This window comes from Pogoniulus pusillus, chromosome 12 (genome assembly GCF_015220805.1).
Source record: "Pogoniulus pusillus isolate bPogPus1 chromosome 12, bPogPus1.pri, whole genome shotgun sequence".
NCBI lineage: Eukaryota > Metazoa > Chordata > Aves > Piciformes > Lybiidae > Pogoniulus > Pogoniulus pusillus.
The window spans coordinates 27,911,355-29,064,787 of record NC_087275.1 but is presented as its reverse complement, the minus strand read 5'-3'; the positions used below and the strand labels follow the sequence as shown (position 1 = coordinate 29,064,787).

Genomic DNA, 1,153,433 nt, shown 5'->3' with positions numbered 1-1,153,433 from the left:
ATCTAAAAAATTACATTAGCAGCTCTGGGCTCCTTTACATCTGAGAATACAAAATGAATATTACATCACATTGGTCCTTGCTAACATTTAGTACTGGCTAAACATGGACTAAATGGTACAGCAGAATATGAGATATGGGTTTCCATGAGTGCTGAACTCAAGCAATAGTTCATATCAAGAATATGATACCTTATGTTCTTAAACTACAGATTGCTGGGGTAGCAATAGTCAAGATGCATCTAGATGACATCCTTGCCCTCAAGTGACTCCAGAGCACCACACAGCTTGGTGTCACCCCCAAACTTGCTGAGGGTGCACCGGATGTCACTGCCCATGCCATTGATAAACGGTAGGGAAGGATTTGAACCTTTTTGCCTTGTTCTGTTTCCTTACTTGCTACATTAGGAGAAAGCAACATTTAGGAGAACAAGAAAAATGTAAAAGTTGAGCATTTATATGTCTAGTCTTGGAGAATGTGAGTTCAGGAAAGGTAGGTGAGGAGGTATAACAGAGCATTTAAGTAGCTGAGAATTGAAGATGATATTTTTTCCTTTTGGAAAACAAAACAAAAAAACCCAAAACCAAAACCAAACCAACCAACCAACCAACCAAAAGTAGTACATTGGTAAAGCTCAGCCTACTTCATAAAACACTTCCACTTTATTCCACCAATGATGTTTCTCATGAGTTTGTTTAATCAGCTGTAGGCCCTTTCTGTGCCAAGAGTACAACCACTGTCCTTTAAAAATCATTTCAGTGGGTACAACTTGCAAAAGGAAGATTCAGCCTTGTGTTTAAGGGAGTGGATATTGAAAAGAGTTAGATAGTGGATGACACCAAGCTGGGGGCAGATGTGACTGAGTTGGAAGACAGAAGGGCTCTGCAGCGGGACCTTGACCGCCTGGACAGATGGGCAGAGTCCAATGGGATGGGGTTCAATAGCTCCAAGTGCAGGGTGCTGCACTTTGGCTACAACAACCCCATGCAGAGATACAGGCTGGGGTCGGAGTGGCTGGAGAGCAGACAGACAGAGAGGGATCTGGGGGTGCTGATTGATACCCACCTGAACATGAGCCAGCAGTGTGCCCAGGTGGCCAAGAGAGCCAGTGGCATCCTGGCCTGCATCAGGAATGGTGTGGTCAGCGGGAGCAGGGAGGTCATCCTGCCCCTGTACTCTGTACTGGTTAGACCACACCTTGAGTATTGTGTTCAGTTCTGGGCCCCCCAGTTTAGGAGGGACATTGAGATGCTTGAGCGTGTCCAGAGAAGGGTGACGAGGCTGGGGAGAGGCCTTGAGCACAGCCCTACGAGGAGAGGCTGAGGGAGCTGGGATTGGTTAGCCTGGAGAAGAGGAGGCTCAGAGGTGACCTTATTGCTGTCTACAACTACCTGAGGGGAGGTTGTGGCCAGGAGGAGGTTGCTCTCTTCTCTCAGGTGCCCAGCACCAGAACGAGAGGACACAGCCTCAGGCTGCACCAGGGGAGATTTAGGCTGGAGGTGAGGAGAAAGTTCTTCACTGAGAGAGTCATTGGACACTGGAATGGGCTGCCCGGGGAGGTGGTGGAGTCGCCGTCCCTGGAGCTGTTCAAGGCAGGATTGGACGTGGCACTTGGTGCCATGGTCTGGCCTTGAGCTCTGTGGTAAAGGGTTGGATTTGATGATCTGTGAGGTCTCTTCCAACCCTGATGGTACTGTGATACTGTGATTAGTGTTACTCTGAATTCTTAAATACCCTTTTTTGGGCAACTTTAGCTGTTCTCCAGCCGAACACACAGAGCAAGCAAAGACAGCTATTTAAAAGTTTGAAGGCTGCTTCAGAGCAGAGTAGTAGTGATGAACTATACCATTTGAATTTGGTTGGAAAGAGCACAGTGGCATGTGACAAATATATTTCATAGGATTCCTAGGGAATTTTATGTAATGAGCTCCCAGTAAATGTTTTATTGGAGAAGCTCATAAATTTCTCCAATTGCAGCTTAGAGTGCCCAAACATGGAATTTTATGACAGTGGAAGAAGATCTTGTTCAAGTGTTTAAAACCTGTCCTCAATGGCTAATCAAGCCCTACTGCAGTACAAAAAGACAGATCTAATACAGCAAATTGCTGACTCTTCATTCAGCTTTTCTAACTTTAGCCCTGGGAATCCAACCCAAATCTAATGGGCATACTGTTGGGGATTAATGTTAATCCATGACAGCAAAGCAATCAAACAAACAAGCACACGATAAAAATCTCATCACAAAATGAATGCTGCTTTGAGAAACTGCAGGATTTGTATGAATTGAGGCTCTGTAGCTTGGAGAAGACGAGACTGAGAGGTGACCTCATCAATGTTTATGAATATGCAAAGGTTGAGTGCCAGGAGGATGGAGCCAGGCTCTGCACAGTGATGCCCAATGCCAGGACAAGGGACAATGGGTGGAAGTTGAGGCATACAAAGTTTTGTGTAAACCTGAGGAGGAATTTTTTCCCTGTGAGGGTGACCAAGCACTAGAACAGGCTGCCCAGGGGGCGTTGTGGAGTCTCCCTCTCTGGAGATATTCAAACCTCACTTGGGTGCGTTCCTGTGTGATCTGCCCTAGGTGATCCTGCTGTGGCAGGGGGCTTGGACTGAGTAATCTTTTGAGGTCCCTTCCAGCCCCTGACATTCTGTGACTCTGCAATTTCAGATTAAAGCCAAGAATAACCTCTAAATCCTCAACAACAAAACTAAGCAGTCTGTTGTACAGTATTTCTATTGTTCTGGTGGAAGTGTAAAGATCTTACTGATCTAATACAAGGACCCAGTTCTGCTCTACACCTTTTAAGCACAGTGTGATCTGCACAGGTGGATCTTTTCAAAGTACTGCTGTGCAATCACTCATATCAAAAACCTCTCACAAATTGCCTGCCTCTCCACTCAAGGTCATACTCTATTAAGGCTTTGATACCAAACCAAGCTTCCCAGAACGTTTGCAGAACTTTGACAATGCCACCTGTCTTCCCTCTGATCTGTAACTGCATGAAGCCAGGGTGCTGCCACAACTCTTCATCTCCTGACTGATTCATTACAGAGAATTTTGTATTACAGTATGGTATGGAACCATCAGAAGCACTATAAATAAGCCAGGATTGTTAAGACTGCACAGTAGTCTCTCTGACAAGATGAATTTTAAGAGAAGTAGCATGTGATATTGTCTCGGGATCCTTCTAATTTTATTCAGCAGTGATGTTTTATTACCAATAAATATTTTGTCTTGTAACACATCAGCATTGGAGTGATTTACAATTATCCTTAGGAAATGGTTTTAAAAGCCACAGCTTTCTTTAATGTTTTGGTTAAAGTTATTTGTCTGTTTTTTTACCTGAAAATAAGAACATTTGCAAGCCTGAACTGCTTGGGTTTTTAAATTTTCAATCTGTTGACTTGTGTCAGACTTTCCAGCAGAAGGAATAAAAGATATTTAGTGCTCTCTTCCTGATCATGCAGAAGTGCTAAGAAATGTTCTGATAGGAACTTTATGTTATTGTCTTGTGCAATTCATCTGAAATTTTGAACTTCCTACTGGGTCAAGGTTTAGGAAGAGGAGACAATGGCTGAACTACAACTACCTGAAAGGAGGTTTTAGCCAGGTGAGGGTTGGTCTCTTCTCCCAGTCACCCAGTGGCAGGACAAGAGGACACAGACTCAAGATGCTCCGGGGCAGGTTTAGGCTGGATGTTAGGAAGAAGTTCTTTACAGAAAGAGTGATTGGCATTGGAATGGGCTGCCCAGCAAGGTGGTGGAGTCACCCTAGAGGTGTTTAAGAGGAGGCTGGATCAGGCACTTAGTGCCATGATTTAGTTATTAGAAGTGTTAGGTAATAGGTTGGACTCAATGATCTTAGAAGTCTCCTCCAACCTGGTTAATTCCATGAAAACTGTCACAAGAAACATCTTTTTTTTTTTTTTTTTTTTGTTTGTTATGAATGATGTCCACAAAGCAGTTTGCAGTTCTTATTGGAAAGACAGGATTGGAAGAGCTTCATACCTGTTGTCTTTTTGCTGTTTTTTCTGGAAGTCTATGAAGATGGAGGCACCGTCCCTGGGGGCCTTCAAGAAAAGACTGGATGAGGCACTTAGTGCCATGGTCTAGTTGATTGGTTAGGGCTGGGTGATAGGTTGGACTAGATAATCTTGGAGGTCTCTTCCAACCTGGTTGATTCTATGATTCTATGATTCTATGATTTTCCCCTGAATTCACACTTCCAGTTTCCCCAAACTTTTTCTTGGTAAGATCTACATAGTTTCTCCTTTTATCTCCACCTGTTTTTTGGAGAAGCTGGCCTGCCACTGAGCCTCCAGAACTCTGTGCCATACAACTATTGAACAGCAAACCCCTTTGGCAGCCCAGGGGTGACCACAAAACTGGAGTGCTGGGTGGGAAGTGCAGTGAGGAAGATGCTGGACTGGAGATTTCAACTCTTCAGATAAAGGTAATTTCTGTGTTGACTTCTGTTGGCTGAATCCATGACTCAATGGGCTTTCTCCTTTTCTGCTTTCATCATTTCATCAGTTATGACTCTATCTCTAGATTCCTCACTTTTCCTCATTGTTCCTACATTCCAGGATTTTGGAATGGCTCCCTGTTTCAGTCTGGCAGCATTTCACTTTCCCACTGTAAATGTATTATTCAGGAATATTCCTTCTCCTACATATCTGCATTCCAGGTCACAGTGAATCTTACTAAGCAGTGGTTAATTAATACATTATTAAGATCTCCATGCACTGAATTTGCCTCAAAGGGAAAAGGTTGCTTAGGGCTCAAGTTTAGCAAAAAAAGAAAACAAAGTATGCAGTATTAAACCTGACAAAGCTTAAATTTGGGGTTTGGTTTTGTTTTGTTTTTCAACAACCAATTTTAAAAGGATTTAGCCAAACTGCTGCAAGCTGTGTGCTCAGTATTAAATCAGACTGGTTAGATCTTGACAGTACAAGGCAATTCAAGAGGGAACTTCCCAAAAGACTCCTTTAACTGATAAGCCATCAGAAATAAATCCTTGCCCCAATCCTTTGTATAAATGTAAACCTAAATTGTAAACCTATGCATTTGAAGATGAATGATGCATCAAAGAAGAAAATTAAGAAAGAAGCAAAAGCACAGCATGTCCAGAAGAGGAGAGGAAGGTTTTCACATCTCTTTGAGACAGGAAGCAGTATGAATCATAGAATCAACCAGGTTGGAAGAGACCTCCAAGATCAGCCAGTCCAACCTAGCACCCAGCCCTGTCCAGTCAACCAGACCATGGCACTAAGTGCCTCAGCCAGGCTTTGCTTCAACACCTCCAGGGATGGTGCCTCCACCACCTCCCTGGGCAGCCCATTCCAATGCCAATCACTCTCTCTGACAACAACTTCCTCCTAACATCTAGCCTATACTTCCCCCGGCACAACTTAAGACTGTGTCCCTTGTACTATTTCTAGTTGTCTGGCAGAAGAAGCCACCCCCTACCTGGCTACAGCCTCCCTTCAGGTAGTTGTAGACAGCAACGAGGTCACCCCTGAGCCTCCTCTTCTCCAGGCTAAACAACCCCAGCTCCCTCAGTCTCTCCTCATAGGGTTTGTGTTCCAGGCCCCTCACCAGCTTCATCACCCTTCTCCAAAAACATTCCAGTATCTCAACATCTCTCTTGAATCGAGGAGCCCAGAACTGGACACAGTACTCAAGGTGTGGCCTGACCAGTGCTGAATATAGGGGCAGAATAACCTCCCTTGTCCTACTGGCCACACTGTTCCTGATAGAGTCCAGGATACCATTGGCTCTCTTGGCCACCTGGGCACACTGCTGGCTTATCTTCAGCCTACTATCCATCAGTACCCCCAGGTCCCCTTCTTCCTGGCTGCTCTCCAGCCATTCTGTTGCCAGCCTGTAGCTGGAAGGTGTGTTTGGAAGATCAGGTAGAAGGTAATGAAATCATCAGTTAAAGGAAATGAATACTAAAGATGAAGACCTTGAAAAAATTTGGCCAGGCAAAAAGAGAGTAAAGAGGTTGGAGGATATATGGTCCTGAACAAGAACCAAATCAATAAATCAAAGCGTTCTCGTCCAGTGGGTTCTGTATCAGTTCATGCTAGAAAGGACAAAGCAAGTAGGAAAGAAATTAGGGATAAAAAAAGGAAGAAAACTTTAGAAGTTAAATTAATTGAAATTAAAATAAATTGGTTGAGAATCAACAACTCTCCAAAAATAGCTATGGTGATGCACACCTTTGTATTTCTTCACTGAGACAGAGGATCCTGAGTGCTTTTGTGAAATACTAACACTATTGCTGCTTAGCAGCTGACTGCTTGGAGGTCACAAACAATCTTATCTAAGCCAGAATGTCATAAATGTTTAAAAAATAAAGCTGTGTTCAGATTCTGGGGCCAGCAAACTGTCACAGCTCTACTCTTCCCCCTGCACCCTCCCTTCTACTCTGCTCTGGTGAGGCAGCATCTGGAAAATTGTGTCCAGTTCTGGGCTCCTCAGGTCATCAAGGACCTCAGGGATCTGCTTGAAAGAGTCCAGCATGAAGCTACCAGAATGATGAAGGGAGTGGAACATCTTATGTGGTGGAAAGTCCAAATTATGCCTAGAACACATATCCATCACATGCCCAAAACACCTGCCTGAATACCTATCTAGCCCCCCCCTCCCCACTTCTTCTTCCCAGGTGGAAGAAGCGGGAAAGCAGACAAAAGCTTTGTCGCCTCTCAGTCTCTCACAGATGCCATATGTGACCTTGTTTTGCAGCTTGCTTTGTTTTGTGATAAACACAGGTCACGATCCTGGGCCTGTGCAGCTTCCTTTTTCTGGAGACATAACTCAGGATTGGTTCCAGTGTGCCCAGGTGGCCAAGAGAGCCAGTGGCATCCTGGCCTGCATCAGGAATGGTGTGGTCAGCGGGAGCAGGGAGGTCATCCTGCCCCTCTACTCTGCACTGGTTAGACCACACCTTGAGTACTGTGCTCAGTTCTGGGCCCCCCAGTTTAGGAGGGACATTGAGATGCTTGAGCGTGTCCAGAGAAGGGCAACGAGGCTGGGGAGAGGCCTTGAGCACAGCCCTACGAGGAGAGGCTGAGGGAGCTGGGATTGGTTAGCCTGGAGAAGAGGAGGCTCAGGGGTGACCTTATTGCTGTCTACAACTACCTGCGGGGAGGTTGTGGCCAGGAAGAGGTTGCTCTCTTCTCTCAGGTGGCCAGCACCAGAACAAGAGGACACAGCCTCAGGCTGTGCCAGGGGAGATTTAGGCTGGAGGTGAGGAGAAAGTTCTTCACTGAGAGAGTCATTGGACACTGGAATGGGCTGCCCAGGGAGGTGGTGGAGTCGTCGGCCCTGGGGCTGTTCAAGGCAGGATTGGACGTGGCACTTGGTGCCATGGTCTGGCCTTGAGCTCTGTGGTAAAGGGTTGGACTTGATGATCTGTGAGGTCTCTTCCAACCCTGATGATACTGTGATACTCTTTTACCTCTTGCTATTGCTCAAAGGCGCTCACCAAAATGCTTAAACCTCTGATCAAACTTGTTTGCTGCTGCTGCTTTTGCTCTGTTCACTACCTCTCTGCCTTTGGTGCCTCTCTGTGCCACCACACTTTGCATTGCGCATAAGCGGGGACTTGCCTACGGCTGGCAGCCTGACCCTGCCTGATCGAGCCCCAATATAGGTAACAACCTAGCAACGACCTGCGACACTGGGATGTGCAGGTTCACCGTTCCGGCCCGCTGCGCCAGCCCGAGGGCTGCCTCCTTGCTCTACACAGCACTCCATTGGCCTGTGCCAGCTCGCACACCCACACCCTGCTTTGCCCAGGTGGCTGCTGACCACCCAATGAGCTCCTGGGAGCCACAGAAGACCTCTCTCATGTCCGTGGGCCTTCTCAGATGGCATGCTCAATTTAGACTGGGCAAACAGCAAAACCCCATTGAATCATCACCACGTGAAGTCCACCACCTGGCTTTCACTTTATGTATTTTCCCATTTATGCTTTTGGAGGGCAAATACTGAGGCTTTTGACCACTGGGTACCTGAACTCTCTTTACTCAAGTTTGTAAAGTTTATGCTTAACCTTTCAGTGACAGTTTGTGCTGCCAGCCTCTCTGCTTAGAAACATGGCTAAAGACTTTTCCTACCTTGGAGGCACCGTCCCTAGAGTTCTTCTAGAAAAGACTGGCTGAGGCACTTAGTGCCATGGTCTAGTTGACTGGATAGGGCTGGGGGATAGGTTGGACTGGATGAGCTTGGAGGTCTCTTCCACTTCAAACGGACTTTGGGGCTGCTGAATGACTCAGGGGCCACCTTTCCTCTCTCTGCGTGGGTATTGTTTTCTTTTCTTTCTCTTCCCCCCCCCCCGGCCCCGCCCCGTGTCTCTTTCACTCTCCTCATTCCTCCCTACCCTCACGTGAAGCCAGTAAAGCTAGCCTATGCATTTGACACTGTTTGTGCCTTAATTCTGTGCCCGAGAATCTGAACCTCCCATACCCAGGATGCTGGGAAACACGTTTGGTGGAGCGCTATGGGAAGATGACTCTTTGTTCACCAATATGGTTAGATGGTCAAATCCCCTTTATTTCCGTGATACAGTGACTTAAATGCATTCTAGCAAGAGGTGTGCTCAGCTTAAGATTGGTTACAGTCAGAGGGTCCAGAGTTACATGTAAGGTGTGCATAGGTTAACTTATCACAACATTCTAAAGGTCAGCCTCTCAGACCACCCACTCCAGCCCCCTTGGTTATCTAGTCTCTGCCCACTGCAGCTGTGTGTGGGGTGCTCAGTTGTTTACATCTCGATTTCCTGGCCCCACTGGGAACCAAGGACGTTCTCAGCGCAAGTTACCCATGTTTATGACTTTATGTCCTCGACTGGTGAGAAATTCTTCCACACCAGGGCTCCTTCGGACTGGGACACTATTGTAACCTGAAAACATTTATATGCATTCCTGTAAAGCGACTCATATTTATGATGAATGAAACCTGGAACCCTAGAGAAACAGAGTGATTATTCTGACATGAGATCTCTCTGTGTGACACGATTCAATCACCTTGCTTTATACAGGGATTATCTAACCTTTAGATGTGGTGAATTAATTACTGATTCATATCAGCTTTATTACAATTTTTAAAGCTTCTATTGCCCCCTATGATGCATCACAGTTTATACATGAAAGAGAAGACCCATCTCTTTTTCCTTTGGGTTGCTTAATTTCTTACTCCTTCTCTTTTTATCTCAAAGCTCAATTTTTACAGCTTCTATTGCCCTGTATGATGCATCACAGTTTATACATGAAATAGAAGGACATTTCTTTTTCCTTTGGGTTGTTTAATTTCTTACTCCTTCTCTTTTGATCCCAAAAGCTTCTATTGCCCTCTATGATGCATCACAGATTATACATGAAATAGAAGGACATCTCTTTTTCCTTTGGGTTGCTTAATTTCTTACTCTTCTTTTTATCTCAAAGCTCAATTTTTGAAGCTTCTATTGCCCTGTATGATGCATCACAGTTTATACACAAAATAGAAGACCCATCTCTTTTTCCTTTGGGTTGCTTAATTTCTTACTCCTTCTCTTTTTATCCCAAAAGCTTCTGTTGCCCTCTATGATGCATCACAGTTTATACACAAAATAGAAGACCATCTCTTTTTCCTTTGGGTTGCTTAATTTCTTACTCCTTCTCTTTTTGTCTCAAAGCTACATATCTGAGACAACATGTCAGATCTGATTGTAAAGGCTAGAGGATAAACAAGCATTTCCTCCCTTTTTTTTGATAGCTTTGTACACAAAGCTATCTTGCATCATGCTTTGGTATTCATCCTGTTCATAAAAGCAAATTATGGCAGGGAAATATGAAACAATGGGTAGTATGTTTTGCATGGGCGTAGTCTCAGAAGCAGTGGAAACTTCTCTGCTTTCAGCTGAAGCCAGTGGTTTCACATTTTGGAATCCATCCATTCATAAAGATTTTAGCTGCATAAAGAGATTCAATATTTGAAAAAATGTGTATTTTTTTAAATATATCCTCATTGCTAGAGATATTTTTTTGTTTCCCAAACCTTAACTAAGGATACAGAGAAAGTGACTGTACAGCGGTGTCTTCTATTTAAATAAAGCTACACCATACTCACCATTAAGCTGTTTCTGTAACTTCTGTATTACTACTTACAGTGCTCTTTGGAAATGGTATTTTCTTGACTCTGTGCTGGCATTTGGAGTTCTGTTTGCAGCCTATCAAAGCAAGTGAAAAGGTTGATAGCAGTGTTAAGAGGCTTTACATCAGAATCACAGAAAGTGATCTTTATTTTTTTTTAATGCTGTAGGTAGGAGCATAAATGATGCACTACAACTTTCTTGAAAAGCAGGAAGATATATTCATTTTTGCAAGAGTAAAATCTGAAGGAGCACTATTTACAGACCTAGAAAATGAAGAGGATCCAAATTATGTCACCAAGCCCCTGCAAGAGGTTTTTTTTTAACTTCTCCTAGAGAGATGAAATTAGCTAAATGTGATTTTCCTGTTTGCAGTGGGTTAGACCTGGCAAAGGACCAAATGTCTACCCAGCTGCTTACTCATTTCCAATGCTTAGTGAGAGAGGGGAAGAAAATAGGACAAAAAGCTCATGGTTTGAGATACAGACAGGGAGATTTCTTAACCTTTAATGTTGTAGTCAAAACATTCATTTAGTTTATTGCCAATTCAAATAAATTTGAGTAGTGAGAAGCAAAGACAAACATTAAAAACAATGATCTGAACTCATCTTCAGTCATTCCCTTTGGACTCCTCTGCATTGTCCTTGAATAGCAGAGGCAGGGATGTATGCGGAGATGACTTAGCACGTAGCATTTTCTCTCTGATGCTCTTTCCCTTTCATGCTTTCTCTTTTTCTGGTATGGGTTTTCCCACAGGCTGAATTCCTTCAGGAGAAAAATATCTGCTCCAGCGTGGGCTCTCCATGGGCTGCAGTTCCTTCAGGAAACATCCATCTGCTCCATTATGGAATTCCTTCATAGGCTGCAGGGGAATACCAGCTCCAGTGCCTGGAGTATTTGTTCCTCCTCTTTCTTATTCTCTGACCTTGGTGTTCACAGTACAGTTTCTCATTCTATTTTTATCCCTCCTACTCTGCCTGTCCAGTAGTTTCTGCCCTTAAATATGTTTTTCCAGGGGCTTTGCTGATGGACTGCGGTGTGTCCATTGGAGCCAGTGGGAAGCATCAGTCCCCACACTCTTCCAATGCAGCAACCCCCTTGCTGCAAAATCCTTGCCACATACACCAGATAATAGTGGTATTTCTGCTTAGCAAGCACTGAAGTGAGATGATTTCCAGGAATTAGGAATGAGACAGTATGCAGTTCTCCTATCTGTAGGAATAGATGTTAGACTGGATGTTAGGAAGAAGTTCTTCACAGAGCGATCGGCATTGGAATGGGATGCCCTGGGAGGTAGTGGAGTCATTGGCCCTGGGAGTGTCCAAAAAGAGACTGAATGTGACACTTGGTGTTGTGGTTTAGTTGATTAGATAATATTGGGCAATAGGTGAGACTTGATGACCTTGAAGGTCTTTTCCAACCTGAATGATTCTGTGATTCTGTAATGCCACTGAACTGACATTTAGATCTCACCTTGACTTTGACCTGGCAATGAAGTCATATTATGCTGCTTAGGAGTAAAAATTGCTCATATCTGGGTTACCATATCTGGAGAAGCCATTCTGATGACATTCTGCTGGTGAGGGCACTGCCTTACCTGTGCCAAAGAAAGCCATGACTTTCCCCTTGCCACCTCCTACAGAGCAGCCCTGCTGCTGCTGCTGCCTGACACTTAAGTTCCTCACGGCTAACAAAAGAACTGCTTGAACAGTTTCCAAATCGAATTCCCACTTGGGGATTTTGGTTCCACAAAAGTTATGTTTTCCTTAGGAAAAGAAAATGGTTCCTCTCCAGTTTTTATAAACACCAGGCAATCAGAGAGGCTTCCCTCCTACGCTTTGCATGCCAGCTGGCATCATGGTGGGGAAATGGGCAGCCTGCCCATCTCACTGGACTTCATGGTTGTCAGGGCTGTCCACTTACCCTGCTCCCCATCTGGCAGGCTACTCCAATTGCCTTGCTTCCTGGCTAGCTTCCCACCTGGATAGCCAACTCTCTGTACAAAATCTCTTGAAGCATGCTCCGTGTTCTCTCAAAATCATCATTATGCTGTGTGTAATAAGGTTATGCAGTAAAAGTTTTTTTCTTTGTTTCCAAAGGAAAAAAAAAAAAAAAAGCAGAAATAAAACCCCCCAACAAAATAGAAACTCATCAACAGAACAAAAAAATGCACTTCAATTACCTCTTTAGTTTTCACAGCAGTCTCTGTGCAAAGAAAAGTCACTACCATGGCAACATTTCTTGTGTTGGCAAATCCAAGCCATTCTCCCTTGGCTTAGTCTATTTACTCTGGGGCTTTTCCACTAAAAAAAAGGGGGGAAAAAGGCTTCCAAAAGTCCCACTGAAATGTTATAAAGGTTCAGCATAACCTCTTCCAGGCTTTGAGACTTTGTCTTGCTATGAAGTTATATGTGTTCTTAAGTTATATGTGTTACTGTTATATGTGTACATTTAGAGATATCTTTATCAGTCTTCCTGTTGGAGATGGAAACACTCCCCAAAGCATCCTTTGTATATGGGCCTTCTTAGGGCTTTGTGGTTTAAGTATCTCATGTGAGATAGAGTCGTAGGTGAGACATTAGATGCAATATTCTCATCATCTCTACATTTGCTGTCACATCCAGGAAATTAAGACTTCAAGAGAAATGAAAGTAGTTACCACTTCAGTGTGCTGGTTTAGGTGTTCCCTGACCACCCCCACTTAAGCAAATCACCCAGACCAGACTCAGCCTATCTGGAAATTGAAGAATGAAGCTTTATATTTACAGCTTAGCACAATATACAAGCAGGTATTTACAATCTATACAGCTATGGACAGACAGAGACAAGTCAAAAAGTAATACAGAAACACAACAGCCCTCCCAGAAATCTGAGTCCCCAGGAGGGACTCTCAACCACCCTTCCACCTTCTTTATACCCTTCTACCTTAGCTCAGACTTTGCCTTACATTCAAAGTGAGTTTGGAGAGTCAGCCAGGGGGGTTAGGAAGCAGACGGATTAGTCAGACAGCAAACTTGCAGAGAAATGCAGCCCAAAAGCCAGAGAGCAATCTCCTTTATCTGTGTTTGCATTCTTGTTCTTATACATCTCAGCAAGCCTATGAGTGCAGCAGACATCACCATTGTTTCCTTTTCACAGCCTCTAATCTAATTCTTCTCACCAAAATATCCCAGCTGGGCTCAAATGGGCACATTTGTAATAAATACATGCCTGGCCCAAAACATCCAAATTGGCTTCCTCTTTTAACTGGATGTCAAAGGCCATCCTGTCCAACACTTCTCACACCCTTTGTAGGATTTTTTCCACTTGAATCTCCTTTTACTCTACAAAGTGTTTCTCCTTTATCATTAACATGAATTCTACTGATCCTTCCTGCTTGAGTATTGACTTTTGATTTTCTCAATCCAATTAAAGTTTCTAAACTTCAGCAAACCAAGGGATACAAAGAGGCAAGTAAATAATTCAATTTGTGAAGGAGGAGGAAGAAGCTAATATCTGAAATACTCTGTTGGAATCATTTAACCTGATCTGTCCAAATTCTACCAGATTAGCAGATGGGAAGACCATGCTAAATGAGTGCAAATCTGTCCTTTGTGCATTTGTGGTGCCAGGAACACAATATTTATTCCAATGGTAAGTGCCTTGAAAAATTGCTGTGAAATTGAGAGGCTGAGGGACCTGGGACTTTTTAATCAAGAGAAGAGAAGACTGAGAGGAGTTTTATTAAATGTTTATAAACATCTGAGGGCTGGTCAGGAGGGGGCAGGGGCAGTGATGAGATAACGGTTATTAGCTAGATCATAGAATCATAGAATGGACAAGGTTGGAAGACACCTCCAAGATCATCTGGTCCAACCTATCCAACCAAGATCATCCAGTCCAGCCCTGTCCAATTAACAATCAGATCTGCTGCTGCATCCATATGCTGTTATAGAATCATAGAAAGGTTTATTCTCAAAGGGGAGGGGGACCTCAAAGATCATCCAGGTCCAACGCCCTGCCGAAGGCAGGGACACCTCCCACTAGAACAGGTCACTCAAGGCCTCATCCAACCTGGCCTTGAACACCTCCAAGGAAGGAGGAGCTACAACCTCCCTGGGCAACCTGTGCCAGTGTCTCACCACCTCACTGTGAAGAACTTCCTAACATCTAGTTTAAATCTCTCCTCTAACAGCTTAAACCCATTTCTCCTCATCCTGTTGTTACAAGGCCTTGCAAACAGTCTGTCCCCAGCCTTCCTTCAGGCCCCCTTCAGATACTGGAAAGCAACTATAAGGTCTCCTCGAAGCATTCTATTCTCCAGGCTGCAGAGGCCTGGCTCTTGCAGCCTGTCGTCATAGCAGAGCTGTTCCAGTGCTCTGAGCTCCGCAACTGCACACAATAGTACAGCTGGGGTCCTGTGAGAGCAGAGTTAAGGGGGAGAATCCCTTCCTTTGCCCTGGCCCTGCCCTGACCCTGGCTGTGTCCTGGCCATGCTTCACTTGATGCAGACCAGGACATGTTTGGCTGCCTGATCTGCCTCCTTACTGCTACTGGAATATTACAGAACCACAGAATCAGTCAGGGTTGGAAGGGACCACAAGGATCAGCCAGTTCCATCCCCCCTGCCATGGCCAGGGACTCCCTACCCTAGAGCAGGCTGCCCACAGCCTCAGCCAGCCTGGCCTTAAACACCTCCAGCCATGGAGCCTCAAACACCTCCCTGGGCAACCCATTCCAGGCTCTCACCACTCTCCTGCTCAACAACTTCCTCCTCACCTCCGCTCTGAATCTCCCCACCTCCAACTTTGCTCCATTCCCCCTAGTCCTGTCACTCCCTGACAGCCTAAAAAGTCCCTCCCCAGCTTTTTTGTAGGCCCCCTTCAGATACTGGAAGGCCACAAGAAGGTCACCTGGGAGCCTCCTCTGCTCCAGACTGCACAGCCCCAACTCTTTCAGTCTGTGCTCCACCAGAAGTATAGCTTCTGTGGATTTTAGCACCAAAATACACAGTGAAAACACAGGAGAGAGTTATTTTATAACTACTCTGAGCTGTTAGCATACGCCAAGGAATTAGGAGAAAACTCTTTTATGCACAGAAGCTGACCTACTTGCATCGAGTGGTCTGTGTTAAATATCAAAAAGAACATTCTGTGGAAGGTATTATACTCTTTGGGAAGTAATAGCACTTCATCTAAACTGTTTTTCATTTATTCATGCTGAGACTGTTCTCTTCCAGTGTGTTGATGCTTGATGCTGCAGTTTTATTTAGTGGGGTTGCGTTTTGCAACACAGATGGCTCCTAAGCCTTGCAGTAAGTTCTATGGAAAACTGGAGGAGGAGAAATGCTAACAGAAATTAACATTGGAGAAGAGGTCACATTAAAAAAAAAAAATAAAATATATATATATGTCTTTGAGGCATGGAAATATTAATCTGTGAATATTCCTTGGGGCTTAAAAATAATTTCTGAATCATAGAATCAACCAGGTTGGAAGAGACCTCCAAGATCATCCAGGCCAGCCCTATCCAGTCAACTAGACCATGGCACTAAGTGCCTCAGCCAGGCTTTGCTTGAACATCTCCAGGGACAGAGAGGCCAATCACTCTGTCTGGAAAGAACTTCCTCCTAAGATCCAGCCTAGACCTCCCTGGCACAACTCAAGACTGTGTCCCCTTGTACTGTTGGTGGTTGGTTGGCAGAAGAGACCAACCCCACCGGCCTACAAACCTCATTTCAGGTAGATGTAGACAGCAATGAGGTCTGCCCTGAGCCTCCTCTTCTGCAGGCTGCACACCCCCAGCTCCCTCAGCCTCTCCTCATAGGGTTTGTGTTCCAGGCCTCTCACCAGCTTTGTTGCCCTTCTCTGGACACCTTCCAGCACCTCAACATCTTTCTTGAATTGAGGAGCCCAGAACTGGACACAGCACTCAAGGTGTGGCCTGACCAGTGTTGAGTACAGGGGAAGAATAACCTCCCTTGTCCTACTGGCCACACTGTTACTGATAGAGTCCAGGATGCCATTGGCTCTCTTGGCCACCTGGGCACACTGCTGCCTCATCTTCAGCCTACTATCCATCAGTACCCCCAGATCCCTTTCTTCCTGGCTGCTTTTCCAGCATACTCTCTGAAGCACACTCCTTTAGAAGTTGCTTAGCCCTTTTGATCTTTCAAGTCATTAGGGATTTTTAACCCAGGGCGTGGTTGTTTATGTGGAATTAGAAAGTTGCCATCACATCTCTAAAAGTGGGCCAGCATCTGAAAATATGAGCAGCTACATTTTGGCATTTTAAACTAAATATAGAAAGTGCCATATAGAAATGTAGTTCTCAGAAGTGCTGAATCCCCCAAACCCACTAATTTAATAGGAGCACTTGCAGAAGAAGGCAGTGCCCTATAGAGCTAAAATGTAATTTTCTTTTAATAGTCCTCTTTATGCACTATGGCACAAAATGCTTTTCAGGAAAGGCAGACTTCTTCCCTCAGTCATAATACTATAATTTTAGCACTACTTTGGGTTTAAAGATAACAAAGAGAGAGTAAATTTTATCTCAAATGTTTAAGAACCATTATAATCCTTCTTACACACACACAAGGGCTCAAATGTATGATAGAAGAATGAGGGGAATGAGGACGTTTGCCTGAGTGTGATGCAAGTGCTTGTCTTGGTTCTAATTCAAATTCCCTGAGACTCAAATATATTTGATAGAACCAAGAACAATTTACAGAGTGCCCTTTCTTTTTCCCCTTCTTTCCCAAAAGAAAGGAATTAGATGTAGAGAGAGAGGAAAGGTAAAGCACAGCCAAATAAATAATCTCACTCTGATTTGGGGAGTTAAAAAAGAAAATGTTTAACAATAAATTAAAAAGGTATCTGAGGTAGGGAAGGAAAAACAAATATAAACTGTGTAAATACAACCAGATTTTGATGGTAATGGGTTCGTCCACCTCGTGGTCAAACAAGGAGAACCAGGAACAGGATGGTGATGCTGGTAAGCAGGGAGCGAAGAGAGGGAGAGAACCAGGAAGTCCCTATGCTTTTATGGATCTTTAGACAGGAAGAGGGAATGGGCTAACCATCACCTGGTAGTGTTCAGACCCACCCCTGGGGAGGGATCAAGACCACCTGGGGTCAGGTTCAAGGTTACTCTCCCTGGAGAGTTAACCCTGTACAGTGCTGGAGTAGTTTATGTTAATTTTGCTAATGCTTTTATTATTTGGTGGCTGAGATAAACTGGAATTCCCTCATGATGCCTGCCTCTTCTTTACTAGTCACCTGACTATGTTTTTATAAGGTTCTTAGAAATTTGGACCCTCATTGCACATTAATACATCTCCCCTTCTTTACAGCAATGTTTCTTTTTGAAGGAAGTCACTGATGCCCGTGGAATGGCACTTGTGCAGCTAAACACAACGTTCACTTCCAAATGCTTAGCGCCGGAGAAAAATGGGAAATGATCAAAGTCTTTAGAGCAGAAAGTGTTTCTTCCCAATTTCAAACAAAGTGAGTGCCTTGGGGATTGTTTTATGACCTATTTTCCTTACCACTTTATTTACAAGTGAATGCATTCTTGCACTTTAACTCTTACAGAATTGAAAGAAATATTTCAGGGATCAAAGCCTAGGAGATAAATTATAAAGCTCTTATTTTGCCCACCTTGGTGACAGTGTTATACTTCTCTAATAAGAGCCTTTCAGTCCAGGTTGAAATTCTGTTCCTTCAACATTTCTGCTTTAAATGATGTACAGAAAGGTTAGAAAATGTGTTGTAGTGATTCTAGTTGTATGCATTGATTCATAACACTTGTCCTTGGACATGACACATATTGCTATAGATAAGGACATGATGGAGCACGTTTGGGTGGTAGCTTTACTACTGACATGACTGAGGGCAATATTTTCTCTTAGAGTGCTGGAATAATAAGGACAGAGTCAATATTTCATAAACACAGGATTTTCTAGCCTGAAACATACACAAATATGTACCAAACCAGCATCAGACCCCAACCACTCAATGGCAGTTGTATCATCACCATCACTGATGCTGTGAGCAGGCATTGGGAAGTCTCAGAATGGGCTCAGGGGCAGATGAGAAGCACATTCAGGAGCTTCAGTTTGGAACTAGATTCAGGAATATGCAGATTGAGACAGAAATCAACATAGATAGAATCCTCCTTGGACGCCAAGCATTGAAGAATGGTTTGCCTGATGAGGAGAGGCTGAGGGACCTGGGACTTTTTAGGCTGGAAAAGAGAAGACTGAGGGGGTTTAATAAATATCTATAAATATCTGAGGGTGGGGAGTCAGGAGGGGGACACAGGCTCTGCTCAATTGCTCCCTGGGATAGGACAAGGAGAAATGAATGTTCCACTTCAACACAAGGGGAGACTTCTTTGCTGTAATGGTTCCAGAGTTCTGGAACAGGCTCCCCAGAGACTTTGTGGAGTCTCCTTCTCTGGAGATTTTCAAGATTCATATGAATGTGTTCTTCTGTGATCTGTGATAGATTGTATGATCTTGCTCTGGCAGGGGGGGTGGATTTGATGATCCTGTGATCCTGTGAAGAAAAGGGCTTAATCCTTGGGTTTTTTTATGTGGGTTTTTTTTTCCATTTTCAGTTTTCCTAATTTTCTTGATTTTTTTTCCCCTGTCTGTATAATTGACTTTCCTAAGCAGTCATACAGACAAAAGTGTCCAAGATGTTTCCTGACTACTTGTCCCAGTGTGCTAGTTTGAAGCTAGCTAGACTGTTTTGGTGAGAAGAACTAGCTAGACTGTTTTGGTGAGAAGAACTAGATTACAGGCTGTGAAAAGGAAAACAGAATGATGTCTACTTCACTCCTAGGCTTGATGAGAGATACAAGAACAAGAATCCAAACACAGATAAGGCACTTCTGCTGGGGGAACTGGCTGAGCTGCATTTCTCTCTAGCCTCTCTGCTATTTCTCTATTGATCCACTTTGCTTCCTAACCCCCTGGCTGAACCTCCATTCTTCCTTGGGACTGGGGTAAGTTTGAGAGGGGTGGGAGAAGGTGGAAGGGCAGTTGGGAGCCCCTCCTGGGAACTCAGGTTTCTGGGAGGTCTGCTGTGTTTCTGTATTACTTTTTACCTTGTATATTTCTGTATATACTGTAAATATCTGCTTGTATATTGAGCTAAGCTGTAAATAATAAGCTCCATTCACTTTCCAGAGCTGGCTGAGTCTAGTCTGGGTGATTTCCAAAGTTTAGGGGGGCAGGGAACACCCAAACCATCACACCCAGTAACATCATTTCCTTCAAAATCAATTTTACTGCAGGCATTGCTCAGGAATTACAATATATGGAGAAGGAATGCATGGGACATCTTCCTTATGAAGAAAGACTGAGGGAGCTGGGGCTCTTTAGCTTGGAGAGAAGGAGCCCGAGGGGTGACCTCATTCATGTTCATAAAGATGTAAACCGTTAGTGCCAAGAGGCTGGAGCCAGGCTCTGCTCAGTGGTGCCCCATGCCAGGACAAGGGACAATGGGTGGAAGTTGAGGCATAGGAAGTTCCATGGAAACAGGAAAACAATTCTTAACTGTGGGGATGACAGAACACTGGAACAGGTCATTTTATCATCAGCAATAGTAACAAGTTGTTGACATCAAATCTCACTGTCATTCTAGACATCTTATGCTCTCCCTTTCTGCAGGGAGAAGATGCATAATTTGATTGGTGACATTTAGCCTCTGCTGATGTCAACTGTTTGCTTCTTGGATGCTTAAAACATTGAATTTATATATAACTAGATTAACATGCTCCTAGGGAAAGAGAATGTCCTTCCTGGACACATCATAAGAGGTGAAAGTAGAAAGATCCTGAAAAAGAAAGGTATATCCCAGGGCATGTCCTTAGATTTCCTTCATTGGGAAGAGCACCTCCAGTTCTCTCTTCCCAATCAGTAACCTGCTTAGAGAGTCCAGGGATCACCAAGTGCAGTTTAATCACTCTGCTCCTTCGGCTGGAAAATGGGAGCAGTGTTGCTCTGAAGCAACCAAACTTTGCCTCCTCATGCCCTCTGCCGGCAGAAACAAGACTAATTAGGAGAGGATGAAGCCTGAGATCTCAAACCCCAAGGGGAAAACGAAGCAACAAAAAAAGTAATTCCAAATCCAAACCTTTTTCTATGAAATTTGCAAAGCTGTCTACCACATCTGTAGTCAGCACCCAAGCCTTTGCTTTGATTCTGGACATCTCCCTTGACACCAAGGGCCAGCTCAAGGAATGTCTGTAGCAGGATGCCTTGAATTCACCTGCATCAGGGTTTCTGTGGCATTCTGATAAGCTCTACCATCTCTGCCTCGCAGAGTGGTGGTACTGTTAAGACAGCATCCAACAGGCAAATTATTCTTCTGGTTTTCTGTTGTGTCCTGGTTTAGCTGGGATAGAATCATAGGCCAGCTGTGGGCTGTGTCAGCCAGGCCAGCTGACTTGAAATGACTCAGGGGTCACAGATCTCCTCTTAAGAGGAGAGGTGGAGTGAGCTGGGGTGATTTAACCTGGATGAGAGGAGGCTCAGGGGTGACCACACTGCTGTCTACAACTACCTGAAGGGAGGTTGTAGCCAGGTGGGGTTGGTCTCTTCTCTCAGGCAACCAGCAACAGAAGGATGTGACACAGTCTCAAGTTGTGCCAGGGGAGGTCTAGGCTGGGCATTAGGAGGAAGTTGTTGGCAGAGAGAGTGATTGGCATTGGAATGGGCTGCCCAGGAAGGTGGTGGAGTCACTGTCCCTGGAGGTGTTGAAGCAAAGCCTGGCTGAGGCACTTAGTGCCATGGTCTGGTTGATTCCAACTTGGTTGATTCTATGATAACAAACAGAATGTATGTCTTTGCCTCTGCTATAATGTATAAAGCCACATGTTCATAATGACCACCATATAGAAGAGTCTCCTGAATCAGAAGATGTCAGTTAAGACCGTGATATTATTCTTATTAACCTGCACATTTGCAATCACAGAATGATAGAACCTTAGCAGTTGGAAGGGACCTCCAGAGATCATCAAGTCCAACCTCCCTGACAAGGCAGCATCCCCTAGGGTACTCTGCACAGGAATGCATCCAGGTGGGTTTTGAAAGTCTCCAGAGAAGGAGACTCTACAACCTCTCTGGGCAGCCTGTTCCAGTGCTCTGGCACCCTCACTGCGAATAAGTTTCTCCTCATGTTGGGCTGAAACCTTCTATGTTTCAGTTTGTAGCTGTTGCTCCTTGTCTTATTGCTGCTGACCGCTGCAAAGAGACTGGCCCCATCCACTTGTCACCCACTCCTCAGCTATTTGTACTCACTGATTAGATGTCCTCTCAATCTTTTCTTTTCCAGACTAAACAGCCCCAGGCTTCTCAGCCTCTCTTCACAGGGGAGATGCTCAAGTCCCCCAGTCATCTTTGTGGCTCTCCGCTGGACTCTTTCTAGCTGGTCCCTGTCTCTCTTGAACTGGGCAGCCCAAAACTGGACGTAGTGTTCTAGGTGTGGTCTCACCAGGGCAGAGTAGAGGGGGAGAAGGACCTCCCTAGACCTGCTGGACACACTGTTCCAGATGCACCCCAGGATGCAATAGGGATAACCTGGTGCAATAGGAATATAAGAGGAAAACTACTGATGATAGAATCATAGAATCATAGAATCAACCAGGTTGGAAGAGACCTCCAAGATCATCCAGTTCAACCTAGCACCCAGCCCTAGCCAGTCAACTAGACCATGGCACTAAGTGCCTCATCCAGTCTTTTCTTGGCACAACTTGAGACTGTGTCCCCTTGTTCTATTGCTGGTTACCTGGGAGAAGAGGCCACCCCCCACGTGGCTACAATGTCCCTTCAGGTAGTTGTAGACAGTAATAAGATCACCCCTGAGCCTCCTCTTCTCCAGGCTAAACAGGCCCAGCTCCCTCAACCTCTCCTCACAGGATTTGTGCTCCAGGCCCCTCACCAGCTTAGTTGCCCTTCTCTGGACACCTTCCAGCACCTCAACATCTTTCTTGAATTCAGGGGCCCAGAACTGGACACAGTACTCAAGGTGTGGCCTGACCAGTGCTGAGTACAGGGGAAGAATAACCTCCCTTGTCCTACTGGCCACACTGTTACTGACAGAGTCCAGGATGCCATTGGCTCTCTTGGCCACCTGGGCACACTGCTGCCTCATCTTCAGCTACTACCTACCAGCACCCTCAAGTCCCTTTCCTCCTGGCTGCTCTCAGCCACTCAGTCCCCAGCCTGTAGCACTGCTTGGGGTTATTGTGGCCAAAGTGCAAAACCCTGCACTTGACCTTGTTCAATCTCATCCCATTGGCCTCTGCCCACCCATCCAGCCTGTGCAGGTCCCTCAGCAGGGCTCTCCTACCTTCCAACAGATCAACACCTGCTCCCAGCTTCGTGTCATCTGCAAACTTACTGATGCTGGACTCAATGCCCTCGTCCAGGTCATCAATAAAGATATTGAACAGGACTGGGCCCAGCACTGATCCTTGGGGAACACCACTAGTGACAGCTGCCAACTGGATGTGGCACCATTCACCACCACTCTCTGGGCTCTGCCATCCAGCCAGTTCTTGATCCAGCACAGAGTGAATCTGTCCAAACCATGAGCTGCCAGCTTGGCTAGGACCTTCTTGTGGCAGACAAGATATATTGAGGAGTAAATTATGGAGCCTCAGACTCAGTATTTTCCTTTTCCAGTGATGTTACAAACAATGCTATATTGATGATGGTTCAATATAAATACAGTTCCTAATTAACAGAGGTTTGATAATAAATTGCAATTTCCATCCTGCAGCCTTTTGCTATTAATCATGATTTGTTTGGTGATACATGCAAAACATTGTTAATTATTCTAAGCAGATTGTGATTATGAAATTAAATCTAGACCTTTTTTTTTTCTTCCTGGCTCTTATTAATACAGTTTCCCATTCAGAAACCCATAGTTATTTGCTTCTGAAGCTCTGAACTTCATAATCATGGTTACAAAATCAGAAAACTGAGAATGGTAGAAGTGGAAAGGAACCTCTGGAGATCATCTACTCCACTCCCCCTGCTAAAGTAGGTTTGTCTACATCAGGTTGCACTGGAGCACATCCAGGTAGATTTTAGATCTTCAGAGAAAGACTCCACAACCTCTCTGGGCAGCCTATTCCAGTGTTACACCACCTTCAAAGTACATAGTTTTCCCCTTAAGTTCAAGTGAAACCTCCCATGTTCTAGTTTGTACCTGCTGCCCCTTGTCCTATTACTGAACAGAGCCCAGCCCCATCCTCACAGTCTCCACCTTTTAGACATTGCATTAAATTCGTTTCATAGAATCATAGAATCAACCAAGTTGGAGGAGACCCTCAAGACCATCCAGGCCAACCTAGCACCCAGCCCTGTCCAGTCAACTAGACCATGGTGCTAAGTGCCTCATCAAGTCTTTTCCTGAACACCTCCAGGGACAGTGCCTCCACCACCTTCCTGGGGAGCCCATTCCAATGCCAATCACTCTCCCTGTGATGAACTCCCTCCTAACATCCAGCCTGTACCTCCCCTGCCATGACTTGAGACTGTGTCCCCTTGTTCTGTTGCTGGTTGCCTGCTACATATATGATCCCCTCTCTCCCTTCTCTGTTCCAGCCTAAAGAGCCCCAGGTTTCTCAGCCTGCTGTCATAAGAGACATGCTCCAGTTCCTTAAACATATTTGGGCTGGGTAGAAATCAGCATGCTTCTGCATCATTCCAGGAAATAGGACTGATTGACAGGCAGTTGTATAATAGTCTCAGCCAGTTGTTGCAAAGATCTATCTTGCTTTTCTTTGGGGTGGGATCTGTTCCCAGACATTGTTTAAAGCTATGTGTAAAAAAAGATACAACCTGGCTCAGTATACAATTCGGAAGACAGGAGGTAAATAAGTGATATAGCATTAAAGTTCTTTCTGCCATTACCTCCCTTTTCATGTTGTCATATTTTATACAGAGGATAGAAAATGTGCTATTGCTAAGCAGAAACAAAATCAGAAGCTGTCTGCACTAGAAAAACTGCCATCAATTATGCAGCTGAGCTTCCTCTACTCAGGGAAACTGCAGGTGTCAGAATATCCTGCTTGTAAAGAGTGAACCTCATCCTGAGGATATCACCTTTCCCATCATAGAGTCATAGAATGGCCTGGGTTCGAAGAGGCCCCCCAGTGCCCATCTAGTTCAATCCCCCTGCAGTCTGCAGGTTCATCCTCAACTAGATCAGGTTGCCCAGAGCCCAGTTGAGCCTCACCTTAGAATCATAGAATCATAGAATCAACCAGGTTGGAAGAGACCTCCAAGATCATCCAGGCCAACCTAGCACCCAGCCCTAGCCAATCAACTATACCATGGCACTAAGTGCCTCATCCAGTCTTTTCTTGAAGACCTCCAGGGACGGTGCCTCCACCACCTCCCTGGGCAGCCCATTCCAATGGGAAATCACTCTATCTGGGAAGAACTTCTTCCTAGCATCCAGCCTATACCTACCCCGGCACAACTTGAGACTGTGTCCCCTTGTTCTATTACTGGTTGCCTGAGAGAAGAGGCCACCCCCCACCTGGCTACAATGTCTCTTCAGGTAGTTGTAGACAGTAATAAGATCACCTCTGAGCCTCCTCTTCTCCAGGCTAAACAGGCCCAGCTCCCTCAGCCTCTCCTAATAGGGTTTGTGTTCCAGGCCCCTCACCAGCTTTGTTGCCCTTCTCTGGACATGCTCCAGCACCTCAACATCTTTCTTGAATACCTCCAGGGATGCAGCCCCAACCACTTCTCTGGACGACTTGTTCCAGTACCCTCATGGTAAAGAATCTGTTCCTAACATCCAACCTAAATCTTCTCTTTTCACTGTGAGGATGACAGAGCACTGGAACCAGCTGCCCAGGGAGGTTGTGGAGTCTCCATCTCTGGAGATATTCAAGAACCATCTGGATGCATTCCAGTGTGATCTGCTCTAGGTGATCCTGCTCTGGCAGGGAGGCTGGATGAAATGATCTTTCAAGGTCCCCTCCAGCCCCTGACATTCTGTGATTCTGTCATTCTCTAATTTCAAACCATTGCCTCTCATCCTGTCACTCCAGGCCTTTGTAAACAGTGTCCATTCATCCTTCATGTAGACCCCTTCATGTACTGGAAGGTTGCTATTAGATCTCCCCAGAGCCTTCTCTTTTCCAGACTGAACAACTCCAGCTCTCTCAACCTGTCTTTGTAGCAGAGGTTCTTGTGCTGTATCAGATAGAAAGGTTAGTCTCACCTCTGGTTTCATCTCCTGCTGTTCCTGAAAGGGCTCCCTGAATCCTTGAGGTTCATTGAATTAGGCTAGCACAGCAGCTGAATGATGGAGTAGCAGATATAGCTTAAAGATACATTTACTCTCATTTTAGGGGTAAACTGGTTCCAGTTCCTTATGTATGTACAGAGTAGCCAAAGTAAGCAGAGAGCAATTTCTATCTATGCCACCTGCAAAAGATCTATGCCTCATTCAAGATGATTCAGATATGTACAAATCCTTTAATGCACTCTTTAATCTGGGAGATGATGTAGACTAAACTGTGAACTAGTAAACACATTCAGCTCTAGTTTCTGAATGGTTACTGACACCTATGGTGCATTGAAGAGACTCTGAGTAATATGTTGGAATTTGGATGTTGCATGACAGATAATAATACCTGTGACAGAGGGCAGCTGTGAAAGCAGAGCCTCTTTTGGACAGATTATCATTTTAGCTGGCATTGTTTGTGCTTTTAAGTTACCTTGCTTCCTTTCTCCAACTTGGCAAATGGTGAATGGATCATGGCTATTGGAAATGAAGCAAAGCATCTATTTGTCAGTGCCATGGACAGTGGTACTGGGTGCACCCTCAGCAAATTCACTGATGACACCAAGCTGTGTGGTGCAGCAGCCAGGCTGGAGGGCAGGGATCCATCCAGAGGGACCTGGACAGGCTGGAGAGGTGGGCACAAGCCAAGCTCATGAGGGTCAACAAGACCAAGTGCGAGGTTCTGCATCTGGGTCGAGGCAATGCCAAGCAAAAATCCAGGCTGGGCAGTGAGCGGCTGGAGAGCAGCCCTGAAGAGAGGGACTTGGGGGTGCTGGTGGAGAAGAAGCTCAGCAGGAGCCAGCAGTGTGCACTTGCACCCCACAAAGCCAACCAGATCTGGACTGCATCAGGAGAAGTGTGACCAGCAAGTGGAGGGAGGTGATTCCTCCCCTCTACTGAGCTCTGCTGAGACCCCACCTGGAGTACTGCAGCCAGTTCTAGAGTCCCTGGGACAAGAGGGATGTGGAGATGCTGGAGAGTGTCCAGAGAAGGGCCACAAGGATGCTGAGAGGGCTGCAGCAGCTCTGCTGTGAGGACAGACTGAAAGAGTTGAGGCTGTGCAGTCTGGATAAGAGGAGGCTCCCAGGTGACCTTCTTGTGGCCTGCCAGCATCTGAAGAGGGCCTACAAAAAAGCTGGGGAGGACTTTTTAGGCTCTTGGGAGTGGCAGGACTGGGGGGAATGGAGCAAAACTGGAGGTGGAGAGATTCAGATTTGGATGTGAGGAGGAAGTTGTTGAGCATGAGAGTGATGAGAGCCTGGAATGGGCTGCCCAGGGAGGTGGTTGAGGCCCCATGGCTGGAGGTGTTTAAGGCCATGGCAGGGGGGTTGAAAGTAGATGATCCTTGTGCTCCCTTCCAACCCTGACTGATTCTATGATTATAATTAATGCAACAGCTCATTTTGCTTCTTGAGGCTGTGAAGAGGACACTGTGGGAGTGTATAAATGTTTTACAGATGAGGATATATAGAGGGTCAGAGTCATGATGTGCAGTTTCAGACACCTATGTACGAACTGGTCATTTTGTTGTTCCTTTACTGTTAACAAAGAGAAGCAAAATGCAGCACCCAGATTCCTTTCTCCTTTTCTCATTCTAAATGTCTATCTTAAGATGGTTAATCATGCTGTGAACCTTAAAGATCCCACTCTTAAACAGTTTATTTTTTGTCACTGAGTGTCAGTGAAGCTAGAAAGATTAGCTTAAAGTGTAGACATATATGTCATAAACAGCTACACTGCACATTACATATCACTCCCATGGAAATCATGCAAAGATGGGCACTGCACACAGCTTTGGACCCAAAATCAGATATCTTACATAGTTTTGTAGCAGAAATAGAACAGAATTTTATATATATATATATATATATATATATATACACACACACGCACACAGAGGGAGAGAGATAGGATGATTTTGGAAGTCTGTCATATTCTTCAGAAAAACAGAATCACAGAATCATAGAATCATAGAATCAACCAGGTTGGAAGAGACCTCCAAGATCATCCAGTCCAACCTATCACCCAGCCCTAACCAATCAACCAGACCATGGCACTAAGTGCCTCATCCAGTCTTTGCTTGAAGGCCCCAGGGACGGTGCCTCCACCACCTCCCTGGGCAGCCCATTCCAATGCCAATCACTCTCTCTGCCAACAACTTCCTCCTAACATCCAGCCTAGACCTCCCCTGGCACAACTTGAGACTGTGTCCCCTTGTTCTGTTGCTGGTTGCCTGGAAGAAGAGGCCACCCCCCACCTGGCTACAATGCCCCTTCAGGTAGTTGTAGACAGTAATAAGATCACCCCTGAGCCTCCTCTTCTCCAGGCTAAACACCCCCAGCTCCCTCAGCCTCTCCTCATAGGATTTGTGCTCCAGGCCCCTCACCAGCTTTGTTGCCCTTCTCTGGACATGTTCCAGCACCTCAACATCCTTCTTGAATTGAGGAGCCCAGAACTGGACACAGTACTCAAGGTGTGGCCTGACCAGTGCTGAGTACAGGGGCAGAATAACCTCCCTTGTCCTGCTGGCCACACTGTTACTGATGCAGGCCAGGATGCCATTGGATTTTGTGGAAATTAACCATGTGGGGTTAGAATGTGCCCCAAAATGAAGCTAGAACATTATGTAGCTGTGCCTGCAATTGTTGGCGTGACTGTGATAATTTCTAAGTGCTACCCAAATGTCTCTGGCATGATGATAGGACCTTCCTTGAGCAAGAGCACAGATTATCAGATGTGGACAAGTAAAATGTTAACTTAAAGCCTGTGGTGTTATCTCCATAGCCTTAACTGACAGAAAAATGATTTGAGTGGTGGAGAAATCTTTGCTTCCCACCTTTTGCTCTTGTTGTATGTGTGCTTGTAAGTGTGTGTATATTTGCATGCATATTTTGGTCCTGTGCAAGTCAGTGACAGATTTGTTACTGACTTGTCAAGCACTTAATGTAACAATGATTTCATCCTCTGTAAAAGGGAGGGCTGGGAGAGTTTTCCATCAGTTTTCCTTCTCTCCTTTTCTCTCTGCCTTCTAATCTAATCTTTCTGCTAGTCATAAGAATTTAGGTAACAACCCAGGACATAGAAGAAAGTGTCCTGGAGAGGGTCCAGAAGAGGGCTGCAAAGATGATGAGAAGGCTGGAGCACCTCACCAATGAAGACAGGCTGTAAGAGTTGGGTCTGTTCAGCCTGAAGAAGAGAAGGCTCTGGGGAGACCTTATAGCACTATTCCAGCACCTGAAGGGGGCCTACAGAAATGTTGGAGAGTGACAATTTGTAAGGGCTGTGGTCACAGGACAATGAGCAATGGTTTTAAACTAGTGCAGGGCACATTTACATTAGACATTAGGAGGAAGTTCTTTACTGTGAGGGTGACATTGGGAGGGGTTGCCCAGAGAAGCTGTGGACATTTCATCTGTGGAAGTGTTTAAGACCAAATTGAACAAAGCTGTGAACAACCTGATCTAGTATGAACTGTCTCTGCCCATGGCAGGAGGGTTGGAACTAGATGATCCCTAAGGTCTCTCGCAACTCAAACCATTCTGTAACTGTAACTCATTAAAGTCACACAGTATCACAGTATCACAGTATCAAGTATCATCAGGGTTGGAAGAGACCTCATAGATCATCAAGTCCAACCCTTTACCACAGAGCTCAAGGCCAGACCATGGCACCAAGTGCCACGTCCAGTCCTGCCTTGAACAGCCCCAGGGACGGCGACTCCACCACCTCCCCGGGCAGCCCATTCCAGTGTCCAATGACTCTCTCAGGGAAGAACTTTCTCCTCACCTCCAGCCTAAATCTCCCCTGGCGCAGCCTGAGGCTGTGTCCTCTTGTTCTGGTGCTGGCCACCTGAGAGAAGAGAGCAACCTCCTCCTGGCCACAACCACCCCTCAGGTAGTTGTAGACAGCAATAAGGTCACCCCTGAGCCTCCTCTTCTCCAGGCTAACCAATCCCAGCTCCCTCAGCCTCTCCTCGTAGGGCTGTGCTCAAGGCCTCTCCCCAGCCTCGTTGCCCTTCTCTGGACATGCTCAAGCATCTCAATGTCCCTCCTAAACTGGGGGGCCCAGAACTGAACACAGGACTCAAGGTGTGGTCTAACCAGTGCAGAGTACAGGGGCAGAATGACCTCCCTGCTCCTGCTGACCACACCATTCCTGATGCAGGCCAGGATGCCACTGGCTCTCTTGGCCACCTGGGCACACTGCTGGCTCATGTTCAGGTGGGTATCAATCAGCACCCCCAGATCCCTCTCTGTCTGGCTGCTCTCCAGCCACTCTGACCCCAGCCTGTATCTCTGCATGGGGTTGTTGTAGCCAAAGTGCAGCACCCTGCACTTGGAGCTATTGAACCCCATCCCATTGGCCTCTGCCCACCTGTACAGGCGGTCAAGGTCCCGCTGCAGAGCCCTTCTGCCCTCCAGCTCAGTCACATCTGCCCCCAGCTTAGTGTCATCTGCAAACTTGCTGATGACTGACTCGATGCCCTCATCCAGATCATCTATGAAGATGTTAAAGAGGATGGGGCCCAGCACTGATCCCTGAGGGACACCACTAGTGACTGGCCGCCAGCTGGATGTGGCACCATTCACCACCACTCTCTGGGTCCGTCCCTCCAGCCAGTTCCTAACCCAGCACCGAGTGTTGCCATCCAAGCCATGGGCTGACAGCTTAGCCAGCGGTTTGCTGTGGGGGACAGTGTCAAAGGCCTTTCCCCATGGTCTTATTTTGATCAATTAGTGAATGAGATTTTGCATGAAGTTTATTTCTGTTATCAAGTGACAAAGGAAACAAAACTGTAAACATAAACAATCTGTTTCCCACACTCCTACTTAGTTTATTTTGGTTCATTTATTTCCTACACTCCTATTTTAGTTTCATTAATCAGCCCAGGATTTTCTGTTGCAATGGTATGGAGCACAAATGCAAGTTTTGTTCACAAGTGAGAACATCCTTTCTGTAGCAGTGCTTTTGGGGAAAGGTCTTTGTTAGAAGAAATGATCATCTTATTGTCATTAAATAAGTTGTCTTAAAAACACAGATGACAGACTTCAAATGAAAGAAATTAAACCTGCTGTGGTATTTCACCATATTACAGTCGTGGATAAGTCAAATGTGAGAGAGACTAACAAAAAAGCTACCAGCTCAGGTGGTGTTTAAAAGTGTACATTACTTCTAAAATCATGTTGGCAGGGCAGAAACACTGGCAGGAGAGAGAGTTCAGAGGAGGATCTCTCTAAGGGCATGTCAAGTGGAGGCAAGTACACTACAGCTTTCCTGGCTGTCACTTGGTTTCTGCCGGTGAGAAAGGCTGTTGAAGTGAGAAGCCAGTGACAGGTGAATAAGTCTAATGGGTGAGGTGAAGGGGACAAGTTGAGATCCTGGAACTTGTCCAGAGAAGGGCAGCAAAGCTGGTGAGAGGCCTGGAATAAAGCCCTGTGAGCAGAGGCTGAGGGAGCTGGGGGTGTGCAGCCTGCAGAAGAGGAGGCTCAGGGCAGAGCTCATTGCTGTCTACAACTACCTGAAAGGAGTAGCCAGGTGGGGGTTGGTCTCTTCTGCCAGACAACCAGCAACAGAACAAGGGCACACAGTCTCAAGCTGTGCCAGGGCAGGTCTAGGCTGGATGTTAGGAGGAAGTTGTTGGCAGAGAGAGTGATTGGCATTGGAATGGGCTGCCCAGGGAGGTGGTGGAGTCACCATCCCTGGAGGTGTTCAAGCAAAGTCTGGATGAGGCACTTAGTGCCATGGTCTAGTTGATTGGCTAGGGCTGGGTGCTAGGTTGGACTGGATGATCTTGGAGGTTTCTTTCAACCTGGTTGATTCTATGATTCTACACGAATCCTGCTCTGGCAGGGAGGGTTGGACTCGATGCTGTCCAGAGGTCCATTAATGTCCTATGATCCTGTGATCCTGTGATATCTGTATCTGCAGCAGTATAATCCTGTGAATCTGTATTTGCACCAGTATAAATAACTGTGTTTTCTCTTTATGTATATATATGTAAATATATTATGTGTAATACAGCAAACAGAGCACATCTCCTTTGTTTGGGTACCCCAAACAGAACTTAGCTGGTTTCTCTTACTACCAAAATCAATAACTGAGTGAGTTAATGCTTGCATGCAATATGCAATAGCTGGGTAATACTTACTCCTGTTTTCTACAGAGAAAGAAGTGCAGAGGAATTTTATGGCTCATTTGTTTTTTCTTTGCTGGAAATTTAGTAATCTCCACTGGAATGAACAAAATAAATCTACACTGACTGTGTATCCTTCTGACTCTTTCTATTATGTTAAGGAATTGTGTATTTGAATTTGCAGCAATAGTTTCCAGGATGTAGTACTTTAAAAATGTTACATTTTAAAGAGTGCATTTAAGTGCAAAAAGGGAAAACAGTGTTCAGGAGCAGAGTGTAATGACTTAATATCTGAAATGGGTGTCTGTTCAATGGACCTAATAGAATAGCCCCAAAATGCAGTCCAATAGTTTTAGAATAGAATTGGGCTGTAACAGGTCATTTTTCATCAACAAGTCAGAAAACTTCTTTCTTCAATAAAGTTTCAGTGCTTCATTTTGACTTTCACACTCTTACAATCTCCTTATCATTCCAGGGCTATCATGTCAGTCTCAGGCATACAGAAGATTACTTAGCATAAGCAGGAAGATGGCCTTCTTTCCCCTTCAATATAGGCAACCAATTTACCACTTACCACTTCTAAACTTTAGCACTTGGTACTAGAGTCCTCATTAAGTCCTGCTGTTGCATGCTCTGCTAGACTGACAATGTTAAGCCAGTTCCTTCCTCTGCACATCAGAAATACGAGAGGGAAATGCAGGGCAATGGAAATGCAGGGCAAGGGAAATGCAGGGCAATGGAAATGCAGCTCTATCAGGAGGGCAGGTGTGCTAGTTTGAGCCTAGCTGGGATATTTTAGTGACAGGAATTAGATTTTAGGCTGTGGAAAGGAACAGTGGTGATGTCTGCTTCACTCATAGGCTTGCTGAGATGTATAAAAACAAGAACACAAACATAGGTAACAGAGTTTGCTCTCTGGCTCTGGCTGCCTTCCTTCTCTCTCTATCCTGCTGTCTGTATAACTACTCTGTCTGCTTCCTGTCCCCTCTGGCCAATTCTCCAAACTCACCTTGAATGTTAGACAAAGCCTGGGATAAGGTAGAGAGGTGGGAAGGAGGTGGAAGGGTGGTTGGGAGCCCCTCCTGGGGACTCTGGTTTCTGGGAGGGCTGTTGTGTTTCTCTTTACATTTTTAACTTGTCTATTTCTGTCTATAGCTGTATAGATTGTAAATATCTGCTTGTATATTGTGCTGAGATGTAAATACAAAGCTTCATTCTAATCCTCAGCTTGGCTGAGTCTAGTCTGGGTGATTTTCACAAGAGTGGGGGGCGAGGAACACTCAAACCATCACAGCAGGGAACCATTATTAATTCCTTTTAGCTCTATCCCATACTATTGGGTTTCACTCCCTGGCTTTCTAAGAGGACTAATTTTAGAAGAGACTGTGAGTGGATTTTTGTGTTCATCACAAACAGCTGACTTTAGAACATCTTCAAGCTTGATTGTATGCTCTATGCTTTAATGGCTTTCAGTCCTTACAGTCCTTAGAATCACAGAATGGTTCAGGTTGGAAGGGACCTCAATGATCATGTAGAACCAACCATTCTCTATAGGCAGGGACACCTTCTGCTCTACCAGGTCACTCAAGGTCTCATCCAACCTGGTCTTGAACAACTTCAGGCAGGGAGCATCCATAATCTACCTGGGCATCCTGTTCCAGTGTCTCCCCACCCTCACTGTAAAGAACTTCTTAGTCATTGATGAGTTTAGGATCACACATCCATACTTAGCTCCTCCACCCTCACTGTAAAGAACTTCTTAGTCATTGATGAGTTTAGAATCACACATCGATACTTAGCTCCTCCATCCTTTGGAGGACACTTAGGAAGTGTAATTGACTCTCAGAAGACAATTCAGAAAGATGACTCTCTCTTTTTTTTTGCTACATAGAGACATTATCTCAATCAAGATGACAACACTCGTGTCAGTTATCACAGGAGAGATCAACTTCAATTATAAACACATATGTTTCAGTATCTGTAAGAACTAAAGCATATTAGTCCTGACCAGGAAAACACTGTTCACTGTGGAGTTAGTGATTCTCATAAAAGTTAAACCTGTGCTGTTCTGGACTGCCCTATGCTACAATTATTTTTTCTGGTAAGAGCTTCCTGTGAGAGCTCAGATGACTGGAATGCAGGAATCTCTTCTGTGGATAGGGTCTGCCTAGTGTGTTGCATGTGGATTGGATTTCCATGAGACACAAGACTAGCTTGAGTTCTCATCACGTGAAGGGAGATAAGATTATCTGTATTATACTCTTCTTGTGAGGATAGCTCTAACAAATCACATTTAAAATGGTATCACAGAATCACAGAAACATCCAGATTAGAAAAGACCCTGAGGACCACCAAGTCCAACCTATGAACCTGCTCTACAAGAGATTCACTCTAAACCGTATCCCTAAGCACCACATCCAAATGACCCTTAAACACATCCAGGGTTGGTGTCTGAGTTTCTTTCTTATTGGGATCATAGCAGACCAGCACCTTCTGGTGCAAAGCAGAGTTAAGTTTGAGATGAGCTGCTCTAATCAGAATGCACCCTGGAATGTAAGCTAGAAAGCTGTTCAAAAGGTAACGATGAACCTATTAGACTTTCCTCAATAATCCATATTAGCAGTGGTTATGGCTGATAAATGCAGCTCTCAGGTCAGAGAAACATTTTTTCTTGTGGGTCTTTGTACCTACCTTTCATTTGGTATGGCAATCCACATAGACCCTGAGTGTCTTTCCCCCCTTTCATTATTTTTTGTGCACCATTTGGCCCTAAATAAATACAGTAGCCAAGTTGTAGCTGCTAGAAGCATTTTCCCATGAAATATAATAGCACTAAAATGAAAGTGCCAAGGGCTACTATGCACCAAGTACAGTCAAGAAAAGTACCCATCTGCAGCAAACATGCAGCAAGGTAAAAACAGAGCAATGAAATAACCATGAAAGCAGTTGGAGCCTCAAGACAAGAAAAAGAAGTGATCTGCTGCAATGTTTAACAACAGAAGGAGAGATGTGAACTGAGTTATTTGGGCTTTCATGGTTACCAATGTAGTAAGGAGTGAGGAATATTGCCTTTGGCACAGATCCCTTTCACCACTGTAGTGCTTGCTTCCTTTCTAGAAAGCCAGGTCTCCACACGTGCAATCACAGTCTCATCAAGAGAAGGAAGAACTGAAACTATAAATGAGTTTGTGTGGCCTCTTCTGCCAGGCAACCAGCAATAGAACAAAGGGACACAGTCTCAAGTTGTGCCAGGGGAGGTATAGACTGGATGTTAGGAGGAAGTTCTTCCCAGAGAGAGTGATTGGCATTGGAATGGGCTGCCCAGGGAGGTGGTGGAGGCACCATCCCTGGATGTGTTCAAGCAAAACCTGGATGAGGCACTTAGTGCCATGGTCTAGTTGACTGGATAGGGCTGGGTGCTAGGTTGGCCTGGCTGATCTTGGAGACCTCTCCCAACCTGGTTGATTCTATGATTCTGTGAACACAACTCCCTAAAAGGAACTGAATCAGAAAAGAAAAAAGTAAATAAATAATTAAAAAAAAAGCCAAGTCAGAATGAGGAGAGTTTTAACTCTAGAGCAAAACTCACTGGAAAGGATATTTGAAAGCAGAGTTCCCTTGTTTCCCATGGTGTAGCATGTATCACAGAACATTAGCAGTTGGAAGAGACCTCCAGAAATCATCCAGTCCAACCCCACTGCTGCAATAGGAGCACCTAAAATAGGTCACACAGAAACATATCCAGGCAGGTTTGGAATATCTCCAGAGAAGGAGAATCCACAATATCTCTGGGCAGCCTGATTCAGTGCTCTGCCACCCTCACAGTGAAAAAGGTTTTCCTTGTGTTTAGGTGGAACCTCCTCTACTCCAGCTTGCACCCATTGCCCTTTGTCCTATCATTGGACATCACCGAGCAGAGTTTGGATCTGTCCTCTCATCATTTGCCCTTCACATCTTTATAAACATGAATGGAATCACCCCTCAGTCTCCTCTCCAAGCCAAAGAGACCCAGCTCCCTTAGTCTTTCCTCATAAAGACTTTTCCAATCATCTTCATGGCTTTGTGCTGGACTCTTTCAAGCAGTTTACAACATCAGAATCATAGAATCAAGCAGGCTGGAAGAGACCTCCAAGATCATCCACTCCAACCTAGCACCCAGCCCTATCCAGTCAACTAGACCATGGCACTAAATGCCTCATTCAGCCTTTTCTTGAACACCTTCAGGGACAGTGACTCCAGCACCTCCATGGGCAGCCCATTCCAATGCCAATCACTCTCTCTGTGAAGAACTTCCTCCTAACATCCAGCTTATACTTCCCTGGAGAGATAAAATGCATCTGAAAAGGAAGAACAGGTGTTTTGTCTTCTAAAGTCTTTTTTTCAGGTGTGATAAATAAGAGAAGCTGCATAATAAATACTGAAACATTTATGCTCAGTCCTGTCTAGGGCAGTACCTGATTTTTTTGTCTTAGTCACAGCATAGAAAGTTAATAGAATGTTTGTACATGAACCATAGTCACCTTCCAGTTTGAATTTCCTCATGATTTTATGACTATCACTTGAGTCACACAGTAGGATCCTCTAGCATCCTTGACTGTGGTCTTTAACTGGTCCCCAAAGCTGTTACTCTGTGCACAGATGGTGAAGTATCACACAATGGCTCTTATCTCTCTCCTCAGCTCTTCTTCAACAACATTTTAAAACGTGGACCTTCAGTTCTTCAGATGTTGAAGTGATTTTCTTGATTAGCTGGATTGCTTTGGACAGTGTAGTTTGTAAGATCAGAACCACAGTGGCTTGTTATTCCTTCTCACTGTTCTCAGACGAGTAGGCTTTGCTGGCACCTGCGCTTCTACTTTTCCTGCCACTCTCCTCTTAAATCCTAGTCCTTCTCTGTGCTCTGTATTCTGTTATGCTGTTCCTTGTGCTTTTTTTTCCTATCTCATCCATCCATCCATATCTCTGCAACAAGCCTCAATTCTCTCTGGTATCTACTTTGATCGATGTCACTTCATTATTTTCCTTCACAATTCTACCCCATTCTCCAGGTTTCTTCCTCTTGTTCTTTCTTTCAAGAAAAACAAAAAAAACCCCTAGAAAGTCACCAATAAGAAACACAATTAAATCCCAAATACCTGAAAAAAGGTGCAAATGATAGAATCTTAGAATCACAGGTTCAGGTTGGAAAAGGCCCTCAGGATCACCAAGTCCAAGCAATAACTCTACCCTATGAGGTTCATGCCTAAACCATATCCCCAAACACCCCATCCAAATGACCTTTAAACACATCCAGGGTTGATGACTCAGTCTCTTAACTGAGCCTCAGAAGTCTACCCATACAACTGAATTGTAGGGAAAGAAAAAGAAAACTCCTTCAAAGGGGTGTTTAGAGAATCACAGAATGTCAGGGGCTGGAAGGGACTTCGAAAGGTCACCTGGTCCAGCCCCCCTGCCAGAGTAGGATCATCTAGAGCAGATCACACAGAAATGCATCCAGATGGTTCTTGGATATCTTAGAGAGGGAGACTCCACAAACTCCCTGGGCAGCCTGTTGCAGTGTTCTGCCACCCTTCTTCCTCAGGTTCACATGGAACCTCCTATGCCTCAACTTCCACCCATTGCTCCTTGTCCTGTCGCTGGGCATCACCGAGAAGAGGCTGACTCCATCCTCCTGGCACTCAGCCCTTCTAGCAATACATAACTGCAATACAAATGGAGCAGAAAGGAATTGGGCAGAAATAGGGTTAAAGTTCAGATTTACAGGTTATCACAAACTGAGAGGTATATGCATTTACTATGATTTTGCTGTGTTTTCCAACAATTATTGAGTGCTTCGTTGCAATGCCTAATGAGAATAGTCGATTAGTTGAGTATAAAGTAAGGAACATAAATACAAAGTAATGTCAATAAAAAAGCATGGAACCACAGAATCAGGTTGGAAAAGATATTTGAGATCATCAAATTCAACCTATCACCCAGCATCATCTAATCAATGAAACCATGGCGCCAAGTGCCACATCCAGTCTCTTTTTAAACACTTCCAGAGATGGGGACTCCACCATCTCTCCAGGCAGCCCATTCCAATGCCAATTACTCTTTCTGTGAGGAACTTCTTCCTAACATCCAGCCTAAACCTGCCCTGGCACAGCTTGAGACTGTGCCCCTTGTTCTGAATATGGCTTCTTAGCAGAGCTCTCAGCAAAAGCATTTTAAAAAGCAGCTGAAACTTCAGATTAGTTTTAGAAGAAAAAGACTTTGAGTATCCAATGGATTGAAGGCAGCACTACACCTCCAGAGCTCGTTGTACTGTGTGTGTGCTCTTGTGATCTGAAGACAGTGGGCATGACATAGCAAGCCTTTGTCTTCAGCTGGTGAAGCTGCCCCTAGATTGAAGTGATTTGTAGTTAATGGGGTTAAGGTACTGATAATGTCTTTTTCTGATCCTTACTTGAGATCTGAGCTGCTCTCAGGAACAATTCCACCAACGGAAATCCTGTGCTCTAACTAGCTTTTTGTTCTCTCTTCAGCTGACCTGGAATGCTACATGGGACAAGCAGGGTCATTACATCTGAGAGCCAGTAAGTAGCCCAGTAGTCCTCACTTTTGTGTGGTGAGGAATTATGTCACACTCACTTTGAGAAAAGGAACTGGTGAAAACTGCCACATTCTGCTATTGATTCTTCATTTCAGTTTCATATCTTTAAAGTTGTATTTTCAAGGGAAATGATTAAGCAACTAATAACCATAGAATCATAGAGTCAACCAGTCTGGAAGAGACCTCCAAGATCATCCAGGAAAACCTATCACCTAGCCCTGTCCAATCAACTAGACCATGGCACTAAGTGCCTCAGCCAGGCTTTGCTTCAACACCTCCAGGGATGGTGACTCCACCACCTCCCTGGGCAGCCCATTCCAATGCCAATCACTCTCTCTGCCAACAACTTCCAAATAACATCCAGCCTAGACCTTCCCTGCCATAACTTGAGACTGTGTCTCATTGTTCTGTTGTTGCTTGCCTGGCAGAAGAGACCAACCCCACCTGGCTACAACCTCCCTTCAGGTAGTTGCCGACAGCAATGAGCTCTGCCCTGAGCCTCCTCTTCTGCAGGCTGCACACCCCCAACTCCCTCAGCCTCTCCTCACAGGGCTGTGCTCCAGGCCCCTCACCAGCTTTGTCGCCCTTCTCTGGACACCTGCCAGCACCTCAACATCTCTCTTGAATTGAGGAGCCCAGAACTGGACACAGCACTCAAGGCGTGGCCTGACCAGTGCTGAGTACTGTGTCCAGTGATGGAGTGGAGCACCTCTGTTATGAGAGAAAGATGAGGGAGATGAGTCTCTTTAACTTGGAGAAGAAGAGACTGAGAGGTGACATTATTCATGCTTTTAGATATGTGAGGAGTGAGTATCAGGAGGACAGAGCTGAGTCATATCCAGTAATAGGACAAGGGGCACTGGGTGCAAGCTGGAGCATAGGAAGTTCCACGTTAACATAAGGAGAGTCTTTTTCACTGTACTACTTACAACTTGATACCTGACAATTATTAATGTAATGATATCTTGACTTTTAAAGTCCACTTTTTTTTTTTGGTTCTTGTTCTTTATATTCATTTTTTCATTTGGCTTTAAATGGCTTGGGTTCTTTTCTGAGCTATTCTGGAGCTTTTTGAGAGTGTAGCTGGCTGATTGAAGGCTTGCTTGCATGCTTAACAATCTCTTCTTTGACCTTAAGAAGATGCAATGCCTTTTAAAAAACATTTTCCTAGTAGCATTTCAGAGGAAATGTTTGCAAAGTGATTTGCCTTTAAATGTTTCAAGTAGATGGATAAAGCTAGAGAAATCCTCTGGACACTATCCCAAGAGAACACTTACACTTTGTAGATCAAATTGAAAGGGCTTTTAAACCAGACTTTGTAAATCAAGAGACACAAAGAAAGTATTGGTTTTCTGCTTAGTTGCAGGGCTTCAGCAAGTGGCTGGCAACATTTAGCAAAGCAGTGATGGTAAATCCTATAGGTGTATTTATGGTTAGTTGATGTTGAGGAAGCTTTGCAATTTAAGTTGATTCATGTGGTTTGGATTAATTGATACAGCTCTGCTGATCGCACTGAAAGCTTTTACCTGTACTTCCCATCGAGGTTAGTTTGCATAGACTAAAGGGTGTCAAGGTTTGGTACATAAGTTTTCCTCCAAGATCATAGAATCATAGAATCATAGAATCAACCAGGTTGGAAGAGACCTCCAAGATCATCCAGTCCAACCTATCACCCTGCCCTATCCAATCAACTAGACCATGGCACTAAGTGCCTCAGCCAGGCTTTTCTTGAAGACCCCCAGGGACGGTGACTCCACCACCTCCCTGGGCAGCCCATTCCAATGCCAATCACTCTCTCTGGGAAGAACTTCTTCCTAATATCCAGCCTATACCTACCCTGGCACAACTTGAGACTGTGTCCCCTTGTTCTATTGCTGGTTACCTGGGAGAAGAGGCCACCCCCCACCTGGCTACAATGCCCCTTCAGGTAGTTGTAGACAGTAATAAGATCACCCCTGAGCCTCCTCTTCTCCAGGCTAAACAGGCCCAGCTCCCTCAACCTCTCCTCATAGGATTTGTGCTCCAGGCCCCTCACCAGCTTTGTTGCCCTTCTCTGGAGATGCTCCAGCACAACATCTTTCTTGAATTGAGGGGCCCAGAACTGTTGTATAGGTGTTCTTTTCGAATGAGCTTGGCTTCTCAGACTCCTTCAGAAGGACAATGAAGTCCTGAACAGATTTTGTCTGCAAATCAGAAAATGCTCTTGTGGTGGAAACTAATGCTCTGAAATCATGCTGTGACTTTCAAAGATGATGAGACACTGTGCTAGTCTGAAGCTAGCTGGGATATTTTAGTGAGAAGAATTAGATTATAGGCTGTGAAAAGGAAACTGTGGTGATGAATACTTCACTCATAGGATTGCTGAGATGTAAAAAAACAAGAACACATAGATAGCAGAGTTGCTCTCTGGCTCTGGCTGCCTGCACTTCTCTCCCTAACCTGCTGTCTAACTAATCCATCTGCTTCCTAAACCCCCTGGCCGATTCTTCAAACTCACCTTGAACATAAAGCAAAGTCTGGGGTAAGGTAGAGGTGTGGAAAGGAGGTGGAAAGGTGGTTGGGAGCCCCTCCTGGGACTCAGGTTTCTGGGAGGGCTGTTGTGTTTCTGTATTACTTTTTTAACTCATATATTTCTGTCTCTAGCTGTGTAGATTGTAAATATCTGCTGGTATATTGTGCTGAGCTGTAAATACAAAGCTTCATTCTTTAATTTCCAGCTAAGCTGAGTCTAGTCTGGGTGATTTTCTTAAGTGTGGAGGGGAGGGTAACACTCAAACCATCACAGACACAAAGCACAGTAAGGAGTTAAAAGAAAGAGATTCCAAATCCAGCCTCCATATCCCCTTTGCCTGTGCTGGAAGGTCCATTAAGATGCTTAAGAGAGCATAACTATACTATTAGAGCCCAAGTTGGGAAGCTCCTGCCCATGCTGAGGGCTGTAAAACATTGAAGAGTTCTTAGAGGAACAACTAAACAATGCACTACAGTGCAGCATGTGCACAATACAGAGTTTTTTATGTTGTTATATGCTACTTCAAGTTAATGGTACAAGTTTCCTCTTACATGAGACATAAGCTAAACTATAAAATTACTTGGAAAATCTGTTTGCTGCAGTAAAGCAAAATCATGTAGGTACTACTTTATTACTTGCTATTATAGTCTTGCCAGAGGGAAGGAGACCTTTTTCTATTCTTTTTTTTTCTCTCCAGTGTCATGCTAAGTGTAGCTAAACTGCTTTCATCAGCTTCCTTCAGAATAACTCAGCAGTCCTGTTTCATAGAATCATACAATCATAGAATCAGTCAGGGTTGGAAGGGACCACAAAGATCATCTAGTTCCAACTCCCCTGTCATGGCCAGGGGCACACTACCCTGGGCCCACAGCCCACAGCCTCATCCAGTCTGGCCTAAAACACCTCCAGGGATGGAGCCTCAAACACCTCCCTGGGCAACCCATTCCAGCCTCTCACCATTCCCATGCTGAACAACTTCCTTCTCACATCCAGTCTGAATCTCCCCACCTCCAGCTTTGCTCCATTCCCCCCATCCTGTCATTCCCTGATAGCCTAAAAAATCCCTCCCCAGCTTTTTTTGTAGACCCCCTAGATACTGGAAGGCCACAAGAAGGTCACCTGGGAGCCTTCTCTTCTCCAGACTGCACAGCCTCAACTCTTTCAGTCTGTCCTCACAGCAGAGCTGCTGCAGCCCTCTGAGCATCCTCATGGTCCTTCTCTGGGCACACCACAGCATCTCTACATCCCTCTTGTAATAGGGGCTCCGGAACTGGATGCAGTACTCCAGGTGGGGTCTCACCAGAGTAGAGTAGAGGAGGAGAATCACCTCCCTTGACCTGCAGCCCAGGATCTGTTTGGCCCTCTTGGCTGCCAAGTGCACACTGGTGGCTCATGTTGAGCTTCTCATCCACCAGCAGGAACAATACAATAATCACAGTGGATAATAAATCTACAGTGCATTCTCTGTTAAGAACAGAGTAGAATAAACCAATAAAAGAAGTAAATAAGCAAAAAAACAGAGAAATAAATGAATGTCTTTACAGAGATTAGTGCAGAAGCTTTCTTGATTTGGGAGGTCATGCAGCCTTTCTGCTCTGTGGACTGCTGTTTAGACACATCAACATCAGACCAGACTCAAGAGGCAAAATCTGCAAAATCTTGATGGAATAGGTTAAGATGTGACAAAATCAGTTGTGTGCTTCCCCCATCTTTCCTACTTCAGTCACTGTTGTGCCCATCAAAGCAGTTAATTCCCAAGAAAGCCCTGTTTGTCAGAAGGCAGCCATGCTACTCTGCCCCTGGTAAGGTTGCTTCTGGAATGTTTTGTCCACTTCTGAGCCACTCTGTTCAAGAACCTCAAGGAATCAATTGAAAGAGTCCAGTGCAGAGCCACAAAGATGATGGAGTGAAACATCTCCCTTATGTGGAAAGACTGAGGGAGCTGGGGCTCTTTGGCTTGGAAAAGAGGACACTGAGGGGTGACCTCATGCAGGTTTATAGAGATGTGAAGGGAGGACAGAGCCAGGCTCTGCTCAGTGATGTCCTATGCTAGGACAAGGGGCAATGGGTACAAGCTGGAGCAGGGCAGCTTGTGTCATCACTGTGAGGCTGCAGAGCACTGGATCATGCTGCCCAGAGATATTGTGGATTCTCCTTGGCTGAGACTTGCTTATGGCTAAGTAGATAGCAGCAGTGGGGCCTGATTTCTCTCTGGGAGTAGAACTATTCCCTTGTAAATATAAATAGATATAATTGGTACATATGTATCATATCTCAGGCTTTTAGATTTTGGATTGCTTGTAAAACACAGCTTCAATTTGCTTCCAAACCTTCTGAGCTAGCCTGGTGATTTATTTTGGGGGTAATTTTAACCTTACCACAAGTAGGAACTTATTCATGCCAGAAATCCATCTATTTGTTACCCATTTCAGCAGAATTAGTCACGACTGTGGTCTCTGTTGATTGCAGTGAAAGCATAGACTTTAGCTGTCCCAGTGATGCAAGTAACAGTGAGTCAGGTAACTGGAGGATCTGGGAATCCACTGTTGTGTATATGGGCAAATAAAAGCTTAAACACATCTCTTTCTATGGTGTAACAACTAATTTGTCTTAGTTTATTTCCCAAATAGAGTGCTTAGGAAGAAAGAGGAAATAGTTTGATATGCTAGAAGCAACGAGGGATGGTTTTACTAATCTTGGTTTTATGCACTACTTAAGATTAATAAAGAATGATTTGCAAGTGTAGGGCATCTCATATATGCCACCTCATCCAGAGGAATCATTTTTTGTCTGAAAAGACAGCTGATCATAGTCAAAATCCTTTCCCAACACCACTGAAACTGTAGGAAGATGCAAAACCTCATTTGGGCTGTTTAACATGTAATATATTTTAATGTTTACCTTACCTTTTGTGCTTTAAAATTTGCCAAAACATCAAGCTGAGATTTTTCCATTAGGTTTTAGTGTCTCATGCCTTCATTTGGAGAAATTCCTCTTACTTGCTAACTTTATTGTCACAGAATACTTCAAAACATTAAAATTACTGAGAGGAGAATAATGACCAGCTCTGTTACTCTTTACTATATTCCTTCAGGCAGTAACACTTAACCAGCCACAGCTAACAATGGTGACTACAGCCCCTAATTGTGTCAAATATTGCATTCCTTGGAATAAGGACACTGCATTTATTGTCATCTGCTCTACTGGATCTTGATGTGGGACTATTCTCTTTTCAAAGGAACTGTATCTGGGTAGTAATGCATTTCCCTCTTTATGAGAGTACTCTAGATTTATAGGAATCATAGAATCATAGAATCAGCCAGGTTGGAAGAGACCTTCAAGATCATCCAGTCCAACCTAGTACCCAGCCCTAGCCAATCCATGGCACTAAGTGCCTCATCCAGTCTTTGCTTGAACATCCTCAGGGACAGCAACTCCACCACCTCCCTGGGCAGCCCGTTCCAATGGCAAATCACTCTATGTAGACTCACTCAAATCACTCACTATAGCCTGCTATGCACTCCTAAGATGCTTTAAGTATTGTACTGCTTTTGTGACAACAGAAAAATTTACTTTTGTTTCACTAACTAATCTCTGTAGAACTTATATGAGTTGACTTGGGTTGGAAGGGACTTCTAAAGGTCATCTAGTCCGTCCCCCTCTGCAGTAAGCAAGGATATCCTCAGCTAGATCAATAGGAAGTAACAGTAAGTAAGCCTCTCTCCCTTATTCCTTTTAGAATCACAGAATCAAGCAGGTTGGAAGAGACCTTCAAGATCATCCAGCCCAACCTAGCACCCAGCCCTGTCCAATCAACCAGACCATGGCACTAAGTGCCTCATCCAGGCTTTGCTTCAACACCTCCAGGGATGGTGACTCCACCACCTCCCTGGGCAGCCCATTCCAATGGCAATCACTCTCTCTGCCAACGACTTCCTCCTCACATCCAGCCTGTTCTTCCCCCAGCACAACTTGAGACTGTGTCCCCTTTTTCTGTTGTTGCTTGCCTGGCAGAAGAGACCAACCCTCACCTGGCTACAACCTTCCTTCAGGTAGTTGTCGACAGCATTGAGGTCACCCCTGAGCCTGCTCTTCTCCAGCTTGAATTAGGTACACCATCAATACGTCGTGAATCCAAGCTGCACAGTCTGTTTTATAACCTGAAGAAGAGGCTCAGGGGAGACCTCATTGCTATCTGCAACTACCTGAAAGGAGACTGTAGCCAGGTGGAGGTTGGTCTCTTCTCCCAGGCATTCATTGACAGAACAAGAGGACACAGCCTCAAACTGCACCAGAGCGGGTTTAGGCTGGAAGAAATTCTTCATGGAAAGAGAGATTGCCCACTGGAAAGGGCTGCCCAGAGTGGTGGTGGAGTCCCTATCCCAGAGGTGTTTAAAAGGAGGCTGGATGAGGCACTTAGTGCCATGGTTTAGTTTATTAGAAGGGTTAGGTGATAGGCTGGCCTGGATGATCCTAGAGGTCTTCTCCAACCTGGTTGATTCTGTGTTTTGTGATTCTGATTTGATAGATTCTGCCAAGCATGAGATCTTCCACCATGAGTCAACAGACTACTGATAGGAGGTTGCAAATACTTAGTTTTGTTTGTTTTAACAGTATGTGCTTGAAAAGGTAATTATTTTTTTGGTAGTTGAAGCAGCCAAATGGCTTTGGAATACATCACCTACTTGTAGTTTCATTAAAATATGCTTAACTTAAATATGGCATCCAGTTTGCTGGCATTTAATCCCTGAGGTCTTCTGTCAGGCAGACTTGAAGTAGTGGGAGTGTAGAGACTGCTTGGGATGCAAATAGACTGCAGGTTGCAGAAAAAAACCCCACTGCTGTCTGGAGAAAGACAATTACTTGCTGTCATAATATGCAAAGCAAAATTGGCTGGGGATGAGTCACTTCAGAGTGGCTGTTACAAAGTGTAGTACTAACCACGTATTGCTAACGAGCTGCATGCAATTACCATGTCTGTGAGTTTATATTCAGTAGATTTTTGATGCACAGATGGACACATGCTGTGAAGTTCAGCATTTCTCAATGAAGAGTATCAAGTATTGAAGTTAAAGAATGTGATGGATGATTAATAATCTGTATGAATTTTGGTATCCAGGCAATGATTGTTAGTAACTATGAAAACTGTTTACTAACATTAAAACTCACCAGAAAACTTATTCACAGGATTCAAACTGCACAGGTTGGAAATTCATACATGCAGGGAACAGGCAAAACTAGAGCACTTAGTTCTTAAGGTGGCAAAGGCAAATAGCATACTGGAATCATAGAATCATAGAATCAACCAGGTTGGAAGAGACCTCCAAGATCATCCAGTCCAACCTATCACCCAGCCCTATCCAGTCAACTAGACTATGGAGGCTTTTAAGTATTTACTCACAAAGTATAATTCAGACAGTACCCAAAGCATGTGGAGGGCTTGCTGTCTGAGTTTCTGTGATGGTTTGGGTGTTCCCTGCCCCCCCCCCCCCCCCCCCCCCACTTTGGAAATCACCCAGACTGGACTCAGACAGCTCTGGAAATGGAATGAAGCTTATTATTTACAGCTTAGCAGAATATACAAGCAGATATTTACAGAGTATCTATTATATACAGAAATATAGAAGGTAAAAGGTAATACAGAAACATAGCAGCCCTCCCAGAAACCTGAGTTCTGTTATATACAGAAATACAGAAGGTAAAAGATAATACAGATAGAATAGAGTAGAATAGAACAGAATAGGATAGAATAGACCAGGTTGGAAGAGACCTCCAAGATCATCCAGTCCAACCTAGCACCCAGCCCTATCCAGTCAACTAGACCATGGCACTAAGTGTCTCATCCAGGCTTTTCCTGATGGTTTGGGTGTTTCCTGCCCCCACACACTTTGGAAATCACCCAGACTAGACTCAGCCAGCTCTGGAAATTGAATGAAGCTTATTATTTACAGCTTAGCTCAATATACAAGCAGATATTTACAGTATATACAGTTATAGGCAGAAATATAGAAGGTAAAAGGTAATACAGAAACACAACAGCCCTCCCAGAAACCTGAGTCCCCAGGAGGGGCTCTCAACCATCCCTTCACCTTCCCTCTACCCCTCTCAACCCTACCCCAGTCCCAAGGAAGAGTGGAGAGATGCAGCTTGGAACTCCCAAGCAGCAGTGATTTTATCTATGTTTTGATTCTTGTTCTTATACATCTCAGCAAGCCTATGAGGGAAGTAGACATCCCCATTGTTTCCCTTTCACAGCCTGTAATCTAGTTCTTGTCATCAAAACATTCTAGCTAGCTTCCAACTAGCACAGTTTCCCAGGCTCTGTTCTCAGGAAACTGGGAGTCTCTAGCATAGTCTCTGACCTCGTCCTCTGGCTGATCTGTGTATCTCCAGGACTTCCTGTCTTGACAGGAGACTTGTAGAGGGGCAGGCAGGATGCAAGTTGCTCAGCATGGGAGTGATGAGAGCCTGGAATGGGTTGCCCAGGGAGGTGATTGAGGCCCCGTCCCTGGAGGTGTTTAAGGTCAGACTGGACTGGGCTCTGGCCAGACTGATCTAGGGTAGGGTGTCCCTGCCCATGGCAAGGGGATTGGAACTAGATGATCCTTGTGGTCCCCTCCAACCCTGACTGATTCTATGATTCTGTGATTCTATGATCAATTGTTTTCATTTGTTTAAAGATGCAGTCAGTGAGATGAATAAAAAGTTGCTGCTCAAGAATCCTCCTGCCCTCTCCAGTTATCACAATAAAACTGAACTTGGAAAAATCTGAGGAGCTCCTTAACCTTTGAATAAGAGAAGGCAAAACTCCAAATGGCAGGCATCCAGAAATAAAATATCCTTAAAATGTGTATCTTGGAAAGGCTGTAAAGAGATTATTCATATGCCAATAACTTCAATATTTTTATTATCAAGAGAATAGGAGGATATTCCCTCCCCTGTGCTTATTCAGAATGTGCTCCAAGAATGAGTTATGCATCTGAATGCACTGAGTACTGTGTCCAGTTCTGGGCTGCTCAATTTAAGAGAGATGTTGAGGTGCTGGAACGAGTCCAGAGAAGGGCAATGAAGCTGGTGGAGGCCTGGAGCATAAGCCCTATGAGGAGAGGCTGAGGGAACTGGAGTTGTTTAGCTTGGAAAACAGAAGGCTTGGGGCTGACCTCATTACTGTCTACAACTACCTGAGGGGAGGTTGTAGCCAGTTGGGGTTTGGTCTCTTCTGCCAGGTAACCAGCAACAGAACAAGGAGACAGAGTCTCAAGTTGTGCCAGGGCAGGTCTAGGCTGGATGTTAGTTGGAAGTTGTTGGCAGAGAGAGTGATTGGCATTGGAATGGGCTGCCCAGGGAGGTGGTGGAGTCGCCGTCCCTGGAGGTGTTCAAGCAAAGCCTGTCTGAGGCACTTAGTGCCATGGTCTGGTTGACTGGCTAGGGCTGGGTGCTAGGTTGGCCTGGATGATCTTGGAGGTCTCTTCCAACCTGCTTGATCCTATGTTTCTATGAGTGGATCAAAGTGTTGAGTCCCTGCCTTTAACTTCTTAAGACATATTGTCAGACACAAAACCAGAACATTAAAAATAGTATTCCTCCTATACCTTAGCTTCTGTAATGAGAAGAGGAAAAAAACAACACCCAAACCAAAAGCTAACCCCCCTGTTGGTTTGCTGTATCCATGGGGCAGCAATCACATCGACTCAGTTAGCTCTTCCTGTAACGTGTAAAGCAAACACAAGCACTCGCAGAAGTGCTCGCCAAGTGTTCATACAGTGTCACCAACAGCCATGGTTTTTAAAACAAACTTTTGCCAGTGTCCCATATTCTCCCATACTCTCTGTGTTCACAGCCTTCACAGTTGTCAGGACTTTTTAAATGCTGTTCCTGTCATGTTGATATTTTGCCAGAATTAAGCTGAGCTCCTTTGATTATCTTTCAGGACTTTTTATTGCATTGCTTTCTTTGTCTAATTTCCCCCCCCCCCTGCTATATTTTCTTTCAATTCTTCCTCTCCTTATATATTTTTTTCTGTAATACTAATAGTTTTCACTTAAAACCAGCTCTAAGGTTATTGATTTATTGTATTTGGCTGTGCCAGTTGTCCTGCCAGCTCTGTGGAGCGTTTCAGAACAGAAGCTTTCTGAGGAGTTAGAATCCAAAATAATTTAGCCTGAAGCTCTTGGCAGCATCTCTGTTTCTTCACAGCAGCTCTGTACAACATAGGATTAGAAAGTTAGTATTTCTGATAAACAGAATTTCTTAATAGTGCTACAGACTGGGGGCAGAGTGGCTGAGAGCAGCCAGGAAGAAAGGGACCTGGGGTACTGGTAGGTAGTAGGCTGAAAATGAGCCAGCAGTGTGCCCAGGTGGCCAAGAGAGCCAATGGCATCCTGGCCTGCATCAGTAACAGTGTGGCCAGTAGGACAAGGGAGGTTATTCTTCCCCTGTACTCAGCACTGGTCAGGCCACACCTTGAGTACTGTGTCCAGTTCTGGGCCCCTCAATTCAAGAGAGATGCTGAGGAGCTGGAAAGTATCCAGAGAAGGGTGACAAAGCTGGTGAAGGGCCTGGAACACAAACCCTATGAGGAGAGGCTGAGGGAGCTGAGGGTGTGCAGCTTGCAGAAGAGGAGTCTCAGATGTGACCTCATTGCTGTCTACAACTACCTGGAGGGAGGCTGTAGCCAGGTGGGGTTGGGCTCTTCTGCCAGGCAACCAGCAACAGAACAAGGGGACAGAGTCTCAAGTTGTGCCAAGGGGAGGTCTAGGAGGAAATTGTTGCCAGAGAGAGTGATTGGCATTGATTGGGCTGCTCAGGAGGTTGTGGAGTCTTCATCCCTGGAGATGTTCAGGAAAAGACTGGATGAGGCACTTAGTGCCATAGCCTATTTGGAGAGGGCTGGGTGCTAGATTGGACCAGATGATGTTTGAAGTCTCTTCCAACCTGTTTGGTTCTATGATTCTATGATTCAAACTGAAGAAAATTAAATAGAAAAAACCCTACCCCATGTTACCACAAATTCTGCATTGTCTTTACATCAGCTGGGCTTTTCTACCACAGCAGCATAGTAAAGCCCATATTCTGCTCAATTTGTAAGTGTAGAATCATAGAATCATAGAATCAACCAGGTTGGAAGAGACCTCCAAGATCATCGAGTCCAACCTATCACCCAGCCCTATCCAGTCAACTAGACCATGGCACTGAGTGCCTCATCCAGTCTTTTCTTGAAGACCTCCAGGGACGGTGCCTCCACCACCTCCCTGGGCAGCCCATTCCAATGGGAAATCACTCTCTCTGGGAAGAACTTCTTCCTAACATTCAGCCTAGACCTACCCTGGCACAACTTGAGACTGTGTCCCCTTGTTCTATTGCTGGTTGCCTGGGAGAAGAGACCAACCCCCACCTGGCTACAATGCCCCTTCAGGTAGTTGTAGACAGTAATAAGATCACCCCTGAGCCTCCTCTTCTCCAGGCTAAACAGGCCCAGTTCCCTCAACCTCTCCTCATAGGATTTGTGTTCCAGGCCCCTCACCAGCTTTGTTGCCCTTCTCTGGACATGTTCCAGCACCTCAACATCTTTCTTGAATTCAGGGGCCCAGAACTGGACACAGTACTCAAGGTGTGGCCTGACCAGTGCTGAGTACAGGGGAAGAATAACCTCCCTTGTCCTACTGGCCACACTGTTCCTGATGCAGGCCAGGATGCCATTGGCTCTCTTGGCCACCTGGGCACACTGCTGGCTCATCTTCAGCTTACTATCTATCAGTACCCCCAGGTCCCTTTCCTCCTGGCTGCTCTCCAGCCACTCAGTCCCCAGCCTATAGCGCTGCTTGGGGTTATTGTGGCCAAAGTGCAGAACCCTGCACTTGGCCTTGTTAAATCTCATCCCATTGGCCTCTGCCCACCCATCCAGCCTGTCCAGGTCCCTCTGCAGGGCTCTCCTACCTTCCAACAGATCAACACCTGCTCCTAGCTTGGTGTCATCTGCAAACTTACTGATGCTGAACTCAATCCCCTCGTCCAGATCATCAATAAAGATATTGAACAGGACTGGGCCCAGCACTGATCCTTGGGGAACACCACTTGTGACTGGCTGCCAACTGGATGTGGCACCATTCACCACCACTCTCTGAGCTCTGCCATCCAGCCAGTTCTTGATCCAGCACAGAGTGAATCTGTCCAAACCATGAGCTGCCAGCTTGGCTAGGAGCTTCTTGTGGCAGACAGTGTCAAAGGCTTTGCTGAAGTCCAAGTAGACTACATCCACAGCCTTCCCCACATTCACCAGGCGGGTAACCTGATCATAAAAGGAGATCAGGTTGGTGAGGCAGGACCTGCCCTTCCTAAACCCATGCTGGCTGGGCCTGATCCCTTGGCTATCCTGTAGGTGCTTTGTGATGGCACCCAAGATGACCTGTTCCATGACCTTGCCTGGCACTGAAGTCAGGCTCACAGGTCTGTAGTTTTCTGCCTCCTCCTTACGACCCTTCTTGTGTATGGGAATCACATTGGCCAGCTTCCAGTCTTCAGGGACCTCTCCAGTGAGCCAGGACTGCTGATAAATGATGGAGAGTGGCTTGGCCAGCTCAGCTGCCAGCTCTCTCAGCACCCTAGGGTGGATCCCATCCGGTCCCATGGACTTGTGAGGATCCAAGTGACTTAGCAGATCCCTTACTGCTTCCTCATGGATTAGAGGGGGACTGTACTGGTCCCTGACTCCATCCACCACTTCAGGAGTCCAGCTGTCCTGGAGACAACCTGTCCCACTAGTGAAGATTGAGGCAAAGAAGGTGTTAAGCACCTCTGCCTTTTCCTCATCCTTTGTCACTATGTTCCCATCTCTATCTAGTAAGGACTGGAGGTTGTCCTTGGCCCTTCTCTTGCCATTCATATATTTAAAGAAACACTTTTTATTTTCCTTGGCAGCCGTGGCCAGCCTGAGCTCCAAGTGGGCTTTTGCCTCTCTAATTTTTCCTCTACAAGACCTAGCAACCTCCTTGAACTTCTCCTGGGACACCTCCCCTCTTTTCCAAAGGTGATACACTCTCTTTTTAATCTTTAATTCCTTCAGCAGCTCCCTGCCCATCCAGCCTGGCTGCCTCCCTCGTCGGCTCATCTTCCGGCTCAGTGGCACTGCCTGCTCCTGTGCCTTCAGGAGTTCTTTCTTGAAGCAGGTCCAACCTTCCTGGACCCCTTTGTTTCTAAGGGCTATTTCCCAAGGAACTTTCTGAATTAGTTCCTTAAATAGGCTGAAGTCTGCCCTTCGGAAGTCCAGTGTGGAGGTTCTGTTGATGCCCCTCCTGGTTTCTCCATGGATTGAAAACTCTATAATTTCATGGTCACTGGACCCCAGGCAGCCTCCAACCACCACATCCCCTACCAGCCCCTCTCTATTTGTGAGCAGCAGGTCAAGCAGGGCTGCCCCCCTGGTAGGCTCACGTAACAGCTGGGATAGGAAATTGTCTTCCACACATTGCAGAAACCTTCTAGACTGCTTCTTCTCTGCAGAGTTTAAGTCCCAGCAGATGTCTGGTAGGTTAAAGTCACCCACCAGAACAAGGGCAGGTGATCTTGAGGCAGCCTCCAGTTGCTTAAAGAGTAATAAATCACTCACAGCATGAATTTGCTTGCAGGACTGAAAAGAGAATGTTTTGAATATAGAGCCTGGATTTTCTAAAGTCACACTGCACTCTCTGGCCACCAATCCTGCACATTAATACAGTACTTCAAGAGAAACTGGCAGACTTTTTGCAGCGAGGAAGAACTGATTGACAACCTACCTCTATCCTCGGTTGCTTGGCAAGATCTGAGGCTTAAAGAGGGTGACAGATATCCTCTAGTTCCAAACAAAATCTTGGAGATACTGCTCTAATGTTTCTCTTCTTTACTGCTTTTGGTTCAGTTTGCTCTGGTTTGTTTTTTTTTTCCCTTCTTTATAAATCCTTCCAAACCTTCATCTGTTTCCTTTTTTATTCCCTTTTGTCTCTCTTTCTCCTCCAGGTGTTCTGCTCTCACCATTTTGTCTGCATCTCACATTAATGATTTTGCATTTCCAAAAGGATAAAAAGCTATGCAAGAATCATCTCCTACTCCTGACATGAAATGCATCTGAAAGATATTCTACATCTGGAGAAGAGGAGGCTCCCAGGTGACCTTCTTGTGGCCTTTCAATATCTGAAAGGGGCCTATGAAAAAGCTGGGGAGGGACTTATCAGGCTCTCAGGGAGTGACAGGACTGAGGGGAATGGAGCAAAGCTGGAGGTGGGGAGAGTCAGACTTGGATGTGAGCAAGAAGTTCTTCATCATGAGAGTGGTGAGAGCCTGGAACGGGTTGCTAGGGGAGGTTGTTGAGACCCCGTCCCTGGAGGTGTTTAAGGCCAGGATGAATGAGGCTGTGGCCAGCCTGGTCTAGGGTAGTGTGCCCCTGGCCATGGCAGGGGTGGTGGAGCTTCCCTTCAGCTAGTTGTAGACAATGAAATCTATTTACTTGGCCTTTAGTGTGGGATTTGGTTGATTCTTCATGACTACTATTCTATTCTTTAAAAGTCATTGCAACCAATGAGAAGGATTTTGGTTTGGATAGTCAATCTATAATGCATAAGTTTTTTTCTCCTATGCAGTTTCTTACAGTACATGCATGGAAAAGAATAAAGGCACCAACTGATAACATACTGAAAAGCAAACAAATACATTGCCATACTTATCTTTCAACTCCTGGGTCCACTCTGCCATGAAAAGCAGGTAAAAATGAAGAGGAAAAAGATGAATGCTCTTTGTTTCAGGAGAGATTTAAAATGAATTGAAAGGTCACTCAGGTGGAGAGTTGCTAAATGATTGCTGTAGGTGGAAGAGATGAAAGAAAAGTTGCATTGTTGGAAGGTAGCAGAGGATGGAAAATGGTTTCTGCAACAGTGCAGAGAATGGAACAAAGAGTGAGAAAATGCATGTAAGGGTAGTATAGATTTAAATCTTAAATGAGTCATCTAAGAGGAGTCTAGGTTAATTTATCTAGATTCCAATGGATAAAAAGGAGTGCTCCAGAGTGTGATTTATTCCATTTGTTGCTGGCACCTCAGTAGGTGGGATAAATAGAGAGGGACAAATTCCATCTGAAAGTGCCTGCTTTTCTGTGCTGCAGGCAAAGGGAGCCTAAAGAACTATGGTAGGGTAAAATCTTACTAGGATTGGAGAAATCACAGATCACAGAACGTCAGAGGATGGAAGGGACCTGGAAAGCTCACCCAGTCCAACCTCCCTGCCAGAGCAGGATCACCTAGACAAGAGCACAGAGGAATGCATCCAGGTGGGTGCTGAATATCTCCAGAGAGGGAGACTTCACAACTCCCCTGGGCAGTCTGTTCCAGTGTTCTGTCACCCTCACAGGGAAAATTCTTTTCCTCATGTTTATATGGAACTTTCTATGCCTCAACTTCCACCTACTGCCCATTGCCCTGGCATCAGTCATCCTCCTGGCACTCACCCTATATATGTTTATAGACACTGATGAGGTCCACGCTGCAGAGCCCCAGCTCCCTAAGTCTCTTCTTATAAGACAGGTGTTTTATTCCCTTAATCATCTCTGTGGCTCTGCACTGGACTCTCTCAAGCAGTGTCCCTCTTAAAGTGGGGGTTATAAATCTAACATTTTAGATAGAATCCTAAAACTCATGAGAATTCTTTTCTGTAGCATTCTCTGAAGGTGTGAGAATAGTTAACATTATCTATTCAGTAAATCCCTTCATATTAATTTCAACATAAAGTTGAGAACAGTAAATGTAAAAAAAGTGACCAAGATAGAAGGGAGACAGGGCTGCCCAGGGAGGTGGTGGAATCAATGTCCCTGGAGGTGTTCAAGCAAAGCCTAGATGGGGCACTTAGTGCCATGGTCTGGTTGACTGGCTAGGCCTGGGTGCTAGGTTGGACTGGATGATCTTGGAGGTCTCTTCCAACCTGCTTGATTCTATGATTTCTATGATTCTATGATTCTATCTTGAAGTTACTGCTGTTACTCTGGCTTATGAGATTTAAAGTTGATCTCGATCTTTGTTGTCTAACAGAATGAATGTGGAAAGGCATTGTTCTGTTATGGCTTCTGAATTCAGGAATCTGATGCTAGTTCTGCTGAATCATAGAATCATAGAATCAACCAGGTTGGAAGAGACCTTCAAGATCATCCAGTCCAACCTAACACCCAGACCTAGCCAGTCAACTAGCCACTGGATGAAGCATGAAGCATTCTTTCTTCAAGGAATTAGGCTTGTGCATGATTTTCTGTTGTGCAGTAATAAAAACCATTAAATCCTAATATCAGCTTGCCTGTGTAAGTGAAGTTGTGTTATCATTTCTGTTGGAAGAACAGCAGCCCAACTGCTTGCTGCTGTCCAAGCTTAAGTGCTTCTTACAAGCCCTATGAGGAGAGGCTGAGGGAGCTGGGATTGGTTAGCCTGGAGAAGAGGAGGCTCAGAGGTGACCTTATTGCTGCCTACAACTACCTGAGAGGTGGTTGTGGCCAGGAGGAGGTTGCTCTCTTCTCTCAGGTGGCCAGCACCAGAACAAGAGGACACAGCCTCAAGCTAAGCCAGGGGAGATTTAGGCTGGAGGTGAGGAGAAAGTTCTTCACTGAGAGAGTCATTGGACACTGGAATGGGCTGCCTGGGGAGGTGGTGGAGTCGCCGTCCCTGGGGTCGTTCAAGGCAAGGTTGGATGTGGCACTTGGTGCCATGGTCTGGCCTTGAGCTCTGTGGTAAAGGGTTGGACTTGATGGTCTGTGAGGTCTCTTCCAACCCTGATGATACTGTGATACTGTGATACATAAAATGAAATGAAATGCAGCTTTCTTACAGCTGCAGATATTATATATACAGGGTATATATACAGGGTACTGTTGGGTTTTTTCTTTCTTCTCACAGCTAAGGACTTTATTTCTCTCAGTAAAAGATTCCACTTAGCCTTCAACCAACTCAGAGAACCACGAGGATGACTGGAAGACTTGAACATTTCTCCTACAAATAGAGACTGAGAGCCCTGGGGCTGTTTAGTTTGGAGAAGAAAAAACTGAGAGGACATCTGATCAATGTGTACAAACATCTGAGGGGTGGTGGCAAGTGGATGGAGCCAACATCTTTTTGCTGATAAGGAGCAATAAGACAAGGAGCAATGGCTACAAATCAGAACATAGATTTCACTTCAGTATGAGGAGAAACTTCTTAACAGTGAGGGTGACAGAGCCCTGGAAGAGGCTGCCCAGAGAGGTTGTAGAGTCTCCTTCTCTGGAGACTTTCAAAACCTACCTGGATGCATTCCTGTGTGCACTACCCTAGAGGATCCTGCATTGGCAGGTGGGTTGGACTGGATGATCTCTGGAGGTCCCTTCCAACCTGAATAGTTCTGTGATTCTGTGATTAACATCAGAAACTAAACACTGTACAAATCAACTTTGGAAATGTTTTGGTATAGTGATGCTTAAATATCTCTGCAAGTTTGTCTATATCAAATTGTTACTCACACACAAGATAACCTTTTATTCCTAGTTTATAATCATTAGTGTTTCTCATCAGACAATATTGTCCCTAACAACTTGCAATTATTTAATCAACAATCAAGTGCAATTAATGTGCCTTCCATACAAGCAATGTCTTAGCATAAGCAGAACACATCTTTCCCTTCAGTGTTTTGGAAAGCATAGAACAGTCACAAGACTATTCCTCCTTAAGACAAATCTGTAGCTAAAGCATTGCATCCTGGAAAGTCTCATGGATTTTTCAAGTGATGCCTCATTTCTATGGAGTTTACACAGCTTCACAGTAAACTACTTCTAATACCAACATAAACACTAAAACTTCAACTTCCCTTCCCCTGCCCTTTCGACTGCTGAGATTTTGTGAATGGTAGGAGAGAAAAAACCTCCTAAACTCCTATGTGATTGATAGGCACTGTTAAGGCTATGTTACGATGCTTAGGGTTAGGGATTAAGGGTCAGAGTTCATAGGATCATAGGATGTTGGGGGTTGGAAGGGACCCAAAGAGGTCATCAAGTCCAACCTCCCTGCCAGAGCAGGACAATAAAATCTAACACAGATCACAGAGGGACACATCCAGAAAGGCCTTGAAAGGCTCCAGAGAAGGAGACTCCACAACCTCTCTGGGGAGCCTGTTCCAGTGCTCTGTGACCCTTACAGTAAAGAAGTTCCTCCTTGTGTTGAGGCAGAACCTCTTTTGCTGCAACTTACACCCATTGCTCCTTGTCCTATCCCAGGCAGCAGTGAGCAGAGCCTGGCCCGTCACTCCTGGCAGCCTGCTGATGCTTATAAGTATTTATCAAATCCCCTCTATGTCTTTTTTTCTCCCAAAAGCCCCAGGTCCCTCAGCCTCTCCTCATAAGCCTGCACACTGTTGGCTCATGTTGAGTTTCTCATCCACCAGTACCCCCAATTCCTTTTCTTCAGGGCTGCTCTCTCTCATTGCAAAAGCTATGCTAACTTAGATGTCTCTCTAGGCAGAATTTCCCCCCTTTTCTAACCTATCTTTAGATCATTATAAATTTTCACAGAATCACAGAATGTTAGGGGTTGGAAGGGACCTCAAAAACTCATCCACTCCAACCTCCTGCCAGAGAAGGATTGCCTAGATCAGATCACACAGGAATGCATCCAGGTGGGTCTTGAATACCTCCAGAGTAGGAGACTCCACAACCCCCCTGGGCAGCCTGTTCCAGTGTTCTGTCACCCTCACAGGGAGAAAAAAACCCTCATGTTTCTGTGGAACTTCCTATGCCCCAACTTCCATCCATTGCCCCTTGTCCTGGCATTGGGCATCACCAAGCAGAGCCTGGCTCCAGCCTCGTGGCACTTGTCAGTTCACTTTTCCTCCTCCTATCTCTCAGTAAAACTTTACTACTTTTTCTCCCTAGAGTCACAGTTTCATTACCCAAACTTGCAGAAATAAAACACATTCAAGAAAGATGTTGAGGTGCTGGAACATGTCCAGAGAAGGGCAACAAAGCTGGTGAGGGGCCTGGAGCACAAATCCTATGTGGAGAGGTTGAGGGAGCTGGGCCTGTTTAGCCTGGAGAAGAGGAGGCTCAGGGGGGATCTTATTACTGTCTACAACTACCTGAAGGGACATTGTAGCCAGGTGGGGGGTGGCCTCTTCTCCCAGGCAACCAGCAATAGAACAAGAGGACACAGTCTCAAGTTGTGCCAGGGTAGGTATAGGCTGGATATTAGGAAGAAGTTCTTCCCAGAGAGAGTGATTGGCATTGGAATGGGCTGCCCAGGGAGGTGGTGGAGGCACCGTCCCTGGGGGTCTTCAAGCAAAGCCTGGATGAGGCACTTAGTGCCATGGTCTGGTTGACTGGATAGGGCTGGGTGCTAGGTTGGACTGGATGAGCTTGGAGGTCTCTTCCAACCTGGTTGATTCTATGATTCTATGATTCTATGATCAAAGGAAAGATAGGAGAGGGTGCCATAGACTTCCCCAGACAAAGTATGAGCTCACCTGCATAGCTCCTCATTTGGTGGGTCAACAGCTATTATTTAAACAAGGACTGTAGTGCAAAATGTGAGATAATAAACTGTCATTTGTTAAATCATGTCTATATTCCAAGTCATATGCATGAAACACAGTTCCTGTTTCTGCAGAGCAGGTGTATGTGTGCATATATTTACATTAAAACTGGCAGTCTGTTCCATTTGTCAGTAGTTAGGAGTATCAGTACAGCTTATATTATTTATCCTATCACTACTAACTGAGTTTCACAACAGATGGAGAGGAAATGCTACACAAATGGTGGTTTGTTTTTTTTTTCTGGGCAGAACAAACAGGCTTTTTAGTACATTGATGGATTAGGTGTATTTAAGGAGACATTTTTAAAGCCCACTTAAAATAAGTTGAATAAATTAGTGTTCTGCCCCAAAGAAATGAGTAGTAGTAGTATGCATAAAGGAATCTCCTGAGAAAAGGTTTGTAGAGACATGTGAAGGATATTATTCTTAAGTACAACATCAGAATCATAGAATCATAGAGTCGACCAGGCTGGAAGAGACCTCCAGGATCATCCAGGAAAACTCAGCCCTATCCAGTCAGCCAGACCATGGCACTAAATGCCTCAGCCAGGCTTTGCTTGAACACCTCCAGGGACAGTGCCTCCACCACCTCCCTGGGCAGCCCATTCCAATGCCAATCACTCTCTCTGACAACAACTTCCTCCTAACATCCAGCCTAGACCTGCCCTGGCACAGCTTGAGACTGTGTCCCCTTGTTCTGTTGCTGCTTGCCTGGTAGAAGAGACCAACCCCACCTGGCTACAGCCTCCTTTCAGGTAGTTGTAGACAGCAATGAGGTCTGCCCTGAGCCTTCTCTTCTGCAGGCTGCACACCCCCAGCTCCCTCAGCCTCTCCTCATAGGGTTTGTGTTCCAGGCCCTTCACCAGCTTTGTCTCCCTTCTCTGGACAGGTTCCAGCACATGAGAGAGGGGTTATTGTTTTGTGCTTTTCTAAGTTTGCTGGAATATGATGGCTGTTCTTCAAAGCAAGTGAGTATCTTTAAATACTTTTATAGCTACAGTACCATATGCTGCAGTTAGTATAAAATGCAAATTTATCAACAGAAGAAATTCTCTGTCTTAGGGTGAACAAAGATAGTGACTTTGTTCCTGGCACTGTTGTCTTTATTGTTGTAATGTCTGACATAATTAGATGAGACCCCATGTGGAATACTGTGTCCAGTTCTGGAGTCTCTATTACAAGAAGGATGTGGAGATGCTGGAGCATGTCCAGAGAAGGGCCACTGAGATGCTGAGAGGGCTGCAGCAGCTCTGCTGTGAGGACAGACTGAAAGAGTTGGGGCTGTTCAGTCTGGAGAAGAGGAGGCTCCCAGGTGACCTTCTTGTGGCCTTCCACTATCAGAAGAGAGCCTACAAAAAAGCTGGGGAAGGACTTTTGAGGCTATCAGGTAGTGACAGGACTAGAGGGAATGGAACAAAGATGGAGGTGGGGAGATTCAGACTGGACATGAGGAGGAAGTTGTTGAGCATGAGAGTGGTGAGAGCCTGGAATGGATTGCCCAGGGAGGTGGTTGAGGCACCCATGCCTGAAGGTGTTTGAGGCCAGGCTGGCTGAGGCTGTGGGCAGCCTGCTCTAGTGTAGGGTGTCCCTGCCCATGTCAAAAGGGTTGGAACTAGATGATCCTTGTGGTCCCTTCCAACCCTGACTGATTCTATGATTCTATAAAGACATTTCCTCCTTGAGTTGCATTTTATGGCAGAAGTTTGCTGTAAGGAATAAATATGTCAGTTCCTTTTGTTTGTACCTTTGCCATATAGCTTGCCTTTTTTGTTGCTCTTCGCTGCCTCCTTCACCCTTCAACACAGAAAAAAACAGTGACAAATAAATTATTCTTTCTCATATTCTCCTGAACATCACCAGGCTTATCTATTTGCATTACATATTTATACTTCTACTCTTACTTAATTAATTGAGTATTCTTTAGAAATTAGCATTTCACCCTGTGAGGTTTTTGGAACTGGATGTGCAGCAAAACTGGCCAGCATCTGTCGCAGAGGGGAAATTAATTGCTGCCAGATGATATTTTTGCAAAATCAATATAGTTTATTAATGTTGCTATTCAGAACTCTCCCCACCCCCAGCCACTAATTTTCACAGAATCACAGAATTAACCAGGTTGGAAAAGATGTCCAAGATCATCGAGCCCAACCTACCACCTAACCCTTCTAATTAACTAACCCATGGCACTAAGTGCCTCATCCAGCCTCCTCTTAAACACCTCTGTTTCCTCTTGTCCTGTTGTTATTACTTGGGAAAAGAGGCCAATACTAACCTCATTACTACCTCTTTTTAGGTAGCTCTAGAGAGATAATAGTGAGAATAAAACATAGATGAAAGCTGCATTAACTCTCTCAGCCATGCCAGTTTCTAAGCACAGAACAGAAAGTGCTAGAATATAGAATTCCATAGAATATAGAATCAATCAGGTTGGAAGAGACCTCCAAGATCATCCAGCCCAACCTATGCCCCAGCCCCATCCAGTCAACTAGACCATGGTGCTAAGTGCCTCATCAAGTCTTTTCCTGAACACCTCCAGGGATGGTGACTCCACCACCTCCCTGGGCAGCCCATTCCAATGCCAATCACTCTCTCTGTGAAGAACTTCTTCCTAACATCCAGCCTAGACTTCCCCCGGCACAACTTGAGACTGTGTCCCCTTGTTCTGTTGGTGGTTGCCTGACAGAAGAGGCCAATCCCCACCTGGCTACAGCCTCCCTTCAGGTAGTTGTAGACAGTTCTTACATGATCATGGAAACATTCTATGGATAATATCTACAGCTAGTAATAACCAGCAAAATACATAAACATTAATTAAACTGGAAGAGAAGATTCCTGTGGTCAAATGCTGCTTTTGGTCACTATGCCACTTGCCCAGTGGATGGGCTCAAGGAGCTCTTTCTGCTCTATGGCAGAAGGCAATGGAGAATTACAAAGAGGCATTTAAGCATTTGCTCACAAATTATTATGACCCACTCACGGGCCTTAGTCACAGTCCAGGCAGTGCCCAAATGCTTTCAGGGGACTCTGTTTTGTTGGATGTGGTGACTTGATCTTCCCAGCTTCTGGGGAAAGAGACAGACAATCTCTGACTTTGTTCTCCTGGCTTCTTCTGGATGATCTGTGTATGTGGCCAGGACTGCTAAGCAGGACTTTCAGTGTAGAGGCAGGGCACCGTGCAATGTAGTTTCAGCACGATGCCATGCTGCCCATACAGGCCGATTGTGTGCAAGCATCCAGGGGCTGCTCCTGGTAGCTCACAGCAGTACCTTGGGTAGCATTGCTCAGGTGACTTCAAGGAAAGAAGCTTTCCTCTGACACATCCATTGTGCAAGCATCCAGGGGCCGCTCCTGGTAACTCGCAGCAGTACCCTGGGTAGCATTGCTCAGGTGACTTCAAGGAAAGAAGCTTTCCTCTGGCACATCCATTGTGCAGGCATCCAGGGGCTGCTCCTGGTAACTCGCAGCAGTACCCTGGGTAGCATTGCTCAGGTGACTTCAAGGAAAGAAGCTTTCCTCTGGCACATCCATTGTGCAGACATCCAGGGGCTGCTCCTGGTAACTCGCAGCAGTACCTTGGGTAGCATTGCTCAGGTGACTTCAAGGAAAGAAGCTTTCCTCTGGCACATCCATTGTGCAAGCATCCAGGGGCTGCTCCTGGTAACTCGCAGCAGTACCTTGGGTAGCATTGCTCAGGTGACTTCAAGGAAAGAAGCTTTCCTCTGGCACATCCATTGTGCAGGCATCCAGGGGCTGCTCCTGGTAACTTGCAGCAGTACCTTGGGTAGCATTGCTCAGGTGACTTCAAGGAAAGAAGCTTTCCTCTGGCACATCTGTTTACATATTGAAATCAATGAAGAAATGTGAAGTGAAGTTTCTGGTGGGCTAAAGAGGCAGCTGGTCACTGTTTCAGTTACCAAAGAGCTTTTTGCAGTCGTTCTCTCCAGCCTCAGGGTGAAGTCTCAGGAGATGAAGGATCTTTGCCTGTTTCTTGCAGAAGGAGTTTCATAAGTGCTGGGCACAGCTGGTGTACAGAGTGTTTTAATCATTCCACCTCCCTGGAGGTGTTCAAGAAAAGCCTGGATGAGGCACTTAGTGCCATGGTCTAGTTGATTGGCTAGGGCTGTGTGCTAGGATGGCCTGGATGATCTTGGAGATCTCTTCCAGCCTGGTTGTTTCTGTGATTCTGTGATCTACAAATGCTTCTATGTTTTCATTCAGTTGCAATCATCAATCTTAGCTGTAGTAGATAGCACCTTAAAATCAGATATATGAAAGAAACATTCAGAAGACCATTTTGAACAGCTAAACTTTTTCATATGCTCAAATAACTTAAAAGGGAAACTTAATCAAAAGTAGCACTTTAAGGCTAAACACCCCCAGCTCCCTCAGCCTCTCCTCATAGGGTTTGTGCCCCAGGCCCCTCACCAGCCTTGTTGCCCTTCTCTGGACACCTTCCAGCACCTCAACATCTCTCTTGAATTGAGGGGCCCAGAACTGGACACAGCACTCAAGTTGTGGCTTGACCAGTGCTGAGTACAGGGACAGAATAACCTCCCTTGTCCTGCTGGCCACACAGTTCCTGATACAGGCTTGGTTGACTCAAGTGTAACCTAAGTTCTACTTAGTGAAAGTCTCCTGGAAGTTTATCAGTGTGATTACAGTCAGGGAAAGAAAGAAATGCTGAAGGTGGTGATAATGAGCTATCAGGAACATCTGGCAATTTTTCTTAGCTTTAAAGACTTTTAGCACTTGGTGAGTATACTCCTTGCTGCTAGGAAGCAAAATGAACAAGTAGGCTCTAAAGATATGCTGAAAAGTGAAGTGAAAAAAGTATTACAGATTCTCTTTTCAGCAACTTGTTAAAAACTACTGAAGTTGTTTTAAGAATTTCTCCCTAGATACATATAAGGAAAAAATAGACCTTGATGCAAATGAGATTCCCTGGAGTCATCATCACTATGGGAAATAGGCAGGCCCAGGTATTCCAGGTTATCAGCATGCAGAGAAACTCTTACACTTGTGCACAATCTGCTGAGTCATGACTTTATGCTGTGTAGTTTTCATCAGTTGCAGTAGAGTAGGAAAGTCTGCAGACAAGAGGAAAGACTGACCTGACCAGTGATAAGTTAAGCTGATGACCTTCTTCTTTGTTTTCTTCACTTGTTTACTCTCTTGATAACTTTGGATAACTTCAGCATAGAGAAAGCATCACCATTTTTAATATGGATTGTAACTTTTTAGTTCACAATTCTTGTTCTCTCCCAGTGATAGATCTCTGTGATATCCCTGAATAACTTTTCTTAGTCTGCCTTAGATCTGAACGTATCAAAGGATAATAATTCTCAGTGCACATGATTTAAAGCAGATTTGGACTGTACTCAACACTGGTCAGGCCACACCTTGAGTGCTGTGTCCAGTTCTGGGCTCCTCAAGTCAAGAGAGATGTTGAGGTGCTGGAAGGTGTCCAGAGAAGGGCAACAAGGCTGGGGAGGGGCCTGGAGCACAAACCCTATGAGGAGAGGCTGAGGGAGCTGGGGGTGTGCAGCCTGCAGAAGAGGAGGCTCAGGGCAGAGCTCATTGCTGTCTACAACTACCTGAAGGGAGGCTGTAGCCAGGTGGGGTTGGGCTCTTCTCTCAGGCAACCAGCAACAGAACAAGGGGACACAGGCTCAAGTTGTGCTGGGGGAGGTATATGCTGGATGTTAGGAGGAAGTTCTTGCCAGAGAGAGTGATTGGCATTGGAATGGGCTGCCCGGGGAGGTGGTGGAGGCACTGGCCCTGGAGGTGCTGAAGAAAAGCCTGGATGAGGCACTTGGTGCCATGGTCTAGATGACTGGCTAGGGCTGGGTGCTAGGTTGGACTGGATGATCTTGGAGGTCTCTTCTAGCCTGGTTGATTCTATGATTCTATGATTCTATCATTTTCTGGATATACAAACTACAAGCAGTTATTCAGTAATAAATGACCCATATATAAAGGATCAATACTGATAACAGAGCTGGAATGCTAGAGGCAAGATGTTGAAAACACAGCATTTTATAAACATCTTTATCTTATCAGAAATTTATCCCCCAAAATTCTAATCACACTAAAACATGCATGCACATTCATACAGACAGTGAAACAGAGCTACAAGTTGTCCTGGGTTGAGCCTTATGTCTTTAAGGATGGTGGAGTACAGAGCTCCAAGAGGTCCAGAGCAGCCAGGAGAAGACAGGAGATTATAACCCTGAGGTATTTCACTCTCATAATTCTTTTGTCTCACTTTATTTAGGCTGGCAGCAAAGCCAATTTTCTCTCTTCCTTCCCTCTCCTCCTGAGGAGATACCTTTCCCTATCTGATGACAATGCAGGGTGTATCACAAGCCTGTTTGGCTTGACTAAAGGGGGGTGCTGTTCCTGCCTAGCAATGGGAGGAGGGAAGAAAGAGCACTGGGGCTTATGGTGAACCACAAATGGGAGAAGAAAGTGGGCACCAGGGTTTTGGTCTGCTTGGAGGGAGGTTTTGGAGAAGGTTTGGGCTTGATGGGATTCTGTGTGTGTTTCATATGCTTCTGCACTGCTCTGTGTTGCAGTTTGTAGTTATTAGCAGCACCATCCATTTAGTCTTTGAATATATTCTGCATGCAATCCTCTGTGTGCTGGTTTTCATTAATTACTTTGAAAGTAATTGTAGAGCTCTGCTTTCCCCCACTGCCCCTTTAAACGAAGACACAAGCATCCCTCCTCTCCAGCAGAACAGCTGCATTGCCAATACACACTGAGACTTGTGGAAACAGGGCCCCCCTGCCACATCCAAACAACTTCTAAACACATCCAGGGTTGATGACTCAACCACCTCCCTGGGCAGCTCATTCCAGTGCCTGAAAGGTTGATTTCTTTTCCTCAAAGGGGATGTGAGAGGTTGTGTGCTGTTAGACACACTGCAGTACTCACACTGCACATAGTTTGGACAGAATCAGGGCAGGGTGGATTGTGTTAGAAGCTTGAGCCTAATAGTATCTGGTTAATATTAGCAGCAGCATAACCTCTTTCCAAGTATGGCTGGGACAAATGGGGTTAACCAACTTTAATGTCACGGACGGACACATCTTCCCTGGCTGCAGGGAGCCTGGCCCAGTTCACTGTATCTGTGCATTGTTGCTTCCTGTTGTATCTGGTGAAAAACACTACCAAAAAATAGCTGTCCTGTAAGAGTGTTGTAAATGTATTCCATATTGATGCTTTTGTAGTAATTTCCCACCTTTTCCTTAGCTATTACTCCTATGATTCATGTTCACTCTACCTTTGAGTCTCCTGGCTGCATCTGGTTTTAATTCAGCTCTTAAGAGTTCACAAAGCCTTTGTTTTCACAGTATCACAGTATCATCAGGGTTGGAAGAGACCTCACAGATCAGCAAGTCCAACCCTTTACCACAGAGCTCAAGGCCAGACCATGGCACCAAGTGCCACGTCCAGTCCTGCCTTGAACAGCCCCAGGGACGGCGACTCCACCACCTCCCCGGGCAGCCCATTCCAGTGTCCAATGACTCTCTCAGGGAAGAACTTTCTCCTCACCTCCAGCCTAAATCTCCCCTGGCACAGCCTGAGGCTGTGTCCTCTTGTTCTGGTGCTGGCCACCTGAGAGAAGAGAGCAACCTCCTCCTGGCCACAACCACCCCTCAGGTAGTTGTAGACAGCAATAAGGTCACTCCTGAGCCTCCTCTTCTCCAGGCTAACCAATCGCAGCTCCCTCAGCCTCTCCTCGTAGGGCTGTGCTCAAGGCCTCTCCCCAGCCTCGTCGCCCTTCTCTGGACACACTCAAGCATCTCAATGTCCCTCCTAAACTGGGGGGCCCAGAACTGAACACAGGACTCAAGGTGTGGTCTAACCAGTGCAGAGTGCAGGGGCAGAATGACCTCCCTGCTCCTGCTGACCACACCATTCCTTCATGCAAGCTACAAACAGGGGGAACAGAGTTACATTCTGGTGTGTATTATGTGCCAGGATACTCTTTAGATGTAGGATCAGCGTGCAGCGAGGATAAGCATCCAGTTTCAGCCACTCTAAATTCCACCCAGGTTCACCTTCCTTTAATGAAGAACCTATGAATATTCTTACTATTTCCTTAATTTAGCACCATTTCACAACATTTTTTCCAGGCTCTTTCCGACCCATGTGCATTAATTGCCACTTAGGACACTCAGCTTCAGGAGGCAGGCAGGCTATTTGGATGCTGCTCCTTGTTTATTGCCTTGTTTGCCATTGTCTTCATTGTTAACCAGTGTCAACGACTCTGCCAGAACCTTCTTTGTTGAGCTCACACAATCCAATTTGCTCGGGTTTTGTTCTATTATTATAGTCATTATTTCCTTGCTAGCCCACTGCACTTAAAATAACTAATTAGCCATGCTACTTAACAATTAAGTAAAAACCTAAGCCTTCTGCATCACTCATGGACAATAAATCAGCTTTATATCAAGTTGACAGTTTAATGCTTGTTTATTTCCCTTGTTTGCCTGGGCTTTTTTACCTTGTTTTAGTTTAAAATTCTTTGCTGTTTGCAAATGAATTTTGGTTTTGAATCTTTTGACACTTCCACCCTTCACCCTTTGAAAAGATTTTTTTTTCTTTCTTTGAAAACCACCAGGATTTTTGGTTTGTTTTTTTCCAAGCCATTGTATTCTGGGCCCTAATCATTATGCAGCTCTTCTGCTAAGTGGTTTCTCACAGGGAATATTTCTATTTATGTGAATTACAAATTTATATCATAATCAAAAGTTAACAACCACCTAAGGAAGAAAGCACACAATAAAGTTTCAAAGTAGAATATTGTTGTTGCCTCATATTGCCAAGTATGCAAAAACTGCAGGATGATTTGGGATGCTTACATATCCAATCTATCTCCTACAAGCCTGTAGCCATCCTTATTCATTCACCATTTTAACATCAGCTCATTATAGAAACTGAGAACCCAGCTGAAAACAACAACAAACCCAACTAACCCACCCAAACCACTCACATAAGTAAACTAAACTGAGAAGACAACAATTTTAAGGCACAAAGATGATTAATTGTAATATTTGCAAAGTGATTTTGTTCTGTTGAGAAAGAACTTCGACTTGCAAGTGTTCTGTCACCCTCACAGGGAAAGAAAATCCTCCTCATGTTTCCATGAATTTTGCTATGCCTCAGCTTCCAACCATTGCCCCTTGTCCCAGCACTGAGCCTTACTGAGCCTGGCTCCATGCTCTTGGCACTCACCCTGTACATGTTTTCCCCTCAGTCTCTTCTCCAAGCTCAAGAGCCCCAGCTCCCTCAGTCTCTCCTCATAAGAGAGGTATTCCATTCCCTTAATCATCTTTGTGCCTCTGTGCTGGTCTCTCTCAAGCAGTTCTATGTCCCTCTTGAGCTGGGGGGCCCAGAACTGAATGCAGTACTCCAGATGTAGCCTCACTAGGGCAGAGTGGAGGGGCAGGAGAATCTCTGTTGGCCTATAAACTACAGCCCTGCTAATACACCCCACTTCTTTATAGTGTTAGTTCAATCCTTTCTCTATATGGAGCTAAATGACATTAATCAAGCATCCATGTTTCAGTAAAGAATTTAACTTCTAACTTCAGTTTACACTGAACTGTGATTCTCAAGTGCAAATGTATGTATGTTGTACATAGAATCATAGAATCAACCAGGTTGGAAGAGACCTCCAAGTTCATCCAGTCCAACCTAGCACCCAGCACTATCCAATCCACTAGACCATGGCACTAAGTGCCTCATCCAGGCTTTGCTTGAACACCTCCAGGGATGGTGACTCCACCACCTCCCTACATGCACAGAATCACACAGAATTATTGAGGCTGGACTAGACCTCTGTGATCCAGTCCAGCCTATGACCACCACCACATCAACCAGACAATGCCACCAGGTGCCACATGCAATCTTCCCTTAAACTTCTCCAGAGACAGCAACTCTGTCACTTCTCCTGGCACAGCTTCAGACTGTGGCCTCTTGTCTTGTCACAAGTTGCCTGGGAGCTGATGGAGTGGCTCCAGAGGAGGGCCACAAAAATGAACAGGGGTTTGGAGCACCTCTGATACAAAGGCTGAGAGAGCTGAGGTTGTTCAGCCTGCAGAAGAGAAGGCTCTGGGGAGACCCAATAGCAGCCTGCCAGTATCTGAAGGGGGCTACAAGAAGGATGGAGAGAGATCGTTTACAAAGGCCTGCAGCAATAAGAGGCAATAGCTTCAAACTAGAGAAGAATAGATTTAGATTGGATATTAGGAACAAGTTCTTTACCATGAGGGTAGTGGAACACTGCAACAGGTTACCGGGAGAGGTACTTGAGGCTCCATTCCTGGAGATATTCAAAGTGAGACTTGGCAGGGCTCTGGGCAACCTAATCTAGTTGAGGATGTCCCTCCTGACTGCAGAGGGAGTTGGACTAGATGACATTTGTAGGTCCCTTCCAACTCAGACTCTATGATTTTATAACTATATCCCACCAGAGCAGACAGAAGGTGTAGATTTTTATCTCCTGAAAGGCAGAATACAAGCTGCTTGGTTAAACACAAATTACCATCACAGGCAGCTTCTTATCTTAAAAACTGATTAAAGACTCACCAAGGGCTTCAAGAAAAATAAAGAAAATGTAAATATACTAACAGACAAAATATGCACTCATTGCAATGCCTCATTAACTCTACTGTATCATACAACCTTATTCATACACATTCCTGGCACAAAAAGCATGCAGCAGTGTGTGCTAAAGAAATACCTAAGTAGAAATCAGCATTAGTTGTTGTGGAAATGGAAGAGAATATGTTACCCTGGGTTTAATATAGTTAGCAACTCCTTTGGAGACTGTATCAGGTTTACAGCATAGTATCTGGTTAATATTAACAGCAGCATAACCTCTTTCCAAGTACGGCTGGGACAAATGGGGTTAACCAACTTTAATGTCACGGACGGACACAGAAGAGCACAGCACATCTTCCCTGGCTGCAGGGAGCCTGGCCCAGTTCACTGCATCTGTGCATTCAGGGAATCACTTATAATTGTTGCTTCCTGCTGTATCTGGTGAAAAACACTACCAAACATAGCTGTCCTGTAAGAGTGTTGTAAAGGTATTCCATACTGATGCTTTTGTAGTAATTTCCCACCTTTTCCTTAGCTGTTACTCCTATGATTCATGTTTACTCTACCTTTGAGTCTCCTGGCTGCATCTGGTTTTAATTCAGCTCCTAAGAGTTCACAAAGCCTTTGTTTTCCTTCATGCAAGCTACAAACAGGGGGAACAGAGTTACATTCTGGTGTGTATTCTGTGCCAAGATACTCTTTAGATGTAGGATCAGCGTGCAGAGAGGATAAGCATCCAGTTTCAGCCACTCTAAATTTCACCCAGGTTCACCTTTAGACCTCATTACTGCTGTTAACCTTTCAGGCATATGTTCCTCAAGTATCAGACCTTTAGCCTTCAGCTATTCTGGGACTGATCTCATTAATTTCTACTTCTATGCCTTATGTCTGCTAACAGGAGCTTACTCAACAGCCTTTCTCAGGAAGCTATTTCTTTTCTGCTTTGTGTGTTCAATGCTTTTCTTATTAAACCAAGCTGAAACTCTAAATGCATAGCACAGGCAAGGTGTATGATCTTCTTTTGGCTGAATATTGCAAGGCCTAACTGCTTTTGACCTTTGTGTTCACTGCAATCCTTATCAAGTATTTTTGGTCTTAGTATGATGAGGGCTGAACTGAGCCTGTAAACATTAGGTAGAATGATGTTAACTTTCATATTCTTCCTTCACATCCCAGATTATTTAACAGGGATGTGTCACCTGTAAGTGTGTGATATGGATTAATGGTTACATTTCCAGCTTAGTACTAACTGTCCTGTTGTTAGCTAAGTGTTTTGTTGTGTGCTTTATAGGTTTTAAAGCAAAGAAAGTATACATCATCCATTGTAGTTCACAAATTATTGCCAGTGCACCATCCTGGTACTCACCCTTAAAATCATAGAATCAACCAGGTTGGAAGACATCTCCAAGATCATTGAGTCCAACCAATCTTAATTATATATGTCCCCTGAATGTCTCACCCTAATTGTAATTTCTTCTTGTTTCATTATTTTCTTACTTAACCTGTCATAAATGCTTCCTTTAATTAAAGCTAAAAGGTCCAGAAAGTAGCAAATAATTTAATTGGACAACTAAATGGGATGCAAAATAATTGTAAGCTGAAGAACCTCACAGGAAACTGTAACAAGTGAAGATTCAGTTACATTTAAGATTTGTGATGTCCTTCACAAACTGCTGCTGATGCAAATGGAAGATCAGAAGGCTTTAGCAAACTCCAGGCAGTGATGTAAACAACAGATGAAGCTAAGACTACACTATGATACAAAATCTGAAGTTGCAAAGCAAGGTTTCTTAAGAAGTGCCCCAAGAATCTGCACAGGCTACACCAAGCAAAAGGAAACAAAAATCTCTCATGTATTTCTGCCTATCATTGCACCACAATGAGGCTCAGAGGTGAAAAAGTGAGTGGAAAAGCAGTTCCCTCTTTATCACACTGTCTTCTATCGTGACGTCTGTAATTTCACCACCTAACATGAGATGCAGCATTGCTGTAGGCAAGAAAGCAGTGGACCTGGAAAAATTCCACCTTTTGTACTCTTGGGAAAAGTGAGTTTCTCTGCTGCTTATGTCTGCCCTGTTCATGTGCTGATGGCTGGTGTTTGGTTTATGGGCTTTTCACAGACCCCTCTTAGAGCTAGGCCAGAGCTAGAAAAATAACAACTACGTGTTTGTAATATACCTAACCTGGTTAGAAGCAGAAATGAGTTGAAGCTGAGGTCCCTCTAATAAACCAAATCTGCAAATCCACGTTGTCCTTGCAAGGAGATTTTGTACTTTGCTTTACTTTACTTACATATATATATATATGTACACACACATATAGATATTTACATGTGTCCAGTTCTGGGCCTCTCAATTCAAGAGAGATGCTGAGGTGCTGGAAGGTATCCAGACAAGGGCAACAAGGCTGGTGAAAGGCTTGGAGCACAAACCCTATGAGGAGAGGCTGAGGGAACTGGGGGTGTGAAGCCTGGAGAAGAGAAGGCTCAGGGGGACCTCATTGCTGTCTACAACTACCTGAAGGGAGGCTGTAGCCAGGTTGGGATTGGTCTCTTCCCCAAGGCAACCAGAAACAGAACAAGAGGACACAGTCTCAAGTTGTGCTGGGGGAAGTCTAGGCTGGATGTTAGGAGGAAGTTGTTGGTAGAGAGAGTGATTGGCATTGGAATGGGCTGCCCAGGGAGGTGGTGGAGCCACTCTGCCTGGAGGTGTTCAAGCAAAGCCTGGCTGAGGCACTTAGTGCCATGGTCTAGTTGACTGGCTAGGGCTGGGTGCTAGGTTGGACTGGATGATCTTGGAGGTCTCTTCCAACCTGGTTGATTCTATGATTCTATTATACACACACACACACACACACACACACACATATAGATACACAGAGAGAGAGAGAATCACAGAATTAACCAGGTTGGAAAAGATCTTTGAGATCATTGAGTCCAACCTACCACCTAACATCTTCTAATTACATAAACCATGGCACTAAGTGCCTCATCTGCTCTCCTTTAAAACTGTCCAGGGACAATGACTCCACTACCTCCCCAGGCAGCCTATTCCACATATATATACACTTATGCATAGAATCATAGAATCACAGAATCACAGAATCAACCAGGTTGGAAGAGACCTCCAAGATCATACATCAATACATACACACACACACACACACACACACACACACACATATACACACATATATATAGTTGTTTCCTTACTTTGTCCCTAAAAGAAGGATGTTATAATTTCCTTAAAAAAGGAAGTTTTCATTTATGTATTTGAAAATGTCAGTAAACATATCTTGTAAGGTGTGATAGCATAATCAATATATGATTAAAAAAAAGAGTCTTTTGGAATCACAGAATCATTTAGTCTGGAAAAGACCTCTGAGATCATGTTCAGCCTATAACCTAACACCACGACATCAGCTAACCCATACCACCAAGTATTGCATTCAATCTTCTCTCAAAGACCTCCAGGGATGGTGAATCTGCCACCTCATTGGGCAGTCCATTCCAGTGCCTAAAAGTGGAAATGACAATGACCTGAAACAAACAAAATATATGACTATATAAAATAAACAAAATAAAACTTAGAGAAATGGGAAAGGTTTAAAGAATACAAATGGAATAGTTTCAAGAAGAAAGAATAGGTAAAACTCTAAGTGTCATAGAATCATAGAATTGTTAGGGCTGGAAGGGACCTCAAGGATCATCTAGCTCCAACCATCTGCCATGAGCAAGGACATCTCACACTAGATCAGATTGCTCAGAACCCCATCCAGCCTGCCCTTAAAGACATCCAGGGATGGGGCTTCCATCACCTGCCTGGGAAGCCTTTCCCAGTGTCTCACTACCCTCATGGTGAAGAACTTCTGCCTAACATCCAATCTGAATCTGCCCCCTTCTAGTTTTGCTCCAGTTTGGCAGTTAGTTGTGAAAGTATATGCAGTTCTGAGCCATCTCCACCTGGAGCTTTATCACTACTTTTTGCTTTCTTTCTGGTTCTAAAATTGGTCTTGTAATAACAGACACATGAAATTTGCTGACAGATTTCCAAGTGAGCTAGGATGGGATGAAGCTGCTATTTTAAGCACCCTTGTAAGAGAAGTGATTGGTAGTATAGAATCAACGAGGTTGGAAGAGACCTCCAAGATCATCCAGTCCAACCTAGCACCCAGCTCTATCCAGTCAACTAGACCATGGCACCAAGTGCCTCATCCAGTCTTTTCTTGTACAACTCCAGGGACAGTGACTCCACCACCTCCCTGGGCAGCCCATTCCAATGCCAATCACCCTCTCTGTGAAGAACTTCCTCCTAACATCCAGCCTATACTTCCCCTGGCAACATATTCTCATTTGGCTAGATGTCTCAGCTGATATTAAATGGCACAGTTTCAGCAAAATCAATGAAGCTGGGTTAATCTGCATCCTTTCAGTTGAATGGAACTATACTAGTTCATACCAGCTGGGACACCAGGCTGCTCCAGCAGTGGCTTGTCCTTGGTTTTAGTCATTTACGGTCAGCAGATTTGCTTCAAGTTATTGTCATTCCAAGAAAGATGTTAACTCATTTCTGAAAAGAAAGGCAGAACTGGTTATGATGGAGAGATATATAGAAGTGCTTTGTGGCAGATACCCTTTGCAAAAGGATTTGCATGCATAATTGAAAACTAGGGATGTTAGAGTGATGAAAGTAGCTTGAGGTAATGAACACATAGCAAAAGTGGAGTAATATGAAATGACAGTGAAAATATGGATGGAAGAGGCCAACTGAGTATCTGCCAGAAAACACTGATCATTCATTTTATAATTCCAGGGTTTCTGGGAAGCTAATGCTGTTGAGTAGATAGGCTCACAAATGGACTGCAATTACTCTTCAGTAAGCAGAATGCAGAGAAAATGTCAGAAGGCATCACAGTGATGCATTCTCTTTCAGCCTGAACTTTTCTTTTCTTTTCTTTTCTTTTCTTTTCTTTTCTTTTCTTTTCTTTTCTTTTCTTTTCTTTTCTTTTCTTTTCTTTTCTTTTCTTTTCTTTTCTTTTCTTTTCTTTTCTTTTCTTTTCTTTTCTTTTCTTTTCTTTTCTTTTCTTTTCTTTTCTTTTCTTTTCTTTTCTTTTCTTTTCTTTTCTTTTCTTTTCTTTTCTTTTCTTTTCTTTTCTTTTCTTTTCTTTTCTTTTTTCCTTTCCTTTCCTTTCCTTTCCTTTCCTTTCCTTTCCTTTCCTTTCCTTTCCTTTCCTTTCCTTTCCTTTCCTTTCCTTTCCTTTCCTTTCCTTTCCTTTCCCTTTCCCTTTCCCTTTCCCTTTCCCTTTCCCTTTCCCTTTCCCTTTCCCTTTCCCTTTCCCTTTCCCTTTCCCTTTCCCTTTCCCTTTCCCTTTCCCTTTCCCTTTCCCTTTCATTTTCCTTCTCTCATTTTCCTTCTCTCATTTTCCTTCTCTTCTCTTCTCTTCTCTTCTCTTCTCTTCTCTTCTCTTCTCTTCTCTTCTCTTCTCTTCTCTTCTCTTCTCTTCTCTTCTCTTTTTGTATCTCTTAAAAATTCATGTTATGGGGAATCCTATCACGGGACAGGAGCATTAGATTTAATTAATCAGGATGTGCACATGCTTATTTCGTATTTCAGCTGTTGAAAGCTGGGAACTGATTGTTTTTGCAACAGCACTGGGAATCCAATCTATTCCTTGGCTTGGCAGGCCTTTCAATGTAGCTCTCAGCAGGGGAAGTCACTGAGCATGTTTTCATAGAAGTTACTCCTAGTACTGGACCTTAGATTTCCCCTGGGGAATTATTCATGGCATATTTTCTGAAACAAGAAGTAGTTTTTGTTGCTTTCCTGACAAACTTCAGTCTGATGATTGGTAGGAATATGAGATTTTGAAGAAAGCTTTAATTATGAGAGGAAAAAAAGAACACAAGAGAAGGCTTTGAGCCATGTCTATGCTCACTTTGCTCTAAACCCAGCTCTGAATTCTGTCAGTATAATTTATTTCCTTGGGATTAGACCAGATTGCAAGTGTAAATAATATATCTTTAGCATCCAGACCTCTGAGGCTTGATTTTAAGCTAGATAAAGTGTGTTTTTCTCCATTTCTTCTCATCCCCCTTCATATTCAAATGTTTTTAATCAAGCATGTCTGAAAGCAGTCTTGTACTTGGTTACAAATGCTGGGTTGTAAAGAGACTCCCTTATACACCTACTTTCTGTTCATAAATAGGGTTTGCTACACAACAAAGAAAAGATTTTAATTGGAGTCCTATTCTCCCTAATTATTTGATGACTGGGTACAAACTTTGAACCTTTGAATTGTATGCCAAGGATAATATCAGGTTAAATGCACAGTACTGCTCTGCTAGTCCTGAGTGTGCACGAGTGAATGGCTGCCTGAAATCATTGAATCATAGAATGCACTGATCACCTCTTGCCCCAGTAGCTCTAGTCTAAAGCCCTCCTCACTAGATTGAGAAGCTTGTGTCCAAAGATGTTCTTCCCTTTGTCTGAAAGATGGAGCCTGACAGCCCCCAGAAGACCACATTTCCAAAAGCAAGTTTTATGCCTTAGAATCATAGAATCAGTCAGAGTTGGAAAGGACCACAAGGATCATCTCAATCCAATGAGCCTCCTTCTATGGAGATTTTCAAGGCCTGTCTGGATGTGTTCCTCTGTGTCTGTGTTAGATTGTGTGGTCCTGCTCTGGCAGGATGATCTCCTTGTGTCCTGTGATCCTGTGATCCAACCCCTCTGCCATGGGCAGGGACACCTCACACTAGATCAGGCTGTCTAGGGTCTCATCTAGCCTGCCCTTAAACACCTCTAGGGATGGGACTTCCACCACCTCTCTGGGCAACCTGTTTCAGGGTCTCACTGTTTTCATGGTGAAGAACTTCTTCCTAATATCCAGTCTGAATCTACCCATTTCTAGCTTTGTTCCATTCCCTTCAGTCCTATCACTACCTGACATCCCAAAATGTCCCTCCACAGCTTCCTTGTAAGCCTCTTTCAGATACTGAAAGGCCAGAAATATGTTTTCTCTTGAAAGGCCAGAAATATGCTTTCTCTTTCTTAATAGTGGCTTATTTGATTGCTAGAAGTTAGAAAAATGTGACTCCTACATCTCCTCTTGAGTGACATAACACCCAAGGCTTCTTGTAAATGGAACAATAGGACTTTGAGGGTAGCAAAATATTTAGTTATTGTGGGAACTGTTATGGACTTTGAAGGAAGATGATTTATTTTACAGCAACAAGCACCCCAGAGCTAGCAGTTGTTTCTCTTCTTTTTGTCCTTTCGAGAGAACAGCCAAATATTAACAGAGAACACGTGCAGAGAAATGTCAGTAAATATAATGGAGATGCCTAAGCAGAGAGAGATTTTGGTGTGAACAGCTGGACTTTGTCTTTCTGCTGCAGCATCATGCCAAGAGTCAGAATGGGACCTTCATCACTGTACTTACATGGTCCCTGATCATAAAGAAGGAGAAGATGCTCTGTGTGTTGTCTTCTAGGCATACTTAGAGAAACAGGCACATGAGAAGTCCTAGGCCCTTAGCACCTTCCATAGGCACTGGGTGAGTGTTGTGATTTGGGGATTCCAAGTCACCCCAGATTTCTCAAGAAAACTATAGAGACTAAGATCCATCCCAGGGGACAAACAGGCTGCCCCCAGGTATAGTTATTATGTTCTTCATAGGATAGAATCATAGAATCAGCCAGATTGGGAGAGACCTCCAAGATCATCCAGGCCAACCTAGCACCCAGCCCTGGCCAGTCAACTAGACCATGGCACTAAGTGCCTCATCCAGTCTTTGCTTGAACACCTCCAGGGATGGTGCCTCCACCACCTCCCTGGGCAGCCCATTCCAATGGCAAATCACTCTCTCTGTGAAGAACTTCCTCCTAACATCCAGCCTATACTATTTGATACCATAAAGCCTTCAAACACTTTGAAACTAAGCAGTGAGGTCAGTTCAGGCTCTTTTCTCTCTTTCCTTTTCAACTCTCCAGAGGGATCCTTATCTGGTAACTACCTAGGAGTACCCTGTAGGTCATAGCCTTCAAGGCCAGGGGCTGCAGTGAATCCAGCCTGTTCAGTGTCTAATTGGGAGACAATGGGGGATGGGAGAAAGTGAGCATTGAGATGTAGGAGGTTTTGGGTTGCTTGGGGGAAAGGTTCTGGGGGAATTCTCATGTATCCTGTGTCTGTATTAGGTGTTAAGGATTCATGTGTGCCATATCTTTTCCTGCACATCTTTAAATGCAACCTTTCTGTATTTTCTCCTCCAATTCAGTGAGAGTGTTATTATTTATATATTAAAATATTATTTATGTATATTCTCTTGTTATTTATATATATTATTTATATATCAGACTGGACGTGAGGAGGAAGTTCCTCAGCATAAGAGTGGTGAGAGCCTGGAATGGGTTGCCCCATCCCTGGAGGTGTTTAAGGCCAGTCTGGATGAGGCTTTGGCCAAAATGGTCTAGGGTAGGGTGTCCCTGCCCATGGCAGGGGTGTTGGAGCTAGAAGATCCTTGTGGTCCCTTCCAACCCTGACTGATTCTATGATTCTATACCATGTTTAAAGCTTAACTCAGTTTTCCAGGTGATGCTTTTGTGAGGCTATTTGAAAATCTTTAGAAAGATAAGAGCCATTCTCTGGGTAGAGATTCTTCCAGAATGAAGCATAAGCCTGAGAAGAAAGTAGGCTATAAACAGGAGTATTTTATCTTTCTGTCTGATTAGGAGACAGAAATTAAAAGGTATCATTCCACTATACTTTCAACTTACAAATCTATGTAGAGCTTAGTTCACATTACCACCTATCTCAATTTTCAGTCCTTCACAGAGGGTATGTTAGTCATTTGGGCTAAAGAAAAATCATAGAACCTCAGACATTGGCAAGGACCTCCAGAGAGCATCCACTCCAACCTTCCTTTGGTTTTTTTCTGTGATTTTATTGCCCTCTTTTCTTAAAAAAAGAGTAAAGTTGAATAATCTAAATCTGTTGTGCACTGTGTCCAGTTGTGGGCTCCTCAATTCAAGAAGGATGTTGAGGTGCTGGAACATGTCCAGAGAAGAGCAACAAAGCTGGTGAAAGGCCTGGAGCACAAATCCTTTGAGGAGAGGCTGAGGGAGCTGGGGGTGTGCAGCCTGCAGAAGAGGATGCTCAGGGGTGACCTCATTGCTGTCTAAAACTACCTGAAGGGAGGCTGTAGCCAGGTGGGGTTGGTCTCTTCTGCCAGGCAACCAGCAACAGAACAAGGGGACACAGTCTCAAGTTGTGCCGGGGGAGGTCTAGGTTGGATGTTAGGAGGAAGTTGTTGTCAGAGAGAGTGATTGGCATTGGAATGGGCTGCCCAGGGAGGTGGTGGAGTCACCATCCCTGGAGGTGTTGAAGCAAAGCCTGGATGAGGCACTTAGTGCCATGGTCTGATTGATTGGCCAGGGCTGGATGCTAGGTTGGACTGGATGAGCTTGGAGGTCTCTTCCAACCTGGCTGATTCTATGATTCTATGATTGTATGACACAGTTGTTGAAAACTGACTTGCACAAAAGTCAATTTCTCGCCTGTAAGGCAGAAAAAGAGACAGAAATTTAGAGCATTGCCACCAAAGGTAAACCTTTTCTTTTCCATCTCCTTGATACGGTGATAGAGCTCACACATTATTCTTATCTGATACACTCACTCAGACATTGAACAATTCTACTCATGAAGTGTTAATTGACTTCTGGAGGAGAATGATCACAACAGAAAGTGCTGCAAGGGGTACACATGTGCCTTCAATTTCATTCCTTTAGTAGATCAGAACTGCCTTTAAATATGACAAGTATCAAAATGCCTAAAATACAGTATCACAGTATCACAGTATCACCAAGGTTGGAAGAGACCTCATAGATCATCAAGTCCAGCCCTTTACCACAGAGCTCAAGGCCAGACCATGGCACCAAGTGCCACGTCCAATCCTGCCTTGAACAGCTCCAGGGACGGCGACTCCACCACCTCCCCGGGCAGCCCATTCCAGTGTCCAATGACTCTCTCAGGGAAGAACTTTCTCCTCACCTCCAGCCTAAATCTCCCCTGGCACAGCCTGAGGCTGTGTCCTCTCATTCTGCTGCTGGCCACCTGAGAGAAGAGAGCAACCTCCTCCTGGCCACAACCACCCCTCAGGTAGTTGTAGATAGCAATGAGGTCACCCCTGAGCCTCCTCTTCTCCAGGCTAACCAATCCCAGCTCCCTCAGCCTCTCCTCATAGGGCTGTGCTCAAGGCCTCTCCCCAGCCTCGTAGCCCTTCTCTGGACACGCTCAAGCATCTCAATGTCCCTCCTAAACTGGAGGGCCCAGAACTGAACACAGGACTCAAGGTGTGGTCTAACCAGTGCAGAGTGCAGGGGCAGAATGACCTCCCTGCTCCTGCTGACCACACCATTCCTGATGCAGGCCAGGATGCCACTGGCTCTCCTGGCCACCTGGGCACACTGCTGGCTCATGTTCAGGCGGGTATCAATCAGCACCCCCAGATCCCTCTCTGTCTGGCTGCTCTCCAGCCACTCCGACCCCAGCCTGTATCTCTGCATGGGGTTGTTGTGGCCAAAGTGCAGCACCCTGCACTTGGAGCTATTGAACCCCATTCTGTAAGTCTGTAAGTGACTATGGCCTAGACATGTTTTGCTAAACAATATTTGGCTTAGAATAAAAAAACCCAACAGCTTTTGCACCAGATTTTGCCTTCCACTTGCAATAGGGTGGTTGTTAAGTAGGAATAGGTGGAGAAAGATTTCTACCTCTGAAGCTAAGCTTTACTCCCTGCCATAGTATCCTGGCTGCCCATAGGACAGACCAGGTGCTGTGAAGACCCTTTGGCAGGAGCAGGGGATTTGTCAAGCCCCTAGGATTCCAGCCAGGCCTTTCATCATTCTTCTGTTGATAAATATCAAAGATATAGGTCAAGTTTTTCTGTTTACCTTAATTTTGGATCACATCAAAGAAAACTCGATTAATTATGGCCTGAAATAGTGTTTTAAGGTATCAGGCCTCAGGACATAATCTTGCTGAAGCTATGTCTGTATCTCCTTCTCTTTTGTGCAACATGCCAAGCCAACATTTGGCCAAAGAGGCCAGTACAAAGCAGCTTTGTGCAGCTGATGTCAATGCAACATCAGAAATTGGCCAGGTCCTACATTAAACTGATTTCCCACTTTGAACCACATCAAAGCATAAATGCTAATTCTCTAAGATAAGGCAGGATGTTTTGTTGATGCTGTTTTCAAATAAGGTAGTTTAATGCAAGCAGACAGAAGGAAAATTGGCTTATGATTATGTCTTTGGAAAGGGATCAATAAAAGGATCTGCACCAAAATAGCTGCTCTGAAGATGCAACACACTGCATCTGAATATTAGAGAACAGAGATCAACCTTCCAAACTGAGGATGCTTTTATTCAGAAGCAATATGGTATTTCCTTTCCCTTGGGGTGAGAAATAATTGCTTTAATATGCACAGTATATTCTGTAAAAGAAAAGAAAGGGGAAAGAGGAGAGGGGGAAGGAAGGGAGGGGAGTGGAAGGGAGGGGAATGATTATAAATGAACATTTTCTACAAATATCTTGATGTAAATCAAAACCAAATATCAAAATAAATAACTCCCAGGTGTACTCTGAAAGATCTTTAAATTCCTCTACTATGCACTTAGCAGAAACCAAGCTAATGTAGCTCCACAAGAACCATAAAAAAGAACCTAGAAAAGAAGGAATAAGAGATATCCCCTAAGGTGTTACTTGATGCAAAAGAAAGGGCAAAGTGTGTGCAACTGCACAAGTGTATCCATAGGTAGGGATTTTCATGCTTCCAGGGCCCTCCAGGAGTTGCCTTGCCAACCAACTAGATAATCAGAGTGGCAGGTGACAGCCCAACAGGACACCAGGTCTTTATCTGCTACCTGCTGCTCAGCAAAAGTTGATGCTTTGGAGGTATTTTATTCTAAGCTAAATATTTAGGGCTTTGGAATTTTTCATTTTGCAAGAAAACCTCATTTCCACTAGCAAAATTTCAACTGCGTGCACATTCAGTACATTTTCAAGCCAATCTAAATTTATTTAAGTGTGGTTTAAAATGCAAGAGGGGATTGCTTGTCTCTAGATTTAAAAATCTGTATCCCTTTATTGTATTTGTCACTGTCATTGCTAATTGCCTAAACTGGTTTACACACATTAGAAAATGCTTTGATTTGGTAACAGAGAACTACTAAACACTCTCTGAAATCCATCCCTGTGTATTAGAAACTTGACTTTTATCTCTCTATGACATTCAAAGTAAAAGAATTGTGTTGTCAGAGAAGAAAATACACTCTACAACTACCTGAAAGGGCATTGTAGCCAGGTGGGGGGTGGCCTCTTCTCCCAGGCAACCAGCAATAGGACAAGGGGACACAGTCTCAAGTTGTGCCAGGGTAGGTCTAGGCTGGATATTAGGAAGAAGTTCTTCCCAAAGAGAGTGATTGGCATTGGAATGGGCTGCCCAGGGAGGTGGTGGAGTTGCCATCCCTGGGGGTCTTCAAGAAAAGCCTAGATGAGGCACTTAGTGCCATGGTCTGGTTGACTGGCTAGGGCTGGGTGCTAGGTTGGCCTGGCTGATCTTGGAGGTCTCTTCCAACCTGGTTGATTCTATGATGATTCTATGGTGATTCTGCAGATACACTTGACAATGAGACAAGAATGGGAATTCCTCTGTTTGTGTGCATTGTAAGGAAATACGTGGCAAGATTTTGGAACATGTCCAGAGAAGGGCACCAAGGCTGGTGAGGGCCCTGGAGCACAGCCCTCAAGGAGAGGCCGAGGGAGCTGGAGTTTAGCCTGGAGAAAAGGAGGCTCAGGGGAGATATTACTGCTTTCTATGACAGATAGGTGGTGGAGTTGCCATCCCTGGAGGTGTTCAAGAAAAGACTGGATGAAGTGCCATGATCTAGTTAATTGGACAGGGCTGGGTGCTAGGTTGGACTGGATGATCTTGGAGGTCTCTTCCAACCTGATTGATTCTATGGCTATTCTACAACTACCTGAAGGGAGGTTGTAGCCAGGTGGGGATTGGTCTCCTCCCAGGCATGCAGTGTCAGAACAAGAGGACACAGTCTCAAGCTGCACCAGGGCAGGTTTAGGCTGGATGCTAGAAAGAAGTTCTTCACAGAAAGAGTCATTAGCATTGGAATGGGCTGCCCAGGGAGGGTGTGGAGTCTCCATCCCTGGAGGTGTTTAAAAGGAGACTGGATGAGGCATTTAGTGCCACAACTTAGTTCATTAGAAGGTGTTAGTTGATAGGTTGGACTCTGTGATCTTGAAGGTCTTTTCCAATCTGGTTAGTTCTGTGATTCTGTGAAACTCTTAGTAGTAGGCTGATGGAACAATGTTTTTTTAACCTGAGCAGAGTACTGACACACAGAGTGAAATAATCATCACAATATGTGAAATCCCAGAAATAACTCCCTCATGTAAGTGACCTGCATTGTGGTGTCTGAATACAAAACCTGCCATGCCTCTCAAAGGTTTAAATTCGGTGACATTCAATGGTGTGGTTCCAGTTTTTAGTTGCATCATTGCAAATATTTTCACAGCTAAACCCTTACAATTTCTCTTGAAAACATTTCAGGTGGTGCTTTGGTACACTTTCCCTGAGGTGGTCATAAAAATGAGCAGGGACCTAACAGTGCAGGTCCTGGCTTCCTAGCTTCAGCTGCTATTGGATCTAACACACTGGACATGGGGTCCTTTCTTCTGACTGCACTGCGAGGGCACTGATCTCTGTCAGAAAACCAGAACAGAAACTCAGTGTTCATAACATCCTAAAGTGCTGCAATAAGAGTTGACAATGTTAATCTGTCACAGCCAGGAGCTTGTTTTCACTTTCACAACATCTCAGATGTCCAACAGTTCCAAGAGATTGAGCCTAAAGCTGTCTGCCTCAGTCACCAGCATGGAGTAATCACAGGGGTGCATCTTTCCTTAGCATTCTGAGTCTGAAGAACTAAGTGAACTGTCTTGCAGAAGTAGCTTATGTGCTTTTATGGATGAATACATCTGAGCAGGACAATATAGCAATCCTATTAACTCAGATTTAGCCTCTTTTTAGACAATCTGTCAGTAAATTCTTGAAAGGTTTCACAGAATCACTGAATCACAGAATGTCAAGGGCTGGAAGTGATCTCAAAAGATCATCCAGGCCAATCCCCCTGCCAGAGCAGGATCTCATATACCAGATAACACAGGAGCACATCCAGGTGGGTGTTGGATATCTCCAGAGAGGGAGACTGGTCAGGCCACACCTTGAGTCCTGTGTCCAGTTCTGGGCTTCTCAATTGAAGAGAGATGTTGAGAGGTTGGAAGGTGTCCAGAGAAGGGTGATGAAGGTGGTGAAAGGCCTGGAACACAAACCCTATGAGGAGAGGCTGAGGGAGCTGGGGGTGTGCAGCCTGGAGAAGAGGAGGCTCAGGACAGAGCTCATTGCTGTCTACAACTACCTGAAGGGAGGTTGTAGCCAGGTGGGGGTTGGTCTCTTCTCCCAGGCAACCAGCAATAGAACAAGGGGACAGTCTCTAGTTGTGCTGGAGGAGGTCTATGCTGGATGTTAGGAAGTTGTTGCTAGAAAGAGTGATTGGCATTGGAATGGGCTGCCCAGAGAGGTGGTGGAGTCACCATCTCTGGAGGTGTTCAAGCAATGCCTGGGTGAGGCACTTAATGCCGTGGTCTAGCTGATTGGACAGAGCTGGGTGCTAGGTTGGACTGGATGATCTTGGAGGTCTCTTCCAACCTGGTTGATTCTATGATTCTATGAATTAATTATTATTAAAGTTTACTGGGCAGGTGGTGAGAGAATCCTGAATATCCAATTTAATAAATAATATTAATTTTGAAAAAATACCATCTGGCATTAATTAATATCCCTCCATTACAACTTTAGAGGTTGGAAGAGGCTTCCAGACATCATTGAGTCCTCCCTACCAAGGCAAGATCACCTAAAGTAGTTCACACAGGGATGTGTCCAGGTGGGTATTGCTGATGTTAGGATGTTAGGTCATAGGCTGGACTTGATGAACTTTTCCAGCCTCAATAATCCTGTGATTCTGTTATAAGGATGGGACTAAATCTATTCATCTTTATCAGATTTCTTGCATTATGTTTTGAAGCCATAGACATTTTCATTTTTCTTTCTTTTCATTACAACAAAGACATGTGTATTGTGTGTATCTTTGTCTGGCTAAAAAGCTTGAATTCTCATTAAACATTCTCCTGTCTGGGTCATTTTCTCTGATTTATTTTATTACCTCTGCTCCTTTTGTCTTCATTTGCATTCAGTGTGTGAAAAGTGTTATGTAGCCACCTGCATGCCACTTATCCTAGTGCATATGCTTGATTTCAAAGCTTTCTGGCTTGATTCTGACTTCTCAGTTAAAGAAATTTCTTATTAGATGTTTCTCCAAGTTAAGCTTCTCATACATGTAGCTTTTCTGCACCTGAGCTGTGCCCTGTAGAATAGAATATAATAGAATAGATTAGACCAGGTTAGAAGAGACCTCCAAGATCATGCAGTCCAACCTAGCACCCAGTCTTATCCAGTCAACTAGACCATGGCACTAAGTGCCTCATCCAGTCTTCTCTTGAACACCTGTTTGACTTCAACTAGTTAATGTCTTAGAAATTTCAGAAAGTGAAATACTAGAAGTAATATCTCAGTGATTCCCAGCAGGAGCCACGAATAGCATCTCATACTGTTGTTTAGATACTGTTTTAAGCATGGAGCTTTCTTTTCCAGTGAGGTTTTTAAGCAGTTATGTTAAACAATGGACCAAATTACCACACCACTTTGTTATTCAGGTTTAGGTCTGGCTGAACTGATGACCTCTATCTGAGCTGATACTTTTGGGAACTCATTAGCCTGTGTATCTCGAAATACCTTTTGTAGCAGATGTGACTGATTTGTGCACCCTGTCTTTTTCCATAGCCTTTGAAAGTCCCAGGAGTTAGTGGCAAAACAGTTAGCAGAAAAGAGCCTTGAGACTGATATTTTCCATCACTGGAATCTATCTTTTCCAAGATAAGCAGATGGAATTGCATAGATCTGTAGGAATTAGTGAACTGTAAGCTTTAGAAGGGCTCTATGCTTGAGGAGATAATTGTGCATTATGCCCTTACTGTATATTTGCCTTCATAGTGTAGGGTACTATAGAGCACAGGGCGATGAGGCTGGTGAGATGCCTTGAGCACAGCCCTACGAGGAGAGGCTGAGGGAGCTGGGATTGGTTAGCCTGGAGAAGAGGAGGCTCAGGGGTGACCTTACTGCTGTCTACAACTACCTGAGGGGAGGTTGTGGCCAGGAGGAGGTTGCTCTCTTCTCTCAGGTGGCCAGCACCAGAACGAGAGGACACAGCCTCAGGCTGTGCCAGGGGAGATTTAGGCTGGAGGTGAGGAGAAAGTTCTTCACTGAGAGAGTCATTGGACACTGGAATGGGCTGCCCGGGGAGGTGGTGGCGTCGCCGTCCCTGGAGCTGTTCAAGGCAGGATTGGACGTGGCACTTGGTGCCATGGTCTGGCCTTGAGCTCTGTGGTAAAGGGTTGGACTTGATGATCTATGAGGTCTCTTCCAACCTTGATAATACTGTGATACTGTGATTTATCTGCTGGTTAATTAATGTCTTCATCAATACACTGCTTGAGCTGATCATGAATGGTTTCTTGAAATGGGACTAAAGACATAATACTTAAATGTTGTGATTTAAAAAAATCATAGAATAGAATCATAGAGTCATAGAATCAACCAGGTTGGAAGAGACCTCCAAGATCATCCAGGAAAACCTAGCACCCAGCCCTATCCAATCAACCAGACCATGGCACTAAGTGCCTCAGCCAGGCTTTGCTTGAACACCTCCAGGGACAGCGACTCCACCACCTCCCTGGGCAGCCCATTCCAAAGGCAAATCACTCTCTCTGTGAAGAACTTCTTCCTAATATCCAGCCTATACCTACCCTGGCACAACTTGAGACTGTGTCCCCTTGTTCTATTGCTGCTTGTCTGGGAGAAGAGGCCACCCCCCACCTGGCTACAATGCCCCTTCAGGTAGTTCAAATCTCTTTGAAGATCAGTTTAATACTAAGAAAATTAGGAAATCACACACCTGAAGAACACAGAACAAATTGAGTGATGCTGCACTTTACTCTGTTAAAATCAGTAAGATCTGGTAAACTCAGTAGAATAAAGACTTCAGCTTAAGTAGGATATGAAAAGCAGAAATAAATATTTAAGATTAAAAAAAAAGAAGCATTAAAAGCACAGAAAAGTTGTCATTAAAACAAACATCTCCTGGTTATTCCGTGTCATGGAATCAAATAAACTGCCCTCATGAATTCTGTGTGAAAGAAATTGATATCAAAGCAAGGTTTCATTGCTCTGTGATGGTTTGGGTGTTCCCCACCCCCCCACACTTTGGAAATCACCCAGACCAGACTCAGCTGGCTCTGGAAATTTGAATGAAGCTTATTATTTACAGCTTAGCTCAATACAGAAGCAGATATTTACAGTGTATGCAGTTATAGACAGAAACGTACAAGGTAAAAGGTAATACAGAAACACAACAGCCCTCCCAGAAACCTGAGTTCCCAGGAGGGGCTCCCAACTGCCCTTCCACCTTCTCCCACCCCTCTCAACCTTACCCCAGTCCCAAGGAAGAATGGAGATTTGGCCAGGGGGTTAGGAAGCAAAGTGGATTAATCAGAGAGATGGCAGAGAGGCTAGAGAGAGAAATGCATCTCAGCTCCCAGGCAGAAGAAGTGTCTTATCTATGTTTGGATTCTTGTTCTTATACTTCTCAGCAAGCCTATGAGTGAAGTAGACATCATCACTATTTCTCTTTCACAGCCTCTAATCTAGTTCTTCTCACCAAGACATTCTAGCTAGCTTCAAACCAACACATGCTCTCTACTGAGGACAAAATTCTGTTCCTAAGTCTTTGCTTTATTTTCAGTGATATTCAGAAGCACCATTTTTGCTTCTTTTTTTTTTTTTGTTGTTGTTTTTGACTCCCTAATTCTAATGAATATTGAAGAGAGATTGCTTTAGGTTCTACTTTCTGGATATAATGAGAAAGTACAGAATTTCTATTAAGTTTCCTATTATGTGCCCTGCCTTTTTTGTTGTTGTTGTTAAGTTTTCCATTCAACCAGATTTTTTTTAGGACATGTTATTGCAAAAATACTTCTACTATGATTAACAGACAGTGAAAATAGGAGTTTTAAATTGCAGCAAAGTACAGAGAAGAAAATGACCTCACAAAATGTATCTCTAGTCTTTGATCACCGGGAGCTTTTCATTACCTTGGGACCTCAGACTTCCACTGGGGAACTGAGTGTTAGGCATGTTAATGTGTCTAATAGCTTCTCTGAGATAAAAAGATATATCAGATGGGCATTTTCACTTCACACCTTGCTGAGGAGTAGAAAAGGCAGTATTTAAGATTCAAAGATGATTTAGATTGGAAGGGATCTTAAAGATCATCAGTTCCAACCACCCCAGCCATGGGCAGGGACACCTTTCAGTAGACCAGGTTGCTCGAGGCTTCATTCACAGTATCACAGTATCACAGTATCATCAGGGTTGGAAGAGACCTCACAGATCATCAAGTCCAACCCTTAACCACAGAGCTCAAGGCCAGACCATGGCACCAAGTGCCACATCCAACCTGGCCTTGGACACCTCCAGGGAGGGAACATTCAAGGCCTCCCTGGGCAACCTGTTCCAGTGTCTCAACACCCTCACTGCAAAGAATTTCCTCCTAATATGTAGTCTAAATCCACCCTCCTCAAGCTTAAATGAATCCCCTCTTGCCCTATCACTGCAAGTCATTGTGAAATATCCCTTCCTGACTTTCAGAATCATAGAATCATAGAATCAACCAAGTTGGAAGAGACCTCCAAGATCATCCAGTCCAACCTAGCACCCAGCCCTAACCAATCAACCAGACCATGGCACTAAGTGCCTCAGCCAGGCTTTTCTTGAAGACCCCCAGGGACAGTGCCTCCACCACCTCCCTGGGCAGCCCATTCCAATGGGAAATCACTCTCTCTGTGAAGAACTTCTTCCTAATATCCAGCCTATACCTACCCTGGCACAACTTGAGACTGTGTCCCCTTGTTCTATTGGGGACTGCAAGGCCTCTCTAAAGTCTCCCCAGAGCCTTCTCTTCTCCAGGCTGAACAGCCCCAACTCTCTCAACTCGTCTCCACATGGGAGGTGCTCCAGTTCTCTGATCAATTTTATGGTCCTCCTCTGGACCTGCTCCAGCAGTTTCATGTCTCTGTTACACTGGAAGCACCAGTACTTGAGTTTGCTTGTTTCCCATGCTCCATGCATTATTGTATAGATATTTAAGTTGGGAGACTGGTTTACTGACTGGAGTTCTCTTACCCTGCCCTTCACATACTGTCTTTACAGCCTGCTGTATAACTTCAGGCCCAGCCTTCTTTTTAGTATCATTTGCTTTGATATGAGATGGATAGATTATCTCTTCCCTTAGTAACTCTAGTCTAAAGCCCTTCTCACTAGATTGCAAGCCTGTGTCCAAAGATATTCTTCCCTTTCTCTAAAAGATTGAGCCTGCCAACACCCAAAAGACCACATTTCTGAAAGCACCTTTCATGCCTTAGAGTCATAGAATCAGTCAGGGTTGGAAGAAACCACAAGGATCATCTAGTTCCAACTACCCTGCCATGGGCAGGGACATTTCACACTAGGTCAGGCTGTCTAGAGCCTTATCTAGCCTGGCCTTAAACACCTCCAGGCAGGGGGCTTCCACCACCTCCCTGAGCAACCCATTCCAGGGTCTCACCACTCTCATGGTGAAGAACTTCTTCCTAACATCCAGTCTGAATCTACCCATTTCTAATGTTTTTCCATTCCCCCAAGCCCTATCACTACCTGACAGCCTAAAATGTCCCTCCCCATTTAAGATAATTTCATTCCTTTGCTAAATGGCATTCTGTCTAACATACTTTAACAAGAATTGGATCCACAAGGAGATTACCAAGTGACATAAGAGTGCAAAAATCCCATCACTACCTGACATCCTAAGAAGTCCCTCCCCAGCTTTCTTGTAGGCTCTCTTATTTAGATACTGAAAGGTCAAAGCCATGACATCACTCTCTGAATTATATATCATAGAATCATAGAATTATAGAATCAACCAGGTTGGAAGAGAGCTCCAAGATCATCCAGGAAAACCTAGCACCCAGTCCTATTCAGTCATCTACACCATGGCACTAAGTACCTCAGCCAGGCTTTGCTTCAACACCTCCAGGGATGGTGACTCCACCTCTCTGGGCAGCCCATTCCAATGCCAATCACTCTCTCTGCCAACAACTTCCTCCTAACATCCAGCTTAGACCTCCCCTGGCACAACTTGAGACCCTTTTTCTATTGCTGGTTGTCTGGGAGAAGAGACCAACCCCCACCTGGCTACAACCTCCCTTCAGGTAGTTGTAGACAGCAATGAGGTCCCTATTCTGTCAGCACTTTCAACCCCCTTCCCCTTAACCAGGAAATTAATGAGAAGGCTACCTGTGCAATGGATACAAACTAGAACACAGAAAGTTCTACCTCAGCTACAGGAATTTTTTTACTGTAAGGGTGGCAAAGCACTGTTAGAGGCTGCCCAGAGAAGTTGTGGAGTATTCTTTCCTAGTGGGGAAAGCTGGGGACACAGTCTCAAGTTGTGTCAGGGGAGATATAGGCTGGATGTTAGGAAGAAGTTCTTCACAGAGAGAGTGATTGGCATTGGAATGGGCTGCCCAGGGAGGTGGTGGAGGCACCATCCCTGGAGGTGTTCAAGCAAAGCCTGGCTGAGGCACTTAGTGCCATGGTCTAGTTGACTGGATAGGGCTGGGTGCTAGGTTTTCCTGGATGATCTTGAAGGTCTCTTCCAACCTGGTTGATTCTATGATTCTATGATTCTATGATTCTATGATTCAATGATTCTATGATTCAGATGTCCCTTTCCATGCCTACCATTCTATAATTCTATGTATGTTCAGCCACTTCACCCTCTTTTTTAAGTAGCTGTAGACATGTGTCAAGAGAAAGCAAATCAGTTAAAACTTATATGCAAATGGAATATTTTAGATACACTGAACTGGATTTCCTCTGTGCCTGTCTCAGTTTGTGATTCCATCACTAAATTCTTCACACATCTCTCTTCCTTCCTCTCTTTTCTTCCCCATCCATCACATACTTATGTCACCTGCAGGGTCTTGGCTTCTTTTCTAAATCCCTGCTCTAGCAGCAAAATGAGAGACAATGTCAACAGCTTTAGACTGAATTTTGTTGGCCTCATATGGTAATAATCCATCAATGAGACTGTGAGCAGCATTTCTGGGTAAGGCAAATAGCTGCTGTCTCAAACACAGCAGAATATGCTGACAGCATGAAAAAAAACCAACAAACCCAGCAAACAAAACAAAAGAAAACAATAAAATGTGTGCCACACATAATACATACCAGAGTTTTCAGTCTGTTAAGAGGAAAATCATTCATACTGAAGCCTCTGGAACTTATGCCTATGGCAAGTCCCTTACTGGCATTATCTCCAATTGCAAAGTGCCTTTCTTTTTTATGCAGGGAGACTTCTCACTAATTATACTTTAGTTCTTACATATTTTATGCAACTAATAGTGCAAATTAAGCAACATGTCTTACACCTGTAGGTGTTTCCCTCTCCTCGAGTCTCCTCTCCTAAGTCTCCTCTCCTCAAGTCTCCTCTCCTCAAATCTCCTTGAGTCTCCTTGAGTCTCCTCTCCTAAGTCTCCTCTCCTCAAGCCTCCTTGAGTCTCCTCTCCTCGAGTCTCCTCTCCTTGGGTCTCCTCTACTCAAATCTCTTCAAGTCTCCTCTACTCGAATCTCTTCAAATCTCCTCTCCTCCCCTCGAGTCTCCTCTTCTCTACTCAAGTCTCCTCTCCTTTCTTCTCCTTGAGTCTCCTTCAGTTGAGTCTCCTTAAGTCTCCTCTCCTGAAGTCTCTTTGAGTCTCCTCTCCTCGAGTCTCCTCTACTCCAATCTCTCCAAGTCTCCTCTCCTCTCCTTGAGTCTCCTCTACTCCAATCTCTTCAAGTCTCCTCTCCTCTCCTTGAGTCTCCTCTCTTTTCCTCTCCTGGAGTCTCCTTCAGTTGAGTCTCCTTAAGTCTCCTCTCCTCAAGTCTCCTTGAGTCTCTTCTCCTCCCCTCGAGTCTCCTCTCCTTGAGTCTCCTTCAGGCGAGTCTCCTTAAGTCTCCTCAAGTCTCCTCTCCTCAAGTCTCCTTGAGTCTCCTCTACTCGAATCTCTGCAAGTCTCATTTTCTCCCCTTGAGTCTCCTCTCCTTGAGTCTCCTTCAGTTGAGTCTCTTTAAGTCTCCTCTCCTCAAGTCTCCTTGAGTCTCCTCTCCTCGAGTCTCCTCTACTTGAATCTCTTCAAGTCTTCTCTCCTCCCCTCGAGTCTCCTCTCCTTTTTGCAGTTGCCCAGTCCAACTCCTTGCCTTTGCTGAGTAGAACCATCAATGGCAGCATTCATCTTGATGTTTACAATTCGTTACAAGTTTCCTTCTAGAAGATCAAGAACTTGAGTATCTTAACACACACAGGCACCGATTTGAACCCGATAGTTACACTGAAGTGCTGTGAGTAGAGAGCAGTGCTCTTCTATCTTGTAGAGACAAATAGAAATCCTAGGGTGTTGGGGTTTTTTTCTATTCTACTTTCTCTTAAAGCCTGTAACTGAGTTCCATGTATGAAATGTCTGTGCAAAAGAAGGAAATTGCTTGGCCTACAGTCTCAGTGCCTGCAATATATTCTGAATGATCATTACAAATTTAGTCTCACAGATAATTTAGGATGTTCAAAACAAACAATGGCACTCACAGTCCTCATGATAAAGCAAGTACTAATTGAAAGGCCATGTGCAATTGCGTAACAGTATATGATTGGATCAGAAGTAGAGAGGGCTCAGAATTTCCTTCTGCAAGGACAATTTGAGGACAAATTATTCTATCACACAATCAATCAATCCTTCAGAAAGCAACCAGGAAGCTGAAAAATACTGGTTCTGAAATGTGTTTTCTGCAACATCCTTTCCATCAGACAAAAGAATAAATAAATTAAATATGCCTGAGTTCTGATCCTTGTGTGGGGTTCATCTTGTACTGTGTAGCTGGGAAGAAATAGAAACATGCCATTACCTGCAAGAGTTTATGGTTAGCATTTTCACTTTGTCAGCAAAGAAGTGTGAAAATGTTGTCTACATTTTCAGACTGGGTGTGAGGAGGAAGCTCTTCACCATGAGAGTGGTGAGAGGCTGGAATGGATTGTTCAGGGAGGTGGTTGAGGCCCCATGGCTGGAGGTGTTTAAGGCCAGGCTGGATGAGGCTGTGGCCAGCCTGGTCTAGGGTAGGGTGTCCTTGTCCATAGCAGGGGGGTTGGAACTAGATGATCCTTGTGGTCCCTTCCAACCCTGATTGATCCTATGATCCTATGGTTCTACATATTGCTACCATTCTTCAAACATCTTAAAGAGTCACAGAATTCCAGATTGGTAGGGATTGGAAGGGACCTCTGGGGATTATCTAGTCCAACCCCCTTGCTAACTCAAGGAAAACTAAATACACCTAGATCAGGTTTGAGAGAGAGTGATTTGCCATTGGAATGGGCTGCCCAGCGTGGTGGTGGAGTCACCATCCTTGGAGGTGTTCAAGAACAGACTGGATGAGGCACTTAGTGCCATGGTCTAGTTGACTGGATAGAGCTGGGGGATAGGTTGGACTGGATGATCTTCCAACCTGGTCGATTCTATGATTCTCTTCATTTCTGTTTTGTTTGTTGTTTTGTTTTGGTTTTGTTTGTTTGTTTGTTTGAGGGGTTTTGTTAGCTTGGTTTTACTTTTCTCTAAATTGCCATTATGACTCCACATGTGGTGACACAAAAAAATGATCTTAAAAAGAAAACCACATCTAGGTAATGATTTACTCAGAATTTGCTCTGCATTTCTGTTTCTTTCTTTTTTTTTTCTACTTTAATGTAGAAAAACTGGCTTTTTTTCCCTGCACATGTCTCGAGGCAAATCAGTGTTCTGAGTAAGAGAAATAGATGGTTTTGATCTAACAAAATAGAACTGTTTTTCCACAGGAGTGAGGATGAGTATCTCAGTAACTGTGAAGGAATACATTAGAGCAAAGGGCAAGAGCTCATCATTCTAACTCCTTGGGGAATATCAAGTCTCACTTACATGAGCTTTATGGACAGGCTCTGTGGCAAATTTGGGAATAAAACAAGAGGGAAAATATTTTTCTTCCATGAAAAGGTCAGGACATTTAGCATAGGAGAAAAAAAGGTGCATTATACTTCTCAGAGAAGCACAATTATTTTTAGTTCAAGGTGTGATATGTCAGGTATATATCACCTTTTCTCACTCTGATTATTACAGTGTACTAGAAATGTGCAAGACAGTTCCACACTTCTGCTTACTGACAAGTTTCATTTCTTTATTTGACTTTATAGCAGTATTCACCATATTGTGGTTCTTTTGGGAGAGTGAAGATGCACATCTTAATCAGACTGTGGTTTTTATTGGAAGTATACAGCCTGTCCCCTTCCAACTTATGTGATATTTTCATTTCTTTGAATGTGTGACTCAGACAGTAAATAAGTGATAAATGAAGACAAATAATCCCATCTAAGAGACACTACTGTAGTGTAAATATTCTATGCTGTACATTATTTATACTGTAATATTAAATGTGTTCTACTATGATAGAATCATAGAATCAGCCAGGTTGGAAGAGACCACCAAGATCATCCAGGAAAACCTAGCACCCAGCCCTAGCCAGTCAACTAGACCATGGCACTAAGTGCCTCAGCCAGGCTTTTCTTGAACACCTCCAGGGATGGTGACTCCACCACCTCCCTGGGCAGCCCATTCCAATGCCAATCACTCTCTCTGCCAACAACTTCCTCCTAACATCCAGCCTACGCTTCCCCCAGCACAACTTGAGACTGTGTCCCCTTGTTCTGTTGCTGGTTGCCTGGCAGAAGAGACCAACCCCACCTGGCTACAGCCTCCCTTTAGGTAGTTGTAGACAGCAATGAGGTCTGCCCTGAGCCTCCTCTTCTGCAGGCTGCACACGCCCAGCTCCCTCAGCCTCTCCTCACAGCGTTTGTGTTCCAGGCCCCTCACCAGCTTTGTTACCCCTCTCTGGACATGTTCCAGCGCCCAACATCTCTCTTGAATTGAGGAGCCCAGAACTGGACACAGCACTCAAGGTGTGGCCTGAGCAGTGCTGAGTACAGGGGAAGAATAACCTCCCTTGTCCTACTGGCCACACTGCTCCTGATGCAGGCCAGGAAGCCATTGGCTCTCTTGACCACCTGGGCACACTGCTGGCTCATCTTAGTAAACCTAAGAGTCTCATAAAAGAATATGGAATGCAATAGACATGCATATTCCACAGGGAAAAAAGCCCAGGAAAACTATGAATGTCAACTGTAACAACTTCTGAAAACATAAGGATGTTGTAGTGGGATTTTTTAGCTGAATTTACATATATTGCAGACTGTCACATCAGAGAGTACAGGGGATATGATTTTTCTTTGTAGTGTACAGGGGGAAAAAGCTTTTGAATTTACAGCTCCCCATGTTCTTTTCCTGGTTTTCATGGGTTTGGCTGTTTTGTGATAACAAATGATTTAAAAAAAATGAAGTGGAGGAGAGGGAAGGTTTGCTGTAGTCAATGTAGAGACAATGGTGTGTTGCAGAGAAGGAAAAGTAGTCTAGCAGCTATTTTTAGATTGGAATTCAACCACTGGGAATGAGCTGGCTGAGAGCTGAATGTAGAAGGTGGCTTGAGTGAAAGCCATGAAAAAATATTAGAGAGCACTCATCTGGGAAGGGGGAAAAGTGAGAGAAGCATTGTGAGGACGTTTGGGTTCTGAAAAACAGGCTTTGCAAACCCAGATCTGGGATGTAATCTGAGGAACATCCTGCAGTATAATAATTATTACTTAATATCTGAACCAGGCTGTTCAAAGCACATCACTAAACTAACCTAGTGCTGGACAAATGCAGCAGCACTGAGAGTGACTCCTACAGCAGAAAGGAATCGCAGGAATGTTGGAAACTGCCACATGCCTGAGATTAATTCTGCAAAAGAATAGAGCAAATGTATGGATAAAATTAGAAAGGGACTAAACCTGCTTAAAATTAGCAAGAGGCATAAAAAGCACCAGGAATAAGTTCTTTAAGCACAGCAGAAAGAAGACAAATTCATTGCTCGTTTCTGAACGGTTTAGGAATGTCCTTTAAGGTTGTGTGCATTTGTCAACATATTAGTTTGGGGGAAAAGTTTGTTCCCTACCAGATTGAAAGTCTTTCAAATCAATTACTTCAGTGAGGGGCTGAAGACTTTATTGCATTTAGCCTTGTTAGATTAGTGAGGATCTTATGTAATGAGCTTTTAAAACTGAGGTAAACTGAAAAGGATTAAGGGAGGAGCAGCCTTTCCAAACAGTGAAACAACTCCTCTGACTGTATGATCTTATAATTCATATACAGTCAAATGATACTGAGGTGTAGAAGGCAGTGGTGTAAATAAACACTTAAAAATATCTGCATCTACCACATCAGGATTGCAGGTTGTCAGACAGATGAATGCAGGAGAAGACAACAAAGAATCCTTTCACCACAGAAGAACACTTCACTTTCTGCTTATCCACAATGCTCAGTCATAGAACATCTGTCCAGAGAAGGGTGATGAAGCTGGTGAAAGGCCTGGAACACAAACCCTATGAGGAGAGGCTGAGGGAGCTGGGGGTGTTTAGCCTGGAGAAGAGGAGGTTCAGGGCAGACCTCATTGCTGTCTACAACTACCTGAAGGGAGGTTGTAGGCAGGTGAGGGTTGGTCTCTTTTCCCAGACAACCAGCACCAGAACATCAGATCTGTCCTTGCACAGCAGCACAGCTTGGAGAACTTAAGCATAGTCTATGGATTGATGTTAGGGTGCTATGTGGGCTGGATCCCTGTTAGGTTTTTGATTGAACTGAACTCCCACTCCCAGACAAATTCTCTAAGGTATTATATAAAAGATAGGCAGTGGCACTGTGACACCTTTGCAGGAAAAAAGGTAGCAATCACAGCTGCATTTGATAGGAGGCTTTAATGTGTTCAGCAGTCTCACAGCTTACCAGGATGCTTCAAAATCCTTCTTGGGCTTCTCCAGATACTTCAGCAGGAGAATGCCAAATAATCAAACTCACAACATGCTTATATAGGAAATATAAGTTGGTGCTAGTTTGAGCCTAGCTGGGATATTTGGGTGAGAAGAATTAGACGATAGGCTGTGAAAAGGAAACAGTGGGGATGGCTACTGCACTCATAGGCTTAGAATCATAGAATCATAGAATCAACCAGACCTCCAAGATCATCCAGTCCAACCTAGCACCCAGCCCTATCCAATCAACCAGACCATGGCACTAAGTGCCTCATCCAGGCTTTTCTTGAAGACCTCCAGGGACGGTGCCTCCACCACCTCCCTGGGCAGCCCATTCCAATGGGAAATCACTCTGTGAAGAACTTCTTCCTAATATCCAGCCTATACCTACCCTGGCACAACTTGAGACTGTGTCCCCTTGTTCTGTTGCTGGTTACCTGGGAAAAGAGGCCACCCCCCACCTGGCTACAATGCCCCTGAGATGTATAAGAACAAGAACACAAATATAGATAACAGAGTTTGCTCTCTGTCTTTTTGGGCTGCACTTCTCTCTCTAACCAAACCTGCTGTCTGACTAATCTGTCTGCTTCCTAACCTCCCTGGCTGACCCTCCAAACTCAGCTTGAACATAAGGCAAAGTCCGGGGTAAGGTAGAGGGGTGGGAAGAAGGTGGAAGAGTGGTTGGGAGCCCCTCCTTGGGGACTCTGGTTTCTGGGAGTGCTGTTGTGTTTCTGTATTACTTTTTAACTTGTCTATTTCTGTATGTAGCTTACAGACTGTCAATACCTGCTTGTATATTGTGCTAAGCTGTGAATATAGCTTCATTCTTCAATTTCCAGCTGCTGAGTCTAGTCTGGGTGATTTTCTTAAGTGTGTGTGGGGAGGCAGGTAACACCCAAACCCTTACAATTGGCTTTTTCATCACTCATGCACAGGCACAGAGGCAGAACTCAAAACATTCAGAGAAATTTAAAGTTTCAACACACACTTTTGAACAATAGTCTACTAAATTCCATTGAATTCCTGGTTTACATATGTAAAACAGATCTGCAGAGATATTTATGAGTCTAAAATCTCTTTGGGAGTCTGATTTTCCTTTGATTTCAGTTGGAATTTTGTTACACATAACTAGAGAGAGGGCACTCAGAAGTCTTTGTGAATTTGGTCTTTTTTGTCCTTTGTAGCATAAGTTCAAAAGTGTAAACAGCAGTGTTTCTTTGCAAGAGAGGACTGAGCTTTGAAATGCTTCCAGTTTAATTCCCTCACTGAGACAGCATTTGATGCTTTCAGATTACAGTGGGAAGAATGTTTTAGTAGCTGCCACCTTTGTTTATTCAGTCTTGGTTCTGAGATGCAGCTGAAATCTCCACATCCCTAGAAAGTTCAGCGTTTGGAAACCTCACACCAAAGCCTAACTGCATTAAGAAAGAGATGTTTGGAGGGGAATGTATTTTACCTATCTGTTGCTGGTGGCAACCAGCATTAGAACAGGGGGACACAGCCTCAAATTGTGCCAGGGGAGATATAGGCTGGATGTTAGGAGGAAGTTCTTCCCAGAGAGAGTGATTGGCATTGGAATGGGCTGCCCAGGGAGGTGGTGGAGTCGCCATCCCTGGAGGTGTTGAAGCAAAGCCTGGATGAGGCACTTAGTGCCATGGTCTAGTTGATTGGAGGACTGGGTGCTAGGTTGGCCTGGCTGATCTTGGAGGTCTCTTCCAGCCTGGTTGATTCTATGATTCTATATTTCTATGATTCTATGATTTTTGCCACCACAGAAAGGCTCCAGAATTAATGTAGGATTTTTTGTTTGTACTAACCATCCATTTTCCATGGGTATCAGTGTTTTGCCACTGCCTGAGGTCACGCAGAGCTCGGTGGTCTTGAAAGCAATCAAGCACTTCTTCCCTTCAACCTCTCAGCTGTGCAGCTCAGACGAGCCTGAAATTGCTCTTTAGCAATGAATTAGAAATATGCTTCAGAATGAGACAAGAAGTAGATGAGTAAGTGCATGCCAGTTTTTCATAGCCCCTACTCTGAGAAACACACAAGGGTCAAGTGGGTGACATTAAGAAGATGTTTAGCTTTTTTACCCAAGGGGTCAAGTATCTGACTATGAACTTGTCTTTGGAATTAATTTAGTGCAGCACGTGCTCCTTCTACTTCTCCTTCTCCCAGCACTCTAGTTCCTGAAATATATATGATGATGCATGCAGCACAAATAACTGGTTACCATAGGAACAACTGTAATAGTGATCCCAAAGCAAGGTTGGGTTTTTTTTTTCCAGGACTTTTCTATTTTTCTTTTTTTTTTTTGTTGTTGTTTGCTTTATAATAGAATGCTCTGAACCTCCAAACACCTCCTAACCTGCTTCCATTTACAAATATTCTGGGAAACTGTTCTTTTATTTAACAGGATTTGACTATACATACATCAAAGTTTTCAGTGTGTGCGTGCAGTAGACTTCTGGCTTTGAGTTTCACTGCTAGAAAGATGAACACTAAAAAAAAACACACCAGGAAAGGAATTTGGTATCCATGATGTTGTTAGTGACAGCCTTTTGATAAGCACTACTGCCTTACACATTGCCATGATGGTTATTACTGACCTAAGCTTATATACTTGTTTATTTTATTTCACTTTCTTATTTCTTATCTTTTACTTAATATGTATTTCTTTTCTTGTTCCCCACCATAATTTGCCCTCTTAGAATCATAGAATTGTCAGGGCTTGAAGGGCCCTCAAAGATTATCTAGCTTCAACACCCCTGCCATGGGCAGGGACACCTCACAATAGACCAGGTTGCTCAGAACCACATCCAGCCTGGCCTCAAAAACTTCCAGGGATGAGGATTCCACCACTTTCCTGAGCAACCTGTTTCAGTGTCTCTCCACCCTCGTGGTAAAGAACTTCTTCCTGACATCCAATCTGAATCTACCCACTTCTAGTTTTGCTCCATTTCCCCAGGTCCTATGACTACCTGGCATCCTAAAAAGTCCCTCCTCAGCTTTCCTGTAGCACCCTTCAGATACTGGAAAGCACAATAAGGTGTCCTTGGAGCCTTTTCTTCTCCAGACTGAACAACCCAAACTCTCTCAGTCTGCCTGTGTAGGAGAGAAGCTCCAGCCCTCTGATCATCCTTGTGGCCCTTCTCTGGACACACTCCAGCACTCTTACCACACTGTGACATGCAAAAATGAGAAACCACAAATACATGTATGCATGAATGCAGCAAACTGACAGGTACATTGTGATTCTTCTGAATGTAAATACAACCATATGCAGGTGCATATGTCTTCTTTCTTCTGAGCCATAAGCTAGGTTTCAGATCATAGAATCATAGAATCAACCAGTTTGGAAGAGACCTGCAAGATCATCCAGTCCAACCCAAGACCCAGCCCTAGCCAATCAACTAGACCATGGCTCTAAGTGCCTCGTGCAGTCTTTTCTTGAACACTGTGATTCCAATAATCCTGTGATCCTGTGAAGTGTAAAGTAGAAGGTAGAGTAACGCCTGCATTTCTATATTTGAATAGTCAGTTCTACATATGTCCAAGTCTTGTGTGAGTGCTGGGACATTAGGGTTTGTCCATGCTGCAGGCACAAGAGGTTAGGCTGAGTTTTCAGCTGTTAGAAGCCTGCTGTTAATAGTAGATGTGGCTTCCTTCATGTGAGCTGTACATTGCACTGCAGTCACCAAAACACCAGTTTAGGAGGGACATTGAGATGCTTGAGCGTGTCCAGAGAAGGGCGACGAGGCTGGGGAGAGGCCTTGAGCACAGCCCTACGAGGAGAGGCTGAGGGAGCTGGGATTGGTTAGCCTGGAGAAGAGGAGGCTCAGGGGAGAACTTATTGCTGTCTACAACTACCTGAGGGGTGGTTGTAGCCAGGAGGAGGTTGCTCTCTTCTCTCAGGTGGCCAGCACCAGAACGAGAGGACACAGCCTCAGGCTGTGCCAGGGGAGATTTAGGCTGGAGGTGAGGAGAAAGTTCTTCACTGAGAGAGTCATTGGACACTGGAATGGGCTGCCTGGGGAGGTGGTGGAGTCGCCGTCCCTGGAGCTGTTCAAGGCAGGATTGGACGTGGCACTTGGTGCCATGGTCTGGCCTTGAGCTCTGTGGTAAAGGGTTGGACTTGATGATCTGTGAGGTCTCTTCCAACCCTGATGATACTGTGATACTGTGATACATTTTGACAAGCTGTGATTTTCTGTCCAAACCCCCACTTAAGGGAAAAGTTCTACACCAGACATATTCCAGAACTCTCTTCTCCTGCCTAGCTAAAAATATTATTCAGTCTACATATTTTAAACAAATAGATGCTAATAAGAGCTTCCACTTTACAGAACTGATGTGTTTTTTATTCACAGCCATTAGGGCTGTATCTCTTTATATCAGCTGAGGAACTAAGTCATAATTCAGGTGGTCTCTGTTCCAAAGGCTTGGCCTTTAAACAAAGGTCTATGTTTTTATCTCAGATATTTTCTCATGTATTTTTCTACAGCTTTGGGCTTATTTTCTTTGTAGCCAAAGTCCAGCCCATAGGGTGGTTGTGCTGTCTGGGCTCTGTGGAAGGATGATATTTAAAATTAAGTTTAAGAAGGACAGAGATCTGCTTAAGAGAGTCCAAGGGAGGGCTGTGAGGATGATTCCCTAATCACTCCCTAAGCCAGATGAGGAGAGGATGAGGGGAGGTGGTGGATGCAACTTTCACTACCTCCCTGGACAACCTATTCCAGGATCTCACCACATTCATGGTGAAAAACTTCTTCCTAACATCCAGTCTGAATCTACCTATTTCTAGCTTTGCTCCATTCCCCCTAGTCCTATTGCTGCCTGACAGCCTAATTTAGATTCCTTGCATTGAAATAATCTTTTAACAGCATTTTGCATGCTTCCAACCTTCTCCCATCTTCAATGGTCTCTTCTCCCAGGCAAGCAGGAACAGAAGAAGGGGAGATAGTCTCAAGTTGTGCTGGGGGAAGTATAGGCTGAATGTTAAGAGGAAGTTGTTGGCAGAGAGAGTGATTGGCATTGGAATGGGCTGCCCAGGGAGGTGGTGGAGTTGCCCTCCCTGGAGGTGTTCAAGCAAAGCCTGGATGAGGCACTCAGTGTCATGGCCTAGTTGACTGGATAGGGCTGGGTGCTAGGTTGGACTGGATGATCTTGAAGGTCTCTTCCAATATGGTTGATTCTATGATTCTATGATGCACTCTCTCATTCCTCAGTGGGTATGTCTTGTGCCACATAGACTGCATGTAAAGTACTATTTGTACTGTTGTGGTGGTTGAAGATCATGAGATTAACTATTGCTGCGTTAGGTCATAAAGTGTCTGTTTCTGCCTCCATCAGCATATCCATGCATATGTTTGTCCTAACCTAGACTGTCAAAATGACACAGACAAGGAGAACATCCAAACTACCATTTCAGAAACAACCTAGTGACACCTGTCCTAAGTAAGAACCTCCAGCAGCCTAGGGACACCTCTCCTAAGTACCAGCCTCCAGCAGCAGGGAAGGAAATGAGAAGCAGTGAAATTCTGCAGAGCTAATCCCCGTGTGCAGACTGGTAAGGTGGTGTAGGACTGCAGGATGTCTTCAGCATCTGAACTAGCAAAGCCCAAAAGTGAAACAAGTAAAAAAGCAGAGAAAAGTAGAAGCATACAGAATTCACATAGCAACAGAGATTGTTTTTAATAGACAGAACTATGAAATAGATGGAGGGATGTGTGCATTTTGAGGGAGAACTGCAATTTTTTAACATTTGGAATGAAAACCCAAGAATTGGTTGGTTTTTTTTTTTTTTTTTTTTTAGAAAGTCAAAAATATAACAAGCAAGATATAAAAAGAACTGAAAATGAGAGGAGTAGATAAAATAAAACTCATTTGGCCCTTCTGTCCTATGCATACGATTAACACAGTTTTCTTCTCGCTCGCTGATTTAATGAAGTGCTAATGATATCAGAGGAGTCTTATTTCATGCTGCAGGTTCATAAAGAGGCCTTAACTTTTAGTGAGTTCCTAGAGATCAAATAAGCTTGTTTGGGAATCTTTTTGTGCTTCAAATCGAGTTGTTGAATGGTTATTCAGAAGTGCTGGGAAAGAACTTCATCATGCCTCTGAGTATCATATTTGAGGATGTCCATGCAAAGATCAAGCCTGTGGTGTGCACACTCTTCACCTTCCACAAGAGTGAGAAGCTCAAGTTCCATTGTCTTAAGAACAATCATGATATTAGTTATCATTTGGTTTATGTGTCTTCTGAGTTTATTTGTTTACAAAATTATCCTGCCTCTTCAAGGTATTCCAGATCCAAACTTGTAGCAGTTTCCATGGCAACTATGCATTTTTTATTGAAGACAGAAAGAATTATGTAAACCAAAGCCATACATAAATTATCAATGCATAAATGGCTGCTATCATAATTTCTCAGTCCACTTCTCTGTAGTTTGTATACCAGCAAGGAAGCGAGATACTAATTCAGCCTTTCTTTACCTGGGTATACTGCAACCAAGCAAGGAAATCAGCAGCAGAGTGCTGCACTCAGCCTTTTATTCAATAACATTGTTGAGCCAACTGTCTAGAAATTCTGGTAATATCTGACTCAAAGGATTCAGGAATTGTGAGTCATTCCTATAAAGTCATAGAATCAACCAGGTTGGAAGATATCTCCAAGCTCATCCAGTCCAACCTAACACCCAGCCCTAGCCAATCAACTAGACCATGGCACTAAGTGCCTCATCCAGGCTTTGCTTGAACACCTCACACTAGATCATGATGCTAGATGGTTCTTGAGGTGCTTTCCAGCCCTGACAATTCTATGATTCTGTGATCTTTGAGGTCCCTTCCAGCCTTGACAATTCTGTGATTCTATGGTGGGCATAATAAAAGGGAAAGCAGTACCTGGGTGCAGGAGTAGCCTAGGCAGGAGGTCCCCTAACCTCAATAATAAACTTCCCCCTTTATAACAAGTGTAAGATTTATGATATGGGACACACCCATATCATAGCAAACTTGGGTTCAGCTGCTCTGACTGACTTAAAACTGCTAATGGTCTGCACATCATTGCTGGCCTCTGATTGTGTCCCACTGAAACCAATACACAAGGCCAGGGCTGTATTTTATGCAGTAGTGCAGTGGTTCCAGTTAGTCCTTTAAGCATAATTCATACCAAAATTAATATTCATGTTAAAGATGAGCTTAGATGTCTGCAGTATAATGAAATCCTTCTGCAGGTTGTATTTTAACTAAGTGCATTATTTTCTTCTCAAAAGAAGAAGTAGTCATGGAGTATTTGTAAATCTTCTGTGAGGTCAGATTGAAATCCATGATTTGCCTTTCAGGGTTTCATCCTATGATGGTAAGATGTACAAATCACAGAGCATTTAATTGTGTCTCTTTTATTTGCATATAGAGTCTGGACCTTAAGCATGCTACCGTAACAGATTGAGACACATTAATCAATACAAAATTAAAGGTAATTATGGTAATTAAATCAAAGTAAAAGGTGACTGTAGTAGTATTCAGCTCTAGTACAAGAAAAGAAAAAAGGGAGGGAGGACCTTACTAACACCTTCACAGAATCAGTCAGGGTTTGAAGGGACCACAAGAATCATCTAGTTCCAACCCCCCTGCCATGGGCAGGGACACTCTACCCTAGAGCAGGTTGGCCAGAGCCTCATCCAGCCTGGCCTGAAACACCTCCAGGGATGGGGCCTCAACCCCATCCTGCCCATTCCAGGGCAGGAATCTTCTTCATTAGTTAGGTATTAATGTGCCTTCCTAATGCCTCTGATGTAATTTGACTTTGAAACACAAAGCAGAATTTGCCTTTCTTTGACATCAGAGTTAGACAGAAGACATGCTTGTATTTGCACTGCCACTGTTGGTCTTTCTCTTTCACACGGCTCCTCTTTTACAACTGTCACTCCATAAAACATTAACTAGCTACACTGTGAACCTTCCCTCATATGTGGTGTCCTTTAGTTTAATCTTCAAGCAATTTTAGCTGCATCGCGCATTAAGGAGATGGCCTTGCACTAATGATGTTTTGCTTTGATCTTGCTATTACAGTGGCTGGGCTCTCAGCAGTCCTCATTACAGCCCCTCCTGGATGTCAGTTCTCTGTCATAAATTTATAGTTACAAAACACCTCCACTTAACTTTTCTCTGAGCAGGTCTGGCTGTGCTGCTCTTTGCTGATTCAATAGAGAAAGAAAAACCTAATAAATCTGCACTTCAGTGCTCACTAAAATAGAGATCAATTTGGTAAGCACCAACATGGAAACAAACTGGCCCTTTGTAGCTATTAATAAAGGAGCATCATTGCTGGAGTTAGTCATGGCATTTGATTCCACCCCAAGTGGTACCTGGACAGTTTGTTTTCACAGAATCATAGAATCAACCAGGTTGGAAGAGATCTCCAAGATTATCAAGTCCAACCTAGCACCCAGCCCTATCCAGTCAACTAGACCATGGCACTAAGTGCCTCATCCAGGCTTTGCTTGAACACCTCCAGAGATGGGACCTCCAACACCTCCTTCGGCAACCCATTAAATTGTGTGGAGATAATCCCATCCCTCAGTAATAAAATGAGAGGTCTAATTGAACTTCAAATAAATTTGTGTGTTTCTCAGGATCCCTGACAGAGAATTGGAAGGCAACATTGAAAAGTCAGTTGTGTATAGAAAAAAAAGTCAGTTGTGTATAGAAAAAAAGTCACTTACGTAGAATAGAATAAAATAGAGTAGAATAGAATAGAATAGAATCAACCAGGTTGGAAGAGACCTCCAAGATCATCCAGGCCAACCTAGCACCCAGTCCTAATCAGTCAACTAGACCATGGCACTAAGTGCCTCAGCCAGGCTTTGCTTGAACACCTCCAGGCACAGTGACTCCACTACCTCCCTGGGCAGCCCATTCCAATGCCAATGACTCTCTCTGGCAACAACTTCCTCCTAACATTCAGCCTAGACCTCCCCTGGCACAACTTGAGGCTGTGTCCCCTTGTTCTATTGCTGGTTGTCTGGCAGAAGAGGCCAATCCCCACCTGGCTACAACCTCCCTTCAGATAGCTGTAGACAGCAATGAGGTCCCCCCTGAGCCTCCTCTTCTCTAGGTTATAGAAAAAACCCCAAACCTTTCTATCAGAGAGCACATGATGTTTTATTTATGAATAAACCACTTCAATTACAGGAAAGATTGAGCCATAAGTCCTCACTATGTGTTTAACTTGAGTTGTGTGTTATTCAAGATGATCTGCAAAATCACAAGTACTTTGTGGGAAACCTATTCCACTTATTTATTGGTTAAAAATAAAGTTATTGGTCTGAAGAATACCCAGAGGAAATCACTTACATTTTATGTCTATAACCAGTCATATATATTACTTTAGTATAGTATTTGGAAAGATTTCATGCCACGAGAAAACCATTAGCATCACTTCTCTGCTTTTGTGCAGCATATATATATATATGACAGTGATGGAGTCATAGTTCATAATGATTTCTCTGGCAGACACTCACCAAATAGGAGTCAAATAATAGATAAAACTTCAAACCACTCTGTTCTACCTGCTTATTAAGAATTACCAGGAGCATTGCAGAGTTATAGAGCATGCAGCGTTCCAAATATATTAGTGAGATTGTTGTTGACTTACATTCTAATACTTGCACTCTAATACTGTGGAGTACTGCATCCAGCTCTGGAGCTCCTATTACAAGTGGGATGTGGAGATGCTGGAGCGTGTCCAGAGAAGGGCCATGAGGATGCTCATAGGGCTGCGGCAGCTCTGCTATGACACCAGACTGCAAGAGTTGAGGCTGTGCAGTCTGAAGAAGAGGAGGCTCCCAGGTGACCTTCTTGTGGCCTTCCAGGATCTGAAGGGGGCCTACAAAAAAGCTAGGGTGGGACTTTTTAGGCTGTGAGAGAGTGCCAGGACTGGGGGGAATGGAGCAAAGCTGGAGATGGGAAGATTCAGACTTGACATGAGGAGGAAGTTGTTCAGCATGAGAATGGTGAGAGCCTGGACTGGGTTACCCAGGGAGGTGGTTGAGGCCCCATGGCTGGAGGTGTTTAAGACCAGGCTGTATGAAGCTCTGGCCAACCTGATCTAGGGTAGCGTGTCCCTGTGCATGGCAGGGACCTAGATGATCCTTGTGGTCCCTTCCAACCCTGACTGATTTTGTGATTCCCACAGAAAATCAAGCACCATTTATTTTTGTCTCTTGCTTTCAGGTCTGACAATGACCAAATCTTCCACAACTCACAATGAAGGTGTAATACCGCTGCAAGAGCTCTAGCAATAAATTTCATAGCAAAAACAATGTAATGATTGGAGGGTTTAACTCTATTCAGAGTTAAAAGTCCAGCTGCTGACTCGGCTTAGGTTGCAACTTATCTAGGCTCTATTTAGAAGGGGATGTGGTTATGCTGTTGTATGTGCTTCATCAGGGTTTATTTACAACACAGAGGTTTCTCAAATATGCCATAGTGGCCCACCAGGACCAAATCTTATCATACAATCATAGAATCAACCAGGTTGGAAGAGACCTCCAAGATCATCCAGTCCAACCTAGCACCCAGCCCTAGCCAATCAACCAGACCATGGCACTAGGTGCCTCAGCCAGGCTTTGCTTGAACACCTCCAGGGACGGTGACTTCACCAACTCCCTGGGCAGCCTATTCCAATGCCAAGCACTTTCTGGCAACAACTTCCTCCTGACTTCCCCTGGCACAACTTGAGACTCTGTCCCCTTGTTCTACTGCTGGTTGTCTGGGTTAGTCTGAGGAAAATTCAGAGTGTGTTTGATTGACCCTGATTTTATTGAAATTCAAGCCTGCCCCGCATAGATAGTCAGAATCATTCATAATATTCAGAGACAGCCTAATGGAAAAGATTTTCAAGTAAGACTAACACACCCCTGATTTTAAGTGTATGAAGTCTGTTGGATGGTTATATAAGGGTCTCATTGGATGGTTGTGGGTCTCATTGGGTGGTTATGGGTCCCATATATCAGTTGACAGTGATATGGCCGACAGATGAAGACACATTCATCCTACCACTTTTGGTACAGTGGCCTCCTGAAGGGTTAATTTGTGAAAAAGAATTTATTGTACATGCTCCACACGAAGTATAAGCTTAAAAAAAACCCACCCAAAACAACCAAAAACCTGCCTAACTGGATTGCATAATGAAGAAAAATAACAGGTCATTTCAAACTGTTGATTTAACCAAATGAGACCTCCTTGGCACACATTTAACTGAAGAAGTGAAAGGCCTCAAGGTTTTCTTTCTGCTTCATTCTCATTGTTTTTCTGTGTTGGGAAAAGAAAAATAGAATAGAAAGAGAACATGCTTCATAGATCTCTACATAGACATTACAATGTGTATAAAAGAGGCACTCAAGGGCAAGGTGTTTGTCAAACAGCACTCTTCACAAAACCAACAGTATTCAATCCTCTCTGAACTTAGGATGCTCGTTTGACCTGAAAGTTCCCTCTCAAATTCTGTCAGAGAACTTTATAACCACAAAAGATGAGAAGAGTCACAAGGCTTTTACTGTTGTGTCAGAAAATGTACATAGGTAATGAGAAATGCAAATGAACTAATTTTAAGAGTGGGACAATTAATATTCACAGCAGAAAGAACTCTTCCATTTTGTTTCTGAGGCAAAGACAAGTAAAGCTCCCAGTGTTTTTCTCTTCATTTGAATTTGATGATAGTGGAGTTGGTTTAAACCTTTCTAGAGGATGTATCTTAGGTGTAAATGGTATTCTGACTCTTGGAGTTTAAATTCAGTTCATTGTACAATTAAGAAGAGTGTGTCCAGCAGATAGAGAGAGGCTCTCCTCTCCTCTCCTCTCCTCTCCTCTCCTCTCCTCTCCTCTCCTCTCCTCTCCTCTCCTCTCCTCTCCTCTCCTCTCCTCTCCTCTCCTCTCCTCTCCTCTCCTCTCCTCTCCTCTCCTCTCCTCTCCTCTCCTCTCCTCTCCTCTCCTCTCCTCTCCTCTCCTCTCCTCTCCTCTCCTCTCCTCTCCTCTCCTCTCCTCTCCTCTCCTCTCCTCTCCTCTCCTCTCCTCTCCTCTCCTCTCCTCTCCTCTCCTCTCCTCTCCTCTCCTCTCCTCTCCTCTCCTCTCCTCTCCCCTAGTAAGACCTCACCTGCAATATTGCATCCAGTTCTGGGCTCCGCAGTTCAAGAGGGACATGAATCTACTTGTGAGAGTCCATTGGAGGGCTACAAGGATGATAAGGGACTGGAGTACTGCCTGATGAGGAAAGGATGAGAGCCCTGGGGCTGTTTAGTCTGGAGAGGAGAAGACTGTTAAAGGATTTAATAAATGTTTAAATATCTGAGGGCTGAGGGTCAGGAAGGAAGGGACAGGAACAGCCTCTGCTCACTTATGTCCTGTGATAGAACAAGGGGCAATGGATGCAAACTACAGTACAAGAAGTTCCACCTCAATGTGAAGAAGAACATCTTTAGTGTAAGGGTCATGGAACACTGGAACAGGATCCGCAGAGGTTGTGGAGTCTCCTTCTCAGGAGACTTTTCAGACCGTCTGGATACGTTCCTGTGTGACCTGTGCTAGATCATATAGTCACACTCTGGTAGAGTAGTTGGACTCTGGGAGTCCCTTCCAACCCCTAACATCCTGTGATCCTGTAAAAGTAAGAAACTTGTGCATCAAGGAAAAGAACTGCCTCAGCAGGCAGTGGGTCAGAGGAAAGCAGGACTCCAGCACGTCTGATGGTAACTTAGGATTTCATCAGGTATATCAGTGAGAAAAGGAGAACTGGAGGGAATGTGGGACCCCTCCAGAAGGGAAATGGAGAGCTGGTGACAAAGGATGTGAACAAAGCTGAGGTTCTCAATGCCCTGCAATTCTATGACCCTATGAATATTTTTCTTCCTGACAATTACTTATTTCAATTTCTATAACTGAATAGAATTTTCTAGGAAATAGATTGGATACTCTCAGCAAATACAGGAAGTTAATTTTCCATTCCTTGTATATTTAGCATAAACATCTAACAAGTACCTGAGGCTACCAGGGTTAGTAAACCTGAGATTATGTTTGCAATTATATTTTATTTAAATGTGTAATATAACTGCTTTAAAAAAAATATATGGTATAAGTGACTTACCTTCTCATCTACTTAGTGTGGAAATACAGAATCATAGAATATAGAATCAACCAGGATGGAAGAGATCTCCAAGATCATCCAGTCCAACCTAGCACCCAGCCCTAGCCAGTCAATTAGACCATGGCACTAAGTGCCTCAGCCAGGCTTTGCTTGAACCCCTCCAGGGATGGTGACTCCACCACCTCCCTGGGCAGCCCATTCCAATGCCAATCACTCTCTCTGCCAACAATTTCCTCCTAACATTCAGCCTATACTTACCCTGGCACAACTTGAGACTGTGTCCCCTTCTTCTGTTGGTGACTGCCTGGGAGAAGAGGCCAACCCCCACCTGGCTACATCCTCCCTTCAGGTAGTTGTAGACAGCAATGAGCTCTGCCCTGAGCCTCCTCTTCTCCAGGCTATCTCCATATTTGAGCGGATTGAGATATTGTTTGAAAACACAGTACTTTTTTTTCCACCAGAAATGGGAATTATATGAGAATGAAAGTCCTTGTCACTTAGAGCCAGGAGGTTGTTGCAGTATCTCTAATAAAACAGTTATATTTAAACTGAGTGGGCAAAGGATGGGCATGGCAAGGGGAAAATAAAGGACAGAAACCCAATGAGGGCAAACTGCTTGATAAACACGTAATGAAAGACATACATTTACAAGCTATGAGGTAGTGGAGTTTCCACTCTATGTTTCACTATCATTCAGTGTGCTTTTGATTGTTTGCTGTTGAAATGTACTCTTCAGAGTTCAGTTAGAATAACCATTTCTTGATTTCAGTCACTGCTTCTAGAAAAGTGACTCTAAGATGAGCAATTAGAGTTGCAAAACACCAGCTGCTCATGTAAAAGTAATGTTTTTTGAGAGACAGCCTTTGTTTTATGTTAGTGAGCAAAATACACAAAAGCTAATGCCCAATCTCTCCCCAAAACTTCCACAAAGCAAAATCCAACTAAATCATCATTTTGCAGCCTTTATTACAAGAAAAGCATAGTTGTGCATATATTTTTTATTCAATATATCACCTTATAACATGCTGAAATTTACAGTAGTTTTTAACTCCAACTGGTTTCAGTAGGGCAAAGCACAGCTTAAAGCTATTCATAGACTCATAGAATCAACCAGGTTGGAAGAGATCTCCAAGATCATCCAGGCCAACCTATCACCCAGCTCTGTCCAATCAACTAGAGCATGGAACTTTCATGCAGTAGAAATTTTGTTAAGAAGAGATTTTCTTTCTGGTCTGACTTGTGTTACAATTTCATTCTATAAAGTCTTCATTAAATTAAGCTATATTTAGAAAATTATTGTTAATATTTTAACATCTTTATATTAATATTAATGAAACTGTCTGATGGTATCCTTATGTATTAGGAGGAGAGTCATTAATTTCTTCAGTCTTAAACTCGGGTCTGAAATCTTAAAGGTCTGTTGCAGCCAGAGTCATATGGAAGATTATTATACCCAGAGCTGTTACAGAAGTTTCTTGCATAACCAGAAATATGACAGATCATAAAATCATAGAATCAACCAGGTTGGAAGAGATCTCCAAGATCATTCAGACCAACCTAGCACCCAGCCCTATCCAGTCAACTAGACCATGGCACTAAGTGCCTCAGCCAGGCTTTGCTTCAACACCTCCAGGGATGGTGACTCCACCACCTCCCTGGGCAGCCCATTCCAATGCCAATCACTCTCTCTGCCAACAACTTCCTCCTAACATCCAGCCTAGACCTCCCCCAGCACAGCTTGAGACTGTGTCCCCTTCTTCTGTTGCAGGCAGATGATTACTTGAATATAATATGACAAGCTATAACATTCCTTCTTCAGCAGATTATTGCATGGCCCTGTAAAAGATGCAACAAGCTTTGCCAAAGTGTGTTTCCATTTGCATTGTAATGAACAATTCTCTTCTAAGTGGCAGCAGAAGCAGAGATGCTAATGAGCATTGCTTGTGAGCTCCGTTAGACAAAACGAATTGGCAGAAATAAGAAGCTCATTTTCTTAAATACAAAGATAAAGCATGCATTTTATTTTGAGCCTAAGATTATGTCACCTATCAGGAATAAAATTAGGACTACAACACTGCCACAAGTAGTAAATCAGGTCATCACCTGAGTGGTTGAACTTGCCTGTAGCATGGATGGAGGGAATACAAGGCTAGACCTCAGGCTATCACAGAAGCTGATTTTCAAAGTACTAGTCAAAATTAGTGTTCTCCACTGAGTAGAAAGGCTAAGAATCTACATGAAAACTTACAGAGAAGGGAATGAAAGGCTTCATTAAAATTCACTGATCACAGAATCATAGAATCATAGAATCAACCAGGTTGGAAGAGACCTCCAACATCATCCAGTCCAACCTAGCACCCAGCCCTGTCCAGGAACTAGACCATGGCACTAAGTGCCTCATCCAGGCTTTTCTTGAAGACCTCCAGGGACGGTGCCTCCACCACCTCCCTGGGCAGCCCATTCCAATGCCAATCATTCTCTTTGCCAACAACTTCCTCCTAACATCCAGCCTATACTTCCCTTGGCACAACTTGAGACTGTGTCCCCTTGTTCTATTGGTGGTTCCCTGGCAGAAGAGACCAATCCCCACCTGAGGTCACCCCTGAGCCTCCTCTTCTCCAGACTAAACAACCCCAGCTCCTTCAGCCTCTCCTCATGGAGTTTGTGTTCCAGGCCCCTCACCAGCTTTGTTGCCCTTCTCTGGACATGTTCCAGCACCTCAGCATTTCTCTTGAATTGAGGGGCCCAGAACTGGACACAGTACTGGGCATCTAAACCCAGCTGGGACATTGAATCCACAGGTGTTTTGGATGAAGCATTTGATTCAATTAAATCTTGTTTAAAAGAAGGGATTTTATTTTATTTGTTTGCTTGTTTGTTCCTTCATAGAATCATAGATTGAATCACAGAATGGTTTAGGTTTGAAGGGGCCTCAAAGATTATCTAGTTCCAATCCTCTGTCATAGGCAGGGACACCTCCCACTAGAATAGGTTGCTCAAGGCCTCATGGCTGCCCAGGGAGGTGGTGGAGGCACCGTCCCTGGAGGTCTTTAAGAAAAGCCTGGATGAGGCACTTAGTGCCATGGTCTGGTTGACTGTATAGGGCTGGGTGCTAGGTTGGACTGGATGATCTTGGAGGTCTCTTCCAACCTGGTTGATTCTATGATTCTATGATTCATCTAACCTAGCCTTGAACACCTCCAGGGAGGAAGCATTCATCCATCCATCCATCCATCCATCCAACCATCTATCTATTATATCCTCTGGAACTGTTGTGACTAAGCTATTTCATTTACTGCTGCTGAAGCCCAAATGCCTATAACTACTACTAAATAAAACATGAATAGTAAATAAATCCACCTTATGCTAGTACAGAAAGTCCCCATCTTTCAAATTTTACAGACAAGAAAGTTTAACTTACACATTATTAAACCTGCTTTTATTTCCTTCTAATCACAACCAGTCTTTCTCTCACCATCGTGGATTGGATTTGGACCCTGGCAAATTGGAATTTACCCCCCCCCCTAGACTAAATTACCAAGCAAACTCAGAACTTGGGAGCAAAATGAAAGTTGTATTTACAAAAGTAAACTGAAGTCTAGAAGTATAAAGTGCAGTGGATGTGTATGAAATATGGTTACATATGTTGACAATTCAGAAGCAATACAAGGGTTCCCCTGCACTGATTCACATCCTCATAGAATCATAGAATCACAGGATCAACCAGGTTGGAAGAGACCTCCAAGATCATCCAGACCAACCTATCACCCAGCCCTATCCAGTCAACCAGACCATGGCACTAAGTGCCTCATCCAGGCTTTGCTTGAAGACCCCCAGGGACGGTGCCTCCACCACCTCCCTGGGCAGCCCAATCCAATGGGAAATCACTCTCTCTGGGAAGAACTTCTTCCTAATATCCAGCCTATACCTACCCTGGCACAACTTGAGACTGTGTCCCCTTGTTCTATTGCTGGTTGCCTGGGAGAAGAGGCCACCCCCCACCTGGCTACAATGCCCCTTCAGGTAGTTGTAGACAGTAATAAGATCACCCCTGAGCCTCCTCTTCTCCAGGCTAAACATCCCCAGCTCCCTCAACCTCTCCTCATAGGATTTGTGCTCCAGGCCCCTCACCAGCTGTGAATGGCTCTCTTACTGCCTCATACAAAGCAGAAAGAGAGAGAATGCCTCACTGCTACTTAGCTATAACAAGAATCTCAGCTATGGTCAGCAAAAGCATCATCCAGCAGCAGCCAGAGTGAAGAAAAGGAGGCAGAACAGTTTGTGCAGCAAATTCTATCTGAAACCAGCAGTCCAACGGAAGGATAGAGACCTATCTATTATCATTCTTTTGTATCCAATCCCTTACTTTACCCTTTACTCAAAGATCTCCAGAAAGTTCCTATTCTTGTTTATAAGCTTCATATACCAGCTTCAAAACATCACTAGCACTGATGTTTTCTTACGAAAGAGTGTTTGAACAGTTCGTTTGCACAATTAATGCTTCTGCATGCATTAAATTGTCTGATTGACTTAGGCTTTATGTAACTCTTCACCTCTAATAAAGGTTTCTTGGGTGGAGGTCTGACAAATATTTGAATTTAGGCTGCCAAAAAGCATGCAAGACAGCTCTGTCTGTTTGACATTGTTCTAATCTCATTTATGTTATTCTTAGCCCCATCTACTTGTTCTTCCCTAGGCACCTCAACAATTCTCAGAATGAAAGAGAGAACAGTTTGAAGTGTTGGCTCATTTTTTGTTTCCTGAACTTTTTATTTCAAGCCATGCTTTTGTTCCAGTTTGGATCAGAGGCCAGAATATCACCATTTCTCTCACAGCCAAACTCTTCTATAAAAGCTGCTAGAAGAGATCTAAATGTTATCTGCTGTTATTGAATAATCTCATGGAATCAGAGAATCAACCAGGTTGGAAGAGACCTCCAAGATCAACCAGTCCAACCTAGCACCCAGCCCTAGCCAGTCAACTAAACAATGGCACTAAGTTCCTCAGTCACCTCCAGGGATGGTGACTCCACCACCTCCCTGGGCAGCCCATTCCAATGCCAATCACTCTCTCTGCCAACAACTTCCTCCTAACATCCAGCCTAGACCTCCCTTGCCACAGCTTGAGACTGTTACCCCTTCTTCTGTTGCTGGTTGCCTGGCAGAAGAAACCAACCCCACCTGGCTACAACCTCCCTTCAGGTAGTTGTAGACAGCAATGAGATCACCCTGAGCCTCCTCCAGGCTGCACACCCCCAGCTCCCTCAGCCTCTTCTCACAGGGCTGTGCTCCAGGCCCCTCACCTTCTTTGTTGACCTTCGCTGGACACCTTCCAGTATCTCTCTTAAGTTGAGAGGTCCCAAACTGGACACAGTACTCAAGGTGTGGCCTGACCAATGTCGAGTACAAGGGAAGAAGAACCTCCCTGTCCTACTAGCCACACTGTTCCTGATCCAGGCCAGGATGCCATTGGCTCTCCTGGACACCTGGACACACTGCTGGCTCACCTTCAGCTACTATCCACCAGCAATCCCAGGTCCTTTTCTGCCTGGCTGCTCTTAGCCACTCTGCAGTGCTGCTTGGGGTTGTTGTGGCCAAAATCTAGAACTCTGCCCTTGCCCTTGTTAAATCTCATCCCGTTGGCCTCTGGCCACCCATTCAGCCTGTCTAGGTCCCTCTGCAGGGCTCTCCAACCCTCCAGTATCTTGACACCTGATCCTAACTTGGTGTCATCTTTATATTTTTCAACTTATATTTATATTTTCAACTTTCTGTTCAAATATAAGCTTTACAATTGGGATACACATCAGTGCAACAGAAGTACATTTTAGCACCATTGTCTCATGGAAATTATAGCTGGACTCAAAACAGTAAAAGCGTTGAGCTGAGAAAAATGTGGTGTGTTGGGTTTGGGTTTTTTGGTGGTGTTTTTGTTAGGTTGGTTTTGGGGGACATTTTGTTTGGTTGGTTGTTTGTTTTCTGTGTTACATGTATTTTATCAGCTATTCTTTGGTGAATTCTGCTTGCAACAAAGTCACATTTAGAGAATTTAACCTTCAGCTTGCAGGATCAGAGGGCTGGAATTCTTCTATGGAGGTAGGCTAAGAAAGCTGGGGCTGCTCAGTCTGGAGAGGAAAAGGCTCTGGGGTGACCATATTGTGACCTTCCAGTCTCTGAAGGGGGTCTATGAGAAAGCTAGGGATGGACTTTTTAGGGTGTTGACTAGGGATAGGATTAGGAGGAATGGGTCCAAAGCAGAAGTGGGTAGATTCAGCTTAGATGTTAGGAAGAAGTTGAAAGTTGGAAGTTTGAAGTAGATGATCTTTGAGATCACTTCCAACCTAAATCATTCTGTAAGTTCTTCACTGGCACAGGTTGCCCAGGAGGTGATGGAAGCCTCATTCCTGGAGGTCTTTAAGGCCAGGCTGGATGTGGCTATGAGCAACATGATCTAGTGTGAGGTGTCCCTGGCAATGGCAGGGAGCCTGGAATTAGATGATCCTTGAGATCTCTTCCAGTCCTGACAATTCTGATTCTATACTGCAGATAGTTTGAGCTGCCTGTTGAGATGTATCTTTAACAGCAATGGGAAAGTTTCCTTTATAGTACTCAGTCTCTCTTTTGCTTTTGTCTGCCTAACATAGGTATCACTGCCTAGGAATAGGTGAATAGCAGTTAGGAGAATCAATATTTGTCCTTGAATTCTCTTCACCTTTTCTCCCATATTATTATGTGTCACAGTTTACATTCACTACTTTTTCTTCTCTGCTCTTTAAACTTTCCCCAATTTAATACATTGCCTACTTTCTTTATCACTGCTTTTAAAAAGCAATATTGGAAAAGTCATACCTGTCTCCTTCAGTTCCTCATTACATCATTTTGCAAGTTAAACAAAGTACTTCTGAATAAAGGTAGCAAAATTGAAGAGAAGGGCTCCTTGCCACGTTTCAACTATTGCAGCTTTGTTGTTTGCTTTTGTGCTCTGGTGAAAGCATTTGAAGGAGATGCTGCAGTATGGAGGTAAAGCCTTCTTATAAGGTAGCTTAGTTCGTGGATACATTTCCTCTGGCATCCTTGGGCTTTCCTGCTTCATGCATGATGTGCAGGTTTTCTGCTCATTCGGTATAACCTCAGGCAGACTCTGAAAATGAGCTTTCAGCAGAAGCTGTGCTGCTCAGTCAAATTTAAGAAGCCTCAAACTGTGAATATTCTGGCACTCTGTTGTCTGCTATAATTTGCATCCTCAAATGCCAGCCTCAGCTAACAATTTTCCTGAGTAACACTCATTCGTAGAGCAGTTATTTTTCTCCTTTTCTGTGGCAGAATAAAGGTGCCTTTGTTTGCATGCACAAAAGCACTGCTCTCTCCTCTGCCTGAGCCTTAAAAAAAATCACCATTCTGTCATCTGCTCTGCCCAGTTTCTGCTTATTGATATACAAATTATAACACATCCATTTTGCAGCTTTCCACCTGGGCTTTCCACCTTTCCTTTTCCCTCATTTCTCTTGGATTGAAACCACTGAACTGGCAGGAGTCCCTGTGTATGAAATGAAAGTGTGGGGAGTTGTGTTTTCATTTTTTTTGGTGTTCTTTTGATGAGGTATGTAAAAAATAGCTTTGAGAGCATTTTTGAGAGCATTTGCCTAGCAAAGAATCATAGAATCATAGAATCAAAGAATCATAGAGTCAGTTAGGGTTGGAAAGGACCACAAGGATCATCTAGTTCCAACCCTCCTGCCGTGGGCAGAGACATCCTACCCTAGAGCAGGCTTCCCACAGCCTCATCCATCCTGACCTTAAACACCTCCAGGCATGGGACCTCAACCACCTCCGTGGGCAACCCATTCCAGCCTCTCACCACTCTCATGCTCAACAACTTCCTTCTCACATCCAGTCCGAATCTCCCCACCTCCAGCTTTGCTCCATTCCCCCTAGTCCTGTCACTCCCTGATACCTTAAAAAGATCCTCCCCAGAAGAATGTGAATTTTCAAGGTTTTGGTTACCCCAATACAAAATCATAGAAGCATAGAATGGTTTAGGTTGGAAGGGACCTCAAAGATCCTCTGGTTCCAATCCCCTGCCATAGGCAGGGACACCTCCCACTAGAACAGGTGATAGACTCTGGATGAAAACTTACAAGGAGAGAAATGAGACAAACATGCACTTTAAACTAGTTCTCTCCCCTGCTCACCTCAATTTCCTTTCAAATTAAAGAAAGAAATAAAGATGAAGCCTGAAGACATTACCATAACTGTCAAATATGCTCTAGTTCACAGAACTATGTTTTTTGCTGTCCCTCACCTACAAAAGAAAAGCAGCAGATTTTATGACCTTAAGGGCTCTAGCTGGTTCCAGCCCAGATATCCTCTAGGGCATCCCTTAGAGCTCAATTCAATTCAGTCCACAAACCATGTCAGACTCCCAGGTCCATCAGCCACTGCTGCAGTGGTGCTGTACCAAGGACAGTATCCAGCTCTGTCCATGAGATGCTGCTTGGACCCTCTGAACTAAGTGTGGATCCAGCTGCTCATATACGCAGATGCTGCACAGCCAACTCCTGTTCCCTGGCCCTCAAGCACCAGCACCTGTAACTCATATCACTCCCTGACAACTTGCTGTGATTTAATTTCTCTTCCTTTCCTTTTATTTTACCTCCTCAAAGAAAACTTCATGAAGATTCCTTTAGTCAAATAATTAAGAAATTGTGTGTAATAAAAGATTCCAAACGTTTGCAACAACAATGCCTAATTTATTTGTTTTCATTTTATCTCATATATGTTACAGAAGGAAATTCAAACACTTGTTTAGCAGCACTGAGAAGGGGCCCGAGGCATTTCAGCAGCTCTAAAATGTATGTCACAGGTAAAGAAAACAAATATTCTTTGAATTCTGTCTCATATATGATGAGAGATTGAAATCAGGCAGCTGAAACAGGCTTCTCCCTTGAGTCATATGGCCTACTCCTTTAATGAAAGATGATGCCCTTGAGATAGAAGGAATTAAATAGTAATGAAATCATTCCTGAATAACTGCAATAGTCACTTTAGCACATGAAGGCAGAGGAAGCCTGATTTCCAGATCAGGTTAATACAGCAGGTGAAAAGCTGATTTTATTTTTTTTAATCATAGAATCATAGAAGCAACCAGGTTGGAAGAGACCTCCAACATCATCCAGTCCAACCTAGCACCCAGCCCTAGCCAGTCAACCAGACCATGGCACTAAGTGCCTCAGCCAGGCTTTGCTTCAACACCTTCAGGGATGGTGACTCCACCACCTCCCCGGGCAGCCCATTCCAATGCCAATCACTCTCTCTGCCAACAACTTCCTCCTAACATCCAGCCTAGACCTCCCCTGGCACAACTGGAGTCTGTGTCCCCTTGTTCTGTTGCTGATTGCCTGTGAGAAGAGATCAACCCCACATGGCAACAGCCTCCCTTCAGGTAGTTGTAGACAGCAATGAGATCACCCTGAGCCTCCTCCAGGCTGCACACCCCCAGCTCCCTCAGTCTCTCCTCACAGGGCTGTGCTCCAGGCCCCTCACCAGCTTTGTCACCCTTCTCTGGACACCTTCCAGCACCTCAACATCTCTCTTGACTTGAGGAGCCCAGAACTGGACACAGCACTCAAAGTGTGGCCTGAGCAGTGCTGAGCACAGGGGCAGATTATCCAGGAGGACATGTAATACACTTCTGAACATGGCAAGCAAAACAATCACTTCCCTAATTATTACAAAAGATGTCTTAAAAAACACATGTTCAGGTCAGTGGGTAATGTATTATCTGACTTCCTCAGATCACTGAGTGAAGGTGTATTGAATATTTCTGCTCAGAGAGACTCAGCCTGTAGCGAGAAGAGTCTGTGGCAGCAATTGAATAGAGATAGGAACTTCAGGTCCTATGCAAACAGATGACATTTATTGAACCTGGCATATGTAATAACAGGGATTCTTGAATGTGTCTTACAGTTATTGAAGCCCTTAACAAAATAATCTTTCCATGGGCTGTTCTTATTTTATCTCTGTAGTTTGAAATGCAAATTGTTGAATCAGGGAAAACTGGCAAGGAGTCATATTAGAGAGGCTAAATGAATCAAGTCAAGAGAGCATGGGAAAAAATGATTGTCCTCTCTATTAGGTTTTGTCTACATGAGACTGTAAAGCACAAGGGGGATACTGACTTGAAATACACAAAGTGCTTTGTACTCCCTATGCATGTATATGCTTGTGCTGAAATTTAAGGCAAAGAAAGCCTCCTGAAGAGAAAAACACAGATATCTAACAACCTTCTTTACAATAGAATAGAGTCAACTAGGTTGGAAGAGACCTCCAAGCTCATCCAGTCCAACCTATCTCCCAGCCCTAGCCAGCCAACCAGACTGTGGCACTAAATGCCTCAGCCAGGCTTTGCTTGAACACCTCCAGGGATGGTGACTCCACCACCTCCCTGGGCAGCCCATTCCAAAAGACTCATGGAATGATCTGGGTTGGAAGGGACCTCCAAAGGTTATTTAGTCCAAAGCCCTCTGCAGCCAGCAGGGACATCTTCAACCAGATCAGATTGTCCAGAGTTCTGCTGAACCTCATCTTGAATATCTCCAGGGAGGGGGTCCCAACCACCTTCTAGGGCAACCTGTTCTGGTGTTCCATCACCCTCATGGTAAAGAACTTGTTCATAACATCCAATCTAAATCTGCTCTTCTGTAGTCTGACACCACTGCCCCTCACACTATCACTGCAGGCTGTTGTAAATAGTCTCTCTGCATCCTTCTTGTAAGCCCCTCAGGTAGTGGAAGGTTGCTACTAGGTCTCCCCTAAGCCTTCTCTTTCCAGGCCTGACAACCTCAGCTCTCTCTGCCTGTCTTTGTAGCAACCACCTTTTTTTCCTGGAAAGCCAGAAGGGAATCCTTTGGAAGTATATTGGAAAAAAAAAAAACTAAATTAATCTCCTAAAATGTTTAATAAGACATGGTCACCATTCTTGAAAGAAATGAATGTCTGTGTTACTATATCTGCAGTTAAACACAGGAAAGTACATCTAGAATCATGTTTGTCTTGCAGTGGGAAGGAGAAAATTACCATTTTATATCATGGTGCAAAAAAAAAATGCAAGGAAATGAGAGTTTTCATTTTCCAGCCCAGAACTATATGTAGTTCATCAAAAGTCATAATGATGTTGCTAGAAGCAATGTGATCTTCTTAGGATTTTGTTTTCTCTCCATTCCGTGTGATGTGTATCTCACTAATGGCAAAAGGGCGCAGACTGACACTGAGTGCTTCAGCACTTCAACCCCATGGGACCACCAATGTGTGAAACGCAGCTGGGAGTGATTGAACACACAATATATTGTGCTGTAGGTACAGTGGGAAGGATCCACTCTAAAGCTATTGTTGTACCAGAAGCTTACAGGCACAATTCATGCTTACATCACTTGAAAACAACACATTGCAGTCCTGTGGATGAAGTGTTTAACAGAGCTCAGAAAATGAAGAGACCCTATCTAGAAATGCTCCTGCTTCTTGCCTTAAGGGCTGTTAATTTATTTTTCATTTCTTCTCCCCAAATAATGAATTAATTAAATCCTTTTCTCAATGTTTTTAATACTCCATGCCTTCCCACCACATAATTTCTTCTTGCTTTTCTCGTGAACACAAAGTAAGTGAAAGTGATTTCGTCATTACTGCAATCAGTGAGCATTAGCTGCTGCTTCATTACAAGGTTGCAGGATGTTTCTTTGTGCCTGGTGCCTAAGATGTTCCTTCATGCAATAATAATCCCAGTAACAAACCTATTATTACTATAACTACACAGACACAAACATGCACCTACAAAATCTAATTAAAGCAGAAGGGTGAGGAGGTTGGAGTACCTCTCATGCAAAGATGCTTTGAGAGTTGGGGTTGTTTAGTTTAGAAAGGGGAAGGCTCCAAACAGATCTTGTAGTGGCCTTTCAGTTAGAATCGTAGAAACAATCAGGGTTGGAAAGGACCACAAAGATCATCCATTTCCAACCCTCCTGCCATGCCCAGGGACACCCTACCCTCGAGCAGGCTGCCCACAGCCTCAGCCAGCCTGGCCTTAAACACCTCCATCCATGGGGCCTCAACCACCTCCCTGGGCAACCCCTGCCAGGCTCTCACCACACTCATGTTGAACAACTTCCTCTTCACGTCCACTCTGAATCTCTCCACCTCCAGCTTTGCTCTGTTCCCCCATGTCCTGTCATTCCCTGAGAGCCTAAAATGTCCCTCCCCAGCTTTTTTGTAGACCTCTTTCAGATACTGGAAGGCCAAAAGAAGGTCACCTGGGAGTCTCCTCTGCTCCAGACTGAACAGCCTCAACTCTTTCAGTCTGTCCTCACAGCAGAGCTGCTGCAGCCCTCTGAGCATCCTCATGGTCCTTCTCTGGGCACACCACAGCATCTCCACATCCCTCTTGTAATAGGGGCTCCAGAGCTGGATGCAGTACTCCAGGTGGGGTTTCACCAGAGTAGAGTAGAGGAGGAGAATCACCTCCCTTGACCTGCAGCCCAGGATCTGTTTGGCCCTCTTGGCTGCCAAGTGCACACTGGTGGCTCACGTTGAGCTTCTCATCCACCAGCAGGAACAACACAATAATCACTGTGGATAATAAATCTACAGTGCATTCCCTGTTAAGAACAGAGTAGAATAAACCAATAAAAGAAGTAAATAAGCAAGCAAGCAGATAAATAAATGAATGTCTTTACAGAGATTAGTGCAGAAGCTTTCTTGATTTGGGAGGTCATGCAGCCTTTCTGCTCTGTGGACTGCTGTTTAGACACATCAACATCAGACCAGACTCAAGAGGCTAAATCTGGAAAGTCTTGATGGAAACACTCCAGCATCTCCACATCCCTCTTGTAATAGGGGCTCCAGAACTGGATGCAGCACTCCAGGTGGGGTCTCAGCAGTTCTTGAAGAGGACCTACAAGAAAGCTGGGGAGGGACTGTTCACAAAGGCATGCACCCTAGGACATGGGGCAATGGTTTTAAGCTAGAGAAGGGTAGATTTAAATTTGACATTAGGAAGAAATGATTCACTATTCAATTACTTATTAGTAAATAATAATTATTTAGAGTAATAATATAATAATTAAATTATTTAAATTAATGATTTAAAAATAGCTATTAACAATCATTAAAATAATTGTTTACTATAAAATCATTGAATTATTTGCTACTGGTGGAACTGTGGAACAGGTTTCCCAGGCAGGTGCTGGAGACTTCGTTCCTGGAGACATTCAAAGTCAAGCTTGATGGGGCCCTGAGCAATCTAATCTCGTTGGGGACGATTCTGTGATGCTATGATGATACAGCTATTATTGTTTTAAAAGTTCCATTTCACATTTCAGCAGTTCTGATTTTTACTAAATTGCCATGAAAAGGGAATGAGTTCTTCACAGAATCACAGCAAGTTAGGGGCTGGAGGGAAGCAGGAAAGATCATCCAGTTCAACCCCCACGCCAGAGCAGGATCAGCTATACCAGATCACACAGAAACACATCCAGGTGGCTCTTGACTATCTGCAGAGAGGGAGGCTCCACTAACCCCCCCTCTACAGGCAGCCTGTTCTTTGAGGTACTTGGCCTGTTCAACATCAAGCATCACTATTTTCTATGTCTTCCATCCACTCAAACAGTGGCAGTGCCTTGTCTATCAGTTAAATTCAGCTGACCTCCAGGATTAGGCAATCAAAAATGTAAAGAGAAAATGAAATTGTGAAAGTTTACTCAGAAAGCAGCAAGCAAACCCCAACTGACAGATTAAAAATACACCACATAGGTTTGCTGACCATGGAGAAAATGTAAATTCCTATTTGTCACAGCCAGATACCCAAATTGCTCCTTGTATCTAAAACTGTCCCAATATGAGTCTTCCAACTCCCCAATTTGCTAATATATGTAACTTGATTTTAACATTTTCTTGCCTTCAATATTTTGTGTGATTTTTAAGAAGTTCTGTAATTTGAGCTGTTTTTAAATTGATTTTCCTCTACTCTACCCTAGATATTAACTACTGCTTGTAGTATCTGATTGGCAAGATATAAAACTGTGTCCAGTTCTGGGCCCCGCAATTCAAGAGAGATGTTGAGGGACTGGAAGGTGTCCAGAGAAGGACAACAAGGCTGTTGAGGGGCCTGGAACACAAACCCTATGAGAAGAGGCTGAGGGAGCTGGGGGTGTGCAGCCTGGAGAAGAGGAGGCTCAGGGCAGACCTCATTGCTGTCTACAACTACCTGAAGGGAGGTTGTAGCCAGGTGGGGTTGGTCTCTTCTCCCAGGCAACCACCAATAGAACAAGGGGACACAGTCTCAAGTTGTGCCGGGGGAGGTCTAGGCTGGATGTTAGGAGGAAGTTGTTGGTAGACAGAGTGATTGGCATTGGAATGGGCTGCCCAGGGAGGTGGTGGAGTCACCATCCCTGGAGGTGTTGAAGCAAAGCCTGGCTGAGGCACTTAGTGCCATGGTCTAGTTGACTGGCTAGGGCTGGGTGCTAGGTGGGACTGGATGATGTTGGACATTCCTTCCAACCCAGTTGATTCTATGATTCTAACACGTAGTCTTAGTCCACCTCTGTTTTTTACTAAGAGAATAATAATGCAGACATAATCCCTTAAGCACACTTGTGAATAATGAGAGTTGCTTTTGTGAATACTCTGTTTCGTATTTTCATAGACAAAGAAAACATCATCTGAAAACTAAATAAAGTTATTTTACTTCTCTGAGGGTTTATAACCCAAAATGGATTTGGTCTTTTTCTTTCACATATAATATTTGTATGCCTTTATTTTAGAAAGTCTGCTTTCATCTTCTTTTATCTAGCCTTTGTTGAGCAAACAGTAGACTGAAGCATCCACTTCAGTTAATATTTAATGCTGCAACATCAACTCGAAGATATTTTTCCATGTAACAATTTGAGTCAGTATGAATGAATGAAAGTTGCATCTTGATTTCTGTCAAAGACACATTGTACTGATGAAACAGCCTGGATGGCACTAAGATACCAGTAGAAAGCTGGTTTGTTGTTTTTTTTTTTCCCCTATCTGGAATTTAAGAGTGTTCTTCTGGTCAGTGAGGGTTGTTTGACATTTAGACATCTACCTTAAACAATATTCAGCGAAATTGTTGTTTGTGATGATGATATATGTCATACTGAAATACTGAGTTCACCCAAACTGCTATTGCTTGCCTCATTTCATAGAATCATAGAATCATAGTCAGAGTTGGAAGGGACCACTAGGACCATCTAAATCCAACCCCCCCTGCCATGGGCAGGGACACCTCTCAATAGATCAGGCTGTTTAGAGCCTCAACCAGCCTGGCTTAAACACCTCTGGGGATGGAACTTCCACCACCTCCCTGGACAACCTGTTCCAGGACCTCACCACCTTCATGGTGAAGAACTTGTTCCTAACATTGAGTCTGAATCTACCCATTTCTAGCTTTGCTCTATTCCCCCTAGTCCTATTACTACCTGACAGCCTAATTTAGATTCCTTGCATTGAAATAATCTTTTAACAGCATTTTGCATTCTTCCAATAGTCTCCCATCTTCAGTGGTCTCTTTTCCCTGACAACCAGCAACAGAACAAGGGGACACAGTTTCAAGATGTGCAGGGAGAGGTCTAGGCTGGATGTTAGGAGGAAGTTGTTGGCAGAGAGAGTGATTGGCATTGGAATGGGCTGCCCAGGGAGGTGGTGGAGTCGCCGTCCCTGGAGGTGTTCACGCAAAGCCTGGATGAGGCACTCAGTGCCATGGTCTAGTTGACTGGCTAGGGCTGGGTGCTAGATTGGCCTGGATGATCTTGGAGGTCTCTTCCAACCTGGTTGATTCTATGATTCTATGATTCGTATTTATGGCTCTCTGCTGGACTCTCTCCAGCAGGTCCCTGTCTCTCCTGAACTGGGGACCCCAAAATTGTACACAGCACTCCAGATGTGGTCTCACCAGGGCAGAGGAGAGGGGGAAAAGAACCTCCCTAGACCTGCTGGTCACTCCTTTCTTGCTATACTCCAGGATGGTTCTCTTGCCCACAAGGGCACATTGCTGGACCGTGCAGAACTTGCTGCCTACCAGCACTCCAAGGTCTTTCTCCACGGAGCTGCTTTTCAGCAGGGCAGCCCCCAACCTGTACTGCTGCCTGTTATTATTTCTCTCCAGAAGCAGGACCCTGCACTTGTCCTTATTAATAATGCCCAACTTGGAGAACTAGCAGAAAAATCAAACTCCAAATCCACTCTTCCTTTGATTTATTGCAAGTGTATTTTAGTGCTTATAAAATTTTAATTGCATGTCAACTGTGTTTGAATTCTCCTTTCTAGTGAAGAATATTTGCCTTGATTGTAGGCAGGCAGTACTTTATATCTTTTATTTCAGATTAAAAACTATCTCTTAAACAAAAGTCACCATTCAATTTCTAGTTGACACTCCTTCCTTACACCTCACTTGTATGAAGTTAATTTTGCACCCTGAACAAAGTGTTGCATTTCACTTTCATTTTTGTTGCACACTTATAAAAGAGAAATGAATTGATTTAATCAAATTCTGATCAGAACAGAAAGCTACTCCTTGACGGAGACCTCTGTCTAAGGGTAACACTTGATCACAGTATCACAGTATCACCAGGGTTGGAAGAGACCTCACAGATCATCAAGTCCAACCCTTTACCACAGAGCTCAAGGCCAGACCATGGCACCAAGTGCCACGTCCAGTCCTGCCTTGAACAGCTCCAGGGACGGCGACTCCACCACCTCCCCGGGCAGCCCATTCCAGTGTCCACTGACTCTCTCAGTGAAGAACTTTCTCTTCACCTCCAGCCTAAATTTCCCCTGGTGCAGCCCTTCTCTGGACATGCTCAAGCATCTCAATGTCCCTTCTAAACTGGGGGGCCCAGAACTGAACACAGGACTCAAGGTGTGGTCTAACCAGTGCAGAGTAGAGGGGCAGAATGACCTCCCTGCTCCTGCTGACCACACCATTCTTGATGCAGGCCAGGATGCCACTGGCTCTCTTGGCCACCTGGGCACACTGCTGGCTCATGTTCAGGTGGGTATCAATCAGCACCCCCAGATCCCTCTCTGTCTGGCTGCTCTCCAGCCACTCCAACCCCAGCCTGTATCTCTGCATGGGGTTGTTGTGGCCAAAGTGCACAGTGATCTGCCCATAACTTGAAATACTTGAGTCATTTCCACTGACCAATTTTGAACTTGCTAAAGTGCAGTGTTGCTTCAGTTCTATTATTCTTAAGACTATCATCCTTTAAGGCACAGTGAGCATGAAATGTTACCTGCCCTTTTGAGAGTACAGTAAATATAGATTGGCTCACCAACCTAATGCTGAATCTGTATCACACTTGTCCTTTTGGCATGGTAGATATATAATGCATAAGCAAGCAAATTAAATAGGACAACATCACCACCTTCTTGGACAGGGTGATTTGAAGTATCCTTTGGTGACTCATTCTATCCTATTTTATAATAAACTCCTTTTATGTAATCCTTTCCTTGAATGTTCCATTAAAGGAGGATGACAGAAGGTAGGAGGTGAGAATGACTAGATGAGTATTCAGCACCAGATTGGTATTCCATTAATACAAACCACCGTTTCCTTATCATCACAGAATATCCATGATAAGCTTTTATTTTCACTAGAGGCTCCAATTAAAGGAACTCTGCATCCTCATATTTGATTTCTTTAAACTGATAAATTATTAACTTAATGTTGTCAGAGGTTCAAACAGAAACATTGTCTTTTCTCACCAAAGGTGCTATAAAAAGTTTATTTCTGTGTTCTGCACAGAACACAGGCTACTCTGCACACTGCCTTGTCTCTCCTCCAAACACCCAATCAGGGGAAAAAAATAAGCCACCACTATGCTCAATCTTGTTTCAGTGATATTAAATTTTAATGCATATAAAAGTGATGTTTGTAGCTACGCAGTGTAGCGAGTTGAGAAATTACCCCCCAAATAAAATTGAAATTACCAGAGCAGCTCAGAAGATTTGGGAGTAAGATAAAGCTGTAGTTTACAGCAAGCTAAATTTACAGACATGTATACAAAATATTTTTGCATGGATTTGTAATTATTTACAACTTAGAAATAGTCTAGAACTCAAATCTTCTCCCCTTGGACAACATAGAAGGGGCCAACACCATCTGCTTCTCTCCTCCCAGGCAGAAAACGAGCAAGGCTCACCTATAATCAGGAAAAGGTTAGTACACAGTGTGGAGGAGACAGAGAGATGAAAGAACAATGACATATCCAGAGCCCAAAAAGCCAAGAGAACAAAACTGTTTACAGAATCATAGAATCAGCCAGGTTGGAAGACACCTCCAAGATCATCCAATCCAACCTATTATCCAGCCCTGTCCAATCAACTAGACCATGGCACTAAGTGCCTCAGCCAGGCTTTTTTTGCACACCTCCAGGGATGACAACTCTATCACCTCTCTTGGGAGATACTCAAAACCCACTGGGATGTGTTCCTGTGTGACCTGGTGTAGGTGATCCTGCTCTGGCAGGGGGGGGGGTTGGACTGGCTGATCTTCTCAGGTCCCTTCCATCCCCTGACATTCTGTGATTCTGTGATTTCAATTTACTAAGATTCAAGGTCTATACTGCAACAACCTTTCTATTGCTGTCCTTTATCATCTCCACTACCCTCTACTTTCCTAACCCTCTAAAAGAGTAAGCAGGAAACTTTTATTCTGGTTTTGCATATTTATTTAGTATACTTCTGGCACATTTTATGTCTGGCATACTTAGACTGCAGTCTAGCTGCTATTTCCAAGGCAACTGGTCAGTAGCTTGGTTGAATTTATGTTCATGGAGTGGAGAACAAAGCAATAAGAAAGAAAAGATCTATGGTGTTTCTCTTGCTTTATATGACACAGGTACATGGAGAGAAGGAGATGGAGAGGGGAAGGGAAGAAGATCTAATCAGGGATCTTAACATTGCTTATAAATACCTTCTTATTTTAGTGTAAACTGGGACAAGTATGATAGCAACAACTGAAGTTTTAGCAAACTGAAGTATTCTTAGACTTAATAAAAATCAGATAAATGCTTAAAAAGAAAGTACTTACTTTATATTCAGTGAATTTTCTTGCTCAGTCTTCTGTGCTAACGACAGTAGCAGTGACATGGAAGTTAAAGCGGTGCCAGGTTTTGTTTGCTTGCTTAAAGAAAAGTTAGGCAGTTGTGAGTCCAGAACAGATATATACAACAGAAGCAGGAAAACCTTCATCTCATCAAGGCTTTAATTTAGTCCAAAAATGAGTCTAATAATCCCTTTATTAGTATTTGATGTGTAGCTTTTTGACAGGTGGATCTAAGGTCAAATGCAAGGTCTCATTATCAAGGTGATAGCTGCTTTAGGTTTATGGTAGTTTTTATTCTGTGTGTGATACAGACTTGCTGAGAGTAGAATGGTCCAAAGTTGTGTAGGCTTACCAGGATTCCATTTATTTTGTAATTTGATGGAGACACTAAACTTCAAGAAGCTATCACCTGAAAGCTGAATGTTGCATTTACAAAGAGGTGTATTAAAGCATCAAAGAGATCATACAATCGTAGAATGGTTTAGGTTGGAAGGGATTTCAAAGATCATCTAGTTGCAACCTCCTGTCTTAGGCACACCTCCCACTAGAACAGGTCACTCAAGGCCTCATCCAACCTGGCCTTGAACACCTCCAGGGAGGGAGCAGCCCAACCACAACCTCCCTGGGAACCCTGTGCCAGTGTCTCACCACTCTCATTGGAAAGAACTTCTTCCTAACATCGAGTTTAAATCTCCTCTCTGCCAGTTTAAATCCATTACTCCTCATCCTGTCATTACAAGACCTTGTCAACAGTCCCTCCCCGGCCTTCTTGTAGCCCCCTTCAGATACTGGAAGGTTACTACAAAGTCTCCTCAAAGCCTTCTCTTCTCTAGGCTAAAGAGCCCCAACTCTTGCAGCCTGTCCTCATAGCAGAGCTGCTGCAGCCCTCTGAGCATCTTTGTGGCCCTCCTCTGGACTCACTCCAAGAGTTCAATGTCCTTCTTGTGTTGTGGTGATGATGCAGCATCTTTCACTGTAAACTTTGCAACTGCAATGATGAAACAATTTGAGAAGTAAGCTCTCATTCAAGTATGATATGGTAGTATAAAATCAAAATTACTGCATAAATATTTGGGACTTTGCACACAGAGAATAAGGCTTTTGCAATGTGTTTTGTAACAATGTTGAAAGTGCAGGAGAGATGCAGAAGACCTAGAAGCAGTAATTTGAGAAGATTTCTGTCTGAAGTCAGTCAAAATTTGTTTATTTAAACTGTATTTTTGTTTGTTGGTATATACCTACATTATATATTTTTCACATATCTCTAATACGGTTATTTTATCATAAGCAAGGAAGTCACATTCCAGATTTGTCATCAGTCTCACACTGACACCTACCTTATGATCAGAGAAAGCTATTTTGGTTTTAAATTCCTTCTTTTCAATAAAACAACTCTTTTTGTTTGCCCAGAATGGTGGGGGGGAAAAAAAAATCTCATGTAATAGTGTTAGAAATCTTATTTGAGGTACATGATGTTCACAGTCCTTACACATGCTTATTGATTAAGGCAATTCACTGAATATGACTTCATTAGTAGATAAATCACTATGATAATCGTGTTTAATGTATACTTAGAATCATAGAATCAATCAGGTTAGAAGACACCTCCAAGATCAACCAGTCCAACCTAGCACCCAGCCCTGTCCAGTCAAGCAGACCATGGCACTAAATGCCTCAGCCAGGCTTTGTTTGAACACCTCCAGGGATGGTGACTCCACCACCTCCCTGGGCAGCCCATTCCAATGCCAATCACTCTCTCTGACAACAACTTCCTCCTAACATGCAGCCTAGACCTCCTCTGGCACAGTTTGAGACTGTGTCCCCTTGTTCTGTTGCTGCTTGCCTGGCAGAAGAGATCAACCCCCACCTGGCTGCAACCTCCTTTCAGGTAGTTGTAGACAGCAATGAGGTCACCCCTGAGCCTCCTCTCCTTGAGGCTAAAGACCCCCAGCTCCCTCAACCTCTCCTCATAGGCTTTGTGTTCCAGGCCTTTCACTAGCTTTGTTGCCTTCCTCTAGACACATTCCAGTACCTCAACATCTCTCTTGAATTGAGGGGCCCTGAACTGGACACAGTACTCAAGGTGTGGCATTAATATGCCTAATGTGATGAGCATCAGATCAGAAGGACAAGACTTTCCCATGCATTTTAAGGTTCAATGATTTAGTGGAAGGGAAGAATGATTTATTTATCCACAAAGAGAGACTGATAAACCTGGAGCTGTTTAGTCTGGAGAAGAGAAGACTAAGAGGAGGTCTGATCAATGTGTACAAACATCTCAGGGGTAGGTGTCAAGTGGAAGGGGTCAATCTCTTTTAGGTGGTCAGCAGCAATAAGACAAAATAGGAAGTTCGTCACAGAGAGAGTGATTGGCATTGGAATGGGCTACCCAGGGAGGTGGTGGAGGCACCGTCCCTGGAGGTGTTCAAGCAAAGCCTGGATGAGGCACTTAGTGCCATGGTCTGGTTGACTGGATAGGGCTGGGTGCTAGGTTGGACTGGATGATCTTGGAGGTCTCTTCCAATCTGGCTGATTCTATGATTCTATGATTCTAATCAGCAATGGATACAAACATAGAATGTTTCATGTCAATATGAGGAGAAACTTTCTTACAGTGATGGTGACAGAGCCCTGGAACAGGCTGCCCAGAAAGATTGTGGAGTCTCCTTCTCTGGAGGCTTTTCATACTCACCTGGATGCATTCCTGTGTGAACTACCCTAGGGGATCCTGCCTTGGCAGAGAATTGGACTTGATAATCTCTGGAGGTCCCTTCCAACCTCTAAAGTTCTGTGCTCCTGTGATTCTGTGACTATGAGTCCATATTACACTGGCTGATTTAGGAGTGTTTTTTTTCCCCTTAAATTCATATGATGCATTGTTCTGGGTTTGGCTGGGATAGTGTTAATTTTCTTCATGTATAAATTGGAAGGGACCACACCCATGGCAACCAGGTGATACAGCCAGTGGAGTGTCCCATACCACACAACATCATAGAATCATAGAATGGTTTAGGTTGGAAGGGACCTCAAAGATCATCCAGTTCCAACCCCCCATGCTATAGGCAAGGACACCTCCCACTGGAACAGATCGCTCAAGGCCTTATCCAACCTGGCCTTGAACACCTCCAGGGAGGGAGTAGCCACAACCTCCCTGGGCAACTTGTTCTGATGTTTCACCACCCTCGCTGTGAAGAACTTCTTCCTAATATCTAGTCTAAATCTCACCTCTCCTGCTTTAAATGGTTGTTAGTACCTTCTGAAAACACTGCAGTGTTGTGCCTCTTCTGCCTCCTACCTGACTAGAAACGAATCAGTCCAATACTACTGAGATCCCCTTAGTAAACACTTTACATGCCTTTTATTCTCTGAGAAGCTGCTTAGTGATCAAGAAAGTTTTCAGATGCAGTGGGTATTTTGGCATGGGGGTGTCAGGTGAGTGCATCACAGTTTATATTACACCTCTTTATATATGACTTTGCTGTTATTGCTATTCTTCTTGTTCCTTTGCTCCTTTGTATTCTGTTAAACTCTCCTTCCTTATCTCAATCTGCGGGGTTTTGTATTTCATAGAATCATAGAATCATAGAATCAACCAGGTTGGAAGAGACCTCCAAGATCATCCAGTCCAACCTAGCACCCAGCCCTAACCTATCAACTAGACCATGGCACTGAGTGCCTCATCCAGGCTTTTCTTGAACACCCCCAGGGACGGTGACTCCACCACCTCCCTGAGCAGCCCATTCCAATGCCAATCACTCTCTCTGTGAAGAACTTCTTCCTAATATCCAGCCTAGACCTACCCTGGCACAACTTGAGACTGTGTCCCCTTGTTCTGTTGCTGGTTGCCTGGGAGAAGAGGCCACCCCCCACCTGGCTACAATGCCCCTTCAGGTAGTTGTAGACAGTAATAAGATCACCCCTGAGCCTCCAATTTCTCCTTCCCATCCTATGGGGCATTGGGGTGCAATTGTGTGAACAGGCAGAGAGTGTTTGGCTGGGGCTGGGCTTAGAACCATGCCAGACATTAATTTTTAAAGCTAACCATTGTTGCTGATCCATATAGAATTTATTATTAGTTTGGTTTCAATTTAGTTTAGTTTTATGAAACCACTCTGATTATCTCTATGATCAGATGCCTAAAGTGGTCTAGTTTAGAAAACTGACTTGCTTATGAGATTTCTTTAACCTATGATGAATTTAGAAGGTAGTTTCTGTGTCTCAAATTCCTATCATTGCTCCTGAAGGATGTCACTGAAGCAGAGCTATTGGTTTACCTTGGAGGGGCATCCTCCAAGTGGAAGTTTGCATCATCTAATGTATTCTCTTTTTCTGCTGACAGTAGAATATATGAAAACAAGGCTGAAATGTGATCTGAATGATAATAAATAAATGTTGATGCTTTTAACCACAACTTATTTTTCATCCAGAAGCTCATTTAGTATCTTGCTTGTCATTACCAACTTTTATTTGTCCCTATCAAGCTGCAGCGAGCTACATTACTTTCATCAAGCATCATGCTTTGTTGTATTTCACTTTGAGTTTCTACAAAACAGCAAGATGCTAAGTTATCCTCAGCAAATCAGTCTGTTCCATGGAGTGGTTTGTGACAAGCTGTGCAGCAACACTGAACCTTAATATCCAGCATCTCAAAACAGTTATCTTGAAGTCAGAGTTGAGTGACAGGGAAGCAAGGTGAAGGGAGATAATTTAGACAGGCTGTAACATGTCAAGTAAAAGATCTCCTTACACTTAATCTGAAGTATTTGCTCTTAGTTTACTTTATAAACCATGTAACCTAATTTGGAGGTCAGGCTTGGACCCACAGGACTTTATATTCCTGCTCAATTCTGTCAACAAATAGAGGCAAATAGAAATCAAACGATGAAATTCTGTTATAATTACTTTGCATAATGTGATCACCAAGAATTCAACTGAATCATAGAATCCTTCAGGGTTGGAAGGCACCACAAGGATCATTCAGTTCCAACCACCCTGCCATGGGCAGGGACACCCTACCCTAGAGCAGGCTGGCCACAGCCTCATTCAGCCTGGCCTTGAACACCTCCAGCCATGGGGCCTCAACCACCTCCCTGGGCAACCCATTCCAGCCTCTCATCACTCCCATGATGAACAGCTTCCTCCTCACATCCAGTCTCAACCTACCCACCTCTTTCAGTCTGGCCTCAGAGCAGAGGTGCTCCAGCCCTCTGATCATCCTTATGACCTTTCTCTGGTCATGCTCCAGCATCTCCACATCCTTCTTGCAATAGGGGCTACTGAAAAATAATTATCTCCTACAACTGTGTAAGAGATCCATGTCTGCTCTTCTCCCTGTAAAGTTTAAAGTTGCATCAGGGTCTGAATTTTGTTGGTAATAAACTGTTGTCCACAGGTGCACACACAGTTGTCACATTAATATATATAGAACTATTCTGCATAGATTATATTTGTCAAGCAAATACAGAAAATTATTCTGTAAGGCATCTTAAAAAAACTTGTAGAGGGTAGGTTATAAATTACCTTCTGCAAGGCATGAGCATGAATATTAGATTTGCAGATAGAAATAATTAGCTGATACAATGGAAGTGCTAAGGGACACTGAAAGTCTCTTAGTACCTTTTTCCTCTGAAACATTCCCATGATTTATATGTTTTTAAACCAGTCACCCCTCATTAATACACCACAATTAATTTCAGACTTGTATAGCTGTTTGAATAATCAAAGGAAAAGAGAAGAGGAGGCTCAGGGGTGATCTTATTACTGTCTACAACTACCTGAAGGGGCATTGTAGCCAGGTGGGGGGTGGCCTCTTCTCCCAGGCAACCAGCAATAGAACAAGGGGACACAATCTCAAGTTGTGCCAGGGTAGGTATAGGCTGGATGTTAGGAAGAAGTTCTTCACAGAGAGAGTGATTTCCCATTGGAATGGGCTGCCCAGGGAGGTGGTGGAGTCACCGTCCCTGGGGGTCTTCAAGAAAAGACTGGATGAGGCACTTAGTGTCATGGTCTGGTTGATTGGATAGGGCTGGGTGCTAGGTTGGACTGGATGATCTTGGAGGTCTCTTCCAACCTGGTTGATTCTATGATTCTATACTGTCCTAGAGGTCTTTTCCAATCTGGTTTATTCTGATTCTGTGATTCAGAAAAGCCTTGTATGAGTTTTGTGCACTGAGGTGTCACTGACTCACTTAACAGGCAACCAGAATGTGCCCAGATCTGTGCTAGGCTGAGCTCTACTGCACTATGCTGCCTGCATAGCTTGTTTCTAAAAGTGTGTGGGAGAAGTTCTCACGTGAGCATTCTGTCTGACAGCATAGATGATAAATAGAGTTGTGAGAAATTCAATTCCTTGTGATAAAACCCTGCAATAGCTGGAATGACCCAAATAGTTCAGGCTTTGTTGTGGATGAGGTCTGCAGGGCAGGCTGCACATGAATTAGAGGGACAATCAACGCGGCACCATTCAGAGTTCCCACCTGGAGATGTGTGACAGTTTGGGTGTTACCCATCCCCCCACTCTTATGAAATCACCCAGATTAGACTCATCTGGCTGGAAATGAAGGAATGAAGCTTTATATTTGCAGCTTAGCACAATATAGAAGCAGATATTTACAATATTTACAGCTATATACAGAAATAGACAAGTTAAAAGGGTAATACAGAAACACAACAACCCTCCCAGGAACCAGAGTCCCCAGGAGGGGCTCCCAGCCACCCTTCCACCTTCTTTCCACCCCTCTACCTTATCCCAGACTTTGCCTTACGTGCAAGGTGAGTTTGGAGGATCAGCCAGGGGGGTTAGAAAGCAGAAGGATTAATTACACAGAAAGTAAGCCAGGGAGAAAAATACAGGCACCAGCTGTGACAGAGAGCCACTGTGTTTTCTGTGTTTATGTTCTTGTTTATATACATCTCAGCAAGCCTATGAGTGAAATAGAAATGAGCATTGTTTCCTTTTCACAGCCTATAATCTAATTCCCCTCACCAAAATATTCCAGCCAGCCTCAAAGTAGCACTTGATTATTTACACTGTTCTCCCCTCTTTTGTGGCATTAGCTCTAATAAATGGAGTCTAAATAATACTTTACCAAGCTTGAGTGCCTTTCTTAATGTGATCACCATGGACCACTACCTCCTGCACCAAAACTCATGTCTGGAATGAAAAGTGGATAAACTTATTACTCCTACAATAAAATAAACCAAGTCAAACACTTCTTTGTTACTTTTATGTTGTTGTTACTACTTCATGGCCATTAATAACAGTTATTCTTCTGTTTTTATACCAAGCTATTTGAGAGTCAAGGGTCCTGGAAGCAGAATAATTTAAGGAACTGAGCTATATAAGCAAAATTATGAATACAAATCTCTTTCCAGTTTTTCTGTGGAAACTACCCTATGCATGGATCTACAGAGAGGAAGTTGAAGGACAGAAGGAAAATTAACCTCTCTGCTGGCATCTTTCTCTACTGTGGATATGATTTCCATTCCCATTGCAACAGTGTAGGTGTTCTGTAATAGGAACAATTTGCTACCAGGACAGCAGGAGAGGATAACAAAGAAATGGCCACAGTTAGGCATCTTCCCAGATCTGTCAGAGAGATGAGAAGTCATAACCCGTTCTGTTTGGGGTGGTTCACTCAGGCAGCTTTTACTGCTCTCAGACTTTTTAGAATCAAGAGATGCTCAGATTCCAAATATAGAGTAAATGTTTGTTGCCTGATACAAGCAACATGTAAAGAAAGGATAAGCCACTAAGCTAAGCACTAACATGGCTCCAAACCTTTTCATAACACAAAAAGCATCTTTGGTCTCCAGGCAGATGTCACCTGCATAGGGATGAGTCAATGTCAACACATCCTCAGTGTTGCATTGTTACACTCTTTTAGATTCTTGCTTTGTTCCTTTGGTGCTAAGGGTTAGGGGGTTTGTTTGCTTTGATTTCTTTCTTTGTTTGTTTTCCCTGTTAGCATTTTTGAATCCTTGGCTGGAGATTTGTGCCTTTTTCAATAGTCTGTCCTCTATCTACCACTACCTCTGTCTTTTCTTGACCTTTTGTTGTTCCACTCTGCAGGGTTTCTTGCAGCTCTTTTCCAAAGCTTACAGATTTTCTTAGAAGAGCAAGCCCTGGCTGCACAGATGTGCTGCATGGAAAGTAGGCCTTGGGGTCAGAGAGCCATACCCCTGCCATGAGTGGGGCATGGAAAGGGATGTGTCATCTTGTGACTGGGGAGCATCTCTATAATCAGAAGATTGACAGGTCCATGGGAAATACATCTCAGAGCTTTCAGCCTGCAGGAGTGTAGTGGTTCTGGGCACCACTTCCTCCCCACAAGGATTCACTCAGACTAAACTCAGCTGGCTGGAATTTAAAGAATGAAGCTTTCTATTCACAGCTTAGCACAATTTACAAGCAGATATATCCAATATACTACAAATAGTTACAACTAGATACAGTTATCATATCATATCATAGTATCATCAGGGTTGGAAGAGACCTCACAGATCATCGAGTCCAACCCTTTACCACAGAGCTCAAGGCTAGTTATATGCAAGTTAAAGTAATACCAAAATACAAGACCCCTCCCAGCAGTCAGAGTGCCCAGGAGGGGCTCCCAACAATCCTTCCACCCTTTTTTTTCCATAGAATCATAGAATCAACCAGGTTGGAAGAGACCTTCAATATCATCCCGTCCAGCCTATCACCCAGCCCAGTTCCATCAACTAGACCATGGCACTAAGTACCTCATCCAGTCTTTTCCCACTCCTTCCCTTATCTCAGAATCTCCCTTACATGCAAACTGATCTGGAAATTTCAGCAAGAGGTGTTAGAAGCAGAATGGTTAGTTGGAAGATGTGGAGGGTCAGGCAGAAGAGTTAACCTAGCAAAAACCAGGCAGGGACTGACTTATCTATGTTTGTGTCTTGCTTTTGTATGTCCCAGCAGAATGAATGGGTAATCTACACATCACTGTATTTTCTTTTCACAGAGCCAATGATCTAATTTCTCTCATTAAAATATTCTAATTGGCTTCAAACCAGCACCAGGAGTCTTTTCCCTCCTTTTTCCCCCACCAGCCAGCAAGACCATAAACCAGTTCATGGTCAGTCAGACTGGATAATAAAAAGTATCTTACGGAAAGTTGTCTTGGATGAATGAAGTGACAGAATTAATAAGAAATACATGATAGGACTGCAGGATCAGGCAACAACTGGGCCTTTTCCAAAATGAAACCAGGAACTCCTAACTCTTTCCTAAGAGGAATGTCATAAAATGTGCAACTGCAGCAAGCTGCATTTTTGTCACATTTTTCTTCAGCAGGTTTCTCTGCAGTGAGTGGAGAGGGGAAGGGCCATTGGCAGCAGCCAATCCTCAGCACTGGAAGAAAAGCTGTTGCTGAGAGTAGTGAGAGCCTGGAATGGGTTGCCCAGGGAGCTGGTCCAACCTAACACCCAGCTTCTCAGGAATTATATCTGGCTATGTTTTATAAGCTAGGAAAAAAAATGTAGGAGCAAATAATAAATTTTATGAGACCATCAGAAGTGATTGGAGAAGAAAAGAGTCACACAAGTTCTCTTCTATGTCAAAAAAAGACTGCTGCTTCTTTATCTCCTCTAATAGATCAATCTGTCATCAGAAAGACATTGCCTCCACTGCAAACCTTGTTTTATTTGTATCCTTTAACCTATCATTGCCACATCAAAACTCTTCCTGCTGAAGAGAGTGTAAAAATTATGAGCTTTAATTCTGTGTTATTCTGCCTGGCTGCACATGAACTCTTCAGCAGAGCTCCAGTGCATAGAATCGATTCAAGAGAGATGCTGAGGTGCTGGAACATGTCCAGAGAAGGGTGACAAAGCTGGTGAGAGGCCTGGAACACAAACCCTATGAGAAGAGGCTGAGGGAGCTGGGGGTGTGCAGCCTGGAGAAGAGAAGGCTCAGGGGGGTCCTCATTGCTGTCTACAACTACCTAAAGGGAGGCTGTAGCCATATGGGGGTTGGTCTCTTCTGCCAGGCAACCACCAATAGAACAAGGGGACACAGCCTCAAGTTGTGCTGGGGAAAGTGCAGGCTGGATGTTAGGAGGAAGTTGTTGGCAAAGAGAGTGATTGGCATTGGAATGGGCTGCCCAGGGAGGTGGTGGTGTCACCATCCCTGGAGGTGTTGAAGCAAAGCCTGGATGAGGCACTTAGTGCCATGGTCTGGTTGACTGGCTAGGGCTGGGTGCTAGGTTGGACTGGCTGATCTTGGAGGTCTCTTCCAACCTGCTTGATCCTATGATTCTATGATCAGTGTAAATTCCTTATTTTCTCTTTCTTTCTCTCCTCTGTGCACTTGTGAGTCAACAGATGTGTGTCTGAAACATGACTACTTCATAAGTGTTCCAAAACACAGATGGGACCTGAAGGCTGTTATTCTTAGCAAGCCAAAGAACTAAATTATATCAGGTGCACTGCATGTGCAAGCATCACTGAAATGAACCCATAACGGATCCTAACTCTAAACTCTGAATATGTCTAATGGAGGCAATAGTTTGAATCTTAAATAATAAAACAGGAGCTCTTCAGTTCTCCTTAATCCCTTCTGGGGAGCCCAGTTAATTAAAGCTGTTTATTACAACTTGATCAAAAAGCCTAAATTCTGTGTGTCCTACATCTAGCTACTACAATATTCTCTGTCATTGAACCCTCAGGAGGCCCCAAAGACTTTGACTTGGTAATGCAACCATCAAAGAGATAGACTAACTCACTCTTTAGTCAGAGCTGTTTGTTTCAAGGTGCAGTGCAAAACATGCTTGAGGCTTTCCAAGGCTGCAGTCTATTTCCTCCTTAACTTTAATCCAAAAACCTCCTTGCACTACTTAATTTATCAGTTGAATCTAATTAATTATTTTATAGCAAGGCTGGTGTGGAGGATGTAAATGTCTTATTTAGCACAGAACATTAATTGATGCAGTAGGATGCTCTACTTGAGCAGCTGCTGTTATAATTTATATGTTTCTTCAGCCATGCACATGGGCACATAAAGAGTCATGAAATGACAAGATGAAGCAGTGAAGAAGGGTGTGGATGTGCTGGAGTGTGTCCAGAGAAGGGCATGGGGATGGTCAAAAGGCTGAAGCACCTCTCCTATGAGGAGAGACTGAGGGAGTTGGGGCTGCTCACTCTGGCGAGGAGAAGGCTCCAAGGAGACCTTATTGTGACCTTTCAGTATCTGAAGAGAGCCTACAAGAAAGCTAGGGAGGGACTTTTTAGGATGTCAGGTAGGGATAGGACTGGGGGCAATGGAGCAAAGCTAGAAATGGGTCGATTCAGACTGGATGTTAGGAAGAAATTCTTCACCATGAGGATAGTGAGACCCTGGAACAGGTTGCCTATGGAGGTGGTGGAAGCCCCATCCCTAGAGGTGTTTAAGGGCAGGCTGGATGAGGCTCTAGACAGCCTGCTCTAGTGTGAGATGTCTCTGACCATGGCAGGGGGTTTGGAACTAGATGATCCTTATGGTCCCTTCCAACCCTGACTGATTCTATGATTCTACAAATTGAGGGGAAGAATTCCAAAGTCACATAGAAAAGGGGAAAATGATTATTTACAGCTGGATTTCTGTATTAAGAGAAAAAAATCTTGCAGTAAGACAGCTTTACAACATCTCATTCAAAAAGAAGTATGATTGCTGATGGATATTTTTTTCTTGTACTTGTTAAGTATTAACTAAAACTGCAGTCACTATGGGCTTAAACATTAAATAAATAAATAAAGTGATGGCAAAATCTCCTTTGCCTAGAGTTTCTTTGGTGCTGCTGATAGCTCACACAGCTTTTCAGTGCTGATTTGAATCTAAGGAGATAAAAGAAGGCAATAATCATTAATCTGGGAGCAATTTACAAACTTTTTCTGCAAGGTGTCTACACTGTAAGAAAATTCTGTATTGAATTCTGAACTGAAACAAAGAGCATTCAAAAATGGCAGTCTATAGAGGGAGAATTAATCTTACTCTATGCTCATCTTCCTTTCATCCCAGAGAACACAATCAAAAAGTATGAAATACATAATGCCTGAGCAACTCCTGTCTGCAAATTCAAGCCAAGAGAATGAATCCATTTCCTATACCAGACCCTTTCTGGTTTTGGACAGCTGAAAGAAAGATGTTCTCATTCAACATAAGACTCTTGTGGCTTCTGCCTGTATCTTACAGGGCCTTAGATCAGAAAGTTTTAAATGTCAATTGCTGCCATTATACATTAAAGATAAAGCATGCAAATGAAGTCTTAATGCTTCTGCTGTTGACAACCACTGCAAAAGCCAGACAATTTAAGTCATCTTAAATATCTCCCATAATAGCTTCCCTTTACAAAGGGTAAGTGGATTTAATTTCCCCATTTCCACAGAAGCTTAAACTTCTCTGGTAACATTGAAAGTTCTGTACACATATTGGAAACTAAATTACATTTATTTTTTGGTTGCTGTTGTTGTGTTTAATGAAATTCCTTCCAAATACAGACAAGTAACAGCTCCTGAAATACAGAACAACTGCATGGAAGCACAGTCACACATCTTGACCTCATTCATGTTTATAAATAGGTAAAGGGTGAGTGCCAGGAGGATGGAGCCAGGCTCTGCCTGGTGGTGCCCAAAGACACGACAAGAAACAACAGGTGGAAGTTGAGGCATAGGAAATTCCATGTAAACAAGAGGAAAGAAGTCTTCCAAGATATTGTATGGCTCCTCTGAGAGTAGAATCCAACTAATCTGACTGAGTTATAATTTAATTTCCACTGAAAAATCACAGAATCACAGATATATTCAGGTTGGAAAAGACCCTCAGGATCACCAAGTCCAACCTATAACCTTACTTTACAAGATTCACCTTAAACCATGACCCTAAGCACTACATCCAAGTAACGTGATTAATGTTCTTAAATAGGTAAGGGGTGAGTGCCAAAAGGATGGAGCCAGCCTCTTCTTGGTGATGCCCAGTGAGAGGACAAAGGGCAACAGGTGGGAGCTGAGGCATAGGAGGTTCCGTGTGAGCCTGAAGAATTTTTTTTTCCCTGTGAGGGTGATAGAAGATTGGAACAGGCTTCCCAGGGGGGTTGTGAAGTCTCCCTCTGCAGAGACATTCAAGACCTGCCTGGATGTGTTCCTGTGTCATCTGCTCTAGGTAATCCTACTCTGGCAGGGGGGTTAGGCTGGATGGTCTTCCAAGGTCCCTTCCAGTCCCTAACATTCTGTGTGATCTGTGTGTGTATAAGTAAAGACAATCCCACAATTCAAGAACAGACACTGGGTTAATTGTTTCATACTTTTACATAAGAGATCTGTTTCCTCTCTAACAGCATGACCTAATACCTCCACAAAAAAAGCATAATGTGCTGTAGGTGCACAGAAAAATCCATCAGCTATGATTCACACCTTGCTGCAAGTTTCCTGCCACTCTGCCAGAGGTGTATCAGCAGAAAGGATAAAGTCCTGCTTGTCCCCATTTTCCCAATTTACTTGTTTGAAACTTCCACTGTCCAATCAGACAAGCCATGTGCATCCATCTGAATTTGTCACCTGGAGAGCCCTGTGCAAAGCTCTCAATAATAGGCCAGGATATCCCAAAAGAATCACCTACCCTTCTGCTTCACTGGAATTACTGTTAACCCTCTGAGGCTTTTTATGTAATCCTGGCCATGTCCTCGGTTTTCCTGCTTCACCCAAGCGCACCTGAGGCTCTCTCTGTGCAGCTGTTGTGCTCCCTTTGGAAATAAGGTGGTGTTCAATTTTCCCCACAGCTTGCTGTTATCACTCTGTAACTGCTAGTGGCAGGCTGAGAAGAAGAGCTGTCAGTTAATTCCTCACCAGAGCTCAGCCTTGTGTTTCGACACACAGGGAAAATGCTGTTTGTAGACCAAACCCAGCAGATCAGCATCCTAGGGCAAGCAGATCACAGAACCACAGATGGTGGTAGCTGTTGCTCTTGTCCTATATCCCATGCTTTCTTTTACAGAGTATGGGCTGGATATTAGGAGGAAGTTCTTCACAGAGAGAGTGATTTCCCATTGGAATGGGCTGCCCGGGGAGGTTGTGGAGGTACCGACCCTGGAGGTGTTCAAGAAAAGACTGGATGAGGCACTTAGTGCCATGGTCTAGTTGACTGGATAGGGCTGGATGCTAGGTTGGATTGGATGATCTTGGAGATCTCTTCCAACCTGGTTGATTCTATGATCCTATGATCATGGTTAAACTGGAAAGAAAACAAAATTATATATAAAAATAATCTACTCTGAAGATAAAGCTACTTTGCAAGGGAATCATAATAGTAGTAATAGCTGTTAATGATGATTTTTTTAGATCTACTTTCCACTAGGCATTCCACCAAACCTGAAAATCTTGTCACATGAGCATCAGAAGACACCAGTGGCACAGAAGAGTGGCATGCAGACACTAAACACAGATATAAAACCTATTAACATATTAAGCACAGATATGTTTAATAGCAGACAGATACTGTTATTAAGTTGTATTTCTCTTCAGTAGTATAGCAAACATATTTGGAACTGGTAGAATGATGAGACATCAAATTAGTCCACCAAACTTCTACAGAGTTCATTGACACATTAGTAGGGGTCTCCCAAGATATTGTATGGCTCCTCTGAGAGCAGAATCCAATTGATCTGACAAAGGCATAATTTCATTTCCACTGAAAAATCACAGAATCACAGAAACATTCAGATTGGAAAAGCCTCTCAGGATCACCAAGCCCAACCTATAACTTTACTCTACAAGATTCACCTTAAACTCTATCCCTAAGCATCACATCCAAATGACCTTGAAGAGGAGACTAAGGGGTGACCTGATTAATGTTTATCAATATGTAAGGGGTGAGCATCAGGACGCTGGAGCCAGGCTCTGCTCTGTGTTGCCCAGTGAGAGGACAAGAGGCAATGGGTGGAAGTTGAGGCATAGGAGGTTCTATGTGAGCCTGAAGAAATTTTTTTTCACTGTGAGAGTGGCAGAGCACTGGAACAGGCTGCCCAGGGAGGTTGTGGAATCTCCCTCTCTGGAGATATTCAAGAACTGTGAATGCATTCCAGTGTGATCTGCTCTAGGTGCTCTTGCTCTGGCAGAGAGGCTGGACCAGATGATCTTTTGAGGTCCCTTCCAGACCCTGACATTCTATGATTCTATGACCCTTAAACTCATGCAGGGTCAGTGACTTAACTACCTCCCTGGGCAGCTTCTTCCAGTGTTGGGGAGGGGAAATCAATTGAGGCAAGATGATATTTTCCAAAATTAATATTGATCATTAATTTTGATACTCAGAACTCTCACCACCCCCAACCACTAATATTAATAATATTTTGGTTCTTACATGGTCATGGAAACATTCTATGGCTATGTCTACATCTAATATAACCAGCAATATATATAAATGTTAATTGAACAGGAAGAGAAGGTTCCCAATGTCAATGCCGCTTGTGGTCACTATGCCACTTGCCCAGTGGATGGGCTCAAGGAGCTCTTTCTGCTCTATGGCAGAAGGCAATGAAGAATTACAAAGAGGCATTTAAGCATTCACTCACACATTATTATGACCCACTCGTGGAGGCCAGCCACAGTCCAGACAGTGCCCAAATGCTTTCAGGGGACTCTGTCTTGTTGGATGTTGAGACTTGAATCTTCCTGGCTTCTGGGGAAAGGATGCAGACAATCTCTGACCTTGTCTCCTGGCTTCTTCTGCATGATCTGTGTATATGGCCAGGGATTCTAAGCAGGACCTTCAGGTGCAGAGGCAGATGTGGTGCAGTCTCAGCGTGATGTCACGCTGGCCACACAGACCGATCACATGCAGACATCCAGGGTCTGCTCCTGGTAACTAGCGGCAGTGGAGTTTACCAGGCAAGCAATAAGGCAGTGTGCAGTAGCAGCAGGGCTGGGCACAGCAGAGAGAGCAGGCAAAGAGCAGGGAAGCAAAGCAGGGAAGCAGAGCAGGTTGTTCACCTGTGTATCTCCTTTTATCAATGTGGGTCGAGATTGATTGCCCTTTGGACACAGAACAGCCAATCAGGATTGCAGTTAGCCAAACCAGACCATATTAGGCAAAGCCACAGGTTCACTTTTCCCTAATTTGGGAACAGCACAGGCCTGGCACTAGGCAGGCACAAGCCAAGTGTGTGTGCCTTACACCACAGGACCCTGGGCAGGCCAGACTCAGTGGCTCCAGGTTCTTTTGTGTCCATTTCCCACGCTTGCTCTCTGGTGGAGCACAAAAACATGCCTAGGCAAGGCAGGACGTGTGTAAGCCTGTTGTGGGCCTATGAACCCTACCACAATATCCAGTGCCTGACCATTCACCTTGAAAAACTTTACCCTAATACCTAATCTAAACCTACCCAGTCTCAGCTTGAGGCCATTCCCCTTTATAGACAGAGAAGATAACTCTTCTTTTTTTCCCTCCTAAATCTACTTCTTAAGTATGTTCTTCACATTAGCACTGCACTTTTCATGCCATATGTTTGCAATGCAATCTGTCAAAGGTAAATCTCCTAATACTGCTATGGTCACAGTGACTTTTTCTCTTTCATGTTATTTTTTTGTCCCCTCATTTTAGCCATATTTAAATGCATAGCAGTAGACTATTTAATGAATTCATATAAATGTCTTCCTGTGTCCCTGAAGGACATTCAGTAGATATACTGATTTACTAACAGGTCCCCTGACAAAAGGACATTTAATTTCAGAGCTGTCTTATAAATGAATACTTATTTTTCAGTTTCATTCCCTAGACACTGCTTAGATGCCACAGACAAACAACAAAGCTTTCACATATGTCAAAACAGACTGTTACAATGTCTGATTCTACCTTTATGAAGATACTCTTCAGGCTAAGATGATTGGAAAATATTTTCAGCATTGCCATCCTGACAAATAACATTCAGAGAGGTATGATGGAAGATGGATAAATGAGAATTGTCCTCAAAGCCATGAAAGAGATAAATTCTTCTCAGTAGTCATCATTTGAAAGCCTGATATAGATGATCCATGAAGATACATTCTGACTGATCTAGGGAAAAGTGTTGCAATTTGTGCTGCATTCAGAGGGTAGAAATTTCTGACTTTAATTCCAGATAATGAGTTATTAATTCTCGATGAAGACTGCTATTTTGGTTTTGATGATGGCTGAAGAAGCAGAACATCAGTTGAAAAGAATTTTGTGTTCACTAAAATGAAACTGAACTTCAGGGGAAAAAGAATCTACTCATGACACTATTTGTGGTTTTCTGCTTTTGACTTCAAATATGCCTCCTCAGAATTAATAGCTTAATCACATTCAAAGAGAATGAAACAACACCTGGAGTACTGTGTCCAGCTCTGGAGTCCCCAACAGAAGGAGGATATGAAACTGCTAAGGCATATCCAAAGAAGGGCCACAAAGATAATCCAAGGGTTAGAGCCCCTTTCTTAGACAAAGAGATTTGGGATTGTTCAGCAATTGGAGGGACCTTATAGCAGACTTCCAGTATTTGAAAGAGGCTTAAAGAGAGAGTGATTTCCCATTGGAATGGGCTGCCCAGGGAGGTGGTGGAGGCACCGTCCCTGGGGGTCTTCAAGAAAAGACTGGATGAGGCACTTAGTGCCATGGTCTAGTTGATTGGATAGGGCTGGGTGATAGGTTGGACTGGATGATCTTGGAGGTCTCTTCCAACCTGGTTGATTCTATGATTCTATGATTCTGTGATAGCTGAAGAGGAGGCTTTTACAAACGTGTGTAGTAACAGCACAAGAGGTTATGGCTTCAAACTGGAAGGAGCTAGGTTTCAATTAGACATTGGGAATAAATCCTTCACCAAGTGTTCAAAGCCAGGTTGGATGGGGCCTGGAGCAAGCTGATCTAACAGAAAGTGTCCCTGCCTATGGAAAAGAGTGGGAACTTGATAATCTTTAAGATCCTTTCAAACCCAAACCATCCTATCATATGGGATCAAATGCATTCTGCAGTTGTCATTAACTGGAACACTTCAGAAAAACTTGTTAAAACTATATCTAATTCTCTCTCTCCTTCTCTTCCCACTCTTCCCTTTTTCTTTTTCTTATCTACATACTTACTTAGTTTTTCCTCCACCTTCTGTTGTTTGCACATGGACCCAGTGATAAATGTACCTAATTCTTTTGCTGCTCTCTGACAGGGTAAGAAAAGCACACACTCTAATCTCTTCAAAGCTATGATGTACTCATCTATTCTGAAAATTATTTGTCTCCAGATCCATAAATCTCTACCATGGACTCTACTCCTGTGATTAACAGTAATAGCAATAACACTGTTGCTTACTATTTACTCTACAAAAATGTTGACTGTATTAGGTGTAATGCAGGCATTTTCCAAAGTGACATGAGAAGAAATGATAACTTACAGTTCCAGTACGAAAGAAAAGGAAGTAATTTGCTGTAGCAAACCAATAAAATGATGGCAAGGGGTAGTAAATGAAATTGCCAGAGAATGATCTTATCCTACACTCTGTGATTGTAGGCATCAAACAGTCTATATAGATATGATAGCAAAAAGGAATTCAGAGACAACATAAGAGAAGTTAGGGAAGAGGTTCTATGAGCATTTAAAAGGGAAAACTAACTCATAGGGAGGCACAGAGTAGACACAAATATACTTGTTCGAACATCCAAAAGGCAAGAAACAAAGGCTGGCATTGATTTGCTGCTGGTAATTGGTCTGTTGTTATAGGAACAATTAATTTTTTTCAGGCCACAACAAGAAGAGTAGAAATTGGAATGTGAGATTTTTATAAAAGGCTGAAGAGGCAAGAGAGATGAGAGTGAAAAGATACATTTTGTTACTGATATGCATAAAAATAGCAGTCTCTGAAAACTAAAGAAATCAAAGAATCATAGAATCAGTCAGGATTGGAAGGGACCATAAGGATCATCTAGTTCCAAACCCCTTGCCATGAGCAAGGACAACTCATACTAGATCAGGCTGTCTAGAGACTCATACAGCTTGGTCTTAAACACCTCCAGGGATGGGGCTTCCACTACCTCCAAAGGCAACCCACTCTAGGATCTCACCTCCTTCATGGTGAAGAACTTCTTCCTAACATCCATCTGAATCTACCCATTTCCAGCTTTGTTCCATTCCCCCCAGCCCTATCACTACCCGACATCCTAAAAAGTCCCTCCCCGGCTTTCTTGTAGGTCCCCTTCAGATACTGAAAGGTATAAGGTCACATCAGAACCTTCTCTCCAGACTGAGCAGTCCCAACTTCCTCAGTCTGTCCTCATAGGAGAGGTGCTCCAGCCCTCTGACCATCCTCATGGCCATTCTCTGGACACACTCCAGCACATCCGTAGCCCTCTTGTAATAGGAGCTCCAGTGCTGGATGCAGTACTCTAGGTAGGGTCGCATCAGTGTGGAGTAGAAGGGGAGGATCACCTCCCTCGACCTGCTGGCCACACTTCTCTTGATGCAGTCCAGGCTCTGGTTGGCTTTCTGGGCTGCAGAAGTACACTGATGGCTCATGTTGAGCTTGTCCACCAGCACCCTGAAGTCCATCTCCTCATGGCTGCTCTAAAGCCAGTCACTGCCCAGCCTACATTGGGATTGCTTCAACATGGATGCAGGCAGGACGTTGCACATGGTCTTGTTCAGACATAACATCTAAACAGTAATCTTGGGCTGGCAAGATGTTGGTGCTCACATTGTCTGTGAAATGAAAAAGAGGTGTTTTAGAGTGAAATTTAGGAATTTTGATGCACTCTATATAGAAAGCACAGCTTAGACACAGGGAGTCAGGCCCAGAGAAGAATGTGAGTTAGATTAATTTGTACAAGTTAAAATGAAGGTGGCAAGACATGCAAGATTCCTGATTGTAGTCTTGATGTTGCACTGCAGAAAAGTTTGGGGCAGCATGAGTAGAATCTGAGATGCACTTGAAATAGTAGTTGAATTATGACTGAAGAAACCTGGAAGTTAAGAGGAAGACAAAAGTAACAATAAAATTTTAACTCGTGGGCTCAAGGTCATCTAACAGACTTAGAAAAGTAAGAGTAGAATATTGATTCTGAACTTTGCCCAAGAGGAAGTAATGAAAGACATTGAACACAGACAAAGGTTTTGTAATAGGATAAATTAGTCTGAGATTTTTTTTTCCCTGACATGAAAGACAAAAATATCAGAGCTTAGGAGTTTTCAGACTCACCCATGAGAAGCTAAAGTCAAAGAAAGGAAATAAGGTGAGAAAAAAAAACTAACAAAACTAAACAACAACAACAACAAAACCCCAAACCACCAAAAAAACCCCAAACAAACAGACACAAGTGTGATGGTTTGGGTGTTACCTGACCCCACACTTAAGCAAATCACCCAGATGAGACTCAGCTGAGCTGGAAATGGGAATGAAGCTTTATATTTAGAGCTTAGCACCATGTACAGGCAGATTCCCCTCCCTTGACCTGCTGACCACACTTCTTTTGATGGGGACTGGGATATGATTAACCTTCTGGGTTGTGAAGGGAATGTTGCCAATACCAATCCAACATTTCAACCAGTTACTTCAGTTCCTTCTATGCAGGGCTACTCTCAATCCCACCACTCTCCTGCCTCTATTGATACTGGGGATTTTCTCCACCCATAAACAAGACTTGGTAGTTGCCCTTGTACCTCAACAGGTCGATATGGGCCCACTTTTCATTTACAATGCCTTCTAAGTGACTAAACAGAATCACACAATCACAGAATATTAGAGGTTGGAAGGGAACTCCAAAGATCATGGAGTCCAAGCCCCCTGCCAAAGCAGGGTCACCTAATGGAGGACCTAAAACTAGAGGCAGTACCCAAATGTAGTTTCAAGAGTACAATCACTTCATTTGATCCACTGTCTCCACTGCTTTTATTGCTGTTGGTCATCTTTGCTTCTAAACCTCTGCTGGTCTAGGGTTTTCTTTTGCAGATTGACTTCCCAGGCACTGTACATTTGTCCTTGGTGAATATAATAAGGTTTTGGGTCATTTCCATAGCTTGTCTAAGTCTCCCTTAATGGGAGCCCTACTTTCCAAGTATATCAATTGTTTCTTCCAATTTAGTGTTGTCTGCACTACTGAAGAACAAGGATTCATTGCCTCTGTGCCCTTGTTAAAAGTGTTTGAAACAGGACAGGGCACAGGATAGGACATGGTGGTACTGCACTTGCTGCTCACCTCTAGAGACAGTATGGCACATTAACCTCCTTTCTCTAAGTGTGTTCATTCAAGTTCCTCAGTTGAGGAACAGTGGTGCTTATTTTCCTGGTTTAAGCATTTGTGTTATCTGCACTCACCTACTTGCCCTTTTTTTTTGTCCTCACTTATGTTTTGCTCCAGTTCTCTTCCTTAGAGATGCACCAATGAACCTAACTATTTTCTTTTCTTTGTGACCATTTCTCTTCTCTTCTTTTTCCATACCACATCTTTTTCAGTCTTGGATGACTACAGGCTTCTGTGTCCCTTGAATGACTTCCCAAATATGAAGTGCCATCAACAGGTTTCAAAGGATCCATGGCTGAAAAAAATAACCAGGTCTTACAGGAGCATGTCTACCTCTCCCTATCTGTGCTCTTGAACCAGGCAACCAGCAATAGAACAAGGGGACACAGTCTCAAGTTGTGCCAGGGGAAGTCTAGGCTGGATGTTAGGAGGAAGTTCTTCCAAGAGAGAGTGATTGGCATTGGAATGGGCTGCCCAGGGAGGTGGTGGAGTCACCATCTGTCTTGGGTTCAAATGCAAGTTCCCAGAGACTCTAATAAATTTAATAGACCCAATGACAATTTATAGAATTTATAGAGTGCCCTCCCCTCTTTCCCCCTCCCTTCCCAGAGAGAGGGAAATTAGATGTAGAGAGGGAGAGGTGAGCACACCCAAATAAATCAATCTCACTCGATTTGGAAGTTAAAAAGGAAAAGTTTAACAATAACTTAGAAAAGGTATTGGAGGTAGGGGAGTTTACAAAGGATAAGGAAGGGAAAACAGCAAAATACAAACAGGGATGGATACAACCCGAGCAATGTGATGGTGTCTCTGCCTCGTGGCTGCCACGTGGTGTGCTGGGATGCAGTGTGAGTGTGCGTGTCCAGAGCACAGAGCCAAGGCAAAAGAGAAAGAGACAGGCAGCTCCTGTCTCTTTTATACCACAGGAAGTGGGGGGAGTGGGCTAACCATCACCTGGAGTGTGGCCCACCCCTGGGGAGGGGCCAAGACCCCTAGGGTCAGGTTCAGGGTTACTCCCCCAGGAGTGTTAACCCTATACACCATCCCTGGAGGTGTTGAAGCAAAGTCTGGATGAGGCACTTAGTTCCATGGTCTAGGTGACTGGATAGGGATGGGTGTTAGGTTGGCATGGATGATGTTGGTGGTCTCTTCCAACCTGGTTGATTCTATGATTCTATGAACACCAATTCTAATTCTGTATTGTTGGTAGGGAGTATAAAGAATGCTCTCATACGTTATATCATTGAGGTAAAATGGCAGTGCTTTGCCAACTTATTATCTATTTACCTGTACTCTGAAGTGTAATACAAGCAACCTAGTGGTAGGGAGAAGGAAAAAGAGAGAGAAGAGACAAGGAGGGAAGGATTTTTTTATTTTCACAGCATGCTATGAAAACACACCCTGGCAATTTTAGCAAAATGAAAACCAGAAACACCAAGCCCCACTTTGGTTGAGGGCTGCATCTTCAGAGTGATGCAAACTGAGTCTATTCCAGATTAAAAAAAAAAAAAAAAAAAAAAAAAAAAAAAAAAAAAAAAAATAAAAAGGGTTCTTTTGTAAATCTTATACTTGCAACATTTTAAACATTTCATATTTCAGAGACACATTTTCTGTGAAAGGAAGCCAATCTATTTTTTAAGGAACTGCACTTTGAAGACTGAAAGTGTTTTGCAGAGCGTTCGAGGAAGAGAAATCACAGCACTAGCAGCAGCTCATGAGAATCACAGCAGGAGGTAATGCTGGGATGTTTAGAGCTCTGTCTTATTGCTAGGTAGAGACTGACCATTCTTGTGAAATTATAAGGAAAATTGCATTCAGTTTAAATTATTTTGGACTGCATTTTCCTCCAGGCAATTATATTTTAAGAGGAGAAAAGGGCTTAAAAATAGTCAGCTGCAAAATTGCTACTGTAGATCATTTACATAACATGCAATGTTATATCCAACAGCGAAAGGATGGTAAACATCAAACCAAAACCAAAACAAAACCCCAAAACTATTAAAAAGTCTGATATGATGACTACTCCAAATATTTAGGTGTCATAGTTTCATTTAAAGTGAGAGACTGAGCGCACTGGGGTTGGTTAGTCTGGAGAAGAGAAGACTGAGAGGAGATCTCATCAATGCCTATAAACACCTGAGATGTGGGGCCAGTCTCTTTTTGGTGCTCAGCAGCAATAAGACAAGGAGCAATGGCTTCAAACTGCAACATAGCAAGTTTCACCCCAACGTGAGGGGAAGCTTCTTGACAGTGAGGGTGACGTAGCCCTGGACCAGGCTGCCCAGATATATTGTGGAATGTCCTTCTCTGGTGACTTTCAAAACCTACCTGGATTCATCCTGTGGGAACTACTCTAGAGGATGCTGCTTTGGCAGAGGGGTTGGACTGGATGATCTCTGGAGGTCTCTTCCAACCTCTAAAGCTCTGTGATTCTGTAATTCTGTGTATGGCACATAGGAGGTACATCTGTGTAGTCTAAAAAAGATATTATTTCTATCAACATTATGTACAGGGTAAACAAGGACTGGTGAGAGAACCAATTTTAAGACAGCAGTCTTGAAACATTCTTCATTGTGCAGAAACAATGTGCAAGCAGTCTGTTGTATATTTAGTTGTTTGGGTTGGGTTTGTTTTCTGTCAGATTTTTGTGATTGAGAAGTTAATCAAACCCATCTATGCATTTTGCTTTACACAGCCCTGAGAGCTCAGTGTGATTCCAGCATGTTTGCAATGGAAAGAAGACACTGCATGTCTAGAATAGATTGCTTGTTATTTTTACTCCAAGAAGTAACTTTTCTGTGGCTGTAGGTGGCATAGCAGTATAATTCACTGTGTTACCTCATGTTATATACTTCAACATATATTGTCTTTTATTTAAGGACAATGAGTGCAATGCTTAGCAGTGAAATAGGTTGCCTGAGTTACTTCTCATAACCCCTGCCACAGCCAGCACAAAACTGGGTGAGCTGTGTCTAACGAGGGCAGCAGAGGCAGCACATTATGCAGCATGCTCATCCCCTCGTTACATATGGCAAACTTCTACATATTTACTTGCAAAAATTCAACTCAATGAAAGGAGCAACAATTTAACAGGCTGCCTGGAAGGAATAATTTCTATAGATACAATTTAGATAGAGATACATATCTATATATAAAGCAATATCTTACAAATAATTAGCTCATACTTCCATGAAATGTAAAATGATTAGGAAAAGTAATAATGTGAATTAATTTCATGTTACTACAAATAAATATAATTCATCTAGATATCTGGCTCATTAACTAAGCAAAGGCAGAACTGATATCGAAGAGGTATTTAACTAAGACGAGTCAAGAACTGTGTGACTGCATTCTGGTGTGATCTGCTCTAGGTGATCATAGAATCATAGAATCAACCAGGCTGGAAGAGACCTCCAACATCATCCAGGCCAACCTAGCACACAGCCCTAGCCAGTCAACCAGACCATGGCACTAAGTGCCTCATCCAGGCTTTGCTTGAACACCTCCAGGGACAGTGACTCCACCACCTCCCTGGGCAGCCCATTCCAATGCCAATCACTCTCTCTGTGAAGAACTTCCTCCTGACATCCAGCCTAGACTTCCCCCCCGCACATCTTGAGACTGTGTCCCCTTGTTCTGTTGCTGGTTGCCTGGGAGAAGAGGCCAACCCCCATATGGCTACAGCCTCCCTTCAGGTAGTTGTAGACAGCAATGAAGTCCCCCCTGAGCCTCCTCTTCTCCAGACTGCACACCCTCAGCTCCCTCAGCCTCTTCTCATAGGATTTGTGTTCCAGGCCCCTCCCCAGCCTTGTTGCCCTTCTCTGGACATGTTCCAGCCCCTCAACATCTCTCTTGAATTGAGGAGCCCAGAGCTGGCCACAGCACACAAGGTGTGGCCTGAGCAGTGCTGAGTACAGAGGAAGAATAACCTCCCTTGTCCTACTGGCCACACCTCCCCGGGCAGCCCATTCCAGTGTCCAATGACTCTCTCAGGGAAGAACTTTCTCCTCACCTCCAGCCTAAATCTCCCCTGGCGCACCCTGAGGCTGTGTCCTCTCCTTCTGGTGCTGGCCACCTGAGAGAAGAGAGCAACCTCCCCTTGGCCACAACCACCCCTCAGGTAGTTGTAGACAGCAATAAGGTCACCCCTGAGCCTCCTCTTCTCCAGGCTAACCAATCCCAGCTCCCTCAGCCTCTCCTTGTAGGGCTGTGCTCAAGGCCTCTCCCCAGCCTCGTTGCCCTTCTCTGGACACACTCAAGCATCTCAATGTCCCTCCTAAACTGGGGGGCCCAGAACTGAACACAGGACTCAAGGTGTGGTCTAACCAGTGCAGAGTACAGGGGCAGGATGACCTCCCTGCTCCTGCTGACCACACCATTCCTGATGCAGGCCAGGATGCCACTGGCTCTCTTGGCCACCTGGGCACACTGCTGGCTCATGTTCAGGTGGGTATCAATCAGCACCCCCAGATCCCTCTCTGTCTGGCTGCTCTCCAGCCACTCCGACCCCAGCCTGTATCTCTGCATGGGGTTGTTGTGGCCAAAGTGCAGCACCCTGCACTTGGAACTATTGAACCCCATCTGCCCATCTGTCCAGGTGGTCAAGGTCCTGCTGCAGAGCCCTTCTGCCTTCCAACTCAGTCACATCTGCCCACAGGTTGGTGTCATCCTTTGAGGTCTCTTCCAGCCCCTGACATTCTGTGGTTCTGATTCTGTTTAACAGTTTTAAGGTTCTGGAGGTGTTACATGCCAGCATTTTAAAGATCCATTAGAAACTACTCCCTGATAGACAGGAACAGAGTATGTTTACCTGTTTGTGCTAAAGATGTTGACCTAGTGAAACATTTTTATGAGGAGTTTGTAGTGTGCTTGCTGCATCAGTAGACAAGTTCCCTGTTGAATTTATTTTGTGATTACTCGTGGAGCAAACAGAAAACCTTATATTTTTTTTTTTGTTGTTCTGTTCTCCCTAGCAGAAAATTAAACAATGTCACAATTTGGAATGAGTATGAACTGGCATTTTCCCAGTGGCTTCTACCAGAATGTAGTCATTTAGGCAATAAGAATTGCTAATGTTTTTCATAAACTTTACTAAACTACAGCTGTGCTGAAAGCTTGGAACTGGACTCTAAATATCAATCAATCCACATGTAGTGAGGAAAATATCAGTATAAAAGTGGGTTGTTTTTCCTCTACCTATATCTCCATTCAGTGTAAACACTAATGACAGCAAGTGTGATTATGAAATTTAGGTTGGATGGGACCTCAAAGATCATCTGGTTCCAACTCCCCACCACAGGGGACATCTCCCACTAGAACAGGTTGATCAAGACCTCATCCAACCTGGCCTTGAACACCTCCAGGGAGGGAGCAGCCACAATCTCCTTGGGAAACCTGTGCCAGTGTCTCACTCTCTCACTGGAAAGAACTTCTTCCTATCATCTAGTTTAAATCTCCCCTCTGCCAGTGTAAACCCATTATCACAGTATCACACAGTATCACAGTATCACAGTATCATCAGGGTTGGAAGAGACCTCACAGATCATCAAGTCCAACCCTTTACCACAGAGCTCAAGGCCAGACCATGGCACCAAGTGCCACGTCCAATCCTGCCTTGAACAGCCCCAGGGACGGCGACTCCACCACCTCCCCGGGCAGCCCATTCCAGTGTCCAATGACTCTCTCAGTGAAGAACTTTCTCCTCACCTCCAGCCTAAATTTCCCCTGGCGCAGCCTGAGGCTGTGTCCTCTTGTTCTGGTGCTGGCCACCTGAGAGAAGAGAGCAACCTCCTCCTGGCCACAACCTCCCCTCAGGTAGTTGTAGACAGCAATAAGGTCACCCCTGAGCCTCCTCTTCTCCAGGCTAACCAATCCCAGCTCCCTCAGCCTCTCCTCGTAGGGCTGTGCTCAAGGCCTCTCCCCAGCCTCGTCGCCCTTCTCTGGACACGCTCAAGCATCTCAATGTCCCTCCTAAACTGGGGGGCCCAGAACTGAACACAGTACTCAAGGTGTGGTCTAACCAGTGCAGAGTACAGAGGCAGAATGTCCTGTCATTACAAGACCTTGTAAATTCAATAAACATCTAAGGGGTGCATGTCATGAGGACAGGACTGGGTACTTTTCAGTGGTGCCCAGTGATGTGACAAGGGGCAAAGGGAACGAACTAGAACACAGGAGGTTTCATTTGAACTTAAGGAAAGACTTTGAGGGTGACAGAGCACTGGACCAGGCTGCCCAGAAAGGTTGTGGAGTCTCCTTCCCTAGAGACGTTCAAAACCCACCTGGATGCATTCCTGAGCAATCTGATCTAGATGTACCCCTGTTACCAAGGGGGTTGGATCAGTTAATCTCCAGAGATCTTTTCCAACACTTACATTTTGTGATTCTGTTATTCTTAATAGAATTATATCAATATTCTTTTTGTCTTAGGACAAGAGCCAATGGCATCCTGTCCTGCATCAGGAACAGTGTGGCCAGTAGGACAAGGGAGGTTATTCTGCCCCTGTACTCAGCACTGGTCAGACCACACCTTGAGTACTGTGTCCAGTTCTGGGCCCCTCAATTCAAGAAAGATGTTGAGGTGCTGGGACATGTCCAGAGAAGGGCAACAAAGCTGGTGAAGGGCCTGGAGCACAAATCCTATGAGGAGAGGCTGAGTGAGCTGGGGGTGTTTAGCCTGGAGAAGAGGAGGCTCAGGGGTGATCTTATTACTGTCTACAACTACCTGAAGGGGCATTGTAGCCAGGTGGGGGGTGGCCTCTTCTCCCAGGCAACCAGCAATAGAACAAGAGGACACAGTCTCAAGTTGTGCCAGGGTAGGTATAGGTTGGATGTTAGGAAGAAGTTCTTCACAGAGAGAGTGATTTCCCATTGGAATGGGCTGCCCAGGGAGGTGGTGGAGGCACCGTCCCTGGGGGTCTTCAAGAAAAGACTGGCTGAGGCACTTAGTGCCATGGTCTAGTTGATTGGTCAGGGCTGGGGGATAGGTTGGACTGGATGATCTTGGAGGTCTCTTCCAACCTGGTTGATTCTATGACTCTATGATTCTTCAGATGGAAAAGAATCTCAGCATAAGCTGCTTGTGTTCTCTGTCCTGGAGGCACCCTTTTTGTTAGTGAAAGTATTTCTACTTGTCACTTCTTAAAAAAGTAGGTTTCTTTTAGAGATATTTTTGTTCTTTCTTCTTTGTTAGTCTTTGTCCATGGCAAATCTGGAAACAGTGACCCATTGAAATCACAATTAAACAGCTTAAGGCAGTATTTCAGCTCGAAGCTTTTGTTTATGACCTACTGCTCTAAAAAGTTAAAGAGTAAGCATGAAAAGAGACTGAAGGTTAAAGAATGACAATGCTTAACGTTCTGCTACAAAAAGTATGTTAAACCTCAAGGCAGTATTCATCTGTGGTGTAGAGGCCAATGTGAGGACCTCTGTATCTGTTGAGCTTTGTGGTAAAATTATGCCAAGCAAATAAAGGCAGTATTTGGAAAGGCTTGTGATAGGGCAAAGACAGGATCATGAGATGTGGGACAGCACAGGGTCCAGCAGTGCACTGCTGATACTGATTAAATTGGTAAATAATGAGCTCAAAAAGTTTTGAGCAGCTGTTGGTGTCAGAGATCAGAATTATCTTTGACTGGGAAGAGGAAAGGTAATAGAGTATAAAGTACTCTGGAACAGACTAGAGCCCCAGAGGATTACACCCCCTAATGTTCCTGGTAGGAAGTTTGATTTGCTCTGTTTTGTTTTCCTTTTGGTTACCAGATTGCCTCACTTTGATTGCAAAAACGTGTTCATTAGTCATATAAGCTCACTGAATAGTTCAGATAAACACACTTGAGATAATGATGTTTTTTCTAATCCATTTGTTTCAATTTTATGTCTGTTGATTGTGCTGTGATTTTGGACACACACAAAAAAAACAATCACAAACTTAACAGCAGACTTTTAACATGTGAAAACAGACCTCTGATCTCAAGCTGCTTATTGGGAACAAGTATGTTAAATACAATGGAGATATTTTCCCAAGAGTAAATAGCATGGTAAGCATCTGGGCTGTGGTGGAAGCAATCATAGCATCACAGGTGGCAGGAATCATAGCATCATAGGTGGAAGGAATCATAGAATGGTCTGGATTGGAGGGATCAGACACGAACCCTATGAGGAGAGGCTGAGGGAGCTGGGGGTGTTTAGCTTGGAGAAGAGGAGGCTCAGGGGTGATCTTATTACTGTCTACAACTACCTGAAGGGACATTGTAGCCAGGTTGGGGGTGGCCTCTTCTCCCAGGTAAGCAGCAATAGAACAAGGGGACACAGTCTCAAGTTGTGCCAGGGGAAGTCTAGGCTGGATGTTAGGAGGAAGTTCTTCACAGAGAGAGTGATTGGCATTGGAATGGGCTGCCCAGGGAGGTGGTGGAGGCACCGTCCCTGGAGGTGTTCAAGAAAAGCCTGGATGAAGCACTTAGTGCCATGGTCTAGGTGACTGGCTAGGGCTGGGTGCTAGGTTGGCCTGGATGATCTTGGAGGTCTCTTCCAACCTGGTTGATTCTATGATTCTATGATTCTATGATTCTATTAATCAAATCACATATAATTTCAATTGAATGCCCTATGGCATGTCACAAGGCAAGGGACCAGGCCCAGCCAACGTGGGTTTAGGAAGGGCAGGTCCTGCCTGACCAACCTGATCTTCTTTTATGATGAGGTTACCTGCCTGGTGAATGTGGGGCAGGCTGTGGATGTAGTCTCCCAGCCTACACCTCCCCCGGCACAATTTCAGACTGTGTCCTCTTGTTCTGTTGCTGGTTGTCTGGGAGAAGAGACTAATCCCCACCTGGCTACAGCCTCCCTTCAGGTAGTTGTAGACAGCAATGAGCTCTGCCCTGAGCCTCCTCTTCTCCAGGCTGCACACCCCCAGCTCCCTCAGCCTCTCCTCACAGGGCTGTGCTCCAGGCCTCTCACCAGCTTTGTTACCCTTCTCTGGACACGTCTCAGTATCTCAACATCTCTCTTGAATTGAGGAGCCCAGAACTGGCCACAGCACTCAAGCTGTGCCAGGAGAGGTGTAGGTTGGATGTTAGGAAGCACTTCCTCACAGAAAGGGTGATTAGGCACCGGAATGAACTGCCCAGGGAGATGGTAGGGTCACCATCCCTGAAGGTCTTTAAGAAAAGATTGAATGTGACAGTGGCATGATTTACCTGATGTGTTAGTTTTTAGGCTGGACTTGATGATCTCAGAGGTCTTTTCCAGCCTCAATGATTTTGTGATTCTGTGATAGTAAGATGTAGCACGTCAAAAAAAAGCCAGCTTGGAATGCATTTGTTACTTCACTGAGGCATACTCCAGTCCTCACAAAATGCTGACTTCTAAGATGTGATAGTACTACCTGCATTATACTTGCACTACAGTTACTCAAGTTTACATCTGTCAAACATAACATTCAGATAATGCAAATTATTATTTGGTTGTCAATTCTTCTACTGTATATATGCATGGTTGGAAAGGAAATAGTGCAATAGAGTTGTGTGCACAGTTTCTTGTCAATCATTGTGAGGCTGCATGCTCTGAAATCAAATAACAAGACTGTCAAGATGAAACATATGGTAGACAAAAATTATATAAGCAAACTTTGTATTTATACATAGACATGTGGCTTAAAAGTTATTTACAGCAAGCCTGCTAAAGAACTGTATGCATGGTTAGACAACATATATCAATTCATTCCAATGGAATAGAATAGAATCAACCAGGTTGGAAAAGACCTCCAGGATCATCCAGTCCAAACTAGCACCCAGCCCGATCCAGTCAACTAGACCATATAAAATGTCATGGGGGAGTAAGAGAGTTCAGCAGAGGTCAGAACTGAGCCAGTGGTTTGTAGTCTGTTTTCTATGAAGTCTTTAGAGTGAAAAATTACAATGAAAAGTTTCAAGACTCCCTTCTCATTTTCCTCAAAATTTCTTCCAGGGGAAGAAAAGAAATTATTCCACTAAGGTGTTCATCACAGCTTCAAACTCTAGTGGCAAAAGCCTCACTTATTATTTAAGGTCTTAACTTGACACATCTTCACTGGCCTGGCATGTGTAAGAAAGGCAGTATCTGGTGCTTGCTCTTGGAGCTGGTCAGGCTTTGCTTTGCTTGCTGGAGCTCAGGCTGGAGGGTTGTGAGGAATCAGGACACAATAAGGAGGATAGGAACACTTCAAGATATGCAGCCTACTGACATACATAAAGGTCATGCTTGTTTATTATTTAGTTTATCACTAGGAAATTCATACAAAAAAAGCTTATTAGAATTTGTAAACACTGAACTACCTTTATTAGACTGATCCTGAGGGAACAATGCAGTGGAGCTGTTGTTGAGGAAATACCTACATAGCTAGAAATACACTTGTTAATAATGTGATGCACTGATATGGGGATGGATGAAGCAGTTAAAAACAGATTACTGGTTTCACTCTCCATGAATGAATGTCTACAAGATTACTCCATGGAAATGCTAAAATCAATCATTAAAGCACAAACACAGCAATTATTTCCTAGGGGAAGAGGTAGTTAAGTCTGCAGAAAGCTCATTAAAAATGTGGATGCCTTAATAAAATAACAGAGAGAGGGAGGGAGAAACAGGGAGAAAATACTGGCATAGCTTTCAAGACTAGAAATCATGGAATCATAGAATGTCAGGGGCTGGAAGGGACCTCAAAAGATCTTTTGGTCCAGCCTCCCTGCCAGAGCAGGATCTCCTAGAGCAGATCACACTGAAACACATCCAAACAGTTCTTGAATATCTCCAGGGAGGGAGACTCGACCATGTCCCTGGGCAGCCTGTTCCAGTACTCTGTCACCCACACAGTGGAAAAATTCCTCCTAAGGTTCACGTGGAACCTCCTGTGTCTGAGAATGCCAAAAAGAATATTTGTGAGAAAAGTTTGAGCCATCAAATCATAGAATCATAGAATCAACCAGGTTGGAAGAGATCTCCAAGATCAGCCAGGCCAACCTAGCACAAAGCCCTATCCAGTCAACCAGACCACGGCACTAAGTGCTTCATCCAGGCTTTTCTTCAACACCTCCAGGGGTGGCAACTCCATCACCTCCCTGGGCATCCCATTCCAATGCCAATCACTCTCTCTGCCAACAACTTCCTCCTAACATCCAGCCTATACTTCCCCCAGCACAACTTGAGACTGTGTCCCCTTCTTCTATTGCTGGTTGCCTGGCAGAAGAGACCAACCCCACCTGGCTACAGCCTCCCTTCAGGTAGTTGTAGACAGCAACGAGGTCTGCCCTGAGCCTCCTCTTCTGCAGGCTGCACACCCCCAGCTCCCTCAGCCTCTTCTCACAGGGTTTGTGTTCCAGGCCTCTCACCAGCTTTGTCACCCTTCTCTGGACGTGTTCCAGTATCTCAACTTCTACCACTGCTTCCCTGCATGCTCTTCAGCTAACTGTCTTCAGCTTCCCTGTCAGTGGGAAAGAAAGGAGTTACTTGTAAATGCAAGTGGGAAGTTATATCTCTGTTAATCAGATGAAAGAAGTTACACTATTTCATTATCAGTTGATTGAGCTCTCAATGCTGAGTAATAGTATCTGTGGTGTTATCCAAAGTATTTTAAAATAACACCCTGCAGTAATATCTCTTAGGAAGGTATTAGTCATATGAAGAACTATTACTGAGTTTTGCTTTTGCTTGATATCTCATTAGAAATGAACCAACCCCTTTCAGAGGCTGCTGTGTCTGTTCGTGTTCTGAGTAGAATAGAATATCTGTTGTTTAAGTAAATCATGAAATAAGATTTTCTGGAAGTTGATTTTAGAAAATACATCCAGATTAGCTATGAACACCAAAATATAAAAATAGGGAAGCCAGAAGGACAAGAAGAGCTTATGCATACTGAAATTATTTTGCTCTGTGTTCCTCTTGGATGATGTGGCTGAGGCAATCGAACTGCAGTAATGCTATTTTCACTCCAGGTTGTGTTTCTTTAATCTAGTCCAAATCCCTGCTGATCAAACCTCACCACACTTAGTGCTTAGGATCTTGAGCTGACTTGCTTCCAGTAAATTAAAATGGGTAGTTACTCACAAAATCAAAACCTATCACTGAAAAACAGGAGCCTGAACAAAAGGGTGAAGGCTGGACTTAGTGAAGTTCATTGAAACACACTGTTAGAATCATAGAATCATAGAATCAACCAGGCTGGAAGAGACCTCCAAGCTCATCCAGTCCAACCTATCACCCAGCCCTAACCAATCAAGTAGACCATGGCACTAAGTGCCTCATCCAGGCTTTTCTTGAAGACCCCCAGGGACGGTGCCTCCATCACCTCCCTGGGCAGCCCATTCCAATGGGAAATCACTCTCTCTGGCAAGAACTTCCTCCTAACATCCAGCCTATACCTCCCCTGGCACAACTTGAGACTGTGTCCCCTTGTTCTATTGCTGGTTGTCTGGGAGAAGAGGCCACCCCCACCTGGCTACAATGGCCCTTCAGGTAGTTGTAGACAGTAATAAGACCACCCCTGAGCCTCCTCTTCTCTATGTCTCTTTTTTCCCCCTTGTTTACACCTTTAAGTAGTATAAAAGACATCTTGGCCTTGCTAATACTCAGCCTATTTCAATATTCCAGTCCCTGTCACCTAGCAGGTGGGAGGACAAAGTGCCCAACTTTGGGCTTCCCAGTTCAAGAGAGACAGGGACCTGCTGGGAAGAGCGCAGCAGAGACCCATGAGAATGACTGAAGGACTTGAGCATCTCCCCTATGAAGAGAGACCGAGAAAGCTGGGGCTGTTTAGTCTGGAGAAGAGAAGGCTGAGAGGAGATCTGATCAATGTGTACAAATATCTGAGGGGTAGGTAACAAGTGCATGGGGCCAAGCTCTGTGAAAACCTTTCTCCTAATATCTAATCAAAACCTATCTATACTCAGCTTGAGGCCATTCCTTCTTGCTCTGTCTCCAGTTACCTGTGAGAGGAGAGCAGCACCATTTTCTCCACAATGTCCCTTCAGGTATCAGTAGACAGCAATGAGGTCTCCCTCAGCCTCCTTTTTTTTTTTTTCAGACTAAGCACCTCCAGCTCCCTCAGTCACTTAGTTATATATGAATAGCTTTGTGAATAGCTTTGCAGCTCTCTGAAAATCTCTTTGAAACTCAACATTTCTCTGAACTTTTTTTTTTTTTGGTGGTGAATCTCAGATCTAAAATTCCAGCTTTCCTGCATGACTAGCAATCTGTACATCAAAGGTGAGAGAAACTGCTTCCTCATGTTACATCGCTGTTGAGAAGGAACAGAAGTGACTCTCTGATAAGAGAATAGCAAGAAGAAAACTGCCAGCTGTATCAATTGTACCACAGGTTGGAAAACAGAAGGCATTCACTGGTTTAGCTTGGATAAAGCTGAAACAGTGCCATAACTGTCATTAAATGCTTTAATAACAAAACACAGGCTCACAGGATGTTAGGGATTGGAAGGGACCCAAGGAGACCATTGTGTCCAGCCCCCCTGCCAGAGCAGGACATTACAATCTAACACAGATCACAGAGGAACACATCCAGACAGGCTTTGAAAGGCTCCAGAGAAGGAGACTCCACAACCTCTCTGGGAAGCCTGTTCCAGTGCTCTGTGACCCTTACAGTAAAGAAGCTCCCCCTTGTGTTGAGACAGAACCTCTTTTGCTGCAACTTACACCCATTACTCCTTACCTTATCCCAGGGAGCAGTGAGCAGAGCCTGTCCTCCTGCTCCTGGCCAGCCCTCAGACATTTATAAACATTTGTCACATCCTCTCTTCCCCTCTCAGTCATCTCTTTTCCAGACTAAAAAGTCCCAAGTTTCTCAGCCTCTCCTCATAAGCCATGTTCTTCAGTCCCCTAATCATCCTTGTAGCCCTTTGCTGGACCCTCTCCAGCAGATCCCTGTCCCTCTTAAACTGGGGAGCCCAAAACTGAACACAGTTTTCAAGAGGGGTGTGGGAATGCAAAGTGAAGAAGGATAATAACAGGCAGATGCTGACCTTGGTTCCCACCAACTGCTGGCCACTTTATCTCAGGAAGGACAGACATTGGACATCTTGTTAATGAGAAAAACAAGGCGGAGTTTATGCAGAGGACTGGGCTGTCCTTGCCTAATTATGATCATGTGTAAGTGTGTGCTCTATGCTCCAAGACTATGTAAGAGTTAGAACAATCAATAAAGAATCTCTGGCACAATTCACATTGAATTGTTCCAGAGTCCATGCAGCATTGCTTTTGATCACACTGGCATATGGGAGACTTGACCACATCTCCAGCAGCAACCAGACAGCTGCAACAGATGGAGTCTCACCAGGGCAGAGTAGAGGGGCAGGAGAACCTCCCTTGATCTGCTGGACACACTCTTCCTAATACATCCTAGGATCTCATTGACCTTCTTGGCCACAAGGACACATTGCTGTGCCGTGGATAACTTGTTATCCACCAGGTCTCCCAGGGTCCCTCTCCACAGGAGTGCTTTCCAGGACTGCTGAAGAAAAATATCAGAAAAAAAGAAATTATTTATTTTGTACACAAAGATCTGTTCACTGCTCAGAAGTGCAATTTGCAGAATCTCTTAACTTTTTAAAAGCAAAACCAGTTATACGTGTGATAAATGTATTAGTGTTACAAAACACACCTTGAGTGCTGTGTCCAGTTCTGGGCTCCTCAATTCAAGAGAGATGTTGAGGTGCTGGAACATGTCCAGAGAAGGGCAACAAAGCTGGTGAGGGGCCTGGAGCACAAATCCTATGAGGAGAGGTTGAGGGAGCTGGGCCTGTTTAGCCTGGAGAAGAGGAGGCTCAGGGGTGATCTTATTACTCTCTACAACTACCTGAAAGGACATTGTAGCCAGGTGGGGGGTGGCCTCTTCTCCCAGGCAAGCAGCAACAGAACAAGGGGACACAGTCTCAAGCTGTGCCAGGGTAGGTCTAGGCTGGATGTTAGGAGGAAGTTGTTGGCAGAGAGAGTGATTGGCATTGGAATGGGCTGCCCAGGGAGGTGGTGGAGTCACTGTCCCTGGGGGTGTTCAAGCAAAGCCTGGCTGAGGCACTTAGTGCTATGGTCTAGTTGACTGGAGAGGACTGGGTGATAACTTGGCCTGGCTGATCTTGGAGGTCTCTTCCAACCTTGTTGATTCTATGATTCTATTATGTGATTTTCCTTACAATTCACCCAGTTTCTCTGTTGTCTCTTGAATATCAAGAAATTGAATATATACTGAGAGATTCTCAAATTCTTTAAAAGGATATTATTTTTTGGGTAGTAGCCATGAAAATGTCATGTGGAAAAATTCCACATCTCCCAGTGCCAGTGTTCTTGCTGACTCAGACAGGGATTTTGGAGTAGCTGCCTATCAGTCATTCTGGCCTGAGCTTTTCTGCTGTCATGTGCAGCCAGTATATGTGAAGATTTTCATGAACAAGTAAATGGCAGTGACAAATTTTCCTTGGAGGCTTTATGAATTCTCTGGGTCTGCTTCTTTTTATGGCACTCCCCGAGTAGAGGGAGAAAAGAAAATGATGCAATTTCTTTCTTACATCAATTCCCATTTCAACTCCACAGGTATGCTGGTTTGAGGGTAGTTAGATTATTTTAATGAGAGAAATCAGATCATTGGTTGTGAAAAGAAAATAATGATGAGGTCTGTAACATTGATTGGTTTGCTGAGAGGGATAAAAGCCAAAATATAAATAATCTGTCCCACTCTGGTCTGGGCCACTGGATCCAATCACTTCCTCTTAATTCCACTCTACTATCTTTCCATTAATCTTGGCTAACAGAAGCAATGTAAGCTTTGCTGGTTGTTAGTCTGGCTGGGAGAGTAGAAGGAGTGTTCCAGTGAGCTCTTTGGGGCCAGAGAATGCTCTCACACATGGGTACCCTGCTCCAGGTGCAGTTTCAACACTGCTAGCTAGAATGTTTTGGTGAGAAGAACTAGATTACAGGCTGTGAAAGGAAAACAATGGTGATGTCTACTTCACTCACAGGCTTACTGAGAGGTACAAGAAGAAGAATCAAGACATAGATAAGGCACTCACAACTTCTCCTGCTGGGGAGGTCTGAGCTGCATCTCTCTCTCTAACCTCCCCCTCCGTTTCTCTGATTAATCCACTTTGCTTCCTAGCCCCCTGGCCAAACCTCTTTTCTTCCTTGGGACTGTGGTAAGGTTGAGAGGGGTAGGGGGGAAGGTGAAGGGGTGGTTGGAAACCCCTCCTGGGGACTCAGGTTTCTGGGAGGGCTGTTGTGTTTCTGTATTACCTTTTACCTTGTATATTTCTGTCTATAACTGTATACACTGTAAATATCTGCTTGTATGTTCTGCTAAGCTGTAAATAATCTTCATGCACTTTCCAGAGATGGCTGAGTCTAGTCTGGGTGATTTCCAAAGTGGGGGGGGGGGGGGGGGGGGGGGGGGGGGGCAGGGAACACCCAAAACATCACAGCAAGACATCAAAAATCTCCTCAGAATGCTTTCCTGAACTCTTTTGACTGTGCATATGCAGGAATATTTTTGTGGCTGTTAAACAAAGGTTGTCAAAATATTCTGACTTTTCTGGGGCTTGCAGCAAAGTAGCTTTTACCTGAATATAAACTAATCCAAGACAGGTTTCCTGTAAGATAGTAGGGAAAAAAGCAGCAGATAGCAGGAGTGTTGTCTGACCTGGTGTCTTTTCTGCCATTTCTCTGAGGTTTAGCAGATTTCAAATACCAAAAGCTGATGAAATGCTGAACAACTTGGCCAAGTGTGAGAGCTGCTATTCAGATCATACCTCCTGATATCTCTCAACTGCTGGGAACAGGCATTCACAGCAGGAATTCACTCTGTTTATAACAAATTGGGTGACCTGGCTAACTGGCAAAGATGAGGAAGCTGCATAAAACTATTTAGTTCTTCAAAGCCATGTAAAATAACTGTAAGAGGGCACTTTTGGCTGTTAAGAAATGTCACTTCAGTCTAACCCAAGTTAAATCTTTTTGTGCATTAAGAAATACTCCACTGAAACATCGATTTCTGCTTGGCTCCATTGTGTTTCTCTGCATTACCTTAAATTCATCCATGCAAGAATGTAAAAGTCTAAATATCTACATCGGAGTCAACCTGCAAACATTCCTAAAGAGGCCACACAGAGAAAGAAGTGTCCTGAGCAATAGCAAATGAAGTAGAGAGGAAGTTCTTCACAGAGAGAGTGATTTGCCATTGGAATGGGCTGCCCAGGGAGGTGCTTGAGTCACCGTCCCTGGAGGTGTTCAAGCAAGGACTGGATGAGGCACTTAGTGCCATGGTCTAGTTGATTGGATAGGGCTGGGTGCTAGGTTGGACTGGTTGATTCTGTGATTCTGTGAGATGTTAGCAGTGATTTTAATATGTCTAGTAATGATGATTCACTGGAACATGATACTACTTCTATAGGAACAGTGTTTCACAGACTGGAGCTGTTTTACTCTGCTACATGACTATGCTAATGCACTAGATCCATTTAATTTCTTTGGAGAGGGGTAGTTTGCATCTTTCTTTGCACTTCATTTGTACAGTGATTCCATAGGGAATGTGAATCAATTAGTATTTATTAATTCTACTTAATAGCAGACCCAGCTTCTATGAAGGTAGAGAATAAAAAGTCATTTCAGCTGCAAAGGCTGTAAATCTGGCTGGATATTAGCTACTAGTCTGTCATAAAAATAATAGCTGAGGAACAATACATTGCATAAAAGACTGGTACAGATGTAATAACATTATTATTGCTGTAAAGTATTGATAATTCAGCACTAGGCTAATATGGGAAGCTGCAATATTAACTATTTTTAACAATAGGAAATTATTATGTCAAGGATTAGGGCTGGGTCAGCCACTAAATAAGTAATAGTTGCTCTCCATTAACCCTTCTTTCTTCCCAAAGGGGAAAAGAGGGAGAGGCTTATGAACTGGTAAAGAAAATGAAAATCACTTTAATTAAAATAATGACAGTGAAACAAAATCCATAAAAGCTGCTACTGAACTCAACCTCTTTGATGACATTTATGTCACTGTCATTACTGAAGTTGTGGTAGAAATCTCAGACAGAACTCATGGGGAGACAGGAACTAACTTCAGAAGCTAAGTTCTGGAACTAGATTCGGGAGCTCCTGGATGGGGATTGAGGGCAGAACAGATAGAGTCTTCTTTAGGTGCCAACCACGAGAGAAGAGAGCTTGACCCTCATGATCCTTCAGACTTACACTGAATACTGCAGAATCACAGAGCTTTAGAGGTTGGAAGTGACCTCCAGAGATCATCAAGTCCAACCTTCCTGCCAGGAGAGGACTGCCTAGGGTAGTTTGCACAGGAATGTCTCCAGGAGGAGTTTGAATGTCTTCAGAGGAGATATATGACATATATGGAATGGAATATCTATCTGGTCATTTTAGGGTCACCTGAACTTTCTGATGCAGCCTTTTACTTTGCACTCCCATTGCGGTAGGGAAGATTTAGGAGTGACTTTAGCCTGCATATCAGTCCTAACTACAAACAGTGAGCATTGTGACTTTGACAAGCAGACGTTACCTGTGAAACCCTGTCCTTGACTTCAAAAAGTGAAGTTACTCAGAAGAAACTGAGACAAAAAGGTAAAACCACTGGACAGAGTTAGTTCTGTTCCAGCTCAAATCAGGTCAAATTATTATATTGTTATTTCTTTCGCCTCAGCCAGGCTTTTCTTGAACACCTCCAGGGACGGTGCCTCCACCACCTCCCTGGGCAGCCCATTCCAATGCCAATCACTCTCTCTGGCAAGAACTTCTTCCTAATATCCAGCCTATACCTACCCTGGCACAACTTGAGACTGTGTCCCCTTGTTCTATTGCTGGTTGCCTGGGAGAAGAGGCCACCCCCCACCTGGCTACAATGTCCTTTCAGGTAGTTGTAGACAGTAATAAGATCCCCCCTGAGCCTCCTCTTCTCCAGGCTAAACAGGCCCAGCTCCCTCAACCTCTCCTCATAGGATTTGTGCTCCAGGCCTCTCACCAGCTTTGTTGCCCAGCTTTGATGCCACCCACGACATGCCTGGGCTGTGTGAGGACACTGCTGGTTCATGTTGAGCTTTCACATCAACCCAGACCCCCAGATCCTTTTCCTCGGGGCTGCTCTTCACCCATTTGCCACCCAGCCTGGATTTGTGCTTGGGATTGTGCCAACCCAGGTGCAGGACCTTACACTTGGCCTTATTGAATTTCCTGGGTGGGCCCACCTCTCCAGCCCATAATGCTAGAGGCAAAGACACTCATGCCAAAAGGAGAATTAGGAAACAATATACGTATATGCCCTGAAGTTTACTGTAGTGAATTACTTCCACTGAGCACTTGTGTGAAGCAAATAGATGAATGAATGAAAAACTTGGAAGAATAAGTATTGATAGTACAGTGTTTTAAACATATGCCATTATCTTCCATGAGAGAGATAACAAGTTAAGGCAAAACCAAGTGAGATCTTACACATACTTAGGAAGAGCAGATTCTCTGTGAAAGCTGCTGAGGCCAGTGAGTGTGGAGAGAAGAAACTGTGAAAAAAGACCCTCTTACTGACAGCATAGGTAATTTGAATTCTTCTAGAGAAAAAGGTACATATTAGCACTGATTGGGAAAATCTATTCTAGTTGGACTTTGACTACCAACAGCTACTCAGCTGGTGATGCCTAGCAGGTCTGTTTTCATGAGGTGTGTTGTACCTGCCACAGCCTCTTTAGCAGTTTCATGGGAATTCATTTGAGGAATCTGCTGTGATTAGTGCGTCATCCCATAATACCCAGTCTAACATTCTGCTGGAAAATGATGTCAAAATAACACAGAGAAGAATCTGTGCAATAAAAGTCAACATTTTAGTTCCCTTGGTAGTCAAGGGAGAAGAATAAAGTTACAGGACATGATTCATCGTATTCTTAAGTAGATAGCTAAATAGGTCAGATGAATCATGCTCTGAAAGGGCCTTTTCTCTCTTGTGACTAAAAAAGGAAGCCCAAGTGACTGATTCAGATCTAGACGACTAAACTAGAGATATCTAACGTTAGCTGCAGCCAATCCCACACAGCATGGATTGTGCCTTCAGAGTGCATGCAAAAGGCTGAGGAGCAAGTTGGGTTTCATGACTGACATGGTTGTAATGCACAAAGTCAGAGATAAAGTTTAATCTGTCCTAAGCTGACATTTTGTCCAATGGGAAGCTGAGTCAAGAATTCTTTGAGTGGTAGAAACAGTAAACCTCCTTTGGAACTTGCAGATGCATAAAGCTAAAGGAAACTCAAAGCATAATCTGGGATTTCCAAGAAGTCTCTTGGTTTCCCAAAAATGATACTGTGATAACACCACTGCTTGCAGTGAAGTAGCAACTAAATCAGAACTAAATACAGTACAGAAAGTGGTAACTAAAATGCTACATGGATGGAGCAGCTGCCTTACAAAGTGAGCCAGTAAGGGATGCAAGTGTTCAGCTTATACAGGAGTAGAGCATAAAGCAAATTGATGGAGGTTGGGCAAACTCATGCAGGGCATTCATTGAATTCCACAATACTTGAACTGAAGGCACTCACTGAAACTGGTGACAATTCCTGGAGGGGCAAGGGTTGGTAGGGAACTCTGAGGATCATTGAGTCCAGCCCCTCTCCCAAAGCAGGATCACCCAGGGCAAATCACACAGGAATGCACCCAAATGGATCTTTAACGTCTCTAGAGAAGAAGACTCCAGAACTCCTCTGGGCAGCCTGGCCCAATACTCCATCACCCTTATGGTAAGGAAATTTTTACTCCTGTTGAGGTGGAACTTCCTGTGTTTGTATCCATTGCCCCTCGTCCTCTCACAGGACACCACTGAAAAGGGACTGACACCTTCTTCTTGACACCTACCCTCCAGATATTGATAGACATTAAGATCCCCTCCCAGCCTTCTCTTTTCCAAATGAAACAACTCCAGATCTCTCAACCTTTCCTCATAAGACAGATATTCCTGTTCCTTTATACTAGGGAAAAAATATATATATATATATATCAGCCTGAACAAGGAAAAAGATCTTCCTGCTTACTTCAGGTTCAAACATGTAAAAGAAAGTAATTTCATAGTATGTGTTATTTGGTGCTGTGGGCTGCTGCAAAGACAAACATTATCACCTGCTGCAAAGGAAACTGAATAAATTCGTTGGGAGACAGGGTAACAGATACCACAGTTTAAACAGGGATCTGCTCTATACAATGCCTAAAACTACTCTAGGTGTTGGGAAACACAATGAGAAATGGACTGCAGACACATCCAGGAACATGTGCTCCTCCTACCCATCTTCTCCTCCTGCTATTGCCAAAGTCTTTGACCACCCAGGACTCAAGTGCCCACTGACTCAGCCTGATGGGACACTTCTTATCTTCTTAAGAGACATAAAACCTTACTCATACAAAGTGCTCTGATGATTTCACTGCTGATGGGAAGAAGCATAATCCAAGGTATAGACTAGTCCAGTTTGAAGCATCTCTAAGATAGACAGCAGGAGGAGCTTGAGATGACTAAGCCCCTGGACATGAAACACCAGAACAGATTAATTTAGTTCTGCCTGACAACAGTGCTAATGAAATTTCCAGGGAGACTCTCAGCACCTCAAAGGATCATATTAATCACTTTAGTAACTAGCCTGGCAAAAGCATTCCACAGTTTTGTGTGATGGGAGTGCTGGTTATTATTTTTTTTCTAATGCCACTGAGGAAATTAGGCTGTGAGGATCTGGATGTGAAAAGGCCTCACGGGAGGTTTTGCTGTGTTTTGGAGAAGCTCATGCTCCACAGGTGGCAAATCAGACCTTATATGCACAACAAAGTCCTTCACCGTTGGACTATACAGCTCTATGTGCTCCACAGATGGCAAGTGAGACCTTATATGCACACTGGAGTTCTTCACCATGATACAGCTCTTGGTGACTGCTCATCAGCATAATCTTTCTGGTTAACAGCTTTCTAGAGTCAGCTATATATTAATTCTATTTTCTCTTTAAGACAGGTGCTGGCTGAGCTCCTCATATTTACACAGGGGCTGAGACAGCTCCTTCCTGAGTTATAATGGCACAATTAGTGCCCAGCATAGCTTTTACATCACTCATCACATGTGTTCTTCTGAGATACTCAGTACATTTCCAAATCAGTCTTCCAAGTATGCCTGAGCAATTTGCAAAGTTATCTGAGAGAGTGAATTGCAAAGAGTATGACCCTAAATTTGCATGTTCATCTCTCGCCAGCATCATCAAAAGACAGCTGCAGTCAGACATAAAGGAAAGTGAATGGCAAACATTTTACAGTGTTACTTTGGATTGCTTTTGTTTTACATTTTATTGTACATGTCTCTTGTAGATGAAACCATTAGGAGTTCTATTTTCTCTTTTCTTTTTTCTTTTAGTTTCTACTCTTTTATTTTCTTTTTTTTTTTCTTATTCCTTTCCTTTCCTTTCCTTTCCTTTCCTTTCCTTTCCTTTCCTTTCCTTTCCTTTCCTTTCCTTTCCCTTTCATTCCTTTCCCTTTCATTCCTTTCCCTTTCCCTTTCCCTTTCCCTTTCCCTTTCCCTTTCCCTGTCCCTTCCCTGTCCCTCTCCTCTCCTCTCCTCTCCTCTCCTCTCCTCTCCTCTCCTCTCCTCTCCTCTCCTCTCCTCTCCTCTCCTCTCCTCTCCTCTCCTCTCCTCTCCTCTCCTCTCCTCTCCTCTCCTCTCCTCTCTATTTCCCCAGAGAAACATGATAAGAGAGGAAATTAAGAGACTGGAAAAAGAAAAGCACAAAAAGTGTTTCCAATGGAGTAGCAAATTGAAGTGGGACAATCTGGTTTCTTCCTCTGTTGGTTTGCCCTTCAGCTCGTTTGTTGGCTCTACATTAGCATTCAGAGCAGTATTGTCATTCCTGGTGATTCACCGAGGTATTATGCATATGCAAACCATCAGGAGCTTTTTCTGTACTGTGGTTTGTCTTTCTTGGAGATTTGAAGGAATAATTGATGCTAATCAGTTCCTGATAACTTGCACATAGGTGAATTCTATTATGGAAGAAAAATTGTGGTTTAATAAGTCTCAGAACATGCCAAAAGTTTGATTTCAAGTGGATTTCTAGGAGCAATGCTTCCTGTTCATTTCCCCCCCAGTGACACTGATTGATTTACAGGTTAGTAGGTCAAACTGGTTTTGTTTCCCAACTTATTATTATCTGTTCATAATTCTATTCTATGAACTCTTTGATAAATTGCTATTTTCTCTTTCTTTTAAATAGTTTTTGTCCTTCTGGATAAAATGCAAATGCATTTCAATAAACAACTCACAGCAAATTGGATTTAATTTTGCATTCAGATAAAGCCATCAAAATCAGGTGAGAATTGCTGTATCTGATCAATTATTATTTTTTTTTGGATGATAAAAAATAATACTTTCCTTTCAAGGGCTACCTAAAAAATAAACTGTATAGCTTTAAAAAATGAGAGGTATTGAAACATTGTAGATGATGTTATTAATCTGTAGGCAATATTTATTTAGAAGGCAGAAATTGATGATAAATAAATGCTCATTAACGAGAAGATTCTAGAAGATTTTAAATGCCAGCACCAGGGTCACAGGATCATAGGATGAAAAGATGTTAGAGGTTGGAAGGGACCCAAAGAGAGCATTGAGACCAACCTCCCTGCCAGATCTGGACCGTACAGTCTAGCTCAGATCACAGAGTAACACATTCAGATAGGATTTGAAAGTATCCAGAGAAGAGACTCCACCACCCTCCTAGCGAGCCTGTTCCAGTACTCTGTGACCCTTACAGTAAAGAAGTTCCCTCTGGTGTTGAGCTGGAACCTCCTGTGCTGCAGCTTCCATCCATTGCTCCTTGTCCCATCCCAGGGAGCAAGTGAGCAGAGCCTCTCCCCCCCACTCCTGACACCCTGCCTTCAGATAATTGCAACTAATGATATAGATATAGTAATTAATAGTTAAAACATGATCACAATTGTTGAAATTCGATATCTAATAATTTTGACATAGTCACTGTGAGGCTCAACAGGGCTCTGGGCAACCTACTCTAGGTGAGGATGGCCAGATGTGTGCCCAGGTGGCCAAGAGAGTCAGTGGCATCCTGGCCTGTATGAGGAACAGTGTGGCCAGCAGGACAAGGGAGGTTATTCTGCCCCTGTACTCAACACTGGTCAGGCCACACCTTGAGTACTGTGTCCAGTTCTGGGCTCCTCAATGCAAGAGGGAACTTTTTTACCGTAAGGGTCACAGAGTACTGAAACAGGCTCCCCAGAGAGGTTGTGGAGTCTCCTTCTCTGGAGACTTTCAAGGCTTATCTCTATGTGTTCCTCTGTGATCTGAGCTTACTTTATTGTCATGCTCTGGCAGAGGGGTTGGACTTGATCATAGTATCACAGTATCACCAAGGTTGGAAGAGACCTCACACATCATCAAGTCCAACCCTTTACCACAGAGCTCAAGGCCAGACCATGGCACCAAGTGCCACGTCCAATCCTGCCTTGAACAGCCCCAGGGACGGCGACTCCACCACCTCCCCGGGCAGCCCATTCCAGTGTCCAATGAAGAACTTTCTCCTCACCTCCAGCCTAAATCTCCCCTGGCACAGCCTGAGGCTGTGTCCTCTCGTTCTGGCACTGGCCACCTGAGAGAAGAGAGCAACCCCTTTGGGTCCTTTCCAACTCCTAGCATCCTGTGATCTGGAAGAAAGACAGAGAGGCATCCCTCTGAATACAGATGAATCAGAGAATATGTTGAAATCCATTACTTTAGATGAACTAGAAACAATGGCAGTTCAATGAAGTGTTCTCTGGAACATTTCATCAAGATGAAATCAGAATTTGTATATGTGTGAAAAATTATTAGGATCATAGGATGTTAGGGGCTGGAAGGGACACAAAGTTAGCATGAAATATAGCAACTAATTATAAAAGAAAAATCCTACAGCAGCACACAAACAGGTCCAAGCATCCAGTATATGAATGACTTTCTGAGACTTCTACTCAGACTTGCAGTTCTTTTCATTGTGAGCAGATTCTTCAGAAGATATTTAATACTCCCAAACTCCATCTCTCTCATCTGTTTGGCAATCACCAGTGGCCACTGACTGGCTGGAGAGCAGCCCTGAGGAGAGTGACTTGGGGGTGCTGCTGGACAAGGAGCTCAACAGGAGCCAGCAGTGTGCACTTGCAGCCCAGAAAGCCAAGCAGAGCCTGGGCTGCAGCAGCAGAAGTGCGGCCAGCAGGTCGAGGGAGGTGGGCCACTGGGTTGATCAAAGAAAGGCTGGAGCACCTCTGCTATGAGGACAGACTGAAAGAGTTGGGGCTGTTCAGTCTGCAGAAGAGAAGGCTCCCAGGTGACCTTCTTGTGGCCTTCCAGGATCTGGAGGAGCCTACAAAAAAGCTGGGGAAGAACTTTTCAGGACACCAGGGAGTGACAGGACTAGGGGGAATAGAGCTAAGCTGCAGATGGGGAGATTTAACCTAGACATGAGGAGGAAGTTTTTCAGCATGGGAGTGGTGAGAGCCTGGAATGGGTTGCCCAGGGAGGTGGTTGAGGCCCCATGGCTGGAGGTGTTTAAGGCCAGACTGGCTGAGACTGTGGGCAGCCTGATCTAGGGTAGGTGTCCCTGCCCATGGCAGGAGAGGTTGTAACTAGATGCTCCTTGTGGTCCCTTCCAACCCTGCCTGATTCTATGATTCTATGATAAGTTTTTTCACCTGGCTAAACAGTCACCCCTACATTTATGTGGCAGACACAAATATTCCTTCTGCAGCTAAATTGTTCTCAATACACAAACCACTCCAAAATTATTGATGTTGAGTTTATGAGTATTGATACTTAATTTCAGGGAGATACTTTTAGAAGGGAATACTGTGATATCATGTTTAAAGAAACTCATTTTCTGCTTGGATTGCTCTATGGAGACATGGCCATTTACCATAGGATGAAATGGAGTCATATAGCACAAACACTGAAATAGAATGCCCTTATTTTGCTTCACCTCTCTCCTCTTCACAGGAAACTGCATGTGTCTCACAAGAGTGTATTGTTATTACTGCTGGAGCAAGGTCAGAGGAAGGCCATGAAGATTATCAGAGGACTGGAGCACCTTTGCCATGAGGACAGGCTATGAGGGTTGGGGCTCTTCAGCATGGAGAGGGGAAGGCTTCAAGGAGACCTTGTAGTAGCCTTCCACTATCTGAAGTGGGCTGCAGGAAGGCTGGGGAGGGACTATTGACAAGGTTTTGTGATGACAGAAGGAGTACTAATGGGTTTAAACTGGCAGAGAGGAGATGTTAGGAAGAAGTGACCTGTTCCAGTGGGAGGTGTCCCTGCCCATGACAGGGGGTTGGAACTGGATGATCTTTGAGGTCACTTCCAACCTAAACCATTCTATGATTCTATGATTTGCCAACTCATGTGAAGGGCTAGAAAGAATTCATGTAAAATTATATTTAAAAGCTAAACAAACAGACCAAAAAACCCCCAACAAAACAAACAGAAATTTGCCAAGAAAACAAGACACAACAAACATACATGAGACATGGGATGGGATTTAACAAGCTGGTGAGAGGCCTGGAGCACAGCCCCATCAGGAGAGGCTGAGGGAGCTGGGGGTGTGCAGCTTGCAGAAGAGGAGGCTCAGGGGAGAGCTCATTGCTGTCTACAACTACCTGAAGGGAGGTTGTAGCCAGGTGGGGGATTAGTCTCTACTGCCAGGCAACCAGCAACAGAAGAAGGGGACACAGCCTCAAGTTGTGCCAGGGGAAATCTAGGCTGGATGTTAGGAGGAAGTTTTTGGCAGAGTGATTTGCCATTGGAATGGGCTGCCCAGGGAGGTGGTGGAGTCACTGTCCATGGAGGTGTTCAAGCAAAGCCTGGCTGAAGCATTTAGTGCCATGATCTAGTTGACTGGATAGGGCTGGGTGCTAGGTTGGACTGGATGATCTTGGAGGTCTCTTCCAACCTGGTTGATTCTATGATTCTATGAAGCAACCCAAAGCAAAAACCATCCAAGACTGACTGACTGGGCACGTTACCATATTGAATATCAGAGTGTTTCCATAGATAATCACACCTGCTTTCACTGCCTTTTTAAAATCTGTTCATTTCCTCAGGATAATTCCAGTGGTTTTACTTTCTTTAACATGCACCCTGGCATGCAAGCACTGATGCCAGTTGCAAACAAGAACACCAAAATAAGCTGGAATATTGCACTCCCAGGGATTGGCCTCCAAGCATCATTAAATGCAAACCCAGAATCACATAACTAACCTGAATAGAAAAGACCTCTAAAATCATTGAGTCCAACCTATCACCTAACCCTTCTAATTAACTAAGCCATGGCACTAAGTATCTCATCCAGCCTTCTGTTAAACACCTCCAGGGATGGGGACTCCACCACCTCCCTGGGCAGCCCATTCCAATGCCAATCACTCTTTCTGTGAAGAACTTCTTCCTAACATCCACCCTAAACCTTCCCTGGTGCAGTTTGAGACTGTGTCCTCTTCTTCTGTCACTGGGTAGCTGGGAGGAGAGACCAACCCCCACCTGTCTACAACCTTCTTTCAGGCAGTTGTAGAGAGCAATAAGGTCCCATAGACTTTCCAGCTGGTGGGAAGCATTAGGTGCCTCAGAAAGGAGAACCTGGGAAAAAAAATCACAGAAGCTAGCCAGTAGGAAGCCCTTAGCACTTAATCCTACATCTATGCAAGTTCCTACCTCCTCTGTAAGATCAATGTCTGTGGTAGCATTGCAGAGCAGTTGTCTTGGAACCCAGACTAAGGATCAGCAAGAAGCAACGTGCCCCACATCCACCTGCCTAGTAAGACCTGATGGGTACAAATCTGAAACTCCTCTGAAATGGACTGATACAGACAATCTGCTGCAGAAAACAATCATCTGCCTGTGGTGTAATTTGTCCCAGAAAAGTCTATTTCTGTCTGTCTAGACTATAATGGAGCCCAGAGCTACTAACCTCTTAATTTAGCTGCTTTGGTTAGGGCACCAGAGTTAGGGAGTGCAGAACACAATCTGTAGGCCAATGTTTTCTGGACTGTGCTGGAAGAATTGATCTGTCACTTGTATTTAATGTTGTATTTGAACTATCATGTCAAATTTAGACAAATTAAATCTGCTTAAGTCTTGTTTAAGGCAAGCTCCAAGCCTGCAGCATTATTAGGGGGAAAATGGGCATGGTTTTATTTTGTTTTTCACATGCTTCTGTTTTTCTCTGGAAGAGAACACTCACAAGAATGTGTCTGCATGCCTAAGGTAAAGGTTGTGTTTTGCTGCCTGTTAGTGTTGTCTTTGGCTTCCCTAAACTTTTCTCATACACAAAAGTTTTGATAATTGTTGGTTTGGTTCATTTTTTTAACTCTGTTATCTAAGCTGTAGCAGAGAAAACAATGAAAGGGTTGGACCTGATGATCTGTGAGGTCTCTTCCAACCCTGATGATACTGTGATGCTGTGAAAGCAAAGGAAACAAGCAGCTGACTGACAAACATGGTTTTTTCTCCTGATTTTTCACAAATAGAAAAAGTGAATTTCTTCTACAGGAACCTTTCTATGTAAATTAGCAGCTATTTTGCCCAAAGGAGACCTCTTCACCTTCTTCTTGGAGAGAGTCCAGTGGAGGGCTATGAGGATGATTAGGGGACTGGAGGGTATGGCTTATAATGGGAGGCTGAGAGACCTGGGACTGTTTAGTCTGGAAAAGAGAAGACTGAGAGGGGATTTGATAAATGTTTGTAAATATCTGAGGGCTGGCCAAGAGAGAGGAGACAGGCTCTGCTCACTGCTCCCTGGGATAGGACAAGGAGCAATGGGTGTAAATTGCAGCAAAATAGGTTCTGCCGCAGCACAAGGGAGAGCATCTTTATTGTAAGGGTCACAGAGCACTGGAACATGCTCCCAAGAGAGGTTGTGGGGTCTCCTGCTATGGAGACTTTCAAGGCCCATCTGAATGTGTTCCTCTGTGATCTGTGTTAGATAATATTGTCCTGCTCTGGCAATGAGGTTGAACTCGACCTCCTTGAGTGCCTTCCAACCTCGAATGTCCCATGATCCTGTGATTCTTCCTCAAAAATAAACCCCCAAACAACAACCAACCAAACACAAAATTTCTAACAAAACAAAACAAGCACAAAATTCTCAACAAAACAAACCAAACAAACAAAAAAAACCCCAAACCCAACCCAAACAAAAGAACACACAAAGCAAAAAAAATAAACAAATCAAAACCCCAAAACAAAGCCAAACCAAAAATGCACCAAATCAAACCAACAAACACATGAAACTAAAAACCCAAACCCAAACAAAAAAAACCCACACAAAGCCAAACAAATGGTTTGGCTAGACCTGGTCAGGTCTAGTTGATTGGATAGGTCTGATTCTGTGATTCTATGATTCCTGTGCTCCTGATTCTATGATTCTTGTGCTCCTGGTTCTACGATTCCTGTGCTCCTGATTTAGTTTATAAGAATGCTGTTCTCATCTTTCCATATTTTACCTTTCAAAAATACCTTCTCATTCTGTGACAGGTGAAGAAATATTTAAGCAGATAAATGTTTTGTGGATTTGGGTGGGATTTTTTTTTCCCTGTCTGCTCTCTCTTTTCCTTCTTGAAGTGTTTTGGAGGGCAGAAGGGCTCTGCAGTGGGACCTTGACCACCTAGACAGATGGGCAGAGTCCAAGGGGATGGGGTTCAATAGCTCCAAGTGCAGGGTGCTGCACTTTGGCCACAACAACCCCATGCAGAGATACAGGCTGGGGTAGGAGTGGCTGGAGAGCAGCCAGACAGAGAGGGATCTGGGGGTGCTGATTGATACCCGCCTGAACATGAGCCAGCAGTGTGCCCAGATGGCCAAGAGAGCCAGTGGCATCCTGGCCTGCATCAGGAATGGTGTGGTCAGCAGGAGCAGGGAGGTCATTCTGCCCCTGTACTCTGCACTGGTTAGACCACACCTTGAGTACTGTGTTCAGTTCTGGGCCCCCCAGTTTAGGAGGGACACTGAGATGCTTGAGCGTGTCCAGAGAAGGGTGACAAGGCTGGGGAGAGGCCTTGAGCACAGCCCTACGAGGAGAGGCTGAGGGAGCTGGGATTGGTTAGCCTGGAGAAGAGGAGGCTCAGGGGTGACCTTATTGCTGTCTACAACTACCTGAGGGGTGGTTGTGGCCAGGAGGAGGTTGCTCTCTTCTCTCAGGTGGCCAGCACCAGAACAAGAGGACACAGCCTCAGGCTGCGCCAGGGGAGATTTAGGCTGGAGGTGAGGAGAAAGTTCTTCACTGAGAGAGTCATTGGACACTGGAATGGGCTGCCCGGGGAGGTGGTGGAGTCGCCGTCCCTGGAGCTGTTCAAGGCAGGACTGGACGTGGCACTTGGTGCCATGGTCTAGCCTTGAGCTCTGTGGTAATGATACTGATTGATACTCCTGATGTTGCCCAAATCTACAGAGTCTTTGCAGTGCTGTTCAATTCTCTGAGTAATGTGAACTGCTTCATGCCTTGCATCAATGTAGCCCTGAAGAAATGCATCTTACTTTTTCTTCTCTTTATTTATTTGAAGGATGTAAATGCATTGGGATTTTCACATCTGAAACATAAATCCTGCTTTCCCATAGACACTTGGATTGCAAATTGGCAAAAAAAAAAAAAATCAATGTGAGAGTCTTTCTCTGGAACTATGTTCCTGAAACACTGCTACAGCAAATACATTCAAACAGAAGGCTTTTTGGTTCTCTTTTATTGCAGAATCCAATTTGCTCAGCGTTTATAGAGGAGTGCTCTGGGAGCTGATCTCTGCTGACATAATTCATTGACTAAATCTCTTTATTTTACTTACCTAGCTAGCAAAAAAGCTAATGGAAACATGCTCACATATATTCAGCAGTGAAATAATGTCCTGACGACAGTTAAATTGCTGCTGTAAGTTTGGAGCTGTGGAGTTTATTTACAGGATTGCTGGGTTGCTCAAAGGCTGTGCAGGAGCTTACACCAATATGATACAAAGAAGGTCAATCTGTTCATTGAGGCTAAGAGTGATGCTTATATCTTAGATTGGGTACATATATACGTAGTTCTAATAGGCTTTGTTAGCCACAACAAGTTCACTTGTTCCCAGGGCTGACCAGCCTGCCCCCTTCAAGGCTCCATCTCACAGCTTAGCTACAGATAGCAGAGTACTGTGTCCATTTCTAGGCACCTCAATTCAAAAAAGATGTTGAGGTGCTGGAACATGTCCAGAGAAGGGCAACAAAGCTGGTGAGGGGCCTGGAGCACAAATCCTATGAGGAGAGGCTGAGGGAGCTGGGCCTGTTTAGCCTGGAGAAGAGGAGGCTCAGGGGTGATCTTATTACTGTCTACAACTACCTGAAGGGGCATTGTAGCCAGGTGGGGGGTGGCCTCTTCTGCCAGGCAACCAGCAATAGAACAAGGGGACACAGTCTCAAGTTGTGCCAGGGGAGGTATAGGCTGGATATTAGGAAGAAGTTCTTGCCAGAGAGAGTGATTGGCATTGGAATGGGCTGCCCAGGGAGGTGGTGGAGGCACCGTCCCTGGGGGTCTTCAAGAAAAGCCTGGTTGAGGCACTTAGTGCCATGGTCTGGTTGACTGGATAGGGCTGGGTGCTAGGTTGGACTGGATGATCTTGGAGGTCTCTTCCAACCTGGTTGATTCTATGTTTCTATGATTCTATGATTCTAACTTCTCAGCTTCTCTACTGGCCTCCCCAAGACCACTTTTCTGTGGCTGTGCCTCCTTATCAGAATGATCTAATGTTACCCTGCCTGTTCTTTTCACTCCAGTTCTGCTCAAACCCTGGCACAGAATCACAGAATTAAGCAGGTTGGAGAAGACCTCTAAGTTCATTGAGTCCAACCTACCAACTAACCCTTCTAGTTAACTAAACCATGGCACTAAGTGCCTCATCCAGCCTCCTTAAAAGAAACTAAGCCAGCATATACAGCGTCTCAGCCCTTTATGTTTGACTGTGAGGATCCCTTGGCACCATCACCATACACCATGTATTGTGAGCAATACTGTTGTAAAGGAACTTACTCTTCCAGTAGAGTGAAAAAGATTCAGCCTTCAGTCTGCAGAACTCTCTTTGACATCAGGATCATAGAATCATGCAATCATAGAATGGCTTAGGTTGGAAGCGACCTCAAAGATCATCTGGTCTAGTTGAATGGATAGGGCTGGGTGCTAGGTTGGACTGGATGATCTTGGAGGTCTCTTCCAACCTGGTTCATTCTATGATTCTATGATCTAGTTGCAACCCCACCACCATAGGCAGGGACACCTCCCACTAGAACAGGCCGATCAAGGCCTCATCCAACCTGGCCTTGAACACCTCCAGGGAGGGAGCAGCCACAACCTCTCTGGGTAACCTGTGCCAGTGTCTCACCACCCTCACTGTGAAGAACTTCTTCCTAACATCTAGTCTGAATCTCCCCTCTTCCAGAACCTTCTATGTTCCAGTTTGTAGCCATTGCTCCTTGTCTTATTACTGTGCACAACTGAAAAGAGATTGGCCCCATCCACTTGACACTCATCCCTCAGCTATTTATAGAACTTCTTCCTAACTTCTAGTTAAATCTCTCCTCTCTGCCAGTTTAAAGCCATTACTCCTCATCCTGTCCTTACAAGCCTTTGTAAATAGTCCCTTTCCAGCCTTCCTGTAGGTCCCCTTCAGATACTGGAAGGCCACTCCAAGATCTCCTCAAAGCATTCTCTTCTCTAGGCTAAAAAGCCTGTGTTAGATTGTATTGTCCTGCTGCTCCAGCAGGAGAGTTGGACTCGATCTCTTTGGGTCCCTTCCAACCCCTAACATCCTATGATCCTATGAACTCTTGTAACACAGTATCACAGTATTATCAGGGTTGGAAGAGACCTCACAGATCATCAAGTCCAACCCTTTACCACAGAGCTCAAGGCCAGACCATGGCACCAAGTGCCACGTCCAACCTTGCCTTGAAAAGCTCCAGAGACGGCGACTCCACCACCTCCCCGGGCAGCCCATTCCAGTGTCCAATGACTCTCTCAGGGAAGAACTTTCTCCTCACCTCAAGCCTAAATCTCCCCTGGTGCAGCCTGAGGCTGTGTCCTCTCGTTCTGGCGCTGGCCACCTGAGAGAAGAGAGCAACCTCCTCCTGGCCACAACCACCCCTCAGGTAGTTGTAGACAGCAATAAGGTCACCCCTGAGCCTCCTCTTCTCCAGGCTAACCAATCCCAGCTCCCTCAGCCTCTCCTCGTAGGGCTGTGCTCAAGGCCTCTCCCCAGCCTCATTGCCCTTCTCTGGACACGCTCAAGCATCTCAATGTCCCTCCTAAACTGGGGGGCCCAGAACTGGGCACAGTACTCAAGGTGAGGTCTAACCAGTGCAGAGTACAGAGGCAGAATGACCTCCCTGCTCCTGCTGACCTCACCATTCCTGATGCAACTCTTGTAGACTGTCCTCAAATCAGAGCTGCTCCAGACCTCTGATCATATTCATGGCCCTGCTCTAAACTCGCTTCAACAGTTTCATATCCTTGTGTTGGTGGCTCCAGAACTGTAAGCAATACTCCAGGTGGGGTCTTGTTTGGGGTTTCACATCTAGTACAGACTGAGAAAACACTAAAAGTTTGACCCCTGTTGCAGTAAGTGAGGTGCATCACTGCACGTATGGAGCCATTCACAACTGCCTCTGCAGCTTGTGTGTGAAGGAGCTCAGCAAAGCTGCAGCAGGCACATTGAAAGGCAGGATTTGGTACCAGTTGTGTGAGCGAGCTGTCTGCAAATTCATCTTACAAGAGGCAGTGTAATTATTCAAACACAGACAGAGCGTGCTTTGATGTTCTAAACAAGCTGTCTGCACTTTCTCTGAGGCATTAGACAAGTAAATAAGAAATCAAATTAGAGGCTTCAAGGGGGAAGGAAAAAAGGCACAAACTCTACAGCCTTCATTCTTGTCCTGCTTGCTCCCCCTGACTTCTTTGCCCCTTTTGTGCCAATGACTTCACGGAAAATCAGTCAGGAAAGGAGAGGTATTTATTAGAGTAACACTACCAGCCAAACCTCTGCCTTCTGAGGAAGTGAGGATGTGGTTTTCTCTTATATACCTTATGTTCTTGTGTATTTTAGTTAGTCTGCAAGCATGAATTACTTCAGTTGATTCAGGTTATTTTAAGACTCTAATTTATTCTAAGGTCCCTGCCATTTCTTGTTTCTTGGAGAGTTTTTATTCTTCCTGCTATGGCTTAGCAATGGTGCACAATAGGAACAGAGACAGGTATTTGTGTTTCCCTTCAGACTGAAGTTTCTTTTTAGTGTTATTTATATTGCTGGCGACTACAGACTGTAGCTGATCATTCTGAACATCATCTTAACACTGGGAAAGGCTGAGATCATTTCTTGACTCCTGTATTTTCCACCATCCAGTAATGTTGTCTTTTTCTTTAATGATTATTATTACTTCATAGTAGGCTTTCCTTTCATAGAATCATAGAATCATAGAATCAACCAGGTTGGAAGAGACCTCCAAGATCATCCAGTCCAACCTGTCACCCAGCCCTATCTAATCAACTAGACCATGGCACTAAGTGCCTCATCCAGGCTTTTCTTGAACACCCCCAGGGATGGTGACTCCACCACCTCCCTGGGCAGCCCATTCCAATGGGAAATCACTCTCTCTGTGAAGAACTTCTTCCTAACATCCAGCCTAGACCTACCCTGGCACAGCTTGAGACTGTGTCCCCTTGTTCTATTGCTGGTTACCTGGGAGAAGAGGCCACCCCCCACCTGGCTACAATGCCCCTTCAGGTAGTTGTAGACAGTAATAAGATCACCCCCTTTGCTTTTCAGTCTATGCAAGACTACTTTTGTTTATGTTAGTCTTAATCAATTATTTTTTTAAATGAATTGTTAATTAATTGTAAACTCATATCCCAAAGAAAATCATGTGAAATATTTCTGATGCACACTACTTTGGCTGGAACAAAACAAAACTGTGTCAGAACAGAATTTGCCAGGAATCTTCAGAGAGAGAAGAATTGTTTGCTTCAAACAAAGAAGTCAGAATTCATCCCACAGTAGTTACTAAGGCATCCTAAACAAATTCATCATCTTCCAAGATTTATTACTAGATTAACCTTCTGTTTATTTGCATATAGCTGCTAGAAGTCCTAATATTCTTTTTGTTTTAGTGAGAGCCTGGAATGGGTTGCCCAGGGAAGTGGTTGAGGCCCTATCCCTTGAGGTGTTTAAGGCCAGGCTGGATGAGGCTCTAGACAGCCTGCTCTAGAGTAGAGTGTCCCTACCTATGTCAGGGGGGTTGGAATTAGATGATCTTTGTGGTCCTTTCCAACCTTGATTAAACATTGATTCTATGAGTCTATGATTTTTGTCCCCTTTGTTTTCAGTTGCTGTTTTTCCTCCCCTAAACACTTTGAGCCTTCAGTTAAATATTTTGTTTCTGATATATAATAGTGCCCTTTTTAATGTAAGGAGTATCTAATACAGCAATTAATTTATGAAAGTACTATTTGGATGGGCTCAAAGATGGCAACTGTGCTTATCATTCTAATGGATGTCTTTTGTGCAGAAGTCTGTGCTCACTCAGGTTTTTATCCACCACACTCACTTCTCTTTTCACATTTTATCCCATTGCATTTCTTTCTCAATGACTGTTCTGCCAATGTGGGGACAGCCTCCATGTCCCAGCATGTGTCATGCCCAAGCCTGTGAATTCATTAAATGACTGCCTGCTCTGAAATCTGTCTCCTTCTCCTGCCCTCCAAGTTCCTTTCTGCCTGTCTGCCATAAGCTTTCAGTCTTGATCCCAGGAGACTGAGGAGTGATGCATGGACTCCAGTTTAAGAGGTGGTGAATCCTGTGGGTTTGCCTGCATTTTAATCATCCCTTGTTCCTGACTATAAGGCTACTCAGCTTGTGCCAGAAATAGCTCCTTAAAGATCTGCTTCTGTTTTGCTTTTTGCCCTTCTGAGCGATCTGGAAGAAGCTTACAACACTTCCTCCACTGTTTTCAGAGTTCCCTTTTTAAACATTATTGCTCCCTATGCTCCTGTTTATCCTTTAAAATGTCTCTGGGAGAAGGTCAATGTATTTTCTGTAAGTGAAGAAATTAATTCATAATCTTCTCTTTGACTGCAACAGTCTCCCTTTTGAGATCACAGTCTTCTTCTCTAACCTATTTCAGGAGGTGGGAAGCTTGCAAAGGATCAGCCCAGAAATAACAATGTCAGATCTAAGCTCTCTATTTACTTCTTTAAGCAGTGTTGCTTAGGTTTCCTCAGTAGATACATTGAACTTTAGGTAATTTTTACAATGAATTGAGGAACAGCTCTATTTCTGTCATCAGTACTTGAATTCAATAGACAGATGCACAAACCCTCTGTAGCTTCAAGAGGATGCCAAGTTTGAAAGCTGGGTGAAAGCAAATGTTCCTTTTTGTTTAAGCAGGAATTAAAGTTCCCTGTAACTTACTGTAGTGAAGACCAGACGAAAAAAGAATGATCAAGCCACATAATGTGGTTAGGTAATGATGATCATTTAAACTAGCTGAAAGTAGGAATACAGTGCAGGTTAAATTAATGTTTTTGATGGGTAATGGCACGAGGACAAGTCTTTCTGCTTCTGGGAATCATTTCAGTGAGGCTCAGTTCATGACCCTGTGTCTGGAAGAACAAAGCTAGAAAAGAGAACAAATCATCCTTGAGTATCTGGATAGGCAATATCAGACTGATTAGCAAAGTACATTAAGTCCATTTGTATCCATCACAAAAGTTATCAGCTAAACAAGTTCAACTATGTGCCTGACTCAGAGGGAGCAGAGCACATTTAACCTGTAACTGGCCACAGAAATGATTGCAATGTGTGTACAGCTGTGTGTTATGGTTTCACTCTGAGATACCTCCGTAAATGCCAGTGTACCTGTTAAAAATACAGAGAATATACCCAGAAAAGATGGGCACCTACAAAACACAGAATCATAGAATCAACCAGGTTGGAAGAGACCTCCAAGATCAGCCAGGCCAACCTAGCACCCAGCCCTGGCCAATCAACCAGACCATGGCACTAAGTGCCTCATCCAGGCTTTGCTTGAACACCCTCAGCAAGTTCACTTGTGATACAAAACTTGGTAGGGGAGGGAGGGTGTGTGGCTGATAGTCTGTCAGGCTCTGCTGCCATCCAATGAGATCTGGACAGGCTGAGTGTTGGATGAAGGCTAATCACATTAAGTTCCATAAAGACAAGTTCAGGGTCCTCCATCTGGGGAGGAGTAACAACAGGGACAAGTACAGGCTGGGGGATGCCCTGCTGGAAAGCAACTCTGTGGAGTTATCTTGGAGTTACCTTGGAGTAGTGGTGGACAGCAAGTTCTGCATGGGCCAGCAATGTGCCCTTGTGTCCAAGAGAGCCAATGGCATCCTGAGGTGCATCAGGAAAAGTGTGGCCAGCAGGGCTAGGGAGGTTCTTCTCCTCCTCTATTGCTTTGGTGAGACCACACCTGGAATACTGTGATTTTGTGCTCCTCAGTTCAGGAGAGTCAGGGACCTGCTGGAAAGAGTCCAGCAAAGAGCCACAAGGATGACTGGGGGACCTGAGCATCTCCCATACAAAGAGAAACTGAGAGACCTGGAACTGCTTAGTCTGGAGAAAAGAAGACTGAGAGGAGATCTGATCAGGGTATACAAATATCTGAGGGGTGAGTGTCAAGTGGATGAGGCCAATCTCTTAAGTGGTCAGCCTTGTGACCTCATTAGGGCCTTTCAGTATCAGAAGGGGGCTGACAAAAAAGCTAGGGGAGGACTTTTCAGGCTCTCAGGGACAAGGGGGAATGGAGTGAAGCTGGAGATGGGTAGGTTCAGACTGGAGGTGAGAAGGAAGGTGTTCAGCATGAGAATGGTGAGAGGCTGGGATGGGTTGCCCAGGGAGGTGGTTGAGGCCCCATGGCTGGAGGTGTTTAAGGCCAGGCTGGATGAGGCTGTGGGCAGCCTGCTCTAGGGTAGGGTGTCCCTGCCCATGTCAGGGCAGTTGGAACTAGATGCTCCTTGTGGTCCCTTCCAACCTTGACTGATTCTATGATTTTATGATTCAACCGTGCCTTGAGACATGGGATTTCACAGAGTGCATCTGTACTACTGCTAGTTTGGGAACACCTGTCATCCTCCAGCAGCTTATTTCTTTTGCTGTCCTTGTGGTGGTTTGGGTATTACCCTCCCCCCCAAATCTTATGAAATCACCCAGACTAGACTCAGCTGAACTGGGAATTAAGGAATGAAGCTGTATTTAACAGCTTAGCACAATATACAGGCATATGCACACAAATATATACAGTTATATACAAAAATATACAAGTAATACAGAAACACAACACCCCTCCCAGAAACCTGAGTCTCCAGGAGGGGCACCTTAGTGTAAAAATCTTTTCTTCATCCTGGATTCTTCTGGAGTAGGGTTAATTTTTGTGATGGTTTAGGAGTTACTCACCTCCCCACCCTGATGAAATCACCCAGTCTAGACTCATCTGGCTGGAAATTAAAGAATGAAGCTTTATATTCACAGTTTAGCACAATATACAGGCAGATATGTACAATAAATTACAAATATATACAGCTACATGCAGAAATCTACAAGTTAAAAGTAATACAGAAACACAACAGCCCTCTCAGAAACCTGAATCCCCGGGAGGGGCTCTCAACTACCCTTCCACTCCCTTTCCATGCCTCTACCTTATCCCAGACTTTACCTTACATTCAAGGTGAGTTGAGAATTGGCCAAGGGGGGTTAAGAAGCAGAAGGATTAGTTACACAGACAGCAGGTTAGGGACAAAAGTGCAGGCATCCAGAGCCATGCAGCAACTCTGTTATCTATGTTTGTGTTCTTGTTTTTATACCTCTCAGCAAGCCTATGAGTGAAGTAGACATCACCACTGTTTCATTTTCACAGCCTATCATCTAATTCTTCTCACCAAAATATTCCAGCTACCTTCAAACTAGCACAGTCCTCAACCTTTCCTGGTTTCCTCACTTCCTGAGGTTTCTGTATACATGTTTCAAAAGCCTGTAGAGTGCTGTTAAAGTTTGCCATTTAAATGTGCCTAAGGACTTTGCTTCTGAATACGAATCTGATTTTCAGATGTCATCAGAGAAGAAAACATTTGCAAAGACAATCAGGACAGCTCCTGTGCTGTCATAGATCAGTGTGTCTGTGTGTGGAATGGGGAAGGAGTGGTAAGCAAAGAAGAGCTTTGCATGCTAGAAATGAAGAAGGAAGTAGTCTGTTGCTTGGAGAGTAAGGACTTGAAGTGAGTGCCCCATGAGTAAGAAGCGAGAGGAGAGAGCCAGAGCATAAAGAGGTAAGTACGGGGGAGAGACAGATCAAAAACACTGGGGGAAGAGAGTGAGGAAGGCAGAGATGACTGAGGAAGACAAGAAGCTGAGGGACGAAATGAAGCAGGAGCATCCTGGAAAGCCTATAAAAAGACTTGTGAAGGCACAGCGTGACAGCCAGAGGGTTAAGCTTCGTTTGAAATGTTAAACAATGAATTACCTTGGATTCAGAAGAACAACAGTAAGATAAATGTATACAACTTTATTCCTCTGCTTGACTAATGTGTGAGCTCCTGTATAAACTCTCATCCCTTTCTTCTGCTTTGCCTTTCTGCCTCCTTGCAGCACTTGCTCCTTAGCTCCTGACTGATTTCTGCACTAACCTTGGTGTGCTGGTTTGAGGCTAACTGCAATATTCTAATGAGAGAACTTAGATTGTGGGTTATACTCTGTCCTGGTGAGACCTCATTTTGAATACTGCCTTCAGTTTTGGGCTTCCCAGTTTAAGAGGGACAGGGATCTGCTGGAGAGGGTCCAGTGGAGAGCTACAAGGATGATTAGGGGACTGGAGGGCATGAGGAGAGGCTGGGGCTTTTTAGTCTGGAGTAAAGAAGACTGAGAGGGGATTTGATAAATGTTTATAAACATCTGCTGCAGACTTGAAGTGTCACCCATTTGCTTTGCATCATAGAGTTACACTTTAGGAAGAATAATACAAGCTTCAGCTGACATTTTCATGCACTTTTCCAGCACCTTCCTTGTTTCTGATTTGTGTAGTCCTCCAGCTTCTCTTCTGCAGGATACCCTTGCTTATGTCACTTCTTTGCCTCTCACTGCTTTCAAGCTAGCTTCCTTGTAAGAGTTTATAGGGGGAGTTAGCCAAGTCCCCATCTCATTCTCAGGCTCTGAATTTACCCTTTGTTTCTGTTCTAACTTCAAGACACACCCCCTCCTCCCCACACCTTAAAAACAGCAATAAAATTATTTCAAAGACTACATTTTACAATAACCTCCAAGACATTTTTGCCTTTTTATGTTGTAAATAATCAGAGAACTCAGATTTTTTTAACTGCTACTATGACAAAGTATAAAAGACCAAAGGAGGAAAAAAAAAAGGCTCTTTGAATACTATGATTTTGAAGCTTTTCAACCTTGAACTAAGGGAAGCAGCTAGAAGAACTTTTCACATCATTTCTTAAAGCTCAGTTAAGTTTCCATGTTATTTCCTAGATGAGCCTGTAAACCAACTTGTAAACAACATATTCATGAAACATATTTTCTTGTCTATCTTTCACAGCACTGCATCTTCCAGTATGCATTATTTAATGTAGTGTGAATATCATAGCATATTTTCAAACAACTCACTGAACATGGATTGCTATCTCTCAATAAGTAACAGAATTCCTTGCCATTTCAGCCCTTAAATGCCATCTCATCTTAGTTAAGTGAATTATGTAATTGAAAATACAGCTCTGTGATCTGATTGTTCATTTGTATCCTCTTCCAGAAACTTGGCTCTTTAAGTTGGGTTTAATTCTAAGTCTTCAAAAAGAGATATGACTCAGAGAGATAGGAGATGCCTGTATCTTCACTGATGCTATGTGGAAGGATTTCTTGCTGACAGAGGATATGATTTGATAAACATGAGCAACCCATGCTGCGAAGTGTCCTTGAGCCCATCCTGGAGGCAGGAACTAAAGCAATGCAACAAACCCCCATGTCCAGCTGCAAGGGGTGCAGGATCTGCTGGCCGCAGGAGGCTGACCCATAAATGTTATCATTAAACCTTACCTTATCTCTGTCTAATGCATAGCCTTAAGCCTATCTGTGCCTTCCAAATGTACCAAACTTAACTAAGCTAGCTGAACATGCCTCTTCCAAGTTAGCATAAAAGACATCATATCACCCCAATAAAGCGAGCACGACTCTAGCCACATTGGCATGGCATCGTGACCAACAATGCTGCAAAGCTGGAGGGAGAGCAGGCTCTGGGTGTGTGGCTGACAGCCCATCAGGCTGTGCAGCCATCCAATGACATGTGGACAGGCTGAGTGCTTTATGAAGGCTAACCACATGAAGTTCAATAAGGGCAAGTGCAGGGGAGGACTAACAGCAGGCACCAGTACAGGCAGGTGGTTGCCTTGCTGGAAAGCAGATCCTTGGAGAAAGACTTTGGAGTGCTGGTGGGCAGCAAGTTCTGCAGGGGCCAGCAATGTTCCCTTGTGGCCAAGAGAGCCAATGGCATCCTGGGGTGCATCAGGAAAAGTGTGTTCACCAGGTCTAGGGAAGTTCTTCTCCTCCTCTATTCTGCTCTGGTGAGACCACAGCTGGAATACTGTGTCTAATTTTGTGCTCCCCAGTTCAGGAGAGTCAGGGACCTGCTGGAAAGAGTCCAGCCATAAGGATGACTGTGGGACATGCACATTGCCCTACTGTTGGGGATTGAGCAGAACTCAGCACCCTACAAAGAGAAACCAAGAGTCCTGGGATGTTTATTCTTAAGAGAAAACTGAGAGGAGATCTGATCAATGTGTATAAATATCTGAGGGCTGAGTGGATGAGACCAATTTCTTTTTGGTGGTCAGCAGCAGTAAGACAAGGAGCAGCTACAAATTGGAACATAGAAGGTTTCATCTCAACATGAGGAGAAACTTCTTCACAGTGAGGGTGACAGAGCCCTGGAACAGGCTGCCCAGAGAGGTTGTGGAATCTCCTTCTCTTGAGACTTTCAAAACCCACCTGTGCAAACTACCCCAGGGGATCCTGCTTTGGCAGAGGAGTTTGACTTGATCTCTGGAGATCCTTTCCAACCTCTAAGATTCTGTGATCTTTTTCATAATGATCCAGTTACTAAATTTCCATGGCCTAGGACATTTGTGGAGCTCAATGGTTAAAAGGAAATCCCCTTAAGCTTTGGAAAGAAAGAAAAACATCCTTGAGTGTGTTGCAAATGAGACTATTTTTAGTGATAAACTATTATATATCATTACACTAACTAATGAGTAAAATGAGGTTTATTTAGAGATGTCATGGTCTAGTTGATTGGATAGGGCTGGATGCTAGGTTGGACTGGATGATCTTGGAGGTCTCTTCCAACCTGGTTGATTTTATGATTCTGTGTTTCAAAGTAAAATATGCAGCCTATAAGCACAGGAAAATAACATGATAAAGACATCACTAATACAAAGTTTAAGAAAAGTGAAAGTGGGTTCACAAATGCAGAGATGTAATTTTCATTGAAATATTGATGCCTGATATGAAAACTCAATAACTGCAATAATTCCATGTTGTATACACTCCTGTAGTATATACATTGCTGAATGACTTACCAGTGGAAGTTGCTGTGTTAATAGAGATCAACAGGATGAAATTAAGATGGGAAGGAAAACGAAATAAGAGTTAAGATCAGTATTTATATAACGAAATTCAACAATAACTGGGTGAAAATACTCTCATGAAATTACCACTAGGCAAAACCTAATAAATGTGGCATCTTAGAGAGATGAAAATTTCTGCTATATATATCCCTTAAACAGGAAGAAAAAAAAAAGAGAAAAGGAAAATTAAATCATACTCAAAACCATCTCTTGATTTTCTGTGGGGTTTGTTTTACAGTCAAGGAATGCACTGCAAAATCTTTGGCACTTTTTCCTGCAAAAAGAACTTTTGCTTCATGAAAATAAAGGACAGATATTACCTGTGTGTTGTCTTTTTCTCTTTCTTTATTCTTTTCCTAGCAGGAGATTATGAAGAGACAAGCAATGAAACAGAACAGCATTAAACTCAAAAAGCTTTATGAGAAAGACAGAACACAGGCTTGTGACAGGAATTACATCATGAGTCTGCCTCATTACCTGTGCTAAAAGGTTTTGGATTCTAAGAGACATCTCTTTCAGCTCAGTGGTCTTACACTGTTAAACGCACATTTGGAGGTCAGAGCTAGTAAAGTTCTTGCAATAAACAGTATTGAACCATATTAAAAACCAATCAAACAAACTAAAGCACAAAAAGCATAAATGTTTCCTTCAATTTCCAGATATAGATCAGACTCCTACAGTAAAATAGAATCATAGAATCGGCCAGGTTGGAAGAGACCTCCAAGATTATCCAGGCCAACCTAGCACCTAGCCCTGTCCAGTCAAATGGAAAAAGAGAAAGAGCCAAGAAGAGTAGGTTTTAACCTGTATATAAGAAGAAAATCTATAAAGCTTGTAGCAGAAGCAAAGTCTGTTAACAAAGTTATTAAGCAAGCAGAAATCAAGGTGTTCCAGTTGGTTGGGTATTCTGAGGGAAGAGAAGCTTTGCTATGATACATTCCAATATGCAAGAAAAGGAAAGTCACTTACCAAAGGTTACTTAATCAGAATTCAAAGGCAGTATTCAGACTGCCTTTTAAAGGAAGCCAGCTCCCTAAACTGTTGATGGATATAGGCATTGGAGGTGATTAAGACTTAAACATTGTCTACTGAATTCTTTAGATACAACATGTAGCTGTTTCAGAAGCATTTTTAGTTTCATTGTGATGTACTTGAAATGTTTTTATGCTGCAGTTTGAACACGGCACATTGTGTCAATCCCTTAGGGCAATCGTACTGTTTGTTCATGTCCTTGAACAAGAACAAAACAAGAACAAGAGAAGCAAAGACAGGCATCCTCTTTGTGGTCTTATCATCCCTGGTAGAGCAAAGAACTGTGAAAGGGTGCGTGGACTGAGAAAAAGATGCACATGATTATCTCGTTCAGAAGCATCCAAGCAGATGAGTGTTGGGCTATCAGCAAGCAACACCAAAAAGAACACATCACAGTGATCAAAAAAGAACCTGTGTTGACACAGGCAGGGATCTCATTGAGTCCTGCCAAGGAGATAAAAACACACTTAGTGATGTTTTCAGTAACCAGATTGAAAGATAAATAAAATTACAGCTAGTGCTGACTGATTGGATATTGGGGGGAAAAAACCTTCACTGAAGGAGTGGTCAAGCAATGCAGCAGCCTGTTGAGAGAGGTGGTGGAGTCACCACCCCTGAAAGTGCTTTAAAAAGGTAGACATGTCACTTTGGGACATGTCTTTGTGGGTATGGTGGTGTTGAGCTGGCAGCTGGAGTCAAAGATCTCTAAGGTCTTTTGGTTCTGTGAGCCTGTGATTCTATGTGTTTCTAAGCAATGCATAGTCAAAAGCCTTTGAGATACATTTGTAAGGACAAGGGATGAAATATGGCTTGGAAATGAATCATTGCTCTATTTCCAAAGTCAGCAAGTTTGGTGTAGCAAAAGCTATGGGACTTGAAGAGAGACTTAAGACTGAAAATCAGTTCTGCTCTATAGTTGGAACTGTAGTGCAGCTTGATATCAGAGCTGTGCCTGTATGCACACACACTGCACAAAGTCGTTCATTCTCTAGATGGTCAAGGAATATCCCACTGAGTTTATGCTCCCATATGCACACAAATCAAAAACCAGGTGATTAGGTGGACTCCAAACCAAATACAAAATGAATTATTTGAGTTATGGTTTCAGGAAGCCTTCAGGTGGGATTTTTTTTTAAGACTCAAAACTTCCTGTTGTTCATGGACCAGTTTGTAAGCTTAAATGCAGTGATTACCACCCTGGGTGGAGATTCTGGATGCTCTTTATTGTCTCCTGACAAAAAAATTATCATATTACATATAAATAAATGCCATATAATTAATTAATAAAAGAAATGTGGTGGGTTTGCCCTAGCTGGACATCAGATGCCAATCAAAACCACGCTATACTCCGCAGCTGTACAGGGGAGAGAAAACATAATGAAAGGCTCTTGGGTTGTGATAAGGACAGTGAAGATCACTGAGCAATTACTGTCACAGTCAAAACAGCCTTGACTCAGGGAAATTAATCTATTACCAATCAAGTCAGAGTACAGTAATTAAAACCAAATCTTAAAACGTCTACCTTCTTCCCCTCTCAATTTCTCTGTCTTCCCCCACTTCTTGATACAGGCAGACAGGGAATGAGGGCTGCATCAGTTCATCACACATTGTTTCTGACACTCTTTTCTCCTCAGGAGAGTTCTTCACATTCTTTCTCTGCTCCAGCACCAGGTTCTTCCTACAGAAAGCAGTTCTCCATGAACATCTCCAATCTGAGTCTTTCCCACAGGCTATAATTCCTCACACATTGCTCCAGTATGGGTCCCTTCCATGGGGTGTAATCCTTCAGGAACAGATTGCTTCAACACTATTGCCCCATGGGATTACAAATCCTGCCACCAAATCTGCTTCAATGTGTGCTTCTCTCTCTTCATGTGTCCACAGGGCCATGGGCTTACAGACACCTTTGGTCACATCCACCTGCCCTGCCTCAGAGTACTCCCTGAGCTGCAGGGTGATGGTCTGCCTCATCATGGTCTTCATCACAGGCTGCAGAGAAATATCTGCTCCAGCATCTGGAACACCTCCTGCCTGTCCTTCTTCACTGAAATTGGTGTCTGCAGAGCTGCCTCTCTCACATATTCTCACTGCTCTCTTCAGCTACAACAGCCCAGATACACAGCAACATTCCCCCCTACTTAAATATGATATCAGAGAGGCATTGCTGTCATTGTTGATGGACTTGCCCTTGGGCAGTGGTGAGTCTGTCTTGCATCTGGCTGCACTGGTTGTATCAGACAGAGAAGAAGCTTCTAGAAGTTTCTCCCAGAAGCCACCCCTGTAGCCACTTTACTACCAAAATCTTGCCTCGTATTCCCAATGCTGCACTCCCCTTGAGCATGGAGTAAAGGTCATGTCTACTTAGTTAAGGGATTTTAGCAATGCTTTGTATTTGGTTCAGATAATCCATCACAATGAAGCATGCATGTGCTGGAGTAGTCATGCATGACCAGGGGCCAGCTGGATTCAAAGAGATGAGCAGAGGAGCAGCTTGAGGAGTCTCCTCCATACCAAATGAAGATGTCACTGCATAAAACCTTGTGATGCATACTCCTGTCACCATCTGGATGCTAATCAACCTTGTTCTAGAAAATAAACTTCACAAAAGAGCATTAACAGATGCCAAGGTTTGGAGAATTCATTTTTTGCTTGGTTTAAAAATGTCTGTTTATGAGTGCCATCAATGTGAAACACACAGGGTTCTGAAAAACATGGTACTGCCACAGCTTACTCAGGCATTTCAATTACACAGCTCCTCCAATTACAGCTAACAAACATCTCCCTGGGTTTTGTTGTTCTAGGGCTTTGCTAAAGGACAATTGCATCTTCCACTCATCCATCCTCTCAAAGCTCCTTTCTATTATTATTATTCACTCTGATATGGGTGAAGAACTAGCTGGATGGCAGAGCCCAGAGAGTGGTGGTGAATGGTGCCACATCCAGTTGGCAGCTGTCACTAGTGGTATGCCCCAATGGTCAGTGCTGGGCCCAGTCCTGTTCATCTCTAGTGATGATCTGGATGAGGGGATTGAGTCCAGCATCAGTAAGTTTGCAGATGACACCAAGCTAGGAGTAGGTGTTGATCTTTTAGAGGGTAGGAGAGCCCTGCAGAGGGACCTCAAGAGGCTGGGTGGGTGGCAGAGGCCAATGGGATGAGACTGAACAAGGTCAGGTGCAGGCTTTGTTAAATCTTTGGCCACAACAACTCCAAGCAGTGCTACAGGCTGGGGACAGAATGGCTGGAGAGCAGCCAGGAAGAAAGGGACCTGGGGGTACTGGTAGATAGCAGCTGAAGATGAGCCAGCAGTGTGCCCAGGTGGCCAAGAGAGCCAATGGCATCCTGGCCTGCATCAGGAACAGTGTGGCCAGTAGGACAAGGGAGGTTATTCTGCCCCTGTACTCAGCACTGGTCAGGCCACACCTTGAGTACTGTGTCCAGTTCTGGGCTGCTCAATTCAAGAGAGATGTTGAAGTGTTGGAACATGTCCAGAGAAGGGCAACAAAGCTGGTGAGGGGCCTGGAGCACAAACAGTATGAGGAGAGGCTGAGGGAGCTGGGGATGTTTAGCCTGGAGAAGAGGAGGCTCAGGGCACACCTCATTGCTGTCTACAACTACCTGAAGTGCAACTATAGCCAGGTGGGGTTGGTCTCTTCTGCCAGGCAACCAGCAATAGAACAAGGGGACACAGCCTCAAGTTGTGTCAGGGGAGGTCTAGGCTGGATGTTAGGAGAAAGTTGTTGGCAGAGAGAGTGATTGGCATTGGAATGGGCTGCCCAGGGAAGTGGTGGAGTCACCATACCTGGAGGTGTTCAAGCAAAGCCTGGCTGGGGCATTTAGTGCCATGGTCTGGTTGACTGGCTAGGGCTGGGTGCTAGGTTGGCCTGGATGATCTTGGAGGTCTCTTCCAACCTGGCTGATTCTGTGATTATTGCAATAGTCTGGGACCTTGCCCACCCTGCAGATTGACACATAGCTGCCAAGCAAAGCAAAGCCTATAAACTACTCATTTCCCTATCCTCCTACTGCACATTGTGTCATATTACTCCTGATCTGTCAGATGAGGCCATCATCATGGCAGATCTGATCTGGGCCTGTTCTGGTTAGAAGGTTGGTGGGAAGCTGTCTCTACCAGTTTAGAGTAATGAAGGCAGTAATCCCTAGAATAGCTTGCTCCTCCTTTTGTTCCCCTCTAATACTCACAGAGTGCTAGGGCTCCCTGGGCTCCTTCTGATCCATGTGTCCTCCAATTACAGGTAACAAACTGTACAATTACATGTAGCAAACACCTCCCTGGGGCTTGTTGTTCTAGGGCTTTACTGTCGCAGCAGCTCTGATTTATCACTGCTGCATTAAGAGATCTCTAGGACTAACATACTGTTACTTCCAGATCTCTCTGCTCAGATGAGGAGGTGCTGCAGCAGTTTTGGGAGGACTGTATCAGTGTGAGACAAGAACATACAGTATGTCTGTAGTAAAACCAGACTCTAGCCATACATCTAAATGCTAGACACAGAACTAATTATCAGTCACAGGTGTCTTTTTCAAAGCTTCAGACTTAGCTTCATTATTTCAGAGAGCTTCCTTTTAATGGTTAGGAGATAAAAATAATCTATGAATGCCTTCCTACTTCACTTTATTTAGACAAGTCAAGTAAACAAGACTTTTATATTGTCCTGATTTACTCTTTTCTGGATAGTGTGCAGCTGCATAGCTGGCAGTGTGACAGGAAGGCAAGCTGATTTACTCACTTCCAGACCAAGGTCATTTACAGTCAGCAGATGGTTGTGTCAGATGAAGATCCATGCAGATGGCCTGCAAAAAGAAGCTGATTCTGCTGTGGTGGACAGCCATAAACTTTCAAACAATCTATTCCAGTATATAATACTTTTACACCTCAAATGTTTTTTTTTTAGAACCACAAGGATGATTAAGGGAATGGAACATCTCTCTTATGAGGAGAGACTGAGGGAGATGAGGCTCTGCAGCTTGGAGAAGAGGAGACTGAAAGCAGGAGAAGAGGAGACTAACCTGATCCATGTTTATAAAGATGTGCAGGGTGAGTGGCAGGAGGCTCTGCTTGGTGATGCCCTATGACAAAACAAGGGGCAATGGGTGGAAATTGAGGCATAGTAAGTTTCATTTAAACAGGAGGAGCAATTTTTTTTCCCTGTGAGGATGACAGAACACTGGAACAGGCTGCCCAGGAGGTTGTGGAGTCTCCCTCTCTGGAGATATTCAAAGTCTGCCTGGATGTGCTCCTGTGTGATCTGGTCTGGGATGAGGGAGGTTATTCTTCCCTTGTACTCAGCACTGGTCAGGCCACACCTTGAGTGCTGCATCCAGTTCTGGGCTGCTCAATTCAAGAGAGATATTGAGGTGCTGGAACATGTCCAGAGAAGGGCGACAAAGCTGGTGAGGGGACTGGACCACAAAACATATGAGGAGAGGCTGAAGGAGCTGGGGGTGTGCAGCCTGGAGAAGAGGAGGCTCAGGGGAGACCTCATTGCTGCCTACAACTACCTGGAGGGAGGCTGTAGCCAGGTGGGGGTTGGTCTCTTCTGCCAGGCAACCAGCAACAGAACAAGGAGACATGGGCTCAAGTTGTACTGGGGGAAGTATAGGCTGGATGTTAGGAGGAAGTTGTTGGCAGAGAGAGTGATTGGCACTGGAATGGGCTGCCCAGGGAGGTGGTGGAGTCACCGTTCCTGGAGGTGTTCAGGAAAAGACTGGATGAGGCACTTAGTGCCATGATCTAGTTGACTGGCTAGGGCTGGACTGGATGATCTTGGAGGTCTCTTCCAACCTGCTTGATCTATGATTCTATGGTTCTATTATTCTAGGTGATCCTGCTCTGGAAGGAGGATTGGACTGGAAGCGCTTTGGAGGTCCCTTCCAGCCGCTGACATTCTGTGATTCTGTGAGTCTGTGGTTGTCTTGCTAGAGTTTAAGCTTGCTATTTTATGTGCTACCCACAGCAGGAGTGAGGAAGAGTTCATTCCCTTCAGTGATTCTTGTTTTCCATATACAGCTAGTGAAGTATTTAGGATGAAAGGTAACATATCATAATAAGACTTCACCTTCATAAATATCATCTGCTAGAACAGAAACACTTGACATTGTGTTCATTTATCTCACTCATCTAATATGAATGATACGTAGTTGACTTCCCTGAAGGGGTTCTAACAAAGAAAAATGGACAACAAATTTGCATTAGGTGCATAGTTTCCATCCAACTCTTTAGCAGCTTTCTCGTAATTATTCTCAAATGTATTTGTTAATTAGATTGTTGTTGTTTTTTTCCTGTTTAACTGAATGCAAAAGATCAATGCACAGCTGGTGAGGACAAAAGCCCCCAGACAGAAATAAAACCGTCAGAGAATATGCTTTATTTTGTTTAGAGCTGAGTTTAATTCCAGATAACCAAGAAAATATTTTAACCACTAAATGATTGTTCCTCTGAGATGTAAGTCCCTTGCAGTTTGTAGTTTCATGATGGAGTTAATGATGTAATTGCAGCCTCCACCTTTTCAGTTTGAGCAATTTATATCTAGCACAAAGTAATCACATACATCATGGTAAGCACTGGAAACTCTCTCTACTCTGTTTAACTAAATGCCAGAAAGCAGAATTCCTTTACCCCATCAAAGACACCTTCTTTGGTTTGTTTCTTTTCCCTCAATGGCTTCACCGAGGGCAAATCCTGCCTGACAAACTTGATGTCCTTCTATGAACAGCCCACAACATTCATAGATGAGGGACGAGCTACTGATGTCATTTACCTGGACCTGAGCAAGGCTTTTGACACTGTCCCACACCACATCCTGCTCTGCAGGCTGGTGAAATAGCAGGTCGAGAGAGGTTATTCTCCACCCCTGCTGCGCTGTGGTGAGACCTCTGGAGCCTCTATTCCAAGAGGGATGTGAAGATGCAGGAGTGTGTCCAGAGAAGTGCCATGAGGATGCTCAGAGGGCTGCAGCAGCTCTGCTATGAGAACAGACTAAAAGAGTTGGGACTGTTCGATTAGGAGAAGAGGAGGCTCCCAGCTGGCCTTTCAGTATCTGAAAGGGACCTACAAGAAAGCTAGGGAGGGACTTTTTAGGATGTCAGGTAGGGATAGGACTGGGGGCAATGGAGCAAAGCTAGAAATGGGTAGATTCAGACTGGATGTTAGGAAGAAGTTCTTCACCATGAGGATAGTGAGACCCTGGAACAGGTTGTCTATGGAGGTGGTGGAAACCCCATCCCTAGAGGTGTTTAAGGGCAGGCTGGATGAGGCTCTAGACAGCCTGATCTAGTGTGAGGTGGCCCTGACCATGGCAGCTCTTACAGGAGCATGTCTACCTCTCCCTATCTGTGCTCTTGAACCAGGCAACCAGCAATAGAACAAGGGGACACAGTCTCAAGTTGTGTTGGGAGAAGTATAGGCTGGATGTTAGGAGGAAGTTCTTCCCAGAGAGAGTGATTGGCATTGGAATGGGCTGCCCAGGGAGGTGGTGGAGTTGCCATCCCTGGAGGTGTTCAAGCAAAGCCTGGCTGAGGCACTTAGTGCCATGGTCTGGTTGACTGGCTAGGGCTGGGTGCTAGGTTGGCCTGGATGACGTTGGAGGTCTCTTCCAACCTGGTTGATTCTATGATTCTGTGTTAGAGGATTTTAGCTGGGCTACTGCAGTGAAAGGTAGGTGTCCCACTCACTTGCAGTGTGGTTTTCCAGGCACAGAGGCACTGTGTGCAGTAATTCAGATCGTTTTTCACAAAACTTAAGTAAGACTTAGTGACTTTACAGTGCCAAGGGCAGAACAGTAATAGATACTGATAGTTAAAATGGAATCTTTATGTCCCATTTAAGAAACTCATATAGGGGAAGTAGAGCATGAATGTCAGTACTTCAGGGAGAGATGGGTAAATTCAGGCAGATATTATTTCAGTCATGACAATCAGGCATATTTAATAAATAAATGGGGTCAAGGCTACATCAGCACTGGGAACAGAGCAAGTGAAGAATAGAGACCAAGCAATGAAGAAACATGAAGAACTCTTGGACTTCTTATTATTAACTTAGTTTGATTTTAGTCCCTGCAGGGCCTAACATGAATTCAGACATCATTTCAGGAAAAAAACAGGAGTAATACTGGGCCATGCATTGCATTTGAGAAGAAACAAAGGCCTGGAACATCGACCCTATGAGGAGAGGCTGAGGGAGCTGGGGTTGTTTAGCCTGGAGAAGAGGAGGCCCAGGGGCGACCTCATTGCTGTCTACAACCACCTGAAGGGAGGATGTAGCCACGTGGGGTTGGTCTCTTCTCCCAGGCAACAAGCAACAGAAGAAGGGGACACAGTCTCAAGCTGTGCCAGGGGAGGAATAGGCTGGATGTTAGGAGGAAGTTGTTGGCAGAGAGAGTGATCGGCATTGGAATGGGCTGCCCAGGGAGGTGGTGGAGTCACCGTCCCTGGAGGTGTTCAAAAAAGCCTGGCTGAGGCACTTAGTGCCATGGTCTAGTTGACTGGCTAGGGCTGGGTGATAGGTTGGACTGGATGATCTTGGAGGTCTCTTCCAGCCTGGTTGATTCTATGATTCTATGGCTCTTATAAAGTTACCAAGCAACTAAAATGAATGAGTTACACCTCTCTCAGCTTTGCTGTTGTCAGTCCAGTCTGCTCAGCCAGGAACAATTTACATTTTCAAAGCTAAAATGTCCACCTGGAAAAATAATTTTAATAACAACACCAACAACACCAACAAAAAAAATCACAAAACAAACAAAGCTCCAAATCTCTTAATAATAACACAGAAATACAGGCTAGGGTTGTTAGAAATAACAAGTAACTCAGGGCTGCATCATGCCTGATGCCCAGGTGGTGAATATACAGCGTGTTTCTCAAAGCAATCAGGTAACACTTTGGCTTCAAGCAATTAGTAAGTTCTTCTGAATCCTACTCTGTATTCATTTCTTCTCACTCTTACTTGGTTCTTTTCAGGCAGCTGTATGCTTACTTTGCAGTTAGAACTTATAAGGATACTGTTATTAGGGTGTTCTGTGGGAGGAATGTGGTGAAGGGTTGCACAGGCTTCAAAATGACTGTGTTGGCCTGTTGCTAAGCCCTCATTTGGACAGAATTGTGGCTCAAAAGACCATCAACTGAGGAGTCAAAACATTGCTCCCATCTGCCTGCATGACGACAGCAGTTGGCCCAGCTGCCGTTTCTAGCCGTGAGAGAATTTCTCCCTGGCGGGACACAGGCTGTAAACACCTATTTTGTTTTGGGAAGAAGACCTTGAGTCGGGGGCATTGTGAGCACCCACAAACATCTGCTGGGGGCTGATCCTGACAGCCTGGGGGTGGAATCACAGGTTGTTTTGGGTGAAAAATAGCCTATCTCTGTCTTACACATAATTTTGAGCCAATCAGCAGGGAGGTCATTCTGCCCCTGTACTCTGCACTGGTTAGACCACACCTTGAGTCCTGTGTTCAGTTCTGGGCCCCCCAGTTTTGGAGGGACATTGAGATGCTTGAGCGTGTCCAGAGAAGGGCGACGAGGCTGGGGAGAGGCCTTGAGCACAGCCCTATGAGGAGAGGCTGAGGGAGCTGGGATTGGTTAGCCTGGAGAAGAGGAGGCTCAGGGCTGACCTTATTGCTGTCTACAAATACCTGAAGGGGTGGTTGTGGCCAGGAGGAGGTTGCTCTCTTCTCTCAGGTGGCCAGCGCCAGAACAAGAGGACACAGCCTCAGGCTGCGCCAGGGGAGATTTAGGCTGGAGGTGAGGAGAAAGTTCTTCCCTGAGAGAGTCATTGGACACTGGAATGGGCTGCCCGGGGAGGTGGTGGAGTCGCCGTCCCTGGGGCTGTTCAAGGCAGGATTGGACGTGGCACTTGGTGCCATGGTCTAGCCTTGAGCTCTGTGGTAAAGGGTTGGACTTGATGATGTGTGAGGTCTCTTCCAATCCTAATAATACTGTGATACTGTGATACTGTGAAATTAATTCGGACAGTGAGTAACGAGAAAACTTGATCTAAAGCAAGAATAATCTCTCAAAGCCTTCCAGTGGAACTCTTTCAAGTCACAGACTCTCTTCCTAAATTCTTTCAAACTGTTACTAAATTCCTGATTTCCTATACATAGTCATTCTGTAATTGAATTTGCAGCCGCATACAAAGAACTTGCGTGGGGTAGTTACAAATAAGTTTGGGGAAGGGGATTTCTAGTGTTTATAATATTAAATCTTCTAAGCTCTTTGAAATTCGGCCTCGTATTTTATTCCCCCAAACCCAGACAAACTCCCTCCGTTACAAGGAAATGAAATGAACACTTATAGCATTTTCTGAAACATTAACAACAGCAACAAAAAGCCTGTCACAAACGATGCAGCTACATGGCCTCTGATTACAGATCAGGTATGACAAGCAATGCCTCAAGGTCCTCTGAGTCATCCTGCGTGGTTTGGAGCACACAGGACAAATGGAAACACCTTGCTCCAAAAACACTCCCATACTATAACACCAGCTTGCATGCAAGTCCCTCGGGGCAAAAACAGAGACTGAACTGTGTGTGTAACCTCCAGAATAAGGCTGCATGCACTGAGAAAGGCTGCCAATAAAATGCCACTGTCCCTTTTTGCATCAGGGTCTCAAATTCACAATATTTTTGTCATGAGATCAGTCTTTAAATTGAACATGCTAATCACTGGTTAAAGAAAACCAGGTTACCTTTCACTGTGACAGCCTTTAGCTCTAAGTGCTGACAACACATCAATAGCTCAAAAGAAGTTAAAATTCATTGATAAATAAAGAAGCTGTTGCACTGTCTACATCTTGATTTTCCACTGAAATAATTTAAAAGGTACATTTCTCTCTCTCTTTGTATGTAAATATATATATATATATATATATATAAAGATTGGACTCAGTGATCTTGAAGGTCTTGAAGCTATCTGGAATATTTTGATAAGAATAATTAAATTATAGGCAGTGAAATTATAACCAGAAAGAAAAAAGGGAAAGAGATAATCCTATTACAACTTTTATGGTGTGCCTGCCTAATAAGGTAAAGACCCAAAGGAAGTAAATGAATCTTGTCTGCATAGTTGTGCAAGTTTGAAGCTAGCTAGAATGTTTTGGTGAGAAGAATTAAATTACAGGCTGTGAAAGGGAAGCAATGGAGATGTCTACTTCACTCATAGGCTTGCTGAGATGTATAAGAACAACAACACAAACATAGATAACACAGTCACTGTCTGGGATTTACTAAAACATTGCTATAAACAACAACACAGGGAGTTCCACCTCAGCATGAGGAAGAAGAACTTTATTGTAAGGGTCACAGAGCACTGGAACAGGCTGCCCAGAGGGGTTGTGGAGTCTCCTTCTCTGGAGACTTTCAGAACCTCTCTGGAGGTGCTCCTGTAACCTACACTAGATTGTGTGGTCCTGCTCTGGCAGAGAGGTTGGACTCGATGGTTTATAAAACAAACCTCTGTCATTCAGGGAAGAAGGAGGCAAATGCAACAATGCCCTTCTGTACAATTCTAACAGTATACTTGGCTCTTTAAATCTGCAAAGCAGCAGGAGAGTACAGGTAGTACACTATTAGTAAGTGGTGCCTACAAGTAGACAAGCCAATATGATTAGGCAATTCAAAACTGACAATTCTGATTTATATATATATATATATATATATATATATATATATATATATATGGGGCTGCATAGCTCTTTTGAAATTAGGAAAATAAAATAATAAAAGCAGATGACATTTCAAGACATTACCTAGAAAAAAGATAGAATATTTCTTCTTGATTTCCTGTAGTGGTTATCTTTTCGAGCCTCATCCAGTCTTTTCTTGAACATCTCCAGGGTTGGTGCCTCCACCACCTCCCTGGGCAGCCCATTCCAATGCCAATCACTCTCTCTGCCAACAACTTCCTCCTAACATCCAGCCTATACTTCCCCTGGCACAACTTGAGACTGTGTCCTCTTGTTCTATTGGTGGTTGCCTTCAACCTATTAAATACCCTCATAAGAATAAATAGAAATCAAGGAAAACTACCAAGGCCTGTGAAAAGCTAACACTGATTTTATGCTCTCACAAATCCATATTATTCTCCTATTTCCTTGCAAGTTCCTTGCTCCTGATATAAGTCACTGATTTATTCATGAGTAGAGCGTTTCTAAACAGTATTTGTTATCCAGATTCTCCCTTCACTGTTTAAATCCTTCTCTTTATTTTTTTCTCCCTGTGATCAGGCAATATTCCTGCGTATTTAATAGGTTGATTCTATGATTCAACCTGGTTGATTCTATGATTCTATGATAAGGAAGTGGAATGACCTATACTATCCATTTCCAAAATCATAGAATCAAACAAATTGGAAGAGACCTCTAAGATCATCCAGTCCAACCTAGCACCCAGCCCTATCCAATCAACCAGACCATGGCACTAAGTGCCTCACTCAGGCTTTTTTTTTGAACACCTGCAGGGATGGCTCCTTTCTAAAGTCTTTATTAATGTCTCAACAGATTTCTAGTCAACCAGACAGTTCAGCTGCTTGATTTCTTTTCTGGTTTACTCTGCATTACGATGCTGTTCTCTTGATCTCTCTTACGGATATATTTTAATGCTGCTTTTTAAATCCATATATTCCAGACTCCCAGAAATCTGCTTCTTCCAATGGAAATGTAGTCTCCCCTCTACACATTTCTAATTTATTCTTCTATGACTTAAATGATATTTTGAAACTCATGAGTGATACTTAGTGATACATGGTTCCACTTTTAATTAAAGTTGAGTGTCTAATTGCCCAGAGTACAACTGAAAATTGCCCTGGAATCCTTGCAGTAGGTACTCATTCCTGTATCACTCTCAAATGCCTTCTTTTTAGAGTGAGTTGCAAATACAATTTTTGTTCTGTTCCCCAGAGCACAGCATCCTGATTTTGTTTAATGGTACAGTAATATAACCACTGAGACTCTGCCTTTTTGAAATTAGGTAGATTTTGCAGGCAGGTGCACATTTTATGTTGCTTTGAAATCTATGTTTGTTGTAATCCAGATGTTGCTGTAGATGGATTTCCACTAATGGATGTAAGGTGTAGACCATGATGCTGGTGTGTGGAAATTCTACCATTTCTTGAAGTTTGCTTGCAGATTAAATAACTAACACATTAAATACAGCTGCTAATATTTGCTTAGGGCTTCACTCATAGAATCACAAAACCAAAGAATTAAACAGGTTGGAAAAGAACTTCAAGATCATCAAATCCAACTTATCACCTAATACTTCTAATTAACTAAACTATGGTACTAAGTGCCTCATCCAGCCTCTTTTTAAACATCTCCAGGGATAGGAATTCCAGCACCCACTCTGGGCAACCCATTCCAATGTCAAGCACTCTTTCTGTGAGGAACTTATTCCTAACATCCAGACTAAACCTCCCATGGTACAGTTTGAGGCTGTGTCCTTTTCTTCTATCACCAGTTGCCTGGCAGAAGAGGCCACTTCTCCAGCCTGTCCAGGTTCCTCTGGATGGATCTCTTCCCTGTGGCAAGTCAACTGTGCCACACAGCTTGGTGTCATCTGCAAGCTTGCTGAAGGTGCACTCAATTCCTCTGTCCGTATCACTGGCAGAGATGTTAAACAGCACTGGTGCCAGCACTGACCCCTGTGGGATGCCATTTGGCACTGGTCTCCAGGAGGACATTGTGCTGTTGATCACCACTGAGTGCAGCCATCCAGCCAATTCCTTATCCAGTGAGTGGTATGGATAAGTCTATATCATTTCATTGGGTTGTTAATCAGTGTAAAGTATGCTGCACAAACTGTTCTTCCTCCTTTTAACTGTTCTTCATCCTTTTAACTGTTCTTCCTCCTTTTTCTCTTCTTTGCCCTGGCTGCTTGGTAGTCCCTATGCATGGCTTCCCTGACCTTGGCTGAGACTTCTTGTTTGTGGCTAAGTAGATAGCAGCCATGGGGGCTGATTTCTCTCTGAGGTGAAATCTATCCCTTTGTTCCCATGTCCAGAGGGGTGAGGGAACAATTTGAGGGGTTTTTTTTGGGTCTTATTTCTGAATTGTAAATATGTAAAGATCTTTTGTACACATACATTGTATTTTATGCTTTTAGATTTTAGTTTGCTGTAAATACAGCTTCATTTTGCTTCCAAATCTTCTGAACTAGTATGGTGATGTTATCTGGGGGGTAATTTTAACCCCACTGCAGAAAGCAAAGCCATTAACAAGCAACCCAAAGAGTAATAAGGATTCATCAAAGTGGCACTTGTCAACCTTTAGTTACCTAACTCCAGAGTGAAACAATAATGCTGACTTCCAACAATACTAAATTACAGGAGTGCAAAATCTTTCTTTTTATGTTTGCACTTTGTTCCCCTTGATATATTTTCTTCTCTATGTTTTTATTTCCCCTTAACTAAATCTGGGCTGCTTTTTCAAAGGACTAATGGTAGAAACAGACAGAACAGACACATTTAATGAGATAGGTGTTACAATAAATGATAAAGTGAGATATAAAACCCAGGATGCTCTGAATTGCATTTGTTCTTCTTTGCTTTCTATATAGCCCTCAGACTGAGAAAGCCTGACCTCTCAACAAATTAAACCTTTGCAAGTCAGTTATAATTCTGTATGCAATTGTTATGGGGAAGGAGAAGAAGAAATTGTTGGTTTTGTTCCCTAGGCAGTCAGTAGCTTTCCAGGAGCATGGTTATCTGAAACCTGCTTTCATCTCTAGTCTGATCTTGACTAGTATGACACTGGGCTTCCTACCTGTTTGAGAGGAGCAGTGGCCAAGTGCAGGCACAGGAGCATCTATTTAGCACAACGTGTAATTATGTAAAGATTTGGATGAGCTGATGTTGGAATTATTAGTCTGCAGTAAATTATTGTATCAGTGGGTAGATTTGGATCTTAGACAATGCACTGTTCATGTAGGCAAAGCCACTCTGGCATTAGCGTACCACAACTGCACTTCCTCTACCTGAATTATTACAACTTCAAAATGTTAGAATGCAGCAATCCACTTCTTAAAGACTGATGGCAGTGATAGGAGCAGGGGGAATGGAACAAAGATAGAAATGGGTAGATTCAGACTGGATATTAGGAAGAAGTTCTTCACCGTGAGGGTGGTGAGGCCCTGGAACAGGTTGCCCAGGAAGGTGGTGGAAGCCCCATCCCTGGAGGTGGGTGACTAGGCTGGATGAGGCTCTCCACAGCCTGATCTGTTGTGAGACATCCATGCCCATGGCAGGGGGTTGGAGCTAGATGATCCTTGTGGTCCCTTCCAACCCTGACTGATTCTATGATTCTATGATCCTGTGATGGTGCTTTTGATCCCTTGATGCTGCCTGAAACAAATGGAATCTCCTTTCTCTGCAATTGGCATACAGATAGGTTCCATCCAGTACTTTGTCTCCCTTCTTCCCTCAGTTTGTTCCATCTTTTGTACCAGTAAAAGCAGATGGAAGTAGATTGGATAATGTGACTTTGTGGGAAATTCATTTATCAAGGACACACATTTTTGCCCCCAAGCTTAAAACAGCCTATTCTTTGCTCGAGTGTTTTATTATGTACAAACATATCCCTCTGCAGTTCAAAATCTGAGAAACATCAAAAGATGAAACAGAAAAAAACCCCAAAACTGTTGACCAATTCACAAAAAAAAAAAAAAACCAAACCACCACCACCACCAAAAAACAAAGAGAAAACAACCAACCAACACCGCCCCTCCAAAGAAACTCAAAACTAAACAGAAAAAAATCTATCAACCCAACATTTTTTAATGAATTTAATTAGACCAGTTTGCACCTTTCAGCTTTTATGTATTTTCCTATATTTATTGTGATTTTTTCCATGCTTATTTTCTGCCAAGTGATTCATAATAGGTTTAGAGAACAAGGGCTGTTGTTATTTCTCTATGTAAATTGTTTGGAGGGAATGGACTGGAGAAGTAGTAAGGGAATAGAAAGGTATCTGTTTGCTTGGAGAAATATTTCTTTCAACTAATTGAAGAATCATGTCATGATTTCACAGGTGTCTGAGGCATAAAATGTGGTGGATCTTCCCCTACCAATTTCTATTTCCAAGGTGAAAGCTTTACATTTGCTTTACATCTTGCCCTACGTTTGAATCCCACAAAGCCATATCAACACTGACCTCAGGAGACTCAAGTCATGCTGCAAGCCAAAGGATTCTTGCTGATATCACGTAGTGGTTTGGCATTGTCTGTCAACTCAGCCAACCTGCATCTTCCTCCCAGATGAGCAATCTCTCTATAAAGGGTGACATCCTTACCTGGTCTACTGAAATCTGGGAGTTCACTTCTAATTAGAGCTGACAAAAGCTTGACAAAATCGGCAGCGCTGGGAACTGAAATGACACTTCTTGAGTGCAACAAAGCCTTCAGTTCTTTTCTTTTAGCATCATTAAGAGCCTTGAGGATAACAGCAGAAAGCAAGGGAAGGATAATGTGATCAAAAAGACAGAGTTCAAGTTCTCCACTGTCTTTATCTGTGGAATGAACCAGGTTTTAGCAAAAGCATATTTCAGAAGCTGATACAGTAGAAATCAGTACACTTTCATAGAGCTGAGGAAATGCTAATCAAAATGTTACAAATTAAATCATGGAATCATAGAATCATAGAATCAACCAAGTTGGAAGAAAACTCCAAGATCAGCCAGGCCAAGGTAGCAGGCAGCCCTGTCCAATCAACCAGACCATGGCACTAAGTCCCTCAGCCAGGCTTTGCTTGAACACCTCCAGGGACGGTGCCTCCACCACCTCCCTGGGCAGCCCATTCCAATGCCAATCACTCTCTCTGGCAAGAATTTCCTAAAATCCAAACTAGACCTCTCCCTTGCACAACTTGATACTGTGCCCCTTGTTCTATTACTGGTTGCCTGGCAGAAGAGATCAACTCCCACCTGGCTACAGCCTCCCTTCAGGTAGTTGTATATAGTAATGAGATCACCCCTGAGCCTCCTCTTCTCCAGGCTAAACAACCTATGAGGAGAGGCTCCCTCAGCCTCTCCCCACAGGGCTGTGCTCCAGGCCTCTCACCAGCTTCATTGCCCTTTTCTGGACATGTTCCAGGATCTCACTCTTGTATTGAAACAACAACAACAAAAAAAGGACTCAACTGACAAATATTTCAGAATAATAATAGAAAGGAATCAACACATATCTGAAGTCTGGATGAAAAAAAAACACCACACTGCTTCTTTAAGATTCTTTATGAAAGTATACCAGTGTTTCAGTACAGATGTCAAATTCTTTCAAGATATCAGCAGATAGCTAACAAATATCTGAGTCACATTTATTGCCAGCAAGATGATGCAGTACTGAAAAGATGGTTTGGAGAAATTGCCAAGTTGATGACTTCAGAGGAACTTAAAGATTGAAAGTTGTTTTAATATTCAGGTAATTGAACTCAGCTCTGCTTTTAAACTCATAGATGGAAGCTTGAGACACATCTTTTGGGTAATGTTGAAAGGAAAATGATCAAAATTATTGTATGTTGCTTTAGAAAAAGAGTCCAATGTAAAAAGGAAAATGCAAAAAGGAAATGTAAAGAGGAAACTTAAAGGTAAGTGATTTGTCTAGTTGATTGGCCAGGGCTGGCTGATAGGATGGACTGGATGATCTTGGAGTTCTCTTACAACCTGGTTGATTCTCTGATTCTCTGATTTGCCTGCATATATATGGATGTCATGACCCAATGTTAAATATAAGGCATATGCTTCCAATCACATCGTGTGTGATTAGTTCTGTATAGAACAGCAAACAGACCAGGGGCTGGTGAAGAGCCTGGAGCGTATGACCTATGAGGCATCTCAGAAGGAACTGTGGCTGTTCAGTCTAGAGAAGAGAAGGCTGAAGGTTGACCTCATTGCTCTCTGTAACTACCTGAAGGGAGGCTGAAGAGAGGAGAAGGCAGGAATAGAGGAAACAGGGGGAGGTTCAGGATGGAAGTTAGGAAATATTTATTCACTGAAAGGGTTCTCAATCATTGGAAATGTCTGCCCAGGGCAGTGGTGGAGTCACTGTCCTTGAGGGTCATAGGATCACAGGATCACAGAATGTCAGGGGTTGGAAAGGACCCAAAGAGATCACCGAGTTCAACCCCTCTGCCAGAGCAGGACCATACTATCTAGCTCAGGACACAGGGCAACACATCCAGTCGGGCCTTGAAAGTCTCCAGAGAAGGAGACTTCACAACCTCTCTGGGGAATGTGCTCAAGGGCACTTAGCAATATGTTTCAACGTTGACCCTTCAGTGTTTGGTCAAAGGTTGGACTGGATGATCTTTGAGATCTCTTCCAACCAGACATATTTTGTGATTTTGTAGCCCCTTGAATATTAAATTCTCTGTAGCTGCAAGTAGCTATAAGGCACACATTAAGTTTAGAAGGGAGCATGGTACTTTACTAGATGTGAGGTTTCCACAAATATGTGTCTTAATCTTCCTCATTATTCACAGACTGGAATAATTAGTTTGGTATTTGCATTGGTACAGGGAGGAATAGCTTTCTGATATTCTCAGTGAAGGACATTCACCTATAGAATCTTTTACAGAAGGAAAATAGAAGGTATTCTCTGAACACAATTCAAAACATTCTTCCATTCAGCAGGCAAAAAAATACAACCATTTAATAGATGGATATAGTAACCATAATAGGATTTACTCCATGGAGAAAGCAGAATGTCCTAGTCTGCAAGCCAATTAGTCTGTCTCCAATTATTCTGTATCTCACAGGAAGGCTGTTGATTCAGGAATCCAGTTCCCACTTGAGCTTGTTTAACTTAAGGCTATTTTCTGAGGTTTGACCATTCCCATCAAAATCCTTTAAGCCTAGCTGATATCATAGGATTATACACCATTGTGGGAGATTTGCTGTTCCTACCCCTACCCTATTGTTTTATTCCAGTTGTAAATATGCTTCGTGGCAGTAGAAGAAAAACCCAGCATGTTTTGGAATGTATGAAGAGTGAAAACATTGATTCTCTGAGCAGATGAAAGGACAAAACCTCTCGCACGGTTATGCATTCGATTCTGTGGAAACAGAGGAAACAGCTTAAGGATCAGGGTGAGAACATGAGGGAATTTAGCATAATAGAATAAAAGTGCCTCAAAAAAAAACCCCTCTCACCTCAAGATTACAGGCTAAATGCATGCCAACAACCACAGATCTGTGTCAGGTGCATCTGACTCAGTGTCTTTTCCCAGTGGAGCATGCACAAGAGAGAGAATTCAGTCTGAATCAATATTTATAAGTACAAAATACCAAACTGAAGCAAAGCAACTGCTCACACACACTTAAGAATACACACATACAAGCTGTTAAAAAGCATTCCTTATTAATTTCTTGTCTTAATCCCCTTGCTGTGCTTCGCTCTCCAATTTGGCAACTTAGCACTGCTTCTTGCCAAGCTTCTCTTTTCCTTCTCCTTTTTAATCCTTTATCTGGTAGCTCTGGGCTTGCCTAGGGTTTAACCTTGAAAATATCTCTGATGTGTGCATTTAGGTTCAGGAAATCTTTGTGGGACCTCTATATTAACAGTTCTGATTCAAAAAATGAACCCTTTTTTTTTTTTTTTTTTTTTTTATTCAGGAGTAAACATATGATCACAGAGTCACAGAATCATAGAATCAACCAGCTTGGAAGAGACTTCCAAGATCATCCAGGCCAACCTAGCACCCAGCCCTAGCCAGTCAACTACACCATGGCACTAAGTGCCTCATCCAGTCTTTGCTTGAACATCTCCAGGGATGGCAACTCCACCACCTCCCTGGGTAGCCCATTCCATTGGCAATCACTCTCTCTGGGAAGAACTTCCTCCTAACATCCAGCATATACTTCTCCTGGCACAACTTGAGACTGTGTCCCCTTGTTCTATTGGTGGTTGCCTGGGAGAAGAGGGGAACAGAGTGGCTGGAAAGCAGCCAGGAAGAAAGGGACCTGGGGGTACTGATAGATAGTAGGCTGAAGATGAGGCAGCAGTGTGCCCAGTGGCCAAGAGAGCCAATGGCATCCTGGCCTGCATCAGGAACAGTGTGGCCAGTAGGACAAGGGAGGTTATTCTTCCCCTGTACTCAGCACTGGTCAGACCACACCTTGAGTGCTGTGTCCAGTTCTTGGCCCCTCAATTCAAGAGAGATGTTGAGGTGCTGGAAGGTGTCCAGAGAAGGGCAACTAAGCTGGTGAGGGGACTGGACCACAAAACATATGAGGAGAGGCTGAGGGAGCTGGGGGTGTTTAGCCTCAAGGAGAGGAGGCTCAGGGGTGATCTTGTTACTGTCTACAACTACCTGAAGGGACATTGCAGCCAGGTGGGGGGTGGCCTCTTCTCCCAGGCAAGCAGCAACAGAACAATGGGACACAGTCTGAAGTTGTGCCAGGGCAGGTCTAGGCTGGATGTTAGGAGGAAGTTGTTGTCAGAGAGAGTGATTGGCATTGGAATGGGCTGCCCAGGGAGGTGGTGGAGGCACTGTCCCTGGAGGTGTTCAAGCAAAGCCTGGCTGAGACACTCAGTGCCATGGTCTGGTTGACTGGATTGGGATGGGTACTAGGTTGGCCTGGATGATCTTGGACGTCTCTTCCAACCTGGTTGATTCTATGATTCTAAGAGGCCAACCCCCACCTGGCTACAACCTCCCTTCAGGTAGTTGTAGACAGATTATTTATGTATAATGGAAAATACAGATTCAACTTCCAAATATACATGCAGAAGCTGCTCTTCTGTGCTGTCTGTTTATACACCATCAGTGCATAGAAGCATACTGGGGGAGTCACTGCCGTGACACTGTCTGATACTACCACTCCTGTGGATACGATGGAAAGCCAGGGCTGAACTAAACATTCAGTCCACCACTCAATACAGGATACCTGTGTTAAAAAGTGGCAGACTCTGCTATTACAGACAGAGAGATGAGGTAGGGATCCTCGACGCAGAGGAAACACATTTGGTGTTGTTCGAGTTGCAGGTTGAAGTTCTGTGCTTTTAATAAGAAGTTCTGTGGTTGTTTCTGGCTCAAGCCACCTGCTGCTCAGAGCAAAAGGACAGAAGGTGTTTTGCCCCAAAGGAGTAAATAAAGAAGCACTTGCACAGAACTGGAGGCTAAAATGGAGAATACTATTGGCAAAAGTATGCACAACGTACTACAGGCCTAAAAGCACAAAGGATGTATGCACACAGCATCAACCTCATCCCAGCTCTCCACCTAGGCCTGCCAGGCCCCACTAGGCCTCAAAAAACAGGCCAAAACCTTCCCCTAGGCCTCAGTAGACCAAACTGCCTCCTCCAACTGGGACAGGTCTAGGAGGCCTCAGTATGCCTCAACAACCAGGCCAAAAGCTGCCTCCCCACACTAAGCCTCAGTAAGCCTCAGTTGGCCAAACTGTCCTCTCTGACCAGGATGGACCTACAAGGCCTCACTAAGCCTCAACAATGAGGCTAAATCCTTCCCCTGCACACTCAGCCTCAGTAGGCCTCAGAAGACCAAACCACCCCTTCCAACTTGGACAGGCCTATGAGGCCTCACCAGGCCTCAACAACCAGTCCTACCACAGCAGCCATCTCCAGTCAATTAGAAATAAAGCAAAAGCAAAGAAGAAGACTCCCCTCAAAGCAACCAAAACACAGCATGGGTTTGTAGGATTTGAATGAACATGAGCCAGCAGTGTGCCCAGGTGGCCAAGAGAGCCAGTGGCATCCTGGCCTGCATCAGGAATGGTGTGGTCAGCAGGAGCAGGGAGGTCATTCTGCCCCTGTACTCTGCACTGGTCAGACCACACCTTGAGTACTGTGTTCAGTTCTGGGCCCCCCAGTTTAGGAGGGACATTGAGATGCTTGAGCGTGTCCAGAGAAGGGCAACGAGGCTGGGGAGAGGCCTTGAGCACAGCCCTACGAGGAGAGGCTGAGGGAGCTGGGATTGGTTAGCCTGGAGAAGAGGAGGCTCAGAGGTGACCTTATTGCTGTCTACAGCTACCTGAGGGGTGGTTGTGGCCAGGAGGAGGTTGCTCTCTTCTCTCAGGTGGCCAGCACCAGAACGAGAGGACACAGCCTCAGGCTGCACCAGGGGAAATTTAGGCTGGAGGTGAGGAGAAAGTTCTTCACTGAGAGAGTCATTGGACACTGGAATGGGCTGCCCAGGGAGGTGGTGGAGTCGCTGTCCCTGGAGCTGTTCAAGGCAGGTCTGGACGTGGCACTTGGTGCCATGGTCTGGCCTTGAGCTCTGTGGTAAAGGGTTGGACTTGATGATCTGTGAGGTCTCTTCCAACCCTGATGATACTGTGTGATACTGTGATGCTGTGAATAATACAGAGGAGCTTTCTAACAAGCCTGCCATGCAAAGCGTTGCAGATACTAGTGTTACATCAATCCTTCCTAACTGTCTGGGAAAATATGTGCCACGTTATAAAGAAAACAGCTCACCAGCTGTTTATGTAAAAATCAGCTGAAGAAAAACAAGCGTGGCCATATGGCACTCGAGTAGGACAGTGGGAGCACCAAGAGTACGTTCTGTAGACTGTAGTAGATAATGGTCATGCTAAGCAGGGTGCCAAATATTGACAACACAGTGCATTAATAGTAAAGCTCTCCTTTTTTATCCTCTAAATGCCTACATCTCTTAGCAGCTTGTATGCTGGAAGCAAATGAATAACTCGTTCTAATGGAAAATTCAGGTTTGTGGAGGGACAAAGTTGTCAACATGCTAGAAAAGTTCTCCCTCCCCCTCCAGTTCCCTGCTTACACATTAGGCATTCACTTGAGTAGCCTTACATAGAATCATAGAATCATAGAATCAACCAGGTTGGAAGAGACCTCCAAGATCATCCAGACCAACCTAGCACCCAGCCCTAGCCAGTCAACCAGACCATGGCACTAAGTGCCTCATCCAGTCTTTGCTTGAACACCTCCAGGGACAGTGACTCCACCACCTCCCTGGGCAGCCCATTCCAATGCCAATCACTCTCTCTGTGAAGAACTTCCTCCTAACATCAGCCTACACCTCCCTTGGCACAACTTGACAAGTTTTGTGTGAAAATTAATATTCCCAACAACTTTACCTGAAAAACTTTGCAGCATTCCTACCTCTCATTTGTATGTAAAGACAAAATAGATCATAGTTGTCCACAAACACGAAAGGAAACCTAAAGAAAGAGGAGTAAAGGAATCACAGAATCACAACCAGGTTGGAAAAGACCTCTAAGATCATCGAGTCCAACCTATCACCAAACCCTTCTAATTAACTAAACCTTGGCACTAAGTGCCTCATCCAGAGTCCTTTTAAACACCTCCAGGGATGGTGACTCCACCACCTCCCTGGGCAGCCCGTTCCAATGGGCAAAGCATAAAATCAAGTGGTGACAGAAAGATGGCCCATTTGAACCAACCCTCTCCTCTAGTATCTGCCTGATCTCTGACTCAGTGATAGGGAGAAGCAACACATGGTGATGCTCCATGATGGGTGATCTTATTACTGTCTACAACTACCTGAAGGGACATTGTAGCCAGGTGGGGGGTGGCCTCTTCTCCCAGGCAACCAGCAATAGAACAAGGGGACACAGTCTCAAGTTGTGCCGGGGGAAATATAGGCTGGATGTTAGGAGGAAGTTGTTGTCAGAGACAGTGATTGGCATTGGAATGGGCTGCCCAGGGAGGTGGTGGAGTTGCCATCCCTGGAGGTTTTCAAGAAAAGACTGGATAAGGCACTTAGTGCCATGGTCTAGTTGACTGGATAGGTCTGGGTTGTAGGTTGGACTGGATGATCTTGGAGGTCTCTTCCAACCTGGTTGATTCTATGATTCCCCTGTAAACCTTAGAAGTGCCTGTGGTTCTTCTCCCCTCTGGCTGTGGACCAGAAAAGCAAGCAGATCACAGATTTCTTTTTAAAGTAAGGCTTTCTGCTGTTTTCACAAGCATGAGGAGTGATAAATATTGCACATAATTTACTCACGGTCAGAGCAAGCATTTGTGAAAGAAATGTTTATCACAGAGTAGTTCACAACTGCTGAAAACAGCTTATTAAAATTTGTGGGGAGTTCTGGACTGGTGATGTAAAACTTCAAGTGAGTCAACTGCTGTGAGATACATAGGGAGAGCTTCCATCCCTTATGTCAGCCACCGGAAAGATTACTGCTGGAACACAGGTGCAGGGCTGCACTGAAATGGTCTTTCGATAGCAGCTGAAAGAATTAGTTCCTGGCAGCAAAAACCTATAATAAATTCTTCAGCTCAAGGATCTGGTACTTGATTTTTATTTTCTGAGTAGGTTTTCTTGCCTGTTTGTGCAGACATCATCTGAAGATTAAAGCAGCAAACTGATGGGTAAATTAACATGCTCTGGGGTTCTAGAAGGAATAGCAAACAGCACTGAAAATGTATTAAAACATTTATTAATAGCAGGCAGGTTTAAAAAAAGGTTGGCTCTTTCTGTGCAGTGCTTAAGAATCTGTGGCAGCCTCATCCTTGCATGTTTTTTGGTTTATGGACTAGTTGCTCCTACTACTTGAAGTAATTGTTCATTATAAAATAATTTCAGGAATTAATAATGTGAAACTTTTATACACATCATTAGGAACTGGCTAAGAAAGTTTGAGACCTGCTTAAGCTGGTGTGGACAAAAATTGATCAATGTTTGTCTAAAATGAATGCAAGGCTGGCAATTCACTGGTTACAGAGAGGAAAAAGTAAATGTCCTCACTGCTTTTTCTTATTGATCCTGCTCCAAATCCAGCAAGTACCCTCTTAAACTCTGCTGCACAGAGATTCTTACAGCTTTTTGCTTGTCAAAGAAACTATATGATTTACTCTAGGCTGGAGCTTGAAGCAGTCCACTTTGTCTGCTGTCAGAATCATACAAACCTAGAATTGTTGGGGCTGGAAGTGGTCCCAAGGATCACCTAGTTCTATACTTCCCTGACATGGGCAGGGACACCTCACACTAGATCAGGTTACTCAGAGCCACATCCAGCCTTACATAAAAAACTTCCAGGGATGTGGCTTCCACCACTTCCCTGGGCAACCTGTTCCAGTATCTCACCACCCTCATGCTGAAAAACCTCTTCCTAACATCCAAGCTGAATCTACCCACTTCTAGTTCTGCTTCATTCCCCCAGTGCTATCCCTACCTGACATCCTAAAAAGTCCTTCACCAGCTTTCCTGTAGCCCCCCTTCAGACACTGGAAAGCCACAGTAAGATCTCCTCACAGCCTTCTCTTCTCTGGACTGAATAGTTCCAGCTCTCTCAGTTTGTCTTCCTAGGAGAGGCACTCCAGCCCTCCAGCAAAGTAGCTTGTAGGCAAAAAGATGCCCATCTCCTGGATCTCTGTGGAAATCATCTACCAAACAAAAGGAAAAATCTGGGCTACAAATGGACCAGCTTTCCAGATTCCCAGGCATCACCAAAGAGAGGAATGAGCACTGGAAATTACACTAGGAAAATTACCAGCAGGATGTGACAGAAGCCCAAATGGACCCTCTGCTCAGTGGGTAAGTCTTTGCAAGTTCAGGGCTTCGAGGATGTCAGCTGCTTACTCTAAACACATATTACAATTTCCTCTATTGTTGCAGAACATTGTCATAACTGCTTAGTGCAATTATTTTGTTCCATAAACCAGGATAGACCTGCTAATCTGCTGGCCTATTTTATTCTTCCCTTTCCAAATCCCTTATTATGTATTTGTTACATTTTCTTATGGAAATTGTGCAGCAATGCTGCCTTAAAATGGTAATAATGATTGTGTGATAGACTACTCTACCTTGTTAGAACTCTCTTTTATGACTCTGTAACTGTTTTAACCTTGCTACACATATTCTGCAGTTTAACTTGAGTTTGTACAATGCAGGCATTGCTTTCTGCATTGTGCCATACCAGCACCCAAGGGATGAAAACTCTGGCAAACAGTTGATTACAGCTATGCTAATAAATAAATGAATGAACTTAAAATATTTCTTCTCTAATGGGAAACTGTGACCATAAATGCTTGTTGAGGGAGTTAGTGAATACAGGCAATCAAAAAAAAAAACCAACCCAACCTGCAATCCCCCAAACCTCTAAAAACTGCATTGGAGGCCAGATGTGATTTGCATCCCTATAAAGCAATTTGTTTGGGGAAATAAGAGATGTTGAAGACTTGAACAGCTGCTATATCTCTATAAGGTGTTATACCTGAACAGTAAAGAGGTGGAGGAGGTGGGTTGTGGGTTTGTTTGGTTGGTTTTTTTTCCTTGAGTTTTTGGTGAAAACTGAACTGAAGATTAGGAGAAAAGAGGAGAGAGTGTCATGGTAGGCATGATGGGCCAGAAATAGGCTCATACATGTACTGGTTTGCCCAGGCATGCTTTTCTCCCATGGTAAACAAGGTACACAGACTTAGCTTGTGCCTGCCTTGTGCAAGGCCTATGTTTTTCCCAAATTTGTGTAAACTAAGCCTATGGCTTTGCCTAATATGGTAAGGTTTGGCTAACTGCCATTCTGATTGGCTATTCTGTGTCCAAAGGGCAAATGATCTTGACCCACAATGATAAAAAGAGATGTGCAGGTAAATGCAGTGTGCCCTGCCATGCTCTGCCATGCTATTCATGCCTGTCATTGCTTACTGCCTTATTGTTTGCCAGGAAACTCCACTGTCATGAGTTTACCAGGAACAGACTCTGAATGTCTCCACATGATCAGCCTGCATAGCCAGCGTGACATCGGCTGAGACTGCACATTGCAAGACATCCTGCCTGCGCCTGAAAGTCTCCTGCTGAGACTAGAACTCCTGGAGATACACAGATCATCCAGAGGACGATGAAGTGAATGGAACATCTCTCTTAAAAGGAGATCCTGAGGGAGCTGGGGCTCTGCAGCTTGGAGAAGTGGAGACTAAGAGGTGACCTTATCAATGTTTATAAGTATGTAAAAGGTGAGTGCCAGGAGGCTGGAGCCAGGCTCTGGTCAGTGATGCTCGATGACAGGACAAGGGGTAATAGGTGGAAGTTGAGGCACAAGAAGTTTCATGCAAACATGAGGAGGAATTTTTTCCCTGTGAGGGTGACAGAACACTGGCACAGGCTGCCCAGGGGGGTTGTGGAGTCTCCTTCTCTGGAGATATTAAAAACCAACCTGGACATGTTCTTGTGTGAACTGCTCTAGGTGCTCATGCTCTGGCAGGGAGGTTGGACTAGATGATCTTTTGAGGTCCCTTCTAGCCCCTGACACTCTATGATTCTATGAATTCTGCTGTCCCTACCCTCACCTTACCCTCTGGGGTCCTAGCTCAGCCTTGGAGCCACCTCAACCTCTGTTGTGCACAGAAATCCTGGGGCAGTGAAGGGCCCTGGGTGTTGTCCCAGTTCTTGTTTTTTCTCATCACTTGAAGGCATAGTGCAACAGGGCTGCTGGGCGAGGCTGCTAACCCAGCCTGCACAGTTCCCCCATCATTTGTACATCCCATTGCAACCTGGCAATGGATCATCATGGTCTGCAAAAAGTGACTTCTTGGATTTCCATCCTCACAGAGCCTTCCAGTACCTGCTTTTTATGTGAACCCAGCAAAGTTCTCAAAATGCTGGATGTTTGAAACAAGTTCTTTACTACAAGGTGGTAGAACACTGCGTCAGGTTGCCCAGGGACATGGTTGGGGCCCCATCTCTGGAGATACTCAAAGTGAGGCCTGATAGGGCTGTGGGCAACCTGATCTAGTTGAAAGTGCCCCTCCTGACTGCAGAAGCATTTGGACTAAATGACCTTCAGAGGTCCAATCCAACTGAGACTACTCTGTGATTCTGTGCTTCTATGATGCTATGGATAAGCTTTTCTTTGTAAGTATTGATTCAGCTGAATTAAACAACCAGAGAAGCTGGAAACAATTGTGGCAGAAATCAACAGGAACTGTATGATTAGTTCTTGGTACAGCCTCCAGTTCATGCTATTTTGAGCAAAATTATTCCCCTCTCACCAACTTGCAATACCTCTGAGACAGTGGTTTAGGAACAATCCCATACAGCTCACTATGGAAAAAAGCAACATCAAATTGCATTTGATTTTGATTACAGAAATTTAAATCTGGATAAACTCGTGCATTTCAGATGATGTAAGTCTTGTTCTTCAATCTTGAATAATGCTGTAGTTTTACATCAGACAAAGGTGCCTTTTCATAAAACAATTCATGTAAGAACCAGGCTATCACAGTAAAAAAGTCAACAGGAATTAAATGTAAAAATAAATGAAGTACAAGATAGCATAAGGTGTGTAAGAGAAGAAAGGGAAGACTTTTTCACTTCACTTTTATGCTCTCACAAAGAAATATTTGCTTGGTCTAATCAAAACATGGCAGTATTTCAAGGCCTGTGTTGTTGGATCATAGAATCACAGAGTCACAGAATCAACCAGGTTGGAAAAGACCTCTAAGATCCTCCAGTCCAACCTAGCACCCAACCCTATCCAATCAACCAGACCATGGCACTAAGTGCCTCAGCCAGGCTTTTCTTCAACACCTCCAGGGATGGTGGCTCCACCACCTCCCTGGGCAGCCCATTCTAATGCCAATCACTCTCTCTGGCAACAACTTCCTCCTAACATCCAGCCTATTTCTCCCCTGGCACAGCTTGAGACTGTGTCCCCTTGTTCTATTGGTGGTTGCCTGGGAGAAGAGACCAACCCCCACCTGGCTACATGAAGAAACTTTACAGGTAACAGGAAAACATATTTTCTTTTTTATTTCCTTTGAAGAGTCAAACTCCTTAACTTTGTTAGTTTTGGCACTGAAAACCAGCTTTTATTAACCTGAACTGCCTTCACTTATTAACGCATAAAAATGCTCTAAGACATCAAAGGGAAGGTGAAAACCACCTTTTTGAAATATTTCTGTGTCCTGAATGTTGATTTTGGAACTGTACTGTGTTTTAGTTCTGTCAAGGATTTGCTGCAGTCATCCTAACATGGGCCATGAGGATGATCAGAGGGCTGGAGCACCTCTGCTATGAGGACAGACTGAAAGAGTTGGGACTGCTCAGTCTGCAGAACAGGAGGCTCCCAAGTGGCCTTCCACTATCTGAAGTATACAAGAAAGCTGGGGAGGGATTTTTTTAAGCTCTGAGGGAGTGACAGGACTAGGGGGAATGGAGCAAAGCTGGAGGTGGGTAGGCTCAGACTGCATGTGAGGAGGAAGCTGTTGAGCGTGAGCGTGGTGAGAGGCTGGAATGGGTTGCCCAGAGAGGTGGTTGAGGCCCCATCCCTGGAGATGTTTAAGGGAAGGCTGGATGAGGCTGTGGGCAGTCTGATCTAGGGTAGGATGTCCCTGTGCATGACAGGGGAGTTGGAACTAGATGATCCTTGTGGTCTCTCCCAACCCTCTGATTCTATGATTCTAACAATTGGGGAAATGTATAATGAAAATAAAGGGCAATACTGTATAAAGTATAAATATGTAGATAAACTATTAAACAAATAAATGTATAGAAAATATGTATATAATGGGACAGAGCCTAGCTGGAGACCTGTAACTAGTACATTCCCTCAGAGGTCATTACTAGGACCAGTATTATTTAATGTATTCATTAATGACCTGGATGTGGGCATGGAGTGGCACTGTCAGCAGTTTTGCTGATGGCACCAACCTGGGTGGAGTGGCTGCCACACTGGAGAGTTGTGCTGCCATTCAGAGAGGCTTAGACAGGCTGAAGAGTTGGGCAGGGAGAAATTTAATGAAGTTTAATAGAGGCAAGTGTAGAGTCATGCACCTAAGTAAGAACAATCCCACGGATTAGTATAGGTTGGGGACTGACCTCCTGGAAATCAGGGGACTGGGGTGTCTTGATGGATGGAAGGATGGCCATGAGCCAGCAGTGTGCTCTTGTGGCCAGGAAAGCCAATGTCATTCTGGGGTGTATTAGAAGGGCTGTGGTTAGTAGGTTGCGAAAGGTTCTCCTTCCCCTCTACTCTGCCCTGGTGAGTCTTCATCTGGAGTATTGTGTCCAGTTCTGGGCCCCTCAGCTCAAGAAGGACAGGGAGCTGCTTGAGAGAATCCACAAAAATGCTTAGGAAGTTGAACAACTTCCTTATGAGGAGAGCCTGGGGGAGTTGAGGCTTTTTAGCTTGGACAAGAGGATTATAGGATTTGAACAATTCAAATAAATGAATAGGGATGTGTATGTGCAGGTGAGGAGAAGAATCTGCAGGAATGATGTCTGTGAAATGGTTAGTAAGGAAAAAAAAATCTTGGTTTTTATTTGCCAGTAAGAAATGGAGAATATGGAGAGTTTTTGCAACAGAGAAGTAGGATTGAAGACTTAAATAAACAATTCAGCCATCTGTGTTAGTAATCTTGGGTTTCTCACAGAAAAAAAAACATGGAAGGAGACAGGAACAAAGTTGTATTAGAAGCACACATGCTAGTATGAAGGACAGAACATATGTGGCAGCAGTGACTAATGTTATGCTTATGCAAGGAGGAGGCAAACAACAAATTCCAGTTTGTTGCTAGTCATTGAAACACAAGTCAAGTGGAAGCCAGCTGAGAACATGGATGTAAAACAATACTAAGCAGTCAGATCTCTGTTACATTTGGGACAGTAGGAAGAGATGCACTACTAAGCAGCAGGGTGTCCTACTCAGCTAGTACAAAGAGAATGTGATTTCTACAGATATCACAGGCACAGGGATGGAGATATATATGTATGACAGACACAAGAGGAAACAGGAAAGAGGCTCATCATGTTTCTCTTTCAATGCAGTGCCTTATCTCTTCTTTTCTTCCTACCTCTTCTTCATTTTTTTTAGTTTTTTAATATATACACATATGTAAATTCAGCTCAGGTTAAAAGCAGATTGTATACCTGTTGAAGGCACAGTAAAAGTGCCTGCTGAAATTGGAGGGCACATGCTGAAATTCTCACAGAAATGAGAGCAGGAAAATATGTCCATTCTGACAGCAGCTGAAGGGTCAGAGGCAAAAAATACCTAACAGTTGCAACAGGGACAAAGAATAGTCCCTAACTGCAGCCACAAGGTATGCAATGGTTATGTATACCTTTTTCTGCTCCCTAAACCCAACGTCAGCCAGCAGTGTGCCCAGGTGGCCAAGAGAGCCAATGGCATCCTGGTCTGGATCAGGAGCAGTATGGCCAGCAGGACAAGGGAGGTTATTATTTTCCTGTACTCAACACTGGTCATGCCACACCTTAAGTACTGTGTCCAGTTCTGGGCTCCTCAGTTCAAGAGAGATGTTGAGATACTGGAACGTGTTCAGAGAAGGGCAACAAAACTGGTGAAAGTCTCCTTCTCTGGAGACTTTCAAGGCCCATCTGGATGCATTCCTGTGTGACATGAGCTAGATTTCTTGATCCTGCTCTGGCAGGGGGTTTGGACTCCTTGGGTCCCTTCCAACCCCTTCTATCCTGTGATCTTTGTTCTTCAAGATGACAAAACTGCTCATATGGGAAAAGAAAGCTGCGGAAGGATTTTATGTCAGTTGCTTTTTGGTCAAAGTCAGGATATTGTTTTTATTGAACAAATTGCAGAGTGATTTTTTTGTTGATGCTTTAAAGCAGCCTCTAAAACTCCATCTCCTCATTTCAACTGCTAGATCTCAGTTTGCAGAAATCAGCTATAAGCCACGTTTGAACCTGCAGGATTTGGCTGATGAGGCTGTGGAGCTGTCAGTGGTGATCTTCGCATGTCTGATGCAGTTGGCTCGCAGGGTCCCTTTGCCATTAAGGGGAATTAAGAAACAAATCAATGCCTAGAAACTGTGCCAATGAAATTACAAAAAAACCCAAAAGACAAGGTTAGATCTAAGAAACCCTGCAGAGTGATGAAATATTAGGTAGCACAAAGAAATTTGGTAATGCTCCAAGAGCAAGGTCTGCACCATCCCTTAAACCAGACCTGTGAGTAACTCCTATAGCTTGGAGGAAAGAAGTTGTGGCCATCACTTTGTGTAATTAGAAGTCTTTTGAGCGAGCCCATCTGTGGCCTTTTGAAACCGTGAGAAATATTTGTGCACACAGCCAGCTTCTGGTGGATTTTAAATTAAAGGGCTTGTCTGTGGGCTAACCACTGTGCTCCTAACTTGGAAATTTCACTGATACAGCCTCTTTGCAACTCATCCATGTAATCACCGTGTAACAGGTGAGAATTAGAGGATCAAAGTGAAATGTTCAGGAGTGAACAAGCTATTTTTTGAGAGAAAGAGAAATGAATTGCCTCTCAGCTCACCACCAGCAGAGCTGGTTGTTCTTTATGTACTTCCCAGTGAGCCACTTGCACTATATAGCAAAGAAAATACATTTTAAAACCCCCTTCATAGAATCATAGAATCAACCAGGTTGGAAGAGACCTCCAAGATCATCCAGCCCAACCTACCTCCCAGCCCTGTCCAATCAACTAGACTGTGACACTAAATGCCTCATCCAGGCTTGTCTTGAACACCTCCAGGGATGGTGACTCCATTCCCACCCTGGGCAGCCCGTTCCGATGCCAATCACTCTCTCTGCCAACAACTTCCTCCTAACATCCAGCCTAGACCTCCCCCAGGCAAAACTTGAGACTGTGTCCCCTCGTTCTGTTCCTGTTTGCCTGGCAGAACAGCCAATCCTCACCTGGCTGCAATATCCCTTCAGGTAGTTGTAGACAGCAATAAGGTCACCCCTGAGCCTCCTCTTCTCCAGGCTAAACAACCCCAGCTCCCTCAGCCTCTCCTCCTCAGGCTTGTGTTCCAGGCCTCTCTTGCTCCTTAAAGCATTATTTGACTATTATTTGCTTTTTAATTTTGAGAAATAAATGACAGGTACTAGTTGGAAATATTGCCCTGCCAGCATCTGCCATGCTGCTGGCCTTAAAAAAGAAGGCATTTCTGTTACATAGAACTGCACTTCTAGAAAATTAATGCCTCATAGATTTTCTATCAAGAGATGCACTTTCTCTGTGCAAAAGAAAAAGGCTGGCTTGCATTAAGGACACAATAAGAAAGCAATCCCTAAAGCATCCGTTGAAAAATAAGGGGAAATAATTCAACACAGCATTTAGAATTTCCAGTATATGTTGAGTATTCAGCATATGATTGCTGGTTTAAATGTTCCACGTTGTAGGTTAAGAGCCAAGACAAAGTTAGGGCAATTAACATCTTGCACATATTTCCAGAGTGTGTGCAGGTAAGTAAAAGAATACAGACTGTGCTAGTTTGAGCCTAGCTGGGATATTTTGGTGAGAAGAATTAGATGATAGGCTGTGAAAAGGGAACAGTGATGATGTCTACTGCACTCATAGGCTTGCTGAGATGTATAAGAACAAGAACACAAACATAGATAACAGAGTTTGCTCTCTGACTTTTGGGCTTCATGCACTTCTCTAACCTTCCTGACTAATCCTTCTGTTTCCTAACCCCCATGGCCAACCCTTCAAACTCACCTTGAACATAAGGCAAAGTCTGGGGTAAGGTAGAGTGGTGGGAAGAAAGTGAAAAGGTGTTTGGGAGCCTCTCCTGGGACTCTGGTTTCTGGGAGGGCTGTTGTGTTTCTGTATTACATTTTAACTTGTACATTTCTGTCTCTAGCTGTATAGATTGTAAATATCTGCTTGTATATTGTGCTAAGCTGTAAATATAAAGCTTCATTCAATTTCCAGATCTGGTGAGTTTAGTCTGGGTGATTTTTCTGAAGTGTGTGTGTGGGGGCAGGTAACACCCAAACAATCAGACACTCTTACATGAAAAAAGCTATTAGAGTCTCTACAGATTACCTTAAATATGGCATATATCTGTGGGAACATATTTTAATATCTTTCCTTTTATCTTCAAAACCATTTCTTTATGCTAATGTGTGTGAGTGGCTTTTATAAATGTAAGGAGAAGCAATGGATAGAAAATGTGCATCTGAGGATCCATTGGTAGAAAATGTCCTGCATTCAAAACTTAAACACTTCCAGGTAAAGGTTTGTTTCCTGGAAAACAATTGTCAAATTGGAGTGACAAACTCTTTTGAAATTATAATACTACTTGGAAAGGATTACAGTTTTTGCTGCTGAGGATAATCCAGAGGCTAGTGCTCAATGGCTTGAAGTCCAGATGGAGAGCAGTGACAGGTGGTGTTTCCCAGGGGTACGGACTGGGACTTGTGCTGTTTAATATTTGTATCAATGCTATAGACAGTGGAATCAGGGACACCATCAGCAAGTCTGCAGATGACATCAAGCTGAGTGGTGATGTCAAAACACCAGAGAAATGGGATGTGATCCAGAGAGACTTGGACAAGTTGGAGAAGTGGGTCCAGGTGAACATTGTGAGGTTTGACAAGAGCAAATGCAGGGTTCTGCATCTGGTCCATACCAATCCTCACCATTAAGAGAGAGAAAGCAGCCCTGCAGGAAAGGACTTGGGGATGCTGGTGGATGAGAAGCTGAACATGAGCAAACAGTGTGAGCTTGCAGCCCAGAAGGCCAGTGGTGTCCTGAGCTGCATCAAAAGATACATTGCCAGCAGATCCAGAGAGGAGATTTTGCCATTCTGCTGTGTGAGAGCAGCCATCAGAATGAGCAGTATGAAACACTACAGAGAATAAAATAATTTGAGGAGTGGAAGTTAATCATTACAGTCTTTTGAGGGTTTTAGCTTCTTTCGAAATATCATGAGACTCATTGATAGAATTCATGGAGTATCAGGTTGGAGGGAACCACAATGATCATCTAGTCCAATCTTTCAGGGTAAGATTGCAGTTTAAATGAGATGCACCAGCATCCCTTGAAAGCTCTGATGGCTTTGCTCTAGAAACTAGCATTATAGAATTATAAAAGGTCAGGGTCTGGAAAGGACCCCAAAAGATCATCTGGTCCAGCCCTCCTGCCAGAGCAGGATCACCTAGAGCAGATTACCCTGGAACACTTCCAGATGGTTCTTGAATATATCCAGAGAAGGAGACACCACAGAAGGGGACTCCACAATCTCCCTGGGCAGCTGATTCCAGCTTGTCTTCATAGTGAAAACATTTTTTTCACCCTCACAGTGAAGAAATTCTTCCTTAGGTTCACATGGAACCTCTTGTGCCTCAACTTCCACCCATTGCCCCTTTTTCTCTCACTGGACATTAATTATAAATATTTATGAGATCATGGAATCATAGAATCAACCAGGTTGGAAGAGACCTCCAAGATCATCCAGGCCAACCTAGCACCCAGCCCTGTCCAATCAACTAGACCATGGCACTAAGTGCCTCATCCAGCTCTTTTCTTGAATACCTCCAGAGATGGTGACTCCACCACCTCCCTGGGCAGCCCATTCCAATGCCAATCACTCTCTCTGACAACACCTTCCTCCTAACATCCAGCCTAGACCTCCCTCAGCACAATTTGAGGCTGGGTCCCCTTGTTCTGGTCCTGAAAAAAATTAACCCCACCTGACTACAACCTCCCTTCAGGTAGTTGTGGACAGCAATGAGGTCACCCCTGAGCCTCCTCTTCTCCAGGCTAAACAACCCCAGCTCCCTCAGCCTCTCCTCATCAGGACTGTGGCAATGATCGTTTGCTATTACAACACCTACAGCAAAGCCTGCAGATGCTGTTATGCTACAGGTGAAGGATGCCAAGTGCCCAGTTTTAATCCTAAGGATTGCCATTCTTGGTGAAGAAGCATTAAACCTCTGTAGAGCTAGATTAGAATTTTATACAGAGAAATTAAAGCAAAAAAAGGCTTGATGCAACTTTGCAGTAGCACTTAACAAAGCAAGGGAGTCTATAAAAATTCAGGACAAATTAAGATTATTCAGGTACTTCTAAAATTTATGAACTCTAGAATTCTGAGGATAAAAACCCACGACACAAAAAACTCAGGCAGCATCTACAGCTGGGATTTAAGAAACTACAGGACATTTAAAATCAATGAACTGCTTTAAGCTTTTTGTACATTCATGTGGAAATCGTTATGGTGCTATTTTTGTAACGTGAGACAGTGGCAATTAAGGAAAAGAAAGAAAATCCAACCCATGCAATTAAACATAAAAAGAGTGTTCAGGAGAACATCCCACATTAGCACAAAATCAAAGTACGTTTGCTAATTATTAGAAGTAGAAAGGAGATGGGGGTGCATTGATGTCCTGGGTTATATCTGAGTTTTATTTGTGCTTCTTGGCCTGTTATACACTACACTGAGCTAGCAATTAGTATCAGAAGTCAATACATGTGCTTGAAAACCTACTCATGTGATCTAAAAATAGAAACTGCAACTTTGCTTCTTTAGTGATATTTTGAAGGGGTTTATTTTGCTTAAAATGAGTGCTAGCAGCTGGGATGGAGAATGAAAATTCATATAAAAAGAACCCCACAAAACATAACCCCCAAAAAACACAGAGTCACACAATGCCAGGGACTGATAGGGACCTCAAAAGATGATCAGGTAGTGACAGGACTAGGGGGAATGGAGCAAAGCTGGAGGTGGAGAGATTAAGACTGGGTGTGAGGAGGAAGTTGTTGAGCATGAGAGTGATGAGAGCCTGGAATGGGTTACGCAGGGAGGTAGTTGAGGCCCCATCTCTGGAAGTGTTTAAGGCCAGGCTGGCTGAGGCTGTGGGCAGCCTGCTCTAGGGTAGGGTGTCCCTGGCCATGGCAGGGGGTTTGGAACTAGATGCCCCTTGTGGTCCCTTCCAACCCTGACTGATTCTATGATTCTATGATTTTATGATTCTACAATTCTATGATCCTGTCCAAGCCCCCTGCCAGAGCAGGAGCACCTAGATCAGATCACACAGGAGTGAGTCCAGAAGGATTTTGAATATCTTTAGAGAGAGAGACTCCACAACCCCCCTGGGCAGCCTGTTCCAGTGTTCTGTCACTCTCACAGGGAAAAAAATACTTCCTTGTGTTTCCATGGAACTTCCTATGCCTCAGCTTCCACCCATTGCCTTGTCCTGACATTAGGCATCACCAAGCAGAGCCTGGCTCCATCCTCTTGGCACTCACCCTTTACATCTTTATAAACATTGATGAGGTCACCTCTCAGTCTCCTCTTCTCCAAGCAGAAGAGCCCCAGCTCCCTCAGTCTCTCCTTGTAAGAGAGATGTTCCATTCCCTTAATCATCTTTGTGGCTCTGTGCTGAAGTGCCTCCAGCAGCTAATCACTAGGATACTGCTTTGTCTTCAAAGAATGCTGTGGCAAGAATGATAGTGATGATGAAAGTTTTTTGTCTGTTTTTCCTTATTGTTTTCTCCATGATCCTTGAGATCCTTCCAGCCCTGACAATTCTATGATTCTATGAGTGTATAATTATATACTGAAATGCAGCTTGCCAGAATTTCTTTTTCACCTTGAAGTTTATCATTTTGGTTTTTCTTTTTTAAACTGAAAAGAGACAATGTGTCTTTAGTTGAATGTAAAACCCAGCTGAAGGTTTTCATTTATATTCCTATGGATCATGTCTCTTCCATGCTCTTAAGTAGGACTTTTCAAGCTGATGAGCATGCAATTACTTTATGTTCCATTATCCTCACTTTTCCACTCTAAAATTGTTCAGTGTAGCATTTTCTATTGAATGTAAGCAATATATATATGTATGTATAAAAATAAATCCAGAAAGCCAAACTTTAACTCCTCAAAAAGGAAATACTCTGAATTTACCAAAATGCAGTTAAAACTGTGTGCCAGCAGTGTGTAATCCTATTTTCTCCAAGGATGTGGCATCTGGATCTGAAGAAAGGGATGTAAATTGAAAGACAAAAAAGCAAACGTTGAAGATTTCAGACACCTTGTAAACCCATATTGCAACCCAGCACCAGTCTGACTATAAATGTGGAGATGGGTAACACTGGAGAGCTTCAGGTTTGAGCCCTGCTGTTCACTACAAAGTCCTGCCATCTGCTTTGCAGATATTGGAATGAAGCATGCTAAGACTCTTTGATGTATGAAGATATAGCTGACTCTGTGCAGGAGAAGCAGAGAGAGATGTGGCACAACTCCGTGACATGATGTGTGCCAAAGCAGCCTTCACACCACTGAAAATCAAGCCACAGATGCAATGGTTGGAACAACTTCACAGCAGCACACAGGTTTTATCTCCTTGGTTCTACACACTGAAGTTGTCTATGATTTTGAAATACTTTGGAACACTTTGCATATCTTCAGCTTGTAGAAAGGATCTATATTATCTTCAGTCACTTCAGGAATGAATTTGCTTCTCTGTGCTCTGCAAAGGAAAAAAAAATGATTCAGAAGAGTAGGTTTTGATGTGAGGAAATGAATTCTTTCATCTTTACATACATTAGTGATGGTACAGGTGAATAATCAGTGAGGTCTAAGTCCTTTCCCTAACCAGTATTAAACTAATGTCAGGGTTTTCTGGAAACACCAATCTTCTTTGATACATTCTTCAGTGATACCATGATTTAGATATGGCTCTTGCCTTCACACCAGGGATTTGCTTAACTTGCTTGGGGCAAGGCCCTGCAAATAAGCTTCTTTAAAATTAGATATTTATCTTACAGTCATTGAAGCAGCTTTGGAAAGACATGTCTGCCTTTCCAATAACTGCTCTGCAAAGTGCTGTGACCTACATTTGCTTAACCACGATGCAAGTGAGAGCCCTTATCTGTCTGTCCTCCAGCATGCTTTGGTTCAGAGGCTGAGGGGTAGCGTGGCATTATAGAATTCATAGGTTTTGTGTTGTGGGTTTTTATCCTCAGAATTCTAGAGTTCATAAGTTTTAGAAGTACCTGAATAATCTTAATTTGTCCTGAATTTTTATAGACTCCCTTGCTTTGTTAAATGCTACTGCAAAGTTGCATCAAGCCTTTTTTGCTTTAATTTCTCTGAATAAAATTCTAATCTAGCTCTACAGAGGTTTAATGCTTCTTCACCAAGAATGGCAATCCTTAGGATTAAAACTGGGCACTTGGCATCCTTCACCTGTAGCATAACAGCATCTGCAGGCTTTGCTGTAGGTGTTGTAATAGCAAATGATCATTGCCACAGTCCTGATGAGGAGAGGCTGAGGAAGCTGGGGTTGTTTAGCCTGGAGAAGAGGAGGCTCAGGGGTGACCTCATTGCTGTCTACAACTACCTGAAGGGAGGTTGTAGCCAGGTGGGGTTAATTTTTTTCAGGACCAGAACAAGGGGACCCAATCTCAAGTTTTGTCGGGGGAAATATAGGCTGGATGTTAGGAGGAAGTTGTTGTCAGAGAGAGTGCTTGGCATTGGAATGGGCTGCCCAGGGAGGTGGTGGAGTCACCATCCCTGGAGGTGTTGAAGAAAAGCCTGGATGAGGCATTTAGTGCCATGGTCTAGTTGGTTGCACAGGGCTGGGTGCTAGGTTGGCCTGGACGATCTTGGAGGTCTGTTCCAACTTGGTTGATTCTATGATTCCATGAAACTTGCCTTTAAAATTAGATTAAAAATTCCATCTTTTCATTCTGTCCAAGAGATTGTGTCACTCCACACAGTTTTCAGCTAATTAATAACAAGTCATTTGTGAGGAGAATGTATTCTCTCATCCCAATTAAAAAGTTGGTAACTAAGAGTAAACAAAGTTAAAACAATCAACACATTACTTCATTTTGAAAAGTTCATCATGCTTATTAGTGAATCAGATGGATATTTATGGGCAGCAGTGACATTAACAGAACAAAGATGTCATTACACTAGCATGAAAACCATGACAAAATTCTTTATCAGGAAAAACTTCCAAAGAGATTTTGTGCTCACTGTATCATTAAATAATAAATAATAATAAGAATAAGAAGAAGAAATAAAGATAATATTTGCATGCTTGAAATCACTGTGGTTCACTGGAAATGTCAGTCATCACAGTCAATGAATGTACAAATCTCCTGACACTTCTGTCTGACACACTACCAAAGCCTGGGCAAAATCAGTTGCTGAATTAGCATTACAGATAATGGAGTCTGGAGCTTGAAAAGAGAGTTCCTTCTTAAATCTAAGTTAAAAATAACACTGATAATGAAAAAAAAACCCTCATGTTTTTTATTTGAAAGCTGGGAAAAATCGTGAGGAAATAGAAAATGTCTTATTCAGCACTTCTCTGGCATAGACTGTGAAAGGTGACAATCTCAACAGCTGTAGGTGGAATGTAATTGGGTTTATTATCCTCATTTTACAGATGGCAGTCTGAAATGTATAGCAATCCAAAGGTACAGGGTGCAAAGGGATGGTAATGCATTTTGTCTGGAAGAAAAGGACTTCCACCAACTTATCTGTATTGCACTGTGAACATAAATAAATAAAGGAACAGGTAAATGAACAAACAGATTATGAAAGACAGAAAGAAACAAAGAGAGGGAATGAGAGAGAGGAAGGAAGGAAGGAAGGAAGGAAGGAAGGAAGGAAGGAAGGAAGGAAGGAAGGAAGGAAGGAAGGAAGGAAGGAAGGAAGGAAGGATGGAAGGAAGGAAGGAAGGAAGGAAGGAAGGAAGGAAGGAAGGAAGGAAGGAAGGAAGGAGAAAGAGAAAAGAGAAAATAAAAGGAAAGAAGGAAAGAAAGGAGGAAAGAAAGAAGGAAGGAAGGAAGGAAGGAAGGAAGGAAGGAAGGAAGGAAGGAAGGAAGGAAGGAAGGATGGAAGGAAGGAAGGAAGGAAGGAAGGAAGGAAGGAAGGAAGGAAGGAAGGAAGGAGAAAAGAGAAAGGAAAAGGAAAGAAGGAAAGAAAGGAGGAAAGAAAGAAGGAAGGAAGGAAGGATGGAAGGAAGGAAGGAAGGAAGGAAGGAAGGAAGGAAGGAAGGAAGGAGAGAAAGAGAGAGAAAAGAAAAGGAAAGAAGGAAATAAGAAAGAAAGAAAGAAAGAAAGAAAGAAAGAAAGAAAGAAAGAAAGAAAGAAAGAAAAGAAAGAAGGAAGGAAGGAAGGAAGGAAGGAAGGAAGGAAGGAAGGAAGGAAGGAAGGAAGGAAGGAAGAAAGAAAGAAAGAAAGAAAGAAAGAAAGAAAGAAAGAAAGAAAGAAAGAAAGAAAGAAAGAAAGAAAGAGAGAAAGAAAGAAAGAAAGAAAGGAAAGGAAAGAAGGAAAGAAGGAAGGAAATAAAGGAGGAAAGAAGGAAAGAAAGAAGAAAAGGAAAGGAGGAAAGAAGGAAAGAAAGAAGAAAAGGAAAGGAGGAAAGAAAGAAAGAACAAAAGAAGGAAATAAAGGAGGAAAGAAGAAAAGGAAAGAAAGAAAGAATAAAAGAAGGAAATAAAGGAGGAAAGAAAGAAAGAACAGGAAGGAAAGAAATACAGAACAAAAGAAAGAGAGAGAGAGAGAGAGAGAGAGAGAGAGAGAGAGAGAGAGAGAGAGAAAACAAGCTAGCTTTCTGTTTTCATACTCTTCAGCCCTTCACTAAATCCTCTGGTAGTTTATACTGCCATTCAGCAAGCCTTCTTTAATTTATCAGCTTCAACCAAACCAGACTGTTAAAGACACTTTAGATAGGTTTTATGTGTTACAGCTAAAATGAGGTAATCAACAGGGGTTCCCTCTGGAGTGTGGGTATCCCACAGAGCCGAATCCCTAAGGAGTGAGTAATTGAAAGATCTTTTTTCTGTCTGGTGGGTATAGGTGTGAGAAAAGGCAAGTAAAGTGCTTTGTGATTCAGTTAGTGTGGGAAGATGTGCTCTGCAACCTTGCTGAACCAATTAAGGCAGACCTCTGAAAAGGAGGAGAGAGTGCCCAGCTGCATTTTTAAGGCAAGGTGGTGTTAGAGGGAGGACAGAAAAGCTTAACTAGAGAGCACACTGAAGCTGTACTAGACATCTACGTACAGCAGGATTTTGTATGAACAGGTTTCATTCATTTGGTTTTTGAAATCTTAAACCCTTTTAAGTTTCAGAGGAGGCAACCATGTTTGTTTTAAAGGGAGAAGGGAAAGCAAAAGTATTTAACATATTGGAAGATACTCTTCCTGCATATTCACTTCTTAAGAGTTCTGTACATCATTGGAATGGGCTGCCCAGGGAGGTGGTCAAGTTGTCATCCCTGAGGTGTTCAAGAAAGGACTGGATGAGGCACTTAGTGCCATGGTCTAATTGACTGGACAGGGCTGGGTGCTAGGTTGGACTGGATGATGTAGGAGGTCTCTCCCAACCTGGTTGATTGGTTGGTTCTACAATTCTATGATCTATTCATAGTTTCTCTGCTTGATCAAAACCATTGGAGTTCTTTAGTGTTGGTAGAAGAAGAAGGCAAAAGAAGAACATAAGGGTTAAATCTGGTATATAGAAAACACTACCTCTGGAAAGCTGCAGAAGACACCAGGTATTGGAGGTGTTGCTCAAAAGTTAATTTCTAGATTCTTCTGGCATTTCATCTCTAGCTTTTGGATGGCTTTTGGTTGTTGGTTTTTGGTTTATGAAGGTGGTGGAGCCCTGGAATGGGTTGCCCAGAGGGATGTTTGGGCTCCCATCCCAGGAGATACTCAAGGTGAGGATTGACAGGACTCTGGGAAACTGGATCTAGTTAAGGATGTCCCTGCTGTCTGCAGGGGAGGGGTTGACTAGGTGGACTTTAGAGATCCCTTCCAACCAAAGCCATTTTATGAAAGGATCACAAATAAAAATGCACTTGTATGCTCCTAATGACCAGCATTGTTTGTGAAATAGGAGCTCTTAGGTTTCAAGGAATTGTATCCAATGCTCTCACTGCTCTGACTTGGCAAGGATTTTCAAAGTATTTGAACAAGCACACTTCTTAACTGCCTGTCTTCTTTTAAAAGTATCAAGCTCATACATGTACTCAAAGTACTCAACCAACAATGATATTCATAATGGCAGGGTATATATCAGATCTAGAGCTACCTGCCTGTCATGCATTCTCATCTATATAAGCCCTGCAGAAGTCCAGGATTGTTATCCTACTTATTGCCCTGCTTCTACCTTGTATAACACCAAACTGCACTATGTCATGACCACTGTCACCAAGGCTGTTCCTGACCTGAAGGTCCCCAACCAGTCCTTTAATAGTTAGTACAAAGTCTGGTAGTGCACCTCTCCTTGCTGGTTCCTCCATTACCTGCTTGTGCTGGTTTGAGGCTAGCTAGAATATTTTAATGAGGAAATTAGATCATTGGCTGTGAAAAGAAAATAATTGATGTCTACATTACTTACTGGTGTTAGGGATATAAAACCAAGAAACAATAACAAAGACAATCTCTATCTGGCTGCCATCTGCTTTATTATCTCTGCCTGAACCTACATGACTTGAACCAATCATTCTTCTAACATTTCTTGCCAAACTTTCACAGCTCACCCTGCACATAAGTGGGATCCTGAGATAAGGGAGTGGGGTTAGAAATAAGTATGAAGGAGGGAAGTTCATTTGAAAAGCCCTCCTAGGCAGCTCTTCTGATTGGGAGGGGTTTTGTATCTCTGCATTACTTTTAACTTGTTTATTAATGTGTATATATATATATATATACATATATAGTATTACTTTTAATTTGTATATAATTGCATATATATATATGTATATATGTATATATATATATATATATATATATATATTCTTGTAAATTGTGTCACATTATAAATACAGCTAAGTTCCTTAACTTCCAGCCAGCTGAATTAATCTGGTGAATTCCTAGCTGTGGGAGGGGGGCAGGTAACTCTCAAACCCGCACAGTTCTGTGTGAGTATCAAGGAGTGTGTTCTAGAGGCTACCTCCAGTTGACTGCAGAAGTCCTCATTGAAATCTTCTTGGTTTGCTGTTCTATAGTAGACACCCACACCAGTTTCAACCCCCTCTTCATGTCCCTTATTTCTTACCCACAAGCTTTCAACCTGCTCTTTGTTTCCCCTCTGGATATAACTCAATGCCTTTCAGTTGCTCTCGCACATAGACAGCATCACCACTGCCTCACTTTGTTGGACCAACTTTTCTGTGATCCTGTGATCTATACTAGGATAGATTCACTTTAAGCACCAAGTACTCAACTCACACCCACTTAGAAGTGAATTTACTGTGCATTCTAAACAATTTTAGTGCCTAAAATGCTAATTATTTTTGCTGCTGTTGTAGAAATTCAGACAGTCATTGTCTCAGTGAAAACGCAGTGAATAGATAATGCATTTATCAAGTGTATAATGACTGCTGGAATAGTAATCATCACTTTGCCTAATCCTTAACATTGAATGGAATGCATTTACATGCATTTATGTTCACTCCAAAATGTAGGCCATTACTGTGAACAGTGCTGACTACCTCTTTGCTATTCCATTATCAGTGTAAACTGCTTAATGCGCACAGCTCTGCTAAAAATGCCAAATTAAGTGGACACCTCTGATTTCCTGACTCTAAAGACTATCCAAATAATCCATTGAAAAATAAAATGCAGACCTGTTTTTTAAACTCCTGGGAAGTTGAAGTTTCTGATAAAATCCCAGATAGGGATAGTAGGTGAAAGTCAGAGAAGCATTGGAGAGGTGCTAACAAACATCCAGAGGTAGCACGCTGAGCAATTAGAGAATGAAAGGTCATCATCAGAGGTTGAAAAGTAGGGGGGTCATGTTTATGTTTGAGGATAAGTTGTATCCAGGAGTTGCTTGGACTACAGGGCACACTATCAATATCAGCAATGTGCCCAGGTGGCCAAGAGAGCCAGTGGCATCCTGGCCTGCATCAGGAATGGTGTGGTCAGCAGGAGCAGGGAGGTCATTCTGCCCCTGTACTCTGCACTGGTTAGACCACACCTTGAGTCCTGTGTTCAGTTCTGGGCCCCCCAGTTTAGGAGGGACATTGAGATGCTTGAGCGTGTCCAGAGAAGGGCAACGAGGCTGGGGAGAGGCCTTGAGCACAGCCCTACGAGGAGAGGCTGAGGGAGCTGGGATTGGTTAGCCTGGAGAAGAGGAGGCTCAGGGGTGACCTTATTGCTGTCTACAACTACCTGAGGGGTGGTTGTGGCCAGGAGGAGGTTGCTCTCTTCTCTCAGGTGGCCAGCACCAGAACAAGAGGACACAGCCTCAAGCTACGCCAGGGGAAATTTAGGCTGGAGGTGAGGAGAAAGTTCTTCACTGAGAGAGTCATTGGACACTGGAATGGGCTGCCTGGGGAGGTGGTGGAGTCGCCATCCCTGGAGCTGTTCAAGGCAGGATTGGACGTGGCACTTGGTGCCATGGTCTAGCCTTGGGCTCTGTGGTAAAGGGTTGGACTTGATGATCTGTGAGGTCTCTTCCAACCTTGGTGATACTGTGATACTGTGATATTTCTGGATCAGAACTTTGAAGCATGCTTACCAGTTTAAAGCAGATACATTGGGAATAAATGAAATGCAGAGATGTTTCTGCTAGCAAGGTTATTGGAGTTACAATAAAATTACTCTGGCAGAATTCAATAGGAAAATGTTTACTTAAAATTAATTTCTTAAAATGTTACAACTATGAACTAGTGAAGTTTCATGAGTCATATGACACAGGTGGTTAAGCATGACTGCTACCTTTTATACCTAAAATAATGCTGATGGTGAAATTCAATGGCTTGACATGGAACACCACAGAAGAATCACTATTTGAGCTGGTGAGATTACAAATAAGGTCCCTTGATTTCTTCATCATTCAGTAACAGGTGTGTGAGTCCCTGGTTGGTTTTGGTGCTGTTTTCTCCTTTTATTTACCCATATATAACTGAAAGCAAGACATTCTGTGTAACCACTTGTTGGCAATTAGAGCCATGAGGACAATTGGGGAACTTGAGCATCTTCCCTATGAAGAGAGATTGAAAGCCCTGGGTCTGTTTAGTTTGGGGAGCAGAAGACTGTGAGATCTTACCCATGTGAACAAACATCTGAGGGGTGAGTGTCAAGTGGATGGGGCCAATCTCTTTTGTGTGGTCAGCAGCAATAAGACAAGGAACAGCTACAAATTGGAACACAGAAGGTTTCACCTCAACATGAGGAGAAACTTCTTTACTATGAGGGTGACAGTGCCCTGAAGCAGGCTGTCCAGAGAGGTAGTGGTGTATGATCTTATTAAACTCATCGCAATCCAGAGGGTCTTTGTGTTACTTTCCTTCCAATTTGTGTGTGGGACAGGGGTCTTTGTGAAAGCAGACCGTGTTAACTCAGGACATGAACACAATCACGTGTGGTAGTTGGATTTGGCAGTTCCTAACAATGAGAATCTGAAGTCATCTCTTATATGACCAACCAGACTGCAGCAATTGAGGGTAGATGTGAACTACTTATGTGAATAACAGGGCTGATTACAAGCAAATAGGACAAAGCATCATCACAAATAATTAGATGTCTTCTAATCCCCAGTTTTTATATCATGTTGTAGATTATTGTCCTCAAACACAAACATTGTGCTTTTGAAACAAATGCCAATCCAAAAGACATTTTAGCCAGCTCTGTAAATAGCAACTGGTCTCTGCTGACTGACAAAATAAGGGAGCCCAGTGAGATACAGCCTATAAAAACATGTAAAACAGAAATAATTAGATGTCTGCTCCTGTATGTAATGTATTGATGAATTTACTGAGGCCAAAACACTGTTTCAAATACCTGTAAATGTCTAGTGAGTCTGGATTTCAGCAAGCACAAATTGCACTTTTCAAGGAAGAAATAAAGCAGCAGAAACAAGAATGCTGCTATTCCTCAGCCGGTTCTAGCTTTGACACCTGACCTTATGTGGCTTTCTCTACCCTGAAATTCATTGTAGGCTTGTTGCTCATCTCACTTTGATCAAAAGCTTTCATGCATGACCTGAATTGTGAAGAATTACCAGGTCAAAGCTGACTGACAGCAGCACCCAGAAACTTGGCAAAGATGCTACTATAAAGGCGAAGAATAAGTATTTCATTGTGCAAAGGCAACGCTAATCACAGGTGGTAGAAGATGACCGTGATAAGCAAGGGCAGAAGAGAGGGAGAAGCTGCTGTTTGCCAGCTCTGCTTCCTTTTCTAGAGCTTCCTTTTCATTTCATGTTTTCTCAGATCTGTAAGGTTTTTCAAGGACACTGTTGCATGGGGTTCTGTTTGAAGGGCTGTGTGTCGGAGTCAAAGACATAGATGTGGGGAATGCAAGGTGGGTTCCTTAGCGCTGCCACTAGCTCCTGTGAAGTAAACTTTGAGCTCAGTGATGACACAGTTCCCCATTGCGTTGCTGTTGTAGTTTTAAGTGGGGCAGTGGGAAAGCCCCTTGTGATGCGGACACGACTGAGTGCTCAGGCATAAGGCACCAGTTTTAGGGAGCATACAGACAAGGTCACAAGACTGCTTAGTGTCACAGTCTGCGATATTCAGCAGGAAAGTTTGCTATAAGTTGGCAGTTTCACAAGCTATGAATAAGAAATTCCACTTGCCCACACTGCCACGATATCTGAACAGCCTGTTCTATATATTTCTCCAGTCCTTTGTGCTGCCAGATGCCATATATATTATTTTTGCAAGAGATTGATATTCTTTTTATAGAGGTGTTTCCCATCTTCTGGCAACACAACATTCACATTTATTTAGAATTCGCTTTTTGGTATTTTTACACTTTTTAAGTGTGTTTGTTGATGGTTTATTTTAAAACATGATAAAATCAAGAATTTATTTTTTTTTCTTCATCATGTTACTTTTGGTTCCATATATATGTAGTTAACATGAGGTTTAAGTATTTTTTCTGTAGCTGTTATAACAGACAATGTATCCCAGAGTCACAGAATTACAGAATTAACCAGGCTGGAAAAGACCTGGTTAATTCTGGAATTATGTTGGAAAAGACCTCTAGGATCATCAAATCCAACTTATCACCTAATAGCTTCTACTTAATTAAATCATAGAATCATAGAATCATAGAATCAACCAGGTTGGAAGAGACCTCCAAGATCATCCAGTCCAACCTATCACCCTGCCCTATCCAATCAACTAGACCATGGCCCTAAGTGCTTCATCCAGTCTCTCTCAAAACACCTTCAGGGATGGTGACTCCACCAGCTCTCAAGGTAACCCATTCCAATGGCCAATCACTCTTAGAATCATAGAATAAACCAGGTTGGAAGAGACCTCCAAGATCATCCAGTCCAACCTAGCACCCAGCCCTATCCAGTCAACTAGACCATGGTTCTTGCTGTGGAGAACTTCTTCCTAAGTATCAGCATAATTAAAATGAGTTCCAATGAAATGTTCTTCTAAAACAGTAACACAATATGTTAAAGTTAGATGCTATATGTTATAAGTTATATGTTAAAGTTAGGACAAGGAGCAATGGGTGTAAGTTGCAGCAAAAGAGGTTCTGTCTCAACACAAGAGGGAACTTCTTTACTGTAAGGGTCACAGAGCACTGGAACAGGCTCCCCAGAGAGGCTGTGGAGTCTCCTTCTCTGGAGACTTTCAAGGCCTGTCTGGATGTGTTCCTGTGTGATCTGTGTTAGATAGTATTGTCCTGCTTTGGCAGGGGGGTTGGATTCAATGATCTCCTTGAGTCCCTTCCAACCCCTATCATCCTGTGATGCTGTGATCATTTAAATCTGCTGGAAATAGGACATCCTTACCAATTTCTTCAATGAAATGTTCCAAAATGGAAGATCCTGTGGCTTAATAGGTGATGGATTTGTTAATCCTTTTTTATTTCGCTCAAACAGATCTGCTACTTTTACAGAATGGTTTAATTTTATCTTTCCAGTTTTGAAGTAAATGTACATTTCCCACCATGCTGCCTAAGCTGAGTCAATAGAATTTTTATAGCTCAGCACACTTCTGCCTTTCTGCAACTTCTCTTGCAAAGATGTTTATTTCCCTATATATACAGCACCACTTGAATTGCTGCTTGCTTTGTCCTGTAAATGGCTTGATTACTGAAGGTCTCACATGGAAACATAGAATTGTCAGGGTTGGAAGGGACTTCAAGGATCATTTAGCTCCAACCCTGCTGCCGTGGGCAGGGACACCTCACGCTAGATCAGGTTGCTCAGAGCCACATCCAGCCTGGCCTTAAATACTTCCAGGGATGGGGCTTCCATCAGCTCCCTGGGGAGCTTGTTCCAGGGTGTCACCAGTCTCATGATGAAGAACTTCTTCCTAACATCCAATATGAACCTATGAACTTCTAATTTTGCTCCATTCCTCCCCAGTCCTATCACTACCTAACACCCTAAAAAGTCCCTCCCTAGTTTTCTTACAGGCCCTCTTCAGATACTGGAAAGCCACAGTAATGTCCCCTTAGAGCCTTGTCTTCTCCAGACTGAACAAGATCAAGTTGTTAATAATTTTTTTTTGCCTCATTTGAGCATGCAGGCATAGAATCATAGAATCAACCAGGTTGGAAGAGACCTCCAAGATCATCCAGGCCAACCTAGCACCCAGCCCTAGCCAGTCAACTAGACCATAACACTAAGTGCCTCATCCAGGCTTTGCTTGAACACCTCCAGGGATGGTGACTCCACCACCTCCCTGGGCAGCCCATTCCAATGCCAACAACTTTCTCCTAACATCTAGCCTGTACTTCCCCCGGCACAACTTGAGACTGTGTCCCCTTGTTCTGTTGCTGGTTGCCTGGGAGAAGAGACCAACCCCCACCTGGCTACAGCCCCCTTCAGGTAGTTGTAGAGAGCAATGAGCTCTGCCCTGAGTCTCCTCTTCTCCAGGCTGCACACCTCCATCTCCCTCAGCCTCTCCTCATAGGGTTTGTGTTCCAGGACTTTCACCAGCTTTGTTGCCCTTCTCTGAACACCTTCCAGCACCTCAACAAATGCTGAAGGCAGCACAAGACACCTGACATGTGATGAAAGCCCCTAGCCCCCAAGGCTGTGCTCGTCTGACTTGGCTTCTTGGACTCACAACAGAAGCAGGAGAGCAGGGGCTAAACTGGCCTGGCAGGATTTATGCCTTACCAGGACAATCATCTTGTCTAGTCCCCCTTCAGTAAACAGAGACACCTCTGACTATACCAGGCTGCCCGCTGCCACAACAAATCTGGCCTTGGATGTCTCCAGGGGAAGGGTCTCAGTTGCATCCCTGTTGTAAATAAACACTAATTTTCATATCAATTTTCACAGTATTCACAGTATTCACAGTATCACCAAGATTGGAAGAGACCTCACAGATCATCAAGTCCAACCCTTTACCACAGTGCCCAAGGCTAGACCATGGCACCAAGTGCCACATCCAACCTTGCCTTGAACTGCCCCAGGGACGACGACTCCACCACCTCCCCGGGCAGCCCATTCCAGTGTCCAATGACTCTCTCAGTGAAGAACTTTCTCCTCACCTCCAGCCTAAATTTCCCCTGGTGCAGCCTGAGGCTGTGTCCTCTTGTTCTGGAGCTGGCCACCTGAGAGAAGAGAGCAACCTCCTCCTGGCCACAACCACCCCTCAGGTAGTTGTAGACAGCAATAAGGTCACCCCTGAGCCTCCTCTTCTCCAGGCTAACCAATCCCAGCTCCCTCAGCCTCTCCTCGTAGGGCTGTGCTCAAGGCCTCTCCCCAGCCTCGTCGCCCTTCTCTGGACACGCTCAAGCATCTCAGTGTCCTTCCTAAACTGGGGGGCCCAGAACTGAACGCAGTACTCGAGGTGTGGTCTGACCAGTGAATTTTCATATCAATTTTCTAACATTCAAACTCAGAATTATCTGGATACAATTTTCCTGGAATACTTATGTTAAACAGTATCATCAGTGCGAGTTTTGTAAGGAAGGGGTTTTAATAATCAAATACTAAAATGCTAATTATTAACTTTTCAGTTAATGATTTGATACATAGGGGAGAAGGGGATTCTTTTTCTTTTTGATGTGACTATGTGTTTTTTCTCTGTGAGAACAGTTGCAATTATAGTCTTTAGAAAATTCTATAATTATTTTTTCTCATAACTAAGCCCTCAAAATAACCTCTTCATCTGACTCAGTTAAAGGCCTTTTGTTTAATTTTTGCAATTACCTTGAAGCACCATCTGTCTGTATTCCTAACATAGTGAGATTATCCAAGCAGCAGATCAGAAAGCACTAAATAAAGACATTACTGAGATCTCCTGCCTGAAAGAAACACTATTTTTTGAAGTTGGGAGCTTCTTTTCCTTCCTGTCTGTTGCTGAGAAAGTGTGGTAGATATTCTTATTCTTGGTTCTTACTGCTCAAAATGAGAACACAAAACCAAAGGCAACCTGGGGAACGAGCTTGGTTGAGATTTGTGAGAGGTTTGTCTACAACTACCTGAAGAGAAGTTATAGCCAGGTGGGGGTTAGTCTCTCCTCCCAGACAACCAGCAACAGGACAAGGGGACACAGTCTCAAGTTGTGCCAATGGCTGGATGTTAGGAGGAAGTTGTTGGCAGAGAGAGTGATTGGCATTGGAATGGGCTGCCCAGGGAGGTGGTGGAGGCACCATCCCTGGGGGTCTTCAAGAAAAGCCTGGATGAGGCACTTAGTGCCATGGTCTAGTTGATTGGATAGGGCTGGGTGCTAGGTTGGAGTGGATGATCTTGGAGGTCTCTTCCAATCTGCTTGATTCTATGATTCTAATTATTGAGGGGTGGATACATTTGAACCTGTGAAATTTTAGCCCTTGTGACTGTTTGGCTTTCACCTTTTTTTTTTTCCCTTCACAGAATCACAGAATGTCAGGAGATGGAAGGGACCTTGAAAGATCATACAGTCCACCCCCCTTGCCAGAGCAGGATCACCTAGACCAGATCACAGAGGAATGCATCCAGAAGGGCTTTGAATATCTCCAGAGAGGGAGACTCCACAGCCCACCCTGGCAGTCCGTTCCAGTATTCTGTCACCCCTTCCTCCATGTAATAAATCTTCAATGAAAAACCAAACCCAACCCAACCTACCAAACAATTCCAAACAAAAAACCTACAAACCAAACCAAACAAGAAAAAAAACACCCATCTCTAACTGTGATGGTTTGGGTGTTAGCTGGCCCCCTCCCACACTTTGGAAATCACCCAGACTAGACTCAGCTGGCTCTGGACATTTGAATGAAGCTTATATTTACAGCTTAGCTCAATACATGAGCAGATAGTTACAGTGTATACAGTTATAGACAGAAATATACAAGGGAAAAGGTAATACAGAAACACAACAGCCCTCCCAGAAACCTGAGTCCCCAGGAGGGGCTCCCAACTGCTCTTCCATCTTCTTCCACTCCCCTGTACCTTGCCCCAGTCCCAGGGAAGAATGGAGGTTCGGCCAGGGGGTTAGGAAGCAAAGTGGATTAGTCAGAGTCATGGCAGAGAGGCTAGAGAGAAAAGTGCAGCTCAGAGCTCCCAGGCAGAAGAAGTGCCTGATCTATGTTTGGATTCTTGTATATCTCAGCAAGCCTATGAGTGAAGTAGACATCACCCTTGTTTTCCTTTCACAGCCTGTAATCTAGTTCTTCTCACCAAAACATTCCAGCTAGCTTCAAGCTAGCACACCAACCAATCAAACCCACATAAAAAGGACATGTCCCTTTATAGCCTAGGGCCAGAAACTCCTTTTACATTTCACTGGTTCCAAAATGTTTATAATTCTTCCTTCATCCTCATTCAGTCTTTCAAGATATGAGATTTCATACCCATTCTACACCTTGTTTAGCAGCTTCCTTTGCAACACATCACACTTAATGTGGTGAAGTTATGCTTTGAACATTACATTTGGTTTTCCTCAAGGTCCTCCATCATTTCCAAACAATCTTCAAAGTCCTTTTTAGCTCGAGGACATCCCTGACTCAGACATTTAATGTTTATAAAATAATCTGACATGAAAGTAAGGGGGGAAAAAAGGCTTAGAATAAGTTCTGATTTTCATTGAACTTACTCTTAAAGCACACACAGAGTTAAACCTTAATTTTCTGAGTTTTGGGGAAACATCTATACAATTCTTTGCCTGTTCATATATACTTTATCTAACCTGATAACCTTTGTCTTTGGTGTTTTAGGCCATGAAAATGGCTTTTATCTCACTTTTTGATTGTTCTGTTTGTTTGCTTGGGGTTTTTTTTGTTTGTTTCTCTTTGTTGTTTGGTTTTGTGTGTGTATTTGGGGGGGTTGATTTTTTTTGTTGTTGTTTTCTTGGGTTTGTTTTTTTGTTTTTTCTTTTCCTTTATTGAAAATATTTATTCCTGAATCGTGTGACAAGGTTGAGCAAGAGACCAATTTGTGGCCCTTACACTCACAATAGCTTCTGTCTGAACATAGAATCGTAGAATCAGTCAGGGTTGGAAGGGACTACAAGGAGCATCTAGTTCCCACCCCCCTGCCATGGCCAGGGACACCCTACCCTAGAGCAGGCTGCCAGCAGCCTCATCCAGCCTGGCCTTAAACACCTCCAGGCATGGGACCTCAACCACTTCCCTGAGCAACTCATTCCAGTCTCTCACCACTTTCATGGTGAACAACTTCCTCTTCATGTCCAGCCTGAACCTACTCATCTCCAGCTTCACTCCATTTCCCCTAGTCCTGTCCCTCCCGGATCTCCTGAAAAGTCCTTCCCCAGCTTTTTTGTAGGCCCCCCTTCAGATACTGAAAGGCCACTTATTGACTGTGAGGATGACAGAACCTTGGCACAGCTTGCCCAGAGGGTCTCCATCCTTGGAGATGTCCAAAGGCATTTGGACGCAGTCCTGGGCAACATGCTCATTGGTGGTCCTGTTTAAGCATGGACCTTGGGCAGGTTCTCAGAGGTTCTTTCCAACAGCAACTGTTCTGTGATTCTGTATATGCACAGGAAGTTTTTCTAAGTCAGATAGAACATTATCATAGAATGTCAGGAGATGGAAAGGACCACCCCTCTCTGTCAGTGCAGGATCAACTAGACCAGATCACACAGTAACACACCCAGGCAGGTTTTGAATATTTCCAGAGAGGGAGACTCCACAACTGCCCTGGGCAGCCTGTTCCACTGTTCTGTCACCATCACAGAGAAAAAAATCCTCCTCACATTTAAGGAAAGCCTCATTTGCTGTGCTTGCATGCATAGTTCTGTTCCCAGAGAAACAAAACACCTTCCTATGTCCTGGAGAAGACATTATGTGGCACTTTACATGAAACTTCCTATGTCTCAGCTTCCACTCTTTGCCCATGGTCCTGTCATCAGGCATCACCAAGTAGAGCCAGGCTCCATCCTCCTGGCACTCACCCTTTACACCTTTAGAAACATGAATGAGGTCACCCCTCAGGCTTCTCTTCTGTAAGCTAAAGAGCTCCAGCTCTCTCAGTCTCTCTTTGTAAGCATGTCATGCTTTGTAAGCATGACAGAATTGTTGTGCAAAGAACTGATTACCATTAAAATTAATAGTTGGGGGTGGCAAGAGTTCTGAATATCAAAATTAATAGACAATATAAATTTTGGAAAAAAATATTGTCTCACATTAATGGATTAGCCCTTCACTAGAAAATTCCATTTTGGAACAGCAATGAAATGCAACATATTCACTATTCTGCCTCCAGTTGATCAGAGAGATGAAGAGAGGCACTAACTGTCCTGGAAGGCTAACAGGCCTATTAGATCATAGAATCACAGAATCAACCAGGTTGGAAGAGACCTCCAAGATCATCCAGTCCAACCTAGCACCCAGTCCTAATCAGTCAACCAGACCATGGCACTAAGTGCCCCAGCCAGGCTTGGCTTCAACACCCCTAGGCATGGCAACTCCACCACCTCCCTGGGCAGCCCATTCCAATGCCAATCACTCTCTCTGACAACAACTTCCTCCTCACATCCAGCTTATACTTCCCCTTGCACAACTTGAGACTGTGTCCCCTTGTTCTGTTGCTGGTTGCCTGGGAGAAGAGACTGACCCCTACCTGGCTACATCCTCCCTTCAGGCAGTTGAGATGTTCCGTTCCCTTAATCACCTTTTTGTTTCTGTGCTGGACACTCTCTAGCAGTTCCACGTCCCTCTTGAACTGAGAGGCCCATAACTGAACACAATACCCCAGTGGCATCCTCAGGGCAGAATAGAGGGGCAGGAGAACCTCTCTCGACCTACTAGGCACACCCCTTTTAATACATCCCTGAATGGCATTGCCCCTCCTGGCCACAAGTACACATTGCTGGTTCATGGCCAACCTCCCATCAACTAGGACCCAAAATCCTTTTCCCCTTCACTGCCTTCCAACAGTTCAGTCCCCAACCTCTACTGACACCTGGGGTTGTTCTTCCCCAGGTGCAAGACTCTACAGTTGTCCTTGTTGAATGCCCTTAAATTTCACCCTGCCCAGCACAAGCTGAGCCAGTCAGTGTAGCATGCATGTGGCCTGTGTGCTTGGATTTACAAATCAGTTCCCTCAGTCCTCAATAATTATTTTTTTCTTCTCTGATACCCTGCTCAATATTTTTCTCAAGAAGAGAAATTGAATGAAAGAAAGCTGTAACTGACTAGTCTAAATTAAAAACCCCATCATGATAATCAATTCTGAGGAGAGAAAATGATAGTACAAAAGCCAGGTAGGTTCATCTACCTGCAAAGTCTTTGCTGGAAACTGCATATTGAACTAGCATTGATGAGAAAATTCTTGTATCAGTCACAGCAGCCCCAGGCTGAAACGTTTTGTCTGCCTTTACTATCTCTTTTTTGTTAATAGCAAAGCTAAAAGTCTTAATTGTTTGGTATAGAGTAGAATAGGGTGGGTTTTTTTTTCAAGTATAGGATAAATTCATAGTTTAAACATCAAGTAATCCATGCTTCTACCAGAAACTAGGGAATGAGGGCAGAAGTGTGCCCTAGTCGCTTGCATGGCCCCTTCAGTCCCCCACTCTTGCTCTTCTGTCCTTCACTTTGCAAAGTCATGTATAGTGTAAGGCCATCCCTCATCTGACACACACCAAATGTCTCAGTGCTCCCGGGTGCTTATCCACTTAGCTTTGCTTTATTATTCATCATCCCAGTTTTACTGCTTCTTTCTGCTCTAATTCCTCTTCAAAAATTCCCTGCTAACAATGCAAAAGTCTTGCTATGCTACCTTGTCTTGGCCAAAACAATTTAATGAGCTTCTCTATATCCCAAACATTAAAAGAATCATATCTAAACCCATACACTGGGCAGAATTCAATCCCATTTGATCTATTCCTTCTACCACGAGCTGGTAATAATTATATTTTCAAGGCAAAAGTCACATTTCAGCTTCAATCTTCTTTGAAGGGTAAGTTTGGAGAGATGGGGGTGGCCTCTTCTCCCAGGCAACCAGCAATAGAACAAGGGGACACAGTCTCAAGTTGTGCCAGGGTAGGTATAGGCTGGATATTAGGAAGAAGTTCTCCACAGAGAGAGTGATTTGCCATTGGAATGGGCTGCCCAGGGAGGTGGTGGAGGCACCGTCCCTGGGGGTGTTCAAGAGAAGCCTGGATGAGGCACTTGGTGCCATGGTCTAGTTGATTGGATAGGGCAGAGTGCTAGGTTGGCCTGGATAATCTTGAAGGTCTCTTCCAACCAGGTTGATTCTATGATTCTCTGATTCTGTGAAACTCAAATGTGTTACCTGTAAATATAGCACATAAACGTGCAACTATTTATGGCTCTGGCCAGACTGATCTAGGGTAGGATATCCCTGCCCAGGGCAGGGAGGGTGGAATTAGATCCTTGTGGTCCCTTCCAACCCTGACTGATTCTATGATTCTACGACTATGCATTTAAACAATTGATGTGTTTCACCATTGCTAGGTTTCCCCCCCATTCATTTAACAGAATAACAGAACCACAGAATGTCAGGGGCTGGAAGGGACCTTGAAAGATCAAGTCCCTGCTGGAGCAGGATCTCCTAGACCAGATCACACAGAAATGCATCCATGCAGGTTTTGAATATCTTCAGGGAGAGAGACTCCACAACCGCCCTGGGCAGCCTGTTCCAGTGTTCTGTCACCCTCACAGGGAAAAAAAGTCTTCCTTGTGTTTCCATGGAGCTTCCTATGCCACAACTTCCACCCGTTGCCCCTTGTCCTGTCATCAGGCATCACTGAGCAGAGCCTGGCTCCAGCCTCCTGGCACTTACCCTTTAGGTATATATAAACATTGATGAGGTCACCCCTCAGCCTCCTCTTGTCCAAGCAGTAGAGCCCCAGCTCCCTCAGTCTCTCCTCATAAGAGAGATGTTTCATTTTCTTAATCATCTTTGCGGCTCTGCACTGGATTCTCAAGAAGTTTTATGTCCCTCTTGAACTGAGGGGCCCAGAATTGGACACAATGCTCCAGATGTGGCCTCCCCAGGGGAAGAGTAGAGGGGCAGGAGAACCTCCCTCGACCTACTAGCCACAGCCTTTCTAATACACCACAGAATGGCATTGGCTCTCCTGGCCACAAGAGCACATTGCTGGCTCATAGTCAACCTCATCATTACTTTTTTTTTAAACATGTTGAAAAACCTTTGGAAGGAAATTTTTCCTCAGTAAAGAGTTTTCAAGGGCAACCATACGATGTGGGATCTCCTGTTCTTATCACACAATGAAACTAAAGTCCTGTAGAGTCTGTGGGATATCTGTTACAGTATCACAGTATCATCAGGGTTGGAAGAGACCTCACAGATCATCAAGTCCAACCCTTTACCACAGAGCTCAAGGCCAGACCATGGCACCAAGTGCCACGTCCAGTCCTGCCTTGAACAGCCCCAGGGACGGCGACTCCACCACCTCCCCGGGCAGCCCATTCCAGTGTCCAATGACTCTCTCAGGGAAGAACTTTCTCCTCACCTCCAGCCTAAATCTCCCCTGGCACAGCCTGAGGCTGTGTCCTCTTGTTCTGGTGCTGGCCACCTGAGAGAAGAGAGCAACCTCCTCCTGGCCACAACCACCCCTCAGGTAGTTGTAGACAGCAATAAGGTCACCTCTGAGCCTCCTCTTCTCCAGGCTAACCAATCCCAGCTCCCTCAGCCTCTCCTCGTAGGGCTGTGCTCAAGGCCTCTCCCCAGCCTCGTCGCCCTTCTCTGGACACGCTCAAGCATCTCAATGTCCCTCCTAAACTGGGGGGCCCAGAACTGAACACAGCACTCAAGGTGTGGTCTAACCAGTGCAGAGTACAGGGGCAGAATGACCTCCCTGCTCCTGCTGACCACACCATTCCTGATGCAGGCCAGGATGCCACTGGCCCTCTTGGCCACCTGGGCACACTGCTGGCTCATGTTCAGATGGGTATCAATCAGCACCCCCAGATCCCTCTCTGTTTGGCTGCTCTCCAGCCACTCTGACCCCCAGCCTGTATTTCTGCATGGGGTTGTTGTGGCCAAAGTGCAGCACCCTGCACTTGGAGCTATTGAAGCCATCCCCTTGGACTCTGCCCATCTGTCCAGGCAGTCAAGGTCCCGCTGCAGAGCCCTTCTGCCCTCCAACCCAATCACATCTGCCCCCAGCTTAGTGGACATCACCATTGTTTCCTTTTCACAGCCTATCATCTAATTCTTCTCACCAAATATTCCAGCTAGCTTCAAACTAGCACAATAAATAAATGAATGAATAACAAAATATTTAGTGGATGGGCTAAAGTGAAATAATTTGAGGAACAAGGTGATGAAGATAGAGGTGGTTGTTCCATAGAGGAGAGTGAAATAACAGTGACTAAAACCTCTAAGAGGATTCAGTTTCATCTACCAGCTTGAAACTGAGACTATCCATACAACATTCATTTGCTTCCTTTGGGTCTTTACACCTTATTAGGCAGGCACACCATAAAAGCTGTAATAGTATTATCTCTTTCATTTTTTTTTGCCTGATTATAATGACAAGAATGTGCTGATTTCTTTGAGTTTGATGCAAGTTAATACAGTTAAAAATGTGAGCAGAGCTAGTAGTGTTCAAACAGGCTCATTATTTTAGAATAATTACCTTCTGTGCTCTTCTATTTGAGATAAAACAGAAGAGAGCACAGCAGGTTATTCTGCTTTTGTAGTGTTTATGTTAAACATTTAGCTATTATTGTTGATTGCCCCCTTAGAAATAGTCAGGAACTGTTATCCTATGACATATTTCTACAGCTGTTCTCATGCACAACATGGACTCAGCTCTGGTGAGACCTCACCTGGAACACTATATCCAGCTCTGGAGCCCCCGTTACAAGGGGGATGTGAAGATGCTGGAGGGTGTCCAGAGAAGGGCCACTGGGTTGATCAGAGGGCTGCAGCAGCTCTCCTGTGAGGACAGATTGAGGGAGGTGGTGCTGTTCAGTCTGGAGAAGAGGAGGCTCTGAGCTGACCTTGTGCCTTTCAGTATCTGAAAGGGGCCTCCAAAAAAGCTGGGGAGGGACTTTTCAGGCTCTCAGAAAGTGACAGGACTAGGGAGAATGGAGTTGTGGGATTAATGTAACAGTGGTCAATCAGTGGGCCAGCTGCAACACAAGCCCTTGGCCAAACTATCTGAGTCAGAGTGGACCTGAACATTGTGCAAGAGGAAAGAATGAGAATTTGCATATCAGAAGAAGCAAGGAGACAGGTCCTTTGCTACCTGATGAATAGGCCAAGACTGTCCTTCTTATCTGATGAATATGCTAAGACCCTTGCTCCACGGGGAAGCAGATGTGGCAGACAAGAATTTAGACTGGAAGAAGAGACAGTTTTGCATGTGATAAAATGACTATTCAATATGTAAATATGTTAAGCCTTCTGATACCTTCTGACAAAGTATATAAGTCCTGTATGCTGCCTAATAAAGTTGGAACTTAGCTTGCATCAAGCTGCCTCCCCGTCCCTTCGCCGCAGCATGGAGTGAAGTTGGAGGTGGGTTGGTTCAGGTTGGATGTGAGGAGGAAGTTGTTCAGCATGAGAGTGGTGAGAGCCTGGAATGGGATGCCCAGAGAGGTGGTTGAGGCCCCATGGCTGGAGACCAGGCTGGATGAGGCTGTGGGCAGCCTGCTCTAGGGTAGGGTGTCCCTGCCCATGGCAGTGGGGTTGGAACTGGCTGATCCATGTGGTCCCTTCCAACCCTGACTGATTCTATGCTTCTGTGATTTTACAGCTGGGGTAGAGAAAAACCTGGTTTTCTGCCTGTTCCAGTATGGTTCCTCCTTCAGACTGTATACAGAAGTGCAAGGTGTAAAAATCCTTGCTCTTGTGATGAGCTTTGGAGCACAGCTTGTGCATGTTTTCAGGGAATGGAAAATGTAGCCATGTGTATAGTGTAGAGCCAAAAGCCTCCTCTTGAAATATCTTACATGACTGAGGCTTTCCCTACAATAAAGTACCATGTAGAAAAGATTTTGGGAACTATTTGCCAACCTCTCTTTTGATACCAGTGAAGTACAATAAATCTTCACTAAACCACTGCCAAATCCCAGGGCTCTAAGAGGAGAACCAACTCTTAAATTGTCAACAGAGCTGTACATTCATTAAAACACAAGAATTTCTTCACAGAGAGTGTGCTTCAGACCCCCACCAGCCTTGGTGCCCTTCTCTGGAAACTTTCAAGCACCTCAACATCTCTCCTCAATTGAGGAACCCAGAACTGGACACATTACCTGAAGGGAGGCTGTAGTCAGATGAGGGTTGGCCTCTTCTGCCAGGCAACCAGCAACAGAACAAGGGGACACAGTCTCAAGTTGTGCCAGGGCAGGTCTAGGCTGGATGTTAGGAGGAAGTTGTTGGCAGAGAGGGTGCTTGGCATTGGAATGGGCTGCCCAGGGAGGTGGTGGAGTTGCCATCCTTGAAGGTGTTCAAGCAAAGCCTGCATGAGGCACTTAGCAGCATGGTCTGGTTGACTGGCTAAGGCTGGGTGTTAGGTTGGCCTGGATGATCTTGGAGGTCTCTTCCAACCTGTTTGATTCTATGATTTTTGATCTCTCAAAAGTCACTTTTTGATCAGCACCAACTCTAAACAGAAGTTCCCCCTCCCTCCCCCCCCCCCCCCCCCTTCTTTTTCCAGCTTGGTATATATATGGATGAATTATCAATTTTTGATTCCTTAAAGGGGTAAGAAAATTTTCTGCTTCCTGGCTTCAGCCATATGGTTACCCTAGGCAGGAAAATAGAACATTGGCAGATTGGATCCAAAAAATCCCACACTTTAAATGAAATATTCTACCCTGAGCAAGATAATTGACTCCTAATCAATTTCAAAATTCAGTTTCATTCTAAAATTGGTTGAGGCAACATAGCATTAATAATAATTTATCTCAGTGGTTTTGATTTTACATCAGACTATATCAAGACAAATGAGAATTACTCCAGCAGTGAGAGACTGTAACTCATCAGTCAATACATTAATATTTTGTGTGATTATAAAATATTTATTCTGATCAAAAAAGAAAGGAAATGACAGAAGGAGAACGTGAATTTGTTTTCAAAATATGTAATTTTCCCCCCAAAATGTCACTTTGAAATGGAAAGAGAAAATAAGCCATAGCTAACCTGCTATGTGATCCATATGAAGAGGAAAACACTTTCAAATTCACTGAGTAATTGTTCTGTGAGAGGAGCAAAACTGTTCTAAACAACCATGAAATTCCAGCCCTTTCAGCTTGAGTACTTTAGTAACCACAGCTTGTGTTTGCTAGTTTGCTCTTTTGTCCTTCCAGCCTCAATTTTGAATGTATGTTCTTTAGCCCATGCAATTGATCATGAGCAATGAATGCCACAGCTTTCATCACAGAATCACAGATTTGACCAGGTTGGAGAAGACCTCTAGGGTCATCGAGTCCAACCTATCACCTAACCCTTCTGATTAACTGAGCCATGGAACTAAATGCCATATCCAGCCTCCTCTTAAACACCTCCAGGCATGGTGACTCCACCACCTCTGAGGGCAGCCTATTCCAATGCAAATCACTCTTTCCATGTAGAACTTCTTCCTAACATCCAGCCTAAACCTGCCCTAGTGCAGTTTGAGACTATGTCCTCTTCTTCTGTCAGTGGGTGCCTGGGCGAAGAGATCAACCCCCTCCTGGCTACGACCTCCTTTTACGTAGTTGTAGAGAGCAACAGCTGTCCCTGGGGCTGTTCAAGGCAGGATTGGACATGGCACTTGGTGCCATGGTCTAGCCTTGAGCTCTGTGGTAAAGGGTTGGACTTGATGATTTGTGAGGTCTCTTCCAACCCTGATGATACTGTGATACTGTGATACTGTGAAGGCAGAAGTCAGTGGCAAATTCCTTAGCTTTTCCAAGAATACTACTGCTAACTCCATTATACTGCTGAGCACAAATTGTGTAAACCTCGTGCCATTCACATCCTTTCAGACAAAGCCTGGCCAGCCCTACAATATATCTTCCAGTGCTAAACCTAACCTTTTCACATTGTGAAAGTAATAGATTTTCCTTCTTTTGTAGAATGACACCTCCAACAATTTCCTACCCTTACAAAAATTACCTATTTTGTTATTATATACAAGAAGCTGAGGCCTATTTTTTAGTAATTGAAGACTTTTCAGACAGAACTTATTGACTTTGAAGTATCTGATAGGAAGATGACTGCAAAGGTTGTTTGGCCCACCTGACATTTTACAGTAATCTGTGCTTTTTCTTTTTTATGAGGCTATATTTAATCCAGTTACATTCCTGTATAAGTAAAGAAAGAAACATGGAGAATACCTTCTCAGGTTGTCTTATGTCTGAGATGACAAGGTGCTCTTCTCAGTAAATGAGAAGCAGTAGCAAATTACTAGCACAGATGAAAGAGGTTCTTTATTAAATGCCTTTTCATCTAAATATACTGGGGCTGAGGGAGCTGGGACAGTTTAGCCTGGAGAAGAGGAGGGTCAGGGGGGACCTCATTGCTGTCTACAACAACCTGAAGGGAAGTTGTAGCCAGGTGGGATTGGGCTCTTCTGCCAGGCAAGCAGCAATAGAACAAGGGGACACAGTCTCGAGTTGTGCCAGAGGAAGTATAGGCTGGATGTTAGGAGGAAGTTGTTGGTAGAGAGAGTGATTGGCATTGGAATGGGATGCCCAGGGAGCTGGTGGAGTCACCATCCCTGGAGGTGTTCAAGCAAAGCCTGGCTGAGGCACTTAGTACCGTGGTCTAGATGACTGAATAGGGCTGGGTGCTAGGTTGGCCTGGATGATCTTGGAGGTCTCTTCCAACCTGGTTGATTCCATGATTCTAAGGGACAGGGATCTGCTGGAGAGAGTTCATCAGAGAGCCACTAAGATGATTAGGGAACTTGAGCGTCTCCTCTATGAAGGGATACTGAGAGCCCTGCGGCTGTTTAGTCTGGAGAAGGCTGAGATGAGATCTTATCCATGTGTACAAATATCTGAGGGGTGAGTGTCAAGACGATAAGGCCAATCTCTTTTCAGTGCCACAGTAATAAGACAAGGAACAATGGCTACAAACTGGAACACAGAAGGTTTCAGCTCAACATGAGGAGAAACTTCTTTCCAGTGAGGGTTACAGAGCCCTGAAACAGGCTGCCCAGAGAGGTTGTGGAGTCTCCTTCTCTGTAGACTTTCAAAACCCATCTGGATGCATTCCTGTGCAGATTACCCTAGGGGATCCTGCTTTGGCAGGGGGATTGGACTCAATGATCCCTGGAGGTCCCTTCCAGCCTCTATCATTCTGTGATTCTGTGATATTAAACCTTCAAAGTTCATGATATGCAGCAAAGTTGCAGGAGGACAGTGTCTGAGACCCAAAATAAAATCCCTTTATCACTTCTCTAGAAAGAATTGAGTTAAACAACTGACTTCTTTTTTTCTTTTTCAGTTCTGGGCCCCCCAGTTTAGGAGGGACATTGAGATGCTTGAGCATGTCCAGAGAAGGGCAACGAGGCTGGGGAGAGGCCTTGAGCACAGCCCTACGAGGAGAGGCTGAGGGAGCTGGGATTGGTTAGCCTGGAGAAGAGGAGGCTCAGAGGTGACCTTATTGCTGTCTACAACTACCTGAGGGGTGGTTGTGGCCAGGAGGAGGTTGCTCTCTTCTCTCAGGTGGCCAGCACCAGAACGAGAGGACACAGCCTCAGGCTGTGCCAGGGGAGATTTAGGCTGGAGGTGAGGAGAAAGTTCTTCACTGAGAGAGTCATTGGACACTGGAATGGGCTGCCCGGGGAGGTGGTGGAGTCGCCGTCCCTGGGGCTGTTCAAGGCAGGATTGGATGTGGCACTTGGTGCCATGGTCTGGCCTTGAGCTCTGTGGTAAAGGGTTGGACTTGATGATCTGAGGTTTCTTCCAACCCTGATGATACTGTGATACTATGATCTATTCTGTGAAAATGTTGATACATTGCTCTTTTTGTTCAAAAGGAAGAAAAAAAAGCAAACAACACTCTCTTGAGACAGTAGAAGAAAAAATGTTTCCACTCTGGTTAAGTCTAATATATAATTTAGTTAGTAATGCTCTGATCCATAGAAGGTATTTCTGTGTAAGGATTAGATAATATTAATGACTTTGGATAATTTTTCATTCTGCTGTCTAAAGAAGCCATCTTTGATATAAAAATAATATTTTAGGAGAAAACCTGAAACTATAACTGCCCTAAACTAACAGCACAGCATAGCAAAGCTAAACTCACCCTCTCCTTCAGACCTTCAGAATTAAACGAGCTTGGGATCAGAGATAATTTCACTCTGATGATCCATCTGTGCAGTAGACTTTTAATGTTGATGTTACAGTAGTAACTTATAGGATTTAACTCTACATTTATGTGTTTATTGCTTCTTTTGGAAAGGGAAAGAAGTGACTTTTTTTTTTTTGGCTAATAAATATACATAAAAATCACCTACAGTGGGAATGGTCAGAGTAAATAAAATTAAATAGCAATTATCTGGCAACAGATGTAACAGCAGAGAACTACACAAAGTGCAGTTCATTAGAGAAAATTACTTCTGCTTCATTGCCAAGTCACCTGCAAAACCACAAACCACATTACAAAACAATGACTGTTTTCTCTGAAAATGATGGAAGCTATTTCTGCACCAGCTGTTGGATACCTTCCTTTCTTGCAAACTGATTGAAGTACTCAAATGTTTAATACCTTCACTTTCCCAGGTTAACATACGGAAATGCTGACCTCCCCTCCCCAGATGACATCTCTGTTTACTTACTATTGACTTTTTTTCACATCCAGAGACTGATATAAAAGTGAAAATTCTACTGGATATGTATTTTTGTGGTAGCAATACAGGAAAATATGGCTCATGCTTCAAAGGGCAGAAGGTAACATTCTGGAAAAATGGAAGTAGATGGAATAACAGTGGCTGTAAGCAAGCCTTGAGCTATTCTATTGAGAGGGTAGAAATTATGTCTAATAGGTAGAATATATACACTTTAGAAGTAAAAATTAAGTTATGTAAATGGGACACATGCCCATCAGAAGGCTCAAAAAACATTTACAGACCAAGACTTTGAGAGGTAGTTGGGAATCCCTTTCATTTAACAAGGCCAAGTGCAGGGTTCTGCACTTTGGCCACAACAACCCCAAGAAGCGCTATAGGCTGGGGACAGAGTGGCCGAGAGCAGTCAGGAGGAAAGGGACCTGGGGGTACTGATAGATAGTAAGCTGAAGATGAGCCAGCAGTGTGCCCAGGTGGCCAAGAGAGCCAATGGCATCCTGGCCTGCATCAGGAACAGTGTGGCCAGCAGGACAAGGGAGGTTATTCTGCCCCTGTACTCAGCACTGGTCAGACCACACCTTGAGTGCTGTGTCCAGTTCTGGGCCCCTCAATTCAAGAAGAATGTTGAGGTGCTGGAAGGTGTCCAGAGAAGGGCAACAAAGCTGGTGAGGGGCCTGGAACACAAATCCTATGAGGAGAGGTTGAGGGAGCTGGGCCTGTTTAGCCTAGAGAAGAGGAGGCTCAGGGGTGACCTCATTGCTGTCTACAACTACCTGGAGGGGCATTGTAGCCAGGTGGGGGGTGGCCTCTTCTCCCAGGCAACCAGCAATAGAACAAGGGGACACAGTCTCAAGTTGTGCCAGGGTAGGTATAGGCTGGATATTAGGAAGAAGTTCTTCACAGAGAGAGTGATTTCCCATTGGAATGGGCTGCCCAGGGAGGTGGTGGAGGCACCGTCCCTGGGGGTCTTCAAGAAAAGACTGGATGAGGCACTTAGTGCCATGGTCTGGTTGATTGGATAGGTCTGGGTGCTAGGTTGGCCTGGATGATCTTGGAGGTCTCTTCCAACCTGATTGATTCTGTGATTCTATGACAATGAACTGGGACAGAGTGAATTACTGTCTAGCAGTAAATCTCAGAGTGTCAAATGCCTCAGTATCTTCTGGCTGTGTTACAGATAGGCATGAGTATGCATGAAAACTGTTTTGCATATGCCCTGCATGTCTGCTGCCTTATTTGAATTGAATTGAATTCAATTAAACTGAATTAAACATGAATTGCTTACTTTATAACTGCTAATTTATAATTTGGCTTGAGGAAGAGATGAAAAGCTTCCCCTGCAAATGTCAGAGAGGGGATAGCAGCAGAAGAGAAAGAGAAGAGAATCAAACCATTGTATAGGAATTTTGCTCTTCAAAAATTGGACATTGGGAAACTTGTTCTGATTGTTTCTTCTTCTCCTACCTGCAATAAGAAGAAAAATACCAGAAGTTTTCATAGAAATCATAGAATCAAGCAGGTTAGAAGAGACCTCCAAGATCATCCAGGCCAACCTATCACACAGCCCTGTCCAATCAACCAGAGCATGGCACTAAGTGCTTCATTTAGTCTTTTCTTGAACACCTCTAGGCATGGTGACTCCACCACCTCCCTGGGCAGCCCATTCCAATGCAGACAATCTCTGACCTGATTCTTGTTCCTTTTGTCACGGAGCTTTGCAGAGGTGCAGGTAGGATCTCTTGCAGATGTACAGAGAACACAATGTCGGTGGTACTGCTTGCCACATTGTGAGGCACTTAAATGCTTTCCCCTGGGAAACTTGAGGCACCTAAGTTTCCAGGTAGTTCAAGCCCAAAATATCAAGCCTAAGGTGGTCTGAAACACACGGCACAGTGTAATACATTGTCCAAGAGCAGTAAGGCAGAGGCAGCTCTGTGAGGCATAATCTTTGGTGTTCTGTCTGACAACCTCCTCATGTTTGTGGGCATTGTAAGAGGTAGCCAAAGTATTTGAATCATAGAATCATAGAATCATAGAACCAACCAGGTTGGAAGAGACCTCCAACATCATCCAGGCCAACCTAGCACCCAGCCCTATCCAGTCAACCAGACCATGGCACTAAGTGCCTCATCCAGGCTTTGCTTGAAGACCTCAAGGGACGGCGACTCCACCACCTCCCTGGGCAGCCCATTCCAATGCCAATCACTCTCTTTGTGAACTTCCTTCTAGCATCCAGCATACACCTACCCCAGGACAACTTGAGACTGTGTCCCCTTGTTCTATTGCTGGTTGCCTGGGAGAAGAGGCCAACCCCCATGTGGCTACAATGTCCCTTCAGGTAGTTGTAGACAGCAATGAGGTCGCCCCTGAGCCTCCTCTTCTCCAGGCTAAACAGGCCCAGCTCCCTCAACCTCTCCTCATAGGATTTGTGTTCCAGGTCCCTCACCAGCTTTGTTGCCCTTCTCTGGACACCTTCCAGCACCTCAACATCTCTCTTGAATTGAGGGGCCCAGAACTGGACACAGCACTCAAGGTGTGGCCTGACCAGTGCTGAGTACAGGGGCAGAATAACCTCCCTTGTCCTACTGGCCACACTGTTCCTGATGCAGGCCAGGATGCCATTGGCTCTCTTAGCCACCTGGGCACACTGCTGGCTCATCTTCAGCTACTATCTATCAGTACCCCCAGGTCCCTTTCCTCCTGGCTGCTCTCAGCCACTCAGTCCCCAGCCTGTAGCACAGCTTGGGGTTGTTGTGGCCAAAGTGCAGAATCCTGAACTTGGCCTTGTTAAATCTCATCCCATTGGCCTCTGCCCACCCATCCAGCCTGGCCAGGTCCCTCTGCAGGGCTCTCCTACCTTCCAAGAGATCAACAGCTGCTCCTAGCTTGGTGTCATCTGCAAACTTACTGATGCTGGACTCAATCCCCTCGTCCAGATCATCAATAAAACATTGAACAGGACTGGGCCCAGCACTGATCCTTGGGGAACACCACTTGTGACTGGCTGCCAACTGGATGTGGCACCATTCACCACCACTCTCTGGGCTCTGACATCCAGCCAGTTCTTGACCCAGATCAGAGTAAATCTGTCCAAACCATGAGCTGCCAGATTGGCTAGGAGCTTCTTGTGGACGACAGTGCCAAAGGCTTTGCTGAAGTCCAGGTAGACTACAGGGTAGAACTCCCCTTGGCAAAGGTGAAAACAAAAAGCTTCAGTTCAATTATGCTATTTTTATGCATTGACTCAAGAACAGACCTGCATCTCTCAAAAGACTCTTATAATGTCTGTGTCCAGATAACCCTAGGAGAGAAGATTGTATTAAGAGATATAATCATTTGAATATTGTCTTAAAGGTCATTCCCACTGTTTCACAGTTTCATAGCACCTCTGTATCTTCTAAGATGCTATGTTCCCTCGTTAGTGTAATTATCCAGCAAAAAAGGTGCTTTTTAACATTAAGACACTAAGCTTGGAGAAAAGGTAAAATTGTTTCAGCTTGCAGTGAAAGGTGAAGTAAAAGGAGCATAGATTATCACATAGTTACCAGCCATCTCCAGCTATTCAACTACTCTACATCTACCCACACAGTACTGACTGCAACCCTTCCTGCACACTCACCTCCTCTCTTCTAAATGAAAACCTGTACAGAGCCTCAGCTAATTTAGGGAAGCAGGTGTTTGTTATGCCAAATTTCTTCCCCTGCTTTGTTTCTGGATCTCAAGAAACTGGGCATGTGGTTTTGGTGTAACTAATGGAGGGAAGATATCAAACTAACTTTAAATGACAGCTAAAGTTTTGGATGCCTTAACTTCCAAATACTTGGCAAAGATATTTGTAACAAAATTAAGACTTTTGATTTCAGCAATATTCAGCCTTAGAAACAAACTATACTACTTATTTCAAACATAACTTCCTTTCCTTCTTGCTGGGATTGTTTAGGGCCAGGTTGGATGAGCGCTTGAACAGCCAAATCTGGTTGAGAGGCACTACTGTCCATGGCAAAGGGGTTGGTGTAGATGATCTCTAAGGCCCCTTCCAATCTAAACTATTCCATGATTTTATGAGGATCTAAGGTGAGTAGAACAGTAGAATTTCCTTGTCTCTACATTTCACAGATATATGTGAAAAATCTTTAATTTTAATCATTTCTGAAAGTAATTATAGAAGGAGGGGATTCTGTGTTTATCAACAGCTATATATAAATATAAATATCATAAAATCAGTCAGGGTTGGAAGGGACCACAAGGAGCATCTAATTCCAACCTCCCTGCCATGGGCAGGGACACCCTACCCTAGAGCAGGCTGGCCAGAGCCTCATCCAGCCTGGCTTTAAACACCTCCAGGGACATGGCTTCAACCACCTTCCTGGGCAACCCATTCCAGGCTCTCACCACTCTCATGGTGAAGAACTTCCTCCTCATGACCAGTCTTACATAAAAATAAATATATATATCTATATATATGTATAAAATATATAAAGATATAAATGTACATAAATATATAAATGTATACAAATATAAAAAGTTATATCAATATCTAATTATACAGAAATATAGTAAAATATGTAAATGTAAATATAAATACAAAGCAAGGTTTTCCTTAAAGTTTCAAGATCTTTTTAAAATCAGATCACAAACTATTCAACTGATTTTATATATTTCCAATTATTACCTGAAAGAATTTCACCACAAGTCCAATTAATTTAGCTTTCATATGGTATATGCCATATGTATATGCCATGGTCTAGTTGATTGGATAGGGCTGGGTGCTAGGTTGGACTGGATGATCTTGGAGGTCTCTTCCAACCTGGTTGATTCTATGATTCTATGATTCTATAGTGCAGTTCCCTAATCCTCTGGAAATCTCATTGTATTCCTGTCACCATGTTCTTTACTCTTGTTAAACTTTGTAGGTCTACATCAAATCAAATTCAAGACACAACATAAAGAGAGAACAGCAAAGTTGGAGTACTCCTTGTTTGGGGAAAACCTTGCTTCAGATCACATATATTCAACATATGAGTTAAATTTTCTTCTAGTCACAGTGTGTGTCTATCTGAATAAATGAACATAAAAAAGGATCTTCACTATATGTATATGTGGGTACCTGTTTTTAAACACTCAGACTTCACAGGGACAATCATCTCCAGAAAATGCTGCCCTTAATCTACCTGTGCTGCCCTTAATCTACCTGTGTTAATCACACAAATGTGAAAAGTTTGGTGATAAGTTGTTGGTTGTTGCTATTTTTAAGGGAGTTAGTTTATTTTGCTATTGCTCTGAGCATCAAACAACCCCACATAAAGGTGTTTTAATTCTGTTTTGCTTCATTTCTTATTTCCTTTATGAAAGTCAGTGAAGTCATTCCCACTCTTTTCTAGAATGTGCTTGGTGCAAACGAATATGTGCTTGTTCTAAACTCTTTATGATTCTGCTGGAAGTAACAGTGGCTGTGACCCTGCCTGAATGGTTTGTTACTCCAGAAATCCTAACTTCTAAAGGCACAAGTATACTGGAATTATGCTTGATCTTAAATGCCACCTGTATCTTTTCTTTCAATGCCTTCTTTTTCTCCTTTTCATAGAATCATATGGTCTGGGTTGGAAGGGACCTCTAAAGGTCACCTAGTCCAAACCCTCTGCAGTCAGCAGGGGCAGCCTCGACCAGATCAGGTTGCCCAGAACCCTGTCAAGCTTATCATAGAATCATAGAACCATAGAATCAAGCAGGTTGGAAGAGAACTCCAAGATCAGCCAGCCCAACCTAGCACCCAGCCCTAGCCAGTCAACTAGACCATGGCACTAAGTGCCTCATCCAGGCTTTTCTTGAAGACCTCCAGGGACGGTGACTCCACCACCTCCCTGGGCAGCCCATTCCAATGCCAATCACTCTCTCTGACAACAGCTTCCTGCTAGCATCCAGCCTAGACCTCCCCTGGCACAACTTGAGACTGTGTCCCCTTGTTCTGTTGCTGGTTGCCTGGGACAAGAGATTGATCCCCCACCTGGCTATAGCCTCCCTTCAGGTAGTTGTAGACAGCAATGAGGTCTGCCTTGAGCCTCCTCTTCCCCAGGCTAAACATCCCCAGCTCCCTCAGCCTCTCCTCACAGGGCTGTGTTCCAGGCCCCTCACCAGCTTTGTTGCCCTTCTCTGGACACTTTCCAGTATCTCAACATCTCTCTCGAATTGAGGAGCCCAGAACTGGACACAGCACTCAAGGTGTGGCCTGACCAGTGCTGAGTACAGGGGCAGAATAACCTCCCTTGTCCTACTGGCCACACTGTTCCTGATCCAGACCAGGATGCCATTGGCTCTCTTGGCCACCTGGGCACACTGCTGGCTCATCTTCAGCTACTCTCTACCAGTACCCCCAGGTGCCTTTGTTCCTAGCTGCTCTCAGCCACTCTGTCCCCAGCCTGTAGTGCTGCAGGGGGGTTGTTGTGGCCAAAGTGTTGAACCCTGCACTTGACCTTGTTAAATCTCATCCCATTGGCCTCTGCCCACCCAGCTAGCCTGTCAAGATTCCTCTCCAGGGCTCTCCTTGAATATCTCCAGGGATATGGTCTCAATTATCTTCTTGGGCAATCTGTTCCAGTGTTCTACAGTCCTCATGGTAAAGAACTATTTCTAACATCCAATCTCAGTCTGCTCTTATCTAATTTGAAGCCATTGCCCCTCATCCCATCATTACAGGCCTTTGTAAACAGTCCCTCTCCATCCTTCTTGTAGCCCCTAATACTCTCTAAACACAAAAATCATTTACTTTTGAGGTTGCATGGAAGAGTTTCAGATTTGAAAAAATTATAACAAACACACATATCCTCAGGGATGTGCAGGGTGGTGTGATTAGAAAGTGGAAGATTTCAATATTTTATTCATTCAGTTAGATTGAAGTCATCCTGACAGGCACATTCCTCATCCTGCACTGCTGGTCTGCAAATGAAGTACATGGAAATGCTTTGTGCTACAGCTTCAGTAGTAGGCAGACAGGCATACATTATTCTAGGCCAGATATCATATACCTTCATTAGAGTGCTCTGCTCAAGTAATTATTCTGGGGACTGAGTGGCTGGAGAGCATCCAGGAGGAAAGGGACCTGGGGGTACTGATAGAGAGTAAGCTGAAGATGAGTCAGCAGTGTGCCCAGGTGGCCAAGAGAGCCAATGGCATCCTGGCCTGCATCAGGAACAGTGTGGCCAGTAGGACAAGGGAGGTTATTCTGCCCCTGTACTCAGCACTGGTCAGGCCACACCTTGAGTGCTGTGTCCAGTTCTGGGCCCCTCAATTCAAGAGAGATGTTGAGGTGCTGGAACGTGTTCAGAGAAGGGCAACAAAGCTGGTGAGGGGCCTGGAGCACAAATCCTATGAGGAGAGGTTGAGGGAGCTGGGCCTGTTTAGCCTGGAGAAGAGAAGGCTCAGGGGTGATCTTATTACTGTCTACAACTACCTGAAAGGGCATTGTAGCCAGGTGGGGGGTGGCCTCTTCTCCCAGGCAACCAGCAATAGAACAAGGGGACACAGTCTCAAGTTGTGCCAGGGTAGGTCTAGGCTGGATGTTAGGAAGAAGTTCTTCACAGAGAGAGTGATTTCCCATTGGAATGGGCTGCCCAGGGAGGTGGTGGAGGCACCATTGCTGGGGGTCTTCAAGAAAAGCCTGGATGAGGCACTTAGTGCCATGGTCTAGTTGATTGGATAGGGCTGGGTGCTAGGTTGGACTGGATGATCTTGGAGTTCTCTTCCAACCTGGTTGATTCTATGATTCTATGATTCTATTCCATTCTGTTTCCCACAGCAGAAATTTCAAATCAAATCCAGTTTGGATCCAGGCAGAGTAATCTCAGCTCTTTGCACCACTTCTACATGGAAACAACTAGGGCAACACATGTCCCTAATAGGACACTTTTCCTCCATGGGAGAACCCTTAAATTCCATGTTTCACAAAAGAATCAACCTGTGACACTGCCAGAGATCAGTCTTGAAGTTAGAAAATATGTATGGAAAAACTCTTCATATTTTCCCCAGGTTTAATATTGATCAAGACTGAGGATGCTGGGATAGTGTTTGGCCATTGCATTTATACTGTCATATATCTCTTTTTAACCAAGATTTACCTTAAATAGACTGAAATATCAGACCAGTGAAAAGAAACTGTGCAGGTGCTTTTCACATCCATCCCTAAATTATGTACCTTGAGTGACACAAGCAGTAGCTGGCAGAGGAAAAAGATGGAAGTGCAGACTAGATCCTCTAGGTCCAAGTCCATCCCTCCTGTCTGCTTTAAGTTTCAGACATTCTGCTACTTTTCAGTCTTGATGTTGTTCTTTTGGACACTTTGACCATTTGGTTCTGGGGTTTGCTTATCTCTATTCCTCTGTAGTCTGGTTTTTATCTTTGTTCCCCATTTCTTGATTTTTTTTCCCTTGTAATCATTCATAGATTCATAGAATACAAGGTTGGAAGTGACCTCAAAGATCATCCAGTCCAATTCTGCAGGGTAAGAATATGCTTTAAAGGAGATGGCTCAATGCCCTGTCAAGCTGGGCCTTGAAACTGTCTAATATAGGAGAATTCACCACCTCCCTTGGGATTTTATTCCAATGTCCAATAGTTCAAATGGTGAAAAATGTTCTTCTGGTATCCAGTCTGAATCTCCTCTTGCTTCTCACGGGAGCTGCCCTTTATGTACTTCTACACGGTTATGAAGTCTCCCCTAAGACTTCTCAAGGCTGAACAAACCCACTTCTGTCAGCCTTCCTTCATATGGCAGGTCTGCCACACCTCTAAATATCCTTGTGGCACTTCTCTGAACCCTTTCTAGCCTGTCTGCATCCTTCTTGTATATCTGGGACCAAAACTGTGCACAGTATTTAGAGTTTGAGCTGACCAGTGCTGAGTACAATGGGAGAATGACAACTAAGTGACATCTTTACCCCTGCTTCTGACACCTTGTTAATGCAACTCAGCATCCTGTTGGCTTTCTTTGCCACTGCAGCACACTGTTTATTCACACTGAGCCTTTTGTCTGCCAAGACCCTCAGGTACCTCCCCACAGCGGTACTCTTAAGCCAGGTGGCTGCTAATCTGAGCTGCATTCCTGGGTTATGTGTTCCCAGGCACAAAACCTCATTAAACTTCATACAGTTCCTACTTGCCCACTCAACCACCCTGTCAAGATCTTCCTGGAGGGTGGCTCTCCTTCTGTGGTGTTAACTTCCCCAGTTATTTCTGTGTCGTCAGCAAACTTCACCAGGGTGCCCTTAATTCAAATATCTAAATCATTGATGAAGAGATTCAACAACATTGGGCCCAGTATGGATCCCTGGGAGACCCCACTGGTGACAGGTTGTCACTCTGAGAAAGAGGCATTTCACAGTATCACAGTATCACAGTATCATCAGGGTTGGAAGAGACCTCACAGATCATCAAGTCCAACCCTTTACCACAGAGCTCAAGGCCAGACCATGGCACCAAGTGCCACGTCCAACCTTGCCTTGAACTGCCCCAGGGACGGCGACTCCACCACCTCCCCAGGCAGCCCATTCCAGTGTCCAATGACTCTCTCAGTGAAGAACTTCCTCCTCACCTCAAGCCTAAATCTCCCCTGGTGCAGCCTGAGGCTGTGTCCTCTCATTCTGCTGCTGGCCACCTGAGAGAAGAGAGCAACCTCCTCCTGGCCACAACCACCCCTCAGGTAGTTGTAGACAGTTGTATTACTACCCTGTGGGTACAGCCTGTCAGCCAGCTCCCCACCCACCACACGGACCACTTGTCTAGGTCAGAGCAACCCAATCGGTGAAGGAGGAGGCTGTGCACATTTCTGATCTTCACAATTCCAACGTTTTGACAATCTTTATTTCCTCTGAGGATTCCTTGGGAGTTCCAATACAGCAAGGGGAAAAGCAGTCTCTCTTACAATGCTGCCATTCTTGCAGGCTGCACCGTAAAGCTTCCTTTCTTCTCATGTTGTGCAGGAGTAGGTCTAGGCTGGATGTTAGGAAGAAGTTCTTCACAGAGAGAGTGATTGGCATTGGAATGGGCTGCCCAGGGAGGTGGTGGAGTCACCGTGCCTGGAGGTGTTCAAGAAAAGCCTGGATGAGGCACTTAGTGCCATGGTCTAGTTGACTGGCTAGGGCTGGGTGCTAGGTTGGCCTGGATGATCTTAGAGGTCTCTTCCAACCTGGCTGATTCTATGATTCTCTGATTCTCTAAGCAGAAGCTTCCATGGAGGACTGAAATGTGAAGCCCAAAGGTTTCCTTTGCAATAATCAGAGGACACAGTGTTTAGAGAGAAAAAAAATGAATACCAAATGGGATGGTTTGGGGGCTAGATGCCTTCAAAAAAACCACAAACTTACAGACCTTCAGGAGGTCCAGAGTGTCCAGGAGGTGGACAGGAATCGTACTTGATTCCCATAAGTCCTGCATCCCTATAAAAGTGCTTGCAGAGTCAGTTTTCTTCCCGTTCCCCTCCCTCTCTGCTCCCAGGAGGATGCGCAGGCTGTTCTCCCTTGCAGGGGTGTGAGGGCTGCTTTCTGCCTTGGCAATGTTGCCACTTAGGGCCTGGAGCTGCCTAATTGGAGGCTGGAGCTGCCAAGCTGAATTTTATCTGCATCGCTTTTAGTTTGGTATGGGGTGAGGGAGGAGAGAGGCATGGTAGAGGAGGGGGTATGAAGGCCTGGGTTTGTTGGCCTGGTTTAGAGGGAGGTTTGTGTGAAGTTTTGGCCTAATGGGGATCTGTGTTATGGCCAGACCATGGAGTTTGTGTATGTTAAATGCTTTGTACTGTTGTATGCAGTTGTGAATGGCATTTCCATGTATACATTCCAATTCTATCCCGTTCTTTGTGAGAGCAATTTTTCTTTTGGGAAGAGGTAAAAAGAGCATCTGCCCACTTAAACTACAGCATGCCCAGAGAGCTTCCAGAGGCTGCCCAGAGAGGTTGTGGAGTCTCCTTCTCTGCAGGCTTTCAAGACCTATTTGGCTACGTTCCTGTACAACCTGAGCTAGATAATATGGTCCTGCTATGGCAGGGGTTTGGATTCAATGATCTATGGAGATTCCTTCCAACCCCTAACATCCTACCCCTAGCCTGGAGAAGAGGAGGCTCAGGGGTGATCTTGTTACTGTCTACAACTACCTGGAGGGACATTGTAGCCAGGTGGGGGTTGGCCTCTTCTCCCAGGCAACCAGCAATAGAACAAGGGGACACAGTCTCAAGTTGTGCCGGGGGAGGCAGAGAGAATGATTGGCATTGGAATGGGCTGCCCAGGGAGGTGCTGGAGTCACCATCTCTGGAGGTCTTCAGGAAAAGCCTGGATGAGGCACTTAGTGCCATGGTCTAGTTGACTGGATAGGGCTGGGTGCTAGGTTGGACTGGATGATCTTGGGGGTCTCTTCCAACCTGGTTGATTCTATGATTCTATGATTCTATGATCCTGTGATCCTGTGATCCTGTAAAGTAAGGCATCACATACTTCATTTCTAGAGGCAGTACACTGGCCAGAATTCCTAGTTAGAAAAAAAAGCCAACCAAACAGGCAGCAACAACAAAAAAACCAAACCCAAACCCAGGAAACCTTTAACCAAACTCCAATTCTCCATGCAGCTTTATCTGCAATAATTGCTGGTTGGTCACTGTAAGGTTTCCCAGGGAGGTGGTGGAGTCACCATTCCTAGAGGTGTTCAAGAAAAGACTGGATGAGGCACTTGGTGCCATGGTCTAATTGACTGGATAGGGCTGGGTGCTAGGTTGGACTGGATGATGTTGGAGGTCTCTTCCAACCTGGTTGATTCTATGATTCTATGATTTAAAAGCTCAGCAAAATAGTTTACCTGTGTGAGCACAGAGATCTCTGCAGTGGTGTACCTGATTGCTTCCACCAGTGCTAGGTGGATGCTCTTTTCTTCACAGAAAAGGAAAACCACAGCAAAGGAAAAAAAAGCTTCCAAATGACCAATTCATGGATGTGAAGGAACTCAGAGTCATGGTTTAATAGGGAAAAATACCTACTAACTGACCTCTATGTGGCTCTTCCAGTGGAAAGAGGGTACAACTTTCCATCTATATGACTACTGTTTCTACTGTCTGAGGCTGTTGCAGCCTTAAAAATGCACAGTTCACTCTGCAGATGGTGATAGTTCCACTAACACTTCTATTGTTAGTTTGAAAGTCAAGTGATGATATGTGTAGGTGTATGTGTGGGAGCAGTGCAAAGAATTACAAGGATTTTCTCCCACACTAATGATCCACATGGAAAAAAAAAAAGTCCTTATGAAACAATGTTCTGTTCCTCTGGTATTTTTAATCAGTCTGATATTTCATTAGAATAGCAATTTTTTTTTGCACAGCTCGTCATTTTTCTATCTTTTTTGGGTTTGTTGGGTTTGGGGGTATTTTTTTTTCCCCTTTTTAGTGTCTTATGTCTTTTTCTACACATTTTGATATGTCATCATTTAATTTTTTTCTCTCTTTTTTTTTTTTTTTTAACTGTGTCAAAGCAGAAAAAAATGCTGGAAAATTAGTGGTTTATTCTGACACACATGCAATTTACTCTTCTAAGGGTTCTTTTTTTTCAGCAATTATACATTTGTTGGTCCTGCTAGGAACTGAAAGTTCATTAAAAGACAACACCTGCCAGGTTTACTTACTTGTGCCAGTGATTTACTTGTAGGATCAACCAGGTTGGAAGAGACCTCCAAGATCATCCAGGACAACCTAGCACCCAGCCCTGTCCAGTCAACTAGACCATGGCACTAAGTGCCTCAGCCAGGCTTTGCTTGAACATCTCCAGGGACGGTGCCTCCACCACCTCCCTGGGCAGCCCATTCCAATGGCAAATCACTCTCTCTGGCAAGAGCTTCCTCCTAACATCCAGCCTAGGCCTTCCCCGTGTGAGTACCACACTCACGGAATCATAGAATCAACCAGGTTGGAAGAGACCTCCAAGATCATCCAGTCCAACTTATCCCCCAGCCCTATCCAGTCAACCAGACCATGACACTAAGTGCCTCAGCCAGGCTTTGCTTGAACACCTCCAGGGACAGTGACCATCTTACTCTTTCCCCAAATGAAAACAAGTTAAGAAAAAGAAAACCTTTTTCTCAGCTTTGGCTTTTTAAACTCTGCAGTTTCAGTTGTGGCTGCAAAGAAGGAAATGAATCAACATTTGGCTGTAAACACATGGTATTGTCAGATGAGGATAAAATGGTCGACTTGGACAACCCAGACACATACTTTAGCCCTGCAATGGCTTTCTGTTTAGTTTTTACTGTTCATTTGGGACATTTTAGCATCCTTTTTGGGTTTTAATTGTTTCTAGTTACCCATCCAGATTTCTTCTGCACTATCACTTAGGAAAACTTAAGTATTTTTTTCCTCCCAACTACAGTATAAATTCTTTCTGCACCACTAAGGGACTGAAATATCTCCCTTATGAGGAAGACTGAGGGAGCTGGAGATCTTTAGTCTAGAGAAGAGCAGACTAAGGGGTGACCTCCCTTCTGTGGAGAATTTTAAGGCCTGTCTGGATGTGTTGCTCTGTGATCTGTGTTAGATAGCATTGTCCTGCTCTTGCAGGGGGTTTGGACTCAGTGATCTCATTGGGTCCCTTCCAGCCCCTAATGTTCTGTGATCCTGTGAACATTTATATATGTAGAGGGTGAGTGCCAAGAGGATGGATCCAGGCTCTGCTGGGTGATGCCCAATGCCAGGACAAGGGACAATGGGTGGAAGGTGAGGCATAGGAAGTTCCACAGAAACACAAGGTAGAATTTTCTCACTGTGAAGGTGCCAGAACACTGGAACAGGCTGCTCAGGGTTGTTTTGGGGTCTCCCCCTATAGAATCATAGAATCATAGAATCAACCAGGTTGGAAGAGACCTCCAAGATCATCCAGTCCAACCTAGCACCCAGCCCTGTCCAGTCAACTAGACCATGGCACTAAGTGCCTCATCCAGTCTTTTCTTGAAGACCCCCAGGGATGGTGACTCCACCACCTCCCTGGGCAGCCCATTCCAATGCCAATCACTCTCTCTGTGAAGAACTTCTTCCTAATATCCAGCCTATACCTACCCTGGCACAACTTGAGACTTTGTCCCCTTGTTCTATTGCTGGTTACCTGGGAGAAGAGGCCACCCCCCACCTGGCTACAATGCCCCTTCAGGTAGTTGTAGACAGTAATAAGATCACCCCTGAGCCTCCTCTTCTCCAGGCTAAACAGGCCCAGCTCCCTCAACCTCTCAAGCAGGTTGGAAGAGATCTCCAAGATCATCCAGGCCAACCTAGCACCCAGCCCTGTCTGATCAACCAGACCATGGCACCAAGTGCCTCATCCAGTCTTTTCTTCAACATCTCCAGGGATGGCAACTCCACCACCTCCCTGGGCAGCCCATTCCAATGGCAAATCACTCTCTCTGTGATGGTTGAATCTGACATAGTTCTATGATTCATACGATTCTATGATCAGTTAAGAAACATCTATCAATTTAAACTGTACAAAGAAAAGGAGTTCCTAAAGGAGCCTGTATACCAACAATATTCTTGTCAGCACTGTGCAAGCAGTCCACACAGCACGGTTTTTTACCACTCAGTTGCTGTGTAATATAGATGATGGCTCCAGAGATGGCTCCAGAATGACAAGTACTGTGTTTTACCTTAACTTTTGAAGTGTTGATTGTCTTCCTTTGTTTTCTCCTCTCACTCTGAAAGTAAAGGTCATCAGGGAAGGAAGATGAAGTGGGAAGGATGAACAATTCTGACTGAAGACAAAAGAAGAACTATTTTCTCATCCTCTCCACTCTCCAATGAGTCCACAACTAAAGTGATGCAAATGAAATACTTTTTATACGTTTTTGAGCTGTATCTCAGAGTTAAGTTTGGAAGAGAAATACAAACAAGCAAAAGAAAACTAAATAAGAAAGAGTTTTGCAGATATGGAAAATTGAAATGATCTGATAAAACAAACCAAAATGCAGAAATATTTTCTAATAGATCAGAATCTCTTGGTAATTACCATCTTGATTTCCTTTTCATTATGTAATGGAACTTAGAGAGCTTGTTCAGATCCTGTCTCCTGGGACTAAGCACTACATAAATGCATAGTAATATTAGACTGAGTTCTCAGTCTGAAGGTGACAGTTTTGTCCTCTAAATGTAGAATCATAGAATCAACCAGGTTGGAAGAGACCTCCAACATCATCCAGTCCAACCTAGCACCCAGCCCTATCCAATCAACTAGACCATGGCACTAAGTGCCTCATCCAGTCTTTTCTTGAAGACCCCCAGGCACGGTGACTCCACCACCTCCCTGGGCAGCCCATTCCAATGCCAATCACTCTCTCTGTGAAGAACTTCTTCCTAATATCCAGCCTATACCTACCCTGCCACAACTTGAGACTGTGTCCCCTTGTTCTATTGCTGGTTGCCTGGGAGAAGAGGCCAACCCCCACCTGGCTACAATGCCCCTTCAGGTAGTACCTATTTAAAGATGGAAAACATCACCTTTTTTCTGTCACTTGCCATTTACATCCCTGACTAAAGTAAGAGGGAAGGAAAACATTTACTGACAAGGTTAAAAGATAAAGGGAAGACCAAGGAAAAACACATATGAATGCTCTGGCGCCCTGTCTGAGGAGTTAACCTACACCAGGCAATTGTCTGAGACAGATAACACCTCTCAGTTCAAAGTCAGTGAGAAGAATACCGCTGTTATTAGTGCTGCTATTGCTTATCCCTCTGCCTGGCATTGTGTAAAAGCAAGAAATTGACCACTGAAACATAACACAGAGAGAATTGCACAAATGTAGCTGTCTTCACTCATTTTCCCCACAGGGAAGTGAGACTCTGAGAGTATACACTGGGGACTTGGGCAAAAGAAGCCTGTGACACCTTTGAGAAAGATCAAATATGAGACACTCCATTATTACCATGTCTGAAGCCTGCAGTGTTTTCTATCTCTGATGGCCTCTACTCTTTGTCATTCTGCCAACCCTCACAGAGTCTCCAAGATAAGTAAAATGTGTGTAAGGTTCATCAGGTGCTTCTTCACCCTGTTTTAGTTTGTGGCCTTATTGTGGCCTTTCAGTATCTGAAGGGGGCCTCCTAAAAAGCTGGGGAAGGACTTTTCAGGATATCAGAGAGTGACAGGACTAGGGGAAATGGAGCAAAGCTGGAGCTGGGTAGGTTCAGGCTGGACATGAGGAGGAAGTTGTTGAGCATGAGAGTGGTGAGAGCTTGGAATGGGTTGCCCAGGGAGGTGGTTGAAGCCCCATCCCTGGAGGTGTTTAAGGCCAGGCTGGATGGGGCCATGGACCAGGGTAGGGTGTCCCTGCCCACAGCAGGGAGGTTGGAACTAGATGATCCTTGTGGTCCCTTCTAATCCTGACTGATTCTATGATTCTAGTTTGTCTGAATTCTTTCCATATCATACCATTTCTGTCAGAACTTTCACTGATGTTTATTGTTGCAGCTAATAAGTGGTAGGAAATGAGCCAAAAAAAAAAACCAACCCAGCCCAGCATCTAGGTTTTATTTTGCTTTTTCTTCGTTTGAGACTAATATGTTCTGCTGGCAGAGCAGAATTTGTTTTCTTTTCCAATCCTGCGTTCTGTTTCTTTGTATTAGCTACATTTACTTGCTCTTCTTTTGTGAAATGAAAGGGAGGTCTAATACAACACCTTATAGATGATCATAGAATCATAGAATCAACCAGGTTGGAAGAGACCTCCAAGATCATCCAGGCCAACCTAGCACCCAGCCCTATCCAATCAACTAGATCCTGGCACTAAGTGCCCCAGCCAGGCTTTGCTTGAACACCTCCAGGGATGGTGACTCCACCACCTCCTTGGGCAGCCCATTCCAAGGCCAATCACTCTCTTTGCCAACAACTTTCTCCTAAACATCCAGCCTATACTTCCCTTGGCACAGCTTGATACTGTGTCCCCTTGTTCTGTTGCTGGTTGCCTGGGAGAAGTGGAAACCTTCAAGGCTCAGAAACCATCGCAGTGGATCATAGTTCAGTAAAGCTGACTGATCTGTTTAGAAAACAATTAATAGAAGAAATTTCACTATTGAATTCTTAATGACTTTGGTGATATCACCTTTGGCTGAGGATTCTGTTGCCTTTTTTTCCTTTGTTTTGTCCCATGAATAAAAAAACAAATTCTTAAATATCCCCATTTCAATTTTAAAAGAAAGACTCATTGCAATCTTCTGCATTATTCAATATGATAAGAAAGAGAATTTTAGTACTTACACTGCCCTATGATTCTGTGTGTAACCTTTGCAAATCTTGCCCTTGGCTGCAACGCAGAAAGAGTAAGCTGAGGCCATTGTTTGCATGGCTTAATAATTCTGCTGCTGGCAAATGAGTCATAGAATCATAGAATCATGGAATCAACCAGGTTGGAAGAGACCTCCAAGATCATCCAGTCCAACCTAGCACCCAGCCCTATCCAGTCAACCAGACCATGGCACCAAGTGCCTCATCCAGTCTTTTCCTGAGCACCTCCAGGGATGGCAAATCCACCACCTCCCTGGGCAGCCCATTCCAATGGGAAATCACTCACTCTGTGAAGAACTTGTTCCTAGCATCCAGCCTATACTTCCCCCGGCACCACTTGAGACTGTGTCCTCTTGTTCTGTTGCTGGTTGCCTGGCAGAAGAGACAAACCCCCACCTGGCTACAACCTCCCTTCAGGTAGCTGTAGAGAGCATTTTGCAAAGGTAGCATTCTGTGGATTGTGGTTGCCAATCTCAGCAACACTCTGGGGCTTGTAAAAGTGCTATGGAGCATGCTCTTTATTTTCTCTTTGATGAGGCAATTCAGGCTAACTCTTATTTGACTACTCTTCAGTTATTTTTAATGGCTTCAAGTGATGCCTCCAGAATGCCTGCAGTAAATTCATTTCTAAGACACAAGCTGTGCAAAGACAACAAATATGAAAGGTAACTTGCTACTAATAAGTAAAAAAAAACCCAAACAAATAAATATATACAAAAGCTCATCAGATTTTGCAACACCCTTTAGTTTAGTATAAAACTGATTTGAAGTGACATAGAAGGATATATGTTGCACCTTGGCCACAGTGTTACTCCATTCTCACTTAGAAGAAACCAATAGTATATAACACCAACTGCAATTACAAGTACAGAATTGAAGTGAATTATGAAGTAGTCAATTCTGCACCAGTTACCTGTTTGTCTAATGGTGACTTCACTAGGAGGGTCTCAATTACAATGTATGGAACCTAGAGCTAAAAGTATGAAAGTTTCCCCTTATCCACCATTACATATAGATTTTTTTAGGCATTTGCTTCTATTTTTTTTTCAACTCAGACCTGTAGAAATGAGAAAGAATTCACAGAATCATAGAATCAACCAGGTTACCTCCAAGATCATCCAGTCCATCCTAGCACCCAGCCCCATCCAGTCAGCTAGACCAAACTGCTGTCTATAAGTCAAATTAGAAAGAGGGTGTGGAGGAAGGTGGAGAGGAGCCACCATCACAGTTCAGTACACAACCCTTTCAGAAGCATTATGAGGTAATTAGATTATATCACAAAACAATTTTAAAGTATTTCACAGTAATCAGCTTAGTTTTATTTATACATCAAAGTAAAAATATCTTTCTGTTCCAAAGATGCTAAACCTGGAGGGCCAGGCAACATGAACTAAAGGAAAGCTTGGTTTATTATTTTTCAGACTGCAGAAAAAAAAGGAGGTCTTTTTATCTTCTTTAATAGGTTTGTATCTTCTAAATCTCTATGTGTAGCAACTAATCAAAGAAGCTAATTCCCGTTATCTAACATCACATTTGGATAATAATTCAATCTGTTTATTGTCAAGATAGAAAGCTCACATGAGGTTTACATTTAAAGTCCTGCTAGCTTTCTTCTCTTCATGGTGCTTGATGATCTCCAGATTCCAAAAGAGATAAAGTCTTATTTGGAATTAGTGGCCTTTGTGGTTTAGAAAAATCTCAACATATTGAGAGGTGGTATCTTGACTGCCTTAGGGGAAGATGGCATCTGTGTATATACAGCAGTCAGATCGTTGTCCTTAGGGGCATAGTTCTTTAGGTCAGACAAACTAATCTGGGGGAGCTCTAAAAGATACAGAATTAATGCCAGGAAATCTTTTAGAAACTATAAAACAGTCAAGAACCAAATGGTACCTGTAGGTTTGTACCACAATACAAGAAGTGTCAAACTAAATGGAACTGATGGTATCTGTAGGTTTGTGCCACAATACAAGCAGTGCCAAACTAAATGGAACTGATGGTGCCTGTAGGTTTGTGCCACGATACAAGCAGTGCCAAACTAAATGGAACTGATGGTACCTGTAGGCTTTTGCCACGATACAAGCAGTGCCAAACTAAATGGAACTGATGGTATCTGTAGGTTTGTGCCACAATACAAGAAGTGCCAAACTAAATGGAACTGATGGTACCTGTAGGTTTGTGCCACAATACAAGAAGTGCCAAACTAAGTGGAACTGATGGTACCTGTAGGTTTGTGCTACGATACAAGAAGTGCCAAACTAAATGGAACTGATGGTACCTGTAGGTTTGTGCTACGATACAAGAAGTGCCAAACTAAATGGAACTGATGGTATCTGTAGGTTTGTATCACGATACAAGCAGTGCCAAACTAAATGGAACTGATGGTATCTGTAGGTTTGTATCACGATACAAGAAGTGCCAAACTAAATGGAACTGATGGTATCTGTAGGTTTGTATCACGATACAAGCAGTGCCAAACTAAATGGAACTGATGGTACCTGTAGGTTTGTACCACAATACAAGAAGTGTCAAACTAAATGGAACTGATGGTATCTGTAGGTTTGTATCACGATACAAGAAGTGCCAAACTAAATGGAACTGATGGTACCTGTAGGTTTGTGCCACGATACAAGAAGTGCCAAACTAAGTGGAACTGATGGTACCTGTAGGTTTGTGCCACAATACAAGAAGTGCCAAACTAAGTGGAACTGATGGTACCTGTAGGTTTGTGCTACGATACAAGAAGTGCCAAACTAAATGGAACTGATGGTACCTGTAGGTTTGTGCTACGATACAAGAAGTGCCAAACTAAATGGAACTGATGGTATCTGTAGGTTTGTATCACGATACAAGAAGTGCCAAACTAAATGGAACTGATGGTACCTGTAGGTTTGTATCACGATACAAGCAGTGCCAAACTAAATGGAACTGATGGTATCTGTAGGTTTGTATCACGATACAAGCAGTGCCAAACTAAATGGAACTGATGGTACCTGTAGGTTTGTATCACGATACAAGAAGTGCCAAACTAAATGGAACTGAAAGCTCATTTAAAACTATACCAAGAAGAAAATGATGTTTAGGAAAAGAATATGGAGAAGTTCATGTCCTTCTTGTGTAGTAATGCATTTTACACCCTCACCACCTTTTGCCTGGTTTTCATTATTTTCTATGCTGCTTTATCCCATGATAGTAATTTGTTTTCTAAATTGGAAAGCTGCTCCTGATTTTTTTTTTTGTCCCTTCTCATTCAAATCCCATTTCAGATTTGTCCCTGCTTTGTGTATTGTGTATCTTTACCACATGCTTCCTGATACAGAAGAATGAGAACTACTTAGAGAATTAACAAATGGATGTGCTGTGTAAATTTACACAGGAAAACATACTGTGATAGCATTTATTTCTTGCTTGAGAAAGTGATTTGCCATTGCAACAGACTGCCCAGGGAGGTGGTGGAGTCACCATCCCTGGATGTGTTCAAGCAAAGCCCAGATGAGGCACTTGATGTCATGGTCTAGTTGATTGGACAGGGCTGGGTGATAGGTTAGCCTGGATGATCTTGAATGTCTCTTCCAACCTGCTTGATTCCATTCTATTCTTTCCTTTTAATTTTTGAGCATCCATCTGATTACTTTGCAGCTTAAGCACAACTTCTCAAACCTCTTCTGAATGCCAACAGCTACGCTGGACCTACAATTTCATATTAATTTTCTTTCAACTACCTGAGGCATTTCACCCCCTAATGAATCACTATTGCAATATCTTTTATGGACTCTCATACTGAGTTATAGTTCCTAATTCCTTGAAAAAAAAACTCATGTCAATAAACTTGGTAACCATTGCACCTTTTGCCAGATCCCTGAGAAATACATGCAATAGCATCAATCCTCATGGTTCTTTCCATAATTGAAAAAGCAACCATCTAGTCTAAACCAATTATTTTTTCTTCTTTTATCAGTTAATGGCTACAGGAAGATTTGTCTTCCTTATCCCATGGCATCCTGCTTTACAGTGTCTTTCTCAAAGGTATTTTGCAAACCCAAGTAGATATATCAATCCTTATCTTTGCCTTCTTTATAGAGCGTTGCACTCTGTCTGCAAGGCACCACTACAGAGCCTTTGTTGACTTCCTACTAAATCATATTTATTCCTTCTTAATCATAAGTTCAACAGTTTGATGAGTACAAATGTAGACTTTTTACAAGTTCTGAAAAGCCCTTTTTAAAAAGAAGATTGTGTCACATTTGCCACTTTCAGCTCCTCCTGTACAAAGGCCATTTTAAGTGATAAATTACGTACTATAGTTAACAGATCAGCACTTCCATATTTCATTTTCCTTAGAACTTTATGTGAATACCATCTGCTTCTGGAAATTTGCTGCTATTCATTTTTCTGATTTATTTGAAAATTGCTTTTATTAACATTTCATCTAAGAGAATTCCTGAGTGCTGGCTTCTGTTACAAAAACCCCTTCGTGTGTGACACTCACAAGCTCTCATCCTGTAGTGGCTTCATTCTGCTCAGACACACATTATACTAATCATTGGTGTGATGGTTTGGGTGTCCCCCCCCCACACACTTTGGAAATCACCCAGACTAGACTCAGCCAGCTCTGGAAATTGAATGAAGCTTATTATTTACAGCTTAGCAGAATATACAAGCAGATATTTACAGTACAGGCTGGATGTTAGGAGGAAGTTCTTCCCAGAGAGAGTGATTGGCATTGGAATGGGCTGCCCAGGGAGGTGGTGGAGTCACCATCCCTGGAGGCATTCAAGAAAAGACTGGATGAGGCACTTAGTGCCATGGTCTGGTTGACTGGATAGGGCTGGGTGCTAGGTTGGCCTGGATGATCTTGGAGGTCTCTTCCAACCTGGGTGATTCTATGATTCTAAGTATATACAGTTATAGACAGAAATGTACAAGGTAAAAGGTCATACAGAAACACAACACCTCCCCCAGAAACCTGAGTCTCCACCTTCCCCCTACCCCTCTCAACCTTACCCCAGTCCCAAGGAAGAATGGAGGTTCAGCCAGGGAGTTGGGAAGCAAAGTGGATTAATCAGAGAAATGGAGGGTGAGGTTAGAGAGATGCATCTCGGAGCTCCCAGGCAAAAGTGCCTTTATCTATATTTTGATTCTTATATCTCTCAGCAAACCTATGAGTGAAGTAGACATCACAATTGTTTTCCTTTCACAGCCTGTAATCTAGTTCTTCTCACCAAAACATCCTAGCTAGCTTCAAACTAGCACAATTGGCCATAAAACTTTTGATATTCTCATTGGAATTTGTTGGAACACATTATTTATATATATATATATATATATACACATATATATTCTTAGAACAAGAAGCTCCTCAAAGTCTTATTTCAACTGCTGTACTACATCCCAGTTTACAGTTACTTAAGTTTCATTATTTATATACAAATCCTCTTTCTTAAGCAAGGTTTTAATGATTTCTAATAGTGTCTCTTAATTTGTGTTTAGTCATGCCAGCTTTTTGACATCATTTATAGAATATGCTCTTTTCAAGATAAAATCCCATACTTTTAGACTATTATTCTTGTATAGTAGTAACATTTTCAATCAAGCATTTTACCTTCAAAGCACAAACAAAAAATTATCATTAGCTGATAACTATTTCAGCCTTGAGATTCAAGTTTACCCTACCAGAACACAGATGTTTCCACTTCAACAAGAGACACTTCTTTACTGTGAGGGCCACATAAATATGTATTAAAATATAACAATCTAAAGACTGTAGCACAACATTTGAATTTCTTAGTTTTGCAGTATTCTGAGCTTTCTTTCCACTAAAGTTTCCAAGCATTCATCTAGTCAAACTTTTCATCACCTAAGAGACAAGCAAGCAGCAGTTTTGTGCTGCTACAGAGTTAGTTCACATGCCTTCAGAGACTGTCTCTAAATGTCTATGGAGTTTATAGTCCTTAGCAATACCATACTGTCTTATTTGTAAACACCTACACATATATATAAAATCATATTTCCCTAACCATTCCTGTCTGTATGTCCCAAAATTTACATTGTCAATTATACAGTCTGAAAAAGTTAAGTGCTTTATACACTTGTTTCTCTAGGATAGACAAATTCATTTTGTTTGGAAAGAGCCTTCTCCCTAAAGTCTTACAACTGTACTCAGAGGCAAAACAAATGCAACACTTTTTCCCTCTAAGACTGTCAAAACTCCTGAATTTGAAAGAGGAAAAACTATTATTAGGACAAAGAAATTAGACTGCACAGTGAAATGTACTCTTCTGCTCGCTTACCTAGTAGGGTGCCTTTGTAAATGCTGATAAAATGTATTTATTCCAAACGTCGCTGTTAACAGCTCATTGCCTAAATGAAAGTGATTTACGTCAATAGGTGCCATTCTACCCAAAATACACTCAAGCAATTCCTCTGATGAGCTCAGGATAGCTTTCAAGCCGTGTAAGGATGAATTGCATAATGTGTATATTGTCATAAGTAGTCTGAAGTTGTAATGTGCAAGCTGTCAAGGCTCCATAAAATTACTAGGAGCAAGGCAAGCAGCAACCTTTACATCAACACATGGAAACTTATTTGTTATTTCATAGGATCACAGGATAGGATCATCATAGAATCACAGGATGTTAGGGGTTGGGAGGGATCCAAGGAGATCATCGAGTCCAACCCCACTGCTGGAGCAAGACAATACAATCTAACACAGGTCACAGAGGAACACAGCCAGACAGGCCTTGAAAGGTTCCAGAGGAGACTCCACCACCTCCCTGGGGAGCCTGTTCCAGTGCTCTGTGACCCTTACAGTAAAGAAGTTCCCCCTTGTGTTGAGGTGGAACCTCTTTTGCTGCAACTTACACCCATTGCTCCTTGTCCTATCCCAAGGCGCAAGTGAGCAGAGCCTGTCCCCCCTCTCCCTCCTGGCCAGCCCTCAGATACTTATAAACATTTATCAAATCCCCTCTAAATCTTCTTTTCTCCAGACTCTATATATATATATATATATATATATATATATACATTTGCATAATTACCAGCTAATTAGGACATTCTTCTTCAATATGAGTAGAACTTAGCTGTGGTCTTAGACACATCACTCTAATATTTCTATGACAGCAATATGAATCCAAACTTGTGCTTATCTTTATACTAATTGAATTGCTGAATGTACCAAGGAGTGTGTTCTGCAGTCTAATTCTATTCAAGAAAAAAATTACCTAAAAATGAATGAAATGGGTAAAACCAACCTCATCTTTCTATCAATATTCTATTGTTGCTTTCTTCTAATTTTTTTATTTTTTTCCCTTTTTTGGGAAGTGGAGTGCAGAGCTAACACTGATTTATAAAGCTGTAGCCTCTTTTAATTGAGGAATTTACTGTTTGTGATACACAGTGTTGTACCTTTTCTCTATATGCACTTTACCAGGCTACTGGATTGAAATGTAGCTTGGTTTATTTTCCATAAGAATTGTCAGCCCGTGTGAGAGTCTAGATCATCTCTCTCCCTTGTTCATCAACAAAGATAAAGACTGTCTTTGTTAACCTTCTGGGCTCAAAGGAGGTGCTTGGACTAAAGCTCAGGGATGCAAATCAACAGACAGAGCCTTTGTGGAAATTCCAGGACCTCGGCCTGGCTTGAATGCCCAGGATGTGCACAGCTTATGTCAGGTACCCCAGCTGCTTCGATCTAGTGAGATTTCAGTTTCAGTAGTGCTTCCACCTCTGGAGCCCTCAACACAGGATGAACATGAACCTGATGGAAAGGATCCAGAAGAGGACCATGAAAATCAAGGGGTAGGAACACCTCTCCTGTAAGGACAGGCAGAGGGATTTGGGGTTGTTCAGCTTAGAGAAGAGAAGGCTCTGGGGATACCTAATAACAACCTTACAGTACTCGAAGGGGGGTCTGTAAGAAGGATGCAGAGGGTCTGTTTACAAAAGCCTGTGGTGGAGGCACCGTCCCCGGGGGTCTTCAAGAAAAGACTGGATGAGGCACTTAGTGCCATGGTCTACTTGATTGGATAGGGCTGGGGGATAGGTTGGACTGGATGATCTTGGAGGTCTCTTCCAACCTGGTTGATTCTATGATTCTATGACAAGAGGCAATGGCTTCAAATTAGAGAAGAGCAGATTTTGACTGAATGATAGGAACAAGTTCTTTACCATGAGGGTGGTGAAGCAGTGCAACAAGTTGCCCAGGGAGGCAGTTGAGGACCCATCTCTGGTAGTATTCAAAGTCAGCTTTGGCAAGGCTATGAGCAACCTGATCTAGTTGGGGATGTCCCTTCTTACCACGAGGTAGTTGGTCTTGATGACTTTTGGAGGTCCCTTCCAACACAAACCAATCTATGATTCTATGACTCTATTAAATTGCTATAAGAAGAGCTTCTGTGTTAGGAAGATCAATGAATTTGAATGTGGTTTTATTTCTGGCAAGATGAATTAAGTTATTAATTAAGTTAGCTTGGTAAATTAGAAACAATAGTGTGTCTTAAAGCAAAAATAAATAACTAAAGAAAAATAAATAACTTAAAGGAAATAAATAACTAAATGTCCATTATCATGACTAAGTTTTCCTTTTAATAACATTTTCTTCCTTGGTTAAAGGTGAATCATGTTGCACACAATGAAAATCTGCAAGCCAAAGTATCGAGAATTAGATGTTATTATAAACCTGTGCTTTTGTATTAAAAATGAAACTGTGGAACACAATTTTCTCTTGCTCTGTTTATTTCATACTGCTCAGGTGTTCCATTAACTTGCTCTTCCTCCTTCAGCAGAGTTTCCCCTAACACAAACTCCCAGCTAACAGTATCACAGCATCACAGTATCACAGCATCACAGTATCACAGTATCACAGTATTATTAGGATTGGAAGAGACCTCACAGATCATCAAGTCCAACCCTTTACCACAGAGCTCAAGGCCAAACCATGGCACCAAGTGCCACGTCCAATCCTGCCTTGAACAGCTCCAGGGACGGCGACTCCACCACCTCCCCGGGCAGCCCATTCCAGTGTCCAATGACTCTCTCAGGGAAGAACTTTCTCCTCACCTCCAGCCTAAATCTCCCCTGGCATAGCTTGAGGCTGTGTCCTCTTGTTCTGGTGCTGGCCACCTGAGAGAAGAGAGCAACCTCCTGCTGGCCACAACCTCCCCTCAGGTAGTTGTAGACAGCAATAAGGTCTCCCCTGAGCCTCCTCTTCTCCAGGCTAACCAATCCCAGCTCCCTCAGCCTCTCCTCGTAGGGCTGTGCTCAAGGCCTCTCCCCAGCCTCGTCACCCTTCTCTGGACACGCTCAAGCATCTCAATGTCCCTCCTAAACTGGGGGACTCAGAACTGAACACAGGACTCAAGGTGAGGTCTAACCAGTGCAGAGTACAGGGGCAGAATGACCTCCCTGCTCCTGCTGACCACACCATTCCTGATGCAGGCCAGGATGCCACTGGCTCTCTTGGCCACCTGGGCACACTGCTGACTAATGTTCAGGCGGGTATCAATCAGCACCCCCAGATCCCTCTCTGTTTGGCTGCTCTCCAGCCACTCCGACCCCAGCCTGTATCTCTGCATGGGGTTGTTGTGGCCCAACAAAGGTGAATGAGTGGGTATCGCGCCGCAGAAACTCCTTAGGTAGGATATACGCTGTAAGTCATGATGGATGTCCCTAGCTCACCGCTGCATCTTTTTCCAGTTATCATGCTGGCTCCCTGCTTCCTTTAATAAACCCAAACTATTCTAAAGCTTGATTGAGGACCCATCAGCTTAAGCTGCATGCCACCAATGTGTGCAGTTACGCCTGCAAACATTTTTCTCTGTATACACAGCCCCTGGGAAGTGTTAACTTAAAATGCAGTCCTGAAATGGTGAAAATGCTAACTGTCTTGTGGGAAATGATTATCATTTTTACCAGACACTGGAATGCATTTTGCTAGGCAGGACATGCCAGATTAAATAAATAGGCAGAGAACACAGAAGCTTATAATCAGGGAAATGTGATGAAAGTATAATTGCCAAAATCAGTGGGGTTTGTTGTGGTTTGATTTTGTTTTCATTCGTCTGACCAAGACAGCTGGATGGTGTTTGCTTGCTTGTTTGTTTCTTCCCCCTCTGCCAACATTTGAGATGTGAGTATCTGCAAAGTCTATATTTAAAACTGTGTCTTTATGGACTGCTGCATGTTTTGGATACATTTCATTAGAACCACTTCTCTTGGTTTATTTTATTTAAGTGCTTTTTCTTCTCTCCCTTCCCTCCCCCCCACCCCACCCCATTGGCATGTGTAAAATTGATTTCATAGCATATGTTTATTCAGAATATGTCACAGGTGAAACAATCTCTCCCTCTCTACTCCTCTCTGCTGAGACCCCACCTGGAGTGCTGCATCCAGTTCTGAAGCCCCTATTAAAAGAAGGATGTGGAGATGCTGGAGTGTGTCCAGAGAAGGGTCATGAGGATGAGCAGAGGGCTGGAGCAGCTCTGCTATGAGGACAGACTGAAAGAGTTGGAGCTGTTCAGGCTGCAGAAGAGGAGGCTCTGAGGTGACCTTCTTGTGGCCTTCCAGTGTCTGAAGGGGGGCTACAAAAAATCTGGGGAGGGACTTTTTAGGCTCTCAGGTAGTGACAGGACATGGGGGAATGGAACAAGGCTGAAGGTGGATAGGTTCAGACTGGAGGTGAGGAGGATGTTCTTCACCATGAGAGTCATGAGACTCTGGCATGGGTTGACCAGGGAGGTGGTTGAGACCCCATCCCTGAAGGTGTTTTAAGGCCAGGCTGGATGAGGCTGTGGGCAGCCTGCTCTAGGGTAGGGAGGTTGAATCTAGATGATACCTGTGGTCCCTTCCAACCCTGACTTTCAATTTGCATATAACTGTATATATTTGTGTATATTTGCTTGAATATTGTGTTAAACTGAAAATAGAACTTCATTCCTTAATTTCCAGCTGCTGAGTCTAGTCTGGGTGATTTCATCTTGGTAGACCTCTCTTGCAAGGGGAGACAGTTTGGCCTGCTCCTGGGGCTGCTAAGGCTGAATGGGAGTGGGAGGGCAGTAGGGGCAGCTTTGGAAGACTCTAAAAGGTTTTGGCCTGGTAGGCTCAGGCAGAGAACTCAGCCTAGCTCGTATATATATTCCTTTTGCCTGAATATCTTTTGTATTTCTGGATATATTTGTAAATGGCTTCCATATTTAGCCTTCTCTTGTGTGTGAATATTTTTCTTTTGACTCCCTTGGGGTTCAAAAACCTTTCTGTCCTTTTGCCCCGGGCAGCTTGTGGCTCAAAAGTAGTGTGATGGTTTGGGAGTTATCTGCCCCAGCTTAAGAAAATCACCCAGACTAGACTCAGAGGGATGGAAATTAAGGAATGAAGCTCTATTTACAGTTGAACACAATATACAAGCAGATATACACAAACATATACAGTTATATACAAATTAAAAGTCACAGAGAAATGCAATACCCCTCCCAGAAACAATCAGTCCCCAGGAGGGCTCCTGACCCAATCTCCCCTTCCCCCTCCCTCTTTCCCTCCCTTCAGAAATAACCAGATCAGCCCATTTATATCTCACATGAGATCTGGAGATCTGAGGTGAGATGTCAAAAAGGAAAAAGGGGTTAGGTGGAATAGAGAGTTAAAGACAGAATCAGCCAGAGACCAGGCCACCAGAAAGAAGACACAGCCCAAAGTGAGAGCTGAGCAGCGTGAGAAGTGTCTTACCTATATTTTGACTAGCTGCGTTTCTCAGCAGAAGAATGAGTGATATAGGGCACATGTTGGTTTTCTTCTTTCTTCTCACAGCTAAGGATTTCATTTCTCTCAGTAAAAATTAGCCTCAAACCAGCACAACTAGGACAACCTCCCAGCACTGCAACCAGCCCAGTAGAAAAGACCAACCCTCAAAACTGGAAACTGGAAGCAGCAACCAGATCAGGAAGCTGTTCATGTTGCAATGTGCAACCAGATCAGGAAGCTGTTCATGCTGCAATGTGCAACCAGATCAGGAAGCTGTTCATGTTGCAATGTGCAACCAGATCAGGAAGCTGTTCATGTTGCAATGTGCAACCAGATCAGGAAGCTGTTCATGCTGCAGTCTGAACTACAAGCCTCATAATACCTTGCTCCAGCCAGCATTTTCACTTTAAAAATGGCCTGATATTATTATAGAATCATAGAATCATAGAATCAACCAGGTTGGAAGAGATCTCCAAGATCATCCAGTCCAACCTAGCACTCAGCCCTAACCAATCAACCAGACCATGGCACTAAGTGCCTCATCCAGGCTTTTCTTGAAGACCCCCAGGGACGGTGCTTCCACCACCTCCCTGGGCAGCCCATTCCAATGGGAAATCACTCTCTCTGTGAAGAACTTCTTCCTAATATCCAGCCTATACCTACCCTGGCACAACTTGAGACTGTGTCCCCTTGTTCTATCAGCAGATTCATCTGAACCCACGACAAGATGAAAATGATAGGGCATTTTCTGAGGCAAAAGATAAACTAAGCTATTCAAATGCTTCAGAATTAGAATAAGTATGTAAATATTAGTAACCCAGGGGTCAATTAATTCATTGTTTTATCAGGGAGAAAGAGGGCAAAGCGTTTGTTAGGAGAAAAATTGGAATGTCCACACGATTGGCAAAATTGATAGTGACATGAATTGCTATTAGAATGATTCCTTTTAGCCCAATGGCATCTTGTGAGGTATTAAATAGTTCAGAACTCCTTCTGAGACCAGGCTGGTATAAAATATTCAACATCTCTCCACTTTGTGCCAAAAATATTCCACTAAAATTAGAGTTGGACGTGTTTAAAATAATTTGCTATATCAGCTTTGCACGGGAAAGCAAAAGGGCTGAGAGATTTAATACTTTCATTGATCTTTGTGTATGAGAGTAATCCTTGTTGGAAATGAGGTTGCAGGAATGAGGCTTCCTATTATTCTGAGTGTACACAGATTAACGATCAAACGCTCCTGCACAAAGTATTACCTGCAAAAAGGAAACCCATGTGCTGTTTGTAAGGGAGGTAGAAAGAAGCTGAGAGCTGGTTCAAAGAAAATCAGATAGATTTTACTGCTCAGAGGAACTCACCTATATTTAATACATCTTTCTCATGGTTATTTTTTTATCTTTTTCAGTGTCACTCTTACAGGAAATTTAATCCTGACAAAGTTGGAATTGGATGATAGAATCATAGCGTCATAGAATGGGCCAGACTGGAAGGGACCTCCAAAGATCATAGAATCATAGGATCATAGAATTAACCAGGTTGGAAGAGACCTCCAAGATCATCCAGGCTAACCTAGCACCCAGCCCTGTCCAATCAACCAGACCATGGCACTAAGTGCTTAATACAGTCTTTTCTTGAACACCTCCAGGGTTGGTGACTCCACCACCTCCCTGAGCAGCCCATTCCAATGCCAATCACTCTCTCTGTCAAGAACTTCCTCCTAACATCCAGCCTAGACCTCTCCCAGCACAACTTGAGACTGTGTCCTCTTCTTCTGTTGCTTGCTGCCTGGCAGAAGAGACCGACACCTGCTGTAGTCAACAGGGACATTCTCAACTAGACCAGTTTCCTAGAGCCCTGTCAAGCCTTGCCTTGAATATTTCCATGGAAGGGTCACCAACTGTCTCTCTGGTCAACCTGTTCCAGCATTCCAGCAGCCTTGTGGTAAAGAACTTGTTCCCTGTTCTCAGCACTGGTCAGGCCCCTCTCAGTCTTCTCTTCTCCAGACTGAAAAGCCCCAGGTCCCTCAGCCTCTCCTCATAAGCCATGCCCTCCAGTCCCCTAATCATCCTCGTAGCCCTCCTCTGGACCCTCTCCAGCAGATCCCTGTCCCTCTTAAACTGGGGAGCCCGAAACTGAACACAGTATTCAAGATGAGGTCTCACCAGGGCAGAGTAGATGGGGAGTAAAAGAAGTTCTTCACAGCAAGACTGATTGTCATTGGAATGGGCTGCCTGTGGAGGTGATGGAGTCACTGTCCCTGGAGGTGGTTAAGAGGAGGCTGGATGAGATATTTGACTTAACCATGGGGTTTAGTCAATTAGAAGGTGTTAGGTGATAGGTTGGACTCGATGATCTCGAAGGTCTTTTCCAACCCTCTGATTCTGTGATTGGAAATTTAAAGATATATATATACTTATAAGCTGTGGTACAGGACAATGAAACAGAATAACAAGATTACAGCATCTTGGGATGACCAGTTCTGTCCCCTGGGATGGGTCTTGGTCTCTGTAGTTACCTTAAGGGAACCTGGGACCCCTCAAACTATATATGCTGATTTAAGGCTAATTAGAATATTTTAATGAGAGAAAATAATGATTGGCTGTGAAAATAAAATAATAGTGATTACCCACTGGTTTTGCTTAGAGATATAAAACCCAAGAAACAATAACAAAGACAGTCACTGGATGCTGTTTTCTGCTTCACTATCTCTGCCTGAATCTGCATAACCCAAACTACTTTTTTTTTTAACCTCTTGCCAACCTTTTGCAGCTCACCCTGCCCATAAGGGGGGTCCTGAGATAAAGGAGGGGGGATTGGAAAGAAGGAGGAAGGAGGCAAGTTGGTTCTGCCAACTGGGAGGGGTTTTGTATCTCTGCATTACTTTTAACTTGTGTATTATTGTATATAGCTGCAAATGTTTGTATATATAGAATCATAGAATCATAGAATCAACCAGGTTGGAAGAGACCTCCAAGATCATCCAGTCCAACCTATCACCCAGCCCTATCCAATCAACTAGACCATGGCACTAAATGCCTCATCCAGTCTTTTCTTGAAGACCCCCAGGGACGGTGCTTGTAACTTGTGCCATGCTGTAAGTATATTGCTTCATACCTTAACGATAAGCTGGCTGAGTTAGTCTGGTGAATTTGCATGTGTGTTGGGAGTGGGGTGGGGGGAACTCCCCAACTGCCACACTATGACATGCTGAAATTTCATATACATATTGGTGGTCCTCAAACTAAAATTTTCCTTTCTGTGACCATTCACAGTGGGCCAAGTTAATGGTCTGTTACTCAAAAGAACAATCTTCTGCATAGGAACTACAAAATCATAGAATCATAGAATCACAGAATCATAGAACCAACCAGGTTGGAAGAGACCTCCAAGATCATCCAGGACAACCTAGCACCCAGCCCTAGCTAATCAAATAGACCATGGCACTGAGTGCCTCAGCCAGGCTTTTCTTGAACACCACCACCTCCCTGGGCAGCCCATTCCAATGCCAATCACTCTCTCTGGCAACAATTTCCTCCTGACATCCAGCATATACTTCCCCCGAAACAACTTGAGACTGTGTCCCAGGTGGTTGCCTGGGAGAAGGGGCCACCCCCCACCTGGCTACAATGTCCCTTCAGGTAGTTGTAGACAGCAATGAGGTCCCCCCTGACCTATGGCCCTGCTGATCTTGCTTATCACATTCCTAGAGAGGAATCTTCCCCAAGAGAAACTGAGAGAACTCCTCATCAATCACTCATTTTGAGGCGGAATAGTTGATTGTTGTGTACAGATTCAGCCTTCTGCTGAATGAAGGCCTACGAGAGGAATGGCCCATGTTTGTAAGAAATGCCTTTGATGGAAAGAAGAGACAAGTATTTGTATTGCCTACATAAGTTATCAGGCATAGTACAGATGGTGAGGGACTTTGCACTGCAGATGGGAATGAATCAGAAGATGATAGAAGTGCTAAATCCAAACCCTTGCTCCATCACTATCTAGGGATAGACATTGTGAAAGGAAAGTTTGCATATAAAGTTTACTTTCAGTAAATGTGCACACTTGTGGGAGTTGAAGTTAGGTGACAAAATGAAAAGTTTGGGGATATTCTTTTTTGGGGTACTAAAGTCATAAGTAAACAGCTAATGCAGCTCTTGAGGTGATGTGATGGCTTGGGTGTTACCCACCCCCACACACTTAAGAAAATCACACAGACTAGGCTCAGCAGCTGGAAATTAAAGAACAAAGCTATATTTACAGCTTAACACAATATACAAGCAGATATTTGCAATCTCCACAGCTATAGACAGAAATAGACAAGTTAAAAAGTAATACAGAAACACAGCAGCCCTCCCAAAAACCAGAGTCTCTAGGAGGGGCTCCCAACCAACCTTCCATCTCCTTTCCACCCCTCTACCTTATCCCAGACTTTGCCTTATGTTCAAGGTGAGTTTGGAAAAGCAGCCAGGAGGGTTAGGAAGCAGAGGGTTTAGGCACACAGGAAGTTAGGTATCCCTGAGAATTGCATGCAGCCAGAGCCCAAAAGCAGCTCTGTTATCTATGTTTGTGTTCTTGTTTTTATACATCTCAGCAAGCCTATAAGTGCAGTAGACATCACCATTGTTTCCTTTTCACAGCCTAGAATCTAATTCCTCTCACTAAAATGTCCCAGTGAGGCTCAAACTAGCACAGGTGATGTGAAAATTATATTGTCAACAAATAAAACTGCTTTAGGTAGCGTTAACCACAGCAGTTAGTTTTAGGGCATCAGGATGAAACTCTACTCAGATGACATATATGTCAGATCTCCCCAGTCTATGCTGTGCTTGACAAGTCCACAAGCTAAATGCCCAGATGAAATGCAGACATTTCTGTGGCACAGTTATACCATATATATAACAATGCTCTGAATAGCTAGCAAATTAATACCATCATTGTAGCCAGGTAGGGGGTGGCCTCTTCTCCCAGGCAACCAGGAATAGAACAAGGGGACACAGTCTCAAATTGTGCTGGGGGAAGTATAGGCTGGATGTTAAGAGGAAGTTCTTCCCAGAGAGAGTGATTGGCATTGGAATGGGCTGCCCAGGAAGGTGGTGGAGGCATCGTCCCTGGAGGTCTTCAAGAGAAGACTGGCTGAGGCACTTAGTGCCATGGTCTAGTTGACTGGCTAGGGCAGGGTGCTAGGTTGGACTGGATGATCTTGGAGGTCTCTTCCAATCTGGTTGATTCTATGATTCTATGATTCTATTATTCTGTGATTCCAGTTTATCAACTGATTGATTATAATGAGAGCTTATGTGAAGGAGAACAATCACCCATACTTCATACCCAGGAATGCCTTCTAAGAAGGCATGCCATCTAAAATGGCTCTACAACCATAGATTGTCTTTTCTACTCTCTCACACAGAGAGTGATTTGCTGTTGGAATGGGTTGCCCAGGGAGGTGGTGGAGTCGCTGTCCCTGGAGGTGTTCAAGAAAAGACTGGATGGGTCACTTAGTGCCATGGTCTAGTTGATTGGATAGGGCTGGGTGCTAGGTTGGACTGGATGATCTTGGAGGTCTCTTCCAACCTGATTGAGTCTATGATTCTATGATTCTATAAGAGAACACCCATACAGGGAGCTGAAAGCTTGTTCTTTCTTAAGTCTTTTCCTGGTCAAGACATACAGCTGCCTTAAAAGAGCTACACACTTGCATTTGCAAAACTTCTTATCCAAAATTATTTCCTTTTCTTTTTATTCCTCTCTTCTAATAGGGCTGGGTGCTAGGTTGGACTGGATGATCTTGGTGGTCTCTTTCAACCTTCCTGATTCTATGATCCTATGATTCTATGATCCTATGATTCTATGTTTGTATCCATAATTGCACCTAAGGAAGATGAACTACCAGACACAGCAAAAGGGCCTTCTTTTTCAAGACCATAACTGTTTTATCTTTAAGAAAGAGGAATCTACTACTTGTGTGTACACATTTATAAAGGCAAGTTCTTAGCTTACCTACTAAACAGTGTCAGTTTCTAGCACAAAAAACTTGTCAGTGTGTATCATGAATCATGATGATCAGAAATTATTCTAATAACTCTCAGCTATTAAAGAAGATCTAAAGTTATATTTATATATATCATATATATATATATACACTTATATATAGACATGCATGGAATGTCAAGCAGATCAATGGTAACTAATTGGTACAGTCTAGGAACTTATATATCTCTACCTCAGGCAATCAAAGATTTCTTTAATAATTGCACTGGAATCTGTTTTTTAAGCAATTAGATCTCAGTTGCCAGCAAATAGCTTAGATTAAAAGGAGCAGCATTTTAAAATGTACATGGATGAAAATTAAATGGAAATTCAAACTGTCCTTGCCTAATAGGCAATCAAGAACATAGGAAGATATGAATCCCCAAGACTATTCAAAGAAGTTTCATTCTGGATTTCTCAAGTCTTTTGGAGTGCTGCTGAAGGGATATCAAGGGACTGATCTTGATGTAGTCAATGGCAGGAGTCCCAGTCTACATACTCTGTACCTAGGAAGAGAAGTTTATGGGACATAATGTTTCTTGTCAGTTCTTAGATGAGTACCAACCAGAGAACTGACACAAAACCTTTTTCATTTGCTTCTGGGGACATCACTCCTAGTAGCTCATGTTGGAAATCTATTTGTGTGGGAACATGCTTTGAGGATCCTGTGCTGATAATTGAACTTAAATATTATTTATTGATATCAGACTTGACAAGCAATAGCACAAACTTCAGATATTATGTTAAATAGGTCATCCCATAGGATGCTTTGGATATTTTCTTTAACATTTAATGTGCTGTTAGTACCAATGCTGCAGACAGAAAATGAATAAAATATCCTAATGAAGACTAGGTGGGTTTAAACAATTCTCCAGTGGATTTCTTATCTTATAAAGAAGGGGTTTTGAGGCATTTCAATGACTCAAGGGATCATCAATAAAACACAGTTCTTCTCATGTCTTGATTTCCAAGCCATTTAATGTTGTTAGTGCCTGAAGTTGGCATATAATGACTATTTAAGGCCCACAAGAGTTGAGCAATGAGCTCCATTGTGTTTCCATAAAGGATGTATCTGTGAAAGGTAGGGAGAATTTAAGAGCTGTCAGTCTAAGTTCAAATGAACTGTAGTGCTCTACAGACAAATCTGAGTGACAAAAAAAAACCAACCCAGTCAAATGCCAAAGTAATTTGTTTTTCCCAGCCTTCAGTTCAGCTATATAGCAAACATGGTGCTGCAGGATTTTGCAGTGAATGGTTTTAGTTCTAATATTGAATGGATGGGGGTTTATTGAGCTTTCATTTTTCTGCAGCTTCCAGTTAGGGGTCAGGATGTGCACAGAGAAAAAGCAAATAATGAAAGTCGTTTCCTGCTTTTAGAAGAGCTGAAGTTTTTACATCATGTTTAATGCTGCAGTACTTGCTGTGCTAGTTAGAGGCTAGCTAGAATGTTTTGGTGAGAAGAACTAGATTACAGGCTGTGGAAAGAAAACAATGGTGATGTCTACTTCCCTCATAGGCTTGCTGAGAAGCATAGGAACAAGAAATTAGATAATCACTCTCGCTGGGGCTGCTGGCTGAGCTGCATCTCTATAACCTCACCTTCCATTTTGGGCTAATCCACTTTACTTCCTAACCCCCTGGCTGAGCCTCCCTTCTTCCTTGGGATTGGGGTAAGGTTGAGAGGGGTAGGGGGAAGGTGAAGGGGTGGTTGGGAGCCCCTTCTGGGGACTCAGGTTTCTGGGAGGGCTGTTGTGTTTCTGTATTACCTTTTACCTTGTCTATTTCTGCCTATAACTGTATATACTGTAAATATCTGCTTGTATATTGTGCTAGCTGTAAATACAAGCTTCATTCATATTTCCAGAGCCAGCTGAGTCTGGTCTGGGTGATTTCTAAAGTGATGGGAACAATCAAACCATCACACTTGCCTAACTGTGAAGCCAATACAGTTCTTAGAAGTTTTAGAAGTTAAGCTCATAAGAAAACATTTTTGTGGATTGTAGTGAAGAAGAAAAGTCATATTCAAAGGAGAAAAATTCAAAAGGCTTTGTAGATAAAAGTATTTTCATTTTAATGATAATGGCCAAGTAAGAGTCTATCAGTCCTAGCTATTGGTACTGCCTAGAGAGATGTTATTGATAACAGACTTAGAACAACATTTGCACAGGCTTTGATTGTAGCTGTCTGTGTTGATCTGAAAGAAACTTCTGACTATAGTAAACATGTTTAGGTTGGATATTAAAAGAAACTTCTTCACCAAAAAGGTTATTATACATTGGAATGGGCTCCCCAGGGAGGTGGTTGAATCCCTGTCCCTGGAGGTGTATAAAAGATGCATAGATGCAGTACTGAGACACATGCTTTAGCACCTGACATTGTAGAGTTAGATAATGGTTGAACTTGATGATCTTAAAGGTCTTTTCCAAACAAACCAATTCTGTGACTCTGTGACTCTGGTTCATTTTTAAGTGCATGCTATCTGATTGCATTTTGGGGGAAAAGGTAGTAAGTGAAAGAAAGAAATACATGAGGGATTTCCAAAGGGTAGGAAGGAAAAGAAAGGCAGGTGGGGTTTGCAGGGATATGAATAGTAATATAAGATAACCAATAACTTTCTTAGTGGAAGTAGTATCCAAAATGAAATTCTAGAACAGGCATTACATCAGGAATGGAATGTTGCATTCAATGTTATGCTCCCCCGTCGAAGAGGGACAAGGACTACTTGAAGTGTCCAATGGAGGGCAACAAAGATGATTAAGTGTCTGAGTCATGTGCCATATGAGGAGAGGCTGAGGCATCTGGAGCTTTTTGGTCTGGTGAAGAGAAGAATTAAAGGGGATCTAATCAATGTTTACAAATATCTGAGGGAATGGAGGTCAAGAGGGAGGGGACAAACTCTTCTCCGTTGTGCCCTCTGATAGGCCAAGGGGCAATGGATGTAAGCTACAGCACAGGAAGTTCCACCTCAATACAAGGAAGATCTTCTTTACTGTAAAGGTCCCAGAGCACTGGAACAAACTCCCCAGAGGTTATGGAGTCTCCTTCTCTGGAGACTTTTCAGACCCATCTGGATTCATTCCTGTGTGACCTGCACTAGATTCTATGGTCCTGCTCTGTCAGGGAGATTGGGATTATTGCTCTGCCACTCTCCATAGTTGTTGCCAAATCATGGCAGAGAGGACTGGTGCTTGAGGACTGCAGGAGAGTCAATGTCACTCCAGTCTTCAAAAAGGGCAAGAAAGATGTTCCAGGGAACTATTGACCAGTGAGCCACCAGGAAAAATGATGGAGTGGCTCCTTCTGGAGGGCATCTCAAGGGACTCGGAAGAGAAGGTTATCAGGAGTAGTCAGCATAGACTTACCAAGGGGAAGTCATACTTGATTAACCTGATAGCATTCTGTGAGGACATAACTGAATCCTAGCAAGCAAGCTCAGGAAGTATGGGATGGAAGAGCAGACAGTGAGGTGGGTTAGGAACTGGTTACAAGATAGAGCTCAAAGAGTGGTGATCAATGGTGCCAGGTCCAGTTGGAGAGCTGTGACTTGTAGAGTCCCCCAGGGATCATTGCTGGATCCAGTGCTGTTCAACATCTTCATCAATAGCATTGTTGAGGGGACAGAGTCTGCTCAGCAAGTTTGCTGGTGACACCAAACTGGGAGGCTTGGCTGATAACAGCTGAAGGCTGTGCTGCCATCCAGTGAGACTTGGACAGATTGGAGAGCTGGGCACAGAAGAAGCAAATGAGTTTCACCAAGGACAAGTGCAGAGTCTTGCACCTGGGGAGGAATAATAAACTGCACCAGTACAGGCTGGGAGGTGATCTGCTGGAGAGCAGCTCTGTGGAGATGGATCTGGGGATCATGGTGAAGGGTAGACTACAAGAGCTGGGGGTCTTCAGCCTGGAGAAGAGAAAGCTTCGAGGACACCTTGTAGTAACCTTCCAGTATCTGAAGGGAGTCTACAGAAGGGCTTTGGAGGGAATATTTGCAAGGTCTTGTAATGACAGGATGACAACTAACGATTTAAAGTGGCAGAGTGGAGATTTAAACTGGGTGTTAGGAAGAAGTTCTTTCCAGTGAGAGTGGTGAGACACTGGAACAGGTTGCCCAGGGAAGTTGTGGCTGCTCCCTCCCTGGAGGTGTTCAAGGCCAGGTTGGATGAGGTCTTGAGCGACCTGTTCCTGTGAGAGGTGTCCCTGCCTAAGGTGGCAAGTTGGAACTGGATGATTTTTGAGGTCACTTCCAACTTAACCCATTCTATGATTCTATGATGAGAAACCATTTTGAGGTTAACATTCTGCAAATACCCCAGCATCAAATTTCATGGTGTGTGCTTTGTTTGTTTTATATATGATAACCAAAAGAATTAAAGGCACAAAAACAAAGACACCCACAAAACTGCTGCTCAGAGATGCATTGTGTAATTGCCAATACAACACCCAAACCCAGAAAGAAAACAGAGGAATATTTCCTCCAAAATATATGTAGTATATGTAATTAAATTTATTTACTGTGTCAACACTACACTTGCTGTAAAAATCCTCCTCCAAGTCACTTCAGAAGAATTAATGTGTCAAAAATATTACTACAGAAATAATGAGCTGAACCAAATCTTTTCAAAGAACTTCAGCTAGGAAAAGCAAAGCAGCAAGTGCTGAACAGTCACATTCCTGATGTTCACACCTTGTTTCTCTACAGCTACCTAATGTTTTTGGAAGCTATTTATAGCCATAAAAAATTTAATCATTATGCAGTAGCTTTTCTCCTGGTCTTGATATTCATGATCAAATTAGAGTGGGCAAAGCAATATGCCCGTACACAATGTGGACTTAATTGATTGGGATTTTCTTGCACAGAAAGGCATTTAAATGCCTGAGCAAGTTTGCTCTGTCTCATTTCATGCCTTTATGGAGAGCAGCTCTGCTTGCATTTATTTTTTTCCTGCTGCTGGTATGTTCAATGACTGCTGATATAGCTTTGACTGCAATGATAATCTGAATGCCAATTTTCCTTTATATTACTACTTTTACCAGTTTCTTTTTCAGCTACTTCTTTTTCAACATAGACTCACCACAATGTTCTGTTTCATTGCATATCTCTCTCTTCTTTTCTTTGCTTTTCCCCCCTACATATTAATGCTGTCAGCCATATTGTCTAGATGGTTGAGATTTCTGCCAGCTGACCTGCAACCCTCATACACCATATTAGCTTGGACGCTTGTCCTGCCTCCCTCCCTCCCTCCCTTGCTTCCTTCCTTCCTCCCTTCCTCCCTCCCTTCCTTCCTTCCTTCCTTCCTTCCTTCCTTCCTTCCTTCCTTCCTTCCTTCCTTCCTTCCTTCCTTCCTTCCTCCTTCCTTCCTCCTTCCCTCCCTTCCTTTGATCCTCTCTCCCTCCCTCCCTCTCTCCCTCTCTCCTTCCTTTCCTCCCTCCCTCCCTCCCTCCCTCCCTCTCTCCCTCCCTCCCTCCCTCTCTCCTTCCCTTCCTTCTTCCCTCCCTCCCTTTCTTCCTTCCTTCCTTCCTTCCTTCCTTCCTTCCTTCCTCCCTCCCTCTTCCTTCCTTCCTTCCTTCCTTCCTTCCTTCCTTCCTTCCTTCCTTCCTTCCTTCCTTCCTTCCTTCCTTCCTTCCTTCCTTCCTTCCTTCCTTCCTTCCTTCCTTCCTTCCTTCCCTCCCTCCCTCCTTCCTTCCTTCCTTCCTTCCTTCCTTCCTTCCTTCCTTCCTTCCTTCCTTCCTTCCTTCCTTCCTTCCTTCCTTCCTTCCTTCCTTCCTTCCTTCCTTCCTTCCTTCCTTCCTTCCATTTTATTCTGTATATCTCAACTAATTTCTTTCTCCCAGCTATTCAGATTCCTTCATTTTGTGAGTTAGTTTTAACATGGTTTAACTCTTGCCATCAAATAAGCTCCAATAGTGTGATGGGGAAAAGAATCAGAAGAGAAAAGGGAGAAAACTCATGGGTTGAGTTGGAATTTAAAAGGTAAAGCAAAAGCCAAACAAGGAGTCATTCCCTACTTCATATCAGCAGGCAAGTGTTCAGCCATCTCTCATACCTCTCAGCAAGCCTGTGAGTGAAGTAGACATCACCATTGTTTCCTTTTCACAGCCTGTAATCCAGTTCTTCTCACCAAAACATTCTTGCTAGCTTCAAACTAGCACAGGCTGGAGTACCGCTGCTGAGGACAGGCTACAGGAGTTGGGGCTTGGGATCTTTAGCCTGGAGAGGAGAAGACTTTGAGGAGACCTTGTAGTGGCCTTCCAGTATCTGAAGGGGGTCTACAAGAGGGCTGAGGAGGGATTATTTACAAGGTCTTGTAATGACAGGATGAGGAGTAATAGATTTAAACTGGCAGAGGAGAGGTTTATTCTGCGTGTTAGGGAGAAGTTCTCTCCAGTAAGTGTGGTGAGACACTGGCCCAGGTTGCCCAGGGAGGCTTTGGCTGCTCCCTCCCTGGAGGTGTTCAAGGCCAGACTGGATGAGGCCTTGAGTGACCTGTGCTAGTGGGAGGTGTACCTGCTTATGGCAGAGGGGTGGAACTGGATGATCTTTGAGGTCCTTTCCAACCTTCAAAGCCAAACCATTCCTTGATTCTAGTCAGTGTACTTTACAGAAGCAGAGACTTGAGTGAAGTATGTTAGCACATATCAAAAAGTCAAAAGGTAGACAGCAAGTGGTGATGTTCATCTTTCCAATGCTATCTACACACACACTCAAAAAAGACAGCTGCTATTCCATCTACAGTTAATGGGGAGAATCTGCTATCTTCATAAGCTAATTCACTCTGTTGGCTTAGCCATCTGTCTTCAAGGAAGATGAAGAAATATCAGAGGCATGTATCTGACCTCTGTAGTTCAGATCCTACTGAATACTGTCTTAGCCTGGGCCATGCTGCAGAGAAGATGCCATGGTAGCTTGACATCAGGTCTGCATCACTGTGTTCCAATGCTTTTCTACTTTACAGAGACTATTTATGGCAGTGTGCTTAAAAGCACTTTAAAATTTTGGCAACCTAGGCAGATATAGAGGAAGAACTCACAAATTTGATTGACTGTTGTCATGAACCCCCAAGAGAGAAATTCTACAGGAGAGCAGCAGAAGCAGGACTTGCAGAGAGAGGTTTTGCAAGAGAGATTGAACCTTCTGGGCTTGCTGCTCATGCCCTTAAGCACTAAGTTACTTGGGAGGTCATACAGGCAATTATTGAGTTTGTTTATGCAAGGCAGTGCTTTCACGAGGAGCTGATAATCACAACACTTGCTAGAGGGAAGAGATCCATCCAGATGGACCTGGACAGGCTGGAGAGGTGGGCCCAGGCCACCAAATTCAACAAGTGTAAGGTCCTGTGCTCAGGTTGGCCCAATCCAAAGCACAACTCCAGGCTGGGTGGCAAATGGCTGAGAGCAGCCCTGAGGAAAAGGCCCTAGGGGGCTGGGGTGATGAAAAGCTCAACAGGAGCCTGCAGTGTGCACATGCAGTCCAGACAGCAACCACGTCCTGGGCTGCAGCAAGAGCAGTGAGGCCATCAGGGCAAGGGAGAGGATTCACTCCCTTTACTCTGCTCTCCTCAGACCCCACCTGGAGCACTCTGTGCAGTTCTGGAGCCCCTAGTGCAAGAAGGACATGGAATTGTTGGAGCAAGTTGACAGTAGGCCACAAAAATGCAGAGGTCTGAAGCAGCTCTGCTACGAGGACAGGCTACAAGAGTTGGGGCTCTTCAGCCTGGGGAACAGAGAGCTTTGAGGAGACCTTGGAGTAGCCTTCCAGTATCTGAAAAAGGCCTACAGCAGGGCTGAGGAGGGACTATTTACAGGGTCTTGTAGCGACAGGATGAGGAGTAATGGGCTTAAACTGGCAGAGAGGAGATTTAAACTGGATGTTAGGAAGAAGTTCATTCCAGTGAGGGTGGTGAGACACTGGCACAGGTTGCCCAGGGAGGTTGTGGCTGCTCCCTCCCTGGAGGAGTTCAAAGCCAGGTTGGATGAGTCCTTGAGGGAGCTGTTCTAGTGGGAGGTGTCTCTGCCTATGGCAGGGGGTTGGAACTGGATGCTCCTTGGGGTCCCTTCCAACCTAAACCATTCCATGATTGTACAGGTACACAGCTCACAACTGTAGCTGTAGGACCAACCTGAATCACCTGTCAGAAATCTAAAGTGAATGATGTGAACACCAGCATCATTGCTAGACTCTGTTCCAATCTCCTCTGCTGATGATTTACATGCCATAGGTTCAGTCACAAGGTAGGCTAGGGGCTAGCTAGTACCTAACTGAGTTTTGAAGACTGCAGTACTAACAGTAGATGTCTAAGCTCTGTCCCTACCAATAGCTTTTTGTAAATACACTGGTTTGTATTTCAGTTTTGTGTTGTATTAACATCAGAAAATCAGTTTAGGGGAGGTAGGAATTCAGAACAGTGTACAGGTTTCAGTACTCTTTCCAAAATCATCCTCTAAGAGTTTTGAGTTAGATATTTGAAAGCTGCCTGTGAGAGAAATGGGAGAAATATCCAGAAAAGGCAGGTTTAAATCCTTGGTGTATGGATTTCTCTTCCAAGCAGTGAATTGGCAGGATGAGCATTTTACTAACAGCCAAGAGGAGACAGCAAAAACCAAGTCACCTAAAGGGGGAAAAGAATCCTGGAATTGGTGACAGACTCCCGGGAAGAGCTGATGACTTTTGATTCCCATTCAAAGTTCAAAATTGCCAGCCTTGAAGTCTGCCTTTTGCTGGGTCATTTTGCTACAGAAAAATGCATGCAAAGGACTTAGATGTTGTCCTCTGTAGGCTGCTGTACTCCTGCAATGAGCTGTGTGTTGTCTCTGTGAATCAAGCCACACCTGGTCTCCACTTTTTTATGGTTCTGAAGGACTTGACCTTCAGTCTCAAGTTGTATCAGGGGAAGTGAAGGCTGGATGTTCTTCAGAGAGAGTGATTGACATTGGAATGGGCTGCCCAGGGAGGTGGTGGAGTCACCATTGCTAGGGGTGTTCAAGCAGAGCCTGGATGAGGCACTTAGTGCCATGGTCTAGTTGACTGGATAGGGCTGGGTGCTAGGTTGGCCTGGATGATCTTGGAGGTCTCTTCCAACCTGGTTGATTCTATGATTCTATGAAGTATTTTCCCTTCTTTTTGTTCCATTTTAAAACGCAGAAATATGCTGCAGCCACCAGTTGCTTGGGAAATAGATCTTGGCTTTGTGAAGTTTCCACATGCCTAAAAATGTTGTCTGATGGTTCATTACCAGTTGCTAGGCTACACAGCAGACTGTAGTTTTCAACTCATACTTCACAGAGCAGCTACCTTTTTTTCTCACAGGTTGTACCAATGGCCATTATCTATTATTTCAGTCTTTCATAGGTGATAATCTCTTGAGTTTTCTTTACATTTTGTTTTTTCCCCAGGTGCAAAAAAAATAAATGTAACCTTTGCTTTTTTAAATGGAAGAATCACAGAACCTGAGTTTTGCAACTGTTGTTCGCTGTGTGTGTCACTACGTCAGCTTCCAGCAATCACTTCTGATTCATGACTTTGGAGAAGATTCCTATCCTCCTATCTCACCTTATCATGTCCTTTGAAGAACAAAATCATTCTAATATCCCTGTGTGACAGACTGGAAACCAAATCATTACAAACTTCATTGGCTGTTCACTTATCTCAAGACTCAGAGGTCAAAATAGGACTCAAAGCCGCATAAAGTGATGCAAAAAAATTTCTCAGTGGCCCAAGGAAATATTTGTTTCCCAAAGTGACTATAGCTTGGTGTGATGGTTTGGGTGTTCCCTGCCCCCACACCCTTTTGGAAATCACCCAGACTAGACTCAGTTGGCTCTGGAAATTTGAATGAAGCTTATATTAACAGCTAGCACAATAGACAAGCAGATATTTACAGTATATACAGTTATAGACAGAAATGTACAAGGTAAAAGGCAATACAGAAACACAACAGCCCTCCCAGAAACCTGAGTCCCCAGCAGGGGCTCTCAACCAGCAGGAGCAGGGAGGTCATTCTGCCCCTGTACTCTGCACTGGTCAGACCACACCTTGAGTAATGTGTTCAGTTCTGGGCCCCCCAGTTTAGGAGGGACATTGAGATGCTTGAGCATGTCCAGAGAAGGGCGACGAGGCTGGGGAGAGGCCTTGAGCACAGCCCTACGAGGAGAGGCTGAGGGAGCTGGGATTGGTTAGCCTGGAGAAGAGGAGGCTCAGGCGTGACCTTATTGCTGTCTACAGCTACCTGAAGGGTGGTTGTGGCCAGGAGGAGGTTGCTCTCTTCTCTCAGGTGGCCAGCACCAGAACAAGAGGACACAGCCTCAGGCTGCGCCAGGTGAGATTTAGGCTGGAGGTGAGGAGAAAGTTCTTCCCTGAGAGAGTCATTGGACACTGGAATGGGCTGCCCGGGGAGGTGGTGGAGTCGTCGTCCCTGGGGCTGTTCAAGGCAGGATTGGACGTGGCACTTGGTGCCATGGTCTAGCCTTGAGCTCTGTGGTAAAGGGTTGGACTTGATGATCTGTGAGGTCTCTTCCAACCTTGGTGATACTGTGATACTGTGTGATACTGTGAACCACTCTTCCACCTTCCCCCTACCCCTCTCAACCTTACCCCAGTCCCAAGGAAGAATGGAGGTTGGGCCAGGGGGTTAGGAAGCAAAGTGGATTAGAAAAGAAAATGGAGGGTGAGGTTAGAGAGTGAGATCCAGCTCAGAGCTTGCCAGCAGCAGAGGAGAAGACCCCTTATCTATGTTTTGCTTTTATTCTTATACATCTCAGCAAGCCTATGAGGGAAGTAGACACCACCACTGTTTGTCATTCACAGTCTGTAATCTAGTTCTCATCAAAATGTTCTAGCTAGCTTCAAACTAGCACATTTGACTTGAAAGAGGTGTGTAAAAAGCCTTGGGCTACATACTTCATATACCTTCATTATATGAACAAAAGAATAGTACTAATTACTATTTCTCTGTTTTGCAAACAAAATAAACTCTTCAAGATGAAAGACAATATTTTTTGATGCACATCTTCTCCCCCATGATGATATCAGCAGTCAAAAGTAGTCTCTGTGCATGCTGTGTTCTACAGGTAAACACAATACAATCCCATGCATTGGCTGAAGATCAGATGAAATCATAGAATCATAGAATCAACCAGGTTGGAAGAGACCTCTGAGATCATCCAGTCCAACCTATCAACCCAGTCCTGTCCAATCAACTAGACCATGGCACTAAGTGTTAGGGGGAAGCAAATAGATAGAATCACAGAATCAGTCAGGGTTGGAAGGGACCACAAGGAGCATCTAGTTCCAACCCCCCTGCCATAGGCAGGGACACCCTACCCTAGACCAGGCTGCCCATAGCCTCAGCCAGCCTGGCCTTAAACACCTCCAGCCATGGGGCCTCAACCACCTCCCTGGACAACCCTTTCCAGGCTCTCACCACTCTCATGCTCAACAACTTCCTCCTCATGACCAGCCTGAATCTCCTCATGACCAGCCTGAATCTCCCCACCTCCAGCTTTGCTCCATTCCCCCTAGTCCTGTCACTTCCTCAGAGGCTAAGGAGTCCCTCCCCATCTCTTTTGTAGCCCCCTTCAGATCCTGAAAGGCCACAAGAAGGTCACCTGGGAGCCTTCTCCTCTCCAGACTGAGCAGCCCCAACTCTTTCAGTCTGTCCTCATAGCAGAGCTGCTGCAGCCCTCTGAGCATCCCAGTTGCCCTTCTCTGGACATGCTCCAGCATCTTCACATCCTTTTTGCAACAGAAGCTCCAGAACTGGATGCAGTACTCCAGGTGGGGTCTCAGCAGAGCGGAGTAGAAGATTATCACCTCCCTCGACCTGCTGGCCACACTTCTCCTGATGCAGCCCAGGCTCTGGTTGGCTTTCTGGGCTGCAAGTGCACACTGCTGGCTCATGTTGAGCTTCTCATCCACCAGCACCCCCACGTCCCTCTCCTCAGGGCTGCTGTCCAGCCACTCACTGCCCAACCTGTATTTGTACTTGGGATTGCCTCAACCCAGATGAAGCAGATCCAGCATCACAGAACAGAATGGGACAGATTACTTGCATTTTGGCTTCTTATCCCTCTCAGCAAACCAATGAATGATACAGACTTCATCATTATATTCTTTTTACAACCAATGATCTAATTTCTCTCCTTAAAATATTCCAATTAGCCCCAAACCAGCACACTTTTTAATTATTCTTTGGGGTTCCTTTGTATCAAAGTTTGTTGAAGCTGGCCCTAAACAGGCCTTCCAAACATTAATACACTGAATATATTCTTATTGTATATACTTGCAAACAAACCCAAGCTTGGAAGACATTTCTGTTTGTTTCTATCTACTTATTTAAAGCACAACAACAACAAAAGGTCTCCATTTTAGGAAGAATTTATCACTGCACAATCATGCTTGTGAAATAAGTTTGATTTTCTTATGATACAACTATCCAGTAGGCACACAGTATGTCACCTAGCAATTAAGAAAGAAGCTGACATGCTTCATTAAGCAGCTGTTGCTGCAAAAGTAGAGTGACATCTTTTAGCTTTTTAAGAGAGAGAAGATGTTTTAGGCAGCAGTCTTTACTTGGATGCACAGAAGTACGTCATGTAAAATTGATGATTCTAGCACTGTGCAATGGTATTACATTTTTAAGTCAATAACATTTATTAATTGACTAATCACATTTGCTCAGGCTCTTAGCCTGGAGTTAATTATTTAAGGTCATGGAAAATGTCAAGCCTCAAAAACTGGTGGTTTTTTTTCAAGTGATAAGTGTGACAAGCATAATAATCAACCTTCTGCTTTCCCTTCTGCCTTTTATCTTTCAGTGCTTTTTTTGCTTGCTTGCTTTTGTTGAAACTATGCATTCTGTAGGTAGAAATAAAGGTGGAAGACAAAAGACATTTTAAATAGGTGGAGTCAGTCTGCATACATGTCTCATGTTTAATACTTAATGATTCAATGGCAAATTAGATTAAATTGCCATTTCTCAGTGGTGATTTAATCGAGTGTAATTTGTGGCTCCAAAACTTTTCTCCTATTCATAGCAGAAGAACAGCTGGAATTCTTCATATCACTGCTGTCCTGGAATTAAATAGTATGACCTTTTTAATGATAATATTTCTTGCAGTTGCTTGCAGAAGAGAATAGGTTAATGTTGAGTCCTCTTTTAATTCATCCAGCCTGATCTAGGGTAGGATGCCGCTGCCCATGGCAAGGGGGTTGGAAGTAGATGATCCTTGTGGTTCCTTCCAACCCTGACTGATTCAGGGGAGGGACTACTGACAAGGTCTTGTAATGACAGGACAAGGAGGAATGGGTCTAAATTGGCAGAGGGGAGATTGAAACTGGATGTTAGGAAAGGGTTCTTTTCAGTGAGGATGGTGAGACACTGGCACAGGTTGTCCAGGGAGGTTGTGTAGCACAGAGTCACCCAATGTGATCTTTGATCACATTGGGTGACTCTGTGCTACACAACCTCCCTGGAGGTGTTCAATGCCAGGTTGGATGAGTCCTTGAGCAACCTGTTCTAGTGGGAGGTGTTCCTGCCTATGGCAGGGGGTTGGAACTGGGTGATCCTTGAGGTGCCTTCCAACCTCAACCATTCTGTGATTCTGTGATTCCATGATTCTATATTTCTAATTTCTTACTGCTTTTATTTTATTTTCTTTAAAAAAAAAACCCAAAACTAAACATTTTTTTCTGTTGTAATTATAAAAACATCTGAAAAGACTGATGAAAAATTATACCCTTTAGTCACTTCTATCCTTCTTGCCCTTTTTCTTAGCCAATTTTCTACTGGTTAATAATAGATCTATGTAGTAAATATTTTACTAGGCATTACATTTATTGGAAAATCATAGCATCATAGAATCAACCAGGTTGGAAGAGACCTCCAGGATCATCCAGTCCAACTTAGCACCCATCTCTGTCAATCATAGAATCAACTAGGTTGGAAGAGACCTCCAAGATCATCCATTCCAATTTAGCACTCTGCCAATCAACTAGACCATGGCACTAAGTGCCTCATCCAGGCTTTGTTTGAACACCTCCAGGACAGAGACTCCACCACCTTCCTGGGCAGCCCATTCCAATGGCAAATCACTCTCTCTGGGGAGAACTTCCTCCTAGCATTCAATCTTTATTCTAAAATGCCCTCAAATCTGGCAGGAAGGTGCCAAAACAGCTGTTGGAAACAGCTGATTTTTAGATCTACCTACCAAGATTAATTTGAGTTTCTTTCATAATGATTTTTGTGCTTGCTTCTTGACACCCTGTTTCTAATCTTGCTGGTAACATTAGCACCTGTAGTTTTGACTGATGATCATGCTTTGGGGAGCATAATTTATATCATGTCCCGTAAGTGAGTATCTCGTTGCCAGCACAATATTGCTGCAATTTAAGACAGAAGTGTTAAGTGCATGAAATAAATGCTTAGCTACCTCCCTAATTACACTATTACACATGCTTTAAACCATGTGTTAATTTGACATTAACATTGAATATTTTAAAGCAGAGATCCAGATTTGTACTACGCTGGGAGAAAGGCTATTTATAGAATCACAGAATCACAGAGTTAATCAGGTTGGAAAAGACCTTTGAGATCTTAAAGTCCAACCTATCACCCAGCACCATCTAATTAGCTAAGCCATGGCACCAAGTGCCTCATCCAGTCTCTTTTTAAACACCTTCAGGCATGGTGACTCCACCATCTCTGAGGACAGCCCATTCCAATGCAAATCACTCTCTGGCAAGAACTCCTTCCTAACAGTGAAAAAAAGGAAATTGAGTGAAAATGGAAGGGAATAGGTTGAAAAATAATTGTCTCAAGATGTAACAGCAGCCAGAAGCTTATCAAGAGTCAATGAAGGCTTAGACATACACATGAATCATAAGAACACTCACTGGCATTTCACACTGAATACTATTCTGGTTTTCAGAAGGGATTTAAACTTTACAAATTCTATTACCTAGTGGGGATTAGGAAGAAGAAACTTCAACTCTTTGAGATTATTTCATTACAAGCTATAGAGGTTATTTTTGCATATTCCTTGCCACAGAACACTGTCAGAGACAGAACCTCTACGCATGCAGAGTAGACCATAAATTGGTACTCAACAGAGCACTTTACTTTGTCAAATGTTCTGTCAATACTGAACACTTTAATGACATGCTAAACCAAACTTTGGTTTATTAGATATTAGATAAAATGTGAACCTTCCTCTCAATACTCTGAGACAGTTTTTATGTGAGTCCTCACTCTTCTCCAGTCCTCTAAACATCATATCGGTTACTCTTGTGGGTAAAGCACAAAAGGAATAAGATGACTGTACCCTCAAATACCTCTGAGCTTACATTGGCAGGGCAGAAGATTCTATCAAATGCTTTGCTGCAGCTTTTAAAATGCACTTTTTATAATCTGATAGTTCTTGATTTCAAATTGCAGAGGTTTTTCTTCTAAGAATTCTTGAGTCAGCATTCTGAAAACTATCACAGAATCATAGAATCAACCAGGTTGGAAGAGACCTCCAAGATCATCCAGGACAACCTAGCACCCAGCCCTATCTAAGTGCCTCAGCCAGGCTTTTCTTCAACACATGCAGGGACAGTGACTCCACCACCTCCCTGGGCAGCCCATTCCAATGCCAATCACTCTCTCTGCCAACAACTTCCTCCTAACATCCAGCCTAAACCTCTCCCAGCACAACTTGAGACTGTGTCCCCTTGTTCTATTGCTGGTTGTCTGGGAGAAGAGATCAACCCCCACCTGGCTACAACTTCTCTTCAGAAGAAAGAAAGAAAAACCAACAACCCAACCCAACAGAAAAGAAGAAAACAAACAAACCAACCCACAATATTTTTGCAATAAATTCAATTTAGTAAGCAAAAGGAGCTCTAAATTAGAAAGCATTAGATGAAAATTAGCAGATATTAGAAATCAGTGCTTCTTCCATGTTTAAAGACTCATATGTCAGGAAAAGGGTAATAAAGTATGAGGTGTCCTGAAAGTCTTCAGTACCTTTTTATCTGTTTTGATGTGCACTTTCAGTGCACTTTTCATACTTTTAAGACAGCACTTTTCCTTGAATTAATATGAGAGGATAATGAATCTTCCATTCTAATCCTACTGTTTATTTATATACAAAGACAGCAACATACTTTATGATTTAGAACAGATATATGCAATTTAAATCCTTACCCCTAGAAGTGTATAATCTATGAAACACTGTCATGCTGGTGGTGCTACTATTGATTTTTGTGGTGATCATTTTGTGCTTTTGAGAGCCTGATCCAATAACTTCAGTTTCAAGATATTGGATATTTAGTTACCAAGAGTGAGGTTTAATATGCATTTTGCTTGTCTCAGGAATTTTATCCTAACTTATTCTCATTAATCTACTCATTTCTCCTGGAAAAAAAAAAAGTAATGATTAAATGTCATGAGTAAGACATGTTGTCAGCTTTTGTTATATGAGAAGAAATTGTGGTGAGGGAAATAAAATCACAATGTGTCAGAAAATAGCATAAATCATGCTAATGGGCTTAATTAATTATATACCTTAGTGAATGCTTAGTGTTATCTTTTCTTAATCAAGATATTAATCTCTGAGTTTCTGCCATCATCACTACCAAAAAGTAGTGACTTACTATGGCTAGTTTATGGCCAATAGAAAATCTGAAACTGATGTAATTTTGTATATCTGATGTAATTTCTGCCCAAACTGGGTTCTCCCCCAGTTTGGGCAGAAACTTTCTAGCACAGAAACTGCTAGAGAGCATATCAACTGATTAATCCATCCACAAAATTAACAACTTTGTTAACCAGAGTTTAGTTTGAGAAGAGCAAAAGGAGAAGAAGAAGAGTTTACTGTACTCATCCATAATTATTTTCCTGCTTGTTCCCATTTCATGAAAGATTCTCAGGACCTAACTGCAGAACCAGAGAATTAGACTAAAAGTGTTTTGGGGAACTGCTTTGTATCAGCCAAAGTTCTATTAGGCTTTTTGTGATACAATCCATATTTAATTGTAGAACTAAACAGATGTAGGCCTCTTGGGAAAAGTGCACATTGTGAGGACACACAAAGAAAAGGAATGAGGCAGAGAGAATCAGTGCAAAGAGAAAAGAACTGAGACATATCAGAATATGGTCATCATATGGCCTCTTGCCAAGAACTTCTTTAAGAGAAAAGAGAAAAGCCATTCAATAAATGTAATGAATATGCTTGATAGCACTAATAATAACAATAACAACAATAATAACTTGCCAAGAACTTCTTTAAGAGATGAGAGAAAATCCATTCAAGAAATGTAATGAATATGCTTGATAGCACAAATAATAACAATAATAACAATAGCAACAATAATAATATGGATTGTCTCTGAATTATTAGCTGTAATTCCAATTTATGTTCTATATGTTCAAATGACATAGAACGCATGTAAATTTGGAATGGGTTTTGGAATTTAGAATCACAGAATCATAGAATCAGTCAGGGTTGGAAGGGACCACAAGGATCATCTAGTTCCAACCCCTGCGTTTCTCTCCTTTTGCTAACACTACTACTAATGTTAGCCTGGTGGGGGTTGGTCTCTTTTGCCAGGCAACCAGCAACAGGTCAAGGGAACACAGCCTCAAGTTGTGCCAGGGGAAAAATAGGCTGGATGTTAGGAGGAAGTTCTTCACAGAGAGAGTCATTTGCCATTGGAATGGGCTGCCAAGGGAGGTGGTGGAGGCACCATCCCTGGAGGTGTTCAAGAAAAGACTGGATGAGGCACTTAGTGCCATGGTCTGGTTGATTGGATAGGACTGGGAGATAGGTTGGCCTGGATGACCTTGGAGGTCTCTTCCAACCTGGTTGATTCTATGATTCTATCATGCATTCTTGTGTGGACTACTCTAGGGGATCCTACCTTGGCAGGGAGGTTGGATTCAATGATCTCTGGAGGTCCCTTCCAACTTCTAAGGTTCTATAGTTCTGTGGTTACTACTAGTATGCAGACTTAGGCTATCCTTTCTATTCTACATAAGGGAACAAAAAGACAAAAAAATGAACTCTGAATAAGAAAAGAATTCAGCAAAAATCAAATATGATAATGAGCAGTGTTGTACTAGAAAAAGAGGTGATCAAACCTACTTTTCATCTGAAGCTGATGTCCAGTTCACATTTTATTAGATATTACACTCTAAGGATACACAAAATGTGCTAGACAGAAGACAGACCTAAACACAACTTACTCTAAAGTCATAGCCCTCAAATTACCTTGGAAGAGACCTGCAGCCTGATGGAGATTAAAGCAGCCAACAGCCTGTGTTTCAGACAGTCCACAACCTCCAGGCTCAAGACCCTTGGCATATTAATTATGTTGCATAATAAAAATAGAGGAACAATACAAAGCAGAGGAGCTGCCAGGAATTGGATCTGAGGACACTGAGAAACATCAAGACTGAGAGATGTTGGTGTGTAAGTTGATTGGCAACTCTACTTTGATATTCCAGATACAGATCAGGTCATGCTTACTTGTGAAACATGCCCTAATGTCTGTGCTCTGGCGAGCAAGGGAGACACAGTGACACACACTGACCCTTAGCCCACTGAGGTCAAAGAGAAAACAAACTGGACAGTCAGAGGAAGGTTGGAACCCACTGACTGCCTGTGAACTTCTGACAGCATTTTGTGACATAATACCAGAAAACTGAATGTCACAGAGAATAGGTCAGCCAAAGGCTGCACAATGTACCAGATATAGCAGCCCCAAATGTACACTTATATATACATACACAGAGCAAAAATCTCAGGTTGCCTCCAGAATGCCAGTTTTCCAAAAGGAATTCCTCAGAATTTAAAGCCAATAAAAATAGTTCCCAACTTTGGTGAAAACATTGTTTTCACCTAGTCTGAATTCAAGAGCTATTTTTTTTCAAGAAAGTTTGATCTTGCATTTAAAGAAGCTCAATAAGTAATTATTACAGATCCTGATAACAGTGCTAACACTCTAGATCTACATACATTCAGCATATATATATACATCATATATATATATATATGTATTTAAAACCCAGCATATATATATATGTATGTAAGCATATATATATATATATGTGTTTTTATTTCACTTTCTTGATGACAGCCTGAAATATTGCAAATATCACAGCCAAGAACTATCTTCTTCCTTTGAAATACTGTTGACAAAATCAAATCTTCCACTTTCTGCCCTGCTAAAAGTCTCCATGCACTTCACAAAATAATGCATTGTCTTTTCTCTTCCCCACCCTATCAGTATCCATTCATGTATCAATCTTTTCTCTTCCCCACCCTATCAGTATCCAGTCATGTATCAATCTGTCCTCTTTCAGTTTAGCCCTTTCTGGAAGCTCTCCTGTTGTTTATTCTTTTCACAGTCAAATTTGCTGCTTTCTTCTCCTTCCAGAGTCTTTGCTCTGCAGGCCTCATTTAATCCATTCCTGTTTTTCTCCCAAAGTCTTGCTGTTGATGCTGATTAGACAAGACTAGTTCTTGGACTCATGCAATCCAGTACTGTCTCTGAACAATTGATGAGCAATAGGAAGAGAGCTTCCTGGCTTAAGCACCTCCATGTAGTAAAGGTTTCAAAGGAGCCATGGTCATGCACGACCAGGTTCCTGGTGCTTTGCCTCTTGGCTTTCATGAAGCCTGCAGTTCTGAGTCTCTAAATGCTTCTGCTGAAATTGAGCTGCAGCACCAAAGGTAGTGCTGTTTTTTTTCTTGCAGGAACCACTAAAATCTGATTTTAGGTCTCTCTGTTTATGGATAATATATCCATATTTCCCAGAAACCATGTTTTCTGTTAGCATCTTTATTTGCATTATCAGCTCATGCTTACAGAAGAGCACTTCTAAACCCGTGTACATATTATCATTTGGTTGAAGGGTTTTATTGCTTCATTTAATTAAGCTTTTTGATGATGGCAAAATTATTGGTTCTGAAATCATTCCTGAAAGTGCCTGAAAAACCTTCATGAAATGGCTGTTGTGAGGTGCTGCTACCCAAATCTCTAACCAAAGCACTGTAGTTGTACAATTCATGGCTATCACTTCTGTATTTCTGTTGAAGTGAATTTGCTGCAGCAGATATTGAAACCTATAAAGCAGAAGAGGATTTTAAGGACTGCTTAGTGGAAAAATGCAAGGAAGGTGGTGCAATGTGTCACAGTCACAGAATGTATCTGGATGGAAGGGACTTCAAAGATGAGGACAGGCTACAAGAATTGAGGCTCTTCAGCCTGTGAGGAGACCTTGGAGTAGCCTTCCAGTATCTGAAGGGGGCCTACAGGAAGGCTGAGAAGGGGCTATTTACAAGGTCTGGTGATGACAAGACAATGAGTAATAGGTTTAAACTGGCAGAGGGGAGATTTAGACTAGATGTTAGGAAGAAGTTATTTACAGTGAGGCTGGTAAGACACTGGCACAGGTTGCCCAGGGAAGTTCTGGTTGCTTCCTCCCTGGAGGTGTTCAATGCCAGGTTGGGTGAGGCCTTGAGCGACCTGTTCCTGTGTATCAGGGGGATGGAACTGGATGACCTTTGAGGTCCCTTCCAACCTAAACTATTCTATGATTCTCTGATTATCCAGTCCAACTCTGAAACCAGCACTGAAGGATGGGCGCTAAACCATGTCCCCAAGCACCGGGTCCACAGGCTGCCTAAATACCTTTAGGGATGGTGACTCCACCACTGCCCTGGGCAGACCATTCCAATGTTTGATAACCCTTCCTGAGAAGAAATATTTCCTAACATCCAGTCTGAACTTCCTCTAGTCCCGCCACTTGTCACCAAGGAGCAGAGGCTATCCCCTCCCACTCCAACCTCCCTTCAGGTAGTTGTAGAGAGCTGTGAGATCTCCCCTTCTCTCCTCCATACTGAAGACAGCCAGCTCCTCCACATGCTCCTCACAGCCCAGGTGCTCCAGGCCCTTCATGAGCCTCTTCTTTCTCTGGACACACTCCAGCACCTCAATGTCCTTCTTATCGTGAGGAGCCCAGAACTGAACACAACACTCAAGGTGTGGCCTCACCAGTGCTGAGTACAGGGGAATGATCACTACCCTTCTGTGACAGTTTTAGTCACAGGCATACCCTTAACATTGCTCACCTCCTACACCTCTGACAGGCTTCTTATAGCAAAGTTTGCCTTTAAAAGGCAAACACTGACCATGTTGTAATCCTTTGTATTTATCCTTGCTGATTAAAACTGCATAAGACAAATACACACATTTTGGGACTGCTTTCTTTTTCTGTCACTGCCACTTCTCCTCATGAATCATAGGATCATAGAATGGTTTAGGTTGGAAGGGACCTCAAAGATCAATGCCCCACCATAGGCAGGGACACCTCCCACTAGAACAGGTTGCTCAAGGTCTCATCCAACCTAGCTTTGAACATCTCCAGGGAGGGAGCATCCACAACCTCCCTGGGTAACCCGTGCCAGTGTTTCACCACCCTCACTGTAAAAAACTCTTTCCTAACATCTAGTTAAAATCTCCTGTCTTCCAGTTTAAACCCATTACTGAAGGAGAGGAACTGTCTCATATTTGGTCGTAGTAGGAAGCCTGCAACTCCCACAAGAGAGGAATCTCTTTATGCATCAAGATTAAAAGAATTAGAGATATATCCCTGCCAGCTGATCTGTCCCAGGGGTTAGAAACAGTTTATTATGCATATTGTTAAATTACAGCTTATTATATTATAGATAGTATTATATTATGCAGGAAAGATTAGCAACATAGTAGCTGAGCTCATGGGCAAACTGAACATAACAGTGAATTATGAGCTGGACCTTGTAATCATTATTATTATTTTAAAGTTAATGAATATAAAAACATCTCCATTATCTGTTACGTGCTGACGTACCAGAACACTTAACGAGAGCAGCTGTAACAGCACATCCCTGCTAGGTGTATTTTCAGGGTCATGAAATGTTTTAGGATGGAAGGGATCTCACTTATTCCCACCTCCTTGCCATGGGCAATGACATCTACTACTAGAAGAAGTTGCTCAAGGTGCCATCCAGCCTGGCTTTGAACACTTCCAGAGTTGGAGTTTTGACAACTTCTGTGGTAAGCCTATTTCAGTGCCTCACCATCCTCATGGGGTATAATTTCTTCCTAATGTCTAGTCTAAATCTAGATTATTCCAGTTTGAAGCCATTATCCCTTGTCTTATCACTACATGACGTTGTGAAGACTCCCTCTCCAACTAACTTTTTGGCCCACTTCAAAGAGTGGGAGGCTGCTCTATGGTGTCCCCAGAGTCTTCTCCAGGCTGAACGACTCCCACTCTCTCAGTCTGTCCTCACAGGGGTCATTGTTCCTCACTTTTTGAGTACAATGATCAGACCTATTCATTTTCCACAGAGTGGTCCCCCCAGCAAATCTACTTCCAGTTTAGTGGCCAGGATGTTGTGAGTGACAGTGCCAAATGCTTTACATGAGTCCAGATAGCTGACAACAGTTGCTTTCCCCTCATCCATCAACACTGTTACCCTCTCACAGAAAACCACCAAATAGGCATCATTTGTCCCCAGTGAAGCCACATTGGCTACCACTAGTGACAGCAGCCAACTGGATGTGGCACCATTCACCACCACTCTCTGGGCACAGCTCTACATCTAGTCCTTGACCCATATCAGAGTGAGTCTGTCCAAGCCATAAGCTGCCAGCTTTTCCAGGAACTTACTCTTAATCTCCAGCCTACACCTTGATCAGATTACCAAGGCTTTTCAAACATGATAGAAAAAAGGACTTGGCATCCCTGATGCCTAGCAAAGAAAGACTATAAAGAGTTGAGAGCAAAGTGAGTAGGCATTTCTGTGGTATCACAACTTCATTAAGCCGTTCTGAATGTAATGTTTCTGTATTTGCATATTATGACTAAAGTACAAGATTCATAAATGCTGTGAGCCAGCTAAAATTCCTGAGGAGTAGAAGTTACTTTGATTTACACTGGCTGAAGTTGGGCCAGAGGTGCAGTCTGCAGAAGTCATTGATTGCTTTCATCCTAGCCTCTTAGCTATTTCCTATTTGATTGTAGTAATGATCCTTACAGTAACTTCAGTATTAAATTAGAGCTTTAACATTATGATCCTTCTATAGCATGAAATCTCATGTACATAAATCAGGGAACTAAACTGGAAGTTTTACAAGAGGATTTACATACTCACACACTAAATCAGCACTCTAAAGTTTAAGACTTTTAAACAAGTTTTATATGCAGCACAGATAAATCAGAGCAGTACAGCTGATCTGGAGAGTTAATAGGTATAAATCAAAATTCTGGCAGCATGTATCAATGGATCACAGAAAATAGATGATATATAGAAAGTGTTTTTTAATAGGGCAGTTTTCATTATTATTGCTAAGTGGAAATTAACTTTTGAGAGGCTTGCTTTAAGAAGCTCTTTTGCACTTTGGGTATGTTATGAAGGGGAAATGAATTAGTGCAAGATGGTGTTTCTTCCAAAATAAATAAATATTGCTTATTACTTTTGATATTCAGAACTCTTACCAGCCCTGAGCACTAATTTTAATAATAATAGGTTCTTCACCTGGTCATGGAAATAACCAGCAAAATATATAAACATTAATTGAACTGGAAGAGAAGTTTCTTGTGGCCAAATACCGCTTGTGGTCAATACACTGCTTGCCCACTGGACGAACTCGAGGAACTCTTTCTACTCATGGCAGAAGGCAATGGAGAGTTACAAAGAGTCTTCTAAGCATTCACTCACAAAACATTATTACCTGACTCACAGGGCTAGCCACACCTTCAGACAGTACTCAAACTCTTTCAGGGAATCCTGTCTTTCTTGCCAGCTGCTGAGACTTCTGATTCTTCCCAGGGTTCAGAGTGCTGGGGAAAGGAGGCAGACAACCTCTGACCTGGTCCTCTGGAGGATCTGTGTATCTCCAGGACTTCCGCTCTTGGCAGGAGACTTTAAGGTGTAGGCAGAATGTCTTGAGATGTGCAGCCTCAGCATGCTGACACACTGGCTATGCAGGCTGATCATGTGAGGGCATTTAGAGCCTGCCCCTGGTAAACTCGTGACAGTGGAGTTTCCAGGCAAACAATAGGGCAGTAAGCAATGGCAGCAGGCAACAGCAGGCAGGAATACAACGGTAGAGCATGGCAGAGCACACTGTGTTTACTTGTGTATCTCTTTTATCAATGTGGGCCAAGGCTAACAAGCCTTTGGACACAGAGTAGCTAATCAGAATGGTAGAACAGAATAGAATAGAATAGAATAGAATAGAATAGAATAGAATAGAATAGAATAGAATAGAATAGAATAGAATAGAATAGAATAGAATAGAATAGAATAGAATAGAATCAACCAGGTTGGAAGAGACCTCCAAGATCCTCCACTTCAACCTATCCCCCAGCCCTATCCAGTCAACTAGACCATGATACTAAGTGCCTCATCCAGTCTTTGCTTGAACACCTCCAGGCACAGCCACTCCACCACCTCCCTGGGCAGCCCATTCCAATGCCAATCACTCTCTCTGCCAACAACTTCCTCCTAACATCCAGCCTAGACTTCCCCCGACACAACTTGAGACTGTGTCCCTTTGTTCTATTGCTGGTTGCCTGGGAGAAGAGACCAAGTTAGACCCTATCAGGGAAAGCCATAGGCTTGCTTTACCCAAAGTTGGCAAAAGCATATGCCTTACACAAGGCAGGCACAAGCTAAGCATTTGTACCTTGTTTACCAGAGGAGAAAAACATGCCTGGGCAAACCAGTACATGTATAAGCCTCTTTCTGGCCCACCATGCCTACCATGACAGGTACAGGCTTGGGTACAATAAAAACACAGGATCACAGGAGGTTAGGGGTTGGAAGGGACCCAAAGATGGGGGAGAGAAATTATGAAACCAGCTGCCCAGGGGAGTGGTAGAGTCTCCCTCTCTGGCCCTGCCTGGATGTGTCTCTCTGTGTTCTGATACAGGTGAGCCTACTGTGGCAAGGGGGTTGGACTGGATGAGCTTTCAAGGTCCCTTCCAATCCCTGACATCCTGTGATGATTCTGTGATTCTACAGATTGTATTTTTTTTATTTCCCTGATTTATTTTCAAGGTGAGACCAAGTCAAATGGATTCTTTATTATCACATCATTATTCCTAGAATAACTTTCTTTGGCTTATTTATCTTCTCTGACAATGTGAACAGAGTAGCTCTTACATTTGGATTAAATCAATGTGAATAGGAGAGCAAGGATGAAACAGCAGCATGTGCACCACATTACTGTTTTACCACAGGGGTTTTAGTGGCTGGGCAATAGTCCACCAGTTTAGAGCTCTAATCTGCCCATGCTAATATGATGTGAAAGTTTGCTTCCCTGCATAAAATAAATTGAATGGAACTGACACAGCTGCACTTTCTTTTATATGGAAAAACAAACATTCTTTAGGGGGTTTATGGATCTTATCCACACTGAAAGGTAAAAAAGAAGAGAGAACATATAAAGATATGCTGAGATGATAACATAACTGGAAAATATAATAACTGAAAGGTGCATATGGATGGCAAAAAAATTAAATGCTACCTAAGGTGAAGATCTTTTGCAGATGTAATCTTATTTCCTCAAAATTTGCATTAATTCAGTGTATTTTCTTAAACAAACATCACTAAATGACCACATTTTGCTGGTAATTTCTAATGCCTGGTTTACATTTTAAGGGTTGGTTTTTTTTTTTTGGTTGCTGTTCTATGTTTTTGGATTTTTGTAACTTATACTTTACCCAAGGGCATTTCTTATTTAAAATAAAAAAGCAATTGTGATAGTTTGAAGATAGATAGAATTATTTTTGTGAGAAGAATTAGATTATAGGTTGTGAAAGAGAAATAATGGGGATGTCTACTTCACTCATAGGCTTGCTGAGATGCATAAGTACAACAATGTGAATATAGATAAGACAGTTGCTCTCTGTCTGAGCTTTGGGATGCATCTCTCTCTAACCTAACTTGCCATCTTTGTGACTAATCCACCTACTTCCTAACCCCCTGGCTGACCCTCCAATCTTCTTTAGGCATAAGGCAAGATCTGAGGTAAGGGAGAGGGGTGGGAGGAAGGTGGAAGTGTGGTTGTGAGCTCCTCCTGTGGACTCAGGTTTCTGGGAGGGCTGTTGTGCTTCTGTATTACCTTTTGTCTATTTCTGTCTATACTGTAAATATCTGCTTGTATATTTGTGCTAAGCTATAAATATAAAGCTTCATTCACTTTCCAGAGCCACTGAGACTAGCTTCAGCGATTTTCCAAAGTGGGGGGAGGGCAGGGAACACACAAAACATTAAGCAATATTACTTCTTCACAGTGTGTCTGATTGATTAGGATGTAGAGGTAGAAATTCCAAGAAAAGGTTGCATGTTTCTCTAGAACAATGTATACAATTGTATACAAGTTGTGCTGGGGAAAGTATAGGCTGGATGTTAGGAGGAAGTTGTTGGCAGAGAGAGTGATTGGCATTGGAATGGGCTGCCCAGGGAGGTGGTGGAGTCACTGTCAAGCAAAGCCTGGATGAGGCACTTAGTGCCATGGTCTAGTTGATTGGACAGGGCTGGGTGCTAGATTGGACTGGATGATCTTGGAGGTTTCTTCCACCCTGGTTAATTCTATGATTCCCTGATCCTTGAGATCCCTTCCAGCCTTGATTTTAAAATCTTGCTTGCATAAGTTTTCTCCAAATGTTTTCCTAACAGAATATGTCTCTTGTGCATAAAATGACACAGAGGCATTCACTACCATAGAATAATAGTCACTTGTATTAGTCAAGACTCTTAAACATATCTTAACAATTAATTGAGTTGAGATTTGGAAGGCATCTAGTCCAAGACTCTGCTCAGGGCAGGGTCATCAAGTGTAGGATCATGCATGTGTCTCAGGACCACATTTAACTGTGTTCTGAATACTTCCAAGTAAGGAGACTCCAGAGTCATTGTGGTCAAGATCTTCCAGTATTTGATCACACAGTAAAAGTGCATTTTCTCATGTTTAAGTGGAATTTCCCATGTCTGCTTGTGTCCATTGCCTGTTATCCTGTCATTGGGCACCTCTAACAAGACCCTCTTTCATTTTTCTTTTACTCCCTGCTTTAGGCACACAAATCCTCCTGAGCCTTATCTCCAGGCTGGACAGCCCCATGTCTCTTAGCATTTCCTTAAACAAGAGATGCCTCAGATCTGAGCCATCTTTATAGCCCTTTTCTAGACTTATTCCAGTATATCTATATCCATATCAGCCCAGAATTGAATACAGATTTCCAGATGTGTCTCATTAGGGCTGAGGAGAAGGAACATCTCCTTTATCCTGCTGTTGATGCACTACCAGGACACTGATGGTCTCTCTTGATATGAAGCAAACACAACAGCTTTGACATTTTGTGCAAGGCCACTCTGCTCCAGCTCACACTCTCATCCCTTGGATTCTGCCTTTACTGTCCTAGTGTTCCCATTTCCCAGGTCCAGCCAAGGGGAGGAATTAAAATAGCAGCGTGCAGATTTGTTTAAGTATTTAGAAATACTGTAAGGAATGGAAACCTAATGCTAAGCAAAATGTGATGGGGGACACAGTATGCTGCCAGATCCAGCTGTGTTCAAGGAAAATCTCAGAGCATCCTCACAACCCCTGAGAATAAAGCTAGCTACTACAAATCCTTCAGACAAAATGAAACAACACAGCATTCAACAGAATGAATGGCAATTTGCAGGTGCAGCAAACATCAGCTGGTATTTCAACCAGTCCCTTGTGGCTTCAGATTTGGCAGCATCAGGATAAATCTTATTTGTACATCAGTGTTTTGCTCTTTAGGAAGCCAACTTTGATATTCTTGTGATGCTTATAGTGTGCCATCATTTGTCCTTTACTCTTGTGCAGGAAAAGGACTCCAACACAGTTAACTTTCAGGAATGCATTCATAAACATCAAAAATATTAAAAGATTCAAGCCCCAGAGAATGAAACATATTTGGAATCTGGCTACTGTGATGAAAAATAAGTGAAAAATTTTGGTTCTAGAGAATAGTTGTTCATTAAAAGAAAAATCACAACAGTACCTATTATCTAATGAACTCATTCCTTTCTTCTTTAGCCATTGTTAAATGCAAAAGTAGATGTCAATGCAGGATCAAAATATGTTAAAAGGACATCAGTGTTTATGCCCTGTGTTCTTGGTGCATTTCCCCCACTTCAATGCTAGTCTCCATACTTCAAGTGTAATGGTGGCTAATATAGAATCACAGAATCAGTCAGGATTGGAAGAGGTCTCAAGGGTAATTTAATACCAACCCCACTGCCATGGGCAGGGACACCTCACACTAGATCAAATTGCTCAGAGCCACATCCAGCCTGCTCTTAAACACCTCGAGGCGTGGGACTTCTACCACCTCCCTGGGCAACCTGATCCAGTGTCTTGCCATCCTCATGGTGAAGAACTTCCTAACATCCAACCTAACTCTCCCAGTCTGAATCTACCCATTTCTAGCTTTGTTCCATTCCCCCCAGCCCTATCACTACCTGACATCCTAAGAAGTCCCTCCCCAGCTTTCTTGTAGGTCCCCTTCAGATACTGAAAGGTCACAAGAAGGTCACCTCAGAGCTTTCTCCTCCCCAAACTGAACAGCCCAAACTTCCTCAGTCTCTCCCCATAGGAGAGGTGCTCCAGCCCTCTGATCATCCTTGTGGCCCTTCTCTGGACACCTTCCAGCACATCCATATCTCTCTTGTAATAGGGGCTCCAGAACTGAATGCATTACTCCAGGTAGGGTCTCACCATTAGAGTAGAGGGGGAGGATCACTTCCCTCGTCCTGCTGGCCACACTTCTCTTGATGCAGCCCAGGATCTGGTTGGCTTTCTAGGCTGGAAGAACACACTGATGGCTCATATTGCACAATTAAGCCTCAAACGGCCCTCATCCTGTATTTCAGTGCAGTTCCCTTCTGCTCTGAAAAACATGAGAAGTGAAAGAGTCTGAAAAAGTGACAAAGGCTGTAACCTTCACATCTTCAAGAGTCTTGAAGAGTGGGCCCATGAGAACCTTATGAATTTCAAGGCCAAGTGTAAGGTCCTGCTTCTGGGTTAGGGCAAATCACAGTATCAACAGAGTGGGGGATGAATGGGTTGAGAGCAGCCCTGCAGATTAAAACTTGAGAGTACTTGTGGGTGAAAAATTGGATATGAGCATACAGTGTATGCTTGCAGCACGGAAATCCAGTTGTGTCCTGGGCTACATAAAAAGAAGTATGGGCTGCAGGTCAGGAGAGGTGATTTGTCCCCTCTGCATCCAGGCCTGGGACCCTCAGTGCAAGAATGACATGACTCTGTAAGAATCCAGAGGAAGGCCACAGAAATGATCAGAGCAGTGGAACATAGAATCATCATAGAATCATAGAATCAACCAGGTTGGAAGAGACCTCCAACATCATCCAGTCCAACCTAGCACCCAGCCCTATCCAATCAACCAGACCATGGCACTAAGTGCCTCAGCCAGGCTTTTCTTGAAGACCCCCAGCGACGGTGACTCCACCACCTCCCTGGGCAGCCCATTCCAATGCCAATCACTCTCCCTGTGAAGAACTTCTTCCTAACATCCAGCCTATGCCTACCCTGGCACAACGTGAGACTGTGTCCCCTTGTTCTATTGCTGGTTACCTGGGAGAAGAGACCACCCCCCACCTGGCTACAATGCCCCTTCAGGTAGTTGTAGACAGTAATAAGATCAACCCTGAGCCTCCTCTTTCCTGTGACTGTAGTGGTTCTAATGCTCTAGCCAAATCCTAAATTATGAGCAAGAAATAGGAACTTTCTGGACATTTTTTAATAGAAAAAAATAAAATAGAGGATGGGCTACAAAAGAGAAAGAATAGATAAGTCTGTATCATTTCATTTTCTGAACTAGTATATAATCTGTTGCACAAACTGCCCTTGGCTCTGCCACTTACTACCTCCTGCTCTTCCTCCTAGTCCTGTCACTCCCTGATAGCCTAAAAAGTCCCTCCCCAGCATTTCTGTAGGCCCCCTTCAGATACAGGAAGGCCACAAGAAGGTCACCTGGAAGCCTTCTCTTCTCCAGACTGAACAGCCCCAACTCTTTCAGCCTGTCCTCATAGGAGAGCTGCTGCAGCCCTCTGAGCATCCTCCTGGCCCTTCTCTGAACACACTGATGTTTAGAAAATCCTAGAAGTGTATGTATTAGTCCTCAAGTTTTACTTCAAGCCTCCATGAAAATCCAGAGGGAAAGGAACAATCATATTTTGGGGCTAAATAAAGTGAAGGAAATAAACCTAGGATTTAAGGATAAGATGAAGTGGCAAATTTAAGCTAAACTGTGAAGAAAATAATCTTAACAATAAGACCTTTAAGAATGTGGAAAACTCTCTTAGGAAAGTGATAGAAAGGCTCTCACTGTAGCAATGAGTACAACATGTACCTTTAAGTGTTGTTTGGTGTGTGCTAAAAGGAAATTGGTGAGCCACAACACTGTACACTGAAGACCTGATAAAGATCCTTTTAAAATCTATGCCTTCAAGTCAAGCATGGCATCCACTTCACTGCTCAGCTCTTGATAAGGAGAAAACCTCAAGGATTTTTAGAAGTGATTTTTATGTGATATCAGAGTTACTTGGATCAGAAACCAAATGATATGGAGAGGTGAATATGTTTATATGGTTATCATACAAGCACCTTAAAGGGTCCACAGGGCTTCATCCTGCAGCTGCATTTGACTTTTCTGCAGTGAAACTGCCTTGGGTGCATCTGCACTGAAGGCAGGGGAAGAGCAGCAAGTCAGATAGACAAATTAATTAAAGTGTTTATTTAAATAACTGTAATCCACTTGACCCACAGCTATTAAGGAGTAAGCCTAACCAGTAAGAGTTTTGATCAAAGATGAGGCATTTAGAGCTCCACTAAGGTCATTGCAGCCCCTTCAGGAGTCTAAGGTGTCTCAGTGCTCCCTCTTTGAGCGACTGGCAGGGGGTCTTGCCAGGGGAAATTTAGGCTGGAGGTGAGGAGAAAGTTCTTCACTGAGAGAGTCATTGGACACTGGAATGGGCTGCCCGGGGAGGTGGTGGAGTCGCCGTCCCTGGAGCTGTTCAAGGCAGGACTGGACGTGGCACTTGGTGCCATGGTCTAGCCTTGAGCTCTGTGGTAAAGGGTTGGACTTGATGATCTATGAGGTCTCTTCCAACCTTGATGATACTGTGATACTGTGATACTGTGTGACTTGTACTGATGTGATGGTTTGGGTGTTCCCCACCCCCCCACACTTTAGAAATCACCCAGACTAGACTCAGCCAGCTCTGGAAATATGAATGAAGCTTATATTTACAGCTTAGCACAATATACAAGCAGATATTGACAGTATATACAGTTATAGACAGACATAGACAAGGTAAAAGGTAATACAGAAACACAACAGCCCTCCCAGAAACCTGAGTCCCCAGGAGGGGCCTTCAACCACCCCTTCACCTTCCCCCTACCCCTCTCAACCTTGCCCCAGTCCCAAGGAAGAATGGAGGCTCGGCCAGAGGTTAGGAAGCAAAGTGGGTTAGCCCAAAATGGAGGGTGAGGTTAGAGAGATGTAGCTCAGCCAGCAGCCCCAATGAGAGAATGATTATCTAATGCTTTTGTTTCTTGTTCCTATACATCTCAGCAAGACTGTGAGGGAAGTAGACATCACCACTGTTTTGATTGCACAGCCTGTAATCTAGTTCTTCTCACCAAAACATTCTAGCCTGCTTCAAACTAGCACAACTGGCCACATTGCAGCAAGCTATTTCTGTTCAGCCTGCAAGCTCTTGTTCTGGTTATATGGTAAAACTGAGTGGAGAGCTAGTCATGAAATGAGTTTTACATAGATTGTTGTTCAAAGTGAGGGAATATATTTTTTTTCCTAGCCCTTTTGCTGCAATGCTGAGTGACTTTGCTTAAGTGAAGAGAAATAAGAAGCAGAAGGGAAAAAAAATCTTGATTTTTTCTGGAAGGAAGAATAGAGATGAAAATTCTGGCTTCAAATGCAGTATTTTAAGCAGTTCACAAGCTTAGCTACTTGACAATTTGTTGCCAAATGCCAGCAGTGCCCATCCTAATGGCCTCAACCACAGAGTGAGAATCCTCATGCTGTTCCTGTGGTGATCAGTGCAGGAGTGCCTGCACTGCTCAACTTAGCCAAATGACCTCTTCTGATGAAAAGGTGAGTGTGAGCAGTGGGGATATGTGTGTGTGTGTATATAATTAATGCAGAAACCTGTTCTTTGGACCATTTGACCAGGAAGAAAATCATTGTCAGCTGGGCTAAATAGTAATGGGGGAATCACAAAGAGATTTTAGGTACAAAGAGTTACTGAGAATATTATTTAGAAAAGCACAAAAATTCACAACCAGAGGGAGAGACTTTAAAGTGGAAAGGACAGGTGTGAAACCTGATTTGGTAGTGCCAGGACTAGCCCTGTGGCATCACACCAGAATGGGCTGCCCGGGGAGGTGGTGGAGTCGCAGTCCCTGGAGCTGTTCAAGGCAAGGTTGGACGAGGCACTTGGTGCCATGGTCTAGCCTTGAGCTCTGTGGTAAAGGGTTGGACTTGATGATCTGTGAGGTCTCTTCCAATCCTAATAATACTGTGATACTGTGATCACAGCCCCAGGCCACAGGGAGCAGAGGGAACAGCCTCGCTGCCCAGTAATGTGAGGTTCCTGCTCCCAGCGAGTCACTGCTCCCCACAGGGTAGGAACAGCAAGTGAGGACCCACCACAGCTGTGCATAAGTGACCTCACAGGGCCCTTTCCCATCCATCTATGTGTGCTAAAAGGTTGCAGGGGGAGAGCAGAGATACACACAGAGTTGGGGCTGCCATGTCTCGCACAGATGGGGAACGCAAGCAAGGCTGCCCCCATGCCCAGGAGGGTGAGGAGTCACCAGTAACCTAGTAACCCACATGTCCTGGGGCAGGCAAGCTGTGAAGATAATTGTGTGTGTATGTGCACATGAGATAGTAACTTTTTAGAACTAGTCATAGAAGAATGCTTGTGATTTCCTTTAAATTTTGCTCTGTTTGGCATAATTTATTACTTCATTTTGGGCCTGTTTAGCCTGGAGAAGAGGAGGCTCAGGGGTGATCTTATTACTGTCTACAACTACCTGAAGGGGCATTGTAGCCAGGTGGGGGGTGGTCTCTTCTCCCAGGTAACCAGCAATAGAACAAGGGGACACAGTCTCAAGTTGTGCCAGGGTAGGTATAAGCTGGATATTAGGAAGAAGTTCTTCACAGAGAGAGTGATTTCCCATTGGAATGGGCTGCCCAGGGAGGTGGTGGAGTCACCATCCCTGGGGGTCTTCAAGAAAAGCCTGGATGAGGCACTTAGTGCCATGGTCTAGTTGATTGGATAGGGCTGGGGGATAGGTTGGACTGGATGACCTTGGAGGTCTCTTCCAGACTGGTTGATTCTATGATTCTATGATTCTATGATTTGCAAGTGTCTGACATTTCAGATTATCTACTTCATTCCTGATACCAGTTCTGACTTTACTGTTCACAGAATCACAGAATGTTAGGGGCTGGAAGTGACCTCAAAAGATCATCCAGTCCAGCCCCTCTGCCAGAGCAGGATCACCTAGACCAGATCACATAAGAATGCATCCAAGAGGATCTTGAATACCTCCAGAGAAGGAGACTCCACAATCCCCCTAGACACCCTGTTCCAATCATACTCACAGTGAAGAAATTCCTTCTCATGTCTATGTGAAACTTTCTACACCTCAGCTTCCACCCATTGCCCCTTGTCCTGGCATTGGGCATCACTGAGCAGAGCCTGGCTCCATCCTCCTGGCATTCAGCCCTTACATGTTTATAAACATGAATGAGGTCACCCCTCAATCTCCTCCTCTCCAAACTAAAGAGCCCCAGCTCCCTCAGTCTCTCCTCATAAGGGAGATGTTCAACTTCCTCAATCTGCATCCAGTTCTGAAGCACCTATTACAAGAAAGATATGGACATGCTGGAGTGTGTCCAGAGAAGGGCCATGAGGATGAGCAGAGAGCTGGAGCTCCTCTTCTGTAGAGACAGACTGAGAGAGTAGGGACTGTTCTGTCTGGAGAAGAGAACCATAGAATCATAGAATCAACCAGGTTGGAAGGGACCTCCAAGGACACCTTATTGTGGCCTTCTAGTATCTGAAGGGGACCTACAGGAAAGCTGGGGAGGGACTTTTTAGGGTGTCAGGTAGTGATAGGATGTGGCTGTTTGAGCTGATTTTCTAGCTCAGACATAGGGTAGAGGTGAACATTCCAGGGATAGGCCATATAATGACAACAATGGTTAAGTTAATATCGTTTCATTGGAGCATCAAGAGCTTCATGTCTAGAAGCACAGCTTGTTCTTTCCCCCTTGCTGGCTTCTGCTGCTTGAGCCTGCTATCTTCCCTGGCTGCTGTTTCGGCTGCTGCTGCTTTTGCTGCTTCACCGCTGCTTGACCCCTTCCCCATCTTCCTTAAGGTTATTGTATTTTTTCCTTCTCTAGTAGTTTATTTCTCTTTACACTGTTATACTTACACTATAAGAAATACAATTTCATCTTTCCCTGACTTTCAAAACAAAGAAATCTGTGTTGTGGTGAGTTTATTCTCCCAGGGGAGGGATCCACCCTAACCCGGGACATAGGGCTAGGGGGAATGGAGCAAAGCTGGAAGTGGGGAGGTTCAGATTGGATGTTAGGAAGAAGTTCTTCACCATGAGCATGGTGAGAGCCTGGAATGGGTTGCCCAGGGAGATGGTGGAAGCCCCATCCCTGGAGGTGCTGAAGGCCAGGCTGGATGAAGCTCTAGACAGCCTGATCTAGTGTGAGTTGCCCCTGCCCATGGCAGGTGGGTTGGAGGTAGCTGATCATTGCTGTTCCTTCCAGCCCTGACAATATTATGATCATCCTGTGAAATTTTGTGCTAAGAATTGTTTTATGAGAAATCATAACACTATGAAATCATCCATGGTGTTGAAGAAAAGACTGGGTAAGGCACTTAGTGCCATGGTCTAGTTGATTGGATAGGGCTGGGTGCTAGGTTGGCCTGGATGATCTTGGAGGTCTCTTCCAACCTGGCTGATTCTATGATTCCATGATCTGAGGAATTCCAGTGGGGACTTCATTTTTCCTTTAGCTTTTTGATTGTGTGTAGTGGCTTTGAAAAAGTCTTGTTTGCAACTGACATAAAATAGGAGTTATGCTTGGAAGACATTTTCATATGAAAGAAGAGAAGAAGGAGCTCATATGTCTCCAGAATTCTGTGTGCAATCCTTGCTTGAACTGAAAGCGGTGTCACATATTCAGGTAATTGCCTCAGGACCATCACATATTTCTTGTAAGAAGGGAATAATTTGCTTTCTCATGACTCCATAAAGGGAGGGTCCCATAAAAATCATACTCTGCATCAACAAATTGTGACATATCTCAAAAAATGGTAAGAAAGAATCACCAAGATACAATTTCAATGCAACCTGTCTCACATTCCAATGTCTGATGCACTCTACAATAGAATGAGCCAAAGTGAACGATTTGCCACTTAAAAAGGAGAGCCTTTTCTTTACCCATTGTTCACTCAATTTTTTTTACTTTAAACTATTGGGTAGGGGGAAAAAAAACCTTTTCTTTCTGCACAAAATGGGGATGAGTCCCTGTTGTCTTTGCCAAAGAACAACACAGAATCAAACCAATGAGCCAGGCAAGAATGTAACCAGGAAATGTGCAAGCAATTATTTGATCTCAATGTGATATGAGAAGATTACATTTAAACTGTGTTCCCAATAAACAGAGCCTGTTTTTCTTCCAGGGCTGCTGCCTCAGGCTAGGTCTGTGTGATTCAGGCTGGAAAAGTTTCTGAGCATTTAAAAAATTTATTAATCCTGCTTATCTGATATCTCCCATGACAGACTGAAGCCTAAGAGGATTCTTCAGTCCTCCTCTTCTATGCCAGAGTTTCACTTTGAGCCCTGGAGTCAGAGAATAGCTTGGGACACCAGGGAGCTGCAAGGGACACCTTGTCTGGTTGTTTCTTGACACCAGGGTCTGAGACAAAGTGGATATCTGTGGCCCTGACAAACCAAGTACAAATATATCATAGAATTGTCAGCATTGGAAGGGGCTTCTAGGATCATCTAGCTCCAAACATAGAATTCATCCAACCAAGCTAGAGGCATTTACATAGTAAAAGGAGATCTTCCATCGTCCCTGTAGATATTTAAAGGACACATAGATGTGGTGCTTAGGGAGATGATTCAGTAGTGATGTGGCAGTGTAGGATTAATGGTTAGACTTGATGGTATTAAAGATTTCTTTCAACAAAAAGAGTTTAATACTGGAACATGTCCAGAGAAGGGCAAACAAGCTGGTGAGGGGCCTGGAGCACAGCTCTGTGAGGAGAGGCTGAGGGAGCTGGGGGTGTGCAGCCTGGAGAAGAGGAAGCCCAGGGCAGCCCTCATTGCTGTCTACAACTACCTGAAGGGAGGCTGTAACCCTGCAATGGGCAGAGACACATCACACTAGATCAAGTTGCTCAGAGCCACATCCAGCCTGGCCTTAACTTCCAGGATTGGGGGTTCTACCACCTCCTTGGGCAATCTGTTCCAGTGTCTCACCACCCTCATGGTGAAGAACTTCTTCTTGACGTCCAATCTAAATCTTGCCACTTATAGTTTTGCTCTATTCCCCTTAGTCCTATCACTACCTGAACCACAAAATGCTCCTCCCCAGCTTTCTTATAGCCCTCATTAAGATACTGGAAGGCCATGGCAAGCTGTCCTTGGAGCCCTCTCTTCTCTGGACTGAACAGCCCCATGCAGCAGACCCCACTAGTTCTAATGTTTTGTTGTTCTTATGCGAAGAGTTGTATCATGTAGCTAGACAGAATCATAGAATACAGAATCATAGAATCAACCAGGTTGGAAGAGATCTCCAAGATTATCCAGGCCAACCTAGCACCCAGCCCTAGCCAGTCATCTAGATGATGGCACTAAGTGCCTCAGCCAGGCTTTTCTTGGACATCTCCAGGGATGGTGACTCCACCACCTCCCTGGGCAGCCTATTCCAATGCCAATCACTCTCTCTGTGAAGAACTTCCTCCTAATATCCAGCCTAGACCTCTTCTGGCACAACTTGAGACTGTGTCCCCTTGTTCTACTGCTGGAAGTTCTCCCTGCAACCACAGCCTCTTGTTCTGTATGCGTCCTTATAGAGGAATTGGCTCCTCCTTCTCTGTGGCCACTTCTCAGGCATTGGAGAGCTGTGATTAGATCCTCACTGAACTTCTTCATCTCCATGCTTCATGGTCCATATTTTTTCAGATTTCCTCACGTGTCTACTTACCCAAAGTTAACTTTCAACAAACATGAAAGAAAATGAAACACAGGCACAGGGATGGGGATTTAAAACCACAAAGTTTTGGTATTTGAACTTTGTATTTGACTAGAATAAAAAGTAGAACTAAAAGAAGTGTCCTGTCCTGCTGAGGCTACTGCAGCACCTTGTGGCATTGTATCTGTGTTAAGCACACAGCACAGGCTGTGCAGAAATCTTTTCAATGAGTTTTGGAATCTACATGCTTTGCATATCCTACCCATCAGCACCTTATAGAGACTTGATTGCCAATGTCACAGACCATGTTACAGCAGATCTCAGAGGCTTGTCAGCCTTTCTGTGTCACAGGTGTGCCATTTATCTGCCAGGCAAAGAACAATGCAACTTTGTTCAGCAGAGACACCTTGGAGCAATGAGTCAGCTTAATCTGTTCCCCTGGTTTCTTTATAGAGAGGAAATGGCACTAAAAAATGCACAAAAGCTCAGCAAGGAAACAAATGAACTTGGTAGGACACAACCCCAGAGGGCTGACAGGAGAGACAGGAAGCTTTGGGCAAGGGAGAAATTTGCACGAGTTTGTGCTGATTAACTGTGACTGTGCCTGCACTTTTGAGTTCAGAAGTCTTTTCAGTTCTTGGTTCTGGGGTCATACTCATGTGTGTCTGCTCTCATGGTGTGATGGTTTGGGGGTTACCCCGCCCCCCCACACTTTTGAATTTGCCCCAGCTAACTCAGACAGACCCTGGGAATATAGATGAAGCAATTTATTTACAGCTAGCAGAATTTACAAGCAGCTATTTACAATATATACAGTTAGATACAATTATATACAGAAATATACAAAGGATAAACAATACAAAAGCACAACTCCCCTCCCAGAAACCTGAGTCCCCAGGAGGGGCTCTCAATCCACCCCAACACCTCCCCCCGGCCCTCTCAACCTTACCCCAGTTCTCAGGAAGAAAAGAGGTGCAGCCAAGAGGTTAGGGAGCAAGGTTAGTGGGAGCAGGGTTAATGAGATGTGACCAGGTCTAAGGCAAAAGCAAGAGTGAGAAACAAAATGGAGAAAAAGTCTTTCTTCTTCCCAGAGTTCTCAGCGAGGCTGTGAGAGAAGTTGACATCAATTGTTTTCATTTCACTGCCTGTTATCTAGTTCTGTTACCAAAACATTCTAGCTTGCTTCAAACTAGCACACATGGCAGAGAGAGTCAAGTACCTTGCCTTCTCCTTTGCTCTCTGACTTCCACACAGAGCAGTTCTGCCTTTCCTCTGGGCAGATGGTGGCCATAGCTCACTATGAAGGAGGTGCTGGAAAGCAGGGATCCCAGGCTGAGCAGTGGCACACATACACGAGATTCCTGAGGAGCCAGCTACCATCAAAAGATGCTGCAGCACTGAGACAGGTGGCACGTTCAGAGGTTACACTCAAAACAACATCAAGCGAGATGCTGTGAGGCTGATCACCCCCTGTAGCTTAATTACTAACACTTCCAGAAACACAATCATAGAATCATAGAATCATAGAATCAACCAGGTTGGAAGAGACCTCCAACATCATCCAGTCCAACCTAGCACCCAGCCCTATCCAATCAACTAGACCATGGCACTAAGTGCCTCATCCAGTCTTTTCTTGAAGACCCCCAGGGATGGTGCCTCCACCACCTCCCTGTGCAGCCCATTCCAATGCCAATCACTCTCTCTGTGAAGAACTTCTTCCTAATATCCAGCCTAGACCTACCCTGGCACAACTTGAGACTGTGTCCCCTTGTTCTATTGCTGGTTACCTGGGAGAAGAGGCCACCTCCCACCTGGCTGCAACCTCCCTTCAAGTAGTTGTAGACAGTAATAAGATCACCCCTGAGCCTCCTCTTCTCCAGGCTAAACAGACCCAGCTCCCTCAGCCTCTCCTCATAGGATTTGTGCTCCAGGCCCCTCACCAGCTTCGTTGCCCTTCTCTGGACATGTTCCAGCACCTCAACATCCTTCTTGAATTGAGGGGCCCAGAACTGGACAAGAGTGATGGAGGCAGACTACTCCTCTGCAGGACACGACTCACATGGCCCAGTAGTGAGGAAACGATGAGGTACCAGTTCTCAGCAGGCACAGTGGACAAGCATGCACCAGCTTTGTTTCTCCTTGCTTTATAGTGTCTACTAGTAGACAGCCCAGCAATTTAGCACACCACTGCATGCCTTCCCTTCTGTTTCAACATTCTGCTAAGCTGAAATGTTGTTGTCACATACTTCACAGGATCACAGGATATCAGGGGTTGGAAGGGACCAAAGAGATCATTGAGTCCAACCCACCTGCCAGAGCAGGACCATACAGTCTAGCTCAGGTCACACAGGAATGCATCCAGACAGGCCTTGAAAGTCTCCAGAGAAGGAGACTCCACAACCTCTCTGGGGAGCCTGTTCCAGTGCTCTGTGACCCTTACAGTAAAGAAGTTCCCCCTTGTGTTGAGGCAGAACCTCCTGTGTTGCAGCTTCCATCCGTTGCTCCTTGTCCTATGCCAGGGAGCAAGTGAGAAGAGCCTGTCCCCCCACTCCTGACCCCCAGCCCTCAGATACTTATAAACATTTATTAAATCCTCTCTCAGTCTTCTCCAGACTAAACAGCCCCAGGCCCCTCAGCCTCTCCTCATCAGGCATTGTTCCAGTGCCCTAATCATCCTTGTAGTCCTCCACTGGACCTTCTCAAACAGATCTCTGTCCCTCTTAAACTGGGGAGCCCAAAACTTAATGCAATATTCAAGATGGGGTCTCATTAGAGTAGAGGACGAGGAGAACCTCCCCTGATCTGCTGGACACAATCTTCTTAATACACCCCAGGATGCCATTAGCCTTCTTTGCCACAGGGGCACATTTGCTGTGCCATGGACAACTTCTTTACCACCAGCACTTCCAGACTCCTCTCCACAGGGCTGCTCTCCAGCAGATCACCTCCCATTGGACTTGAATTTAAAGAACTACTCACCAAAATTCTTTTTATCTTAGGGCTGAGGGGCAGCACGCAGGGCACTGCACTGGAACTGAATGCTATATACTGTGGCTGTGTTCCACCTTCCATCACTTGGGCTCACCAAAGATAAGAGTTTGTTTATTTACTGGTACAATAATTCCAGGTGGTGATTTGGATGTAAAGTCTGTTATAGCTCTCTGTAAAGGTAAAGCTGGGAAAATATCAAACAATCACAGAATGGTCCAGGCAGGAAGGGACCTCCAAAGATTATCTAGTCCAACCCACTCTGCAGTCAGCAGGGACATCCTCAACTAGATCAGGTTGCCCAGAGCCCTGTCAAGCCTCATTCTGAATATCCCCAGGGATGTGTTCTCAATTGCCTTCCTTGGGCAACCTGTTAGTGTTCCACCACCCTCCTGGTTAAGAACCTGTTCCTAACACCCAGTCTAAATCTTCTCTTCCCTCATTTGAAGCCACTGTCACTCATCTTATCACTCCAGGCCTTTGCAAAAAGTCTCTCTCCACCTTTCCTGTAGTCCCCTTCAGGTGCTGGAAGGTCATTATTAGGTCTCCCTGGAGCCTTCTTTTCTGCAGGCTGAACAACTCCAGTTCCCTCAGCCTGTTTTGATAGCAGTGTAGTGGTTTGGGTGTTCCCTGCCCCCCCCACACTTTGGAAATCACCCAGACTAGACTCAGCCAGCTCTGGAAATTGAATGGAGCTTATTATTTACAGCTTAGCTCAATATACAAGCAGATGTTTACAGTATATACAGTTATAGGCAGAAATAAGCAAGGTAAAAGGTAATACAGAAACACAACAGCCCTCCAAGAAACCTGAGTTCCCAGGAGGGGCTCCCAACTGCCCTTCCACCTTCTCCCACCCCTCTCAACCTTACCCCAAACATTGCCTTGTGCCCTAAGGAAGAATGGAGGGTCAGCCAGGGAGGTTAGGAAGCAGAGGGTGAAGTTAGAGAGAAATGCATCTCAAAGCCCAGGCAGTGCCTGAATGCCTTATCTTTGTTTGGATTCTTGTTCTTATACATCTCAGCAAGCCTATGAGTGAAGTAGGCATCACCATTGTTTCCCTTTCACAGCCTGTGAGCTAATCCTTCTCACCAAAACATTCTAGTCAGCTTCAAACTAGCACAAGCAGAAGTGTTGTAACCTCCTGATCATTTTTGTGGCCTTCCTCTGGACCCTCTGCAGTAGGTCAGTAACTTTGTTTGAGGATTTAGGTCACAAACCTGTTCCCAAACTATAAATGCAGAATATCCTTACAGATGGGTAATTTGAAGAGAAGCTGTGTAAAGAACACTAAGTGCAGTGAGATGGGCAGTCAGTGTACTCCACAAAGGCCTGAGGAGTCAGGTCTGGAGTCTCATTTTCATAAAAGGATCAGAAAAACAAAGCTCAATCCTGGGCATAGAGCCAGAGGAACTGCTTACTGATCTAGGCAAACAACAAAGATTCAGTGCTTGAGGACCCAACATGCCAGCTTGATGAAAATCCAGCAGCTTTCACCAGGCTTGTGAACTTGCTGTTCAATTCCTACTCCTGAGTAACTTGGGACAGGCTCTGAGGGGAGTCAGAAGTACAAACAAATTAATGCATAAAGAAAATCACTGGGAAAACTTACACATGCTGAGCTCAAAGAATTCTGCTCTGAGTCTGGGATCTCAGAACTGGTCAGCACTGTGATACAGCAAAATTGTCTTTCAAAGTGTTCTTCAAATGAAGGGCAGTAAGGCTGCTCCACACCTTAAGAGAGCTTCACACTCAGAAAGGCAGACCTACAACAGACAACTGCTTCTCCCCCCCCCCCCCCCCCTACAGCTGGCAGTAGCAGGGGAAGGTGGAGAAATGCTTTTTCCCTCTCTTTAGTGTTTTCTATGCAATGGAGGCTGAGATGCACTGGAAGTTTTAGAGGCCATTCCCTCTAATCCACAAAAAAGATCTCAGGTTCCTTACCTCTGCTGGCACCTCTCTCTGCAGAAAAGACAGCAAGTGTGTTCATTTCCATGGTAAGACAGAAGCTTGGGAAAACAAATGGATTCATTCACCTGACAAGAGATACTAATGGCAGAAAAAGGAAGACAGCAAAATTATCTGTCACTTGGTTTAGAGCATCTTGAATAATTTTAAAATATAAAATAACCTTGCACAAGTTAGATATTATACCCATGTCAGTACAATCCACCTGTCAAATCCCAGTACAGGCTGTTTAGCCTGGAGAAGAGGAGGCTGAGGGCAGACCTCATTGCTGTCTACAACTACCTGAAGGGAGGCTGTAGCCAGGTGAGGGTCAGTCTCTTCCCCGAGGCAACCAGCAACAGAACAGGGGGACAGAGTCTCAAACTGTGCTGGGGGAGGTCTAGGCTGGATGTTAGGAGGAAGTCCTTGCCAGAGAGAGTGATTGGCATTGGAATGGGCTGCTCAGGGAGGTGGTGAAGTCATCATCCCTGGATGTGTTCAAGCAAAGACTGGATGAGGCACTTAGTGCCATGGTTTGGTTGATTGTCTAGGGCTGGATGACCTTGGAGGTCTCTTCCAACCTGGCTGATTATATGATTCTTAGAAAAAAAATCAATTATCCATGCACTGCATTCAGTGTTCAGAAGCCACAGGATTCATCTGAGAGTCAGACATTTTATAGCTCTTCTGTACTCAGGTCTGAGCTGGAAAGGCAAAGCCTGTGGGGACAGCAGTAATCTGTGTTATGCAGTTGTAAAATGTTGGTCTGTGTGCTAGATTAAGTGCCACCATGAGAAAGGTGAGGTCAAGGGTAGACTAAGTGCCACCATGAGGAAAGGTGAGGTCAAGTGGGGGGGAATATCACATAGGATGCCACAAAGCCATAGTTTCTAATGCAGTCAAGAAGCTCAGCTTACCTCTGTGAAACAAACAAAGCTGTTACACAAATACACAGAGGGCACTTCAAAATCATTTTAATCACGAAATTCCTGTCAGAATCATACTGGAATCTACATTTCAGCTCAGTGAGCTGATTTTTCATGCATTATACGATGCCAATTACCATGTAAATAGCTCTGAAATCCAGCACTGTATCATTTAGGAGTTGCTGTGTTTCACAAAGGAAGCGTAGAAAACACTTGGTGCATTGGGTTCAGAAAACATGCTATGACCTTTAATGTCCATGTGTACAGGAAAAGCTAAGGGACAGAAGAAGAGCCAATTCAACTTTAATTTTGAATTATGAGGCAGAGATTTTCTTCATCTCAAAGTTTACCTTCAACTTGAAAAAGATTCCTGAAGTTAAAGGAAGGTACATGTAAAGCTTTAAGAATTACAAAGGGGGGAACACTGAGGCTCTGGAAACTCTTTCCAGTAACAACTAAGGACTTGGGCTCATGTTTTAGGTACAAACTTCTTCCTTGTCTGTTTAGATGTAATAGAGATGTTTTCTTCCAGATGTAACAGATGTAGAAGAGACTCTGCAGGGACCTTACCACACTCTACAACTACCTGAAGGGAAGGTGTAGTAAGGTAGGGGTCAGGATCTTCTTCAAGGCAACTTGTGACAAGATGAGAGGCCATGGCCTGAAGCTGTACCAGGGCAGGTTTAGGTTGAATGTTAGAAAGCACTTCCTCATGGAAGGGGGAATTAAACACTGGAAAGGTCTGCCCAGGGAGGTGGTGGAGTTGCTGTCCTTGGAGGTGCTTAAGGAAAGATTGGATGTGGCACTTAGTGCCATGGTCTGGTTGATGTGGTGGTGTTAGGTCATAGGCTGGACTTGATGATCTCAGAGTCTATTCCAGCCTCAATAACTCTGTGATTCTGTGAAAAATATTTGTAGTCTGGTTTTATGACATCAGGACTTTCCTTTTCTTCTCAAAACATCTGTATCACCACTGTTCTGGTGGCACATATCACATACCTGATGCTGTGTGCTTTGCCTCTGCTTTAGCAGAATATCTTCTTGTGGCAGAGCAACCTGCACATGCTGGAGGGGTCAATTCACTACCCCTTTGCATAGTGTGGACCTGTCTGAAGCAGGCTTGGAACTAAGAGATGCACCCTTAAATTTTCCTTAAGAGAATTCAGCAGATCCTTTCCTCTTGTATAATACTCAGTACTGACTATTTCCACCCTGCACCATTGCCTTTGTCTCACTACAAAGACAAATAGCATAGCGGATCTGGGTCCACTAAGTGTGAGAAACCTTATTCGAGCTGTAAAGGTTTCTTTTTCAATTGATTGAAAGGAATAGGAGCTTATGAAGGTGTTCTAAGGACAAGTAGGCTTGGGAAGTGTTGTGTTATCCACAGAATTTACCTAAAAGAAGGGAGAAAGAACTAAAGAATAATTGAGTAGGAGAAAACAAAATAAAATATATAAATCCTCTGCCTTCTTTAGGCTCATGGGTCCTAGCAGCCATTGGTGGAAAAGTGAATTCTTGCTTTTTTGAGCATGGTTAGTGTCAGGATTGGAGGAAGATAAGACAACTAACAAACACCACTGCAGCTTGGCAAACACTCGAGTGGCACATGTCAGTCCTGAAGAACATGGCAGCTCTGGGCTACTCAGGGTGCATCATGTGTTAGAAAGAGTGTGCTACAAGATGCTGGTTGCTTGTAATTCAGGCAAAATTCAAGCTCAGCTGAATACAAAGGGAACCTAGACACACCAAAGCTGTCATGGGAACTGCAGCAATGTGTGCTCAGAGAAAAGCAACAGATACTAAACAGGTACCTCATGGAGATTGATGGATTTTTCAACATCTTATAGAAAAAAAAACAACTTTGGAAAGAGAAGTAAAGCCAAGAAAGTCTGATACCAGGAACACATAAAACTGTTCTACTCATGGGCAACAAGGCTGGTGAAGGGCCTGGAACACAGACCCTATGAGGAGAGCCTGAGGGAGCTGGGGGTGTGCAGCCTGGAGAAGAGGAGGCTCAGGGCAGACCCCATTGCTGTCTACAACTACCTGAAGGGAGGTTGTAGCCAGGTGGGGGTTGGTCTCTTCTCCCAGGCAACCAGCATCAGAACAAGGGGACACAGTCTCAAGTTGTGCCGGGGGAGGTTTAGGCTGGATGTTAGGAGGAAGTTGTTGCCAGAGAGAGTGATTGGCATTGGAATGGGCTGCCCAGGGAGGTGGTGGAGGCACCGTCCTTGAATGTGTTCAAGCAAAGCCTGGATGAGGCACTTGGTGCCATGGTCTAGTTGACTGGATAGAGCTCGGTGCTAGGTTGGCCTGGATAATCTTGGAGGTCTCTTCCAACCTGATTGATTCTATGATCTAAAGTTAAGAATTATATATCTTGACCTAAAGACAGCCTGGGATCATACCAGCATCTTTTAGGATCTACTTTGTATTATGCTGTTAACTTGCGCCATGGTTTCTGTTAAATAAAGTTCTGTGTTAGGTCTTAATTATTGTGTTACATCAGTAAGATATTAATGCCACAGATGAATAACTATCAATTAAAGATAGCAACTTCCATAAAATGTGGCATATTAATATTGTAAGCAGGAGCCAAGAGGCATCTCACAAGAAAGTGGGTTGAGAAGTAAGAGAGCCTGTAGTTCAATCCAACAAGAGATAACTCTCATGCTTATATTTAGAGGAAGCGAATTTCTTGTCATCTTTTTTCATATGAGGAAAATTAAGCAAAACAAAACCTGAGCTACTTATTTCTGCATTAAAAGTCAAGTTGAAAACAGAGCATCATTTTAGTAGCACCCTGGCACAGCCTATTGTATTTCTGTTTAGCAGCTATGCCATACTGTGGGCAAGTCCTCACTCTGGAAGTTGTTATTGAATGATGCATATATATCACTTTACAGTTTCAGAGGAAAAGATGAACTTAGCATCTTGCCTTTTATTTTATTTGTTTCTACACTGCAGCATTTATATGTCTCTACTCTGTTGCAGTTACACTGCATTAAATGAGAAATGACAGGAGAATAAATAACCCAACTTTGATCTGCCCTTGAAATCGTGTTGGATTTAAGCAAGAGGAATCTGGGGATTTCCACTCTGCCCTGAGTAGCTTTAAAAGTGAGAGTGGAAGGTGACAACATCAACTGTTAACAATAACTCTCTTAGGAGATGCCTTGCTAAAAATGAATGCTGCTGTTAATGTCTTTGTCAGTCTTCTAGTGCTCCTACAATCCATCAACTAGCAACTGTCTTGGGTAAGTGGCCTGAGTCCTCATCCCAGAAACTGTGCATAGCTGTGCATAGCTTTCATTGCTTAATCAAGAGATTATGCTAATTAACACTCCAGCAAGTTGATTTTTTTCTGGGTTTGTTTTCCTTTTTCTGAAACACTGCACTAATGTGAATGGGAGATATTCACTGGGTCTGAAAAACCAAGGTTCTTGCAAATGACCAAGGCTATGTGGTAATTAGAAACTGAAAAGTTCTTTTACTACAGATTAGATGCCTGGAAATCATTTGAAGTTGAGTAAGAAGAATTATCTTTCTCCTCCTGCCCCCTAGGACTAAATATTGAATTAAAAAAAACATTTAATTAAGGCTAATCTCTAGGGAACTGAATTGTTTCTGTTAAATAGCCACCTCAACTGACTTCTGCTCATTTGGGGAAATTAATTGAAAGCAATTTTGGCTTAGAACTGTTTTGTCGCTTGGTTTTAATCAGTCAACTCCCATGCAGGTCTCCCACCACTTAATGATGATATTTTAGCTTGTAATCAGTGTATGAGATGTTCCTAACATTGATATGCACTTCAAGCTGTGTATATTTGTTAACTTTATGTTCTTTTGGTAAAGTTGTAGAGCATCATTTCTGTATAAGGACAGAGCCTACAGTTAAAACCACAAAAATGTAATGTAGGTGTATTGCAGAAGCTTAAGCAGAGAAAATATTTGGCAGCATTTCATAATGTTTTGGGTTTTTTTTTCTGGTTTAAAGTGACATTTGGATGTATCTGTGTGTATATGTGCCTATATCTATGCAGCTGCAGAGGAAGAGGGTGAGAGTATTGCAGTCAACATCTGTAATTCAGGGAAGAATGCAACACATTTGTAGTATCTGATGCTTTGCAGAGGGGCAGTACCCATACTTTAGACCTGGTCCTTGATAAATGACAGAAGTCATGTTTCTAACTTCAGATACCATTGGTTATTACTTCCAACTTCTCCTTCTTTCTCTTTCTCCTTCTCCTTCTCCTTCTCCTTCTCCTTCTCCTTCTCCTTCTCCTTCTCCTTCTCCTTCTCCTTCTCCTTCTCCTTCTCCTTCTCCTTCTCCTTCTCCTTCTTCTCCTCTTTTTCCTTTTCCTTTTCCTTTTCCTTTTCCTTTTCCTTTTCCTTTTCCTTTTCCTTTTCCCTCTCCTTCTCCTCCCTCTCATTCTCCTTCTCTTTTACTCTCCCCTTCTTCTCCTTCTCCTTCTCCTTCTCCTTCTCCTTCTCCTTCTCCTTCTCCTCCTTCTCCTTCCTCTTCTCCTTTTCCTTTTCCTTTTCCTTTTCCTTTTCCTTTTCCTTTTCCTTTTCCTTTTCCTTTTCCTTTTCCTTCTCCTTCTCCTTCTCCTCCTTCTCATTCTCCTTCTCCTTTTCCTTCTCCTTCTCCTTTTCCTTCACCTTTTCCTTCTCCTTCTCCTCCTCCTCCTTCTCATCCTCCTTTTCCTTTTTCTTCTCCTTCTTCTCCTACTTCTCATTCTTCTTCTCCCTGTCTGTTTTTGTTGGTTTTGGTTTTTTCAAACTAGACAACAACCTCACCAGTTTCAGATTTTAGCACCTTTATATTTTAATATACCATACCTTAGAACTGAAACTCCTGCCACTGGAAGGTGTTTGGGGAATTGGAATATGTCCTTGGGGAAATACTTAACATCACATCTTTAAGCACATGCAGAATCTCAATAACTTCACTGGAATCTCTGACTTGCACATATGAATTCAAAACTCCAACACAGTTCAGAAATAAGTATTTTTATCAGGCTTGTATTTGCAAACCCTGTATGTTCACCTATATCTTATCTTTCACTTAAGTTGCAGTGGTTTTATAATTATAAAAACTGCAAAAAAAAACCTCTTTAAAGTCTAAACTCAAGACGGGTGTTACTCAAGATGTGTGTGCTCTTGTGGCCAAGAGAGCCAATGGCATCCTGGGATGCATCAAGAAAAGTGTGTCCAACAGGCCTAGGGAGGTTCTTCTCCCCTTCTTCCCTGCCCTAGTGAGACCACATCTGGAATACTGTGTCAAACTTTGGGCTCCCCAGCTCAAGAGAGACAGGGACCTGCTGGAGAGAGTCCAGGGGAGAGCCACAAGGATGATTTAGGCACTTAAGCATTTCCCCTATAAAGAGAGACTGAGAACCCAGGGGCTGTTTAGTCTGGAGAAGAGAGGACTGAGAGGAGATCAGATCAATGTGTACGAATATCTGAGGGGTGGGAGTCAAATGGATGGAGCCAATCTCTTTTCTGTGGTTGGCAGCAATAAGACAAAGAGCAGCAGATATGAACTGGAACATAGAAGGTTTCACTTCAACTTGAGGAGAAACTTCTTTCCATGAGGTTATGACCTCTTGGAGGTCTTTCAGAAGACATCTGGATGCATTCCTGTGCAAACTGCCCTAGGAGATCCTGCTTTGGCAGGCAGGTTGGATTTCATGATGTCTGGAGCTCGGTCTTCATGATGTCTGGAGGTCCCTTCCAACATCTAAGGGTCTGTGGTTATATGATGCAAAATACCAACAGGATGCGAAAGTGCAGGACAAGAGACTTAGCATCTGAGAAGCATCTGAGATGTTTTAGTTGTAGTGCCTACAAATTATCCAGATGCACTTCACCTTTTTTTTTCATATAATGAACAGATATCACTACTCAGTGAATAGTATCTCAGATTTAACATCTTTAAAGACAGCTCACCCACCCCACGGTGCTATCATAGAACAGGCAGGGACATCTTGAGTGCTGTGTTCAGTTCTGGGCCCCAAAGTTTAGGAGGGACATTGAGACGCGTGAGCGTGTCCAGAGAAGGGCAACGAGGCTGGGGAGAGGCCTTGAGCACAGCCCTACGAGGAGAGGCTGAGGGAGCTGGGATTGGTTAGCCTGGAGAAGAGGAGGCTCAGGGGAGACCTTATTGCTGTCTACAACTACCTGAGAGGTGGTTGTGGCCAGGAGGAGGTTGCTCTCTTCTCTCAGGTGGCCAGCACCAGAAGGAGAGGACACAGCCTCAGGCTGCGCCAGGGGAGATTTAGGCTGGAGGTGAGGAGAAAGTTCTTCCCTGAGAGAGTCATTGGGCACTGGAATGGGCTGCCCGGGGAGGTGGTGGAGTCGCCGTCCCTGGAGCTGTTCAAGGCAGGATTGGACGTGGCACTTGGTGCCATGGTCTGGCCTTGAGCTCTGTGGTAAAGGGTTGGACTTGATGATCTGTGAGGTCTCTTCCAACCCTGATGATACTGTGATACTGTGATACTGTGATCTTCCACTAGAACAGGTCACTCAAGGCCTTGAACAACTCCAGAGAGGGAGAATCCACAACCTCTCTGGGCAACCTGTTCCAGTGTTTCACTACCCTAATTTCTTCCTAACACCTAGTTTAAATCTCCCCTCTGCTACGCTGGAGGCAAGATGAATGTCCATCCACAGTACAAATGTATACATTAACTGTTATGAGGATCACATTTCCTTTGATTCATAAAACTAGATTCTCCCTCACTACACATCACTGTTTAACCTTTGCTTAATTTTTACACTGTAAGTACATTGCTGAATCATTGCTTCAATCAAAATAATTACCCTGATGGCATTTGAGTTATATCAGCTGGAAGCCTGAAGGAGATGGTAGGGTAAAAGATGTTAAGTGGAATATTTAAGCAATCAAAATAAAACTAATGATTGAGGTTTTCTCAGTCATTTATGCCACATGGTTTAGTCAATTTATATCTTTGGGTTTTTTTTTCTTCTATGTAGATATGTTTTGTTGTCTGAACACTAGGGCTTGGGACTTACCTATTCTTTCATGATGTAGTTTGATTCTTACTGTCAAAAAATAGCTATACAAAGATACTGGGAGTGGATCTAATCAGATCACTTGGTTTACTTTTCCCACACTACCTTCAAATTAGTTGCACAAGCTTAGTGCTATAAGAGTTACCCAGCCCCAGTGGATACTAGAATGTGGGGGATTTTTCCTGCTCCTATCTTAGTGTCATCTGCAAACTTACTGATGATGTACTCAATCTCCTCATACAGATCATCAATAAAGATATTGAACAGGACCGGATCCAGCACTGATCCTTTGGGAACACCACTAGTGACTGGCTGTCCTGGAGTCCTGTACCCCTAAATTCCTCTCCTGCCCGGACTTCGGGGGGAAAGGGGAAAAGCCGCCTGGTTTCCCCCCCCCTCGCCTGCCCTGCAGCCGAGAAGGGGGCGGCGACTGCCCCGTGAGTTCCCGCGCTGGAGCCAGGCTGGGATTGGCCGTGCGCTTTCGCGCCTAAAGTGTGGTAACTCTGCCCTTTGTCTAGCCAAGGTTATAAATATTGGGGGTCTTCCCGCCTTTGGGGGTTCCCGCTTTGGATTTTGCGTGTGCCTGGACGAGTTCGCTCACTCTCCTGTGCCTGGACTGCAGAGAGACTAAGGACTTGCTTTGGTGTTAGGCACACACCTTTGTCTGCCTAACGACCCTTAACGACCCTTAACGACTCCTGCAGCCGCTGGAGGAGGAAGACAGACCGCACGAGCCAGCCTGAGTGAGTTATTTGGCTTAGCTTAATTTAGTAAGAAACCGCTATTAATTAATAGCTGAGGCCTTTTCCAAAAACTGACTTCCAAATATATATAGTCAGATTATTAATGGTATCCTCGTAGACTTCTCATGCAACTGAACCTGTTTATCAAACGAAATTAATCTTTGTATATATAGTTGTGGGGGCGGGTTTTGTAAAAATAAAAAATATCTATTTTTGATAAATTTTCGACTCGGCCACGAATTATTACTGTCCTCCGCAACACTGGCTGCCAACTGGATGTGGCACCATTCACCACCACTCTCAACATGTCAGCATCTCAACATCTCTCTTGAATTGAGGAGCCCAGAAGTGGATACAGGACTCAAGGTGTGGCCTAATCAGTGCTGAGCACAGGGGAAGAATATCCTCCCTTGTCCTGCTGGTCACACTATTCCTAATTCAGGCCAGGATGCCATTGGCTCTCCTGGCTACCTGGGCACACTGCTGGCTCATGTTCAGCCTACTATCCACCAGTATCCCCAGGTCCCTTTCTTCCTGGCTGCTCTCCAGGGTTTGGGAACCTATGTTAAACAGCAGAGTTAGAAGTGCACCACATACTGAATTCCAGTTTACATTGGCAAACTATCATCATAGAAGTTTTCAGTGAGGGATATAAGAACATGAGAAAGGTAACTAATTGTACAGTATCAGTACTTGGATAAATTAGGAGCCATTGGTCTTGCGTACACTCAGGCGTTTTGCCTTCTGTCTGACATAAGTAACATCTCCTAAATACTCTCAGTCTGGACATAAATATTGTGAGCTTCCCTTCAGAATTCTAAGAAGGATTAATGTGCTTTTGGAATAAAAATTATGTTAGATATTGTCTACTGATAATTTAAAGAAGCACAGATTATAGCACTAATGGTGTTCCATATTGATTTAGGGGTTCTTACTGAGTATTAATTCCCTCTGTAATCTGCAGATGTAACGGGAAGGCATTCAAGAAACTGAGGCAACAGAATCATTGCTAGATCCTGCGAGACAGGGAGCAACTGAAAGCTACCCATAAAACATCAGCAATAACATCCTCAAATACCAGAGATGAGGAAGAGTTGAGAGTAGTGTCAAGCTATGTGATAATTATTCTGTCATGCAATATTCCTTTGAAGTTGCTAACGTTAGAGCACCAAGGTCACCTTTAAAAACCTGAAGGTTTCATCTATACAAAGGCAAGGTTTTCAGCTACTCTAACCTGCACATCTTAGAATCATAGAATCAACCAGGTTGGAAGAGACCTCCAAGATCATCCAGTCCAACCTAGCCCCCAGCCCTATCCAATCAACCAGACCATGGCACTAAGTGCCTCATCCAGGCTTTTCTTGAAGACCCCCAGGGACGGTGCCTCCACCACCTCCCTGGGCAGCCCATTCCAATGCCAATCACTCTCTCTGTGAAGAACTTCTTCCTAACATCCAGCCTATACCTACCCTGGCACAACTTGAGACTGTGTCCCCTTGTTCTATTGCTGCTTGCCTGGGAGAAGAGGCCACCCCCCACCTGGCTACAATGTCCCTTCAGGTAGTTGTAGACAGTAATAAGATCCCCCCTGAGCCTCCTCTTCTCCAGGCTAAACAGGCCCAGCTCCCTCAACCTCTCCTCATAGGATTTGTGCTCCAGGCCCCTCACCAGCTTTGTTGCCCTTCTCTGGACATGTTCCAGCACCTCAACATCCTTCTTGAATTGAGGGGCCCAGAACTGGACACAGCACTCCAGGTGTGGTCTGACCAGTGCTGAGTACAGGGGAAGAATAACCTCCCTTGTCCTGCTGGCCACACTGTTCCTGAACAGTGCTGTTCATGAACAGCAGTGGAAGTAATTGGCTTGTGTTCACTCAAACCTAGTTGTGACAAGCTATCCTAGAAGTAAATCCTTTTCTTTTTTTGAACCAGTATGTTAGCAGGAAACAAAAATATTGTGAACACTTACTGACAATAATTACTGATACTGACTAACACCATCTCCAGTGATGCATGTACACATGCACAAGTTCAGCCCACATCGTTTTGATTTGGTAATAATAATAATAATTGCTAGAATCATAATTACAATTTATAGATGGTACTAAGGTAGTTGCTCTTACTTAGGTTGCACAGTCAGGTTTGAAGAGGTGAGTGATTTCCCACCTCATAAATCTCCATCTACTTCTTTTGTAACTCAACAAGAAGCCAGGTTTAGATATTTTCTTCAACCATAAGTACAGGATCACTACAGATCAATTTTTCATGGTTGGAATCACCTCTGATGCGATGTGAAGCAGAAGCTTCAAAGACTTCAATGCTTTCGGTGTAATCATTAAATTCAATCCTTTTACGTTAGATGCAAGCTGCCAATTTCACTCATAAGAAGCTATGTGTCTCCCCAATAAAAGCTGCTAAAAGGAACCTTTTCTCTCTGCTGCTGTTAAATGAACAAACAGAAATGACAAAAGATTATTCTGAGTCAGCACATATAGCCCAATGCGCTTGAAAGGCAGGAGATTAATTCCTGGAACCCTAGCCAGAAGTCAAAAATAGCTGAAGATCACTTGAACTTTGAAACTCAGTACGTATGAGTAGTGTTCTTTCAAGCAACTGCCCATAGTGAGGAGGGCTTTCAAGCCTCAGCTACTGTCTCAGATGGTAAACTCCAAAGGAATAATAGCTGATGCCTACTGCGTTCTTTTGTACTGTGGCTGCAGTGGAGTTGCTGCTCTGCCGTTAGTAGTCAACATAACATGAGCGCCATCAAAGGTGATCAAGGACAGAAATACAGAGCATTAAAAGGAAGGAAAACAGAGGCAGTACAAGACTTCATCCATTTTACATGAATCTAACATTTCTGACTTCTAGGGATCAATTCTTCATTGAAGCATACATGAAAAAGGGTGCTTGGTTTCTATTAGTAAATCCCACTGGAGCACTACAGGGGTAAATCCTAGCTAGGGTAAATTTGTGGCTCTTTAGAGAAGCTATGAACATTTCCTTGCATCTGGCTCTGGTATAGGGATGAGGACTTTACTTTCTGGTATGTTAGCCATGTCAAGCTGTGCAAAAGGGATGCAGAATTAAGGATGAAACACCAATAACCTTTCTTTGTGGCTGTTGTGATCTTTTTAATGTAATATTTATACAATTAAATATGACTTTGAATCATAGAATCATAGAATCAAGCAGGTTGGAAAAGACCTCCAAGATCATCCAGGTCAACCTAGCACCCAGCCCTGTCCAAGCAATTAGACTATGGCACTAAGTGCCTCATGCAGGCTTTGCTTCAACACCTCCAGGGACGGTGACTCCACCACCTCCCTGGGCAGCCCATTCCAATGCAAATCTCTCTCTCTATGAAGAACTTCCTCCTAACATCCAGCCTGTACTTCCCCCCCCGCACAATTTGAGACTGTGTCCCCTTGTTCTATTGCTGGTTGCCTGGGAGAAGAGACCAACCCCACCTGCCTACAGCCTCCCTTCAGGTAGTTGTAGAGAGAAATGAGGTCACCCCTGAGCCTCCAGGCTGAACACCCCCAGCTCCCTCAGCCTCTCCTCATAGGGTTTGTGCTCCAAACCTTTCACCAGCTTCATCACCCTTCTCTGGACACATTCCAGCACCTCAACATCTCTCTTTGAGTGTTATACTGTCTTGAATTCTTCAAGAATCAAGCATGTATGCATGTACTTCTATTCATAAGAAGCATGTATATATACATGTGCAAACTAACTAATTTGCAGCCTTCTACTAGTAAAAACAAGTTACTATGTTTCCCTGGAATCTATTAGTAAAATTGGCTTTAATTGGCCAAGACGACTCAGATGCAAACTTGCAGTAGGCTGAGATTTTAGAAATTGTGGGACATAAGATATTGTCATCCTCTTGAATTCCCACTTTAATTACACTAGACTATGCACATTGACAGCAGAAAAAGCATCTCTTCAATAAACACTTTTAATCTGTACAAAACAGAGCTGCAGCAGGGAGCTCTGTGGCACCACAGGCTTTCACACAGTAGTTTGAGGTTACTTCTGCTTATTAGGAAAACACACAGGAATAATTAAGCAAAAAAATGAAAAGAGAATCCAGGCTTTCTGTATCCAAGCTAAACATAACAGTGCTCATTGTTGGCATGTATTAACCACTGCCTGCTGTAATGGATAGTCTAGAAAACAGAGTTCCGTTCATCTATCATTTGTTGAGTCATCCAGGATTGAATTTTGGGTTAGTTTGGATAAAAAAAAAAAAGACTAACTTCAGCAGTATCTCAGCAACCAGATTTACCCACAGTCTTATTTAGTTGATTTTTCATCAAGAAGTCTTACTGTGCTTTGCAAAAAATGAGGAAGCCAATCACCAGCTGCAAAATCTAATATGGAAAAGGGGATTTTTTGACTAAGAAGGGGCATTGGACATCAAGACTATAGATTACAGCATCACTTTAGTACCAGCCAGCCAAAGATCCTCTGGAGTGTAGGGGACAAGGAGCTTCCCTCCAATGCAATGATGAATTGACTTAATTCAAGCTCTACTGAGGCAGTCCAGAACAAATCAAATTATCAATCACCTGGAAAGTGAAACATATTGCCCCAAACAGTTCTTTTTGCTTGTGAAAGGACCAAATTTGGTAGGTTGTGAAGGTTGTGACAGCAGGAATCATAGAATCATTGAATGGTCCTGTCTGGAAGAGACTTCCAAAGGTCATCTAATCCAACCCCCCCTGCAGGCAGAAGGCACATCCTCAACTAGATCGGGTTGCACAGAGGCCTGTCAAATATCACTTGGGAAATCTCCAGACTTGGGGCCCAAACCACCTCCCTGGGCAACCTGCTCCAGTGTTCCACCACCCTCATAGTAAAGAACCTGTTCCTAACATCCAATCTAAATCTGCTCGTCTCTAGCCTGAAGCCATTGCCCCTCATCTAGTCACTGCAAGCCTTTGTAGGGAGTCTCTCTCCAGACTTCTTGTAGCCTCTTTTAGGTACTGAAAGGCTGCTATTAGGTCCTCTTGGAGCCATTCTCTTCTCCAGGCTGAACAATCCCATCTCCCTCAGCCTGCCTTTGTAGCAGAGGTGCTCCAACCCTTGGATCGTTTTCATGGCCCTCCTCTGGGTTCACTCCCTTAGGTCCCTGTCCTTCCTGTATTGAGGGCTCCAGACCTGAACACAGTACTCCAGCTGAGGTCTCACCAGAGCAAAGTGGCAGAATGACCTCCCTGGATCTGCTGGCAATGAATCTTTTGATTCATTGCTCTTGTAATGAGGAAGTCCTTGCAAAAGTGTATACTTTCATGTTTGTGCCGGTTTAAGGCTTATTGCAGTATTCCAATGAGAGAAATGAGATCGTTTGCTGTATAAAGAAAATAATGATGAAGTCCATATCATTCATTGGCTGGCTAAAAGGGATAAAAAGTCACAGTATAAACAATTCATGGCTCTTGCTTCTGAGCACTGGATCTCTTCCCTTCTCTCTCTAATCTCTTCCACTAACCTTGGCTGAACAAATAATCCATGTACTCAACACTGGTCAGGCCACACCTTGAGTCCTGTGTCCAGTTCTGTGCTACTCAATTCAAGAGAGATGTTGAGATACTGGAACATGTCCAGAATCAGGGGATGAAGGTGGTGAGAGGTCTGGAGCACAGCCCTGTGAGGAGAGTCTGAGTTAGCTGGGGTTGTGCAGCCTGGAGAAGAGGAGACTCAAGGGGGACCTCACTGCTGTCTACAACAACCTGAAGGGAGTCTGTAGCCAGGTGGGGTTGGTCTCTTCTGCCATGCAACCAGCAACAGAACAAGGGGACACAGTCTCAAGTTGTGGCAGGGGAAGTATAGGCTGAATGTTAGGAGGAAGTTGTTGGCAGAGAGAGTGATTGGCATTGGAATGGGCTGCCCAGGGAGGTGGTGGAGTCACCATCCCAGGGTGTGTTCAAGCAAAGCCTGGCTGAGGCACTTAGTGCCATGGTCTGGTTGACTGGGTAGGGCTGGGTGCTAGGTTGGGCTGGCTGATCTTGGAGGTCTCTTCCAATCTGGTTGATTCTGTGATTCTATGACTCTATGAACACATAAGCCTTGCTATGGACACATAAGCCTTGCTCTCTGGGAGAGAGAGGAGTTGGTGTTGGGTCCATTCTGTACTTTCTTTGGGAGGAAAATTTGGATTTGTGCATTATTTTCTAAATTGTATATAATTGTAAGTACTTGCAAATGTATTGTGTATGTAAGCTTGTAAATTTAGCTTTGCTGTAAATAGAGCTTTGTCTTACTTCTAAGACATCTGAGCTGGCCAGAGAAATTTTAATTGGAGCGGTGGGGGGAGAAGTTCCTCTGTAGGGGAGAAGTCCCCTACGATGTTCAACTGATTTTACAGATGCTTTGCAGCTGGAGAGCTGAACCAGACCATCTATGAAACCAATAGGCATTGGCATGACACCTGGCACAAGACACTCCACATCTCAAGGGAGGAAGTGACTCGGAGTAGTCATCCTGACACATCCAAGTTTTCTACAGAATTTCCCAACACTTCTAATTTCTGCTTCTGCATGAGCCTGCAAACATGATTCAGTTTTGCAGTCTAGTTCATTCTCAATTCATTTTGGGTTGGCTAAATTAGTTCTCCCTCTGCAGCCCTTTCAGAGCTCAGTTCAGAAGGATTCATCTGCATGTTTCTCTTACAACACCAGGAAGACAGAGGAAACTATGTTTCATAGAATCATAGAATCAACCACGTTGGAAGAGACCTCCAAGATCATCCAATCCAACCTAGCACCCAGCCCCATCCAGTCAACTAGACCATGGCACTAAGTGCCTTATCCAGTCTTTTCTTGAACACCTCCAGGGACAGTGACTCCACCACCTCTCTGGGCAGCCCATTCCAATGGCAAATCACTCTCTGTGAAGAACTACCTCCTGGTAGTTTAGCTTCATTCAATCATCTCTTTAGAGCACTCCTTTATATGTAAGCATTTTGATTTGCCTGAATTTTCTGGGGTTAAAGAGGAAAGTGATCCAAGATGACTACTTTAAACTCAGAGGAAAAGTGGTGAAAATTTCTTCCTCTGGCTGCTGTGAAGTAAGTATCTACTAAGCAGTAACTCAACCAAAACTGTAGGAATCATAGAATCAACCAGGTTGGAAGAGACCTCCAAGATCATCCAGTCCAACCTATCCCCCAGCCCTATCCAACCAACTAGACCCTGGCACGGAGCCCTGCCTTTTTCAGAAACTGTTAGAGAAAGGAGATTGTTGTATGTATTAATGGCAGAATTGGGAGAGATATGGAGTATGCAAACATTTTTCTGTGATTTTCTATTTTTCTGTTCTTTTCCAATTTGAATAAACCTTTTAATCCTCAATCAAAACCTTTTTTTGTGCCTAGAGACAAGCCTGACTTTTCCCCAGTCCGCAGCAGGTAAAATCAGGTACTAAAAATTATTATACACCGAGGGACAAGAGTGTAGATTAGAGTAAAAGGAGATATCATCACATAATTTTTGAAGAGGAATTTCCTTTGATGTTGCATCTGTAGGGGGCTTCCTTCCCTCTTATTTTCCCTTTTCAAGTTTCCTTTAATTTTTTTTCTCAGAACTTTCACATTAAGCTTCTATGTCATTAATGCCTGCTTAATAACAAAGACTTCATGATTTACTCTCACTGACTTCCAGCTGAGATTTTCTTAAAGCAGCAAGCACTGCTTGCAGATGTGTGTATTTGTCTTTGTCTAACAGACTTGTTTTGTCAGAAAGGTGTGTGAAATCCTTGGGTTATGGAGATGGAGATTAATAAGGTGAGTTCATCTTATCGTGGGGTTGAAATGAAAGTCAGCTTTGATAGGACACCTGTGAGAGAGCACTGTTCCTGTCATAAAGGCTGGCAGCTGAGCTTTCGTTATCTAATGACAAAGGAAATAAATGACATCTGGAAGGAGACAAAGTCAGAAGCACAGATTAAGAGGGGTCAAAAATCACTAGATCAGAGAAAAAAAAATATGAGGCAAAAGTGTGAGCAAGAGGTGACAAAAGCCAAAGACAAGAGATATAACCCTGAACAGCAAAGAATTCAGGTCTCTAAGGCCTGCAGATAAATTATTGTCTGTGTAAAATTGATCATAAATATATCTGTGTCAAAATGGATAGGAATGTGTGCATCCAAATCTCTGAAACTCTGTGGCTACGCAATGAAGCTCTGTGGTGCCCAGGGCTAACTTTCAGGCTGATGTTGCTCAAGCCTAAAATGCAATTAGCAGCAGGGGCTTTCCACATCTCCCCCTGAAATCATAGAATCATAGAATCAACCAGGTTGGAAGAGACCTCTAAGATCATCCAGTCCAACCTAGCACCCAGCCCTAGCCAGTCAACTAGACCATGGCACTAAGTGCCTCAGCCAGTCTTTTCATGAAGACCTCCAGGGATGGCGACTCCACCACCTCCCTGGGCAGCCCATTCCAATGGGAAATCACTCTCTCTGCCAACAACTTCCTCCTAACATCCAGCCTATACCTACCCTGGCATAACTTGAGACTGCGTCCCCTTGTTCTGTTGCTGGTTGCCTGGGAGAAGAGGCCAACCCCCATCTGGCTAAAATGTCCCTTCAGGTAGTTGTAGACAGTAATAAGATCACCCCTGAGCCTCCTCTTCTCCAGGCTAAACACCCCCAGCTCCCTCAGCCTCTACTCATAAGGTTTATACTCCAGGCCCTTCATCAGCTTTGTCGCCCTTCTCTGGACACCTTCCAGCACCTCAACATCTCTCTTGAACTGAGGAGCCCAGAACTGCACACAGTACTCAAGGTGTGGCCTGCCAGTGCTGAGTACAGGGGAAGAATAACCTCCCTTGTCCTACTGGCCACACTGTTCCTGATACAGGCCAGGATGCCATTGGCTCTCTTGCTGGCTCATCTTCAGCTACTATCTACCAGTACCCCCAGGTCCCTTTCTTCCTGGCTGCTCTCCAGCCACTCTGTCCCCAGCCTGTAGTGCTGCTTGGGGTTGTTGTGGCCAAAGTGCAGAATCCTGCACTTGGCCTTGTTAAATCTCATCCCATTGGCCTCTGCCCACACATTCAGCCTGTTCAGGTCCCTCTGCAGGGCTCTCCTACCTTCCAACAGATCAACACCTGCTCCTAGCTTGGTGTCATATGCTTGTTTGTGTTCTGCCCTAAAAAGGTAAAAGTAAGCCCTAGTTTTACCTAGTATGGTCAAGTTTGGCCAACTGCCATTCTGACTGGCTAACCTGTGGCCAAAGAACCATTAGTCTTGGGCCGTATTGATAAAGAGATGAGCAGGTAAAGACAAGGTGCTCTGTCTTATTGTGCTTCTGCTGTTGCTTCTGCCTTTGTGCTCTCTGCCATTGCATGCTGCCATGTTCTGCTAAGCTATAAACGATCTCTGCTACATAATAAGAAGCCCTAATACTTTGGGTTTGTATACCTGGAAACTGCCTTGCTTGGAGTTTACCAGGATTAGTCATCAAGTGCCTTTGCACTTTAGGCTCACTTAGCCAGAGCGACATCATGCCAGCTCTGCACAGCCACAAGACATCCTGTCTGCACCTCTGCAAGTCTGGAGTTGCCAAAGAGGAACCAGGATTTCCCAGCACCCCGTTAGAGCCTGGGAAGAACCAGTAGCCTCAACAGCTGACAAGACACTGACAGAACTCCCTGCAAGTGTTTGAGTACTGTCTGGGAACTGTAATTAGCCCTGGGAATCCAGAGATAACTTCATTACGTGAGTAACTACTTAAAGCCTCTTTCTAATGGATTCTGAATCCAAGTGTCTTCTGCTTTAAGCAGAAAAGAGCTTCTGGAGTCCCTCTAGTGGGCAAGGGGTCTGTGATACTATTGCTAGTTATGTCTTAAGTGTTCCAGATCCTGTGTTTTCCTTTGTGTAATGTTTTCATGACCGTTGCAAAGAACCTATTATTAAAAATGATGGTCTGTGGCAAGAGTCCTAAATATCAAAATTAATAAATTATATTAATTTTGAAATAAAACTCCCACACCCTACCTGCCACAACAAATATTTACCTGCCATAACAAATGTTCAGAGTCTTCTTTGCATTTATGTCTGTCAAATAATGTAGAAATAGATTTTATGAAGAGGAAAAGTCCATAGTCAACGACTGACCTATAACAACTCATAAACTGAACCATACTAAATGAACAAGGTGATTGGAGACAAAATGCAAGGGAAGCTGGGGATAAGAGGGAAGGATCTTTGGTTTACAAGGTAACATTCTATCATGTAACTATAAGCAACAACCCACCCAATAGTTATATTTATTCCTGGATGTTGTTCTCTAGTTACAAAAACACAGCAACATTAACACTTTCTAGAGGGAGCAGGCTCCTTTTCTTGTCAAATGTTGGCTAAGTTATTAGTATTTGGGAGGAAAGTTATTGTGTATATGCTGTGTATATATTCATAGAAACAACCAGGTTCGAAGAGACCTCCAAGATCAGCCAGTCCAACCTAGCACCCAGACCTATCCAGTCAACTAGACTATGGCACCAAGTGCCACATCCAGGCTTTTCTTCAACACCTCCAGGGATGGTGGCTCCACCACCTCCCTGGGCAGCCCATTCCAATCCCAATCACTCTCTCTGGCAACAACTTCCTCCTAACATCCAGCCTGGACCTCCCTGGCACAACTTGAGACTGTGTCCCCTTGTTCTGTGCTGGTTTGCCTGGCAGAAGAGACCAACCCCACCTGGCTGCAGCCTCCCTTCAGGTAGTTGTAGATAGCAATGAGTTCCCCCCTGAGCCTCCTCTTCTGCAGGCTGCACACCCCCAGCTCCCTCAGCCTCTCCTCACAGGGCTGTGCTCCAGGCCCCTCACCAGCTTCGTTGTCCTTCTCTGGACACCTTACAGCACCTCAACATCTCTCTTGAGTGGAGGAGCCCACTCAATATTGTGTAGATATTGTGTATATCTCCTCCAGTCACATTAGTTGGCATTTTCGTAGAATCATAAAACAATTTGGGTCAGAAGAAACCGCTAAAAGTGTTCTAGTCCAAACCCCCTCAGTCAGCAGGAACATCCTCCAATAGATCTGGGTGCTCAGAGCCTTGTCAAGCCTAACCTTGAATATCTCCAGGGACACAACCTCAACTACAAGGTAAAAGGTAATACAGAAACACAACAGCCCTCCCAGAAACTTGAGCCCCCAGGAGGGGCTCCTAACTGCCCTTCCACCTTCTCCCACCCCTCTCAACCTTACCCCAGTCCCAAGGAAGAATGGAGGTTCAGCCAGGGGGTTAGGAAGCAAAGTGGATTGATCAGAGAGATGGCTGAGAGGCTAGAGAGAGGAATGCAGCTAGGAGCTCCCAGGCAGAAGAAGAAGACTCCCTTATCTATATTTGGATTCTTGCTCTTATACCTCTCAGCAAGCCTATGGGTGAAGTAGACATCACCCTTGTTTTCCTTTCACAGCCTGCAATCTAATTCTTCTCACCAACACATTCTAGCTAGCTTCAACCTAGTGAAGTGAGGGTGGTGAGACACTGGCACAGGTTGCCCAGGGAAGCTGTGGGTGCTTCCTCCCTGGAGTTGTTTAAAGCCAGTGGGAAGTGTCCCTGCCTACGACAGGGGGTTGGAGCTGGATGATCCTTGAGATCCCTTCCAACCTAAACCATTCTATGGTTGTATGATTCTAGTCTGGAAGATTTTCTCAAGTGGAGATGGGGGTGGGGGGTGGGTACACAACAGGCTGGGCCAAATCAGCTGCTTCAATCTTAATTGTATTAGACAAAAGGCTGAAAGATAGTTTTTCACTGTCTGTAACAGGTACATTACCAGCCTATTTCATTCCTGTTGAGCTGGCATCCACGAATTAACTAAAATAATGGAAAAAGAAAAAAAATCTTACTTAATTTCTAGTCCAGCTAATTGTTTTATGGTTTATGAGTTCAGCAGTTCAATCAGCAGGAACAGCAAATTGCTTTTCAGAAGATATCTGCTTCAAAACAGGTATCATAGGGGCTTAGAAACTTAGTTTTGTGATCTCACAAATAAGATGAGATTTTCCTTATAAACACAGCAATGATTTTTAATATTCCAATGAAAACCTACTCTGCTTTAAATTCTTAGGGTGGAAAAGAGTTGCAAAAGTAATGTTTCAGAAACATTAACAGCTAAATGCAAATCTTCTGGTGAAAATGTCTGCTTTCTAAATAGAACTGGAGAGCAGATGATGCTTTTCTGGGGATATGGAAGGAGGTCTTAAAATAAAATCAGGCCAGTTTCACTGACATATTGCACTATGATCTAGATATGCAGCCAAAGACTTCAGTGATCATTCACACTAACCCCAGCCCTGAATAAATACTATGCTGTAGCATCTTATGTTGTCAGTGAATGCTCTCCTGCACTCCATCACCTTAATCCTGGTTGACTCAAATGCAATTATCAGGTTCAGAACCTGGAACATGTTCTTGAAAAGTAGCTTCTATTTTCTCTTTTATTTTTAATCATCATTCATACAATAATCTAAGTGGCTTTTTCTCTTAATTCCTTGCCCAGAAATGTAGATGCAAAGAGAGTAATAAAGGGATCAGGAGTAGCAGTCTGTAGAGAAGGGTCCAGTTTATCTTCTGTAGGAAGAACGAATCAGAAAGAGGTTTATATATTTCTTTGAAAACAAGAGGTCACACCACAGCAATAAAGGATGGGATACACACATTTATAGGAGCTGCTACTAGTCATGGGTTTGTTAAGCAAAGCTGCTGGTAAAATGACAGGCAACCTTTAATGGCAGCCTGGTGACTCAGGGAGCATCAATGTCCTAACATTCAGACCTTCTCCAAGACCTAAGTAAATAGGACTACAGAATAGAGCTCCTAGTGAGGACTGCAACACAGAGGTGTCTTATGTTCCCACCATGAAAGCTCTGTAAAATGTATAAGTACAGGATTGTTAAACACATTGGAGGAGGATGAAGCCAGAATTGGCAGGTTTGGGGTTTTGAGGTTTTGGTTGTTTCTGGGTGTTTTGTTTTATTTTTCCATGGAACAGACTGAATATTTTGAAGCAGAATTACTGATATGGAGGCAAAGGTACTGACATTCTACTGACAAAACTTGTCTTGGTAACAGTTGCTTAGGTAAGAGTTGTCTGGGCACTGAAATAGGAGCCTGTGCATTCTTGTTACATGGGACAATACCTTTTTCATTTAAACATAAAGAAAAATTTCTTTACCTTGAGGGTGGCAGTGTGCCCAGGTGGCCAAGAGAGCCAATGGCATCCTGGCCTGCATCAGGAACAGTGTGGCCAGTAGGACAAGGGAGGTTATTCTTCCCCTGTACTCAGCACTGGTCAGGCCACACCTTGAATACTGTGTCCAGTTCTGGGCTCCTCAATTCAAGAGAGATGTTGAGGTGCTGGAAGGTGTCCAGAGAAGGGTGACAAAGCTGGTGAAGGGCCTGGAACACAAATCCTATAAGGAGAGGCTGAGGGAGCTGGGGGTGTGCAGCCTGCAGAAGAGGAGGCTCAGGGGTGACCTCATTGCTGTCTACAACTACCTGAAGGGAGTCCGTAGCCAGGTGGGGTTGGTCTCTTCTGCCAGGCAACCAGCAATAGAACAAGGGGACACAGTCTCAAGTTGTGTCAGGGGAGGTCTAGGTTGGATATTAGGAGAAAGTTCCTCCTAGAGAGAGTGATTGGCATTGGAATGGGCTGCCCAGGGAGGTGGTGGAGTCACCATCCCTGGAGGTGTTGAAGAAAAGCCTGGATGAGGCACTTAGTGCAATGGTCTAGTTGAGTGGATAGGGCTGGGTGCTAGGTTGGCCTGGATGGTATTGGAGGTCTCTTCCACCTTGGTTGATTCTATGATTCTATGAGAGCACTGAAGCAGGCTGCCCAGAGAGGTCTGCTCTGCAGACTTTCAAACCCCATCTAAACATGTTCCTATGCAACCTGATCTAGGCAAACCTGCTTTAGCAGAGGGAAAGGACTAAATGGTTTCTGAGGGTCCCCTCCTAACCACTACCACTCTGTGATTTTGTGATTACCTGCTGTATGAGTATAGCTGCAGAAGCTAAACATCAAAACCAATTTCATTATTCCAAAGGTGCTTAGGTTAATGACATTTAGCATGCATATAGTTAAAGCTATTTCTTACTTTAGGAAATCAAGGCACAGATGGCTTCCTTATTTGCATATAAATTGCATTAAAAAGTGTTTACTTGAGACTTTTGGCCCTATAGAACATGAAACAGAATTAAAACTTTTTTCTTTTCTTTTTTTTTTTATACCTGCATGGAGAAATCTCTGTGGTTTTGGTTGTTGTATTTGTCATTTCTAGAAGACAACTCAGGCTTCATTAGAGGTCTAAATATTCAACATCAGTAAGACAAGTAATGCTTGGAATTATTAATTCAGGTCCCTTGTCTCAAGTTACTCACTTTGTACATCTGCATCTTCCCACAAGTGCCCTTTGCTGATTAAGCCACATAAAAGTGAGTGAAAGAAGCTGTGAAATAAAGGTAGAATCATAGAATCAACCAGGTTGGAAGAGACCTCCAAGATCATAGAATCATAGAATCAACCAGGTTGGAAGAGACCTCCAAGATCATCCAGTCCAACCTATCACCCAGCCCTAGCCAGTCAACCAGACCATGGCACTAAGTGCCTCATCCAGGCTTTTCTTGAAGACTCCCAGCGACGGTGCCTCCACCACCTCCCTGGGCAGCCCATTCCAATGGGTAATCACTCTCTCTGTGAAGAACTTCTTCCTAACATCCAGCCTATACCTATACCTACCCTGGCACAACTTGAGACTGTGTCCCCTTGTTTTATTGCTGGTTACCTGGGAGAAGAGGCCAACCCCCACCTGGCTACAATGCCCCTTCAGGTAGTTGTAGACAGTAATAAGATCACCCCTGAGCCTCCTCTTCTCCAGGCTAAACAGGCCCAGCTCCCTCAACCTCTCCTCATAGGATTTGTGCTCCAGGCCCCTCACCAGCTTTGTTGCCCTTCTCTGGACATGTTCCAGCACCTCAACATTTTTCTTGAATTGAGGGGCCCAGAACTGGACACAGTCAACTAGCCAGTCAACTAGACCATGGCACTGAGTGCCTCATCCAGTCTTTCTTGAAGACCCCCAGGAACAGTGCCTCCACCACCTCCCTGGGCAGCCTAGACTTTACTAGAAGAAGATAAACCCCCAAGTTTAGAGCATGTCCTTATTAAATAAGACAGTTTGTCCTTACTGGGTAAGCTCAGTTTAGGTATTAAATTACTGATAGTACAAAATGGAAAAAAGTGCTTCTCAAACAATATTTAACCCAGAAGTTAGCCAATGGCAATGGGAAATGTCTAAATACCTCTGCTTCTAGTGAGTGAGTAACACATCTACTTGTCACTGTTAGGTGTCTGTGTGTACAGTTCAGCAGACACACAGCAGTCTGGCTCCATGAATACACATAGGCTGACATAGTTTGGGAATATATAATATTTCAATTAGATCAGAGGGCTGGAGCAGCTCTGCTATGAGGACAGACTACAAGAATGGGGGCTCTTCAGCCTGGAGAAGAGAAGGCTTTGAGGAGACCTTGGAATAGCCTTCCAGTATCTGAAGGGGGCCTACAGGAAGGCTGGGGAGGGACTATTTACAAGGATGAGGCTTAACAGGTTTAAACTAACAGAGGGCAGATTTAAACTAGATGTGAGGAAGAAGTCCTTTACAGTGAGGGTGGTGAGACTCTGGCACAGGTTGCCCAGGGAGGTTGTGGCTGCTCCCTCCCTGGAGGTGTTCAAGGCCAGGTTGGATGAGGACTTGAATGATCTGCTCTAGTGGTAGGTGTCCCTGCCTATGGCAGGGGGTTGGAATTGGATGATCATTGAGATCCCTTCCAACCTAAATCATTCCATAATTCCATGATTCTATGAATGTTAAGTTCATTAATTTTTTTTTCCAACCAAACTGTTCTAATTTTGGTGTGTGTCTTTCACAGGGTTGATACCTGGTGGTAATAGTGCATTCAGCTGGACATACTGATCATAGCAATGAGATCTTCTTACATCCATTTTGGCATGGAATGAAAATATCCATTCATCATCATTCCCAATAGCTATCAAAATGTACCAACACATATTCAGTTGCAAGCACAAAGCTGTCATGAAAAGTTTTCCCCAACATTTTTGAGCAGTCAGTGCTTTCTAACCTCACATGGGAATATTTCTTTATACAGCTCACTTCCACTTGGTTCCCTACCACTCTCTCATCCATTCCCAGTGAATGTGATTTCTAAGTCAGATAACAGTCTACATTCTTGCACAGTAGGATGAACCAAAGGTGCAGGATAGAGCTACAAAGAGCCACACAACATTTTTTCCCCACTGCATTCTTACATCCTTTAAACACAGGAGATGGAGTGACAGAGATGTCCCTGGGCACTGGAGGAGTATTGCCTAAATCTGATCTCTTTAAAAAGAAAAATAAAAGAAGAGCTCTAATTACTTTAATGATCATGAGATGTGATTTCTCTAAATGATTCAATAACTTGATTTTTTTATGTTAACTATTTACTTCCTACCCGATGGTAGGACAAAGGGCGATGGGTGGAAGTTGAGGCATAGGAAGTTTCAAGTAAAATGAGGAGGAATTTTTATCCCTGTGAGGGTGATAGAACACTGGAACAGGCTGCCCAGGAGGGTTGTAGAGTCTCCCTCACTGGAGATATTCAGAACCTGCCTGGGTGCATTCCTGTATGATCTGGTAGAGGTGATCCTGCTCTGGTAGGATCTGACTGGATGATTGTTTGAGGTCCCTTCCAGCCCCTGATGCTGTGTGATTCTGTGATTCTTTATATTAGTGTCTGAAGTTCCAGTGCAGAGAATTGGAAATTGCTCTTTCAAATGGATTTGAAACTATTATTTATGCTGACCCCTTGCTTGCATAAGAGGTCATAATCTAGTAAATATTTAGAGCGTCCTCACCCTGATTGATTGTCACTAGTGCCAAAGAAAGACATTAAGCTAAATATTGAAGTGTCAGTAAAGAAATAATGGGGTTTATAAGTTCAACTAAGATAACTGGAAAGAAAAAATACCTCTCAGGCAGAAAGTCCTTTTTTTTTTTTTTTTTCAGGTCTGCTGAACATATTTGCAATTCTTTTTCAGCATTAGAATTACCTGGCATTTAGTCAATTCTCACTCTTCTTCCAACAGAGTAGCTTTTTCAATGTGCAATAATCGAATCCCTTAGTGACTTAAACTCTGTCTTCAGCCTTATTTGTTCCTTGCATTTAAACAGTTACTTCAGGTTGTTTGGTATGCTGAGAAATAAGAAGAAAAAAAATCTTGGTTTGTTCTTCATTTGTATTTCCAGTGCTTATTTTTTGCTGCCTTTTAAAAAGCACAATTTCATTGTCCTCTCTGTCATTTGTACAAGTTTTCAATATAGTATTCAAAATGGAAATGGAATGAGTGTGGTCTTATTTTTATTTCACCCACCTGCCTACCTACCTACTGTGATGGTTTGGGTGTTCCCTGCTCCCCCATGCTTTGGAAATCACCCAGACTAGACTCAGCCAGCTCTGGAAACTGAGTGAAGCTTATATTTATAGCTTAACACAACATACAAGCAGATATTTACAGTATATACAGAAATGTACAAGGTAAAAGGTAATACAGAAACACAGCAGCCCTCCCAGAAACCTGAGTCCCCAGCAGGGGCTCCCAACTGCCCTTCCACCTTCTCCTACCCCTCCCAACCTTACCCCAGTCCCAAGGAAGATTGGAGGTTCAGCCAGGGGGTTAGGAAGCAAAGTGGATTAGGCAAAGAGACGGCAGAGAGGCTAGAGAGAGAAATGCAGCTTAGAGCTCCCAGGCAGAAGAAGAAGACTCCCTTATCTATATTTGGATTCTTGCTCTTATACCTCTCAACAAGCCTATGGGTGAAGTAGACATCAGCTTTGTTTTCCTTTCACAGCCTGTAATCTAGTTCTTCTCACCAAAACATTCTAGCTAGCTTCAAACCAGCACACCTTCCTATCTGTCTATCTATCTATCTATCTATCTATCTATCTATCTATCTATCTATCTATCTATCTACTTATTGATACATTGTAGCATTTCAGTTATGCTAAACAGCCTAAGCAGTAGATCCCTCCAAAAATCATATCTAGCATTGGAGGGATTACTGATCTTAAACATATTCAAGTAGAATAAATGTGATGAACCATTTTGGTTTTCCATGACTGCTTAGAGATTTGAAAGCTCTTGATTATGGTCTAGTTGACTGGATAGGGCTGTGTGCTAGGTTGGACTGGATGATCTTGGAGGTCTCTTCCAATCTGGTTGATTCTATGATTACCTTCAACGTTTTTATGAAACTGTGGCTTATGGGGTTTTTTGTTTGTTTTGTGTTTGTTGTTTTTTTTTTTTAATGCACACAAAAACATGGAGGTAAAAATAAACCTAAGCTGCTATTCAGGTTCAGTGAAGATGCAAGCACTGTTCTCATATAGAAAATGCCTACAAAATGTAATGGCAAATGTTATAGCTAATTAAAAGCATTCTAGGAGAGTTCTGCTTTGTTACCCAAATACAGTCCTAAGTGCTATGAAACAATCAAGCAGTGAAATCAGCTTTTCTAAGTTTCATCCTAATTATTTTTGTCTTCAGTAGTGTTTTCTGCTTTTACTTTAGAAACGAAATTTCTAGACACACTGGCTAAAATTGATGCCATATACATAAAATGTTAAATAAACCCCTAAATAACATGAAGATGCAAATAACAGAATCACCAAAAGATCCATGATGGAGAAGACCCTCAAGATCACCAAGTGCAACCAAGAAACCTATTCTACAAGATCCACTTTAAACCGTATCCCTAAGCATCACTTCCAACAACCCTTAGATGCATCTAGGGTCAGTGACTCCACCACCTCCCTAGGCAGGTTGTTCCAGTGCCTGACAACTCTTGAAGTGAAAATATTTCTCCTAATACCCAATCTAAACCTCTCCAGCCTCAGCTTGAGGCCATCCCACCTTGTTCTGTCTCCAATTGTCTGTAAGAAGAGCCCAGCAGCAGCCTCTCCATGATGTCCCTTCAGGTAGCTGTAGACAGCAAAGAGGTCTCCCCTCCCTCAGCCTCCTCTTTTTCAAACTAAACAGCCCCAGCTCCTTCAGTTGCTCCTCATAAGAACAATACCCTTAGTATGAATTATTGCCCTTTAGAAGAATAACAAAGTCTATAAATAAATATACACCTATAAATAAAGTGTGTAGGGCATTTCCTATATATAAACATATATTTATTTATTTTCACTTAGGACTGAAGTACCTAAGCATCTCTAAAATGCAAAGAGAAAATTAGTGGTGAGAAATCTGATAGAGATGTTCACTATTCTACTTTTTTGACATCTTTGAGCCATAGCACAGTTTTTTGGCACTTTCAAACTCGCAATGATCCCAGGGTAAAATACAAACATCTCAGTAAGAGGGAAGAGACGCTGCTAAGTCACTAGTGTGAGCTACATACACTTGGCCACCTGTTGACGAGCTGCAAACGAGGAGAGACTGCAAGCACACAAAGGCTCATGCAGAGAGGCAATGCAGAAAAGGCTGCTGTAGAAAGGAGAGGTTTCTAAACCATCCCCCTTTATATGCTTGATTTGGAAATCAAACTGGCCAATGGGCATTGACACCATTGTTGTGGCCAATGAATCCAAAGCTTTGTGCCTCCTTTGACTGCACAGGCACAGCGAGGGTAGCACAAGACACCTAAGGTGAGGTGCTGAGCCCCAAGCCCTCAAGGCTTTGCTGGGGCGAAACCCTTATTGTTTGCTCATCTACTCACTCCCAGAACCCAGCACGGCAGAAGGAGAGAAAGGGTTAAACCTGCCTGGAAGGATTTATGCCCTACCAGAACAACACTGTGCCCAACAACCTTATTCTTTCTCCTCAACATGAGGATGAACTTCTTTACTGTGAGATTAATGGAGCAGTGGAACTGCTGCCCAGAGAGGTTGTGGAGTCTCCTTCTCTGGAGACATTCAAGACCCATCTGGATGCACTCCTGTGAGATTCTATGGTCTTACTCTGGCAGGCAGGTTGGACTCAATGATCTCTGGAGGTCCCTTCCAACCCCTAACATCCTGTGATCCTGTCCACTGTTTTCAAAACAGTTGAACATCTTTAATGACTACACATCTGAATAGTCTCAGGTTTGTATCTCAGTGCTTTGAAAACAATGGTTGCTCCAACAACAGATTGCATTTTCTGCCCTTCTGGGTTCAGTGCTAAAGCAGAGGGAAGAGTGCCACCTAATGATCTGTAGGTAAGTGCAGGTTACAGCTGGTGTCTTTTGGTTCCAAGCTTTTTCATCCTCCACTGCCTGTAGGCAGTTGATTTCACAGTTGTTTGTCCTTACAAACACCAATACAGAGCTGCTTGTGTTTAAAAGCCAAATGGGGAAGAGAGATCAGCTTTCCAACTACAAACAAGCTTGAAAGCACCTCAGCCTGCCTTTGAAGGGTTGTTGAGTGCAACAGCCAGGCAAAAGCATCAAGGGGGGGGGCGGGGGGGGGGGGAGGAGGAAAGAAGAAAATCTCGAAGCATTGGTTTGCTTTGTTACATTCATTTGAGTTACTCAAGAAAACAATGACAGAAGCTAAAAGCACAGGAATGAGGACAATGTTACAATCCAATTCTTGTTTCATAGAGGAAAAAAGTGCTGCTTCTCCTGCCACAAACCTAAGAATGACATGGTGGAAGGAAAAGATAAATCCTTTCACACTAAATTGGAAAAATGGCATGTAAATTGCAAAGCTGTATTCAACAGGAGTCACCTTGTCATGTATTGAGACATCGTAGGGGGTGCTGGTTGCATTGACACATGCCTCGGGTGGATGAATGTGGAGGCACTCCTCACAGTATCACAGTATCATAGTATCATCAGGGTTGGAAGAGACCTCACAGATCATCAAGTCCAACCCTTTACCACAGAGCTCAAGGCCAGACCATGGCACCAAGTGCCACGTCCAATCCTGCCTTGAACAGCCCCAGGGACGGCGACTCCACCACCTCCCCAGGCAGCCCATTCCAGTGTCCAATGACTCTCTCAGGGAAGAACTTTCTCCTCACCTCCAGCCTAAATTTCCCCTGGCGCAGCCTGAGGCTGTGTCCTCTCGTTCTGGTGCTGGCCACTTGAGAGAAGAGAACAACCTCCTCCTAGCCACAACCACCCCTCAGGTAGTTGTAGACAGCAATAAGGTCACCCCTGAGCCTCCTCTTCTCCAGGCTAACCAATCCCAGCTCCCTCAGCCTCTCCTCATAGGGCTGTGCTCAAGGCCTCTCCCCAGCCTCGTTGCCCTTCTCTGGACACACTCAAGCATCTCAATGTCCCTCCTAAACTGGGGGGCCCAGAACTGAACACAGTACTCAAGGTGTGGTCTAACCAGTGCAGAGTACAGGGGCAGAATGACCTCCCTGCTCCTGCTGACCACACCATTTCTCATCTCCTCTTGCACCAGAGGGATGCGTTAATGTGTCCCTAGAACAGAATCCTGGCTTATTTTTTATGCTATATTAACTTAAATGGCTGTGGAATAAATCTTGGGGCTAGGAAGCTTCCACAGCGTGGAGCTAAATGAAGGAATGCGTTTTGTCTTGCTGCCCTGGCCACACAGGCCTGTTTCTCCTGAGCAAGGAATTTCTAAGGAAGCATTGAGGGAGAGAGCTGCTGTGTAGCTACTTCACTCTCAGATACCTTGCCCTCGGGGATGGGTGATAATAAACTGCTCTACTGAGGATTGTTTGGAGATGGATTAGGCATGAAATTTTGGCAATCCTGCTGCTTTGCAGAAAAGCAGGAGGATGTTTTTGTATCTCCTCTTTGTTGCCTAACAATTCCAAGGGAAATTGTTAGAGGAGAAAAAGGATTAAAAAGCCTTCACTTCTCAACAGTTCAAAAGCAGCCTTTTAACAAATGCTACAACCCTACTTTTGAAAATGCAGCTTATTTTAAATACTACCAAAGTGAGGAGATCCATTCTGGCTTCAGCGTTCGCACTGATCTAGGGCAAGCATGGCTGCTTAACTGGGAAAAGAACATCCTGAGTCACATTGTGTTTGCTGGAGAGTGATCACGGTTTGGCTGAATGTTTTTCTTGTAAACAGAGATTTCCTACTCAGGGTTTAGCTGATAGAGGGACTACTTGGTCCTACATGCGTGCTATCAAATGCTGTCATCCTCTTGGGTGGACAAAGAAAGTGCCTATTCTCTGTCCCAGACAGATACTCTTAAGGAGTTGATACTATTAAGGAGTTGCAAGCAAATGTGGTGAACCATAATAGGTCTCTGAACAAATTTCAGCTGCATTTTAATAATGATTGCTGAATATGGGAGTGAAGACATTCCCAAATACAGTAGTAGTTGCCTCAGTCTCTTGTTGATATCTTTTCACTGTACCATCACAGGTCCATGGAATAGTCCTGAAACACTGAAGGCACAGCCCCTCAGTGCAACACACACTGGGCAAGTCTTTGTGGCTCCACCAGGAAAACCAATGGGCACTTATGCTGTACTCCTAGGTGTATACCTAGTCCCAAGCCTTCCCCTGTAGAGACAGTGTTTGCAGGTCAGCACCTTCACAGAACTTACTGCTCACCCATTCTGTTGCAAACTGTCATGTGGCAAACTGCAAAAGGACAAAACTGAACGAGAGTCTGCACACATCCCCATGGGTATGGCCAGGCAGAGCCTGTAATTCTTATCATGGGCAAAAAAGTAACACTGACATAGAGTCTTCTGCCTCCTTTTCTCCAAGGTGAGAGAGCTGCTCTGGGACAGCAGCCTGAATTGCAGAGCAGTCAATCTTCAATCTTGGGATGGGTGAAATAGCTCACACCCACTGTTTGTCTTCTCTCTCCTCCAAGAGATGTGCTTCCTCCTTATCCACTCAGGTGCTAAAGACATAGAATCATAGAATGGTGCAATGATGTGTGACCACAGCTTCTATGCTGGACTCCCTGGTGAGGACACTGAGACAGCTCATGCTCCCGGTTCAAGCAGTCTTAACACTTTCTCTTTTTAGTCTGGCATTGGCTTAACTGCAGCTTCCTATTTCCCTAGTTCTCATTTATCCCAAGCTAGATAGTAAACTGCCACAAGCTCGTCGAGGATGCTATTTCTAAAACTGAAGTCTTAAATTCTTCAACAGGGAGAAGAGACTAAGACACTGGCCAGGACTCCATTGTAGATTAAGCAGTCAGAAACAGATTCACTACTTATTGTGGTGGAGCATTGCACATCCTGCAGGCATTTGAGTTTCTGAACAGCACACAGTGATTATGGGAAAATACTAGGGCAGAGTATGTGCAGATCATATGATCATAGAATCATAGAATCATAGAATCAACCAGGTTGGAAGAGACCTCCAAGATCATCCAGTCCAACCTATCACCCAGCCCTAACCAATCAACTAGACCATGGCACTAAGTGCCTCATCCAGGCTTTTCTTGAAGACCCCCAGGGACGGTGCCTCCACCACCTCCCTGGGCAGCCCATTCCAATGCCAATCACTCTCTCTGTGAAGAACTTCCTCCTAACATCCAGCCTAGACCTACCCCGGCCCAACTTGAGACTGTGTCCCCTTGTTCTGTTGCTGGTTGCCTGGGAGCAGAGACCAACCCCACCTGGCCACAACCTCCCTTCAGGCAGTTGTAGACAGCAATGAGGTCACTCCTGAGTCTCCTCTTCTCCAGGCTTCCTCCTGAGAAAATGCATTGCCAGTCAACTGCTTTTTGTACCAAAATAATAATAGCAACACTTTTCTTTCTGCATTTTATGAACTTTCCTCTTTTCTTCTGTAAATTGGATATTCCTATTCAGTGTTTTCAGCCTGGTAGGAATTTTAATTATCTTGTCTTGATGTGGAAGGCAGGACAGCAGTTTGATTATATTCTGCCTTTGCATACTAATATTTGAATTTGTCCTTCTACCTGACAGGTATTCAGGTCAGAATTGAAAACGTCTATAGAAATTCATCCAAACAAACTGGGCTTGGTTTATGGCTTTTGTTTTGTGGTGTGTTTGGTGGGTTGGGTTTTTGTAATGTATTTTTCTTTGCTTTAATAACAAAGAGTAGAATTTCTTATCTGTCCTAATAGATTAGGGTTGCATTTCACAAAATCACAGGGTCACAGAATGTCAGGGGCTGGAAGTGACCTCAAATGATCATCCAGTTCAACCCCCCTGCCAGAGCAGCATCACCTAGACCAAATCACATAGGAACACATCCAGGTGGTTTTTGGATATCTCCAGAGAGGGAGACACTGTAACTTTCCTGACCAGTCTGTTCCAGTCTGCTGTCACCCTCACAGGGAAAAAAATCTTCCTCATGTTTACATAAAACTTCCTATGCCTCAACTCCCACCCATTGCCCCTCGTCCTGTCACTGGGCATCACTGAGCAGAGCCTGGCTACCTCCTGGTACTCACCCTGCACATATTTATAAAAACTGATGAGGTCACCTCTCAGTCTCCTCTTCTCCAAGCAGCACAGCCCCAGCTCACTCAGTCCCTCCTCATAAGAGAAATGCTCCATTCCCTTCATCATCTTTGTGGCTCTGCACTGGACTCTTTCAAGCAGTTCTATGTCCCTCCTGAGCTGGAGGGCCCAGAAGTGGACACAGTATTCTAGATACAGCCTCCCCAGGGCAGAGTAGAGGGGCAGGAGAACCTCTCTCAGCATACTAAGCACAGACCTTTTAATGCACCCCAGAATGGCATCAGCACTCCTGGCCACAAGAGCACGTTGCTGGCTCATGGTCAATCTCCTGTCACCTAGGACCCAGAGTGCCCTTTCCCCCTTTCACTATCTTCCAACAGGTCAGTCCCCAACCTATACTGACACCTGGGGTTGTTCTTTCCCAGATGCAAGACTCTATACTTACCCTTTTTGAATTTCATTAAATTTCTTGCTGCCCAACCCTCCATCCTGTCCAAGTCTGCCTAAATGGTAGCACAGCCTTCTGGTGTGTCACACTCATTTGCACTAACAGCTTTTGTAAACCATGCCTGTTGCTCAGCACAGATGTGATCAAATTAAGGTGTGACTTGGATACGAGGTTGCACTAATAGCACTGTGGCACACTGATCTTAATTCGTTCTTAAATCTGAGCATGGAATATCCCTTTGGCCAGTCTGGATCAGCTGATTTGGCTGTGTCCTCTCAGCATCTTGGAGAGGGAGATACTGGCAAAACCCCAGCCTGGGTGCTCAGCTTAGCAGTAGTCACAACACTGGTGTGTTATCGATGCTCAGCTACAGCACTGCAAAACCCAGCATTAGAAATTCACCCTAGCTCAGAGCAGTCCAAACCTACTATGTAAGTTTGGCAAACTTTTTTTTTCAACATCACATGTCTGCTTTGGATATTTTTTTCCCAGAGAGAGTGATTTGCCATTGGAATGGGCTGCCCAGGGAGGTGGTGGAGTCACTGTCTCTGGAGGTCTTCAAGAAGAGCCTGGATGAGGCACTTGGTGCCATGGTCTAGTTGACTGGACAGGGCTGGGTGCTAGGTTGGACTGGATGATCTTGGAGGTCTCTTCCAACCTGCTTGATTCTATGATTCTATGATTCTAAATACTGACATCCAAAAGAGAATTGTGTTACATTATGAATACACATAAATTGCATGCAGATAAAATAGCTAAAGTATTTAACTATACTGCATGCTTCCCTAGAGAGTGAATGTGAATTGTCAGGTCTCTATAGACCTCTCATATTTGTAAACAGCCTGAATTACACAGAGAAAGATTCTTAAAACTTGATAAAGTCCAGTTTCATGAACTCTCAAAACTGGGGGAGAGGCTTTCCCTTAGCAGGTATGTGTCACAGGGCCCATGCCACTAGCACTGATTGTGAATCCCATTTGTTCCTGTTCCATGATATAAAAGAGTGCAAGAATGTCAACGGGACAGATTTTACACACTGGAAATGAGAGGGTGAGAGCGCAACAGAGAGTGATCTTTCATCTTGTCAGTGCCTCCTCATCAACATTCAGATCACACTGCCTTCATTTCAGACCCTGTTACTCTCCTCTGCCTTTATTCTTCCCTCCTGTTTTCATTCATCTATCTTGGCTGCTGAAAACAAAACGTTCTCCTCTGCATTGACAGTTGTCTCTCTTCCTTCAGGAAATGCTCCACGCTCGCTGCTGCTTGCACAAGGAACAGCCTGTTGCACCCTGGAAGAAGGAGGAAGGCTTTGAAACAAGTTGGCATTCTTCAGATAAAGCAAGGCACAACTACACGTTGAAATGGAAGCTATGCTTCTTCCAGGTCAACAAAACAAAGCTGTACAAGGGTGTTCTTGTAAATCTTAGTAATTGCTGCTCCTCCATTTTTTTTGCTTTCTGTGTTGTCATAGATCTTCTGCTTAAAAAATCACAGCATCTTTTCATGCTGCTGCTTACTTCAACAGAAGAAAGAAAATGTTTGACCTGGGGAATCTGAATTTCAGAACATGGATGACAAAAGTTTGACAAAATTGTTCCCAGAGTCACATCAGGGAAAGCCAGCAGCAGGTATTAAGTTGTGTGAAGCCTCAAATTTGTTCATGTTGTGAAGCTGTCCTGTAGCTGTAGAGCGTTTCAGTACTGTACAATGCTCTCCCACCAAGGCTCTCATGATTCTCTATAGACTGGAAGAAAGATTCAGACAGCAACAGAAACCCCCCACAGCCATGCTAAAATCAGTTTTCTTTAACCCCTTTGCTACTGCCATGCTGCCATCACCCACAAATGCATTTTCAGTTGTGGCAAATCTAAGAACCATAGAATCAAGCAGGCTGGAAGAGACCTCCAAGATCATCCAGTCTAACCTATCACCCAGCCCTGCCCAATCAACTAGACTATGGCACTAAGTGCCTCAGCCAGGCTTCTCTTGAACACCCCCAGGGACAGCAACTCCACCACCTCCCTGGGGACGTTAGGAAGGTTTCTGTCCTAGAAGCAGCATTTTTAAACTTCCCAGCAAGTGCAGTCTTGGCACAATGTCAGGCTGGCTATGCAGGCCAATCGCGTGCAGGCATCTAGAGTCTGCTCCTGGTAAAGTCAAGGCAGTGGAGTTGCCAGGCAATTTCAGAATGCAATGAGGCAGCAGCACACCGTGTTACCTGCTCATCCCTTTTCATCCACACAGCCCAAGACTAATGGAACTTTGGACACAGATTAGCCAATCTGAATGGCAATTTCCCAAGCTTGACCATCTTAGATGAAACCAGGGCTTTAATTTTCCTTTCCTGTAGTTGCTTCCCCTAACACAGAAGGAGGGGAGCAGGGGACATGTCCAGACAAGCCAAAATCCTCTTTCCCATGGTTGCTTTTCCTCACAGCAGAAGGGGGGGAGAGTAGAAAAACATGCTTAGGCAAAACAGGGCATGGATAAGCAACAACACCATAAAAGTGGTCCACTCAATTCAAGAGAGATGTTGAGGTGCTGGAAAGTGTCCAGAGAAGGGCAATGAAGCTGGTGAAGGGCCTGGAACACAAACCCTATGAGGAGAGGCTGAGGGAGCTGGGGGTGTGCAGCCTGCAGAAGAGGAGGCTCAGGGGTGACCTCATTGCTGTCTACAACTACCTGAAGGGAGGCTGTAGCCAGGTGGGGGTTGGGCTCTTCTCCCAGTCAACCAGCAATAGAACAAGGGGACACAGTCTCAAGTTGTGCCAGGGGAGGTCTAGGCTAGATGTTGTGAGGAAGTTCCTGGCAGAGAGAGTGATTGGCATTGGAATGGGCTGCCCAGAGAGGTGGTGGAGTCACTGTCCCTGGAGGTATTGAAGAAAAGACTGGCTAAGGCACTTAGTGCCATGGTCTGGTTGATTGGACAGGGCTGGGTGCTAGGTTGACCTGAATGAACTTGGAGGTCTCTTCCAACCTGGTTGATTCTATGAGTCTGTGAGTTTTGAGAAACTTTGATAGTGATGTCAGTAGTGTCTTTTGTGAGTACTAGTAGAATTTTGAGGCACCAGAAATAGTTCCAATGGTGGTAACAATAATTGTTCCAGTACTCTTAGTGCTACTCACCTTATACATCCTACAAAACTGAAAATACCATCAATATATTTACTGTTTTGCATCTTGTTTCTCCTTTGTTCACTTCTTTCTAAAAGTTCTCCTCCTAGTGAATCATCTGCTGTTACCAATGATGACAAGCTTCATCTTCTAATTAGTTCCAAAATATTTTTTCTCTATGCTGTATGCCTTTAGTGGGTTGATTCTCAACGTTTTTGTCAGAGCTTAGCTGCTATAGCTGTATGTTTAACACACACAGTTTTCAATTATTGGGCTGTAATTTTCATATTTCAGAGAGACTTTTCTCATTTCTAGAAGACTACTCTTGCTGAACCAAACCAGGCCTTTTTTTAAGGATCTAGAGCATGTAACATGATGTCTTTGAACAACACCCTTTGAATAAAATAATTTTTTTACCCTTTGGGTGCTTTCTGTTGACTTTGTTTTAACTAGCTTCCGTGGTGTGCTAGTTTGAGCCTAGCTAGAATGTTTTGGTGAGAACTAGATTATAGGCTGTGGAAGGAAAACAAGGCTGATGTCTACCTCACTCATTGGCTTGCTGAGATGCATAAGAATAAGAATTAAAACATAAATAAAGTACTACTTCTGCTGGGGAGCTCCGAGCTGCATCTCTCTCTCTAATCTCACCCTCCATTTTTCTGACTACTCCACTTTGCTTCCTAACCCCCTGGCCAAACCTCCACTCTTCCTTGGGACTGGGGTAAGGTTGAGAGGGGTAGGGGGAAGGTGAAGGGGTGGTTGGGAGCCCCTGCTGGGGACTCAGGTTTCTGGGAGGGCTGTTGTGTTTCTGTATTACATTTTACCTTGTATATTTCTGTCTATAACTGTATATACTGTAAATATCTGCTTGTATATTCTGCTAATAAGCTTCATTCAATTCCCAGAGCTGGCTAAGTCTAGTCTGGATGATTTCCATAGTGTAGGGCAGCGGTGAACACCCAAACCATCACACATGGTTTTAGGTATTGTCCCTCTTTACAGTAAAGCAATACTTCACTAAGAGAAGGTAAAGTTGTTTAGACATCTTTTTGGAGGGATCTGGGGATATTTGCTCCAGAAATCTTGATGCTTCACAGTGATTGTTGAAGGGTATCATTTAAATCATTTGCTCTTGCACTGAGTTCTGTTGCATCATTCAAAACTAAAGAGCTGCTTCTCTTCTGAGTTTTCTGCTTAGTTGTTCCAAACAACAGCTGCTTATTATCTTCTAAGCTTTCATCATCACATCATGTTACACCATAACACTTCCTTTGCCCACATACAGTAATTGAGGGTTTTGTATCACCAGGTTCTTTTTTGCTTGCCCTCATAACCTTTCTAATCTCCTTTAAAGTCATTGTCACCATCTTAGATACGTGGTCCATAACATAGCTTCACATCCAGGTACTTTCATCAAGATCTGTCACACATCTCTAATAAAGACCTTGGTTTTCCCCTCCCATTTTTCCATCGTGTGCATTTTCCCTGTCTTGTCCTCTGTTAACTTATTCCCACAGGCACAAGCTATACTTGTATGTAGAAATAACAAAATGAAGCCACAAAACACATTGACTGCAGACAACTCCTAGGAACCTGTATTTAAGAATGGGATAAATAGCTGCACAATGAGGATTGGTAAGCAAAACCTCAAGTGCCTGTATGAGTATATGTGTACATGTGTAGGAGGGAGAGAGAAAATCAGCAGTACTAAGTAATAAACATTTCTTAGCTTAATTGATTTTGATGTGTATAGCTTCATTGTAATTGATTAATGAGCACTGTGAGGTACCTAATTCACAAAGCTTTGATTTTAGTGTTCTGTAATTCTGCTTCCTAACTTTCCTAAAGGATATTTTTACTCAGGAACACTAAACCAGTTATATTTTAGTCTGTTCCTGTCATAGTGGTTTACATCTCACAGGCAGTTTCTGGATTTGATTTTGTTTCTGTCAGTCACGTTCTTTGATATATGAAAGCTTAGCACTTAATGTACTTCAGGATGGAGGCAACAGTACTTCATTGGGAATTTGCTCATATGGAGCTGCACTTGAGTGAACACTTTCTCCTCTGCTTTTGTGAGTCCCCACAGCTGCACTGACTTAACCTTGTGGTTTGGTTGGTCTAGTAGCACCAAAGCTGTGGAGTGAGTGTTTCAGCAGAAAATGTTGCAGTCACAAAAGATTTTTACTACTCACACATGAAGTGCATGCTAACCACTTGAACCTCATTAATGTGAACAGTACCAATATTGCATCTCAGACTGACAACAGGCAGGTTTTGATGGAGGTCCAGAGCTGCATGATGAATGTTTATTAAATTGTATAATAGCCACTGCACATACTCAAGCATGCCACCATATATGCCACCAGACCCTGAAGGCATCAGGTCTGTCTCTGTACATCTTCATGGGTTTCAGACTCACCTTGGGTCTGACTGTGGTCCATGCTGTTGCCTGATGGGACCTGGTCACCTTCCCTGTCCAGGCTCTGTTTGCTGCCTCTAGGCTTGGTGGGACTGAGCTCCTGAAGAAGGTCCTTGTCATGCTCAACTGTCCTGCTTCACCTGCCTTGGCTCACTGTTGCTTGCCACCACATCCACCCTGCCCAAGGCCATGATAAAAATGCCTTTTCTCCTGAGAAAACCTTTCCGAGACAGAGGCGTTCAGCAAGCTGGAGCAGGCATTGGAGGTGTTGGACAGTGTCCTAGGACAGGAGAGTGACACAGTGGGAAGGGAGCTGTAGCTCACAGAATCTCATCCCTCAGCATCTTTTCCACCTTCTGACAGTTTTTTGAATGAAAGAATAAAAATGACAATAGAATTAAAATCAGTTTTTCACAAATCATCTGGATGATTCAACATCTTGCTTGCCTTTCTTGCTTTTTCCTTCTTGTTTTCTTTTCCCTCTTTTCTTTGCAATTCAGATCACATTTGTCTCAATTTCTAACAGTTTTCATATCCATGATTGGCATTTTCTCATGAAAGAAAGTGAAAATCCCAGAACTGAGAGTTGTCAGCAGTTGGGAGGTATTCTATGTGAGTATCATTTTTGCTTTTCATCAGCCCTGCCATTCTCACCCACTCTTGATCAGCTTTGGCCACTGCTGGGTGAGCATCACTGGTCAAGGAGATGGATTATTTTCCTAATTTAAAGTCAATCATTTTGATGCAAGGTTTTGTTTTGATTTGTTTTGTTTCCCCAAATAATGCTTACATTTAAAATCTCCAATTTGTGATATTCCATTGACTAACAGTAGTGTAAGACCTGCTGGAACTGCAGTAGGAGCCTTTCTATTGACTTTGTAGGAATTGGATGACATTTATACTGCTGAATTTTCTAAAGGTACACAGATCCTCAGAGGAAAAGAATCTCTTATTACTGCCTTCTGTAAGGTCTTTGGAGAGAGGAGGGAGTGGAGGGGAGAGGGGGAGGGGAGAGGGGGAGAGGAGAGGAGAGGAGAGGAGAGGAGAGGAGAGGAGAGGAGAGGGGAGGGGAGGGGAGGGGAGGGGAGGGGAGGGGAGGGGAGGGGAGGGGAGGGGAGGGGAGGGGAGGGGAGGGGAGGGGAGGGGAGGGGAGGGGAGGGGAGGGGAGGGAAGATTGGCAATTCTGAAGTGAAAGATACAAATCTTCTTTAAAATGCATACATGCACCTCATCTTTTTAGTTTTCTCATCTTGTGATAGAGCACCATTTAAATAGGTGTGGTATATGTTCCAAGTAGCTTATGGAGGGATATTATCTTATTTCAGGTATCATGAGAGACTGGAGGAACAGCAAGTTAGCATTTATTTGCATCACTAAAAACATGCAAGAGATGAGCATTTAATTACCTCGACATTATCCTTTACTAAATGAGGTAAAATCTGTAAGTTGCAGGACATCCTGAGGGAGCTGGGATTGGTTAGCCTGGAGAAGAGGAGGCTCAGGGGTGACCTTATTGCTGTCTACAACTACCTGAGGGGTGGTTGTGGCCAGGAGGAGGTTGCTCTCTTCTCTCAGGTGGCCAGCACCAGAACAAGAGGACACAGCCTCAAGCTGTGCCAGGGGAAATTTAGGCTTGAGGTGAGGAGAAAGTTCTTCACTGAGAGAGTCATTGGATACTGGAATGGGCTGCCCGGGGAGGTGGTGGAGTCGCCGTCCCTGGAGCTGTTCAAGGCAGGGTTGGACGTGGTACTTGGTGCCATGGTCTAGCCTTGAGCTCTGTGGTAAAGGGTTGGACTTGATGATCTGTGAGGTCTCTTCCAATCCTAATAATACTGTGATACTGTGATCTAAGCCATATATATATACATACATATATATGAATATGTATATACACACACACACATAAATTTTCATCTTCTTTAAACATTAAAAATGCATGTTTTGAAGGAATGGCTTTCTGAATGAAAGTATCCTCCCACTCAAGTAGTAACAAGGTACTTAGCTTTTATGTAATGTCACTTCTCATCTATAGGTGTCGTAGTGCTTTGTTCGGGCCACCTACAACTGCTGCCTACTCGACAGAGGAAGGTTTGTCTCAGCTGCACATAGAGACAGCAAGGCCCTGGCAGAGCTGCGTGTCAAGCAGCCTGAGATGTCTGACATGCTCTGCATAAAGCTGCTGGATTAGTCAGACAAAAATGGCACCAACAAGAAAAGCACGGCAGATACGCAGCCTTTGGGACAACACAGCTCAGCGATGGCTGCGGCACGCTTACGCTTGTGGGAAGGCAGAGACAGTTTAGAAGGGCAAAGTGCAACTGCAGCTAAAGTTAAAAATAAGAATTGTGTGATTAAATCTCTGACTAGATATGTACTGTTCAGAGTCAGTAAAAGAATCTGCATTTGAAGTGTTCATGTGACATGGAAGTATGGACTATTCTTCTTTAAATACCTGAGGTCTTGCCTGGACTCGTGCAAAAGATGCAATATGTAATGTACAATGCATAAAGCACATGACATAAAATGTAATTATACATACATTTAAACACACACCCAACCCCCCAATAATTATAAGAGAATCAGAGATGTTAACCATAAAATTTTATAGAATCATAGAATCAGAGAATCACAGAATCAACCAGGTTGGACAAGACTTCCAAGATCAGCCAGTCCAACCTAGCACCCAGCCCTAGCCAGTCAACTAGACCATGGCACTAAGTGCCTCAGCCAGGGTTTTCTTGAACACCTTCATGGACGGTGACTGCACCACCTCCCTGGGCAGCCCATTCCAATGCCAATCACTCTCTCTGCCAACAACTTCCTCCTAACATCCAGCCTATACTTTTCCTGGCACAACTTGAGACTGTGTCTCCTTGTTCTTTTGCTGGTTTTACTTTGTCCTGTCAGAAGCATTTCAGACCACTTAGCCATGCAAAAGTGGACAAAAAGGAAAGCTGGTTTCTAGTAAGATTAATGCAATTGTGTCTTGAAAAGAGGAAAACTTAGAAAAAAGTATGAAAAAATGCTGATCTTTCTGCTTTGCTGAACGTAGTAATTAGAGACTCAGTTTAGAAGGTTCAGATGTAGATTTTTTTTTACATGAGTAGAGCTTCTGATTGGTGGTTTTGGTGGGAAGGTGAAAAGTGCATTTCAGAAACCTTGATGTATTTTTTTTTTCATTTAAAAAGATATTTCTGTTAGATTTACATCATGTCATAGTCCTATTATAGGCAAGTGAAGCAAGTGCTGGTGTTTTGTGTTACTTAGTCTATTTCTCCCACTGTGTTTGTTACATGTGGGAAATAAACATAGAAATGGAAACACTGCTTCATACCAGGAATCCACAGGTAGGTAGCAAAAGATCCAGACCTGCCAGTCTTTGAGCCCTCTGGACAGGCTTGCCAGCAAGGTGAGCATAAGGCCAGGAAGTTTCAAGGACACCACAGAGCTAAGGAATGGTTTTAGCTCTTGGGAACAACCCATTGGAGCAGATGGAATTTACAAGCCAAGAGCATTCTGCATGATGTTAGCGCTCTTTAGAGCAGCAGTCTTTGTTAACCCCCCCATTTAAAACATGTGTTACTTTCAGAAAAGGAAGTTTACTTTGCACTGTTTTGCCTTCCCTAATACACATTAAATGAGATAGTCCTCTTAAAGTCACTTACTGAAGCATAGATGAAGATCATAGAATCAACCAGGTTGGAAGAGACCTCCAAGATCATCCAGTCCAACCTATCACCCAGCCCTATCCAATCAACTAGACCATGGCACTAAGTGCCTCATCCAGTCTTTTCTTGAAGACCCCCAGGGACGGTGCCTCCACCACCTCCTCACCTCCCTGGGCAGCCCATTCCAATGGGAAATCACTCTCTCTGTGTCTTTCTTACTTCAAGGGTGTGATGCCCCAAGATCGTACACACCATGCAGGTCCACGGTACAATATTTGTTCTTATTAACACAATCAGCATGCACTGGGTGCCATGAAATTATAACAAGGTTTAGAAAACAGATAACGCTTTTCCTTCTCTGTTTGGTGAATTATCTTGTAAACACTGAAGTGATGAGGATGAAGTAGATTCCCACTTCTATATTATACATGCCATGCTTATTAATGGGAAGATAAAGTCAAACAGAGATGCAATACATGGCTGAGAATAAAAAAGGCTAAAATAGCTTTTACTTGTGTCCATGTAACTGCATTGCTATTCATAGCTATTCAGTAACTGAGAAATAAACTGAGTAGTTTCCACAACCCAGGGATTAATTTAACCCAAGAGCACAGACAGTTTGTATTCTGTGTGTGTCAATGGTCTACATCTTTTCTCTGTCATCAGTCTGGTTTCTGCCATTTGAACAATTACACTGTATTTTCTTCACACCTTTTGGCTTCCACCCTTATTCATTTTCACCTTCTCCTACCAGACTCTTAATCAGCCTCTTTGGGAACTTAGAGCTCCCATGCCCACTGTATAGGAACACCTCACAAGCCTTTTTGTCTTCATTGTACCTTTGTGAATAAGAACCGTGTTAACTCACAGTATACTGAGAATGAACAAAGGATAGAGAGATTAAATGACTTGCCTATCAGGTGAAGAGAAATCTATAGAACAGCAGGTACCAAAGGCAAATGTGTCAAAAGCCTGGCTGACATGTTAATCCCAAGTACCCTCTTTCTCCTCCTTGTGTTGCAGAGTGCAAACAGCCTTGAGAAATTGTTTTGTCCAAGCATGAAGGAGACTTTTTGATGTCACATAATGGAGGTGGCTCTACTGAGAGTCTGGCATCGTTTCTCAATGGTGAGAAAGCAGCTCTCTCAAAGGATAACAGTGAGCATCAAAATTGGGATTCCCCTGGTTTCACTCTCTTCTCTCAATCAGCTAGGATGCTTGGTCTTTTAAATGGAGCACTCGAACTAACGCTCTAAAGTAGATAACATGTGTCATTTAGCTAACTTTAAATGCCCTGTACTGATCCACAAAGAGAATCTCATGAATCCATGGTCTACTTGATTGGACAGGGCTGTGTGATAGGTTGGACTGGATGATCTTGGAGGTCTCTTCCAACCTGATTGATTCTGTGATTCTATGTCTCTTTCACATGCATATGGGTCACTCATCATAGTAGCACCTGAATGCATGGCTCAACTAGTAGCATTAAGTTTTGTCTTTTAAATTCGAATTTTGACTACTGATTGTTGTGGCATTTAGTTACTTCTAGTCCTTATCCAACAAGAAGAATGCCATTCTGTTATCAGAAGGAGAAGTGGGGTAGAGTGTGAGTGAGCTCCACAGATTCTGCAACAGCTCCCACCTCTCCTGCAACCCACTGACTCTGCATGGCAAATTATCTGCTTATTGATAATCTTTTAACATGTTCCATAATAAAATCACACTTTCCCACGTGCTCCTCTCCTCTCCTCTCCTCTCCTCTCCTCTCCTCTCCTCTCCTCTCCTCTCCTCTCCTCTCCTCTCCTCTCCTCTCCTCTCCTCTCCTCTCCTCTCCTCTCCTCTCCTCTCCCCTTCCCCTTCCCCTTCCCCTTCCCCTTCCCCTTCCCCTTCCCCTTCCCCTTCCCCTTCCCCTTCCCCTTCCCCTTCCCCTTCCCCTTCCCCTTCCCCTTCCCCTTCCCCTTCCCCTTCCCCTTCCCTTCTCTTGTTAGATGCCGGAAGTGTAACAATTGTAGCAGTCTGCATTCTGTATGACCCTACAAGGAAGCCAGGATGGATTTAGAGGTAACTGGATGTTACCTAGTCTCTTTGTCTCTGTTTTGGAGAGCACCATTTACACAGATGCAAAGAGATACTTGACCGTACGTGTTTATCTTACAGTTCTCAGCTATTTCCTTCTCCTCCACCCTCACACCCCGTGCAATGAGTTCTAAGAGTATGAAACCCCTCTGATCCAACCTATGTAAAGGCAACTCCATGCACCTCTTCCTGTGAGCATGCACCTACAGGGTTACTACTATGGCAGAGGGAGTGTCTTTTCCCTTGCACCTCTGTGCAGTATGAGCAAATTTATGGGGGAGATTGAGAGAATTTTCGAGTTACATTTCATGGAACATTTGTTTAGTATTATAAACATCTGCAAATGACTATTTATTTCATGAAGTAATTAACATTCCTAATTAGATGCACCTTGCAGCTGCTGTTAACATGAATTGGCAGTAACGCAGTTACATTTTGATACGTATCTTCAGAAGACATAGAGAAGGTAAAAAAAAAAATTAAAGAAAAAAAAAGAACGAAAAAGAAAAAAATCTGCAGAGAAGGAAATAAAACTGTTCCCACACAGTTCAGAGAGTTCGCACAAAGAAGATCCCATGGCAACAGCGAGGCCCACAGTTTGCCTTATAAAAATCCAAGAATAGATAATGTATCATCTCTCCTAAAACAACACTTCGCTTCGGAAACCAGAGGGGAAGGAAGGAAGGAAGGAAAGAAGAAAACGAGAGAAGCAGGTTGACCCTTGCGCATGTTGCGCTCCTGGCATTCAGCTTGCTGTCCCAGACCCTGCCACTGCCTCTGCCTCTTCCCATCTTTCCTACCCCAGCCCCAGCCCCGGGCAGACGCGGCGCAGCCCCGGCGCTGCGGGCCGAGGCGAGGCGGGCGGCGGCAGGGCGGAGGGAGACAGGCCCGCCACCCAGGAGTTTCTCCAGGATCTCTCCGAAGGGCCCTCCTCTCCATCTCCGAAAAAAAAACCACCTCGACCAACCCTCCTCCAAAACTGGCGCTGGAGAAGCGGGTGTGGGTGCGCGGTCGGGCGAGCGCCGAGGTGTCCATCGGGTGGCAGCAGCGGCACCTTCTTGCCGGCTGGCGGCCCGGCGGAGGACGCGTTCAGCCGAACGAGCCCGTCTCGTAGAAACACAGGAATCATTTATGCACTGCAGTTTCTCTCGCCTCTCTCCCTCTACTCCCTGTCTTCCTCTGCTCCTTAGGATATTTTGGGTGGATTGTGGTTATCAATCAAGACTTCCTCTTCTTTGCTGAGCACTTGTCATTTTCACCAGGATTAGTATTGTTTGGGGCAAGCGGACAACCGATTCTTTCTTTTTTTTCCATTCTTCTTTTCCCTTTGGAGATTTTTCCCCCCAACGCCTCCCCCTCCACCTCCTCTTTCTTTTTCTATTATTTTTTTTCGGCTCTGCGGAAAGGGTGCTAGGACCCGGCAAGCACCCTTCCCCCTCGCCCCGCAGCGCTTTCCCCACAGCCGCCCAGCATCAGGAAACCCCGCTGGACCGCCGCTCCCCGGGTACCAGTGCGCGACAGCCCGGACCCGGCCTTCGGCGGCGGCGCGCTGGGCGCAGAGCTGGGCGCGGAGCTGCCCGCGGGCGGCGCGGGGGGCCCCAAGGCCGGCCGCCTCCTCATCCCCCCCCCACTCCTCGCCGCACCTGGATGGTTCCTGCCGCCGGCTACGCGGGCACTTTCTGAACTAGGAAGGAAGGGGCGACTCAGGGAGGTGGGAGGGGGGGCCGCCGAAGTCTGTATGGAATTACCTGCGCCCGCGGCGGAGCTGGCAGCGGTGGATGGATGGGCGACGCGTCCGCGGCACTCGCGGCCAGCTCAGCCCCAGGAGTAAACACGGGGCTTCTCCGGCCGAGTGCGCAGTGTGGTGACCGGCACTCGCCTCGCTGACTGATCGCACCGGAGGGATATTTCGGGAGCCTCCTGTGGGTAAGGTCATTTTATCCAGGCAAAAGCCCGGCATTGCTAAACTTGGTGGCGTGTGATGGAAATGGGTACTTTCGGGATTGCTGCATTACCCTGATGCGAGGGGCTCCAGCCGTTATTGGCAGTTGAGTGGAATAACTGCAGTAGGTCTTCTGGTGAGTGCTTTTTGCGACATTAAAAAAAAAAAAAAAAAGATATTGCAAATCTCCTCCCTCTCTATTCATGCACCCTCTGGATTTGGGAGAGTACTGTAAAAGCAAGGAGTCTATCTTTTCCTCTCTTCCCCCCCTCCCCCCCCCTTTTTCCTTTTTTCTTTCCTTTTTTTTCCCCTGGTTTTAATATTTTTTGACTGAAAAGGGTATGCGATACTAAAGAAACTCTCCTTAATGGAATCTATTTAATAAGAGATCAGATCCCATCCCCTGGCTGAAACAAACGTTTCCAACTCTGTGCAGCATTCTGCTGCATTTCACAGCTGCAATGGAGGTAGAGAAATCCTGCTTTTCGAGTTGTTAAACTTCAAGGTGGTGATCGTTATTGATCGTGGTACAGTGCTGTGGTCCTAAGGAGGTTAAATGCCGCTGATAATTTGGGATTCCAACTGTCATTATATATCCTGTAAGGAAATTAGAAGCTGATGTACAGTAGGGGAAAAAAAAAAGTCTCATCTTGATAGTAGAGAAATGCCATAAATTTCACTAGCCTGAACATCTGTCATCCACTTGCTCTCATAAAATATTTTTTTTCACCCAATAACTTGCCTACTGAAATCTCAGACCACGTGTATGGGAGTTGAAGATTTGCAAACAGAGATGCTATCTTTGGTATTTCATACATATATGCATCTGGCTGAGGGACTGTGTGTGAATTAATTCCTCAGTTAGTTGTGGTGTGAAGCGAGACAGGGAGAGAAAGGAGAGAAAAGATCATCTTCCTAGGAGCAGAAGTGAGCAAGGGAACCACTTCATCCTTTAAAGATTTAAAGGGATCCAAGCAATGCACACTGGTAATCTTTCTCTGCAAAATCAGTTCTGATAGAGGGAATAGAGGAAGATTGAGGGAATCGATAGTGATGACGTTGTGCAGTGCAGTGCACTGCAATGCTAAAGTTATATTGTGTGTGTGAGAGTATTATCCCCTTAACGTACAGCTGGTGGGTTAGTGCATAATGGATGGAAGCAGATATGCAGATTTATCTGTAGGAAGATGGATGTATTTGTGAGAAGACGGCGATTATGTAACTTGATTACATCAGTGGCATCAATTGCCGATAGTGGAATAATATGCTCATGTAGCGTATTGATCACTTGGGTTAACTTTGTAGCGCTCCCGGCAGCGGGGGTTGGAGACCTGGGCAGAGGAGGGGAGATCCTTGCTCAGTTCCTGCCGAGGGAGGGGATTGCCTCTTGCAGGCAGCCTTTGCATCGGTGTGCTCCAGGAGGAGTTTCCCCGGGACAGGAGTTCACGAAGGAAGAGACTGCTTAGTTGCTAATTCAGCCACACCCGCAGAGAGGGCCCCAGAACAGCCCCTGCAAAGCTCACAATGGTCCCATTGAGAGGATCCGGCTGCGCGCTCCTCTGCAAGGTCACACGGCAACCTGGGACTCCAGTGCATGGCAACAGCGGAGCGCAGGAACAACTACCCCAAATTAAAAGCGATTCGCCACCTTGCTCGCTGTTGCCTACCTCCAGACACGTCGTTCTGCTGACCCTTCTTCCAGTGCTCAAGGCAGAGCTGGTGCCGTTTCTCCCCGAATGTGAGTGGCACCTAACACAGCGTTGGCTCTCAGTGTGTGGAATGCCTACCTTGCAGCTTTAGCTGCATGCTGCCTCGGTGTTTTACAGTACAGCAGGACTGACTTCAGAAAAAAAGTAGAGTGAGGTATAACAGCCTAATCTACCTGTTACATTTCCAGGGAACTCAGAAGGTGGTCCATTATCACATTTCAAGTCTCTCAGAAGTGAGTAGGTGAAGAGCAAAGGTGTGACAGGTGTCCAATCAGTTTAACTCTGATGGATTATTTTAGCAAATGATGCACAAAGATAGCAGTATCAGGATATACTCTAATATCCATTTTGGAATCATATATCATTGTTCCTATCTACTCAAGGGAGAGGGGAGAAGCCAACTCCTTGAAGACAGATAAGCTTGCAGAGGCACTGCTGAGGCCTCATACTTCCAACGAATGCATTTTCTGAAAAATGTAAGCCTGAAGAAATCTTAATTCAGCTGAAATGAGTGACTTGATCATCACTGGCCTACATCCTTCCCCACTTCACTCTGAATTTATTCCAGCAAAATTACACTAAAAGTCTTTTCTGTTAAGAAGAGGTGAAGGCAGAGTGCATTTTGCACTCCTGATAGGCATGTTCTTCACATACTGCGTTTAATGCACTATCAGACTCACAGCAATTTTACCATGGAACCAGCCTGAAGAGTCATTTTCCTTGGAAGTGTCAATATTATAGAGTTGGTTCACCATTAATTCATGACTATTTTCATGTTTCTGGAAGATACATCTGCGCAAGCACTAATAAATCCTGCTAATGTAGTTTAGAGTTTGACATTCACAGAGTATACCGGATAAACTGTAGAGAGAAAAAAAAAAAAAGACATGAAGTTAACTCTGTTTCCATCCTTCAGGGGTCAGAATAACACTATGGCAACTCCTATGTGCTGCTACAGCTCTTAGAATTTTCAGAAATGTCCATGGCATGCTCTGTTCCACAACACATGATTGCAGGCATGCTCTTTCCATGTGATTCCTTAAAGGACTTCTTGTGACACACAGGCTGCGTACCTGTACATATCCATCTTAAAGCAATGCACTGTTGTCTGCAGCAAGTGTTGCAGAACTGGTGCTGTAAAAGAGTAGGCATTGACAGTGTGGGAATACATCACATGGTACACGAAAACTGGCAGGCAGCATGCAAGGATTTGCAAATTCAGGGTAATAGAGAGTGGCAAACAACCAAGTTTTATTTATAGAATAATTTCATTGTTCTAGTTAGCAATACCCACTTGGTAAAAATAGAGGGTTTCAGCTCCAGTGCAGCATCCATTCAGTTTACACCCAAGATAGCTTCTTCAAGAGGAAACTTTCCTTGCTGAAGTAAAACTGTAAGTCACTCGGACAAATGAAGAGAAAATGTGAAGAGAAATATTTACATAAAACATTCCCAGGCTCCAAATCTCAGACCACTGAAATCAGCGAGAGTTTTGCCACCCACTCCTCACTAGCGCTGGGAGGCTGACTTTTAAAGAAAACAGCAGTGCATGAAGAATAATCTCAGTGCCTACTTCTGGAAGAGAAAACTTCTGACTCTTGTTATCATTAAAAACAGGATGCATGGTGTGCTGCTGCTAGGAAGGTTTGAAGCATTGAGGGCAGATCTTAATGAAGCTTTTTTTACCTTTCAGTGGTATTCTTGGGATGTATTCAGTGCACTTTCTGTGGCTGTTGTGTGGAACCCATGTGTTGGGACACAAAGCAAAGAAATGGATAAGTGAGTAAGGTTTCTGTTCGGTATAGTTACACTCAGAAGTGTTTAGCTATGCTTCTGTGTTTCATAACAGCTATGATCTTTAATGTCTGGGATTCTTCTTCTTTTTACCCTGTATGGTAATATATGGCAGCTGAAACATCCACACTCCGATTAATAGGATTGAAAACTAGAAACTTATCTAATCGTGCTCAAGTTGTGAAGTTTAATTATAGTGACACTAGTTGTGCAGTTATATAGATAAGATTGCCTCAGTATTACTGTTAAAAACCTCTATCTTGTTGCCATCCACTGGGTTGGAGGTCCATAAAGTAAGAAGAAATGGCTGTAGAGACCATAACAGTTGTTTTGGGTTACTATCATGGCCTGTCAGTCCAGTATTCCATGCATTAACCTTCAAGTCTTTACATGCACATCTACAGTAGCACCAATGCAGCCATTATGCTCTATCACTTTAAGTGTATGTTTGTTTTACTTTAAAATTTAATTGAACATGCAGTGGTAGACCACAGTGACTCAGGAGGAATCATTTAACCTATTGTTCTTCATGTACTTTTATATTGCTCTGATATGCTTAAAATGAAACCAGATCAAATGCAGGAATTAATTTTACTTGTGATAGCTTAAAATCAGTGCATATTTGGAAGAAAGCTCTTTTGGAAGGAGTGGGAGAGGGAAAACTGAAGGTGAAAGGTTGTGGGGTTGTAATGTTAATGTTCAAGCTTAACATGTTCTTCTGGGGCAGTCATATATGAAACTCCATCTACTGAAACTCCATCTACTGCTCCATCCATCTGCTCTTTTAGGAGTGGAAAAGGGAAAACTGAAGGTGAAAGGTTGTGGGGTTGTAATGTTAATGTTCAAGCTTAGCATGTTCCTCTGGGGCAGTCACACATGAAACTCCATCTACTGAAACTCCATCTACTACTCCATCCATCTGCTCTTTTAGAAGGAGTGGAAAAGGGAAAACTGAAGGTGAAAGGTTGTGGGATTGTAATGTTAATGTTCAAGCTTTACATGTTCCTCTGAGGCAGTCACATATGAAACTCCATCTACTGAAACTCCATCTACTACTCCATTCATCTGCTCTTTTAGAAGGAGTGGGAAAGGGAAAACTGAAGGTGAAAGGTTGTGGGGTTGTAATGTTAATGTTCAAGCTTAGCATGTTCCTCTGAGGCAGTCACATATGAAACTCCATCTACTGCAAAAGGGGAAAAATGCTGTATTGTTTGCCAAAGCAGCATTAGACCAGGGCAAGGAAATCAGATAGTCCTGGATCTCTCATTTTAATGTTGAGTACTCTGTTTTCTGGGTCTCACTATACCTGTGTGTTATAGGCACTCTCAGGTAACTTCATGGTGTTAACCAGCATACTATTTATGCCTCAATAACTAGGCCTGAACAGGTGAACCAAGGATATCACCCTTACTGCTTTCTGTACTTAGAAATAGTGTTAATTAGAACAGCACACAGGCTTGACAGTGGTCCTTCAGTGGTCATAACATTAACTGCAGCAATTACCCACAGACTTTCTTTTTTTTTTTTCCTAATTTGGGGTGAAGGAGAATGGGAAAAGATGAAAACATTTAGATTTTTGCCAGTGTGGTAAATACTATTTTCATCTTGTTTTTACTTTTTGGCATAATATAGCGAGTGCTCAGTGTAGCTTCTGAACAGAAACACAGAAGCCTGATTCATGCACTAAGAAGACATCTACAACCTTTACAAATCTATACAATCAGCAGGCAGACAGGGGGTAGCACCACTTGGTGATTGGATGGCTAGTGGTGTCAGAAAATCTTCTGTTCTATGGCCCTTCACAGCTGTCCTCAATGAATAGACCATTGTAAGAGAGGAAGAAGATGGAGCCTAGCAGAATGGGTTAAAAAAGGGGCTGAAGAGCTTGTGAATTTACAGGCATTGATGATGTAGCTCCTGTCTCTTCAGAGATGGGATATATTTCTGTATGCCTTTCATCCCTTCTTCACTAATGAGACCCAAATGCTAAACGTTTTTGCAGTTCCTGACTCCCACTGCTCTTCTTCTTGAGGAATTATTAAACTCTCTGGTGTGAGGATCATCACCTTTCTGCTTTCATGCACGTTTCCAGTTGCACAATGAGTCTGTGATCTCTCAGTTGAGGTAATTTGAAGTACTTCTCTGTGAAATAATAAATCAGTGGCAGGAACGTGAAGGAAGTAGTGTTTTCTGTTGGCTAATGTAGAAAAGATAGATAATTTACACAAATCTCTTTTTTTTCTCTGACAAAGGACAAATCATTGGAATGCCCAGCAAAAATCTCACAATGCTCTCACAAGACTGCCTCTTAGGAAGCTAGTGCAAAACCTCTGTGTAAAACCTCTGTGATTTCAGTTTCACCTGTTAAGTTCCACTTAATCATGTGTGTTTGGACTGCCAGTAGCAATTTCAGTAAACTCAGCCCCAGCCAAAAAATTAGACTGTTTCAAGGAAAATGAAGTTACAGCAATGTGTATTAATATAAATGCATAGGAGAAGGCTTTTGCTGGTGAGGTTAGGAGGAAATTTAACCAGCCTGGGCACCCAGACCAATGTCTGAATTGTTTAAGGGACTGGCACTTATGTTCATCTGTGCCTGCATCCATTTGACAGAACATCTTTGACTCTGAGCTCTGTGGATGATGCTCCTCAAGGATAATTCCTACACCAAGAAGATCTGTCAGCATGATGAAAACCTTGGGATGGAGCCACTATGTCTGCAGAGGGATGTGTTTAGCCAGGATGCTTTTGTGTGGCACTGATCCCTGGCAACAGTTTTCTTCCTGTGTCTGTCAGGTTGCTGTTCGGTGTGCAGAATTTCAGGATGGCAGCAGAGCACAGCTGTTATTGTATAGCACCTTGGCATTCCTGCATCCTCAACTTCTCTTTAATGTTTTCTGGCAGTCTCCTCTCAGATATTCTTTTTCTTTTGCAGGCAATCTTACCTTTGCTCCTTTTAGAATAACTTAACGGCAAAGGAAGGATATTGAGGTGCTCCCTCAACCTCTCTTCATAGTGCTGTGTTCCAGGCCTCTCACCAGCTTTGTCACCCTTCTCTGGACATGTTCCAGTATCTCAACATCTCTCTTCAATTGAGGAGCCCAGAACAGCACTCAAGGTTTGGCCTGACCAGTGCTGAGTATAGGGACAAAATAACCTCACTTGTCCTACTGGCCACACTGTTCCTGATCCAGGCCAGGATGCCATTGGCACTCTTGGCCACCTGGGCACACTGCTGGCTTATGTTCAGCCTACTCTCTACCAGTACCCCCAGTACTAGTACCCTTTCTTCCTGGCTGCTCTCCAGCCACTCTACCCCCAGCCTTTAGTGCTGTTTAGGGTTGTTGTGACCAAAGTGCAGAACCCTGCACTTGGCCTTGTTCAATCTCATCCCATTGGCCTCTGCCCACCCATCCAGCATGTCAAGGTCCCTCTGCAGGACTCTCCTACCCTCCAACAGATCCACACCTGCTCCTAACTTGGTGTCATCTGCAAACTTACAAACTTACTGATGCTGGGCTCCTGGTCCAGATCATCAATAAAGGTATTGAACAGGACCAGGGCCAACACTGCTTCCTGGGGACACCACTTGTGTCCCCCAGTTGTGGTACTGCTTAATGAAAGCTTGTACCAGTTGTGGTACTGCTTAATGAAAACTTGAGTTGTTCTGACCGGGCAACCTAATTTGTCTGTTTAAGTCCTTGTTACTGAAGTCCTGATCCAAAAGCCACTGAAAGAAATGGAAATGGGAAAAGAAATGGAAGAGTACTACACTTGGTAGATTTTAGATCCATTTCCAGTTTTATCAATTTCCTCATTTTCGTTAAGTTTCTCTGGAAGAGCCTCATGCTGCTTCTTATCTTTAATAGGTTAACATTGACTGTAAACTTTAATAGAGGCCAATAAAGTTTCACTATTTTATTGACAGCATAGTCTGTCCCATCAATTTCCATCATTAAAGGATATGCGACTCTGATATTTAGTTTTTTTCACAGAAAAGAACATCTACAGTCTTGAAAGGTTGTTAGGGCATCACTGGTATCCAGCACTTCAGTTACTATGATGGGAAAACCATAGCCATCTGAAATGAATAACTGAAAATATATACAGTATTGGTGTACATCCTGGTTGAGATCTCTCTAAAAATCTGGCAGGTTAATCAAATTACAGATATGTTTTTGTTTATCTTTAGTTAAATGAGCATATTCTTCTTCCTGATGCCTCTTTAGTGTTTATATTATAATGTATGGTTTATTAAAGGACAATCACATGGAGATGTGATAACAATAATATGGATTAATTATCACAGGATCACAAAATATTAGAGGTTGGAAGGGACTCAACGAGATCAAGTCCATCTCCCCTGCCAGAGCAGGACCACACAATCTAGCACAAATCACAGAGGAATGAATCCAGATAGGCTTTGAAAGTCTCCAGAGAAGGAGAGTTCACAACCTCTCTGGGGAGCCTGTTGCAGTGCTCTGTGACCCTTACAGTAAAGAGATTCCCCCTTGTGTTGAGGTGGAACCTCTTATGCTGCAACTTACACCCATTGCTCCTTCTCCTATCCCAGGGAGCAGTGTGCAGAGCCTGTCCCCATCTCCTGAGCAGCCCTCAGATATTTATAAACATTTATTAAATCCCCTCTCAGTCTTCTCTTCTCCAGCCCCAGGTCCCTCAGCCTCTCCCCATCAGACAGTACTCCAGGCCCCTCATCATCCTCATAGCCCGCTGCTGGACCGTCTCCAGCAGATCCCTGTCCCTCTTAAACTGGAGAGCCCAAAACTGAATGTAGTATTCAATTAATTCACAATTATCAGTATTAATAAACTATGAAAAGTCATTTATTCAATCTCACCAGAAGACTTAATTACAAAGTTCAAACAGATGATTGTGAGTAGTTGAGCCATTTGAACAGCTCAGCCAAACTAGCAAAATACAAACATTAAGTTGAGCTGAGATTCTTGAAGTGCAATATGCCACTTGCCCTCTAGGGGGACTCGAGAGGCTCCTTTTTGCTAAGGCAGCGCAAAGGAGTTAAGAAAACCAAAGCAAAAACTTTAACTACAAAGAGCCTTTTATAGAATATTTACTCACAAAATAGTATTTCTGGATTCCCAGGGCTGCATTATAGTCCCAGGCAGCAGCAAAAACACTTGGAGGGGCTGCTGTTGGAGGCTTTTGGAATTTCCCCAGGACTTGTGCTGCGGCTGGCATGGTCTCTGACCTGATCTAGGTCCCTTCTTGGTCAATGATGTCCTTTCCATGGCTCTGGACTCCGCACAGAGGTTCACAGATGAGCAAGCAAGGACAGAGTCTGGCTGGTATCAATAACCTGCTCTCTGTCACCATGTAGGCTTCAGTGAGGTCTCTCTAAGTGAGCTCTCCAGATAGGAGCAGCTTATCACTTCCATTTCACACTAGGCTGGCCAGTTTCTGGAAGCTTTCAGCAATGATTCTTGCCGACTGCACTTAATGCCTCTGTCTGGTAAACTGAGGTGGACAAGATTGAAACATCAAAGCTTGTTACACAGCAAAGCTGGTCTGAAGCAGGGTGAAGCATGGCAACAGCAGAGCAAGGCAAAACGAGCTGAGGCAGAGCACATTGTTTACAACTTCACTCTTATTTTGTCAATTGCCTGAGTCTGATGGCTCCATTTGGCCACAGAGATTCACCGATCAACGCGGCACTTTGCCAAAGTTAGCCATATGAAGTGAAGCCAGGGGCTTGCTTTACCCATACTTGGGAAAACCCAGGCTGTGCATAAACCAGCATATGCAATTTGTTTACCACAACAGCAGACTCGGTGGCCTCAAGCCTTGTGTTCTTTTCACACACTGCTTTCCATTCCATTGGAGGGGGAAGGGTGAGCAAGAGGTCATGCTTGGACAAGCCAGGACACATATCAGTCCTACTTCAGCCTTCCATGACACATGGCTCAGTGGACAGGCATTGTGTATGTATTTACAGCTGTTCACTTACAAGGGACCCTCCTTAATTAGTGTTTCCTCTGGATTGTGTCCATTTGTAGCGGCACTTAATGATCAAGCCTTCCATATTAGCTAGTGTAATGTAATGTGTGTCTTCTATTTCATTCAGCACCCTAAAATTAGTTTTGCAGGTTAGCAAAAAAGCTAGTAGAAATTATTGGGTTAGGTAGCAAAGGAAGATCAGTTCCTACAAAGACTCAGAAAGCTTGAAGCCCTTTCTGGAGGTACTGAAGGGAGACCTGCTTCCAGGGGAAACTGGGATAGAAGCCATAGTGTTACCATAAGATTTTTCCCTTTCAGAATGTTCCTGATGGAGATAAAGAAACAAGCCTTTAACAAGGAGTTTTAAATAAGAGAAATAAAGATAAAATTCTTGATGAGTGGCACTTAATTCCCATTACTGCTTTACCATACTACTTCCCTGTGACTGTTGATATTTAATACAATTAATTTGAAGGAATTGAACCTTTAAGGCCTGAGAAATTAGTCCCTTTCACTAGTTGGAAGCATTTCTTCTATGGGAAACTTGACGAAATCTATCTGTGATTCACCTTCCTCTCTCTAATGTCTGTCAGACAAAAGCTACTCCTGCCTTTTTGTCTTTTTAAGTGCATTATCTCTTATATTATCAGCTCTTAGTTTAAGATTTCTATTTTACTGTCTATGGTGTAAGGTTAAAGGCAGAGTTAATGTCAATTTCTTGTCTTTAGCTCAGTGGAAATTCAATTGTCTGCTGACCTATGAGAAGCATGGTAGATATTTGCATTTCTCCAGACAGAAAATATTTCCATGTTGGTTAGAGTGATTTTTTTCTTATATATATATTTACATATATGCACACACATATATATATAAAATAATAATGATTTACTTTTTTATTCTTTAGTATTTCAATTTTGGGAAGATTGAGTGAAAAGATGACATTTTAACACAAAAATACCAACCAGCCAACCAAAACCCCCAAACATTTTCTGTAGGAAATTAATCAGAGAAGATAATTTCAGCATAGCTACTGCAAGTTTCTATCAGAACAGGACTCAGCAATGGTCATAGAATCATAGAATCATAGAATCAACCAGGTTGGAAGAGACCTCCAAGATCATCCAGTCCAACCTAGCACCCAGCCCTATCCAATCAACTAGACCATGGCACTAAGTGCCTCATCCAGTCTTTTCTTGAAGACCTCCAGGGACGGTGCCTCCACCACCTCCCTGGGCAGCCCATTCCAATGCCAATCACTCTCTCTGTGAAGAACTTCTTCCTAACATCCAGCCTATACCTACCCTGGCACAACTTGAGACTGTGTCCCCTTGTTCTATTGCTGCTTGCCTGGGAGAAGAGGCCACCCCCCACCTGGCTACAATGTCCCTTCAGGTAGTTGTAGACAGTAATAAGATCCCCCCTGAGCCTCCTCTTCTCCAGGCTAAACAGGCCCAGCTCCCTCAACCTGTCCTCATAGGATTTGTGCTCCAGGCCCCTCACCAGCTTTGTTGCCCTTCTCTGGACATGTTCCAGCACCTCAACATCCTTCTTGAATTGAGGGGCCCAGAACTAGACACAGTACTCAAGGTGTGGTCTGACCAGTGCTGAGTACAGGGGAAGGTCTTTTGGTGCTGAATAATACACGTATGTAAATATTACTGTGAGTCATTATTGATGGTGGAGGTGGAGTTAGCTTTTTGTTTCCTAATTACTAATCAGTCTTGTTAATTTAAGGTTACCTTATTATTCATCTTCTTTTCCCATGTAGCTTGGGTTAATTGTGTAGAATGTGGATGGGCGTAAGTTAAAAGTGGCTTGCGTTGTTCTTTTTGTGCCAGGATTCAGGTGTAACCCACCTAGTTAACAGAACAAAAATATTAATAGTAATAGATCTTTGTGGTTTCTGTGTTGAATTTTAACCCCATGTTTGCTCCTGTCCATCAAATCTTAATCCAGTGACTGAGGATCACAGGATGCCAGGGGTTGGAAGAGACCCAAATTGATCATCAAGTCCAACCTCCGAAAGGCTGTGGTTGGTCTCCGTGTTTAGTGCATTAGATTTGAGAATCTGTATTGAAGCAGAAAGTTTCTGTTATTTCATGCAGTACATCTGCCTGCCAGTGCAAAGCCATCACCTGCCGTATGCTAGTGGGTACAGCGTTTGTCAAGAGCAGCTTCTCCGAAGGGAAAGCCAAAGCAGGGCAGTCCCCATTTTGCCTGGAGATAATTCCCGGAGCAAGGGGGATCTCGTGTTTCATTTACGAAACCTTTGCTGTTTGTTTTGAGCCTCGGTACTAGAGATAACAAGCCACGCTCGGTGCCATCCTTTGGGCTAATTCCAGCTGACGGCTTTCTGCCGTGGCCGGAGCGCAGAGCTCAGCGGTGACGCCGGCAGCGCTTCCCCTGTCACAGCCGGCCCCAGGAGCACAGCCTGCCAGCGGGCTGTACACCCTGCCAGCGGGCTGTACACCCTGCCAGCGGGCTCTGCACCCTGCCAGCGGGCTCTGCATCCTGCCAGCGGGCTGTACACCCTGCCAGCGGGCTCTGCAGCCTGCCAGCGGGCTCTGCACCCTGCCAGCGGGCTCTGCATCCTGCCAGCGGGCTGTACACCCTGCCAGCGGGCTGTACACCCTGCCAGCGGGCTCTGCATCCTGCCAGCGGGCTGTACACCCTGCCAGCGGGCTGTACACCCTGCCAGCGGGCTCTGCAGCCTGCCAGCGGGCTCTGCACCCTGCCAGCGGGCTCTGCAGCCTGCCAGCGGGCTGTACACCCTGCCAGCGGGCTCTGCACCCTGCCCCTGCCAGCGGGCTCTGCACCGTGCCAGCGGGCTGTACACCCTGCCAGCGGGCTCTGCAGCCTGCCCCTGCCAGCGGGCTCTGCACCGTGCCAGCGGGCTGTACACCCTGCCAGCGGGCTCTGCAGCCTGCCAGCGGGCTGTACACCCTGCCAGCGGGCTGTACACCCTGCCAGCGGGCTCTGCAGCCTGCCAGCGGGCTCTGCACCCTGCCAGCGGGCTCTGCAGCCTGCCAGCGGGCTGTACACCCTGCCAGCGGGCTCTGCAGCCTGCCAGCGGGCTGTACACCCTGCCAGCGGGCTCTGCACCCTGCCAGCGGGCTGTACACCCTGCCAGAGGGCTCTGCACCCTGCCAGCGGGCTCTGCACCCTGCCAGCGGGCTGTACACCCTGCCAGCGGGCTGTACACCCTGCCAGCGGGCTGTACACCCTGCCAGCGGGCTCTGCACCCTGCCAGAGGGCTGTACACCCTGCCAGCGGGCTCTGCACCCTGCCAGCGGGCTCTGCATCCTGCCAGCGGGCTGTACACCCTGCCAGCGGGCTCTGCAGCCTGCCAGCGGGCTCTGCAGCCTGCCAGCGGGCTGTACACCCTGCCAGCGGGCTCTGCACCCTGCCCCTGCCAGCGGGCTCTGCACCGTGCCAGCGGGCTGTACACCCTGCCAGCGGGCTCTGGAGCCTGCCCCTGCCAGCGGGCTCTGCACCGTGCCAGCGGGCTGTACACCCTGCCAGCGGGCTGTACACCCTGCCAGCGGGCTCTGCACCCTGCCAGCGGGCTGTACACCCTGCCAGCGGGCTCTGCAGCCTGCCAGCGGGCTCTGCACCCTGCCAGCGGGCTGTACACCCTGCCAGCGGGCTCTGCAGCCTGCCAGCGGGCTCTGCACCCTGCCAGCGGGCTCTGCAGCCTGCCAGCGGGCTGTACACCCTGCCAGCGGGCTCTGCACCCTGCCAGCGGGCTGTACACCCTGCCAGAGGGCTCTGCACCCTGCCAGCGGGCTGTACACCCTGCCAGCGGGCTCTGCACCCTGCCAGAGGGCTGTACACCCTGCCAGCGGGCTCTGCACCCTGCCAGCGGGCTGTACACCCTGCCAGCGGGCTCTGCAGCCTGCCCCTGCCAGCGGGCTCTGCACCGTGCCAGCGGGCTGTACACCCTGCCAGCGGGCTGTACACCCTGCCAGCGGGCTCTGCACCCTGCCAGCGGGCTGTACACCCTGCCAGCGGGCTCTGCACCGTGCCAGCGGGCTCTGCACCCTGCCAGCGGGCTGTACACCCTGCCAGCGGGCTCTGCAGCCTGCCAGCGGGCTCTGCACCCTGCCAGCGGGCTCTGCACCGTGCCAGCGGGCTGTACACCCTGCCAGCGGGCTCTGCAGCCTGCCCCTGCCAGCGGGCTCTGCACCGTGCCAGCGGGCTGTACACCCTGCCAGCGGGCTGTACACCCTGCCAGCGGGCTGTACACCCTGCCAGCGGGCTCTGCACCCTGCCAGCGGGCTGTACACCCTGCCAGCGGGCTCTGCAGCCTGCCAGCGGGCTCTTCACCCTGCCAGCGGGCTGTACACCCTGCCAGCGGGCTCTGCACCCTGCCCCTGCCAGCGGGCTCTGCACCGTGCCAGCGGGCTGTACACCCTGCCAGCGGGCTCTGCAGCCTGCCCCTGCCAGCGGGCTCTGCACCGTGCCAGCGGGCTGTACACCCTGCCAGCGGGCTGTACACCCTGCCAGCGGGCTCTGCACCCTGCCAGCGGGCTGTACACCCTGCCAGCGGGCTCTGCAGCCTGCCAGCGGGCTCTGCACCCTGCCAGCGGGCTGTACACCCTGCCAGCGGGCTCTGCAGCCTGCCAGCGGGCTCTGCACCCTGCCAGCGGGCTCTGCAGCCTGCCAGCGGGCTGTACACCCTGCCAGCGGGCTCTGCACCCTGCCAGCGGGCTGTACACCCTGCCAGAGGGCTCTGCACCCTGCCAGCGGGCTGTACACCCTGCCAGCGGGCTCTGCACCCTGCCAGAGGGCTGTACACCCTGCCAGCGGGCTCTGCACCCTGCCAGCGGGCTGTACACCCTGCCAGCGGGCTCTGCAGCCTGCCCCTGCCAGCGGGCTCTGCACCGTGCCAGCGGGCTGTACACCCTGCCAGCGGGCTGTACACCCTGCCAGCGGGCTCTGCACCCTGCCAGCGGGCTGTACACCCTGCCAGCGGGCTCTGCACCGTGCCAGCGGGCTCTGCACCCTGCCAGCGGGCTGTACACCCTGCCAGCGGGCTCTGCAGCCTGCCAGCGGGCTCTGCACCCTGCCAGCGGGCTCTGCACCGTGCCAGCGGGCTGTACACCCTGCCAGCGGGCTCTGCAGCCTGCCCCAGCCAGCGGGCTCTGCACCGTGCCAGCGGGCTGTACACCCTGCCAGCGGGCTGTACACCCTGCCAGCGGGCTCTGCACCCTGCCAGCGGGCTGTACACCCTGCCAGCGGGCTCTGCAGCCTGCCAGCGGGCTCTGCACCCTGCCAGCGGGCTGTACACCCTGCCAGCGGGCTCTGCAGCCTGCCAGCGGGCTCTGCACCCTGCCAGCGGGCTCTGCAGCCTGCCAGCGGGCTGTACACTCTGCCAGCGGGCTCTCCAGCCTGCCAGCGGGCTGTACACCCTGCCAGCGGGCTCTGCACCCTGCCAGCGGGCTGTACACCCTGCCAGAGGGCTCTGCACCCTGCCAGCGGGCTGTACACCCTGCCAGCGGGCTCTGCACCCTGCCAGCGGGCTGTACATCCTGCCAGCGGGCTCTGCAGCCTGCCAGCGGGCTGTACACCCTGCCAGCGGGCTCTGCACCCTGCCAGCGGGCTGTACACCCTGCCAGCGGGCTGTACACCCTGCCAGCGGGCTCTGCACCCTGCCAGCGGGCTCTGCATCCTGCCAGCGGGCTGTACACCCTGCCAGCGGGCTCTGCAGCCTGCCAGCGGGCTCTGCACCCTGCCAGCGGGCTGTACACCCTGCCAGCGGGCTCTGCACCCTGCCAGCGGGCTCTGCACCCTGCCAGCGGGCTCTGCACCGTGCCAGCGGGCTGTACACCCTGCCAGCGGGCTCTGCAGCCTGCCAGCGGGCTGTACACCCTGCCAGCGGGCTCTGCAGCCTGCCCCTGCCAGCGGGCTCTGCACCGTGCCAGCGGGCTGTACACCCTGCCAGCGGGCTCTGCAGCCTGCCAGCGGGCTCTGCACCCTGCCAGAGGGCTGTACACCCTGCCAGCGGGCTCTGCAGCCTGCCAGCGGGCTCTGCACCCTGCCCCTGCCAGCGGGCTCTGCACCGTGCCAGCGGGCTGTACACCCTGCCAGCGGGCTCTGCACCTGCCAGCGGGCTCTGCACCCTGCCAGAGGGCTGTACACCCTGCCAGCGGGCTCTGCAGCCTGCCAGCGGGCTCTGCACCCTGCCCCTGCCAGCGGGCTCTGCACCGTGCCAGCGGGCTGTACACCCTGCCAGCGGGCTCTGCACCTGCCAGCGGGCTCTGCACCCAGCCCCTGCCAGCGGGCTCTGCATCCTGCCCCTGTCAGCGGGCTCTGCACCCAGCCCCTGCCAGCGGGCTCTACATCCTGCTTCTGCCAGCGGGCTGTACACCCTGCCAGCGGGCTGTACACCCTGCCAGCGGGCTCTACAGCCTGCCAGCGGGCTCTGCACCCTGCCCCTGCCAGCGGGCTCTGCACCGTGCCAGCGGGCTCTACATCCTGCCTCTGCCAGCGGGCTGTACACCCTGCCAGCGGGCTCTACATCCTGCTTCTGCCAGCGGGCTCTGCGCCCAGCACGACCTGTCGCCTGCGTACTCACGGTCTCCATAGCATTGCATCGTACAAGACTCCTTTTGTCTGCTCTGAAGATTGCCGTTATTTGCTGATGGGGAATGATGTGAAGCGAAGCAAGGGTAAACCGATTTCACACAGCAACTCCTGTCAGAGCTCTGTGTTACATCAAGAATAAGCTTAGAGTTGACTCCAGTGAAGCCGTTTCTCTCGGCTTGCCAGATCGAGTCCAATATGAACTTTCAACATAGATATTATTGCATTAATTTTAATGAATAAAGATCACAGACACATTACTTATTTAATTAACATAGCAAAAACCACTGTCAGCAAGCAAAGAAGTTCTATTGTGCAGCAGCTCTAATGCAATCACAAGAGTATGCTTTATGGCTGTGAGAATATAATTTTCTTGTTTAAAACCTTTGATGTGTCTTTGAATATATAAAACCACAGGAAATGTGTAAATAAGGCTTGCCTGCCATCTCGAATTCTTCCTATCAAAATGAATCTTTGAGCTTCAATCTGTGCTTCTATTGGTATCTTTCAAATAATGCTGATATATCTGTGAGTGCATACATATGTATAAATATAGGCAGAAGTGTATTTGTATATACACATCTTTTGTTATAAAGTCATAGGTAATAATAGGGTGTCCAGTTCTGGGCCCCTCAATTCAAGAAGGATGTTGAGGTGCTGGAACATGTCCAGAGAAGGGCAACGAAGCTGGTGAGGGGCCTGGAGCACAAATCCTATGAGGAGAGGTTGAGGGAGCTGGGCCTGTTTAGCCTGGAGAAGAGGAGGCTCAGGGGTGATCCTAATACTGTCTACAACTACCTGAAAGGGCATTGTAGCCAGGTGTGGAGGTGGCCTCTTCTCCCAGGTAACCAGCAATAGAACAAGGGGACACAGTCTCAAGTTGTGCCAGGGTAGGTATAGGCTGGATATTAGGAAGAAGTTCTTCACAGAGAGAGTGATTTCCCATTGGAATGGGCTGCCCAGGGAGGTGGTGGAGTCACCGTCCCTGGAGGTGTTCAAGAAAAGCCTGGATGAGGCACTTAGTGCCATGGTCTAGTTGATTGGTTAGGGCTGGGTGATAGGTTGGACTGGATGATCTTGAAGGTCTCTTCCAACCTGGCTGATTCTATGATTCTAATACTGAAAAATACAGTCATAATGTCAACTTTCATATGTTACCTTTACCATTACTTTTATCTGTGTATTTACACAGTTAAAGGATTGTTTAACCACAAGAGTTTCACTTTTCTTGTGCTTTCCTGCCTGTTCCTGTTAGATAGGAATGAAATTCCTTTAATTTGTTCTTATGAGATTAAAGAGCACTGGATTGGACACATCAATATCTGACCAGGAGCCTCTGCACAAGGTCTAGCCTGCATGTCTCGTTTAGACCTACACGTGTTTTTCCATCAGAGCTCCTTCATGCACTACCACATCAGCTGCTTGAAAGCTGCTCAAAGTCAAGAAGTCAAGAGGCCACCAATCAGCTGAATGACACTATCTTGACATGTGCAAGAAAGGCTTCTGGGTTAGTCCTGAATTCATAACTCAGAGGGAGTTGATGTTTTGTAAAACAGGGGAAGCTGTGGGCAGTGTATCTCCTAGATTGGCAGAAGCTGCTTGCAGTGTAGATGGGTTTAGATTATAGTAGAAGTCATGATTTTAACACATATTTTGGTGTGTTTAATCCCACACTGACAGAGACTATGTAAATAATTGCTTGAAAACAATATATATGTGTGTGTGTGTATATATATAGATATATAAATATATGTATATATATATATACACATATATCTCCAGTCTGTGGTTTACCTCATAATGAAACCTGAACCCAAGAATGGAAGTCTAAATATAATGCAGTCCAAAGTGCATCAGTGCCACCTGAAACAGGGAAATAAGTACAGTTCTTGTTTGTTTGTCAGGAACTTTAGCTCTGTAATCCTTCCTCTTATTATTGGTGTTGATTCTGTGATATTAACTCTGCAGAATGCTTTCAAATAGAACTTTTAACCTTATGCCTTGCTGTGATGAGTGTGGCTGGCTGAATTTACAATCAAAGACAATTTCCCATAGTTTTGCCTTGTATTTTTGTCTTTGTTTTTCCTTATCTGAAAAAAAAAAAAAGTTATTGCAGGATAGAGGATAAATAGTAGGCTATGATCAAACAACTCCTTTTCTACACCCACAAACTTGATTTTGGTTGAAGGATTGTCTAGTAAGACTTTAAAAAAAAAACTAAACCACACACACCCCAAAAAAAGGCCTGAAGATAACAGAAGGGGGCATGCTAGAAGAGAGATAAGTTTTTGTAACTAGATTTGAAATTAAATTTAGATATGTATTTCTCTAAGTCCATAACTTTTTAAAGTGCAAATTGTCTTCCTGCTTATCATAGAGGGCAGAGCATCCCTCTTGCTATTCAAAGGTTATTTTTAAAAGGTGCCCAATTTCTGCTCAGTCCTTATCAAGAAATACAATTAAGCAAAACACACTGTCCAGCAACGTGCATTTTCCTTTAGGTGGCCAGAAATAGGGAAAATACAAAAAGGGGCACCATCCCCCCAAAAAGGGGGTGAGAGGACTGGAACACAAGCCCTATGAGGAGGGGCTGAGTGAGCTGGGGTTGTTTAGCCTGGAGAAGAGGAGGCTCAGGGGGGACATCGTTGCTGCCTACAACTATATGAAGGGAGGCTGTAGCCAGGAGGGGGTTGGTCTCTTCTCCCAGGCAGCCAACAAGAGAACAAGGGGACACAGTCTCAAGTTGTGCCAGGGGAGGTCTAGGCTGGATGTTAGGAGGAACTTCTTCACAGAGAGAGTGATTGGCATTGGAATGGGCTGCCCAGGGAGGTGGTGGAGGCACCATCCCTGGAGGTGTTCAAGCATAGCCTGGCTGAGGCACTTAGTGCCATGGTCTAGTTGACTGGAGAGGGCTGGGTGCTAGGTTGGCCTGGATCATCTTGGAGGTCTCTTCCAATCTGGTTGATTCTATGATCACTAACTTTAGTATCAAAATAGCATATGGGGTTCCATAAAATGTAGTCTGTGGAATGTGAGCAAAGATTTTACAACACACAGAGTTGTTGGTAATTTGACGTACGGAATCAGTGATTTCAGCGTGTTACAGTTTAAGATTGGTGTCTCCATTATAAATTGTAAACAAAGTTTTGAGAGAGTTCAGAAGTACATCCCAGCAGGGGCTGAACAGAACAGAAGAGATAAATTTGTCTAATTTCATAGGTTTATGATTTTCCCATATAATCTGAGGTTCAGAGTGTTCTCTCTCTCTTGCTTGCTTGCTTTTCCCACTGTCTCTCCTTCTGACCTTGCTTGCTTCTCTGCCTCAAGAACTGTGTAGTCTATGGTAAGGATCAGCAGTGGGATAAAGGTAACTTGTTAGCAGCTACACAGTCCTCTGGACTTTTGTCCAGGGAGGGTCTGGGTTTCTCTGAAGGGGTCCAGGTTTATCTAGGGGGATCCTTGGGCTTTGCTGAGGGGAGTCAGCTGGGCTATTGCCTCATTGTATATGTATATATATATTTGTATATGTTTGTTACCTTTTATATTTAGCCTACTTTTGCAAATAATGATTTCATTTTACTTCTGAATTCTAACTAGTGTGGTAATTTACCTTTGGGGGGTAAATTCCAAACTCCAAGTAGTGTAAACCCACTACACAGCAGGAGGTTGCATTTTGTTGATGCCTGGAAATCTAGTCCATTTTTTTTTGTTGTTGTTGTTGCATGATGTGTTTGGTGCTTTAGTTTTAAGGTGACTACAGCCTGTAATACACACGTGAAGCAAGACCTTTTTTAACTGTTTCCATAAGCAAATGGGCACTTCACTTTCTCTGGCTATGAACACTGTTTTTTCCTGCTGAACACTAGATTTTACTGGACAACTAAGTCATTGAGGAGTACATTTCCTTAAATGAGCCTATATTTTATGTGCTGCAATATACAAATACATCTATTGTCTTCACTAATGTGGAATCCATCAGTTGAGGCATTCTGAATGTCAGCAGTTAGTGACAGTGACAGTGGCTCACTTCTGCATACATCCCTTATGTTATATGATGAGACTGTATTTATGTGCCACGTTGTTTCTGAGATTTCATTTCCCAGGTGGATGAAACTGCGTACTCATGGCTTGGCTGAGCACAGTGTCTCCTGGATAAAACACTGGCTGGGCAGGAGAGCCCAGAGAATGGTGCTCAATGGAGTTAAATCCAATTGGCAGCTGGTCACTGGTGGTGTTCCTCAGGGATCTGTGTTGGGACTACTTTATTGACAATCTTGATTCGGGCATAGAGAGTGTCAGCAGTAAGTTTGCAGATGACATGAGGGTAGGTAGCAGTGTTGATTTGAATGAGGCTCTTCAGAGGGACTTGGATAGGCTGGATCAATGGGTCATCACTAATGGGATGAATTTCAACAAGGCCAAATGCCAGGTCCTACCCTTGGGTCAAAACAATCCCAAGCAGCACTACAGACTTGAGGCAGTGTGGTTAAAGAGCTGCCTGGCAGAAAGGGATCTGGGGGTTGTAATAGACAGGCAGCTGAATATGAGGCAGCAGTGTGCCCAGGTAGCCAAGAAGGCCAATGGCATCCTGGCTTGTATTAAAAATGCTGTGGCCAGCAGGAGCAGGGAGGTGATTGTCCCCTTGGACTCGGCTTTGGTGAGGCTACACATTGTGTTCAGTTTTGCGTGCTGCAATACAAGAGAGATAGCAGTTGTGGGGATGGCAGCTTTAGGATAGATATTAAAGAAAGGCTATTAGTAATTAAGAAACTGGGAGATGCTAGGTATTGGTCAGTGGCATGACTTTGAGTGAATTGCACAATCTTTTCTGTTGCACACATCATCCCCAGCACTACAGACTGGGGACTGAGTGGCTGGAGAGCAGCCAGGAGGAAAGGGACCTGGGGGTACTGATAGATAGTAAGCTGAAGATGAGCCAGCAGTGTGCCCAGTTGTCCAAGAGAGCCAATGGCATCCTGGCCTGCATCAGGGACAGTGTGGCCAGTAGGACAAGGGAGGTCATTCTGCCCCTGTACTCAGCACTGGTCAGGCCACACCTTGAGTACTGTGTCCAGTTCTGGGCCCCTCAATTCAAGAAAGATGTTGAGGTGCTGGAACATGTCCAGAGAAGGGCAATGAACTGGTGAGGGGCCTGGAGCACAAACCCTATGAGGAGAGGCTGAGGGAGCTGGGCCTGTTTAGCCTGGAGAAGAGGAGGCTCAGGGGTGATCTTATTACTGTCTACAACTACCTGAAGGGGCATTGTAGCCAGGTGGGGAGTGGCCTCTTCTCCCAGGCAACCAGCAATAGAACAAGGAGACACAGTCTCAAGTTGTGCCAGGGTAGGTATAGGCTGGATATTAGGAAGAAGTTCTTCCCAGAGAGAGTGATTTCCCATTGGAATGGGCTGCCCAGGGAGGTGGTGGAGGCACCGTCCCTGGAGGTCTTCAAGAAAAGCCTGGATGAGGCACTTAGTGCCATGGTCTGGTTGACTGGGTAGGGCTGGGTGCTAGGTTGGACTGGATAATCTTGGAGGTCTCTTCCAACCTGGTTGATTCTATGATTCTATGATTCTCTTCACCCAGTATCAAGTCTCAGCTTAACAACAGCTCCCAGGTGAAGGGAGGGTGGATCTGTCCCTCCACAGCAACTCTCTGGAGCCAGCTGGCCAGGTGGTGAAAAGGAAAACAGCACAGCCCAGGCTGTGAGACCAAGTGCTGAAGAGCTGTTTGCAGCCACAGCCCAGTGCCCTTCTCAATCAGGTTGGCCAGGACCACAGTGTTTCTCATTTGGCCATGAGTCTCTTCTCAGTCACCTGTCATCGTCCCAGTCCTTACTTTGTACTATTACTGTTGCTGCTTTCTATAGGTCTTGGGGGGTATTTTTAATTTTGATTGTCAGGTGCAACCCCTCCCTGGTATACTTGCTTCATGCACAGAACTGGTATCAGATGTTACATGTCCTAGACTACATGGAGGAATAAGCACAGGGATGGGGCCAGAGAACATTTTCATACAGACAGAACCCTGGAATTAGAGGCAATCCTTGGAGTCAGCTGCTTCCCTCACACGTTGACTCCAAACAGACACCAGCAATGAGCTAACATTATGCAGTGCAGATAGCCTGGAAACAGCGTGAGGAAGTTTAGGACCTCACTACTTGCTAATGCAGGAGTATTGCCTGACTTCAGCTACCAGGAGCAGAATGAGGTGATAACACTTCACCTTACTGCTCACTGAGGGAATAGATACATTAGAGGCTTCGAGATGCTTAGATATGGTGAGAGACAGCTGTGTGTGGAGAGCACAGAAGACAGACTCCTGTCTGAGAAGATGGATGGGTTTCCTTCGGTAAAGCATTAGTGCCTGCTGTATTCTTCCTCTGAAATGTGAACTAACAATCACAGGCTCAGCAGTTGTTTCTGGGCATTTTCCTATGCAGATAGGACTTTCTAATTATCACTTTTTAAAGCCTGTGCACATGTGAAGTGGAAGAGTGAGATGGAGAGAGGTAATCTGACTAAATATCACAAACATTTATGAATCCATCATTTTTACTTTTCTGAGAATAAATCAGCTTGCTCTTGGGCTTATGCTCGAGTTTTGTTAGGCTATTTTTGTGTTTTTAAGTTGCCTATTCTTAATTTCTTTATTGCCCTCTGAAAGCCCCAAAATCCTAGTTCCCATCACTAATATGCTGTCAAGACAGCTCAGTGCAGAGCTGTACACCTTTCCCCCTGCCTGTTTCACCCCTGTCATGATGGATAGGTGTGCACCAGCTGCTCTCTAAAGGATGGCAAATGGGTCTCCAGCGTAAGGTCCCATTTAGGGTGTCACTCTGTAACACAGCTGCTCTTCTGAAGCAAGCTACAAAACTTCTTAGTCTTGTACATTGACTGAAATTGCCCTGTCAAAAAAAAGGGATGGTGAAACAAAGGCTTGGGGGAAAGATTCCATTGAAAATGGAATTGACAGGGTTTGACAGAGCTGTATTTCCCACTTGCAGGAAGCTGAAATGCACTTGGGCACTCCAGCAGATAATGTTTGTTCAGCAGATTTCAATTAAGGGTGTTATTGCTTTTAAAGGCCAAGCTGGACTTTGTCCACAACAGATTTTTTTTTTGGTCCCTTTTTCTCTCCAGACAACAACTTCATACAGAGAAAATGTGCCTCTGCCTACATCTTAGAAAGCTTTTGCCATTAAGTTGTGGAAAAAAATCCTTTTACCTCACCCTGCCTTGGCAGCAGTGTCTGCTGTGGGAAGAGGCAGGCATTGTGGTTTGGGTTTGGATGGGAATAGTGATTTCCATGTTGGTGGAGGAATTATTGTTATTTCTTTCTATTACAAGATTGCTCATAATCACCTAGTTTCCATTTCCCTCTGTTGTGCATTGAGAATCTGTTCCACACAGCTTACAAGGGATAGAAATTGTATGGGGGTAGCTGGGGAGCACAAGGTAATAACAAAACCGTATTGGCAATGCTAGTGAGAGTAGCTGTCAGCTGCCACTGCCTTCTCAGTTTTTCATAAGCATCACAGCAGAGAAGGGATTTGAAGGAATGGAGGTTGGAGTTCACTGTCTTTTTAGTCTGCTTGAATGATTGAGGAAGGCTATAAAAAGCCATCTTAGGCTTAATTTCATAGCAGGCAATTCTTACACAGGGTGAAGTCTGTCTGTAGGAAGAGCACCAAGATTCTACGATGCCAGAGCAGCTGAGAGAAAAAAACCCAACATTCCACAGCCCAGTTTTTATTTGGTTATTAAAGCAATTAACTTACTCAAAATCCTGTTGATTCTGTAAGGTGATTTTACCTATGGAAAAACATTTCTGCACACATTTCTGTGAGCCTTTCAGAACTCCATTGCAGAACCTGGAGAGGTCCTCAAAGACTGTAAGCTGGCCAGTATTATGTCCATCCAGATGGCCCTGCAGAGGGACCTTGACAAGCTGGCTGGGTGGGCAGAGGCCAATGGGATGAGATTTAACAAGGCCAATGAAGTGTTCTACACTTTGGCCACAACAACCCCAAGCAGTGCTGCAGGCTGGCGACAGAGTGGCTGGAGAGCAGCCAGGCAGAAAGGGAACTGGGGGTACTGGTAGATAGCATCTGAACATGAGCCAGCAGTGTGCCCAGGTGGCCAGGAGACTCAATGGCATCCTGGCCTGGATCAGGAACAGTGTGGCCAGTAGGACAAGGGAGGTTATTCTGCTCCTATACTCAGTGATTGCTAGACCACACCTTGAGTACTGTGTCCAGTTCTAGGCTCCTCAATTCAAGAGAGTTGTTCAGGTACTGGAAGGTGTCCAGAGAAGAGCAATGAACTGGTGAGGGTCCTGGAGTGAAGCCTTGTGAGGAGAGGCTGAGAGAGCTGTGGTGGTTTGTTCTGGAATAGAGGAGACTCAGGGGCAACCTTGTTGCTGTCTCCTCTGAAGGGAGGCTGTAGTCAGGAGGGGATCACTCTCTTCTCCCAGTCAACCAGCAACAGAACAAGGGGACACAGTCTTAGTTTGTGCTGGTGGAGTTCTAGGCTGGATGTTAGGAGGAAGTTCTTCACAGAGTGATTTGCCATTGGAATGGGCTGCCCAGGGAGTTGGTGGAGTCACCATCCCTGGAGGTGTTGAAGAAAAGCCTGGCTGAGGCACTTAGTGCCATGGTCTGGTTGATTGGACAGGGCTGGGTGCTAGGTTGGACTGGCTGATCTTGGAGGTCTCTTCCAACTTGGTTGATTCTATGATTCTATGAAATCTATTCCCCCAGCATTTTAAGTTTAGCAAACAGAAAACTAAACTATCACTGAGGGGAGGTAAAAAGGATTTCATATTACATAGTATTCAAGAGTATTTAAATAGAATACATTGGCTTTTAGTTTCAGTTTCTACTTATGACCTCTTATTAACAAGTTTTAATCTATTTAAATTTTTAGGATATGTAACTTCTAATTTGGACTTTGTGTCATTTTGTTTCCTTTATAGTCAGAAGGTGAGATGATGATTTGCCATTGGAATGGGCTGCCCAGGGAGGTGGTGGAGTCGCTGTCCCTGGAGGTGTTCAAGAAAAGCCTGGCTGAGGCACTTAGTGCCATGGTCTGGTTGACTGGATAGGGCTGGGGGATAGTTTGGTCTGAATGATCTCTTGGAGGTCTCTTCCAACCTGGTTGATTCTATGATTCTATGATACCAAAATAAAACTTAGGGCGATCTAAATTGAGTCTGCCATTATTATTACCTTTATCAGCCAGAAAGAATTAACTGATTTGTGAATATTGCTTGTAGATTGTGATGTCTGCTTCTGTAAAATACATTTACCTATAAATTGTCCACCAATAGCCATCCCTGGACTAGTCAGGAGTTATTAAAAGCAATGTGTAGAGAAATGTCTTCTGAATGATGGGTATTTGCAGAGTGAAGCTGACTAAGCAGGCTATTCTGAGTCCCTTTTTAAAGCTGGGATTTAAACATTTTTTTTTATATCTTTAAAAAAAATTACAGTCTTCTATTTCTAGTCTGAATTAACATAATTCACATATGAGATATATTTAATCTCTTTTTTTTTTCCCCTGCCTGGTTATTTCCATGTAAGACAGGACACTGGTGGAACATATACTAACCACCACATGAAATTTATAGATCCATGTTCCCAATGCCACATTAATTCTAACCCAAACACAATAAAACTGTTCAGCAGATGAATGATTCCTGGAACACGTTATCATTGTATTTATGTTTCAGGATTTATTTTGCCATGATTCATAAACTTTAATTGCAAATTGTTTTATAAACCCTATCATTTTCTACTGAGGATATAGTCCAGTTCTGAATATATGTACCCATTCTTAGGACAGCCTTATTGTTATGCAGTCCCTACTGTCTTTTTAAAGTGTTTTCTTTTGGGTTTATCCTTCTACTCTGGTTTCTGTTTTCAAGGCTAAAATAATTGCTGGAGAGCTCAGATTTAGTGTCCTTTATTTGACATGGCTTTTCTTCCAACTCAAGCCTATCCCCTGGTGGTATACAGAAAGAGATTCTCTCATATTTATCACAATAAATAATTGTTATGAATTATGCAACCTCAGTAATTGATATTAATTTTGATATCCATGAGAAGATTGATAATAACTACAAAAATTGTTTATTAACATTACATCTCACCAGAAAACTTATTTACAATGTTTGAAACTCATGGTTTGGCTATTCATACACACAGGGAATAGGCAACCTAGAACACTTAAGCAATAACTAGCAAATACAAACATTAAACTTAGAACTTAAAAGAGGTTCTTAGTTTCCATTATACTGCCTGCCCCCTAGGGGCTCCTTTCTGCTGCTAAGGCAGAAGGCACAATAGAATCTAGTTACAGAATTTCTTACAAAGAGGCTTTGGATATTTACTCACAAAATAGTATCATACAGTACCCAAACACTTGAAGACAGTTCTGTCCATGTCTTCAAAGTTGTTGCAAGCAAAGCAGAGCATAATGTGGCAAAAGCCTATTTATTGCTTGCCCAAATGTCTGCTTTAGCCACAGAGATCCACCAAACAGAATGTCTCTTTGCCAAATGTGGCCATGTTAGGTGAAGTCAGGAGCTTGCTTTCCCTTATTTGGGGAGAACAAACCTGGGCAAGCCTTGGACCCTCAAGGTCTGTGCCTTTTATCTTCTCCCTGTGCTCTGCTTCCCCCCTCCCCCCAGCAGAAGGAAGGGGACCTCAGCACTGGTCAGGCCACACCTTGAGTACTGTGTGCAGTTCTGGGCTCCTCAATTCAAGAGAGATGTTGAGGTGCTGGAAGGTGTTCAGAGAAGGATGACAAAGCTGGTGAGAGGCCTGGAGCACAAACCCTATGAGGAGAGGCTGAGGGAACTGGGGGTGTGCAGCCTGGAGAAGAGGAGGCTCAGGGGGGACCTCATTGCTGTCTACAACTACCTGAAGGGAGGCTGTAGCCAGGTGGGAGTTGATCTCTTCTCCCAGGCAACCAGCAATAGAACAACGGGACACAGTCTCAACTTGTGTTGGGGGAAGTATAGGCTGGATGTTAGGAGGAAGTTCTTCACAGAGAGAGTGATTTACCATTGGAATGGGCTGCCCAGGGAGGTGGTGGAGTCACCATCCCTGGAGGTGTTCATGCAAAGCCTGGATGAGGCACTTAGTGCCATGGTCTAGATGACTGGATAGGGCTGGGTGCTAGATTGGATTGGATGATCTTGGAGGTCTCTTCCAACCTGATTGATTCTATGATTGAGACCATGCCTAGGCAAGCCAAGACATGCACTAAGCCCACTCTGACCTTCTACGAAAATAATGTCCTTTAGCAGCCAGCTTTGTGCTTGTGATCTGATTTTCCTCTTTCAGAGAATAGTGGCCAGAAGACTCTGCATTATGCCAGAGTAGGTCTCTCTAGTGCCGTATGCAGTAGCTCTCCCACATAACTGTCTTAAAATACATATGCTAAATGTGCAGCTATTCAGCGATCTGTCATTTGGATTTGTCATTGAAAAGGTTGCACTTGCCCCATGCAGCTTCTCTGACATCCGGCACGTAGCCGTGTTCTGCTTTACTGGGAGTCTGTGGCAACCCCAAGCCAATCTACAGAGCTTTACCACCCAGATATGGGTTTAATGCAGGCAATAGGCCTGTTGCCAAAAAGTATTGCACTCTCTGGTCCTGTATGCATTGTTAACAGTAGTATTCTAGCAGTGTAGGAGATGGCTTTAATTGTGAGCCAGCAGTATACCCAGGTGGCCAAGAGAGTCAATGGCATTCTGGCCTCTATCAGCTACAGTGTGGCCAGCAGAGCAAGGGAGGACTCAGCACTGGTCAGGCCAGACCTTGAGTCCTGTGTCCAGTTCTGGGCTCCTGAATTCAAGAGAGTTTTTGAGATACTGGAATGTGTCCAGAGAAGGGAGACAAAGCTGGTGAGGGGCCTGGAGCACAGACCTGTGAGGAGAGGCTGACAGAACTGGGGGTGTGCAGCCTGCAGAAGAGGAGGCTCAGGGGTGACCTCATTGCTGTCTACAACTACCTGAAGGGAGGTTGTAGCCAGGTGGGAGTTGGTCTCTTCTTCCAGGCAACCAGCAACAGAACAAGGGGACACAGTCTCAATTTGTGCTAGGGGAGGTCTAGGCTGGATGTTATAAGGAAGTTGTTGGCAGAGAGAGTGATTGGCATTGGAATGGGCTGCCCAGGGAGATGTTGGAGTCGCCATCCCTGGAGGTGTTCAAGCAAAGCCTGGATGGTGCACTTAGTGCCATGGTCTGGTTGATTGGGCAGGACTGGGTGCTAGGTTGGACTGGATGATCTTGGAGGTCTCTTCCAACCTGCTTGATTCTATGATTCTATAAACTTTGCTTAGAATTGATCCTAGTACCAGAGGGATTGCCTATTTCAGGGCTATTTCAAAGACACATCGTGCAGGATGTCACGATAGCTGCTAATATATAGGTATGGAAGACTGAACAGGTCAGTTTTTACTCACAGATTCCAAGCACATTCACTGAATCATAGAATCATAGAATCAACCAGGTTGGAAGAGACCTCCAAGATTATCCAGTCCAACCTAGCACCCAGCCCTACCCAGTCAACTAGACCATGGCACTAAGTGCCTCATCCAGGCTTTTCTTGAAGACCCCCAGGGACGGTGCCTCCACCACCTCCCTGGGCAGCCCATTCCAATGGGAAATCACTCTCTCTGGGAAGAACTTCTTCCTAATATCCAGCCTATACCTACCCTGGCACAACTTGAGACTGTGTCATCAGAAATAGTGATGTACAGGAGGCAGAGACCTCACAGGATATGTCATATCTTACCAGAACAGGACACTGTATCTCTCATGCGTTTCTATAGTTATCAGATACTATTTAAAACCCCCCTCCTCTCAGCTGCAGAACCATGCCAGCAGATCTGGCATTCTCATGCAAGGCACAAATGCAGTGTATTAAAAAAAAAAATGTTGATTTTTTACTTTTTTTTTTTTTTTTTACCTTCAGGCTTATAGAAACTTCCCATGGCATAGCTTTAGGACAGACAGCACTCAGACACCTCCTTATTAAAAAGTCAACAAACAGCAGGATAATGCAACTGGCATAATAAAAGAATTAGATTCCCAAAAGAAAAGATTCTGGAAAAGCCATAAAGTGAAATGATCAGTGTGGTTTTAAGTATAAAAATCCCCAAATTTATTGGCTATGTTTTGGTAGGAGTAATGTAAATTAACTTTGCAGAGTATTGGTGGCATGACTTAATGAAAATGAGACCTCACAACATGCAGAGTGTCATCAGGAAAGATATGCTTAAGCAGTGCTAGGTGACGAGGGGAGGTCCTACCCCCAAGCCCTTGCACACCTTCACCTTGTTCAGGTAAAACTTTTATGCTACAAATTCATACATATTCAGTGCAGGGGTAGGGTTATTGTAGTTAGTTCTAGGAATAGGTGGAGTTATTACAGTCAGTTTCTGGAGCTCATTTCCATTCTGTCCCACCTCTTTAGGCATGCTCATTGCCACCTGATCATTTGGTGTCTTTGGGGGGGAAGGTTGACATCTTCCTCAGTCTAACCTCTCTAACTGTCATCCACTTGGCATCAGTTGTGGGTCATATTCTTGGCTGGAGTCTCCAATGTTCTCATCTTTGAATACAGTATTCTTCTTCTCCATGAGAGTGTTTCAAGATTCTCTCAAGCTTAACCCACCTCTTTTGTGGTTATCTGGTTGACAATGCTTTATATCAATGCTGTGATGGTTTGGGTGTTCCCTGCCCCTCCACACACTTTGGAAATCACCCAGACTAGACTCAGCCAGCTCTGGAAATTGAATGAAGCTTATATTTGCAGCTAGCACAATATACAAGCAGATATTTACAGTATATACAGTTATAGGCAGAAATATACAAGGTAAAAGGTAGTACAGAAACACAGCAGCCCTCCCAGAAACCTGAGTCCCCAGGAGGGTCTCTCAACCACCCTTCACCTTCCCTCTGCCCCTCTCAACCTTACCCCAGTCCCAGGGAAGAATGGAGTTTTGGCCAGGGGGTTAGGAAGCAAAGTGGATTAGTCCAAAATAGAAGGTGAGGTTAGAGAGATGCAGCTCAGCCAGCAGCCCAAGCGAGAGTGGTGCCAAGTGTGTTCTCTGTGTTTTGACTTATGTTTTTATACTTCTCAGCAGGCCTATGAGTGAAGTAGACATCACCATTGTTTTCCTTTCTCAGCCTGTAATCTAGTTCTTCTCATCAAAACATTCTAGCCTGCTTCGAACTAGCACATTGCAGCAGAGGACCTTGCTTTCCCCAACTGCAAGCCGCACCAGGGGGTGTGCTAGCAAGGGAAGCAGTGGGGACAGCAGCAGATCCAGCATTTGAGCTTTCTTCCTGCTTTTATTTTGTTCAACACTGGTGCAACTGGGCAGTCTGACTGCAGAAATACAGTACACAGTTAGTTTAGAAAGGACTACAGAGTGCCAACCCCACACCATTTATATGGGACAAGCTTCAAGCTAATTCCCTACATCCCTTCAGGACTTTCAAGGCCCATGTGGATACATTCCTCTGGGAGGAATGCACTCTGAGAGTGCATGGTCCTGCTCTGGCATGGGGGTTGGACTTTGGGTCCCTTCCAACCCCTAACATCCTGTGATACTGTAATTAATTAGGAGAAAAAAGAAAAAGCCCCAGGAATTAAAATGTGACACAGAAAGAGCAGGAGAAATCAAGGGCATTAACGGTGTCCTAATATATATGTTATAGATACGATGCAGCAGTGAGAATACTGATGGAACATGCTTTACAAAAGCAAATGAGGAAGTTTTAAAGAAGAAACTACTAAAGATGTAATAGAGGAACAAGCCCCATGCTGCATTAGAATGGTAGAATTTTTCTTTGTTAATGTGCAAGATGGGAAAGGACAGATAGGAAAAAGCAATCCAGAAGCGGTGTGTTCTTAACTGCATCATATGGAGGAGAGCCAAATGAGACACCTCCAGATGAGAAGCACCTTCACCATCCCTTCTGCCACACTGCTGGGCACACAGCAAAAATTGCTTTTCTTCCTAATCTCAGGTATATTTAATCAGCCAGGCAAAGGTGTATTCATCCTGGAGGAAGATGTAGTAATTGCCCAAGGAAGCAGCAGGGGAAGGAAGGATTGCTTTAAGGCTGCTGCTGAACTGTGGAGGAGGTAGCCAGGGGTGAAATAGTATTTCCAGAAGGGGAAGGCCAGTAATTTTTCAGGGTTATGTCTTCTCCCTCTCCCCTCTCCCCTTAGGTAAAGGTGTTTTTGTCACTTGCTGGCAGCAATACAGACTTGCTAAATTAATATTCCCAGACACCATCTGGAGAAAAAAAAATACAGGAGAAATAATACAGAGATGTTTGTTAAGTGTTATTTTACTTTGGCTTTACTTTCCACCACAGAAATTCATATTTAGCAGTTAGCTCCTAAATGCAAGGTTATCATACTCACAGCACTGACACATCATTTGGAATATTTTCAAGGTAAACAACATCCACATCTCTGTATCAGGAGAGGAATCAACCTACAAAGGAGAATACAGGAAATGGATGTTTTCCTAAGTAGTGTTTTCACAACACTTCTTTTTCCAGTTGGCAAAGAAGAGAGAGGCATCCTGGTCTGCATCAGGAACAGTGTGGCCAGTAGGACAAGGGAGGTTATTCTGCCCCTGTACTCAGCACTGGTCAGACCACACCTTGAGTGCTGTGTCCAGTTCTGGGCTCCTCAATTCAAGAGAGATGTTGAGGTGCTGGAACATGTCCAGAGAAGGGCAACAAAGGTGGTGAGGGGCCTGGAACACAAACCCTATGAGGAGAGGCTGAGGGAGCTGGGGGTGTGCAGCCTGGAGAAGAGGAGGCTCAGGGCAGAGCTCATTGCTATCTACAACTATTTGAAGGGACATTGTAGCCATATGGGGGTTGACAACCACCAATAGAACAAGGGGACACAGTCTCAAGTTGTGCCAGGGGAGGACTAGGCTGGATGTTAGGAGGAAGTTGTTGGCAGAGAGAGTGATTGGCATTGGAATGGGCTGCCCAGGGAGGTGGTGGAGTCGCTGTGCCTGGAGGTGTTCAAGCAAAGCCTGGATGAGACACTTAGTGCCATGGTCTAGTTGACTGGCTGGGTGCTAGGTTGGACTGGATGAGCTTGGAGGTCTCGTCCAACCTGGTTGATTCTATGATTCTATGAGAGAGGATTTATACAGTTCAAGGAGGTAAATTTCTAACCACTCTCATACAGAAGGCAAACCAAATTGTTGCACTGTAGATGAAGTATGATGCTCTCTACATGAGATTCTAAAGAGAATTAATGAAATTCAACAATTCATAAAAACAAAGAACATAGCACACTGAGGAGCAGCTAAGGAAAAAAAGCCAACAGCAAACCACCCTGCTGTGTTTGTGCAGGGTCAGAGTGAGTGTTGCTGTGGGCTGAATGGTAATTAAGGTGAATGCTACCAAAACATTTCTCTGTTGCCCCTCTTGCACTGGGCTGTATCTACCTCAAAACTTTGGTTTGATGCAGTAGCACAATCCTGAAACAAACCCCTTGGCTCTTCTCAGTTGCTGCCTGTTTGTTCAGTGTCTGAGGCATGTGAGACAGGTTGCTTTGGAAGACAGAGCAACTCACAGCTCCCTTCACCTACACCTCTGGCACATACAAGACTCCACAAAGACCTAAGAAATTTAAGAGATCAGTTTGCAGCTGTATAATAAGTTTGCCTTTTTATACATAGAATCATAGAGTCAACCAGGTTGGAAGAGACCTGCAAAGTCATCCAGTCCAACCTGTCACCCAGTCCTATCCAATCAACTAGATCCTGGTACTAAGTACCCCATGCAGTAAATTTCAATGTAGAGTCCTAAATTGATCCATAGGTCAGATGCACATGAGATTAAGAATTAGGCAATGCTGTCTTGATAGAAAATAATGTCATAATAATGAAAATACAAAGCATGTATTAAATGTTAACTTTTCTCCATATATATATATATATATATATTTCAAATGGCAACTGTCCCTATTGCTTTTATTGCAGTAACTGCTTTATTGGACATCATCATGTAGAGTGGACATTATTTTAATGGTATTTTATGCCTAAGACTTTATTGACATAAATTCCCTTTGCTACTTAACTCTAAACCACCGTTTGTCTTAATAAGGTTAGTTGACGGTCATTACTGAAGGGGAAGCTGGAGGAAGAGATATTAGAGTAGAAACTGGAAGAGAGCGACTTGAGGAGAATTCACCAGCTGTGTAGACAAACAAGGCTTACTTTATTATTGCCTTAATAACAGCTATTGAGCCCTGAGTACATAGTAGTTTCTTGGCACCTCGTACCCTGCGTTCATGGAACATCCGACTCTGCCCTTAAGTGGTCTGTTCAGTTGTGCTTCTTTTCTCTGGTCCATTTTTTGTTGCTTTCCAGCCATGCTGTACTCACACTAAACAAATTCCTAAGCATCTACTATTAAACTCCACTGGAAAATGAAAAATATCCATCAGGTGAGTGCTGGTACTGAGCAGGCAGAATTCCTGTGCGGCCAAACCCAGCAGGCAAGGGGTCCATCCACCACATCCTGGGAACAGGCAGGAGCCTGTCTGAATGGGCCTGGGTTAGCACTGCCCTGCTGCCTCTTAGAATCATAGAATCATAGAATCAACCAGGTTGCAAGAGACCTCCAAGATCATCCAGTCCAACCTAGCACCCAGCCCTATCCAATCAACTAGACCATGGCACTAAGTGCCTCAGCCAGGCTTGTCTTGAACACCTCCAGCGATGGTGGCTCCACCACCTCCCTGGGCAGGCCATTCCAATGGGAAATCACTCTCTCTGGGAAGAACTTCTTCCTAACATCCAGCCTATACCTACCCTGGCACAACTTGAGACCGTGTCCCCCTGTTCTATTGCTGCTTGCCTGGGAGAAGAGGCCACCCCCCACCTGGCTACAATGTCCCTTCAGGTAGTTGTAGACAGTAATAAGATCACCCCTGAGCCTCCTCTTCTCCAGGCTAAACAGGCCCAGCTCCCTCAACCTCTCCTCATAGGATTTGTGCTCCAGGCCCCTCACCAGCCTTGTTGCCCTTCTCTGGACACATTCCAGCACCTCAACATCTCTCTTGAATCTAGGAGCCCAGAACTGGACACAGCACTCAAGGTGTGGTCTGACCAGTGCTGAGTACAGGGGAAGAATAACCTCCCTTGTCCTGCTGGCCACACTGTTCCTGATGCAGGCCAGGATGCCATTGGCTCTCTTGGCCACCTGGGCACACTGCTGGCTCATCTTCAGCCTACTATCTATCAGTACCCCCAGGTCCCTTTCCTCCTGGCTGCTCTCCAGCCACTCTTGCTGGATATCAAATCTGCACACATGTAAGGTAGGTCCAGGAGCTAAAATCTTCAGTGTTGACTCCCTGTGGTGTTCATTTGGGTTTTTTAGGTGGGTTTTGGTGTTTTTTTGTTTGTTTGTTTGTTTTTGTTTGGTTGATTGGTTGGTTTGTTTTGGTGTTCAGGTGTTTTGATTTGGTTTGTTGTTTGGTTTGGGTTATGTGGTTTTGAAAGCAAAAAAATCTCCACTAGCTAAACTGTATTTACATTGGTCAGAAATAAGTAACTTTACCTGCATTATCAGCTCTTCAGCCTTTTTGTGTTGTCTTGGTCTGTTGTTTAGTACTCCTAAGGTCTTAGCATCTCCATATGATACATTTCCAACTAGGAAACTAAATCATTACAGTCATTGCCAGCAGTGTGCCCAGGTGGCCAAGAGAGCCAATGGCATCCTGGCTTGTATCAGGAACAGTGTGGCCAGCAGGACAGGGGAGGTTATTCTGCCCCTGTATTCAGCACTGGTCAGGCCACACCTTGAGTAATGTGTCCAGTTCTGGGCTCCTCAATTCAAGAGAGATGTTGAGATACTGGAACATGTCCAGAGAAGGGCAACAAAGCTGGTGAAAGGTCTGGAACACAAACCCTATGAGGAGAGGCTGAGGGAGCTGGGAGTGTGCAGTCTGCAGAAGAGGAGTCTCAGATGTGACCTCATTGCTGTCTACAACTACCTGAAGGGACATTGTAGCCAGGTGGGGGTTGGTCTCTCCTCCCAGGCAACCACCAATAGAACAAGGGGACAGTCTCAAGTTGTGACAGGGGAAAGTATAGGCTGGATATTAGGAGGAAGTTCTTCACAGAGAAAGTGATTGACATTGGAATGGGCTGCCCAGGGAGGTGGTGGAGGCACTGTCCCTGGAGGTGTTCAAGCAAAGCCTGTCTGAGGCACTTAGTGCCATGGTCTAGTTGGCTGGACAGGGCTGGGTGCTAGGGTGGCCTGGCTGATCTTGGTTGATTCTATGATTCTATGATTTTGCTAAGTTAATGAATACTAATTCTGATGGTAACAAATTACTCAATAACTAATAATAATAATTCTGATGGTAACAAAACAAAACAAAAAACCAACCAAACAAAAGTATTCTTAAAAAGAACATTTAAGAGAGAATGACTTCAAACTAAATGAAAAGAAAATCACTCTCTGAAATGTGTGTAGCATAGAAGTGAAAATGAATTGGAGCATTATATAAAGTATTCAAAATGGTTCTTGTGACTACTTTTTTTTTGGTGGAGAATATAGAATTTGTGCTTCCCTATTTAATAGCCATTTAGAGAAAGCTCTGCCACACTTGATCAATATTCTTGAAGAAGGTTAATGACTATTCATTATGCTTGAAAATGACTAATCTAGTAAGAGATGATGAATAGGTCACAGTCCTGAAACAAAAGATAGTGCTGTTGCAGTCTGAACTTAGCCAGTATGTCTTGGATAATAATTCCTAGTTAGCTGTTTGATTATTTTTAACTGCAGCTGAGGTTAATTGTAACTACTGAGTAGAAGAGGAGATGAATAAGGGGGGACAGTCTCAAGATGTGCTGGGGTACATATAGACTGGATGTTAAGAGGAAATTCTTCACAGAGAGAGTGATTTGCCATTGGAATGGGCTGCCCAGGGAGGTGGTGGGGTCATCATCCCTGGAGGTGCTCAAGCAAAGCCTGGATGAGGCAATTAGTGCCGTGGTCTAATTGATTGGACAGGGCTGGGTGCTAGGTTGGCCTGAATGACCTTGGAGGTCTCTTGCAACCTGGTTGATTCTATGATTCTATGATTTTTTGGTGTTCTTACATGTGGAAGAGTGATTCTACAGGTCCCCCAGTGCTCTGGTTTTCATATCACAGAGCACATGCGCAAGTCGTGTGGTTTCGTCAAGCCTTCAGGCTTCTTTGTGGTTAGAGCTAAGCTTTGTGTAGATAATGGATGATGAAAGTATATCACCTTTGATGAAATGTGAAGATCAGTGGAAACTTTTGTTCTGCAGAACTACAGTTTATTTTGAATTTCCTTTCCAAACTCAAAAGGTGACAATTTTGCTCATGTAATCTGCTCTATCTTCTTTTTCAGTGCGTTGAAATAGCTGTGATAAAGCACCATTGAGGAAGAAAATATAATTCACCTTAAAAATGAATTAGGATTGAAAATAAGTTTTGAATAATAGGCTCAAACAAAACAAAACAAAAATCACATATTTCAAGATTCATCTCTGGAAGATGGAGTAAATTACTTCTTTTTGTGGCTGATGGGTCCACAAGCCACAGGTTTATGCATTTATACATACTGAAAACTTGTTCAATCTGTATTAAATTATGATCATTTTTAAAGATTGGTTTTATTTTATTTTTTAATTTCATTGGACACTGAGATGGATGAATTGGTTGGGCTGCATCAGGAGAAGTGTGGCCAGCAGGTCAAGGGAGGTGATTCTTCCCCTCTACTCCACTCTGGTGAGACCCCACCTGGAGTACTGCATCCAATTCTCGAGCCCCCATTACAAGAAGGATGTGGAGATGCTCAAGTGTGTCAAGAGAAGGACCATGAGGATGATCAGAGGGCTGGAGCAGCTCTGCTGTGAGAACAGACTGAAAAAGTTGGGGCTGTTCAGTCTGGAGAACAGGAAGCTCCAATGTGACCTTCTTGTGGCCTTCCAGTATCTGAAGGGGGCCTACAGAAAAGCTGGGGAGGGCCTTTTTAGGCAGGTGGAGATAGGACTAAGGGGAATGGAGTGAAGCTGGAGGTGAGTACATTCAGACTGGTTGTGAGGAGGAAGTTGTTCAGCATAAGAGTGGTGAACCCTGGAATGGGTTGCCCAGGGAGGTGGTTGAGGCCCCATCGCTGGAGGTGTTTAAGGCCAGGCTGGATGAGGCTCTGGCAGAGGGGTTGGAACTAGATGGGTTGGAACTAGATGATCCTTGTGGTCCCTTCCAACCCTGACTTGATTCTATGATTCTATAAACTGCACAGCTAATATTAAAGTGCAATCTGTAGTGGATTCCATTTTTCTCCGTGTTGTACATACAAGCAATGCAGTGATCTGTGCTGTTATCCAACAGTAAAAAAACACATTTAAAACAAACACGATAAATTAATGCCCAGATAATGTATAACAGCTTCATTCCAGCTTCCAAACCTAATTAGCAACAAATCGTCTTGAATTAGCCCCACGGTGGGCTCCAAAATAAGAATGTGGTGGTTAAGGAGTTCCCACATACACACAGTTGGAATCACCAGGTTAACTCAGATGGCTGGAAGTTAAAATGAAACTATATTTATAGCACATACAAGCATATATACACAATATCTACAGATCTTTACTATTATATGCAAGTTAGAAGTAATAAAGAAATTTAAAACTCCTCCCAATCAGCTAAACCATCCAGAAGGGCTCCCTCTTCTCCTTCTCACCTTTATCTTATCTCCAAGCTGGTGAAACATGGGTTTGATGGCCCTCCTCTGGATTTGCTCCAACAGTTCAATGTCCTTCTTGTGTTAGGGGCTCCAGAACTGTACACAGTATTCCAGTTTTAAGACATGTGGCACTTGTAGGTCTATTTTTAATTACTTACTGTTATCTAATTTTTTTTTCACTTGCATATCTTGCCATTGCAATATTTAAGGATGCTCCTATTAGCTTTTCATGCTGGCTTTAGCATCTCTGCACTGCAACACAATTTGCTGTACATGGATTTCTTACAGGTGTACGTAGGTTTGTTATTGCATTTGCTATGTAGTCAAATGTTTTCTCCAGAGAGGCAGTGAAACAAGGTAATAGAAGGGAAAATGGGTACTGAAGAAGCAACAAATGTGCTGTGTGTACCTCCTTCATCCCACTTGACAGTGTGACAAGAGGAAGGGCTAAGGGCAAGCAGTGCTGTGCTCTGAGCTGGAAGGTCAGTCTCAGTCCTCCTCCCAACCCAGCAGGAGCATCTGCAGGAACTCCTTGAAGCTCACTCTTAGTATGACAGATGATTTTGAAAGAAGATGGAGGTATACTAATTAAAACAAATAACAGTGTCTGTTTGTTTCATCTACTTATGGATTAGGTAAATATGTTCATAATTCCATTTGATGTCTCTGAATAACAATGAGGATCATTGCTATTAACATATGAATATCAGCTTGGCTTTCATGTGTTGACTCAGAGGCAGTTTGATGAATTTTCAGTGATGCTGCCAAGTTGATCTGGTTCTCTCCTGTAACTGAGGTTACTCATGCAGGCAAGTGGTTATAGGGCCAAGGCAAACACCTAAGGACTTCCAAAAGAGATTTAAGGTTGGATGTGGCACTTGGTGCCATGGTCTAGGCTTGAGCTCTGTGGTAAAGGGTTGGACTTGATGATCTGTGAGGTCTCTTCCAACCCTGATGATACTGTGATACTGTGATACTGTGACTCAGAGGCACAGTGCCTCCAGTTTGAGTGCTTGAAACAGTGGTCTGTGTAGTTGATTATATTCAGTAATTGATTGTGTTTAATAAGTGATGAATTGATTCATAGAATCACAGAATTAACCAGTTGGGAAAAGACCTTTGAGGTCATTGAGTCCAACCTATTATTATTTGCATGCAGTACAAATCACAGAGAGTGCAATATTCAGGTTTTGCATTCAGGGAGCTTCTGTTTAGCTTGCATCAATGCTGAAAGAGAAGAATGAAAAGCAGACACATAAGGACCTTCTTTTCAATATTTTAACTGGGCTGCAAACCTTAGTATGGCAGACAATGCTATAGGTGTTTTTTGTTTTGCTTTGTTTTTTAACTGCAGACTGGGTCACCAAAAATGCTCAGTTGAAATTGACTGGAAGTTAGGCTTGCTTTATTTAAGTCTGAGCTGTGAATTCTCAGAGTGCAGGGTATCTGAGGACAAACTGTTTGCATGGAGGCTGCCGTGATAGGGAAGAGCATTATGAACTAACAATGCAAATAGTATTTGAAGCCAGAGGGTGTTTTTTATGTATGCTTTTATACAATTCTTTTGTTATCAGCATTTTTTTGAAAGTAGGAATAATAATTAGGTAGTAATATAGATAGCAAATGGATGCTAAAAAAATCATAGAATCAACCAGGTTGGAAGAGACCTCCAAGATCATCCAGTTCAACCTAGCACCCTGTCCAGTCAACTAGACCATGGCATAAACAACTCATCCAGTCTTATTTTGAACACCTCCAGGGATGGTGACTCCACCACCTCCCTGGGCAGCCCTTTCCAATGGCAAATCACTCTCTCTGGCAAGAACTTCCTCAATATTAACTTATTAACTAATGTTAATGTTATTAACAACAATGTAATTATAAGAGTAGCAATCATAATCATGAACATCATAATAGAAATGCCTGTCATGGAGATGTTCAAGCATTGAAATATACTCATGAATTATTTCAAACAAGGAAAATGGAAGAGGTCTTAATAATGATTTCCATAGTGTTTTTATTCTATGGCATATGTTTACAGCATTGTTATCAAGGAAAATTTATAGGGGGGGGGAGGGGGGGGGGGAGGGCAGAACAGTCCAAGATATCTATGCTATATCAGAGAAATTATAGTAACATACATTAAAATACTAATGGATCATGATGCTTCCTCGGTTCCCATTTCATTTTACTGCTGCTTAGCAGTGTTTCTTGCCCAGGAATATGAATATTTATCCTGCCTTAAGTACAGGTAGGGCAGCATTAACCCTCTCCACCAATTGAGGCAGGGGTGGCAGACGCTCTGTATTTTATTATCCTTTGCACAGTCTCAATGGAAGAAATGGAAACTTTGCAAGAGGGCAGGGCCATCCATCCTCTGATGCATTCCAGACCCTCCTGAGCTGGTGTATTTTGTTCCTTGTCTCAACTGCAGAGCACGTGTTTGTCTCAATTCCAAGGCTACTGCCTCACGCAGTGTTTGAGACTTAACTCATTTGGATCAAAGTCTGAGAGTAACATTTCCCTTTTATTGAATAAAAGAGACATGTTTGGTGTACAAATTATCACTGCATCCTCAGGTAGTTCCTCCAGTAATTTTCATTGATTGGAGTGCATGTATTTGGGAGAAGAGAGATGATCAACAGCACTGAGTCAACAAGACACTCATTATTCTACCAGACGCTTTCATTTTCACGTAGCTAGAGGATCTTGATGGACCATTGTTTTCTTTTTCTCCCAGAAGGATTTTCCAGTTATAATTCCAGAAATGAATGCTCTATTACATGATTAAAGAAATTCTCAGCAAGACCTTAAGAAACACAGGCTCTGCTACACAAATATTATTTATGAGTGCACCAAACTTCCAGCATTTGTTTCAAAGAGGCACTTTTGGGGGAAAAAAATAACAGCAACAACAAACAAAAGCTACCAGGCAACCTCTCTTCCTCTTCTTCTTCTCTCCTGATTACTGTGTTTTTTTTTTTCCTTCCTCAAAGAGATGCCAGAACACTGTCTTCCATCTCTTGCTGTAGGGACACAAATCACAACAGCAATCTGGAACCCAGAGAGGTTCCTTCTGGGCTTTCTTTATGTTTGCAAATGAAATGTGTTGTTGTTCCTCACACATACAGTGTTTTCTTTCTCTAAGTGCTTGTTACTAATTGACTGTTAATTAATCATGTACCTGTAATGGATGTCACACGTTTCAGGTACAATGGAACTTCTAAAGGTTGTGTGCATTCATTCACGTCTTTGAGAAGCCTATTGCCAAAACGAATCAAAACCTCTCAGACCTGCCAATTGGCGTGGGAATATCACCAGATTGTGAATGCATTCTGCTTCCCTTGGTCTAGTTAACAAATCAGAAATGTACATCTCTGGTATTCTCTACTTTAGGTTGAAGCTAAGGCAAGAAGCCCAGAATTAGCATCTTCTAAAAAGTAGACTGTGTCCTGGTGAATGCTAAAAGCAAACAGACTTGGATTCAAAAGATGTTCTTTGAATCAAGAGGTAAAGTCTTGCTTTTTCATTCAACAGGACACTCTTTACTGTGTCAGACATACACTTTTGAAATATTTACCTATGACTGTCCTGGATTAAATTATTTTATTTTATTTTAGTGTGAATATAAGAAATTCCATCACATTAAAGAAGACAGAAGGAGAGTTAGATTTTGACATCTGTTAGAGATGTGAAGACATTAGAACCATAATAATGTATTATTAGAATCATACAATGATCTGGGCTGGAAGCCACCTCTAAATGTCATCTAATCCATCCTCCCCTGCAGTCAGCAGGGACATCCTCAACTAGATCAGGCTGCCCAGAGCCCTATCTAGCATCTATTTGAAGATCTCCAGGGATGGGATCACAACTACCTCCCTGGGCAACTTCTTCCAGTGTTCCACCACCCACATAATAAAGAACCTATTCTTAAAGTCCAATCTAAACCTACCCTCCTCTAGTTTGAAGTCAGTGCCCCTTGTCCTGTCACTCCAGGTCTTTACAAACAGTCTCTCTCCATCCTTCATGTAGGCTCCCTTCAGGTACTGGAAGGCCATTATTAGGGCTCCCTGGAGCCTCCTCTTAGTACTGTCTGCAGTCAGAATCAATAGTAGTAAATGCTGGTACACCAATAGCATTCCCCACTCCCTAAAGGGAAAAAGAAAATAATACATTTATAGAAATTTCCTAGTCTTTTTTTTTCAGTTTATGCTCAACAAACTGCTCAGCCAGTCACAGATGAGTGCAAGAACAGAGGAATGTATAGAAGCTCTCTTCTTTTGCAGATGAGGCAGACAATTTGTCTGTGTCACCGCATAGCTTGTAAGCAAGAGGGGGCAATTTTTCTTGTATCTGATAGAAATGGAAACAAATTTGGAAAACAAGCATGAAAAATACTTTTTGGATTGTTTAACTAGGAAATGGAAAGCAGTCCTGCCTTCATTACCGGTAAGCAGAACCTCTTTCATTTGTACACTTAACTCTCTTCTACAAAAGTGAAGGGCCTATCTACCTCACACTCCTGTGTTGCTTGGAATGCTTCAGAGGGAGCTTAGACTGGCTGCTTGTGAGATGAGAACACAGTTATTTTCTTTCAACCTGAGCCTGAGCTTAATATTGCAGATACATACATGAAGCAGTGCCTAGCAGCAGAGCAGTGATTGCATAGCACCACACAGAGGGCAAGTATGCTTCCATTTCTTTTCCATGAACCATTTAGTGCTTGGTGCAGTGATTTTGCATGTAATTTAAGTAACTAAAGTGTACAGAGATAAATGAAGAGATTAAACAAACAAAGGAGATAAAGAAAGAGAAAGAAAGAAGGGAAAATAAGCAATGAAAGGAGAGAAGCTTCAGCAGTCCAGGTAGCTGTGAGAACATTGAGCAGCAAGGATGTTCAGTCTCCTGCACTCCTATCATGTATCCTTGAGTTGCAGATGTAATGTGTGTGTTTTGCAATGCAAAGGGGGCAGAAAACAACAGCATGTAGTTACATTTAACCCTTAGTAATTCCAGGTTCTGGAAGCCAACTTGTGTAGTATAAGATTGCTGAGACAGTGAAAAGCTAAATGGAGGAAAGATCAGAGTGAGGTTTGCAGCAGCCTTTCACAGCCCTAGAGATGCCCAAGTTTTTCAATGCCTAAAGAATGACCAAGGCAGGATTCCATTCCTTGCAGTAGTCTGGCTTGAAAATTCATTTTAAATCCCCTGGGTAACTTTAAGGTATTTTCTAATAGAGAAATTATTCTACTGATACATCACTAGCACTGTCTGATGGCATCAAACACAAATCACTTTTGGACTGAGAAGATCTAGGCTAAGTATTAAGAAATATAGTGGGGGCTTTGTTGCTTTGACCATTGCAATATGTTTAATAGTCATTGTGTTTTGGTTTACATCTCAGAAAGAATACATGAAGGTAAAATTCCATTTCTCTGACCTCCATCCAGACTGTTTGTATTTCCTTATACGTACTTTGGTTGTGTAGTTTCAGATCTAATAAATATTTCTCTCTTTTTGTCAGGTTTTGGGGGTTAATCCACTACAAATTCCATAGAAACATTGAATCAACCAGTTCGGAAGAGACCTCCAAGGTCATCCAGTCCAACCTAACACACAGCCCTATCCATTCAACTAGACCATGGCACTAAATGCCTCATCCAGTCTTTTCTTCAACACCTCCAGGGATGGTGACTCCACCACCTCCCTGGGCAGCCCATTCCAATGCCAATCACTCTCTCTGTGAAGAACTTCCTCCTAACATCCAGCCTAGACCTGCCCTGCTGAGGAACCACCTCGCCTTCTCCCTTGGTCTGTTTATGCTTTTCTAGACAAAGTGTCCATTTGCATTTTATACTGGGCACAAAACCCCATCCAACCACCAGCCTGATTCCAGTGCAGGCTTCCACTTGGGTCAGCACACATGCAGAAATGCACCTCCTGCTGTTCCCCCTTCAAGCCTGCAGGGCAAGGGAGGGAAAGTAGTATTTGTGCCGCCTTCTCCTCCCCATTCAAACCCATGGGGTGGGGGGAGATGAAAGGAATTTGGAGTGCTCTGTAACATCTACATAATGTGAAAATATGCAGGAACTATCAGTTAATGGAACAATATTATTTTATCTGCAAGTGATTCATAGCATTGCAATGACCAATTCTGGGGACACCTGAAATATATGATGCTTAGGACTTTTCAGATTAAGCAACATATGTTGTTATGACAGTGAATATACACCAATATGCTGGGGGTTTGAAAAGGTTTGACTAGTGATCTTCATGGTGACTAAGAGGTTGCCAGTCAGAGTCCTTCCCTTTCCCTCCTGACACCTCCGCCTCCACATCCATGAAAACTGTCACAAGGCAGCTAAAGCAAAGACAATAGGAATAAGATTTATATAGGCTGAAAAGCTGTTTCCAGTGCTGTCAGAAGATACTTAGTCAACACAGTCAATGTCAATCAGAAAACAAGGTGGTGCTTGGATGGAAGTGTCTATGTCTGGATGAGCTGTGCATAGTTCCACAGCTCATCTGGACTTCAAGAGCTGCTCTGTAGAGTGAGCTATGGAGTAAAGGGACTGATGAGAAAGGTAGCTCATCACAGAAACTATCTTCAGACTATTTCACAGAATAGTTCTGATGCAGGAATCACTAAATAATTCTCTACAACTTACTACCTGTTACCTGATCAGGAACCCGGAGAAAGTGGGCCTTGTTAATACAGTTCTGTGTTAACAAAGCTACATGAATGTGCTTCAGTTTCAAGTCATAGAATCAGAGAATCAACCAGGTTGGAAGAGATCTCCAAGATCATCCAGGCCAACCTAGCACCCAGCCCTAGCCAGCCAACTAGACCATGGCACTAAGTGCCTCATCCAGGCTTTTCTTCAACACCTTCAGGGGCAGTGACTCCACCACCTCCCTGGGCAGCCCATTCCAATGCCAATCACTCTCTCTGCGAAGAACTTCTTCCTAATATCCAGCCTGGACCTCCCCTGCCACAACTTGAGACTGTGTCCCCTTGCTCTGTTGATTATTGCCTGGGAGAAGAGACCAACCCCACCTTGCTACAGCCTCCCTTCAGGTAGTTGTAGACAGCAATGAGGTCACCCCTGAGCCTCCTGCAGGTGTTCAGAAAAAGCCTGGCTGAGGCACTTAGTGCCATTGTCTAGATGACTGGCTAGGGCTGGGTGCTAGGTTGGCCTGGATGATCTTGGAGGTCTCTTCCAACCTGGTTGATTCTATGATTCCATGATTCTATGACATGGGCAGAGACACCTCACACTATATCAGGCTGTCTAGAGCCTCATCCAGCCTGGCCTTAAACACCTTCAGGCATGGGGCCTCAACCATCTCCTTGGGCAATCCATTCCAGGCTCTCACCACTCTCATGCTGAACAACTTCCTCCTCATGTCCAGCCTAAACCTACCCATCTCCAGCTTTGTTCCATTCCCCCTAATCCTGTCACTCTCTTATATCCTGAAAAGTCCTTTCCCAGCTTTTTTGTAGTCTCCCTTCTGCTACTGGAAGGCCACAAGCAGGTCACCTCAGAGCCTTTATTTCTTTAAGTATGTAAGGCAAAGAATAAGCCAAGCTGCTATTTGAAAAATGATCTTGGGGTGATTTTCAAAACTAAATCAAACAAAACCAAAAGAGGGCAGGTGCTAAATGGATTAATTTATAAGATGATATTTGAAGTTACTATAGAAGTACTCTGGCTTTGGAAGGCTTTTTTTAGCTTTGTATAGCTAAGAGTATGTGTATCCAGCACAGAATGTGTCTACATCCTGAACTAATATTTTTAATCTGGAAAGAGAATTTGATTAAAAAAAAACCCAACAAGGCCACATGCCCAATATTTCATTTTGGACTCTAAAAGTTTCAATAGAAGAAAAATAAGTTAATTCTTATTTTTGTTTTCTTTTGGTGCTATCCTGCCCAAAGAATAAGTTTAGCAAAGAAAAGTTTGGACTTTCCAGTGCTGAAGTGATGGGAAATGTTCCCAGAACTTAGAGGAATAGGAACGGAAAGATTCAGTAGGTGGCAGTCTTTCCTTTGAATGTTTTTAGCACCAAAATCTCTTAAGTTGTTTCTGAAAGGTGATGTCTTTTAAAAGGACTTTTAAAATAGAGAAGTGCCCTGAAGTGGTTCTTATACTGTGTGGTATGCTTTAGAAGAATTGGCTTGCCCTAGCCAATTACTGTGTCTGAAAATTATCATCTCCTGACTGCCATTTCCTCAGTTAGGTCAAGTGGGTATGATTTCTTTTCCAAAACCTGGAGAACTTTTGTCCTCTTTGAAACAATGATATCATCTCTCAATGCAGTTCTTGCAATGAGTTTAAGAACATGCAAGTCCTTGCAACACTGTCACTTTGAGACTGCACATTGGCTGGTTGTAGGCTCACAGAATAACGAGTAGATTATAAAAGCATGGTATTTTTGTCAGCATAAGAGGTGCAGAAACTCTATTCACCTTTTCTTAGCAAAATAAAAATGAAAAGGAAGAAGGAAAGGATGTTTGCCTCAAAGTATTCTGACATTTTAAGTGATCAGAAGAAACACTTCTTCTGGTAACAGAAATTCAGGTCTATTTCATAGACCCAGCCACTTTGTATTCTTAGCTGAAGAAGATGTGTATGCACACAGAGAGCTTTAAAAGAGCATCATCTGTTCAATTTTGTTCTCTGTTCATCTTCATGAGTTTGCATTTCATATATTTACCAGTGATAAAGCAGACAAGAAATACTATTTCCTGCAACTGTGCACGCTGCAATAAGGTATGAGCCAATGGAGTGCTCTAGGAGGAGTGAAGAAAAAGATCAAGAGGGTACACTAAATATCTCTATAAAGCACAATGATAGTTCCAGCATGGCTTTTGTGTACTTCTCAGTCTAAGCCTCCTGGTAGTTGGCAGCACTCAAAGACTAAATGTCACTGTTGGGCATGTTCACCTGTGACAAAACCTTTTCCCTATGTGCCGCACCATTTCCTTACAGAGTCAATATGGTAGCTTATCTGAATTACAATTCCTCCACTGAAGGGGAATCATTTCAAACTCACTCTTACTTCTGCAATCATTGACATAATTTGTCTACAGAAGTGCACTGTTTCTCTAACATTCATGTTGTAAAGCTGCCTTCAAGTTTCAGTCCTATAATTTCCTTTCAAGGACAAAGACTTTCTTTTTCATGCTCATTTCCCAGGGATGTTATAGTCCAAAGTGATGTTATTCCTTTTCTTATACAATTGCTGTTATATTAGCTAAGTTTGCAAACTAAGATCTATTTTTTTCCCCTTCATGCACATTTAGCTGAAGAGGATTACATTGAATTGAATAAACATAGGAGCTGAGTTAGTCTCTTGCCACTCTTAGCTCTTGTTCATAGAATTGTAGAATCAGAGAATCATGGCCTGGGTTGGAAGGGACCTCCAAAAGCCATCTGATCCAAACCCCTCCACAGTAAGCAAGGGTATCCTCCACTAGTTCAGGTTGCCCAGAGCTCTGTTGAGTCTCAAGTTGAATATCCTCATGGATGGAACAGAGATGTTCTAGCAAGAGAGGATACTGCTTGAGCTTCTGACCACAATTTGTTAGTGTAAGAACCAGACTTGGTTTTGAAACAGGTAATTAGTGGTTTGTGAGGTGCTGAGGGGAAGTAGCTGTTTTCATAGTGTAAGGATTGAGGTGAATACAGTTGTAGCACATTTGTCTTTGTACAAAGTAGTTAGACAACATCTTGGCACTGTCAGAGAAATAGAACCGGTGGAGAATACAGAAGGCCACAGTTTGTAAGGTCTGCTTTATATAATGTTGTGTAGCTTTTGCTGACTACTGATTGGATTTTGGATAGAGGTTAAGATAGAGGTCTGGACCTATGGAACCCTACATGATTTAGAGTCTGGTTTCAGAGCTACTAATGTCATGCAGTCCCAGCAGAAATGAGCTCCCCTGCTTAAGAAAGGATACATTTGCAGCAAGCTGTCTCTTGCAGAAAGCAGTAATTATTTAAGTGTGAGAAGGAAAGATTTGTTTTCTAAGGAATTTACTGCCTGGATCTCTTGGAGCCTAGAATCTGTTGGTAGGACACAGCAGTACCTTTTCCCTTTTTTCTTCCTCCAACAGAGAGCAGAGGAATTGTGATACCTTGCTTGATAAAGACACCAGCCTCACTGCAGCATTTTAGAGTAAAGCTTTATTATCATGGGACATATTAATTTATTTTGAGAGAAACCTGTGATTTACAGTTTTCCTTTGCATGCAGCAAGGATTTAGAATACATAATATGGTTCCTATTCCTGCAAGGGAAAATATTGGCTAAGGACACAGAAAGAAAATATCTTCCCTGTGGTTAACCCTATATTTCTTCAGGTTATTCATGGTTTGAGGGAGCAGCTCTCATATGGTGCTGTTGTTCTGACCTGGGGAAATAAAATGGTATGTGGCTGGCCCATGAGAGGGATTTATATATTGAGTGGACTCAAAAAAAGTATAGGCTGGATGTTAGGAGGAAGTTCTTCACAAAGAGAGTGGTTTGCCATTGGAATGGGCTGCCCAGGGAGGTGGTGGAGTCACCAACCCTGGAGGTGTTCAAGCAAAGCCTGGATGAGGCACTTAGTGCCATGGTCTGGTTGACTGGATAGGGCTGGGTGCTAGGTTGGACTGGATGATTTTGGAGGTCTCTTCCAACCTGGTTGATTCTATGATTCTGTGCTTCAGATTTTCCCTATCTTCTGTATGAATGCTAATACTGATAGACTTGATATTATCACAGTATCACAGTATCATCAGGGTTGGAAGAGACCTCACAGATCATCAAGTCCAACCCTTTACCACAGAGCTCAAGGCCAGACCATGGCACCAAGTGCCACGTCCAACCTTGCCTTGAACAGCCCCAGGGATGGCGACTCCACCACCTCCCCAGGCAGCCCATTCCAGTGTCCAATGACTCTCTCAGTGAAGAACTTACATCCTTCTTCCTTTCTTAAAGTCTTCCTTTCTGTCTAGGCTCTCTTTCCCACAAAAGGGTTGGATGAGATAGTCTTTTGAGATTCCTTCTAACCTGGGCTGTCTGTGTCTGAAGAACTACAATAACTAGGACAAGAAATTGGGCAGCCAGCGCTACTGTCTGAGGTTCAGCTGCAGTGTTTGATAGAATCTAGGAGAGAAATGAAAGTTGGCTGGCTGCCATTGGAGGACAAGGTAAAAGGGGGTTCATAGGTGTTAATCAACTGACCTTTTGGACCTACAAAGGGGTTTCATTTGCTTGAATCTCAGACTTGAAGTTAATAGTGTGAGAACAGACTGGGCAAGATTCTGAATCAGGAGATATTTGACCTCAGAGAAGAAAGGTGGGTCAAGAAGAAGTAGGATTTCAAGGGAGCATAGGCAAAAGAAAAAGATGTCAGGAAGAGACTGACTTAACAATTGCATTTCTAGAAAATGTGTCAGTTTGAAGCTGGAGTTATTTGATGATGTTAACTGCCCATCCTGTGGTCACAGGGGGCTTGCTGGTATCCAAATACCTTAAGTAATTTTCACTCTCAGCAGTTATTCCTAGCACTCTGTGGAGAAGCTGGAAGATGAAGAGATATAACTACATATCCTATGACTTCTGCTGTTTGGGTGCTTGCCTGCCCACTCCTTTCACAAGCATTTCCCTGTGGCAAGCAGCTCCCTGAAAGCTGGTGAGAGGCTTTGAACTGTTTTACAAAATGCAGTTGGCAGAGGAGAAGTGCTTTCCATCAAGAAAGCTGGAGCACAGTGTTTTCCCAGCTGCTCTGAGGCACCATATGTTTGCTGCATGGCTACTAATGCTACTCCTTATTTCTTCAGGAGACTGTACAGACATAACCCTCTGGAGTGATGCTTGCATGAGGATAAGCAAACTGCTGGTATATAGCAGTATTTCACTGTGCTTAATGCCAGGGTCAGCCCTGTGAAAGCAGCTGACACAAGGTGCCCTGAGGAATATGGAGATCAAGACCAGTCTCATTTGACACTGTAAGACTGTGCTGGTTTGAAGCTAGCTAGAATGTTTTGGTGAGAAGAACTAGATTACAGGCTGTGAAAGACAAACAACGGTGATGTCTACTTCACTCATAGGCTTGCTGAGATGGAAAAGAACAAGAATCCAAACACAGATAAAGCGCTTCTTGGGGCATTGCCTGAGCTGCATTTCTCTCCCTAGCCTCTCTGCCATCTCTCTGATCAATCCACTTTGCTTCCTAACCCCCTGGCTGAACCTCCAATCTTCCTTGGGACTAGGGTAAGGTTGAGAGGGGTGGGAGAAGGTGGAAGGGCAGTTGGGAGCCCCTCCTGGGGACTCAGGTTTCTGGGAGGGCTGTTGTGCTTCTGTATTACCTTTTACCTTGTCTATTTCTGTCTGTAACTGTATATACTGTAAATATCTGCTTGTGTATTTTGCTAAGCTGTAAATAATAAGCTTTATTCAATTTCCAGAGCCAGCTGAGTCTAGTCTGGGTGATTTCCAAACTGTGGGAGGACAGGGAACACCCAAACCATCACAAAGACCTTGTGAGCAAGACTGACAAATCTTTTTGCCTCGGTCTGCAGAACATCTACAATTCAGCTGACCAGGCTAATAGAAAGATGCTCGTTGCAGTTTCCATTAAGTATAGGACTTAGAAGAGTAAAACTGTACAGTGTATAACCAACCAAATGTGCTTCTATGCTCCCAGACCTTTACTGAGGTGAGAAGTTACTCTTTCCTGCCTTAACTTACAGTGTGGACAAGACAAAGGAAGTCAAAACACTGGGTGAGGAATAAGGTGCTGTGGAAATCATAGAATCATAGAATCAACCAGGTTGGAAGAGACCTCCAAGATCATCCACTCCAACCTATCCCCCAGCCCTATCCAGTCAACTAGACCATGGCACCAAGTGCCTCATCCAGGCTTTTCTTGAACATCTCCAGTGACAGTGCCTCCACCACCTCCCTGGGCAGCCCATTCCAATGCCAATCACTCTCTCTGCCAACAACTTCCTCCTAACATCCAGCCTATACTTCCCCTGGCACAACTTGCAGGTAGGGCTCAGCTTCAGAGCTCTCCCTGGGGACTGGCAGGGTGACAATTGCCAGGAAGAGAAATGGTGAACAGCTGAGCATGTGGGAGAGTTGGAGTCAGTGTCAGTTGCCTAGGGTTTGGGAGGGATAACAGCCAGTAGAGTAGAAGAGAAAAGCAGTGATGTGTTGGAAGGAGCTGTGACAAAAGTCTCTTCAAAATATGCCATCAAAACCAGATACACAAATCAGTCTAAGAGGGACAGAGATCTGCTTGAAAGAGTCCAGTGGAAGCCTGTGAGGATGATGAGGGGACTGGAGCACTGCCTAATGAAGAGAGACTGAGGGACCTGGGGCTGTTTAGTCTGGAGAAGACTGAAAGGGGATTTAATAAATGTTTATAACTATCTGAGAGATGAGGGCCAGGAGGAGGAGGACAGGCTCTGATCACTGCTCCCTGGGATAGGTCAAGGAGCAACGGATGGAAACTGCAGCACAGGAGGTTCTAACTCAACACAAGGGGCAACTTCTTTACTGTAAGGGTCACAGAGCACTGGAATGGGCTTTCCAAAGAGGTTGTGCAGTCTCCTTCTCTGGAGACTGTGAAGGGCCATCTGGGTATGTTACTCTCTCACCTGAGGTAGATTATGGTCCTGCTCTGGCAGGGGGGTTGGACTCAGTGATCTCTGAGTCACTTCAGACCCCTAACATCCTGTGATCCTTTGATCCTGTGAATTTCTTTCTGCTGGCAGGGTTTGAAACAGTTTTTTGGTGGTTTTTTTTTTGGTGTAATATGAAGAAGTAATTCATGATGTTGTGGGTAGAGGTTTGTAGTGAATGGAAGGACACCCTAAGGGTATGACAAAAGCTATCTCTGGGGAGGGAAATTAGTGAAGCTTTTAAAATTACAAGGCTCTGATTTCCAGAATGGCACTGCTATGTCCATTTCTCACCTCTACAGATATTCAGTAAATGATAGCATTAATTCACAACTGCTTAGGTTTATTGCTTGTCATTCACTGACTTGGCTGCAGTTACAGTCAGGCATTTGGATCCTGGTGAAGTGCAGCACGAAGACTGTTTCCTACAGTTATGGCTTTTAATGTTTGGATGCCAAATGTCCAGTTAGCATCCTAGGAGGAGGGCTAGGCTTGGTGCAATCAGACCACTTCTGGAGGAGGAAGAAGAAGAAAAACAGGGAAAGAAGCTGACAACTTCAAGAACCAGCTCAGAGACAGAATGCAGAGACAGGACTGCAGTGAGCACTGGTTAAAGACCACCTCCTTCATGATACAAACCAAACAATTGATTTTCAAGGTGGAAATCAATTACCAAATGACAATATTACCTTCCCATAAACTGACTTAGAAGACAATTTGCATATAAAGATTTTAGGGACTATATAGGAAGGTATTCAGCTCTGTAAGAGGTTGTATTTATTGGCAGTAGGGCTCAATACATTTGCCATGTTCTAGGCTTTTATATGTGTTTGTTTTATGTTATATATGTTTTATATGTGTTATATGTGTTTAACATATATGCATAAGTTAACATTTGTATTTCAGTGCTTTGGTCTTGGGTTACAATGGGAAAACCATGATTTGCATGTTGAGTGTTAGCTTTTGAAGCTTAAGTGAAATGAAGATTCTAAATGCTTCAGCACTGTAACTGAGTCTTTCTGGTAGGCAGAGATGTGCCTTAATCTCACAGTTCATTGCAAATAGGTAGGAGGTTTTGTCTGGTTGTTTGCTTGCTTGCTTGTTTTTCCTGGTCTGTTAATTCTGTTAACAAGTGTAATAAAGAGGAACAGTTTTAAAGCTGTTGTTTGGGGTTTTTTTTAGGCAGCCTGAAATGAAAAGTGAATAAAAGTATCATAAAAAAATGGATTGAGGAAAATCTACCTTTCTGTAAAAGTAGATTCAATTCTACACTCATTGAGACAAACAGCCAATGACAGAAATTAAGCTGTAACTTATATATGGCTGCATACATGCTGATAAATTAGCAGTCTACAACTTCATGATCATACATGCACTCAAGCAGCCCTGTGTCTTGTGGAATGAGTATAGATGATGAATATAGCTGAAAAGGTAATCTCTGTCTCCTGAAGTTTCCATCTTCTCCTCTGAGCAACATTTAAAGTCCACTACCCAATTTCCCAACATTATATTCTATTGTCTGTGTCTCAACTCATAAGTCTTCTTCTGAATCTCTTCTTCCTTAGGACCTGTCCTTTGCCATTCAGCTTAAATGAACTGTGTACTGCATAGCAGGACCATAATTATTGATATACTCAGTCAACCTTCAATTATTTTTTCCTTCTGTTTGTTACTTCAGTTGTCAGTGCTCAATTTAAAGAGGGCTGTTTTTTTTTTCTCAATCTTTAGCTGATAGATAAACTCCATCATCACTAAAATTATCCAATCAGGCACAGTGCATTTCCTAGCATACCATTTCTGCAATCTCAATCATGGTCACCATCTGAAATTGTTTGCCACACTCTGAGGATGGATCTTTCTCATCCAGCAGAGTACTTCCCTCTCTCAGTTTTATCACTGACTAGTTCAGATGCTGCAGCACTAACATAACCCATCCAGAGCAACTCAGGAAACCTTTCTTTCTTTCCAACTTAATTATAGAATCATAGAATGGGCTGGGCTGGAAAGGACCTCTAGAGATCATCTAGTCCAGACCCTTGCAGTCAGCAGGGACATCCCCACTAGACCAAGTCACCCAGGGCCTTGGATGTCTTCAGGGAAGGGGCCTCAACTACCTCTCTGGGCAACCTGTTCTAGTACTCCACCACCTTCCTAGTAAAGAACTAATCCCATTAACAGTTAACTTTCTGAAGTTTTTCTCACCCTAATGAAAATCTATGTCTGTTACAGTATGTCATGGCCATAAATAGTGGTGGTGGCCCTGTCATCCCATGAGGGACATATAGCTGTGATCTCATCAGACCTGTGTTAGCCATACAGCCACATCATTATTTTATGTTTAAAGAAAAATAGGATAATTTTTATTTCTATTGAGCTCTTTCTATGCAGTTGCCCCTGCTACCAAAAGGGAATAAAAGAGTAAAACAAATCTCTACTTCATTTGCCTTTTATGACCTCTTTAGAAATTTCAAGTCATAGAACCAGGTGGCCAGGAGAGCCAGTGGCATCCTGGCCTGCATCAGGAATGGTGTGGTCAGCAGGAGCAGGGAGGTCATTCTGCCCCTGTACTCTGCACTGGTTAGACCTCACCTGAGTACTGTGTTCAGTTCTGGGCCCCCCAGTTTAGAAGGGACATTGAGATGCTTGAGCGTGTCCAGAGAAGGGCGACGAGGCTGGGGAGAGGCCTTGAGCACAGCCCTACGAGGAGAGGCTGAGGGAGCTGGGATTGGTTAGCCTGGAGAAGAGGAGGCTCAGGGGAGATCTTATTGCTGACTACAACTACCTGAGGGGTGGTTGTGGTCAGGAGGAGGTTGCTCTCTTCTCTCAGGTGCCCAGCACCAGAACAAGAGGACACAGCCTCAGGCTGCACCAGGGGAAATTTAGGCTGGAGGTGAGGAGAAAGTTCTTCACTGAGAGAGTCATTGGACACTGGAATGGGCTGCCCGGGGAGGTGGTGGAGTCGCCGTCCCTGGGGCTGTTCAAGGCAAGGTTGGACGTGGCACTTGGTGCCATGGTCTAGCCTTGAGCTCTGTGGTAAAGGGTTGGACTTGATGATCTGTGAGGTCTCTTCCAACCTTGGTGATACTGTGATACTGTGATACTGTGATACTGTGAAAAGACTAAAAATACCAATCTTGCTTAGATTATCATTCAGAACAAAGGAATTTCTTGGGATAAAAAAAAGGGCAGGCTCTTAATGATGCAGGATGTTCTGTTTGAAAAAAGGCAGAGAGCACTCTGTCCTGTTCCTAAATGAAGTTGAAAGGAAATCATAAAGTCATTACAGTGCAAAACTGTTTTGTCACTTCATGCTCTCACCGTTTGATTGAAGCTTTCCTTTTTTTTTCAGTGTAGGGTGCTGGTGCCTGTATGGCTTTTCATAGAATCATAGAATCAACCAGGTTAGAAGAGATCTCCAAGATCATCCAGTCCAACCTAGCACCCAGCCCTATCCAATCAACTAGACCATGGCACTAAGTGCCTCATCCAGGCTTTGCTTGAACACCTCCAGGGACAGTGCCTTCACGACCTCCCTGGGCAGCCCGCTCCAATGGCAAATCACTCTCTCTGAAGAACTTCCTCCTGACATCCAACATTTTGATGTGTTGTGTGATGTCACTTTTTCCTCTTACCACTTGAGTCATTTTACTGCTTTTCCCCTCAGAGAAATGCTTGTGTCTTGATCACTCCTTTAGGCATTGCCAAAAAAAGTTAAAAAGAGAAGGCTGTGAAAGGTGACATCCTGAGTATTTGCTAATATCCTTGCAACAGAAGAGTATGCTCTCAGAGTGACCTGAATCTCAATTGTTAACTATCCACTAACCCTTTGCTCCACAAATAAGTCAGAAGAAAACAAATGCACTGGCACCAGTTTATGCATGTTTGCATGTCATCAGTTTGGGTTGGTAGATGCAATTTGACCTTCTTCTAGGCTAAAAACCCAGTTAACAACAGAAATAATACATTGGACTGGTGAAATGTTGTAGCAGTAAGCTGCATAAAGTATTTTAGGCTCTAAACTGGGACATAGGCTAAGGGTTAATAATTACAGAGATATTTGGAATTGGGTCATAAAAGGGCCATTAAGGAAATAAAAATAGCACCATTATGTTAATTATTGGGACAATATATAAGTAGGAAAGGGAATGAACCTTTCCCTGATGAAGGCCAAGCACTAATAGCTGAGTGCAAGCAGATAGGCATACTAATGCTTGCAATGCTCTACCAGCGTGCATCAGCCCTGACCTGCAAATGTCTTAACGTTGAACCTCCGTTGAGTAGATACTGCCAAAAGAGTCAAGCTGAGTCACATTATGTTCCAGGCTTCTGAAAGTGAGTACACAGGAAGGAAGCAGAGATAAAGTGACCTAAATTAAAGGATTGAAGTTGTGTTTTCCAAAGTGAAAACGGTCTGGGCTAATTTCTGCATTTACCTTACAAATCAACTGACTAAACATACTCAGAGATTACAAGGACTAATTAAAAAGAATACTAAGCACCCTTTCCTATCAAATATCACATCTGGAATAGCTTGGCACTTATTGCACAGTACTTCATCTTAGAAAAGCTAGAATAATTAATTCTGTCATGCAGGTATGGCTGTTTGGTTTTAGACATTTTTTAGTTCCTTGAATAAGCAGCTGCAGAAAGGGAAATCTTAGCTAGCTGTCATGGATTCTTTAAACTCTGGTTGACTTCAATGAATAATCTTATTATGACCTTATTGTGGCTTATCAGTTTCTGAAGGGGGCCTACAAAAAAGCTGGGGAGGGACTTTTTAGGATATCAAGGAGTGATAGGACTAGGGAGAATGTAGCGAAGCTGGAGATGAGTAAATTCAGACTGGATGTGAGGAGGAAGTTCTTCAGCATGAGAGTGGTGAGAGCCTGAAATAGGTTGCCCAGGGAGGTGGTTGAGGCCCCATCCCTGGAGGTGTTTAAGGCCAGGCTGGATGAGGCTCTGGCCAGCCTGCTCCAAGGTAGTTGCTGCCCTTGGCAGGGGAGTTGGAACTAGATGATCCTTGTGGTCCCTTCCAACCCTGACTGATTCTATGATTCTATCTGAGTAGTACAGTGTTAGCAGTAGTCTGGATTAAGATTTTCAGCTCAATCTGACATACACTGAGAAAAATGTCATATTTATAGAATCATAGAATCAACCAGGTTGGAAGAGACCTCCAAGATCATCCAGTCCAACCTAGCACCCAGCCCTATCCAATCAACCAGACCATGGCACTGAGTGCCTCATCCAGTCTTTTCTTGAAGACCTCCAGGGACGGTGCCTCCACCACCTCCCTGGGCAGCCCATTCCAATGGGAAATCACTCTCTCTGTGAAGAATTTCCTCCTTATCAATGTTATTATGATTTTCTCTTGCATTTTTTGAAAGGGAAAGGATTTGGTCTGTTCTGAAAGAAACAGTAAAAACTGTTCAGTTTTCTTCTTCAGTTCAAAAACTCCCAACAACTAAGAATTCCTCAAAGTGTATTGTCACGTTTGATCTGCTGCCAGTTGGTTGAGAGGGTTTCTTAGTGACTTCACTACACTACTCATCAGCTCCTCACTGAGCCTGGAAAATAGTGATACTATTGAACATTGCCTGCTCCAAATGAAATGGTTCCTTCCTTCAGCATCTGTTTGACTGATGTGAAGCAGTATATCTTAGAGACAGACTAAGATGTTTTGCCAGCTGGTGGCATGACATGTCAGATATTTGACATACACAAGGCTTCATCTCATAATCATTTCCTTATTCTTTCAAAGTTCAAATATTTGCACCCTTTGCTACCTGTAGCAATAGAACAGATTCAACTTGGCTTTTACTTTGGGCTTATTCTTCAGAATTAATAGCAGAAGTTGCTGTTAAGCTTCAATCAAATTCAACACAGCTATTTATCACTGGCACTTGTGGTGCTGAAACAAGTAGATTGTAAAATACAAGGTGGAAAATGAGTGCACAGCAAGTACAAGGGAAGGAAACGTGGCTCTGATCAACTTCTTTGTGTTGTTGGAGGTAGATTTAAGAAGTGTGAAGTGCTTCATGTGCTATTTCATTCCCTTGCAGGATTAAACATTGAAAGATACAGTGCCCCTCAACACAGGAGGGATGTGGACCCAATGGAGTGGGTCCAGATGAAGGCCATGAAAATGATCAGAAGGCTGGAACACCTCTGCTATGAGGACAGGCTAAGGGAGCTGGGGTTGTTCAGCCTGGAGAAGAGAAGGCTGTGGGGTGATGTAGTAGTGGCCTTTCAATGCCTGAGGGAGAAGAAGGCTGGAGAGCCTACAAATGCCTGGAGTGATAGGATGAGGTGCAGTGGTTCAAAATCAGAGATGAGTAGGTTTAGATTGAAAGTTAAGAACAATTTCTTTACAATGAGGGTGCTGGAACACGAACAGGTTGCCAGGAAGGTAGCTGTGGCACCATCCTTGCAGATGTTCAAGGTGAGGCTTGACAGGGCTCTAGGCAGCCTCGTCGAATGAAGGATGTTCCTGCTTACTGCTGGGGGGAGGAAGGGTGTTGGGGGGTGGGTCAGACAACTTCTGCAGGTCCCTTCCAATCCAAACCATTCTATGATTCTACAATACACATGAAAAAAACACATTCAGAATTTCAATGTTTAAAATCTGTATCCAAACACTGTGGGCATTTCAACCTGGAAAGCATGTTGCTGCCTCAGCATTTCAGACTACTATTCCTTGTAATCAGCCTTATGTAACATCCCATATTTTTTTCTGCTGATGAAATAGAAGCTTTGAGAATACCAGCAAGAGGAGAACAGAAAGCTCTGGTGTGAAACTCATTTCTCACTAGGTTGCTTTTGAGTTTGGCACTCGTTCCTATATGAGTAAATCATCTATGGGGAATATTCGGTGATTGGTCATTATCTTAAGTATCACAGAAGGGAAATCATTTGGTGTTTTTTCTGATAATAATATAAATATGCTATCTATATCCTTGCCTGTCTTCATTACCTTTCAAAACTAATAGCAGTTCAGTGTTAAATTAACATGTCAACCTACCTGCTGGAGGTACTGATTAAGTAAGAAAGGTTTGTAACATAACCAAATGAGTAATTTCCAAATGACTAAATAAAGAATTAGGTTTACCTTCTCCATCTCTACATAGAAAGAGCTTTATAAATGCTCAATCTGCATTTTACACATCCTGTGGCTGTGGTTTAATTGTCAAAATATTTCTTTATGTAATTGCTTACACAGAATCTTTATCATGTATGCTAGATAGAGTTCTAGAAAACAGAAGTGCTCCCTTCAAAGGAGTTAGTGTTCAACACATTCTTTAAGAAAGAAATGTTTGACTATAATAACTTAGAACTTGTAAAATGCCAGAGCAATCCAGGAAACCTTGATTGGTCTCTTCTCCCAGGCAACCAGCAACAGAACAGTCTCAAGTTGTGTCAGGGGAGGTCTAGGCTGGATGTTAGGAGGAAGTTCTTGCCAGGGAGAGTGATTTTGGCATTGGAATGGGTTGCCCAGGGAGGTAGTGGAGTCACCATCCCTGTAGGTGTTCAAGACAAGCCTGGATGAGGCACTTAGTGCCATGGTATAGTTGACTGGCTAGGGCTGGGTGCTAGGTTGGCCTGGATGATCTTGGAGGTCTCTTCAACCTGGTCTATTCTATTCTATTCTATTCTATTCTATTCTATTCTATTCTATGTCTCCCCTGCTTTTATAGATCTTTAGACAAGAAGAGGTTGACCATGAATCACCTGGTGGTGTTCAGACCCACCCCTGGGGGCAAAGTGTCCAAGGATATCTTTTTATTATGATTTAATTTTTTCACCACAGCAATAGGGAGCAATATTGTACCATTGATTCACCTTCAAGTGCAGACTTACAGAGACAGACGTGTCTGTAAGAAATATTAATGAGTTTGTTCTGCCTCTGTGAAGAATTTCTCTACTGATAACATTATTCAAGTAATTATCATTATCTCTGAGGAAGTGTTTTCAAACGTTTGATATCTTTTAATAAGGGAAGCATAGAACATCCTGTGCTGGCCAGAATCGGGTGTTATTGATACCCAAGAAGAGAACTAGGGGATTAAAAATCAAGATAAAAAAAAAGAAGACATTCCATACATAATGGAAGCTCCCTCCTGGATAGCTTTATTTGTTCATAAACATCATAATGTTCTCTAGAGATAATTTGCCTGTTCAAATGTGGCATGACTGAGAGTAAAACATTTTAGTGTATTAATTTTATTAGCTGAATGCATTTGAATTTATTAGAGTGCTAATTAGGTGTATAAATCCTTGGCTGAGACTAAAAATAGAGGACCCAGAACTTTATCACATAAGAGGAAGTATTTAAATGCATTTTGTCTGAGGCAAGGTTGGTTTCCATTTTCCATGTGTCTTTCTTGGCCAGGGTTAGGGGTTAGGGTTCTTACCTTTATCCTCATCTTCTTTGAAAATATTCTGGGAATATTTAGTCAAAGAAAGGTTCCATCACCAGTTAGTCTTGAGTTCAGTTTCACATATAATGTTTTGAGATTTCAGGCTGTTAGAAGTTACTGTGCTCATAGGAGAATCATAGAATCATAGAATCAAGCAGGTTGGAAGAGACCTCCAAGATCATCCAGTCCAAACTAGCACCCAGCCCTAGCCAGTCAACCAGACCATGGCACCAAGTGCCTCATCCAAGCTTGTCTTGAACACTTCCAGGGACAGTGACTACCACCTCCCTGGGAAGCCCATTCCAATGCCAATCACTCTCTCTGCCAACAAGTTCCTCCTAACATCCAGCCTATACTTCCCCGGCACAACTTCCAGTCCAATGAAATGTTTGAAGTGGTAATATTAAAACCATCACTATATGAAAGTTACATTTTTTCCTCAACTTTTCTTAATGCAGAAAAATAAGATGGTCTAGCCTTGGGCACTGTGGTAAAGGGTTGGACTTGATGATCTGTGAGGTCTCTTCCAACCTTGGTGATACTGTGATACTGTGATACTGTGAAGATAAAATGGTGAAATAAAAGTAAATTAAAATGGAATTGTAATTTAAAAAAGTAATAAAATAAAATAAAATAAAATAATAAGAATAATAAAAAAATAAAATAAACCAAAACAAAATAAACCAAAAATGAAATAAAACTGAAAAGCCACAAAATACAACAGAATAAAAGAAAATCAGAAACAAAATAAAATGAAATATTAATAACATAATTCAAAATAAAAGAAAATAAACCAAGAAAAATAAAATCAAATATTAATAAAACAATTAAAAAAAATAATAAAAGAAAATAAATCAAAGTAAAATAAATAAACCAAACTAAAATATAATAGAAATAAGAAATTAATTAAAATAAAATAAAATACAAAATAATAAAATAAAATAAACCAGAACAAAATAAAATGAAATATTAATAACATATTTCAAAATAAAAGAAATTAAACCAGAAAAAATAAAATCAAATATTAATAAAACAATTCAAAATAAATTAAAGGAAATAAATCAAAGTAAAATAAATAACATAAAATTAAATACAAAATTAAAATACAATAGAATAAAAGAAAATAAAGCAGAAGAAAATAAAATTAAATATTAATAAAATAATCCAAAATAAAATAAACCAAAGTAAAATAAATAAACCGAAATCCAATAAAATAAAAATAAGAAATTAAGTAAATTAAAATAAAATAAAATACAATAAAAGAAAATAAAGCAGAACAATATAAAATAAAATTGAATATAAAGAAAATAAGTCAAGATAAAAGAAACCAAACTGAAATAAAGAAAGCAAACGAAAATAAAAACTAAAAAAAAAATTTAAATAAAAATGAAATAAAGCAGAATAAAAGAAAATAAACCAAGCTAAAATAAAGGAACCAAACTAAACTAAACTAAAAATAAAAAAATCAAAATAAAATACAGTAGAATAAAAGAAAATAAAGGAGAAGAAAATAAAATAAAATATTAAGAAAATAATTCAAGATAGAAAAAAAGAGCAAACTAAAATAAAAACTAAATAGATAAATAAATAAAAAGAAAAAGCAACAGAATAAAAGCAAATGAACCAGAACAAAATAAAATGAAATATTAATAAAATAATCCAAAATAAAAGAAAATAAACAAGAAGAAAATAAAATGAATATAATAAAATAATTAATATAATAATAAATATATAAAATAATAAATAAATAATAAATATAATAAAAATAATCCAAAATAAAAGAAAAAATAATATAATAAAATGATTAATATAATAATAAATATATAAAATAATAAATAATTAATAAATAAAATAAAATAATCCAAAATAAAATAAAATAAAGCAAGGTAAAATAAAGAAACCAAAATAAAATAAGGAAACCAAATGAAAATAAATAAACCAAACTAAACTCAAATAAAAATAATGAAAAAGAAAATAAAATACACTAGAATAAAATAAAATAAAACAGAATGAAATAAAATAGAATGAAATAGTAATAAAGTAGTCCAAAAAAAAAAAAAACAACCCAAACTAAAATAAATAAACAAAGATAAAATTAAAACAAAATAAAAAAGGAAATGAAAATAAAATCAACAAAATCATAGAAAATGAACCAGAACAAGTTAAACTAAACTATCATTCTTTCCCAGTAGCATTCCAGTTTTTCTATCTCCTTGAGCTGAGCTCGGTTGAATTACATGACTGGCATTTTATGGTCAGTTGTAAATAGCCTTAAATAGACCAGACCTGTGAAGTTTGCTTAGAACAACATAATCTGATGGATTTGACCCTGGGATACTGAGCCATAAATTCTCATCTTCTTCCATTGTGTTGTTGCATATAAGTTGCTTGAGCTGCTAAATTATAGAATCATAGAATCAACCAGGTTGGAAGAGACCTCCAACATCATCCAGTCCAACCTAGCACCCAGCCCTGTCCAGTCACCCAGACCATGGCACTAAGTGCCTCATCCAGTCGTTGCTTGAACACCCCCTGGGACAGTGACTCCACCACCTCCCTGGGCAGCCCATTCCAATGCCAATCACTCTCTCTGGCAACAACTTCTCCTAACATTCAGCCTATACTTCCCCCAGCACAACTTGAGACTGTGTCCCCTTGTTCTGTTGCTGCTTGCCTGGGAGAAGAGACCAACCCCCACCTGGTTACAACCTCCCTTCACGTAGTTGTAGACAGCAATGAGGTCACCTCTGAGCCTCCTCTTGTGCCTCAGAGTGATAACAAAAAATCATTTCAAGGAAAAATCACCTGTAGCAACTCTGTCTGCAAGGTAGCAGTGCCATCACCTGTCTCGCAGGGAGATTCAGCAGTGAGCTGTAGTTACTTGTTGGATGTAACTGCAAAACACAGTTCACAGAGTGAAACATGGCAATAAATTAAGAGAACACACAATTCAGGAAGGAATAATTGGAAAGTGCCATTTCAAACTTGTTTTCTTCACAAGAGGACTGTAGCTACTTATCTTTAATTACTTTGTTTCCACTTTTGGTGTAATTGTTTAACACTCCAGCTGCAAAAATGATTAATGAACCTGCAGCTAATTCATGTAATGGGACAAAATACTGATGTAGGAAATAGCATGAAAGCTTTTCTCACAGCTTTTTCCACAGACATGCTTTCCTGGGGAAAAAAAAAGTTGTCCAGTATATTAGCTGCCTGATCACTGAGAATTAATCAGGAGTTCATTTGTCTTCCTTTGCCTTTTCCTAAATCAGCTAAACTAGTAGGCTTGCTGTTACAGAACTGTGGTTTGGAATGAGATAAGGCAGTGCAGCAGAATTCTGGTTGCTCTTTTTCTTCCAAAGTGTAAAATGAAATAGTTGCAATTTTATTATCTGGGAAAAAAAAAAAGAGGTTGTCATATCCTACCTATCTGTAATCAAGACCACAGTGAGTATCTTACTATTATTGAGAAAAATGAGTGAACTTTTTGGAGCTGAACTACCAGTTGAAGGTAAAATCATAGAATCATAGAACCAAGCAGGTTGGAAGAGACCTCCAAGATCATCCAGTCCAACCTAGCACCCAGCCCTAGCCAGTCAACCAGACCATGGCACTAAGTGCCTCACCCAGTCTTTTCTTGAACACCTCCAGGGATGGTGCCTCCACCACCTCCCTGGGCAGCCCATTCCAATGGCAGCAGTGTGCCCAGGCAGCCAAGAAGGCAAATAGCATTCTGGCTTGTATTAAAAATGCTGTGTCCAGCAGGGATAGGGAGGTGGTTGTCCCTTTGTACTCAGCTTTGGTTTGGCCACACCTTGAGTACTGTCTTCAGTTTTGGGCACAGCAATACAAGGGAGATGTGGAGGTGCTGGAGTAGATCCAGAGGAGGGTAACAAAGCTGGGGAAGGGCCAGGAGAATAAATCTTCTGAGGAGCAACTGAAGGAGTTGGGGATGGTTAGCTTGAAAAAGAGTAGGCTAGAGGAGATCTCGTTGCTGCAACTACCTGAAGGGACAGAGAGGCTGTTGCTGGTCTCTTCTCACAGGTAATTGGAGACAGAACAAGGAGGAATGGCCTCAAGGTGAGACTGGGGAGGTTTAGATTGGACATTAGGAAAAAGTTTTTCATGGAGAGAGTGGTCAGGGACTGGAATGAGCTGCCCAGGGAGTGGTGGGGTCACCAACCTTGGACGTGTTTAAGGGTCATTTGGATGTGGTGCTTAGGGATATGGTTGAAGGCGAATCTTGTAGAGTAGGGTTACAGTTTGGACTTGGTGATCCTGAGGGTCTTTTCCAACCTAGATGTTTCTGTGATTTTGTGAAAGGAAGACCAATGGATGCTATCTATCTGGACTTCTGCAAGGCCTTTGACACTCCCCTCACAACATCCTTCTCAGTCAGAGAGATGGATTTTTCTGTGGAGATAGTGGAACACTGGAATAGCTTTCCCAGGAAGGTGCTGGAGGCCTCATCCCTGGTGACATTCAAAATTAGGTTTAATGGGATTGAGCAACCTGATCTGGTTGGAAATGTCCCTTCTTACTGCTGAGTGGTTGGTGAAAGTGACCTTTAAAGGTTCCTTTCAACCCAACACATTCTATGATTCTGTGATTTATATCCTCTGCTAGGTCACTGGCATAGAAATCTGGAGAACATACACCAGTACTAAATTTATCCCAAGAACTTTTGTACTACTAAAACGTTAGAGAATATTTTTAGCGTGTTTGAAATCTATCTCTGTGATACAGTTTCTTAAAACATCATTAATTTAGCCTAAAATTGCTGTGTTTAACCTATCTTCAATGCTGCAAAATCATAGAATGGTTTAAGTTGGAAAGGACCTCGAAAATCATCCAGTTCCAATCCCCCATCATAGGCAGGGACACCTCCCACTAGAACAGGTCACTCAAGGCCTCATTGAAACCTGGCCTTGGACACCTTGGAGGGAGCATCCACAACCTCCCTGGGAAACCTGTGCCAGTATCTCACCACCCTCACTGTGAAGAACTTCTCCTTAACATCCCTTTAAATTTCCCCTCTGCCAGTTTAAACCCATTCCTCCTCATCCTGTCATTACGAGACCTTGTAAATAGTCCCTCCTCAGCCTCCCTGTAGGCCCCCTTCAGATACTGGAAGGCTACTCCAAGGTCTGCTCGTAGCCTTCTCTTCTCCAGGCTGCAGAGCTCCAACTCTTGCAGCTTGTTCTCATAGCAGAGCTGCTCCAGCCCTCTGAGCATCTTCGTGGCCCTCCTCAGGACTCACTCCAGCAGTTCCATGTCCTTCTTGTGTTGGGGGTTGCAGAACTGTGCACAGCAAAATAAAGTCCTGCAGTATGCTGCTGCCACAGGAGGAGCAATCCCAGGTCTATTCTGGAAATGTATACAATTCACAGAATATACACCCTGGGCCTGACCTAACAAAGCTTATTCACTTGTATAATCTTTACTTGCAGTCCTGTTGGAGTTAAAAGTCCCAGGTACAATGCAATTGCTCGCGTGCTTTAAGGTTGTATGGATCTTGACAATTGTATTCTGCCCCTCAGCTAAAGCTTCAGCTTCATCTGATTAAAACTTCCAGCTGAATGCTTCCCTGCTGTGAATTGGTTTTTTTGAAAGCTGACAAGTATATGGCATAAGAAGTAGAGAGCCAATTATAAAGTGACCAAGAATTTTTATGAAAAGGCAAATCTGGCTTGCTCTTAATATTATAACTTTCTTCTCAGCTTTTAGAATGTTGCCATTTACCTCACTTTATGGCATTTAGTCTGAAGAAAAGCAGAGCTCATTATAGATTTCTTGCTGATGGTAGGAAAGAGAAGGGGGAAAAAAAAAGTGAGCATTGTCTATGCTAGCCTTAACAATAATCTTCGTTGTTGGGGGAAGAGCTGAGGTCATATTTGGCGCTTAGCCGCAGACTGTTCTGCAACAGTGCTCTGTTCCAGCACTGACTTTAGCAAAGAGTTCTGCCCTCTGAACTGGAGACAGCTCTTTTCCACAGCAGTGCCAAAGCTACGTTTTTGAGCCTCTCAAGGTTGGCTGCATTTAAGGTTTACTTACACCATGACTTCTGTCTGCCTACTGTACATATTTATACTGAGTGGTTGTGCCTAATATATCTTCTTAATGATACTAGCAATGATCAAGCTGTAAAAGTGAATGGTTCACAATTTATTGCATGAAATTGGCTTGGCTTTGCTAAAATAGCTGTCATAAATTGCTTTTACATGTCAATAGTGGCTGTTAGCTAATTACATAATCTGGCTTATTGATGTGCCTCACGTGCAGCCTTACTTTTAGACAAAGCTGCCAAGTAAAGAGGAAATGGAGTTCCTCTCTTTCCCCCCCCCCTCTTTTCAATTACTTACCTACATACCCATATCCTTATCTTCTACTGAATGTAATTGAATGATTCTTAGAAAATTATTAAGTCAGGAAGCCTGTGGAGCATGGTAATGATTATGAGTGAGTGAGCGGATGCATGTGTGAGACAGAAGAAGGGAGGGATGCTGGGAGTGGAGGTGTGATCTTTGCTATGTGAGCAAACTGAGCTAAGAAAGAGTTTCCTGAGTATATTCAACTCAACAAGCCAAACACACAGAGCCTTTCCTGTCAGAGTATTATTGCAATAAACATCATCTTTTGGGAACTCCAAATCTCCATGCTGCATTTCTCGCCACAGTACAGTGGGATTTTTGCCAGGAGCTAGCAAGGAGCATATGGCATCTGGGTGTTAGACTGAGGTGTACTGCTGTTCTTCCCAGAGAGAGTGATTTGCTATTGGAATGGGCTGCCCAGGGAGGTGGTGGAGTCACTGTCCCTGGAGGTGTTAAGAAAAGACTGGATGAGGCACTTAGTGCCATGGTCTAGTTGATTGGATAGGACTGGGTGCTAGACTGGACTGGATGATCTTGTAGCCAGATGGGGGGTGGCCTCTTCTCCCAGGCAACCAGCAATAGAACAAGGGGACACAGTCTCAAGTTGTGCCAGGGTAGGTATAGGCTGGATATTAGGAAGAAGTTCTTCACAGAGAGAGTGATTGGCATTGGAATGGGCTGCCCAGGGAGGTGGTGGAGGCACTGTCCCTGGGGGTCTTCAAGAAAAGACTGGATGAGGCACTTAGTGCCATGGTCTAGTTGATTGGATAGGGCTGGGTGATAGGTTGGACTGGATGATCTTGGAGATCTCTTCCAACCTGGTTGATTCTATGATTCGATGATTCTATGATTCTATGATTCTATGATTCTATGATCTCTTCCAACCAGGTTGATTCTATGATTCTATGATGGAGGAAAGTATTTTGCCCTTACTTTGAAAAGATATCTTGTGATACACAGGACATATACTGAGGTATCTAAACACCTGTGCTGGTTTGAGGCTAATTGGAATAATTTAATGAGAGAAATTAGAAAAGAAATTATAGTGATGTCTATATTACTCATTTGTTCTACTGGGGCATATGAAAACTGACACAAACAAGGTCTCTGCCTGGCTTTTGCCCTATTAACTCTTCTGCCTGAATCTGCACATTTCCAACTAATCATTCTGCTTCTAACACCCCTTGCTGACCTTTCCAGCTCACCCTGCATGTAAGAGTGATTCTGAGATAAGGGAAAGGGTGAAAAGAAGGTGGAGGGGTGGTTGGAAACCCCCTCCTGGGCACTCTGGCTGTTGGGAGTGGTCTTGTATTTCTGTATTACTTTTAACTTGTGTATTACTGTATATAGTTGTAAATATTTGGAATGTATTGTATATATATGCTTGTAAATGATGCTGAGCTGTAAAAGTAAAGCTTCATTTCTTAACATCCAGTCAGCTGCGTTAGTCTGGTCAATCTAGTGGGGGAGGAGAGAAACTCCAGAACCACTACCACATCATTCTGGGTTTGGTCAGTGGTCAGTTCCAGAGGAATGATATTGAAATACATCAGACAAACTGTCCAGGAGGAAGGAAACTCCAGAATCACTACCACACCATTCTGGGTTTCATCAGTTCCAAAGGAGTGATATTGAAATACATCAGACAAACTGTTAAGGAGGAAGGAAACTCCAGAACCACTACCACACCATTCTCAGTTTGGTCAGTTCCAATGGAGTGATATTGATATACATCAGACAAACTGTTAAGGAGGAAGGAATCTCCAGAACCACTACCACACCATTCTCAGTTTGGTCAGTTCCAATGGAGTGATATTGATATACATCAGACAAACTGTTAAGGAAATGGATTTCATTAACTGTTTTACTATCTGTTTGTGTTCTCTGTTTATAAAGCATTTGTTGTCTTTGCACAGCTGTTTGAATGAAATGTGCATTACTTCACTGCAAAATGAGCATGTACCTTGGCTCACTCTCTAGCTTACAGAAACTTCCTCAGCTCATTGCAAGTCAGCAAAACAGTGCACATTTATGCCACTAACACTATGACCCAAATATTTGTTAAGCTAGTGCATGTTGGCTCATTAGGTGCACACTTTCTGCTGTGGCTTTTTAATATCACTGACTGCAGCATGTTTTCTGCTATTTAGCCCATACATCTGTTTAGCAAGCTGTATAATTACTGCTGTATGTCTCAGAGAGTGCCCTAAGGTGGTAATGTCATGTCCCCCTACTCCATATTCAGCCAGTTTCAAAACAAAACAAAACAAATAAAAAAACCACCCAACCCAACAAAACAAAATAAAAAGCAAACAACAAAAACCCAAACAAAAAGAAAACCAAAACCAAAAGCAAACAAAAACCCCCAAACCAGCCAAACAACCAAAAAAACCATGACATTTTTCACGATGATCATCGTGAGCCTTGATTTGTGTTCTTCAGGCAAACACAAAACTTCTTACATGGAATCATTACATTATTGCTCTCATTGTCTATCCTCTTTTAAGTGTGGCTGCTGAACTTGGTTAAATTAGCTTTCCTTTCTCTCTGTGTATATGTGTGTGAAGTGTAGAATCCTTTCAGCTGGAAAAGATCTTCAAAATCATTGAGTCCAACCATTACCAAACTCTACCGAGCACTAAACACTGAAGCTTGTGTCATCTTTATCTCATGCTGACACATGTAAAGAGCACAAACCCTATGAGGAGAGGCTGAGGGAGCTGGGGTTGTTTAGCCTGGAGAAGAAGAGGCTCCGGGGTGACCTCATTGCGGTCTACAACTACCTTAAAGGAGGTTGTAGCCAGGTGAGGGTTGGTCTCTTCTGCCAGGCAAGCAGCAACAGAACAAGGGGACGCAGTCTCAAGTTATGCCAGGGGAGGTCTAGGCTGGATGTTAGGAGAAGTTGTTGGCAGAGAGAGTGATTGGCATTGGAATGGGCTGCCCAGGGAGGCCGTGGAGTCACTGTCCCTGGAGGTGCTCAAGCATAGCCTGGGTGAGGCACTCAGTGCCATGGTCTTGTTGACTGGCTGGGGCTGGGTGCTAGGTTGGCCTGGATGATCTTGAAGGTCTCTTCCAACCTGCTTGGTTCTATGTTTCTATGATTCTATCAAGATGCAGAAATTGCCATTTCACAAATAAAGGCAATGATGAAAAAAAAAAGTGCACCCTCCTGCTTCATGTCCCACTTCTCTTCCAGTTTCCTGCTCTACTCACAAAACTTAGTCTTATTGTTCTGATAAAGCCCTTCAGAATTAAATTGCAGTGTGCTGTGCTCTCTAATTCAGGAAGATGGATTTTACTTTTTCAAATGCTTTTGAAGAATTTCTCTTTTAAATGAAAAGCTTCTTTATTTGCTTCATGAAGAATTTATTACCATAGAAAATGACCTGTAACATTGGTAAGAAATTCTGTACAGGGACAGTTGCAATCCTTTGTTTACACACATCGGGTTTCATCCACTTGGATTTATTCTTTGTTTGTTCAATATCAGTCCTTTACAAGCATAAAGAAAACCATTTGATGTAGTTTTTTTTCTAGCTCATCTGCACCAGGCAGCTTGTAAAATGCAATTTGCAGAGCTCTGTGACCAGCAGAATTGCTTAACATATATATATATATATATGTTTTAATAAATGTCAGCCACCTAGCCTCACCTAAATAATACTCTTATCTTTAATGGTCATGATATTGAGCTCTAATTGCCTTTAAATCTTCAGTAAATATCACAGGCCTGTAAGAATCATTTGAGAAGGATTATTTCTGCTTCTCCTATTTCTTTTTCTCCTGTGTTTTTTTTTTTTTTCTTAGAGAAGATAAGTGTGACTAAGTAGGATTCTTCCAGTGCCTGAAGGGGCCTGCAAAAAAGCTGGGGAGGGATTTTCTATTTTGCAGTGATAGGACAAGGGGGAGAGTCTTTAAGATGGAAAGGGGTAGGTTTAGATTGGATGTTAGGAAGAAATTATTTGCAGTGAAGGCAGTGAGACACTGGAACAGGTTGCCCAGGGAAGTTGTGGATGCCCCCTCCCTGGAAGTGTTCAGAGACTTGAGTAATCTTATGTAGCAACCTTATCTAGTGGAAGGTGTCCCTGGCCATGGTAGAGATGCTGAAACTAGATGAACTTTAAAGTTACTTCCAATCCAAACTGTTCTGTGATTTTGTAATCATATGATTAAACTATAGAAGGGAATGGGCTGCCCAGGGAGGTGGTGGAGTTGCCTTCCCTGGAGGTGTTCAAGAAAAGCCTGGACTTAGTGCCATGGTCTACTTGATTGGACAGGACTGGGTGCTAGGTTGGCCTGAATGATCTTGGAGGTCTCTCCCAACCTGATTGATTCTATGGTTCTATGATTACTTTGTGCTAATGCATAGAACAGATACAAACAGGAATATCAGTCTGGCAACTGAAAGGGTTGGGAGGACAGGAACAATTGCATTTCATACAAACACCTTCTCAATAAGATAGCCAGAGGCAGGAACACAACTTCTAGTCCAGGAGCTGGGAAGCTCATTTTCAAGAATATAACAGAAATGTGCACAGTTTATTCCTTGAGGTTAGAAACCAATGAAATTACTGGAGAATCTCATACCTTCAAAAATTCCCAGCTCCCATCAAAAAGAGAGCTTCATTTTTCAAAGGAAGGCAGAGAGGTCTGACAGTTTCAACTTTATTTTCATTCTCTTGTCTCCTTGGAACAATAGACATAGAGAGCAGGAAATAAGTCTTTCTGATCAAATTCCCATGTAAATTTACAAAAGGGCAATGCTCTGAAGCAACTTACTGTCTGGCTTTCTCTAGAGGAATGTATTGTGAATTGTACTTACCCCAGGAGAATGCACTGCCCAAAAGTCACCAAGGGGGTATATGCCAGCAGAACCTTTCAGCTGCTCTGTCAGACCATTATCTGGTTTTTATCCTTTTCAACTACTTCACAGAATCACAGAATTCTCGAGGCTGGAATAGACTCTGAGATCATCAAGTCCAGCCTATGACCTAACACCCCCACATTGATAAGACCATGGCACTTAGTGCCACATCCAATCTTTCCTTAAGCACCTCCAGGGATGGTAACTCCACCACCTCCCTGCACAGTTCTTTCCAGTGTCTAATTACCCTTTCCATGGGGAGGTTCTTCCTAAAATCAAACCTAAATCTCCTCTGGTGCAGCTTCAGCCCATGTCCTCTTGTCCTGTCATGAGTTGCCTGGGAGAAGAGCCTGACTCCCACCTGACTACAACTTCCTCTCAGGTAGTTGAGAGTGATAAGGTCCCTTCTAAGTCTCCTCTTCTCCAGGCTAAACACTTGAAGCTCCCTCAGCCTCTCCTCATCAGATTTTCTCTCCAGTCCCTCCCGCAGTCTCATTGCTCTCCTCTGGACCTATTCCAGCACCTCAATATCTTTCTTGCAGTAAGGATCCCACTGAGGCTTCCCCAGTGCTGAGTACAGGGGCAGAATGACATCCCTAGTCCTGCTGGCAACACCATTCCTAATACAAGCCAATATGCCATTGGCCTTCCATGGGCACACTGCTGGCTCATGTTCAGCAGGTTGCCAACCAGCACTCCCAGGTCCCTCTTTGCCTGGCTGCTCTTCAGCCACTCCTCCCCCAGTCTGTAGTGCTGCATGGGGTTATTGTGGCCAAAGACACTTGGCCACAAGTGCCACTGCAGGCACTTAGTCTTGTTAAACCTTATATTGTTTGCCTTAGCCCATCAACCCAACCTGTCTGAAGTGTCTTCCTACCTTCCAGCTTTGATATCTACCCAGCCTGCTCTAGAATAGGGTGTCCCTGCCCATGACAGGGGAGTTGGAACTAGATGATCCTTGTGGTCCCTTCCACCCCTGACTGGTTCTATGGTTTTATGATATATACAGGGTGTTGTGCTGTAGCAGTTAAGGGTGTAATGGTCTTCTTTGGAAAAAAAGACTGAACCTAACCAGATTGGTCAAGAAATGATATAAAAAGATTAACATTTTCTTTCTACATTGCAATCTGTTGGATTTCTTTTTAATACACTCCTGTGGAAAGAAGCATTCTGAAAAAAGTTTATGGAATATCATGATTCCAATTGATCTCCCTTGTTCCTGTTGTTAGATTAGATGTTTTCCAGTCTCATCCTTCTGCTATTGCCTTTGAAAGAGTATACAGCTGCTAGTGTAAAAGATGTTTCCTACCTTAGGAGATCACTCTCTGCTTTTATGAGATGTTGTGTATCTTTAAACATTAGAAATCTGCTACCAAGAACAGTTCACAGCACGAAGAAAAAATAATGCTATTAAGCTAGAAAGACTTCTAATGATTGCTGGCTATTGAGTGGGGTTAGCAATTGAAAGTAATTTTTCCTTACAAGAAATCACTGCAGCTATTCAAACTTCTAAGCCCAGCAATCATTTCAAGATAATGTGGTAACATTCCTTTATAAAGCAGGTCAGTGGTGAGGTTCTGAAAGCTTGTTCTGGTAATTTTGTATTCTTTTTATTGCTGTGTACAAGAAAGAGTACAAAGTGAGATTTGGGGTTGACAAAAGTGCATAGAACTACTTCAGTTTAGCAGGGAATGTCTAGGAATAAGGCATGCTATGGAGGTCATTCTTAATTCAGGTTCAGACTGGACATGAGGAGGAAGTTGTTCAGCATGAGAGTGGTGAGAGCCTGGAATGGGCTGCCCAAGGAGGTGGTTGAAGCCCCATCCCTGGAGGTGTTTAAGGCCAGGCTGGATGAGGCTCTTGCCAGCCTGCTCTGGGGTAGGCTGTCCCTGCTCATGGCAGGAAGGTTGATCCTTGTAGTCCCTTCCAACCCTGACTGATTTTGTGATTTGATGATTCTATGATTCCAATTCCCAAGAGGGCAGTTGCTGTGACTTGAGGAATATAGAATTTGCTAACCCATCCTCTTGCCCCTTGTAATGGTTAAGGAGCAGATTAAAAGGACACAGCCTCTCTGTTGCATCAAGATAGCCCTGACTGCAGTTTCCCTGTTCTCTTTCCACTGCTATGAGTATTACTCACTGAGTATATAAGCAAAACAGAGAGTTTTAGCTCATGTACTTTCTTTTTTCACACCTAATAGAGTAAAACTTTTCTGTCTAAAAATTGCCCTGAACAAAAGCACTTTATAACTGGAGAAATGTTCAATACATCTGAAAACACAGGGAAACATTTTTAAGGACATGAAGAACCTTTGAGGGAAGCACTCCATGCTCAGATTAATAACTGATGGATGCATATGTGCAATCTAAGCAGAAATTAAACCTAAATACTTCTGTGAACCTGGACATGAAACTGAGTTCTTCATCTGCTTCTTTTCAGTTAAACAAGGAGGAGCAGGGAATAAAAAAAAAAAACAAAACTGAAAAGAGACTTATTGCTTATTCTAAAATGTAGAACATCTTTTCTAAAATCAGGTCAGAATCTGGTAATTTAAGGCAAATTTAAAACTGTGGAGGAGAACTATGCTATGTCATGCTGTGTCCAGCAAGAGCAGGGAGGTGACTGTCCCCTTGTACTATGCTCTGGTGAGGCCACACCTTGAGTATTATGTTCAGTTTTGAGCACCTCCATAGAAGAGGGATGTAGAGCAAGTATAAAGGAGGTCAACGAAGCTGGGGAAGGGCCTGGAGAATAAATCTTATGAGGATCGACTGAGGAACCTGGGGAGGGGTAGGTAGAAGAAAAGGAAGCTGAGGGGAGACCTCATTGCTGTCTACAGCTACCTGAAGGGACATTGTGGGGAGGTTGGTGCTGGTCTCTTCTCACAGTTAAATAGAGGGAATGGCCTCAAGCTGCAACTGAGTAGGTTTAGACTGGACATAAGGAAATATTTATTCACAGAAAAAGTGATCAGGCATTGGAATGAGCTGCCCAGGGAAGTGGTTGTGTCACCAATCCTGGATGTGTTTAAAGGTCGTTTGGAAGTGGTGCTTGAGGATATGGTTTAAGGTGAATCTTGCAGAGTAGGGTTATAGGCTGAACTTGATGATCCTGGTGAGCTTTACCTACCTGAATGTTTCTGTGATTCTGCATAGAAGTTCAGAGTGCACTCTTGCAGATGCCATAGCACAGCCTGCAGGGAATGATGCACCACAATGCAGTTAAAAAAAATAGACTCATAGAATCAACCAGGTTGGAAGAGACCTCCGAGTTCATCCAGGCCAACCTAGTACCCAGCCCTATGCAGTCAACTAGACCATGGGACAAAGTGCCTCATCCAGGCTTTTCTTGAACACCTGAAGGGATGGCGACTCCACCACCACCCTGGGCAGCCCATTCCAATGGGAAATCACTCTCTCTGCCAACAACTTCCTCATAACATCCAGCCTAGACCTCCCCTGGCACAATTTAAGACTGTGTTCCCTTGTTCTGTTGCTGGGTGCCTGGCAGAAGAGACCAACCCCCACCTGGCTACAGCCTCTCTTCAGGTAGTTGTAGACAGCAATGAGGTCACCCCTGAGTCTAATCTAGGCTAAATAACCCCAGCTCCCTCAGGCTCTCCTCATAGGGTTTGTGTTCCAGGCCCTTCACCAGCTTTGTTGCCCTTCTCTGGACACATTCCAGCACCTCAACATCTCTCTTGAATTGAGGAGTCCAGAACTGGACACAGCACTCAAGGTGTGGCCTGACCAGTGTTGATCACAGGGAAAGTATAACCTTTCCTGTCCTGCTGGCTACACTGCTCCTGATGCAGGCCAGGATGCCATTGGCTCTCTTGGCCACCTGGGCACACTGCTGGCTCATCTTCAGCTACTATCTACCAGTATCCTCAGGTCCCTTTTCTCCTGGCTGCTCTCAGCCACTCTGCCCCCAGCCTGTAGCACTGCTTGGGGTTGTTGTGGCCAAAGTGCAGAACCCTGTGCTTGGCCTTGTTAAATCATATCCCACTGACCTCTGCCCACCCATCCAGCCTGTCTAGGTCCCTCTGCAGGGCTTTCCTACCTTCCAACAGATCAACACCTGCTCCTAGCTTGCAGTTGCCCTGCAAGGCTCAGCATGTCCCTCCCCTTAGATCAGACAGATGACATCATTTTGGTACTTAATTTCTTTTCCTTCCACACACCCTTACTGCATTTCTAAAATCTAAGCAAGAATGGGTAATTGAATTCTTTGTTTTGTTATCATTAATTTATCAAAAACGCTGTTACAATCTCAAAACACATTAGCACTTAATTAAAAGTTTAGAGAAGTTGTTCTCTCTTTTGTCCACTCAGAATTTATTGTGTTGGCATTAACCACTAGAATTGTGTTTACTCCAGTGCTTCCTAAAAATAGAGATGCAATTACAAACAAAGCATGAATAATTGATTTGGTTGGAAGGTTAGGGATTGTTCCAAACCACCATTAGAGCAGAATTGCTCCGAAATTTCCAAGTTTACTCTCATAGAAGTCATATGCCCAAACACTGAGCCATATGACAGCTTGTAAGGGTTTATTACTCTGATCTTTTCTAATAGAAACTCCTCAATGACTCGTTTTTACACTTCAGAATAAGTGAAGTTGTTTGGCAAATGCATGGGGGGACTGGTAGAGAGTAGGCTGAACATGAGTTGCAGTGCCCAGGTGGCCAAGAGAGCCAATGGTATCCTGGCCTGGGTCAGGAACAGTGTGGCCAGTAGGACAAGGGAGGTTATTCTGCCCCTGTACTCAGCACTGCTCAGGCCACACCTTGAGTGCTGTGTCCAGTTCTGGGCTCCTCAATTCAGGAGAGATGTTGAGGTGCTGGAATGTGTCCAGAGAAGTGCAACAAAGGTGGTGAGGGGCCTGGAACACAGCCCTGTGAGGAGAGGCTGAGGGAGCTGGGGGTGTGCAGCCTGCAGAAGAGGAGGCTCAGGGCAGAGCTCATTGCTGTCTACAACTACCTGGAAGGAGATTGTAGCCAGGTGGGGGTTGGTCTCTTCTGCCAGACAACCAGCATTAGAACAAGGGGACACAGTCTCAAGTTGTGCCAGGGGAGGTCTAGGCTGAATATTAGGAGGAATTTTTTGGCAGAGAGAGTGATTTCCCATTGGAATGGGCTGCCCAGGGAGGTGGTGGAGTCGCCGTCCCTGGTGGTGTTTCAGCAAAGCCTGGCTGAGGCACTTAGTGCCATGGTCTAGTTGATTGGACAGGGCTGGATGATAGGTTGGACTGGATGGTCTTGGAGGTCTCTTCCAACCTGCTTGATTCTATGATTCTATCATATCTTGCATTCTAAGAAGTGCCATGAGTTACAATCCTCTGAGTATAGAATCATAGAATCTGTCAGGGTTGGAAGGGACCACAAGGATCATCTAGTTCTAAACCCCCTGCCATGGGCAGGGATACCCTAGCCTAGGTCAGCCTGGCCAGAGCCTCATCCAGCCTGGCCTTAAACACCTCCAGGGATGAGCCCTCAACCACCTCCCTGGGCAACCCATTCCAGGCTCTCACCACTCTCATGATGAAGAACTTCCTCCTCATGTCCACTCTGAATCTCCCCTCCTCCAGCTTTGCTCCATTCCCCCTAGTCCTGTCACTCCCTGCTATGGGAAGTGGTGGTGAGAGAAGGACACTTTCCTGTAATCTGGCTCCTTTTCTTGTGCGTTTTGTTAATAAAGCTGTGCTGAGAGTAAGAGTATAAACGGAAGCCCTTTTGTTTCAGACAATATTACACAAGCATCACCTGTTGCATGGGAGATAGTCATCTAGGGAACAGTCATCAAAAGGTAGCATGATGTCTTTACCAAATTCAAGACCATAAAAACTGTTCTGCTGAAAACAGAATGGTCCTTTTCCATTTTATTTTAAGCCACACTAGCAGATGCTGTAATACATGGAATGGCTAAATGCTTTCATAACAATATTAATGAACTTAAATGAGAGCTGCAGTCTGCTCTTCCTCAGTCCCAAACTTTCAACTAGCTAGGATGAAGAGACTACAATTTGAGGCAAGTCCTCCCATTGGCAGATAGATACATTCACAAAGAAAGGAGAAATAGCTTTATTGAGAGCATTGTAAAATGATTTTTAACTAGCAACAGTCAGAGGAAGGACTTTTTTTGGATGTAATAGTGATCTTTTAACAGGGAGGTGATGGTTAGTAAATCGGTGTGAATGATAAACCAGACTATGGATGTAATTTGCCACTCTTGTTGGCAAAAAAAGTCACAACTAACCTTTACTGACAACAGACTTACTGTGGCAGAAAACTCCCAGGATAAACTATCCAACCCCAAACCTTAACTGGCAGATTTAACTGAACATCCTTAGCATACAAGCTGCGTATGTGCAGTACACTTAACAATTGCAAAGTTTTTGTTTAACATGCAGAGCATAGAGGAAGAGATGCACAACACATTCCAGCTCAGGTAAACCTAACCCAGCAAAAAGGTTGCATATATTAATTCTAATAGGCATATTTGAGCCAGCAATGTGCTCTTGTGGCCATGAAAGCCAATGTCATTCCAGGCTGTATTATAAGGGCTGTGGTTAGCAGGTTGAGAGGTTCTCTTCCGCCTCTACACTGCTCTAAGGAGACTGCAGCTCAAATATAGTGTCCAGTTCTGGGCTGCTCAGTTCAAGAAGGACTTCAAGTCACTGCTTGAAAGAGTCCAGCACAGAGACACAGAAATGATTGAGGGAGTGGAACGTCTTCCTTATGAGGAGAGACTGAGGGAGCTGGGCCTCTTTAGCTTGGAGGAGGCTGAGGAGTGACCTCATTCATGTTTATAAAGATGTAAAGGATGAGTGCAAAGAAGATAGAGCCACACTCTGTAATGCCAAATGATAGGACAAGGGGTGATGGGTGGAAGCTGAGGCATAGGAAGTTCCATGAAAACATGAGGAAAAGTTTTTTCACTGTGAGGGTGGCAGAACACTGGAACAAGCTGCCCAAAGGGCTTGTGGAGTCTCCCTCACTGGAGATACTCAAAACCCACCTGAACACATTCCTGTGTGGTCTAGGTAATCCTGCTATGGCAGGAGAGTTGGACTGGATGATCTTTTGAGGTCTCCTCCAACCCCTAACATTCCATGATTCTTTGGTATTTAGTACTTCAGTAGCAATCATTCCAGTAAAGAAAATATTCCATTAAATTATTTCATTAAAGTATTTTTGCAGTTTATTTGCACTGTAAAACACTGTGCAATATTCTTACAATGGTTCTTACAGCAGTAACAACTTTAGATACCTGTCACTATCTTTTCCACTATCTAAATCCACATTAACAGTGCTAAGCAATGAATTGTTAAATGTCTTCCTCAAATTGAGTGTCTTATTGAAACGTAAAAGTTCAATAAAGAACTCTCACTTTGAGAAGGATTTTGATTTGTGACTCACACCACGACAAAATTTCTTCAAGTCACATCTATTAAAAACTACTTTGTCACATCTACCTAAAAAGTGGGGAAATGGCAGACTAGTCAGAGAAAGACTCTTTAATAATGGTCTAATTATGCATGCCCTTAAATCCATGCTAAAAGGCTTTGCTCAGTTAGCCCAAATGCAGTCTTTTCACTGCAGAAACTGCACTTCACAAACATTTACTGGATGTTTAGGGAGAGCTCTTTCATATGCAGGTGGTCTGGGCTTCTCAGGAAGCTGAATATATCATTCTGTTCCAGGGTGAGCATTTTGTGTGAAGCTAACTTCATGTTTGTGAGCTACATAGATAGTTCACAGCATATTCATCCAGAATTAGCAATGCATTGTGCACTAACCTTACTTTTGCTGCTGCAAAGCTACACTCAGACATGGTAGTAAGTTAGGTTGGTCAGCAAGATAAAAAGACAGCATCATGAACTTTGTAGGTGACTTGAGACAGGGATTCAGTGACAGTCTAGGCAGACCTAAGTGCTGACAGCTGTAGCTGTGCTACCTACCATTTCCACTTTCACAGCACCTGAAGATTCCTCATGCACAGCAAAAGCGAATGGCATGCTTACACAGCTCAGTGAAACACGTGCTAAATGCTGGCCCAAAGGAAGGTGGAGGCAAAAGGGGAAGTAAAACTGCTAAGTAGATATTTTTCAACTGTAGAACCAGAGGGGGGAATAAAAACAAGCCAAATCAACAGAAGTTTTGAGTCCCATCAATAATGTGCTTGAAAGACAAATGTGTAGTACAGTAAGCACAGGGATGTGCCTACACTACAATCGTGATGTTGTATCTGACTTGTTTTACTCTAGCAAATGAATCTTTTAATCTACCTGTGACAATTTAAGTGAAATTCCTTTTGGTGGACACCTGTCAAACTGCTGTGTAGTTTTAGCATATTAAGTCCTGTGCTTCAAACTTTAGCATATTGAGTATCATGCTTCTAAGGGGCATCTTGCTAAGGCTTCTGTCATGTCTTCTGTGACATGCAATGTTAATTAGCCACTTTATTTGGAGTGTGATCTTATAACCTGATTTTCCTGCCTTCAGTCTTGTCTTTAGGCATCTCTGAAAAGCTTCTTAATTATCTCCCACACTGACACGTTTATCCTTGTGGTATCTGGTGGAGGCTTTTCATGTCTGTGGGGATGCACCAGAATGCTGCCAAAGAAAATGTATTTTTAAGTGTTTAGAACCTCTTAACTAGCACAAAACGGCTATATGTGATGTGAGGCACAAGTGCCTCAGCCAGTCTTTTCTTGAGCACCTCCAGGGATGGAGACTCCACCACCTCCCTGGGCAGACTGTTTCAATGGCAAATCACTCTCTCTGTGAAGAACTTCCTCCTAACATCCAGCCTATACCTCCCCTGGCACAATTTGAGACTGTGTCCCCTTGTTCTGGCTGCCTGGCAGAAGAGACCAACCCCCACCTGGCTACAGCCCCCCTTCAGGTAGTTGTTGTCAGCAATGAAGTTACCCCTGAATAAGTAAACAATTGCGAACCCTTGATAACTCTTAATTAAATTACTTTCATGTGTCTGTATAGACATAAAGAGTTAAGAACAGTGCCTAGCATAAGCCTATCAGCTCTCTTGGGAAGCAGGAGCGATATATTCCTCATGCATCCCTTCACCCTCAGGACAAAGTACTTAGTATAGACAAGCCCTAAAAACAGTAGCATTGAAAGGGAAGCATTTTGCTGAGGTAATATTGAACATTCTTAGAACTAACACTTGTTTAAGATTAACCTTACTATAAAAGTTTGGTTATCGGTCTAGAGATGTTCTTATTTCTCTGGCAATCCTCCTCTGCTTGTGTTTCAGCCAAGGCTGTTTGGCATTCTGTTCGTTGAACAGCTCTGCAAGAAAGCCTAAAACCTGTGCGTGGTAAAAAGCTAAGAGAATTACCTTGCCTGCCTAAACCTGTGACTTGAAAGATGAAATCGTCCTTACAACAGGTTAATGTCTGTTATAGAGGGGTTTGAGTCTGAGTTTGGGGTGAGATATAATGAGGCCAACATAAAGGCTATCGAATAATTTATTAATCTATACAAAGAGAATTTTCCCCCACACTTATATACAGCTAACCCACACCAATCCTTTGGTACTGTTGGTGAAGCTATTTCACAGAATGTCTATGTACAGCCGAATTAAGCAACTTGGCAGAGGTTTTAGAAACGTTCTGGTCAGAGTCTTGCAGCACAAACTGCTGCTGGTGAGGTTAAGGAAATTCCTTAGCAACTTGAATCAAGAGAGCTCAAATCCTCACTAGGTGGAAGGCTCAGTATCCGTGTCCCCAGAATATACCGAGTGAAAGCCGCGTGGTTGGTTTCACGTGGGGCTGATAGCTGAGTGCGAATTGGGGTGCGCTGCCTGAGAAGGTGCCCCGGGCACGACCGGGCTGGCACGGCAGGCTGGAGCGGCGGCGGCCGGGAACGGGAACGCCTCGTGCGACCATCCACTGGTTCGGGGCAGTGCCGTGGGACAAAGGAGCACCTAAAGCAGACAAAGGTAGTGGCCCCAGGCAGCAGGCAGGCAGGAAGGGGGGAGCGGAGAGAGTGGCAAGAGCACCTTGTTTACTGGCTGGCAGAAGGGCCGAGCCCAGAGGGTGGTGGTGAACGGTGCCACATCCAGCTGGCAGCTGTCACTAGTGGTGTCCCTCAGGGATCTGTGCTGGGCCCCATCCTCTTTAACACCTTCATAGATGATCTGGATGAGGGCATGGAGTCAGTCATCAGCAAGTTTGCAGATGACACCAAGCTGAGGGCAGATGTGACTGGGTTGGAGGGCAGAAGGGCTCTGCAGCGGGATTGAGGGAGCTGGGATTGGTTAGCCTGGAGAAGAGGAGGCTCAGGGGTGACCTTATTGCTGTCTACAACTACCTGAGGGGTGGTTGTGGCCAGGAAGAGGTAGCTCCAATAGGCTTCTGGCAGTTGGCCCAAACACACCAAATTAGGAAGGGCCCACAGGTCTAGTCCCCTAAACATGGGGAGAGCATGGGCCCTACACCCAGTGGGCCATAGGCAGGGCGTGTGGGCTTACACAACCACCCACACAACTGCATTATACAGCCTGGGGCCCGGGCAGGCCAGACTTGGTGCCATGGTCTAGCCTTGGGCTCTGTGGTAAAGGGTTGGACTTGATGATCTGTGAGGTCTCTTCCAACCTTGGTGATACTGTGATACTGTGATACCAGGCCTAGTGTGCCCCCTTTACCTGTTTAACGTGTTTACCTCTGGTTTGGGCAGAAACACATGTCCAGGCAAGGCAAGGCTTGAGTAAGCCTATTTGGGCCTACAGGCCAGCCACGGCAATGTCTTTTCAGTAATGCTCATTTTAAGTGTTGTAGGCTGTATGAAATATCTTGAAATGCTACATGTCCTGAAGAGATTCTGAATAACAGAGAAAGTTTCAGCCTCAAAGCATAAGCCCTATGAGGAGAGGCTGAGGGAGCTGGAGTTGGTCAGCACGGAGAAGAGGAGGCTCAGGGGAACCTTTATTGCTCTCTAGAACTACCAGAAAGGAGGTTGCAGTCAGAGGGGGGTTGGTCTCTTCTCCCAGGCAACCCGTGACTGAACAAGAGGACATAGTCTCAAACTGCATCAGGGCAGGTTTAGACTGGACATGAGGAAGAAGTTCTTCATGGAAAGAGTGATTGGCATTGGAATGGGCTGCCCAGGGAGGTGGAGGAGTCACCATCCCTGGAGGTGTTCCAGAAAAGCCTGCATGAGGCACTTAGTGCCATGGTTTAGTTAATTAGAAGGACTAGGGGATGGATTGGACTAGGTGATCTCAGAGATCTTTTCCAACCTGGTTGATTCTCTGATTCTGTGATTCTCCCTGACAGCAGCAGATAGAGAAAACAGAGTACACAAGAGAATGCTGAACATTTATCACATCCCCCACTTTGAAAGCAGGAAATGAACTGATTCCACATGGGACCACCTTTATTAAATATTTATGTTACAAATTGAAGCTCAGGTTAGCTGATTGGTACAAATAATAGCCAAAACTTTGACAGTATCTAATGGCTTATATGTATAGTAGAGCTAAAAGCTTCTTGATGAGTGTCTTATACCAATTCCATTTGAGTTGTGCTAATATTCTGCACTTGCTAAAACCTCTGCTTACTTGGAGCTTTTGGTATTACACTTGTCTCCATCGACAGTTCATTTGCACATAATTACTATCAACGCTTTCACATTCGATAGAAAATAGCTTTCTGTCATGAATGAGCAATAGGAATGCACTCTCCTGACTTCTTTATCTCAGCCCCATTGCGTGCAGCAGTTGAATGCAGTAAAATGTGTACAACTCTGAACAGAACATAAAAAGCAATGAACAACAGAATCATAAAATGGTAGTATCTTTTGGGTTGAAAGGGTATTTAAAGGTCATTTAGTCCAACCTCAGTGCCATAAAAAAGGACATCTTTGAGTAGATCAGGATGCCCAGAGACCCTTCCAACTTGTTCTTGAATGTTTCCAGGAATGGAGCATATAACACCTCCTTGGGCAACCAGTTCCAGTGTTTCACCATCCTCATTGTAAAAATCTTCTTCCTAGTCTGAATCTAAAACTCTTTTAGTTTAATACCATCACCTCTTGTCCTGTTGCAACAAGCTTTGCTAAAGAGATTGACCCCAACTTTCTTGTAGGTCCCTTTTAAGTACTGAAAGGTCTCCCAGCAGCCTTCTCTTCTCCAAGCTGAACAACCCCAACTCATTCAGCCTTTCTTTACAGGAGAGGTGCTCCAGCTGTAACCCTTCTGTGGACCTGTACCAACAGGTCTATGTCTTTTTGTGTGCTGAGGACTGCAGAGCTGAACACAGTACTCCAAGTGAGGTCTCAACAGTACACTCACAGAGTGGCAGGATTACTTCCCTCGAGTTGCTGGTCATGCTTTTTGTACAGCCCAGCCTTCTGCTACTTGTGCCAAGTTCTGTAAAAATCTGGGACTAAAGCAGCACAACTAGTGTATTTCTGGACATTTCTTTCAATTCATCAAGGGCCATTTGCCATTTGAGTCTGTGGGACATCCAGGCTGTGAGCAGACACTGTTGTTCATGTCCAGCACCCCTCACACCCTCTGCGGCGCTGCTCTCAATCCCATTATCCCCCAGACTGTGTTGATACCAGGGGTTGCTCTGACCCATAGGCAGGACCTTGCACTTTGTTGAATCTTGTGAGGTTCACATAAGCCCAACTCTCAAGCTTGACTAGGTCTTTCTGGATGCTATCCCATCCCTCTGGCAACTGCATCACTCAATCATAGAATCAGCCAGGTTGGAAGAGATCCTCAAGATCATCCAGGACAACCTAGCACCCAGCTCTATTCAGTCAACTAGACCATGGCACTAAGTGCCCCATCCAGGCTTTGTTTGAACACCTCCAGGGATGGCAACTCCACCACCTCCCTGGGCAGCCCATTCCAATGCCAATCACTCTCTCTGGAAAGACATCCAGCCTAGACCTCCCCTGGCACAACTTGAGACTGTGTCTCCTTGTTCTGTTGCTGGTTGACAAGAGATCAACCCCACCTGGCTACAGACTCCCTTCAGCTGGTTGTAGGCAGCAGTGAGGTCACCCCTGAGCCTCCTCTTCTCCATGCTAAACACCCCCAGCTGCCTCAGCCTCTCCTCATAAGGTTTGCGTTCCAAGACTTTCACCAGCTTTGTTGCCCTTCTCTGGACACATTCCAGCACCTCAACATCTCTCTTGAATTGAGGGGTCCAGAACTGGACACAGGACTCAAGGTGTGGCCTCACCAATGTTGAGTGCAGGGGAAGAATAACCTCCCTTATCCTACTGGCCACACTGTTCCTGATACAGGCCAGGATGCCATTGGCTCTCTTGGCCACCTGGGCACACTGCTGTCTCATCTTCAGCTACTATCTACCAGTACCCCCAGGTGCCTCCAGCCACTCTGCCCCCAGCCTGTAGTGCTGCTTGGGGTTGTTGTGGCCAAAGTGCCTTGTTAAATCTCATCCCAAGAGATGCATTTTCAAGGCAACTCACTCTGAATCCTTGCATACTTTCCATATTCTCTCCAGCACAACTAAGGATAGAAGTTACTGTGGAGATGTTTCAAGCACACTGATCTCATGGACAAACACATTTACATTCAGTTCTGAATTCTGTGAGAGCTACATACATTGCTTGTGAGCTTTTAAAACTTCCTGGGGGCCTTCACAATAGGATCTGATAAAGTTTGATGGAATGTTCTATTTTTTAATTTTTTTATGTTAAGTGAATATGAAGAGAATTATTCTACCCTGGATAATAGGGTAGAAATTGACTGAATTGATTTGAATGAGCTACCAATAAACACTTCACAGAATCACAGAATGTTAGAAGCTGGAAAGGACCCCGAAAGATCATCTAGTCCAACCTCCCCTGCCAGAGCAGGATCACCTAGACCTAGATCACACAGGAACATGTCCAGGTGGGTTTTGAGTATCTCCAGAAAGGGAGGCTCCCAAACTCCTGTGGGCAGCCTGTTCCAGTATTTTGTCATCCTTGCAGTGAAAACGTTTTTCCTTCAACCCATTGCGTCTTGTCCTGTCATCAGCCATCACCAAGCAGAGCCTGGCTCCATCCTTCTGGCATTCACTCTTTACATATATAAGCATTAACAGGAGTTTCCTCCTCTCCAAGCAGCAGAGCTTCAGCTCCCTTAGTCTCTCCTCATAATCGATGTTCCTCTCCTTTAAGCCTCCTCATGTCAGAGTAGAGGAGAAGACCCTCTCTTGACCTACTAACCACAGCCCTTCTAATTCACCCCAGAACGACATTGACCTTCTTGGCCACAGGAGCACAGTGCTAGATTGTTTTAAACCTAGGCTGGTGAATTTCTTCATCTCATGTAAAGGCTCTTGAGAATGAGCAGAGACCTTTGCCCATCTGTTGTACCCTTACCCTGAGAGTAAATAAGTCACTGCCACACCATCTAAGGCTTTCTGCATAAGAACTTCTAGCTGGACTATCCCTGATGAATTATCTGTAGGTGAGGACACCCCACTGACCTGGTTTCCACAAGACACCATTGTAAAGCCACTGTCATCTGCCTTTTTATAATGTCTCTCCTGAAACTTTCTCTTCTTAGCCTCTGCAGTTTCTCAAAGTATGCCAGTTTTCAGCTATGAACCTATTTTAATCCATGGTTCAGAGGGACAAGATGTTCAACTGTTTCTTCAATAAAGGATTCTTAAGCATATGATGTGTCACATTTCCTCTATCTGCAATCTGCTGGAATTTATTTGTCTCTTAATAGAAAAAGCACTGTCCAGAAATCTCATCCATTACCTACCACACACAAAAGTCCCTTAATGAAATAATTAGGAACACTAAGCTATGTAAACAGTGTGCAAGATAGGAATGCTTGTTAGTTCCTTGCTTCAAACACAAGTGTTCAAACATTATTGTTGACATCGATGGATGGAGTCTTAAGGAGATTAAAATCTTAGCAATAAAATGTATGTTTAAGAAAAAAAAAAAAAAAAAAAGAGGTAGCAGTGACTGCCAGGTTGAATTGGAAATGTGAGGATGCAGTTGGTTGGAAACTTCTCAAGAACTCTGAGTTCCTATTCACAGCCTGCTCTGCAGGAGAGGTGGCATACTGGCTTTTGGTTACCACTGTTACCATTTCTTCAGCCCTCACTGCTTTTTAGAATCAGCTCCTTTTGTATTCTTTTTTTCTCAAGACAGCCACAACTTTTCTGAACTTGAGAATGTTGGCATAGCAAGGAGGAACAGAGTGATTTGCAGAAGCAGCTCAATGCCTTACTGCCACCCTGGGTGCTTATAACTGCTATCTCATGAGTTCTTCAAAATCTGATTGTTGAATCTTTCTCATTCTTGTGCTGAGGCTCTGGAAAAGACAGTTTTTAATTAACTTTTGCCTTCGAAATAGGTGCATTTCAATTAACATTTGTCTTTGAAATAGGTCTGTTTTCTTCTTAACACTTCAAATATTGTCAGGACTCTTTGTTCTGGGAGATCTAGCAGACTGTGACAGTGAATTGGCAGTTGTTTATGAAATCACACTGACTCCAGTTTAACATTTTTCCTCCAATGTGGGAATTTGAAGGCCTGTTTTTCAAGCAGTTTAGGCTGTGTTCTGGATGTAAAAAACCTGCCCATGGCAGAGGGGTTGGAACTAGGTGATCATAGAATCATAGAATCAACCAGGTTGGAAGAGACCTCCAAGATCAGCCAGGCCAACCTAGCACCCAGCCCTAGCCAGTCAGCTAGACCATGGCACTAAGTGCCTCAGCCAGGCTTTTTTTGAACACCTCCAAGGATGGTGCCTCCACCACCTCCCTGGGCAGCCCATTGCAATGCCAATCACTCTCTCTGCCAACAACTTCCTCCTAACCTCCAGCCTATACTTCCCCTGCCACAACTTGAGACTGTATCCCCTTGTTCTATTGCTGATTGTTTTAAATATGTATAAAAGAATATTATTCTAAGCTAGAAAGAAAACCTGATTTTTAGAAAATCAGAGAATGGAAGCCAACTAGCATTTATAGGCTAAGAGAGAATCAACTCCTTAAAGTTATTGTTAGGGTCTGAGCCAATGAAAAAGAAAATCTTACTTAAATTAAATTTTAATTTAAGTTTTGGGGAAGATCCAAAATGAGTTTTCCATTTCTGTGCTTTATCAGCAATTGCCTTATTTTTACTTCAGTTCCTGCTGAGCTGTTTGGGGAACCATGCTTGCATGTATGTGAGATTTTCTCACAGTGTTTATGACAATCTAGGCAAAAAAGCACTCTTGGCTCTTTCCCAAAGAATGTTAGTGTTGAGATATAGCTGGACTTCTATTTTTCTCAACTGGAAAATGAGATACTTGGTGATAGAGATGCTACAGGCTTTCTGTGTTGTTGCTTTGTTGGGTTTTGTTTGTGGATTATTTTTATGTTTGGTTGGTTTTATTTTTGGGAGGTTGGTTGGTTGTTTTTTCCCCTTTTTCCCCTTTGTTTTTTCTGATTTTTCTCCCTTCTCCCGAACTCTCCTCCCCCACTCCCCTGCCCCTATTTTTTTGCTGCCCAGCAATATCACCTTTTAAAGGTAAGACTAAATTAGTAATATGCCCAACTAAATAAGGACACTAAATAAATGAAATGTCATTAAATAAGGGCATATATCTTACATAAAATATCTGTGGACTATATTTATGCAGCAATATGCAACATGCTTTCAATTTTGCTGTTCATGCAAACAACCCACTACTGAAAATCTGCAGTTGTGAATGCTGCTTAGAGATGAAAAATAACTGCAGTTCTTGATGTTCTAACAGATTTTGTCCTCCATAGACTCAGCAATCATAGTGAAAGAATAACAAAAAGAGTTTCTAGAAGTACATCAACCAGGGCTGGACTCGATGAGGGAGCTGGGGTGGTTTGCTCTAGAGAAGACGAGGCTCAGGGGTGACCTCATTGCTATCTGCAACCACCTGAAGGGAGGCTGTAGCCAGGTAGGGGTTGGTCTCTTCTCCCAGGCAACCAGAAACACAATGAGGGGACACAGTCTGAAGTTGTGCCAGGGGAGGCCTAGGCTGGATGTTAGGATGAAGTTCTTTCCAGAGAGAGTGATTGGCATTGGAATGGGCTGCCCAGGGAGGTGGTGGAGTCACCATCCCTGGTGGTGTTCAAGAAAAGACTGGCTGAGGCACTTAGTGCCATGGTTTAGTTGTCTGGATAAGGCTGAGTGCTAGGTTGGAGTGAATGATCTTAGAGGTCTCTCCCAACCTTGTTGATTCTATGACTGTATGATCTTAGAGAACTTTTCCAATTGGAACAATTCTATGTTTCTGTGTTCCTATTTTCTTCTAAATTGCTTAAATTGTTTTTTCAACCAACTTCACTATGATGGCATTCTCTAGAACATCCAACTGCTAAGGCATTTACCTGGAATGGGGGGCATGAAATGTTAAATATCTGATTTGAATCAGTCATATGAATGATGTAAGGCAGGTTTCCCAACCTCCAAGACCATTTTCAAAGCCATCAGGCACCAGCTCTGCTATACTAAACATTATTGCTTTCAATTTTCTTCACTTGAGCTTTTCATTTTTAAAATTAAGTGAAGACTCAAAAAAAAAAAAAAAAAGGGAGTGGAAACAGAAGAGAAGGGTTGCAAATCCCTGGGGAGATTCTGTGTCAGATCTGATTTGTTGCTCATATTTCCACTGCTGCTGGGAGCTACCCCTCCCTTTTTTCCTCCCCTCTAGCAGTAGGTGCTTTTTAGTATCTCAATGACAGTAGCAGACCTCTAGGGATTTAAGAGAAGCTGTGTAGGCAAAAGCCCATTTTGTGTATGCTTTTAAGATAGACCTGAATCTCTGGGAATAAATGGACATGAGAATGGCTTCCACAGTGGAATCATATGTCTAAAATGCAGTCCATTAATAGTTCTCCTTGTTGACTTGTGTTATGAATTATGTAAAATTAATAGTCAATATTAATTTTGATATCCAGGTGAAGATGGTTTATAACTATGAAAATTGTTTCTTAACATCAGATCTCACCAGTAAACTTATTTACAAGATTCAAAATGCATGTATAAATGAATGCACTTATACAAACAGGGAACAGGCAACCTAGAACACTTAAGAAATAACTAGCAAATATAACAAACATTAACTCTTTAGGAAAGAGAATCTTGTGGCTGATGTACCAATCGCCCTCAAGGGAGACCCAAGATGCTCCTTTCTGCTACTAAGGCAGAAGGCACAATAGAATCTAGTTACTTATTTACAATGTTTGAAACTCATGGTTTGGCTATTCATACACACAGGGAATAGGCAACCTAGAACACTTAAGCAATAACTAGCAAATACAAACATTAAATTTAGAACTAAAAAGAGGTTCTTAGTTTCAATTATACTGCCTGCCCCCTAGGGGCTCCTTTCTGCTGCTAAGGCAGAAGGCACAATAGAATCTAGTTACAGAATTTCTTACAAAGAGGCTTTGGATATTTACTCACAAAATAGTATCAGACAATACCCAAACACTTGAAAGGAGTCTTCTTGATGTCTTGAAGCTCTTCACAGAGAGAGTGATTGGCATTGGAATGGGCTGCCCAGGGTGGTGGAGTTGCTGTCCCTGGAGGTGTTTAAGAAAAGACTGGATAGGCACTTAGTGCCATGGTCTGGTTGACTGGCTAGGGCTGGGTGACAGGTTGGAGTGGATGATCTTGGAAGTCTCTGCCAACCTGCTTGATTCTATGAAATATAATGGTCCCTTTGGTCACAGAGATTCACCAATCAGAATAGCACTTTGCCAAACCTGACCATATTAGGTGAAGCTGGGATCTTGCTTTCCCTTATTTGGGAGGCACAAGTCTGGGCACATCTTGAACCCTCAAAGTGGGTGTCTCCAAGCTTTTTGCCTTGTCCCTGAGGTGTGTTCCCCCCACCCAGCAGAGGGAAGGACACCATGGGATTATGCATGAGCAAGCCAGGACATGTATATTCCATGACAACTGAAATGAGTGATGTATGCATGGACCAAAAGAACACTGAACTGCTTCTTACTAATATTCTTGTATTTTCTGAGTCTTTCTTTAACTTTGATGTTTCCAGCTACTGCATGGCTTCCCTGCAAGAAATATGTATGCATATGAATGCATGTGTATGTGTATGTATATAATTTTGCATTCCTTTCACAGTAATCAGCAATATAACCTCTTGATATATGGTCAAAAAATGTGTTTGGATCTGCTTTCACAGTCAGAACCCATTTTGTGAATTTGAAATTGCATAGTAAGATCCTGTGGTGCTTTAGACAGTGTTTATTAGGCTCACACAGAGCCAGGAACTTATTCTTACTAGTACCCTGGAGGCTGAAGATATGTTTCAGGATTTCCTGCGGTATCAGTTAGTACAGTGACTGAGAAATGAGAGTTTGATTTCAGGAATCTTGACCCAAGTCTGCAGTGAAATGTGATGTGACACTTTGTGACACCTACTTACTGTGCCCCTGGAAAGATTAACCTCTATTTCTGGCTTCTAAGACTCCAAGGCTCTGCATTATTTATAACTGCCAGTGGTCATGGTACTTAGTTAATATTTAAGCTTAACTAAAACGTTAGGATTGCACATAATTTAACTGGCAGAAATCTCATATTTCATGTTTTCTTTTCTGTGTTTGCCAAGCGATTTATTGTCTAACTTTTCTGAAGCCATACATGAATGTTGGTACATGATTGTCCTTCACCTGCACTCCTGAAGTGCTGGAGCTTGTTCACAGTGAATGAACAAGCAAGCATATCAATACTTGTGTAATTCTTTCAGTATCAATATATAATCATAGAATCATTGAATCAACCAGGTTGGAAGAGACCTCCAAGATCATTCACTCCAACCTAGCACCCAGTCTTGTCCAATCAACTAGACCATGGCACTAAGTGCCTCATCCAGTCTTTTCTTAAACACTTCCAGAGACAGAAACTCCACCACCTCCCTGGGCAGCCCATTTCAATTGTTACATATATAAAAAGAAACCACCCAAACCATTGCTTTCAAGTTGCATTCTCAATCCACCTTTATTAGTCATAATAATGAGTGCAGCAGGTTTGCATTTAGTTCTCAAATGACCTGAAATCTAAAGCTATAAAATGGATTCTGTATGAAGTCATAATAGTTCAAGTATTTTTTTCCCACAGAATGGTTTAGGTTGGTAGGCACATCAAAGGTCATCTAGTTCCAACCCCTGCCATAGGCAGGGACACCTCCCACTAGAACAGGTCACTTCATTATTGGCTTCATCCAACCTGGCCTTGAACACCTCCAGGGAGGGAGCATCCACAGCATCCCTGGGCAACTTGTTCCAGTGTTCCACAATAGACTATTTTACACCCCCATTATTTCTTGTCTCTCACCTATGCTCTAAGATGAAGGTGTTTTAATATACTGCTTTTAAAAAGTGTCTTGGTTACTGAGTAACCTGTCAGTGAAAGTGCAAAAGATTCCTGGTCCCTTTTGAAGTCAAAGCTTGCACTATGTGGTTCCTTTTGAGAGATATTTTCAGTTGTTTTACAGTGCTGTGATTAACAGAGGTCAGTATCAAACCCACATTGGCTTTATGTGGGTCTTTATAATATTAAAGAACTATGGATCACAGACCCATTTTCCCCCAATAGATAAGAATATTTTTTTGCATAAATTACTATGATTGTGCTAGTTTGAGGCTAACTGGAATATTTTAATGAGAAAAAAATAGATTATAGGCTGTGAAAAGGAAACAATGGTGATGTCTACTTCACTCATAGGCTTGCTGAGATGGATTAAAAACAAGAACACAAAACATAGATAAGAGATAGTGAGAGAGTCAATGTGTGTGTGTGTGTGTGTGTCTGTTGGTGCCCTGGGTTGCTTCTGTGTAATTAATCCTTCTGCTTTCTAACCCCCCTGGCTGACCCTCCAAACTCACTTTGAGCATAAGGCAAACTCTGGGATAAGGTAGAGGGGTGGAAGGAAGGTGGAAGAGTGGTTGGGAGCCCTTCCTTGAGACTCTGATTTCTGGGAGGGCTGTTGTGTTTCTGTATTACTTTTAACTTATATATTTCTGTCTATAGCAGTATAGATTGTAAATATCTACTTGTATATTGTGCTAAACTGTAAATATGGCTTCATTCCTTAATTTCCTGGCTGAGTCTAGTCTTGGTCATTTCACACACAGTATCACACACACAGTATTATCAGGGTTAGAAGAGACCTCACAGATCATCAAGTCCAACCCTTTACCACAGAGCTCAAGGCTAGACCATGGCACCACGTGCCACGTCCAATCTTGCCTTGAACTGCCCCAGGGATGGCGACTCCACCACCTCCCCGGGCAGGTGGGGGGAGGGAGGGGTGGATAACTCCCAAAGCATCACAATGATGACTATGGGTAGCAAAAAGTCTACTGTCAGCCTGACTAAACAGAAGATTGGACTTACCTTTCCCTTTTTAACCCATCAAAATGTGAGATGCTAGTCCTACCAACCATAACAGAACAAACCCACCAATCCTCATGACTAGACAGCATCCTCCTTATTGCATGGGGAATTAACAGAATATTTAGTTCCTGCTTTCACCAACTGCGCATAACACCCACTAGAAATGCAAAGGAAGAGAAGTACAAAGTACAAGTAATAGAAATGTGAAACTGTCATTCACATCTTAAGAGTGAAGGCTAATCCACAACCTGTGATCCAACCTACTAACATTCACATCTCTCACTCTCTCCCATCCTGATAACATTCACTTCTGATTTTAGTGCAGTGAATGTTAGTTTGAACTTGACTTAAGCTCATCTAAAAGAAAATTACTTTCCTCTGGTGTGCTGTTATCCCTATTTCTCTCATGCTAGAAGACGACCAGATTTGTGTTTAATTAATTGTGCATTGCATTACATGGATCTTGAGTTCAATCTGTGAAATTAATAAATGGAAGCAAGACTAATGAAGAACATTAATTTCTTTTTCCTTTTGAGAGGAGGAATAGATTGTGCAATAAAGAACTAGATGTTATTTTGCAGGTTTAGAGAAAGACCACTTTGATCAATTTATTCTATGAAAAGCTGTTTCAGTCAGGAGAACTGTTAAGAAAGTTCTAATAAGAATGCAGTGGATTCTTGTGTAGACAGTATTGGAACCTCACTTCAAGGTTGTTGGGGAGGGGAAATTAATTGCTGTGAGATTATATTTTTCCAAAATTAATATTGTTTATTAATTTTGATACTCAGAACTCTGGCCACCCCCAACCACTCATTTTAATAATCTTTCAGTTCTTACACGGTCATGAAAACATTCTATGGATCATGTCTACATCTAATATAACCAGCAAAATATATAAACATTAACTGAACTGGAAGAGAAGATTCCTGCGGTCAAATGCCACTTGCCCAGTAGATGGCCTCAAACTCTTTCTGCTCAATGGCAGAAGGCAGTAGAGAATTACAAAGAGGCATTTAAGCATTTACTCACAGATTATTATTACCCTTGTGGGGGCCCAAACGCTTTCAGGGGACTCTGTCTTGTTGGATGTTGAGACTTGAATCTTCCTGGCTTCTGGGGAAAGGATGCAGACAATCTCTGACCTTATTCTCCTGGCTTGTTCTGGACCCTCTGTATATATGTCCAGGGATTCTAAGCAGCATCTTCAGGTACAGAAGGCAGGATGTGGTGCAGTCTCAGCATGATGTCACGCTGGCCACACAGGCTGAACATGTGCAGAGATCCAGGGTCTGCCTCTGGTAACTCACGGCAGTGGAGTTTACCAGGCAAGCAATAAGGCAGTGTGCAATAGTAGCAGGGCTGGGCACAGCAGAGAGAGCAGGCAAAGAGCAGGGAAGCAAAGCAGGTAAGCAAAAAAGGTTGTTCACTTGTGTATCTCCTTTTATCCATGTGGGTCGAGATTGATTGCCCTTTGGACACAAGAATAGCCAATCAGGATGGCAGTTAGCCAAACCAGACCATATTAGGCAAAGCCACAGGCTCACTTTTCCCTAATTTGGGAACAGCACAGGCCTGGCACTAGGCAGGCACAAGCCAAGTGTGTGTACCTTACACCACAGGACCCTGGGCAGGCCAGACTCAGTGGCTCCAGGTTCTTTTATGTCCATTTCCCATGCTTGCCTCTCTGGTGGAGCAGAAAAAACATGCTTATAAAAGGCAGGACATGTATCAGCCTATTTTGGGCCTATCAGGGCTACCACAACAAAGGTTAAAAGTAGTGTGTGCATGTGTTTAGTTTATGAAGATTTCAGTATGCATTTTTTTCAGGAGCTCACCAAAAACTGCATTCAACTTTTCTATAATCTCAGGATTATGAATTGTTTACCTCAAGGTTGTTTCAGCACCAATCTAAAAATCAGTTTTTCTTTCTTCTTTTTGATACTTTAGGAAGCAGCCACGGACAGACAGAAGATGAAAGCTCCTATTCCCAACTTGATTCTCTTGTATGCTACTCTAACTCAGAGCCTGAAGGTTGTGACCAAAAGGGGATCAGGTAAGTAAATCTTTATCTCTGTGGTTACCATGTGGTTTGGAAAGACGTGCTTAATATTTGCCATGTGCGTTAAGATGTTGTCATGGTGGTTTGAAACACAGTTAAAGGGATTTCAAGTTCTACAGTGAAAAGAGTTAGTTGCTTCTGTATAATTTTAGACTACATTGTGTCGTGTGAACTTGATGCAAGAACCAAAACTATTGAAGTCAGATATGTGATGTGAAATCAGTGTAAATATTCTTATGCTGAGGTAAAGTGATTCTCAGAACTAATTTACTTCAAAGGCTTTGTTGCAGTCAGTGTTGGTGTCAGCTACCAGGTTTATCTCTTTGACTGTATACTTTGTGGTGAAGACTCTCTTGGAAACATAAATCACACAGTTTTGATTTAATTGCAAATTGATATACAATAAATAGATCAAACACATTGAACTTAAGTGTGAAATGTGAACAGCAAAGTGGTTTTGAAAGGGCTACCTGATAGGTGGTTGAAGAGTTTAATTTAGCAAAGAAAATGCAGGTGGTTTTCCAGAAACCAAGCAGAGGGTTGCATGCTCACCAAACATCTTTCATACCGTGACTAGAGATAAATTACCTTCAAATGTAAATAAATGGAACACCAATATGGAGACAATTGAGTGGGTTTGAGTTCATTATTTGTCTGCCAGCATGAAATTAGAATTCCCCTTCTCACGTTTTGTTGGATGTTGAAGAGAATGATAAGATCCTTGCTTTTGCAAACTGTCTTTCTTTATGACAATAAAGAACACTAAATATTTATTTGGAGTCTTAATCCCATGATGATGTAATTAGTTAATTAGGTTTGTTGTTGTTAGTGATTTTCCTGGTGCCATTGGAGTGGTTTATGTAGCTTTTGTTGTGTTGTTTCAGAAGTCTAGCTCTGGTTTCTTTTGTAATTTGTGGTGGGTTTTTAAGGCTGTTCCTGACTGAAGTTGATTTGCAGTTGTTGCAAACTAGTGCTTTAGTGCCACACAGTTCTTTATAGATTTAAGGCAACAGCTCAAATCATATCTTGCATTTGCAAAAGGTTACAGTTGCAACAACATTATTGAAACTGAAGGTCTCTACTGTTTTAGTAACTGGAAATGTAGATGGAGGAAAGGCAAATCAAGAGTACCACTATATAGTAAGATATTCTTTAACCAAGAATTGAGCTTGAGGTTATTTAACTCAAGAATGCTTGAGGTTATTTAACTCAAGAAAACTGGAATATACAGACTGTGTGCAGATAAAGGGAGGTAGTGATGAGGTGATACTTGTACTAAGATGATGAAGCCTAAATAGGTATCATAGATATAATTTGACTGTTACAGGTTCTTCTATTGAAGTTTTAACACTTTGAAGATTTAAGCTGAGGGCCCTTAATTGAAACTCAGTATAAACATTATTGAATATATTGAAAGACAATTTACAGTGACATTCACTTTTTAAGGGATTAAGAAAATAGGTGGTCATGAGATATCTGATACTTGAACATGGCAGTAAGAACCTGGGCTGTCCTTGTTGCCTGTATCTTCTTCCTCTGCCCATCTAAAAGGCAAGTGGTAAATATGGCTTTTAATTTCTATTTGAGATGTAATATTATTGCTATCCAGCAAATATTTGAAATGTAATATTATTGCTACCCAGCAAAAGAGGGAGCATTAAAGGCTTTTCAAGATATGCAGAATACATTCTCATCCTGATGCTGTAAGAAAAAGGGGGAAAAACTGTAATGGAAGTCTTTGGATCATGTCTTGCTGTAACATGGAGTTCTTTGTGTTTTCACTTGAACTGCTCATCTTGTATATATTTTCAGAAGGGCAAATTGTCATCTTTTATGTGCAAAGAATGAAGGCTTACTGAAATCTGAGATCTTGTTGCCTTTAATAATGTTCAGTGACTTTAAACTTAGGTTTCACTTATTTCTGTGGCTATTCAACAACATGTGTGATTATGCTTGGCTTGCTTTTGTCATTCCTGGCATAGTATTTTTTCCTCTCTTGGATGCTCAGGAGGGATTTCCAAACATTTCTTCACAGTGAAAACTGTGCACCTGAAGTTTTAGCATAATAAGACTAATTTTCTGTGCTGTGAAAATATTTGGTAAAGGGTTGGACTTGATGATCTGTGAGGTCTCTTCCAACCCTGATGATACTGTGTGATATAAATGGTTCCCTAGAATTAATACAATTTAACTGGAATTAGGAAAAGGATAACCTGGAAAATTTTAGTTGCATGTGAACATGTCAACCAAAGGCAGAAGACAGTGAGAACGTGGTTTGTGTCTCTTCCACTTGAGTGCACTTTGACCTTGGAATTATTAGTATTGAAGTAAAATGAATAACCAAATAAAGATGTTGATATATTATAATGTTTCATAAGTATAAGAAAGATGGAGGAGCAATACCCACCTTTTAGAGATGTGCTGCTTTAATGTACTTCCTTCTCTGTTGTGTACTAAAGGAATGTATTAAGTGAAGAAGTTGTTGCGTTAATATGCTAAGTAGTTGCCCTAGCTTGACTTATTTCTTCTAATTCACTTTTGCTGAGCTGATTTCTAAGTACCAATACTGAAAGATGCAAATCATGTTCTTTATATATTCAGTATTTTATGTAAAGCAATCTTTTCTATATGTCTTTTTCTATACTGACAGCTGGAGTTTTCCTCTTAGAGTGCTTAAGCTATCTTCTGTAAGCTTTATCAGCTGTGCTAGAAAGACAGTGATTAATAAAAGGATAAATTTCCCCATCTTGTAGAAATGCATTTGCAACCACTTCAACAGAACTAAGAACTTGAAAATCTACCTTCAGAAAGCCAGTAAGGATTCACAGCTTGACAAAAATGTGGAATAATTTGTCAGTTCAAATTCTGGTTTTATTTCTGAGGCTGGATGACAATTCTGACTGTCCTCTTTTGGGACTGAAGTTGCATCAACTCATTATATGTGTAAACAATTAGGATCTATATGCTATTTTTATCTTTTGTTTGTGTTGATTTAAGAAAAACCCCAAACATTTCAAGAGAAAGCATAGATTGTTACATTGGATTAAATCTGTGATCATGAGAGCTGCCAGTATGCAAAGCACTTACATGACATCACCTCAAAGTAGTCCTTGAATCTTTCTACCACTGTGTGCTATTCACCAGTTAAATATAACATGGGACATAAAGGGAGGAGTATTAATTACTACATTATCAGGAACACATCCTTTAATTAGCTTGCTCCCAGCTGTGATGTACCTGTTTATCTCGTATGTATGATTCTGATTCTATCTGATAGAAGATACAGTTTTCTTTCCAGGTCATGTTTTAAATCACTAACAACTTTAGATCATGAACAGTTTTAAACCATTCTTCCACCCAGAATGGATCTATTTTACATTTAGAGCCTGTAATAACTGTGTTAAGCAATAATGACTGAACGAGCAGCTCTAGTAACAGTTATTAATGAACGTAAATGATGCAGGAAACTTTTGCATACGCGAGTGTAGGAAAACATTAAAATAGACTTAAAAACTGTTAAACTTGCCCTGACAATTAATAGTTGTGGTGGTTTGGGTGTTACTCACCCCCACACACTTTGGAAATCACCAAGACTAGACTCAGCTGCTCTGGAAATTGAATGAAGTTTATATTTACAGCTTAGCACAATATACAAGCAGATATTTACAGTATATACAGTTATAGACAGAAATAGACAAGGTAAAAGGTAATACAGAAACACAAGAGCCCTCCCAGAAACCTGAGTCCCCAGGAGGGGCTCCCAACTGCCCTTCTACCTTCTCCCACTCCCCTAACTTACCCTAGACATTGCCATGTGCCCCAAGGAAGAATGGAGGGTCGGCCAGGGGGGTTAAGAAGCAGGTGGATTAATCAGAGAGATGGAGGGTGAGGTTAGAGAAAAAAATGCAGCCCAGAGCTCACACAGTGCCTGAATACCTTATCTATGTTTATACTCTTGTTCTTTTACATCTCAGCAAGCCTATGAAGTAGACATCATCACTGTTTCCTTCTCACAGTCTGTGATTTAATCCTTCCAACCAAAACATTCTAGCTAGCTTCAAACTAGCACAATAGTCGAATGCATAATAGCTACAAGTTGTAATCTTCTCAATCAAAAAAAAAAAGAAGCCCTAACCATTGCCAATCCAACCACTGACTTCACAGTGGATGTAATGGTTGTTGACTGTGAGTATTTTAGACATTCAGTGGAGGCCCCATGGAGCTCTGGAGGGGTTTCAGAGCCTGCAAGAATTACAAAGCTGAACTTTTTGTTTGGCCCATAATGGGTATCAGATGTGATCTGCAAAATGGAAAGCTGATTCATGTACTACTTTTTTCATTTCTGCATTATTTCTACATTGTATATAACTACAAATATATTTTAATATATGCTTGTAAATGTAGCTCTGCTGTAAGATATAGATTTATCTTACTTCCAATCCGTCTGAGTTGTTCTGGTAAATTTTAATTGGGGATGGGGTGTTGAAGTTCCTAACTCACCACAATCACCATGCCCTGCTTGATGCAAAGGAAGAACAAATACATAAAGGCGGAATATTTTGATTCATTCAGCTCATTCAGCACATGTTTTTACAAGAACTGGCTTAGATGTTGAAAGAATAAGGCACAGTACCTGGCTTTCAGCACGACATCAGATTTCCTCTAAGTTTACAATGTGCTAAAGTGCACAGCTTTGCTTTTTGTGCAGTCCACTGAATGCCTGTTGCTCAATGCAGTACTTGATAGGATTTTAACAACTCCATGAAATGTTTTCCTTGCAGTGTTTTTTTTTTTCCCTGAAATAGTCCAATTACATAGTTAAAACTAAATTGTAGATTTTAATTTTATTTTTTTTATAGCCATGGGGTTCCACATTCATAGAAATTTAAGTTCCTTAAAGCATTCTTTTCAGGTTGAGTGGTATTTGATCACTTACTTCTGATGAAGAGTTTTTATTTATGAATTATTTAATATTCACTGAAGAGGAAGTAGGTTGCAAGATAAAGCCTCAGGCTGATCCATATCGCTTTTATTTCCCCCTATAACCTGTATGGTAAATACAATATTTGAACACTGCATTGCCATCTGGTGTGGTTTTTTTTTTCCAAGGATGTTGAATAGACACAGGGGGAAAAAAAAGATATTTTCTGTTAAAACCAAACCTATTAAAAAAGGGAATGGAGGGGAATAAGTATGTCAAAACCCCAAGTTATAGACTCATAGACTCATAGAATGAACCAGGCTGGAAGAGACTTCCAAGATCATGCAGTCAAACCTAGCATCCAGTCCATCACTCAGATGGCAGTGCCTTGTTTGCAATAAGCTGGCCACTCATGTAGGGCAGGCTTAATTTCATAGAATCATAGAATCAACCAGGATGGAAGAGACTTCCAAGATCATCCACTCCAACCTGTCACCCAGCCCTATCCAGTCAACTAGACCATGGCACTAAGTGCCTCATCCAGGCTTTTCTTGAACACCTCCAGGGATGACAACTCCACTACCTCCCTGGGCAGCCCATTCCAATGCAAATCACTCTCTCTGGCAAGAACTTCCTCCTAACATCCAGCCTAGACCTCCCCTGGCACAACTTGAGACTGTGTCCCCTTGTTCTGTTGCTGGTTGCCTGGCCTGGCAGAAGAGACCAACCCCCACCTGGCTACAACCTCCCTTCAGGTAGTTGTAGACAGCAATGAGATCAGTATACTTAATATTACTGTAGTGATATTTTATACATTCATATTGCCTAACAGCAATCAAGTGTTGCTTTGTGTCAAAAACCAGTGAATTATTACTGCCCATAGATTTGTTTTTCTACAGATTATTATGCATTCTGAGTTAATTAATATTCTATGTTCATTTCTGCTATTGTGATTGTGGATTTTCTTTTCTCTGATGGAATAATGCAAGTGGAAGGACAATCTTTTCAGTAATGTGTTATTAAGATATGTATGAGATCCTTCACATTGTTATGATGAGATTAAAGTCTATAGATGTGTTTTGTCATGTAGCAGAAGATTACTTTTTAATGTCTAGCATTTCTCTGCCCTAGAAATTCCAAATTAATATGGATGGTTCTAGTTGTGCTTATATGAAAGATCAACATTATGAAAGAAATGAAGAGCATTTTATGTTATGATATTGATAAATTTTAGTGTTTGGGATTTTTCTTTTTTATAGATTACAACAACAAAAGCCTTTGGTTGGTTGGGTTTGAGTTTTGAGTTTTATCTGGTTGTAGTTGTTTGAAAAATGGTGAACTCTGAGAAGCAGACTGAAAATATGTATCTAAAATCTCAGTTGGTTATTCTGTTTGACAAATTTCATACTATAAGGAGACATTTTCCTTAATTATGACCCTTTAGGAGTTATTTCTCATGTGCATTTCTCATATCTGAAGCTGTGCCAGGGGAGGTTTAAACTGGATGTTAGGAAGAAGTTCTTCACAGAGAGAGTGATTTGCCATTGGAATGGGCTGCCCAGGGAGGTAGTGGAGTCATTCAAGAAAAGCCTGGATGAGGCACTTAGTGCCATGGTCTAGTTGACTGGCTAGGGCTGGGTGCTAGGTTGGCCTGGATAATCTTGGAGGTCTCTTTCAACCTGGTTGATTCTATGATTCTATGACCACTCCTGCAAGTGTTTAAAAAGAGACTGGATGTGGCACTTGGTGTATTTGGTTGATTAGATAATATCGGGTGATAGATTGGACTGGATGATCTTGAAGGTCTTTTCCGACCTGATTGATTCTGGGTGAGAACGTTTTGGAGAATAATATCAGAGCTAAGAAGAATACTTCTGCATAAACAAATCAATCCTCCAACTAACAGGCACATGTTTAAAAAGAAAGAAGTGATCTGTGAAATGCAGGTTTTAGTGCTGACAAACCAAGGTGTTAACAGGTCATGACAAATGTCACAAGAAAGCTGGGGAGAGACTCCTTAGGATGTCAGGTACTGATAGGACTAGGCATAATGGAACTAAGCTAGAAATGTGTAGATTCAGACTGGGTGTTAGGAAGAAGTTCTTCACCATGAGGGTGGTGAGACCCTGGAACAGGTTGCCTAGGGAGGTGGTAGAAGCCTCATTTTTGGAGGTGTTTAAGGCCAGGCTGGATGAGGCTCTAGACAGCCTGATCTAGGGTGAAGTGTCCCTACCCATGGCAAGGGGTTGGACCTAGATGATCCTTGTGGTCCCTTCCAACCCTGACTGATTCTATACTTCTGTTCTATAACAAAACTCAATTTATTAAAAACAAACAAACAAACAAAACCAACAACCAAAAAAAAAACATGGAATGACAATTCTTTGTCATTGCATTTGTCTTTTTTGTCATTACATTACAATTCTGCTACATGTAAGGAACACACCCACAGAAATTAAGACAGTTTGAGAACTCTTTCAAGCAGGAAGAACTTTTGAATCTAATTTACTTGTTTGTACCTAATTAAATCACCATTATCTTAAAGAAAATATTTATAGTGTTCATCTTATACAGCAAAAAGACTTTGAGAAATTGCACACAATTAAGTGCTGAGACCTAGCAACATTTGAGTATCGGTATGGGGGGAGGGTTGTGTTTGGTTTTCTTTTATATCTCTTCTAGGTGAAACTTGGTGTCCTCAGTGCATACTACTACATAAATCATCCTTATTCTTCACATTTTTCCTTCAGTAGTGCCATTCTTAATTGCTTAGGTATTTTCTTTTTGGCTTCATATCAAGGGGTAATTAGTTGATTAATGACCTATTGGATCTGCTGCGTGCTGAATAATAATCAGATATGAGTAGACATATATCTGTTGTTCTTTATCTTTTACAGTGCATAGGCAGAACACTTGCACATGCAGTCCTCCAAGTACACTGAGCTTGGGGCAAAGTATTCACACCAATTAAGGGATATGCTTCTCGTAAGCCACAGGACTGTGTGCCAGTTGATCTTAACAGCCCCTAGCTGTTGTTTTCACCCTGTTACTGAATGTTTAGCTTCCCATTATTAATTGATGAGGCTTGTGGTTACACGAAAACCGCAATGATATTTGGAGTCAGCCTGATGTACAAGATAACTCCTGCGAGTGAGAATATTTGAAGCTGGAACAATTAAGACTACTGTTGCTTGGATGAAAACCTTTTATCTGTTTCTCTGGTGACAAGAGATATAGTGAGTCAGTTCTAAGCAAAGATGTCTATTGTATTTCACTGGAAGGGCAGGAGTATTTCTGCATTATAAGATGATTAATAAGCAATCTTCATTTCATACAAGGGCTATTTGACTGGAGCTGTGACACTCAGTGCAGAAAAGCCTGAAACGTTTCTCAAGCAAAGAGGGAGAAAAAGATGACTTGTGAGACCTTTGCAGTTTAAACCACAATGGACATAAACAGAAATCTCTGTTGTTCATTTTTGGGAAACTTTCTTATGTCCTGATCATAGAATCATAGAATCAACCAGGTTGGAAGAGACCTCCAAGATCGTCCACTCCAACCTAGCACCCAGCCCTATCCAGTCAACTAGACCATGGCACCAAGTGCCTCATCCAGTCTTTTCTTGAACACCTCCAGGGATGGTGACTCCAATTTGTTCCATATTCATTTTACTAGCACTGATGGTCTTCTGCTTTTTATCCTGATGAAAATAAAATTATATTCTGGTTAGTTTACTTGTTCTATCTTCTTGGTCCTAATTTGTTTCTCCTCATTTTAATGTGCAGTAGAAATCAAGTTTTATTTTTAAGGTTAAAACCTTCTCTGATAGGTTGGACTGGATGATCTTGGAGGTCTCTTCCAACCTGGTTGATTCTATGATTCTATGATTCTATGATTCCTATTTAAAGAGTGGTTTCACTGAGCATATCCCCTTCCTTACTTTACAAATTGTGCACTTCATATAGTACGTTGGTGGAGGAGGTTGTTTTTTACCTTCTTCATTGCACATTTCCTTTAAAGACAGAAAATGTTCAGCAAGAATACCCTTGAATATGTAGTAATGGAATCAAATGAGATGAATGATTTCTTATGTCACCTGAGAGGGAGGTCTCAATGATCTAGAAATGTGAAGACTATAAATGTTCTGCCTCCCTCAGTGCTTTCACTCTCTGTCCTGTTTTGCTGTCTGATGGAATCATGAGGCCTCCTGGAAATAACACAGCTCACAAAGTAGTTTTATGGCTTGCTATTTCTACATGGCATCAGGATGTTAAAGAGTGATTAGTGTCCATGAACAAGTTAATTCTCAACAAAAGTATCCCTCCTGCAGCAAATTCTGGCAAAACTATTTACACCAGTTTTGATATGATCCTCACCGCTTAATTAATACAGGGGGTTATTATACCTGATTATCTTGGGGAGAGAAGAGGTAGTGCAAGAATACTGGAGCAAAGCAGGAATAAACAATTGAGTCAGTAACATTTTTCACATTCAGGAAACTGCAAAGTTCCTTTGTTGATATTTCAACCTGGTTTTGTTGTTTATGCCAACTGTCTATAGGAAATGTCTATTTTCCTTCAGAAGAAGAATCATTTATAACGCTACATGTTTCTTTAGCTAGTGGATGTTGTATGTGGTTCACTGCTATGGAGCACTCTTCAACATATGATTTTCAACATTTGTTGGTGAGATTAAACAGATGTTTGGCCAAGGGGATGAGACAGCTCCAGTGGTTTCAATTAGTCTTGCTCTTCTCCTCCTCTCCTCTCCTCTCCTCTCCTCTCCTCTCCTCTCCTCTCCTCTCCTCTCCTCTCCTCTCCTCTCCTCTCCTCTCCTCTCCTCTCCTCTCCTCTCCTCTCCTCTCCTCTCCTCTCCTCTCCTCTCCTCTCCTCTCCTCTCCTCTCCTCTCCTCTCCTCTCCTCTCCTCTCCTCTCCTCTCCTCTCCTCTCCTCTCCTCTCCTCTCCTCTCCTCTCCTCTCCTCTCCTCTCCTCTCCTCTCCTCTCCTCTCCTCTCCTCTCCTCTCCTCTCCTCTCCTCTCCTCTCCTCTCCTCTCCTCTCTTTTTCTTTCCCTCTCCTCTCTGAACCTCACCTCTCTTTAAGCTGAGGACATTGTTCAATGTATAAGCTGAACAACACCAACCTGGACTGTTTACTGCAGAGTGCAGAGGCTGTATTAGAAAGAAACACAGTTCTGCACGGCTAGAGGATTGGGGTGGTAAGGAATGACTGCGCTGCAAGCATAAATCCTCGGTGACACAACTTATTTTGGAGACACTATGAAAGCAGTAACTGTTACTTGTCCCGTGAGCATTTATGAACAGGATGGCCGGTACTTTAAAAATAGTTATATGACCTTCTGTTGTTGCTAGGATTCATATCGGTACTTCTCAGAGTCCTGGGATGGGGTGAATAAAACCGCAGTACGTGAAAAGTCTGTCTGTCAGCACAGAGTCAATGCTTCATAGCATGCAATGCATGTTAAGAAATGATGAATGATAATAAAAGAGACAAAGGAATTTAAAGCCAGGAGGACAACAATATTGTTGCACAATTCAGTCATTGTGTTTTAGTAGCTGTTTAGAATGACTTCACAGGATCACAGGACGTTAGGGGTTGGAAGGGATCCAAAGAGATCATCGAATCCAACCCCCCTTGCCAGAGCAGGACCATACTATCGAACACGGATCACAGAGGAACTCATCCGGACAGGCCTTGAAAGTCTCCAGAGAAGGAGACCACACAACCTCTCTGGGGAGTCTATTCCAGTGCTCTGTGACCCTTACAGTAAAGAAGTTCCCCCTTGTGTTGAGGCAGAACCTCTTTTGCTGCAGTTTACACCCATTGCTCCTTGCTGCACCCACAGTCCCCCTTTTCTCTGGGGAATAGTTAGTGGTCATTTCACTGATTGCCATCTGCTGGCAAACACTGCAGAAGATGTAAAAGAACAAATGACCTCTGCTCAGAAATAGCTGCTACAGAAGATTTCCTCTTCTTGAATATTATATTGTCACTTTTATGTAGAATAATGACTGTGGAGAATAAGGACATCAAAAAAAAAAAAAAACAAACCATCAAGGACAAGCAATAGGCACCTGACAGATCTGCCTTTAAGTGTACTCAGTTCTGAAGTGTCACATCTTTTATTTCTGCATTTTTGGAAGTTCTTCCCATTAGAATGTTTTGTTTCTACACTTAATGCAAATTGATGAAACCTGTCCTAGATACTGCCTTGTTCATTCCGGAAGATGAAGGCAGAAAGTGTTAGCAGTGCTGTGTGCACAGATACATGGGAAGCAATTTAGCATGAAAAGAGAAGGTCATCCTTTGGATGCCAGCACTCAAATCTTCACCCATTCTTGCTCAGACTATTTTTTCCCTAAGAAAAGACTGGATGGGGCACTTAGTGCTATGGTCTAGTTGACTGGATAGGGCTGGGGGATAGGTTGGATTGGATGATCGATCTTGGAGGTCTCTTCCAACCTGGTTGATTCTATGATTCGCTGAAGATACTTCTCTGGAGACTTTCAAGGCCTGTCTGGATGTGTTCCTGTGTGATCTGTGTTAGATAGTATTGTCCTGCTCTGGCAAGAGGGGTTGGACTTGATTATCTCCTTGGGTCCCTTCCAACCCCTCTCATCCTGTGATCCTGTGAAAGCTCACTGTGTTTGTCATTCCTTTAAGATTTATCTTTTTATCTAGAGTTCACAAAGGGTTGTGGGTTTTCTTTTCCCAATTATAAAGAGAATGAACAGATTTATAATGGTCAATTTCAACACAGTTATGTTTGTTTAAAGATGAGGACTCTTATAATTTTATTGCCTTGCTCTGAATGCCTAACTCCTTTCGAGAAGCTGTTTGCTGTACAGATCCAAAACGGACAATTATGTTGAAGCAATCTGTAAATTCATTTGGAGCAGCTCACTTCCACAAATGACTTGGTCCTTTTTGCCAAGGATGAAAACATTTTATTCTCTTTTAAATTAATTTTAATTCTAATTAAACCAGATCAGACTGATAATGCCAATTTTAATTACAGAGTTGTGTAATTTGGAAGGGACTCCTCAAGATCATGTAGTACAACTCCCCTGGTTCCAGTAATGTTAACTACAGGAGGTCACACAGAGAGCTGTGTGTAGCTGAATGAAATGACTTCAGGAATGCTCTTCAAACCATTTAAAGGAATTTAAACAAACCTTTTAGAGGATGTGTGCTATAATCTCTGACCCTCAATTTTATCATATTAGAATTTCCTTAAACAACTTTCTCATTGTGAATTGCCTGATCACCCAGTGGATGTTGTGGCATGCTTAGGGTGGTGGCTCTGCATTGCTCCAATGTGAAGTTGCAGCATACCAAGGAAACCCTTGAAGCTATTGATATGTCAAGTTCTAAGTGGTAACAGCACAGCAAGCAACATCAGTTAAAAGCACTTGGTACCTGTTCAGGATGTTCAGTTTCTTTCACAGTGAGGTTATTACCTGGACATTATAAATATCATTAAACTCAATTGAAACATAAGCCAATAAATGTCAGCAGGTTTGCTGATGACACCAAGCTGGGTGGAGCAGCTGCTGCACCAGAGAGTTGTGCTGCCAGTCAGGGTGACTTACGCTGGAGAGTTGGGGAGGGATAAATGTAATGAAGTTCAACAGGGGCAAGTGTCAAGTTGTGCACCTGGGAAAGCACATTCCCATGTATCAGTATAGGCTGGAGACTGACCTGCTGCAGAGCAGTGAAGGACATGAGAGTCCTGGTGGATGGAAGGATGGTCATGAGCCAGCAGTGTGCTCTTGTGGCCAGGAAGGCCAATGCCATTCTGGAGTGTATTAGAAGGGCTGTGGTTAGTAGGTCGAGGGAGGTTCTCCTTTCCCTCTACTCTGCCCTGGTGAGGCCTCATCTGGAGTATTGTGTCCAGTTCTGAGGCCCCCAGTTCAAGAAGGGCAGGGAGTTGCTTGAGAGAGTCCAGTGCAGAGCCACAGACATGATTAGAGAAGTTGAACATCTTCCTTATGAGAGCTTGAGGGAGCTGGGGCTTGTTAGCTGGGAGAGGAAGAGACTAAGGTTTGACCTACTTCATGTTTACAAATGTGTAAGGGGTGAGCACCAGGAGGCTGGAGCCAGCCTCTGCTCAGTGATGTCCAGTGACAGGACAAGGGGCAATGGGTGGAACTTGAGGCATAGAAGGTTCCATGTGAACCTGAGGAAGATATTTTTCACTGTGAGGGTGACAAAGCACTGGAACAGGCTGCCCAGGGAGGTTGAGGAGTCTTCCTCTTTGGAGATATTCAAGAACTGTCTGGATGCTTTCCAGTGTGATCTGCTCTAGGTGATCTTGCTCTGACAGGGCTGCTGGATCAGATGATCTTTTGAGGTCTCGTCCAGCCTCTGACATGCTATGATTCTATGATTCTATGAAATGAGACCTATGTTAAGATACATGGAAAAATCACTATATGCTTTTACTTTACTATTCCCTTCCCCCTTCACTTTTAACCATAGTTAATGTCCTTGATATTACAGGAAGCAAAGTGTTTTCTCATGAAAAGAGTAATTTTATACTAGGCATGCTACCTTCATGCACTTTTCTATTATTCAACATGGTCTTTTTAGTGAGGTTTGTCATTGTAGGCAGAACAAAGGGTTTAGGATATTAAATATTAAAGCACAGACCATAAAGTCAACAGCTTTCAAGAAAACCAGCATCATACTTGGGTTGTCCAGATAAGAAGAAGACAGCCTGAAGTAGATTTTTTGGGCAGTATTATGTTGGCTTGCCTGACTCCAGATTTTCTGTTGAATGTGTTTGGCTACATAAACTAGGATGAATCCTGAGAGTAAACCAGAGACTGCAAGGACAAATGCAAATTCTGTATAAATGTGTGCATAGGTGTCAGTGCTGTGAGAGAAGACTCCATTTCTACCTAGGGATCATGAAGCCCACAGGTAGAGTTGCACAGGTGATTGCTTGGGTGCAGCACAGGAAAGGAGGAGGGAAGCATGGAGCAGAACTGTCCAGCTCTGAGCCTTTCTAATCAAATAGGCTGATTAATGTATGGCAAGGAGTCAAGCTGCCCTACCTAGAAAAGTCTAATAAGTTACCTTGTGATTTCACAGGGGGCCTGCTGGAGCTTTTCTTCTGCTGACTGAGCCAGGCCAGTCATAAACACCAACAAAGCCACTTTTCTGTATCATTCTTTTATTTGCCATTGGCAGAGTTTTAAACATAAATTATTAATTTACAATTTGAGACAAAAGCTAATGCCAGGCGCTGTATTTTTCCAAGAAATTGAGTAAGGGTCAGTGAGAGGACATTCTGTTTGGGTAACAAACCTAGGAAACTATTGTGCAGCAGAACTGCAAGCTGGTGTAAGTTCACAAATATGCACACAGTCATTTCACAGTGTGCTGCTTGTTATGAAGCTTTAACAAAATGGAACTATTAATGGATGAAATGCCAGACAACCAGCAACAGTACAAGGGGACACAGTCTCAAGTTGTGCCAGGGGAGGTCTAGGCTGGATGTTAGGAGGAAGTTCTTCCCAGAGAGAGTGATTTGCATTGGAACGGGCTGCCCAGGGAGGTGGTGGAGTCACCATCCCCGGAGGTGTTGAAGCAAAGCCTGGCTGAGGCACTTAGTGCCTTGGTGTAGTTGATTGGATAGGTCTGTGTGATAGGTTGGAGTGGATGATCTTGGAGGTCTCTTCCAACCTGGTTGGTTCTATGATTCTATGACAAGCATAGCTCAGCCTATAAATCAATTTTATTAATTTCCTTGAAATAGCTGCTAGCCATTACTGTTACTTGATTTTGTTCTTTACAGTTCACAGTTAAACTATCTGAAGTCTATGCAATGACATAAAAGTGAGATGAATTGAAAGAAAAGATATGTAAAAGTTTGGACAGGCTGACATTTAACAACCTAAGATTTTATAAGTGTGAGACTTTACTACAACACTACGTCAATAGGCAAGAAGTAATTGCCCCTGAAGAAATTACTTCATCTTCTATAAAAAGCAGAGGATAATGTTTAGGATGTGATGCAGTGATTGAATTCTGGTGTGATAACACTTTTGTACAGTGTCTATGGAAGCTGTTAGCTTTTCTTCACGATCATTCCACCTAAAAGCAGTTATCCTTGCTACTGTCTGGTTGCCCTGAATTAGAGTATGAGGCTCAGTTGAAAGAAATTAAAAAATTGAAATAGTTAATAAATTTTTGTATTTATCTAGGTTAGGTCCTTCATTAATTCATTACTTTGTTTCCCTTTGTCACTGTTAAATAATGCATGTGCAATAAACCTGCATTCCAAAGGAGGTCATGCTACAGATACAGAGCCAGCACCACTGTATGTGCTTCATATCAAAGACAATCATGTTACAACGCTGCTGTCAATACCAAATCTGGACTAGCTGCTGCACTGAAGATTCCTGACACCTTACACCTGCCAATGCTATTGTTTTTGGTGGGAAGAATCGGTCACTCATCTCAAACTGTTTGAACATGAGCATGCAGCACAGTTGCTTTCTCATTAGCAACATATTCTTTGAGACATCTGAAATGTTCCTTTCTAGTAAGTCCAGCCACAAGATCCAGACAAAATACTGCCAAGTGTCCAGAGTCAAAAAAAATTGAGGAGCAAAGAGGTGTGATTATGGTTGGTTGGGTTTTGGTTTTGTTTTCTTTTGTTATTGGTTGGTTTTAGTGGTTTTCTATGGCAATCTTTCACTAGAAGCTAGATGAAAAAGAAATGCACTTTCTCTGCTACTTTAAGCCTCTTTCCTGTTTCCTTCCTTCAATATAGATACACAGGGTGAAAGATTTAACAAGGTGTGGTAGTTGCCCACCTCTGAGCAGCAAATCATTAGATGTTCCTAGGCTGAGATATTTGAGCAAGGCCCTAAAAGCTGTTTTTCTGTGCCAAGTTGTATTCATCAACTTCAAGGTACTGACAGTTGAGAGCAACAGAGAGAAAAAGGCTTCTGTCCCTTGCAAATAATTTCCTCCATAGCTGCAGATCTGTCCTCCTCAGACACAAGGATTTTATGTCCCAAGTTCTGAATTCTGTCAAACTTTGGCTTTCTTTCAACTGAAAATCAGAGAAATGTAGTTTTCAGAGCAAGGCAGTTTCAAGTGTCAGTAGCATAAGTGTGACTCCTGGAAATTAATTACTGTGACACACTATGCCTTGTCATTTCAAAAGTATCTGACTCTCTAATTGCTTCATTACACCACAACTGCCCCATCACACACCTGAAACTTAGGAATTCCTTTCTTTTTCTACTTGCAGTTATGAGACAATGGAAATTAATTTGCTTTATTAGGTTGATTTTATTAATACACTCACGAGAATAGCTCTTTATTTTCTTTCCCATTTGCCTGATCTTAACTCCTAGGCTAAATTTAGTATGAAGGCTTCAAATCTTGTCTCTCTCTTATGGGAAAGGTCAGACATCAAGTTCCATCATGCTCCAGAGAGCAGAATGTGTTATGTATGCTTTGTTCACAGTCCTTTGCTGTTGTGATGAATTCTCAGTGTGAAAATAATTTCTGTTTACATTTAATTCAGGCAAAGCAAAGGTGAACTTGTATTTTTTTTTCTTCCCATCTGGAAGATCTATTTCTTCCCTGCTGGAGCATAATGTGTTGGGGTTTTTTTTTTTAGTAGATTACAATTCTGATTTCTATTTTTATTACAGGTAATTTTAGTAGAAGTGATATAGTACTGTATGTTCAATTAGAGGGGAAGTCGTTATACCTACTAAGCAAGTAAGAGTTGGGGCTGTTCAGTCTGGAGAAGAGGAGATCCCAGGAGACCTTTTTGTGGCCTTCCAGTCTGAAGGAGGTCTACAAAAAAGATAGGCAGGGACTTTTTAGGATATCAGGGAGTGATTGGACTATGGTGAATGGAGCAAAGCTGGAGACAGGGAGAGTCAGCCTGGATGTGAGGAGGAAGTTGTTCAGCATAAGAGCAGTGAGAGCCTGGACTGGGTTGCCCAGGGAGGTGGTTGAGGCTCCATCCCTGGAGGTGTTTAAGGCCAGGCTGGATGAGGCTGTGACCAGCCTGATCCAGGGTAGAGTGTCCCTGCCCATGTCAGGGTGGTTGGAACTAGATTATCCTTGTGTTCCTTTCCAACCCTGACTGATTCTATGATTCTCATTCTCCTTTTGATCATCAGAGAGGGTTTTTCTGTTTGTTTCTCCATGCATGGCTACCTACCTTCTGTTTTACTGTCCTGTGCTGCTGTTACGCTGGCTGGAAACGTTTTCTGATGCAATCAAACATCTTATTCTAGGAGAGATTCTGTTATACAACTTTACATTTATTTATTCTGTTCAGTGTTTATTTGTGCCTTCTAGTCTAAGATATGTTAGTAGATCAAAAATAACACAGTGGGATAACCTGTTTGATTTCTGGTTGAGAGAACTGCAGACCCGCAGTCAGGCAAGCTGCAGGGTATGTTTGGCATTACCTACAAAACCACTCTATTAAACAGCCACATTGTTTTCCATTCCAGAAAATTCCCCTCCACTTTTAAATTTGCTATGAGCAGAGGGAGGAGAAATTTTCTTTTAGAAGTATAGGCTGGATGTTAGGAGGAAGTTCTTCACAGAGAGAGTGATTTGCCACTGGAATGGGCTGCCCAGGGAGGTGGTGGAGTCACCATCCCTGGAGGTGTTGAAGAAAAGCCTGGACGAGGCACTTGGTGCCATGGTCTGTTTGACTGGATAGGGCTGGGTGCTAGGTTGGACTGGCTGATCTTGGAGATCTCTTCCAACCTGGTTGATTCTATGATTCTAGGTCTGACTTTTACAGATGTACCATAATTTAGGGCTGTCACCATAGAGTATTGTATTACTCAAGAATGAAGCTAAGCAAACATCCTTCAGCTGAAAGCAGGTTCTGCAAAATACTTTGAGAAAAAACATTAAATCTTAACATTTATATATGTAATGTAGCATTTTAGAGTCAGGGGCTTCTCAGATTATGTTTCTCAGCTAGAATGGCTCTCAGCTGCTTTTTATCTTTTTTCTGGTATGGAAACATATATGGTAGGTATTACCATCAGCTGCATCATTGACTTATATGACATCCTGGCCTGCATCAGGAACAGTGTGGCCAGTAGGACAAAGGAGGTTATTCTTCCCCCATACTGAACACTGGTGTCCACAGAGTCCTGTGTCCAGTTCTGGGTTCCTCAATTCAAGAGAGATGTTGAGATGATGCAACATGTCCAGAGAAGGGCAATGAATCTGGTGAGGGGCCAGGAACGCAGCCTCTCTCCAGCCTTCTTGTGGGCCCCCTTCAGCTACTGGAAGTCCTCTGTAGGGTCTCCCCAGAGCCTTCTCTTCAGTGTGAGCAACCCCACTCCTTCAGCCTGTCCTCACAGGAGAAGTATTCCAGCCCCTTGAGTCAGCCTTATCCCTTAGAAAAGGAAGCACGTATTTGACTTGTGTTGTATTTGTTACATTGTGTGATGTGTTACAAGCTTTAGTGATGCCTTAAGTTAATCAAATGCCAAATCCTAGAGAAAAAAACAACCCAAACCACATTAAGGTAGACAGAACAATACACCTATGGGCAACTGTCTACTCTCCTATGTATATGAATGAAAGGAACAAAGTTCATTTCAAAAAGGAGGATGCAGGTCTAACCTGTGAACCCAAAATGCACTTGAACACTGCCAGGCATTTTGTGCAAGAGTCTTTGAAAATAAGTTGAAAGTAGAAGCTAGATCAAATGAAAACAAAAAATGCACTGCTGTACATGAAAGGGATCAATACTTGAAGCTGTATAGGGATTCATCAGAGAACCCTTTGGCACATTATCAATGTCAGAAGGAAAATGTTGTAATTGCTTCAGCTCCTCTGTTGCATTCTCCACAGAAACCTCCCATCCAAGACACCACCCATTCTAATTTCCATCAATTTACTGAGAACTTCTTTTAATTCTTTACATTTGTCTTTAGCCAATTCAGCCTCATCACAAGACCAATGTTCTTCTGAATCAGTCCTGTGGGGATGATATTTTACAGTTAATTAGACATTCATTAGCTACTAACCAGTAGAAAGCAGGAAGTTTCTCAGCTTCGCTGTTAATCAATAATTAACTCTGTTCTTTCTAGTTAGTTTTTTAGACACTGAAAAAAATAATCATGGGAAGATCCTTTCAATCCTCTTGGAAAAATAGTTATGCTGCAAACCAAATGGGGAGGAGAAAGTGGTATGCATTTATAGCATGATAGAATCAGTCAGGGTTGGAAGGGACCACAAGGATCATCTAGTTCCAACCCCACTGCCATGGCCAGGGAAACCCTACCCTAGAGCAGGCTGCCCACAGGCTCATCCAGCCCGCCATTAAACAACTCTAGGGATGGGGCCTCAGCATCTCCCTGAGGAACCCATTCCAGGCTCTCATCACTCATGGTGAACAACTTCCTCCTCATTTCCAGTCTGAATCTCCCCACCTCCAGGTTTGCTCCATTCCTCCTAGTCCTGTCACTACCTGATATCCTAAAAAGTCCCTCCCCATCTTTGTTGTAGGCCTCTTCCTGATGTCAAAATCAGTGTAAGAAAATCCACAGAATTATTCCTTTAGGTTTGGGGTGGTTTTGCTTGTTCTGTTGTTTGTTTGTTTTTTTTTTTAATGGGGGGCTGAGGTAGGAATTTTTGTGTGTTTTTTTTTTTTTAATTCCCCTTCATTGACTATATTGAATTTATGAAAACAATTTTACTTTTTTTACAAATTTCCCTAAATTCCATTCTACAACAATATGATCTCTGATTCTACGTGCTGCTGTACTCTTTCACTCCAGTGTAGAATCAGACAGATTGGAAGAGACCTCCAAGATCATCCAGGCCAACCTATCACCCAGCCCTATCCAATCAACTAGACCATGGCACTAAGTGCCTCATCCAATCTTGTCATGAACACCTCCAGGGACAGCAACTCCACTACCTCCCTGGGCAGCCCATTCCCAGTACATTCACTGAAAATAATGGCACACTTTGTTTTGTCATTATGCATATTACTTATTTTCTAAATACAATCAAGTAGCAATTTCTGAGTTTATTTCTGGCATTTTTTTTTATTTGCTATATTTTCTTTTCTTTCAACACATGGGGACTTTTAGGCTTATTGTGCTCTAATGGAAGCCAAATTCAGTTTCCTGATTTCTGCTTTCTCTAAAGCTTCAAAGAATTGAAAAGAAAAATAATTGACACTTGTTTAAAAAGAACAGTCTAGTGTAGGCTGATTCTCCTCATCTGCACCAATTTAACAGGGTCTTCTTGACTCTCATAGAGTTATTCTCTGCCACTTACTCATGCAATCAGACCCTCAGACAAAGGTCCAATAAGAAAATGCTAACAGAAAACTGAATTGCTAGATTATGTATCTTAAGTGCTAGGAAAAACTCAATGGAAATTACTGTAATAGCAGACATAATTTTTTTTGTTAGATCTAACCTGAGTCTTCAGGGTTCTTTTATTAAACTAATTGGAATGGCTTGCAACTGGATGATGTGCAAGCAAGTGTAACTTAAGCATTCCACAGGGCATTTCAAGGGCTTGCCTAAGATTCAGAAGAGCAAATGATGCAAGAAACAGAATAGTGAAATGCAGTTTTGATACTGGCTTCTACTGTGGTCAGAAACACTTACAAAAGTTGCATTCCAGTGTCATTTCTGTCCACTCAGTCACGATAAAATTAATCTGTCTGTTTTAATTGTCTAGGCACTATAGATCCTTGCTAAATCAAACTCTGAGTGGCAGAATGTTAGGGGTTGGAAGTCACCTCTAGAGATGATCCAATCCACTCTGCACTTTGGCCACAACAACCCCATGCAGAGATATAGGCTAGGGCCGGAGTGGCTGGAGAGCAGCCAGACAGAGAGGGATCTGGGGATGCTGATTGATACCTGCCTGAACATGAGCCAGCAGTGTGCCCAGGTGGCCAAGAGGGCCAGTGGCATCCTGGCCTGCATCAGGAATGGTGTGGTCAGCAGGAGCAGGGAGGTCACTCTGCCCCTGTACTCTGCACTGGTTAGACCACACCTTGAGTACTGTGTTCAGTTCTGGGCCCCCCAGTTTAAAAGGGACGTTGAGATGCTTGAGTGTGTCCAGAGAAAGGCGACGAGGCTGGGGAGAGGCCTTGAGCACAGCCCTACGAGGAGAGGCTGAGGGAGCTGGGATTGGTTAGCCTGGAGAAGAGGAGGCTCAGGGGTGACCTTATTGCTGTCTACAACTACCTGAGGGGTGGTTGTGGCCAGGAGGAGGTTGCTCTCTTCTCTCAGGTGGCCAGCACCAGAACGAGAGGACACAGCCTCAGGCTGCACCAGGGGAAATTCAGGCTGGAGGTGAGGAGAAAGTTCTTCCCTGAGAGAGTCATTGGACGCTGGAATGGGCTGCCCGGGGAGGTGGTGGAGTGGCCATCCCTGGGGCTGTTCAAGGCAAGATTGGACGTGGCACTTGGTGCCATGGTCTGGCCTTGAGCTCTGTGGTAAAGGGTTGGACTTGATGATCTGTGAGGTCTCTTCCAACCCTGATGATACTGTAATACACTCCCCCACCAAAGAAGGATCACCCAGGATAAGATGCACAGGAACACATCTAGGCAGGTTTTGAAAGTCTCCAGAGAAGGAGACTCCGCCACCTCTCTGGACTGACCATTCTGTGCCACTGACCCTCTTGGTCACAAGAGTACATTGCTATCCCATGAATAACTTACTAGGACTCCTAGGTGCTCCATGAAGGTGCTGCCCTAATCTCTGCTTGTGTGTGGTGAGGACTCTTGTTCTTATAGGACTTTATAAGGAGGAGAAATTAATTAATGCGAGATTATATTTTTCCAACATTAATATAGTTTATTAATTTTGTTGTTCAGAACTCTCATCACCCCAACCACTAATTGTAATGACATTACAGTTCTTACACAGTCATGGCAACATTCTATGGATAATATCTAGTAAAAAGCAGCAAAATATATGAACAATAATTGAACTGGAAGAGAAGATTCAAATGCTGCTTGCAGTCAGTATGCTGCTTGCCCAGTGGATGGGCTCAAGGAGCTCTTTCTGCTCTATGGCAGAAGGCAATGGAGAATTACAAAGAGGCATTTAAACATTTACTCACAAATTATTATTACCCACTTGTGGGTGCTAGCCACAGCCCAGAGAGTGCCCAAATGCTTTCAGGGGACTCTGTCTTGTCGGATGTTGAGACTTGAATCTTCCTGGCTTCTGGGGAAAGGATGCAGACAATCTCTGACCTTGTCTCCTGGCATTTTCTGGATGATCTGTGTATATGTCCAGGAATTCTAGGCAGGACCTTCAGGTGTAGAGGCAGATGTGGTGCAGTCTCAGCATGATGTCAGGCTGATTGTGTGCAGACATCCAGGATCTGCTCCTGGCAACAGGAGACAGTGGAGTTCACCAGGCAAGCAATAAGGCAATAGGCAATTGCAGCAGGCAATGGCAGACCACAGCTGTGCACAGCAGAGAGAGCATGGCAGGGAAGCAAAGCAGGGAAGCAGAGCAGGTTGTACACCTGCATATCTCCTTTCATCAATGTGGGCTGAGATTAATCACCCTTTGTACATAAGAACAGCCAATCAGGATGGCAGTTAGCCAAACCAGACCATATGAGGCAAAGCCACAGGCTCACTTTTCCCTAATTTGGGAACAGCACAGGCCAAGTGTGTGTCCCTTACACCACAGGACCCTAGGCAGGCCAGACTCAGTGGCTTCAAGTTCTCTTATGTCCATTTCCCATGTTTGCCTCTCTGGTGGAGCAGAAAAACATGCTTATAAAAGGCAGGACATGTATAAGCCTATTTTGGTCCCATAAGACCTACCACAACACACGTTCTCCCAGCTCTCCAGCCAGTCCAGATCTCACTGGATGAATCATAGAATCAACCAGGTTGGAAGAGACCTCCAAGATCATACAGTCCAACCTAGCACTCAGCCCTAGGGAGTCAACTACACCATGGCACTAAGTGCCTCATCCAGGCTTTTCTTAAACACCTCCAGGGATCGAGACTCTACCACCTCCGTGGGCAGCCCATGCCAATGCCAATGCCTCTCTCTAGCAAGAACTTCCTCCTAACATCCAGCCTAGACCTCTCCCAGCACAGCTTGAGACTCTGTCCCCTGGTTCTGTTGCTGGTTGCCTGGCAGAAGAGATCAACCCCCACCTGGCTACAGCCTCCCTTCAGTTATTGACAGCAACAAGGTCACCCCTGGAATGAAATATCTGTGTGCACACTTAGGCATAATCATTTTAACAAGAATAAATTTAAGAGAAATAGCAAATATTATTTCAAAATTAAATTTGAAAGCAAGATAGTGGTAGGAAAAAAAATAGTCTGTAAATGAGCTTTTAATATAAATACTTCATTCCTCTACAAAGACATTTTTAGTAGTATGTGGTGTTTCCAATAGATTAGGGAATGCAACTTGGTGTATAACTCTAGGAAAAAGATATTCCCAGCTCTTTATTTGCTCCTGTACTGAAAGGATAAATTCCATGGCCAATATACATAATATATATAGAAAAGGTCTTTCAAAGCTAGTGGTAAAGGGACAATGAAATGCTGCAGTGCCTTTAAATGCTACTCATTTAAGGCAAAGGCTAATTTTGATTTACAGGAAGAATAAATCAGATGTTATGCACTAATCATTTCTTCATTTATTTTGTTTTTCCATGGTTATTATATTATTTATTTTGTCTTAAGGCTCCTTTTTGAGAAATCTAAGTTACACAACCAGTACTATTTCAGCTGCCAGGTTTATTTTCCTTTAAAACACTGGTTTTAATTTTGACAGCAGGAATAATTTAATCTTCATAACTGTAAAAATAGTATTGCAGTAAATCTGGGTTGGTTTGTACCTGGTAACAGTCTCAGGCCTCATTAACAGTGGCCTGGAATGAAAAGTGTTGCAGTCTTCTCCATCTAAGTGAAGTCAAAATATCTGTGGAATTTTAAAGAATCTTGAGAAGAAATTCAGACTTCTCAGCACTTCTAACAAGATCATTATTGTTGAGCTAGTCAATGACTACAAGACAGGCATTGAGGTTATCAGGTGGGTCCAAGAAAGGGCAGTGAAGCTGATGAATGCACCTGGAGATAGCTCTGATGAGGAGAAGCTGAGGGAACTAGGGTTGTTTATCTTGGAGGAGGCTGAGGGGAGGTCTTTGCTGATCTCTATGACTACCAGAAAGGAGAATGTGTTCTCTTCTCCCTAGTACAAGTGATAGAATCATAGAATCAACTAGGTTGGAAGAGACCTCTGAGGTCATCCAGTCCAACCTGTCCCCCAGCCCTATCCTGTCAACTAGACCATGGCACTAAGTGCCTCCAACCCAACCCATTCTACAATTCCATGATTTTTCACTGCTACTAGGCAATGTAATATTCTTTATTTGGTACAGAAGAAAACAGATTTAACTTAGTTTTTACTATATGGATGTTACCCATAATGTTGCTGTGTCAAATTGCACATACATTTTCATGGAAGGGGAGATATTTCAAGTATGTCTAGTTAGATCCAGCAGAAATAAAAATAGAAAGTTAGTGCTTGGCTGTGATTTAAAATATTTTATGCATAATCAATATTATATGAGCAATTTAAAACAATCACTAACTTGAAAGTAATGGGGATTTAAAAACATAATTCTTGGCAAGATTGAAGTTCACAGCCTTTTTAGCAGCATCTCATGTGGTACGTTGTCAGATGGGTGGTGCTATGTGATCCTCATAACCCCACCTGAGATTTAAAGATTACATCTCAGGAGTATAGCTCTGAAGCTATTACTAAAAAGTTCTTTGTACTGCCTTCCAAAAAAAAAAAAAAAAAAAAAAAGATAGTACATCTTGGCTCTGTTGGAAAATGAATAGCTCAGCAAGAATTGCTCTGAGAAGGTCAAATATTGTCTAAGGTTGTACCTCAAATCCTTTTTGCATGGTTTGAGAATTATTCCTATGTAAGGCCTGATACCCTGAGCTAGTATATAAATAAACTAAGGTGAAAGCAATACATGTTCAAATCCAGATTTAAGTATAGAAGCACAGAGTATATCTGTTTAGCAGAGACTGTACCCAGGCTACAGCCAAGAGAAGATCTTGTCTAGTTGTCTGTGTCAGGAACAGTGTGGACAGCAGGACAAGGGAAGTCATTCTGCTCCTCTACTCAGCACTGGTTAGGCCACACCTTGAGTACTGCATCCAGTTCTGGGCCCCTCAGTTCAAGAAAGAAGTTGAGGTGCTTAAACATGCCCAGAGAAGGGCACCAAGGCTAAGGAGTGGGCTGTAAGGAGAGGCTGAGGGAGCTGGGGGTATGCAGCCTGGAGAAGAGAAGGCTCCGGGGAGACCTCATTGTTCTCTACAACTACCTGAAAGGAGGTTGTAGCCAGGTAGAGGTTGGTCTCTTCTCCGAGGCAATCAGTGACAGAACAGGAGGATACAGTCTCAAGCTGTGCCAGAGCAGGTTTAGGCTGGATGTTAGGAAGCTCTTCATGGAAAGAGTGATTGGTACTGGAACGGGCTGCCCTGCAAGGTGGAGTCACCATCCCTGGACGTGTTTAAAAGGAGACTGGATGAGGCACTTAGTGCCACGGTTTAGTTAATTAGAAAGTGTTAAGTTGGACTTGAGGATCTCAGAGGTCTTTTCCAATCTGTTTAATTCTGTGATTAAACACTTAACACTTGTTGTTGCTACTTCTCTTGAATTTTAAGTCATAGAGCTCTGAATCTTACGGGGTGCATAAGTGCTGAAAAGCAGACTTGCAGACTCTAGGGTATGACCTGTGCATTAGCTTTGTACCTTTACCCACCTGGGAACAAATCAATATATTTTCCACCCAACCCACAGAGTATCTGAAGAATTGCAGCTCACAGTCATAAAGGGTTAGGTGACAGGTTGGGCTCAATGACCTCAGAGATCTTTTTCAACCTGGTTAATTCTGTGGAATGAGATTGTTAGCTCAACCCACATGTGCTTCTGCTTCAGACTGTACAAACTGCTTAGTCTATGTGGAAGTTAGTAAAAACCTCTGGCTGTCAAGCAGCTGAATACAGTAAAATCCTGAACTGCATCATAGTCTAGTGCACTGACCTGGCTTAACACAGTGAAACTCCACCCAGTGCTGAATAAAGCTAGCTTTAACTTAGTTAACAAAGCAAGACAGAACTTCAGCCACTCCAACATAAAACAGCGCCAATGGGATTTGAGGTTTAGTCCATTTTCCTTGTTAGGGATCCTCAGGTATTTCCTCCACACTCAGTCAATGCTTCTCATGATGTTTCACACATTTCAGTCCTGTAATTTTTAGTTTTACAAGTGAGCAGAAGCAGCTAAACGTAGAGGAGCTCAGCCTAAGTAAGGATACTCAGCCAGCACCCATGAGTGAAATGATACTGTGAAATCAGAGTAAGCATTGTATATGAACCCTAGCTAACCGGGGGGCCACCAGGCCCCCCGGCCTTTAGATCACCTCCACCATTCACCCAGTGCACACCACAAGGACTCACCAGTGATGATGGGAGGAGGATCCCTCTGCCCAGTTGGGCGAAGCTTAGGGCTTCTGCCTTTCCTGAGGCCAGTTAAATAGGGGAGTGGTAGGGAGAGCAAAGTGGTCACACCTGGGGTGGGGTGGGAGGAGACTCTGACAAAACCCAGGTGCTCTGGGATTTGGGGGAAAATACTGAGTGAGGTGGGAAAGGGAAAGACAGGGTTGAAAAGGAAGGGTGGTGCTGAAGAAAGGAGGGAGATGGAGAGCAAAAGGATGGCAATGGGGATTGAATAGAGGAAGATGGGGGGGAAGGAAGGCAATGGAGAGGAAAGGAGGAAGATGGGGGGGAAGAAGGAGAGGAAAGGTGGTGGGTGGAGAAGGAGGATGGCTAAAACTGTCTTGTTCCCAAGGTGCAACTGGGAGAAAAGTGCTAGCAAGGTAATTATTTTCTGTGTGGAGCAGCTGTTGGAGCAAATCCAAACAGAAATCTACATTAAATAGGAGCTGACACTAAAAGCTGAGCTGTTCTCTTGCTGTTTTTTGTGGTAGTGCACTCAGCAAAGCCCAAGCTTGGCCAAAGCTCCTCAAGTGGCTCACACAGAAAAAAACTTGAGATGTTTCAAACACTCAGTCTTGGAAAGGAGGAAACAGCACAGATTTGTCCCAACCTGGTTAATGACATTCCCTGTCTAGGCAAATTGTCCCTTCCTTGGTTTCTGCTGAAGAATATTGTGAAGGATTTGACCAACTCCCCATGAGCCAGAAATGCTCAGTAATGGTTGCTGGCAGTCCAGCAAGCAGCTGTGAGCTGGGCTGCATCCAAAGCAGAGAGAACAGCAGGACAGGGAGGAAATCCTGCCCCTCTGCTCTACCAAGACCTCACCTGCAGAACTACCTCCAGCCCTGGGACCCTCAGCACAAGAAGGACATGGAGCTACTGGATGCAGACCAGAGGAGACCACCAAGATGATTGAAGGGCTGGAGAATCTTCCCTGTGGGGACAGGCTGGGAAAGCTGGGGCTGCCCAACCTGGAGAAGAGAATCACAGAAACATTCCAGTTGGAAAAGACCCTCAGGACCCCCAAGTCCAACCTATATCCACACTCTAGAAGGTGCATCCTAAACCATATCCCCAAGCACCACATTCAAATAACTTTTAAACACATCCAGGATTGGTGACTCCACCACCTCCCTGGGCAGCCCATTCCAATTCCTGACCACTGTTACTGTGAATATTTTTTTCCTAGTAAGTCTAAACCTACCCACTTGCAGCTTAAGGCCATTCCAGAGCAGCCTTCCAGTACCTGAAGGGGTTCCAGGAGAGCTGGGGAGGGACTTTTGCCAAGGACTAGAAGTGCCAGGAGGAGGGAATTGCTGTCTACAACTACCTGACGGGAGGATGCAGCCAGGTAGGGGTTGGTCTCTTCTCCCAGGCAACTAGCAATAGAACAAGGGAACACAGTCTCAAGTTGTGCTGGGAGAAGTATAGGCTGGATGCTAGGAACAAGTTCTTCACAGAGAGAGTGATTGGCATTGGAATGGGCTGCCCAGGGAGGTTGTGGAGCTGCCATCCCTGGAGTCATTCAAGAAAAGACTGGATGAGGCACTTGGTGCCATGGTCTGGTTGACTGGATAGGGCTGGGTGCTAGGTTGGACTGGCTGATCTTGGAGGTCTCTTCCAACCAGGTTGATTCTCTAATGATTCTATTCTATGATTCTGATACAGTTACGTTGGGAAGACTGACTGTAAGTATCTTAGTTTGCATGAGACCTGTGCAGGAGTAAATTAGCCTTTCCTGTCATTTCAGGCTTTGCCACCACAATACAAAATTTGATTAACAATTAAAGAGTGTTTACTTAGATTTTCAAGAGTTCTGTTTCAAGATTTCAAGTGTAGTAATCATAGAGTCAAGATAGCAGGCAGAGAGTTTGCATGACCTAATTAGCTTATTGAATCATTTGTTAAAATCAAAGAACATGAAGATGTCTCTGTCTTTTTTCATCATTTCCCTGAAATCTGGGTGAGGGAGGAAAAAAAAAAATCCCCCTAACTTCACATTTACTAGCAAGGTCTTTAAGAACATTTTATTTTATGCTCTATCTATAAATACATTTAATTAAATCTTCCCATCAGCGGTATTTAAAAGACTCATTTATTGATAAGTGTAGCTAGGATAAATTTAGGGAAGTAATTATAGTGAAGAATCTATGATCTCTTACTACAACTGTTGAAAAGCCTTTAAGTTTTAGCATATCATCTGTCATTTTCTTAGCTTAATTAAAACTCACTCAAAAAAATGTTTTTCAGATTCAGTAATTAAAATGTCATTAAGTAGTAATATGCCCTCATAACAACTGTGTTGTTGAGGGTTTTTCTTTGCTTTACACATGTGGAAGAAAGTATTCTTGTGGTGTCATCTTTCCCTGCCCCATCCCCCTAATTAGACTGCTGTCATCTTGCATGATGACCAAAATTAATTTCTTGTTGCCTTTGCTTTTTTTCATTTAGCAGTGCAGATTAAATGGATTCAGAAAATCCTGCTTTTCAAAAGCCAGTCCTCAACTGATATCTTACTTTTAATTATAAACTCTAGATGGAATAATAAAACCAAACCAAAAACTTTCTCTAGATAACTGTGAAATATCATGCAATGTCTTAGAATGTCAGGGGCTGGAAGGGACCTCAAAAGATCATCTGGTCCAGCTTCCCTGTCAGAGCAGGATCACCTAGAGCAGATCACACTGAAATGCATCCAGATAATTCTTGAATGGCTCCAGAGTGGGAGACTTCACAACTCCCCTGGGCAGCCTGTTCCAGGTCTCTGTCACCCTCACAGTGAAAAAAATTCTTCCTCTGGTTCACATGGAACCTCCTATGCATCAACTTCCACACATTGCCCCTTGTCCTGTCACTGGGCATCACCTAGAAGAGGATGGCTCCATCCTCCTGGCACTCCTCCCTTACATATTTATAACCATTAATCAGGTCACCCCTTATTCTCCTCTTTTCCAAGCTAACAAGCCCCTGCTCTCTCAGTCTCTCCTCATAAGGAAGATGTTCAACTTCCTTAATCATTTTTGTGGCTCTGCACTGGACTCTCTCCAGCAGCTCCCTGCCCTTTTTGAACTGGGGAGCCCAGAACTGCACACAATGCTCCAGATGAGGCCTCACCAGGGCAAAGTAGAGGAGAACCTCCCTCAACCTACTAACCACAGCCCTTTTAATCCAGCCCAGAATGGCATTGTCCCTCCTAGTCACAAGAGCACACTGCTGGCCATCATGGCATCCTTCCATCCACCAGGACTCCCAAGTCCTTCTCTCCTTCATTGCTCTCCAGCAGGTCAGTCCTCAGCCTATTACTGATACATGGAATTGAGTGACTGCTGAGAGAGGGCAAACAGGTTTTGTAAAATGATTTGGTTTAGTGTATGGAATTAAAGCTTGAAGCTCACTGTTGCATTATCTGAGAGGAACGTTACATTATCAGGAAGCTGAGTGCAACTCTGATGTGAATGTAGTGAAGACAACGCAGAATCAGTATGGTCATAACTAGAGGCTGCAAGGAAGTATGCCAAAGGGTGGAATGGTGCAAAACTTTATGTCATAGAATCATAGAATGCTTTAGGTTGGAAGGGATCTCAAAGATCGTCTAGTTCCAATCCCCTGCCATAGGCAGGGACATCTCCCACTAAGGGATGGTGGGACCACTAGGTTACTTAAGGCCTCATCCAACCTGGCCTTGAACACCTCTAGGGAGAGAGCAGCCACAACCTTCCTGGGCAACCTGTGCCAGTGTCTCTCCACCCTCACTGGAAAGAACTCCTTCCCAACATTGAGTTTAAATTTCCCCTCTGCCAGTTTAAACCCATTCCTCCTCAACCTGACATTACAAGCCCTTGTAAATAGTCCCTCCCCAGCCCTACTGTAGGCCTCCTTCAGATACTGGAAGGCTACTATAAGGTCTTCTTAAAGCCTTCTCTTCTCCAGGTTGAAGAGCCCCAACTCTTGTAGCCTGTCCTCATAGCAGAGCTGCTCCAGCCCTGAGCATCTTTGTGGCCCTCCTCTGGGCTCGCTCCAACAGTTCAGTGTCCTTCTTGTGTTGGGGGCTCCAGAACTGCACAGCTTACTCCAGATGGGGTCTGACAAGAGGAGAGCAAAGGAGAAGAATCACCTCCCTTGCCCTGCTGACAACACTTCCCTAGTTATGTCCCTAGTTTATGCCCTCTTCTTCTAGTAGATATGTTTTATCACCTGCTGATGCTTTCTGTTATTCCTCATTCCTCTTAATGTGTGTAAATGAATGATTACTGACTTTAGTATTCTTTTAAATACATGGAGCGAAGAGTGCAGCACTGTAAACACTGCATATTTGCATTTACTGATGGAGAAACAAAGAAGAATTAAAAAGTTAGTTTGATTTAAAAAAAGCAACAAACTTCTGAAGCTGAAGTAAGGATAAACTGAGATGCACTTTAGTGAGTCATAAAAGTGAGTCAGAGTTCTCAGCCAATTTCCAGATATGAAGAGCAAAAAGAGTATTCTCCTTCGAAAATCCTCTCCTTAAACCAAACAGATAACTTCCTTGTCAGCCACCTACCAAACCCAAAATCGTTAGGGATGAATTTACATTGCTGAGCAGTCGTGGTGCCACCCTTTGCTTCACTGCTAAATCACTGCCACAGCTACTGAGAACTGGCACTGAGTGAAGCGTGGTAATTCATCACACTAAGTGTTGAAGTGGAAGGAGGGATCTGTACTTGGGAAGAGCCCTGGGATATGAGAAGTCTTGAGCTGATTTCTTTCTCCTCCTAGGTTGCTTACATGAACTATGGCATATCTGGCACTCCAAAGTTATTTAGACATGTCAAACTAATTTTAATTATTGGTGGTAGATATTATTTAGGAGAATTTGTCATCAGAAGCATGTTGAGGTGCTTGAACATGTCCAGAGAAAGGCAACAAGGCTGGTGAAGGGGGGGTGGAACACAGCCCTACGAGGAGCAGCTGAGGGAGCTTGGAGTGTTCAGCCTGGAAAAGAGGAGGCTCAGGGAGGACCTTATTGCTCTCTACAACTACCTGACAGGAGGCAGTAGCCAGGCGGAGGTTAATTTCTTCTTCCCAGCAACCAGCAACAGAACAAGAGGATGCAGTCTTAGACTGCACCAGGGCAGGTTTAGGCTGGACATTAGGAAGAAGTTCTTCACCAAAAGAGTGACTGGCATTGGAATGGGCTGCCTGGGGAGGTGGTGGAGTCACCCCTGAGCCTCCTCTTCTCCAGGCTGCACACCCCCAGCTCCTTCAGCCTCTCCTCATAGGGTTTATGTTCCAGGCCTTTCACCAGCTTCATTGCCCTTCTCTGGTAGCAAGATGATATTTTTACATACTCCTTCATAGACTAATATCACTGAATTATCTGAATAACGGCATCTTTGGTTAAATGAGGGCAGCTAGAAGAGCAGTGAGCACCTCAAAGATGCACTTCAACAGATCAGAGTGGAGAATAAAGATTTTGCTGTAATGATTTCTGAGTGAAACAGAAATGAATGTCAAATACAGATAGAATGTTTGGAAGTCAGAGTGTATTTCCAGCAGGACTATCCAGTGGCTCTGTAATGGAAAAGTTAATACTTGAAAGTGTAAGAATTCTGATGTTTTAATAAAATCTTGAGTTAACTAATAATAAAGAAAAAAAAAAAAAAGAGTAATTTGATTTTTAAATCCAGAATAGTTTCATCAGTTTCAGCATCCTCTGAGTGAGAGCCTTGGACTAAGCCATTTTGTGGTTCTTGTGGTTGTACAATACCCTTAAATCAGAACAGATTTGCCAGTTAACTAATTTAGTAATAATTTAAGTGTATTTCTCTAACATAACTTTCAGTAAAAGTCTGCACTCTCATAACTGGCTTTAATATTCAGTTTTAGTCTTTTCAACCTTAGCTATACCTCCATTACCAAGACACCATGCAAACAACATTATGCTAATCTACTTTGTGCATGCTTTTGCTTGCCTTAGCTAACTTCTCTTGTGTATAAAACACAATCTTCTCACTTAAGAGCCACGGTCTCTGAAGTATTGAGGAAAGTGTTTCCATATTGCATCTCTGTGGATTTGAAGTTCAAATCCTGCACCTTGAATTTAAAATAGAAATACACAACATGCAGATGTTCTTAAAAGCGGTGCTAGAAGAGTTAAAGATGGAAAGGTCTTTGAAACTATTAAGCACTACATAACTGTATTATTGTGGAGGAGGCTGGCAAGAAGTGAAAGAATAGAGAATAATTCATTGTCCTTTCCTGCTGGTCAGATTTCCTTCAGTTTAATAATGCTTGACTGTAGATTTTTATATATGTCTTAAATAAAGTAAATAAATAGTAAGGAAATAAATAAAAGTAATAAATAAGTAAATAAATATTAAGGAAATAAATTTGTGCTCAAGACCATGGTCTAGTTGACTGGATAGGGCTGGGTGCTAGGTTGGACTGGATGATCTTGGAGATCTCTTCCAACCTGGTTGATTCTATGATTCTATGATTCTGTGATTCATTGAACTTAGTAGAAAGAAATAGGCACATGAATTGTGGTTTCTGGTCCCTTTCTTGCAAATTCCACTAATAAAAAAAGAAGGTACAGCTCATTTTATACATAATAGCTATGATTTTAAGGCACAGTTTTTACCAAAGCATTGGGTGTTTATTTTCTCAAAAGTAGTGAAAAGGTAATGTGGTCACATGTAACACGACATGAATATGAGCAGTCTCTTCCTCAAGAAACAGAATTATTGGGAGAAACAAAGAAAAAGCTCTGAAAACCAACTTACTGTTTAATTACAATACAGAACTAATCCCCTCTGAGCATCTTTTCTGTTAGAAAGAGACAAGTGGAAAAAAGAAATCAAGTATGAAAATATTGCAAAGCCTGCAGCGTCCTAATACGATGCATATTCATATGGCTTATGATTACAGAACAAGGTCCTGAAGTAGTCTAGAACTAAAAACTAAAATTAAACAAACCCAAACATGCAAACAACATGCAACAACCTAGAAAACAAAACAAAACAAAAAACTATTGGAGTTGTGGGTATCTGTTTATCACTCTGGGAGGGGACATAATGGTCCAAGACTTTGTTTTCCTCCTGCCCATACTTCCCCCATCAGCAGAAGAGTCTCATAGAATCACAGAATCATAGAATCAGCCAGGCTGGAAGAGACCTCCAAGATCATCCAGGCCAACCTAGCACCCAGCCCTATCCAGTCAACTAGACCATGGCACTAAGTGCCTCAGCCAGGCTTTTCCTGAACACCTCCAGGGACGGTGACTCCACCACCTCCCTGGGCAGCCCATTCCAATGGCAAATCACTCTCTCTGTGAAGAACTTCCTCCTCACATCCAGCCTATACTTCCCCTGGGGAAAGCTAAGACATCTAATAGCTCTATTAGCCTTCCAGGACAGCAGCAGCCCTTTTACAGAGGGACAACTTCAACTTGAAATATAACCTACAAATCTGTCTCTTGTTTTCTCTTACTAGTGATTTATAACAAAGTCTTAAGATGCTGACATTTCTTATGTGGCAGAATATTTTTTTCTGGTAATTTCTCTCTCTAGGATTAATAAATAAATAAACATGTCTCTTAGTAGAGTTTGAGATATTTAAGTTGCTGGTGAAAAGTGTTATCTGTGCATATCTGTGTATCTCCTTCTCTGGATATATTCAAGACCCACCTGGAGGTGTCCCTGTGTGATCTATTATAGGTGATCCTGCTCTGGCAGGCTGGTTGAACTGGATGATCTATTGAGGTCCCTTCCACTCCCTAACCTTTTGTGATTCTGTGTTTCTTCACGTGCACACACATTAGCATGTAGATGTTCCTCTACTAGAATACTTTAGTCAAAGCTTGAAAGGACTTCCATGTGGATGTTTGGCAGTTTGTGGGATCTGTACTTCCATGTTCACCATGCAAATAGTCCCTCTCTTTTATTCTGAACTGAATCATCTTTTGTCAAAATGCAAAACTGTACATCTCTAGGATTCCTAGGAGCCACTCTAGGTGGTTGAGGGCCCATCCCTGGAGATGTTTAAGGCCAAGCTGGATGAGGCTCTGGCCAGCCTGCTCTAGGGTAGGGTGTCCCTGCCCATGGCAGGGGTGTTGGAACTAGATGATCCTTGTCATCTCTTCCAACCCTGACTGATTCTGATTCTATGTTTCATGAAGGGCTAAAATGTATACTACTTAAGAAACTTACTGTATAAAAGGGAGTTAAAGCACAGAACAGCAAATGCATGCTTGTCTGAAACTCTAGCAAGAGATTAAAATAGAAATACTGAGAAAAATGAAAGGAAAGGAAAGGAAAGGAAAGGAAAGGAAAGGAAAGGAAAGGAAAGGAAAGGAAAGGAAAGGAAAGGAAAGGAAAGGAAAGGAAAGGAAAGGAAAGGAAAGGAAAGGAAAGGAAAGGAAAGGAAAGGAAAGGAAAGGAAAGGAAAGGAAAGGAAAGGAAAGGAAAGGAAAGGAAAGGAAAGGAAAGGAAAGGAAAGGAAAGGAAAGGAAAGGAAAGGAAAGGAAAGGAAAGGAAAGGAAAGGAAAGGAAAGGAAAGGAAAGGAAAGGAAAGGAAAGGAAAGGAAAGGAAAGGAAAGGAAAGGAAAGGAAAGGAAAGGAAAGGAAAGGAAAGGAAAGGAAAGGAAAGGAAAGGAAAGGAAAGGAAAGGAAAGGAAAGGAAAGGAAAGGAAAGGAAAGGAAAGGAAAGGAAAGGAAAGGAAAGGAAAGGAAAGGAAAGGAAAGGAAAGGAAAGGAAAGGAAAGGAAAGGAAAGGAAAGGAAAGGAAAGGAAAGGAAAGGAAAGGAAAGGAAAGGAAAGGAAAGGAAAGGAAAGGAAAGGAAAGGAAAGGAAAGGAAAGGAAAGGAAAGGAAAGGAAAGGAAAGGAAAGGAAAGGAAAGGAAAGGGCAAAGCCAAGCCAAGCCTGGCCATTTCGGCATAAACTAGATATTTGCCATTAAATCCCTACTTGGAAAATTAGCAGGAACTTTGTCTTCATAAATCATATCTGATTATTGGAAATTCATATCAAGACTTCTCAAGGTCAAAGAAGAAGTAGCCAGAGAAATCTGCCTGGCTAGGATGAACATTGTCCAAAATAAGGTCTTTTGCTGTGAGTCTATAGCAAATGGATAAAAATGTGGTTGTAATAGAAAACGAGCACAAAGGCATTTAAGAATAGAAGGCATAAGTAGAATTTGTTATTCTTCATTTCAATTAAAAGAGATGAAATTCATTCCACCGTGACAAAGAAGCCCTTCATAAATGATGCATTCACAGCCACCACTTATCTGGTAGAGATAGCACCATAATTAAAAGGAATATTGATGAGTTCGATAGAACTCTGCATACATATGAAAACAAATGTCATTCTTTCCTCCTGGTTCTTTGGTTTGTTTTGTTTCATTATGCACGTTATTAATACTATTTGTGGCAAAGCTTGTGAATTTCAAGCATGTTATCTTGTGGCTTACACTGTCATATTCTTGCATTAAAATATTTTCTGTTTCTATTGTGTTTATTAAGTTGCATGAAGCCTGCCAGGAAATTGCCAGAGATATTAGAGAAGGATAACTTTTCAGTGAGGTGGAAAAGAATGTTTGGAGTTCAACTGAAAACGTGGCTATTTGGATATTTTTGATGCTTCAGGCTTCTAAGGAGAAGGACCTTTGTTTTTTCCTGTTTTTCCTCTCAAATGTCTTTTCTCAATATCTATCTTATCAGTCTCCTATGATGCTTAATATCACAGTAGACTTCAGAGAGACACATTTGCCCAGTTTACCCTTGACTGTTTTATGAAGTTGGAGACTGAAAGCTTTATAACTGTTATATTGAGCTGTAGGGTTTAAACACTAAGCATATTTTTCTGTTGTGAGTAAATGCTTCCTGCAATTTCTTATGCAAGGAAAATGTTTTCATACTCCTACTACTGCAACAGTGAGGCTTACTTTGCTAGGATGGTGATCTGTTGGGTTGTTTTGTTTGTTTGATGCAATTATTACACCAAATTTTGTGCAAATAGTTGATAAAGGAGCAGCTGATGTTTTGATCTTGCCTTTAACTACAAGTATCTGTTATCTAAGCTAAAAGAAGAGTATTTTTCAAGTGACCTTTATAGTGTTTTCACAGAATCACAGAGCAGTAGGGGTTGGAAGAGACCTCTGAAGATCATCTAGTTCAACCTCCCTGCTAGGATCACTTTGAGTACATCACACAGGGCACAGTCAGGCAGCTTTTGAATGCCTCCAGAGAGGGAGACTTCAAAACATCTCTGAGCAGCCTGTTCCAGTGCTCTGTCACCCTCAAAGTAAGGAAGTTTCTCCTTGAGTTCAAGCGAAACCTCCTGTGTTCTACTTTGTGCCCATTGCCCCTTGTCCTAAAGCTAGCTACTACTTAAAAGAGCCCAGTCCCACCCTCATGACCTCCAGCCTTTAGATATCTGTATGCATTGTTAAGATCTCCTCTTAGTCTTTTCTTTACCAGACTAAAGAGCCCCAGGTCTCTCAGTCTTTCCTCATAAGAGAAGTGCTCCAGTCCCTTAGTCATCCTTGTGTCCCTCTGCTGGCCTCTCTCCGGTACTTCCCTGTCCCTCTTGAGCTAGGCAGAACTGGACACAATACTCCAGATAATGCCTCGCCAGGGCAGAGCATAAAGAGAGGATGAAATCCGTCAACCTGCTGGCCACAACATTCTTAATGCACACCAGGCCATCTTGCTTGTGAGGGCACATTGTTGGCTCACGGTCAGACAGTAGTCCACCCCCACTGTGTATTTTTTATACTATGCAAGTTTCCTACATCCTATATACACTCTCACACTACAGCCTCACCTGTATGAGCTCAGGATTACTATCTTCTTAATAACCTGATCTTCCCTTTCTGTTTTATTGGTTTGGACAGATGTGAGTTCATTGTTTCAGCTGGCTTTCTCATAGAATCATAGAATGGTTTAGGTTGAAAGGGACCTCAATGATCACCTAGTTCCAACCCGCCACTGTAGGCAGGGACACCTCCCACTAGAACAGGTTGCTCAAGGCATCATCCAACCTGGCCTTGAGCACTTCCAGGGAAAGAGCATCCACAACCTCCCTGGGCAACCTGTGCCAATGTTTCACCATCCTCACTGTAAAGAACGTCTTCCTAACATCTAGTTTAAGTCTCCCCTCTGTCAGTTTAAACCCATTACTCCTTACCCTGTGTTACAAATTGTGCAAAATTAATAATAGATATTAATTTTGATAACCAGAGAAAGACTGTTAATAACTCTGAAAATGACTTATTAACATTGGATATTGCAAAAAAAAAGCTATTTACAATATTTGAAATTCACGGTTTGGAGACTTATACACACAGGCAATAGGCAACCTAGAGCACTTTAAGAAATAACTGGCAAATACAAACATGCCAATGGCATCCTGGCCTGCATCAGGAACAGTGTGGCCAATAGGACAAGGGAGGTTATTCTGTCCCTGTACTCAGCACTGGTCAGGCCACACCTTGAGTACTCTGTCCAGTTCTGGGCTCCTCAATTCAAGAGAGATGTTGAGGTGCTGGAACATGTCCAGAGAAGGGCGACAAAGCTGCTGAGAGGCCTGGAACACAAACCCTATGAGGAGAGGCTGAGGGAGCTGGGGTTGTTTAGCCTGGAGAAGAGGAGGCTCAGGGCTGACCTCATTGCTGTCTACAGCTACCTGAAGGGAGGCTGTAGCCAGGTGGGGGTTGGTCTCTTCTGCCAGGCAACCAGCAACACAACAAGAGGACACAGTCTCAAATTGTGCCAGAGGAAGTATAGGCTGAATCACAGAATCATAGAATCATAGAATCAACCAGGTTGGAAGAGACCTCCAAGATCATCCAGTCCAACCTAGCACCCAGACCTATCCAGTCAACTAGACCATGGCACAAAGTGCCCCATTGAGTCTTTTCTTGAACACCTCTGGAATGCAATTCTGATTTTGATAGCAAATTGTTGGAGACTGTCTGTCATATATATAAAAAATAATCTGTTTCTTGGTGAACATCAGGTGTTCATGCTACTTGTGAGAAGAAAAAAGCTAGTTAGTGTCCTTACAGAAAAAATTCATACCCAAAATTTGCAGTGAATATGTGAGAGGCAAGAATGGCCAGAGGATGCTCAAAGGCAAAAGGTTCGCATTAGGCAGTGCTGCAATATGGGCAGATGTGGAAGCTGAAGCCTTAAAAGCCCATCTTGGTCCATTTAATGCCCTCTTTTATTTCACTATTGAGAGAACAATAATTTTCTGACCTTTGCTTCCCTCTAACTCTATGGTAGATCTGAGCTGCCTAGACTATTGATGAGTGAAGAAAGGAGGTTCTGCCTCAAATTGAGAGTTTGAAAAGAGAGCAAACCAGGGTAAAGTTAATGAAGTCCAAGAATTGCTTTCTTCCATGGAACAGTTAGTACAGCTTTGAATTGTAAACTGAACTGTACTCCCACACATCTGAAAGATGTGTACAGTTAAAATCAAGGTACAGTTTCATTTTTGCATGTCAGACTGCAGTGGCACAGATAATGCTTCCCTTAGCCCGATGCAGTCATCTAAGGATCTGCCTGCTGTTTCTTGTACTGACAAATATGAGGGGTTTTGATGTCAGTTCTTTTCAGTAAAGGTCTAAGGCAGCACAGGTGTTTGATAAATCTATATATTTTTCAGCCTGTCTAAAGCTCAGTGAATGCTCCTAGAAGGCAACCTGAAAAAAAGGCAGTGGGTTTGTAACCACCAGGTTTAATGGGAGCTTGAGGAAATGATAAAAAGTGTAATGTAAGCATGAATCACCCCAGAGAACACCAATTTACAACCAATAATTTCACTGTCCTAGGTAAAGACCAAGAGGTGCTGTGCAGACACTAAATTTAGAAATAAATAAGTGAATAAAAAATGCACTTTGAAACAGCATATGAGACCCAGAGATTACTGATGGTTGGATTATACAATATTTACTTGCCACTTACCTCAGGGTAATGGAACTGCTGACTTGATATGAAGGGAGGGATTTATCCTTACTCATACATCCTTATTTTTGACCAAATATTATTTTAGTATACAAATTCTTTTCTAAATCCACCAACTAAAATAATTTACAATGATTGAAATTCCAAGTTTGGGTAAATTATCAGTGCTATGCATACAGATAAGCTGTGGCACCACTGGATACTGATGTCAGTCAAACAAAGAATAAAATTATGAGGCTTTAAATCTTCCTTAGAGTTAGAGAAAGTCTGAATCTCTTTTGTTTTCCTCTGGCAACTCACTACTCATGCTCCTCAATTCAAGAGAGATGTTGAGGTGCTGGAACCTGTCCAAAGAAGGGCAAGAAAGCTGGTGAAAGGCCTGGAACACAAACCCTATGAGGAGAGGCTGAGGGAGCTGGGGGTGTTTAGCCTGGAGAAGAGGAGGCTCAGGGGTGACCTCATTGCTGTCTGCAACTACCTGAAGGGAAGTTGTGGTCAGGTGGGATTGATCTCTTCTCCCAGGCAACCAGCAACAGAAAAGGAGACACAGTCTCAACTTGTGGCAGGGGAGGTCTAGGCTGGATGTTAGGAGGAAGTTCTTCACAGAGGGAGAGATTTGACATTGGAATGGGCTGCCCAGGGAGGTGGTGGAGTCACCATCCCTGGAGGTGTTCAGGAAAAGATTGGCTGAGGCACTTAGTTCCATGGTCTAGTTGATTGGACAGGGCTGGGTGCTAGGTTGGCCTGGATGATCTTAGAGGTTTCTTCCAACCGGATTGATTCTATGATTCTATGATTATTATTATTTTCTCTGTATTTAAAATCTCTTTAAAAGCCCTCAAAGATTAAAAAATAAAAAATGCTTTCAAGTGCTGTCATTTTTGCACTCATTTTAGTTGTTGCCTTTCCATGCTTTAGCTGAGCCTAATTTGCAATCTAATAAATATTTTAATACATTAGTGATATGCATTAAAAGTGTTATGACATTCATTCTCCCTCGGTGTTTTGTATAACATATTAATATTGCAACCTCTGCATGACTTATCTCAACCCACTTTATACCTAAAAGCAAACTGAGTTTTTAAAGAGGAAGTCCATCCATCAAACCCATTGCGCCGTTCCCTGTGGTACCTCCGGGTAGGCTTAGATCAGCAGGAATGAATGCAAATGAAACAGCGAGTCATATGCTGACTACTAAGTGATTAAGATCACTTTAAGTGATGGTTGATATTTATGTGTTATTTCTGATTTTAGCAAAGCCAGCAATTACTGAGATAAACATTATTTTTCTTCTAACTTAATAAGACACTTGATGTAGATCAACTTAATTATCGGTAATGAAACTAAATGAAGATTCAGTGATATTAACAGACCTGTTTGAAATGAAAACTTGAAGACTGAGGCAAAATCTTATGATGGATGTTCTGGGAAAAAAAGTAACCTGAATTTGCCTGGTTTTTTTCATCATCTTGTATCCAAATAATTTTAACAAAACTGGTGCTGGGACCATCTGTTTAACACTTGTCAGTGGTATGGACAGTGGATGACATCAAATTTGTGGGTGACACCAAGCTGTGTGGTCCAGTTGACATGCTGGAGGGAAGGGATGCCATCCAGAGGGACGTGGAAAGGCTTGGGAGGTGGACACAAGCCAACCCCATGCAAGTTCAACAAGGCCAAGTACCAGGTCCTACACCTGGGCAGGGCAATCCCAAGCATAAACATAGGCTGGGCTTGGAGTGGCTTAAGAATGATCTTGAGGAGAAGAACTTGTGGTTGTTAACTGTTGAAAAAACTCAACATGAGCCAGCAATGTGAGCTTGCAGTCAAAAAGACTGGATGAGTCAGTGCCATGGTCTAGTTGATTGGACAGGGCCGGGTGCTAGGTTGGACTGGATGATCTTGGAGGTGTCTTCCAACCTGGTTGATTCTATGATTCTATCGTGTCCTGGCCTGTATCAAAAGAAATGTGAGCTGGACAAGCGTTGTGATTCTGCCTTTCTACTCTGCTTTTACAAGACCCCACCTGGAGTATTGCACAGAGTTCTGCTGCCTCCAGCATAAGAGGGACATAAAACTGCTCAAGTGGGTTCAGAGGAGGGCCAGTTAAATGTAGGATTGTATCTTCAGTGATTTCTTTTTTCCCAGTTAACTATTGTTGAATTACTGGAAAGCAGGAGTAATGAAAGTGATCTTGGGGTGGGCTAATTTGTGGCTTACATTGTTTTTCTAACTTCTGAGTCGGACAAGATACTGACATCATAGGCATACAATTCAAAGAATGGTATCAGAACAGTTGGAAATAAGAGCAAGGCAGGAATTACAACACCCAGAGTGCTTCCATGTGGATTTTCTAATGCTGTGGAAACTAGATAATATTTTTTCTCACTCTGATTCCAAGAAGAAAGGAAATGTTATGTGATTTCAGAGAAAGAAAGAGGGACAATGGGGAACTAATGATTATCAGAGAAATTCTAATATTTAGCTGTGTTCATGGCAGTGCAGCCTTTCACTGACTATGCTGCTATCAGTGAAAAACAAATTGCCTTTGTTGGCTCTTTGTGGAAGAGCCTTTTACAAGGAAAAAAGATACAAGGAAATGATTGAAAAGGAAGTATGCTGATGTTATACAAACTTTAAGAGTATATTGGTTTTATTTCTTTAGAGTGGAAGAATGTCTGTGCTCATAAAGACTGATTGCTTTGAGCATGGTGGGGGGAATATTCTAAGACTATTAGATTTCCCTCTAGAAGCTTTTTGCATTCCTTTAGGTCACAGAATGTTTTCAAAGCCTTCATTTTTAGGCTTGGGCTTTCTTTTTCAGTGAATTGGGTTAAGAGGACACTTGTTTAATTTCAAATGGGCTACCTTTCCTTAAAGGAAATAAACTTTAACAACAGAAGACTTTCTTGCATGCACTGTTATGTTCCTAGGAATTTTCTTGCTGTTCAGCAGCACTAGAACACTACCTAGGAAATATTTGTCAAGCTCTACAAAGAAATTGCAAAGAGCTGCCACCCTTTAGTGTACAAATACAAAACCTACTTTCTGACATTGTGCTCTCTAAATTAACTTGACGTGTTTCAAATCTGTATCAGTGATAGGTAGTGAAATACAAGATGTCAGGAGTTGGAAGGGACCCAAAGAGATCATTGAGTCCAAACCCCCTGCCAGATCAGGACCATAATCTAGCTTAGGTCACAGAGGAACTCATCTAAACAGGCCTTGAAATTCACCAGAGAAGGAGATTCCACAACCTCTCCAAGGAGCCTGTTCCAGTGCTCTGTGACCCTTACAGAAAATAAGTGCCCTCTTGTGTTGAGGTGGAACCTCCTGTGTCGCATTCCCATGCTTTGGAAATTATTATCATTACTATTAATTATACCCTATCATTTTATGGCTATGATTGTCTCAAGAGGTTAAGTTCCTAAAATTAGGGTACAGAAAATAAGTGCCCTCTTGTGTTGAGGTGGAACCTCCTGTGCCTCATTCCCATGCTTTGGAAATTATTATCATTATTATTAATTATACTCTATCATTTTATGGCTATGATTTTGTCAAGAGGTTAAGTTCCTAAAAATAGGGTACAAAATAATTCTTACTTCAGTATAAACTCTTCTACTAATTACATGAAGTCTTTATAAAGCTGTTTAATCTTCCACTGAATAGATGAGTAAAACTTTCCTTTTGACTATAAATGTACATTACATAAGATACAATTTGCATGGGAAAACTTTTGTTACATCTCTAACAGAAAGAAGTCTCTTCTTACAGTAAGGAAACAGCAAAAGCAATTTCCCTAGGAAGCAAAATATGCTAAAGTAATGGGAATATCGTGGCTTTTGTCTCCTTAGACCAACTGGATTTGCTTTCAATTTTTGAGTTATCTTCACTTCCTTACTGATTATTCATTTTACCTTTGCTGCCGTCACATTGGCTATAAAGAATCCAAGGCCATGCTCACAATGTTGCAAGAGAAGAAAAAATATAAGCTTTTCTGCAGAAATGTTTTGAAAGCATTGTTAAATTTGTGACTTGAGTTAGAGCTTTGAAGATAAGAAAAAAACCTAACAAATGTCTTCAAGCCAAAATCTTAAGCAAGCATACGCAGATGCTTATCCTTTCATTTCAGGATGGTTGCATAAAGTGAGGGAAATGAAAATCTCAACTGTTGTTGGCATACAATTTTCTTTGTCAAGATTCAATAAAATTATTTTTCTGGTCCTCCTTGCCCCCCCTCACTTGCTTCCCAAACAGAACAGATAGGATTTGTTTATATGAGCTCATTCAATACAGTTTATTTCTCTCCAATTGTGAAGATCTGGGCTGAGCCTGAAGAAATATTATCATGTTTCTGGTTTAAAGGGCAGGCAGAGTTTTATACATTCTAACATGTAAAAATACTGCTTTGAAAGAAAAGGGCAGAAAAAGTTTAATACATTCTAACATGTGAAAATACTACTTTGAAAGAAAAGGGCAGAAAGAGTTTTATACATTCTAACATGTAAAATATACTACTTTGAAAGAAAAGGGCAGAAATTGTTTTGTACATTCTAACATGTAAAAATACTACTTTGAAAGAAAAGGGCAGAAAGAGTTTAATACATTCTAACATGTAAAATATACTACTTTGAAAGAAAAGGGCAGAAAGAGTTTAATACATTCTAACATGTAAAAAATACTACTTTGAAAGAAAAGGGCAGAAATTGTTTTGTACATTCTAACATGTAAAAATACTACTTTGAAAGAAATTTGTTTTCATGTATTACTAAAAAATCTTTTTAAAAGGTAATTTACTTTTAAAACCTTATTGTGTTCATTATTGATATGTGAGTTTTCTTTATTTTCTAATTTAGGAAAGAAGTTAGTTGTACTGGGACTTACAAACATTTGTGTTTGGCCACATTTGTGCTGTCTATAAGAATATCTGAAGCACAAAGAAAGCCAAAATTATCTGACTGTAAAATCCTTCCACAGCCCCGAGATAAACATTAAGAACTTGAACTCCAAGAAGTGCCTGTAAAAACACCTATATTTTGTGATTCAATAACACTTAAAATGCCTATTTCAATTGCTTAAAATTTAAATTTTAAAATTTATTCATTAAAAGTAAGTTTGCACATATTTAGTTTCAGTGAGTCATAGAATCATAAAATCAACCAGGTTGGAAGAAACCTCCAAGATCATGCAGTCCTAAATTAAGGTGCTTAATGGCTTCTCTGTTACATCATTTACTTCACAGAGTTAAGATGTGTGGTATAGAATCAGCCAGGTTGGAAGAGACCTCCAAGATCATCCAGCCCAACCTAGCACCCAGCCCTAGCCAGTCAACTAGACCAATGGCTCTAAGTGCCTCAGCCAGGCTTTTACTGAACACCTCCAGGGATGGTGACTCCACCACCTCCCTGGGCAGCCCATTCCAATGACAATTACTCTCTCTGGGAAGAACTTCCTCCTAACATCCAGCCTATACCTCCCCCAGCACAACTTGAGACTGTGTCCCTATGTTCTCTTGCTGGTTGTCTGAAAGAAGAGGCCACCCCCCACCTGGCTACAGCCTCCCGTCAGGTACTTGTAGACAGCAATGAGGTCACCCCTGAGCCTCCTCTTCTCCAAGCTAAACATCCCCAGCTCCCTCAGCCTCTCCTCATAGGCTTTGTGTTCCAGGCCCCTCCCCAGCTTTGTTGCCCTTCTCTGGACACACTCCTTTATCTCAACATCTCTCTTGAACTCAATATTCTATGAAACTGAACAGAATATTCTATGAAACTGTAGTGGCTGCTTGGTGGTCATCTGTTCCCTTCATCTAGCTTTTCCATCACTGTTGTTAAACTAACTGTCATTAATATTTACTTCTAGGAAAGTATATGTTGCAAATTCTGTCCTTGTATAAAGTGCAGAACTACTTCACAAGTTCCATTGAATTCCTCCAATCTGTCATGTCATTTTCTACTCACAAAGAGTTTTTGAGGTTTGGTTGGTTTTTTTTTTGAGGGGAGATTTCTGCTAACTCTGATTTTGTTTTCCTTCAAGATTTATTCTAAAACTCATACTTGCTGGTATAGAATATATACTTCTTTGAAGGGACCAAATAGTTATCTAGGAGGTTGAAAAGCTTCGACTTGGAAAGGAAAAATAACAAAGAAGCATTTTGAAACTTAGAAAACAAATTATGTGTAAAGGTCATCATAGCAATGCACTCATTTTCTGAGCAGAAGTTACCAATTTTCTCAAGTCTGCTAAAAATCAATGTAGTACATCTCAGTGGATGCTTGGTCCACAGGTCCCTCAAAGTCAAATGAGATATATTTGGGTAAAGATGAGAAGCAATTTTCCCAGCGAAAACATCTCAAGAAAAATTGTCTTTCTTCTTTATAGATACCTGTGAAAGAAATAACATTTTCTATTGATTTCAGTCACTGAAAAGATCAGCATCTGAACCACGCTAGGAAGAGTTATTAAAGATCAATTAGGACACAGAAAAATCAAATAGCAGGCACTGATGGGTGTGCCAGCAGTTAAAATAGCCACCCTTTGTGTCTCTTCTTTCCAAGCTGTTTTCTGCACCTTGCTTTGATGTTGATGTGCACTAAAATGAATACTATTATTGACACTGAGGTATATAGAACTAATATGTTTAACATGAGAATTTAATGATAATTAACTGCTAAATGAAGCCCTGTGGAGTGTATTCACTAAGCGAGTAAGGATTTATTTTCCTGCATATCTGCTTTGTGCTTTGGTTTGTTTTTAAAACAACAAGCAAACAAACAACAGACCCCCAGAAAAACCAAAACAACCCCCCCCCAAAAAAAAAACCCTAGACATCCTAAACAAAACCAAACAACCTCCCATAAGAAACCTCAAGACCAAAACAAGACAGAAAAAAATAAGTATTTCAGCTGTTTTTCCTTTGTTTCAATCTGCTGAATATTGGTAATTTACTCCTTTAGGAGTAAGAATATGGCAAAATAATAGAGGTCTGTCAGAAGATTTCTACTGTTTAAAGAGCCTGATATCTTGCAATGCTTCTGAAGGCTGCATTATGTCAGGTAGTGATAGGACTAGGAGGAATGGAACAAAGTTGGAGGTGGGTAGGTTCAGGCTGGAGTGAGGAGGAAGTTGTTGAGCATGAGAGTGGTGAGAGCCTGAAATGGGTTGCCCAGGGAGGTGGTTGAGGCCCCATGGCTGGAGGTGTTTAAGGCCAGGCTGGATGAGGCTGTGGCCAGCTTGATCTAGGGTAGGGTGTTCCTGCCCATGGCAGGGGGATCGGAACTAGATGATTCTTGCGGTCCCTTCCAACCCTGATTGATTCTATGATTCTAAATCTGAGTTAGAGGAGCATAATCTACCGTAAATATGAGTTATTAAAGTTTCTGCACGTACAAAAAATAAAGATAAGGTGTTCATGACAATTTCCCTTTGAATGAGGCAAAACCAGAGAAAATATTCAAGCTACCAAAAATTTAGCTACTGTTAAATCTGAAGTTTGCAGTTTTACTGAAGCAGTGCCACGTGTGGTACATTTTGTACTTGAGATGGCCAGCCTGCTCTAGGGTAGGGTGTCCCTGCCCATGGCAGGGGGGTTGGAACTAGATGATCCTTGTGGTCCCATCCAACCCTGAATGATTCTATGATTCTATGATTTAGGACTGACTGTCAAAATGTTTACTGGTGTCTATACAAATGATGACGAAAAGCCAGAGTTTAACAACAGAACTTGATATTCCTAGGAACTCCACTACAAGGACGTATACATTTACATACCTAAAGATATCCCTGGCACGTGGAGCTCCTTATTTTGTTGTGCTGATGAGTAAATACAACATTTTGTATCCCTTTAGAAAGATATAATGCAACTTGGCAGCCTGAATTTGGCAAGTACATTTGCTTGTGCCAAGATGATTCATAGGAGGAAATGTGTATTGTGCTCTATATTGTTCTACCTTCCCAGGCAGATCGTGCAGAAGGGTAACGAGGTGTGTGAGCAAGGTTGGAGGAAGAAACAATGCTCCATTTACTAAAGGGAGTCTTAGCTCCATTAGGGAATAAACATTTTGTGTTAGTCTCTCCTGCTTGAACTCTGAATGGCAGTTTGTTTCATTTTATCTCTGACAGACCATTCATTTCCTAGCAAGAGTGGCTTTAAGTGTAGTTTGAGCTGTGCTTATCACAGGCAAGTAGCTAGGAGGACACATGTAAATGATATATATTGTACTTATTTTTTCGAGTCACAGGACATGAAAAAAATACACAGCATGGTGGTAGCAAATGTGCATGTGGCTGAAGAGAGAAAATAAAGCAACCTATTCAGTTTTTCAGTACTAAACCCCACTATTTTGGTTGCTTATGTATGTGATCTTAAGTGTTTCAGAGAATTTTGACTCACTTTATATCAGAGATGGAAGGATATTGTACAGGTTTTGGAAAGGTATTGAGGTAATATTGCTTGGGATGTTATCTTAGCCTTCATTATACGATGCAGTTTCTGAGTGTCTCACATTTTCATTCATCCATGAATTCTCAAATGATCCTCCTGTGGCAGTAATACACTTTTTAAGAATTATTATTATTATAGTTTTGGGTTTTATTCCCCCTCACTGTCCTGGCACTGAGATCATGTGGGAGTTAGTCATGAATACTTACTTCCTAGTAGGTTTGATTGTACCAGTGAAATGCATAGTATAACATTCAAAAAGATTTTTATGCCTCTTTTCCCCCTTTTTCCTGTCAAACTGTCTGAAAAGAATAATTAAAATTAATGTTAGTTACCTTAAATATTATAATCACAGATTACATATTTGACAAGTTGAACAAGGGCTCCAGCTCTAGCTGGAAGGTGCTTATGTTTGCTCTAACTTTAGGTAAGCAGGTCAATTTAAACTTAAATTTAAGATTAGAATCATAGAATGAGTCAGGGTTGGACAGGACCACAGGGATCATCTAGTTTCAAAGCCCCTGCCCCTGCCCTAGAGCAGGCTGGCCAGAGCCTCATCCAGCCTCATCCATAAACACCTCCAGGGATGGAGTCTCAACCACCTGTACAACCCATTCTGGGATCTCACCACCCTCATGGTGGAGAACTTCGAACTTCTTCCTAACATCCAGTCTGAATCTACCCATTTCTAGCTTAATTCCTTTCCCCCTAGTCCTATCAATACCTGACATCCTAAAAAGTCACTCCCCAGCTTTCTTGGAGGCTCCCTTCAGATACTGAAAGGCCACAATAAGGTCACCTCAGAGCCTTTTCCTCCTCAGACTGCACAGCCCTGACTCCCTCAGTCTCCCCTCACAGGAGAGTTGCTCCAGCCCTCTGATCATTCCTGTGGCCCTTCTCTGGACACCTTCCCCTCTTGAAACAGAGGCTCCAGAACTGGATGCAGTACTCCAGGTAGGGTGAGCAGGTATTTGGTCTCTCTTTAGTTGCCATGAGCTGCATCTTGCAAAGAGACAGCTGTGGATGGGGACCTGAGGGAATAAATGGCTTTGTAGACAGGAGCCTTTTCTGTTGTGCTTCTGGACTTTGTGAGGTTCTGATTGCATCTGTCATCCCTGGAAACATTTAAGCCCAAGCTAGATGATGCCTTGAGCATCCTGGGCCTGTGGGAGATGTCCCTGCCCATGGCAGGGGTGTTGAACTAGATGATCTTTAAGGTTCCTTCCAACCCAAACCTTCCTGTGATTCTGTGAATACTTGGGAAATGCAGACTTGGCCAGAAAAAGGAAAAAAGAAGCAGTGCTAACAAAAGTGGAAAGAGACAGATTGTGCTAATCCATCCTAGTAGAAGATCATTTCTTGCAAACCTGTGTTGTGTATTATTATGGCCATACATCAAACTGCAAGGAAGATTCAGGGTGTCAGATTTTAGAATATAGCTGGTGGTGATAGTGGTTCCTGCAAACTGTTTTTCTTCTCATATCACTTGTTTCGTGATCTTCCAGTCCAGACCACAGTGTTTGGTGATATATTATCTATCTGTGTACTGTGTCCAGTTCTGGGCTCCTCAATTCAAGAGAGATGTTAAGATACTGGAATGTGTCCAGAGAAGGGTGGAAAAGCTGATGAGAGGCCTGGAGCACAGCCCTATGAGGAGAGGCTGAGGGAGCTGAGGGTATTTAGCCTGGAGAAGAGGAGGCTCAGGGGTGATCTCATTGCTGTCTACAACTACTTGAAGGGAGGCTGTAGGCAGGTGGGGGGTGGTCTCTTCTGCCAGACAACCAGCAAGAGAACAAGGGGACACAGTCTCAAGTTGTGCCAGGGAAAGTCTAGGCTGGATGCTAGGAGGAAGTTTTTGCCATAGAGAGTGATTGGCATTGGAATGGGCTGCCCAGGGAGGTGGTGGAAGCACCATCCCTGGAGGTGTCAGCATTCCATAATTATACACGAGGAGAGGCTTTTCTTCAGCACTGTGTCAGGTTGTTTCCATTATGAGATAGAAAAGGACCTCTTTTAGAAATATAAGAGATGTTCATTTAAAATAATGCTATGGAAGTATTATTGTCTATGGATGAATCAGATCACAAAGCAGAGCCTTATCAACTGCAGTATTCATAGAGGTTATTGATTTCACAAAGTTTTCTCTCTGTCAATTTTCTACTTTCAATCTGTGAATTCCCAGTTTTCATATTCATTATCCCTTGGATTTGCAGCCTCTGATTTTGTCATGTTTTCCTTATTGTTCTCAAATTGGCATAAAGTCTCATTGCAAGTCCTTCATTACAAAGTAGTGATTTTCTTGTAACAGGCAACTTTTCTTAGTAAAAATATTAAGGGAGGTGGTTGAGTCACCAACCCTGGAGATGTTCAAGAAAAGCCTGGATGAGGCACTTAGTGCCATGGTCTAGTTGATAGGATAGGGCTAGGTGCTAGGTTGGCCTGGATGATCTTGGAGGTCTCTTCCAACTTGGTTAATTCTATGATTCTATATGAATTTCCATTTTCAGATGTGCAAATTCTTCCACTTAACTTCTCACAGCCCTTTTCTGGAAAGGCTTCTTGCACCAGCATGAGCACCTGTTAAACAAATCTTCCATTTCACTAACAAAGGTTTTATCTTATTAATATTGATGAATCACCAAACTTTGAGAGGGAAGAGCCTCATCCTTTCTCTTAAGTATGGAGGCCAATAATACTCTCAAAGTGGCTACTTTACCAGAATTACATCTTTGTTAAACTGTAGAAGGCAATTTTGTATACTTTTCCTTGTAGCATGAGAATGGATTATACTCAGGGACAGAAATGACACTCCCTGTGTCTGGGTTTTGGGAAGCTTAGTAAATCAACAAGGCATAAGAAACTTGAGCATTTTATTTGAACTGGTAGAGAAAAGTGTGTGAGAATTATATTACAGAAAGAAATGGGAGGAGGAAACAATACTTTCCATTTCATCTGCTTCTAGACAAGCAGAGGAATGTAAGCCAAGTGTTGTCTGCTGCCAAGAAAATTCAGTCTTGCTAATTGTCTTTCTTAGTGTTTAGTGAATTCATCTTGGTGACAATGCTTATTAACTAAGGCCCAGTGTGATATAAGTTGAAATACCAGGATAGGTAATTCATGATTATAAATATGAGTAGTTTTATGTCTGTATTTCTGACTGATGTCAGAATTGGCTTTTCTCATATCTTCAAGTCCACAAAAGATCTGATTTTAAAATGCAGCAGTCAAGTTTCAAATTCAGAATATTAGACATAGAACCTGACCTTTCAATACTCTCTGAGGAATTACAGTTTGGAACTGGAGACAAAGAATCCTTCTCTAAAGTGGAAAGCATTTCACAGCAATGGAGGAAATAAATGGATACAGAATAGGAAAATGTAGAAGATTAAAAGTGTGTTATAGATTAACCTTAGATGTACACCAGGTGCCCATCAAGCTGCTGTGTTAGTTTCCTTCAATTGGAGAGGGTGAGAAAATGCAACAAAAAAATAGTGGATCAAAATAAAGATAACGAGATCCCTCAGCAATTACACTCATGGGCAAAATAGACTATGGAAGATTAACATCATTTATTACATATTAGTAAGAGAGAAGGATAATAGCAAATAAGAACAAATTAAAAAGAGATTTTTAGTCTGACTCTCTTTCCAGGCTTAACTTTACTCCTGATTTCTCTACTCCGCAGGCAGCACAGGGGTATGTGAGTATGTGGTTAGTTCATAACACATTGGCTGATCAGGATGTTTGAAGTTCAGGACTTCTTCATAGTAAGGATAAAAGAAAACAGTTTTTTGAATTCACAGAAATCACAGAAACAGATCACCAAGTCCAACCTATAACCCTCTACTCTACAAGATTCACCTTAAACCACATCCAAACGACACTTAAACTCACAGAGGATTGGTGACTCCACCACCTCCCTGGCAGCTCATTCCAGTGCCTGACCAATCTCTCCATGAAAAACTTTTTCCCAATGTAATACTTACAACATATTGCTGTTAGGTCGTTGCAAACCTAGTCTAAAAGCCTTTTTTTCTTAATGCAGCAAGAAATTTCCTATCATTTCAACATTTAACAGAGGCTTTTCTATGTATTAACACAAGATCTCATTCTGTTTACTTTTGATATGGGTAATATTTTCTTCTTTGTAAAGAAATTTTTCAGAGCACAAGCTTTGCAGTAACTTACTTGAGAAATATCATTTCTAGGTGGTAATAGAGGATTTTTTTTTTATGAGACAAATATATTCAAGAATATAAGAAGCAGGAATAGGAAAAGAATAAACCCTCAGAGCACACAAACTAGCTTATTTACAAAGTGGTTTTGAAGTAAGGAGAGGGTAGGAAACAAAAGAATATGGTAAAAACATGTTTTTATGACTGTGTCTCTTGAAAAGAAAACTTTTTAAGAAGAAAGTTAAACGACACCTATCTTTCACAATGCTAGGATTCAGCTGGAAAAGTGTACAAATACCCATCACTCTATTTATTATGCTTTTCCTGTTCATTTTCCTTGGCCTTTTCTCACCGAGGAATAGTGCTAGTTTGAAGCTAGCTATAATGTTTTGGTGAGAAGAATTAGATTATAGGCTGTGAAAAGGGAACTGTGGTGATGTCTACTTCACTCATAGGCTTGCTGAGATGTATAAAAAGATGAACAAAAACATAGATAAGGCAGACGCTCTCTGGGCTTTGTGGGCTGCACTTAGAATCATAGAATCAACCAGGTTGGAAGAGACCTCCAAGATCATCCAGTGCAACCTAGCACCCAGCCTATCCAATCAGCTAGACTATGGCACTCTCTAACCTAACCTGACGTCTTTATGACTAATCCACCTGCTTCCTAACCCCCCTGGCCAACCCTCCAATCTTCCTCAGGTGTAAGGCAAGTGTTTGGTAAGGTTGAGAGGTGGGAGGAAAGGTGGAAGGGCTGTTGAGAGCCACTCCTGGGGAACTCAGGTTTCTGGGAGGGCTGTTGTGTTTCTGTATTACCTTTTAACTTGTCTATTTCTGTCTATAACTGTATATACTGTAAGTACCTGCTTGTATATTGTGCTAAGCTGTAAATATAAAGTTTCATTCAATTTGCAGAGCTGCTGAGTCTAGTCTAGGTGATTTTCCAAAGTGTGTGGGGGTGGGTAACACCCAGACCATCACAGGAATTTAGTATATTTTCAAAGTATTAAGCAAAGTTTACACCTAGATTATCTCAATTCCAAGGTAGAATGCCTCTTCAGTTGGTGTAAATTCACTGTTGTTATTGATTGCAATAAATGTTGACAATTTATATTACTAAGGTTTCTTTGTCTGTAAAGATAAGAATAGACTATAATAATATAAGATGCACACCATAAATCCAATAAGCAATTCCCTTTACTTGTTCAGCAAGAAATATAATCATGCATTTAAGAGTACATGGTATAACTTGCACTTGAAGAACTTAATGGCCAATGTGTTGTCATAGAAAGCTCAATGATTACAGTTTATTAACTGAAGTAATTGTGAACATATAATTATTTTTTCCATTACTAATAATAACTAAGCCATTTTTACTTAGACATAAAACCCAAGACCAAAAATAATTAAATTAAGGCAGCCTTAGGAGGGGAAAAAAATATATGTTCTTTAGCTGTGAACTCTTAAATAAAATACTCAGAGCCAATGGGCCTAAAAATTGCTTTTGCTAAACAGTAACATAACCCTTGGTCCTTATTTCAATTGCAGAACTCCAGTCAAATGGAAATCTGCTTCTTTAGGCCTTTTTCTTTCCTGGCATCCACTGACTTGTCCTAGTACCTCATGGTATTTTGCAACATTACAGGTGTCTGTGTAGAGCGCTAGGTTTGTATCAACTATTTGCTTCTATGAGTACTGATACTGTTAGCTGTGCATAGAACTGCTGTTGTGGAGACAGCAATAGATTCTCCTGAGACACAAAGTTAGTCACTTCTGCTGTGGTGCTTGTTGAATTGACACTGGGGTTGTGCAACCTAGAGAAGAGGAGACTCAGGGATAACCTCATTGCTGTCTACAAGTACCTGAAGGGAGGCTGTAGCCAGGAGGGGGTTGGTGTCTTCTGCCTGGCAACCAGCAACAGAACAAGGGGACACAGTCCCAGGTTGTGGCAAGGAAGGTCTAGGCTGGATGTTAGGAGGAAGTTCTTCACAGAGAGAGTGATTGGCATTGGAACGGGCTGCCCAGGGAGGTGGTGGAGTTGCCATCCCTGAAGATGTTCAAGAAAAGCCTGGCTTAGTCAATTAGTGCCATGGTCTGGTTGATTGGCCAGGGCTGGGTGCTAGGTTGGACTGGATGATCTTGGAGGTCTCTTCCAACCTGGTTGATTCTGTGATTCTATGACATGCAGACATGATCAGTCTTTTTGTGGAATTATTAGCACTTCTTCTCAGACATAAAATCTTGCCTAAATTTGTATGGTTTTGTGTCATAATGATTACTTTGGTAAAGAGATAAATCTTACAAAGGTTATAATCTGACTTTCGGGGATACTAGTGAACCTGAGTAATCTGGCATGAAATTCTCATCCTTCAATTTTTCATTTTTCTATTTTTTTAAATCAGTGAATCACTAAAACAACTGCTAGAGAGCATTTTTTGGGGCCTCTTTTGTTTTACAACCTGATTTCTGCTTCACTGACTGTGTGAGGGTGAAAGATTTAGATACAACAAGCTAACACTGACATTTAAATCTTCCTGAAGAGCTAGTAATTATGTATTGGAAAAAAAAAAAACAAACCAACAAAAAACAACCAAGCCCCACAACATATCCAAACACTTCTATTATGCTAGCATTTAATCATTCTTAAGAGAGTTTTTTTTGGCTATGTTTTTTTCTAAGTGACAAAGTTTGAAGAAAAATACATTGAAGCACTGGGAGAAATTTCAAGACTGAAAAGTCTCAAATAATGCATCTGAGAAATCTGTCTTCACTTTTCTAGAGTATTTCAACTAGAAGTTTTAATGATCTTTATGCTTTCATTTTCATTAACTTTTCTTTTGGATTTTTTTTTTTCCTGAAGAAAATTCCATTTCTTGCTTTTCTCCTTGTTTTGTCATGTTTTAAAATAAAAATTACAAGGTCATTTTTTTTTCACTAAAATGGACATCATCATTATGAGAATCATAGAATCAACCAGGTTGGAAGAGACCTCCAAGGTCATCCAATCCAACCTAGCACCCAACCCTAGCCAATCAACTAGACCATGGCACTAAGTGCCTCATCCAGGCTTTTCTTGAACACCTCCAGGGCTAGCGACTCCACCACCTCCCTGGGCAGTCCATGCCAATGGCAAATCACTCTCTAAGAAGAGATCATTGACATTCATTGCAGCCTCAGAGGAAAGAGCAGATGTCCTGCTGCATTTTTATAATTCAAATCTGATAATTCTGTGTTCTTCCTGCAATTTACAGATTTGATAGGCAGAAGCTGAATGGTCAAGGGTGAATTTTTGGGTACTGCAGGTATTTTTTTCTTTCTGGAAACTATTCCATATTTTAATCAATTAAAGCTTCCCAATGGTAAGTTTTGTAATGACCTGCATGACCTTTATGGTTTCATTTTAAGCTAATAATCAGGCATTGATTTGCTTGCATTACACATCTACAACATGCTTCTGTATTGAAGTGTCTGGTGGCACCTGTTGGGTTTTTTTTATTGTAGAACAATCTTGATTTTTGAGATGATTTTTTTTGTTATTGGGTTTTGTTTGCTTGTTTATTTGTAAAAAGAACATCCACAGAATAGCAAAACAGATTTCTACTGACCAGTGTTCAGGTGTTCAAAGCCAGGTTGGATGAGACCTTGAACAACCTGTTCTAGTGGGAGGTCTCCCTGTCTATGGCAGGGGGTTGGAACTGGCTGATCCTTGAGGTCTCTTCCAACCTGAACTATTCTATGATTCTAGTGCTATTACAGTGGATACCAAAGAAATGCATGAAAAGAAATGCTTGAAAGAATTATTCTTTCTAATACACCCTGAGAGTAATGAGAGCCTGGAAAGGGTTGTCTAGGGAGATGGTTGAGGTCCCATCCCTGAAGGTGTTTAAGGCCAGGCTGGATGAGGCTCTGAGCAGCCTGCTCTAGGGTAAGGTGAGGGTTGGAAATATATGATCCTTGTGGTCCCTTAAAACCCTGATTCTATGATTTTATGATTTACTTATCACATAATGATAAAATGCTTGGTGGTTGAAAGGAGTCTCCAGTGATCATTGAATCCCACTCTTCTGCAAAGCAGGACTACTTAGGGCAGGTCACACAGGAATGCATCCAGGCAGTATAGAGGACTAGAATAGCTATCAGGCAAACATTTTTATAGTATGATTGTTTAATTTTTGGAAGAATGGTTATGTTGAATTCTCTTTTATAATAAAAATGGCTTCGTGGTTGTCTGATGGCCAAGGTCAATACAGCACAAGGAATTTTTCCCTTGTGAAAATAATTTCCAGTTCAAACAGAAATTATTCCACAATTGTCCTTTAGTGAATTTTATTGTAGATTTTGCCATATTAATGGACCTTTATTGTTTCAGAGTTTGTGAACCATTGATTTAAACCTCACAGTAGCTCACTGGCAGTTTTCCTTCCAGTAGAATTCCTTATATACAAAAAATATGCTGGGTTTTTACAAAGGTAGAATGAATGTAGCATTTCTTTGTCTCTTCTGGCCAAGATGCATAGAAGAGTTTCAACACACCTGACAAAATAAGTTTCTCTGTTTTTCATTTTTCAATGGGAATGTTTCCAATTGTCAAAGAACATTTTTTTTCTTTCCCCACTGATTTTGCTAGGTTTTGACAAAGTATACCTATATTTAAGATGAATAATAAATACTACACTGACTATTTACATAATAAACTTTTCTCACTATTTTTCCAAAGCTCTGTGATTATCTTACAGATCTTTAGAAATCAAAGTTTTGCTTAGAAGAAACAACCTTAAAAGTAGTCTACTTTTTTTTTCTGTTTATTCTACTGGAATTTTTGAGTTGGGTTAATTTAATCTTTCTCTCCTTTTTTTTTTGTCTTCACCCCAACATTCCCCCATATTTCTAAATGAATTGTTAGACATGGACTAGGAGCTCATCTTCTTCCCTGCCACCCTCTTCTCTCTCTCCATCTCAGTGAGATTAGGAGTTGTCATGGGTTTTATTCATTTTCAGGTTGTTTTCAGGGTCTGAGACTCAGATAAAACCCTGTTGATGGCAATTTTATCATCTCTTTTGGTTTTTTTTTTTTTTTGCTTTGAAATATTATAGTGTTATAAAGAGCAGTGAAAAGAAGTTCAATGTTTAATAGAGCATCTGAATATGAAAACAATTCTTATAAACCAGATATCTGAGGGAAAAAAGGTGTGAGTAGCTGTGGCTGAAATCTAGCCCCAGATTTGGGTATTGTCTGCAGGCCTGAAGTACAGCTCTCCTACTTCCCTCCCTTTTATTTATGTCTGTTTGCTTGGTAAGTGTGCCAATGAATATGGAATCAAAGTATGCATCTTTTCTTTGAGTAAGAGGTTTTAAGTGCCTGGGGAATAGGAATGTATTATATATAAACAACCATTTAGCTATTAAGCCAAAAAGTTTTACAAAGTTTCCTGTGTGTTAATAGAGTAGAATAATTTGAATAGATTATATGCAATGGTTTGTAAGCAGATCATATACTGATTTCCACAATTTAATTCTTCATGAAGAAGAGCCTTTGAAGAGTGGTTGTTTTTCTGCTCATCTGGGGCACTTTCTGCCTTTTCCTGTGTAGGTGCATAGTGTGTGCAGTAGGATACAAGGAAGATACTAGTGAAAATACATTTCATTCTTTCCGGTTTGCATCAGTCTGAAAGACTGATCTCATCTGGATGGCAAAGAGTCACAGTGTCATCAGCACTGCTGAGCTTTTCTAAGTGCTAGAAGCAGTCTGAGTGACTCATAGCTGAGACAGTAGGGCTTTTGAGAGATGCCTTTGGGGCAGTGCCACGTGGAGTCTTACAGTCTCTGTGCTATCAAAAGCAACAATGTCTGTGTGTGAAAACAACCAGACTCTGAGCTGGTTGCATTCTCATAATGATGCAAGGTAGGAATGGTGCAAAAGTTCAGACTCACATCCTTGGATTTATTTCATTCAGCAATGAATTCATAAAAACAGATTGTAGGTCTCTGATTTCATTCCTAAACCAGGTTGTTTCAATGATTCCTTCTAGATCTCCTTGTCTTTACTGTAGTTGCCTCCAGCAATAGAGGCACACCTGCCAACATGAGTCAGAAAAAGTTAGTGATCCAATGCTAATCAGAAACACTCTATTAATCACCATCTCAGTGCCGAGCTTGTGTGTGATGTGTGTGTGTGGGCTGGTAGCAGATTAGTGTCTGGCATAAGTGTATACAAAATACAAGCCTGAGATTTCATTAATATTGATCAAATTTCTGTTACGGTAAGGAGTCTCTTCAGTAGAGCTTATTATACCGGGCACAGATGTCCTGAACAAAAGCCAGACTAGCAAACAAAACCCCCTCTGTTCATCCTCATATTCTTTCAGTGTCAGGATACTCTGCTTTGTAGAAACTCTTTTTTTGTTTGCATTCAAAAGCTTTTGTGGAGAACTGTTGTTAGAGAGCTGATATTAGATAATACAATCTAACTGTAGTTAGATAACACTACATTTTGCATGATGTTTTGGCTTGTTTGTGAACTGAAATGTTTCATTCTGTATATTCTGCAAAGCCTTTGGGCTAGGCAATATCTTTTCCTTATTGTCCTCCAACACATTATAATCAAGATCTATATTCACTTGAATAATATTAAAAATGTGAAAAGTTAGAGGCTTTTCCTCCATATGTTTGGTTATCCTGAGAAGTCTGATAACATCCTTACATTCTGCAGCTCTATTTCTCTTTATCTGCCTTTCCTTTCTTCCTCACCATTAGACCTTTTGTGTTTACCACTTGTGTAATGACAGCCATTTGTTATTCCTCTTGCTAGCATTCTTTCCTGAAATTAAACTCTTACTCATTTTGTAGATGGGAAAACACTCAAAAGAAAATTCCAGAAACATGGGGCTAGGCCTAGTATCTACTGAGATGGAATGCAGAACTCCAACCCTGCTACAAGCTGGAGGAGGCACTTAGTGACACGGTTTAGTTAATTAGAAGGATTAGGTGATAAGTTGGACCAGATGATCTTGGAGGTCTCTTCCAACCTGATTGATTCTATGAATTAACCAGGTTGGAAAAGACGACCAAGATCATCCAGTCCAACCTAGCACCCAGCCCTATCCAGTCAACTAGACCATGGCACTAAGTGCCTCATCCAGGCTTTGCTTGAACACCTCCAGGGACAGTGCTTCCAACACCTCCCTGGGCAGCCCATTCCAATGTCAAATCACTCTCTCTGGCAAGAACTTCCTCCTAACATCCAGCCTATACTTTCCTCCTCCAACCTTTTTGCAAAGAAAGGTATTAGATCTAGAGAGAGAAAGGTAAAACACACCCAAAGGAATAGTCTCACTTCGATTTGGAAATTAAAAGAGGAAACTTAAAACTTTAAATGAAAGGTATTTGAGGCAAGAGAGTTACAGAGAGGCATAGGGAAGGAAAAAACAAGATTTTATATATATATATATATATATATATATATATATATATATATATATATAAAACCAGATTGATGGCAAGGGGTTTGTCCACCTCCTGGAAGGGTGATCACATGGTAAAACAAAAGAGAAGCAAGAAGAGGAGGGTGATGCTGTCAGGCAGGGAGGCAGGGCAAGAAAGCACAAAACAGGAAGTTCCTCTGTTTTTATAGTGGGCTAGATTGGAAGTGGGAGTGGGCTAACCACTACACCTGGGGTCACGTTCAAGATCCACCTCCCCAGGAGGGTTAAGCCTTTACAAGTGTGCAGGTTGGTTAGCTCTGTAATATGTTACCAATAATAGTAGGTTGTAGTTACACAGCTTTTTCTGTCTCTTATCCTTCCTGCAAGGAAAAGAGTTACCATGATTGGAGAGATTTGAATTATTGCCTTCTGAATGACATGCTGACTTTAAGTATTTTAATCCTAAAGCTTAATTTATTAATCCACTATTTATTGCCTATATTAACATAGTGACTAGTAAAGAGCATAGAAAATCTATTTGGGACATAATATATATATAAGGTATGGTAAGATCGATATTTATTTTTCTTCCCTACCATATTTTACTGCAGAATTCAGACTCTCCTTTTAAAGAGCTGTAATGATCTACATATTGTACAAAAAGGCACAAGTTTGTTGGTTTTCTGTGACTTCAGAGGATATTCAGGCGACTTTAACAGCTAAATTATATTTTATAGAGCAGTGCAACTCTACCTGAGCTTGCCCTTATTATTTTGTTCAGTTAAATGATTTAGAATGCTTCTTCCCAGTTTCATGTGGATACATGAGTACTGTGTACTGAATGTACTAGTAGATAGTAGCTGACATGAGCCAGCAGTGTGCCCAGGTGGCCAAGAGAGCCAATGGCATCCTGGCCTGCATCAGGAACAGTGTGGCCAGCAGGATGAGGGAGACTATTCTTCCCCTGTACTCAACACTGGTCAGGCCACACCTTGAGTGCTGTGTCCAGTTTTGGGCCCCTCAATTCAAGAGAGATGTTGAGTTGCTGGAACGTGTCCAGAGAAAGGCAACAAGGCTGGTGAGGGGCCTGGAACACAAACTCTATGAGGAGAGGCTGAGGGAGCTGGGGTTGTTTAGCCTGGAGAAGAGGAGGCTCAGGGGTGACCTCATTGCTGTCTACAACTAGCTGAAGGGACATTGTAGCCAGGTGGGGGTTGGCCTCTTCTCCCAGGCAACCACCAATAGAACAAGGGGACACAGTCTCAAGTGTCTCCAGGGGAAGTCTAGGCTGGATGTTAGGAGAAAGTTGTTGGCAGAGAGAGTGATTGGCATTGGAATGGGCTGCCCAGGGAGGTGGTGGAGTCACCGTCCCTGGAGGTCTTCAAGCAAAGCCTGGCTGAGGCACTTAGTGCCATGGTCTGGTTGACTGGATGGCATTAACAAAGCTTAAATTTCCAAGCAGTCCTGTTCAATTGGTTCTATTAAGATGGAAAGCAAAGCTGTGCATTTGTATGTTTATCCTCCATATCCTGTTTTCCCAGGCATTTTGCTGACATGGATGCTCTTCATTTTTACCAAAAGCCGTGCTACCAGTCTTTCACTTTGTGTTCACAACAGTTACTGTCATGTTTTTTTTTTAATATGCAACATACCAATTTCATATTTGTTCATAGGTCTTGAAAAGAATAATGAAGTAATTAAGTGAACATATGGAGATATGAATTTTCTATACTATGATGTAATTCTGACACCTTTTTTTCAAGTCAAATAGCCTGTTAGTATAAAAGAAATTGCAGTAATGTTTCACATCAGCTGAAGAATAATGCCTACAGTTCTGCATTTCTGTTCATGCCAACCTCACTGAAATATCACAGCGCTTTAAAAAAGTTATTTTCTTCCTAGGAGTGGGAGAAATAGGGGCTTTACTTGAAAAGATTGAGTCATCATTGGTGCTAGAATCATGTCTAGGCACAGGGTAAATTCATATTCAAATCTTTCAGAGGGTACTTGTAAGAGAAGTGAATAGTATGGCTCTCTTTTGGCTGCTTGATCACAGACATATATAAAAAACAAGGCAAAGTGCAATTCAGACTCACATTTCTGCTACTGAACTTGCATAAGATTTAAGTCTTCCTGGGCTAGTATGAGGGTGGTTGGCAAATAATATAGTAGTGTGGACTGCATGCAATGAATGGAATAGAAGTGTTGAAAGTGTTATGTTTGTAAAGTTGTATTCTTACAACTTAATAACCTTGTAAATAGTCCCTCCCCAGCTCTCCTGTAGACCCCTTTCAGATACTGGAAGGCCACTAGAATGTCTCTCCAAACTCTTCTCTTCTCCAGGCTTTGGAGCCCCAGCTCTCACAGCCTATCCTCATAACAGAGCTGCCCCAGCCCTTTGATCATCTTCATGGCCTCCTCTGAACTCACTCTGACAATTCAATGTCCTTCTTGTGCTGGGGGCTCCAGAACTGCACACAGTACTCAGGTGGGGTCTCAGGAGAATAAAGGGAGTGCATCCCCTCCCTTGCCCTGCTGGCCACGCTTCTCTTGCTGCAGCCCAGAGCACAGTTGGTGTCTGGGCTGCACACACACACTGGTGGCTCATGTTGAGCTTTTCATCAATCCAGACCCCCAGGTCCTTTTCCTCAGGGCTGCTCTCAGTCATTTGCCACCCAGTCTGGATTTGCGCTTGGGATTGCACCAACTCAGGTACAGGACCTTACACTTGGCACTTACACTTTAATTATTCTGCATATGAAACATCACCCTTAAATATGAATGGGCATCGGTTAGTCTCCATTCTTTTTTCTGTGCAGCAGACTTCCTAGGTAAAGTTGTATTAAAATAAGTAAATAGAAAAAATACATAACAAATCATATGGAAAATGGCTTCATATATACATTTCAGGCCATTCCATATATACTTTCATACTTCATATACATTCCAGACTGAGAAATAAAATGAACACTGAAGAGGAAGTCAGAACATTTTTGAACTGGAGAGAGTAATTACATTGCTCCAATCCCACTTCTGGCCACTGCTATTAGGACTTTTCAAAAATATACTTGTTAGAACACCTTTTTTTTCTGCAAATAACCCAAACCCTTACTATTTGAGGTTTTTTTTTTTCACTGTATTTTGCCTTTCATTTATTCTTTCAGTTATGACAATACAATGTCAAGTAATTATTTCAGTGCAAAGTATCTATTTACATCTGAGAGCAAGGTTTTCTACTTACAAGTAGTTAGGGACTGTTTCTTTTCATTTCTGTCAATGTTTCTTTTAATAGATACACTACTTCAGCTTTCTTGGAGAGGGTGATACCTCATCAGGGTTTGAGTTTATGTTGTCATTGCAAGATGTTAGATTTCTCCTTACTTAAGTGAAAACAAGAAGGGAGAGCTAAGTACTGCATGTCAGAGTCTGTACTTGACGCTGTACATTTCTTCTAATAGAGGGCTCCTGCTTGGTATGCTGTGGAAACAACTAGCACAACAAAAGCAGAAAAGGCACTTAAAAATTGCCAGAGGCTCACTGAATCATAGATTTGCAGGAGGATTTAAATACCTGAAGCTTCATATGAAAGTGGTGAAAACACCACAGTCTATTAGGAAGCAATTTCCTGCAGGCATCAACTTGTAGGAATCTGACTTTCACACTTTCAAAAACCTAGCAAAGGCTGAGCTGCATCATTAAGTGCCTAAGTGTCATTGACAAGCTTGCCCTTGTTCCTCCAGAATGTATCTAATGAAACAAAATAGCTGCAGTAAAATGACTCCAGAAGAAAGTATATGTTAATGTGAACCAAATATATATATATATATATATATATATATATATATATATATATATACACACACACAATGGTGCATACCTTTTATTGTAGAGGTGTATGGTTCTTCTATCAATTTAAGGACAAGGCATGTAAGGTGAAGTTTCCAAAGCTACTTAAGCACTCATCTCTCAGATGACCTTCAGTAGTATATTTCATGAGCACATCAGGAAACTTTAGAAATAGCAGACTACAGGAAATCTACTTTTTGCATGATGATGCATTTATTAGTTTCTTTTTTAATAGAATCATAGAATCAACCAGGTTGGAAGAGACCTCCAAGATCATCCAGTCCAACCTATCACCTAGCCCTATAGTACTATATAGTAAGTTAAAACTTTAATACCTCACAAAAAAATTACAATGGAATTATACAAACATTTAGTCTTCAGTATTTAAAATGTTTTATAATCTGTTGACTCAAAAGTGAGGGTAGCTGTAAAAGTAAATGCCACATAGCAAGATGAAGAAAGCTTTTCAGGAGAGATTGTATATTTCTATTTTCCTGGATTTGAGTGTACTCTATAGAAACAATCCTAAACTGTGCCTGCATGATTTGTATACAAAAATCTGTTACTGACTCCTTCATTCCTGCACAGAGGAAGGGAATGAGAAAACAGACCTGTATTGATGACTTCATACTTTTCCTTCCCTGTCTGTGGTCAGTCACACAGCAGGCTGGATTGAGTCTGAGAGAGAAAGATGAAGTTCATATTCCTTCTGTGGGTAACTTTGTTTTTCCAAGAAGATACCTGCAGCTTTTTGCAGTATTTAAAGCACAGATTATATAGCTCAGCCCTATCAACACTCATGAATTATGAACCCTTTCTTTCCTATTTTGTCCTTGCAGTGCTTACAATTCTTATCTTCCACTGCCCAGTGGCATCTTAAAGGCTTCAGGATCCAAATGTGTTAGGCAAGATGCCATTTATGTTGTCTTTATCTTGAATGACCATAATAAGGGAATGTCTTTCTGTGGCACAGTCCTGTTGCTGCTAATAGATTTTATTGTCATTCGAAGTGCATGAGGATCTAGCCAAGTTATCTTTGATTCAAATTATCTGGGAAAGAAAGAGGTAAAATTGAAGAAAATAGAAGTGCATTCAATTTATTTTTTTCCAACTTGCAACATTATTTCTCGTTTTGCATACTCTTAATATGCCTTTTTCTGTGTGTGTATGTGTGTTGGTTTTGGTTTATTTTACTTCTAAGAAACAGCTGCAAAATGTATCCATAAATCTGATTACTAAAATGGATTTACTGAGGTACAGCTCACGCTTCTGAGGATACTTATAACAGCAGTGTTGCTTTACTCATTAATCTGGGACTAATCTGTATTATATGATCTAATCTGAAACGTTCTAACTTTATCATTCTTGAGCCCAAAGAAGCTTTGAAGTTGCTTGGTTATTAACACCTGCTGTATACCCACTGCTTAACCAGAGCTTTTTCTGTGCTTGAAAATGTCTTTTGCTTTTACAGTAGAGGAGAGCTTGTACTAGAGTCACAAAATTAAGCTGCAATTTATTTGCCAGTTAAGCTCCAAGACATTCCATTTGATTCTATTTCAACAGCAACAGCAACAGCAGCTACAAAACTCTTTAGATGTTTGAAGTGAAACTATACAAAAGAAATATCAGTGAGATGCATGTGATAGAAAGGAAAAATCACCCATGCTTGATGATACATCATGGTAAAAAGAGTTTTCTTGAACATGTGTCTATGATCACTAAGCAAGGATAAATTATTCTTTTGAGCTCTGCTTATTGTTTGCATTAATAGTTATTAAGCATGTAAATTTCACTTACTTTATGGGACATACTGAGATTTCATTATACACTTGCCTCTTTCATTGTTAGATTCTTCATGTTAGAGAATTCACCTTGACAGATTTCATTAGTCACATACATCCAATATAAGTATGAAATGCTTCTTTCTAATTTTTTTCCTGTGTGTGTAGAATTTTTATAGATTCCTCAGGGAGGAGATCCTAGTAATTAGATTTAATGGTTAATACTACATGTGAACATCAGTATAATTAGCCAAAGTGGAGAAACTAATTTCTCCTCCATTTGATCATCTGGGGTGTTATTTGAAACTCCATTTTTACAAATCATGGAATTAATGAATCAAAAATTGGAATTTTGAGAAGTTAGTGTTCAGATTAGATATCCATTAAACCATACTCATTGATTCCACAGGGTTTTGTATAGACCCAAAGAGATCAGCAGATCTCTAGTGTCAGTCATTTTGGCCACAAGAACCCCAAGCAGCACTACAGCCTGGGCACAGAGTGGCTGGAGAGCAGCCAGGAAGAAAGGGACCTGAACGTACTGGTAGGTAGTAGCTGAACATGAGCCAGCAGTGTGTCCAGGTGGCCAAGAGAGCCAATGGCATCCTGATCTGCATCAGGAACAGTGTGGCCAGCAGGATGAGGGAGATTATTCTTCCCCTGTACTCAACACTGGTGAGGCCACACCTTGAGTGCTGTGTCCAGTTCTGGGCCACTCAATTCAAGAGAGATGTTGAGGTGCTGGAATGTGTCCAGGGAAGGGCAACAAAGCTGTTGAGGGGCCTGGAACACAAACCCTATGAGGAGAGGCTGAGGGAGTTGTGGTTGTTTAGCCTGCAGAAGAGGAGGCTCAGGGGTGACCTCATTGCTGTCTACAGCTACCTGAAGGGAGGCTGTAGCCAGGTGGGGGTTGGTCTCTTCTTCCAGGCAACCAGCAACAGAACAAGGGGACACAGTCTCATTGTCCCAGGGGAAGTCTAGGATGGATGTTAGAAGGAAGATGTTGCCAGAGAGAGTGATTGGCATTGGAATGGGCTGCCCAGGGAGGTGGTGGAGGTGTTCAAGAAAAGCCTGGATGAGGCATTTAGTGCCATGGTCTAGATGATTGGCTAGGGCTGGGTGCTAGGTTGGCCTGGATGGTCTTGGAGGTCTCTTTCCGTCCTGGTTGATTCTATGATTCTATGGCTTTAAAAGTATACAAGGAATGAGGTACTAAATACAGGAAAAGAGTTTGGGTTGTTGCATTTAGAGAAAATTGATTTATACATTCAGATTAAGAGAGAGTTGTAGTGTGTACACTAGGAAAACAGCTGGGAGAGCAATGCATTGTTCCACAGAAGAGTGCAGAATCAGATTCTAAATGACTAAATGCAAATTCTTGGGGTGGATCACAAATTTCCTGGAATAATCTTAAGTGTTAGGGACTTTGCATTGTGCTTTCTGTATTTCATATGTGTTTGTTCATGTAAGAGACAGCAATTTACTTGAAATACTCCTTTCCAAATAAGAGATTTCAGAATTGATGAACCAAAGAGAGAGAAGTTGTGCTCCCTACTACACGGAAATGCTTAAAGCAATACATTGTACCAGAACACTTTATCTCCAGTGCCTTCAGTACTGCTTGCTCTGTGATTTCTTGAATTATTTGTTAATTAAGGAAGTACAATGCAAGTTACTGCATTTCAGACTAAGACCAAAATAAATAAATGTGCCTTTCAAAGGGGAAAAGATGCTATTATTAGAACACTTCTGACTTCTTAATTGTGTGCATAGCTGTACTGAAGCTAAAGTGCACTTCATTCCTGTATTAGAATTAAATAGAATAAAACTATCACTTTTTTAATAACATCAAATTTGCTGTCATTAATGAGACTTTAATTATCATGTTTCATATTAGGTACAATAAGCTAATGATCTATAAATCTCTACAAAGCACAACAGTATAACTCTTTAGATAATAGAAGGACTAATCTGAGCCCAAGAGGTAATTAAGAAGATGTAATATGTGCCATATTTCATTGTACATACACAACTAAATTTGAGTTTGCCTGTTCAAAGCCTTGTCTACCATTCATTTTTATTACCTTGAGTAATATAAATATTCTTGTCTTATTTGCCTTTGTCTTAGTGTAATTGATGGCATGTAAGAAAATGTTGAAATGTTGCATGTTGAAGGTTACTGTTTAAAACTGGTGAGTAGACTTTTGCTGGATGTGTTCGGTTTTGTTTTTCTTGTATTTGTTTCCTTTATATTTGAATTTTCACCATATAATCCTATTAAAATGAAAATTTCCCAAGAGACAATTTTGAGATTTCCACGATGAAGCTTCTCAGACTCTGAATAGAATTCCTGCTCAGAACAAGTTCTTTCCAATTCATTCTAAGTCACATTTGATATCAGCATGCACTGAACTACCCTGTAAGTCTGTTGCAGTCGTATAACAACAAAGCTGGTGAGGGACCTGGAACACAAACCCTATGAGGAGAGGCTGAGGGAGCTGGGGTTGTTTAGCCTGAAGAAGAGGAGGCTCAGGGGGGACCTCATTGCTCTCTACAACTACCTGAAGGGAGGCTGTAGCCAGGTGGGGGGTAGCCTCTTCCCCCAGGCATCCAGCAATAGAACAAGGGGACACAGACTCAAGTTGTGCCGGGGGAAGTATAGGCTGGATGTTAGGAGGAAGTTGTTGGCAGAGAGAGTGATTGGCATTGGAATGGGCTGCCCAGGGAGGTGGTGGAGGCACTGTCCCTGGAGGTGTTCAAGCAAAGCCTGGCTGAGGCACTTAGTGCCATGGTCTAGTTGACTGGATAGGGCTGGGTGCTAGGTTGTACTGGATGATCTTGGAGGTCTCTTCCAACCTGGTTGATTCTATGATATAATGCTAACTTGCTGTCATTTAAGAAAACAAAGACATTTGAAACCTAAGAAACAAAATCCCCACACTTCTTTTTTATTCACCTTTGGAAAAATAGAATCACAGCATCAAACAGGCTGGAAAAGACCTTCAAGATCATAGAATCATAGAATCAACCAGGTTTTAAGAGACCTCCAAGATGATCCAGTACAACCTATCACCCAGCCCTATCTGAGATTCCTACTATCCCTACCTACTACCCAGCAAAACCACAGCCAAGGGAACTGGCTTGGCAGAATCAGCAGGGAAAGAAGAGCCTGTTGAGTTTGACTCTAGTCTCACGCTGTGAAGAGACATGAGAGGTGTAGAATCATCAAGTCCAACCTATCGCCCAGCACTATCTAATGAACTAAACCATAGCATCAATTGCCTTATCCAGTCTCTTTTTAAACACTTTCAGTGATGGTTACTCCAGCACCTCCCTGGGCAGCCCATTCCAATAGCCAGTCACTCTTTCTGTGAAGATTTTTCTCGTAACATCCAGCCAGATTGTTTCTTCTTTCTTCTTTAATCAGAGTTACTTCTCTCCTCTGCTACCTATTAAGTATAGTGTTCATTTAAATATTGATGGAATATTTTTATCTTGCTCTACATGTTATTTTCTGAGATTGATGGGTGTTTTGAACTCAGAGGGGAAACAAGAAGTAAAACCAAATCTAGCTTAGATATTGCATTCAATATATGACTTGATTGCTTGGAGGTCATGGCCACATAAGCATCTGAATCTGAAGTATCTTACAAAAGACCTGATTATGCAAAATATTTACAGTAAAACTCCTGTTGTTTCTTGAAGACAGCTTTAAATTTTAGCAAGAGCTAAATATAGCTTAATACATAGATGTATATATATATATATCCAGAAATTATGCCAGCAGTACTTTAGTTTGTCTTACATTTTAGAATTCCCATTTACTGTAGTTTGCTAAAAGCCAATATTTGTTGTCTTGAAAGGCTATAGGCGTGATGTTACTGTTAAAAAGAGTAGAAAGAAAACTTTTCACTTTGGATTATACCTGTCTGCATCTGTAGTATTTGCATTGACTTATTAAAGAATGCATGCATGCTTGTAACAATAATGATGCAAGATAAAATTGTTGAAGAGAAAATCCTAAAGGCAGTAAGTGTTTTTTAATAATTTAGGCACTTTAAATTAGAACTAGATCCTATCAGCGCCAAAAGGAATGCAGGCTATTGTGATTTGTCATGTGGATTTGTGTTGCTTTTGGATTTAACAGCTGGTCTTTGTGGGCAGGATACCAACTCAAATATCTTGTCTAATTTCTGAGGCCTAAAGAAGCATGCCTTGTATGCAAAGCTGAGAATCCTAATGTTATTTTAAACAAATAATTACTATTAGTACAAATTGCTCCAAGCAGTGCTAATATGATTAGGCTAGGTTTGTAGAGCATGAGGTTTGTCTTTACTTCAGGAACAAAGATGTTGCCATCTGCAGTTCAGGACTTTCCTGTTCTTATTTGTTTGCACTCCAAAATCTCCAGATCCTTCTGGAGCTGTGTGGGTGCACAGAGCCTCAGGACAATGTGAGTTCTGCAAGCTGTTGACAAGGTTATTTATTAGTCCAGACTTGGCCTGGCTGAGTTTTTTTCTTCCTTTATTTGCTCCTTTGCTTTTTTTCAGAAGTGGTCACCATCTTCTCGGTGCTGCTTGTTACGTAATCTGATTTCCTGTGTTCTTCTGCTGGTCTTTAACACTAAGAGGAAAACAGAGCTGAGTTGTGACACAAAAGAAGTAGATTTTGCTGTGCTCCTTTAGGGTTGTGTTTCCATGCTACAGGTCTCAGGAGAAGGCAGGTAGAGGTCAAACAGTTGTAAAGCAACAAATTACAATGGAACTGACCAGATCTGCATTGTCTTAACATTGTTAATTCTAAGTAATGGTGCATTAAAAACTGATGGACTTTCTCATATTCACCCTTTCCCTGTTGCAATGCTTATTCTCCTTCTGATCTTCAGGGCCCCAGATTCAATGGTGGCAGCCTTTTCCATGTTGAAGTAGAAATACAAAGGGGCAGAGTTTCCACAAAAGGTCTGTTTCAGCTGTCCTTCAGAAAAATAAGTATGATGTGGCTGTGAGGTGTTACAGATTTTCCTGGAGTCATGTACTTACCTTTGATAACACAGCCTGGTTGCTTGATCTTTCTTTAACAGTAATCCCTAAAAGTATCTCTTGTCAAGTCTCTCAAAGGCCTTTATTAACTAGTAACAGACCATTTATGATTTGTGCTTACAGCCACCATCTTGTATTTGCAGATTGTGATGGTTTGGGTGTTACCTAGCTTGGCAATGATTCAGTGATACAAATACCATAGGAAAATTAGCCATGCAATGGTGGAACATATTTAAAATATCTTCATCTTAATTTTCAGACTTAATTAACAATCAAATTTAATTAGCCCCACGTTGGGTGCCAAAATAAGGATACAACAGTTTGAATGTTACCCACCCCCCTACTCCTATGAAATCACCCAGACTAGACTCAGCCAAGCTGGGAATTAAGAATGAAGCTTTATATACAAGCAGGTATTTACAATCTATACAGCTATAGACAGAAATATACAAGTTAAATGAAAGTAATGCAGAAACACAGCACCCGTCCCAGAAACCAGAGTCCCTAGGCGGGGTCCAAATCACCTTTCCACCTCCTTTCCACCCCTCTACCTTATCCCAGACTTTGCCTCACAGTCAAGGTGAGTTTGGAGGATCGGCCAGGGAGGTTAGAAAGCAGAAGGATTAGTTACACAAACAGCAGGTTAGGAAAAAAAGTGCAGGCAGCCAGAGACACACAGCAACTGTGTTATCTATCTTTGTGTTCTTGTTTTTATACATCTCAGCAAGCCTACGAGTGAAGTAGACGTCACCATTGTTTCCTTTTCACAGCCTGTAGTCTAATTTCTCTTACTAGAATATCCTAGTTAGCCTCAAACTAACACACAGATTCAAAATCTTTGTCTTGTCTTGTGCTCATGCTTTTGGGGACCACAAAATCAGTGCTATATTAAGAAGACACATAGCAACATGAAGGTACAATAAATTCATCAGGGAGAAGTGCAAAGCTCTGCATGTGGAAAGGAACAGCCAAGATGTGCTGGAGTATACCCAACTGGAAAGTGTCTTGGCAGAAAAGGACCTCGGGATCTTGATGTACACCAGACTGGACATGAGCCAACAATACGCTCTTGTGGGAAAGGTGGCCAATTGTATCCTGGGCTGCATAGGCAAAGTAATGCCAGCAGGTTGAGGGAAGTGATCCTTCTCCTCTACTCATCACTGGTGAGGCTACACTTTGTGTTGTGTCTGTGCATTAAATACAAGAGAGACATGAATATAAGGAGGAGAATCTAACAAATGACCACTAAAATGATCACTAAAGTGATTGCAGCCCCATACATACAAGGCTGAGAGAGCTGAGACTGCTCAGCCTGAAGAAGACAAAGCTCAGGGAGGACTTTTATCAATGTATATAAATACCTGAAGAAAAGGTGATAAGAGGACAGTAAGAGGCTTTCTACACTGGGGCCCACTGACAGGACAAGAGGCTATTGACTCAAACTGAAAGACACAAGGTGCAGTTTGAACATTAGGGTGACCACATCCTGGTATAGGTCGCCCAGGGAGGTTGTGTAGTTTCCCACCATAAAGGTATTTAAAAGCTGTAAAATCATCTGGATGTGGTCCTGAGCACCTGCTTTAGGTTACCTTGCTTGACCAGGGGCCTACATCAGATGACCTTCACAGATCCCTTCCAATGTCAATCATTCTGTGATTCTGCCAATGGTCCCTTCTTGTCAATATCTGGTAGTCACAGCAGTGCCACTGGCGCACTATCAGAATTACAACATGGGGATAAGCATGCTCTGCCAGTTATCTGGGATTAGCTGCTATGAAGTAACGTGGTAAAACAGAGAATCTTGTTTGCTCTTAATAAGTGGCACCTGTCCTTGAAGCAGTCTCATCAAAATTCAAAAATACAGAAGAGTCATCTAGTAAGCATATTGAAATTCAGGGCAGACTTTGCACTGATATTTCATTTTTCTCCTCACCTCTACCTTCTCTCATACATTGATTTATTTGCCTTTGGAGGCAGAGACTGAAATGGAATCTTTCCTTTGCACATGTTTTAATATGGAGATTTGATGCAACGTCACACACTTAACAAAGATTTAAAGAAGTAGAAGTCATTAATTCTTTGGCCCAGACATGTTAAATAGTTTTAAATATGTGCTTTGTTATATCACTTATGTCAAGTCATGTTTAGGAAGGCTTAGTAACCAAAATTGTTAAGCCAATCTTAAAGAAGTGCTCTTATTATAAATGTCAGCTAAATATCACTGTTACATTTTAAATAATACAGAATTATTTTTCAATTAAGAACTCCTTAGGATTGCTTCTAAATACCAATTGGTACTGCATGAAGTTACCACAAGTGCTGGGTTAATGATTGTGTTTGATGATCTTAAAAGTCTTTTCCAACCTAAATAAATCTATGATTCTTTCTGCAGTTAATTTCCCTGCATTATTCTTTCTGACTACTTAATGACTGGTGGTATTTTTGTGTCTGGAAAGCTGTCTAGCAGAAAGGGGGACCTGAGGATTCTAACTGACAAGCAACTGAATATGAGCAAGCAGTATGTTGAGGTGGCCAAGAAAGACAGTGGCATCCTGGCTTGTATTAGAAATGCTGTGTCCAGCAGGAGTAGGGAGGTGATTGTTCCCTTGTACTTGGCTCTATTGAGGCTACACCTCAAGTACTGTGTTCAGTTTTGAGCATCCAAATGTAAGAGGGATGTGAAGGTGCTGGAGCAAGTGCAGAGGAGCACAGTGAAGATGAAGGGCCTGGAGAATAAATCTTATGAAGATCAACTGAAGGAGCTAGGGATGTTTAGTTTGAACAAGAGGAGGCTGGGGGAAGACCTCAACACTGTCTGCAATACCTGAAAGGACCTTGTGGAAAGGTTGCTGCTGGTCTCTTCTCACAAGTAATTAGTAATAGAACAAAAGGGAATGACCTCAAGCTGTGATTGGATAGGTTTAGACTGGACATTAGGAATTTCCCAGCAAGAGTGGTCAGGCGTTGGAATGGGCTGCCCAAGGAGGTGGTGGACTCACCAATATTGGATGTGTTTAAAGGTTAGATGTGGTGCTTGGAGATATGGTTTAGGGTGAAGCTTGCTGAGTAGGATTATTGGTTGGAGTTGGTGATCCTGAGGGTCTTTTCCAACCTGAATGTTTCTGTAATTCCACGATTCTGTGATTTTGTGTCAGGGCCTTGAGGTATTGATGTGAGCTTGGCCTTGAGTTTCCACATAGGTCCTTCTGTCAAAGAAGCCAGCAGGCTATTTGGCAATATGATATTACTGTTGAGATTTCCTAGATAGCAATGTGTGCACATTTCTGGGTTATTTGGTGAAAGTTAAGCTAAAATTTTGCAGGACTTACCACCCATATTCTCTGTAGTTCAATTTTTTCACATACTTTGGAAATGTCTCTGATTTATTGATTTTCAGCTGCCCAATTAAAGCTACTGTGCAAGTGCTTCAAACCAGCTACAAGCCGGGGCATAGAAATTCACTTCTTTATCAAATAACAAACCCTAAAATGGCCAAATGCTTTAAAAATACACACTTCAGACTAATTCTAATAGGTATTTTGCTTTTGGGTATTATAAAGTCCCAGATGTTTATTAGATGAGACATATCTCTTGACAATGGTGGTAACATGGCTATTCCATCCTAGCAAGTGGCAGCTGCTGGTGACCACTCTTGCTTTGAAACTGGAATGATTCAAGCTTTACTGGCTTACTTGTTGTCATTTCATCAAAGTAGTCTTCAATTCTCCCCAAACCAGGACTGTCCAAATAAAATAAATCTTTTCCTTCTGCTCATTTCCGTGTTCTGGAAGTTTCAAAAGAGATTAGTCAGAACTATAAATCACAGACAGGCAGTCGTGAGGAAATGTACTGTCTAGCCAAAACATTCTCTCAGTGTCCCAGAGTGGGGTAGAGAAGACAGCTTCTCTTTATGAGTATTCACATTATGTGACTAGTCTGGGTTTTCTTTGTCACATTTCTGAGAGTCAGAGCCCCACATGTTCCTTAAGTTCTTACCATGAGGGTGGTGAAACACTGGAATGGGTTGCCCAGGGAGGTGGTTGAAGCCCCATCCCTGGAGATAGAATCATAGAATGGTTTAGGTTGGAAGATACCTCAAAGATGATCCAGTGCCAACCCCCTGCCATAAGCAGAGACACTAGAAGAGGTCACTGAAGTCCTCATCCAACCTGGCTTTGAATACTTTCAGGGAGGGAGCAGCCACAACTTCCCTGGGCAACCTCTGCCAGAGTTTCACCACCCTCGCTGTAAACCTCTTCCTAACATCTAGGTTGAATCTCCCCTCTGCCAGGTTACACCCATTACCCCTTGTCCTGTCATTACAAGACCTTGCAAACAGTCCCCCGCTGCTCCCCAGCCTTCCTGTAGGCTCCCTTCAGATACTGGAAGGTCTCCAGCTACTACAAGGTCTCCTCTAAGCCTTCTCTTCTCCAGGCTGAAGAGCCCCATCTCTTGTAGCCTGTCCTCATAGCAGAGGTGCTCCAGCCCTCTAATCATCTTCCTGGCCCTCCACTGAACTCACTTTAACAGTTCAATGTCCTTCATTGTGCTGGGAGCTCCAGAACTGTACACAGTACTCCAGGTAGGGCTCGACAGGGCTCTGGGCAACCTGATCTACTTGAAGATGCCCCTGCTGACTGCAGAGGAGGTTGGACTAGATGGCCTTTAGAGGTGCCTTCTAATCCAAACCACTCTGTGATTGTATGGTTCATGTATAGCCAGGTATGTCCACAATCCTGGAGATGAAATTGAATATGTACTGGAGTTTATCAGAAATTAGAGGGCTGTGTAAATTACAGATCAATGTGGACAATTCTAATAAAACAAACCAGGAATCAATCTCACGCTGGTTTTGGCAGGGACCACACAATTTAGGTATTTTGTTGTCAGCTTGATTAAGCCCTGCAATGCTTTTGTTTTTCAGGGCATTTTTCTGACAGTAAATCATTCAAGTGTTATCTCAGACCTCTTTGACCTTTTTTTCCTTCCCACACCAGTTTTCCAGAATGTTGTTTATTGCATATTATCAGTTTTGAGTCCTACAGAGTTCATTAGTCGATTAGAATCTGTTTGGGGGATAAAGGCTTTCATTTTAGCATTTTTATACTAGCTAGTCACACAGGGAGCACTTGCTGATGTGGGAAAGTAAGTACTGCTGCAGCACACATTTTAACTAATCAGACCCATTCAAAACTGGAGCTGTGGGGATGTTTCTGAGTCATAAAATGCAGATGTCTGACTTTCAGTGAAGGTTTTGCCTTCTCTAATGTTTGTTCTTTTATTTATTTTTTTTAAAGCATCACCCTAGATTTAACAGTATTTAAAAAACAGGAAAGTTAAATAGTTTGGAGATGCTAAGAACTCTACTAATCCTTTAAAATTGTATGTGCAATGTCTTCTTCAGATCATCTATTAAGTCAGAACTTAATAGCTTCAGATCATCTGTCAAGTCAGAACTTAACAGCTTCTCAATAGAACCATAGAATCATAGAATCAACCAGGTTGGAATAGACCTCCAAGATCATCCAGGCCAATCTAGCACCCAGCCCTAGCCAATCAACCAGACCATGGCACTAAGTGTGTGGCCTTACCAGTGCTGAGTACAGGGGCAGAATAACCTCCCTTGTCCTACTGGCCACACTGTTCCTGGTACAGGCCAGGATGCCATTTGCTCTCTTGGCCACCTGGGCACACTACTTGCTGATGTTCAGTCTACTATCTACCAGTACCCCTAGGTCCCTTTCTTCCTGGCTGCTCTCTGGCCAGGCATGGCTTAGTCATAATCCAGAAGATTATGACTAGAAGAAAGAAAGGACACTGCTTTTCAACTCCTTCCCTATGTCAATTAGGAGAGCTCACTGTGAAGGAACAGTGCTGTAAAACCTCACCTGCTGCATGCTAGCAGCATGGATTCCTTTGCTTAACAGACTGCATTCTATTTACACAAGCCAATAGTTTTTCTGAGGCTGGTATGAAATGTTGTCTCCTGTATTTCTTGCTATTCAAGGGAATTTCATACATTTTTAACAGTGTTTTTTTTTTCTCCTGTAGTTCTGTAAAAAAACAATAACATAGTATCTTTAAGCAGAATTCTATCTTGCATTTTTCTTTCCTTCTGTGGAATTGATGAAAGGACTGAAAATGCATTCTTCACTGCTCTCCTCAATTATTTTCTTCAGAGTTCTTTGCTAGCTGATATTACAGGCAATAACAGTCAAAGCAAAGAAATTTCATTTTTCCTCTTGTATTGGAAGCATCCAATGCCTAACTCTGAAATTTGTTTTTCTGCTCTTCTGTCAAACACTTTTTCATGAGTTGCTTATTCCTGCCATATGTCTCTAGAATTCAACTGTGCAATTGTAGTTCCAAACAAATACTTGGCTCTAGCCTTGTAGGAGACTTTCTAGACTCCTATGCTGTAACCACAGTGCTAAAGTGGTTCATAGTCTCTTAAACATAACAATTAACGTGAGAGGAACAAAATGTTAATGTCATTTGACTGAAAACAATGTTTGCTTGCAGGAAGGTGGATCTCTCAAATTCTACAGGAAACTGTACTGTAATTTCCTGATTTATGGAGTGATAGCTGAAAATCCTACCTCCTATTTCAAGCATTTTGCAAGTACATTTCAAAGAGAAACCATCCTTTTAAAGGAACAAAGAATTGGATTTCTTCTTGAAGTCTCCTTCTCTGGAGACTTCCAAGGCCCATCTAGATGTGCTCCTCTGTGACCTGAGCTAGATTGTATGGTTGGACTCAGTGATTTCTTTGTAGTCCCTTCCAACCCCTAACATTCTATGATCCTCTGCTTCACTTTTGCTCAGTAATGTTCTTACTATGTGTGTTTGTATTTGCAAATTCCCAAGCTGTTTGCCCTAACTGACACCTCTGTGTGTGTTTAACTCAAGTTACCTTTTCCTGTCTTTTTGTTTTGGTATGAATACCACAATACACTCATGCTATATGGCACCTGTAACCTATTCCACCATGAGAGGTGTGTAGCTCATTTAAAATGCCCTCACCATCTAGAATCATAGAATTATAGAATGGTTTAGGTTGGAAGGGACTTCAAAGATCATCCAGTTCCAATCCCCCACCATAGGCAGGGACACCTCCCACTGGAACAGGTCACTCAAGGCCTCATCCACCTGGTCTTGAGCACCTCCAAGGAGGAAGCATCCACAGCCTCCCTGGGAAATCCATGCCGGTGTTTCACCACCCTCACTGTAAAGAACTTCTTCCTAATATCTAGTTTAAATCTCCTCTCTGCCAGTTTTAACCCATTACTCCTCATGCTGCCATTACAAGCCCTTGTAAATGTTCCCTCCATAGCCTTCCTGAAGGCCCCATTCAGATAATGGGAGACTACTACAAGGTCTCCACAAAGTCTTCTCCAAGCTGAAGGGCCCCAACTTTTGCAGCCTGTCCCCACAGGACCAGCCCTGTCCATTCTTTCAGTGAAAGAGCCTTTAACCCAGAAACGCTGTTGGCATTCCCTTTGCCACTAATACACAGAATTTACTGATGCTTGCAAACTCATGCAAAGCAGTTTAATCCTGTGCATCCCCAGCATGCTAACCAAACGCAAGAGTATTTGTTCACGTTGCTTGCCACATCACTGACGTATATCCATGAGATGTGTGCCTGTGAAATCCAACTAAATACTTTGCATAGTTTAATTGCAGAGTGCTCTTGTTGAGCTCTGAATCCTAACAAATTTGCAAAGATGCCAGAGTACAAAATGCACTTAGAGTACAAAGTGAACTTTGAGAAATGGTGAATTATTTTCTCATAAAATTCATAGTTTAAATAATTCACATTTAATCCTTTTTTTTACAGATTCAGTTATGCTACTGACTCTTCCTCAGAAAGTGTTGAAATTTGAAAATTTATCCTTTTTTATACCTGTTGCAGACTATTTCTATATCTGTTGCAGGTTATTCCTTGTGTTACTTCGTTCTGCAAATCGTCTGTTTCACAGTCTTGTGTTTAGAATCATAGAATAGAATCATAGAATCAAGCAGGTTGGAAGAGACCTCCAAGATCATCCAGTCCAAATAGCACTCAGCCCTATCCAGTCAACTAGACCATGGCACTAAGTGCCTCAGCCAGGCTTTGCTTGAACACCTTCATGGATGGTGACTCCACCACCTCCCTGGGCAGCCCATTCAATGCCAATCACTCTCTCTGACAACAACTTCCTCCTAACATCCATCCTAGACCTCCTCCGGCACAATTTGAGACTGTCCCCCCTTGTTCCATTGCTGCTTGCCTGGCAGAAGAGACCAACCCCCACCTGACTACAGCCTCCCTTCAGGTAATTGTAGACAGCAATGAGGTCACCCCTGAGCCTCCTCTTCTTCAGGCTAAACACCTCCCAGCTCCCTCAGCCTCTCCTCACAGGGCTGTGCTCCATGCCCCTCACCAGCTTCATCACCCTTCTCTGGAGACGTTCTAGTATCTCAACATCTCTCTTGAACTGAGGAGCCCAGAACTGGACACAGCACTCAAGGAATGGCCTGACCAGTGCTGAATACAGGGGAAGAATTTTATGTTTAATTTTTACGTGCAATGAAGCAGTTGTTAAAGATTGCAGTATAATTTCAGTATCCTGTTACACTGATAGTTATTGGCAGAAACACTTATTTTAAGAATATCTTTCCTCTTTTGCCCTTTCTGAACTAATCTTTCTACTATATCTTTAAAGTAACTTTGTTTGCAGGAATAGGCAAATGGGCAAAATACTTCATCCGTTATTTTTTGTCTGCTCTGTGTGCACAATTATGCATGGCACATGAATGTATTATTAATTTTAAGGCAGATTTATTTTTTTTTCCCAGACTTCATATCCTTGATGCAATTTACATTTCAATTAGTTTAGGGTAAACTATAAATAAAAGCTTTCCCTGTAGGAAAGCAAATGAACAAGTTAAGCATGAGGTCAAACAGAAAGTAAATGTACAGCCTATAGGCACTTCAGAACCATCCTAGAGAAACAAATGTAAGCATGCATGGGTACTCTCAGAGAGACAAAAATAATAGGAAGGAATCAACCTCGAGCCAACAAGGTTAATATGAAAGAGATGGAACTAAAGAGGACAACATATTAGAATATGTTGTGCTTTGGTTGTTACTTTATTTGTTCAGCACTAGGCAAAAAGGAGTACAAAACTATACAAAGCTTTTAGTAAACAAGTGCATCTTTTGAGATTTTCTTTCAGTTTCAAAGCCTCTAAGAATACTTTTTTCTCATTCTTCCTAAGTATATTCAGTGCCCATTATATAGAATCATAGAATGGTCTGGGTTGGAAGGGACCTCCAAATGTCATCTAGTCCAAGCCTCTCTGCAGTCCTCAACTAAATCAGGTTGCCCAGAGCTCTGTCGAGCCTCACTTTCAATATCTCCAGGAATAGAACCTCAACCACCTTCCTGGGTAACCTGTTCCAGTGTTCCAGCACCCTTGTGATAAAGAACTTGTTCCTAACATCCAATCTATATCTACTCTTCTCTAGTTTGAAGCCACTGCCCCTCATCCAGGCCTTTGTAAACTGTCTCTCTCCATCCTTGTAAGCCTTCTTCAAGCACTGGCAGGCTGCTATTAGGTCTCTCTGGAGCCTCCTCTTCTTCATTCTGAACAACCCCAGCTCCATCAACCTGTCTTTGTGGCAGAGATGTTCCAGTTCCTCAGTTTTCTTATCTCTAGCCAGTACACAATGGATTTAAATAGCAAATGATATTTAATCTAGATATGTGAGATTTTTTCAGTGTTGTAAAGTGTCATGAACTGTGGACTTCTGAAATAGGAATTAAACCAAGAAACTGATTGAAATTTAGAAACTGATAACATCCAAGATACTTCATAATCTGAGGTTCAATTTACATCTCCATAATTCAATCATCCATCATTTTGAAACAAGAATGATAAAATAGTCTTCTTGAATGATGCTAATTTGCTGTGAAACTGTGAAGTCTTTTTTCATCTAGGGATTAACCTGTACTATATCTGCCAGTGTTGCATAGATCTCCACTGCCCTGGTGAATCAAAGAAGAAAGAGTAATTTTGAAGACCTTACCTGTCAAGTATTCTAGTAGAACTTGAGTTTGACAGCTTCTGTGCCTATACTGGTGAGCCATATTTTAGAAGTGATTTTTTTTATAACCTGCATGTGTCTTGGCATTAGTAATAATTAAATTCATACATATATTAAAACCTCACTATGAATGTCAGTAGGAGAACACATAGTATCTGAAGCTATTTGTAATCCAAGACTGAAAACAGAATATGAACAGAATATGAATGTAAAATCATGCTGATGTTTTTTTCTCTCAGTCAAAATCACCTTTCCCCCCATCTTGGATAAAGGTTTAGAAAGCAAAGCCAGATTCAGAATGGCTAGCAATGGGGTCCCTCCCACTTGCACTGGTTCTACTCTCTTTCTGTTGTTTTCTATTTCTTATTGTTGTCTTTTTGGGGGTTTGTCTGTTTGATTGTTTGGTTTTTACTGTAATTGCAATGTATCTGGGTGTATCTTTCTGGAGGGACTGGAAATATGTTACTGGATCACTTAAATATAACAGTGACTGATTTGTTTCCACATTGGTCTAGCCTGCAAATGGAAAGTAGTGCTAAAGGTTAACTTTGAAGAAGATGTCATTTTCTTGCTGAAATCATACTCTTTGTTTTATCTCTAGCTTAGTTAAAAAAAAAAAAAGAAGAAAAAATTATGTATTTTTGAAAGGTCTAGAAGTTACAATTAGTTACAATTAGGGACCCTGACAGGCTGGATGGGTGGGCAGAGGCCAATGGGATGAGATTTAACAAGGCCAAGTGCAGGGTTCTGCACTTTGGCCACAACAACCCCAAGCAGTGCTACAGGCTGGGGACAGAGTGGCTGAGAGCAGCCAGGAGGAAAGGGACCTGAACGTACTGGTAGAGAGTAGATTGAACATGAGCCAGCAGTGTGTCCAGGTGCCCGAGAGAGCCAATGGCATCCTGGCCTGGATCAGGAACATTGTGGCCAGTAGGACAAGGGAGGTTATTCTTCCCCTGTACTCAACACTGGTGAGGCCACACCTTGAGTGCTGTGTCCAGTTCTGGGCTCCTCAATTCAAGAAAGATGTTGAGATATTGGAACGTGTCCAGAGAAGTGCAATGAAGCAGGTGAGGGGCCTGGAACACAGCCCTGTGAGAAGAGACTGAGGGAGCTGGGGGTGTTTGGCCTGGAGAAGAGAAGGCTCAGGGGGGACCTCATTGCTCTCTACAACTACCTGAAGGGAGGCTGTAGTCAGGTGGGATTGGTCTCTTCTGCCAGGCAAGCAGCAACAGAACAAGGGGACACAGTCTCAAGTTGTGCCAGGGGAAGTCTAGGCTGGATGTTAGGAGGAAGTTCTTCAAAGAGAGATTGGCATTGAATGGGCTGCCCAGGGAGGTGTGGAGTCACCATCCATGAAGGTGTTCAAGCAAAGCCTGGCTGAGGCACTTAGTGCCATGGTCTAGATGACTGGCTAGGGCTGGGTGCTATTTGGACTGGATGAGCTTGAAGGTCTCTTCCAACCTGGTTGATTCTATGATCATAATCACATTATGGACACTCACATTCTAGGAAGCAAAGATATATTTTCTGTTTACATGCTGATTTTTTTTTAAACCAGGCTTTGGCTTATTTAGTTCAATTCCCAGACAGATGTTAAAAGTTCTTCTGAGCCACACATTGCAGTAAAAATAAATTACTCTGCATCTCAGAGGAGACATAGTTTAAAATAATAAGTTTTTTGTAGACCTTTTAATAGCTACTCTCAGTCATTCCACTGATCTACGCTTTGGCCTTGGCCAAGCAAAACCTGTCTGCTTTGGAATTCCTCATACATAAACTAGATTATAAGCAACCATGGGCATGTGATTTTGGTTTTGATTTCTTCATCATTTTCTGCTATTTTAATCAGGAGAGATTCATTTCTGTAAGTAGTTTCTACGGCACTCCTGTTTTACAATGCACATGCTGCTCTAATACATAAGCACTTCTTATTCAAAGATTAATCATAGAATCAACCAGGTTGGAGGAGACCTCCAAGATCATCCAGTCCAACCTAGCACCCAGCCCTGGCCAATCAACTAGATCATGACACCATTTGTTTTAATGAAATTGTTCAAATCCTTGTGATGGTTTGGGTGTTCCCTGCCCCCCCACTTTAGAAATCACCCAGACTAGACTCAGACAGCTCTGGAAATTGAATGAAGCTTACATTTACAGCTTAGCAGAATATACAAGCAGATATTTACAGTATATACAGTTATAGACAGAGATATACAAGGTAAAAAAACAGTAATACAGAAACACAACAGCCCTCCCAGACACCTGAGTCCTCAGGAGGGGCTCTCAACCACCCCTACACCTTCCCCCTACTCCTCTCAACCTTACTCCAATTCCAGGGAAGAATAGAGGTTTGATCAGGAGGTTAGGAAGCAAAGTAGATTAGTCCCAAAAATGGAGGGTGAGGTTAGAGAGATGCAGCTCAGCCAGCAGCCCGAGTGAGGGTGGTGCCGAGTGTCTTATCTATGTTTTGACTTATATTTTTATTACATCTTAGCAAGCCTATGAGGGAAACAGACATCACCATTGTTTTCTTTCCACAGCATGCAATCTAGTTCTTCTCACCAAAACATTCTAGCCTGCTTCAAACTAGCACATCTTACAGTGATAAGCATTTCAGAAGATACTGCATAGAAATTAATTTGTGTGTAGGACCAAAAATCCTCACAGATTAAAATGGTCATATTTAATAAATGCATCTAAACATCATCAAAGAACATACAAAAACATTTTGATGGTAAAATTTATGTTAAGCAAAAAGTCAGCTGGTGTACATTTGTGCCATATGTATTGCTAAGATGCTGTGCTTCTTACAGAATAGATGGAATATTTCTGCTTTTTAGTTCAATCTTGTTTGCAAATGTTGAAAAAAATATTTTATTCCAATGGACCTCATAGATCTCAAGATGCAATTTTAGACTTCTCAGGTACTTGCACTGGAGAGAGAATTCTTTTATGGTCCCTATCCCAAAAGTCAACACAAAAGGGAATGATCCATAATACTAGAATAATTAATAAAATAACAAGCACAATTTCTTCCTTCTTTCACTCAGATGTGTATTTCAAAGACTTTATCCTGACATGGTTTAGACATTAATAATTGAAAGGCTGGGACTGAAAACTGTGGAGACCTATGAGCTAACCATGGGCTAATACTCAAATTAATACATCTTTTCCTCTATGAAATAAAAGGGCAGAATCGCTGATATTTTGCTTCTTCTGGTTTGGGTTTTTGGTTTTGGTTGGTTTTGGGTTTTTTCCCTCACAGTTCCTAAACACAGAATGTTAGGAGCTGGAAGGGTTCTTGAAAGATCATCCAGTCCAACACCCCCCGGCCAAAGGCAGATCACCTAAAACAGGTCATACAGGAACACATCCAGGCAAGTTTTGAATATCTCCAGAGGAGACTCCAAAACCTCTCTATGCAGCCTGTTCTGCTGTTCTGTCACCCTCACAGTGAAAAAAATATTCCTTATGTTCACGTGGACCTTCCTCTGCTCTAGCTTGCACCCACTGTCCTTTGTCACGTCATAGCACATCACTGAGCAGAGCCTGGCTCTGTCCTGGCATTTGCCCTTCACAGATTTATAACTATTAGTGAGGTCACCTCTCAGACTCTTCTCCAAGCTAAAGAGCCCCAGCTCCCTCAGCCTTTCCTCAGAAGGGAGATGTTCCACTCCTTTCAGCATCTTTGTGGCTCTGCACTGGATTCTTTCAAGCGGTTCCCTGAGGTCCTTCTTGAACTGAGGGGCCCAGAACCGGACACAATATTACAGATGCAGCCTTATTAGGACAGAGTAGATGGGGAGGAGAACCTCTCTTGACCTAGTCGCACCCCTTCTGGTGCCCCCAGGGTACCACTGGCCCTGTTGTTGGAATGCTTACATATTTCATTGGCCTATCTGTCAGTAGTAGTAGGTAACATACCAGGACTTTTTTAGATGTTAGTGACTTTGGAGACAATTCTTACACTTTCAATAGAAAATATGGTGAGGATATGCACACTGGACTCTCTTTATGGCATCTCTTGAAATTGGCAGCTGATTTTTTATATTGTCAGAGGAATTCTTAAGCCAGAACAGAACTGTCTACCATTACTCACCTGTCAAGTACTTCATTTTCTCAAAGTAATTGACACAGGGAGAGGTATTTCTTTCTTTCTTATGTTTTGTGTTATTTTTAGTAGAAAATGTGGATATAAAATAATAGAAAATTATGCTATTCTGAAGCAAATCTCTGTTTTCCTCAATATAGTTGGCACATATAACAATTATAGCTTGAACAAGTGATAGTAAACAATTAATTCCAAGAGCTGGGAAGGAAATACCTTTGCTGAATAATAAATTTTTTGACACATCAGTTTTTTCCACCTTATAAAACATATATATGCTTGTTTTTTAATCATAGAATGGTCTAGGTTGGAAAGGATCTCAAGGATCATCCAGCTCCAACCCTCCATTGTAGCAGGTTGGTCAAAGCCTCATCCAACCTGGCCTTAAACACCTCCACAGAGGAAGCATCCACAATGTCCCTGGGCAACCCACTCCAGTGTCTCACCACCCTCACTGTAAAGAACTTCCTCCTAACACCTAGTCTAAATCTCTCCTCTGCCAGTTTAAACCCATTACTCCTTGTCCTGTCATTACAAGACCTTGTAAATATTCTCTCCCCAGCCCTCCTGTAGGCCCCCTTCAGATACTGGAAGTCCACTAGAAGGTCTCCTCAAATCCTTCTCTTCTCCAGGCTGAATTTTAAAATGATTATATTTTTATTGATACTGGTTTAAACTGTGTCATGATTATTCAGATCCAGTCTTACAAATGTGATGTATCTTATGCATCACCTAAGGGGCTATTTATGAGATTAACTACTTCAGCATTTATTCTTTTGAGAAGGAAATAAAACTTACTGCTTGGTCTTACTAAGCCAGAGATTCAGAGGTCAATCAACTTGACAAGTAAAGTCAATAAGCCAAAATAAAATGATTGCAAACACTCAGGATGTAAGGTGAACATACATACATTTAAGGATATTTAAGTATTCAGAATTAAAGTAACTCTAGAAGGCTCTAGTTTATTATTCAACAGAGTAAGTGGCAGCTGGGCAGTTAGTGTATATAACAGATATCTCATATTTATCAGTGGAGGTCGTGGTGCTGGTATGGACACAGAGGGATATGAAGGAAGCATAGCAGAGTTCTCAATCTGCTGTCCATTTCCGTCTCCAGTGTTCTGCCTGCAGTTTATCTGCATTCTCCTATTCACTAAGGCTATAATCTGCTTTTTTATGCTTCCTGACAGGTAACTGTCAACCAGCTATAATTTAACCTGAGGATATTTTTTAACATTCCTGAGGGTGTCCTTTAATATTGGTTTGGATTTTTTTTCCTCCTTAGTCATAGGAACCCCTTTAAGATGTTCTGAAAGATTGTCCATATGAGATGTCTTGATAGAATAAGATTGCACAAATACCTTAAGAAGTATGACTTCAAACTTTATTTCTTGTATTGTGGTGCTTTGCTCTTTGCTGTGTTATTTAAAGGTCTGAAAAACTCAATATCTTTTCCATGGATATCAATGGGCAAAGAAGAAAATCCAATATAATGTTGAAGAGAAAATCTAAGCAGATATATGAGCACTGTCCAGGTTTTTAGGATCATGAATTTATTTTTCTTCCAGCTGAGCCACCTTTGAGGTATCACTTTGGAAAAGTTTAGCTCCAGAAAAGACAGGCCTGCAAAAATTTGTTTTGTGTTGTTTTGTTGTTGTTTGGGATTTGTGTTTGTTTTATGTTTGGTTAGTTGGTTTGGTTTGGTGAGTTTTGTTGGTTTGTTTCTTTGCTTGTTTTGATTCCTGTACCCTTCATAATATAAATGCCAAAATCATGATAGATGAGCATGTAGTCATAGAATCACAGCAACATTCCAGTTGGAAAAGACCCTCAGGATCACCAAGTCCAACAGATAACCCTACTCAGCAAGCTTCACCCTAAACCATATTTCCAAGCACCACATTCAAATGACCTTTAGACACATCCAGGGTTGGTGACTCAACCACCTCCCCTGGGCAGCCCATTCCAATGCCTGACCATTCTTGCTAGGAATTTTTTTCCCAAGTATCTAGTCTAAACCTAGCCAGTGGCAGCTTGAGGCCATTCTGTCTTGTTCTACCACTGTTTAACTGTGAGAAGAGACCAATACCAACCTCTCTACAACATCCTTTCAGCTGCCCAGGGAGGTGGTGGAGTCACCATCCCTGGAGGTGTTGAAGAAAAGACTGGATGAGGCACTTAGTGCCATGGTCTAGTTGATTGGCTAGGGCTGGGTGCTAGGTTGGCCTGGATGATCTTGGAGGTCTCTTCCAACCTGGTTGATTCTATGATTCTAGTTGTAGACAGCAATGAGTTCTCCCCTCAGCTCTCTCAGTCACTCTTCATGCCATTTATTCTCCAATAATAGCACATTTTGTGTATCACTTTTGTTGAAACATTAGTATTACAAACATCTAATCATGAAATAAGATAAAGATTCAGGGATATATTTAAGTCTTTAAAGAGTCTTTAGAAATCTTCTAAAACTTTTTTGAACTATAAAACAGAGATCAGTTTCGCTCCAGTCTCCAGGTGGTGTCAGTTCAGTTTAATTACATCAAAGTGCTTTTGGATGATTTTCTGAAAAGGGTCATGAGCTGGCATTGCATTTTAGTAATGCATTTGAAATTATTATTATTAGTTTGCTTTTTTTTCTGTGTGAGTTGATGTAAGTAACACACAAGTATTTCAAAGTCAGCTGTAGTGACCAGTCCCTAGAAATGCTGTCATTCTTGGTGAGAGACCTTATGGTCTGAAAGTTATTTGCCCTGGAAGATTAATTTATTGACTGTAGAGCATCAAAGATGAGTTCCCTTGTCTGTAATTCTGGCCACTGTAGGACAACTAACAATGTCATTTTCAGTTAGCTTGAGTACATCTTTAATGATTGTAGATAGTTTTGTATGATGCTTCTCATCACTGGAATGTGTCCAGAGAAGGGTGACAAAGCTGGTGAGAGGCCTGGAATGCAAACTCTATGAGGAGAGGCTGAGGGATCTGGAGTTGTTTGGCTTGGAGAAGAGAAGGCTCAGGGCTGACTTTGTTGCTCTCTACAACTACCTGAAGGGAGGCTGTAGCCAGGTGGGGTTGGTCTCTTCTGCCAGGCAACCAGCAACAGAACAAGGGGACACAGTCTCAGGTTGTGCTGGGGGAGTGTAGGCTGGATGTTGGGAGGAAGTTCTTCACAGAGAGAGTGATTGGCATTGGAATGTGCTGCTCAGGGACATGGTGGAGTTGCCATCCGTGGAGGTGTTCAAGAAAAGCCTGGATGAGGCACTTAGTGCCATGGTCCAGTTGACTGGATAGGGCTGGGTGCTAGGTTGGCTTGGATGATCTTGGACGACTATTCCAACCTGGTTGATTCTATGATTCATCCACATTCATTTATGATGTGGGGGGGTTTTTTTTTGGGTTTTTTTTTTGGGGGGGGGGGAGTTGTTTGGTTGTTTGTTTTCTTTTAATTTATCCCAGTCCACACTTTTTCTATGGGTGATTATTTCACTCTTTCAGAAATGGGGTCATTTGTTTCCTTCATTTTGATTGTGACCTTGAAGATATGATCCATCCCCTGGAGTTTTCAAATTTTGTAGACTGCACTTGGTTCCTTTATCTCTCAGTTTTCCTCACACATTTTATCCTCTTTATTCTTTTTGGTTGCTGCTCTTTCTGTTTTATCTGTCTCTTCTGTAGCTGCTCTAAACTGTGTGACCAGACATCACAAAGTAAGAATTTAAACGTCATGAAATTCAGGAAAAAAAGGCCCAAGCCTGAGTCTTTGCACTTAAGATTAAGAACACTCAACCTCCCCAGGAATACCAGCACTCACCACACATTGATATGTTACCATGGCATTTCCAACCCTTGCTTTTAAGCAAACTTAATCAAAATGCAATGAAAGTCTTCTGAGGCAAAGAGCAATTTTTTTTTTCACGTTCCTATGCTACTGTGAGACAACATTTTAACTAAAAAATGTGTGTGAGAGGAGAAGAGCAGCACTGACATCTATACTATGAAAGGAAAGGTACAGGTGTACTGGAGCTTGTCCAGAGAAGGGCCACAAGGATGATCAGAGTGCTGGAGCACCTCTTCTATGGAAACAGACTGAGGCAGTTGGGGCTGCTCAGTCTGGAGAAGAGAAGGCTCCGAGGTGACCTTATTCCATCCTTCCAGCATCTGAAGGGGGCATACAAGGAAGCTGGGGAGGGGCTTTTTAGGATGTTGGGTAACAATAGAACTAGAGGGAGTGGAGTAAAACTAGAAGTGGATAGATTCAGATTGAATGTTAGGAAAAAGTTCTTCACCGTGACTGTGGGAACATGTTGCCCAAGGAGGTGGTGGAAGCCCCATTCCTGGAAGTTTTTAAGGCTATGATGGATGTGGCTCTGAGAACCTGATCTAGCGTGAGGTGTCCTTGGCTATGGCAGTGGGGTTGGAACTGGATGATCTTCGAGGTCCTTCCAACCCTGACAATTCTGTGACTCTATGATACTGTGAGGTCATACCTGGGAGAGGAGAGGCTATATTTATCATCACTGAATCTGTATGTAAGCTGTCATGATAAGGGGACCACACTTCTGTCAAGGCTTTTTAGGGCTTATTTCCCCCCCTAGTTTTAATTGTCAAGATGTTAAATCTCACACCAATGAAAAAACAATAAAAACTACCATTATTTTCAGAGTATGCAAATATCAGCTAAACAGTTCTCTTGTTTCACTATATCTAGTTAGTGTTCCAGTGTAAATACATCTACAACCAAGTACCCACATAGTTTAAAACCCTCAAATAGGTTTATTAATCTTGGATGTTTGTTTTTGTATAGGAAAACAATACAGTAAGTTATTTAAATTTGGAAAACAATATAGGTTATTTAAATTATTGTTTTATCTGCACCATGTAATACAAAATAATCATGGTTGGTGTTAGACCATAAATGTAACAGAATTCCATTTCAGTGAACAAACTCAATGGCTGTTTAAACATGAGAATGGAACTTTCTCTTGCTAATCAAAGTATTCTATTTACATCAGGCCTTATTTTTAATAGTTGGCTTGATCTGAATACCAAGAACACATTATTTTGTTATCCACTTTATAATGCAGTGAAATAATTATATAGTCTTCTATTTTTTGGAAAAGGCATGAGCATTTCTATGAAAAAGAATAGAAGTCCTTAGTGTAAGGTGATTGCTTACATTCCTCAGCATGTCAAAGTGAGGGCCTCCATAAAGCTAACTTCTAACAGGTATTACAATAGGCGCTTAGGAGTAGTTAATGAATATTCAGGACAGTTTATAGGTACTTGGGATTTTGTTAGCTATTTCTAATTATATATTTATTTAGGGATTTCTGTGATGTTTTTATGCTGCCTAAGGATTAAATAGAAATAGAGGAGCTTCTTGAGAACCAATATGATATATCACTGGGTATGAACAAAGTACCAACAACTTCTTGCAGGTTGCCTGAAGGGTATGTAGAAGAAGGATGGAGAAATACTGTTTACAAAGGCCTGTAGTGATAGAATGAAGGGCAGTGGCCTCAGACTAGAAAAGAACAGATTTAGATTGGATGTTAGGAACAAGTTCTTTACCATGGAGGTAGTGGAACACTGGAACAGGTTGCCCAGGGAGTTAGCTGAGGGTCCATCCCTGGAGATATTCAATGTGAGGATCAATAGGGCTCTGGGCAACCTGATCTAGTTGAGGATGTTCCTGCTGACTGCAGAGGGGGTTGGACTAGGTGACCTTTGGAGGTCTCTTCCAACTCAGACCATTCTATGACCATAAAACATCACTGAAATTAACAATTGGCTATGAATAATGAGTATTAATTTCTGTACAAATATCGATTAATATTATTAATATTAAAAAATCAGGAAAATTCCCTGAGACTCTTTGGATTTTTGGTCGACAGGAAGTAGTTGCACAAAGGGTATTTATAAGCATGGAATGAAACAGTTTAAACAATCAGAACCTGGGAAATAAGAAGGGGAAAACAGGAAAAATTCTAACTATGTTTATGGAGTCTTAGCATTAACTCCAGCAGATGTACTCATGAGACTTTTGTCCCTGAGTAAGTTTCCAAAACTCACAATTATGATGCTGGGGTAAACTACAAAATATTCCAGGCAGAGGGAAAGACAGAGCTGAGTTGTTACTAAGCTGTTAGTGCAAGCTGCAGACAGGTGGCCACTGAGATTCCCAGTTAAGGAGCTGTGAATGGGATCCTGCTCCCTGTGGAGAGTCGGTACAGGAGAAAAATGGTTTCTAAATCGCTCCTATTAAATACATCATTTTGAAAATGGAACTGGCAATAGGCATTAGCATCATTTTTCTGGCCAATGAATTCAAAGCTTCGTGCTTCATGTGACCATGCAGGTGTGCTGAGGGGCAGCACAAGACACCTGATTTGGTGGTGCTAAGCTCCCAGCCCTCAGTGCTTTTCTGGGGCCAAACCTTCCATTGTTTGCTCATCTACTCAATTACCAGACCCACAACAGGAGGAGGCGAGCAAGGGTTAAACAGGTCTAGCAGGGTTTATGCCCTACCAGGAAAAACACTGATGCTCTTCCTGAACTTTATATGATACTATGCACAGGATTGTGTTGTTCTTGAAATAATTATTAAGATAATTGGCCCAGTCTATTATAATTATGAAAAAATCTGCATTTGTTTAAGATATGCTGGAAGACAAAATTGTTACTTTTCATAGGCAGAGCACTGACTGACGTAAGTTGAAAGTACTCTGCTGCCTTCACTGGAGATTTTAATGCTTGTTTGAGATTAAAAATTGTTGCATTTTAAATATTATGCTTTCAAAAATAAATCTGTATTTACAGTTCTTAGTATTTATACCTGGAAAAAATGTATTTTAAAAACACATTTTGCTAGTAAATAATCATAAAATCATAGAATCAACCAGGTTGGAAGAGACCTCCAAGATCATCCAGTCCAACCTAGCACCCAGCCCTATCCAGTCATGGCATTAAGTGCCTCATCCAGTCTTTTCTTGAACACCTCCAGGGATGGTGACTAAACTAATGTGAAACATGTTTCGGGTTTGGCTCTCTGGCTGCATTGTTCTCACATTTCAAACTGTACAAACTTGAAGAGAAATAATGCTCAAGTACTGAAAGAAAACTTTTTTTCCCCTGTATTCTGCTTGAAACAACAAATGCCTGAGCCAGGCAAATAGCAAAGTAAAATTAGTATGCAGAAGTGTAAATTCACAAAGTCAACAAGGCTTCATCTAATAAGCTGGAACGCACACAGAGAGTAGAATCCCTGCTTTTTGCTCCCTGTATCTATTGAAAAATAACTCATAGCTTGTAAAGACAGTCATTAAATACCCAAAATGACCTTTGGATTGCATAGTGAAGATTTGATATTTGACTCACACAAAATCCATACTGAAAATATTTTTTCTTAAAATATTTTTTGTTGTCACAGTGTCTGGATTTTACCACATGATTGTGTGTTTTGAATTTTGATCTTCCATTCTGAAGTTTCATAGAGCACCTCTACTGGCTGTTTAGCCAGGAGAAGAGAATATTTCAGGGGGGCCTTACAGCTGCCTTCCAGTGCTTGGAGGGATCCTAGAGGAAAGCTGGAAGGGGACTTTTCATAGCAACAGGACTAGGAGGAATGGTTTTAAACTGAAGAATAGTATGTTTAGACTAGATCTTAGGAAGAATCTTAGAATCTTCAGTATGAAGTTGGTGAGACTCTGGAATAGGTTGCTCAGAGAGGTTGTGGATCCCCCTTCCTCCATGGCAGGGAGGTCAGAGTAGATGATTTCTGAGGTTCTTTCCAACCCAAGCCATTCTATTATAATCCCCTTTCTTTTTTCATTCTTCTCAGCAGATTGAGGTCATGCATATCACACCCAACACTGGAAATAACATCAAAGACTTCTCATCTGAGATAATGGACTGACAATGTCCAATCATATAGAGGTCCCAAGGTACCCAAGTACCTTATTCCTCTTATTCTGAATAGTGGGGAAGATGAAAAAAATTAAACAAACTATATTAAATTAGACTTTTTATCATTTATATTCTAGCCAGGGATTTATAATATCACAGTGATATAAGTATGTAGTCACTCTTTTGTTCCTCTCAAGCTCAAAACAAAGCAAGAATAATGAGCACATCTTTCCTTCCACTTCTTAATCTGACATGTGGCCAAAGGAGAATACAGTGCTACATATTTAGAATAGTCAGTAGAACCTGCAGGATATTAATTACTGCTTTTGCAACTCTTAACCATTAGTGAGTCATAAGACATATCTATTTTAAATTATTCAACCTGCAAATGCTAAAGTAAATAAAAAAAACCCAACAGATTATTATCTTAAAACAATAGAAATTTAATTCTTTTTTTCTAAAATAACTTAGAATCTCCTGACCAGAATGGAACTATCTGGAAATATCTAAGTTAGTTTTTCCTGCACATGCTTATATCAGGGTGATTACAGGAGGTTAGGTTAGGTTTTGTGACTGAAAAATGTGTACCAAAAACTATTGATATGAATCAGTGCATGCATTAAGTGAAAATAAGCTTCAGAAAGTAGCATTCACTCAGCAGCTGAAATAAGGGAATGCTGTCAGGAGAAGAAAAAATATGAATGTTCTAAAGGCCAGGGCCAGTCTGCTAGATTTAACCCTTGTGTGGTTTATGTTTTGTTGTTCTGTCAAAGAAAGCAAAATTCATGGCATTTCTCTTACTCTACTCAGCAATCCAAACGTCCCTACAAAGAAGAAAAACCAAACAAACTCAGTTTTATGCCTGGGCGTCCCCTAATCATGAAACTGATTTAAGTGAAAGCAGAGAATCACAGGGTTGCAGAATCACAGAATGTTAGGGGCTGGAGGGGAGCTTGAAAGATCATCTAGTCCAAACCCCCTTGCACAGCAGGACCACCTAGAGCAGATCACGCAGGAAACAAAACTTTGTGTCTTTATGTAAAGCTGATGTGAAACAAGTCTCTTGAGACTCCGGGTTACCAGTTATTGGCTCAGTGTGCAGCCACTAGTGTTGAAATGGGTGCATAGGTTTTATAGGTGTACAAGTGTTAAGTGCAGAGTAAATAGCTATGGAAAAAAAAACTAGCTCTGAAGTAAGATGGAGGGAATTCTCTCCTTGCTTTCTGACTTTCCAGACTCTGTAGCACAGGGATTAGTGCTCAACTGCTAATCTACCTCAAGGCAGTTTTGACTCATTTTGATCCAGACTGGTGAGCAGATTTCAAGACAAAAAGTGCAGAAGATGATGCAGCTTAAAAGCAGTAGTTTTGACAGCTTTTTGTTGGAAAGGTCTAGCACACAGAAGAAACTTGAACCCTGCCAGTGATTTTGTATAGGGTAGGTCCCTTGCCCTTCCCCAGGACTGTGCAGCCCAGCTGATACAAATATAAGCTTTGCACAGGGCACAGCCAGCACTGGTGCCCTGGATTGTCTGGAGCATGGCCTGTTGAGGTAGAGGGAAGATATTCTTGGGTAATATTAAGTCTAGATTCAGGCACCTGAATCAAAAGCAAGTAGGAGAAAAAAACTCTTCTTGTGCTGGCATTAAGAACCTCTAAGTAATGGGCAACATTATAAAGACTATGCATGACTATGTTCACTCTCTGTGTACATAATAGCAATGACAATCTGGTCTATTAGACATTGATACTATTAATAAGGAAATAGTATTGATTGCAGTCCCCTTGCTCTCTTATCTATACCTGCCCAGGCCTAATCTCAGCAATTCTGATTTTTTGCTTCATGGCCTTCCTATTTTTCCAAAGCAGCCTACCCTGTCCCTGCAGGGTTACAGTGCAGCTACATTAACTACTCCTTTTCGACAGCAGAGGAAGGCTGTAGGAGAGTCCTGTCTCCATCCCTCTCTCCTTCAGCTACTGATACTTCTCTCTGAAGTGTGACAGGCAGGGGAGGTTTGTGGGTCCTAAGGGAGATAACATGGGGAACAGCCCAACCTGAGGCACCTTAGGGTAGTGTGAAGAAATGAGCAGGTCTTGAACAGACTGAAAAGCTCAGGGAGCAATCTTAGCCCTTTTTATAGAAGCTGAGTTGGAGCAGGGAGATATGGGAGAAGTCTTTGAAATCCTACTGGAAGGCTGAGAGGAATCTGACCAAGAAGATAAGAGAAGGGAAGAAGTCATGCAGGAAAGTGAGTCTGATGGTGAGACCTAGGCAGACCAAAGAAACTGAGACTGATGTTAGCCTCCTGAGAGGCTTCTTAAAGGTGTTTTGTTTTAAAAAGGAGAACAGTCAAGAGATATTCAGACTATGTAGTGAGCAGTTAATGCAGCATATTTGGCATGTCTTATTTCTAGGAAAATAATAATAACAATAATAATAAAATCAATGAAAGTTTTGCCCCATTATCTGTCATGAGCAAGCTTTCAAGTAATCATTTTTCTAACATGCAATAAAAATTAGCGTTTAATCTTACTCTGTAGTCTTAAAAGGGCGTGAGAGTGTTTTATTCTAGCTTTAGATTTTTTGAAAGCTCTGTGTGAGCTTACAGAGTTTTTGATTCTCTCACTTCTTTTCCTTACTTGTAGAGTGCAGTAAAGAGGAAAGGCATTAAATTTACTCATAAATCATAGGAATGTCATTTATATTGAGGATGCAAAAGTAATAGTTCATCCATTCTGGCCCTGATCTCACCTGTTTCTGTAGCTTCTATTAAAATGTCAACATATGCTATCAATTACCCCTGCAGTGTATTTGCACTGCTTCTCGACAGCTACAATAAGAAGTAGCAGTGGTACTTCAGATAATGCAGTTCTGAAATTGCTAGAAGTAGTCTACCATGGCTGACAGCTACAGGATTCTTGTAAATTATAGGTTAGGGGGCAGTAATCATAGAGGAAAGATGAGGTGAAATACCTGTATGGTTAGAGTTCAGATTAATGACATATTGTTGAATTTATTGCTTTAAGAGGCAATAACAAGCTTGGATTAGAAAAACTGTGAGGTGTTAGAAGAGAGTTTTTCCTTTATACTATGTTGCCAAAAAAAATTGAATTCTAGGACACTACCAATTTTGCACAGCACTTTCCTAACGTTGAGTATAAGGATTGATATTTTGCTGAAAATTATTCTTTTTGGAGTCATTAAAAAAAAAAAAGTTTGTAGCTATATTTTACTGAAACTTAAAATTTATCTGAGCAGGTGAAAGGAGAGGCAAGTGGGATAAAATAATATACATGCCTATTTTAAGCCAATCAGCATTATTCCTGCACTCATTACCATGTTTGAGGGGTTTTTTTTGTGATTTGCTTGTTATGTTTCATTTAAACTGCTACAAAAAAAGAGCAGGAAATCTGAGCAGAGATGTAGTATTAGATGTAGGAAGTTTATAATGATACAGCAAGCTCCTTTTTCTCTGATGAACCGATGCTGTTCATAGCAATGTCAGATGAAGCCTGTAGTTGCCCCAGCACAACTTAGAATCATAGAATCATAGAATCATAGAATCAACCAGGTTGGAAGAGACCTCCAAGATCATCCAGTCCAACCTATCACCCTGCCCTATCCAATCAACCAGACCATGGCACTAAGTGCCTCATCCAGTCTTTTCTTGAAGACCCCCAGGGACGGTGCCTCCACCACCTCCCTGGGCAGCCCATTCCAATGGGAAATCACTCTCTCTGTGAAGAACTTCTTCCTAATATCCAGCCTAGACCTACCCTGGCACAACTTGAGACTGTGTCCCCTTGTTCTGTTGCTGGTTGCCTGGGAGAAGAGACCACCCCCCACCTGGCTACAACCTCCCTTCAGGTAGTATTGTATCATTGTTATTCTATTGTTATTCTATTACACTTTCTGATATCTCAGAACAGTCTCAGGTTGTGCCGGGGGAGGTCTAGGCTGGATGTTAGGAAGAAGTTCTTCCCAGAGAGAGTGATTGGCATTGGAATGGGCTGCCCAGGGAGGTGCTGGAGGCACCATCCCTTGAGGTCTTCAAGCAAAGACTGGATGAGGCACTTAGTGCCATGGTCTAGTTGACTGTCTAGGGCTGGGTGCTAGGTTGGAGTGGATGATCTTGGAGGTCTCTTCCAACCTGGTCGATTCTATGATTCTATGATTCTGTGATTCTATGATCTCAGTTTATAAGGCAGTGCCTGGCTGATATCTGCCCTCCTCCCTTCACTTCTCTCTGGGATCAGCAGTGTCCCTCCTTACCTCATGGCCTGTGTGTGGGAGATGGCTTCTAGCTGGCAGGGAGTTTTGAGCTGAGCCGTGCAGCCTGCTGAGGCCTTGTAGGCCTGAGGTGGGAAGGGCAGTTTTGGCCTACTCCCAGGCCTCCTGAGGGTGAAAGGCATGGAGGGTTCTAAGAGTTTTTAGCCTGATAGACTTGGCCTAGTTTGTGAATGTATTCATTCTACAGAGAGGTTGTGGAGCCTCCTTCTCTGGAGTCTTTCAAAACCCACCGGGATATGTTCCTGTGTGAACTACTTTAGGTGATCCTGCCTTGGCAGGGGAGTTGGACTCAATCTCTGGAGATGTCTTCCAGCCTCTGAAGTTCTGTGATTGCTTTCTGTACATATGGACCTGTACCCCTTAAGCTTCCAATCAGTGTGCAGTGTTTTCATTTTCACTTCCCAAAAGGGAGTAACTAGCATTTCTGCCCTCCAGTCCTGGGTAGTTCGTGGCCCTAAACTGGGACGGTTCATTTCCTCACTGTGCTAGTTTGAGCCTAGCTAGAATGGTTTGGTGAGAAGAACTTGATTACAGGCTGTGAAAAGAAAACAGTGGTGATGTCTGCTTGTGGAATTAGGTTTCAGAGAACCATAGAACAGTCAGGGTTGGAAGGGACCACAAGGATCATCTAGTTCCAAACCCCCTGCCATAGGCAGGGATGCTCTACCCTAGAGCAGGCTGCAAACAGCCTCAGCCAGCCTGGCATTAAACATCTCCACAGATAGGGCCTCAACCACTGCTCTAGGCAAACCAATCCAGGCTCTCACCACTCTCATGCTCAACAACTTCCTCCTCATGTCCAGTCTGAACCGACCCACCTCCAGCTTTGCTCCATTTCCCCATGTCCTGTCACTGATAGACTAAAAAGTCCCTCCTCAGCTTTTTTGTAGGCCCCTTTCAGATACTGAAAGGCCACAAGAAGGTCACCTGGGAGCCTTCTCTTCTCCAGACTGAACAGCCCCAACTCTTTCAGCCTGTCCTAATAGGAGAAGTGCTCTGCTCATCCTCATGGCCCTTCTCTTGGACACACCACAGCATCTTCACATCCCTCTTGTAATAGGGGCTCCAGAACTGGATGCAGTACTCCAGGTGGAGTCTCACCCAAGTGGAGTAGAGGGGAAGAATCACCTCCCTCGATGTGCAGGGCAGACTTCTCCTGAGGCAGCCCAGGATCTGTTGGCTTTCTGGGCTGATTGTTGAGCTTCTTGTCCACCAGCACCCCCAAGGCTTGTGCCCACTTCTCCAGCCTGTCCAGGTCCCTCTGGATGGCATCCCTTCCCTCCACCGTGTCTGCTGCACCACACAGCTTGGTGTCATCAGCAAACTTGCTGAGGGTGCACTCAATGCCTCTGTCCATGGCACCGACAAAGATGTTAAGTAAAAGTTCTTTTTGATGATCTGTTAAACTCTGGGAAGCAGAACATCACACTTGTGAAGTATTTGTGCTTATGATAACATATTTTTTTTTAATATTAGTTTCCTTAAGTTTGAATTTTCACATAGCCCAAATAAACACATGAGCTGCGAAACTACAACATCTATTCTCCTTATTAAAGGCAATCTCCAAGCCATTGCAGTAAAGCAGGGATCCCACAAGTTCTGAGCCTTCATTTGAGTCTGTCAACATCAGCACTTCCATATTGTCTCATTAGATACCACTGACCTGGATTGTGAGAGCCTCTGGCTTTACAACACTTGAATCAATTTATTTGGTTTTAGAGTTCAGGGGGGGGAAAAATGACACTTTCTTTTATTGGAGCTTTCTGGTATTCTTGCCACAAGGGACAGTCTGAAAGCTACAGCTTGACAGAGAAGTCCTGAAAACTTGGGGAATTCTGCATGGATAAAGGGTAGACCCCAAGATGTTTCCATGTAGCATTTTTTGACAACTTTATTGACTGAAAAAAATGGTTATTAAATTGCTTCAGAGTTTGACAGTCATAGGTCAAGAGAACCTCAAGGTGCCAATTCTATAAACATAAACAGATAGAGGATATCTGTCGTGGAAGCGTTACAAAATGATAATGATGGTGATAGACAGGCACCTACTGGGAACAAATATCTGCCTAGATTTCACAAAATCTTCAACAAATGACACTGCTTTAGGGAAAAAAGAGGACTCGGTATTTTGATGTTTAAAGAGACTCTATTGAATTAATGCATGACACCTTTTGAAAATGTTCACACCTGTGGAAAAACAAAAGATAAAGCATTAATGTTGGCCGAGGCATCTATAACTGTATCTAACTATTTTTTCACATGAACAATTCCTAACTGTATCCCATAATGTCATTGTTCTTCTAGACACACACAAAAAATGTTAGATGTTCTCAGTTTGTTTTCTTTGTCAGAAAAATGCATAAGGTTAAACAATTACTGTATATTTGAAGCCTCTTGAGAAGGTAAACCTTACTTCTGCTTTCCTTACTGTGTGACCTTAATCTGTCTGCTGAGCAGTAAAATGTAATATTTATCTTAATTGTGTAGGTTTTTAAACAAGAAAAAAATCTAAACACAATATCTTTATGGCAAAGAATTGTTATCATAGAATCAACCTGGAATAGAGTCATCATAGAATCACTATAGAATCATCATAGAATCAATCAGGTTGGAAGAGACCTCCAAAATCATCCAGGCCAACCTAGCACCCAGCCCTGTCCAATCAACTGGACCATGGCCTAAGTGCCTCAGCCAGTCTTTTCTTCAGCACCTTCAGGGATAGCAACTCCACCACCTCCCTGGGCAGCCCATTCCAACACCAATTGCTCTCTCTATGAAGAACTTCCTCCTAACATCCACCTATACTTCCCCTGGCACAACTTGAGACTGTGTCCCCTTGTTCTATTGCTGGGTGCCTGGCAGAAGAGACCAACCCCCAGCTGGCTACAGCCTCCCTTCAGGTACTTGTAGACAGCAATGAAGTCACCCCTGAACCTCTTCTCCAGACTAAACAACCCCAGCAGAGAGACATAAGATGGAAAAATGGAAATAATGAGCTGTATTAAGCTCAATAAATCTTGCATGTCTTGATTAAAACAAACAAACAAACAAACAAACAAAACCAAGAACTCCTTTAGAAATCTGGAGTGATATCAGTGAGCCAGGCAGTGATACAAGAATAAATCTGCATATCACTGATATAGCTCTCAAGTCAAGTTCCTGCAGACAACATTGTAAAGGCAGAGTTTGGAATATGTGAATTATTTTCTGCACTTCATCAATCCTTTGAACAATAAACACTTTACCCCTGATTGAGACACCTCCTCGGGAATATGGCTGGCCCCTGTAAATGTGACAAGGTGAAGACTCCATGGAGAGCAGCAGTGAAGATGGTGATGAGACAGCATATGTAAGTCTTGCTTTCTCTTTTATGTAGCAATAGAATGGCAGAAAATAAGCTTAAATACTTACACCCCATGACAAAATTTTCTCTTAGCTAATGGTTGTGGGAAATTTTCTGTATAATTTGTATGATCCTTTGCCATATAACTTCTATTAGTATATTAAGCAATCAGTAAAAAGGCTTTGTGTTGTTAGGTTCAGCTGTTTGTTTTCTGATGTTTGTGTCTAATTCTATTATGCTTATTGAAATCCAGTCCTTTTGATTTGCCATACAGACACTCCGATCAATAACATAATAATAAGGGTAAGGCAGGTTTGCGTCTTCATAACTTGATTAATAAGAGAGAAAATCAATTACAAGTGGCTGCAGAAAGGTATGCAATGAAAAATACTTTTGAAAAGCATATTACTATTTTCTGGGCATATCTTTGGAGACTGAGACAAAATCCTGCAGTGATTTCTTTTTTTCTGAGCACTTGTGTAATTTGAGTGGCTTCAAAGCCTACAGTTTGCATACCATCACTTAGCATGTTCTAAGAGGTTTTAGCCCAGTAGACTTGGCCTAGTATGTGAATGTATTCATTCTACAGAGAGGTTGTGGAGCCTCCTTCTCTGGAGTCTTTCAAAACCCACCGGGATATGTTCCTGTGTGAACTACTTTAGGTGATCCTGCCTTGGCAGGGGAGTTGGACTCAATCTCTGGAGTCGTCTTCCAGCCTCTAAAGTTCTGTGATTGCTTTCTGTACATATGGACCTGTACCCCTTAAGCTTCCAATCAGTGTGCAGTGTTTTCATTTTCACTTCCCAAAAGGGAGTAACTATCATTTCTGCCCTCCAGTCCTGGGTAGTTCGTGGCCCTAAACTGTTTAGTTGTAGAATAAAATACCAGTGACCAACCAATCAAAACCAACAAAAACACTCACAACAACAACACCAAAAAGGCAATAATAATAGCAACCAAAAAAAAAAAAGCTGAGATCCTCAGTGCATAGACTTGGTGACAGACTGCATTTTTCACATGTAACAATTTTACCAAAAATCTATTAATTGCCTCTGTCAGATATTAAAACAAGTAAGAAAGATGCCCTCTGCATGTCTATCAGGCTGACTAGGCTAATCAGCCTCAGCAAATTCAATGAGTATTTTCCTAAGCTTAATTAAAATTCAGCCCTACATTTGAGCAAGCCGCAGTGGTTTGGCAGACCTTCAAAAGGGCTATACTGCAGCACAACAATAAAAATGATAAAGGCAGACAATAACAATATATATAATGCAAATGTTCCCATTATTTGCAAATTAGGGACTAAGTTGCTCCTTTAAACATTTTCTGCTTTCTGTTGTGATAAAATTCAGATTCATGGATTTTTCATTTTCAATCTCTGCATATTTTGTTCTTATTAACATTACCATTTTATGGTTCAGTGAGTTGAAATGAAATAACACTTAAGAACAATACTGTGTGTACTTTATTCCCAATACTGAGAGAATGTGGTTTTGTTTGTTACTCATGGATTAAAAACTGCAAAATGTGGATGTTTGCTTTGCAGTGGCAATATTGTCAGACCCTTAGTGAGGAGCTGAGGTTGTTTGGTGTGGAGAGGTGGAGGCTGAGAGGAGATCTCATTGCTTTCTACAAGTATCTGAAGGGAGGTTGTGGCCAGGTGGGGGTCAGTATCTTCTCCCAGGCAACCAGCAATAGAACAAGGGGACACAGTCTCAAGTTGTGCTGCGGGAGGTCTAGGCTGGATGTTGGGAGGAAGTTCTTGCCAGAGAGTCATTTGCCATTGGAATGGGCTGCCCAGGAAGTTGGTGGAGTTGCTGTCCCTGGAGGTGTTGAAGCAAAGCTTGGCTGAGGCACTTAGTGCCATGGTCTAGTTGATTGGACAGGGCTGTGTGCTAGGTTGGCCTGGATGATCTTGGAGGTCTCTTCCAACCTGGTTGATTCTGTGATTCTATGAACTTCTTCTCCTTGATGACAGGCAACAGGACTGGAGAAAATGGTTTCAAGCTGTGCTAGTGGAGATTTAGGCTGGATGCTAGGAAATATTTCTTCACTGAAAGGGTTGTCAATCATTGGAATGTTTTGCTTTGGGGACTGGTGGAGTCATCATCCCTGATTGTCTTTAAGCATTGTGTGGACCTGACAATTAAGGACTCTATTTTGTGACTCTGTGTGATTCTGTGTCTTGTCCCTGTTTTTCTGTTACTGCTACTTTGGTCTACTGCTACAGACTCTACTGCTACAGACTCTATGACCTCAGCTTTTGGTTTCTCCTAGTGTTATGTAAATTACACTTCTTCAGCATTAGACGTGAAATGGAACCTTCCTTGCAGGTACTTCAGTTTTTCTTTGTAAACTAGAATTGCATGTCTTCATAAATACTTACTTAATTCTGGTACAAATTCCCTACTACTCCCTACATGTTGTAAACATCTTTGGAATGCTTATTCATAATCTCACATGAAAAATGTTACTTAGGCCATATTATTTCTTTGGAATTAGAGTTTCATTTTTCAACAATAATTTGTTCTGGCCATTTTGAATGACCAAGAAAGGTTCTAGAATCAGCAATTTACAGAATACTCCCCTCTTGTACTTCATGTCTCATTATCCTTGCCCATTACTGTTGTAACATGCTTTGTGCTACTGATATTGTAATACTTTTTCTGCTTTCTTTACCAGCACTGTAAGTCAGTCTTGGTTAAAGATTTTTGTTTTATGGTTTTGTTTTTTTTCTCTTGGAACAGTTATGCCTTTCCTTATCTTCTGCAACAAACTAAACTGACAACCATACTAACACATTTTTATAGTACCTTTGAGAGAGAAAACATTGGCAAACAAAGCCATTTCTCAAACCCTGGAGAAAGCAAAAGCTGAAGCAAATAGTCATCACTATCGATAAGTATTTCTAGAATCAGATTTCTGTCAGAGGAAATAAACCTTGGGATAATTTAGAAAGAAAAATAGGGACAGAAATATCACACAGGGGAAGGACACATTCCTGCTTTATGACATATGGTTCTCTGATATTTAGTATTTGGGTTAGTATTCATTATCTTCACAATGGCTTCTGCAATCAGAATCATATATGTTTTGCAAGAGAAGCCAAAATAAATGCATATACACCTAACAGAAAGAACAATGTAACTGTAATTTTTCACAGGAGGGTTACAAATCCTGTTATAAATTTAAATTATATGACTAAATGTGAGTCATGAAAAGGCTATTCAGTAAAAAGTAGTCTCACTAATAACACTTTCACAGATAAACAGAGAATAAAGTGGAGTCCTTATCTACCTGAGCTCATTAAACCTCAACACAACACAAAAAGCATTCATGAAACTCCCATATTTCTTTGGGCACAGGTAATCTCTCTGCCATTTTAGCATTTCTGCTGTCTACAAATCTAATCAGGATTTCAGTAAATGAAAACATGCAAAGGTTGCTCTTAAACAGTTTCAAGGAGTGAAGATTTTTCACCAGGTAACAGTGCAACTATCAGTAATTGACTCTCCCTTTTCACTCTGACTACCAGTCACTCCCTCCCTTTTCACCCTGTTCTGTTGCACAGTATAAGGAATGCTTCCCAAAATAACTCAAAATTTGGGTATTTTGGTATTTCCAGATAATCCTGAGAGGAATAAAAGAGGATTGAAGAGTTTGTGTTGTGGGTTTGGGTTGGGTTTTTTTTCGGTTTTGGTGTTTTGGGATTGTTTTGTTTTTGGGTATTTTTTATCATGCTTTGTATGTTTGATTTGTTTTGCTTCTTTTCTCGTTGCTTGTCTTTTGGTTTTGGTTCAGTTTGGTTGTTCTTTTATTATACTGTTTTGAAGTGCAAAAAAGTTGATTGTATAGGTCTTTACTCACAGCCACAGCCTTGTAGAATCATCAAGTACAAAAATGAAGAAGTAGTAGAAGTGCAGAATGCTGCAATGAGCACAATCTAACACAAGAAATTACACAGTGTTCTGTCGTGCCTCTACTAAGGGGCTGAATGCTGTAGCATCTCACTACTGAGTTGTTCTGATGTCTCCCTTTTGTAATTAGCCTTTCATCTTGATCCTTTTTAATCTGGTGTTAGGAGAAGCTGCAGTGCAATAGGTACTGAATCAGTAATTAACAACTTGCAAGTGAAGGATCTGTTGCAGTTTAGTCTTCCTTATGCCAGGATATGTACAAGACTGAAATGTTCTGAAGAAGTAAATCTATTAACAGTGGAACTATAACATATACACATTTTATTTTCCTGAGTGTTAAGTAAATTGCATTTACTTAACCAAAGAAAAGCTTTTGATGTGCTGTTACATTTATCAAAAATGCTGTACTAACCACAGAAGTTGCAATTTCATTTTCTGTTGCAGTGCTCACAATTGCTTTGTTCTTTTTTTTCTTCTATGATTGCAGCAGCTCTTGTCCTGTAAAAGGTTGTTTTTTACCAATCACATGTCCAGGGTTTCCACAGCAATTGCATAAAACAATATATCCCAAAGCATTTTACCAGTTTGGGAAGCTTTTTTCCATTCTGTTTGGATGCTTTCATTAAAAAATATAAGGGGAAAAAACCAGAACTGCTGATGATCTCTCTCTTTGGGGTACCTTTTTTTTATGGGATTAACATGTATAACTTCTTGCCAATTATGAAGCAAAAAGCAGGACAGGCTTCCTGATTAAAAAGGCAAATCTAGAGCTCCCAAAGTTTATTTCCTTTCTAGACTCAAAATTGTGAGGAATTGTGAGATCATGTGGCATTGTATTAAGTAATTGCTATTGTTAAGTATAACTCTGTTTATGTGTTTACAGAATAGCTTCTTAAAATAGAAGTTATACCAGTCCTTCCTTTACAGTTTCTTAATGTAACTAGCAGGCATTCAATTAAAAAAGTACTAGGCATATAAATATGGGAACACTTAACTATATCAACTTAACAGCCTTCAGAAAGTGATTACCAGGAATTCATTGAATATTATATTGCTGTGAATTAAAATGATCACATAAGCAAACATTAGTTAATTTATATGTTGAACTTCAGTTTTTGCTGAGGGACATTTTGGGGGAGAAAAAAACCCAAACCCTCTTTTCATCCCCTTTTGCTTTACAAATCTTTGCTTAGTATTCTGTTTGCATTCAATTTTAATTGCCACTTTGTAGTTTCCAAAGATGGTGTGCAGCTGTAAAATACTACACTTTATTGCAGCAAGAGGGATATTTATCTGAACAGATGCATCACTGTTACTGTAAAGAATGGACCTATTTTACTTTATCAGCAACTAAGGGGAAGGTTAATGGCTATGATGTATCTTTTACGTTGTGTGTAAAAAATGGAGTGCTCTGCACTGTTAAGATTTACAGTGTGGAAGACAAAGCGTGTGCTACTCCAAGCACTCTTTTAACAGCAGACTGCAAACTTGGGAATTATCTTTAAAACCTCTAAATATGTTAAAACAACATTAAGACTGGGAAAAGAAAATAATTTCTTCTCCTTAATTCATGCTTTTAAGCATGTGAGCATGGGAAGGCCTTATAAATTTTCTGGGTGTTCTAAACAAGTAAAGAATGGAAGCAATCAGGATGCTTTCAATATTTATCATATTTCCACCTGTAATACATCAGGAATCAGGAACATACAAAAATAATGTTCTTAATTTTTTAGAAAAGATCAGTGCCTTCAGAAAGGAAATTGTCATCCTTTAGCATGCTGTTGGGAAGTCTAATCTGTTCAGCAAGAAGGGACAGAAAGCATTAGTTTCATAGAATCATAGAATGGTTTGGGTTGGATGGGACCTCCAAAGATCATCTAGTCCAACTCCCTTGCAGCAAGCAGGGAAACAAGTCCAGGACACTAGAAATCAGATTCCATGTCTCCCATCTCCAAGATAAAGTGATTTACCAGTAAGCAACAAAGTTAAGTTCCTGTTCCTCCACTATTTCATAGAATCATAGAGTCAACCAGCTTGGGAGAGACCTCCAACATCATCCACTCCAACCTAGCACCCAGCCCTATCCAATCAACTAGACCATGGCACTAAATGCCTCAGCCAGTCTTTTCTTAAACACCCCCAGAGATGGTGACTCCACCACCTCCCTGGGCAGCCCATTCCAATGCCAATCACGCTCTCTGCCAACAACTTCCTCCTAACATCCAGCCTGGACCTCCCCCAGCACAACTTGAGACTGTGTCCCCTTGTTCTAATGCTGGTTGCCTGGAAGAAGAGACCAACCCCCATCTGGCTACAACTTCCCTCCAGATTTGTGACATCAGTACTCACATCCTTTTGACAAGGGCACCCACCTTTAATTTCAGACAAAAAAAGTGATACAGAGTTCTTCTATAGAAGAATCCACATTATTAGTTACAAACATTTCTTACAGCAATTTGCTTTAGAGTACAACCTTGTTTGATACTATAAACTGTTATAATACCACACCACATTCCCTTAGGAACAAAGATTTAGATTTCTGTATCAGGTTATAATTTTATGCCTGATCTATGACCAAGATATTTCTGAATAAATACAAATGCAGAAACATCAGAATGTGAGGCTCCTAGGAAGCTTCTCAGGTAATAGTAATGATGCTAATAACTAGGTAGAGAATTTCAGAGCTAGACAGCAGATAAGCTGATTATCACAAACTCACACCTTTGGTTTTAAGATGTGTCTTTAAAAGGCCACTCCAGATTATTCTCATGGTGTGGCTATCAGAGCATGGCTTTCTTTTTGATGGATATTTAGCTATCATAAGCTGGACTACTTTTGCTACCTGCAGGGAATAATCTGCCTGTGAAGTTTCAGTTATATTTGCAATACCTTTCTTGTGCATTGTGGGCACAGGGGAGAGTTGCAACTGTTATAATATCTCAAGAAATAATTTGATAGCTTTTCTTGTTTCAAAATGTAGAAGTCTGTTCTGAAAAGTGAAAAGAGTGATGTCATTGTTGTTATGCATTGCTTACAGAGTTTGTGCATTGAACTCTGCAGCTTTCTGTTTCACTGCTAAAGAAAATAGTGCTCAAGAGACTGACATGAACATGCTGTATTTTATTTACCCACCTCTAATTTGCACTGAAAAGCTTAAATACAAAGCTAGGCTTGATTAAATCTTCCAATAATGAATCATTTTGTTTTCTGAAAGACCCAAGGTTTTTTTCTTGCAAGACTACAATGTCTTGCTCATTTTGATGAGGTTGTCAAGTTTCTTTTCAAATATTGTGGTTTTCAAAATAAAAGCAGACATTCTAGAATCATAGAATCATAGAATCAACCAGGTTGGAAGAGACCTCCAAGGTCATCCACTCCAACCTATCCCCCAGCCCTATCCAGTCAACTAGACCATGGCACTAAGTGCCTCATCCAGGCTTTGCTTGAAGACACCCAGGGACGGTGCCTCCACCACCTCCCTGGGCAGCCCATTCCAATGGGAAATCACTCTTTCTGTGAAGAACTTCTTCCTAACATCCAGCCTATACCTACCCTGACACAACTTGAGACTGTGTCCCCTTGTTCTATTGCTGGTTACCTGGGAGAAGAGGCCACCCCCCACCTGGCTACAATGTCCCTTCAGGTAGTTGTAGACAGTAATAAGATCACCCCTGAGCCTCCTCTTCTCCAGGCTAAACAGGCCCAGCTCCCTCAGCCTCTCCTCATAGGGTTTGTGCTCCAGGCCCCTCACCAGCTTTGTTGCACTTCTCTGGACATGTTCCAGCACCTCAACATCTCTCTTGAATTGAGGGGCCCAGAACTGGACACAGCACTCAAGGTGTGGCCTGACCAGTGCTGAGTACAGGGGCAGAATAACCTCCCTTGTCCTACTGGCCACACTGTTCCTGATGCAGGCCAGGATGCCATTGGCTCTCTTGGCCACCTGGGCACACTGCTGGCTCATCTTCAGTTTACTGTCTATCAGTACCCCCAGGTCCCTTTCCTCCTGACTGCTCTCCAGCCACTCAGTCCCCAGCCTATAGAGCTGCTTGGGGTTGTTGTGGCCAAAGTGCAGAACCCTGCACTTGGCCTTGTTAGCTTCAGACTGAGAAGTTTTGTAGTGGACTATAGTTCTGCAGAAGAAAGAAATGGTTATCTAGTAAATATTTTCTTTCCTTTTTTTTTTTTTTTGTTTCTTTAGTACTGCAACATTAAAAAGTACATTTCTGCATATTAAATTAATCTGTCCACTAAATAATAGATAACTTTCTAGTTAGTGATGAAGTTTATTGAATCCTTAGGAAAGATACCATTAGTTGTCTGGTTTTCTTTCTTCTCATTTTTTAAGAGGAGCTTCACAGACACTGGAAAATTTTCTGATGAGAACATCCATCTTTTCTTGATAATAAAATTTTAAATATTGTAGACTGTATTTCAACTGCAGTCTGTCAAATTTAATACAGGCCTGAAAAAGAGAAGCATTTTGAGATCATTCTGGCAATACATTCATTTTACAGTAAATATCTTTCCAGAAAAGTGTGTGTGCATATGCAACTAGACAATAGTCCAGCAAAACCCCCTGCACAAAACCAAAGGTACCTCCCTCTACAAACCCACTCTCCCTCTAGACTTCTGTCCAGGGGGCTGTTGCCAGCTAAGACAATATTATCTCCTCCCTGCTTTCGGTTTTACCAATAGCCCAAACAAATAATCAGGCGCAGAGCGAGCAAGGCCAGAGGGGAGAAACAGTGGAAAAAGCAAGTAAGCAAATGAGAGGCACAACACTCTGAACCTCAGATTGTATAGAAAAATAACAACCCAATGGAATGGGGCTATTTTTTCTCTTATATATTTGTTCAGCCCCTTAAGGGTCCATCCTGCTGAACTCTCTAGTTCCCCAGAGGAGAGCCTCATTTACAATTTACACTTAAGACACTAAACTGTAATATTAATTTAATGGTGAAGTTTCCATGACTGATTGTTACATGTCTAAAACAAAAAAAATAGAAGTTTAATAATAAAAATGGTTCTTACAATGTTCCCTTTATTTAACAAGTGTTGAGACAGGTGTAATGCCTTAGCCAGAGGCCATACACAGACCCTTCTTTCAGGCAGCTCCAGATAATTAATCTGCATATTTATTTCCTAGTGTCTGTTTGGCTAGGTGGTTCTTCCCATGGCATTATTTGCATTTTATACTAGCTAGAGAATATGCCTTCATTTTACCTATAAAAAATGGAGTATTTAAAGATAAAACTTATCCGTCTTTGTTGCTTCTGGTGACATAGAGTTTCTTTTCCTCTGCATATATATAAAATTCAGTTATATAAAACTCAGTTATTAGTGCATATTTTTCCAAAGGATTGTTTTCAGACTTCTTTGGGATTCAAATGATTCTCCAAGGACCTGCTGTAAATCTAGAGTGGTGTTGCACTTTTGCAATGCATAGCGCAGAATGAAAAGCAGCACCAAAACTGCTGCTTCTGCTGCAACCAAAGCAGAATAGATAAAGAGCAAGGGAGAAGGACATTATTATACCTACTCACCCTTGTAAAAATGTGGCATCCTCCTCCTGGTCTGAGGTGGGGTGTCCCTACCCATGGCAGGGGGGTTGGAACAAGATGATCCTTGTGGTCCCTTCCAACTCTGACTGATTCTATGATTCTATGATATATATAGGTTGGACTGGATGATCTTGGAGGTCCCTTCCAATCTGGTCAATTCTATGGTTCTGTGATTCTAGTCTAAGCTGATTCTACCTCCTTACTCTCCAGAATCATGTTTGCATCATACTTGTTTGAAAACAAAGTCACTTCCCAGAAACTGTTTGGGGTTTTGTTTGTTTGGTATTACTTGCTTGTTTTGTTGCTAAATTCACTGTCTGTTTGTGGAAATACTCTGATGTTGCTGAGTCTACTATTCCCATAGCTAAAATCGATGTCAGGGTTCTCAAAAGGTGTAACAGTTATTCATGGAAACTGTTCTGCCAACATATTGAAAGGATTTTAATTTCTATGCATTTTCCCAGTTCCTGTAGCTGATCTGAGAACATGTCCTTCCAAGATGAGTGATGATACAAGTAAATCATGTGCGACCCCTGCAGCGATGGCAGTGCTGCAAAAAATCCCGTTAAAGCCATTAACAGCCATAACATCTTGGATTCATAAATCATCTGGGTCTGTTTCAGACTATGGCTTTTTTTTTGCTCCAGTCCCTGAGGAAAGAAGCTGCCACAAAGCAGCCACTAGGTTTGGGGTGACATCAAGAGAAATGTGGCAAAGAATAATCCTTAAAGCCTTACAATTCTCTACTACCACAATTCTCTACTACTTCTCCCTTTACTACCTGAAGGGACATTGTAGCCAGGTGAGGGGTGGCCTCTTCTTCCAGGCAACCACCAATAGAACAAGGGGGGACAGTCTCAAGTTGTGCTGGGGGAAGTATAAACTGCATGTTAGGAGGAAGTTCTTCCCAGAGAGAGTGATTTGCCATGGGAATGGGCTGCCCAGGGAGGTGGTGGAGGCACCGTCCCTGGAGGTATTCAAGCAAAGACTGAATGAGGCACTTAGTGCCATGGTCTAGTTGACTGGATGGGGCTGGGTGATAGTTTGGACTGGATGATCTTGAAGGTCTCTTCCAACCTGGTTGATTCTGATTCTTTGATTCTATGCAGGATCTAATGAATGCTTTGTTGAGGTTGTGTGGTTTTTAGTTCATGTGAAAAAGTAATTTTTAATACTGTGCATTTCTGTCATGGTATGTTCCCACAACCTTCTAGATCCATACTTGTCAAATGATCTCCTGAACTTTTCTTTAAGACCTTTACATTCTAGAATTTATTTATTATGCAATCTAAAAGTATTGCTGAAATTCAGCCTCCCTCCATCACTTATATTCAAAGTGTATCTAAGAGCAGAAGACCTCATCTCACCCTTCAAGTCCTCATCAACAATGCCTCTCTTAAAAAAGAAGCGTATGTACTCTGAGAACATCTAAGATTCGGCCTCTGCACTTCAGTTTAACTTATGTAGCATAGAATTCAGACAGATCAGTTTTATGTACTGGAGGCATGAGGAAGCTGTTTCAGAGATGAGTTAGTAGAAATATTGTGCTGGTTTGAAGCTAGCTAGAATGTTTTGGTGAGAAGGATTAGATTACAGGCTGTGAAAGAGAAACAGGGTGATGTCTACTTCACTCATAGGCTTGCTGAGATGCATAAGAACAAGAATCCATAGATAAGGCACTTCTGCTGCTGGGGAGCTCGGAGCTGCATTTTTTATCTCTCTAGCCTCTCTGCCATCTCTCTGATTAATCCACTTTGCTTCCTAACCCCCTGGCCAAGCCTCCATTCTTCCTTGGGACTGAGGTAAGGTTGAGAGGATTGGGAGAAGGTGGAAGGGTGGTTGGGACTCAGGTTTCTGGGAGGGCTGTTGCATTTCTGTATTACCTTTTACCTTGTATATTTCTGTCTATAACTCTATAAACTGTAAATATCTGCTTGTATATTGAGCTAAGCTGTAAATATAAGCTTCATTCAAATTTCCAGAGCCAGCTGAGTCTAGTCTGGGTGATTTCCAAAGTGTGGGGGAGCAGGGAACACCCAAACCATCACAAATGTGTACACTATGTTCCCTGAAATAGACCTGCAAATTAAGACAAATTACAAAGATGACTCAACATTCACCTTTCTTCATGTTTGATTCGTTTGGGGGCCTGGCTAAGGTGTGCATGTGTGTGGGTGCATGAGCATGTAGAATTATTCTTTCTTTCTTTAACCTTAAGGTGCTGCTGCTTCTTTCACTACAGTTGCACTGCTCTAGTCCAAAGTATAAAACAACACAGCCTCAATAAAGCATTCATTAGATCCTGCATAAAGAACTGTAAGGTGTTAAGGATTATCCTTTTCCACATTCCTCCTGATGTCACCCCAAACCCCTAGTGGCTTTTTTTTTTGTTTGCTTTTGCATTTGTTTTCTTTGGTTGGTTAGTTGGGGGGTTTGTTGGGTTTTGATTTTGGTTTAGTTTGGGTTTTTTTTTCTTATCTTTGGATATAATAATTCTAACTATCTGTGTGAAAGAGAGATGTATGGGAACAAAAAGTCTGAAGCTGATACAAAACCCTTTCCAAAGGAGTCATCAAGTTCAGATTGCTACAACTGTATTTATTTTCTCCTAAATTTATCAAACTCTATCAAAACCTAAATTAGATTTCTTTTATGTCACTACTTAGAATATGCATAGTAGACTAACATCTGTCATGCATTTTTCCTGGGCTTAAATAATTGTGATTATGTAAAAGCAATGACCTAGTGATAATACATCCATTAAGTATTGTACTTTTAATCAACCATTGCCTGGTTGTTAGATTTCAGAAATAAAAAACTAAGAGGAGAGAAAATTAATTGGTTGCAGTGTTCATAGATTGGTTAGTGTGGATATTCTCCAGAATTAGGAAATTATTTTTGTGTTTTAGTTAATAGATATGATAGTTCAACTTCATTATTACAGAAACAAGGTACTACACTACACTTGATCACAGAATCATAGAATCACAGAATCAACCATGTTGGAAGAGACCTCCAAGATCATCCACTCCAACCTATACCCCAGCCCTATCCAGACAACTAGACCATGGCACTAAGTGCCTCATCCAGTCTTCTCTTGAAAACCTTCAGGGACGATGCCTCCACCACCTCCCTGGGCAGCCCATTCCAATGCCAATCACTCTCTGGGAAGAACTTCCTCCTAATATTCAGCCGATACTTCCCCTGGCACAACTTGAGACTGTGTCCCCTTGTTCTATTGGTGGTTGCCTGGGAGAAGAGACCAGCCCCCACCTGCCTACAGCCTCCCTTCAGGTAGTTGTAGAGAGCAATGAGGTCCCCCCTTAGCCTCCTCTTCTCCAGGCTAAACAGCCAAAAGGCTGAGAAGTGATTTTTTCCATTCCTTTCAAAAGACCTTGTTTCATAGAATCATAGAAAGGAATGAAAAGTGAGACCAAATATTCCCATTCTCAGTCATGATTTTTGGTATGCATTAAAATACAGAAGTGTGGAAAGCATGGCTGGGAACATTGTGTCTCTTAAGGTCAAAATCTTGTAGTGCAGAAAGGTGGATATTCATTTTGTGTTTGTAACAAAATATCCCTCAGGTGAATTACTTGATGAAGAAGAGGCCTTGTTTAACTTGTGTGGTCACTTGTATTTGGACCCCACAAATTGGAATTTATCCCTAGAATAAATTACCAAGCAAACTCAGAACTGGGAAGCAAAATGAAGATTATGTTTACAAAGGTGAAGTAGATACAGATAGTGTAAAAGGCAATAAGCATATCCAGGGTATATTTGCATGTATTTACAATTCAGAAACAATACAAGGATTCCCTGTATTGATTGACATTCCCTTGGACGAGGGAAAGTAAATATCCCCTCCTTACACAGGGGAGAAAGAGAGAAAACAGAGAGAAAGTCCTGCTGCTGCTTAGCCATGACAAGAATCTCAGCCAAGGTCAGCAAATCCATGCACAAGCACCAGCCAGCAGCAGGCAGAGTGAAGAAGAGAAAATGAAGAAGGAATAGTTTATGCAGCAAACTTTATGCTAATCAGCAATCCAATGGAATGGTATAGACCTATCTATTATTTTTGTTCTGTGTTCAATCTCTTTTACTCAAAGATATCCAGAAAGTTCCTATTCTTGCTTATAATTAAGAATTAGGCTGAAGTACCAGCTTCAAACCATCACAACTTCATAGAATCAGTCATGGTTGGAAGGGACCACAAGGATCATTTAGCTCCAACGCCCCTGCCATGAGCAGGGACACCCTACCCTAGATCAAGCTGTCCAGAGCCTCATCCAGCCTGACGTTAAAATGAATCATATCATATGTGACTCATAGAATCAACCAGATTGGAAGAGACCTCCAAGATACATATATATACTTGTATACCTAGAATTCCATGGTGACATTCCATACCTTCAGTTGTACAAAATATTAGGAAAAAATAAAGGATATATGTCATAGTCTTTATTTTTAAGAAGAATAAACACATTGTTTTCTCTTCTAGCTGAAGTAGGGTGCTTGATTTTCATTGTTGTTGTTTGTTCTTTCTTTCTTTCTTGCTTGCTTGCTTGCTTGCTTGCTTGCTATAATCTATTCAAGTAAAGAGGTTTGACCTTTTCCTCTACCCACATGTGTGGAATCTTGAATATAATCTTTCAGTATTTTTATTGTGAAGTACATGAAGTATTGTCTCTTCTGTTTCATATAAGCAAATAATCAAAATTGCATATATTCATAACATTCAAACAAATAGAGAGAGTCTGTTGTCATACCAAGGGCCAGATTTTCCTCTGGTAGAGGTGGTCATTAGCAAAGAGAGATCTGCACCTTATTGGATCTGCTTTCCAATCACATCTTTGAACATTTTTTTTTCACACAATCACAGAATACTAGGGGCTGGAAGGGACCTTGAAAGATCATCCAGTCCAGCCCCCTTGCCAGAGAGAGATCATCTTTACCAGATCGCACAGAGACTCATCCAGGCAGGTCTTGAAAGGAGACTCCACAACCCCCTTGGTCAGCGTCTTCCAGTGTTCTGTCACCCTCACAGTGGAAACATTTTTTCCTTATGTTCATGTGGAACCTCCTCCTCCAGCTTGCACTCATTGCCCCTTGCCCTATCACTGGACATCACTGAGAAGAGCCTGGCTCCATCATTCCAGCACTTGTCTTTTACGTTTTAGAAACATTAATGAGGTCATCCATTAGGCTCCTCTACTCAAAGCTAAAGAGCCCCATCTCCCTCAGCCCTTCCCCATGAGGAAGGTATTCCTCTTCTTTAATCACTTCTGTGGTCCTGCACAGGACTCTCAATCAGTTCCCTGAGGTCCTTCTTGAACTGAAGGGCCCAGAACTGGGCACAATATTCCAGATGTGGCGTCACCAGGGCAAAGTAGGGTTGGAGGAGAACCTACTAACTACACCAGTTCTAATACATGCCCCACAATGGTGCTAGCCTTCTTGGCCACAAGAACACATTTTGTGGTTTTGTTTGGGATTGGGGGGTGTTTTTGTTGTTGTTGTTGTGTGTGTATTTGTTTGCTTTGCTTTGAGTTTGTTGTTGCTGTTGTTTTTGAAGGAGGAATATTTCAAGGCTGTTGAGAGTGCTTGGGCCATAAAGAAGGAAACATGATTATAACTAGTTTTTTGAGTCCAGGATGCTCATAGGGATTTAGCAGGGATGTGAGTTCTTAATTGTACAGTCTGAAACATGCAGGCAGGAGTCAGAAAACTTTGAAGTTCAAGCCAATTCTGTACTTACTGTTTGCTGAGCTTTTTATCTCCATGCAACAGCTATCTAAGGATATTTGTACTCATATCTACTTTTGATTCAAGCAGTGGCATTACTTTGAAATGTCATTGCTGTCTGATTAGCTTATTTAGACATGCATTCTGGAAGGTGAAGAGTCCAATATGCAAAACTTATCTAAATCACAAAACCTTGTCAGAGGTGTTCAGTCCTTACCAATTAAAAGCATTTAGATGGCAAATATTCTTCATAGACTCATAGAATGCTCTGGGTTGGAAGTGACCTCTAAAGGTCATCTAGTCCAACCCCATTTGCAGTCATCAGGGACATCCTCAGCTAGATGAGTCCTGTCGAGTCTCACCTTGAGTATCTCCAGGGATGGGGCCCCAACCCTGGGCAACCTATTCCAGTGTTCCGCTAACCTCATGGTGCAGAATTTGTTCCTACCATCCAACCTAAATCTAGTCTTCAGTAGTTTGAAGCAAGGGCATGCTCAACTAGATTAGATTCTCCAAGCTCTCATCTTGAATATAGAATCATAGAATCAACCAGGTTGGAAGAGACCTCCAAGAGCATTCAGTGCAGCCCTATCCAATCAACTAGACCATGGCACTAAGTACCTCAGCCAGGCTTTTCTTGAACACCTCCAGGAATGGCAACTTCACTACCTCCCTGAGCAGCCCATTCCAATGCCAATCATTCTCTGGGAAAAACCTTCCTCCTAACTTCCAGCCTATACCTCCCCCAGCACAACTTGAGACTGTGTCCCCTTGTTCTGTTGCTGGGTGCCTGGAAGAAGAGACCAACCCCCACCTGGCTACAGCCTCCCTTCAGGTAGTTGTAGAGAGCAATGAGGTCCCCCCTGAGCCTCCTCTTCTCCAGGCTGCACACCCCCAGCTCCCTCAGCCTCATCTCACAGGGCTGTGTTCCAGGCCTCTCACCAGCTTTGTTGCCCTTCTCTGGACACGTTCCAGCACCTCAACATCTCTCTTGAGTTGAGGAGCCCCATTTCTCCAGGGACAGAGCCTTATGTTCTGGGACTGGAATAAAAACTTTGTGTTGCAGTTTAACCAGCATCATCCAACATCTAGGTAGCTTAATGAGTTTGTAAAGATGATTTTCCAGAGTTCCAATGCAGAAGCATGCAAAGAGTTCCTCAGGATTATAGCTGATATAAGCTTGCAGTCGACTCTGTCTGAGAACCAGAGGCAATTGAGAGTTGCATTCTTGTTAATATAAAAAGATAAACATTGTCATCAATCTGCTATGAAAAATAGCAATTCTGCATCCAGATGCTCAGCTAAATGAAAAGATGCACTGCATGTTATTTGTTTTTCAGATACTTCCATCATGCAAATATTCCACTATTATATTTATACAAAGTTTACTGACATTTCAAGGGGAGATTTGCCTTTTCTTCCTTAGCTGCTATGAAATGTGTTAGGGTGTGTTTACTAGTAGGCACTCTGTAAAGGCACCACGTTATGCTGAGGCAGCAGAGATTAGACTAAATGAGAACACACTAGCTATAAATTGAACAGGACTCATTTTCTGAAGTGACTGCTTTATGCATCTGCAAATAGAAAGAAATAGAGCATCAGGCTCTTAATTCTTTCTACACAAATAAAAGACTGAAGTACTGAATGTCTTCAATTAAGATCTTCAAAGCAATACTATTTTTATTAGGTACTAGAAGAGCATAAAATGCATGGAAAAAAAAAGATTCTGTAGAATTTTTGTATTATGCACCTTCAGGGAAGAAAAAAAAAGAACTGATTAGTTTTTCTTAACTCTGGATGCCATTTTTATTCAAAATATTGTGGCACAAATCCTTGGATTGCAGTGTTCTGTAAGCTTTTGTATTAGTGACTGTGGAGGTAGAGCACTATATAAATTTCAGTGGTGCGTATGAAATCTGTTTCTGCAGTGTGTTTATTCAGTATTCAAACCATTTCCAGTGCAAGTCACTAATAATAATGCTACTGACAGGAACAGAACTTCAGCACTAGATTGTACATCAGTTGACATTAGCACATAAATTGATTGAGTTTAAAGGCAGGGATAGGTCTGCTGGTAGTTATGTGTTTCAAAGCTATTCCAAGTGGGCAGGTACTTCAAAGCCAAGTACCTTGCCATGCAAGAAAAAGGGAACAAATTTTCTTCCCATGCATGCTACAGACTTGGGGATGTGTGGTTAGAAAGCTGCAACTTGGAGAGGGACTTGGGTTTATTGCTTGATAGTCAACTGAACATGAATCAACAGCATGTTCAGGTGCCCAAGAAAGCCAGTGGCATCCTGGCTTGTATTAGAAACACTGTGGCCAGCAGGAACAGGGAGGTGATCCTTCTGCTGTGCTCAGCACTGGTGAGGCCACACCTTGAGTGCTCAGTTCTGGGTCCCTCACTGTAGAAAGGATATTGAGGTGCTGGAGTGTGTCCAGAGAAGACAACAAGGCTCCTGAAGGTCCTGGAGCACCTGATCTACAAGGAGCATCTGCAGGGGCTGAGGTAGTTCAGTCTAGAGAATAGATGGCTGAGGGGAGACCTGGTACTTCATATAATATTAAATGTAGTCTATAATAATATGTTTAATAATTTACATAGTACATGATATTAATGTAATAGTACATAATTTAACATGTAATGTCAAATTCCTTGTGTAAGTCAGGAAAAGCAATAATGGTACTTATTGCAATGTAAAAATTAGTATATAATGATATATTTAATATTTTATATAACCCATGCTATTAATATGACAGAAAGAATTTAATACATAACACAAACTTCCACGTGTAAGTCAGGAAAAGTAATAATGGCACTCAATGTAATATAAAATTAATGTATAATAATATGTTTAATATTTCATATAATCCATGCTATTAACATAACAATAATAAATTAATATATAACATAAACGTTCATGTGTAAGAAAAAGTAATAATGGTACTTAATGTACTATAAAATTAATATATAATAATATGTTTAACATTTTATATAATCCATGCTATTAATATAACATAAAGAATTTAATATATAACATAAACTTCCATGTGTAAGTCAGGAAAAGTAATAATTGTACCTAATGTACTATAAAAGTAATATATAATAATATGTTTAATATTTTATATAATCCATGCTATTAATATAACAGTAACAAGTTAATATATAACATAAACTTTAATGTGTAAGAAAAAGTAATAATGGTACTTAATGTACTATGGAATTAATATATAATAATATGTTTAATATTTTATATAATCCATGCTATTAATATAACAGTAATAATTTAATATATAACATAAAATTCTGTGTAAGTCTTTGTCTCTCTTTGAATCACAGTCTAATAGAGGGATAGAATATCTTCTATAGAATACAGGTAGCAGTCACCAAAAATAGTGATTCAACAGTGTAGGAAAACAAAACTTCAATTTGATAGCTACAGTTCATTGTGACATTAATATATGGTAATTTTCCCCTAGCTAAAATCTGACTATCAAATAGAGTTATACTTAGTGCTTTTTTACCCATTAACAATGAGTCACATATAGAAGTCTTCTGCTGGGAGGATTGGTTGAATAAATAGAAACCAATATTATTAAAAGATATTTGTGTGTGTGTGTGTGTGTGTGTGTGTGTGTGTGAATGGCATGTTTATGTTCTGGGAGAAGTTGTTGTTGCAGATTATGTTAATAGGAATTTAAACATGTAACTGTCAAGGAATATGTAGCAAGTAGTTCTTTATGGCTGCTTTACTGTGTGTGTACTACCTTTACACTTTTATGTCTATTTATTGCATTTTCTTTGAGTTGAATCACATTATTGTGCTTCCACTTGGAAACTAAGGAAGAACAAACCACATGTTTTGTATTGCAGTCTTAATATGTTGTTCTTTATGGCTGCAGAGTATAAAATTTATGCAATCAATACTATTTTATTAGAAAAAAATATATTGGAAAATTTAGTTAGTTGTGTGGATATTAGTTTCATGATGCCTTTTCTAACCTACTGGAATATTCTGACTCAGCATCCTCATTCTGGAAGAGGAAATTGGTTATGGAAATAATATTTGTCCTAGCCAGAGTGAAGAGAGAAAGGATAGAGCAGGGATTCAGCTATACTGTAAGTCTGAAATGCTAAGAAAACATGCATGTCAAGACATGCATTAGCTATCAAATTGTAGAATTGTCAGGGTTGGAAGGGATCTCAGAGATCATATAATTCCAATCTCCCTGTAACGGGCAAGGACACCTCACACTAGGTCAGGTTGCTCAGAGTCCCATTCAGCCTGGCCTTAAAAACCTCCATGGATGGGACTTCACTTATCAGTATCTCACTACCTTCATGGTGAAGAACTTCTTCCCAGAATCCAATCTGAATCTACCTACTTCTAGTTTTGCTCCATTCCCCCCAGTCCTATCACTACCTGACATCCTAAAAAGTCCCTCACCAGCTTTCTTGTAGCCCCCTTAAGATACTGGAAGGCCACAATAAGGTCACCTTGGAGCCTTCTTTCCTCTAGACTTAACAATCCCAATTCTCTCAGTCTGTCTCCATAGGTTCTCCATCCCTCTTGTCATCCTTGTGTCCCTTCTCTAGACACACTCCATATCCCTCTTGTAATAGGGGCCCCAGAACTGAATGCAGTACTCCAAGTGGGGACTCACCAGAGTGGAATAGATAAGAGAATCACCTCCCTCAACCTGCTGCCCATGCCTCTCTTGATGTGGCCCAGGACATCCTTGGGTCTCTGGGCTGCAACACGACAGCTCATCTTGAGCTTCTTGTCCATCAGTACTGCAAGGTCCCTTTCCTCAGGGCTGCTCTCAAGCCAGTCACTGCCCAGCTTGTATCAGTGCTTGGGATTGGCCTGACCCTTTCAAGACTTTCAAAGTTTTGTCTTCAGTGTCTTGTATTTGCAGGCCTGATGGAAGACCTTCCCATATCATAGGATAGGGTTGGAAATCTGCTGCAGCTACACTTCAGGGTATGTTGACATAAAATATCAAATGCTAAAGTCCTAGAGGTTTGGTTGAGCATGTAGCTTCCTTGCAGAGATAATAAAAACCCTGTATCAAGGTTTCTAACTCACTGAAGCATCTAAAGCTCCCAGCCTCTGGGCTTAGTTAAATCTGTTTGCATTTGCAAGTCTTCTGCCACTAAAAGTTGCAGTTTCATGGCATCATGAAAATTACTGTTGGAAATAAGTTTCTTTTTATTGGTTCCCTGAGATTGTTTACAATTACAGCTGACCTGTAAACAATTGAGAAGCATTTTAAAGTAGAGATAGGACCTCTGTAGGTCCATAGATTTTCAGCCCATCTAAATGCTAGAAAATATTAATAATATAAAGCAACATTTTGTAATGCTTATCTCCTGTGAGAAAATCCTGTAGCTGCTGTGAGGCAAGTATTTTTTTTCTCCATTTGTTGGGCTTCACAAATTCTATGCAGAATCCAACAGAAGCTGAGCAATGCCAAGTTGGCAGTGGCTGCAGTATTAGCTACAAGAAGGCTTAAGAAAGAGACTGTTAACATTTCCTCCTACAGACTCTAAATAGCTATGGGACATGAACAGAGCTTTGTATAAAAATGTGCTCCCATCCAGCAAGTAAGGAAGATCAGTTCCAAATTCATGCTATGTTGTATCATGACAGTGATCTACACCACCAGACTTTTGGGTTGTTTGGTTGTTTGTTGGGGTTTTTTTGGAATTGCAGCAGAATATAGCCTCAGTCTGCTCTTTTTTAGTGTTCATCATTCCAGTTGACTAAAGCAGTCTCAAGTAGAAAGACAAAGATTACTTAAAGATGTGTATCTTGTCTCTCCTCTCTCATACAACAGAGACACTAAAGTAATACCTGAGAAAATGCAGATATTTTGGGGCAATGAAGTAATTTAGGCTGAGAGAGCACTGGATCATGATTCCACTGCATTATTTCATTTTAAGGATAACTCAAATTTGAAATCTGACATGAGCAAAAATGCTGCTGCTTCTGGACAACTGGACATAAATCTATCACAGTATGACAGTATTATCAGGGTTGGAAGAGACCTCACAGATCATCAAGTCCAACCCTTTACCACAGAGCTCAAGGCTAGACCATGGCACCAAGTGCCACGTCCAACCTTGCCTTGAACAGCCCCAGGGACGGCGACTCCACCACCTCCCCGGGCAGCCCATTCCAGTGTCCAATGACTCTCTCAGTGAAGAACTTTCTCCTCATCAGGACTGGTTCTCCTATTTCTTTTTAAGCAGTGTGATCTCTTTATGATGAATGCTTTTGTTTTCCTCCACTCGTCCAGTAGACTGGCTCTTATAGATTGACATGGAACATCATTGGAATCACCATCCCTGGAGGTGTTGAAGAAAAGCCTGGATGAGGCACTTAGTGCCATGGTCTAGTTGATTGGACAGGGCTGGGTGCTAGGTTGGCCTGGATGATCTTGGAGGTCTCTTCCAACCTGGTTGGTTCTATGATTTGATGATTCAATGATCATCTAATTTTAAATAGAATTAAAGATATTAATATGTGGAAATAAGCCAGTATTATGTCACTGTGCAAGATCATACATTCAGTCTTTTTCTATAATGTCTCCCAGAAAAAAATAATATCGAAGTCATATGGAGAAAGTGGGGTGCTCCACATCCTACAGGCAATACTTGTCATAACAACTTTAGATTGGATCTTAGGAAGAAATTCTTCACTGGGAGGGTGGTGAGATTCTCAAATGGATTGTCCAGAGGGGCTGTAAATGCCCTCTTCCTGGAGATGTTCAAGGCTAGATTGGATGGGGACTTGAGTAATCTAGTTGAGAGGCACCCCTGCCTATGACAGGGAGGTTGGATTAGATGATCTCTAAGGTCCTTCAGCCTGAGCCATTCTATGTTTCTATGCCTCTATGATCTTATGATTCTATGCTTCTATGATTCTATGAACAAATGTGGGATATTTTAGTGAGAGGAATTAGATTCTAAGCTGTGAGATTGAAACAATGGTGATGTCTGCTGCACTCACAGGCTTGCTGAGATGTATAAAAACTAGAACATAAACATAGATAACAGAGTTGTTCTCTGCCTCTGGCTGCCCGCACTTCTCTCTAACCTGCTGTCTGTGTAGCTAATCTGTCTGTTTCCTAACCTCCCTGGCTAATTCTCCACATTCACCTTGAATGTAAGGCAAAGTCTGGAATAAGGTAGAGGGGTGAAAGAAGGTGGAAGGGTGGTTTGGAGCCCCTCCTGGAGTCTCTGGTTTCTGGGAGGGCTGTTGTGTTTCTGTATTACTTTTTAACTTGTCTATTTCTGTCTATAGCTGTATAGATTGTAAATACCTGCTTGTATATTATGCTGTAAATATAAAGCTTCATTCCTTAATTTCCAGCTGCCAAGTCTAGTCTGGGTGATTTTCTTAAGTGTGGGGAAGGCAGGTAACACCCAAACTATCACAGTGACACTTAACAGGTCATACAAAGTAAGCAATTATGCACAATGTAAAATAGAGCTTCATAAGATATTAATTATTATATTCTCTATCAGGCAACAGCTACCTGAGAGAATACAGATTTTACAAGGTGAAATCTCAAATATTAGTCTGAATAGTTACTGAACAATTACAAAAAAACATAGAGGACAGGGAAATTTGAGACTTTTTTTTTACCTGGCTGTGTGTAATACATATTTTTGAGTAGAAGGCTCTTTCTGTTAGGGCATTTCAACTACTGTGTAACAACAAATATTTAATTCCTATCAGAAGACATTTCATAACACTTTTCTTAATATTAGAGAGGGAGATCTCGTGTAAGTTCTTTCTCAATATGGAGGTGCTTGCTTTGGGTGCTGCAGCAGATGATTTGTGAAACTTTGTGTCAAAAATGAGAAGGTTAGCTACCATCTCAATTTCTATCAATATAACTTTATGCATAGTCCATCTGTTCTGCTCATTAGGAGGAACAATTTTTCCTCCTTTTGAAGGCAGTTATTCTGAGAAATGTTAGTGATATATTGCAGCAAGAAGACTTAGAATCAGTCAGGGTTGGAAGGGACCACAAAGATCATCTAGTTCCAACCTTCCTGTCATGGGCAGGGACACCCTACTCTAGATCAGGCTGGCCAGAGCCCCATCCAATCTGGCCTTAAACACCTCCAGGGATGGGGCCTCAACCACCTCCCTGGGCAACCCATTCCAGCCTCTCACCACGCTCATGCTCAACAGCTTCCTCCTCACATCCAGCCTGAACTGAAGCTTCTCTAATGACATTCTAATGCAATATTTCAAATTATTCTTTATTCAACTTACTCAAAATTATTCTATAGTCTTACACCAGCAGGCATAACTTCTGCATGAGAAAGCAAAAAAGGCACTGGGGAATCTGCTTGTGCCCTTTCAAACTCAAGATGCTTACATTTTGTAAGACTTGTGAAGATAAATAGAAGAAAATAACACTCCTTTTTATCTGCCTTTTCAAAGAGTGCTCCTCAGCTCCTTGACAATTCAACTATTGCAGTGATAATTTTGAGCACATTTTCCTTCCCTAGTCTGGAAGTCATTCATTCTTGAAGCTTTTTATTTTCTCTTCTTTTCACTTAGTTTTTCGTACTCAATATTAATAGAGATTCTGACTCATGTAGTTTCACTTTGTGACACTTTCCATTAGTCTTTAACACATTTTCGAGTCACTGACGGGTAGTGGCATTTATTCTGGGAACTCTAGGTAGGGTTCTGAGACACTGAGTGTCTAAGACTGGGATACCCCTTAAGAATAATATACCTGTCTTTAGGTGCTGACACAAGTACATACAGCTCTAATGCAACCAGAATTTCATTATCGTAAATGGACACCTGATAAATAAAATCAGTGAATTTAAAGGGCAATTCCTCTCCCTCTAAAGTGGCCACACTGAGTAGTGAAGTGAGTGTCTGCCACAGTTCACTGCCTATATTGACTCGGAGTAAGGTTTTTTTGTGTAGCTGTTTGTTATCACTAGAGATGTGCAGGGATAGCTGAGCTGCACTGATGTCAGCTTGTGGCAGACAGCTGACAGCCTGCAGAGACTTGCAGCTCTCAGGGAGAAACAGGTGATGACATGGAGGGATATATCTCATCTGGAAATGGATGCATATGCTTCACCAGGTTACTGTTTAGGGTTTCCTGACTACCAGTGTTTGACCTAGGGGTTAGTGCTGCTACCTAATAACATCTGTTTGAAGGCTGTTTTGTTGTTGATGCTTCTGTCATTTTAGAATCATAGAATCAACCAGGTTGGAAGAGACCTCCAAGATCATCCAGTCCAACCTAGCACCCAGCCCTATCCAATCAACCAGACCATGGCACTAAGTGCCTCAGCCAGTCTTTTCTTGAAGACCTCAAGGGACAGTGCCTCCACCACCTCCCTGGGCAGCCCATTCCAATGCCAATCACTCTCTCTGTGAAGAACTTCCTCCTAACATCCAGCCTACACTTTCCCCGGTGCAACTTGAGACTGTGTCCCTTTGTTCTATTGTTGGGTAATTAGAACAAGATTATTCCTCAACTGAAGAAGGTTTGTGACTTCAGAATAAGTTGTGAGTTCTCACGAGAAGCACGCACTGCAACATCTGTGGATGTTGGTTTCTTATCTTTGCATGATTTTACGTTCCTCACTTCATGTTAAAACTGAGGGCCTGACTTTACAAACAATCTGGATTTTCTTTGAGTACAACCACTGAGTTACTTGACTAGGTTCAGAGCATTTTGTACTTTGATTTTACTTTCTGTTTCAAAAGGTAAGATGAATTATTAATGTAGCCAAGTACATAAAACAGATAGAAACATTTCTAATGGACACAGAAAGAAATGTCTTTTTTGTTCCAGTCAGCATTCAGTCAGATTATATTATTGGGATTTGGGTAGAGATAATGAGAACTGTAAATGTTACTTCCAAAGAAATGTAGGATTTACAATGTTATCAGCTAAAGTCAGTTGTTTCTGGGATGTGCTTTTTCTTGAATTGCTGGATTAGCAATTTGTCTAGTGTGTGTCAGAAACTGCTGAAATATGATTTTATGAGCAGAGATTGTTTGCTTCAGATGCATTTGCTTTCAGTTATTAAGGTCATATTATGTGTGGGCTTGTGTCTGTGTGGGATTGTCCCTGCGTGAGGTTGTAGAAGAGGAGAAAAGCCTTTTAGTTGTTCCACTGTAGACCCAAATAAAGCTGTTTGGTGAGTGACAATAGGACTTCACACAACTGCCAGTGTTCCTAATTAATAAGCTCTACAGGTTTTTTAAGCATTCAGCAGTGAGACTTGTGTTTGTGGCTAAAAATGGATTCTAATGGTCTGTGCAGTGTTACAATACAGATAGCACATTGTCAAAAACTGTTATAAATGTGAAGTCTCACTTGTGCAAGACCTGAAAGGACAAATAAATACAGCTGTGATTCTCAAACAAGTGGTTATCCTCTCACATGTGCAGAAATCTAGCTGCAAATTGAAGTGTAGCTATTTTCACATGGATGCATTTCACAGAATCACAGAACTTCTGAAGTTGGAAGGGACCTCCAGTTCTGGTCCCTTCATGAATTTCTTGGATAGGTTTAGAAGATTTTGTACTTTAATTCTGCTTCCTCTTTCAAAAAGAGGGGAAATTGCTAAAGGAGCCAAGTGAAACAGGTGGAAACAGTCGGACACTCAACTTGAATGCTCTTGGAGAACTCTCTGTATAGTCTTATCTTGTATTTATTAGCTTATCAAACTTAGATCCAGCTCTCCTCCTACTGAAATTAATATCAATTTCCTCATTTAATTTTATGGTTACAGGTTTCACAGTCCTTTTTCTTTTCTGTTAATAACAGCTCCCTTGAAAATTAACCAATGACATTTGCTCTCTACAGGATTTTTAGTCAAACCACTTACATTTTTTTTAAGTTAACTAAAACTTTTTAATTGCACAGTTGCATAATTGTACATGAAGTCTATGCACAAAACTGAGTATGCCAATAGAACATTCATTCCTCAGACATAATGCAATTGAGCTCTTGATATTATTCATCAGTGTTCTAATTCCCTGGAATCTGAGTGAGTCATAAGAGACAAGCATATGCTAACTTGAAGGTGCAACTATTTAGTTGATATCTCATCATTCACAAATAAAAACTCTATTTAACAGGAAAACATAATCATTTAGGAAAAGGGGATTGAATGGAAAGATGCAGAAACAGAAGCAGAGAGGAAAAGGTGACTCTGTTTTAAAGTCTGTTCCCACTACTGTGGGAAGCACTGTTAAAAGTTTTACTGAATTCATAGAATCATAGAATCAACCAGGTTGGAAGAGACCTCCACGATCATCCAGCCCAACCTAGCATCCAGCCCAACCTAGCACCCAGCCCTGTCCAATCAACTAGACCATGGCACTAAATGCCACAGGCAGCCTTTTCTTGAACTTCCAAATGGCAAATCTATTTCACTTGTTCTAGATATCTCCTTGTGATGGTTTGGGTGTTCCCTGCTCCCCCACACTTTGGAAATCACCCAGACTAGACTCAGCCAGCTCTGGAAATGGAATGAAGCTTTATATTTACAGCTTAGCACAAATACACAAGCAGATATTTACAGTATATACAGTTACAGACAGAAATATACAAGGTAAAAGGTAATACAGAAACACAACAGCCCTCCCAGAAACCTGAGTCCCCAAGAGGGGCTCCCTACCTTCCACCTTCTCCCACCCCTCTCTACCTTACCCCAGATGTTGCCTTGTGCCCAAGGAAGAACAGAGGTTTGGCCAGGGGCTTAGGAAGCAGGTGGATTAATCAGGATAGGTTAAAGAGAGAAAATGCAGCCCAAATCCCAGACAGTGACCGAATGTCTTATCTATATTTACATTCTTGTTCTTATACCTCCCAACAAGCCTATGAGTGCAGTAGACATCACCATAGTTTCCCTTTCACAGCCTGTAAGCTAGTTCTTTACACCAAAACATTCTAGCTGGCTTCAGACTAGCACAGTCCTTTATACTTTCCTTGCCTCTTTGGTCCTCATTAAACATCTGGAATACTTAGAAAAGCAGGTTAGGCTAAATGCTTATCAAAACAGTTAACATCAGACAAAGTGAACTAAGCTGACAGTTGTTGAAGTCTACTGTTTAAGTCTATCGTAGCTGAAAGAATTTACCATTTTAAATTGAAACTTGATGTGCAGCACACTAGAACTGTCTAAAAAGAGGGAAGACTCACCTGATTGAGAGATTTCTTATAAATCTAGTAAAATCTACACACATGCTGTTCTGTCTGCTATAGATTATGTTTACTCTTGGGAATTCACTTTATTTACTGTGGAGCATCTATTGATCTGCATTTTTTTCTAAGACATGCTTTGAGAAATCTATAACTGGCAACATGTATTTGTAGTTATGTGCTTGTCATACTTTTTGGCTCAGTGGCTGTGTATGATCTAATGCATATGAATAAGGTTTGGGGGATTTTTATTTTCTTTTTGAGAACTGAGCATACTGGTAGATAGTAGCTGAAGATGAGCCAGCAGTGTGCCCAGGTGGCCAAGAGAGCCAATGGCATCCTGGCCTGTACCAGGAACAGTGTGGCCAGTAGGACAAAGGAGGTTATTCTTCCCCTGTACTCAGCGCTGGTCAGACCACACCTTGAGTACTGTGTCCAGTTCTGGGCTCCTCAATTCAAGAGAGATGTTGAGGTGCTGGAATGTGTCCAGGCAAGAGCAACGAAGCTGGTGAAGGGCCTGGAACACAAACCCTATGAGGAGAGGCAGAGGGAGCTGGGGATGTGCAGCCTGGAGAAGAGGAGGCTCAGGGCAGACCTCATTGCTGTCTACAACTACCTGAAGGGAGGTTGTAGCCAGGTGGGGGTTGGCCTCTTCTGCCAGGCAACCAGCAATAGAACAAGGGGACACAGTCTCAAGTTGTGCCGGGGTAGGTATAGGTTGGATGTTAGGAGGAAGTTCTTCCCAGAGAGTGATTGGCATTGGAATGGGTTGCCCAGGGAGGTGGTGGGGGTCTTCAAGAAAAGACTGGATGAGGCACTCGATGCCATGGTCTAGTTGACTGGGTGGGGCTGGATGCTAGGTTGGACTGGATGATCTTGGAGGTCTCTTCCAACCTGGTTGATTCTATGATTCTATGATTCTATGATATGATTCTAAAAGCAAGGATTAGATGCTAAAGGCAACAGAGAAACTGAACTTCTTTGCTGTTGAACAACAGAAAGTTTTGTAATGAAGTTCTGTTAATGCTTGATTAACTTTGACTACCTGCCATGTTTTTTTTACCTCTCTCAGCTGTTCTCTAATGAACTTCTGAAAATGCAACTGTGTTTTCACTCATGCTGCTGTCTAACTAAGAGGAAAAGTAACATGGCTGACTGTGCTGGTTTGAGGCCAATTGGAATATTTTAATGAAAGAAATTAGATCATTGGTTGTGAAAAGAAAATAATGATGATGTCTATATCATTCCTTGGTTTGCTGAGAGGGATGAAAAGTCAGAGTATAAGCAATGTTCTCTCCCTTTCTCCTGGGACGTTTCCCTATTTGTTTCTGTGTCTGGTCTGTGTCATTGGATCTAATTGCTTCCTTTTAACCCTGATCTACTCTGATATCTCACCTCTAATCTCAGCAACTAACACAAAAGCTTTGCTGGCTGCTGCTGGCTTCTGCTTCGTTTTGTTTGTCTGTCTGAGACAGAGAGGGGAGAAAGAGTGGGAAAGCTTTGAACCCTTCAGGGCAGTTTTCTTTGTTCGGGAGGGAGTTTGGATTTCTGTATTATTTCTGACTAATATAAGCTCTAATTACTCCATAAGAATGGTTCCCTCAACAACAATGGCAAATGTCCAATGGCTTTTATTGGCCATTGGATAAAAAAAAATACTATTGGCCAGTATCAAAGTTACTCTTTGATATTATTCAGTGTAAGCAAGTTTACCAGAATCTAGCCTTTAAAATGAGAATCCCTGGCACTACTTTTCTTGTGTATCCTATTAAAAATAAAGCATAGTCTCACACCTTTTCCCAGTATGTAAGTAACAGAACAGTTCCAACTACCACAAAAAGGATAAAATAATAGTGTAAAGAATCAGATATACACAGAAGGAAGATGGAGTGGCTGTAATCTAGAATTCGTGGTTAGTATTAGACCAGTGATTCGTTCTCACTTCTTATCTTCTCTATTTTTGTACTAGGGAAAATGATACATTGCTATTACAACTCTAAGGGATTTTAACACCTATCCAAGAGGTATTACAGGTGTTTCATCTTGTCCCATTTATTAGAATGTTTTGTGTTTATCTCTCAAGTATCTTCTTTCAAAAGGAATATCTGCTACATTTCTGCATCATATCCAGCATCAATCACTTTGATTAGAGTCCCACTCCACAAACCCAACAGCTTTTCTTCCGTGGCAGATCCATATGTTTGCTGCAGCTGTGAGCTTCCAGGCAGAATGTGTCTGTAGTCTGTTCAGAGGTTTTGTCTCTGTCAAAGAGGCAGGAAATTATTCCTCTCTGCTTTGATATGCCTTGAAATCAAGTGGCCTGAAATCAGTTAGAGTTAGAATGCAGTTGTCTGTAGAAACATACATGAAATTGCATCTGCCTTTTATTTTCTTAACTATGATTCTAGAAAGTTCACACTACCAAGGTCTGCTTTCATAGTGCTTTTTCAATACCAGATCAAAGAAGTTTTGCTGCTGGGAAGATTGCTCCTAGGAGACTTTTAACATGGTCCCAATGATAGAATACTACTGCTGCTGTACGCTAGTTTTGTAATAGCTGTGAACCAGAATACATGCAGAGTTTTATTTGTATTACTATGATCTTTGACTTGGGAAATTATTTTTGTTCTGTTGATTAATGTTTTGTTATCTTGCACTAAGACAGTAAGTAGAACTTCATACCACAGTGCACCATATTACTGTTTTGGTAAAAAGGCTTTCTGGAGAAATGTTCTTAGTTGTTCCAAAAGAAAGTTTCTGAGCTACTGGATGGGAATAAGGAAACTAAATGTATTATCTACGTGAAGACCCTTGTCCAAAAAGCACTTACAGAGTCACAAAATGTCAGGTTGGAAGGGACATCAAGCATCATCTGGTTCAACCTTTCTAGGTGATAGTGTTGTTTAAGTGAGATGAGCCAGCACCCTGTCAAGCTGAGTCATAAAACTGTCCAATGTAGGGCAATCCACCACTTCTCTTGGGAGATTACTCCAATGTCTAACTGTTCTCATTGTGAAAAATTTTGTTCTGGATTCTAATTGAAATCTCCCCAGGACTAATTTGTACCCATCACCTGTTGTCTTTTCCATATGACTTCATGGTCTTCATTGTCCTGATAACTACTGTTTATGTACTGGTATGTAGTAATGAGGTTTCCCTAAGCCTTCTATTCTTAAGGCTGAACAAACAGTTATTCCAGTCCTCTGATCATTCTCATGGCCCTTCTCTGGACACTTTCTAGCCTGTCTGCATCTAATTTGTACTGCTGGGACCAAAACTGCACAGAGTACTTCAGAGGTGAGTGCTGAAACAGCTCTTTTAATGCTGACTTAGCAACAAAAGTGTGAAAACTTATCTTTAAAGTGTGATTTCAGAGTGACATCTTGAATGTTTAAGTGGGTTTTTTTTGAACAAGGTTATAGCTGGAATATGTTTTAATAACTACATTCATAGGTGCACATATTTAGCTCTATAAAAGCTATAAAACTTTGCAGTTGTGCTCTCTGCTTCTAAACTAAGAATCCCAGAGTGTTAGGGACTGGAAGGCACCTCAAAAGATCATTCAATCCAACTCTTCTGCTAGAGGATGATCACCTACCATAGGTTCACACAAGCACACATCCAGGTGAGAAGGAGTTTGAATGAAACAAACAAAAATCTAAATTAAGTTAGAGAAGAGCAATGAGACAAACTGCTTCCAGATTAGAAACCATATGCCCTAGTTTCACAGGTGGTGGTTACCAAGAGAACTCCATAGATCTGGAGCACTTGGATCCTGTGTCACTTGATACAGTGCCTTGGTGATTTTTAATTTCAGATGTTTAAGTAAATTCTCAACAGCAGTAATGAATTCTTTTCCTTTATGGCAGGGAATAATCTGATTCCCTATTATTGATACCATTCTCTTTAATCTTCAATGCAAAATCATTGGAGATTTGTTGATAGAAGCATTACATCCCCAAAAAAGAAGTGCATTGGGGAGATTATATTTGCTAATAGATTTTTTTTTTCCTTTCATGCTAAATTACATTCTTTCTGTCTGAATTTTTGTTAACACTGCCAATTCAGCATCTTTAACCTGATCATTTCATTTGCATGCTTTGCCCTTGTGATTGGATTACAGTTTGTTTTACTTTACTGTTTATTATTATCAGTTCTCTGCATATGTAATTATCATTTATTACTGAACATTCAATTTACTTTGATCAGTGTTTCACTACAAGGTCTTACACAAAGGGAATGATACAGAAAAAAAATATTTTTCTGCTTGTTCAAGCCCTTCTGCAACCTCTTAACTCAGCCTTGGCAACTTCAGAAAAAATAATTTGCAAATGAGATATGAATACTGCAGTAATTACAGTCAGCTGAAGAACCTGAAAATAAGTTTCAGTTAACATTTCAACTGGTTATATAATCTGATGGTCACATCACTTATGAGCTGATTAAAGATCCCCAAATGCATTTTTCGCATCTCCTATTTTGTTCTTCCCACACAACATGCTAACAAATTCACTTCCAACCCTGGAAGGGTGCTTGAGCAGCTCGTTTTGGAGGTACCTAGATAAAAATCCCTGGAAGGGTGCTTGAGCAGCTCGTTTTGGAGGTACCTAGATAAAATAAGGTTATCAGGAGCAGCCAACATGGATTTACCAAGGGAGAATCATGTTTGACTAATCTGATAGCTTCCTATGATTATGTGACTGAATAGGTGGATGCAGGGAGACCAGTGGATGTTATCTTCCTTGACTTTGGTAAGGGTTTTGACACTGTCTCCCATAACATCCTTGTGGGAAAGCTCAGGAATTGTGACTTAGAAGAATAGACAGATGAAGAACTGGCTAAATAACCATATCCAGAGGGTTGTGATCAATGGTGCTGAGCCCTGTTGGACGTCTGTTCCTCTGGGGCCAGTGCTGGGTCCAGTGGTGTTCAAGGACTGGCTAAGCAAGAGTCTGCACAGGATTTATGTTAAGAGTTCTCCAGATAGGGATTAGTAATGAAAATTTAGAAGGATAATTTTTCATTAATATCCTGGTTACAGACATTACTGAAAGAATGAAAATTATGTTGGTGGGGACTTTGGTAACACTGAAGAAAACTGAGTCAATTCATAGCTATAATATTAAAAAACAAACCAAACCAAAATCTCATCTATCAAAATGGCAGTTCAGGTAACATCTGCAGTTGAATCAATCTCTTATGGATGGAGAAACAGCAATTATAATGTATCTCTTAAAACATCTGTCATGCTTTTAGATGTTGCTCAAGCCCAATTTATAGAGCCATGTGTGTCTTGGTCTCTGAAGCTAAAAAAATAGATTAATTTTAAGCAAGAAGTTGCAGATACGATGGGAAAAACAAATCTGACTAATTTAAAAACAAACAAAAATATTAGTATATAATAGATTAAAATCCTAAGATGTTCCAAGGCCTTATCACTTGTCTTTCATACAGAAGCATCTGGTAAAAAAAATACTGGAAAATGTAGAATCATAGAATCATAAGAATCAACCAGGTTGGAAGAGACCTCCAAGATCATCCAGGACAACCTAGCACCCAGCCCTAGCCAGTCAACTAGACCATGGCAATAAGTGCCTCATCCAGGCTTTTCTTGAACACCTCCAGGGACGGTGCCTCCACCACCTCCCTGGGCAGCCCATTCCAATGATTGTTCCCAGGCTTCTGGAGAAAGGAGGCAGACAATCTCTGACCTTGTCTTCTGTCTCCTCTGGATGATCTGTGTATCTCCAGGACTTCTAGTCTCAGCAGGAGACTTCCAGGCACAGGCAGGATGTCTTGCAATGTGCAGTCTCAGCCGATGCCACGCTGGCTATGCAGGCTGATCATGTGGAGACATTCAGAGTCTGTTCCTGGTAAATTCACGACAGTGGAGTTTCCTGGCAAACAATAAGGCTGTAAGCAATGGCAGTAGGCAATGGCAGGCACAACTTACATGGCAGAGCATACTGTGTTTACCTTCATATCTCTTTTTATCATTGTGGGCTGAGATCAATTGCCCTTTGGACACAGAATAGCCAATCAGAATGGCAGTTAGCTGAACTTTACCATATTAGGTGAAGCCATAGGCTTGCTTTACACAAATTTGGGGAAAGCATAGGCCTTACAAAAGGCAGGCACAAGCTAAGTGTGTGTACCTTGGTTACCACAAGAGAAAAACATGCTTCGGTAAGCCAGTACATGTATAAGCCAGTACATGTATAACTGTCTACAACTACCTGAAAGCACATTGTAGCCAGGTGGGGGGTGGCCTCTTCTCCCAGGCAACCAGCAATAGAACAAGGGGACACAGTCTCAAGTTCTGCCGGGGTAGGTCTAGGCTGGATGTGAGGAGGAAATTCTTCACAGAGAGAGTGATTGCCATTGGAATGGGCTGCCCAGGGAGGTGGTGGAGGCACCGTCCCTGGGGGTCTTCAAGAAAAGCCTGGATGAGGCACTTATTGCCATGGTCTAGTTGACTGGATAGGGCTGGGGGATAGGTTGGACTGGATGATCTTGGAGGTCTCTTCTAGCCTGGTTGATTCTATGATTCTATGATTCTAAGCCTGTTTCTGGCCCCTCAGGCCTACCACAACATAGGCAAGTGAAGAAGAAGCACCTGAAATTCTTTTATGGACTTGATCTCAAAATTATGTGTGATCAAGAAATGAATCTTTCTTGAGACAACAAACTGTTCGACTTGTAACGGTTTGCTATAGAACTTGTGAGATTAAGTGGAATCATTATGTCTAGCCTTCTGTATCGACTGCTAATGAGTCACTGTCTACAAGAAACAAGCACAAACAAATGTGAAAACCGATGCTAACTAGGGAAAGACATTTCGCAACAACCAAAATCTTTTCATCTGAGGCAGCTAACCCTTGAGATTGCTTCTGTTCTGAAATTTGGAAATTTGGTGAGGACTATCTTGCACTGTCAAAGTGTTAAGGAAAAGTTCATCTTAAGCTTTTTCTAGTACAGGCAATAAACTCCTTGCCAAAGGAAATGAGATACTAACTGCCTGAGTTTCTGCAGCCACTAACAAACATGGATCTGTACAATCATTGATTGGAAAGGCCATTTGTGCTACCTATAATTTTGTTACATTCACTCTTGGTGACAGACAAGTAAGTGTCTTGCCTGAGGTTGCTGTGAGTGGAAAAACCTTTTTCTGTATTTCAGTTTAATCCATATGACCTTTTTTTTTTTCTTGTTTCTTAAAGCTCCTATTCCTCCTGTTGCAAACCGCAACTTTGCTGTAGTGAGCATCCTAAAATACACAATCATAGAATTGTCAGGACTGGAAGAAGGACCTCAAGGATCATCTAGCTCCATGGGCAGGATGCACTTCACACTAGGTCCCCATCCAGTTGGTCTTAAAAACTTCCAGGGATGGGGGTTCTAGCACCTCCCCGGGCAACCTGCTCCAGGGTCTCACCACCCTATTGGTGAAGAACTTCCTAACATCCACTCTGAATCTACCCACTTCCAATTTTGCTCATTTCCCTTGGCCCTGCAGATATGGATATATCTGTGTAGAATTGCATATAGACCTATATCTACAGATATAGATATATCTGTAAGCTCACATTTATATACATTTAAAGGACCAGACACATCTCCTTTTGTGGCTCTGTGTGACAGGTTGATGATAGCAACTTAAATAGGAAAATATCCTTGGAGCATAAAACACTATGTTCTGTTCTACGAACCTCTCCTGAGCCATTCTGTGGTGGAGAATAAGCCATTTGTGTGAACGCAGGTGAAATGTTTTATCTCTCCATGCAGTATTTCCTCTGTATCTCAAAAGAGAATACAGACTACTTACCCTTTTTTCTACAGCTTATTCAGGTCTTGGGACTAAAATGTTCAAGCATAAGTAGAAGTATTATATTCACTGGCACTTCATTTGTAATGAAAAGATGCATAGTAGCCATTTCAAAGGTAGGTAATGCCACTGTTAAAGCTTTTGGGAGATCAAAGTTTGCATTTGCATACTACCCAACCAACTTTCTACATGTGAACATATTATGATGTTCACATCATCACATAATACTTAAAAGTAATAACAATAAAAATCTGTACTGCTCATTATTAAAAATCTGCACTGCAATTAAAAAAAAAAAACAACAACCAAACAAAACTGTTTCTTGGATAAAAATCAGGAAAATAACTCTAGTGGCAGTAAGTTAAATACTTAGGAGGAAAGAGAAGACCAAAAAGTAAGCAAATGAACGATTTTATTGTTTTTCAGGAATTTGAGTTCAGTGCCCATTACATTTTTAGCTTAATAATAAAGGAACCCATTTTTTATAGGCAACATGCAAGAGGCTTTGAAGGAATAAGCTCCATTTTGCTTTCTTTGTTAAAAACTGCTTAAAAAAAACCCAATCAAACAAAACAAAACAAAACAAATGATATTTAGAACAATTATATCTGAAAGCAGGTTGTAGCTAGCTGGGGGTTGGTCTCTTCTCCCAACCAACCAGCAACAGAATGAGGGGACACAGTCTCACATTCTGCCAGGGGAGGTCTAGGCTGGATGTTAGGAGGAAGTTCTTCACAGAGAGAGTGATTGGCATTGGAATGGGCTGCCCAGGAAGGTGGTGGAGTCACCAACCCTGGAGGTGTTCAAGAAAAGACTGTCTGAGGCACTTAGTGCCATGGTCTAGTTAATTGGATAGGGTTGGGTGATAGGTAGGACTGGATGACTTTGGAGATCTCCTCCAACCAGCTTGGTTCTATGATTCTATGAAATTTGCTGTTTGTTTTCTACCTACTGAGAGACTTTTACAGACTTGACAGACTTAAAGAAATGTACACTACAGAACAATAGTTGCACTTTGTTTCAAAGGAGAAAGCAAATATACTACTGTTTTGAATGCTGGTGGTTTTTTTTTTCTTTTCAGAAAACAATGTTAGTCTGTGTCTATGTGTAGGGGATGGCTCTCATCCTGGGGCTTGTAGGATGTAAACAACAGTTCACTTCTTAAAATAACTCTGCCCATAAATGCAGTTAAAACTTTAGTGTTTTGTCTAGTCAATACAGACTGGGGAATGAGGTGATAGAAAACAGTCCTGTGGAAAAAGGTTTGGGAGTGCTGACGAACAAGAGGCTGGGCATGAGCAGACAGTGTAAGCTTGTAGCCAGAAGGCTGATTGCATCCTGGGCTGCATCAAAAGATGTGTTGCCAGCAGATCCAGAGAGGTTGCTCTGCCACTTTGCTCTGCTCTGGTGAGACCTCACCTGGAGTACTGTGTCTGGGTCTGGAACCCTCAAAATAGGAAGGGCATGGACCTCTTGGAGAGGGTCCAGAGTAGGAGCATGAAAATGATCAGGAGGTTGGAGCATCTCTGCTGCAAAGACAGGCTGAGGGAGCTGGGGTTGGTCAGCCTGGAGAAGAGAAGAATCTCAGGAGACCTCATGGCAACCTTCCAGTACCTGAAGGGTACCTGAAGGATGGAGAGAGACTGTTTTCAAAGGTCTGTAGCAATAGGATGAGGAGCAATGGCGTCAAACAATAGAAGAGCAGATTTAGATTGGATGTTAGGAACAGGTTCTTTACTATGAGTGTGGTGGAACACTGGAACAGGTTACCAAGGGAGATGGTTGGGGCCTCATCCCTGAAGATATTCAAGGTGAAGCTCAACAGGGCTACAGGCAAACTGATCTAGTTGAGAGTGCCCCTACTGCCTGCAGAGGGGATTGAACTAGATGACCTTTGGAGGTCCCTTCCAACCAAGACCATTCTATGATTCTATGATTCAGCTGTTATGTTTAGCTGTAAACATATTTCTTTTATCATCTGAAATGCAACTGATTAGATGCAAGAAGAAAAATACCTTTTCCCTTTGAAACAATTGCACCTGCTGCTTAGTTGGAACAGATAGAGTGCTATCTAAGACTTTGGCATAAGAAAACATCAAACTCTGTTGCTATAGTGACAGACAGAGAGAAAAAAGCAGGCATGAAAGAAAACTGTGTATTTTCAGTAGTTGGAGAAGGACTCAGTTATTTTTAGGCTGATGGCATTTAAAAATAGTGTTTAAACTTGTCAAGTTTCTTGAGGTTTGTATTTCACAAATTTAAGACTTGATATTTCTGTAATTGAAATGCTATTTAAAATGTTAATTGAATTTCTAATTAATTTTAACATTGGCTAACTTAATGCCTGTTTAGATATCTTTGCATCTCTCACTAAGTATTCAATGTACTGTAAAGCACAGAATCCCTGCCTAATCTCGTTATGGAAATGCCAATAGGTAGTGCTCTTTGGGTCAGCAAATACAACAAATGCAGAGAAAGAGGGGAAAAAAAAAGAGAAGGAAAGAACACTATAAATAATTTTATATTTTTGCTTTTGGGAAATTCTGAGGCTGCTAACCATATTTCAGCTGATTATGCAGGTCACTCAGATGCAAAGTGGCAGATACTCTGGAGCATTTTGATCCTGACACGCCAGGCAGAGTACTGCAACCAGTTGAGCTTGCAAGGGGAGCTAGGAAAACAGAAGATAATTGCTTAGGGTGTCTCAGGAATAACACTTTTAATCTTGTGAAAACTGTTATGGGCTACTTAGTGACCTACATAAAGTGTCCATCACAGCTATCTTCCAGCTAGAAGCATTTACCTCAATGCAGTTTCTTTGAACAGCTTTTTCTGGTGGGCTCAAGAGAAATGCTGTTCCTCCTGTGAATTTAGATTGCATCTTGGCCTTTCTAGCTGCACAAACCCATGAAATCCATCCAGAAACCCATGAAATTTATCTTGACTTTGGATTTGCAGTGAGAATATGTAAACTGGTTATAAAATAATCCTGCTTTAGGTTTGAAATTGCGTAAGGAATTGTCTACATAAAGGCAATCAGGAAAGTTAACCCAAATTGACTAAAGTTGTGAATTCAGAGAAGCATAATTAAATAAGATTAGTGGATTCACATCCTGAATAAATTAAATTAAACCAAATGCAACCCTTTTTAATTCTGCTTGAGAATGTCCAGGCAGAAGTTTAATGTTCATTTTTCAATGCTACTTCTGGTAGATCTTGATAGGTAGCTATGAAAATGAGGCCTGCAAAGGTGTATATCTATATGTGTGGATGAATTCATGCAGAATCTCAAAGTAGAATCATAGAATCATAGAATCAACCAGGTTGAAAGAGACCTCCAAGATCATCCAGTCCAACCCATCACCCAGCCCTAGCCAGTCAACTAGACCATGGCACCGAGTGCCTCATCCAGTCTTTTCTTGGAGACCTTCAGGGACGGTGCCTCCACCACTTCCCTGGGCAGCCCATTCCAATGCCAATCACTCCCTCTCTGGCAAGAACTTCCTCCTCACATCCAGCCTAGACCTACCCCGGCAGAACTTGAGACTGTGTCCCTTTGTTCTATTGCTGGTTGCCTGGGAGAAGAGGCCACCCCCCACCTGGCTACAATGTCCCTTCAGGTAGTTGTAGACAGCAATGAGATCACCCCTGAGCCTCCTCTTCTCCAGGCTAAACAACCTCAGCTCCCTCAGTAACATAAAAACATTCATCAAATACAACTCCATTCATTTACATTTTCCTTTTCAAAGACCATACTCATTTACCATTCAGAATCATAGACGTGGTCAAGACAGAAGAGTTGCATATTCCCAAAGGTGTTAAGTCTCTAAGAATAATGAACTTTTAAAGTCAATATATATGTTGGAAAACATTACTCACTTTTTTGTGTGGATCAATCTCATTAAGCTTCCTGCTGCCTTTAATAGCTGTCTCAGTCCACAGAGGCAACATGAGTAATCATCCATGCAGAAAAACTTAAGGTAGCATTGTACACAGTAAGAAAAGCCCTCATAAATGAAATAAAGCTCAAACAGTATGTCCTACACATACTGTTCCCTGCATGAAGCATAAGCTGTCCTTAGTGCTTCAGCTACATCTTCAAAGTATCTGGGGAAAATCAGAGAGGATAAGGAGTTGAGCTGTAAAGACAAAATAGACTTCAAAAGAGTTTATAGCCTCCTGCTCATTTTTAATTTCCTGGTTCATTTGCAGTATATGCTCCCATTTGATCTTTTACTGCTGAAAATTTACCTTCAGTGTGTAAATTGGAAGTCCTATTTCCAGCCCAATTGGAAGGAAACATACCACAATTGCATTTTCACACGAGGAGCAATCCTTCATACTTACGTGACGGCACAGACAACATTTGTTATTGTAGTTTCCACTTTCTGAGTAAGATTATTTCTGATAATAAGAATTACCTATTTATGCAGAACACTTTTTCAGCTAAAAAGAAAGTGTCTTTGTTGGGGAGGGGAAATTAATTGCTGCGAGATGATATTTTTCCAACATTAATATTGTTTATTAATTTTGGGATTCAGAACTCTGGCCACCCCTGAGCACTAATTTTAATAATATTTTGGTTCTTACGTGGTCATGGAAACATTCTATGGATAATATCTAGATCTGGTCATAACCAACAATATACATAAACTTTAACTGGGCTGGAAGAGAAGATTCCCACGGTCAAATGCCTCTTGCGGTCAATATGCTTTTTGCCCAGTAGACAGACTCAAGCTCTTTCTGCTCTATGGCAGAAGGCAATGGAGAATTATAAAGAGGCATTTAAGCATTTACTCACAAATTATTATTACTTGACTTGCAGGGCTTAGCCACAGCCCAGACAGTGCCCAAATGCTTTCAGGGAATTCTGTCTTGTTGGACATTGAGACTTAACTCTTCCTGGCTTCTGGGGAAAGACGCAGACAATCTCTGATGTTGTTCTCTTGGCTTCTTCTGGACAATCTGTTATGTCCAGGAGTGCTAAGCAGGAGTTTTCAGGTGTAGAGGCAGATGTGGTGCAGTCTCAGCACGATGTCACACTGACCACACAGGCCAATTACATGCAGGGATCCAGAGTCTGCTCCTGGTAACTGGCAGCAGTGGAGTTTACCAGCAAACAATAAGGCAGTAGGCAACTGCAACAGCCAAACCATACCACATTTGGCAAAGCCATAGGCTCACTTTTCCCTAATTTGGGAAAAGCACAGGCTTTGCACTAGTCAAGCACAAGCTTAGTATATACCTTGTTTACCACAGGACCCTGGGCAGGCCAGACTCAGTGGCTCCAGATTCTTTTGTGTCTGTTTCCTGCACTTGCCTCTCTGGTGGAGCAGAAAAACATGCTTGAGCAAGGCAAGACATGTATAAGCCTATTGTGGGCCTATCAGGCCTACCACAACAGTCTGAAGAAGCAAACTTGATGTGCTGCCAAGCTAAGCTAGTCATGGGGAGTTTAGACTGAAATCAACTGCTTATTTTATAACATTTTCTATTAATCTCAAAGGACAGAATCACAGAATGTTAAGGGTTGGAAGAGACCTTGAAAGATCCCCTAGACCAACCCCTCTGCCAGAGCAGGATCACCTAGAGCAGGTCACACAGAAATGTGTTCAGGAAGATTTTGAGTATCTACAGAGGATTACTCTCTGAAGCAGCAACTTGCAGCCCTGAGATAATGCACATGAGAAATCTATTGTGAATGGTTGCAAATTTAAGGCACAATCTGGAGATATTTAATGTAAAAGAGAGGAATATTGTCATATGCAAATTCATCAAGTACCAAAAATAGAGTGTATGAAAGAAAGAACATTTTGATTCCTGGGTACCATGTTAATATGTTGTACAGCTGAATGACTTTATCATTAAAAATAACAGTCATGTGTAATGTAGGAATTTAACACTCAGTAATGTGAAGAATGGGAAAGGTCAGATGTCTAATTACTGAGCTTGTCACTGCCTGGAAAGATTCATAGGTGTGATACTGGTAAAATCTGGTTTGATTTGATTCTATGACTAGTCCCAGTTTTTCTTCTTGTGTTTCCTGAGTTCTTGGCTGGGTGGTAGGTCATATTTAGATTTCTTAAGACAGCTGTAATCTTGGGATTTAGGGTTAAATGTCTGATAAATAAAAGTAAGACACTCATTAATACTTTCCCTTTTAATAGCAGACAATAACATACAAATCAATTTCTAGCTTGTAGTCAACGCACTACGTTCGCTTTAGAATTATATCAACTGGACAAGAGAAATGATAAACTGAAATAAAATTCTGGGATTTCACCTGATAATTCTCATTACTGGAATTCTACAATATCTGCAACAGACTTCAGAGTCGTTCAATCTGGTGCACTCTCATATCTCTCCTATTTCATCTGGTGTACTTTCATATCTCTCACATTTCATCTGGTGTACTCTCATATCTCTCACATTTCATCTGGTGTACTCTCATATCTCTCCTATTTAATCTGATGTACTCTCATATAAAATCTGGGTTTGTGTACGATGTGCTGTCTAAAGAATGGTGGAACAATGACAGCAGCTATTTATTTTTTGAGTGCTTTAAGCATTTGAGAAAAGGTTAAGCAGTTCAAGTGATATCGCTCAGTACAACACAGAAGAATTAGTTTTCTCCTTTGCCCTATTCCCATTTTCACAAGCAGAAATGGAATCAAAGTTTAAAAGAGAGGTTATGTTAAATAAACCAAAATGATATCAAACCTTGGTGGCATATGGAGCCAGAAATTTTCCAAAATAGAGAAAATAATGATTCCTTAGATTTCACAGAAAACTAGGCTAAAATGAAGACATTACAGCTAATGTCATATGTGCTCTGGTAGATGAGGGCAGTGTACCAGCTCCTGTGGGACAATTGCTAGGTAAAACGATTTGCAGCAGTTTTGTAGTTGCTCTGTCTTGCTGAACAAATAGACTGTAGCTGCCCAAGGGATCTAGACAATCCAAAGGTAGTCATATTTTTTTCCCCTGGTTTTGTCTTTCAGTTCTGACCAAACCAGTGTTCAGATGTACTCAGAGATCTGTCCACTTGTAAAGAGATTCTGCTGGTAATCGTACTGTAGCTCTTTTATCCATGCAAATGAAGCCTAACACATCTTTTAAACTATTTGATTTCTTTTAGCAAATAAAACCTCTTATTTGAGACCACATTTAGCTGGCTGTTTTTCTTCCAAATGCCAGATGAGAAAGGTTTTTTGAGGCTTAAAGTTCTATCATTGTATATGAACACGGACGTAAAAATGTCCATGTTCATATAAAAAGATTGAACTTAAAGTCTCAAAAAAGGGACATATTTTAAGGTATAATCAGCTTATAAATCACTGTCTCCTAATCTCTTCTGAAAGTCATATGAGGTCTCAGTGTGAAGATACTTGTAGTATACACTGGAATGTATAAAAATTATCACATTAAGATACTGTGTGAGGCAATATCCTTTTTGATTGGAATTCCCTCATTTCAGTCATTACCTGCTCATCCTGCAGCTGTGTCTTGCAGCCCACATTAGTCTAATTCACTGTTTCATTCAGTTCTGCTTTGGTTACAATTTACTTGAACCAGACACGTCATTTGCCTCACTTCCTTAGTTAATAGAATGTGCTCAGCATGATTTGCAGAGCCCTGTAGTTTCTGACTGATAGGTGACCTGGTAGGTTATAAAGCAGAAGTGAAACCTGAATTGCTGAGCTGAACTGATAGTACTTCAATTCCTTCAAAATCTGTATTTCCTAGTTGATATATTTTCATAGAATCATGGAATCAACCAGGTTGGAAGAGACCTCCAAGATCATCCAGTCCAACCTAGCACCCATCCCTAGCCAGTCAACTAGACCATGGCACTAAGTGCCTCATCCAGGCTTTTCTTGAACACCTCCAGGGATGGTGACTCCACCACCTTCCTGGGCAGCCCATTCCAATGCCAATCACTCCCTCTGGGAAGAACTTCCTCCTAACATCCAGCCTAGACTTTCCCCAGAACAACTTGAGACTGTGTCCCCTTGTTCAAATGCTGGTTGCCTTGGAGAAGAAGCCACCCCCCACCTGGCTACAATGTCCCTTCAGGTAGTTGTAGACAGCAATGAGGCCACCCCTGAGCCTCCTCTTCTCTAGGCTGCACACCCCCAGCTCCCTCAGCCTCTCCTCATAGGGTTTGTGTTCCAGGCCCTCACCAGCTTTGACGCCCTTCTCTGGACATGTTCCAGCACCTCAACATCTCTCTTGACTTGAGGGGCCCAGAATTCTTGTAGATGCATTACAAACACTTAAAAGTGGTAAAAATAGCACACATTCTAGGATTAAATTCAGGATAGAATTCAGCTGAGAAAGCGGAAGAGGTTCTTGTGTTGGTGAAGAATGTCATTTGTGCAAAATGTATCCTGTTTGAGGAGAAAAAAAGTATGACTTTGACTCAGCACCTTAACAGTTTGATTGTTGGCTGAGTGAGCAATGTTGATAAAGTTTGTAAGAGATTTATTTCTAATGTGTTGAAACAGAAGTGGACATGATGCCTGAGATCTGAGAACATAGAATCATAGAATCAGACAGTGTTGGAAGGGACTACAAGGATCATCTACTTCCAACCCACCTGCCATGGGCAGGGACACCTCACACAAGATCAGGCTGTCTAGAGCCTCATTCAGCCTGGCCTTAAACACCTCCAGGGATGGGGCTTCCACCACCTCCCTGGGCAACCCATTCCAGGCTCTCACCATGCTCATGCTGAAGAACTTCCTAACATCCACTCTGAATCTCCCCATTTCTATCTTTCTTCCATTCCCCCCAGTCCTATCACTACCTGACATCCTAAAAAGTCCCTCTCCAGCTTTCTTGTAAGCCCCCTTAAGATACTGAAAGGCCACAATAAGGTCACCTCGGAGCATTCTCCTCTCCAAACTGAACAGCTCCAACTCCCTCAGTATCTCCTCACAGGAGAGGTGCTCCAGCCCTCTGATCATCCTCATATCTGTGGTAAAAACAAAGCTATTGCCTTGCCCTTTAGAAAAGGTCAGGCACAACATTTCCTAAGTTATTGGGCAAACTTCCAGAGCAAGAAAAGGTGAAGGAAGTATTCAGAGAGAGCGTGGGATGCACAAGAAGCAGCAGTATGTCAGCATGGTTGTGTGGCCAAGTTGAAGTAAAACAAGGCTAAGAGACATAAGCACAATAGGCTGAGGATGAGCCCTTCTGGCACTCTAGGTTGCAAAAAAGCAGAATACAGATAATCTACATTATCCAAATTAGAAGAAAGGATTTTTTTTTCAGGATTACATTTTTAGTTCTTCCATCTCAGTGGTAGGGGTCACCTGGCAAAAGATAAAGGGACACCCACACCATCCTCCACCCTGTTTTTGTGAAACACAAGAATGACATTTCACTTTACTATTAGTTTGGTATTGTAGGTGAGTTTGGTTTTGGATCGGCATAGACTAAGGTTTTCTCAGGACACCATACACACACTTCCGTGTACATCATTGCTGATCGTTCCCATTTCATGCATCTTGGGCATACTTTAACTGGTACTAAATGAGTGGGAACTGTGAGATTTACCAGTACTCTAATTGCTATTTCTGTGAGCTTCAAATGAACCAGCAACCAAGGAAATAGCTCTTCTACGTGCCTTAAACAGTTGAATGCACTTTTATACACTTTACCAATCAAGGGGAAATTTAATTCCAGGCTTAGGAGTTTGCTGAACTGATGGGAAAACCTATGTTTTATATATCACAGAATCATAAAATCAACCAGGTTGAAGAGACCTACACACACACATATATATATACACATGTACATATATGTGTATATGTGGGTAGATTCAGGGAAACCAGTGGATGTAGTCTACCTTAACCTTAGCAAGGCCTTTGACACCATCTCCCATGACATTTTAGTGAGCTAGTGAGGGAGTGTGGGATGGAAGAGCAGAGAGTAAGGTGGGTTAGAAACTGGTTGCAAGATAGAGTTCAGAGGGTGGTTATCAATGGTGCCAGGTCGAGCTGGAGAGCTGTGACCAGTGGGGTCCCCCAGGGATCAGTGCTGGGGCCAGTCCTGTTCAACATCTTCATCAATGACATTGTTGAGGGCACAGATAGACAGTGTCTGCTCAGCAAGTTTGCTGATGACACCAAGCTGGGAGGCTTGGCTGATACAACTGAAGGCTGTGCTGCCATCCACTGAGACCTGGGCAGACTGAGAGCTGGGCACAGAGGAACCAGATGAAGTTCAACAAGGACAAGTGCAGAGTCCTGCATCTGGGCAGGAATAATAAACTGCACCAGTCCAGGCTGGGAGGTGATCTGCTGGAAAGCAGTCCTGTGGAGAGGGACCTGGGGGTCCTGGTGGAGAACAAATTAACCATGGCACAGCAATGTGCCCTTGTGGCCAAGAAGGCCAATGAGATCCTGGGGTGTATTAGGAAGTGTGTCCAGCAGATCAAGGGAGGTTCTCCTCCCCCTCTACTCTGCCCTGGTGAGACGTCATCTTGAATACTGTGTTCAGTTTTGAGGTCCTCAGTTTAAGAGGGACAGGGAGAGTCCATCTGAGGGCTACAAGGATGATTAGGGGATTGGAGGGCATGGCTTATGAGGAGAGGCTGAGGGACTTGGGACTTTTTAGTCTGGAGAAAAGAAGGCTTAGAGAGGATTTGATAAATGTTTATAAATATGTGAGGGCTGGCCAGGAGTGGGGGAACAGGCTCTGCTCACTTGCTCCCTGGGATAGGACAAGGAGCAATGGGTATAAATTGCAGCAAAAGAGGTTCTGCCTCAACAGAAGGGGGAATTTCTTTACTGTAACAGTCACAGAGCACTGGAACAGGCTTCCCAGAGAGGTCGTGGAGTCTCCTCTGGAGATTTTCAAGGTCTGTCTGGATGTGTTCCTCTGTGACCTGTGTTAGATAGTATTGTCCTGCTCTAGCAGAGAGGTTGGACTCAATGATCTCCTTGGGTCCCTTCCAACCCCTAATATCCTGTGATCCTGTGATATGCACACATACACACATATATGTGTGTATATATGTATGTGTATATACGTGTGTGTGTATATATATATGTGTGTGTATCTATGTATGCATGTGTGCATATATATGTATATATATGCACATACATACCTATGTATATATACATATAGTGTTTTATCAACAGAATGAGTTTTCTCTCATGAAATCTATTCATATATTCATTTCAGTTTTAGTAAGAAGTAAGAATTTAGTAAGAATTACTGAAAACAAAGCAGCTGTCCAATTGCTTTTTCCCCCCTCATTCCAAAGAGCTGATTATCAAGTGTGAATTCCTACTATATTTTAGTTTTTGCCTAATTTAATTACTGGTGAATCCAGTTCTCTGTTTAGTTTGATCCAATTCAAATGAGCCAAATTATTTGTATTAATAATAATAATGTCATTTCTACATTTGAATGCTGATCAGTCTTTGCTAATTAAGGCAGGTGAGAGGGTGATTCAGTCAGTGGTTATAGAATGGTGCTGAGGATGGTGACTGTGGCAGGGTCAATGGGAGTCCAAAGGTGATGAGGTGACAGACTTATTCCTGAGATGTTACTGCTGGCACTGAGCTGCTGTAGCAGTCTGCTGCAGTCCAGGCTGTGGTGCTTCCATGCACTCCAGTAAACACAGGGCAGGAATCACTGAGAGCTTATTTTAAACAAAGTGATTGAAACATAAAAGGAGGGTGAGGTCTGAGCTTGGGCAATCTCCTTTATTCCATCTCACTGTCTGCTGAGGACACTGATTGCCCAAAGCCATCCTCTCATAGGTCAGCAGGGCCTTTTTGGTGCTGTCACCCTCCTGGTTCTACAAACATTGTATTAAACCATAGAGTTTTATCATCCCTGACCACTTACCTCCAGTATTTACTGCCACATTAGAAAAGCCCAATGAAAACACAATTCAGAGGGCTTTTACTCTGTAATGTTTTTAGGTGTTCCAAAGAAATGAATAACAGTTTTGATTATGAGCATTATAAAAGGCTAAATTTCAATTGAAAATGGTTCATTATATCTTGATTCAGCATTTTTCTGTTGACAGTGTTTGGGTTTTTTTTCTTTTTACTTATCTTACAATCTTAAAATATCTTATTTATCTTTTATTTATCTTAAAATATGGTTATTGTTTTTATTCAGTTTTGGAAATGTTTTTGGTGAGATTTTATACAGAGTTTTATTTCTCAGTGATTTTTGAAAGGGGTAGGTGGTCTGCTACAGCTTTTCTTCATAAATTCTTTTGAAGAGTTTTCATGCAGGTTGTTCACTATAGAATGCTAAACTGCTCTATTTCTGCAGTGTTAGGTTCAGGTCTGATGGTTTGGGTGTTACCTCCCCCCCCCCCCCCCCCTTAAGAAAATCACCCAGACTAGACTCAGTGGCTGGAAATTAAAGAATCATAGAATCATAGAATCAACCAGTTTGGAAGAGACCTCCAAGATCATCCAGTCCAACCAGCACCCAGCCCTATCCAATCAACTAGACCATGGCACTAAGTGCCTCAGCCAGGCTTTGCTTGAACACCTCCAGGAACAGTGAATGAAGCTATACTTACAGCTTAGCATAATATACAAGCATATATTTGCAATATATACATCTATATATCTAGGATAGGGTGTCCCTGCCCGTGGCAGGGGGGTTGGAACTAGATGATGCTTGTGGTCCCTTCCAACCCTGACTGATTCTATGATTCTATGATATACAGAAATATACAAGTTAGAAAATAATACAGAAACACAACAGCCCTCCCAGAAACCAGAGTCCCCAGGAGGGGCTCCCAACCACCCTTCCACCTCCTTTCCACCCCTCTACCTTATCCCAGACTTTGCCTTACATTCAAGGTGAGTTTGGAGTTATTAGCCAGGGGGGTTAAGAAGCAGACAGTTTAGTCACACAGACAGCAGGTTAGAGAGAGAGAAGAGCAGGCAGCCAGAGCCCAAGAGCAATTCTGTTATCTATATTTGTGTTCTCATTTTTATACATCTCAGCAAGCCTATGAGTGCAGTAGACATCTCCAATGCTTCCTTTTCACAGCCTCTAATCTAATTCTTCTCACCAAAATATCCCAGCTAGGCTCAAACTACCACACCAGGCCTACACATAACCCTGAGACTTCATAACCATCCTACATCTCTTGTGACTCTAAATAATTACAAAGCCAATTCAGAGTAGAAAAGAATTCATCCAAAGATACACTAAAGAAGAAGTTAAGACACAAGAAAGCAAAACCACTTTTAATAAATCTGGCCAATAGAGGAAGAAGACAAAATGTCAGATGGAGAAGAAATCATGATATTGAAAGTCAAATGCTGAAATTCCCTTCAATGGGGAGCTGGAGCTGTTTAGCTTGGAGACTGAAGGATGACCTCATTCATATGCTAAATATGTGCAGGGTGAGTGCCAAGAAGATGGAGCCAGACTCTGCTTGGTGATGCCCAATGACAGGACAGGAGGCAATGAGTGGGAGCTGAGGCATAGGAAGTTTCATGTAAACATGAGGAGGATTTTTCAACCTGTGAGGGTGACAGAACACTGGAACAGGCTGCCATGGGGAGTTGTGGAATCTCCCTCTCTGGAAATATTCAGAACCCTCCTGGACACGTTCCTGTGTGATCTGGTCCAGGTGATCCTGCTCTGCATGGGGATTGGACTGGATGATCTTTTGTGGTCCCTTCCCACCCCTGACATTCTGTGATTGTTTGATTCTGTAATTCTGTGATTTAGATATGCTGATTTTGGGGTAAGAATATAACATTGTTCTTTATTTTCCCGTGGTGAGTTGGAATGAGGTATTAAGGAGAGCTGAAGAAATTCAGTTAGTCTCCACAAGAAATCACTTAATCTGAAGCGTAGCGGGGGAATAGGCTGTTTGAGGTGGTTAGTCAGTTTGTATGTTCTGATTTCATTGTTCTGTAATTCATAAAAGCACAGAATGGAGACTTTAAAAGTAAATACAATTGCATGCAGGCCTTTTATGACTGTTAAATCCTTGCTGGTTTTAATATACAATATATATGCTAGTCTTCTCAAACAGTAGGTTGTCCAAGGAACAAGCTGAGACTAAAAATTGGTGCAAAGCTGTACCAAGAAGAAACAAGCTGCTAAGAAACTTGGAATTCTAAGGTGGTCTCTCAGGGTTTGGTTGGATTTTAAATAGGATCTCAGAGGAGATTTTGGAAGACTAACAGTGAAGATATAAGGCTTTTGGTGCTAACTTAAAAACATAATGATTTTAAAATATGGTGGGAGTTCATGTGCTGAAAATAAGCTGGAAACCTCTGTTCACAGCAGAGTTCTCAGGAGCAGGGAAATGACTGCTCTCAATTGGTCCTTTAAAATATAATGAAATAAGTTTTGAATGGTGACTGCACTCTTTCATATGACCAAAATTCTTCTGAAGTACTTCTCAGAAAGTAGCTCTTGATGAAAATGCTGGTGGTTGTGTCATATGTAAAATGCATCTGCAGAGGGAAAAGAAATCTAAAAAAGAGAGAGAAGAGAGAAAACAAGCAAAAAAAAAAAACAAACAAACAAACAAAAAAAACATGTATCACAGAATCACTTAATATTAGAGATTGGAAGGGACCTCCAGAGATTATCGAATCCAACCCCCTTGACAAAGCAGGGTGCCCTAGGGTAGTTTGCATAGCAATGCATGCAAGTGAGTTTTGAAAGCCTGCAGAGAGGTTGTAGCCAGGTGGGGGCTGGTCTGTTCTCCAAGGCAACCAGCAACAGAACAAGGGGACACAGTCTCAAGTTGTGCCCGGGGAAGTATAGGCTGGATGTTAGGAGGAAGTTGTTGGCAGAGAGAGTGATTGGCATTGGAATGGGCTGCCCAGGGAGGTGGTGGAGGCACCATCCCTGGAGGTGTTCAAGAAAAGACTGGCTGAGGCATTTAGTGCCATGGTCTAGTTGATTGGATAGGGCTGGGGGCTAGGTTGGGCTGGATGATTTTGGAGGTCTCTTCCAACCTGGTTGATTCTATAAAAATGAGAATTTTCATTTTGAAAATGAAAGGTAGCTTTTATCCCACAGCACATTTCACTTGATAATACATTTATTCTGTGCTTAAAAAAAAGCTAAACAACCAACAACCAAACAACAAAGTAAATGGAAAAATATCTGTGTGAAACCCATCTGAATTTTAGTAACAGAAAATCCTTTTTTTTTTCCTGGTTACAGATTAAGATAGTTGACCTCAAGCTCTTTTAGAATAGACAACTTTGCCAGCCTTTTTGATTAGGATGTGATAAATGTCTGCAGAAGAAAAGAAGAGCTAAGAAGATGAAATACTAGGTCAGTTTTTGATGTGCAGGTTCTGTAATCAGAACACTATAAACCAAGTAACATCATAAATCACGGCAGAGCTCTTTGTTATAGGTCTGTGAAGCTTGCTTAGAGTTTACAAGCAAGCATTTGAAAAATCACATTTGTCAGAAAACTTTGGATTAAACTCTGTGTGTTTAGATTTATTCTGATGTTAGTCTAAGAAAAATGTGGTGTTTGAATAAGTTTGTTGCAATGAATCATGTTACAATAGGGTTCATGTCCTCTGAGGATGTTGTTCCTGGCATATTGTACCCTAACAAGCTAAAAAAAAAAAAAAAAAAAAAGAAGCAATGTTTTACCTCACCAATCAGCCTTTTACTTCTCATTGAATGCTTACAATGCATTTATTAGTGAAAAAAAAATAGAGAAAGAAAAAGAAAAAAGAAGGTATCTAGGAAAAAAAAGACATAGGATGCACAGAGTCAATTGGAATGGGCTGCCCAGGGAGGTGGTGGAGTCACCGTCCCTGGAGGTGTTCAAGAAAAGACTGGATGAGGCACTTAGTGACATGGTCTAGATGGTTGGATAGGTCTGGGAGATAGGGTGGACTGGATGATCTTGGAGGTCTCTTCCAACCTGGTTGATTCTATGATGATATCTATGATGATGATAACTCCTATTTGAGTAAAATGTGTTCCCTACCTTTGCTTACTGTCTTGGTTCTAATTTAAATTCTCAGAGACTCAAATATATATTTCACAGTATCACAGTATTATTAGGATTGGAAGAGACCTCACAGATCAGCAAGTCCAACCCTTTACCACAGAGCTCAAGGCTAGACCATGGCACCAAGTGCCACGTCCAATCTTGCCTTGAACAGCCCCAGGGACGGTGACTCCACCACCTCCCCAGGCAGCCCATTCCAGTGTCCAATGACTCTCTCAGTGAAGAACTTTCTCCTCACCTCCAGCCTAAATCTCCCCTGGCGCAGCCTGAGGCTGTGTCCTCTCGTTCTGGTGCTGGCCACCTGAGAGAAGAGAGCAACCTCCTCCTGGCCACAGCCTTCCCTCAGGTAATTGTAGACAGCAATAAGGTCACCCCTGAGCCTCCTCTTCTCCAGGCTAAACAATCCCAGCTCCCTCAGCCTCTCCTCATAGGGCTGTGCTCAAGGCCTCTCCCCAGCCTCGTTGCCCTTCTCTGGACACGCTTTGATAGAACCAATAACAATTTATAGAATGCCCTTCCCTCTTCCCCTTTCTTTCCCAAAAGAAAGGAATTAGATGTAGAGAGAGGAAAGGTAAAGCACACCCAAATAAATAATCTCACTCTGGTTTGGAAGTTAAAAGTTTAACAATAAATTAAAAAGGTATCTGAGGTAGGGAAGTTACAAAGGTGTAGGGAAGGGAAAACAAGATACAAAATGTGTAAATTGAACCTGATTTTTGATGGTAATGGGTTTATCTTCCTCATGAGTGATGGCAACGTGGTAAAACAAAGAGGAACAGGATGGTGATGCTGGTAAGCAGGGAGGCAGGGAGTGCACAGAGAGAGGACAGGAAGTCCCCCTGCTTTTATGGATGTTTAGACAGGGAAGGGGATTGGGCTGACCATGAATCACCTGGTGGTGTTCAGGCTCACCTCTGGGGAGGGATCAAGACCACCTAAGGTCAGGTTCAAGGTCACTCTTCCTGGAGGGTTAACCCTGTACACTTACTGAGACTGGAATACCTGTTGAATCTTCTGCTAGACTCGGTCTCAGACAGGTGACACTGGTATGTCTTTTATGAGGTCGTAAAAGGGTTCAAAAGTCTTTGCCAGTACTTGGAGAAGATTTTTTTTTCAAAATAGAAGAAAAAATATAAAACTTTTATCTTTACTTATTCATGAGCTACATCTATAACTAAAATATATATCTATCCATAAAGTAAGCCTCCCTTAATTATTTGGCAGTGACATTCTACCAACTTGAGCCATTAAGAGGTTACAAAAAGAGGAAAAGTGGAAAAGAAGGATCAGAAAACATGAGCTGATCAAGAAAGTAAAATGCCAGTGGTCAAGAATCTCCTAGAAATAGAATAACATAATTATTATAACTGATAAATTAATTTCTCTACTCTCTGTTAGTTCCCTTCTGGCTGTTTACAAGATAGCTGGATCTTTGTCCAACTGTATGCGTGTGTGCCAGTATCTGGAATAATCCCCATCCCCACATCTTTTTACATCCAACACAAAAATGGTGCCTGCTATTCTTACCATCATGTTAGCAAGGAACTGGGAGCCTTGTTTGGCTTTTTCTTGCATGATCAATATTTGGAGCTACTTTAATTTCTTTTCCCCACTTATTCTCTAATCACAATTGCATACTTTCTCTGATGCATATAAGACTATCATAGAATCATAGAATCAACCAGGTTGGAAGAGACCTCCAAGATCATCCAGTCCAACCTAGCACCCAGCCCTATCCAGTCAACTAGACCATGGCACTAAGTGCCTCAGCCAGTCTTTTCTTGAAGACCCCCAGGGACGGTGCCTCCACCACCTCCCTGGCCAGCCCATTCCAATGCCAATCACTCTCTCTGTGAAGAACTTCTTCCTAATATCCAGCCTAGACCTACCCCGGCACAACTTGAGACTGTGTCCCTTTGTTCTATTGCTGGTTGCCTGGGAGAAGAGGCCACCCCCCACCTGGCTAAAATGCCCCTTCAGGTAGTTGTAGACAGTAATAAGATCACCCCTGAGCCTCCTCTTCTCCAGGCTAAACAGGCCCAGCTCCCTCAGCCTCTCCTCATAAGATTTGTGCTCCAGGCCTCTCACCAGCTTTGTTGCCTTAATGGTTTACTTGGTTCCAAGAGATGGTATAATAATTGCATGTTGATCATGCAATCAAGTGCTCTGCAGCACCCTTTAAAAATAGACATCTCTTGCCGTATGAAGAAATTATAATACTAACTTCATAATATCTCCCTTTAATCACTTCTACTGCACATTGTGGATTAAAATTCTAATAAAAGGCTGTAATTTTAACAATTATTCATAATGTTGTTGACAAAAATTGCTCAGTCATGTCTTTCACACATAGAGTGGAAGAGGTTACTAAATTTAAACTTCTAAAACCTAGAATATGAACTATCCAGGCAAGCATAGATATATTCTGTAAAAAATTACATGTGGACTGACACATATAACTGACTGACATCTTTCCCCATCACTAGTATAGAATCATAGAATCATAGAATCAACCAGATTGGAAGAGACCTCCAAGATCATCCAGGCCAACCTATCACCCAGCCCTAGCCAGTCAACTAGACCGTGGCACTAAGTGCCCCATCGAGTCTTTTCTTGGAGACCTCCAGGGATGGTGCCTCCACCACCTCCCTGGGCAGCCCATTCCAATGGGAAATCACTCTTTCTGAGAAGAACTTCCTCCTAAATGCTCAATTACTTTTGCTCTTACTTATGGGCTGTGGGAATATCTTCATGACCACATAGGTTCACTACTCTTTTCTTCCCAGAGTTTTATTTGTACCTCACTTCAGGCAACACAAATGTAGAACTCAAAGAACACAAAATTAGGGAGAAAACTGCTCCTTCCCCTTTGTCCTCTGGAATTGATACTAGGATGAAGAAGAGGTTTGAAGGCTGACAAATGGCCAGTTGATAAAAGGTTCTTCATCTCTTGCAGCCTTCATATCAAAAAGATAGGCTGTCAGAAAATGCTGACTTTAACACATGCAAGTGGTAATAATTGAATAGCCTGTGCTGAGGGACAGCATGAACTAGTCTGTGCTTTCCAGCTAGAAAAAGTAATGAAGCAATGTGAAAAATACACAAGGAAATTCAAGGAAATGGCATTCTTCTGTAAACTGCTAGTAACATGGGTTATACATGACTTACTCTTGAGCTGAAATGACAATGGACTTGCTAGAGACAGAATAGAAGAGCTTTTGTATGCAGTTGATGCCAGCCTATATTAAGGAAATGTATGTGGCCTATAGTAGTGCTGACTCTTAGAAATAGAAGGATCTTACTATGAACACTGACATTATCCAGGATTTAGTGAGCACTGAGTATGATAGAATCACAGGATCACAGAATATTAGAGGTTGGAAAGGACCTCCAGAGATCACCGACTCCAACCCCCTTTGCCAAAGCAGGATGCCCTAGGGTAGTTTGCACAGGAATGCATCCAGGCAGGTTTGAAAGTCTTCAGAGAAGGAGACTCCACAATCCTTCTGGGCAGCCTGTTCCAGTGCTCTGTCATCCTTACTCTAAAGAAGTTTCTCCTCAAGTTGAGGTGAAATATTTTATGTTCAAATTTGTGTAACATATATTTATATATCTGTGTGTATATATATGTGTGTGTGAATAGATATGTATATATGTACATTTATATAAATATATAAATAAAATATTAAGTCCCAGCAGCAACATTTACTGCAATAATGGAAGTATATTAACATTAAAATTTGAGTGGTTTAGGTGGAGATATTGCAGGCCAAATGTCGTCAGGAAAAAGCCTGAATTTTGGGATGTTGTCCTAAAATGCTCATGCATTCTATAGTGGATTTAATCCACAGTATATGTCAGATGATTGCTCACATTTTAGAGAAGTTGGGACCTCAGGCAAATTAAAGTGAGAAATTGCAACTTGCCTTGCAATAACCACTTCAGAAATAAATTGTACCTAGGAGTGAGTGGATAAAGTTAACTTCGCAACAGTTTTTTTCTGCATAGAGTTAGAATGTAATAAAAACATTGCTATTATATTGTTATTAGCTTAGGGAATTAGAATGCAATTAAAATATTGCTGGTTTGTTGCTGTAAGTTTATTAAATTACTATACAATTAAAATATAGTTATTAGTATCAAGTCATTATATTCTGTTTAAAAAGAGGTAAAGTGAAGTTTGATCATTATTGGTATGTTTCATAGAATCATAGAATCTTAGAATCAGCCAGATTGGAAGAGATCTCCAAGATCATCCAGTCCAACCTATCTCCCAGCCCTATCCAATCAACTAGACCATGGCACTAAGTGCCTCATCCAGTCTTTGCTTGAACACCTCCAGGGAAGGTGACTCCACCACCTCCCTGGGAAGCCCATTCCAATGGCAAATCACGTTCTCCATGAAAAACTTCCTCCTAACATCCAGCCTAGACCTCCCCTGGCACAACTTCAGACTGTGTGTTTCAATCTGTATTATTTGTAAATTAACTCCTTTAAAATCTTAACGAACTGTAGATGGTTTAGAAACATATCCTGTGTGGAAAGTAAAATATTTGAGCGGATCAGATTATCACCAGCGCATGCTAAATTTTAAACTAATTGCTCAACATCATTTCTGGACTTTGTGTCAAATATAGATGCTGATGTTTCTGCAGCATCAAATTATATTTGCTCCTCATTAGCATATGTGAGTTACCACAGAGCTTCATTGCTCATCTGCCAATTTTGGCAACAGGGCTGAAGAATCATTTTTATCCAAGAGCATCTTGAGGTAGAAAATGTTGCAGTCATCAAAATACCTCTTCTCTCAGTTCCACCCTTCTCTGCCAACTTGCAGCTGTGAATTCATAGTTGACATCCTTGCTACAGTTCTTTGGACTTCCCCTCTCTTTCTGTCTTTCTTATGACTAATGTACAAAACCTATATAGATGTGGACTGATTTCTACTTGTCACAACAAAAATTATAGTGAAGTCTTTCAGAATTATACTGATTTTTATAAGCACAGCTTACAACATTCTCCATCATCTCTGTGACTGAAATCAAGGATACTGGCACTTCTTCACCACTATCATTAGCAATTCTGAAGAAAAATTCCCTGCTGTTTACACAGAGCACTATAATTTTACACATAAAAAACCCCCAAACAATCCAATACTCCAACCACAAATGAACTAAGGTAGAAGAAGAGGCTGAAATTTATCTCAGGGACCTAAATTATATATTTGTGTGTGGGGTGTGTGTGTATAACCATTCATCCACAAAGTTATCTGGAGAGAGATTGTTTACAAAAGCTTGTAGTAATAGGATGAGGGACATTGGTTTCAAACTAGAGAAAAGTAGATTTAGATTGGGTGTTAGGAGCAAGTTCTTTACCATGAGGATGGTGGAACACTGGAACAGGTTGTGCAGGCAGGTGGTTGGGGCCTTATCCCTGAAGATATGCAATGTGAGGCTCAACAGGACTCTGGGCAACCTGATCTAGTTGAGGATGTCTCTCCTGACTGCAGAGAGGGTTGGACTAGATGACATTTGGAGGACCATTCCAACCTGAACCACTCTATGGTTCTATGATAAGAAGCAAGGGAACACTGGAGATACTATGTTTTTAAAGAGGACAATTTAAGTTACTACCTGTAGTCTTAGCACTGTGTTCTCTTTTCCGAATGAACTGTTTGCCAAACAACTCTCCATCTTTCTAGATTTGTAGTCATTGCTTCTGTGCTGCTAAAAGACTTTAAATCTCTTCTGTAATACATTAACTAATTCTCTTATTCCTATTTTGTTTTGTTGCAAAACACACTGGACCAGTCCTTTGTCCCAGCTAAGAAACGATACACAGCTATGAAATGATTTCTTTCACCAAAGCATCTTTAGATCACATAAGGAAGCGGCAGTATAGGCATAGATAGTTTTTTCTAGGATGAGTGGGGAAAAATAAGCAAACAAAAAAAAATATAGTTGCAAAGAGAAATCCTTAGAAGTAAATAAAGTCTCAGAAATCTTTATTTGCCTAATAGCTACATTATACCATAATGTTGTACTTTCTCCATCCATGGTAGTGAAAAATACTGCAACTTCTCAATGGCTTTACAAGAAATCAAGAGGTAATGTCTGTTTAGATGTTTCATACGAATCTCACAGAACAAAATAAAATCTGCTTTAGATGAGGAATTCCTCAAACAGGGATTTAAAACTATAAAAAGTACAATTGAAGAGTTGAAATCTCTAGGAAGATGACAGTTCCATCACTATCATTCCACCTATTTTGCAGGAAATATGAGGTTATACCCAGAAATGCATAGAAATTCTGACATCAGGGAAAGAAGCCTAGATATTTATTATCCCATAAGCTTTACAGAAAGGCTCACATGATATAAAGCCCCATAGTCTTACTTTTGGTATAGTAACAAAATTTGCCTAAAGAAGGGCATCTAATTTCAGCTATGGTAATGTTCTACAACAGTGCATAGTAAAATAGAGACAAATGTTTGTGTTCTCTTTATTGCTGAATGTATTTGTCCATTGAAGAAAGCCTTTCAGAACTTTCTGCTGGTTTTCCTCTATCTGTAGACATCTTGTTTGCAATGGCATAAATTACATCTGAGTTAGCTCAATGAATGATAAGCTCTCATTTTATACAGCCCTTGTGGTTGGTGCCTGTGCTGAAGTGGTTGTATAATTAGTGCTTTCCATTTGTGCTGGTGGGGAGAAGACTGTTCAGTGCAGTATTAATTTCTGGTTTTATTTTGATGTCACAGGAAGTTCTGGGAGTTTCTTTTAAAAAAATTAAAGGCACTGCCCTAGAGAAAATTTGTAACAACTTAAGATAAGGCAACCATCTAAGAGAATGAGACATGAACAAAACTGGAGACATGTAATGTAGTAGGTATATTTTTAATTTAATAATTTCACAGTTCATGTAAGTGATGGAAATAAGTTTCTTTGCTCTTACTTGAAAGAGGTGCATTTACATTATATAAGTGTGATTTCATTCTGTTAAATACCAAAGTATTTGGTTATTTGTTGGTACTGAAATAGAAAGAAAAATGTTCAAGATAATTTCACCCATTATAAAATGTTATTCCTACCACGACCCTCACAAAGGAAATAAAACATTGCATCATCTGATGTATTACTTTGAGAACTCGTCAGGATTATTCTTGCACACCTAAGAGCTTAAGAACACACATAAAAGTGTGTGCTGAAGAGTATTGTGATCCAGACTCTGCTCGGTGATGCTCAATCAGGACAGGACAGGACAAGGGGCAACGGTTGGAAGAGACATAAGAACTTCCATGGAAACATGAAAATGTTTTTTCACTGAGATGTGGAACAGGCTGCCCCAGGGCATTGTGAGGTCTCCTCTCTGGAGATATTCAAAACCCACCTGGATGTGTCCTGTGTGATCTGGTCTAGGTAATCCTGCTCTGGCAAGGGGGTTGGACTGGATGAGCTTTTGAGGTCCCTTCCAGCCTCTGACATTCTGTATTTCTGTGATTCTGTAACTCCCTTATTCCTTCATCTTCTAGAATATATGGGAATCTCATTGCTATTCCTTATCCTGTTAGAGTTCAGTGGTCACTTTCCCTTTTATGTTTTAACTTTTTCTTGATGTCTACATTTATTTTCTTTGTTATCTTTTAAGCAGTTGAGCTGTCCTCTGACTCAAGGAGAAGACCAAATACTTTGCGTTTCTTTTTCTGCAGATGTACAGGATTCACTCTTAGTGGATTGTTGGTGCCTTTCTCATTCACATCATGATGTGATGTCAAACATTCTATTCTCATTTCATTTTGTGATCATTTGCAAAATTGTTCATTCTTCTCCTGATTGAAAAAAAAATAAAATTGAAAATACAAATTCCAAAAGATATTTCTCCTGAGACAAAAAGTAATGTTCTTGTTATTTCTTTTATGGTTTGAGCAATCAAGTAAAAACTCAGACATCAGCTCAGTTTGACAGCTTTCACAGAGTCTGCACACTAATACATTTGGTTAGTGTAGAAAAGTTAGTGCTTATGCCCAGGGTGAGCTAGGAAATTTACTTCTGAAGACATGTTATCCTTGATTTCCCAGAAAAATATAGTATCAGTATATGGTGTTCCTCTGTAACTTATAGGAGCAAGCAGATTGGTGAAAAAGAAATGGGGAAAATTGGAGGAAAAATCTTGATTTAATAATTACTTATGTTCTTAACCTATGGATTCATTTACAGCTCCTTTCTAAACCCACAGATTTTTAACTAAATCTATTTTATCTATATTTAAAGGTGAGGTGTCACACCTAACCTTATCCAATAACTACAGCATATGTATTGTATTATGTAGGTTGAGTCACGAAATAATTAGCTCTGTATGAGACAGAAATTTCACTTTGCCTTATGCTCTTGTAATTGTTTATGAACATATTTTTCCTCATTGTGTTGTAGGATTTTCTTTAAATATAATATTGAGACTCAGAAGTATGAGTTGACATTTAAGGAAGTAATAATTACTACTTATTTTTTTGAAATGAGCAGATCACCTCATTTGTTTGAGCAGTGAACGTTATTATTTAGGGAGGCTGTGTTTTCCAAGGTCAGTTCCTTATTAAGAGTACTTGGAAACTTGTTAAAAGTCACAAGGAAATACAATTTTTCCAGCACAAAGAACTAAATGCCAGACCTCAGTGTTAGCATAAATGAAGTTTCTGATATCTGAGCAGATGATAAGATTTGCATACAGATTAAACTTTGAATTAATGCAATTTATTTATTTGAAGGAAAGTGAAATAAATTCAAATCCAATTCAAAAGGGCATCACTGAAAAAAGGTAGAAACATAGAATCACAGAATCAACCAGGTTGGAAGAGACCTCCAAGATCATCCAGTCCAACCTATCCCCCAGCCCTATCCAGTCAACTAGACCATGGCACCAAGTGCCTCATCCAGTCTTTTCTTGAAGACCTCAAGGGACGGTGACCCCACCACCTCCCTGGGCAGCCCATTCCAATGCAAATCACTCTCCCTGTGAAGAACTTCCTCCTAACATCCAGCCTATGCTTCCCTTGGCAGAACTTGAGTCTGTGTCCCCTTGTTCTATTGCTGGTTGCCTGGGAGAAGAGGCCACCCTAAATCCCTATCTCTCCTGTTTACAGAATCTAGTGTGAAAATCAACATTTAGAAGAAAAAACTCATTACCTTGTAGGAAAAGAGTCACCATCACTTCTGACCATCACCAAGAGAAAGTAGATCATATAACTAAATTATATTTCCTTTAAGAATACTTAAAACATATCTAAATCTCAATAGAAATTATTAAACATTTGCTTAATGTCTTCTTGAGTTCATTTGGATTTTTAATCATGTGCTTTGGTAGTTGGATTTGACATTCCATTTCATGTGTCACTCTGTCCTGTGGAACAGAACCACATAATTATGTGACACATCAAGCTCCTAACAGGGATGCAAAGCAGTAATGATACTGTCTTCTGTGGCAGCAGATGTGCTGTGTCTTCCAATGCTACTACAGAACAAATCCTCTCTTGCTGTTCACACAGTACAAGCCCATGAAGCATGGAACAAATTATTAATGAAAGAGCACTTTGCTGCATCTTCCACCTCAGGAAAGACTGATCTTGTTGTATTATCCACTGGATGAACTCATGGTGGTTTCTGCTTTAGTTTTGTGGGCAAAATATTGACCAAAGAGCAAAATCTGTGGTAAAGCTGACTCAATTATTATAATAGTTCCTTGGAGCCCTTGTGGTCTGTTACACAACTCTGTGTGGCTACAGGAGCCTTGAAAGAAATGTGAGTTTTAAGACTATGTCTTAAAGCAATTACAAATCCACTGGAGTTCTAAAAGATACCTCTCAGGCAGATAAAGAGATAGAATATCTGGTATTGATTGAAGGGTCACTGAATGACTTCATTCTATAGTCTCATTATTTTCTATTTAATATGTTTTTTTTTTCAAGGAGATGATGTAAACCAGTGAGAAATATTTTAATAATGTATATAATAAGGTTTTGTAGTAAATATATGCAAATGGTATTAAAGGTCAGGTCTTTTTTTTTCCTGTAATTGAAATTGAGTAGTTATAAAGACACAGACAAAGTCTGTCAAATAATATTTCAATATTTTCCACTACATTTCAAGAGTTAATCTTGCATGAGGTCTATTAGGGTGCAATTAGTTTGCCTTAACATAGGCATTTAGTATTATATTAGTCACTTCTTAGTGCCTTTTCTTGCCCAGAAGTACTCGTACTACACTGTGTCTCCACCAAGTATCTTACCAAATTTAAACAGCATTAAACATGCTTAATCTGTGCAATAGAATAATAGAATCTACCAGGTTGGAAGAGACCTCCAAGATCATCCAGGCCAACCTAGCACCCAGCCCTCTCCAGTCAACTAGACCATGGCACTAAGTGCCTTATCCAGTCTTTTCTTGAACACCTCCAGAATGGTGACTCCATAGGAGTGGTAAACAGAAACATTAAGGGCAATAACACAGATGCTCAGAATGCAAAATGGGAACCTCTTATACATATTGTGTTAGCTGCTTCCAGCTTCTCTGGCCCAAGTGCATAGCAGCTGAACTCCACCCTTCAGAGTCATCCTTGTGTCCTGTGATAAGAAGTTACATGTGGTGATTGTATAACAATCCCTGGGATTCCTAGTGTAAGACCAAAAAAATAGAGCTAATTAATAGCCTTTGATCACTTATGTTTCATAGAGACTTATTATTCTAAGGTCAAGACAATTATACTTTTATTTTTCTTCAAAAACAAGTTTTGATCAGCTGTGTATTAAAACAGTGAATGCAAGATAGAACAGCAGTGAATTTTACACTAACGGATTAAAAAATAGATCTTTTACAAAGGATTTTAGGCTGAGTCATAAACAATTGAGGCCTTTAATTCAAACACTGGTTGGTTGAAGGCTAATTTGAAATGCATATATGCTCATTAAAATGAAGGTGAATGGATAGCTGTATATGTTAAGAAGAATTGAAAGAGGGTGGTCAGATAATGCTCATTAAATCTTAGTAGTTAGGAACTGTGGAGAACAGCCCATTATCTAACTGTGTTGTAGTCATAGAAGCCTCTGCAAATATATGACCTTCAGATTTCAGGAAGCTTCCCAACTTACTTTTAACCACAGAATAGAATCAGAGAGCTGTTGAGGTTGGAAGAGACCTCTGAGATCAAGTCCAACAATTTGCCTTGAACTTGCAATCCCATGGCTACTGCTAAGCTGTTGTCACTAACTCATGTCCCTAAGCACCACATCCATGGGTCTTTTAAATGCCTCCAGGAACAGTGACTCCACCACTTCCCCGAGCAGTCTGTTCCAATACTCGATAACCCTTTTTGTGGTTCAGTTTTTCCAAACATCCAACCTGAACCTCCCCTGGCACAACTTGGAGTTGTTTCCTCTTGTCCTATCACATGTTGCATGCAAGAACAGATTGCCCCTACCTTGCTCTAGCCTCCTTTGAGGTAGTTCTAAAGCATGACAGTGTGTCTCCTCAGCCTCCTTTTCTGAACTCCAGTTCCCTCAGATGTTCCTCATATGACTTGTGTTCAAGGCCCATCAGCAGTGTGGTTGCTCTTCACTTGATGAACTCCAACAACTCCATGTCCTTGTAGTGAGTTGCCTGAAACTGAACACAGTACTTGAGTGCAGAGTACAGGGGCACAATCCCTGGTCCTACTGGCCACATTGTTCCAGGTACAGGTCAGGATGCCATTGGCCTTCTTAGCCATCTGAGCACACTGTTGGCTGATATTCAGCTGTCTGTCAATGAGCACCCCCAGGTCCTTCTCTGCAGGGCAGTGCTCCAGCCAGTCTTCCCCAAGCCTGTAACGTTGCATGGGGCTGCTGTGGCCCCAGTGCAGCACTTGACACTTAAGCTTGTTGAATCTCATACTGTTGGCCTCAACCCATCTATTCATCCCATCCAGATCTCTGTGCAGTGCCTTCAAGCAGATGAACATTCCCACCCAATTTAGTGCCTGCAGGCTTACTAAGGATGCACTCAATCCTCTCATCCAAATCATCGACAAAGATACTAAAGAGAATTGGCCCCAAACCTCAGCCCTGTGGAACACTGCTTGCAACGGGCTGCCAGCTGGATTTAACTCCATTCACAACTCTCTGAGACTGGACACCCACTCAGTTTTTTAATCCAGCAAAATGTCCACACATCCAAGTGAGGCTGAAATCAAAGCACTGGGAAAATAGAACAAGAATTTACAAATACAAAATGACAGAAATGCAGAAATGTTGTTATTGGTAAAGGCTTGTTTCCTTGCAGTCCAAACTGCATCACTTATGCCATGCTGACTTGCCATATAATGATATGAACAATGATCTGAACACCCTCATTGACAAATCATAGGATCATAGAGGACCACAGAAGTCTCCAGCCTACCCTTTGCTCAGCCAGGAGCTCAAAGCAAAAACAATACTGAATTCAGACCAGATCACTCAGAGCTTTGTCTTGCCAGGTCTTGGAAGCTTCCAAGGATAGATATTTCACAATGTCTCTGAACAATTTGGTCCAATGCTTCGTTATCCTCAGAGGGAGATTTCTTAACTTAAATCCAGTTGAGATACCTCCTGTTTCAGTGTATAATATTTAGGCATGATGTAACAAACAAACAAACAAAACCTCCTGCCCATGGCAGGGGGGTTGGAGCTAGATGATCCTTGTGGTCCCTTCGAACCCTGACTAATTCTATGATTCTACAAAACCAAACAAAAAAGGCAAACAATAACCCTCCACTCTGTTTCTTTATTCCTTTTAAAATATAAACAGCATTTGAAAAAATAGGATTTTTTTCTTTCCATTTTTTCATTCAATGTTATCCTTTATATAGAATGCATAGGATTTCCCAACCTGCAATGTCAGGAAAATGAAGATTAACAGGAATTAATATTTTTTTAAAATTGATTATTTTCAGTAATGGACTTTCTCTACATCTACTTTCTGAAAAACAAAACAAAAAAACAACCAAACAAAAAAAAAATCCTAAAGAAAACCAAAACAACCAACTCCACCACAGAACTGTGACAGTCACTGCATGCTTCTTAACACATCAGGCTATGTAAAAAAATGGTGTGTTTCTGTGACATATTATAAGCCTTTTCCATCAGGAGGATGTTTTAATCGATGTATGGTTAAATCTACTGACTTTACATCTACTTCTCAGAAGGATAGGCTGGTATGATTTATTATCCCATGTACTTGGATAATATTTTGCCTACAATAGCAGAGGGTTGTTATAATTCAAGTAAGAAAGTACTGAAACTCATGTGCTTACAATTTTGGCAGAGGAATATCACCTAGATCTGTATGTATTTGAAATATCTATATAGAATCATAGAATCACCCAGCTTGGAAGACACCTCCAGTATCATCCAGGCCAACCTATCACCCAGTCCTATCCAGACATCTAGACCATGGAACTAAGTGCCTCATCCAGACTTCTCTGGGTTACAGCAGAGGGACAGCAACTCTAGTGAATAAGTAAGAAAAACAGCATTGATTTTATCTCACCTAAGACAGTTGTTGATTTTATTGCTGTAAAGGAAATGATTTTCTTTTCTCAGCAAAATCAAGCAAACCATACAGAAAGACATCAGTCTAGAAATCATACATCATATGATAGGCTGTTATATCAGAGAAAGGTGTGGCTTGTATGCAAACATGACTCAGGTTTAGGAAAAGACTTTCCTGGCTGCAGAGTGAGTGAAGAATAACACCATTTCACTTTGTATTTCTTCCCATGCTTGGGAGGAAACAATACCTGTACTGTTAAGCCTAACTTGGTGTTAGAGCTGCTAGTCATTGCAGAATTACAGTTCTTGGTATTCAGATTAGTAAGGAATGATGAACTCATATTTTCCCCTGTAGTATTTATGACAGCTGCTAAACAAATAATATATATAAAAAGAGATCCCAGGCTGCATACCTTGTGTAAGGATATAATTATGATTCCCTGAATATGCAGGGAAAGATGCAAAAATCACAGCCCTCAAGATCTCAGGAAAATCTGCAATGCATAATATTCTGAAAGACACCCACGGATTTACAGGGAAGAATGTAACCAAACAGGTACTTGTTCAAGCACCAAGAAAATGTTGTTGAAAGAAACAGAAGCACCACCAGGATAATCCCTGATTTAGTTTCTAACACGTCGACATTCAGCATTCTCCACTGTATGAGCTATTAGGCGCTGACTTCAGCACAGGAATGGTAAAAGTGGGGCACGACTGCATATTTCATTGCAATCTCTGCCTTTTCAAACTCTTATGAGAAAAGCTGGGGTAGTGGTGGTGTAATTTTTCACATTTACTACTTACATCTAATAAAAAGGCCAACATAAAAAAGTCACACCTTAAATCACATCATCGTACAAGAGCAAAAAGAGAATGGAGAACATTTTGCAGGGAATGTGTCTGGAAACACTCAGCTCACCTCTACTAATGGTAGAATTTAACTGAAAACAGCAACAACATTATTTCCTCAACCATTTAACTGTTCTTCATGCCAATGGCATCCTGGCCTGCATCAGGAATGGTGTGGCCAGCAGGAGCAGGGAGGTCATTCTGCCCCTGTTCTCTGCACTGGTTAGACCACACCTTGAGTAGTGTGTTCAGTTCTGGGCCCCTCAACTTAGACAAGGACATTGAGATGCTTGAGCATGTCCAGAGAAAGGCAACGAGGCTGGTGAGAGGTCTCAAGCACAGCCCTATGAGGAGAGGCTGAGGGAGCTGGGATTGGTTAGCCTGGAGAAGAGGAGGCTCAGGGGAGACCTTATTGCTGTCTTCAACTACCTGGAGGGAGGTTGTAGCCAGGAGGAGGTTGCTCTCTTCTCTCAGGTGGCCAGCACCAGAACAAGAGGACACAGCCTCAAGCTACGCAGGGGGAAATTTAGGCTGGAGGTGAGGAGAAAGTTCTTCACTGAGAGAGTCATGGGACACTGGAATGGGCTGCCCGGGGAGGTGGTGGAGTAAAAATATCTTTTTCAACTTTCAGGCCATATGAAGATTTTCTAGTAAAAAGGTACACAGGAAAAAAAAAATAGGAAAAATAATCTGACTTCATCTTAGAACAGTATATGTCTGGGAAAAGAAAACCAACCCAGGCTATTTTATATCAAAATATCATGACATTCAGTCTCTTCAATTTATCTGTAACTGCTTGATTATCACAAGTCACTGAAGCAGAGTGAAGCACTTGTTAAAGAAATGGAATATCATTCCCCAAAGTAAAGCCTTCAAACCCAGGAAAGATTTGTTAAATAAGTTGACTGTGAACTGCACTGTGGTCTGCTTGATGTCCTTTAAAATGTTAGGTGCTGGACAGTATTAGTATTGCCAGGACTGATGGTTTTTCATGCTACAATATTTCTAAGCTACTAGAAATTATTTCTCTGTAAAATAATAAAGAAATGTTAATACATAATAAAGAAATGTCAATATTTATCAGCATCATTAGAATTTTCACCTATTCCTCCCTCAAATTTTGGATTATTAATCACAGTATCACAGTATCATCAGGGTTGGAAGAGACCTCACAGATCATCAAGTCCAATCCTTTACCACAGAGCTCAAGGCTAGACCATGGCACCAAGTGCCACATCCAATCTTGCCTTGAACTGCCCCAGGGACAGCGACTCCACCACCTCCCCGGGCAGCCCATTCCAGTGTCCAATGCTCCCCTTGATATAGTTGAAGTAATTTGGCATGGGTAGATCTTGGGTGTCAGCTGACACCCAATGGCTCGACATGAACCAGCAATGAGTATAGAATCATAGAATCAACCAGGTTGGAAGAGACCTCCAAGATCATCCAGTCCAACCTAGCACCCAGCCCTAGCCAGTCAACTAAATCACGGCACAAAGTGCCTCATCCAGTTTTTTTCTTGAACACCTCCAGGGATGGCAAAATCAGCACCTCCCTGGGCGGCACATTCCAATGGCAAATCGCTCCCTCTGAGAAAAACTTCTTCCTAACACCCAGCCTAGACCTCCCCCAGCACAGCTTGAGACTGTGTCCCCTTGTTCTGATGCTGGCTGCCTGGGAGAAGAGACCAACCCCACCTGGCTACAGCCTCCCTTCAGGTAGTTGTAGACATCAATGAGGTCACAGTATCACAGTATCATCATCATCAGGGTTGGAAGAGACCTCACAGATCATCAAGTCCAACCCTTTCCCCCTGAGCCTCCTCTTCTCCAGGCTATGCTTGCGGCCCAGCAGGCCAGGCCTGCTTCACGAGCAGTGTGACCAGCAGGGAGGTGGTTCTGCCTCTCTACTCTGCTCTCATCAGACCCCACCCGGAGTACTCCATCCAGTTCTGCTGTCCCCAGAATAAAAGGGACATGGAGCTGCTGGAGCAGGTCCAGGACAGGGGTACAAAGATGATCAGAGGATTGGAGCACCTCTCTTACGGGAACAGGCTCTGGCTGGGGGTGTTCGGCCTGAAGAAAAGGCAGCTCCGAGGAGGCCTTAGAGCAGCCTTCCTGTGCCTGGAAACAAGGCCCACAAGAAGCTGGTAAGAGACTTTTTACAAGGGCTTGTGGTAGCCTGAGAGGGAATGGATTTGTGCTTGAGGAGGGTAGATTTAGTCTGTGTAGTAGGGTTAAATTCTTTGCTGTGAGGGTGGTGAGACTCTGGAACGGGTTGCATAGGGAGGTTGTGGCTGCTCCCTCCCTGGGTGTGTTCAAGACCAGGTTGGATGAGGCCTTGAGCGACCTGTTCTAGTGGAGATTGTCCCTACCCGTGGTGGGGGGACTGGAACTGGGTGATCTTTAAGGTCCTTCCCAATCCAAAGCATTCTGTGGATCTATGAAAATACCAGTATTAGAAGAAAGAGGATTTCTTTTTGGCTTAGATATGGCTCTCTCGTTTTGGGGATATTTTTCCTATGTATTTGTAAATGATACCTGCTTCTTTTTAATACCTTCCTTTTCAGACAGTCTCTGTTTATTGCTATATAGCTATAATGCATCCTTGCTTAAAACAAACCAACCAGCAGCCTAGAACTTGCTTCTGCTTCTTCTGCTGCTTCCACAGATCTGTTAATAACATTACTCTAAATTATTCAAAATCCTGTAGACACTTCCAGAAGGTCAAGCAATCCACTCTTCTAATTACTTATCATCTGATCATCATCATTACCTTATAATTAACTGTCACTTTCCTATATATGATCTCTCCTGTGACTGGAGAGTGGAGCCTGCTTTGTCTGCCACAGCAGCAGCAGCAATGCCTGTTACCGACAGGCTGACAGAGGCAGAGGTGCATGAGGGCACTGAAGGACAAGCCATAGCTGTCAGGGCACAATTATTTCCTTGATATAGGCATAGTTGCAATGAGGAAACCAGTGTGGGTATGGTTTGAGGGTTATTTGTGTTTGTTGAAGGCAAGCTTTTGTAATAAGCAATACCTTTGTAGCCAGGTGGGGGGTGGCTTCTTCTCCCAGGCAACCAGCAACAGAACAAGGGGACACAGTCTCAAGTTGTGCCAGGGGAAGTACAGGCTGGATGTTAGGAGGAAGTTCTTCACAGAGAGAGTGATTGGCATTGGAATGGGCTGCCCAGGGAGGTGGTGGAGTCACCATTCCTGGAGGTGTTCATGAAAAGCCTGGCTGAGGCACTTAGTGCCATGGTCCAGTTGACTGGCTAGGGCTGGGTGCTAGGTTGGCCTGGATGATCTTGGAGTTCTCTTCCAACCTAGTTGATTCTATGATTCTCACATATCAGAATCGTGGCAGTTTGAGGCTAGTTACTTCTAAGAAATCACAAAGTTACAGACTTCCAGAGGGTCAGAGTGTCCAGGAGGTGGACTGGAAAAGGGATTTCATTCTCGTAAGTCCTGCATCCCAATGAAATGGGCTGCAAAATAAATTTTCTTCCCTTTTCTTTCTCTCTCCTCGTGGGCAAGACACCCAGGTTCTTATCACCTGTGGAGGAATGAGGCCTGGTCGGCCTTGGTCATGCTGTCAATTAGGCCTGGAGCAGCTTCACTGGGGCCTGCAGCTGCCAAGCTGCATTTTAAGGGTGTCGTAATGGTTTTGGTATGGGGGTAGAGAGGTGAGAGGGGGGCAGTAGATGGCAAATGAAGGCCTGGGTTTGCTATCCTGGATTAAAGGGAGGTTGTTATGAAGTGTAGCAGAGGTGTGCCATGTCTATTTCATGTCCTTTTGTACTGTTGTGACGAGTCCTTGCATTTTAACTCTCTAATCCTATCCAGTCCTGCGTGTGAAAGCATTTTTCTTTTTGCTCTTTTGTAAGATGTAAAAGAGCATCTGTCTTGCTTTAAAGTAAGGCACAGAATGCAAACAGTGGCCAGTTTCCAGCATGAAAATCTTGTCCTGCTCTTGGAGTGTGTTTCTTTCAAACTGAAAAATTTGCAGATTAAGTTATGAAAATAAGAACTAATCATTAGTGTGGGTTGCTCATACTGCTTTCACAGTAAGAGCACAGTTAAGCAGTTATCTCTTATTTGTAATATTTCCATGAGTGTTTGGATAAGTTAGCTTCTCAGTTGTTTCAAAAATACACTATCAACTGCAGTTTCTTTCTTGATAGTGCCAAGCCACCAATCTCCGTGCACATATTCCTTCAGCTGCCACTAATAACAATAAGATAATAGTTTAATGCCTATTGTGGTTAAAAATGCTGACTTGTAACATGGCTGGCCACCAATTACTTTCAAGTAGACTGCAGAGAGAAATGCATTCACTGAAGACTTTCATTCTGAGATAGAGGTTGAACTTCAGAAAGGAAAATTGTAATCTAAATGCTGGAATTACATCAGAAGTAAGGATTCAGAAAAGTGATCGTATCACACAGTATCACAGTATCATCAGGGTTGGAAAAGACCTCACAGATCATCAAGTCCAACCCTTTACCACAGAGCTCAAGGCTCCAGCACCTCAACATCCTTCTTGAATTGAGGGGCCCAGAACTGGACACAGCACTCAAGGTGTGGTCTGACCAGTGCTGAGTACAGGGGCAGAATAACCTCCCTTGTCCTACTGGCCACACTGTTCCTGATGCAGGCCAGGATGCCATTGGCTCTGCTGCCCACCTGGGCACACTGCTGGCTCATCTTCATCCTACTATCTATCAGTACCCCCAGGTCCCTTTCCTCCTGGCTGCTTTCCAGCCACTCAGTCCCCAGCCTATAGCGCTGCTTGGGGTTGTTGTGGCCAAAGTGCAGAACCCTGCACTTGGCCTTGTTAAGTCTCATCCCATTGGCCTCTGCCCACCTATCCAGCCTGTCCAGGTCCCTCTGCAGGGCTCTCCTACCTTCCAACAGATCAACACCTGCTCCTAGCTTGGTGTCATCTGCAAACTTACTGATGCTGGACTCAATCCCCTCGTCCAGGTCATCAATAAAGATATTGAACAGGACTGGGCCCAGCACTGATCCTTGGGGAACACCACTAGTGACAGCTGCCAACTGGATGTGGCACCATTCACCACCACTCTCTGGGCTCTGCCATCCAGCCAGTTCCTGATCCAGCACAGAGTGAATCTGTCCAAACCATGAGCTGCCAGCTTGGCTAGGAGCTTCTTGTGGCAGACAGTGTCAAAGGCTTTCCCAGAACCAATAACAAGCCACTTCCTCAAAACAAATTCTACTCGGGGAGAGAGCAGGAGGGAGCTGCCATGTCCACTGCTGCACCTCCTCCCACAATTTCTGGGACAACTACCAAAGTCTCGGTTGTTGACAATAACATGGTTAGTGGCCAGAATCATAGAATCAACCAGGTTGGAAGAGACCTCCAAGATCATCCACTCCAACCTATTCCCCAGCCCTATCCAGTCAACTAGACCATGGCACTAAATGCCTCAGCCAGTCTTTGCTTGAACACCTCCAGGGACGGTGACTCCATCACCTCCCTGGGCAGCCCATTCCAATGCCAATCACTCTCTCTGGCAACAACTTCCTCCTGACATCCAGCCTGTACTTCCCCTGGCACAATTTGAGACTGTGTCCCCTTGTTCTATTGCTGGTTGCCTGGGAGAAGAGACCAACCCCCACCTGGATACAACCTCCCTTCAGGTAATTGTATGGCACACTAATCAGTGATTTTTATTAGGCACTTAGCAGCAGGTACTTGCAAGTATTAAATATCAAAAAATTCTCATACTTTAAACTGCTGTGCGGATGGAATTGAGAAGGTTCAAACCTAATCTTCAAATTCATATTTCATCAGTACATTTTTCTGCTTGGTGCTTTTTCTCCTGCTCTTACCTTTGTGGTGACAAAAAATATGTTCTGTTTTCATGTGAGTACTAGAAATAGCATTTGCAGTTATATTTTGCCATTCTTCCTCATTGCCGTGTGATTGATTGTGCAAAAAATTCAGTCTGCCAAGCAATAGTCAACAGCTTTAGTGGCAGCTGATTGTATGTTGACCAAGGCTTCTAGAGTGAAAGCTGATTTTGTCATGGGAATGCTGATGCCCTCAACTTCCCAACAAAAGTTCAAGATGATTATAGCTAAATGCAAGGTAAATTTTTTTATATGGGGATATTTATTAGACTGTAAATTATGATGCGTAAATAATCTAACAGTTAATATATGAAGTACAAATGCTACATTCTGCATGGGTAACAGAAGACAAAGAGATGACAATTTCTTAACCCTTTACCTTCTCACTTTACCATGAATAAATCCATTAGATTGGAATACTATGTGTGATATTTCGAACAACTGGTTTATTAACAGTATCAAATTTAAGTTGTTTGCCTCAGAGAAGTAGTTCAGGCTTTCAACTTCAGAAAAAAAAATACAATATTCTGTTAGGGAAGCTAAGTTTTGGCATTATCAAACCAACCACCACTGGCGTGCTTACCTTTTATTCTATGTTGAAATGTAAATACCCTGAATTGACAACACAACAAACAAAAATTTTAGAATGAATATTTACAGCTAGAAAATATGCACAGGATATGTCTCACTGCTCTGCTATGCTGCTTTAAGTACTTCACCTAGCCAACATCAACGTGACTTAAAACCCTGAGTGCCTGAATGTAACATCTGCTCTAGGATGGCCTTTGTAAGACAATGTCCACCACAGATATTTTTCAAATAATTTGATGGATTTGGAAGGAGTTTTTGCAGACCTTTTCATGACAAGCACCTTAAGCACATCTCAGTACCAAGTTTGAGCTGGTAAAAAGAATTGGAAAACTACAGGCCATCTGGCAAATAAACAATGGTCATTTTTTTTCTGCTGCAGCATGCACTTAGATGTCATGTTGGGTTGTCAGAGTGGAAAAAGAACATCAATTGATCTTTATTGAGGATAGGATGAAATACCATTTTCTTTGGGAAATTATATTTAGCTGAATTAAGGCCAGGAAAAGACTATCCAGGTAACTAGACAGTGCTCCTGAGTTTCTTCTTGAAAGCAAACAAAGCAAAACAAAAAAGCAATATAGAAGTCATTCTATAATTGAAAACTAAGCTTCTTTAGGAAGGTTCTGGGATGCCTTTTATACTTTGTATTCATTTTGTGCTATTTGTTGGGGTTTTTATTGGCAATGATTCATGTAAATATCTATGGGGAAAACCACTCCTTCTGTAGACTCTTCATATATTATTGCATATTATTAACAAAAACAGATGAAGATAGTTTCCATAATCTTATCCAATTTCACACTTCCAATTTCATTAAGATTAAAGAAAAGAAGAAAAAAAATTAAAAGAACATTTTTACCGTACCACTGAAAAGTGGTTGCAGAGAAGCAGTACATTCAAAGGCAAGGCAACCTGTGACAAGCAGAATATCTGGGAACTCACAGGAGCCCTTCTTTCAAGTGTGCTTACCCATGCATGGAGAGCTGCTGGCCCTGCAGGACTGGGCTTGTGGCTTGTGTAACCCCTTGGAGGGATATGTGCCTCCATCTGTTTACTTCTAAGCCAGACAGCGTCGCATTAAGTGTAAGAATTTCTAAAAGGCTTTTGATTGGAATTGTTTGCTTTGAGGATGTAAATGGAAAAGATGGAAAGGAGAGAATAAGAAAGGATTCTGACACTGCAGACCTGACTTGGCTGTGTTTTAATCAGATGGCTGATTTTATTCCTGGTGCAGGATGTACCCAGTGCTCCTTATGAGGATGGCAGGATATAGCTGAGTTCGGGCTAGCTGCTTAAGTATTTAATAAACCTCTTACAGGACTGCATTATTGGACTGAATTTTTGCCTTTATTTCCATGTGGAAATACTAGGTTAAATTTTAAATATAAATCCTGAAAAATGTGTTTATCTAACTCATCTCTTGCAATGTTTCAATATGATCAAAATCATAGAATCATAGAATCAACCAGGTTGGAAGAGACCTCCAAGATCATCCAGTCCAACCTAGCACCCAGCCCCATCCAGTCAACTAGACCATGGCACTAAATGCTTCACCCAGCCTTTTCTTGAAGACTTCCAGGGACTGTGTCTCCACCACCTCCCTGGGCAGCCCATTCCAATGCCAATCACTCTCTCTGCCAACAACTTCCTCCTAACATCCAGCCTATACTTTCCCCGGCACAACTTGAGACTGTGTCCCTTTGTTCTCTTGCTGGAATTCAACTAACAGGATTACTTTTTATCCATTTTGCTCATCATAATTTTCCACATTTTTGTTTGGGTTATAATTAAAGCCTCAGCCAAAAGTGTTCTTTTCTGTATAGCTTGACACTAGTGAATATTTGCTCACCTAATCTTACCTGTACTTGAGTATGGCATCTTTGTGAGAAGGTTAAGTTACTTCTTTCCCTAAACCTTTAAATGAATTCAGATTGTCAGGTATCATCACTTAGCAGCAACTAAGGGCATACATTTCTGTGTAAATGAAACAAGCAGTGCCTCCCTTTATATTTAAAAAAAAAAAATCCATCTGAGTAGAGAAGACTTTCAGAAAACATAAGGTTCTCTAAAGATAATAATTTCACTGTGTACAATGAAAAGATTGCATTGATGGCTTTTAAAATAAGGACATATTGTTGCTTTTTTCTGATTGCTAAAACACTTAGGAATGATGTGTCTTGGATTACTACAAATAGAATAGAGAACACATTGCAGACATACCTTCAAAGATGATCTCCAGAGCAATGCATCAGGCAGCTTTTATAAATGCTACATTAATTTTAAAGCATAACCTAGAGAAACAAGAAGTTAAATCATAGAATCATAGAATCAACCAGCTTGGAAGAGACCTCCAAGATTATCCAGTCAAATGAGATGTTTGTATCATCCAATTAAAGATGTGCCTTATTTCTGATTTTAAAATGATCTCTTATTCCAAATGAACAGGCAAAGCTGGGTACTCCTACTTGAAAGGAGAAAGTTCACAATAATTATTGTTTAGCTTTAAGTCTAGAATCAATGGAGTAAGTACATTTTCTTTCATTCTGCCAACAGTTTATAGTTTTAAAAAAGACACCTTTGAGCCAAATAAAAGCCGTTGTATTTTTAAAAAACAGCTGGCCCTGCTGCATGCCTAATCAACATTTAGGGCAAATTCTATTACAAGATCATGTAAGAATCTCCTCGACACTCATGGTTGTGGTTTGGAGCAGCAATATTTTGCCAGAAGGGAAAATGCGTTGCTTCAAATCAGTGTCGAGGTTTGCATATGAATCCCAAACTATGTTACAGCTGAAGACTCTGTTTTTCTTAGTTGTTTTCTTGTCACTTGGGATTTCAGTAGCAAATACAATAAGTATTTGAATTTCTCATTGAAGTTCAGAAAAGAATTGTGTAACTATATGTTACACATATGTAACATGTTACACCACCTCCTGCCCGGGGAGGTGGTGGAGTCACTGTCCCTGGAGCTGTTCAAGGTAGGATTGGATGTGGCACTTGGTGCCGTGATCTAGCCTTGAGCTCTGTGGTAAAGGGTTGGACTCGATGATCTATGAGGTCTCTTCCAACCTTGGTGATACTGTGATATTCTGTTATTATCTAAGTACTTAGTAGTTACTAATGATAGGAGAACGTCCCTCAGATCATGCAGAAAATGACAAAGAATAATTGTATGACATTACATCACACTGTAGTGTATATGCACTATGTGTGTAGAAACAGACACTGGGAAATTACATTGTAATAGCTTGACCTTGCTAGAATATTGTATGAGATTGGCCATACTACGTCAGGAAAAAAAGATTACTTCAGTACCTTAATTTTGACACCAGTCTGTGGCAGAAAGGGAAGAGGCAAGGGGCTAGCATAGTATTACATTTTTCAGGTGTACACATGCTTTTCATTAGTCACTTGTCATTGTCTTGAATCATTCTTCTTTTTTTTTCTCCCATGAATAAGGAAAACATGTTTTAAACCCATGCAAACTGAGACAGTCATTTATTTGCATGCAGATTTGAACTACCAACAAAGTGATAGCATGTATCCTGTTTTGAATTTACAATCCATTTTTGTTTCATGACAAACTATAAACACTCATTCACCTCCTTCTTGGTGTCCATGATTTTACAGACTTCTGTTAACATGCCTGAGGTTTAAAGTTCTTGTACAGAAGTGTTTGCATATCTCTGATAATCCTTACTGCCCTTTTCTTCTTTTCAAGTGTTATTATCTTTCTGGGGATATGAGGAACAGACCTATTTTGTTCTCTCTTCATTTCCTTATCATTCTTAAACATTTTGGATTTATTTTTCACTCTTTAGTTTTTCACTCTTTAACCTTTAGCTCTTTTTTTCTTAGTATTCTTTATTATAATTTCAATATATTTGTCTAAGTATTAAGGTTGACAACTAGTAGTTACTAACTAACAGTAGTAACTTCTTTTCAGTGCTTACATGGGAAAAAAAAACAGGATTTTTTTCTCCAATGTGTATAATTTTAATACTTTCACTATTGGTTTATCAATTGTGCTATCAAATGCTATCAAATTACTATTTTGCATACTTTAACCCTTTTTTTCCCAACATTCTGACTACTTATTTATCTAAAAAAAAAAACCTATTCTTGTTCATTAGAGATTTGAATGTGTGCTTCAGAATTTAAATACCAAACCAAACTCTGCCATTGGCAAATGTTTAACACATTCAGTAAGAAAATATGGCATATCCTATCCCAGATTGTAGGAGATAATTCTCCACAAAACATTGATCCTCAGCACCATTGGCTGCTCCTATAAGTATAAAATGCTATAGTAAAATAACTGTAGTAAGTCATTATCCATACTTCAAAAGTGATAGAAAGTAGACAAGCACAAACTAATAGTCCATCTAGTTGAGTATTTTCTCTTTTGTATTGTCAAAGATAATATATTTCAGGGAGTACCCTAGCAGGCATATTCACAACAATCCATTTAGAGAGTGAATTTCTTTTTGTTTGTCATGCTTCACAGCTTGAAACAAGATGCTTCAATCCCTCAGTCTTAAAGTCATTACCATCACTCTTCAGTGCACAAGGTAATCTTTAACTGACAAGCACACAAAGATAAGTTTTAAGGACAAAGATTACTCCACCATTTTCTACCACAGATACATTGCATCATCCTCTGCTTTATGTTGCCTTGGACAGTGCTAAAGAGTGCTGGGCTAATCACAGGTCTGCTCCAGCGTTGCAATTCCTATAACAGAAGATGATCCAGTGAATGTACAGGATTTCCAGTCTGTAGTGCATAATCCAGCTGAAAACACATAAACACAAAGTCACAGAATCACAGAATGTAGGGAGTTAGAAGGGACTTTGAAAGATCATTCAGTCCAACCCCCCTGCTAGAGTAGGTCACACAGGAACACATACAGGTGGGTTTTGAAAGTCTCCAGACAGGGAGATGCTGGACTCTTTCTAGCAGTTCTCTCTTTCTTGAACTAAGGGGCACAGAAATGGACACAATATTCCATATGTGATGTCATCAGGGCAGAGCAGAGGGGAGGAGGACTTCTCATGACCTTTTAACCAGAAAACTTATTATCTGTACTTGTAAATAATTTTATACCATTTACTGATATATATATATATATATATATATATATATATATATATATATATATATATGTATATACATATACATGCATATAAATAGAAAAACAATATGAAATTCAATATATGTAATATTGGATTTCATGTCCTGGATGCAAGTTTTGCAAGGATTCATTAATACTTTTTTTAGTGGAAGTCAAGACTATTGTTTCTTCACACAACTTTTCTAAGAAAAAAAAACCTTTACCATTTCTCTTATAAGCATTTTCCTCATCTATGTGGAATGGAGGCCATCACAGAATGGAATTGTAGATGGCTGTCACTATTTCTGTAATTTAGATGTGCCCATCTAATAACTGAAAATAATAACTGTTCTTTGTCTACCAAACTATTATCAACAAACAAATGAAAACTGGGACAGTCCAATTTCTCACTCCATCTCTGTGCTGTATTCAGTAAATAGTTTAGCATCCACTAAAGGTGATGTGATAGATTCACTAAAGCCACTAATCACACTTAGTGATCATCTGATTAAAGATCTGAGACCAGTGATCCTCTTGATCCAGCATGGTTTCATCAGCCAAAATCCTCAGGTGCCCTTTATTAAAAACTGCTTCAGAAGAGAAACATTGATCTGCCAGAAAAGTCAAACAGATATTGATAACTTGCATGTATTTGGGACTGTACTATGAATCAGATTCAAAGTGTTTGAAGTTATCTTGACCTCTCTATTAACTTTTTAAGTTCTTTTATAATTTTTATAGTCTTGTACAGTTAAGTCCAGAAAAGACCACAAGTAAGGTATTTTTTTTTCTTGACCAGAGTGTCACTTAAAATATTACTGGTCATGTAATTCCAGCTGTTCTAAAACTTCTTCCTCTTGGGCAGTGGGGTGGGGTGTGACTCCCTTTGCTTTTGATTACACACCATATTCATTAACTTTTTAAGAGTATAGTGTACTTTCTCTGTCTTTATCTCTGTGTTTTCTAGTTTTCAAAGTTCTAAGTGATTCCACCAAAGACTTGTATCCTAGAATCATAGAATGCTAGAGGCTGGAATCTCTGGAGATCTGCTAGTCCAACCCCCTTACTAAGGCAGGTATGCCTAGATCAGTTTGCACAGGAGTGCATCCATGAGGGTTTTGAAAGTCTCCAGAGATGGAGACTTCACAACCTCTTTGGGCAGCCTGTCCCAGTGCTCTGTGACACTCAAAGGAAAGACATTTCTCCTGAAGTTCACATGAAACCTCCTGTGTTCATGTTTGTACCCACTGTCCCATGTTCTATCACTGAGCACCACTGAGAAGAACCCAGCTGTATCCTCATGTCCCTCACTCTTTAGATATTTATATGCATTGCTAAGATCCTTATCAGTGTTCTCTTTTCCAGTCTACAGTCCCAAGTATTTCAGCCTCTCCTAGTAAGAGAGAGGCTCCAGTCCCCTGATCATCTTTGTTGCCCTTCACTGAACTATGTCCAGGCTTTCCCTGTTACTTTTGAATTGGGGAACCCAGAAATGAATAAAATACTCCAGATGTGGTCTCACTGGGGCAGAGAAGAGGAAGAGAACCTCTTCCAACCTCTGGCCGCACTCTTCTTAATGGACCTCAAAATAGCATTTGACTTCTTAGCCATGAGGGCACATTGCTGGCTCACGGCAAATCAGTTGTCTGCCAGAACATGTTCTCCTTCTTTGCAGATCTACATCACTGGATGTAGCTCTTCTATATAGAGTGGAGAGAATAAAAGCATATCCAGCTGGAATAAATGTTCATAACTTCACACCAAAATGTAGCCTTACTATCAGACTGACTCAAATTTTGTAAACCATGATAGTATGCCCAGAATATCAAACATCATGTAAATTCCCTTGTTGATGAAGAAGTACATCCAAGCTCTGCTCTTACTTGCATATGTGCAAGGACAGAACTTGTCTTTGGGAAACATCTGTCAAAAAGGAATCCCTACTCTGATGTCCTTCAGTGCATGGAGCAAAACGTTCAGCACAGCTTGAGTAAGAAACATGTTGGGCAAAGGAAGAAAACACCAGCATGCATAAAGAAATATTTTTTTACATGCAACTTCAATCCTAATCCTTTTTAGTAGTGCATATGAGAATGCTGGTGGCTCTTAGATGCTTTTGTGTCTGGGAGCCCACAGCCAGAGGCAGGGTTGTTTTTTTTTCCATGGCAATATGCAGTGGAAGATACACAGTCTGTAATTCATTGCCTTCTAGAATCTCTGACTTTCTAGCAAGTATGATTCTTTTGATTCTACCTCCAGACAGTGTTTGCAGCAATGTGTAGCATTGTTTTAAAGGGCGTGTGTCTGTGATTTAAGGGACTCACCCCTTAGACCTGTGTAGCTAAGCATTGAAATACTTCCTCTCTTTTAATTTCCATTGTTTTACGTAGTGACTGACTTCAGAACAGTTTCGTGACCCTTCATGCTCTGCAGTAATTTCTCTCAGTATCTTCTGCAGACTGATTTGCAGATCTGCTAGCTCTGCGTTTGCATGGTGATTCTGTGGAGCACAAAATGCAGTCCTCTTCTTGATTCTTCTTTCCTTTATTATGGCACTCCAAATTTTCAAATGTTGATGTTATGTTTTTCTCTTTTTATGTTCATTACTAGAGCTTCTTATCCCTTTGGACACTCTGCAAAGCTTCACATAATTATATTCATCCATTTTGAGAATTCATACATTTCCATGTATCTTATAGCACTTTTTTCAGGGATTTTACAGGAACTGTGAGCTCTTTGTGTAATTCTTTATGACAATTCATTGTGCTTTCCATCTTGCCCTTTTGCATGAATATATACTGTGGCTACATACATAAGCTCATATATGAATAAGCAAATACATGTGTGCATATGCACATGCATATAAGTGCATGCATATATATGGGCATGTATATACACTTCTGGGTAGATGCATAGCGTATTTGAAGTACACATGTATTGATGTTCTTAATAGCATATTTAGGCATATAAAGAGGCACATAGACCCTAGCTGCCATAATGGCTAGCTCTTTAAAACTACCACAGAGCATGATTCTCTTTTTGCACTCTTCAAAGACCAGTTCTTCATGACACTTTCAGAAGTCAAGTTCATGGCAGTATCTGTCCATCACTGTGACAAAGCATTTTTTGTCTTCTGCAAATTGAAGTTCATTACATTAGTGCTGATGTTCTCTCAGCAGGTGGTCGATGTCAATTATTTTTTGCTTCTGTGTAATGAAAGCTGCTACATATTCATTTCAATTCTGTTACAGAGCTCTGAAGTTCTGACAAGCTGTGAGCAGTTCTTCAATCAGGTAAACTTATGAACAGCTTTATACTAGTTGGAATCATCATGTCCTGACTAACCTGGATTTCTCACAACTTGTCTGTATGTTTGCCTCATACACAGTGGCTAGATTGTTCTTTTCCTTTCTCAGTTGTCGCAGAAGAGATGTCCAACCCTCACTTGAGCTTGTGCAGCAGCAGTTTCCAAATGTTGGACAAGCTGTTTTTATTTTAACATGTGCATGCACAAGATTATTCATATCGATCTAGGACTTGGACCATGTCAACATCAGCAACCTGCCTTGCCCTTGTGCAGAATACATTCTAAAAATAGGAATCTTCTTTCAAAGCCTTTGTTTATTATTAGAGGGACAATAACTCTTGTGTGCTTGTATTACGTGGGCAACTAAGTCTGTTGAGGAAGATCACATTCGTGCCTAAATAAGTCTTCTTTTGTGCAAATTGGAGCATTCCATCTACTATGTGCACATACTTTGCCAGTGATGAATGTGGATAGAGCATGGAAATATTGGAACACAAGGCAAAAGGAAAGAGGTTGAAAAGGTTTGTTTCATGTAAAAATAAGTCAACAGAATTTTTATTCTCCTGATGGAATGCAGGAAGAGCCTAGTGGCTGTGGAGTTGTCACTCTACCATAATTGGCTGTGCAGGCTTAAACAGTACTGTGGGAGCTATGGAGGTAGAAATTTTATATCAGCAATATAAAAACATCTGTCATACTGACAAGTTTAATGAGAGGGAAGCATGGAAGAAGAAATTATGATCTAGAGATACAATTAGTCCTCTGGAAAAGAAGATTGAGTTGTATAACTTGTTCATTAAAACACAGAATGGCAGAATTGCAGAGCAGCTGAGGCTTGAAGGCACCTCTGGAAATTGTCTGGTCCAATCACCTGCTCAGAGCAGTCAGCAAAAGCAGGTTAGTCAGGGCCATGGCCATCTGGGTTCTGAATGTCAGTAAGACTGAAAATCCCACAACTTTGTTTCAGTTTGTGTCCATCACTTCTTGCCCTGTCAGAGTGCCACTGAGAAGAGTCTGATACTATCCTCTTACTCTGCCCATCAGGTATTTATGATTTATCTGAGCCTTCTCTTCTCCAGACTAAGCATTCCCACCTGACAGCATACATCAAATGCTCCAGTCCAAATGGACTCAGTATGTTCACATTTCTCTCATACCCCTAGTACAAGGGAGATGTGAACGTCTAGGCCAACAGTGGACCCAGAACTCCAGATGTGTCTTGCCAGTGCAGAGTAGAGAAGGGTCATCTCCCCTGACCTGCTGTCAATACTCTTCCTAATGCAGCCCAGGGTATACGTACCAGAAGGGCATGCTGTTGGCTGGCATCCACTTTAGTGTCCACTAGGACACTCAGGGTCTTCCCTGGCAAAGTGCTTTACATATGGGACATGTACTAGGACCTGGGCTTAATCTTCCCCACGATCAGGACTTGGCACTTCCCTTTGTTGAGCTTTGTGAAATTCTTTGACCATTTCTTTAGCCTGTTGAAGTCACCCTGAATAGCAGCTTGTCAATCTGGTGCTTTGGCTGTTCTTCTCAGTTTTATATCACCTGTAAACTCACTGAGAGTATGCTCTGTCCCATCACCTGAATCATTAATGAAACTGTTCAATGATCTTGACACCAGTACACTTTGCTGAATGGTTCTTTTGTTTTGGTTTGATTTGGTTTGATTTTAAAGAATAAATGGGGGGGAAATGTTGGGCTCTTACAAAATGGTAATTATTGACTGGAACAAATGAAAGCAATGAATATTTTTTTCACAGTTGATTTTATGTAGGATTTTATTTCCGTGTTTCTGGGCTGTATTGATGCATTTTTGGGTTTTGTTACTTCTTTTCTTACTTAATTATTTGACCTCAATCCCCTTTAACTCAGCTGCATGCAACAGTCAATGAATTTTCACTAGATGGTCCTCTAAAAGGTACATTGTTGTCAAATGGTAGAGATAAGCTATTATAGTTCATGTTAGTCTTCCTTCTCAGAGCTTAGTGCTCACCCTATTTTTAGCTCACAAGGCTTTTATATTTACTTTGCTCAGTTTTGGAGAGTGCTGTAGGTTTTCTGATGAAGTGGTGGCTTCCCTGAGGACCCAGGAGGAGGGAACATTTAGCATTTATTGGATCAATTCTCTCTCCCCACCATTTATAAATGGGCTTTAGTACTATTCTCCTGTGTCTTTCCAAGTGCAGTAGACTGTTTGACCTTTCCTGTATTGTTATATTTGGTGATTATATATTTGTGAGGCTTCTTTGTATGAAGGTGCTTTTTCTTATGGTCCTTTTACTTATCATCACCTCTGCTGTCATGTAGAAAGCAAATATACATATCTAGAGAATGAAGTTCAATGATATTTCAGAAGTGACACTTCTTGTGCTACCTGTTAGAGCTCTTGCATGTGACTAAAATTCAGCTGTCTTCTCAAGTGACTTCTCTTCTTCATGTCATGCACTTGAAAATCAAACACAAGCAGATTTCTGTGTCAGAGATGACAATGTCCTAGACAATAAGGTAATAATGAGGAGAGAAGGAAACATGACATATATCTGTAAATACTGCTAATACAGATTCAGAAAAGTTCAGGCAATCTCTGCTCCTTGTGATGCCAATAAGGGTGAGTGCCAAGAGGACAGAGCCAGGCTTTTCTCAGTGAAGCCCAATGACAGGACAAGGGGCAACGCATGGAAGCTGAGGCACAGGAAGTTCCTTGTAAACATGAGGAGGAATTTTTTTTTGCTGTAAGGGTGGCAGAACACTGGCACAGGCTGCCCAGAGTGGTTGTGGAGTCTCTCTCTCTGGAGTTATTCAAAACTCACCTGGATGTGTTCCTGTGTGATCTGGTCTAGGTGATCCTGCTCTGGAAGGGGAGTTGGACTGGATGGTCTTTCAAGGTCCCTTCCAGCCCCTGAGATCCTGTGATTCTATGATTCTCTACATAAAAACAGTATCGAGTTTATGAAGCTGGAATGGAATGTCAGCAATAGACTTGAGGGAATGAGGAATATGAAGAAGAGTTTAAGTACAGTTCTTGGGACACAGCCCATAATTGGATTTTTTTTAAGTTTAGGGATCATTGTCTGGGTTCAAACAACTGTCTAGGCACTGACAAAGCAGAAGTAGTTCCATCAGATGTGGTGTAATAGGACTTTCTGGCTAATATAGACATTGCTAATGTAGTAACATACTCAATTGTCTGTCTGTTGTCCTAGAAACCTTATGAAACCTGCATTCTTGTCTCAGCTGGACAAACTGAAGGCAACATTTTATACCTTGAAATTAGCTTTGCCTGGAGGGAAGATTGTATCAGACGATCTTCTGACATCCACTTAATCTTCTTATGAATTATTCCATGTATCAAAATAATCTGTAATACCTTCACTTCTAAGGAGGTATAAGGAAAATGAGACTTGAGTAAAGAACTGGAACAGGAGCCAGAGGGGATTCTTTTGAAGAAAGAGAAAATCATATAGTGGGTACTTCTGCATAGTACACTCAGGGGACAAAGTTCCTCTAAGACTTATTTTTCAGGGCAATATTCTCCATAATATGTAAGTGATTTATCAGACTACCTCCTAACATGAACAAGATATTAGTATTTGCCTGCCAACTGGAATTTAGACTCTTAAGAGAGTGGTTATTGGATTAAGTGCTTAATGATGAACACACAGTCTTGATAAATAAATATATAGATGGATAACTAGATAAATAAATCAAATCTATGTAAGATTAAGCTACCTTGAAAAATTCTTTGTTTATCAATAGATAATACTGTTGCCTTTTCCTCTGGCCCCCACCCAAATGTAATAACCAAAAATGCCCAGTCTCCTTAAGCCTAATTAAAATAATTCAATCCTCAAGTTAAAATTAAATTATGTCCAACAGGCCTGTTTTGTAAACAGGCAACCAGCAGAAAGGAATCATCCAAGAAAAGACTGAAAAAGAGAGATATCAAGAGAAATCTTAAGTCTCTGTTTTGTGACGATGTGATGGTTTGGGTGTTCCCCACCCCCACACACACTTTGGAAATCACCCAGACTAGACTCAGCCAGCTCTGGAAATTTGAATGAAGCCTATATTTACTGCTTAGCAGAATATATAAGCAGATATTTGCAGTATGTGCAGTTATACTCTGCCCTGGTGAGACCTCATCTTGAATATTGTGTTCAGTTTTGGGCTCTCCAGTTGAAGAGGGACAGGGATCTGCTGGAGAGAGTCCAGCAGAGGGCTACAAGGATGATTAAGGGACTGAAGGGCATGGCTTACGAGGAGAGGCTGAGACCTGGGACTTTTTAGTCTGGAGAAGAGAAGACTTAGAGGGCATTTGATAAATGTTTATAAGTATCTGAAGGCTGTCCGGGAGGGAGAGGCCAGGCTCTGCTCACTTGCCGCCTGTGATAGGACAAGGATCAATGGGTGTAAGTTGCAGCAAAAGAGGTTCTGCCTCAACACAAGGGGGAACTTCTTTACTGTAAGAGTCACAGAGCACTGGAACAGGCTCCCCAGAGAGATTGTGGAGTCTCCTTCTCTGGAGACTTTCAAGGCCTTTCTGGATGTGTTCCTGTGTGATCTGTGTTAGGTAGTATTGTCCTGCTCTGGCAGGGGGCTTGGGCTCGATGATCTCTTTGGGTCCCTTCCAGCTCCTAACACCCTGTGATCCTATGATAAACAGAAATAGACAAGGTAAGAGGTAATACAAAACACAACAGCCCTCCCAGAAACCTGAGTCCCCAGGAGGGGCACCCAACCACCCTTCCACCTTCTTTCACCCCTCTCAGCCTTACCCCAGTCCCAAGGAAGAATGGAGGTTCAACCAGGGGGTTAGGAATCAAAGTGGATTAATCAGAGAGATGGCACAGAGGCTAGGGAGAGAAAAATGCAGCTCAGAGCTCCCAAGCAGAAGTGCCTTATCTCTGTTTGGATTCTTCTTCTTATACCTCTCAGCAAGCCTATGAGTGAAATAGACATCAGCATTGTTTCTGTTGCACAGCCTGTGATCTAATCCTTCTCACCAAAACATTCTAGCTAGCTTCAAAGTAGCACAGAAAAAATGCAGGTATTTTTCTCTAAATAGGTTTTCAGTTTGATAATTGTAATTCTTTACAATAACTTTGAAGAGATAAAAAGGATGAGCACCGATGAAGTATTTCCTAAGTTTCTTTTCTTTTGTTTTTGAGACAGCTCATTAGGTGAATAAACTTTTTAGCTTTGCTTTTAACACAGAATTTCTCTTTTAAAAATTAAAAAATGGAATATGAGAAAAGTTTGCCATCAAAAATTGAAGCTAACACAGATCATGACAAGCACCATGGCATTCTCAAACAGGGAAGAAGCATGGGAAGAAGAAGCCTTCGTGCTTCTGAGATGTCTTTTAAAACAGTTCAGCCAAGTCATAATATGTCTCATGCAATGCTATCCAGATCAATAAGACTTACCATAAAATGACTTGCTGAAGTTACTTTGGATAAATTATACACCAAGAACTTCACAGTTTTTATGGCATTTTGAGACAATGATTTAACAGATCTCAAAGGCAAGGCCGTTCAGACTATTGATCCAAGGCTTGGAGATTCAACTAATTATACCCAAACGTTACAACTCAGTGAAGTTTTACAAAAGTAGCTTGCAAAGTTAGGCAGATTAATTAATATGATCTGTAGTGTTCTCTCCTTAGGGTCACATTTGAAACACTGCAGAAATGTGGTTTTTTTTACAGCTATGGAAGCACTTTTGCCTTTTGCCAGAAGTGGAAAATGAATAAAACCTGAAGAGAAAAAACATATATATGTTAGGAGAATGAATCAAATTTCCTGGGATTCCCTTTTATATATACAAAAAAAATATTTTATTATCATATTGTCCTCCAGATATTCTTCAATTTGAAATAATTCTACTGCAGTTTCAACTTTTTTTACTCTTTTGTCTCTTTCAGCTTTGGAAGTATATAATTCTGTGTCAAAATACTAAGCACATATGTCTACATTTAGAAAATATCCATACAGCCTGACTATATTTAATGAAAGAAACCCAAAACTTTGTGTTTCAAATTCAAATGCCTAAACAGAACCAAGTTGTGGTACAGACAGAAGCAGTCATAGAGCATATAGAACGTGCAGCAAATCAACCAAAAATCACTTTGCAACCTTTTGTTTTGCATCCCTGAGCAAATAGCATCATTCAGCTTTATAAATATTTTCAAGAGCCCTATATCTTTTGATAATGTATTCTTAGCTGTCAAAGGCATCATCTTTTGCATTCTGCCATGCAACTGTATTGAAAATATCTTTGGTGAAGAGAGCCTTTGATAAATGCCACATTGAAATAAAGCATGAAAAATGATGAATCTTAGAGCTAGATTTGTATTTCTAAAGCAACATCTGTTTGGCCATTATCTGCTCTTGCCTGACACCTATACTGCTGAAATACACACAAAAAATAGTGGAGAATGAAAGAATTTGTAGGAAAAAAAAATCTTTTTGGTTACTGAAAAAATAAAAGGAAAAATGGAGGGGAAAAATGGTTTATGTTGCTATTTTGTTCCATATGCATCGATTGCAAACAAATTTAGTTGCTGGTGGCCAGAAACCCTAAGTATCTTGTGATGTGTGTTCCTTTTTGTCTCTAATCCTATATTCAGCATTGTGCTGGGATCTGTTAAACATTGATAAGGCTTTTTTGTGCTGCAGGTCCTTTGAGACCATTGTTCCTAAATGCTGTAAGGACCTGGATGAGGTTTGTTTATTGTTAAGGTGCTCTAGATATATCTCCACACTTGGTCTATTCTTTCTGAGGAAGAAAGTCAGCCTGATGGAGTATTAATATTGTCATCACTGTAATGATCAGCTGGCTAGACTATCAAAACCATTAAGTGATTCAGTGTAGTTTTCTGGCATGCATTCCTCACTGTGTCAGGGGAATGTTGTCAACCTCAAAATATGGGAAATTTCAAAACCTTCACAGACTTTCACATCTGTTACTTTTCATGTAAAAAAAATTGTAAAGGAAGCTATTATTTTTAAACCCATGTAACACATTGGTTGTGAAGCAATATTTAGCTTTTTATTTTCTTTGTAATTCATCAGAGCAAGAACCTTTTTTGACTTGATATTTCCCCATTGCCATACTTTTCTGACTTGTATATGGAGCAGAATTTAGTATATAGCTCTTTTTACTATTATTTTTAGGAGATGCTTCTAAGAGGAGATAAAAGAATAAAGAAAACACACTCCACACACACTGGATTTTTCTGTTCCTTTATATGAGATCTTTCATTTTGGTTGAGATTGGTTCATACAACCTATAAATACACATACAACCTATATATAAATATACACATACATATATGTATCATCTGCCTCTTGCAAAAACACACAGACTGAACACAGAGGATGAAGGAAGATAAACTTCAGGCTGTTACTAAAGCAACCCTATAATAGTTCTTCTTTTTATGCCTCTTTGCTTTGCTCTCTATTCCTTTCTACTATTTTTACTTCATTGTTATTTTCCAAAATGCAACACAGTTATAGGTGTTTGCTTATTTTTTTTTTTCACCAAGACAATTGCATTTAGAAAGCTACCCTAATTTATCAGATAAGCAGTCTCAAAAGTCTTTGCCAGGTGTGCTTGCTGTTTACATCCTTGAGTTCTGCGGAGCTATAGGTATTTTTATGATAGAATCATAGAATCAACCGGATTGGAAGAGACCTCCAAGATCATCCAGTCCAACCTATCACCCAACCCTATCCAGTCAACTGGACCATGGCATTAAGTGCCTCATCCAGGTTTTTCCTGAACACCCCCAGGGATAGTGACTCCACTACTGTTGCTCCTTCAGAAGCAGAAATTTCTCCTGAGTGTCCAGGTCTTTTTTTTCTTTAACTTGAATGCACAGAATAAAAATACCACAATGTATTTCCATTTCTTCTACTTAGAGCATTTTAGTACCAACTTTTTTTTATTTCCAACCCCATGAGTTCTTGTTTATCCTTTAGGATGCACCTTCTAAAGCTGCACTACTACATACTAAAGAAGCTTGTCCAATATGTCTTTACTCACTCTTCCCTTACAAATACTGGAGTGCAGATGACTCCTGAGTCTCTGAAACCAGCTTAGTCTAGAGAGATTGTTCTCTGTCTCAGGATCACAGTTGTTCAAGGCAATTTCCCTAACAAGATAAATATATTTGTTGCCATCTTTACATGGCTTACTTCCAGCTGAGATGTTAGCCTGATTATCCTTTACTTTTTACCAGAATGACATTCATTCTTATGGCTTTACTAAAAAGATTATCTGTTTACATCCTTAACTTTTAATTGCATACAAAAATACCCCAAGCTCTGTAAGCACCTACTATGAATATTTTCTTGTGTCTATTTTTGCTAATTCAAGTTGTTTTATGCTCTCAGCATCAAAGAAATAAGCAACTTATGAAAGAAATAAGCAACTTCTGACAGAAGATCCTCAACTTAATATATCTCTGTTCAATTTTATAAATAAAAATAATTTTGACCTTTAGATTGCCTTAGAAACATATGGATTTATTTTCATGTGTGTGAGAGAGATTACAGTAATAGTGGCTTATATTATAACATCTAAATTTATTCTATTCATATTGAGATTTACTGCAGAGCAAGGGGACAAATTACTATTAAGGAGAATTTCAGAAGCAGCTCACTGACTTTGTTGTGTGTAATAAAATTCCCTTCTGTTTTTTAAAATACTATTTTTTTTGTTCAGTTTCAATAATAAATCCCCAGTAGCTTGATGAAGTAGCCACAGAGGAGTAATGTATTTTTTTCTTTCCTTCCTTCCTTCCTTCCTTCCTTCCTTCCTTCCTTCCTTCCTTCCTTCCTTCCTTCCTTCCTTCCTTCCTTCCTTCCTTCCTTCCTTCCTTCCTTCCTTCCTTCCTTCCTTCCTTCCTTCCTTCCTTCTTTCCCTCCTTCCTTCCACCTCACAGTAAAAGAAAGCTCAGAACAAATGAATTGTTAGCAAAGTAAGATGACAGTAGAGAGCTGATCAGCTCCCAGATTCTGAGGTAACATACAGATTTACCCACTTTAAATGTTGATGCTTTTTCGTTTTCCCCAAAATAAAAGTACACTTAAATCTATGTGGCTAAACCAGAAAGTAGAAAACTAATAACCAAATACACAGAATTAGACTCTGTTACTTTATGGATATAATGCCTTGAAACAGTAAAAGCAGCTTTGGGTAACGTAAACTTCAGTTAAGGGACTCAATAAAATATGAACTTTTATTTTTGGGTTTGTCAGATGACAAGCTGCAAAATTGTGCCTGTGCTACAGACTCCAGGCTTACACTTGCTTACATTTGCTACACCATTCTCTAAGGTCATTCCAACCTTCCACTTTAACTCCACACTTACTGAACTCTCCTGTCCATGGCTGGACAATAGCTGCACAACAGTCACATAATTCTATAAAATCACTGCCTTTAATATTATTATATCCAACACCTGTGTAGAAGAATGTCTTAAAGCACAGTGCAGAAAGAGAAACCAAATCATTGCTGCATATGTAATAAACTCCCCAGTCTTTGGCTGTGCACTGTGTCTGAAGTCTTGTGCTGTGGAACAATTCAGCAAGGTTCAGTGTATTCTTTTGAGCTTCCCTTCCTTTCACAGTGACACTCCTTCAAACACTCTTTTTAAGTCGTTGTCAATTTGATCCCTGTCTGTGTAGCTAATGCTGGCATGCACACCAAGCTTATTACTCCACCATGCTCAGCACATCCTGAAGATCAAAGGACAGATTTTCATGGTAACTACAGACAAATCAGCCATTTGACCTAAAGTTTCATCTCCTTCCCTTTCTTAATTAATTCAAGCATTAAAAATGTAGACAACGGGCAGTGTTAACATGAGTGACTGCACACCCATGTCATTCATATCTCAGCACCTCAAATACTGTTGGCACAATGGGACATAAAAGCTGTAGCTGTGGAATGAGCTGTGTCAGTCAACTTGACAAGCTTTTATTATTTCCATCCATATTGCTGACTAAGACCTTAGCTCCACAGACAACTGAACTGTTGCTACAGCTCACCGCTGCAATCGATGCCTTATTGCTTCTTCTGCTTTCACTGGTATTAGCCTCAAAGTGCTATTTCATTTCTACCAGTGTGACACTACTGTTAAAATAAATCCCTACGCATCGAGACAAGAGATAGAAACATCTTGGGATTGAAAGATATTTCTGAGCTCGTTGTTTTGAGCTCTATTCGTACATAACCCTAGGGAACGGAAGGGAGAGGGCAGCAGCCTGCCTCTGTACATGTGACAACAGTAAAGGTGTCTGCTGAAAATACATAAAGGTCTTTCTCATTTTTGTTACCTGCTTAGAAACAAACTAATAATCATAGAATCACAGAATGCCTGATTGGAAGGGACCCCAGGGATCTTCCAGCCCAGCTTCTCTAGGTGATAGGATAGTTTAAATGAGATGGCCTAGCACCCCATCAAGCTGAGTCTTCAAACTGTCTAATGTAAGGGAATTCACTATTTCTCCTGCAAGATTACTCCAATACCTAACTGTTCTCATGGTGAAGTAGATATGTATTTGTTACAGTATACATAGGAGGAGCATAAGGAGAATATGTGCAGCTGTGCAGACCAGTAGAGCATCACTGAACCTTACTCTTTACCTCTCAATTTACCCTCTCAATTCTATAGAAAGTCTTCCAATATGCTCCCACTGCAAAAGTACGTGTAGGAGAAGAGCAGAGAAAGTAATAAAGCATACATTATACCTGAGAACATTTGAGTTATAAAGTGCATCTCTGGGCAACATTGCACTCAGTAGCTGAAATCAATTATTGCTTTGCATAAAGGTGTATACTCAGCAAAAGAGCCACTGTATTTTTCATAATGCTTGGATTAAAGTGATTGTGGTGGCGATCCATGAAGTTTAAAATGTCTGTATTTGAAGAAAAATGAGGTTTTTATTTGTTTGTGTTAAACTGCTTTTATTACAATGCTTTGCAAATAGGGCGTTCTTATTTTGCTGACATTGTAAGCTGAGTTATGAGAAAACAGAAATATAGGCTGCCTGTTAGAAAGTGGCTGTTTTTATCAAATTGCATGAGTGGATGAACTTTTCAGGTGGAATCTGAAAAGTTTGATCTTTTGGCAAACATTAAGTAGAAACACAGCAGATATTGAAAGACAAGCAGAGAAATTGTGGATTTATTTTCCTAGTGACTGTCAGAAAACTTCATAGGAGAGGAAAACTGTTAATAATTGGTTCCTGTATACATCAACTTATGTTCAATAGGAAAAAGAGGAGGCTCAGGGATGACCTCATTGCTGTCTACAACTACCTGAAGGGAGGTTGTAGCCAGGTGGGGGTTGGTTTCTTCTCCCAGGCAAGCAGCAACAGAACAAGGGGACACAGTCTCAAGTTGTGCTGGGGGAAGTATAGGCTGGACGTTAGGAGGAAGTTCTTGCCAGAGAGAGTGATTGGCATTGGAATGGGCTGCCCAGGCAGGTGGTGGAGTCACCATCCCTGGAGGTGTTCAAGAAAAGCCTGGCTGAGGCACTTAGTGCCATGGTCTAGTTGACTGGATAGGACTGGGTGCTAGGTTGGACTGGATGACCTTGGAGTTCTCTTCCAACTTGGTTGATTCTATGATTCTATGATTCTATGAATGTTAAATTTATAATTTAGTTTTTAAAAATCAAATATGACTTGAAATTACTATACTGTGAAGTAGCTGTACTTCCCATAACTACTTGCTTACTTTTAAGCAGAAACAATTTTTTATATAGAATCATAGAATTATAGAATGGTTTAGGTTGGAAAGGATCTTAAATATCATCCAGTTTCAACTCCCCACCACAGGCAGGAGCACCTACCACAAGAACAAGTCACTCAAGGTTTCATCCAGCCTGGCCTTGAACATCTCCAGGGAGGGAGCAGCCACAACCTCCCTGGGTAACCTGTTCCAGTGTCTCACCACTCTCAGTGGAAAGAACTTTTCTGGGAAGTTCCATCTAGTTTGGATCTCCCATCTTCCAATTTACAACCCGTTACCCTTCATCCTGTCATTACAAGACCTTGTGAATAATCCCTCCCCAGCCTCCCTGCAGGCCGCCTTCAGATACTGGAAGGCCACTACAAGATCTCATTGAAGCCTTCTCTTCTCCAGGCTGAAGAGCCTCAACTCTCATAGCCTGTCCTCATAGCAGAGCTGCTGCAACCCTCTGATCATCTTTGTGGCCCTACTCTGTACTTGCTCTAACAATTCGATGTGCTTCTTGTGTTGGGGGCTCCAGAACTGCACAGAGTACTCCAGGTGGGGTCTGACGAGAGCAGAGTAAAGGGGGAGAATCCCTTCCATTGTCCTGCTGGCCATGCCTGTCTTGATGCAGCCCAGCACATGGTTGTTGTCTGGGCTGAACCTGCTCTGGTGGCTAATACTGAGCTTCTCATCAACCCAGACCCCCAGGTCCTTTTCCTCAGGGCTGCTCTCAGCCACCTGCCACCCAGCCTGGATTTGTGTATAAAGCCAAATATTTGTATCTCATAAATGCAAGGAAGAACAAGATGATATGGTTTTAATTGCAAGATCTTATTAGTGCTGTTGAGTCATCTGAGTTGCCAATGCCTGATTTGTCAGTCTATAACTCAGATATATACTTCTAATTTTATGTGAGTGTGAAAGTGGATTTGTTTAAAATGTGGAATGCATTACATTCATGAGAGCTAAAACGATTGAACCTGCATTTACAGTGTGTTTCAAAAGCACTTCCAAAAGGAGTTCTTTTAAATTGTTCTGCTTTTTTCTATCTAATAATACATCTTAACCTTTGGAAAGCATTTATAACTACTAAGTTTTTTGTTGTTGGTTGGTTGGGGTTTTTTTTCTTCTTTTTCTGTTATTTACATTGTATACTTCTTACATAGGATGCACTTCTACTAAATCAGAAAGATTATTTATCAGATAGGTAAGTAGGTAATATTCCATAATGGTGATAGAATCTGTTTCCATAATGATGATAGAATCTGTTTCAACTGACTTTTAGTCCTGCTAAGGAATTCCTTTTTTTACACATGAAATATCTGAGGTTCCAAAATGGTATTATTTCTTGAAAGCATATAATATGTCTTCAGTCCCTGTCCAAAAGCAGATTCTTCCCTCAGATGCACACACCCATCACAACTGGCATCATTAGCAGCTGTGCACATGTTACTAAGGGCAAATCTTGGTCTTTAGTCAAAACCATTTTCTGCTGCAAAAAATCCAGTTATGATTATTCAGTTTATACTGCAGATGAGCCATTCAGTTATCTATCTTTCCTCAGTGGCATATAATAAATTGTAAACTTTCAGTAAATATTTGATGAGTATTATTCCATTGCATTGCCAAGTCAAGTAATATGTATTTCTATTAATCAACAAAAATCAGTCAAATGCTGTAGACAAGACTTGCTATTCTGAATGCATATGAAAGAATCTGAAAATGAAGCCAATAAATACAGTGATGACCTTGCTAATATACGGTTCCAGGCTTTATAGCAACTGTGCAAAGCCTCAGGACATTTCAGCTTTTCTTAGGACTTCTCTTGGCCTGCTCAGAGCTATGTTTCACACTATTTAGATGTAAAAGCAGTACTTCATAGACCAGGTACCCATTTCCTAGGTTGTTTTCCTTTTGCTGAGCTTTGTGTAGCTGTGTAGTCTAACCATGATTTTTATACAGATAGGGCTAGTATCTGTAGTATTTGTGCAGAATGAACTTTTTACAACCCTACCATTGTGCAGTGTAATAGAATAGAAGAACAGTAGCAGAGTCCTTAAAAGTGGGGAAATAGCAGGAAGCATAGAGAAGGTATAGGGATAGGGTGGTAACAGAGGTGGCACTGAGTCCCACTAGATGTCTCAAGGCTATAAATAACTCATCAGTGGTCAGTTACCTATTGGCAAAGAAATGCAGCCCTCAAAGCTATGCATTTTTAGTTTGTTTTTTTTTTTTTTTAAAAGGAGTAACAAGTAGAACAAAGAACAAGAATAAAAATGTGAAAGATAGTAAGTTTAGATCTAATAGGAGCCTTCCAGGAAAAAAAAAAAAAAAAAAAAACCAACAACAAAAAGCCACCAACAAAAGAAAACAAAAAATATCCCACCCAAAGTATAAGCCCCTGTTTTAGAAACATGTACAAACTGATTCTGCAATCAGGAGGAAGGTACCAACATCAACATAGAATCATGAAATCAACTAGGTTGGAAGAGACCTCCAGTATCATCCAGTCCAACCTAGCACCCAGCCCTATTCAGTCAACTACACCATGGCACTAAGTGTCTCATCCAACCTTCTCTTATACACCTCCAGGGACAGTGACTCCATCACCTCCCTAGGCAGTCCATTCCAATGCCAATCACTCTCTTGGTGAAGAACTTCCACCTAATATTCAGCCTAGACCTCCCCTGGCACAACTTGAGACTGTGTCCTCTTGTTCTGTTGCTGGTTGCCTGGCAGAAGAGACCAATCCCCACCTGGCTACAGCCTCCTTTCAGGTAGTTGTAGACAGCAGTGAGGTCACACCTGAGCCTCCTCTTCTTCAGGCTAAACAACCCCAGCTCCCTCATGATACTGTTCAGGGAAGAAGATGGGGTACTTGTGACATCCTACAGTCTCTCATTTGCAGACTGTTACTTCAGATTATAGGGCCTATAGAAGTAGTGGAAGGGTCACAATAACCCCACAGAAAAGGGTACAGTCCAAGAAACTTCTGTATAACAATTATAATTGTATTGCGCTTGAGACTTTCCCTTGAAATAGCATTCTATTCCTCTTCCTTTTTACTTTTTCCTTTCTGTATGTAATTTCAATTGCACAACCAATTAATTCTCGACATAGCATGAAGGATTATTTTAAACACAAACAAAGAAAAAACAAACTTTTGGCAGTAAAAAGATTTTGAGCATAACAAGTACACCTTAAGTTCATTCTGCAACTGCAGCCTTTACATTGAGATGTACACTACGCCATCTGCTCATGCACTCGAGGAGTCTGTATCTTGGGTAGACTCTCTGTGTGGAGCTATTCTTCGACCTAGTGAACTGTGAAGTTCAACAAGCAAATTATTGTGTTACATTTTCTTTTTCAATATCTTGAATAGGTACTTTTCTTTTTTTTTTTTTTTCCCCTAAGGGAGAGGAAGAAAATCCATGCTCCAAATGTCTACTTCTAAAGAACAAGTGGTAGATTACTATAGAGTTCAATGTCTATCTCTCTTTTTCTTCTTTGCTATGGAATAACAATACTTGACAGTGGCTATTAAGATTTCAAAATCACTCTTACCTCTTATTGCCTTGTCCTAGGCAGACTAAAGTTCAAATTTTCTAAAAATATTTAGCATCCACAAGTGCCTCAAATACTTGTCATTTTCCTCTCTCTAGGCAAAGCCAAAGTTTCCAGCAGCACTGTTAAATAAAACCAGTTATTTGTAAAATAGTTGCTTACAGAAGAGCAGAATTAGTCCAAGAAAGTGACTCTTCATCAGCTTTGATTCTCTATTTTCATTTATGTTTCTGAAGATGGAACATTAATAAAACATTCTCTGTTTAATCTTCAATATAACTTGTGAAAATATCTTTATCAACTGTAACAAGAAAGGCAAGACAGTCTTGTGAAAGATTAGATTACATGTTCTTAAAATTTATGCATTTGAAAGACTTTTGCTAAGAGAAGCAATGCCTAAAAGACTGTCAGTCTTTATCCTCTTCAATGAATTTGTCTTCACTATAATGTCTGTAAATTAAATTAGTTCCTCATATCTGTCATAACTCAAAAAGATGAGCTATTACTCCTCAGTTATAATGAAAACATCAAATAGTGGCTTTCAATAGGACACTTACCTGCAACACAAAGAAACACACCAAGGACATATTTGGACTGCAGTTCTCATTCTTAGAAGAAGATGCCAGTCACATGCTTTTGGGCTCTGGCAGGAGATGAGCAAGACCACAGATGAGAGAAATAAAGGATGAGAGGGAAAAGCTCGAAGCTTGAGGAGGGTAGATTTGGAGTGGAATGGGCTGCCCAGGGAAGTGGTTGAGTAACCAACCCTAGATGTGTTTGAAAGTTGTTTGGATGTGGTGCTTGGGGATATGGTTTAAGGATGAGCTTTGTAGAGTAGGGATAACAGCTGGACTTGATGATCTTGAGGGTCTTTTCCAACTGGAATATTTCTGTGATTCTGTGATTAGGAAGAAACTTTTTGCAGTGAGGGTGATGGGACACTGGAGTGGGCTGCCCAGGGAGGTCATGCATGTCTCCTTCCTGGAGGTGTTCAAAGCCAGATTGGATGAAGTTTTGAGTGACCTGGTCTAGTGGAATGTGTCCTTGCCCATGGTAGAGAGCTTGGAACTAGATGATCCTTGAGATTTCTTCCAACTCAAACCATCCTATGAATCTATGAAATAAAGATGCTGGGCATACATCTAGCAGCTGCAAGAAGGAGGACTGCAAGCTCCTACCCACAGAAGTGGTGGGCAGGGAGTACAGAGGCAAATTTGTGAGGGGCTCTCTTCCCAATTGGGGGAAAAGGTTTTAAGAAGAAAGGGCTTGAGAAGGAGGGAGCATGTCTTCAGGTAGCACGTAAAAGGGCAAAGCAACCCTGCTGTGTCTTACCCAATGTCTTTACAGAGTAGCAGTGAGCAAAAGCATAGCAATAATCCTTGTCAGTAGCTTTCTGTTCTTTGTTTTGTGAGACCTGCATTCATCTTCATTTTTAGATTGCCATTTCTGAGAGTTGCCAGATATTTATTAGTTATAGATGAGAGCATAAAATTTATGCTGGAAGTAGCATTTTTTTTCTGCAACAACCTGCTTATGTGAAGGTCATGTATGGATTTCTACCTTTCCTAGGCCATGAGCTACCTTTATTTTCTGCTCTGCTTTTCAAAGACATAGAAGCTTGAATTTTAGCTTTTACAAACATTTTTTCAAAAGGTATGTGCAAAAAATGTTTGCTAATCTTATGTTTATTTGGCATTATATATCATATTTGGAATTATATATTATTTCTGGAATTTAGCTCTACATTTTCTAGTGTCTTGAAAAGTAGCCAATCTCCAGTGTAATGAAAACAAGAGCTCTACCTCTTCCTAATAGTCTGACTGTTGTGAATTAAGAAACTTTGTTAACAATCATTGCAACCTTTCCTGATGAAGAAAGATAGTTATGCAAATTAGGGCAACTCTTTTCCATATTTCTATACATATTGATCAACCATAGAGTTTGATCTAAAATCTTAGCAAATCCAAGTCATTGAAGATGAATAAGTAAAAATGGAAATTAAACTCATGAACTCATGAAAAGTACTGAGTATTATCATTATCTGATTCCTATTTACATTTCTGTCCATCCTTGCTCAGTGTTTTAAGATGTTTTGTGATGAATAAGAGAGGCTGAAGGAGCTGGAGTTGCTTAGCCTGGAGAAGAGGAGGCTCAGGGGTGATCTTATTACTGTCTACAACTACCTGAAGGGAGGCTGTAGCCAGGTGGGGGGTGGCCTCTTCTCCCAGGCAACCACCAATAGAACAAGGGGACACAGTCTCAAGTTGTGCCAGGGGAAGTATAGGCTGGATGTTAGGAGGAAGTTGTTGGCAGAGAGAGTGATTGGCATTGGAATGGGCTGCCCAAGGAGGTGGTGGAGGCACCGTCCCTGGAGGTGTTCAAGAAAAGCCTGGCTGAGGCACTTAGTGCCATGGTGTAGTTGACTGGCTTGGGCTGGGTGCTAGGTTGGACTGGATGACCTTGGAGGTCTCTTCTAACCTGGTTGATTCTATGATTTTATGAACACATTGCATGATAAGAGCTGAAGAAGAACTGAAACTTGATTTTTATGAGGAGGAAAGTGACATGGAATTGAATAGAACCTTTACCACCAACACTATTCATAAGGACAATTTGTTGATAAAACTGTTGTACGCAGCATATTTTATCATATCAGTTACATATGAATTTACATTTATAGCCATATTCCATAAAAACCCAAAAAATAATGGCCAAGTTGCCACATGTAGCATCTGAGTGCTATATTTAGACATTTGCAGTACTTCAGCAGCTGCATAAACCTATGAATAATTCATGAACTATATGAAATGGTAGAATAGAATTAACCAACTAGTTGTATATTTTGCTAATGTTTAGAGTGGAAGAAATAAAACTACCCAATTCACCAGACACCCTCTAATCAAAAGCAATTATTTTATGCAGCTTTTTATGGAAGAACTATTTAATCCTTAATATATAATTTAGGCAAACAGAGAGAAATTGAGCTAAAATTCAGATTTACTAGAAGAAAAAAAAAAATGGGGTGGTTGGGGGTGGAGGAGAGAGAAAGGAAATAAACCAGCTTGTACAAGTGTACAAGTGGCTTGTAGCAGCTCCAGGGACAATTGTTGGCTTTCTTAACAGGCAACAGGTGACTTTTATGAACATGCTTAGCTTTGTAATGTTCATGTCCTACTTTCATATTGAAGGGATATTTTTCTTTGTGCATCAGATATGTTTTAAGTAACTAGAATGAAATTTGATCTTCCCCAGAGATGGATTGGTACTGGGCTTGCAGGGTTGGGGTTTTTTTTGTGGTGGGTTAGCACAGCAAAAATCTGTTAGAAGGAAACTGAACATTTTCTTTGCAGGCATTGCACAATCTTATTCTCAAACAAGCTGCCAACAAATTAGCAGCACCCTTTGCTAACAGAGCCAAAATTAATGTATTTTTTAAGCCAGGGAAAGGGATGAATTGTCTCACCTAGGTGTCACTGAAACCACAGAATTTTATTAGAGAATCATAGAATATCTCAAATCTGAAAAGGAACTGTGAGGATCATTGAGTCCAGCTCCCTGCTCCTCACAAAACTACCTAAAGCTTAAACATACGAACAAGAGTTTCTTTCAGACATTCACTGAACTCTGGCAGACTTGGTGCCACAACCACTTCCCTGAGGAGTCTGTTCCAGTGGCTGACCACCCTCTCAGTGAAGCACCTTATTCTGCTGTCCAGTCTGAACTTCACCTGACACTACAAGAATCACAATGTCTGGAGAAATCATTTCCACTTTCAACAAGCTGCTGGGTTAGGAAGCTGCCAGGATATGTATCTTCTTCCTTATAACAGGGGCAATGTGCCTCCTGAATCTCTTGTAGCACCTTTTGCTGACTTCAGGGCTCTGAATCAGAGCCCTTTAAGTTGGGAGCTTAAAGATTTACATTGTGAAGCTAAGTGACATATATGATTGTAACAGGTTTGGGTGTTTGATTGGTTTTTTTTTAGATTTCAGGATGTTATTCCCTTTAGTCTGTGAGAGGTGGTACATTATGCAAATTTGTGCCTAAGAATGCAGCCTGGCTTCTAAAGGGAAACTAAAAATGAGTAACTGCATATTCTATGGTGAGAAGGAGAAGCCCCATTACTGAGCAAAACCGTGAAGCTTTATACATACCTCCAGATTTCTCCATTCTGATGAGAATATTATTGAATATAACATATTCCAAGCCAGGTTTTTGAGATCTGTTACTGTTTCTGACTTGATTTTTTGACATGTTTTTGTTTGTTGTTTGGTTTTTGGTTTTTTTTTTTTTTTTTTTTTATGGTGCTACCAGGCACCTACATAAATATATTTGTTCCATCACCTAAACCTGTTTCTGTAGTAATTAACAAAGCCTCTCAACATGATAGATTTCTCAGGATCTGAAATAATTAGAGTAATTGGTCAGATGGCACATTCCTGATTCTACTGGGGGTATATGGCAATTAAGAAAATTCTGCTGCAGTAAGGTGATTTCGTAGTGACAATATAGTTGCTACATATAATTATGCTGTAATTATAATAAAGTTTAGCATTTATAAGATATTTCTTACCTGAGTATCTCAAAAAGTTCTTCAGAAGAATTAGATTTGTATTCATCCTGTGGTACAGCAGCTGCTATCTCTGTTGTACAGATAGGGAAAACTAAATTGGAGAAAGTTAAGCCACGAAAGACTGAAAAAAAAAATAGAACCAAAATCGTCTTCTCATTTCTTTCACTAATTTCTAAGGCATGCAAAGGGCTAGGCTGCAACTTGGTCTGAATGTCTCAGGCAGGTATCAGAGATCTACTCTAGGTATGCACACAGGATGTTTGAATATGACCCAGCCTGTATTTGAACACATGAATTAACGTTTAGACATCATAATTTAAAGCTGGACAAAATGGAAGAATCAAGACCTACTGCCTTGTCTAAGAGGGCAGCAGCCCACAGAATTGCTCAATTGGAGCAGCATTTTCTTTAATACCTGCTCTTCAGATCTTGTTACAGCCAAATGGCTGGGTGCTAGGTTGGACTGGATGATCTTGGATGTCTCTTCCAACCTGGTTGATTCTATGATTCTATAATGCACAGGTACGCAGTTGGAAAAACTTTGAGTTTGGAAATCATTAACAATGCTGAGTGAAAAAAATTCACTCTTAACAGGTGAAAAGTTAATAGGAACAAAGAATGCACACAGTTTAGTATTAGAATTTAAAGACTATGTTTTTTTTTTCAAAGTTTTAAGACAGAACAACAAATCAAGATGAAAAAATATACTCTCTTAAGCGATTTCTTTCCATCTCCACTACTTACCTCAGTATCATCAACACCAACCTCTTTGTAGATAATCTGTTTTAGCACAAATGTACTCATTCCTTCCTGTAATACCATTTCAGTTTTCTCTTAATGAAGAGATAATGTAAAAGTTTCTACTCAAGGCAATTTTGGAAAATGAAGAATCTGTGAATTGAGCACAGAAAATGCTTCCCATCTTCTCTTTGATTAGGTTCACTATAAGATACATTACTTGAATGATATACAGAACAATTAGGGGACAAGATGGGACAGGGAAATAAGCAACAAATCTGTGGTCCATGTAGTCCATGCTTAGATATTTTGCAGTTATTAGACCTTTCATTTTCAAAATGCATAGAAGAATTAGAGAAATGGGAATAAAATTATTAGAATTATTTGGCCAGTCAGGGGCAAACTGTAGGAACTGAGTGAGTTAGCTAGAACACATTCCTGTGTACCCTTGATGCAGTAAGATTGAGGTTAGAAAGAGTAAACTGGTATGCTTGCCTTGTGTAACATTTGCATGGAAGTGACACAGAACAAAGCACTGAAAGTAGTCTGTGCCAAGATAGCCAACACATCATCATTACCTCACTGTTATCCAAACAAAATGTTGGGAACAATATTTTCCCCAATCACTGTATTCCATAAATTGTAGAACTACCACAACTTGTAGCATGGCATATAAAAACTTTGCTGATGCAGTAATAAGTGGCCTTTGGCTTTTGGCTTTGGCTTTGGCTTCAGCTACTATATCCATATATTCTTGTGTCACTGTTACATTGTCCATCACTAACTAATATATACAGCAACACCAAACCACCACACAAGTCAAAAAAGGGAATTTGAATACAGTAGTCTTCTGAGTTACATCACTTTGGTATGTATCAATCCAAATTTTACTAGTGAAGGCAGTGGAGATGTCCTCTTAAAGACATATGTGGAGGATCTGTTTTATTAAGTGTAATCTCAGTGTCGTTACATATGGTTTCGTTTGGGGGTTTGTTTGGTTTTGGGGGGTATTTTTGTGGTTTGGTTTTGTTGTTGTTTTGTTGGGTTTATTCTTTACCATAAAGGATCAAAGTAAAGCATTTAGTTCTGGTTTTCTCTCATGCAAGAATTGAGGATGTAGTTATTTGACACTCTGAACTAGTGCTTTATATTTAAAGTAGATATTTTTGTAAGGTACACAGTTAAGTATGGTGCAGTAAAATACTGCTCAGATCTCTTCTTTTACTGTCATCATTTCAGATGGGAGTCCTTTAGTTCAAGTCTCTTGTTTCTTTCCTACTGAACAGGAAATATATGCCAGTTCTGTGATGTGCACAAACAAGGACATGTCTACCATAAATTTACTTGACACCTAAAATATGGTCATGTTTGGACTCGGGAGCTGAAGAATGCAGCAGAAATCAAAATGTGCCATTTTTCCCTTAGTTCCAAGGCATTCTCTAATGTCATTTTCTGTATACCAAAAATAGAAAGGCTTTATTATTTACCCACTGAACTGAGCAAAACAAACTAAAAGCTTAGATCAAAGCATTTTTCGCTGGGCTTACTTTGAGCTTACATCTGCCTTATGAGGTTGGAAAACAGTCAATTTTAGCCTGCTAATCTTAATATTACTATGCCAGATGATCACTGAACCTGTTCTCATTTATTTTTGTATGTTAGCTGGAGAGCTCACTCAATTTTTACTCTGTAAAAATTTCAGTAGAAACACAATTAAATATCTTTGAATAATGTATTTGCTTTATATCAATGAAATTTTGACTAAATTGAATACAAAAGCAGCTAATAATTTTACAAAACTGTATTAGACAATGATCTATCATGATACATGGTAGCATTTTAATACAGTTGTTTATCTCACCTGGCTTAGAACATAGAAATACAGAATCACAGAAACATTCCATTTGGAATCACCAAGTCCAAGGGTTATCTCTACTCTACAAATTTCACCCTTAAACCATATCCTCAAGCATCACATCCAAATGACTTTTAAACATATCCAGGGTTGGTGACACACCACCTCCCAGGGCAGTCCGTTCCAATGCCTGACCACTCTTGCTGGGAAAAAAAGTTTCCTAAAGTCCAATCTGAACTCATCCAGTTGTATCTTGAGTCCATCCTCTCTTCTTCTATCACTATTTACCTGTGAGGAGAGACCAGAAGCAGCCTCCTCACAATGTCCTTCCAGGTAGCTGTAGACAGCAATGAAGTCCCCCTCAGACTCCTTTTCTTCAAACTAATCATCCCCAGCTCCTTCAGTTGGTCTTCATAAGATTTGTTTTCCTGGCCCTTCCTCAGCTTAGTCGCCCTCCTCTGCACTTGCTCCTGCACCTCCCCATTCCTCTTGTAATGAGATGCCTAAAACTGAACACAATACTCAAGGTGTGGCCTCATCAGAGCTGAGTGCAAGGGGACAATCACCTCCTTATCCCTGCTGGACACAGCATTTCTAATAGAAGCCAGGATGCCATTGTCTTTCTTTGCCATCTGGTCACACTGCTTGCTCATGTTAAGTTGTTTGTCTGTTACAACTCTGAGGTCTCTTTCTGCCAGACAGCTTTCCAGCCACACTTCCCCAAGCCTGTAGCATTGCTTGGGGTTATCATGGCCCAAGTGCAGGACCTGGCATTTGGCCTTGTTGAAATGTTATTTAAGAATAAGACATTGCTCCATGAACCGTAAAGGACAGAACCAGGTCATTTTGTCTGCTTCTCTATCTTTGAATAGCATCACCTCTGTGGACCTGTCTAACAAAATCTGACTCTCTTACTTTTCTAATATTGCTCAAATCTCTCCCTCTTTCCTCAATTTCTCCTTCTTTCATCAATTTTCCCTCCTTGAAATGCGCTGAGATGAACAGCCTTTGTTCTGGCTGATTGGGAAATAAGCAAAAAGCTATCACTTCAGCTTTTCTTTCAAATGTTAACATTAAAATTTGAGGGATTGTGAAGAATATGGAATTTTGAGATAATGAGCTAAACCTGCAGCTTTAATTAATTACAGCTTTAATCCATCATGCTACTTATGCATGGACCAAGGTTTTAAACACTAGGAAGTGAGTTGACATCAGTGGGTTTTTTAGGAAGCTAAACCAAATAAAGATTAGGGTGAGAGAGAGATAAGGTTTAGGGTATAGACTTGTGTGTGGTAGTTTAAAATTGACCCTCTAGCCTGGTTTTAAATTTTAGACAAGAAATAGGAACTTTCTGGACATTTTTTAATCGAAAGTAAATAAAGCAAGTGATAAAAGAACAATAATAGAGAAGTCTATATGATTGCATTCACTTGCTGGGCTAGGATAAAGTGTGCTGCACAAACTGTTCTTCCCATTCTTCACTCTGTCTGATGCCTTTGCATGGCTTTGTTGACCTTGGCTAAGACTCTTGTTATGGCTAAGTAAATAGCAGCAGTGGGGCCTTTCTGATTTCTTTCTCCCTTATAAAGGTGGAGAGGGGAGTGAGGGGGAATCTATTTCACTTTTCCCTTGTCCTTGTGTTATTTTTCTAAATTGTAAGGGAATCTATTTCACTTTTCCCTTGTCCTTGTGTTATTTTTCTAAATTGTAAATAATTGCAAATACAAGAAGATGTGGTTTTTACATATACTTTGCATTTTATGCTTCTAGGTTTTAGCCTGCTTGTAAATATGGCTTCATTTTGCTTACAAACCTTCTAAGCTAGTCTGGTGGGTTTATTCTGGGGCTAATTTTGCCCTATGAGGAGAAGCTGAGAGAGTTGGAATTGTTTAGTTTGGAGAAGAGGAGGCTCAGGGGTGACCTCCTTGCTGTCTACAACTCCCTGAAGGGAGGCTGTAGTCAGGTGGGGGTCTCTTCTCCCAGGCAACCAGCAACAGAACAAGGGGACACAGTCTCAAGTTGTGCTGGGGGAGGCATAGGCTGAATGTTAGGAGGAAGTTCTTCATGGAGAGTGATTGGCATTGAATGGGCTGCCCAGGAAGGTGGTGGACTTGCCATTCCTAGAGGTGTTCAAACAAAGCCTCGATGAGGCACTTGGTGCCATGGTCTAGTTGATTAGATAGGAGTGGATGATCTTGGTTGGATAGGTTGGACTGGATAGATAGGCTGTAAATGTTGGACTGGGTGATTTTGGACGTCTCTTTCAACCTGGTTGATTCTATGAATTTCAACCCACCACATTATGCAAAGTTTAAACTTGTACAAACCACAGGACAACAAAACCTGAAACTTATACAAAATACAGAACAATATTAATTTTGTTATGAATTTTACTTGTTGGAAACTTACAGGTATTGTAAAGTTAGGTTTAATAAAAAATAAGAAAGCTAAATTATTCTATTTTCAAGAACTGGAAATATGAGAGGATACTGGGAAATGCTGGTCTGATGATATTGCTTTGCCTTAAAGTGCACCCACAAAGGGGCCTTGATTTAGTGTCTGATACTTACTCTTCAGGCACATTACATTTTTTTGTCAAGGCTAGGGTGATATCACCATGTTGACCAGAGACATGATGAAATTCCTATTTACAAGAAAAATGATTGTACCTTGTCTACCGAGATAAAAAAGTGCCTGGACTGATACATCACCGACAGCCTTTTCTGCCTCTGTTTAGTCTTCTCTGTTTTCTGTGGAAGTTATTCAGAATTTTTTAGTCTATAAATCATTGATGCTTCAACTGGAAAAGATATTGGTGCTACACAGCACATTCAAAATAATTTTATGCCATGGCAGTAAGATATTTCCTTACAGATCAAAGATCCACATAATGAATATTTGTTACAGGAAGAGGGTGTGCAAAATACATTAAATACATTGATACCAGTGTCAGAAGATTTTGTTTTGCTTTGTTCAGTGTAATAAAGTACAAGCTGTGTATGTCTTTGCCTGCTGAATTTTTGATAACTTTTTTTTTTTTTTTTTTTTTTGCATTTTCCATAATATGATGACAAGTGGTTGAAAAGTTTTATTATGCTGTGGACAGATGTAAAATTACCTACTCAATCTAGAGAAGGAACAAGAATTTTTTAGGAAAAGAAGCTAAAGAGAGAGAAAAGTGACCCTCAGGGGCTGGATAGTTGTTACTGACCCCATAGGATGGACTAGATAAGTTGTTCAGATCTTTTTCAGCCATTTGATCTTATGAAAGGAGCAAAAAGCGGAACACAAAGAAAAGAAGCTTCAGTGTCAAATATAAATCATGGAAAAGCAAAAGGTGATACAGGGGTCACAATATGCAACAGCGAATGATTGATCCTACAGCTCAAAGAATAAAAGTATCTTGTTTTCAGATTGTGAGTCTCCTAATCCTTTGTAAGGAGACATTTTGAAGAAGACTTTGTAGGTAGTTGGCAATGCCCAGAAGTCCTCTACTCCGTGTTGGGGTTAGAAAGGTTTCCATCATCTTAAAGAAATGTTGTAGCTAGCAATGAAATACATAAATGTTACCTAGTTTTATTTGTTTGTCAGGTCTGGTGAAACAGATCTTACAAGACATTTAGCCATCCAAAGGTTGAACAGTTGCTTACTAGGTTATAAACCATCTTCTTGTTCCCATCTCACTTTGTAATACTGCAGTCATGGATGTGCATTCTCTCATGGATATGCGTTCTGATGCTCTGTGTGATCCACTGCTGCATACTTTGACAACCTTTTCTGAGGGCACTCCAGTAATGCAGAAGAGAACTCTTGACATGTATGACAATGTTCTAATACTTCTGGAATAGTTAGTATTGCAGACTCAAAGAGTGATTAAAACTGCCTCCTTTGATTTTTCTTCTATGGGTATTCTCTGCATCAGAGTGTCCTTCATTACTTAATCCCTTTGAGTTTCTGCATACTTTATGAAAAGAAGTGCAGCTTCCCTCAGCACATCATACAGTACCCTCTCTTCAAGTTTTTATGTTGCAGCATGAGCAGTGCTCTCTGCACACAGTTTTGGCTCTTGTCCAGCGTAAAAGTCTTTATGTACAAATTCCATGGCATCAAGACTATATAAACGTGATGGATCCTACAGTGTGCTCTGTTTATTCCTCTCATCAGCAGTTTGTCTTTTGCTCAAGTCACAACACAATAGAGATATGACTTCTCTTTTCATACATTTCCTTTTTCATACTGCAAATGTATCTGCCCTTTTTGTACTCACGATAATTAAAAAAGCAGTTTATTGGAAGATTTGTTGGTTTGTTTGTTTCAAATCTCAAGGACAGTCATGCAAAAGGCACTGAAAGGAGATGTTTGGGTTTAATGGCCGTATCTAGTGTGTGCAGTGTTTACAATTTTACTATGGGGAAATAGTTTGTATGCAGAAAGCAGAGCACATTGCTTGCTTTCACGTATGCTAAAAGCCCAACTCCCACTGCAAGGTTCATAATAGCAATCAAGCTGTTCAAATAAGGTTTCTTTAACAAGCCTCAGACATCATTTCCCTGGTGTGGATTGGCTTACAGAGAGCATTGGGTAGTAGTGCTTTTTGGAGTGAAACTCTCTTTAATGGGTGTTTTTCACCTCATGTTCTCTTTATGAATTAGACAAACTTGTTACTTTCGCTGAAACGAAGTGCTTGGGGAATTCCCTTGGTTGTTGGGGTGCCAGACTGCCTGTTTGAGGATGATTCACGTTGGGGTAACGCAGATGTCTGGCTGGTGAAGCCAGTGGGAATTTCTGCTTTTGGAAGCACAGACCGTCTACTCGAGCTGTTCAGGGTACATAAGGAGCATCGTTTATCTTTTAGCATAGTGCAGTGTGCCCTGCTGGCTTGTCTGGCACCTCTGCTAGCCAGGGGAGAGGAGGGGCATAGTGCTTACCTTCCTTCTCTACCCTCCTCATTCTCTGCTGGAAACCAGGGAGCAGCGTAGAGGCTTTGGGACAAAGAAATGTAATTGTCTCTGTAGCCAGTGCTGCTCTGCTTTTTCCTATGTTACCTGTTGTAATTGGAGTTTGGTTCTCTTTGCCCAGAGAACTCCCATGCCCTGAGACAGCAGGGCATATTGTCCCAGGGGAATTCAATTTTATAAACCTGGTGTTGACAGAGAGGCCCTGCTGCTGTGTCATTGCATGACCCTATAATGTGAATGGCTTCAGGTTTATAGTCCCTTTTTGTGCTTTCATAACTCAGTAAACGTAATACAAACTTACTTTTATTGCTACAGGATAACATTTTCATACTGCTGAAACACAAGTGCTTCAGGGATTCTTTAGTTTCTTTCAAATTAATAGCTACTGGCTTCGTAATCCTGTGAACAGGTTTCCATACAATGATTATAATACACAAAGCAGACTTTGAAATTGCTGAAGCAGTTTGCTGAACTGATTAAAGTAAGGTGTCAGTGAAAACTTTGTGTTTGCATTTATATTTGTAGACATATTTTTAATGATATATTTATGGCTTTAAGTGACTAATGTTTTATACAGAGGAGAAATAGCTAATTTACTTAGATGACTCATGCATTAAACACAATGTCACTGAATTTTTCTCCTGCCTTCATTTCCTGAGAAATGTAAGTCTCTTGTTAAAAATATTTCTGATACTGAAATGACATCTTACTGCATCTGCCTGCAAGACAATTCACACTTTGTTACTTCTTTCATCACTGCTACCAGAAGCACATGGGAAATACTTAGATGCAGTAATGTAGACACTTTACATTGATCTTTTTCAAAGAAGCAAAATCAGTTTGATGCTTGAAAAGACAACAAAAATGTTTGGGTTTTTATTCCTAGTGAGTTATTAATGACTCTCCTGTAAAAGTTATATCAGCTTGCAGGTCCATTTGTGCAGCCCTATAGAGAAAATATTGTGTGCACTCTTTTTCAAGGAAAGAAGGCAAAATGCCTTGATCCTACTGTGTCCTATCTTTGGACTTTATATTGATTTTCCCATAGAACTACTTCACATAAGAATCTAAGGAAACTGAAATGGATAAAGCCTGAGGGCAGGCTGAGAGTAATTGTGTGAGAATCCTTTTTTTCAAGAGTATTTCTGAGAGCAGCAGTTATTGTTAGTGTGCCATGATACTCAAAGGCTGCAATAGAGAATCACTGGAGGTACAGCTGATAGAAGGAATTTTGCTGGACAATATCAAAGTCATCTCTTTTAACTGTGGTTTGAAAACTTATTATTTGGATGTTCTGTCACAATCTGAGTTACATTCTGAGACACCATTGCATCTGGGAATAGCTCTGTTGGTTTGCCCTAGACCAGAACCAGGCCAACAAAAGGGAGAGCATTTCTGAGGACATCTGCTTGCAGCTGGACCACATTGCTTGGCCCATTCATGTGGACTGGCTGATACATGTAACATTTGAAAAAGACTGAATTTTGAAGTAATCTAAGACTGTGAAATGCAAGCGGCTAGTATTAGACAGATATTTTTGGCAATGAACATTATTCAAAGAAAATATGCAAAATAATTAATTCAACAGCAAAAAAGTGTTGCCTAACCTACTGAAACTAAAGACTCTTGACCGCTTTCTGTAGCTGAGGCATATGTTGCAAAAATCCACAAGTGAAGTGTGAATCATGTTTTTGTGCCCTATTACTCTCAATAGAAATGAATTGCATTTCTAGATTCTTCAGTTTAGTTAGCAGAGGCACACATGAGAGACACAATAAAATCTTTAGTAGTTTTTCTGTTACATAGCACTAATCCCCATCCTTTTCTTAATTACTTTCTAGATTCTATAGTAAAAGCTTATATTTGAAAACCTCACCATTTCTAGTCTTTAAACTTATGCCCTTCTATACGTAGTTCTTGGAGATGCTGTCCAACGGCACTGCACAAAGGATGTATTATTTAATAGACCAAAAGTTCATGATTCAATAAGCCATAGGTCACTGCATTCTGAAATCACTACATATTTCCCAAATGATGCCTAGTTCTGAAACACAGCTTAGGAACTGACAAAAATTCAGCTAGTTTGAGAAAACACAGACTTCAGAAATGCTTTGAAAATCCTGAGTTATAGGGTTTAGGTGGTGCATATTTCTTTTGCTGTGTTGTGGGTGGCAAAGTCAGTTTTCAGATTCTCTGTCACTGTTTAGTGTTATTCTTATATTTAGTATGGTCCATGAGGAGATCTGCAGCACTTTTAAGCTCTATTTTTCATTTATATTGCAACGCTTAATGACACTTTGATAAGGTGCATAATGAGTCAGAGTTTTGTTGTTGTTGTTATGAACTATATATTCTCTTCTTCCAAAAAGGATATAGTTTCCTGGCTTCTCTGGTGTGATAGTTACAATATTGGTTACAATAGTTACAATATTGGTGTGTGTTACAGTCCCTTCCCTCTTTTACCCAGTGTAGAAACCCATGAGAGTTTTTTTGCTGTGGAGGTTGGTTGGGTGGTTGGTTTGAGTATGGGCTACTACTCATAGCAATTTGATGCCTCAGGGCCTGAGAGTGAAAAAAAAAAAAAAAAAAAAAAAAAAAAAGTCAGTTTTTGAGTAATATTCTCAAAAAGATTATTACTTCTGTTATCATTAAGTGATTCCTGACTGGTGCTGTCTTCGGGTTTTGCGGTGCTGTGGTTTCTGTTAGTTTGGTTTGAGGGTTTTAATTTGTTTTTGCTTGCTTGTTGTTTATTCATTTGTCTTTTTCTTTCCTGAGCAATATGTTTTTCAAAACTCTGCACTGACTTTGGCAGCATCTTGAAGCACACAGTAAGGAAAAATTTAGTGTAAGATTATTTTGTTTTCAGGGGTGACCTCATTGAGGTCTACAACTACCTGAAGGGAGGCTGTAGCCAGGTGGGGGTTGGTCTCTTCTGCCAGGCAACCAGCAACAGAACAAGGGGACACAGTCTCAAGTTGTGCTGGGGGAAGTATATGCTGGATGTTAGGAGGAAGTTCTTCACAGAGAGAGTGATTGGCATTGGAATGGGCTGCCCAGGGAGGTGGTGGAGTCACCATCCCTGGAGGTGTTCATGCAAAGACTGGATGCGGCACTTAGTGCCGTGGTCTAGGTGATTGGACAGAGCTGGGTGCTAGGTTGGACTGGATGATGTTGGAGATCTCTTCCAACCTGGTTGATTCAATGATTCTATGATTATTTCCTTTTCAAGATGCATCAAAAAGAAAAAAGTATTCCATCTTTCAGTTCATTTAAATGCTGCTATTAATAGCCATGTGATATTTTTGCCTGCCTTGTGTATCCTGAATGATTAACATGAGATACATTAAAAAAAAAACCCAATTAGTAAGTAATTGATCTAAGGATATTTTCTGAAAAATATGAAAACATTCTTGGATGCTTTATACTTTTAGAAATATTGCCAATACAGTTCCTTTATGTCTATAGAGAACAGCTGTGTTTTCTGTTTAAGCACATAGTAATTGATTAGGCAGCAATTGCTATTATATATTAGACATTGATTATGCAGATATGAGCATAATTGGTTTTCGTGGTTTCCAGCACCTATATTGACTCAAGGTTGCCAAAGTCAGGTGATTTGATGCTACTAGTTCACCAAATATGCAAAAGCACAACGATGTGCATCTAAGTTATTTTTATTGTATCCCATTGCCAGTCCCACAGGGAAGTTGAATTAATGGAGTGGGTAAGCATAGCTGCAAGAGGGTGGTTTAAACAGCTGCTGATCTTTAGCATTCTGAGCCAGTAAACCCAGCATAGCACCCTGTAGAGATGGCAGTATATCATCAGTTTAGTTTTGGTGGCTTCTTTTCAGGGTTATGTGGCCTGCTTCCAGGTTCAGGGCAGGTCAAGGAGAGCTAGAAGAAATGATCTGCATCTCATTTCCAGCTTTCAGTAGTAGCTTACCCAAACAGCCTTAGATCTTTTCGTGCTTTGTCCAGGTTACCTTCATTCTCTAAGATTTTAATGTCGCTGATTTACAGCTGGCCCTCCTTCTAGAGCTCTGACTTTTCTCAGAAGACACTGTTCTATAGGACTGTTTTGAGTTTTGCATTTCAGAGACTGGTCTATGGCTCAAATTTGGCAATATTAAAAGCTCATTGAAACAATAGTCATGATAACAGCCATACACAGCTTCTGATTGTGTTTTATGAAGAACTTTGAGGAAAGCTTGATAATTTCCATTATAGAAGTTTTATTAGTCAATGTCAGCACACAGCAGTGTGGAAGTTCTTCCTGTCCATCTTACTCAAGGCTGATGTTCTTTAATCTTGTCACACTTAGGTAATGTAGGTTGACAAGGCAGTGTATGATGAAGACTGCACACAAAAACACTGAAAGAGCAAAAGAGTGTACATAGACTATGTCATAGATCACAATGTCAAAGATCCCGTGTCCTCTTCTGCTGTGAGGTGAATCCAGTTTATAGCATGCTAAGGAAAGATTGCTGTGGATAAGGCTTCTAACTGAGCATCAGGGATGATTAATGAGAGAGATAAGAGAACGTTCTCCTTTTGACATTAAAGGGCAGACAGAGGAGAATGAATGAGTGAAAGAAAACAAAGCATTTGTGTTTGAAAAATGATGAGGGTCAGCAAAGCTCTGTTCTCAAATTAGAGTTATATGTTCTCCACAAATTACAGTTGTATGTTCTCAATTTGTTGTTGCATTCTGATCCCTTCTATATCACAAAAGACTTTTAAGGGAGAATGATAGAAAAAATGTCTCCTATAGAGAAACAAGAAGGTTTAAAAGCTTTGATGGAAAGAATCACAGCCAGACAAAAACAGAACATTAGCCAAAGCCCCAGAACTGGGTATTTCTCAGAATAAGTTACTCTTTTCTTTAGCAGTGATACAGGCTTTGTGGAGACAAGAACAAATTTAGCCAAATATCTTCACCAAAGCTTACTAAGAAGACTAAATGAGAGGCTACTAACAGAAATAAGCACTGTTGAAGATACTTTTATAATACACATAGCATGTTCTGACAGCACAAGGAAGTTAATGACCAACTTCCTCAGTTTCTTGGAGGAGGTGGATCAAAAGAACACAATCGAAACTCATGAAGGAGCTTCCTGTTAATACCATTCATTCTGTAGAAGAAAAAAAGATTATTCCTTATCCACTGAAGTTATTTAAAGGAATATTTTTTCTTTTTTTTTGTGAGCATGTGTAGGTACAAAATTATTCTGTTAGATGCATGAATTTGCCACAGTCAGAACCAGAGAGTAATTTACTGTCTAGGTAAAATGTATCTTACTTCACGAGATATTTGAATGGCAGACTAAATTAGCTGAATTCTCTCATTTGGAGAGTGTGCTGCAGTATAATTATCTATTAAACAACTAAATTAGTCCTCAAGATCCTGCAATATTTGCACTACAATGAGGAGGGAACCTAATTTTTGATTAAAAAACAATAGGACTTTTCTATGCATACATAGTGTTATCTATGTGTATATTAATTTAGATGATGATAGATGACACTGCTTTATTGATTTGAATGAATTACTAATTATAATAAGTTATTTAATGTGAACTAACCACTGATAATTTATTAATGGTTGTTAATTATTTTTTCTGGGTTATAATAATTTACTATCTTTTAATAATTTCATGGTATATAAATTTACCTGTCACTTGGAAATTGAGCTATTTCTTTTCCAAAATGTATTTTAATCTTGCTTTGAATTTTAGCTGAACCTAAGATGATATTAATGTTACGTGTATTAAGGACTTCAAGAAAAGAGTCTAACAAAAGATGTTTTACTTTATGAAAAATAACAAAAGTAAATAGAACAGTGTATTGTATTAGGGTGACAAAACTGGTGAGAGGCCTGGAACACAGCCCTGTAAGGAGAGGCTGAGGGAGATAGAGTTATTTAGCCTGGAGAAGAGGAGGCTCAGGGGTGACCTCATTGCTGTCTACAACTACCCGAAGGGAGGCTGTAGCCAGGTGGGGGTTGGTCTCTTCTCCCAGGCAACAAGCAACAGAAGAAGGGGACACAGTCTTGAGTTGTGGCAGGGAAGGTCTAGGCAGGATGTTAGGAGGAAGTTGTTGGCAGAGAGAGTGATTGGCATTGGAATGGGCTGCCCAGGGAGGTGATGGAGTCACCATCCTTGGAAGTGTTCAAGAAAAGCCTGGCTGAGGCACTTAGTGCCATGGTCTAGTTGATTGGATAGGGCTGGGTGCTAGGTTGGACTGGATGATCTGGAGATCTCTTCCAACCTGATTGATTCTATGACTCTATGTATTGATTTATTGCAGAACATAAAAACTGAAACAGTTTGTGAGTTGGTTAAAATCTGTAGTACTTAAGAACTTGGATGATCTTGGAGTCTTTTCCAATGTGGTTAATTCTAACTTCAGCAGGGAATGTGTAATGCTGTCAGAACTTCTCAAAATAAAGGATCTTCCAGGGTAGTTTCTTCTTAACCTATTGCATGTAGCTAGCTATAGTGTGATAGAAGTGTAATGGTTTAATAAGCTGGGGGTTACAGCATTTTTTGAGCACAGGTTCTTTGCTATTCATCAAACAACAATGTTATATAATTTTGCTGCCGTAGCTAAGTAGCTCCTATGAAATGCAAACAAATGGCTAGCACATTTTAAAATAACATGGTGATCTCCAAAGCAGAGGTAGCATTTCCAAGAGATAAAGTCTGAGTGCAATGTGTCCACAGTTATAGTGGTACAGCCTAAATTCTTTAATAAATTTCTTCCTCGCCCTTTTAATTTTTTTTAAATCAATGTTATCTACTTATTTATCTAATTGTGGAATCTGTGCAAACAAGTATTTATTTTGCTTTTTTAATCTCTATTACCAGACAAGGGGCCTCAGTCTCAAGTTGTGCCTGGGGAGGTCTAGGCTGGATGTCAGGAGGAAGTTGTTGGCAGAGAGAGTGATTGGCATTGGAATGGGCTGCCCAGGGAGGTGGTGGAGTCACCATCCATGAAGGTGTTCAGGAAAAGCCTGGATGAGGCACTTAGTGCCATGGTCTAGTTGATTGGTCAGGGCTGGGTGCTAGGTTGGACTGGATGATCTTGGATCTTTCTTCCAACCTAATTGACTCTATGATTCTATGATTGTGTTTTATATTTCTAGATTTTAGCTTGATTTTATAAATATATCTTCATTTTGCTTTCAAACCTTCTGAGCTACTGTGGTGATTTATTTTTGGGGATAATTTCAACCCACCACAGTTCATTAATTTAGAATTTTATTTTAGAAATTCCATCACTAATATATGGATTACAAAATTAACGTCACCAATTCTCCCCTCTGCCAGAGGGAGAAACTACACCTTTTAATCATCTTTGTCAAGAGATGGCTACATTTTCTTTCTTTTTTTTTTTTTTTTCTAATATTAGAATAATTTTCTAACTCTTAAAACCATGGAAATGTCCTTGGGTTTGTCTCATATTATAACAAACTTCCCAGTTTCTTAATTTCCCCATAGGTTTGTTTTGACATTAATGAAAGATAATTTCTCAAAACTTCTAAGAATCTAATTTAATGAATCCCAGAATTGCTAAACTCCAAAGACAGTTTTAAAGAAGGTAAAGCAAGGGGCAAACCTTTATTTTACGTTAGTGAGTATAAAGCAAGCTATGAATTCATGAAAACTGGATGACAGCAGGCCTCTTGAGGGGTCAGCACAAGAGGTCATATCACAGATGTCCTTTTACAATGCTGTGGGTATAATGAAAGAGATCATGCAACAACAGAGTTGGTTGCATGTTTTACTTTTAGTCATTTTGAGATTGTTGGGTTTATAACACACAGAATAATTAACTAATAACAGGGAATATTAAAAAATAAAGGGGAAAAACCTGATGGATGGGGATGTTTTTTTCTGATTCAAACAGCACTCAATCAGGTACAGATCTTTTTCATAGTCACGTGCAGCATGTGTTGTGCTTCCTGCATGAGAATGTTGTTGCTTATCTGGAAGCTCTGTAGATGGAAAATCGCTCTTAGTCATAAGTTTGACAAGAGATGTTAATAGAGGTCAGCATTTCTTCTACAACATAGTTAGAAATTGAGCCTCTGCCTTTTTCTTTTTTAATTGTATTTATTTTCCTTCATTGTTTAAAGTTTTTGTTGATGCTTGGTTTGAAATCAATATGCAACCGTGAGTGCTTCCTATCATGTCCATAGCACACTTGGTTCTGAAGCTCTATTTTTAACATGAATTAGCTGGAGCATAGTATTCTGGTTTCACAAGACCCAATCTAATGAAAAAGCTAGGCTGGAAGACAGATGGGCAGACAACAGAGCTCACATTCTGAGTATTAGAATCTTCCTTTCCATAGTAAATTCAAATATGTCCTCTTTATTTCCATTGGTCTGTTAAGAGATACTAATAGGCCTCATTGGTCATATTTATGTGGAAAGGTGAATTTCAGGAAGCATCTGGAGGCACTTTATGGAAGAGTGGAGTAGCAGACATGAAATATTAGGCATTTAACTTCTGGAACTGAGTGTGAAATTGTTCTGACATCTTGACACTTTCCATAGTGAAGCAGAAGAATCTCTAAATATACTAATTAGAAGAACAGCTGTTGTCAATGTACCTGTGTTAACCTGCATTGCTTTCTTCACTGTTGAAAATTACTTCTACACTTCTTGATCACCTCGGCATACTTCTATTTGAAAGATAAAAGTGGCATGATATTTATCACACAGTATCACAGTATCACCAAGGTTGGAAGAGACCTCACAGATCATCAAGTCCAACCCTTTATGTCTTTAAAAGTATTTTTCTATTAGAATAGTGACCTTAGTTTCCTTTACTAAGTAACAGCATACCATAGGAAAGATCCTCTGTTTCACTTCATGTTGTTACAGGAGTGAGATATTTCACAAGAGAATGAGAAAGAAACCAGGATCTAATCATTTCTTGTCCTTCCTTTCTTGTCTTTGTGTGTTAGAAGACAGGGCTAAAGCAGTCAGACCATTTATGGCCTCAAGCAATACCTAGGTGTATTGCTTATATTATTCTGACTGAATCTTTTGCAGACCTGCTGAAGAAATTTGCTTTCAAGTTAGGCACACACTTCTTTTATGTCTGGAGGTTTCAAGCTGAGAACTGTGAAATCTTGGTTGGGGTAATTGTGACAGGAAGCCATGCATTCAAATATATTCAGGGTTATTCTCTATGACAGGAACTATAAACTTCAAAATTTAACTATTTTTTGGTGCTTTCACAGTTTTTCACAGAGAGAGTGACGTGACTTGCTGTTGGAATGAGCTGCCCAGGGAAGTGGTGGAGTCAAAGTTCTTGGAGGTGTTCAGGAAAAGATTGGATGAGGCACTTAGTGCCATGGTCTGGTTGATTGGACAGGGCTGGGTGCTAGGTTGGGCTGGATGATCTTGGAGATCTTTTCCAAACTGCTTGATTCTATGAGTCTATGACACTGTCTATTTCTAGTACAGAGTATATTAAAAATAATGTAATGCTTTGAATTAAAGACATGGTCTACTGAATTCTGTGATGCTATGAGGCACTCAGTTTTTCAACTTAACATTTTAAACATTCCCAGGCTTGTGACTGCATATAATTGAATCAATGATTTAGTGCCAATAGGTTCTTAAAAGCCTTTGATTACATTCTGTGCACAAAAAAAAAAAAAAAAAGATTTTTCTGGGCAATACTGAGATCTGCTTTTAATGTAGTGTCAGAAATCTTCTGTGTGCCTGTGTATATGAGGAGTGACTCCAATAGTCTTAATGGCCATATGTTGGAGAAGTACCAGAATGAAACTCGAATCAGCAGTTAAAACTTTTTCATTACCTTAACTTAATCAATAATGAATTTGCATTAGTTTTGGCAATGTTAAAGTCAGGAAATGGAATCAAACCTTATTTTAGAAGATGCATGTGGGCTAGTCACAGGGTCCAGGAATCAAAGTAATGTACACCTGGGAGCTCTGCTACCAAATGAGCTCATCTAAGCGTGGGATGCAAATAGAGCAAACCTGGTGAATAACTTGTCAGCACGCAGGCTGCAGCCCTGAAGCCTTTTCTTCACAAGAGGCCCAAACAATTTTCTTCAGCTTGATTTTTTTTGCCCCTTTTTTTAATAAAAGCAGATTCTGTATGTGATAAGCAGAGTTAGATTGGGCACTGATTCCAACTGAGTTTGATAAAGGCCAGGAGCCATTCCATTGCAGCCTCATGAACATGACTCAACTTTTTTTCTCTTTTTTTTTTTTTTCATAGGGATTGGATTTAATGATCTTGATAGCTACTGACACATCAGTCTTTTCAGAGTCCTTTCTGCCTGTATAATTAAATTGAAGGTTGGCACCAGGGGATCTGGTGCTCTGTCAGGTAGTTTATGTTCTTCCTAGCCTAGAATGGAAAGACTGTAGAGGCAGTGAGGTATTATTCTGCTTCGCTGGACTGGGAGGAAAAGGAAAAGAGAGTGATAGTAACCTTCTTGTACTCAGGTTGATTCAATTTTCCATCCACTAGGCTATTGCTATTAAGGATTTCTGTCCAAGGACTGTTTTCTGTAAAGTACTCTATTTACATTTGTTTGTTTTAAACCACACAGTAGGTTTCTATGTAAATTCAGCTCATAGAGGAAAGTATGGCATTTTCCTGTCTGGTAAAATCTCCTCCATTTTCCCTCAATGGCATTTCTCATTTGTCAGCTGTACTACCATAGAACATTTGCAGTTTAGCTACAGCGTAGATCTACAGCAAAGCTGGCACACTAAAAGACACATGGACTTTTGTGCCTAGGATACGATCTCTTCTTCCAGACAAGCAGAAACAGAACAAGGGGACACAGTCTCAAGTTGTGCTGGGGCAACTACAGGCTGGATGTTAGGAGGAAGTTCTTGCCAGAGAGAGTGATTGGCATTGGAATGGGATGCCCAGGGAGGTGGTGGAGTCACCATCCCTGGAGGTGTTCAAGAGAAGACTGGCTGAGGCACTTAGTACCTTGGTCCAGTTGACTGGATAGGGCTGGGTGCTAGGTTGGACTGGATGATGTTGGAAGTCTCTTCCAACCTGGTTAATTCTATGAGTCTATGATTCTATGATTCTCTCCATCTTAATTTCTCAGTTTTCTTACTTATTATTTTTCTCTTTCCACACACACACATCAATACAGAAATATTATCTGGAAATTAGCGTTAACAAAATTCATGACTGCACAAATAGATGTTAATAACAGAAAGCACTCAAATACCTCCAAAATAGAGACAAAGTGAACCTAAAGATGGAAATGTGGAGGCTTTCATAATTTTATTTTTTCTTCTAAATTCCAAGTTCCTCTGAAAAGGAAGGCAGTTGTTAAATCTGATTGGATAGAATTAATTTCTTCCCCCTCGATTTATACAAAGTCTTAGTGAAATTACAATGCAAAAAGACAGACTAATAGAGTTGGTAGAGAATTATAGAATCAACCAGGTTGGAAGAGACCTTCAAGATCATCCAGGCCAACCTAGCACCCAGCCCTATGCAGTCAACCAGACCATGGCACTAAGTGCCTCAGCCAGGCTTTGCTTCAACACCTCCAGGGACGGTGACTCCACCACCTCCCTGGGCAGCCCATTCCAATAGCGAATCCCTCTCTCTGTGAAGAACTTCCTCCTAACATCCAGCCTAGACCTCCCCTGGTACAACTTGAGGCTGTGCCATTTTTAACATACTTTGCTGTCAAAAAGTTGAAAAATTTGAAAGCAGAAAAGCTGATCTGTGTTTTGAATAAACAAAATTCATAGCTTTCCTTCAGATTTATAGGCAGGTCATTTCAGGATGGTTCTTGTTGTAGGCAAATCGAGACACTAAATGTGTATATGTTGTTAACAAGCAACAATTGCAAATAAACATCATGCAGATACTTGTGAGAACAAATTTCACATCCAGAAAACTCCATCTGTACTCTGCTTTTTGAGACCTTACCACTCAATAATTTTAGCTTTTGTGTATAAAATGTGTGTATAGGAAAATATAGCAGGTCACCTGGGACAACAGCAAAACCTACCTTTACTCTAAAGCAGAACGGAATTTCTATGACAATCTCTGTTGTGATTCACATATGTGCCATCTGCAGTGTCTATATACTTATAAATTCATCTTTTTAATCCCATATATATATAGTTAGTTAGTATATATTAACTAGTGTAGGCAGGGAATTCATTCTAATCCATCACAGAGTAGTTAGTGTGATATCATGAAGAAGGTTATGAACAGCAACAGTTGTTTTTGGAACATTTCTTACTCTGCTTCTCCATTTGTAAGGTGGTAGCCAACTGAAGAATTATTGGAATTTACTGTCTTTATCTTTCCTGTGCTCAGTCTTCTGTTAGAAAGGCTCTGGTAAGCATTGGAAATTGTGCCTACTGGAACCTATAAAACTTTGTGAATGCTCTTACTCTTACTTCTTATATGTTTTATTTCTGGTTTTAGAAAAATAATTCAGATAAAAAAAAACTCTCATGGCTGAAAAAGAATAGTTGCTGCTTCCCTGGAATTTAACATTGTCTGAACATCCAGGCAATTTTCAACAAACATTCCTCTTACAGGTTTTACACTCAGAACTGTCTCTTTTGTGATAAAACAAACCCCTCACATATTCTCTCTCAGTGGTCTCCAATCTGTTTTCTCTTTACAGCAATCTGAATCTCTTCTTCATTTTCTTTAAGCAGGTCCTTTTTGAGCTAAGTAAACAGAAATTATATCTCTTGCATTGCGGTTACTAGGTAATCACTTCATCAGCACTTCATTAGATGTCTCAAAATAAAAAGCCTCAAACGCTTTTTAGGCAGAATTAATTCTTAGAGTTTTCCATGAGAATATGAAATTTTATGAGTCTTAAATACAATCTTTAAACCCTCTTTTTAAAGTAAAAACAAAACAATTGCTAGAGCAGCCCTATTGCAGCTTGATATACAATAAACCAGAAAAAGTTCAAAGCAGACAGTTCGCAGTATCTGCCCAAGACAAACACAGTTAAAACATCAGAGATCTCAAGAGATATGCAAAATTACTGCCTGCCTGGAATTGCTGTAGCAGGATGCAATTTTATTTAAAAGATATATGTGATTCTATGATTCCATGAGTTGAGTGCTACTATTATGTATTATGGAACTGTATTAATAATAGATGTCTAAAATGTACTCATTATTCAGCTGAGTTTATTATCTTCTTTGCCCTTCTGAATGAGTTCACAGCCTCTTTGTGTCACATACACAGGCACTTAGATTTTGTCAGACCCAAGTATTGCTTATGATTTATGAATAGTTAGATGTTCCATTGCCAGGTTATCCTATCATGAATATCCCCTATCATGTTATTCTTTCAATGATGAAGGGAAGAGTAGAATCATAGAATCATAGAATCATAGAATCAACCAGGTTGGAAGAGACCTCCAAGATCATCCAGGCCAACCTAGCACCCAGCCCTATCCAGTCAACTGGACCATGGTACTAAGTGCCTCATCTAAACACCATGCAAAAGCTTTTTGGGGGGTGAATAAGGGAAAAAATATTTGTGACTCTACTAATGATGTACAAGAGAGCTGTTAGGAAGAGGAAGAAATTCCTGTTTCTATCCAATTTTATCTAATAAGATCTTTGGAGACCTGAAGAAGGGAAGGAGACCATGTATTCTCCTGTCCTCAAGTTACAATGAATCCTCTTGTTTTCAGTTGTCAACAATGAAGACACAGAGGCTGAAGGGAACACTAACTTCTTATAATTGAAGCTTCCTACTATCCTCAGATCACTGTCCTCCTCCCTAGCACAGAAACTTCTAATATGGGTATGATCGACCATCTAAAAGGCAGTTCAAATGTTTTATTCCTTCAGAGACCAATTTAATGTTGTGGGGTTTGTGATCTCAGATTGAGTGCATTGGTTTGGCATTAGATAGATCTAACAAAATGCTGTAAACAAGCAGAAAATAAAAAGGCAAAAAAAAGGAGTAATTATTAAAAGAGGTTATAGGCTGCCTGTTTACTAACTAGAGGTAGAAATTCAAACATTGATGTTATAAAGGTGAAAACAGGCTTATTAGCAATTTTTCACATAGATTGCATGAAATCATGCTGAATGTGTGCCTGTGTGTGTATAAATAACAAATAAATATAGTATGTGTCTATGCATTATTTAATAACTACTACTAATTAATTAATTCTAATGATTCAATATGACTAAATGATTCAATGATTCATTAATTCATTAATAACTACTTCAAAGGAGTCTAGTGATCTCAGTGTTCTCAGAGTTACTCTAGACTGGCTGTAATCAGGGCCACTGCTGCATTTATTGGACCTATCTGTGACAGTAATTAGCACAACCCTTCCTTGTGAAGGGCTTTAATTTTACAACACTTCTGTTCTCCATTCTGGATCATTTTCCAGGTAAACAACAGACCATGGGCTATACAAGAGTTGCCATAGGAGATTAAATACCTTAATTGCTTGGAGAGTGGGGAACTATTGTTATGTTGTGACTTTTTTAAAAGCAAGAGATGATTTTGTTGTTTGCAGGTTATGGAAACAGTGGAATAACAGTAAATATATTTTTTCCCCCTGTAAAGTAAGGTGCCTCTTATGTAGTTATTAGTATTTCTTCTTTCCTGAGATCCTGTGATTTTGAAGGAAAAATGAATTTTCAGTTGGTACTTGTGCGCTTCGTAAAGAGAATCTTCTGTAGTTGTTCATGAATCTTCAGGGTCTTCTATAAAACCTGTGAGATCAAACTGTGTCCTATGTTCTTGAAGGCCATCTGCCCTTTATTTTAAGATGTGTTAGTTAAGATAGGTGTTGTACCTTATTAAGCTTATTCACCTTCATTCTCTGCATACACATGATCTATAGAATCATAGAATGGTTTAGGTTGGAAGTGACCTTGGAGATCATTCAGTTCCAAACCCCTGCCATCGGCAGGGACACCTCCCACTTGAACAGGTTGCTCAAGACCTCACCCAACCTGGCCTTGAACACCTCCAGGGAGGGAGCAGCCACAACCTCCCTGGGAAACATCTTCTAGTATCTCACTACCCTCACTGTGAAGAACTCTTTCCTAACATCTAGTTTGAATCTCTCCTCTTCCAGTTTAAACCAATTACTCCTCATCCTGTCTTTACAAGGCCTTGTAAATAGTCCCTCCCCAGTCTTTCTGTATGTCCCCTTCAAATATTGAAAGGCCACTATAAGCTCTCCTCGAAGCCTTCTCTTCTCCAGGCTGAGAATCCCCAACTCTCATAGCCTGTCCTTATAGCAGAGCTGCTCCAGCCCTCTGAGCATCTTTGTGATCCTTCTCTGGACTTGCTCCAACAGTTCAATGTCCTTCTTGTGTTGAAGGCTCCAAAACTGCTCACAGTACTCCAGGTGGGGTCTGACGAGAGCAAAGGAGGAGAATCACCTATGGACATCTCTGAAGATTAGAAAGTCTATATTGAGAAGGAGATAGGAATAGTTTTCTGAAGGTATTGTTAGCCTGAAAATACCTAGCACCTGGTAATGGGATACTTTTTCACATGTCTTTTTTATGCAGGGGAAAAATATGTCACTTGCAGAGTAGCTTAAAGCTCAGGCCTGCACTAGGTGAAAAATATCTAAAACCAACTTAACTGCAGATGCTTAATGACTATTGTGTCTATAAATCAAAAAAAATGTACAAAACCAGAAACCTTCTCATTCTCCTTTGTACAGTTTAGTTTTAATCTCCAATTTCAGAATATTTCTGCACCTGATTTTTGGGTAGTGTGACTACATTTTCTCCTAAAATATTATGGGTGAATGTGTGATTGCAGGAGACAGCACTGACAGGTAGAAAGCTAGGTTCTGCAGCAATTTCACTATCAATTTGTGGAGCTTCTGTTGCCAAAGGATGAAAATACCTCAAAAAGCTCAACTAATTCATCCTCATGACAACTAAAACAAAGGCTGCACTGTGTCTTGGTTCTCATCTGCAAAGAAAGGCTCTTAAACTTCCTTTAATCTCCTTGAAGATGTTTTAACCCTTAGAGAGTATGGGACAAGAATTTAAAACAAACTACTTTATTGGAATTTTATGTAATGTATGGAGTTTCATGTAACTGGATGATCTTGGAGGTCTCTTCCAACCTGGTTGATTCTATGATTCTATGATTCTATGATTCACTGTGAGGGTGACAGAACACTGGAACAGGCTGCTCAGGGGAGTTGCGGAGTCTCCCTTTCTGGAGATGTTCAAAACCCACCTGGATGCATTCCTGTTTGATCTGATATAGGTGATCCTACTCCTAACCAGCAGGTCCCTTCCACCCCCTAACATTCTGTGATTTTGTGATTCTCTGAGTTATAAGAAAAAGCTAGATAGAGGAGGCAAGCCATGATAAGAGAGTGAAGAGCTAACATTTAGTGTGACTCTGGGTCTTTCTCACCAGTAGGTTCATCATCTTACTATTAAGCTTACTATACTTACATACTTAGTGCAAAATGTGTGAATCACAAACATCTTTTTTGACACTTACTGTGCAAAGTTGGTAAAGTGCTAAGTGACAGCCACAAACATACAATACCTAAGAGTCTTGCTCATTTCTTGTGGAATTTACAAAGAGCATATTTACTTTCCTGACTCTTGTTTGTCAAGGAACATAATTTCACTATGATAAAATTATACTTCTGACTGGAACTTCTTATTGGGTCAATAAAACATGGAAGTTTTCACATGTGTTCAATTTGCCAGGAGGACTATTACTTCCTAAAGTAAACTGGAGAAGCATTGTGCATGTTAGTCAAGCCCTGAGAACATTTTCTTCTCTCCCATAATCATCCTACATAATAAAAGTATTATCTGAATAACAAACCAGACTTACTTTTGTTGGACTATCCTAACACAGTCTTTTATTTGTCCTTTTATTTCTGCATCCAGAAAAAATATCTCTTTAAAAAATCATTAATTTCCCTCAGAGGTGGTGGTATTCAGCTATACAGCATATTCAAGTAAGAATTTGTTCACAATTGGGGGACATCATATAAATTTAGAATTTGCTGTAGGTGGTTAAGTTTTGTAAGACATTGGGTACACTCAGTGTCGTGTTCTAACTCAAAATTACATGGAAAAAATATTTAAAGCTCCAGAACTTGTCTGAATTCTGTGACTTAAACCCCTCACTATTGTAAGTCTTTATTAAAGCATGCTGATGCTTTGCTGCTTCACAACGCAAGCACTCAGCTCATGTCTGATTGTTCTTAGCCTCAGCTCAGAAAGTTAGTGAAGCTTCCTAAGATTTGCTTAAAGTGTGATAATAAATGGCTAGGAAACCTTTCTCCAGTTTCCCACAGAGCTCTGCTGAGCCTGATGGTTTTAGGAAGCCTTTCATGAGACTGACAAAAGTGGAAGGCTATAGATGTGACTGCTCATTCTCAGTGCTATAGTTTCAGTGAAACACTACTGACAGAGACTTGGCTGCTGTATTTCTTCAGCTACGAGCTGAGCTGATGTGAGTTGTGTTTTGTTCTGAACATTATGAGAATGGAATTAGAAGAATTATGTCTATCCCTATATTTATCTCCTAGAGTGGGGCACTCATCTCCCCAGTCCTCTCTTTCCATTAGTAGGGTCTCCCCAGTCCTCTCTTTCCATTAGTTAGGTCTCCCCAGTCCTCTCTTTCCATTGGTTGGGTGGAAGATTCTCTGCAGACTAAGAGCAGTAGAGAAGGTCTGAATAAATCAGTACAAAATTTTCTTAAATGAGCCTAAGCTTCGTAGTCTCCTTCAGCAACTGACATATGAGGAATATACAACTTACCCCTGGAGTCTGTAAGTGGAAGTATTAAAAAGAAGAAAAAAAAAAAAAAAGCAGAAAATTCATAGTTTTTCATGAGGTAAAAAGAAAGGCTGAAGATAAAAGCTTAAAGCTTTTTATGCACAGGTGGGTTATTCATTCTGGAGAAGTGAAGGCTCTGAGGAGACCTTGTTGTAGCCTTCTAGTATCTGAAGTGCACCTACAAGAGAGCTGGTGAGGCACTTTTCAGGATATCAGGTAGGGATAGGACTAGAGGAATGGAGAAAAACTAGACATAGGTAGATTCAGATTGGATGTAAGGTTCTTCACCATGACAGAGGTGAGACACTGGAACAGGTTTCCTAGGGAGGTGATGGAAGCCCCATCCCTGGAAGTCTTTCAGGTCAGGCTCAATGGGTCTCTGTACAACCTGTGTGAGGTGTCCCTGCCTATGGCAGAGGGGTTGGAATTAGATGATCTTTGTGGTTCCTTCCAACCCTGACAATTCTGTGATTCTGTGAATTTTATCTTTTGGTCCTGTGGTCCTGACTTTTATGAGATCCTCAGAAGAAGAAAATAATTTTGAATACAAACTATACTTTTTTTTTCCCAAGCTACTAAGATACCATTTCCTGCTCACAAGTGGCTCTTGTTTGAAAGTGTTTCCTACTTCAGCACTTTTGGGTTTGCATATTTGCTGCATCTCATTGACTTTCATCACAAAGCTGTTTGAATTTGCACTAGATTTTAAAACTAAACTGTTTTGAAACTCTTTTCTTTGCAGAGAAGCCAAGAAAAACTCCAATTGTGTTCTGACTTGCAATGTATCTCATTATATAAACCTAAAGCTGCTGGTATCATGTTTAATGACTATAGATGTAGACCATTCTTTTGTTCAGACTAGTTTGTGTTCTCCTCTAAGAGTGTCACTTTTCTTCTGGATTTGGGCGTTTTTTAGGGGGGGGAGGAGGGGCAGGAGGAAGATATAATTCAAGGTAAATTGTAATTGCTCCTTTTGAATGCTAAACTATGAAATGTCATGGCAGAAATAGATAACCAAAATTATCTGTTCTGTTTGAACTGCAGAACGCTTGTCTTTAAATTATGTTCCCTCTTTTCTTATTGGTTTCAGTGAACCTGCAGTTTAAACTGAGGTCAGAGTTTTTTAGCATTCATAAAATGTAAGAGGTTCCAGCTGGCTTTTGCATCAGCAAATTAGCTATGCAGGGCCATTAGAAATAGACATGAAAAAAAAAAGTTAAACTAGCTTAGTCAGTTAACTGAGTAGACAAATGATGATCCCACATTTGTAAGGCCTATTTAAAATAAAAATGCCAAGTGCCAACAGACACATTTTGGGAGTTGAATCACTGCCTTACAACTCATTAAACTTTTACAGTAGATTGTACACCGTTTTAAGGACTTTAACTAATTCAATGGCTTGGTTGAGTTAAAACAGCTTAATTGAGTCTCTCCATGTTAAATTAAGCCAATACACAGCACAGGATCCAATTAATAAAGTTCTACATAAACAGTATCAGATTTGCCTCTTGTATATTATCTATGTCTTTTCTGTGAGGAGGAAATATAATTAGTGCCACAATCAACTCTAGAATCATAGAATCAACCAGGTTGGAAGAGACCTCCAAGATCATCCAGTCCAACCTAGCACCCAGCCCTAGCCAGTCATCTAGACCATGGCACTAAGTGCCTCATCCAGTCTTTTCTTGAAGACCCCCAGGGATGGTGCCTCCATCACCTCCCTGGGCAGCCCATTCCAATGCCAATCACTCTCTCTGTGAAGAACTTCCTCCTAACATCCAGCCTATACCTACCCTGGCACAACTTGAGACTGTGTCCCCTTGTTCTATTGCTGGTTGCCTGGGAGAAGAGGCCACCCTCCACCTGGCTAGAGATCTTGCTCAGCTCTGAGATTGTATGAAGAAATTTGGTTTAGTTTATGAATCATGAAATTCCTGTTGGCAGTGTTAACGAGGTTCTCGATTTGCAGGATGTGCCAGGTTGTCTCTGTGAGGTGCTGCTGAAAGGTTTTCCTGAGGTTCCACAGCTGTAAAAAGCATTGTCTGATGTCAACAGGCTTTGTATTTCTGGGCAGAGATCAGACTAATCATGGGGACATCAGGGCATTCCCCCACCCACCCTCCTTTATTTAACCTTAAAATTGACAGAACTTGTTTGAGCCTTTCCTACAAATTATAAATGTTGGAAAAGTCTCAAGTTTGGAATTTCCAAAACTTAAAAGTAACAGATTAACTGCTTTAAATATATATATGTGTGTGTGTGTATACGTATATATATATAAATTAAATAATTTCAAAATAATTTAAATCTAAATAAATTCCTTAAAGTCTTCAACTGAAATAATGTTAGCTAAAGAACTTTCATAAAAGGACTAATTCCATAAGAATTAACTAGCATTTACCTTTTCAACCTGTTGAAGAGTTAATGTTAAGGCTCTTATAACAATTAAACCTGATGTCACCTAGAACTATGAGAAACCTAGAGAAATCTATCAGAATTCTATGTTATCTCCAGCTGCAAGATATGGAATATTTGCTTGTCATTTCCTGACAGCTGAAAAATATTTAGTTTGTGAAAGCTGACTTCGTTTCATTAGAATTTTAACATCCCTGATTACCATTGTAATTTGATGCAAAATTATTACTTGCATAAAAAACACAATTGAGGTTTTTATGTTTATCCTGATGACTTCAATTATTCTGCAGAACCCAATCGCTAGAAGAGTGGAAAACAAAGAAAGGTTTTAAACTTAGGGAGTCTAATTCAGCATGTGCCATTCTTTTCTGTCATTTTTTACATTTCCATACTAACTGAAGCACCTTTATTTTCATTTTTTAACTAATGAAATCTTGGTGTTGAAACCTCCAAATAAATGTTACTGTTATTTATGTGGCAAACGGATTCTAATGTCTTTTGATGTATTCTAGGTTATTAATGTTGAGTATGATTAAGGACAGTAAACAAATAGCATCATTCACAGAATCACAGAAGGTTAGGGGCTGGAAGGGGCATCTAAAGTTAATCCAGTCCAATCTGCCTGCCAGGACACTATCATCTATACCAGATCACACAGGAATGAATCCATTCCTTAAGTCTAAACTTTAAACCTTGCCTCTGTAAATAGTATCCTTGGTTGTTATAATAAAGCATTTCTTGGCTTTTTTAATATGGAAACTAAGTAACTTTGGGATGGATCTTATCATTAGAACATTTTGAGTAGTACAGCATGAAAGGAAGGACTGGATTAAATCCAGTGGATCTGTTTCTATGCAGAAAAAAAAAACCCTTCTTCATACCTAGTTTCATGCTGAGAAAAATAATATAATCTTACACAATTATCTGAATATGTACTTGATTTAGCAAACAGTCATTTAGAGAGAGATTTATCAAGTCTCCCAGCAGCTAAATGTTTCTATTTTGGCATATAAATTAGCAGTCTCATTTTCTGGAATGTTAGCAGCTGCCAATTTTCAATAGAAATCATTGCACAATTTAAAGTAAAATTGAATATTTCCCTTATTGTTGATATCCCCAAACTGAAAGCATGGCCAATCTTTAAATACTTCATTTCAAAACCACAAACTGAAATGAATCAGGAAACTTCCACTGAATTCACTTGGATGAGAACTGGGCTTTAATGACTGGTGGGTTATTATTTTGTAATGAATGCAGAATCATTATGAATCTCTGCTTTGCACCTATAGTATGCCTAAATTGTTCAGATTAGCACAGTGACATCTGGGTAATTAATGTAAATATGTTAATATCATACAATAAGAGTACATTGGGTCACGCAAAACAAAGCAGAAGGCTTCATTTCTTTTCACATGTAACACCTCCAAAAGATGTTTACTGTTGTTATGCCCAATTAAAACTGACTAAATAAATAATCTAATAAATTAAGCACACTGGAGAACTACAAAGACAGTGTGTGGTAATTGCTTATGGCATAAAACATTGCTAAACTTCTTTTGAGTAGGGCTTTTTATAACTTTGTTAAAATAGTTTGTAATTAATTCTGCAGTAGCAATTGCAATCATTATATTATAATGGTTTTGTGGCAGAGATGTTTGAACTGTGCCCACACTTGGGTTTCAGATCTTGACAGAAGCTGAAGTAAATACAGTGGCATCTCTTGGTTTGTCTTGGTTTATTTGTTCCAATTAGAAATTTATCACAAAGCTCAGGTGTCCACAGATCAATCTGTGTTCGTGGGAGGCATTTGGAAGGCAGAATTGTAAGCAATTAATTTTAAACTAGGAGATAATCAACAACAAAAACTCAATTCAAAGTGCCTAATATTCTAACACAAGCTGATTACTTGGGATTTTGTGATGGCTTTGGTTGGGTGGTTCGTTTCTGGGGTGTTTTTTTTTTTGTTTGCTTGGTTTGTTTTTTATTTATGAAGGATTGTTTTAGTTTTTAATTTTAGCTTAAAATATTGCTATAAACCTTCTATTTGCACAAGAGAGCTATGCATGTGCACAATGTGGTATGACCAGTGTTAAAATAAGTAAAATGCTTCCTTAAATGGTTTTAAAAGCTTGACTCAGGAAATCAGAAATCTTAAAAAGCAGAGATTAGTTGAGTGACAATTTTAAGTGACATGCTGACCTGGTCAAATTTCTGATGCAAAATAAACATTTATTAATTTCTTCCCTTCCCCTTCCTTCCTCTTTCTTTCTTTCTTTCTTTCTTTCTTTCTTTCTTTCTTTCTTTCTTTCTTTCTTTCTTTCTTTCTTTCTTTCTTCCTTTCTTCCTTTCTTCCTTTCCTCCTTTCCTCCTTTCCTCCTTTCCTCCTTTCCTCCTTTCTTTCTTTCCTTCTCTCTTTCTCTTTCTCTCTCTCTCTTTCTCTCTCTCTCTTTCCCTTCCTTCCTTCCTTCCTTCCTTCCTTCCTTCCTTCCTTCCTTCCTTCCTTCCTTCCTTCCTTCCTTCCTTCCTTCCTTCCTTCCTTCCTCTTTCATTCTCTCTCTCTTTTTAGAAATGTAATAATTAGGGATGAATAACCTTGCAGGGATGGTGTAAGTGAATTACAACTCCTTTACACCAGGGATTCACTGTGTTTGCAACTATCAGAAAGTCATAGCTTTCAACTAGGGCTTTGGGATGTCTGTAGAGATGCTGAGTGAAATCTTAGTAATTATATGGATTAATTCCTTGAACATCTTGTTCCAGTATGTGGAAAAGATCATGAAAGCAGCTCACCAACAAGCAGCCTCTACTATTAAGCAGGATGGAAAACTGACATTAAACAGCAGATCTTCATGCAAAAATAGTTTCCTTCTGAAGCTTTTCTGGTGGGCACAGTTCAATGGCTTTTAGTTTATAAATAAGGACATGGCAAAGAAGAAAATGTAAAGAGAGAGAAAGAAAAGTGAGACATAAAATTCATGGAAATCGTGAAAGCCGTAACCTGGATATTCATGCTGATTTAAAATATTAATGAATGAGGAACTTGTCTGTGCCTGTTACCATGCCTCATTTTTTTCATATTGGTTTTCTTTCCAAGCTGATGACTTTTTTTTTTCCTAGAAGACACAGAGCATCTGATGAAAAAAAAAAAATTAGAAATAGATTGTTAGGCACTAATAGAAATGAACCAGGATTATCTGCTTTGCTTGGATAACTGCCAGCTGACACTGTTTGTAACTGTGTAGAAGTCTGTATCTTGAAGCATTAGGTAGAATATTACAAGAAGCAAGAGCCAGTGTATGAAGGAGAAGGGTATGACATAGCCAGGTGAATAGTTTTGTTCCATTTTTGGTTTTCTATGAGAATAATACATCATTACCAGAATATATTCATCTGCAACCTTTCCCTTTTAGAGATTCCTGTTTAATGATACTTGTAATCTTCCTTTTAGGGATTCGTTATGTAATTATATTTGTATGTAACTACCAATATCTATTTTAAGTGCCAATTTTCATATATTCTTTACTAACCTATTTCTATTAAGAGACTTTTCTGTGCACACACACATGTATACATATGCACACACATTTACACTAAGAAAATCTGCTTTTCTGCTTGGGAAATACGCAATGTATCTGCAAATTACATGCAACTATTGCTAAGATTACTATTCTAATTTTACTTCTTTATCAGATAGACTTATTCTAAGTCCAATTTGCATTAAAGTATTTTAATCTGCTGTCATGGGCTGCAGTTAGATTCTATTATAGATTATATTTCCATAAAGTTTCAGTTATTAAACCTAGTAATTTAGATTTTAGGATGTGGATTTTTTTGTTCTTGTCTTTGAAAACACAGGATGAGCTTGCATATGTGTGAGCTGCACATATGCAGGCAGGGGTTGTGCCCATCCTGTTTTTCTCTCTAGTTTTCTTAAAAAGCCATTGGGTCAATAGAATCTTCTAGACCTCTTTACTTTTCTCCAACTGTGTATCTATTTTGAAGGAAAACTGCAAGAAAATGGAAGTCTTTATAGATAGATAGATAGATATAGATAGGTGATAGTGAAGTTAACAACTTGTTGAATCTCCATTTGCTCAGTCAAATGATCTTTTTTCCCCATCATGTCAGTAGTGTTGATCTGCATATCACCTTTCTGGTATCCTGTGGAGAAAAGCCTTACAAAGTCATAAAGCTGCAATTAATGTGTTTCTGGTAAGCAGAGAGGTTTCATTTAGGCAGCCATGCCTAGTAGTGAGCAATTGTGTTCTGGTTTTGTGATTTGTTTCATGGCATAGAATCCTAATGCTAGTTTGAAAACTGTAAGAAAGCTCTAACTTTGTTACTAAAACAAGCACTGTAGTTTTTATTGCTGCTGATACTTATATGGCACATTTGAGAGGGAGGCTTAGGCATTAGAAAGCTTATGAAACAGTCATAAGCATTGCCTTATTATGTGACTTTTGTTAACAAATAAGAGAGGCTAGAATTTTTTTAAATCATGGAAGTTAACCTTCAAGGATAACTTTCCTCTCATCCAAAAGATTAAAACTTCTTTTAATTGAATATTAACACATTTGGTACTTTTCCTTATAAAAAAATGATAAAGCAATATTCTGTAATGTCTGTAAGAACAACTGTATTCAAAGCCTAGTTCTAACCTTGCAATTAGAGCTATAGTGACATAGTCCTGTACTTTAATTTGTTTGGAATTGCTCCTCTACAAATTGAGACTGAGAAACCTGGGGCTGTGTAGGCTGGAATAGACTGAGAGGGGATCTGATCGATGTCTGTATCTGAGGAGTGAGTGTCAAGTGGATGGGGCCAATCTCTTTTCAGTGGTGCACAGTAATTAGACAACTTGAACATAGAAGGTTTCATCTCAACATGAGGACAAACTTATTCTCAGTGAGGATGATGGAGTCCTGCAACAGCCTGCCCAGGGAGGTTGTGGAGTCTCCTCTGGAGACTTTTATAACCTGCCTGGATTCCTGTGCAGAATACCCTAGGTGATCCTGCTTTTGGTGGCAGGGCTGGACTCAATGATCTCTGGAGGTCCCTTCTAACATTCCACGATTCTTTGAAATGCAGTATGGTCCTTCATTGTTACTTGTTTGGGCTTTGTTTTGTTTTGTTGTTGATTTTTCAAACTGAACCTTCTCATTGCTGTCTACAACTACCTGAAGGGAGGCTGTAGCCAGGTGGGGGTTGGCCTCTTCTCCCAGGCAACCAGCAATAGAACAAGGGGACACAGACTCAAGTTGTGCCTGGGTAGGTATAGGCTGGATGTTTGGAGGAAGTTCTTCCCAGAAAGAGTGATTTGCCATTGGAATGGGCTGCCCCAGGAGATGGTGGGGTCACCATCTCTGGAGGTGTTGAAGACTGGATGAGATGCTTAGTGCCATGGTCTAGTTGCTTGGATAGGGCTGGGTGCTAGGTTGGACTGGATGATCTTGGAGGTCAACCTGGTTGATTCTATGACTTGTGACTCTGAATTTTCACTTGGGTATGTTCTCTAGGACCATTTAGTCTGCAAGTTTTATTCTTTATTTTCCTAGCTCAAAAAAATCTAATTCAAGGTGCCCTCCTGATAAGGTTTGCCCAGCTCTCAGCTGAAAATGTTATCTTCACTGATTTGACAAGCAGACATGTGTATATATATATATATGTATGTCAGAGCTCTTCCTAGGGCACTTGATCTGCCTATCTTCATGATCTTGAGAAATTAATGTTTTCAGCTTGAAGTTTCTCTAGCTGTTTACCTCAGCTTTCATAATATGTTGTCAGCAAGGAGAGAGGTTAAAGTATAAACTAAGTGTACATCATGAGGTGCACATACATTATTTAACAGGGGTTATACAGTCATACCTAGAGCTAATCTTGAAGTGTTAAGAGCAGTACAGAGCCAGTGATGTTAAAGCAGAATACTTGATCACATATCAAATGTGAGATATCTGGATTTACACTACAAAGAAGCAATCAGAATACCAGAAAAGATCATTTCCACTGAATTCAGCACTACAGTCAGGAAGTTCTTCCACCACGTGTCATCTCCATCTTGCATTTCTGTAGCAGCTGTGAAGCCTTATTACAGCCTTGTCCAATTGCTCTCAGATAGGAAAACTTTCATCTTGAGCCAAGCAGCTCTCCACAAATAATTTCCACAAGAAATATTGAGTCCCACTCAGGACAATGTACCTCCCCTGTCTGTTCCCAGCACTGCAGAGGCTAGGGAATCCCCACATGCACACAGCTGCAGTCTCTTCAAAGCAACTCAGGCACCTGGGTTGTTGACCAGTGATACCATGAAGGGTTGTGTCTTCAGCTTATTGACCCCAAGGCTGGCCGACTCCATTGTGGTGCATGCCTGCAGTGCTTGCCAAGTTCTTTGGGCTATTTTCCTATGAAACAGGCATTGAAATGTCTTTTTTTAGGGGAAGATTGCATTTAGATTTTAACCACATTATCCCAGTAAAACCTGCTGAAAGCTGATAACGAAAACCATGTTTAGAAAGGTGGCTTCTTTTACTGAAAAACTATTTCTACCTGCTAAGAATATTCACATCTATTTATAAAGCTGCTCTCTGAAAGAAAAAGTATTTTCAGGGGTTCATTGCTCACTTCATTATAATTAAAGAAAAATGAAATTGACTTTCTTTAATATGAAGGTTTAGCACCACTATTCCTTCCTTAAAGTTTGTGGGTTTGATGTTTAGTAAAATTCAGCATGATTGTTTTAATAGCAATATTCTGCAAGGTCTTAAAGATAAAACTATTGAGCAATATATATATATTTTTTTCCTTTAGAGCAGCAATGCAGTTGATGTGTTTTCCTTTGGTGGTTTTTGGATTCATCATGTTTTTTGACTATAAAATTATTAAGCTATTTTTCATGTCCTCAGATATAATGATCTGTTTTCTTTGGAGAGCTGTGTTTGTGCTTTACTCAAAATAGCAGCTATCACTGTACTGAACTCAGATATTTTGCACTGCAAGGAAAAATTCTATCCATCACCATTCATTATAGCACATACATCATCCATGTAAGAGCTTGCATATATTTAGCTCCAGCTCTGGAGTCCTCAATGCAAGAAGGACATGGACCTGCTGGAGTGGGATCTGAGGAGGGCCATGAGAATGATCAGGGAGTTAAAGTATCTCTGCTGTGATAACAATCTGAAGGAGCTGAGGTTGTTCAGCCTGGAGAAGAGAAGGCTCCAGGGACCCTCCAGTACCTGAGGGGGGCGTACAGGAAGGCTGGAGGGAGACTGTTTACAAAGGCCTGCAGTGATAGGAGAAGAAGCAATGAATCATAGAATCATAGAATTAACCACGTTGGAAGAGTCACCATCCCTGGAGGTGTTCAAGAAAAGCCTGGATGAGGCACTTAGTGCCATGGTCTAGTTGATTGGAGAGGGCTGGGGGATAGGTTGACCTGGATGATCTTGGAGGTCTCTTCCAACCTGTTTGATTCTATGATTCTATGATTATAACAAAGCAACCAGGAAAAGACAGAAGTGTAATTAAAATTAGTCCATCAAAAGAACTGTTACACTGACATTAATGATGACAGGGAAGACTAAACAATCGTGTGAAGTTTGAAACTTGGTTCTTCAGAGGAAGTAATTGCAAAGCTGTTTCCATTTTTCAACACCAGAATGACAGAGTGCTTAGGTATGAAGATATTAACATGAAAAAAGTATTGTGGTGCATGAATTTTAGGGTGTTTAGTTAATTTTTTTTGCCTCTTTTACACTTTTCAAATGAAGAGTGATTTCAGACCAGTAGAAGACAGATTGAGACTTCAAAGGACATTGGTGTCAGAAAGTAAAAGCATTTCATTTCAGCTCATGCAGCTGTTTTGGACTAACACGATACCCACACAGAAAGATGTAAATGAATGGAACTTAAACCATTGCTCTTTAACCTGCTAACTGCCACATTTTGGGTGAAATCTTGTTTCAAGCAAAATTGGTGGGATTTCTGCCAGCAGTTTAAATAAGGCAATCATTTTTTTTTGTCTTGACATCTTGGAAGAGTTGTGTTGGCAAAGGCTCTGGGCTTGTTAACTGAGCATGTATAAAATGTGATAGCCATGCTGAGCACTTGTGAGAGTCAAGGGAGCTCTAAGCATGTGTGTTACAGACCTGCACCTATAAACAGTTGCTGAATTATGGTGGGTGTTATTACTGCTGCTTCTTATAATGATGCATGTGAGAGAAGTTTCTCTTTTTAAAACCCACCCACAGAATTCAGCAGAACAAATAGAAACCATGCAAGTGTGGCTCTCCACTCAAGCAGGTTCATGGTTGTCATATGTTGGGGGCCCCAGAGCTGAACACAATAGTCCAGGTAAGGGTCTTGCAGAGTACAGTGCATGTGGAGAATTGCTTCTCTCAGCCTGCTGCCCACACTTATTTAATAGAGGCCAGGATGGTGTTGGGTCTCTGGGGTGTAAGCACATAGTTTTTCATTTATCAGTACTCCTAAATCCTTCTTCACAGGGCTGTCCCTCATTCCCTAGCCTTTTTTTTATGGTTGACAGTGCCTGGCTCAGATGCAGGACTTTACACTTAGCCTTGCTGAACTTCATGAGGTTCACATGGGCCCGCTTCTCAAGCCTGTCAAGGTCTCTCTGGATGGCATCCCTTGCCTCTAGAGTATCAACCACAGCACTGAGGTTGATGTTGTCAGCAAACTTGCCAAAGGTGCACACAATCCTACTGTCCATATCCCCAACACAGTTGTTAAATGGCATTGGTCCCAATAATGACTCCTGAGGAGCACCACTTTTCATTGATCTGTGCTCAGACCTCAAACTGCTGATGACAACCATCAAGCCACTCATCAAATCTTTCCATGTTGCATGGGATGGTGTTAAATGCTTTGCAGGAGTCCAGGTAGATGACATGACTTGCTCTTTCCTTATCCACCAATGTTGTAGAAGGCAATAAATTTGTCAGGCATGACTTGCCCTTAGTGAAAGTATGTCAGTTGTGACCAAGCATTTCCTCATTTTCCATATGCCTTAGCATAGTTTCCTAGAGGATCTGCTTCATCATCCCACTGGGCACTGAGGTTACTGACTGGTTTGTAGTTCCCTGGGTCTTCTTTGTTTCCTCTTTTTTTAAAGGAGGTTATGTTTCCCTTTTGTCCAGTCAATGGGAACTACCCTGGGCTGCTATGATTTCCCCAGTATGATGAATAGTGGCTTAACCATGTCACCTGCCACTTACCTCAGGATCTGCAGATGCATCTGATCCAGACTTGAACACCTTTAGGTTGCTTAGATGATCTTGAACCTGATATTCTCCTATGACTAAATCAACACAAGTACCAGAAGCACAACTGAGCAGTCTCTGAATTATATCTGAATTGCACTCTGTATAAAAGTGCTTATTGCTGCTTTACACTTGCAGCTGTAGCATGCAGTACAAATTATATATGAAGCTCTCTTTTAAAACATTATTTCTTGGCAAAAAATTGGTAGTTCCTTCCATGTTTGTATTTTATCCATAATAAGAAAATAGTAAACCTTTCTGGGCATGAAAAGCCTTATAATTGAACATGCTTAGGAATTCAAACTAGTGATATTTAGGAATTAGTTCTTAAGATCCACTTCATTATGAAAGCCATAAAGAGCAAAGACCAACTGTTACTCCAAATATGTAGCAATATAAAACAGATGTTATAGTACCAGAGAGGGCCATGCTTCAAATTCATTCTAATTACTCTTGAGTACACCTTCTAATGACATTTTTTTTCTCTTTTCCATTCTGATTCTCATTCTAGTTAAAAGCCATACCCCTAGCTGCTTTTGAAAGCACGCTGAAATTGCAATGATTTAAAAACCAGTTAGCCTGAGACCAAATCAGGTTTCATCCTGTGAGCTTTCAGAAAACAAGTGTGTGATGAAACAACAAACCAACCACAGGATTTCTCTTCATAAACTATGGATTATTTATTTATCACAAGTTATGTGTGGTAGGTTGAAATTCCCCCCAAAATAAAATCACCAGAGCAGCTCAGAAGTTCTGGAAGCAAAATGAAACTGTATTTTACAAACAGACCAAAAATCTAACAGGGTAAAATACAATATGTATGTACAAAATATATTTACAACTATTTACAATTCAGAAATTGAAAAAAAAAACCACAACAAAACAAACAAATAAACAAAAAAAAACTAAAACAACCAAACAAAAAAAAAACCAACAATAATTCCTCCACCTCTCTGGACAAGGGAACAAGAGAATAGCTCTTCCCCCCCAAAGTTAAAATAGAAAAGCCCTACTGCTATCTACTTAGCCATAACAAGAGTCGTAGAATAGAATAGCATCATAGAATCAACCAGGTTGGAAGAGACCTGCAACATCATCCAGTCCAACCTAGCACCCAGCCCTGTCCAGTCAACTAGACCACGGCACTAAGTGCCTCAGCCAGGCTTTTCTTCAACACTTCCAGGGATGGTGACTCCACCACCTCCCTGAGCAGTCCATTCCAATGCCAATCACTCTCTCTGGCAAGAACTTCCTCCTGACATCCTATATCTCCATCAGCCCAACTTGATCCTGTGTCCCCTTGTTCTGTTGCTGGTTGCCTGGCAGAAGAGACCAACCCCCACCTGGCTACAGCCAAAACAAGTCCTCAAACTTTCATAAAATCAAATGTAAATTTTGCTGTTAGGGAAAAAACTGTTTATATACACATAAGCAAATATATGTATTTGTGCTCATCTTTGTGTTATCTTCCACAACTATTTCAGTTTCATTCTGGCATTGAAATCTAGTACAGCTCCCATAACTCATTGTAAATCGAGAGACGTTTGTCCATCTGGGAAACAACTGTTCACAGCTGTGTGGCTGCTTTCTGAACTGCAACTCCCACGAGTCAGCAACAACATCACAAACCAACTGTTTTTGCTTTTCCTTTTATCCACAGAAAGGAAAACCTTTTTTTTTTTCCCTTTATCTTTTTTTTTCTATCATGAGACAGAGGAAAGGGAATTGAAACCATCCTTTGACAAGCATTTAATAATTAACTAATTTCATCATGTAAAGAAAGGAGATAGAGATTCCAGTCACAAGAGTAATGTTGTGTTTTGTATATCTGCCTTTCTCAGATAGAAATTGATTTCTAGAGGATCCATGCTGAATGCATTTGTAACAGCAGATTGAAATGGGAGTCAGCAAATATTACTTTGAGGTGTACACATGTATTCTAGCAGGAGAGTTGCATAGTGAAGCTTGCAGTTGTCTTGGGTGGGATGGTGGCACTCATTTTTGCTGTTTCTAGGTCATGGACTGCTTCCATTCATGTAAGTTAGAATAGCATCCTAGGAGACACTTTGACAGACTGATTTGGCAAGGTGCTCCATGGCATAGCCTGTCAAAATCAACACAGTCCTTGTAGGGCATGAAAGAAGGGGAAGCTGAGGGTTTTCATACGCTTTCGCTCCACTGCTCAGAGCGGGTTTATGTCCTGTGTTAGAACTGGCTACCCTTGGATAACCCCAGATGCTGCAAAGTACAGCACTCCATTCCCACTACATCTTACCAGCATTTCTGCATTCCCACGCTTAGGAGCTTTCCTAAGGATGACTTAAGAAAGTGTTTTGTCACTGCAGGGGAGCCCAAAATGTGAGAGGGACATGTGAAATGTAAATACACCCCTGTTCTCCCTCCCTTCTTGTACTTCTTGAGGGAGAGGAGAGAAATGTGAGTTAACCTTTTCTTTTAAACTTAAGTATACCTTTTGCCACTTGTCAAGAGAAGTATTTCTGTGGGAATCATTAATAAACAAGGAAGTCTGTGCACAAACTCCAATAATTCTAAAGTATTTCTTTAATAACAATAGCTAGGAAGCATGCTAATTTACTTAAGTACAAAAGCAGGCTTGCCCTTGCACTACATATCATGATTAAATGCTTGCCTTTTGCATAAAGCTAGCACTGATTTAACCCTTTCTGGTGTTATTGGTTGATGTTCTCGTATACACCTGCTAGCAAAGAGGACTGTGTGAGGTTTCTACTTAAAGGAGCTACTTATTCAGGTCCAGTGAGGAGAAGGGAGGACTATGATGTCCCCAGAGAAGGCTTGGCATGACTGGAACAAGGCTGTATTTCCAGAACCAAGGCACACTCTCTAATCCCTGTGGCACCAGCCTTCCCGTGCCCTAGCACAGGCAGTGAATGTGCAGCTGATGAATGCCGGCAGATGGAGTCTGCTTTCATCAGCCTAGCCACAGCCTCTGTGTCAGTGAGGAGAAATTGTACCAGAACGGAGGCTTAAAATGAGAAGAGATACATAATTAAAAAGTTGAGACTCCTTATCATCATGTCATTTTAACCTTGTTCCATTAGCAAAAATAAGTCACTCAAGAGCAACTGTATCTGAAAGAGTCTATTTTAAACCCCTGTTCCAAATTGCCTGTGAGCTTATAATAAGCTGTACTGGATTTTACTGACATTAACTTTCTGTCACTGTGCTTTCTGTACTGATATATTGTGATAATTCCTTGTATATTGAGTTAGAGAACTACACTTTATATGCCTCTGAATTGATGTTAATATAAATACATTCAACAAGTTAATGAATATCCTATTTCCAATTTGGCTTTTCTTCATATTCCAAATCAATTCAGGCATTTAAACAAATTACTTATTGCCCTTCAGACACACTGGAGGTGATTAAAACAATTGAATAACTTCTTGGAACAGTAGGAAAGTGTTCCCTGCTTTCACACATGGCTCTCAGTGGAAGATGTAGAGCATGTTAGCAAAGAGACAGAGCTAGTGTTTGTTGTAGTAAGGACCAGGTTGGTCATCACAGGTTTGTGAAACTGTAGATGTCAGATCTTGGTTTACTTGTGGCTATTACATGTCTGGACAAATCTTTTCAGGGTGCAGATTCTAATGGATCATGTTTGTAGGCTATGCTGAAAGCCCCTGAGTGCTGTATCCACAATGTGGACATTGTCACTGTCCCTGGAGGTGTTCAAGAAAAGACTGGCTGAGGCACTTAGTGCCATGGTCTAGTTGACTGGCTAGGGCTGGGTGCTAGGTTGGACTGGATGATCTTGGGGTTCTCTTCCAACCTGGTTGATTCTATGATTCTATGATTCTATGAAATTCTTAAACTGCAAGAAAAAAGAGTTTCTTCAGATAAGGTCTGACTCATGGAACTTCTAAATATAGTTTAGATAGGGCAAAATTTTATATCAGAAGTGACATAAAGAAACAAAAATTGCCAAGTTTTCCTGATTGGTTAGGAGGATAACTTAGTGCTTGGTCAATTGACTTTGGTGATTTGGAGGAAATTACTTTTTCTAGTATCTTCTCTATCTTAAAAAGCATAAACCAGTCTTGCATAATTTTTATAACAACTTTACCTGTAAGTTATTCTGCCTGGTTCAATCTATCAAAAATCTTATGGCAAATAACAGTTATAGTAAAAAATATCTTTAGATTAACTGCTGAAGTTAGATTCTTTGTCTTCAAAGAAGAAATATTTTTGCTGGTCAAATATTTTGGTCAAAGAGCAAAGAGGCATGAATGAAATCATACTGTTCTTTAGTAGGGAGAAACATTTGAAGAGAGTATAAGGGACTAACCAGCAGCTGGATATAATTTTGTGGGGTACAGGCATGGTGTAACAGCGATGTCAACACTTCAAAGCACTGGCACCCGACTTTCAGCCTTATTTCAAAGGGAAGAAAAGCAGTTTCAGATATTTGTGGTGCCATCCTGTGGAGACTTCTGAGCATTGAAAAGGTTTTAATTAAAACAGCTTTATTAGAAGAAAAGGAAATTTGCCTCTCAAACTAGTTCTGGTAAGATTGTGATATGAATAGGTGCTCGAACTTAAGAAATTACAGATCATTTCTGAGTTGCTGAAGTTCTGATCTGTTTGCCCTTCTTCTCATGACACTCAAACAATCCATGAGGACTTAACTGGCCAAAGCTGCCTGGGGTTAAGGTTATACAGAAGGCTGGAAGGTGTTCTGTGAGTATTTATAAAAGACTTAGTCAAATTTTCAGGTGTCCAGGCTTATGTGAGTGGAAGTGAGATAGTTATGCTCTTTTGTACATGATCTTAAAAATCCAAACTATATTTATCTATCAATAATTTTAATGTCTGCTGTTGTGGTTGTTGTTTTGTTTTATTTGTCTTTTTCCCATTCATTCAATTAAAAATGCCATCCAATCCAGCTAGGGAGAAGCTGAAGTAGGTCACTTCCATGAGGGTTTATTTATTTAAGAAGGATTCTTTAGGAGCAGTTAACAAGTTATAATTAGGCTACATCTGAAAATCCTAAACCTGCCATATTTTTTTTTTCCCAGTGCATATAATTCTTACATAAAAGAGAAATGATCACTCAGTCCAGTGGGCCTCTCAGACATTACACAGAAAATTTATTGCAACATTACCTCTTAGCCCTGGGTAACAAGAAGAATTGGGAATCTGGGGAATTGTAGTACATCACTGTATTGTAGTACAGATATTTACTGAACTGTGGGAGTTTATGGTTTGCAGGGTTACCTTTCTGCTAATAATGTGAGGTTTGTAGTGGAAGGCTTTGTAGTCAGCAGAAGTGGAGAATGCTCTATAAGCATGATTATTTTATCAGTGCTTTTGTTTATACTTGGGAAAAACTGCTTGTGGTAAACCTTATAATCAAAGTGCTTTGTAAAGAGTTTCAAGGCCCAGATTGACAGGGTGCTGGGCCAACTCATGTAAACTATATTCTTAACCTGAAAGGCTTGACTGGATGATCATTGAAGCCCCTTCCAACCTGATATTCTATGAATTTATGAATCTTTATCAAGTGTGGATGGATAAATAGGACCAAAACGGGGAGAAAAAGATGGGCAGAGGTGTTTAAACTTTAATGTTACACATAGAATCGTAGAATCAACCAGGTTGGAAGAGACCTCCAAGCTCATCCAGTCCAACCTAGCACCCAGCCCTATTCAGTCAACTAGACCATGGCACCACCATCCCTGGAAGTGTTCAAGAAAAAGACTGGATGAGGCATTTAATGCCATGGTCTAGATGACTGGATAGGACTGGATGCTAGGTTGGACTGGATGATCTTGGAGGTCTCTTCCAACCTGGTTGATTCTATGATTCTATGAATAACTGATGCTGGCTTTCCCCCTTCCTTTAAAGTAAATCAAGGGAGAAGCTCAAATATTCGTAGGGTTGTCTTACATTATTGTTTTTGTAACTATTCTTCTTTTCTTATGTGGCACAGTGTAAATGTGTGAGTGTCTTTTGCGACATAGCATAGATTATGTACAACTTGATTTGCAGAAATAGATCATCTCTGTGGGTAAGAAGAGGGCAAGAAGAATGTTTTTATCCAACATTATTTTTCAGTTGGGAAAAAAAATCCTATGTGAAATTTACTGATCTTGTTGAGCACTGAACTCTGTAGACTAATTTTATATGTTTCTGGAAAATAAGGAATGAAACAATAAAACCCAAACCAAACCAGCATAACCCCCAACAAACAAACAGACAAAAACCAAACAAAATTACACATTTGTTTCAGTGATGTAGCTTTTAGCTGGGCTTTATTTTTACATAAATACTCTTCTGTAGACATTCCATCTTCAGTAGAGTAATAGTTGTCCTCTGTATACCTTAAATAAATAAATCTGAGGCATAACAGAGAGGATTTAAAGGAGTGCTCTATTCCTCATAATTCTCTACTTGTATTCTTTTAAGAAAAGAGCCATTTCACCATGTCTGTTGGGGTTTTAGTTCCTTAGGTTTCAAGAGGCTGTTATCATGTTACAAGTGTCTTCTTCTATATGCTATAATGATGAAATAGAGCATCTAAAGCAGTAAAGTCCTCATTGATGAAAGAAGTGTAAGTCATAATCATAGGATTACTACAGTGTAGTATGTAGCAGAATCTGCCAGTGGTCAGCACTGTATACATTCTCAGCAAGGCTTCCCAGAGGTGTTGTGGAGTCTTCTTCTCTGGGGAGTTTCAAAACTCACCTGGATGCACTCCTGTGCAGACTAGCCAAGGTGGTACTGCGTTTGGCAGAGGAGTTGGACTCAATCATCTCTGGAGGTCCCTTCCCACATCTAACATTCTGTGGTTCTGTGATTCTGTGAAGGCACTATTGCAGCCCTAAACACCTTGCAAGTCACATGGAACAAAATGGAACAAAGCTATGAAAGAAAGATTTTCAATACGAAAACTAATGAAAGGTAGAATTTGCTGAAGGTTACAACTTAAGCTTGTAGTAGTCAGACTCTAGTGAATGCCACCAGTGACAAGACCAAAAGTGTTTTGCTATTCATTTTATTTACTATCAAACATAATATGTGCATTTTTTTTGTCTCTGCCCCAACTTTGAGATACCTGATGTTACATGATTTTATTTTATACTGCCTCACAGCAAGGAAGTAATAGTGAATATTCCTTAGGTGTATGTAGTTTTAGTAATCAGGTAATTAAGTTTACAAATATATTCTCCAATAATCTTGAAGGCATTTGTCTTATCTCTGAGTTTATTTCTTTATGTGCCAGCAACATTATATAATCAAAATCAGCAAACTAGTTTATCTAGGGTGAAGTAACTCCTCTGCTTTGTGCTTCCCTCCTGTTGGGAATCAGATTATAAAGCTGTCAGATACTCTCTTCCTGTGGCACAAAGAAACCTTTTCTGACTCAGCAAGACCAAGAGAACCTTGTTTTGGTTTGGGTTTTTTTTTGAGGCTCAGGGCAGAATGATGCCTGTCCTCAATCTCACAATAATGTGAACTGCCAGGAGGGTAGGGAATCAATATTTGGCAGCAAAAAAAAAGCAGTATTTTGGTAATATGATGCTTTCTAAAAGATACAGAGAGATTGGTATTGTTAATATAATTGGAGAAAAAGATATATTAATGACTATAATGCAGATAAGAAGGTCAAAGGTACAAAGTAGGTATTTATCCAGAACGTATTTGCAGCCCATCTCTAGGTTTCCTGCATGACAGTTCTACCAATACAGCTAGATATTCACTGCCTGATGTTTCAGTCTTGACATAAAAAGGTGATCTTTCCAGCCAAGAGGGTAAGAACAACTGGAGAGATGTTGTGACTTTTTTATATGTGCACACATATAAAAATGATTGTCCTGGTATAAAATAATTTGTGCTTTACAGAATGTCAGAAGAGACCTCAATGATCATCCAGCCCAACCTTTCACACAGTACTGAAGAGTCAACACTAAATCACATCCCTAAGCATCAAGTCCACATGGCACATGAACACTTTCAGGGATGGTGATTCCACCACTGCCCTAGGCAGATCATTCCAAAGTTTGAGACTTCTTTCAGTGAAGAAGTGTTTCCTGATACCCAGCCTATACCTCCCAAGGCACAACTTGGATTCATTTACTCTGGTCCTGTTACTTATCACTAAGGAGAAGAAACTTCCCCCTCCTCACTCCATCCTCCCTTCAGGTAGTTGTAGAGAGCAATGAGCTCTGCCCTCAGCATCCTCTTCCCCAAACTGAACAACCCCAGCTCCCTCAAATGCTCCTTGCCTTGTTGTCCTTCTCTGAGCATGCTGCAGCCCCTCAATGTCCTTCCTATATTGAGGGACCCAGAACTGAATACAATACTTGAGGAGTGGTTTCACCAGTGCTGAGTACAGGGGGATGATCACCAATCTGTTCTTGCTGGCCACATACGGCCATGTTACCCATACGTAACTCAGAGAAGGGTGGCCAAGCCCAATGAGGAGAGGCTGAGGGAGCTGGGGTTGTTTAGCCTAGAGAAGAGGAGGCTCAGGAGTGATCTCATTGCTGTCTACAACTACCTGAAAGGAGGTTGTAGCCAGGTGGGGGTTGGTCTCTTCTCCCAGGCAACCACCAATAGAACAAGGGGACACAGTCTCAAGTTGTGCTGGGGGAGGTCTAGGCAAGATGTTAGGAGGAAGTTCTTCCAGAGAGAGTGATTGGCATTGGAATGGGCTGCCCAGGGAGGTGGTGGAGTCACCATCCCTGGAGGTGCTTAAGAAAAGCCTGGCTGAGGCACTTAGTGCCATGGTCTAGTTGACTGGGTAGGTCTGGGTGCTAGGTTGGACTGGATGATCTTGGAGGTCTCTTCCAACCTGGTTGATTCTACGATTCTATGATTCTATGTGTTTGGAAAATGGAATGCACATTAAAACATGAACCTTTTCTACAATGTTTTGTTTTCTCTGTTAATGGCTGTGAAGATGCCTGATTACAGTTGTCTAAAATAAATATTTACATAGACAGGCATTTTAGTATTAAAAACAACCCCAATGAACTAGTATCAAGTTCTTTTACACAAGCTGGCATTTAATATACATTACATTTTCAAGGAGTCACTTAAGGCAAAGCATTGCCAGCTGGGAGTATGTTTAGTGCCATTTGATATGCACTCTCAGGGTCATTCTTCTTGTTCCAGATTGTACCTCATAACATTATACCAAAATCATAAGGAAAAAAAACTAACTGAATCAATTGGCACCAGAAATGCTGCATATATAACATGTGCTTGTATTTGCACAGATTGTTGCATACTTTTTTAAAGGATAGTATAAATATTTTTTGCACCTTGCTTAGAGGTGCATTTTGGCAGAAACACTAAGATTATGTCAGTGTTTTGGAAAAATATCCCTTTCCTTCCCATTCTCTTATGGAAAGTGTAAAATCTGTTATCCTTATTTTCATCTGGAGGTTGTCAAATTAAGCAAGTTAGCTAAGGCTAAGGTCAGATTAATGGGTAGAACTAAAGAGGCTTTACATCTTGGCTAAGTGCCCCCAGCCTCAGATCACTTCTGATTTCGAATTTGCATCACAAGAATCATCAAAGTAATCTGATGATATCATCACTGTAAATTTTATCCTAGTCACAAGAGTCATCCATAGATGAATTGCGCCTGATAAGGGTTTAGTCACCTATCCTATTAGCTTGAGTTGATACTTCTGCTGTTTTCAACTTTAGCAAACTTGACCAATCATCAGTAGTTCTGCTTAAAGTGGAACTTCATTATTACTAAAAGTGAGCAGGAGCTCAAGGTTTAGCTAATGTATTTGCCACACCTGTACCTGTACAGCTGGGGGTTGGTCTCTCCTCCCAGACAACCAGCAAAAGAACAAGGGGACACAGGCTCAAGTTGTGCTAGGGGAGGTCTAGGCTGCATGTTAGGAGGAAGTTATTCACAGAGAGAGTGATTGGCATTGGAATGGGCTGCCCAGGGAGGTGGTGGAGTCACTGTCCCTGTAGGTGTTGAAGAAAAGCCTGGCTGAGGCACTTAGTGCCATGGTTTACTTGATTGGACAGGGCTGGGTGCTAGGTTGGGCTGGATGATGTTGCAGGTCTCTTCCAACCTGGTTGATTATTTTCTATTCTATTCTACCTCTGCCTAGAAAAAGTGTAAAGTGTTTTATGTCCACATCCTGTAGCAATTGTCCTGTGTAGCATATTAAAGGCAAAGAAAGATTCAAGTGATCAGTGCTGAGAACATGTCCAGAAAACAAGGCACAGGCCTCTACAACTCCTTGTAATCTTAGACTTTTGCAGTGAAATTCATTTCCCAGCAGAAGCATCTTGCTAATGATTTGCATGTTGTATTGACATTACTATAAAATAGGTTAGAGAGAAGCTTTATGCATAATTTAAATTAGTCTCTCAGAGAAAATGTAACCAAACTGATGGATTCAGAGAAAAATATCTATATATGGTGGCAAAGAAATATCTGCTGCAGCTACTTACCTGAAATATCTTTTTCCCAGCGGTCCAATTAACTTTATAGTGTGGCACTAGACTCAGGCTTTTTTTCCCCATCAGAAGCCAACTTTCTATGCTCTGATTTATACAGTGACCTTGTTTATATCATAAACTCCAAAATAAGATGACAACTCTGTCATGTATTTCCTGTAAACTGTTTCAGAGAAGAAACTTATGCTATGAAATAAAGCAGAGCCTTTCAGATGATATATGCTTCATGTTTGGTGGCTCTGAAAAAAGAAACTAATAATATATTCCTTTTCCTGAACTCACAGATTTTGAGGGAAAATGCTTCAGTGAAGAGGCTATAAAACGCAAATGTACAATTAATTTGTTTTGCAGATATCTATTTTCAGAAAGCAGAGCAGCTACTGCAATTACTTCTCTCTAAATAAAAGAAAATTAAGAAATAAAAAAAGCCTGTCATTTCTATGGAACAATATATGATTTCCAGCAGAGCCATTTGCTTTTTGGCAGCACAAATGCCTGAGTGCAGCAAAATAAACCGTTTATTTTTTTAGGGTAGTTAAGTCCTTTGGTAACTGTGTAAGGCCAATTCATGTTAGTAATTCAGAGTGGACTTCTTTTAACTGTACTCCAGATCAGTGGCAATTGAATAGCTTAAGAGGCAGACTGGGATATGTGGAAATTGCATGAAATAGTCGTCAGTGAACTATCTGACACCAGTTTTGGGGACAGGTATAGAAAATACCCTCAAGGATCCTTTCTGATACTGGGTGAGTCAAGTACATCTTTATTTGCTTTGCTATTAGGTTGCTTAAAACTAGACTAGCCTGGTGTGATGGTTTGGTTTGGGTGTTCCCTGTCCCCCCACACTTTAGAAATCACCCACACTAGACTCAGCCAGCTCTGGGAATATGAATGAAGCTTATATTTGCAGCTAGCACAATATACAAGCAGATATTGACAGTATATACAATTATAGACAGACATAGACAAGTAAAAGGTAATACAGAAACACAACAGCCCTCCCAGAAACCTGAGTCCCCAGGAGGGGCTCCCAACCACCCCTTCACCTTCCCCCTACCCCTCTCAACCTTACCCCAGTCCCAAGGAAGAATGGAGGCTCAGCCAGAGGTTTAAGAAGCAAAGTGGGTTAGCCCAAAATGGAGGGTGAGGTTAGAGAGATGCAGCTCAGCCAGCAGCCCCAGTGAGAGAATGATTATCTAATGTTTTTATTTCTTGTTGCTATACATCTCAGCAAGACTGTGAGCAAAGCAGACATCACCATTGTTTTCTTTCCGCAGCCTGTAATCTAGTTCTTCTCACCAAAACATTCTAGCCTGCTTCAAACTAGTACTCTACTGCACTCATAGGTTTGCTGAGATGTATAAAACCAAGAACACAAACATAGATAACACAGTTGCTCTCTGGCTTTGGCTGCCTCTGGCTGCCTCCTTTCTCTCTCTCACCTGCTGTCTGTGAAACCAATCCATGTTTCCTAATCCCCCTGCCCGATTCTCCAAACTCACCTTGAATGTAAGGCAAAGTCTGGGAGAAATAAGCTCAATAAGAGTGTTTAAATGCTTACCTAAAAAGCACTATGACTATGAAAATTTCTGAGACTAGGCTATACTTGTGAAAACAGAAAAGAAAATCATTACATTTGTAATATTAAGGTAATGCCAGTGCATTAAGGCTCTTGGGGAAAATATTTAATAGGGAATTATTTTCACATGTTCATCTGTAAATTGCATGGTAGGTACTTATCTTTTGAAGTATTGCTACCTCATTTGAAGTCTCGTTTTAATCGCTGAAGGATGAAATGGGAGAATTTTAATCCTGCTTTAAGCGCACTTCTCAATACAGAATTAGCTGTGCTGTTGCTACTGATGCCTCTGTAATACATCTGACAAAAGCTGTTGGGTGAGTTGGACAGATCAGGCATTTAAAACTCAGTGAGCTGCTTCTTTTTTCTTTTTCCCTTTTACTTTTCTTGCCATGTTTCCTTACAACTTATGAGAATCCTGTCAATTTTTCATGACTATGATTTAAACAAGTAGTACAAAATGAAGCCATTTAACTATAACACAATTATATAATACATATAATTATAGAGTTGGGGCTGTTCAGTCTGGAGAAGAGGAGGCTCCTAGGTGACCTTCTTGTGGCTTAGCACAATATACAAGCAGGTATTTACAATATATTACAAATATGTGAAGCTATATATAGAAATAGACAAGTTAAAAGTAATACAGAAACACTACAGCCCTCCCAGGAATCAGAGTCCCCAGGAGGGGCTCCCAACCACCCTTTCACCTTCTATCCATCCCTCTACCTTATCCCAGAGTCTGCCTTACATGCAAGGTGAGTTTGGAGGATGAGCAAGGGGGTTAGATGCAGAAGGATTAGTTACACAGCTCCAAGCAGAAACACAGACTCTGACAGAGACACACACTCTATTTTATGTATGTTTGTATTTTTGTTTTAATATGTCTCAGCAAGCCTATGAGTGAAGTAAACATCACCATTTTTTTTCCTTTTCACAGCTGATAATCTAATTTCTCTCACTAAAATATTCCAGTTTGCCTCAAACTAGCACAACATGTGGGAAAGAAGTAAGGTCAGAACTATTTCAAGGACTAAATATTTTTACTGATTTGTTTTACTGGATTTATAAATCAGTACTCAGAGGTTTTAAACATGAGTTCATCTGCACTGAATTCACCACCCACCAGTACCAGAACAAGGGGGGACAGTCTCAAGTTGTGGCAGGGGAGGTATAGGCTGGATGTTAGGAGGAAGTTCTTCCCAGAGAGAGTGATTGGCATTGGAATGGGCTGTCCAGAGAGGTGGTGGAGTCACCATCCCTGGAAGTGTTCAAGCAAAGCCTGGATGAGGCACTTAGTGCCATGGTCTAGTTGATTGGCTAGGGCTGGGTGATAGGTTGGACTGGATGATCTTGGAGGTCTCTTCCAAACTGGTTGATTCTATGAGTCTATGATACTCTTACTCCCCTCAGAGAGCCCTGGCATATATATGCACTACTAGATCTGGTGCCTGAGAGAAACAAATGGCACTTTTGTGTAAACTCAGATGCATCATACACAGCTTTGTCTTGCAGTCTGCATGCTTTTTTCTCTTTCTTTTTTTTTTAAGAGCACTCTAAATATTCTGATTAGTGATTTTGAATAATTTAATAGGAGCGAGGTAGTGCTTTTTTAAGGTAAATCAAGAGAGAGAAAAACATATTTTTGACAGCTTGTCATCTGAAATTAAGAAAATTGAACTAATCATTCCTGGGTGAAAAGGGGAACTGAATACAGATAAAACCTTGTTTGCATGCATTGTTAATTTTTTGCTGTTCACAAACCAGGTGATTAACCCAATCTGAAAGTGGTCACATCTTTAATTAACAAAGATTAAAACAATTGTAGATTGGATAGTTAGAAGAACTCAGGTTAGGAGTTTCTGAACCTGGAGAAGACAAACGGAATTATGAGTTAAGCTGAGGGAATAGGGAAATGTTTGAAGTCCTTTTATTAGTTTGCAGTTCTGGTAAAGGTTTGAGCCCCTTTATCAGTTTGCAGTTGTGGTTTAAACCCACGTGGCACTACACCACAGTCACTCCTCACAGCCCCTAGTGAGATGGTGACAAGAATTTGGAGAGGTAAAACGTCATGGGCTGAGGTAAGGACAGTTTAATAGGACATCACAAGGAGAGATGAAATAATCATTTCAATAACATGAATTAAATTAATAAAATAACATGTAAAGTGAGCATGCACAGTGCAGCTGCTCACCACTCTGAACCGTTGCAATGCTCAGCCCATTCCTGAGCTGCAATTCTTCTGCCCCCAACCAGCTGCCCTAGTTATATAATGAGCATACTATAGTATGGTATGGAATATCCTCTTGTGTATTGCATATGATAATATGGTATGGTACATACTCTTGGGTATTTTAAGTTAGCCATTTTGGTTGTGCCCATCTCATGTTCTTGTGGAAATTAGCTGTATACCAACCAAACAAAGGACATGCCTCTAAGATACCATACCTGTGAAGTTCAACCTCTCTGCCAAAGGAAAGAAAATCTGCTATGGTATTACCACTCATTTGTGATACTTCAGAGGTTATGCATCTAATACATTGCAGTTAACAGCTTTTAATCATCACTATCTTTAATTATTGTTGCAATATTCTAATATATTGCAGTTAACAGCTTTTAATCATCACTATCTTTAATTTTTGTTGCAATATTCATATAAGTTATGAAAAATGTTAGTTTGTGAAGGTTAACTGCTACATACTTCTTTTAAACTTGGTTAAGAGCATATTTGATTGCCACTGGACTGGTTGCCTGGAAGCAACCAAAAGGAAGAATTGAATTTTTTATCAAAACTAAAATATATATGGGTATAGCAATCTCTGTTTCTCCTCTGTTTCTCTCTCTTCTGTATGAAAGCACATACAGATTTTGTTCATTCCCAGTAAGGTCTTTGATAGCAACTTACAAACTAATGATAACACAGTGACTTCTCAAGACCAAAGGGCAGCAGCAGTTCACAGATAACCTGAAGGACCTGAGGCTATTTAGTGTGAAAAAGAGGAGACTGAGGGGAGACCTCATTGCTCTCTACAGCTACCTGAAAAGATGTGGGAGGGAGGTTGGTGCTGGTTTCTTCTCACAGGGAATTAGTGATGAACAAAAGGGAACAGCCTCAAGCTGCAATTGGGTAGGCTTAGACTGGACATTAGGAATATTTTTTTCTCAGCAAGAGTGGTCATGCATTGGAATCAACTGCCCAGGGAGGTACTTGAGTTACCAACTTTGGATGTGTTTAAAGGTTGCTCAGACATCTTGCTTGGAGATATGGTTTAGGGGTGAACCTTGTAGAGTAGGGTTATTAGTTGAACATGATGATCCCAATGGTCTTTTTCAAACTGAATATTTCTGTGACCCTGATTCTATAACTGTTTCTCTTTTGAAGTCATATATTTGCCAGAGTGATTTCAACAGTGCATCACTGATGCTTTAACCAGTTTTTAGTTTTAAAACCAGCTGATTTTATGCTCACAATCACTTCTCTAGTGATCTGTTACACTCAGTCTTGTTACAGGCAAAACATCATCATATATATGTCAAGAACAAAGCCAGGAACAGGTAGCTGATAGCTGTGAATGTCATGAAGTACATTTATATTCAGTAAAAAAATGAAGATAATCAGAATACAACTTTATGTTGTCACAGAGATGTTTTAAGATAACAGGCTACTGAAAACCATGTGCCAGTTCTTACTCTGCTGTTACTACTTTACTCCAAAGAAGGTCAAAAAGCACAGGTGAAGGTTAAGAGAACACTTCAGTAGTAACTGATTCTTGTTAAATTAAATCCTTTGTCCATCTCTCCAAGTATACAAAGAAAAATTCTCACTGCAGTATATATATATTAAAACTCAAACTTTGCATTACCAGCACAGAATAAAAGTCAACACTTTAAAGTACTGTTGGTCAGTATTAAAGTTTTGAGTAATTTTTTGCCACCCTCGTGCCTGTTCCCCACTAATGATGTGGCAATCTCCACTTTGGCACACATTTTTTGCCTCTCTGTTCGTTTCTGGCCTGGTATTACACATTTGAAGTAATCCTTTCATCAGTACAAGCACTGTATCACATTTATAGAAAGCATGTAGAAAGCACTGAACTGATCTAACTATCAAAGTGAAGAACCAGGTGAAAATTGTAAAGACCTTTAAAAGACTTGACATTAACATGGTGCTGAAATGCCATTCCTGCTTTTCACAGTGGTAAGAGGGAACTGCCTGTGACACTTTGTCCACAGACACCTTAAATTCTGAATCTGTATGAGCTAATGACCTTTGTAAAATGGTCAGTGAGCTACAGTGAGGTAGCTTTTATGTCTGTGAAAGTGTGATATTTTGCTTTCACCATTCTATCATTTGTCTTCTGATTTATTAGTATTTTAATTAGGATTATCATTATTTATGGGGACTAGAATTATCATCCTGGGCCTCTAACTAATTCATCTTCAAAAAGGATAAGAAAATGGACCTAGGAAATTAGAGACCCGTCAACCTCACCTCTACCTGTGGAAAGGTGATGGAGCAGCTCATTCTGCAGGTCATTTCTGAGCACATGGTGGAAAATAAGCTTTTCAGGAGCAGCCAACATGGATTTACCAAGGAGAAAGCATGTTTGACTAATCTGATAATCTTCTACAGTGTTGTGACTGAATAGTTAGATGCAGGGAGAGCAGTGGATGTTGTCTTCCTTGGCTTTAGTGAGGCTTTGGACACTGTCTCCCATAACATTGTGTGAAAGTTCAGAAAGTGTGGCTTAGAAGAGTAGACAGATTGGAAACTGGCTAAACACCAGACTCCAGATGAATGGTTTGGAGTCCAATTGGACATCCTTAACTAGTGGTGTTTCCCAGGGGTCAGTGCTGGGTCCAGTCTTGTTCAACACATTTGTCAACCACCTAGACAAAGAGATGGAGTGTACCCTCTGCAAATTTGGAAGGAGTGGTTGACACCCCATCAGGCTGTGCTGCCATTCAGCGCCTGAACAGACTGGAGAGATGGCCAAAGATGAACCTAATGAAGTTCAACAATGAGAAGTGTAGAGTCCTGCACCTGGGAAGGAATAACACCACATACTACTGTAGATTAGGTAGCTACTGGACAGTAGCTCCACAGAGAAGGATCTTGGGGTCCTGGCTGATCATAAGTTATCCATGGGACAACAATGTGCCCTGGTGGCCAAGAAGACCAATAGTATACTCAAGTGCACTGAGAAGATTGTGTCCAGCTGGTTGAAGAAGGCCCACTACTCAGCCCTAGATAGAGCTGGAATATTTGGTACAGTTCTGGGCTCCCCTGTTCAAAACAGACAGGAGACTATTGTAGAGAGTTTCATTGGAGGGCTACAAGGATGATTAAGGGGCTGGAGCATCTACCTTACAAGGAAAGACAGAGATCTGGGACTGTTTAGTCTGGAGAAGAGAAGACTTGAGAGAGGACTTTACAATGCCTATGAATATCTGAAGAGTGACTGTCAGGAAGACGGAGCCAGTCTCTTCTCAGTGATACCCAGTGTTAGGATGAGGGGCAATGGACATAAACTTAATCACAGGAATCACAGAATCACAGAACTGACCAAATGGAAAAGACCTCAAGGATTGAGTCCAACCTATTACCTGACATCTTCTAATTAACTAAAGCATGGCACTAAGTGCCTCATCCAGTCTCCTCTTAAACACCTCCAGGGATGGGGACTCCACCACCTCCCTGGGCAACTCACTCCAATATCAACCACTCTTTCCATGAAGACTTTCTTCCTAATGTCCAGACTAAACCTGCCCTGGTGCAGTTCAAGACTGTGTCCTCTTGTTCTGTCACTGGGTGCCTGGGAGAAGAGACCAACCCCTACCTGGCTACAACCTCCTTTCAGGTAGCTGTAGAGAGCTATAAGGTCTCCCCTGAGTCTCCTCTTCTCCAGGCTGAACAAACCCAGTTCCCTCAGATCCTCCTTGTAGGGCTGTGCTCCAGCCCCCTCACCAGCCTTCTTACCCTTCTCTGGGCATGTTCAAGCATCTCAATATCTTTCTTAAATTAAGAGGCCCAGAACTGGACACAATAGAAATTCCATCTCAACATCAAAATACTTTTTAATGCATCCACCTGGAGACATTCCTGTGTGACTCCAAGTGGTCCTGCTTTCCAGGGGAGTCGGATTCAATGCTCTCTGGAGGTCCCTTCCAGTCCCTAACAATCTTTGATTCTGTGCTGCACTTTTTATGCCATTGAAAGTTTGTGCTGTGGGTTTTTTCCTACATTCACCTCTTTGGTTAATTGTTTCCCAAACCAAAGCATACAATCCAACATCATTGCAAGCTTCAGACTGTATCACCTGAAAGGTCTGGAAAACTGAAAAAACAGACAGGTATTTAAAGTAACATCTCTTGCCTTTGTTTGAGATGTATCTGTTCAGGCAAGTCTTGTGCAACAGTGATAGCTTGGCTGTTGTCCAGCAGTTTAATTAGCACTTGCTTACCTAATCTCTTACAGCAGAGAATATTATTACTGAGTTCAGGGGCTCTGAAAATCCCATATCTGAGAAAGCAGGCTTAATAAGGAAAATCACTGTTTTCACATTGTGTTTGTCTTGGCAAGAACACCTACTAGAGCACATACATTTTTCACTAGCTAGAAAACACACAGTTTAGAGTTGCAATCCCTCAGCTGTTCACTCTTCAGAAAAATAGAACTGAGCAGGAATTAAAATTGAATGAAAACTAGATGAGGAGTTGCAGGGAAGGACAAAGTGTACAGCAGAGGACCATCTTCTAGACTGATGTTAATTTGTTTCTCACTGGGTGAAACTGATCTGCTGAAATGCATTTCTATGTGCATTTTTAAATGTTTTTTGAGTAGAATAGCTGTGGAGCACTGAGGTTTGATTTCAGCCCCTGGATTTGTTTAGTTGCCTGATTTCTTTACAGCAGATAGTTAGCTTGACTCCCGCTTGGCAGCTGTGGAGAGATGATTTTTTGAGGAAGTCATAGAATCAGAATCATAGAATCAACCAGGCTGGAAGAGACCTCCAACATCATCCACTCCAACCTATCTCCCAGCCCTATCCAATCAACCAGACCATGGCACCAAGTACCTCAGCCAGTCTTCTCCTGAACACCTCCAGGGATGGTGACTCCACCACCTCCCTGGGTAGCCCATTCCAATGCCAATCACTCTCTCTGGCAACAACTTCCTCCTAACATCCAGCCTAGACCTCCCCTGGCACAACTTGAGACTATGTCCCCTTGTTCTATTGGTGGTTGCCTGGGAGAAGAGACCAACCCCCACCTGGCTACAGCCTCCCTTCAGGTAGTTGTAGACAGCAACGAGGTCACCCCTGAGCCTCCTCTTCTCTAAGCTAAACAACCCCAGCTCCCTCAGCCTCTCCTCATAGGGTTTGTGTTTTGCTGAAAGGAGAAGAGACATGTTCAACCAGTGACTCTTAGAAGCAATGCCAGTTTGGTTTTGTGTCTTCCTTTAACCCTCCTCCAGGCAGGGCATCAGGAAGTATTGTTAATAGGTATGTAAGAAAATGAGATGATTTTCTTTCACATGGAAGCTGGGGATAACATAATCCTTTAAGCAAAAATGCAAAGTCTGCTTCAAACCTGAGTGTGTACTCTGCTATACAAGTACTGACCCTGTGTCTTAGAATCTGTAGTGTTTATCTATGTCTACACAGCAGAACTCTCCTTTGCATTTTCCTACCTCTGTTGCAGGACACATCACAGGTCACAATCTATCATCATTGCATAAAGTGGCAACGACTTTTGTCTTAATTCATCTATTGTGCTGTAACTTGTCTTGGTCATTAGCTTTAGCACAAGTAGATGACCTGAAGGGAGGTTGTAGCCAGGTGGGAGTTGGTCTCTTCTCCCAGGCAACCAGCAATAGAACAAGGGGACACAGCCTCAAGTTGTGCTGTGGGAAGCACAGGCTTGATGTTAGGAGGAAGTTCTTCACAGACAGAGTGATTGGCATTGGAATGGGCGGCCCAGGGAGATGGTGGAGTCACCATCCCTGGAGGTGTTCAAGAAAAGCCTGGCTGAAGCACTTAATGCCATGGTCTAGTTGACTGGATAGGGCTGGGTGCTAGGTTGGACTGGATGATCTTGGAGGTCTCTTCCAACCTGGTTGATTCTATGATTCTATGATTTCTTTAACATCCAGCTCAGCTGAGTCTAGTCTGGGTGATTTCATAAGGGGAGGGGGAGCAGGTAACGCCTAAGCTGTTACAAGTTCATATCAAAATGTTGATTTCTGTTGAGTAACAGTTTGTCCCTTTTGTTACAAACAAAATCTGTTTGTTTTTTCAAGTCTAGCAAATGTTTTATTTCAATCACTGACCCTTTACATTCAATTCTATGTTGTTGTGCAGCATTATGAGCACAGTATAGAATTATTTTAAATGGAAAAGTCAAAATACTTTTTTTGTTTTGAATTTTAATGTTTAGTATTTTCCACTTGTTTTCTTTTCCAACTTTCTTTCAAAAAAGAATCTTGATTAAGACTGAGCCAATTTCACAGACACCCTCATTTATGTGAATGGAACAGATAATTCAGCTGAAGATTCTGCATTTATCTCTTCTTCAAAAAGATGAAGATGCAGGCTAGCCATAGAGATAGGGTGAGATGTTGAATAATAGAAATGAGAAAAGAAGCTCTTAGGTTTCTAATTCACTTTTATGTGGGGGTTATAATGCATAAATGGAATATAATGTGCTTTGAAATATGACCTGTCAGAAATGTGGCTATATACATGCATATATAATGTAAGTTCAAACTGTGTGATTACTGTGATATGGAGAAGAAAAATAGCAAACACTGAGCTGGAGAAAAAGAATCATAGAATCATAGAATCAACCATGTTGGAAGAGACCTCCAAGATCATCCAGTCCAACCTATCACCCTGCCCTAACCAATCAACCAGACCATGGCACTAAGTGCCTCAGCCAGGCTTTTCTTGAAGACCCCCAGGGACGGTGCCTCCACCACCTCCCTGGGCAGCCCATTCCAATGCCAATCACTCTGTCTGTGAAGAACTTCTTCCTAATATCCAGCCTAGACCTCCCCGGGTACAACTTGAGACTGTGTCCCCTTGTTCTATTGCTGGTTGCCTGGGAGAAGAGGCCACCCCCCACCTGGCTACAATGTCCCTTCAGGTAGTTGTAGACAGTAATAAGATCACCCCTGAGCCTCCTCTTCTCCAGGCTAAACAGGCCCAGCTCCCTCAACCTCTCCTCATAGGATTTGTGCTCCAGGCCCCTCACCAGCTTTGTTGCCCGAAAGATCAGTTTAATAGATTTGTGTCTGTTTGTGGGTTTGATTTTTTGTTGTATTGGTTTTTATTTTGTTTTCTTTTTCTCTAAGACAATATTTTATTAAAAAAAAAGGTTATCTTCATAAGATAGGTAACAAACTTCAAAAGAGAATTGCCCAATGGAGATTGAAATGGGAGGGTTTTAATCCTGCTCTCAGTGTAAATCCCACTAAGGCCTTAGTTATGGAGTTATTAATAAATTGGTTTATAACTACAAAAACCAAACAAATAAAAACCTTAAAGTTCATATATAAAATAATGTAAAGTGATACAAAGTAATTTTGAGACCTGAATATTAATTATGATGATTCAATTACTCCAATTAGAGTCATAGAATCAGTCAGGGTTGGAAGGGACCACAAGCATCATCTAGTTCCAACCTTCCTAATTGAAAGTAGCTTTTCCTACTTTTGCCTGTCACTATTTCTTGCTTGTTTCTGGAGGAAACAAAATAAGATACTTGAGGATAAAGGATGTGAGAATCTTGGGATTAATATTTATGTGCTTCACATCATTTATTTGCACTGTTAAGTGTGTGAAATAATACACTGTATGCCATACAGTAAGGTTTAATCCCATCTAATTTCACATGTACTACACAAGGAATGTTTGATGGAGTACTGGAACAGGCTGTCCAGAGAGGCTGTGGAGTCTCCTTCTTTAGAGATCTTCAAAACCTGCTGGGATGTGTTCCTGTGCGACCTGCCCTGAGTGGGCAGAGCCTGTCCTCCCTCTCCTGGCCAGTCCTCAGATATTTATAAAGATTTATCAAATCCCCTCTAAGTCTTCTCTTCTCCAGACTAAGCAGCCCCAGGTCGCTCAGCCTCTCATCATAAGCCATTCTCTCCAGTCCCCTAATCATCCTTGTAGCCCTCCACTGAACCCTCTCCAGCAGATCCCTGTCCCTCTTAAACTGGAGATCCCAAAACTGAACACAGTATTCAAGATAAGGTCTCACCAGGGCAGAGTAGAGGGGGAGGAGAACCTCCCTTGATCTGCTGGACACACTCTTCCTAATACACCCCAGGATCCCATTGGCCCTCTTGGCCACAAGGGCACATTGCTGTGCCATGGTGAACTTGTTATCCACCAGGATGCCCAGGTCCCTCTCCATAGGACTACTTTCAGATTTCAGTCTTATTGATATTCCTTACATAAAGCAACAAAATTCATCATTAATAATTAAATTGTATATTTAAGTGTGCGTATATGTGCAGAGGAGGAGAGTGAGGATAGATAGAAAGTGAATTAGTCACTAAATTGAACAACCCCTAAAGAATTTTTAATTAAGCATAGATCAAAATCTATTTCAACCCTCTGACCTTATCTTGCAAAATATACTAGCATTTTCTTTACCTCAGTGCATCTGAGGTATCAAAAAAAGCTGCACAGAGATCAAACAGAGTGAAGCATCACTCAATAAAACTTACTCTCAGTGGAATATTTGGGTTAGAAGGTGTTCAAACAACTATTTCTAATTTCATTGAATTCCTTTATGAAGATGTTCATTCCTTTGGTGACTGGAAAGGTGTAGTGGAAGTCTGAAGATCAGATTCTCTAGTATAAAACATAGGCATTTCTATTTCATTTCTTTCCCCCACCCCCTTTGGTAGATTTTTGAACATGCTCAGAAAATAAAATTCACTATTAAATGTAGGTCAGTTTGTCATGTAACTCAAGTGTGACCACATGCTATACAATTACCTAAAAGGACAGAGAGGAAGACACTTCTTATGATGCTTATGCTGTACAGTCACCCCTAGTGCCTACTCTGGACTACAGAAACATCTTTAGACAGGCATGTGAGTGCTAGGTTTAATTGAAAACATAGTTTATTATACCTAGGTTTGTTTCTTTTCAGATGCATTACCTTTCACTGGAAAAAAGAAATCTTCCTTTAGTGGAAAAAAAAATAATTAAAAAAAAAGTCTGGGAGAGGGGATATTGCTGCCATCCAGTATGATCATAGAATCAACCAGGTTGGAAGAGACCTGCAAGCTCATCCAGTCCAACCTAGTACCCAGCCCTGGCCAATTAACTAGACCATGGCACTGAGTGCCTCATCCAGGCTTTTCTTGAACACCTCCAGGGACGGTGACTCCACCACCTCCCTGGGCAGCCCATTCCAATGCCAATCACTCTCTCTGACAACAACTTCCTCCTAACATCCAGCCTATACCTCCCCCGGCACAACTTCAGACTGTGTCTCCTTCCTGGGATACCTTCTCTTTTTTTTCCAAAGGTGATATATCCTCTTTTTTATCTTTAATTCCTTCAGAAGCTCCTTGCCCATTCAGTCTGGCTGCCTCCCTCATCGACTCAGCTTCTGGCACATTGGGACAGCCTGTTCCTCCTCCTTGAAGAGTTCTTTCTTGAAGTAGGTCCAACTTTCCTGGACCCTTTTGTTTATTTTTAAGGTAATGATGCTATAATTCTTAGCCTGCCTTGTATGCCAGGCTTCTTTGGATGATATATCCTGTAAAGATCTGTCTAATACCTAAGAAAGGACAGATGTCTTATAAAACTAGTTACAGGTCAGCTAAGGGGTCCCCCTAGCCCACAGAAGAAAATGAACCATGAACCATGAAATTCAATTTATTCAAAGCTAAGTGGTAGCATTCTGACAGTCAGAGTTGTAATTTTTTTTTTCTCTGGGGACCATTTTTAAGAAAAAAATGAAGATTTAGAGCAGATGAATCACACAGTCTACTTTTTATTGCAAGAGACCTTCAGGATCATCCAGTCCAAACTTTGACCCAGCACTGTAAACCATGTTGCTAAGCACCAGGTCAACACAGTGCTTGAGCATCCCCAGGGATGGTGATTCCACCACTGCCCTGGTCAAATTATTTCAATGTTTGATAACCCTTTCACTGAACACCCTAAACCTCCCCTGCCACACCTTGCCCCCATTTCCTCTGGTCCTGTCACTTGTTACCAAGGAGAAGCAGCTCTCCCTTCCTCGCTCCAGCTGCCCTGAAAACTACTAAACATAGGGATTTTGTTGCTGCTGCTTTTTGATAAAGTTATCTGTGTGGCATGGCAGAAAGAAAAATAACAGCAATAACAGAAAGATCCTCCAGCCTTAATTTGAAATTTATGTAATGATACCAGTTTTATCTCTTGATGTTATCACAGTTTTGTCACTTGAATCCATATCTGAAGAATTTTACACTCTTTAGGGATATCTGTTTCTTTTCCTAGTTTTTTTTTTTCTCCCTGTGTTTAGTCACCACTCTTTTCCTAGCAAAAGCTGTCCCTTCTACCAGCCAAATTGTTACATCAACAAAGAACAACCTTCTCTTTGGCATCTTGATGATTAGCAAGAGCTATAGGAAGGTTATGAGTGCAAAGTGGGTGGCTATGCAGATGGGAAAGTACAGCACGTACCACAAAAGTCTCATACAAATTCTGACTGCATAGGTTAAACACCTAGGAAAGGGCCTGAAGTTGAACACCAGTGTGCTGAATTCTTCTTGCCTGGAGAAATGTCAGTAAGCATTCAGCATGCAGTTCACCCATCTGGCATCCAAACTTATCATAGAATCAACAAGGTTGGAAGAGACTTCCAAGATCATCCAGTCCAACCTATCACTCAGCCCTATCCAATCAACCAGACCATGGCACCAAGTGCCTCAGCCAGTCTTTTCTTCAACACCTCCAGGGATGGTGACTCCACCATCACCCTGGGCAGCCCATTCCAATGCAAATCACTCCAAAATTATTCTAAATAAATAAATATAGATTTATTTTCTGTTCAGTGGAATACACAAGGTTTGTGTTTTCAATGAGTGTCTGCTGTATTATATAGCTTTAGAGGTGAAGAGCAGTTGAAATACAACTTCTGAAGTTGGTTTCACCCAATCTATGGAATTTCATTTCAATATTCAGCTGGTTTCAGCTGCTAGGGCAAATCTGAGCTGTCTGATCTCATCATGTATCCTAATGACACCGCAGAAAAAAGCAGTCCCACAATGAAATAAATATTCTGTGTCTCTTCATTAAACACAAATGAAAGTTTTATTTTACAATATATTAAAAGATGTCTTTCAAGTGAAGTCTTTTGTTTTTTTTTTCTGATTGCAAATGTTTGCAGCATTTCATTCCAAAAAAATTTCTTTGTGTCACAGAATCACAGAATTTCTTCAATTGGAAAAGACCTTCTACCTGAAGGGAGGTTGTAGCCAGGTGTGGGTTGGTCTCTTCTGCCAGGCAACCACCAATAGAACAAGGGGACAGAGTCTCAAGTTGTGCCAAGGGAGGTCTAGGCTGGATGTTAGGAGGAAGTTGTTGCCAGAGAGAGTGATTGGCATTGGAATGGGCTGCCCAGGGAGGTGGTGCAGTTGCAATCCCTGGAGGTGTTCAAGCAAAGACTGGAAGAGGCACTTAGTGCCATAGTCTAGTTGATTGACTAGGGCTGGGCGCTAGGTTGGAGTGGATGATCTTGGAAGTCTCTTCCAACCTGGTTGATTTATGATTCCATGATTCTACAGTCATCAAATCCAATCATTAGTTTCATACTGACAAGTCCTTGACTAAACTGAATCCCTCAGCACATCTAATCACTATGAATCACTATGGTTGGAAAGGAATATTTGACTTTAAGAATGCACTTTGTTGCCTTATCTAAGAAGTCTTAATTTTGTTTTCTATGTATTCAAGGATATAGCATAAGGAGGGAAAGGGCAATGCTCTGATGTTTTGTTTTCACCTTTAAAATTCAATATAGCTAGGCACATAAGCATGTTTACCTGACTCACAGAGGTAACTGAGGAAGCTTTTTATCTTTGTCTTGTGGGATTTATTTGGATTCCTAAATCAATTAAAGCCATTCTGTGTCTTTAGATTTGCTTCAACCAAAACATTCATGCTATGCTTTGAAGCACTTTTTGGTGAAAGGAGGGAAGTGTTCTTCTGAAACTCAAATAGTAATGATTTTCAGTTCCTTTGCCTAATGGAATTAAAGTGCTGAACTACTGTATTGCTCTGGTGACCTCTTTCTTTTTAGTAAGCTGTCTCTAGTGTAACAAACATGCACCATGTGGGAACAGAGGAAATGTCAAACTGGGGAGCAAAGATTTATAAAATTTAATATCTTTCATAAGCTTTAGCTTCTAGACTTAATATGGCCAAAGGAAAAATACAATGGGGGGGAGGGAGCAAAGAGCAAGGGAAGGAAAATGCCAGATGCTATAATAATATGGGTTCTTCTAAAACAGAAAAAAGTGTACCAACAGATTTATAATGACTTTTTGTAATCCATGGGGTGCAGATTTACTGTAGTTAATATTTTCTCTTTAAAGTTCAGTTAGTACTGTTGCTCCCTGCTAAGGCTTTCAAGAGGGTCCTCTTGGCTTTAATCTGCCATGTTTTGCACTTGGTAACATCTGCAAGGAGAAGAGCATGTATTACAAAAACTTCTTAAATTGAAAGTTAGCTTCTCCAGAGTGGCTGGAGAGCAGCCAGGAAGAAAGGCACCTGGGGGTACTGGTAGATAGTAGCTGAACATGAGCCAGCAGTGTGCCCAGATGGCCAAGAGAGCCAATGGCATCCTGGCCTGGATCAGGAGCAGTGTGGCCAGTAGGACAAGGGAGGTTATTCTGCCCCTGTACTCAGCACTGCTCAGGCCACACCTGGAGTGCTGTGTCCAGTTCTGGGCCCCTCAATTCAAGAGAGATGTTGAGGTGCTGAAATGTGTCCAGAGAAAGGCAACAAAGCTGGTGAGGGGCCTGGAACACAAACCCTATGAGGAGAGGCTGAGGGAGCTGGGGGTGTGCAGCCTGCAGAAGAAGAGGCTCAGGGGTGACCTCATTGCTGCCTACAGCTACCTGAAGGGAGGCTGTAGCCAGGTGGAGGTTGATCTCTTCTGCCCGGCAACCAGCAACAGAACATAGGGTAACAGTCTCAGGTGAGGTAGTGAGGTCACCATCCTTGGAGGTGTTCAAACAAAGCCTGGCTGTGGCATTTAGTGCCATGGTCTAGTTGACTGGCTAGGACTGGGTGCTAGGTTGGACTGGATGATCTTGGAGGTCTCTTCCAACCTGGTTGATTCTATGATTCTATGTCCCAAGCAAATATTTTCTTTAGAGGTTTGATGATAAATTGTGTTAGTGTTGCACATACGTGGAAGCTTTTTTCTTTCAGTTTTGTGGAAGCATACAGGATGTTTGGGTTTGGTTGTTTGGTTGTTTTTTGTTTGTTTTGCTTTGTTTAATTTGATTTTGTTTTCCTCTCGTCTGTTACAGTGCACTTCTGTTAGTCATCAAATAGCAGTGTTTTTTATATAAAAGCAGATCTGCTTCAGTTAACAAATTCCAGTCTGACAATGGCTAAAGCTTTTCTTTCTGTCAGTTTGTATTTTATAATTATTATGGCACTGGGTGCTCTACTGTGTGCTAGTGGAAAGCTTCAGAGTAATGTTATGAACTGATGTTTCCATTGAGCCATTCATGTAGAACTTTCTAAAGGCCTTTTAAGATTAAAAGGGAATGCAAAACAGAAGGAAAATATCTCCTGTTCTGAACCATGCACACAAAGTAGTAACACATCTGTTACCTATGTATGTTTTTTGCAATTTGTTAAGCTATGTATCATACAACACAGAGCAGACATTGCTGCTAAAATGGACAACTCTTTTAGAGTAAACTACTGTATGCTGTTCTGGAGCCCCCAACAAAAGAAGGACATCTTCTCCAGAGGAGGCTACGAAGATGGTCAGAGAGCTGGAGCAGCTCTGCTATGAGGACAGGCTATGAGAGTTGGGGCTCTTCAGTCTGGAGAAGAGAAGGTTTCAAGGAGACCTTGTAGAGGCCTTTCAGCATCTGAAGGGGGCCTACAGGAGGGATGGGGAGAGACTGTTTACAAGGTCTTGTAATGACAGGACAAGGAGTAATGGGTTTGAACTGGCAGAGGGGAGATTTAAACTAGATGTTAGGAAAAAAGTTCTTTACAGTGAGGATGGTAAAACACTGGAACAGGTTTCCCAGGGAGCTTGTGGTTGCTCCCTCTCTGGAGGTGTTCAAGGCCAGGTTGGGTGAGGCTTTGAGTGACCTGTTCTAGTGGGAGGTGTCCCTGCCTATGGCAGGGAGGGGGTGGTGGTAGAACTAGATGATCTTTGTGGTCCCTTCCAACCTAAACCATTCTGTGGTTCTATGATTCTATGTGTCACCTGATGAAGAGATGGTTACATGGAGGGTATGTCTTGTGTTATTTTTCCCATCTCTAATCATTATTTACTCCTGTCTGTGATAAGGCAATGCAGACTCTAGTCTGATCTAGCCTGCAGAACAACACTTTCATCTCACAGTGCAATGCTACCCCTGCCAGGCCACACATTGCTGCCATGACAGCCCTAACCAGGCCATAAAGCAGCTGCCCTTCAAAGAATCGTAGAATCATGCTAAGATGATTTCCACAGGACCCTTCCAGCCCCTACCATTTTGCAACTATATGATGTTTAATTAATTTGGGTCAAACCATAGATTTCTTTTTCCATTTCTCAGCTTTCTTTTTCCATTCCTTCTCCTTCTGTGGGTTAGTGCATTTGCCAAGATTCACCCACTACCAAATCTACCACTTTCAAAAATACTCTCATGTGAAACTGGGACAATTGCAATTTTTAGGAGCAATTTTCTTTAATAAATGATGGTTTCTAAAATACTTTTTTTCTATCTCTCTCAGATGTCATAGAATCATAGAATGTCAGGGGCTGGAAGAGACCTCGAAAGGTCATCTGGTCCAGCCCCCTGCCAGAGTAGGATCACCTAGAGTAGATCACACTGGAACACATCCTGATGGTTCTTTTTTTTCCCTCTACTAGCACCCCCTCATACTAACCACTACACACTTCTAGATAAAAATATGCAATTTTCTAAGCCTACAACATAATTTTTGGCAAGTTTTCAATTAAACTGAAAATGCTCTCCTAAACAGAAGTACACCAAAGCAATCTGCACACCTGTAATAGCAGTCTTAGTGCAGAAAGACGCTTAGAATCATAGAATCATAGAATCAACCAGGTTGGAAGAGAACTCCAAGATCATCCAGTCCAACCTAGCACCCAGCCCTAATCCAATCAACTAGACCATGGCACTAAGTGCCTCATCCAGTCTTTTCTTGAAGACCCCCAGGGACGGTGCCTCCACCACCTCCCTGGGCAGCCCATTCCAATGGGAAATCACTCTCTCTGTGAAGAACTTCTTCCTAACATCCAGCCTATACCTACCCTGGCACAACTTGAGACTGTGTCCCCTTGTTCTATTGCTGGTTGCCTGGGAGAAGAGGCCACCCCCCACCTGGCTACAATGTCCCTTCAGGTAGTTGTAGACAGTAATGAGATCACCCCTGAGCCTCCTCTTCTCCAGGCTAAACAGGCCCAGCTCCCTCAACCTCTCCTCATAGGGTTTGTGCTCCAGGCCCCTCACCAGCTTTGTTGCCCTTCTCTGGACATGTTCCAGCACCTCAACATCTCTCTTGAATTGACGAGCCCAGAACTGGACACAGCACTCCAGGTGTGGTCTGACCAGTGCTGAGTACAGGGGAAGAATAACCTCCCTTGTCCTACTGGCCACACTGTTCCTGATGCAAGCCAGGATGCCATTGGCTCTCTTGGCCACCTGGGCACACTGCTGCCTCATCTTCAGCTTACTGTCTATCAGTACCCCCAGGTCCCTTTCCTCCTGGCTGCTCTCCAGCCACTCAGTCCCCAGCCTATAGTGCTGCTTTGGGTTGTTGTGGCCAAAGTGCAGAACCCTGCACTTGGCCTTGTTAAATCTCATCCCATTGGCCTCTGCCCACCCATCTTAATAATGTATAAAATATACTTGACTTAATCATTAGCAATAATGATAAATCCATTTTTTCCATGCTTACAATTTTTGTAGTCTCTTGAAACAACAAAATTTAAGTTGTCTGAGAACAGAGCTGACTGCCCTTATCGCCATGGTGTGTTGCCTTTCTACTCTCTGCTTCTTCGTTCCTGTTGGAATTTGGTTTTATACTAAATAAATGGATACACAACCCAAAAATAGATAATCTTCACATTTCTTCATAATGAGAACACACACTAGAACACTGTGTGATATGTTGCTTAGAGCTAATTGGCTCCTGCACTGTAATGAGCGTGCTAGAAAGAAGAAAATGAAGTCTTGTTTTGTTTTTCATGTTCATGTTTTGTTTTGGATGCTAGCTAGTCTAGGCAATAAACAACCAGGGTAAAAAAGATGCTATACAAAAAAGGCTGTGATTTTGAAGGAAAAAATTATGCTGAGAAAATTGTTTTAAATTAAGCAATCTTGTGTCTTAGGAGTCACTTGATGAACTGTTGAGAAGTTGTTTTGGGAACAACTACTTAAAGGATAGTTGAGTTTGATTTCTTGACAGATTATGCCTGTACTTCTCCACCCTACCCAAAACTCTTAGTTGCACTGCTACAATATTTTTTGTTTGGTTTCTCTACCCATCATGCTTAGTCTACTCTATCATATTATTTCTTCACTCACTAGTACTCTCCTTGAGAGATTCCCAGCATTAGGAACAAGACCTGGTGATTTCTCCCTCTTGTACCTATTTTTCAAAGTTGAGAAATTCAGAAAGCCACTTCTTTGTCAGATTTGGTTGTAAACAGTGTGTTAAAAAAAAAAAAAAAAAAACCAAAACTGAAGTAGCTGACAAATAAATAGAGGGCTCACTGACATTCCATTAACTTCTCTGTAAGAAATTACATGGAGTGTGCCTTGAGCACACAAGTCTAGTTGAGAGGCATCCCTGCCCGTGGTGGGGAAGATGGAATCATAGAATCATAGAATCGACCAGGTTGGAAGAGACCTCCAAGATCATCCAGTCCAACCTAGCACTCAGTCCTGTCCAATCAACTAGACCATGGAATCAAATGCCTCAGACAGTCTTTATTTTTTTATCACTTCCAGGGCAAGCGACTCCACCACCTCCCTGGGCAGCTCATTCCAATGCCAATCACTCTCTCTGTGAAGAACTTCCCCCTAACATTCAGCCTAGACCTCTGCCAGCACAAATTGGAGTAGATAATCTCTAACATCCCTTTCAATCTAAGACATTATGTGATTCTATGACACTGTGAACAAAACATCAAACACAGAAAAGCAGGAAAAAAATAAACTGTTAATCTGTATTAATTATTAAGTACAATATATTTAGACTAATTTACTGTAACTGTTAGAAAAAAAAAAGTTTTAGGAGATGTCCTGGGTTTGGCTAGGATAGAGTTAAGGTTTTTTGTTTGCTGGGGCCTTTTGTTAGTTTATTTTTTAATTCACAAGGAGCTGGGAGGGGCCACAATATGAGGTATTCAATACCATACTGATGTCATGGCCACGATATAAGGGAAGAGCTGTCTGGGGCAGGCATGGGTGCTTTGAGCAGGATACTGTGGTGGTGGTGGGTCAAGAGTCAGAAGTCAGGCAGCTGGGCCAGGCCATCAAAGTCAGTGCTGCGGTTTGTATCTCTCACTGTATGTACTATTCCTTTAGTGTTACTCTTCTCCCTGATTCTCACTATATCCTTGTGCTGTTCTATCAAAATTTCTTTATCTCAGCCTGCAGGGTTTTGCCTTTTTCTCCCAGTTCTCCTTCCTATCCCATTTAGAGGGAGGGGCAATTGTATGAGTGGCTGGCTGGACTCAAACCACAAGAGAACTATGTTCAGCCATAGAGCCTAAATTGTGTGTTCAAGAAAAGACTGCATGAGGCACCTAGTGCCATGGTCTGGTTGACTGGATAGGGCTGGGTGCTAGGTTGGACTGGATGATCTTGGAGGTCTCTTCCAACCTGGTTGATTCTATGATTCTATGAAATTTCCACCAACTGGAAGACTTCTGTTAACTGTGAAGCTTATACATTGAAATGAAGCTTTTGAATGAAGCCAAACAGTGGACCCAGGAACTTTATTTTTTATCTTTCTTTTCAGCATTGAATTTAGCCTTGAGAATGATACACATAGTTCTGAAAAATAAAGGGAAAGATCTTCTGCATAATGTTAAATATTCTGTGTGCTGAGTCCTACCAGCAGATATAGCCTGCAAGAAGCTTGTTTATCCCACTCAAATTTATCTCATTATTAGGACAGTGATGTAGTGTGGTTTATTTCATACCCTGGAATCACTCAAGGAAACAACTGAGAGAATGATATTCATCCTGGCCCCTGTGTTGTGCTATTATGAGCAGCAAGAACTGGCAGCATATTAAAATATAGATCCGGACTACAACTCTTCATTTGAAGGCAGTTCTGAAATTTCAAAGCTGTTGAATTATTCAAGTATTTTCCAATTTATAAAATAAAAGATGATTGATTGCTCGATGGTGTGATGGTAGAAATAAACCCACTGAAAATTCAAGAGGATTTTTCCCCCCACAGTTGTTTTGAAACAGAATAAAGGTAGATGTTGACTGTGTGTCTGTAGCAGTTACTACTAAGAAGGGAAGCACTAGATATTTTCTTTGGTCAGTGTCCTACTTATACACAAAGAAAAGGAAGAAAATCCTGTCAGAATAAAAACAGACCACAGTCAGAGTACAGAACTGAATAGAAATCCTTCAATGTATTGAATGCGCATTAAGCCTTTGCTCTCTTCTGTCCCTGTTTATGAAGTGTTCAGCATGCAAATATGTAACATTTTTTTCTAAAGTGCCAGTGTCAACAGCAAAATCTCAGCACTTCTCTGAATGTAACAGGCATTATGAATGTAATTAGTCTTTTGGTCTTTGGAAATGTATCATTACATGCTTCAAGGAATGTGGAAATCAGGGTTTTAATGAGGTTTCTGATACATCCAAGTTCTCACAGTATCACAGTATCATCAGGGTTGGAAGAGACCTCACAGATCATCAAGTCCAACCCTTTACCACAGAGCTCAAGGCTAGACCATGGCACCAAGTGCCACGTCCAATCCTGCCTTGAACAGCTCCAGGGACGGCGACACCAGTCTCCTAGACTGAAAAATGCATGCCTGTTCTTTATAGCAATGCGGAGTGTACAAGAAAATGTCAGTTGCAGTGCACACATGCTGGCACCTGTCTGACTGTTCACAGTAATGCCACTTTTAAGGACATGACAGACTATTTTTCTTTTCCATTATTTGGTTTTAAGCCCAGGTTTATACTCCTCAATTACAATGCAATAGGAGCATTTTAAGCACAGGCAGGCAGTCATCTCCTGAAACATTACTGTTGCCACAAAACATCACAGAAAGATGTCTGTGTCTTATGAGGGGAATGATGAATTTCTATTTCATCTGTCAAAATTGCATTAGCACCTTCTCACAGATGAAGGCATATTGCCTGAGCACTAGTGTGAAGTATTTCCTGAATGATTTTTAAGATATTAAAGCTTCCAGCTGTAATAAGGTTAATACAGTTCTAAGCGACTTGGGTGTCAGTGTTGGCAGTGTTTAACTGGTATAACATTTCTGCAAGCAGGAAAAGAAGCACTCTCACGTTCACTTTGAAAACCTACATTGAGAAGAGGATATATCTTTTCATAAGCTTATCACTGGGTTTAACTGCAATAACTCACAGAATTACAGTTTTTGAGGTTGGAGGGAACTACTGGAGGTCATCTTCAATGCCTGCTCCAGCAGGTCACCTAGAAATGGTTGTCCAAGCAATGTGTTTGGCTGTCTTTCGAAAGTGTCCAAGAATGGAGACTTCACAACCTAGGAAACCTGTACCAACCCTCAGTAAAATAAGTGTTTCCTCCTGTTCCAAAACAGCCTTCTGTGTTTCAGTTTGTGTCCATTGTCTCTAGTCCTATCATTGGGCACTAGCAGAGCCTGCCTGTGTCCTCTTTGCACCCTCTCTTCAGGTAATTTATATTCATTAATAAAATTCCCCCTCAGCCTTTTTTTTTTCCAGGCTAAACAGTTTCAGCTCTAAGCTAGTGCTCACAGGAGAGATTCTATAGTCCCTTAATTACATCTGTGGCCTTCTGTTGGACTCTCTCCAGTCTGTCCATGTGTCTCTTGTGTTGAGAGACCTAGAACTGGGCACACTACTCTGGATATGTCCTTAAGAGTGCTGAGTAGAGAGGGAGGATCACTTCCCCCAGCCTATTGGTAATACTTTGATTAAAGCTGTTGAGTAAAGCTGCTACATTTTCTTCTTCTTTTTTAACCTTTCTGCAAGGACACAACACAATTTCATGTTCAAATTTGTGTCCACCAGGACCAGAGTTCTTTTTCTGCCAAGTGGCTTCTAGTTGAGTGTCCTCCAGCACATGCTGGTGAATGAAGTTGTTAATTGTCTCCCAAAGATTTTGCAGTTCTCCTTGTTGAATTTCATGCGGTGCCTGTCAGCCTACTTCCCCATCTTGTTGGGGACCCTCAGAATGGCAGTATGATCCAGTGGCAAATCAGCCACTCCTTTTAAGTTTGTGTCATCAACAAGTAGGTCCACTCTACTCCTTCATCCAGACCATTACTTGCAGGAGAAATTCACAGTCCACACTTCAGATCCAGTGAGAAGGCTTATTCTAGCAATCTGAGGGTTTATATATCTTTATCACAGCAGGTACAGGGAAGCAACAGACAGTCTGCAATAATAATTGGCATAAACAGAAAGCCTTCTCCCACATTCTAAAAGACAGATAGCCTTCCTCCACATGGCCAAAACCAGAAAAGGAGGCCAGGTGTTAGAGCGGATGTTAGAGGAATCAAAGCCTTTCTAATGCCTTGATTCATTACTTACAAACTGCCCCCTGTCCTCCTTTTCATTTTTCTCTCTCAGTGCTGTCTCTGAAGAATAAGGCAGCGAAACTTCATCTGAATCAATTCTCACAATTGCTGAAGATGTTAAACAAGACTAGACCCAGTATTGACCTCTGAAGCACACCACTAGATAAAACATACTAACCCCTGGTATTATGAGCATGCTAATAGCCATTTTTGCTTGAGTTTAAATTCTCTTAAGCTACCTGGTGGGACATATTGATGTGGTTAGTGCCAAGAAATGATCAAAAAGTTCAGTAGATAATTACCTGAAATGTAACATTGATTGTCCATTGTGATATTAAGTCTTAATGTGAAAGTTTAGACAATTCTAGGTATTCAGGTGCTTTTTTTTGATTCCCTTGCTATAGAAACACCACCCAATTTATATATTTGTAATAACTATATCCCAGAGCATTAATGCAAATACAGTGTCTACACAGGCAAATTATTGGTGGCATTCTCCTTAAAAGCTCCAACTAAGCTTTGATTGGTAGCTCTCAAGAATGTGGTTTTGTCTGGTGTTTATTTTTCACGTGAAGACTGGATGAGGCACTTAGTGCCATGGTCTAGTTGACTGGATAGGGCTGGGGGATAGGTTGGACTGGATGAGCTTAGAGGTCTCTTCCAACCTGGTTGATTCTATGATTCTATGAATCTACAATACCTGCTAGCATGCTTGCTTAAGCCTGCTAAACTGCACAGCAGGTGATCTTCAGCACTCTTATATGAGGAATAGGAAGCTGAAATAAAGTGAAGGGTATCTGCTCTGCCTCACTAACCTTTCATTCAATATGAAAGCTTGAAACAGAGTTGGTGTTATTCTGCAGTATGTTTTCCTGGAATCATCAAGCCTAATGAACTGGGATCCATTAGAGCTGAATATCCTGAGAGAGAAAAGATGACTAATATTATAAGCCAAACTGTGCTGACTTAATTAAGCAGTTCAAGGCAATATTACAATTTGATAATAAAGTATGATGAAGAAACTATTACCTGGTAACTTATATAATGGAATTAACACTGCTTAGAGATGCCTGTCAATTCATTTTTGGCAAGAGGATTTAAAACCAGAGAGAAAGAAAATCAGATCAGAGAGAGAATGCTCTTTCAGAAAGATAAAAACTGAAATGATCAAAGATGTAAATGAATTCTGAAATAAATGGAAGTTAGTTTCTGAAGTTCTATGTGGAAGTTAATAGCACAGCAGCCTTGTCTCCATTCACTTAAATTTCCACAGCAATGTTGCTGTTTTACTGATTTTTAGTGACTGTTTTACAGGAAAATTAGAACAGGGACATATTATTGTCTCTTCCTGCTCCTGAATGTAAATGCAGAGGAGACAATCCAGAGATATCCAAATTATTTCCCTGTGTGGATTCTATTCACAATGCAAATTGATTCTAACACTTTTATTCTTTTTTTGCTGCCATCTTTCAAGGTGTTATTGACTTAGGTTATTACTTATGCTGTGATGTCTGGAGATGTTTGTGTCTTTCTTATTTTGCTATGTGTAATAAGTACAGTGGTATTATCCAGATGTAAATCTCAAAATTCACTACCTGGCATACTGTGCTCCCAAATAAGAGATGAAAGCATTGCCCATGTTTAAAGTGTTAATGCAGCTGTACCTTGCACAGCAGCTTGAATTTTCCATCCAAGCCAGTAGTCAGCCAACTCTAGGGTGAGGAGCATCTGGTGTGACTTTAGCTTTGTGAATGTATTCACAAATATTTCACAGAATTACATTATTGTCAGGGCTGGAAGGAACCCTAAGGATCATCTAACTCCAACCCTATGCCACGGGCAGGGGCACTTTCCACCAGACCATGCTGCCCAGAGCCACGTCCAGCCTGTCCTTAAAAAGCACCTAAGGATGGGGCTTCCACCACCTCTTTGGGCAACCTGTTCCAGTGTCGTGCCACCCTCATGGTGAAGAACTTCTTCCTAATGTCTAATCTAAATCTCCTCTCCTCTGGTTTGGGTCCATTCCCCTTAGTCCTATCACTACCTGACATGCTAAAAGAACCCTCACCAGCTTTCTCGTAGGCCCCCTTCAGCTACTGGAAGGCCACATTAAGGTCTCCTTGAAGTCTTCTCTTCTCCAGACTGAACAACTCCAAGTTTCTCAGCTTGTCCTCATAGGACAAGTGTTTTGTGATATTCTAAGCTATCTACCTGTCCAAACTATATTAAAATTATGAATATTTACTCACAAAATACTAACCTTGGACTCCTGGAGATGAATTATAGTTTCCAGACAGTACTCAAACATTTGAAGGGAGTTCTGTTGGTGTCTCAATATCCATTGAGGTTTCAAGATCTTCCCAGGCTCTAACAGGGTGCTAGGAGAGAGGTAGATTATCTCTGACCTGATCCTGGTTCCTATTGGACTCTAGAATTGGCACAGAGGTTTGCAGAGATGCAGGCAGGATGGCTTGCAGATGTGCAGAGATCATGATGTCGGTGGCACATTGTGAGGCACTCAGTGCCTTTGCCTGCTAAATTTGAAGCACAGTAAGTTTCCAGGTAGTCAAAGCTTGTACTTCAAAGCCAGGCTGGACTGAGGCAGGGCAGAACACACCGCTTGCAACTAAGCTCTGCCCGAGCGTAATGACTCCTTTGTCCACAGAGATTCGCCAATCAGAATGGCACTTTGCCAAAACTGACCACAGAATCACAGAATCAACCAGGTTGGAAGGGACCTCCAAGCTCATCCAGTCCAACCTAGCACCCAGTCCAACCTAGCACCCAACCCAATCCAGTCAACTAGACCATGGCACTAAGTGCCTCATCCAGGCTTTTCTTGAACACCTACGTGGATGGCAACTCCACCACCTCCTTGGGCAGCCCATTCCAATGCCAATCACTCTCTCTGGGAAGAACTTCCTCCTAACATCCAGCCTATACTGGTGAAACCAAGGCTTGCTTTGGGCAAGACACTCACAAATGCATAAACACCTCTGGGTACCTGTTTATCACTTTAAGAGGAGACATAAATGGCTCAAGCCTTTGCTCTCCTTCTGCCCTTGCATCATCCATCAGCAGATGGGTGCCAGCCAGGCCATGTTTTAGGCCTATTTGCCTTCCACAACACTTCTGTGACTCAGTAATTCTTACCTTTACATAGGTACCCTAAAGATACTTGAGTGATGCAATTCACAGTATCATAGTATCCACACAGTATCACCAAGGTTGGAAGAGACCTCATAGATCATCAAGTCCAACCCTTTACCACAGAGCTCAAGGCTAGACCATGGCACCAAGTGCCACGTCCAATCCTGCCTTGAACAGCTCCAGGGACGGCGACTCCACCACCTCCCCGGGCAGCCCATTCCAGTGTCCAATGACTCTCTCAGTGAAGAACTTTCTCCTCACCTCCAGCCTAAATCTGCCATGGCGCAGCCTGAGGCTGTGTCCTCTCGTTCTGGTGCTGGCCACCTGAGAGAAGAGAGTAACCTCCTCCTAGCCACAACCACCCTTCAGGTAGTTGTAGACAGCAATAAGGTCACCCCTGAGCCTCCTCTTCTCCAGGCTAACCAATCCCAGCTCCCTCAGCCTCTCCTCATAGGGCTGTGCTCAAGGCCTCTCCCCAGCCTCGTCGCCCTTCTCTGGACACGCAATTGTGACTTGAGTACCACATGAGCTCTGTGTTGCACTAAGTTCACTGCAGTGCTTTATAAATGCACAACTGCTCAGCTATCTCTGAAATTGCCCACACCACACATAGGCAATTCCATGACATTAACAGAGTGAAAATGCAGTTAATTTTTCAGAGACCAAAAGAATGCTGCTGATCATTCAAAGACCTCTAACACAGCATAGGTTGCTGTGTGATTAGTGCTCTCTGAAGCCTTTGATAACCTCTTTTTTGTCTTCTTCTTCTCTTTTAGCTGATGGATGCACTGACTGGTCTGTGGATTACAAGAAATATCAAGTTCTAGTGGGAGAACCTGTTCGTATAAAATGTGCACTCTTTTATGGATATATCAGAGCTAATTACTCACTAGCCCAAAGTGCTGGACTTAGTTTGATGTGGTACAAAAGCTCTGGACCTGGAGATTTTGAAGAACCTATAGCTTTTGACGGGACTAGAATGAGCAAAGAAGAAGACTCCATTTGGTTCCGACCAACGGTGGTACAAGACAGCGGGCTCTATGCATGTGTCATAAGGTACTGTATTTTAATATATGCATTTTAATTAATCAGATATGGGATAAGGCTCTTCATAGTGAAACTTCTGTGTCAGAAGAAATGTTTTCTGAGTGTGTTATTTTTAAACTCTCCTCCTGGCATTCCCTTCCCTGAAGTGATTCATGTTTAAGTAGAAACTACCACTGAGTGCCTTACTTTTTAAATTGGTGTTTTTTCCATACATTTAGGTCATTTATAGCACAATCTAAAATATACAAGGTGGGTAGAACTGGAAGTATAAGTCATATATTCCCACTTCTGACTCTGCTCTCATAAAATCGCTGCCCTAGAGCAAAAAGTTTCTTTTTCACATTTAGATTTAATTGTATATGTTTTTTATTAAATAGTTTAATTTCATTAACTTAAAGTTCAGGGTTTTTTTACCTGAAAATGTTGCTATTTTATGAAAAGTAGTTGCCTCAAGGAAAATGGAAGGTGAAATATCAGCATTTTCACATCTGCCTTAACCAGATGATAGAGTCTGGGAGAGCCAGATACATTCCAAAGTCATTTAACCTTCTGATATATCAGGCTTTGTCACCATATAGTGGAGCAGATTCCACTTCCTGCTTTCTAAAACAGATGTTAGGCTTCTTTCTGTGTTTTAAAATAATTTGCACTGAGATATTGCTTTCAGTCTTTTAGAGTCAAAAAGATAATCCAGGCATTTTCATATTGTCTCTCAGCCTTTTCCTAGGTTTTCAGTAGATGTGAAGTAATGCAAAATAAGACTTTGTACATGGAAAGTACAGAGAGAAGTCACTGAATCATTGAAAGGACTGAAGCACTTGGTTAGTGCAGTAAAACAGATAAGGCATTGTTCCTGTGTGATGGTTTGGGAGTTACCTGGCCCCCACACACTTAAGAAAATCACCCAGACTAGACTCAGAGGGATGGAAATTAAGGAATTAAGCTCTATTTACAGTTTTGCACAGTATACAAGCAGATATACACAAATATATACAGTTATGTACAAATTAAAAGCAACACAGAAGCACAGTACCCCTCCAGGAAACAAAGTCCCCAGGAGGGCTCCTGACCCAATCTCCCTTCCCTCTCCCTCTTTCTTTCTCATCAGAAATAATTAAATCAGCCCATTTGTATCTCACATGATAATTCTGGAGATCTGAGGTTAGATGTCAAAAACAGACAAATTGGTTAGAGGAAAAAGGGGTTGGGTTGAATAGAGAGTTAAAGGCAGAATCGGCCAGAGACCAGACTGCCAGAAAGAAGGCACAGCCTGAAGTGAGAGCTGAGCAGTGTGTGTGTGAAGTGCCTGTCTCATCTATATTTTGTCTGGCTGTGTTTCTCAGCAGAAGAATGGTGATATAGGGCACATGTTGTTCTTCTTCTTTCTATTCACAGCTAAGGATTTAATTTCTCTAAGTAAAATATTTCAGTTCAACTCAAACCTGATGTCCTGATACTCATACACAGCAGTGCGCTCTTGTGGCCAGAAAGACCAGTGCCATTCTGGGGTGTATTAGAAGAGCTGTGTCTAGTGGGTCAAGAGAAGTTCTCCTCCACCTCTACTCTGCTCTGGCAAGGCCTCATCTCAAATACTGTGTCCAGTTCAGAGTCCCTCATCTCAAGAAGGATCTCAGGGAACTGCTTGAGAGAGTCCAGTGCAGAAACACAAAAATTATTAATGGAGTGGAAGATCTTCCTTACAAAAAGAGACTGAAGGAGCTGGAGCTCTTTAGTTTGGAAAGAGGGAGATTCAGGGGTCACCTCATTCATGTTTATAAAGATGTAAAGGCTGAGTTTCAGGAAGATAGAGCCAGGCTCTGCTCGGTGGTGCCCAATGCCAGGACATCGGGCAATGGGTGGAAGTTGAGGTATAGGAAGGTTCATGTAGATATGAGGAGGAATTTCTTCACTGGTGACAGAACACTGAAACAGGCTGCCCAGGGGGGTTGTGGAATCTCCCTCTCTGGGGGTTTTCAAGACGCACCTGGATGCATTCCTGTGTGACCTGGTCTAGGTGATCCTGTTCTGGCAGAGGGGCTGGACTGGATGATCTTTTGAGGTCCCTTCCAGCCTCTAACATCCTGTGATTCTGTGATAAAGATGTCTAATGTCTCCTGAGGACATTTAATGTTTCCCTGATTTTGAGTTGTTGGGTTTTTTTTGTTTGTTTGTTTGATTGTTTGTTTTGGTTTGGTTTTGGTTTGTGTGTGTGTGTGTGTGCTTGTTTATTTGTTTGAATTTGCTTGTTTGGGTTTTTGGATTGGTTTGGTTTTTTGGTGGGGGGATAGCAGCATACATGGCACAGGAAATGCTGTCTGGGTTCTGCACGGTGAAGATCACTACCAGATGATATGTTTTCAAAAGCAGTTGTCCTTGGAGCTCTTGACATAACCTATGAGACATTTTGTCTCACATCATTTGTTTAATAGCATTTTCAGCATGGTACTTCTTCTTCTAAGGGTGGTTTTCTTTAAAGAAAAACACAAAACCCTACACATTAAGCTACTTAAGGAGGATACTTAATTATGTCAAGATTAGTGTTGTTTGTTTTTTTCAGATAAGTAAGAGTAGCCATGAAAATAGAAATAGCTTTGACAATTATTCCGTAGTGCTGCTTAAAATTCCATAAATAATCTTCTCTAGTTAGATAAAGAAAACATTTAGATAAAGAAAACTTTAAATATCTGATATTTGCACAGTAACTGTAGATAAATGCTCAATTTAGATAATCAGACATAACTTTTAAAGATGTATATTGTGTCAAGCTGTATTCATTCTTTTTCTAATTGGATTACTTTTTAATGTGGGAGTAGATGAGGACATGTCCTAATCTGCTTTCCACTACACACTGTTTTCCTACTTTTCAGAATCTGTCCATGTGGATTTATGATAGATATTAAAAATACATAGAATAGAATCATAGAATCAGTCAGGGTTGGAAGGGACCACAAGGAGCATCTAGTTTCAGCCCCCCTGCCATGAGCAGGAACACCCTACCCTACATCAGGCTGGCCAAAGCCTCATTCAGCCTGGCCTTAAACACCTCCAGGGATAGGACCTCAACCACCTCCATGAGCAACCCATTCCAAGCTCTCACCACTCTCATGCTGAACAACTTCCTCCTCACATCCAGTCTGGACTTACCCACCTCCAGCTTTGCTCCATTCCCCCCAGTTCTGCCATTCTCTAATATCCTGAAAAGTCCCTCCCCAGCTTTTTAGTAGGCCCCCTTCAGATACTGAAAGGCCAGAGTGAGGTCACCTCAGAGCCTCCTCTTCTCCAGACTGAACAGCCCCAACTCTTTCAGTCTATCCTCATAGGAGAGGTGCTGCAGCCCTCTGCTCCTCCTTGTGGCCATTCTCTGGACACGCTCCAGCACATCCACATCCTTCTTGTAATGGAAGCTTCAGAACACAGCTAATTAGTTTGTGATTTGAGATTAGATTGCAATTCTGGGTACTCTTAGGAACAGTTTCAAATCCTTTTACCTTAAGGACACCAACTGGAATAAGCAAGTAGAATCATAGAATCATAGAATCAACCAGGTTGGAAGAGACCACCAAGATCAGCCAGTCGAACCTAGCACCCAGCCCTAACCAATCAACTAGACCATGGCACTAAGTGCCTCAGCCAGGCTTTGCTTGAAGACCCCCAGGGACGGTGCCTCCACCACCTCCCTGGGCAGCCCATTCCAATGCCAATCACTCTCTCTGTGAAGAACTTCTTCCTAACATCCAGCCTATACCTACCCTGGCACAACTTGAGACTGTGTCCCCTTGTTCTATTGCTGGTTGCCTGGGAGAAGAGGCCACCCCCCACCTGGCTACAATGTCCCTTCAGGTAGTTGTAGACAGTAATAAGATCACCCCTGAGCCTCCTCTTCTCCAGGCTAAGTGTTGGTTAAAGACTTGATACTAAGAGTCTGTGTTTCAGTTTTAATTTCTTTGGATGGAACCTTTCAAATGTATGATGATGTTGGTTATTTGTAGAAGACCAAATTTCAGTTTAAGAGGAATTAAGAAGAATATATTATTTTATGGGGGTTTTTTTGTGCCTACAGTAAAAAGTTACTTTTAGATAGTTTCAAATGCCTGTTTAGGATCAAATTTGAAAGTTAATACTTTCTGTTGACAAGTTAAACATATATTTGATCTTTTAATCTGAAACAAAAAAAAATAGTTGGCAATAAAATGGTTCAGTTTTTCTCAGAATCACAGAATTATTGAAGCTGGAAAATACCTCTGATATCATCAAGTCCAGCCTATCGATTAATATCATCACATGGGCTAGATCATCTCATTAAGTACCACATCCAATCCAGTATAGGCTGGATGTTAGGAGGAAGTTCTTCACAGAGAGAGTGATTGGCATTGGAATGGGCTGCCCAGGGAGGTGGTGGAGTCACCGTCCCTGGAGGTGTTCAAGAAAAGCCTGGATGAGGCACTTAGTGCCATGGTCTAGTTGACTGGATAGGGCTGGGTGCTAGGTTGGACTGGATGATCTTGGAGGTCTCTTCCAACCTGGTTGATTCTATGATTCTATGATTTCCTTAAATGTCTCCAGGGACAGTGAATCCACCACCTCCCTGGGCAGTCCATTCCAGTGTCTAATTACCCTTTCCATGAGGAAGTGCTTCTTAACATCCAAACTAAACCTCTCCTGGAGCAGCATCAAGCTATACCCTCTCATCTTGTCACAACTTGTCTGGGAGAAGAACCTGACCTCCACCTTACTGCAACTTCTCTTCATTATCCCTATTCCCATATTCATTCATTATTCCCATTATTCCATAACTCTTATACTTTCAGCTTCTTAGACTATTCAGTGATGAGAAAAAATAGATTTATATATAAAGGAAAGAATAAAAAAAGTATGAGAGGCTGAATTGATGCCATCTGGAAAAATTATGTACTCTCTCTGTATTTCCAAAGTTATTACCACAGAAGTATCTAGAAAAAGCTCTCACAGCAAATAGCTGCCTGCTGCTCTTTACTGCTCTTCAGTCTCATCACTGAAATCATAAGACTCAAAGCCACTGTCACTTTATGCTTGGATGCTGGTGAAACACTACAGAAACTGCAGAAAGAACAAGAGCTGTAATTTCTTTCAAGGAGCAAAGTGAAAATTGCAGGGATTTAGAATTATTTTTTTCCTTATAGATCTGAGGGTTTTTTTTTTTCCTTTATTTTAATAAGGGCTTTAAATGCTTTTAGAATGATGTTTATAAGCTATTCAACTTTTGAAGACCTAAATGAAAAGCTCGGTTAATAGCCTTAAAATTACCCAGTTGTAAACATGTTCAGTGTAATGCTTGCAGAATGTGGGTAGGAGAGCTCAGAGAAGAGTTATTCCTGTGAGGTAATGAGGGCAGGCAGTAAAGGGTTAAAAAGAGATATGCTCTGAATAAATATCTCTGCCTAGGTTTTATTTCAAAGTTAATTGGGGGGGTGGAGCAGCCCAATACTTGATGTTTTCTTTTCTGAGAAACCCTTTCCACGCAGTTCTGTAACTTTTCTACCTCTGCCACCTATGTAGAAGAGAAATAAAGCTATGGCAAGGGATGTGTAGAGAATAACATGCTGGAATAGAGAGCAACATCGAGATGCTTGAGCGTGTCCAGAGAAGGGCGACGAGGCTGGGGAGAGGCCTTGAGCACAGCCCTACGAGGAGAGGCTGAGGGAGCTGGGATTGGTTAGCCTGGAGAAGAGGAGGCTCAGGGGAGACCTTATTGCTGTCTACAACTACTTGAGGGGAGATTGTGGCCAGGAGGAGGTTGCTCTCTTCTCTCAGGTGGCCAGCACCAGAATGAGAGGACACAGGCTCAGGCTACACCAGGGGAAATTTAGGCTGGAGGTGAGGAGAAAGTTCTTCACTGAGAGAGTCATTGGACACTGGAATGGGCTGCCCGGGGAGGTGGTGGAGTCGCCGTCCCTGGAGCTGTTCAAGGCAGGATTGGACGTGGCACTTGGTGCCATGGTCTAGCCTTGAGCTCTGTGGTAAAGGGTTGGACTTGATGATCTATGAGGTCTCTTCCAACCCTGATGATACTGTGATACTGTGGAATAGACTGTTTGGCACTATGTGAAACACATGGAAAGGGTAGTTATGGAACAAACAGTTCCATAGTAGCTACATTATGGTCTAGTTGATTGGACAGGGCTAGGTGCTAGGTTGGACTGGATGATCTTGGAATTCTCTTCCAACCTGGTTGATTCTATGATTCTAGTAGAGTTTCACTGAGCAGAAATCTTCACATTTCAGTGAAATTAATCTAGGGATAGCAGTGATGGCTGGCTCTTTTTCCTTTAGAAAAATAAGGAGCTACCTTCAGCCTTGTTCTCACCTTTCTTATCCCTGTACTTTATCCCATGGGAATCTGTCTGCCATAAAGGAATTGAGAAAATCAAGACTGAGGCTTATAATCATAGATTCATATAACCATAGAATCATAGCATCAACCAGGTTGGAAGAGACCTCCAACATCACCCAGCCCTGACCAGTCAACTAGCCCATGGCACTAAGTGCCTCATCCAGTCTTTTCTTCAACACCTCCAGGGACAGTGACTCCACCACCTCCCTGATCAGCCCATTCCAGTGGCAAATCACTCTCATTGCTGCACTCCCATAGCTGCAGAAAAGAAGATAGGTAAAAACAGCTTTCATCTTACTATGGTTAATGTAAGAACTATGAGCTTTTCATTCATGCCCAGAAACTTTCACACTACTATCTCCAATAAAGGCCCATCCTTACATCAGCTCAGGTCAATGGGGCCCAAAAGGAAGTATGGACTGTGATATATTTGTGCTGGAATGAGTTGTATTGCAAAAGATGAAATAGGTTTTTATGGCACATTTAGCCAGAGTTTTTGCATTGGCATGTCATAGAGTTATGGAGTCGTAGAATGGTGTGAGTTGGTACCCAAAGCACTGGACCTCACATCTGGACTTTTTGAACAGCAGAGAGCTTACACAGACGCACTTCTCAAGCCTGTCAACGTCTCCCTGGGTGGCATCCCTTCCCTCTAGAGTACCAACCGCTCTGGCAACTCCGACAGTCTCTAGAAGTGGTGTGCAAGGTCTGGAGAACATTTCTCACACACAGGTGATGGACTTGCTTTGATTCCCTCCTTTGTAGTGGTTTGGTTTGCAGAGAGCAGAGAAAGCAATTTATTCTGCCTCCATTATACGTACACCCATTTGTAAGCTTGTCTGGGTTTTAACAAGGTCGCTTTCCTTAGGTAGATGTAAGGGATCACAGAGCTGAAGTGTCTTAAACTGAATTCCAAACTAAATGAACTTTGTTTGTATATTCATGTGGCATACATAGAAATCCACTGACTAGTGTAAAAATTAAGGGATACATCTCTGTACTCAGTGCTGTGTCATGAGACTGACACCACAGATTTTTCAAACAGATTTAGCATTTTAATGTGAGAACCTAATGTGACTGAATTAATTCATACTCTAAATTCTGCTGAAATGCAAATCCAAACCAGCAGTTGAGACTCCCAAAATTTATCAGCTCACTTAAAAGCTATCAGTTCCACAAACAGATCTATTTCTTGTAATTAGATTGACATTTGCAGGGTTTCTACACTGTGATGGTTTGGGTGTAGCCTGCTCCCCTACTCTTGTGAAATCACTCAGACTAGATTCAGCTGAGCTGAAAATTAGAATGAAGCTTTATATTTACAGCTTAGCACAATGTACAAGCAGGTATTTACAATCTATACAGCTACAGACAGACAGACAAGTTAAAAAGTAATACAGAAACACAGCAGCCCTCCCAGGTGCCTGAGTCCCCAGAAGGGGCTCCCAACCACCCTTCCACCTCCTGTCCACTCCTCTACCTTATCCCAGACTTTGCCTTATGTTCAAGGTGAGTTTGGAAGATCGGCCAGGGGAGTTTGGAAGCAGACAGATTAGTTACACAGACAGCAAGTTAGGGAGAGAAGGGAGGCAACCAGAGCCAGAGAGCAGTTCTGTTATCTATATTTGTGTTCTTGTTTTTATACATCTCAGCAAGCCTATAAGTGCAGTAGACATCACCATTGTTTCCTTTTCACAGCCTATCATCTAGTTCTTCTTGCCAAAATATTCTAACTAGCTTCAGAGTAGCACATACACAAATCAATAATTCTTGAGAAAAGGGAAAGAAAAGCAGCAGAGATTCTTTAGTCAGACTCCAAGAAGCATCAAATGTTAGATGATCTGTGATGAAATCTCACATGAGTTTTACAGAATGGTTGAATCAGAAGAGGATGTGTGTGCTATAACCCAGAAAAGTTACAAGCAGAGATGAGACTGAAGAGAATCTCCTACTGACTACTTTCTGATGCTGCTGTGTTAAGAAGTAAAGAAAGTGCCATGTTTTCAAGATGTCTTTGGAACAAATCAGCCTGCTTTTTCTTCCAACAGCCATTAGAATAATTCTCCCAAACCAAGAGTGATCTGAAGCACCCCTAGCAGTATTCAGTTCTTCCTTTATGATCTTTGTTCTCACCCTTACTTCTCTTTCTTCTCCATCCACAAATTAGAGGAAGGCACCCAATATTACCCAACATTAGTTTTAGTAGCATCCATTCTCAAACGACCATGTCCACTAAGGTGTGTATGGATATCTGACCCAAGGAGTTAATGATCTCATGAGAAAGGCAGCAGTTGGTGACCATGGAAGGAACTGAAGGAGAAAAGCAACAGAGGGTCATTTACACAGCTTGTATGTTAATGAAATGTTGCCTTAGAAATGTAGGGTGTGAGGGTAAGCAAGTTGGTTACTGAGTCTGGCAATGTCAAATAGCAGGTTTTCTGTAGATGTATCGTTACACATGAACCAGTAGTGTAGTGTGGAGAGGGCAGTGCACTTGGAGAAGTTGTGTGAGACCTCAAAGTGACTTGGTGTGCAAGAAGTAATAATGAGATCTCATAACACCTAAGTAATATTGATTCAAAGGATGTTTCTCATTCTATAAAGTCATAGTTCAGGTGTAAGCATAAGATAAAGATTCATGTTTGCAGTGCTTGTATGTCATAATTTCTCATCCTATCAGTTCCAGTGGTGACTGTAGAATAACTAAAGTGTTATTCTCTAAATGTATCCAGAGCTGATAGTAGTCTGAAACCAGTGAATCTAACTTTTCTTTTAATGTCTCCAAGACATAAATCTTCCGAGTGGACTTAGTAAGTAAAAATTTGTTTTAACACTGAAAATAACATTGTGCAACTATTCCCACTACAGAGAAGAATAAATGACATTTGCCTATCTAATGCTTGCTTAGAGCTACCATCTGTCAAAGTCTGTGAATGCTAATTTCAAAAGTGAGATGACAAGAAAAGTGGCTGAAAAGATGATCAAAGGTCAAGACTATCTGTAATCTTAATTTGACCTTTTAAAACATGAAGCATTAGGATATAGCCTTTGGGTGATAACTTTGGCCTTTGTTTAGAGAATTAATCAAGACTAGACAGGCAGAGGAGTCCTGTGTTCACTTATTGCAAGAGTTAGTGTGTGCATGTTAATACACATGCAAATGAGCTCACACAGGTAGGTACCCATGGATGTACAACACATGTGCATATTAAACCAAAGCAAGAGAATTAAGGGCAAGAAGGGATGGTCTGAATACAATTAATGAGGACATGTTTGAAGAACTCATTTAGTTTTTGGATGTCAGAGACTTGCATTAATATATCAGATGAAGCTCAACAAGGACAAGTGCAGAGTCCTGCATCTGAGCAGGAATAATAAACTCCACCAGTACAGACTGGGAGGTGATTTGCTGGAAAGCAGTCCTGTGGAGAGGGACCTGGGGGTCCTGGTGGATAACAAGTTAACCATGGCACAGCAATGTGCCCTTGTGGCCAAGAAGGCCAATGGGATCCTGGGGTCTATTTGGAAGAGTGTGTCCAGCAGATCAAGGGAGGTTCTCCTCCCCCTCTACTCAGCCCTGGTGAGACCTCATCTTGAATACTGTGTTCAATTTTAGGCTTCCCAGTTTAAGAGGAACAGGGATCTGCTGGAGAGAGTGATGATTAAAGGCTAGGAGGGCATGGCTTATGAGGAGAGGCTGAGAGACCTTGGACTTTTAAGTCTGAAAAAGAGAAGACTAAGAGGGGATTTGAAAGATGTTTATAAATATCTGAGGACTGGCCAGGAGCAGGGGGACAGGCTCTGCTCACTGCTCCCTGGGATAGAACAAGGAGCAATGGGTGTAAGTTGCAGCAAAAGAGGTTCTGCCTCAACACAAGGGGGAACTTCTTTAAGGTTCACAGAGCACTGGAACAGGCTCCCCAGAGAGGCTGTGGGGTCTCCTTTTATGCAGACTTTCAAGGCCTGTCTGGATGTGTTCCTCTGTGATCTGTGTTAGATAGTATTGTCCTGCTCTGGCAGGGGGGTTAAACTCAATGATGTCCTTGGGTGCCTTCCAACCCCTGACATCCTGTGATTCTGTGACTATTGGAAATATTCAGCCATTGGAAAGAGTTGGATTTTTTTCTTTTTGGGATGGCACCGTAGATTCTGGCCACTCTTTTTCAGGCAGTATGAAAAGAACCTCTGGAAAGCATTATTTCATGTTTTTCTTCAATGCAGTGACAGTAATAGCTATGCAAAATAAATTTGTCAGTCTGCAGGAAATCTTTAGAATATGACCCATGAATGATATTGGCATTTTTAATGTTTTTTTCAGCCTTGTATGCTAGACCTTGGCAGAATTTTTTTTTTAAATACCTGGCATCATATGAGAAGATAAACCAGAAAAGCAGCCACCTTAATTATTTTATCTGGATTCCTTTTTATACATAGAATCATAGAATCAGTCAGGGTTGGAAGGGACCACAAGGAGCATCTGGTTCCAACCCCTCTGCCATGCCCAGGGACACCCTACCCTAGAGCAGGCTACCCACAGCCCCATCCAGCCTGGCCTTAAACACCTCCAGGGATGGGTCCTCAACCACCTCCCTGGGCAACCCATTCCAGGCTCTCACCACTCTCATGCTGAACAACTTCCTCCTCACATCCAGCCTGAACCTACCCACCTCCAGCTTCGCTCCATTCCCCCTAGTCCTCTCACTCCCTGATATCCTGCAGTTGCTAACATTTTATGCTTAATATATTTACATGAAGAAATTTAATGAGAAGATTGTGTGTAAAAATAAACTTTTTCTAAAGGTAGTCTGAGAAGGAAATTTAGAATGGTTGTGCTTTGCCTGATACTTCAAATTGTTTTACGATCACCTTGAGGAACAGAAAACGCTTTTTAGATACTCTCTTCTCAGTAGTGAAAAGAACAAATAATAGACAGTTATGTGGTGCTTTTTTTCCCCTTTCAAACAAATCTTTTCTTTTTCAAACACAAGGTGAACTGGATAGATTTAGCAGCAAGGAATAATCAGCTACACAGTCAGCTTCATTTCTGTGATGCTCTTGAGTCTTTAAGATCAAGCTGGCTGGCTTCTAAGGGCAGAGAGTACAAATTAAAGTTCATCACCTTCAACCGTGGGTTATTAAAGTGACAGAGAGATTGCTCAAGTGGGCACAAGTTGTAATGCCTTTTCAATGACATTTTCATGACATGTTTTTATTGTGAAGTTGTTTTATTCCTTTTCCCTTGAAAGATCTGTCTGCCTTTTCTGGACATTACAATTAACCCCATGCCACGTAAACAGCTCAGTTTGATGTTTGGTCCTAGGTGCAGTTCTGCCTCAATATTCATTCTATCTCTGCAATGTTTTTGTGAAGTTTTATGTCAATATGATAGCTGAAGGAAATTCTTCTTTCCAATATGTGGTACCTAGCCTCAGGTCAAAGCCTGAAAAGACCTTTAAGATCATCAGGTACAACAGCTAATCTAAGGCTAAGTACCCTAAGTACTGTATCTCCATGGCTTTTAGATACCTCCAGGGATGGTGATCCACTTCCCTGGGCATCTTATTCCTGTGCTTAACAAACCTTTCAGTGAAGAAATATTTCCTCATGTCCAACCCAAACCTTCCCTGATGCAATTTGAGGTCATTTCCTCTCATCCTGTCACTTGCTAGTTAGGAAACAGACCAACACCCACCTTACTACAACCTCCTTTCTGGTAATGGGAGAAAGCAGTAAGATCTTTGGAGGGTCCATGTGAACCTGAGGAAGATTTTTTTCACTGTAAGGGTGACAGAGCACTGGAACCCAGGGAGGCTGTGGAGTCTCCCTCACTGGAGATACTCAGGAACCATCTGAATGTGTTCCAGTGTGATCTGCTCTAGGTGATCCTGCTCTGGTAGGGGTGCAGGACCAAATGATCTTTCAGGGTCATTTCCAGCTCCTGATATTCTATGATTCTCTGATCTTACCTCAGCCTTTTATGAAGACTACACAACACTACTTCCCTGACTGGTCCTCACAGGACTTGTTCTCTAGACCCTTTACCATCTTTGTTACCCTCCTCTGGACATGCTTCAGTACCTCAATTTCTCTATTGTAATGAGTGGCCCCAAACTGAATACAGTATTCAAATTGTGGTCTCACTAGAGACCAGTAAAGGGGCATGATTATTTCCCCACTCCTGCTGGCCAGCACTATTCCTGATAAATGCCATGATGCTGTTGGCCATCTAAGCACACTGCTGGCTCTTATTCAGACAGCTTTTAACCAATAGTCCCATGTCCTTTTTTACCAAGCATCTTCAAAGCCACTTGTCTTCAAGCCTGTAGTGTCGTGTGGGTGGTTGCGACCAAAAGTGTATGTAGGACCCAGTATGTGGCCTTGGTCAGCCCCTTACAATTGACCTTGGCCCATCAATCCAACCTGTCCAAGTCCTTCTGCAGAGCCTTCCTACCTTCTAGCAGATCAACACTCCCACTCAGCATGATGTTCTCCCAGGCAACCAGCAATAGAACAAGGGGACAGAGTCTCAAGTTGTGCCCGGGAAAGTATAGGCTGGATGTTAGGAGGAAGTTCTTCCCAGAGAGAGTGATTGGCATTGGAATGGGCTGCCCAGGGAGGTGGTGGAGTCATTGTCCCTGGAGGTGTTCAAGAAAAGCCTGGATGAGGCACTTAGTGCCATGGTCTAGTTGACTGGCTAGGGCTGGGTGCTAGGTTGGACTGGATGATCTTGGAGGTCTCTCCCAACCTGGCTGATTCTATGATTCTATGATTTGATCTCCTCATCCAGATCACTTTTAAAGATATTAGAGAGCTGGGCCCAGTACTGTTTGTGTCTTGACAAATAATAGGTAAATATCAGGCACAGGCAACTTATATGTGTGTGACATTATATCTGCTAAAATAGCTTCAATATTGTTTAAGTGTACAGCTATTAAGATGGCACCTTACTGCCAAAAGTTGAATCAAATGCATTCAAAGCTGAGCTTGTTATTAATGTTGCATACTAAAAATAGCTCTGCTAGCAACATCATTGCTGTCTGCAACTACCTGAAGGGAGGCTGTAGCCAGGTGGGGGTTGGTCTCTTCTCCCAAGCAACCAGCAATAGAACAAGGGGACACAGTCTCAAGTTGTGCCAGGGGAGGTCTAGGCTGGATGTTAGGAGGAAGTTGGCAGAGAGAGTGATTGGCATTGGAATGGGCTGCTCAGGGAGGTGGTGGAGTCACAGTCCCTGGAGGTGTTCAGGCAAAGACTGGATGAGGTACTTGGTGCCATGGTTTAGTTGACTGGATAGGGCTGGGTGCTAGGTTGGCCTGGATGATCTCTTCCAGCCTGGTTGATTCTATGATTCTGTGATCTTTGCTTTTGACTTAATTTTCTAGTACTGATTTCTGGTTGTAGATTCTTGGTAAAAACAAAGTCTTATGAAAATTAAACTCATTCCAGCACAATATTTACAATAAATGCAAATGAAAAATGAAATCCAAACCCAGGACTGTTAATGGCAATGTGCTACCTTGTCACTTAGTGCTGGGGAAAAAAGAAAGGCAAATTGCCTAGAATTTCTGGCATTGTTTCTGTTCACCACTTGAACAGAGCAAATCCTAATTCTCAGCAAACCCAAAGTCTTTCTACAGAGATGCAGACAAGGAACATGCCAGATGCAGAATCCTGCACTATGTTCACAGTATCGCAGAATCAGTCAGGGTTGGCAGGGACCACAAGGATCATCTAGTTCCACCTCTCCTGCCATGGCCAGGGACACCCTACCCTAGACCAGGTTGGCCAGAGCCTCATCCAGCCAGGCCTTAAAATCCTCCAGGGATGGGGCCTCAACCACCTCCCTGGGCAGCCTATTCCAGGCTCTCACCACTCTCATGTTGTCATATAACACTGATTACAAAGTGTAGAATTCCAAGGATGCGACTTCCAAACAAATTTCTTTTGCTCCTTACACTGTAGGAGTAAACATGCAATATTTCAGGACTGACAGGTGTTAGTTTTTGCTGCTACTCCCAGCTAGAAAAATGTCTTGACAACGTCCACTTAAACTAATCCTGCAGCATAAAGAGGTTTAACTGTAACCACTGCTCTGGCTTCAAGGCTCTTGAGTCTCATTTACTTAGGAACAATTCTTTCCCCAATAAGCAGGGGATTATGCTCTTGTCAAAAAGCAGAAAATACAGGTACTTTTCAATAGAAAGCTGTTTCCCTGCTCAAAGTGTCTGACCTTTGACCGAGATTGAAACTTTTTTGTCACTGGAAATTGACCGGTAACTCCTGTAGGACCTGGATTTGCACTCAACAACACAGTACGGAGCTGTTAAAAATTACAAACACACTCTCTGCTTCTATCATCACTAATGTGCTGTCATTTTAAGTGTTGCTGGTAATGTGCATGTCAACCTCACAGAGGCTTAGGTGCAGGCACTTAGAACTGAGGAACTGAGTCTATGTAAATTGCACGTGGAGTAAGCCAAGATTCTTCAGCTGTTCATGCAGTCATTCCAAGTGCACTCCATTTAATGGTCACTTTCACACAGTCAGGTTTTACTTACAAAGAGTTAATGTAAAATCAGAAAATTTTAGTTAACCATCCAGTGAAAACTACCACTTTTGGGGTTTTTTTTGGCTCAGGTTTTCAGGATGGAACAGGAGAAAGGAAACACAATTTCCCTGGGAGATTACAGTCAAATACTCTAGTTTGAAATGTGAAAGGTTAATGAAAAACTTGGGTAGTGCAGAGATAATATTATATACGAGCTTATATGGGAATTAAATCCTTTGTATTCACTTCAAGATATGCAGTAAATAAAATTAGGTCCTGCATACTGAGTGGCAAGATAGGAAGAAAGATGTGATCAGAGCACATTTACCATGCATTGTATATCCAGAGTACCAAATAACTGACTGAGTGGAGGAAAGACTGAGGGTAAAGAAGTGTGCCCATGCTGTTTAAATATAACATTGCAATATAGGCACATGGGGTGGCAGAATTAAGAAAACTTTGATTAGGTTTTTTTTTACTTCACATTTTGTGTCTTGCATTTTATATTTACAGATTGTGTGGCACTAGAATCATATCAGTATCAGGATCACCAAGGTTGGAAGAGACCTTGTAGATCATCAAGTCCAACCCTTTACCACAGACTTCAAGGCTAGACCACGGCACCAAGTGCCACGTCCAGTCCTGCCTTGAACAGCTCCAGGGATGGCGACTCCACCACCTCCCCGGGCAGCCCATTCCAGTGTCCAATGACTCTCTCAGTGAAGAACTTTCTCCTCACCTCAAGCCTAAATTTCCCCCGGCATAGCTTGAGGCTGTGTCCTCTTGTTCTGGTCTTGTTCTGGTGTTAATCATATGAATCATATCATTATTTCTATTGGGGTGTGCATGGCTTGTTAAAATTAGTGTAGCATCTCCAACTCTTCTGTCTTATGAGTTTTGCCCCAGGCTCTACAGCACTATAGGTAAAATGGTATTAACAAATTGTTTAGATTCAATGTTATGCAGAGCTGCATTGAGTCCTTGTCCTTCTTAAACTTCTCTACGTTGATGAGATTTAATAGCACGATGCACAGCTTTCCTGTTTCTAAGCTGCACAGCACTCATGGATCTCCCATGTAGGAATGAGCAGGGCAAGTGTCCCTGTTATGGTTCAGACCCTGCCACAACTGACCCCCATGAGGCTGCTCACAGAATCCCACCTGCCCCATAGAATGGGAAGGAGGAAAATGCAAATCCCACTGCATTGAGATAAGGAGAGTTTAACAGAATGATATAAAGAACAAATGAACATGAGGAGTAACACCACTAGTAAAGAATTAATCTATGAATAATAATTAATACTTAAAATGAGGCTCGCTCAAAACCTGCAGTTCCAGACAAGTGCTGTAACAGTCTGTGCCAGCACCTCATCCCACACCCTAGTCTCAGTACCCCCTTACATATAGCAGATACCAGTTACACCCCACCAGGGGTATAATACCAGGGATGGGGCCTCAACCACCTCCCTGGGCAATCCATTCCAGCCTCTCACCACTCTCATGATGAAGAACTTCCTCCTCACATCCAGTCTGAACCTACCCACCTCCACCTTTGCACCGTTCCCCCTAGTCCTGTCACTCCCTGATGGCCTAAAAAGTTCCTCCCCAGGTTTTTTGTAGGCCCCCTTCAGATACAGAAAGGCCAAAAGGAGGTCACCTCAGAGCCTCCCCTTCTCCAGACTGAGCAGCCCCAACTCTTCCAGTTTGTTCTCACAGGAGAGGTGCTGCAGCCCTCTGCTCATCCTCATGGCCCTTCTCTGGACATGCTCCAGCACCTCCACATTCTTCTGTAACAGTGTTAGGTTGTAGGCTGGACTTGATCTCTGAGGTCTTCTTGAGCCTCACCAATTCTGTGATTATTCAAGGGTTGTTATATTGGAACAGTTATCTGGGCTGAAATATTGCCCCATGCTTTTGAAAAACTATGCAGACAATTTTTTTCACTCTGAGTAGTTTTCCTTATCAGAGCAGATTTCCTTCTTCCTTTTTTTTTTTTAATATGGAAGTTTATTTATTTAGAGAATCCCTCTGAAACCACACAGGTCCCAGCATTACATGGTTTACAGTGAAGTTTCAACAGGGAATGAATGCAAACAGGGACTCTGCTAAGCTCTCATATTCTTCACCAGAGAGAAAACACCTGGTTTTTAATTAGAGCAATAACCAGCAGTGTCCATAATAATGCATAATTTGTTTAGAGTGGTGCTTTTAAGCTGTACTTTCCTGTTCTTTGTGAGAAAAATCCTCCCACACACCCTCAAATCTTGTGGGTGTTCAGTGCATGAAGAAAATCAGCAAAGGGCAAATGAAACGAAATTGGCTAAAATAGAGTTTGGATGTTGGGGCATTTCCCTCCTCTTTTCTAGCATATGCTTGTATTCAAAGTACCAAGACTGACAAGATGAATCAGTCTTATGGAGATATTTGAATCCTGACTGCACATAGCCTTGTGTAACCTGCTCTAAGCAATAGTTTTAGTATAGATAATCTCTGGAGGTCACTTCCAACCCCTATCATTCCATAACTGTGATTAATTGCTAAACGCTGCTTATGTGGACTTGATATGGTGTGCAAATATGAGTTGCACCAGCTTTTGTGGTAGCTAGATTCTGTCAGTGGAAAAAAAAACTCCAATACAATTGCCTGGACAAAATAATATGAGAAAAAATATGTTATGATCCAGATTTTTCTGAGGCATTGTTCGAGCACTGAAAATTAGTCTTCCAGTCCCACCAAGGCAGAGATAGCTGCTGGATGCTTTAAGCTGTACTGGATAGGGACTCCTTGCTGTGTCTCAAACATAAAACATGACATGAAGTGATTTACACAGGTTGGCAGGTGTTACCTTTATGAAGGGAGCCTAGGCATATATGTTTTCTCTCTAAAGTGATGAGATGAGGGCATGAAAGTATGAATAAGGCTCTACAGCAGACTGTAGCTTAACATTCCCACATGAAACACAAGAGCAAATATTGCATGAAAACATTAACTTGGGGAAACTACAGCAAATCCTGCTGTCAGGCACTCTTCTCAAAACCTCATTTAAATGGTTACTCTAAATGAGCAATCTGCTTTGTTTCAAGTCCTTTGATCTCATGGAGATCATGGACATATGGTAGTTACTTTGACCACCATAATTTTGCTCTTTGGTGTTTAGTAAATAGAATCATAGAATCAGCCAGGTTGGAAGAGATCTCTAAGATCACCCAGGCCAACCTAGCACCCAGCCCTATCCAGTCAACTAGAACATGGCACTAAGTGCCTCATCCAGGCTTTGCTTGAACACCTCCAGGGATGGTGACTCCACTACCTCCCTGGGCAGCCCATTCCAATGCCAATCACTCTCTCTGCCAACAACGTCCTCCTAACATCCAACTTGAAACTGTGTCCCATTGTTCTATTGCTGTTTGCCTGGGAGAAGAGACCAACCCCCACCTGGCTACAATCTCCCTTCAGGTAGTCGTAGACAGCAATGAGCTCTGCCCTGAACCTCCTCTTCTGCAGGCTAAACAACCCCAACTCCCTCAGCCTCTCCTCATAGGGTTTGTGTTCCAGGCCTTTCACCAGCTTTGTTGCCCTTCTCTAGACACCTTGAATGAAGCTTCCAGGTTGGAAGAGACCTCCAAGATAATCCAGTCCAACCTATCACCCAGCCCTGTGCAGTCAGCTAGACCATGGCACTAAGTGGCCCATCCAGTCTTTTTATGAACACCTCCAGGGATGGCAACTCCATACAAAATACATCCAAAACTTCATTTGAGTCACAGAATAACTACTGCAGATTGCTGGTTTATCAGGTGAAGACTGATAAAGGGGGAACAGGGGTTTTTGGAAGGAACAGCTACATGATTAATAAAGCTTTGAACACTTTTATATGCGCTAACATATAACTCCTCTTGATTCTTCGGTAGTCCTGTCTAGGAGAGATATAGGAGCCAAACTTATTTTTTTACTAAAGCACTGAAATGAAAACTTTGAAATTTTGCAAATTACAATTCTTATATCTTTGTATTTCTGCAAATCTGAATTTTAAAAGTATAAACAATCACTTTGAGCAGGAAGTAATTTCAATGTGTTTGAAGATATTTCAATGTCACTCTATAGTTAGTAATCACAACCAAGTCTGGGTGATTTGCCCATCTTCTACTATACAGTCTCAAGTTGTGCCAGGGTAGGTATAGGCTGGATATTAGGAAGAAGTTCTTCACAGAGAGAGTGATTTCCCATTGGAATGGGCTGCCCAGGGAGGTGGTGGAGGCACCATCCCTGGGGGTCTTCAAGAAAAGCCTGGCTGAGGCACTTAGTGCCATGGTCTAGTTGATTGGATAGGGCTGGGTGCTAGGTTGGACTGGATGATCTTGGAGGTCTCTTCCAACCTGGTTGATTCTATGATTCTGTGATTCTATACTATCAGAACCTTTGCATTGTTTTTTCTGTGTCAATTTAAAATTCTTAGCCTGATTTTTTTCAACCATTTCAGCTTCATTAATTAGCAAATTGCCACTCAAGTTAAAAGAAATTTAAGGGATTTGATGTGCAGTGTATGTAAAAAAAAAAAAAAAAGGCTTTCCATATCTATAGGATTTGTAGTCTTAGCTTTATATGAATTTGTAGTGAATTTATATGATTTGTAGTCTGAGCTTTATATGAATTAATACATTTAGAGCAGTGGAAATTATGCAAAATGAGCTAAAGCTACAAAGGTTACCCAAAAATTCAATGTAACAATTAATGTTACTGACATAATTAATATTTACTGAAGATTCCTATGTATACTTCACTCTAGGTTTAGGTAGTCCTTTGAAGAGCAGAGAGTTGGACTCAGTCATTCTGTGTCCCCTTTAACTTTAGGTATTCTACCATCTCTGTACAAATGTCTTCCTACAGCATTCAAGATACACACTTGGAGACAATGAAAATGATGCCATGACTTTTTAATCTTTTATGACTCAGGGAGCAGGCAGTATGAACAGGTATGATTATCTCCTGTCAATTGGCCAGATTAGCTTCTTGCTAGCAATAAATTACTTCAGCTGGAGAACTGACTGACCTTTTCAAATAGGAGCATGAAGTGTTTCTGGTTCTCTGGAGCACGTACAGGGAAGCAGGGAGAATAGGATATGCATGTTTAGAATTTTCTCTAGCATATATAAGTTCTAAACACATGGAAATGGGGACAGCTGCAGGTGTTGCATTCTAGTTCACAGCACATTAGTTCTTCTAGTGTGCAGTGCTCTCATGCCTGTGTTGTTTACTTACTATTTTGATGATTTGTTCATTTCCTGGACACTTATATCGAGTACAAATATCTTTGTACAAAATACATGTTCCGCTCCAAATGCAAATGACATTTGTAATGAAGGGGTAATTAATTAATTGCAAGATGGTATTTTCAAAATTAATATGGTGTATTAATTTTGATATTCAGAACTCTCCCCATCCCTGACTGCTAATTTTAATAATAAGTGGGTCTTTGCATGGTCATGGAAACAATATACAGATGAATAACTTAACCTAGAAATAAATAGCATATATATATATATATATATATAGATATATAGACATTAATTGAACTGGAAGAGAAGGTTCCTGTGGTCAGTATACCACTTGCCCACTAGATGGACTCAAGGAGCCCTTTTCTGCTTATGGCAGAAGGTAATGGTGAATTACGAGAGGCTTCAAGTATTTACTCACAAAATATTATTTCCTGGCTTGTGGGGCTAGCTACAGCTTCAGACAGTACCCAAACACTTTCAGGGAATTCTGTTACTGTCTTATCAGCCACAGAGACTTCTGAAATTAATGGTCAGACAGCCAATGAAACCAAGAATGGTGATAGAATCACAGAATTACAGAAACAATCTGGTTGGAAAAGACCCTCAGGATCACCAAGTCCAATCCACATCCCTAGTCTACAAGATTCACCCTAAACCATATCCCCAGGCACCACATCCAAATGACTTTTAAACACATCCAGGGTTGTTGACTCAACCACTTTCCTGTGCAGCCTATTCCTCTCTCCCTGTGATTTTTTTTTCCTAATGTCCAGTCTAATGAATGAGGATAATTCACTGTGATTTTATCTGAAAATGGGTTTGTTTGGGTTTTTTTTTTACTTCCAAATGTGAGAGTATGTGTGACAAAGAAAAATGTGAAATCAATGAGTAAATCTTATGTATGCAGCTAAATTCATCTTTTGAGAATGGATTGCAGAGGACATTGTGGATTTTGAATCATGTCACTATCACACCACATTTAAGGCTTTGAAAGTAAGAAATGGAGCTTATAAAGTGAGAGATCTTGTTGTCCATAAGTATTTTACTTATGTCAGTGTAGCAGTAAAATTCATGATGATGGAATGTACAGGGGGGAAAATAAAGGGGGATCTATGTATTGATTAAATGTCTTGGCTTTGGTCTAGTATTTAATCAGCTGCCAGAACAATTTATTGAGCAGCATGCCCAAGCAACATGAATATTATCCTTTCATCTTACTAATACTTACAAACCAAATGCTAAAGTTTCTGGAGTCAGCAAGCTAAAAAACCACAAGCATTTTGGTATATACATATATTGTCCATGTATACATACATTTGTGAACATAGAAATCAAGATAACATCCTGTTATCACAATGTTTTAAAACAGAAAATTACTGTCCTTGAGCACTACTGCTGCTATCAAAGCTCAAAGCTTGTAGCTGAAAAGTTGAATTTGGTTATTATTAATAGAAATTTGACAAATCACAGTATACACTGTTTAGCACTGGACTTAAAGATCCCTTTGAACATCATTTTCCTGATTCATTCAAGTTCAGAATAATAAGCTTTCCACTCTCTTTTTTTCTTCCTACTACTTTCTTTAAGTTGTTATCAATTGCATCATCTGGTTGGAAGGAGCTCTTCTGACACAGAAATTAATAAATTGATTTTGATGACAAAATAAAAAGCATCCAACCACATCTTGAGGCATTTATAACATGAGTTAGAAGGGCAAAAATTTTAAATAAAATAGCAGCTTGGTCTCTCTCATCTTCTTCTTTAACCATACCAATGTACCCCAAAAAAGATGTAAAGCATAGATGATGGAAATTGTTGTGTGTAATGTGCTAGAACAAGTAGTTAATGTTAAGCTTCACTTCTCTTGTAGTTACACTTTTATAAACAGCTGGCATAGAGCTGTCTGCAAGGAAAAAACTCCTAATCTGCTGTAACTAAACCCTGTGGCAAATGATATCTTATACCAAATGGGGACTTAATTCATTGACAGCCTTGAGGTCAAGAGCATAAGACATAAAAAATGATGTATCTAAAGGTTAGCATTAAAAGCAAAAGTACACTGACCTACACATCATCAGAGAGCAGGTGGAGAAAGGTGAAATTTGTGGGGCAGCTTGATATCCTATATATGACCACAGAATTAACCAGGTTAGAAAAGACCTTTCAGTCCAACCTATCACCTCACACTTTCTAATTGACTAAACCATGGCACTGTCTCATCCAGACTCCTTTTAAACACCTCCAGGGATGCTAACTCCACCACCTCCCTGGGAAGTTACATCACTCTTGCCTCGAAGAACCTGAAATCAGTATTATTGGGTTTTTTAGCCCAAAAGGAAACATGGTGGCATCATCTGTTTGTTTTTTCTTATTTAATCCTTAAGAAAAAATATTTTGCATGGGAAAAACACTTTATTGGAAAGAAATACTGATAGGATATTTTATATATCACAGTATCACAACATTTCTTAGATTGGAAGAGACCTTCAAGCTCATAAAGTCCCATCATTAGTTTCACACTGACAAGTCCTTGACTAAAGAAGACGAGGCTCAGGGTGACCTCATTGCTGTCTACAACTACCTGAAGGGAGGTTGTAGCCAGGTGGGGGTTGGTCTCTTCTCCCAGACAACCAGCAATAGAACAAGGGGACACAGTCTCAAGTTGTGCCAGGGGAGGTCTAGGCTGGATGTTAGGAGGAAGTTGTTGCCAGAGAGAGTGATTAGCATTGGAATGGGCTGCCCAGGGAGGTGGTGGAGTCACCATCCCTGGAGGTGTTCAAGCAAAGACTGGATGAGGCACTTGATGCTATGGTCTAGTTGACCCGATGAGGCTGGGTGCTAGGTTGGCCTGGATGATGTTGGAGATCTCTTCCAACCTGGTTGATTCTGATTCTAAACCAAATCCCTCAGCACAACATCTAATCAATATGAATCATTATGGGTGGAAAGGACCACCAGGATCATCCAGTCCAACCTTCATCCCAGCATCCTTAATCATTAGACCATAGCCTCAAGCACCACATCCACTCTGCTTTTAAACACCACTAGGAATGGCATTTAATATATATATGTGTATGTATACCTATATTTGCATATGAAAACAAGTAGGTAGCACCAGTGAATAATGCAGACTTCTTCATCCATTTGTTCCTTGCTTCTGGAGAAGAGTTTTATATTAATAGGTGTATTAACTATTATCTTGCAACATGTAAAAAACAGGTGTTATTATGTCAAAATATAACTGCACTTACAACTCTTTAATGTTCCATTGTTACAACTAGGTCTCTAAGGAGTAGAATTACTTAATGGTTCAGCATTTGTTCCAAGAACTGTTGAAACTAAAATAGGAACTTCCAAAAGAATATTGATAAGTAGTTGCTTTATTACAGGAGGCTGCTAATGGATTTTTGAAATAAATGTTTTCTTTATGTTTTTAGTCAATATTTTTAGAAATATGCAGGTTGAAGTGTCTTGAACAATTACCCAATCACCCAAACAAAGATGAAGTAAGATGAAGGGAGCTGGGATTGTTTAGCCTGGAGAAGAGGAGGCTCAGGGGTGACCTTATTGCTGTCTACAACTACCTGAGGGGTGGTTGTGGCCAGGAGGAGGTTGCTCTCTTCTCTCAGGTGGCCAGCACCAGAACAAGAGGACACAGCCTCAAGCTGCACCAGGGGAGATTTAGGCTTGAGGTGAGGAGAAAGTTCTTCACTGAGAGAGTCATTGGACACTGGAATGGGCTGCCCGGGGAGGTGGTGGAGTCGCCGTCCCTGGGGCTGTTCAAGGCAGGATTAGACGTGGCACTTGGTGCCGTGGTCTAGCCTTGAGCTCTGTGGTAAAGGGTTGGACTTGATGATCTGTGAGGTCTCTTCCAACCCTGATAATACTGTGATACTGTGAAGTTTCCTGGAAATTAAATAAGCTCCATAGATTTCAGTCAGTGTTAAGGAATGTCTTTATTTGTTTACAATAGACTGCAGATATACATAGTATGGACATTGCTCATGTGTAACCAGGCTGATGGAGTAGGCTATGATGGACTAGTAGGCTTCAATTTTACTCAGAAATAAATTAAATGGTCAAATCCTTGGGTTTTTTTTTCTATTAATGACTTGGGGTTTGGAATGGATGACCTCTAAAGGTTGACAAAAATATGATTATGGTAATCCCTTAGAATCATAGAATCAACCAGGTTGGAAGAGACCTCCAAGATCATCCAGTCCAAACTAGCACCCAGCCCTATCCAGTCAGCTAGACCATGGCACTAAGTACCTCATCCAGTCTTTTCTTTTACCCCTCCAGGGATGGTGACTCCACCACCTCCCTGGGCAGCCTATTCCAGTGGCAAATCACTCTCTGTGTGAAGAACATCTTCCTAACATCCAGTCTATACCTCCCCTTGATAGATACAGTGAATATCTCTCCTTTGCTGGTTTAAAAAAATTATTTTCATCTGACATTGCAAAGAAACTTCCTAGCTTCTTTTCTACTTTCCCTAAGATTAGACTACTTTAGTTTCTACTTACTCCTAAATGCTTCTACATGACTGTCATAGAATCATAGAATCAATAAGGTTGGAAGAGACCTCCAGGATCATCCAGTCCAAACTAGCACCCAGCCCTATCCAGTCAACTATGCCATGGCACTAAATGTCTCATCCAGGCTTTCTTTGAACATCTCCAGGGATGGTGACTCCACCACCTCCCAGCATTTATCTCTCCTTTTATCCTTATTTTCATGTTAATGTATTTTCTTCCATTTTACTCAATAGTTACTCCTTAGTAATACAAGGAACCTTCTGCTGTGGCAGCTGATGTAATTTTCTACTGACAGTGTTTCATTGATTATTTCATTTCTGTTTGTATTTTTGTCCTACTGGACAACAGGTTTATAGCTGTGATAGTCCTGAGCTGTAATTCTCAGGGAGCCTACATCTGGGTGATTGCAGACAAGCCACTTGACCTCACTATGACTCAATTAACCCAGCAGGAAAGTTTGGTAAACATCAAAATCTCATTGAAAAGCAGCTGCTGCATCTAAATTGAATTGTCTAAAATTGCATTGTGACAGCATTGCCACTGGGTCTCTAAAGACCTGAATTTTAACTGTTTTTTCAGTTATAATAGTACATGAAAATGGCTCTGAAGAGCATGCAAATAACAATGTCTCCATGGTTTGGCAGTGGCATTGCCTTGATAGTTGATGGAGGCATATAGAACAAATCTGTAAAGTGGCTATGATAAATTCTTCTTAGGGTTTTCTAGTTTTTGTCACAACCATTTACAGGCATATTTACTTACAAGGGGCATGTATGTTTGTATTTTTGGCTCAGATAGCAGCAAATTCATCTTTAATTCATCATAAAACCTTAAGGAACTGATTGATCTTGTGGGCAACCTGGAAAACATGGAAATTAGAAGACGTTTTATGATGTTTTTGAAAAGTACTGTTTCAACCTTGGAAAATATTCCCTGAGCTCATAGAATCATAGAATCCCCAACTAGATCAGATTGCTCAGAGCCCAGCCAGACCTCACCTTGAATATCCTCAAGAATGAGACCCCAGCCGCCCCCATGGGCAACCTGTTCCATTGTTCCACCACCCCCACAGCAAAAAACCTGTTCCTAACATCCAATCTAAATGTGCTCTTCTCTAGTTTGAAATCCTATTGATTTATTTTTCTTCCCCCTTGATTTGAACACGATTCCTTTCCATTTTGCAATATCTGCCCCCTCCACTACTTTTTAGGCAAGATGAGATGTTCTTCACTTGAGCTATGCCACAAAACCTAGAATAAAAGGCTGTAGCTGAAGTGTATATTTTTTTTCCCAGTAATGGTGAAACCCTGTGATAGGGTTAAAATTACCCCCAAAATAAAATCAGCAGACCAGCTCAGAATGTTTGGAAGCAAAATGAAGCTATGTTTACAGCAAACTAAAATCTAAAAGCCTAAAATACAATATATATGTACAAAATCTAATTACATATATTTGCACTTATTTACAATTTAAGTTATAATTGGGCTAGAGTGTTAAGCTCTAAACCACCACGAACCCACACATCTGGTGGGTGGCCTGGGCATTGAGAGAAGAGTGGCCAACAGGTCAAAGGAAGTGATCCTCCCCCTGTACTCTGCACTGCTAAGACCTCACCTGGAGTACTGCATCCAGTTATGGAGCCCCTATTATAAGAGAGCTATGGATGTGCTGGAAGGTGTCCAGAGAAGGGCCACGAGGATGATCAGAGGGCTGGAGGTGCTCTCCTCTGAGGAGAGACTGAAGGAATTAGGACTATTCAGTCTGGAGAGGAGAAGTCTCTGAGTTGCCCTTATTGTGGCCTCTCAGTATCTTAAAGGGGCCTACAAAAAAGCTGAGGAGGCACTTTTTAGGATGTCAGGTAGTGATGGGACTAGGGGGAATGGAATGAAGATAGAAATAGATAAATTCAGACTGGATGTTAGGAAGCAGTTCTTCACCATGAGGGTGGTGAGACCCTGCAAGTTTGCCCAGGGAGGAGGTAAAATCCCCATCCCTGGAGGTATTTAAGGCCAGGCTGGATGAAGCTGTGGGCAGCCTGATCTAGGTTAGGGTGTCTCTGGCCATGGCAGGGGGGTTAGAACTAGATGATCCTTGTGGTCCCTTCCAACCCTGGCTGATTCTATGACTCTAAGCTACCTTAGGATATCTTTGCCGTATCTTTTCTTTGTTGTCTTTCACATTTTATGTACTTTCTGAAAGAGTAAACCTCTCTAACACATTGTCTGCTTCATGTTGCAGCTGTTCATATTCCTATCTACTTAAAATAAATGTAAGTGGCACATGAGTCTTTATGCTTTGTGCAACATTGCATAGATTTATTTTATTGACCCATAGAATTGTTTTGGTTGAAAAGACCAAAACCATCTAAGACCATCAAGTCCAACACAACACCAAAGCCATTAAACTAATTCTATGTTATTTTAAGAATCAAATTCTCTACCACTACTGATTTTAGCAAGATCTGATTCACTTTGTGATATCAAAAGGCAACCTGAGAACCAGTCTCAATCAGTTCTAGGTCTTGTTAAGGGAGGCAATGCTACCAGTAAGAGCCAGGTGTCAGAGCAGCACCAACGTGCCTGTGTTATGGTGTCTGCAGGGTGAGTTATGCAGAGATGTCTTGGCAGACTTTATACTCCCCTTTCTGATGTTGGCTCTTACAGGGTGAGCTGAGGACACCTGAAGTCTAATTAAGCCCTCATGGAGGCACATGATTGCAAGCTAACTGACTTCTTAAAGAATTTATTCCAGCTTTTTCTTCCTCCTCAGGCAGGAAAGAAACTCACTGAAAAAAAAAACAGCTTTGCTTCAAGTCCATTGAACCAAGTGAAAAAGTTTCTGTTCTCTGCAACTGACTTAAGATTGGTGACCTCAATCCTTTTCTGTGATACTTAAGGCATCACTCATCTCAATGTTGAGCTTCCTCCAGGCCTTCCTTCCTGCTAGCCTTTCTGTCTGCCTTGCCTATATTCCACTTCTCATCAAGATACAAATAGTCTGAACCACTTCTTTGAAAGATAATTCTTTTCCTTTACCTGTCACAAGTTGTAGTCTAAGCACACTTATCCTTACTTATCTTGCAACTTCAGAAAAGAGGGAGGGAAAAGTGTAAAAAAAGATAAATTTCAGAAGTAGGAAGTAAAAAAATGTGTAGCTTTGTATCTTAAACACTCCTCCTTCTCTTTTTGATGGGTTGATTCTTTTCTAATAGAAGATTTTCAGTCACAAGCTTTCTTCTATATACACAGCACCTAAACGAGAGAGGCATTCATTTTGACTAGAGAATTTTGACACTCCCAGAATACAAATAATATGTTACAATTCTAAGACCTGAACTACAGTTTAAAACATAGGATTTCAGTTTATTTTCAGTGTAAAGGCAGTTGTAACAGTTGATGTGTAGAGAGAGAGAGATAGATTTGTAAACATTTATATGCCTCTACCATTGAGTATCTAACTGTGACCTACTAAAGACACCATAAAGACCAGCCTGCTTAGTAAATAGCAGCTGCTTTTGAATTGCTTCAATTGGCTAGATAATGAAAGCCTCCAAATGCTTGATTCAACCCTTTGGAAATACTGAATGATGCATCTCATTCAGTCATCTTCTCCAGGGAGCAGGCCAGATTGTTTGCATGCAGCATAACACTGCTACCTCTTGGGACCTAAAGCAATAACCATTCTCTGCTAGTTCTGCTCTACAGCAATGCCACTTGTCCTCCTTTTCAGTTACTCTAGTGTGTCACTTAGGATATAAGATGAAATAAAACAGAACTTTCACAGAGAGATGCAATGTGTCTGAAAAACACCATCAAAGTATGTCTAAGGAGAGTTGCTCTATTTTCTAGAAGTCATTTATTTTTGATGAGGCATTAATTAGAAGTATTTTTGGTGTTTCTTATTATTACTAAGTGCAAAAGTGAAGGTTGAAAGTCTGTTACAAAGCAACAGCAAATATTCTACCAAAACTTCACATTTTTAAACTACATCCATTAATGAGCTTCTTTTGGTGTGTGCTGGAGGTTTGACTTTGGTATCAAGAGCTCTACCTCAAAATACAGAGACTTTGAGCTTGTGCTATCAAAGTCTCAAAGCTTTTGAGAAGTACTGTTGAAAACTTGTGTGATAATGCATTTATTTTTCTGCTCATCATATTAAGGTGACAGATTAAGATTACATTCATCATGTTTTACTTTGTGGTTGGTGCAGTGTAGACTCAAAAAAATAAATGGAAGCAAAGCAGAGAAGGCAGCATTTTAGGAAGACAATTAAAATCTTAGAATCATAGAATTAGTCAGGGTTGGAAGAGACCACAAGGATCATCTGGTTCCAACTCCCCTGATATAGGCAGGGACACCTCACGCTAGATCAGGCTGTCTAGAGCCTCATCCAGCCTGGCCTTAAACACCTCCAGGGATGAGGCTTCCACTACCTCCCTGGGCAAACCATTCCAGGCTCTCACCACTCTTATGGTGAAGAATCTCTTCCTAACATCCAGTCTAAATCTACTATTTCTAGCTTTGTTCTCTCTAGTCCCAGCACTACCTGACATCCTAAGAAGTCCCTCCAAAATGTCAAATCATAGTCCATATGAAGGTAAAATAGCAAGCACATCTTTAAAACTGAATAGATTACTTAATAAAATTGATGAATTACTTCAAATTTGAGAAAAATAAACTCTGTCTTGGACCAGCTGTAGGCCATGTTCTACTTTATAGTCACATTTTAGTGCATAGTGCCCCCCACATTTAATTCAAACCATTTCTTTTGCACTGTTATTCTGGTCTTTTCAAAGACAGCTTTTCAGTCACGCTACATTTTGTGTTTTTTTTCTGCCTTTTAGAATTCAGAATTATAGTAGAGTACATGGTATGGTGTATCAAAGAGATATTCTCATCTAGGCTCCAAAAGTGATGCTTAAACAAGTAATGTTCCTGCCTACTGTGTCATCTTTCTTTTGGTTCTCTCTCCCTTTCTTGTAACTCTGCAGACAATCATGCAACTCATGTCTGAGGAATTTACTTTCTGAAGACTACAATATATAAAAGCCTACTGAAAACATATTATTTCTTTAATGTATAAGGATATTGCTGAGGATGATTGTAATTATCATTAGAGAATGAGCAACAGTAAAAGCAAACCCAAAATTTTCTTGTACCTTTGGGATTCAAATTTGCTTTGAGTGCCAGCAGCAATGTAATGATTTGCCCTTGTGGTGCATTTACCCTGGCTGGCTGCCAGCTGCCCTCTCACTTCCCCTTCTCAACTGGGTAGGAGGAAAACACAAGATGAAAAACCTTGTGTGTCAAGACAAAGATAGGGAGATCACTTCCTAATTACTTTTATGTGCAAAACAGAATTGACTTGGAGAAAATCAATATAATTTATTGCTAATTAAAAAGATAGAGAGGATTGTGACACAAAGCTCAGAACAGCTTCCCTCACTCTCCTCCTCTCCCCCCGGCTCAGCATCACTTCTTCGTTCACAACCTCTCTACTTTCTCCTTGCCAAGCCAGTGCAACACAGAGTGATGGGAAATGAGAGTTACAGCCTACTCATGGGGGTGTCATCTCTTCAGCCCCTTCCTCCTCACACTTTTACCCTGCTCCATGGTGGAGTCCCTTCCCATGTGATACAGTCCCTCATAGAATCACAGAACCTTAGAGATTGGAAGAGACTTCCAGAGATTGAGCCCAACACCCGTGGCAAAGCAGGATCCCCTAGGGTAGTTCACACAGGAATGCATCCAGGCAGGTTTTGAGAGTCTCCTGAGAAGGAGACTCCACAACCTCTGTGAGCAGCCTGCTCCAGTGCTTTGTCACTCTCACTGTAAAGTTTCTCCTCATGTTGAGCCAAAACTTTCTGTGCTTGTAGCTCTTGTTCCTTGCCATATTGCTGCAGACTACCAAAAAGAGATTGGCCCCAGCCACTTGACACCCCTCAGATATTTGTATACATTGATCAAATCTTCTCTCAGTCTTCTCCAGACTAAACAGCTCCAGGGCTCTCAGTCTCTCTTCATAGAGGAGATGCTCAAGTCCTCCAGTTACCCTTGTGGATCTCTGTTGGACTCTCTGTAGCAGGTCCCTGTATCTCTTGAACTGGGGAGCCTACAACTGGGCACAGTATTCCAGGTGTGGTCTTACTAGGGCAGAGTAGAGGGTAGGAAAAACCTCCCTAGACCTGCTGGACACTTTTGTTAATGCATCCCATCGTCATGAACTGCTCCAATAATGGTCCTTCTCTTGGTCTGAAGTTCTACAGGATTTGCTTAATCAGGTGTCCTTTCCACAAGGCACAGTTCTTCAGGAGAGACTACTCTAACACAAGTCCCCTGTGGGATGCAGAATCATCACAGGCTGTAAATTCCTTTGTGGAATGTCTCCTCACTGCAGCATAGGGTCTGCCATGGGCTGCAGTGTGAATATCTGCTCCACTGTGATCCTATATGGATTACATGGGGAGAACTGCCATCATTATGGCCTTCTCTCTAGGCTACAGGTCTCATGGCTGATGCACAGTGGGGTTTTTGTTGTTATTGTTGCTTTTGGTTTGGTTGGTTTGCCTTTTTTTCCCCCCTTAACTGTCTTCTTGAGCATGCTCTCTCAGGGGCATAATGCATTTAGCTTCTGAGCTCAGCTCTGTCCTGAGATGGCTGGGAAAGGGTATGTCTGGCACAGAGCAGTCTCTGGATTCTTCTCACACTGGCCACTTCTGGAGCCCTCCTCTGCCAACACCTTGCTTTGTAAACAGTCCTTTCTTTTGCCTAGTTCTTCTAACCTACACTATGTTGCTGATTGACATAAGCTCAGTTGCTGCTATTTAGAGTACCTGTGTCTTGATTTCACTCTTGCCATTCTCCTGATGTTACCGCCCCGCTGTTACACACAGATATGAATAATTTGTGTGAAACTTGAACAGGTGGAGATAAAAAATTATAGAGACACAAGGATGCTTAAGGATGCTACAAATCAAATAGGAATACAGCTTTTTTATTTGTATGCCTATTTGAATTAACATAACTCAAGAAGAGGAGGCTCAGGGAAGATTTTATTACTCTCTACAGCTACCTAAAGGGAGGTTGTAGCCAGGTGGGGGTTGGTCTCTTTTCCCAGGCAACCAGTGACAGAATAGGAGAACACAGCCTTAAGCTGCACCAGGGCAGGTTTAGGCTGAATGTTAGGAAGAAGTTCTTCACAGAAACAGTGATTGGCATTGGAATGGGCTGATGAGGGAGGTGGTGGAGTCCCCATCCCTGGAGGTGTTTAAGAGGAGGCTAGATGAGGTACTTAGTGCCACAGTCCAGTTAATTAGAAGGTATTGGGTGATAGTTTGGACTCAATGGTCTCAAAGGTCTTTTCCAACCTGGTTAATTCTGTGATAAATTTCTGGATTCACATGCAGCCTGTTAGTTCAGAAATGGAATCAAATGCATAGGGTAAGTGTTTCAGATTGATTTTAAGCTGTTTTTCTGATGTTTAATCATAGTACTACTTGGGAGGAGTGGGAATACAGTCTTTCCATGTCAGTTCCTCCTCTGCAAAATACTACTTTTACACCTCACAGATAAGGCAAATGTATTGCAGAGTGTGAAACATTTAGCTGCCTTTGGTTGAGGTCACAGGAAAATACTTGACCTGGAGACAGATGAGTTTTTGTGTCAGAATATGTCTGGTGGCAAAGTGCACCTCTCCTGCTTTAGGGGAGGTCTTTTCTACCACTAGTAGTGATCATCTGTCATCACTGTGACAACACATTGCTCATGATTTGAAATGGGTGATTATTGAATTATTTTGTGTGCTGTACCCTCTGTTCCCTGATTGAATTGCTAGACTGGTTTTAGAGCAAAACAGAGGAAAATAAATCTGAATTCTCTTGTTTGCTCAATAATGAGGCTTCTCTATAAAGGGGGAAGAGAGCATTATGAATATATATCTGAATTGAAGTAGTTACCAGCTATTTGTGTGAATGCAATCTCATTTTACTGAATGTTTGCATTCAGTGCATAAAACAGGGTTTGGGTGTTTGTTTTGTGTGTGTGTTTTAATGGTCAAATAGAGCAGCTGTGGGGAAAGCCAAACTGAATATTCATAAACTGTCTTGCTGCCTTGTTTTACTGATTTGGGCTTTCAGAGTCTGCTTCCTCAGAAGTTGTGCTCAAACTGTGACTAATAATCTCCCTGTGTTTATAAAACATGCAAATACACATATGGCACATACACAGGCATTATCTTCATATTAGCTAGATTGTGTTGGGAGGGGGAAAGAGACCATTTAACCAACATATCATTTGCTGACTTTATTGCAGTTCTATAAGAGGCACCGTTATAAAAAATGGGTTTGACATTTGCATTTCTGTTTAATTGCTGTGGAGTGAACATAAAAAGATAAGAGAGCCAAGAGAGCTTATTAAAACTGAAATGAGGGCAAGTGATAAAAGAATGATATTTTAGTGGTGCTGCAGTCAGATCTGTCACTCTCCCCCCAGGAAAAACCCACAGTCTTACTCTTGGGTTTTTTGGTGGGGAGAGAGGCTGTAGGGTTTGTATAACCACTCTCTTTTTCTGAGCTGCACTCAATGTACAGCATCTCTCCATGCCTGTGCTTCAGCTTAGGGGCTTCTGTAGTAGTATTCTTTTCTGCCCCCTTCCCCATGCTTATTTCTTTCTCCTTTGCCCTCTTCTCCCTCTCAGAATGAACTAAACTATATATAGGGCTCCATGGCATTCCTCAAAGCTACATCTCTGCATTTCAACATGTCCAATGAGATTCAGCAATTGGGAATTATGTTTTCAGAGAAAGCTTTGAAAACATTTCAGAGTTTGAACATTAGAAAGTTAGGAAACATTGGTCTGTGCTGGGCATGTAAAGTACCTAAGTTCCCAGTGAATAATGTCTAGTGATAGAAATGATTCATACTGCAAACACACAGAAAGGTAGAGTTAAAAGTATATAATGATCATTTAAGTCAGAGTGCTCCTATTTTTTTGCATTAATCACAGAATTGTAGAATGATCCAGGATGGAAAGGACCTCCAAAGGTCATCTAGTCCAACCTTCTCTGCAGTCAGCAGAGACATCCTCAACTAGACCAGGTTGCCCTGGTGAGCCTCACCTTGAAGATTTCCAAGGATGGAGCCTCAACCACGTCCCTGGGCAACCTGTTCCAGTGTCCCACTACTCTCATAGTAAAAAACTTGCTCCTAACATCTGATCCAAATCTGCTCTTATCATAGAATCAGCCAGGTTGGAAGAGACCTCCACGATCATCCAGTCCAACCTAGCACCCAGCCCTGTCCAGTCATCTAGACTGTGGCACTAAATGCCTCATCCAGTCTTTTCTTGAAGCCATTGCCCCTTGTCCTATTACTACAGACCTCTGTAAACAGTCTCTCTCCATCCTTCATGTAGGCCCCCTTCAGGTACTGGAAGTTTTTCCTGGAGCTGGTTTCTCCAGGCTGAAAAGCCCCAGCTCCTTCAGCCTGTCCTTGTAGCAGAGATGCTCCAACTCCCTGATCATTTTTGTGGTCCTCTTCTGGACCCACTCCATCAGGTCCATGTCCTTCCTATAATCAAGGCAATGCTTTGGTAAAGAATGCAGTGAGAAATGTCTTAAAGCATTAAATAGCTGTCTATATAAATGTCTATGCCTCATGCCACTGTAGGGACTTCACACTGCTTTTGACAACCACATACCATTTTGCTGCCTGAAACCATTAGACAATATTTTAAGCCCTAAGTCTAGCTGCACAAGCAAACAACTGTAGAAGGCTCTCTCAGAGGAACGTGTGTGCTGGATAAATCGACCTGTCCATCCCTGGTTAGACAAGTCAGCAGATTGCAGCAAAATTCTGCTTTGTCAACAGAGTAAGTGCAGTGCTACCAAGTGTTTAGTACAGCCTTCAGACACAGAGTAATGATGGCTTGTCACTGAACTGACATGGGGAAACAGAACTCCTTTAAACAGCTCTTCCCACGAAAGAACCAAACCAAACCAGCAATGGGGGGAAAAAAATGACACAAAGGCAAACTAACAACAGCAGGAAAAAAATCCCAAACTCAGTTCTGTTTTCTGTAGGGAGATTCTAAACTTCTGATATGAAGTTGTATTAGCTTGCAACAAAATGGCAACAGAAGTAAAATCTGTGCAAACAAGACTTACTTTTTTGTATTGGGGCTTGCTTCTCCTAAAGCCAAGAGCTTTTGGAGATTAGGTTATAAATACTGACTGCTGAGATAGCCTCAACTATGTCTAAACCAAATATAAACAAATATACATCTTCTTTGAATAATTGTGTTTGAAAAATTCTGAAAGAACACCTTCTCCAACCTATAATTTGTGGAATTAAGTAATCCTAGCAGCTTGACTTCTCTGGGTAGTTTCCAGTGAGAAATTCTGGGAATTGAGGCTCTGGAGCAGGTGTAAAGAAGAACAACTAAGCTGGTGAAGGGCCTAGAGCATGAGTCTGGGGGACTAAAGGGTCAAATATTTTGTCATCAACACATTTTGAAGTAACCTACTATATTCTTATCTCCCACATCAATGCATACACAGGAACATGAAAACTCCCTCTCTGTAGATTAAAGGCTGTAGGACTTCTGCTGTTGATCTCAACAGTAGCAAGAGGAGGTTTTGTTTCTTAAATTTGAACCAGCAGAAGGAAGCAGCTGAGTTTAACATGAGCGCTTCAACCTAGCGTTCTCCAAAACATTTGTGTTGTGTCAGTGCTTTGTATAGTTCAGCAAAACCCTTTGCTTGCACATTTTCTTTGGTGTACTACAATATGTGCTCTTATTCAAGAGATCAGCATTTCAGTGTTGCTCTTTATCTCTCAGTAATTGGAAACTGAAATATTTATGAGTTATTTTTCTCCACCAAAAAAAAAAAAAAGAGGAGAGAGAAACTTTACAGAAAGGTTCTTGGTTGTGAAGTAGCAGTCACTGATCCACAATTACAATGGAAGATTTTTTTTTCCTTAACAAGCCCTTCTTAAAAAAACAAAACATCCAAATTGCTCTGAAATAGATTTTTTTCATAGTTTTTTTTTTTTTGTTGTTCTTTCTCATCATAGTACTTTTTTGAGTGACATTTGCCATTGTGCTATCCTGCAAATCTATCAACCTTTTATTAAGGTTGGGCTTGATGATTTTAGAGGTCTTTTCCAATGAAAACAATTCTATGATTCTATGATCAACCAGGTTGGAAGAGACCTCCAAGATCATCCAGTCTAACCTATCACCCAGCCCTATCCAAGCACTAAGTGCCTCATCCAGTCTTTTCTTGAACACTTTCATATCAGTGATTAAATTGGAAGCACATTTTGGGTACCTGTGTAAAAGAGTCACTTAAAGAAGGTCATTTTTCCCAACCAGATCCAGTGGAAGGTGCTTCTGCCCATGGCAAGGGGCTTGGAACTCGTTGATCTTTAAGGTTCCTTCCAGCCTAAAATATTCTATGAGTTTTCTTTGACACTACAAAAAAAAACCCTGTTGGATCATGTCCAGACAAGGGCTGGAGCACCTCTCCTATGAAGACAGACTGAAAGAGTTGGGGCTGTTCAGTATGGAGAAGAGGAGGCTCCCAGGTGACTTTATTGTTGCCTTCCAGTATCAGAAGGAGACCTACAAAAAACCTGGCGAGAGATTTTTTAGGCTATCAGGGAGTTCTCCAGCACGAGGGTGGTGAGACCTTGGAATGAGTTGCCCAGGGAGGTGGTTGAGGCCCCATCCCTGGAGGTGTTTAAGGCCAGGCTCAACGAGGCTGTGGGCAGCCTGCTCTAGGGTAGGGTGTCCCTGCCCATGGCAGGGGAGTTGGAACTGTATGATCCTTGTGATCCCTTCCAACCCCGACTGATTCTATGATTAATATTTAAGACTTCCATATGTTATATTGATACCTATGTATATATTTATAATGAAATTCATAGTGTAATCAAATGCATCTTTGAGAGAGTGGGAAGGGAGAAAGTTGTCAGTAAAAAGCAAATTAGAGCTTTCAGAGAAGAGTAAGGTAGAGGAAATACTAGTGTGAAACGGAACATTAAAAACGGAAGTTGTATTGTGTGTTTTCTAGGAAGAGGCAAAAGCTGATTAGACACTTGGTGTGCATTTGCTTTAGACTGTAGAAGGTTTCAGACAGTCCATAGGCAAGCAATTACTAGAATGTGGTCAGTTTATGAGTGTGATCTTTTGCCACAAGATGCTATGATTTGGAAGTCTTTAGGTTAAGTAGCACAGAAGAGAGAGTGAACATTTTATGGAAAATTAGTCTTGGACAAGACTCCCATCATGTTTCTGTCTGTCTTGGGTTCAAATGCAAGTTCCCAGAGACTCTAATAAATTTAATAGACCCAATGACAATTTATAGAATTTATGGAGTGCCCTCCCCTCTTCCCCCTCCTTTTCCCAAAAGACAGGGAGAGAGAGAGAGAAAGGTAGGGACACCCAAATAAATCAATCTCACTCGATTTGGAAGTTAAAAAGGAAAAGTTTAACAATAACTTAGAAAAGGTATTGGAGGTAGGGGAGTTTACAAAGGATAAGGAAGGGAAAAAACAGCAAAGTACAAAAAAAGGGATGGATACAACCCGAGCAATGTGATGGTGTCTCTGCCTCGTGGCTGCCACGTGGTGTGCTGGTATGCAGTATGGGTGTGTGGGTCAAGAGTGAGAGCAGGAAAAGAGGATGAGACAGGAAACTCTTGTCTCTTTTATACCACAGGAAGTGTGGGGAGTGGGCTAACCATCACCTGGAGTGTGGCCCACCCCTGGGGAGGGGCCAAGACCCCTAGGGTCAGGTTCAGGGTTACTCCCCCAGGAGTGTTAACCCTATACACTATCTAAGAGAGTAACTAAAGCTAGCAGAAGAGACCAGTCTAAAAGAGAAGCAAAGAAATCACCCATCTAAGTCAACAAAGGAGATGTGAAAGATACCTGTGGTCTGTCAACAATATCACCTTGTCTCTTGTATGGTGGTTGGTCTTCAGTTTTAATATAAACCTACTGATACCTTGTCTGGTATCACACATGTAGCATCAAGGCAGTCAGACTGCTCAGTGCCTAAAGATGATTGTAGAAAACACAAGTCACAGAGTCATGGAATCAACCAGGTTGAAAGAGGCCTCCAAGATCATCCAGTCCAACCTAGCACCCAGCTCTGTCCAGTCAACTAGACTATGGCACTAAGTGCCTCATCCAGTCTTTTCTTGAACACCTCCAGGGACGGCAATTCCACCACCTCTCTGGGCAGCCCATTCCAAGAGCAAATCACTCTCCCTGTGAAGAACTTTCTCCTAAGGTGGAGGTGTTCAAGAAAAGGTTGGCTCATTTTTGTCAAACCAAAATAACTTAAACACACAGGCTTGAATTAGGCAAAATTATTCAAAGCTGCCTATGCTGAAATGTTTCCATACTTTCACCTTGTCACTATTTACATGACTCTGGTTTTCATGTCTGGATTTTCTGGATGATACATGCATCCAAGAATGAGAGGTAGCAGTGATCTTGAGAATTTCCATCAGTCTGAAGAAGCAGCATCAATAGCTATGAAGTAGCCTTGGAGCAGTAACTTAACCTGACTTTTTTTCTCTCTTGTTTAGTGTCTACTTTAAAAGCATGCCATATTTATTTGCACTTTTAGTGAGCTCCTATGGGAAAGAGCTATGGAGAGCATTTCAGAGGAATCTTATTCATATGCAAATGTCATTTTTTCTAATAGCTATTATAGCCAGTATAATTGTTGGATATCTCTGCGCATATCTACCTTTAATGATTAACTCTGATAATGGAACATGAGAAATATTTGTTCTGAAAAGAACACACTTATGTAGAGATAGCAAAAGATAAGTATCTATCCAGTCAGAAACAAGACAGAAACCTTCAAGAGATATTCTTCTTGCAACTGCTTAACAGCAGCAGAAAAATCTAGCAGCATTTGAGACTAAAGGATAGTATCTGCCCTCCTCTATCTGCAGTAGAGAACAAGCACAACCCTAGGTTGCACTTGTGCTAATTCATCAGGCAAGGAGAGTGAATGAGAGAGAAGCCATTCAGCATCTTCTTTGTTTCCAGTAATGCTTTCAGTTTTATTACTATAAAAGGGGGTGGATTGCATTTGCAAAATGGATGATTTGGTGCTAAAGATGTTCCAGTATTTGATGACCTTCTGAGTCATCAGGATGTAGTAATACTCAGTTGTTCCTGAATGCAGAATCCTGTGATGGCACAGCTGCTTGGACATGCACTGTTGCAGCAAATGGTAGTTATAATTTTAAGCATTTTTTCCATTCATTCTCATATCAACTGTTGTGTTTGTTTTTCCTGTCCTTTTTATATAAGTCCTTGGGAAAAGTATTTTCCTTTAACAGTTTTCCACTTCCTGCCAGTAAAAAAAAAAACAGTAGAAAACAGATGCTCGATGAATAACAATAAACACAGCTTTTCAGAAGAGCATCTGGGGGTCTTGGTGGAAAGCAAGTTGAGTGTGAGCCAGCAAAGAAGGGTATTTACAACCTAGGATGCATTACATGGAATTTTGCCAGCAGGTCAAGGGAGGTGAGCCTCCCACTCTAGTCAGCACTGGTGAGGCCACACCTGGAGTTCTGTACCTTGTTCTAGGCTGCCCAGTACAGGAGAGATGTGCACAGACTACAGAGTCCAAAGAAGATGCACAAAGATGATTAAGGGACTGGAGCACTTCATGATTTGCCATTGGAATGGGCTGCCCAGGGAGGTGGAGTCACCATCCCTGGAGGTGTTCAAGACAAGACTGGATGAGGCACTTAGTGCCATTGTTGGGTTGCCCAAAGGCCATGTAGGAGCAGAAAAGACACAAGTCAATACCAATATGACACATAGAAGGTCAATCTGTTTATTGAAGCTAAGAGTGATGCTTATATAGCAGATTGAATACACACATATGTAATTCTGATAAGTTTTGTTAGCCATTGAATATAGGAATATGTAATATAGAAACATAGAATCATTGAATGGTTCCCAGGGCTGACCAGCCTGCCCCCCTTCAAGCCCCCTCTCCCAGCTCAGTTTACAGATAGCAGCTAGACTTTCCCAGCTTCTACCCAAGGCTGCTTCCCTGCAGCTGCACCTCTTATCAGTTCTCAGATGGCTCAGTTAGCCCTGATCAAACGCCCAGCATGCCATGGTCTAGTTGACTGGGTAAGGCTGGGTGATAGGTTGAACTGTGTTGGCGTTTCACCGGTGGAGCACTTGGGTAAAATGACTCTTTGTTCACCAATATGGTTAGATGGTCATAATCCACTTTATTTCCGTGATACAGTGACTTATATGCATTCTAGCAAGAGGCGTGCTCCACCAAGATTGGTTCCAATCAGAGGGTACAGGATTACTTGTAAGGCATAGATAGGTCAGCATACCACAACAATCTAAGGGTCAGCCCTCCAGACCACCTACTCCAGCCCCCTTGGCTACCTAACTCCGTCCACTGCAGCTGTGCATGGGGTGCTCACTTGTTTACAGTTTGATTTCCTGGGCTAGCAGTGTTCCAAGGCTGTTTCTCAGCACAGTTGCTCATGTTTATCATTTCTGTGTCCTCTGATAACAAGAATTCTCCAACAGAACTGGATCATCTTGGAGGTCTCTTCCAACCTGCTCAATTCTATATCTGAGGAAAACCTAAGAGCTGGGACTGTTTAGCCTAGAGAAAAGGTGGTGCAGGGAGGAATCTCATCAACAGATATAGAAGTTTGAAGGGAGGCTGAAAGAAGATGGAACCAAGTTCTTTTCAGCATTGCCTGTAGACAGGACCAGAGGCAATGGGCCACAGAAGCTTCTGCCTGAATGTTGGGAAACGCTTCTCACTGTGAGAGTGACAAAGCCCTTGCACAAGTTTCTTGGGGAGGTTATGGATTCTTCTTCCTTAACAATATGCAAAAGCCTGTTGGACATGTTTCTAGGCCAACTGCTCTAGGTGGTCTTAGCTGAGTCAGGTGTTTGGACTGAATGACGTCCAGAGACCCCTTTTAACCTTAAGTATTTCACAGTTCTGTGATTCTATGAATGAAAGACATGAGAGGAATAATGAAACTGGATGAGGCACTTAGTGCCATGGTCTAGTTGACTGGATAGGGCTGGGTGCTAGGTTGGACTGGATGATCTTGGAGGTCTCTTCCAATCCGGTTGATTCTACAATTCCAAAAAACCATAATGCTGCATCTCCCTTATTCTGGCATGTGGTTTTAAATATAAAATTTATTCTTCTTTAAGGTCATTGGTTCCCAAAAGTAAGCAAGCATCATCATCTCCTGAATTCTGAGGAGGTAGTTTACCTAGAGGCATTTCATGTTAAGGGATTATCTCTGCACTGCAGTATGCAGAAAGCCAAAAGGATTTTTAATCTGTGAGGATATGCTTACACAGCTCTTCATATTTCTATCTCCTTTGGGAATATACATTGATCTGCTGCAGAGAAAGCATTTAGTATCATTCTGACACATCTCCATTTTAGCACTTTATGACTCACTGGCACAATTTTTTTTCTCCCAAACAATCCTCGGAAGCCTCAGTGAAATGAACAGTTATTTTGACAATAAGTTTATGATTAGGACTAAAATACTAAATGTATTATTCAACTCACAGTAGTAGCATTCCACACATACTCTCCTTGTATATTCTATGGAGTACAATGGGCTTTTTTGACTGATTCTTGCCCATCTGTTTTAAGCACTTTTAGTATTTTTTTGGCTGCAATACATATGCAAATGCTATTCTCTGAATGAGTTCACATACCAAATATTTTAATAAGAAATTGTTTTAAATTTGGGGGTTACTTGACATGAAAGTCATATAGATACAGCATTACTATGCTTTAAAAGCCTTTCTGTGATAAGTTTATTCACAAACTCTCTGAATTTTATACTCACTGGAATCCCTAATACACCCGTATGATTGATTTATGCATCTGTGTATATATGCATATACTCATATGTATAGACAGAAAAAGTATAGGAATATATGTTGCAAGAATATGGGAGGGAGTTTTTTAAACTGAAAGAAAGATTTAACTTCAAAAGAAATGTAGTCATAGAATCATAGAATCAGCCAGGGTTGGAAGGGACCACAAGGATCATCTAGTTCCAAACCCCCTGCCATGGGTAGGGACATTCTACCCTACCCTAGATCAGGCTGCCCACAGCCTCATTGAGCCTGGTCTCCAGGGATGGGACCTCAACCACCTCCCTGGGCAACCCATTCCAGGCTCTCACCACTCTCATGCTGAACAACTTCCTCCTCACGTCCAGCCTGAACCTACCCACCTCCAACGTTGCTCCATTCCCCCAGTCCTGTCACTACCTGATAGCCGAAAAAGTCCCTCCCCAGCTTTTTCCTCCCTCAGATACTGAAAGGCCACAATAAGGTCACCTCAGAGCCTCCTCTTCTCCAGACTGAACAGTTCCAACACTTTCACTCTGTTCTCATAGCAGAGGTGCTCCAGCCCTCCAATCGTCCTCGGGACCCTTCTCTAGACATGCCTCAGCATCTCCACATCCCTCTTTTACTACTTCTGTCAATGCAGCCTAGGATCTGGTTGACCCTCCAGGTTGCAAGTGCACACTGCCTACGGTGGGGAGTTGGAACTAGATGACCTTGGAGGTCCCTTCCAACATGAACCATTCAATGATTCTATGTTTCTATATTACATATTCCTATATTCAATGTAAGAGTAGAGAATTACACTACAGGAATATTTTAGATATTCTTGTGCTGCAAGAGGATGCATTTTTTGTTTGCATTAGCTGAAAGGAAGCTCTAGTTTTATAGACAACATTTTCTGGAGAAATCCGTTTATGTAATTTATGCAAGTTCTTATTTAAGATCATTGTCATCATTTTTTTCAAGTGTTTTGTACTAAGAAAGAGAAGTTTTTACTAAACATGGGAAACAGTGTTAGATTGATTCCAGGGCTCACAAGGGGTTAAGTTTATCTTAGACTTAAAACAGAGAAAGAGGTCACACAGAAAAGTCAGTAACACAGAGGTGTACACATATATATGCTTTTTTCTAGCTTACTCTGAAAAGAATTTGCATGGTATTATGATAGAAAAATGCAATTTCCTTTCTAAAGGCTAATTTGTATCTCCTGTTTGTTGTTTAGACATCAGTAAAGGGCCTTTCACATAAGCCAGTAGCTCTCTTAACACAAGGAAAGTGTTACTGTAACGCCGTTAGATTTTAGAACTTCAACATTCTGTTTCGGCAGGTTTGGAGTAGAGAAGGGGAAACCTGGGAAGGCAGCATGTACCATTTGTGTCAAGAGGATAACATGGTGAAAGTTCTGGCTTCCAAAGATGGAAACAGGCACTAAAACTGAACAGTATTTTCTGGTCTGAGTGATTCAAACTTACTAAAACAACTATCTTGCTGATATTCAAATAGTCCTGGAGGCTCCTGTGCAGCATGCTTCCCATAGTATCATGCCCTTAATTAGGTGACCCTTGAGGGAAGAAATCACTGCTTATGTAATTCAGTTGAGGTCAAAAGAAGTTTTCAAACTGGGTTGTCCCCCCGGGGTGTGGAAGCAGGGGATAGTTTCTAAGGCACAGAAGAAAATTCCCAGCTGGCCATTTGGGTATTTCCCCCCCCCTCTTCCAGCTCAGTTTGCTAAGGAAGCTTTGTAGAAAAGGCAATCTGTGATTTCAGTGATGAGAGCCAGGAAGTGTAGGAGCTAGACATTCCAGAGTTCCAGGATAAAAAAAACCAAACAAATGAACAACAACAGGGAGCCCTGCATAAAATGTTTGCAAACTAAACAAATGCCCTGCTGAGGGCATCACACCCCACAACCATGGAGACTTCACTGCTTGACAACAGTTCTGGCATCACTAAGGCACACTTGCCTTCCCTGCTCTCTTTGCAGCCCAAGGCTTTGGGAGTGTCCTCAAGTAACCCCTGTGCCACCTAAAGGCTTTCACTTTTTTTTTGTGCAAAGGTTTTAAAGCTCACAAAGAGCCTTTGGAGCTACTGGCAAACAGCACAAGGAGCTTATCAATAACATGTTTTTGTTTTTCTCTTAAACGAATGTTTTTCTCCCCAGCTTTCAGGCATCTGAATAACTCTAGCAGAAGTTACTCGAACTGGGAAAGGACAAAATTTAATCTATAAAATTATGGAAAAATATTTTTAATAATATCAACAAAACTCTTCCTCTGAAATCGAATTGATCATTTAGAGTAAGTGGATATTGACATCACTGGCAAAGTTTAGTTACTGAAATTTAAAAATACTATGAAAACAAGACAGAGCTTTAGCCATGCTGACATAAAACTCAAATTTCATTGACACTCTTATTTGACTTACCTTGTCAGGGTTTCTCAGACAATTCCTCCATGCTCAGTCAAGGCTTCTCTAAATGTTTCACACATCTTATTCCTGTCATTTTTACAGTTTTACAAGTGAGCAGAAAGAAGCAGCTCAGCAAAAAGGAGCTCAGCCTAAGTAAGGATACTCAGCCTGCACCCATGAGTGATGTTAGAGCAAGCATTGTATATGAACCCTAGCTAACCGGGGGGCCACCAGGCCCCCCGGCCTTTAGATCACCTCCACCACTCACCCAGTGCACACCACAAGGACTCACCAGTGATGATGGGAGGAGGATCCCTCTGCCCAGTTGGGCACAGCTTGAAGCTTCTGCTTCTCCCGAGGCCAGTTAAATAGGGGAGTGAGCAGAGAGGGCAAAGTGGTCACACCTGGGGTGGGAGGAGACTCTGACAGAACCCAGGTGCTCTGGGTTTGGGGGGAAAAGGATGCCAGTGCAACCATAATTAGCAGAAAGACTGAGAACAGACAAAATCTGAGGTTTGACATCATGAGGAGGGGAATATCTTCTTTTAATATCAAGATTCTTAGTTTCTGACTCTGCCTGCCCTACAGGCAGTTGATTGCTACAACACAAACCTGCAAATCAGGAGATAATGCAGCTTTAGGCATCTTTCAATTCAATGGTCCTACAGAATCAGAGGCAGTAGGCATTTGTGTGTGTATGGCAAAGCTAGAAATTGTATTGCAGCATTTCAGTGTGAGTGATTTTAGATTAAATGGATCTGTCACTGCTTTAAATACATTTGATAATGTTGCATGTATTGCTTGTTAGTGGTAATTAACAGTAAAATCCCTTATCAGTAATGTGTTATTATCAGTTAATAGGATCCTGCAGTGATTGGATTCATTAGCAATCTGAAATTAAATAAATTTCATTCAGATTGATTGTTCTTTCTTCTGTTCCTAGACACAGAAATCAACAAACTGGTTCTCAAGCGTATTAGTAACTACCAAACATGAAACATTAGCTGGCTGTGAGATTTCTAGTGGTTGTCACCCACCCCTTTAGAATCATAGAATCATAGAATCAACCAGGTTGGAAGAGACCTCCAAGATCATCCAGTCCAACCTATCACCCAGCCCTAACCAATCAACTAGACCATGGCACTAAGTGCCTCATCCAGTCTTTTCTTGAAGACCCCCAGGGATGGTGCCTCCACCACCTCCCTGGGCAGCCCATTGCAATGGGAAATCACTCTCTCTAGAGAAACTACAAAGGCCTTTTGTTTTTATGTGCTACGTGTTAGAACATTATTATGTGCAAAACTGAATATAACAGCAGAAATTAAAATACATGTGGATGTTTTTTTCTTCCAAATCTATTCTGAGGTTGACACTTGAATTGACTGATATTTCTTTAGCCTAGGTAAAGTAGCAGTGGAAAAAAATCCAACCATCTGGAGTACCATATTGTATCAAAATCATCAGGCTTTTTGATGTTGCTGCTTACAGATGTCTCACCTCTCTCTCTCTCTGAAGGTTTTTGCTTGGTTTTTAATAGTTTGCTTATTGTAATGGTAGGAAAAGTAGAAAGAGGTTTCTTGCATGGTGGCATGCCTATGAGGGCATTCAGTTCAAAATGGTGATGGCACTACTGCAGCCATCAGTGATGATCAGTGTTCAGTTCTGGGCCCCTCAGTTCTAGAGGGACATAGAATTGCTTGAGGGAGCGCAGAGCCACAATGATGGTTAAGGGAACTCAGCATCTCTCTTGCATTGAGAGACTGAGGGAGCTGGGGCTCTGCTGCTTGGAGAAGAGGAAACTGAGAGGTGACCTCATCAATGTTCATAAATATATAAAGCGTGAGTGCCAGGAGGATGGAGCCAAACTTTGCTCAGCAATGCCTGATGACAGAAGGAGGAGCAATGGGTGGAAGCTGAAGCATTGCTGGAGCATAGGAAGTTTCATGTAAACATGAGGAGGATTTTTTTTCCCTGTGAGGGTGACAGAACACTGGAACAGGCTGCCCAGGGGAGTTGTGGAGTCTCCCTCTCTGGAGTTATTTAAAACTCACCTGGACATGTTCCTCTGTGATCTGATATAGGTGCTCCTGCTCTGGCAGGAGGGTTGAACTTTATGATCATTCATGGTCCTTTCCAGCCCCTGACATTCTATGATTCTATGATTCATTTTAAAGAGTTGCTTTAGACCTTACTTAAGCATATATAAGTGCAGAAGAATGCAATTGTAAAATCTTTTATGAAGGTCAAACAAGCCTTGAACATAATTGACATTCTAGAATTCATAAAAAATGGAATAATTCCATTGACTGATTTTTCTTGTGTGATGTGCAAATGTAACTGCCCCCCCCCCCCCGATGGTTTCTAGAAGGGAAAAAAATACATACATCCATCCTACATACAGTGACATCAGTGTGTCAATAGTTCAAGTACGAAGGTGATATGCTGGGTGTTGCTGATCACAAGTGTTCATTAGGCTCCAGCACAAAACAAAAACACAAGGCAAACTCAAATTAAAACAGACAAGCAAACAAAAACCAACCAACCAAACATACTGATCTCTTTTTAACTGAAATATAATGCTTACTTTTATCTATTGCCTACCTGAGAACAAAATTAATACACTGACACAGGATGCAATCTATTGAGATATTTATTTCTATGAATTTATTGGTTATAGAATCATAGAATGGTTTAGGTTGGAAAGGACCTCAAAGATCATCTAGTTCCAACTCCCTGCCATTGACAGGGACACCTTCTATTAGAACAGGGGGCTCAAGGCTTGAACTCCTCCAGGGAAGGAGCCTCTTAATGTCCTTTGATGACTAAGATATCTGCCTCTTAATGTCATTTGATGACTGAGAAGCTAATTTGTGGGCTTCTGTGCGTGCATTTTTTCCTCCCTATTACTGTTAAATGAAAACCTGCTTGGTCAAATGCAACTATTCTTAGAACAAAAAAAATGTTTTTTCTCTGCAAATTGATCAATCTATCAATTTTTCTTCTCTCTGCTTGGAGTTTTGCCAAGTTTAAAGGAGATACTTTCTTATATTCAATTCTTGTTCACAGGTGAACTATAGGATAGATTGAAAAATACAGGAGAGAAAAAAAAAAGAAACCTCCTAGGAACTATAAAAAGGGGAAAAATAAAATCAGCTGCAAAAGATTTTGAAATACTTGCCTTTAAAAAAGAGAAGTGAGGTATGCATTGATGCTGTAAACATGAAAACAAGTTCCCTGTTTGTCTAGAAATATAGAGTTAGTCGATCTCCCTTGTATTCCTTCACATGAGGCAGAATGAGGCAAAGCTCATTTTCATCTGTGTGTGAAATTTGTCTTTGCTGGCTGCTGCAAAGGCTTTTCCAGTAACCTGTCCTGTTTACTCATCATCTTATTTTTCAGTTCTTGCTTTTAAAGGTGGATTAATATTACTTGTTACGTTGTGCAGTTGTAGTAGATGAATAACCTGATTTTATACAGCACAAACCTCTTTCGTTGTGCCTTCCTAAATGAAAAGCTTTAGGAAACCCCTGAACAAATTGCCACAACCAACAAAGCTAATTAAATCTTACTAAAGGAAACTCTATCTCAAGCTTTCTCCTCATGAAGTTCTACTTTCTTTAAGCATCTCAAAGCTATTCTTCGTGTAGAATTTTGTCTGAAGTTTGACAAGTTAAGTCTGTGTCCATTCATGGATATTTTGGATTAAAGCAAAGGCTCCCTTTCCCCCCCCCCCCCCCCCCCCCCCCCTTTATTTCAAATCCAAATAACATTTGAAAGTGTACTTTTTTTTTTTTTTCTCATCTTTTTTCTTGGGGTATGTTTTGTTGTTGTTTATCACAGAATCACAGAATCTTAGAGGTTGGGAGGGACCTCCAGAGATCGAGTCCAACCCCCCTGCCAAGGCAGGATCACCCAGGATAGTTTGCACAGGAATGCATCCAGGCAGGTTTTGAAAGTCTCCAGAGAAGGAGACTCCACAACCTCTCTGGGCAGCCTGCTCCAGGGCTCCATCACCCTCACTGTAAAGAAGTTTCTCCTCATGTTGAGGTGAAACCTTCTGTGTTCCAGTTTTAGCTGTTGCTCCTTGTCTCATTGCTGCTGAGCACTGAGAAGAGATTGGCCCCATCCACTTGGCACTCAGCCCTCTGATATTTGTGCATATTGATCAGATCCTCTCTCAATCTTCTCCAGACTAAACAGCCCCAAGGCTCTCAGTCTCTCCTTGTAGGGGAGATGCCCAAGTCCCCCAGTCATCCTTGTGGCTGTTTTGTTGGTTTGTTTTTTATTCATTTTTTGGTGCTGTCTTGATTTGGGGCTGTTCAGATTGGAGAAGAGGAGGCTCTTAGGTGGCCTTTCAGTATCTGAAGGGGGCCTACAAAAAAGCTGGGGAGGGACTTTCCAGGGTGACCTCATTGCTGTCTACAACTACCTGAAGGGAGGCTGTAGCCAGGTGGGAGTTGGTCTCTTCTCCCAGGCAACCAGCAACAGAACAAAGGGACACAGTCTCAAGTTGTGCCAGGGGAGGTCTAGGCTGGATGTTAGGAGGAAGTTCTTGCCAGAGAGGGTGATTGGCATTGGAATGGGCTGCCCAGGGAGGTGGTGGAGGCACCGTCCCTGGAGGTCTTCAAGAGAAGACTCAATGGGGCACTTAGTGCCATGGTCCAGTTGACTGGATAGGGCTGTGTGCTAGGTTGGACTGGATGATCTTGGAGGTCTCTTCCAACCTGATTGATTCTATGATTCTATGATATCAAATACTGACAGGACTAGGGGGAATGGAGCAAAGCTGGAGGTGGGGAGATTCAGAGTGGACATGAGGAGGAAGTTTTTGAGCATGAGAATGCTGAGAGCCTGGAATGCGTTGCCCAGGGAGGTGGTTGAGGCCCCATGGCTGGAGGTGTTTAAGGCCAGGCTGGATGAGGCTCTCACCAACCTGCTCTAGGGTAGGGTGTCCCTGGCCATGGCAGGAGGGCTGGAACTAGATGATCCTTGTGGTCCTTTCCAACCCTGACTGATTCTATGAGTCTATTCTACCATTTGATCTGGAAACAGCTCCAGACAGAAGGAATTTACTGCAAAGGAGTAGATACAAAAGCACTCACACAGAGCTGGAGGTTAAATGGAAATACTGTTAACAAAAGTGAACAAAACACAAAGGGTACCAAAGTAGAAGCATATACACACATTCACAATCAGTCCTGGCCTAGCACCCCCCGCCAGGTTGAGCTTCAGTGCAGGCCTCAGTAGGCCTCAATGGCCCCTCCAAAGCAGGCCCAGTAGGCCTCGGATCACCCAAAATTCCTCCCCCCGCAGCAGGCCGCAGTGTCAGAAAGGAGCTTGGCAGCCACAGCCATACTGCCCCCAAACTGAGCTCAGTCTCAAGTTGTGCCAGGGGAGGTATGGGCTGGATGTTAGGAGAAAGATCTTCCCAGAGACAGTGATTGGCATTGGAATGGGCTGCACAAGGAGGTGGTGGAGGCACCAACGCTGGAGGTGTTCAAGAAAAGTCTGGGTGAGATACTTGGTGCCATGGTCTGGTTGACTGCATAGGGCTGGGTGCTAGGTTGGACTGGATGATCTTGGAGGTCTCTTCCAACCTGGTTGATTCTACCATTCTATGATTCTTTGAGAAGAGTGAGAGACTGAACAGTGTGCTCTTTATGTAGAGGGAGATACAGCAACAGGGAATAGAACAACAAATTGCAATATCCTGCATCCTCCCTCCCAGACCTTTAGGGACTTTCTGGTTCTCTGGAGAAATTTATCTCTATGGTTATAGCAATTAAGCCTAAATCTACACCAGGTACATTTTTTCTTATTTGTATGCAGTAAGGAGCCAGCTGACAAGTATTTGTACAGATGAGATCTCAGCCTTACGTTAATCAGTGGAAGTTCTGTATTTGCAAGCCCATCCTGCAGTGTATCCATAACTTCTGTCATCTTCATTCCCTGGATTTTGCTTAAGTAGCTGTTGCAGCTTTGGGTTTTTCGACTGGTTCTGCTTAGAAGTGTTTCTGCCTGGTCAAAAAGGTCCACAGTTTGGACCACGCTGGAGAACTAAAGGAGGATATCTATTTGCAGCATTTGCTTTTGCTAATGAATGTGACATTGGATTATAATCTTTTTATTGTTTGATCTGGTGCCTCCAGTAGGAGACATACTGAAAATGTTCTCAGTTCTAACACATGAACAGTTTTGAATCCACTGCAGTATGTGCATGCCTGCTGGAGGGCTATTGCTGACTGTTGCTCTTTCTGCTAGCTTAGGGGCTCCGCATAAGCTATATCCATCATGCTCCAGCTGCAATCAGCAAACTCACCTCCTCTTTCTTCTTCATTTCGTTGGGGGACTGTTTAGTTTTCTTTCTCTTTTTTCTGTTATGTAAGCCCATTAGGTTGTTTTTCTTTGCTCATGCTGCCTGTTATAACATTGTTTGGGAGATTTGTTTCATCCCAAAAGCTTTGGTTTCTGACACAGATTATGAGATGAGTCAGATTGACGATGTAGTTAGTATTCAGAACTACAGTAAAAAAGTCTAAGTGACCAGGGGGCATCTGGAACTTTAGGTTTTCTTGGTGGTGCTTTTGAGAGAAAATTCTGTTAGGGAGTTCAGCTGACAAAGTGTGTGCTCAAAATGTTTCAGAACCTTATATCTGACTGTTCAGAGCACAATTACCTTAAAGCCCAGCCAATTTGTGCTTCTATCTGCAAGTAGTTATATCCATATGACTCAAACCACAGACACACACAGCTTTGAGTCATTAAATACCAACATCTTCTTCAAAAAATGGGTTCCATTATTCTGAGATATTTCCAAACTACCTCTCTTCTTACAGAAACATTATCACCATAGAATGGTTTGGATTGGAAGAGACCTCTAAAGGTCATCTAGTCCAAACCCCTCCGCAGTAAGCAGGGATGTCCTCAACCAGATCAGGCAACCAGCAACAGAACAAGGGGACACAGGCTCAAGTTGTTCCAGAGGAGTTATAGGCTTGGTATTAGGAGGAAGTTCTTCACAGAGAGAATGATTTTCCATTGGAATGGGCTGCCCAGGGAGGTGGTGGAGTCACCATCCCTGGAGGTGTTCAAGAAAAGCCTGAATGAGGCACTTAGTGTCATGGTCTGGTTGATTGGGTAGGGCTGGATGATAGGTTGGACTGGATGATCTTGGAGGTCTCTTCCAACCTGGCTGATTCTATGAATCTATGAGGTTGCCCAGAGCCCTGTCAAGTCTCACCGTGAATATTTCCATGGCGCCTCAGCAAAGGTCCCCTGTTGCAGTGCTCCACCACCCTCATAGTAAAGAACTCATTCCTAACATCCAATCTAAATCTGCTCTTTTCTGGTTTGAAACCGTTGCCCCTCAACCTGTTGTTTGTAAACAGTCTCTCTCCATCCTTCTTGTACAGCCTCTTCAGGTACTGAAACATTGCTATTAAGATCTGCTGTTGCAATGGAAACTTGGATGTGCTTTAGTTGATGCCACTGTTGAAGAACAAGGCTCTTAGCAGGACGAAATAAATAAGATTTTTTTTTTTTTTGCCCAGTTCACTCTGAATACTGAAGGGAGGACAATTTTGCTTACTGTGCTTGTTTGGAGAGTGAGATGACAATTATTTTGTTTCCCCCTCTCAGTTTCTTCTAGATTTATTTTTAATTGTGAGATTCCTTAATCTATTCTATAATATATTCTATTAATATATACTATACTTATATAGTATATTCTTAAAAACATAGAAAGGAATACTTAAATGTGCAAATTAAATAGGCAATATCTTCTCATATGTTGTTTCCTGTCATCAAATGAAGGAATCCTCTCATTTAGTTAGTGTACTTTGATACTCAGAACTTGATGGATCTGTTAGACCTCATCCTTATGTCCAAGGTCTAGGTATTTCAAGAACAGAGAAACTGAATTTTATCAATTTAGAAATGGACTTAGGTGACTTTTTGTGATGCTTTTAAGCCACAAAATAAACAACTATTCCAAGTGGCATATTAATGAAGGAATAGCAATATGCAGCAATGAAAATGTGTTCTTTAAAATACTGGATGATTTTAAATTGTATGTACAGGTAAGAGCATGATTGGTTCTTAAATAGCTTAAAAAGCAGCAAGAGTGGTCCAAATTCAGTGGAGGCATACTCTGCTTTGCATAAAATTTAAACAACTTTGTTTATCCAGACAGATTATTGAAGAGGATAATAAATTATACTTACAGCTTCATTACAAGTCTATGAATTAGCTGCAGAGCTAAGAGTCCTTTTGTTCCAGAATCTGCATTCACAAAAATATTCTCCAGTTCAGTTACAGGTCCTTTTCAGGTTTATATTTGCTTTAGAGAATTAGACTATAGAGTTCTTTGAATAAGTGACTCTTATTCTTTGTTCTTAAGCATTTCTATCCCCTTTTCTTGAATGGGAAAAAGGAAAAAGAAACACATTAATAAATCTAAAGAGAATGACAGATTGTAGCCATCGTTGAGATGCTGCCATGTCCAATACATACGAGGCTTTTGTAAATCACCACTCCACTTGTGCAGGATCCTCTTTCAACTGATCAGAGGTCAATTGTATTTATGAAATAGGAGAGAGATCTTGCATTATCACAGTGTGTTCCTGTGGAGTATTCAACTTTGCACACTCATTTGATGTCCACTTGGAAAATCAAAAGAAAAAGAAAGAGAGGAAAATAAGAAAACAAACCACCCTATTTCAAGTCTATTTTTGTCTTTGAGCCTGATCAAAGTGTGTCATGAAATATGTGAAGAAAGACAGCATGCCCTAGTTGAGACTTCTTATACCACAGTCTTCATTTGTTCATTAGCTGCCTGGCATACCAACATCCAAAAGCAGAAGAAATAGCATGCTTCAGGCAAGCCCAAACTAACGAAGGCTGTAGGTAATACAGAAGCAACATTGTGAGAGTATGGGGACTGAAGGCTAAGGTAAACAAGTTAACAGCCTGTTAGATTAAAACATCTTTTATTCTATAATTGGAAGAGTCACAAGATTAGTTTTAACTGGTCTGAAAAATGGTTACCACTCCCAATTCAAAGGATGCTCAGATGTGCTGTCTGGGCGGCTTCTTGGTGTGGTGCTCGAGTTCCAATTAGGCGTTTGTCTGTGGTACTACAACATGACCTGTTCACCCCTGAGAACAAGTAGGCTGTCTAGTTTCGTTGGTAAATCTGTGGAGCTTTTACTGCCTATTCAGTTTTGGAGATGGTCTCAAATACACAGTAAGGACATTAGTGTTAGAAGGAGTTGAGACAAAAAGGAGAGGTAAACCTTTCTATCAAAGATAAAGTTCAATCAGAATCTTCTAACTATTGTAGTTAGTGGCTGAGACAGGAGTAAAATTATGATGAATACTTGTGAAATACACAGAAAATACAATGCCTGATTTTCTGTCTTTTGCTTGGGATGAAAATAATGGCTTAAAACCAAGTCATATACATTGACTTTTTTTTTTCTTTCATACTAGATTTTTATTTCTATTTTTATTGCATTACAGAAACTCAACTTACTGTATGAAAGTGTCCATTTCGCTGACGGTGGGTGAAAATGACAGTGGACTCTGCTACAATTCAAAGATGAAATATTTTGAGAAAGCTGAACTTAGTAAAAGCAAGGAAATCTCATGTCCTGAAATTGAGGATTTTTTATTTCCATTTAGGGACCCTGAAATTCTGTGGTATAAGGTAAGGAATGTAAAAGATTTTCACCTTCAATGAGATATTATGTAATATTCTTAATGTGGTATGAATGTAATGATCTTAATATGGTATGGGGCTTGGATTGTTTTGGAATTTAAAAGCAGGCAATAGAATCAAGGGTAGAAAAGAATTAAGCAAGAGAGAAATTCAAATGCTTGCTTTGGTAGCTTTGGACCTGATATTTCCTTAATATGCTTTTGTAGGCATTACAAAGAATTAGCAGCTTTCTGCTAACAGGAGGGCTTAAAAAAAAGTGTCTGGACTGATTTGACACACTAAGGTAAAGCTATGTGAGCTGATTAAACAGCAACTGCTTGTGCCGTGCCAGTCTAAACAGTCTGTTTCAAAACCCATGCTGTTATCTAAATAAATGGCTCAATTTTGCAGCATAAAATGATGCAAAGTCTTCCAAAATTTGATCTTTATGTGTTAGCTTTTACCTGTAAAAATACTGTCATGATTTGTATCAAATTCATGTAAATGTTGTGTACTGATTTCTGGATCATTACTGAAGTGCCAAGTCCCTGCAAATAGCACTGCCCATGAGGAGCGTGCTTGAACTTCCATGAGCAGCTGTCTGAGTTCTGGGTTTCTTACTGCCTGCAGGAAATACTCAGTATTTCAATATTACAAGCCACACAATTTTAAGTCCCCAAACTTTAAAAGCTCAGTGAATCTGAAATTTAGATTCTCTGTATTTTGTCTACACAGATGTCTACAGATGTTTGTGTACACAGGAAGCCCTAGTTTCAGTATGTGTTGGTATGCATTCTATTTATTTTTTAGAAGTCTGGTAATTTGCCTGATAGACTAAGTGCTTTTAAATATGGTACACAGGACTGTGCTGTCTAACAAGTCAAAACTTGGGGCCTAGAAAGATTTTAGCCAAATAAGCTGACAGCATGTCTAAGATAGGGGGTATGGAAATAATGCTTTGCTCATAATTCTCCTGTGTTTTGTGTTTCTAATGCAACATGTACCTGAAGTTGTATCAAATTTGAAACTATGATTGACTTCTTAAGAGCTAAGGGGATTGCCTTTTTTATGAATCAATATTTGACAATATTTGTGTGAATGAACTCAAACAACCTCTTTAACATTTTAAAAAAGCCCTTATTTTATAAATGATTATCCTAAGAAAATCAAGTAAAATATTTTGTGACAGGAAGTCAAAAGACATCTTATGAAAAGCACAAATATATTTTTCTAGTAGCTTATAAATACATCCATTTTCAGTTAACAAAGTAATAACTAGAAAACATAGAAATTCTAAAAGTATTCCTACTATTTCAATTACTACCTACATCCCAGGGAGCTTGTGGATATCTCCTCCCTGGGAGTGGTTAAGTCCAGGCTGGATGAGCTGAATCTAGTTGAGAGACATCCCTGTCCATGGTAGGGAGGTTGGAGTAGATGATCTCTAAGGTTCCTTCCATTATAAACCATTCTATAATTCTGTGCTTCTAAAATAAGTTAATCATTTTAGGGACCTAGGAAGATTGCCTGCAAAAAGGTGTATTTTCTGTTAATACCAACAACTGAAGTATTAACTGGGTTTTTTTGTAGATGGAAAACTCATCTTCAGAGAGCTTTGATGCTAAGATATTTTTAGGAAGCTTATCCTCATTTCTCCTCGTTCTCATCTTCTGTTTCTCTACATTTTTAATTTTTTGTTTTAATTTTTTAATGAATTTTTTAAAAAAAATCTTCCCTGCAACCTGTAGCTGCTGGCAATACAACAGTCATGGATAAGAGATGTAAATGTAAGGGTAAATAATGAAGTACGATCTCCTCAGGAAACTAATGTCAAAAGAAAACCACAAAAGGAATCAGATTCTCTTCTTTTTCTTGTGTGTGTGTCCAAGGGCAAAGTGATAAAATTCTGTAGTCGTTCTTCTTTTTAATAAACACTTAACCGAACTGCATTTTTGGATAGTTAGCACATGTGAAGCTCATAGCTATCCTGGGCTCTTGCCTAGCCACCTTGCCTTTGGGTAGCATTATCAAAGGTGGTTCAATGTAAGTGTAAGAACTCAGTCACCAAAGTGTTATGTTATCTTTGAACAGGAATGCAAGTCAAAGACGTGGAGACCAAGTATTGTGTTTAAAAAGGACACTCTTGTCATTCGGGAAGTTAGAGAGGATGACATTGGAAATTACACTTGTGAGTTAAAATATGGATTCTTTGTTGTCAGAAGAACCACGGAATTAACAGTTACAGGTAATTACAGGCTCTTACTATCTCTCATGCTTAGAAAAATCACTGAATATTCTGATTCAAGTTGTGCATATTTGAGTCGCTATACCTGCTAAACCGCTTTTGGGCAGTACTCTGCTGTGTGCCTAGATATGAATGGTTGATACTTAAAGCTGTCCTGCATACTTTAGTATGTGTAAGACTTTGAACAAGTCTGAGTTTTGGTCTGCTGATAAAGCTTGTGGGCAGGTCTTGGTTTTGAATGGAAAATGGGTCAAGGAACAGATAACTTCATCAAGGACTGCCACTAACTAAAACCGAGGTGATTAAGTCTATCATACTTTATGGGTGGCTAAATGCCTTGGGGCATAAGTGTAGCTGTAACTGTAACTGAGTAGCGGTAGTGCTGCCTTTGAACATGAGAATACCTGTAAATACAACTCAATAAGAGTGGCTCCAGCCCATTGAAAGCAGGGGACAGATATGTCAGAGGTAGTGTTTGAGCAGCATAGGGCTGAAGGACAGTAGCATTCTTCCACTACCATTCTCTCTCATCCTTCTGTAGTTTATAGTTCAAGAAATTCCTGATCACATAGCAATCAACCTATTTTCTATTAGTCTGATTACATCAAAACTGTTTTGATCTATCAAGTTCCAAAAACTAAATTATGTAACATAGACTCTATAATTTAAGAAACAATAGTTGAAACACATGCCTTTAATATAAGCTGCATTTAAAACTCCCATATCAAATTGTAAAGTCTATCATAGATGAAACCAAAACATATACATTAACAGCTGCAGAACAATACAAAAACTGATGCATGACATTTTAAAATCCTCACGAGGCCTCTTTTGTGGAACTAAATATAGGGTGAAAAATTAACCTCTAGAGTTATAGGATGTCATTGGAAGACTGGAGAACATAATTGTCTAATACAATGTAATATACTGGAGGTGAGCTAGATTCATGTCGTTGACAAAAACACTTGCCATATATGTTCTTGCTTCTTCAAAATACCTAATAAACCAAGAAACAGCTATTATTACAGGAGGAGTTTTATGGGCTTTTCCTTTTTTCTTTTTAGCATATAATATATAAATATATTGCACACTGAAAGTTAGTAACAGCATTTATGTTGTACATTAGGCTGAGTTGCAAACATTACTTTTATGGTGGAAAGTTTGTTTTTTTATGTTGATGTATCTTATTTTCTCTTCTTATTATCAGAAATTATACTGAATTATGGTTTGTAATTTTCTTCTAGTAGATTAGTCTGGAAATCATTTTTTTTGTGTTGTTTTGAGAGAATTCAAGTAATCAATCATATTTACTGAAGCTCAATATCCAGGATCTCTTAGTTAATTTTGTTTTGTGTGGAACTGATTTATTTGGTTACTACAGATGGGCAATTATAGTCAAGTGATTAACCTCACAGTAAACATCCATACTGTCTATTATTGACTCTCCTATGAGGAAAGCAGAGACAGTCCTCAAAAATCTGATTGATATCAGAAGGAGGCTGTCAGTCCTTAGATGATTCCTTCTCTCCCTGTACTTTGTGCTTGACTGAGAAGCAGTATTTTAAATAGACTGAGAAAAGGAAAAACATTGAAACCAGATGCATGTTACTATTTGTAGTAATAGTTTTAAAAAACACATAATTCATCACTTATGGTGTAGGTAGGAGTTCAGTATTTAATGTTTAACTAGAGAGAGAGAAAAAGAGCCTTGGCTGATTTTGATGTGCTAAAAGTGAATGAATGCATATGCAGGGAATTATTCAGTTTCCACTTTTGCAAACTCTGGCAGATGTAAGGACAACCTTCAAATTAGTAAACTGCTTGAGCACTAATGTAGGTCTTCATCTCATCTTTATGCTTTCTCTGAGCCAAAGTACAGTTTAAATCACCCTAGGCACACATGGAGACACATATAGAATAGATGTTTATTTGTTCTGAAAGAGGAATTAAACTTTAATTCAAGAACTGAGAAATAAATGTTCAAAAATGTCTAATTAAAATCAGAAAATTGATAGTTGATTGCTTTTCTGTATTAATGAAAATATAATTAACTAAACCAAAGAAATTATGTAACTTTCTGATGTAGAGAGATCTCTAAGTTCTCTCCAGGTGGTATCAATAAATGATGACGTTCATTTTCCCCATTGCTAAAACCAAATCCCATTAATAAATCCCACTTCCATAGGGAGGGAAAAAATACTTCTAAGACATTTGAAATTTCTCTGCCAAACATATTTATTTTTCAGTTTCTCTAAGAGAAATTTTAAAACATGAGTGAAAATTCCCATTTTGCTTCAGACTTTTCCAGAACATGTAAGAAGTTGTTATGTGTTTATTACCTCGCAATGTGTTTATCAGAGTCAGATTTATGAAACCTATTTCTCTGTATTCATGAGTATCACCTTCTATGGGAATCATAGGTGTGCAGTCATCATACACCCAGCATGAGAGAGCACAGCCAGGTTTTTTTTCCCCCATTTTCTCCATATGTTGTAGGTTTAAGAACCATAGAGTTCAAAAAACCCTCCAAGGGCTAGACAGCCCAGGAGGTGTGCTCAGGAAATTGTATTGTTGTTATTTAATGCCATAATTCTGCAATCTCTTTATAAGCTATAAGCAAGGCCAGGGGAAATTTAGGCTGGAGGTGAGGAGAAAGTTCTTCACTGAGAGAGTCATTGGACACTGGAATGGGCTGCCCGGGGAGGTGGTGGAGTCGCCGTCCCTGGGGCTGTTCAAGGCAGGATTGGACGTGGTGCTTGGTGCCATGGTCTAGCCTTGAGCTCTGTGGTAAAGGGTTGGACTTGATGATGTGTGAGGTCTCTTCCAACCCTGATGATACTGTGATACTGTGAACTTGGTTTCCTTTTTCTCTCCTTACCTGGTAACATGGAGGATTAAGCCTGTTTGTGGCCTGAAGAGGTCTGATTTGGCCTGTGAAAGTTTGGCCTGTTTAGGCCTAAAGGTGGCAGAGACAATGGCAGAGAGAGAAGAGGAGCACTGGGACTTGCTTGTGGTTTAGTTGGGTTGGGGGAAGGTTTAAGGAGGTTTTCATGTATTTGGTGTTAAAAATACACATGCTCTGTGTTTTTCTGTACCTTTGTGAATATAATTCTGTCTTTCTGTCCAATCCAATAGAAGCATTTGATTTTACTCTTAAGGAGGAGTAAAATTATACCTGTCCACTCTTTATACCATCACAGTGTGTTATGCTTTTATCTATATGCTTAAGTGTGATTGGCAGCGGTGTCGGATTAGATGATGTTTCAAGGTCCCTTCCAACCCCTAACATTATGTGATTCTGTGACTTTGACTATTTCTCCTTTCAAACACAGAATCATTCCTCTAGAAATAGAAATAAAAAAACAACCAAACAAACAACCAAACAAACAAACAAAAAAAAACCACAAAAAAAACCCAAACCTCCACCTCTGCTGCAAGGAATCAATCAGCTATGAAAGGAGATTGTAGCCAGGCAGGGGGTTGGTCTATTCTCCCAGGTACCCAGTGACAGAACAAGAGTCTCAAATTGCAGCAGGGCAGGTTTAGGGTGGATGTTAGGAAGAAGTTCTTCACAGAAAGAGTGATTGGCATTGGAATGGGCTGTCCAGGGAGGTGGTGGAATCACCATCCCTGCAGATGTTTAAAAGGAGGCTGGATAAGGCACTTAGTGCCATTGTTTAGTTAATCAGAAGGTGTTAGGTTGGACTCGATGATCTCGAAGGTCTTTTCCAACCTGGTTAATTCTGAGATTCTGTAACAAAGACGTGTACCACTTAGTTACAATATTAAGCAACAAGTGAAATGTGCTGCTGTGTATACTGTCATTAAAATTGTGATTTTGTTTTTTGCGTATTTGTATCCAGAGTGTTGTTTTTAGAAACCTGAAGACTTCTTATCAAATTTGGAGAGGTTTTACTGTAGATTTTTTTCAGGGGGCTGTCTGTTTTTAATTGTGCCTTTCTATGTAAGGTTAAAAAAAAATTACATGAGGTTAAAAAAAAAAATTACAACCAACAACTCCAACCAAGTTTGTTTTCTATGTCAATTGAGAAAAAAATGCTGTGCTGGGATTTTTTGTGAGTCAGCTACCCTTTCTTGATGAGTCATATCAGAATATTGACATATAAACATTTTGAGTGGATATTATTACCATGGTGCTGCTTCTTGTTGTTTTACTTCAGTGGGATGGAACTGTTAAGGTTATCTTGATCCTACACGGAGAAAGAAGCTAGAGAAAGATGTTTGTCTCAGAAGTGTGTTAGTGACTACTATAGACATAAAAGTTCAGTAAGATGTTACAAAAATTAAATAAATCTGTGCTTAAGGCACCCAAGATGCTTGTTAGGCAACCTTTTAAAGTATAGTTAAATGACATTCAGGGCATTATTGCTATGGATCAAAAGAGTTCATTTCACTTTTACATTCCCCTAGAGCATGTTAAATGCAACAATATTGTCCCAACCAAACATTTATTATTTTCCTGACTTTTATTTGAAAGCTCTATATAATTTAAGTGTGCAATGGAGTCTGTCAGGATAATAGTTTAATAAGCTAGAGTTTAAGTACCATAGCATATGGACTTCGTGTTCCCTCTCTCCTTAAAAACAATCTATATGCATACTTAAAAACAATCTGTATACAATGACACTAACTGAATATTTAGCTTGAATTGTTTTCTACTCTTTTCAATCTCTTTCAATTTATAGAATCATAGAATCATTCAGATTGAAAAAGAACCTTGAGATGATCAGGTCCAACCATTAACCCTACTCTACCAAGTTCACCACTAGACCATATTACTAATTGCCACATCTATATGACTTTTAAACACTTCCAGAGGTGATGACTCAACCACCTCCCTAAGCAGCCTTTTCCAATGCTTGATCATTCTTCCAGTTGAAAAATTCCTAATATCTAGCCTAAACCTCCCCTGGTGCAGCTTGAGGCCATTCCTTCTTGCTCTATCACTAATTACCTGTGAGAAGAAACCAGCATCTACCTCTCTATTGTCCTTTCAGGTAGTTATAGAGAGTGATAAGGTCTCCCCTCAGCCTCCTCTTTCCCACACTAAACAGTCCCAGTTCCCTCAGACTCATCTTCAGACTCATTCTCTAGACCCTTCACCAGCTTAATTGTTCTTTGCAGCCTCACCAGTGCCTTAATATATTTTGCTGAGGTACCCAGAACTGAACACAGCACTCGAGGTGTGGCCTCACTAATGCCATGTATAGGGGGCTTACTCAAATTCTTAACATAGAGCTACTAAGTGAAATAATATTGATAGCAATTAAGTTCAGCAATAAATTCAAAAAAATACATGCATTTAAAAATCATTGCTATTCTTATTACAAGAAGAGAAACTATAAAGAAGAAAGACATCTGATTTTTACTGCATCATTACCTGTCTGGGTACAGCATTAAGAGTAGCCTCAAAATCATGTAGAAAATATTTTTGTCCTCTCCCCTTTACCACCCCTTCCCCCCCTAAAAAAAGGAAAAAGAAACAGTCAGGCTTTATTTTCATGTTGTTACCTCACAGTGTTCGTTAAACATCTAAAATAATATAATATAGAACAATGAATGAACAGTGTATGTCATAGTTAAGAAAAAAGCTTTGTCTGGAATTTTTGTACAAGTGTGACTCGAGAGTGTAATCTTGGTTTCTTCAGGACTATGAAAAATCTCCTCCTGACATCCAGCCTATACCTCCCCTGGCACAACTTCAGACTGTCCCCTTGTTCTGTTGTTGGTTGCCTGGCAGAAGAGACCAACCCCTGCCTGGCTACAGCCTCCCTTCAGGTAGTTGTAGACAGCAATGAGGTCACCCCTGAGCCTCCTCTTCTCCAGGATAAACAACATCAGCTCCCTCAACCTTTCCTCATAGGGCTGTGTCCAAAGCTTCTCACCATCTTTGTTGCTCTTCTCTGGACATGTTCCAGCATCTCAACATCTCTCCTGAATTGATGAGCCCAGAACTGGACACAGGACTCGAGATGTGGCCTGACCAGTGCTGAGTACAGGGGAAGAATAACCTCCCTTGTCCGACTGGCCACACTGTTCTTGGTGCAGGTCAGGATGCCACTGGCTTTTCTGGCCACCTGGGCACACTGCTGGCTCGTGTTCAGCTACTATCTACCAACACCCCCAGGTCCCTTTTTCCCTGGCTGCTCTCCAGCCCCTCTGTCTCCAGCCTGTAGCACAGCTTGGGGTTGTGTGGCCAATGTGTATAACCCTGAACTTGGCCTTGTTGAATCTCATCCCATTGGCTGTTTTGTTAGGAAAGATCAGAGCTCAAATTTATTTGAAAATGTTAAATCCTTTTTTTTGTTTGTTTATTTTAATACCTCTAATCACCTTGATGCCTTTCTGGTTTCTCTCTCCTGCATTTTATTGCAATGACTTAATCACTTACTTTTTAAAATTAAATTAAAAAAATACTTTCAATGTGTCTTAGAGGAAAAAAAGGCATAATGACCATGCAAACCAGAACCATAGAATCAACCAGGTTGGAAGAGACCTCCAAGATCATCCAGTCCTATCTAGCACCCAGCCCTATCCAGAATGAAAACCTGCCCAACTATTTCTGTACGAATCTCAAATACAGATTTTATTCAGAGTCTGGATGAAACTGCAGTTTTTTCCCAATTTCCCCACTCCATTTATATTTTGATGCTATTCTTACTGGAGTCTTCATGAATAATACACCTACTGGTTTAATGGAAAAAGTACAGGGTTAACCTAGTCAGGATAATTTTTTTTTTTTTTTTTCTATTCTAGGGTGTTTTATCTGAAAAGTTTTTAAATGAAAGATATGTGAAAAGGAATAGGAATTAATAAATCAGAATTATATCATAATTTGACTTTTGACATTTTACTTATCTGTGTGAGAGCTTAACATAGGAAAACAATGTCACCAATTTATTTTTTCCTGTGGGAAGCTGATAGCACACAGTAATTGTTTCAACAAGAAATGGGAAATTGCAGTGACATTTTTCCTTTCTGTAATATAGATTTTCCTTTCACTTTGGAGTTTTATGTTCATATCCAGAACTGCATTAATTTAAAAATGAGAGATAACTTCACAGAGACAAGATTGAGGAGTGATACAAATCAATTGATTTGCTCCATATTCCTTAAACTAAGTGGGGAGTGTCACTTTTCTCCTTTTCTGAATCAGTCTCTCTCTCCTCATTGAATCCTTCCCAGGTAAAACAAGATGATGATATTCCTTCAGGCACAGGATATGCCAAGCAACATTTTCAGTCCTTAATAAGCCATGTATAGTGTCAACAACTGCACAATATAATTCTACTCAAGCTGTTGAACCTATATTTATGTTCAGTATATGATCTGTTGTGTTTTTTTTCCTCTTGAGGTAAAGCTCCTCTCACCTATCTTTAATACTTACAACCATCTGCATATGAGCTAGTTGCTTTTGTAGCAATTCTGTGGCATGACTTCTAATACCAATGCATGAAACACCAGATGAATGTTGTTATATAAAGTCCCACTCCCACCTCTTCACCATCAAATGATGTTTAGGCAACAAACTCCAGTGTGGATTTAAAATAAAGCATCTAAATTATATAAATCCTATTTCAAGGTTCCACAATTCTTAAGTCTATAAACTTAGTACTTGGTAAGGTAGCTCTGCATATTTTCTTATTAAAAAAAGTCCAAAAAATATTGACAACTTGTTGAAGCATACAAGAATAAACCTGTGGTAAGAATGTGATTTGGTTGTTAGACTGAGATGTACAGATGAACAAAATTAAGCCATCTGCATTCGGATCTCAGGATCTTGATATGCCTGCTGGTCTAATAAAATACATTGCTTCTAGTTTGTTTTGCCTGTGCCACCATGTCTGCAGCAACATTATTATTATTGTTTTTCATGGTATTTAAGTTTTCTTAGGATGAAATCACAGCATGCATTTCTTTAAGCTAGCTGCATTGTGTGAAATAAATATAGGGCTTTGTGTTAAGTTATTACTGTTTTGATTCATTTTGGCAACTAGAATAAATTGTGCTTTATATGTAACACAGAGTCTACCCTTTTCCATTCCATGCTTCCTTTAAAAGTTGTGATTGTGGTTACAAGATAACTGAAAGTTTTCTTTTTGTATTTTACTATTCTGAATACAACTCAAACTAAACATAAAGAAAATTGAGTCCTCTCTAAAAAAAAAAATTAAAATAGAAGGCTTTGATTTGAGAGCTGCAGTAAACATAACAATTATCTTATTAGTAAGCAGGTGGGTTATAAAGTTGCAGTGTTGAGTTGGTAAATTTAATCTGTACTACAGCTTCTGTTGGCTGCTTACACGTGTCTCCTAACATTTTTAATGCCACTCATAACTGGCATTAATTCTGAGGTGGGTGAACAACCTGCAGAGATGTGATTTTTATTTTGTTGTCATAGAGCTTTGCTAGGAAACCTCCTCTCTTCCACATACAGCATGAAAGGCATGTGCTGCTCGCTGTGAATACCTCTACCTCTGCAGTTCTGAGCCTGGTGCTGGAGCCTAAGAGCTAGCAGCCTTATAGCATCCCATGCTGGACCTGTCCTAACACACCATTTCCCCCTCAATCTGACATAGTTTGTGATATCAAAGACCAAAACAGGCCTGTCTTGGTTTGCCAATCCTCTGATATCAGTGACCAGAACAGGCTTGTCTTGCTTTGACAATCCTGCTATTTCAAAGTGCAGACCTTTGATGCACTTCAGCTGTTGGCATGGCTTTCAAGATATGCTTTGACAGCAGCCTACACACAAACATTGTTGTAGCTATTCCTGCCCACCTGCAAACCACTATCTGCACATCTTTCCTGTGCAAAATTCAGACAGTGGATTGGTAGGAAAAGAATGCAAAACCAACCCACTACAGATGGAGTTTGCAGAGACCACTGCTTCTGCAGGGCTGAAGGGAGCTTCTGCTCATCCTCATCGAAGAAGCTGAAGAGAGAAAGCCTCTGGATGAGCAGATGCCCTTCCATTCAGGGGCAGAGAACTGCTGAAATCCTCTGTCATTTTGCAAGTGTTTTGTTCCTTCAAAACAATCCCATTACTTTTTTAGGAATTTTTGAACTAGCATTCAGAATTCAAGAAGTCACTCATTAATAACTTGGCAAAGGGCAAAAAATGCATTGTGAAAAGCTAATTTAAATAGAAATAGGCTCATCCTTTGTGTGGGTTGCCTATGCCCTCTTTTATTTTTTTCCTGAAAAGAAAAATCTAGATTTTTATGAGCGAATTTGGTTCTCTAAGGAGCTACTCTGACACCTTCAGGAAAAAAAAAAAAAAAAGAAAGAAAGAAAAATAAAGCTAGGTGAACTGTTTGTCATTTTTGTACAGCTGGCACTGTCTAGACTTTGTGGTTATATTTGAGGCGCAGTAGTTTCTTAGGATGAATGGGAAGGCAGGAAGAGAGATTAAGGAGGAAAAGCTACTTGCAAAATATGGATAAAATGACATTTACTGGAAATTATGTGATTGTAACAGGATAAATAAAAACCATTTATTTTCCCCTGCTGTTGTGCACAAATGAAAAACTTGATAGGAAGTAGTCCTATGCAATCTACTGTTCTGAGAAAGACAGGCTCAAAAGACTGAAGGAGAAAAAAGAGCTATTCTGACCTCTGAAACATCAAGGACATTTAAAGATACTTTTACATGCATTCTGCAATGCCTTATTCTAATATATTATAAATGCTGGTTTGGCATACTACGTCTCATATTTCCAAAAGCTAGATTCTGTGCTGCTCTGCTCTAGGTGTCTTCTTGTCTATGTGTCTCATGAGCAGTCTTGTGATCTGTCACAGGAGATTTGACACACACATAAAGCTGAGGGAACAATCGTTTATAAACTCCACTTAAAAAATAGACAGGTATATAAACCCACACAAGGTGGACAGAAAGCATCAATAGATCTTGCTTTATGTCAGACTTTATGTAAAGTGGAAGAAAATATTATCTTTACATCCAAGTTGAGTGTCTTTTTATTAGTTACTAATTCCATTTTAAAAGGATAATTTCTTTTACTAGTAGGTGTTTTTCTGTTTTCTTCACCTGCCATTTTAAAACAGCAATTCTGAAAAATGTTATTTACTTTAGCAAAGATAAAATGAACCCAAACAATACAGAAGATGCTTTGAGAAAGCCTTACAGGACAAATTAAAAGATTTCATGACCTGAACGTTTTCCATCTATTTTTCAATGTATGACAAAATAACACTTCTAAAAAAATGCCAAGTGACTTAGCTCCTTTATTAAGCTGAGTGCTTCATAGTATTGAAGGATAGAAAACTTTCATTAACTTGATTAAAAACACTATACTGACTCAATAGGAAAATTATGAGTTTACTCTTGGGATTATAAAAGCACTTTTTTAAGCAGAAAAAAGGCCCTTTTTAATAAGTAAATTGTTACAGAATGAATAGTTACATGTGTAGAAGGTCCTAATAGTTCCTACTCATGAACATTATGGAAGAGTAAATGAATTGAGAAGAATATGAAATGCAATTCTGACTAAGGAATTGTGTTGGAGGAGCTGTAATTCTTGTTTATCCATGGCAATTGATAGCATCTAGCTAAACCTTTTCATTATATGGATTTTTTTTTCTTCAGCTAAGAGGCTCTTCAGCATTATTGGTATGTTAGGATAGAAAAACAAAGAAACAACAAAACAAAACCAAAAAACTCTTTTCTGCAATTTCAGCCTTTCAAAGAGAAGGCAGAGCAGTGCTGGAATAGGTCTGCCGTAGAACCAAATCACTGAAGCGAGATTACATTGACACTGCTTGCATTCTCCTCCTTTATTGCAGTGTATAGAGGATATTAAGGGAAAAAAAGCCATAATAAACATGTCACTCACGTTGCAGTGGTGGGCTGGAAGGGACCTCAAAGATCATCCAGTTCCAACCCCCTGACATAGGCAGGGACACTTCCCACTAGAACAGATCACTCAAGACCTCATCTAACCTCCCCTTGAACACCGCTAGGGAGGGAGCATCCATAACCTCCCTGGGCAACCTGTGCCACCACCCTCACTGTAAAGAACTTCTTCCTAACATCTAGTCTAAATCTCCCCTCAGCCAGTTTAAACCCATTGCTCCTCATCCTGTCATTGTAAGGCCTTGTAAATAGTCCCTCCCCAGCCCTTCTGTAAATAGTCCCTCCCCAGCCCCCTTCAGATACTGGAAGGCTACTACAAGCCTCTTCTCCAGGGTGAAGAGCCCCAGTAGTACACACATAATGAAACAGTGTTGTTGGGTTGGTTGTTTTAAAGAAGCCCTGCTGTAAATGTGTTCATGTTTTTTCCCTTCTGTGGGCACCTGCACCATTTTTCACGAGATAGCAATGACACTAGAGACTCTGGGGGGATAGAAGGTGGGAATATATTTAAGTGAATGCAGTTGTATCTGCTCTAGTGAATGGCTGCTTCTAACACCTGTTGTAGGTTTCAACAGTCCATGGTGCAATGGAACTCTTCAGAAGTACTATAGTGGTCGACATTCTCTTAAAGAAAACAATATAAGTGATATGAATATACTTAGGTTTATTTTTACTCTGTACGTGTGACTTATAGAATAAACAGAGGAGAGAAAAACAAAAGGGCCAACTACTGAGAGAAATAATTAAAGATATAAATACTTGGAAAGTGAAGACTGACATTCTTTAAACTATTAAACAGATTCTGTGTTTTCATGTTGCACATTGAGATATTGCTATTATTATCAGAGATATCACACTGAATTTTGATTCTAACTTCTATTAATAAAAAGCTTTAGGTAAAGCTTTGATTATTTATGTATTAATAAGTTCTATAACAACTATTTTATACAATTTGCTCAGTTGAAATTCTGAGTAGGTAAATTCTGAGAGAAGTTCATAGGTGATAGATATTTAGTTTTGTAGAGGTTTTATTCATTATGTACTTCTACATTCAGCTGCTGAAAAATGTACCCTACCTGATTCTCACTGAATTGATGCTTTCGTGAATTTACTGCCCAAGGTCTGTACAAATCGATTCCATGAAACCATCACCCAAAAGCAGAGCTAGACACCATTTGCTTACTTTATAAATAACGATTTTTCTCCTCCACAGGATAGTTTTCATAATCTTTTTGGAATTTGTGTGAAATCCACTGAAGAGTTTTGCCTTTACCTGTCAGCTTTGCCTTTTCCTGTCATCATGAAATATTCCATCTGCATTATTCAGCCTTTTCTGTTTGAAAAGCTTTACAATAATTGTCCTCATTCTAAGTAACTTAATATGAAATAGATTCCAAATTGCCCTTGAAACTATTGCATCATTTTGGTTTTTACTTGCTTACTTAAATCTAAAATTAGCATTCTAGCAAAACAAAGAAATTGTTATATATAAGAATTATTTTTTCTTCCTTCCTAAGGTTATGTTCCCTATCTACACTGGTATTTGAGAAATACCTATGTATCTTATACAGACATTTTAAGTAATGTTAAAATGTAAAAAGAATATAAAAACTGTTAAAATTCCTTTAAAAAACTAAAATTGATATATAATGTGACTTTAGTATGCAAATAGGCTACTATAACCTGTAAGCCCTCCTCCATCCTCCCCTTGCTGCACTGAAAGACAAAGCCCAGCTCTTTAACTAGGCAAAATGAGCAATACATTTTTTTGTCTATTAAAAATAAGGTGTGATTTTTCCATCCACATATAACATTGTTTTGGCCTTTGGAAACTGATTCCATATGTCTTGCACTTCACTCAGGCAAATATTGCAAATGTGACACTGAAGCAGCTCGACAACTAGACAAGCACTTGGAATTTTTCTAACCCCTTTTTCACATCTCATCTGTAAGAAATTGAATGCTTACATTATAAAACAGGCTTTTAAGCATTGCTTGCTGATGCCTTGTTTTCTTCCTACAACATTTACTTTGTCGTTAGTGTTATGCCCAGATTGCAGTATCACAGTATCACAGTATCATCAAGGTTGGAAGAGACCTCGTAGATCATCAAGTCCAACCCTTTACCACAGAGCTCAAGGCTAGACCATGGCACCAAGTGCCACATCCAATCCTGCCTTGAACAGCTCCAGGGACGGCGACTCCACCACCTCCCCGGGCAGCCCATTCCAGTGTCCAATGACTCTCTCAGTGAAGAACTTTCTCCTCACCTCCAGCCTAAATCTCCCCTGGCGTAGCTTGAGGCTGTGTCCTCTTGTTCTGGTGCTGGCCACCTGAGAGAAGAGAGCAACCTCCTCCTGGCCACAACCACCCCTCAGGTAGTTGTAGACAGCAATAAGGTCTCCCCTGAGCCTCCTCTTCTCCAGGCTAAACAATCCCAGCTCCCTCAGCCTCTCCTCATAGGGCTGTGCTCAAGGCCTCTCCCCAGCCTCGTCGCCCTCTCTGGATATGCTCAAGTAGCTCAATGTCCCTCCTAAACTGGGGGGCCCAGAACTGAACACAGTACTCAAGGTGTGGTCTAACCAGTGCAGAGTACAGGGGCAAAATGACCTCCCTGCTCCTACTGACCACTCCATTCCTGATGCAGGCCTGTATGCCACCGGCTCTCTTGGCCACCTGGGCACATTGCTGGCTCATGTTCAGGCGGGTATGGATCAGCACCCCCAGATCCCTTTCTGTTTGGCTGCTCTCCAGACACTCTGACCCCAGCGGTTGCCTTTAAGTTTGCAGCTGCACTGCACTTCTACTGCTCCTATCTCATCAACACTTCTGCAAAATGAAACACTGAACTTTACTGTGAGAGCTGAGACAGACAGTGAAATTTTCCAGAAAGGTCAGCTGAAGTATTCCCAAGATGCTCACAATCTCTCTTCCCGATGGATCTCAGGCTACCCACAGCCTTGCTTGCTGGAGGAGTGCTGTGCAAAATGCTTTCCATGAGCACCAACTTGGTAATTGTTTCTAGGTCTAAAGATGCCAGTGCTTCTAAACAAGGCAACAAGTAAAACTGTCAGCCAAAACTGCACAATACACAGCTGACTATGGTTATGAAACATGCTGTTGATGCAGCAGATAAAGCTCAAGGAGTTTGTTTTACAGGAAAGAGTTGTTGCCAGCTAATCTAGATTTTTCCAGTCAACTGCAGATTTGTATAAGGCCAGGTTGAATGTGACAGTGCTAGGATTATCCATTAGCTTTGTGCTTACAGCAAACTGAAGAAAATCTTCTCTAAAGCACCTTGCAATGCTTTGTTACAAATAGAGGCATGCAGCACTACATTGTGTGCTTGTCTTTCCACTTGCAAATTCTTCCAATCCACAAATCCAGCTAAGTTCATAACTTTTGTTAAGTTCCAGATAGCACATGGACATCAAATTATTTACCCTGAATGATTTATAGAGAGGTGGTAACAACAGCAACAATAACCACAACAACAACAACAACAATCATTTGAACCAGTTAGCTACAAAAATAAATCATTTTGAATTAATACTCTTCTTAGTCTCAGAACTGCAAGCATAGAAGTGAAAAGATATGAAATATGGAACACTGGAATAGGATGCCTAGGGGGGTTGTGGAGTCCTACCCTGTGGAGGTATTCAAGACCCACCTGGATGTGTTCCAGTGTGGTCTGATATAGGTGATCCTGCTCTGGCAGAGGGGGTTAAATTGGATGTTTTTTCGAGGTCCTTTCCAGCCCATCACATTCCATCATTCTGTGATTAAGAGCTGTAGCATATTTAAACACAACTTTATTTACTCAGCAGGTATTGCCTGGATACTAGTGCAGACTACAGTTCCTTCCTGGATCATCATCCTTCATGGAAAACTTTCAGTAGTTGCTTGCTTATCCTCAGACCATTTCTAGAACTATATTGCCTTCTCCTTACATGGAGTGAGGAGGTTGGTGAAATGGGACTTGGCTTCCCCAGGTGGTCAAGGTTTTGCTTTAAAAAAAACCTCTCTTTCTGCCATTAATGCTGTTCTGTGTCAAGCAGAAGATGGCTTTTGGATCAAAACAACCTGTCTGTCAACTCTGATTTTTCTTCATGTAATCTTTTTTTGTTACAAGATCCATGTTTGCTTACCTAAGTACACACACAGATACAATGGAGCAAGAATAAATAATAGTCATTCAGACCTGAAACATACTTTTGATGAACCCAATTTGTCTCCTGATTTTGACCCAGACTGAAAAGACTACATCTTTCCTTGCCAGCTCTGGTGCTAAGCATGGTAATTTGGTCTCTTAGCAACCATTTTAAATTGTCAATGATTCTTAGATTTAACACCTCAACTATAAATACCTACTAGGTTCTAGCCATTCCCTTGACTACAGCACTGCTAACTTGTTTAGAATCACCCACCAGCAAAATATTTTTTCCCTAATATATTCTCTTGTGATTCCATTTCCATTTTAATGGAATCAGTTTAGAACTGTCCTCACCTGAAAGAGCAGAACAACAAGTAGAGCAGAACTATCCATTGCATTGAAAAAAGGACTATTTGTTCTTCAAAATTGCAATAAATAAGTAAATAAAATAGAAGTGACTAAAAAAATCATTTTGGAAGAGGCTATGTGGTAAAATAGCCATAGGATGACAGCACTCTCAAACCACTGAATCTTTTATCCAGTTCCTTGAAAAAAACTCTTACAAAACCCAAAAAAATACTGTGGTAGAGGAAAAACTGGACACAATGCTGGGCTAAATGCATTTTCTTCAATATTTTCTTCTATCCTTTAGAGGAATAATATTTTTATTTCTGGTCACTACCTAAAAGTTGCAACAAAATGTAAGTAACCAAGACTACGAAGCACAATTGGCTACTTGAAGGGAAAAGAGCTTCTTTATCTGCTTTTGGTATTTAAAACAGATCTTGGACTGGCAGAAGACTCTTAAGATGTTAAGCTGCAGCTAATTAGAGATATCATGACAGGGGTATTGGAACTAGATGATCCTTTTGATCCCTTCCAACCCTGAATGATTCTGCCCTGACCACCCAGGAAGGTGTTGGAGTCGCTATCCTTGGAAGTGTTCATGAAAAGAATGAATGAGGTAGTTAGTGCCATGGTCTAGTTGATTGGGTAAGGCTGGACTGGATGATCTTGGTTGGATAGGTTGGACTGGATGGATAGGTTGGTTAGGTTGAACTGGATGAGCTTGAAGGTCTCTTCCAACCTAGTTCATTCTGTGATTCTATGATTCTGAACTTTTTATTTCTAAAAATATTTGTTACCACTGAAATTCCAAGAAAGTTTGTTGACTGTTTTCCAGTTTGTTTCTTTGTGAATGTATGATTTTGATATTATTTTAGGTTTTAGTGGGTTTGGTTTTGTTTGGTTGGTTGTTTATTTTTTTAAGAGAACATCTTGGATTTGGGCTCTTTATGTCTCTTTTTTTGTTGTTGTTGTTGTTGTCTTTGAATACTACACAATACATTTCCCGAGCAATCTCTTTTCTGATTGTTAAAGATGTTAAAGTAGTAAATGATAGGGGAAAAAAGGAGCTAGGACCTGTGTATAATCTTACCTGTATTCTCAAAGAGAAATGTCAGCTGACAAAAATAGGATAGCATTAAAGGTCCATTTGACAGAAGCTTCCTCCCTATTACTGTCTCACACTATCTGAGAAATGATGGTTTGTTCCTCACAGTGAGAGATGGAAGTCAGTAGGGCATTTCATCTCTGAAAAGAATTGAAAGATACTGCTTCTCAGCTGATCATGTGTTAGTATATTTTAGTAGCATGTTTTATGGAAGAAAACTCAAATTTTTATGGTAAGGCCACCGTTTGGAAAGCCAAACCTTGCTGACATGACTTATTGTTGGCTGCCTCCTTGGTAAGCACTGAAATTGCTATCTTATATGTATCAGAATCATGTTTCAAAGCTTAAGATCTCTAGCTGGGCCCTAATTGTGATTTTAGATAAGGTTTCACTACAAGAAGGGGAAAAGATATCTAAAGAATTGCACATTTATACTCATATCCACACTACAATTATCCTACTTTTTTATTGAGGCATTTATATCCATCAGAAACTCTGTCTACTGTTAAACGTCCACTAGAAAAAAAAATGTATTTGTTCAAAAGAACCTTTAAAGGTTTGTACTGATGTGAAACTGCTTTATTTGTCAGCCAGCAAAGGCACTGACTGATATTTACATATGCCAGTTACCATACCTTAGTCCTCTCTGGGGAAATAAATGTGTGATCCAACTGAGCAAAGGTCCTTATTATCACAAAGCCTTCTGCCAGTAGTTAGATTGCCCATAGAGCTATAAATAAATAGTATATATGAGTGATCTTGGATTAAATGTGTGTAAAACAAGAAGATTAATCAGCTTTCCTTCAGGTTTTCTTTACCTTGTCTCTGAATGCCCAAATAATTAGAAAATGCAGAGCTGCAGTGTTCTGAGTTCCCAACAGATAGAAGAGTTAGTGACCCAACCACAGGTTTTGTTGTCTAAGACATTGATTTGTCATTGAAGTTGTAAGAAAAGCAGACAGGGTGTGTATTTAAATGTTATCCTAGACAAAGGAGCAACTGAATTCTGCATCAAAATCAAATGCTGTGAAATGCAAATAGGGCAAACATTCACACAGAATGTGTTTGTACTTGGTTGCATATATGGGGGTTGGTCTCTTCTCTCAGGCAACCACCAATAGAACACGGGGACACAGTCTCAAGTTGTGCTGGGGGAAGTACAGGCTGGATGTTACGAAGAAGTTCTTGCCAGAGAGAGTGATTGGCATTGGAATGGACTGCCCAGAGAGGTGGTGGAGTTACTGTCCCTGAAGGTGTTCAGGAAAAGACTGGATGAGGCACTTAGTGCAATGGTCTAGTTGATTGCCTAGGTCTGGGTGCTAGGTTGGACTGGATGATCTTGGAGGTCTCTTCCAACCTGGTTGATTCTATGATTCTATGATTCTATGATATAATGTGGTATCTTTAACTCCTTTTATCATGTAGTGTAGCTAAGGAAAGTACGCCTTGTCCTCTTTTTGAGCCTTGAGAAAAGGCTTTCCAGTTAGAAGATTCTGGGATTTATTTATGTAGTCATTATTAGCTTCCATGTTAACCACATAATGGTTAACCACAGTGGTTAACCACAGAATGTGGTTAACATATTATCAACTGTTGCCTTCTGGAAGGCTAATCAGTGGCATCAATTACAGTGCAGATACTGGCATGAATGTGTAGTAGTGTCATGCTTACAAGGATCTCTTACAGATTTCTAGCAGCTGTCAGTCATTTATTGAATTCTTTTGAACTCTCTTATGTGTTGAAATCAGTTAAGCAGTAGACACATTTTCCTGGAGAAGAGGAGACTCAGGGGTGACCTCATTGCTGTCTACAACTACCTGAAGAGAGTTTGTAGCCAGATGGGGATCAGTCTCTTCTCCCAGGCAAACAGCAACAGAACAAGAGGACATAGCCTCAAGCTGTGCCAGGGGAGGTCTAGGCAGGATGTCAGGAGGAAGTTGTTGCCAGAGAGAGCGATTGACATTGGAATGGGCTGCCCAGGGAGTTGGTGGAGTTGCTGTCCCTGAAAGTGTTCAAGACTGGCTGAGGCACTTAGTGCCATGATCTAGTTGATTGGATAGGGATGGGTAATAGGTTAGACTGGATGATCTCGGAGGTGTCTTCCAATGTGGTTGATTCTATGATTCTAAGTTTCCTTTTCCCTATAAAGGCACAACATTTGAAAACAAAGCACGTACTAGCTGGTCTCCTTCAGACAAAATAATTAACTTGGATGCTCCTAAGTTGTAATATATATTAATATATCAGTGGCAAAAATCCCACCAAGATCCCTGATATATTTCTATGTAGCATCTTTCTAAACTCACCATGCCCATTAATATGCAACAGCCTACAGGTTATTGCAGTCCAACAAACTGTTGTCTCTTTATGTATAGTTCCTGAAGTCATATTAGTAAGACTCATTAACAATCTGGCTTAATATTAATGGAAATAGCAAAGATGTCTTGTCAGTGCTTTTTTTTTCTTTTTAAGTGGGTAGGAAAATCATCTTCTGACTGAATTGCAAAGTACTGAGTGAAAAGTACATCTTCAGAATGTAAGAAACTCTGAAGCATTTGAACACTGTCAAAGTGGTCCTCTTTCTCAGATGACTTTACAGCGGTGCATAAATAGTTTGAAGCTGAAAGGCATTCTCCTGTATGAAAGACAAGAAAATGAGATTTGAGGAATCCTAATGCAAGATATGTATTATTGTTAAGGTGCTATCCTACAACTCCCCTACTCTCATTAATTACTCACATGGAGCTGTGAAACTTTTTTAAATAGAGGTGCAATTAATGACAAAGGGTTTCCATTGTACTGGTGCTATCTTAGAGATAGTTTAAATATTTTTTTCCTAAAAGCTGATTTTTCATTATGATTGCAGTTCATGGCCTGTTTATGTCTCTCTTTTATGAGGAAGATGAGACATCAAATTAGTAATAACAAATGCAAATGTATGTGATTTTCAGAGAAGGTAACAGTGAATCCAGTGGATTATACAGTAACATTGTACAGATCCATTGTGATATATGCTTAAGAATTTGAATTATATTGGCATTTTTAGATAGGTACTGTGACTCCTTACCAATGGACAAGAGACACTGATGCTGTTCCTGCTCTCACTGAGGGCATGCAGTCTCCTGTAAGGGTCTGTAATTGGTAGGATGACTTGATAAGTATTAGCAATACTTCCTAGACAGTCATAAAACACAGCAGAAGTGAAATCCACCCACAGCTCTCTGATTTCTTCCCCTGTACTCAGTACTGGTCAGGCCAAACCTTGAGTACTGTGTCCAGTTCTGGGCACCTCAACTCAAGAGAGATGTTGAGGTGCTGGAACGTGTCCACAGAAGGGCGACAAAGCTGGTGAGGGGCCTGGAACACAAACCCTATGAGGAGAGGCTGAGGGAGCTGGGGGTGTACAGCCTGGAGAAGAGGAGGCTCAGGGCAAACCTCATTGCTGTCTACAACTACCTGAAGGGAGGCTGTAGCCAGGTGGGGGTTGGTCTCTTCTGCCAGGCAACCAGCAACAGAACAAGGGGACACAGTCTCAAGTTGTGGCAGTGGAGACCTAGGCTGGATGTTAGGAGGAAGTTGTTGGCAGAGAGAGTGATTGGCATTGGAATGGGCTGCCCAGGGAGGTGGTGGAGTTACCGTCCCTGGAGGTGTTCAAGCAAAGCCTGGATGAGGCACTTAGTGCCATGGTCTGGTTGATTGGATAGGGCTGTGTGCTAGGTTGGAGTGGATGATCTTGGAGATCTCTTCCGACCTGGTTGATTCTATTTTATTCTATTCTGTTCTGTTCTATTCTATTCTATTCTATTCTATTCTATTCTATTCTATTCTATTCTATTCCATATATATTTAAACTGTTTCCATGACACCTTGAAACCCTATGTAAAGTTTTCAGTAGTACTGCTTGAATTTGCTACGTGAAATATATATATATATAATTTTTTTACTGCCATAAATAAATTCTCCATAAATTTTACAGTTGTGTTTAGCAACAAAATTCCTTATAGCAGTTTTCAAACTCTTTGTTTCTTTTTCTTTGTGGGGCTTTCTCCCTCCCAAGACCTCCTCACCGCCTCCCTTTTTTCTGCATCTTTCTTACCTCTTTCTAAGACTAAAGACAAACTAAGCATTGAGTCTTAGATGAGAAAAATATGCATGAGTTTTTTATGATTTTTGCTTATTAAATAGTAAATGCAAGTCACAAACACATTAATAAACTCTCAGGCAAGGTATAATCAATATATTTTTGCAGTGACAAACTCATTCATTGTTCATTACAAATATTCTTTTAGCTCAGCAACAAATTGGGGGGAAACTCATAAAACTGTCACAGTTTAATATAACTTGAGACCGAATACCCTTTTATATTATTTTTACATGGAAAAAAAATCATCAGAGAAGTTTTAATAACTTATTACCTATAAAATGGCATGTAGGTAATCAGTAGAAGCAAAAGCACCTTTTCTACTAAGGAGCAACACAAAAGAAAGCTACAAAATTAAGGGAGATTCACACAGTAAAATAAGTAATTGTGGATATCAAAAGCAGAAACTTAGCTAAAAAGCTTAGTTATGTACAAAATACATTCATGTATTTATTTATAAATCTCCATAGTAAAATACTACTGGTAGCAACAATGAATTTCAACAGTGGTATTTTAGGTGTTTCGCTGCTTTTTCAGACCATGGCATTCAGTTGTAGCTGCTTCTCAGATGGCTGTGACAGAGCAGCTGCCTTCTCGTTGAAAATAAAGCCCGTGGTAGGGCTCACCAGTATAGAGGAAACATCAACTTGACTGCAGGAAGCTTAGTGCAGGGCTGCAAAGGTTAATCATCTAGAACACCTCATTTATGAGGAGAGACTGATAGAGTTAGGACTGCTCAGCCTGCAGAAGAGAAGCCTCAGGGGCATTTATCTGTATGCATATGTACCTGACTGAAGTTGTAAAGATAACAGAGCCACTCTTCTCAGTGACAGGACAAGAGGCAACTGACTCAAACTGAAACACAGAAAATTCCACTTAAACATAGGAAAAAAATTCTTCATTATGTAAGTGGCCACATATAGGTGCAGGTTGGTCAAAGGTGCTGTGGAGTCCCCATCCTTGGAGATATTCAAAGCTTAGCTGGACACAGGCCTAAACAACCTGATGTCACTGACCCTACTCTGAGCAGAAGCTTGGACCAGGCAATGTCCAGAGATGTCTCATAGTTTCAGCTAACCTGTAAATCTTTGAGAACATATTAACAAACAAACAATGGCAAAATGAGTAGCTTTGGATAGGAAGTGTCAATCCAAGAATCCCACATTTGTTGAACGCTACACTGTGGCATGGTTCTTGCCTTGTCCTCGTCCTTTTCATTGATGTAATGAGGTTGCTGAGATCAGGTGCAAGCAGGTAGAAAAGCAGTAGAATTTGGACTTTAGGTTACACCTGAACTTTTATGTTCTTTTTCACTTGGTTGTTTTTTACAGTTATTAGGTAGCCATACACATGAGAAAAAAGATGTAAATGTTATAAAAAAATAAATGTCTGACAGCTGCATTCAAAAAAATATCCTGTTAAGCTTGGTTATCAGTCTAACAGCTTCCTGAATTTTGGTGATAGCAGTCAGAAGAGGAGAAAGTTATGTCACTGATGGCTTTTTGTAACTTCATTGAAATTATGAACCAGCTGAAATGTCTATTAACTGAAATACCTTTAATTGAGACAGCTAGTCAGCTGGTGTACAGAAGACATATGACAGAACAATAAGGATACAAGGTCCTATTAGTGCTTGATAGGAGCTGGCTGTCTCTTTATGCTGCACTCCTCTTGTGACAGCCTTCACTGGCCAGCCTATCATGAGCCTAATATGGGTTCATGAGAAAGTATCTGCATATCTGAAAGCCAGCATTCAGTGCAGTCTCCCCAGGAACTTGCCCTTTGGAGATAGCTTTGGAGACTAGCTGAGCTCCTGGGTTGATGCTCGTGTTCTGGACAGATTCCAGGGGCGGTTATTACAGTCTGCTGAATGCAATTATCTCCTACACTTTTAATTTGCTATAGTATTCACTTCCAGTATTGTGCAGTTCTCTGAACTGTTGTTAATTGCTTCATTTTGTTTGAGAGAATGCTGTATTTTAGTAGAAAACACAGTTATTTTTCCTTCCTTTCCTCCCTTTCCCTTCTACTTTCTCTCTGGATATGCATATTTATTATCACAATTGACTGTTCTTACTCCAATCCATTGTTAAATAACATCTGTAAAACAGCTTATCAGCTGTTTATGAGACATAGCTTAATAACTTTCAGATTCACTGCTTTCCCAAGTATTACAAAGAGAGTGGCAAGTCGAATAGCTGATATCTCAGCACTCCAGCAGTAGAAAGCAGGGCACATTTCAGTTACATCCAGTGATGTGAGATATACCTCAGCTGTGCCACGGTTATAGCAGCTTTGTTGAAAACTGCAAACAATGTGTGGCATCATCTCTGTGTCGTAAAGGCTGTGTCAAAGCCTTTTAAATCTATGCTGATGAAACTGATACTTAAAGGCACAACCTTAGCAACCCTGTAGAAATCTAAGATGCTTCTGTACCTGTACAGAACTTTTTTCAGACAAAGTACATTTTTACTAGGACATAAAATTAAATCAAAACACCAGAGCACACACCTACCAACTACTGATTTGGAGGAGTAAGTGTAGGAGAGTTTGGTGGGGAAAAGTGATTCATCTTTTTAAACAAGATTGAAACTATATACTTCCAACACAGAGGAATACAGAGAAAATTTACTACATAGCCTGAGACTGAAGGTCTGTTCTGAAAATTGCCTGTGTGTTACCTACCAAAGATATAAATCACTCATGGAAAACAAGTGTTTGGGCTTGAGCTTGTGCATAACTGCTCACAGCAGAATTCCTAACGTAAAAATACTGATCTTAGTGGGAAAAAAATAACCACATTTATTACAGTCCACAGTAGTTTGTTGTTAGGTTAAAAAAAAGAAAAAATCATCTGAAATAGCTGTCTCTGACTGATGTTGTGAATCTCATTCACTTCACTTTGTTATACTGTTTACCGTGACTCAGATCCCCAAAGATATTGAGGTGCACAACTGTGGGGGGTTAAAGCACTTCCACTCTGCTATTGGAAATTTACTAGACCAGCTCAGAGGCCTGGAAGTAAAATGAAGCTCTATCTAGAGCAGAGGTAAAACCACAAGCATATATACACAATATATTTACAAGTATTTACAATTATATACCATTTAGAAAATAACACAGAAATCCAGATTCCCTCCTGGACAAAGAAACTGCCCAGAAGGGGCTCAGAGCCACCCTCTAGCTCTCCCAGAAAACACAACAACCAGCAAAAGCTTACTTTGTTATCTGGAAATGTTAGCCGGGGTTAGTGGAAGAGACAGATAGCAGTGAATAGATCCAATGCTCACAAGCAAAGAATCAGAGAATCAGAGAATCAGTCAGGGTTGGAAGGGACCACAAGGATCAGCTAGTTCCAACCCCCCTGCCAGAGCAGGCTGGCCACAACCCCCATCCAGCCTGGCTTTAAACACCTCCAGGGATGGGGCCTCAACCACCTCCCTGGGCAACCCATTCCAGCCTCTCACCACTCTCATGCTCAACAACTTCCTCCTCACATCCAGTCTAAAAAATATTTCCCTGCCTTTTGCTCACCTACTCTCTTTTGTGATTTTGATCATAGACTACAGCTAAGGGCATCAGGCCTCTTTAGTGCTGCTTTGAACAAATATTTGCAGCTCTGCTGTGTTTTATAAGCATCTTTAATCCCAGTGAAAATATAGAAGTAGAAGCATTGCTTTTCATTTTTCTTAAGGTTAAAAGTAAACATTTTAGCATCACTTTATTTCAGCAATATTTATAAACATTCCTTTTATGACAGCATAAGTATGCAAGAGAGCTGAACACTGTCTCATTTATGGTACTAAAAAGAAAATGCCTGGAGGAGATTTTACAATATCAGCCAGGCTGATGGCATTACTTGATTTGAAGAGAGATGATAAAGTTTCTTGTGCCCTCTTCATGTCACTGAGAAATAACTATTAAACCTGAACTCCAAATGTGATAAAACCATTTGTATCATTGTCATGCAATATTAGATGTCACTAAATATAGTTCAAGATCATCATGAAGAAAAGGCTAACATATTTTTAACTTCAAGTTGAGAGACAATTATTGGCTCTTTTCTACTACTAAACACATGCTTGTAGGTGCTCCACAAAAGCTGCTTTATTGTTCTGTGTAATTTCATAGAATCATAGAATCAGTCAGGGTTGGAAGGCACCACAAGGATCATCCAGTTCCAAACCCCCTGTCATAGGCAGGGACACCCTACCCTAGAGCAGGCTGCCCACAGCCCCATGCAGCCTGGGCAACCCATTCCAGCCTCTCACCACTCTCATGCTGAAGAACTTCGTCCTCTCATCCAAGTCCGAATCTCCCCACCTCCAGCTTTACTCCATTCCCCCTAGTCCTGTCACTCCCTGATATCCTGAAAAGCCTCTCCCCAGCTTTTTTGTAGGCCCACTTCAGATACTGAAAACCCACAAGAAAGTCACCTCAGAGCCTCCTCTTCTCCAGACTGAACAGTCCCAACTCTTTCAGTCTGTCCTCATAGCAAAGCTGCTCCAGCCCTCTGAGCATCCTTGTGGCTCTTCTCTGGACATGCTCCAGCACCTCCAGACCTTTCCTGTAATGGGGGCTCCAGAACTGGATGCATTACTCCAGGTGGAGTCTCATCAGAGTGGAATAGAGGGGGAGAATCACCTCCCTGGACCTGCTGGCCGCACATCTCCTGATGCAGCCCAGGATCTGGTTGGCTTTCTGGGCTGCAAGTGCACACTGCTGGCTCATGTTGAGCTTCTCCTCCAGCAGCACCCCCAAATCTCTCTCCTCAGGGCTGCTCTCCAGCCACTCATTACCCAGCCTGTATTTGTGCTTGGCATTGCCTCGACCCAGCTGCAGAACCTTGCACTTGGTCTTGTTGAACCTCATGAGGTTGGCTTGTGCCCACCTCTGCAGCCTGTCCATGTCCCTCTGGATGGCATCCCTTCCCTGCAGCATGTCTGCTGCACCACACAGCTTGTTGTCATCAGCAAACTTGCTGAGGGTGCACTCAATGCCTCTGTCCATGTCACTGACAAAGATGTTGAAAAAGATTGGTCCCAGGACTGATCCCTGAGGGACTTCACTTATCACTGGCCTCCACTTGAACATGGACCCGTTGACAGACACTCTTTGGGTGTAGCCATCAAGCTAGTTCTTTATCCATCTCATGGTCCATCCATCAAACCCATGTTTCACCAGCTTCGAGACCAGGATGTGGTGCAGGGCAGTGTTAAAGGCCTTGCTCAGTCCAGGTAAATGACATCAGTAGCTCACCCCTCATCTATTAATGCTGTGACCTGTTCATAGAAGGCCACCAGGTTTGTCAGGCAGGATTTGCCCTTGATATGGCCATGCTGATTGTACCCAAGCACCTCTTCACTGTTCTTCTGTCTCAGTAGTGCCTCCAGGAGGATTTACTCCATGATCATAGATAATTTCATTTATTATTTCATTTAAAGAGCCTTCTTGTGGCATGTGATCCCATCCTGTGCTGAACAAGTGCTGTGGATAACATTAACAAGCTAATGACCTTTATGTACGTCGCTGATGAAATTCGCTGTCACATTGCTTCCGCTTACCTTGGCTAATGGCTAACTCAGATAGATCATGAAGGAAAATGTCACGTTTGGAATGTGATTTGAAGGTTCACTCCCTGAATGGGTCTATTTCTCAAATTTCTGAGCGCATGACTTCTCATGAGAAGTGCTCAGAAAGCTCATTAACACTCAAATACAGTTGATACATCTTTCAGAAACGCCTCATTGTACAGTTCAGCATCTCTATATGAATTAGCACATGGAGATAGGAGTAATTAATGACAATTTCAAATTGTTTTAATGAAAATTTCACCTCTGAATCACTTTCCTCTGAGTTTGTGGTGAATATAATTAGATCTGCCATAGTCTTCTCCCTGGGAGACTGCAGATAAGGCCCAGGAAAAAAAAAATCTTTGCTATAATCCTTCTGCTTAAAGATGATAGGAAGGCACTGATGAATTTATTACCACATTCTCAGAATGAAAACCCCTTAAATAATAAAATATGGTATCATGTGTTTTGGGTTTTCTTTTTTTTAAAAGAAATGCTGTTTTTAACATGAAGAAGGAATAAACCTTTAAAAGAAATTAATTATAAGGCACCCACTGTAATAAATAGAGGAACATATCCCATATTCTTCAGTAGCACACAGACAAAAGCTTGGACATGTGCTTCATCTGACCTTTCATTAGTTAATCAGAGAATCATAGATGACTAAAGGAAAATGTTTTCTCTCTTTGCATGCCAGTGAGGCTCCTCTAGTGGTGGTTTGTAAAATGCATTGTGACAGTAATCATCAGGCAAATATTTGTCTTTATGTGAGCAGATGCTGAAAGATTTTAACTTTGGAACGAATTCAGGCATGTATTCTATGAGGTATATATTTGAGGATATATTCCATATAATATTTATATTTATATGAGATTTTACTTAATGCAATGTCTTGTATGAGTTGGCAAAGTAGATGAATTTTTAACAAAGCTCAGTTAATGAATGTTAATACTGTTAAGATTTGGCTGAACTCTGTTCATCAATTCATCATACAAAAATACTTCATTCATGAAAGAGATTTTCTTAGTATTTGCATCTCTGCATCCTGATGCTCACAGAAATACATCTGGGTGGAAGAGACCTCAAAGATCATCCAATCCAACCCTCAGTGAAGCTCAACACCAAACCATGTCCCTAAATGCCAGGTCCACATACTGCTTAAACACCTCCAGGGACAGTGACTCCACCACTGTCCTGAGCAGACCGTTCCAGTGTTTGACAATGCTTTCAGGGAAGAAATATTTCCTAACCTACAGCCTAAACCTCCCCTGGCACAGCTTGAAACCATTTCCTGTCACTTGCCATCAAGGAGAAGAGGCTGCCCCCTCCTTGCTCCAATCCCCCTTCAGGTAGTTGAGAAGAACCATACAGTCTCCTCTCAACCTCCTCTTCTCCAGATTGAACAACCCCAGCTACTTTTAATGCTCCGTGTAGGCCATGTACTCCAGCCCCTTCATGAACCTTACTGCACTTCTCTGGACATTTTGATTGAAATAGAAATTCTGTTCTAAGATTATTGAAAGATATATTCCAGGCTGCAAGAAATTCTGCCAGATAGATGATGTTTTAATGGAGACATTATTAACCTTCTGTGAAATTTTCCTACATACTGGAGGAAGTGATGAAACGGACTAGAAAAGGAAGTGCCATGTGGCAACTTGATATCTTCATTTTTCTTTTAGGTACTATATGAGTATTTGGTGCTTGTTAAGCACAGGCAGAGCAGAGAGTACCTCAAGGTACTTTGGGTGACTTTCAGAGCTTTGGTAAAGTCATATAGTGAGTGATAATGTGCTTGGAATGCTGCCTGAAAATCCTACTCCTTTTTATTTGGGGCGTTTATCCCATGAAATTACTATTCCCCTATAAAATTAATTGTTTTGGCAAATAGAATGCTTGTACAAAGAAAAGGCTTATCCAAGATCTATTTCTCATTGAAATTCTATCAAAAACTGTCATAGAAGCCTTTGGATCAACATTCTGCCCATAGTCACCAATAAAAACCCCAAACACTTGCTATTTTATTGTTGTGTAAATTGAAAGAGAAACAATTCATTACCAAGACAGTTTATGAGAGTAAATGAAAAGAGAGCATTACAGGAACAGGCTGGAAGGCATCAAGTTTTGTCTTATTATGCATAAGTCTGCATCACAGGGAAAAAAAAAGGCTCAGCCATCTTTGGATAAGTTTTGAACAGATAAAAAAGTCAGTCAGTGTCTGTCAGATAAATGGAAACAAGAAGAAAAGCAATTAGAAATGAAGGGAGATCACAGGATGTTTGGGGTTGGAATGGACCTCCATAGATCATTAAGTCCAACCCCCTTGCCAGAGCAGGGCCATAGAATCTGGCACAGGTCACACAGGAACACATCCAGATGGGTCTGGAAAGTCTCCAGCAAAGGAGACTGCAAAAAGGAGACTGACAGAGGAAAAGATTGGAAAAAAATATTTAAAAACCTGAAATTTCTATGAAAAAGTTGTCCTAGGTTGACCAGCACAGCTGCACTGAAGAACATTTTAGTACCCATGCTTTTTAAGTGCTACTTGTGCCCTTGACAGGTGTACAAAAGTCTCTTTTATTTTCTTATCACTGACCAATAGTGATGCAGACACAAATAAATAAGGAGAACAAGCAGACTACCTGAGAAAATCCAGAGAAGCTCAGTGGTCACATGGGAAGGAACTAGAAATACTTTCTAAAGACAAATTAATAGCTATAACTCATTATGCCTTAAGTGTGCATGTTTTCATTTCAGATTTATCCAGCATTCTTATTTATTGTACATGTATATCTTCCCAAAGAGAGCTTGTTTGTTTGCTTATTCATATATGATCAGAGAGCAGTGGTCAGCTGGTACCATCAATTTTTGAGTGAAAAAAGCAGACTAAGTCACCTGGAGTGCTGAATGTCCTCTAGAGGCTGAAAAGGCCAATTTCCATTTTACTTAATTAAAGAAGTTTTATGTAGGAATATAATAACTGGCATTACAGAATGTTTACTCATGCTGAAGTAGACTGATTCAAAATGAACAGACCAAGATAATTATCAACTCAAGTAACTTTGCCAGGGAACAATGAGAAGGAAAAAAATTGGCAAGCTTGTCAGCTTGAGAGGTCAGTCACTGAAAATTGGTAAAGAAAGAATGTTCTAGAAGAGAATTATCTCAGTTCTAATTTAAATTTCCCAGAGACTCAAATGTAGTTAATAGAACCAATAACAATTTATAGGATGCCTTTCCCTCTTCCCCCTTCTTTCCCAAAGAAAAGGAATTAGATGCATAGAGGAAAGGTAAGCACACCCAAATAAATAATCTCACTTTGATTTGGAAGTTAAAAGAAGAAAATTTTAACAGTAAATAAAAGATGTTTCAGGTAGGGAAGTTACAAAAGGTAAAGGGAAGAAAAAGACAAGGTACAAAATCATAGAATCAACCAGGTTGGAAGAGACCTCCAAGATCATCCAGTCCAACCTAGCACCCAGCCCTATCCAGTCAACTAGACCATGGCACTAAGTGCCTCAGCCAGGTATACAACCAAATTTGATGGCAATAGGTTTGTTCACCTCGTGGGTTATGGCCACATGGTAAAACAAAGAGTGCCAGGAAGAGGTAGGTGATGCTGATAAGCAGGGAGAGAGAACAAGAGAAAGAAAGAAACAGGCACTTCCCCTGCTGTTTATGCAGGGGCTAGACAGGAAGTGGGAGTGGGCTAACCACACCTGGTAGTGTTTGGACACACACCTGGGGAGGGGTCAGGACCACCTGAGGTCAGGGTCAAGATCACTCCCCCAAGAATGTTAACCCTTTACAAGGATATAACAAGCTCTATGATAGCTCTCATGATAAAAATGAAGGTAGCAACGTGGCATTCCAAAATACTTGTCTGCACCAGTGAAAATGTCTGTACTGTGCAAGAACCAAGGAGTCTGAAATACAGAGTTACTTGTGGAAAAATTCTGCTGTAAAGAAAGATCATTTGGGTATGTAGCTTAGTGAGGCATGGAAGGTGCAGTTATAAGAGGAGGTCTGATAAAGGAAAATTATTATTCTTCATTTGTCCAAGAAGGTAACAAATGCAACTTCAAACAGAAATGCTAATTTGCTTATTTTCTTATAACCTGCACAGTTATTCTGAGCAGAATTAACACTAGAATACCACAGCTATAATCTGAAAGATTAAGGCAAGGACCCGCACAGGCTTGCATCCAGGGGAAACCAGGAGATAAAAGCAATATAAAGGTAAAAGAAAACCACCAAACCAACCAACCCAAAAAAAAAAAACCTCAGCTGAGGAGACTGAAAAAGAAACAAAGTAAAGGCAGGACTTGATGTTTGGCGTGAAAAGCTGCAATAGAAAATGTAGACAGTGTATTTTGTTGTCAGGAAAGGTCATTGGCATGTAATTGATCGAAATGGCAGCCTCTGATGTGAGGAGGGTCTGCAAAGAAATTGTTAAACCTTCTCAGGAGACTCCACAACCTCTCTGGGCAGCAGTTCCAGTGCTCTGTCACCCTCACTCTAAAGAAGTTTCTCCTCATGTTGAGGTGAAACATTCTGTGTTCCAGTTCGTGGCCATTTCTCCTTGTCTTATTACTGTACACCACTGAAAAGAGATTGGCTCCATCCCCTTGGCACCCACCCCTCAGATATTTGTACACATTGATGAGATCCCCTCTCAGCCTTCTCTTCTCCAGATTAAACAGCCCCAGGGCTCTCAGTCTCTCTTCATAGGGAAGATGCTTGAGAATCCTAATTGTCCTTGTGGCTCTCTATTGGACTGTCTCCAACAGATCCCTGTCTCTCTCAAACTGGGGAGCCCAAAACTGGACATAGTATTGCAGGTGCAGCAGAGCAGAGCAGAGCAGAGTGGAAGAAGCATCCTAGACTTGCTGGCCACACTTTTCTTGATGCACCCCAGAATGCCACTGGCCCTCTTGGCCACAAGGGCACATTGCTGGCCCATGCAGAACTTGCTGAGAGACCTCACGCTTTGTACATTTATAATGTGTATTTCTTTTTATTTCTCTTTTTTATTTCTTAGTTTTCTTCTTTATTTCCTCATTTTTTCTTATTAGGCAGGTGTGACTTGCTCTCCTACAGCAAACACAGTGAGCTGGTGAAAGTGGTTACTACTCCAATCAGAAATGACACAGGGCTGGTCATGGACAGGGTGGGTTTAATGCAAACACTACAGCCCAGGTTACATTTGAATTACTTTTTTGAAAATCTCCCTTCTCCTCCATCTCATGTTTTTCCCCAACTTTCTCCTTTCCTTTCCACTTCCATCCTTTTCTCTTTATCTTACTCTTTCCCACCCATCTTCCTCCTTTCCAACTCTTTCCTTTTCCCCCATCTTCCTCTTTTAATCTCCATCCTTTTCCACTCCATTTCCCTCCTTACAGCACCATCTCTCCTTTTACACCATATCTGCTCCTTTCACACCCCACACTTCATTTTCCCCCTTTCACCCCAAACCCAGAGCACCTGGGTTCTGTCAGAGTCTCCTCCCACCCCAGGTGTGACCACTTTGCCCTCTCTGCTCACTCCCCTATTTAACTGGCCTCGGGAGAAGCAGAAACTCCAAGCTGTGCCCAACTGGGCAGAGGGATCCTTCTCCCATCATCACTGGTGAGTCCTTGTGGTGTGCACTGGGTGAATGGTGGAGGTGATCTAAAGGCCGGGGGGCCTGGTGGCCCCCCGGTTAGCTAGGGTTCATATACAATGCTTACTCTGATTTCACAGTATCATTTCACTCATGGGTGCTGGCTGAGTATCCTTACTTAGGCTGAGCTGCTTCTTTCTGCTCACTTGTAAAACTGTAAAATTGACAGGAATAAGATGTGTGAAATGTTTAGAGAAGCCTTGACTGAGCATGGAGGAATTGTCTGAGAAACCCTGACAAGGTAACTTGAATAGAACTCAAATGTCATTGACACTCTTTTATGTCAGTGTGGCTGAAGCTCTGTCTTGTTTTGTAATGAAGTAGTACTTGTTTTTGTCACAGAATTAACCAGAGTGGAAAAGACTTTTGAAATGGTGGAATCCACCCTAATACCTTCTCATTAACTAAACCACAGCACCATGTGCTAACCTTTACAGGCCAAGAGAAATCACAAAACTAGAAGTGCTTATCTGAAGAGATCTGAGAGCGCTTGCAGTAACCACAACACTGCTGTTAACATCTCCTATGATAAGGTTCTTAGTGTGAGTAGGATAACTGAAACTCATACAGAGGATGAAGAAGCATGCAGTGAATATGGGTCAGAGGTTATAGTGAAATGGGCAAAAGCAGAGAGGAAACAAATTTGGTGGATGATAACTGGCAAAAAGGAAAGGAGAGTTTCTGATTGATGTGACTGCCAATTATAATGTCACCTGTTGTGATCATGTGTGCAGTAGGTAGCAGCATGCACACAGCTGTAACACAATAGCTTAACCACTCCTTGAGCTGAGTACGTGTCCTTGATTTTGTGTAGCTGTGAGGAACATGGCAAGTACCCAGCTATTAGCCTGTTTCAACTGCTTTCTCTTTGAACCTAATAAATAAATAGATGTTATAATAGCAATAATTCACTTTAATAAATGTCATTATCTCATGTATTATTAGAAGGATGAACATTAGTAGCTTACTAGTGAGCAACATCTTTCTGCAGTGCAATTTGCTGAAGTCAGTGCACTGACTTGATCTGGCTGTAGTGCAATCCAGTCTAAAATAACTTCCTACATAGGCATAGTCTTGAAAAGTTCAAGTAGAAAGAACATATTTGGGTAACTTATAGGAGATCTACTTGGTATACTAAATATGTAACCATCTTCACATTACAGATATGTTGAGATTAGTGTGCACTTCCTGCCTTATTTTCCAGTCAGCTTTCTAAAAACGCCATGGCATTCTGACTAAGCAAACACATTGAGTCAAGTTTGCTGAATCTTCTTCTCCTCCACTGTCATCCACTGATCTTTCAGCAGGTTCTTAGTTCAACAGAGTACATTTATTCTGGAAAGCACCTCTTCAAACATATGATTACTGAGATTATTTTTTTTCCCCTGATGTGAAAGTTAGACAAAAAGACCAGTCAATCAGCAGGGCTTGTAAGAGGTGATGGCAAAATGAATTCTGTGTAAATTCTTAACATAAGCACTTTTGTAATCTCAGCATTTTACCAGCCTTGCTGTTTTATTATAAGCTTTACATCTCCAAAAGATAAAGATGGTATGTACAAATTAGTTTAAATTCAGCTAGTTTATGACCTTTTACTCAACTGATTTCTATTGATTTTGCTGTTAGCAAATATAAAAGAAAATAAAACCCACCAAAACAATAAAAATAATAAGGTTGAAACATTTTCCTTTTTCAGAGTAGAAGCAATATCTTTCAGATTAAAAGGGACTGAGTGCTTAATCCCCAGGCTGTGAGAGGAAAGGTTAATAGGAGCCAGAAAAGCTTTCTCATGAAAGCAAGAATATGGACAGGTAATGCAAGTATTGCTGCCCACTGCCTTTCCATTCTTTTCAAAGCAGATTAGACAGAAGAAAGAATAGAGAAAGTCCAGGACTGGGTCTATGCATCCAAGGTCTTAGAAATGCATCAGGAGAGGATTAGAAAATTAAACCTGGGGAAAGATAAAAATGTTTAATTTCTGTTTATAGTACTTGCTGGAAGTTAGCCATGCTAGGGAAGCCTAGGGCCAGGCCAAGAGTTCCTGAAAAGAAGTTCAGCTAAAAGGAATATGACAAATCTACATCAGGGACTTGAACTTACACTTCCTACAGCAAACACAAGAGATTTGCAATTCTGGAATGGGGATGTCTCATTCCTCCTTAAATGGTGAAACTTATGTATCTATTTATACAAATAGGATAATTACCTGATGCTGTATCATCTTTAGCTAGGTATCACAGCTAGCAAATTATAGGACACTCTTTTCTTCTACACAGTAAACTTACAAATCAATCACTTATTTAAAAGTTTGACCCAAATCAACCTCCTCATAGTATATAAACAATAAAAATTTCCCAAGTCAGTGAACTGCCTGGGTAACAACATGAACTTGCACTGTTGAAGGCTCTGGTTGAGTTGTGATAGGCGTGGTTCAGCTCTTGTGTTGTTTGGTTTTGAGGTTTTCTTTGTTTGTTGGGGGTTTTGTTTGTTTGCTTTTTTTTTTGTCTGTGTGTTTTGCTCAAAAGCAAGCCTGCATCTTTTGCTTTTAAAGATTCTTTGTAATTCTCTCTTTTTTTTTTTTTTTGCCTTCACCTGAAATGTGGAAATAGAGTTCTGCTTGGGAAGCCTACTAGAGATTGACACACTGTGGTTTCTGTGTGAGCATTTGCTGGGATATCCCTGCTTCTCTTAACTGCACACGGACAGGGCAGCACCAAAACACCCTGCCAGCTCAAGATGAAGCAGTCTTTTACAGCATCATGTTATTGAATAGTTCATTATCCAGTGGTGGCATACAGTGGGTATTTGTTGGTTTTCAGGATCTTATGAGTTATATCCAAGTCCCTTTAAAAAACACATCTCCCAAAGAGAGCATGAACCCAGCTAGATTTCATTTGGTTTGCAGTCTTCAAATGCACTAAAGCTTTGTGTATTCTCTCACTCTCTCTAGCAGTCTTATTTGAAGTATAAGCATCCCATCAAACAGATAACAGCTGCTGGTGGATAAACTATTTTAACCTTGTATGGAGTCTCTGTTACCTTCAAAGTTAGTCTCAAATGCTCATCCTTAAGGCTAGGAGTCTATTATATTTTTTTCTAGACCAATTTCTGAACAGTGCTTTGCTAAGCTATTGTCTCAAAAATGAGATGTGTAACACATGTTGGTTTTTTTTGTGATTTTAAAATGAGGACTGCTGCTGCATTTCCCTAGATATGAATTCCTAAATGTACACACAAACCCACATTTTCCTATAATCAGCTAAAAACTGTGATGTTACTCAGAATTTTTTTCAAACTTAGAGAATATTTAGTTTCTTCTGTCCTTGAGTTATGAGTGTATTGTGCAGCTTGAAGTGTGAATCGCTTATTAAATCATTTGTTAAATAATTAGCCTTGAAAATTCTGTGGGAGTCATGAGTACTGCATTCACTGAAAGGCTTTATTCTTTAGACTATGAACGAGAAAACCCACTAAATAATGTTACTTCTTAGCTCCCCTGCCCCCACTGCCATTGCAGCATTACACATCTGCTCTTGGCTGAGTGCTTTAATTCAATCAGGAAACTGCAAAAAAGGCTGGTCCAAGTGCACAAAGTTTGAATGTTAGTTTGTGCCATAATTGAAGTCTTTAAATGTACACTTGAATTTTCCTTTGCAGAACAAAATATGTAGTTTTTAATAAGTCAAGGAGAATATTTATAGTTAAATAGGTGAAGCTAACTTTCAGTATAAACATTTAATCATTATCAGAACCACTGTTTGGTTTGTGAAATACAATTTTCACTGCATTTATGATTTTCCTAGGTACTAGTGCACAGTGCTTGTCAAGCAATTCAGACTGAGTTGTAGCTGGCTGCAAAAATCTTCAGAAACTGAAGCAAGAATAATTTGGGAGTATGCTGCTAACATATTTTGATTCTTGAAATGTCAGAATCAATCACTTGCTGAGTAGATTCAATCTGGAACTTGTTACAAGCAGTTACTGCCATGACAATGCAGCTTACAATAAGATCGAGTTGCATTTACATTTTGGCATAAATTATTTGTCATATGTAGTCAAGATTAAAAGAGTTAAAAATCCAGTCCAGACTATTCCCCAAATGAAAAATTAATATTATTTAATTTCTATTAAATAAATTATATTTTAATGATGTTTAGTGGTAAATATAGTCACAGAATCACAGGTAGTTATAACAGGGACACTGAGTGACTAAGCCCATGCAAGTCGTTGCATTTTAAAACTTGAAGTTTAAAAATCCAGGAAACTGTGCCTCAAATATAGTTTTTAAGTAGATTGTGGGGAAGTTTTACTGTGTTGAAATGTTGCTTTCCTACATATTCTTACTGCTTAATCTGTTTCTGTTAATATTTTCAACTGAATGCTAGAGTGCATGGACCCTATGTTCAGCACGAGTATTACAATGATTTTAGAGAAAAATAGTTTAAAATGCTGAAGTCACTAAGCAGTCTCTTCTTCTGACAGTGTGCTGTGGACAGTCACTGCTGCTCTGAGTAGAAATGTGATAAAAAGCAAAGATGGGGCTCCTGGGGTTAGGAGTTGGAAGGAAATAAGGAATATCTCTTTACCAGAGTACTGTGTACTAGTTTAATTTCTGAGGTTTTCTTTAAAAAGTCAGATGTTTTGCTTTTTTCTCATATGTGGATTAAAAAGAAACAAACAATATTGTTTTCATAGCCACTAGTTGTATTTATGCATTCAGAAAACTAATTGATTTTTGGGGAGCTGATGTTATATGTATGAGCTACAACAGTCGTGCCCTTAGAGCAGTGCTTCACTGGGCAACCATCAGTGCCACTGCAAAATATCTCATTTGATAAATCTCTCCTCTTCTTCCTTTGCAATAAAACAGACTACTCGAGACTCAGAGCAGAATATAACATCAGCTTCAAAACAACTGTCTGCTGGATTAGCCTGAGGGTTTTAGATGAGATGAAGGAAGATTTAGATGCTACATTAAAATAGTCTGTTTAGAAAGAAAGGAGTGAAAGTGGTTTAAAGTATTATGTGCTGCCTTTTAGGTTGGTATTGCTTATTATTTTGCCATATGCATGTATTATCAAGTGGGCACCAAAAAAAACTATAATGTGTAGAGACATAGTGCACAATTCTCAAAATAATAAAGCTGTTTCCATTTAGGTTTTTATTTGGTAAATGTTAGTTTTACAGTGTACTGTGGAAACTAAGTACTACACACCATCCTTTCAATATATTGTAATTAAAGAGTGATTAAGGGGTACTTAATGGGATAAGACTTCACAAGGCCAAGTGCAGAGTTCTGCACTTTGGCCACAACAAAGGACAGAGTGGCTGGAGAGCAGCCAGGAAGAAAGGGGCCTGGGGCTACTGGTTGACAGAGACTGAATATGAGCCAGCAGTGTGCCCAGGTGGTCAAGAAGGCCAATGGCATCCTGGTCTGGATCAGGAACAGTGTGGCCAGTAGGATGAGGGAGGTTATTCTTCCCCTGTACTCAGCACTGGTCAGGCCACACCTTCAATACTGCATCCAGTTCTGGGCTCCTCAATTCAAGAGAAATGTTGAGGTGCTGGAACATGTTCAGAGAAGGGTGACTAAGCTGGTGAAGGGCCTGGAACACAAACCTTATGAGGAGAGGCTGAGGGAGCTGGGAGTGTTTAGCCTAGAGAAGAGGAGGCTCAGGGGTGACCTCATTGCTGTCTACAACTACCTAAAGGGAGGCTGTAGCCAGGTGGGGGACACAGTCTCAAGTTGTGCCAGGGGAAGTATGGGCTGGATGTTAGGAGGAAGTTCTTCATAGAAAGTGATTGGTATTGGAATGGGCTGCCCGGGGAGGTGGTGGAATCACCATCCTCAGAGGTGTTCAAGAACAGACTGGCTGAGGCACTTAGTGCCATGGTCTAGTTGACTGGATAGGGCTGGGTGCTAGTTTGGCCTGGATGATCTTGGAGGTCTCTTCCAACCTGGTTGATTCTATGATTCCCTGTAAATATTTTTCAATCTGTTACAAAGTGGTGTTTGTTAGACATTTTTACACTATTTCCTGAAGCTCACATTTAAGTAGCTCTTAGTCATTTAGAAATAAGTGATCCTCATCTACCTAGGGAGATATAGACAGGCTAGAGAACTGGGCCCAGATTAATATCATGAGGTTCAATAAGGTGAAGTGCAAGGTCCTGCATCTGGGTCAGCACAGTCTTCACTGTCAATACATGCTAGGAGAGGATGAGATTGAGAGCAACCTTGCAAAAAAGTGAGTACTGGTAGATCAGAAGCTGGACATGAGCCAGCAATATGCACTTGCAGCCTAAAGGCAAAGTGTATTCTGGGCTGCATCAAAAGAATTGTGGCCAGCAGGCTGAGAGAGGTGATTCTGCTGCTCTTCTCTGCTCTGTTGAGACTTCCCCTGGAGTGCTGTGTCCAGCACTGGAGTCCTCAACATTGGAAGGACATGAACCTGATGGTACAGGGCCAGAGGATCTCTACAGAGATGATCAGAGGGCTAGAGCACATCTTCTAAAAGGATAGGCTGAGAGAGTTGGGGTTCTTCAGCCTGGAGAACAGAAAGCTCCATGGAGACTTCTAAGATTTTGGTTGATGCTGTTAATCTGTCAAAAGTGAGACCACATTATACAGGCTGAAAGTGGTGATGGTTTCATTACATTTCAGCTATGTAACAGCAAATGGAGAATTCACATTCCAGATTTTTCTATTAAGAATATAAATAAATAGGATGTAAACAAGGCCATAATTTACACAAACCCATTCACTTATCACTTAAGCAGAAATTATTGTTTTATAAATGAAGTCACTCTTAACACCAATTGTCTGCCACACAATAGTTGTACCTAACAGTTAATTTTACCTCTTTAATTGTTGTTGTTCAGATAATTTAATTGGAAGCATTTGAAAATTCATTTGTTTCATGTCTCATAATATCCTTTATCCTCCTTTCTGAATTCCAGGCACAGCATCAGTCAGGAAATACAAAACACTTTCTTCCAAGTCATCCCCTGCATACAAAATGCTTCTTCCTAAGCTAATTTACATAAGCATACTTCTGTTTAACATCCACTTCTTCAAGGCTGCATTAATGGCAATAAATGCATCTTCACACAGGACAATAGGTTTAGTCTTTGTAGAATATCTTTGTGGCCTTACTAAACTGCAAAGGTTTCCCCAAGCCCATATCACATTTTCATCTCTGCATAGATTCCTCCTAGGACCATCTTATTTTCTACGTCATGGTAGTCTTGCCAAATTCTTGTTTCAGTGGAAATGGACAGACTGCAGAACTGGGCACAGAGGAACCTAGTGAGGTTCAACAAGGACAACTGCAGAGTCCTGCACCTGGGGAGGAATAATAAACAACACCAGTACAAGATGGGAGGTGATCTGCTGGAGAACAGCCCCTTGGAGAGGGACTTGGGAGTGCTGGTGCATAACAAGTTATCCATGGGACAGTAATGTGTTCTTGTGGCCAAGAGGGCCTGGGGTGCATTAAGAGTGTGTCCAGCAGATCCAAGCAGGTTCTCTTCCCCCTCTAGTCTGCCCTGGTGAGACCCCATCTGGAGTACTATATTCAGTTTTGGGCTCCCCAGTTTGAGGCACAGGGATCTGCTGGAGAGTGTCCAATGCACAAGTACAAGGATGTTCAGGGGACTGGAACACTGCCTTATGTGGAGTGGCTGAGGGACCTGGGGCTTTTTAGTCTGAAGAGGATAAAACTGAGAGGGGATTTAATAAATGTTTATAGATATCTGAGGGCTGGTCAGGAGTAGGGGTACAGGCTCTGCTCACTGCTCCCTGTGAGAGGACAAGGAGCAATGGGGGTAAGTTGCAGCACAGGGGGTTCCACCTCAACACAAGGGGGAACTTCTTCACTGTAAATGTCCCAGAGCACTGGAACAGGCTCCCCAGATGGGTTGAGTAGTCTCCTTCTCTGGAGTCTTTCAAGGCCCATCTAGATGTGTTCCTGTGTGCTCTGTGTTAGATAATATGGTCCTGCTCTGGCAGGTGGGTTGGACAGGATGATCTCTTTGGTTCCTTTCAACCCCTAACATTCTGTAATCCTATGACTTATCTGAATTAATTAAAACAATCACAAGGACCTTTCAATGCACTGCTCATAAAATGACACAAGACCCCTAAATAAGTGTATATAATAGGCCCTAGAGATTTGGATATCTTGTATTACATTCTTAAAAGGGTGCTATCCCTCTCAATTCCTAGTAGGGTTTTTTTCAGGGGGGGGGTAGGTTTTTTTTGTTTGCTTATGGTTTTGGTTTGGGCTGTGGTTATTTTTTACCCAATTTATATTTATATTTAAAATAGGTATTTAAGGGTACAAAAGGAGTGATTGGCATTGAAATGGGCTGCCCAGGGAGGAGGTGGAGTCCCTGTCCCTGGAGATGTTTTAAAGGAGACTAATGAGGCACTTAGTGCCATGGTTTAGTCAATTAGAAAGTGTTAGGTGATAGGTTGCACTCGATGATCTCGAAGACCTTTTCCAGCCTGGTTAATTCTGTGGTTCTGTGATCAGGAAAATGTTTGAACATCTGGTTAAAGGTAAAGAAAATTATATCTCCTGTAAACAGTTAAAAGAACTAATTCACTTCAGTGATGGTATGCTTATGAGATTCTTAAAAAATGGAAAAGGAATCAGCCTAATTGTCCACTGAATATATTGAAGAAGTAATATGGTTGAGCCACAGCTCAGGTGTAAGATTTAATATTAAGAATTCTTCATAATCATGAGAACACCTTGGCAATAAATCATGCTGCCCAGGGAGGTTTCATTGGTAAAATTACCACTAACTGAATACAATAGGAGTGAATCCTGAGGAGACTCAGGGGTGGCCCCATAGCTGTCTACAACTACCTGAAGGGAGGCTGTAGCCAGGTGGGGGTTGGTCTCTTCTCCCAGGCAACCAGCAACGGAACAAGAGGACACAGTCTCAAGTTGTGCCGGGGGAGGTCTAGGCTGGATGTTAGGAGGAAGTTGTTGCCAGAGAGAGTGATTGGCATTGGAATGGGCTGCCCAGGGAGGTGGTGGAGTCTCTGTCCCTGGAGGTGTTGAAGCCAAGCCTGGATGAGGCACTTAGTGCCATGGTCTAGTTGACTGGCTAGGGCTGGAGAATAGGTTGGCCTGGATGATGTTGGAGGTCTCTTCCAACCTGGTTGATTCTATGATCTGGACATAGGTGTACATGTTGTGCTAAATGTGATGATTGCTAAATACCAGAGAAATGAGACCTCTGAGTGACAGAATGGAGTCAGGATTTCTGGAGAAAACTGTTTGTCTGCAGCCCCTGTTTGTGAGTAACATGCACATGGTTTTCCAGTAGCTGTCATCTCTGAAAATTCTGGAACAATAAAATGTCTGTTGCAAACTGCTTTTAAAAAATTATACAGGTTACTTTAATAGTACCTGAAGAAAAATGCATCTTTTATTAGATTGTCTGTGACAGAACCAAATAACTGTTTCAAAACTGTTTAGGAGAGGGAGGTAGAAGGGAGGACTTCACCTCATTATTCATAGCCCATTATATTAATAAAATCACTGTTTGAGAAGCTACACATTTTTCTTTGTTCATACAGCATTTATTCATGCCAGGCACTAGCTGAACTACATATCAGAACAGGGATTATTCATTTGCATAAGTTCTTCCAAGAAAGTTGAATTGGATTTCATATTGTCTGTTTCCATTTTTAAGAGTCTCTTTTCTATGACTTGTAACTTCCTAATATGGGCAGGTCACTGTTTTTAGGTCCAGGTGATTTATTATAGCTTCTTTGCTGAAGCTGAGAAAATAATACCACAAATCACTACCAGTTCGTGGGTTTGGTACTACAAAACAGATTATCATAAATAATCTCATCAGTTTATTTTCAGAGTAGAAGCAAGGTTGCACAATGATTTTGACCTACAGACCTATAAAAGAATTTATTGTCATGTTCTGTTTTTCACAGTGCATTAACGTTGTCAACTAGCTCAATGGATGCAGAGCATTAAGGATTTTGTTAAAAACACTGCAACTTCTCAATTACCAGCCTAAAAATGATACATTTGTTTATCTGCTTCCTCTGCATCTTTAAAGATACTTTAGATCATGACATGGCTATAGCCTCATCTGTCTTCAGTCTTACTGTAGTGCCTCTGAATGTGTGTAATGAAAAGGAGGAGCCATCTGTATTATCTTTCCATGAAGCAGTGGGTTTGCACTGATTATCCACAGTGTTTGATACTCTGTTAGCATGGCAAAATGTTCTTCCTGTTACTGTTTTTCATATTATCAAGTTTGGCTGTATAGAATCAGAGACTAAGATGTGCAAATGAAACGGGCAAGTGTAAAGCAGTGGCCCAAATCAAGTCATTATGATATCAGCATAGACCTCACAGGCCATTTTATCTGGCATACCTTGGATACAGGATCACAGGATGTTAGGGGTTGGAAGGGACCCAAAGAGATCAAGTCCAACTCCCCTGTCAGAGCAGAACCATAACCTAGTGCAGGTCACAGAATTAAGCAGGTTGGAAAAGACCTATCTCAGGTCAGAGGAACACTTCCAGACAAGCCTCCAGAGAAGGAGACTACTCAACCCATCTGGGGAGCCTGTTCCAGTGCTCTGGGACCCTTAACAGTAAAGAAGTTCCCTCTTGTGTTGAGGTGGAACCTCCTGTGCTGCAGCTTACATCCATTGCTCCTTGTCCTCTCACAGAGAGCAAGTGAGCAGAGCCTGTCCCCCCTCTCCTGACCCCCAGCCCTCAGATACTTATAAACATTTATTAAATTCCCCCTTTCTTTTCTCCAGACTAAAAAGCCCCAGGTCCCTTAGCCTCTCCTCACAAGGTAGTGCTCCTGTCCACTAATCATCCTCATACTTGATATCTCTCAAGCAGATCCCTGTCCCTCTTAAACTTGGGGGGCCCAAAACTGAATATAGTACTCAAGATGTGGTCTCAGCAGGGCAGAGGGGCAAGTGGTACGTTCTGCATTGTGGGACAACCACAATAAAAGACTTAACTTGATCAGGCTAGTTCTGCCACTCTTAATTAAAACTAAATGACAATATTTCCCCCAAAATAATTTAAATTGCCATTTCTGAGGATAGGTTACTGTGCTCTGTAAAATGTCTCCGCTTCCAGCCTTTTCTACGTAGCAAAGAGTGTTTTCACTCTACACCACATACAGAACCACATAAGCCCTATAGAGGCACCTGTACCTATCCTATACATATATTATAACCAACTAATTTGTAGCTGGAGTTGACATCTGTACCATTCCATTGAACTAAATGAAATTATATATAGCTTTTTCTTACACATGAGTACTCAGAACTTGCTATATATATACATAAATCCTCATCAATCCTGTACAAAAATTTATCTTCCTGGGCTGGAATGGGCTGCCCAGGGAGGTGTGGAGTCACCATCCCTGGAGGTGTTCAAGCAAAGCCTGGCTGAGGCATTTGGTGCCATTGTCTACTTGATTAGACAGAGCTGGATGCTAAGTTGGACTGGATGATTTTGGAGGTCTCTTCCAACCTAGTTCACTCTATGATTCCTTGTAAATTATGGGCAACTATGTCCTGTCAAAGATCATGCTAGAATTCTTTGTCATGGTAGTACATTTGGAGATGGAAAATGAGACCAATTTCTTCATGACTTCCTTCCAGTTAGTTCTGGATTTCGGCAGTCTCGGTTGTGCCTGCAGCCTGAGGCAGTTAAGAGATAAAAACCAACTATAGAGCAGCTTCCAGTTATAAATTACCGACTATCACAGGGGACAAGTTAGCAATGCTTTCTGACCTAAATGAAAACAAAAACCATAATTCAAAGCATTTGTCAGTGACCTCATTTAAAAAGCTCTCCTGTCAGGTACATGATATGGAAACATCTGTTAGTTGCCCCAGTAGTTCATTTACACTCCTTTTCCTACAAGTTGTAATCTTGCCAAATATTTACTTTTGTGTTTTACTTGCTAATTAACTGTCATTGCTGTGAATAGTGTATTTAGTATAAAGAGAATTACATATTCTGCTCTTTATTAGTGTGCTTTAAAGCCATACCAAAAATATACTGATTCTTGGATGCTGCTTTGTAGTCATTCAGCAGTATAAGTTTTCGGTTTGATGGATTAGTTTCCACCACCAAAGAGAAGCAGCTGCAGCTCTGAATAAAATCGTGGTAATGAAGCTTTCAAAGTGGTTATCAAAAGCAGTTTTTGCTCTTTCAATATTATGCTTTTCTGAAGATAACTAATTGTGCTGTTTCAGCAAAATGTGCATATCAAAGCAGCTGAATCATACATTTCAGTGGGAACGTTGGAGCATGTTTAACACATTACAATGGCTAATCTTTGTCACATTTGGTCTCTCAGTTGCAGAAAAGCAGAAAGTGATTAACTGTATTTTTAGAATTGATTCATGTAGTCAATCAAGAGTCTGAATATGAAGAATATTCTATATTTGGTCAGACAGCACTGTTTGCATGGCTGTGAAGAGACGTGTCTAGGTCACAAAGTGTTACCTTGTGCAATGACTCCAATAAACCGCACAAATCTGACCAGGGTTAGGGCTGGGCTGGCCACTAAATGAGTGACCAATGCTCTCTATTAATTAGGGAGATACTCCTCAGTCAGACAAGAAAACTAAGACAGACTGAAGGAAAACAACATCTTGAATGAAAATAAAAACAATGCTATCAAATACATACAAACCCATATTGATCCTAACCCCTCTAATGGCAATTAAGTCAGCATCACCACCAATGCTGTGGGCATGTGCTGAGGAAGTCTGGGATTGGACTCAGCTGCAGACAGGAACCCAGTTCAGGAGCTGGGGTCTCAAAGTGCATCCAAGAAGACATGGATAGAATCATAGAATCAACCAGCTTAGAAGACACCTCCAAGATCAACTGGTCCAACCTAGCACCCAGCTCTATCCAGTTCTCTAGACCATGGCACTAAATGCCTCATGCAGTCTTCTCTTGGAAACCTCCAGGGATGATGACTCCACCTCCCTGGGCAGCCCATTCCAATGGCAAAATGATTGAAGGCTGAATATGGACAGAATCCTTCTTGGACACCAGCTGTTGAAGAAGAAAGCTTGACCTTCATGACTCCTCAGCTTCATACTGAATATGACATATAAGGAATGGAGTAACTTGTTAGTCACTTCAGTGTCTCTTGTGCTATCTGCTCCTTCCTACAGGTGCAGACTCTTCTCAGTGCAGTACACGAAATTTAGCAGTGACCTTGGCCTACATAGCAGTCCTTAGTACTAACTAAAAGTGTTAATCACTTCAATCCCTGTCTGCAAGGGGGAAAAAAAGCGCCATTAACTTGATTTAGAAAGTTCAGTTACTTAAAAGAGATTAGGCTGCAAAGTAAAATCACTGAACAGAATTATTTTGGTTCCAGCTCAAACCAGGGCAAACCCCCAAAACTTCAAGAATTTCACAGATAAGATAAAATGTTATGATTTTATTGTTTTGCAAAATGCCATGGCCTGCCACAAGGTTTCTGTTAGGTGTCCTGGAATAGTCTGCTAGAATTGACTTTTTAATGCATTTTGGCACGTAAAGACAAATCCTTGTGCCCTCAAACTTCCCTTTGTACGTTCAAGTAGAGGCAAAAGTTTCCTTGTTCAGTAAAACCTCCTTATAGCACTGTACTAACTTCAGAAGGCAAATTTTGCTACTCTTTGTGAGTCCTATGTAGCCATTTTTAGGTTGCTGTGGCACCAAAACCGCTTCATGCTGGATCTATCACTTTTAAAACCACTTTTCAGTCCCTTCTACACTGTTGAAAAACCCACATACAGCAGAGGCGGGCTTTGTCATGCTCGAAACTGCCAACAAAATTAAAACCATAAGCATAATTAAATCAACTGACTGAAAAATAGTCAGGAGAAAAGAGAACCAAACAACCCACACATGGGCTGAACACTTGAGCTGAATTACTGAGAGTGAAATTTCATATACTGACCCTAATGCACTTTTCAGAGTATGTAACAAAGCATCTACAGCTCAGCCACCCAGCTCTCCTGCCAAAAGATTTTTGTCTTGTGTGTTAAGCAGTTGTTAATTTCTTTGTAGCCATAGGTTTTGTCCATTTAAACCTAGCTACCTCCAAAACTAGTCAAATGATTTTGTTATAGATTTTGGGTGTAAATTGCTACGGTACAAAGCAAATTTATCAACCAGCTTTCCAGATCATGTATCCCCATAATAAAATCATGGAATTACTTTGAGTGATATTGAATTAGATACCTTCTCTGGGTAACAAAGCTTTTCTTTAGCTCAATCTACTAGATGTTGTTATATTGTCTACCTGCTAGATAAACTTGCTACTCTACATGTTCAAATCATGATAACAGTGACTTATCTGTTGTGCAGTGTTCTTTTTTTGGCCACTTTTACACTCAATTTTGAAACTCCTAGCCTCAGAGAAGATGTCATGGAATGCCTGCAAGATTGTCTACTTCAGGACAAGAGGCAAGACATGAGGACAAAGAGCAACAGGTATCATAGAATCAACCAGGTTGGAGGAGACCTCCAAGATCATCCAGTCCAACCTAGCACCCAGCCCTATCCAGTCATCTAGACCATGGCACTAAGTGCCTTATCCAGTCTTTTCTTGACATTTCCCTTGAACATAAGGAGAAGGTTCTTTGATCAAGAGTGACAGAGCACTGTAACAGGCTGCCTGGAGAGATTATGCAGTTTTCTTCTCTGGAGGCTTTCACAATCTGCCTGGATGGGTTCCTGCTCGACCTGAACTAGGCATACTTGCATTAGCAGGGAAGTTGGGCTAGATGATCACCAAAGATTACTTCTAAATCCTGCTGTTCTGTGATTCTATGATTCTAAGTGATCTAAAATAGTTGTAATTGTTAACTCTCAAGAAAACCACATGCTAAGTTGTATAACGATGTTTCATCTCAGTAGTGGATTACTTGGACTTTATACAGCAATATTCTGACTGTGTATCAGGCAAGTAATAGGAATTATTGTCACAGCAAAATATTACCTTTTTGGTGTTATTGTAATGGACACAGCATCCACAGAAAAGATTAATTTTGTCTTCTGTTCTGCTTTCCTTCTGCTTCTTTATGCTCTATACTGTTTTTAACCAACTTAGTTCCAATTCAGTGAAATTACATGAATAAATCCTTGTTTCACAAAAGTAATCTTCTTCGTGAACTTGTGTGAATTATTGTGCTCAGAGAGATAATGCCATTAAGACAGACAAGGAGGAGGTCAGACAAAGACAGAACTTCAAGTTCTTTTAGCTTCTGTTAAATTTCCTTCATCTGTAACATATTCAAAGCCACCATTTTTATTTCCATCCCTTATCAAAGCAGAAATTAAGTAGAAAACCTTCTTTCCATTAGCACAGTTATACATTCTTATCTAACTCAGCTTTTCATTCTTTGTTCTTCAATATCAAAGAGTACTTCCTAATAATTTATGATGGTTTGTGAACTTTTAACAGACATATAAAGATATTTTTTTGATTAATTATGTGTTTTCTGATTCTCTTGACATTTTTTGTAGTCAGTAAAGTTAAAAGATGCAACTTATAGTTTGCCAGAGTCCAGACTTCAGAAATAAATTATTAGCACCCAAAACCTCTGCAATTTAAGTAGGAAAGATAAGGAAAGGAATAAATTGAGACATATTTTGCTCTTTTAAGAATGTAAGTATACACCTGGTGGGTATACACCACTTAGAGATTTGGATTTACTCCCAAAGGTAGATTACCACACTACTCAGAATTTTGGAAGTAAAATTAAGTTATTATTTACAAAATAGGCAAAGTGTAAAAAGGTAATAAACATCACAGCATCCCAGGATGCTAGCAGTTGGAAGGGAGGAGATCACTGAGTCTAACCCCCCTGCCAGAGCAGGAGCATAATCTTGTGCAGGTCACAGAATTAACCAGGATGGAAAAGATCTTGGAGACCATCAAGTCCAATTTATCACCTAACACCTTCTAATTAACTAAACCATGGCACTAAGTGCCTCATCCAGTCTCTTTCTAAACACCTCGAGGGATGGTGACTCTGCCACCTCCCCAGGCAACCCATTCCAATGCCAATCACTCTTTCCATGAAGAACTTCTTTCTAACATCCAGCATAAACCTCACCTGGTGCAGCTTGAGACTGTGTCTTCTTGTTGTATTGCTGGTTGCCTGGGAGAAGAGACCAACCCCCACTTAGCTACAGCCTCCTTTCAGGTAGTTGTAGATGACAATGAAGTCCCCCCTGAGCCTCCTCTTCTTGAGGCCGAGCACCCCCAGCTCCCTTAGCAGCTCCTTGTAGGGCTGTGCTCCAGCCCTCTCACTGGTGCCTTTCTCTGCACATGTTCAAGCACCTCAACATCTTTCTTAAACTGAGGGACCCAGAACTGGATGCAGTACTTAAGGTATGGCCTAACCAGTGCTGAGTACAGGGGCAGAATGACTTTCCTGGTCATGCTGGCCACACACTTTTCGATACGGGCCAGGATGCCATTTGCCTTCTTGACCACCTAGGCATGCTGCTGGCTCATGTTCAGTTGCTGTCAACCAGTACCCCCAGGTCCCTCTCTGCCTGGCTGCTCTCCAGCCACTGTCCCCAGCCTGTAGCACTGCATGGGATGCACAAGAATGCACCCAGACAGGTCTTGGAAGTCTCCAGAGAGGACTTTCAAGAAGAACATACACAAATACATCTTTTTATATATATATATTTGCAACTACATTCAGCCAACTCTGCAGAACAAAGCCCAGGGACCTCCCTGGACAAAAGTCCATCCACCTCCTCACTCTGCACACCACAGCCTGCAAGGCCAGGTTGTCTTACCTCACTACTACAGTACCACAGTATTATCAGGTTTGGAAGAGACCTCACAGATCATCAAGTCCAACCCTTTACTACAGAGCTCAAGGCTAGACCATGGCACCAAGTGCCATAACCTAAAAAAGGGCAGATAAGGACAGAAGGAAGAGAAACAGTGGGAAAAGCAATCAATAAGCAATCACACTCTGAATTTTAAATTATATAGGAAAATAAACCAATGAAGTTAGATAAATTCATCTCTTATGTTCTCTTCAGCCCCTCCTCTTTGGGTCATGCCCTCCAAACCTCTCAAAAACTGTATTTACAATTAAGGCACTAGTCTTAAAAACTATAACAAAACAAAAAGTAAACTAAAGCCATGTACACATACAATGGAATACATTCAGTGATTTTAACTTCAAGTGTATGCCTAAAATATGAGATTCAAACAATATATGTTGATTTATGATGAGAATAAATCAGAGAAAAAGAATTCAAGTTGACTCTGGATGTCAGAATTGAGCTCATAGTTATGTATTTATGAAGTGTACATATAGTTTTGTATGAGTTTTATATATATATGCACATAAATACTTGTTTCTGTTGTGATATTTTATTAAGTTGCACATATATATACCAAACTATTTGCTCTTATTGTAATTTGTTATTTTGCAGCTGTCAGTTGAAATAATGCATTTCTCTGATACATAATTTTGGAGCCATAGTATAGTGAAGCTGGAGCTGGTCTCTTCTCCCAAATTACTAATGATAGGACAAGAGGAAATGGCCTCAAGTTGCATCAGGGGAGGTTTACGTTGGATGTTTGGAGGCAGTTCTTTATCAAGCAGGTGGTCAGGCACTGAAACAGGCTGCTCAAGTAGGTGGTGGAGTCACAATCCCTGGAGGTGTTTTAAAGAAGAGTGGATGTGGCACTTGAGCCTATGGTCTAGTGATGAAGGATGCTGGTGTGAAGGTTGGACTGGATGATCTTGGTGGTTCTTTCCAACCATAGCGATTCATAGTGATGAGATGTTGTGTTGAGGGATTCAGTTTAGTCAAGGACTTGTCAGTGTGAAACTAATGAATGGACTTGAGGAGCTTGAAGGTCTTTTCCAATATAAGAAATTCTGTGATTCCCTTCCTTTCTCTCCCTCCCTTCCTTTCTTTCTTTCTCTCCCTCCCTTCCTTTCTTTCCCTTTCTCCCTCCCTTCCTTTCTTTCCCTTTCTCCCTTCCTTTCTTTCCCTTTCTCCTCCTCCTTTCCCTTTTCCCTTCCCCAAAACAAAATACAAAACCCCACCCAAGTTACACTCTTAATGTGCAGTTCATTTGCCAATGCAGTGTCTTTAAACAATGGGTTGCATAAAAAAAAATCTTAGTGATAAAATGTTATATCTCTGCTGTTACACCATCTCTGGAGGTGTTCGAGAAAAGACTGGATGAGGCACTTGGTGCCATGGTCTAGATGACTGGATAGGGCTGGGTGCTAGGTTGGACTGGATGATCTTGGAGGTCTCTTCCAACCTGGTTGATTCTATTATTCTATAACTTTTTATTTCTTTCATCTTCAGACATTTTGCACTACTTAAATATTTCTCCTAATTTTTTAATTTCATTTTGGTTTTATTTTTTGTATTTGTAAAATAATAAATGATTTGTTGGTGTGTCTCTCAGATGTTTGTTGATGTGACTCTTGAATATGCCTTATTAAACGTGTGCCAAAAGAAGGTAACGCACAAGCTGCTGGCAACAACATAAGCTTGCTTGGATTTTAGTACTACTAAAGAAACAGGAGTTGTTTCTTAAAAGAATGTATAATTTGTGTCTGCAACTACTGAGGTGAACATGGAAGCATAACTGTAGTTAAACAAAAGACACACAGAGAAGCTGATCTTTCCAGTGAAAGTTCACCTTCGTTCACCTCTCATCTTGCTCTATCTCTCCTTAATCTGAAGAGACTCACTCTGCTAGCCACTTCTTGAAAGCTGACTTCAGTCATCCAGCTGTACCTAATTTCAGGAGTCTCAGGTGCAGTGATACTCTGCCTGCAAAAGCTCTGTTGGCATGGTCACTCTCCTGGGAAAAGCAGAACAAAAGATCATTTTTTTCCTTCTTTCTCCTTTTAAAGCTCTAATGAGATGAGATAGCTGGGAGAATCCAGTAGTAAAAACTTGCTAAGATTAAATAAAAAAGAAACAAAGAGGAATTCATTAAAAAAAGAGTTCTTCAGGTTTTCCTGACACAAGATTTCAAACATATGTTCCAAATATTACTACTTCTGCTAGTTAATATTTTCCAGCCCAGTTGTCTTTCTCTGATAAGAAGCAGGGTCCAAAAACTAAAGACAGATTCTCCCTTTCCTCTCTGTATCCAGAGTCCATGCCAAGAGTGTGTAATATCTCATGTGCAGTTGCCATATGCTGCAGTTTAATCCTGATTCAATGTGACAGTAAGATCCTTTTCCTTCTGTCATTTTATCTGGCCTGCTGATGTCACTTCATATCCCTACTCCACCTTTCCTTTACACAGCAGTTCCATGAGCTGCACAGGTACCTGGCACTGCACTTGCATGACCTTGCAACTGGACCTTTTCCAGTATGTCCTTTCTGCTCATGTCTGTGACAGGAGAACATGAGAATGAGTTCTGGAGACCATCCACTGTGATAAGTTTGTAATGATGATTTTGGTTCGGTTTTGTCTTGTGTTAGGCATTTTTTGTGTGTGTGTGTGCTGGTTGATTGTTTTGGGTTTGGTTTTGTTCATTTTTTTTCCCCCCAACATTTCTCTTCTGATAAAATCCACTGGCTGTTCAAACAGCAGCTCTGAAATCTTTGATTAGTGCCAAATTTGGGCTTATTTCTCATCACAGAATCAAACAGGTTGGAAGAGACCTCCAAGATCATCCAGCCCAACCTAGCCACCCACCCCTATCCAGTCAACTAGACCATGGCACTAAGTGCCTCATCCAGTCATTTCTTCAACACCTCCAGGGATAGTTAGTGGTAAGAATAGCAGTCTAGCAAAATGGAATGTCTTGCTTTCCAACATCACCAAAGGCTTAGGTACTAAAGCCTCTGAACCTCAGCTTTTACCTGCAAAACAGGAACTTCATACCTTGTGCACAGGGGAATATTGTGTGGTGAAGCTCCCTGCTCACAGAGTACACATTTGTTGCTGATTCTGTGTTAAATGTGAACTATTCCTCTGTTTTTCTGAATCTGGTAGGCTAAAAGCATTGCAGTGGTTGTATGAACTGTAACAAGTAGGGAGAAAATACTGGCAACTACCTGATGCTGTCACACTTTAATCATTTATAGCTGAGGGGGGTACAAACCATACAGGTAGCACTAAAGGGGTTTATGTACCAGAACTGTCATTTTTAGATTACTTATGGTTGCTTCCTTTTTCAATTTGTGTGTTGCCTGTTCTCTTCATCTTTATGTCCCCCCTGAAGTTCTCTTTTGCAACATTTCACAGTGCTTTTGACCATCAGACATTATCCCACCCTCTCCCTGTGTCTTCCCCGCCTTACCTGTTGATGCTGTATGTGCTGACCCATAATGATGATGTATTTCCTACCCTTCAGCACTGCAGATGTATGTGGTGACTTACTGCTACCCTCCTGCCAATGTCTTGTGCTTTCACAGGTGCCTCATTCTATTCTTTTGATGCTCTTCATTGCCAGGGAATATGGACAAATGTAGCCTTCTTGACACTGCTTCCCACAATATTTTCCTGGAGAAACTTTTGGCTCATGATTTGTAAGGATGTACTCTTATCTGGGCAAAAAAGCCAAAACACCTGACTGGATAAGCAGGCTGGATTGAGTTAGATCTAGTTGGAGGCAGATCACAAGTGGTGTTCCACAGGGCTCAGTTTTAGAGTTCTGTTTGATGCAATTCTTTATAGTATCTTCATGTTTTACTGTAAGTACAGTAATAGTGAATTTACTTGAGCCAGAGCAGCATCTATTCTAATACTCTATTAGCTCAAAGCATGATTGTGTTCTTGTGGTCTTTAATTATCACAGTGTTGTTGTTAACGGTAATGAGGGATAGATGAGCCCTTCATTCTGCTGTGCTTACTACAAAGGGACTGAGGGACTGAGGGGAGGAAATATTGACAGTCTTTTAAAGTAGATTTCTGATAGCTCCCAAATGTAAACATAACACTGGACACTTTCTACTGGTTTGTGGTTTATCTTTACTTCCCACAAGAATAATATAGAAACATAGAACACTTTGGACTGGAAGGGACCTCCAATGGTCATTTAGTCCAAACTCTCTCCAATCAACAGGGGCATCCTCAACTAGATGAGGTTACTCAGAGCCCTGTCAAGCCTCAACTTGCTTATCTCCAGGGATGGAGCCTCAGCTACTTATTTGGGCAACCTGTTCCAGTGTTTCACTACTCTCATGGTAAAGAACTTGTAGCTAAATAGTTTGTAATTATCTTTTAAGACTTTATGCTTTTATCTATGGAATGCATACACAAATGTTGTTTTAACTCCAATACTTGAAGGGAACCTACAGGAATGTCCACTGATAGGGCAAAGGGGAATATTTTTAATCGAAGAAGAACAGGTTTAGATTGAATCTTAGGAAGAAATTCTTCACTGAGAGGGTGGCCAGACTCTGGAATGGATTGCACAAAGAGGCTCTACCTGTTTCCTCCCTAGAAATGTTCAAGGCACAGGCTGCATGGAGCCTTGAGTAACTTGATCTGAGGCATCCCTGCCCATGGCAGGGAGGTTGGATTAGATGATCTCTAAGGTGTCTTCCAAATTAGGCCATTTTATGATTCTATGAATCAGAATAGTAACATTTTGTTGTTAGCTTATTTCTCTAAAACACCAAGCTAGTGGGCTAAGGGTAAAATTGTCTTTCTAATCTTTAAGTTGTTAGCTAGATGCACATTCTCATAATCACTCTAATTTTACATGGGCATGTAGCTTTTCACCAAGATCCATCAGATCTCCATATTTGAAGGCATCAAGAAGGCATTCCACTGAGGACAAAGCAATGTCACTATTTTGTAAGAGAATTTAATGGCTGTTATTTACCAGAGCAATGTATAATTACCAGAAGAGAAATTAGACTGGAACTTGAGAAATTACAGTTCATGTCAAAAAAACTGTGAGATGTATGTCTTGGAATAATTCCACTTACTCCTATTGTAAAAATTCTTCAGTGACATTTCTGTTGTCTTCAATTATCCAGAAATTTTAGCTTTTTTTGTATGCTCCCTTAAATTCTACTACACTTTCATATGTTTCCAAAGTAATCATTATAGAGAGAGAATCCTTCTGCAGGTGCACTGAAAAAGATTAATTTCAGTGTTTGTGGACAGCAGATGTTTGCTAAGTATAAAGCATGGATAAATTACATCTGTAGAAGTTTCTGTTTTTCCTGTATTTAAGACCTGTGTTTCATTTATTCTTTTTCTTTACAATTCTGAGCTGACAAATACTTTGCTTTGATTTTCCATGAATTTTGTATTATGCATGAACAATTTTATTATCAAAAGTAAAGCACAGGATAGACAAAAATATTCTGTTAATACTCTGTTGCCATTTGCTTTGTTAAGATTAGTTAGGGGTGAGGAGCTTCAAATTTTCTGTCCTAGGATCACACTCTGAGGAAGAAAAGCAAACATGTTCCAAGCATTATTGAGTGACAATCCTATTTACATGCTGCTTTGGACTTGTCTCTCCTGAGACAAGATGCATCAAGTTTTATAATACTGAAACATGCTTAAACTTAGTGACTTAGGGTTCTGTGCATGAGAACCTGGGCTGAGGGTATTCTCAGGACAATTCTTTTGTTCAAGCCATATCTTAGTTGAATTGCAACAGAAGAGATGGAGTTAATGTCATATATTTATACTTGAAAAATCTGAGATGAGTCTAAAAAAAAAAATTCACGTATTGAACTGGCAAAGTCAATCTATTAATAATTTGTGAGCTTGTTTATCAATGCTTATCAAATTTAAGAAGAGGAAAAGAAAGCAACATACTGACCAATAGGCAAATAAAACCTTTCATAGAATCATAGAATCAACCAGGTTAGAAGAGACCTCCAATATCATCCAGTCCAAACTAGCACCCAGCCTCGTCCAATCAACTAGACCATGGCACCGATTGCCTCATCCAGGTTTTTCTTGAAAGACCTCCAGGGACAGAGACTCCACCACCTCCCTTGGCAGCCCATTCCAATGCCAATCACTCTCTCTGCCAACAACTTCCTCCTAACACCCAGCCTAGACCTCCCCGGGTACAACTTGAGACTGTGTCCCCTTGTTCTGTTGCTGGTTGTCTGGCAGAAGAGACCAACCCTCACCTGGCTACAACCTCCCTTCAGGTAGTTGTAGACAGCAATGAGCTCTACTCTGAGCCTTCTCTTCTGCAGGCTGCACACCCCCAGCTCCCTCAGCCTCTCCTCATAGGATTTGTGCTCCAGGCCTTTCACCAACTTTGCTGCCCTTCTCTGGACACGTTCCAGCACCTCATCATCTCTCCTGAATTGAGTGGCCCAGAGCTGGACACAGAACTCAAGGGTACTTTAAGAATGGTTGTTTTGACAATCTGAAAACGTAAGAGCTGTGGTTATTCCACTTAAAATGTCTTGTTTTTTCTTTGCTTTTAAATCAGATTTTGATTCTTTTTTATTTTGTTACCAGATCTCTTTTGTAATGCAACCACTGCAAAGGAAAAGAAATCATATTTAAAGCTCTAAACAAATGCAAAACTTTTTCCTCTATAAAAATCATCCAAAGATGACTGCTGTAGCAGGTATCATTCTCCTCACCACCTTGCCAAAGCAGAACTTTGATCTTGCTGGGCACAGTCTGAGGTTGCATGGACACTTCACATTACTCATATGAGAGTTTTTTGTACATTATAACCACAGAATGGTTTGGTATTATAAACAGGCTTTAGAATGAGATGCATCTGATGGTATCCATATTATTCTATTTCCAGTACCATTCTAAGGAAACAATTTATTTCTAATAAATCATCATAATATGTATTCAAAACATTTTTAAGTGAGACAAAACTGGGTGGGGTGGCTGACACACTGGTAGGTTGTGCTGCCATTCAGTGAGACTTAGGCTGGAGATCTGGGCAGGGAGAAATTTAATGAAATTCAACCAAGGCAAGTGTAGAATCTTGCACCTGGGAAAGAACAACCCCAAGTATCAGTATAGGTTGGAGACTGCTGGAGAGGAGTGAATGGGAAAAAGATCTGGGGATCCTAGTGCATGGGAGGTTGACCATGAGCCAGCAGTGTGCTCTTGTAGCCAAGATGACCAACAGCATTCTGGGGTGTATTAGAAGGGCTGTGGTCAGTAGGTCAAGAGAGGTTCTCCTCCTCCTCTACTGTGCTCTAGTGAGGCTGCATCTGGTATATTGTATCTACTTCTGGGCCTGCCAGTTCAAGAAGGATCTCAGGGAACTGCTTGAAAGAGTCCATCTCAGAGCCACAAAAATAAGTAAGGAGTGGAACATTTTCCTTATGAGGAGAGACTGAGGGAGCTGGGGCTCCTTAGCTTGGAGAGGAGGAGACTCAGGGGTGACCTCATTCATGTATATAAAAATGTAAAAAGTGAGTGTCAAGAGGCTAGAGCAAGGCTCTGCTCGGTGGTGCCCAGTGGCAGAATAAGGGGCAATGAATGGAAGTTGAGGGAGTTGTTAACTTTACATCAGCCAGAACAAGAGACAAGGGGGTGGAGGTTGAGGCATGGGAAGTTCCATGGAAACATGAGGAAATTTTTTTTCACCGTGAGGGTGACAGAACACTGAAACAGGCTGTCCAGGGTGGGTTGTGAAGTCTCTTTCTCCAGAGACAGATTCATCTGGATGCATTCCTGTGTGATCTGGTGAAGGTGATACCACTCTGGCAGGGGTGCTGTACTCGATGAGCTTTCATGGTCCCTTCCAGCCCCTAACATTCTCTGATTCTGTGATCTAAAAAAACATACAGATCCGTGGAGACTAATTCATTAAGACAATGGAATGAAAATACTGTATCTAAAGATGATGCACAAAATAATTGTATTTGTTAAATACCTAGTTACCTAATCTCAGAACTCTCACATTGCTCATTTCTTTTCAAAATGATTGCCAATTTGCATATAAAATAATATTTGATGTTATGAAACTGCTACCTGCTTAAAGCTGGCTCTAAAAGGGTGGGGAAAGTATTCTTGATCTTGTTACCCTTGTTTTTACTGTTATGTTTTAGAAAACTTTTTTACACAATTTAAGCTCCAGACAAAACAATTTTATCTGCTCCTATTACTTTTGCAATTGTCTTTCAACCTGAGCAGGCAGAGCAAGGATTTTTTTCAGGTTTTAAGTTTATTATCCTTCCACATGATTGGATGTCTCAATTATTCTTTACCTCTTTAGGTAGGTTTAATGTCTTTTTTTACGCAGGAATGTGCATTGCTGTCCTTTCTTTCAAATTTGTGATGGGGGAGGTATAGGCTGGATGTTAGGAAGAAGTTCTTTCCAAAGAGAGTGATTGGCATTGGAATGGGCTGCCCAGGGAGGTGGTGGAGTCGCCATCCCTGGAGGTGTTCAAAAAAAGCCTGGCTGAGGCACTTAGTGCCATGGTCTAGTTGATTGGATAGGGCTGGGTGCTAGGTTGGACTGAATGATCTTGGAGGTCTCTTCCAACCTGGTTGATTCTATGATTCTATGTGCAGTGTTTATCCATGTGTACTATCTTTAAAGGCACAGTGCAATATATCCTATTAGAATGTGCCTTTTTGCTTAAGATAACTGTGTACAGATGTTTCCAAGCATCTCCATCATGACCAGGAATGAAATAAAGAAGCACTTGCAATGTGAATGTGCAATAAACCAGTCAAGTTTCTGGCAATAAAACCTGAGTTAAGATTAAAATCTTATTTTATAAAGCAAAGAAATTAGTTTTCTTGTAAAAATATGTTGTTTTCCTTTTAGCTTGATTTTGTATAGCTTTCTCAGCTATTCTGCTACCTTTTTTTTCCATGCAGGTTCAAAAAACAAAGGGCTCCATGATTTAAGTAGACAATCTTAATTTGGTTTAATTGATTGGGACAGAATTTTCATACTGAATTAAGTAATTTCTGTTCTTTCTAATTTAGTTCTTTGTAGTCTGCACTGAGCCTTCTGTTCATACACAAATTAAAAAGTTGAAAGAAGCTAATAATTGAATACATAATACATCACTTCCACTCAGCATCTTTCTTCTTAGCTTGACTTGCCAGTCTTCATATTCAATTTTTCCAAGTCATGTTAAATGAGACACAGCATTTTGGTGAAATGAAGATGATGTAATTCACCATACCAAAATATGGATATCTTTGTTGTGGCCTTCATTGAAGTCCTTTACCTGTAAATATCTTTAAAAGCTTCTTATTCCTTGAGCTTTACTTGATACCTCCTTGTCTCAGAGAAACTGAGTGGCAAGTGTTTTTCCCAATTGCTGGAGGAACTGATTTTGCTATGAAGACTATAGGAACAAAGGAGTTTGTCTGTCTGTTGTAGGAATTGAATACCTGTCCTCCAGAGATTGTGGAGTACATGATAACCTCAGCCTTTGGAAGATGATAAAATATAGGGAATTTTTCAGCAATTACTCTGACAAAAGGGAACTTCCTTGTTTAATTATATAGCTGCAAATATTTTACAGTTTAGCTCTGGCTCTGAACATGCAATCATTTTTATTTACCTTTTTCCAGGCCTTCTCATAACATGTACAGTTGCCTTGTCAAATAGAAGGTGGCAATATCAGAATTTCCAATAGTTCATCCAAGCAAAAGTAAATCAGCATTTTACTTTGCTGCACCAGCATGTGTTCCATACATACACCTCTAACCAAAAGAGAAATTTCTTTTTAGCCCACTGCAGCTATCAGTCTGTTACTCTCAGTCAGGGTATTATGATCTCCATATCATTCTTGCTATTGATTAAGTGTCCTGAAACAATTCAATGGGTTTTTAAATATCAACACAAAGCTTTTATTTCAGCCTTTCTACTTCTCTTTAGATGTATGTCCTGACACTTGTTCCAATGTGTATTTTAAGCAGACAGGTTAAGTGATAATATGGAAAATCTGAAGCTTTGAAGCTGATTATAAAGAGAATAAAACAACTGATGTCTCATCACTTTCATATTGCCTTAGCACACTGCTCTTCCATATGGCAGTTTATTTGCCATTCAGCAGGAAATTTGTTGTTACTGAATAATAGGGTAACACTATATTTAGACAGAAGATACATATTCATCAGTTCTGACAACTACACAACAACAGAACAAGGGGACACAGTCTCAAGTTGTGCCAGGGAAGGTATAGGCTGGATGTTAGGAGGAAGTTCTTGACAGACAGAATGTTTGGCATGGGAATGGGCTGCCCAGGAAGGTGGTGAGGTACTTAGTGCCATGGTCTAGATGATTGGATAGGGCTGGGTGATAGGTTGGCCTGGATGATCTTGGAGGTCTCTTCCAACCTGGATCAAACCTTGATCAAAGTGTTAGCCACACCTGCACTCCTCCCAATTATTTTTAAGCCATTAAATATCATTTATTCATTCTGCCCAGGGAGGTGGTGGAGTCGCCATCCCTGGAGGTGTTCAATAAAAGCCTGGATGAGACATTTAGTGCCATGGTCTAGTTGATTGGATAGGGCTGGGTGATAGGTTGGGCTGGATGATCTTGAAGGTGGATGATCTTGGAGGTCTCTTCCAAACTGGTTGATTCTATAATTAAAATAGTGATGATAATAATTTATGGTTCTGAATGGGGATCTGCAGTACACATTGAAGTAGTTGTCCTCAGCAATTTTCCCAGTGTTGAAGGGCAAAAAATCCTTTGTTAGTATCACTAAAATTAGTATTACTATCTCTCAGATTCGAGATCACTGTTGTCACAGAGTCAGAGAATGTTAGGGGTGGAAGGGACCTTGAAAGGTCACCCAGTCCAACCCTCCTGCCAGAGCAGGATCATCTATAGCAGATCACACATGAACACATCCAGGCAGGTCTTGAATATTCATCTCCAGAGAGGCAGACTCCACAGCCCCCTGGGCAGCCTGTTCTAATGTTCCATCACTCTCACAATGAAAATATTTTTGCTCTTATTTCCATGGAACTTCCCATGCCTCAACTTCCACCCCCTTGTCTCTTGTCCTATTATGGCTGATTTAAAGTTAATAACTCCCTGATACACTCCAGCTCATGCTAGATGTTGCAATGCTCTCATCTTCCCAGTTTCTTTATGGCCATTGGGCTGCACAGCGTTTCCAACTCCTTCATTTTATGAATGGAACTGCTCATGAATTAAAAGATAAATCCATAAAGCTGTTATTAGTAGAATTCATAAACTGAGAAAATGCATTGCTTAGATGAAGTGGGAAAAAAATACATATAAAATATGTAAAGAAATTGAGACACATTTTAATTCTGCCCTGCAGTGATGCCATTAGAGAGGAAAATGAAGAAATATGCATTTAAAGCTTAATTTAATGAATCTGGGCCATTTATTTATACTCTAATCATAATATAATGAATCTAGGCCATTTATTTATACTCTAATCATAATTGTGAGGGAGTAATGCAGCTGTCACCCTCATATGCTGCATCTTGTGATTGTATAACATATATACTTATTTATGTGACCCAAGGGTTTGAAATATATGTCGTGTGAGTTAGGGTATAAGTGGAAACAGGCATTGCTTTTGTCCATCAATTCATATGTGATCCAAAGGTACTTGTGAAAGTTTATTGAGGAGACAATTTGTTTACTAAAGTACTTGCAAATTGCAGAGTTTGGGGCTTCTTGGGTTCTCTTTATATATATATACATATAAAAAAATCATCTAAACTCATAGAATCAGTCAGGGTTGGAAGGGACCATAAGGATCATTTACTTCCAACCCCCCTGCCATGGGCAGGGACATATTTGTGTTCTTCAATTCCTCTGTGGGGAAAAAAAGTGTCATAGCATTTCATCTGCATTTTCTTTTGGAAGAAGATTACATGAATATTGATTATATCAAACTTACTTTAAGTTATTTTAATTTCCTCAGATAACTTGTACCAGTATAATCTAGTTCTCATCTAAAACTGAATAACTTAGCATCATTACAAAGACAAGCTGCAGCAGTGTGGTTTCACTCATCTATCTTCTCTGATGATTACCACACAAGCTCGCATGTAGACAGTTATTGATTCTGCTTTGGAGATTGCATACTCATTATCTCATTATGTTTCTATCAATACCTTAATGAAGCATCCTCAGTGGACATATCAGAGTGCTGTTTTGGGCATACAGATTGCTCTACTTTCAAACTGCCACACAGAGCACAACTGAGCTGTCATTTTGGCCCTAGGGGTCAGTGTATGATGTTGGCTGCTGTTATTCATATTGTGTCAGCGTCACAAAACTGAAAGTGCTGACTGGAGCAAAGTATTACAGGGCTTGAGGTTCGTTGCAACATGGGAGACTTCCAGTTCCAGTTGCTGCCTTTGGACTCCAGGTTCATGGATGCTGATATTTTCCACTGGGATGGTGGCGGGACAAGGAGGGATAAGGGAGAAGTTTTCTGGCTTGGGCTTTTGTCTCACTTGCTTCTGCTTGCTGCTGCTTTGCACTATGCTTTATCTGCAGATAGGCTAAGGTAATGGTGTATTTTGTACTATGTCTGTCTGGTGTTGACATTCCAATGGTGCATGCCTATGTTCTGAAAATGTTAAGCTTAATCATTTTGTAGTTGTACAGACAGCAATTTCTTCAACTTCAGCAAAACAGAGAACACTGGTTCTTGTGATTTCAGTCAGCCCATGGCAACAGAAAATTTTCATTGACTTTTCTTTCCCCAGTGTCTAAGAAACTCTGGTGAGATGCAGATCCACAAGATGAATGCCATAATCTGGCACAAGTAGCTGAAATTTTACAGTTTAAAACATTTTTTTAAAGAAAACTTATTTTACATTTTCATACACTCCCTGTGCATCCCCAGCTTCAGACACATTATTACTCTGTAAGAGTTCCTAATGGCTAAACAAATATTATACCAGTTAGAAGTTAAGTACAGTCTCTTTATTGTTCCCCAGCTGTACATCAGTAGAGCTGAACAGATTCCACAGACTCAGGAGGTGAACTTTCAGTCTTTGGTTTCTCCTCTGCACAGGTCTTTTCTGCTGCTTCTCTCTGTTCCCCAGCTGTACATCAGTAGTGCTCAACAGATTCCATAGATTCAGGAGGAAAACTTTCAGTCTTTGGTTTCCTCTCTGCAGAGGTCTTTTCTTCTGCTTCTCTCTGTTCCTTTAAATTCTGATTAAAATTATTTGGAAGCACCCCAGAAACCAATAACCAAAAAAGCCCAACCCTGTTCTGTGTCTAATGTGACACCAGTTGGTAGCAACTTTGTTAGCTATAACAGAGAAACACTACTGAGTTACATATTTTTTTTTCCCATGTTTTTTAATTCTGGTCACATTCAGGTTGTGCAACGAGTTTAATCTGTGATGACCTGTGAGCTGCACTTCAGTTTCATGATGGTGTAATTGACATCAGGGATAAAACAAAGCAAGCTGCATAATAACTTGGTTTAATAGCAGCAGATGGGCTGCCCAGGGAGGTGGTGGAGTCAAGGTCCGTGGAGGTGTTCAAGAAAAGACTGGATGAGGCATTTAGTCCCATGGTCTAGATGACTGGATAGGGCTGGGTGCTAGGTTGGCCTGGATGATCTTGGAGGTCTCTTCCAACCTGGTTGATTCTATGACTTCTATGATCACAGCAAAGCTGATGATTGCAGTGTCACATGGGTTAGGGGTTTATTAATGACATGGCAATACAATTTGAGAAGGATGCCTTTTGCATGTATACTTCAGAACAGATTACCCAAAGATTCTGTCCTGAAACGATTGCTCAAAGTTGTTTTATTGTACAGGGAAAGGGAAGCCTTACAGCATAGTTCTATCTAGATAAACAACACTAAAAAAAAATTACTATCAAAATCTGGTTATTATGTGTTAATAATGCCATAAAAGCATTCACAATTGCTAGCATAAAGTGTTGTTGTTTAGCTGTAACAGGAGCAGAGAGCTGTGAGTGTGACATCCTTTGTTTATCAATTAAACTTCTGAAATTAGTCACTCTGCTCCCTTCAGTTTTGATATGGGAAAAGGGATAGAGAACATCCAGAGAGACCTGGACAGACTGGGGAGCTGGGCACAGAGGAACCAGATGAAGTTTAACAAGGACAAGTGCAGAGTCCTGCATCTGGGGAGGAATAATAAACTGCACCAGTACAGACTGGGAGGTGATCTGCTGAAGAGCAGTCCTGTGGAGAGGGACCTGGAGGTCTTGGTGCATAACAAGTTACCCATGGCACAGCAATGTGTCCTTGTGGCCAAGAAGGCCAATGAGATCCTGGGGTGTATTAGGAAGAGTGTGTCCAGCAGATCAAGGGAGGTTCTCCTCCCCCTCTACTCTGCCCTGGTGAGACCTCATCTTGAGTACTGTGTTCAGTTTTGGGCTCCCCAGTTTAAGAGAGACAGAGTCCAGTGGAGGACTATGAGGATGATTAGGGGTCTAGAACACTGCCTTATGAGGAGAAGCTGAGGCTTCTTAATCTGGAGAAGAAAAGATTGAGAGGGGATTTAATAAATATTTATAACTATCTGAGGGCTGGGGGTCGGGAAGGTGGAGACAGGCTCTGCTCACTGCTCTCTGGAGTAGGACAAGGAGCAATGGATGTAAGCTGCAGCACAGGAGGTTCCACCTCAACACAAGAGGGAGCTTCTTTATTCTAAGGGTCCCAGAGTGCTGGCATAGGCTCCCCAGAGGGGTTGAGGAGTCTCCTTCTCTGAAGGATTTCAAGACCTCTCTGGATGCATTCCTCTGTGACCCGAGCTAGATTTTGTGGTCCTGTTCTGGCAGGTGGGTTGGACTCGATGTTCTCTTTGGGTCCCTTTTAACCCCTGACATCCTGTAGTCTTCTGTAGGTCAGATATGCTGTAGATCTGAATACAGCCTAACAAATTCCAAGTGTGAAAGGTCACACATAAATTAGAACTGAATGCCTAAACTCAGCACATCCTTATCAGGTGTATCTGCATCTTTATTACATAGATGAACATCCTTCACATGAGTCTCAGTTGAGAGCATTCACTTGTAAGACTTCTTCTAAAACAAATAATTCCAAATGCATTCTTTAAAAGAATCTCAAGCAAACTTGTTTGTGGCTTTATGTAAGTTGTGCAAACTAGTTTGCATTTTGTGCATGGCAGATGTGCTCAAAATTCAATGCAAACAAAATGGCAGGCTTTGGCTCTCAGAAAGCTTTGAAAATGTGTATCATCTGTGCTTATTACCCTGTGAAAATCAGCCTCCTTGAAGAAAGCTGAGGAAAACATAGAAATATTTGCAACTTGGAACTTCAGATGCCTATTTTTACAGTGATTGTTCATTCTCTCAAATCACCTTTCCCCCCCCCCCCCCCCCCCCCCCCCCCCATTTTTACTGCTTCATAACAGAAGGAGCTCTCAGGCTTGGTTTACTCACATTGCATACTGCTCAGTGAAATGCATGTGTCAGAAAGAAAAGTCTGAGATGATGTAGAAGCTCAGCTCCCAGTGTAAGTCGAAACCATAGGCAATGCTCAGGTTTTATTTTTGCATTTCCATCTCACATTTTTAAGCAATTTGGTACTGTACACATTTTCTTGATAGCTCCCTGTGTTTGGCTGCTTGCTTATTGTTCATCTGTAGTTTTTCCACCACTCGTTGTAGAGAGGGGCATATTATTCATTGTTAGGGTTTATGATGATAGGCACAGTCTCATATGTTTCTGAGAGGCTGAGAGGAGACCTCATTGCTGTCTACATCTACCTGAAAAGACATTGTGGACAGGTTGATGCTGGTCTCTTCTCACAGGTAAATAGTGATAGAAGGAGTGGGAATGACCTTAATCTGCCACTGGATAGGTTTAGACTGGGTGTTAGGAAACATTTTTTCCCAGCACAAGTGGCCAGGCATTGGAATGGGCTGCCCAGGGAGGTGGTGGAATCACCAACCCTGGGTGTGTTTAAAAGTCATTAGGATGTGATGCTTGGGAATATGGTTTAGGGTACACCTTGTAGAGCAGGGATATCAGTTGGGCTTAATGATCCTGAGGGTCTTTTCCAACTGGAATGCTTTTAGGATTCTGTGATTTATTGTTTTCCTGCTTTCCAATGATTCACAGAGTAAAAATGCTAAGATTGCCTACATCATCTTGTCCAGCACAGTGTTTGTCTGTTGTAAAGTGAAGGAATGTTTAACATTTTGTCTTCAGTTACTCAAGGGTTGGAATTCACTATGTTTGCTAAGCAGCATTCAGAAAGTTCCCATATAAAGTAATCATGAATCCAGACATAAATGGCAGACAAATGTAGTGTTACCATTGTATGTGTCAGGCAGGCAGACATTATTACTCTTAACAACAATACTGCCATGTTAGAGTTTCTCCTGCCACTTTTCTACCAGTCTTTTAGAGTTATGTTTACTTAGGAGCAGCTACTCCTGATAAACAGCAAGACAGCAGTGCAGTTGATATACCTGCCCTGTGATGAGCTTTCCAAGTCATCATCCTGTGTCTCCTGGTTCTGTTAATTCACAATTAGTATCGACAGCTCCAATCCAAGTAAGAAGGGAGAGCTCTATGAAATCTGCTCAGATGTTTGTTGTGCCAGAGAGTTAGAAAGACAATTCAGAAGCTACTTTTTATTTTCTACAAAACTTCCACAGGATGGATGCTGCAGTCTGAAAATGCTTCATCTGATTTAGTGAGTATTTGACATGGGAGACAGTTGCATCTAGGAGACTTCAAATGCCAAGTTATATAGGCTTTTAGCAACCAGAATACGTCGTTCATGACACAAGCTCCTGTCACTGTAAGCTGTGAGAAACAAGATATGAATTTGCCACAGGAGGTTTGAGATACATCCTATTTTTAGTGGGGTTTTTTTTTTGCACAAATAAGAAACAGCAATGCCACTGTATAGAAGTCTTTACCTGAGATTCCAAACTCAGGGAGTGTTGCTGAGCAGTTTGCTGTGTGTTGATGTGCATAGCTGAGTCTTTTAGAGTAAATTCTCTGATGCTGGCCATGAGCCAGCAATGTGTTCTTGTGGCCAAGAAGGCCAATGCCATTCTGGGCCATGTATCAGAAGAGCTGCGGTTAATATGTCAGGAGAGGTTCTCCTCTCTCTCTACACTGCCCTGGTGAGGCCACATCTGGAATAGACCACTCAATTCAAGAAGGAGCTCACTGAACTGTTTGAAAGGGTCCAGCACAGAACCACATAGAAAAATGATTAAGGGAGTGGAACATCTTCCTTACAAGAAGAGTTTGGCAGAGCTGGGGCTCTTTAACTTGGAGAGGAAGAGCCTGAGAGGTGATCTCATTCATGTTTATAAATGCATAAAGGGTGAGTGCCAAGAGGATGGAGTCAGGTTCTGCTTGGTGATGCCTGATGACAGGGCAAAGAAAAATGAGTGGAAATTGAGGCATAAGAGGGTGATGGAACACTGGAACAGGCTACCCAGGGAGGTTGTTGTGATGGTTTGGGTGTTCCCCGCCCCCCCACACTTTAGAAATCACCCAGACTAGACTCAGCCAGCTCTGGAAATATGAATGAAGCTTATATTTACAGCTAGCACAATATACAAGCAGATGTTTACAGTATATACAGTTGTAGACAGAAATAGACAAGGTAAAATGTAATACAGAAGCACAACAGCCCTCCCAGAAACCTGAGTCCCCAGGAGGGGCTCCCAACCACCCTTCCACCTTCTCCCACCCCTCTCAACCTTACCCCAATCCCAAGGAAGAATGAAGGTTTGGCCAGGGGGTTAGGAAGCAAAGTGGATTATTCAGAGAGACAGCAGAGAGGACAGAGCGACATGCAGCTCAGAGCTCCCAGGCAGAAGAAGAAGACTCCCTTATCTCTGTTTGGATTCTTGTTCTTATACATCTCAGCAAGCCTATGAGTGAAGTAGACATCACCCTGTTTCTCTTTCACAGCCTGTCATCTAATCCTTCTCACTAAAACATTCTAGCTAGCTTCAGACTAGCACAGTTGTGGAGTCTCCCTCTCCAGAAATATTCAAGACCTGCCTGGATGTGTTCCTGTGTGATGTAGTATAGGTGATCCTGCTCTGGTGGGGGAGTTGAACTGGATGACCTTTCAAGGTCCCTTCCATCCCCTAACATTCTATGATTCTGTGACTAGGAAAGGGCCATTCCCTGGGCATCAGGACAGGAAGAGTAGTCTTTATGAAAGGACCAAGAAGGAAGTGGAAGCATTAATGCAAATATTCATCCTGTGGTCCTCCACTGTGAAAAAGCTACCTTGGCAATTTTTTCCTTATAGACTGGCAAACAGTTTGAGTTCAAACTGGCTTAAACAGGTGGACAATCTTGTGCTTCTCCTACTATTTGAGTGAGCTTGAATCTCCACGGATCCTGGAAAGCCTATTAGAAAGATAGGGAAATCCCATCTTAATCACAGCAGATGGTGCACAAAATATCTGCTGCAGGGTATCCAAAATAAGGTGGATGGTGAGCTAAGAGTGCTGTGTGCTCTCCAATTACTGTGGCCATACCAGAAGACTTTTTTAAATCATCAGTTGTGTAATAAAAAATGCAGATTGACATGATTAAGATTATCATCACATCTTCAATCTTTTCCTGCTTTTCAAAAGCAGGATAATTCTTCCAAGCAGTAGGCAATGTGGACTGATAACCTTTGTGAAGCTCTAAACATAGGACTCAGATTTTTGCTGTTAATGATGAACTCATTTGAATCATTTGAACTCTAAGCGGTAATGTTTATGAGTAGAACTAGTTTGGGGGTGGAAAAAAAGGCTGAAAATTGAAAATCCATAGAGTAAAAATGTGTTTTGTTATTTACTTTATCTAGAGAAAAAACTAAAAGGATATATAACTTTAAAATAATATGCTGTCTGATTTCATATTTATAATAACTTTTGATGTGATCTGGTTTGGGGAGGAATTTGAGGGATTTATGCATTCTGGTTTCTATGCAGAGAATTAGTTCCATGGTAGCAGGGACTTTATTCACTACAGCTGTTTGATCTAATAACCCACCTGGATGCGTTCCTGTGTGGTCCTGCTCTGGTAGGGGGGTGGGGAGGTTTGGACTGGATGAATTTTTGAGGTCACTTACAGTCCCTAACATTCTGTGATTCTGTGAAGTGGTGATGATCACAAAATTCCTATTTTCTGGGGGAGCTGGACACCAACTTGCACACTTATACATGATGGGACATCATTTATGGCCACTTACAGTCCTGCATCTAACCTGGGTTTGGCAGCTCTGGCAGTAGCATCCCAAGAAGTAAACCATTTGATATTTAAATACATCACTACAAGTGATACAGATACATGACATGGTCAAAGAGGGCTTCACACTTTCAAGGTCTGATAGCAGTCATATTTTGCTAAGAGCAAAAGGTACCAGCATGTAGAAGTTGATAATTTTAGGAATTGTAGTGAAGACTAACTGGTGACTAATTAATGTTTCCATGATAACTGGAGATGTGAGAAATCTGCTTCTACTAGGACAGTATTTGACACAAGATAAGCATATATTGACTTAAAAGCATGTACTCTATTCAATCCTACTGCTTTTAAAATGAACTTTTACTACTCTGTTAGGGTCCAGTCATTTCTGAAAAAAAAAAAGATTTTACTTGGTTGGTTTGTTTGATTGAGGTTTTGTAACATCTCCCCAAAATAAAGAGAGCTCACTTTCTATTTGCTTTTATTCTTTGATTGGCCTGCCTTGCTGAGTTTAGCCTGTTTGGAGACCTAGCATTTGAATGACCTGAGAATGAACAAATCTCAATAGCTGTGTTCCACTTCTGCTTAGCAAAAGAGCTGAGAAAATGGTACTTTATTGGCTTTGGGCTTTGCACTGGCAGTTCTGTCAGACTGTACCTGATCTGTCCAGCCAGTTCAGGTGTTCCTGCACTTATAAATAGGTCATAAGCACTGACATCATGATTGAGTGCCCATATTAAGCACTGAGCCTTCTTGCACAGTGAGATGCACAAAAGACAAATGATGAGAGGAAGTTTAGAAAGCTGCTGTTTTGTATGTCTTGTCTGATGCACACACAGCCCCTTGCAAGGTGCATTCAGAGTTGTGCCAATGTTTCATAGAATCATGGAATCAGTCAGGTTGGAAGAGACTTCCAAGATCATCCAGTCCAACCTAGCACCCAGCCCTATCCAGTCAACCAGACCATGGCACCAAGTGCCTCATCCAGTCTTTTCTTGAACACCTCCAGGGATGGTGACTCCATCACCTCCCTAGGCAGCCCATTCCAATGGCAAATCACTCTCTCTGTGAAGAACTTCATTGGCAATCATGATTGCGTAGCTGGGAGAATTTTAATGGGGTTACACAAGATCAAGAATCAATACTGCATACCTACTTTGGGAGGAAAATCTGAGTTCCTAATAGAAAATGCTGGACAGTTAAAATTTTAAATGCTTCTTATTTCCTCTTGCATCATTACTGAATATACAAGAAACTCAATTATAGTAGACTCCTAATGTTACATGATGATAGAGGTTTTTTTATAAGCAAAATAAAGGAAATCTCCAGATATAATTGCCATGCATCATGGTGTGATTTCAGCTTATCACTCTTTAAATGAGTCAGAATTTTGTAATACTTCAGCATTTCATTATACTTTTTACCACATCATTTTAGAGCATGAGTGTTCAACAGTTTATCTAAAGAGTCATCAGACCCACAGCATAGAGGCAGTTTTTATTTTTAACCTATGTGAAGAACCTGAAGTACAGGAACAGAGCAGATTTTTTTTTCCCCCTGTATCAACTCTTTTAGCACTGTTGACTGACAACATTGACTTCAGGAAAAAAAGGAAGTTTCTCTGTACATCTGCATGCTATAAGTTATTTTACAGCTAGAAATTATTTCTGGGGTGCTTTTCACAGAGTTCAGACATCTTTCTGTTTTGATACAAGTCTCAAATATCAAATTCAGTGCCATGGTCTAGTTGATTGGACAGGGCTGGGTGATAGGTTGGACAGGATGATCTTGGAGGTCTCTTCCAACCTGGTTGATTCTATGATTGTTACTGGGTGTTGTTCTAAACCACCACTTCTGCACCTTGAGAGTGCACCACTTCTAAACCACCACTTCTGCACCTTCTCAAGAGAGATTTTGAGGTGCTGGAACGTGTCTAAAGCAGGGCAATGAAGCTGGTCAAAGACCTGAAACACAAACCCTGTGAGGAGAGGCTGAGGGAGCTGGGGGTGTTTAGCCTGGAGAAGAGGAAGCTCAGGGGGGACCTCATTGCTGTCTATAACTACCTGAAGGGAGGCTGTAGCCAGGTGGGGTTGGGCTCTCCTGCCAGCCAACCATCAATAGAACAAGGGGACACAGTCTCAAGTTGTGCCAGGGGAGGTCTAGGCTGGATGTTAGGAGGAAGTTGTTGCCAGAGAGAGTTATTGGCATTGGAATGGGCTGTCCAGGGAGGTGGTGGAGTCACCAACCCTGGAGGTGTTCAGAAAAAAACTGTCTGAGGCACCTAGTGACATGGTATATTTGATTGGATAAGGTTGGCCTGGATGGATAGGTTGGATACGTTGGACTGGATGATCTTAGAGGTCTCTTTCAACCTTGTTGATTCTATGAATCTATGTTGAGGTGGAACTTCCTGTGCTGTAGTTTACATAGAATCATAGAACTGTTTAGGTTGGAAGATACCTCAAAAATCATCTACTGCCTACCCCCTCGACACAGGCAGAGACATCTCCCACTAGAAAAGGTCACCCAAGGTCTTATCCAACCTGGCCTTGAACACCTCCAGGGAGGCAGCATCCACAACCTCCCTGGGCAACCTGTTCCAGTGTTTCACCACCCTCACTGTAAAGAACTTCTTCGTAACACAAGTGACCTGTTCTAATGGGAGGTGGCCCTGCCTATGGAGGAGAGTTGGAACTAGCTGACCTTCCAACTGAAACCATTCTATGATACCAAATTATTGAAATATTCCTCTTCCTAGCCTGCATCACATTAAGCAGCAAAAGGATGGGAATTTAAGTGTTTGCACCAAAACTGATGTCTTTATTCCCTTTATTTTGATACTTCACGTAGAGAAAGTGTAGAGTAGGGCAACAATGATGGTGAAGGGCCTGAAGAATAGATTTTATGAAGATTGACTGATGGAGCTGGGGCTCGTTGATTTGAATAAGAGGAGGTTGAGGAGAAACCTCATCACTCTCCACAACTACCTGAAAGGATGTTTGTGAAGAGTCTGTTCTCACAGGTAAAGAGTGATCAAACATGAGGGAATTACCTCCAGCTGCAACTGGGTAGGTTTAGATTGGACATTAGGAGGTTTATTGCAATGGATAATTTACCTAACTACCTACTTTAGCAATTAATGTGTGGTCATACTTAATTTTACAAGACACTTTCATATGCTACTATAGTAATAAATACAAGTACATTTATAAACCAACTCTTTGCTTAGATCTTCTGATTGAATCATAGAATCATAGAATCATAGAATCAACCATGTTGGAAGAGACCTCCAACATCATCCAGTCCAACCTAGCACCCAGCCCTAGCCAGTCAACTAGACCATGGCACCGAGTGCCTCAGCCAGGCTTTGCTTGAAGACCTCCAGGGACGGTGACTCCACCACCTCCCTGGGCAGCCCATTCCAATGCCAATCACTCTCTCTGGCAACAACTTCCTCCTAACATCCAGCCTAGACCTCCCCTGGCACAACTTGAGACTGTGTCCCCTTGTTCTATTGCTGGTTGCCTGGCAGAAGAGGCCACCCCCCATCTGACTATAACCTCCCTTCAGGTAGTTGTAGACAGCAATGAGGTCCCCCCTGAGCCTCCTCTTCTCCAGGCTAAACAACCCCAACTCCCTCAGCCTCTCCTCATAGGGTTTGTGTTCCAGGCCCTTCACCAGCTTTGTTGCCCTTCTCTGGACACATTCCAGCATCTCAACATCTCTCTTAAATTGAGAAGCCCAGAACTGGACACAGCACTCAAGGTGTGGCCTGACCAGTGCTGAGTACAGGGGCAGAATAACCTCCCTTGTCCTACTGGCCACACTGTTCCTGATGCAGGCCAGGATGATTGACTTTTGGGAAAAAGAAAAGAGAGGAAAAAAAAGAAGGTATAAAGTTGTTATTATGAAATTCTCATCTGAAAACACTCAGAAGCTCTCTGAAGCTGCTTTGGTTACCGTGGTGATGGTTATCAGTTGGGCTTTAGAATAGGACCTAGTAGTGTTACAACTGCAGAAATTCAGAGTCTCTGGTAAACTTGATTAAAACATCATACCCTTCTTTTAGACAGCCTGAGTCATTCCAAAGAGTCATATTAGGGATGGATTTCACTAATAGGTGTATTTCAAATAATTTGTAATCTGCAGCAAAGATCAAAGGTTGCTGGCATTTAATTCATATTAAATGGATGTGATCTGTGTGTAGCATATGGCAGCAAATTTGAAAGCAATCAGAGAAACTCAATTCAAGACATTTGCTGTTGTCCTCATCCCAGCTTGCTGATGAATGAATGACAGTAAAATGGTCCCTGGCTTTTTGACGAGAACACAGTGATCTGAAGAATGTCTCATCAAGTTAAAACGACTCAAGCTCATCTGTTTAACCTTTTAAAAGCTTATTGGGGTGCAATTATGATTATAAATCAGATTTCTAAGGCAGGAACTGACAATTCAGTCTGGTCAACAGGACACTTCTGGACTGGAGAAGAGGAGGCTCAGGGGTGATCTTATTACTGTCTACAACTACCAGAAAGGGCATTGTAGCCAGGTGGGGGGTGGCCTCTTCTCCCAGGCAATCAGCAATAGAACAAGGGGACACAGTCTCAAGTTGTGCCAGGATAGGTATAGGCTGGATGTTAGGAAGAAGTTCTTGCCAGAGAGAGTGATTGGCATTGGAATGGGCTGCCCAGGGAGGTGGTGGAGGCACCGTCCCTGGGGGTCTTCAAGAAAAGCCTGGCTGAGGCACTTAGTGCCATGGTCTGGTTGATTGGATAGGGCTGGGTGCTAGGTTGGACTGGATGATCTTGGAGGTCTCTTCCAACCTGGTTGATTCTATGATTCTATGTGGCCATTGCCTTCAGGAAGGCTTGCTCAAAGGTGGAAAGGCAGCTGACCTTTTCACATGCAGGTTTAGAGTTCATGGGCAGAGAGAAGCCTCTTGTTGGATTCAGGCTAGATGGCACAGGTACAGCCGCAGCCACCAAACATCTCTTTATTGTGCCATAAACAGTTTTGAATATTTCAATCCTAGAAAACTTGGCATAAGCTTCCTTAGCCCAAAGCATATTTAATTCTTTTTTACAGAGGGTGCCTGGTGGTCAGTCTGTGGGGAGTGAGCACTTAAGAAATTGCTGCTCTAGAGGCTTTACTCTCCTGGCCCTAGAGCGTGCCCCTCAGTCTATGAATTTCTAGTTGCTTGTCACAACTAATAGTTCCAAATTGGAATGTCTATGTTGTTCCTGTCAGGATTATTAACCACTGACATTTTGCTGTAGTTTGGGCAGTAGATAAGAAAACGAAGTTTAATTGGCTTAGCATCAGTTAAGCTTCAAGTGGGGGCATAGGGGACATTTGGCAACCCAGATGCCATTTTAGGATTATGGAACAGAGGTGCTTGGAGTAGCTGAGGCTATTAGTTTGCTATGCTTTTAGTTGAGGCTGTCTTCAGTGAAATACTAACATGTTTAATATTTGAATGGCCTCTTTCAGATTTCTGGTGAATCAGAGCATATAATAATTCCATCCTTTGTGATTTGAGGCTGTCAGAGGTGTGACTGCTGTTGTTGCTCTGTTTACTTTTGATTCATGTCATACATTACTGCAGAGTCACAAGGGAGGGATGATGTTCCTTCTCTTTTCAAATAAGTCCCATGCTTTAGGAGCACATTTATTTCAAGGGATGGTGATGCAAGTGCAAGGTCCTGCATCTGGGTGGAGGCAATGCCAAGCGCAAATACAGGCTGGGTAATGAGTGGCTGGAGAGCAGCCCTGAGGAGAGAGATTTGGGGATGCTGCTGGAGGAGAAGCTCAACATGAGCCAGCAGTGTGCACTTGCAGCCCAGAAAGCCAACCAGATCCTGGGCTGCATCAGGAGAAGTGTGGCCAGTAGGGCCAGGGAGGTGATTCTCCCCCTCTACTCTGCTCTGGTGAGATCCCACCTGGAGTACTTCGTCCAGTTCTGGAGCCCCTATTACAAGAGGGATGTGGGAATGCTGGAGCATGTCCAGAGAAGGGCCATGAGGATGATCAGAGGGCTGGAACACCTCTGCTATGTGAAGAGACTGAAAGAGTTTGGGCAGTTCAGTTTGGAGAAGAGAGGCTCCCAGGTGACCTTCTTGTGGATTTCCAGTGTCTGAAGGGGGTCTTAAAAAAAAAAAAGAGGAGTGACTTTTTAGGCTACCAGGTAGTGACAGGACTAGGGGAACTGGAGTGAAGCTGGAGATGGGTAGGTTCAGACTGGACATGAGGAGGAAGTTGTTGAGCATGAGAGTGGTGAGAGGCTGGAATGGGTTGCCCAGGCAGGTGGTTGAGTCCCCATCCCTGGAAGTGTTTAAGGCCAGGCTGGATGAGGCTGTGGCCAGCCTGATCTAGGGTAGGGTGGCAGAGGATTGGAACTAGATGATCCTTGTGGTCCTTCCAAGCTTGACTCACTCTATGATTCTATATGTGTAAAAGAAGCCCTTGTGCCAGGTGTCCCAACCTTTATTCTATAATCTTCTTTGGAAAGAAAAAAATATATTTTAAAAGTGAGCTCTGTATCTTGCACAGAAGATTGGAGTAATCCAGCGCAGTGCTAGCGCTCAGAAATCCCTTTGGTGCTCAGCTCTTCAGAAAATAGTTTGTTTGAGTTGCAGCAAACTTCCTTTGCAAAAGTATTTTTTGAACATATATACCTGTGCAGATGTCTACATGTATGTAGAACTGCTTAAGAGGCCAGCACAGAGCCACAAAGATGCTGAAAGGAGTGGAACATCTCCCTTCTGAGGAAAGGCTGAGGGAGCTGGGGCTCTTTAGCTTGAAGGAGAGGAGCCTCAGGGGTGACCTCATTTGTGCTTATAAATATGTGAAGGGCAGTGTTGAGAGGACAAAGCCATGCTCTGCTCAGTGATGTCCAATGGTACAGCAAGGGCAACGGGTGCAAGCAGGATCAGAGGAGGTTTCACATGAGCATAAGGAGAAGCTTTTTCACTGTGAGGGTGGTGAACCACTGGAATAGGCTGCCCTGAGAGGTTGTGGAGTCTTCTCTGGAGATATTCTGAACCCACCTGGATGAGTTCCTTGTGACCTTCTCTAGATGATCCTGCTCTGGCAGTGGGGTTGGATTAGATGATCTTTTGAGATCACTTCCAACCCCTGATACTCTATGGTACTGTGATTAAGGATTCAGAAGTCCTTCCTTTTATATAATTGGAATGGGCTGCCCAGGGAGGGGGTGGAGTCACTGTCCCTGGAGGTGTTCAAGCAAAGCCTGGATGAGGCACTTGGTGCCATGGTCTAGTTGACTGGATAGGGCTGGGTGCTAGGTTGGCCTGGATGATCTTGGAGGTCTCTTCCAACCTGGTTGATTCTATGATTCTAAGGTTATTACCTTTTGTGCCAGGTTTGTTGTGAGTCCCCAGAACATGTTTGTCCACGTGCTGTTGATATTTTCCAGCACTGACATTGCAATACATTTCAAAACACATATGGAACTTGAATATTGTGTGTATCAGGAAGTGTATTAGGATTTTATCCTCCTTTTTCTGCCGTTATTATTGCTCACTTCTTTGACTTAGATTTAAATTTGACATTTATATCCATTATACCTATGAAATTAAGTTGAAAGATTTAATAATGATAAGCAGCATTCTGATTGGGTTTGACATTCCAGTGTTAAAATCGGCATTATCAGTCAGGAGGGTTTTGCCTTTATTTGTTTGTTTTCCCTCAAGAAGAAAACACTGAACCTTTGAGTGGCAGCTTCTTGTCAGATCATCAGAAGAAAGCTAACATAATGTTCAAGATCATCACCTGGCTACATAGAAAGAGATCTAATAATATTTGTCTATCTAAAATGCTTTTGAAGGGGCTTAATTTGTGCTGAGATGAATTAATTGATGAAGATGGGAGAACTGTACCTTCAGCTATTGTTTGACTTGAATCAATGAACAAAAGTGTAAGCTTAAGGTGCATTCTTGTGAATATTTAGCTCATTAAGTACAATTAAGGGAAAAGTAAAAATATAGACAAACTACAACTGGTTTTAATTCAGATAAATACAGTTTTTATCAGCTCTACTTCCAGCAATTCTAGATGAGACCAGATGTTTGGATAGCACATAAAGAACCTGGATAAACAACTCATTTGATGTTATTTTGTTCTGATCTTCCTGTACTGCTCACAGACTTGCTCTGTAATACCTGCCATACATATTTACAAATAGAAGTGCAATGATACTGATCACTGTTTGTTGTGGGTGCCTAAGCAGGATAAACAATATCAAAATACAAAGATATGGATAAGCCATACATGATCTGAGTCTAATGGAAATTATAGATTCTTAAGCAGAAGAATAGGTGTTGTGGAAAAAGCTATTTTATGTGTGTGTGGAGGTGATATTCAGATCTCATTATCAAATTACTTTGAATACTGAATACTTTCCCTGATTTTGTTTTTCACCTACAGGAAAGTGGAGGGAAGCAGAAAGCTGTTATTCGTTACAATGTGTGTCTGAATCAATAAACAGTTCAGTCACAGAGAAAATTAGTTACATGCTTGTATTAGTTTGATGGCAAATAGTCTGCAGTTTGGTCCTACTGCAGAAAACATGAACATAAACAAAATCACCAGTTTGCTTTGATTGCTAGAAAAGCCTCTTTCTTATGGCGAAAATTCCCAGGGGATTTGTGTGGGCAATAGATGTGAAACTTCAAAATATAGGGAGCTTTAATGTATTTGCTGTTTGTTCTGGTACATAAGATAAAGCTTTTGGTGTGTAAACTCTTGGATGTATTTAGACTCCTGAAGTGTATCAGGTAGAGATGAATTGTTTTTATAAAAGGACAATAAAGAGCATAGGTTTTCATCAAACAGAAGTTTGAAAGGATACAGCATTTCTTAGCCAGGCAGATTGCAGCAGTTTTTGATAGCAGATTGCAATGACGTCTTTGAATTAAGCATATTATTTGGCTTTTAGGTTTATACATTGAAAGGGAAAAGCCCAAGCAATGAAACCATCTCCTAAGAAATATGCAGTTTGCCACAGAGGTGGCAAAACACATTGCAAATATCATTATTTAGTAAGGATGCCTCATTAATTGATATCATTTTATCATTATATGTTCTCCCTCCGCTCCAATTCACCCCTAGTGCTGTGTCCAATTCTGGGCTCCTCAATTCAAGAGAGATGTTGACATGCTGGAAGGTGTCCAGAGAAGTGTGGTAAAGCTGGTGAGAGGCCTGGAGCACAGCCCTGTGAGGAGAGGCTGAGGGAGCTGGGGGTGTGCAGCCTGCAGAAGAAGAGGCTCAGGGGTGACCTCATTGCTGTCTGCAACTACCTGAAGGGAGGCTGTAGCCAGGTGAGGGTTGGTCTCTTCTGCCAGGCAACCAGCAACAGAACAAGGGGACACAGTCTCAAGTTGTGCCAGGGAAAGTATAGGCTGGATGTTTGGAGGAAGTTGTTGTCAGAGAGAGTGATTGGCATTGGAATGGGCTGCCCAGGGAGGTGGTGGAGTCGCCATCCCTGGAGGTGTTGAAGAAAAGCCTGGCTGAGGCACTTAGTGCCATGGTCTAGTTGATTGGATAGGGCTGGGTGGTAGGTTGGACTGGCTGCTCTTGGAGGTCTCTTCCAATCTAGTTGATTCTATGATTCTTTATTGATTGTGTTTGGCAGGCTTATTGTGATTAATGAACAATGAGAAGCATTTTCTATGTTTTTAAAACAGGGGTCAGCTTAGTTTCCATTTTCATTCTATTTCCTTCTTCAGGCACATGATGTTTTAAAAATAATTTATTTTCATAATCTACCTCAAGATTTCTCTCATTCTATACTATTCTTGTTCCTCTCTTCCCAAATGCTGTTTGACAACTTGCTGGCAGCAAATGTTAAAGTGACTAATTATGTTACATCTTCTACAGCTGTAGTGTGTTACAAATGCAGGCTACAAAACTGGTTTCTGGCTATGAGTCCTGGCTTTAGGAACCAGGTCACTAATACACAGTGGCTGGGTGGAGGATGAGCACTAGTGCTTGATTGATGTGATGTGATGTGAATTGTACTGCAAGCAGCTTTCCCAGCCTCTCTGCTTAAGGTAAAGACTCTATGTCAGTAGCCTCCAGCAAAATGCAAGTGAATTAATCAGGAGACAGCAGGGAGAAACTTGAAGATTAATGCAATTTTGAAGGGGTCATTAAAAAAATTCTTACCAATTCAGAGAGAGTTGAGGAGTTATAATGCTTATAACATTGCCACCTCATGAAACTGGCATGCTTCAATCAGCAATGTGCCCACAGGTAAACGTACAAACTGCTTGAGTACAAAACTAAAAATCAGTTTAAAAGTTTAATCCATCATCTCCGTCAAGATAATAGAGTCTAAACTTTCACCATTAAAATATTCAGAAGCACATGGAATTAATTCTAAAGTCAAATTACTGAATCATGGCTGTTAAAAATATGCTTTCATCATTGGAGCTTATGCAGTGACAGGACTAGAAGAAAAGACTGGATGAGGCACTTGGTGCCATGGTCTAGTTGACTGGATAGGGCTGGATAGGTTGGCCTGGATGATGTTGGAGGTCTCTTCCAACCTGGTTGATTCTATGATTCTATGATTACTTCAGACAAATGCAAGCCATGGGTTTGTGACCTTTTACCAAATCAGCACTTCTTGTCGTTGCCTTGGGCTAGTGAGTGCCACTGTTGCACTCATTTCCACAATAACTCTGCATGCATTGGAAAAGATGTGCTATACATCTTTGGTGTCTAACTCATGGTAGTTTGGTGTGATTACAGCTCATTAAATCAGATGGGGAAAGCTGTACTTAATCATGTTAATTGCTTGAATAAAAAGATCCAGAAAATTGTAGCTAAGACCTATGAAGTATTTCCTATATTCTCACTGTGAGTCCAAATTGGATTGGTTTGTTGCTTGGGATGTTTATGCTCTGCACCTAGCATTGTTTTCTGATTTTCACTGAATCACAGAGTTAATCAGCTTGGAAAAGACCTTTGAGATCATCAAGTCCAATCTATCACCTAACACCTTCTGTTTAACTAAACCATGGCACTAAGTGCCTCATCCAATCTCTTTTTAAACACCTCCAGGGATGGTGACTCCACCACCTCCTTGGGCAGCCCATTCCAATGCCAATCACTCTTTCTGTGAAGAACCTCTTCCAAACATCCAGCCTAAAGCTGCCTTGGAGCAGCTTGAGACTGTATCCTCTTGTTCTGTCACTGGTTTCCTGGGAGGAGAGACCAATCCCCACCTGGCTACAACCTCCCTTTAGGTAGCTGTAGAGTGGTTTGGTTTAAAGCAAAGTCTCTCCTAACTCATTTTAACCTTTAACAAATGAGGGAGGAGCCAAAAACGTGTGCATGCATCAAAGGACACACATTCACTGTGACTTCTTATGCTTTTTATGTTGTTGCCTAGAGTGAGGTTTTCCCTGGGAAAATGACTATGACATGGCTCCAGGATTCTTCCACACCACAGATGTTTCCAATTTCTTGCTTATTGATTTCTAATAGTTTTAATCCACCCTGTACTAGAACAGAAATGCAGGCTAATACGTCTGGCTTCAGTCCAATTTCAGCATTTATTTCTTTGCTTGTTTTTCTCTTGCTGTCATAAATTAAATATATTCATTGCAGATTTATCAGAAGTGAGTCTGCCTGAACAATGCTTTAACTTGCAGCATATTGATGAATACTTCTGAAATATGCATGAAGGATAAATATATACATATGCAGTAGGCTGAAGACCCCACAAACACTTGATAAATTCAGTTCTATCAAAATAAAAAAGGCAGAGTAATGCTAGGGTAGAAAGCTGCAAGAAGTTGAGGCTTTACATTTATACATGAAGCAGCCAATTCCAGTAGGAATGTGTGATGCTGTCATGCTTTTCTACACTCTTCCTTATGAGAAGTGAATTTGAGTGTCCCCATGTTGTTGCTGAGACAGAATTGCAAGCCAGCCATTTCTACACTCTTTCTTATGAGAAGTGAATTTGAGTGTCCCCATGTTGTTACATGAATACATTGAATAATACTGATGCCAGTACTGACCCTTTAGGGACCCCACTAGTTACAGGCCTTCACCTAGACTCTGTCTCACTGATCACAACTCTCTGACTTCTTTCCCTTAACCAGTTCCCAATCCACCTCACTACTCCATCACCCAGACCACACCTCCTTAGTTTAGCTATGAGGATGCTGTGGGAGACAGTGTCAAATGCTTCACTGAAGTCAAGGTAAAGCACATCCACTGCTCTTCCATCACCTATGCACCAGGTTATGTCCTCATAGAAGGTTACCAGGTTGGTCAAACTTGACTTCCCCTTTTTAAAACCATGCTGACTGCTCCCAGTGACCTTCTTGCACTGAGGAGAAACTGCTCCATTATCTTTCTTAGGACAGAGGTGAAGAAATACTTCTTCACTGAAAGTGTTATCAAATATTGGAACAATCTGCTCAAGGCAGTAGTGGATTTACCATCCCTAGGGGTGTTCAAGTGGTTTGTGTGGACCTGGCACCCAGGGCCATGGGTTAGTGTTGGTCCTTCAGTGCTGAGTCGAGGGTTGAAGCAGATATATCCTGTGATTCTGTAATGCATAGAGGCTTAGCTAAGAGCTAAAATCACTGGATAGAATTAGATCTGTTCTAACTCAAACTAGGATGAGCAGCTTGCTGTTGAGGAGAGGCACTGTACTCTAATATGTACTGTCTAAATATTAATAGTGGCATAATAATGTTTGATTACTGAGAAGTCAAGATTATTAAACTGAAATAACAGTCTTTTGGGCAGAGTGCTCCTAGCCAGTGCACTACATATCAAAGATATGGCTACTGCTGCTAGATAATAACTTCTATTGCCCTTCTTTCTCTGCTTGAAGGATCTGGAGCCCTGTAATGTAATTGCTACTTCACACAGCTCTTTGTGCAATGAAAATTTGTTCCTTCCTATCAAAATCCAACCCACAAGGAGGAAATATTTCCAAGGAACAGTCTTCCAATCAATATAGGAATGGGGATTTTTTCTCATGAAAACAAACTTTTCTTATTCTCTCTAATTTTATTTCACATCTATAAAAACTGCAATATTTCTGACTCCATCTTTCTCTCTCTTCCCCCACTCCCTGCTCCTGTATAAACTTCAATTGTGATGAGGTTGCTGCAGCTCTACATTTGTAGGTTCTAAATAGGTTTGGTTTTATTGTCTTGCAGCTGAAGTGACAACTACTTACCTAATTTCTCCAGCATGGCAGGTTATGTATATTTTGAGCATGCAAAGGAAGTCAGTCATATAAACTAGAAACAAAGAGTATATGTATGCAAAATGAGTTATGCTGATGCCATCTACATTACCTATTTCCTATCCATGGGGAAACAGTCTAATTTGCTGCAAAAATGAGTTTTCAATCCAAGAAAGCTTTTCAGGCAAGTCACTTGCTTCCCAGGGATTTAAATTCTTACTCCTAGGTTTACACAAGGATTATGGTACCAAGTGGAATTTATAAGAGCACAGGAATTAACAAGTGGCTTCCGTATCGAGTTTTTGAGAACTGGGATGGCACCTGGGCTCCTAAGTGCTTATAGCATCTTTGAGAACTCACTAAGACTCACAAGTCAATGGCAATATATTGTTTTAAAGTACTGTGTAGAAACACTTAGCTCAAACACTAGAAGCAGCACACATTTCCTTAGCAGGACACTCTTCCCCCTCTGACCAGCACAGATTACTGAACTTCTGAGGGAGAGTAATTTAGCCTAGATACGATTATGTCCTGATGTGTTCTTACTAATGGGCTCATAAAGCTTTATGTGATTCTGAATAGTTCCTTGTAAACAAACCCCAAGATATATTAGGAAATTCTGAGACAGATAAGCTAATGCCTCAGTTGAAATTCGAGTGTGCAGCATTTCTGCTCTTTTAATTTTGCTTCAAATCAATAGGTTGTTCTTGTGGTACAGCTACTTTATATTTCACAAAGAAGAAACAGCCTAGGCAGTCAAGAATCTGCTGGAGAGTCCAATGGAGGGCCACCAGGATGATTAGGGGACTGGAGCACTGCCTGATGAGGAGAGGCTAAGGGCCTTGGCACTTTTTAGTCTGTAGAAGTGAAGTCTTAGAGGGCATTTGATAAATGTTTATAAGTATCTGAGGGCTGGGGGTCAGGAGTAGGAATAGGCTGTGCTCACTTGCTCCCTGGGATAGGAGAAGGAGCTATGGATGTAAGCTGCACCACAGGAGGTTGCAACTCAACACAAGTGGGAACTTCTTTACTGTAAGGGTCCCAGAGCACTGGAACAGGCTTCTCAGAGAGGTTGTGGAGTCTCCTTCCCTGGATGCATTCCTCTGTAACCTGAGCCAGATTACATGATCCTGCTCTGGCAGGAGGTTTGGACAGGATGATCTCCTTGGATCCCTTCCAACCCCTAACATCCTGTAATCCTGCAATCCTGTGAAATGTGATGCTGACAATATCTAAGGTGCAGCCTCAGCAGTGTCATGTACATGGGCATGATGCTTCCCTACTCCTGATGACCATACTAATCCTGATACAAGCCACTATACTGTTGAGCACACTGCTGGCACATGCTAGGCTGCATGTCAACCAGGACTCTCAGGTCCTTTTCTTCTAGACAACTTCCCAACCACTCTGCCCCATACTTGTAGCATTGTATGAGGTTTTGTGTCCCATGTGTAGGACCCAGTATTTGGCTTTTTTAAATGTCATACAGCTGACCTTAGCCTATTGATCCAGCCTTTGCAGGGCACAGACAATATCCCCTTAAGCTTTCCCTACTACAGGCTAAGCAGCCTCAGCTCTCTGCCTGTCCCTGTATGCTGTATTCATATCCCTTAATCATAATTTTGGACCCTTTACTGACCTTTTCCTGGTGTGTCTAGGTCTCTTGAGTATTGGAGAACCCAGTGCTGGACCCAGAGCTCCAGATGTCTCATCATGGCTGAGTAAAAAGAAAGGATAACCTCTTTTGACCTGCCAGCCATAGCTCAGGCTGTTGATCTTCCAAGCTTAAAGAGCACATTGCTGCTTTATATCTTACTTCTTCTCTACAATTCAAAAGTCCTTCTTTGTAAATCTGATTTTTGGCTGGTCAGCAAGCAGCCTGTGATGAAGCCTGAAGTTATTCCTCCCCAAGGACAGGACTTGCCGTTTCCCCAAGTGAAATTCATGAGGCTTCTGTCAGATCATTTCTCTAGTCTGTCAAAATCCCTCTGATTGGTAGCACACCCATATGGTTCATCAACCACTCTTCCCAGTTTTGTGTTCTGTCATCCAGGTCACTAAGAAGAAGTTGAACAATGTGGACTCCAGCACTGATCCTTGGGGTATGCTGCTGGAATAGGCCTCCAGTTGAAATTTTTGCTGCTGGTTGTAACCCTCTGAATCCAGTGATTCACCAAGTTTCTAACCCATCTCACTGTCCTTATACCTGATCCATGCTTCATTGGTTTGTCAATTAGGATGTTATGTGTGACAGTGTCAAAAGCTTGGCTAAAGTCAAAATATAAGTGGCATCATCTGCTGTCCTTGGATCCACTGAGTCACTGGAGGCTGTCATGAGGGTTAAGAACATTTTTCCTTTTGTAAATCCATACAGACTACAACCAATCATTATCTTGTGTTTGGAAATGCTTTCCAGGAGTATTTGTTCCATCACTCTCATAGAGGTCGAGATGAGGCCAGTCAGCCCATGATCACAAGATCCTCCTTGCCTTTGTTCTCTTACAGTCCAGAATGGAGCAGTTAAAGAAGGCATCTTCACAGGACAGAAAAGTTAATGTACATTCTGAGAAGTGCAGAAAGCAAAAAAAGACCTCACATTGCTGATGAAAATAAAAATTATGGGCTTTCCTCAGTTCTGGGTCCACAAGACAGGACAAGGGGTAATGGATTTAAACTGGCAGAGGGGAGATTTAAACTGGATGTTAGGAAGAAGTACTTTACAGTGAAGGCGGCGAGACACTGGCCAAGGTTGCCCAGAGAGGTTGTGGATACTTCCTCCCTGGAGGTGTTCAAGGCTAGGTTGGATGAGGCCTTGAGCAACCCATTATAGTGGGAAGTGTCCCTGCCTCTGGCTGAGGTTAGAACTGGATGACCTTATAGGTCCCTTCCAACCTAAACCATTCTATGGTTCTAAGAAATAATAGTATGGCTTAAATTTCCAGCAGAGCAAAGACAGTCAGAAGAATAAATCACTGAAATGACTCAGGACAAAGGAATGATGTTTATAGGTCTATGACAGAACTGGAACAGAGAGAATGAGAGCAGGTCACCTTTTAAATCAGATATTTTGGAAATAAACCAACAGAATTAAAAGGTTAACTACGAACTCTGAAAGAGGAAATCCTACGTGATACGTAAATGCTTTAATTGCAAGGCCTTTAAATGTCAGCTCTTTGGAAGTGTTGGAGTGGTCAGGGTGCACAGGGTTGTATTCCCTTTATGAGACCTCCTCAGAGGCTGAGAAATCTTATTCTAAAATGTCAGTATTACCAGCAGAAAGGTTTAATTATGAAAAAAAAAACCAAACAACAAACCAACCCAGAGTACTTAGAATTTGTGTCCAAATGTCATGAGCTACAGTATTTCCAAGAGCAATCTGCCATAACTCTGGAAATAGGAGGGAATAAAACAAGCAAGGCAGGAGCAGATTCAAACATATGACTATTCAGTCTCTAAAATTGCTGTCCTGGATAAATTGCTTTAAATGAGTGAAAATACATTCCAGTTAATTGGGTTTGAAATATAAATTTGACACAGGCTATACAAAATAAACCAAAAAATGGTAACTAATAGGAAAAGGGGAAAGGAAGGAAAAAGGAAGAAAAATTTTATGACTTAAAAATTTGAGGAAAAGAAATAATAGTACTAAAATTCAGCTGGAAAGTATGAAAATGAGGCTGGACACAAAAATGTAGGTATCCCAAATTAATAAGGCAACATAAGATTTTCTGGGAAACCTCTGGTAAGAATAATAGTTAATGAAAAGTGTGTTGGGTCTGGTCATAAAGAACATCACACTCATACAATTGTCAGGGCTGGAAAGGACCTCACAGATCATCCAGTGCCCACTCCACTGCCATGGGCAGGGACCTCACACTAGATCAGGTTGTTCACAGTCATGTTCATCTTGCCATTAAAAGCCTCCAGAAATGGGGCTTCTACCACCTGCCTGGACAACCTCTTCCAGTGCCTTCCCACCTTCATGGTGAAGAACTTCTTCCTGACATCCAGTCTGAATCTACCCACTTTAAATTTTGCTTCATTACCCCTAGTCCTATCACTACCTGACATTCTAAAAAGTCCCTCACCAGCTTTCCTGTAGTTCCCCTTTGGATATTGGAAGGCCACAATAAAGTCACCTCAGAGCCTTCTCATCTTCAGACTGAACAGTCCTATCTGTCTCAGTCTGTTTCCATGTGAGAGGTGCTCCAGCCCTCTGATCATCCTCATGTCCCTTCTCTGAACACACTCCAGCATGTCCATATCCTTCTTGTGATAGAGGCTCCAGAACTGGACACAGTACTTGAGATGTTCCCAGAGAACTTTATGATCTTCCCTTTCCCTTCCTATTTTCTATAATTTATCCTAGAGGAAAAAAATAAATAAATAAAAGGAAAGATTGTAAAGGGAGTGATGTGAATGTGTGTTGCAGAATGCTTGCTTGATATAGTTATTGAGTCTGCCTTTCTTCACTTGCTTGCCTAAACCTCATGACAGGGCTGGGCGATAGGTTGGGCTGAAGGATCTTGGAGGTCTCTTCCAACCTGGTTGATTCAATGATCCTATGATCACAGGCTTGCTTACAACAACAACATTAGCAACTGTTGTTCATCATTCCTTAGGTGTTTTTGTTGGTGGTGGTTTTTTGCTTGGGTTTTTTTTGTGTTTGGGGTTTTGTTTTTTTCAGATGATTCGGTGTCTCTTAGATGGAAGTGAAGAGCCAAATTTAACAGGCCATGCAGACAGTTCAGGGTTCAGCAGGATAGCCTTTTTGTAGGTCTACAAAGGAAAAAAAAACACATTTCCATCATTTTGTTTTAGGGATTATTTTTGTACAGAACTAATGGTTTATTGCAGAAAAATGTTAAGCAAGGGAACAAAGAAAATGGATATTTTGCATCCTTTAATATGTTTATTTGTTGTTTTGTATTTTGGGTCACACAATACTGGGGACTTTCTTTGGTTGGTTGGAGTTTCTTTTGACAGAGGGGAAGAGGGGAGAGGGAATTCTGTCCCTATAGTAAAATGTCTTATAGGACCAAACCCTTGATTTATTCCTTCCTTTCCTCTTTGCAAGATCAAAATATAAATTCTGAATTTGCCACACAGAGACCAATTCTGTCGTGATGTCAGGCTGATATTTCACTCAATAGTTTTAATTACACATACTCTTTGGTTCTTTTGTGTTCCAGACTGCATTAACATCTGTGATGACAGCATTTTGATTATTTGTACTTTTTTCCTTGGAGACCCCTGGGAAATATCACTGTGTGTTCAAGAAAACTAACAGGGAAAAATAAAAGAGCAATATCTACATCTTCTCTGAAGTCATTGGGGTAGCAGAAGTGTCACATCAGATTCAATTAGACAGGAGCAGATAATGAAAACCTCAACATCTGGCTGCATTTGCTCTTCTACTCCAGTGTTCAATCTGTTGTTCATCACTGGGGACTCACAAGCATAGAACATTTAAAAAGGTTCCTTGGAAATATTCTCCCCATCTTAGAACAGAAATTTGTGCTATCTTATTTCTGTGCAGCATCTCTGCCATTAGACTCATAGAATTGCCAGGGCTAGAAGGGACCTCAAGGATCATAGAATCATAGAATCAGCTAGGTTGGAACAGAACTCCAAGATCATCCAGTCCAACCTAACACCCAGCCCTATCCAGTCAACTAGACCATGGCACTAAGTGCCTCATCCAGGCTTTGCTTGAACACCTCCAGGGACAGCAACTCCCTGGGCAGCCTATTCCAATTGCAAATCACTCTTTCTGTGAAGAACTTCCTCCTAACACCCAGCCTAGACCTCCCCTGGCACAACTTGATCATCTAGTTCCAAATCCCCTGCCATGGGCAGGGGCACCTCACACAGTCATTTTACTCAGAGCCTCATCCAGCCTGGCCTTAAAGACCATCTTCCGAGACTTCATTTTAGCAATGCCTTTTTTCTCAACATGCATTAATGAAACTTGTGCATAACAATGGCCCCTATATTAGTCACCATTTTCTCTGCTTCTGCACTTCCTTGCAGGAAGTGCTAACATTCTATTTAATGCATTACATATTTTTTTTTTAGGGAAATTTTCTTATCTGAAAAAACAGTGAGGATTGTAACTTCAGTTTGGGAAGAGCATCAAACGAGAAGATTCGGTATGAGAAATAAAGAGCATTTTCTCTTGTATGCTGAAAGCAATCATGTTGGGGATTTTCTTTAACATGTGGTAAGAAGAAGACAATGTAAAGACAAAGCGAAAGGAGAGTCAGACTTTTTTTGTCATAGAATCATAGAATCAACCAGGTTGGAAGAGACCTCCAAGATCATCCAGCCCAACCTAGCACCCAGCCCTATCCAATCAACTAGACCATGGCACTAAGTGCCTCATCCAGGCTTTTCTTGAAGACCCCCAGGGACGGTGCCTCCACCACCTCCCTGGGCAGCCCATTCCAATGGGAAATCACTCTCTCTGTGAAGAACTTCTTCCTAATATCCAGCCTAGACCTCCTCTGGCACAACTTGAGACTGTGTCCCCTTGTTCTATTGCTGGTTGCCTGGCAGAAGAGGCCACCCCCCACCTGGCTACAATGTCCCGTCAGGTAGTTGTAGACAGTAATAAGATCCCCCCTGAGCCTCCTCTTCTCCAGGCTAAACAGGCCCAGCTCCCTCAGCCTCTTCTCATAGGATTTGTGCTCCTGGCCCCTCACCAGCTTTGTTGCCCTTCTCTGGACACGTTCCAGCACCTCAACATCCTTCTTGAATTGAGGGGCCCAGAACTGGACACAGTACTCAAGGTGTGGCCTGACCAGTGCTGAGTACAGGGGCAGAATAACCTCCCTTGTCCTACTGGCCACACTGTTCCTGATGCAGGCCAGGATGCCATTGGCTCTCTTGGCCACCTGGGCACACTGCTGGCTCATCTTCAGCTGCTATCTATCAATACCCCCAGGTCCCTTTCCTCCTGGCTGCTCTCCAGCCACTCAGTCCCCAGCCTATAGCGCTATCCCTCAGTACAAGATTTATGGGAACACTTCAGAAGATAAAAGCTGATCTTCAGTCAATCGTAGTGATAACTGAGTCACATTAGGCAGCTCATTTGCAGTCACGTACTTGTGGCTTCACACACATCTTTAGTGTTCTTATATGTATGTGCCTTCAGTTTGAACTGCTGGACTCAGGGCATATCCAGGCTTGTTCACACATTGAGACAGAATAGTCTTACACTGCTGCTGTGCACATGATTTTAAATAGTGGCCTTGTGAATCAGAACTAATCTGATTGTGACTAAGAAATTAGATGTAAGGTTGTTAGTCTCAAGCAGGTATAAAGAATTCTCTTTTTAGTAAGGACTTTCCCATATATATATATATTTTAAGACAATGATTGCTTTAGTGATATATCTGAATACCTAAGGTTATATCTATGCTAGGAGGGTGAAAAAAGGGGGGAAAAAAACATCATCCTTGCATTACATTGCTTGAGTTGCTTTGCTCATATTTGCTTTGAGTAACCTCAGTTCTCATTGTTTATATTCATCTGGGCAATGACTATCTATTAATAATATTTAATATAATTATTAATATATACTGCAAACTACTGTAGACTACTGATATTTCTTTCCTTCTTTTGCCAACATCACTACTGAAAACAAAACAAAAAAACCCAAAAGGAACTGAAAGTATACAGCTGTGTGTGGTGGGTTTACACCGCTTAGAGTTTGAGATTCACCCTCCAAATGTACCACACTGCTCACAATTTGGAAATAATATTTGGCATACTGTGTCCAGCTCTGGGCCCCCTTGAAGTACAGTGAAAACTAACTAACCCCAGCTCAACCAAACCCAATAGAGCTGTACTTGCAAAGTCTTCCAGCGACATTAGTCACTTTTTTTGAGGAGTAGTCTACAACTACCTGGGGACACAGTCTCAAGTTGTGCCAGGGGAAGTCTAGGCTGGATGTTAGGAGGAAGTTCTTCACAGAGAGAGTGATTGGCATTGGAATGGGCTGCCCAGGGAGGTGGTGGAGTCACCGTCCCTGGAGGTCTTCAAGAGAAGACTGGATGAGGCACTTAGTGCCATGGTCTGGTTGACTGGCTAGGGCTGGGTGCTAGGTTAGCCTGGATGATCTTGGAGGTCTCTTCCAACCTAGTTGGTTTTATGATTCTAGTCTAAACTCATGAGCAGAAGAGACTTAATGTCGTTATTTCCAATCCTAGAAAGATCAGAAAGGTCTTCATCCTTAGTAAATATTACTTCAATTAAAAAAATGAATATGAAATGTGTCAAAATAGAGATAATTGACTAGCCAGGTAAGGCAGCCATTCCTGTGAACTTTTGCCCTTGCAGGAAGTGTCCAGGCAATAAACTGTCTTTCTGAGTTGGAAACAACAATTTGGTACAGCCTTGTTTGCTTCTAAGAAACTGAGAATATTTGTAATCATTGCAATCTGGAGGGAAGGGGGAGAAAAATAATCTTTGTAAAAAAGAAAACAAATCTTTTGGAATCATCATTGCTCTATTAGAAATCTTGTGGGGTTTGAAGTGCTTCCAATTTGTTCTCTTTTTTTAATGTCCAGATTAATGGGGGTTTTTTAATGGACAAATTACAAAAGTTTAGAGTGACCTTTTATTTGTTAGCTGTGTGAAATTCTAAGAGATGGCTCATCATCTGGAGATGGGTAGGTTCAGACTGGCAGTGAGGAGGAAGTTGTTCAGCATGAGAGTGGTGAGAGCCTGGAATGGGTTGCCCAGGGAGGTGGTTGAGGCCCCATGCTGGAGATGTTTAAGGCCAGGCTGGATGAGGCTCTCACCCACCTGCTCTAGGGTAGGGTGTCCCTGCCCATGGCAGGGGGATTGGAACTGGTTGATGCTTGTGATCCCTTCCAACTCTCACTGATTCTATGATTCTATGATCTAGACTGGACATTAGGAAGAAGTCCTTCACAGAAAGAGTGATTGGCATTGGAATGGGCTGCCCAGGAAAGTGATGGAGTCACCATCCCTGGAGGTGTTTAAAAGGTGACTGGATGAGGCACTTAGTGCCATGGTTTAGTTAATTAGAAGGTGTTAAGTGGTAGGTTGGATTTGATGGTCTCAAAGATCTTTTCCAACCTGGTTAATTCTGTGATTCTGTGACCTGCACAAGATTATAGTCCTGCTCTGGCAGGGGGGGTTAGACTCAGTGATCTCCAGATGTCCCTTCCAACCACTGACATCCTGTGATGTGTATTACCTTTTTATATTTTGCCTACTCTGTAAATAACAATTTAATTTTACTTCCAAGATTCTGAGTAGCATGGTAATTCACCTTTGGGAGTAAATCCCAATCTCTAAGTGACCATAAATGTCCAAATAATGCATCAGCTTAGAAAGAAGAGTGTGGAAGTAGGTGGCTGATGTCAAAACACTATCTTCTGGCTGGTTTCCAGGTGGGTGACTGATTGTGGTGGCTCTCAGTTGCATTACTGTAAGACAAATTGTTCAATGTGTTTTAAATGTACCTCCAATCTGATGGACACGCAGTGTGAACTTAGGCTCATTCTCTTTGAGCAGGATCAATATGTTTGCAGCTGAACAGTGTCTCTAAATAGTTTTTCTAACCCAGCTTTTTTTTTTTTTGTCTTAACTTCATTTTCTAAAGAAAAATGAGTTTGACACATTTGTTGTCAAACCATTCATCAGTAATGCTTCAGAAACCAAACATAACATGGATGTGAAACTTGATTTATGATCCAGCATCTTTTGTTTGAAAGATTCTGACCTGTGAAATTCTTTTTTTTTTTTTTTTTTTTTTTTTTTTGTGAGAGAGAGAGAAATTCACCACTTTTAGTTAACTTTCCCTGGGATAACATTCCTGGGTCTTAAATAAAAAAAAAGAGGGAAGAACAAAAAGAAATAAGAAAGAAAAACAGACAGTAGTAGGGAAAGAAAAGAAGAGAAAGAAAAAGGAAAGGTTAAGGGAGGAAGGGAGGGAAGGAGGGGAAGGAAGATGTGTTGGCTTGAGGCTGATTGGAATGTTTTAATGAGAGAAATTAAATCATTAGTTGTGAAAAGCAAATTATGATGATGTCTATATCATGCATTGGTTTCTTGAGAGGGATAAAAAGTCAAACTACAAACAGCCTTCCCTCACTTGGTCTGCTCTGTGTCATCGGATCGAATCGCTCCGGTAAATTTCAAATAGCTTGGAGGGAGAGGTGGAAGTTCCTAACCCAAGTCAGCAAGGAAGGGAGGAGAGGAAAGGAGAGAAGAGAAGGAGGGAGAAGTGCATCTATGCATCAGTAGATAATAATATCTAGGAACTAGGATTCTTGCCCAAAGTCGAGAATTGCCTCATGCAAGAATAAGAATCTAAGGAGGAATTGTTCCTCCTGTATGACAACCATGTTAATAACTACTGTCTGAGTATAAGAGGAGTCTCTCTTCAGTTTTTTTGAACACAGTCAAAACCTGCTCTATTTCTTTGCATGAGGACAGGACATGTGCTTGCTTGTGGTATAGACATGGCCACATACCACAATGGTTTTGGATCGGTAGACAACAGGGAATGCAACACCAAAATACTGATATTTACCCTAGTTTAGAGAGCTTAGTGTTGAACTGTATTATTAAAAATTAGTTCTTTATGGCCACACATATTGGTAACTATCACTAAAAGAAGTAAACAATGCCATTAACCTCTGGTGCATCTTTGCTTTATTGGTAATTGTAGATTTTGTGTACTCCTGGAGGGTGACACAGAGTGCAGGCTTAGCCAACTGAGAGAATGGAGGACAGGGCTGCTGTTTAGGGAGATCATGCCAAGTCCAAGTCATGAAATCCACCAAAGACAAGTGCAGTGTCTTGTTTTAGAAGTGGAATAACTCCATGCAGCAGTGCAGAACTGAGGACTGAGTAAGGAAAAGTTCTGCAGAAATGATCCTCAATGCAAGTTGAGCATTTGGCAAAAGCCACCTGCACTGCTCTTGTCAAGAAATTAGCTAGTGGGTCCAGGGGGATGATCCTTTGCATCTATTTGGTACCTGCATATCTGGATTACTCTGCCAAATTTTGAACTCCTCAGTATAGAAAAGATCTGAATGTACTGGACTGGGTGTAGTGCAGGGTTCAGCTGGTTAAGGTAAAGTCTTTGTCCACACAAATGTTAAAAAAAATGACTGTATAAAGGCACAATAACCTCCTCTATTGAACCCGTTTGACTAGGGGATTGGACCAGTTGGCCTCCTAAGAGTCTGTCTTTCTGTTTTACATATTCATGAGATTCTGATATATACCTTATATTCTATTTTTACAGTGATCTTTTGTCTTTTACATTATCTATTTAATCTCCAGAGTTACAGGAAAGAAAGAAATTTGGCACAAATTTTATAGTAGCTTCATACTCTTACTAAAAGATGATTTATTTTCATGTATTAACATCCTGTGCTTATTCGTTTGCATCAGGAAGACTCTTAGATACCTGAGGTGCAGGACCACAAAAGTAATGTCTATCTTTGTTTAAAGTGAGAAAAATGCTGTTATCTAATCTACTTATGTGTGCATTCAGATTAACTGCACTAGTTACTACATCTTTTTGCTCAAAGAGTTTCAAAACTGACTTAGAACAACAGTGACTCAGAAAACATTATCTGATGAATGGTGATTGTGTTGAGAATGACAGAACTGCAAAACTAAATCTAAATTCATAGCGGATGATATTTAAGAAATGGCAATGTGCTGATATATGATGAGTCTTTTGCAGAGAAGTTAAGAAATGAAAATGACTAATTCTGCAGTTAAGGAGAAAAAAGATTGTGAATGTTCTTCCCTTCCACCTGTTTTAGCTCCCAGGATTAATAAATATATAAATAGATAGATCATAGAATCATAGAATCAGTCAGGGTTGGAAGGGACCACAAGGATCATCTAGTTCTGACCCCTCTGCCATGGGCAGGGACACCTCACACTAGGTCAGGCTGTTTAGAGCCTCATCTAGCCTGGCCTTAAAACACCTCCAGGCATGGAGCTTCCACCATCTCCCTGGGCAACCCATTCCAGGCTCTCACCACCCTCATGGTGAAGAACTTCCTCCTAACATCTAGTCTGAATCTATCCATTTCTAGCTTTGTTCCATTCTCCCTAGTCCTATCACTACCTGACATCCTAAAAAGTCCCTCCCCAGACAAATAAATAGATAGATAAACCAAAAACCATTCCAGTATTAGCATGCAGAAAAATAAACTCAGAGATGATACTGAAAAAAAAAAACAACTTTCATATCTGTGGCTCTCTTCGAAGATTATTGCAGAATGATTTCCTGTAGAGAGTTGTTGGAAGCTGCTGTTGGAAGAATGAACTGAAAGCAGTTTGGTGTGACCAAATCCTTTTTTTTTTTTTTTTTGCCATCCTTGAATTGATATTTTTCTTCAGTCCTAGATCTGGTGGGTCAACATCCCAGACATTAATTGGGTGGCTTTATGCACTGGTCAGATAAGAAAAAGCCTCTACAAAGCAGAATCATATGAGTTCATAATGAATCCATTCTGTAACTGCTGCAAAGTTGAAATTAATGTTGTAGACTTTAAAGAGCACTGATAATTGAATCAAAGAACAGAGGAAACATAGTAAAAAGAATGCAACTAAGCCTCTCCTGTAATTCAGCTGACAGGAGATGAGTGTACCAAGTAGATTAAACCCATACACATGTGGATGTGTGTGTCAGTAAGAAAGGGAACAGTGATTTTGACAGGCTGGAGGGAACAATTATTATAGAGTTATATCAGAATGTCAAATGTACTTTAAATCTCTGACAGCCCATAATCTCTGTTAAAGACTGAAGTATGAATTAATGTTGAAAAGCAAAATATCAAAATGTTCCAGGTGGCTGTGAAAAGTTGGAGCTTTCACATGAGCATTTACTATCAGCTTTGAAGCCAAAAAATCAATGTTCTCTTCATATAGACACTCTACATTTGCCAGAGATCAGTAACAAGTACACTTGCTAACAACAATAAAGTAGTAATAATTAATGCCACTTCTATGGATGAAGTACACAGAGGATGAGGTAGTAGAATAGATGCACTGTTTAGCTCTGTAGTTTGAACACACTTCAACAACCTGCAGAAGGCTTTTGACCACTACAGAGTTCTTCCTGTTACACAGTTTGCATAAATCACCATGAGAGTGGTGAGAGCCTGGAATGGGTTGCCCAGGGAGGTGGTTGAGACCCCATGCCTGGAGGTGTTTAAGGGCAGGCTGGATGAGGCTCTGGCCAACCTGGATTAGTTTAGGATGTCCCTGCCCATGGCAGGGGGATTGGAACTAGATGATCCTTGTGGTCCCTTCCAACTCTGACTGATTCTATGAAATCTAGGGCATTTTAAAAGGAAAGAGAAGTCTTATCCTTAGGAATCTGACATTATTTCACCATCTCCCTTGGAGTTTGAAAAACCAGCCCTTTTCCACTACTCCTATTTCAAAAACATCTCTGATGGAAATATCCTTCTAAATAAAAGAATTTTCAATATTTGATGACAATTTTACACTGGCTTAGTTTATGTTATTTTTCTGTTAATGACAATATTTGATAGAGAGTTAAATAGTATAACAAGTTATCACATACTGGATAATATGAAAACAAAACCCTGTAGCGTGTCAGTGCATGGGGATTTTTTGGTGAGAATTTAAAGATATAGCCTTTTTATTTTTCTTTTTTCTAAACACAAGTGACTTCAATTCCTTACCATGTGACAGATTCTAAACTTTGGTGCTACATTTCCTCTCTAAACACAACAGATTTACAGACACTGAAGGCATGAACATTATTTTAAGCAAAAGAAAAAACAAAGCCTTCTTGGTGTAAAATCAAATCTTATTCCACCCAATAATAATCAGAAAGCTATATATGTGAATTTCTTTCTTTTCTAGCACCACTAACAGATAAACCACCAAAGCTTTTACACCCCTTGGAGAGTAAGCTAACAATTCAGGAGACCCAGTTAGGTAAGTAGCATACACCATAATTTCTGTTAAAATTGTGTAAAGGTATTTGATGTGTTCATGTATGATGGTAATGTGATGGCATTAATGATTACATTGAAAAGGCATTACATTTACTTTGTTTCCATACAGAAATGTGTTGTAGAACCTCTAGAAGTTTGTTGTTCACCAAAAGAGAATTAATTGGTAGTAATTGAAACTGAATCTTGAGTTCTTGGCTCTTAGTGGTAACAATTTTATCATTGCCGAAGGTCTATCATTTCTTTCTAAACTTCCTCTTTTGTGTATATTTATATAGATAGATTTAATATGGGATAGAATGGGACTTTGTTTCCACACAGAAGTGTGTTGTATGGCCTCTGGAAGTTTGTTGTTCACCAAAAGAGAATTAATTGGTAGTAATTGAAACTGAATCTTGAGTTCTTGACTATTACTGGTGATTTTATCACTGCCGAAGGTCTGTCATTTCTTTCTAAACTTCCCCTTTTGTGTATATTTATATAGATAGATTTAATATGGGATAGAATGGGATTTTGTTTCTACACAGAAATATGTTGTATAGCCTCTAGAAGTTTGTTGTTCACCAAAAAATAATTAATTAGTAGTGATTCAAACTGACTCCTGAGTTCTTGACTGTTAGTGGTAATGACTTTATCACTGCTGAAGGTCTATCGTTTCTTTCTAAACTTCCCCCTTTGTGTATATTTATATAGATAGATTTAATATGGGATAGAATGGGATTTTGTTTCCATACAGAAATGTGTTGTATGGCCTCTAGCAAAAATATTGTGCTGGTCTAAAAGCATCCAGCAAACAGTGAGATGTTAATGTGAGAGCATCTGATTCTTCAGAATGTACCAACATAGATGTAAAGATGAGCGGAGAGGAATTGATGGGTGAAGAAATCATTTACTTTCCCTTTTTCTAGTCTAAAGGGTGGTTAGCATGTTTTGTCATTTTGGTCTTCTGCTGTCATGCAGGTGATCAAGCTGCTGCAAAATTAAGTGTAAAGGCTACTATGGCTTGCAGGATTTAATAATCCATCAGCTTTGTGGTTTGGTACAGGGGACAACTTGTAAGAAATAAACAAGCCTCAGCAGGCTGCGCTGGGATTATGCTTTAGTGGCAGAACAGTACTAACATATTATCTGCAGAAACAAATCCAGTGGTTGTCTACATCTAATAGGGAGAAAAAAAAGGCAAGCAAGGAAGCAAACAAAACTCAGCACAGTCTGCAGCAAAATACCAGAAAAAGCAGATTAATTCTGCTAGCCACTTGTAGAGTACATTATGGTTCCTGCCAGTTTATGGCTAATAGTGACCAGAGAAAATTCATCTTTGCCACAATATATTGCTTAAAATTATTCATTCAATCAAGCAATATTCTGAAATGATGCAAATATTTTCAGAAGCAACTGTATAGAAAAGAGGAGATGAAACACAGTTCATTCTTAGACCTGCTTACTTTCTGTTCTGAAGGTATTATTTCTGATATGCCAACTCAGAAAACTTCCTATATGACAATTGTAGATGATTTTGCCTTTTCATTTGAGCACAAGCCAAGGAAACAGAAAGCAAAATGACTCCACACATTTTTTTTTTTCCTAACTAATGTTGTTTACTGCATATTTTCAATGAAAAAAACCCAAAACAAAAGGCAGAACCTTCTGGGGCTTTGATGTTGTCTTGCTAAATATACTGTATGTGTGAGTACTTCAATAGGAGTGTAATTATTAATGGCTAGCTAGAGGCTTTTTATCTGAGTCTTTTAGAATTAATCATATCTTTGATTTCTCATAGTTCTAAGAAACATTAAATAATGTGAGAAGAGCTAAGTTTGGAAAAGGCACTTTTCAGAGAGCTAAATAACTATTGATGAATATGAAAGGGTTCATTTGAAAGTGTCACTTTCAGACACAGATGGAAAGTCTGACTGTAAATAAATGTGAAGCTACAATACTTAGCATCAGATCAGGAAGCTTCAAGAATATATTAACTTGCCGGTTTATAGCCTGTAAGAACTGGAGCAAATGCAAAAAGAAGTGATAGCTCCCTCACACATAAAAAAATTGCTTCTCCTCTCTTAGATTTAATGTCTTGGTCCTGCTGGATAACATTTGAAAGGTCTATGGTTTACTTTTAGTGAGGAAATAGCCTTTGTTTCAGAGGAACCAGTTCATACACTGTAAGAAATACAGAATATTTTGATGTTGGAACAGTGCTGACATTCACTCAGTCAAACCTTAGGTCATTAACCTAAACCAGCACCTACCCACCTAAGGCTTGGGGTGAAGCAGATGATGCAGGCTTGTCTAGACCCCGAGAGAACACATGGCAGTCCACTGGAACGTGTTTGGGACGGAGTGCATTTGTCCCATACCTGGAGAATAACTGTGTCAGTGGAATGAGAAGCTAAACAAGTGGCACAGATTAGGGAGAGCAAGGAACTAGAAGCTTGAGTAGTCCATGATTCTGTTAGCAGGTCACCAGTCGATGGTGTGAGCAGCTGGGGCAATCCTGACTCTCCCTTGACTTTTTCTAGCCTCTCGCCCTGCAGTCTTCCACCTTGAGTTGAAAATGAAGCAGATAGTTAAGTGTCAGGGAAGACCCTGGGGGGGCGCATTCATAATTCACGGGGATGTGTGTGCTTCTGTGGGTGTTCTTGGGTGTGCTGAAATGTCAGTAGTGATGGCTGACTATAACACCTTGCACTTGCTGACAGGCCTCTGGGGAATGGTGCTGGGCACAATTTGGAGGAAGGTCTCACTAACCCCAGTGTGTTTGCTGCTGGAAAGGCTAATGGAGTTCATTTCCTAAACAGGGCATCTCCATGCAGTGTCTGTGTCAAGGTGGGAAGATTCCAGCAGGATCTCATTTAACTGAAGCACTGTTGAGTGACAGATACCTGACATTTATTGCTGAGATATATTGGTTTCTTCTGTGCACCAGCAAATGAAATTAATATCATAGCACTGCAGGCTGTATTACTGTTGCATGGCTTCTGCAAGAGAGCATCAGTCCAAAAGGTGACCGAACATTAAAGAAGGAGTTTCTCTAAGGGATGATTGATAAGGTGTTATAGCATAAGCTAAACTGCAATTTGACTTGCCAAGAGAGAAGGAAAGAAACCATCTGGACAATCCACATACCTCAGTCCTGTGAAACTAAAGGCTTCTATCACCTTCAAGTTATTCTGAGTCAGTCATGGAATGTTTCTAACAGCATTAAGCATGGCTGTGCTGCAATGAGCAACCTTAGAGTCACAGAAATCTTAAGACTTAATCTGAAATAAATTTGTATTACACTGAATACCAGAAATCACAAGATGGAAGCACAGGATAGAAACTGAAGGAAAAATTGATTTGTCAAAGGCTTTTCTTAAAAGGCAGCATGAGACAGCAAAAGCACGAAGCAGAGAAATCCTAGATGAGGAAATGAAGAATAGTTCTCAACTTGTTCTGTTCTTAATGCTTTTTGTTTGTGACTTCAATTCCAATTTTGCAATCAATAATTCAATGCAGTTGCAAGGGTAAAAGTACTTTGTTCTTTGTAAGTTTTTCTCCAGTTAAAAGAGTGCCTAAGTGACTGTGTGACCTCAGTTAAATCTGCTTCACTAGAAACACTGACTCCAAATATATATTAAATACAGTCTTCAAAACTATGCATACTGCAAGAGGCTTATAGCCATAAGGAGCTGAGTAGTGTTTCCCACCTGAAATCCCTGTGTTCACTGCAGACTCCAATGTGTCATACACTTCAGTTAACCCACATCAGGGTTATTAAGAGCAAAATCATAAGCATTGCAAATTAACTCTCTCTACGTCCATGTCGTTAATAGACTGGAGATGTGAGACTGCAGGGTCATATGTTTTGTTTCTTTCTCAGCTTTCTAGGCAACTCATTTGAAGTAAGACATGCTTAATAATTCATTCACAGTCAGATTTTTCACAGGGTTTCTGAAAGCATGTGCGGTACCCTTCTGCGTGTGAAGAATCACGCTAGGACTAGCTGCTTTGCTGTAGTTTCTTTGGTCCTGATTTCAAAATACTTCTAGAGTTTGATACTGATCATACTCGTGGATTTATTGCAGTTTACATACAAGTATGTTAGCTGCAAATCTTCCTTTAGGCAGATGTCAGAGGTCACCACATGTTAGCCACAGATGAGTCCTTGAGGAACGTGGCGCAGGTCAGCACCTGTCTAGTGGGAGATACCACATGGACTCCACATGATTCAATGTGAATCCAACTGATGACCTTTATTGTTGGTTCTGACTCCATTTATATAGTCTTGAACACAGAGCACACACCTACACATTAGCATAGCCTAGGCAAGAGCAACCCAGTATCTGATTTACATCACACCTTGTTTTTCTCATTAACCAGATGTCTGCTATCTCTTCTCCCCCACGGGGAGGAATCCTGAAGCCACAAGAACCAAAGTTGAAATGCTCAGTCTGCTTGTTATTATTCCTTCTCACATTGCATTCCTACACAAGTAGAGAGGTTTGTGGGGATTTGTGTGTGTGTGTTTAATCTCTCACTAGTTTCCTTCAAACAGAGCATTCATCCTACATAAGTCAATATTAGATCATTTCTTTTTCAAAGATTTTTTCACTTTTAATATAAAGATTCAACTCCCATATGAAGAAAAAACACTGATAAATGAAGTAAACAATTGCAAGCATTTTTTTCCCCTTTTGTTTTCCTTTGTTAAGTGATAATCAAGGTCTAAATAGATATTGTATCTTAGGTAGAGTATCCAAGCTGACATTTTTAGTTTCTCAGTGCTTTGAAAAGGTCAGGCATTTTAAAAAGCCAGATAAATGTGAATGTCTCTATCATGCAAGTAATCAAATCAGTGAGATTATTATTGCTTGTAAAAACAAACAAACAGGCAATTGCCCAGAGGGGTGGTTGAGGCCCCATCCCTGAAGATCGTAGAAGCAAAGAAATCACCCATCTAGGTCAACAAAGGAGATGTGAAAGATACCTGTGGTCTGTCAACAATATCACCTTGTCTCTTGTGTGAGGGCTTGTGGTTGGTCTTCAGTTTTAGTATAAACCTACTGTAACCTTGTCTGGTATCATACATGTAGCATCAAGGCAATCAGACTGTTCAGTGCCTAAAGATGATTGCAGAGAACACAAGTCACAGAATCATAGAATCAACCAGGTTGGAAGAGACCTCCAAGATCATCCAGTCCAACCTAGCACCCAGCCCCATCCAGTCAACTAGACCATGGCACTAAGTGCCTCATCCAGTCTTTTCTTGGCTGTGTTTAAGGCCAGGCTGGATGAGGCTGTGGCCAGCCTGCTCTAGGGCAGGGGATTTGGAACTATATGATCTTTGAAGTCCCTTCCAGCCCTGACTGATTCTATGATTCTAAACCTAGCATAGTTTAGCATTGAAAGAATTTTTAAGAGCTATTTCAGTCCCACACTTTTTCTTAGCCCCTTAGCCCTTGGCCCCATAGCCAATCATCTTCAGACACCTTTGTAGTTTAAAGCCTTTCCAGTTACATAAGAGAAATAGGTCTTCAGTATTTTGCATCTCGGCGGATGTAAATGATTCAGAAGCCTGAGGGTAATTAAATCAATTCTGTATTTGAAAAACAGTATAATTGTTTCTTTAAAAAGACTTTAAAAGCACACTCAACATTTTATTCTATCTACATATAAAATATTCCTTTTCTCCTTGCCAGGCTTCACTCTCTAGAGGGTTGCACACTTTTCTCTGTAATAGTCTTCTCTGCACGCTAGAGATAGAGGCTTTGACATGCAGAAATGCTGCTGCATGTATCATTCATATAAAAGCCAAAGCCATCAATGTTTCCCTCAGTTCCAGTTCTGTTTATTACATTTCTCTTTGACACTAGATGGCTTTCTCTATTCAGACAGTGCCTACCCACCCTTAATATAAATGTTTTTCTTTTGTGATGTATAATGATGATTTTCTAGTCAGAGCTCTTCCTTATTTTACTGCTATTATTTCCTGGGAGTTATTCTACTGTAACTGTGAAGGATTCTCTGGGTTTCAAACACTGTTCCTTTCAGAGAGCTAGAATACCTGCAAGTGATGGATTGTTCTCCACTTGACAGAGGGACATTTAAAAGACAAGTACTGTATCAAATTAATCTTTGGCTCTACTGCTAATGGAAGTAGGACAGACACTTTGTGCTAGTTTGAGGCTAATTGGAATATTTTAATGAGAAAAAATAGATTATAGACTGTAAAAAGGAAACAATGATGATGTCTACTTCACTCATAGGTTCTCTGAGATGTGTAAAAACAAGGACATAAACATAGATAAGACAGTCTGTGCATCTCTGTCAGAGTCTGTGTCTTCTCTTTGGCTTTGGTCTGTGTAACCCACTAATCCTTCTGCTTCTAACCACCCTGGCCGATCCTCCCAACTCACCTTGCACATAAGGCAAACTCTGGGCTAAGGTTGAGGGGTGGAAGTAAGGTGAAGGGGTGGTTGGAAGCCCTTCCTGGGGACTCTGGTTTCTGGGAGGGCTGTTGTGTTTCTGTATTACTTTTAACTTGCATATTTCTCTATATAGCTGTATATATTTGTAATATATGGTAAACACCTGCTTGTATATTGTGTTAAGCTGTGAATATATCTCCACTCCTTAACTTCCAGCCAGCTGAGTCTAGTCTGGGTGATTTCGTAAGTGTAGGGGGGCAGGTAACTCCCAAACCATCACACACTCGCAGCAGTAAAGCAAGGAAGATTTGCATGAAAGATTTTGGGGGGGGGGGGGGGGGAAACAGCAATAGCTTCATAAATGGTAGTTCCTGTAATGAGAAGAGTGGCTTCTCCTGATGAAGTTTCACCTAAATAGCCTAAGAGCAAAAGAGATATTCTCCTTTCCTGGGATCCTCCATTAAAGGGACAGATAAGTCATTTAACAAGATAAAGTTGTTATCTCAGAAACCTGTTCATTTTCCTGCATCCTTACCTGAACTCACTATGGGGTCATCAGAAATCCTGTAGCACTCAGGATTTCATACCTGGTAGAAATGGCTGAGGCAGCTAACATCTGCTTTCGGGCCACTTGTTGCTGAAATATATTTCTTGATGCTGGCCAAGCAGATCAAACTGAAACAATTAAAATTTGTCTCCACATTTTCTCGTGTTTGTTTTGTCATGAACAAAACCTGCATGCTTTTGGAGGAAAGACTTCTATCTGCTCCATGTGGACTATCTGTAGAGATGTCTGACTAGTAATACTTACTGGTTATCAATGGGTCCACATCCAAGTGAAGGCCAGTGACAAGCAGGGTCCCTTAGGGATCAGTCCTGGGACCAGTCTTGTTCAACATCTTTGTCAGCGACATGGACAGAGGCACTGAGTGCACCCTCAGCAAGTCTGCTGATGACACCAAGCTGTGCAGGGAAGGGATGCCATCCAGAGGGACATGGACAGGCTGGAGAAGTGGGCACAAGCCAACCTCATCAGGTTCAACAAGATCAAGTGCAGTGTCCTGCATCTGGATCGGGGCAATCCAAAGCACAAATCCAGGCTGGGCAGTAAATGGCTGGAGAGCAGCCCTGAGGAGAGAGATCTGGGGGCACTGGTGGACGAGAAGCTCAGCATGAGCCAGCAGTGTGCACTTGCAGCCCAGAAAGCCAACCAGATCCTGGGCTGCATCAGGAGAAGTGTGGCCAGCAGGGCCAGGGAGGTGATTCTCCCCCTCTACTCCACTGTGGAGTATTGCAACCAGTTCTGGAGCCCCCATTGCAAGAAGGATGCAGACATGCTGGAGCATGTCCAGAGAAGGGCCATGAGGATGAGCAGAGGGCTGGGGCAGCTCTGCTACGAGGACAGACTGAAGGAGTTCAAACCTCTGGCAGCCAAGCATGCAGCAGTGAGCACGGTGGAAAAGACCAATGCCTCAAAACCAGAAGCAGCAACCAAACAGGAAGCCTCTCATTTTACAGTCTGAACTACAAGCCCCGTGGGTACTTTGCTCCAGTCAGCCCCTTCCTTTTGAAGCTAGCATGATGGCAGAATGGAAGTGAGTATCCATCAGCAGATTCAACTCAATGCACGACAAGAGGACAGAAGGAATTTTGAAGTTATCATCAGGTAGCAAGTTTGGTTGATTCTCAGTTGTGGTGGGTTAGGAACTTCTCTCCCACTATTGAAATTTAGCAGAGCAGCTCAGATGGCTTGGAAGTAAGATAAAGCTATATTTACTGCAAAGCTAAATTGAGAATACACAAGCTAAATCTACAATACACAATACATTTACAAGTATATACAATTATTTACAAATTAGAAATAATACAGAAATCCATACTGCCTCCTAGACACAGAAACTGCCCAGAAAGATTTCAAAGCCCCTCTCTCTCTCAGACAGACAAAATTATCAGCAATGCTTATTTGTTATCTGTTAGTGGAAGATATTAGAGGGGAACAAAGGGGAAGCAAAAGGAAGCAGTATCCCAGAACAAAGAGGGGCAAATTATTTACATTTCATCTTTTTATCCCTATCAGCAAACCAATGAATGATACAGACTTCATCATCCAGCCTATACTTCCTTGAGACTGTGTCCCCTTGTTCTATTGCTGGTTACCTGGCAGAAGAGATCAACCCTCACCTGGCTACAGCCTCCCATCAGGTAGTTGTAGACAGCAATGAGGTCCCCCCTGAGCCTCCTCTTCTCCAGGCTAAACAACCTTAGCTGTTGGGCTTGTAGGTAGTGGTAGCAACTCTGTCTTCCTCATTTAAACAGAAATTAGGAAATAATAAGTAGTTATTTAAATATTACCACTATGATAATGTGTTCCTAAACAACAATATGACATTTTCACAACACATGAAACTACTGTGGGGTTTTTTTTCTCCCCCTATTTTTAATTGCTAAAACTTATTTTGTAACTGAAACCTTTCAAAGAGGTTTGTGGTCTGTGTGGCTCTTGCAGATCTCTGTGAAGAGGATGTAAGACATGAATGCTAAATATTTAACAACTGACTTCTGTTCCATTAATCATAGTGTTGCCAGGAAAGCACCTTTAGAGGAATAAATGGGCTCATATCAGAGAAGGACAGTAAGGAAGCACAACGGGAAGCCTCAATTATTTCCATCCAGTTACTTATTGTAGGATGACCTCAGAGAGTAAAAGGTTCTTTCAAAAAAAAAAGGGAAAAAAAGCAATTTGAAAACAACCTTTAATTAAATATTTATGAATTCTTTTTAATTTTTAACACCTTGCTTTTATGGGTTCCTGAGCTAGTCTGTAGGTAGAATGACTGTGACATTGTTTGTTCAAATAGTAGATTTCCTGTGATTTTTCCATGATTTTCAGAGGATGTGGAAAGAACTCAGGTAGTGAGAGGACTGAGGGAAATGGAGCAAAGCTGGAGGTGGGTAGGTTCAGACTGGACATGAGGAGGAAGTTGTTCAGCATGAGAGTGGTGAGAGCCTGGAATGGGTTGCCCAGGGAAGTGATTGAGGCCCCATCCCTGGAGGTGTTTAAAGCCAGGCTGGATGAGGCTCTGGCAGCCTGCTCTAAGGTAGAGGGTTCCTTGCCCATGTCAGGGGGCTTGGAACTCCACTGTCCCTGGAGGTTTTCAAGAAAAGACTGGATGAGGCACTTAGTGCCATGGTCTAGTTGACTGGCTAAGGCTGTGTGGTAGGTTGGACTGGCTGATCTTGGAGGTCTCTTCCAACCTGGTTGATTCTATGATTCTATTCTATGATTCTATGATCCCTGTGGTCCCTTCCAGCTTTGACTGATTCTATGATTCTAACTCATAAAACATGAACTCATGACAACAAAAATATAATAATAATAATAAAAGTGGCAATGATATTCCCTGTATTGATTCCCAATAAGTGAAAGATATATTCTCCCTTAGACAAATCTGAGTCAGAAGGAGACAGAAAGCTTACTTGTGCTGATGATGGCAAAACTGGGGACACAAAGCTCTATTGAGTACTCAGTGTGAAAAAGACATTAGAGAAGCTGTGGACATGCTGCCTCTCCATGTAAAAATGAATCATTATTCACTACACCCTCAGCATTTGAAACAGTGCTTCCCTAGAGACACTGATAAAATTCCTTCCTTTCTAGCACAAAAGTTCAGGGGTTTTCTAATTTTTATGTCCTGAATTATGGGGTTGTAAATTACTTTTTTTGCTTTTGCATAGAAGATAACTTTTCTGTGTTAGATTGTTTGGTTTAGAGTTAAATCAGACTGTGAAGTCCTCCAGTTTTAACAATTTTTTTCTCTACAGAATCTACACAAAACATTTTGATTTGAAAGTTAGATGGCACATGCTGTGTACACATGGATTTCCTTAAACTCCATGGATACCTTTAGATTTTGTGATGAAAATATTGTCCTGAGATCTACACCTAATTCCAGGTGAAGATGTGAGAGCAATTCACAGGGGAATAAACTTTCTTGTAGATCTGCCTTAATCTTATTGTTTCTATTGCTTAGCTCAGGTTGCCTTCTACATGAATAAACATGCCTAAATCTCTGTAACGTCTCCTTAATTTCAGCCATCACATGTGGCATGCTACTGCCTACATTTGTGCATGTTAAAGTAATAGAGCTGTTTTATTAAGCCACTTCAGCTCTTTCTGTGCAAGCTTACCTGCTGATACTCTCATTGAACCTGATGCCATTGTTTCTTCTTGCCAAACCTTGAGTACTGTGTCCAATTCTGGGCTCCTCAATTCTAGAGAGATGTTGAGATACTGGAACATGTCCAGAGAAGAGTGATGAAGCTGGTGAGAGGCCATCCAACCCCTAACATTCTGTGATTCTGTGATTTATAGTTCTTCAAATAATGATCAACCACATAAAATCATAGAATCGTAGAATCAACCAGGGTGGAAGAGACCTCCAATATCATCCAGTCCAACCTAGCACCCAGCCCTGTCCAATCAAATGCACCATGGCACTAAATGCTTCATCCATTCTTTTCTTGAACACCTCCAGGGACAGTGACTTCACCTCCCTGGGCAGCCCATTCCAATGGTAAATCACTCTGTGCCCTTTCCAAAATCCATCTGATTTTAATCCTGGTGGTGGGGAGGATGGTGAATGAGTGAGGCTAGAACAAGTTTTGCTTCATATCTGAGATCTCAAAGAAATTAAATATGTCTCAGTGGACAAGAAGACAATTCATTCTCCTGTATAAGTGCTTGCTTCTTATGTTCTGTGTGATGAAAGCAAAGAAGGCTTCTACATGCTTGCAGTGCACATATATTTGCTAGCAGCACTGATGTAACTAAAAGTTGGAGGGAAGAAAAGGGACATGAGAGTTATCTACAAATTGATGAGATAAATTTCCAAGGGAAAGAACAGAACAACAAATTAAATAAGAACAAACAAACTTGCACCTAAATCTGATAGAAAGCCACAAATGGCCAAAGAGGTTAAAATTTGCACTTTCTCTGTATAATTGCAATGACAGAATAATTAGAACTTAATTGCTGCCTAAGCAGATGTAATAACATGTATCACAAGCATGAATTGAAAAGAACTGATTGTAGCTCTCAAAAATATTCTCTAAGGATGTTAAGGTTTATTTTCCTGAGTGATCTTTCTTTTTCTTTTTGGTAAGGTTTTCCCATGTTCTTCATTTATAGTATCATAGAATCATAGAATCATCCAGGTTGGAAGAGACCTCCAAGATCATCCACTCCAACCTAGCACCCAGCCCTATCCAGGCAATTAGACCATGGCATTGAGTGCCTCATCCAGTCTTTTCTTGAACACCTTCAGGGAGAGAGACTCCACCACCTCCCTGGGCAGCCCATTCCAATGCCAATCACTCTCTCTGGCAAGAACTCCCTCCTGACACCCAGCCTATACTTCCCCTGGCACAACTTGAGACTGTGTCCCCTTGTTCTGTTGCTGGTTTCCAGGTTAGGAGACAACAGAAGATAAATGGAAAAAAAATAAATATGAAAGAAATCCCCCACAAATAATTTAAATAAAAAGCTTCTGATGATTAAATCTTTCATCACAAATTTATACAGTGATACTGTCATCCAGTTAAAGGTATCTGTGCTTTGTAATGTATTTGCTCTGTGACAGAATGAGGAAATTTACTTTCTCTATTGCAGTGCTGTGGAAAACATTAATATCCAAAGGGTATCTAAAAAGCCTTAGGCAGGTTAGGTGGAGCAAAGCTGGAGGAGGGTAGGTTCAGACTGGATGTGAGGAGTAAGTTCTTCACCATGAGATTGGTGAGAGCCTGGCATGGGTTGCCCAAGGAGGTCGTTGAGGCTTCATTCCTGGAGGTGTTTAAGGCCAGGCTGGATGAGGCTCTGGCCAGCCTGATCTAGAGTAGAGTGTTCCTGCCCATAGCAGGGATGTTGAAACAAACTGATCCTTGTGGTCCCTTCCAACCCTGACTGATTCTATGATTCTGTTCTATGATTCTATGAGATTACATCAAACTCACATACACTCAATCTTATTAAAATACACCTATTTAATATTGCCTCTCATTAATAACTGTAAAATAATAATCATTTTATTATTTTGATATTATTTTGATGGCTATGTGAATCGAGGGTTAAGTACATATAATTTATTCCAAAATCAACACATTTTGCAATCTAGCTGTCAGGAAATGCTTCAGTGTGTTTTGAAAGGTTATCAGTTTAAAAAAGAGCTATTAAAAAAAAAAACCCTCCAGCAGAATGTTTTTACACAGCATACAGAAATCTGAGCAATGTATACAATGTCTTAGAGGAGTGAATTATGTAGAGGAATTGGGTTTCTTTCTGTTTGTATTTCTGCCAGGTTTTCTGAAGCTTACCAGCAGAGTTCAAGGAATACTGTGAAATAAAAAAGCATGAACAGAGTTAAACCAAATACAACTGTGGTGGTTTGGGTGTTCCCTACCCCACACACACACTTTGGAAATCACCCAGACCAGACTCAGCCAGCTCTGGAAATTTGGATTAAGCTTATATTTACAGCTTAGCACAATATACAAGCAGAGATTTACAGTATATACAAGAGAGACAAGAGAGAGCCTTTACAGTGAGGGTGACAGAGCACTGGGGCAGGCTGCCCAGAGAGGTTGTGGAGTCTCCTTCTCTGGAGACTTTCCAAACCTGTCTGAATGCATTCCTGTGTGGACTACCCTAGGGGATCCTGCTTTGGCAGGGGAGTTAGACTTGATAATCTCTGGAGGTCTCTTCCAGCCTTCTGTGGAAGGATCACAACATTCTGTGATTGTGTGATCATTGTTTCCAAAGCCAACGCCAAACCTTAAGGAAGTCTGATGCCTATAAAACCTTCACCTCAGCATGCTCAGGCCAAGTACTCAGCTCTATAATGTGAATTTAAAATGCTTCCTAGGGTACAATAGGGAATACTTATATAAAGTTTTAACCTCAGGCACTTAACCTCTCCAGAAGGAATTGTTACTGCATGGGAAGGTAATTATTTACATCTGTTTAGAGCTCTTGGCAAATGAAAATAAGCAACTCTTAACAGAGGTAGAGAACCACTTGGTATAACACTTTCCCCTTTGGTTTATAAACTCTGTGCTTCTGCAGAGAACAAAATTGTTCCTTTAAAGCTAACAGTCATTACTTAAAGTTTATCAGAATTGACAAAAATAGCTTATGTAAGACCAAGAGATTTGCCAGAGCCAAAAGCACCTCTGAGGTAACTTTCTTTGCAGTAACCAATCTCCACCTTCCACTTCTCCCTGATGCAATATCACAGATTTTTGCCCTAAATAGTGTAGCATAATAGTTTGATGGTGGTGTCAAGTACTTTCTGTTTAGCATATGAGTGTTACCCTCTGTCTTTTCTGTCATGCTCATTACTGACAGGACTGGTCCTCGGTTCACCCAGAGATGGGGTGGAAGCCAGATGTTCTGTTTTGGAAGACGGCAAGTGGTACTCTTTTAGTAACAGCTGCCCATAAAGGAGATTCAGTTATTTGGGAGGAAAAGAAATCATGGGAAAATTAGTGCAGCCTCAAAATCATAGAATGTCAGGGACTGGAAGGGACTTCAAAACATCATCCAGTGCAGCTCCCCTGCCAGAGCAGGATCACCTAAAGTGGATCACGCTGGAACGCATCCAGATGGTTCTTGAATATCTCCAGAGAGGGAGGCAGAGCCTGGCTCCAGCCTCCTGGCATACATGTTTCTAGACATTACATATTTGTAAACATTAATCAGGTCAGCCCTCAGTCTCCTCCTCTCCAAGCTAAGAAGCCACAGCTCCCTCAGGCTCTCCTCATCAAGAGGATGCTCAACTTCCTCAATCATTTTTGTGTCTCTGCACTGGACTCTTTCAAGCAGCTCCCTTCCCTTCTTGATCTCGGGGCCCCAGAACTGGATGCAATACTCCAGATGAGGCCTCACCAGGACAAAGTAGAGGGGAAAGAGAACCTCCCTCGACCTACTAACCACAGCCCTTCTAATGCACTCCAGAATAGATGTTTTACTGTGCTGCAAAATCTCTGTTTCTAGATGAATGTAAAAAGTAACTCAAGGCTGCAGGAGGAGGCAAAGGAAATTCCTTGGTCTATGTGACTAGTACTTAGTTGTGCTTTTTATATCTCTAAGCTAAAAGGACTTTGGTATTCTAGAAGGGAGACAAAGCTGGTGAAAGGCCTGGAGCACAAACCCTATGAAGAGAGGCTGAGGGAGCTGGGGGTGTGCAGCCTGCAGAAGAAGAGGCTCAGGGGTGACCTCATTGCTGTCTACAACTACCTGAAGGGAGCCAGGTGGGGTTGCTCTCTTCTGCCAGGCAACCAGCAATAGAACAAGAGGACACAGTCTCAAGTTGTGCTGGAGGAAGTCTAGGCTGGATGTTAGGAGGAAATTGTTGGCAGAGAGAGTGATTGGCATTGGAATGGGCTGCCCAGGGAGGTGATGGAGTCACTGTCCCTGGAGGTGTTCAAGAAAAGCCTGGCTGAGACACTTAGTGCCATGGTCTAGTTGACTGGATAGGGCTGGGTGCTAAGTTGGAGTGGATGATCTTGGAGGTCTCTTCCAACCTGCTTGATTCTGTGATTCTATATACTTGCCTGGATGTTGTCTATACTTGCCTTGACTTCTGCAGAAGCCTCTAGATAGAGTAGTATTTTGATTATTGCAGTAGCCTATGGAGAGAGCAGTACAGGAAGACTATAACTAGTTTTAAATTGAGGCATATTTAGTTGCTTTGAGGTAACATTGTCTCTTGAGCATACATACTGGACTTTCTGGCCCAACTAAGCTTTCCAAGGAACATCAAGTTCCTCCAAGGAGTCAAAAAACAAGGCACTTGGTGCCATGATCTAGCCTTGAGCCCTGTGGTAAAGGGTTGGACTTGATGATCTATGAGGTCTCTTCCAACCTTGGTGATACTGTGATACTGTGATGATGTGAAGCCCCACAGCACATGGAAGAGAGGTATTTTTAGCAGTAACAGTATTTATAATAGGAGAAATGGCCAAGAAGATTTCCTGATAAAGTGAAGAGTCTTTCCTAGTGCCAATGACAGATTAAGGACTTTGGAGGCTGATCTCATGGAGATAAATCACTCCTGCAAAGCCTGTGCAGTGAACAGCTAGTGTGACAAACTAGTAAATCAGCACAATAAGCTCCTGAGTGCTTTCACTCATAGGTAGTGTGACAATTGAGCAAAGTCAAGTCCTGTGGAGATCTATAGACAGTGGGGAAAAAAAATACAAAAAAAATACAGCTAGAAACTGACATCTGTGAGATTCAGGAGCAAACAGCTGAAGGAGAGGATAAGTGAAAGCACATATGCCTTGGAGCTGATCAGCTCTGCTTGTTGTCACAGAAACTGTCTGTAGCAGTGCCTACATATTGCACAACTACATGTAGTAGGGTTGGGGCTAGAAAGGAATAGCTCACATGGCATGATCATAGAAAAGCCACACATCAAATGTGGACTGGTCTGCATTGGTGACCTGGTAGTTTTGTTATGTCTGTCCAGGAGATTTCTACCACCTTTCAGACTGCCCAGTCAGCATGACACTAGAAAAAAACCTGCATTCTTGTCATGGAGTGAGTTTGAATCTGCTGCTGTTAGTCATACCATGCTTAGTCATGCCAGCTTCAGAAAGGAAAGTGCTAGCAGGAGCAAAATACCATGGAGCTTGAAGTTCAGTTTGCAACATGGGAGGCTTCCTGCTCTGCTGCTTCTGGGTTCCAGGTTCTTGGGTGTTGGCTCTTCTCTGCAGGCATGGTGGCAAGATGAGTGGGAGTCTGGTAACACTGATTTTGGGTTTCTGTTTTGTGCCAGGTTTTCTCCTATGCTTCACTGCACTTCTGCAAATAGGGTAAGCTAAGGTAATCACACATTGTATTATTAGATTAAATAGCTTATTAGCTAAGGTGATTATGCATTGTGATTACAACATGTTATACTAAACTCTTATCTGTTTGTCTCAAGCCTGAGTTTTGTGTGTTACTTTTCCCCTACTTGTGTGTTGGAGGAGCAGGCAGGTTAGCCCTTGTGTTAAGCCATTACAATTCCTCTGTACTTCAAGCAGGGAACTTCTTGGCCATGGACAATTAGTGTGCTGCACTTTGGGAATTGCATGCTGCAGAAAATCAGAGATCCTTCTGGCTCTTTGAGGAAAAAATTAAAATGCTTGATGTAGAAGAAATGTAGAATAACTGAACCAGCAATAAGCTTTCTTTGCATCCCTGGATGATCACAAAGTTAACCTTATTCTGTAAAGGTTAAGAATTTCCCTAGGCCCTTTGTCATCTGTAGAAAAAGAGTTTGTGCCATTGATGATCACATCTGAGCTACAGAAGTCCTGGCACAGCATGAACAATTCATGAGAGTCATGAGTGTTAAACGATAGTTTATGTTCTTAGTAGAGTTCATGAAGTTGTGAAAAAGGGATACCCTTTGGAATTAACTATGGGAAAATTATGGGTTTGTTTTCTTTTTCTCTGTGGTATCAGTTCCATCTTGGGCACAAAAGCCAATTTAGAAGGAAAAAACAGAAGATATCTAATATATTCTTATTCTTCAAGTAGTATTTTAGGGCCACGAGGATGATCAGAGGGCTGAACACCTCTCCTATGAGGACAGACTGAAAGAGTTAGGGCTGTTCAGTCTGGAGGAGGCTCCAAGGTGACCTTATTGTGGCCTTCCAGGGGCCTACAAAAAAGCTGAGGAGGGACTTTTTAGGTTCTCAGGGAGTGACAGGACTAGGGGGAATGGAGCATAGCTGAAGGTGGGTAGGTTCAGCCTGGAGGTGAGGAGGAAGCTCTTCATCATGAGGTGATGAGAGCCTGGAATGGGTTGCCCAGGGAGGTGGTTGAGGCCCCATCCCAGGAGATATTTAAGACCAGGCTGGATGAGGCTCTGGCCAGCCTGCTCTAGGGTAGGATGTCCCTGCCCATGGCAGGGGAGCTGAAACTAGATGATCCTTGTGGTCTCTTCCAACCCTGACTGATTCTATGATTCTATAATTCTATGATTTGCATCATATTTTAAGAAGATTTTGTGAAGAAAGTAATTTTTAAATGAAACTCTCAGGTAAGCATGTAAGAACAAATAATAAGAGCAGAATGCTTAGTCAAAAGAATTTATTAGCACAAACTTATTTTCAGTTAATACCATTTTTTTTTCTGTAATAAAAATGATTGTCCTGGATCACATTAAAAACACAACATAAACTGACTCATTTATTTAAGATTCAAAGTCTCTCCACCATGGGAAATTTCATGTATAGCATGTATTTTTCCATTAGGGTTTATATTGCATGTCAGTATTGTGATTATGTTTGAATTTACTACTGCTTTATGGTGTTATTCATTTAGAAATTAAATTGAAGAAAATTAAATATTTTATTGTTAGAAATAACTCCCTCCATAAAAGTCTCCAGGTTCCTAGTGGTTAGCTTCTAATGGTGAGACATTTGCAAGGAGTACAAAAAGCTTAGATTCTTCTTTTGGAGTCCCAGGAAGCTGTGATCTGTCATATCACAGATTCATGTAATACTGACTTTCTTACCATGCATAGTCTGTAATTTAGGCTGCCACAGGACTTGTGTGTCTGTTTTCACATACTTAAGGATTTTGATGCTCCCAGGATTATAGGATCATAGAATGGCTCAGTTTGGAAGGAGCTGAGAGATCATCTACTCCAACAAGGGGACACAGTCTCAAGTTGTGCCAGGGTAGGTATAGGCTGGATATTAGGAAGAAGTTCTTCACAGAGAGAGTGATTTCCCATTGGAATGGGCTGCCCAGGGAGATGGTGGAGTCACTGTCCCTGGGGGTCTTCAAGAAAAGACTGGATGAGGCACTTAGTGCCATGGTCTAGTTGATTGGTTAGGGCTGGGTGATAGGTTGGACTGGATGATCTTGGAGGTCTCTTCCAACCTGGTTGATTCTATGATTAACCATCCCACCGTGTGCAGGGATGCCACTCAACTAGACCCAGCTGCTCTAGGCCTCATCCAACCTGGCCTTAAACACCCTCAGGGAGGAGGTATCCATAACCTCCCAGGGCAGCATATTTCAGAGTCTCACCACCCTCATACTGAAGAACTTCTGCCTAAGATCCAGCCTAAACCTACTCTCCCTCAGCTTAAAACCATTCCCCCTTGTCGTATCACTAGAAGCCTTTGTGATAAGTCCCTCTACAGCCTTCCTGTAGGATCCTTTCAGGTATTGGATAGCAGCTGTAAGGTCCCCCTGAAGTCTTCTTTTCTCTAGGCTGAACAACCCCAGATCCCTCAGCCTACCCTTATAACAGAGGTCTTCCAGCCATTGTATTGCCTTTGTGGTCCTACTGTCTTTGTGGTTCTCCTCTGGACTAGTTGATTTTCTAGATCAATAAATGTAAGTGCATATATATATATATATATATATACACACACATGCACAGACATGCATACACATACATGTGTATATGTATATTTATATATAGATTTGTGTGCATGTAAATAAGTACAAATATTTGCCACAAATTGTTATGGAGAGGGAATTAATTAATGTGAGATGATATTTTTCCAAAATTAATATTGTTTATTAATTTTAATATTCAGATCTCTCAGCACCCCTGACCAGTAATTTTAATAATAATCAGTTCTCTGCATGGTCATGGAAACATAATGCAGAGGAATTACTAGATCTAGAAATAACCAGCAAAAATATATGAACATTAATTGAACTGGGAGAGAAGGTTCTCGGGGTCAATGTGCTGCTTGAGGTCAATACACCACTTGCCCTCTAGATGGACTCAAGGAGCTCCTTTCTGCTTGTGGCAGAAGGCAGTGATGAATTACAAGAGGCTCTAAGTATTTACTCACAAAATTATCTCCCAACTTGTCGGGCTAGCTACAGCTTCAGACAGTACCAAATGCTTTCAGGGAATTCTGTTACTGTCTTGTCAGCCACTGAGACTTCTGGTTCTTCCCAGGCTTCAGAGGGCACTGGGAAAGGAGGCAAACAATCTCTGACCTTGTCCTGGCTCTCTGGATGATCTGTGTTATCTCCAGGACTTCCCATATTGGCAGAAGACTTTTGAGTGTAGGCAGGATGTCTTGTAATGTGCAGTCTTGGCATGATGTCATGCTGGCTATGCAGGCTGATAGTGTGGAGGCATTTAGAGCCTGTTCCTAGTAAACTTGAGGAAGGCAGTTTCCAGGCAAACAAATCCTGAGTATTAGGGTTTGTTACTTTGTTGCAGAGCTAGCAGATAGCTTAGCATAGCATGGCAGCAGGACGCAGCAGGCAAGCAAGCATGAATACAATGGCAGAGCACATTGTGTTCATCTGCGCATGGCTTTTTATCAATGTAGCCTGAGACTAATGGGCCTTCAGACACAAAGTTACCAATCAGATGGCAGTTAGCCCAGCTAGACTATATAAGGTGAAACCGTAGGCTTCTTGCTTTACCCAAATTTGGGGAAAGCATAGGCTTTGCACAAAGCAGGCAGAAGCTGAGCGTGTGTATCTTATTTACCACAGGATGTGAACAAGCCTGGGCAAGCCAAAGTCCTTATACTAAGTGGCTCCAGGTTCTTTGTCCTCTTTCCCCCAGTTGCTTCTCCCCAAAACAGAAGGAGGGAGAGATGAAAAACATGTCTGGACAAGCCAGAACGTGTGTAAGCCTATTTTGGCCAGATCAGGCCTACCATGACACAAATACATTAATGGAGGTACAATTATCATCATTAGCCATACATTAATAATAATAATAATAATGTATGGTTCATCAGCTAATGTAGTTCAGTCTACAAATATTTCATAGGGAAAACTACAGATGTCATTTGCCCTCTTCAAAAGTCTTTGAAAAATCCTTCCAAAAAAGCATCAGTTTGGTGTGATTTGTAAGAAGACCTAACTTCAAGCATAAAAAGGTCCTACTGAAAGCTCTAATACTGCCAGCTAATAAAAGCTGGTAGATATTCCCAGCTGGTAGAAAACTGTGCAACTGCAGTCATTTCATCAGTTTTCAATCTCAGCCTATTTTGTAGTGTAGAGCAAAAAGTTTGACTCCATTGTACAAAAATGATTATCTATATTTTGCTTAGATTTTTCTATGTCTCTATTGGCATTAGGTTTGCAGTAGAAAAATTCAAGGCTCCTTTCAAAATTGACTTCTCTTTCCACTATGATCATTTCAAAGCTTGCACATGAGAGATGAATAAAGGCAAATTCTTTCAACGTGTTCCTTTTTTCACATGGAATATTATACTGTGAATTTGCTCAGTGTAGGTAAAAATCTACAAAAGTTGTTTCAGCTGCTGAAAGGTCCATTCTTTTTACTTATTTCCATTAAGATCTTACACAGAACAACTTCTGGGATCACCCATGAGGACATAGTGCTTGCAGTTCTTAATCTTTCAATCTGTCAGAGCAGAAAATTAGCTGCAATGTAACCTGTGTGTTAAAGACTGAACAGAAGGAAAGCTAATCACACTACTAGGTACAAAAACAGTGCCAAAGAACCCCCTAAAACAGCATTACTGGCTGTTAGCCTTGTTTTTCCCTGTGTTTAAGTTTAGGATGGATACTTCATTTCTTGGCTACACTGGAAAAAAGTTAATTAGGTAATTGTCTCAAGCTAATATGATGTCTTAGTTGAAATCAGGATGCAGTTCTTGAAATTGGAGTGAACACTTTGTGCCAATTAGTGCACAAAACCACCCAAACCTTCAACTCTTGGACAAGAAATATGCTTACCTTTTGGCAACTATATGCATTTTAAGTTTCAGTGGTCTCAGCCTTAATGGCCAAAAGATGCCTGCTGAACATAATAGATGACTATAAAATCAGTTGAAGGAACTCAAGAACTAAGCCTTTTGAATCAATGTCAGAGTGATGATCCTTGGACATTCCACTGCAGACTAAAACATTTCATTTCTTCTGCTGCAAACAGCCTTCACTGGGGAAAAGGGTGATCAGGAAACAGAAAGATTTTGACATTTTGAGGTTAAAATGAAAAGACACTTCCTGGCAGGGAGCACATTTCATGTTTAACAAGGTGTTGCATAAGTACTGACAATTGTCACCTTTTCTCATCCTTTAGAAAGTCAGAAAGAGTAAAGATGCTATCATCCAATCTGAATGAATTCTGATCTGTATTCTGTAATTCAGCCAGGTTCAGGCTTGTTTACACTTATTTATGAATCCATCAATAATACAGAACTCTCTTGTATTCAGTTGTCTGAGTCTTTTTTACCTCCCAGTATAAGAATGGTAGAAATTAAATGTCCTTTTTCATATAGATTCTGGGGTAAAGATCTTCTCTTTAGGAAATGTAATCTGTTTTTTTTTTACTGTGATAGTGTTTAGAACATCCTGATATCTCGCTTGGAGAATATGATATCCAGCATGATTTGCTCTACATTATTGTAGGCATTTATCTCTCATTTAGCATTAAAAATATGTGGTAAATCACATTCTAAAATATGTCCTGCATTTCAGATGATAAATGGGAGTGCCCTGTTAATTCTCTTCCTAGTGTTTTTCATACAAGTAAACAGAAAAAAAATCCTATGAGCAAAATACTGGAAGTATCACAGAATCAGAATACAGAATGTCAGGGGCTGAAAGGGACCTCAAAAGCTCATCTAGTCCAATTCCCCAGCCAGAGCATGGTCGCCTAAACCAGATCACACAGGAACACATCCAGGTTGGCCTTGAATATCTTCAGAGAGGGAGACTCCACGGTCCCCCCATGGCAGCTTGTTCCAGTGTTCTGGCACTCTCACAAGTGAAATAATTCTTCCTCATGTTTCCATGGAACTTCCTATGCCTCAGCTTCCACCCATTGCCTCTCATCCTGTCATTGAGCATCACCGAGCAGAGCCTGGCTCCATCCTCCTGGTGCTCACCTTTTACATATTTATAAACATGAATAAAGTCCCCCCTCAGGCAGGCTCCTCTTCTCCAAGCATGTCACAGAATCACAGGTTTTTCCCAGGTTGGAAAAGACTTTTGAGATCATTGAGTCCAACCTATCACCTAACCCTTCTAATGAACTAAAGTATAGACCTGCTCACTCTATTTCATTTAAAAACACATGGGGAAGTCATATAAATAACTATATTTAGATACCTCATCTCCTAATTTTCCATGAAAGCATCACTATCAACACTTAGTGTCAAATTCACAGAGACAGCAATAGAGGTGCATTGATATTGGTAGCCCATACAGTTTTCTACAAACAATTTTGTCAAGCACCATAAAGTAATGTGCTATACTCTGTAACTTATTGTGTATAACTTGAGTTTATCACATTTGGAAGTTGCTAAAAGTAAAAGAAGTGTAGATAAAAGCATGGAGGAACACAGAGGATTTGGCAAATGTGAATGTCAAAATGATGATAGTTTTTAGTGAGAAGCTAAATAATTTACAGAATCACAGAATATATCTACTTGGAAGAGACCAAACTTCAACCTAGCACTGAAAGGTCAATACTAAACCATGTCCCTAAGCACCAGGTCTACAACCACTTGAACTCAGCCAGGAATGGTGACTTCAGCACTGCCCTGTGCAGACCATTCCAATGTTTGAGAGCTCTTCCAGGGAAAAATATTTCCTAATACCCAGCCCAAACCTCCTCTGGTACAGCTTGTAGCCATTTTCTCTAGTGCTGTCACTTGTCACCATGGAGAAGAGGCTGCCCTCTCCTCGCTCCAACCTCCCTTCAGGTAGGTGTAGAGAGCAGTGAGGTCTTCCCTCAGCCTCCCCTTCTCCAGACTGAATGCCTCCAGCTCCCTCAGACACTCCTCGTAGGTCAGGTGCTCCAGGTCTTTCATGAGCCTTGTTGCCCTTCTCTGGACATTCTTCAGCACCTCAATATCTTTCTTATAGTGTGGTGCCCAGAACTGAATGCAGCACTTGAAATGTAGCCCCACCAGTGCTGAGTATAGGTGGATGATCCCCTCCCTGTCCCTGCTGCCCACCGTGTTTCTAATTCAAGACAGGATTCTATTGCCTTTCTTGGCTACCTGGGCACAACTCTGGCTAGTATCATATAGTGTGTTTTTACCCAGACCACAGCCTATAAAGTCAGCTCCATGGCAGAGTTTGGCTTCAGGAGATATGCTGAAATCAGTTTGCAGGGCAGAGATGGTAGAGGAACAAACTTCAGTAGGTGCAACATGAAACAAGTGCAATATGTCAGTCCCCAGTGATCTCTCCCCTGCTTCCTTTACATAAACAAAGTCAGAGAAGAGCTGGAGTTAATCCAGCTATGCTGTGGTGAATATTTTTAACTATACTTAAAGCAAAATAGAGTGTAATATGGTACAAACCAAGACAAGTGAATACAAATCACCTTAGTTCTAACTTCAACCAGGCAAAAACGAGAAGTGAAAGCACAGAACATTCTGTACTTGTCACAGTCTGCGATTTGCAAGTGTCTTGTAGCAGAGTCCTGACAGATGCTTTGTATAAGAGTGATCAACTTCAGTCAAGTCATTAGTCATCCCAGCCCAGCTCTCCCGAGTGATCAGAAACTGCTGCTCCTTAGCTGCAGGCTCAGATCAAGCTCTTGTAATAAATCATGCTGATGTCTGTCCCCGAGAGATACAGGTTGGACAATAGGGTGTCTTTTCAACTCCTGTGGCAGTTAACTGAAGCTGTTGAAATTCTCTAAAGAGTAGCTCATTTGTCATACTATTCTGGTTAGGAAAAGTGCCTTATATTGCTGACTGTTTCCCCAAGAACCTTAATGTTTCATAACCACTGAAAACTCCTAGAACTCACACAACTTAAAGAGGGTTTCATAGGCATATTCCACAGATATGTAATTCATAGAACAAAGCATCCTTCTGACCAGCTTTGAAAGTGGAGTCTGATTTTTAATAGCTGAAATGGCCTTTCACAAAAATCCCTCAACTTACCAAAACATTCTATACCTTTATTTACCTAAGTTATCTTCTCAATGCATTTTTTTCATCCCAATTTATCCTTTGTATTTCAGGAGATTTATATAATATTGCTTCATCAAGAACTGTGTGAACATTGTTAATTATTGGAGAATGCATATTAGCAAAGTAGGAAATAGTGATAAGATGGGAAACTGAGAAAGCAATACACTCATAGAATAATTTTGGTTCCAAAAGAGCTCTGAGGTAGGGTACTGTGCCAAATTTTTGGCTCCCCCAGTTCAAGAGAGGCAGAGACCTGCTGGAAATAGTCCAGTGGAGAGCCACAAGCATGACTGGGGGACTTGAGCATCTCCCCTATGGAGAGATACTGAGAAACCTGTGGCTGTTTAGTCTGGAGAAGAGTGAGAGAAGATCAGATCAATGTGTATGAATATCTGAGGGGTGGCTATCAAGTGGATGGGGCCAATCTCATTTTGATGGTCAGCAGCAATAAGACAAGGAGCAATGGCTACAAACTGGAGCATAAAAGGTTTCACCTCAACATGAGGAGAAACTTCTTTAGAGTGAGGGTGGCAGAGCACTGGAACAGGCTGCCCAGGGGGGTTGTGGAGTCTCCATCTCTGTAAACTTTCCACTTGGATGAATTCCTGTGTAAACTACCCTAGGGGATGTTGCCTTGACAGGGAGGTTGGTCTTAATGATACCTGGAGGTGCTTCCCAACTTCTGAAATTCTGTGATTCTGTCATCAAGTCTAACCATCAACCTATCAATGAAAGGAAGATTGGAGCCTCATTGCTGTCTGAAAGGAGGCCATAACCAGGTGGGGGTTGGTCTCTTCTGACAGGCAACCAGCAATAGAACAAGTGGACACAGTCTCAAGTTGTGCTAGGGGAGGTCTAGGCTGGATGTTAGAGGAAGTTGTTGGCAGAGTGATTGGCATTGGAATGGGCTGCCCAGGAAGGTGGTGGAGTCACTGTCCCTGGAGGTGCTCAAGAAAAGACTGGCTGAGGCACTTAGTGCCATGGTCTGGTTGATTGGATAGACCTGAGTGCTAGGTTGGAGTGGATGAGCTTGGAGGTCTCTTCCAACCTGATTGATTCTATGATTTTAGGAGTTGTGGTATATCCTATTCTCAGAAAAGGACCAACACTGCATGAAAATATCTTGACCCTGTAGGATGATATCTTCAAAGATAGTACAAACAATAGAACATAAATTTTGATATGGAGAGGACTGTAGTTGCTGAACAGCTTCTCAGAGAGAGTGATGAGCCTCATGTGGTTTCTCAGTCACATTATTTTAAAGTGGTTTATTATCTTTTACAGTCATTATAAAAATATCATTTGCATATTTGCATAAGAGAGAACCTTTAATTTCAGATACAATACTAACCACTTTACAGATAATTGTTTTCATTAAGGCTATGTTATGGCAAAAGCTTTGAGTTTTCATAGAAATTACCCAAAGCAGAAAGAGGGAGACAGGTGATAATGTCACATTTCAGGGGAAAAAAAAGCCTCTGTAATGGAATTATTGCCTTGTAAAGCTTATACAGCAGCCCACACATTTGACAATTGATAGTCTGTGAAATGAAAGGTTTGGGATTTACTAGACCATTTACACTTTGTCTGCAACTTTTGGGGCTTTTCACAGACCAGGTAACGCTTCTGGAACAACTGTGGAAAATATTACAGGAACAGTTCAGGTTATATTTTAGCTGTTTTCCTCATTGCCTCTTACTTCAGTGACTACAGGCTGGTTTTTTCCACAGTTAGGTATTTACAGCAGTAGAATCATAGAAGAGTCTATGTTGGAAGGGACCTCAAGGATCATCCAGCTCTAACCCCTCTCCGCCATAGGCAGGGACACCTCCCACTAGAGCGGGTTGCTCAAGGCATCATCCAGCCTGGCCTTAAACACCTCCACGGAGGGAGTATCCATAGCCTCCCTGAGCAACTTGTGCCAGTGTCACCACCCTCACTGTAAAGAACTTCTTCCTAACATCTAGTTTAAATCTCCCCTCTTCCAGTTTAAACCCATTACTCCTCATCCTGTCATTACAAGACCTTGTAATTAGTCCCTCCCCAGCCTTCCTCTATGCCCCCTTCAGATACTGGAAGACCACTCTAAGGTCTCCTCGAATCCTTCTCTTCTCCAGTACATATTAATGAAACCATAACTTGTCAATGTCTTCACTATGTACCTTTTACTGAATATTTCCTCCCCCTAAAAAAAAAAAAATCAAAAAATGAAAACAAAACTCACGAGGCTATAACTGAAAACAGACTCTGAACAATCTCTCACTTAGTTCTATGCTGTGATTTATTTTTCTTGTACAAAACAGTGAATCATCTTCGTATTGTCATTGTCATCTGAATTTTTTTCAGCTTTAATTTGTGAAAAGATTGTTACTCCCTCTTTAATGCTGTTTTATTAGCTATAATTGCAGAGAGAAATTGTTCATTTTCTTCAAGAAGCTACCAGAAAAAGAAACAGCAAACAACAAAAACAAGACCCCAAAAACTAAACCCAAAACCACTAAACCAAACTAATTATGGGTATGCATTTCTTAAGTGGATGAAACCTCCATAATTCTGTTTGCCAGCTCACCTTTAATGACTGCAGCATATATGGTTGCCATGGGAAGTGATTTTACTTGCCAGGGTTGCTTGTATTTGGGATAAGTTAATTATTAATCTGACAGCATTGCGGCATACTAATGAGTGTCAATAAATGTACTGGACAATTTGGATCAAAGGCATCTGCTGAAAAGACCTCATCAGAGTATTTTGTTGTTGTTGTTGTTATCAGTTTCTTTACTCAATCTGAGCAAAATGAATTAACTCTTTTTTTAATAGTGTTAGCTCAATGTTTAGAAACATTACAAGCTTCAATAAGGCCAAATACCAGATCCTGCACTTGGGCCACAACAACTCCAAGCAAAGCTACAGGCTTGGGGAAATGTAACTGAAAAGCTGTCTGGCAGAAAGAGACCTGGGGAGTTTAATTGCAAAACAACTCAGTATGAGCAAGCAGTGTGTCCAGGTGGCAAGGAAAGCCAGTGACATCCTGGCTTGGATTAGAAATGCTGTGTCCAGCAGGAGAAGGGAGGTGATTGCCCCCTTGTATTCAGCTCTCATGAGGCCACACCTTGAGTATTGTGTTCAGTTTTGGGCATCTCATTACAAGAGGATGTGGAAGTGCAGGAGTGAGTGCAGAGGAGGGCAACAAAGCTGGGAAGGGCCTGGAGAATAAATCTTTTGAAGATCAACTGAAGGAGCTGGGGCTGATCGGTTTGAAGAAGAGGGGGCTAAGGGGAGAGCTCTTCGCTGTGTACAGCTACCTGAAAGGATGCTGTGGGTAGGATGCTGCTGGTCTCTTCTCACAGGTAAATAGTGATAGAACAAGAGGGGATGGGCTCAGGCTGCAACTGAATAGGCTTAGACTAGACATTAAGAAACACTTTTTCTCAGTAAGAGTGGTCAGGCATTGCAATGGGCTGCCCAGGGTGGTGGTAGAGCCACCAACCCTGGATGTGTATAAAGGTTGTTTGGATATAGTGCTTGAGGAGATGGTTGAAGGGTGAACTTTGTAAATAGGGATAATGGCTGGACTTGGTGATCCTGAGAGTCTTTTCCAACTGGAATGTTTCTGTGATTCTGTGATTATGTCTTGGATAATAAGCCTAAAATAATTCTTTTTCACCTGGTTCTGATAACAGTTTGTTGTGTACAGTGTCTCAGGTTAGCTTGTTTGAAGTCAATTGACTTTATATTAAGGACTGCTTTACATTTTGTTAGTGTTGCAAAATCACTTGTAAGTAACAGATAATTGCAGATAATTTACTTCACAGTTGGAAAAGTCTGATTTTGTATTTGTACTTCTTTCTTGACCATGACTTTGGCTTGGTTTTGTTGTTGTTTGGGTTCATTTTTCCCCTTTAAGGAGGACAAGGATTGAAGTCAGTCAATAAGAGCATATAAACCCTAACTGATTGTGAGCTGTGACTGCATTGAGCAGATCAGCTAAGTTTGGACCCGTACTTTGTTTCAAGACAGTTCTTCAATTAGTTATATTCAGTTTCTCTTTCTGATACTGCATTTTAGCACTTAGACAGCTACATCAATACCTGAAGAGCAAGAAGTACTTAAAGTGGATGATTCATTTCATCCTAAGATACCTCTGCAAAGTAACTGCCTGAATTCCTGAAGGAAATATATTATACCCTTCGGTGACCACGGAGGGGTCATTGATAGCTTAGCTTTAAGATGGCACATAAAGTCAGGTGACATTATCACTGCATTTCCCATTTCAATGAACCTGTTTATTTCTCTCCAATTCAAGACAGCCCAGAACCTAGCCTCTGTGTTGAGATACATATTTATGTAGGAGGATGGGAGTGTGACCTGATTAACACTGTAGTTATCTGAGCACCTGCCACATGGGGAAATACTTCAAGTGACCTCCTCACTTGTAGGTGATGGAGACTACAGGCTTGTCCAAAAACATCCTGGGACTTGCCCAGGAGCTAGAAAGATCTTGCTTTGCCCCTCTTTGCCTACAAAGCCTATTGTATATGTAATAGTCCCCTTTTGCTCATTACTTTTTTTCCCCTCCTTTTACAGTATAAATAATTGTCACCTGTAGCAAGTTGTATTTGCTCTGGCTGGAATGGGGTTAAATTTCTTCAGCCCCTATGGTAGACTGTTTTCAATTTGTGGCTGAAACAGTATAGGTAAAAAATGGTTTGGCTCTTACTGAACTGTGCTTGCACAGCATCAAGATTTTCTCTTTTTCCTACTCAGTCTCCTTCCCTTCAAGCAAGTAGGCAGACTGGGGGTGAGTAAGCTGGGAAGAGACACAGCCTGAACAGCTGACCCAGACTGCCACATAACATCACACTCAACAACAAAAAATTGAGGTAGAGACTTTAATTTTGGCTTCCAAGATGGTTTTTGCTCAGAACTAGCTGAGTATTGGTCTGCTTATAGGAGGTGGTGAGTGACTTCCTTTGCATTACTTAAGGTTTTGTTTCTCCTTCCTTTCCTTCTAAACTGTCATGTCTAGACTCACAACTATGCTCAGTTTTTCCTTCCTTTCTGTCTCTTGTCTTGCTGAAGTGGGGAATAAGCGAGCAGTTGTGTGGGTGCTTGGTTACAGGTTACTGTCAACCCACCACAGTTCTTTGTGGTGTCCTAAGTGGGACTCGAGGGATTCAAGATAATGACAGATCTTATCAAAATATGCTATACTGAATTTGTAGTTATTATATCTGCTTAGCTGTGGCTTGGGAGGCTCTTGCTTTCTGTTGCTGGTGCTGATGCTGACTTACAGAATCACAGAATCACAGAATGTTAGGGGTTGGAAGGGACCTCAGGAGATCACTAAGTCCAAAAGCCCCTGCCAAAAGCAAGTTCACCTGGTGTAGTCCACACAGGAATGCATCCAGGCAGGTTATGAAAGTTTCTAGAGAATGAGACTGATCTGTTGCTCACTACCTTTCTTTCTGTAACTTCAGTGCTAATGGTCATTCCTGGCTGCTTTTGGCTTTTTCAGTTTGTACTGCTTATGGGTTTTTCACTTTCCTTCACTCATTAACAGAATAAATCCCAACTCACAACTTATCTTGCCTTTTGTCATTCTGTTTTGTCCTCCATCCCACCATGGGAGAAGAGTGAGCTGTCAGTTGTGTGAGCGATTAGCTGGTGGCTGAGTACTACCCATCACACAAGCCAATCCTTTAAACTCAACTGATAAAAACCAGAACAAACCAAAACAACAAAATGTTGTATCCCTTGTATCACACCACGTTAATAAATATGGTAGCAATATGACTTCCCAGATTTGCATCAGCATGTTCTTTATTTGGGTTTTTCTAATAGCAGTTTCAGTAGGTGAAACATAAGCAGTTATGGCAGTGAGGTCAAGAACTGGACATACATCATGTCAGGCTGGTAATACAACACTTCAAAAAGGCAGTCTGCAGAATAAATTCTCTGCAGAGTTCAAAAGGAAAAGGTATTCTCTCTGGTAGCCTTGCTGGTTTATGCTTTTTCTGGGTTTATTGCACACTGCAGTACCAAAAGCAGTTTAAGTCCATAATAAAGAGGAAAGCAGGTCATAAATAAGCCCTGGTTTGCTTACTAGATATGTTTCTGGAAAGCTGGGACTTCATGGTTACAGCTGCTTTTAGGTGTTTTGATATATATGGAAGCATATTTTTGTCTGGCTATTTATGTTCAGTGCAGAGAACTGTTATTTTCTTCTGTAATTGTGTGTCAAATGTTCATTTAAAGGAACCAAACTGCACTTCTTAATTGCCTATCGATATTGAAAAGAATGGAATTGGTTTAAGTTCCTCATTATTGAGGCAGAAATGGGTCATTTGAGACCAAAGAAAAAATGTTGTGAGGTGGGTTTTTTTTGTTTGTTTTCTTTTTCTTTTTTTATTTCAGATTTTTTTAAAATTATATTTAAAATTTTATTCTTTGTTAAGTAAGATCAGGGCTGTAATTGAAATTGATTTAGAACCCTCCTATGGCCATTCATAGAATCATAGAATCAAGCAGGTCGGAAGAGACCTCCAAGATCATCCAGTCCAACCTAGCACCCAGCCCTATGCAGTCATCTAGACCATGTATATATCATAGAATCATAGAATCAACCAAGTTTGAAGAGATCTCCAAGATCTTTGGGTGGTAGCACCCAGCCCTGTCCAGTCATCTACACCATGGCACTAAGTGCCTCAGCCAGGCTTTTTTTCAACACCTCCAGGGATGGTGACTCCACCACCTCCCCGGGCAGCCCATTCCAATGCCAATCACTCTCTCTGGCAAGAACTTCCTCCTAACATTCAGCCTAGACCTCCTCTGACACAACCTGAGACTGTGTCTCCTTGTCCTGTTGCTGGTTGCCTGGGAGAAGAGATCAACCCCCACCTGGCTACAGCCTCCCTTCAAGTAGTTGTAGACACCAATAAGGTTTGCCCTGAGCCTCCTCTTCTGCAGGCTGCACACCCCCAGCTCCCTCAGCCTCTCCTCCTAGGATCATACACTATATTACAAACAGTAGAAGTACTACTCAATGTCAGCATGTGCTGGCAGAAATGTTTGCTATTAATTCCAAATTTCAGTGGAGGGTGACATGATCTGGCTTCTCTATCAATAGCTTTGATATGTATTTTGATAGATAAATCTCTTTCATACATAAATATCCTGTCAAAAATGAAGTAGCTTTATTTCTCAAATCTTATTTTGAAGTAATGCATATTTTTAATAGCACAATTGCAAATGGTAAATTATTAATTCTTTTTATTTTACCAAAGAAGCCTTTCTTTATGGTACAGTGCCATAGGTTTTTTTAAAGATAGCCCACAGAAATGAAGCTCTCAAATGAAATTGGAGAAAAAAAATACAGAATTATAGAATCATAGAATGGTTTAGGTTGGAAGGGAGCTCAAGGATCATCCAGCTCCAACCCCTCACGCTGTAGGCAGGGACATTTCCCACTAGAGCAGGTTGCTCAGGGCCTTATCCAACCTGGCCTTAAACACCTCCAGGGAGGGAGCAGCCACAGCCTCCCTGGGCAACCTGTGCCAATATCTCACTACCCTCACTGTAAAGAACTTCCTTCTAACATCTGGTCTAAATCTCCCCTCTGCCAGTTTAAACCCATTACTCCTCATCCTGTCATTCCAAGACCTTGTAAATAGTCCCTCCCCAGCCTTCCTGTAGGTCCCCTTCAGATACTGGAAGGCCACTCTAAGGTCTCCTCCAAGCCTTCTCTTCTCCAGGCTGAAGAGCCCCAACTCTTGTAGCCTGTCCTCATAGCAGAGCTGCTCCAGCCCTCTGAGCATCTTCGTGGTCCAGTTATTCTTGAAGAGAGATGCAGAGAAGACATTGCAAAGCAATTACTGCATCCCTGGAAAACCCCCTTGAATTTTCCCCCAACCCAAAAACTAAATCTATAAACCCCAGTGTCTCTGGAGGCCCCAAAACAGGTGTACTGCTTACATGTTCTTCCCGATAAAGTGACTCCTGCCAGACACAGGGCAGGAGGAGGAGGAGAGGAGAATGAGCTGACCCTGTTGTGAGTTTATAAAGAGATAGCAGAATTATGGGATTGAACAACAATCTTATAGTCCCCAGAAGATTTTTTAACCCTATAGTTCTTCACCTGGGACATGCAAGTAAACAAAACTGCCACCATCAAGTGTTTTGTGGCTGATGCACTGGAGGGCAGGGATCCATCCAGAGGGACCTGGACAAGCTGCAGAGATGGGCACAAGCCAACCTCATGAAGTTCAACATGACCAAGTGCAAGATCCTGCATCTGGGTCGAGGCAATCCCAAGTACCAGTATAGGCTGGGCAGTGACTGGCTTGGGAGCAGCCCTGAGGAGAGGGACTTGGGGGTGCTGGTGGATGAGAAGCTCAATACGAGCTGTTAAGTGCACTCTTGCAGTCCAGAGAGCAACCAAAGCCTGAGCTGCATCAAGAGAAGTGTGGCCAGTAGGTGATCCTTCCCCTCTACTCCACACTGGTGGGACACCATTTGGAGTACTATGTCCAGTTTTGGGGCCCCTATTACAAGAGAGAGATGGATGTGCTGAAAGGTGTCCAGAGAAGGGCCGCAAAGATGATCAGAGGGCTGGAGCACCTCTGCAATGGAGACAGACTGAGGGAATTGGGGCTATTCAGTCTGGAGAGGAGAAGGCTCTGAGGTGACCTTACTGTGACCTTTCAGTATCTTAAGGGGGCAACAAGAAGACTGGGAAGGGACTTTTTAGGATGTCAGGTAGTGGTAGGACTGGGGGGGGGGGGGGGGGGGGAGGTGGAACAAAGCTAGAAATGGGTAGATTCATACTGGATGTTAAGAAGAAGATCTTCACCATGAGGGTGGTGAGACCCTGGAGCAGGTTGCCCAGGGAGGTGGTGAAAGCCCCATCCCTGGAGGTGTTTAAGATCAGGTTAGATGAGGCTCTAGACAGCCTGCTCTAGTGTGAGGTTCCAACCCCCTGATGGCAGGGAGGTTGGAACTAAATGATCCTTGTGGTCCCTTCTAACTCTGACTGATTCCATGGTTCTATGATGTAGCTGCTTAAATAGATATAGCACTGATTTTAATTATAAATGATAATAAATACATGAAAGAATCACCCTGGATCAAAGTGGATCATTCAGGGCAGCATGTAGTAGATTTCTAGCTTGAACAGAATAAGAATGCTATCAACTTTGGTATCTTTGGCATTAGCAGCTAGAAAAAAGTGCCAGAGTAAATGAGGATCCCTGTTCCCTTCCCCTCCCCACTCTCTCTAATGCATTTCTACCACACCACATCTGCTTTGCTTCAGCACTCACATCTCTGGATTATTAAAGTCACGTCTGCCCAGGCTTTTCCACTGCAGGCAGACTGATGAAATTACTTTGCACAGCTGTGACACTGCATTTCCTAAGTTGCAGAGGCAAGGAAATGAGCGAGAGAGTGCGAGACCTTGTTCTGGTGATATATGCCTGTAAAAGAGCAAGATGAAAAATCAGGGAATGAATTGAACTCTGACTGCCTAAAGCCTGACTCTGTGGGCATCATAGAGCCTCCTGACTAAACAAGGAAATACATATAAAGGAAGATGAATGGCTTTCCTTGGAAGGAAACACTACTGCTGTTTTAAATAGCTATTAAGCATTGGTTTTGGAAGACATCTGGGCATTGTTGTGATTAGCAGGGAGGTTACTCTTCCCCTGTACTCAGCACTGGTCAGGCCACACCTTGAGTACTGTGTCCAGTTCTGGGCTGCTCAATTCAAGAGATGTTGAGATACTGGAACATGTCCAGAGAAGGGCAACAAAGCTGGTGAGGGGCCTGGAGCACAGCCTTGTGAGAAGAGGCTGAGGGAGCTGGGGTTGTTTAGCCTGGAGAAGAGGAGGCTCAGGGGAACCTCATTGCTGTCTACAACTACCTGAAGGGAGGCTGTAGCCATGTGGAGGTTGGTCTCTTCTGCCAAGCAACCAGCAACAGAACAAGAGGACACAGTCTCAAGTTGTGCCGGGGGATGTATAGGCTGGATGTTAGGAGGAAGTTGTTGCCAGAGAGAGTGATTGGCATTGGAATGGGCTGCCCAGGGAGGTGGTGGAGTCACCATCCCTGGAGGTGTTGAAGAAAAGCCTGGCTGAGGCACTTAGTGCCATGGTGTAGATGACTGGATAGGGCTGGGTGCTAGGTTGGCCTGGATGATCTTGGAGGTCTCTTCTAACCTGTTTGTTTCTGTGATTCTATGAGCCATGAAACAAGAATTTCTCACCAGCTGTCATCTTCACAAATGCTTCAATAGGTGGGATAGTTTTGAATCTTGTCTTAAATGAAGTATCATTTCACTGTTTTTACAGTCAAATTTATTGCACTAGTTCTTCCTCCTGCACACTTCCAAATTAATTGTCCATGTTTGTACATATGTACATATGCAGAATACCTGCAAGTTTTGTAGCAGAATGTGTCAATTAAATGTGCCTTGAAAAATGTTTTACATAAAAATGTCAGAGTAGTTTTTAGAGAATTGCAGATTTCAGCTTCCTTTGCTGAAGTCTTCCTGCTTTGAGGCTTAGGAAGTTCCATGTAGACAGGAGGAGGATTTTTTTTCCCTGTGAGGGCACCAGAACACTGGAACAGGCTGCACAGGGAGGTTGTGGAGTATCCATCTCTGGGGAGATTCACAACCTGCCTGGATGTGTTCCTGTGTGGTCTGGTCTAGGTGATTCTGCTCTGTCAGGGGGGGTTGGACTGGATGAGCTTCCAAGGTCCCTTCTATCCCCTGACATTCTGTGATTCTGCTTTAATGTTTCTGAATCATTTCAATGATTTCACATTCCTGTCAGACTACAGACTTCTTGTGGGAGGAGTATGTCCCAGAGAACTAATAAACTTACTCCCAAAACAGTTAACTATGGATAATTTGTGTATACTGTTATTACTTAAGTTTATTGCAGTGATGATGCACAGAAACAAGCAGAATGGAGTCTGATTGTACCAGATTAAAACTAAAAATGAAAAGGAAAGGAAAAAAAAAAAAAAAAGCCAAACAAAAATCTCCCCCAAAAAAGCCCAACCAAAAAGGATACGGGCTTTGCATCCAGCAGGTTTCAATTTGGATGCAAGATATGCATGGGAAATGAATGTTGTGTAAGCAGAGCTGAAAGCAAATGTGATGTTAATTCCAAGGTTTTGGCAGGAGGAGAGGAGGAAGAAATAAAGAGAGGAGATAAAAACAAGTGTAGGAAAGAGAGGAGTCAGAAAGGTGAGAGTGGAGCCTGGCCTGGGAGGACCACTGTGCTAGTTGGAGCCTAGCTGGGATATTTTAGTGAAAGGAATGAGATTATAGGCTGTGAAAAGGAGACAATGGTGATGTCTACTGCACTCACAGGCTTGCTGAGATGGATAAAAACAGGAACATAAGTATAGATAGCAGAGTTGCTCTCTGACTCTGGCTGCCTGCACTTCTCTCCCTAACCTGCTGTCTAACTAATCCCTTTGCTTCCTAACCCCCCTGGCTGATCCTCCAAACTCACCTTGAACACAAGCCAAAGTCTGGGATAAGGTAGAGGGGTGGAAAGGAGGTGGAAGGGTGGTTGGGAGCCCCTCCTGGTGACTCAGGTTTCTGGGAGGGCTGCTGTGTTTCTGTATTGCTTTTCAACTTGTATATTTCTATATATAGCTGTATAGATTGTAAATACCTGCTTGTGTATTGTGCTAAGCTGTAGATATGGCTTCATTCTTTAATTCCCAGCTGCTGATTCTAGTCTGGGTGATTTTTCTTAAGTGTGAAGGGATTAGGTAACACTCAAAGCATCACAGCCACCCTGGTGCCTTCTCCACCACATCAACACCAGCACGTGAGAACATCAAAGGTCCTTTTTGGGTGCCAGACACCACCCCAGAAAATCTATCCTCAAAGTGCATCAATCTATCGGTGCCACACACATCTTTTTTTTGCAGTGGGCAGATTGAAGGTAGGAAAGGATGTGAAAATAAATAATCTGGGGCAGCTTGCTCAGTAATCACCTGAACAATGAGGACTTCTTGAACTGATCCTCAGCTTAGTCACCGCATGGAGTTCTGCTGCCTTGCCCTACTCGTGGGATTCACGTCAAATAAATTCATTTCTTCAGTTGTATTTACTGTTTCCTGGCAACCACCCACCTTAGAAAAATCAAATCCTGTGCAATGAGAAGAGTAGAGGGCCCTCTCCCTCCCTCCATGCCTCCGGCAAGGCTTCCCATACTTAATTCCATCTACAGTCAGGCAGTCCGTATCTCAGTTAGTTTCCTGAGATAAGAGTTATGCAAATTGATTAGGGGCATGTCAAATCAGCTTGTTATTTAAACTCAACAAAGCTTAATCATATGAATAATTCTGAGTTATAAAATTAAATATGTGGAGCTCTCCTTTCATTTTCTCAGCGTGTTCATGCAGATGGTCTGCTTCAGCTAGGGAAACGAAATGAATTTTAAGAAGATGACTTCATACAAATATTTCTCTCATATAACCATATGGCAGAAAGTTAATGGAAGGATAAAATTAGTGATGACACAATATTAAACAATAAACAGCTTTTGTGAGTTACTTCCATCAAAATAGTGATTATTTTGATTATATTTTAACCAAGTGCAGAGGGAAAATATATGCAGATGCTCATCCAGGAAATTGTCCCACAAGGTTCAAGGGGGTTGGTTTACTGGTAAGGATAAGCCAAGGTTTTTAGTGCAGTCTGTGTGTGTTGTGCTTTTGTGTATGAAGAAAGGTTAATATGTTATTTCCATCCCTTTTACTGTCATTCTTTTCCTCTTTAATGCTTTGTGTTTGGAGGTCTTCAAGAAAAGCCTGGATAAGGCACTTAGTGCCATGGTCTAGTTGACTGGATAGGTCTGGGTGCTAGGTTGGACTGAATGATCTTGGAGGTCTCTTCCAACCTGGTTGATTCTATGATTCTATGAAATTTCCACCAATGTATTGGAAACTGGAAGACTTCTGTTAACTGTGAAGCTTATACATTGAAATGAAGCTTTTGAATGAAGCCAAACAGTGGACCCAGGAACTTTATTTTTTGTCTTTCTTTTCAGCATTGAACTTAGCCTTGAGAATGTCTATTATTGTACACTTAACTTACTCTTGGGAGGTAGCTAACACACACAGTAGAGAAAAGCTTCAAGAAGGAGTTGAACTGCATAAACTAAAAGGATGTCAGCAGGACAAAACCAAACCAAACCAAAGATCTCTTTTTGTCTCTTACTCCCATTTCAAGGCAGACTGTGACATATGCTTTGAGGAAAAAGAATCTATGGCATTAATATCTCAGTATATTTATTAACTTGCACATCAGGGACTTCCATCTTCAAGCCTTACATTTTTGGGGAGGGAAAAAAAAATAGAGACTAATGCAGTTGAATACAACTAATATAAATTACAGTTAGTTGTGAAGAGTAAGAACCTGACAATTTCCTAGAGTCATGCAAAGTCTACCAAAAGCTTAATGGGCCACATAAAAGTAGAACAAGATGCAATGATCCTTAAACTAGTGCCAGCCTCACTGGTACATCCTTTGTGCAGTCATAGAAGAATCATAGTAGGCTCTTAAAAACACTGAAATTGTGCTCTCAACGTTTTTTTAGTACCTGGCAGATGTCACCAAGTACATTTTGCATTTATCTCTTGTTTCATCTTTAGTGATTAGGTATGTTTGGGTGCACCAATCCTAGATGTAAAACTGTATTTTGACCTGTACCATAATAGAGAAAGTTAAAGTTTGTGCTTGCAAAAGCCTAGCACACAATGTGGGTAGAATGGAAATATCCTGAAACACAAAGTAGCAGAACAGCCTTCTCCTCCTTTTCCATGAACTGGATGCTCTTGTTCAGGCCCAAGGAGGAGAAGCATTAATGGCTTGGACCATAACAATGACAGAGAGTAGCACTGCATGAGGAATAACATTTGATCCCTCAACAACTGGCAATTCAGTTATATAATATTAGAACTATGTGTTCTAAGGTACCTTACACACCAGTGCCTCTCTGTGATGGTTTGGGTGCTCCCTGCCCCTCCTCCACTTTAGAAATCACCCAGACTAGACTCAGCCAGCTCTGGAAATATGAATGAAGCTTATCTTTGCAGCTAGCACAATAGACAAGCAGATATTTACAGTATATACAGTTATAGACAGAAATATGCAAAGTAAAGTAATACAGAAACACAACAGCCCTCCTAGAAACCAGAGTCCCCAGGAGTGGCTCCCAACAGCCCTCCCACTTTCTTCCCACCCCTCTACCTTACCCCAGTCATAGAATCATAGAATCATAGAATCAACCAGGTTGGAAGAGACCTCCAAGATCATCCAGGCCAACCTAGCACCCAGCCCTATCCAGTCATCTACACCATGGCACTGAGTGCCTCATCCAGGCTTTTCTTGAAGACCCCCAGGGACAGTGACTCCACCACCTCCCTGGGCAGCCCATTCCAATGCCAATCACTCTCTCTGTAAGTCTTTGCCTTACATTCAAGGTGAGTTTGAAGGGTCGGCCGGGGGGGGGGGGTTGGGAAGTAGAAGGATTAGTCAGGCAGCAAGTTAGAGAGAAAAGTGCACCCCAAAGCCCAGAGAGAGACTCTGTTATCTATGTTTGTGTTCTTCATCTCAGCAAGCCCATGAGTGCAGTAGACATCACCATTGTTTCCTTTTCACAGCCTGTAATCTAACTCTTCTCACCAAAATATCCCAGCTAGGCTCAAACTAGCACAATCAGGTTTCTCAAAGCCTGATCTAACCTCACCTTGAGCACAGTTTGAACCTAAATTCAGGTTTCCACAGGGGGGAATGAGTGATTTAGACCTGCATCTTCAAAATACCAGTGGCTAAGGCTCTAGGTGAGCTCTGCAGCCCTGTGACCCAGAGAAAGAAGGAAGGGGTTGGGGACCAGACTCAAGTCTCCAGGAGAAAGACATGTTTACATGTTAGGAAGATTACAGTACATGGTAGGAAGATTACAGTAGTGCTTATGCAAAGCCTACTCATAATCTATGAGACTAAAATGAGTAGACTGTTAAACAGACCATTTCAGTGGACTGATTAAGCAAGAAAATTTCTCTCCAACTTAGCTTTCCCTTTCTTCCTGCTCTAAACTGAGGATTTTTCCCTTTTTTTTTTAATATCCTAATTGTCCATTGATTTCTCTTAGCATGTGTGCCAAGGAAAAGAACAAAACCCAAACCCAGAGGTAACACTGAATTCTCTTTACTACATGTTAATGCTAAAAAGGGAGAATCATACAGAGGAAGAGGTCTTGTAGATGAAGATTGCATTTCCCAGCAATTAAAGAAATACAGGATTTGGTTGTAAGAAGGGACTTGACCTACTTAGCTAGGTACCACATGAAGAATGCAGCAGTGTCTGGCAATGTTTGAAGTTGGGTTTTCATTGCAGATGAGAGGAATAGGAAGACCTTTTCAGTTTGATTCTGATGACTGAAATGGATTAGTTGACTCTGACCACAGACTCATGAGGCCTCCTGATTCTTGAGAAAAAAAAAGACAAACAACATCACAACAGAAGCAACAAGTTAAAAGTAAGCAAATGCGAAGCTCCAAGGATTGGTATGGTAGATTAGAAGAGGAAAATCTAAATCTTTTAGAAAGGGAGACTTAGAAGAGTTCAGAATTCCTTAATAATGTTACATTAAGCACACATTAATATTTGTCAGCAGCTCAGAAGTTTCACAAGCAACCACCATAGCTGAATCACAAGCTTTTCAACTGTATGGAGCTCAGACAGAAAGTAGAAAACAAAAAATGTTTTATTAGAGCACAAAGGGATGCTCACAAATGTAGACACAAGCCCAGAAAAACACAAAGCTTACCACAGCTACCAAGGGATATAAATTGCATTAAGGAAACATTAACTTGTAAGAAGACCAAAGCTTTGTTTCTGGCTGTCCTGGTTTTGACTCAGCTGGCAGCAAAGTCCTAGCAATCCAGCTACAACAGAGGGATGAATTCCAGCCCAGAAACTGGGGAAGAAACACAAAAAACCCCCACAGAACAGGAAATTTTACAAACTATAAAGCATAATACAAGTCCCATAAACCCTGGCCAACTTCTTTGCTGTCGTACAGTGAGCGTGATGTGAGCATGGTGCAGAATATACACTCCAGCTTGCTCTGTTGCTCTGTGCCATTGAGGCTGGGGGGGTAGCCCTGTTCCCTCATTCCCTATCTCTCATCTCTCCTAGTGAGGTCAGTCAGCTTGAATACTGCCAAAAATATGTTTTATTGCTGTTGCCTGCAAAGTGATACTGTGAAGGAGCCTGCAAAGTGATACTGTGAAGGAGCCTGCAAAGTGATACTGTGAAGGAGTCTGCAAAGTGATACTGTGAAGGACAGCTTTTTTTTTTTTCCCTTTAGCTTTGGATGATCTTGGGTTGTCTTCTTTGGGCATGCTGAGGTTAAAACTGATGGGTTTTTTTGCTGTTGAAAGAACATTCAGATTGTGCCTGTAGTAGTTTGCTTTATTGTAACTTGAGTAGCAATGCATTCCCCTCACTTTTCGTTGTTGCTCCAGGTAATGCATAGTAGGGCTAATTTGAAAAGCTTGGAATCTGTGCTTTATGTTGCATAGGAAAATGTATTCCACTAGAACAAACTTCTCAAGTCCTGGATACTCAGATTTTAATGCAGTCAAAATGAATTCTTTTTTCCCCCCTGCACGCAGAGGTAGTATATAACCGACAAACGATTATGTATCAGCCTTTGCCAAGAGTATTGCTGAGCACTTTAAGCCTGGCAAACTCTGTGCTACATTCTGATTGGTAGAGAAAGCTATAATTTTCTCTTGGGGAAAGGCCAAGCTTGTATCAGCTCAAATGCTACACCATACTCTTTCCCTTGCAAAATTTCAGCTGCACACACTGGATGTATTCCTAAAAAAGATGGATTTTTATATACATATATATATATATATATGAATTGAAAATTGCTTTAAGGAAACAATATCTTAGCAAAGCTGGTTTCCCAGTTAGCATCTTTGTACTTAGAAGATGCCCTTGTCTTCACCTCTGGATTTCAACTCATAAATGAGCGATAGCGTTAATGTTAGCAATTCATTATCAAGGGTTCTAGCCAGGCCATTTCACCTCATTGTCTCTGAGTTTAGCTTTGTGATGGTTTGGGGGTTACCCCGCCCCTCCCACACTTTGTATTTGCCCCAGCTAACTCAGACGGCCTCTGGGAATATAGATGAAGCAATTTATTTACAGCTAGCAGAATTTACAAGCAGCTATTTACAATATATACAGTTAGATACAATTATATACAGAAATATACAAAGGATAAACAATATGAAAGCACAACTCCCCTCCCAGAAACCTGAGTCCCCAGGAGGGGCTCTCAAACCACCCCAACACCTCCCCCCGGCCCTCTCAACCTTACCCCAGTTCTCAGGAAGAAAAGAGGTGCAGCCAAGAGGTTAGGGAGCAAGGTTAGTAGGAGCAGGGTTAATGAGATGTGACCAGGTCCAAGGCAAAAGCAAGAGTGAGAGACAAAATGGAGAAAAGGTCTTTCTTCTTCCCAAAGTTCTCAGCGTGACTGTGAGAGAAGTAGACACAATTGTTTTTCATTTCACTGCCCGTTATCTAGTTCTGTTACCAAAACATTCTAGCTTGCTTCAAACTAGCACAATCCACCCCTTGTCTACTTCGCTCAGAGTATCGCTGAGAATTATCCAATCTAACCTAAACCAATATTTACACTAAAACAATATATACAAGTTCAGTTCACACTTCAATCAGATGTAGGTGATTCAAAAGCTCAGAACAGGGACTCCCAGGTGATGTTGGGTTCGTGCTCACGTACTGTAGATTCTATCGTAGATTCTCTCAGTGTTGGGCGCCGATGTTACCTAGAACAGAAAACTCCTAACAACTTGAATTTAAACTCTCTCAGCTAAGGTTAGATTTCTCTGTGGAATACACTGGATTTCACCATTCTCCTGCATTACCCAGTAGGTATGACCAGGACCTTCAGCAGAAACCACCCCTCGGACAGGTTTCCCTTCACCCGAAGGAGAAAATACCCAAACAGTTTTCCCTAACAGATTCTTTTCATGTACAACAGGAACTTTATCACCGTCTACTGTTTGGACCAAATCTGATTGTGCAGGTCCTGCTCTGTTTCTGCCACTCTGCAGATCCCTGACCCTCTTTGAAAGAGCTGAAGTAGGTTTACCATCCCATTTGTTCATGTTCTCCCCGTATGTGTCACGCAGAAGTATCCACAGTGACGCACGTGATTGCTGATGTCTGGGTGGAATTTGTCTCCTCCTGGGCTGGAATTGCCTTGCAGGAGGTGGGCGTCTGTTCCTGACTGCAGAAACATGCACCCATTCAGATGATGCAGGAATGGTATCCTTTACCAGATTTTTGAGATCCTCCTTCAGTTCTTTCATGCCATTTCTAATGCCATGCTCAATACTATCTTTCATCTCTGTAGTCATAGTCTTTATGGCACAGATTATACCAGAATGTGACAAGCTGTCCTCAATCTGCCTGAGCTGATCAGTGAATTCACCAACAGTGAAAGATCTTCCATTATCACTCCTTGCTAGAAACTTACTGGCCAAGATGTTAGCATAGGATGAAGGAGCAAGCTTAATCAGCTTCTTCATGAGACCTGTTCCCAAAGGAATATCGTCAGGCTCATGAGTGCCATGATCTCCATAAAGCACTTCCTTCACAGCAAACTCCTTCAGAAGCTTAATTCCCTGCTCAACGGTGTTCCACTTCTTGGCAGCCCATGGCAAATCATCTCGGGAAGGATATCTCATAGCCACAGCCAACAGAAGGCGTGTCCACAAGCTAACCCTACCAAGAGGACTTGCCAGGTGTTTGTCCACTCCACTCTCCTTAGTGAGTGGTCCCAGCTGCTTGGCAGACTTGTCTCCTACCTGCAGAGCATTAGCACCAATGCCACGGCATCTCACTAGCCAGCTTAGGATTGGCTCACCTGATTCTCTTGTATATTCCTTCCTAACTTCCCTGACCTCTCTGAGTGGATCCTTGGAGCCTTGGATGTCATCTTCCTCCTCTTCCTCCTGTTGTTCTGGTGGTGCCGGGCCTAACACAATCTTCCTCATAGCATTCCTAAACTCATTGGAACCATCCTCTCTCCTGGCAGCTAACCTCACAGCACTCCTCTCACTTGAGTATTGTTGTCTCAGCACATCTACAAGGTCTCGCAGACTAACTGCCTCCTCTTCCTCTTCTTGCTGCTGATCACCAGAGGTCCCCTGTCTTACATCCTCCTGCGAACCACTCTTTGTTTTAGCTTTTGCCTTAGCAGGTGCTAGAAGGGCCTGAGCAGCAACAGACTTGGATGTGTCTGCTGGAGGATTTGAATCTTTAGGAGTCTGACTTGGAGCATTTGAATTATTGGAGGTCTGACTTGGAGCATTTGTATCCTTAGGGGTCTGAACTGGAGCTTGTGAGTTCAAATCTGCCTTGCTTTTAACAGGAGGATTTTGGTTCTGGTCTGCTGGCTTGGGGTTTGAATTGGCTGAGCTGGTGTTATTAGGATTTGGACTGACTGGGCTAGCGTTACCAGCACTAGTAGTAGTATTAGCATTAGTGGGATTATTTGCCTGTCCTCCTGGGATGCCTGCCAACCCTGACGTGTTTTGATTGTTGCTAGGAACATTCTGATTTTGGGTACTTGCCTGTGCTCCTGAGGCTCCTACCGAACTCTGTGGATTGTTGTTGTTTTTGTTATCAGTGTTTATGTTAGTGGTGGGAACACTGGCTGTGTTCCCAGAACCTATAGAGGAGGGTGGAGAGGCTGGCAAGGGGGAAGCCGACAACTGTGTTCCCTTGTTTTGCTGTGAAAGAGACTGCTTCTGAGACACAGAATTTTTCCTAGCTCTTACAGAAACTGGTTTTGAATTTTTCACCAATAATGCCAAAATTAATATGAATATTAAAATCATGAGGCAAATATTAAAAATTGTGAGAAGAAAAACAGTTTTACAAGAGCATGTACCTAAACAAACAGTTGGAATTCCTGTCTTAGGCTGAATAACTCTCATTAGAGCCATATTTAAAGCAGAATTTCCATTGATTGTCACATTATTGACCAGAGCTCCTGTAATGTCCTTGGTAATATTCTCAGAGATATTAAAACCAGCATAACCAAGAATAAAATCACCCCAGCTCCAGAACATATCTGAAACCTTAGCTTTAGCCTTATTATAAGCCAGATCAATGAAATAAGCAACAATTTGACCTTTTAACCAACTAAATGCCAAGAAAACAAAACCAGACCAGAGCAATGCACCAACCAAATACAATAGCTGCTTGATTAGCTTCATCTTAATTCCCAGAGCTAATTTCCACTCACTCCAAAATATCTAGCCCCACGTTGGGAAAGCCAATTAAAAATGTGATGGTTTGGGGGTTACCCCGCCCCTCCCACACTTTGTATTTGCCCCAGCTAACTCAGACGGCCTCTGGGAATATAGATGAAGCAATTTATTTACAGCTAGCAGAATTTACAAGCAGCTATTTACAATATATACAGTTAGATACAATTATATACAGAAATATACAAAGGATAAACAATATGAAAGCACAACTCCCCTCCCAGAAACCTGAGTCCCCAGGAGGGGCTCTCAAACCACCCCAACACCTCCCCCCGGCCCTCTCAACCTTACCCCAGTTCTCAGGAAGAAAAGAGGTGCAGCCAAGAGGTTAGGGAGCAAGGTTAGTAGGAGCAGGGTTAATGAGATGTGACCAGGTCCAAGGCAAAAGCAAGAGTGAGAGACAAAATGGAGAAAAGGTCTTTCTTCTTCCCAAAGTTCTCAGCGTGACTGTGAGAGAAGTAGACACAATTGTTTTTCATTTCACTGCCCGTTATCTAGTTCTGTTACCAAAACATTCTAGCTTGCTTCAAACTAGCACAAGCTTCCAGTAGTGCACCCCACATACACACATGGCAAAAAAGCTTTTGCTTAAACACTGTGGTGATTATTCTGTTTGTTCTTATGGGACACTTGGAATTATGAAAGCTTTTTAAGACCTGTCAACCATTATAAATTGCTTAAACTGTATAGCACAATGCCATGTTGTATTTGTTGTGTAAGGTTTTATATGCACATAGTCCTGCAGAGGGACCTTGTCAGGCTGGATGGGTGGGCAGAGGCCAATGGGATGAGATTTAACAAGGCCAAGTGCAGGGCTCTGCACTTTGGCCACGACAACTGCAAACTGTGCTACAGACTGGGGACAGAGTGGCTGAGAGCAGCCAAGAAGAAAGGGACCTGGGGGTACTGGTAAATAGTAGGCTGAATATAAGCCAGCAGTGTGCCCAGGTGGCCAAGAGAGCCAATGGCATCCTGGCCTGGATCAGGAACAGTGTGGCCAGTAGGACAAGGGAGGTTATTCTGCCCCTGTACTCAGCACTGGTCAGGCCACACCTTGAGTACTGTGTCCAGTTCTGGGCCCCTCAATTCAAGAGAGATGTTGAGATGCTGGAACATGTCCAGAGAAGGGTGACAGAGCTGGTAAGGGGCCTGGAACACAAACCCTATGAGGAGAGGCTGAAGGATCTGGGGGTGTACAGCCTGGAGAAGAGGAGGCTCAGGGGTGACCTCATTGCTGTCTACAACTACCTGAAGGGAGGCTGTAGCCAGGTGGGGGTTGGTCTCTTCTGCCAGGCAACCAGCAATAGAACAAGGGGACACAGACTCAAGTTGTGCCAGGGGAGGTCTAGGCTGGATGTTAGGAGGAAGTTGTTGGCAGAGAGAGTGATTGGCATTGGAATGGGCTGCCCAGGGAGGTGGTGGAGTTGCCATCCCTGGAGGTGTTGGAGAAAAGCCTGGCTGAGGCACTTAGTACCATGGTCTGGTTGAGTGGACAGGGCTGGGTGCTATCACCCAGAGATCTTGGAGATCTCTTCCAACCTGTTTGATTCTGTGATATATACACAAAACTTGGTGAAATCTGTTCTATAAGAAGATAGCACTTTTAAGTAGCTGCTTTTACAATGTTATTCACAAAATAGGTCAGCACCTCTTCTTTCTGGAAGGAGGCATCAGCCACCTCAGCCAGTAAGGCAGGTATTATTCCCTAGTAGCTTTGTACACCAGATGAGTCATTTTGCCACATTTTTTATTTGAGAAAAAAAAATCAGGATCAAAGCTCATTAAGTTTTTATTTAATGCCAATTTTAACAAATACCTTTTTTTTTTTAGTGCTTGTCTTAGTTTTGGGGGTTTTTTGCTTGGTTTTGTTTGGTTTGGTTTTCTTTTGTTTCAGTGATCTTTTCAAATTCCTCTCTTGTTAGTTTGGGTATGGTTTGAGGGTAAATGTTGTTTACCATCATGTATACAGGCAGGGTGATGAAATATTTGATGTTTTGGATACAAATTACAGAAAGATGTCATTTAAGTGGGGCAATAACCATGGGTCTTGACCAATTTAACACTGTATGCCTAGTGGGAGTTGCACCTGATCCGCTGCTGGACAGCTGGGTGCCATCTCTTTCTCTGACATCTGAGCTGAAAATGCTCTGCTGTTAGTCTGATTTCTTCTGCTTGAATGCCCAATTGTAGAGCTGATGGTAAATAAAAGGATTTATATGAGCTGTAGAAGCAAGAGGAAAGAACCATAGGAGAGTGCAGTTCATTACAAACTCAAATTAACTGACCATTCCTGGCCTACAGTTCTTGGAGAGCTGAATTAGTTATTCAGGTTAAATCAGTTTTTCACTGATCAAAATAATTACCTAGCAGCTATGCATATGTAAGCAAATGGAAGTCATTTGCTGTCTCCCTAAAAAGAGAGAGCATCCAAGATCCCATGGTACTTTTCATGCTAATCTTTGTCTTTAAAGTAAGTGAAACAGCCTCTTTGCTGTCAGTTTGCAGTCTGTCAGGACAAATAATCTGTGTATTTTATGCTAAAATGTAATAATAGTTTAAAGAAAAAAAGCCTGCATGGTGAAATGTGCTTCTTTGAAAGTTTGCTTCTGGAGTCCTAGTGCAAAAGCTCCTCTGAGACAAAATTGGCCGTGTGATTCAGCTTTAACCAAAGGGGATCCTCTCCCATGCGTGCACCCACATTCTGATTATGCTCAGAAGGTGAATTTGACTCTATAGAGCCCATACTCATAAGTTACTAAAAGAACAAGCAGAAAGAGTAACTTCTTTTTGCTAGAAATGCTTCAAATGCTTAATTAAGATTGAAATTATCTCTGGGGTGACAGTACCTTTATATACATATCCTAAATGACATTTATGACCAGAAGCTCAAGCACTTGCAAGCAAGAAAAACTGAGGAGCAACCTAAGCTGTGAGTGCTGCAAAGGAAGCTCAGTAATGAAGCCTGGCAACGAGGCTCTAATCATTACTTTCATGGCAATTATGAAATGTACTGAGCAGGACTTCAGCTCCTAGAGAAAGATGGACAATGAATACCAAATTTTGACCTGCCTTTTAAGACATTGGAAACCAGAATAATTTAATTGGGATCACATAATTACTCAAAAGGCAATCTCAAGTGCATTATCAGGCTCCTGTGGCAGCCCTGCATACCTTATTATCCTCTTAGAGCTTGTAAAAGAATTGTCACAGAAGACTGAACCTTACAGAGGATAATAACCCTACTACTGCCTTCTTCAGGCCTCAAACCTGAGTTCTGAAATAATGAGAGGACTCTGCTGCTGAATAGAACTTATTTCATTTGTTTGGGGTATTTTTTTAAGCTAGATCACCCAGTTGCATCAATCATAGAAGGGTAGGATTCAAATATATATATTTATATATATGTATATATATATATATATATATATATATTTGAACACTGGAGTCTTCATGGGGTTTGTTCACTGATTTATTATGCATTATTTGCAGAGGTGTCTAACAAGTGCCTTGCTTGCTGGGTTATATATATTCCTAATGATCCCTTTCTACCTCTGTGGAAAAGAAAGAACATGGAAGTAATACTTTTTTAGGATGACATCTCATCTGTTTTTTTTTACAGAAAGTTTACAAGTAGAATTTACTCTGATTTTCTTTTTCCACTTCATTTGAACCCAGAATGAAGTTTGATAGTATGCTGCTGCAATATATGTCTTGTACCTTTTGTTAGCAAAGAAAGAAGGCCACAAATGAGCATTACCAACTGAACTGTTTATTTGCTGTCTTATTCGTGCCCAATTTCAAGGCTTTTGAATCCTCTGAAAGGAAGGAACCGGGAGGAATAGCTGAGATAAATTTCAGACAGCCTTACAACAAGCTTGGATTTATATCACAGAACATGTGTTAAAAAAATAAAATAAAGCTAAAATTAAGAGAAGTTTAATAGAAGTCTCCTGCTGCTACCACTGGTATTTGGATTGGGAGCTTAATTATCCACCAGGACATTGTCACTGACGCTGTCCTCAGAAGCAAATCTTTGCTTGGTCATTATTCATTGCTTCAGGACCTACTGTATCCCTCTCTGAATTGCTCCCACCTCCGTTTCCAGGGCCACAGGCAGGTATGCATTGTCTCTATAGATGCTGTAACCTCTAACACTGCTTCCCAGGTAGATGTCCTTGTGAAGTTCAGGTTCATTGCTTTACATTCATTTACCAGACCACGCAAAGTTCAGTACGATGCAGGAGAGGCATCACCTTTCATTTTACTTGATTTTCTGTGTGATGCTTTAGAAATCAGCCAAAAAAAAAAAGAAACAAGCAATTGCTGACAGCGGGCTTGGTTTGCACAAAGGAGATAAATCTGTAACTAGATCAGTCACTGCTGCAAGTGCTCCCAGAAGCTCTCCTATCTTTCTGCTTGAAGTGCTTCCATTTGGAACTGCTATGCAGATTTTTTGTTCCTCTACACTTCTATCAGCAATGGCAGTTGGATACAGAATTTTAAGGATAACTAAAATAAGCATAGGACAATTTGAAAGTGTTTGAATTGCTGCATTACTAAAAACGTTTCATATAGAACACCTTAAATAGCCAGGAATAGTTACAGGCTTAAAGTGGTGGTATAGTTTTGTGAGTCACAATCAAGAGTGGACTCGTAGTAACAAGCTTAGTTCAGCATACTGTAAGCTGAGAGATGAGTGAAATGCATTAATGGTACACAGTGCTCCTTGGACAACACAGCTGAATCACAGGATCAGATGACCACAGGATGTTAGGAGTTGGAAGGAACCTTCAGAGGCCATCGAGTCCAATGCCCCTACCAGAGCAGGACCATAATCTAGCAGAGATAACATAGGAATGCATCCAGAGAGGAGAATCCTTGCTCCACATCAAGACAACTGAGACATATCTCCGTTGTCTTTTTGTGACTTGATGTGGCAGAGACAATTTTGCAGCAGTTAAGGATAGAAGTGTTGGAGTATAAATAACCTGTGAGTCACGATGGCATTGTTGGTATGATGAGAAGTAATTAAGAGCTCCCAGATGCAGATGGTCCTAGCATGCTTTGGAAAGGATTGCAGCTTCATGCTATTTTAGATTTTTGGGGGGGAGGAAGGGGAGGGAAAAATTAGTAAATACCATGTGTCACTCCTATGAACACACCACAGAAAGAACCAGAAAAGGCCACTGTAGATAGGACATGCTAGCAATGCCTTTTTTGTTCTTCCCTCTTCTGAATGCAGAGTGTTAATTCATCCCATGACCTAGAATAAATCACCATGCAAACTGTGTGATCAATGGAAATTAAACAACTCACATTCCAACTACCAAGAAAGAAACAGCCAAACTCACAAACTAACTGTTTGACTTTATTACTGGTAATTCTTTTCTTCCCCTCAGGCAATTCATGAGGAAACTAATTATTTAATATTTCATAACATTTGTCAAGATCTTGCCAACACATATAATAACTCTTTAATAAGTCTCACTCATGTGACACTGACACAAGCAATCTCATGTCCTTATCTGGGCATCATTAAAAGCTTGGGGTTATTAATACATAAAGAGATGTACAAAATCCTTCACTCTGCTGAAAATTAAAAACTATTTGAATCAAATCAAGCATAAAAGAAGACAGTTGCATGAAAATGAGACCATTTCATTAAATTATGTTTACATTTCTTAAGATTTGAAGAAATGGGGGGGGGGGGGGTTGGAAGTGAAACAAATTGAGCTAGCTCTGTAAATATGTTTTAATGTTTTGGCTTTATTAATGCATACAACTTTCTAACTAAGCAGCTTTTAACTGCAAAATTAATTAACAAAATATTTCATGGTTATAGTCACTTCTGTTCACAGTATTCTACAATTAGTGATTCAAATACATCAGCAGAAAAGCCATTGGAATGGGCTGCCCAGAGAGGTGGTGGAGTCACCATCCCTGGAGGTGTTCAAGCAAAGCCTGGATGAGGCACTTAGTGCCATGGTCTGGTTGACTGGCTAGGGCTGGGGGATAGGTTGGACTGGATGAGCTTGGAGGTCTCTTCCAACCTGGTTGATTCTATGATTCTATGATACTTAACTTTCAGTTTCTTAAGAATCCACTTCATAAAAATGCCTTTGCCATGTAAATTAAACCTTCCAGTAAATATTAAACACATAAATAAATGTCTGTGCTGTTCAGTGCTGTGGAACAGCATGGGCTGCCCAGGAAGGTGGTGAGGCACTTAGTGCCATGGTCTAGTTGATTGGATAGGGCTGGGTGCTAGGTTGGACTGGATGATCTTGGAGGTCTCTTCCAACCTGATTGATTCTATGATTATATGAAAATTTGAATACAATGCCTCTTACCTTCACATTGTATCAAACACAAACCAGTTCAAATCTCTACTACAGTAAGGTAGATTCTATTCCATGAGGACATCAGAAAGAAAAAAGGAAATATTTATTTTGTTCCATCTTGCATGGTCTTCCCTACTGGTTTCTATTGTGCATTCCTGAAAAATATAATGATCAACTGGATTCAAACAAGAACATGAAAATAATCCTTTGGGTTTTGTCTTCAAAGAAGCTTTGTCTTTTAACAGGTATAACTCAGTCCTCAATAGTTTTGAAGGTGTAATGTTAATAGCAGTAATTACATACTCCTTTATTAACGTTTTCTTGTCACCCACAGTTATTTACATGTGAATACTTACTGCTAGGTGGCTAAGCAGCATCACTCACATAATTTAGAACATGACTAATTAAAATGACTGAGTTTGCTTTAATGTTTTTTGCAGTGTTTACTGCACGGAAGTTATTAAAATATTCAAGGCAACAACAAAAAGTTCTTATGCAAAGTAACAATAAGCCGATATACATTTAAACTCTTTTCTGGCAAATCAAGATTAGATTTAAGGTGCTTCAATGGCAGCATGAGGGGTTTTTATATATTTTCTTGCCTTTTTCATAGAATCATAGAATCAACCAAGTTGGAAGAGACCTCCAAGATCATCCAGTCCAACCTAGCACCCAGCCCTGTCCAGTCAACTAGACCTTGGCACTAAGTGCCTCAGCCAGGCTTTTCTTGAACACCTCCAGGGATGGTGACTCCATCACCTCCCTGGGCAGCCCATTCCAATGCCAATCACTCTCTGGCAAGAACTTCCTCCTAACATCCAGCCTAAACCTCCCCTGGCACAACAACCTGAGACTGTGTTCTTTTGTCCAATGTTCTCAGAACAAATTGGGTTTTGTTAAAAAATATCACTGTGTATCTCAGAGCAGTAGAAAAATGAGCAGTGGAAATGCTCAGCTCCAAGACAAAGCAAATAAATAGAATCACAGAATCAGTCAAGGTTGGAAGAGACCACAAGGATCATCTGGTTCCAACCCCCCTACCATGGGCAGAGACACCTCACGCTAGATCAGGCTGTCTAGAGCCTTATCCAGCCTGGCCTTAAACACCTCCAGGGATGGGGCTTCCACTACCTCCCTGCGCAATCCATTCCAGGGTCTCACCAACTTCGTGGCAAAGAGCATCCTAACATCCAGTCTGAATCTACCCATTTCTAGCTTTCTTCCATTCCCCCTATTCCTATCACTACCTGACAGCCTAAAAAGTCCCTCCCCAGCTTTCTTGTAGGTCCCCTTAAGATACTGAAATGTCACAATAAGGTCACCTCACAGCCTTCTCCTCTCCAGACTGAACAGCCTCAAATCCCTCAGTCTCTCCTCACAGAGAGTTAAGCTCATAGACAGATAAACTCCAAGGAAGCTGCTGTCTTTGCTGACCAAGTTTTAAGTTCCTAGTCCCTAGCATATCTTTAAGTTCCTAGTTCCTGGCATATCTTTACATGGAATCAATATGAATATTTTGAATATTGATGCGACTTGCAGTGCTTCAGTCTTCTCTTTTTTCCTTTCCCCTAGAGATCAGAGAATCAGAGAATGGTTTAGGTTGGAAGTGACCTCAAAGATCATCCAGTTCCAACCCCCTGCCATAGGCAGCTGACAACTTATACAGTGCATGATATCTATGCAGCTCTTTTCAAGTTTGCCCTTTTGCTTAGATAACGTGATACACTTTTTTGGTAAGGAGCACTGCTCATGAAATAGAAAACAGAGCAAACCAAAACAAGAACAGCAACAAAAAGCAAAATACTCAACAAAAATAGAAAACTTATATCTGCCCCTGTGTTCAAATGGGCCTGGAACACAAACCCTATGAAGAGAGGGTGAGGGAGCTGGAGGTGTGCAGCCTGGAGAAGAGGAGGCTCAGAGGTGACCTCATTGCTGTCTACAACTACCTCAAGGGAGGCTGTGGCCAGGTGGGGGGTGGCCTTTTCTCCCAGACAACCAGCAATAGAACAAGGAGACACAGTCTCAAGTTGTGCCAGGGGAAGTATAGGCTGGATGTTAGGAGGAAGTTCTTCACACAGAGAGTGATTGGCATTGGAATGGGCTGCCCAGGGAGGTGGTGGAGTCACTGTCCCTGGAGGTGTTCCAGCAAAGACTGGAGGGGACACTTAGTGCCATGGTCTGGTTGACTGGCTAGGACTGGGTGCTAGGTTGGCCTGGATGATCTTGGAGGTCTCTTCCAACCTGCTTGATTCTATGATTCTCTGAATATTTCATCCTATTCTTTTAAATGAGCTTCAAATTAGCACATTCCTCAATTAATTTCAGCTTACAGAAAGGTAATACTAGAATCTTTTTTTTCTCTGCATTGTTTATTGTTAGCAATTAATACAACTGAGATTCCACTTAAGACTGCCATTTTAAAGCTTTAAAAGTTGTATTTTAGTATGGCTGCAGTGAAACTGCTACAAGATTTTTTGAAAGCTGGAAAGAAAAATACTTTTTCTTTTCAGCTGTCTCTTAAAACGAAGCAGACTCAATCCTATTTTGTGTTGAGTGTGAAGGTGCTGGAGGGTTTTTGGGTTGGTGGGGTTTTTTTTGGCTTATTGTTTTGAAATTGCTTTATGGAAGGTAAAAGTCCCTGAACATCTTCAAAGGACAAAATTACCCTGCCTGAGCATTTGGGTGCAAATGTGGGCACAGTTAAGCCTTATAATTCTCTCTCTGTCTTATTAAATAGTTCATCTTTGTCTAAACTGACACATCTCTGGGCAGGTTTTCACATGGAAAGCAATATTTTTGATGAAATTTTGCTTGCCAAAAATGTTTTCCTGATTATGCTTCAAAGCAATTTATTTTGGTTTTGCCAATTATTTGTTCTATGTAAGCCACCCTAGGATGCATTTGACTAATCCATGACAGATTAAGGTTTACAGATTGAAGTGTAAAAGGTGTTTAGTGTGCGGTGGAGAGAAGGCAAGGGATGGGAGGACATGGAGATCATAGAATCAGTCAGGATTGGAAGGCACCACAAGGATGATCTAGTTCCAACCCCCCTGACATGGGCAGGGACACCCTACCCCAGATCAGGCTGGCCAGAGCCTCATCCAGCCTGGCCTTAAACACCTCCAAGGATGGGTCCTCAACCACCTCCCTGGGCAACCCATTCCAGGCTCTCACCACTCTCATGCTGAAGAACTTCCTCCTCATGTTCAGTCTGAACCTACCCACCTCCAGCTTTGCTCCATTCCCCCTAGTCCTGTCACTACCTGATAGCCTAAAAAGTCCCTCCCCAGCTTATTTGTAGGCCCTCTTCAGGTACTGAAAGGTCACAAGAAGGTCACCTCAGAGCCACCTGAACAGACTGAAGAGCCTCAACTCTTTCAGTCTATCCTCATAGGGGAGCTGCTGCAGCCCTCTGAGCATCCTCGTGGCCCTTCTCTGGACACACTCCAGCATATCCACATCCTTCTTCTAATGGGGGCTCCAGAACTGGATGCAGTAAGAGGTGGTAGGATTTATCCTGCACAGGCAAACCAACCCACTGCCTTTCTTCTGCCTATGTTTCTCAGTGAGAGGTTAGACCTGCTCGTGAGGAGCTGCACCGAAGAACAACGCTGCCTGACTCAAAGCGTGAGATGAAAGTAGTTACGTTTAGTATGACTTTCTTTGTTTCACAGGAGGGTCAGTGGCCTTCCAACATTTGTTTACAAGGAAAAAGTTTTCACATTGCTGCCTTTACTGACTACTTTCTGAATGCTTTCACTGGGGAATGTGTACCTAAGGAGTTTGTGAGTTCAGACCAAGTGGTTTTGTTTCATCTAGAAGCCTTTCAGCTTTTCCATCCCTGTTCCACTTTCCATTGCATCTTCGGCTTTCTAAAATGCTTGGAGAGGGGGTAAAATTATTTCCAAAGTCAGAGATCCTGGTGAAGCAATAAGAACTGGACATTTACAGCAATCTATTAAATTTTTCAATAAGGAGAAAGGAGGCACACTGCCTGGACAGATGGGCAGAGTCCAATGGCATGGCGTTCAATAGCTCCAAGTGCAGGATGCTGCACTTTGGCCACAACAACCCCATGCAGAGATACAGGCTGGGATTGGAGTGGCTGGAGAGCAGCCAAACAGAGAGGGATCTGGGGGTGCTGATTGATACCTGCCTGAACATGAGCCAGCAGTGTGCCCAGGTGGCCAAGAGAGCCAATGGCATCCTGGCCTGCATCAGGAAAGGTGTGGTCTAACCAGTGCAGAGTACAGGGGCAGAATGACCTCCCTGCTCCTGCTGACCACACCATTCCTGATGCAGGCCAGGATGCCACTGGCTCTCTTGGCCACCTGGGCACACTGCTGGCTCATGTCCAGGCGGGTGTGGATTTGGCTGCTGTCAACAATTAGGAGGATAATAACACATGTAAGTATGTTTTCAGTCCAAAAATGGGTTTAAAGAGAGATTCAAGAAGCTGTTGTTCTTTGGAAACTTAACTAAGAACGTTCACAAAGATTTCATGATACTTCTGAAGTGAGAAAATTCAGGAGTTCTAATCACACTGAAAATGAATTCAATACATTGAATGGGTAGGGTGTCCCTGCCCATGGCAGGGGATTTGGAACTAGATGATCCTTGTGGTCCCTTCTAACCCTGACTGATTCTATGGTTCTATATTAAAATATCAAAAAAGGAGGACTTAAAGAAATATGTCATAGAAAAAAAACTATAGCATTCTTCCCCAAATTCTTTGCCTATTAAATTGATTAGTGCAATACAGTGAAGTGAATTTCTTCTTTACATTATTGTGTTTTGCCTCTTTAGTTTTGGTAGCTGCAGAGGAAACTGAGATCATTGTTCTCTTTTCATTTTTTTTCCTGGACAAAGATACACTTTGCTTATAGGAGAGGCTGTACTTTATGTTATTAAAAGCATTTGGAAAGGAGACAAATTCTACCTCTGGAAGCTGCAGGTCTTTCAGTAATAATTTTTAAATTAATTTGAGTTTGTATTATGAAATTGTGGCTGCAATGAAGGAAGAGGAGTATTGCTATTGAAGTAAATTGAATCAGGATGCCATCCATAAAGCAATTTCCTTCTTAACAGAAAAGATGATTTAAATAGAGAACTTATCACAAGCCCAGCTGAGAAACTAGAATCCAGAGCTGTTGTCAAGAAAAAGCAATCTGAGTTCTGATGGGTTTTATCACCATGAAGGGAGGAAAGGGAGGCAGGACACTTTCCAATGTCATAGCAATAAAACCATTACACCACATCATAGCAATGTGTGCACTGCATATGTTGGGAAATCTTTTTTAGAACTTTGATTACAACCTTAGTACCTACAAGTCCCTTGTAATTAGAAAAGTTAGTGTTGCCATCACATCATCTTTTTGAATGGCTGAAATAGCGTTGTTGTCTTTGCCATACTGTTTCAGTGTCATTACACATTGGTAGCATGCCATTTGCTGACATCCAGCCTATAAAGTAGCTCAGAATTTAATAGCTGTTCTTTCACAAAGCTGCAGACTGAATTCTTGGTGTCTTGAGTTTCCAGAACTTGGACTCAACAACGTATTGCTGTGTGCTGTATGAATGTTCAAGAGAGATGTCGAGGTACTGGAACATGTCCAGAGAAGGGCAACGAAGCTGGTGAGGGGCCTGGAGCACAGCCCTGTGAGGAGAGGCTGAGGGAGCTGGGGTTGTTTAGCCTGGAGAAGAGAAGGTTTGGGGGGGACCCCATTGCTCTATACAACTACCTGAAGGGAGGCTGTAGCCAGGTGGGGGGTGGCCTCTTCTCCCAGACTACCAGCAATAGAACAAGAGGACACAGTCTCAAGTTGTGCCAGGGGAAGTCTAGGCTGGATGTTAGGAGGAAGTTCTTGCCAGAGAGAGTGATTGGCATTGGAATGGGCTGCCCAGGGAGGTGGTGGAGTCACCGTCTCTGGAGGTGTTGAAGAAAAGACTGGATGAGGCATTTAGTGCCATGGTGTAGATGACTGGCTAGGGCTGGGTGCTAGGTTGGCCTGGACGATCTTGGAGGTCTCTTCCAACCTGGTTGATTCTGTGATTCTATCTCGGCAACTTCTCTGCTCTAAGGGTCACAGAGCACCGGAACAGGCTCCCCAGAGAGATTGTGGAGTCCTCTTCTCTGGAGACTTTGAAGGCCCATTGGATGCATTCCTGTGTGACCTGAGCTAGATTGTAAGGTCCTGCTCTGGCAGTGGGGTTGGACTTGATGATGCCTTTGGGTCTCTTCCAACCCCTGGGTGATCCTGTGATTGGTTGAAATACAATGGGAATAGAGACTCTCTGCACATCAGTGCAAGCTGGACTCTAGCAGCTGAGAGCTACAGTTCAGGATTTTTCCAATGGTGGTAAAGTACCCCTGGAAATTTGCAAGTGTAAAAGATGTTAGCCATCTGTCTCTTCTAGTCATTAAGCAACCACTGCAACTGCAACTCCTGGCCCCTCTGTATGTGGGCACCGGTTCTCATCTATAGCTTTGTCTCTCCTTTTGAGTGCTTTACTACTGTGATCTTTTTATGGGAGGAGCAGTCAAGCAGTGCAACAACAGCCTGGTGCTTCTTTGTGATGGGGAAATGAACTCCATGCTCCTCCAAGAAAGGAAGTAAAGATAAAACTAAGTAATATCATAAACTACTTAAGATGCTAGAATGGGTTTCAGGAAAGCAAGTTGGTGATAATGTATGTGTGAGGCAGAAAAGTGTGACTGTTCTTCATGATGCAGATCCTCAAGGATTACTGCCATGGTAATGACCATAAGGACTAACATCAGTTGGAGTAGAAAATCCATGTTAATACACCTGAATCTGTGCTGAATGTCAGGCACACTCTTGTATCTGACTGGGCATATGAAACACAGTAATTAGTAGCAAAATATATCTGTGTAACATCTATATCTCTATAGCAATATCTATACATATACCTGTATCTGTATCTGTATCTATACCTATATCTATACCTACATAGAATCATAGAATGGTTTAGGTTGGAAGTGACTTCAAAGATCATCCAGTTCCAAGCCCCCATCATAGGCAGGGACACCTCCCACTAGAACAGGTCACTCAAGGCCTCATCCAACCTAGCCTTGAACACCTCCACAGAGGGAGCATCCACAACCTCCCTGGGCAACCTGTGCCAGTGTCTCACTACCCTCATTGTAAAGAACTTCCTAAGATCTAGTTTAAATCTCTCCTCTTCCACTTTAAATCCATTACTCCTCATCCTGTCATTACAAGAGCTTGTAAATAGTCCCTACTCAGCCTTCCTGTGGGTCCCCTTCAGATACTGCAAGACTACTACAACATCTCCTTGAAGCCTTCTCTTCTCCAGGCTGAAGAGCCCCAAATCTTGTAGCCTGTCCTCAGAAGAGAGGTGCTTCAGCACTTTGATCACCTTCGTGGCCCTCCTCTGGATTCTCTCCAATGATTCCATGTTCTTCCCGTGTTGGAGGCTCCAGAATTGCACACAGTACTCCAGCTGGGGTCTGATAAGAGCAGAGTAAAGGGGGAGAATCACCTCCCTTGCCCTGCTGGCCACACTTCTCTTGCTGCAGCCCAGGAAATTGTTATCTATATATATGTATATAGACAGAGGCATTGAGTGCACCCTCAGCAAGTTTGCTGATGACATCAAGCTGTGTGGAGCACCGGACATGCTGCAGGGAAGGGATGCCATCCAGAGGGACCTGGACAGGCTGCAGAGGTGGGCACAAGCCAACTTCATGAGGTTCAACAAGACCAAGTGCAAGGTTCTGCAGCTGGGTCGAGGCAATGCCAAGCACAAATACAGGCTGGGTAATGAGTGGCTGGAGAACAGCCCTGAGGAGAGGGACTTGGGGGTGCTGCTGGAGGAGAAGCTTAACATGAGCCAGCAGTGTGCACTTGCAGCCTGGAGAGCCAACCAGGTCCTGGGCTGCATCAGGAGAAGTGTGGCCAGCAGGTCATGGGAGGTGATTCTCTCCCTCTACTCCCCTCTGGTGAGACCACACCTGGAGTACTGCATCCAATTCTGGAGCCCCCATTACAAGAAGGATGTGGACGTGCTGGAGAGTGTCCAGAGAAGGGCCGTGAGGATGCTCAGAGGGCTGCAGCAGCTCTGCTATGAGGCCAGACTGAAAGAGTTGTGGCTGTTCAGTCTGGAGGAGGCTCTGATTCTATGATCATCACCAACATTATCATCATCAGTACTTATATATAAGCATTTATTTTAATAATTCTGTCTGAAAGTCATTCAGATTTATAAAACCTCTATCCAAAAATGAAAGAATTTGAAAAGGACTTTTGCCCATTACAGTAGTCCACTTGGAGGGCATGGGACAGAAACAAGTCCCAAAGCGAAGCCAAATGCAGACTGTGCTTTTGTAAGTGTGAGAGTAACAAGGAAGTGTAAGGTGGTTAGCACTATCCTTGATATTGAATCATAGAATCATAGACTCAACCAGGTTGGAAGAGACCTCCAAGATCATCCAGTCCAACCTAGCACCCAGCCTTATCCAGTCAACTAGACTGATGAGAACCTACTGGAAGTCTTTGTACAGTTTTAATTTCAAAAGTGTAAAAGGAATGTCAGTAGTTTGGAGTTAAAAAAAAAGACTAAAAGAACAATGTAAGGTTGAAAAATCTGTCTCAGCTGTGAAAGACTTGGGGGAAAAAAAAAAGAAGTTAATTTATTTAACTAAACAAAAAGAAGGTTAAGAGGTGAATTGTTTGTAGTCTGCAGCTGCCCACATGAGGAAACATTTCTGGTAGTAGAAGGATCTTTAATGTTACAGATGAAGGGAGGATGAGACCCAGTGGCTGGAATTAGAAGCTTAATAAATTCTGAGTCGAAATGAGGTAGACTTCCTCAGCAGTAAAATGTAATTAGACTGTGTTGCAATTTGCTGGGGGTTGTGGTGCCCTTTCCATCATTTGAAGTCTTTAAAGTAAGATTAGCTGTCTTTTTTAAAAGAACTGTTCAAACTCTGCCAGAATTGTGGGCACAGTGAAGGAATTCATGGGGAAGCTTTTAAAGTTGTTTTGCTGGAAATCACATTTGGATGATCGTAATGGTTCCCTCTGGATAATAAACCTGAGCAGCTTCTGAGGTGTATATTCTGTTGTCCTTTCTCGTGCTGAATGTTGTCTTCCTTTGCAATTAATCTCTCTTGAATACCTTTACACTGCATCATCACAGTATCACAGTATTATCAGGGTTGGAAGAGACCTCACAGATCATCAAGTCCAACCCTTTACCACAGAGCTCAAGGCTAGACCATGGCACCAAGTGCCACGTCCAATCCTGCCTTGAACAGCCCCAGGGACGGCGACTCCACCACCTCCCCGGGCAGCCCATTCCAGTGTCCAATGACTCTCTCAGGGAAGAACTTTCTCCTCACCTCCAGCCTAAATCTCACCTGGCGCAGCCTGAGGCTGTGTCCTCTTGTTCTGGTGCTGGCCACCTGAGAGAAGAGAGCAACCTCCTCCTGGCCACAACCACCCCTCAGGTAGTTGTAGACAGCAATAAGGTCACCCCTGAGCCTCCTCTTCTCCAGGCTAAACAATCCCAGCTCCCTCAGCCTCTCCTCGTAGGGCTGTGCTCAAGGCCTCTCCCCAGCCTCGTCGCCCTTCTCTGGACACGCTCAAGCATCTCAATGTCCCTCCTAAACTGGGGGGCCCAGAACTGGACACAGTACTCAAGGTGTGGTCTAACCAGTGCAGAATGACCTCCCTGCTCCTGCTGACCACACCATTCCTGATGCAGGCCAGGATGCCATTGGCTCTCTTGGCCACCTGGGCACACTGCTGGCTCATGTTCAGGTGGGTATCAATCAGCACCCCCAGATCCCTCTCTGTTTGGCTGCTCTCCAGCCACTCCGACCCCAGCTTGTATCATGTAACAGAGTCTGACTCTGAGGAGTACTGCTTTGCAATCTTGTTCTGTTCCAGTGTTAGTAAGCAAAATAACATTGACATATATTCCTCAAATGTGTTGTGATTGTGGCTGAAATCATTACTTTGCTCTTACATGATTATTTGCCTGCTCATGTTACGCTCTGCTACATCTTTGTTCAGGGTAATGTTTCACCACTGCTCACTAAGAAAACCCTTGGGGATTTTTTTAACTCTCATTATCCAGGGTTACTGAAGCCATTTAACCACCTCAATTACCACTCAATGAAGCCACTGAAACACATCTTTTACAGAGACACCTTTTGTTTGCTCTGTGTTTAGTGCTGTAAGAGCTGAAGAGTGGCAAGCTTTTTTTTGTCCACTTAGAGTGGACCCAAGCATGACTACTCAGAAAAATTATTCACCCTCTCTGGAATGCCATATTTCTGCCCTGAGAAGAATCTATAAATAGAATAATGCATTTATAATGTGCTTGTTATCCTGAGAGACAAAAAACAAATTAGTTCTTATGGGCAAAACATGCATTAAAAAAAAGAGGACTCCATGGTAAAGTGATCTCTGATATACCTGTTTATGCTCAGGGAAAATGATTTTACCATGCTTATTAAGTTTTCCTTGGTAAATGTATTGGATTAACTGCATATGAATAATTATTTATCATAATTAATCAGTGTCATACAAGTACAATAGGTGCAACATAATTTAGACATACCTCAGAAAAGTAAATACTCAAAAGTACAGCAGCTAGAGAAGTGGCCAGACTCCTGCTTCTTCCCTCCACATCAAACAAGGGAAAATACATGAAAGTCAAAACTGTGTGTAGGGGCCAAGGATGCTGTTTGTCCTATATGGAAGTATATCAGGACATCAGGGAGTGACAGGACTAGGGAGAATGGAGCAAAGCTGGAGATGGATAGCTTCAGACTGGAAGTGAGGAGGAAGTTCTTCAGCATGAGAGTGGTGAGAGCCTGGGATGGGTTGCCCAGGGAGGTGGTTGAGGCTCCATTGCTGGAGGTGTTTAAGGCCAGGCTGGCTGAGGCTGTGAGCAGCCTGCTCTAGGGTAGGGTGTCCCTACGCATGTCAGGAGGTTTGGAACTAGATGATCCTTGTGGTCCCTTCCAACCCTGATTGATTCTATGATTCTGTATTTTATTATACTCCAAAATGTTCTCCTTGTAAATGGTCAAAATAAGTCCAGCAGGCAGGGTTGCTACTACGGTGTACATAAAAGTCTCTTGCAATGCCTAACTTCACCTGTGCAATGATGATAATTCTGCAGAACAGACTCTTTCAGCAATCAAACAGGAGTGCATTCTGTGGTCTAATATTTAAACCAGACTCCTAACAAAGGTTAAATTGAATCCACAAACTTCACTTTCACTGATTAAAGTTCCCCATTGAGTAAATGTGGTGCTTCCCATTTGTGGTAAACAAGATTGCATTTCAAATGCTTACCTGCCTCTAAAATCAGAAAATTACATTATAATTTAGAGGGCAGCTTGCACTCATTTTATGGGACTACTTCCAGAAGCAATAACTAGAGAAATGCCAACATGCTTTGGAAATAACCTCATATACTTTTTTTTCCTAGCAGAATATACTGCACAAATGTTATTAACTTGCCTCTCTGTTTTATGCTTGCATTTTAATGCTGCTCTATCTGCAGCATGTAATTTTTAAACACACCACATAACCCAAGCCATATATATATATACACACACACAACATATTAGTATTAATTATTATATATTATTATATAATATTATTATATTAGCATTAATACACAGAGGTGATCTCTCTTGCTCTTGATTTAAATTGTTATTTTAGGTTTTTTATATATTTACTGAATGTTTCCTTATTTGGTTTTGTAAACATCAGGAGTCATAGAATCATAGAATCAACCAGGTTGGAAAAGACCTCCAAGATCATCCAGGCCAACCTAGCACCCAGCCCTGTCCAATCAACTAGAACATAACACCAAGTGCCCCGTCCACTCTTTTCTCCAACACCTCCAGGGATGGTGCCTCCACCACCTCCCTGGGCAGCCCATTCCAATGCCAATCACTCTCCCTGGGAAGAACTTCCTCCTAACATCCAGCCTAGTCCTCCCCTGGCACAACTTGAGACTGTGTCCCCAGGCTGGTTACCTGGGAGAAGAGACCAACCCCACCTGGCTACAACCTCCCTTCAGGTAGCTGTAGACAGCAATGAGGTCACCCCTGAGCCTCCTCTTCCTCAGGCTGCACACCCCCAGCTCCCTCAGCCTCTCCTCATAGGGTTTGTGTTCCAGGCTCTTCACCAGCTTTGTTGCCCTTCTCTGGACACATTCCAGCACCTCAACATCTCTCTTGAATTGAGGGGCCCAGAACTGGACACAGGACTCAAGTGTGGCCTGACCAGTGCTGAGTACAGGGGCAGAATAACCTCCCTTGTCCTACTGGCCACACTGTTCCTGATGCAGGCCAGGATGCCATTGGCTCTCTTGGCCACCTGGGCACACTGCTGGCTCGTCTTCAGCTACTATCTACCAGTACCCCCAGGTCCCTTTCTATCACCCAATCCTTTGACAATCACACAAATTTACCCAAAAAGAAGACCCCACAGGCTCTTCTCTTCCAAAAATGGGGGCGCATACACCTTGCATGTGACAGGGGCGTGGGCCATATGAAACCCCTCTTATGCAACCGGATTAAACCAGACTCAGCTGTCTGGGTTTCTTTTGTCCTGTTTTCCCACCTCTGGCTGCAATGCAGCCAGGCAGGTAAACATGTCTGGACGAGACAGGCTATGCTCAAGCCCATTTTGTGACCCTTGGGACTCTCCACCACAGCCACACTTACCTCTGGCTTTTTTTCACCCGTCTGCTGTAATTTCTCATTCACTTTTGTCTCCCAAGCACAGCCAAGGTCTTTTTGCTGTTTCACAGACGCCAGCATGGGTAGCAGCTCATTGTAAGAACCTGCAACACAATTATTTATTAAAACTAGAAAATATCTCCATCTGAATTTGGAATAAGAAAGGCAGCTCTGCTTTATAAAGTGGCATATTAAACTGGGATTGAAATGTGCATTTTCAGCTTAGAGGCTTTCTCATTATCTTAGATTTTAAGTATGATAGTGGGATCTCCAGCAGAGAGAAGCAGTTGAGAAAAACATTTTGCTACAGTTAGTTAATTCTTCCCTACATGTGCTATATTCAATGTACCCATTTTAAAACCAAATGAGGCATCTCTGTCTTCTTTAGAATCCACAGCAAATTCCAGCTGTGCCAGTTTTGGAGTGTACTCATCTCTGTGGGAATATGGCTTACTAATATTTATTACTTATTAAAAGGAAAATAGTAAAAGATGGAATTTTGCCTGATAGCAGAAAGCACACGAGTTGCTAAAGGATTTTTATAGTCCTTCTTCAGCTTTGCTCTTTAAGCCAAGCAAGATAGTTTTTAGAATGGGATGAAATACAAAAAAACAGCTTCAGAAGGTAATTTGGGATAAAGAAAGGGTCCAATCATTAATCTTCAAGTATTTCACCTGCAATGCATTGACACCTTGCCAAACACGATTCTTTCCAGCACCTGCACTTGGGAGCAGTTATTTGTTTCAGTTACCAGCCACATCTGTGACTCCACATGTGCCCAGAACTGTCTGCTATACAGTGAAATCAGCTCCTTCAAGATCCAAAGAATAGGTGAAAGTCATTTTAATAAATGAAGGAATCTGCAATGTAGATATTTTCTACTGCAGTAAAAACAATTGGTGACCAAAATACACATCGGCAGATTCAACTCATAATTACAGAACTGTTGAGGCTGGAGTAGATCTCTGAGATGATGAAATCCAGCCTATGACTTAACACTACCACATTGACCCAACCATGTCACTAAGTGCCACATCCAATCTTTCCTTAAGCATCTCCACCACCTCCCTGGGCAGTCCATTCCAGTGTCTAATTACGCTTTCCATGAGGAAGTGCTTCCTAACATCCAACAGCTTCAGGCCATGCCCTCCTGTCCTGCCACAAGTTGCCTGGGAGAAAAGCCTGACCCTCACCTTACTATACCTTCTCTTTAGGTAGCTGTAGAGTGTGATGAGGTCCTCCCTGAGTCTCCTCTTCTCCAGGCTAAACACCTCCATCTCCCTCAGCCTCTCCTCATCAGACTTTCCCTCCCAGTCCCTTCCCCAGTCTTGTCACTCTCCTCTGGACCCACTCCAGCATTTCGGTGTCTTTCTTGCAGTGATGGGGCCAAAACTCCACACACTGCTCGAAGTGAGGCCTCCCCAGTGCCAGTACAGGGGTAGAATGACGTTCCCAGTCCTACTGGCCACACCATTCCTGATGCAAGCCAAGATGACATTGGACTTCTATGCCACCTGGGCACACTGCTGGCTCATATTCAGCTGGTTGCCGACCAACACTCCCCAGTTCCTCTCTGGCCACCCTCCAGCCACTCATCTCATGGCACTCAACCCACAACAGTCAGATGAACTGCATTCTACAAGTGCTGCTGCAATTCCATCGACCAAGATTCAGCCAGCTTCAACGTGGGCTGTGTAAATGTAGACTTAGCAACTGTTATAAAGTTAGGTGAGGAGCACTGCTCTACACAGTACTTAACATTGGGCCTGATCCAGAGCAGTAGCTCTTGCTAGACTTGTTTTGTAACAAACTACCTGAAGGGGCATTGTAGCCAGGTGGGGGGTGGCCTCTTCTCCCAGGTAACCAGCAATAGAACAAGGGGACACAGTCTCAAGTTGTGCCAGGGTAGGTATAGGCTGGATATTAGGAAGAAGTTCTTCACAGAGAGAGTGATTTCCCATTGGAATGGGCTGCCCAGGGAGGTGGTGGAGGCACCGTCCCTGGGAGTCTTCAAGAAAAGTGTGGATGAGGCACTTAGTGCCATGGTCTAGTTGATTGGATAGGGCTGGGTGCTAGGTTGGACTGGATGATCTTGGAGGTCTCTTCCAACCTGATTGATTCTATGATTCTATGATTCTATGATTCTATGATTTGAGTCTCTTGGATTAAAAAGTGGTGGTGGCTGGGCTCAGCTACAGGGCTTGGGTCATCTCAGCTGTAGGGATGCTCAGAGGAGATTTGCCTATATCTCTGTTATACAGAGCCACAAAAGGGTAAGAGATGACCAAGGTTCAAAAAATTATGAACTCAGTCCCGATATATGAGATTTGGTAAGAGTTATGTCTATACAGAAGTTTTATGTGAAAATTTAGAAGCTGGAGGTCTCTGAAATAGAAACTCTTCATATACAAGAACTACTTTGATATGGCATCATGAAACATGCAGATATTAGCCTGGAAGACCTCCTGTCACTACTATTTTTGTAGGCTATTTACTACTGACACTTGTTCAAATTGAGTTCCCTTACAGCCTGCTGCTGGGAAACCTACTGCTAATAATAATGATTATTTCTGTAGTCTGAGCTGTTGATTCTTACATACAGGGTTTCTTTTTTTGCTGTAGGACCTGTGCCAGCCTTTCTTCCTGTCCTTGCATTTTCTTGGCTTTTTGTGATGTGTCTTCCTAGTGGTAGTTAGGATTGAAAGCAACCTGAAGCAATGAGATCCCATCATGATTGTGATTTATTTGTGTAAAACCTTCCCTTCCCTTCTCTTCCCTTCCCCTTCCCCTTCCTCTTCCCCTTCCCCTTCCCCTTCCCCTTCCCCTTCCCCTTCCCCTTCCCCTTCCCCTTCCCCTTCCCCTTCCCCTTCCCCTTCCCCTTCCCCTTCCCCTTCCCCTTCCCCTTCCCCTTCCCCTTCCCCTTCCCCTTCCCCTTCCCTTCCCTTCCCTTCCCTTCCCTTCCCTTCCCCTCCCTTCCCTTCCCTTCCCTTCCCTTCCCTTCCCTTCCCTTCCCTTCCCTTCCCCTTCCCCTTCCCTTCCCTTCCCTTCCCTTCCCTTCCCTTCCCTTCCCTTCCCTTCCCTTCCCTTCCCTTCCCTTCTCCTCTCCTCTCTTTCCTTTTATTCTCTTTTCTTCTCTTTTCATTTCTTCTCTTTTCCTGAAATTATGAAAATATTCTTCCTTATCTGCTGGAACTAAAAGTGTCTTCCCCCTCATAGGACTAGGAGTTCACAGGGAGGAAATGATAAATAAGGAAAAGAATATTTGGTTTCATGCAATTCATTCTGTGAATTCAGAGCTCTGATCCTTAGTCACGCTCATGCTTCAGAGCTGATGTAAATTATGGCTTGGATGTTCAAAAGCAGCTACTTATGTGCTTTTATTCTTGATTGACATGCTGCTAAGGTAACTTAAGGGAAGGGTAGGGTGCTTACAGAAAGTCTTGACAAGGTGCCCTTTAGAAAAGCTGATAATAAGTTAGATATGCAAGTGTGTAGGCACTCAAACTAGTGCTTTTAAACATCCATTTTTACAGTAAGAGGTGTGCTTCATCCCATATATATTCAGCACTTCCCTTTGTATTGGACAGCAGAAGCCTAAAAATATCTAGGGAGACAATGCACAGAGTTTCCTAACTAAAACTGACTTAATCCTTAGTCATTTTCAGACTGTGATTGTTATAAACCTACTCTCATCCCATGCATTAGACAGTCACAGAGAAATCATCAATGCAGCCTAATTTAAATCTTCTGAGTGTCAAACCATTCTTTGCCCATATTTAACTCAGACTAATTAGGAGAAATTTGAGATTGCTGTAGTGACAGCAAGGAGGCACAAAGCAGTTAACTATCAGTTATCCATGGGAGGTTGATCTGCATTGTGGTTTAGCTGTGTTGTACAGGGCAGCCCAGCTGGCTCTGCCTTTCCCAGTCCCTCTGTGGGGACAATCTCACTGTGTCTCCACAGCAGTTGATATCGTACAACCTTCCACAAGTCTGCAGTCAGTACAGGCATGAATATTGCTGCCCTACCTTTTGCTTTTCCTAGTACACTTTTGATAGTCTAATCTAAATATTTGCTTGCTTGGGCTGTCCCACTGCTTTGTATGCTTATGAAGTGAAAAATATTAACATTAACATTAATAACAGCAACAACAACAAATATAGCAATAAAGAATTAAGTCATCTATGTGTGTTTAACTTTGATTCATTTAACATGTCCACAGAAAGTCCACAAGGATGATCAAAAGGCTGAAGCACCTTTCCTATGAGCACAGGTTGAGTTGGGGTTGTTCAGTCTAGAAAGGATAAGGCTTCAAGAAGACCTTTATGTGACCTTCCAGTATCTGAAGGAGGCCTACAAGAAAGCTGGTGAGGGACTTCTTAGGGTGTCAGGTAGTGATAGGACTAGGGGGGGATGGATCTGTTTTAAACTGGATATGATCATTCAAAACTGTACTTTCTCCAGTATCTATATGGATTCCTTTTACAAGATACCATAGGTATTTGCCTGAAAGAAATTACTTGAGGTTTAGAAAAGCCTACTTAATTTTATGAAGGAGAACCCACTGTGGCTATTACTGGAACAAACCACAGTGGAATAAAATGTGCCACCCAGCAAGCTGGTAACTGATGTTTCTGTAGCTTCCTGGTCATAATATCATGCTTGTCTGTCTTGTAGTGAGGGGTCCAGAACTGAACACAGTAGTCAAGGTATGTCCTCACCAGTGCTGAATACAGGGGCAGGATCAATTCCCTGTGCTTCCTGATACAGGCTAAAATGTTGTTGGCTTTCTTGACTGCCTGAGCACATTGCTGGCTCATTTTCAGACTGGCATCAACCAGCACCCCCTAGGTCCTTTTCTGCCGTGCAGCATTCTAGCCACTCTGCCCCAAGCCTGTAGCATTGCATTGGCTGCTGTAACATTGCTTGGCTCCATAAGGTCATACTGTGCTTTGTACTCAAATCCAAGCTGAAAAATGGAGAGTGAATTCAGTAATCTGAAAGGTGATGGGGAAGGAATTCAACTCATAAATCATCCTTTGGTTTCTTATTAACATACCACTTCCCATCAAGGATTCTATTTATCTGCTCTGATTTTTTGTGTGTGTCATATACAAATCAATATTTGTGCTCCTGAATCGTTTCATAATGCTGACAGCTGAAAGATAGATACAACATACCCAGCCTTAATATTTTCCTTCCAGTATGGGGAATTCTGAGACTCAGGGAGCTGAAAATCACTTTCATACTGGAGCTTATAGACTGAAATCAGAAGTCTACCTGGACTTCAGCAAAAGCCTTTGACACCGTCTGCCACAACAAGCTCCTGGCACAGCTGGCAGCTCGTGGCTTGGACAGATTCACTCTGATATAGGTCAAGAACTGTCCTAGCATCCAGCCTAGACTTCTCCCAGCACAACTTGAGACTGTTTCCCCTTGTTCTGTTGCTGGTTGTCTGAGAGAAGAGACCAACCCCCAGACAGCCAGCAACAGAACAAGAGGACACAGTCTCAAGTTGTTAGGAGGAAGTTCTTCCCAGAGAGAGTGATTGGCATTGGAATGGGCTGCCCAGGGAGGTGGTGGAGTCACCGTCCCTGGAGGTGTTCAAGCAAAGCTTGTCTGAGGCATTTAGTGCCATGGTCTAGTTGACTGGATAGGGCTGGGTGCTAGGTTGGACTGGATGATCTTGGAGGTCTCTTCCAACCTGGTTGATTCTATGATTCTATGATTCTATGATGCATTCATATGAGGAAAGGAAAAAAAAAAGAAAAGAGAAAGCAAACAAATTGATTGAAGTCAGTCTTTCCCAAATAGATCTTTTAACTGCTCAGCCTTACACAAAGTGTGGCAAGGTTAAAGTCTAACTTTTTGATTCCTTCATCATTAACGTTTTGTCATTTTTGTTGCCTGTCTGTGCAGAGAAAGATGAATTCATTAGAGATAGGTAAATAAAAAAAAGGGTTATTTTCTCTCTACATTGATATAATGACACACTTTCATGATAAATTTTCTACATCATTTTCAGCTTATACTTGCCTCTTTATGGGTTCAATTATCTCTGTCATAAAAAAGAGCTTTTTCACAGGCAACCTTTAGCCATTTTTCATGGCCTAATTTAACTAGGAAGCTGTTAACATCACATTTTAAAGATGATGATAGATTGCCTTTTAACCTGTTAGAAATTTTCAGATTAGATATTATAATATTCATAGATATAACCTTAGAAATTATGGAGGGGGGGGGGTAAGAATCTGAAAACACAAGTATGGCTTTAACCTTGAAACCTGATTGGGATTCAGATGCAGCAGAACCTGTCATGTCATAGCAGTGCTTTGTCATGGAAAGTTTTTTGGTTTCTTTGATTGAGATGACACCTAAAGGCCTGATGCTTCTGAGACTTTGATTTTGTGCCTCTGTTGTAGCTCATTTTACAGCCAGTTACCTCAGTTGCTTCAGACACTTTTTTCCATCCACTTACTCTGTGCTAGTTTGAGCCTAGCTAGGATGTTTTGGTGAGAAGAACTAGATTACAGGCTGTGAAAAGGAAAACAATGGTGATGTCTACTTCACTCATAGGCTTGCTGAGATGTATGAGAACAAGAACATAAATACAGATAATAAAGTCACTCTCTGGGCTTTGTGGGCTGTATTTCTCTCTAACCTAACCTGCCATCTGTGTGACTAATCCATCTGCTTCTTAACCCCCCTGGCTGATTCTCCAAACTCACCTTGAACGTAACACAAAGTCTTGGGTAAGGTAGAGGGGTGGGAGGAAGGTGGAAGGGTGGTTGAGAGCCCCTACTGGGGCTGTAGATGTCTGGGTTGTAAAGGCTGATGGCACTTACTTGGGACTCACTCAGAAAACAGGACAAATCATCAGAACCAGCATCACCTTCTGCTACAGCTCATTGGAGCTTCCTTAGTCCATTCTTAAAGAATAAGAAACACTAAAATTCACATATTCACAGACTCCATCAAGTTAGAAGGGACCCTCAAAAGTCATTGTGTCCAGCATCCCTGCAGTGAGCAGGGACATCTCCAGCTAGATCAGGTTGCTCAGAGCCCCATCAATCTCAACTTTGAATATCTCCAAGGATCTCAACTACATCCCTGGACAATCTGTTTCAGTATTTTATCACTTTCATTGTAAGGAACTTTTTCCTTACATCCACCCTAAGTTTATCATACTCCAGTTTAAAACCATTGTCCCTCATCCTATCACTACATGCCTTTCTAAAAAGTCCTTCCCCATCCTTCCTGTTGATCCTCTTTAGTCTGGAGAAGACTGAGAGGGGATTTAATAAATGTTTATAAATATCTGAGGGCTGGGAGTCAGCAGTTGGGGGGGGACAGGCTCTGCTCGCTTGCTCCCTGTGATAGGACAAGGAACAATGGATGTAAGTTGCTGCACAGGAGGTTCCACTTCAATGCAAGGGGTAACATCTTTAAGGGCCACAGAGCACTGGAATAGGCTGCACACAGAGGTTGTGGAGTCTCTTTCTGTGGAGACTTTCAAGGCCTGTCAGGATGCATTCCTCTGTGATCTGAGCTAGATTGCTTGGTCCTGCTCTGGCAGTGGGGTTGGACTTGAGGATCTCTTTGGATCTCTTTCAACCCTTGGCATCCTGTGATTCAGTTATTGAAATGTAGTTAATATCTTCCCAGAACCTTCTCTTCTCTAGGCTGAATTGGGCCACTAAACAAGGTGTAGCTTCCTTGTTACAACCTTATTGGATAGCAGGACTTGTGAGGGAGATGGTCATGTGCCCCTGAACCCACAGCAAAAAACCTCAGCAGCAGCCAAAACAGCTTTCTGTGGCTACAGTACTGTTATCAGGCTGGCAAATGTATATCTTCCTTCTATGACTAAGAAATATCATTACAGCAGTGCACAGCATTATATGTGATTAAGGATCTGAGTTAAACCCATTAAGGTAATGAGGTCTAGAGTTCAAGATGACAGTTCATCATGTCCTTGATTCAAGGGTTCTTGGAAGAAATTTAGTATTTCAATGTAAAAGTGCCTTCCAGTGATGTACAAAGCCACTGGTGGTATCTTTTTATTGTGTTTATAAAGCACAGACATGCTCAGGCACTTTGAATCAGTGATTTCTTCCCACTGCTTCCATAATACTACATTGCTGAAATCTGTGTATGTTTATGAACTGAGCATGGCTGGATTTGATTTCCCAAAATTATTCATCCCCACTGCCTAACTCTTCCTCCTATTTTAACATGCTTTAAATGCCATTGCCAAAGAAATCTTCCTTTCTTATCGCTTGTTTGGATCATGGCACTCCTCTTTCTGAATCCCTTTAGAATCATAGAATCAACCAGGTTGGAAGAGGCCTCCAAGATCATGCAATCCAACCTATCACCCAGCCCTATCCAATCAACTAGACCTTTATTTATTGTTTTTTCCCTTTGGAACTTAATTCTTGATGACAAAACCCTTTGCAATTACACTGACATCTCTATTTCTAGTTTCTTTTAATCTGCACATTCCTTACTCCTTCTTTGCTTCCTTCTTCTTCTCTTACCTTCCTATTACATTTGCTTCCTCTTCTTCTCTTACCTTCCTATTACATTTGCTTTCTTCTTCTTCTCTTACCTTCCTATTACATTCTTCATCCCACAGTGTTCTTCCTAGCACTCAGAGACCACTTGCAATCTCCCTACAGTCATTTTCATGTTGACATGAGTAATCATCCCATCCAGTATTGCCTAGTGTCTTGAGTTAACTGTCACTGCAAGCTCTTTAAGAAAATGCCTTGCAATGTGTTTGTAAATTGTTGTGTAAACACCAGACACACTGTATAGATGTTACAGCTTGCTCAGGGGAAAGCACATGTAAACAGATAGATCTGCTGTGAGTATCAGCAGGCTCAAAGCTCATCAGGGAAACAAGGGAAACAAATTGTAGTCATTCTCCCTTCTGCTTCTATTGCATGTTTTCATCTTGATTACACTCCCACAATTCACATCCCATTTTTTTTTTAACAGGGCTTTTTAGCTGACCACACCATCAGACATCCTGAAAGGCACAGAAAACCAGCTTGTAGCCTCCAAATCCCCACAGAACAACATGAATAAAAAGAGAGGAATGTAGTTTTTTCAGCACCTATGCACATAACCTGAATACCATAAGCACCCACATATATATGGGCGCCTAAAGGTGTCCATAGAGAAATGCCATTTCTTTTGCCCTGACCATGCTATGGCTTTAAAGGGAAGTGCAGATTGCTCAGCACTTTAGAAAATCAATGCCTTAAGCAGTTCATGGGATTTAGGAACCATATTTAAGGCACCACTTTTACGTTCTTAGCTACCAGGCTTAAAGCAGACCTTTAATGGAAAGTTAGACCTATTTTTCTCAGCTCAACAGTCTGAAAGCTGACAAGGTGAGACATGCTTGTATCCCTGAATAAATTGCAAGGTCTTTATTTTTGGGGAGCTTTAGCTGGCACTTGTCAATGCAATGCTCTGCTGAAGAGTGGTGTCATTTGTGAGGAGTGCCATATGAGGATGAAAAGTGGCCTGCTGAGATTTGGACTTAAGAAAGGGGGGAAGGGGCAGGTAAAAACACTAGATCTTTTAAAAATGGTTTTTTATGCTGTGCTGGTTTGAGGCTAATGGGAATATTTTAAAGACAAAAATTAGATGATGGGCTGTGGAAAGAAAATATAGTGATGTCTATATTAACTGCTTGTTCTGCTGAGCTGTAGAAAAACAAGGACACAAAGATAAGGTCAGTCTGTGGCAGCCTGCTGCCATATTAACTCTTCTGCCTGAATCTGTGTATTCCACATTAACCATTCTGCTTTTAACACCTTTTGCTGACCTTTCCCAGCTCACCCTGTATGTAAGGGGATTACTGAGATAAGTGGGAGGGTGGAAAGGGTGGAAAAAAGGTGGAAGAGTGGTTGGGAGCCTCTTATGGGCAGTTTGCCTCTGTGAAGGGTTTTGTATCTCTGTATTACTTTTTACTTGCATATTCCAACCCAGTTGATTCTATGGGTCTGTGATTACTGTATATAGTTGTAAATATATCTGTGTCTATCATAGAATCACATAGAATCAACCAGGCTGGAAGAGAACTCCAAGATCATCCAGGCCAACCTAGCACCCAGCCCTAGCCAGTCAACTAGAACATGGCACTAAATGCCTCATCCAGGCTTTGCTTGAACACCTCAAAATATTTTCTTGAACACCTCAAAATATTTTCTTGAACACCTTGAAATATTGTATATATTTTGCTTGCAAATTGTGCAAAGCTATAAATACAGCTTCATTCCTTAACTTCCAGTTGGCTGAGTTTAGTCTGGGTGTATTCCTAACCTTGGGGGGGTGGGTAACACCCAAACCACTACGTATGCTCACTTGAGCAATTACTGAAATAGAACTGAAGTGTTTCCTACACCACCACTATCACAGACAAAAACAGCTTTTCAACAAAGGATTGCTTCTAGCACTCAAGAATGGGAGACTGAGATGAAGTATTGCTGTGAACTCATAATGACACATTTGTTGCTTTTAATATGCTTTTAGGTGGTGTGTTTTTCATTTTGAAATTGTGCTGTGTCTTGCTTATTTTGCTTTGTAGCATTACAGGAAAAAAGAAGTCTAGCTGTGTGATAGGATCATTGCTGTTTTGAGTGGAGACTTATAAAGATGTGGAAAAGGAGAGGTAAGAGGGCTGTGGCTCTGCTCTTCCCAGTCTTTGCAGATTCTCCCCCCTCTACTCTGCCCTGGTGAGATCTCATCTTGAATACTGTGTTCAGTTTTGGGCTCCCCAGTTTAAGAGGGACAGGGATCTGCTGGGCAGCGTCTGGTGGAGGGCTACGAGGATGATTAGGGCACTGGAGGGCATGGCTTATGAGGAGAGGCTGAGGGACCTGGGGCTGTTTAGTCTGGAGAAAACAAGACTTAGAGGGGATTTGGTAAATGTTTATGAGTATCTGAAGGCTGGCCAGAAGGGGGGGGACAGGCTCTACTCACTTGCTCTCTGGAAGAGGACAAGGAGCAATGGATGTAAATCGCAGCAAACCAGGTTCTGCCTCAACACAAGGGGGAACTTCTTTACTGTAAGGGTTCCAGAGCACTGGAATAGGCTTCCCAGAGAGGCTGTGGGGTCCCCTTCTTTGGAGACTTTCAAGGTCTGTCTGGATGTGCTCCTGTGTGATCTGTGTTAGATAGTATTGTCCTGCTCTGGTGGGTGGATTGGATTCAGTGATCTCCTTGAGTCCCTTCCAACCCCTAACATCCTGTGATACTGTGATTCAGGCAGCTCAGGGCAGTGCCTACTCAAATGAACTGTCAGTCACCTACATAATAATATATTGCTGAAAAGGATAAGAATTTATCAAAAAAAAAAAAGTGTTTATTCTTCTCTTTTGGCCATAGTAGCTATGAGTCCATACACTTGTTTTTCAAGTAAACTAATTTCAGCTGAGAAATGTCAAAAGCCAATGGAAAATTAATCTTTCCTTCTGTATGGAGAAAAACAAAAATAAGCTGTAATTCAGCTATTTTTCCCCCCAGTTTATTATATACCTGTGAGCCAACTGTCTGTCTTTCCTCTGTTTAGAGTATACAGTCCTAATTATTAGGTGAATGAGAGCTCTGTGGCTATTTCTTTGGGCTAATTATTTGTATTAATCGATCTGACTACACTGGTATGTATTTAGAGAAGAAAAATAAGACCAAATGAAGACATTTTCCAGTGCATCATGGCAGCAATCAATGAAAACATTAAAATTGTATTATGAACATTAAAGTGTTTAAGGAATATTCAAAACAAAAAATGTCTTAAGCACTGTAGAGACAAAAATTATCACATCTAATTTTTGAGCCACTGGAATCCAAAGTGGAAAACATAGTCACATAAACTGCCTATCTGAGCAAAATTAAACACTTGCAATAAGCTTCATGTCAGCAGAGAGCCTCCTCAAATCCCTCATATGAGCACTGAGGAGTAGGATTTAACGTAAATGTCATTCTTCTAGAGGCTTTGGTACTCAGGTCTGCAGGGAAGCATTCATGTCAGTTTGGGATTCATGCATCTAAACTCTGTCACAGAGTTTGAAACTGAAGCTATTCTCTTTAAAAAAATGGAGTGGGGGATCAGTTCTTCCTTTTGAAATATGTTGCTGAGACAATTTCTTCTATTTACCTCTGCCATCACATGCTGGAGGCTGTAGTGGATTCCCCCTCCCCCCAGCTGGAAGTTAAGGAATGAAGCTGTATTTACAGGGTGCACAAATGCACAGGCATATATATGCAATACATGTACACAGATATTTACAACTGCATGCAATTACAGACAAGCTAAAGTAATACAGAACTACAAAACCCCTTCCAAACAGCAGGAATGCCCAGGAAGGCTTTCAGACTAAGTCCTCTCCTTCTTTCTACTTCCACCCTTATATCAAAAGTCTTACATGCAAGGGTGAGATTGCCACATAGAAGCGGAATGATTAGTTGGTGGTTACACAGGTTCAGGCAGAGATAGTTAATGCAGCAGCAGCAGGAGCAGCCAGAGACACTGATTGTCTTTGTTTGTGTTTCACAGTATCACAGAATTAACCAGGTTGGAAAAGACCTTTAAGATCATCCAGTCCAACCTAGCACCTAACTCTTCTAATTGATTAAAGCATGGCACTAAGTGCCTTATGCAGTCTCCTTTTAAACACCTCCTGGGACAGTGACTCCACCACCTCCCTGGGCAGCCCATTCCAATGCCAATCACTCTTTCCGTGAAGAATTTCTTCCTAACATCCAGCCTAACCCTGCCCTGGTGCAGCTTGAGGCTGTGTCTTTGTTCTATTGCTGGTTGCCTGGGAGAAGATACCAACCCCCACCTGGCTACAACCTCCTTTCAGGTAGTTGTAGAGAGCAGTAAGGTCTCCCCTGAGCCTCCTCTTCTCCAGGCTAAACAACCCCCAGCTCCCTCAGCTGCTCCTCACAGGGCATGTTTTTATGTCTCAGCAAAACCTATGAGTGATACAGATGTCACTATTATTTTCTTTTCACAGACAGTGATCTAATTTCTCTCATTAGAATATTCTAATTAGCCTCAAACCCGCACACTTACCCTGTGTACTCTGCAGCACTTGCTCTGCAGTGGGGAGAGGCTGAGGAACATTACATGAAAGCAAAAAACCATTCCTCTAATAAGTAAATTTTTAAGAAAGCCTGGGATCAAGCATTCATAAATAGGAATCTATGAAGTAATTCACTTCTTCACTTATCTGTCTGCTCCGCTGCTGAAATATTTATCACCCGAACCAGCTGTTGGGGAGAGCTGCATATCAAAGTTATGGGGCATTACAGGTCTCATAACATCTTGTTGCCTTTGATGGCTTGCTGGCTGCCTCTGCAGCACAAGATCTGAGCTGAGAAAAGCCATTGACTCTCTCCACCTCAATTAATAATTAATGATGACGGCATATTATCGTGCCAACAGCACATTCAAACGAGACAGGCTGGGTGAGGAAAGTGCAGCCCTCCGTGAGCCATACAGGAGCTGAGTTAGTCAGAAATGCATTGCAGTAGGTAAAAGCTTCCTTTCCTGAAAACAGGAGGCAAAGGAAAGTTTTGTTAGGTTTTGCACAGCTTTCTTACAGAATCTCTTACCTAAGCTTTGAAATTTCAAAACAGATATAATTGCCACTTACTGGATTGTGATTTTATACTTTGTAGGGTAGAGGATATGTCTGTCCCTGTGTTTATGCACTCCTACCTGCCTGGCTAGCACAGTAAGAACTATTATTGTCCTCTTTTCTGTTGTCATAGAAGAAAGCAAGAGAAAACATATCTATATCTATATATCATAGTCATAGAATCATAGAACCATAGAATCAAGCAGGTTGGAAGAGACCTCCAAGATCTACCAGTCCAACTTAGCACCCAGCCCTGTCCAATCACTAGACCATGGCATTAAGTGCCTCAGCCAGGCTTTTCTTCAGCATCTCCAGGGACAGTGACTCCACCACCTCCCTGGGCAGCCCATTCCAATGCCAATCACTCTCTCTGGCAACAACTTCCTCCTAACATCCAGCCTAGACCTCCCCTGGCACAACTTGAGACTGTGTCCTCTTGTTCTGTTGTCTGGTTGCAGCATCCTAAAGAAAACAGTGCTTCATTTTTGGCTGTTGGCTTTAGTTGCCAACAAGCTGAGAGCGCTAAATTTTGCAGCCTATAACATTCCTTCTTTTTTTCTGTTCACAAATTTCTCTTGATTGAAACCTTAAGTGGAGTCTTCTCTCGAGCACTTTTGTTCCTAAAGACTTTGCTGATCTGGAGCCTATGAAGAAGTTGAATAATAGGCACATAACCCATTCTTTGTGCAAAATATAAGTCATATGCTGTCACCTTATGTTTCAGAGGTTTCTATTTATTTTAATACTTATATAAGTAATATGCTGCTGCTTGTCATCTTGATTTGGATCCTTGTGTTTTTAAGATTTTATTATTCTTCCTGAAGGGTAGGATAATGTTATCTTCTCTGTCTTCTGCAAGTAAAACAATATAAATGCTAATGAAGAAAGTGATTTTTTTTGCCTTCCAAAGAAGTAAACACAGATAAAAACTTTAGGAATCAGAAGAATAAATATAACAAAGACCAAAGGAGGGACTGGGGAGGCAGGGGGAGATAGGTGATATGACCCAGAACACATCTTACTGTGAGAAATCCTTTACTCTGACCACTTGCTGGCTTGAAACACCTTTACCTCATCTCAAATCTAGCAAATAAAATAAACAACTATAAGGAATAGAAAAGTGTGTCTGTGAAAAACTTGAAGAAATGTCTTGTGTTTGAGAGGCTCACACACAAAAGAAAACACTGCAAGCCAAAATGAAACAAAAAGCCCCTCAAAAGGCAAAGAAGAAAAAAAAAACAACAAACTGGAGACTTTACACCATCAAAATGAAAGGAATAAGCATCCCAGATACAGGGAGAGAAAAGTGAGGGGATGTGTGTGTTTTGTTTGGGTTGGGTTTTTTGTTCCCCTCTGGGCAGTTTCAGTATTTCTTCTTCTTTCAGGCATCGTTGGTTTGATGGTTTTATTTCTTACTGCAAACCCCAACAAGAGAAAAACTCAACAGGTAACTGAGACAGGCTTATGGCCGTGTGTCTGAGCCAGAAGGACATGATAATAAGAGATGTGCAGCAATTTATTGGCATTATGTTGGAGAGACCTTTGTGGCTTTGGCTCTTTTCTCAGTGGAGGAGGCTGAGAATTCAGGAGGAATCAAAGCACCTCTCATTTTCTTGTTGGAGGCAGAAATAGAGTGATCCATAGTCCATGATCTACAAGCACACAAGTAAGCATTATAGATTTTTTTCTGTTTGTGGAATGACTGCAGCAATTTGAAATGAATGGTCACAGGATCACAGGATGTTAGAGATTGGAAGTAACCTCCAGAGTTCATCGACTCCAACCCCTCTTAACAGAACAGGACCATAGAATCTAGTGCAAGTAGCACAGGAATGCATCCAGATGGGTTTTGGAAATCACCAGAGAAGGAGACTCCACAACCTCTCTGGGGAGCCTGTTTCAGTGCTCTGTGACCCTTACAGTAAGCTTCCTGTGCTGTAGTTTATACTCATTACTCATTGTCTTATCACAGGGTGCAACTGAGAAGTTTTTGTCCCCCAGCCCTCGTGAATTTATGAACACTGATTAGATGCCCTCTGAGTCTTCCCCTCACCATACTAAAAAGCTCCAAGTCCCTCAGCCTCTCCTCACAGGGCAGTGCTCCAGCCCCCTAATCATCTTCATAGCCCTCCATTGGACTTTTTTGGGTGGATCCCTGTCCCTCTTACACTGGGGAGCCCAAAACTAAATGCAATATGCCAGGTGAGTTCTCAACAGGGCAGAGTAGAAGGGGAGGAGACACTCCCTCAATCTGCTGGCCACACTCCTCTTAATGCACTCCAGGATGCCATTTGACCTTTTGGCTACAAATGCACATTGCTGTCCCATGGATAGCTTGTCATCCACCAGGACTCCCAGATCCTTCTCCACAGGGCTGTTTTCCAGCAGATCACCTCCCAGCCTGTACTGGTGAAGTTTATTATTCCTTCCCAGGTGCAAGACTCTGCACTTATCCTTGTTGAACCTCATTAGGTTCCTCTTTACCCAGCTCTCCGTCACAGAACCATAGAACCAACCAGGTTGGAAGAAATCTCCAAGATCATCCAGTCCAACCTAGCACCCAACCCTATCCAGTCAACTACACCATGGCACTAAGTGCCTCATCCAGGCTTTGCTTGAACACCCCCAGGAATGGTGCCTCCACCACCTCCCTGGGCAGCCCATTCCAATGCCAATCACTCTCTCTGGGAAGAACTTCCTCCTAGCATCCAGCCTATACCCCCCCGGCACAACTTGAGACTGTCCCCCCAGTTCTAATTGATATGTGTGCTAGAGCTCACTAAACTGTTATCAAATGATTTGTCAACATCCTAAGAATTGGCCTTATACTTGTGTTGTCTTACATCTTTCTCTCAGATGTCTTTCTCATTAGGCAGCACATGATGCCAATGAAAACACTACATGGTACATGGTTTCAAATCATAATATTTATCTCATTAATCCAGATCTGCAATTAGTGAGAATGTGTTTTATCCCTGTCTGAAAAAAGAAAATACCATCTTTGAAGATATGTAGTTATTAGCACTATGATTGCTCCATCCCATTAGCAGTTCACTTTTAGCTCTGGTAATTCTAATTCAGAACTAAATTGTATCATAAAATGAAATTGATGGTCCACACTCCTGAAGTATTTTTAGATTCATGCCAGAATTAATGATGATTAGTGAGGTATAGGTCATACTAACATATATTTTCTTACTTGGAGTAGACTAAATGTTGAATTTTGGCATGGAGTTCAGCTGTATTCTCTTCTTAAATTTCATTTTCACAGTTTTATCTATGCTGAATTCCTCTCCCCCATCTCCAAAGAGAAAGAACAGTGCTGCAGAAATCCTACCAGTGAATACAAAAGTGGCAACATCAGACAATGGAGGTCAAAAGATTGTAGAAATATTAGTTCATCTAATTAATCAGCTGAAACTCCATTTAATCATCCAGCCTAAGCAGTGTAAACTAACATGTCTGTAAATATCTGAACAAGCTAATGAGTTTAGGAACAAAATTGGGGAATAAATCTTATGAGGAGTGACTGAAGGAGCTGTGGCTGTGTAGTTTGAAAAAGAGGAGGCTGAGGGGAGAGCTCATTGCTGTCTACAGCTACCTGAAAGGATTCTGTGGAGAGGCTGCTGCTGGTCTCATCTCACAGGTAAATACTGATAGAACAAGAGGGAATGCCCTCTTGCTGCTACTGGGTAGGTTTAGACTGGAAATTAGGAAACATTTTTTTTCACAGCAGGAGTGGTCAGGCTTTGGAATGGGCTGCCCAGGGAGGTGGTGGAGTCACCAACCCTGGATGTGTTTAAAGGTCATTTGGATGTGGTGCTCAGGGACATGGCTTAGGGTGCACTTGCAGAGTAGGGTTGTCGGTTGGACTTGGTGATGCTGAGAGTCTTTTCCAACTGGAATGTTTCTGTGATTCTGTGAAAATCAGACTGTGGTGAACCAAATAGTATTTCTTGACATTTTTAGTCTTTTTTTGCAGCAAGCAATGTTGATATGTGTTTTCCCATAAATGAGCCTACCTTGCAGATGCTCACAATCACAGAGCAAAGCTTGGGTCCTGAGGGTATGGGTTAGCCCTGGGAATGGCTTCAAGTGCTACATTCAGTGGTCACTGGAGTGTGCTGCTGAAATTAATAATGCAGTTTGTAACCACTGGCACGTCTGCAATAAAATTTGAAAGGATTTTAGAGTTTTAATGTCAATATGTCACTTCATGTAATTAACTTCATTTCTTCATTTCTGCATCAGCCTTGGGAAGGTAGGCAAGCATCTGTGAAAGATTAGGCTGTGCTATGCTTAGGGAACACTAAAGCCACGCTTAAGTCATCTCAGAATCACTTTATATTCACTTTGCCTTGAAATTGGCAGTGAGACATTGATAACATTGCAAAAGGCAGCAGATATAACTGGATATTATATCATAAAAAGAAACAGTTATTTAAAAGGTATGAGATGAAGTACCTGCTTAGAATGCTCTAATTTTCACTGGTAATTAAACTCAGGTGTTTCATTTTCCCAGTCAGATCATCAGTGACTCTAGAAAATAAATGATCCAGAAGTGAAATCCTTTGGGGAAAGCAATAGTAAGCAATTACATTTCTCAAGGGGCAATATATTCCCAAAGCTTGTTCCTGGGTAACCTCTTGAGCAACAGACATTATGCTGGACAAGAGGCAAAGTAAGGAGAATAAGGAAAAATAAAAATGTTTTTTAAATTAATATCCATTGCATTTCCAGCCTGGCTTACAGCATGCCATAATTTCCTTAAAAAACACAAAATCAGTACATTCTGAGAGGTGTTGAGATACTGGAATGTGTCCAGAGAAGGGCAACAAAGCTGGTGAGGGGCCTGGAACACAAACCCTATGAGGAGAGGCTGAGGGAGCTGGGGGTGTGCAGCCTGGAGAGGAGGAGGCTCAGGGGGGACCTCATTGCTGTCTACAACTACCTGAAGTGAGACTGTAACCAGGTGGGGGTTGGGCTCTGCTGCCAGGCAACCAGCAACAGGACAAGGTGACACAGTCTCAAGTTGTGCCAGGGGAGGTCTGGGCTGGGTGTTAGGAGGAAATTCTTCCAGAGAGAGTGATTGGCATTGGAATGGGCTGCCCAGGAAGGTGGTGGAGTCACCGTGCCTGGAGGTATTGAAGAAAAGACTGAATGAGGCATTTAGTGCCATGGTCTAGATGACTGGCTAGGACTGGGTGCTAGGTTGGCCTGGATGATCTTGGAGGTCTTTTCCAACCTGGTTGATTCTATGATTCTATGATAAGTTCTTCCCAGAGAGAATGATTGGCGTTGGAATGGGCTGCCCAAGGAGGTGGTGGAGTTGCTGTCCCTGGAGGTGTTCAAGATTAAATGAGGCACTCAGTGCCATGGTATAGGTGATCGGACAGGACTGGGTGCTAGGTTGGACTGGATGATCTTGGAGATTTCTTCCCACCTGGTTGATTCTGTGATTCTTTGATCATGGTTAATGTCCATCACCTTTGTCCCTCTGAAAATAAGGAGACAAGACTCCACAAGAGTTGCTGCAGTTTCTTCTCTGGCAATCTTACAAAATGTAATTACACATACAGATAAATTAGTGATGAAAAAGACCTAGCAGGTCAGGAAAATAATATCTCTTTGCAATGAAGGAATTCTCCCATGAGAACATCCTATTATTTTTTTCCCCCTCTACTTTTGGTTTAAGACTCGAAGTGTTGGGAATTCCCCTTTTGTTCTGAGAAATTAATCGATTCTCCTTTTCCTAATTTTCTTCTGGCTGATTTTTTGTTTTGATTCATTTCTTTCAGCTGCCTCAAGTTATTATGTTTACTCCCTGCATGGCTATCAATCCCTTCTTAGTTTGTGTTTAGCTACTCTACACATATTAAAATTTTTAATCTATTCTTCTATGTCAATCCCTTCAGACCTCTTGCACATTTCAGTGTTTTACTCCACAATCCTTCTGTTCTACATACTCATTCTACTTATCAATCACCCACAGTGAGTGCTGAATTAAAAACCTCTGTGAGCAAACCCAGAGATTTTATGGAGCTAAGTAAACACAATCAGAGTCTCCAGGAAGGATCCCAACCCAAGCCCCCTTCCCCCTCCCTCTTTCCCTTCCTTCAGAAGTAACCAGATCAACCCACGTATATCTCATGTGATAAATCTGGAGATTTGAGGTGAGATGTCAAAAAAAAAACATGACAAGGAGGTTAGAGGAAAAAGGGGTTAGGTGGATTAGACAGTTAGAGGTAGAGTCAGTCAGAGACCTGACTGCCAGAAAGCACAGCCTGAAGTGAGAGCTAAGAAGTGCATGAGCAGTGCCCTTCTTATCTATATCTTAACTAGTTGCATTTCTCAGCAGAAGAATGAGTGATATAAGGCACATGTTGGGGTCTTTTTCTTTCTTCTCACAGCTAAAGATTTAATTTCTCTGTGTAAAAATTAGTCTCAAACCAGCACATTCCAGGTGCTCAGTCTTCTGTCATTGAATCATAGAATTAATCAGATTGGAAGGAACCCTTGAAGGTCATCTCATCCAACTCCCCTGCAGTGAGCAGGGACAGCTCCAAATAGATCAAGTTTCTGGGGACACAGTCTTAAGTTGTGCCAGGGGGGGTATAGGCTGGATGTTAGGAGGAAGTTGTTGCCAGAGAGAGTGATTGGCATTGGAATGGGCTGCCCAGGGAGGTGGTGGAGTCGCCATCCCTGGAGGTGTTGAAGAAAAGCCTGGCTGAGGCACTTAGTGCCATGGTCTGGTTGACTGGCTAGGGCTGGGTGCTAGGTTGGCCTGGATGGTCTTGGAGGTTTCTTCGAACCTGCTTGATTCTGTGATTCTTGGGGCCCTATCAAGTTTGACCTTTTATGTCTCTAGGAATGGGGCCTCCAGCACATCAGTGGACATCCTGTTCCAGTATTTCATTACCCTCATTGTGAAGAACTTCCTCCTTATGGCCAACCTAAATCTTCCCTGTGTGATCCTTCATATCAAGATTAGGGAAATAGCATCACTTGAGGATCCATCAATAGCTTTGTGTATATCTTTTTAGCTTATGTTACCTCCTAAACGTTCAATCAATCAAAGTTTCCTATGTCTTTTAATTAGGCCACTTTTATAGTTAAAGCACAGTGCTAGAACATCATTCATATTTAAAGTAGAAAAGGCAGTTGTGAAATAGTCTGTGAGAAATAGTCCCTAGTATTTCATGCAGAGGAGTGTCATGTAATGACCCAGATGAAAAAGCACAGAGTTTATCTGAAACCTGTTGGAAATTGGTGATCTGTAGACATAATCCAGATGTTCTGAGACAGACTTTCAACACAGGGGCCTTAAAAATTTGGTGAGTCCAGTGCACCAAGATGACACAGTTTATGTGGCACTCAATGACTGGAAATAATTGTACTGATGCTTGGAGTTAAAGAAGTGCTCTCATTCTGGTGAGCTGCCTGGAAAGCAAAGACAAGGTGACATTAGGAAAGGAGAGCCAAATCCATGAGTAACAAATGGTATTTATAAATAATTATATGCACAAGAATGATTACCTGCATGTGCAAAGCAAAACCTTAGCAAAGTATCAATCCAAATTGTCTACAAGATGGCAGAAAATGAGACACATCACAACGGTCTAAAGAGACTTGGAATATTGTGTTCTTTGTTTGCTTATTTATTGATGTGTTTCTTTGCATTGTGTTTGTGCCCTGGGGCAATTATACCAGACACGAGGCAAGTACATCACAGATATATTACCATACCCCAAGAAAGCTTAGAGTGAAATAAAACAAGCAGATACAGGGAGCATTGTCACTGAGCTGTCTCTTTCCAACTGAAGATCTCAGAATATATCACAGATCTGTGAGTAAAACCAGACAAAAAGACACAAATGGAGCTCAGGAAGCACAGTGATGTGTGACTGTAGCAGTACACGAAGTGCTTTGATGAAGCAAAGCTCTTAAGCATAGATTCAGCCTCAAACAAAAGAATGATTTTGCTGGCTTCAGCGCTAGATGCTGGCTTCTTGGAACTGGATACAAAACCTGCAAGAGCCTAAGAACCTAAAGTAAATAATGAAGATAATCCCCTAAAGTAGTTAAGTAATAGTTAAATAAGCACATCCAACTTGTCACTTAGACAAATAATGCCTAATTAACATCTGCATTTACCCTAGACTGTTGCTTAAGGTGTTTTGTAGGTACCTCAAATGTCACTGTGCAAATTCAGTGTTTCATTTCTTCTTCCATTTTTTAAGTTTAAAACTGTGCCAAAGGAAAAATTCTTGCCATTATTCTTTTGTTTTCCCTTTATATCTGTTAATGGCATCTTGCTATAACCATAGGAATTTCAGATGCCATGTAGCAGAAGACCTCAATATGTGCTTAAAGACATGTGCCTATGGTCTACACTTTCTCCTACAGAATGATGTATCCCATAGAATCATAGAATCAACCAGGTTGGAAGAGACCTCCAAGATCAGCCAGTCCAACCTAGCACTCATCCCTGTCCAATCAACTAGACCATGGCACTAAGTGCCTCATTCAGTCTTTTCTTGAGCACCTCCAGGGACAGTGACACCACCACTTCCCTGGGCAGCCCATTCCAATGCCAATCACTCTCTCTGGCAAGAACTTCATCCTAACATCCAGCCTAGTCCTCCCCTGGCACAACTTGAGACTGTGTCCCCTTGTTCTGTTGCTTATTGCCTGGCAGAACAGATCAACCCCCACCTGGCTACAGCCTCCCTTTAGGTAGTTGTAGACTACAGTAGTCAGGAACAAAAGTCTTCTGGATCAAAGAAAACTTCTGTGTGAAGGAGTTAGTGACGTTAGACATGGAATTGTTTTGAAACACTAAGTAGTAATGCCACTCAAAAAAAACCAGAAAAATGAGTTGTGGTTGATAATATTAAGGTCATCCTCAACCTATTTAAACACCTTTGAAGCCAGCAGTAGTGAATGCATAAGCTTTTCTGCAGACACAAAAGGTCCAAATCTTGCAATTAGAGCAAGGGAAGGAGGCACTGATTCTCTGCAGATGTTACAGTCAGAGCCAGGGAAGGGGCACTGATTCTCTGCAGATGTTACAGTTAGAGCCAGGGAAGGGGCACTGATTCTCTGCAGATGTTACAGTTAGAGCCAGGGAAGGGGGCACTGATTCTCTGCAGATGTTACAGTTAGAGCCAGGGAAGGGGGCACTGATTCTCTGCAGATGTTACAGTTAGAGCCAGGGAAGGGGCACTGATTCTCTGCAGATGTTACAGTTAGAGCCAGGGAAGGGGGCAGTGATTCTCTGCAGATGTTACAGTCAGAGCCAGGGAAGGGGCAGTGATTCTCTGCAGATGTTACAGTCAGAGCCAGGGAAGGGGCAGTGATTCTCTGCAGATTTTACAGGAATATAGATTTAACCAAGTTGGAAAAGACTTTTGAGACCATTGAGTCTAACCTATCACCTAACCCTTCTCATTAACTAAACCATGGCACTAAGTGCCTCATCCAGTCTCCTTTTAAACACCTCCAGGAACAATGACTCCACCACCTTTGCAGGCAGCCCATTCCAATGCCAATCACTCTTTCCATGAAGAACTTCTTTCTAACATCTAACCTAAACCTGACCTTGGCACAGCTTTTGGCTGTGCCTTCTTGTGTCACTGGTTACCTGGGAGAAGAGACCAACCCCCACCTGGCTACAACCTCTCTTCAGGTAGTTGTGAAGAGCACCTTTTCATCATGGCAACCCAATTTCAGTGGTACCAGGAAAAGGTTCTGACATCCAGAGGTTGATTCCTTTCTGCTTCTGAGCCTTGTAGAAAAATCAAAGCATTTAGATGAACTTCAGAAGGTGGTTTCAGAATCTGTAGCCAGTTTCAAATGCTGGCCTCATGGATAAATCTGAAGAAAGAGTGTAAAGCATCATCTTCATGTAAGAGGCTGAGGTGGAGACCAGATAAAAATGATCCAGTGGCAACATTTCTCAAAAGACTGAATTTTTTTCATTTATTTATTTCTATTTTCTGTGAGATAGTAACAATAATACTCAGATTCATTAGAAAAAAAAAAAAAAGACAAAACAAAACAACAATACAAATCTAATTTGCCAGCAGTGTGCCCAGGTGGCCAAGAGAGCCAATGGCATCCTGGCCTGGATCAGGAACAGTGTGGCCAGTAGGACAAGGGAGGTTATTCTTCCCCTGTACTCAGCACTGCTCAGGCCACACCTTGAGTGCTGTGTCCAGTTCTGGGCTCCTCAATTCAAGAGAGATGTTGAGGTGCTGGAAGGTGTCCAGAGAAGGGCAACAAGGTTGGCGAGGGGCCTGGAACACAAACCCTATGAGGAGAGGCTGAGGGAGCTGGGGATGTGCATCCTGGAGAAGAGGAGGCTTAAGGGGTGACCTCATTGCTGTCTACAGCTACCTGAAGGGAGGTTGTAGCCAGGTGGGGTTGGCCTCTTCTGCCAGGCAACCAGGAACAGAAGAAGGGGACACAGTCTCAAGTTGTGCTAGGGGAGGTCTAGGCTGGATGTTAGCAGGAAGTTCTTCTCAGAGAGAGTGATTGGCATTGGAATGGGCTGCCCAGGGAGGTGGTGGAGTCACCATCCCTGGAGGTGTTCAAGCAAAGCCTGGATGAGGCACTTAGTGCCATGGTCTGGTTGACTGGCTAGGGCTGGGTGCTAGATTGGACTGGATGATCTTGGAGGTCTCTCCCAACCTGTTTGATTCCATGATTCTATAATGGTTTCTTTAAGAAAATAAAATATTTTTCTTTCAACATTTCTGTGAGAGATTCCTCCAAGTGTCATAATTTTCTTTTTATAATCCACTGTGTGACCCTTAGACCAGAGCCATCAGCCGAGGAAAATATGCTCACAACTACCTGTTGATTTTTCCCCTTTGAATAAACACCACTAATTTGGACATGCAAATTGACAGCTACACTCACAATATGGATTACATCCCATTTGCAGCTTTGTAATGGGAATTAAATTGGATGAAGGAAGAGAAATCCTGGGGTTAAAACTGGTGTATGATCAAAATCCTAACCCATAAAGAGAGGTTATTCTTCCCCTGTACTCAGCACTGGTCAGACCACACCTTGAGTACTGTGTCCAGTTCTGGGCTTCTCAATTCAAGAAGGATGTTGAGGTGCTGGAACATGTCCAGAGAAGGGCAACAAAGCTGGTGAGGGGCCTGGAGCACAAATCCTATGAGGAGAGGCTGAGGGAGCTGGGCCTGTTTAGCCTGGAGAAGAGGAGGCTCAGGGGTGATCTTATTACTGTCTACAACTACCTGAAGGGGCATTGTAGCCAGGTGGGGTTGGTCTCTTCTGCCAGGCAACCAGCAATAGAACAAGGGGACACAGTCTCAAGTTGTGCCAGGGGAGGTCTAGGCTGGGTGTTAGGAGGAAGTTCTTCACAGAGAGAGTGATTGGCATTGGAATGGGCTGCCCAGGGAGGTGGTGGAGGCACCGTCCCTGGGGGTCTTCAAGAAAAGCCTGGCTGAGGCACTTAGTGCCATGGTCTGGTTGACTGGATAGGGCTGGGTGCTAGGTTGGACTGGATGATCTTGGAGGTCTCTTCCAACCTGGTTGATTCTATGATTCTATGATTCTATGAATTCTTTATTATGCTCATTTAAACCTTTTTTACCTGCATCCAGTGAAATATAACGGGCAGAAGCTTCACCTGAATTTAATGTTTGGGGCAAACAGTTTATTTTCCACTTTTAGTCTCTTTATGCTATTTAATTAATTTAGTTAATTAGGAATAGATTCAAAAATCAAACAGAATTGGAGAACACTCTTTTGGCAAACACTACAGTTTCAGGAGTTCAAGTTAAGATGAAACAGAGATACTATTTCTTTTTCTGCCTGATGAAGAGAAAATACTTAGGTTCTCCTGTGATTTCTCTTCAGACATCTAGGCAGTTCCAGTAGAATAATTTCCCTTTAAATTGGCACAGGATTAAAGCTTTAGGTATGAGAAATTGAAGTAAAGGCTCTTTTCTGTGGATTTTTTCTGAGCCTAAGTGGTATCACTGGAAGTAAAAAAAAAAAAAAAAAAAAAAGAAATTAAAATGTAGCCCCTGGTTTGTTTTTTTTTTTTGGGTGTATTGTTTTTTGGTTGTTTTTATAAAGGATTGTCTTTGTGCTTGTTATAGAGGGAAAATCCAGAGACTAGCACCTCAGCTGCACGAAGAGGGTGAGAACAAAGCATGTGCTGGGATCTCTGCTGTTTAAAGAATGCTTAGCAAGTGTTATGGGAACAAAATGCTGCCAAAACAGGACAGTTTCATTATGCTAATTCCATAGACTTCAATGGGCACAGGCAGTGAATAATGAAGGCCAGAGTAAGATCACAGGTACATAACCCAATGTGTTTGCAGAAGTATCTCTTTGCTCATGTATGTAACATCCAGTGTCACAGAGAAGAATAAAAATACCTTTTCTGAGGTAGGGTTGAAGAGGGAGTTTGAAATTTATGTAAGCATAAATTGGATGTGGAGATGCTGGAGTGTGTCCAGAGAAGGGCCACAAGGACGAGCAGAGGGCTGAAGCAGCTCTCCTATGAAGCCAGACTGAAAGAGTTGGGGCTGTTCAGTCTCGAGAAGAGGACTCCCAGGTGACCTTCTTGTGGCCTTCCAGTATCTGAAGAGGGCCTACAAAAAAGCTGGGGAGGGACTTTTTAGGCTCTGAGGGAGTGACAGGACTAGGGGGAATGGAGCAAAGCTGGAGGTGGGGAGGTTCAGACTGGACTTGAGGAGGAGGTTGTTGAGCATGAGAGTGATGAGAACCTGGAATGGGTTGCCCAGGGAGGTGTTTGGGACCCCATCCCTGGAGGTGTTTAAGGCCAGGCTGGATGAGGCTGTGTGCAGCCTGCTCTAGGGTAGGATGTCCCTGCCCATGTCAGGGGGACTGAAACTAGATGATCCTTGTGGTCCCTTCCAGCCCTGACTGATTCTGTGATTCTGTGATGCTAACCAGATAAAACCACCTGAAGTGTTCTGCTCTTCGTTTTGAGCTGCCCAATGACTTTTAAAGGCTCTAGTCCCAAACAGAATCTTCACTTTGAGTCCTAGTTTAGCATAATTTGACATGCAAAATCTGCAAGTGTTTCTTCTGGGTGGCAGCATTATCAGAGGGGATGTGAAAAATAAAAGCAGACATGACAAAAGATTCCAAACCACAGAAGTAAATGACAGCCTTACTCCTTCAAATTAGAGAACAGAATGGTTTAGGTTGGAAGGGACAACAGAGATCATCTACTCCAACCTCCCCACCATGGACAAGGATGCCTCACACTTAAACTTGGCTGCTCAAAGCCTCGTCCAGCCTGGCCTTGAACATCCCCAGGGAAGAGGCATTAATAACTTCCTTGAGCAACTTATTCCTGAGTCTCACCACCTACCGAAGAACTTCCTAAGATCCAGTCTAAACCTACTCTCCCTCAGCTTAAAACCATTCCCCCTTGTCCTATTTCTAGGAAGACCTGGATGAAAGAACAGAATATACTCTCAGCAAGCTTGCTGATGATACAAAAACTGGGAGAAGTGGCTGACACACCAAAAGGCTGGAGACTTCAGCAGAGACCAATCTCATGAAGTTCAACAAGGGCAAATGTAGAGTTCCAAACCTCTGGAGGAATAACACCATGTATCAGGACAGGCTAGGAGCTGACCCGCTGGAAAGCCACTGCAGAGGAAGATCTGGGAGTGCTGGTGCATGACAAGTTCACCTTGATGCAGGAGTGTGTCCTCATGGCTGAGAGGGCCAATGGTATTCTGGGATGCGTTAAGAAGTGTGTCCAGCAGTTGGAGGGACTTTCTCCTCCTACTCTGCTTTGCCCTGGTGAAGCTGCACCTGAAATACTGCATCCAGTTCTGGGCTCTCCAGTTCAAGGACTCTTTACTACTGTAGAGAGCTCCACAGTGCACCACAAGGATGATTAGGGGAAGGAGCATCTGTCTTATAATTACAGATCAAGATACCTGAGTCTGGAGAAAAGGAGGCTCAGGGGAGATGTTATTACTCTCTACAACTGCCTGAAAGGAAGTTGTAGCCAGGTGGGGGTTGGTCTCTTCTCCGAGGCAACCAGTGACAGAATGAGGGGATACAGCCTCAAGCTGTGCCAAGGCAGGTTTAAGCTGGATGTTAGGAAGTTCTTCATGGAAAGAGTGATTGGCTTTGGAATTGGCTGCCTGGGAAGCTGGTGGAGTCACCATCCCTGGAAGTGTTTAGAAGGAGGCTGGATGAGGCACTTAGTGCCATGGTTTAGTTAATTAGAAGGCGTTAGGTGATTGGTTGGACTCAGAGATCTTAGTGGTCTTTTCCAACCTGGTTAATTCTGTGATTCTGTGGATCTTTAGACTGGAGAAGACTGAGAGGGGGTGTTATCAATGCATATAAATATCTAGAGGGTGAGAGGATAAAAATGGGGCTGAGCTTTTCTCAGTGGTGGTCAGTGACAAGATAAAGGGCAAGTACAAACTAGAACACAGGAGGTTTCACTTGAACTAAGGGAGAAACTTCTTTCCTTTCAGGGTGATTGAGCACTGGACCAGGCTGCCCAGACAGGTTGTGGAGTCTCCTTCTCTGGGGAGATTCAAAACCCTCCTAAACCTATTCCTGTGCAACCTGATCTATGTGTACCTGCATTAGCAGGGGGTTTGGACTAGAAGATCTCCAGAGGTCACTTCCATTCTCTACCACTCTATGATGAAAATCTTTCTGAGCTTTGGTTGCTAGGATAAAATGGTACATAAAGTTCCAGAGTTCATCTTAGCATTCATTATGACTTCAATAAGGAATACTCACACTATATATTTCATCAGTATTTTTACTGCTGGGATATTGTTAATTCTATCACAGTTTAATATTTGGGTTTGTTTCCAAGAGTTGTTTTGTACTTCTCAGGTTTTATTATAAAATTAGCTTTCTGAAGCATTCTCTTGTTGGTTAAGTGTTTTTCAATATAGCTTTTTCCTTTTCCTTCTTTTTTCTTTCTATTTTCTCTTCAGCTGCTCAATGGACTGTGCTGTAGTGGTGTAGTTGCAACCTTCAGGTCATGTAGTTTCTTTCCAAATGTTCTTAATTTTTATGTGTTTCCAGACTACTTGGAAGTCTGAGCACTGTTTGTCATTTGTTGTGATTATCTGTCTTTGGGAAGCTCTGACAACAAGCTCCACAAGCATACTGGCTTGTATTAAAATTGCTGTAGCCAGCAGGAGCAGGGAGGGGATTGTCCCTTTGTACTTGGCTTTGGTGGGGCCACATCGTGAGTATTGTCTTCAGTTTTGGGCACTGCAATACAAGAGAGATGTAAGGTGCTGGAGCAGGCCCAGAGGAGGGCAACAAGTCTGGGGGAGGACCTAAAGAATAACTCTGATGAGGAGCAACTGAGGGGGCTGGGGATGGTTAGTTTCAGAAAGAGGAGGCTGAGGGGAGACCTCATTGCTGTCTACAGATACCTGAAGGGATGTTGTGGAGAGGCTGCTGCAGGGCTCTTCTCACAGGTAACTGGAAACAGAACAAAGGGGAATGGCCTCAAGATGAGATTGGATAGGTTTAGATTGGACATTAGGAGAAAGTTTTTCATTGAGAGAAGCAGGTTGTGAGGAGGAAGTTTTTCACCATGAGAGTGGTGAGAGCCTGGGATGGGTTGCCCAAGGAGGTGGTTGAGGCCCCATCCTTGGGGACATTTAAGGCCAGCCTGGATGAGGATCTGGCCAACCTGGTCTAGGGTAGGGTGTCCCTGCCCATGGCAGGGGGGTTGGAACTAGATGATCCTTGTTGTCCCTTCCAACCCTGACTGATTCTGTGATTCTGTGAAGAAAGAATTATTCAGGAAGGGCTCACGTTTTATAAGTAGAAACAGCAATGCTAATTGAATTCTACAAAGAGACTATCACTGAAATGTGAAGAGCCTTTGAACAAATTTATGGCCACATTTTGCCTTCTTTTTCCATCCCTACTGTGCTCATCTGGCTCATAATCTGACTCCAAGAGCCAAATCCTCGGCTGCTGTAAATTGGTGTCATTCCACTGCACTGATTTATACCAGCTGTGGACCAGGCATGTTTATCCCTTCTATTTTTTTCCCCCAATACTTGAATAAAAGTGTAGGCAGTAAAAGCTACTATGGTCTAAAGAGCAGATGAATAAGCATAGTTTGAAACAGATCCAGCATGGCTACAACGCTGGAGAAAAAGATGAGACCCAAATTACAGCTGGACATCACTTAACTGGAGATTCAGTGGTCTTCCTTACATCATCATGTATCATCCTTCCTTATGTATCATCAACTACCTACCATCCAAGCAGGTACAATTCAGCTCAGGATCATTTAAAGCTTCATTTCATTTGTAGAAAGCCAATTAAAAATAAGAATCTATTGTGAGCAAATTTAGCTCCTTAGTTTGTTTTCCTATGTCTGTTTCATTGTGGTTTAGATCCATGGGACATCATACAGCAGTCTGCATTTCTGTGTTGTTGTTTCCTTCATTAGCATCATGGTTTAATGGAAGCCAGCAACTAAGCAACACACAGCTGCTCCCTAACTCCCCGTTGCTAGAATGGGTGAGAGAATTGGAAGAGTAAAAGTGAGGAAACTCATGGATGGGGATAAAATCAGTGCAATAAAAGTAAAAGCAAAGTAAACCTTCTGGAGCCCCCAACACAAGAAGGATATTGAGCTTTTGGAGTGAGTCCAAAGGAGGGCCATGAAGATGATCAGAGGGCTGGAACACCTCTCCTGTGAGGACAGGCTACAAGAGTTGGGGGTTGTCAGCCTGGAGAAGAGAAGGCTTCAAGGGGACCTTGTAACAGCCTGCCAATATCTGAAGGGGGCCTACAGACAGGCTGGAGAGGGACTATTTACAAGATCTTGTAATGACAGGACAAGGACTAATGGCTTCAAATTGGTAGAGAGGAGATTTAAACTAAAAGTTAGGAAGAAGTTCTTTACAGTGAGGATGGTGACACTGGAAGTGGTTGCACAGGGAGGTTGTGGTCAAGTCTCATAATTATCCTGATCACTCGCCACTGGACTCTCTCCAGCAGGTCCCTGTCTTTCTTGAGTTAGAGAGTCCAAAATTGGACACTCATATTTGTGTACAGGTAAGGAACATGATGCTAGCAGGCACTAAAAGTGAGGACTTCAACCTGTGGGGAAGGATCTATTCTGGAAAGTCTGGGTCTGTTCAGGAAAGTCACTGTGGATGAGCACAAATGCTCGTGGCTGCTGATGGCTAAAACTTCAGAGTATTTCATAGAATCAACCAGGTTGGAAAAGACCTCCAAGATCATCCAGTCCAACCTAGCACCCAGCCCTATCCAATCAACCAGACCATGGAACTAAGTGCCTCATCCAGTCTATTCCTGAACATCTCCAGGTTCAGTGACTCCACCACCTTCCTGGGCAGCCCATTCCAATGCCAATCACTCTCTCTGCCAACAACTTCCTCCTAACTTCCAGCCTAGACCTCCCCTGGCACAACTTAGAATCATAGAATCAACCAGGATGGAAGAGACCTCCAAGATCATCCAGTCCAACCTAGCACCCAGCCCTATCCAATCAACTAGACCATGGCACTAAGTGCCTCATCCAGGCTTTTCTTGAAGACCCCCAGGGACGGTGCCTCCACCATCTCCCTGGGCAGCCCATTCCAATGGGAAATCACTCTCTCTGTGAAGAACTTCTTCTTAATATCCAGCCTATACCTACCCTGGCACAACTTGAGACTGTGTCCCCTTGTTCTATTGCTGGTTACCTGGGAGAAGAGGCCACCCTCCACCTGGCTACAATGCCCCTTCAGGTGGTTGTAGACAGTAATAAGAACACCCCTGAGCCTCCTCTTCTCCAGGCTAAACAGGCCCAGCTCCCTCAACCTCTCCTTTGTTGCCCTTCTCTGGACATGTTCCAGCACCTCAACATCTTTCTTGAATTGAGGGGCCCAGAACTGGACACAGTACTCAAGGTGTGGTCTGACCAGTGTTGAGTGTGTCCCCTTGTTCTGTTGGCTGGTTGCAGAGACAGCGACTCCACCGCATCTCCAGGCAGCCCATTCCAATCACTCTCCCCCCACACTATTAAAAAACACCACATCAAACTGCACTTGGAGTACTACTCAGTGTGCATAGAGTGTGCTCACCCATTCCCATTCTGAAGATGTGCCAGTTTCTTGATGTATGAAATGGAAAGCTACAGTAGGTTATAAAAATGTGAGGGATGATTTAGATGGCTGTATTCAGCTGTAAGCAATAAACGCTGAGCTCGGCAGAAACTACTAAAGGCAAACCCACAAGTGATTTACTAGCAATTTAAAGCACATGAGGTTTGTAATGCATGAGGCCCTCAGGCCTGTCACTTCTCTTCAGTAATGGGAAACAATATTTTGGTGAAAAATGGCACATTTAATTTCAACCTTGCGCTGTAAAATATAAAGGCAGCGTAGTTTGCTTCATTTCTCACTGTGTACCTATTTGCATCTTGTTCAGACTGCAAGTGCATGTCTCAAAAATTGGTAATATTAATGTCCCATCAGTGAGCTTTGTTAGGCAGGAAAACAAACTATTTTGGGATAAGTAAAACAGTGCAGCTTCAAAACTACTGGTCTAGATAATTCAAAATTTATCATGGGTATCATCCAGTCCTGTTCAACATCTTTATTGATGATCTGGAGCAGGGGATTGAGTCCAGCATCAGTAAGTTTGCAGATGACACCAAGCTAGGAGCAGCTGTGGAGCTGTTGGAAGGTAGGAGAGCCCTGCAGAGGGACCTGGACAGGCTGGATGGGTGGGCAGAGGCCGATGGGATGAGATTGAACAAGGCCAAGTGCAGGGTTCTGTGCTTTGGCCACAACAACCCCAAGCAGTGCTACAGGCTGGGGGCAGAGTGGCTGAGAGCAGCCAGGAAGAAAGGGACCTGGGGGTACTGATAGATAGTAGACTGAAGATGAGCCAGCAGTGTGCCCAGGTGGCCAAGAGAGCCAATGGCATCCTGGCCTGCATCAGGAACAGTGTGGCCAGTAGGACGAGGGAGGTTATTCTGCCCCTGTACTCAACATTGGTCAGGCCACACCTTGAGTCCTGTGTCCAGTTCTGGGCCCCTCAATTCAAGAGAGACGTTGAGATGCTGGAACGTGTCCAGAGAAAGGCGAAGAATCTGGTGAGGGGCCTGGAGCACAAATCCTATGAGGAGAGGCTGAGGGAGCTGGGGTTGTTTAGTCTGGAGAAGAGGAGGCTCAGGGGGGACCTCATTGCTGTCTACAACTACCTGAAGGGGCATTGTTGCCAGGTGGGGGTTGGTCTCTTCTGCCAGGCAAGCAGCAACAGAACAAGGGGACACAGTCTCAAGTTGTGCCAGGGGAGGTCTAGGCTGGATGTTAGGAGGAAGTTCTTCCAGAGAGAGTGATTGGCATTGGAATGGGCTGCCCAGGGAGGTGGTGGAGTCACTGTTCCTGAAGGTGTTCAAGAAAAGCCTGGATGAGGCACTTAATGCCATGGTCTAGTTGACTGGCTAGGGCTGGATGCTAGGTTGGCCTGGATGATCTTGGAGGTCTCTTCCAACCTGATTGATTCTATTCTATTCTATACACTTGTGTAGATTACCTCCATGGGGAGGCGATGCAGCTACTGTTTGGAGGAAAATAAAAAGTCATCTATTTCTCCCCAAGAAGCAAGATAGCTAAGTAGTTAAAATATGAATTTTAATTTAAGGGAGCCATGGTGGTTGGTGGCATGCTGGCATGAAGCTGAATACTAAGACATCAAATCCTATCACAGAGATAAGCACCATCCAGCTGGGCTCTTAGGCTGAAGTTTTCCTGATCAGTTAAATGTTCAGCTCACGAGACAACCTCTAAGTCATTGTTCCACTCTGAGCAGCAAGCGTGTGAAAACGGTGCAGTGAGTCCCACTGTGAGTTTAGAGGACTGAGAATTTAGGTTAACAACGTATTTTTATTTTCAAAGTACCCTACATGGCCTAGAAATGGAAAAAGCACAATGAGCCTGCAAGGACCTGCAACCTCACATCACAGGCTAAGAAAAAAGGCATTTCCACCCAGCGAAGTTAAGATGTTTGGCCAGTTTTCCATTGGTGTGCTGGTTTGAGGCTAACTGGAATGATCTAAGGAGAGAAATTAGATCACTGCTTATGAAAGGATAATAATGATAGAGTCTATATCGTTCATTGGCTTGCTAAAAGGGATAAAAAGCCAAAGTATAAGCAATTTGTCTCTCTTTTGCTTTCTTTGCTCCTAAGCTTTGGATCTTTTCTCTCTAATCTCTCCGACTAACCCTGCCTAACATTTCCAGATAACAAAATCAGCTTTGCTGGTTGTTTTGTTTTCTGTCTGGGAAAGAGAGGGAGAGAGAGAGGTTGGCTTTGGGTCTCTTCTAAGCAATTTCTTTGTCCAGATTGGATTTCTGTGTTATTTTCTAAGTTGCATATAATTGTAAATACTTGTAAATATGTCACGTGTGTGTGTGTATATATATATAGAATCATAGAATCAACCAGGTTGGAAGAGACCTCCAAGATCATCCAGTCCAACCTAGCACTCAGCCCTAGCCAGTCAACTAGACCATGGCACTTCCTAATATCCAGCCTATATATATATATATATACACACACATACACATATATATATGCTTGTAAAGTTAGCTTTGCTATCAACATAGCTTTATTTTACTTCCAACTTGTCTGAGCTGATCTGGTAAATTTTAATAGTGGGAAGGGAGTTTCTCAATCCACCACTTCCACCTCCTCTCTGAAAAAGGCTTTGACAATAGCTGAGTTCTGTATGCAAGCAGATGGTGATTTAAGGACTGAAAATCCTCCCCTAGCTGGGTGTCCTACATATCTCCTGTGGCAGCAGTAGCTGAGCAATAGGTTAATTATAATCAAAGATAGAGCTGAACAATTTGGTTTAGACTGACTTTTCTCACTCTGCCCAGGTTCATTGACATATCTGCTTTTTGCATTATACTGCCCTTCCTTCTGTTCCTATGCTTTCACTGTGCCAGCTCAGCTCACCAGAAGTCTCATTGGGTCCACCTTTGCATAAAGTGTGGTCAGCAGATAGTAAGAGGTGATCCCCTTCTACACTGCTTTTGTGAAACCCCACCTGAAGTCCAGTTCTGGAGCCCCTATTGCAAGAAAGATATAGACGTGCCAGAATGTGTCCAGAGAAGGGCCATGAGGGTGATCAGAGGGCTGCAGCTCTTCTCCTAAGAGGACAGATGGAGAGAGCTGGAGTTGTTCGGTATGGAGAGGAGAAGGCTCCACAAAGACCTTATTGTGGCCTTCCACTATCTGAGGTGGGCTACAAGACAGCTGGTGAGGGACTTTTTAGGATGTCAGGTAATGATAAGACTGGCAGGAATGGAACAAACCAAGAAGTGAGTAGATTCAGATTGGATGTTAGGAAGAATTTCTTCAGCATGAGGGTGGTATCACAGTATCATCAGGGTTGGAAGAGACCTCACAGATCATCAAGTCCAACCCTTTACCACAGAGCTCAAGGCTAGACCATGGCACCAAGTGCCACGTCCAATCCTGCCTTGAACAGCCCCAGGGACGGCGACTCCACCACCTCCCCGGGCAGCCCATTCCAGTGTCCAATGACTCTCTCAGTGAAGAACTTTCTCCTCACCTCCAGCCTAAATCTCCCCTGGCACAGCCTGAGGCTGTGTCCTCTTGTTCTGGTGCTGGCCACCTGAGAGAAGAGAGCAACCTCCTCCTGGCCACAACCACCCCTCAGGTAGTTGTAGACAGCAATAAGTGGTGAGACACTGGAGCAGGTTGCCCAGGGAGGTGGTGGAAGCCCCATTCCTGGATGTTTTCAAGGCCAGGCTTGATGTGGCTCTGAGCAACCTGATCTAGTGTGAGATGCCCCTATCCATGGCAGGGGTGTTGGAGTTTGATGATCCTTAAGGTCCTTTCCAGCTCCAACAGTTCTGTGATTCTGTGAAAGGGTTATGTAATTTAAAATTATAGCTGTTGTAAACATCCCAAATTCCAAAGGTAATAAAAATGTCCTGAAATGCTTCTTCTGGATAGATAAATGAAGAGATGAAAATTGCATGCATTCATCCATTTGCTAATGAAGATTAAAGCCCAGTAGTAGGCCATGAAGAAATAATGCTTCTGATTTGTTTTTCCTTTTAAGTCTTCAGCAGTGTCCCTTACTGATACTTTGAGCTTTTCTCTTTTTTTAACTCTATTTATCACAGGTAAACCTTCTCTGAAAAGGTTTCTAGCCAGACATACAGGTTACTTGTTACTATGAATCCTTACACCAGAGAGAGAGAGAGAGTTAGAGTTATAAACTAGGTATTTATACTTTTACTTTGAATCTATTGAAATCCTGAGAATGCATCAATAATTTCCATTCTGCCAGTGTACCTCTTCCTAACTTGGATAATAGAAAAGATTAGGATGAAAATGAGGTTGTAAAAGCCAGGAGAAGTGTGGCCAGCAGGTCACAGCAGGTGATTCTCCCCTTCTACTTCGCTCTGCTGAGACCTCACCTTGGAGGCCTCTTCCGACCTGGTTGATTCTATGATTCTGTAATTCTAATATTGGTTTTGAGTGGCCTTGCAGGTGAGGACATGAAGGATTTTGATAGGAGTGCTTTCATGGGAGCTGATCTGAGTATTGAGGTTTTCATGGCAATGAGTGAGAATATTTCACAGGACTGCTCTAACTTGAGCAGATATAAAGACTATTTCACTGCCCCTCTCTTATGCTAGACTTCTCTTTCTTTTCATTTCTCCTGTGACATGGGTGTGTGTTGACTGCTTTTTGGTTGTTTCCTGGAGACCAAAGCTGACAAGGGGACACAGTCTCAAACTGTGCTAGGGGAGGTATAGGCTGGATGTTAGGGGGAAGTTCTTCACAGAGTGTGGTTTGCCATTGGAATGGGCTGCCCAGGGAGGTGGTGGAGTCACCGCCCCTGGAGGTGTTCAAGAAAAGGCTGCATGAGGCACTTAGTGCCATGGTCTGGTTGGACTGGATAATCTTGGAGGTCTCTTCCAACCTGGTTGATTCTATGATTCTGTGATTCTAGGCTGTTGCAGACAGATGTGGATCTTCAGAGGTTAGTGATGTCTGGAGAAGAGAAAATATCACAAATGCTATGGAAGAAAACAATAAGATTTAGGCACATTCTACATTCATGCCACAAGAAAAAGCAAGGGTTGGATCTGTTCATAACTGCTTTCCTTCTGTCAAGCACAAGCTATTCCCATCAGTCAAAGGACATATTAAGCTTTCATTTTTCCTTAGGTGGGTGAAGAAAGTAAGTGGTACTTTTGCTTTTGATGTCCTCATGTTCAAAAATGTCCAACTCTTCAAAATATTAAGCTATTTGCTGTTTACTTCTTTTTTTCTCTCCCCCCCTCATCCAGCTGCTATGAAGTGGTTTTGGGTTTTGTTTTTTTCCATTTCTATGAACACTGTGTTTTACAGCATTTCAGTTCAACAAGATCAGATCCCAGTGTCTTGAGATCGCTGTTCTTCCCAGATCATACATCAAAGGATGTCTAGGACTAGCAAAGAATTTGTGTTCATTAATTGGAGCAGCTAAGGCAGAGAATTAGACCTCTTCATTTAGTGACAAGAAGCAGCAGCATCCCAGATTGTGGCCATGAGGAAATCAATATCTATTTATTTATTGGTTTGTTTATTATTAATGGGAATAATCAAAAGTGGCCATGAAGAAACCAACATCTCTTTATTTGTTTGCTTGTTTATTATTAATGGGAATAATCAAAATGGTAATAACTCCAAAGTGATGGAAATGTTTCAGCTGTCTTACCTTGATATCCCATTTCTGTAGGGCATGTCTTACTTTCTAATATCACCACTGGTTTCATTAACAGCAGCAACCCCCAAGACTGTTGTCTGTTTTCAGGAACAGTGTCAAAGATTTTTCTTACTGTATCTTTAAGGTGTAGAAGCCTCATGTTCTCTGTCAATTCAGCAGAAGAAATAATTCATACTTAAACTAAATTATTACCCATACTACTTCAAGACCTGCACTCAGCACTGGTGAGACCACACTTCGTGTACTGTGTCCGGTTTTGGTCACCACAGTATAGGAGGGACATTGAGGTGCTGGTGTAGAGAAGGGCAACGAGGCTGGTGAGAGGTCTGCAAACATGACCTATGAGGAGCAGCTGAGGGAGCTGAGGTTGTTTAGTCTGGAGAAGAGGAGGCTGAGAGGGGACCTTATTGCCCTCTACAACTACCTAAAAGGAGGTTGTAGTGAGGCTGGAGCTGGTCTCTTCTCCCAAATTACTAATAATAGGACAAGAGGAAATGGCCTCAAGTTGCAGCAGGGGAGGTTTAGGTTGGATGTTGGGAGGAAGTTCTTTACTGAGCTAGTGGTCAGGCACTGGAACAGGCTGCCCAGGGAGGTGGTGGAGTCGCCCTCCCTGGAGGTGTTTAAAAGCAGAGTGGATGTGGTGCTTGAGGCTATGGTCTGGTGATTAAGGATTCTGGGATGAAGGTTGGACTGGCTGATCCTAGTGGTCCTTTCCAAGCAAAGGGATCCATAGTGATTAGGTGTTGTGCTGAGGGATTTGGTTTAGTCAAGGACTTGTCAGTGTGAAACCAATGATTGGACTCGAGGAGCTTGAAGGTCTTTTCCAATCTAAGAGATTCTGTGAGTCTGTGATTCTGTGAAGAAGATATGGCTTGAATCCAAGCTATGGAGATTATTGGCCAAGTTGGCTAAGGAACCATTAAAGCAACTGTGTTCTCAGGAAGCTGAGAAGAGAATGAGAATAAGCATTTACTTCATAAGGCCAAATATTCCCTCCAATATCCTCCCAAGGATAATATATTTCAGTAAGGGGGATACATTCCAGAGAATTGTAAAGCATTTTAACGAATAAAAACTAATTTCACAGTATTTAAGCTAAAAGCATTTGTCTTGGGTTCTGTCCAAATCTCTCACATCATTATGCAACTTTCTCAATGGTCTTTTGGCTAAACTCCAGTAAGAACATCTCTTTAATATCTAGCAAGTATTTTAGAGGTATCAAAACCATATCCTGCACTAAGGATGTGGACTCAATGGTCTGAAAGGTCTCTGCTGCAGCCACATTTCCATGAGTACCATTAACAGTATTAACATTAAATATTCATCCCTTGTACCAGAAATAAAATCTTTTCTTGCATAGTATGGGTTGGGTTTGTTTGGGTTTGTTTTTCTTTCCTTACAATTAGTCACTTTATTCTGATAAGATTGAACCTTTCATCACAACCCCCAAAGTAGCTGCTCTGATATTCTTCTTCCCAGTTCACTGTATTGTGTGGTCATCACAAATGCATTTAGAACTGAAAAAAGAACTCAATTTAAGAGAGATGTTGAGGTGCTTGAACCTTCTGCAGAGAAGAACACCAAGGCTGGTGAGGGCTGGAGCATAGCCCATTGAGGAGCAGCTGAGGGAGCTGGGGGTGTTCGGCCTGGAGAAGACAAGCCTCAGGGCTACCTGAAAGGAGGCTGTAGCCAGGTGGGGGTTGGTCTCTTCTCACAGGCAACCAGTGACAGAACAAGGGGACACAGTCTCAAACTGCACTAGGGCAGGTTTAGTCTGGATGTTAGGAAGAAGTTCTTCACAGCAAGAGTGATTGGCATTGGAATGGGCTGCCCAGAGATGCGGTGGAGTCAGCATGCCTGAAGGTGTTTAAAAGGAGGCTGGACGAGGCACTTAGTGCCATGGTTTAGTTAATTAGAAGGGTTAGGTGATAGGTTGGATCTCAGAGGTCTTTTCCAACCTGGTTAATTCTGTGATTCTGTGACAGGCAGCATTTGACAGAGCTGTGCTTGGTATTGTGAGCCAGAAAACAGAAGCAGCACATCAGTAACTGTTGTAAGCAGTGAAAACTGCTCAGTGACCCATGCATGAAAGATTGGCTAATCCTCTTTTTGGTCCACATAAACACCCAAATCCCACTTGCCTACCCATAATAAAAGACTACAAGAAGATACACCTTTGGTGTGGAAGCAGGAGTATGGGCTGTCCTAATACATTTATCTCACAGCAATAGGAGCCTTAAATGGCTTTCTGTTTCATTACACTACTACAGCTGTTGAGTTGGGCAGTGGTAATGATGAGGGTTATTTTGCCTGCCATCAACAGATGGCATATTGCTGTACAAAATGCTGTGGTGCTGTGAAGACAGTGGGTGAAATCCCAGACTAGGATGGGAGTTTTGCTCTCAGCCTGGCAATGCTTCAGCAAGTGGTTTCTTATCATGCTAACCATCACGCTGCCGCATTGAAAACATGAAGCCATCAATTTGAAGCAGGGAGGGTTTTGTGCTATTTAACATCACTACAGAACACTTAAGGAGTCATTATGAAGGCAGTACAGAATTACAACACACTGTTCTTTAGAGATTGAATGAATCATCTTGGGAAAGGAGACAGGCTGAACTCTGTGTAGCTTGGAATTCCAAGTTTTCATGCTGCATTACATAAATAGGACAAAAAAAATCAAGATATGGGGCACACATTGGCTATTTAGTATAGAAGTGAGAATCATTTATATTAGGGGTGGTTAGGACAAATTATTCTAACTTTGTGAGGGATGTTTCCATTTGTTCACATCTCCAACTTCTAGTAAATATCATCTCTAGCCGACAAAAGCTTAGACTATACTGACAAGGTTCAAATTCATCCCCTATTATAAGTAATAAACCTTTCCTCCACAGGAAATACAGACTATATTCAAAGATCAAATAGAAAGTGCTACTAATAACTACAAACTACAATGCAGAGCAGTGCAGAAGTGTATGAAACACACATAGAATAGAGTAGAATAGAATAGAATAGACCAGGTTGGAAGAGACCTCCAAGTTCATCCAGTCCAACCTAGCACACAGCCCTATCCAGTCAACCAGACCATGGCACTAAGTGCCTCATCCAGGCTTTCCTTGAACACCTCCAGGGATAGCAACTCCACCACCTCCCTGGGCAGCCCATTCCAATGGCAAATCACTCTTGCATCAAAGCCAAATATTCTCCAAACCTCCCTCCAAGCAGACCAAAACTAAACCCCAAAACCTCTTTCCTTCTCCCACCTGGGGTTCACCATAGACCTCAGTGCTCTTTCTTTCCTCCTCCCCTCTTTAGTCATACCAAACCCTAACCCTAACCCTAACCTCCCCTAGGTTTCTAGGCCTAAACTGACCCCTCTTTAGTCATACCAAACAGGCTTGTGATACGTTATCAGGCAGGAGAGCATATCTCCCCAGGAGGAGAAGGAAGGAAGAGGGAGAATTGGCTTAGTTGTCAGCCTAAATGAAGTCAGACAAAAGAATTACAGGAATCAAATAACCTCAGGATTGCAATTTCCTACCTACTCCTGGCTGCTCTGGACCTCTTGGAGGTCTATACACCATAGTCCTTAAAGACTTAAGTCTTCATCTAGGACAGAGAAATAGATTAAGACGTAGAGAATGAAGAAATGAAGGTAGCAACATTTACTGGCTTCTACTAGAGGAAGGATCCACTACAGTTCTCAACAGGTTTGTAGAGAAGAAGCAGTAGTGACAGATATACAGTATGGCAGGCGTCCTACAGTCATATCATAAACATGATTCATAATGATTAACTCTGGCATAGAAGCAGTACAAGTGATCTAATGCACCATAAGTACATTGGGTTTACAAGCTATAGGAGTTTAGGACTGCTTTCAGGACTTTACCTGTTCTAGCTGCATATTGTATCTGGGACTACTCACACATTCAGCTGACACTGGGGAGCCTTTGCTGTGGAATCTCATTGACTTACTGCACTTGCAGCTTAATTAAACAAAACTGAAGATGGGAGAACAAAGTTTTTGAAGCCCTGATGGCAAATAAATTAGAATAGAAAGTGTCAGGAAGAGCTGGAACTGCAACTATTTGTAAAGGGCAGGAATTTCTGGTGGAAGATAGTCTCACCCAGAACAAATGGACTATACAGCATTTTGGCAAATCAACCATCTGTTTAACAGACCCTCTTCTTCTTCCCCAGAATTGGATTCAAATTCTGTCTCCAAGTTATATGTGTAAAGAGGGTTTGGAAGCTTACCTTGGTCCTTTGGGTTAGGGTTAGGGCAGGCACCAGCATTGAAAAGCCATCATGCAGCCTAGGATGACTGGAAGCCACAACTCGGTAGAGGCAGAGACCTGAGCGAGCAGTGGGGCTGATGCTCAGGGTGATACCCTTCATGTCTGCAGAGAGCTGCACTGCCAGAGACAGCAGCCTGATGTCTCCCTCCTTGCACAGTTTGTATCATCAATATTGCATCATTACTATTTGTTTCTGTTCCTGTGATCAGCAGCTGTTTTATGTTACATTTCCATTGTCAGACAAACTCTGCTTTGATCTTGCATTGGGACCTGCAAAAACTGATTAACAAATCCACCAACATCGCTGCAGACAGCATTCCTGGGACTTGAGTGGACTAAAGTGAAATCCTCCTTCACTTTTTTTCTGCTTTTAAGAGATGTCACAGCTCCCATGTCTCTCAGAGCACTTAAAAAAATTAAAACAAAAATCAGAGTATTGGTGGGCATGCATCAGGTGGAGAGTAGGTTGTATAAATTGATCAGGGAATCCACATTATGCTAGTAAAGAGGATTTATTTCCTGCTTGCTGACCTCAGGTGTTTGGCTTCAGATACAGGAGCTCTAAATCTCTCAGAAGTTTTGCTGGCAGGATCCTGTACAGTACAATATAGAAATTGCAACTGAAGGAGGATGGCAGTGGCCTAGAGAAATGGTCCACATGGCAGCAGTGTGAAAACATTTAAGGCTTACTGCTGTCCAGACTTCCCAGTACTAAAAATTGTCTCCTCTTGACAAAAATGGGCAAGAGAGCAAAATAAGCTGGTGACATTGTTTTGGAGCAGTCACGTTTTATGATGTCCAGCACTGTGTGTACTTTAAACATAGATGAGAACATCAAGCACTGGTTCATGCTATTTTACCTTCAGCCTGGCCAGACCATTTTCTTGTTAGAAAATAGCCAGCTCTTGTGCAGGTGTTATTTAAGAGCACAAGAACCATTTTCTGCCTTTTACCTGTGTGGTACAAGAATAGCTACTGTCTGTGGAGGGAGTGGAGAGCACAGCTCCTCACCTATCCCAAAACCAGAGTGCAAAAAGCCAAGTTTCTGGGACTGGAAACAGTATTTTGTTCAGCTTGAGGATCTGGAGGAAAAGGATGTTGTGGAGGAAAAGGAGTGTGCAGCCAAAATCCTGCCTTCAGCCAGACTCATCTGTTTTTTTCCTGTGGGAATTCTGGTTATAACATAGATCTACTCCGCTCACATAGCTGCAGGTCAGAAAGCAGAATACAGCATCAAAAATTCAAGCTTGCCCCCATTTCTCTAGTTACTTTCTTTAGCATCAGGTAGCATACATGCAGTGCTAGCTGGGCTCTTTTTATGCCCCTGCTGGCCTTTCTGCATCTGGCCTCGCTGCTGTCTGTCAATGTGCAACTACACAGAAGTATTTACTGGAAAAGCCTATTTGCTTTCTGTGTGGGAAGGAAACTGGTCAATAGGGGTGGCTGTGCATGTGCATGTTCCAAGTGTGCAATGCATTTTTCACAGGCAAACAACCCAGCTTCTTGATTTGCATCTTTGTGAATGGGAGGGCTTTGTTTCCATGGGATTTGCTTCAGGGATTTCCTTGGGGAATTGAGGACTAACATATGCAAGAGAAGTAAAAAGATGACACAGTGTAGTGAGTGGTATAAAAAAGGATGTGCTAGGACTTTTAAATGATATAAACATGTGCTTGTCCATACGATGCTTAAGTAAATGACAGACATCAGCTATTTCTGTGGCTGTGCTATACATTAGCTTTTTTGCTTTCCTCAGCAATATATATATATAAATATATATATATGTGAAGTCCAGGTGATCCTACTCTGGCAGCAAAAGCAGCAGCAGCCAAAACAGTGGCAGAGGAAGATAGCAGCAGGCACAGCTGAGGCAGCAGAAGCTGCAAGGGGAAGGTCCAGGCTGTGCTTCCAGACATAAAACTCTTGATGCTCCAGTGAAATTACATTAACTTATCCATTGTTGCCATGATATGGTCTATCCCTGGAATGTTCACCTCTCCACTCAGAGCTTCCACTTCTAAGTTCCTCTGTTCTGAATACTTTTATGTCTGAGCTGGAAATCTAGCTCAAATGGCCACACTTACAAAGAGGCTCTTGAAGAGTTACTCACAAAATATAACCCCTGGAATCTCTGGGGCTAACTACAGTTTCCAGACAGTACCCAAACACTTGCAGGGAGTTCTGTTGATGTCTTAATAGCTCTTAAGGCTCCTAGATCTTTCGGGACTCTAACAGGGTTCTGGGAGAGAGGCAGACAATCTCTGACCTGATCCTGGTTCCTCTTGGACTCTAGACTTGGCACGGAGGTTTGCAGAGGTGCAGGCAGGATGGCTTGCAGATGTGTGGACAGGCACAATGTTGGTTCACTTCTCACCGAGTCTCAACACTGGGGTGATCTCAACACCGTCTACAACTACATGAAGGGTAGGTGTAGCCAGGTAGGGGTGGGTCTCTTTTCTCAGGCTACCAGCAACAGAACAAGGAAACACAGTCTCAAGTTGTGCCAGGAGACATATAGGCTGGATGTTAGGAGGAACTTGTTGCCAGAGAGAGTGATTGACATTGGAATGGGCTGCCCAGGGAGGTGGTGGGGTCTCTGTTCTTGGAGGTGTTGACGAAAAGACTGGATGAGGCAATTATTTCCATGTTCTAGTTGATTGGCTAGGGCTGGACTGGGTGATCTTCATTGGATAGGTTGGACTGGATGGGTAGGTTGGATAGGTTGGACTGGATGGGTAGGTTGGATAGGTTGGACTGGATGATCTTGGAGGTTTCTTCCAACCTGGTTGATTCTGTGATTCTATGATTTCAGCTTTCCACAATAGACTCAAAGGCATCTGCAGAACTCCAGGAGGTTATTTTTCTTACTGCAAGAAAGAAAAGTAACTTACTGTCCAGAGACACACATACTGAATTTTATTTATTTATTTTTTCTCAACATGACCTCCTGGAAACATAAAAAGATAAATTGGAAGACCCTTTCTGCTTTTCTAGGAGGAGATAAAGCCACAAGCAGCTGTCCTGAGAGTCAAATTCTGCTATTCAAGATGTGCACAGGTTTAAGTCTCCCAAGCTACAATTCTGTAAGACTCAAAAGACATGTGAAGTTTGACATTTAGAAATATTTTGTTATCTAGGATATTTTCTTGTGGCTTATCTAAAAATAGATAAGCTTTTAAACCAGAAATTATTATTTTATTTCTTTTTTCATTTTTTATTTTACAGAGAGGGCACAGGGAAAAAAAAAGAGGTATTTGAGAAATGTTTGTCTGAAAAGAAAACAAAAACAAAACAAGGCAAAAAATGTGAGCTTCTAGAGTGAAAGTTAAGCTTGTAAAACACAGTATCACAGTATCATCAGGGTTGGAAGAGACCTCACAGATCATCAAGTCCAACCCTTTACCACAGAGCTCAAGGCCAGACCATGGCACCAAGTGCCACATCCAATCCTGCCTTGAACAGCCCCAGGGACGGCGACTCCACCACCTCCCCGGGCAGCCCATTCCAGTGCCCATGACTCTCTCAGTGAAGAACTTTCTCCTCACCTCCAGCCTAAATTTCCCCTGGTGCAGCCTGAGGCTGTGTCCTCTCATTCTGGTGTTGGCCACCTGAGAGAAGAGAGCAACCTCCTCCTGGCCACAACCACCCCTCAGGTAGTTGTTGACAGCAATAAGGTCACCCCTGAGCCTCCTCTTCTCCAGGCTTAAACAATCCCAGCTCCCTCAGCCTCTCCACATAGGGCTGTGCTCAAGGCAGTTGCAGACACTTTCCTTTTCTTTACCCACCTTGGTTTTATGCTTGTGACAGTTCTTCTCTCCCATACCAACTTGACTTCTGAAGAGGAAAGAATGAAAGCACACTTTCTGAACAACTAATTTGTCAGGCTGACATTACCATCTATCAAGAGGGGAGTGCTGCTGTTAGGAAAATGAAGATTGTTGGTTCAGGGGTTTTGTTACCTCTTGTGAAATGAGGGTGAGGTTAACCATACACATACCTGAGAGATGTTCTGGGCATTTCAAGACCAAAGCCCCCATACATCACTTCTTGTTTTCATGAGCTACTGTGATGGTTTTTGTCTTCACCGACTCCCTCTGGCTGTCCTGCTCCTCATATATATTCAACATATATTAGAGTTGATGGCAGTAGCATACACAAACCTGCACTAAATGTCCTGCCACTGAACCACAGTTCAGCAGCTGGAAGCCTTTTAAGGCAAGGGGCTCTTCATGTGGCAGTGGATGACTGAGAGGACAAATGAGTTTAGCCCTGTGATGAAAAAAGAATCCATTCAAAGCAGAAAGCATTTGGCTTTCATCTCCTTCACAGGAGAACATGAAGCAGTTCACCAAATGCTTTTAATATTCTTAGGCTAATCTTGGGTTTTATGGATGTTACAGACTCAACATATATCAGGGTTGATGGCAGGGAGCATGTAAGCAGCAGCATACAGAAACCTGAACTGAATGTCCTGCCACTGAATCAGAGTTCATCAGCTGGAAGCCTTTTAGGTTAAGGGGTTTTTCATGTGGTAGTGGATGACTATAAGAGGACAAATATAGTAGGCTTGAGCCAGCAGCGTGCCCAGGAGGGCAGGAGAGCCAATGGCATCCTGGCCTGGATCGGGAACAGTGTGGCCAGTAGGACAAGGGAGGTTATTTTTCCTCTGTACTCAGCACTGGTCAGGCCACACCTTGAGTCCTGTGTCCAGTTCTGGGCCCCTCAATTCAAGAGAGATGTTGAGATACTGGAATGCAATAAGGTGTCCCCTGAGCCTTCTCTTCTCCAGGCTGAACAACTCCAGCTCCTTCAGCCTCTCCTCATAGGGCTGTGCTTCAGGCCCCTCACCAGCCTTGATGCCCTTCTCTGGACACATTCAAGCACCTCAACATCTTTCTTAAACTAAGATGCCCAGAATTGGACACAGTACTCAAGTTGTGTCCTAACCAGTGCTGAGTAAAAGGGCAGAATGACTTCCCTGGTCCTGCTGGCTACATTATTCCTGATATAGGCCTGGATGCTGTTGGCCTTCTTGGCCTGCTTGGCACACTGCGGGGTCATGTTCAGTAGCCTGTTGCCCAGCACCCCTAGATCCCTCTCTGCCTGACTGCTGTCCAGCCACTCTGTCCCCAGCCTGTAGTGCTGCATGGGATTGTTATGGCCAAAGTGCAGAACCCAGCACTTGGACTTGTTAAAACTCATGGCATTAGACCATGCCCACCTATCCAACCTGTCCAGGTCCCTCTCACCCTGGACACATGCTCCCAACTTAGCATCATCTGCAAACTTACTGATGCTGGACTCAATCCCCTCATCCAGATCACCAATGAAGCTATTAAACAGGCCTGGGCCCAGCACTGATCCCTGGGCACCAGTGACTCCTGCAAGGGGTAACTGAAACTGCTCCTGCGTGATGACATTTTGCCAACCACAAGTCGTTCACTCCTTGCTAATTACAACTAGCAGGTTCTTAGCAGCTGATGTTTTTAATTTGATCTTACACCTTGATTATATTTTTAATTAATTTTGTTTATTCTAAGGTTTCTAGGTTAGACAGTGCCCTCTCCTGGACATGTCTCCCATAGCAGTAGTTTATAACCTGCCCCAACTGTTGCCGATTAGAGAAAGTGGACATGACAAAGAGGCTGTTGCTCTGCTGAAGGGATTTGCTGATTTTGAGCAAGCCTGCTTTGCTGCTCTCCCTCCTTGCATTCCACTGTAGTTGAAAGCATACTATGCAACAAAAATTGTTCTGAGTTTAGTCAGCAAAGAGCTTCTAATTAATTTATCTTGAACTCATTTGGCTGGAGTTAACAATGCAACTTTATCACAGCGAGCAGCAGGAACACGTAGTGATGCCTATTTCAGTGCCAGTTGTGACCAAAAATTAGCTCAGTGCAGTAAGACCAAGTTCATCTTCACAAGTGAGGGTGATGGGAAAATATGCAAATGAAGCTCCCTTTTAGGTGCTCTCTAACATGTTTTCATTAGACTATTTCACAGTCAGAAATTGATAATCATACCCAGAAGCCAAAACTATATTTTTCCTCTAGTGAAGGTGTTTTGCTGTGGATTTGTTTTCTGAGGGTATTGGGTGAGGTGCATTGTGCTAGTTTGAGCCCAGCTAGAATATTTTGGTGAGAGGGATTAGATTACAGGCTGTGAAAATGAAACAATGGTGATGTCTACTTCACTCATAGGCTTGCTGAATCTGGTTAGACCACACCTTGAGTACTGTGTTCAGTTCTGGGCCCCCCAGTTTAGGAGGGACATTGAGATGCTTGAGCGTGTCCAGAGAAGGGCGACGAGGCTGGGGAGAGGCCTTGAGCACAGCCCTACGAGGAGAGGCTGAGGGAGCTGGGATTGGTTAGCCTGGAGAAGAGGAGGCTCAGGGCAGACCTTATTGCTGTCTACAACTACCTGAGGGGTGGTTGTGGCCAGGAGGAGGTTGCTCTCTTCTCTCAGGTGGCCAGCACCAGAACAAGAGAACACAGCCTCAAGCTACGCCAGGGGAGATTTAGGCTGGAGGTGAGGAGAAAGTTCTTCACTGAGAGAGTCATTGGACACTGGAATGGGCTGCCCGGGGAGGTGGTGGAGTCGCCGTCCCTGGAGGTGTTCAAGGCAAGGTTGGATGTGGCACTTGGTGCCATGGTCTAGCCTTGAGCTCTGTGGTAAAGGGTTGGACTTGATGATCTGTGAGGTCTCTTCCAACCCTGATGATACTGTGAAATACTGTGAAATATAAAAACAAGAACACAAACATAAATAACACAGTTTGCTCACTGGCTTTGGGCTGCACTTCTGCCTCTCTAACCTGTCATCTGTGTGACTAATACTTCTGCTTCCTAAGCCCTCCAGCCAATCCTCCAAACTCACCTTGGATGTAAGGCAAAGTCTGGGGTAAGGTAGAGAGGTGGGGAGAAGGTGGAAGGGTGGTTGAGAGCCCCTCCTGGGGACTCTGGTTTCTGGGAGGGCTGTTGTGCTTCTGTATTACCTTTTTAACTTGTCTACTTCTATCTATAGCTGTAGAGATTGTAAATATCTGCTTGAGTATTATTCTAAGCTGTAAGTATAAAGCTTCATTCAACTTCCAACTTGGCTGAGTTTAGTCTGGGTGCTTTTCACAAGTGTTGGGGGGTGAGTAATAGCCAAACCATCACATGTGTTAATGACAACCCTGGCACTATCAGTTTCACTCAATAACTCTTATCTCATGCCTTTCAATTTTTGCAGCATTTGTTCCAAAAAAAATGCAGCTTACCCAGAATGTAACTTCAGACAGAGCATTCTCAAGATTTACAACACCTCACAGCAAAGAGGATAGAGAGGTGGATTTCCCTAGTAGTTAAAATGTGCATATTCCTTCGAAGATAGACTATAAAACTGTGATAATCCACTCTTTAGAGGAACACTTAAATTAATGACATCCAAACCATTGCATACTCATCCACCCAACCTTTGCAGTTTTCAAATCACTTCCATAGAATCACAGAATCACAGAATCAACCAGGTTGGAAGAGACCTCCAAAGTTATCCAGTCCAACCTAGCACCCAGCCCTATCCAGTCAACTAGACCATGGCACTAAGTGCCTCATCCAGACTCTTCTTGAAGACCTCCAGGGACGGTGCCTCCACCACCTCCCTGGGCAGCAGTTTTTGTCAGCACAGAAAACACAGAGAGAAAGAGTTTAGTCATGTTAACTGTGAGTGACTTCTACTAATTGGCCAATAGGTCGCTCAAACATGGAGTAAAGCTGCTTTTGTACTTATTTACTTACATTTTGCCTGCAGACCTCTTAAAAACAGGCTGCCCATGCAGTGTGGCTGCTCTGCCATGTTAAGCATCTTCTGACTGCTCACTTCAAAGGTGCATTTCTAGAGAAAAAATGCATCCCATCCTCTAACATACGCTCACTCACACAAGGGCAGCCCTGGAGCAGAGATCAAGATTCATCTCCAAAATACTCTGCCCACTCACAATAGAATCATAGAATCAAGCAGGTTGGAAGAGACCTCCAAGATCATCCAGTCCAACCTATCCCCCAGCCCTGTCCAGTCAACTAAACCATGGCACTAAGTGCCTCAGCCAGGCTTTTTTTCAACACCTCCTCTTTTAGCACAGAGGATATTTTGTCAGCCACTGCATTGCCTTCTTCAGCAGATAAATTAAGCAATGTGCTTTAGCCAGCATTATATGTTCAAATACCTATCTTCATTGTGCTGTTTGTTCTGGGTGTAATCAGCTTTGATGACAGATATTGCTATCATCTGTTATGCTTGTAATTAATTAATCACCACTTAATTCGTTTCCTATTGTAACACATCAGATGTGTTGCCACCATGGGATGCCATTTTCTATTGGCTGGCTACTGGAGTCTCCTCCCACCCCAGGTGTGGCCACTTTGCCCTCCCTGCCCACTCCCCTTTATATTCTGCCCCAGGAAAGCTGGAAGCTCCAAGTTAGGCCCATTGTGGGCCGAGGGATCCTCCGCCTGGCATCCCTGGTGAGTGCCCATGGTGTGCACCGGGTGAATTGGTGGAGGATTTCAAAGGCCGGGGGGCCTGGTGGCCCCCCGGCTAGCTAGGGTTAGGCTCAATAACCATTGCAACAACATCCACAGGTGCTGGGTGTGTGTCTTTGCTGGAGCTGGTTTCTTTTGTAGGTATTTTGGAAGTTTGAGACTCTTGCCTCAGGCTCTGAGATGACTGCAAAAGCTGTGGTGGAGAAGAAGAGCTCTTCAGGCAGAGTGAGAAGCCAGCCCTAGCCAGTCAACTAGACCATGGCACTAAGAGCCCCATCCAGGCTTTTCTTGAAGACCTCCAGGGACAGTGCCTCCAGCACTAGTAGCTGCTGGGGTATTTTCAAAATCATTTTCAATAGAGAAGAGGCTGCTTTTATGCCTGTTTGTCAGAGTTTGAGGGCTCCCAGGTTCCCCTAAGAAAACTACAGAGCCCAAGACCTGTCAAAGAGGACAGATCTGGGCATACTACCTTTCAGTCAGCCTTTGACCATTTCTTAATGGCCTGCAGCTTCGAGCATCTCTGCTGAATGGCACAGAGCTAGAAATGAGTAGATTCAGACTAGATATTAAACACAAGTTCTTCACCATAACGGGGGTGAGACTCTGGAATGGATTGCCCAAGGAGGTGGTCAAGGCTTTGTCCCTGGAGGTGTTTAAGGCCAGGCTGAATGAGGTTCTAGACAGCCTGATCTAGTGTGAGGTGTCCCTACCCATGGCAGAGGGGTTGGAACTAGATGATACTGATGGTCCCTTCCAGCCCTGACTGATTCTATGCCTCTATGTTGTGTTGCTCCATGGCAAAGGATATAACACAGTGTCCATTATGCAGACCTCTGGTCTATGATTCTATGACATAAGCTGTACTCCCCTCTTCTGCTCAGTTATGAGCTCTGGAGTGAAAGACCTCCTCTTTAATGGTCATATGTGGCCATTAGTTGGTCACTGAATCTTTCTTAATGACCTGCTAATGAACTTCCCTCTGGTTTACTGTGGAGATTGCTCAAGATAGGCAGTATAGGTAACTTATAGCTGAGCACTCAGCAGGCTGGTGGCCTTTGCTCAGAGTCTAATTAACACATTGATACTGAGGCACTGCATTCTTCCCAATTTACTTCCCAGGTGTTAATATTTCATGTTGAACAGAAACTTCAGGTCCTGGATTTAAAAGTATGCTTATATATTTTATTTAGGGGGCAAATTCCTTTAAGAATTCCACGAGAAAAGAAGTCTTAGTTGTACCCCTTTTTTTCCTGACAGTTTCTGCCCTTTCACAAAAGATGTTTATTTTTAAGAAATAAAACTGTGCACATTAATATTCACCTGTAAAAGGTTCAGAGGCCTACACAGTACAAAAAATCAGCTCTCAGTGGGTGCCTGTTAGCTGCAGGAGCCCAGAGAGCTTTGATGGTTCAGCACCTGTGGTGCTTAATCTCTATCAATCATGGTTAAGTTGGACAGAAGCTACAGCCCCTCCAGCTGTGCTCTTGCCAGTTCTTAAAAACTAAAAAAGTTTCAACTGGGCTTTGGCTTGGTGGGAAAGCTCCAGAAAAATCTCAAAGAAGTGGCCTTGATGCATTAGGGAGCACTCTTTTCTCTAAGAGTGGTAGATAATGCCATAGGGGTTATCCAATTATCACAGGAGCCTGCTTTTGATCTAGTTGTGTAGGTATCTTCTCCTATACCAGCAGTGATCAGAGCCCACCAAAGCTATGCTTCCCAGGCATTTCACAGCTCTGTGCACATACAGTTTGGATGATTCTGGCCAAGATAGTCTTAATCCTTTAAGATTTTGTATTTTCATTTTTCTGTATGTGTGTATCATAATTAAGATGGAAAACCAAAAATAGAGCAACTCAGAAAAGTGAGCTTGTATCTGCTGTGCACCTGCTGCAAGAAATTGGGTTTACATTTGTTAAGATGTGCTAGGCACAACCAAGGAGTTTGTCAAGTTCCTTTACAGGCTTTCATGCCATGGAGAGGTGTGCTGCTGGACCTTGTATTAATGAAGATAGATGGACTGTTTTGGGATGTAAATGTTGGGGGTAGCCTTAGCTATAGTGACCACAACATGTAGAGTTTAGAGTCCTGCACCTGGGGAGGAATAACACTATGTACTGGCACAAGTTAGGGATTTACCCTCTGGAGAGTAGCTCCACATAGAAGGACCTTGGAGTTCTGGCTCATAATCAGTTACTCATTGAGGTGCAGTGTACCCTGGTGGCCAAGAAGGCCAATAGTATACTTGGGTGCATTGAGAAGAATGTGTCCAGCAGGATGAGGAATGAGGAATGTTCTTCTCACCCTCTACTCAGCCCTAGTTAGACCACATTTGGAACACTGTGTACAGTTTTGGGCTTCCCAGTTCAAGAGAAACAGGGAACTGAACTGCTGGAGTGAGTTCAAAGGAGGGGTACCAAGATGATGAAGGGACTGGAGCAATTGTCTTACAAGGAAAGACTGAGAGACCTGGGCTGTTTAGTCAGGAGAAGTGAAGGCCAAGAGGGGACTTTATTAATGTCTACTCATATCTGAAGAGTGGCTGTCAAGAGGATGGAGCCAGTCTCTTTTCAGTGATACTCCATGATAGGATGTGGGGCAATGGACATAAACCTGGTCACAGGAGATTCCCCCAGGTAAAAAATGAGTAAAAACATTTTTACTGTGAGGTTGATGGAGCACTGGAACAGACTGCCCAGAGAGGTTGTGGAGTTTCCATCCCCAGAGATCTTCAAAACCTGCCTGGATGCATTCTTGTGTGACCTACCGTAAGCGGTCCTGCTTTAGCAGAGATGTTGTACTTCATAATCTCTGCAGGTCTATGATTATATGCACCTGACACCTAAGTGGTGTCCTAATGCTCATCTCATTCCCTGTAAATGGCTAAAAAATTGCAAAGTGCTTCCAAAACTCACTTCCTGAGCTCTGTAGAGATTGAGGAGGTGAGTTTCTGTGGAGATGTAATACAGAAACACAACAGCCCTCCCAGAAACCAGTCCCTAGGAAGGGCTTTCAACCACCCTTCCACCTCCTTTCCACACTCTACCTTATCCCAGACTTTGCCTTACATTCAAGGTGAGTTTGGAGAACTGGTCTGGGGGTTAGGAAGCAGAAAGATTAGTTAGCAAGCTAGAGAGAGAAGGGAGGCAGCCAGAGCCAGAGAGCAACTCTGTTATCTGTGTTTGTATTCTTGTTCCTATGCATCTCAGCAAGCCTATGAGTGCAGTAGACATGGCTATTGTTTCATTTTCACAGCCTATATTCTAATCCCTGTCATTAAATTATCCCATCTAGGCTCAAACTAGCACACACCCTACAGGTATCTACCAGCCTCTTTGAAGAGAGCCTTGCAAAGCTGAACTAGCAGAGATGTGACTGCGTATCTCTTCTACCTAATCTTTATATTTCTTTACAGGAGAAAAAAGCAACATGGAAATCTTTGGTAAAGTTAGCCTTTTTTTGGGGGGGAGAAAAACAAAACAACAAATACCCAAACCAGAACAAACAAAAGCTCAAAGCAAAATAACAACAAAAAAAAAAAGGAATCAAACCAAAATAAACCAAACTAAACAAACAAAAAAAGAAACCAAAGCAAAGAAACGAAAAAAGAAACCTGAAAAAAAAAACCCCAAGCAACCCACTCACCACTCCCCCCCTCAAAAAAAGTCTTTCATTCCCTTGCCTAACATAGAAGTCCTGGTGAAAGAACACTAAACTGAATCCATGAAGATGATGAGAGCTGGAGCAGCTCTGCTCTGAGGTCAGGCTATGAGAGTTGGGGCTCGTCAGCCTGGGGAAGAGAAGGCTCTGAGGAGACCTTGTGGTAGCCTTCCAGTATCAGAAGGAGGCCTACAGGAGGGTTGAGGGGACACTGTTTACAAGGTCTTGTAATGACAGGACAAAGAGTAATGGGTTTAAACTGGCAGAGGGAAGATTTAAACTGGATGTTAGGAAGAAGTTCTTTACAGTGAGGGTGGTGAGACACTGGCACAGGTTGCCCAGGGATGTTGTGGCTCCTCCCTCCCTGGAGGTGTTCAAGGCCAGGTTGGATGAGACCTTGAACAACCTGTTCTAGTGGGAGGTGTCCCTGCCTATGGAGGGGGGTTGGAACTGGATGATCTTTGAGGTCTCTTCCAACCTAAACCATTCTATGACTCCATATAATTTCATTTTTATCCAATTTCTTGTCAGAAAATATAGTGAACACTAAGAGCAAGACAGATCGACACTTTGGGCTGTTTTCAACAGGAACTGGAAATTGAGGCTCTCTTTGGGTTTATTTCTTTTTTTTCAATCAACAGAAGGAGCTGATTCAAAACTGAAACATTTTTTATTATTCAAATTTTGGAGTAACATCTTTTCCTCTACATTCTTTGTAACAGGTGGTTCAGCTAATCTAACCTGCCGAGCCTTCTTCGGCTATAGCGGAGATGTCAGTCCTTTAATCTACTGGATGAAAGGGGAGAAGTTTATTGAAGATCTGGATGACAGTCGAGTTTGGGAAAGTGACATCAGGTAAAAGAACAACGAGAAAAAAGGTTTATTGGGGTTTTGGTTTTTTTCCTTTAGTCAATCTCATTTTTCAGCAGCAAAAGTGACACTTGTTACCACAGACTGACTCATAGAATCAAGCAGGTTGGAAGAGACCTCCAAGGTCATCCACTCCAACCTAGCACCCAGCCCTATCCAGTCAACCAGACCATGGCACTAAGTCCCTCAGCCAGGCTTTTCTTGACGACCCCCAGGGACGGTGCCTCCATCACCTCCCTGGGCAGCCCATTCCAATGGGAAATCACTCTCTCTGTGAAGAACTTCTTCCTAACATCCAACCTAGACCTACCCTGGCACAACTTGAGACTGTGTCCCCTTGTTCTATTGCTGATTACCTGGGAGAAGAGACCAACCCCCACCTGGCTACAATGCCCCTTCAGGTAGTTGTAGACAGTAATAAGATCACCCCTGAGCCTCCTCTTCTCCAGGCTAAACAGGCCCAGCTCCCTCAGGAACACTTCAGGCTAGATCCTTGCATTTACAGCAGCCATTCTTTACCTTTTCTGTCTACAACTACCTGAAGGGAGGCTGTAGCCAGGTGGGGGTTGATCTCTTCTCCCAGACAACCAGCAACAGAACAAGGGGACAGTCTCAAGTTGTGCCAGGCTGGATGTTAGGAGGAAGTTTTTGACAGAGAGAGTGATTGGCATTGGAATGGGCTGCCCAGGGAGGTGGTGGAGTTGCTGTCCCTGGAGGTGCTCAAGAAAAGCCTGGCTGAGGCACTTTGTGCCAAGGTCTAGTTGATTGGCTAGGACTAGATGATCTTGGAGGTCTCTTCCAACCTGGTTGATTCCATGATTCTATGAAATAAGACAGTGGATGATAGAAAGGCTGTGGAAGTTGTTTACCCAGACTTCGGTAAACCTTTGATGCCATTACCCATAGCATCCTCGTGGAGAAACTGTCTGCCCTAGGCCTGGAGAAGTGTATACTCTGCTGGGTCATACACTGCCTGAGTGGCAGTGAATGGAGTTAAATCCACTCCTGTCACAAGTGGGGTACGCCAGAGCTCAGTGCTGGGGCCACTCCTGTTTAATGTCATTACCAATGATCTCAGTGAAGTTGAGAGCGCCTTCAGTAAGTTTGCAGATGGCACCAAGTACAAGGGAGTGTTGATCTGCTGGAGAGTAGGAAGAGCCTTCAGGGGGATCTGGACAGGCTCAATTGATGTGATGAGGTCAATCATATGGGCTTCCACAAAGCCAAGTGGTGAGTCCTGCACTTGAGTCACAACAACCCCATGCAAAACTAGACGCTTGGGGCTAAGTGGCCAAAAAGCTGCTCAGCAGAAAGGGACCTGGGGGTATTGATTGACAGCCAGCTAAACATGAGCCAGCAGTATGCCCAGGTGGTCAAGAAAGCAAATGACATCCTGGACTGCATCAGGAGTAGTGTGGTCGACAGGAGCAGAGAAGTGATTTTGCCCGGGATTGGATCACTATCTCTGGATGTGTTTCAAAGCCATGCAGATATGGTGTAGTAGTGGGCCTGGTTCAATTAAATATTGGTGAGACTTGATGATTTTAAAGGTTTTTCCCAGCCACAGTGGTTCTGTGATTCTGTTTGTTGTTTGCTTTGCTGGATTTCTGAAAGCACTGATGAGCATGCTAAGAGGTTGACAGGTGGAGACTTGTGCAAGAGGCCTTTTATTTACCATCTGTATGAACTATTGGTATTTGCTACACCAATCCTTTCAGGGGAGTGGTGGAGTCACCATCCCTGGAGGTGTTCAAGAGAAGACTGGATGAGGCACACAGTGCCATAGTCTAGTTGACTGGATAGAGCAGGGGGATAGGTTGGACTGGATGATGTTGGAGGTCTCTTCCAGGCTGATTGATTCTATGATTAATTTATATTACACAGCCAAATTTTAGAACACGGTCAAGAAATCATTATTCACATCCTGGCATGATCACACTGTTTCTGAATGACACACTGAAAAGCCTCAGAAAGTGCACTAAATACTGTGTTAGGCCCAGACTTAGCCCCCAAAAGAACTGGTTTTGCTTTTCTCTGTTCTAACTATTTAAGATTCACATACTCCAGATGAGGATCTCCATCCAGAGCATGCAATAATATATTCTCAGCATGCACATCATCCTGCTTAAAGGAGACCATTAACTGAAGCTCTCATTAACATTTACAAAGCAAACTTCCTCATTAGAAGGGTGGAAGAAAAGGGCATGATATAATTTAATTAAGATTTCATCAAGCCATAGGCAAATTTGAAGGCAGGGAGTTGTGAGTTGCAAATAGCATTGTCATGTCACGGTTATCTAAGGTTCCACCTTGAATAGCATCAATGGGTACTTTATTTTTTCTTCTCAGGGTTCTCAAGGAACATCTCGGGGAACAGGAGGTTTCCATCTCATTGATTCTTGACTCTGTGGAAGAGGCAGACCTCGGGAATTACTCTTGCTACGTTGAGAATGGAAACGGACGCCGACATGCCAGTATTCTCCTACATAAAAGGGGTAAATATGCAGCTTTCCTCCATGAAATGAGACCTTACAGAGTGCTTAGTTTGTAAAGATTCTTTCTAATTGAAGCATAGATTTTGGCTTTCTGTGATATTAAGAGGCAATGATATTTCCCCCCCCCCCCATCCCACCCCAGGCATTTGTAGCATTTCCTAAATAAAACAGAGAAGTTGTTGCTGACTCTGGCTGAAAATATGGTAGCACCTTTTAATTATAGCTCTATAAAGGATTCATTTAATAATTCATGAGCTTTAATAAAGGCTCAGCAGAGGAAAAAAAAATAATAGGGAGACACAGGTAATAAAACTGCAATAATTTTCTGTAGGAAGTAAAATTGAATATTAGAAAAGCCAACAAAAGGCAGAAAAAAAGGCACTTGTAGCAGAAATGTCATCCCAAAACTCATGCAATGGGAAACTAACTCAGGATATTTTCCTTCTATCACGTTTGTTTAATACCAACATTTCTGAAGTATGACAGAGACTTCTAAGGATCTCTCTGTTTTCACTGACATCTCACATCCCTTAACTCCAGCCTTCCTAATGGCCACAGCCATCTCCCATGGAGGTAATTATGGAGTGGTGGAAAATCTCTTACAAAGCAGGTTCCCAGATCCACTTTGTTCACTTTACCTCCCAGAGTGTTCTCCGTTTGCCTGGGCTTGATGCTCCCCACCCTCATGCAGCATCCTGCTGGTTTAAGAGAGCAAAGAATAATCAGGAGCAGTGTTTGTACTTCACTGTCATTACTGTGCTTTTTAAAGACTATTTGTAAAGGTGAGCAAACCAACTTCTTACTGTGGTGCTAAGCTACTTAAAGCATCTCAATTTATATCAAAGCTGTGATCTTTTCCCTAGTTTTAGCCTAGTAGCATGCAAAGTCTGTCTAAGTTTAAAAGGAAGCCATAAATCAAGATAGTGTGACTCATTTATTCCAGTGTGGTTTTGTGTACCTCCAGTGAGTGGAATAGAATGAATTTGTAGCCATTCTTCTGAAGAAATGTGAATAACCAAGTGTTCTGCTTAGCCTGGCATCTGCCAGATTATTTTTTTAGAACTCCTGAGATGGGAAATTAACTGAAGCTCAACCATTTCCCTCCTAGTAGACATATACTCCTAATTCAGAGATGCTTGGGCCCAGAGCCAGAGCTTAGCCCAGCAAACACTGAAGTCCGTTAGCCTGTCTTTAATAAAGAAATACTGAAAAGAAAGCATTTTTAAGGCTGAAGTTAAAACAAATACATTCTATGGTATGACACCAAGCTGGGAGGCTTGGCTGATACAACTGAAGGCTGTGCAGCCATCCAGCGAGACCTGGACAGACTGAGAGCTGGGCACAGAGGAACCAAAGGAAGTTCAACAAGTGCAGAGTCCTGCACCTGGGTGGGAATAATACACTGCACCAGTCCAGGCTGGGAGGTGATCTGCTGGAGAGCAGACCTGTGGAGTCAGACCTGGAAGTCCCAGTGGATAACAAGTTCCCCATGGCACAGCAATGTGCCCTTGTGGTCAAGAGGGCCAATGGGATCTTGGGGTGTATTAGGAGAAGTGTGTCCAGCAGATCAAGAGAGGTTCTCCTTCCCCTTTACTCTGCCCTGGTGAGACCTCATCTTGAGTATTGCCTTCAGTTTTGGGCTCCCCAGTTTAAGAGGGGCAGGAATCTGCTGGAGAGAGTCCAGTGGAGGGCTAGGAGGATGATTAGCGGACTGGAGGGCATGGCTTATGAGGAGAGGCTGAGGGACCTGGGGCTGCTTCATCTAGAGAAGACTGAGAGGGGATTTAATAAATGTTTATAAGTATCTGAAGGCTGGCCAGGAGTGGGGGGACAGGCTCTGCTCACTTGCTCCCTGTGGTAGGACAAGGAGCAGCGGGTGTAAGTTGCAGCACAAGAGGTTCCACCTCAACACAAGGGGGAACTTCTTTACTGTAAGGGTCACAGAGCACTGGAACAGGCTGCCCAGAGAGGTTGTGGAGTCTCCTTCCCTGAAGACTTTCAAGGCCTGTCTGGATACGTCCCTCTGTGATCTGAGCTAGATTGTACGGTCCTGCTTTGGCAGGGGGTTGGACTCAATGATCTCCTTGGGTCCCCTCCAACCCTTAGTATCCTGTGAGCCTATGAACTGAAGTGTATTGACTGATGTGTACTTGTAGCGAGTCCTTGTTTGCCCTTCCATACAAGCAGTAGCTCCAAGGCTGGCAACACATACCTTCTGTTCTGCATGGACCAGCTTCAGTGTGCATGCATCAATGTTGCAAGGGTCCACTTCCCTTGCTTCCTTTCTCAGAGAAATTGATATATCAAACCCACCACAGTGCATGGTCTCATGACAACATGCTTAAAAGGAAGTAATCTCAGCATCTAATTAACTTGACAAACAGTGAAAAGCTAAAGATAACAAAAATTCTCTCATACCTGTTGTTTATTTTTCCCTCTACAAGTACCAGTGATCTGAAATGGTGATTTTGGAACAAAATCTGTTGTACCCTCAAACAAACCCCTGTTACCTGATGCAAGCCTTTTACATCCATTGCATGTTGACAACTGTTTCAGTGAAATGATAAATTAGCCATGACAGATAAAAATTTGAGCTAGTCTCTCAGGTCTCCCAGGAAGAGGAGCTTTGCACTGCTTGCTTAGTCTCCTTGTATATCACCATGACAACACTTCATTTTAGGTTTCCTTGTTTAGATCCACATTTAGACTCTACTAGGAATGAGTTAGTTGTTTATTAATTTCTGATTATTGGCTCATTAAAGGAAAAAAAAATGGAACCTAACAGGTAAATTTGCTTCCTGAGCACCAAGGCATCTGCAGAGATATTAGTTTTGGCTGTTTTCTTTTTTTTCAATGCTGTAAACCAACAAATATGCTGGGTCTGGAATGTTCACTGCATACCTGAAAAAGGAATTATAACCCTTCTTAAACTTCCTGTGTGGCACATTATCACCAAGATCAGAAGGGACAGGAAAGCAGAAGGCTTTGTTACTAAACAAAGAACATTTCTGGCTAAAGAGGTTATTTAGGGCTAAGGACTGCAGTGGGGATTCATGGGAAAAGATGAAGCTTCCCAAATATCCTTGCAGCTGCTGCTTTGTCCTGGTCAATATATTCTCTGTAAACTTCAACTTCCCAGGGAAGCTTTTGGATATGCCTGCAATTGCACAAGCCCTGAAAGGGCAAAGAGGTCAGAGTCTAAATTGCTGGCAAAAAAAAATGGATGTATCATCCTCATTCTTCCCACCAGTCAGCCCAGCAGGGACACATACTCATCTCACATAAAACACAAGCTGGATCCATCTGACAGTGGTTCCCACCACAGATGAGCCTCTGGCTTATTCAGCCAGTAGAGAGGACTTCCACTTTTTCCTTGGCATGGCAGTGGAATGGAAACACAGAGAATTCTCTTTCTCAAAAAGAATTTTGAGAGGGGAGGTGAACACAAACACCAGAAATCCAGCATCACTTGCACAGAAATACTGAACACACATTGGGCATCCGGCACCAGGAGAAAGCTGGGGGCCCTGGCACCTGCCTCTAGCACATGTGGCAATTCTCTGAATCTCAAAGAGCTAAGCCCCACTTTTCTCCTGAGCTTCTGTATCTGTCTGACTGCCAGTTGAGCAAACCTATGATCTATGCTTTTGTGCAGTCAGCTAACCATTTTTAGACTCCTAACTTCCCTCAGATGCTGTGCGTAGGGAGCATTTAACTCACAGCTAAAGGCAGCAGAGCACTTTAAGCATGCCAATGCCAATGCTATTTCCTTTTCTGATCCATTCCTACAAAATTTGTCCAAAAATAATGAGGAAAAACGAGGGATCAGAACCCAAGAGACTGAACTTTCATTCCCTTCTTTCAGCTGTTGGCCAAATCTCAATCACCTTTGCAATAATCCAGTTTTATTTTTCCCCTTTGAGTGAGCCAAGGAAAAAAAAACAAACATTCTTGTTATAATCTAAGGCTGATTTTGTTACTTATTGGTGATTGCTACCATCTGTCATCTGTAGCAGTTACAGGTTAATCTTCAGGCAGGTGGAGGAACATTCTAGAATGTAATTTTAAGAGCAGTACTGGCAGCAGCTAAGCACAAATTTATTAATGACAGACCACATATTGTAGATGATCTAAGGAGTGGACTGCAGACTATAACTCTGCTGTTTCACAAGTTTTTAATTCAGGAAGACAAGTCTATCAGTGTAGTAGATAAAAATGTAATCCTCAAGGAGAAAAAAATGCTCTTCTACAATGTTATATGCTGAAAAGTTTGACTTTTGTGCTGGATCAGAGGCTTGGTAGTCTGATTAAATCATCCTAGATTTTAAATGTAGACTGATATCTAATTATGAGATTCATTTGGGGAAAATTCTTATCTGCATAGCCACAACTGAAACGATAACAAACACACAAAAGTTCTGTCTTGACATTATTCTTTTTTTATGTTATTGACATTACTTGAGAAGTTATTTTTCCTGGGACACACACCAGACCTTAAAACATTTTTTTCAAACTATCTTCTACCCTTTCTTAGCATTTTCTTAGTGCTGTGTATTTTCCTGTCCTGATCAAGCCACACCTTGAGTGCTCTGTCCAGTTCTGGGCCTCTCAATTCAAGTGAGATGTTGAGATCCTGGAATGTGTCCAGAGAAGGGCGACAAAGCTGGTGAGGGGCCTGGAACACAAACCCTATGAGGAGAGGCTGAGGGAGCTGGGGGTGTGCAGCCTGCAGAAGAGGATGCTCAGGGGGGACCTCATTGCTGTCTACAACTACCTGAAGGGAGGTTGTAGCCAGGTGGGGTTGGTCTCTTCTGCCAGGCAACCACCAATAGAATGAGGGGACACAGTCACAAGTTATGCTGGGGGAGGTCTATGCTGGATGTTAGGAGGAAGTTGTTGGCAGAGAGAGTGATTGGCATTGGAATGGGCTGCCCAGGAAGGTGGTGGAGTCACTGTCCCTGGAGGTGCTCAAGCAAAGCCTGCCTGAGGCACTTAGTGCCATGGTCTAGTTGACTGGATAGGGCTGGGTGCTAGGTTGGGATGATCCTGGAGGTCGTCTTCCAACCATGTTGATTCTATGATCTTCTACTGTTTGGGACTGTCTTCCCCTGTCATAGGTGTTCTCACCAGGCATATCTGGGTCTTGTTGACCTTGCTAATGAGGGACAAATAAAACAACTCTTTTTTTTTTTTTTAATGTTAGGGCAGTTTAATATAAAATTCTGAATTGTAATGAAGTCTGAATTTTCTTCAGTAATGCAATCACAGGTGAGCAGTTTCAGTTACAAAGTCATTCATGTAACAGTGTACATTTGGTTTAGTACTTAGGAACTTGAATCCTAGGTTTTTGATCTCACAAGCATTTTCAGTCACTGGGACATGCTTCTGGACAGTGGAAAGATGAGTGACAATTAGCACTCAAAAGAGAAAAGCACCAACTTCTTTTCTAACTTCTGTAAAGAAAGTCCAGATACTACAGCTTCCTTTGCCACAAAGCTTCACCGAGCTTCTGAGACTTCTGAATGGGAGTTCATCATGAGAGATAGGGGAGCAATGACTTTTATATATCAGCTTCTGTTAGTTGGTTCTAGTTGCTTAAACATTCCACAAAATCTTTGAATCTCAGTGACAAACTGAGTCACTTGGTCAGTTAAGACCTTACATGTGTGTCTTCCAGCATATCAAACATGCAGGTTTTATTCTGTGCTGCAGGAAAAGCTTTTCATAATTCTTATCAGGTTTTAGAATCTGAATTTAAATTAGATGTGATAGGAATTGATTTTTCATCCCCCTCCATCCACTGAAGCAGCCTTTAGGTTGCTAGCGGGCAGTGCAAAGTTTCAGTCACCCTAGAGGCTCATGCTGTAGGGCTGAAAGTTAACTATCACCTTCCTTCTTGTCCCAGCCCTAAACAAAAGTGATCATAGAATCAGCCAGGTTGGAAGAGACCTCCAAGATCAGCCAGTCCAACCTATCCCCCAGCCCTGTCCAGTCAACTAGACCATGGCACTAAGTACCTCAGCCAGGCTTTGCTTGAACACCTCCAGGGATGGTGACTCCACCACCTCCCTGGGCAGCCCATTCCAATGCCAATCACTCTCTCTGCCAACAACTTCCTCCTAACATCCAGCCTAGACCTCCCCCAGCATAACTTGTGACTGTGTCCCCTCGTTCTATTGGTGGTTGCCTGGCAGAAGAGACCAAACCCACCTGGCTACAACCTCCCTTAAGGTAGTTGTAGACAGCAATGAGATCATCCCTGAACTTCCTCTTCTCCAGGCTAAACACCTCCAGCTCCCTCAGCTTCTCCTCATAGAGTTTGTGTTCCAGGCCAGTTTTGTTCATCAGTAAGTTTTTTTCTCAGCCTTTAGAAAATTGAAGTAAGAGATTTCCAGTGAAAAGGTTAATCAGATTACTTAGCATGTGCCCAAATCAAACTTGCCTCTGACAAAGTGTCAAACAACTTGGTTTTCTTAAGAGATTCATTTGAAAACAGCTTTTGTACCACTTTTATCATAGTTCTTCTTTTTATACAATGTCTAAGTGCAATCCTAACCTTGATTGGCAAGGATGAAAATATTTTAAAATGTAAATGTCACAAATTGTTCCCTTAATCCATGCAGAGCTAAATTATTCATTAATGCTGTCCTCAGAAATAAATGTAAACAGTGTGTTTTATGAGCTTACATCCTTAGAACTTGGTACTCCCATCTTTCCCCACACTTTAGCACCTCCCAGTGCTTCTTACATTCATTTCTTTCAGAAGATCTAAAAGAAGTCATTGTGTGGGCTGCCTGATTTCTGCAGTGCAGTAAGCAAATAGAAGTTCTTCTAATTGGTGAGGTTTTAAGTCGTGCACAATTCGTTTATTTAGGGAAGGTAACTAGAGATTAATGCCATTGTGAACCATGACAGTCTTTAGCTTCAGCCTGAAATGTAAACTGCTTTTAAAATGCAGCATTCTTTATTCAAATGTAGTAAACCTCAGTAACAGTTCAGAATCTCTGGGGGTTTTTTGCCTTATCCTCTTCTGAGCTAACATACCATTGGAGATAGTCAGTGTAATTATTCTCCTGCTGGGAGCAGGTATCTTGCACTTCTCAGGAGAAATGAAAATGTCATCAGTAAGAATATACTTCTATCATGATAATTTACTACCTCTATTCTAATAACACTGGAAATCCAACAGCATCAGGGCTCAGACATGCTGCCTGCCATACTAATGAATAGCTTGACAAGCTCCCTGTCTTGTATTTGCACACACACATATATCACACAGTATCACACAGTATCACAGTATCACCAAGGTTGGAAGAGACCTCATAGATCATCAAGTCCAACCCTTTACCACAGAGCTCAAGGCTAGACCATGGCACCAAGTGCCACGTCCAACCTTGCCTTGAACAGCTCCAGGGATGGCAACTCCACCACCTCCCCAGGCAGCCCATTCCAGTGTCCAATGACTCTCTCAGGGAAGAACTTTCTCCTCACCTCCAGCCTAAATCTCCCCTGGCGCAGCCTCAGGCTGTGTCCTCTCGTTCTGGAGCTGGCCACCTGAGAGAAGAGAGCAACCTCCTCCTGGCCACAACCACCCCTCAGGTAGTTGTAGACAGCAATAAGGTCTCCCCTGAGCCTCCTCTTCTCCAGGCTAACCAATCCCAGCTCCCTCAGCCTCTCCTCATAGGGCTGTGCTCAAGGCCTCTCCCCAGCCTCGTTGCCCTTCTCTGGAGACGCTCAAGCATCTCAATGTCCCTCCTAAACTGGAGGGCCCAGAACTGAACACCGTACTCAAGATAACTAGGTCACAATAATTCTGATAAATAAAGACACTACTGCATTGAAAACCGTGTTAAAAACCTGTGACTAAATTTTGCCACCTTATGTCATCTCTGCAGACATCTACAGGCAAGCATGGGCTATGATGGCAGAAAACATACTCTTTGTGTCAAGAAATTATTTCACAATCGAGCACATGAACATCCCAATTTTGTTTCTACTGATATAAGAAGAATGATTATCCCATCATATCTACCAATAATTATTCATGACAGTATCTGTAAAGCCATCCAGGTACCTTAAATACAAACAGATGTTGTTTGGCACATTGAAACAAGCAAGCAAAATCCTAACATGTAGAAAATAGATTTTATATGAGTATATGCATGCCCTGTACAAAGCTGTGGTTCCAAACCCTATACTTTGGAAAGGTAAATTGTTGCAAAGCTGTGCATAATGAATTTTGTGTCTGGGGAGGATGGGGAAACACATACATAGAATCATAGAATCAAGGAGGTTGGAAGAGACCTTCAAGATCATTCAGTCCAACCTATAACCCAAGTCTATCCAATCAAGTAGACCATGGCACAAAGTGCCTTAACCAGTCTTTTCTTGAACACCTTGAGGGACATCACCTTTAAACTGTAAACATGAATTTCTTTAGTCCTAACAAAAAAATCTGCCTATTGTTTACTTCTGGTGTCTGAAATGTGACTCAGATGAATATGAATATTCATGTGTTATGTTATAAGACAACAACAACAGTCTTGCTCTAGAGACACTGAACAGGTTGCTCAGAGAGGTGATGGAATTCTCATTCCTGAAGGTTTTTTAAGGCCAGGCTGGATGGGGCTCTGAGCAACCTGACCTAGTGTGAGGTGTTCCTGTGAGATAGGATTTTCCAACATTAGTACTGTTTCTTAATTTTGACATTCAGGACTCTTGCTATCTGCTAATTTTTAATAATATTTGGTTCTTTACAACGATCATGAGAACATTATCCATAAAGGATTAACAGAATCTAGATCACTGAAGAAATAACCAGCAATAATACAACATTCTAACTGGGAAGAGGAGCTTATAACTGAGAGGGTCAGTTATTCCATTTGCCCACCAGATGGATTCGGAAGGCTTCTTTCTGCTTAGAGAGAAGGCTTGGATTGAATTTGTGAATTTCTTACAGAGTTTTGCTAAAGATGTACTGAAGAGGCTTTTGAGTATTTACTCACAAAAATTATCTCCAGATTCCCCAGGACTAACTATAGCTTCAGACAGTAGCTTGCAGGGAGTTCTGTGGGTGTCTTCTTAGCTGTTGAGGCTTCTGATCTTCCAGTTTTTATGAAGGATGCTGAGGAAAGAGACAGACAATCTCTCATTCAGTTCCTTCTGGATGATCTGGGTCACTTTCAGGACTCCCAGTCTTGGCAGAAGACTTGCAGAGGAGCAGGAAATATGTCTTGTGGATGTGCAGGAGGGCACAACATCACGTTGGCTAAGCTAGCCTATTATGTGGAGGCATTTAAGTCCTATTTCCTGGTGAACTCAAAGCAGTTTCCAGGTAGAGAAGCCCAAAGCATCAGTGCTTGTCATGCAACAGGGATAGTTTATAGCTTAGCAGACATAATGCTGTAGAGCATGGCAGGATGCAACAGCAGTGAGGCACAATAGGCAAAAGCAATGGCAGCAGCAGCACATTGTCTCTACCTGCTTGTCTCTTTTTATCAATGCAGCTTGAGTCTAATGGGCCTTTGGACACAGATTAGCTGATCAGAATGGCAATTTGCCAAGCTTAATCACATAAAGTCAGGGTTTACTTTTACCTTTCTAGGGCAGAACACAAGTATGTAAGCATGTGTGGGTACTCTGTAAACAAGTTTGGACAGATATGGAGGCACCAGGGTCTTTTGTCTTCCTTTCCCATGGTTGCTTCTCCCATCAGCAAAAGGAGGGAGAGTAGAAAACCATGTCTGGGCAAGGTAGGACATGTTCATGGCTATTTGGCCTGTTTTGACCTTCCACAAAAGCCTCAAAGTTTCAAAGATTTATGTATGCACTAACCTGAAGCTCTTTGAATAGTCCTGTTGACTTCAGAGGGATTACTTATAGTCCATGAAGTTAAGCAATCTGTGTAAGTGATTGCAAAATTGAAACCTTAGATAGGCTGTAATTGGATTTTGAAAAAGGCTCAGAAATTGAATGCATAGCTATAAATCACACATCCTCAACGAGCTATAAATCACAGCAAAAAGAATGTTGGAAATATAATTATTTTTTCTTGGTAGCATGGTTGCATGTGGACTAATGAATAGAACAAGATTAATCTGAAATTACCACAGGTCATTAAATGCAAGGTCCATGAAGCATATTCTCTAAGTCCATAGATAGGAATCTTTGGAAGGCACTCTTATTTACTTTCTTGCTACCACTCCAGCTGCTGAAAGTGAATTACCTGCATGGCACAGTGAAAGGAAGGTTATAAAATATTAAAGCCAGATGAAGATCAAATATGTATCCAATAATAATTAGGATAGATTCAGTATAAAATGAGTTTGTTTATGGGTGTATGAGAGATTTGGAGAGGACATGTACTTTGTTTTAATTAGCCATCTCTTTCACTGAGTTGCTTGATCAGAGCCTCCTGATAAGGAAAAAAAAACCAAACCCAACAAATAAAATTGTAGCAATCGGTCAAAATGCTTGTAACAAATCTTGTTTTCAATTGAGGCTATTTATTCAGAAGCCAATCTACTACTGCTGCTGTAATCAATGTGTTTTCCCTTGGAGTGGGATTGTTCCTGTGCTACTGGAGGACTATTGTTAATTGCCTGTAACTAAATGATTGCTGTGCTTCTGGATGTAACTCCCTACCACTCACTAATTTGTTGTGTTTAACAGAATGCCTGTCCCCCGAAGGGTTAGCCAAGTAATTTTCCTCTACTGTTTTCTACCTTCAGTTTCCGCTCCTCAAGGAGGGCCAGGTCTGTAATGTGAGCAACATAACACAGAAGCTAAATAGATTTTAAAAGGTTTGCCCTTTTTGTCTCTCCCTTCTGATGTGGAATTGTGCTGAAACGGAATCTTTTTTAGCGTGTAGCCAACACGGGAAACTTGAATTTCAGCAGGAAAAGCAGATCACACTTCAAAGGGAGTGTAATGCCTGCTGCAGCAGTGGTACTCAAATATCACAATGCAAAAGGCAGAATGAAGCAGCAGAAAAAATGTTATCATGAAGGTAACTTTTCACTCTAAACTTTCTATTACACTTGAACCTCGCTTTAACAGTCACTACATCATTATAGACATGGTGGACACACACACTACCAAAACCCTTGGTGTTCTTAGAGCACCTTTCAAGAGTGGTCCCTCCTATGAAGAAGTCAGAAGCATGCTCCTCAATTCTATGGGGAAAACCAAAGCACAGAAATGTGAAATGGCTTTGGTCACTCTAGGTGCTGACAGCAGAGACAGGATTGAGCCTTCTGCACCTTTTAAGAGTGACCCCTTCTATGAAGAAGTCACATCTAGGATCATCAAGTCTAACCTATCACCTAACCCACCTAATCCTTCTAGTTAACTAAACCATGGCACTAAGTGCCTCAGCCAGCCAGAAACATTCTCATCAATTCTATTGGGAAAACCAAAGCACAGAAATGTGAAAGGGGTATGGTCACCTGAGCGGCTGACAGTAGAAACAGGATTGAGCCTTCTGCTCCTCACACCTTCAGTTCAGTGCAACACTGAGTAACAACATTCACATAAGCCAGTGCCCCTGTGGGGCAGGCTTTAGCATCCTACAGAAACACCAAGTTGAGGCCTGAGAGCAAACAGCTACGTGTGGCTCTGTGCCCAGGACAGTCTGTCCTACCTGCCATGGTGTTGCACAGATGTAGCTGTCCCACTTTCAGCACTTTAGGGGTTTTGCAGTGTGTGTGAAGATGCAGCAGTCTGCTGGGCGAATCACTACTCCTCTCTGTCTCTTGAACCAAGACAGAGAGTGAACATGTGCTGATAAACTTCCAGCACAGAGGAAAACACAAGCCTGCTATGCTAGATGGATAGAGCATGAAACTTTACAGACAAATGTGTTTAAGAAAGAACCACCTCATCCTTATGATCGTTAGTGATCATGATGGGCTCAGCAGCAGCACATGAGAAGGCAATTTCTAGTGTGTTTCAAGGTGGCTTAGAGAATGCTGCTCTATGCTTTGATTGCCTAATCTTAAAATAGTTTCATATGTGTTCAGATAGACTTTATTGTAGTAAGCATATAGACATTAACTTGAATTACTTTATGGAGAAGAAGATAGGTAAGAGGGGACCTTTGATGGAATAAGCGATGTGATGCATCAGTCAGATTTCAGGTATGCTGAAGGAGAACAGATTGCTACCTATGGATTTTTTCCCCATTGACTCTCAAAAGTCATTAATCTAGAAAAACTTTTGTTTTCCAGTTGTAAAGTTTTTTCCTTGCTTGCAATAAGTCATAACAGCATGCACACAGAGTATGTTCTGCCTAGCAATCTTAGTATTAAAACCTTTCTTCTAGTTATTGTTGAACAGCTGCATCACCTACAGTACAAAAATGATAAACAGGGTGGAGTAAGCTGGTGCAGAGTAATTTCCATTTCCATTTATATTCTAAACTACTGTATTACTTGTCTATGGGGAAAAAAAAAGATTAATTGTTGGATATTTCAATAACATTTCCCTCTGTGGACCAGGAAAGTACTGAAAGTTGGAAATAACTGTGTCAGTCTTAAAAAGCATCGAACACAAAAGAGTTTCCAGCACAGTTTTGGAAAGAATGACATGGAATATAAATGCCTTTTTATTTTATTTTATTACAGTTTTAGTGTCTCCTAGAGAGCAATGAAATCCTTTTACAGTTGCCTCGAAATAATAAAAATGTGTGCTTCTCAGTAGACACAGTCAAAATAAATGGAATTGTCACTATTTCTTCTAACCTTTTGTATCTGTGATTGAATTGTGTGGTGCTGGAATAGAATATCTGCATAACCACATAAAAATAATAAAGGTTACTTCACAGCTACCCCTCTCCCTTCAGATGCAAGCTGCCCACTGGATAGTGGGCAAATAACACAGAACTGACCTTCCTCAACACATATTTATTTATTTATTTATTTATGAAGCAAACTACCTGTCTTAAATTTCAAAAATCTGACCTCTTGGTACTGCTCAAAACTGAGTGATGTTGGAAAAGACTGGGTGGTCTCTCTCCAACTACCTGAAGGGAGAGTGGAGGGAGGAAGGGGCAGTCTCCTCTTCTTGATGGCAAATGGCAGGACTAGAGGAAGTGGTTACAAGCTGCACCAGGGGAGGTTTAGGCTGGATATTAGGAAATACTTCCTCACTGAAAGGGTTCTCAAACATTGGAATGGTCTGCTTGGCGCATTACTGGTGTCACCATCCCTAGAGGTGCTCAAGCAGCATGTGGTTAGGGACATTGATTTAGTGTTGATGGGTCGAAGGTTGGACCAGATGATCTTTGAGGTCACTTCCAACCAGATATATTCTGTGATTCTGTCTTGAGATTTGCCATCTCAGATTTCAAATTAAAATATTCTTAGCAATGTTCTCCCTCCATCTGCCCTCCTTTTTAAACATTGTACATTTTCAGTCAATAAGCATGTGAAAAGTAACAAAACCATGGATGCTATCATAGAATAGAGTCATAGAATAGAATAGAATCATAGAATGAACCAGGCTGGAAGAGACCTCCAAGATCATCCAGTCCAATCTATCCCCCAGCCCTATCCAATCAACCAGACCATGGCACTAAGTGCCTCATCCAGTCTTTTCTCGAACACCTCCAGGGATGGTGACAGCTTCCTAGATCATATAACAGTTAAAACTGAGCTAGGTGAAAGTCAGTGATGCCATATTATTCATGCACTGTTAAGTGGCCCCACTAAGAATACTGCTGCTGGTAGACACTTATGGCCACATTCAACCAGAGTCCCTGTCCTGAGGAACAGAACTAAGTGACAATGACCTCAATCCATCATGTGAGTCTTCAGTGGCAGAGTGCAACAAAGACATTGGAGGGTCATGATCTGAAAGGGAGTGTCAGTGGAGACAAATGAGGATGTTTTCTGCCACCGGCAAAACATGAAGAATAAAGATGAACTGCACAACACTAGGAAACTGCGTCGAAGATATTAACACATAACTGAGATGTAAAGCTGTGGGGTTCTTGGGATAATTTATCTTCACATCTCTCTAGTTTTGGTTGGTTGGTTGGTTTTGTTTTGTTTTTAACTTTAAAATTATACTTTGAAAAAAAAATTGAAACAAAACCAAACTTTAGCATTTTAGTCTGATGAATTAAAGAAGTCAAATTCCCAGTGTAATCCAGTAGACTGAAGTCACCTTATTTGTGTGTGGAATAAAAGACAGGCTGTGATTGCACCCTAGACCTCCCAAAAAAAAAGAAACATTAGCCTCTACGTTCATTGTAAATAGAATATAAAGTGTTTACCTGTGTAGAGTGAACTGTGATCTATCCACAGAGAGAGACAGAAGGAAGTTATCCAGTGTCCTTTGCATATTCTCATACACACACATCCATCCCAGAAACTGTAATTTTCAAAATCAGAAGTTCAGGTGGAATTTCCAGATGCAATTACCAGAGGAAAATCAAGTTTATTAAAGGAGAACAATCAAATAAATAAACAAGCTTATTATTTAGGTATTTCTTCCAGGGCCCTATAATGAAATACATGCATCCCATCATTCATCATTTGATTTTAATATTTAGCATAGTTGTGAGGTCTGCTGCTGACCTTTCTATTGTTTGAAATGTGCTTGTTATTGCATTTTGTAATTCTTTGCAGAGCTGATGTACACAGTTGAGCTTGCTGGTGGGCTTGGTGCTATTCTGCTGCTGCTTGTTTGTTTAGTGACTCTCTACAAGTGTTACAAGATAGAGATCATGCTCTTCTACAGGAATCATTTTGGAGCTGAAGAACTAGATGGAGGTAAGGCAGCTTCTTAATACATTTCCTACTTTCTACATATGTCTTATCTTTTATTTCTCTCCACCAAGGCCCAAATTTCAGTTCACTTCAAGATGTGTTAACAACTACAGTTTTTATTTCTCACTGCATTAAGCAATGGCTTGAATATGCATTCCTCATAGAGCATGTTAGCTGCAGTGATTGCTGAGCTGATGTACACGATGCTCTCTGGAGCTCCAGAAGACATCTATGTCCTCTAGAATTTTATTCCCAGTGCTGAATGTGAATTACCAACATCAGTGCATTAAAGATGTTCGCTTTCTGTCAGTGCTGAAGGCTGCCTTCACTTCTCCATAAGCTGGGGAGTGTCTTCTCTAATTGTATTTGCCAAATAGGTAGAGGTTGAAGTGAATCTCAATTTACTACTTGTTTAAAGTGATCTGTTTCAGTAAACTGTACCCAGTGTTTGGGAATGTACCCAGCAGTTTATTTCCTTGAGTTCATTTAATTAATCACTGAGAGTGCAGATAATGGTCATTAAAGGTGTTCTGTGATTCCAGGAAACAGCCTAAACAAAAGCAATCTGCTATGTGTACATTTTATTTACTTCTCTTTTTAAGCACTGAATGAAAAGGTCTTCTTTGCCTCTACTCCTACTAATCAAAACTGCTGAGGAACAGCAAGCTGGGTTGAGCTGCGAGCTCAGATTAATGAAGTTTGGTTTCCTGGGTCAGAATTTCTCATAGTTTTGTGTTACTACTACATCTTTGGTGACAGGATTTCTTTATTACCAAAATACTAATCAAAGTTATTTTTCAGTTCAAAGCAATAGCCTGTGGCCAGAACCTACTGTGACCTATTAAAATAAATAAGTGTAGATAAACAAGAGCTGGCCAAATCTGTCACCAATAAGGTAGAAGAGCACCATCAGAATTAGAGTTCCTTATACAAGGGAAAGACTTCTATAATAAGATCACTAGGGAATGACCCACTTCTGCCTCCCATCTAAAAATGCTCAAGGATTCAAAATAGAAAACGCTCAGAACAACAAGTCCAAGAACATTTTGTGTGGTTTTATTGGATTTACAAAAAGGATGCATTAATATAGCAGCTCAGTGGGGGGAAAAAACAGGTTATTCTCCTTATATTGCAGAAGAAGAAACTAAGGCCCAGAGGGACTGTGACTCATGGAGGATTCTGGCAGACTTTTTTCCTTTTCCCAAGAAGCTGAGATCCTCTTTTATTCACAAAGCAGCCCCCAATTTAAATGAGCAAGCTTACTTGCATGAATTGTGTGCATTTAATTATATGAGTACTGTATTATGCATCAATAATTTGTTATGGAGGAGTAATTAATTAATGCACAATGATATTTTCCAAAATTAATCTTGTTTATTCATTTTGGTATTCAGGATTCTTGCCCCTCCTCAATCACTAATTTCAATAATAATCAGTTCTTTGCACAGTCATGGAAATGTTGTAGAGAGGAATAACTAGATCTAGGAATAGCTTGCAAAAATATATAAACATTAATTGGAACTGGGAGAAAAGATTCCTGTGCTCAGTGTACCACTCGCAGTCAATACACTGCTTGCCCACCAGATGGACTCAGGGAGCTCCTTTCTGCTTATGGCAGAAGTCAAGGTGGATTGCAAGAAGCTTTAAGTATTTACTCACAGAATTATCTTCTAACTCATGGGGCTAGCTACAGCTTCAGACAGTACGCAAATGCTTTCAGGGAATTCTGCTACTGTCTTGTCTCAGCCTCTGGGATTTCTGATTCAATCATAGAAGGGAGGTGCTTAGTGAGGAAGATAGATGTCTGGTTGCCTTGATAGCCCTCAAATGCTCCCTGGAACCAAATGGAAGTGATTCTTCCCAGGCTTTACATAGAGTGCTGGGGAAAGAAGGCAGACAATCTCTGACCTGGATGATTTTTGTATCTCCAGGACTTCCTGTCTTGGCAGGAGGCTTTCAGGTGTAGGCAGGATGTCTTGCGATGTGCAGTCTTAGCACAATGTCATGCTGGCTATGCAGGTTGATCACGTGATCAGGCATTTAGGGTCTGTTCCAGGTAAACTCAAGGCAGGCAGTTTCCAGGCAGTTCAGGGTGCACTAAGGCAGTGAGCAATAGCAGTAGGCAGTAGCAGCAAGCAAGCACAAATACAACTGCAAAGCACATTGTGTTACCTGCACAACTCTTTTTATCAATGTAGCCTGAGACTAATGGACCTTTGGACACAGAATAACCAATCAGAATGGCAGTTAGCCAAACTTGACCATATCAGGTGAAGCCATAGGCTTGCTTTGCCCAAATTTGGGAAAGTCATAGGCTTTGCACAAGGCAGACACAAGTTAAGTGTGTGTACCTTGTTTACCACAGGATGCAAACAAGTCTGGGCAAGCCAGAGTCATTACACTGAATGGCTCCAGGTTCTATGTCCTCTTTCCCACAGTTGCTTCTCCCCAAAACGGAAGGAAGGAGAGGAGGAAAACATGTCTGGGCAAGCTAGGGCATGTATAAGCCTACTTTGGCCTGCTTAGGCCTACCACAACGTAGTTTCATTAATATTTGTTTAAATAGAGGCAATTTAATATTTTCTATCTCAATAACTGCCAGTGATTATTACTTTTGCAGCTGTTATTTATTGTTCTCTCAAAGCATTCCAATTCATTTGCAGATTTACTCTACCAGGTATTACATGCTTCTCTCTCTCTCTCCCCTCCCAAATATTGGTCAGTTGGGAGCAGCAATACTTTAATCCCATATTTTAAACAATAAAAACCTGACCTCTAAAGAATCCTGTTCTGATACTGAAAAGGAGGAAAACCTGTTGCAAAACGCTTGCTGCAGTAAACCTGGTCAGGGCCCCACAGACCAATGTGATCAAAGGCAATGCCACATGGACTTCAGACAATTCAATGTGAATTATTCCAGAGACCTTTATTGATCATTCTGCTCTCAGTAAATATCCTCAGGGCCACAAGGCACATGTGGTGGTGTGGGTGTTATCCGCCCCCCCACACTTTAGAAGGTACCCCAGCTAACTCAGCCGGACTCCAGGAATATAAATGAAGCTATTTATTTACAGCTAGCACAATGCACAAGCAGATATTTACAGTATATACAGTTATAGACAGAAATAGACAAGTTAAAAGTAATACAGAAACACAACTCCCCTCCCAGAAACCTGAGTCCCCAGGAGGGGCTCTCAACCACCCCTGCACCTTCCCTCTGCCCCTCTCAACCTTACCCCAGTCCTAGGAAGAAAAGTGGTTCAGCCAAGAGGTTAAGGAGCAAGGTTAGTGGCAGCGAGGGTAGGGAGATGTAGCTCAGTCTGAAGCCAGAAGCAGAGTGAGAAGATGGTGAAAAGTGTTATCTAATGTTTACTTTCTTGTTCCCATACCTCTCAGCAAGACTGTGAGGGAAGGAGACATAACCATTGTTTTCCTTTCACAGCCAATTATCTACTTTCTCTCACCAAAACATTCTAGCTTGCTTCAAACTAGCACAGCACATTATTAGCTTAATTAGTCAAGGACAACCCACTCCATCAGCATAAACCATGCCTTGGTTTCCTCATTAGCGAGGTGTCCATTATCTATCCTTTCCGAGATAAGGTAGGCAGCAGCTGGTGGGAACCAAGGTCAGCATCCGCCTGTTATTATCCTTCTTCACTCCAATCCCACATCCTTCTTCATTTTGCATTCCCACAAAACCCAATATCCAGTCAGTTTATCCTTCTGAGCAAAGATCATTGTTAAGATAAAGCATAGATTCTCTTCAGATAACCAATGCAAACACTGACACCTCAGATGCTTAACTGCAGCAAAATAAGAAGAAAACTAATTACAGATTCCAAATGGAAACCTGTAGAACCTACTGTATCCAATAGACAAGCAACTTGCATAAAACCTGTTGTGCCAGTGAAGTTTGTGCAACCTTTTCCACTTAACAGTCTTGCAAAAGCAAGAAGACAGAGAAAATGCTCTGCAGAAGACCGAGCCATGGCTTGTGAAGAAATAAATTGCAGCCATACATTCAGATCCTCTCTGGCTTAGCTGGTTCCTCACAGACAGAAAAAGCTGAACTCTAAATATCTTCTCCTAACTGCATCTCCTGCAGTGCAACAGCAAAGCACCCACGTATTATACATAATTTATCCCATGTTCTGTCAGAGTTTGGGGCAGCATGCAGATAAGCAAACAGCAAAACATCACAGGCTTACTTTTCTGGTGCGTGTCTGTGTGGCCTGTGTTGTACCCAGAGAGGGTTTGAAATGCTTTAAATGAGGGCCAATTAAAATTTTCATTGGAAATCTCTTTTAAAATGCAATGCCTCATTTCTTCACTGATCACAGAACAAGCCCTTCAGGATGTCAAATCTCATTGCAGCTTCTCTTTCCTTTGCAAGCTTTAGACACATCAGTTTTGCTCAGGTTGGCACACTCGTTTCTGTGGGAGGCATGGGGAAACTGTGAGAAATGGAGGAAAACAAAATATTTAACCCTTACAGCTTATGCAGCAGCCTCTACCTGGTTACATCAGTAACCATTTAGGTTGGTGGAAGCTTTTGTATGGAGGACTGACCTGTTGGAAGGCAGTGAAGGAGAAAAGGATCTGGGGGTCCTAGTTCATGGGAGGTTGACCATGAGCCAGCAATGTGCTCTTGTGGCCAGGAGGGCCAATGCCATTCTGGGGTGTATTAGAAGGGCTGTGGCTGGTAGGTCAAGAGAGGTTCTCCTGCCCCTCTACTCTGCCCTGGGGAGGCCACATCCTGGAGTACTGTGTTCAGTTCTGGGCCTCCCAGTTCAAGAGGGACATGGAACTGCTTGAGAGTTTCCAGTGCAGAGTCACAATGATTAAAGGAATGGAACATCTCTCTTATAAGGGGGGACTGAGGGAGCTGGGGCTCTTTAACTTGGAGAAGAGGAGACTAAGAGGTGACCTCATCAATGTTTATAAATATGTGCAGGGTGAGTGCCAGGAGGATGGAGCCAGGCTCTGCTCAGTGATGCCCCATGACAGGACAAGGGGCAATGGGTGGAAGCTGAAGCATAGGAAGTTTCATGTAAACATCAGGAGGACTTTTTTCCCTGCGAGGGTAACAGAACACTGGACAAGGCTGTCCAGGGGTGTTGTGGAGTCTCCCTCTCTGGAGATACTCAAGATCCACCTGGACATGTTCCAGCCCCTGGCATTCTACCATTCTATGAAATAGTTTTCTAATGAATTTACATAAATAGCATTTATCTGATGGGAATTTAAGGTACAAAACACCTTGTAGGTAAATGATAACTAGAAAGTGAGAGCTTTACTTAGGAGCTGATATGATGACCTTCACAATGACCCTTGGTGCCTTTAGGTCCCATTCCATCAGCTGTTTCTACAATGTTAGACTGAAGTTCTTGCTGGCGTCTATGATCTTGTTCTCAGCTTTCCTTACCAACTAAACCCTATTGAACTGAGGGAAGATAAAGCCTCTGTGCAGCTAAGGTGCAGGCAGGGAAAGCACTTGGAAGCCAGAGCTAAAGAATTCTTGAGTTTAACTTCCAGTTCTGCAGATGGCTGCTTTGCCTCTGCCCCTCACTGATGAAATATAACAGTGTTCCTACTGTGATTAAAACATATCCTTGCTGAGCTCTCTAAACTCCTGAAATCGTGTTTGGATTCTATACATGACATCCATAGTAGCTGCTTCTTGGCTGTACTGGTTGCACTTTCTTTAAGAGATAAGTTTCTGCTGCTTGCTGAAGCAAATCAATGCTGCCTTGAATTCTCTGTTGCACCTGGAAGTCCTTAGGTAATAATGATTTTTTTCCCTTGATATTATTTAGCTGCAAAAAAATAGCAAGGTTCATGGACAGACCTATGGATTTGCCCAGATTAATATCTTATTAACTGCACAAGACAAGAACTGGTAAGATGTACTTTGTGGCTTCCTGAGTTTCATCCCATTAAACTTCTATGCAGCAAGGAAAGCCAGTGCTTTAAGACTCCTAATTTTTCAGTGTGACTTAGCTACTAGCATTCAAATATAACTTTTACCAATGGGTTAGATACCACCAAAGCACTTGTGTTAATGATTATGCTGTGCAGGTAGGGCTAGACAGGAATTACTGCTATGTTAGTGACTATGCAATTACAGATTCTCCCCTGGGGACACATAGCATAAGCCTGCAACAGCAGACTCTCCACTGTGTATGTATTCCTTGAGGCTATTGGCAAGCTCTGGCAATAAGAAACCCTGCTCTATGAATATCAATTTCAAATTCTATTAAACTCACACTTAGAAAAATGCAACTTCCATCTTTCTGTGTGTTACTGGTTGCAAAAAAAAAGAAAAAGAAAAAAGAAAAAGGATTTTCCTCTTACTTGGTTATGATTTTATTGTGGGAGAACTGCTTCTTTTGACTATTCCTGTTGATGTATTTACACCTAAACTGCAATTCAAACAATAAAATCTCAGTGTATGTCTCCACTGAATATGGGAGTGCCTGGATTCTGCCCATGAAACTTCTGAATTCAGAGAAAAAGCTCCTTTCTCTCTTGCTGTTTTATAAGATCTAAAATACAGATATTCAGATCCTGCCTGGATGCATTCCTCTGGGATCTGGTACAGGTGATCCTGCTGTGGTGGTGCAGAGGGGAAATTAATTGATGTGAGATGATATTTTCCTAAATTAATGTTGTTTATGAATTTTGATATTCCAAACTCTGGACACCCCTGACCACTAATGGAAACATTCTATGGATAATATCTACATCTAGTAATAACTGAACTGGAAGAGAAGATTCCCACGGTCAAATGCCACTTGTGGTCAATACGCCACTTGCCCAGTAGATGGGCTCAAGCTCTTTCTACTCTATGGCACTTGGTGCCATGGTCTAGCCTTGAGCTCTGTGGTAAAGGGTTGGACTTGATGATCTATGAGGTCTCTTCCAACCTTGGTGATACTGTGATACTGTGATGGCAGTAGAGAATTACAAAGAGGCATTTAAGCATTTACTCACAAGTTATTATTACCCCCATGGGGGCTAGCCACAGTCCAGACAGTGCCCAGATGTTTTCAGGGGACTTTCCCCTGGCTCCTGGGGAAAGAATGCAGACAAACTCTGACTCTAGCCTTGAGCTCTGTGGTAAAGGGTTGGACTTGATGATCTATGAGGTCTCTTCCAACCTTGATGATACTGTGACACTGTGATACTGTCTCCTGGCAGGGATTTTTTCATTTTGAAAATGAAACTGCCCAATAGTCACTAGCATCATTGTTCTGGCCAATGAGTCAAAGCTTCACATGTCCAAGCAGGACTCTGTCCTTTCTGCCTTCAATCTTGATCCATGAGTTCCAGTTCCAGAATCTGGCTCCTGAATCCAGTTTCTTTCTACCTCAGAGTCCAGCTTGGGACTCCCTCAGTGCCTGTCCACAGAATCAGTGATGATGGTGGCTAATTGTCATTCAGGAGTGCTGGGTTCAATGATGGGTTTATATATATACTTAGATATTTCATTTTGTTATTACTTTCATTGAAGTTTTCCAGTTCAGAAGTCTCTCACCCATATTTCTTTTCTTTTCCCCTTTGAGATACTCTCTCAGCTGAGTGAAACAGAATTAGAGTATTTGGACAATTTGTCAGCGCTCTGGTCAAGCCCCATGTTGGATGCCACTAAACAACTGACAATTAGAATAAGATTCACTGTGAAATATGACATTGTGGGATTTCTTTTCATTATGATCTGTTCATCTACCTTGTGCTAGAATGTCTCCTACCAGCTGGAAATCAGTCATCTGCTTGGACATAACTGATAGGGAAAAAAATTGACTCCATGAAGAGCCTTTTCTTTTTTAAGAATTATTTTTCATCCCTATATGCTTCTGCAGTGTTTAAGGTTTAATAAAGCCTCAAAGGCTCAAACTGCTTCGTAGAGAGCAACGTGGAAACCATTAGCAAACAGGTACATCCGTAACACAAATTCAAAGCTGAATCCATTTCCTGGTCCCTGTAGATGGGGAAATTTTAAGTATCTTTTTTGTAGACACCAGCTTACTCTTTCTTCATGTGTAGCTGTGAAAGGAGCATGCATACTCTTAGATATCTGAGAGCAATTTACTTACCAGAGATCTCATTTGCATGTGACAAAGCAGATGTATATAGTGCCTGGGTTTCATTTTATGCTTGCATGGAGCATTTAAGTGACTGCTGCTGAGCACATTCTTGCAATAACAAACAGCAACTGTTCAGTTTTGGGCCCCTCACAACACGAGGTGCCACTGGAGAGTCAACAGTGAACCTGGTGAAGGGTCTAAGCAAGTGTTACAAGGAGCAACTGGGGGAAGAGAGGTTGCACAGGTTGGAGAAAAGGCTCCCTGCAATTACCTGAGAGGAGGTTGTAGAGATGTTGGTGTCAGTCGCTTTTCACAAGTCACAACTGACAGGACAAAAGGAAATGGCTTCAGTTTGCACCAAGGACAGTTTAGATCTGATATTAGGAGACATTTATTGGCAGGAAGTGTTGTTAAGTCTACCCAGGGAAGTAGCTGAGTCACCTTCCCTGAAGGAATTTAGAAGATACATAGCTGTGGTGTTGAGGGACATGGTTTAGTGTTGGACATGGCAGTGCTGGCTTAACAATTGGACTCCATGACCCTAAAGGTCTTCTTTACAACTTAAATGATGCTGTGATTCTATAATGATGCTGGGATTTCATCCTCAATGCTTACCTGTAAGATCAATCCAATTTTATCAGACCTGTGACTGAGCACAATTTCACGATCATTACCAAGTGGCTTTGTTCTCAACTCCATAGAACAGCTGATGTGATGTAGCAAAGTTTGTTCCTCGTAGCCTATTTTGATCAGAGTCATACAGCATGGGTGGATTTGGGCTGACAGAAACACTTGTAGACTGCATTAAACCTTGAGCATGGACTGTATTTGACTCTATTGTGACAAAGTGTTCAGTTCTGGGCTCCTCAATTCAAGAGAGATGTTGAGGTGCTGGAACATGTCCAGAAAAAGGCAATGAAGCTGATGAGAGGCCTGGAATACAGCCCTGTGAGGAGAGGCTGAGGGAGCTGGGGGTGTTTAGCCTGGAGAAGAAGAGGCTCAGGGCTGAACTCATTGTTGTCTACAACTACCTGAAATGAGGCTGTATCCAGGTGGGGGTTGGTCTCTTCTGCCAGGCAACCAGCAACAGAACAAGGGGACACAGTCTCAAGTTGTGCCAGGGCAGGTCTAGGCTGGGTGTTAGGAGAAAGTTATTCACAGAGAAAATGATTTGCATTGGAATGGGCTGCCCAGGGAGGTGGTGGAGGCGCCGTCCCTGGAGGTGTTTGAGAAAAGACTGGATGAGGCACTTAGTGCCATGGTCTAGTTGATTGGACAGAGCTGGCTGTCAGGTTGGACTGGCTGATCTTGGAGGTCGCTTCCAATCTGGTTGATTCTATGATTCTATGAAGTAATCCAGAGCTTCCACATACAATAATAAAGACTTTCATATTTGATCAGGTTTGCTTGAATTTGGCCATATATGATCTGCTTTAGATCTTGTTTCATTTTTTTTCATTTAACAGCTACAATAAAACTTCACAGAAATGGAAGCTGTTGAGTTGAAAAACCCCATCCTAGTTTTATACTCCCTGTAGGAAGCAGAAAGCAACTATTAAGGACATAAATGCAGGAGATTACTTGTCCATTCACAAAGAATGGCAAGGAGAAACTTACTACTCCAAAACATTTCAAACTATTGTTGTTGCATGATATTGTATGGCACATCCAGCTGCGTGCACTAAATTTCAGGACAACTATTATATAATACCACTATTCAACATACTTGGAGGCAATAAAACATGAAGTTACTGTGAGGTGTTTCTGAAAAGCATAAAGAATCTTGAAATAGTTAAGGAAATAAGAGTGCTTTCAGATACAAAAGCATACATAGATAATTGTTTTCAATCTCCATGGGAAAGAAAAATATAGGTGTCTGATTAAACTATCAACATCCCTGCTTTTGGTTATTAGCAGGTATTTTTCTTCCTAGGTGTGGGAGGAAGCAGGCAGAGAGTAACTGTATTCCAGCTTATTGCTAATGCACAGCAGGCTGACAAAAACAAATCTTTGAAATGGCATAATCCATATCTAAAGCCAAAGTGCAAGTAACAATCAATCACATTTTCATTCCGAAGATGCTCGCGTAGCAAACTTAATTGTTTGTTGATGAGAGGAACTGGGGAAGTTCTCATTATCATAGAGTCATAGAATTGACCACGTTGGAAGGAACCTCCAGGATCGTTCAGGCCAATCTAGCCCTGTCCAGTCAACTAGACTGTGGCATTAAATGCCTCATCCAGGCTTTGCTTGAACACTTCCAGGGATGGTGACTCCACCACCTCTCTGGGCAGCCCATTCCAATGCCAATCACTCTCTCTGCCAACAACTTCCTCCTAACATCCAGCCCAGACCTCCCCTGGCACAACTTGAGACTGTGTCCCCTTGTTCTGTTGCTGGTTGCCTGGGAGGAAGAAGAAAAGCTTCATTTAAGCCTTTTAGGCTTCATTGAAGAAAAAGCTTCATTTGCCACAAGCTTTGTCTTTAATTTTGGATTCTTGCCCTATTTTTTTCTGACACCAAGTATCATCTGGTATCTGAACTTATTGTGTGGCCAAATCTGTAATTATCGTACTACACAATACTCTAAGGAGTAAGATCAAGTCCTTTGTGACTTCATTTGTGATTAGGAACAGATCAGGAATTTTATGGTGAATTGTTTTTTTTTCTTGGAAAAGGCAGATGTGCTGAGATCTAATATTTTGGATAGGGCTGGGTGCTAGGTTGGACTGGATGATCTTGGAGGTCTCTTCCAACCTGGTTGATTCTATGATTCTATGATTTTCACAAGTTAAGTGCCTGCTCCAGTGAGTGGTCAAGAAAACAAAAAGCTGTGATGGTCTTCTTTGGGCCACAAAGCTGGTGAAAGGCCTGGAACACAGGAAAGGATGATTAAGCATTGGCTGCCCAGAGAGGTGGTGGAGTCACCATCTCTGGATGTGTTAAAGAAAAGATTGAATGTGGCCCTTGGTGGCACAGTTTAGCTGATGTCATGGTGCTAGGATATAGGTTGGAGTTGATGATTTCAGAGGTCTTTTCCAGCCTCAATGATTCTGTGAAAACAAATGTTCTGGGCAATATAGGATAATACAGTCAGAGTCAGAGGAAGTGCTGCAAGCTCCATGATATGAACAATGTGTATTTCAGATAAATGCATTAGTGTGGTATTTACCTATGCAGCAAACCACTGGCACAGCATGAATGATTTTCCTTCTAAAGAAGAGTATGCAAACTATCTTAATAGACAATATCCTAAGCCTTGAAAGCAGCTTGAACACTGTATTATTTCATATTATGTAGCCATTTAAGGAGTGATCCATTCTCATCTTTACTCACAGACCTGCAACAGAACAGCTCTGCCCTCGAGCATGTCCTATGGATGTAGCCATTACCAAGCTGACAACAGAAAAATGGTTCTGCTACATCATCACTTTGTTGTTTTTTTTGTCATTTCCCCACTAACTTCTTGACCTTCCTGTGTGCAAAATTGGTTCTTGGGATCCTCAGTTCAAGAGAGATGTTGATGTGCTGGAACGTGTCCAGAGAAGGGTGACAAAGCTGGTGAGGGACCTGGAACACAAACCCTATGAGGAGAGGCTGAGGGAGCCGGGGTTGTTTAGCCTGGAGAAGAGGAGGCTCAGGGCAGACCTCATTGCTGTCTACAACTACCTGAAGGGAGGTTGTAGCCAGGTGGGGTTGGTCTCTTCTGCCAGGCAACCAGCAATAGAACAAGGGGACACAGTCTCAAGTCTTGTCAGGGGAAGTATAGGTTGGATGTTAGGAGGAAGTTGTTGGCAGAGAGAGTGATTGGCATTGGAATGGGCTGCCCAGGGAGGTGGTGGAGTCACTGTCCCTGGAGGTGTTCAAGCAAAGCCTGCCTGAGGTGCTTAGTGCCATGGTGTGGTTGACTGTCTAGGGCTGGGTGCTAGGTTGGCCTGGATGATGTTGGAGGTCTCTTCCAACCTGGTTGATTCTATGATTCTATTGTAGAAACAAAAGCCTGCTATGTAATTTCCCCTAACCTCATACTTGATCCATTTGGTGTCATTTAGCTGTCTATTCCTTCAGGTTTTAGGAAACCAAAGGAAGTGAGAAAATCAACACCTTGTTCTATAAACATCTCTCACTGAACGTTTAAAGAAGAATGTTACCACTTTTAATACTTTTAATGATAGAAACTTCATGTTTGTAGTGGAAGGTGTCCTTGCCTATGGTAGAGGATTGGAACTAGATGATCTTTGAGGTCCATTCCAACCTAAACCATTCTATGACTGTGTATTGGTAAGGACCACGGTTTCATAAATACCCTGAAGAAAAATAACAGAAAGAGAAGCATAGAAGGTAGTGCTTCTCTTCCTTAATTTGCTGTTTGCTTTTTGTTTGTCAGCTTTGTTTCCTGTGGCTCTAACAGCTCAGTAGATAACATCACATGAAAATTATGCAGGGGAGAGAGTGAGCATGTCATCCTTTCACAAGTTTGGAGAGTTTAAAAGTAGTTAGAGTTCTGCCATCTTAATTTTGTCATCTGCATATGTTAATGAGCACAGCATGCATGGTTCCTCAGAAGGAAGGGTAGACTCTTTAAGATTAGCACCATTTCACTTATTTCATTTATACTCTTTGCACCTATCCTGCATGTTTCAGCTTTTTCCAAATAATGCTATCAGAGTACACAACCATGGCAAAGGAAGAAAAGAGTGACACAGTAAATAGCATTGAGTGGATATAATGCTACATGGGACATACTGTTGAGTACTCAAATCAGGTCTCTGTTACAAGCAGTTGATATTCTCAACAGCTTGTGCATAGTGTTGTTGGAAGAATTAGAGGGATGTTAACATTTCATTGCTCTTGTCATTGATTTTTTTTTCCTGCTTTCTTCTCAACAAAAGTAAAAATGTGACCTCTTCTTCTGCTGAATTAGTTCCAGAGCACTTGGCATTATTGACCTCTTAATGAAAATGAATGATGGCTCTTTTGATGCAGTCTCTCAAGTAGACTCACCAAGCACGTTTAAGAAACAGGCACATTTATTTCTCATATTGGAATGGAATAACACACCATTAAGTAACAAAAAAGTACATTAGTGCAACATTAAATTTGCAAATTTAAGCACTCAGTATTCAAGAGATTTAAATTGCCTTATCAAGAGCTGATGCTGCAAAGATTTAAGCTTGGCACTAACTTCAGAGCAGGAAAGCCAATGAATTTTACAAGTAAGCTACACATATGCTTAGAACATTTCAGCCCCAGGCCCTACATTTATTGTAGAGATCTGGCAAGACTAAAATGTTTTTACTATGCAACCATGACACTTGCACATTACCTTAGGCATTTCATGCTTTTCTTTTTCAAGCTAGAGAAGATTCCAAATTCTTTTCACTGACATTTTGTTTTCTGTTCTCACAATCTGTCACCCAACAGTTGAGTGGATTTCCTTCATATGGACCTGAAGCAAATGTTTATGGATATGGATCCCCTTTCCCTAGAACCTGTGTAAATAGAGATTACCTTTATCAAGGCAGGTCAGGGAAGATGAATGGATTCATAAATGTGGAGAAAGGGTGAAAGCTTGCCATTTTATCTAAGCCATTTTGATTCCTGGGAAAGTGGTCACCGATGTGTCACCAGGAGAGTGGTGAGAGCCTGGAATGGGTTACCCTGGGAGGGGGTTGAGGCCCCATCCCTGGAAGTGTTTAAGGGCAGGCTGGATGAGACTCTAGCCAGCTGATCTAGGGAAGGGGCCCTGCCCATGTCAGGGGGGTTGGAATTAGATGATCCTTGTGGTCCCTTCCAACCCTGACTGATTCTGTGATTCTGTGAAACAATTTCTTGGGAATTACCTAGGTAATAAACAAACTAACTTACTTTCTTCATCCCTCTCTTTTCTTAGACAACAAAGACTACGATGCATATCTATCTTATACCAAAGTGGATCCTGACCAGTGGAATCAAGAAACTGGAGAAGAAGAGAGATTTGCTCTTGAGATCCTACCAGATATGCTTGAAAAGCATTATGGATACAAACTGTTCATACCAGACAGAGATTTGATTCCTACAGGAAGTAAGTCACATCTTTATGTTTCTGTGTTTCCTAAGCAGCAAAGGCAGTGACTGCTGCAATTGTTTTAGTATCGTTTCTCAACCTATTGACCTGGTCCTTCAGAATGTCATCTTTCCTCCCTTGTCTCAGAGAATGGTGGAGATAAGCCCCCAGATGTACTAACTGTGTATTTCCCAGGGAAGAGGACTATTTTTTTAGTGAGTGTATTATATTTATTAAAGGTGAGACAGTGCAAATAGAGCATGCATAAGTAATGGAAATGAACAAGACTAACATTTTTCACAGAGTTGTTTGGGAGTTTGCACATCTTGGAATGAAGACAGCGGCCTTGGTTTTCAGTTCCTTAGAGGTTGCCTGGAAAGCTACTCATGATTCTAATTATTTGTTATAGAAATTCAGGCAGGAAATAAAAAACTGTCCCTGGCCTAAGGCAAAGGTTGAGCAATCTCACCTACCACACAGCAAAATAGTGAATTCTGTTAGTTTTTGTTGCACATAAATGTTTAATGGTGGTACTGGATCATTCTCAGATATTAAAAATTAGATTGGATTCCAGCTGGTACAAGCAGATCTTTTTCATGTTTCTTTCACATACTCCAAACTATGTGCAGCATTTTTTTTTCTCTTGAGCTGTTGCAGTATTCTTCATAACTTCAATGTAACCACATTGAATCAATCACCCAGGTTGGAAGGGACCTCCAAAGGCCCTCTAGTCCAACTCCCTTGCTGTGAGCAGGGATATCCTTAATTCTGGATTGCCCACAACCCTGTCAAGCCTCATCTTGATTATCTCCAGGGATACCACCTCCCTGGGCAACCTGTCCCAGTGTTCCCCTACCCTCATTGTAAGGAACTTTTTCCTAACACCCAATCTAAATCTGCTCTTCTCTAATTTAAACTATTGCCCCTTGTCCTGTCACTGCAGGCCTTAGTAAATAGTCCTTTTCCAGCCTTCTCTTAGTCCCCTTCAGGTACTGGAAAGAGGCTATTAGGTCTTCTCTTCTCCAGGCTGAACAACCTTGGCTCCATCAGCCGCCTTCATAGGAGACATATCTACTAAGATCAATATGTTTTACTAAAGAAAAGAATGAGTGCTTGGTAAAGGCAAAGAACAGCATCAGGCAATAGCACAGATTTTTTTTTTTAACCTACAGCAAAGTGAACATTAATTGTGAGGACATCACACTGGTTTTGTGGATGTATGGTGGAGGCATGAAAGCAAAAGAATCATCTAACCCTACAGTAACATGCTAGGGTATTATGTGAGTTTGAGACCAAGACCTCGAAACACAACATTGCTGCTCTGTTGTCTCACCTAGGCTGAGTTGTCTTTTTAAAGGAACAAATAATGGTTTGCTTCTATTGTTTCTCCCTAGTCTGTTGGAGCAGAGTGTTTTCTTGGACTTATTTTTGAGCAATTGTCTTATTTTGTAGCCTACATTGAAGATGTGGCAAGATGTGTAGACCAAAGCAAGCGACTCATCATCGTCATGACTCCAAATTACGTGGTAAGAAGAGGCTGGAGCATCTTTGAACTGGAAACGAGGCTTCGAAACATGTTAGTCACAGGAGAAATCAAAGTGATACTAATTGAATGCAGTGAACTACGAGGAGTTATGAACTACCAGGAGGTGGAGGCCTTGAAACATACCATCAAGCTCCTCACCGTCATTAAATGGCACGGACCAAAATGTAACAAGTTAAATTCCAAGTTCTGGAAACGTTTACAGTACGAAATGCCTTTTAAGAGGATTGAACCCATCACACATGAGCAGGTTTTAGATGTCAGTGAGCAGGGGCCCTTCGGGGAACTGCAGACAGTCTCGGCAATTTCCATGGCTGCTGCCACCTCCACTGCTCTTGCCACTGCCCATCCAGACCTGCGCTCCACCTTTCATAACACATATCATTCACAGATGCGCCAGAAACACTATTATAGAAGCTATGAATACGATGTACCTCCAACCGGCACCCTGCCGCTTACCTCAATAGGTAACCAGCATACCTACTGCAACATCCCTATGACACTTATAAACGGCCAGCGGCCACAGACAAAAACTAACAGGGAGCAGAACCCAGAAGAGGCTCACACAAACAGTGCCATACTCCCCCTCTTGCCACGGGAGACCAGTATATCGAGTGTCATTTGGTGACTGAAACGCAAGGGGCCGTCCACTCCCTTGAGTAGGAGCTGAGTCTGCAGTCCGGTGCCTGGAACTACATCCTCGACTGCTGCTGTTAAACATGCATTACAATCGATCACACACACGAGGAAAAACAGGGTCTTGTACATATGGTTTTTGCAATTTCTTTGTAGCATCAGTCTTCCTGTTTTACTCATGTCTCTTCCCATTCACATTTTCGACTTTGTTTTATATGTCATTGGAGTTTGTATATTTACATTTTTTTAAATGAAGAGACTGCTGTATAGATAGGAAACCTTTTGGCTTCATTAGTATAGTTTTAGACCTTTTTTGTTTGTTTGTTTGTTTGTTTGTTTGTTTGTTTTTAACCTCTCTTGGGAATGCTTGGACAAAGCTATGTTGATATCAGAAGCACTATCCATTTTGTCGGCCTGCCTAGCCTGATTCCTGAAGGCCATGCCTGCTGCAGTTCACCTCTCTTTGGAGAATATTTGTTCTTAGAAGGACCCCATCCCTCACTGAAAGCTCCAGTTTCATTTCTATTCCCATAATGTGCACTGCTCCTCTCCTGCCTTTACAAGTGACCTCCATTCGGGGTAACACTACAGTCTGACCATCTAACATGTAACTTGGTAGATACCTGTCAAACAACAGAATATACTCAATCTGTATCGGTTGCTTCACAGTAGTCACTACAGAGTGTATAGAAACTAGAGATGCTTTGATTTTTTGCTTTCGTGGGTTTGGTTTGGTTGGTGGTTTTGGGGTTGGGTTTTTTTGGTTGGTTGGTTGGTTGGTTTTATTTTGGTTTAATTATTATTTGAAGACTAAGTCGGTTGTATCCCTTTTATAAATACAAGAGCAAACTCTATTTTTAACAGCTCCTGGGGGGAAAAAAGCATCCATGTGGTCGTGGAATTGATTTTAAATACATTTAACCTTTTTTTTTTATTAATATTATTATTTTTCCCCCTTTCAAAGTCCCTCAAATAAGACCATTTGCAATTGTCAGGCAAGTGAAACAAGCGAGGCAATAGGCGCTGAAGTGCAGAGAGTCCTGCTGATCCTTACAGCAATGACTTCCAAACCAAAGGGGAATACAGAGACAGTATTGTAGATGGTTTATTACTTTGTATTATAGAAAATGTTATTTTCTAAAAAAAAAAGGAAAAGCAAAAAGAAAAAGGGAAAAAAAAGTCAAAGTAAAACCTTATTTTGCTTTGGGTTACAGAGACCCTTTGTATTTTACTGTTCCAAAACCTGTATCTGCTTTAAAATGATATATTCAGGATTAAGAAATCTTTTTTTTTTTTAACATTTGGTTTTAGCATGTAATTATAAGTAAAATTTTATGAATTTCAACATGATTTCAGTAAGATCTCAGGCAAAAAAAAAATAAGAGAGAGACAAGACATGAATACCAACACTGTTTTCAGAATAAACTTTATTTACACAAAATTAATATTTAAATCAGACCTGGAAGTATAAAAACCAATTTATTCACTTTGATGAATAAATAAATTAGTATTTATTTTTTATGTATGATTCTATCTCTAAGGAGTTTCAACTAATGTGTGTATCGTGGCTACCAGGGAAGAAAAAAGGAAACCCTACTACGTTTACATCTAGACAAATGAAACAGGCATCATATCTATGTTCTAAAGAATGGAAAAGGTCCTTCTGGTTTTAGAAAGAGAAATGAGCTGTGCTGTAGCTCTGCAACATATCCAGGCCAAGCTCTCTGCTAGTTTCTGCTAGCAGAGAGCAGAGGAACTGATGTAAAGTTACTAACTGCAGCACTGGCATATAGTCCTGGTTGTGATTGCCCTAGCAGAAAGGTAGCTGCTACCCTGGTAGACAGACCTTGTAGGCTATTTAGGTAATTCATTAGCTTTAGGGAATTGTATGGTAGCTAAATGATGTTGGCCGACACAATGGAACTGTGGGGTTTGTTCATCCTGCTTGTCACAATGAAACAACAAAAGTACAGCTTATGATATTTTGATCTTCTTAATGAGAAGTGATGAGTAGAGAGCAGGTAAGCTGCAGTTTGGAGGATGTTTGTGAGAGTAATCCAGAGCTGACATTGTGGGTGGAAATGACTATGTTCATGATGTGAAAGTCGAGAAATGTCGGTATCTGCACAATACGCTGGTGGAGCTCGGTAGCTACACAACGAGCTGATGGGATGGGCACTGATTTTTATTTGCTTAAAAATTGCTTATTTCTCTGACAGTTTGCTCAAGTTCTTTTCTACACTCTGTTCCTTATTACGGTGTCTCCCTCTGGACAAGTGCCAAACATCTGCAAAACGGAAATGGAGCTGCCAGGCCAGATAAAATGTTAAGAGCTTTGCACATTTGGTTATTTTCATAGCATAAGGAAGCAGTTATTTATTTGTTTGTAGAGACACCTGTCAGGCACTAAAGGCATTTCCTTCATTCAACCGGATGCCAAATACCCAAGGATCCTCTGAAAGCAATGCATTGTTTTTACCCCTTTCTCCCCCGCCTTTACGTTCCCCGTGGTAAAGACTGGGATGTGGAGTAAGTGTAGGATGTAACTCTCTGACCACAGTCACATTTAGCTGATCAGTAGATGTTCCCTTAGCCACACGGGGAGTCATTTTCTGTTGTTCTATTTTTAGTGTAGATTTAAAGCACTTTGAATAGCATGATTCAGGGATTGATGGATACTATTTGATATTCATACTACTTAAAAACAAAACCAATTTTCTTAGAATGTTTTGTCATAATATTAAACAAAAGAAAAAGTAAAAAAAAAAAAACACAAAACAATTGAAAAAAAAAAGGAAACAAATCACAGAACAGTACCTGAAATAAACAGAGAAGCTGTCTGTGGCTTTAGAAACATTCCTCCTTAGTATTCCTCCTCGACGAACAGCTCTGTGTGGGGAAGAGTGAAGGAAACTGTTGCGTCTTCACATGGTCTATGTTTGACAGAAGTTCTGTTGGAACACAAAATAAAATGGAAAAGAAAAAAAAAATTGAACTTGTCCTTGCCCTAGTGCTTAGGTTTCATCCTCTTTCTTTTGTTTGCTTTGCTTTGCTTTTGGCAAAGGGGTTCCAGTTTTTGACGACACAGCGGGAACTGTGCATGCAATAGCCACACATAAGGTTTAGCCATAAGCAAACAGCACTTTAAAAACTGCAGAGTGGGATGATCAGACAAACTTATTCTGACCAGTCACTAACTTACTGCCTGTATGTGGATTCTATGCACGTGAATTACCCAAGTGTGGTGCTTTGTTTCTATAAGGCTCTCTCTAATCAGGGCAGTCCTATAAAGCTAAAGGACTCCGTTGCACAACCTGTGGAAATTCAGTATATAGGTTATTTGGACAGTACATATGAGCTGCACAGATGTGAAGGACTCTGTACAGTACTCAGCTAATAATTGTGAAGACAAAGTGCAGTATTCAGCTAAATAATTGTGAAGACAAAGTTCATTTCTGGGTCCGATTCTGTTCTCAGTTGCAGCGGTACGATTTGAGAGTAAATCTAATAAAGGTGAATGAGTGCAAGATTGATGTGTGTGGGAGAAGAAAATTGGAAAAGCAAAGAGGAAAGGAATTCATATTTGCAGTCTATGACGAGCTGAAATCTTGGCTGTAAGGAGAGCAGCAGTGAAATGTCTCCTGCATTTTAGTAGGGCTACAGTTTTCACCTGGCAGCCGACATCAAACGTTTCCAATACGATCTGGTCCAGAGCTAAATAACTGTTAGGCTTAGATGCAGACTAGGAGTTTCCTATTACTACACAGCTGGGAAAAGCATGTGTGTGTTGCATAATGGGTGATAATCAACTTCAAAATAATTGGAAAGCTTGTTATACCCGCCTGATTAAAATTCACTAAGTTTTCCTTGGATCTTGTGCATTAATGATGCATTTAAATTATAGATACAGCAGCGAGATTTGGGGGAAACTGGTCTGGTAAGCAGGCTTCTTTCATTCTTGAACTGAAAAGAAAAAAAACAAACTAAAAAATAAGAAAGAAGAAAAAGAATATAAAAATTAGGAGAATTTAATTAAAATCCAAAATGGAGCGGGGTGGGGGAGTAATGCAGAATTAAAGTAAGGTGAAAAATAGGATAACTGCCAGTGAAGAAGTCCAAATACCCACATCTTTTTTTTAACTGACTGTGTCATTTTTTTTTATCATGCAAAGCTTTGTACTGTGGCTGACCTACACCAAGCAACTGCTTTTTTAGGGGCCTATCCGCACAGCACAGATACATCTCTTTATGTCTAATATAGATATATATCTCTAGATGTCTAATATAGAGATGTATCTCTATATGTCTAATTAGGAGGAAGTTCTTCACAGAGAGAGTGATTTGCTATTGGAATGGGCTGGGCTGCCCAGGGGGGTGGTGGAGTCACTGTCCCTGGAGGTGTACAAGAAAAGCCTGGATGAGGCACTTGGTGCCATGGTCTAGTTGACTGGCTAGGGCTGGGTGCTAGGTTGGCCTGGATGATCTTGGAGGTCTCATCCAACCTGGTTGATTCTATGATTCTATGAATACACTTCTGAATGATTTTGCAGCTGTAACTAGTCTGGCACAGAGTTTTCGGTGCATCTTCTATTGTTGTGATAGAAAGGATGGCAGAAATCTGTCACTGATTTAAAAATATCTCTGGAACAGCTTAGGTTATTATCCAAAGTAACTATATTCCTTCACACCCACCCCTTATTTGATTTACTGTTATTAGAACACTTTTTTTTTAGCCTATTTCTCAGCTGAGTAAGAAATTGATATGACTGGCATCAATTTCGTAATGAGCCTCCTTGCATAATAAATGCTGCAAGTACTTCTGCATTTTTTCCTCTGTAAACCTCACTCTTCCCTTCCTAAATAGCCTCCTGAGTGGAGGTTGGAGAGCACATTGTGTCCTTCCTTTGAGAGTCACTGAATTTAACATGGATACCAAGCTGACATTTGTGATGTATTTTTTCTGGGCTATTTCTCGTGAGCGTTGGTTATACCCTGCAAGAAGACATGTTAGCAGCATCACACTTCTCCAGCTGGCCTTGAGTTTGTGCTCCAGAACTTGAAGCTGTTGCCCTGGGGAGCAAAACAACTAGAAATGTTTCAGCTGTTAAAGAGTTTTCCTATGGTTTTTGTTTGTTTCTACAACTACCTGAAGGGAGGTTGTAGCCAGGTGGGGGTTGGTCTCTTCTCCCAGACAACCAGCAATAGAACAAGGGGACACAGTCTCAAGTTGTGCCAGAGGAAGTACAGGCTGGATGTTAGGAGGAAGTTCTTCCCAGAGAGAGTGATTGGCATTGGAGTGGGCTGCCCAGGGAGGTGGTGGAGTCACCGTCCCTGGAGGAGTTCAAGAAAAGCCTGGCTGAGGCACTTAGCGCCATGGTCTGGTTGATTGGACAGGGCTGGGTGCTAGGTTGGAGTGGATGATCTTGGAGGTCTCTTCCAACCTGGTTGATTCTATGAAAGTTTGACCTTTGCTCAGAACTAGTATGCCTTGTGGGTGGGATTCAAGAGCCTACAGCATCATCAAGTAGACAGAGCAGAAATTACAAAGTCAGGCCCCATACCTTTCTTTTTTGTTTTGCAATGTATTTATAAGTTCTGAAGCTGCTCAGATTACTAAAATATTAGTATGTTGGGATAAAACATTAATATATTGAGATTAAGAGCTGTTGAAGGAAGGAAAATGTTCTGTTTGTTATTGCAACCAACTTCACTCCAAAGGCTTAATCATAGATTCATAGAATGTCAGGAAGCTGGAAGGGACCTGAAAAGATCATCCAGTCCAACCCACCTGCCAGAGCAGGATCACCTAGACCAGATCACACAGGAATGCATCCAGCTGGGTTAAGAGCATTCTTACATTAAATATCCAATACCCTAAATAAGGGAATTTCAGAAACATTTTACAGCCATTTTAAATCTTTCTCTTTTAAGAGTAATAACCAAGAATAACATGGTTCCTGAAATCTAAGTGTTTATTAAAATAGGCAACCTTTATCTAGCACTGAGCTTACAGAAAGTACAAACATCTTTGCTGGGAAAACAATTTGAGGCAACGTTTGAGAGCTAAGAATGAGAACTATATATTCTTAATATCTTTAATAAGGACATCTCTCTTAACTGTCAGGGTGTTGATAGATTGAGCATACAAATGACTCCAAGAACAAAATGGATGTGCTTTTCAACCTTACCTTTCCCAGTTTATCAACTATTAGCTCTTTCTCTGCCCTTCTCATAAATACATAATCATTCAGGAGAAATTAATACTTACTGTGCCCACAAATACCCAGAAGTGTGGGACAGAGTAGAGTGAGGAACTGCACTGTATGGCTGCAAATGAGGTGCTCTGCACTGGGAAGAGCCTGTGGGAGAGGGAGAGCACAAGGCTCTTTTACCATCATCTTTAGTAACACCTGTGTGAAGTTGGTGCAGAAGGAGATATAGGCTCAATACATCATCACTCTACACCCACTGTAGGCAACACACAGCGAAGGTGTGCAGTAAGTCTTGATGTTACTAACAGTGTGAAGGCTGTCAGCTTGCTAAGCATAGATACTCTATTGCAAAGCAGCTAGAAGAGTAGAAAGAGCTGACAGTGGTTCCCATCTGTTCAATCTGCAAAGAGCCAGCGCTGAGCACAAGAAGAGGTTAGCTTACTGGGTTAGTGTGCAGTCCACTCAATGATAACGACAGGAAATTGCCATCTCAATCAGCTGGAGCTGCACCTGAGCTCCCTCACATCAGCTTCCATCCCATCCAGACTTCTTGTCTCCATGCACCCTGCAGGCTGTATTAAAAGCACAAGCATAAAAGTCTTTGCAGAGATGTTTAACATAAGTAGATGTCTTCTTCCCTGAGAAGACACTTAGAGGAGCAAAGCTTTGATTTGTAAAAACCGTTTATTTTAGTTCTCAGCTCACACACTATTTTTCACATCCTTGTAGAGTGCTCATGTGGAGCAGCATCCTGACACTGTCCTGGGGTGAAATTCCTCCTGCAAAGTAAGAAGAAAATCTTTTAAAGGCCAGTCAGGGGCTCAAAATATTTTCACCCATGCGACTGCCTTTAATCTGCAGGGTTTGCACACACACTTGAAAACAGAAAGAAAGGAAGGAAAGGAAGGAAGGAAAGGAAGGAAAGGAAGGAAAGGAAGGCAAGGAAGGCAAGGAAGGCAGGAAGGAAGGCAGGAAGGAAGGCAGGAAGGAAGGAAGAAAAAGAAAGAAAGAAAAAGAAAGAAAGAAAAAGAAAGAAAGAAAAAGAAAGAAAGAAAGAAAGAAAGAAAGAAAGAAAGAAAGAAAGAAAGAAAGAAAGAAAGAAAGAAAGAAAGAAAGAAAGAAAGAAAGAAAGAAAGAAAGAAAGAAAGAAAGAAAGAAAGAAAGAAAGAAAGAAAGAAAGAAAGAAAGAAAGAAAGAAAGAAAGAAAGAAAGAAAGGAAGAAAGGAAGAAAGGAAGAATCACAACAACCTGGTTTTGAAGTTAAAGGGATCTTTTTTTTTCATTCAGGGAAGCTTGTTTCCTCCTGCTGTTCTGTAGGAAGCTCTGTGAGAAGTGAGTTTACATTTTTCTCTTCATTCTTTGCATGACAAATAAATCACAGAGAGATTTTCTTTCATTTGTTGTTGTTGTTTTAAAGTTTCTCTTTTCCATGTAAGTTTAAAACACAAGCATAAATGTATTGACAGCCTTAGAAGATGTTCTTTTGCAGAGTTAATATTCTCTAGTGAACAGCTCACTGAAGCCCTAATTAAGTTCTTCAGTTTTCAGTAGAGAAATTAAACAATTAGTACTATTTGTGTACCTTCAGCATCACATTAGAACTCTCTACATCTGCCTTCTTAAAACCCAGGCAACTTCAAATGGGACAATTACATAAAGGCAAAGCAGAGAGGAAAAGTGTGACACAGTTGTCTCTACATCTATATTAGCAAAACAGTTTGGTGACATCAGGCTTCTTATTTAAGATCACCCACTTATTTCTTCTACCTTAGCAAAAGACATGGATCTACAAAATATGTTATATCTAGGGAGGGGAATTGTTGCAGTGGCCACTCTCAAATCACCCAAAGTACTTCATATATTATCGTGCCTATACTTAGGCATTTTAACTTGAAATCACAGTATCACAGTATCACAGTATCACCAGGGTTGGAAGAGACCTCACAGATCATCAAGTCCAACTCTTTACCACAGAGCTCAAGGCTAGACCATGGCACCAAGTGCCACGTCCAATCCTGCCTTGAACAGCCCCAGGGACGGCGACTCCACCACCTCCCCGGGCAGCCCATTCCAGTGTCCAATGACTCTCTCAGTGAAGAACTTTCTCCTCACCTCAAGCCTAAATTTCCCCCTGGCGTAGCTTGAGGCTGTGTCCTCTTGTTCTGGTGCTGGCCACCTGAGAGAAGAGAGCAACCTCCTCCTGGTTGCAATCACCCTTCAGATATCGCTTCTATAATGCAGCAAAGTCTCTCATTGATTTGTGCTTGGAATTGTCAGAGCTTTTTAAAATAATTGTACACAAGGGGAGAAAAAAGCTTTCATAGAACCCTGGACCAAAATAATGTAAACAGCACTCTCATAAAAAGCCAAGGAAGTCTCAAAATCCTGAGCTTCTTCACAGGATGTTTTCCATGTGCTGCAAGGGGACAGATCTGGAACCAGGTCGTTGCTAGGTGACCTTGTGATATAGATATGCAGGTTGTGGTGAAGTGAGTTTGGGTAGTACGGCAAAAGTGTTTCCTGGTCCTGTCATGACCAGGTGGGTGGTAGATGATCAGCACTCATCTAGTCCTGCTGCCAGAGGAGATTACAGACATCCTTTGCCTGTAGGAGACTTTGTTAGAAGTGATCCTGACCTAGGGTAGGGTATTGGCAGGGGGGTTGGAACTCGATGATCCTTGTGGTCCCTTCCAACCCTGATTCTATGATTCTATGAAGTGAGAAATGTTTCTGGGGTTTGTTTGTTCATTTGCTTTGGTTTGTTATTTTCTAGATGAAAGCATAGAACCATAGGAATATCTGCCTGAGTTCCTATCCTTGTAAATAATAATTAATGTCACTCTGGTTCCTCTCCTATTATTTCCAGCCACTTTTTCACTCTTCTAAACAAAAGAGATTGTGAATAGCTCTCAATGCTGTACAGCAAATGGCATTGCTACACATTTTTTTTCGCTGTTAGAGTGAGAAACAGCAGCAAAAATTCTGTGTAAAAACCACTTGTCAAGCTGTCCCTTAGGGAGGGTTGCAGAAAAATTCCTCATTCAATTGTCTTGGGCACATTACCCCTATGCTTCTTCCAAAATCTTGGCAAAGAGCAGTCTAGAGCATAAGAAGCTGGGGAGGGACTTATTAGGATATCAGGGAGTGACAGGACTAGGGGGAATGGAGAAAAGATGGAGGTGGGGAGATTCAGGCTGGACATGAGGAGGAAGTTCTTCAGTGTGAGAGTGGTGAGAGGCTGGAATGGGTTGCCCAGGGAGGGGGTTGAGGCCCCATCCCTGGAGATGTTTAAGGCCAGGCTGGATGAGACTGTGGCCAGCCTGTTCTAGGTCCCTGCCCATGGCAGGGGAGTTGGAACTAGATGATCCTTGTGGTCCCTTCCAACCCTGACTGATTCTATGATTCTATGATTCTAAGTTGGAGTCAGACTGAACTGCTCATGCATAGAATTTTCAGGGATATTTTTATTCCTTTTAACATTTCCTATTTTTATTATTATTATTATTATTATTTTCTGTTGTTGCTTTGGGTTTTATTTTTCCTTCTTGGTTGGTTGGGGTGTTTCTGATGGTGGAATTTTTTTCCCTCTGTTTTATTTTGGTTTCATAAGGAAAGAGACATAAGGACTGGCACACTTTTGCATTACATTAGTATAGTGATACCACAGTCACATTAGAAAGAATAGAATTGAGCTCCAGAGGACTGCAGTAAAGTAGTCATGAACTAGACTGAAAGTCTTTATCTGTGCACATTGCTGTTTCTCAAAGAGCTGCTAGATTTCCTTAGCACCCATTTCAATCAGTTCTCCATGCCATAGACACTCCAAGAAGGAAGTTTTGGGTGGGTAAATTGTGTTTTCAGATGCCTTAACACATGAGTCTTTAACATAGTGACTTTGATGCCACATGTTCACTGAGTGATGAGGGTTTTGTGAGGAACCTGAGGTTCCCTTCTCCTTTTGGCCTTCTGATTGCCATCTGTCAGCTTGCTAAGGTTTCCTTAAATTTATAAAATGAAATCAGACATTTTAAAGTCAGGATAAATGGGTGGAAATCTACAATGTAATCATTCATTGTTTCAAAGAGTTGACTAGAATGCACACCTGGAGGTGTTTAAGAGGAGGCTGAATGAGGCACTTATGCCATAGATTAGTTTATTAGAAGGTGATAGGTTGGACTTGATGATCTTGGAGGTCTTTTCCAGTCTGGTTAATTCTGTGATTCTGTGATTCTTCCTATACCTGTTCCTGTCCTGCTGCCCTAGATAGTCACAGGTTATAACTTTATATGTCCTATAAAAATATGATCTAGGAATATTTTATTATCATATTACTCATCAAACCCAGAAACAACTTAATGTAACATCTTGAGTTCATCATAAAGTTTTGCATATTTGTTGAGTGTTTTTAATGTATACCTCTGCAGCAGCTAATAAAGGCAGCTGCCCAGTGCTGTGCAATGGTGGAGCAGCCATCACAGGTAGTTGAGCATACTGCAAGAAGAACAAAACATTCATCTTAGTTCTTACAGTGGCACAGAATTATCCTCCCAACATTATACCTGAATATCCACTGCTGTAACTCACAATTTTGAGTCAGGCATGACATTTGCAATAACAGCACACTATTAAGTCTGTGCAGTTCCTAGTGCCATATTCATAACAGAGAAATCTAAGCATATGCACCACTTCCTAGCTAAATATTTTCACTAGCATATTGCACAGATCTGCAGCAGATGAGAAAACAGAGTGACCAAAAATATCTTTGTAAAAATGAACATGTGCCCAGTTGCAACAGGAGGAGACCAAAAAAAACCATCACATCTCTTTTACAAAACTCTGAAAATGTAGTCAAATAAACAAACAAAAAAAGATCTATCTGAACATAAAGTAGAATCATAGAATCATAGTCATAGAATCAGTCAGAGTTGGAAGGGATCACAAGGATCATCTAGTTGCAATCCCTTTGACATAGGGAGAGACAGCCTACCGTAGAGCAGGCTCCCCACAGCCTCATCCAGCCTGGCCTTAAACACCTTCAGGGATGGGGCCTCAACCATCTCCCTTGGCAACCCATTCCAGGCTCTCACCTGCCCAGGGAGGTGGTGGAGGCACCGTCCCTGGAGGTCTTCAAGAAAAGCCTGGATGAGGCACTTAGTGCCATGGTCTAGTTGACTGGATAGGGCTGGGTGCTAGGTTGGACTGGATGATCTTGGAGGTCTCTTCCAACCTGGTTGATTCTATGATTCTATGAAAAGCCTGTTGAGAGTTGTTTGATTCTAACACCAACTGCAGCAGCTTTTTACCAGCCACTCTTTGTTTAGGAGATTTAGTTCATTTAATTGCATTCCATTGCTTTGCTCAGCTTAAGGAGGAGCTGGCTGTCCAGAAGCAGAGTGCACAACATAAAGTCAAGTAGGAACAGTGCATGTTGTTCAAAGTTAATAGCTGGGTAAACATGTCAGTAAAGCACTTTGTTAATAAAGCTCTCAGCTGGACTTCTGTAATCAGCACTGGTGAGACCATACCTCCAGTACTGTGTCCAGTTTTGGTCACCACAGTATAGGAGGGACATTGAGGTGCTGGTGTAGAGAAGGGCAACGAGGCTGGTGAGAGGTCTGCAAACATGACCTATGAGGAGCAGCTGAGGGAGCTGAGGTTGTTTAGTCTGGAGAAGAGGAGGCTGAGAGGGAATCTTATTGCCCTCTACAACTACCTAAAAGGAGGTTGTAGTGAGGCTGGAGCTGGTCTCTTCTCCTAAATTACTAATAATAGGACAAGAGGAAATGGCCTCAAGTTGCAGCAGGGGAGGTTTAGGTTGGATGTTGGGAGGAAGTTCTTTCCTGAGCAGGTGGTCAGGCACTGGAACAGGCTGCCCAGGGAGGTGGTGGAGTCACCATGCCTGGAGGTGTTTAAAAGCAGAGTGGATGTGGTGCTTGAGGTTATGGTCTGGTGATTAAAGATGCTGGGCTGAAGGTTGGACTGGCTGATCCTGGTGGTCCTTTCCAAGCACAGGGATCCATAGTGATTAGATGTTGTGCTGAGGGATTTGGTTTAGCCAAGGACTTGTCAGTGTGAAACCAATGATTGGACTCGAGGAGCTTGAAGGTCTTTTCCAAGAGATTCTGTGATTCTGTAATCCTGGGAACAACCACAGCTGAAGTGCTCTGTAGCTCCAATTGGATACATGCACACATATTAGCCATATAAATGTATATTCACCAACTTCAAAATAGTTTCCTCTGAGGGAATGAAAAAGTAAGTGTCATGCTAGGCTTTGGGAGCCTTCTTATTGTATTCAATGGTTGGTAAAAGTCCAAACTGATTTTTACTCCACTCAGCAGAACTGATGTTGTGCAGAAGTGGTGAAAAAAAAAACCCCAAACTAGCGAAGTAGAGCAGAATCAAGTTCAGAATTTGTGGTTATTCTGTGGTTTAATTGAAGATTCAGCATCATTGTCTTTTCCAAGTGTTCACTGCTAACACCATACGTGTCACAGATTATCACATGCTCTCTTTTCAAGCCTTTCTTTAAGGCTACAGGTGTGACTGTGTCCAGTTCTGGGCCCCTCAATTCAAGAGAGATGTTGAGGTGCTGGAACATGTCCAGAGAAGGGCAACAAAGCTGGTGAGGGGCCTGGAACACAAACCCTATGAGGAGAGGTTGAGGGAGCTGGGCCTGTTTAGCCTGGAGAAGAGGAGGCTCAGGGGTGATCTTATTACTGTCTACAACTACCTGAAGGGGCATTGTAGCCAGGTGGGGGGTGGCCTCTTCTCCCAGGCAACCAGCAATAGAACAAGGAGACATAGTCTCAAGTTGTGCCAGGGGAGGTATAGGCTGGATATTAGGAAGAAGTTCTTCACAGAGAGAGTGATTTCCCATTGGAATGGGCTGCCCAGGGAGGTGGTGGAGGCACCGTCCCTGGGGGTCTTCAAGAAAAGCCTGGATGAGGCACTTAGTGCCATGGTCTGGTTGATTGGATAGGGCTGGGTGCTAGGTTGGACTGGATGATCTTGGAGGTCTCTTCCAACCTGGTTGATTCTATGATTCTATGATTCTATGACTGGAACCCAGAAAATATGCCTCTGCCTTCAGACACTTTGTTCAAAAGACACAAAAGTTCAAACAGAAGCACTAAATTTAAGCAGAGATACATCAGCCTGTATTTATGCCTACCACGTATTAAATATTTTACCTAAAGAGAGATTACCTTATATTTATTAATATATGTGTGTATATATATATATATATATACATAAAATAAAAGTGAGGTGGGTCATAGCTGAAAGCAGCTTTTTTCTCCTTCTCTGGAGACTTCCAAGACCTGTCTGGATGTGTTCTTGTGTGACCTGGGTTAGACTGTGTGTTCCTGCTCTGGCAGGGGGGTTGGACTCCATGATCTCTTTGGGTCACTTCCAACCCCTGACATCTGTGATCCTATAGTGGTACTATAGACATTGTTAAGAAGCAAGAGAGTCATGAGCAAAATGTTTCCTACTTCCAGTGTGTGTTACTTTAATGAAGACTATGTTTTATGTTATCCTAACTCCTTGGAAAATTCACCAGGCCATGTCTGTAAAACTGAACAGCTTATTGTAACTATGAGAACATAGGAAACAGGTTGGTTTGGACTGCCACCATTCTTACAGGAGCAAAGACATCGCTCACCCAATATGAATGCTGCACACCTTAGCAATAGAACCAGTGATCTTTTGTAACTCTGATTGCACTTGCCTTAACTTTTCCACATGCATATATGAACACAAATAACACAGGAAGAGGATGAAGGGAAATAAAATCCACCAGTAGTAGGCAAGTTCTGCGTTGATTAAGTGACACACGAGCATATTCACTTGTAAAGAGCACATGATGCCATAGGTTTGTTAAAGCACAAAGTGTACTTTGTCTAGACTAGAAAAACACACACACAAAAAAAAAAAAAAAAACCCAAACAAAAAAAAAAAATGAACCAACAAACTTTTGGTGTGACTTTGTTTTAGGTTTAAAAAAAGTTGGATGTTTAAAAAAAAAAAATATATATATATATAAAATAAATCTTTATTAGCTGCATATGAATATTTTTGTATAATGATATCTGAAGAAGGTTTTAACCCAAAAGGGAAACCCCAAAGGAACAAAACTCTACTTGCTTTATGACGTGCAAATCTTAGAGAGAAATCAACAGGGGGTTTGTGAACAATGTTCTCCTTTCAGGATGACTCTTTCACTGGCTGAATGCAAGGTTATGACAACTTGAATTTTTTTCTTTCTTTCTCTCTTTTTTCCCTTTTGTTTTGTTTTGCTGAACTGACAAAGGACAAATAAAGCAATGTGAATAATTTGCGTATGCAAATCTTTTTTGTTAAAAAAAAAAGACCACACCACCAAAACAGAGCTGCTAACAGCAATTGCAATTTAACAGCATGATAGGGGAAGCTTTAAAGATTGCAATTCAGTGATTTGACTTTCAGGATGTCCTGGGACAGAGCATACACATAGGATAAACTGGCACGGCTCTACCAGCCAGCAGGACAAGGGAGGTTATTCTGCCCCTGTACTCAGCACTGGTCAGGCCACACCTTGAGTACTGTGTCCAGTTCTGGGCCCCTCAATTCAAGAAGGATGTTGAGGTGCTGGAACATGTCCAGAGAAGGGCAACAAAGCTGGTGAGGGGCCTGGAGCACAAATCCTATGAGGAGAGGTTGAGGGAGCTGGGGGTGTTTAGCCTGGAGAAGAGGAGGCTCAGGGGTGATCTTATTACTGTCTACAACTACCTGAAGGGGCATTGTAGCCAGATGGGGGATGGCCTCTTCTCCCAGGCAACCAGCAATAGAACAAGGGGACACAGTCTCAAGTTGTGCCAGGGTAGGTATGGGCTGGATATTAGGAAGAAGTTCTTCCCAGAGAGAGTGATTTCCCATTGGAATGGGCTGCCCAGGGAGGTGGTGGAGGCACCGTCCCTGGGGGTCTTCAAGAAAAGCCTGGATGAGGCACTTAGTGCCATGGTCTGGTTGATTGGATAGGGCTGGGTGCTAGGTTGGCCTGGATGATCTTGGAGGTCTCTTCCAACCTGGTTGATTCTATGATTCTATGATTCTATGATTCTACTAGAGGCAATGGAGCTGCTCTAGCTTACACTAGCTGACAACCCTACCCTTTGCTTAACAGTAAATATCACTCCACTAATATTTGCTTTTGTTGTTGCTTTACTTCTTAAAGATATATCATTAAGATATATTCATGCATATTCTTCACCTTAAAAACATGAAAGGTTATGAATGTACTCATAGTAAAGCAAGTAGTAGTCTCCAAACTCTCCGAGGGAAAGATTTTGTATGTGTGTGTGCATGCATACATGTTTGATTTACTATTGCCTTGCTCAAGGATTATGAGTGTTTAGATCCACTGGAACCACAGAGTGACAGGGGAATTGAGTAACATGGTAGTAAATCATATTTCTTTAGCAGTCTGTGTGGTGTGTGTGAGCAGAGGGGAAGACCCTGAGCGAGGCAGGCAGCTGTAGTGAAACAGAAGTAGCTCGAATCACCACAGCGTTGCCATTGCACAAATGAGATCTAAGAAGACAGTTGCCAAAAGGGCACTACTGAAAACCTGGATGAATGCTTTTCTCTTTGTAAGTGTGTTGAATATGGCATCACGTCTGGGGTAGGGGCAAATTTCATCCTTGGTTTTCTGAACAGACTGTAAACTCTGTGGTTCTCTTCTCAACTGCTGTGGCATAAATCAGGAGTGTAACTATCCAATATTTAGCCAGGTGGGGGTTGGCCTCTTCTCCCAGACAACCAGCAATGGAACAAGGGGACACAGACTCAAGTTGTGCCAGGGGAGGTCTAGGCTGCATGTTAGGAGGAAGTTGTTGGCAGACAAAGTGATTGGCGTTGGAATGGGCTGCCCAGGGAGGTGGTGGAGTTGCTGTCCCTGGAGGTGTTCAAGAAAAGGCTGGCTGAGGCACTTAGTGCCATGGTCTAGTTGACTGGCTAGGGCTAGGTTGGACTGGATGATCTTGGAGGGTCTCTTCCAACCTGGTTGATTTTATGATTCTATGTGAACTGTAATCACCTTTTTGGCTTTCCTACCAAGACTCTCAACCCCCTCAGCAACCTGAAAGATGCAAGAAACACTTTGTTTCCACTCTTTCATTTTATTTGCTTGTTTGTTTGTTTTTTAAGTTCTGTAACCCCTCAGATTCAAGGGGAACTGCTCCAAATTTGAACCTCTGTGACAGAAGAATTTGGGGCCTTGCAATAAGAGACAGGTACCAGAGCACAGCAGCTCTTAAAGAGGCTGCCCATATGCTATAACTGGAGCTTCAGTTGGCAAAAAAAGCTACAGATCTTCTTGCTCCAGAGGCTCAGGCCATAGATCACTCTGTGTATATGTAACTCATGACTATCACAATACTTTTGAGACATGGCAACTGGACTGGTTTATTTACAGCAGCTCACAATTAAGTATATTATTAATATAATCACTGTATTTTGCACCTGCAGAACAGAGTCTGGCGTCAAGGCAACCTATATTGCAACATATCGTTTCTACAGCCAGTCACCTTTTGGGGCTTTGAGGCTGTCTGCTGCATCTACTTCTCATGAGATTTTTCTCTTTGCTATACAAAATATCAGCAAGGTCACCTGATTAAAATGAACATGGTTTCACCAGTAGCAACACAATTCCTTGGCCTGCTATGGGGCAGGAAATGCATTTAGCATTCTATTTAACGTTGTAAGAGTTATAATTACTCACCTACCAGCATGTTAAGTGCACAGAAATATGATATCCACTGTAAATAGACTTTAAAAATGTATATTTGGTTACTTTTTTTAAAAGAAAAAAAATTGCTATTAAACAGATATTAATAAAAAAGAATCAAGAACACAATGCTCTATGATTTACTGCATTAAAAAAGCAAGAAGATAATGCTCAGCTATTTACTGCATCAAAAAATCAAGAACAAAATGCTCCATTACTTACTGCATTAAAAAAAATCAAGAACACAATGCTCTATGTTTTGCTGCATTAAACAGTCAAGAACACAATGCCCTATTACTGCACTAAAAATTCAAGAACAAAATGCTCTGTGATTTGCTGCATTAAACAATCAAGAACACAATGCTCTACTACTGCACTAAAAAATCAAGAACAAAATGCTCTATGATTTGCTGCATTAAACAGTCAAGAACACAATGCTCTATGATTTGCTGCATTATAAAAATCAAGAACACAATGCTCTATTATTTACTGCATTAAACAATCAAGAACACAATGCTCTATTATTTACTGCATTAAAAAATCAAGAACACAATGCTCTATGATTTGCTGCATTATAAAATCAAGAACACAATGCTCTATGATTTGCTGCATTATAAAATCAAGAACACAATGCTCTATGATTTGCTGCATTATAAAATCAAGAACCCAATGTTCTATTATTTGCTGCATTATAAAATCAAGAACACAATGCTCTATTACTGCATTAAAAATCAAGAACACAATGCTCTATTATTTACTGCATTAAAAATCAAGAACACAATGCTCTATTACTGCATTAAAAATCAAGCACACAATGCTCTATTGTTTACTGCATTAAAAATCAAGAACACAATGCTCTATGATTTACTGCATTAAAAATCAAGAACACAATGCTCTATTATTTACTGCATTAAAAATCAAGAACACAATGCTCTATGATTTGCTGCATTAAAAATCAAGAACACAATGCTCTATTATTTACTGCATTAAAAATCAAGAACACAATGCTCTATTATTTACTGCATTAAAAATCAAGAACACAATGCTCTATTATTTACTGCATTAAAAATCAAGAACACAATGCTCTATTACTGCATTAAAAATCAAGCACACAATGCTCTATTATTTACTGCATTAAAAATCAAGAACACAATGCTCTATGATTTGCTGCATTAAAAATCAAGCACACAATGCTCTATTATTTACTGCATTAAAAATCAAGAACACAATGCTCTATGATTTACTGCATTAAAAATCAAGAACACAATGCTCTATGATTTACTGCATTAAAAATCAAGAACACAATGCTCTATGATTTACTGCATTAAAAATCAAGAACACGATGCTCTATTATTTACTGCATTAAAAAATCAAGCACACAATGCTCTATTATTTACTGCATTAAAAATCAAGAACACAATGCTCTATGATTTACTGCATTAAAAATCAAGAACACGATGCTCTATTATTTACTGCATTAAAAAATCAAGCACACAATGCTCTATTATTTACTGCATTAAAAATCAAGAACACAATGCTCTATTATTTACTGCATTAAAAATCAAGAACACAATGCTCTATTATTTACTGCATTAAAAATCAAGAACACAATGCTCTATTACTGCATTAAAAATCAAGCACACAATGCTCTATTATTTACTGCATTAAAAATCAAGAACACAATGCTCTATGATTTGCTGCATTAAAAATCAAGCACACAATGCTCTATTATTTACTGCATTAAAAATCAAGAACACAATGCTCTATGATTTACTGCATTAAAAATCAAGAACACAATGCTCTATGATTTACTGCATTAAAAATCAAGAACACAATGCTCTATGATTTACTGCATTAAAAATCAAGAACACAATGCTCTATGATTTACTGCATTAAAAATCAAGAACACGATGCTCTATTATTTACTGCATTAAAAAATCAAGCACACAATGCTCTATTATTTACTGCATTAAAAATCAAGAACACAATGCTCTATGATTTACTGCATTAAAAATCAAGAACACGATGCTCTATTATTTACTGCATTAAAAAATCAAGCACACAATGCTCTATTATTTACTGCATTAAAAATCAAGAACACAATGCTCTATTATTTACTGCATTAAAAATCAAGCACACAATGCTCTGTGATTTACTGCATTAAAAATCAAGAACACAATGCTCTATTATTTACTGCATTAAAAAATCAAGCACACAATGCTCTATTATTTACTGCATTAAAAAATCAAGCACACAATGCTCTATTATATACTGCATTAAAAATCAAGCACACAATGCTCTGTGATTTACTGCATTAAAAATCAAGCACACAATGCTCTGTGATTTACTGCATTAAAAATCAAGAACACAATGCTCTGTGATTTACTGCATTAAAAAAACAAGAACACAATGCTCTATGATTTACTGCATTAAAAAAATTAAGACCACAATGCTCTATTATTTACTGCACTAAAAAATGAAGAGCACAACGCTCTATGATTTGCTGCATTACTTTGCATGCCTTACAATGCCTAGATTCATGACTGAGGCAGGTTCAAATGTAGAAACTTTGTGAATTGGTTGCATTCCTTCCCAAAACCATGTATATGTAAACAGAGTGGGAAGCCACACAGGGCTGCACGCTTGCAGAGAGAGAACATCCCAAAGGAAAATAAGTAAACAGGAGGATTGCTTGGAAGAGCACTCAAGACCTCCACCAAGCTGCAGTGATGATCTAAATACTGAGGAAGGCTTTCTTGGAGGCTCCTGACCTCGCAGAGAGTGGTTATCTGGAACTCTGTTTTTCATGATGGCTCTTCTTTAGGCAAAACCACCTAATCATTCTTGTCTCTTCTTCTGCTATGAGCTCTTGTCCTTGCACAGCCCTCCCCTTCAGTGTACTAGAACTCAACAACTGGAAGCAAAGTTCTTGAGCACGAAGAACCATCTCTGCTTTCAAGGATCTTCTGGATCACCAAATTATTATTATATTTAATTTTATTTGTAAGTTAGATTCTAGATTTTCCTTTTCTAAGGCATCATTCCATAAAGACAAAGAGACAAAAAAAAACCTCCACCAAGCTTCAGTACTGCTCTAAATACTGAAGAAAGCTTTCTTGGAGGCTTCTGGCCTCACAGAGAGTGGTTATCTGGAATTTTACTTTTCATGATGGCTCTTTTTCAGGCAAATACACATAATCATTCTTGTCTCTTCTTCTGCTACAAGCTCTGGTCCTCACATAGCCCTACCCTTCATCATACTGGAACTCAAAGACTGGAAGCAAATTTCTTGAGCCTGGAGAACCATCTCTGCTTTCAAGGGTCTTTTGGATCACCAAATTATTATTATACTTAATTTAATTTGTAAGTTAGATTCTAGATTTCCCTTTTCTTTTAGGACTACAGATTTCCTCTTTGCATTTTTCCTGATGTACTTTTATTATTTGCATTTTGGTCTGTTTTTTTTGTATCTATATATAACTTTATATATAGATATAAAAATATATATGTATATATCATATATATGTGTATATATAACTTTATTTTGCATAGATAATTGAATTTGATAAGTAATGAAAAAGAATATCCATCCTTTATGGATTAGGTTTACCTTCTTAGGAATTCAGTGCGGGATCTGCAATTGAAACACAGGTTCTGGAACATAGCTATGAAATGCAACTATCCACACACTCATGAGCCTCATTGCTAAGTACTGCATTTGGAAGATCAGAGTGTCATTTGGAGTAATAATACATACTTAAAGTTAAATAGTCAGGTATTTCTGCTGTCCACTGAAGTGCAAATAAAGCTGTAGTTTGTAAGCAAAGAGCTGGTTTATTTCAACTAGAGGACTACATGCAAGGTCTTAGAATCATAGAATCAACCAGGTTGGAAGGGACCTCCAAGATCATCCAGGCCAACCTAGCACCTAGCTCTGTCCAATCAACTAGACCATGGCACTAAGTGCCTCAGCCAGGCTTTTCCTGAACACCTCCAGGGATGATGACTCCACCACCTCCCTGGGCAGCCTATTCCAATGGCAAATCACTCTCTGTTAAATCACCTGCTAAGAATGACAAAAAGAACCCCCTCGTAGTCAGGTACTATCTTGATGCCGAAAATAAGGGAAAAGAGACATTGCAATGCAAGATAGATCTAGAGTTGCAGTTTCAGTTTTTCAGAATCTCTCCAAAATGTCTGGGCAACACATTCCCACCTGAAATAGTCTCATGAGTTACACACAGGTTAGTTCCAAAACTCATTGAAAGCAAATGCCAAAAGTAAGAACAGATGTTGCAGCATTGAGAATAATCACAGAATCACAGAATCAATCAGGTTGGAAGAGACCTCCAAGATCATCCAGTCCAAACTAGCACCCAGCCCTAGCCAGTCAACCACACCATGGCACTAAGCACCTCAGGCAGGCTTTGCTTGAACACCTCCAGGGACAGTGACTCCACCACCTCCCTGGGCAGCCCACTCCAATGCCAATCACTCTCTCTGGGAAGAACTTCCTCCTAACATCCAGCCTGTACTTTCCCTGGCACAACTTGAGACTGTGTCCCCTTGTTCTATTGCTGGTTCCCTGGGAGAAGAGCCCAACCCCCACCTGGCTACAACCTCCCTTCAGGTAGTTGTAGAAACAAACAAAAATCATAGGAAAACTCTTTAACAGCTGAAACATTTCTCCCCCCCGCTGTGGATTTGAGTGGGAGATGAAGGCACAAAAACTGCTTGCCCCTGACCCTGCCCTGTGGGCTTGAAGGGAGACCAGCAAAAGGCACCTTTCTGCACATGGGCTGACCCATGTGGAAGCCCACGCTGCAATCAGGCTGGTGGTTGGCTGGGTTTTCATGCCCAGCATAAAAGTCATAGAATAATCATAGAATCAACCAGACTCCAAGATCATCCAGTCCAACCTATCCCCCAGCCCTAGCCAGTCAACTAGACCATGGCACTAAGTGCCTCAGCCAGACTTTTCTTCAACACCTCCAGGGATGGTGACTCCACCACCTCCCTGGGCAGCCCATTCCAATGCCAATCACTCTCTCTGAGAAGAACTTCCTCCTAACATCCAGCCTAGACTTCCCCTGCCACAACTCAAGACTACGTCCCCTTGTTCTGTTGCTGGTTGTCTGGGAGAAAAGACCAACCCCCACCTGGCTACAAGAGATAAAAGAGTAACTTAAATGTGGTGTCTAAATGCATTGTCTAGAGATTGAAAAACAGGCTCCAGAAAACTAGTCAGAGATCTTTGAAATGCTTTGTTTTCCAGTTATGGTCAGGGTTCATTCTTTAAATTCAAGATGCATGTCAAAAAAAATCAAACAACTCTTCCTCTAAACTATGAATGCTGATGAACCTTAGCCAACTTAGTATATTCTTCATGCTTATATTACAGAGGAATATAAACTGAAAGAAAAAAAAGAAAGGAAAAGATAGCTAGGACAAGACTCATGCCCTCTATGATTACTTTATATGGCACTTTACTTTCTCTCTTGAGAAATTAGGTGTTGCCTATCAGATTTAGTATTCACTGTGGTGAAGACAGCTGTCAAAAGCAACACAGCCCAACTAGTTGATATGGGGATAGTCTGTGGCTTCTCTGTTAGCAGCACTGAATACAATGCCAACAGCAAGCAAAAGCATTTTCCTTTCCAGCAAGCATCATCCTGCACCCACATGTACTAGACAGAATGAAAAGTATAAAAGACACTGAAGTTCTACACCATGACAGAGGATACAACAAAAAAAAGAGCTATTCCTCCTATGCTGGTTGATGTCTCAGCCCACATGATAAACTCCTTCTTGTCTCCAACAGAATTTGCTTGGTCCCAGTTTCTGGCCCCAGATTGATGAGAGAGAAAAACACTGCTGAGCCACATCATTTGAAATCCTCCATGCAGTGCTCAGTCAGCCACCTCTACACTGCCTACTGCAAGAGATGACTTCAAGTCAACTTCCACAACACAGCTGGATGTAGCTACTAATGAGATGCTCTACTTGGACATTTCATATACTAGCAATACACTGTGGGTTTGGGTTTTTTTGTCTTCTGGGAAAATGGTTTTTGCCTTTTCTAGCCCGCTCGTTGTAATACTTGTAAGAGGATATTCTTGTTATGGAAAATTGCTTCCAAACTTGAGTGTGTCTTTGTTTGGGTATACAAAAGTGAGAATCATAGAATCAACCAGTTTGGAAGAAGTGATCCAGTCCAACCTATCACCCAGCCCTATCCAATCAACTAGACTATGGCACTAAGTGCCCCATCCAAGGCTGCTCGCACTCTGCACTGCTCATTGTTTTTCTTTCTTACATTTCTTCTTCTTGCAATCCCACACCTGCAGCTTCCTTCAGGCATTCACCTGCTCCACATGCTGCAAGAGGGTTTCTGCTCCACCATGGATCTCCAAAGCCTGCAGGGGGACATCCTGCCTCACCATGGTCTTCATCACAGGCTGCAGCATCTTGAGCATCTTCACCCTGTCATTCTTGATGTCTGTGGAGTTGTCTCACCAATTCTCACTTCTATGGTGAAAAGCAGCATTTCTTCTAATAATTCAAAGCACAGAACACACACTTCTAAGCCAATAGTTAATTAGCAATGAATGTAGTCATTAGATGCCTGGAGGAGAAAAAAATCGGCTTGGATTGTAGATAAATGAGATACAGTAAAAAGATAGCAACCAAAATATTCATTTGCCAGAAAGATTTAAACATCTTATAGTGGAACTGCTTCAAGCTATTAAGCACATGATCCTTAAAAAATAAACCTCAGAAACTATCATTCCATCCACAGTAACTTTGTAGAAGTTGCCCTGGTCTCTCTGGTAAATAATTAGCATTTTAAAACTGGATAAGTAAATATTTATATAATAGATTAGAAGGGGTTTCAAGGACTTATTACTGGCTTGTTTTGTTATAAATAGGATGGAAGGGCTCTGATCTAATCTCCTGGGTACAAAGTGCATTTGATAACTTTTAATTAGAAATGAGAGCAATGGAAAATCTTTTCAGCAAGTACTTAAATGCCATCAAGGATTTGATCCAAAAGTGACATAAACAATGGCAACCAGCAATAGAACAAGGGGACACAGTCTCAAGTTGTGCTGGGGAAAGTCTAGGCTGGATGTTAGGAGGAAGTTCTTCTCAGAGAGAGTGATTGGCACTGGAATGAGCTGCCCAGGGAGGTGGTGGGGGCACCATCCCTGGAGGTGCTCAAGAAAAGTCTGGCTGAGGCACTTAGTGCCATGGTCTAGTTGACTGGCTAGGGCTGGGTGCTAGGTTGGACTGGATGATCTTGGAGGTCTCTTCCAACCTGATTGATTTTATGATTCTATGATCACACTCTCAAAAATAGTAAATAAAAATCTAATCAAAACAAACAACATACCAAAACACATCCAGCAGAAAGCTATTCCGCTCTTGATTTCTGTCTTCATGCTAAGATAAAATGCCCCTTGCTGGAGGTTCTCTTCAGGGCTTGCCCTGCAGGACTGAGGAATGAGGTCTGTCCTTCAAACTTACATGGACCACTTTACAAAATCCATTTTGATCTGAAGCTGAATTAGCTTTAAGTAGATACAGTTTAAGATGTGCCATGTAATATGCTTTATATGTAAGTATATATATAAGTATGTAAGTACATATATGTGTATATATATACTTATATATGTGTGTGTGTGTATGTGTGTGTGTGTGTATATATATGTATATATATAACTCGTGCTCTATAGCTATCTATACAGACATAGATATATAGATAGATAGATAGATAGATAGATAGATGAATAGATAGAAAGATAGAGAGAGAGAGAGAGAGAGAGAGATAGATAGATAGATAGATAGATAGATAGATAGATAGATAGATAAATAGATAGATATGGAGCACAAGTTATACTGTTACACAGTTTTTTTCTTTCCATGTGGGAAGAGATAGCTTTGTTCCCAGAGAGGTGATGTTCACAGATCAGAAATGTGTGCAAGACTTCATCTTTATATTAGTCTTGAATAAAAAAAAACTTCCACTCAGAAACAGCAAACAAAATGTTGTTAACTTCAGGACTCCTACTTGCAGACAACTTAACTGTAGGAGAGAGATGTCTTCGCCTTCTTCCCAGAACCACAAATTAATTTACAGTGGGTGTGAAGTAATTTTCCCACCCTTCCTTCAGCTGGAATATTGTTTCTAGAAAAATACCTTCTCTGAGTTCCTTGTTGTCTTAAAATACTTTATGTCCACTGTGGAAAACAAGTTGTGAAGGTGTGAAGTAGAAGAGTAAGTTTCCTCTGTCAGTTATGAACAAAGCACCATGAAAGGAGCCCAGACAAGTCAGAAAAAAGGCTTGATACCTGCTTCAGATAGTTCTTACAAAATGCCAGAAGGTAATAATAAAGGACAGTTCTGTAAATTACAGAATCACCAAATCACAGAATTAACCAGGTTGGAAAAGACCTGTGAGATCATCAAGTCCAACCTATCACCCAATACCTTCTAATTAACTAAACCATGGCACTGACTCATGCAGTGTCCTTTTAAACACGCCCAGAGACAGGGTGGAGTCACCATCCCTGGAGGTGTTGAAGACAAGACTGGATGAGGCACTTAGTGCCATGGTCTAGTTGACTGGATAGGGCTGGGTGCTAGGATGGACTGGATGATCTTGGAGGTCCCTTCCAACCTGGTTGATTCTATGATTCTGTGATTCTGTGTCCAAATGCTGCCTGCTCTTGAAATCAGATAAAGGAGTCTGTACTCAAGTGTCACCTTTTCTCCATTACTTAAATGTAGGTACTGCAATTCCCATTCTTTAGCCAAGAAGGACAGTTACTGACTTCATAAATTAATTAAAAATTCTCAGTATTTGATCTAGATTCAATGTGCAGAAGGTTTACTTTTGGTTTTTTTTTTCAACCTCTAGGATGAAAATCTCCAAATTGAGTTTTATTTCCGTTTTAGATTTGCCTGCAGTGTTTCCCACTATCTTTTAGGATAGTTATTTAGTCATCTTCATCAATCATAACAGAGACAAAGCAATGCTTTGATTTATAGCTGGCTTTATGCCAACACTGCCTTTAAGCTTTCCTCTGTCCTAATTGTGTAGTGTGGGTAGGAAAGCAAGTGGGATGACTTTTCTTGCTCTTGTTGACTGTCTTGTTGTGATGTCAGTTCATTTGCAAGTTCTAACTCGGCTTGACTTTTGCCATTGTTGATTTTATCTAAACCTGGTGACCTCTAAATTCCCTTTGCAATATCTTTTTTTCCATTCCTCAGTAAGTTTTTTTTTCATTCCTTTTTTTTTAATGACAAGATTTTTCTGAGAGGTCTACTGCTCTTTCTTATACTTTGATTCTCACATACGTTTTCACATATCTTCCTCACTATCATAGACTCATAGAAATAGTCAGGGTTGGAAAGGACCACAAGGATCATCTAGTTCCAACCCCCCTGCCAGGGGGACGCCCTACCCCAGAGCAGGCTGGCCACAGCCTCATCCAGCCTGACCTCAAACACCTCCAGCAATGAGGTCTCAACCACCTCCCTGGGCAACTCATTCCAGGCTCTCACCACTCTCATGCTCAACAACGTCCTCCTCACATCCAGTCTGAACCTACCCACCTCCAGCTTTGCTCCATTCTCCCTAGTTCTGTCACTCCCTGATATCCTAAAAAGTCCCTCCCCAGCTTTTTTGTAGCCCCCTTCAGACAGTGGAAGAGCACAAGAAGGTCACCTTAGAGCCTCCTCTTCTCCAGACTGAAGAGCCCCAGCTCTTTCAGTCTGTCCTCATAGAAGAGGTTCTATCTGTCAGCCCTCTGATCATCCTCATGGCACTTCCCTGGACACACTCCAGCACCTCCACACCCCTCTTGTAATAGGGGTTCCAGAGCTGGATGCAGTATTCCAGGTGGGGTCTCAGTAGAGCAGAGTAGAGGGAGAGAATCACCTCCCTCAACCTGCTGGCCACACTTCTACTGACTTTGGTCACCTTGAATAACAAACAAAACAGTGACTGGACCTGTTCTTCGGCCCTGGGGCCAGATGGTGCATTGGTACTCTTAAACTCTTTTGGCATCCAAAAGAGGTGCCTCATCCAAATTGTCTATTAGAAACAGTCATGCAGACTTGCTCAGGCTCTGACAAGGAAAGCCCTTGATGGCCCAGAGGAAAATCATGCCAGAGAGCCTTTTAACAATGTGAGAATGAGATAATAGAACACCACAGGCAACATTTAATTAGCTGTGTATATGAGTCACCATGTTCCCCAGCTCTTTCCTTACATTCAATGCAAAGGAGGGCAGAAAGTTGTTCATTCTCAAGGTCTCATTATGAGTTTTACAGAGTTTGGAAGATATCTTAAACCTTAAACACTCAGAAAAAAATATTTTGAGACAATCTGACTGCAATTTTTAGGAAAACATTTGCCCAATTTTCATGATTCATAAAGCATTTGTAATATACTAAGTAGCAGCATATTAAAGGTTTAGAGACTTTGAAATCATAGAATCATAGAATCAACTAGATTGGAAGAGACCTCCAAGATCATCCAGTCCATCCTAGCACACAGTCCTATCCACTCAACTAGACCATAGCACTAAGTGCCTCATCCAGGCTTTTCTTGAACACCTCCAGGGATGGTGACTCCACCACCTCCCTGGGCAGCCCATTCCAATGCCAATCACTCTCTCTGGCAACAACTTCCTCCTAACATCCAACCTAGACTTCCCCTGCCACAACTTGAGACTGTGTCCTCCTGTTCTGTTGCTAGTTGCCTGGGAGAAGAGACCAACCCCCACCTGGCTACAGCCTCCCTTAAGGTAATTGTAGACAACAATGAGGTCACCCCTAATATTGATGAAATAATTATAGTCAAGAAGAAAGCCCAAAAAAACCCCACAAAAACAAACAACAACAACAACAACAACTAAACCCAAAGAATTAAGGTACTTTTAACTGCATTTGAACTCTTCTATGCTTGCCCAGCAAAATTTATTCACAGACTGTTCAACTTAATCTTGGTTTGCTCCTTCTGGATGAAGCACCTTCCATTATCTAATTCCCTTTTAGCTTAACCCTGTGCTCACAAGTTCAGAGTTCATTTATTTGCTCTTTGTGGCTGTGCTCATTGTCTTTCCAAGCAGGAGGAATTCTGTTTCTTGTTTGTAAAACATAGCAATGACAAGCAAATGACCGCAGCGATCTAACGGAATGAAGAAATCTAAAGTGAAGGCACCTAACACGTCCTTGCCACCTGCCACTGTGCTAAACCACGTTAAAAGAGGCCAAGAAGATGGCTCCACAGTGAGGGTTATGGATGAAGTGTCAGGCATTATTTTAAATCTTCTTATCTTCTGTCAACTTAAATCAACTCCTTGAGATGTAGTGGTGCAGAGAATAGGGAGGTGGCTCCATGAACTCCCTCCATTAAAGACCTTTCCTTTTTCCTGTGAAGCAGGATCATTTCTGATACATATTCAGAGTAGTATCTGTTAAAAGTGGGAACAAATGTAAGATTTTACTGCTCCTGCTGTTATCAGTCCTGCAGAGCCTGCTACAGCTGGGTAAAAGTAGAGGTTTCTGTGCAGAAATAACCAAGCTAACACTGACTGGAGTCTCAGACAGTTTGAAGCAGTGATCCAATTTACTGATGTCCTCAGGTCACCTAGGTGCCACAGCTGGCATAGAATGAAGGTAATGTAACTACACAGCTGTCACCGAGGGAATGAGGAAATCAGTGGGGTTGCAAAAACATCTACGCAAGGTCTGATTTGACCTGGAGAACCTTTACTGCAAAGAATCAAGAAGCAGATCATAAAAGATGGATTTTGATACTTGGAGATGGATGGAGACAGAAAACAAAAGTGTAGTTTTGTTATCACGCTGCACCCATCACTGGATCCTTCAGCACCAGGGTCACTGCCACCTGTCAAAATGCATCATGCCCTTAGAGAGGAATTGGAGGCTGCTCAGGAGAAGTTAGTCTGAGAGTGAGGATAGACAGCACACTGCCCACCTTTATGGTACAGAGTTACCTAGTGACATTCACAGACTTACCTAAGGGTTTGTGTTCTTTGTACCACTCAGGAAGAAAGGCTTGTGTTCAAGAAGACGAAAATGACACATGGAGCAATGAACATCTGTGCCAAAGGACACAAAGTGATGAGAACAAACACATATAATAAAGTGTAGCTTTCTTTAAGAGTTAGACATTTCTCTCCAGGCCAGCACAAGTTGTCTGTCTCCAGCAGAAAGTCAGCCTCTGAGCTGAGTGTCTATGAAAACTTACTCAAACTCAGACTGCTTCCACTTCTATTCCCACCTAGGGCAATGGGATTGATTTAAACATTAGAGACCTCATAGCAGCCTTCCAGTATCTGAAGGGGGCCTACAGGAAGGCTGGGGAGGGACTATTTACAAGGTCTTGTAATGACAGCATGAGGAGTAATGGGCTTAAACTGACAGAGGGGAGATTTAAACTAGATGTTAGGAAGAAGTTCTTTCCAGTGAGGGTGGTGAGACACTGGAGAAGGTTGCCCTGGGAGGTTGTGGCTGCTTCCTCCCCAGAGGTGTTCAAGGCCAGGTTGGATGAGACCTTGAGTGACCTGTTCTAGTGGGAGGTGTCCCTGCCTATGGCAGGGGGTTGGAACTAAATCTTTGTGATCCCTTCCAACTTAAACCATTCTATAATTCTATGGTTATAATGTAAGGACTTTAGAGGCAGGAAAAATCATTTCCATTGAAGCTGTTCCATTTCATACACAGTAATCAAATATTTTCTAGTTAAAACAAAAAAAGTGAGAGAAAAAAAGCACAAGAAAAATTACTTTGTAGCCTATATGTAATGAGCTTATTTATGAAGAGAATGACTAAATTCATATACCCTCAGGATTTATTCCATTCCTACTCTGCCTAATGTTTGAAGGTTCACTCTTTCCAGCAAATTAACTAGTATATTTTTGTCTTCCCAAGCACAATGGGACAGCCAAAGACACTGGATCCCAGAATATATATGGTTTGGAGGGGGTTTTTTGCATGAATTTAGACTTCCTTTTGTTTTGTAGATGGAGTTTTAAATATTTTTTTTTCTTAATTTCACTTTTCAGTCCCATGGTTTCATGTGGACTTTTCCAAAGCAATTAAGTAAAGTTTAGCTCTGTAAGACAAGATAATAGATGATTTTTATTTCTCCCTTTCCCCCCCCCCCCCCCTATATTTTTATTTGGAGATTAAGATGCTTAGATACAATTCCTCTAATATTCTGACACCAGATTATTGCTGAGTTTCCAAAAGTCCCTCCTGATTTCACTGTAAATCCATGCAACATATGCTTGAATGGGACAAACTACAAGATTAATATCTGAGAAGAGTACTTAAACATGCAAAGACTGCAGCAAAAGGTGAAGATACAGAAAATCCCACGAGTGGAATTTTTGGACTCTTGAGAGGTGTGTCTGAGAATCTGTCTCAAACAGGAGAGATTTCTTACAGCCCTGATTAAAGGTTAGAATCTCCCCAGAGTCTTTCTCCTTTGCACCTGCTACTTCATTGTTCTTTCCTCCATTCCATTTATTTGTTGTTATGTAAAGGCAGAGAGTTTTCATGACAGGGTAGCAAATGTTAATTTAATGGCTGAGGTGAGAAAACTTTGTAGTTGTTGAGGTACTGCAAGGAAAATTCTACTTAGATTACCTATCTTGAAGAATGTTCCATATAATAAACAGCTTTTTCCTTTAGTCTCCTTGCCTGTTTTATCTGTCCTTCTGCTTTGACACCTCATAATCTTCTGCCAGATGTTTTCTTTGGGTAGAGCTGAGTGAATAGGGTTTAATACTGCAGATCTTTGTGCCTTCCTCATTTATCTGAAAGATTACAGAGTAAAAAGTATACCCAACAAGAGCAGAGAATTTAGAGCTTTATGATAGGAAGGATAATGCAACCAAATGCAAGAGCTGATGTATTAAAGCCATTATTTGTCATTTATTGTGAGGCTGATGCATCCTTTAAGGGACTTTTCATTGTTAGTATCATAGAATCATAGAACCAAACAGGTTGGAAGAGATCTCCAAGATCATCCAGGCCAACCTAGCACACAGGCCTGGGTGGTAGCAACCAGATCATGGCACTAAGTACCTCATCCAGTCTTGTCTTCAACACCTCCAAGGACAGCAACTCCGCCACCTCCCTGGGCAGCCCATTCCAATGCCAATCACTCTCTCTGCCAACAACTTCCTCCTAACATCCAGCCTAGGTCTCCCCTGGCACAACTTGAGACTGTGTCCTCTTGTGCTGTTGCTGGTTGCCTGGCAGAAGAGACCAACCCCACCTGGCTACAGCCTCCCTTAAGGTAGTTGTAGACAGCAATGAGGTCCCCCCTGAGTCTCCTCTTCTCCAGGCTAAACAAATCCAGCTCCCTCAGCCTCTCCTCACAGCGTCTGTGTTCCAGGCCTCTCACCAGCTTCATTGCCCTTCTCTGAACACGTTTCAATATCTCAACATCTCTCTTGAATTATGTTTAGAGACATGGAGAAGATACAGGAACCAAAACTTGTTACCTCTTACCATTGCATGGGTGACAGAAGCACTAAAGGAGTCAATAGCATGGATTGTAAGAATAGGGTAAAAAGTCTTGCTTCTGACTTATGAAGCCCCTTCTCTTTTTATCTATCCTTAGCTTCTTGTTATCTATGCTTAGCTTCTTGTTATTTTGGATAGTACTGTAGTGACACCAGCGATGATGACTGTCCCAACAATAGAGAACTGAAAATCACTGTAAATCTGCATTCAGACTTAAGTTTCTCAAGTTAGATTGTGCACAGCTCTTGTGCAATGCCTTGTGAGCACAAGGAAGCTCAGGTCTGACAGCTGTGTGGTGCGCACAAGGCACAGCCATTTCAGCAACATTTCTAGCAAGCATAGCATCCTTCAGCTGGAGCTCTCTAGGGTCTATTGGGTGCAGAAAACATGACATTCCTTGCAAAGAAGTATCAAATTATAGAGCAAATCTGAAAGGTTTTCAATGAGAAAGAGAAAACCAAGAGAATAAAAGGACAGGTGCAGATTTGAGCAGAAGCAGAACAAAACTAAGGCATTGGTGTCATGAAATGATCATCTGATAGGTGTCTAAATCCCAAACTCCTAAGTAGCTCTTAAGTAGCATTATGTATGAACACATAATGCCTTAGTAGATTCAGGCAGCAGCAAAACTAAATCTGAAAACATCTGCATACATAGATTTAAGTGACATTTTCTTTCTGATCTTCGTGGGTGCCCATTCAGTCTCAGCATCCACATTCCCTCTTCTCTCTGATAGTTCTTGCTCCGGCTGTAATGAATATGAGCACTCCTCCCAGGAGCACACTTGACATTTGAGTCTGCCAATTAGGATGGCCAGAATGAAATTTCACAGGAGCCTGTGTGCTTTGAAGCCAACTCAGAAGAGGTTGTCATTGAGAATTGTATTCATTCCATTTGCCAACAGATGACTTTTTTTCTGCGACACTCATCTGTCCCTTTTCCCCCTCTCTCTGTTCCATACCTGAGTTCTGGCAGCCCTCATAGGCCCAAAATAGGCTTATACATGTCCTGCCTTGCCTAGGCATGTTTTCTGCTCCACCAGAGAGGCAAGCATGGGAAACGGACACAAAAGGACCTGGAGCCACTGAGTCTGGCCTGCCCAGGGTCCTGTGGTGTAAGGTACACACACTTGGCTTGTGCCTGCCTAGTGCCAGGCCTGTGCTGTTCCCAAATTAGGGAAAAGTGAGCCTGTGGCTTTGCCTAATATGGTCTGGTTTGGCTAACTGCAATCCTGATTGGCTGCTCTTGTGTCCAAAGGGCAATTAATCCTGGCCCACACTGATGAAAGGAGATACACAAGTGAACAACCTGCTTTGCTTCCCTGCTTTGCTTTCCTGCTCTTTGCTGTGCCCAGCCCTGCTGCTATTGCACACTGCCTTATTGCTTGCCTGGTGAGCTCCACTGCTGCAAGTTACCAGAAGCAGACTCTGGATGCCTACATGTGATCAGCCTGTGTGGCCAGCAGGACATGGTGCTGGGACTGCACCACATCTGCCTCTGCACCTGAAGGTCCTGCCTAGAATCCCTGGACACATACACAGATCACCCAGGAGAACAAGGTCAGAGATTGTCTGCATCCTTTCCCCAGAAGCCAGGAAGATTCAGACCTCAACGTCCAACAAGAAAGAATCCCTTGAAAGCATTTGGGCACTGTCTGGACTGTGGCTAGCCCCCACGAGGGTAATAATAATCTGTGAGTAAATGCTTAAATGCCTCTTTGTTATTCTCTACTGCTTTCTGCCATAGAGCAGAAAGAGTTTAAGCCCATCTAGTGGGCAAGAGGCATTTGACCGCAGGAATAGTCTCTTCCAGTTCAATTAATGTTTATCTATTTTGCTGGTTATATTAGAATCATAGAATCGTAGAATCATAGAATCAACCAGGTTGGAAGAGACCTCCAAGATCAGCCAGTCCAACCTAGCACCCAGCCCTATCCAATCAACTAGACCATGGCACCAAGTGCCTCATCCAGGCTTTTCTTGAACACCTCCAGGGACGGTGACTCCACCACCTCCCTGGGCAGCCCATTCCAATGCCAATCACTCTCTCTGGGAAGAACTTCTTCCTAACATCCAGCCTAGACCTACCCTGGCACAACTTGAGACTGTGTCCCCTTGTTCTATTGCTGGTTGCCTGGGAGAAGAGGCCACCCCCCACCTGGCTACAATGCCCCTTCAGGTAGTTGTAGACAGTAATAAGATCACCCCTGAGCCTCCTCTTCTCCAGGCTAAACAGGACCAGCTATCTCAACCTCTCCTCATAGGGTTTGTGCTCCAGGCCCCTCACCAGTTTTGTTGCCCTTCTCTGGACATGTTCCAGCACCTCAACATCCTTCTTGAATTGAGGGGCCCAGAACTGGACACAGCACTCAAGGTGTGGCCTGACCAGTGCTGATTATAGGGGAAGAATAACCTCCCTTGACCTACTGGCCACACTGCTCCTGATGCAAGCTATCACAAAGCACAACCTTATAAGCATCAGTATAAACAAAGCCAGAATTTCTTTCTGTGGCCATTTCTGTGCTCCCATGGATGAGCAGTACACTGTGTTTTTGAAGCATCTTTAATACAATCTCTCAAACTAATTTTGCAGCAATTACCAAATTACAGTGCCTATGTGACCTGAGTCATTTTCAGCAGCCCTGCTTAAATGAGCAGCAGACTTTGTGGTTTTGGACTTTACTTAGAAGATCGAAATGCTTGAGCACATCCAGAGAAGGGCGACAAGGCTGGGGAGAGGCCTTGAGCACAGCCCTACGAGGAGAGGCTGAGGGAGCTGGGATTGGTTAGCCTGGAGAAGAGGAGGCTCAGGGGAGATCTTATTGCTGTCTACAGCTACCTGATGGGGCATTGTAGTCAGGTGGGGGGTGGCCTCTTCTCCCAGGCAACCAGCAATAGAACAAGAGGACACAGCCTCAGGCTGCACCAGGGGAGATTTAGGCTGGAGGTGAGGAGAAAGTTCTTCACTGAGAGAGTCATTGGACACTGGAATGGGCTGCCTGGGGAGGTGGTGGAGTCGCCATCCCTGGAGCTGTTCAAGGCAAGGTTGGACGTGGCACTTGGTGCCATGGTCTAGCCTTGAGCTCTGTGGTAAAGGGTTGGACTTGATGATCTGTGAGGTCTCTTCCAATCCTAATAATACTGTGATACTGTGATTTTTATCACTTTTATTGAATTATTAAAAGTTGATTTTGTAATTCAAAACTTAATGCTTTAGTAGAAGTAACATTTTATTGAGAGGCAGGAGGAAGGAAAAAAAAGTAACCTGCATTTAAAAATTCTCCTTGCAACAGCATGACAAACAAATCCAAACCTAGGACACCCAAAGCTTAAGTTAAGCAGCTGAACCAAAACTGCACATTTTAAACAGTATTCCAGTGGCTTCTGTGAGAGTTTGGTACACTTCAGTTGTGCACAAATGTCTTTTCATTGTTTATTTTAGTGCATTAAAAAATCCCCTCTCGTTTAAAATGATATGTGCAGTTTGGTTGTAGTGGCCTTCTCCTGCCTTTGACTCCCTGAACAGTTTGCAGTTTCATGGAACTCAAACTTGCCTTAGCCACAGATCGCATTTCAGTGTTTACTCTTCATTAGTTCTCCTAACTAAACGTCATTAACTATCACAAACAGTAAACAATTGCTTCTGTGTATTGATTGCATCACAATATGTTGCTATTAACTAAATGAGCACATTAGAGCTCATATCCCCAGTGTAATTACAGGCTAGTCTGCTGAATGGTAGCTTTTCAAAGTCTATTTGTGCACTGAGGGCTCAGTGATTGATCACAGATGTCTTACCTATTAAGAAAACACAATGACACTGTATTAAAAGCAAGTTTCTTGCTAAATACACCTGCAGTTTACATGTTGAGAAAATGTTTCCTTCTTCTTTTCATATATAACTGTCTCTAGAGACAAAATGATAACAAGTTTGGCATTGATCTGTTCTAGGACACTCAGGAAACTGTGAATGTACAACAGAGCTCCTCAGCATTTGCCTGGAGAGAAGCATTTGGAAGTTCAATTAAATTTTTAATCAGAAAAAGGCCTTTTCACACCAATATCTTCCATGCTCTGTCTTTATTCTGTTTAACTTGGGTTTAATTATTGTGTTTTTTCCTCAGACTAGATGTTATATATGTAACACAAATGACATTCTGCTTCTTATGTGATACGTTTCTTCATTTGCCACCAGCCTGGCAATTCCACCAAAGTTTTGAGAGAACAAATAGAACAAGGAGCATCAGATCATAGAATCATAGAATCATAGAATCAACCAGGTTGGAAGAGACCTCCAAGATCAGCCAGTCCAACCTAGCACCCAGCCCTAGCCAGTCAACTAGACCATGGCACTAAGTGCCTCAGCCAGGCTTTTCTTGAAGACCCCCAGGGACGGTGCCTCCACCACCTCCCTGGGCAGCCCATTCCAATGGGAAATCACTCTCTCTGTGAAGAACTTCTTCCTAATATCCAGCCTATACCCACCCTGGCACAATTTGAGACTGTGTCCCCTTGTTCTATTGCTGGTTGCCTGGGAGAAGAGGCCACCCCCCACCTGGCTACAATGCCCCGTCAGGTAGTTGTAGACAGTAATAAGATCACCCCTGAGCCTCCTCTTCTCCAGGCTAAACAGGCCCAGATTTGCAGCAGTTCACAAAGGAAAAAGCTTTGCTTGACTGCCTGGCAGTTTTGTCCCCAGATTGCCTTGCTAGTCCTAGCACTTCTCCTTCTGATAAAGAAAGAAGAGTGTAACCTATCTCTCTGCGTCAGTGATTTGTTCAATAAGAAAGGGACTATTTCTACAGCTGTTTACCTGCTAAGGACTGGGTTCAACATCTGAATGTGCTTTAATATTATGCCTGTAATTAGAAGTTTTAGTTGACCTCTCAAAGTCTCCCATGATAATCCCAGTGAGCAGAACTGAAGAAGATTAAGGTAATTTAATGTTTATAGGTGAACAGGAAAGGAATCTGCTTTCCTCATCTGAAATGCCAGCCGGCAATGGTGAGAGGTAAATAGACACATGTCTTCAGAGCTGGAAGTGGATGAAAACAAAGCTTGCTTTACTTTCATTAGCACCTTCCTGAGGCTTATTCTCATTGAAAATCTGCTTTAGTGTTTCACCTGGGTCAGAAGTACTCTTTCAAAGTGTTCCTTCAAGGCTCTCTGCTTGTTTTGCTTTGGTGCACATAACCAAGTAGGCTCAGAGAACTTGGTTTGATTTCCCATTGCATATAACTGAACTTCAGAGAGCTCTCTAGGAGTTCTCTTTGTGTGCTCCACATGCAAGCAGAAGGTCAGTCCATGAAATCAGGCAAGATGTGGCCTGAAACTTCCTTTTTCCCTGCTTGAAATGTGCAAAACATGGAGATAAGTTGCTCAGCACCAGCTGGTTTGCCTTCCAGGTCTGGCTCATGCTGTCACACCTGAATGATGAACAGAGACATAATCACTCCTTTTCCTTCTTTGTGCTGACAAAATAAAGTTCTTCTGAAACAAAAATGAAATTGCCTGCAAAGATGAACTCTGTAAAACATCTGTGCCTTTTCCAACAGGTCCATGTCTCTCTTCTGCTGAGGACTCTGGAACCAGACACAGTATACTGAGTGGGGATCTTATCACAGCAGAGTAGAGGAGGAGAATTAATTCCCTCAATCTGCTGGCCACATTCAATTTACCTCTCTTTAAAACAAGTGTTTAAACCATTTTGAGAAGTATTTGGACCTTCCCCCCCACCTTTTCTTACATGATTTCACAGATTTATTCACACAGATCACACAGAAATCACACAGAAACACTCAGATTGGAAAAGATCCTCGGGATCACCAAGTTCAGCCAGTACCTCTGCTCTACAAGTTCACTCTAAACCATATCCCCAAGCACCATATCCAAACGACCTTTAAACACATCCAGGGTTGGTGGCTCCACCACCTCCCTGAGCAGCTCATTCCAGTGCCTGACCACTCTTGCTGGGAAAACATTTTTCCTAATATCTAGTCTAAGCCTACCCAGTCACAGCTTGAGGCCATTCCCTCTTGTTCTGTCTCCAATTATCTGTGAGCAGAGCCCAGCAGCAGCCTTTCCACAATGTACCTTCAGGTAACTGTAGACAGCAATGAGGTCTCCCCTCAGCCTTCTCTGTTTCAAACTAACCAGCCCCAGCTCCCTCAGTTGCTCCTCATAAGATTTATTCTCCAGGCCCTTCAGCAGCTTCTGTGCCCTCCTTTGGACTCACTCCAGCACCTCCACATCCTTCTTGTAATCAGGTGCCCAAAATTGCACACAACACTTGAGGTGTGCCCTCACCAGAGCTGAGTACAAGGAGACAATCATCTTCCTGCTCCTGCTGGACACAGCATTTCTAACACAAGCCAGGATGCCACTGTCTTCCTTGGCCATCTGGGCACACTGCTTGCTCATATTGAGTTGATTGTCTATGACAATCCCCAGGTCCCTTTCTCCCAGACAGCTCTCCAGCCACACTGTCCCAAGCCTGTACCATTGCTCGGGGTTGTTGTGGCCCAAGTGCAGGACCTGGCATTTAACCTTGTTGAAACAAGGCCAAATTCCTTTCAGATCCTTTCAACTGTTATATGGCTACCTAGTGAAAAAGCATGGCAAATAAAACTAACAATCTCTATGACCTTAGCAACACTTGTTCTATTTTGCTAAACTGAGAGTTCATTTGGAAGCAAAACCAGAGTCTAGTGTTCTATTACTGTCTCCAGGAATGCAGTTATGAATAGAATTTATTCTTCTTGGTTTTTTTTTTCTTCCACAAAGTACATTAGAAGTCCTTTTCAAAAATCCACACCTGTAGAAGTTAACTCTGAGTGTTTTATCTGAGTGTTTTATAGGCTGGATGTTAGGAAGAAGTTCTTCACAGAGAGAGTGATTTCCCATTGGAATGGGTGGCCCAGGGAGGTGGTAGAATCATAGAATCATAGAATCAACCAGGTTGGAAGACACCTCCAAGATCATCCAGTCCAACCTAGCACCCAGCCCTAGCCAATCAACCAGACCATGGCACTAAGTGCCTCATCCAGGCTTTGCTTGAAGACCCCCAGGGACGGTGCCTCCACCACCTCCCTGGGCAGCCCATTCCAATGGGAAATCACTCTCTCTGTGAAGAACTTCTTCCTAATATCCAGCCTATACCTACCCTGGCACAACTTGAGACTGTGTCCCCTTGTTCTATTGCTGGTTGCCTGGGAGAAGAGGCCACCCCCCACCTGGCTACAATGCCCCTTCAGGTAGTTGTAGACAGTAATAAGATCACCCCTGAGCCTCCTCTTCTCCAGGCTAAACAGGCCCAGCTCCCTCAACCTCTCCTCATAGGATTTGTGCTCCAGGCCCCTCACCAGCTTTGTTGCCCTTCTCTGGACATGTTCCAGCACCTCAACATCTTTCTTGAATTGAGGGGCCCAGAACTGGACACAGTACTCAAGGTGGTGGAGGCACCGTCCTTGGGGGTCTTCAAGAACAGACTGGATGAGGCACTTAGTGCCATGGTCTAGTTGACTGGATAGGGCTGGGTGCTAGGTTGGACTGGCTGATCTTGGAGGTCTCTTCCAACCTGGTTGATTCTATGATTCTATGATTCTATCTTGAATTGCTACATTATGGTTATAAAATAATCCATTCTGAAATGATTTGCAAAAGTGTTCCCAACTTTTGTATTATGTGTTTTTTGGGTGACTTTTTCTTTTGAAAGGTTGGGGATTTTGAGTGGTTTGTGTTTTGTTTCTCCCTGAGATCTGCTCCAGAACTCGCCAGGAGTTTAGGCTTTACAACAGAAAGGTATTTCAGGGCGATCTCAGTTGCATCTGAAATAATGAGCCCTGATGTGCCTCAGGTGTGGAGCGAGCCTGTGTCTACCCAGAGCTGTCCACTGCTTTCAATTTCAGGCTCATTAGCTAGAACTCAATGATGTACCTGAGCAGGATGAATCTGGTTTGGCTACTCTGCACACGAGCTGTGCAACATCTCCAGCTCCAAATGTGAGGGAGATTCTGGGTAACCTGAGCTTTATAAGTTGTAACAAACTAGAAGTAAGGTTATGCAATCTTTTCCAGGGCAGGACTTTTCCATCACCTGAACTGTCCCACCCCTCTTTATGCTTTCTAAAAATGCAGACTCATCTATATATTTATCCTGTCGAGTACCTTACAGCCCAGGGATAATTACATCCAGAGCAAACAACAAGCCTATCTTCTCAGTTTGGTTCCTCTCCAGCCTGCTGGACTCAGCTCTTTAGTCCTTGACACAGCAAATCTTAATTGCAAACTTAATACAGCAGAGCAGCAGTTCTTGTTAGTCCCTGCACTGAATATGACCTATTGAAGATATAATCCTAGCCTTGGTACTCTTGCAAATTTGATCAATAAACCTAGCTCTGCAGTTTCATACACTGGCCCTGACACAACTTAGCACACAACTGTAGTGACCTTCTTGAGTCCCAATATCAATCAAAACCCAAATGTCGCTGATGGCACTGACCTTCATCTTAGTTCTGCAGGCTTTGTAGGATCTATCAGTGTACCAGGATCACGGGATATTAGGGGTTGGAAGGGACCTCCACAGGTCATTGAATCCAAACCCCCTGCCAGAGCAGGACCATAGAATCTATCACAGGTCACACAGGAGTGCATCCAGAGCAGGAGACTCCACGATCTCTCTGAGGAGCCTGTTCCAGTGCTCCGTGACCCTTACAGTAAAGAAGTTCTTCCTCATGACGAGGTAGAACTTCCTGTGATGTAGTTTATACTCATTACCCCTTGTCCTATCACAGGGTGCCACTGAAAAGAGTTTGTCCCCTCCCTCTTGGCCCCCAACTCATATATTTATTAACATTGACTAGATCCCCTCTAAGTCTTCTCTTAGCCTAACCCCTAACCTCACCGTCCCTTGAGGTCTTCAAGAAAAGACTGGATGAGGCACTTAGTACCATGGTCTGGTTGACTGGCTAGGGCTGGGTGCTAGGTTGGACTGGATGATCTTGGAGGTCTCTTCCAACCTGGTTGATTCTATGATTCTATGATTCACTAGTCCAATGGTCAGATTTGATCCTAATCCTAAACTAAACTCTGGCATTAGTCACAGTATCACAGTATCCTCAGGGTTGGAAGATACCTCACAGATCATCAAGTCCAACCCTTTACCACAGAGCTCAAGGCTAGACCATGGCACCAAGTGCCACATCCAAGAACATAATCCTATAACAACCTTGACTCATCCAAGCAGTAATGACAAACACACAGCTCACCTTTATTCAATGCTGTCCAGTCATACTCTTCCTCCGTTGGCAGTTACCTGGATCTTAAGGACAAATTGTGCTTTTTACCTGGTGCTAATTTATTGTCATACCATCAAGTAAGAAAGCTAACCTCTAGTTAAATCTAGTTTCTTTTCCTGAAGTTTGGCAGTAGGTCTGACCCCCATGTAACCCTGTTTTCAACAAAGTCGACCAGCAGCCCTTCCTTTGGCAGAAATTTGGTGTGTTTGCCTCTGTAAGGTATTCACTCCTGCTTAGCCCAATACAAAGCAATGCAATGCAATGCAAAACAATAAAATATTGTTTCAGTTTCCTCTAGTCCTAAAGCCTAATTCCAAACCTACATTCTAACATAGTAGTACATTTGAAGGCAGAGAGGGGACCTAATTGATGTCTGCAAATATCTGAAGGGTGACTGTCAGGAGGATAGAGCCAGGCTCTTTTCAGCAATACTCAATGATAGTAAGAGGGGCAATGGATGTACACTCAAGCACAGGAAATTCCATCTCAACATGAGAAAAATCTTTTGTCACCATGAGGGTAATGGAGCACTGGAACAGGCTGCCCAGAGAGGCAGTGGAGTCTCTGTGGAGTCTCCTTCTCTAGAGATCTTCAAAACTTACTTGGATGCCTTCCTGTGTGACCTGCCCTATGTGGTCTTGCTCTGCAGGGGTGTTGGACTCAATGATCTCTGGAGGTCCCTTCCAACCTTTACCATTCTGTGATTAGCTCCATCCAGACCTCACAACAAAACATTTCTTAAAGGACAAACTCTGTGCACCATGCAGAATTTGCAGTTAGTATTTATTATCCTACTGCAGCTGCCCCAAACCATGACTACAAGTCTACAGATAGCCATAACACAATAACCCACTCACTCCTTGCAGTCTTGGAATCGATTATAACTGGAATCTGGCAGTAATAACCCAGGAGCTAATCCAGTTCTTCAGCCTCTGCTATCCTTAGTTTCAACCCTGGGATAGAAATATCCCTCCCCAGCTTTCTTTCCCTTTCCAGAGATGATCTATAAGTCTTCAAAAACCCTGGGATAAAACTTCCCTGCTCCAGGACTGCTCATCGCAGTTAGATGTGCAGCATTTGCAGGCAGAAGCATGGGATTGTTCCATATCTAATCCCAGCCATAATGAAAAACACTCTAATTCATTCTCCTCCTCAATTCCATGTTGGCTTTTTGCCCAACAACCCTTATTGATCTTAGTGGGACCAAAATATACAGCTAGCTCCACTGTTCTAAATCTTACTGCAGCTCTAACAGTGGTAGTAAGCATCCCCTTCCAACTCCTGACAAAAGGGACTCAGGTGTTCTCAGAGAAGTCATTCCCAGTATTAACATGGATGGTTTAAAGTTAATTCTGGAGCTAGTGATAGATTGTGATGTATAATGTCACAGACAGATTAAGGCTAGAGTTAAGGGACAGGACTGCAAGAAGGCATTGGGAGATTTATTGCTCACTCCTGTGAGGCTGAGATAGAAGTTTTTCACAAGTGAATGTTTTAAGACACTGCTCAGGAACTGATGGGTGGTGTAATTTCATTAGGGCTAACACTAGAAGGGACAGAATTTAGAGAATGAAGCGTTTCTACATCATGCCAGACTGAGAGTCAGCATGGATTTTTTCTTGCTATGCTTCTAGAATCAATCCTTTCTCCTAGCTCTTTCAGACTTCAGGGGGGAAAAAAACAGCTTCTGCCCCCATGAGTGCAGCAGTCTCAAACTTCCATCTTCATCACAAACCTAACACAAATTCTGCCCGAAGAAGTCCTAGTGTTATTGTTAATATCTCCAGCTGGTCCTCAGGCTTCATGTTGGCCAAAGCCCTCAGCTAGCCCAGAGGCATTGTAGAATTAAACAGGTTTTCAGAATCAGAAACATGTGCTCTCCATTGTTTTTGGACTTTCAGCAGATATCCTGGTAGAATTTATAGCAGTTGTGTTTGTTTAATGAATAAATAGTAGTGTCTGGATTGTCAAATCACAGCCTCTCAAATAATCCCAGAGTTCAGTGACCCTTCCTCTAGACAAACAGCTCATGCCTTCTTGATTCCTGTGACTCTTAAACAAATATTGGGCCCTGCTGGTCTTTTGTATCTCAAAATATAATTCTTACTCCTTAGCAAACCACAGGCACTGCTACTTAGCTGATCTTTGCAAACTTTTCCCCACTTACATCACTTTGTCTCACAATTTATGTAAATAGCTGTAAGAACAGCAGTATCTAAAAACAATCCCTCTCAAAAACCCCCCAAACTTGTAACTGTTTTATTTAATACACAAACAGAAACAAGCATCTACACCACTTCATAATTTGCTCATGATTATATGCTTGTGCCTGCTCATCTGAGCCATCACTGGCTAAGACAGACTCTGATTTAGGTTATCTCCAAGAAGCCTTCATATTATTAATCCTCACTCCCTCCCAACCCCTGCTGTCATAAATGGTAAAGCAAAATCTACTTCTGACTTAAATCTTGCCCAATAAGTCTGATTTCACCATAGTACTCCTCTGCTTGACAGCAGGAAGGAGCATTCATAGATGTGAAAAGCAATTACTGCTTTAAGATGTATAGTAGTTCCTGGGTGAGGATATGAAAAGCTGGTGAAAAGGATCTGCTGGAGAGAAATGAGTGTCACATTGTTGTCTGGATCAGGAAGGGTCCTCTTGTCAGCAAAGCATATCGGAGTTTGAGGCATTAATGTCTAAAAAAAATAGTTTTACTGTTTAAATCAGCTCATATCCTTGTGGCTGAGGTGATGAAATGGTCCAGAAAATCTTCATGCTTTGCTCATGATTTCTGTATGAGGAAAATGTGGCTCAGCTTCAGTTTAGTGCTCAAGATAGGAAAATTTGAATAGCCATGATTATTGCTGTGCTCAAACAAAGGCTTGCATTTAGTGAAAAGGGGCAGATATATAAAAAGATGCACATATGCATTACACACATATATATATATATATATACACAAGGATGTATGCATTCACATGCTTAAGTCTTGATTTAGGGCTGAATCTAAGTTGGGCTTCGGGAACAACTCCAAAATGAAGATGCTGACTGAGTATCATATCTGTAATGCCTTAAATCCAGGCAGAAAGAGGTGGGTTTGAGGTGGGTTTAGCCCCTCCACCACAGGTTGTTATTTAATGTGGAAGTAGGAAGAAAGCCAAAAAGTCTTCCCAGAATGCAGGCTTATAACAGAATTCTAAAAGTCCTGCCAGGACTCTAAGATTCTTCAGAAGCCAAAGAGGGGTCACTTGGCTCTGATACTAATGCATACAGCATCCAGCTATAAATGTGTGTATGCAGCTGTAGATGCAGCAAAATTCATAATCACTTTCAGCCATAGTTAAAGGTTCCTTTTCAATGCAGAGGAATCATAGAACCAAGCAGGTTGGAAGAGATCTCCAAGATCATCCAGTCCAACCTAGCACCCAGCCCTAGCCAGTCAACCAGACCATGGCACTAAGTGCCTCATCCAGGCTTTGCTTGAACACCTCCAGGGATGGTGACTCCACCACCTCCCTGGGCAGTCCATTCCGATGCCAATCACTCTCTCTGCCAACAACTTCCTCCTAACATCCAACCTAGACCTCCCCTGGCACAACTTGAGACTGTGTCCCCTTGTTCTGTTGCTGGTTGCCTGGCAGCAGAGCCCAACCCCCACCTGGCTACAGCCTCCCTTCAGGTAGCTGTAGACAGCAATGAGGTCCCCCCTGAGCCTCCTCTTCTGCAGGCTGCACACCCCCAGCTCCCTCAGCCTGTCCTCACAGGGCCTCTCACCAGCTTCGCTGCCCTTCTCTGGACACATTCAGGACCAAACAGTTCAACAAAGCTGTGATGGTTTGGGGGTTGCCCCGCCCCCCCCCCCACTTTCGAATTTGCCCCAGCTAACTCAGACGGACCCTGGGAATATAGATGAAGCAATTTATTTACAGCTAGCAGAATTTACAAGCAGCTATTTACAATATATACAGTTATATACAATTATATACAGAAATATACAAAGGATAAACAATACAAAAGCACAACTCCCCTCCCAGAAACCTGAGTCCCCAGGAGGGGCTCTTAAACCACCCCAACACCTCCCCCCGGTCCCTCTCAACCTTACCCCAGTTCTCAGGAAGAAAAGAGGTGCAGCCAAGAGGTTAGGGAGCAAGGTTAGTAGAAGCAGGGTTAATGAGATGTGACCAGGTCTAAGGCAAAAGCAAGAGTGAGAAACAAAATGGAGAAAAAGTCTTTCTTCTTCCTAGAGCTCTCAGCGAGACTGTGAGAGAAGTTGACATCAATTGTTTTCATTTCACTGCCCGTTATCTAGTTCTTGTACCAAAACATTCTAGCTTGCTTCAAACTAGCACAAAAGCACTGAATGCAAGCACATTGCAGCCTCCTGAAATAGTTTTTTACCCCTTTACCTGCATGTGGTGGAAATCCTGAGTTTAACCTCAATTTAAACCAATGACAGCATATAAAATTGTAAAAAGCATCAGCTCATGGGAGAAAGGGAAGAAGCAGAAGTGCTAGTGAGGGTCAGCTGCAACACTGTCAGAATCTGTGTTAGAAAAGGCTGCAAATTCTATCCCCTTTCAGCCTAGCATATCTCATCCAAGTGGGAAATAAGAGAAAGAAAGAGAAAAAAAGAGAAATAGTAGTTCTCTTTATTGACTTTTTTGTTCCCTCTCTTCAACATACATTGCATAAATGTACATAGAAAAGAGAAGTTAATTATTTCTCTGAACACATCCCCTTTGGATCTCCAGGACATAAACAGTAAGGAAGTGTAAAAGAAGAGTTTGAAAAAGCTTAGCTCAGGAGTTTAATTTTTTCTTCTAAAAAAGAGGATCAGATAGGAACAAGTAATTACTTCATTGGTTACATTCTTCTTTCTTGTTAACATGGGGGGAAAAAACAATTATGAAAAATGGAGATATCTTTAGCATAATTGCTGCATTGATTCAACTTCTCTTGTTCTTTGTGTTTAAAAAGAGCATGACAGATAAGTTGCTACCATAATCAGTTTTATGTGAATGATGTGCTGGCAAATGAGGTCAGATTAATGGTCTTCATAACTGAAGTAGTACTCTTTGGGAGATTGGACCTATTGCTTCTTCCACAGAAAAACCTGGGGAGGAGGGGATGGTGGTGGTGGTTTTCTTTGTTTGGGTTTGGGTTTATTTTGTGTGGATGTGTAGCTAAAATCCTTCAGTTAGTAACACCTATTTAGAAATGTTACCATGATTCCCTATAATACTGAGAATTTAAACATCATTTGACTACCTTTTCCTCAGCTCAGTTGTCTTGGTTTGAGTTTCCAGGGCCAAAATTCCACAGGACAGAATGTAGGTTACTCCCCTTTTTGCCCCTTCTGCTTCCCTGCTAGGGAGAAGATAGACAGGGTAAGGCAAAAGGGTTAAGAAAAGATTTTCACAGAATTGGAAGTTCAAACAAAAAAAAAAGGACCTTTAAGAAAAAAAAAAAAGGTATTTAAGGAAAAGGGATGAACATAGGTATTGGGGAAAGGGACAAATACAGGTTCATATTGGGGAAAGGGATAAATACAGATTCATACCGAAAATCACTTTTAGTAATTAATTAGGCCCAACTACATGGCAAACCTCTTCCCTCCTCTCCTCTCCTCTCCTCAAGTCTCCTCGAGTTGAGTCAAGTCTCACCCCCCTTCATTCCCCTTCCCTTCCCTTTCCTTCCCTTCCCTTCTATTCCCTCCTCTCCTCAAGTCTCCTTGAATCTCCTCGAGTCAAGTCTCTCCTCCTTTCCCCTTCCCTTCCCTTCCCTTCCCTTCCCTTCCCTTCCCTTCCCTTCCCTTCCCTTCCCTTCCCTTCCCTTCCCTTCCCTTCCCTTCCCTTCCCTTCCCTTCCCTTCCCTTCCCTTCCCTTCCCTTCCCTTCCCTTCCCTTCCCTTCCCTTCCCTTCCTTTCCCTTCCCTTCCCTTCCCTTCCCTTCCCTTCCCTTCCCTGCCCTTCCCTTCCCTTCCCTTCCCTTCCCTTCCCTTCCCTTCCCTTCCCTTCCCTTCCCTTCCCTTCCCTTCCCTTCCCTTCCCTTCCCTTCCCTTCTCTTTTTTTTCCTGGCTGTGTTTTGTTCAAGCATCTGTTATGAACTGAACTGACTGCATTTATTATTTCAGACAAAGCATTTCAATCTTTTAGGAGAAGGAGAAAGATTTTCAGCAATGTAAATCTTATTTCCTGTCATAATTTTGGAACTGTGAAATAAAATTCATTACTTTTGGCTAGTTTAGTTTGTAGATGGGAAGCATTAATCAGAAAGGCAGTGCAGCTCTAGAAGCCCTTTCATCACTTGTAATCACTTTTCATCATTAAATCTAATACTGTTTAAGTAAAAGACATTCTGGCAGCAGTAGCCAGGTGTTGTTTGAAGAGAGTCCATCCTCCCCTGTACTGCTGTATGGCACATGGAAGAATTCCACAGATAAATTGATCAACTGAAATGCACTGTTCTACAGTGGAAAAGTATTGCCAGTCTCAGAGCTAGTTCCTGCTTTTGTATTTCTTAGTAAAAAATGCTTTTTTTCCACTAAGAGTAAAAAAATCCTTCGTGGATGCATGATGTCACCTGAGTACACAGATACAGTCGAACAAATGCCATCAAGAAAGGGACATTAATTACCCTCAGTTAGTCAGAGCTCCATTCCAGAGTCCAATGGGATGGGGTTCAATAGCTCCAAGTGCAGGGTGCTGCACTTTGGCCACAACAACCCCATGCAGAGATACAGGCTGGGGTCGGAGTGGCTGGAGAGCAGCCAGACAGAGAGGGATCTGGGGGTGCTGAACATGAGCCAGCAGTGTGCCCAGGTGGCCAAGAGAGCCAGTGGCATCCTGGCCTGCATCAGGAATGGTGTGGTCAGCAGAAGCAGGGAGGTCATTCTGCCCCTGTACTCTGCACTGGTTAGACCACACCTTGAGTACTGTGTTCAGTTCTGGGCCCCCCAGTTTAGGAGGGACATTGAGATGCTTGAGTGTGTCCAGAGAAGGGCGACGAGGCTGGGGAGAGGCCTTGAGCACAGCCCTACGAGGAGAGGCTGAGGGAGCTGGGATTGGTTAGCCTGGAGAAGAGGAGGCTCAGGGGTGACCTTATTGCTGTCTACAACTACCTGAGGGGAGGTTGTGGCCAGGAGGAGGTTGCTCTCTTCTCTCAGGTGGCCAGCACCAGAACAAGAGGACACAACCTCAGGCTGTGCCAGGGGAGATTTAGGCTGGAGGTGAGGAGAAAGTTCTTCACTGAGAGAGTCATTGGACACTGGAATGGGCTGCCCGGGGAGGTGGTGGAGTCGCCGTCCCTGGAGCTGTTCAAGGCAGGACTGGACATGGCACTTGGTGCCATGGTCTAGCCTTGAGCTCTGTGGTAAAGGGTTGGACTTGATGATCTGTGAGGTCTCTTCCAACCCTGATGATACTGTGATACTGTGATACAGATGTTGATAGGCCTTCAGTACATGGAAAAGCCCACTCAAAAGTGCCACTGGGGAATGTGGCCCCTGGACCACACCTTTGCAGGTCTTACCAGACAGATTAATCTAATCAAAGTTGGAAGAAACAAAACATCACAGAATCACAGAATGTCAGGGGCTCAAAAGATCATCCAGTCCAACTGCCCTGCCAGAGCAGGCTCACCTAGACCAGAACACACAGGAGCACATCCAGGCAGATTTTGAATATCTCCAGAGAGGGAGACCACAACTCCCCTGGGCAGCCTGTTCCAGTGCTCTGTCACCCTCACAGGGAAAAAAAATCCTCCTTGTGTTTCCATGGAACTTCCTATGCCTCAACTTCCACCCATTGCCCCTTGTGCTGTAATTGGGCATCACCAAGCAAAGCCTGGCTCCAGCCTCTGGGCACTCACCCTTTAAGAAACCATGGCTGAATTTTGACAGTGACTATGACTAGCTTCACACCTCTGTAACACTCCTGGGGAGGGAGATCAGAAGGCTTGGAATGCCAGTAGCAATCCCTAACCTGCCTTAGATGCAAAGTCAAAGACATTGTGCTGGGATTACACAATGAACAAAGCCATTTGCAGTCTGTGTGGACAGTTTGGAGGTAATAAAGAGTTAAAGCAGTGATTCTTGAGGGTGGAATGAACTCAGAGGTGGCTGAGCCGTTCCTGGCATTCAGTAGGTCTGAGGCTGGTCTAGGCTGGTGAGGTAAGATAGTTATACACCTCTTCGCTTTGGCAGCAGGGCTGGGCTCAGTGGTCTCTGGAGGTCCCTTCCAACCTCTAATATTCTGTCATTCTGCAATTCATAATAGCCACACAAAGCTTTAGTGATTATGCAGTGCTTTTATTTCTTACAAAACCTTTATTCTTTTAGTTTTCAAGGTCACCTTCAGAATAACTTAACAGAAACAAAGGAAAAAGAACTAAGCAGCTCAACTCAAAGCTTCATTAAATCCTAGACAAAAAGAGGTATCAATTACCTTTGCCTGAATGGTAAATTGTTTCCTCAAGTTTCTCCAGCACTGAGGAAAAGTGATGGAAAAATCTGTCATAAACGTCAAGAAAGAAAGAGAAACAAAAAAAAAAAGAAAATCAAAGTTAATATAGTCTAATCCATTAACAAATTGCAGATGGAGAAAATAAAAGCCTTGGGTTCCTTCTAGATTTCCTTCAAATATTCATACACAGTGCTTTTAGAAGACAGAAGGAAAGAAGGAAAGAAGGAAAGAAGGAAGGAAGGAAGGAAGGAAGGAAGGAAGGAAGGAAGGAAGGAAGGAAGGAAGGAAGGAAGGAAGGAAAGAAAGAAAGAAAGAAAGAAAGAAAGAAAGAAAGAAAGAAAGAAAGAAAGAAAGAAAGAAAGAAAGAAAGAAAGAAAGAAAGAAAGAGAGAGAGAAAGAGAGAAAGAAAGAAAGAGAGAAAGAGAGAAAGAGAGAAAGAAAGAAAGAAAGAAAGAAAGAAAGAAAGAAAGAAAGAAAGAAAGAAAGAAAGAAAGAAAGAAAGAAAGAAAGAAAGAAAGAGAGAAAGAAAGAAAGAAAGAAAGAAAGAAAGAAAGAAAGAGAGAGAGGAAGGAAGGAAGGAAGGAAGGAAGGAAGGAAGGAAGGAAGGAAGGAAGGAAGGAAGGAAGGAAGGAAGGAAGGAAGGAAGGAAGGAAGGAAGGAAGGAAGGAAGGAAGGAAGGAAGGGAGAGAGAGAAAGAAAGAAAGAAAGAAAGAGAGAGAAGGAAAGAGAGAGAGAAGGAAAGAGAGAAAGAGAGAAAGAAAGAGAGAAAGAGAGAAAGAGAGAAAGAAAGAGAGAAAGAGAGAAAGAAAGAGAGAGAGAGAAAGAGAGAAAGAGAGAAAGAAAGAGAGAGAAAGAGAGAAAGAAGGAAAGAAGGAAAGAGAGAAAGAAGGAAAGAAAGAGAGAAAGAGAGAAAGAAAAAGAAAGAAAGAAAGAAAGAAAGAAAGAAAGAAAGAAAGAAAGAAAGAAAGAAAGAAAGAGAGAGAGAGAGAAAGAGAGAAAGAGAGAAAGAGAGAAAGAGAGAGAGAGAGAGAGAGAGAAAGAGAGAAAGAGAGAAAGAGAGAAAGAGAGAAAGAAAGAAAGAAAGAAAGAAAGAAAGAAAGAAAGAAAGAAAGAAAGAGAGAAAGAGAGAAAGAGAGAAAGAGAGAAAGAGAGAGAGAGAGAGAGAGAGAGAAAGAGAGAAAGAGAGAAAGAGAGAAAGAGAGAAAGAGAGAAAGAGAGAAAGAAAGAAAGAAAGAAAGAAAGAAAGAAAGAAAGAAAGAAAGAAAGAAAGAAAGAAAGAAAGGAAGAAAGAAAGGAAGAAAGGAAGTAAGTAAGTCATGTTAGAGGTGCTTAGAATGTATTATTATTGTTGCTACCTTTTTTGGATACAGTGTTCAGGTTCTCTTTTTTTTCCTGAAGGAAAATGCCCAAAGCTCAAAAAAAAATGGTATATAAGAAACTTTGAGCTTTATGTGGATAATAATAGTAACCATACAGTGTCAGGGAAAAAAAAATGTCAAGACTTAAACTTTCATCCTTCATGTCATAAATTAATGAGGAAAATTCTCCATAGGAATTTCTGCTGCAAAGGAGAATTGATCCAACTGAATCCCAGACCACAGAACAGTTGAAGTCTGCATTGATGTAAACTGCCTCACATGAGAAAAAGCTCTGTAGGATGAACCAGCTGATGCTCCAGGCACCCATCTGGGGAGCAGGGAAAAAGAAATCCCCACTGCTTCTCCTTGGGTTACAGGGAAAAGCAATAAAATGAGAGGGAAATATATTACTAAGTTTTCCTATTTATGATATATTGAATGGTCAAGAATAAAATAGGTGCATCTGTTATGACCCCATTGGAAATATTATTCCTGTCATTCCTGTAGCTGATCTAGTTGAGGGTGTCCCTGCCTATGGCAGGGGAGTTGGAACTAGCTGATCCTTGGGGTCCATTCCAAGCCTGACAGTTCTGTGGTTCTCTGTGATTCTGTGATTCTTTTTAACCTGTAGTGGACAAAGAGAGGGCTCTCAGGGACAGAGATACTGACGAGTACAAGTTGCTTTACTTCATCAGGCAACAACACAGCTAGCAGCATATTCAGCCACTTATGACCCTCAGCAAAATTACTAGTGACCATGCAGAAGCAGAGATGAGCTATCTTAAAAGGAAGCATCCTGATTTCCCACTAAGGATAAAGCACCAGCTCTGATGCTTTGAGAAGAATTAATGAAACCCCTAAATCTCAGAGCAGCTTCCTGATAGACTTAATGAATAGCTGTCAGCACAACTGGCACTAATTGGCATGCTTTTGGGTACCCTGGAGGGGAGAACTCCAAATGGATAGTAATCTCACGCTTCTTTGATTTATAAATGCTCATAGTCAGACTGACACTTCATTTCTGGGGTAGTACATTTATATTTCTACTTTTGTTTCTGTGCTGGCTTTTTTGTTCTGTGCACATGCAGAGACCATAATGTCTCCAAAATGCCAGTCTGATGCTTTTTCCAGAACATCCTATGGAAGGGTTTAAACAAAAATTGTTGTGGGAGAAGGAAAGAAAAGGAAAGGACATCAAAATAATGATAATAATGATAATGATGATGATGGCCATGGTGACAGGATGAGGGATAATAGATTTAAACTAGATGTTAGGAAGAAGTGAGGGTGGTGAGACACTGGCACAGGTTGCCCAGGGAGGTTGTGGCTGCTTCCTCCCTGGAGGTGTTCAAGGTCAGGTTGGATGAGGCCTCGAGAGACCTGTTCTAGTGGGAGGTGTCCCTGCCTATGTCAGAGGGTTGGAATTGGATGATCTTTGATATCCTTTCCAACCTAAAACATTCTATGGTTCCATGATTCTATGATAATAATAGTAATAATAACAACAATAACAACAACCTAATTTGACTGTGACACTTACAAAATTGACTTCATCAATCACCCAACACTTGTGGCACTTCCAATAAATCTTGCCATTGTTCATTTTGCCCAGAGAAATGCTCATGATGTCTCTGGCTTTATAAAGCTTTGCCAGTCAGAAGTGCCTTGAGAGTGAGCTGTAAGTGCAGGATGCATGCATGACTTTTTTCATGGCAGGTAATTTATGTTAAGGACTCTTCTCAATTTTCTTGTGTGTTCATATGGCTTTTACAGACTACCATAATTTGTTCTGCCCCAGGCAGGAACTGTGTTGAGTCAACAACCTTGGATGTGTTTAAAAGTCATTTGGATGTGGTGCTCGGGGATATGGCACCTTGTAGAGTAGGGTTACTGGTTAGATGTGGTCATCCTGAGGCTTTCCCAACCTAAATCGTAGAATCATAGAATCAACCAGGTTGGAAGAGACCTCCAACATCATCCAGGCCAAACCAGCACCCAGCCCTGGCCAATCAACTAGATCATGGCACCAAGTGCCTCATCCAGGCTTTGCTTGAACACCTCCAGGGATGCTGCCTCCACCACCTCCCTGGGCAGCCCATTCCAATGCCAATCACTCTCTGCCAACAACTTCCTCCTAACATCCAGCCTAGATTTCCCCTGGCACAACTTGAGACTGTGTCCTCTTGTTCTATTGCTGGTTGCCTGGGAGAAGAGGCCACCCCCCACCTGGCTACATCCTCCCTTCAAGTAGTTGTAGACAGCAATGAGGTCCTCCCTGAGCCTCCTCTTCTCCAGGCTGCACACCCCCAGCTCCCTCAGCCTCTCCTCATAGGGTTTGTGTTCCAGGCCTTTCACCAACTTTGCTGCCCTTCTCTGGACACCTTCCAGCACCTCAACATCTCTCTTGAATTGAGGAGCCCAGAACTGGACACAGCACTCAAGGTGTGGCCTGACCAGTGCTGAGTCCAGGGGCAGAATAACCTCCCTTGTCCTACTGGCCACACTGCCCGAAACCAGATGCTCTTAATACTACCCCCAACTACAGCATCACCTGCTGAAAGACAGAAGAGCTCAAAAGATTTCAATTCACTTTAATTTTCAATCCTGTTTAATTCAGTTCCACTGGATCAGACTTTTATCATTTCATGAGATTGTTTCTTGCCTTCTGCTTAAACAAAGCAATGAGCTCAAAAGTGCTTCTTAGTCATAATGAACACTGAATTAGTTCCTTATGCAGGTTTTTTTGTGCATTGGCAATAGACAATTAGATGTGGATTCATTTTTTCTCCCTAAAAGCATTCTTGACTAATACATACATAGATACATATATATATATATATATATATATATATATATATATATATATATATATATATATGTGAACTTCTAACAAAGTAATATTCTGCTCCATGTCTCTTTAATTGCAGCAGCTGTAAAACTCTAAGACACTTGGAGTTTATTTCAGCTGAGCAGATCCTATGCTACGTAGAATAATGGTTCATTAAAGAGAAGCCTCCTAGGAGAGAAATTATCTAAAATATAATGATCCAGATTAGCTTTTCAAAGGAATTTGGAATAGTCAGGGCCACTTTTGATCTTGTTTACTACACCAAAATAAGGATTCTTTATACCAAACCCACCAGCTAAATCCATGGCAAAGGAAATTGGATATAGTGGATTATTTCCTGTGCGATGTCATTTGATAGATTTAGTTCTAAATGCTCTCTCTCAGGAATTGCATGAGATCCTAAATGCTGGAGAACAGCCAGGCAGGAAGATGTGAATAGAGCTGGTTGGTTAAATCCATTAGCAGCTGACAGAGTCCCAGACAAATTCAGAAGGATTTTTAATAGCAGAGGAACAATAAAGCAAGCAAGGAAGTTGCTAGTATTTTAAAGAGGCTACAGTTTGATCCAGCTTCTGTTAAAAGGCATAACATAGCACATGTGCTGACTCAGACCCCCTTGGTGCTCTCCCCAGCTTGGAGACTCCAAGGAGGAATGTCCATCTTCAGTAATTTTCTTTCACATTGTCAAAATCCAGATGAATTTATGAAGTTTTGACCAGTTAGGGATATGGGTGATAGGTGATCTCAAGTTAGGCTTAACTTTCTACTTCCCCAGCATTTTTCTGAGCCACAGTCTTACTTACACTGAAAGAGCTAAGCAACAGAACACAGAAGGTCATGATCAAAGGCATGGAGCCTGGCTGGAGGCCCATAGCTGATGGTGTTCCTGAGAGGTCAGTTCTGGGTCCAGCCTTGTTCAACATATTCATCAAGAAGCCAGATGAAGAGATGTAGTGTACCCTCACCACATTTGCTGATGATGCAAAGCTGGGAGGAGTGCCTGATGCTCTGTCAGGCTGTGCTGCCACTAAGCAAGACCTGGGCAGACATGGACAGATGGGCAAAATTGAGCTTAATTAAGTTCAGCAACGTGTAGAATCCCACAGTTGGGAAGGAATAACACCACACAGCAGTACAGGTTAGAGGAGAACAGCTCCATGGAGATGTAGCTGGGGGTTATCCATGTGACAGCTGTCTACAGTTACCTTAAGGGAGGCTGTAGCCAGCTGGGGATTGGTCTCCTCTGCCAGGCAACCAGCAACAGAACAAGGGGACACAGTCTCAAGCTGTGCCTGGGGAGGTATAGGCTGGATGTTAGGAGGAAGTTGTTGGCAGAGAGAGTGATTGGCATTGGAATGGGCTGCCCCGGGAGGTGGTGGAGTCACCATCCATGGAGTGTTCAAGTAAAGACTGGATGAGGCAGTTGGTGCCTATGGTCTGGATAGGGCTAGGGGATAGGTTGGACTGGATGATCTTGGAGGTCTCTTCCAACCTGGTTGATTCTATGATTCTATGATTCTATGATTGGACAGGGCTGGGCGATAGGTTGGACTGATGATCTCGAAGGTCTCTTCCAACCTACTTGATTCTATGATTCTATGATTCTGTGCCAGGGGAGGTTCAGGATGGATATTAGGAAAAAATTCTTCCCTGAAAGGGTTCTCAGACATTGGAATGGTCTGTCCAGGGCAGTAGTGGATTCACCATCCCTAGAACTTGTAGATCTGGCCCTTAGGGACAGTGTTTAGTGTTGACCCTTCAGTGCTGGGGTGAAGGTTGGACTGGATGATCTTTGGAGGTCTCTTTCAACTGGTTGTATTCTGTGTTTCTGCATTTTCTGTAGTTTTGTTTACTCACCATTGCAGCAACGTTACTGATCATTCTTTTGCTAGTAATTTCAAGACACCTTGACATTTTCAATCCAATACCCTTTTTCTCATCACCATGGGAACTACTAGATGTTGCTTTTTGGTTTTTCTTTTTTTTTTTCCAAGAAAATTATGGTTTAGAAAAAAAATATTTCATTTTTGTAATGGAAATTCACAGGTGAGAACAGTTTTGTTCTGTATTCTTAACTTGCAGACAATTTTACTCCTTGTGGTGATTTATCCTCTCTGTTGGCTATGTCTATGCTATAGTCAAAGGTGCCATTACACCTACTAGAAATTCAGTCACAGTGGCCAACTGAAGACTCACTATGGTTTAAGTACTGAATATGGGAGAGCCTGACACAGCAGCAAAGGACTTTGCAGGTGTCACAAAAGCTGCTCAGTAAGTCCCAGCAGCTGAGGAAATGTTGTTTGTTGTCCAAAACTTGTGCGTTTTAGAGCTACTTTGGGTACATCTCTACAGTCTGCAGCTACTACAGGTTCTCCACTGCACACATTATCTTGGTAGCTATTCCTATATTTTTCTTCTAGTTTGAAGCTAGCTAGAATGTTTTGGTGAGAAGAACTGGATTGCAGGCTGTGAAGGGGAAATGGTGGTGATGTCTACTTCACTCATGGGCTTGCTGAGATGTATAGGAGCAGGAATCCAAGCATAGATGAGGGAGATGCTCTCTGTCTGGGCTGTGAGCTACATTTCTCTCTCTCTAACCTAACCTGCCATCTCTCTGATTAATCCACCTGCTTCCTAACTGCTTTGGCCGACCCTCCATTCTTCCTTGGGCACAAGGCAACATCTGGGGTAAGATAGAGAGGGGTGGGAGAAGGTGGAAGGGCAGTTGGGAGCCCCTCCTGGGGACTCAGGTTTCTGGGAAGGCTGTTGTGTTTCTGTATTACCTTTTACCTTGTTCTGGGCTCCTCAATTCAAGAGAGATGTTGAGGTGCTGGAAGGTGTTTGGAGAAGGGCACTAAGGCTGGGGAGGGGCCTGGAGCCCAGCCCTGTGAGGAGAGGCTGAGGGAGCTGGGGGTGTGCAGCCTGCAGCAGAGGAGGCTCAGGGCAGAGCTCATTGCTGTCTACAACTACCTGAAGGGAGGCTGTAGCCAGGTGGGGTTGGGCTCTGCTGCCAGGCACTCAGCAAAAGAACAAGGGGACACAGTCTCAAGTTGTGGCAGGGGAGGTCTAGGCTGGGTGTTAGGAGGAAGTTGTTGCCAGAGAGAGTGATTGGCATTGGAATGGGCTGCCCAGGGGGGTGGTGGAGTCGCTGTCCCTGGAGGTGTTCAAGCAAAGCCTGGCTGGGGCACTTAGTGCCATGGTCTGGTTGATAGGATAGGGCTGGGTGATAGTTTGGACTGGATGATCTTGGAGGTCTCTTCCAACCATGTTGATTCTATGATTCTATGATTCTATATGTCTTTATATAACTATATATATATACACATATAGTAACTATCTGCTTGTATATTGTGCTAAGCTGTAAATATAAAGCTTCATTCAATTTCCAGAGATGGCTGAATCTAGTCTGAGTGATTTTACAAAGTTGGGGGGGGGGGGTGGGGGGGTGGATAACAGCCAAACCATCACACTCATTTAGTGGTTTGCATTGATAAATACTAGGGAAACTGGGAAGGGAAAAACATCTGGACGGAGAGATGGAGCATTAGAAGATCTCACTACAGAATTAACATCAAAAAGAATAGAAAAAATGGAGAGGATGTTAATACCATTTTCAAGGCTTAAAAGAAATTTTAAATGGCCCTGAAGGATGAACAGAAGAAATACAAGTGTATTATTCCCAGAACAAATTTTTCTGGTTGTGTTTCCCTCTCCTTCGTACACACAAGTTGTATGACCCCAGGGCTGACAATGTCTCAGAGGCCATCTCAGTAAGGAAACTAAAGTGGTTTTGGGAAAAGATAGCTTAATGTTTGATTTCTCTCTTGAGGGACATCTAGGCTTTGAAATCATAGAATCATAGAATCAGTCAGGGTTGGAAGGGACCACAAGGATCATTTAGTTCCAACTCCCCCTGCCATGGGCAGGGACACCCTACCCTAGAGCAGGCTGGCCAGAGCCCCATCCAGCCTGGCTTTAAACATCTCCAGGGATGGGGCCTCAACCACCTCCCTGGGCAACCCATTCCAGGCTCTCACCACTCTCATGCTGAAGAACTTCCCCCTCACCTCCATCCTGAACCAACCCAGCTCCAGCTCTGCTCCATTATATCTCCAATTGTGGCAGCTGTATTCAAACCTATCTGGAAACACCATTACAACTTTGAGATGACATAGGGATATCATATTGTGGTACAATACACCTTTTTTCCTCATGGATTAAGTGTTTGGATTCCTAGTGAAATACCACAGTTTCTCTGACACACGAGAGAAGAGGAGGGAGGAAACAGAGAAGTCTCCTAATGACCTTGGTTTGTTTCTGATGATCCTCATCTTCACACTGAACCCAGTGCTGTACATAACTGCCATTTCTGTGACAGAGGAGAGTGAAATGATGGGCTTGACTCCAAATCTCCATTCCTCAAGGCATCTTTCTTCTGTGTGCAGCACATAGTGACAGAGACTCAGCTTCTAACTGGACCCCCTCGACCACTACAATAGTGTAAGCATTGTCAGTTCACCACAGGGCAGACAGCTACAGCCTGCCCTTAGCACTGATCCTATCTCCCATTGTGTACAGATAGAAAGAATCACAGAATGTCAGAGGTTGGAAGGACCTCCAGAGACCATCAAGTCTAACCCCTCTGCAAAGCTCAGGACAGGTTGCAGGTTTTGAAGATCTCTGAAGGAGACTCCACAGCCTCTCTGGGCAGCCTTTCCCAGCATTCCAACACACTGTCCTTGTGTAGTACATGTGAAATTAGGTGGGATTACACCTTACTGTGTGGCATACAGTGTATGGTCTAGTTGATTGGTATGGGCTGGGTGCTAGGTTGGACTGGATGATCTTGGAGGTCTCTTCCAACCTGGCTGATTCTATGATTCTATTACTTCACATATATAACAATGCAAATAAATGGTGTGAGGCACATAAATATCAATCCCAAGATTCTCACAGCCTTTATCCTCAAAGGTCTTGTTTCTTGAACATCTCTAGGGGTTCAACTCCACCACCTCCCTGGGCAGCCCATTCCAAAGGCCAATCACTCTCTGAAGAACTTTCTCCTAATATCCAGCCCAGACCTCCCCTGGCACAACCTGAGACAGTGTCCCCTTGTTCTGTTGCTGGTTGCCTGGGAGAAGAGACCAACCCCACCTGGCTACAGCCTCCCTTCAGGTAGTTGTAGACAGCAATGAGGTCACCCCTGAACCTCTTCTCCAGGTTAAACACCCACAGCTCCTTCAACCTCTCCTCATAGGATTTGTGTTCCAGGCTTCTCACCAGCTTCATTGCCCTTCTCTGGACACATTCCAGTATCTCAACATCTCTCTTGAATTGAGCAGCCCAGAACTGGACACAACACTCCAGACCTCTCTCCAGCCTCGTCACTTCACAGCTGTGGCTGTGAAAAGCACATCCATGCACACAGAAACATGAATAGTGGCACAGAAACAATCCTGAAACTCTAACGTTGTTAGATGAAGTTGTAGAACCACACACTGCATACTGGATTTGGTTGTGGTTATCCAAGCTGAATGTAACGTTACAGAAAATGAGGCTGTTCAGTGACAAGCAATGTGAGTTATTAGAATCATTAAAAAAGTCACAAAGAGATTAATTAAGAAGATTAGGGCTGTTTACTGTGGAAATGAACTAAGATAAAAATTTATGAAGCCATTAAATAAATAATTTTGGAACTCTTCTTTACCCTGACATCCCCAACTGCAAAATGTCAGATTCTAAAGTGATGAAAGGAAATGGTTATTACAGACAATGTGCTGCTAATCTGTAAAACTCATGTTGTGGCTCAAGCTAAGCATTACAGGCTTCAGTGGATTAAGGATTGTTTATAGATTTAAGAATCATAAGAATGGTTTAGGTTGGAAGGGACCTCAAAGATCATCTAGTTCCAATCCCTTGCCGTAGGCAGGGACACCTCACACTAGAACAGGTTGCTCAAGACTCATCCAACCTCCGGGGAGGGAGCAGCCACAACATCCCTGGGCGACCTGTTCCAGTGTCTCACCACCCTCACTGTAAAGAACTTCTTCCTAACATCTAGTTTAAATCTCCCCTCTGCCAGATTAAACCCATTGCCCCTTGTTCTGTCATTACAGGACCTCGTAATAGTCCCTCCTCAGCCTTTCTGTAGGTCCCTTTCAGATACTGGAAGGCTGCTACGAGGTCTCTAATGTTTAAATGAATCCCATTGCCCTAGGTGGCTGCCTTTCTCTCCTAAGACTTTTTGTCCTCCCTCTTGGAAAGATGATTTTTCCAGCTGTGGTTCTATCTGGTGGCTGTTAAGTCAGTCACACCTTCATTAAATTACAGTACCAGCAGTCATCCTGAACATTTCTGTATCTGAGCAATTATTTTTCGTGTGTATAATCTTCCTTTCATCAAGCACTGATATGTAAACTTCACTCCCCTCATTCCTTCACCGAGTAATTAGGAAAGTGGAACAAAACTAACTGAAACTTGAAATTCTTTTTTTTCTTTTCCCCAAATCATGTGTTCAGTTCTGGGCCCCCCAGTTTAGGAGGGACATTGAGATGCTTGAGTGTGTCCAGAGAAGGGCGACGAGGCTGGGGAGAGGCCTTGAGCACAGCCCTACGAGGAGAGGCTGAGGGAGCTGAGATTGGTTAGCCTGGAGAAGAGGAGGCTCAGGGGAGACCTTATTGCTGTCTACAACTACCTGAGGGGTGATTGTGGCCAGGAGGAGGTTGCTCTCTTCTCTCAGGTGGCCAGCACCAGAATGAGAGGACACAGCCTCAGGCTGCACCAGGGGAGATTTAGGCTGGAGGTGAGGAGAAAGTTCTTCCCTGAGAGAGTCATTGGACACTGGAATGGGCTGCCCGGGGAGGTGGTGGAGTCACCGTCCCTGGAGCTGTTCAAGGCAGGATTGGACGTGGCACTTGGTGCCATGGTCTGGCCTTGAGCTCTGTGGTAAAGGGTTGGACTTGATGATCTATGAGGTCTCTTCCAACCTTGGTGATACTGTGATACTGTGATGCTTCCAAAAGACATTTCTTTGCCAGTGGAAAAGTAGAAGGAAAGGGGAAGACTTTCATTTGTAACACTGAATTTTCATCCAAAAGCTAAACCAGAGGGCATTTAAGGACTCCAGAGTTACATTTTTCCTCACTAAGACTTGTTTATAATTATATCATGATGCTAATTTTATTGACTTCCCCAGCAGACCTTTGATGGTATCTCATCAAAGGAGATCTGGCAAAGACTGTTCAGGCTAGCAGCCTATTACCCAGCCTGTGCAGAATTGCTCCCTACCTTACAGCCTTTTCCAGTGGTTGTCTGGCATCAGTCAAGCATTGAGGGTTCCACTGGTTCTCCTGAGAGAAAAATGTCTTTACCATTAGGAAGCTTGTCTGCAATATCTACTTATGTTACAGGAGAGGAGAATTTATTTTGGATTTATCATTCCAATTCCTCTGCCACTGAAAAAAAAACCCAAACAAACACACAACCAACATCTGCTGACAAGTGCCAGGATCTTATATTTGGTGATTATATTAACAAACTTGGCAGTTTTATGGAGCAAGAATTGAGCAGCAGGCTTTTTTCCATGAAACAAACCACAAATCAGGTCAAGCAGTATATTATTTTCACGAATGTTTAATTCACAAGCAGAAGCAAAAGGAAAAAAGGGAGCTTTTATTGCATAACCTATGGTGATGCACACATGTGCAGCTGGTGCTTATCCCAGTTAAAGTTTACCCTGGGCAAGTAAAGGTCATGGAAGCTTCAAACATTACTAAGCAACTTTCCTAGAGAAAAGCACTTAATTTCTTAGACTCAGTAATAAAAGTTGGGTTTGTGGACAGTAGAAAAGTTTTCTCTGTGTAAAGTGTTACCTTTTCACTGTTATGAGAGGTGTTGCTTGAACTGAAATCGCTCTTCCTTGTAGGAAGCCCAGTTCATTAACAATCCCTCCCTGATTCAATCCTGTAAATGCTTTTAAACTCCATTTTCTGAAAGCTTTTTTCTCCCCCTGTGTACAATTATTTTAAAAAGCTCTGACAATTCCAAGCACAAATCAATGAGAGACTTTGCTGCGTTATAGAAGTGATATCTCAAGGTTGGCTGTGGCCAGGAGGAGGTTGCTCGCTTCTCTCAGGTGGCCAGCACCAGAATAAGAGGACACAGCCTCAAGCTACGCCAGGGGGAAATTTAGGCTTGAGGTGAGGAGAAAGTTCTTCACTGAGAGAGTCATTGGACACTGGAATGGGCTGCCCGGGGAGGTGGTGGAGTCGCCGTCCCTGGGGCTGTTCAAGGCAGGACTGGACGTGGCACTTGGTGCCATGGTCTGGCCTTGAGCTCTGTGGTAAAGGGTTGGACTTGATGATCTGTGAGGTCTCTTCCAACCTTGGTGATACTGTGATAGTGGAACAAAATGCCTATCTAATATACTAACTGGTTGGTTTATTTGTGTGGCAACTGGCAAGAGGGACATGACTACAAATGTGTGTATTAATGTGTGGGTATATTAGACCCCACCTGGAGTACTACATCCAGTTCTGGAGCCCCTATTACAAGACCAATGTGGAGATGCTGAAGCGTGCCCAGAAAAGGGCCACGAGGATGATCAGAGGACTGGAGCAGAGGACAGAATGAAAGAGTTGGGGCTGTTCAGTATGGAGAAGAGGAGGAGACCTTCTTGTGGCCTTTCAGTATCTGAAAGAGGCATATAACAAAGCTGGGGAGGGACTTTTCAGGCTCTCAGGGAGTGACAGGACTAGAAGGAATGGAGCAAAGCTGGAGGTGGGGAGATTCAGACTGGATGTGAGGAGGAAGTTGTTCACCATGAGAGTGGTGAGAGGCTGGAATGGGTTGCCCAGGAAAGTGGTTGAGGCCCCATCCCTGGAGGTGTTTAAGGGCAGGCTGGATGAGGCTCTGGCAGCCTGCTCTAGGGTAGGGTGTCCCTGCCCATAGCAGGGGGGTTGGAACTAGATGATTCTTGCAGTCCCTTCCAACTCTGACTGGTTCTATGATTCCACATATAGACGTGTGTGAATTTATACATAGAGTGTATACATCTATTTGCAGTAATCACAGTTATAATTGCAAAGCACATCTGCATAACAGCACATTAGCTTGGAAATGCCCTGGAAGGGTAACCTTATTGGTACTCAAGCAGTGAAATGAGTTGCTGACCATGAGATAAAAAGTTGTACTCCAACGACTGCTCACTAGCTCCAGCACAGTATGGCTTTGACATGACTGTTTTATCTCCATTCCCACAGTTGTTTCCTTCTGGAGATGTGAACCACATATGTGGTTCACAGCCTGCATCCATGATGAGTGTAGACCTTGCACTCTGAGGGAGCTCCACAGCCAGACATGTTTCTTCCTTCACCCAGGAGGCTGTTTGTGTAATTTAGGTATGAAATGCAGTCCACAGTGAAAACAAATGGAGGAGAAAAGGAGAGAAAAGAGAGAGAATATTTGTCTGCAGATTTTTGTGAAATAGCTGCCTGGAAAAAGATGGAGAAGGCAATAAGAAGTCTGCTGTGTACACTTTTTCCTATGAGTAGCAATAAGAAATATTTTAGAATAAGATACTTTTCCTGATGCAGAGCAATGCCACATCTCCCTGTACCAAAACCTGCTTTTAGATTGATTATGTGCTGAGAATAATATATTGTACCTCAAAGGAAAAGGGAAAAAAAAATCCTTTTTTTCAATGTCCAAAGCTCTTTCTGTCTCCTCAAACACTGGGAGAAGTATTAGATGTAGTCAGAATGCTTTTTTTTTCAGTATGATTTGTCTTGGGATGAGCCTGTTTGTGACTGCAGGAAGCACTCTGAACACAGCACATGTTGCACACAGCTTCATAATATGCACAGGTCTTTGGGGGGCTTTTTTAATCACTTGATTAAACATAGTCATTTGCAATTGTTTTGGGAAGTTAAAACCTGCTGCACCTGAGTAAAATAGTACTGAATGCAATTAAATGCAGCTTTCATTTGTCACTAATTGCATCAGCATCTGTGAATTGCTAGAATCAGAATGGCTCTAGATGGACTTTCCTGAGAACAATGCATTGAGGGCATCAATCTTGCCACCCACCTTCCCCACTCCCTGGCTCACTTTCCAATGCTTGGTTGAATTCTATCTCCACACCATTCTTCCAGGAGCACATCTTCTGTTTACTAAACCTGTCACCTAGAAAGGTGGGAGTAGGATCAGGTGTGCTGTAGGGACAGAAAGAGTGCTGGTGGACAAGAAACTGGACACGAGCCAACAATTCACACTTGTACACTTGCAGTCCAGAAGGCAAATCTCATCCTGGGTTACATCAAAATAAATACAATGAGTAGATTGAGAGAGGTAATTGTGACACTGCTCTGATGAGACCTCATCTGGAGTAGTGTCCAGCTCTGGGGCCCTCAAAAAGGATGAAATAGTTGGAGCATCTATCCTATGAAGACAGGCTGATACAATAGGGGATGTTCAGCCTGGAGAAGAGAAGGCTCCAGGAAGACCTTAGAGTAGCCTTCCCATACCTGAAGTTGGCCTGCAATAAAGCTGAGGAGAGACAGTTTACAAAGGCTCGTAGGATTAGGGAAAGGGGCAGTGGTTTTAAACTCAAGCAGGGTAGACTTAAATTGGACATTAGGAAGAAGTTCTTTACTTTGAGGGTGGTGAAACATTGGAACAGGCTGCCTGGGGAGGTACTAGAAACCCCATGCCTGGAGATATTCAAGGTCAGGTTTGATAGGGCTTTAAGCAACCTGATCTAGTTGAGGGTGTCCCTGCTTCCTGCAAGGAGGTTGGACTAGCTGACCTTTAAAAGTCCCTTTAGTAGCCATAGGGTCTCACTGGAGCCTTCTCTTCTCCATTCTGAACAGCCCAAATTCTTTCAACCTGTCTTCATAGGAGAGGTGTTCCAGTCCTCTGATCATCTTTGTGAGCTGTTTCTTCATTTCTTGTGAAGCCTTTTGATCCTTGAGAATCACAGAATCACAGGAAGGTGAGAATTGAAAGGGACCTCTAGAGGTGATCTGACCCAACCCCTGATCTTATGCCTGAATGTGTTGAGCTGGTTGACCAAAACCAGGACTAGATGGCTTTTGAAAGTATCACAAACAGAAAGACCTGCATAACTAATATATTCTTGGGTTTGAGTTCAGAAAAGAAAACCAACACATTTTTTAATCTATTTGACCTTCTTATAAAATCTGTTATGTATCACAAGAAGCAAAAGATTTTTGCATACTGGAAGTTAAAAGTGAAGATAAATCCTACTCACACTGATCTGTGAGATTGAAGCCAAATTTATGCATTTAAAACTAAGAAAGCAAATAGATTTAGGGCAAAAACCAAAATCATTTTATATGAGTCTGCTAGAAGTGCTTATGAGAGAGAAAACACCAAATCCAAGCAGAAAGCTATTCGTGATCTATGCCATCCTGCTCTAGGAATGGCAAAATGATCACGTTGGCATGGCTCAGAAAAAATGAGGCTGCACTGGGGCAACAGATTGAAGGTTGAATTGTGGAAGTGATACTGGCATTTCTGATATTAATATTTCAAATATTTCAGATACTCTCCACACATGCCACCAGCGGTGGGACATTGTCTAATGGCACAGAATTACAGAATTAGTAAAGTTGGAAAAGACCTGCAAGATCATCAAATCCAACTTACCACTCATCACCATCTAATCAACTAAAGCATGACACTAAGTGCCTCATTCAGGCTCCTTTTAAACACCTCCAGGGACAGAGACTCTGCTGCCTCCCTGGGAAGCTCATTCCAATGCCAATCACTCTTTCTGTGCAGAACTTCTTCATAACATCCAGCCTAAACCTGCCCTGGAGCAGCTTGAAACTGTGTCCTCTTGTTATGTCACTGATTACCTGGGAGAAGAGACCAACCCCACCTGGCTACAACCTCCTTTCAGGTAGTTGTAGACAGCAATGAGGTCTCCCCCAAGCCTCCTCGTCTCCAGGATGAACTCCCTCAGCAGCACCTTATAGGGCTGTGCTCCAGCCCCCTCACCAGCCTTGCTGCCCTTCTCTGGACACATTCAAGCACCTCAACATCTTTCTTAAATTGAGGGGTCCAGAACTGGACATAGTACTCAAGGTGTGGCCAAACCAGCCCTGAGAACAGGGGCAGAAGGACTTCCCTGGTCCTGCTGGTCACACTGTTCCTGATCCAGGCCAGGTTGCCAATGGCTTTCTTCAGTTAGATTTCATTAGGACTGACCATGCTAAGATAATTTAGTTGTTTTATATATATATATATATATATATATATATGTGTGTGTGTGTGTGTCTGTGTGTCTGTGTCTGTCTGTGTCTGTGTGTATACATATTTTTAATACCTAATTTTGCTCCTGGTAAATTTATTATTAAACCTTCAGAGATGCAGAAGAGAGGCAGAGTGATAGAGTTACGATGAGCATGAAACTGCTGTAGCGACATCAAACACTGTAACCACCCCAAGCCATTGGGGAGAACCTGGAGAAGTAATTCTACTTAACCAGGGCATTATTTTCATGCCAAGGGGAGCCTGTTGTCTGGCAGTGACAGTGGAAATAAGTTTATCTATATAGAAGTCAGTACATGAGTTAAAAAGATGAAAATACAGAGCAAAAGAATTTATGCTCTACAGAAAGGGAGAAGAAAGAAGAGGAACAAAGACGAAGATGAAACAGAGGTACGTGCGTGACTGGAACCAGAAAGCAACGTCAATTGTCTTTGTTCCTCCACTGGATCATGCCTCTGCTGTTGACCTGGAGATGACTGGTGGAAGCAAGACAGTATTCTTTGCTCAGTCTCCTGCCAGTAAGCACACACTAAATCTGTACAAAGCTGAAATGAAGCTATTAATTTGAGCAGAGGAACCAGCCACAGAGCAGAATGTTTCTCTTGCCCATTTTGTCAGAAAAGATGTTAGATGTGCAAGGTGAGAGAAAATGCAGAACTGAAAAAGAGACAAAGCACACTCATTCCTCCAATAGCCTTGAAAGGTTTCTGGCCTCTCTTCTACTTGATCCACCTATGAGAAGATTAAGAGAAGCTGAACAGCTTCTGTCCCGATTGCCCAAGATGCTAAGTACTTGCCACTACCATTGACTTTTTGCTCCTTTATGTGCCTGGCTTTCTTGAGCATCAGACTGCATTGGATGTACCAGAGATCTCTCACAAGTGCAGCCCTTTCTCAGCTAAGCTCTGAGATGGCTGGGGAGCAGTTTCTCTAAGGGCAGGAAAGCAAGATGTCTCTATGATTATTCAGTGTGGGTGTAAATGCTTATTCCTCTGTCCTATGGGAACTGCCAGGGTCAGTACTCCAAGGCACTTCACTTTGACATTATCTCCACAGAAACATTTGCAGCTAGCAATGACAGCTGCATGTCCTGGTTTTGGTATAAGTAGGAGTTAGGCAAATAGAAAACCACAGCTTTCTCTAACATTTTGCAGCTCTCTGCATTTTGGTCTGTGACAATCCTTCATTTGACAGCATTTTGCTAGACTGACAAAACACCAGGACTGAAGTTAGGACCTTGTCACAGAATCACAGAGTGCCAGGTTGGAAGAGAACTCAGAGATCATCTGACCCAACCTTTCTAAGTAACAGTATAGTTGAAATAAGATGGTCCAGCAACCTGGACTATAAGGATCATCTAGATCCAACCCACTCATACTAGAGCAGGCTGTCTAGAGCCTCATCCAGCCTGGGCTTAAGGACCTCCAGGGATAGGGCCTCGACCACATCCCTGGGCAACCCATCCCAGGCTCTCACCACCCTCATGGTGAAGAACTTTTTCCTAACATCCAATCTGAGTCTACACAGTTCTAGCTTTGTTCCATTCCCCCTAGTCTTATCACTATCTCACATCCTAAACAGTCCCTCCCCAGCTTTCTTGTAGGCCCCCTTAAGATACTGAAACAATAAGGTCACCTGGGAGCCTTTTGCTCTCCAGACTGCACAGCCACCAATCCCCGAGTCTTTCCTCATAGGAAAGGTGCTCCAGATCTCTGATCATCCTCATGGCCCTTCTCTTGGCACATTCCAGCATCTGAGCAGTGTAGAGGAACCCATTGTTTCCCTTGGGAGATAATTCCAATGTCTAATTGTTCTCATGGTAAAAAAAATTCTTCTGGAAAGCTACAGAGCTAAAAACATCAAAGCCTTTAACATGAGCCCATCTGGTCTGATGGCAGGAGATTTGCAGAGGGTAAAGCTGGGAGTTCATGCCCCTCTGGACTGGTGGGAAGTATCAGCAGATGGTTTGCTAGCACTGGAAGCTGGATTTTGTTCCACAAAGTCGTATGAAGCAAAATAGAGCAGAAATCTGGTGTGAACACCAGCCTCCAGCCCACCAAGCTGCAAACACCCCTGCTAATTCCACTTCCCACAACTCATTGGCTTTTAATTACAATGGGATCCATTCACAGCCATCCAGGAGTTAAACCCAAAACTAAACAACAAAAACCCAATCCAAACCAAACCAAAACCCCCTAACTTTTCCATCAGACAACTGCATCTGAAATGCCATTTGAAGGCTGGAAGCAATGAGAGCAGGCTGTAGATGAAGGTGTAACAGCAGCTCATAGCACTGGGCTGTCACTGAGGGCCAAGTTAGATGTTCCCAGCTCCACCAACATGTCATGGGCAGGATTTGGTGCTCACACTCTGCTCTTGCACAGGACCCATCTCCAACCTGTCCAGGCAGGAGCAGCAACAGAAGATCAAAGGGAAGTTGGGACCTGTCATTGTCATGATGGAGCTTTCTGAGGAGATGCTTCTCCAGGAAGTCTTCAGGCTCCTTGAAGACTTCTTAGGCAAGATGAGGATCGTATAGATTATCTGCTTAGCAGCTCCATGTCTGGGGACATGGGTGGTACTGGAGAAGAGGGCACAGGGTAGCTGCCCCCTGTGCTAAAGACTCCAGGGATTCAGAGAACAATGAGGTGGACACCCCCATCTCCCATCTGCTCGCTGACATCATCTTCAACACATAAGACTTTGAGTTGCTTGAGCTGGAGCCCCAGAAGCTGAAGGGAGATGTGGAGAGGGACTTGCCAGAGTCCCAGCCTGCAGTGGCAGAGAAGAGGGGGAAGAAGCAGCAGAAGTGGGGGCACAGAGCATCAACACAGACCACAAGGAAGCTCAAAGCTTGGAGAGAAGTGGGAGGTGGACAGGAGAATAGGTGACAAGATTTGGATAGAGATGTGATAGGAGTGAGAATGAGGAGGGGATGAAGGTTGGGATGGGAGCATGTTTTGTGGGGTGAGGTGGGGTTAGAGTAGCTCTTTTGGGACATTTCCTTTTGTTCTTCCCATTAAAAGCTGTTTCTCACATCTACCATTAAATTGCTGGTACTTGTAGCACCTAAAACAAAACTGTTTGCTTGCATTTCAAATAATCTGGAAAGACCTGGAACCCTTAAAAAAAAATAAAGAAAACCATTTCTTTTGTATTTGTTTGCTTTTCAGTGAGGAAAAGATGACCTGCTCACTACTTGTTTGTCTTCTACTCTCATTTCATGTGGCTCAATTTTTTAGGAAATCATTCTGTATTCCAGTTTAAAAGAAACCAAATTGGCATATGCAAAACACAGTCAGTTCTACAAAGGTGACAATGTACAAATTAACTTTAATCCATCTTTGTTTTAGTCATCGTGGGGCCATTTAAAAGCTAAACACTGGTGGGGGGGGGGAGGATTGCTTATAGAGTTGATCTGTGTGCAGATGATTCCATCACTTTAAGCAGGGGATGGGCAGTTTTCTGTTATGCATTAGCATATATATTAGATCAAATCTATGCACAAGTTTTGCATAACCTTGTGCTGATTGCAGCATGAAAAGGGCTTGTAACACAATCATAGAATCAACCAGGTTGGAAGAGACCTCCAAGATCATCCCCTCCAACCTAGCACCCAGCCCTATTCAGTCAATAAGACCATGGCACTAAGTGCCTCATCCAGGCTTTTCTCAAACACCTCCAGCGATGACAACTCCACCACCTCTGTGGGCAGCCCATTCCAATGCCAATCACTCTCTCTGGGAAGAACTTCTTCCTAACATCCAGCCTAAACCTGCCCTGGTGCAGCTTGAAACTGTGTCCTCTTGACTGATTGCCTGGGAGAAGAGACCAACCCTCACCTGGCTACAGCCTCCCTTCAGGTAGTTATAGACAGCAATGAGGCCACCCCTGAGCCTCCTCTTCTCCAGGCTAAACAGGCCCAGCTCCCTCAGCCTCTCTTCATAGGGTTTGTGCTCCAGGCCTTTCACCAGCCTTGTTGCCCTTCTCTGGACACGTTCCAGCTTAAATGCAGTTATGCCAGTACTGGTGTATCTTGTCCAGTTTCTTATACAGACTTTCTCATTACACCTTTTAAACACCTGGGGGTATTTAAAAGGAGGCTGGATGAAGCACTTAGTGCCATGGTTTGGTTAATCAGAAGGTGTTAGGTGATAGGTTAGACTCAATTTCAAAAGTCTTTTCCAACCTGGTTAATTCTGTGATTCTGATCAATTTCTTGCATTCCTAAGAGAAATGGAGGTTTGTTGTAGTCAAGATATGAAATCATGAACAATCTACCTCAAAGCAAGCTAGAGAATGAATTTAAAGAGTCAGGTCACACAATTATTCATTGGTAAATGCAAATTGTGCTTTTTAAGGTACTTGCCTTTGAGCAAAACCAGTATTTTCTACCCCAAAACAAGGCATTGTGGGAGAGGAATTTCCCCTAAGGCTGTTGCTATAGATTAATTGCTTGTCTGTAAATTCATACACCATAGCACGTTTTTGAACATGCCCATGCCTCTGCATTACCATTTCTTTCTTATGCTAATGTAATGAAATGAAATGAAATGAAAGATGAGAAGAGCATCATTACCTCGCTGATAGAGCTGGGTTGATAAACACCTGAATTACCTGTTAGCATATCAGTCCCACTCACATCATTCACGGTACACTGGGAAAACTCTTTCCAAGTCTGTGATCTGAAGTCTAACCCCAAAGTAAAATAGCTTTGAGAAGCGGAGTTAGTGGGCATTCAGTTGTGCCAAAAGAGTAAACAAATGGAGCTGGCATGTAGACACGTAGGAGACATTATCTAATCTTGTTAATTCTGCTGCTAAAAAAGCTGAATGAGACAAGATTTTTTATTATTAATTTTGGGGTTTTTGCTAAGGAAGTGAATGTTTTATTTATAGTCTCCTAAGCTGGAGTGGTTTGGGTGTCACCTGTCCCCTCCCACACACACACACTTTGGAAATCACCCAGACTAGACTCAGCTGCTCTGGAAGTTGAACAAAGCTTATTATTTACAGCTTAGCTCAATATATCGCAGTATCACAGTATCATCAGGGTTGGAAGAGACCTCACAGATCATCAAGTCCAGCCCTTTACCACAGAGCTCAAGGCTAGACCATGGCACCAAGTGCCACGTCCAATCCTGCCTTGAACAGCTCCAGGGACGGCGACTCCACCACCTCCCCGGGCAGCCCATTCCAGTGTCCAATGACTCTCTCAGTGAAGAACTTTCTGATAGTTACATTATATACAGTTGTATGCAGAAATAGACAAGGTAAAAGGGAATATAAAAACACAACAGCCCTCCCAAAAACCTGAGTCCCCAGGAGGGGCTCCCAACCACCCTTCTGCCTTCTTCCACCCCTCAACCTTACCCCAGACATTGCCTTGTGCCCCAGGGAAGAATGGAGGGTCGGCCAGGAGGGTTAGGAAGCAGGTGGATTAATCAGAGAGATGGAGGGTGAGGTCAGAGAGAAATGCAGCCCAGAGCCCAGGCAGTGCCTGCATGCCTTGTTTATGTTTATATTCTCATTCTTATACATCTCAGCAAGCCTATGAGTGAAGTAGACATCACCATTGTTTCCCTTTCACAGCCTGTGGTCTAAACCTTCTCACCAAAACATTCTATCTAGCTTCAAACTAGCACAAAAGCTTTCATCAGCTTTCCTAATATGGCTTCTTCTTAGAATCATAGCATCAGCCAGGTTGGAAGAGACCTTCAAGATCAGCCAGTCCAACCTAACACCCAGCTCTGTCCAATCAACCAGACCATGGCACTAAGTGCCTCAGCTAGAGTTTGCTTGAACACCTACAGGGACAGTGTCTCCACCACCTCCCTGGGCAGCCCATTCCAATGCCAATCACTCTCTCTGTGAAGAGCTTCTGCCTAACATCCAGCCTAGACCTCTCCCGGCACAACTTGAGACTGTGTCCCCTTGTTCTGTTGCTGGTTGTCTGGGAGAAGAAACCAACCCCCACCTGGCTACAGCCTCCCTTCAGGTAGTTGTAGACAGCAATGAGATCACCCCTAAGCCTCCTCTCCTCCAAGCTAAGAGGCTCCTTTCTTATATGAAACAATTTATTACCACACAACAGTCACAAGTAGGGAGTAATTAAGCATATTCTCTCCCCTATTCCTGTTTAGAGATGGCTGGATCCGGGGTAATAGATATAATGAGAGTGATCATGGGGCTGTATTTCAGCCTTGAGAAATCTACTGTCAGCAGAAACTGCCAGGGTAGCAACACCACAGAGCTGCTGTGAACCATCACAAGCCCAGGGCATAAACAGGGCCTGAACAATTCCTCCCCTGGGGCCTGGTGCTACTGCCAGAGGCTTCCCTCAAGTCAGACCCTTTCGACCAGCTGCATGGGTGAGCTCTGGTGTACTAAGTGTCACCATAGCGTCTCTTTTATTGCTGCTCTTTAACTTCCCTGAGGAGCAGTAGAGAAGGAATATTTCTTGGCAACAAAGATGACCAATAATGTAAATACCATAGCTTGGAAACCAGGTCATTTACTAACTCAGATTTTGATATAGGATAGAAGAAAAAAAAATTAATCTAAGTAAATATAGAATCAGAGAATCAGAGAATCAGACAGGTTGGAAGAGACCTCCAAGCTCATCAGTCAAACCTAGCACCCAGCCCTATCCAGTCAACTAGACCATGGCACTCAATGCCTCATCCAACCTTTTCTTGAACATCTCCAGGGACGGTGACTCCAGCACTTCCCTGGGCAGCCCATTCCAATGGCAAACAACCAAACAAGCAAAGAGTTGCTAGCTCAAAACATGGGTTTCTTCTACAAGACATAACATTTCTTTGCTTTCTCAGTTTTGGTTCTCTGCTCAAGCCTGAGTAAAAAAGGTTGCTGCTGTTTATTTCAGTTCACAATGAGCAGTAGAATCCAGCATTATAAGATGATAACTGCCTATATACATGCAGACCTCTAGCAGAAGTACTTGTTGGATTTAAGTAGAGTGTGATAAGTTCTTAGGAATCAGTTATATGATCTAATTTTTGTTTCTTTCCATAGCTGTATTAATCTGTAAGGAAAAAAAATTCCTTCCATCCAGATAGAGAGGTTTGATGATTTCAGCATAAAATTGATGCCTTAACTGACCATCTCCAAGCATTTTCATTTTCTCTTTATGTAGTGTGTAACTGTCTAGAGAACAGGCTCTCCCATTTTTCTTTGTAATAACACTGTGACCTACCTATGAGGAGCAGCTGAGGGAACTGGGGTTGTTTAGTCTGGAGAAGAGGAGGCTGAGAGGGGATCTTATTGCCCTCTACAACTACCTAAAAGGAGGTTGTAGTGAGGCTGGAGCTGGTCTCTTCTCCCAAATTACTACTGATAGGACAAGAGGAAATGGCCTCAAGTTGCAGCAGGGAAGGTTTAGGTTGGATGTTGGGAGGAAGTTCTTTCCTGAGCAGGTGGTCAGGCACTGGAACAGGCTGCCCAGGTTGGTGGTGGAGTCACCATCCCTGGAGGTGTTTAAAAGGAGAGTGGATGTGGTGCTTGAGGCTATGGTCTAGTGATGAAGGATGCTGGGCTGAAGGTTGGACTGGATGATCCTGCTGGTTCTTTCCAACCATAGTGATTCACAGTGATGAGATGTTGTGCTGAGGGATTTGGTTTAGTCAAGGACTTGTCAGTGTGAAACCAATGCTTGGACTTGAGGATCTTGAAGGTCTTTCCCAATCTAAGAAATACTTCTGCAGTTAAATAAAATATTTCAAAAACCACAGAACACAGCCTCAAACATGGATTAATGTCTCTTTCTTCCTTCTTCTCTTATACAATTAGGAGGATAATTACTTCAGCAAGTCAAGATTTTTAAGAGCTATATTGAACTATTATGTGGTTAAAAACACAGGAAAATAATAAATGCTTCTTAAGTTTGAAATGGAAGTAGTAATTTCAAACCAGTTCTAGACTGTTAATAGCTGCTCTGAGTTTAATTTAATTATGCTACTCAGTTTGACAATCTGAGAGAAAAATGTGGATGGCACCAGTCAGGAAAAAAGAGGATGTTAGAAATGGAAGAGAGGAGAAGGTCATCAGCTCCTGTGGGATAAAAAGAGAAAATAGTAATTATCACCTATGGAACACTGAGTTATCAGGAAGCAGCTTGGGAAAAACCTCAGTGTGACATGAAATTCGCATCTCAAGTGACTTTGTGGCTTTCAGTGTCTTTGGAGGTCATTAGACTTTGAAAGCTCTATTCTGTGAATTCATGCTACAACAGTGACATCAACAGTTCTACACAACATTTTATACGAAGGTCCAGTCAAGGGCATTAAGCTCAGATGACTTCATCTTGCATCTAGTATCCTCTGACATCAACAGGAAGATTCACAGATTGCATGGCGTTGGAAAGGACCCTCAAAGATCATCTTGTCCAATCTCCCTGCAGTCAGCAGGGACATCTCCGACTAGATCAGGCTGCCCAGGGCACCTCAAGATTGAGCCTGATCTTGAGTGGGGCCTCAGCCCCATTCTTAGTGACCAAAACCAGAATGGCTAGTAGGTCAAGAGAGGTACATCTGTCCCTCTACTCTGCCCTGCTAAGGCCACATCTGGAGTGCTGTGTTCAGTTCTGGGCCCCCCAGTTCAAGAGAAACATAGAACTGCTTGAGAGAGTCCAGTGCAGAGCCACAAAGATGATTAAAGACATGGAACATCTCTCTTACAAGGAGAGTCTGAGGGAGCTGAGGATCTGCTCCTTGGAGAAGAGGAGCCTGAGGGATGACCTCATCAATGTTTATAAAGATGTGCAGGGTGAGTGCCAGGAGGATGGAGCCAGGCTCTGCTCGGTGATGCCCAGTGACAGAACAAGGGGCAATGGTGGAATCACAGAATCACAGAATGTGAAGCTGAGGCATAGGAAGTTTCATCTAAACATGAGGAGGATTTTTTTCACTGTGAGGATGACAGAACACTGGAACAGGCTGACCAGGAGAGTTGTGGAGTCTCCCTCTCTGGAGATACTCAAAACTTGCCTGGATGCATTCCTGTGTGATCTGTTCTAGGTGATCCTGCTCTGGCAGAGGAGATGGACTGGATGAGTTTTCGAGGTCCTTTCCAGGCCATAACCCTCTGTGGTTCCGTGATTCTGTGACCTTTCCTAGGTAGGATTAAATTATTTCAGACTGATGTTATACCTTTCCAGCACTACCTGCTATGAAATGGACCAGAGGCCAAAACAGCAATCACAAATGAGGTCTTCTTGTGATCCTAGTTATCCAAGCCTAACACAAAGCCCTCCCAACAAATGCATCTTGAAGAAGGGTGGATGCCAGAGGATACTAGATCCTCTGTTGGCAACTGGAAGCCAACAAGAAGCACACAAAACACAGTGAAACTGATTCACTACAAAGAGGCTGACTTTTAGCCTAAAGTTAGATTAAAACGTACTGAAAAGGGACAAGAGAAATTATTCTTCCCCTGTACTCAGCACTGGCCAGGCCACACCATGAGCACTGTGTCCAGTTCTGGGCTCCTCAATTCAAGAGAGATGTTGAGAGAAGGAGATGAAGCTGGTGAGGGGCCTGGAGCACAGCCCTGTGAGGAGAGGCTGAGGGAGCTGGGGGTGTGCAGCCTGCAGAAGAGGAGGCTCAGGGCAGACCAGGTGGGGGTTGGTCTCTTCTGTCAGGCAACCAGCAACAGAACAAGAGGACATAGTCTCAAGCTGTGCCAGGGGAGGTCTAGGATGTTAGGAGGAAGTTGTTCCCAGAGAGAGTGATTGGCATGGAATGGGCTGCTCAGATAGGTGATGGAGTTGCTGTCCCTGCAGGTGTTCAAGCAAAGCCTGGATGAGGCACTTAGTGCCATGGTCTGGTTGATTGTACAGAGCTGGGTGTTAGGTTGGCCTAGATGATCTTGGAGGTCTCTTCCAACCTGGCTGATTCTATGACTCTATGATAAAGCAATGGGACTTAGGTTAAAGTGATTGCTTTCACTACAATACTGAACTTTCTCAAGTTCAACCACATGTGATGTTGTTTTCCTTTCATTAACTAACTCACCTCCCAGAAACTCACTTAAATAAAATAAAAACTAGTCAAGGAAGAGGTTTGGCATTGGTTTGTTGGGTTGTTTTTTTTTTTTTTTGTTAATTGATGAATAATGCAAAAGCCAAGATTGTAGTTGTCTACAATGTTTTGAAACTGAGGACTTCAGAAATTAATTACCACAACATCTAGATGATCCTCTCTTCCAAGAGACCTCTTTTCCCACACTTTGTTTATGCTTCACATTTTGCTGCAGGTTAGCTTACACATTTTTCACACAAATCCTCACTTAGTTTATCACCTCTGGCAATTCTCTCATCTGTGGTCATCAATGTCACAAATTTGTTGGGGTGTTCTTTCATTTTGGTGGTTTTCTTTCTTTGTTTGTTTTTTTCTAACTTTTCTTTTCATTTCTTTTCCCCTTGGTATTGTCATTAAGTCCTGCTGGTATTTCTTATATATCTGTGAAATCTAGTCATCCTTCTCTGTCCCTACCAGCAAAACATATGTTCCCACAACGTTTTGCTTCCCTGCTGCAGAAGAAACACTTCACTTAATGGTGCTGTCATTAAAACCTGCTCATACTCATTCCTCTCAGCAGAGATTTTTGATCTAACCTCTTTGTCTTCTCTGCCTTTTTCTGTAGATCAGGTACAACTGCCTTCCATGGTTCCTACCTTTCCAGATGATGCCCATTGCTTTCCTCCTCTCCCTAAGCAACTGTCTAGGGCTTCTGAGATTCACACTATCACAGTATCACAGTATCATCAGGGTTGGAAGAGACCTCACAGATCATCAAGTCCAACCCTTTACCACAGAGCTCAAGGTTAGACCATGGCACCAAGTGCCACGTCCAACCTTGCCTTGAACAGTGTGGTCAGTTAGATATATCCCCCATTACATTTTGGAGTCTACCTCTACCACCCTTTATGAAGGAAATAAAGTAGTCACAAAAGAAGGGGAAAAAGAGGGAACTGTGATTAGGGAAAAGGGAAGTCAATGAGAAGGGGAGGACAAAATGCAGCCATAGTAATCTGGGAGGAAACGATCAGTGTCCCATTGTGCCACTTAGATGTGAACAAGTCTATGGGACCAGACAGGAGCCACCCAAGGGTACTTAAGGACCTGGCAGAAGAGTTCATCAAGACACTCCATTATTTCTCAGCAGTCCTATCTGACTGGGGAGGTCAAACCCAATATATTATGTGATTCAGTGAATATATACAAATATAATTATATAAAATATAATCAGATAAATAAATGTACATAGGGAGGCTGTAGCCAGGTGGGGGTTGGTGTCTTCTCCCAGACAACCAGAAACAGAACAAGGGGACACAGTCTCAAGTTGTGCCAGGGGAGGTTTAGGCTGGGTGTTAGGAGGTAGTTCTTGACAGAGAGAGTGATTGGCATTGGAATGGGCTGCTCAGGGAGGTGGTGGAGTCACCATCTCTGGGGGTGTTGAAGACAAGACTGGCTGAGGCACTTAGCACCATGGTCTGGTTTACTGGACAGGGCTGAGTGCTAGGTTGGCCTAGATGATCTTGGAGGTCTCTTCTAACCTGGTTGATTCTATGATTCTATGGTATTGGGTTGCATTTTGCACTCTACCATCAAACTGGATCTATTTCTTTGCTTCTCTCTCCTATCCTTCCATGCTCCTTTCTGTTTGGACCACTGACCCTTGGAGCACCTGTTCACTGACAGCAACAAAACACCTAACCCACATCATGTTTACATGCTGCACTATTGTGTAGAAGCACAATGATAAAAGCAATATTTTAAGCCCCAAAGGCATGTCAGGGACTGATCATTTTTCCCAGGTTTGCTACAGAGAAGAGGCTTTAACTGGCAAGTATCTCCTATCCTTCCATGCTCCTTTCTGTTTGGACCACTGACCCTTGGAGCACCTGTTCACTGACAGCAACAAAACACCTAACCCACATCATGTTTACATGCTGCTCTACTGTGTAGAAGCACAATGATAAAAGCAATATTTTAAGCCCCAAAGGCATGTCAGAGACTGATCATTTTTCCCAGGTTTGCTACAGAGAAGAGGCTTTAACTGGCAAGTATCTCCTATCCTTCCATGCTCCTTTCTGTTTGGACCACTGACCCTTGGAGCACCTGTTCACTGACAGCAACAAAACACCTAACCCACATCATGTTTACATGCTGCACTATTGTGTAGAAGCGTAATGATAAAAGCAATATTTTAAGCCCCAAAGGCATGTCAGGGACTGATCATTTTTCCCAGGTTTGCTACAGAGAAGAGGCTTTAACTGGCAAGTATTTCTCCTCTGCCCTCTGAGCATAGTTTAGGAACATAAAAATGTCACATCCCCTGTTGATCAACGTAGCAGGCGAATTCCATAGAGCGGTACTCATTTGCAGTTGATCTTTTCACAGAGAGGGGAAGGAAAGAAGGGACAAACCCCAAAACCTTTACAAGAGACAGAAAAGCAAAGCTGCTTGTTCTTTAACTGCAATGACTCTTCAGACACTTTTTCCTGTGACAGCAAAACAGCTGTGGGTTGTTAAAACAAAGTGATACATTCCATTTCCCAATTTCTGTTTTACAGTTCCCGGTGATAATATATATCAGGCTTAGAAGGCTTTTCATCCTCAAAATGTTGAATTAATTCTTATTATTTTTCTCTAGGAGCACTTTTTTTCTTGCCTTTCCTTCATCTTTCAGAAAAGTTTCTATTTCTCTTCTTTTTATTAAGAGGCTTATCTCATCCTCATCAAAGTAACTGGAGAAAAACCAGTTCCTGTGTCGCAAATGAAGGAACAGACACTTGGATTTATGCTTTTCCTCTCATTTTTCTTTTGTAACTTAATTCCTTCCTTTTTTCTTTTGTGTTTCTGTCATCTCTGTTCCCTTATCAGATTTTTGACTCTTTTGCTTCGCTTGTTTCAGTACATAATTTGTTCTGCTCTCCATTCTGCTCATCTTTCATTTTAGTTAGGTATTCTGTTAGTGTTACTTGTCTGAATCTCCACTGTCTGACTTCTACTTTTATTCATTCCTTTTCACTTCCTCCTTCTATGCTTTTTCCATAACAGCAGATGCCATGGATTCTTGGGCACGTGGAGGAAAACCCTAATTATCTGGATTTTTTTGGTGAATAGAGTCAGACAAAAGGAATAAATCTGTCCCCACTGAGACTCGGTGAGCACAGGAATGAGCATGGACAAAAGTAAATAAATCAATACATAACTCATAGGAGCTTTTCCTGGTTTGCCTCTCATGTTTAGAAGCCAAATGCAGTCAGAAGCTGATTTACAGCAACTGGAAATGATTCTCAACTACTATACCAAAGGGCAGGATCAAGTCCTTGATGCTTATATCACATTTTCCATATTGCTATTTGAATGTCACAGCTACTTAAATGGGATGACTGTGTGCTATGGTGTCAGAAGATGCTGTGGGTTCCTAGCATTTCCCCAGGAGACACACATTGTAGAGTTCTTTTAGAAATCCACAGACCAAAAGCAGGACTTCCTTTTTCATTTTTTCAGTTTTTGAACATCTAACAGCATTTCAGCTCTTTCCTTTTCCTGGACTAGCACTTATGTCTCTTTCTTTTCTTATTTAAGTCAATGAGATATTGCCTTAGAGATTGGGAGAGGTGAGAAGTGAGCAATGCACCCTCCTAAAGGCTTTTCCCATCTTCAGGTCTGTGATGCTGTTTGACAGAGAGAAGAATAAGCCATGAACATGAGAAAGAACCACTGAAGCATAACAAACAACCTCCCAGAAGGCAAGTTTATGTAGTTTCAAGCTAGCTTTAATCAGACTTTAAACAAAGAGAGTGCAAGTTCATAGAATCAACCAGGTTGGAAGAGACCTCCAAGATCATCCAGGCCAACCTAGCACCCAGCCCTATCCAATCAATTAGACCATGGCACTAAGTGCCCCAGCCAGGCTTTTCTTCAACACCTCCAGGCACAGCGACTCCACCACCTCCCTGGGCAGCCCATTCCAATGCAAATCACTCTCTCTGCCAACAACTTCCTCCTAACATCCAGCCTAGACTTCCCCTGGCACAACTTGAGACTGTGTCCCCTTGTTCTGTTGCTGGTTGTCTGGGAGAAGAGACCAACTCCACCTGGCTACATCCTCCCTTCAGGTAGTTGTAGACAGCAATGAGGTCATCCCTGAGCCTCCTCTTCTCCAGGCTGCACACCCCCAGCTCCCTCAGCCTCTCCTCATAGGGTTTGTGTTCCAGGCCCCTCACCAGCTTTGTCGCCCTTCTCTGGACACCTTCCAGTATCTCAACATCTCTCTTGAATTGAGGAGCCCAGAACTGGACACAGCACTCAAGGTGTGGCCTGACCAGTGCTGAGTACAGGGGCAGAATAACCTCCCTTGTCCTACTGGCCACACTGTTCCTGATGCAGGCCAGGATGCCATTGGATCATGCTCAGCTACTATCAATCACCACCCTCAGATCCCCTTCTTCCTGGCTGCTCTCAGCCACTCTGTCCCCAGACTGTAGCACTGCTTGTTGTGGCCAAGTTAGCACTACCCAGACATGCAGGCACAGAGCTGTGCATCCATAAATTCAATGGATTCTGGAAATGAGGCTGGCTCACTGCCCATGCTTTGGGTCACAGCAAACTTGTATAAATAAATAAATGCATCTATGCCTATCAAGTTCTATAGCTGTGGGAATTCAGGTCAATGATTTATATTGTTCTATATAAGAAGGGTTGATACTTTCAACTGCAGAAAGATGAATAGGAGAAATTGAGGAGTGAAAGGGCAAATCTGGTAATTAGATGTCAAATCACTAGAAATTCTCAGCCATATCTGGGCAATCTGTTAAACATCAGTTCCCAGTGACACAACAAACTTAAAGAGTCCAATTTGTCTCCATTTTATGACAGATAGAAGATTGGAGGGAGAGGGGAGAGAAGAAAGAGGGAGAGAGAGCAAACAGCATCCAGAGACAGGCTCTACAGATTATGTTTTCCTGTTTAAAGATTTTCTTCTCTCTTGAGAGTCATGAATTATGCAAAATGAGTTTAGTTAATAGCTAAATTAAATTGCCTGTATGAGGAATGAATGAAAATTCTGGACTTGCCCAGGTAGCATGAGAAAAATTAAGATGGATAAACAAAGGCAGGCATTTTGAGATCTAACAGCTTTCAGATTCAGTATTCAAAACACAGTGACCTAAAATCATAGCAAATTAGTGTACATCAAATGGGTATTTTAATTCTGAACACCCATGCTATGTTCAACTGTTAACACTTGGAATTCACAACTGGAGTCGATTTTAAATTATTTTGCTGCACATACAATTTAAATGACAGCTTTATGTCACAGAATCATAGAATCAACCAGCCTGGAAGAGACCTCCAAGATCATCCACGCCAACCTAGCACCCAGCCCTGTCCAATCAGCTAGACCATGGCACTAAATGCCCCATCCAGTCTATTTTTCAACACCTCCAGGGTGTCACCATCCCCACCTCTAGGGATGGTGCCTCCACCACCTGCCTGGGCAGCCCACTCCAATGCCAATCACTCTCTCTGGCAACAACTTCTTCCTAACATCCAGCCTAGATCTCCCTGAGCATCCAATTTGAGACTGTGTCCCCTTGTTCTGTTGCTGCTTGCCTGGCAGAAGAGACCAACCCCCACCTGGCTACAGCCTCCCTTCAGGTGGTTGTAGACATCAATGAGGCCACCCCTGAGCCTCTTCTCCAGGCTAAACACCCCCAGCTCCCTCAGCCTCTCCTCATAGGGTTTGTGTTCCAGCCCCCTCACCAGCCTTGTTGCCCTTCTCTGGACATGTTCCAGCAGGATACCATTGACTCTCTTGGCCACGAGGACACATTGCTGTCCCATGGAGAACTTGCTGTCCGCTAGAACAATCCACAAGCCCTGACTGTGGATTGTAAGACCCTGTTCTCCTTTGCATTGCCTTCTTTCACTTATTTATGCATGAGTAATACTGAGTTCACCATTTTTCAGCAACTGCCTCTGTTGAAGTTCAGCGCAGAGCAAATGTAGGGTGTGAGCCTGCAGGTTACTTGGAGATCCACGTGAAGTGCTAGCCTGCCACGCACTTGCAGATCTGTGTGGCTGTGCATAAGCTGTATAACAAGTCTCCTCACTGCTGATATAGATACCATATGCTCGTATGAAAACACTTGGCTCACATGTAGCTTACTAACCAGACAATGAGCCTCTGCAAGATGGGATGTATCACAAGAACAGGGCCAAAGATACTGAAGAGTAGGCAGTGGCCCCCACAGTCAGTTTCTGATGTATCAATACTCTCAGCAGTGACCTTATTGTGGCCTTGCAGTATCTGAAAGGGGCCTACAACAAAGCTGAAGAGGGACTTTTTAGGCTATCAGCATGTGACAGGACTAGGAGGAATGGAGTAAAGCTGGAGGTGGGGAGATTCAGACTGGATGTGAGGAGGAAGTTCGTCACCACAAGAGTGGTGAGAGGCTGGAATGGGTTGCCCAGGGAGGTGTTGAGGCTCCATCCCTGGAGATATTTAAGGCCAGGCTGGATGAGGCTCTGGCCAGCCTGATCTAGGGTAGGATGTCTCTGCTCATGGCAGAGAGTTTGGAACTCAATGATCATAGAATCATAGAATCAGCCAGGTTGGAAGAGACCTCCAAGATCATCCAGTCCAACCTAGCACCCAGCCCTATCCAATCAACTAGAGCACAGCACTAAGTTCCTCATCCAGTCTTTTCTTGAACACCTTGTGGTCCCTTCCAACCCTGACTGATTCTATGATTCTATGATTTTAAAGTGCACACCCTGAGTGGAAAGGGCTATGTTTCCTTCCAGAAATATGTCAGCCATGTAATTTACCTAGTGAAGTGTACAATAGGCATGGATTAGCATTGTTTCGCCCATTTTTCAGCCCCCTCACCAGCCTTGGTCCCTTCTCTGGACATGTTCAAGCATCTCAACATCTTTCTTAAACTGAGAGGTCCAGAACTGAACACAGTACTCAAGGTGTGGCCTAGCCAGTGCTGAGTTCAAGGCCAGAAGGACTTCCCTGGTCCTGCTGGCCACATTATTCCTGATATAGGCCACAATGCCATTGATCTTCTTGGCCACTTGGGCACACTGCTGGCTCATGTTCAGTTGGTTGTCAACCAGTACCCCCAGGTCCCCTTCTTCCTGGCTGCTCTCCAGCCACTCTGTCCCCAGCCTGTAGCCATGAAAAGACCCAAGCAGAAAAAGTAGGTATCTTTGGGACCCACCTCACAACAAATACTAGCCAGCACAGCTCATATCAAGAGGCACAGGGATTGCTTCTTCTCCCTTCTACTCCATTTGCATTGAGTAGAGATGAGTAAGTCCAGAAGCATCTCTTTGTGCTTGTACTATTCTGTGCTGCTTGCTTGTTTATCCAAGAGCTGCTCAACTTGTTTAAATGCATTATGAAATGGTCTCTAAAGCCTATTTGATTTTTGGGGTTTTTTTTGCTTTATATTTCCTAGGAATATAAAGAAGTACAAAGCATGCTTGTGGCAAAATTCCTAGCAGGTCATTTCTGTGACAGCAGGGTTAAAAAGTTATGCTGATAGTCTGCTGCAGCCACAACACTTAACAGTGCTTGAAGTGCTCACCTCCTTTCATTTGCTACAGAACTGCACATCATAGAACAGCAGAGACTGGGCTGATACAGCATGAAATCAGTGCCATTTATCTTTATATATCAGCATAATGTTACACTTGATGCCTACATTTTGACACATCATGCTGCACAACATTGGTTTTTAGCGTTTCTTTAAGGTGGGATATTAAGATGTTTGGAGAGCTGGAAGTGAATATGGATAGGGAAAGGGAAATCCTCTTTGGGATACAGGCAAGTATGCAAAATGATGGTGATAAGACTATAAACACTCCATTCACTTTCTATGGACACTTCCAGTGCCATAGATTATGTCCAGGCTCTTTCATTTCATCCCAGTGCCATAGATTATGTCCAAACTCTTTTATTTCATCCCAGTGCCATAGATTATGTCCAAACTCTTTTATTTTATCCCAGTGCCATAGATTATGTCCAAACTCTTTTACTTCATCCCAGTGCCATAGATTATGTCCAAACTCTTTTATTTCATCCCAGTGCCATAGATTATGTCCAGGCTCTTTCATTTCATCCCAGTGCCATAGATTATGTCCAGGCTCTTTCATTTCATCCCAGTGCCATAGATTATGTCCAAACGCTTTTATTTCATCCCAGTGCCATAGATTATGTCCAAACTCTTTTATTTCATCCCAGTGCCATAGATTATGTCCAAACGCTTTCATTTCATCCCAGTGCCATAGATTATGTCCAGGCTCTTTCATTTCATCCCAGTGCCATAGATTATGTCCAAACTCTTTTATTTCATCCCAGTGCCATAGATTATGTCCAAACTCTTTTATTTCATCCCGGTGCCATAGATTATATCCAAACTCTTTTATTTCATCCCAGTGCCATAGATTATGTCCAAACTCTTTTATTTCATCCCGGTGCCATAGATTATATCCAAACTCTTTTATTTCATCCCAGTGCCATAGATTATGTCCAAACTCTTTTATTTCATCCCGGTGCCATAGATTATGTCCAGGCTCTTTCATTTCATCCCAGTGCCATAGATTATGTCCAGGCTCTTTCATTTCATCCCAGTGCCATAGATTATGTCCAAACTCTTTTATTTCATCCCGGTGCCATAGATTATATCCAAACTCTTTTATTTCATCCCAGTGCCATAGATTATATCCAAACTCTTTTATTTTATCCCAGTGCCATAGATTATGTCCAAACTCTTTTACTTCATCCCAGTGCCATAGATTATGTCCAAACTCTTTTATTTCATCCCAGTGCCATAGATTATGTCCAAACTCTTTTACTTCATCCCAGTACCATAGATTATGTCCAAGCTCTTTTATTTCATCCCAGTGCCATAGATTATGTCCAAACTCTTTTATTTCATGTCAACCTTCCCCTTTGTAGATTCCTTCTTTCCCTCTTTTCCTTACACCACACTTACAGCACAACCTCTATCACAAGCAACTTCTCTCCTCCTTGCTTTCTCTTCTATACCATTTAATTTAACAATACCATATTGGGTTCCTTTATCTGCTTTACACCCTTCTATAATGAGCTAATTAAAGACATATGGGGTCTGTATTATGGCATATGGAGGATGTTCTTTTTGCATTACTTTTTTTGTTTCTGCTATGAGTCAGATCTTTCTTTCCTCCCACAATCTCCTCTGGCTGGGGTCTGGGTTTTTTTGGGGATGAGGGGCAGAAAAAGTTCTTCTGAAGCTAGTTCCTGCTTGATTGCTGGTACTGTACTAGAAGGTTTCACAGTTCTCTGGGGGTCTTCTTTGTCTTGCCAAATAAAGTACTCTTCATTGTTTGGTTCAGTTGCCTCCTTTACCAAAACAGAGAGAGTCTCTGCTGCTCTGCTGAGTGTGAATTTGCTGGAGTTCTGAAGGAGCAGAAATGGGATTTCTGCCTCCTTTGCAGCAGAAAGGCCCAGTACTGGCCAGTTGTTTTTCCTGTGAACAAGCACCTCCAGTGCCAAAGTTTTGTGCCTGTGCTACCTCACACTCACAAACCTGACTGGTCTAGGTACTCTAGGTATCAAGAGGCAGGTGTTTGTGGCCAGAGTCGATGTGAAAACACATGGGGTTTATATTTTACTATTGGAGGAATTATTTTTCCTCCCTGTACTCAACTAGTGTATTGTCCTAAAGTGAACTGAAAATATTGGGAATCCTAGGATATTTTTTGGAGCAGTCCAGCTTCCTGGTGGGATGTAAGGAAAGTTCAGATCTTTTCTGGGATATGAACAGTATGCTGGTGGGTGTCCTTCTTCTCAAGTTTCAGACTGAAGAAAAGATTCAAAATTTGTAAATTTCCAGATTTCGATCCAGAGTCTGCTCAAGACCAAGCCATGGTCTCATAGAATCATAGAATCAATCAGGCTGGAAGAGACCTCCAACATCATCCAGTCCAAACTAGCACACAGCTCTGGGTGACATCAACCAGACCATGGCACTAAGTGCCTGATGCATTCTTTTCTTGAACACCTCCAGGGATGGCGACTCCACCACCTCCCTGGGCAGCCCATTCCAATGCAAATCACTCTCTCTGCCAACAACTTCCTCCTAACATCCAGTCTAGACCTCCCCCGGCACAACTTGAGACTGTGTCCCCTTGTTCTATTGCTGGTTGTCTGGCAGAAGAGATCAACTACCTGAAGGGTGGTTGTGGCCAGGAGGAGGCTGCTCTCTTCTCTCAGGTGGCCAGCACTAGAACGAGAGGACACAGCCTCAGGCTGTGCCAGGGGAGATTTAGGCTGGAGGTGAGGAGAAAGTTCTTCACTGAGAGAGTCATTGGACACTGGAATGGGCTGCCCGGGGAGGTGGTGGAGTCGCCGTACCTGGAGCTGTTCAAGGCAGGGTTGGACGTGGCACTTGGTGCCATGGTCTAGCCTTGAGCTCTGTGGTAAAGGGTTGGACTTGATGATCTATGAGGTCTCTTCCAGCCGTGATGATACTGTGATACTGTGGTACTGCATCACCCACTGCTTCTCAGGGAAAATGGTCTGGACTTCTCAAATGCCTCCCTTCCCACAGCAGTTTCTTTGAATCACAGAATCAACCAGGTTGGAAGAGACCTTCAAGATCATCCACTCCAACCTATCCCCCAGCCCTAGCCAGTCAACTAGACCATGGCACCGAGTGCCTCATCCAGTCTTTTCTTGAACACTTCCAGGGACAGTGCCTCCACCACCTCCCTGGGCAGCCCATTCCAATGCCAACCACTCTCTGTGAAGAACTTCCTCCTAACATCCAGCCTATACTTTCCCCAGCACAACTTGAGACTGTGTCCCCTTGTTCTAATGCTGATGTCCTGAAGCAGTCCCTACAAGGGATATCCAAATATATACCTCCTCAAATATCTGGATTCAGCCTTCTAATCTCCAAAACTAAAGTAAAGCAGAGAAGGCATTCCTGGGCTTTACCTGCTGATGCAGAAGCTGAGAAGCATATCTTCAGCTCAACTGTTAGAGCAAGATGGCCAGCTGCCCTGTTTGATGCACTGATGTCTTCTCTGTTTTGCAGTCAGGTGTCTTCTTGTTTGGATGAGTGAAATACAGGATGCCATTTGTGTTGAATTGTGGCTTTAAGCTAAATATTTGAAACCATCCATCTCATAACGGCTGTGAGGTGTTGTGAAGCTTGCTGAATGATATTATTTTAATGTTAGGAGGAAAAATAAACAATAAGCTGGCCAATTATCTCGATTGTCTTGGCATGATATCAAAATATACAGATTTTAAAAGCAAGATGACTGGGGTTTATGCTTGTACTCAAACTGGGAATGTTTTAATGAAGGTTTTGTTTTCTTTCATCTGCTCCCTTTCTTCTGCAGCTTTTTGTAAATGGTTTTAAAGGATTGAGCCTTACTTGGACTCGTGGTTGTATGTTTGTCAGTTTATTATCACTCTTTTAGTATAACACAGGTAAGTCCCAGTGTGATCTTAGAATCATAGAATCAATCAGGTTGGAAGAGACCTCCAAGATCAGCCAGTCCAACCTAGCACCCAGTCCGGGGTGATATCAACCAGACCATGGCACTAAGTGCCTCAGCCAGGCTTTGCTTGAACACCTCCAAGGATAGCAACTTCACCACCTCCCTGGGCAGCCCATTCCAATGCCAATCACTCTCTCTGCCAACAACTTCCTCCTCACATCCAGCCTAGACTTCCCCTGGCACAAATTGAGACTGTGTCCCCTTGTTCTGTTGCTGGTTGCCTGGCAGAAGAGACCAACCCCACCTGGCTACAGCCTCCTTTCAGGTAGTTGTGGAGAGCAATGAGGTCACCTCTGAGCCTCCTCTTCTGCAGGCTGCACACCCCCAGCTCCCTCAGCCTCTCCTCACAGGGCTGTGCTCCAGGCCCCTCACCAGCTTTGTCACCCTTCTCTGGACACGTTCCAGCACCTCAACATCTCTCTTGAATTGAGGAGCCCAGAACTGGACACAGCACTCAAGGTGTGGCCTGACCAGTGCTGAGTCCAGGGGCAGAATAACCTCCCTTGTCCTACTGGCCACACTGTTCCTGATGCAGGCCAGGATGCCATTGGCTCTCTTGCCTACCTGGGCACACTGCTGGCTCATCTTCAGCTGCTATCTACCAGTATCCTCAGGTCCCTTTCTTCCTGGCTGCTCTCAGCCACTCAGTCCCCAGCCTGCTTGTGGTTTTTTTTGGCCAATGTGTAGAACCTTGCACTTGGCCTTGTTCAATCTCATCTCATTGGCCTCAGCCTAATGGCTGAACATTTGTTTTGGTAGTTTTAGTCTATGGTGGGGGGTTAGAACTAGATGATCTTTGAGGTCCCTTCCAATTTTTTTTCTTGGTTGGTTTGTTTGGGTTTGATTTTTTATTTTTATATTGGGGGGTGGGTGTTTTGGTTTGTTTTTAATGGGGAAGTCAGTTGGAGGCAACGAAACTTAAATAAACTCAGCAGTCATTATGTAATTAATTTGATTCCAAAACAATTGTGTCTGGGATGAGCAGAGTCTGTATTGTTTGGTCTTGGTTCCTTAAAAAACAAAATAAAGAAGGCAAAACCCAAGAGTACAAAGCACAAAAAAAGAGCAGCTGGTATACCCTGGAGGGTAGATGAACTTCTCAGGAAAGAAATGGTTCTAGATGCTGTGGAGTGTGGCAGGGAAATAAAATTCTCAGCAAGAAGCAAACAAAACAGGTCTCAAGGTCGAGCTTCTCTAAGCGTGACAGGAAGTTTGTGTATGCAGAGCCTCTTGAAAGCAAGACAATGAGATGACTGCAAGCAAGGAGACAAAGGATAGAAGTAAATTCATGCTTGAGACATTTCCCATTGCTTTTTCTTCTGAGTTAACTTCAGTTTTCTCTGTTCAGAAAGCTAATCTTTCTAGTTTAAACACAAAGGAAAATATCGTGTCTCACTAAAACACAGATTGTCTCTGTACAGAATAGATTCACCTGAAAATTGGGCAGTGAGTGGCTGGAGAGCAGCCTTGAGGAGAGGGACCTGGGGGTGCTGGTGGATGAGAAGCTTAACATGAGCCAGCAGTGTGCACTTGCAGCCCAGAAAGCCAACCAGAGCCTGATGCATCAGGAGGAATGTGGCCAGCAGGGCGAGGGAGGTGATTCTCCCCCTCTGCTCCACTCTGGTGAGACCACACCTGGAGTACTGCATCCAGTTCTGGAGCCCCTGTGGAGATGCTGGAGCACATCCAGAGAAGGGCCACTGGGTTGATCAGAGGGCTGCAGCACCTCTCCTATGAGGACAGACTGAAAGAGTTGGGGCTGTGCAGTCTGGAGAAGAGGAGGCTCCAATATGACCTTTTGGTATCTGAAGGAGGCCTACAAAAAAGCTGGGGAGGGACTTTTTAGGCTATCAAGGAGTGCCAGGACTAGGGGGAATGGAGCAAAGCTGGAGGTGGGGAGATTCAGGCTGGACATGAGGAGGAAGTTGTTGAGCATGAGAGTGGTGAGAGGCTGGAATGGGTTGCCCAGGGAGGTGGTTGAGGTTCCATCCCTGGAGGTGTTTGAGGCTCCATCCCTGGAGGTGTTTGAGGCCAGGCTGGATGGGGCTGTGTGTAGGGTGTCCCTGCTTATGGCAGGGGGGTTGGAACTAGGTGATCCTTGTGGTCCCTTCCAGCCCTGACTGATTCTCTGATTCTAGGAAGCCCTGGAGATTTGGATGTAGTACAGATTCTGTGAACATTCTATAAACATTCTGGCCTGTTTTAGGTTCTAACATGCAATTAATGAGAGATTTTGCCTGTATCAGGATGTTGATGAAAGACTTCTTTAATCTAAAACTGAAGTGTAGATAATAATCACACCAGTTCTCTGTGTTATGCAAGAAGTTTGGGACTGTTTAGGTTATGAAACTCCATTCTGAAATGTTGCTTCAGCCCCTGTTTAGATATTTTTTGCAGCAGCCTGCCTATTCAGGTAGTATACCACTGGGAGAGAGGTACACCTGTTTGGGGTTTTGTTCTCTTTTCTGATTTAAACTGTAAGAATGCAGAAGGGAAGCTACAGGGATTTGGCAAGAAAGCAGTTTGACAGATTTTGCTGCTGCCATTCAAGATGACAATCTCAAGCCAGTTTTCCACAGGTCAGGAAGAAAGAACTCAACAGGTATGTTGGCAAAACTAGACAAGAATTTGAAAATCAGCATCCTGGTATGGATCATTTTATCAGAACTGTCAGGAAAACTAAAGTAACTTCACTTTTCCATCCAACAGCCTTTTCCCTGCTCTGGACTTGGTCAATCCACTGCAGGTAGAAGCCTCTGCCTTCTGATATCCTGGCTTGTGATGGTTTGGGTGTTCCCCACTGCTCCCACACTTTAGAAATCACCCAGACTAGACTCAGCCTGCTCTGGAAATTGAATGAAGCTTATATTTACAGCTAGCACAATATACAAGCAGATATTTACAGTATATACACTTATAGACAGAAATATAAAGGTAAGAAAGTAATACAAAAACACAATAGTCTTCCCAGAAACCTGAGTCCCCAGGAGGGGCTCTCAACCACCCCTTCACCTTCCCCCTACCCCTCTCAACCTTATCCCAGTCCCAAGGAAGAACGGAGGCTCAGTCAGGGGGTTAGGAAGCAAAGTGGATTAGCCCAAAATGGAGGGTGAGGTTAGAGAGTAAGATGCAGCTCAGCCAGCAGCCCAAGTGAGACTGCTTATCTGTGTTTTATTTCTTGTTCCTATACCTCTCAGCAAGCCTATGAGTGCAGTAGACATCACCATTGTTTTCCTTGCACAGCCTGTAGTCTAATTCTTCTCCCCAAAACGTTCTAGTCTGCTTCAAACTAGCACAGAAATCCTGTGTCCAGCAGGGATAGGGAGCTAATTGTCCCATTGCAATCAGCTCTGGTGAGGCCACACCTTATGTATTGTGTTCAATTTTGGGCATCTCAATACAAGAGGGATGTGGAGATGCTGGAGCAAGTGCAGAACAGGGTAAGTAAGCTGAGTGTGCTGCTTTGAGCCTAGCTGGGTTTTATTAGTGAGAGCAGTTAGATGGTAGGCTGTGAAAAGGACACAATGGTGATGTCTACTGCACTCATAGGCTTGCTGAGATGTATAAAAACAAGAACATATATATCACAGTATCACCAAGGTTGGAAGAGACCTCACAGATCATCAAGTCCAACCCTTTACCACAGAGCTCAAGGCCAGACCATGGCACCAAGTGCCACGTCCAATCCTGCCTTGAACAGCTCCAGGGACGGTGACTCCACCACCTCCCCGGGCAGCCCATTCCAGTGTCCAATGACTCTCTCAGTGAAGAACTTTCTCCTCACCTCCAGCCTAAATCTCCCCTGGCACAGCTTGAGGCTGTGTCCTCTTGTTCTGGTGCTGGTCACCTGAGAGAAGAGAGCAACCTCCCCCTGGCCACAACTACCCTTCAGGTACAGATAACACAGTTGCTATTTGGCTTTGGCTGTCTGCCCTTCACCCCTTAGTCATCTCCTCTCCAAGCTAAAAAGCCTCAGGCTCTCCTCATAAGGAAGATGTTCAACTTCCTTAATCATTTTTGTGACTCTGCACTGGAGTCTCTCAAGCAGCTCCCTGCCCTTCTTGTGTTGGTGGGCCCAGAACTAGACACAAGGCTCCAGATATGGCCTCACCAGTGCAGAGTAGAGGGGAAGGAGAACCTTCCTTAACCTACTAACTACAGCTCTTCTAATACACAACAGAATGACATTGGCCTTCCTAGCCACAAGAACACACTGCTGGCTCATGGCCATCCTTCCATCCAGGACTCCCTCAACACAGGACCCAGAGAGTGTGTTCAGACCTCACACTAGCATAAGGCTTCACAACAGCAGCAAGTTCAATAAATGTCACTGGTCAAGCCATGGAGCTGGGTCTCTCCCCAGCTGCTTAAAACATGGAAAGGATGCAGAAGCTACAGCCACTGAGTGATGGGCAGAGGACTGAGTTTTGGCAAAGAGCAGCCCCATCAAGTATATTTCACCCTTGCTTCTAACATTATTAATCTGTTTTAAAGTGCTGTGAAATCTTGAAGCCACACATAACAATAAAATTCTGCTGAAAGCATGTCCATTAGCAGAGACTGCAGTGATGTGTATAAAGATTTTGCATCATTTCAGCAGTAGTTTTCCTCACATACATGTACTTAAACAGTTTATTTTACAACAATAGATATTTAAGGGCCAATAAAACAGAAGTCATCTTTATAAGGTAATAATCCAGTTGCAGATCCTAAGTGCAGTGTCCACAATGACATGGGTCAGTAAATTTCAGCATATTATACAAGTGTGAAATAGAATTACTTTCAACTCTCCTTGCTTCTCCCCTTGTGCATAGCAGTTCCTTATGCTGAGTTCAGATGCAAAGCTAAGAGACTCAGAAAATAACCATAGGGTCAAGGAGTACTGCATCAGCTTGAACACAGAAGGGGTGATATTGTTAATACTTAATGCTCTCTAAATTCAGGATGCCAAAAGAGGTCCACATATGTAGACACTAAAAAGCAAGGAGGAGGGGGGAAAAAGAGGTGATTACTTTTTGGCAGAATAGCAATAGACTTAAAAATGAAAACAACAACTTAGTAACTGACTGAGGGTCTGAACTGCATGAAGCAGTACATCTGATAGGCTAGGTTAAGTAATGGCAAGCCAAGAGTTGTAATTAGCATCCGTTGATGGTGCTCCCTGGAGACAGCAACCATTTAACAGTTTAAGCAGCAAGCAAAAGCTTTTAAGGTGCTTCAGAAGATCTGTTGTAAATAAGGGAAGTGCTGGATCAGCAACCTCTGTGATTGCCTGACCTTCCCCATTGCTCTGCCTCCCACGTATCCAACTAACACTCCTAAGGGTGTATTCCCATCCAGACCTAAGCATTTCAAGTAGAAAAGGTTGCCACATAATAATGTGGCTGCTGGGATTTTCTGACAGTGTGGATTCAGAATAAATACCATTTTATTAATCACTTGGAGAGATGCTTGATAGTAAATGTTGCAGGTACCCACCATCTTTAGAATGAAAATTCAGGTTCAACTGCAGTTATTCCGAGGCAATCCCAAAAAACCTGCATCTTTGTCTGCTTTACTTGGCTTCAGCTCTGTAGATGGCAAGAGCTATCACCTTAAGACTGGGAGGATACCACTGATAAGAGAACAAAGTATTTTATTACTCTTTTAACTTGCATGGATTCATTCATCCTATGGTGGATTGAAAATAAAAGAATCATAGAATAGAATCATAGAATCATTCAGGGTTGGAAGGGACCACAAGGATCATCTAGTTCCAACCCCCTGCCATGGGCAGGGACACTCTAACCTAGATCAGCTTGCCCACAGCCCCATCCAGCCTGGCCTTAAACACCTCCAGGGACGAGACCTCAACCACCTACCCTGGGCAACCCATTCCAGGCTCTCACCACTCTCATGCTGAACAACTTCCTCCTCACGTCCAGTCTGAACCTACCCATCTCCAGCTTCACTCCATTCACTCTTGTCCTGTCACTCCCTGGTAGCCTAAAAGTGCCTCCCAATTTTCCTGCAGAGGTATTAATTTGACCAACACATACAGTTCAGAGCTAAAGGCAGAAGACAAGAAGCACACTGGCCTCAGGAGATGAGAGGAAGTGGACTGCTCTGTGCAATATTTCAGCACCCAACTTAAGACAACCCAACAAGGTGACCATAGATACTTTGAGATCCAACACCATCAACAGAAATGCTGAAATCTCAGAGGCAGGCTTCCACAAATACTAATTGGGTCCATAACTCTTTCTGTGCCTCCAAAGCTCTGGTTGCCACTTCATTATTTTTAATCTTTTGGCATTTATTCTTTCCACAGCTTAATCCTTGAATTCCTTTTGATAGTGAACCAGCTATAACTTTCCATCTGAGTTACTCTTTGCTGGGATTTTGTTTTAGAAAATAATACATCTGTTGTCCCAGTAAAAGTTACATAATTCTCCATTTAGCCATACAGCTTTGCTCTCTTTGATATTTTCCTGCTCATCGGTATGCACACCATCTGTGCCTCTACTATAACATTCTTACATGGCCTCCAGGCTTAGTTAGTGGCTTTAAAGTTTTATTACTTTGCCCTTCAGTCTTATGTTAATAATTTTTCACACTGTTTTAAAAATCTGCCCTTTCAAACCTTGCTGTTAGCATGTCAACTGCAGAGAAATTCAGCCCGTCTTCACCCAAATGTGATATCATAGAATCATAGAATCAGGCAGGTTGGAAGAGACCTCCAAGATCATCCAGTCCAACCTAGCACCCAGCCCTAGCCAGTCAACTAGACCATGGCACTAAACACCCCATCCAGTCTTCTCTTGAACACTTCCAGGGATGCTGCTTCCACCACCTCCCTGGGCAGCCCATTCCAATGCCAATCACTCTCTCTGTGAAGAACTTCCTCCTAACATCCAGCCTAAACCTCCCTCGGCACAACTTGAGACTGTGTCCCCTTCTTCTGTTGCTGGTTGCTTGGGAGAAGAGGCCAACCCCCACCTGGCTACAACCTCCCTTCAGGTAGTTGTAGACAGCAATGAGGCCACCCCTGAGCCTCCTCTTCTCTAGGCTAAACACCCCCAGCTCCCTCAGCCTCTCCTCATAGGGTTTGTGTTCCAGGCCTTTCACCAGCTTTGTTGCCCTTCTCTGGACACTCTCCAGTATCTCAACATCTCTCTTGAATTGAATCAGTTCCATTGTATGGCAAAGGCTTGTAATCAATGGAAATGCTATGATAACAAGAACTAAACTCCAATGTTAGATTCCATAAAATTCATATTTATCAACTGCAAAAGAAAGGGAGAGCTTGGTATGAACACAGGGTAACAGCCATATGAGTGTGCTAAGAACAAAGGAATGCTTCTAAAACAAAGTCACTTGTCGAGTTGGCATCACTTAGGCCATGTGGGAGTGGGAAAGACACAAACTCATACCAATATGGTGCATAGGTGGTCAATCCATCTATTGAAGCTAAGCATGGTGCTTATACCATGGAGTGCAGCACAGGGGTGTGTACTTCTGATAGACTTGCACAGCAGAGTATGGGTTGTCCACACACATAGAGGCAGACCTGACCAACTACCCCCCTTAATCCCCCTTTGTGCAGCTAGCCACAACATTTGCTTGTTCCCAGGGCTGAGCAGCCTGACAGTATCACAGTATCATCAGGGTTGGAAGAGACCTCACAGCTCATCAAGTCCAACCCTTTACCACAGAGCTCAAGGCCAGACCATGGCACCAAGTGCCACGTCCAACCTTGCCTTGAACAGCCCCAGGGACGGCGACTCCACCACCTCCCCGGGCAGCCCATTCCAGTGCCCAATGACTCTCTCAGGGAAGAACTTTCTCCTCACCTCCAGCCTAAATTTCCCCTGGCACAGCTTGAGTCTGTGTCCTCTTGTTCTGGTGCTGGTCACCTGAGAGAAGAGAGCAACCTCCTCCTGGCCACAACCTCCCCTCAGGTAGTTGTAGACAGCAATAAGGTCACCCCTGAGTCTCCTCTTCTCCAGGCTAACCAACCCCAGCTCCCTCAGCCTCTCCTCGTAGGGCTTCTGCTCGAGGCCTCTCACCAGCCTCGTCGCCCTTCTCTGGACCTGCTCGCTCAGCTCAGCTACAGATAGCAGCTTCTCTGCCAGCCTCCCAAGGCCACTTTTCTGCAGCTGTGTCTCCTTATCAGAATGGCTTAAGTCTGTTCAGTTACTCTGCCTGTTCTTTTCACTTCAGTTCTGCTCAAACCCCAGCAGTCACTCTTTGTCATTTAATTTTTGAGAGATGCCAGACAGCACCTACAGCTAATGCATGTGTTTGCAGCTGTAAATATATCCTCCAAGCTGTGCTAAAGCCCCTCAGTCTCTAATAACAATATCTATTGTGAATCCTGCAAATCTACCCTTGCATTTAAATTCTGCCCTATTCAGCTAGGGACATTTTGAGACCGAGAACTCATGCAGACAGATTGCAGGGAACAAAAGGGCTCAGAGGAGCTGGACAAGACCATTTCCTCCAAACCAGGAATGTTTTGCAGTGAAGCTAGTTCCCTCTCAGGCTGCACAAGGCTTGGTGATTAAGGCACTGAGCCGAGAGATGAAAGTGTAAATCCCAACTCTGTCAGACGTTGCATGTATGTCCCTGGGCAAATCACATCACCTTTCTGTGATTTGTATCTGCAGCTACAAAGAGTGGATCATTATTTTCTCCTTCCTCAAGCATTTCTGAGAGTGAGAGCTCCCTCAGAGTTGGCTTCTTGCCAATCGCATGTTTGTGGGGGACCTACCACAAGAGTGTTTTATCTAACTGAGACTTCCAGATGTCGCCGTGGAATAGATCATTAAGTCTCTTACTTAATGTGGTATGGAAAAAGAAAAACTGTAAATGATTTCTTTTTTCCTTATGTAATACAAAGTAGAAACAGCACAGACTGGAATGGCTGGGATTATAAATGCTGTTGTTAGGAGGACGC

At 42.3% G+C, this 1,153,433-nt stretch overlaps 1 protein-coding gene and 1 long non-coding RNA gene across 2 annotated transcripts; one reads left to right on the top strand and one right to left on the bottom strand.

Annotated features, from left to right (window-relative positions):
* The first annotated feature begins 381,295 nt into the window (after window positions 1-381,295).
* IL1RAPL1 (interleukin 1 receptor accessory protein like 1) lies at window positions 381,296-1,060,961 on the top strand. The gene is made up of 11 exons (XM_064151980.1): window positions 381,296-382,269; window positions 476,822-476,927; window positions 753,303-753,582; window positions 807,138-807,324; window positions 809,407-809,560; window positions 904,736-904,810; window positions 1,023,361-1,023,493; window positions 1,025,858-1,026,003; window positions 1,040,634-1,040,777; window positions 1,054,758-1,054,928; window positions 1,056,363-1,060,961. The coding sequence occupies exons 2-11, from the start codon at window positions 476,846-476,848 to the stop codon at window positions 1,057,079-1,057,081; spliced, it is 2,091 nt and encodes a 696-aa protein (XP_064008050.1). The 5' UTR covers window positions 381,296-382,269; window positions 476,822-476,845; the 3' UTR covers window positions 1,057,082-1,060,961.
* Window positions 498,698-503,410, bottom strand: LOC135180027 (uncharacterized). Its single transcript, XR_010304253.1, has 2 exons — window positions 502,969-503,410; window positions 498,698-499,258 (listed from the first exon to the last, which is right to left on the bottom strand). It is a non-coding gene; the product is annotated as an uncharacterized LOC135180027 (long non-coding RNA).
* Window positions 1,060,962-1,153,433: the final 92,472 nt, after the last annotated feature.

What these genes read in the sequence shown, in the direction of transcription:
- IL1RAPL1 (XM_064151980.1), top strand. Translation starts at nt 476,846, where the DNA reads ATGAAAGCTCCTATTCCCAACTTGATTCTCTTGTATGCTACTCTAACT. An exon ending in CTCTATGCATGTGTCATAAG is followed by an intron (nt 753,583 to 807,137) that starts GTACTGTATTTT and finishes ATTGCATTACAG; the next exon opens with AAACTCAACTTACTGTATGA. An exon ending in TATTCTCCTACATAAAAGGG is followed by an intron (nt 1,026,004 to 1,040,633) that starts GTAAATATGCAG and finishes AATTCTTTGCAG; the next exon opens with AGCTGATGTACACAGTTGAG.